General features: G+C 39.5%; 8 protein-coding genes and 1 pseudogene across 25 annotated transcripts; 5 read left to right on the top strand and 4 right to left on the bottom strand.

Moving 5' to 3' along the window:
• Nucleotides 1–44,031: 44,031 nt before the first annotated feature.
• On the bottom strand, nt 44,032–107,588 carry SECISBP2L (SECIS binding protein 2 like). Of its 4 annotated transcripts, XM_049899611.1 has the most exons (19): nt 107,406–107,587; nt 98,979–99,157; nt 97,625–97,949; nt 95,957–96,092; nt 88,477–88,706; nt 87,975–87,999; nt 87,501–87,616; nt 82,667–82,801; nt 80,710–80,790; nt 79,626–79,793; nt 79,344–79,485; nt 74,374–74,543; nt 73,223–73,355; nt 69,747–69,909; nt 67,861–68,081; nt 66,807–66,961; nt 54,928–55,147; nt 46,345–47,058; nt 44,032–45,757 (listed from the first exon to the last, which is right to left on the bottom strand). In XM_049899611.1, exons 1-18 carry the CDS (start codon nt 107,427–107,429, stop codon nt 46,376–46,378), a joined length of 3,306 nt encoding a protein of 1,101 aa, XP_049755568.1. In that variant the 5' UTR covers nt 107,430–107,587; the 3' UTR covers nt 44,032–45,757; nt 46,345–46,375. The 4 variants fall into 4 exon arrangements, with proteins under 4 accessions (XP_049755568.1, XP_049755566.1, XP_049755569.1 ...); XM_049899609.1 differs by having other exon boundaries at nt 44,032–47,058; XM_049899612.1 differs by lacking the exon at nt 107,406–107,587 and adding an exon at nt 107,122–107,288 and having other exon boundaries at nt 44,032–47,058.
• Nucleotides 107,589–188,453: 80,865 nt separating this feature from the next.
• On the bottom strand, nt 188,454–232,414 carry COPS2 (COP9 signalosome subunit 2). 2 transcript variants are annotated; one of them, XM_049897718.1, is made up of 13 exons: nt 232,308–232,414; nt 210,789–210,902; nt 210,519–210,596; nt 203,595–203,720; nt 200,263–200,373; nt 200,051–200,128; nt 197,845–198,019; nt 194,784–194,962; nt 194,622–194,674; nt 191,830–191,927; nt 190,373–190,455; nt 189,781–189,839; nt 188,454–189,197 (listed from the first exon to the last, which is right to left on the bottom strand). In XM_049897718.1, the coding sequence occupies exons 1-13, from the start codon at nt 232,359–232,361 to the stop codon at nt 189,053–189,055; spliced, it is 1,353 nt and encodes a 450-aa protein (XP_049753675.1). In that variant the 5' UTR covers nt 232,362–232,414; the 3' UTR covers nt 188,454–189,052. The 2 variants fall into 2 exon arrangements, with proteins under 2 accessions (XP_049753675.1, XP_049753676.1); XM_049897719.1 differs by having other exon boundaries at nt 200,263–200,352.
• Nucleotides 232,415–232,617: 203 nt separating this feature from the next.
• GALK2 (galactokinase 2) lies at nt 232,618–509,497 on the top strand. Of its 4 annotated transcripts, none has more exons than XM_049897715.1 (10): nt 232,618–232,825; nt 312,640–312,728; nt 331,460–331,583; nt 341,620–341,710; nt 344,538–344,684; nt 441,078–441,176; nt 443,341–443,493; nt 466,705–466,915; nt 497,796–497,997; nt 508,641–509,497. In XM_049897715.1, exons 1-10 carry the CDS (start codon nt 232,806–232,808, stop codon nt 508,846–508,848), a joined length of 1,344 nt encoding a protein of 447 aa, XP_049753672.1. In that variant the 5' UTR covers nt 232,618–232,805; the 3' UTR covers nt 508,849–509,497. The 4 variants fall into 4 exon arrangements, with proteins under 4 accessions (XP_049753672.1, XP_049753673.1, XP_049753671.1 ...); XM_049897716.1 differs by lacking the exon at nt 232,618–232,825 and adding an exon at nt 276,714–276,825; XM_049897714.1 differs by lacking the exon at nt 232,618–232,825 and adding an exon at nt 285,809–286,490.
• Nucleotides 346,576–351,790, top strand: LOC126083785 (uncharacterized). The gene is made up of 2 exons (XM_049897723.1): nt 346,576–350,080; nt 350,167–351,790. Exon 2 carries the CDS (start codon nt 350,273–350,275, stop codon nt 351,062–351,064), a length of 792 nt encoding a protein of 263 aa, XP_049753680.1. The 5' UTR covers nt 346,576–350,080; nt 350,167–350,272; the 3' UTR covers nt 351,065–351,790.
• Nucleotides 385,043–425,825, top strand: LOC126083786 (basic salivary proline-rich protein 3-like). The gene is made up of 2 exons (XM_049897724.1): nt 385,043–385,908; nt 424,178–425,825. The coding sequence occupies exon 2, from the start codon at nt 424,837–424,839 to the stop codon at nt 425,491–425,493; it is 657 nt and encodes a 218-aa protein (XP_049753681.1). The 5' UTR covers nt 385,043–385,908; nt 424,178–424,836; the 3' UTR covers nt 425,494–425,825.
• On the bottom strand, nt 509,228–851,400 carry FAM227B (family with sequence similarity 227 member B). Its single transcript, XM_049898966.1, has 17 exons — nt 850,828–851,400; nt 848,820–848,879; nt 839,000–839,129; nt 836,773–836,826; nt 829,231–829,462; nt 797,131–797,195; nt 784,077–784,112; nt 783,523–783,627; nt 781,501–781,599; nt 746,052–746,153; nt 742,417–742,543; nt 727,367–727,504; nt 553,729–553,826; nt 545,380–545,540; nt 516,345–516,422; nt 512,298–512,367; nt 509,228–509,353 (listed from the first exon to the last, which is right to left on the bottom strand). The coding sequence occupies exons 3-17, from the start codon at nt 839,051–839,053 to the stop codon at nt 509,228–509,230; spliced, it is 1,545 nt and encodes a 514-aa protein (XP_049754923.1). The 5' UTR covers nt 839,054–839,129; nt 848,820–848,879; nt 850,828–851,400.
• On the top strand, nt 609,300–685,290 carry FGF7 (fibroblast growth factor 7). The gene is made up of 5 exons (XM_049897725.1): nt 609,300–609,573; nt 610,148–610,698; nt 679,753–679,856; nt 681,336–681,539; nt 682,541–685,290. The coding sequence occupies exons 2-4, from the start codon at nt 610,413–610,415 to the stop codon at nt 681,528–681,530; spliced, it is 585 nt and encodes a 194-aa protein (XP_049753682.1). The 5' UTR covers nt 609,300–609,573; nt 610,148–610,412; the 3' UTR covers nt 681,531–681,539; nt 682,541–685,290.
• On the bottom strand, nt 820,772–826,577 carry LOC126083788 (ubiquitin-like protein ATG12; annotated as a pseudogene).
• Nucleotides 851,401–851,689: 289 nt separating the features above from the next.
• DTWD1 (DTW domain containing 1) lies at nt 851,690–1,028,901 on the top strand. Of its 11 annotated transcripts, none has more exons than XR_007518872.1 (8): nt 851,690–851,796; nt 856,581–856,879; nt 860,943–861,086; nt 863,172–863,430; nt 988,154–988,242; nt 989,969–990,078; nt 991,362–991,578; nt 1,028,885–1,028,901. XR_007518872.1 is itself a non-coding variant. In XM_049897722.1 (6 exons), the coding sequence occupies exons 2-6, from the start codon at nt 856,616–856,618 to the stop codon at nt 989,987–989,989; spliced, it is 777 nt and encodes a 258-aa protein (XP_049753679.1). In that variant the 5' UTR covers nt 851,690–851,796; nt 856,581–856,615; the 3' UTR covers nt 989,990–991,353. The 11 variants fall into 11 exon arrangements, 2 of the variants coding, with proteins under 2 accessions (XP_049753679.1, XP_049753677.1); XR_007518868.1 differs by lacking the exon at nt 1,028,885–1,028,901 and adding an exon at nt 995,467–1,002,180; XR_007518871.1 differs by lacking the exon at nt 1,028,885–1,028,901 and adding an exon at nt 1,000,404–1,002,180 and having other exon boundaries at nt 991,362–992,947.
• The last annotated feature ends 75,750 nt before the right edge of the window (nt 1,028,902–1,104,651 follow it).

The following is a 1,104,651-nucleotide window of genomic DNA, read 5'->3' as shown; positions in this document are numbered from 1 at the left end:
TGTGTATCCGTGCCTGTGGCGGCCTGAGCTCCCTAGGGATCCAATCACAGGGCTGAATTTATAACTAGCGGAAAAGGCATTCTCACTGGCTTCCGGCTCCCCCCACGGAAACAATGCACCTTTTCACATCCTGTCTGCAATACCTGTTTGGATGTGTTTTTCCCTGGGAAGGCGTGTATGCATCGTCCTGAACCTTCCTTCAATCCTTGCTAACCTTCTTCTCCTGCCCCCACACCTCCCCCTGGGAGAACCGAGGGGAACGGCCTAAAGCGGCTGAGCCTCAATTGCTGGGACTGAGGCTCCAGGCAAGGTTGTGAAGTAACCAGCCTGTTACCTCTCTTCCTCAGCCTTCCTCTCTTTCTTTCCTTCCTCCTGTCCCTGCTGTCCATTCCTTGCTGTCACAGACCCCGGGGACCTCGGGAAAGTACAAGTCTGTGCCGGGATTACCTCATCTGTTAGGACCAGCTACCTAATGGAGATGTTACCAGGATTAACGAGAGAATCCTAATCCGTGTAAGGCCCTTGGCACAGTGCCTGCCCAATGAGTACACAGCAAGCAGTATAAAGACAGGCCGTTGGCGCAGGTTCGCTTCCCTGTGAAGCTGGTGCTCCTGCCCTCTATAGCATAGAGTGTAACCATTTGGGGTAATTAAAAAGAAAAATTAGCACGAAATGGGAGAAGTCAAAAAAGCTGATGCCCTAACAACCCTGTGGGCCTGCAGAAGGTAGGGAAATGGCAGAAGACAGCCTGGCTGATGTGAATTCTTGCTGAGGTCTTCAGGGTGGGGGTCTCAGGAAGACTGGGTGCAGGCTGAGGGGAGCCAGCTCACCCAGGTAGGTACCGTACTGGCCTCCGCCTCCAGAGGGCTCAGACCAGCCCCCATTACCCAGAAGGAGTGAATCCTGGGAGGGACCCAGTGGAACCAGCTAAGGTAAGAGAGCAGCCATGGCCACCGCGGGCTGTTTCTCTATCCCTGGTAACCCCGGAAAACTTGGCCCTCCAAAACAGCTCTGCCAGGAACTGTTACGAGGGTGAAAGAGACGCAGAGCTGGAACTTGCAAGTGGGAGGTAGCCTCAGAAGCCCAGTAGCTACCTCACTCCAACAGTTTGGGCAGGGGCTGAGAAGCCACCGCAGTATCCCAAGAGAAGACTTACTGAGTGGATTTCCATTCTAGCTAGGTGGGTGGGGAAGGTGGACGGCTCGCTTTTCCCCAGGACATTAGAATATCCTCTTTTATTCCCCCCAGTGGCCATGATCTTTTGGAAGTAGATCACCAGGACATTCTTCCAAGGCACCTCTTGATGGATTTAAACCACCAAGTTTTTGTTTATAGCCCAGCACTTAACCATGCACGCCACCTAGAGATTACTAGAACATCGTCTTCAAGTAGTAATGATGAAAACAAGAGGAGTCATTGTTACAGAACACCAGACAAGTCATACATTCTTATTCCATCATCACAACAGCTTGATGAGGCTGCGACTGCTTTGTTTGCCACCTTGCAGATGTGGAAACAAGGCTCGGAGCAAGTCCAAAGATGTGGCCAAGGTTCCCAGCTGGAGAAGGATGGTGCAGGGATTCCTCCAGCAGCGCCGCCTGACTGCAAAGCCTGTGCTGGAGGCCACTGTACTCTCCTGCTCCCAGGGAACCTGAGGAGCTCAAGTCTAGATTCCAGGCCTATGTTGAGGGCTTCAGGCATCTTGCTGCTCCCAGAGGCCCAGGAAAATTCCTGAGTAGGAAGAAGAGCTGGGAATTTCTTGAAGATTCTTGGGTTGTTGAGAAACCTACCCCTGAGCCCATCCTCACAGATCACCCAGAGAAGGGCCTGACAGAATATTCTCCCACCTACTGTTTTTCCCGCTCTTCTCCCTCCACAACTCCAGGGAAAAGTATATTTATTTCAAAGGTAACTTCTCAAGAGTCAAAACAATAGACTAGAGGTCTCAAGAAACCTGGGTAGCTGGGCCACTGCCTACAAGCTCTGTGTACTTAGTAGCATAGTATCATAGAAAGAGCATTAGCGAGAAGTTAAAGAACCAGCTGTGGACCATTGAGCAAGTTACTTAACCTCTCTGAGCCTCAGTTACCTGTAAAAATGATCACAATAATGGCTAAAAGCTTTTAAGGTGTTAAGTGCTGGGCTACTAACTGAAAGGTTGGCGGTTTTAACCCACACGGAGATGCCTCAGCAGAAGGGCCTGGTGATCTCCTTCCAGTAGGTCACAGCCATGAAAACCTTATGGAGTGCAGCTCTACTCTGCAACACATGGGGTCACCATGAGTTGAAATTGATTTGACAGCAATTGGTGACTGGTGAGGCAGGTTAATATCTTCTGAGCACTTACTCTAGATCAGATCTGTTGTTGTGTGCCATCGAGTCCCTTCGGACTCATGGCCATGCTATAGGTCAGAGTAGAACTGCCCCCATAGGGTTTCCTAGGCTGTAATCTTTATGGGAGCAGATCAACAGGTCTAGGAGCAGTTGGTGGGTTTGAACTGCTGACCTTTCAGTTAACAGCTGAGCACCTAATCGCTGTGCCACCAGGGCTTCTTAGACCAGATCTAGTTCACATTAAATGTGAACTAATTGCTTAACATTTAATCTTTATAGCAACTCTAAGTGGTGGGTGCTGCTTATCCTCCCAATGGTGTAGAAGAAGCAACAGAGGCCCACAGAGGTTTAGTGGCTTGTCCAAGCCACACAGCCAGTAACTGGCTGGTCTGGCGTGGAACTGAGCACTGTCTGACTCCAACTTCATGCCCTAAACCACTGTGATGAGCCAATGTATGTAAGTGCCTAATCTCACCAAGTGAGCACTAACAGTTCTTGCTCCTTTATCCCCTCTTGGAGATCAATACCTATAAAATTCACCCTACATACCTCACTGGATTGCTAGGAGTGAAAACGTGAATAATAAATAAGAAAAAACATCACCGTCATTTAACCATCACAGAATTATTAATCCTGTTATCACCACTGGAAATTAGGGTTTTGCTTACACAACTGTTGTGTGCCTCCTTTGTTTCGAGACCCCTGTGTTGAAGTGTTGAAGATGCAGTCTGATTTTTTCTTTTTGCTTAGAGCAAAATGAGAGAGGAAAGAGATAAATTGAGGGAAGAACTGTTAAACAAAAAGGAACCAGGACTCGATGGCTGGGAAGACTCTCAACCTGTCCAAACGGCAAAAGATGCTAAAATTAAGAGATTCACTGTCACGAAAGTCTGCTCTACCAAAAAAGGCAAGAATGGCCACACAGCTTTTTGCTGATACCCCAGAAAGATCAAAAGGCCAGAGTATTCAGTCACACAAAAGGCTCTTTGAAGAGATTATGGGTTTGAATCACAAATACCCTCAATCAAACTAGAGAACATCTCAGAAGTTCCAGGTCTTTCTCTCAGTCATCTCAACAAAATTCAAAAATACAGGTGGGGTAGAAACAATACAGGTGGGGTAGAAACAACCCAGGTGCCCATCAACAGACGAATGGATAAATACATACAATGGAGTATTATTCAGCTCTAAAGAGAATGAAGTTCTGATACATGCTACTACATGCATGAGCTTTGAAAATATTATGCTAAGTGAAATAAGCCAGACACAAAAGGACAAATCCTGTATGATTCCACCTTGATGAAATATCTAGAAAAGGCAGATCATTCGAGCCAAAAGAAAATTAGTGGTCACCAAAGGCTGGAGGGAGGGGAGAATGTGGAGTTAGGTAAAAAAAAAAAAAGACAGAAAATATCTCAGCCTGACATCCAAGGAAGAAGTAAGTCAGGATTTCAATGCATTGTTAACCTAATGAAAACATTAAAAATGAAGAAAAAGACTAGAGGTGGGATTATCTAGGAAAGATCTGTAGATGAGCCTCTTATCTAATGGAGTACATCCCCAATGACATACATAGGAGAGCCACAAAGTTCTTGAGAATGTTATATCAGTAGCAACACTGCCAGCTTGGACTAAAAAGGATAAAGTGCAAAATAATAGAAGGCTGTCAAATCCCCAAAATTCTATGGGCAGGAATCAGACTGATAAAACTACTCAGCTACAAAATATGCCACCTTTCATGAAAAAGGAAGAATGACTCAGAGAAGAGAGCTGTAAGCCCAGAGGGCAGAGCCATGAGCCACAGAGGATGATTCCCAGGCCTTGAAACTTAATGGAGTTTGCCTGGCTGTATTTTAAAATTACCTGAAATTGGTGATTTCTTTTTGCCTTCTATTTTCTCCCTTTTTGAGCCAGAATGTAACTGTTATCCTATGCCTGCCTTACCATTATATTTTGGAAGCAGATAGCTTGTTTCTTTAGTTTCATAGGTCAACAGATGCAGAATTGTTCCCCAGATGGATCATACCCAGAACCTCACCCATACCTGATTTAGATGATGAAATTAGAGACTTTTGAGCTAATAAGATTTAGATGAAATTTTAGACTTTGAGTTGATGCTATAAAAGGTTGAGACTTTTGAAGACTTTGAAATAAGGTGAATGTGTTTTGCCTATGGTACAGATGTGACTCTTTGGCAGCCAGAGGACGAACTGTTTATGTTACATTAACATAAAGTTAATGCAATTAATTTGTGTTGTTTAAGCTCCTAAATTTGTAATAAATTTTTATGGCAGCAATAGAAATGAATACAGACACCTGGCACTAGCATCAGGGGAAAAGAAGCATTTTTCACCCTGAGATATAAAAGCAACAATAACCTAAATAAATAAATGGGAATAAAAGGTTTGTCCCATCTAATTCTAGCCCCCAAAATAAATGATATCTTTAGCTTTTCTTGTTACTTACAGACTCCCTAAAGAAACAGCTTTTGTGATGCTGATGACTAAAGATCTCTGATGACCTTTGCAGACATGGTAATAGGGGAGAAAAATTATTGTTTTTCATCATGAATAGACTGACTGGTAACCTTCATAATCTTATAGTTTTCCTTTAAATACTCATTATAATTTTTATTTTGTGAATCAGTCTTCCTAAAGCCTGAACTCTCTTGCAAGGTAAAGAATTTCTCTTCTCTAAATACTTCTGTCTCTAAGGCTTCCTTTCATACCACTATGTCATTTGGAAGGTTACTTCACATCTCTGAGCCCCAATTTCTCCTCATTTGCACAATGAAGATAATTATTTCTGCCTCAAAGCATTGTTGTAAGGACTGGCTGAGTGTGTGACACACATTATAATGCAGTCATTCTTGTTAGCATAAAGAACCAAGAGAAAAGCAGAAATAACCAACAGTAAGACTAAATGGATATTAATGCCCCATACATTCTAATCTAAAAAGCAACTTAAAATTTCCCCTGAATTATTCTTAAAAAAAAAAAAAAAAAGTTTCTCCTTTAGAGTTACACACTGAAGTTTTACGTGTCCATCTGTCAGTTTGTTGTACTAGCTTGCATGTTGCTGTGATGCTGAAAGCTATGCCACCAGTATTCAAATACCTTGTGGACAGGTTTCAGCTGAGCTTTCAGACTAAGACAGACTAAAAAGAAGGACCTGACGGACTACTTCAGAAAAGAATTTGCCAGTGAAAACTTATGAACAGCTGCAAAACACTGCCTGACATAGTGCTGAAAGATGGGTCTCTCAGGTTGGAAGCTACTCAAAAGATGACTGGAGAAGAGCTGCCTCTTCAAAGAAGAGTTGACCTTAATAACGTGGATGGAGTCAAGCTTTCAGGACCTTCATTTGCTGATGTGGCATGACTCAAAATGAGAAGAAACAGCTGCAAACATCCATTAATAATCAGAACATGGAATGTATGAAGTATAAACTTACAAAAATTGGAAATTGTCAAAAATAGAATGCACAAGCATTGATATTCTAGGCATTAGTGAGCAGAAGTGGACTGGTATTGGCCATTTTGAGTTGGACAATCATATGGTCTACTATGCTGAGAACAACAATGTAAAAAGAAATGGCATTGCACTCAACTCCAAAAAGAACATATCAAGATCTATCCTGAAGTATACTGTCAGTGATAGGATAATATCCATACTCCAGTTAATATGGCCATTATTCAAATTTATGCACCAGCCGATAAGACCAAAAAAAGAAATTGAAGATTTTTACCAACTTCTGCAGTCTGAAATTGACCAAGCGTGCAATCAGGATGCATTGATAATTACTGGTGATTGGAATGCAAAAGCTGGAAACAAAGAAGAAAGATCAGTAGTTGGAAGATACAGCCTTGGTGATAGAAATTCTGCTGGAAATTACATGACAGAATTTTGCAAGACCAATGACTTCCTCATTGCAAATATCTTTTTTCAGCAACATAAATGGTGACTCTACACATGCACCTCACCAGATGGAATACACAGGAATTAAATCAACTACATCTCTGGAAAGAGATGATGGAAAAGCTCAATATTATCAGTCAGAATAAGGCCAGGGGCTGACTGCAGAACAGATCACCAATGCAAGTTCAAGCTGAAGCTGAAGTATATTAGAACAAGTCAATAAAAGCCAAAGTACGACCTTTAGTATATCTCACCTGCATTTAGAAACCATCACAAGAACAGATTTGATGCATTGAACACTAATGACTGAAGACCAGACGAGTTGCAGAATGACATCAAGGACATCATAGATAAAGAAAGTAAGAGGCCATCAAAAAGACAAGACCAAAATGGATGTCAGAAGAGACTCTGAAATTTGCTCTTGAACGTCAAGTGGCTAAAACAAATGGAAGAAATGATGAAGTAAAAGAGCTGAACAGAAGATTCCAAAGGGCAGCTCAAGAAGACAAAGTAAAGCATTATAATGACATGTGCAAAGACCTGGAGTTAGGAAATCAAAAGGAAAGGACACACTTGGCATTTCTTAGCTGAAAAAACTAAAGAAAAAATTTAAGCCTCCAGTTGCTATATTGAAGGTTTCTATGGGGAAAATATTAAACGACACAGGAAGCATCTAAAGAAGTTGGAAGGAATACATAGAGTCACTATCTCAAAAAGAATTGGTCAATGTTCAATCATTTCAGGAGGTAGCATATGATCAGGAACCGATGGTGTTGAAAGCAGAAATCCAAACTGCACTGAAGGCATTAGCAAAAAACAAGGCTCCGGGAATTGACGGAATACTAATTGAGATGTTTCAACAAACAGATGCAGTGCTCGAAGTGCTCACTCATCTATGCCAAGAAATTTGGAAGACAGCTACCTGGCCAACAAACTGGAAGAGATCCATATTTATGCCTATTCCCAAGAAAGGCGATCCAACCAAATGCTGAAATTATGGAACAATATCATTAATATCACACGCAAGTAAAATTTTGCTGAAGATCACTCAAAAGTGGCGGCAGCAGTACATTAACAAGGAACTCCCAGAAATTCAAGTCAGATTCAGAAGAGGACGTGGAACCAGCGATATCACTGCTGATGTCAAATGGATCCTGGCTGAAAGCATAGAATACCAGAAAGATGTTTACCTGTGTTTTATTGATTATGCAAAGACATTGGACTGTGTGGATCATAACAAATTATGGATAAAGTTGGGAAGAATGAGAATTCCAGAACACTTAATTGTGTTTTTAAGAGGAGCCTGTACCTAGATCAAGAGGCAGTTGCTTAAACAGAACAAGGGGATACTGTGTGGTTTAAAGTCAGGAAAAGTGTGTGTCAGGGTTGTATCCTTTCACCACTCTTACTCAATCTGTATGGTGAGCAAATAATACGAGAAGCTGGACTATGTGAAATAGAATGGGCATCAGCCTTGGAGAGAGACTCATGAACAACCTGTGATACAAAGATAACACAACCTTACCTACTGAAAGTGAAGAGGGCTTGAAACACTTACTGATGAAGGTCAAAGACCACAAGCTTCAGTATGTATTACACCTCAACAGAAAGAAAACAAAAATCCTCACAACTGGACCAATAAGCAATATCATGATAAACAGAAAAAAGATTGACGTTCTCAAGGATTTTATTTTACTTGGATCCACAATCAATATCCATGCAACCAGCAGTCAAGAAATGAAAAGACATTGCATTGGGCAAATCTGCTGCAAAAGACCTCTTTAAAGTGTCAAAAAACAAAGACGTCACCTTGAAGACTAAGGTGCGCCTGACCCAAGCCATGGTATTTTCAATTGCCTCATATGCATGGGAAAGCTGGACAATTAATGAGGAAGATGGAAGAAGAATTGATGACTTTGAATTACGGTGTTGGTGAAGAATATTGACTATACCATGGACTGCCAAAAGAATGAACAAATCTGTCTCAGAAGCAGTACAACCAGAATATTCCTTAGAAGCAAGAATGGCAAGACTATGTCTCACATACTTTGGGCATGTTTTCAGGAGGGGTCAGTCCTTGTAGAAGGACACCATGCTTGGTAAAGTAGAAGGTCAGCAAAAAAGAGGAAGACCCTCAACAAGTGTATTGACTCAGTGGCTGAAACAATGGGCCCAAGCATAACAACGACTGTGAGGATGGCACAGGACTGGGCAGTGTTTCGTTCTGTTGTACATAGGGTTGCTATGAGTTGGAACTGACTCTATGGCACCTAACAACAACAACTGAAGTTTTGAGGGATGAAGTGATGTGATCATTGAAATTTACTTTAAAATAACTAGCAAGGGAGAAAAAGTTGGGGGAAATGGAGTACAAATGAAACAAGTTGGCTGCATGTTGACAGTTGTTGAAGATGGGTGATGGGTAGTTGAGAATTAATTACACTTTTTTCTCTACATTAGTAGAGCCTGGAATAATACTGATCCTAGAACATGTAGGGAATGGAGACCACAGAGAAAGTAGGGCTGGGGAGGTGCACAAAATGAGGTAGGCACACTTAGCACTGCTCTTATTGGACTTGTCAATAAGAGGAAGACATATGGGTAGGACTGTGAAGTTTGGGTCAGGTCATCTGTATCTGTCAGGACTGCAGGTTAGCTCTAGGAGGTGTTTCTCTAGTCTAATCTTCTATTTCTGTAACATAAATTTAAAAAATTGGGTTTGTCTAGCTAAGCCTCAGTTTCTACAACAGTAAAATGGTATGGGGAGTGGATGCTCTTTGCCATGGTGCTGGGCAGGGAGCAGTTCATAGCCATGAAAATGCAGCAATATACTATTATTGAAGAGTATGCGTTCTAGTGAATCATGCCATTGTTACCTAGCCAGTGAAGTTGTGGAGAGGTTGTCCGGTGATGCATTTTTCAACGATCATACACATGCCCATATCTTCAATTTATAACCACTGTCCTCTTAACCCCAAATTCTCCTTCGAGCTCCAAACTCATGTTCTAAATTCAAATTTCTGACTTCAGTGCAGTGGGTTTCTCATATATGTGGCCTTTCAGGCCTTGGGTTTATAATTCTGCTAAAAATAATTGGTTGGGCTACAGCCTGCCCTGTGATTAGTCTATTTTGCATACCTTGCTGGGATTGGACAGTTTACTGTGCAAATAAGGTACCTAAAACCCTTTCGAGGATTGGTCTATTGCTTTGCAAATTAGGTGACTTTTTGCCTACTGCAGGGAATGGTTAATTTTGCCATCCTGCTAGGCTTATAAGGGCCAATCCCACAGAGGTTGAGGGGAAACTCACTACTATCAAGAAGAGGAGGCTGGAGCGTAGCGCATCCTTTGGACAAAGGACCCAAGGTCCCTGCTCTGAGAACCCCCTAGACACAGGAGAGAGTTTAACACTGGAGATGGCATGAGACGGTGAAAATGGCAGAAACCACAGCACAGCCCAGCAGCAAAGAAGCAGTGACAGCAGTACAAGCAATGTGAACCAGGAGACCCACGTAAGACAGCTGCAGTGGGCTTCCTTGCCCACAGAGCAAAGTGGCTACAATGGACTTGCTGAGTCATGAAGCAAGAAAGCTGAGCACCTTTGGACAGGAGGCTTGCTGGTGGAGTGGGGTGCCTTCAGGCACTTGTTGGTGGAGCTAACATTTGCCCAAGCTGTCCAGAGGCCAAGAGTGAGACCCAGCAGTAGGTACGGCCAAGAGAGGCCTGCTGGCAGAGACCCAAGCTAAGGGCCTGCTTATGGGCACAGCTGAGGAGCTGAGAGGTGAGTTGCTTGTATACCATCCTGATTGGCAAACTATATCCTGTCTCTTGTATCCTGCTACCTCTAAGTGGATCCTGATCCTGAGTTGTAGCCAGTTACTTTCCTCATAAACCACATAGTCATGAATATGGTCTGTGAGTTCTGTATGCCCATTGCAATGAATTATCAAACCCAGCAGAGAAGTAGAGAGTGCCATGGGGATGACGGCTGGTGTCAGAATTGGAAAAAAAAAAAAAAAAAACAAAGTTGGAGACAGGAGGTATGTCTCACTTCCACACCATAGACATCAGCTTTGGGCTGATCTTGATTTGCATCTCTCCCCCTGAAGTTAGAGGACTTCTGACACTAGTAGGTTACTCTGCCCATCTTCAAACTCAACGGGTCAAAGCCAGAGCTTTCCTTTCTGACATCTGCTCTTCTCCTGTATGCCTTATGTTGATTACAACATCACCATCCTTCCTTTTATTCATCCAGCTGTCACCTTGGACAACTCCCTCTCTTCGAACCCCACATCTAATCAATCACTAAGCAGCCGTTCTACCTTTGAGTTGACTTAAATTGATCTTATCCTCAATTTTCCATTCACATTGCTATAGGTCAAGCCCTGGCCTTCTCTCATTGAGGAGCCCTGGTGGTGCAGTGGTTAAGAGCTATAGAAAGCTACAGCTGCTAAGCAAAAGGTTGGCAGTTTGAATCCACCAGCTGCTCCTTGGAAAACCTATGGGGCAGTTCTACTCTGTCCTATAGGATCAATATGAATCAGAATTGACTCAACAGCAACAGGTTGCTACGGGGCCACCCATCCAGTATATTCTTGTTAGAATTACCTTTCTCTAATTCAAAAATATAAGCACACCCATTTCTAGGTTTAAACATTTAATGATTTTCATAACTGACAAAATAAAATTCTAATCCTTCACTATGGCTAGGGCCAACTAGCTTTTCCATCTCTTCTCCAGTCATTATTTCCTGTAAGGTAGATTTCTAAAAAACCATCTTACTGGCCACTGTTCAAAGTCAGAGGAATAATGTGAGAAAATAAAGGTGTTTAGCATGACTGTCCTGAGAAGTCTAGCTCATCTCCATCCCCAAGTAACCTTTGCCTCCCTCCAGGCTCTTTCCTCCCCTCATCATCTGCAGACTCCAAATACTGCACCTTTCAACTTCTCAACCATTCTTATTCTTCATCAACACAAAGAGACAAATGCTTGATAACATTTTAAATTAGTATTGGTGGTGACTGCCTTTAGATTTTTTTCAACTCATGAAAGAGAGAATGAACCAGCAGTGTTGTAAGGCTGGTTCAAATGGGAAATAGAATAACAGGGATTTACATAGTCTACCAGAAAAGGTTTTCTGGAAACAAAGAAGAAGGATCAGTAGTTGGAAAATATAGCCTTGGTGATAGAAACACTGCTGGAGATTGAATGATAGAATTGTGCAAGACCAACAACTTCTTCATTGCAAATACCTTCTTTCATCAACATAAACAGTGACTACACACGGACCTCACCAGATGCAACACACAGAAATCAAATTAACTACATCTGTGGAAAGAGACGATGGAAAAGCTCAATATCATCAGTCAGAACAAGGCCAGGGGCTGACTATGGAACAGACCATCAATTGCTCATATGCAAGTTCAAGCTGAAACTGAAGAAAATCAGAGCAAGACCACGAGAGCCAAAATATGACCTTGAGTGTATCCCACCTGAACTTAGAGACCATCTCAAGAATAGATTTGACACATTGAACACTAGTGACTGGAGACCAGACAAGTTGTGGAATGACATCAAGGACATCATCCATGAAGAAAGCAAGAGGTCACTGAAAAGACAGGAAAGAAAGAAAAGACCAAGGTGGATGTCAGAGGAGACTCTGAAACTTGCTCTTGAGCGTAGACCAGCTAAAGCAAAAGGAAGAATTCATGAAGTAAAAGAACTGAGCAGAAGATTTCAAAGGGCCTCTCGAGAAGACAAAATAAAGTATTACAATGACATGTGCAAAGAGCTGGAGATGGAAAACCAAAAGGGAAGAACACACGCGGTGTTTCTCAAGCTGAAAGAACTGAAGAAAAAATTCAAGCCTCGAGTTGCAATAGTGAAGGATTCCATGGGGAAAATATTAAATGATGCAGGAAACATCAAAAGAAGATGGAAGGAATACACAGAGTCATTATACCAAAAAGAATTAGTCGATATTCAACCATTTCAAGAGGTAGCATATGATCAGGAACCGATGGTACTGAAGGAAGAAGTCCAAGCTGCTCTGAAGGCATTGGCGAAAATCATGGCCCCAGGAATTGATGGAATATCAATTGAGATGTTTCAACAAACAGATGCAGCGCTGGAGGTGCTCACTCATCTATGCCAAGAAATACGGAAGACAGCTTCCTGGCCAAATGACTGGAAGAGATCCATATTTATGCCTATTCCCAAGAAAGGTGATCCAACCGAATGTGGAAATTATAGAACAATATCATTATATCACACGCAAGCAAAATTCTGAAGATCATTCAAAAATGGCTGCAGCAGAAATTCAGGCCAGTTTCAGAAGAGGACGTGGAACCAGGGATATCATTGCTGATGTCAGATGGATCCTGGCTGAAAGCAAAGAATACCAGAAGGATGTTTAAAAAAAAAAAATGTGTTTTATTGACTATGCAAAGGCATTTGACTGTGTGGATCATAACAAACTATGGATAACACTGCGAAGAATGGGAATTCCAGAACACTTAATTGTGCTCACGAGGAACCTTTACATATATCAAGAGGCAGTAGTTCGGACAGAACAAGGGGATACTGATTGGTTTAAAGTCAGGAAAGGTGTGGGTCAGGGTTGTATTCTTTCACCATACCTATTTGATCTGTATGCTGAACAAATAATACGAGAAGCTGGACTATATGAAGAAGAACGGGGCATCAAGATTGGAGGAAGACTCATTAACAACCTGCGTTATGCAGATGACACAACCTTGCCTGCTGAAAGTGAAGAGGACTTGAAGCACTTACTGATGAAAATCAAAGACCACAGCCTTCAGTGTGGATTACACCTCAACATAAAGAAAACAAAAATCCTCACAACTGGACCAATGAGCAACATCATGATAAACGGAGAAAAGATTGAAGTTGTCAAGGATTTCATTTTACTTGGATCCACAATCAACAGCCATGGAAGCAGCAGTCAAGAAATCAAAAGACGCATTGCATTGGGCAAGTCTGCTGCAAAGGGCCTCTTCAAAGTGTTGAAGAGCAAAGATGTCACCCTGAAGACTAAGGTGCGCCTGACCCAAGCCATGGTATTTTCAATTGCATCATATGCATGTGAAAGCCGGACAATGAATAAGGAAGACCGAAGAAGAGTTGACGCCTCTGAAATTGTGGTGTTGGCGAAGAATATTGAATATACCATGGACTGCCAAAAGAACAAACAAATCTGTCTTAGAAGAAGTACAACCAGAATGCTCCTTAGAAGCAAGGATGGCGAGGCTGCGTGTTACATACTTTGGACATGTTGTCAGGAGGGATCAGTCCCTGGAGAAGGACATCATGCTTGGCAGAGTACAGGGTCAGTGGAAAAGAGGAAGACCCTCAACGAGGTGGTTTGTCACAGTGGCTGCAACAAAGAGCTCCAGCATAACAACGATTGTAAGGATGGCACAGGAGTGTTTCATTCTGTTGTGCATGGGGTTGCTATGAGTCGGAACTGACTCGACGGCACCTAACAACAACAAGGCTTGCTTTATGACCTAATATGTGGTCTATTCTAAAGAATGTTCCATGTGTGCTGGAAAAGAAAGTATACTTGGCTGCTGCTGGGTGGAGTGTTCTGTATATGTGTATGAGGTCAAGTTGGTTGCTTGTGATGTTTAGATCTTCTGTGTCTTTATTGAGCTTCTTTCTGGATGTTCAGTCCTTCAGCAAAAGTGGTGTGTTGAAGTCTCCTACTATTATTGTGGAGCTGTCTATCTCACTTTTCAATGCTGTTAGAGTTAACGTTTTATGTATCTGGTGGCCCTGTCATTGGGTACATAAATATTTGATATGGTTATATGCTCGTATACTGTCCCTTTAATCATTATGTGGTGTCTTTCCTTATCCTCTGTGGTGGATTTAACTTTAAAGTCTATTTTGTCAGAAATTAATATTGCCACTCCTGCTCTTTTTTGATTGTTGTTTGCTTGATATATTTTTTTCCCATCATTTGAGTTTTACTTTGTGTCTTTAAGTTTAAGGTGTGTCTCCTGTAGGCAGCATATAGATGGATCATTTTTTTTTTTAATCCATTCTGCCACTCTCTGTCTCTTTATTGGTGCATTTAGTCCATTTACATTCAGCGTAAATATGGATGGGTATGAGTTTAGTGCTGTCATTTTGATGTCTTTTTTTGTGTGTATGGTATTGATGGTTTCTTTTTTGCACTTAATTTTTGTGCTGAGCAGTTTATCTCTATATATTGTCTTTTCCTCGTATTCGTTGTTGTCGATTTCGTTTCTGCTGAGTCTCTACTCTTTTCTTGTATTTTATCTTGATGAGTAGAATTGTTAGTCTCCTTTGTGGTTACCCTAATATTTACCCCTTTCTTTTATGTTTAAACCTAACTTTTATTTCTTTGTATTGCCTTCTCTTCCTCTCTGTATAAAAGATCTATGACTACATTTCTTAGGCCCTCTCTACTGTTTTAATGTTGTCTTCTTTTACATAATGACACTGCTGTTTCCCTATTTTGAGTGTTTTTTTATCTTGATTTATTTTTGTGATTTCCTATCTGGGTTGCCATATGATTGGTCTGTCCTGTGCTGTAGTCTTGGGTTGATAGCTGATATTGCTTCTAACCAGAGCATTCGCTTTAGCATTCCTTGCAGTTTTGGTTTGGTTTTTACAAATTCACTAAACTTCTGTTTATCTGGAAATGTCCTAATTTCGCCTTCATATTTGAGAGAGTTTTGCTGAATATAGGATTCTTGGCTGGCAATTTTTTCCTACAGTGCTTTATATAAGTCATCCCACTGCCTTCTTGCCTGCATGGTTTCTGCAGAGTAGGCTGAACTTATTGACTGTCCTTTGTAGGTGACTTTTTGTTTATCCCTAGCTGCTCTTAAAATCCTTCATCTTTGGTTTTGGCAAGTTTGACTATAGTCTGCCTTGGTGACTTTAAGATCTACCTTATGTGGCATTCAGTGAGCATCTTGGATAGATATCTTCTCATCTTTCATGATATCAGGGAAGTTTTCTGCCAACAAATCTTCAACAATTCTCTCTGTATTTTCTGTTATCCCTCCCTGTTCTGGTACTCCAATCACTCGTAGGTTATTTCTCTTGACAGAGTCCCATATGATTCTTAGGGTTTCTTCATTTTTTTTTAATTCTTTTATCTGATTTTTCTTCAAATATATTGGTGCCATGTGCTTTATCTTCAATCTCACCAATTCTGCCTTCCACCTGCTCAATTCTGCTCCTCTGACTTTCTATTGAATTGTTTCATTCTGTAATTTTATTGTTAATCTTCTGAATTTCTGATTGCTGTCCCTTTATGGATTCTTGCAGCTTATTAAATTTTTCATTTTGTTCTTGAATAACGTTTTTAATTTCTTCAACTGCTTTATTTGTGTGTTTCTTTTGTTCTGCATATTGCCTGATCTCCTTCCTGATCTCATTCCCAATGTCTTGAAGAGTTCTGTATATTAATCTTTTGTATTCTGCATCTGGTAATTCCAGGAAGGCACCTTCATCCAGAAGATCCTTTGATTCTCTGTTTTGAGAGTTTGTTGAAGTGATCATGGTCTGCTTCTTTATGTGATTTGGTATTGACTGTTGTCTCCGAGCCATCTGTAAGTTATTGTATTAGTTTATTTTATGTTTGCTTACTATATCCTAGCTTCTTCTTTTGTTTCGATATGTCCAAATAGGTTGCTTGAGTGAGCTAGCTTGATTATTTTTGGCTTTGAAGCTCTAATGTCCTGTCAGCAGATGGCTAGAGCTGTTATCAGGTATATGAGCCTAGGAATCCATTCACTTTTCTTGCATGGATTCAGCTCTGGTGTCCAGGTTGTTGGTCATCAAGTGTGTGGTACAGGCTCTGTCCTACAGTCTTAGAGGGGCAGGGGTGATTGATGTAGGTACCAGTATCTGGTTGCAGCAGTGGGTCACGCTCTGAACAAGGCAGGCGGCTGACAACCATCCCCCAAGTGTCTGTGAGAAAAGCATGTCCCTGTTCCCTAGAGCACACAGGTGGGTGGGTTCTGCAGACAGACCTTGGGCACCCAGTGCTTTTGGTTGTAAGGACTGGGAGGTACCAGTTATCCTTGGACCCCTGTCATGGGGTGGCTCGTTGACCTGAGTGGAGCGACCAGTCCTTAGGCCCTTGATCTGGGTAGGTGAGGACCCTATTTAATAGGCAAAGCTGTGTCAAACATCAAGCACCCACCTCTCTACCACACAGCTGAAACTGTTGCAGTCTGCCAATGAGGGTCTATTCTCCTGAAATAGGTCCACACATGTCCATGCAGTGGGGCAAGGTATTCAAAGTCCACAAACCTTTTATGCATGGAGAGGAGCTGCTTCTGTCCTGAGCACCCCTGTTTAGTGTAGCTGGAAAATTATCTTTTCCCCAATTGTGAATTTATTCCTTCTCCAAGGCTGGGAGAATGACTCAGAGCATGCAGCAGGACCTATCTCAGGCCCGGGGACGTCGACAGCCTCTGGAGCCAGCTTGGGTGGTGAGGGTGTGGTAAAATATACACAAGTACTTAGCTTTTGTTGAGGGTGCCGTTCTTTTTTGGTTTCCGAGGTGTGAGTAGGCTGCACAGCTGCCTGTTCCTCCCTGAGGAAACTGCAGCCAATCAATACCACCAGCCCACCACAGCCTGAGGGTTCCCAGCGATTCAGGTCTGGCAACTCCTCTATGCTTCTGAACCGTCTCTTCCTCCCCCTGGTGCTCAGTGGATTTTCTAACTTTGCCTTTGATATTCAGGGTTTCTGGCTTGTCATAAATGTAATCATTTCATTTGTTTTTTCAAGTCTTTGTTTTAAGAGGGTTCACTGGAAGTGTCTGCCAACTCTGCCATCTTGGTCTCTAAATAGCTTAGTGATTTCTTTAAACTCATCGATAGAGATCAAAATGGAGGAATTTCAAGCATCAGTCAGTAGATGTACATGGGTAGACTAGAATTCTCTCCCATTAATCTACATATATTCCTCTCCTTGAAATCACCTATACAGATGACTTTACTGGTGTAGCAAATAATGAAATTAGGGAGGTAATTACCTGAAAGCCTAAAGCAATCTAATGAGCTCTGTGATTATTTATCAAAGATAAATCTGATCTACTGGATTTCCTCTGATGACCCAAGTTTAGCCATGACTTTGAAAAGCAAATCAGCCCCAGTTTTCTACCACGTATCTATTGGGAGAACTGCAAAGCCCACCTGGTTACACAGACGAAATCTGGAATAGGGAAAAACCACCAGTTCTGGAGCAGTTAGACTTGGATTTGAATCCTAATTAAATCACTTAGCAGATGATGGCCTCAGAACTTGTTTCCTCACATGCAAGTGGCTGATTGTGAATATTAAAAAAAAAAAAAAAAACGGAGACATGGTCCCCAATGCTGGTCTGTGAAAAAGTTTTCACCAGTTTGTGTAGAAATTGTAATAGTTTTAAAAACTGGAGGTAGAGAACGGACATTTTAGTAAGGCACTTATAGAGCTAAATTTAAAGAGTTTTTATTTTCAGATTGTCTATCTTATTTTGTGGAAACCCTGGTGATGCAACGGTTAAGAGCTATGGCTGCTAACCAAAGGTCAGCAGTTCAAATCCACCAGGCTCTCACTGGAGATTCTATGGGGCAGTTCTACTCTGTCCCATAGGGTTGCTATGAGTCGGAATTGGCTCGATGGCAGTGGGTTTTTTTTTTATCTGATTTTGTGGGTGTGGTAAAACGTCCTTTCCATTATGAAATAATGGTGATCGTGAATTAAAACCAGCTGCCACCCAGTCAGTTCCCACTCGTGTCAGCCCGTGGGTGTCAGTGCAGAGCTGTGCTCCGTAGGGTTTTCAGTGGCTGAGTTTTGACAATTAGATCAGCAGACCTTTCTTTTGAGGAGCCTCTGGGTAGCCTCGAACCTCCAAACTTCTGGTTAGCTGTGGAGCATGCTGACTGTTTGCACTACCCGGGGATTCCTGATCATGAATATTAGATTAAAAAAAAAAAACCAAACCTGTTGCCATCGAGTTAATTCCAACTCATAGTTGGAACCATAGCAACCCTATAAGGACGGAGTAGAACTGCCCCATAGGGGCAGTTTGCAGACTGCTTTTAACCACTGCACCACCAAGGTTCCTGAATTGTATTTTAAATGGCTTTATTTGGCAAAATAAAAGTTGGCAACTGTATATCCATTTCCAAATGATTTTTGATACTCCTTTGAAGAACCACCGTAAAAGATATACTCTGGATTTGCTTTATGAACTAAAAATATGTGAGCTATCACTATAGTTTCTGAAAGTGACATTGCTTGTATGGTGATGAAAATATTATCCACCTGCTCCTAAAGATTCGCAAAGAACCCCCACCAAAATAGTACCTCCCCCGAGAGTCTAACCAGGACCCAGTGTCTCCCAGAGAGAGAGAACTCAGGGCCCATGCTCAGCCTTCTGTGGCCTTCTTTTGTAGGAGGGGAATTTCACACCTCAAGGCTTTTACTTGAGTGATGAGAGTGAACAGCATGATGGGACCCTCACTCTTTAGAGGCTAAGGAACCTCCCTGGCCAGACAGTAAGTGCTGAGAGGGAAGAAGGAGAGCAGGGACAGGAAGGGGAAAGAGGACTGGTGTTCAGATTTATACCATTAAAATAACATCAGATATTTAGTGACATGGAAAAATCTGGCTTTTTGTTTAGTGAAGAAAGCAGGGAGAAAATCGTATGGTCAATATTAATGTCATTTTTATATGAAAAAATTCTCTATGCCTAGGGAAAAAATGCCCTGAGGATATATATTAAAATGTTAACAGTGTGTGAATTAGGACATGGGTGCATTTTATTTTTGTCTCTGCTTACATATATGTCCTTCAATGAAGTAGTATGTAAAGAAAAGTGATTTTAAAAATGTATGGTCAGCTCCAGAGGCTGACAAGGCCCCTGGGGTTCCTCCAGCACCATTTATCCTGACAAAAGTCCTGGGTTGCCCTGCTCATCTGTCCCAGCCAGGCAAACATGGCTGAATAGAGGCCTGGCTGTGTCTCCCCTCCTGGCCATCTAGGGCTCCACAAGTCACACAGTTTCATAAATCTGAACACCAGGTCCTCCATTCCCCTTCCTGTCCCTGCTTTCCTAGTGACGTAGTCGTTAAGAGCTCGGCTGCTAACCAAAATGTCAGCAGCTCAAATCCACCAGCCACTTCTTGGAAACCCTATGGGGCAGTTCTACTCTGTCCCATAGGGTCACTATGAGTCGGAATCCACTCGAACGCAAAGTGTTTGGTTTTATTTTAATGGCTATGTAGTATTACTGTGCAAATGTGCCATAGTTTAACAAGTTTTGTGCCTGGGGGAACATTTAGGTTTCCACACACACACACAATGTTGCTGTTGTTAGTTACCATCAGTTGGCTCCAACTCATGGTGAACTTATATACAACAGAATGAAACAGTGCCCAGTCCCGTGCCATCCTCATGACTGTTGTTACGCTTGACTCTATTGTGGCTATTGTGTCAATCCATCTCATTGAGGGTTTCCTTTGTGTTATGGGTTGAATTGTGTCCCCCAAAACTGTGTTCCATCTTGGCTAGGCCATGATTCCCAGTATTGTGTGGCTGTCCTCCATTTTGTGATCTTATAATTCTATGTGTTGTAAATCCTGACTTCTCTAATGTTAATAAGGCAGGATTAGAGGCAGTTATGTTTATAAGGCAGGACACTATCTACAGGATTAGGTTGTATCTTGAGTCAATCTCTTTTGAGATACAAAAAAAGAGAAGCTAGCAGAGAGGAGGGGGACCTCATTACCACCAAGCAAGATCTAGGAGTGGAGCACATCCTCTGGACCCGGACACCCTGCCATGAGAAACTTCTAGACCAGGGGAAGACTGATGACAAGGTCCTTCCCCCAGAGCTGACAGAGAAAGCCTTCCCCTGGAGGTGGTGCCCTGAATTTGGGCTTTTAGCCTCCTAAAATGTGAAACAATAAATTTTTGTTTGTTAAAACTATCCACTTGGTATTTCTATTATAGCAGCACTAGATAACTAAGACATCGTGTTTTCACTGACCCTTAACCAAACATCATGTCCTTTTCTAGCAATTGGTCTTTCCTGATGACGTGTCCAAACCAAGCAAGGTAAAATCTTGCCATCTTTGCTTCTAAGGAGCATTCTGGTTGTATTTTTTCTATGACTGATTTGTTTGTTCTTTTGGCAGTCCATGGCATATTCAATATTTTTCACCATCACAGCAATCCCAAAGCATTAATTCTTCACTCTTCCTTTTTCATTGTCCAGCTCCCACATGCATATGAAGCTACTATGCATTGGATCAGGTACACCTTAGTCTTCAAAATGACACTACAGGAAAGTGATAACCTTGTAGCTAAGTCTTTGCATGCAAAATGTTGATTGCAGACTCCAGATGATTGATATATGGATGTCCACTGTAACATTCTTTCAACTCTTCTGAATGTTTGAAATTTTTTATAACAAAATTTGGGTGAAAAAACAAATTTCAATCCTTGCACATATCCCTAATTATTTTCTTAGAATGAGTTCCCAGAAGTAGCAGGGCTGGGTCAAAGGCCATGCCTATTTCTGAGATCTGAAATGCAGGGCTGGATGATCAATTGGCTGGACTGACTCTGGGATGGGTGAGGGTCCTCCCCAGGCTAGTCTAGAGCCCCCTCCATGAGGCTGGCAGGAGCTGCTGCCTGTCCAGCTTGGCCAAGAGGCCTCTCCCACTGCCCAGGGCTGTGCCCTTCTCCCGTGAAACCCCAATGGCTGGAAGAGCGCCTTGTCTGTGCTTTCACTAGGCCTCCCTGAAAAAGACCAATGCAGCGCCAGGCTGCCAGGCACACAGCATCAAAGCTGCAGGCGCCCCAAGAAGAAAAGGGCTAGTGTGCGTTCTCAAGATTCAAAAGCCCTTCACCAGGCCAAGCAACTCACAGGGGAGGGGGAGAGGGTGCTGAAATGGCACTTTCACAGTGTGGGCAGTCAGGCTGTGGGTGCCCCGCTGGGACAAAGGGCCTCAGTGCTGGAGAGAAGGCAGCCTCTGGGCCTGCTGGGAGCATAAAGGGAAGCTGTGTCTCATCAACACTCAAGTTCACCTTTGTCTTCTGGGTCCACGTCAAAGGAAGGTTACAGAGGGAGCCTGCAGGCTCTCCTCCCCCATCAGGGGTCCACAGGAATGGCCAAGTTCTTTCCCCAAGATGCCAGGAATTCAGATGAAAATAGAAATGTACTTGCCTGCTAGCTGGACAGTGGTCAGTGTTTATGTCAATAGCTGCCTCCTCAGGCCTGGGCCCAGGAGGAGAGGAAAGCCAGTACAAATTATGGGAATCAGTGGCCTGGAAGGGGGACCAGGCACACATACTACATAGCAGTGGAATTTGCCTTGCTTGGGAAAGGGGGACAAATTTCCTTCCACCAGACCCTAACCAGCCATCAGTGGCCTGGATGCTGCATTGCTGCTTCCCAAGTGAGAAAGAGCACGCTACATTCTAGCCTATGGTAGACACCCACTAAGCAGCAAGGGAAGATCAGTGCCATCCTCACATTTGACCTTACTGAGCCTTTTCCTGGAGTTGGCACAAGGTCAGCAGTCTTGCGATAGGAGAAAAAAACTGCTCCTGGCTTAGTTACCTAAATAATTGCAATGGCTCGGGGGTAGAGTGAGCTGTAGCTATGATGAACAATTCACAAGTCCCTCAGCACGCATGCACACACACACACACACACACACACATTCATGCACCTCAACTGTACTTAAATGTTATAATCCTACTTTTTGCTATAGAGAGGCAAGATAATCAGAAAACAAACAAACATATAAATGAGCTAAGACACAAACTTTGAATCACAGACCTGAGTTTCATTCCTGGCTTTGCCACTCTGCATCGATGACTCTGGACAACTAACTTAATTTCATTCGACTGCTAATCTATAAAATGGGTACATGATATCTGCCTTACACAGTGTCCATGAGAATTAAAATAGAAAGTGTATGTGAACATTCCTAGCACAGTAGTAAGCTTTCCAAGAAAGTTATTTAAGTAGTTGTTTTTAAAACTGGACAATTCCTAATATTGTTCCAACTAGATTTGACACTACTTACACAGATATAGAGCAGGAAACCCTGGTGGCATAGTGGTTGAGAGCTATGGCTGCTAACCAAAAGGTCAGCAGTTCGAATCCACCAGGCATTCCTTGGAAACCCTATGGGGCAGTTCTACTCTGTCCTATAGGGTTGCTATGAGTTGGAATCGACTCGACGGCAACAGGTTTTTTTTGGTTTTACACAAATATACAGTAAAAAAAAAAAAAAAAAAAGAATATTTTCAAGTTTTGCTTTGTACAATTCTGAGCTCTATTAATCTTTTATAAAAAGAATGTATTCGGGAGCAGGGCCAAGACGGCTAACTAGGCAGAAGATTCCGCTGAACCCTCTTGCAAAAAAGACCCAAAAAACAAGTGAATCGATTACATATATGACAATCTACGAACCCTGACCATCAAACACAGAACTAAGGAATCGACCTGAGTGACAGGGCAGTGACAGACCGCACAGAAGCAGTGACAAGTTGCCGAGCCTGCGCTGCGCCTCAGCTCTGATTCCTTGGTGCTGTTTTTTGGCGTGAATGCGGTGGGGCTGATGGTAGTTTCCTGAGACACAGCAAGCACAGGACACAGCCCTAATCCCCTGGGGCAATCTCGGCAGGGACCCAGCCAGCACATACAGGCTACAAAAGCCTCTGGAATCTGAGATACAACAGTGTTCTTGACACAAGGTAAGTGATTTTGTCTATTTTACCCCATGGATCTAAAAACCCCTTCTGAAAGTACTCTCTCCTATTTATCTGACCCCTCCCCTCAATGCCCCAACTGGCTTCATTAACATTTGAATTCCCTGGGCCTGAGATAGAAGTGCCATGCTTTTTCTGACCCATTCTCCTGGCCTGGGAGAAGCAGCAAATTAACAAACAGGAAAAATGCTTTCCCGGCTCCCCTAAACAGGAAGATCAGTGCAGAAGTGGCTCCAGTCCAGGCATAAGCAATCCATAGATTTTGGCTTTCACCTCTACATGGAACCATTTGGCTATTATAATGCAAAGGCAAGTCTGTTAGAGGTCTGACTGTAATTGTTTCAGCTGTGCGGTACAGAGGCAGGTTTTGGAGGTCTGATACTGCTCTACCTATTAAACAGAGCCCTCACCTACCCACAGCAGGGACCTGAGGGCTGAGGCTCCATCCACGCCACCTAGCCACCCATGAAAGAGGACTGAGGATAGTGGTGCCTACCAGTCTTTACAAGTACAAGCATTGGGTGCCTAAGGTACAGCTGCAGAGCCCACCCACCAGAGTGCTCTGGAGAACAGAGACGCTCCTTCCTCACTGACATTTGGAGGAAGGCTGTCAGCACCCTGCCCTCCTAAGAGTGTGACCCCTTGCCGCTACCAGAAACCAGTGCATACAATCATCACCACTACTCCTCTAAGATAGTAGGTGAGAGCCTACACCACACACTAGGTGACCGACTATCAGGATACCTGAGTTGACTCTATTCAAGAATAGTGAATGGACTCAAAGGCTCATATACCTGGTAACATCTCTAACCATCTGGTAACAGGACATTGGTGCTTCAAAGGCTCCAATAATCAAGATAGCTCACTCTAGTAGCCTATTTTGGTACATCAAAACGAAACAAAACAAGGAGATAGGACACAGTGAGAAAATATAGAATAAATTATTATGATAACTTATAGATGGCTCAGAGAGAACAGCTGATACCAAATCACATAAATAAGCAGACAATGATTGCTTCTAGAAACTCCCAAAACAGAGAATCAAGATCTCTCCCGGATGAAGATGTATTCCTGGAATTGCCAGATGTAGAATACAAGAGATTAACATACAGAATGCTTCAAGACATCAGGAATGAGACCAGGCAAAATACAGAAAAAGCCAAGGAACACAGAAAGCAGTTGAAGAAATTAAGAAGATTACTCAAGGACATAATGAAAAATTTAATAAATTGCAAGAATCCATAGAGAGACCCTAAAAACAACCCAGTGCCATCAAGTCGATTCCGCCTCATAGCGACCCTATAGGACAGAGTAGAACTGCCCCATAGAGTTTTCAAGGATCGCCTGGCGGATTTGAACTGCCGACCCCTTGGTTAGCAGCCGTAGCACTTAACCACTATGCCACCATATTGTTAGTCTTTTGAATTTCTGAATGCTGTCTCTCTCTCTCTCTCTATGGGAGAGAGAGAGACAGCATTCAGAAATTCAAGAGACTAACAATAAAATCACAGAATTAGACAACTGGATATGAAGTCAGAGGAGCAGAATTGAGGAACTGGAATACAGAATTGCGGAGATGGAGGATAAGGCACTTGGCACCAATATATTTGAAGAAAAATCAGATAAAAGAATTTAAAAAAATGAAGAAACCCTAAGAATTATGTGGGGCTCTATCAAGAAGAATAACTTGTATGTGATTGGAATTCCAGAACAGAGAAAACTGTTGAAGATTTATTGGCAGAAAATTTCCCTGACATCTTGAAAGATAAAGGATATCTATCCAAGATGCTCCCTAAACCCCATACAAGGTAGATCCCAAAAGAAAGTCACCAAGACATATTATCATCAAACTTCCCAAAACCAAAGATGAACAGAAAATTTTAAGAGCAGCCAGGGATAAATGAAGTCCCCTACAAAGGACAACCAATAAGAATAAGTTCAGACTACTCAGCAGAAACCATGCAGGCAAGAAGGCAATGGGATGACATATATAGAGTATTGAAGGAGAAAAACTGCCAGCCAAGAATCATAAATCCAGCAAAACTGTCTCTTAAATATGAAGGCAAAATTAAGTCATTTACAGATAAACACAAGCTCAGAGAATTTGCAAAAACCAAACCAAAACTATAAGAAATACTAAACGGAATTCTCTAGTTAGAAAATCAATAATATCAGATATCAACACAACACAAGGACACAGAACAGAGCATCCTGATATCAATTCAGATAGGGAAATCACAAAAATAAGATTAAAAAAAAAGATCACGACAGGGAATCACTGATGTCATTATGTAAAAGATGACAATAATCAATAAAGACAGACTGAATACAGTAGGCATAGATCTTCCATATGGAGAGAAGCTCAAGGCAATATAGGGAGATACAAGTTAGATTTACACTTAGAAAAATAGGGGTAAATATTAAGGTAACACAAAGAAGACTAGCAATTCCATACTTCAAAATAAAAACCAAAATAAACAAAAAGACTCAGCAAAAACAAATTCAACTACAATGAAAAAGAGGACCACACAATTTACAAAGAAAAACTTCTCAGCACAAAAAGTGGAAAAATGAAACTGTCAACAACACACAAAAAAAGGCATCAAATGACAGCACTAAACTCATACCTATCCATATTTGCACTGAATGTAAATGGACTAAATGCACCAATAAAAAGACAGAGAGTTGCAGGTTGGATTAAAAAAAACATAATCCAGCAATATGCTGCCTAGAAGAGACACACTTTAGACTTAGAGACACAAACTAAAACTCAAAGGATGAAAAAAATACATCAAGCAAACAACAATCAAAAACGAGCAGGAGTGGCAACATTAATTTCTGACAAAATAGACTTTAAAGTTAAATCCACCACAAAGGATAAGGAAGGACACTATATAATGATTAAAGGGACAATTTACCAGGAAGATATAACCATATCGAATATTTATGCACCCCAAGACAGGGCTGCAAGATACATAAAACAAATCCTAACAGCATTAAAAAGTGAGATAGACATCTCCACAATTATAGTAGGAGACTTCAAAACACCACTTTCAGTGAAGGACAGGACATCCAGTAAGAAGCTCAGTAAAGACATGGAAGATCTAAATGCCACATCAACCAACTTGACCTCATAGACATATACAGAACACTCCACCCAACAGCTGCAAAATATACTTTCTTTTCTAGTGCACATGGAACATTCTCTAGAATAGACCACATATTAGGTCACAAAGCAAGCCTTTGCAGAATTCAAAACATCAAAATATTACAAAGCATATGCTCAGACCATTAGGCCATAAAAGTAGAAATCAATAACAGAAGAACCAGGGAAAAGAAATCCAATACCTGGAAACTGAACAATTACCCTGCTCAAAAAAGACTGGGTTATAGAAGACATTAAGAAGGGAATAAAGAAATTCATAGAATCCAGTGAGAATGAAAACACTTCCTATCAGAACCTTTGGGACACAGGGAAAGCAGTACTCAGAGGTCAATTTATATCAATAAATGCACACAGACAAAAGGAAGAAGGGCCAAAATCAAAGAACGGTCCCTACAACTTGAACACATAGAGAGAGAGCAACAAAAGAAACCCTCAGGCACCAGAGGAAAACAAATAATAAAAATTAGAGCAGAATTAAATGAATTAGAGAACAGAATTAACAAGACCAAAAGCTGGTTCTTCGAAAAAATTATCAAAATTGATAATCCATTGGCCAGACTGACAAAAGAAAAATGGGAAAGGAAACAAATAACCTGAATAAGAAATGAGATGGGTGATATCACATCAGACCCAACTGAAATTAAAAGAATCATATCAGATTACTACAAAAAATTATACTCTAACAAATTAGAAAACCTAGAAGAAATGGATGAATTCCTAGAAACGCACTACCTACCTAAACTAACACAAACAGAGGTAGAACAACTAAAGAGACCCATAACAAAAGAAGAAATTGAAAAGGTAATTTAAAAACTCCCAACAAAAAAAGGCCCTGGCCTGGATAGCTTCACTGCCGAGTTCTACTAAACATTCAGAGAAGAGGTAAGACCACTATTACTAAAGGTATTTCAGAGCATAGAAAAGGGCAGAATACTCTCAAACACATTCTATGAAGCCAGCAGATCCCTGATACCAAAACCAGGTAAAGATAACACACAAAAAAGAAAATTACAGACCTATATCCCTCCTGAACTTAGATGCAAAAATCCTCAACAAAATTCTAGCCAATAGAATTCAACAACATACCAAAAAAATAATTCACCATGACCGAGTGGGATTCATACCAGGTATGCAGGGATGGTTCAACATTAGAAAAACAATTAATGTAATCCATCATATAAATAAAAGACAAGAACCACATGATCTTATCAATTGATGCAGAAAAGGCATTTGACAAAGTCTAACACCCATTCATGATAAAAATTCTCAGCAAAATAGGAATAGAAGGAAAATTCCTCAACATAATAAAGGGCATCTATACAAAGCCTGGTAGCACAGTGGTTGAGTGCTACGGCTGCTAACCAAAGGGTCAGCAGTTCGAATTCACCAGGTGCTCCTTGGAAATTCTGTGGGGCAGTTCTACTCTGTCGTATAGGGTCGCTATGAGTTGGAATCGACTTGACGGCAACCTAACAGCCAACATCATCCTAAATGGAGAGAGTCTGAAAGCATTTCCCTGGAGAACTGGAACCAGACAAGGATGCCCTTTATCACCACTCTTATTCAACATTGTGCTGGAGGTCCTACCCAGTACCCAGTGCTGTCGAGTCAGTTCCGACTCATAGCTGCCCTATAGGACAGAGTAGAACTGCCTGTCCTAGCCGGAGCAATTAGGCTAGAAAAAGGCATAAAGCGCATTCAGATTGGTAAGGAAGAAGTAAAAGTATCTCTATTTGCAGATGACATGATCTACACAGAAAACCCTAAAGAATCCTCCAGAAAACTACTGAAACTAAGAGAAGAGTTCAGCAGATTATTGGGATACAAGATAAACATACAAAAATCTGTTGAATTCCTCTACACCAACAAAAAGAACATCAAAGAGGAAATCACCAAATCAATACCATTTACAGCAGCCCCCAAGAAGATAAAATACTCTGGAAATAAATCTTACCAGAGATATAAAAGACCTATACAAAGAAAACTACAAGACACTACCGCAAGAAACCAAAAGAGACCTACATAAGTGGAAAACATACCTTGCTCATGGGTAGCAGGACTTAACATTGTAAAAATGTCTATTGTACCCAAGGCAATCTATAGATACAATGCAATTCCAGTCCAAATTCCAACGACAGTTTTTAATGAGATGGAGAAACAAATCACCAACTTCATATGGAAGGGAAAGAGGCCCCGGATAGGTAAAGCATTACTGAAAATGAAGAACAAAGTTGGAAGCCTCACTCTACCTGATTTTAGAACCTATTATACTCCCACAGTAGTCAGAAGAGCCTGGTACTGGTACAACAACAGATACATAGACCAATGGAACAGAATTGAGAATCCAGACACAAATCCATCCACATATGAGCAGCTGGTATTTGACAAAGGCCCCAAAGCAGTTAAATGGGGAAAAGACACTCTCCTTAGCAAATGGTGCAGGCATAACTGGATATCCATCTGCAAAAAAATGAAACAAGACCCATACCTCATACCATGCTCAAAAACTAACTCAAAATGGATCAAAGACCTAAATGTAAAATCTAGAATGATAAGATCATGGAGGAAAAACTAGGGACAATGCCAGAAGCCCTAATACATTGCATAAACAGTACAGAAAACATTACTCACAATGCAGAAGAGAAACTAGGTAACTGGGAGCTCCTAAAAATCAAACACTTATGCTCAACCAAAGGCTTCACCAAAAGAGTAAACAGATTACCTACAGACTGGAAAAAAAATTTTAGCTGTGACATTTCCGATCTGCATCTTATCTCTAAAATCTACCTGATACTACGAAAACTCCACAACAAAAAGACAAATAACCTAGTTATAAAATGGGCAAAGGATATGAACAGGCACTTCACTAAAGAAGACATTCAGGCAGCTAACAGATACATGAGGAAATGCTCACGATCATTAACCATTAGAGAAATGAAAATCAAAACTACAATGAGATTCCATCTTACTCCAACAAGGCGGGCATTAATACAAAAAACACAAAAATGTTGGAGAGGTTGCTGATTGGAATGTAAAATGGTACAACTACTTTGGAAATTCATTTGGTGCTTCCTTAAAAATCTAGAAATAGGACTAACCATAAGATCCAACAATACCACTCCTTGGAATATATCCTAGAGAAATAAGAGTCTTTACACGAACAGATATATGCACACACATGTTCATTTCAGCATTGTTTACAATAGCAAAAAGATGGAAGCAACCAGGGTGCCCATCAACAGATGAATGGATAAATAAATTATGGTATATTCACACAATTGAATATTAAGCATTGATAAAGAGCAATGATGAATCCGTGAAACATTTCATAACATGGAGGAATCTGGAAGGCATTATGCTGCTGAAATTAGTCAGTTGCAAAAGGACAAATATTGTATGCGACCACTATTATAAGAACACAAGAAATAGTTTAAATACAGAAGAAGATATTACATATTCTTTGATGGTTACGAGGGTTGGGAAGGAGGGAGGGAGAGGGGTATTACTAATTAGATACTAGACATGAACTATTTTAGGTGAAGGGAAAGACAACACACAATACAGGAGAGGTCAGCACAACTACACTAAGCCAAAAGCAAAGAAGCTTCCTGAATAAACCGAACACTTTGAAGGCCAGAGTAGCAGGGGCCAGTCTTAGGACCATGGTTTCAGGAGACATCTAGGTCAATTGGCATAATAAAATGTATTAAGAAAACATTCTGCATCCCACTTTGGAGAGTGGTGTCTGGGGTCTTAAACACTAGCAAGCGGCCATCTAAGATTCATCAATTGGTCTCAACCCACCTGGAGCAAAGGAGGATGAAGAACACCAAAGACACAAGGTAATTATGAGCCTAAAAGACATAAAAAATAAAAAAAAAAAAAAAAGGGCCACATAAATCAGAGAATACATCAGCCTGAGACCAGAAGAACGAGACGGTGCCCAGCTACAACTGATGACTGCCCTGACAGGAAATACAACAGAGAATCTCTGATGGAGCAGGGGAGCAGTGGGATGTGGACCCCAAATTCTTGTTAAAAAAAAAAAAAAAGACTTATAGTCTAACTGAGACTAGAAGGACCCGGGAGGTCATGGTCCCTAGACCTTCTGTTAGCCCAAGACTGGAACCATTCCCAAAGCCAACTCTTCAGACAGGGATTGGACTGGGCTGTAAGATAGAAAATGACACTGGTGAGGAGTGAACTTCTTGGCTCGAGTAGACACATGAGAGTATGTGGGAAGCTCCTCTCTGGAGGGGAGACGAGAAGGGAGAGGGGGTCAAAAGCTGGGTAAATGGACATGGGAATAGAAGTTGGAGAGAAGCAGTGTGCTGTCTCATTAGGCGGAGAGCAACTAGGAGTACACAGCAAGGTGTATACAAACTTTTTGTATGAGGGACTCACTTGATTTGTAAACTTTCACTTAAATCACAATAAAAATTTTAAAAAATTAAAAAAAAAACAACCCTATGGACCTTAATAGTGGAATTCACAACCAACCACGGTAATGGTGTAGGATCAGACAGCATTTCATTTTGTTGTACATGGAGTCACCTTGAGTCAGAGGCCAACTCTACAGCAGCTAAATAAAATACTCTAAATCAAACAAACAAACAAAAAGTATGACTGGGGGTCATGGAGGGTCCACAGGGGATTTTCTAGTTTCTGAGGCATGGGAAGGAGTGGTAAGTATGCTGCTGTCTGGGGGCTGGTAGGTATGGATTCCCAACCCTAACATACCTCCAAATAGCTGCGCGTTCTTGGGCAGGCCCCTCACTTCCCTGGGCCTCAGTATCCTCACCTGTAAATGGAGGGCGGAACTAAATCACCTCAAGGGTTCTTTCACCGCCAAAAGTCCTGCGTTCTGGAGACCCATACGGCCCTTACGCCATGCCGCCTGTCCTGTTTCTCTATTGAGCAGGTCAGAGGGGTGTGCTGTGTTTCCTAATCCCTGTTATCAGCATCTGGAGGTTATAGAGAGGACAGAGTGACCACTCACAGAGGAAGTGGGTCTGGCTTGTCAGCACACTGCCCGACTAGGCTGGGAGTGTTTGGGCACGTATGTGTGTGCATGTGTGTGTGTTCACTTAGATGCAGGCGGGGCCAAGACGGTGGGAGTTTGTCCCTGCTCCCCTGAGTTACATCCTTCTTCCCTTAGAAACAAGGGAAATCACCACCAGGAAATCACCACACATGCACACACACGTGCCCAAACACTCCCAGCCCAGTTGGGCAGTGTGCTGACAAGCCAGATTGCGTGCCTGTGATTAAGTTAGAGGCCATGGAGAGGTAAGAGAAGTTCAATCCTCAGGTCATTCATGGCTGTGTGCTGAAATTTCCTAAGCTGTTTGCTCGGAACTCACTACATTTCCCCAGAGAAACAATGTTAAAATGCTGGTTTATACTCTCAAGCTAAACCCCAGGAGCCTGAGGTTTAACACACACTACCTAATAAAGGGTCCTCGTAGTTTGTGACTTTCTAAGTCTCCCTAAGTCTTTGAAGAGCAGGATGGCCAACTCTTTCAAGTCTGCCCGGAACTCTCTTGTCTTTTAAACGGAAAGTCCTGCCTCCTGGGAACCCCTTAGTCCCAGGCAAAGCAAGATGGCTGGTGACCCTAAGAGCTAATCCTTTGTAGGCAGGGGACTTGTGCTGCCTTCTCCTCTTCAGAAATACAGGATGGCTGAGGTATTCCTGAATCACTGTCCAATAACTGCCCCAGGGGCTTGGCTCTGTGTCAGCCAGGAGCAGGACTTAGAGCAGAGCAGAGGGAATGCTGTTCAAGAGGGCAGCAGGCAGCTGGAGGTCACCTCACGGGGTCTAGTAGAATGCAGTTCTTCCCACTCCTGCTGCGTTTAATTGCATGGTCAGGGCCAGGCCAGCTCATTCCCCAGCCTTCTGTTAACACTGGACTCAGGCTTCTCTTGGAGCACTTGCTCAGGAGTCCTTGCCAGAGGTGCCTCCCCATGTGATGACAGAAAACAAGTGGGAGTCCTGGGAGGAGGCACTGGCATGTGATCAGAAGCTCCAGGTCAAGCTCTCCTCATTCTCTTCCCCCAGGAAGTGAAAAAAGCCTATTTTATCCAGGAGATCTGGATGTCTGGCTAAGTCCACTCTGGTACATCAGACAGTGTCTAAGTATGTGCCAGGGACTGACGTCAGGGGCATCGGATTGCACCAGATGAGCACATGCCCACCCAACTGGGGCACTCGAGCTCATACAGGACTAATTACCCTGCGGCCTAGTGCTGAATGGGTGCAGGGTCTCTCAAGCTCTGCACTGCTGACATTGGGGGCCAGATAATTCTTGTGAGGACTGTCCTATGCATGGCAAGATCTTTGGCAGCACCTCTGGTCTCTGCCCACTAGATGTCAGGAGCTCCCCCTCCCCAACTGTGACAATCAAGAATGTCTCCAGACATAGCCAAGTGTCCCCCGGGTGGGTGGAGGAGGCGGGTGTCACCCCTGGTTGAGAACCTCTGGGTTAGAGCACCCTTCAAACTGGGTCCCCGGAGGCCATGAGGGGGTGATTATTATAGGTTATTATAGATAGATCACAGGAACATCTAAGCAGGCCACCTATTTCCTGGGCTCCTCAATCTGCATCTCAGGACCTGGGACCCTCTGGAAAGCCCAACAACTCTGGAAAGTCCCTCATGTTTTTTATACTGCCAAACCTCCTCCAGGTTTCTTTTGTGTGTCCCATCCTCCTGGACCTTAATATCCTAGGCAACATGCCTTGGTGCACATTATACAGAAAACCAGTTCTCCAGGATGTCTGTAGGTGCTGCATACAGGAAGGGCTTGGTGGGCAAGTAAATTTGGAGAACTCGGTGTTCCATTGTCCAGCATGTTGAGGAGATTTGCCTGACATAATAAATCTTTGCCCTCATTGAGAGTCAAATGCATTAGGATTTTGTTGTTGTTTGTTGTTAGGTGCCATCAGGTTGGTTCCGAATCATAGTGACCATATGTACAACAAAACGAAACATTGCCTGGCTCTGCACCATCTTCACAATCTTTGCTATGTTTGAGCCTACTGTTGCAGCCGCTGTCAATCCACCTCATCGAGGGTCTTCTTTTTCGCTGACCCTCTACCTAACCACGCATGATGGATATTGGAGGCTCTAAAAAGTCTGACAGCAAAGAAACCTGTTGAACACTGTGTGATTCAGATATTGCTTTTTCATGGCCACTTGTGACTCAGGAATTCTGTTTTTATCATCTAGGCACCCATCATAAATTCAGCCAGCTCTTTCTCAGTCTCAAGTTCAAAAATGCCAAGGAGAGACCTGATAGTCCAGCTCAGCCCAATCACCTATTTCAGGGTCATTAACTGACTGCTCCGCTGCAATTAAGAGATAAGATTGCTGGCGGTGGGGGTAGAGCTGTTTCCCAGAGAAGAGACAAAGGGACACAATAAACAGACAAAAAAATAGATGTCTAGCTTTAATAGGAATTTCTTAAAATTTTTTTCTTTATACTTTTCCTAAATGCCTGGGCAGCTTCATCATGTTGATTCTTACTCAGATTTCATGCAAACTGGTGGCATCATACCTAGATTGCTGCAAAAGTTACAAGGGTTTAGAAAATTTTTCTCAAATTCTAAATTTAAGAGACAGTGTAGTCAGTATTTCCAGGGACCAGAGATAAGGGTCACCGTAACTGGCAAAGATGAAGCTGGCTATAGATACAGGTCAAGAACTTTTGCTGTGGTTGTATTCCAGGTAGTCACTCCTTTAGATGATCAATCTATAAACAGCCAAGTGAGGAACAGCCTTTGAAGAGGTAAAGCAACCCTGGGCAGACCTGGGGCACCACGATTAAGCTTACTCAATTTCTATTCAGAGCAAGAAGGGTTGCAGTCTCTTTAAATACTGTGCTCAGTTGCTAAGGAAACAGGATAAATGGGTTACCAACACAATCTTCAGTCTTTCTGTGAAGATTAAAGAACCTTGCTCCAGCTAGAGAGCAGGTCTGAGAGTCACTCATGAGAATCACATTTCTCATTTCTTGGGTAGAGGGGAGGGGGGCTAGACCAGGAGAAGACTGAAGGGAGACAGCTCATGAGAAGAAGATAAATTTTGTAGCCTCTGGCTGCTATTTAACAGATAGTTCTTAAATAATCGTTTTGTTAAATCAATTAAGATACGGGGTTTAAGCCTGGTTCTAGTTCCATTTCTACTACTAATTTGCTTTGCAATGTCTTGAAGTCGAAGTTTGAGAAGTCAGTCCTGGAATAGAAATTGGTCGGATTTTAGTTGCCCTGTTTCTTTTAGTTATTCTTATTAAATGTTTCGAGCATATAAAAAGGACAAGGGGTAACATCACAGATGCATACCCTGAGGACAGGGCTTAAAATAAACATTATGAACAGGGTGTCAGCTGCTGGTGCATCTCTGCCCTCTGCGTAGCGCTCCTAGCACTGCTGTACCAGAGTAAGTACAACAAAGTGGGTGGCTCATCAGAACAGACTGTTGTTCTGGAGACGGAAGTCCACAATCAGGGCATGGGCAGTGCAGATTCCTTCTGAAGGCTCTGAGACAGAACCTGCTCTGTGGTTCTCTCCCAGCATCTCACCACAGCTGGCCATCCTCAGCACTCTTTCCTCTGTGAGGCTGTCTATGTCTGTCCTCATCTTCTCATCAGGACACCACTCATACTGGATTAGGACCCACTCTACAACAGTATGACCTCATGTTTGAGAACTTGACTGAGGACATTTTCAAAGGCCCTACTTCCAAACAAGTCCACAATCAGAGGCACTGGAGGTTAGGACTTTAATATAAAATATATATTTTTTAACTGTGTTTTAAGTAAAAGTTTACAATTCAATTCAGTTTCTCATACAAAAACTTACACACACATTCTTATATGACCCTAGTTGCTCTCCCTACAATATGACAGCATACTCCTCCTCTCCACCCTGTATTCACCGTGTCCATTCAGCCAGCTCCTGTCCCCTCTGCTTTCTCATCTCCCCTCCAGACAGGAGCTGCCTACATAGTCTCATGTGGCTACTTGAGCCAAGAAGCTCACTCCTCACCAGTATCATATTCTGCCTTATAGTCCAGTCTAATCTTTGTCTGAAGAATTGGCTTTGGGAATGGTTTTAGTTTGGGGCTAACAGAGAGTCTGGGGCCATGACTTCTGGGGTTCCTCCAGTCTCAGTCAGGCCATTAAGTCTGGTCTTTTTACTAGAATTTGAGGTCTGCATCCCACTCTTCTCCTGCTCCATCCGGGATTCTCTGTTGTATTCCCCGACAGGGCAGTTATTTGGTGGCAGCTGGGCACCATCTACTTCTTCCAGTCTCAGGCTGATGGAGGCTCTGGATTATGTGGACCTTTTGTCTCTTGGGCTCGTATTTTCCTTACGTCTTTGGTGTTCTTCCTTCTCCTTTGCTCCAGGTGGGTTGAGACCAATTGATGCATCTTAGATGAATGCTTGCTAGATTTTAAGACCCCAGACGCCACCCACCAAAGTGGGATGCAGAACGTTTTCTTAATACACTTTGTTATGCCAATTGACCTAGATGGCCCCTGAAACCATGGTCCCCAGACCCCTGCCCTTGCTACTCTGTCCCTTGAAGTGTTTGGTTGTATTCAGGAAACTTCTTAGCTTTTGGATTAGTCCAGTTGTGCTGACTTCCCCTGTATTGAGGGCTTCAACTTACTTTTTGGGGGGACACAATTCAATCCATAACATGCCCGTTCCATTTTATCTCATAGAATTATCTCATCTACTTGCTACCTCCCTCTAAACAGGAATTGTTAAATAGCCACTAAACATACCATACGGTGTGAACTGTAAGCAACACAGCTGCTGTCAAGTTAACTCTGATTCATAGTGACATGTGCACGAGAATGAAACGTTGTCCGGCGCTGCACCTTCCTCGCAATCCAGCACACTGGAGCTGATTGTTGCAGCTACTGTGCCAACCAGCTTGCTGAGGTCTCTTTCATCTTTGTTGGCCCTCTACTTCATCAAACCTGATGTCTTTCTCTGGGAATTGAGTGCTCCTGATGACAAATCCAAAGCAAGCGAGTTGGACTATATTCTACTGTGATCCATATGGCTTTCATTAGCTAATGTTTGGAAGTAGCTTGCCAGACCTTTCTTCCTAGTCTGTCTTAGTCTGGGAGCTCTGCTGAAACCTGTCCACCACGGATGTCCCTGCTGGTATTTAAAATACCAATGGCATAGCTTCCAGGATCACAGCAACATACACACACACACAAAATCAAACCCGTTGCCGTACAGCCGATTCTCACTCATAGCAACCCTATACAACAGAGTAAACCTGCCCAGTAGGGTTTCTAAGGCTGTCATCTTTATGGAAGAAGAGTGCCACATCTTTCCCCCACGAAGTGGCTGTTAGGTTTGAACCGCTAACCTTTCAGTTAGAAGCGGAGCACTTAACCGTCAGGGCTTCTTCACAGCAATGTAACCCAAACCAAACCCATTGCCAAAGAGCCAATTCTGACTCATGGTGACCATACAGGACAGAGTAGAACTACACCATAGGGTTTCCAAGGACCGCCTGGGGGATTCGAACTGCCAAACTTTTGGTTAGCAATCTGAGCTCTTAACCCCTGTCCCACCATGGCTTCTTCATAGCAACACAGGATCTTTAAGTACAGAGTAACTCTAGGAGCTCCCTATTTTTTTAGAGGGTACTTTTCCATGTGACATTCAGGTTAGTTTTTCCTCCAACTCCCAAAGGTGAACAAGTGTGAAAAAGCAGCATTCACGTAGTCAGTGAGGATGAGTGTGGCATACTGCACAGGGCCTGATTGTGCTGCAAATGCAGATTTCATCCATTCATTCAACAAGGACTCCGTGAGTACCTACAGTGTGCAAGCATTGTGCTCGGCACTGAGGATAAGGCGGTGGCAGGCAGTCTAAAGTCCCTGCTCTCACAGAGCTTACATTCCAGCTGGGGCAGGAGAGGGAGCAATAACAAGATAAATGTGTAGTAAAGAGTTTAACCTTGCCCAAAAAGAGGTCTGGCCTTTGGCGAGGCTTCTGGGAGGTGATCTCTAAGCCCTTGGAATGTCACGACTGATAAGAACGTCATTGTTTACCTGGGGGCCTTGGGTCACACTGGATAGTCAAATAATGTGATTTAGGGTGGGAACTTCAGGTCATGTAATATCAGTCATCCTCCAGAGAGTCTGGACATTGGAGACGGAGATCAGCCACATCAATCATGCCTATGTGATGCAGCCGCAATAAAAACCCTAAGCACCAAGGTTCAGGTGAGCTTCTCTGCTTGGCAATACTCCAAGCATATTGTCACAACGTATCAACACCAGGAAAACAATGCTTTTCTAGCTCCATAGGGAGAAGATGCCTGGAAGCTTTGCGTGGGTTTCCTGGACTCTGCCCTGTGTATATCTTCCCTGGAAGCTTTGCGTATGAGTTTCCTGGACTTCGCCCTGTGTATATGTTCCCTGGAAGCTTTGTGTATGAGTTTCCTGGACTTCGCCCTGTGTATGTGTTCCCTGGAAGCTTTGTGTTTGAGTTTCCTGGACTCGGCCCTGTGTACATCTTCCCTGGAACCTTTGTGTGGGTTTCCTGGGCTCTGCCCTGTGTACATCTTCCCTGGAAGCTTTGTGTGGGTTTACCGTATTCTGCCCTGTGTACACCTTCCCTGGAAGCTGTGTGTGGGTTTCCTGGTCTCTGCCCTGTGTATGTCTTCCCTCGAAGCTTTGTGTGGGTTTCCGGACTCTGCCGTGTATATCTTCTCTTGGCTGCTTGTAGTCTGTATCCTTCCCCTGTAATAAACCGTAACCATGAGTATCACAGCTTTCCATGAACTGTGTGAATCAGGAATTATGAACCTCAAGTGGTTTGGAAATGCCCCAACTTGCAGTTTGTGTCGGAAGTGAGGGCAGTCTTGTATGGACTGTTCCCTAACTTCATAGTTGGCTAAACTCTGTGCGATAACTAAAATCCATAGGATGTTAGATTGTGATAAGTGCAGACGTTTAAAAAAAATTAAAAAATGCAATTTTGGGGAATTGAGTGATGGAATGTTACAATTTTGGATAGGGGTGTCAGGGAAAGCATGAAGGTACATTTGAGTAAAGATGTGAAGGAGGTGCAGATGGGGAAGGGACTTTCCAGCAGCAGAATAGACAATGCAAAGGCCTTGAGGTGGCAGCATGCTTAGCATGTTTCAGACCCAGCAAGGAGGAGGCCAGCGTGCCTGCAGAAAAATGAACAAGGCTGGGAGGAGGCAGATGTGGTAGAAGATGAGGTCAAAGGAGTAAGAATCTGTTGGTTGACAAACACAGGAACACGCTGGCTATGATTAAGAAAAAAATGGTATTGAAGGGATTGGTCTGGGCTAAAAATGCAAAGCTGCCAGGATAGAGGGGCTCCTTGCCCTGTTGCTTTCATGGCTCTCTACTTTCTCTGCCTATCTATCTGCTCCATTCCTCTTTCTGCAGGCCCCAGTTAAAATTTTCAAGGGAACTAGGGTGATTGGCTTAATAACAATGGCCCGCTCTGGGTACTAAGACACCTTGAGGGTGCTGGGCAGTGGTGGCCTTAGGAAAGTACCCAGCCCTGGTCCAACTAATGGGCACCCTTGACCCAAGAATGGTCATACTTCTACCACTGGGCAAAGCTTAATGTGTTTCTTAGTATGCAAATCCACAACAGATGTATAATTTCTGGAAATAAAAGGAAGAGCTGGGGAAAAATCTCACCAGCATAAAGTGCTATTGGACATCATCTAAATTTTGGAGTTGGCAAACTTTGTCTATACAGGGCCAGAAAGTAAATATTTGAGATTTGCAGGCCATAAGGTTTCTGTCAGAGCTAGTCACCTCCGCTGTTGCAGCACAAAGACAGCCATAGACAATGTGAAAAAACGGGCATGGCTATGTTCCAATAAAACTTTCTTTACAAAAGCAGGCTGCTGGACACATTTGGTGCACAGAGTGTAGTTTGCTGACTCCTAATCTAAAAAATTGTTACATGCCTGAAATGGTGCGTTATGAGTATTAGGGAAAGAGTAAAAAATATTTGTGTTATTCTTGGTCACCATTTTTTAATATTGCTAAAATAGAAGTATATAGCTTCCTCACCTTCTGAATTACACACGTTACAGCATTAGTTAGAAACTCACCATTTGTATTAAAATATTTGGCAAAATTGTATTAGGGAGGAGAAAACAAGAAGGAACAACAGAAATTATGACCTCTAACATTCCTCCGGGGGCAGTGCCAGTTCAGTAGTGAACTCTCTCACCTTCCGTGAGGGAGGCCCAGGTTCAATTCCCAGCCAAAACACCTCATGCACAACCACCACCCGTCTGTCAGTGGTGGGTTGCATGTTGCTGAACACAGTTTCAGCAGAGCTTCCAGACTAAGGCAGACTAGGAAGAAACGCCTGGTGACCTACTTCCAAAACTCAGCCAACGAAAATCTTATGGATCAGAACGGCCCCATCTCATTGCTCATGGGGTTCCCGTGAGACAGGGGCCTACTCAAGGGCAGCTAACGACATTTCCCCTATTACTGAGAAGCCATTACTTCCAATCTTTTCTCTCATTCTTCCTTAACAGACCTAACAAACAAACTTAACTGCTTAAATTTCAATTCATTTTATCATTATCAACCTGAGAGTTTATGAAACAGTGAAAGTGGTCCAATTTAGGTAAGCAAAGATTGAGAAGAAAAGAGAAAAAAAGAACAGCCAAGGCAATCTGTGCACGCTTAAGAAGGTACCGTTTTTACTCACATCACTCTTCCCCTGGTAAATAAGGGCGCCACTATCACTGCCCTGAATCAGAGTCCCACAACAGGGAGTCCGTGAGAGTTAATACCTGGTCTCTCTGGGGAATTCAAAGACATGCCAAGCCTAACGATTTCAAGATGGAAGCATTCATTCCTTCCATAGAAACCTACATTATTCCAGCTCCCAAACATTCCAACTCACAATTCCATTCTCGGGGTCCTCATCTGGCTGAAGAACGGCATGCTCAGCTGGGGGCTCCAAATCCCGTGCAGCTCGATATCTCACTGCTCTAACACTCAGCTTCCAGGCTGCAGTTTTGGATACAGGCACAGCCAAGTTACAACGGCACAGGTTCCCAACTCGTTTTCTGCAAGGATCTTTTTTGGAGCCCCCTGGGTGATGCAAATGGTTAAGTGCTTTAATACTAAACTTTGGTGGTTCAAACCCACCCAGAGGCACCTTGACAAGACCTGTCACCTGGCAATCTGCCAGTCTACTTCCAGAAGGTCACAGCATTGAAAACCCTATGGAGTGCAGTTCTGCTCTGCAACACATGGGGTTGCCGTGAGTTGGAATCAACTTGACAGTAACAGGTTTGTTTTGGCACATGCGGTTAACGAGCTCGGATGCTAAGCAAAAGGGTGGTGGTTAGAGTCCTGGCATTTACTTCCAAAAAGTCAGTCACTGAAAACCCTGTGGAGCACAGTTGTATTCCAACACGTATGGGGTTGCCTTAAGTCAGAATGGAAACCCTGGTGGCGTAGTGGTTAACTGCTACCACTGCTAACCAAAAGGTTTGCAGTTCGAATCCACCAGGTGCTCCCTGGAAACTCTACAGAGCAGTTCTATTCTGTCCTATAGGGTTGCTATGAGTCTGAATCAACTCGACAGGAATGGGTTTTAAGTCACAATTAACTCGATGGCACCTGGTTTTTTAAAATGTCTCTTTGCTTGACGTTAAGGCTGCCAAATAACTGAAGTCTCAAACAGATGAGAAGAGTGGGGTGGTGGGAAGAGGGATTGGGACTGGGCCCAGAATTGAAACGTCTCCCATTTCCCAAACCCTGGATTGCTGCAATCCATACTGTTACCACTGAGGCCTTTCATGTTATAAGCCATATCATATCTCACACACATAACATCAGAGAACTGAATGCGAGCCAAAACATTAATAGAATTGCTAACGCAGAAATTTCAAACAACTGCTTACATTGGTTTGACAGATGTTCTTTCTGAAACATCTATGGGCATGGTCCCAGCCCCCAGGTTGTGGGCTTAGACTCAGAACTAGATAACTTACGTCAATGCCTGTACTTCAGAAAACTACGATCACACAGCAGCCTTTGACCGTCTTCAGGTGCCACACACACCCTCTTCTGGTCAGACAGCAGAAAACCCATCGCTGTCAGGAACTCTCCGTGGAGGGGAACAAACGCTGGTCAAGAAGGAAATACCTGATAAAACCTTTGTGGAATACCTTCTTTGTGAGCACCAAAAACTCAATTTCTTTTCATTATGAACATTAGCGGTCCTACATCCTAACAGATGAACCTGTTCTTCCCAGATTCTCTAAATGTCATTGTGACACTGTGACAAGGTCTGAGGTAACTCTACACAAAGGGCGGTCAGGTGAGGCCCGATAAACCCAGTCTTCAAGGCAATCGGCTCAGTCCCGGCACATTTCATGTGCCACACGGGACCCGGAGAAGGCAGACGCAGCAGCTGGACTGCACGCCCTGAGCAGTAAGTGCTGACACAAGGCGTGGTGATTAAAAGCATGCACTCCGGCCGACACCCTGCCTGGGCTTGAATCCCAGGTCTGCCATTTACCAGCTGTGTGGTGTGGGGCAAGTTACTATCTCCGACTGCTTCATCATCTGATGTGAGAGAGCAGTGTCCACCTCACTAGGTGCTTGTGAGGATTAAATAACTCAATTTTGGGAAATGGCTTTAGAGCAGGTTCTGTAGAAAGCAATGTGCAGGAGCCTTCTAACGCCAGCACAGTCTCTGCAAGACGACTGGGCCCAGGCTACAGACGGCACCACCCATCCCAGGTGGAGACTTTTATCGTTAGCTCCTTCCTGCACAGACTTCACAACCATGAAGTACCATGAGCACTGAGAACTCGACAGCTGACCTGCCTGCCTCCTCTCCTGCGTGGTGCTCAAGTCACCGGCTCTTCAACACCTAGGGTGAAATGACAGGCCACATTTCAGTCACCATTTTATTAGTTACAGAAGAGTCCCTACTAGTATTTACATAGTGCAAAAAAGCTGTTATCACCCCCAGAATGTGATATAACAATTATCCATCATACAGCACATGAGCAAGATGAAAATACCTTCATGTTATACTTCACACGAATTTTTGCTAGCTTTTTATCACAGCATTACAATTAAGAAGTTAAACTATAAATTCACACGGTATATTTAGAAATTAAATTACAAAATAATACAAATACTTTTAAGGTGTAATGTGCCAACGAAGTTTAGATTTTTATCATTAATTAGAATTTGGATTTCAATTAAGCAGATATTTTGTTTTTGAGTCCATGATGTATGTGAGGGTTGGAAGGAGCAAGGGAAAAAAAGGAGGTTTGTAAATAAACTATTTCTTAGAAAATTTTTTAAGTCAATAAAAGATCGTTAATTTTTTTAATGGATAAATGTTCTAAGCTGTTGGCAACAACATACAGAAAATACTTAAACGATAGGTGTTTTTTTTTTTTTTTTAGCAAACTGCATCTTTACAAAGAATACTACTTCTTCATACATACATTTAAAGTAATGATATGTTAAGATTTAAGTTTTACGTTGAAGAGTTGAAAAATGACTGTAGAGTTCACTACTCATTTGCATGTTACAATCCCACCCCACCCACCTCCCCCAGCTTATTAAGAAATCAGACAAGTACATTATTTGGATATTAATTTCTCAGTATTTTAACTACATGAATTCCTTTTGACCACTTCTTTTCCAAATACTGGAAGCATACAAAATACTTTCTCTGCATAAATGACCTCCAGTCAAAGCCTTTAAAAACTGTCAGTGTATAACGCACATTTTTTCATGTTTAGTCAAAAGAAATATACTCACATCATTTACAAACATATTTAAACCCAAAATCAAGCTAATATGAACATTTGTCTTTTGGGAAGTAATCTCCACAGCAAACAAACCTACTGAAGCAGAAATCTAATTTTGGGAGTAAATTCATATTGTAATTCACATACTTATATACTGAAATAGAAATCTAATATTAATTATTGCCAGTAAAACAATCTCTACAAACTAAGAAAAATATCGCTATGGTTTTTATTTCTTGTAATGATGAAACTTTACTTTTATCATTAGATCTCTTTCTAGGTCTCCAAACAGCCACCCCACCTTGCAGAATGACAGCAAAAAACCCACAACGCTTTCCTAATTTTCACACGTCCTCCAAAGCCTATCATTCAATATACACAAATTCCAAAATCTAAAGGAAACAAATTATAAGGACATTACTAATACTTACTTAAGCATCTCAGCATAGTAGCATTACCTTTATTACATTCTGGGGTGTTCTCTAGAGGTGGCCTGGCTCCTACAGAAAAAGGCTGTGGTCCCTTGCCTCGGCTGGCAAAGAGGTGCTGCACGTGTGAGATCATGTACTGAACACGTACGGAATTGAACAGTGTGAAGTCTACAGAAAATTAAAAGTTACTGGTGTTCTGAGGCATTCCTGAACATCTCTGTAGATACAAATGTCAAAAATCTAAAATGACAATTCATGTTCAGAAGAGATACAAAATATAAGAAACCTCTGAAAAGCCATTACCTCAAGATCAAGAGTTATCCGAATCACTGACACCCAGCCAAGGAAATTTACACCATAAAAAGTATGAAAAGTTTTTAAATTCACTCTTAAGAATGTCAGTAGTTCAAAATCTCTATCATTTATTTAAAATAAATAACACTTGCAAACGTGTAGCGACAATAAGATCTGCCACATGGAAACCCACGATTACTATCTCAGAGGCTTCATTCCTTACATGCTGCACTTAAGTGCTGGGTCCTCGGTGCCTAAGACTTCTCTGCGGGAGAGCAGTGTAGTCAGGACAGTACAATAATGTCCCCCCGTTAGCACACTAGTAAGGTGGACAGACTGACATCTTCTATATAGCAACGCTCCTAAACTGTTGCAATTCACAAATCCTAAATCATTAACCAAGAATCTGATCTCTCTAGTAGTTAAATGCCAGCATTGTAACACACCACAAACTAACACAGCAGTTTCAACGAGTTCAGTCAATAATCTGGCCATTTCTCCCCTGTTGCCTCTGTGAGGAAAAGGCCCTGGCCCACATAACCAGACAGGGAAATATCCTTTCATCTTCGGTTTTGCATTTGCTTATGAGAGCTTAAGCGGAAAGCTGGGCTGTGTCTGTGTGGTCAGTTGTGGGGGTGCAGTCAGAAGGAAGACAGAAAAGTACACAATTTTTAATTCTCCCACCATTACATAAACTTGTAGAGGTCACTGAAGTCCAGCTGGTGACCAACTATCAAATATGACATTTAGCTCAGTGAGTTGAATTTCTCCCAAGCAGGCAAACATTTCCAGGGAAGGGCAGAGATAAGAGTGATGACAGTAACTGCATATACCTGGATACTCTAAATCAAGTAATAGTTTCAGCACAATTAGAACAACTTTTCTCCTTTCTTCTAGAACGTTCTCATCCAAGCCTTCAGTTACCAGGACACACATAGGAAGTGCAGTAAAGCTCCTGCTCCTGGCCTCCTGTCAGTAACTATGGCTGCTGTTATGTGAAAGATGCTCAAGGCTGGGAACAAAATGTACATCAAAGATAAGGGGAAGCTGTCTCACTCAGGATGAGTCTGGATACTCAAATCAGGGCCATGTATCAAACCCAAAAGATCCTGAATCACAAGCATGCAAGAGAACACACCAGAGCAAGCTTTGTTTCTGGACATGTCCCATCTAAGTTCTGCAGTCACACAATTGGTTAGTTACTCGCCTGCCAAAATTTGTCTAGTTTTGTGTAAATAAGACTATGTACAAGAGCTTTCCTGAGGTAAGTAAGAAGCAAATCTGAGTCAGAACCTGAAAGGTCCCATTAGGATGACTTTTCACTACTACAGACAACATCTGTCCCTTTCCACAAACAAGGCCAGCTACAACTGATGACAGTGCCCGGTTTCCTTGGCTAGCCTAAGTTTTAGCCCATCCCAATCTGAGTCTATCACAATCATCAGTGACTTCTGAAACAACTGTTTGTGGACCAAATAAAAGTTGCATCAATTTTTAGTTTCCTAATTTTTATTATCCTCACAACTGGACCAATAAGCAACATCATGACAGACGGGGAAACGACTGAGGTTGTCAAGGATTTCATTTTACTTGGATCCACAGTCAACATCCATGGAAGCAGCAGTCAAGAAATCAAAAGACACAATGCATTGGGTAAGTATGCTGCAAAAATGTTGAAAAGCAAAGACGTCACCTTGAAGACTAAGGTGCTCCTGACCCAAGCAATGGTGTTTTCAATCACGTCCTATGCATGTGAAAGCTGGACGATTAATGAGGAAGACCGAAGAACTGACACCTTTGAATTGTGGTGCTGGCGAAGAATATTGAACATACCATGGACTGCCAGAAGAATGAACAAATTTGTCTTGGAAGAAGTGCAACCAGAATGCTCCTTAGGAGCAAGGATGGCGAGACTGTGTCTTACATACTTTGGACACGTTGTCAGGAGGGATCAGTCCCTGGAGAAGGACATCATGCTTGGCAGAGTACCAGGGTCTGCGGAAAAGAGGAAGACCCTCAACGAGGTGGATTGACACAGTGGCTGCAACAATGGGGTCAAGCATAACAATGATCGTGAGGATGGTGCAGGACTGGGCAATGTTTCATTATGTTGTACACAGGATCAGTACAACCAACTTGATGGCACCTAACAACAACTTTTATTAGTTTTCTGATTCTACCTCCAGTTCTTTTTTAAAGAAGCCCAAATACCTTTCCAGTCACACAAATTAGAGTGAAGGAGTCGTAGTCTTAAAGCAAACACTGCTATCTGCTCCTATCCTTAGACCCTTGATCTTTAACTTTCAAAATAAGTCTAGGCATTTTATTTTCTTTAAAATTTGGTCTTTTTTTTTTTAAATCATTATTTTCCCTTACAAAACAAGCTGAAATGGATCTGAATTTTACACACAGTTCTTAGAAAGACACTTAGATGCTAATTAAAAGCTAAGCTATGTATCATGACAAAACAAGTAAAAGACAACTACAAAAATATTTCTGTTGGGAATTAAATACATATATTAAATACAGAACAGTGCAAAATGTTGAGATGAAGCATAAAAGGTAATGACTGCAACCCTTACACGGCTGGAACAGATCTCCGACATTCCTGAGTTACATATTTTGGGGTGTATAATTAGCATCAGCGTGCTCTTTGTTCAGTGAACCACAGCTGCTGGGCTTCTGCTGCTCATGACGGGCTTGCTGGTCAGCAGCCCATGCCTCACCATCCATCCCTGGCTCCCGCGGCTCAGGCACCTCTGCTTCCTCTTCTCCACTTTGCTCTGCATTGTCTTCCTCAGAACCATTAAGGGCTTTTCCAAGCTGAAGAGTTTCCATAGTTCTCTGGGTCTCTGAGACCCAAGACTCAATTCTACTATTGAGCTGCACTTCTACAGATATGGGTTCATGAGTATAATCTTCTTCCTCCTCCTCGTCTTCATCATCCTCTTCTTCAAGCATGCCAGGTACGAGAGTGCTAGTGGTGCTGGTGATGGAGGAATTCAAAAGATCTCGGCAACTGCCATCCAAAGAGCCGGTCTCTGTGCTCTGCTGTGAGGCCCACTCCAGGTCATCTGGCTTCGCTTCCTCTTTATCACTTGCTGGAGGCTTGCCAGGGTTCGTGGCTGAGGTAGAGCTGCCTGCAGTCACTAGCGATGGCTGCTTACCAACAGGGGCTGTGTCACATGGGAGTTTACCGGGCTTTTCAGATGTGCTGTGCTTACAGGAAACCTCTCTCTCGTTTTCTGATGTTTCCAGTCCATCTGAAGTTTCCACCATGCTTCTCCAATTTGTTTCTGCAATTATCAAACAGATTTTTTAAAAAACAGAACACTGAGAATCATGGTACTCTTAAAAACCCCGAAATAAGAGGAAAAAATAAAATACAGAAATTTGTTGGCTCAGCAACTGATTGGAAAAACTAAGAAGTAGTTTGTTCAAAACTAGTTTGAATGTTACAAAGGGAAGAAAATTTTTTTTAATGTGCTTTCAAGGTAAAGACGGTGGTGGTTATCTAAAATCATCTGTAATGACAGGAAGTCCACTTACAGCAGCAAACGTACCAGGAATCAGAAGATGAAGTACTGCTCTGCCACCCCTCTTTTTTCATTCTGTTTTTGTATTTTAACTGAGAATAGCCTTCTATTTGGATTATAGCTACTATTTGCATTTTATAGGTATAATTCTCTTATCAGGTTGTAGTAATATAAGCAAGCATACAGTGACCTACTCATGTCAATATATCCAACTTGACTATCACCCACTGACTATATATTGTTGTTAGGTGCCATCCAGTGGCTTCCGACTCATAGCGACCCTATCGATGTACAATAAAATGAAACGCTGCCCCGTCCTGCACCATCCTCATACTCATTGCTATGTTTGAGCCCGTTGTTGCAGTCACTATGTCAATACATCTCATTGCAGGGTCTTTCTCTTGTTTTCAATGACCCTCAACTTTATCCAGTATGATGTCCTTCTCCAGAGATTGGTCCCTCCTGATAACGTGTCCAAAGTACGTGAGAAGAAGTCTCATCATCCTCGCTTCAAAGGAGCACTCTGGTCGTACTGCTTCCCAGACAGACTTGTTCATTCTTCTAGTAGTCTGAGGTATAGTCACTGTCCTTCACCAACACTATAACTCAAAGGTATCAACTCTTCTTTGGTCTTCCTTATTCACTGTCCAACTTTCACACACATACATGGCAACTGAGAACACATGGCTTGAGTCAGGCGCACCATAGTCTTCAAAGTGACGTCTTTGCTTTTGAACACTTTAAAGAGGTCTTTTGCAGCACATCTGCCCAATGCAACATGTCATTTAACTGCTGCTTCCGTGGGTGTTGACAGCGGATCCAAGTAAAATAAAATCCTTGACCACTTCAATATTTTCTCCGTTTATCATGATGTTGCTTATTGGTTCAGTTGTGAGGATTTTTGTTTTCTTTATGTTGAAGGGAATCCATACTGAAGGTTGTAGTCTTTGATCTTCATCAGTAAGTGCTTCAAATCTTCTTTGCTTTCACCAAGCAAGGTTGTGTCATCTGCATATCACAAGCTATTAATGAGTCTTCTGCCAATCCTGAAGCAGCATTCTTCTTCATATAGTCCAGCTTCTCAGATTATCTGCTTAGCATACTGACTGATTAAGTATGGGGAAAGGATACAACCCTGATGCACCCCTTCCCCTTGTTCTGTTCAAATGACTGCCTCCTGGTCTATGTACAGGTTCTGCAAAAACATAATGAGGTGTTCTGGAATTACCATTCTTTGCAACGTTATCCATAGTTTGTTATGGCCCACACAGTTGAATGCCTTTGCACAGTCAGTAAAACACAGGTAAACATCTTTCTGGTATTCTCTGCTTTCAGCCAGGATCCACCTGACATCAGCAATGATACCCCTCGTTTCATGGCCTCTTCTGAATCCCGCTTGAATTTGTGGCAGTTCCCTGTCAATGTACTGCTGCGACTGTATTGTCAGTAAAATTTTACTTGTGTGTGATATCAATGACTGTTGAATCATTTCTCACATTCTGTTGGATCACCTTTGGAAGGTGGACAAATATGAATCACTTCCAGTTGGTTGGCCAGGCAGCTGTCTTCCAAATTTCTTGGCATGGACGAGTGAGTGCCTCCAGCGTTGCATCCATTCGTTGAAACATCTCATTTGGTATTCCATCAGTTCCTGCAGCCTTGTTTTTCACCAGGGTGTTCAGTGCAGCTTGGACTTCTTCCTTCAGTACCATCGGTTCTTGATCATATGCGACCTCCTAAAATGGCTGAATGTCGACCACGTACCAATACAGACCATATTTTGGGTACTTGAAATCTAGGCACATGGTTTGAAAAAAATCTTTCCTTCCTGCAGCCACTTCAAATGTAGAATGAACCCTCCCCACTCTCACTCCAACTCATGAATCAAAATCTACTCATATATTCTCATTCTCAGTTAGTGGCATTATTATTTACACAGCCTCAAAACAGAAGAAACCTTATAGTAATCCTTAATCATATCTTTCTCCTTTATTATATATACCCTTTTGTCCCACTGAACTCTTCACTACATTAAGTCACTTCCAGCTCAAATACTGCTGAATTTGGTCCCTTTTCCCCACTCCCATCACTTAGCTCAGGCCTTATCTTGCTATACACCTGCAGTCACTGGTCTTGCAAAGTGGTCACATTATGTCCATTTAACTGGTTTTCCGTTACACAACCCACCCCTTCGTGATCTGACCCTCGCCTACCTTTCTGGTCTCACTGCATTCCAACCCTCAAACATGCATTCCATGCTCAGGTCACACTGAATTCTCACTGCTCCCAGAAGTCATCGACTTTCTATTTACAACACCTTGCCTCTACAAAAGCTGTTCTATTTGTATGTGACGTGTTTTCCTCCTTCACCCTTCATACTCCTAACTCACTGTCTTAGTCATCTAGTGCTGCTATAAAAGAAATACCACAAATGGATGGCTTTAACGAAGATAAATTTAGTTCTTCACAGTCTAGTGGGCTAGAAGTCTAAATTCAGGGCATCAGCTCCAGAGGAAGGCTTTCTCTCCTTGTCGGCTCTGGAGGAAGGTTCTTGTCATCAATCTTCCCCTGGACTAGGAGCTTCTCTGCACAGCAACCCGGGGTCCAGAGGACACGCTCTGCTCCTGGCGCTGCTTTCTTGGTGGTGTAAGGTTCCCATCTCTCAGCCTGCTTACCTTTCATCTCTTGTAAGACAAAAGTGGTGCACGCCACACCCCAGGGAAACTCACTTTACATTTGATCATGGATGTGACCTGAGCAAGGGTGTTACATCCCACCCTAATCCTCTTTAATCACAGGCAGAAGTTATGATTTATAACACATAGGAAAATCACAAAATGGAGGGCAACCACACAATACTGGGAATCATGGTCTAACCAAGTTGACATATATTCTGGGGGGACACAATTCAATCCGTGGCACTCATCCTTGATTGTTGTTGTCAGCTGCCATCAAGTTGGCTCCAACTCATAGTGACTTACGTGTAACAGAACAAAGCACTGCCGAGGCCTTCGTGTGTTTAAGTCCACTGTTGCAATCACTGTGTCAATCCATCTCGTGGAAGATTTCCTTACCTTCGCTGACCCTCCACTTTACCAAATATGATGTCCTTTTCTAGTAATTGGTCTTCTCTGATGATGTGTCCAAAGTAAGCAAGGCAAAGTTTCACCGTCATTGCTTTTAAGGAGCATTCTGGCTATACTTCTTCCAAGACAGATTTGTTCATTCTTCTGGCAGTCCACAGTATATTCAATATTCTTCGCCAACACCACAATTTAAATGTGTCCATTTTTCTTCAGTCTTCCTTTTTCATTGTGCAGCTTTCACATGCATTATGAGGTGACTGAAACAACCCTAGCTTGGGTCAGGCACACCCTAGTCATCAAAGTAACATCTTGCTTTCTAACATTTTAAAGAAGTCTTTTGTAGCAGATTTTCCCAATGCAACTTATCACTTGGTTTCTTGACTGCTGCTTCCATGGACACTGAATATTGATTCAAATAGAATGAAACCCTTGACAACTTCAATTTCTCTGTCATTTACCACAATGTTGTCTACTGGTCCAGTTGTGGGAATTTTCATTTTATGTTCAGGTGTAATCCATATCGAAGGCTGTAGTCTTTTACCTTCATCAGTGTTTCAAGCAAGGTTGTGTCATCTACATATGACAGACTGTTAATCAATCTTCCTCCAATTCAGATGCCACATCCTTGAGAACCACCCTTAAATGTCAGTTTCTTTGTGAAGCCTTTCCTGACTTCCCCAAGAGAGGCATTCGCTAATGTGGACTCCCACAGAACATTTTGCATATGCACCTCAAATGCGCTTTTTTATGTTTGCTGTTCCAACCCTCATCCCTCCCACTCCAGCTCCAGCTCCAGCTCATCTGTGTCCCTACACTTGGCATATAGGGAGGGGGGCGGGGAGGTCCTACTAAATTCAGTATTTCACACATGTATCTAATTATCTAAAAAATAATCTTAAAAAGGCATGAAAATTTTAAAAATATTTAGATGTGCATTTACATTATCTTCCAACAGTCTTTTACCCCTTCAAAAGTACTGTAGGAATTCACTTATGGGGTCTTAGGTAAAGTCTCATCTGTCCCTTGACAATACCAGAGCAATGAGTCAAAGGAAGAGGAAAAAGGAAGGAGGTCAGTAAAATGAACGGACTGAATACTGGGCAGTCATCTACTCTATACGTGAGCTGAAAGCCAGATGGGTCCTTCAGAAAAGAAAGGGGGATATAACCTTAAAGCAGAGACTCTGGGATAAGCCATCAAGAGACCTGTCATAATGATCAAAGAGCCACTGAGGTCATGTATCCACATGGAGGTCCAGGCTGAGAATCCCATCTTAGAGTAATGCGTGAAGCTTGATCAACAGCTGAAGAACACACAAGCACATGAACACAACTGGGAGAAACACAGCAGGTATGAAAGGGCCATCTTTCTCTAAGGTACAGGAGAAAACTGGCAGGGCACTGAAGGCTGACGTGCAGGAAGTTCGAAACTAGACAGGACATCTAGAAGACTACTTTTGAAGAAGGCACTAGGAAGGAGGTTAAAGGCAGGATCAAAGGTTTCAACAAGCCTAGAAATCACACTCTGTGGTTTATCTTTAGCAGAATTTATTTGATAAAGCTGTACCTTGCTAGTTAATCCCTTCTAGGCTTTCTTGTTTTATTAGTTCTTTGTGAAACTGTCTTTTTTAACTTTCAAATCACTACTGGGTTTGTCAGTCAGTACAGAGAGGAAAGCCGTACCTCTTTAGATGGGTCAGACAGTGAGGCTGTCCCCCCTACACACCGACTGTGTGGCCTTACTGGGAATTCATTCAATGTAGGGAATAAACGCCAGGCTGCTTAAGAATGCAGTTCTGGAGTCAGTTACCAGCTCTGAGACAGGTCAAGTTATTTACCTCTCTTTTCCTTAGTTTCTGCATCTGTAAAATGGGGTACAATACTTCTTATCTCATAGGGTTGCTGAGAGAGTTAAATGACGACAGTGTGAAGTGCTTAGAAAAGTAAGCACGTAATAAGAGCTTCCAAAATACCAAACCAAACCCACTGCAGTGGAGCCGATTCCTACTCATAGCAACCCTGTAGATCAGAGCAGAACTGCGTCATGGGGTTTCCAAGGCTGTTAAACTTGTCGGAAGCAGACTGCCACAACTTTCTCATGCAGAGCGGCCGGTGGGTTCAAACCACAGATCTCTCCATTAGCAGCTGAGCGCTCAACCACAGTGCCACCAGAGCTCCTCTAATAAGAGCTCAGTAAGTTAGTTATTATTATTTATCAAGTGTCTATTATGTGCCAAGTGCCTATTCTCGAAGAACTTAGAGTTTAGTTGGGATTTATGTTCAAAACCAGTTGTGTTAAGTGTGACAGAACTGAGAGCCAGCGCAGGTGGACGGGAAAACAGAAGCTGAGAAACAACTAAACAAGGTGTACACAAGGGGCAATGAGACTGAATTATTAATAGGAGCCTTTCTAGCCTATCAATATTTAGCAGCCCTTTCCCCAGCTTTAAGGAGCCCTGGTGGTGCAGTGGTTACGTGCTCAGCAGTTTGAACCCACCGACAGCTCCGCAGCAGGAAGATGTGGCAGTCTGCTTCTGTCAAGACTACAGAAACCCTATGGGGCAGTTATGATTCAGAATAGACTCAACAGCAATGGGGGACAGGCTCCCCAGCTTTGTTTTTCTTTAAACTGTGGCAATCAAAAGAAAACATTTTAGAAATTGTGCAAATGGATAGCATGGCAGATACTGTTTGCTGTCTATCCAATAGGTATTCCCCATTCTCCTCCTTGCTACCACAACTCCCAGTCCCAGAGGATGAATTAAAATCATGGGTCTTAGCCTGTCACAGCTATCTCATTCCACCTTTGCCAGATACTCCCTTTTCCGTGTCTGTCCTGCGATCAGTTCTGGCCACCGAAACAAAAGGGGGACGTCTTCTGAAAACTTTTTCTTTCATGATACATGGGGCACACTGGCTGAACCTTCTGCTTGTGACGGCAGTTGTGATGCCCAGAGCTGCAGCAGCCACTTATAAACAGGAGACGATAAGCACAAGAATAAGAAGCCACAGACTGAGAACTGAAGGCAGAAAGGAAGGAGCTAGGATCCTCAGTGGCACTGCTGAGCTACTGAACCAGCCCTGAACTGCTTACTTCCAGATTTCATATGCAAAATAAATATTCCAATTTCATAGGCCACAATTGGTGGGTTTTATGTTTCTAGCTGAGTGCATCCAATTCAGATAGGATAACTTTGAGCTTTCCCCCCAATGTTATTTATGATTATTTCTGCTCACCTCATTGGCATTCTGATCAGTCAGCTTACCAGGTTAGAATCTATAAGGTTCTGCCTAGTCCCCTCTCTAGGATTCAACCATTAGTCCGCAGGATTTCGGCTCTAAACAGAACCTTACAGATGACCTAGACCAACCCTCTTCCTTTTACTAAAGAGAATCCTGAGGCCCAAAGATCAGTGAACCATACCTCATTCCCTTAGGCAGAGTGGAAAAAAACCAAAACGTCAACTTTTTAACACTTAAATCTTGTGCTTTTGCAAATATCTCCTAAGGTTTTGAGTTTCTTTAACACCTGTCTTTATATTTGCCCTTAGAAAGATCATGTGTCAATTTGTCATTAGTCCACCCACATTTTACGAATTATTGTGCACTTTCTCTATCGGATTTGGCACTTCACCACACAAAGAACTGATCTCACAGAGGTAGTACTTTATCTTCATTATCTGCAACTGAACATCACGCCAGCAAAAGAAAGAACCTCTAAGCCAGTACCACCTACCTACAACCAATAGTTTTCTAAAGGTCCACAATAACTGTTTAATTGCCTCTGGTCTGGAACTTTATCAAAAGTATCCCAAACATTTAACAGAATCACAGACTGGGAGACCAAGAAAGGAAATGCAAGAAGAAAGAAATGATGGAGTCAGTTTTCTAAATTTCAGGTGGCAACAAGCTATTTGGTAAACTTCTAGATAGATAAAAAAGAGAAAAGAAGAAAAGGAAGAACAAGTGACCAAGTTGAAGGAATAGGGGAAACAAATCAGCAACTAAATCAAGAAAAGAAGAGAACTTAATAGCTCAAAGTATTAATGAAACAAGGCAAGGGAACTAAGATACAGGGTGCAGTAAGTAATGTTATTTTAAACATTAAAAATAAATACTATTTCTTATCTATTTCTTTTTGACAACAAATTTAACTCACAACAAATGCCACATATCTAGATTTTATAAGCTTAGACTGAGCACTATTCTGGACTTAAGCTTACTTAGTAAATATAGAATTTTAACAATTGAGTATAAAATATTAGAATAGAACTGCAATAACACAGTGTTTACTTAGTCACAGGTCACAGGTATGGGGCATTGTTTTGAAATTTCCTTGGGCTTTTTCTCTTTTTTAGATTTTAGAACAAATTCCAGGGGCTCACGGAAAGACTCAACTCCAAATATTCTCCTAATTTTGAATAGACATGTTTAATGCAACTTTTTAAAACAAAATTTGATAATAAAGATAAAAACAAAAGGCAGCACAGAAAGTCATTTTCTAGAGAAAATTAATTCATTTAAAATGGGATGTAACAACTTACCATATTCCTTTTCATTTACTTCAGAGATGGGTTCAGAAATAACACTGCAGAAAGAAATGGCACTGGCCGCAGAGGGATTGCGGGAATGCCCCATGTGGTGTGGCACCTTCTTCACATTCTTTAAGGCTTCCTCAGCCTGCTCTTGTTCCATTGCTGCAACCATATCTTTGTATGCTTTCCTGGCTTCTTCAGTGAGTTCTACTAACTTATTAAACAAGCTCTAAAAGTAACAAGAGATTCTGATTAGGCCACTTTTCTGATAGTTTTTATTTCTATTAATTAGCAATATCCCTACTGTTTCAGGGTCAGGTATACTTTCAATCAGCACAAAATCCAAATAGTATGCAAACCCTAGACCCTCATAAAATACTTTATAACTTACATATATATTTAATTCTCACAAGCCTGAGGAAACTTCTCAATTCTAGTACTAATCACCAAATACAATGTATTAAAAGTTCTTGCAAACTTTATTAATTCAATGAATACGCCCTGCATCTGACATTACAGGGGGCACAAAGGTGACAGGAACACCGACTCTACTATTAAAGAACCTTCCACGTGGCTGAAAGGAGAAGACAAGAGACAGCTATAATTCAAGGCACAATACTGTAAACACCTTGAGAGGTATGAACTCTATGGCTTCTGAAAGAGACATCAAATCTACCTGCTGAGCATCAGTGAGGGATTCATAAAGGGAAACAGCATACGATATGGCCTTAAAAAACAGGTACAATTTTGACCATTGGAGACAGGGCATTCTCAGCTCAACGTGCAAGACCATGACTAAGTGAATAGATATAAGAAAGTATAAGGCTTGTTCCAGGCGCAGTCAAGTCTTATTTAGGTTAAACTGTAAGGGAAGGAAGGAACCCTGGTGGTGCAGTGGTTAAGCGATTGGCTGCTAACCAAAAGGATGGCAGTTCAAACCAACCAGACACTCCACAGGAGAAAGATACGGCGGTCTGCTTCTGTAGAGATATACAGCCTTGGAAACCCTATGGGACAGTTCTACTCTGTCCTATAGGGTCACTGTGAGTCGGTATCAATGCCATGGCAATGGAGATAAGGGAATGAGTGTGTGCAGGGTAATATTCAAGGATGTAGGGAGAAGATGGCAATCTCCACAAGAATTAACATTCCCTGTAATATTCGCTTGTTAGAAGAATCTAAAAACTAAAAAAAGTGAGTGATGATATAGTTAGATGAGGCTTTGACAACAATGAAAATATGATATTTACAATATAGGCAAGCATGATTATTGAGCCAAAGGCAAGTTATAGAAATAGAATATATAGCCTATAAACATAATGTGGAGCTAAATACCCAGTAGTTCCCCCACCAGTGAAATTCATAACAAAAATCAGTATGAATGGAATAAATCATTCTAGTGAGATGGCAGAGACACAGCACACCTGTGTCAATAAGATGGCAAAATTCATACAGGATTAAGGGTGCACAGCATTAAATGGTGCTATGGTGGTGCTGGCGGAGAATACTGAGTATACCACGGACTGCCAAAAGAATGAACAAATCTGTCTTGGAAGAAGTACAACCAGAATGCTCCTCAGGAGCAAGGATGGTGAGACTGCATCTCACATACCTCGGACATGTCGTCAGGAAGGATCAGTCTCTGGAGGACATAATAATTGGTAAAGCAGAGAGTCAGTGAAAAAGAGGAAGACCCTCAATGAGACGGACTGATACACTGGCTGCAACAATGGGCTTTACGCACAATTCTGAGGATGGCACAGGACTGGGCAGTGTTTCATTCTGTTGTACAAAGGGTGGTTATGAGTCGGAATTCACTTGATGGCACCTAACAACGACAGGATTAAATGATGTCCAAAGAAAATACAGTTTCCACAGCCACCAGAAGGACAAACACTTTTAGTGGTTCTTATATCATAATTCAACAATCTTCTATTCATGTTAATACCTTGATTCAGTCACAATGCAAAATACCCACACATTGCTGCTGCTGGGTGCCGTCAAGTTGATTTTGATTCACAGCGACCCCATGTGACAGAGTTAAACTGCCCTACAGGGTTTTCTTGGCTGTTTGAGTGTATGTGGTTTTAGAGTTTTTTTTTTAATTATTTTTATTAAAGTATAAAATAAAACAAAAATCCATAAAAGACGTGTACAGTTCAGTAAATTTTTCACAAACTAAACATATGTAACCAGAATGCAAACCAAGGAACAGAAAATTACTGCTCTGAATGAGTAGGTCCCCTTTCGTCACTACCTCCATCAAAGGTCACTACGATCCCAGGTGCTAACTAACCCAACGGGTTGCTTTTTTGGCTGTCATCTTTATGGAAGCAAAGTGCCAGGTGCTTCTCCCACAGAGCTGTTAGGTGGGTTTAACCGTTAACCCTTTGGTTAGCAGCTGAGCGTTAAACCATTGCATCACAAGCTGGTAAACATGGGGTATGTGTGTACCTACACACACACACACACACACACACACATACACACTCACACTTTTATATATAAATGTATGTTACCAGACAAGGGAAGGAAAAGCACGGCACAATTTTTTAACAAGGCACTGTCATTTAAGCATACATCTAAGTATGTTTTTGAAAACCAGTCTCAAGATGGACAAGCATGAAGGGCACGCCTCAGCCAGCTGCGGCTTACACTGTTTAATGGAGCATGCAGAATGAATGCTGTTGCTAACTGCATTGGTTTCTGAAGAAGGATGGATGCTAACTACTAACAGTCTCAAAATATATTCAGGGTTTGTTTATTTTATTAAAAAAGGGAAGGTGAATTCTATTAAAAGCAGTCCCTACGTGTTACATGTAACAGACTTAATACTTGTTTGCAGTCTTTAACACGCCATGCATGTAAGTGAAACCAACAAAAAGAATAAAAAAAAAATGCATACAAATATGTGATTTTGAGATTAACAGCGAGTTTACAAAGTAAATAAAACATAGAAATTGTTAGAAAAAAGAATGTAAGGGAAGAGAAGAAAATAAAATTGAAAAGATAAGATAAGGGAAAAAGAGAGATAAGCTAGGATTATAAGAGTAAGGGATGAAAACTTAAGTTAAAGGATAGTTCTGTTAGATAAATAACTTGAGTGCACTACCATTTTATTATGAATGGACATACTTCATAATACATCAATATTTTCTTGACCACCGTTTTGGAGTGGTATTTTCATTTAAACTATACTGTATCTACCTCAAAATAGTAAAGGGCAATAAAACAATGTACAAACTGGAAAGCATTTATAAAATAAAGCCATACAAATAAACTAACATAAAATTCAGTAAGGCAGTACAAATAAAAACAAACATATTCACTTTTTCTGATCCCATACCTACTCTATAAACTCTAACAGTGAACAAAAAAGAAGTACAGTTTTTTTGAATTTCTTAGGTATCTTTATATATGACCCTTCTTTCCCACAGAGGTATTATCACCCAAATTCTTACACACTGTTTAACATAAGCAGGCAGATATACACCTACCACACAATTCATTCAACAAACATTTATAGCCTGCTCATGCTCAAGTAATGTGTTAGGTATCAATGGATACAAGGACAAGGGGCCTGCTCTCAAGGAATTCAGTCAAGAAGAAACACACAGAAGATGCTATAATCAAGGAAAGCATGGGCTATTGTGGAAACACAAATATCAACTATATACTGCAAGTCGGTGAGCAGACAGGTCATTTCATGAGTGGTGGGAGAGCATCTGGATGGTAGGGAATGAGGAAAAGCAAACGTGGAGACTGGATGGCAAAGGAAAGACACGTACATAAGAATAGTATGGTTAGTAAAGGAAAGGCCCATTTGCGATAACACAAAGTACTTTTTAAAAAAATATTTTAATTTTTGGTGAAAGTTTACACAGTAAATTGGGCTCCCATTTGACAAGTTCCGTGCAAACTGTTCAGTGATGTTAGTTACATTAGTGACATTATTTATTATTTATCAGTGTGTCAACACTGTCTCTGTGTTCTGGTTGCTCCATTTCCAGTGCTCTAGTTTGCCTGCGCCCTTATCTTCTTCTCATCTTTGCTTTTGAGTAATTGTTGACCTTTTGGTCTCATACACATGGTTTTTAAGTAGAGCACCAATCTTACTTGTTGTTGCTGTTAGGTGCTTTCAAGTCAGTTCCAACTGATAGTGACTCTATCTACCACTGAACAAAACACTGCCCGGTCCTGCACCACCCTCATAATTGTTGCTGTGCTTGAGCCCATCATTGCAGCCACTGTGTCAAACCATCTCATTAAGGGTAGCATTCTTCATTTTGTGTGCCACTCTGCTATTACTAAAAGGTGATCTCAGGGGATAGGGCTTGGTTCTAGGTTTAATTAAAGAGTGTCTCAGGGCAACAGTCTCATGGACTCCTCTGTTCTCTATTGTTCCGCTTTGTCTTTTTTTTTTTTTTTTTAACAATTTCAGTTCTGCTCCACATATAACTCCTATTCTATCCAAGACCACATATTATGAGGTCAGAACAGTCAGTGGCGGTAGCCAGGCACCATCTAGCTCTTCTGGTCTCAGGTTAGATGAGGTCATGGCTCTTATAGACTTGTTTCTTCTGTGAACTTTTCGTTATCTTCTTTGCAGTTTTGCTCCTGTTGAGTTGAGACCCATAGCTTTGACTTAGATGGCCACTCACAAGCTTTTAAAGACCCCAGATGCTCCTCACTTCACTAGGCAACAGATCATGGTTTTTGTGAACTACGTTATGCCAAGTGACTGAGTTGTTCCATGAGACTACGGTCCTAAGCTTTCTAAACCAGAAAACCAATCTTGGAAGGTGTTTGGTTATGTCTGAGGAGTATCCATATTTGCGTCTTCAATGAATACATGTGCCTGCACCCACATACTTGTATTTACACTTACCCATAGATACTTTTATCTGTTCTCACCTATGTACACACCTATACCTACTCATGTACGAACATGCCTATACCCATTCATATGTGCTCACTCATTTTTTACTTTGGTTGTGCTGTTCTCACTATATTCACATTCAGTGCCACTTTCCCCACCACCGAAAATAACAAGTCTCTACTATCTAAAGTATACTTGCCCCCCTCCCTTGTAACCACCAACGAATACTGATCTTTCTATATATATCTACTCTTCTTATAAAGGAAGGATCATACAATATTTATCCTTATATGCCTGACTTATTTCACTTAGCATTATGCTCTCCAGGTCCATCCATGTTATGTTTCACGGACTGATCATTGTTCTTTATGGTTGCATAGTATTCCACTGTATGTATGTACTATAATTTGCTTATCCATTCATCAGTTGATGGGCACTTCAGTTGTTTCCATTTATTTGCTATTGTGAATAAAGCAGCAATGAACACAGGTGTGCATATGTCAGTTCACATCATCGTTTTTCATTCTAGGATACACACCTAAGGAGCCCTGACAGCACAGTGGTTAAAGTGATCGACTGCTAATCAAAAGGTCACCTGTCCCAAATCACCATGTGGCAGTCTGTTTCAGCAGTGATTTACAGCCTCGGAAACCCTATAGGGTTGCTACGAGTCAGAATTGACTCGATGGCAGTGGGTTTGGTTTTTCGGTTAGGATATATACCTAGGAGTGGGATTGCTGGATCATAGAGTAGTTTTATTTCTAGTTTTATGAGGAAGCCCCATCCCATTTTCCATAGTGGTTGTACCATTTTATAGTCCCACCAGCAATGGATAAGGTTTCCAATCACCCCACATCCTCACCAACATTTGTTGTTATCTGTTTTGGTTTTCAATCAGTGCCATTTGAGCCATGATGAGATACTATCTCACTATAGTTCCAATTTGCATCTCTCTAGTGGCTAACTGGAAACCCTGGTGGCATAGTGGTTAAGTGCTACGCCTGCTAACCAAGAGGCTGGCAGTTTAAATCTGCCAAGTGCTCCTTGGAAACTCTATGGGGCAGTTCTACTCTGTCCTATAGGGTCACTATGAGTCGGAATCAACTCGACGGCAGTAGGTTAGTGGCTAATTATGATAAGCATCTTCTCATGTGATGGCTGGGTGCCTGAATGTTCTTTTTGGTGAAGGTTCTATTCATGTCCTTTGCCACTCTGTGATTGGGTTATTTCTTTTTGTTGTTGAGTTGTCGCAGTTTTCTATAGATTTTAGAGATTAGACCCTTATCAGTTGTTTCCGCAGATATTTTCCCAGTCTGTAGGCTGCCTGTTTACTCTTGTAATATCTTTTGATGAGCAAGTGTTTTCAATTTTCATGAGGTCCCATCTATCTATTTTGTCTTCTACTTGTGCATCTCTTGTAATGTTTATCCTATGTTTACAAAAGATTAGGTACCAAAGTTTTCTCCCTATGCTGTCTTCCAAGAATGTTGTGGTTTTAGGTTTAACAGTTAGGTCTTTGATCCATTCTGTGTTAGTTTTTGCAGATTGTGTGAAATACAGGTCCTGTATCACTTTTTTGCAGGTGGATGTCCAGTTTCGTCAGCACCATTTATCAAAGAGACTGTTTCTGCCCCACTGAATGGAATTTCACCGTTTGTGGAAAATCAGCGGTCCCTGGATGGCTGGGTTTACTTCTGAGTTCTCAATTCTGTCCTACTGGACTATGTGTCTACCGGTGAACCAACACCAGGCTGTTAGGATTACAATGGCTGTATACTGTTCCAATATCAAGGAGTCTGAGGCCTCCTGCTTTTTTTTTTCCCTTAAATATTGCTTTGGCTCTTCAGGGTTTCTTTCCTTTCCATATGATGTTGGTCACTAGTATTTCCATTTCACTAAAGAATGTTGTTGGGATTTGTGTCGGGATTGCATTGAATCTGTAGATAACGTTTGATAGAATTGATCTTTTCAGTATATTAAGTCTTCCAACCTATAAGCACAGGTTATCTTTCCATTTTTGTAGGTCTCTTTTAGTCTTCTTGAATCAGTGTTTTATAATTTTCATTGCATAAGTCTTTTATGTCCCTAGTTAGTTAATCCCTACGTATTTTATTGATTTGGGGGTATTGTACATGGTATTTTCTTGATTTGTTTTTTGAAGTAGTCTTTGTTAGTGCAGAGGAACCAAATTGATTTTTGTGTTTTGATCTTGATTCCTGCAACTCTGCTAAATTCTATTAGTTCCAATGGTTTCCTTGTGGAATCTTTAGGGTTTTCTATGTATAGGATCATGTCATCTGCAAACAGAGGCAGTTTTACTTCTTCCTTTCCAATTTGGATTCCTCTTATTTCTCTTTCACGTCTTATTGTTCTGGCTAGGACTTCCAGTACAATGTTGGTAAGAGTGGTGACAGTGGGCATCCTTGGCTGTTGGGTTTGCATGCCTGCCCTTAATTACATTCAGAGACTTCCCTTCTATTCCTGGTTTGCTTAGAGTTTCTATCAGGAAAGACTGTTGATGCCTTTTCTGCTAGCGAAAGCAGTGGGGCTCAACTTTCCTTTGGTGAAGGTGGGGGGTTCTCTATGTCTTTCCCTCACAGGCACTCCTGCACAAACTCTTCCACAGTGTTCTGCTGTGGGCAGAGAGCCAGCCATTTCCCTTTGTTTCCCTGTGTGTTGTCCTTCAGTCCAAAGTATTCCCCTCGCCCTGCTGCCCTATCAATTCCTCCTGGTCCTGGTGCTCATTCATCTCGGGCCTCAGCCAAGATTCAACAGCAGTCTCTCACATTGCCAGTCTCCCTCTGCCCCCTCCCAACTGTGTGGCCTCAAACTTTCACAGCCAATCTGCACCATCTTCAAAAATTGGGCTACTGCTTCCTCAGATTAGTGCCCTCACTCTGTATCCTGTCCGGGGTGTGCCCAGTCCGTCCCAAAATGGCTAGTGGTGAGTGCTCCAGATGTTAGTGAGTAGGTTCTCCCAGCTTCTGTGCTGTCCCCGCTCCTCCTCTCCCCCGCTTCTGGACTCATCCCAACTCTCCAGCACCTCAGCTGCCGTTCAGAGTTCTGAGATCTGTCTGTTTTGTTTTTGGAGAAAATGGGAGCGCCCACTCACTTCGCCATCTTACTCCGCCCGCCCTCCCACAAAGTACTTTTGAGTCAACTTCACGAAAAACAGTCTTAAAATGCTATCAATTAATGAGTATTACTTTAAATTAATAATCTTTATGTTGTCAGCTCCTGTGGGCTCAGTTCCCCCACGCATCTGTCAGTTTGTCGTACTGTGGGGGCTTGGTGTTACTGTAATGCCAGAAGCTATGCCACCAGTATTCAAATACCAGCAGGGTTACCCATGATGAACAGGTTTCAGCTGAACTTCCAGACTAAGACAGACTAGGAAGAAGGACCCAGAGGTCCACTGAGAAGAATTAGCCAGTGAAAACCTTATGAAGAGCAGCGGAACATTGTCTGATATAGTGCCGAAAGATGAACCCCTCAGGCTGAAGGCACTCAAAAGATGACTGTGGAAGAGCTACCTCCTCAGACTCCAGTCAACCTCAATGACATGGATAGAATCAAGCTTTTGGGACCTTCATCTGCTGATATGGCATGACTCAAAATGAGAAGGAACAGCTGCAGACATCCATTAATAACTGGAACCTGGAATTTACGAAGTATGAATCCGGAAAAATTGGAAAGCATCAAAAATGAAATGGAACGCATATAGATCAACATCCTAGGCATTAGTGAGCTGAAACGGACTGGTATTGGTCATTTTGAATCAGACAATCGTTACGGTCTACTATGCCACAAATGACAATTTGAAAAGGAATGGTGTTACATTCATTATCAAAAAGAACATTTCAAGATCCATCCTGAAGTACAACGCTGTCAGTGATAGGAAAATATCCACATGCCTAGAAGGAAGACCAATTAATACGACTATTATTCAAATTTATGCACCAACCACTAAGACCAAAGGTGAAAAAATTGAAGATTTTTACCAACTTACGCAGTCTGAAATTGACTGAACATGCAATCAGGATGCACTGATAATTGCCGGTGATTGGGATGCAAAAGTTGGAAACAAAGAAGAAGGGTCAGTAGTGGGAAAATATGGCCTTCATGACAGAAATGATGTGGGAAATCGCATGATGTAATTTTGCAAGACTAACGACTTCTTCACTGCACATACCTTTTTTCACCAACATAGAGGGCTAATACACAGGTGGACCTAGCCAGATGGAATACACAGGAATCAAATTGACTACATCTGTGGAAAAAGATGATGGAAAAGATCAATATCACTAGCCAGGACAAGGCCAGGAGCCGACTGCAGATCAGACCATCAATTACTAATACGCAAGTTCAAGTTGAAACTGAAGAAAATTAGAACAAGTCCACGAGAGCCAAAGTATGACACTGAGTATATCCCGCCTGAATTTAGAGACCGTCTTAAGAATAGATTTGACATGTTGAGCACTAATGACCAAATGCCAGACAAGTTGTGGAATGACACCAAGACATCATACATGAAGAAAGCAAGAGGTCATTAAAAAGACAGGAGAAAAAGAAAAGACCCAAATGGGTATCAGAAGAGACTCTGAAACTTGCTCTTGAATGTTGGGCAGCTAAAGCAAAAAGAAAAAATGAAGTAAAAGAGCTGAACAGAAGATTTCAAAGAGCAGCTTGAGAAGACAAAGTAAACTATTATACTGTTATAGGAAGATGTGGAGTTAGAAAACCAAAAGGGAAGAACATGCTCAGCATTTCTCAAACTGAAAGAACTGAAGAAAAGATTCAAGCTTCAGGTTGCAATACTGAAGGATTCTATGGGGAAAATATTAAACAACACAGGAAGCATCAAAAGAAGATGAAAAGAATACACAGAGTCACTACCTCAAAAAGAACTGGTCAACGTTCAACCGTTTCAGGAGGTAACATATGATCAGGAACGGACGGAACTGAAGGAAGAAGTCCAAGCAGCAGGGAAAGCACTGGCGAAGAACAAGGCTCTGGGAATGGACAGAATACCAATTGAGATGTTTCAATAAACAGTTGCAGCGCTGGAAGTGCTCACTCATCTATGCCAAGCAATCTGGAAGACAGCTACCTGGCCAACTGACTGGAAGAGATCCACATTTATACCTATTCCCAAGAAAGGTGATCCAACAAAATGCTGAAATTATGGAACAATACCATTAATATCACATGCAAGTAAAATTTTGCTAAAGATCATTCAAAATCAGCTGCAGCAGTGTATCGACAGGGAACTGCCCAAAATTCAAGCACTTTCGAAGAGGACATGGAACCACTGCTGATGTCAGATGGATCCTGGTCGAAAGCAGAGACTACACTAAGGCATTTGACTGTGTAGATCTTAAATTATGGATAACAATTTGGAGAACGGGAATTCCGGAACACTTAACTGTGCTCATGAGGAACCTGTACGTTTATCAAGAGGCAGTCGTTCAAACAGAACAAAGGGATACTGCATGGTTTAAAGTCAGGAAAGGTGTGCGTTGGGGTTGTATCCTTTCACCATACCTAGTCACTCTGTATGCTGAGCAAATAATCCAAGAAGCTGGACTATATGAAGAACACGGCATCAGGATTGGAGGAAGACTCATTAACAACCTGCGTTACGCAGATGACACAACCCTGCCTGCTGAAAGTAAAGAGGACTTGAAGCACTTACTAATGAAGATCAAAGACCACAGCCTTTAATATGGATTACACCTCAACATATAGAAAACAAAAATCCTCACAACTGGACCAATAAACAATATCGTGATAAACGAAGAAAAGATTGAAGTTGTCAAGGATTTCATTTTTACTTGGATCCACAATCAACAGCCAGGGACACAGCAGTTAAGAAATCAAAAGATGCACTGCACTGGGCAAATCCGCTGCAAAAGACCTCTTTAAAGTGTGTAAAAGCAAAGATGTCACCTTGAGGACTAAGATGCGCCTGACCCAAGCCATTGTGTTTTTAATCGGCTCATAAAAAAACCAACCCAAACCCAGTGCCGTCGAGTCGATTCTGACTCATAGTGAATCGACTCATACACATGGGAAAACTGGACAAGGAATAAGGAAGACTGAAGAAGAATTAATTGATGCCTTTGAATTGTGGTGCTGGCGAAGAGTACAGAATATACCATGGACTGCCAAAATAACAGTCAAATCTGTCTTGAAAGAAGTACAACCGGAATGCTCTTTAGAAGCAAGGATGGCTAGACTTAATCTCATGTACTTTGGGCATGTTAACATCAGGAGGGATGAGGCCCTGGAGAAGGACATCATGCTTGGTAATGTAGGGGCTCAGCGATAAAGAGGAAGACCCTCAATGAGACAGACTGACACAGTGGCTGCAACAATGGCTCAAGCATAACAATGACTGTGAGGATGGTGCAGGACCAGGGAGTGTTTCGTTCTGTTGTGCACGGGGTCACTATGAGTCGGAACCTATTCCATGGCACCTAACAGCAACAACAACACCATGGGCTAAATTCTGTATTAGCAGACTGCAAGAGGAAGATGAAGACATCACGGATGCAGAACTATTCTGACTACTGGTTTAGGAATTTCATCTTCTAAAGGAAAATCCTCTCCAATTAAAGGATCTTTTTCTCACAACTCCTAGTAGCACAAAACATATCCATCAGATAGACTGAAAAAAATTATTTTATATTCCATAATAATTATTTTACATTCCATAATTAAATTAATCATCAAGTACTTCTAATTGAGAGCCCAGGAGCAAATACCACTTTGGCAGAAATAGGAACTAAAATCTTCAAAAATGCTGAAGGATTAACCTATGTAAATGTTCTCACCACTACTGGGAAGAGAAAAACAGGAAATGCAATACTGAAGAATTCTCCATTCATTGTCTGAAGGTCATCATCTTGCTTCTTCAAATGCATAAACCTAACACTGGCATGTGCCAACAGAAAAAGTGCTGTCCGAATGCTGTGGGGGCTAGGGATTGTGTCTTCTGAATTCTTACCTCGGCACCGAAGTAGTTGAAGATTCCCACTACACTAACAGGAACCAGCTTGTTCACACAACGTCCCAGAGCTTTTCTTCCAAGGGCAAACACAAAAGGAATTTCTTGTTCCCGCGCCATGGCTATAACATTATAGAGGGCCTCATCCAAGCCACCTAAGGAAGTCATCACATGCTGAGGTTTTCATTTAATTATTTCCTAAATGAAGCTAATTTAACATTCAACAGCTAAAGCATACAACACAGCACTAAGGGAGTCTGTGAGTGCTTGCTACGCTTATGCTGTTCCACACATACTGCTATTTGAATTTGCACTAAATGTGAATGTCTATATTTCCTTTCCAAATTCCTTCACAAGTATTTTTGTCTCTCCATAGGCGTTAGTACAGAAGTTAAATTTTAATTCAACATTTATTAAAAAGAAATTAATTAGAATTGTTTTCCAAGCTCTCAGCTTAATTATAAGCTATAACAACACAATCAATTATCTACATTACTGCTTTTATTGGTATTTGTCCCCCACAGATACGCCTGCTACCACTACCAGTGCTACTGTTCAGTGCGTCTGTCTGCTTGCTCCTCCACCGAGAGTCACATGAGGGTACACAGCCTGGTAAAGTGCTCACAAGCCAGCTCACCCAGGAGATTCAGCATGGAACTGCTGGTCTCTGAGACAGAAGTCTCCACAGTAAGTAGCAACAGAGACCTTTACCTTTTTCTATTTGTTCTTAAAAGGAGAGGGAAATCAAAAGAAAGTAATATAAAAGTTTAAAAGGCAGGCCATACTTGCAGAGGTAAAGAAATGCACTCTTACTATCTATCCCCCATTCTGACCATTACAGAGGGGATGCCTGGTCCTTCAATATGGGTCAGAGATGAAAATTACTTAATTTTAGCTCTTGGAAGATTTACATTTTATTTCCTCATACTCAATAGTTTGTTTTATACCTAATCTCCACTGGAAAAGACATATGGCTTCCACTTTAAAATTCACTGTATATACTACAATTACACTAAATATATATCAAAACACTTCAAAAGCAAAATATTCATACCTTTTGACTGGATTTTCTCACAGTTTGGAGAAATTATCACACACTTTATCTTGTTTAACTTCATATGTTTGGTAACCTCCCTGAGGCCCATAACCAGTCGCCTCCTTGCTTTTGCTCTCACAGGATCCTTCTGGTAAATGCGTTCCTGGAAACTGACAAGGTCTTGAAGTAGAAGAGTCACACATTCATCAATCTCTTTACAAAGAACCTGATTACAATACCTGTAGAAGAAAGCAAAAATAGGTAACTCCATCCTAATTTATTTTCCTGTAATTATAAAACCTCCAGTAAGAGGTTTTCATAAAAAGTCTTTACAACTTCTTATATCCTTCAGTTATTTTAGAAAAACAGAAGAGTGATTTGAATTGTCATTGTTTCTGAATTCCAACAGATTGGCTTTTATGTAAGAGACAGAATAACCTCAGGGAAGTACTATCGAACTCTCAATTATTAAATTTCTAAGGGTATAAATCAAGTTTTAGCTTGCTACTAGGTAAAAACAAGTATAATGTTTTTGATAAGGAGATATATTTCATGCCAAATGAATATCAAAAATGCTCGTACTAGGAAAGAAATATAATTTCACAGAAGCTAACTGAAGGCCCTAATGCCAATAACTCATCCTCCAAGCTTGGATAAATCACAATCTCTAGGCATTGGTTACTCACTGACAAAAATAAGGAATCAGGTGGGATGGACTCAATGATTCCTCTAGCTCTAAAATTCTATGGCTATAATGCAAAAAACAGAAGTAAGCGTGAGGCCACTCTGTTCCAGGGTAGGGAAGCTATTCAAGTTTACACATCCTCTCATCTCTACCACAAACAAGCAGGCACTTAACAAGGAGTATAACTTCCCATCTGGGAACAACCAGGAGAGCAAACTTCTACTTCTAAGTTATATTATATAGTACAAATATCAATGCCTGGCCTTCTCTAGTGTAAAAAAAAATTGGGGCATTTTTTTCTGTTTATGTGAAAAATATTTAAGTAAGTACAGGTATGACACTATTTCAGAAGAGAAGGAATAACTGGACAGGTTTAGGGAATAAAGATTAAGTTTCACAGTTTAAATATGCAAATTTAAAGAATAAAACATCAAAAAACACAGCTGTCCTCGTTCTTTTTTTTTCCCCTTCAAGCTTTTTATTTCATACACATGTAAGATTGTAGTCCCCTTAAGCATTTCCTCCAATCCACATCTGTGACGTGGGTCGCCAATCTAGGTGTGAAGTATTTACTCAGGAACAATGGTGTAAGGAAAAGGCACAGAACAAACCACTGTGGCTCAGAGTCACACAGATGATGCTTTCCCTGGGATTCTTTCAGATACCATTTTTAAAGGTAAAATTAAGTCACCTCCCAAATATTAAAATCCTAAAATCCTTCACACCAATAACAGTTATTTAAGGTTATTCGCAGGCATGGTATCATATTAATTATCTCGTTTTTAAAACTGAAAATATTTGCTCAAAAACAAATAGCTTCGTGTACTAGGTCCACTTCACGTAAAGAGGGTCTTAGAAACCTGATGTTATTTGGTTAGAGAGGTTTTTTGAAGTGTCAATAATGTGAATGAAAAAGCATTTTGGGGGGAAAATTCACACCACGGCACTTGACGTAGAAGGTGCAAGAGGCTAGATTTCCAGAATATAATTACTATCTGATGTAAAGAGAATACATTTACTGTCAGATCACTTTCCCATGAACACCAATAGAAGGAAAATGCTTTAAATATGATAAAATCAGCTCCTAAAATCTGAAAAATTTAAAAGATCATTGGTGTTTTGTCTGCTTAACCGACTGAGTAAAAATGATACTACTAAATTCAAAACTACAATCAAGATGCCTGAACTAGTCAACCTCAGTAACAAGAATAAAACTTACTCTCTGAATCTTTTGCTGTGGATTTTGGTTACTGTTGAAGGCGCCATAGGACTGCCTATTCCAGAGCTAGCAGGAGAGCCCTGCGACACAGGCGTCATACAATACGGAGAGTTCTGACTTGCTGGAGACAGTGAAGCGTCGCTGGGCATGCTCAGTCCAGTATCTGGGAGACGCGGAGAGGGGAAAGAATTGAGAAACTTCAAACGCTGAAAAATTCCATACTGATCAAAATAATTCAGAATGGTAGCTGTCGTTTGAAGTAACTTCAAAATTCTCTAGAAGCTAACAAGTTGGGCATTTTTCGTATCACAAATAAATAATTTTCATACACTACAAAAATAAAGTCTTCCTATTAAAATACACTCTTAAAGATCAAGCACAGCGTGGCAGTCTTCACACAGGAGATAAAAGGAAGATCAAATTAAAACATGTAGTCCTAGAGCGTCTGAATTAAAGAACAAAGGTATGAAGGTCTGAACCTCTTTCCGGCTAAACTCAATAAATAAATATTCGTATATTCAGGCAGCTAACAACCAAGTCACACATCTATCTCCTTATCTCTGCATCAGACTGTAAGTGCTTTAAAAACAGGATCGGTTGACTATAAATCCTTTATTACCTTCCCCGTCACCCCTGCCCCCAGTTCCTAAAGTACAGATGGTAGGTGTTCGACAAAAATTTCCTGAATTAAGGATGGAGACATCTAAATATTTAGGAAATCACATTGAATTGAGAATAAAGGAGGGTAATCCTAATCAAATATGTCCTTGTTAAATAATGCTTAGAAGTAAACTCATTTTCCTACAACCAGTGGAACACTGTTGCTCAATCTATGTGTATATCAGATTTAAATGTGTTACAAAAAGTCAAGAACAAATATATACCAGCAGGAAAAGGCACCTAGCCAAGTCTCTCTTAGAATTTTTCTCTTTTACAGTAGTATAAATTTTGGAAGAAATCTGCAATTTTGCTGAAGTCCCAACTAGAACCGTACGTCTAGCTACTGTATGGGCCTGAATCTGAATGACCAACTGGACTTTGCACTGCAACTGGCTTTGCGGTTCTCCACTCACTGTGGAACATGCATTAATCCCATAAAAGGAACAGAGAACATCAATAAAAATGAATTAATGAAAAAATGGCCCTGAAAAGAAGGGATAATCAATAATGCTGTAAATACGAAAGAAGACAAAACTGAAAAAAAAATTTTGATAGTTACAGAGGAACTCTCATGCACTGATGGTTGCCTTGGTCACCCAGTGCTGCTGTAATGGAAACACGAGTGCATGGCTTTAGCAAAGAGAAGTTTATTCTCCCACAGTCCAGCAGGCTAGTAGTCCGAATCTAGAGTGTCAGCTTCACGGCAAGGCTTTCTCTGTTGGCTATGGGGGACGGTCCTTGTCATCAATCTTCCCCTGGACTAGGAGCTTCTCTGCACAGGAACCCTGGGTCCAGAGGACGCGCTTTGCTCTCAGTGCTGCTTTCATGGTGGTATAAGGTTCCCATGTCTCTCTGCTAGCTTCTCTCCTTTTATCTCAAAAGACACTGTCTAATCTAGTAGACCTCATCAATATAACTGCCACTAATCCATCTCATTACATCATAGTAACAGGATTTACAACACAGGGAAGTCACATCAGATGACAAAATGACAATCATACAATACTGGGAATCATCACCTAGCCAAGTTGATAGGTATTTTGGGGGGACACTATTCAATCCGTGACATTCCACCCTTTGGCCCCCCAAATTCATGTCCTTGACACATGTAAAACATATTCACCCCATATCACGGCAAAACTCTTAAATGAACTCCAAGTCTAAAACCTAAAAAATGCCTCTTCATGTTTGAAATCCAGAATACAAGTTATCTGCTTCCAAAAGTACAATGGTACAACAGCAACAAGGCAGACATTTCCATTACAAATGGGAGAAACCTGAGGGAAAGGAGGAGCGATGGGCACCAAGCAAGTCAGCAGAACACATTACATTAGCCCTCAAGGCTTCAAAATAATTCTCTCGTCTCTGAATTTACACAATGGCCCTGCCCTCCAAACTCTAGGTATTGGCCACACTCTCCAGATTCTGAGTGAAGGCCCCTCAGCCCTGGCCTTCAGCTCCACCTTCCAGGCCCACTGGGATGGCCACTCTGCTCCCTTGGCTTTAGGCACACCATTCTCCTCTGAGTGGCACCTCCATCTGAGTGGCACCTCCACCCTTAGGAACACCAGAGGCCATGCCTCCACCCTTTGAAAGCCCGGAGGTCCTGGCTGTGCCTTTTGAAACTGAGGCAGCTCGGCTTCCGGTGTTCCTTGACTCTTCAGTTTCTGCTTTCTGTTTCCCTGGCCTCTCGGCCCTTGGGTCTCATGCCCACACCTGCCCTGCTGGGGCAAGTGTTCCAAAGCTCCACCGTTAAGTGCCTGGAGGCACCCCACTCTGCCAGTAAACTTCAGCTGGAAGGCACTCAGCTCTCTTGCTCCATGTGTTGGCAAGCCTAGCTCTACCGATAAGTGCCCAGAGGCATCCCACTCCACCAGGAAGCCTCCTTTGCAAAGGCACTCAGCTGTCTCTCTCCATGGGTTGGCTCCAGCACTGTCTGGCACTGGTCTCCTGGTTCTGTGGCTGCCGGTCCTCTATCCGTTCATAGGTTCAAAACCACGTCCACATTTTAGGTATCTGTTAGAGCAGCACCCCACTCTCAGTACCAAACTGTGTCTTGGTCATCCAGTGCTGCCGTAACAGAAACACAAGTGGATGGCTTTAACAAGGAGTTTATTCTCTCATAGTCCAGCAGGCTAGAAGTCTGAATCCAGGGTGTCAGCTCCAGGGGAAGGCTTTCTTTCTCTGTTGGCTCTGGAAGAAGGTCCTTGTCATCAATCTTCCCCTGGACCAGGAGCTTCTCTGCACAGGAACCCTGGGTCCAAGAGATGCACTCTGCTCCTGGTACTGCTTTCTTGGTGGTATGAGGTTCCAATGTCTCTCTGCTCACTTCTCTTTTATATCTCAAAAGAGATTGGCTGAAGACAGGATCTAATCTTGTAGATCTCATTAATGCCACGAATCCATCTCATTACATCATAGTGACAGGATTTACAACACATAGGGAAATCACATCAGATGACAAAATGGTAGACAATCATACAATACTGGGAATCATCACCTAGCCAAGCTGACAGATATTTTGGGGGGACACAAGCCAAGCCATGTCAGTGATAGTCATAAATTTGAGAGTTTGTAACAAATTCTGGATTGAAGCCTCAAAAATGTCATAGACCTACTATGTAACACCCGCCTCTCCCCTATTAAGCTATCTCCCTACAAGAAGCATCATCAAAAGAAACCAATCTCAAAAAATAAAGAAAATTTCAATAAAATGTGGAGTACATCCTCCAATTAGGTGCGTAACTATTAATTAAAGGCTCAATTAAAACACTCTAGCCATTCCACGAGAATAGAGGAAAAAAGAAGGTTCTTACCTTCCTGGGAAACACTCTCCTGTGGCAAATCATCGATAAAATCTAGGTGCGTTTCTATCGGCTCCTCAGATCCCACAAGACTGTGGTCCACAGCTAAACGCCCCTTCTTTTCCTCTCTTTCTTTCAAGATGACCTAAAAGTCATTAAAAAAAAATTACCAGTCTTTAATCACCGATCACTCTAAGAATGCACTGAACGATCACAACATACTTTATTACAAAGGCATGGCCGTTCACTTAAAAATGGTAACGAGGATTTTAGTTGACTACGTGTTTGAAAAAAAAAGAAAGTAGAAACTGACTAGCAAAAAGGTGAATGTAATTTGGGGCACTGCAAGTGACGTACCGTATCCAAAATAAGGAAACCCTGGTGGCGTAGTGGCTAAGTGCTACGGCTGCTAACCAAAGGGTCGGCAGTTGGAATCCACCAGGCCCTCCTTGGAAACCCCATGGGGCAGCTCTACTCTGTCCTGTAGGGTCGCTGTGAGTCGGAATCGACTCGACGGCACTGGGTTCTTTTGCACTGGGGATCCAAAATAAAGGGGGGCCATTATACTATAGAATACTACAGCTCTCAAACCACATCTGCTTCATTCTTTAAATCCTGGGTGACAAACTAGAGTATTTCCCCCAAAATACGGATAAAATAAAAAGTTTGGAAACCAGGTCACAGGGGTTACATACTGATTTCCATTTTGCAGTTTTCAATAATTTGAATATGGATTACCTCATTCTGATTCTCCTAATAACAATACTGAAGAGAAGCAAAGCAGATATTATCCCTGACATAAAGCTGATGAAGATGAGAGAAAGACAGGCTTGTCTAAAGCTACCTGATGGGCACTCAAGTCAGTACTAGAATCCAGGGCTTCTGATTCTAAGACACCAGTGTCTTTGGATGTTAAATGTTTAAGGTTTTGTTTGTTTGTTTGTTTGTTTTTAACCTTACAGAAAGAATTCATTCTCCAGAACCTTGTTCCATACAGGAAGACCGCTACTCATATCCTCAATCTTGAATATATGATACAGATGCACGTACATCTATGAAGACTTCACAACAATCTGTTGGCTAAGATAGCATAACTACCTTTGCAAAACAGATTTAAACCTTTATTTATTCTGTAAAATAAATACTCCTGGATTTTAATTTACCTTTTTAAGTGCTGTAGGTCGTTTTAGTTTTGCAATTTCCTTCTCTTTTCCTTTTTTGGCTTTGGAGGAAGTCACATCTAAAGAATTTAAGGATGTCAAACAGGTCTGACTTTTGGTTAAAGGTTTTCTGCTGGTAGAGTCTTTAGTGTGAAAAGAAGCTGCAGTGGACACTAAAAAAAAAACAAGAACATTAGTTTTACTATTACAGCCAATTCCACATGCTTTCAAAATTTCCAATGACAAATCTACAAAAACAAGAATATCCTCTTGCCCTCATCATAATAGTGGGCCAGCAGCGCCCCTCAGATACAACTCTTACCAGTCTTCTTAGCCCAATGAGATCACTCAATCTAACAGTCCAAAGTGGCAAAAACGATTAGTTCTGCTATACTGCAGCAACTCTCAAGCATGACAATTCCTTGCAATTGGTCTTTAGTCAGAGCCGTTCTACCTTTGAAATTTCAAAACTCTGCGCCTCTCCTTAGTCCCACCCAGTCTATTTACCCTCACGAATGGAGTCCAGCAGTCCTTTCCTGGTTTCAGTCTACCAGTGAAGAAGAACTTTTATTTTCCTCTCGGTACTATTCGGTAATTATTTTATGCCTGGTAAACCCACTGCTGTCAAGTCAATTCCGACTCACAGGGACCCTACAGGACAGAGCAGAACTGCCCCGTGGGGTTTCCAAAGAGCGGCTGGTGGATTCTAACTGCTAACCTTTCAGTATTCAGCCAAGCTCTTAACCACTGCACCACCAGGGCTCCCTGTGCCTGGCAGACACTTTCATTACCCAGTGGCTACCTCTAATCCTTTAATATTCCTCAGCCTTTGATCTCAATTCTCTCAAGCAAGCAGAGAAGCTTCCCTTCCACTTTCCTGAGACGCCACACAATATAAACTTATAAATCACCTGAGAGCAGGTAGAGCCATCCTTATTCCTGTCCAAGGCTCACCAACCACCTCTGTTCTTAATCCCATCTGTTTTTCTGCCATCTTGCTTTATACCTTCCTCGTCACATATTTCAAGTTCCTCTTTGCGGTGTGATGGATCGTTTTTATATGGCCTTCCTCACCATGGTCTTGTAACTCCCAGCAAATGACTGGGTGGGACTATGCAAGTAAGGTGTTTGTGGCCCACCAAGGGGACTGGGCAGCTTGCTAAAAATGCAAATAAGCACATGGCACCCTTCTGGGAATGGAACCATGAAAAGAAGGTGTATGGAACCCTAAGAAGGGGACTGGTTTATTTTGCCATACTGCTAGGCTTACAAGGAGACACCGAGAGAGGGTGAGAGATGACGGCACAGCAGTACCAAGAGCAACAGTGGCTCCAGATGTCAGGAACCAGAAGATCAGCGCGAGACAGCTGTGGTAGGGCTTGCCAACCTTGTACCACTTGCCCAAGCAAGGCAGAGGTGAGGCCAAGAGGCCAGAGAGAGGCTTCTCTGAGGGTAGAGCTGAGAACAGGCTGTCCTCATTGAAGAACTATATCCTGAGTCATTTCTGATCCTGAGTTGTACCGTTACTTCCCTAATAAACCCCATAACTATAAGAATGGTCTGTGAGTTCTGTGTGGCCACAAAAACTAATTATCAAACTCAGCAGAAAAGTAGAGAGTACTGTGAGAAGACTGGTTGATATCAGAACTGGTAAAAAGGCTGGAGAGAGGAGGTATGTTTGACCTCGGCCTTGGGCTGTTATCTTGATTTCCCCTCCCCCTTGAGGAGGTCAGATGCCCCCACCACAGCATTTTTACACTCCTTAATCCCTGACTATTTTCCTTGACTCCCCACAAGCTAAGGTCTCCTCTATCTAAAAGAAAAAAGGCAAACCAGCAAAATCCTTCCCTTGACTGGCTTCTCTTCATGCTAAGATACCACCACTCTCCTTTTCTTCCCAACTTTTTCATCATCACTTTCCAAATCGTTACAATCTGGCTGCTATCCTACCCACCCTCCTGAACCTGCTATTGCCAAGGATCACACGTAACCTTACAATTCCCAAATATAACTTTCTGAGTCTTCTTCCTATTCTAGCTTTGTACCAAAGCCTACATTCTATTCCTCAAAATTCTACCCTTGCCTTCAGTAACATTACACTCTCCTATTTTTCTTCCTCAAATCTATTTTTCTGGTTCTTCTTCCTTCTGTCCTCTAACTATGAGTGCTCCCCAAGGCTTTATTACTGAACATGTTCTTCCTGGTTTTTCTTTCTCTGGCAACCTTATACATTCCCACAGCTTCAACAACCAACTCTTTGAAAATCCCTGACTTCTAACCTAAACTGCTACAACAACCACCACAACGATCTCCTTCACTAGCATTTCAAATACAACAGGCCCAGAGCCCACTATTCCCCACAAAACTCTTCTTCCATGATCTGTATCTTGTTTATTATCAACAGAGCGCTCATAACCACCAGTCCTTCAAGCCACCGGTTTTGGAGTCATCTTTGACCTATTTCACATTCCATTAGTAACAAAACCTTACCAGTTCTTTCCAATCCTTTCATCCCTACCAGTCTCATTCTTTGCTTAGATTTCCCAATAATTTTCTCCGTAATCAACGCTCTCCAATTTAAACATTGGTTTAAACCTGGGCTTCAAACTGGTTCTTTCCGGTTCAACCATGGCCAAGGAAGCATCACCAGAACAGATCTGAAGTTTTAAAATTTGGATGAACCGGAACAGTAACTGGAATGGGAAAAATTACAAGTTGAAGCCCTGCTAGAAACCTTATCTCCCTCTTAGAACACAAGGGTAGCATACGTGTTACACAGCAACCTAATCTCTTGCCCACTGGATTTTTAGCAGAGCCAGAAACAGCAGTGCCTCATTCAAAGATGGTAGCACTCCGCTCAAAGATGGCGGCCGACTATGCCATTTTCAATGTGTGTCACTCTCCAGTCCTGCCAATAATCCAATTTCATGCATCAGCCTCCTGAAGGGGCTCACTATGCCTCTTCCAAGTCTTCCATTCCAGGGCTTCAATCCATAATTTTCCCAATATGGTTACCATGCCAAATCACCCAAATTGTAAAAATTCAGGTCCGCTCATTTTGTGCTTCATAAGCTGGTTCAAACCAGTTTGCAGCCCTGGTTTAAACTGGAGGTTAATCTCATTTGTATCTGTCAAGAATCCTACTCCCCTTCCAAACCGCAGTTCAAATGCCACCTTCATGAAGTCTTCATAACAACCTCTCCATACTTCCGTATTGACATAAATCACTCTCTCTTGCGCAAGCTCAAATAACTTTGTCTATATCTTTCCTAAGGCACTATTTTTTAATTAGTTATCTGCGTCTGTCTTTCTGCCCCACTAGGCTATAAACTTTCCGACCACAGTATATCTTAATCATATGTGTAATCTCCACAGTTCCTGACACCATGCTTTACCTGTTTACAATTATATATATTAACATTTGCTAAATCCAAGTTGTAATAATAAGCCATTTGAAGTACCACAGGTTAATAATTTCTTCTCCATAACAAAATTAGTTAACATTTATCGAGTGTTTGTATCTGACACTCGTCTAAGAACCTTGCATGTATCACCTTATTTAATCCTCAAGAAAATAGAAGGGTGGGAAAGTTAAGTAACTTGCCAAAGAAATATGGAGAAAAACAGGATTCAAATTCAGGCAGGTTGACTCTAGAGCCCCTAGGGCCGCACTGCCTCCACAACATTGTCAGCTCTCAGTTCCATTCTTTGTACTACTTTCCTCTTTGTGAGGTGTTACTACGACTCTCTCCATCTCAACAACACACAATTCTCAAGTTTAGTATGCATTCAACATTTTTACAAGTCACTCAAAAGTTTAACTACTCAAGGCTTATAAGTTAAGTTACCCAAGGTTTAATCTGGACGGGTAACTGGCTACAGGTGTGAGCACCGTACACACAGGATTAGTGGTGTACACTATTGCTTTTCTGTCAGTAAGCAATCGTCCCTTTACACAGGAAGAGAAGAAACAGAAAATTCACTTCTTCCTCTTGACATCAGTGCTTTTCACTGGTGCCTCCTCATCACAGGTCTCATCCTTTAAACAAGCTATGAAAAAAAATGAAGGACCTCATCAGAGCTGCTGAGCTCTGAATTTCATGCAGTCTGTTAAAATAGAAATTACTGTTACAGCAAAAAGCCAGATCATTTTCTCTTACACACAGACATACGATTTGATCAAAACTCCTGTTTCCCATTTGGTTTTAAAATGGATAATTTAATAGTTTAGAGAGCCAAGTTATTTGTAATTTTTATGTCAACCTTTGATGAAGGGGAAAAAAAAAAAAACCAGGTTACTGCTTCAAAATGCATACCAACTGACATTTAAAGCAGAGGCGAGAAGGACATGAGGGAACAAACTCTACTGTATCTGAGGAAAGGGCATTCCAGGAAAAGAACAGCAAGCACAAAGGCACTGAGTCAGCATGCTGGGTGTGTCTGAGGGACAGCAAAGAGCTAACACGGCTAGAGCTGCGTGTGAGATGGGACGGTGATGAGGGCGGGAAGGTGACAGGGTCAGGTAAGGCAGGCCCCTTAGTCAGGACTTCGGCTTTACTCCATGTGAGAGGAAGGGCCACTGGAGAGTTCTGAGCAGTGGACTGCACGAAACAGCTTGGATTTTAAAAAGATTACTCCTTTTAAAATAGACTTGGGGTGCTGAGAGGGGAAGACAGGTAGTAGACAGGAGGCTACTACAGTGGAGGAAAGTGACGGGGACTAGTCGAGTGGCAGGAGAGGAGCCCATGAGTAGTTAGATTCTGAATGTTTTTAAGGTAAAACAGACACAATGTGCTGCAAGGCTTAACATGGGGTCCAAGGAGAGAGAAGGGACATGCACAATTGCAAGGCTTGTGCCTAAGTTGACTTAAGTATGTGTGTGTGTACAACTGGAATAATTTTATAGTAACAATACAAAACCGAAGCATACTAACGAAGCAAAAAGAGCAACCTGCTTCGACTAACGCTATCACCTGTGTACGACAGAGGTCTGGTGTTGGTGATCTGCCGTGCTTTCATCGCTTGCTGTTGTTTCTCCAGGGCAGCCAACATGTCCCCCAAATCTAGCTGCACAGGTGTTTTATTCTTTTTTCCAGCTGCCTTTGATAAAGCTTCCTGCAATGGGAACATGAAAACATTTATTTTCACTCTAGTATGAAGGTGTGGCAATTTAAGATGACACCTGTCACTCCTTGTCCATCCCCTCACGCTTAGCAAATATCCTATCACATTCATTATGGCAAAAGCATACATACCTGTAATTTTTTTTGCTCCATACTTATTTCTGAATATTCTTGAGCTGTAGCAAGGGCTGCTGCTAAAGCTTTCTTTTTCTGACTCTTTGCACGTTTGGGAACAGAGGTTGTAATAGGAATTGGAGTCTGAACTATACTGATTGGTGAGTTTTCAGGTAAATCATCCAACTATGACAACCAAATAAAGACATCTGTTAGTGATCCCGTAAGTCTCAAAAAAATACCAAGACATTAAAAATACATGATAGAGAAGAGATGGGCTTTAATATATACTGTGTATCTACATGAATCTGTTGGCATAACTCAAAAACTAAAGTAAATATATACTTCCTGACCAACGATCAAACTTGGCATCGCCAACAGCAGATGGCCTGATATTATTCGCCAATGTGGTATTTTTGTTGGAAACTGGGTGGTGTAAATGGTCAAGCACTCGACTGCTAGCTGAAAGGTTGGCAGTTCAAACGCCTCAGAAGACAGGCCTGGTAGTCTGCTTCCAAAAGGTCACAGCCTTGAAGACCCTATTGAACAATTCTAGTTTGCACATGTGGAGTCACCAAGAGTCGGAATCAACTTGACAGCAACCAACAACAATCATAAAGAAAGACAGTCCAAAACGTGGGATGTTCCAAGTACAGGATAACTGGCCTAGACTCTACAAAGGATTCAGTGTCATAAAGAACAAAGTGAGACAGTGGACCATTCTAGGCTGGGAAATAATAAAGAGAAACAACAGCTTAACATAATGTGTAGTACCTGCCTGGATCCTAGATTGAAAAAACCAAAAAAGCTCCAAAGGAAAATCTTAAAACGACTGGGGGAATCTCAGTGTGGACTATGTGCTGGATGATGTCACCTAATTATTGGTATTTTCTTAGGTACACTACTGGAACTGTGGAATTCACAGGAAAATTTCTTTGTTCTTGGCTATGTTAAAAAGAAATATTAGAGGTAAGTACTAAACAGTTTCTGCTATGCCATGCTGTCCCACGTGTGTTTAGTACCCACCTACCTTTAATGTTTCTTTGCAACATAGTCATAGTTCAAAAGATGTTCCATTTTGCTTTTATTTTAAGTCACTTACTACTTTTGAAGAAAGTTTCTGCTGAATATTCTCGTCTTTAGAATTTCCATTCTCACTCAGTTCTCGAAACCCATCTTCATCCTGAAATTGGGTTTTACATTTTAAGTGAAAACAGAGTTGAATACAATAAACTTTTAAGAAAACTACTTTTTATAATACTTTAGAGTAATTAAAAATTGAAACAATTTTTTTTTTAACAATGGACTTTTTTTTCATAATTTTTATTGTGCTTTAAGTGAAAGTTTACAAATCAAGTCACTCTCACACAAAAACTTATATACACCTTGCTACATACTCCCAATTACCCTCCCCCTGATGAGACAGCCCGCTCTCTCCCTCCACTCTCTTTTCGTGTCCATTTCGCCAGCTTCTAACCCCCTCTGCCTTCTCATCTCCCCTCCAGGCATGAGATGCCAACATAGTCTCAAGTGTCCACCAGATCCAAGAAGCTCACTCCTCACCAGCATCCCTCTCCAACCCATTGTCCAGTCCAATCCATGTCTGAAGAGTTGGCTTCAGGAATGGTTCCTGTCCTGGGCCAATGGAGGGTCTGGGGGCCATGACCACCAGGGTCCTTCTCGTCTCAGTCAGACCATTAAGTCACAATGGACTATTTTTTAAAGTCAGTTTTAAAAAAGGAAATGTCATTTCTTATATGCTAAAACATAGCCAATATAATTATTCAAGGCTGAGGGCATAACCACACGTGCCAATCCTTTGGATTTCTGCACCTACTACTCCATTTTTATTAATAATTCTGCCCTGAGATGATTGAAAAGAATTTCAAATTTGACTACATGTCAGATAACTTAGAAAGGATTTTCAACACATGCCTTAATATGGATTTTATTAACACGGTCCCTGTGCCACAGTACTATACACAGCTGTCAGCAGGGTTAAAAGTTTAAATAAAAACATCTCTTCTTACGAAATTTACTTCTTAACCCATGTCCTCCTTTACAGTGAAAGTTATACTTAGTACCTTCAACTAAATGTAAGTATAGAACCAATCATACAGTTGAGTGCAAACAGTAAAATTAACATGTCTGGATCTACTGAAGCTATTCTTGACAGAGTAAGTGAGACGCACTCTCAAGTCCATCGGTCCAACTGCTAAGCTTATCTAACATATTCTTCATCTCCAACCTCTGGCCCACGTAGGCTTTTCCAGTTTAATCACGATCTATGCACTCATTTTATAGACCTATGATTCAACCAAAATGAGGTGTTCAAATGTTATCCTGACACAGCCAAATTCTAATCCGCCCCAAATGTTAGCACTGCCTCACCCCAAACCCAAAGCGACTTTTCTCTCCTTTCAATTCCAACCACAGCCCATCAAGTATTAGCTATGTACATGTCTATATTCCTCCACTACACAGCAATCTCCCCAGGACTATGGGTCTATTCACCTTAATGTACCTCATCTTTCAAAGCATCTTCATTTATACATAGCACAGGCTTCCAACAAGAGCTGGTTAGATGACTAACAACAGAAATACTGTAATCAGGATACAAGCTGACTGCCTACTGGAAAGAGTCAAGTCTTCTCCTTCTCTGGGGCCCTCCTGGTCAGCAGTACTAATTGATTAGACTGAAATGTTCAAGCCTCAAAAACTGGACAAATGGACTAGACAACAAAAACAACAATGAACATTAAGAGAAAAAGTTCTATACTATGTGAAGTCCACAGGAAATCAAGTTCTACCTCTACAAGTTACCTCAAAATGACGAACACACTTGGCAAAAATCTATATAAACATTACTGAGTTAATGTTTGACTAAATATATATAACCAAGACAAATAAAAATGAGTCAATACTTCTGAGTAATTTATAATCTATAATGGAGTCATGTGTAAAAGTCATAAAAGTATTTATAATGTTTACAATGGGACATAAATTTCTTAATAGGAACATTTGCTATAAAATTTCAAAAACACAGCTTGAAGAAATACCTCAAAATATAAAGATTCAGAATTTGGGTCGCCTCTTTGGGACTGAATGGGGTTTAGCTGTTTATTATCTTGTCTCTTTTGCAAATTTTGTCTTCTTTCTGAGGAAGTACTATGCCCTCGACATCTGAATCCAACCTAAGTAAACCCCAGAGAAGAAAAAAAAAAATCTTATTTTTAAGTAAATGTTTTATCAAATTTTAACATACTTAAAGTACACAAAAGTATACAATTCAATGAATTTTCATAAAGTGTTTAACTTATTTTAAAAGGTCAAAACTTCTCACAAATAATGTAATTACAATAAGGGAAATATGAAACTGTGATAACATACATAACATTTTAAACTATTTTAAGTCTGATGATGTTTGCTATTTAAGAAAAAAACAGAATTCATAAGAAAAATGGAGTTACTATACATGCATTAACATTGTTACAAACACTAAAGGCCCCGACAAAGTTCCTCGGGAGCAAATACACAAGTATTCCAATTACCTCCTGGAATGAACCAACAACCTCGTGACGACTAAATACTTTTTGTTAGTTCTCCTCAGAATGCTATTGACAGAAAGTGGGCATACAGAACAAAAGAGAAGCTACAGTTTCAAATATAAAGATTTTCAAATGATTAACACAAAATTAATTTTAAAGGATTTAAGTTCCTCTAAATCATGTAATATCCCATATACAACAAAAACAAAAATACCAGGCATTGACATATCAAGAATATGTGCAAACGTATTTTAGGAAACTTCTCAACGCTTCTGAAGGACCGAAAACAACTCAAAAAATAGAAACATAACTCAAAAACACAAAGGCATACTGTTTTTGAACAGGAAGAATCAAAATCATAAAGTCAATTCTCCCTAAGCTGACAGGTTAATTTAATGACATAGGAATAAAATAGAAAGTCTAGAAAGAGATTCCAATATATATGGGAATTTAACATGATAAAGGTAGCTATCTCCAGTGAGGCAGACTTTCCAATAAATGGTGCTGGGAGATTTGGGTAGCCACCTGGAAAATACAAAGTAGGACCCATATCTGTACCACAGAGCAGGAAACACTCGAAATGTATTAAAGATTTAAATTAAAAAAAAAAAAAAGAGAGAGAGACCAATAAGAGACCAGAAAACACAGACAAACCCCTTTATCACCCTAGAGAAGAGGCAAGTCTTTTCTAACCATGATTTAAGAATCCAAAGCACCAAAACACACACACACAACTGACAAAGCTGACTTATAAACTTCTTAATGTTATTTTAAAAAATAAACTGCACAGCAATAATTAACAACAAGCTATGTCAAAATAAAAATTAAATTCTGACAAAATATTTTCAACTCACATAAGGCTCCTAGAAATTTTAAGAATTTGATAAGAGTTTGATCACACTGACAAAAATGTACAAAAGACAAAAGAAATAGATCAACATTCAGAAAACTGGCAAAACATGTGACTGGGTAAGCTCACAAAAAAAGATATATAAATGACATTTAAACAAATGGAAAGATGCCTCACTACATTAAGAAACCATTTTTACCTAATCGGCACAAACGCAAAAACAGGAAACTCCTTGTTTTTAAAAACTGTGATTCAGGTCACAGTTCACAAAGCAAATTAGTTTCTCATCAAGCAACTGATATACATATTGTTTTGTGACACCGGTTGCCAACCCCGCAATGTGTCAACACCCTCCCCTTCTAGATCTTGGCTTCCCCATTTACAATTCATCCAGCTTTCCGGTCCCTGCCTTCTAGTCTTTGCCCTCGGGCTGGTAAGCCCATTTAGTCTCATACACATGGTTGAAGTACCTGCATTACTGTTTTCTAATCTTTGGCTGAAAGGTAAACATCAGGAGTGATTTCAGTACTGAGTTACAAGGGTATCTGGGGGTGAAAATATACTATTTCTGAAGCTGTGTGGAAAGAGGTACTCTAACTTGACACTGGCTGCTAACTAAAACGTCAGCAGTTCAAACTCACCAGCCGCTCCACAGGAGAAAGATGTGGCAGTCTGTTCCCATAAAGATTTACAGCCTTGGAAACCCGCTGGGGCAGGTCTACTCTGTTCTACAGGGTCGCTATGAGTCAGAATCAACTCCACGGCAATGGGTTTATGTAATGAGGATGAAAACGTAAGACACGTATTCATATATACTAATGTTGACATGAAGAAACTCTGTAAGAGTACGCAAGAAGCTAAGTGGGACAGGTACAGGGGAGAGGTCAGGGCAAGGGGAGCCAGAAGTCGAATGAGCTTTTTCATTGTATACCTTTTTTCATTTCAGAGTATTCACAAAATAAAACCACTTTAAAAGATCTTCTTTCCACAGCTTAGAATTAAAGCTACAACAGGATAGAGAAAAGATCTGCTCTATGAAATGTTAAAACAGTTTCAGATGTTTTTTAAAAACAATCACTGTAAAACAGCACGGTACAGGCGCAAAAATCAGAAAAATGGAATAAAACGAATAGCATCTAGGACATAAGAAATTAGCCAACGATTAAAACAGCAGCACAAACCAATGAGGAAAGAATGAATTACAATGTTAGGACAATTAGTCAACTACTTTGAAAATCTACATCCTTATACCATTCAGCAAAATAAACCTCAAAAAAAAAAAAAAAAGTCCTGAAACACTATACTATAAAAGAGATAGCAGAAAATACAGGTGGATATTTATTTGATTTCTAACAGATTTTTAAAGCCTTAAAATAAATTATAAACTGCCAAAGGGGAAAACATTTTGACTTAAGAGTAAAAAAAAAAAGATTCTGTATGTCTAAAATGAAACAAAAATATATTTAAGGAAAACGCATGTGTAACAGAAAAGGAAACCAACACATTACTCAAACCTGGCTCCGGCTCTGGAATGAAGAGAGACACAAAGCTTAGCAACCACATATACTCGCATAATTCTCCTTTTTGTTCTTGTACTATTCCTTACCAGTTTCGACTAAAAGATAAATATCTTTCCATCCCACTACTATGTCCTCCCCAGTAGGCTACTGATAACAAAAGCAACAGTACCAGGACTGTGAACTTGGCAGGACTAGTAGTTACAATCTCAACATGAAATTTCAGCACTCAAGTAAATATCTGGTAGGTTTTTGTTTATCTCATCTACATAATGATTCCTGTTTCAGCTCTTTAGCTTTTAATCAAATAAAGCTAGACTGCCTCACAAGCCTGCCACAAACAACGATGATTCATTTTTGCAATAACCACAGGGAAGACAGTATTATTCCACTTGTTTGCCTGACAGCCTAATGAGTATCAAGGTACATCTGAAGTACTTCATTTTGGGAAAGCAAAGAAACAGGCAAGTATTTGGCCTTTTTTCATCAATTAATAACTTGTTCTTAGTTCATCTACAGGTGTACTCATACAATAATTTTAATTTCTTAACTAGATTTCAGGAATTAAGGAAGGCTATCATAACAAATGAAAACGGAAAATACTGACCATTAAATTGACAAGAGCAACCCCAAGCTAAGGGGGCAGTGAGTCTGTACTGGAAGTGGAGCAATAATACGGCAAAGGACAGTGAGAATGACTACACAACTTGGAGACTGTAACCAGTGTCACTGAATTGTACATGTAGACATTGTTTATATGCTTTGCTATATATATTTCCAACCAAAATAAATCAATAATTTCAAAAAATACTGACCACATGAACTCCTTGATCTTACAGACAACCAAGGCAGGAAGACAGTTATTGCACATCACCTCTCTCTGCCTGCACTGCAGCTAGGGCTCTGCTTTCTGTTATGTACCGAATCCTGTGCCCCGAAATGTGTGTTGAAATCCTAAACCCTGTACCTGTTTGGCGCCTTGGTGGCACAGAGGTTAAGAGCTTGGCTGCTAACCAAAAGGTCAGCAGTTCAAATCTACCAGCCGCTCCTTGGAAACCCTATAGGGCAGTTCTACCCTGTCCTATAGGATCGCTATGAGTCAGAATCAACTAGAAGGCAATGGGTTTGGTTTTTGGCTTGGTACCTGTTTGGAAAATAGGGGGCTTTGTTACATTAATGAGGTCATAACAGTGTAGGGTGGATTATAAAAGGACTGACAGATGGAGTGACACACACAAACACACAAGACACACTCAAGGGAAGAGAGATACCATGTGAGGACTGTCTACAAGCCAAAGATCCAAGAAATGTCTAAAAAGGAAGGAAACTATGCAAGGGAGGGCCCTACTTTAGACTCTGTAGCCTCCAGAACTGTGAGAAAATAAAGTCTTGTCTTTTAAAACCACCCATCTGTGATTTTTTTTAGGTAACTAAGACGCTCCCCAAAGGCCAGGGAGCTGCCCAGTCTGGACACATCAGCGAAAGCAGCAGCCACCTGGGTCAGAGCCACCATCACAGAAGTGTGGTCTGTGGCGTTCACAGTCAAGAAAAGACACGCCAACAAAGTCGCAATACTGAAGTTCAAAGAATCAATATTTAAGGCATTACAATGATTTTAAAATTTATATACGGGTAGGCATAAATCATGGCAGATGAAGTAGGGCTGGAGGGTATCCTTTTTAAAATTATGAAATATTTAAATATACAGAAAAGAGGGAAAAATGGTAGAATGTACACCCACATACCTACCACCTACATTCAACATTTTGCTGTTTCCTTCCTTCCTTCGTCGCTAAGCCATTTCAAAATAAGTTACGGATATCGTGATACTTGAATGCTGAATAATTCAAAATGCATCTCCGAAAACTAAGGACATCATCGCTCATAACCACTATACCATTATTATAGCTAACAATTTATTCTAATTCCCCAATATCAGCTCATACTCATCAAATTTCCCATACCTACTTCAAATTACCTGTGCATTATTTCTTTGTTCAGTTTGCCTTCCACCTCTAGAAAATGTCTGATGTTTTTCCATCCAAGGTTTTTTCTGAGTTGCCTGGCAAGTTACATTGGACCAATTTACATGTCCTGCAACAAAAGAGATTTAAAAATATGATCTACTTACAAGAGATGCCAAAACCTAAAAGATTGCCCCCTAACTCCGTGCACTGAATTTCAGTCACCATAAATATAGTACTTTAAGTGGTAGTCTAATTCTTTATATATATGTCATCTTGTAAAATATCCCAGCTGGCATTTTCTCAATTTGATGAGCCAAACTGTAATTTCAAATTAACAAGAATGTCTTTAGAGAAAAAAAAAAAATTTTTTTTTTTTTTTTGGGGGGGGCAATATCAGCAAGTTTCATGCTCAAAACAGAATCCTGACATGGATAAGGAAAAAAAGGCAATAAGTAAAGCAAAAACACCATGCAGAAAATAAGTACCTGAACATATAGATGATTCCACATGCTAAAAAAAAGGAAGCAAAAAAGAAAATTATTTTCCATATAAGAGTCAACGCTTAAGCTCTGCAAAATGTTTCCTAATTTAGTTTAAACCAAAAACCAAACCCAGTGCCTTCGAGTTGATTCCGGCTCAGCGACCCTATAGGACAGAGTAGAACTGCCCCAGAGTTTCTAAGGAGCGCCTGGAGGATTCAAACTACCGACCCTTTGGTTAGCAGCCGTAGCACTTAACCACTACGCCACCAGGGTTTCCTAATTTAGTTTAGTGGGGTACTTATTACAATATTAGAAAAAAATAAATCTCCACACATGACTATTTTTCATATTAACAGTAAAAAATACACAAGATGAACTTTTATTTAACCACGCTATTACTACTATAAGAATTGTTAATGAAAACAGATACTTAAGCTTTAGCAGAAGACATAAAGATAATACCGACACAGGTGATGGATAAAGAAATCAAGGCAGTGTTACATACACTCATGGTCCCAGAATCAGGGTTTCTCAAAGTCCCTGCTGCAGACTGGTTATTGCTGTGTTTGGGACTGCAGTAACCACTATCGCTGTCAATGTCAGCTTCACTAGCCCCCTGCTCACTAGAGGATTCAGCGGTGGGGTGGGACGCTCTTCTCCTCCTGCCTTTTGACTTCCAGAGCATTGTGGCGGTGCTCTCTGAGAGAGACTTGTTGGCAATATCTGATGGGAAATCTACAAGGCAAGGAAGTGTGATGACCAAATTTATATACTCTTGTTAAACTATCATTAAGCAGAAGTTTTAAGAAAATAAAAATGTCTAAACTTTGTAAATGGTGAAAGAAGTGAAAACTTTTTTAAAAGATCATTAAAAGGTAATATGTTTCTGACAAGTTGGCTTACAACGTATTTCATTACAAAAATAGAATATCTGTATAACTGAAATAGTAAAGCAAATACCCACGTACCAGTCACCCATTTAAGAAACAGTGTTGTCAATCCTGTGACGTCCACTCTGAGCCCTCCTCCACAACCCTACCCTCTCTTACCCAGAGGTCACCTCTACACTCTCAATTCTGGGTTTCACATTCCCTCAACTCTTCCTTATACAGTCACCAGATTTCCTTATTCCTAAAATATATATCATGTAATTTTGCAGTTTTAACTTTATAAAGGTGAAATCATACTGTACATATTCTATGACATGCTTTCTCCTCCCCACTACCAACACTGGTTTTGGGATTCTAATTCATGTAACTATAATTCATTAATGTTACTGCCATCAAGTGGCCCCACTCACAATGGCACAAACTGTTGCCTGATTCTGTACCATCCGCATAATTGGTTGCAGATGGCATCATTGTGATACACAGAGTTTTTATAGGCTGATTTTCAGAAGCAGGTCACCAGGCCTTTCTTCCTAGTCCATCTTAGTCTGAAAGCTCCACTGAAAACCTGTTTAGCATCACAGCAACACGCAAGCCTCCACTGACAGACGGGTGATGAGGGATAATGGCCAGTAATCAAACCCAGCTCTCTCATATGGAAAGTGAGAATTATACCATTGAACCACCAATAAATACCTCACTTGTATGAACATACCATAATGTATTCATTATTTGTACCACTGAGGAGACTTCTCTTTTCTTTTCTTTACCATGAAGAACAAATACTGCTGTGAGCATTTCTGTGCGTAGACATGAATACCTATGGTATACATGTGACAGTTTCTCTGAGGTATATACTGCTGGGACTTAACAATACACACAGGTTCAACTGTACTTGGTAATGTCACATCATTTCCATGGACGGTTAAAGAAATTCACACCCCAGCAGAGGTTTCCCATACAAGTGCTTCCACTGACCCACATGTTCACCAAACACTTGCTAGTGTCTTCTACGTGGTAATTTTTGCCAATCTGTTGGATATACAAAGGTGGCTTGTCGTAGGTTTTGATTTGCATTTTCCTGCTTAATAATGAGGTTGAGCACCATTTCTGATGTTTTTAGACACTGTTTCTCCTTCTGTGAAATACTAGTTAATTTTACTTTTGGATTGTTTGACATCTGCTCATTTTTCTACCGGGTTTTTTTTTTTTTTTCTGTTTCTTACTTTGTATTTCACAAATTGTAATCACAGTAATGACAGTAAAAAAAAGTCTCTTACATTCTCTTCCCCTTTTGTGTTCAGAAGTAAAAATACATTACAAATGAAAAAACAGATTAATTCTACCTGTGATTGCTACCAATTAATCTTAAGAATTTGAAAATAAGCTAAAGAATAAAAATACTGATAGAATGTACAATTATCATAATTTAAAAATAAAGAATACTCAGAGAGAATACACAATCTTTTACTAAGAGCATGCCTTCGTTATTTTGCATTTTCAAATTCTTACGTTTCAGAAGGTTGTTGTTGTAGTGGCTTAAGGAGTAAGCTAAAAGCATCATTTTTAAAAGTATTCCCAAGTTTGAAATGGGCCACCATGATCAGGAAAAACCAAAACACAGAAAATATTATCGTGTGCCACGCTGCTATTCTTTTCCATAGTCACTCCGAGCAATTGACAGAGTCTGTTAATCTCACTTCTTTACGCCCTAACAAAGCACAAGGACTGTACTATCGGAGAGATTATTTAACTGATTCTCAGGTTCTTTCTCTGCTCCTAGTGGATGCAACTAACTGTAAAAGGGTAAAACTGACTGTCATGGATTGAACTGTCCCCCCAAAAAATATCTGTCGCCTTGGCTAGGTCGTGATGCCCTTATATTGTATGATCGTCTACCATTTCATCTTCTGATGTGATTTCTCTATGTCTTCTAAATCCTATCACTACGATGTAATGAAATGGATTAGTGGCTGTTATACTGATTCGGTCTACAAGATTAGTATCTTAAGCTAATCTCTTTTGAGATGTAAGAGAGAGAAGCGAGCAGAGAGACATGGGGTCCTCATACCACTAAGAAAGCAACACCGGGAGCAGAGCAAGTCCTTTGGACCTGAGGTTCCGGCGCTGAGATGTTCCCAGACCAAGGGAAGACTGATGACAAGGACCTTCCTCCAGAGCCAAGAGAGAGAGAATACCTTCCCCTGGAGCTGACACCCTGAATTTGGACTCGTAACCTACTCAACTGTGACAGAATAAACTTCTCTTTGTTAAAGCCATCCACTTGTGGTATTTCTGTTATAGCAGTACTAGATGACTAAGACACTGACTAAAAAAAAAGACAGCCAAAAGAGAAGGTACAGCCCAAATGAAGGGAAGTACAAGCTATCTTATTCATTTCAACCCTGACCTCATTTGAATACAGGCTACAGAAGGATAAAAGCAATTGCGCCTTTGAAGGCATCTAATTCTTGGTCATGGATCATACACAAGCGTGTATTTTTTTTTTGGGCGTCAGTGACAATGGTAAGAGGTTGTAGACATCTGTTCTACAGATATGAAACAGAGATCAGAAATATAAACTGGAATTCTAAGACAGAAACTAAAAAAGAACTAAAATGTAAAAACATCAATTCTTATCTATTACTAGGATAAAGTTTTGGTTTTATTTTTACTTAATAGTCCTCTAAAAATCACTGTACAAAATAACATTCAACAAATCTAAAGCTGTTACTTGTTTGACAGGATGTGGGTGTCATTCACAGGTTTGGTCAGATGTGTCCTACGATATGGCACCAAAAACTTGCCAAGGATGTTTTTATAAAGGGTTTACATCTAGTTATAGAAACATATATAATTCTGATTTCCACCAAAATAAGTCCACCAAATTTCAAATTTCTACCATGTCTGAAAAATTCCACCTGTGATTTCTGAATTACTCCACTACTTTAAGGGAGTGAGGAAACCTCAAATCCTGCTCAAAATTGTACACAAGCCAGCAAACAAGGTGAAGGAACAGTAAGGATACCAGCATGCAAGTTAAAGGGACAGTAAGGACACCAGCAAACAAGGTGAAGGAAGAGTAAGGACCCCGGCTAACAAGGTGAAGGAAGAGTAAGGACGCTGGCAAACAAGGTGAAGGAAGAGTAAAGACGCCGGCAAACAAGGTGAAGGAAGAATAAAGATGCCGGCAAACAAGGTGAAGGAACAGTAACGACACCAGCAAGCAAGGTGAAGGAAGAGTAACGACGCCAGCAAACAAGGTGAAGGAACAATAAGGACGCCAGCAAGCAAGGTGAAGGAACAGTAGGGACGCCAGCAAACAAGGTGAAGGAACAGTAACGACACCGGCAAGCAAGGTGAAGGAAGAGTAAGGACGCCAGCAAACAAGGTGAAGGAACAATAAGGACGCCAGCAAGCAAGGTGAAGAAGAGTAAGGACACCAGCAAGCAAGGTGAAGGAAGAGTAAGGACACCAGCAAGCAAGGTGAAGGAACAGTAAGGACACCAGCAAGCAAGGTGAAGGAACAGTAAGGGCACCAGCAAACAGGGTGAAGGAACAGTAAGGGCACCAGCAAACAGGGTGAAGGAACAGTAAGGGCACCAGCAAGCAAGGTGAAGGAACAGTAAGGGCACCAGCAAACAGGGTGAAGGAACAGTAAGGGCACCAGCAAGCAAGGTGAAGGAACAGTAAGGGCACCAGCAAGCAAGGTGAAGGAACAGTAAGGACACCAGCAAACAGGGTGAAGGAACAGTAAGGGCACCAGCAAACAGGGTGAAGGAACAGTAAGGGCACCAGCAAGCAAGGTGAAGGAACAGTAAGGACACCAGCAAACAGGGTGAAGGAACAGTAAGGGCTCCAGCAAACAGGGTGAAGGAACAGTAAGGGCACCAGCGAACAGGGTGAAGGAACAGTAAGGGCACCAGCGAACAGGGTGAAGGAACAGTAAGGGCACCAGCGAACAGGGTGAAGAAACAGTAAGGGCACCAGCAAACAGGGTGAAGGAACAGTAAGGGCACCAGCAAACAGGGTGAAGGAACAGTAAGGGCACCAGCAAGCAAGGTGAAGGAACAGTAAGGGCACCAGCAAGCAAGGTGAAGGAACAGTAAGGACACCAGCAACAGGGTGAAGGAACAGTAAGGGCACCAGCAAACAGGGTGAAGGAACAGTAAGGGCACCAGCAAACAGGGTGAAGGAACAGTAAGGGCACCAGCAAACAGGGTGAAGGAACAGTAAGGGCACCAGCAAACAGGGTGAAGGAACAGTAAGGGCACGAGCAAGCAAGGTGAAGGAACAGTAAGGACACCAGCAAACAGGGTGAAGGAACCGTAAGGGCGCCAGCAAGCAGGGTGAAGGAACAGTAAGGGCTCCAGCAAACAGGGTGAAGGAACAGTAAGGACACCAGCAAACAGGGTGAAGGAACAGTAAGGGCGCCAGCAAACAGGGTGAAGGAACAGTAAGGGCGCCAGCAAACAGGGTGAAGGAACAGTAAGGGCGCCAGCAAACAGGGTGAAGGAACAGTAAGGGCGCCAGCAAACAGGGTGAAGGAACAGTAAGGACGCCAGCAAACAGGGTGAAGGAACAGTAAGGACGCCAGCAAACAGGGTGAAGGAACAGTAAGGGCGCCAGCAAACAGGGTGAAGGAACAGTAAGGGCGCCAGCAAGCAAGGTGAAGGAACAGTAAGGGCACCAGCAAACAGGGTGAAGGAACAGTAAGGGCACCAGCAAACAGGGTGAAGGAACAGTAAGGGCACCAGCGAACAGGGTGAAGGAACAGTAAGGACGCCAGCAAACAGGGTGAAGAAACAGTAAGGGCGCCAGCAAACAGGGTGAAGGAACAGTAAGGGCGCCAGCAAACAGGGTGAAGGAACAGTAAGGGCTCCAGCAAACAAGGTGAAGGAACAGTAAGGGCACCAGCAAACAGGGTGAAGGAACAGTAAGGGCACCAGCAAACAGGGTGAAGGAACAGTAAGGGCTCCAGCAAACAGGGTGAAGGAACAGTAAGGACACCAGCAAACAGGGTGAAGGAACAGTAAGGGCTCCAGCAAACAGGGTGAAGGAACAGTAAGGACACCAGCAAACAGGGTGAAGGAACAGTAAGGGCACCAGCAGACAGGGTGAAGGAACAGTAAGGACACCAGCAAACAGGGTGAAGGAACAGTAAGGACGCCAGCAAACAGGGTGAAGGAACAGTAAGGACGCCAGCAAACAGGGTGAAGGAACAGTAAGGACGCCAGCAAACAGGGTGAAGGAACAGTAAGGACGCCAGCAAACAGGGTGAAGGAACAGTAAGGGCGCCAGCAAACAGGGTGAAGGAACAGTAAGGGCGCCAGCAAACAGGGTGAAGGAACAGTAAGGGCGCCAGCAAACACGGTGAAGGAACAGTAAGGACGCCAGCAAACAGGGTGAAGGAACAGTAAGGGCGCCAGCAAACAGGGTGAAGGAACAGTAAGGGCGCCAGCAAACAGGGTGAAGGAACAGTAAGGACGCCAGCAAACAGGGTGAAGGAACAGTAAGGACGCCAGCAAACAGGGTGAAGGAACAGTAAGGGCTCCAGCAAACAGGGTGAAGGAACAGTAAGGGCACCAGCAAACAGGGTGAAGGAACAGTAAGGGCACCAGCAAACAGGGTGAAGGAACAGTAAGGACGCCAGCAAACAGGGTGAAGGAACAGTAAGGGCTCCAGCAAACAGGGTGAAGGAACAGTAAGGACACCAGCAAACAGGGTGAAGGAACAGTAAGGGCTCCAGCAAACAGGGTGAAGGAACAGTAAGGACACCAGCAAACAGGGTGAAGGAACAGTAAGGGCTCCAGCAAACAGGGTGAAGGAACAGTAAGGACACCAGCAAACAGGGTGAAGGAACAGTAAGGGCACCAGCAAACAGGGTGAAGGAACAGTAAGGACACCAGCAAACAGGGTGAAGGAACAGTAAGGACACCAGCAAACAGGGTGAAGGAACAGTAAGGACACCAGCAAACAGGGTGAAGGAACAGTAAGGACGCCAGCAAACAGGGTGAAGGAACAGTAAGGACGCCAGCAAACAGGGTGAAGGAACAGTAAGGGCGCCAGCAAACAGGGTGAAGGAACAGTAAGGGCGCCAGCAAACAGGGTGAAGGAACAGTAAGGGCGCCAGCAAACACGGTGAAGGAACAGTAAGGACGCCAGCAAACAGGGTGAAGGAACAGTAAGGGCGCCAGCAAACAGGGTGAAGGAACAGTAAGGGCGCCAGCAAACAGGGTGAAGGAACAGTAAGGACGCCAGCAAACAGGGTGAAGGAACAGTAAGGACGCCAGCAAACAGGGTGAAGGAACAGTAAGGGCTCCAGCAAACAGGGTGAAGGAACAGTAAGGGCACCAGCAAACAGGGTGAAGGAACAGTAAGGGCACCAGCAAATAGGGTGAAGGAACAGTAAGGGCTCCAGCAAACAAGGTGAAGGAACAGTGAGGGCACCAGCAAACAGGGTGAAGGAACAGTAAGGACACCAGCAAACAGGGTGAAGGAACAGTAAGGGCTCCAGCAAACAGGGTGAAGGAACAGTAAGGGCTCCAGCAAACAGGGTGAAGGAACAGTAAGGACACCAGCAAACAGGGTGAAGGAACAGTAAGGACACCAGCAAACAGGGTGAAGGAACAGTAAGGACGCCAGCAAACAGGGTGAAGGAACAGTAAGGACGCCAGCAAACAGGGTGAAGGAACAGTAAGGGCACCAGCAAGCAGGGTGAAGGAACAGTAAGGGCACCAGCAAGCAAGGTGAAGGAACAGTAAGGGCGCCAGCAAACAGGGTGAAGGAACAGTAAGGGCACCAGCAAGCAAGGTGAAGGAACAGTAAGGGCTCCAGCAAACAAGGTGAAGGAACAGTAAGGACACCAGCAAACAGGGTGAAGGAACAGTAAGGGCACCAGCAAACAGGGTGAAGGAACAGTAGGGGCACCAGCAAACAGGGTGAAGGAACAGTAAGGGCACAGACTGTTTGGTCCTTCCTAGGGAATCTGACAAACTGGCAGACAGATGGAAGGATGGAAGTCTGGAATCCCGGAAAGCGGTGCAGTCCACAGCTACAAAGCCAGCACAGGGAAGCGGGTGAACGCCCCTGACTTACCAGTCTGCTGTGCAGCATCCACCAGAAGCACAATTTTTGATCGATTATCAGGACCTGCTGCACTTGTCTCTTTCTGAGTAGCTACATTTTTCACCAGGGGCCTCTTGCTTTTTATGTGCTGTTGTAAAAGCTGTTGCTGATTTAAATTAAAAAAAGAAAAAAAAATTTTTTTTAAGATCCTACTCAACGTACCTAAACATAAAATACACAGCCATTATAAAATACACCTAAGCACATGCTCCCAATCAGTGGCTCCCAATCCACGGCTCAGCAGGGTTACTGTGTGAAAGTTCTATGAAACTCTTAGGCTACATAATGTTTTACACATGCACATATGTTCATAAACCATTTCAAATAACAAAACAGCTGTGATGAACAAAATATGAATTCACTTTTATGTTATTTGCATTTGTATTTTCCCAATTAATAAATAATAGGGGCATAATTTTAATCATATAAGGGGTTGTAAATTTTTATTACAAGTGGTAGTAAAAAGTGTGGTAACTTGTCCCAAGGCTATAATTTAATTTCACGATAGCAGTGAAGCTGCAACAGAAATTTCTGCTTCAAAGTTCAAAAAAAAAAAAGTAAAAATGCTGATCCTTTCCTTCACTTTTTAAATACTCATCACTTCAATGGCAATTTAGGTTTCAGAACTCTGTATTTAACTTCCTAAATTCAAGTCCTGGGAATGCACACTAAGTCACGTTCCTTCAGGATCTGGGAGTTATACACTATTACCTTACCTCCAAGACTTCTTTTCATTCTCAGAGGTCCCGAGAAGATTCCCCTTGGCCCAGAGTATTTCCATGAACAAAGCCTAAAAGCTTTTCAGAGCAACCTCTGCTGCTTGTTTGTATTTTAATTTGTAAAAACTATGCCAGGAGACTGCAAAGTCTTTTACTAAAGAAGCTGAGGTCAACGGAATCTACCGAAAGTATCAACTCCTTGATGATACAGCATAAGGTGAGTCTAAGAAGTCACTCTGCCTTCTATCAGCTCAAAGTGCTGAGCAGAAACCTGGTTTTTCTTATTATTAGCTTTGATATTAAGGCTGCATTGAAAAAGTAACCTTTTCGTTAATAGTTACCTAGAGTAAACCCTAACTCCTTGTGATTTCAAAGACTTCATAAAATGGTTTCACACACGTATCTTACATCTCTTCAACCCTGGGAGACCCTGTGTTCATACAGTAGTAAGGCACCTCTCGAGTAACAAAGTGCTGTTCCTACTAAAAGCTCACATAATGAAACTGAAGGGATCCCATGAATCACAAGTGCTCTTTCCTACAATATCTCCTGCAGACTTCTAAGGCTGAAATACTTTAAAGTGCACTAGCCATTCAACACTGCTAGCACGCGATGCATACTGACCTCTTAGGTAATGCTGGTGTCGCCGTGCAATTATCACTAAATTAATTTGAAAATGCTAATATGTTTATGTAGAACTCTCTGAAGGAACTTAAAGAAGACAGTAAATCATTTCAGCAATCAAGAATGAGGAACCATTAAAAAACAGTCAATATCCTTGACTATTTTATAATAGTGAATGAAATGCTTTATACTAAATTAAGCGTTAAAGGGCCATCAATACAAGTAGCAAATTTCTTGTATTAGTATTAAAAACAGAAATATCAAACATAAAAGCCAGTCAACCAGAGTCACTTACTTTTGGTACCACTGGTCCTCTGTTACTGTTTCTGCCTCGGTGACTGGACAACGGGAAGACCTGCCCAAGCTGATTTGGACGCTCAGTACACTCTGTGGCTAGAGCATTTACAGTACTTGTGGCCTGAAAGGTGCTGGAGTACGGTGTAGGAAACGGATGATAAAAACCCATAACTTGGGCACACGGTGCTGGCATCAGCTGGTAATACGCATAGTCTGCAGAAACAGGTGGCTGAGCAGATATGACAGGGTAAGCAAGGTACGGTCCAGCAGGATTCGGACTGGGCTGCTGCCATCGTATATCATTGTTATATAATGGAAACTGTCTGCAAAACAAAATAAAAAAAGAATAAATCTACTGACGAGTCTAAAACTCATGCTAAAGCAAAATCTCTTAACTCATTCCAACAACAACAAAACAACAGCACAGAAAATGGGCCTTATAATAATTCTAGGAGAGAACACAAATTTACCATCATCTTATAAATTTTCTTGTCATAAGTAATATCATGTTAGTATTATTACGTATATGTAATGACAATTTAAATGTCAGTATACATTAATCCAGTATGATAGTTTTGCCGCATTACAAAAATTTAAAAGTACCTACTATTCTTATTTGTAGCTCTCCCCTCAACCTCCTCAAGATATTTTTGCCTAAAACACCCAGCTGCTGGGTCTACCAACAAAGAGAGTCCAAAGTTCCCAACCAACGACAACTACTGTGACAGCCCTGCAAAAAAGCAGGGAAAGGTGACCACTGTGTTAAGGTGATCATTACATAGGGTGATCTGAGTCCTCCACCTTTCATACTTCAGCTGAGTCGCAGGGCCTCCCACTCCTCTAACCCCCTGGCCAAGTCCAACTCTTCTCCTGGCTCCCTTCCTTGGCAATGGAAGCAGGCTCCAGGTCCAAGGGAAGGAAGAGGAGAAAGAAGCAAACCTTCCACGGCCATCTTATCCCTAGTCGTAGGGCTTGTTCTACGTGTAGCTTCCATGAAGCAGCAGCAACCTCCCCTGTCCCAGGGAGCCCCTCACCAAAGGCTGCTCCTGAAGTGTGAGGGGTACTGGGGAGCAGGGAACTGGCACACAGAGCTTCTCCTTACCAACCCCATGACAAGGCGAAATTGAAAAATATTCACTACCATAATCCCGAAATGTTTTAAAATAAGCCGCTCTCTGGTTTACTCGTAAATTCTCAAATATTATCTGGTAAGGTGAAAAACAAAATTTATCACACTGTAGACTTGGCCATTTTGTCAAATACAAAAATACTATTATTAAATTTAGTTTAGAAATGACTTAAAACAATCCAATATTGGTCAAAGACCTTTAATATAAAAGAAAATAAATTACCGATTCGACTGGTTCTCCTGCACAAATGGGTAACAAGTAATCAGGTAGCTGGGAATTGGAGTTGGTTCAACACCAGAAACACTTCCATTCTCATTTGGGAGTGTCATAGGGATCATAATTGTATCAGGATTCTTCTTCTGGGGAATAAATGGCTCTACTTCAGCTGACAGTTTGACATTCTTCAAAGAGAAGGTGAGATGCATTAACAGCAAGTGAGCAAAAAACTTTAATAATACAAATTCACAATTTAACAAAAGAAGAATTCATCTTTACAAACAGTAATTGGGATTTTTCTCAGGATTCACAAAACATTCAATAGGAACAGCAATGTTAATTTAAAATAACTGAACAATGATCAAATTATTTATACAAAGTCATCAAATAAAACAAGGAAAAACTTAGAAAAGGTTGCTACATTTCAATGAAATAATTTCTTACGTAATCAAATCTGGTAAAAGAATCAAGAGTACCAGGAAGTCACACCTCAGAGTTCAAAAATAAAGCTGGTAGTAAGAAATCTAGCTCTTCAGACAAAACAATGTGTTAACTAATTTTGTTAAAAAAAAAAAATGTGTTAACTAATTTTGTTAGGAGGGGAAAAATCACTAAGAGTTCTGAAAGATAATTATTCTATCTGTTTGAAGAGCATAAAAAAGAGTCTGTTTCTGTCCAGTTTCAGGAAATTGGATTAATAGTGTGAAACCAAAAGGAAGGAAAACGTTTAAGATGAAAGAAAAAATACATAACATAAGGGGAAATAATTTCAGTTCACAGTTAAATTGGAAAAAAAATGAGAACTACTGCAGTTTCCCACTAAACAATTTGAGCAAACTAAAGTGATTCATAGTATGTACTGTTTATTTTACGTCTTTTCTTCTGATAAAATACACAGTGATTTAAAAGACATATAAAGAAAAAAGTCATAACCTTTAGAGATGTACATGTCAATGGCAAACATAAAGAAAAGTCAATAAACAGTGGGTTTGGTTTTTTTTTTTTGGTTTTATGAAAGTCTTGGACAGGAAAGAGGGAGCTGTGATTGAGTGGAGACATCTGGAGAGACTCTAGGGTACCCAGGAAAGTCCATACTTGGGTGATAGTTACGGGATGTTCACCTTATAGTAACTCATTAAGTTGTACACTGTTTTATGCAGTTATGTACATTTGTTATACTTAACAAGTTAAAAATTAAAAAAAAAAATCTACAGGTACTTTCTGCAAAAATAAAAGAATGACAGAAACCACATAGCAAAACCAAATCCATTGCCATCAAGTCGATTCCAACTCATCGAAGAAACTACGTAAGTATTACAATCTAAAAAGATATGACTTAAAACACAACTTTTCAATGAAACCAGTTAAGTGAGAACAAGCCAGTGTGTCAACCACTAAGATCAATTACCTTGAAGCAATGGTCCTAAATCAGAATTTTTCCCCAAAAAACCCAATAGGGCAGTGTTTATTAGAAACTCCCATCAAAGCATAGTTTTCAGAATAAATTCCGAGTATGTTTTTCACAATAGCACTCAGTAACAAATCCTAGAAAATCTAAAGACAAGACTTGCTATGCTCAATACACAGCCTTTACTCAAAAAATAAAGTTTTCTAAAAGTAAACCATGGTGAATATTAAAAATAATCCTACAAAAAGGGGTAAAAAGAAGTTGAACTACATAAACCCCCAAAAACCCAGTGCTGTCGAGTCGATTCCGACTCACAGCGACCCTACAGGACAGAGTAGAACTGGGCCGTAAGTTTCCCAGGAGCGCCTAGCAGATTCAAAGCGCCGACCCTTTGGTCAGCAGCCGTAGCTCTTACCCACTACGCCACCAGGGTTTCCTACCAGTATGAATTCAATGCACTTGTTGCCTGCCAGATTTAACTTTAAAGTCTATGATTGTATTACTAACCAAAATCTGAAGTATATATAGCAGTAACACAAATACTTGTGAACTAACAGTGGTTTCTTCAATGTCAACACAAAAAGTAAAAACACCTTCAAATGATATTAGTAGTAATTTTCTGTGATATTTACTAGAACCCAAAACTCATTTATATAAGGTATAAAATATCTAATAAACGTCTCTTTAAGCAGAAGAAGAAAAAGTTTATTTTCAACACTAATTCACAGAAAACGGAAGCTTGCTTTATACAGCTCATACATATTCATATGAAGATGGGGAATTTAAGTGACATTTGTAAAAGATATATCTTAACTGCACTAAAAATGTAACTTTTAGGAATTTCTCTAAAAAATAAAAAACCCTTTTAAACATAAGAACTCTAAGCAGTTTCATAAAATGTGGACTACTAGACATTTGTTGTTGTTAGTACCATCGAATGGTTCCAACTCACAGCGACCCTACGTACTATAGAATTAAACATTGCCAGGTGCTGCACGTTAGGCATTAGGGTCGTTTTTTTTTTGTTTTCGGGTTTTGTTTTAAAGCAAGGAATACGGGCACACCAAATTTTCAGTCTAAAATCAAAAAAGGAACAGTACTAATGTACAAAGAAATAAGATAATTTAAAAATAACATTTTCCTAACCAAACCCCCCCCCCCCTCCACTAACTTACAAGTTACTGTGGTAACAACATATTCAAACTTTTGCTCAGGTCAAAACTTGGAATGTGGTGTTTTCCGCCCAGTTTCATCTGTACATTATAATAAGAGCTTTATAAACTTAGACAACCCACTGCTCAACAGGTATCATGCATAATTTATAACTAATGTCTGCACATACACACTTACCTGTAAATACAAAGGTTTTATTGGTTTCTATTCTAAGTGCTATTCTAGATAATCAGTTTAACAATAAAACAAACGCTGAAATGATCCTTTGTTTTTAGCAAGAAAAAAGAAAAGCTGCTGTGGTCAACAGCTGCACGAACAGAAGATATCACTAGCAGGAACGGACTGGCAAACTTTCTCCTACAGTTACAGTTCTGTTTGGTTTTAAAAGTAGTTTATTGTGACTTTGGGGCCTCCAGTATCAAACATCAAAATGCAGTATCTGTTGTTTTTAGACCTGAAAAGTAATGCTATGATACTGAAAGTCTCACAATTCTACAGAATAAAATCTGTACAGATAATATGTTAACAGAACAAGCAGATTCTGGCAATATCTCAATTACATTACCACAGAAATCAAAGACTTGCACAATAGACAAAAAAAGTTATGAAAAAGTTATCTGGACTAAGCTATTCAATGCCCATTTTAGTCCCCTGTTTGAATTTCTGTGTTTAGCCTCTCTACTTTTGTAAAGATTTATTTTTTAGGCACCGGAATCTACACACCTAAATATGGAAAAAATCTGACTATTCTTGTTCTACTATTTGCTTCAGATCAGGAAAAAAAAAACTACATAGTAAAATTATCTTTATCTTTCCAAATTATTCCAGAAAGTCCCAAGTTAATAAAAAATCATAATAGTAATTCTAGAACTGTATTTGAAAAAATATTTAAGTGGTTTCATACTCATCTTTAATTTTGTGTATATTAAATCAAATGTCAATAATAAAATTTCTCTGAGATGAATAATCTAGAAAACCCAAGAATTTATCAGAACATGAAACTACAAAAATCTTGTTTAAAATAAATTATTAAGCAAATGCATTCGGATACGTGACGGCCTATGTAATTCAAACAAATCTATACTGAGCACACGTTCTGGAGAAACACTAAGCTGGGCTGATTTAGCAAAACTGGGCAAACTGAACTAAGCACACCTGAGCAGCGAGTGCACACGGAAGTCTTCAAGATGCAGCCTGCACAGAAGTGCAGAAAAAAATGACACCCACTTCAAATGAAAACTGAGGTAGGACACGAGGCAGCGAAATTTCAGAGCATTAACACCCGCAGACAAAACGTGACCATAGAAGCTTTCCATACTCTTCCAGGATGAAAATATGATATATCGAACATCAAGATATTTTACATCCTACAGCCAAAAATAAATGTCTTCTGACAGAGAAAAGGGTTAACATTTACGGATTACCTGCTGGCCATCCTGCTTTCTGACTGGAATGGTTTAAAGTAAACCACTTGCCAAAACAAACTGCAGTATTTCTATGTTTAAGTTTTACAAGACTTCAGAACACACTGAGCGAAAGAAGTACTTAATTCTGACACTGCCTACTGGCTTTGCTACCAGCACATTTTCCCTCTTTTCTCAAAACAGACTGAGTCTAATGGTTTTAAAATATGACGGCACTTTTCTAAGAACCAACTTTCTAGGTTTAACACTAGTTTTTGGATTATCTAATTCGTTAATTTCTGCTTATATATTTATTGTTTTCTTCTCTGCTTCCATGGGGTTTTTCCCCTAACTTCTTGCCTTGGATGTTTAATTTTTATTTTCGTTTTAAAATGCCCAATAATGAAAGCATTTATGACTATGCATTGACCTCGGGGTACATATAGCTTCAGCCACATTCCATGGGTTTCCATATGCAGTATTCTTTTTTTTGTTTTTACCTTTTCAGTAACTTATAACTGTACTTTTTCTCTTTGACCCAAGGGTTTAGAAAAAAACATCTTTTTAAATTTCCAAATAGTATTTGCTACAAATGAGAATGCATTTTTTTCCTTAATTACAAAAAAACAAAACCTGCTGCCGAGAAGTCAATTTCAACTCATAAGGACCCTACAGAATAAGAGTAGAGCTGCCCCACAGGGTTCCCAAGGAGCAGCTGATAAATTCGAACTGCCGACCTTTTGGTTAGCAGTCAAGCTCTTAAATCACTGCAACACCGGGACTCCAAATTACAAAAGTATTATTTTCAAAATCTGGTAAGACAGATATACGTATGTCTATATATAAAGGCCAACTATAAGTATTTTTGAATAATAAACATTATACAGTAACCTACTTAAATGTATTAGTTTGGGCTGTTGAGATTACCTGAAGATTATAAATTATTTAGAGACAACAATTATAAATCCAGTCATTCTGTAACCTCATTAGTGAACAGTACACTGCGTAAATGTCAAAACCATTAATAACCAATAATTCTCTAAATTCTCATTTACAACTTGTCTAATGTTAACATACTAAAAATTAAACCGATGTTTAAATTATGTGATTTGTGATAACACAAGACACATGAAACCTTGGGTGTTTTGTCACCTCTAAGCCTATTGTTTTAAAAAGTCTCAAAACAGTGTCCTAAATTTCCTTAAAAAAGAAATGCTAAACCTTTATAAACAAAATGAACTCCCTGATTTATTCTTCACATCCCTTCCAGCAGTCTGTTAGGGGGAAAAAAGGCATTATGTCAAGTTATATCAATCTGCTTCTAGAACACCTAACTCTGGCAGTTAAAATACAGCTGTGTGCTTTGACTTAACAGTCCTGCTAAAAGAGAACACTGCGGATTCTTTTCTAGTACATAACATTTTTCCAAATAGTCATTATCGCAATTAAGACCATCAATCTAGCATTGTATTCCCAAGTAACTTACTTTTTACAATCTTGATCAACATATATAAAATGTATCTTTTTATAGAAAGATTTTATTAAAAAAAATACGAGGTCCTTTGCAATAAAAGCAAACAATACCTTCAGGCAAAAAACATGTAAGATTTTTTAAAGTTGTATATTGTACAGTATTTCAAGAATTTAATTAGGTTAAAAAGAGACGCACAAAGTTTGTATCAAGTCTTATTTTTTGAAAACTCAAATTTCTATGTACTAAAATAACGCATAAGTTTTAATGCTATGAGCTATTTCCAGAAGTTCTGAATGTAAGGCAACACTCATTTAAAACGGGAAAAACAAACATTTTGTAGGGAAAAAAAAAACTGAGCACATACCACGGATACTTTTTAATGGTCTTTACCTATTTAAATTCATTTCATTTGTAGAAATATAAAAGTGTATTAAAAATAACCTGCAGAAGTCATTACATTACCCTATGGTACAGTGGGAAAACTCAAGAACTCTCCTAAATTGAGAAATCTCAGTTCTAGCCCCTATGCTACCATTAATAGTTGTTTAGCTTTTTCCAGTGATAGATCCCTTTGAGAATATGATAAAAATCTTGGGCTCTTATCCCAGAAAAAATGTATATATACAATGTAGCACACTCCTTCCAGCACATTCATGAACCCCTGAATTAACTGGCTACAGCATTAACTAAGCAACGCCACATCATTTTTCTGGATTTGTTTCTGTTGTGTATGTGAAGGGTCAATTTTTTCTCTCACTTAGTGTTAGGCAAGAGAAGATGCAGCAGGTACCAGAGAAAAAAAGAAAAAAGATCTTCAGTGAAAAAAATCTTTTAGGATTTTTTTTTCTTGTACTCCTTACATGTCTCCTCCTCTCTCTCCGAGGTATTAATTGGTTGTGGACTTTGGAAAGACCTACAATGAAAAGGAAAGGGGCTCCCTAGTTTCAATTATTTTCTCATAACACTTGCTGATAGATAATCACAGGAAATAGCTATGCTAAAAGTTATCATCTAACTAGCTAATTACATTTCATCTAGAATGAAAGGAGTCATAAGTATACATATGGTAGCATTACTGGTTCCAGCTCTGGGTGGTGAAGGGCCGAAACGTTAAAGCCTTTCATTAGCAACACACATGGAAGGAAAGGGTTCAAGGATATCTCCTATTCATCTGTCAGGCTTTAAAACTTAAAAAAAAGTTTTTAAAATTATACTGGATATAGGCTGTGTAGAGCATTCTAGGTCACAGGAAAGCCTGTTTATATTTGCTAAGAGCTTCCACATCAATTTTGTTTGGTAAATTCCACGTATTGTTTTAAAAAAAATAATCATTTGCATTTTCAGTCATAGTCTAGTAAGAACTTATGCTTTGTTAAAAATTTTTCAAAATAAAAACTGGCTCTGATTAGCTATAATATACACAAATTTAAGAGTCCAGGAAATCTTGTCTCAAATATGCAGGTACTAATAATTCCATTTGTAAAATAATTAGGTAAATCATTAGCCTCTCCTATTCCGTCATGGAGCCCTGGTGGCGCAGTGGCTGAGAGCTCTGCTGCTAACCACAGGTCCGCAGTTTGAATCCACCTGCTGCTCCTGGAAAACCCTGCGGGGCAGATCTACTCTGTCCTATAGGGTCGCTACGAGTCGGAATCGACTCCACGGAAACGGGTTTGGTGGGGGGGGGGGAAGGTGAGTTATTACATCATTTATTTACCTAAATTCATCACTAGGCAAGCCGCTCTTCAGCAGAAAAGGGGCATGGTTCATGAGCCAACTTCCCCTTCATCAAATTTGCTACAATTAAGTTGTTTTGGTAACCGTTTGGAAAGTGGAAAAACTGAAATGCTGGGAGCAGGGGGAGCTATTATTTTCCATTATTCTTTACGTTTTCGTTATCCCTGCCTTCCAGCGCCTACAGCAGGAATAACCCATATGTAACCATGACCCAATAACCTGTAGGTGCCGCCCAGCGGTACAAACAGCGACCAGGAACTTTTTCAGCCTCAGAGGTTTTCTGGGAAGCCGGTGTCCCACTGACAGTGCGCGCTGCCTCAAAGCAAAGGCCTTGACGACTTCTGAAATCCAAGAAACGGGCGTGTACCGCAGACTACTATTTTTACGGGGTATTACATGAGATGTCTGAAGTTTTCGTAGGAAAAAAAATTTTTTTTGAAAATCTTTATTAGTTCACATACGCACCAACAGATCCCGGTGGGGACTCGGGGGTATAATTACGGTCCTTCGCACGTACCACTCAACACTTAGGGTAGGCTTATGGGAATGGGGCAAGAACAAAAAAGCCCACACTACCTACCAAAAACTCAGACACTCCATGATTCAGCATGCTTCCATTAATAAAAACACATAGTACCAACAAAAAATTCAAAGCAGAAAATAACTGGGTCACCAAACGGATAATCAAAAACTTATTGCAATTAAAAACAAATAAAACAGAACACTAATGGGACTACTTTTCGAGCATGAAAACGGGATCAGAAATCACTCTTCGGGTCCTACACCCTTAAAACAAAACCTGGATTTAAAAAGAAAGAAAGAAAGAAACAGTATAATTTTTGCACAACACCTGAATAGAGAGGCAAGGGAAAAGAAAACCTCTCCAACGCCTGTGCAACAGCCAGGCGTCCCTCAACCGGACGTCGCCCTGAAACGCCCGCGGCCCTCCCTCACCTGTCCGTCAGGAGCCTCCGAGAGCCTCCCGCCCAGAACGCAGGCTCCGGGGCCGAGGAGCAGGGCAGCGGGGACGGCTCGCGGAAGTCACCCCGCCCGGCGGGACGCGGGACGCGCGCGGGCAGCTCGGCGCCCCGGCCCTTCGCCCGGCCGGAGCAGCCCCGCGCGGGGCGGCAGCTGGAGACAATGCCGGGGCCGAGCGCCGCCAGGCCGCCGGGAGCGGGCTCTGGCCCCGCAGGGCCCCCGGCCCGAAGACCCAGGCCCGGCCTGCCCGGCCCGCGTACCTGCTCTGCGGGGGCTCGGTCCATGGCGCCTGCAGCAGCAGCGGGCGCGCGTTAGTCGGTGTGGACAGCGATCCGGGCCGCTTTCTCCATGGCCCCCCGCGCGGGTCCAGACCGGGCTCCGGGCCTCCGCCCCTGCCTGCTGCCCCGACGCCGAGTCGGGCGACGCCACCGGCCGAGGAGGCGGACCCAGCTCCGGGAGATGCAGAAGGCGGCGGCCTCGGGGCGGGACCGTCTGAGACGGAAGCCGAGGAGGGCCTAACTGGGCGGGAGGCGTTGTCGGAAATGGAGGCGAGCGGAAGGCGAAGGAGCAGGGAGGAGGCTAGAGGCCCGTGGGCGGGATGACGGCGGTGGCCTGAGCCGCGGCGTGAGCCTGGGCTGACCCAGCCGCGGCTGAGGCTGAGGCTGAGGCCGAGACTGCGGGAGACGCCCCAAACCACCCCGCCCTCTGCGCGGGACTTAACTGCTCCCCTGGACTGCTAAACTGGAGGGGTGGTGGGCCCTTGGGTCCAGGACCCTCGGGCTCCAACCTTCAGGGACTTCAGAAACCTGCTCATGGTCCGGAACCGCCTCTTAGCGGTGTTGGAAGAGCTTTTAGCTCCCCACTGTACATGTTACTTATGTTACCCAGATAAAGACACCAAAGGAAAATGCCAAAAAAAAAAAAGACAAAAGAAACTTAGGAGTCTCTACAAATAGTTGTTGATGAGTTAATCTATCGTCCAGGTCCAGACACACCTTTAGGCTGATTTCACTCTTCTCAGAACCTAACATTACCCTGTCTGTATCACACCACCCAACGGTTAATTATATACTCTGGTATGTTGGTCTTTCCTCTGTACTTATTGATTTTTCCTTTTATCTCCAGTTCATTACCTCCTTGAGGGAAGAGACTGCCACAAAACTGGGCACTTGGTAAGCATTTCAGAAATGCCCTCTGTGCATCTCCTCTGACACGCTCTCCAGCAAACAGCCCTCCTGGAAGAGCTCTTCTTTGCTGCTCAGTTCCCAGGTGAGGAGGAAAAATACAAAGCTAAACCAGAGCTCCCGGTGCAGTTCTACTCTGTCCTATAGGGTCAGTGAGTAGGAATTCACAGCAACGGAGTTTTGGTTTGGTTTATAAGCTAAGGTATATTTAAGGAACAGAGAAGTGGCTGTTGTTTGTGGGGCTGGTGTGGAGATCCACAAATGGGAAAGAAAAAGAATTTTAAGAAGTTTGCTTTGTCATGCCTCAGGAGAAGTCAGTAGAGACGTGAATGCCTTTTCAGTTAGTCTTGGTTGTTAGTCTGGTTTTATTTGAATAGGCTTCTTGAAGAGGCTAGTCTGTGAAGCCCTTCACTATATTATGTTGATATTTTGACCTGGTGAGAGCAGCTATACTTGTACATGGAAATCTCTCATTTAGTTTAATTAACTCTTCTGCATCCTTAACTTTAGATACATAGACAGGTGTTTGAAATGCATGTGTGTGTGACTGTCACATATATGAGCAACTCAAGGACTTAATCATGACAGTGTTCGTAGTGCCTATCACACCTGGTAGACATGCAATGAATGGTGAATAAATTTAGGGTTGCTCAAAAAAACTAAGCTATTTATAAGGTGCAGTTATGTAAACTAACAGATGACCATCCTCCTTCTCAAGTGAAAGATAAAAAGAACTTTGAATGTAGCCATAATTTATCCCCACCCGGAAACCCTGATGGCGTAGTGGTTAAGTGCTACGGCTGCTAACCAAGAGGTCGGCAGTTCAAATCCGCCAGGTGGTCCTTGGAAACTCTATGGGGCAGTTCTACTCTGTCCTATAGGGTCGCTATGAGTTGGAATCAACTCAACAGCAGTGGGTTTGTTTTTTTGGTGTACCCCAGCCAAGTGAAAAAACATCACCATGATGCCTTTAAGATTAGCTCTCACCCTGCCCCACCCCAGCCCTCTCTGCCATGCTGGGACTGTTGCTGTAACCTCCGCTTATGGGGGAGGAGAAAGTGGAGCAGGCGAGGCAGGGGGACCAGCACCTCTTCGGTCTCTCCCACATGGTTATGAAGCTCTGGAAGATCTTCAGAGAAATATCATAAACTGTCATCAGTCAGCATTTTCTTGACATCGAGGTGTCATTTAGAGTTATTCTAATAAGACATTTTGCTAAGTAAGTAACTGGTGTATTTTCTTAGCTTAAAAATTAAATGCATTTTTATTTGCGTAAATAATAAAGTCCCTCAGCATTAAAAAAAAGGACTAGATGTGAGTAAATTACTGAATGAATAAATAAATGAGGGAGAGGGGACAAATCTTCCTTCCAGCAGATTTCCAAATAATATATGTAGATAGATAATCCTCCTCCATGAGGTGGAGCTTAGTACCACTTTCCCCTTTAAGCGCGGCTGGACTTAGTGACTCTCTTCCAAAGAACAGAGTATGGAAGGGGAAAAATAGAAACTTCATAGTGAAGAAGCCTGGCAAACACTACCTTAACCAAGTGGCCAAGGTTAACATCACCAGGGATAAGTCACTGATATGATGTGATGAGAAGGACATTTCATGTATGTATGATTATTCCCTAAAATCATAATCTCAGTCTATAAAAACACCAACCAAACCCAAAGTGAGAGACAGTCTACAACATGCCTGACCAGTGCCCCCCAAAACTGCCAAGATCATGAATAACAAGGAAAGACTGAGAAACTCTTGGCTGGGCTGACCAGGCCAGAAACACCACTTCGTGATATCAGCAGACCTCTAGGGTGGTGGGGAGGATGATGCAACCAATCATGCCCATGTAATGAAGCCCCAGTAAAGGTGCTGAATATGGTCAGAATCAAAAAAACTTAACCCGTTGCCGTTGAGTCAATCCTGACTCATAGCGACCCTATAGATCAGAGTAGAACTGCCCCATAGGGTTTCCAAAGAGCAGCTGGTAGATTCAAACTGCAGACTTTTTGGTTAGCAGCCATAGCTCTTAATCACTGCACCATCAGGGATCCTGAATATGGACAAGGGAAGGTAAAAACCCAAGCTCAAACCTAAACCCATAGCAACCCTATAGGACACAGTAGAACTGCCCCATAGGATTTCCAAGGCTGTTTTTTTTTTTAATCTTTACGGAAGCAAACTGCCACATCTTTCTCCTGAGGAGTGGCTGGTGGGTTCGAATCTCCAAACTTTTGGTTAGCGTTCTTTAACTTGTGAGGTCCGACCTCACTCCAGGAGGCAGAACAGGAGAGGAACAGACGGGGACGGAATTACTAAATTGAGTTGATTTGTCTTTACAGTTTAGTGTGAAAAGTGAGATTTTATTTCCCCCACAGTTACCATCACCCCTACTGACTTTTAAAACTTCCCTACTTAACACAAAATGTCTGTCTTGTTTGCTGTTGTATTCTCCCTACCTGACCAATAGCGGGTGCTCATGTTAAATAAACAAGCATGTGATAAAATATTACCTTGGGATTCTTTCATCCAGGGTTGGGCTCTGTTAGGCATGGGCAGTTTATTGAATGAGCAGGATTCAGCAGGGTGCAAGGAGAAAATTATTTTATTTTTTACTCACTGTCCCTTCAAACCCTTTGAGGGCTACTTCTTATCTTGCCCTGGGTGCAATCTCATGAAGGTCCCACAAACTTCATTCCTTTTCTCTAGATGAGCCCTGCTTAAGGCTGGAAGCGCACAGTGGGGAGACAAGTGAGCCACTTCTGTTTTGTTTTCTGCCTTGCACGTCTCCATCTCTTCCACCTTAACCAGTCTCTGGTTGAGCTTTTAGACTTCTCCAGGTGTGGGCCCAGGGGAAGAAGAAATGCAGGTGAGAGGGGTAGGGTAGCTTTCTCAGATGTTCAATTACTGTAGCAGGCATAAACACATTTCTGGGCAACACTTGTGATACTAGCCCTTACCTCTAGGTTTACGGGGACTGCTTCAGCCCTCTGCTTGTTCCCTTGGGATACAGCAAAGCAGCCTTCTTAGCTAGAATTCCTTTTAAAATGGCTTCAGTAGAAACCCCCTCCCACTGATCCATAAGAGGAGCCCTAGTGGTGCAGTGGTTAAAAGCTCGGCTGCTAACCAAAAGGGAGGCAATTTAAATCCACCAGCTGCTCCTTGGAAACCCTGTGGAACAGTTTTGCTCTGTCCTGTAGGGTCATTATGAATGCGACTCGATGGCAATGTTTTTTTTTTTTTTGCTTGTTTGGTTTTTTTGTTTGATCGATAGCAACATTTTGCTGTACTTGCTTTATCACATATCTATCCATCCATCCATCCAGGAACATTTTGTTATACTTGTTTTATGACATATCTACCCATTCATCCATCCCTCTATACACCCATGAATCCCTCTTACTTTTGGCGCAGCTCAAAGTCAGTTGCAGACATCAATACACATAACTCTGGAAAGACTCACGTGTCCACAGTTCGTAAAAGTGCGCTTGTTCCCGTTGCTGCTCTCTTTCTACTCTGCCTTTGGTTTTCTCAAGAAAGCACCAGATAACATGTTCCTATATTCTGCAGACTCCAGGAGACGCGTATGTATTAGGTTCTCCAAGTGTTTTGCTGAAGGCTTCTCTTAACGTGGCCTGAGGTAAAGGGAAGCATCTCTCTTTCTCTTTTTTCCTCCATAGGAGCTGTGGGTAGGATCAGTATCTCCAAAGCAGTATTCTTCGTGAGTCATCAGTCCCCCATCCCACACCCACCCTCTATAGACTGGAAGTGAGCGTGATGAATACTGCTGAGCCACAATTTCTTAATATATTTTTCAAGGGTGAACTAACACCTACCTTAAGATGCAGAGGGACTTGGCACCTAATGTCTGTCCTTTGGGGACCCAGTCAAAATGACAGAAGTCCAGATTTAATATACTAAAAAAAAAAAAAAACCCCAAACCCATTGCTCTTGAGTTGATTCTGACTCATTGCAACTCTGTAGAATAGAGTAGAACTGCCACATGGGGCTTCTAAGGCTGTAATCTTTTCTTTTTTTATTGTGTTTTAAGTGGAAGTTTACAGATCAAGTCAGTCTCTCATACAAGAATTTTTATACACCTTGCTATATACTCCTAGTTGCTCTCCCCCTAATGAGACAGCACACTCCTTCTCTCCACCCTGTATTCCCCGTGTCCATTCAGCCAGCTCCTGTCCCCCTTTGCCTTCTCATCTCCCTTCCAGACAGGAGCTGCTCACATAGTCTTATGTGTCTACTTCAGCCAAGAAGCTCACTCCTCACCAGTACCATTTTCTATCTTATAGTCCAGTCCAATCCCTGTCTGAAGAGTTGGCTTTGGGAATGGTTCCAGTCTTGGGCTAACAGGTCAGGGGACCATGGCCCAAGGCCGTAATCTTTACAGAAGCAGACTGCCACATCTTTCTCCCGAGGAGCAGCTGGTGGGTTTGAATTGCCGACCTTTCAGTTAGCAGCTGAGCACTTAACCACTATATATCGTTCGCTGAGTACCTGTTACATGCTGGGCACTGGTCTACGTACTGAGGACACAGCAGTGAACAAGGCAGACCAAGTTCCTTCTCTCATGTAATTTACAGTTTATTGTCGAGGAGACAGACAATAGCATATAAATAAAGAAGATAATTTCAGGTAGGGATGAGTGCCGTGAAGGAAATAAAACATAGTAAGGTGATTGAGAGCAAGTGGAGGGGGAGGAGGACTACTTTAGAGGGGGAGGTGACATCTCAGCTGAGAGCTGAGCTGAGGGGCTGAACTCTCTCCTCCACATTTCTGGATTGATCCCTCCTGAAGATGATTTAAGAACATGATATCTGAGCTGAGACTTAAAGAATAGGAAAAGGTGGGAGAAAAATAAAGCAAAGGTCCCAGGAGTGAAAACTCTAGGCATTGGAGGAAGGGAAAGGAAGAGGCCATTGTGACTGGAGCATGATAGGAGGGAGATAGATGGAGCGGGAGACTGGAGCCAAACTGTGTGAGGGAGCTTGTCTGCCATGGTATGGATTTTGGATTTAATTTAAATCCAAAAGGCATTTAGTGGGTTTAGAAGAAGTGCACTATATTCACATTTTGGCTGAATGCTGATAAATGTTAAAACTGATACTTAACTTTTGGGATATAAGAACAAATCTAAACATTTATTTAAGAATTCAATTATTACAAAATTATAAAAATTAAATAGTCAAATTTGAAAAGTTTGATGTAATGCAGGAATGGTTTCTCAGTACTGTTTGCTCCTGCGTGGCTCTGCAGTAAGGATACACAAAAGGTCACACTGACATTTTAAGTAAAAACCTACTTTCAACTAAGATCAGGTGAGGAACAAGGTAATTTTTGACTAGCTCTGCCATATAAGGTACTTCTCATAGTGATGTTACCACCTGTTATCTTACTTCCTTTCCTTTCTAAGAGGAGCTAACTGAGGTGAAGTTTTATCCGCTCTTCAACTCCTGGATTTGAAGATTTGGCCAGTGGAGATGATTCAGTTTCATCGAATCCCTTTAGAAACTGAAGCTTGGTCTCTGCTTGAAGATGCTTTCTGGATATTTTCAGATACAGACCTAATATCGTTACTCTGGTAACACTCAGAGTTTTAATTTCTAATGTTTGTTTATTTCTACATACATTTTATTATTAAATAAATTGTATAGATATTTGTGGTTAAAAAGAATATAGTTTTCTTCCTAAAGTTACCCAGCCAGGTTTTCTTCATAATTGTGTTCACTTTCAGTTATTTCCCTATTTATATAATTACTTGAAAGTTCTCAGTAATTTTTACATAAAACAACTTTCACAACTACCATTATTACAACAAATTTATTCTGTATTTAAACTAAACAATAGACTCTCAATATAAGGAGTTACATCCAAAATGCTTACCTGTATTTAAAAGTGAATATTCATATATTAACAATAACTCTCTGAGGCAGGGCCAAGATGGTGGAGTAGTCAGATGCTTTCTGTGGTCCCTCTTACAACAAAGACCCCAAAAAACAAGTCAATGGATTATATATGACAGTCTAGGAGCCCTGAACATCAAAGCAAAGCTGAGGAGTCAGACTTGGCAGCAGGGGGAAGGAGAAACTGTTGAGAAGCACCGAGGTGTTACCAGACCTGACCTGGCAGGAACCAGCAGTCTGCAGGCCCGGGCCGGTGGTGAGGCAAGCAGTGGCATTCGGGACACATTTCCCACATTGGGAGAGATTGAGCAGCAGGGAGTCTACTCCTCCAGAATCAGCAAAAAGCAGTGCTCAGTCAGCAAAAGATAAGTACATGCGTCCAACCTACAGTGCAGATCAAAAAACACTCCTTTGGGAAAAACCTCTCTCCTGCTTACCTGCCCCCTTCTGGCTATGCACTGGATCTGAGCTGGCTTCAGAGATTGCCGCGACCCTGGGGCTGGAAGTAGGATCCTGCGCCATTCTTCCAGCTTTGAAGAGGGAACAAATTAACAAACAGGGAAAAAATATTCTGCCTACTCCCTTAAGCCAGGAACTCAAGGCAGAAACAGCTCCTTTGCCTAGGCATAGGCATAAGGGGTCCATAGACTTCGAATGCCTTTCACTCTTGCATAGACCTGCATGGGCCTATTTTAACAGCGTAGGCACTCATTAGCACAGTATGACAGGATATATACCTGAATTCTAACTTTAGCTCTTTCAGCTACATGGTGGAGAGGCAGGTTCATGACATTTGACACCATTCTGCCTATTAAGCAAGGTCCTTACCTAACCACATCAGGGGCCTGAGGACTGGTGGCTTCCCCCATGCCACCTAGCCACCCACAACAGGGGTCCAAGAATAAGTGGTGCTTCCCAGTCCTTACAGCCAACAGCTTTGGGTGCCTATAGTCTGGCTGCAAAACCCACCTGCCTACGCGCTGTACGGAACAGGGACATGCTTTCCTCACAGACAGAGGTGGTTTTCAGCCCCCTGCCTGGCTCGGCATGATCCCCTATTGCAGCCAGATACCTGTGCCTACACCAATCACCCCTGCTCATCTAGGACCATAGGTGAGAGCCTGCACCACACAATTGGTGACCAACTACCTGGACACCTGAGCTGAATCCATATAAGAAAAAAGACTCCTGAGCTCCCGTACATAGTAACACCTCTAACCACCTGGTGACAGGATGGGAGAGCTTCAAGGGCACCAATAATCAAACTAGCTCACTCAAGCAGCCTATTTAAGCATAGCAAAACAAAAGAAGCTAGGACACAGTAACTAAACAAATACAATAACTTATTGATGGCTCAGAGACAACAGTCAATATCTCAAATCACATAAAGAGGCAGACCATGGTGGCTTCAGCAAGCTCCCAAAACAGAATCAAGAAATCTTCCAGATGAAGAGAACTTCCTGGAATTACCCAAGGTGGAATACAAAAGATTAATATACAGAACTCTTCAAGAGATCAGGAAGGAGATCAGGCAAACCACAGAACAAGACAAGGAGCACACAGACAAAGCAACAGAGGAACTTAAGAAGGTTATACAAGACCATAATGACAAATTTAACAGGCTGCAATAATCCATAGAGAGACAGCAAACAGAAATCTGGAAGATTAATGACAAAATTTCAGAATTAGACAACTCAATAGATAGTCATAGGAGACTTAAGGCAATGGAAGTTAGAATTAGTAACATTGAAGATAAATCACTTGACACCAGCATATTTGAGGAAAAATCAAATATAAGAATTTAAAAAAATGAAGAAACCCTAAGAATTATGTGGGACTCTATCAAGAGGAATAACCTACAAGTGATTGGAATACCAGAATTGGGGGGGTGGAGAGAATAACAGAAAATACAGAGAGAATTTTTAAAGGTTTCTTGGCAGAAAACTTCAGTGGTATTGTGAAAGATGAGAATATATCTATCCAAAAAACTCACAGAACCCCACACAAGTAGATCCCAAAAGAAAGTCACCAAGTCATATTTTAATCAAACTTGCCAAAACCAAAGATAAAGAGAGAATTTTAAGAGTGGCTAAGGATAAATGAAAAGTCACCTACAAAGGAGAGTCAATAAGACAAAGCTCTGACTACTCAACAGAAACCATGTAGGCAAGGAGGCAAAGGGATGACATAGATAAAACCTTGAAGGAAAAAAAATTGCAGCCGAGAATTATATATCCAGCAAAACTCTCTTTCAAATATGATGGTGAAATTAGGACATTTCCAGATAAACAAAAATTTAGGGAATTTGGAAAAACCAAACCAAAATTACAAGAAATACTAAATAACATCAGATAACAACCCAAGGCTAGAACACAGGACAGAACTACCAGATATCAACCCAAATAGGGAAATCACAAAAACAAATCAAAGCTAAAACACTCAAAACAGGGAAACAGAAGCACCGTTATGTAAAAGATGACAACATTAAAACAAAAAAGAGGGAAAAATGTAGTCATAGATCTTTCATATGGAGAGGAAGTCAAGGCACTATAAAGAAATAAAAGATTGGTTTAAACTTAGAAAAATAAGGGTAAATATTGAGGTAACCACAAAGGTAACTAACAATCCTACACTTCAAAATGAAAAACAAGAAAAACATAAAGACTCAGCAAATACAAAATCAACAACAATGAAAAAGGAAATACATAAAGAAAAATAACTCAGCACAGAAAATTACGTGGAACACTGAAACTGTCAACAACACAAAAAAAGACATAAAAAAATGACAGCACTAAACTCATACCTATCAATAATTACGCTGAATGTAAATGGATTAAATGCCCCAATAAAGACATAAGAGAGTGGCAAAATGGATTTAAAAACAAACAAAAAAAAAACACTATATGCTGCCTACAAGACATATGCCTTAGACTTAAAGACACAACAAACTAAAACTCAAAGAATGGAAAAAATATATATCAAGCAAACAACAATCGAAAAAGAGCAGGAGTAGCAATATTCATTTCTGACAAAATATACTTTAAAGTAAAATTCACCACAAAGGATAAGGAAGGATACTATATAATGATTAAATGGTCAATACACCAGGGGGACATAAACATAATAAGCAGTTATGTACCCAACTACAGGGCTGCAAAAAATAAAACACAAACTAACAGCATTGAAAAGATAGATACACAGCTCCACAATAATAGTAGACTTCTACACATCACTTTCGATAAAGGACAGAGCATCAAGAAAGCTCAATAAAGACATGGAAGATCTAAATGCCACAGTCAGCCAACTCGATCTCATAGACATATACAGAACACACCACCAACAGCAGCCAAGTATACTTTCTTTTCTAATGCACATGGAACATTCTCCAGAATAGACATATATTAGGCCATAAAGCAAGCCTTGACAGAAACCAAAACATTGAAATATTACAAAGCATCTTTTCTGATCATAAAGCCAGCCATACAAGTAGAAATCAATAACAGAAAAAGCAAAGCAAAAAAAAAAAATCAAACACATAGAAACTGAACAACACCTTGCTGAAAAACTACTGGTTTATAGAAGACATTAAGGACAGAATAAAGAAACTCAGAGAATCAAATGAGAATGAAAACACATTCTACCAGAACCTTCGAGACACAACAAAAGCCGTACTCAAAGGTCAATTTATACCAATATATGCACACATCCAAATAGAAGAAAGGCATTAACCCTACAACTTGAACAAATAGAGAGCAGCAAAAGAAACTCTTGGGCACCAGAAGAAAGCAAATGATAAAAATTAGAGCAGAGTTAAATAACATAGAGAATAGAAAAACAATTAAAAGAGTTAACAAGACCAAAACCTGGTTCTTTGAAAAGTTAAAAAAAATTGATAAACCATTGGCCAAACTTTTAAACTGACAAAAGAAAAACAGGAGAGAAAGCAAATAACCTGAATAAGAAAACAAGATGTGAGGCGGAGCCAAGATGGCGGAATAGACAGACGCTTCCATCGAGCCCTCTTTACAACAAAGTCCTGAAAACGAGTATATTTGTGACAAGCTGGGAGCCCTGAGCATCAAACGCAAGCTTAGACAACGAACTGAGGGGCAGGGGGAGGAAGAGGCCGTTCAGAAGTGGAGAGGAGTTGCCGAACCTGAATCGCACGGAGCCCTCAGGCACCATTCCTGGAGCGGCAGCGGCGGCGGGCTGGTCCTAGCGTTTGGCCGTGGTTTCCTCAGGGAGAAGCAGCCAGCCACACAGCCCACTCACACCTCCAGAACCTGAGCAGAAGGGCGCTCTCGGCAAAAGCTAAGTACTTGCATATATTTTACCATGCCCCCCCGCCACCCCCAAGCCGGCTTCAGCAGCTGAATCCCTGGGCCTGAGATAGACCCTGGTGAGCACCTAGAGCCATCCTCCCAGCCTTGGGGAAGGAAAAAAATTGCAACTAGGGGGAAAAGATAATTTGCTAGCTCCATACAGAAGCGGCTCCTGTCCAGGCAAAAACCGTCTGTGGACCTTGAGCACCTTTCCCTTCTGTATGGACCTGTGTGGGCCTATTTCGGGAGAATAGGCCCTTGTTGGCAAACTCCAACCATTTCAGCTGTGCAGTAGAGAGGTGGGTGTTTGATGTTTGACATTGCCTTGCCTATTAAACAAGGTCCTCACCTACCCACATCAGGGAGCTAAGGACTGGTAGCTCCACTCAGGTCACCAAGCCACCCATGACAGGGGTCCAAAGATAACTGGTACCTCCTAGTCCTTACAACCAAAAACCTTGGGTGCCCATGGTCCCTCTGCAGAACCCACCCACCAGCACACTCTAGGGAACAGAGATGCGTTTTTCTCAGAGACACTTGGGGGTCAGTTCTCAACCCCCTGCCTTGTTCAGAGCTTGACCCCCTGCTGCAATCATATACCAGTATATACGCCAATCACCCCTGCCCTTCTAAGACTGTAGGACAGAGCCTGTACCACACACTTGATATCAGCTACCTGGAAACCTGAGCTGAATTCATACAAAAAAACTAAATGGAATCCTAGACTGATATACCTGATAATAGGTCTAGCCAGCTGAGGACAAGACACCAGAGCTCCAAAGGTGAAAATAATCAAGCTAGCTCACTCAAGCTACCCATAGGGGTATACCAAAACAAAACAAAGCAAGCAGCTAGGACACAGTAAGCAAGCATAAACTAATACGATAACTTATAGATGGCTCAGAGACAACAGTCAATATCAAGTCACATGAAGAAACAGACCATGATCACCTCAACAGGCTCTCAAAACAAAGAATCCAGGGATCTTCCAGATGAAAGTTCATTCCTGGAATTACCAGATACAGAATACAAAAGTTTAATATACACAACCCTTCAACACATCAGGAAGGAAATGAGGCAATATGCAGAACAAGCCAAGGAACACATAGATAACGCAACTGAAGAAATTAGAAAGATTATTCAGGAACATAATGAAAAGTTTAATAAGCTAGAAAAATCCATAGACAGCAAGCAGGAATTCAGAAGATTAAGAAATTACAGAATTAGATAACTCAATAGAAAGTGAGAGGAGCAGAACTGAGCAAGTAGAAGCTAGAATTTCTGAACTTGAAGATAAATCACTTGGTACTAATATATTTGAAGAAAAATCAGATAAAAGAATTTAAGAAAATGAAGACACCTTAAGAATCGTGTGGGACTCTATCAAGAGAAATAACCTACGAGTGATTGGAGTATCAGAACAGGGAGGGATAACAGAAAATACAGAGAAAATTGTTGAAGATTTCTTGGCAGAAAACTTCCCTGATATTGTGAAAGATGAGAAGATACCTATCCAAGATGCTCATCGAACTCCACATAAGGTAGATCTTAAAAGAAAGTCACCAAGACATATTATAATCAAGCTTGCCAAAACCAAAGATAAAGAACTATAAGACCAGCGAAGGATAAACGAAAAGTCACCTACAAAGGAGAGCCGATAAGAATAAGCTCATACTACTAGGCAGGAACCATGCAGGCAAAATGCAATGGGATGACATATTTAAAAAATTGAAGGAAAAAAATTGCCTGCCAAGAATCATATATCCATCAAAACTGTCTCTTAAATATGAAGGTGAAATTAAGACATTTCCAGATAAACACAAGTTGAGGGAATTCATAAAAACCAAACCAAAACTACAAGAAATACTAAAGGGAGTTCTTTGGTTAGAAAATCAATAATTTCAGGCATCATCCCAAGACTAGAACACTGGGCAGAGCAACCAGAAGTCAACCCAGACAGGGAAATCCAAAAAAACAAAGCAAGATTTAAAAAAAGCCCAACACACGGTAACAGTGCTGTTATTGTTGTGTAAAAGAAGACAACATTAAAATAATAAAGAGGCACTAAGAAATGTAATCATACACCTTCCATATGGAGAGGAAGATACCACGATACAAAGAAATAAAAGTTAGTTTTAAATTTAGAACAATAGGGGTAAATAATAAGGTAACCACAAAGGAGAAAAACTATCCTACTCATCAAAATAAAATACGAGGGAAAAGTACAGACTCAGCAGAAACAAAATCAACAACAACAAATCTGAGGAAAGGACAATATATAAAGAAAATCTACTCAGCACATAAAATCAAGTGGGAAAAAGAAACTGTCAACACACAAAAAAAGACATCAAAATGATAGCACTAAATTCATACCTCTCCGTAATTACCCTGAATGTAAATGGACTAAATGCACCAATAAAGAGACAGAGAATTGCAGATTGGATAAAGAAACAAGATCCATCTATACGCTGCCTATAAGAAACACACCTTAGACTTAGAGACACAAACAAACTAAAACTCAAAGGATGGAAAAAAATATATCAAGCAAACAACAATAAAAAAGAGCAGGAGTGGCAATATTAATTTCTGATAAAAAAGACTTAAATCCATCATAAAGGATAAGGAAGGACACTATATAATAATTAAAGGGACAATACACCAAGCAGCTATAACCATATTATATATTTATGCACCCAATGACAGGGCTGCAAGATACATAAAACAAACTCTATCGGCATTGAAAAGTGAGATAGACAGGTCCACAATAATAGTAGGAGACTTCAACACACCACTTTCAGTGAAGGACAGGACATCCAGAAAGAAGCTCAATAAAGACACAAGATCTAAATGCCACAATCAACCAACTTGACCTCGTAGACATATAGAGAACACTCCACCCAACAGCAACCAAGTATACTTTCTTTTCTAGTGCACATGGAACATTCTCTAGAATAGACCACATATTAGGTCATAAAGCAAGCCTTAGCAGAATCCAAAACATTGAAATATTACAAAGCGTCTTCTCTGACCCTAAGGCCATAAAAGTGGAAATCAAATAACAGGAAAAGCAGGGAAAAGAAGTCAAACACTTGGAAACTGAACAATACCCTGCTCAAAAAAGACTGGATCATAGAAGACATTAAGGATGGAATAAAGAAATTCAGAGAATCCAATGAGAATGAAAACACTTCCTATCAGAACCTATGGGACACAGCAAAAGCAGTGCTCAGAGGCCAATTTATGTCAATAAATCCACAAATCCAAAAAGAAGAAAGGGCCAAAATCAAAGAATTATCCCTACAACTCAAACAAATAGAAAGAGAGCAACAAAAGAAACCCACAGACACCAGAAGAAAACAAATAATAAAAATTAGAGCTGAACTAAATGAAATAGAAAACAGAAAAGCAATTGAAAGAATTAACAAGACCAAAAGCTGGTTTTTTAAAAAAAATCAACAAAATTGATAAACTACTGGCCAAACTGACAAAAGAAAAACAGGAGAGGAAGCAAATAACCCGAATAAGAAATGAGATGGGCCATATTACAACAGACCCAACTGAAATTAAAAGAATCATATCAGATTACTATGAAAAACTACACTCAAACAGATTTGAAAACCTAGAAGAAATAGATGAATTCCTAGAAACATGCTACCTACCTAAAATAATACAAGCAGAGGTAGAACAACTAAATAGACCCATAACAAAAGAAGCCATTGAAAAGGTAGTGAAAAAACTCCCAGCAAAAAAAAACCCTGGTCCGGACGGCTTCACTGCAGAGTTCTACCAAGCTTTCAGAGAAGAGTTAACACCACTACTACTAAAGGTATTTCAGAACATAGAAAAGGACAGAATACTGCCCAACTCATTCTGTGAAGCCACCATATCCCTGATACCAAAACCAGGTAAAGACACTACAAGAAAAGAAAATTATCGACCTATATCCCTGGTGAATGTAGATGCAAAATCCTCAACAAAATTCCACCCAATAGAATATCAACAACATATCAAAAAACTAATTCACCATGACCAAGTGCGATTCATACCAGGTATGCAGGGATGATTCAACATTAGAAAAACAATTAATGTAATCCACTACATAAGTAAAACAAAAGACAAGAATCACATGATTCTATCAATTGATGGAGAAAAGGCATTTGACAAAGTTCAACACTCATTCATGATAAAAACTCTCAGCAAAATAGGAATAGAAGGAAAATTCCTCAACATAATAAAGGGCATTTATACAAAGCCAACAGCCAACATCACCCTAAATGGAGAGAGCCTGAAAACATTCCCACTGAGATCAGGAACCAGACAAGGATGCCCTTTATCACCACTCTTATTCAACATTGTGCTGGAAGTCCTAGCCAGAGCAATTAGGCTAGATAAAGAAATAAAGGGCACCCAGATTGGCAAGGAAGAAGTAAAAGTATCTCTATTTGCAGATGACATGGTCTTATACACAGAAAACCCTAAGGAATCCTCCAGAAAACTACTGAAACTAATAGAAGAGTTCAGCAGAGTATCGGGACACAAGGTAAACATACAAAAATCTGTTGGATTCCTCTACACCAACAAAAAGAACATCAAAGAGGAAATCACCAGATCGATGCCATTTACAGTAGCCCCCAAGAAGATAAAATACTTAGGAATAAATCTTACCAGAGATGTAAAAGACTTATACAAAGAAAACTACAGTACACTTCTGCAAGAAACCAAAAGGGACTTACATAAGTGGAAGAACGTACCTTGCTCGTGGATAGGAAGACTTAACATTATAAAAATGTCTATTCTACCAAAAGCAATCTATACATTTAATGCAATTCTGATCCAAATCCCAAGGACATTCTTTAATGAGATGGAGAAAAAAATCACCAATTTCATATGGAAGGGAAAGAGGCCCCAGATAAATAAGGCATTACTGAAAATGAAGAACAAAGTGGGAGGTCTTACTTTACCTGATTTTAGAACCTATTATACCACCATAGTAGTCAAAACAGCTGGTACTGGTACAACAACAAATACATGGATCAATGGAACAGAATTGAGAATCCATACATAAATCCAACCACATATGAGCAGTTGATATTTGACAAAGGCCCAAAGTCAGTTAAATGGGGAAAAGACAGTCTTTTTAACAATTGGTGCTGGCGTAACTGGATATCCATCTGCAAAAAAATGAAACAAGACCCATACCTCACTCCATGCACAAAAACTAACTCTAAATGGATCAAAGACCTAAATATAAAACCTAAAACGATAAAGATCATGGAAGAAAAAATAGGGACAATGTTAGGAGCCCTAATACATGGCATAAACAGTATACAAAACATTATACAGAATGTAGAAGAAAAACTAGATAACTGGGAGATCCTGAAAATCAAACACCTATGCTCATCCAAAGACCTCACCAAAAGAGTAAAAAGACTACCTGCAGACTGGGAAAAAGTTTTTAGCTATGACATTACTGATCAGCGCCTGCTCTCTAAAATCTACATGATACTGCAAAAACTCAACTGCAAAAAGAGAAATAACCCAATTTAAAAAATGGGCAAAAGATATGAATAGACACTTCATTAAAGAAGACATTCAGGTAGCTAACAGATATATGAGGAAATGTTCACGATCAAAACTACAATGAGATTTCATCTCCAACAAGCTGGCATTAATCCAAAAAACACAAAACAATAAATTCTGGAGAGGCTATGGAAAGATTGGAACACTTATACACTGCTGGTGGGAATGTAAAATGGTACAACCACTTTGGAAATCGATTTGGCGCTTCCCTAAAAAGCTAGAAATAGAACTACCATACGATCCAGCAATCCCAGTCCTTGGAATATATCCTAGAGAAGTAAGAGCCTTCACATGAATAGATTTATGCACACCCATGTTCACTGCAGCACTGTTTACAATAGCAAAAAGATGGAAATAACCCAGGTGCCAGTCAACGAAGGAATGGATAAACAAATAATGGTATGTTCACACAATGGAATACTAAGCAACATTAAAGAACAACGATGAATTCATGAAACATCTCTGTAATGTGGATGAATCTGGAAGGCATTATGCTGAGTGAAATTAGTCAGTTGTAAAAGGACAAATATTGTATTAGACCACTATTATAAGAACTCACAAAAAGGTTTAAGCAAAGAAGAAAACATACTTTGATGGTTACGAGGGCGGGGAGGGAGGAAGAGGGGTATTCACTAATTAGACAGTAGACAAGAATTACCTTAGGTGAAGAGCAGGACAACACACAATACAGGGGAAGTCAGCACAACTGGACTAAACCAAAAGCTAAGAAGTTGCCTAAATACAACCAAACACTTCGAGGGACAGAGTAGCAAGGGCAGGGGTCTGGGGACCATGGTTTCAGGGGACATCTAGGTCAATTGGCATAACAAAGTTTATTAAGAAATCGTTGTGCATCCCACTTTGGTGAGTGGTGACTGGGGTCTTAAAAGCTAGCAAGTGGCCATCTAAGATGCATCAATTAGTCTCAACCCACATGGAGCAAGGGAGAATGAAGAACACCAAAGACACAAGGAAAATATGAGCCCAAGAGACAGAAAGGGCCACATAAACCAGAGACTCCATCACCCTGAGACCAGAAGAACTAGATACCACCAATGACTGCCCTGACAGGGAACGCAACAGAGAATCCCTGATGATCAGGAGAAAAGTGGGGTGCAGAACTCAAATTCTAGTAAAAAAGACCAGACTTAATGGTCTGTCTGAGACTGGAGGGACCCCAGAGAACATGGCCCGTGGTCTCTCTGTTAACCCAAAACTGAAACCATTCTTGAAGCCAACTCTTCAGACAAAGATTAGACTGGACTATAAGACATAAAATGATAGTGGTGAGGAGTGTGCTTCTTAGGTTAAATAGACACGTGAGACTAAGTGGGCAGTTCCTGTCCGGGGGCGAGATGAGAAGGCACAGGGAGACAGGAGCTGGTTGAATGGACGCGGAAAATAAAGGTTGGAGAGGAGGAGTATGCTATCACATTATAGGGAGAGCAACTAGGAACATGCAACAATGTGTTTTTGTATGAGAAACTGACTTGAATTGTAAATGTTCACTTAGAGCACACACACACACACAAAACAGCAACTCTGACTGATATAACTTGTTCTAATAACTCACATAGTGATGTTGATTAGATATTATGACTAACCAATAAGAGCATCTGATCAAGAGCCACACCAAGTTTAGAGTTGCCAGAAGATGAAACAGGCATTTGACAATTTGGCCTTTCAAAAGGCCAAGGTTGAAGGTAAAGGTGAAAAGCAGATTTTGGCTAAATACCAAAACCAGAACACAGCTGAAATTGAATATATTATCGTTTTATGCAGGAGAGCAACATGATCTAACGGCAAGAAGGTGGTTAAGGTAACAAGTCATGGAATCAAAGCTAAATATATTGTTGTTCTTGTTGTTAGGTACCGTCTAGTTGGTTCTAACTCATAGTGACCCTGTGCACAACAGAACGAAGCACTGCCCGTTCCTGCACCATCCTTACAATCGTTGTTATGCTTGAGCTCATTGTTGCAGCCACTGTGTCAATCCACCTCGTTGAGGGTCTTCCTCTTTTCCACTGACCCTGTACTCTGCCAAGCATGATGTCCTTCTCCAGGGACTGATCCCTCCTGACAACATGTCCAAAGTATGTAAGACGTAGTCTCACCATCCTTGCTTCTAAGGAGCATTCTGGTTGTACTTCTTTTAAGACAGATTTGTTCGTTCATTTGGCAGTCCATGGTATATTCAATATTCTTCGCCAACACCACAATTCAAAGACGTCAGTTCTTCTCCGGTCTTCCTTATTCATTGTCCAGCTTTCACATGCATATGATGCGATTGAAAATACCATGGCTTGGGTCAGGTGCATCTTAGTCTTCAGGGTGACATCTTTGCTCTTGAACACTTTAAAGAGGTTCTTTGCAGCAGATTTCCCCAGTGCAATGCATGTTTTGATTTCTTGACTGCTGCTTCCATGGCTGTTGATTGTGGATACAAGTAAAACGAAATCCTTGACAACTTCAATCTTTTCTCTGTTTATCATGATGTTGCTTAATGGTCCAGTTGTTAGGATTTTTGTTTTCTTTATGTTGAGGTGCAAACCATACTGAAGGCTGTGGTCTTTGATCTTCATAAGTGTATTATGATTAACCAAAAATTGTTGCCATTGAGTCAACTCCAACTCATGGTGACCTTATGTACAACAGAATGAAATGTTGCCCAGTCCTGCCTCATCCTCACAATCACTGGCATGTTGGAGTTCATCATTGTGGCTATTTTTGTGCCAATCCATCTCACCCAAGGTCTCCTACACCCTTGTTGACCCTTTTACTTCACCAACCATGACATCCTCCTTTAAGGATTGATCCCTCTGAGGATGTGTCTAAAGCAAGCATGTTGGACAATGTTCTGTTGTGATGGATAAGGTTTTCACTGACTAATTTTCAGAAGTAAATAGCCAGGCCTTTCTTTTTAGTTTGTCTTAATCTGGAAGATCCACTGAAACCTGTCCATCACGGGTGATGCTGCTGGTATTGGACATACTAGCATCAGAGCTTCCAGCATCATAGCAACATGAAAGCCACCACAGTGCAACAAGCTGACAGATGGGTGAACCAAAAATACTAGAGGTAGTATATATATATTTTCAGGATACAAGATAAATTCACCAAAATTCTTATACATTAATGGCAAACTGTAAGGGTAAAAAAAGTCTCATCAGTAATATCAGTTGTATGATGACAAGAGCACTGGACTAAGCGTTGACAATGTAAATTTAAATCTTAACTATGCCCTTTATAGGCCTTGTGCCCTTGAAAGCCATTCAAGCCTCTCTAGGCCTGTTTCCTCATATGCACATTGCATAGGGTTGGTCCTCCCACCCCCCCAAAAAAAGCCAAACCCACTGCCGTCGAGTCGATTCCGACTCATAGCGACCCTACAGGACAGAGCAGAACTGCCCCACAGAGTTTCCAAGGAGCGCCTGGCGGACTGGAACTGCCAACCTCTCGGTTAACAGCCCTAGCACTTAACCACTACGCCACCAGGGTTTCCTCGCGTTGTCCAGTGGGGTAGAATTGTCTCAAAATTAGTTTTCAGAACCAGCATCCTTCTCTGTCTGTCGTTTACTTATTTTATGTGATGCACTGTAAAGGCCAATAAAAGCAGCCTTGGTCTTGGGTAACAGCTTTCTAAGAGCACAGTATCACTTTCTCTGCACGGTGGTGAAAGCTGGCGTTTGGAGGTAAAGACTATGAGAACACATGCAAGCCCTGAAGCTGTGGTTCTCCACCTGGAGCACCTTTAAAACTAAGATTCTCAGGCCTCTCCCTAGACCAAATCAGATCAGAATCTGGTCAGACTCTCTGCAGCGAATAATCTTCAATTAGCCAGGAAAAACAAAACACAAAAAACCGTTGCCGTTGAGTCCATTCCGACTCATAGCAACCCTCCTGGGCGGGGTAGAACTGCCCCTTAGGGTTTCCAAGGAGCGGACTGCCGCACTTTTGGTTATCAGCCGAGCTCTTAACCACTGCGCCTCCAGGGCTCCGATCAGCCAGCGTCAGCCCTAAAATTTTAAGTCACAGATCGTATCACTCCTCTCTTCAAACCTCCACTGAGGTTTCCCATATCCGAGTCAAAGCCAAAGTCGCGGGAGCGGCTTGTGAGGTTCCCTATGATCTGGCCCCCGCCGTACCCCTGGCCTTATTTCCTCCTCCCCCCAGTCACTCACTCTGCTCCAGACACACTGGCCTCCTCGCTGTTCCCCTGTCATTCCAAGCACACGCCCTCCGCAGAGCATTTGCCCTTGTTGCTTCCAGTGCCTGGGACACTCTTCCCCCAGATATCCCCTGTGGCCCCAGCGAGACTTGTCGCTGACCACCCTCTTTGAAATAGCATGCGCGCGAGATTTCACAAGCACGCGCGCGTGCGCGCACGCGTGTGTACACACACACAGAGGAACACACACATGCTAGTGCTGTTTCCCCCTTCCACCTTCATTTTTCTCCATAGCACTAATCACCATCTAAAATACTATGTGTTTTATTTGCCTGTTCCTGTGTGCCATGGAATCTGTTCTCCGCGTGGCGATCCTATAGGACCGAGTACAGCTACCTCATAGAGTCTCCTAGGCAGCAGTCTTTATGGGAGCAGATCACCAGGTCTTTTCTCCTGCAGAGGGGCTGGTAGGCTAGAACCGCAGACCTTGGAGTTAGTAGCTAAGGGCTTAACCATTGAGCCAACAGGGCTCCACTTTGGTTTGCTTAGTGACTGTCATTTTCCACTAGAATGTAAGGTCCATGAGGGCAAGGATTTTTTTTTTTTTTTTTTTGTAATTCCCTGTGCTTAGAACACTGCCAGGCACATAGTAAACCCTCAATGTATTTGTTCTTGCAGCACTTTCCTCAGCCTGGAAACTTCAGTGATGACTCCCTCCTACCCCAAATGTACCTGTGCTTTTCTACCCCTATCTTTGGCTTCTCAGCATGCCCTTCTCATCTTAAAAGTCATTTCTTCCATTTCCTCTCAAAATTACTCTAGCTTGTTGTGCCATGTACTGCCTGAAGTTATTTGTGTATTACATATAATTATTATTGTAATGATCTCCTTCCTCCGAGTGTACACTCATTGAGAGCAGTGTTGCTTGGCAATGTTTGTTGAAGGAAGGAATGAGCTTGCCTCTATAGCTGACTCATACATTCAGCAGAAGAAAGAGAGATAATTAAATGGTGGATTTTAATGGCAGCCCTCCTAACTCCCATGAAGATGTAGGTTGCATATGAATAAAACAACTACAGAGGAAGATACCATCTAAAAATAATTTGTGGTGACAGCAAGATCAACCACAAGAAAGCAAGTTCCAGTGACCTGCCCTGTGAATAACTAGTATAGGTAAATGTGAGCTGAAAAGGACTGAATTCATTGCATAGCTGGATTCTGAGAACCAGATAAAAAGTTGGACTAGGTGTTTATTTATTTTATAGTAGTGAGGGCTTCAGGTCAAGCAGACTAAAAACAGGAAATAACTTTCCAGATATATTATGATATCCTTCTGATTATTTTTATTGCAATCTTTCTTTAGAGCATACTATCCTGATAGCAAGAACAGTAAATCTCTAACCCGTCTTCATTTGGGAGTGCCATGCAATCTGACGGAACCCTGATGGTGCAGTGGTTAAGCACTTGGCTGCTAAGCAGAAAGCTCAGCGGTTCGAGCCCACCAGCTGCCCGGTGGCAGAAAGATGTGGCAGTCTGCATCTGCAAAGGCTGCAGCCTCAAAGCTCAGCGGTTGGAGCCCACCAGCTGCCCGGTGGCAGAAAGATGTGGCAGTCTGCATCTGCAAAGGCTGCAGCCTCAAAGCTCAGCGGTTGGAGCCCACCAGCTGGCCGGTGGCAGAAAGATGTGGCAGTCTGCATCTGCAAAGGCTGCAGCCTCAAAGCTCAGCGGTTGGAGCCCACCAGCTGCCCGGTGGCAGAAAGATGTGGCAGTCTGCATCTGCAAAGGCTGCAGCCTCAAAGCTCAGCGGTTGGAGCCCACCAGCTGCCCGGTGGCAGAAAGATGTGGCAGTCTGCATCTGCAAAGGCTGCAGGCTCAAAGCTCAGCGGTTGGAGCCCACCAGCTGCCCGGTGGCAGAAAGATGTGGCAGTCTGCATCTGCAAAGGCTGCAGCCTTGGAAACGCTGTGAGGTCACTATGAGTTGGAATCAACTTGACAGCCGTAGGTTTTGGTTTTCATATAATTCGAAGTTGACAAATTTCCTCCAACTCAATGTATGTTTGCTCTGCCTTTAAATGTCTTTAACAAGTATCTGGATTACTCAAATCAGAGACTCATAACCCAGCTTCCCAAACCTGGGTTCTTTCTGGGATGCAAGCAAGAGCTCGTGTCATTAGCAGGGCCTGCTTTTTGGAACCAGGAATTTGTGAAGTTTGACTTGCAAATGTATATAGTTCCTCTCTCAGCCTTGGTATAAGGAGCCCTGGTGATGCAACGTTTAAGCACTTGGCTGCTAATTGAGAGGTTGGAGTTCAAACTCACCCAGTGGCTTCATAGGAGAAAGACCTGTCAGTCTGCTTCTGTAAAGATTATAGTCTAGAAAGCCCTATGGGGCAGTTCTACTCTGTCACATGGGGTCACGGTAAGTTGGAAGCAACTCCACGGGACCCAACAACAACAACAGCCTTGGTATGCCACCTAGTTCCCCTATGTCTTCCAACTAACATAACTGAGCAAGACCTGTATCAGCAGTCCCAGAGGGGAAAAAAAGAAGTGCTAAATAGCCCACCATGCATTTGTCAGTTTGTTGTACTGTGGTGGCTTGCATGTTGCTGTGATACTGGAAGCTTTGCCACCAGTATTTCAAATACCAACAGGGTCACCCTTGGGGGACAGGTTTCAGCAGAGATTCCAGACTAAAACAGACTAGGAAGAAGGACTTGGCAGTCTACTCTGAAGAAACTGGCCAGTGAAAACCTTATGAATAGCTGTGGAACACTGTCTGATATAGTGCTGGAAGATGAGCTCCTCAGGTTGGAAGGAACTCGAAATATGATCAGGAAGAGCTGCCTCCTCAAAGTAGAGTGGTCCTTACTGACGTGGATAGAGCAGAGCTTTCGGGAGCTTCACTTGCTGATGTGGCACGAATCAAAATGAGAAGAAACAGCTGCAAACATCCATTAATAATTGGAGCGTGGAATGTACGAAGTATAAATCTTGGAAAATTGGAAGTCATCAAAAAGTAAATGGAACACTTGAAGATTGATATCCTAGGCATTAGTGAGCTGAAATGGACGGGTATTTGCTATTTTAAATCAGGCAATCCTATGGCCTACTATGTCAGGAATGACAAATTGAAGAGGAAGGCATAGCATTTGTCATCAAAAAGAACATTTCAGGATCTATCCTGAAATACAACACTGTCAGGGGTAGGATAATATCCATATGCCTACAAGGAAGACCAATTAATATGACTGTTATCCAAATTTACACACCAACCATTAATGCTAAAGATGAGGAAACTGAAGATTTTTACCAACTTCTGAAGTCTGAAATTGATCAGACATGCAGTCAAGACGTACTGATAATTACTGGTGATTGGAATTCAAATGTTGGAAATGAAGAAGTTTTGGTAGTTGGAAAATACGGCCTTGGTGATAGAAGTGATCCTGGAGAACGCAGGATATAATTTTGTAAGACCAACGACTTCTTCATTGCAAATACCTTTTTAACAACATAAGTAGCGACTATACACGTGGACCTCACCAAATGGAATACACAGGAACCAAATCGACTATATGTGTGGAAAGAGATGGTGGAAAAGCTCAATATCATCAGTCAGAACAAGGCCAGGGGTTGACAGTGGAACAGACCATCAATTGCCGGTATGCAAGTTCAAGTTGAAACTGGAGAAAATTAAAACAAGTCCACAACAGCCAAAATACGAGCTGAGTATATCCCACCTGATTTTGGAGACCATCTCAAGAATAGATTTGATGCATTGAACACTAATGACTAAAGACCAAATGAGTGTGGTAAGACATGAAGGACATCATACATGAAGAAAGCAAAAGATCATTAAAAAGACAGGAAAGAAAGAAAAGACCAAAACAGATGTCAAAAGAGACTCCGAAACTTGCTTTTGAACATAGACTAGCTAAAGTGAATGGAAGAAATGATGAGGTAAAAGAGCTGAACACAAGATTTCAAAGGACAGCTCAAGAAGACAAAGTAAAGTATTAAAATGTGCAAGGCCTGGAGTTAGAAAACCAAAGGGAAGAACATGCTCAGCATTTCTCAAGCTGAAAGAACTGAAATAAAAATTAAAGCCTCAAATTGCAATACTGACAGATTCTATGGGCAAAATATTCAATGATGCAGGAAGCATCAAAAGTAAATGGTAGGAATACACAGAGTCACTGTACCAAAAAAGAATTGGCCAATGTTCAACCATTTCAGGAGGTAGTGTATGATCAAGAACCGATGGTACTGAAGGAAGAAGTCCAAGCTTGCACTAAAGGCATTGGTGAAAAACAAGGAAAAATTGGAATACCAGTTGAGATGTTTCAACAAAGGGATGCAGCTCTGGAGGTGCTCACTCATCTATGCCAAGAAATTTGGAAGACAGCTACCTGGTCAACTGACTGGAAGAGATCCATATTTGTACCCATTCCAAAGAAAGGAGATCCAACAGAATGAGGAAATTATTGAACAATATTGTTAACATCAAACACAAGTAAATTTTGCTGAAGATCATTCAAAAGTGGTTGCAGCAGTACATCAACAGGGAACTGCCAGGAATTCAAGCTGGATTCAGAAGAGGACATGGAATGAGGGATACCATTGCTGATGTAAACGGATCTTGGCTGAAAGCAGAGAATACCAGAAAGACATTTACCTGTGTTTTACTGACTGTGCAAAGGCATTTGACTGTGTGGATCATAATAAATTATGGATAACATTGCAAAGAATAGGAATTCCAGAACCTTATTTGTGCTCATGCAGACCCTGTGCATAGACCAAGAGGCAGTCATTTGAACAGAGCAAGGGGATACTGTTTCATTTAAAATCAAGAAAGGTTAGTGTCAGGGTTGTATCCTTTCACCATACCTATCCAATCTGTATGCTGATCAAATAATCTGAGAAAGTGGACTGTATGAAGAACAGGGGGTCAGAATTGGAGCAAGACTCATTAACAAACTGTGTTATGCAAACGACACAACCTTGCTTGCTGAAAGTGAAAGGACTTGAAGCACTTACTGAGGAAGATCAAAGACTACAGCCTTCAGTATGGATTTCACCTCAACATAAAGAAAACAAAAATCCTCACAACTGGACCAATAATCAACATCATGATAAATGGAGAAAAGATTGACTTTGTCAAGAATTTCATTTTACTTGGGTCCACAATCAATACCCATGGAAGCAGCCGTCAGGAAATCAAACAACATATTGCATTGGGCAAACCTGCTGTAGAACACCTCTTTAAAGTACTAAAAAGCAAAGATGTTACTTTGAGGACTAAGATGTACTTGATGCAAGCCATGGTATTTTCAGTCACCTTATGTGCGTGCAAAACTTGACAATGAATAAGGAAGACCGAAGACGAATTGACGCCTTTGAATTGTGGTGTTGGCAAAGAATATTGAATATACCATGGACTGCCAAAAGTACGAACAAATCTGTCTTAGAAGAAGTACAACCAGAATGCTCCCTAGAAGCGAGAATGGCGAGACTGAGTCTTACGTACTTTGGACATGGCATCAGGAAGTATCAGTCCCTGGAGAAGGGTATCATGCTTGGTAAAGTAAACAGGCAAGGAAAAACAAGACCCTCGATGAAGTGGATTGGCACAGTGGCTGCAACAATGGGCTCAAACATAATGATTGTGAGGATGGCACAGGATTGGGCAGTGTTTCGTTCTGTTGTACATACGGTTGTTATGAGCCGGAACTGATTCAATGGCACCTAACTACAACAACAGGTTAAGTAGCTAAAGCTAGCAGAGATATTACCTCTGAGGGAGTTTCTGTCTCAAATATCACAGTCAAATAAAGCATACTGTCAACTAGAAGATGACAGGACCTGTCTCCCTTTCTTTTCTCGAGTTTTAAAGGCTTTTGCATAAATCACATTATAGAAGAAAAAGAGGAATAAAGAAAATCCCCCACTGATTTACCTTTCTATAACATGAAGAATTTTTTCCTTTGTAGTCTTTGTTCATCTGCCTGCATTAGATGTCTACGTGGTGTAAGTTTTTTTAACCAAGTGTATCCTGGAGGCTCTGAGGCCTATTATACAACAGAGTGTCTGTCTGCTCTTTAGAAATAAAGTCTGAAGAAATCACTGGCCCCTGCTCTTGGGCCTGTAGAAATGAGATCTGGGAGCTACAGAGGTGCATGGAGCTGGCCGGGGCAATCTGAGAGATGAGGCCGTGACTGACTCTAAGGTATGCCTCGCTTGGCCTGATACGTGGCCCAGCTGCTCCAGAGACTCATCGCTGACCCCAGAACAGGGCTGGGTTTCCCCACAAGCCCACAAATGTCATTTCCACTCGCTTAAAAATTGCTGAAATCTTCATGTTGATGATCGCATCAAGTCCATACTCCCTTGCCAAACTATCTAGACCCTGAGTTATCTGGGCCTGACAGCAGAAGGTAGTATTAACTAAATATTGGAAGAAAACAGATAATAATATAAAATTCTAAAACCGAGTTGGAGATACAGAGAAAGCATCACCATTATCCTGTGGCGTTTTCACCCCAAAGCCCATTGACACTTAAGCCCACAGGAAACTTCACAGACAAGGTGTGTTTATTGTCTCATCTGCTTATAAAACCCCAGCCTCTTCCCCTAGTCTTCCCACAATCTGAGTTGCCAGAAATCTTAAGGAAGCCAACTCCTGTATCAACCTCAGCCTGGTTGACCTGCCCTACTTCTTTATACTGATTTGTAACAGACGAGCTGTTCACCAGCCAGCGGGCCATGGGGTCTCTAGATTCCCAGCTGTGCTGAGCCCTAACGTGTTACAAGTCACAGACTTTGAAGTGGTCAAGGCCTCTGAGAGAGAAACAATGGAAACTGCGGCCCCTGGCAGTCAAGGTCAATGGACAATAGAGGCGGTTCACAATGATGCCAACTGAGTAGTTCATGTTGATTGTGCCAGATATAGTGCTGACCCCTTTACTGAAAGTATCGCATTAAATCCTCACAACCATGCTTGAGGTGGGAGTTAATATCTTTTTCTCCAAAGAAGGAACTGAGACTTACATATCTTAATTAACTTATACAAGATTCCTGTACAATTATAAAACGGGAGAGCTGGTACTTAAGGAGCTTGTACACAAGGAGACCAGCGTTTCCTGAGAGTGAGACTAACGCAGGAGGCACTTACCAGTTTGCCTTGGAACTCACAGACTGTTTAATCCTCAGCTGGGATTGTTGCTGTTGGCTGCTGTCACACTGGCTCCTCACTCATGGCGACTCCATGTACAATGGAACGAGATGCTGCCTGGTCCTGTGCCATCCCCATGATCAGTTGTGGATCAGACCATTGTGTATCATAGGGTTTTCACTGGCATTTTCCAAAGCAGGTCACCAGGCCTTTCTTCCTAGTCTGTCTTAGTCTAGAATCATAGCAATATGCGAGCCGCCACTGACAGACAGGCGGTGACTGTGTGTGTGGTGCATTCATTGGCTAGGAACTGAAACTGAGTCTCCAGCACAGAAGATGAGAATTCTGCTACAGCCCACCAATGCCTCATTGAGCCAGGAGAGGCTTCTTAAACGCTGCGTCTTGATGTGTGTGCCACGGCCAGAGTCTGAATCATGCTATTTCCTCCTATTCCGGTTTGACATGCCCGGGAGGAGAAAACAACCTCAAACCTAGACTAGGTCAGAAAGAGCAACTAAGGCTGCAGGGGAAAGGTCCTCCTGGCAAGTTAGGCACCAGATCGTAGCTCGGGGAAATAGCTTTGGATGTCCCAATCAACTGGGGTCTGAGAAAAGTGGCAGCAGTTGCAGCAAAGCTGCTCCAGGGTCACAAGAATTCGGCACACCTGTCAATATATTTTCCCAGAATACAAGAAAATACTGTTGCCTTTGCAGGCAGTGAATGTATCTGTTCTAAATGATGAAAAAACAGTATTTTTTTTTTTTTTTTGTGAGGAGGAAAGCATAAAGACAAAGAATATGCAGAGAGGAAACAAAGAAAAGAGAAATTAATGACAGCCAGAGAGGAGAGAAGGAGAGCTCAGGAGAAGTAAAAGAGAAATCCCAGGACAAGCCATGGACATGAAGCCCTCCTGTTTCTCAGCATCCCAGTTACCAGAGGCTGCCTGCAGTGCCAGAACCAGGGCCGTCAGTAGGAAAGGGAGGTGGGGCTTGTGACGGAATGTCACACTTACCCTTCCCCCCACCTCCACCCCAGCTCATCAAATACCCTTGCTTTCTCTCCTGCTTCTTCCTTATTCTGCCAATCCCCTCTCCTCCTTCCATTTCTCTTTCATTTATTTTTTTTCACCTCTGCCCGTTTTCTCACCCTGTGAAAGCTCTTCTCAGAAGGACGCAGCCCTACAAGGACTGCTAGATCTGGCTCAGGAGTGTGACTCATTATTATACTGGGAAATGACACTTAAGTCATTAAAGATCTTTATTCTCACAGAGGTCAGGTCCTTCGGGTTAGACAGTGATAGCATCACACAGCACTGCCGAGTCTGTGCCGGCTCACCCAGCACCCTGTGGCAGCCTTTGTAACATTTTGCAATTCCACTGCTACAGGGGAAAGATGTTTGCATGCTCTGGGAATCTGTGATTCAGTGCTACTACTCTTGTTCCTTCTAAGTTCTAGGTTGGTGTTTTTGTATCTTTGTGTTCCTGAAATTGTACGTTGGTACAAATAGTTTGGGGTTAGTTTCAAAAGTATTAAAGCATTCCATCTTTTTACTGCCAGAAAAAAGTATGTTCTGAGGTAAATATACCATACTCAGAGGGAAAAGATGCGATGCTGTTATATAGAAAATTGGACATTAATGTTCAGTGCACTATTGGTAAGAGTGTTAGATCATTCATTCGTTCATTTAACACGTATTTGTTGAAGACTTACTATGTGCCAGCCATTGTTTTAGGTACTGGAGGATATATTGATAAGATAAGATATTCGTAAGATAGTCACAAAATACCTGCCCACATAACAAACAAAAAAATATACATATGTTTGTGTCAGTAGTGAGACCTGGTATTAATAAAATAAAGCGTGCAAAAGTATAGCATGTGTAGGGGGCTGTTTTAGATAGGGTGGTAGGGAAAGCCTCAATAAAAAGTGACGCTTAAGCAGAGCCCTGAATGAAGTAGATGAGCCGTGCACATATCTGGGGAAGGGTGTCCCAGGTAGGAAGAACAGGACCTACGACCATCCCGAGATGGGAGTGAGCTTGGTGAGGTAGAAGAACAGCGAGACGGCCAGTCAGTTAGAACAGACTCAAGAGGAAACAGGATTGGTGCGGTCATGGAGGTGTACAGAGCCTGGTAGCTTACCGTAAGTATTTGGATTGTTTTATAAAAGTGATGAGAAACCAACGGAAGGATCTGAGCAGGAGAGCGCCATGATCTGATTTATATTTTAGAAAGAGCATTCTGGCCTCTGATTAAATAATAGCTTACAAGACAGCAGAGGTGGCAGCAGGAAAGCAAGTTAGAGGGCTGTTACAGGGGTTGAGAGGATGGTAGCTCTCAGTTTGAGGATAGAGTTTATAGACTAGGCAACAGGACTTGACGATGGATTCGGGTGTGAATGGTGAGATAAGAGAAGACTCAAGGATGACTGGTTTTTAGTCTGAGCAATGGGAGCCATTTACTGAAACTGGAAGAGTTAGAGAGAAAGGTAGTAAGTCATGTTCACTCTTGGACATACTAAGTTTGAGATTGCCCAAGACACTCTAGGGAGCCGTGGTGGCGCAATGGTTAAAGCTCCGCTGTTAGTCAAAAAGTCAGCAGTTTGAAGCGACAAGCCGCTCCTTCGAAACCCCATTGAGACCCAGCCTCCAGGCACCATTACCAACCCCCAACTTGTAAGTAGAGTAGCATGAGCCACCTTCCCTTCTAACTGGTTTCTGCAGATGTTTTTTAGGCAACCAGCCAACTTCTTGCCCAAGATAAGAAAAACAAGACGCAGGGTCTGCAGACCACAAAGCCAGTTAGGACCAAATCTGGCCTGCCTGACATGTACAGAACCATCAACCCCATCCTCTGGGTGACTCCGGAACTTTTTTCCCAGTGGATGGAACCAAACTTTAGCAGCCCAAGATTGGGGGAAGACTTTCAGAAGTGAGGGGTCTGACCTCAAGACCTGGTTTGACAGACTCCCCCCTTTTGGACTGAGCAAGCAGAGAGGATGGAACCATCCCGGGAAAGTTTTTCGGGCCAGACCAATCAACAACGACCTTACTCCTTTCCCCAGGACACTTCCCCTAATAAATACTGTTTTGGTCATTGTTCAGGGAGCCATCTTGGCGTGCTCCTTTGCTCGGCCAACCAAATAAAGCTTTTTCTTTTGCTTTCATTCGTTTTGTGTCTCTATGGCCGCACCCAGCAGCCCTGGAGCAGTCTGGTTACACTGTAGGACAGTTCTACTCTGTCCTTTTGGGTCACTATGAGTCAGAATCAACTCAATGGCAATGGGATTTTTTTGGTAAGACACCCAAGTGGAGATGGCAAGTAGGCAGTTGTATAAGCAAGTCTGGAGCTCACTGAGCCATGGACCAGCCTATGATGATGGTAAAGGCCCACTTCACTTCTAACCATGCCATCAGTCAATGGTTAGAGACCTGAATTTCAAGAAAGGAATTCAGCCCCTAGCAAAGGTCCTGCAGTCCCTATTGTAGACTGTGCTCTTCATTTCAATGTTACATTTGGGGGAGTATTAGATGAGATGTTAAGGGATCACCTGGTTTGTGGAATTCACAATCAAATCCTCTAATAGTACATCTTAAACAATTAAACATTGCCATTCAACAAAGATCCCAGTTAGTGAGGCTGTGTGCCAATTTAAATGTTGTACATAACTGAGGCAGAAACCGTGGTTAGCAGGGTCAGCTGAGCAGCAGGAATGCGTGCTCCAGGATATCTGCTGGTAAACTGCAGGTGTGACTAGCCCCTTCCGTGGTAAGTCACAGATTTAAAGATACGGAGTGTGGATTCTGGCTGAGGAAAGGCTACACTGAAAGAGCGTGCTGTGCGCATTCGGCTGGACCAAAGCCCAGAACTTACACCGCAGGCCCGCCCCGCCTGCTGTCAGACGGTCTGGACTCTTCACAGGACGCTGAGATCCGAGGGTTGCCTCACATTCAGCAGGTCGAGGATATACGCCTCAGGATACTTAAGAGTGTGTAAGAGGATTGGAAAAACAACCATACCCACAAAACGGGTTTTCCTCAGCCATGGCATTTCCTTTTTTTTTATTTTTTATTGTGCTTTAAGTGAAAGTTTACAAATCAAGTCAGTCTCTCATATAAAAATTTTATATACACCTTTCTTTAGGTGTCTTTCTGTCTCTTGGGCTCATAATTACCTTATGTCCTTGGTGTTCTTCATTCTCCTTTGTTCCAGGTGGGTTGAGATCAATTGATATGTCTTAGATGGCCGCTTGGTAGTGTTTAAGACCCCAGACACCACTCTCCAAAGTGGGATGCAGAATGTTTTTTTAATAGATTTTATTATGCCAATTGACCTAGATGTCCCATGAAACCATGGTCCTCAAACCCCCACCCCTGCTACACTGGCTTTCAAAGCATTCGGTTTATTCAGGAAACTTCTTTGTTTTTGGTTTAGTCTAGTTGTGCTGACCTCTTCTGTATTGTGTGTTGTGCTTTACTTTACCTAAAATAGTTCTTCTCTACTATCTAATAGTGAATACCCCTCTCCCTCCCTCCCTCCCCACTCTTTTAACCATCAAAGAACATTTTCTTCTCTGCTTAAACTATTTCTTGAGTTCTTATAACAGAGGTCTTACACAATATTTGTCCTTTTGCAACTGACTAACTTAACTTCACGCAGCATAATGCCTTCCAGATTCCTCCACATTATGCAATGTTTCCTGGATTCATCATTGTTCTTTATCTGTGTGTAGTATTCCATTGTGTGAATATACTATGACTTATTTATCCATTTGTCTTTTGATAAGCACCTTGGTTGCTTCCATCTTTTTTCTATTGTAAACAGTGCTGCAATAAACATGGGTGTGCATATATCTGTTCATGTAAAGGCTCTTACTTCTCTAGGATATATTCCAAGGGGTGCTATTGCTGGATCTTATGGTAGTTCTATTTCTAGCTTTTTAAGGAAATATCAAATCAATTTCCAAAGTGGTTGTACCATTTTACATTCCCACCAGCAGTATATAAGTGTTCCAGTCTCTCCACAACCTCTCCAATATTTATTATTTTGTGTTTTTTGGATTAATGCCAGCCTTGTCTCAGCCATGGCATTTTAATAATCCGTCAAGGCTTTTGCCCACAATACATCTTGTGAGGTGTTTTGCCAGAATAACCAGAGAAGCCAGGGGCTCTTCAACATGACAATGTTCACACAGCTGATGTTTCCAAGGACTCCTTTGTGTGGAGGGCTTCACCGGTTCCTTCTGGAGGTAAAGCCTTCCCGGAAGGCACACAGGGACCTGGCTGCACGGCATCCATGGCGTCAGACAGTCTGACTGGAGAAGGTGTCAGCACATTTCCTAAAGTATTTCCCAGAAGACTGTGAACTTTGGTTGAATCTAGTCTATTGTCTTCTCTTTCAGTGAGTTCCTTACCAACTAGACCTCATCATTGCACTTATTTGCTGGAAAACTAGACAGGTACATTTTTGGTATTTAAAAAACACTTAAAAAGCTTAGTTATCTTAGTAAATAAAGTCTTATCAAGTAAGTTGCCTGTACCACCATGTGCTGTACCAATTGCATCTTCAGAGTCATTAACAATGGGCCTAGGCTTTCAATCAGCCAAATCTAAATTTGAGTCTAACTGCCACTTACTGCTCTGGTGGGTGAACTTGGGAAAGATATTCCACCTCAGATTTCTCCTGCGTAAAATGGGGATAATAATAGTACCTACCACAAGGTTATGGTGAGAGATAAATTAATTCAAAAAGAGAACCTAGAAGAGTACCCTGGAACATAAACCAAAACCAAAAACCAAACCCAGTGCCGTCAAGTCGATTCCGACTCATAGCGACCCTAATAGATAGTAAAGCACATAATAAATGGTGGTTAAGAGCTCAGGTGCTAACCAAAAGGTGCAGTTGGAATCCATCAGCTGCTCCTTGGAAACCCTGAGGGGCAGTTCTACTCTGTTCTATGGGGTCACTATGAGTCAGAATCAACTTGATGGCAATTTCTTTTTCTTTTTCTTTTTTTTTTTTAGGTATTATTTAAAGCCTATGTCTTAGGCTGGATTCTCTAGAAAAGCAAAACCAGCGAAGTGTCTATATATACATATACATATATAGAGAGAGATTTACATCAAGGAAATGGCTCACATGGTTGTAGAGGCTGGAAAATCCCAAGTCCTTGGGTCAGACCGGAGGCTTCTCCTGACTCACATAGCTGCAGGGGTTGACGAACCCAAGATTGGCAGGTCAGACAACAGGCATCTGGTTCGTAGGCTGCAGAGGCTGATGAATTCCAAGATCGGCAGACAAACTACTAGCTCTGGTCCCAGGAACCTGAAGTCAGGTTCCAGAGTGAGCAAAAGCCTACCAGGCTTGCCAGAAAGTCCACGAATATTGGATGCAGGTCACACCCCCAAGGAAAAGCCCCATTCAACTGATCAGTTACTCACAGCAGATCTCATCATGGGGGTAATTACGTCATTATGTGACTGCCAAACTACATCATAACTGCCAAACCACTGAAAATCATAGCCCAGCCAAGTTGACTCACAGCCTTAACGATCACAGTCTATTGACAAAGTGGAATTTTGGGAATTGTAAACCCAATATGAATAAGATACTTAAGTAGGTCCCTCATTGAACTTTGGCACTTGGTTAACACCATGTTATTCAAAATTTCAGAGCACGAAGTTTGATATAAATCTTGACCTAGCTCAAGGTTGTCAGTGACTTATTATTGAAGATGAAACCGAAGACCCCGAAACAATCATGATTCTGTCATCTCATTAACTCTGATATCCTTGGAATTTCCACGTTTTACTAGAGACCTTGGTCCCTAGAATTTCAGGTTCTGCCATCTGCTAACGAAGTGCATAAGTTAATAATTGATGGATTTTTGGAAAAACTCCAGGACGTTCTAAACCATTTCAGTATACCAATTGTGTGGGACAAAAGATGTCCTCAACATCTGGAGGTACTGGCAATCTTGCAGTTTCACCCTGTCCTTTTATAGAGGATATTGAGGCTTCGTATGCTTTCTGTGATTACTGTAAGATACATATAATCCTTGATGCACTTATTCCAGAAGTAATTCCTCTAATGAGGCCTTTAGTGTGAGGTTTTATGTTTATCTGGTTGGGAATTAGGCTGTTCACTATTTGCTGTAGCTGTAAGGTGTCAGAGGCTAAACTTTCCTCTAGTGCCCTTGTTTTTGTTTTCTCTGGTGTCTTTGGATTTCTCTTGAGTCTTAAATAGAATCTCAGACTAGCAGTTCTTTCCGTTGTAATTCCCTGTTATTATCCGGGAGCCCTATTGAATGTTATGGTAAAGTGTGAAGGGAAGGGAATCGCTCTATAACCCTGTGACTAGTTCTTAGTCTTTCAGTGAGCTTGTGCCCATGGGCCTTGATGTTCACAAGCGTTTCTCAGCTTCCGCCTCTTTCACCCTCATGTAGATGAGACAGGAAGGCTAGAAGGGGCTGGGCTTGGGTATTTCCTCCTGCCACACTGACTAAACCAAAAAAAAGAAACCCTATGCCATTGAGTTTATTCTGACTTATTGTGGCCCTATAGGGGAGCAGCTGGTGGGTTGGAACTGCCAATCTTTCGGCTAGTAGCCAAGCACTTAACCACTGCACCACACTGACTAGGCTCAAGTAAAATAGTTTCTTTTGAGGGCAAGCTTTGTTAAGGAGAAAGAATGCTTTGAGCATATTTCAACATGTTTGCTGTTTCCCCTCAAGGGGATTTTGCTCCAATCTTCGCAGTGGGAGCTTGGTGGGACTCCTGGAAGTGAAAGTAGCAAAAATGTGGGGGCTCCCTGAGACTAGGCCTCCCCAAGTTTTAAACTCTCAAGCTAGTCAATACCGTGCCTCCAGAAACTCATCAATTACGGTTCACGTATTCCTACTAGTACTGACTCCACAGAGAGCTTCTTCTGTATCCATCTGTTTCCAGTTTTCAGGGAAACTTCAATTCTCTGATGGCACTAAGAAGAGCTGTTTTTTCAGTTTGTTCAGCTTTTTTCTTACGGCGAAGATGGGAGTGACTAGTCTCCAGCTTTTTACATGTCGGAGCAGAAACCAGAGCACTTTCTTCTGCTGAATTCTTGATCCTTGCCTTCAGTCTCACCTCTGTGTATGCTGTTCCTTTTCTGTACCACATCACCTCCTATTGGACATGTCTCATCTTTTCAGTCCCCCGAAGTTGCTGTAAACATTCAGGTACAGGTCTTTGTATGAACATATGCTCTCATTTCCTCTGGGTAAATTCCTAGGAAGAGATTATCTGGGCTGTATGGTAGGTGAATTGCATCATTTTATTAAAAAATTTTAGGAAACTGCTAGGTGTAGTTTTGACTTTCTGTCCTGTTTATTGACATGAAGTCCCAGGAGAAGCAGTTAGTTAAAACTAGGAACCAGCGCATACTCCCACTGAAATGAGTCCATTTGAACTCATTGGCCTCCTGCACTCTAGGTGTTATGGATGTGGCTGGGAAAAAATTCACCCTGCAGATGTTAAATGAATAATTATACAAACTATCATTTATTTAGGGTCACTATGAGTCGGAATCGACCCGAGAAAGCAGAACTTCAGGTGACCCCTGAAGAATAGGGAGGAGTTAACCCAACAAAGAGCTCTTCGCAGAGCCTTTGGAATGGAAGGAACTGCACGTTCCAGGCCCAAGAGGCAGAAAGGAGAGTAGGTACAGGAAAACCAAGCAAGCTAGAGCACAGCGAGCTAAGGGATGAGGCTGGGAGGTAGGCGAGGGCAGGCCTAGCAGGGCATTGAAGAGTTGCAGGCTGTACCCTAAGAGCACTGGAAAGCTATTGAAAGATATTAAGTATATTAATAATATAGTCATATTTGAGTAAAAAAAAAAAATCCTCTCTGGCTGCTGTGTAAGAAAATGAATTAGAGGGACGACATGGAAGTGGAGTGTCCAGGAGAGGAGATTGCTGCAGTAGTCCAGGTAAGGATCAGCAAATGTGAAATAGCTTCTAGAAGACATGCCCCGTATTGCCATGAGAGATGCAGACAGTGGGGGAAGAGAAACGAAAAGTATGTGGAAAAGGCAGAAAATGTGAGCTGACAGTTTATGGGATGAAAAAACTGATAGATCATGATACATCACACTTACGAATACCATCAGCTTCATAATAATGATAAGTAATAATAAAATAACCATATGAGTTCAAACTTACTAATATATATTAAGCACATAAGTTTATTATGTGCTGGGCACCTGTTCTATGTTCTCTGTTTGGATTAAACCATTTCATCCTCGTCCTGATTATCTATTACTACATAATAAACTAGATGCTAGACTTAGTGCTTAAAACAACGACCACAAGTTGCTCAAGAATCTGCAACTTGGGCAGGGCTTGAGAGTAGGGGGAGGTCCATTTGGTGCTGGCGGGGGCAGCTTGAAGTCTGGGGGCTGAAATCTCTGAAGCGTGCTCACTTCCACGCCTGTGATTGGTGCCAGGTGTGGCTGCAGCGCCTCTGTGCGTGCTCCCCCACTGCCGCACGTGACATACTGTGTTGCACTGAATTCGCTCCATGTCCACTTCCCTGGTAGACTTTGAGTGCCTCCAAAAATGAAACATTTTTTATTTATCTTTGTATCACCACTATGGGGGCATCATTCATACATTGGGTGCTCCATAAATGTTTACAGTATAATGAATGAATGCATGCATACATGCATGAATGAATGAATGCATGCATGCATGCATGAATGAATTCATGCTAACTCCCACAAATAGAAAATTTTCCTTTACCAAACCCTTGTTGGAAACTATCCATCCTCTGTTTGAACACTTTGAGTGACAGGATTTTTATAACTTTGCGAGGCTGCAACTTTAATTATTATGAAGTTCTTTATTCTTTTTTTCTTTATCCTTAGCCAAAAATCTGCCTTTGTGTAACTTTTACTCAGTGGTACTGGTTAGGGTTCACGTAACTCTTCACAGAATAAATCTAACCTAACTTCCACAACGCATCCCCTAAGCTAAACACCCCAGTTCGTATCATTGCTCCTCGTGGACATGGTTTTTGTGGTTACCTCACGCTTAATGAACTCTAGATGGTGGTTGTGGTACACAGAAGTCCAGGACAAAGAGCTTGGGGAGATATTAATGGTGAGTCTGTGGACGCAAAGAAACGCAGTAGGGTAGAAAACCATTCTAAGACGTCACAGACAAGTGGGCTAAAACAGGAAGTGCAGGATGGGACTTGAGGGTGAGGGAATGGGATGGGAGTTGGGAACTACATTCTATCATGAACCTTCCCTGGACAGGCTGATCCCAGTGAGAAGCAGATGGAGAATGTTCAAACTGACTCATTGGAAAGGAAGGTGGAAAAACAGGAGAAGTGGAGAGATCAGGTGAAATCCACTTGCCCACTTTTATCTTAAAATAGCATTTCTCAAATTGTGTATGGTGATCATTGTAAGGATCGCATAGCCTGGTTAACATGAATTTCTGAGCTCAGCCTGACATCTACTTAATGTATAAAACCCAGTAAAAAAAACCCCAAACTCCAAGGTAAGTCTTAAGTACACGGAGAACCTTGTTTTAAGGGCTGGGGTAAGATGGGAACGGCTCCTATCACATTTAGAGTGTGTTTTTCAAATTGGGTTTCGCAAAGCTGAAGAATCTCATGTTCTTCAGAAACTTCTTTGAAGTTCCAGTTCAAGTGTTTAGTCTGCATGTGTTCCAGTTCTATAGTTCCTTATCCCAACCCACAAAGGCCAGAAAAACAATTTTAACAAGACTGCCTTTGTAGAAAGATCTTATCCCAGTTACTGCCTCCTTCTTACCAGAGAAAGGCAGTCGAAGAATTTCAGCTTACTATACATTCTTTGCACTCTGTCCCCAACTTTTCTGAAATGTTAAATTATTTCTCCTTTTCTACTAATGAATTTTAAGAGAGATTTTCCAACATATTTTTACTTAAGTCATGAATGAAAAGTGTTGGCTATAGTTGTAGCAAAAGTTGAAAAAAAATTTTTTTTTTTGCCTAGACTGAGAAGCTAAAATGGAATTTGTCTAAAAATAAGTTTTTTGCTCTTTTAAGAAAGTGTTTCAAGAACATTGAGTGTACTGAGGAGTTTTTGATGTACATTTTTAAACTAAATTGCCATAGGTTCAAAAAAAAAAAAATTTAGCAACCTTTCATAAGTAAAAAGATTCCTGCTCTAATAAAATAATTCAGCCATAGCATTTCTACAAATTGAAACTTCTGCTTCTTAGCCTATCTTTTCCAACTATTAAAGCATTTTTTTTTGTTTTTGTGGAACAGATGAAAGACCAATGAAAAGGAAACAGATTCTCTTAATGAGATAGTGTCAAATGAAAAGCAGTTTAAAATGGAGATAAAGCATTAGTGATAATTTCACCGTAAGTCATTGGAGACAGAAAAAAAATGGATTCAAAGGGAACTTCCCCACAGCTTCTGGGAAGCACTGCTTTAAAAAGAAAAAGACTACAGCGCTATTCACAACAGCCAATAGGTGGAATCAACCTGAATGTCCATCCAAAGCTGAACGGATAAACAATTGTGGTACCTACACCCAACGGAATATCACTCCGCTGTGAAGATAAGTGAGATGTTGACAGATGCTGTGACATGGATGAACCTTGAAAACATGCTGTGAAAGAATCAGTGGCCACTGAGTTAATTCTGACTCCTGGCAACCCCACGCTCCAGAGGGTTTTCAAGGCTGTGACATTTCAGAAGCGGATCACTAGGCCCTTCTTCTAAGTGGCATCTGGCTGGGTTTGAACCACTAACCTTTGGGTTAGTAGCTGGTCGCTTAACCATTTGTGCCACCCAGGGAGCCAAGTGAAATAATTTAACTACGAACAGAAAAATACTGCATGATTCTACTTGTATGAAATAGCAAACTTTTAGTGGTTACCAGTGGTGAGGGGAAACCCTGGTGGCATAGCGGTTAAGAGCTACGGCTGTTAACCAAAAGGTCTGCAGTTCAAGTACACCAAGTGCTCCTCAGAAACTCTGTGGGGCAGGTCCACTCTGTCCTACAGGCCGCTATGAGTCAGAATTGACTCGAAGGCAATGGTTTTTTTTTGTTTTTTTAGTGGCAAGGGGGTGGAATATGGAGGCACTGCTTAGGAGGCACTGAGCTTCTCTTAACAGTAGTGGAATAATGTGAAAAAGCTTAGTGGTGAGACTGTGGGGTTCACTCACTCCTCGAATATTGTCGAGGTCGCCTACGATGCATCCAATGTGGATAAAGCAGTAGCCAAGGGAAGTAAAGCCCCTTTCAGGACAGAGCTCATAGACCATCAGGGCCCAAGGCATTTTTATTTCAATTGTGATAGCCGCTACAAAAAAAATTAAAAAAACCACAAAGTGCTTAGAGAACGAACTTATCAGCATTTAAATGGCAAGTTAGAGACTAACATCAAACGAGAGGCTAATTTAAAAGCTGCTTTTTCCAAGCTTAATTTTGGACTTCCTTCTTTGCTTTATATTTTTGAGAATTGTTTAGGGGAGTGATTTTTTTTTTTAACATGTATTGTGTGGTAAACGGGTTTTTTATTGTGTGCCAAAGCCTGTATGAAAGGAATCTGAGATAACTTCTTGCTTTTCAGTGCCTTGGCTTTGGTGGTATAATTTCCTAAGAGCTCCCTCCTTGAGTACAAGGACATTCACATTGATCGAGCGCCTATTCTGTTGGAGGAATTTGACCCACTTTGTCCAGTAAGCCTAAGATGTGTGGATGGCTGTGCTCACCTTGCAAATGAGAAAACTGAGACTTAGAGAGATGAAGAATTTGTTTCTAGTCAGCAGAGCCTATTCTTGCCACTACACTAAGCTAGAAATTGCAGGAGGGGACAGGGTGACAGATAGAAGACTAATTTCACTGACAATTAGTCCATTGTTAGGGCAGCTAATGGGCAGAGCCAAACTAACCAGAGCCGACAAAACGCGGCCTTTCTATCAAAAGTCAGGGCAGGGTCTGTGAGTGGAAGAGCAACTGGAGGTCCTTAAGAGTGAACCAGTAGTTGAAATTTTATGTGAAATAATTTGTAATGAAATTAGATTTGTGTTAAAGTGCATGAAGGAGTCTGAGCATTGTACTTGAAGCACTTAATTAAGATGTTTATTTTACCTTTAGCAAACTTTGTGCTAGATAACAAGGTAGATTATAGACAGTTTATTTTGTGAAATAGAAAGATTGCACAATGTCAATTTTCACAACTGTCTTAAAGCTTTTAAATCTAAGCAAGAAGTAAGGAAAGGAACTAAAGGAATTGGGTCAGAGAATTCAAAGGAAACCAGAGTTAAGTTGAATACCTCTTGTCAACAATCAAGTGGGAAATGAAGGTTTCCTTCTTCCAGAAACGTAATCTGGTTGAGAACAGAAAGAAACAACAACCAAGAATATTACATTCAAATTCAGCTCTGCTATATCTGACCAATTCGGTTCAGATGTCAGCTACTCAAAAGAGTTTGAAGGCTTTATTAAGGTTTCAAAGCAGTCAGTGAAAGCCAATATGCAATTCATTCTAAATGCCATTGTCCTAGGGTCTCATTATCCAAGGTGACCAGCAAGAAGATGGGAGCTGAGAGGTAGGGACTGCAGTGGGAAGAGACAGAGATTTGCCCTGAGTGTATATTCTTCACCAAATCATCATCCTATACATTTAATTTGAAATGTTTATCAATATAAGTGTCATGGATTGAATTGTGTCACCCCAAAATGTGTGTCAACTTGGCCAAGTCATGATTCCCAGTAACGTGTGGTTGCCCGCCATTTTGTGATCTAACTATCCTCTGTGTTGTAAATCCTAACCTCTATGATGTTAATGAGGCAAGATTAGAGGCAGTTCTGTTAATGAGGCAGCACTCAATCTATAGGATTAGGTTGTATTTTGAGTCAATCTCTTTTGAGAGATAAAGGAGAGAAGCAAGCAGAGAGACAGGACCTCATTACCTCCAAGTAAGAAGAGCCAGGAGAAGAGCTCATCATTTCTACTTGGGGGCTCTGCACTGAAAACTCCTAGATCAGGGGAGGATTGATGACAAGGACCTTCTCCCAGGGCCGACAGAGAGAGAAAGCCTTCCCCTGGAGCTGGCACCCTGAATTAGGACTTCTAGCCTCCTAAACTATGAGAGAATAAATTTCTGTTTGTTAAAGCCATCCCCTTGTGGTATTTCTGTTATAGCAGCACTAGATAACTAGGACAATAAGTAGGGTATGCTAAGGATATATTTTTGTGCATAGAAATATATATTATATATTATAAATTATATTATATGTTATATACATAAACAATATATTTGTACAATGTTATAAGCTATGCTTGTATATAAGAAAAAAAACTATAGTTTTGTATAAATTTAGTCTTCAATAATACTGTTTTGTTGACGTGTTACAAAAGTCTCTCTTCGATGATAATTTGGTAGCCAATTATTTTACAACAGTTCCTTTCTATAATAAAAATGCCTGTTTGATGAGTTCTTCACAGCTCTTTTTTCCTACCAGCAGGTACCAATGGCTCATTTCTCTTCCCCTTTCCTCCATTAAACATCTCAGACACCTAAACTAGGGCTAGACATTAAAGGACAAAGTGATTTGAGATACAGTCCTTCTTTGTAAATTTAAGATAATGCAATATTTTAGATATATTTACTAGATGTCCTGTTAATTCTGTTTAGCTTCTAATTCCTATCAACTTGAGTAAGAATTCTAACAATTCACCCAAAATAATAGAATCTCAGTTCAATAAAACAATGTGTCTATTCCTTATAAAGAGACATGATTTATATTTATGAACAAATTCAGATGAATTCACATTTGTATGTCTAATATTCTCTTTCTTTTTTATGCGAATTTCCCCAGTTGCCTTTTAATCCTCCTTACACAAAAAAACAGGGAAGGGGTGGGGAGGGATAATTGATGAACTTTTCTATACTGTTAACTCTCAGAAAGCAGCAATCTACGTGACTTTTAAATAAATGCCCACAAATAAGAATTGCTCTTGAAGATGAGAATAATTTAGAGCTCTTTTTACTAAGTATGGAATGATAGCTTGATTTTAAAATTATTTATTGATTTACACTTCCAAAGAGAACCTTAGGCAGCTTACAAAGTACATAAAATACCCAAGACAGACTTGTAACAAAGGGTAAAGGAATATAGTGGAAAAACGAAGATAAGATAAACCATGAGATTAGTACACATGCTCTGAGGTCCTACGCACGTGCTGGATGGAGGTGGTCAGCAAACTTGAGTCTGATTCTTCTAGCCGTCAGCCTGGTGAGAGGACATGGTCAGTTCCATGACTCACAGGGTCTACAAGATGGAAACTGGTCATCTATTCAGGTGACACACAGCCATTCAGCCCTGTGTGGGCACCTCGCTTCAGGTAGAGGTGATGGGGTGTCATCACTGTTAGTCCGCACTGGGACAGATCAACGTTCTATACCACGGCAGCACAGCTGAAGTCATATTAGTGGGAAACATTTTTAAAGCAGGTTTCACCGAAACCCCCAAAGCAAACAAAAACAACTGTGTGTAAACACTCACGTTGCTGTGGTGGTGGTGTGCCATCGAGTCGATTCCGACTCACACCCGCTCTGTATGGCAGTAGAACTGCCCCAGCGGGTTTCCTAGGAGTACATCTCCAGGTCTTTTCTCCAGGGAAGCTGCTGGGTGGGCTCAAACCGCCAACCTTTTTGCTAGCAGCTGAACACTTAACCATTGCACCTAACTTTGAGCAAAATACCCTTTGCTGAAGCTCCTGATTCAATTGTGTGCCGAGGGTATGCCAGGGTACGTATCTGAACGAAATCACTTGCTCAATGGCATCAGTAACTTTAAGGCTGTTATGTTTTGAGAGGCGGCTACCAAAATGGATGGTTTTGATTTAGGAATAAAAAGCTAGTGTTTATTCACCAACATGGCCCCTCCTGTCACGTTTCAGCAGAACTAGTTCATTTGTGATTAAAAAAAACATTAAACATCTGTCTTCCATAGTTGGGTACCTGTGCTGAAGAAACAACTCCCTAAAACGTTGAGATGAGTGCGAGAAGACGAGCGAGCGCGTTACTGCTGTGTTAGAGTCAAGCCTGCGTTCAGAAGACCTAAGGCTGCAATACACAATATACAGGCCTGAAGACTGGAGAGTTACAATCACAGGCATTGTGCGGGCCCAATGCTGTGTGTGACTTCTTGTGGTGCTCGGCATAACAGATTTTGTGGGGGTGCTATGAAAAAGCTTTTCATCTTCTAAAATAATTAAATAAAAAGGAGCATGTTCTGGGACGACGCATAGCTCCGGGGAATTTGTCTGCTCTGGAAAAAAAGACTAAAAATAGGACATTGAATAGGATATGACTTAGGAAACGCTGACAGTTTTCTTAAATTCCACTTTAAAAATTTGCAAGATCTTCAAGCTATAATTTTAAACAATGACATTCAAGTAGCATGGACAAATGCCATCGAAACAATTCTATTTACAGTGGTAGCACACGGAGGTGAAATCAGGAATGCCCAATACCATAGGGCAAAAAACTAAAAGAACAGGGAAGCAGTTTTCTTTTTACAAAATGCCCAAGACCTAATCAGCATATAACAGGAAGTGAAAGAGAGTGCAGGGGCCAGAGCTGATCACACAGCCTGCTGTGTGTTGTGTGTGTGTGTGTGTGTTTTGAATACACATACATATAGTAAAGATCTCTGAATGTTCTGAGCTAAACGATTCCAGAACTTTATTTTTGTATTTTCTTATTTTTCCATTTATTTATTTATGAACTATATTACTTTTCCCTCCTGTATAATCCAGGAAGAAATGGTTGCTTGTAAAAAATTGAAAAAGATAATGTCCCAGGTTATATTTCTTCCGATGGTAAAAATACCGCCTCTATCTCAAACAGTGTCATGTGGTGTGCTGGGCTGATGGTTACTTAAAAAAAAAAAAAAATTTTTTTTTTTTTTAGACGGGTTCAAACTAAACAGGGCTTTGTTGTGAAGCAAATGGATTCTTTACAGTCCACAGGCTTTCACTACAAAAATACATCGGGTTTATTTAATAATCCAGACACCAGCCTAAAGTTCGAAGCAGTGTGCAGAAATAAAACTCAACTTTATTTCTCAATATTAAAAGAAATGCTTAAAAAGTTCAAATATTTAATCAGTTTAATGGTTTTTGTTAAAATTACTTTGACCAGATAACTATATACTTTGCTTAGTTATATAAAAAATATAGCCACTGTTTTATCAACCTGTAGCAATAAGCTCTGCACTGTGTTCGGGAGTTGACTTGCTGAAAAGAGCTCACCGAGGGTCCATCGCTGTCTGGGGAGCAGGCTTGTGTGGTGGGAGGCTCTAGCTGGGTTAATTTCCCGGCACCCCAGGGATTTAGACAGAGGATAACACAACTGCTTAGAAACTGTTTGCTGGGCAGCCCATCCCAGTCTTCAGCTCGAACTGAAGGAAATTACACCTTGTTACAGTTCAGCATGTGCCGTCACTGGTCTGCCAGCTCTAACTGGGAGCAACAACGATGAGCAAGACCAGTTCCTCTTTTCCCTGAATATTCTTTAAGTTTTGAAAAGAGCTGCTTTGTCCACCGGGTCTTCTCTTGTTTAAGCTCAAAATTCCAAGTGATGCATTATTTTTGTTTATGTGTTTATTTATGGAAACCCAAAGGTAAGTTGTTTTTTTTTAATCAGTCCCTGTTAAACTTCACTTTATTCAAAGTTCATTCCATACACATATCCAGACACCTACTCTGGGATCCAACGCATTAGATATTCTCCCAGGTTTTTGTCTTACTGCCTTTGAAACACGCTGAGAAAATATTTCAGAACTTTAAAAGCAAGAGTCATTTCTATTTTCCAGTTTATGAATAATCAGAAAGAGAATGGTGTAAATAAAATTATTTAGTCTGTCTTTAAAATTTGTCATGTGGACACATTGGAAGTACTTAAATTTTTCTTTTAAAATGATACATACTACATTCGTAACTAAAATAGTCTGTATATATATTTGTTTATATACACACACATATATCTATGTTTTAAAAATCTGAAACACATTTTTTTCATTCTATCAAGATAATTTAAACAGTGACAGATGTTGTACTGTGCAAAAATATTTCCTGAAAATCAGATTAAGCTCAGGAATTAGAGATGATTTCTTACCTTGTAACTTTATAAACACCAGCTTGGTTAGTCAGAATAATGAAATAAATTCAATTTTTCAGTGATACAGATTTAATTTAAAATGGTCAGCTATATCATGGCTTTAAAATAAAACTATCTATCCTTAGGCTGTGAAGAGTGTGTTTTAAGGTTTTACCAAACAATACCAAAATACTTTTTGCAGAAGAAGTGTAAGTTGAGTCTTCATATTGTAAAGAAATGTTTTTTTAATAAGGGGGTTAGGGTAAAAAAAAAAAAATTTTTTGGGGGGGGGTTAGGGTAAGTGACCTTTAAAATTGCTTCTAGTTTTTTTTTTTTTAATCTATTCGATAAACATTCTTTTACTCATCGAACTCTTTAGACATGGATAATTTCAGCAGTTATCTATGAATACTCAGACAAACCTTAACAAAATATCAGAAGATCCTGCCCTAACTCAATGAAATACATAACCTCGTGGATCCGCAAAAACAGATGAAACACTTTGATTTTGTTTTTTTGTTGTTGTTGCCGCTGCTTGAGTTTGATTTTGTACTGCAATAAACACCTCAGACGTGCTGGAAAAGTATTGCGGAAGCTGTAGAACACCTTGCAGCTCTCTGGCTGATGCATGCCAACAAAATGGATGGAGACGGGGGCTACAGAGGCATCGGCTGCCTTCTCTGCCCAAGGCTTTTCCACCACCACTCACCAGGCCACAGCCTTCCAGCTCAGTCCCATGAAGAGCCATCCAGGCCTTCGGTAAACATGGCCCCACCGTCTACTGTTTCCAGTTCCCGCTCAAGCCCCCTTTCTCTTCCCTGAGCTAATGCTTCCTTCTTAGGATCACACCCTGGCACAAAACCGTCAAAGAGCTCCTCGGGGTCTTCCTCAGCTCTGTCACGGGGCAGGTTGCCCAGTAAGCAAGGCAAGCATGGGTTTACTTCTGCTTGTTTACTAATATCACATTTTTTCACCTCATCAGACTTCTGCTTCTGGGTATGGCTGGCATCTGTCTCTCTCCCCACATCACCTTCCTACAGAATCAAAGCCTTTTTCCAAATTTACAATCCCCGACAGGGGTGGATGACCCAGTAAGCAAGGTAAGTGTGGGCTTTCTTGTGCATGTTTACTAATCTGTATATCAGTGAGTACACACAAGTAAGGCCCTGCTCACCTTGCTTACTGGGTCATCTGCCCAGAATGAGTTGTCTGTTGGTACTTAACAAACCTGACAACAAACCTTGGGACTGCTAGTGTTGTGGTTATCGATTTAGCACTCTGTATGTGCTGGTTTTGAGGAGTGTTGGCATCATTGCCCCATGAAAACTGAAATGCAGAATGATCCAGCCACTGCTTAGCTAGTCGGGTCTGCCCAAGCACTGAACTTATCAGGGCCTTGCCCTCCAACTGCCTGGCTCTACCAGTCTCCAGAGGGGCAGGCCTGGCCCTGGTTCTGAACCCAGGCATCTCTGGGAAGAGAAATCAGACTCGGATCAGGTTTGCGTCAAAGGATACATGCAGGCCCTCTAGAGGCAGGTTTGGATTTACTTTAGAAGGGCTTGGCACTGGCCTACAAGGCAGGAGACAAGCGTCTGCCACTGACGTGGCCTTGGTTAAACCATTGCTTCTCTAGGTTTAGTTTTCTTATTTGCAAAACAACAGTTCAACTAGATAATTTTCAAGACCCCTTCCACTGTGACACATGACATTTTAAGCAGGCTGGAAACCACTCTTCAGTCCCAGAAACAAATAAACCATCCCATTCTTTTCAGTTGCCAACAAATCAATCCTGACTCATGGCAACCCCCTGTGTGTCAGAGTAGAACTCTACTCTATAGGGTTTTCAATAGCTATTTTTTAGAACTAGATTGCCAGGCTTTTCTTCTGAGGCACCTCTGTGTAGACTCAATCCTACAAACTTTCAGTTCATGTGTTAACCGTTTATACCACCCAGAGACTCCTAAACCACCCCGTTCCACACCCATACCTTTGCCATGTGGATCAAATTACTACTGTACTTCCAGAGGGCTGGAGAAGAAGGTAACCTTTGTGCTTTGCATCAAACTAGTTACAGTGCATGGATAAATGCTTTTAAGCCTCTAACTAGTATTATTTTGAATTTACCCTATGTCTTACTTACCTAGTGCTGCTATAACAAAAATACCACACATGGATGGCTTTAACAAACAAATTTATTCTCTCACAGTCTAGGAGGCTAGAAGTCCTAATTCAGGCTGCTAGCTCCAGGAGAAGGTTTTCTCCCTCTGTCGGCTCAGGAGGAAGGCCCTTGTCATCAACTTCCCCTGGCCTAGGAGCTTCTCAGCGAGGGGATCCTGGGTCCAAAGAATGTGTTCTGCTCCTGGCACTTCTTTCTTAGCGGTATGAGGTCCCATTTCTCTCTGTTTGCTATCTCAAAAGAGACTGACTCAAGATACGACCTAATCTTGTAGATCAAGTCCTGCCTCGTTAACGTTATTGTTGTTCAGTGCTGTCAAGTAGGTTCAGACTCAAAGTAACCCTATGCACAACAGAATTGAAACACTATCCGATACTGTGCCATCCTTACAATTGTTGCTACGCTTGAGGCCATTGTTGCAGTCACTGTGTCAATCCATCTCATTGAGGGTCTTCCTCTTTTTCGCTGACCGTCTACTTTACCAAGCATGATGTCCTTCTCCAGGGACTGATCCCACCTGACAACATGTCCAAAGTATGTGAGACATAGTCTCGCCATCCTTGCTTCTAAGGAGCATTCTGGTTATACTTCTTCCAAGATAGATTTGTTCATTATTCTGGCAGTCCATGGTACATTAAATATTCTCCAACACCACGATTGAAAGGCATCAATTCTTCTTCGGTCTCTCTTATTCATTGTTCAGCTTTTGCATACATATTAGGCAACTGAAAACACCATGGATTGGGTTGGGCGTGCCTTAGCCCTCAAGGTTAGTTACATCTTTGCTTTTTGACACTTTAAAGAGGTCATTTGCAGCCAATTTGCCCAATGCAATGAATCTTTTGATTTCTTGACTGCTGCTTCTATGGGCTTTGATTGTGGATCCAAGTAAAATTAAATCCTTGACTTCAATTTTTTCTCCATTTATCATGATGTTGCTTATTGGTCCAGTCGTGAGAATTTCTGTTTTCTTTATGTTGAGGTGTAATCCATACTGGATCTTCATCAGTAAGTGCTTCAAGTCCTTTTCACTTTCAGCAAGCAAGGTTGTGTCATCTGCATAAGGATGTTTGTTAATGAGTCTTCTTCCAATCCTGATGCCCCGTTCTTCTTCATATAGTCCAGCATCTGGTATTATTTGCTCAGCATACAGATTGAATAGGTACAGTGAAAGGATACAACCCTGACGCACACCTTTCTTGACTTTAAACCATGGGGTATTCCTTTGTTCTGTTCGAAAACTGCCTCTTGACCAAGTACAGGTTCCTCATGAACACAATTAAGTGTTTTGAAATTCCCATTCTCTGCAATGTTATCCGTAATTTGTTATGATCCACACAGCCTTAGCGTAGTCAATAAAATACAGGTAAACATCTTCCTGGTATGCTCTGTTTTCAGCCAGGATCCATGTGACATCAGCAATGATGGCTGGTTCCACATCTTCTAAATCCGGTTTGAATTTCTGGCAGCTCCCTGTTGATATGCTGCTGCAGCCGCTTTTGAATGATCTTCAGCAAAATTTTGGTTGCGTGTGATATTAATGATATTGTTCGATAATTTCCGCATTGGGTTGGATCAACTTTCTTGGGAATAGGCATAAATATGGGTTTCTTCCAGTCGGTTGGCAAGGTAGTTGTCTTCCAAATTTTTTGGCATAGACCGGTGAGCACTTCTGGTGCTGCATCCCTTTGTTGAAGCATCTCAGTTGGTATTTCTTCGATCCCCAGAGCCTTGCGTTTCACCGGTGCCTTCAGTGCAGCTTGGACTTCTTCCTTCAGCACTGTGCATTGCTGATCATATGTTACCTCCTGAAATCGCTGATTCTTGACCAATTCTTTTTGGTATGGTGACTCTGTGTATTCCTTTCATCTTCTTTTGATGCTTCCAGCATCGTTTAATATTTTCCCCATAGAATCCTTCAGTATTGCAACTTGAGGCTTGAATTTTTTCTTTAGTCCTTTCAGCTTGAAAAATGCTGAGCCCGTTCTTCCCTTTTGGTTTTTCATCTCCAGGTCTTTGCACATGTCATCATAATACTTTACTTTGTCTTCTCGAGTTGCCCTTCGAAATCTCCTGTTCAGCTCTTTTACTTCACCATTTTTTCCTTTTGCTTTAGGTACTAGATGTTCAAGAGCAAGTTTCAGAGTCTCTTCTGACATCCATTTAGGTCTTTTCTTTCTTTCCTGTCTTTTAATAACCTCTTCCTTTCTTTTTTTAATTGTGCTTTAGATGATGGTTTACAGAACAAACTAGTTTCTCATTGAACAGTTAATACACATATTGTTTTATGACATTGGTTAACAACCCCACGACAGGTCAACACTCTCCCTTTCTCAACCTTGGGTTCTCTATAATCAGCTTTCCTGTCCCCTCCTGCCTTCTAGTCCTTGCCCCTGGGCTGTTGTACCCCTTTAGTCTCATTTTATTTTATGGGGCTTTCTAATCTTTGGCTAAAGGGTGAACTTCAGGAGTGACTTCATTACTGAACTAAAAGCGTGTCTGGGGGCCATACTCTTGGGGTGTCTCCAGCCTCTGTCAGGCCAGCAAGTCTGGTCTTTCTTTGTGAGTTAGAATTTTGTTCTATATTTTTCTCCAGCTCTATCCAGGACCCTCTATTGTGATCCCTGTCACAGCAGTCAGTGATGGTAGCTGGGCACCATCTAGTTGTACTGACTCAATCTGGTGGAAGCCATGGTAGATGTCGTCCATTAGTCCTTTGCACTAATCTTTCCCTTGTATCTTAGTTTTCTTCATTCTTCCTCACTCCTGAAGGGGTAAGACCAGTGGAGTATTCTAGGAGGCCCCTCACAGGCTTTTAAGACCCCAAACGATACTCACCAAAAGTAGAATGCAGAACATTTTCTTTATAAACTATGCTATGTCAATTGAGCTAGATGTTCCCAGAGACCATGATGACCTCTTGCTTTCTTCATGTATGGTGTCCTTGATGTCATTTCACAATTCATCTGGTCTTCGGTCATTAGTGTTCAATGCATCAAATTTGTACTTGAGATTGTCTCCAAATTCAGGTGGAATATACTCAAGGTTGTACTTTGGCTCTCGTGTACTTGGTCTAATTTTCTTCAGTTTCAATTTAAACTTGCTTGTGAGTGATTGATGGTCTGATCTGTAGCTGGCCCCTGGCCTTTTTCTGACAGATGATATTGAGCTTTTTCATGTTCTCTCTCCACAGATGTAGTTGATTTGATTCCTGTGTATTCCATCTGGCAAAGTCCATGTGTTGCCATTTATGTTGGTGAAAAAAGTATTTGCAATGAAGAAGTGGTTGGTCTTGCAAAACTCAATCATGAGATCTCCGACATCATTTCTATCACCAAGGCCATATTTTTCAACTACCCATCCTTCTTCTTTGTTTCCAACTTTTGCATTCCAATCACCAGTAATTATCAAAGCATCCTGATTGCATGTTTGATTGATTTCAGACCGAAGAAGTTCATAAAAATCTTCAGTTTCTTCATCTTTGATCTTAGTGGTCAGTGGGTAAATTTGAATAGTAGTTGTATTAACTGGTCTGCCTTGTAGGCATATGGATATTTTCCTATCATTGACAGTGTTGTACCTCAGGATAGATGTTGAAATGTTCTTTTTGATAATGAAGGCAATGGCATTTGGCTTTAATTTTTCATTTCCAACATAGTAGACCATATGACTGTCCAATTCAAAATAACCAATACCAGTCCATATCAGCTCACTATTGCCTAGGATATCGATCTTTATGTGTTCCACTTCATTTTTGACAATTTCCAATTTTCCTAGATTTATACTTCATACATGCCAGATTCTGATTATTAATGGATGTTCCCAGCTCTTTCTTCTCCTGTTGAGTTGTGCCACATCAACAAATGAATGTCCCAGAAGCTTGACTCTATCCACATCATTAAAGTCGACTCCATTTTGAGAAGGCAGCTCTTCCCCAGTTTGATTATGAGTGCCTTCCAACCTGAGGGGCTCATCTTCCGGCACTATGTCAGACAGGGTTCTGCTGCTATTCGTAAGGTTTTCACTGGCTAATTCTTTTCAGAAGTAGACTGCTGGCTCCTTCTTCCTAGCCTGTCTTAGTCTGGTGTCTCAGCTGAAAGCTGTCTGCCATGGGTGACCTTGCTGGTATTGAATACTGGTGGCATAGCTTCCAGAATCACAGCAACACACAAACGCCCACAGACGCCCACAGTATGACAAACTGACAGATGTGTGGGGGCCTCATTAACGTAACTGCCTCTAATCCTGCCTCATTACCATCATGGAGGTTAGGACTTGCTACACGGGAAAATCACATTAGATCACAAAATGGTGGACAATCACACAATACTGGGAATCATGGCCTAGCCAAGTCGACACACATTTTGGCGGGACACAATTCAATCCATAACACTCTGGCTCACCTGGTGAAACATATCTCTTTAAGAGAAAGGATTGGCTGACAGTATTTGGAAAGAAGTATTTTTGAACTAGAAGAAGCCAAGGTGAGAAAAGATAAATCAGGTTGTCCTATGTAGTTATAATTGCAAATTGACTTTTTATTTTTTGGCATGTGGTTAAAAAAAACAAACAAGAAAAGTCACATAGATCTGCTCCCTTCCTGCCCCCCACCCCCCCGACCTTCTTCTCCTTGTAGTCCTTATAGCACCTGGACTTTTCGCATCTCCGTGAATCACTGTTGTCACAGAAAAATCACAGGCCTCATAGGGTAAATTCTCGGAGTAGAACTTGATGTGGTGTTGTCTCTCCCTGAGTAATTCATAGTTAAAAACCACAGTGCTATCTCATGATAGCAAGGAGACATTAGAGGGAAATCAGTACCACGCTCCTCCTTTAGTTTTCATATTTGCAAAACAGCAGTTCAACTAGATAAAGGCCTTCTAAACTTTTCTTTCTGTACTTAGGTTTTTCTCACATGGTTGTAATGATACAGTGTATGGATTCCACATTTTGTGTTTTACATTTTCATAGACCCTTTAATGACCATGTACTAACCCACCAGGGGGAAGTGGCACAGTTTTCTTAACCACAATTCCTCTAAGTTGGGTCTCCCAGGGTCCTTTGAGAGGCTGGATCAAGCAATGGAATGGCACAGGCAATCAGCCCTAAGCGTTGAAACTTTAGGTTCACTCAGAGGCAGATGGGGTAGAGATTTGGAACACGGGGAGAAGTTCATGTGGTCAATTTCTATGAATGATGAAAAAGCAAATATCTGTATTTCACATGGTGTTTGAAATCACTGTTTCCATTTGTTATTAGTTTTACAATTGTTTTTATGTAACATGGTGTTTCTCAAACCAGGACCTGTTGGTTAAGAACACCCCTGAAGCTCCTGAGTGGTTAGGAGGGTTAGCTAGGGCTCCTGTGTACCGGCATGCACAGGTCTCCTGGTCAATTTGTGAGTGGACTGATAACAAAGTCTTTCTTTGCCCTCAGGCTAGGCTTTCTTCTGGGTTCCTCATCCTGGTGGTGCAATGGTTAAGGGCTCAGCTGCTAACTGAAAGGTCGGCAGTTCAAACCCACTAGCTGCTGCTCAGGAGAAAGGACCTGGCGGTCTGCTCCTGTAAAGGTTACACCTTAGGAAACCCTATGGGGCAGTTCTATCTGTCCTACAGAGTCACTATGAGGCGGAATCAACTCAGTGGTACACAACAACATTCCTGGAGCTGTGGTTTGATTTACTCATTATGTGAGCAGACAGGAGAGGTGATGGCTTTTTTCTACTTGGACACCTCTTGGTTTCCAGACCCTGGCTTGCTCCTTCTGACTCCTAGGAGCCTGACATACTGCACTGGCCACCAGGTCCCGGCCTCTTGGGCTTGAGACTGATCTCTTGCTGCACATAAGTCCTGACCCTGTGGACGCAGATCTGATCCCCTGACACCTGCTTGGCTTTCTCCCTGGCCCAAGCAGGCCCAGCTAATCAGCCTCAATCTGCTGTCATCCATGCCCTATTTTGAAATCATAAGTGGTTCTTTGCACTTAACTAGGGATCATTTTACCAATTGAAGATAATGAAGCCTATATTTCAAAGATCATGATTCCATATTCAAGTCATGTAAGATATATCAAACACCAGGGATGAGCAAGACTAAAAAACAGGCCTTAGTGATTTTTTGTACAAAGATGTTCAGCATGTGTTATTTATACAATTGAAATTATTCAGCGAAGTGGAGTGATTGACCGCATTATGATACATTCACATGATGAAATATTAATCAGCCATTTGTAACGTTATGTATTAAAAGGCTTTAATGGTGAGGCTAAACGCTTGTAATGTTTGGTCAGAAAATCAAGATGGAACATTGCATGTAGAGGATGAGCTCAACTATGTAAAACACACACAGAAAGGAAAAAAAAAGAGCAGAGGAAATAAGCAAAACGTTATCTCTTGAGAGGTACTGATTTTCTTTCTTACGCTTTTCTGTACTTCTAAAATGAGTGTATATTTCTTTTACAGTCAGAAAAAGGTTAGTAAGCCTTTTTGACAAGTTTACTGAGGCATATTTTATATACTATAAATTTCACTCATTTCAAGTATACACTTCATTGATTTTCCGTGGCTTTACCGAGGAGTGTAACCATCACTATAAGTCAGTTTCAGAATATTTTTATGCCCCAATGAGCTCCCTCATGCCCATTTGCAGTTAATGCCATTCCCTCCCCAACCCTGGCCACTACTCATCTACTTCCTGTCTCTGTAAACGGGCCTCTTCTGGACACGTCACATAAATAGAATCACACAGCTTGTGGTTGCTTATGTCTGGCTGCTTTTGCTTAACACAGGGTTTCTTAAGCTCACCCATGCACCGTGTATCAGTTGGCTCCATTTTATGGCTCAGTATTCCATTGTAAGCCCTGGTGGCATGGTGATTAAGAGCTACGGCTGCTAACCAAGGGGTCAGAAGTTCAAATTCACCAGGTGCTCCTTGGAGACTCTTTGGGGCAGTTCTACTCTGTCCTACAGAGTCACTATCAGCTGGAATCTACTCGATGGCAATGGGTTTATTTCATTCCAAGGATTTGCAATGTTTTGTTTATCCATTCATCAACTGGACAATTAGGTTCTTTCCAGTTTTTGGCTATTAGGAGTAATGCTGCCATGAACATTTGTGTACAAATTTTTATGTGGAACATGTTTTCATTTTACAATGCTAGGATTGAAATGTTGGGTCATCTGGTAGCTGTATGTTCAACTTTTTGAGAAACTGCCAAACTGTCTTTCAAAATGGCAGTATTAGCTTTTATAAACACAACCCTGAGATTTAAAGTCCACTCAGGATTTAGACATGCGCCTGATCTGGGGCTTCCATCCTCTTCTTGGCAGAAGTAGCCGGGGGCCTAAGAGGTGGCCTATTACAGAAGTTGGAACCATCCCTGCATCCCCCTGAGATAACATCCTACCAATTGTTGATGGTTTCCTGGGAGCCACTGGAGGAATCTCCTTTCCTTTAGCTCCCAGTAAACAATGGATTCTCTACTCAGCCTTTCTGAGCTGTGAAAATTTCTATAACAAAAGAATTTGAGTGTTCAAGAAGGAAGATATTTTGCCCAGCTGCCTGGACCTTCTGGGTTTTTTTTTTTTTTAATATTTATCCAGTAGACAGCCTTATCTCGTAAGACGCTGGCTTACTGTAGGTGGGATCTAATCAATAAGAATCTAATGAGTGTTGACTCTTTTGGGTGTTGTGGATTACAGAAAAGAAATCCGATGTTGTCTTTGCTCTCCAGAAATTTAAAACTTGGCTGGGAAGATAAAACCAAACATACATTAAACAGAGAACAGTCAACTGTGGGGGTGACAATAAAGTGAACTGGAAAACATAGATCATTCTTTTTTTTCTTGAGCACTTACTGTGTGTCAGGTGCTGTTCTAGTCACTGAAGAGATAGCAACAAACAAAGTAGATAAAAAATCTCTACCCTCAGGGGGCTTACATGTTGGAGGACAGGACTCTAAACAAAAACTAAGTGAAATGCATAGTATGTGAGATGGTGGCAGAGAAAAAACAAAGCAGAAAAGTGGGATATGGATTTGAGTGTCCAAATTAAAACAGGGTGGTCAGGGACTGTCTCTCTTAGGTGATATATACGAGTAGACACCTGAAGGAAGGGAAGCCATGTGTCTCTCGAGGGGAATAATGTTCCAGGCACAAAAACAGCCAGTGCAAGGGCCTGAGCAGGTGTGAGAAACTGCCAGGAGACGAGTGTGGCTGCAGAGAAGTCAGCAAGGGAGTGAGGAGCAGGCGACCGGGTCAGAAAGGCAATGGGGGACGCTTGAGCAGGGACTTGGAGGCCATTATAGTACTTAGACTTCTACCCTGAGTGAGAGAGAACCCAGCGGGGAGGTTTTGTGCAGAAGAGTGAGATAATGGGACGTGTTTTAACAGAATCACTGCGGCAGCTATGTTAGGAGTAGACTGAGAATACACTGAAGGAAGAAAATGGGGAGACCAATCAGGAGGCTGCTGAAATAATCTCTCAGGAGACCATGGCAGCTTGAACTAGTTCGGTTACGATGGAGGTGGTGAGGACTGGCTGGCGTGCACATATTTTGAAGGAAGAGCCACCGGAAAAAAGACAGAGGTATTCAGGGGACACTGTAGAACCAAACTTGATTAAAAAAGAGAATGGCAACTGGGGCAGAGGTGGAGATGAGGCTGGGTAATTTTGGTGGGACTGAATGTGGGAGAGGCATAAAGGAGTCTTGAGTCAGAACAGCAGGGAGTTACCGTAGGTTCTCAAGTAGAGTTTGAGATTGGCTGATACTGGCTACTGAGAAGAATTGAAAGAGGAAAGTGCAGGCAACTAATTTGGAAATCAGATTGTAAGGAGCAGGGGCTTATCTATGGAAAACAGGGCCTGTGGCAAAACAACAAGCAATTAGTGTTAAATTGCTGAATGATCTCTCACAGCAGGCAATGGGAACTGCTACGGCCAATAGAAACCATGCACTGGGACTCCTCCTCAAATGGTGCACAGGGCATGCACCCTCCCCACCCTCCTCCCCTAGGCCCCTGGTAAGGAGAAAGACAGAAGGGGCAAGACTTGGCTAGGGCACAGAGGGGTTAGCTAGCAAGCCAGGGAGATAGGCTGAGAGGAATTGCCTAGTTCTACTACATGTTTGTGTTTATAGAAAAGGAATTTCGCACGCTTATTCCCATTATCAGAAACCCTGGTGGCGAAGTGGTTAAGTGCTACAGCTGCTAACCAAAGGGTTGGCAGTTCGAATCCACCAGGCGCTCCTTGGAAACTCTGTGGGGCAGTTCTACTCTGTCCTATAGGGTCGCTATGAGTCGGAATTGACTTGACGGCACTGGGTTTGGTTTTGGTTTTTTGATTTATTCCCATTCATCAATCATATTTTGAACATAGACCTGTATCAGAGAGGGTAGCGCACACAGAAATATACCATTCACCTACCCGGATGTGCACATCTGGGTGCTCCCACCCACCTCTATCTGCTTGCATGTACCTGCATCATCTGTGAAACAGTAATTCAAGGCTGCAAATGCAGAAGAAAAAGAACCTGCTCACAATATACGGTGGTGAGAGAGAAAGACTGGACAGGTGGGAGGGCTTCAGGGTGGGACACCTGAGAGGCTAAAGACTGCTGGGGTCCAGGAGAGGATTCACCATCAGATGCAGTTGGTTTCCTTCCAACCTGCTACCCAAGTGACACTCAGTTTTCACTTCTCTATAGGTATATATATAAAAAAAAAAAAGATCATACTAAAAATCAGTGTTTCATCAACAGGCCTACGTGGCATAGAGTTGACACGTTGTCTTTGTTTAGCTTTACCAAAAGAGGCCATCTGTCCAAGGTGAATTCCCTGCTTTCACTGTGATGAGCAGCCTCTGCTGCTTCTCATGGCTGCCCCTACTCAGTAAGGGTGGTCTAGGCTGCCCAGGACCCAACTTTCTAGCAGGGAGGCTCAAAGGACACAAAAGGGAAAACAGGCAATACATTCTTTAAGCTAAAAAACGAAAACCCATTGCTATTGAGCTGATCCTGACTCACAGTGACCCTACCGGACAGAGTAGAACTACCCCACAGGGTTTCCAGGGCTTTAACCTTTAGGGCAGCAGACTGCCCATCTATCTCTGCGGAGCTGAGCAGCTGGTGAGTTCCAACCACCGACCTCTTGGTTAGCAGCCAAGTGCTTCACCACTGCGCCACCAGGGTTCTTTAAGATTGACACTGCAGATGTGCTGACTGGGACGCAGTAACACACAAAGGTGGGCGGGCAAGGGGTGCGCTGCGCATGGGACGCCAAGGGTTGGTATGGCCCAGTTTAAATCTCAGCCTCCCTGCTTACAGCCAGCTGTCATCTTGGGCAGGTTACTTAGCCTTTGTGCGCCTGTTTTCTTTACCTGAAACATGGCTTACCTCATAGGATTACCTTGAGGGTAAATCAGACAATGTCCTAAAGCACTCAGCAGAACTTGGCACACTGTAGGCATTAAAATAATTAAATGGTATATTTTTTAAAAAGAATAGAGACAACATTTGCAATGCTAAAAATAATAAGCATTAAGCTTTCCGTGAAGCCTATTTAAAAAGAAATCTAACTAGTTTATACGTCTTGAGAATGGTAGGAGTACTTGGTCAAAATTTTTTAGTCAAACATCCCACTGGTAAAATGGGCTTTCTGACAATCCCATTCTTTGTGAGTGAGACTGAATACTGAACGCTGCAGCAGTAGACAGGAATCCCACTCCAAGTTTGCTGACCACCAGATGCATTATGACATTTTCCCAAGATATTTGCTGGATTTTTTTCCTCCAAATAATGAGTCATTATTGTGAGATATTGTTTATTGTAGAACTCTTGTGTTCCTGCCATACATACCAAACAAAAGGTCAGTTTAAAGGCACTTTATATTATAGTCAAGAACAAAAGAAAATAATAATAATGCTGTAAAATGTCATAGTGTGTGGTGGGTACTGGTTTGCTGTGCCTTTTTAATATAGGCTTAAAATACATACATTAGGGACAGAGCAAGTGGCAGAACATGTAGTGGGACGTAATTTACTCAAAAATTATATGCCTTTATATGCACAGATAATTTCTGGAAGGACAAACTATTTAATAGTCAATATATCTAAGGTCGAGCTTCTTTTATTTTTCACTATATACCCCTATTACTCTCGGATTTAATTTTTAAAGAATGAACGTATATTATTTGCACAATAAGTTTCTAAGCCATATAAAAATGCACACAGAAAAACACTTCACATTGCCAGTTTAGGTCTCGATGCTCTAGGTATAATTTAGGGAGAAGAGATAAAAAATTGTCATCTGAAACTATTTGTCTTTCAAAAGACAAACTTAAAGATAAATAAAAGTATGTGTAAAGTCTATGTAACTGTGTGTGCATACCTACTATAATATTCTAGAAGTTACCTACAGCCTAATTCATGTTGAGAGCAAGGAGTTTCCAACAAGAATTACCTCCAAGCACTCCTAGGATTACTCTGTGACATGGGCCTTAGTGCCACAGTGTTATCATTAAAATGAGGCAAAGGAAGAAAAAAAAAAAAAAAAAAAAAAAAGAAGCAGCCCAACAGAGTTCAATCCAGAAGACACTCTAATGGTTTTGAGCCACACTTTTCATTGATAACTTAGGGATCACTTAGTTTTCCACCTGGATGTATCTTGCTGGCTCCTCCAATTCTGCTCAACACTCTTCCTTCATTGAGTCAGAATAATGACCATAAAGGGCTGGAGCTGTATCTATCATCCAGGTAACAAATCTGTCCTTGTATCTATGAAAAGAGCATTTCTAAGTACTTTTTTCCTGCACCTTCACCCCAAATCCTGGATATTATGGTAGAAAAGCCACACAACTTGCTTGTAATGAAATCTTCCTGTATTCTTATACAAAAAAGGACATTTAACTGAATGAAAATTTAGAAGGCTCTTGCTGTGGGGGGTACAGCAATATGTAACCTAGAGAATGAACTCATTAAGAACCCTCCTAAAAGCTCCCAAGCTGTATGGCAACAAAATCCAAATTAAGGTCAGAATAAACATTATAAAGTTTAAGGAAAAACCCTGAAGAAAAGTAGGGGACTCCTGGTGAAGGCAGGAGAAAGTGCCACTTTTGGGGGGGCAGAATCCTTCTAAGATAGGCAAGTAGATAGAGCCATTATTACAAATGTCTTCAGTAAATATTTTGCCCTACAAAATGAAATGATCCAGAAACCTGTAGTTCCTCTACCCACGTGATTTTAACTGCTGTAGGGACAGTGACAATATGTATACCAAAACAGGGTCTTTAGTGAGTGGGCTTATATATGGGTAGCATGGGAAGAGTTTATGGGGCAGGAAGCTTTACTCTGTTCAGCTTTAGGCCATCTGTCCAACATGAACTCCCTGCTGTCTCTTCCCAGGGCAGTGTCTGCTGACCCCTTTCTTATCAGCGTGGTCTGGCTGAAAGAGAACAGGGCTTTCTGCAAAGGAGTTTCAAAAGAAAATACTAAAGATCTCTTTTCTATCACTGTGAACCTGTCTCATCTGAGCCTACAGTCTTTTCCCCTATGCCTGATCTGAGAGCACCACTACAAAAACAAAACAAAACAAAACAAAACAAAACAAAACAAAAGCCTTAAATGATTGGTTCAAAGACAAAGGAAAGCATAAGTTATCTGAATTCTATCCCCGGCAGCAGTACAAAATATACATTATCAACAAGTATCTGGGTAAAAACATAAGACAGGAGACTCATGCTAAGGTGACTGGACTGTTTGGCTTAGTTTCTGGTTTTGATTATGTTGTCAGGAGGGCCCCAGATTTACTCCAGGCTGAGTTATTTGCTCAGCTTATTTTTTTGCCACATTAAGCAGACAAGCTACAATGGAGGTAGGGATGGCAGATGCTATGCCTGTGCCACCAACAGTCAGGAGACAAGGAGAGCTAGAGATCCTGCTTAAGAGGAGGGTGGAGGGGATGACCGGAGAGTCACCTACCAGGAAAGGGAAAGTAACATGCAGAAGAATGCAGAAGTTCTTTCACCGGGGTCTGCACAGCACACTATGGAAGACGCAGTGAGGGGTTTAAGCAGCTGGGGCCTCCTCTTTGTAGGGTACGCCAGAGAGTTTAGTCAATTTGTTGAGAATGTTAGACCATTACCTGCAATGAACAGTATTCAAACCCTGTATGAAGTACTGTGGCTTCATACTTAAAATTACACAATTTCTTCTCGCCTTGAGTTCTCTGATGGAAGGTTAAAGCATGTCTGGATTTAGTTCTATATACATTTTCTTCAATAGTAAACAATTTTGGTCACTCTTATTAGGGATAATAAAAAAAAGAGGGAGCTACAGAATGGATGGGGAGAAGAGAATGACAAAGGGTAAGAAACACAAAACTCTCACCTAAAAATATTAAAGTGAGATAAAAATAACGTTAAAGACAAAGACAAATTTACAAGATACCAGAAGGTAAAAAAGGAGATAATTTGCAAAGAAGGTAGGCCAATTCAAATTTCCCTACAGCAATGCTGCATGCAGAAAGGCAACAATAGCAATGTTTTTAAAGTTTTGCGGGGGAAAAAAACTTCGGTTTCGATTTTTCGCTAAATCATCATTTAGATGCAAAGATGGATCAAGCTATTGGGGCATATGAAGGACACAGAAAACTACTACATGAAGGCACTCCTTGGATGCACTCAGAAGGAGGAGAAATGAAGAGTGTTTCTTTTAAAGCATAAATGGAAAAATCACAATAATTGTGTATAACAAGCTACGCAGTAAATCGCAGTGCATTCCAAAGGATCCATATCATCCAGACTCTATTCTTTAAACAGTATCATTAAAAATGAGAAAAATAAGCGATCAAAGGGTAGCTGAAAATACCCTGTATGTTTGGAACCTAAAAAACCAAAGAGCACTGTTGAATAATCTGTGGGTTAAAAAGAAAATGAATGTCAACTAAAAGTCTACATCTGAAGTTGTGGCAGATAGATAAGCCAGTGCGCATATACTTTTGAGTAAGCTTATTAGAAAATAATAAAGCTTGAAAATGGGACTATAAAAATGTTAGGTAAAGCTATGCATTTCAAGTAACTTTAGTTACTAGACATTCAAAGAAAATTAAAAAAATTAAATGCTTATAGCGTTGGAAATTCCAGGTTTTTGCAGATTTCATTATAACACTTATCTTCTCGAGCTGCCCTTTGAAATCTTCTGTTCAACTTTTACATCATTTCTTCCATTTGTTTTAGCTATTCTACGTTCAAGAGCCAAGTTTTAGAGTCTCTTCTGTCTACTTTAGCCTTTTCTTTCTATCCTGACTTTTTAATGACCTTTTGGTTTCTTCATGTATGACATCATCATACTACCGATCTGGTCTTTAGTCATTAGTGTTCAATGCATCAAATCTATTCTTGAGACGATCTCTAAATTCAGATGGGATATACACGAGGACATATGTTGGCTCTCATGAACTTGTTTTAATTTTCTTCAGTTTCAACTTGAACTTGCATATGAGCAGCTGATGGTCTATTCCACAGTTGGCCCCTGGCCTTATTCTGACCGACGATGTTGAGCTTTTGCATTGTCTTTTCCCACAAATGTAGTCTATCTGATTCCTGTGTATTGCATCCAGCAAGCTCCACATATATAGTTGCTGTTTATGTTGTTGAAAAAAGATATCTCCAATGAATAAATCACTGGTCTTACAAAATTTTATCATGTGCTCTCCTTTGTCGCTTTTATCACCAAGGCCATATTTTCCAACTACTGATCCTTCTTCTCTGCTTCCAACTTTCACATTCCAATCACCAGTAATTATCAATGCATCTTGATTGCATGTTCGATCAACTTCAGACTGCAGAAGTTGGTAAAAACCTTCAATTTCCTCATCTTTGGCATTAGCGGTTGCTGTGTAAACTTGAACAGTAGTCATATTAACTGGTCTTCCTTGTAGGCGTATGGATATTATCCACTCACTGATGGTACTGTACTTCAGGATAGATCTTGAAATGTTCTTTTTGACAACCAATGAGACATCTCCTCTTCAATCTGTCATTCCCAACACAGAAGACCATAGGATTCTTCGATTCAAAATGGCCAGTGCCAGTCCATTTCAGCTCACTAATGCCTAGGTTATTGATCTTCAAGTGTTCCATTTAATTTTTGACAACTTCCAATTTTCCTTGATTCACACTGCCTACGCTCCACGTTGATTACTAAGGATGTTTGCAGCTGTTTCTTCTCGTGTTATGCCACATCACTAAATGAAGGTCCTGAAAGCTTTACTCCACCATGTCATTAAGGTTGACTCTACTTTGAGTAGGCAGCTCTTCCCCAGTTGTATTCTGAGTGCCTTTCAACCTGAGGGGCTCATCTTTTGGCACTGTATCAGGCAGTGTTCTGCTGCTATTTATAAGGTTTTCACAGGCCAGTTGTTTTAGAAGTAGATCACCAGGTCCATCTTCCTGGACTGTCTTAGTCTGGAAGCTCCACTGAAACCTGTCCACCATGGGTGATCGTGCTGGTATTTGAAATATCAGTGGCATAGCTTCCAGCATCACTGCAACACGCAAGCCACCACAATATGATAAATTGACAGACAAGTGGTAGCTGAGTTAGAAAACCAAAAGGGAAAACATGCTCAGCATTTCTCTAGCTGAAATAACTGAAGAAAAAATTCAAGTCTCAAATTGCAATACTGATGGATTCTATGGCCAAAATATTGAATGACACAGGAAGCAGTCAAGAGAAGATGGAAGGAATACAAAGTCACTGTACCAAAAAGCATTGGTCAATGTTCAGCCATCTCAGGAGGCAGCATATGATCAAGTACCGATGGTGCTCAAGGAAGATGGCCAAACTGCACTGAAGGCGTTGGCAGAAAACAAGTCTCCAGGAATGGACGAAATACCATTTGAGATATTTCCACAAATGGATCCAACACTGGAAGTGTCCACTCATCCAGGACAACAAATTAGGAAGAAACGACTGTGCCCGTTCAGAAGAAAGGGGATCCAACAGAATGAGGAAATTATCAAACAATATCATTAATATCACATGCAAGTAAAATTTTGCTGAAGATAATTCAAAAGCGGCTGCAGCAGTATATCGACAGGAAAGTGCCAGAAATTCAAGCTGGATTTAGAAGAGGATGTGGAACCAGCGATATCATTGCTGATGGATCCTGGCTGAAAACAGAGAATACCAGAAGGATGTTTACCTGCGTTTTATTGACTATGCAAAAGCATTCGACTGTGTGGGTTATAACGAATTATGGATAACATTTCGAAGACTGGGAATTCCAGAACATTTAACTTTGCTCACGGGGAACATGTACATAGACCAAGAGGCAGTCATTTGATTGGAACAAAGGGATACTGCGTGATTTAAAATCAGGAAAGGCGTGTGTCAGGGTTGTATCCTTTCACTATATTTATTCAATCTGCATGCTGAGCAAATAACACGAGAAGCTGGACTGTATTAAGAAAGTGACATTAGGATTGGAGAAAGACTCATTAACAAACCGCAATATGCAGATGGCACAACCCTGCTTGCTGAAAGCCAAAGAGGACATGAAGCACTTACTGATGAATATCAAGACTACAGCCTTCAGTATGGATTGCACCTCAACATAAAGAAAATCCTCACAACTGGTCCAATAAGCAATATCATAATAAACAGATAAAAGATTGAAGTTGTCAAGGATTTCATTTTACTTGGATCCATAATCAACACCCACAGAAGTAGCAGTCAAGAAATTAAACAACGCATTGCTTTGGGAAAGTCTGCTGCAAAAGGCCTCTTTAAAGTGTTAAAAAAGAAAGATGTCACTTTGAGGACTAAGGTGCACCTGACCCAAGCCATGGTATTTTCAATTGCCTCACATGCATGTAAAAGCTGGACAATAAGGAAAACCAAAGAATTGATGCCTTTGAATTATAGTGTTGGCAAAAAATATTGAATATACTATGGACTGCCAGAATAATGAACTAATCTGTCTTGGAAGAAGTATAGCCGGAATGCTCCTTAGAATTGAAGACAGCGAGACTTTGTCTCACGTACTTTGGACACGTTATCAGGAGGAACCAGTCCTTGGAGAAGGACATTCTTGGTAAAGCAGAGCGTCAATGAAAAAGAGGATGACCCTCAATGAGATGGACTGACACAGTGGCTGCAACAATGGGCTCAAACAGTGGTGATTGTGAGGGTGGGGCAGGACAAGGTAGTGTTTCTTTCTGCTGTACACAGACAGGGTTGCTATGAGTCAGAACCAACTCAACAGCTCCTAACAATAACAGTATATGCAGGAAAGGAAAAAACTGTTTTTAAAATATTGTGTAGTGACACTTTGTAGAAGGCTGTTTGTTATTAATGTCTGGAGTTAAGTGTGCTCTACTTCAAAATTTCTAGGTTACCTCTCTTTAATGTTCAAGATAGGTAAAAAAAAGGGATAGACTTTTTTTATCCTTTCAATGAGAAATTGAGGACACTATGTGGTTAAATAGAATTCCTCATAGTCAAGAACTGGAACAGAGCTTAGTATTCTCATTGCCCAACAAATCTGCACTGTCTGAGTGAGTGACTCTATCTCTTTTTGCAAGACTTTGATCCTGCAATGACGTTCTCTTTCCTGCACCAATTGCTCCCTTTAACTGGATCATTCTCACCAGCACACAAACATGCTCTATTATTATCGTCCATATTAAAAGTAATCTCTTTACAGATACTGTTCCATTTCTCTTGCTTCCTTTTCTTTACACAACGGTTGTCTACAGTAGCTTTCTCCATTGTCTCATTTCCTTTCTTCATGGGAACAGATGTTTCCATCCTCACAACTCCACTGCAAAATGCTAATATCACCAAACACTTCTATCTTCCTAAATCCAATGGCTCGTCTCTGTATTCACCTCATTTAACTTCTCAGCAGTATTCAGTTAATCACTCTTTCCTTTTGAAATGCCTAGCTCCTGTGATACCACTCTCTATTCCTAAGCTTCTAGGCCACTCTTTCTCTTGCTGGCTCCTCTTCTTCTGCTAAACATCTGCTCCCTATTCTTGTTGTTAAGTGCTATCAAGTAGATTCCAAACCCTAATTCAAAAGCCTCCATCATTTTTCACCCAGACTTTTGCAACTGACTTCCACTAGTCTCCCTGCTTCCATTCTTGCCACAACCATTTCTCCACACAATGGCCAGAATCACTTTTGAAAAGGGTATATCAGATTTCAATTCCTTGTGGCTTCCCGTGCATTTACAATATAATTCATTACTATAAAACTTTAAAACTTCCCATAATCTGTCCCTGCCTTTCAACCTTGCATCACAGTCTACCTTGCTCAAATTTGATATACCTGTTGCAACTCAGGAAACCCTGGTGGCATAGTGGTTAAATCCTACGGCGGCTAACCAAAAAGGTCAGCAGTTCAAATCCACCACGTGCTCCCTGGAAACTCTATGGGGCAGTTCTACTCTGGCCTATAGGGTTGCTATGAGTCAGAATCGACTGGATGGCAATGGGTTTGATTTTTGGTTTTGGTTGCAACTGAAGTGTAGTTACCCCTCTGCCTGTCATGTATTTCCTCTAGATTTTCTACATGGTCCACTCCTTATTCAAGTGTGAAATCAAAATTTACCTTCTTGGAGATGCCTCCCCCCAGCTTTATTTCATGATTTTCTTATTGACAGAACTTTTTTCTACCTGAAATTATCTAAATCTGCCTCTCCCCATTAAAACAAGCTCTTTGAGCACACTTCTATGGATAATTTGTTTCATGTTGTTACGTGACATCAAGTCAGTTCTGACTCATAGTGACCCTATGTACAACAGAATGAAACACTGCCTGGTCCTGCGCCATCCTAATAATCTTAGCTATGTTTGACACCGTTGTTGCAGCCACTGTGTCAGTCCATCTCGCTGAGGGTCATGATGTCCTTCTTCAGGGACTGGTTCTTCTTGAAACATGTCCAAAGTATGTGAGAGGAAGTCTTGCCATTCTCCCTTCTAAGGAGTATTCTGGCTGTGCTTCTTTCAAGACAGATTTATTCATTCCTCTGGCAGTCCATGCTATATTCAGTATTCTTCGCCAACACCATAATTCAAAGCCATCAGTTCTTCTTCGGTCTTCCTTATTTCATTGTCCAGCTCTTGCATGCATACGAGGCAACTGAAAATACCATGGCTTGGGTCTGGCACACCTCAGTCCTCAAAGTGACATCTTTGCTTTCTAACATTTTTGCAGCAGAATTTCCCAATGCCATACGTCACTTATTTCTTAATTGCTAATTCCATAGGTGTTGATTGTGAATCCAAGTAAAATGAAATGCTTGACAACTTCCATCTTTTCTCCATTCATCATGATGTTGCTTACTGGTCCAGTTGTGAGGATTTCTGTTTTATGTTGAGGTGTAATCCATACTGATGACTGCAGTCTTTGATTTTCATATGGTATCCTTTAACCTTAGGACAGTCCCTAGTATAGTCACTCAATATATATCTGTTCAATAAACAGGAGTTAGAGAGAGGGCATGTTCTTTTACTTATTCTAGAAATTCTGGATTTCTTTTCTGCCTCTTGGTGATAAAGGCAACAAAATGAGAAAGAGGACCCCAAGTTCTAACAATCAACCCTACCCTACCCACTGTGTTGTTAGGTGCTGTCAAGTTGGTTCAGACTTACAGTGACCTATGTACAACAGAATGAAACACTGCCCAGTCCTGCGTCATCCTCACAATTGTTATGCTTGAGCCCACTGTTGCAACCACTGGTCAATCCATCTTTTGAGGGTCTTCCTCTTTTTTGATGGCACTCTACTTTACCAAGCATGATGTCCTTCTCCAGGGACTCATCCTTCCTGACAAAATGCCCAAAGTATGTGAGACATAGTCTCACCATCCTTGCTTCTAAGGAGCATTTTGGTTGTACTTTTTCCAAGGCAGATTTGTTTTTTTTTTTTGGCAGTCCATGGTATAGTCAATATTCTTCTCCAACACCACAATTCAAAGGCATCAATTCTTCTTTGGTCTTCCAGTCTTCTTTATTCACTGTTCATCTTTCACATGCATAGGAGGCAACTGAAAATACCATGACTTGGGTCAGGAGCACCTTGGCCTTCAAGGTGACATCTTGGCTTTTCAACACTCTAAAGACATCTTTTGCAGCAGATTTGCCCAAAGCAATGCTTCTTTTGATTTCTTGATTTCTGCTTCCATGGGTGTTGATTGTTGATCCAAGTAAAATGAAATCCTTGACACCTTCAATATCTTCTCCGTTTATTATGATGTTGCTTATTGGTCTGGTTGTGAGGATTTTTGTTTTCTTTATGTTGAAGTGTAATCCACACTGAAGGCTGTGGTCTTTGATCTTCATCAGTAAGTGCTTCAAGTCCTCTTTACTTTCAATTAAATTGCATCACCTGCATAACGAAGGTTGTCAATGAGTCTTCCTCCAATCCTGGATGCCCCATTAGTACCCACTATAGTACATTAATTTAACAGTTTACATTTGTTCAGAATACAATTCACTTTTAACAAGTTCTGAGATATATAAGCTTTCTTCAGTTGAAGGACACTAGTGAAGGGTCCGTCATAATACAAAATTTAAAACTAGATTTCTAGAATGAAAATGACAAATTTTCATTCATTAGTCAAAAAATTAAGGAGCTGGGACTATACAACAAAGTGCATACAACAAATAAAAACAACTCAAGATATTAGATGTATATCGTTTATGCAGTTCCTTGCTGGGGTAATGCTATCAATGTAATACCATCACTACTGTTTGAATAATGCCCAACAACTTTTAGTAACTGAATTAAAAATGACTTAATTTCAGAATTAAAAGAAAAATCAACTTCTATTCCTCTGGAATATTATGTAAATTTGGACATTGTCTTCCATATGAAACTCAGTCATAAGGTAGAATCTACTCAATACTGGCAATTCTCTTAACAGCATCTACACATATGCCCACATTTATACATACACCCCAGAAAAAACAGCACTGGCTAGCCAGTCATATGGCTATCCTGATCAAGGTTTAAAATTTTGTCAGGACGATGCCTAAATAGTAAAATAATGTATTTAATAACTTTTTTTCTTGGTTATGACAGGGCTTTAAGGTAAAGTTGGCACCGATCTTTGATGGCCTAGATGGGTTTTTAATTATTCCAGCAGGTTTTTGGATACAGGACACTAAAAAAGCAAAAATTCAGAGAATCACAGATTGGTCTCTTCTGGGATATTATCTAAGTTAAATCTTTCCAAATCCAAAAGTAAGCAAATGATACTAAATTTTATTTTTTTGAGAAATATTTGAAGTCACTGATTGATAGTTCAGTCTAGTTTTAATTGGTGCTTAGTGTCATAAAACATAAATCTGCCAAATGGCATTGAAAGTTTAACTTAGTGCTTTCTCCAAAATTCTAAAAATTATAACCTTTCAAATCTCACTTAGTGATTCAAAGAAAAGTAAATAACATTTCTGAACCAACCACTGGTTACTCCAAGCCATCAATGATAATGCACTGTATCTAGGAGATACTGACCAGAATTTAATAATCTTGAGTTAAATTGTAGAACCCCTAATAGGCTTACATTGTTGTTGGGCCCTGTCAAGTGGACTCCAACTCATGACTACCCTGCAGAAGAGGGGAACTGTTCCATTGTGTTTCCTAGGCTGTAATCTTTATGGATGTAAATTGCCACGTCTTTTTCTTACAGAGGAGCTGGTGAGTTCTAACCACCAAGCTTCCAGTTAGCAGCCAAGTGCTTTACCATTGCACCACCAGGGCTCCTTATGCTTACATTAAGGGACTTTGAATTTCTACGTAAAATTGTACCAAAATAAATACAGTTTACTAACTGAAAATAAAACAAAAAAAACCTAAAGCACACACATACAACAAAAACAGGTAAAACCTCCAAAAAAAAGAGAGGAGGAAAATTTTTTTTTTTTAAATTTCACTTACACAAATGAAGACTAAAGACCTTGAGTTTCAACTTCTGAGACCTGTTGCCCAGTCTCTTATGTTAAGTACCTAGATAAGTGTTCTTTACACCTTAAAATAAAGCAGTTAAAAGTCAATTCCTGGGGATGCGGCCAAGATGGCAGAATAGTCAGATGCCTTCCTGTTGTCCCTCTTACAACAACAACAAAAAAAAACTTACAACAAAGACCCCCAAAATAAAGGAATCAGATATATATGACAATGTAGGAACCCTAAGCATCAAACGCAAAGCTGAAGAATCAGACTGAGCAATAAGTGCAAGGAAAGACAAAAAGAGTGGAAACGGGGAATTTAGGGACTGTGGGCGTCCTGCTAACTGAACCTGAACAGTATAGCCATATTGAGGTAAGCAACATCCCAAACCGAAGTTCACCCCATCTGGTGAAGCTAAGCAGCAACTCTGCACAAACCTCCAGAACAGGAGCAACACCAGACCTGAGAACGTGAAGTGCAAGCTCCAAACCCACCATTCACACCGTACTCCCATACTCGTCCCCCCCAGCACTCCAGGGCCAAGAAGCACTCCCTTTACCTCATCCATCCCCTCCCTGCTCCAACACCAATCCTGTGGTGACATTCAGTACCTAAACCAGGAACTCACCCGCTCCTTCGCCCAGCCACTGGTGTAGGGGGTCCATGGATCTGCAGCACCCTTCACCCCTGCTGATCACCTGCACCAGTGCCTTGCTGACTGACCTGGCATGACATGTCCTCATTAGGACAAAATGGGCAGGGCCCCCAAGCAGGAGCTGCATATTTGTGGCATTGGACACCGCCCTGTCCCATGAGAAGAGGCCTCACCCACCCACACCAGGGGCCTGAGGACCAGCGATACCACCCACTCTATCTAGATGCCCACTACAGAGGCCTGCAAACCAGGTGAGCCCCCCAACCCCTCCAGCCAATGGCAGCTGGCACCAAAGGACTGGATGCACTAGCCCCTCCCCTACATACTCTAGAAGACAAGGGCATGTCCTCTGTCCCAGCACCCGGGGGCAGCTGACAGTCTGATGCCTTGTCCCCCACATTGCCCCCGACTGTAGCCAGAGACCTGTGCCTGCTCTGAACACCCTCACACAGACCTGCCCACCCAGGACTGTAGGTGGGAGTCTCTGTACCACACACTCAGTGACCAATGACCCAGGCACCTATGCCCCGACCAACTGGTAAGAAGCGGAGCACACAATCACCCAACCCAATGACCAGGGAGAACAGCCCTCCACCCATGGCCAGGTGACCAGCAGGACAGATTCATCACCTCACCAAAAACGCTGCCTACATCTTCAGTAGCCCCACAACAATGGTGAGCAGACTCTTGGCTCACACACTTAGTAGCTGCTCTGACCACCTGGAGACAGGAGGTGAGAGCTTCAATGAGGCCAAATTAACAATCAGAGTAGCACACACACTCAGCTTACTTCACCATATCAAAACAAAACAAAAATTTGGGACACAATAAACAAACACAATAAATAAATATAATAACTTTTTGATGCCTCAGAGACAACATTCAATATCAAATCACATAAAAAAGCAGGAGAGATGGCTTTAGCAAGTGACCAAAATAAAGAACCAGAAAACCTTCTAGAGGACGATAAGGCAAATGGTACTAACCGATACAGAGCTCTCCAAGAGATCAAAAAGGAGATTAGGCCAAACACAGACCAAACCAAGGAACACGCAAAGTAACAGAATTCATGAAAACAATACAGAATGGCAGAATAATTAGACTACTACAAACCATACAAAAACAGCAACTAAAAATCCAAAAGATTAACAATAAAATTTCAGAATTAGAGAAGTCAATAGAAGGCCATAGGAACAGAATTGAGACAATGAAGTCAGAATTAGGGAGACTGAAGATATATCCCTTGACACAAATTTGAGGAAATATCAGGAAAAAAAGAATGAAGAAAAATGAAGAAAGCCTAAGAATTATGTGGGATAGTATCAACAGGAAAACCCTATGAGTGATCAGAGTACCAAAAGGGGGGAAGATAATGGAAAATACAGCAAGAATTGTTGAAGATTTGCTGGCAGAAAACTTACCTAATATGATGAAAGATTAGAAGATATCTATCCAAGAAGCTCAATGAACCCCATACAGGATTGAACCCAAAAGAAAGTCATGGAGACATATCATAATCAAACTTGTCAAAACCAAAGACAAAGAATCCTGAGAATGACTAGGAATAAACACAAAGTAACCTACAAGGGAGAACCAACGAGACTAACTCTGATTGCTCAGCAGAAACCATGCAGGCAAGAAGGCAATGGGATGACATATATAAAGCCTTGAAAGAAAAAAACTGCCAGTCAAGAATTACACATCCAGCAAAACTGTCTCTCAAATGTGATGGTGAAATGAGGCCATTTCCAGATAAACAGAAATTAAGGAATTTGTAAAAACCAGACCAAAATTACAAGAAATATTAAAGGGAGTCCTCCAGTTAGAGAATCAACAACATCAGACAACAATCCAAGACTAGGACACAGGATAGATCAACCAGATGCCAGTCCAGATAGGGAATTCTCAAAATAAAACAAAGCTAAAAGACTAAAAATAGGGAACCAGAGACATCAATATGTAAACGACCACAATGGCAAAACAAAAAAAAGAGGAAATGGTGTAGTCATAGAAATTTCATCTGGAGAGGAAGTCAAGGCAACATCAAGAAATAAAAGCCTGGTTTAAACTTAGAAAAACAAAGATAAATTTCAAGGTAAACACAAAGGAAGCTAACACATACTCATCAAAATTAAAGGAGAAAAACAAAGACTCAGAGACACAAAATCAACAGCAAAAGAGATGAAAAGAAAACGCATAAACAAAAAGAACTCAACACAGAAAACTAAGTAGAAGAAACCACCAAAGCAACAAAAAACAACAAAATGACAGCAGTAAACTCATACCTATCAAGAATTACGCTGAATGTAAATGGCCTAATATACAGGGAGTGACAGAATGAATTAAAAAACAAAACAAAACAAAAACAGTCCATCTATATGCTGTCTACAAGAGACACACCTTCGAAACCAAGACATAAGTAAACTAAAACTCAAATGATGGAAAAAATATATCAAGCAAACAATAACCAAAAAAAGAGCAGGACTGGCAATAATCTCCAATAAAACAGAATTTAAAACAAAATCCACCATAAAGGATAAGAAAGGACACTATATAATGATTAAAGGGTCAATACACACGAGGACATAACTGTAATAAACATATATGCACCCAATGACAGGGCTCCCAAATACATAAAACTCTAATAGCACTGAAAAGAGAGAAATAGACACTTCCACAATAATAGTATTAGACTTCAATGTACGACTTTTGGTGAAGGACAGAACATCTAGAAAGAAACTCAATAAAGATACAGAAGATCTAAATGCCACAATTAAACAACTTGGCCTCATAAACACATACGGAACACTCCAACAGCAGTAAAGTATACATTCTTTTCCAATGCACATGGAACATTCTCCAGAATAAATCACATCTAGGGCCACAAAGCAAGCCTCAGCAAAATCCAAAACACTGAAACAATACAAAGCTTCTTCTCTGATCAGGTCAACAAGTAGAATAACGAAACGGCACGGAAAAAAATCAAATACATGGAAACTGAACAACTCCTTGCTTAAGAACTACGGAGTTAATACAAGAAATCAATGACGGAATAAAAAAAATTTATAGTATCAAATGAGAACGAAAACACATCTTACCAAAACTTCTGGGACCCAGCAAAAGCTGTGCTTAAAGGTCAATTTATAGTAATAAACACACACATCAAAAAAGAAGTGAGAAAATCAAAACATTAATCCTACAACTCGAACAGAGAGCAGCAAAAGAAGCCCTCTGACAGAAGAAAACAATAAAGAGCAGAAATAAGTGAAATAGAGAAGAGAAAAACAAATCAACAAAATCAAAAGTTGGATCTTAGAAAAGATGAACAAAATTGACAAACCACTGGCCAAACTGACAATAGAAAAAAAGGAAAGGAAGCAAATAACCCAAATAAGAAATAAAATGGGAGACATTACAACAGGCCCAACTTAAATAAAAAGGATCACAATAGAATACTATGAAAAATTATACTCCAACAAATTTAAAAACATAGAGGAAATGGACAAATTTCTAGAAACACACTATGTACACCTAAACTAACTCAAATTGAGGTAGAAAAACTAAACAGACCATAATAAAAGAGACTGCAGAGGTAATTAAAAAAACTCCCAATGAGAAAAAGCCTTGGCCCGGTCACTGGAAAATTCTACTAAACTTTCAGAGACGAGCTCACATCAATATTACTCAAACTATTTCAGGACATAGAAAAGAAGGGATACTCCTGAATGCTTTCTATGAAGCCAGCAAAATACTATACTAAAGCCAGGCAAAGATACCACAAAAAAAGGAAACTACAGAACAATACCCCTCACGAGCATAGATGCGAAAATTAACAAACTTCTAGCCAATGGAATTCAAAAAACAATAGATCGTGACCAAGTGGGATTCATACCAGGTAAGCAGGGATGGTTCAACACTAGAAAATCAATCAACGTAATTCACCACATAAATAAATCAAAAGAATCATATGATCATATCAATTGCCGCACAAAAGGCATTTGACAAAGTCCAACACCCATTCATGATAAAAACTCTCTGCGAAACAGGAAGAGAAGGAAAATTCCTCGACATAATACACAGAATACAAAACCAACAGCCAACATTATTCTAAATGGAGAGAGACTGGAAAAATTCCCTTTGAGAAAGGGAACCCGAAAAGGATGCCCTTTATTACCATTCTTATCGAACATCCTGCTGGAAGTTCTAGCTAGAGCCATAAGGTAAGAAAAAGAAATAAAGGGCATCTAAACTGGAAAAAAAAAAAAAATTTTTTTTTTTTTAACTATCCTTATTTGCAGATGATATGATTTTACACAAAGAAAACCCCAAATAATCCAAAAGAAAACTACTGGAACTAATAGAAGAGTTCAGCAAAGCATCAGGATACAAGATAAACATACAAAAATCAGTTGGATTCCTCAACAAAGAGAACTTTGAAATGGAAACCACCAAATCAATACCATTAACAAAAGTCCCCAAGATGATGAAGTAAAACAAATGATAAAGTACTTAGGAATAAATATAACCAGGGATGTAAAACACCCATACAAAGAAAACTACAAACCACTACTGCAAGAAACCAAAAGAGACCTACGTGAGTGGAATAACATACCTTGCTCATGGACAGAAGACTCAAGATTGTGAAAATGTCAATTCTACCCAAAAGCAATCTACAGACACAATGCAATCCCAATCCAGATTCTAACAACATTCTTTAACAAAATGGAGAAACAAATCACCAACTTTACATGGAAAGGGAAGAGGCCCAGCATAAGTAAAGCGTTACTGAAGAAGAACAACAAAATGGGAGGCCTCACACACTAGTGCTTTCAGAATCTATTACACAGTCACAATAGTAGAAACAGCCTGGCATGGTATAACAACAGACACATAGACCAATGGTACAGAATTGAGAACCTGATGTAAATCCATCCATGAGCAGCTGATATTTCACAAAGGGCCAAAATCTGTTAAATGGGGAAAAGACAGTTTCTTTAACAAATGGTGATGGCATAACTGGATGTCCACCTGTAATTAAAATCAAACAAGATCCACACTTACACCATACACAAAAACTACCTCAACATGGGTCAAAGATCTAAATATAAAACCTAAATCAAAAAAGATCATGGAAAAAAAATACTGACAACATTATGGGCCCTAACACATGGCATAAATAGTATACAAACCATAAGCAACAATGCACAAACACCAGAAGAGAAACTAGAAAACTGTTGTTAGGTGCCGTTGAGTCGGCTCTGACTCATGGCGACGCTACGTACCACAGAACAAAACACTGCCTGGTCCTGTGCCATCCTTAAAACTATTGTCATGCTTGAGCCCATTGTGGCCAGCCACTGTGGAGAACTGGAAAACTAGGAGCTCCTAAAAACTAAACAGTTACACACATCAAAAGAGTTTATCGAAAGGGTAAAAGAGAGCGTACAGACTGGGAAAAGTTTTTTGGCTATGACATTATCTGACAAGGGTCTAACCTCTAAAATCCACAAATTATTTCCACACCCCAATAAAAAAAAAAAAGAAATAACCCAATTAAAAAATAGGCAAAGAATATGAACAGATACTTCAAAGAAAACATTCAGGCAGCTAACGGACACATGAGGAAACGCTCTCAATCATTAGCTGTTTGAGAAATGCACATGAAAACTACAATGAAATACCATCTCGACCCTGACGATACTGGCACTAATCCAAAAAACCACAAAATAACAAATGTTAGAGACATCACAGGGAGACCGGAACTCTTATGCACTGCTGGTGGGAATGTAAAATGGTACAATCACTTTGAAAACGATATAGTGCTTCCTTAAAAAGCTAGAAATAGAAATACCTTAAAAACCAAACCTGCTGCCGTCACCCAACTCCTAGCAACCCTACAGGACAGAGTAGAACTGCCCCCATAGTTTCCAAGGAGTACCTGGTGGATTTGAACTGCTAAACTCTTTTTGGTTGGCAGCCATAGCACTTAACCACTATGCCACCAGGGTTTCCAGAAATACCTTAGGATCCAGCAATTCCACTCCTAGGAATATACCCTAGAGAAACGACAGTCATGACCTGAATTGAGGTATGAACACCCACGTTCACTGCAGCACTATTCACAACAGTAAAAAGATGGAAACAACCTACATGCCCATCAACAGATGAATGGGAAAACAAATTATGGTCCAGACATGCAATGGACTACTACATAACAATAAAGAACAATGATAAATCCACGAAAGATACCACAACACGGATGAATGAGGAAGGCATTATGCTGAGTGACATAAGTCAGTTACAAAAGGACAGTCTATGAGACCACTATTATAGGAACTCGAGAAAAGGTTTACCCAGAGGAAAAAAAATTCTTTGATGGTTACGAGGGTGGGGAGAGAGGAAGGGGAAATCGCTAACTACATAGTAGACAACTGCCAACTTTGGTGAAAGGGAAGACAACACATAATATAGGGGAAGTCAGCACAAGTGGTCACAGTGGTCAAAAGCAAAGGCATAGAAGTTTCCTAGAAGCATCCAAACAACTGGAGGGACTGAACTGATGGGGCTGGGGGTCATAGGCTTGGGGGACATCTAGGTCAAATGGCATAACGTAGTTCATAAAAAAATGTTCCACATCCCACTTTGGTGAGTAAGTAGCGTCTGGGGTCTTAAAAGCTCAAGGGCAACCATCTAAGATACATCTATTGGTCCCATCCTACTCGGACCAAAAGAGAAAGAAGAAAACCAGACACAGGAAAATATTAGCCGAAAGCCCAAAGGATCACATGAACCAGAGTCTCTACCAGCCTGAGCCTACAAGAACTAGATGGTGTCCAGCTACCACCACCTACCACTCTGACAGGGGTCACAACAGAAGAGTCACAGACAGAATGGGAAAAAAATGTAGCACAGAATTAAAAAAAAAAAAAAAAGACCAGGCTTACTGGTCTGACAGATGGGAGGAATCCCCGAATCCCCGAGACTATGGCCCCTGGACACTCTGCTAACTCAGAACTGGAACCACTTCCGAAGTCCACCTTTCAGCCAAAGATTAGACAGGCTTATCAAACAAACAGTAATACACATGAGGAATGTCCTTTTTAGTTCAATAAAACACACAAGATCAAATGGGCAACTCCTGCCCAAAAGCAAGACGAGAAAGTAGGAAGGGACGGGAACTGGATGGACACAGGGAACACAGGGTGGAAAGGCGAAGCGTGCCGTCTGTCGCGTTGTGGGGACTGCAATCAATGTCACAAAATAACGTGTATAAATTTTTGAATGAGAAATTAACGTGAGCTGTGAATTTTCACCTAAAACACGATAAAGTCAATTTCTTCTTTATTTTTTATTATATATCTGTTCAAAATGATACTTATCTCTTTTGAAATACTATTTTTATAGCCATAAACTTTATATAAAGAATGAAATGCCTACCTATATGAGGGTATATCTGAGCCTATCAAAACAGGTAAGACGAATTCACCTAGGCAAACATCTTTTTGTCTTAACCGATCTAACTAATGTTCTACACCAACCTAGTTTGCTTCATGTGCTGATTAGACTTCGTCACCTCAACCTCAAAGCGTACTTACCCGTGTATACTGAAAAATCATAATGATTACTGATTACAATAGAAAATTAAAAGAGAAAATTTCTACTGTCGTAGATATTTTAAATATCAAGAATAGCTGTTTTGTAGTCTGGGAGAAAGCTATGTCTTATTAGAAGGTAACAACAACCCTCCACCAGCCACAGGCTGGCCCAGTTAGAACAGGGGTCGCTGACACTGCAGTGACAGTGCGAGACCCCGTCCTCAGCAGTCTCGGAAAGACAGGCCATCGACCTCGTTCATTGTTAATTAGCAGGGACACATGTAATGACAGCGATACTTTGTGTGTGCGTGTATACATCTACACACACACATTTCATCTCGAAAAAACTGGTTACATTACATTAAGATGTGGGGAAAAAAGAGTATTTCATGACCAACTTTAAATTAATATAAGTGGAAGAATGAGTAAAGGAAATGAAGCTCTGTAGTAGACAGCATCTATTTGTGGCAGCAAAGTTTGCTGTAGAGTAAAAAGAAAAATGAGATGACTATATTATAAACTATACAGTTCTACCAAAAAAAGATTTTAATCATTGGATAAATGTTAGGAATTTGCCAATTTTTTGCTTCTCATAAATTTATCTATGTTTTGATAAGTAATCTCTAAGTCGGATTTCCAACCTACAAGATTTGATGCACAAAAGCTCGAAAAAAAAGCTTAAAGGGAAAAAAATATTGCTTTAGTCAGACTGTTAAGATGTATCACAAGCCTGTGTTTTAAGAACAAATGTGGTCAATGACTTTAAAAAAAATGAACGCACTTGCCTTTGGGGAACACTATATTAAACAAACCCTTCGCTGATATATACACAATTACCAGTAAATAAAAAAATTATGGTAGAGCTTTAGATAGCATTATATATTTAGCTCTAGAAACTGGAAGATGTACTATGGCACACAGCAAAGGTATCACAGGAGAACTGGGCATCGGAACAGTTGGAAGGTAAGAGTTAAATCATACCATTTAAATCCTTTGAAATCCAATTTCATCAACTCCAAGTTAAGCAGGGCTCTTTGAACTTTGCATGGTCATCAAGTGTATACATACTTAAATACAGGCACAGATACTTGTCATTTTTATTTGGGTAACAAAGAATCTCCAAATTATACTGAAAAATAAATCCTAAATATCATTCCTGTAAAAAAATTTTAGCACACTTTTCACAAATGATTTATGTCCAACAAGAAAATACACATGATTTTATATCTTACTTTTTATTCCCTACCATAGACATTAATTTTGTCTTTCATTTTCCTACAATTTTCAATACGTACCTGTATTTAATACTGCTTTAATCTGCTAAAGACATTAACTGATCGCTTTCCTAAATCTAAGGATTATATAGTTTTAGTATAAATATATATCACATATTTTCATAAAATTTTGACGAAACCAAATAAGCATGCCTTATTTTAAGTCCATGCTCCTTCCACTGCTTATAAAATCTGATTTAATGATCAAAAATTCTTGGTTGTCACTCTTCAATTACAAGTCTTCCTCCTTAAACGCCACTCTCTTTTTACATAATAAGAAGCAATAGAAAAACAAAAAAAAAATTCTCTTTTAATCTTAGTTCTTTTCATTTTGACACTACAAAATAATGTGACCTTTTTTTTTTTTTTTAAATGAACAAATACATCCCAAACTCAATACATTCAAATGAGCTGAGTCTTCTTTAAGGTAGTCACCTTGGAAGGCCACAGTTCATTCTTTTAACTATGCTGCCGCTGCTCAAAATACCCTTCAAACTCTTTCAGAATTGCCTTCAAAGCTAGTTGCATGCTTTCTACTATTGCCTCAAAAACAGATTTAATTTTTGGAAACTGCCAAAGGTCATTTGGTGCCAAATAATGGTGACTAAGGACAATCAAGCTTGCAAACTTGGTGAAACTTTAAAAAAAAAGTTTTCTTTACCTGACGTACAATCCTGAAGTTAATAGTATGTGTGGTTTAAATTAGCTCTGAAGACAATTTTATAAAGCAAAACCTGAGAGGTTCTGGGCAATGGCGGATCACTGGACTTGGGAAATACCTTTCCAGCATGATCACTATGCAGAATGACATTCACTCAGCTGTCTATGTTCTGAAATATTTGTTTACATCACTGTAGCTAGAAATTATTCTGATAGCTAGAAATTATTCATTTAAAAAGGAATATCATTCTTAAAAAAAAGAATTTATTCCTTTAAAGCATCGCTGTCAAAGTCAGTACTATACAAGTGTTTTGTCAGAAACTAGTTCTTACTTTATCAATAAAGACTACTTTTAAAAACTTGAAAGCAAATAACCAACTTATCTGCCCTCAGTTTTTTTTTTTTTTAAATCATTAACAGAAGATAAAATAACCTGAAATCTCTAAGGTACTAAAAAACAGAACGAAAATCCCAATGTAATAAAAACACATCAAGAACCAAACTACAATTTCTGAGCTGCACTGTTTATTTTGCTGCTTGAAACCTAAGTGACAGTATGCCACTGTGACTCTGGGGTTTCATCTAAACCTTTACTACACTGCAGGTACAGAAATAGATGGACACATTTTTGGAGAACTGACATTTTGCAAAATGCAGCACACAATTTATACATGAGAAATGGAAGTGTTCAAAAGGGTATGCATTTCAAGTTATTGCAGGTTATTTGTGAGAGAATTTCTGCAGGTAAAACATGTTTAAATTTAACCAACAGTAGCATGTCAGTGTATTTAAAATCATGACAAAAATCTTCTCTCTGGTCATGTTGCCCATGACAAATTACTATGATGTTGTACGTTTAGGGCAAGATGTCAATACAGCATAAATCCCATGGCATTTTGGTTTTCATCTGGAGATTAAAGCTGTTTTTCTTGGGATAAATGCAGCAGCAAAACACAAACCAGTTGATCAAAAAAGCACTTCTGCCATAACTCCAATAATTTTCAGGACACATCAACCGACAGTAGTTTTGCCATTCCCAGTTTTTTAAGGATTACATCTCTGCACTGTTGCCTTAAGTGGGTCTGTAAAAGCTTGTCCTTTGTTAAGCCAGTTTACTGACTACAGCCTGGTTGAGAGAATTTAGTTGGTTGGTCCATTTATCTAGCGCACTGTATCGCGCACCACCTCTCTTCTGATGATCCAGTTCAAGGAGCTGGTTGACTTGATCAATTCGGCCATGAATAGTGCTGGAAGTAAAAGAAGACATGTCTGTAATTTATTCCCACTCAGCATATCTTCTAAACTAATGCTTCATAAAATACTCATTACAGCTCACAAAATGTCGATAAATGCAAAAGAAAAAACTGCTGTCTACTACTGTAAATGAATGAGTTCAGCACTAGTTATAACGTTATTTAAACTCCAGGCAGAAACCAGACTTTATCTGCCTTTCATCGGTTTCACGGAAAGAACCGATAGGCAGAGACTTACCCAGCTATCAAGAGCAGATGTTGTTTGTGAAGTTTTTAGGAATAATATATCACTTTTAAGTAAGATACAATTTCAAAACTGTTATGTATCACACATCTTATATTTAAAAATATAAAGACATATTACTCATGAAATAATTCTCTAGCTGAATGAGAAACACTTTTGAAAATCTTTTTAAGCTTTTTCAGAGATGCGTTTCATATGTCCATTCATTTGTCAAAAATCACCACACACATACATACACATCTCTTAGAAGAAAATCATAGCCAGATGGTGCTTTTCATGAAAAAAATCAAGAACTCAAGTGCTACCTTCATCATCATTATTCCAAATACTTACTTATCCAATATGCACTGCACCAGCAAGCTCTCCACATCAGCCACATCTATGTTTAACTCCTAAGACAAAAGATCCATCACAGTTCTGCTCATTAACATTTTTAAAGACTTTATGATTTTATGTAATTATTTGGATTTTAAATTCACTTTCATCACTTAAAGAAAACTTAGCGAAGAGATTTTAAACAAATTTCATTATTACTTCAAAAAAGATTTAACTTTGTAACTTCTGAAGTATATTTATCCTTCCTCACAATTTTATTGAGTTTCAGGTGGAGCCTTATCAATTATATATGTTTTAGCCACTACTATCTCTTCTACAATTTTCTCTTAGGCTTTAGGAATCTTAAAAAAAAAGAAAGAAATTTAGTGACTCAATTTCTCTATCTCGCAATGTTAAAATGCTTCTCCGTTAATTTATGCCCAAAAAGCACACAGAAAAATTCACATTAAAATTCAAGTCTAAGTTATGCTTAATCTTAAAAAATGTAATATAAAATGTTACCAAGTTAGAGTTACTCTTAAATGGGATATACTTATTGTACTTGTAACTATAAATTATAAACATCATTAAAACTCATGAAAATAGGTACCTTAGAAATAAAAGGAATATGTATTCTTGTGTAAGGCTTAATTAATTTTATGAGCACTTGTGTTCTAATGTTTCGCAAAAGCTCTGGAAGAAAAGATAAAAAGGAAAACAATACATTTGCATTTTAACAGTTTGTATGGTATCTTTATAAACAATTATGCATTTCTACATCACAATCGTTATCTACTTATCATTTATCATCTCAAAATACATCCTTCTGATTGGCAAGGACAAAGGTGTTTAGATGTAAAAATATCTGGGTCCAACAGATGTACAGCACGATTAGAGGCTGCCTCTTCCGTAACTTTTTCTCGTTCCCACCTCTGCCTTTGCTCGTGCTGCAACACTACCTAATGCATCCTCTCGCCTTCTCAGGAACAGTACACCATCATTTCCTTAACAGCTATCCTCTTTCAAGGAGTTCTGGTTTACAATACCCAAGTTTCGCATTCTATGCCCTCTCAAATCTTAGACTATTACATTTTATACAATGCTTTTTACAATTCCCCCAGTTTCATCATGTAGAATTTTTTTTTTTAAACTAGCTGGAACTCATAGACAAGGCTTCTCTACTTTTTCTATACCCACAAAATGCAGTATCATATAAAAAACCCAGTGCCGTTGAGTGGATTCCGACTCACAGCAACCTATGAGGGTAGAACTGCCCCATATGGTTTCCAAGGAGCACCTGGTGGATTCGAACTGCCGACCTTTATGGTTAGCAGCCTAGCTCTTAACTACTACGCCACCAGGGTTTCCTCAGTATCATATAAGAACCTTAAAATGCCCGCTGAATGGAAGAGAAAGGAAGATGCAGAACAGAACATATTTCTGAAATTTTCCTTGGATTTTCTTGATGTATCTGGAATTTCAGTATTTGAATGAGCTGTTCCAAACAGTCACTTAAAAATCCTCAAATAGCTCAATAGGTGGGAGCACTGGAGCTGTAGGGGCAGCCCCAGAATAAAGGGAGGATTTCTCTCTCTGGTAATCTAACAGAACTCTGTTAAAAATCTCATTCACTCTGGCATGAAATCTTCCCAATGTGAGCTTACCTGACACAGCAAATCCATCTCTGCAACTCAGAGCAGTATATTTTAAAAACTTTTGTTACTTGTCAAAAATAAACTCTAAAAATTAACTTTGCGTTTAAGTACCAAAAATAAACATGCAACAACATCTACACTGGAATAAAATGGTAAAACGGACAACCACCTTAAATATAATGGACATCTTATATGAACTTGATTGTATTAATAATGTGAAACTGGCTAATGATTTCTCTAAAACAGTTTCATAATTTTAAAGAGTATACTATTCCATGATACTATTTAGAAACATTTCTATACTTTGCAATAAACAAAAGAAAAACAGATTAATTCCAAGCAGCTCCATTAAGCAGCACTGCTGGACTATGGCAAAGAAAAGGAACAGAACTCGTTCACAGAAAGAACATGCCTTCGATGTGTTCTCTTATGAAAGGATCATCCATGATGTTGCTGTGATTTGTTTTCAGAATCTTTTCAAATTCAGTGATGTCATTATTCTGATAGGCACTAAAAGAAAATGAGAAATATGAATTTTGTCAAATGTGAAGAAGTCAAATCAGATAATCCAAACAGCCTGTTTCTCAGTTTTTATATGTAAATATCTGAATTATATTATTGTCCCTCAAATTTATATGAGGAAAGAAGTCACGGAAATCAGAGTTAAACACATACACATTCTTCTGCAAACACAAGGCATTTCCTTTTTAATGCTTTTGGTTGTTTAAACGAAAGATTAAATAAATCTTATGGGGTTGTATACCATATTTATTATTTTTTTTTAATCAAAACCATCACAAAATCTTAGTTGTATTAAAAGTTGACAACAGTTCAATAACTATTTAATGCTTGATGTTTTCAAATTAAACTGTGCATTTCAATCCCTAATTGTTCTTAATGAAATATACCAGGCTGACGCACACTACTGTATAGATGAGTTTGGCCTTATCTTTCTAGTAAGAAACTCTATTCTCTCTGACAGGTGTTCAAAAAACGCAGCTTCCTAATTTTTATCTTCTAGAAAGCTACCAGCAACTCCCAAAACCTTCCAAAAAGAATATTTGATTCTCAAGTTTCTCTAGCCCTGAAATTCCACTGAGCTATACAGTGCAAAACCTCAGTGGCAGAAAATTAGTGCCAAATGAGGCATACACACAGTAGAGAGTGATGGAGTCCCCTGCTGCAGAAGGCCAAAGGCTGATTTATGTCTTCAATTCTCTGAAATGTCTAATACCTACTTTTGAAATAAATTCTGTAACGCACTACGGGGACTGCTAAAGGTGCTGAGAAGGAAGAAGCCAACCTTCTGGATACGGCACCACTGTCTGCTTTCTATGTAAGACATATCATCAGCCACTCTGCAGCCCTCTGCTGTGCCTCCATCTGCTGGGTCGCAATGTAACTTCGTGTTAGGGGCAGGTGATTCAAGTGCTTCAACAGGAATTACTTTCCTCTAGTCTGCTGGCAACTGACTAGGAAGATAAAATTAGGAGCATTACTTTCTCACCTATCCCAAATACATTACTGTAATTTACTATAAACAAAAAAACCCACCGCCATCGAGCCGATTCCAACTCAAAGCGACCCTACAGGACAGAGGAGAACTGCCCCGTTGGGCTTCCGAGTGTAAATCTTTGTGGGAGCAGACTGCCACATATTTCTCCCATGGAGCGGCTGGCGGGTTCAAACCACTGTCCTTTCGGTTGGCAGCCAAAAGCTTTAATCACTGTACCACCAGGGCTCCTACACAGTTTACTACAGGAGGATACAGTCAAGTAGTGAAAACATTTGTGCACTAAGAGACATCCTTTCACTACTTGAGTGACTTTTTTTTTTTTTTATATACAAAATTGTGGAACCCTAACGAGCCCACTTGTTTGAGCTAAAACTTAGCATTAAAATAAGTTTCTGAGTTTCAATATAGAGGATTCACTGGAATAAATTGTAAGGCATACTACATACATAAATAAAAAAGCTATTATTTTTAAAGTTCCAGCAATCAGTCCTTTAGTCCATTTTAATGTATATGACCAATACAATCTACATAAAATATTAATGCCTAGGGTGAAATTTTTCCTCAACATTTCTTTAAAAGTTTTAAAACGTTAAACTACGGCTCAGCAATTTAGCTTTATAAACATTTTTTAAAAAAGCATTATAAAGTTAATCTCGAACAAAATAATCTTTTAGTGTGATCAAATGCAAATGGAATAAACTGTGTGTGATGAAGACAGAGGAAACCGTGGTGGCATAGTGGTTAAGTGCTATGGCTGCTAACAAAGAGGTCGGCAGTTCAAATCTGTGAGGCGCTCCTTGGGAACTCTACGGGGCAGTTCTACTCTGTCCTATAGGGTCGCTATGAGTCGAAATCGACTCGATTGCACTGGGTTTGGTTTTGGTTTTTAATGAAGATAGAAAGATCTCCTTTCATAACTAAAATCAATTTAACTAATATATATTAAAATAAACTAAAGAGGCCAACAATACATAAGAAATTAATTTCTTACTACAGCAAATTAGAGTTTTTAATCCCACAACCGTGCCCAATTCTCCTAAACGGCTATTTTTATAGCTAAAATTAAGGTCTTCTTAAAAAAAAGAAACAAAAAAAACCTAGTAACTTACAAAAGTCATAACCAATTAAAAAAGCAAATGAAGAATTTATGACAGTGGGCTCTTCATTGCTAACCATCACTGTTCACATCTTCCATTAAAGCCTTTGATGAATCTAGGAGTTTCTCATCTGTATGACCTCTATTCTCCTAACCCCGAAAATTATCTGGGCTAAGTATTTTTTTAATTAACATTTTCATCGTCACTGAGAAAATATACAGGTAAATAAAGAAATGTATTTATGCAATAACCTTGTTTTACAGAAATTCTTAGCTTACGTGGAGCAATTCATGCTTTTATTTTGGATGAAGACAGGTAGAGACAGTAGATATTGTGAAATAATGCTTTAAACCATCCATACACACGTGGATAAAAACAACACAAAAGCACCAGACACGTTATCAAATTTTGTGACTAACAGAAACAGCAAAATAAATGACTTCAGAAGACAAAAACTGCACAAACTTTAGAATGTTTCAAACAAACATACAAAAGGACAAATGCCGAGTATTAACTGAGTTTTGAAAAATTCTCTTTCTCTTTATGAATTGCTTTAAGAAAATTTACCTGAACTGAAATATAAAATCTTACCTTACTAAATTCGTCATTGCCAGGATTTCTGGATCATTTTTGTACGGCTTGGCCTAAACACAGTTAAAAAAAGTATTAACTATGTATATGTACAAAGAAAGAATAAAATTTATTTCTATCAAAGATAGCTAAGAGAAATTGACAGTTAAAGTGCACACGTACCTCCTGTGAGTCAAACGGATTTATTCCCGATTTCATTAGCATATTTGCCAAGACCAAATACTTTAAGCAAGTAGTTCTTCTGGGACTCCCTGATTCGTCATAATTCTTGAAGGCTTCAAAAAAATCAGTGTGTGCCTTTTCAAATTCACCTTCTCGCAAGTGCATTTTACCCCCACATTCTGTAAAGAATAAAACATGAGAAAAGAGACTATTTTCAGTTTTGTAACTGTAACGAGATTGACCACTTTATAAAGATTAAATGAAACTTATTTCAGTGGCTTTCAGTTTTTCAATTCTATAACCTGAATAGTACTGGCTGGAGGGCTGTTGTTGTGAGGTGCTGTCAAGTTGGTTCCTACTCACAGCCACCCTACGTACAACAGAACGCAACACTGCCAGGTCCCGCGCCATCCTCGTAATGGCTGCTACGTTTGAGCCCATTGTTGCAGTCACTGTGTCAACCTGCCTTGTTGAGGGCTTTCCTCTCTCTTGCTGAGGGTCTTCCTCTCTTCTGCTGACCCTCTACTTTCCCAAGCATGATGTCCTTCTCTAGGGACTGGTCCCTCCTGATAACACGCTCAAAGTACGTGAGATTAAGTCTCGTCATTCTCACTTCTCGGGAGCATTCTGGCAGTACTTCTTCCAAGACAGACTTGTTTGTTCTTCTGGCAGTCCATGGTATATTCGATATTCTTCAACATCACCATAATTCAAATGCATAAATTCTTCCACAGTCTTCCTTATTCATTGTCCAGCTTTCTCATCCATATAAGGTGATTAAAAATACCATGGCTTAGGCCAGATGTACTTTAGTCTTCAAAGTAACATCTTTGCTTTTTAATATTTTTAAGAGGTGTTTTGCAGCAGATTTGCCCAATACAGTACATCCTTTAATTTCTTGACTGCTGCTTCCATGGGTGTTGATTATGGATCCAAGTAAAATGAAATCCTTGACAACTTCAATTATTTTCTCCATTTATCACGATGTTGCTTACTGGTCCAGTTGTGAGGATTTTTGTTTTCTTTATGTTGAGGTGTAATCCATACTGAAGACTGTGGTCTTTGATCTTCATCAGTAAGTGCTTCAAGTCCTCTTCACTTTCAGCAAGCAAGGCTGTGTCATCTGCATAATGAAGGTTGTTAACAAGTCTCTCTCCAATCCTGATGCTGCATTCTTCTTCATATAGGCCAGCTTTTTGTATTATTTGCTCAGCATACTGATTGAAAGTGTAGTGAAAGGATACAACCCTGACGCACACCTTTCGTGATTTTAAGCCACGCAGTGTCCCCTTGTTCTGTTTGAATGACTGCCTCTTAGTCTGTGTACAGGTTCTGCATGAGTACAATTAAGTATTCCGGAATTCCCATTCTTTGCAACGTTATCTGTAATTTGTAATGATCTACATAGTTCAATGTCTTTGCATAGTCAATAAAACACAGATAAACATCTTTCTGCTATTCTCTGCTTTCAGCTAAGATCAGTATGACATCAGCAATGACGTCCCTCATTCCACGTCCTCTTCTCAATTTGGCCTGAATTTCTGGCAGCTCCCTGTCAATGTACAGCTGTGATTGCTTTTGAACGATCTTCAGCAAAATGTTACTTGCGTGTGATATTAATGATATTGTTGGATCATTTCTACATTCTGTTGGATCACCTTTTTTCTGAATGGGCACGAATATGGACCTCTTTCAGTCAGCTGTCCAGGTAGCTGCCTTCCAAAGTTCCTGGCATAGACGAGTGAGTGCTTCCAGCATTGCATCCGTTTGCTGAAACACCTCCGTTGGTATTCTGTCAATTCCTGGAGCCTTGTTTTTCACCACCAATACCTTCAGCGCAGCTGGGACTTCTTCCTTCCACACCATTGGTTCCTGATCATATGCTGCCTCCTGAAATAGCTGAAAGTCCACCAATTCTTTCTGGTACAATGACTCTGTGTATTACTTCCATCTTGATGCTTCCCATGTTGTTCAATATTTTGTCCATAGAATCCTTCAACATTGTAACCCAAAGCTTGAATTTTTTCTTCAGTTCTTTCAGCTTGAGAAATGCTGAACGTGTTCTTCCTTTTTCTTTGCAGATTTCGTTATAATACTTTACTTTGTCTTCTCAAGCTACCTTTTGAAATCTGTTCAGCTCATTTACTTCACCATTTCTGCCATTCACTTTAGCTACTGAATACTCAGGAGCAAGTTTCAGAGCCTCTTCTGACATCTGTTTTTTGGATCTTTTTGATCTTTTCTTTCTCTACTGTCTTTTTAACGACCTCTTGCTTTCTTCACGTACGATGTCCTTGATTGTCATTCCATAACTCATCTGGTCTCCAGTCATCAGTGCAATCTCTGGCATCATTTCTATCACCAAGGCTGTATTCTCCAACTATCCAATCCTTCTTCATTTCCAACTCTGGCATTTCAATCGCCAGTAATTATCAACGCATCTTAAGTGCACATTTATCCATTTCAGACTGCAGAAGTTGGTAAAATCTTTAGTTTCCTCATGTTTGGCCTTAGTGGTTGGTGTGTAAATTTGAGTAATAATCTTATTAACTAGTCTTTCTAGCAGGTGTATGGATATTATTTTATTATCGACAGCACTGTACTTCAGGACAGATCTTGAAATGTTCTTTTTGACGACTAATGTGATACCGCTCCACTTCAATTTGTCATTTCTGGCACAGTAGACCATATTATTGTCCAATTTAAAATGGCCAATACTAGTCCATTAATGCCTAGGATATGTAGGCCACAGGGCACAAACTTTAATTATATTAAAGAAAAAATCAAGCTCTTTATTAAATGTTAATGAAGAAACTACTAAACAAGCCAATCTTTTTCCTCAGGTGAAGCAAAAAGTTGCTTTTCCACATGCCACTGCAACTGAAGAACAGAAATTCTGATCAAGTGAAATCTCTATTACTACTATGTTCACTGATGTAAATTTTATAAGGAAAAGGCATTGATTTTAAAACTTTATTTATTTTCAAGGGTCCTTCAGTCATATGCAATGATACCTTGAAGTCTTTCCATTTCATTGCCCACCCTCTCCAACCAAACTTGCCTCTGATGACTCCCATGATCAGTGGATGAGGGATGGCAGACTTGATGTGAAGCGACTGTTCATAGAGTGCTTTCAGTTTTTTGTTATTTTTCTGTGCTGTATACATTTGAATTTCCAAAGCGTATATTTCTAATAACTGTGTACCTTTTTTCAAGTCATCTTCTCCATCGTCAGTCTAGGAAAGCAAATACTTAACTTTAGTCAAGGTAGAGTTTAGAGACAACCTTACTTAACAAACAAGTGTATACGCAGACAGTAACTTACAAACTGTTTTGTTACAAACAGTTCATTTAAAGTCAGTTGAATGAAAATTAAAAACATTTTTTTCCATTGAAAAATGATTGTACGTGGCTGAACAAAATTTATTAACCCACGATATAAAAGAAAATATAACAAATAATTTTTATTTGGGTTAGCCTATGAGCCTTACATTTATACTACTATTTCTGACTGAAAATGCACTACCAATTTTAATTGGAACCAGGAGTATTATGAACACCACTTTAACGGTCAAAAAGAAAGCCACATATCCTTTCTACGTCCTAGTTATTGGAGAAGGAAAAAGTGGACAGTGGTTATTTTGTACGTATAAAATGCAGTAACATTTATGTCTTTATCTATGGCATTATTTATGATCTTCTCCAGACCTTCAAAACATTTCAGATACACTTATTTAATATTTTAAAAATCATTTCCTGAGTGTCATCCATGTTGTGGGTACTGGGTCTACTTTGGAGAAATTAAAATTTAAGTCAGCCAAGGTTCCTGGACTCAAAAAGTTCACAATCTAGTAAGAAGACCAATCTGTCAACAGACAAATTAGAGTACAAAATGATAATTACTCTAGGTGAAGCATGAAGCAAGCATCTAGAACAGAAGAACTAACTCTTGGGGAATGTCAAAGGAATCACAGAAGTGGTGACATTAAACCTCAGCTTTGAAAGATGGCCAGTGGCCACAAAACACAGGCCATGGAAATCAGCAGACGGTCAACAATGAGATATCCATAAATATTAAATGCTGACATACACCAAGTCAAAATTTATTATTTACAGAGTGTTCCAACTTAAGACTTGTTTTATTTATTAACTAAAGAGTTACAACCAGAGTAAAACATACGATATGGGAGGCAATTTTACATCCAGGTTATCATGCATCTCTGCTGAAAATAATGACGTCACAACACCAAGTGCTGTTCATAAGCAGACGGCATTTTACGTCCCTAAATACACCAAGCAGAACTTCTCCAGGGCTTTTTCATGCATCTTACGTTCACACTGAAAGACCCTCCTCCATTCAAAAAACGGCTTCTCTACTGTTTTTGTTTCACATGGAACTGAACCCAAACTTGTTTGTTAGTCAGACTAAACTTTTTCAAGGATGGGTAGTTAAGAAACAATTTACAAATGAGTGATATGCTTTATAACGCTAAACTACTAAATGAAAATATCTGTAGTATTTCGTTTAGAAGGATTTCCTGATCAACTCTTTCCCCATTCATAGAAATGACACATATTTATTATTAAAATAACAGCATGTGGTCTTGCAAGAGCTTTAAAATATTTAACAGTATTCCCAATGAATATAATTTATCAATACCAAATATCAATACTAACATCAAATAATTTATTTAAAATAAAAAAGTAAACACAAAATTATTGTTTACAGTTATAAAGTTATAGAGCTGTGCTGTCCAATCCATGTGGTTATACAAATTTAAATTAAGTAAGTAAAATAAAATTTAAAACTCGGTTCCTCAGTCACACTAGCCGCATTTTAGTGGCTTGAGAGGCATACACAGATGTAGGACAGTTCTACTGGACAGCGCGGCCACGGAGGACTCATGTATCACAAATCAGGATATAACATAACCCTTCCATACATGTTTAAACTATCTCTGCCGATTTCCATTGGACACATATGTAAATATGAAAGGCTTGTTCTGAAATAAGCAATAACAGCCGGCCCGCTCGTTGGTTGATGCCTGCTCATTCCACGAAGGGTAAGGATTGAAATCAGCATTAAAACAGGACGAAATGTAACACTAAAAATAGATCTGCATTTTTTTATAACTTATTCTCCAGGTATTATTTTTAGGATGACGCTTGAACAGAAATACCCTTAAGCAATACTTCAAATACAACGATTTCTTATGCTTCTTTATCATGTAAAGCAAAATATTAAGAAAAAAATAACTGAATGCTACCTGGCAGGACTGATGTAGTTGGCGTAAAATTTTTTGAAGCTTTCCATATTCCTCTCGTTCTAAATATAATTTTCCAAGCTGTAAGAAAGCAAACTTATTAAAATCAAAACATTTCAAAAGGAGAAGGTGTGCATCTTTAGGAAAGTAATGAGTTTATTAAGGACCCCCCACCCCATTCTTCAACAGAATAAAAGCGTAACTGTAATGGTTACCTTCGTGTTTGTCTTAAACCACAGTCTATCATTCTTAGCATCTTTCAAGGCTTCCAGTGTTGTTTCATAGAATTCCTGCAGTAAATCCATCTGACATAAAAAATCAGAATTCTATAATTGTAAACAGCAAATTTGTACCTGTTAATAAAGTTAATTTGAGCAAACTAAAAGTTCATCTTTGAACTTCAATACATATAAGATACACTGTCCGCATCTTACCGAATGTCTTCCACAGTCCACAACATTAACAAAACTCAAGCACAACATGCCAAATTTATAAAAAGAGAACTGGTGGTCTGTTTCTATTTGAATTTTTAAAATAAACCCAGAAAACATTTTCCCATATAAATTATAGAGCCATAAGTTCTAATACTGTAATTATATAAGTTTCTCTTTCCCAACTTAATAACTTGTTTTATATGAACAGAGGTAAATGATGTATGAATAGAGGTAGTTGTATTGTGTAACTAATAGGGTTTTCTTATTCACTCTACCTTTATTTGGTATCGACTATGTGGCAAACATTAGGCAAGGTGCTAAAGAAACAAAGAGGAATTAGCTCCTGTCCTCAAAATTCTTCTACGAATGTGATTAACCAATAAACTAGACTACAGGGCTTCTTAGTTACTGGTAAATTGTTGAAGTTTGGTGTGGGTGAGCAGTACAATTTTAGCTGTATCTCACCACTAACACATGGGAGAAAGATGTGGCAGTCTGCTTCCATGAAGATTACAGCCTTGGAAGCCCACGGGGCAGTTCTACTGTCTGACAGGGTCACTAGGGGTTGGAATCCACTCGACAGCAACAGTTTTGATGGGTTTAGAACCACTATCAGTTTGTCAACCTGAGTGACATTTTTCACTGAAATCTCCAACTGTTTTACATTTTAAGACTCTACTTCGGGCTTTAACTTTGCTTGAATATTTTATTCTGTAGATCTCTACACAGGGAGATCAACAGGCAAGAGAGCCAGGAGGGCAGGAGAGTCCGACACCCTCAGGGAAGGCTGCGTATTCACTCATGGCTGCTGCGGGCGTGCTGAAGAAGTCCAGGGACACCCACCTAATATCTACTCTCACTTTCAAAAGGCAAAAGCTTACGCAAGAGAACCCATAGAAGTGTGCAATCTTTGAGTTTCAAAATCACTCACCCTTCCCTCACGGAACACTGGCGTAACATTACAAACAGGATACCAAGTATGCTTTGTGACGCTTGTTCATACAACTCAGAAAATATTTTCCCACAATACAAAAAATAAATAAAGCTGCCACGATTTATAACTCAACTACAGAATTAGTGTCTTTAAGTGTTATGTTATAACCCGTTAAAAAAATAAAACCCATTGCTGTCAAGTTGATTTTGACTCGTAACAACCCTATAGGACAGAACAGAACTGCCCCATGGGGTTTTTCAAAGAGCAGCTGGTGGGTTTGCATTGATGACCTCTTGGTTAGCAGCCGGGCTCTCAACCACTGCCCCACCAGGGCTCTTAGAACATGCAATTTATCTTTCTCTATTCCCATTACACATATTTTATATATAAAGAGTATAATAAACTGCCTCAATAAATTAACATGACATCTAGCAGAAAAGAAAGAGGATAAAAGAGGGTGATTATGAGATCAACATTTTTTTTTTTATTAACTTTTATTGAGCTTCAAGTGAACGTTTGCAAATCAAGTCAGTCTGTCACATATAAGTTTATATACATCTTACTCCGTGCTCCCACATGCTCTCCCCCTAATGAGTCAGCCCTTCCAGTCTCTCCTTTCGTGACAATTTTGCCAGCTTCCAACTCTCTCTATCCTCCCATCCACCCTCCAGACAGGAGATGCCAACACAGTCTCAAGTGTCCACCTGATATAATTAGCTCACTCTTCATCAGCATGTCTCTCCTACCCACTGTCCAGTCCCTTTCATGTCTGATGAGTTGTCTTCGGGAATGGTTCCTGTCCTGGGCCAACAGAAGGTTTGGGGACCATGACCGCTGGGATTCCTCTAGTCTCAGTCAGACCATTAAGTATGGTCTTTTTATGAGAATTTGGGGTCTGCATCCCACTGATCTCCTGCTTCCTCAGGGGTTCTCTGTTGTGCTCCCTGTCAGGGCAGTCATCGACTGTAGCTGGGCACCAACTAGTTCTTCTGGTCTCAGGATGATGTAGGTCTCTGGTTCATGTGGCCCTTTCTGTCTCTTGGGCTCTTAGTTGTCGTGTGATCTTGGTGTTCTTCATTCTCCTTTGATCCAGGTGGGTTGAGACCAATTGATGCATCTTAGATGGCTGCTTGTTAGCATTTAAGACCCCAGACGCCACATTTCAAAGTCGGATGCAGAATGTTTTCACAATAGAATTATTTTGCCAGTTGACTTAGAAGTCCCCTTAAACCATGGTCCCCAAACCCCCGCCCTTGCTCCGCTGACCTCTGAAGCATTCATTTTATCCCGGAAACTTCTTTGCTTTTGGTCCAGTCCAATTGAGCTGACCTTCCATGTATTGAGTGTTGTCCTTCCCTTCACCTAAAGCAGTTCTTATCTACTATTTAATCAGTAAAAAACCCTCTCCCTCCCTCCCTCCCCGCCTCGTAACCACAAAAGTATGTGAGATGAACATTTTTATTCATGAGTAGAAAAAGTACCAAATGTTCTACAAAATACTAAATGATATAGAGAATACTTGTGCTCAAATATCATAGAGTAAGAAAGTTGAAATTTAGGGCTATGTTGCTTAAATATGAACACACGATTCAATTAAAAATTATCTCAGCAATAATTTAAATATGAAATGAAATCATCATTGCTTTCCTTAGTAACCACAATCTAGAAGAAGGAAAGCCTTATCATTCCCTCTGCCAATTTTCGTTTCCTTCTTTATCAGTCTTTCCTTTTGTCAACCACCCATCACCCCATACATCCTTTCTAGAAGCATTTATTGAGCACCAAATGAGTAAAGGCAAGTGCTAGGTGATGGGTAGACTCTGCCCTCAAGGATCTTAATCTAATCAAATTTACAAACAAGTAACATGTGATTCAAAGCTCAGGATGGATAGCTAAAGCAGTGATGGAGTTTAACAGAAGAACTGTGGTAGTAACCGTATGGAAGTCTAATATAAGCCTGCAAATGTTGTTTGCAGATTATTTCAGTATCTGAAGATGATAATTAACTGGAGTTATTAATTTTAAACATTACATAATTAGCCCTAAAAAAGTAGATTAAAGCACACTAATAACCAGCATAGCTGCTTAAATAGAACCCCAGGACTTTTCTAAGAACAAGGCCCTCAGTAGAAATAATAAACACATCTGTAAGTACCAAGGAGAAAAAAATGAATCTAACCTGTTTAGAAGTAGAGATATAATCAAGAATAGAATTAATGGATTTTTCAGAATAATTTCTTGTGACTGCGCTCCGAATATAGGTCAATAGTTGTTTATATCTGTTCATCATTTCTGGAAAGTTTGTCTGGGAGGAAAAAGAATTAGAATGTTTTAAGAAATATATTATTAGACACATTTACGTACTAAAATATGTTCACAAGTATGATTATGATAAATATTGCTATATAAATGGACAATAACAAAGCTTTATAATAAAGGAAAGAAATACGTACGCAGGAACATTATAAACATCTTATGTTAAGTTTGAAACGACTAGATAACTCAGACATATGAGCCCAACTTACGAAGTCAGTCTATGAAAAACGACAACTAACAGATGTTCCGAATGTCTCGTGTTGTTCCTCGTTACACATTTAAATCATAAAAACTGCTAAAATAGTAACAGGACAAAGTATATAAAATTAAAAAGCAAGGGATAGGTATAAACACGAAATCCAACTTTTCAAATGCTTTGAGTACCAGCTATGCAGATCCCAGTTAAGCCATCCCTGAAGACTTACCCTTTCATCCAGGAAGCTCAACAGCATTAGCTACCTGTTTCGTTTTTCCCTAACATGGCCGCTCTACATAAAAATTCCAAGCGAAGAATCTCTTCAAGCCCAGGTATTCGAACTACTGTCAAGAAAGGGCCTCCCCGCTAAGGTGCTACTCAATGCTGTTGTTAGGTGCCCTCCAATCAGCTCTCACTCACTGTGACCTTATGTACAAAAGAATGAAACACTGCACGCTCCCCAAAATCGCTGCTATGTTTGAGCCCACTGTTGCAGCCACTGTCAATCCATCTCATTCAGCGTCTTCATCTTTTTTCCTCAGCCTCTGCTTTACCAAGCATGATGTCCTTCTCCAGGGACTGGATCCTCCTGATAGCATGTGCAGGGTACATGAGTTTGGTCATCCTTGCTTTTAAGGCGCATTCCGACTGTACTTCTTCCAAGATAGATTTGTTCGTTCTTCTGGCAGTCCACAGTATGTTCAGTGTTCTTTGCCAACACCATAATTCAAAGGCATCAATTCTTCTTCAGTCTTTCTTATTCATTGTCCAGCTTTCCCATACATATGAAGCGACTGAAAATTCCATGGTTTGGGTCAGGCGCACCTTAGTCCTCAAAGTGACATCTCTGCGTTTTTAACACCTTGAAGAGGTCCTTTGCAGATTTGCCCAGTGCAATATGTCATTTAATTTCTTGACTGCTGCTTCCATGGGTGTTGGTTGTTGACCCAAGTGAACGAAATTCTTGACAACTTCAATATTTTCTCCATGTATCATGATATTGCTTATCGGTCCAGTTGCAAAGATTTTTGTTTTACGTAGAAGTGTAATCCATGTTGAAGGCTGTAGTCTTAGATCTCCCTCAGTAAGTGCTTCAAGTCCTCTTTGCTTTCAACAAGCAAGGTTGTGTCATCTGCATGACGCAGGTTCCTAATGAGTCTTCCTCCAGTCTTGATGCGAGTTTTTCATTTAGCCCAGCCTCTTGTATTATTTGTTCAGCATACAAATTGAATAAGTATGGTGAAAGAATATAACCCTGACACACACCTTTTCTGGCTTTAACTCACGCAGTATCCCCTTGTTCCGATCAAATGACTGCCTTTTGGACAGGTTCCTCGTGAGCACAATTAAGTAATGTGGAATTCCCATTCTTTGCAATGTTATCTGTAATTTGTTATGAGCCACATAGTCGAATGCCTTTGCATAGTCTATAAAACACAAGTAAACATCTTTCTGGCATTCTCTGCTTTCAGGCAAGATCCATCTGACATCAGTAGTGATGTCTCTGATTCTATGTCCTCTTCTGAATCTGACTTGAATTTCTGGCAGTTCACTGCTGCAGCTGCTTTTGAATGATCTTCAGGAAAATTTTATTTGCATGTGACATTAATGATACTGTCTGATAATTTCTGCATTCTGTTGGATCCCCCTTCTTCTGAATGGGCACAAATATGGATCTCTCCCAGTCGGCTGGCCAGGTAGCTGTCTTTCAAATTTCCTGGCATAGACAAATGAGTGCTTCTGGCATTGCATCCATTTGTTGAGACATCTCAACGGTATTCTGTCAATTCCTGGAGCCTTGTTTTTCGCCAATGCCTTCAGTGCAGCTTGGACTTTATCCTTCAGTATCATTGGTTCCTGATCACATGCTACCTCATGAAATGGTTGAACATCGACCAATTCTTTTTGGAACAGTGACTCTTCTATCTTTTTTTTTTTGATGCTTCCTGCATTGGTCAACATTTTGTCCATACAACACAGCAACAAAAAAATGCAAAACTCCATTGCCACTGAGTCGATTCTGACTCATGGCGACTCTATAGGACAGAGTAGAACTGCCCCATAGGGTTTCCAAAGATGGGCTGGTAGATGTGAACTGCCAATCTTTTGGTTAGCAGCCAAGCTCTTAAGCACTGTGCCATCAGGGCTCCATTTTGTCCATAGAATCCATCAATACTGCAATTCGAGGCTTGAATTTTTTCTTCAGTCTTCCAGCCTGAGAAATGCCAAGTGTGTTCTTCTGTTGTCTAACTCCAGGTCTTTGTGCATTTCAATATAATACTTTGTCTTCTTGAGCTGCCCTTTGAAATCTTCTGCTCAGTTCTTTTATGTGATCATTTCTTTCATTCGCTTAAGCTAGTCTACATTTAAGAGCATGTTTCAGAGTTTCTTCTGACATCTATTTTGGTCTTTTCTTTCTTTTTAATGAACTTTGCTTTCTTCACGTATGATGTCCTTGATGTTTTCCAACAACTTATCTGGTCTTTGGTTATTAGTGTTCATTGCGTCAAATTTATTCTGGATACCAAAAACCAAACCAATCCCTTTGCCGTCAAGTTGATTGTGACTCATAGTGACCCTAGAGGATAGAGTAGAACTGCCCTACGGGGTTTCCAAGGAGTGGCTGATAGATTCGAAATGCCAACCTTTTTTGGTTAGCAGCCGAGTTCTTAACCACTGTAAGTTCTGGTGGGATATACTCAATAGTGGAAAACCTGGTGGCGTAGTGGTTAAGAGCTATGGCTGCTAACCAAAAGGTCAGCAGTTTGAATCCACCGGGTGCTCCTTGGAAACCCCGTGTGGCAGTTCTACTCTGTCTTATAGGGTCGCTATGAGTCAGAATCAACTCGATGGCAATGCGTTTGGTTTTGGTTACTCAACAGTACACATAATTAATATTGCTCTTCCTTATAGGACTATTTATACTATGCCATGTTATTCCAGGTTACATGAAAGAACTGAATAAAACACTACTGGGAAAATTTTCAGCTGTTAAGTATTTTCGGGGAGGTTACCATCTTCCAAGTGGTTAAGTCAACTTATCAGTCTAACCTCATTAACATGCACCCACGGTTCCCATAACCTTCAACTACTGTTAATTCTTCTTTTTACTAGGTTGTACTCTATACTTTAAATCAAGAAGATGGGGCACAGCCGATATAATGCTTTTTTCCTTAATTAATTGAACATGTGCATTTATTAGGATGAGGAGTAAACTAATGATACTGTAATTTTCCTGTTTACGATTATATTCTGCCCTAGAATACAATATAAGGGATAGGTAAACATGAAAAGAATCTTTGAAATCTCCTAAGCAAAAACTGAATTAAAAAAAAAAAAAGGGTTGGTGGGGGAAAAAGAATGGGTAGAACAATGGGAATATATATATCAAACTACTTTTGTCTCCAATTATGCAAGTTCCATGAAGGGGTAAATAAAAGGTGGCATCTTATCAGTGAGCTACAAAACTCAAGTTACAGAGCATATCTTGTGACAAAAGGATATATAATTGTTCCCACTCTGAGATTTTATCTTGGTACTGAATTGGAGTTTTAATAAAAAGTTATAGTTCTGATTTCATTTCCCTATGCCTTCATAAATTTAAAGCTCATTTTTTAAAAAATTATGGTAATTAAAGATCGAGGGAAAGTTAGGTAATCATCTCTGGTTTTATCTGCAGTGGTGAACACACAGTTGATAACAAAACCATGATATAGCAGTGTGGGCCCTACTTGGAATCCAACCAGGAACAGGGGAGGGAGGGGGCAGGGATAGAAGCTGAAATTACTCTTGTGAACTACAATGTATTCACAGATGTTACCAGAACAAGCAAAAGGTAGATAAAGAAGGCAGACTGCAAGTAAACTTTTCCCTTCTTCCTTCCCACCTCTGTTGCAGGTGAAATGGCAATAGACGTCTTAAGGGTACCATATTGTTTAAATGGGCTCAAAAACTAAATCATTGCTAATACGTTAAGATAGCCGATTTGTATAAAGGACTCAGTTATTATTTCAAACCACACAATTTTAAGAGTTGAACATTTAGCTCCTACTACTACTACTTAATCAAAATCTCTGTCCCCTGACAAAAATGATTCTACTACCACAGGCCTCTAAATTGTTAATGTAAATATAGTATGTATTTGTGTTTAGCATTTTTACAAACAATAAATGGAAGGAAAGCACAGGGGCTTTGGGTAATACAGAGGTGCTTTGCATACACCAAAGCAGTAGAACTGGAGAGGGTAAATGCAATACAGATACTTTTTCTCCTTTTACTAGAGTTAAATGTAATACACATATACTTAATGACATTTAACGTGTTTTGATAGTCCTGATATTTGGGAGGGAAGAAATGAGCTAAAACATCCTGTAGATCATCTTGGTAGAAGCCATGAGGGCCCCTTACATCAAGAACTGTGGGATGCAAGATTACTGGAAATTAACTAGTTAATTCAGGGAATTCAATTTCAGATGGATGGGACGGAGACGCTAATGGGGAGAGGGAGCAGGCATATGAGAAATACAGAAACAGGGGAAAAAGATAGTGGTAACAGATCATCGGCTATTCTTCTGTTTGTCATAGCTCTTATATCAGCTAGAGAGCTTAATTCTGGTAATCCGAGCTTCACTTTATCTCTTCTCTCAAAGTTTCTCTACCATTAAAAAAAAATCTAAAATTCACATCTGTATCTGTCATGGACTGAGTTGTGTCCCCCCAAAATATGTATCAACTTGGCTAGGCCATGATTCCCAGTATTGTGTGGTTTTGCACCTTTTTGTCATCTGATAATGGTTTTTCTATGTGTTGTACATCCTACCTCTATGTTAACGGGAAATCCTGGTGGCATAGTGGTTAAGTGCTATGGCTGCTAACCAAAAGGTTGGCAGTTTGAATCCACCAGGTGCTCCCTGGAAACCCTGTGGGGCAGTTCTACTCTGTCCTCTAGGGTCTCTATGAGTCAGAATTGACTTGGCAATGGGTTTTGGTTATGATGTTAATGAGACAGGACTCAATCTACAAGATTAAGTTGTATCTCAAGCCAATCTCTCTTGAGATATAAAAGAGAGAAGTGAGCAGAGACAGGGAAACCTCATACCACCAATAAACAAGAACCAAGAGAATAGTGCGTCCTTTGGACCCAGGGTCCCTGTGCTGAGAAGCTCCTTAACCATAGAAGATTGATGACAAGGACCTTCCTCCAGAGCCAACAGAAAGAGAAAACTTTATCTTGGAGTTGCCACCCTGAATTCGGACTTCTAGCCTCTTAAACTGTGAGAGAATAAGTTTCTCTTTGTTAAAGCCATCTACTTGTGGTATTTCTGTTATAGTAGCACTAGATAACTAAGATGCTATCTATTCCTTGTCTCACATCCTAAATGCTTCTCTTCCTGTCCATGTCTACCTTGTACTCTTCAATTTCATTTGATGAGTTCAATGGTACTGATGATTGACATTCTATAACAGTATAACATCATGACAATTCCAGCTTATCTATGAGTTCATTCAATAAAATAATGGTGCCAGCTACCATTGTACGTTCCAGGAGTGAACAAACAAAGTTCTGCTTTCGTGGAGCTTATAATCTACTAGGGGTGGGATGGAGTGAGGGGGGAGAGGCAATAAATAAGTAAAGAGCAAGTGGCGATATACGCAAAGAAGAAAAACAGCTGGGTAAGGTGAAAGTGATGATGGTAAGAATGCTCTTTCATATAGTGTGGTTTGATCTGATACATGGTGATATATGAATAGACACCTGAATCAAGTGAGGAAAAGAGCCATATAGCTAGCTTTCCAGGAGAAGAGCATTTGGGCAGAGGAAGCAGCCAAATGCAAGCCAGGGAGAGCACAGAAAAAAAGATCAGAAAGGTAGAAAAGGGTGAGCTTACATATGGCCTTGTAGACCATGGTAAGGATTTTGGATCTTATCGAGGGGGATGAAAACCATTAGAAGATTCTGAGCAAAAGAATGACATAATCAAACTTACATTTTAAAAGAATCACTCTGATGCTTGTGGAGAACAAACTGTAGCAGGGCAAGGATGGAAGTAAGAAGACCAGTTAGGAGGTGGCTGTAATAATCCAGGTCAGAGATGATGTTGGCTTAGACCAGGGTAGCAGAAGTAGAAATGGTAAGAAGCAGTCAGACATGGATACATTTTGAAGATATATAAAGCCACCTGGATTAGCCGATAGATTATTTGTGGGGTGAGAGACAAAGAAATGAGTCAAAAACAACACTGCAATTTTTGGCTTTAGTCAGTGGAAGAGGAACTCCTATGAACAACAAAATTTTAAACCTTCAAAATAAACACTAAAAGAATGTGGAAAAGCCACTCTATTAATAATAATACAGCTAAATACTATCCTTGTATTTAAAGGATAAGTTTTCTTGAACAGAAAACTTTTGTATCTTATGCAGATTTTTTCTACTAAGTAGAATTACTATTGTCATAACTGCAAAGCAGGCTAAGTATAGAAACATATCCAGAGAACTGTTTTTGAGAAATAGATATGGTTATATTTGCTGCCAAGAGGTTTTTACCTACTTAATTTCATTATTAGCTTAATTCTCCTCAAAATAAAGCTTACCAATTTGAAGTTAATCTTAATCATTTGTTTCAGTGCTTTAAATCCCCATTCTCCCTTTTCACCTTCAAGTTCCAAAACCTAAAAAAGAAAGACATTTTTAGTCCAACTGAATACTAATATGCTATTTTCTAATGACATCCAATGTCTAGATTTGTCATTAATTTCACATTATATGCCTGAAACACATTTCTAGGATAAAATCACTAGGGATTTATTTGTCATTAAAAAATAAACTTTAAGGCACAGAATCAACTGGAAAAAAATATGAACCTTTTGGAAACTGCTCAATGCTGCTTTTGGATCATCTTCTTTTAACGCTTTGGAATTATAGTACTGATTTTCCAAATCCACATTTGGCTCGGAGTTACTATCTTCAGAGTATTCCTGTGTATCGAAAAGAAAGAGGAATTTAAAAAAAAAGGAAAAGAAACCACACATTACTCTATAAAAAGTGAATGTTGTTAAAATGGAAAAACCATACATTTATACAAAACAAAACAATCTTGAACATACAGGTAAAATGCTACTGATATTTAAATACCATTCTTAAAACATCAGGAGCCCTAGTGGTGCAGTGGTTAAGAGCTTGGCTGCTAACCAAAAGGTCAGCAGTTTGAATCCATCAACTGCTCCTTGGAAACCTTGTGAGGCAGGCCTACTCCGTCCCATAGGGTGACTATGAGTTGGAATCAACTCGATGACAATGGGTTTGGTTTGGGTTAGTTTATTAAAAAATCAAGTGGATAGTAGAATAGGATAATTTCTTTCTTCCAGATCAAAACTACAATTCCTATAGAATCAACACAAAAGACTACAAAGAACTAATATTGGCTAATGACCCCCAATTCTGTGGTAGTAAATCTTGTGTTGGTCATGGAACCTGAGAAAAATCTAACGATCCATCTTTAGTTCCGTGACCCAACTTTCTCTCTTCTCTAAATCCCAATTCCATTCTTCTCACATGGTCTGCACACCTGGGATGATAATCCACAGATGACAACAGCGCTTCACTGCTAAGTATGATTATGTTAACAGGAATATTTGTTTTATCTACATTCCTCATTAATCAACAGCTGCTTAATTTACTTAATAGCTTTATAACAAATGAAAAGTTAAACAAAACAGATTTATATAATTTTATGAGATTTCCATCACATAAATTCAGTTCTCAGTGAAAAACAGCACTGGAACAATAAGGCAGAAGGGAAATAAGAAATAAAACAACTATTTTGTAAAACCACATAAATAAGAATTTAAAATAGCTCCAAGATAATCAACCTAATAATAAGGATTACAAAACACACATGGATTAGAACAACAAAAATTATTTTAGGAGGACACAAGATAAAGATTATTTCCTTCTCAGCTACCAGTCATTACAAGTTTATGTCAAGTTAAGAACAGTACCCAAAAGTAAGTACAAAAAGACAAGAATGGTATTACATTCATATTTCTAAATCAGAATATTTCTAAATTCAAATACAGTTAACAAATTTCTTTATACAGGTATTTATGGAAAATCTGCAAAGTCTCATAAAGGCAAAAGAAGAAAGGTGTGACAAGTGCAGTGTTAGAAAGTTCAAAAACACATCAATATAAGACGAATTTTTTCCTATGACCAGTAGGAGGATGGTGTTCAATATTAGTATAAAACAGGTTTTACCTGGCACAGTAACAACTGAAATAGTGTTTTTACAATATGTGCCCTCTGAAGGCTAATAATTTCCTTGTGTGAGGACAGGAAGCCCTGGCACCCAGACTTAACAGATTTAAGACCAGAATTCAGTTATGTTTAACATGAAATTCCTTGGGAATGCCTCTCTTAGGTATGAGATCAAACTTGAGGTAGTAAATAAATTTCATAGTCACTCAATCACTTCTTAAGCCTTGTATTATAGGTTCAACTATAATGAAACTAATCAAACAAAAAAGTAATTAATAAAGAATGAATAAGCCAACTGTATACCAAATAATGCTGTGATAGTGATGGCTTCTGAGATGGGTTTTGAAAGATAAGTGAGTACTTAGACAAAAACCAAAACCAAACCCAGTGCTGTCGAGTCGATTCTGACTCATAGCGACCCCACAGGACAGAGTAGAACTGCCCCACAGAGTTTCCAAGGAGTGCCTAGCAGATTTGAACTGCCGACTGTTTCGTTCACAGCTGTAGCACTTAACCACTATGCCACCAGGGCTTCCAAGTACTTAGACATCAGGACTAAAATACTGGACATGAAGACTAAGGACCATAGTCTTGGGGGACATCTAGGTGAACTGCAAAACACAGTTCATAAAGGTAATGCTCTATATCCTAGCCTGGTGAGTAGCATCTGGGGTTAAAAGCTTATGAGCAGCCATCTAAGAAGCAATAACTAGTCTCTTCCCATCTGGGGCAAAGGAGAACGAAGAAAACTGACAACTTAGGGAAGCAATTAGCCCAAAGGACTAATGGCCCACATGAACCATAGCCTCCCCTAACCTGAGACCAGAAGACCTAGATGGTGCCCTACCACCACTATCGACCACTCTGTAGAACAGAATTCAAATTCAAAAAAAAAAAAAAGGACCAGACACACTGGTCTGAAAGAGACTGGAGGAACCCCTGAGACTACTGCCCTGGGAAGATCTTCTAATATGAAACTATAAATACTCCTAAAGGTCACCTTCCAGCCCAATAATAGACGGGGATATAAAGTAAAAGATAACATCTGTGAAAAATGTGCTCCTTAGAACAATCAACTATATGAGAACAAAAGGGCAACATCTGCCCAAAACCAAAGATGAGAAGATAGGGATGGACAGGGAAACCGAACTAATGGAAACAAAGAACTCAGGGAGGAAATGAGAGTGCTGACACATTGCAGTGATTGCAAACAACGTCATGAAACAATCTGTGTATGAATCATTGATTGGAAAATTAATTTGCTATGTAAACTTTCACCTAACGAAAAAACCAAACTCAGTGCCGTCGAGTCGATTCTGACTCATAGCGACCCTATAGGACCTAGAACACAATACAATATTGGGGGAGGGAAAAAAAAAGATAGCTAAGTGGGAGTTTTCTTGCTAGGCAAAATGAGTAAACTCTTTGCATGCTTATGTGACAATCTCTAAAAGTACATGCAGGAGGTAACTGAAGAACTGAAAGAAATCATATTGCTAAAACATAAAAAGCCCTATTGATTCTACCTCCAAAATAAATCCTAAATCCATCCACTCTCCCCCTTTCCTCTGCCACCACCCTAGCCCACCAACACACTTTCATTTCTTTATAGACTACAATAGCCTTCCCCTTCTCCTTTTTAACCTTCAAGTTCCGATCTTCTGATGGTGAATAGTCCGAGTAATCTTTATATAAAATGTGTATTATTCCTCTCCTAAAAATGGCTTCCCATTGCTCTAACAATTAAGTTCAAAATCCTCAACATCTGACTCCCAAAATGTGTCCGACCTTACGTCTATCAAGCTGTCCTGCATTCGCTTTGCTGCAGCCAGCCCTGGCCTTACCTCACAAGTGATCAAACTCTTCACCTGATTAATCACTGCACATCATTTCAGATCTCAGCGTTAAGTGTCACCTCCTCAGGGAAAACCAACTTTTTTAAGTGTCCTGAGGTAAAGAATCATAGTTACAAAATGTACTCTACACCTTTTCTAACTGTCTTATTAACTTGGCCCCATGTGTCTGTCAGTTCATTGTACTGTGGTGCCTTGCATGTTGCCGTGATGCTGGAAGCTCTGCCATCAGTATTTCAAATACCACCAGGGTCACCCTTGGTGGACAGGTTTCAACAGAGCTTACAGAATAAGACAGACTCCTGGCGAGCTACTTCTGAAAAAATTAGCCAGAGAAAACCTTAAGAATAGCAGCAAATGTTCTCTGATATAGTGCTGGCAGATGAGCCCCTCGGGTAGAAAGGCACTCAAAACACGATGGGGGAGGGGCTGTCTCCTCAAATTGGAGTCGATTTTAACGACATGGATAGAGTCAAGCTTCTGGGACCTTCATTTGCTGATGTGGCATGACTCAAGATGAGAAGCAGCAGCTGCAATCTTCCATTAATAACCAGAACATGGAATGTATGAAATATAAATCTAGGAAAACTGGAAATCGCCAAAAATGAAATGAAGGCATAAACATCAGTATCCTAGGCATTAATGAGCTAAAATGGACTGCTACTGGCCATTCTGAATCAGACAATCCTATGGTCTACCATCCGGGAATAAAACATTGAAGAGGAATGGCATTGCATTCAATACTAAAGAGAACATATCAAGATCCATCTTTAGTACAACGCTGTCAGTGAAAGGATAATATCCATACGCCTACAAGGAAGACCAGTTAATATGACTATTACTCAAATTTACGCATCAACCACTAAATGCCAAAGATGAAGAAACTGAAGATTTTTACCAGCTTCTGCAGTCAGAAATTGATCAAAAACATATCAAGATGCACTGATAATTACCGGCGATTGGAATGTGAAAGTTGAAACTAAGGATTAAAAAAAAATAGTAGTTAGAAAATATGGCCTTGGTGATAGAAATGCCACTGTGTGAGAGAATTTTGCAAAACCAATGACATCTTTATCACAAATACCTTTTTTCATCAATATAAACGGCAACTATGCACATGGACCTCACCAGACAGAATACACGGGAATCAAGTGAACTACATCTGTAGAGACAATGGAAAAGCTCAACATCATCAGTTAGAACAAGGCCAAGGGTCAACTGTAAAAAAGACCATCAATTGTTCCTATCCAAGTTGAAGTTGAAGAAAATTAAAGTAAGTCTGTGAGAGCTAAAATATGACCTTGAGTATATCCCATCTGAATATGAAGACCATCTAAAGAATAGATTTAATGCACTGAACACTAATAACTGAAGACCAGACGACTTGAGGAATGACATCAAGGATATCATACATGAAAAAAGCAAGAGGTCATTAAAAAGAAAGGAAAGAAGGAAAAGTCCAAAATGGATGTCTGAAGAGATTTGGAGGCTTGCTCTTGTACAGTAGCCAAAGTGAAAGAAAGACATAAAGTAAAAGAGCTGAACAGAAGATTTCAAAGGGAGGCTTGAGAAGACAGAGTAAGCATTACAATGAAACGTGCAAAGACTTGGAGTTAGAAAACCAACAGAGATGAACAGGCTCAGCATTTCTCAAACTGAAAGAATTGAAGAAAAAATTCAAGCCTCAAGTTGCAATATTGAAGGATTCTACAGGGAAAATATCAAACCATACAGGAAACGTTAAAAGAAGATGGAAGGAATACTGAGTCACTGTACCAAAAAATAATTGGTCGATGTTCAATCATTTCAGGAAGCAGCATTTGATCAAGAACTGATGATACTGAAGGAAGAAGTCCAAGCTGCACTAACGGCACTGGTAAAAAACAAGGCTCTAGAATTGATGGAATTACCAATTGAGATGTTTAAAAAATGGATGTGATGCGGGAAATACTCGTCTACGTTAAGAAATTTGGAAGACAGCTACCTGGCCAATCAACTGGAAGAGATTCCTATTTTCGCTCATTCCAAAGGAAGGTGATCCAACAGAATGCAAAAATTATTGAACAATACCATTAATACCACATACAAATAAATTTTTGCCGAAGATCATTCAAAAGTGGTTGCAGCTGTACATTGACGGAACTGCCAGAAATTGAAGGTGGATTCAGAAAAGGATGCGGAACAAGAGGTATCACTGGCTGATGTCAGACGGATCTTGGCTAAAAACAGAGAATACCAGAAAGATGTTTACCTGTGTATTGTTGACTTCGCAAAGGCATGTGACTGTGTGGATCACAATAAATTATGGATAACATTAAGAAGAATGGGAATTCCAGAACACTTAATTGTGCTCATGAGGAACCTGTATGTAGACCAAGAGTAAGCCGTTCAAACAGAACAAGGGGATACTGTGTGGCTTAAAATCAGGAAAGGTGTGTGTCAGGGTTGTATCCTTTCACCATACCTATTCAATCTGTTTGCTGAGCAAATAATCTGAGAAGCTGGACTGTATGAAGAATGGGGCATCAGGATTGGAGGAAGGCTCATTAACAACTTGGGATATGCAGATGACACACCCTTACTTGCCCAAAGTGAAGAGGACTTGAAGCACTTACTACTGATGAAGATCAAGGACTACAGCCTTCATTATGGATTGCACCTCAACGAAGGAAAACAAAAATTCTCACAACTGGACCAATAAATAATATCATGATGAAGTGAGAAAATACTGAAATTGTAAAGAATTTCATTTTACTTGGATACACAGTCAATGCCCATGGATGTAACAGTCAAGAAATCAAAGGATGCATTGCTTTGGGAAAATCTGCTCTTTAAACAAGAGACCTCTGTTTAACTTTAAAGTGTTAAAAAGTAAAGATGTCACTTTAAGGACTAAGGCATGCCTGACTCAAACCATCGAGTCAGTGTGACTCAGTTTGACCCTACAGGACACAGCAGAACTGCCTCATATGGTTTCCAAGGAACAGGTGGTGGGCTCCAACTGCCAACCTTTTGGTTAGTAGCTGTAGCTTGCTGTAGCTCCTAACCACTGTGCCACCAGGGGTTGGACCCAAGCCATGGTGGTTTCAATTGTTTCATATACATGGGAAAGCTGGACAATGAATAACTAAGATGGAAGAATAACTTATGTCTTTGAATTTCAGTATTGGCAAAGAATACTGAATATACCATGGACTCCAAAAGAACGAACAAATTTGTCTTGGAAAAATATAACCAGAATGCTCCTTAGAAGCAAGGATGGTGAGACTTCTCTCACATATTTTGGGCATGTTATCAGAATGGATAAGACCCCGAAGAAGGACATTATGCTTGGTTAAGTACAAGGTCAGTGAAAAAGAGGAAGACCCTGACGAGATGGACTGACACAGTGGCTGTGACACAGCTCGGGCTCATGCATAACAATTGTGAGGATGCCACAGGACTGGGCAGTGTTTCGTTCTGCTGCACTTAGGGTCACTATGAGTCAGAAGTGACTCGATGGCACCAAACAACAAGAATTAACTGGAACGAACCAACATTTCAAAGAAATTATATTTAAGATGTAAAAGAAATTATTTTTTTAAACCATTCCATAAGATAATAGGTGGCTAAACTAGAAATGGGGTATTCAGCAACCCAGACCTTCAGGAAAGCAGCCCTGACTTGAAAGTAAAGCAAACAATGTTTCTGATTTACATTTTTCACAAAATCTAAGAATTTGGACTCAATGTCCATTTTTTTTCGTTTCTCGGCCCACAACTGAAGAAGCAACTAGGCCAAGATACAAGGACAGTGGAGAAGAAGCTGAGAGGTACACATGACAGCAGCAGGATGTGGAGTTGCCAGCAGCGGGGAAACAGAAAACGCTACTTGAGGAATTAAGAAGGTTATGTCGCTATGAGTCAGAATCGACTCGACGGGACTAGTTTTTTTTTTTTTTAACCTCAGTTATCCGGAAATTACAAAACCAATGATAACATTGTTGAAAACAAACTTTGACGTTTCCTGCCATGTCTATCACAATGGCTCATCATTCAATCACTGAGTACCTGTTATAGTATAAGACTAGCTACCAGGAATACCGGGGACCTGATTTGTTCCAGATTAATGGTATTTCTAAACTTTAGATGTTCTAGCGAAAAAAAAAAAAAAAAAATCACAATGAATGAGACAAGACTTGATCCACGGATATAAAAAGAAGTAAAAGGTGGCCTCTGTGTATTGATCCCAAGTTGTTTACTTCACAGCAAGCTGAGGCCCAGGAACCCAAAAAAGTCAGCTGATGTCAAACTCCAATCTATATACATTCAATTGTTAAAAAAAAAAAAAAAAAAAGCCCAAGTAAGCAGATTCTTAGCCACTTAAGAGTCTGCCTGCTTTACATACCCCAGAAAACCACAAGCAACATCTAATCGGCATAGATAAGATAAAATCTTGTAGTTTTAAGGACCTTAAGGGGCTGCTGCCATTGCAGCTCTCTGGCCCAGAGAAGGCTTCCCACCTTGCTGCAGGAAGACACTGAGTAAGGTACACATAAGGCCTCCCTCCTCCTCTTTCCAGGTGTTTTCATGCCCCCACCCTTCCGGAAACCCTGGTGGTGTAGCGGTTAAGTGCTATGGCTGCTAACCACATATGCTAACCACATAGGTCAGCAGTTCAAATCTACCAGCCGCTCCTTGGAAACTCTATGGGGCAGTTCTACCCTGTCCTATAGGGTCGCTATGTGTTGGAACTGTCTCGACGGCAATGGGTTTGGTTTAAGTGGTTTTCTTCCCCTTCTGGTGTCTCCTTGCAGGGCTGGCCTTGGGGAGAAGGCCTCCTGCTGTGGTGGACAGCCCCTAGTATGCCACTGTCAGTGCGTAAGCCCCAATGAATAGCTTGTTGTGCAATGCTGCACCGTATCTTTTTCCTTAATCAGACCCAAATTCTCTCAAACTTGCTACAAGCCCTCAATATTTTCTGAATACAGTGAAATCTGTGAGAGCCAGAACTCAATGGGACTGCTTTGTTTTTCTGGGTCTTGGAAGTTTTCTGCCGTTGTCAGGGTGCAATCTTACCACTTTTCTATCACTCCTTTTAGTGGAAAATATGAGTTTTCCTTCTCTGATAGGTCTCCGCCTTACACAGGTTCTGGCTTTTGCAGGTTTTACTGCTTTTGCAGGTTTTACTGTACAGTCTTTTCATTCTTCATATTATATGGATTAACAAACAGAATGTATAGTATTTTTTGCAAAAGTGCAGTTGGACTCTTAAGTGTTATTGCTAAAACGTATAAATGAGAACTGGCTCAACTGTGTTATCGATTTGCTTCTTATGAACGGGCAGTCTCTTGTTACAATCCGTAACATCATGTTTATCTGCTTTGAACCAGTTACCCTGACACTTGCAGCTCAGAGAATCACACCATCCCCACAAGCTGGGTACTACAACACTCTGCTCTTCAGTTATTACACTAGCATGATTTGTTAAAACTAATATCTTGAAAAGTCTTTAGAAGAACAGTTCTGTTGTTTAAATGCTTCTATTATTTGTACTCTACAATAATGATCGTCACTAAAAACCCAAACCAAACCCACTACTGTCGAGTTGATTCCGACTCATAGTGACCCTATAGGACAGAGTAGAACTGCCCCACAGTTTCCAAGGAGCGCCTGGTGGGTTTGAACTGCCAATCTCTTGGTTAGCAGCTGTAGCACTTAACCACTATGCCACCAGGGTTCCCCTGATCTTCACTATATGCCGACAATTAAGTGTTGCTTACACAAATGTGGAAACCCTGGTGGTGCAGTGGTTAAGTGCTACGGCTGCTAATCAAAACGTCTGCAGTTCAAATCCACCAGGCACTCCTTGGAAACTCTATGGGGGCAGTTCTACTCTGCCCTATAGGCTCACTGAGTTGGAACTGACTCGACAGCAGTGGGGTTGGTTTTTTTGTTTTACACAAATGCAAATGAACAGTCCTACTCATGGGTGCTCATGTCCTGTCTATTCAGAGGAAGACACACAAGCCAAAGTGCCGTCTAACAGAATCAAAGCAATTACAGAGGCACATAGTTGGTAACAGTGGCAGCTCACAGGGGAGTAGTCAACTACACTTGAGTGAGTCTGAGGAAGAAGACGCCAGAATCAGGTCTAGAAGCGTGAATAGTAGTTATCACGGATGAGGAAGGGTATCTGAAACAAAGCAAGAAGGATGCGTGCAAAGACATGAAAGCTTGAGACAGCATTATACATCTGGGAAAAGATGTGTGTGAAGACATGAAGGCTTGAAACACCATTACAGATCTGGGAAAAGATGTGTGCAAAGACATGAAAGCCTGAAACAGCATGACACATCAGGGACAGCCACCAATAGTCTGAATTACCCGAAGCACAGAAGGCATGTCAAGGACTGAGGTGGCAATGAATTGGTATAGAACAAACAGCAACAGGACAACAGAAGTCTGGCAAGGAATTCAGGTCAAAATGGAGCCCTGGTAGTGCAGCGGTTAAGAACTCAGCTGCTAAACAAAAGGTTGGCAGTTTGAGTCCACCAGCTGCTCCTTGGAAACCCCACGGGTCAGTTCTACTCTGTCCTCCAGGGTTGCTATGAGTCGGAAATGACTAGATGGCAATGGACTGAGAGATCCACTAAGAGATCTTACAGGGAAACAATCAGATCTGTGCTGAGACTACACCGGTGGCAGTGGAGCAGACACTGGAAACTCTTACAAGTCTAGCTAAGAGACGACGGAGGCCTGACCCCAAGCAGTTGAGCAGGGAGAAAAGGCAGGGTTTGGGATAAATATGGAAGACGTTAAGTGACACGAAGAATGCAAAATCAATGGGACCAACCAAATGGGTATAAGAAAATGGGAAAAGTCTACAGTGACTCCCAGGTTCTGTCTTGGTAACATAAGATGCCATTAATCAGAGCAGGAAATATATGAGGTGAAGCATTAAATTGCTAAACAAAATCAGATGAATAAAAGATGATGGCTATTCAACCAACAGATGAATAAAAGATAACCATCATTTGTAAAAGTTTAAGCAAAATAATTAACAGAAACTGAAACTAATCAATATATTAAGACGGCCTCAAAAAACAAAGAAGGGTTTATGTAATATATGAAAAAGAAACACTTAAACATTGTTAAAGGAATTAAAAAATGAACAAAATTTAAATAAAGTAATAGTCCTAACCTACTTACAATCACTCATGTCCTGGTATCTCCGCAAGGCAATCTGTGATCCACCCATACCACCCAAACCTATTCTTTCCCTTTTCGCAAATATGCCAAACAATTTGAAATCTCTGCTCTTTGCTAGGAATTCTAAATCACCTTCCCTTCTAACAAGCTTTCCACTTTTTTCTTACCATGCCCCCTGCCCTAACACTTCCAAGAAATATATTTATCAAGGCTTACCTGAAAAGATCACCTTCTTCATGATTCTTTCTCCACTTAGCAAAATACTCATTCCAACTCCCTCCCCCACCTGCCTCACTGTGAGCTTCTGGAAAGAACTTTCTCTTACACATCTTAGCTTCCCCCGAGCCTGGGATATAGAAACTGCTCAATTGTTTGCTTAATTGAAAAGAAAAGTAGGTGAAAGTTCCAAAACAACACCAACACATAACAGCTGAGGTCAATTCCACAGTTCACCTATTCCGTATTTTTTGCCAAAAGTCTAAGAAATGTGCTCCAGGAGAACAAGACTAACCATTAACAAATGCTTCCTAAAGCCTGGCCATCTCTGGTCAGTTGTGCAAGATGTGGACACATTAAGAGGTGCAGGATATAATCTAAGTCCTGGGTGGCCATTTGTGGTTTAGCCACTCATAGTTATCCAAACTTTTAAAAATTTAACTCAAGCTAATGGGTACTAACTTGTTATCTGTGAAGTAAATTAGAACTCTCTTTTATTTGTCCTAAACATTCACTCCTGAAATTACACTTACCACGGAGAGATATCATAAAACTCACAGTCCTGGGCTCTAGTTCTGACTCTCCCAATAATTTGTCCTGTATATTTAGGTAAGCCACTCACTCTCAATGCTTTAGTTCTTCTGTCAAGTTTGAAGATGGAACCCCTGAGGAAGTTTCTTATTCCCACTGAAGTCCAGGGATGGATTATCCAGTAAGCAAGGTATATAGGCGCTTAATTGTACTTGCTTACTAATCCGTAGTGCAAAATTTCACTTGATTTTCTGGTGAAACCCATGTGACATTGCTCACTATAGATTAGTAAGTAAACACAAGTAAGCCTGTGTGTACCTTGCTTACTGTAAGCTGATGCATACCATGCTTATTGGTTAATCTGTATCTGCTGAGGTCTATGAGTTCACTTTGAGATATGACATATAAATTCACTTATTGGATATTCAGAGTTTACAGATTTAAGAGAGAAAAGCCTTAAATTAATTTTATCCTTTGCATGCAAGAGAAGCTCCTATTAGTTATCATTTTAATCACCCTTTTTTAGACCACTATAATTTCATTCTATAATGAATGAAATTTCCTAAATTCACTATAATTCCCCTATGTGTCTGTCAGTTTGTCATACTGTGGAGGTTTGCCTGGTGCTGTGATGCTGGAAGCTATGCCACCTGTGTTCAGATAACAGCAGGGTCACCCATGGAGGACAGGTTTCAGCTGAGCTTCCAGACTAAGACAGACTAGTAAAAAGGACCCAGAAGTCTACTTCTGAAAAGAAACAGCCAGTGAAAACCTTATGAATAGCAGCAGAACACTGTCTGATATAGCACTGGAAGATGAGTCCCCCTGGTTGGAAGGCACTGGTGGAGAGCTGCCTCCTCAAAGTAGAGTCCACCTTAATGACTTGGAACGGAGTCAAGCTTTTGGGACCTTCATTTGCTGATGTGGTACGACTCAATATGAGAAGAAATAGCTTCAAACATCCATTAATAATTGGAACGTGGAATTATTAAGTATGAATCTAGGAAAATTGGAAATCATCAAAAATGAAATGGAATGCATAAACACCCATATCCTAGGCACTAGTGAGCTCAAATGGACTGGTATTGGTAACTTTGAATTGGACAATCATATGGTCTACTACACTGGGAATGACAACTTGAAGAGGAATGGTGTTGCGCTCATCGTCAAAAAGAACATTTCAAGATCTATCCTGAAGTACAACATTGTCAGTGATAGGGTAATATCCATATGCCTACAAGGAAGACCAGTAAATACGACTATTATTCAAATTTATGCACCAACTGCTAAGGCCAAATATAAGGAAATTGAAGATTTTTACCAGTTTCTGCAGTCTGAAATTGATCAAACATGCAATCAGGATGCATTGATAATTACTGGTGATTGGAATGTGAAAGTTGGAAACAAAGAAGGATCCAGAGCTGAAAAATATGGCCTTGGTGATAGAAACGATGCTGGAGACCACATGATTGCATGTTGCAAGACCAGTGACTTCTTCACTGCAAACACCTTTTTCCCCCAAAATAAACAGCAACTATACACATGAACCTTCCCAGATGGAATACACAGGAATCAAATCAAATATATCAGTAGAAAGAGATGATGGGAAAGCTAAATGTCATCAGTTAGAACAAGGCCAGGGACTGACTGTGGAATAGACCATCAACTGCTGGTATGCAAATTCAAGTTGAAAACGAAGAAAATTATAACAAGTTGACAAGAGTCAAAGTATGACCTTCAGTATATCCCACCTGAATTTAGAGACCATTTCAAGAATAGAGTTGATGCATTGAACACTAACGACTGAAGACCAGATGAGCTGTGGAATGATATCGAAGACATCATACATGAAGAAAGCAAGAAGTCATTAAAAAGAAAGGATAGAAAGAAAAGACCAAAATGGATGTCAGAAGAGACTCTGAAACTTGCTCTTGAACACCGAGCAACTAAAGCAAATGGAAGAAATGATGAAGTAAAAGAGCTAAACAGAAGGTTTCAGAGGGTGGCGCAAGAAGACAAAGTTAAAGCATTATAATGACATGTGCAAAGAGCTGGAGACAGAAAACCAAAAGGGAAGGACACGCTTGGGATTTCCCAAGCTGAAAGAACTGAAGAAAAAATTCAAGCCTTGAGTTGCAACAGTGAAGGATTTTATGGGAAAAATATTAAATGACACAGGAATGATCAAAAGAAGATGGAAGGAATACACAGAGTCATTACACCAAAAAGAATTGGTCTATGTTCAATCATTTCAAGAGTTAGCATGTGATCAGGAACCGATGGTTCTGAAGGAAGAAGTCCAAGCTGCAGTGAAAGCACTGGTGAAAAACAAGGCTCCAGGAATTAAGGGAGTATCAATTGAGATGTTTCAACAAACGGATGCAACATTGGAAGTGCTCGCTCGTCTATGCCAAGAAACATGGAAGACAGCTTCTTGGTCAACCAACTGGAAGAGATCCATATTTATGCCTATTCCCAAGAAAGGTCATTTAACTGAATATGGAAATTATAGAACAATATCATTAATATCACATGCAAGTAAAATTTTGCCGAAGATCATTCAAAGGAGGCTGGCTGCAGCAGTATATTGACAAGGAACTGCCAGAAATTCAGGTCTGATTAAGAAGAGGATGTGGAACCAGGGATATCATTGCGGATGTCAGACTGATCCTGGTTGAAAGCAGAGAATAACAGAAGGATGTTTACCTGTGTTTTATTGACTATGCAAAGGCATTCAACTGTGTGGATCGTAACAAATTATGGATAACATTGAGAAATGGGAATTGAAGCACACTTATTTGTGCTCATGAGGAGCCTGTACACAGATCAAGAAGCAGTTGTTTGGGCAGAAAAAGGGTATACTGCGTGGTTTAAAGTCAGGAAAGGTGTGTGTCAGGGTTGTGTCTTTTCACCATACCTATTCAATCTGTATGCTGAGCAAATAATCTGAGAAACTCGACTGTATGAAGAACGATGCATCAGGATTCAAGGAAGACTCATTAACAACCTGTGTTATGCAGATAACACAGCCTTGCTTGCTGAAAGTGAAGAGGACTTGAAGCACTTGCTAATGAAGATCAAAGACCACAGCCTTCAGTATGGATTATTCTTCAACATAAAGAAAACAAAAATCCTCACAACTAGACCAACAGGCAACATCATGATAAACGAAGAAAAGACTCAAGTTGTCAAGGATTTCATTTTACTTGGATCCCCAATCAACACCTATGGAAGTAGCAGTCAAGAAATCAAAAGACACATTTCATTGGGCAAATCTGCTGCAAAGGACCTCTTTAGAGTGCTGAAAAGCAAAGACGTCACCTTGAAGACTAAGGTGCACCTGACCCAAGCTATGCTATTGTCAAACACATCATATGCATGCAAAAGCTGGACAATGCAGAAACCAAAGAACTGATGCCTCTGAATTGTGGTGCTGGCGAAGAATATTAAATATACCATGGAATACCAAAAGAACAAACAAATCTGTCTTGGAAGAAGTACAACCAGAATGCTCCTTAGAGGCAAGGATGGCGAGACTGCGTCTTACATACTTTGGACATGTTGTCAGGAGTCCCTGAAGAGGAACATCATGCTTGGTTAAGTACAGGGTCAGTGGAAAACATGAAGACCCTCCAAGAGACAGATTGACACAGTGGCTGCAACAATGGGCTCAAGCATAACGATGACTGTGAGCATGGTGCAGGACCGGACGGTGTTTCGTTCTGTTGTACACAGGGTCACTAGGAGTCTGAACCAAATTGATGGCACTTAACGACAACAACAACATAATTTCATTATACCCGGTATAACTATGAAGAAATGCAATAGGCCTTTTTGACAGCTCACTGAAACTTATATTCTGAATCAATATTTTTCTATGAAGTAGTAACTTTAGTCGGCAATGAAAGTATTACAATGATACAGCTATGGATTATTAACAATACTTCTGAACTCTCAAGAAAACCAATTTAATTCATTAAAAAAAAATTTTTTTTTTTTTTTTAATCATCATTAGAGTCCGGTATTTCTAATCTACAACAGCAGTATTCAGTTTGAGGGCCCCATTTATGAAACCTTATTCTGAATATATTTTTCAATTAAACCTACTCTGAGGACAAAGCCTGGCTACAGCTGAAGTGGTTAAACAAACAAAAACTTAGCTGCAGAATGTTTATAACAGTAAAAAACTGAAAACAGTCCAACTGCCTATTGATAGAGAACTAGTTAAATAAAGTATGGTACATTCGTACAATCAATGTAGCTGTAAAAAGCAATGAGATAAGTAAACTCTTTGCATACTTACATAATAATCTCTAAGACAAATTTAACAGCCAAGTGCAGAATAATATATATAATATGCTACATTCTGGTTAAAAACAAAAAGGGGGGTTGCATAAGAGTACATATTTCGTTACTGATAGGGAGGAATGGGAACTGGGCATATGGCGAGTAAGAAAAAAAGGAACTTTTAATGTATAAACCAAACCAAACCCATTGCTGTCAAGTCGATTCTGCATCAAGTGACTCCACAGGACACAGAACTGCCGCATAGGGTTTCCAAAGTGCGGCTGGTGGATGCAAACTGCTGACATTTTGGTTAGCAGCCGAGCTCTTAATTGCTGTACCACCTGGGCTCTATACCTTTTTATATCTTCTGTTTTGAACCATGTGTATGCATTATCTATTTAAAAAGCCAGCTTAAACATGCTTTGGGTTCTGAAGACAATTTCATAAGAGAAACTTAAATTCTGAACAACGCCAGAATTACTGTTGGTCTCCCAAGACCAAATTAAAGTAACATTTTTGTTCATCATTTGCACATTGCAGCTCTTGCCTCCAGCTATAAAAGTAATATAGGTTCACTGTTTGGAAGAAATAAAAAATTTAAAAAACAAAGCAAAAATTGCCCATAATCTATTTCCAGACTTTTTCTCACTGAACAGAAGTGGGATAATAAGGATTACATGCCTCAAGCATTTTTTTAAACTTAAGTTTCTACTGGATACATATTCATGTGTACAGCACTGGTGATTCACCCCTCCCCTTCTACATGGTCCTGGTGAGGGTTTACAATTACAGTACCCATCCCAGAGCGGGGCACCTGCAACTCATCTCCTTCTACAGTGAAAGGCACACGGACCTGAGTTGGGTCAGTAAAATTTCTTCCTGGGAGTTCCCTGCTGGGGATAAGGCTCGCTTGCTTTTGGGGCTATGATACTTGGAGGATGCCTGTTGCAGCAGAAGGCACTTAGGCTGCCGCAGTTAGGAAAGCAGCCCAAGGAGGAGAGGCAGAAACAGAAAAGGCCCTAACACCACCATCTGAGCCCTTCGATTCAGCCACATGGTACTTCCTAGTAATGTGAGCAAATATATTCTCTTTTTAAACTAGTCTGACTTGTATTTCTGTCACTTATACCCAAGAGTCCCGACTGATATACTTATCAAAACTTTTTTTTAATGTAATTGAATATTCTAAAGAATACTCATGGTTTGAAGCATGGTTTGAAATGTTGGCATGACATCCCATCACATGGATATACCATAATTGATCTAATTGCTTCCCCGATTATTATTAGTATTCCCCTACTACTGCTAATTTAGGCTGTTTCCAATTACTCACAATTATAAAAAATTACTGTTACGAATATCCCAGATAACTACTTTTAAGTAGACAGTGTCCAACTGGAAACATTTTATTTCTTAAAAAACCTAAACTGTACAATCAGATTTCATCTTCATGAAGACTACATGCAAAATTTCAAAAGTGTGTGCAGCACAGTGGCCCAGACCATAAAATTATAATGTCTGAAAAACCTCTTCTTGAAGGTCCCTTAACATTTTGGTTGTCAGACAGTAAATTATTGGGAAAATAATGTATAACCTCCATGCTCTATATCTACACAGTGAGTGACAAGTTAGGAGTCCTTATATTAAACACACAAATTCCTAAAGGTTATTACTTTGCCCTTGTCCCATATTATTTCATCTACCAGTTCTTTTTCAAATAGGCTTATTATTTTATATTCACACCGACCCAAAAATCTTTAAAAAAAATCAAAGCACCATTTTTCAACTTGCTAAACCATGTTCTATGGTTATTTCGAACATGGAAAAGTTTGATCCATCATTTCCCCGATGATCTTGTTAAAATGCTGACAAATAAGAGACACCCTGTAAGATACCCTGTAGCTAAGATCAGAGACTCATCTGTTTTCCCTCCAAAAAGTAGAGAAAACATAAGTAGAATTTTAGGGCTTTAAAAGTACTATTTATTAAGACAAGAAAAACAAAACTGGTTAACACCCATTCAGTAATCCCAACTATGAACTTGACTAAATAAGTACAACGGGGCTCAGACCTTGATGATGTATTTAACCAAGTGGAATTGTTTCTTTCGGACAATTTTTTTCCTTGTAATACTTTAAAATAATTTTATCCAAATATAAAATGTCCTACCTATAATACCAGTGGTCATGGAATCGATTACAATTCATGGCGACCCTATGTATGTCAGAGTAGAAGTGTACTTCACAGGGTTTTCAATAGCATTTTTCAGAAGTAGATCTCCAGGCCTTTCTTTCAAGGCACCTCTGGGTGGACTCGAACTTTCAACCTTTGGGTTAGTAGCTGAGCATATTAACCTTTTGCACCACCCTGGGACTTCTAGGTCCTACTAAAGAATAATTTTTGATTTGATGCCAGTTTCTCTTAAATCTTTTCTAAAAAGATAAATAGAAGTACTATGCAACTTCATACTGGAATGGCTGGACTGTGGAATTACAATACAGTTAACTTATCAATGGCTATTCAACGTAATGAATGATACTACAGATGTTATTATCAGACCAGCAAATAGTCTATAAATCTGTAAAATTAGCATTGGCCTAAATGGCATTTACCAGTACCATCTCCCACTTCTCCATTCACTGTGACATAGATCGCCATGCTCAGAAAATGCCTGCTTCTGCCTCTAATAAAAATGAAACATTTTCGGAATCAGAGAGCAAGTATATTGAATTTCTTCCACATATGGTTCTGTTTCTTCCTCTTTTTATCAAGTCTGTTCCCTCTTTTTTTAGATATTGGGCACAAATATTTACAGGAAAAGATTTTCACTCTTCGAGATGGTATCCTAATTACTTATCTCCACCAGACTGGTCAAGGACAAAAAGTGATTTAGGGTATTAGAACTCATCAATAAACAATCTATAAAAGATAGAAACACTTACAGCTTTAGTTAATATTTTGACTAAAATGAGTTATGGCAAATTTTCCAACAAACGGTACAGGAAAAAAGTCTCCCTAAGACAGCAAGTCAATTCTGTAGGCTTTTAAATTCTAAGAAACAAAGACTTCAAAACAAAACAAAAATCAAACTTCTCTTTTGGGATTGTGTAAGCACGGAATGGCAATCAGCCTCCTTAATCTTTTTTTTTTTCTTTTTTAACATATAATGATTTAAGGAGATTGGTTAAGGAAGTCAAACACAAATCACTAATGAAATTTTACACCACCAGAAGAGTTTACCTGTTAATAGATGGAGTAAAAAAGCTTTCACTATTGGACACAGGATTGGGATTCCAGAACGGTGTCTATGTCGGAGACAGACACAGATGCTTTCACTATTGGACACAGGATTGGGATTCCCGAACGGTGTCTATGTCGGAGACAGACACAGATGCTTTCACTATTGGACACAGGATTGGGAGTCCAGAACGGTGTCTGTGTCGGAGACAGACACAGATGCTTTCACTACTGGACACAGGATTGGGAGTCCAGAACAGTGTCTGTGTCGGAGACAGACACAGGTGCTTTCACTATTGGACACAGGATTGGGAGTCCAGAACAGTGTCTATGTCGGAGACAGACACAGATGCTTTCACTGTTGGACACAGGATTGGGATTCCAGAACGGTGTCTATGTCAGAGACAGACACAGATGCTTTCACTGTTGGACACAGGATTGGGAGTCCAGAAGGATGTCTATGTCAGAGACAGACACAGGTGCTTTCACTATTGGACACAGGATTGGGAGTCCAGAACGGTGTCTATGTCAGAGACAGACACAGATGCTTTCACTATTGGACACAGGATTGGGAGTCCAGAAGGATGTCTATGTCAGAGACAGACACAGATGCTTTCACTATTGGACACAGGATTGGGAGTCCAGAACGGTGTCTATGTCGGAGACAGACACAGATGCTTTCACTATTGGACACAGGATTGGGAGTCCAGAACGGTGTCTATGTCGGAGACAGACACAGATGCTTTCACTATTGGACACAGGACTGGGAGTCCAGAACGGTGTCTATGTCAGAGAGAGACAGACGCAGATGTACACTATTTGACAGAATCCTGAAAAATATTTCCTTCAATTTTGTAGTAGTGTAAAATCTTGCTTTTTTGGCTAAGAATAAAAAATAAGTTAAAACTACATATTCAACTTTATTATAGTGCACTTAAAAACTGGAGAAGAGCAGCCAATTGAAACACTATATGTTTAATTAAAATTCTTACAAAAACTGAGTACTCCATGGGGCAATAAGATTCTCACTGTTATTCCTACATATATTCTTAATGACAGTTGTCAAGTTAACCACAGAGCTGGTAAATCATGTATTCAACAAAGTATTCCTTAGCAAAGAGATAAGCAGAAATATTTAAAAATGTAAACTAAAAATACAAACACATTTGAAAGAAACATGTCAATGGTTACAAAAAACACCTGTAATATAAATATACAAACAAAAATACGTTCAATAACACAACACATTCTACCAATAACTCGCTCGGTTTGCACAAATTAAGACGTAAAGCAGAAATTATAACCATGAGTGAAGGTCTACATTTAAGCTGCAGAATTACAAAAAACCTCTACGATGACTTTCAATTAATAGCAAGCATTTCCACCTTTTTACAAATGTCCCTTCTTTTAAAATGGAATGATCAACTAGAAACGATTTAGGGATTACCTCTATACAAAGAAGTCATCCACTAATTCAAAACAATATATTAATATCTTGAGAATCTCTGGCACTAAAGGAGCCCCCAAAACAAACAAAGCTGACGCTAATTCTCGGTACAGATAACTCTTCTTAGTTCCCACAAAGATACTTTTTGAACAGCAACCTGAAACGTTTGGGAATTCTTTTTTAAACCTGTAAATCCGTTCATAAACTCAACCTTCAATCTTTACAAATCACCATTCAGCTTGATAAATTCCTTAATTTCTAGGCTGTTGACATTTTCAACTTTGAATACTGTGAAATTTCTAAGTCAAAGAAAAAGCCACTGGGTCAATCCTCTTATCTACTCTCTCCGGGGTGTGGCGGCGGGGCGGTGGGGGGGGGGGACCCAAACAAACAAAACCTAGTTTTTCTCTTTAAACAACAGAACCAGCAGCTTAACTACTTTTTTCTTTTTTTCAGCTATCCTTGCTCTAAGGAGCCTTGGTAGCACTGTATCAAGCCCCCGACCGCCAACCGAAAGGGCGACAGTTCGAAACCACCAGCCGCTCCGCGGGAGAAAGATGTGGCTGTCAGCTTCCGTAAGGACTACAGCCTTGGAAACCCTATGGGGCAGTTCTACTTTGTCCTTTAGGGTCACTGTGAGTCCGAGTCGACTCGACGGGAACAAGTTTTTTGGTTTTTGGCGTATCCTTGCACGTCCAACGCACTCTTTACCCCAAACCGAGACTTTCTAAGCTATGTCTCCTGGAAACGCACAAGTGGCGTTTCGAGTCAGGCCCGGCAGCAGTGAGGACCCACAGTTTTCAGGTCCTTCTCCTAGCACCTCGCATTCACCGAGTTCGAGTGTGAAGAGGGAGCCAGAACGTGGGACCCGAAGGGCAAGGCCGGGGCCTAGGCCGCTGCACGGTCCCCGGGGCGGCCCGCACGGGGTCAGGGGAGGTCGGGGCACGGAGAACCGGACACCTGAGGCCACGGGCGTCCGCGTAAACAGGGGCGGCGCTCGGGCTTGGAGCGCGAAGCTCCGGACCACCGACGCTGCCTCGCCTCCCCTCCCCTCCCCACGGCTCCGTCCCCTCCCGTCCCCTCCCGTCCCCTCCCCTCCCCACCGCTCCCCTTCCCCGCCTCCCCACCCCTCCTCTCCCCTCCCGCCCCCTCCCCACCTCGCCCTTCCCGTCCCCTCCCCCATGCCGGATAAGCAGGGCCCGGGCCGGGTGCGGGTAAAGGAGGAGGAAAGGCCGTCCTGTCACTGCACCGGGAGAGGCTGGAATGAGCACATGCTCTACGGAGAGAGGCCGCGGCCAACCCCTGCCCCGGCCCCGAAAGTCAGACACCGCCTCCAGCCCCAGAGTTCCGTTCCCTGCGCCTCACCAGGTCGTAGTCCTCCTCATCATCGCACATGAAATCATCCTCCATGTCAGACATCTTGGCCGGGGGGGGGAAGAGGAGGAGAAATTGGAGACAACCTCCTCCCACAATCCTTTGCGGCCCAGAAGCGTCACTCCCAGCTTCTCCTCGCCTTCCCGTCGCTCTTAGCAGAGCCGAGGGCTTCCTCCCGGAACAAAAGCGCTCGGCTTTGAGAGGAATCGCTACGACGCCAAAAACGGAGCGCACCGCCCCCTCTTCCTGAGAGACGGTTGGTGCCTTAGCAACGTAGCCTAGCAGCTGCGGAATCGTAGATTCCTTTTTAGCGGGCGCTGCGTGTTCCGATTGAGCGGCCTCGGAAACCTCGCGCTCTTGTCCGGCGGTTTCCAGCCCCCCACGCAAGGAAACAGTTTCCTCCCTTGCCTGGGACACTGGGACCATCTTCTTCTAGGGAAAGTAAGGGACAGCCCGGGACCAGAAGCCTTTCGCGGAGGAAAGGCTGACATGGCCGTTGTATGTGACAGGTAGTGTTGTTTCTGCCGTCGTTAATCTGTGTGCATTTCACGCACACGTTGCGGCGTGTATTCCTGCGACGTTTGGAGACCTGTCCGGCAACACATTTTACACGTGTTGTGTGTTCTGTTTGTAGTTGACAGAACGGCTCTGTGGGTACCGTCGTTAAGTGCCGTCGCGGTGCCGACTCACAGCGACCCTCGTGCAGCAGGAGGAAAGGCCGCTGGCCCTGCACCGTCCTCAGAGTGCTGGCTGGGTTTGAGCCCGTTGGTGCGGCCGCTGTGTCAGTCCATCTCGTTGAGGGTCCTCCTCTTCTCTGACCCTCTATCAAGGACGATGTCCTTCTCCAGGGACTGGTCCGAGTCTCGCCATCCTCGCTTCCAAGGAGCGCTCCGGCTGTATTTCTTCAGAGATACTTGTTATTCTTCTGCCAATATATAGTATGGCTAGTAGCCTTCACCAACAGCATAATTCAAAGGCGTCGGTTCTTCGGTCTTCGTCGTCCATTGTCCAGCTTTCGTATGTGTATGAGACGATTGAAAATATCAGGGCTTGGGCCAGGCACACCTTAGTCCACAAAGTGACATCTTTGGTTTTAATACTTTAAAGGTGTCTTTTGCAGCAGATTTGCCCAGTGGAATAGTCGTTTGATTTCCTGACTACTGCTTCCATGGGTGTAATTTTTGACCCAAATAAAATGAAATTCTTGACAATTTCAATATTTTCTCCATTTATCGTGATGTTCGTTGCTGGTCCAGTTGTGAGGATTTTTGTTTTCTTTATGTTGAGGTGTAATCCATACTGAAGGCTGTGGTCTTTGATCTTCGTCACTAAGTGCTTCACGCCCTCTTCGCTTTCAGCAAGCAAGGTTGTGTCATCTGCATATCACAGATTGTTAATGAGCCTTCCTCCAATCCTGATGGCCTGTTCTTCTTCATATAGTTCAGCTTCTCAGATTATTTGCTTAGGATACAGATTAAATAAATATGGTGAAAGGATGCAACCCCGATGCACGCCTTTCTTTGATTTTTCCAAATTTCTTGGCATAGACGAGTGAGCACCTCCAGTGCTGCATCCGTTTGTTGAAACATCTCAATTGGTATTCCATCAAGTCCTGGAGCCTTGTCTTTCACCAGGGCCTTCAGTGCAGCTTGGACTTCTTCCTTCACTACCATCGGTCCTTGATCATATGCTGCCTCCTGAAATGGCTGAAGGTGGACCAATTCTTTTTCATATGGTGACTTTGTATTTCTTCCATCTGCTTTTGATGCTTCCTGCGTCATTCAATAGTTTGCCCATAGCGTCCTTCAAAATGACAACTTGAGGCTTGAATTTTTTCTTCGGCTCTTTCAGCTTGAGAGATGCTGCGTGTGTCCTTCCCTTTTGATTTTCTAAGTCCAAGTCTTGGCACATTTCATTGTTACATTTCACTTTGTCGTCTGGAGAGGCCCTTTGAAATCTTCTGTTCAGTTCTTTTACTTCATCATTTCTTTCATGCACTTTAGCTACTCTGTGTTCAAGAGCAAGCCACTGCAGATGAGTGGTGGGTGGATATTATTAAGTAATACTAAATTAGGTGAGCATCAATCAACTGAGGCACCTAAAGTCTTAATCAGTTTTTCAGTGAATTATAAACTGACTTTTACTACCCCATGATCAAAAATGTAAGGTAGTAGTCAAAGATCAGTTAAAAAAAAAAAAACACTATTGTTGCACAAAATCATTAGCAGAAGTCGAAATAAAAAGAAATGAAATTGAAATAAAAAAAAGCCTGCTTCTCAAATAGCATTTTCTGTATAAACTTCCAGTTCTGTCCCCATGAATCCATAAATTTTATATAGTTAATGCATAAATATAATTTTGGATTCTTTTTTACACCTAGTTATGTAGCAGTATACCCCATTGCCATTGAGTCAATTCTGACTCATAGTAACCCTATAGGACAGAGTAGAACTGCCCCAAAAGGTTTCCAGGGAGCACCTGGTGGATTTGAACTGCCAACCTTTTGGTTAGCAGCTGTAGCTCTTAACCACTATGCCACCAGGGTTTCCATGTAGCAGTATATAGGACATGATTATTTTAATGGCTAATAATAATCCTTCCCTTGAAGGTACTAATGTTACCATAATTTACTTAATCACACCATTATTCTACATTTAGGATGTTGTGAAAATAACACTATTTTAAAGAATTCTGTAGTTTAAACAAAATTATCACTTTATTTTTCATTTAGGAAAAAGTCCAAGAAGAGGAATTACAGGCTATATTTTTTTATAAATCATTTCATTTGACATCTTTTTGGTAATAGTTCTTAAAAGTCATAGTTATAGTAATATACTGTCTTTCCATGTGGATCCTATAAACACAAATGTTTTCCCTAATAGTCTTTTCCTGTAATGTTTTACTAAGAAAAATTTCAAACACACAGAAAAATGGAAAGAATAGTCCAGTGAACAAGTGTACTATCTGCTTCATTTAATTATGTGTGTATATGTAGATAAGCAAACCAAAAACATTGCCGTTGATTCCAACTCATAGCAACTCTATAGGACAGAGTAGAACTGCCCTATAAAGTTTCCAAGGAGTGGCTAGTGGATATGAATTGCCAACTTTTTTGTTAGCAGCCATAGCTGTTAACCACTGCGCCACCCGGGGCTGCATGCATGTATGTATGGTATATATATGTACTTATATACCATATGTGTAGTATCTCTGAATCAATTTAAGATGCACATATCTTGACACGTCACTCCTAAATGCATCTGCATGTATCGCCTCAAAATAAGGACAACTTTCTATGTAATTACACTATCTTTTTTACACATAAAAAAATTATTAGTAATTTACCACCGTCCCATCCATATTCAAAATTCCTCTATTACATGTTGAGCTTCAGAATTGGAAAAGCCTTTAATGATACGTATTTAGATGTCAAAGCTTCCCAAACATGGCAATTTACTAGATTATAATTTCTGAAAGCACACACCAGAGATTCTGATTCAGTAGGTCTGGGATGGAGCTCAGGAATCTGTACTTTTAACCTTAAAAGAGAGCAAACCTAAACCTCCCTGGGACAAACCTGGTTTACTCCTGTTGTCCTGTGTAAAACTTGTGAAAGCCGGAGCCTGTGTAAGGTGGAAACCTGTCAGAGAAGGAAAAATAAATATTTTCCACTAAAATGAGTGAGAGAAAAATGGTAAGACTGCACCCAGTCAAAGGTGGATAACTGGCGAGACTTGGAAAAACCGGGGTCTCGTGGAGCCTGTAGGGTTCTGACTCTCACAGGTTTCACTGTAATTAACAGCATTCATCACTCTCAGAAGTTTGGGCAATAAATTACGTGGTTACTCTACCTGTAACCCATAATTCTTCAAAAGACAAATAGAGTCCCAAGGTCATTAAGAGGGTTATTTGCTTAGAATAATCAGAGCTACGTTGTTTTGCTTTTCATTTAAGATAGCAATTCTGAAATTGATTACCTATTAGCCATGTGCATATTAATCCCATGTACAAAACTGTATGTTGATGTATGTTGATGCAAGTTTCTTTGCATACTTTCTTTGTTTTTAATGTAATTCTTCACTCCTTTAGTGGGAAAAGAATTGCTTAGGTGAGGTGCAGACTGGGAGCACTAGGATACCGCAGCTGAATTTTTAGCATAATTTCCTTAGCCATTCCCAAATTAATTAAACCCAGCCTGGAAGTTTGCTAAGAGCAGTTGAAAAAGGTGTCACACTGCTAAGCATACTGCTTGAATACACAAATGCTAATGAATGCATGTTGAATAAACACACCTAATAAATTGTTTCTGTGCAGAGAATTCCCTTCTATCTTTACCTATCAAATTTTTATTTTTCTGTCCTTAAAACTCCATTTAAATGTCACCTAATTCACATAGCCTTATCCTGAATACTATGTGCAATTATGATAATTCGCTTTTCTTTTTCTTGACGTCAGTTTTGTTCAGTGGCAGATAATTTAACAAATGTTTTAACAGAGTGCATTGGTGTCACATGGTACCCTTGTTAAAAGTGGAGCCTATGTTTTTTTTTTTTAAACAAATTTATTGAAATATAATTTAATGGCATACTGAGGTACATGAGGAAACGCTGGTGGCGTAGTGGTTAAGTGCTACAGCTGCTAACCAAGGGGTCAGCAGTTCGAATCCACGAGGTGCTCCTTGGAAACTCTATGGGGCAGTTCTACTCTGTCCGATAGGGTCGCCATGAGTCAGAATCGACTCAACGGCACTGGGTTTGGCTTGGATTTGGTTTGGAGGTACACGAAACTGCACGTACTTAAAGTGTACAATTTGATGAGTTTTGACATATGCGTGTTGTTGTTGTTATCAGATGCTGTCAAGTCGGTTCCGATTCATAGTGAGCCTATGTACAACAGAACAAACACTGCGGCTGCCTCGGTGCCATCGTCACAGTTGCTGCTTTGTTTGAGCCCATTATTGCAGCAACTGTGTCATTCCATCTCATTGAGGGTCTTCGTCTTTTTCACTCACCCTCTACTTTACCAAGCACGATATCCTTTTCCAGGAACTGGACCCTCCTGGTAATATGTCTAAAGTATATGAGATGAAGTCTTGCCATCCTCACCTGCAAGGAGCATTCTGACTGTACTGCTTCCAAGATAGATTTGTTCATTCTCCTGGCAGTCTGTGATATAGTCAATGTTCCTCACCAACACTGTACTTCAAAGGCACCTATTCTTCTTCTGTCTTCTTTCTTCATTGTCCACCTTTCAAATACATAGGAAGCAATTGAAAATACGATAACTTGGGTTAGGTGCACCTTAGTCCTCAAAGTGACATCTTTGTTTTTAAGGATTTAAAGAGGTGTTTGCAGCATATTTGCCCAATGTAATACATTGTTTGGTTTCTTTGCTGCTGCTTCCATGGGTGTTGATTGTGGATCCATGTAAAATGAAATCCTTGACAACTTCAATCTTCTCTTCATTTATCATGATGTTGCTTATTGGTCCAGTTGTGAGGATTTTTGTTTTCTTTATGTTGAAGTGTAATCCCTACTGAAGGGTGTAGTCTTTGAAGTTCTTCAGTAAGTGCTTGAAATCCTCTTTGCTTTCAACAAAGAAAGTTGTGTCATCTGCATATCGTAGGTTGTTAATAAGCCTTCTGGAAATCCTGATGCTGCGTTCTTGATACAGTCCAGCTTCTCAGATTATTTGCTCAGCTTAAAGATTGAATAAACATGGTGAAAGGATACAACCCTGACTCATACCTTTCCTGATTTTAAACCACACAGTATCCCCTTGTTTTGTTCGAACGACTGCTTCTTGGTCTATGCACAGGTTAAGAGTTCCGGAATGCCCATCCTTTACAATGTTACCCATAATTTGTTATCATCTACACAGTCAAATGCCTTCGTATGGTCAAAAAAAACACAGGTGAACGTCTTTCTGGTATCCTATGCTTTCGGTTAGAACCCATCTGACATCAGCAATGATACCCCTGGTTCCACGTCCTCTTCTGAATCCATCTGACATCAGCAATGATACCCCTGGTTTCACGTCCTATTCTGAATCCATCTGACATCAGCAGTGATACCCCTGGTTCCACGTCCTCTTCTGAATCCATCTGACATCAGCAGTGATACCCCTGGTTCCACGTCCTCTTCTGAATCCATCTGACATCAGCAACGATACCCCTGGCTCCACATCCTCTTTTGAATCCATCTGACAACAGCAGTGATACTCCTGGTTCCACATCCTCTTCTGAATCCGTCTGACATCAGTAATGATACCCCTGGTTCCACGTCCTCTTCTGAATCCATCTGACATCAGCAGTGATACCCCTGGTTCCACGTCCTCTTCTGAATCCATCTGACATCAGCAGTGATACCCCTGGTTCCACGTCCTCTTCTGAATCCATCTGACATCAGCAATGATACCCCTGGCTCCACGTCCTCTTTTGAATCCATCTGACATCAGCAGTGATACCCCTGGTTCCACGTCCTCTTCTGAATCCATCTGACATCAGCAGTGATACCTCTGGTTCCACGTCCTCTTCTGAATTGGCTTGAATTCCTGGCAGCTCCCTGTTGATGTACTACTACAGCCACTTTTGAATGATCTTCAGCAAAATCTTACTTGTGTGTGATATTAATGATATTTTTCAATACTTTCCGCTTTCTCTTTGTATCACTTTTCTTTGTAATGAGCATAAATATGGATCTCTTCCAGTTGGTTGGCCAGGTAGCTGTTTTCCAAATTCTTGGCATAGGCAAGGAAGTGCTTCCAGCATTACATACATTTTTTAAACACCTCAACTGGTATTCCATCAATTCCTGGAGCCTTGTTTTTCACCAATGCCTGCAGTGCAGCTTGGACTTCTTCCCTCAGTACCATCAGTTCTTGGTCACATGCTACCTCCTGAAATGGTTGAACTTTGACCAATTCTGTTTGGTATGGTGACTCTGTGTATTCCTTCTATCTTTTTGGGGGGCTTCCTGCATCATTCAGTATTTTGCTTATAGAGTTCTTCAACATTGCTACTCGAGGCTTGAGTTTTTTCTTCAGTTCTTTCAGTTCAAGAAATGCTGAGCGTGTTCTTCACTTTTGATTTTCTCACTCCAGGTCTTTGCACATGTCATTATAAAACTTTACTTTATCTTCCTGAGCTGCCGTTTGAGATCTTTTATTCAGCTCTTTTACTTCATCGTTTCTTCTATTCGCTTTAGCTATTCTACGTTCAAGAGCAAGTTTTAGAGTCTCTTCTGACATCCATTCTGGTCTTTTCTTTCTTTCCTGTCTTTTTAATGACTTCTTTCTTTCTTCATATATGATGCCCTTGATGTCATTCCACAACTCGTCTGGTCTTCAGTCATTAGTATTCAATGCATCACCCGTGGTGGACTGTTTTCAATGGAGCTTCCAGACTTAGAGACTAGGAAGAAGGACCTGGTGATCTACTTCTAATACAGTTGGCCAGTGAAAACCTTATGAATAGCAGCGGAACGTTGGCATATGTATACACCCGTGAAACTATCACCACAATCAAGAAATGAACATATTCACCATCTGTAGAAGTTCCCTCATTGCCCTTTGATCCTTCATTACCTTCTTCCCCTCTACTTTTCCTAGGCAACCACTAGTACACTTTGTGTCCTATAGATTGGTTTACTTTTTTTGGAATTTTTTCCCCTGTGTTTGGCTACTACAAATAAAGCAGTTATGAACATTTGTGAACAAGTTATTGTGTAGACATAAGATTTCATTTCTCTTGGATAATGTGGTGGACAGACTCTAAGGTGGCCCTCCATTATCTTCACCCTTGTATAATAATTCTCCGTTGAGTGTGGGTCAGACTTGTGACTTGCTTCTAACCAATAAAATGTGGCAAATATGATGTATGTGATTATGTGTACATGATTATAGTATATAAGATTATAAATTTGTCTTGTTAGGAAAGACAGTCTCTCTAGCTGCATTTGAGGAAGCAAGTGGCCACGCTGGAAAGAACAGAGTGGCAAGGAACTGAGGGTGGTGCCTAGCTGACAGCCAGCAAGAAACTGAGGTCCTCAGTTCCACAATTCACAGGAACTAAATGCTGCTAACAACCACGTGATCCTGGAAACACACCTTTCCCCTGTCAAACTCAGATAAGACTTTGTGAGACCCTGAAACAGAGAACCAGCTAAGGCATGCCCTGACTCCTGAACCACAGAAAGTGTGAGATAGTAAATGTGTATTGTTTTATGCTGCTACATTTGCGGTAATATTATTACACAGCATAGTATATGAAAAGAGGTAAATACCTACTAGTGTAATGATTGGGTCATACGGTAGGCATTAGGCATATGCTTAACTTTTTAAGACATTGTTTTCCTAAGTGGTTTTACCAGTTTGCATTTCCACCAACAATGTATGAGAGTTCTAGTTGCTCCTCATCTTGTCAACACTTGGTCCACCTTTTTAAATTTAGCCACTCTAGTGGGAGTGTAGTGGTATCTCATTGTGGTTTTAATTTACATGACTAATGTTGAGCGTTTTTTACACATTTATTTGTCATTCATTTATCTCTTTTCATGACATGTATCTTCATTTTTATTTTTTTGCTCATTTTATAATTGGGTTACATCAGGATTGGAGGAAGGTGATATGCAGATGACACAACCTTGCTTGTTGAAAGCGAAGAGAACTTGAAGCACTTACTGAGGAAGATCAAAAACTACTGCCTTCAGTATGGATTACACCTCAACATAAAGAAAACAAAAATCCTCACCACAGCCAATAATCAACATCGTGATAAACGGAGAAAAGATAGAAGTTGTTAAGGATTTCATTTTACTTGGATCTACAATCAACGCCCATGGAAGCAACGTCAAGAAATCATATGATTTATTGCATTGGGCAAATCTACTGTAAAAGACCTCTTTAAAGTGTTAAAAAGTGAAGACGTCACTTTGAAGACTAAGGTGCACCTGGCCTGAGCCATGGTATTTTCAGTCGCCTCGTATGCATGCGATAGTTGGACAATAAATAAGGAAGATGGAAGAAGAATTGATGCCTTTGAATTATGGTGTTGTTGAAGAATACGGAATATACTATGGACTACCAAAAGAACGAACAAATCTGTCTTGGAGGAAGTACAGCCAGAATGCTCCCTGGAAGCGAGGATAATGGGACTTCATCTTACCTGCTTTGGACATGCTATTAGGAGGGACCAGGCCCTGGAGAAGGGCATCATGCTTGGTAAAGTAGAGGGTCAGTGAAAAAGAGGAAGATCCAGAATGAGATGGGTTGACACAGTAGCTGCTACAATTGGATCAAAGAGCGATGATGTGAGGATGGCGTAGGACTGGACAGTCTTTCGTACTGTCGTACACAGGTTTGCTATGAGCCAGAACCAGCTCCACCAACAGCAATCCTTAGGGAGGCCAACTGCTACAGCTTTCTCGATAGGAGCAACTGTTGGGTTTGAACCACTGACCTTTCAGTTAGCAGCAGAATGCTTAACCCATGCGTCACCAGGGCTCCTTCACTGTGTCTTAGAGGAGCAGAAAATAGGATTCTTTTTGTGTTTGTTGAAATCTGAGCAGCAAGCTCGTGGCATAGTAGTTGGGGGGCGGGGTGTTTAACTGAAAAGACTCTAATGAACAGACTCTACAGAAAACTGGGCAGGGTATTACTTTCCTAGGGCTACCATAGCAAAGTTCTTCATCCTTGGATTTAACCAGTTGCTTATCAAAAATATTCGGAAAATGACAAGAAAGTTTGAAAAAGCAAAACTTGAATTTGCTGTACTCCACTAAGCATTATGCTGAATGCTGAAGCCATGCAAATGAAATGATGTGTAGGCGTACCCTCCTGTAGCCTCTGTTGGTGTTGATAGAAAATATTGCATTGTCGCTGACGTGCACTGTGTAGTTAGGCCTATGATGGTTGAGTTTATAACGAATTATGTACCGACTTTTTTTGTCATTCCCATAACAATATGATGTAATGACTATTTGCATAGCATTTACATTGTATTAGGTATTACAAATAATTTTGAGATGATTTAAAGTATACGGGAGGATGTGCGGAGTTTATATGCAAATACTATGCCATTTTATATAAAGGACTGGAGCATCCGTGGATTTTGGTATCCAAGGGAAGTCCTGGAACTGTACTACAGAGTGGCTTAAAACAATAGAAATTTATTCTCTCACAGCTCTGAGGCTAGAAGTCTGAAATCAGTGTGTTGGTAGGTCCATGCTTACTCCAAAGGCTTTAGGGAAGAATCTTTTATTGCCTCTTCTAGTTTTTGATGATTCCTGGCAATTCTTGGGGTTTCTTGGCTTGTGGCAGCATCACTCCAATCTCTGCTTATCCCATCATATGGTGGTCTCCCTATGTGTCTCTGTCTCTTTTGTCCAAATTTCACTCTTTTTATAAAGACTTGGTGGCAGTGGGTTTTATATCAGCAATCAAGAGGCCCTGGTGGCATAGTGTTTAAATTCTTGCCTACTAACTGAAACCAAAAAATTGGCATTTCGAACCCACCACTTGCTCCACGGGAGAAAGATGTGGCAGTGTGCTTCCATAAAGATTATAGCCTTGGAAACCCTATAGGGCAGTTCCACTCTGTTCTATAGGGTTGCTATGAGTCAGAATTGACTCAACAGCAACAGTTTTATTTGCTCAGATATAAGGATGTCAGTCATCATATTAGTGCCCACCCTAGTCCAGTATGACCTCATCTTAATTTTGTTACATTTGATCTTGATTACATCTTAACTTGATTGCAATAGGTTTACATCTGCAGAGACCCTGTTTCCAAGTAAGGTCACATTCACAGGTACAGGGATTAGGACTTCAACACATCTTTTTTGGGGGACATAATTCTTCCACACAGGAACCACCAAGAGATGGTGAAGCATCAGAAACCAGGAGCAAATTCAAAGTCATTATCATCTCTTCGTGTGTGTGTGCATTGGGCAAATGTGTATGGGTGAGTATGTGTGTGTGTGCTTTTTAATTGTACTTTAGATGGAGGTTTATAGAACAAACTAGTTTCTCATTAAACAATTAGTACACGCATTTTGTGACATTGGTTGCCAGCCCCATGACTTGTTGATATTCTCCCCTTCTCAACCTTGGGTTCTCTGTTACCAGCTTTCCTGTCCTCTCCTGCCTTCTTGTCCTTGTCCTTGGGCTGGTGTGCCTGCTTAGCCTCACTTGGTTTTATGGGCCTGTCTGGTTAAGAGCTATGGCTGCTAACCAAAAGGTTGGCAGTTTGAATTCACCAATTGCTCCTTGGAAACCCTATGGGGCAGTTCTACTCCGTTCTGTAGGGTCGCTATGAGTTGGAATTGCCTTGACAGCAATGGGCTTTTGGAATCTCAGGCTGAAGGGTGAACCTCAGGAGTGATTTCATTACTGAGATAAAAGTGTATCCAGAGGCCGTACTCTTGGAGTTTCTCTAGTCTCTGTCTCACCACTAAGTCTGTTTTTTTTTTTTTTTTTGAGTTGGAATTTTATTCTACGTTTTTCTCAAGCTCTGTCTGTGAACCTCTATTGTAATCCCTTTAAGAACAGTCATCATTACCATCTCTTAAGGCCTGAGGAGGCAAAGAAAAGAAATGATTTTTCCAGAGCCCAACAAGAGTGGGAGCCATGGAAGATGGGCCTCCTAACAGCAGCCATGGTTGTGGAGAAACACAGCCACTGCCAGAACCATGGCAAAGGTGGAGTGGAGGTGGGGAAAGGGAGGGATAAATACTCCAGCTTCTTTCTTCTGTTGCCCTCTAATCTTCTGCCATTGCTTCCCACTGACCAAATCCAACCAGAAGTCAAGTAAGGGAGCCCGGGTGCAATCCAAAGACATCAGCCTCCGGGAACATAGAGAAGGATGGAGAATGGATCCTGGAGTCAAACGGGGATTAAACAGCACAATGTATCTCATGCAGTTCAACTATAGCACAAATTGTATACCTCACTCAGAGAGGGAATTCTCTCTCAATGCAAACTGGTGGCCATCTGGAGCACATCCCATGATCTTACCTCCTAACCTATGTGGTTTGTCAAAAATGTTATTTCCACTTACATTTAATATCCAATTCTTCCTTACAGAAGTTTTGGTAAGCATAGTTTTCAGAATCTCATTACATTTCCACTGATATGTTAGTGCACCTTATAGATTTGTGCCCAAGCATTTCCTGGTTTTTTTTTTTTTTTAAAAAAAAAAAACCCAAAAATCCATTGCCATCAAGTTGATTCTAACTCATAGCTACCCTGTGAGTAGAAATGCCCCATAGAGTTTCCGAGGGTGTAATCTTTATGGAAGCAGGCTGCCACACTTTTTTCCCCACTAAGTGACTGGTGGGTTTGAACTGCCACCCTTTCGGTTAGCAGCCAAGCACTTCTACCACTGTGCAACCAGAGGGCTTCTATTTTCTGGTTAGCTCCCCTTTAATCTGATTCAGTCTCTTTAGGTTAAGTGAAAAGATGTAAATATATGATGCTTAGTAAATACTCAGTAGATGGATCATCTTTACCTCAGTCAACACTCATACTAAGCCTTCAGAATACTCCATGCTGCAGTTATACCTTTTGTCTCCAAAATTGCCATGGGAGGAGTATGCAAATAGAAGATGATTAGGCATAATGAATTCTTGAAGTTTTCATTCTTTATATTGACTATCTACTTTGTAAAAATGCCTCTAATTTTTGGAAAATAGAATAAGACAATTTTAGTAACTTTATTGTTATTTGCTATTTCAGTATCTGCAGTGCTCACTTGCTTTTATTCCTACTCAAAATATTAGGCATACCTCCCTATTTCTCTGAGACTACCTGCATTTCAGTAAGATGTATGGTGTGGAAGCAAGGCAGTAGGCTGACATAGTTATATTGTAATTCCAAGCTTGTCTCTATTTCTTTAGTGAAATTCATAAATTCTTTCCTTTTTTTTTTTTTTTTTTGCATTAATCCCCCAGCGATTCCCCCTGTGAAATAAAGCAGTTGTAATTGACAATTGACATGAACAATTTGTGCACAGGAGTGCTGAGCTGCACTTCTTTTGCCACTCTCCACACGACCTCCTTTCCCTCTTGGAGGCCACTAAACCAAAAACCTGTTGCCGCCGAGTCGGTTCCGACTCATAGCAATCCTATAGGCCAGAGTAGAGCTGCCCCATAGGGTTTCCAAGGAGCGCCTCGTGGATTCAAACTGCTGACTTTTTTGGTTAGCAGCTGAACTGTTAGCCACGGTGCTGGTGGCCCAGTGGTTATGAGCTTGGTTGCTGTGGGCTTCTTTTGCTGTTCTATTTGTTTGAGTTATGTAGCTAATGTTTTAATTTTGTCCCTTCTTTTTTGATGTGTGCATCTTTTGCTATAAATTGACCTCTGAGCACTGCCTTTGCAGTGTCCCAAAGGATTTGGTATGATGTGTTTTCAGTCTTGTTTGATTCTAGGAATTTTTTGATTCCATCTTTGATTTCTTCTATTACCCCAGTGGTTTTTAAGCAGGGTGTTATTCAGTTTCCGTGTAATTGATTTTTTTTGCTTGCTCTTTCTGTTGTTAATTTCTACTTTTATGGCACTGTGATCAGAGAAGATTCTTTATATTATCTCTAGTTTTGGATTTTGTTGAGAGTTGCTTTGTGGCCTAAGATGTGGTCTATTCTGGAGTATGTTCCAGGTGCATTGGAAAAGAATGTGTACTTTGCAGCTGTTGGGTAGATTGTTCTATATATGTCCTGAGGTCAAGTTTGTGGCCTTTAGAGCTTCTTTCTAGACGTTCTGTCCCTTACCTAGAGTGCCGTGTTGAAGTCTCTACTATTATTGTGGAACTGTCAATTTCTCTTTTAAGTGGTATTAGAGTTTGTTTTATGTATTTTGGAGCCCTGTCATTGGGTGTGTAGATATTTATTATTGGGACATCTTCATGACGGACTGTCCCTTTACTGCCCTTCTTTGTCTTTTATGGTGGATTTTGTTTTACTGTCTATTTTATCTGCGATTAGTATAGCCACTCCTGCTCTTTTCTGGTATTTATTTGCTCGATATATATTTTTTCCATCCTTTGATTTTCAATAAATTTATGTCTTTGTTTCTAAGGTGTGTCTCTTGTAGACAGCATATTGATGGATCCTGCTTTTTAATCCATTCTGTCACTCTCTGTCTCTGTTCAAGTTTGAACCAGTCTTTGTTACTTGGTATTGCCTTGCTTTCCTCTCCATCTGAAAGTTCTATATGCACACCGTTTATTCCCTCTTTTATTGTTCAGGCTTTGTTGTCATTTACAGATTAATCTCTCTGGTTCCCTGTTGTAAATCTTTTAGTTTTAACTAATCCTTGAGAGTTCGTTACCTAGGTTGGTATCTGGCTGGTGTGGTCTTGCATCCTAGATTCAGGCTGTGATCTGATGTTGTTTGTTCGTAAACCAGAGGACTCCCTTTAATAATTCTTGGAATATTGGTTTGGTTTTTACATATTCCCTTAATTCCTGTTTATCTGGAAATGTCCTAATTTCATCATCACATTTCAGCAAGAGTTTTGTCGGGTATATTATTCACGGTTGGCAATTTTTTTCTTTTAAGGTTTTATGTATGTCATCCCATTGCGTTCTTGCCTGCATGGTTTCTGATGAGTAATCAGAGCCTAGTGATATTGTTTCCCCTCCATAGGTGAGTTTTTGTTTTTCTATAGCTGCTCTCAGGATTCTTTCTTTGACTCTGGTTTTAGAAAGTGTGATTATGATATGCCTTGGTGATTTTCTTTTGGGGTCTATCCTATATAGGGGTTTGTTGAGCTTCTTGGATGGTCAGCTTTTCATCTTTCATGATAATAAGGAAGCTTTCTGTCAGCAATTTTTCAATGATCCTCTCTGTGTTTTCCATTTTTCCCTGTTCTTGAATGCTGATCAATCACAAATTTTTGCTTTTGATTGTATCCCACATCATTCTCAGGATTTCATTTTCTTCATTCTCTTCTCTGATTTTTCCTCAAACAAAGTGGTATTCAAGTATTTGTCTTCAATTTCACTGATCATTTCTTCCTTTGTTTCTAACCTGCTCCTCAGCCCTTCTGTGACACTGTCCATTTCTGAAATCTTCCTGTTTACCTTTTGGATTTCTAATTGCTGTTTTTTTTTTTATGATTTCTGTTTGTAAACTTATTTTGACATTTTTTTCCTCTATTATTTTCCTGAATTCTTCCATTGTTTTATCTGTCTTTTCCATGATTTTGTCATCCTTTTTCATTATTTTTGGCAAATTTTTTCCCTCATTTTTGTCTGCTTTTTCCTTCAACTCTTCGATAGTTCTGATTATTGGAGATTTGAATTCCCCTATCACTTAGTCCCTCTGTCGTTTCTTCTGCTGGAAGGTCATCTGGTGTTTATTTTGGATGCTTACTGGAGCGATCCTGTCCCTCTTTTTTTTTAATGTTTTGATATTGTCTGCTGTCTTTGGGACATTCAGTAGTTATTTTCTTCGTTTATTGATTGTAGATTTGTTTGTTTTGTTCTGCTTTTTTGTTTTATTTGGTTATGTCTGAGCAGGAGGACTGTGTGTTCTTTGTTGTTTACTTGTATGTGGGCATGGTACTTCTCACCACTTTGTCCAATTGGCAGGGCCAGTTGCTCAGCTGTAGTGCAGTAGGGCAGGTGCAGCTGAAGAGGAGGCACTGGGATGAGTTGTTTGTGGCACATAGTGGGGACAACAGGGAAGGGCCAGGGGTCAGTGCAGGGCAGGTTCTAGTAGACTGTGCTGCTAAGGGTTGCAATGTTCAGTGCATGGTGCAGATAGGCTGGAGGGTGTGGGGGGTTGTGATGTGTGGAGGTAAGTGGCTGTGGGAAAAAAGAGAAAGGAGAAAGAGAAACAGGAGCAAAAAAAAAAAAGTGCTGAGGGAACCTGCCATTGGAGTGCTGGTGGCTTTCTAGCCAGGTGGTGAGACACAGAAGGGGCAGATAACGGCACGCAGAGGTAGATGGGCAGGGGAAAGGAAAGGAAGGTAGAGAGAGAGATAAGAAACTAGATTTAAAAAAAAGGAGAGAGAAAGCCACATGTGGCTAGGTGGTTGGGAGAAAGGAATGGAATGAATGTAGAGAAAGACAAGAAACTGAGGAAAAAAAGAAGGGGGAAAAAAAAAGATTCCAGGTGGTTGAGAGGAAGGAAAGGAAGGGAGGTAGAGAGAGAAAAGAGACCTAGAAAAAAAAAAAAAAGGAAGAAAGAAGAAAAAATACACCACCAGAAGTGGGTTCCCAGCCAATCAGCACTACACAGCCCATTCAGAAGGCGTGGAGATGGCATGCAGCGCCAGGTGTTCAGAAAGGCAAGGAAGGGAGGTAGAGAGAGACAAAAAACCAAGAAAAACAAAAAAAGAAGAAAAACAGAAAAAAAAATGCCCCAGAGGAGCCCACCAGGACTGGGTCCCCAGCTGAGCTGTACTGCACAACCTGTCAAGAAGGAGCAGAGATGGCACATGGCACCAGGTGTCCAGGAGAAGGGTAAGGAAGGAAGGTAGAGAGAGACAAGAAACTGAGAAAAAAAAGAAGAAAGAAAGTAAAGAGAAAAAAGAAAAAAATGCCCCAAGGGAACTCACCAGAAGCGGGTCCCCAGCCAAGTGGCAAGTGGCCTGTCAAGAAAGGAGCAGAGGTGGCACACAGCATCACATGTTCAGAAGGGTAAGGAAGGAAGGTAGAGGGAGACAAGAAATCAAGAAAAGAAAAGAAGAGAGGAAAATAAAAGATGCCCCGAGGGAGTCCACTGGTGTGGTGGTGTGGACTGGGGAAGTGGCTCCTCAGCTGCGTGGCACTGTACAGCCCACCTAGAAGGAGCAGAGATGGCACACAGCACCAGGTGTTTAGGAGAAAACAAGGGAAGGATAGTGGAGAGAGACAAGAAATTGAGAAAAGAAAAAAAAATCCCTAAGGGAGCAAGGGAGCCCACTGGTGTCGTGGCACGGACCAGAATAGTGACTCCCCAGCAGCATGGCACTGCACAACCCATCTAGAAGGGGCAGAGATTGCACACAGCACCAGGTATTCAGGAGAGAGAAGGAGAGTAGAGAGATGAGAAACCGAGAAATAAAGAAAAACAAAAAGGAAAAATAGACCAAAAAAAAAAAAAAAAAGCCCCCAATCCCACCGGCATGGCAGAGAAGGCTGGTGAAGCGGTTCCCCAGCCTGTCAAGAAGTAGAGATGGCAAATGGAGCCAGGTGTTCAAGAGAAAGAAGGGGAAGGAGGCAAGAGAGAGAAGAAACCAAAAATGCAACAACAGCAATAAAAGAAGGAGCCAGCTGGTTTGGGCTGGGCAAATCAAAGTGGCATGGAGCCAGTGTTTCCCTTGCTGAGGGATCATGGCCTGCCAGGAAGCAGCAGATGCAGAGCAGGGGAAGAAGGGTGGGGGATTGTAAAGCACGTATCACTGATTATCAGGTGCTCTGACTCATCCTGGGATCTCTGCGAAGCTGCCTTCCCGTAGTCCCTGTCCTCTGATCTCAGTGGCTGAGAGGTTCGAGGTTGTGAATCCCTGCCACGTTAGCTGATAGGGAACCTCCACTCTGTATCTCTCCTTAGTATTTGTTCTCTGACAGTTTCTTATTCCATTCAGTGCTTGGTTGAGCTCTTTATCTCTTCATTTGACACTTCGGGTTCCAGGGTTGATGTTTGTCTCTTTTTTACTTAGTTTCTCAGGTCTTTACTGTGACGGGTCGGCGTGGTGCTTCTGTCTATAGCACCATGTTGACTCTGCCTCTCTTTAGGTGAAAGTTTACAGCTCTAGTTAATTTCTCATACAAAAATTTATACACATATTGGTTTGTGACATTAGTTGCAGTTCCTACAATGTGACAGCACACTCCGCCTTTCCACCCCAGGTTCCCTGTGTCCATTCAACCAGTTCCTGACCCTTCCTGCCTCCTTATCCTGCCTCTGGAAAGGAGCCACCCATTTGGTGTACCTGATTGAAGTAAGAAGCACACTCCTCACGTGTATTTTTATTTATTTTTTTTATAGTCCTGTCTAATCTTTGTCTGAAGGGTGGGCTTTGGGAACGGTTTCAGTTCTGGGTTAACAGAGCGTCAGGGTGCCATTGTTTCAGAGGTTCATCCAGTCTCTGTCAGACCATTAAGTCTGGTCTTTTTACATGAATTTGAGTTCTGCTCCACACTTTCTCCTTCTCCATCAGGTACTCTGTTGTTTTCCTTGTCAGGGCAGTCATTGGTGGTATCTGGGCACCGTCTAGTTCTTCTGGCCTCAGGCTTGTGGAGTCTCTGGTTTATGTGGGCTTTTTTTTTTCAGTCTCTTAGGCTAATATTTTCCTTGTGTCTTCGGTGTTCTTCATTCTCATTGGCTCCAAGGGGGTTGGGATCAATTGATGCATCTAGGATGGCCGCTCACAAGCTTTAAAGACCCCAGATGCCACTCATCAAAGTGGGATGCAGAACATTTTCTTAATAAATTTGTTACGTCAGTTGACCTAGGTGTCCCCTGAAACTATGGTCTCCAGGCCCCAACCCCAGCTACTCTATCCTTCTAAGTGTTTGGATGTATTCAGGAAACTTCTTAGCTTTTGGTTTAGTCCAGTTGTGCTGACTTTCCCTGTATTGTGTGTTGTCCTTCCCTTCACCGAGGATGATCCTTATTTACTATTAGTGAATTCCCCTCCCTCCTCAAACCATCAAAGAATGCTTTTTTCTGTGTTTAAACCTTTTCTTGAGTTCTTATAATTGTGGCCTCATACACTATTAGTTCTTTTGTGACTTGATTAATTTTCCTCAGCGTAATGCCCTCCAGGTTCATCCATGTTGTGAGCTGTTTAACAGATTCATCATTGTTCTTTATTGTTGCATAGTATTTCATTGTGTGCATGTACCAAAATTTGTTTATCCTTTCGTCTGTTGATGGCCACCTAGGTTGTTTCCATCTTTTTGCTATTGTGAACAACGCTGCAGTGATCATGGGTGTGCATATATCTATTCATGTGATGGCTGTTATTTCTTGAGGTTATGTTTCAAGGAGTAGGATTGCTGGATCATATGGTACTTCTGTTTCTAGCTTTTTAAGGAAGCAACAAATTGTTTTCCAAAGTGATTGTACCATTTTACATTCCCACTAGCAGTATATAGGTGTTCCAGTCTCTCCACAATCTCTCCAACATTTATTACTTTGTGTTTTTGGTTTAGTGGTACCCTTTTTTTTTTTTGTTGTTGCGTGAGATGATATCTCATTGTAGTTTTGATTTGCATTTCTCTAACGGCTAAGGATAGTGAGCATTTCCTTGTTTATCTGTTACCTGCTTGAATGTCTTCTTTGGTGAAGTGCCTGTTATATCCATTGCCCATTTTTTAATTGGGTTATTTGTCTTTTTGTTGTTGAGGTTTTGTAGTATCTTGTAGATTTTAAATATTAGACCCTTACTGGATATGTTGTAGCCAAAAATTTTTCCCAGTCTGTAGGATCTCTTTTTACTCTTTTGGTGAAGTCTTTTATCTGTTATTGTACTAGTACCAGGCTGTTTTGACTACAGTGGTGGTATAATAGTTGCTAAAATCAGGTACTGTGAGGCCTCCCACTTTGTTCTTTTTCTTCAGTAATGCTTAACTTATCCAGGGCCTCTACCCTTTCCATATGAAATTGGTGATTTGTTTCTCCATTTCGTTTAAAGATGCCACTGGAATTTGGATCGGGATTGCATTGTATCTGTAGATCGCTTTGGGTAGAACTGATATTTTCACAGTGTTGAGTCTTCCTATCCATGAGCATGATATGTTTTTCCACTTATGTAGGTCTCTTTTGGTTTCTTGCAGTAGTGGTTTGTAGTTTTCTTTGTATAGGACTTTTACATCTCTGGTTAGATTTATTCCTAAGTACTTTATCTTCTTGGGGGCTATTATAAATGGTATTGATTTGGTGATTTCCTTTTTGAAGTTCTCTTTGTTGGTGTAGAGGAATCCAACTGATTTTTGTATGGTCATCTTTTATTGTGATACTTTGCTGAAATCTTCTATTACTTCCAGTAGTTTTCTTATGGATTCTTTGGGGTCTTCTGTGTATAAGATCATATCATCTGCAAGTAGGGATACTTTTACTTCTTCCTTACCAATTTGGATGCCCTTTATTTCTTTTTCTTGCCTTATTGCTCTGACTAGGACCTCTACCACTATGTTGAATAAGAGTGGTGATAAAAGGCATCCTTGTCTGGTTCTCATTCTTAAGGGAAATGCTTTCAGACTCTGTCCATTTAGAATGATGTTGGCTGTTGTATAAATGCCCTTTATTATGTCAAGGAATTTCCCTTCTACTCCTATTTTGCTGAGAGGTTTTATCAGGAATGCTGTTGGACATTGTCAAATGCCTTTTCTGCATTAAGTGATAAGATCATGTGGTTCTTTTGTTTTATTTATGTGATGAATTACATTCATTGTTTTTCTAATGTCGAACTATCCCTGCATATCTGATATCCACTTGGTCATAATAAATCATTTTTTGATATATTGTTGAATTCTATTGGCTAGAATTTTGTTGTGAATTTTTGCATCTATGTTCATGAGGGATACTGGTCTGTAATTTCCTTTTTTTGTGGTGTCTTTACCTGGCTATTTTATCAGGGTTATGCTGGCTTCATAGAATAATTTTGGGAGTGTTCTATCCTTCTCTATGCTCTGAAATACCTTTAGTAGTACTGCTGTTAACTCTTCTCTGAAAGCTTGGTAGAATTCTCCAGTGAAGCCATCAGGGCCAGGGCTTTTTTGTTGTTGTTGTTGTTGTTGGGACTTTTTTTTTTATTATCTCTTCAATCTCTTCCTTTGTTATGGGTATATTTAGTTTTTCTACCTTGGTTTGTGTTAGTTTAGGTAGGTAGTGTTTTTCTAGAAATTTGTTTCCATTTCCTCTATGTTTTCAAATTTGTTGGAGTACAATTTCATAGTATTCTGTTATGGTTCTTTTAATTTCAGTTGGGTGTGTTGTGATGTCCCCCATCTCAATTATTTGGTTTATCTGCTTCCTCTTCTGTTCTTTTGTCAGTTTGGCCAATGGTTTGTCAATTTTGTTGATTTTTCAAAGAACCAACTTTTGGTCTTGTTGACTGTTTCAATTGTTTTTCTCTTCTCTATTTCATTTATTTCTGCTCTGTTGTTGTTGTTGTTGGGTGCTGTCAAGTCAGTTCCAACTCATAGTGACCTTATGTACCACAGAACGAAACACTGCCTGGTCCTGCATCATGCTCACAACTACTGTTATGCTTGAGCCCATTATTGCAGCCACTGTGTCAACCCATCTTGTTGATTGTCCCCTTTTCTGCTGATTCCTATACTTTACGAAGCATGATGTCCTTCTCAAGGGACTGATCCCTCCTGACAACATGTCCAAAGTATGTAAGACGTAGTCTCACCATCCTTGCTTCTAAGGAGTATTCTGGCTGTACTTCTTCCAAGACAGATTTGTTTGTTCTTTTGGCAGTCCATGGTATATTCAATATTCTTCACCAACACCACAATTCAAAGGTATTAATTCTTCTTTGGTCTTCCTTATTCATCGTCCAGCTTTCACATGCATATGATGCGATTGAAAATACCATGACTTGGGTCGGGAACACCTTAGTCTTCAAGGTGGCATCTTTACTTTTCAATACTTTAAAGCAGTCCTTTCCAGCAGATTTGCCAAATGTGATATGTCTTTTGATTTCTTGAGTACTGCTTCCATGGGTGTTGATTGTGGATCCAAGTAAAATGAAATCCTTGACAACTTTGATCTTTTCTTTGTTTATCATGACGTTGCTTATTAGTCCAGTTGTGAGGATTTTTGTTTTCTTTATGTTGAGGCGTAATCCATACTGAAGGCTGTAGTCTCTGATCTTCATCAGCAAGTGCTTCAAGTCCTCTTCACTTTCAGCAAGCAAGGTTGTGTCATCTTTATAATGCAGGTTGTTAATTAGTCTTCCTCCAATCCTGATGCCCCGTTCTTGATATAGTCCAGCTTCTCATATTATTTGGTCAGCATACAGATTGAAGAGGTATGGTGAAAGGATACAACCCTGATGCACAGCTTTCCTGACTTTAAACTACTCAGTATCCCCTTGTTCTATTTGAACAACTGCCTCTTGATTCATGTACAGATTCCTCATGAGCACAATTAAGTGTTCTGGAAATCCCATTCTTTGCAATGTTATCCATAATTTTTTATCATCCGCACAGTCAAATGCGTTTGCGTAGTCGATAAAACACAGGTAAGCATCCTTCTGGTATTCTCTGCTTTCACCTAAGATCCATTTAACATTAGCAATGATATCCCTCGTTCCATGTCCTCTTCTGAATCTGGCCTGAATTTCTAACAGTTCCCTGTCGATACACTGCAGCCACTTTTCAGCAAAATTTTGCTTGCGTATGATATTAATGATATTGTTCTATCATTTCTGTAATCAGTTGTATCATATTTCTTAGGAATAGTCATAAATATGGATCTCTTGCAGTCAGTTGGCCAGGTAGCTGTCCTCCGTATTTCTTGGCATAGACGAGTGAGTGCTTCTGGAGCTGCATCCGTTTGTTGAAACATCTCAGTTGATATTCCGTCAATTCCTGGAGCCTTGTTTTTCACCAATGCCTTCAGAGCAGCTTGGACTTCTTCCTTCAGTACCATGGGTTCCTGATCATATGCTACCTCTTGAAATGGTTGAATGTCGACTGATTCTTTTTGGTATAATGACTCTGTGTATTCCTTCCATCTTCTTTTGATGCTTCTTGTGTCGTTTAATATTTTCCCCATAGAATCCTTCACTCTTGCAACTCGAGTCTTGAATTTTTTCTTCAGTTCTTTCAGCTTGAGAAATTCCAAGAGTGTCTGTCCCTTTTGGTCTTCTATCTCCAGCTCTTTGCACATGCCATTATAATACTTTACTTTGCCTTCTTAAGCCGCCCTTTGAAATCTTCTGTTCAGTTCTTTTACTTCATCATTTCTTCGTTCCGCTCGACATTTTAGAGCAAGTTTCAGAGTCTCCTCTGACATCCATTTTGGTCTTTTCAATGATGTCTTGCTTTCTTCATGTATGATGTCCTTGATGTCATTCCAGAACTCGTCTGGTCTTCGGTCACTAGCTTCCAATGCATCAAATCTATTCTTCAGATGGTCTCTAAATTCAGGTGGGATATACTCAAAGTCATATTTTGGCCTTTGTGGACTTGCTCTGATTTTCTTCAGTTTCAGCTTGAACTTGCATATGAGCAATTGATGGTCTGTTCCACAGTCAGCCCCTGGCCTTGTTCTGACTGATAATACTGAGCTTTTCTAGTGCATCTTTCCACAGATGTAGTCAATTTGATCCTGGCGAGGTGCATGTGTGTAGTTGCCATTTATGTTGGTGAGATAAAGTTTTGCAATGAAGAAGTCATTCTTGTAAAATTCTATCATTTGATCTCTGGCATTGTTTCTATCACCAAGGCCATATTTTCCAACTATTGATCCTTCTTTTTTGTTTCCAACTTTCATATTCCAGTCACCAGTGATTATCAGTGCATCCTGATTGCATGTTCAGTCAATTTCAGACTGCAGCAGCTGATAAAAACCTACAATTTCTTCATCTTTGGCCTTTGTGGTTGGTGCATAAATTTGAATAATAGTCTTATTAACTGATTTTCCTTGTAGGTGTATAGATATTATCCTATCACTGACAGTGTTGTACTTCAGGATAGGTCTTGAAATGTTCTTTTTGACGATGAATGCAACACCATTCCTCTTCAAGTTGCCATTCCCGGCATAGTAGACTATATGATTGTCCGATTCAAAATGGCCAATACCAGTCCATTTGAGTTCAGTAATGCCTAGGATATCGATCTTTATGCGTTTCATTTCATTTTTGATGATTTCCAATTTTCCTAGATTCATACTTTGGACATTCCAGGTTCTGATTATTAATGGATGTTTGCCGCTGTTCTCATTTTCAGTTGAGTCTTCTCGTGTTTATCATTTCCTTTCTTCTGCCCAAGGGCTTCTTTTGCTGCTGTTTTCCTATTTGTTTGAGTTGTAGCATTAATGTTTTGATTTTGGCCCTTCTAAAAAAAAAAAAAAAATTTTTTTTTTTGTATGTGCATAAACTGAACTCTAAGAATTGCTTTTGCTATGTCTGAAAAGTTCTGGTAAGATGTGTTTTCATTCTCATTTTATTTTATGAATTTCTTCATCCTATCTTTAATTTCTTCTATAATCGGGTAGTTTTTGAGCAAGATGTTGTTGTTTCCATGTATTAGATTTTTTTTCCTTTTTGTTTCTGTTACTGGTTTTTACATTTATGGCTTTATGGTCAGAAAAGATTCTTTGTAATATTTCGATGTTTTTGTTTCTGTTAAGGCTTGCTTTGGGCCTAAATGTGATCTGTTCTGGAGCATGTTCCATATACATTGGAAAAGAGTATATACTTGGTTGCTGATTGTTCTGTATATGTCTGTGAGGTGCAGTTGATTGATTGTGGCATTTACATCTTCTGTGTCTTTATTGAGTTTCTTTCTGGATGTTCTGTCCTTCAACAAAAGTGGTGTGTTGAAGTTTCCTACTATTATTGTGGAGCTGTCTATTTCTGTCTTCAGTGTTGTTGGAGTTTGTTTTATGTATTTTGGAACCCTGTCATTGGGTGCGTATATGTTTATTATGGTTATGTCCTCATGGTGTTCTGTTCCTTTAGTCATTATATGTGTCCTTCCTTTTCCTTTGTGGTGGATTTTACTTTAAAATCTGTTTTGTCAGAGATTAATGTTGCTACTTCCCTTTTTTGGTTGTCGTTTGCTTGGTATATATATATTTTCCATCCTTTGAGTTTTTATTTGTATCTTTGAGTCTAAGGTGTGTCTCTTGTAGTCAGAATATAGATGGATCATGTTTTTTATCCATTCTGCCACTCTCTGTCTCTTTATTGGTACATTTAGTCCATTTACATTTAATGTGATTATTGATAGGTATGAATTTAGTGCATTGTTTTGATGTATTTTTTTTTGTGGTGTTGTTGACAGTTTCTTTGTTCCACTTAATTTTCTCTGCTGAGCTGTTTTTCTTTATGTTTTCTTTTCATTTTTTTCATTATTGTTGATTTCATGTTTGCTGAGTGTTTGTTTCTCTTCTTTTTTATTTTGATGAGTAGATTTATTAACTTCCATTGTTCTTACCTTAAAATTTAACCTGTATTTTTCTAAGTTTAAATTGATCTTTTATTTCTTAATAACTGCCTTAACTTTTTCTCCATTTGGAACTTCTATGACTACAGTATTCATAAAGAGGGCTTTTTTGTTTTGAGGTTTTCATTGTTTACATTATTGATGTGTCTGTTTCCCCATTTTCAGTCTTTTAGCTTTGATTTGTTTTTGTGACTTCCTTAATCTGTGTTGTCCTGTCTCTCACTGGTTGTTCTGTCCTGTGTTTTAGTCTTGGGTTGTTGCCTAATATTGTTGATTTTCTAACTGGAGGACTCTCTTTAATATTTCTTGTAATTTTGGTTTGGTTTTTACAAATTCTCTCAACTTCTGTTTATCTGGATATGCCCTGATTTCACCATTGTATTTGAGAAACAGTTTTGTTGTATATATAATTCTTGGCTGGTAATTTTTTTCCTTCAGGGCTTTATATATGTCATCCTATTGCTTTCTTGCCCACATGGTTTCTGTTGAATAGTCAGAATTTAGTTTTATTGGCTCTCCTTTGTAGGTGACTTTTCATTTATCCCAAACTACTTATTCTTAAGATTCTATCTTTGTGGCTGGTTTTGGCAAGTTTGATTATAACATGTCTTGGTGACTTTCTCTTGGACTTTAGAGTGTGTGGGGTTCATTGAGCTTCTTGGGTAGGTATCTTCTCATCTGTCATGATATCAGGCAAGTTTTCTGCCAGCAAATTTTCAAGAATTCTCTCTGTGTTTTCTGTTGTCCCTCCCTGTTCTGGTACTCCAGTCACTTGTAGGTTATTTCTCTTGATAAGAGTGCCACGTAATTCTTAGGCTTTCTTCATTTTTTAAAATTCTTTTTCCTGAATTTTCATCAAATAAATTGGCATTAAGGGACTTATCTTCAATCTCACTAATTCTGACTTCCATTGTCTGAATTTTGCTCCTATGACCTTCTATGGAGTTGTCTAATTCTAATATTTTATTGTTAATCTTTTGTATTTATAGTTCTGTCTCTCTGTTGTTTCTGGAAGTCTGTTAAATTTGTCATCCTGGTCTTGTATTTTTTTTTCTGAATTCCTCTATTGCTTATATGTGTATTCCTTGGCTTGGTCTGAATTTTGCCTAATCTACTTCCTGTTCCTTTGGAAAGCTCTGTATATTAATCTTTTGAATTCTATGTCCAGTAATTTCATGACCTTATCTTCCTACAGAAGGTTTTCTGGTTCTTTATTTTGGTCACTTGCTAGAGCCATCTTGACCTGCTTCTTTATGTGATTTGATATTGACCATTGTCTCTGAGCCATCAATAAGTTATTATATTTATTGTATGTTTGTTTACTGCATCCTAGCTTTTTGTTTCCTTTTGATATGCCCTAGTAGGGTGGATGTGTGAGCTGCTTTGGTTATTGGTGTCGTTGAAGCTGTTACATCCTTTCTCCAGGAGATTAGAGTGGCTACTAGGTATATGAGCCCAGGATTCGGGTCACTTTTCTTGTGCGGTTATGGTACACGTGTCCAGGTTGTCAGTCACCAAGAGTGTGGTACAGAATCTCCCCTACAGTCCTAGATGAGCAGGGCTGCATAGGGGTGTTTGGAGCAGGCACAAATATCTGGCTGCAATAGGGGCTATATGTGGAGCAAAGCAGGGGCTGATGGATGTCCCCATGTTCCAGGGTGAAGGTCGTGTCCTTGTACCCTAGAGTGCATATGAGGGTGGGTATTGCAGCCAGTCCTTGGGCACCCTATGCTGTTGGCTGGAGGGACTGGGAGGCACCACTTATTCTCAGCCCCCTGTCATGGATGGGTGGATGGAGTGGTTAGTATTGCCAGCCCTTGGGCCCCTGATGTGGGTGGGTGAGGTCCCTGCTTAAGGAGCAGAAAAAAAAAAAAACCCCAAAACCAAACCCAGTGCCATCGAGTTGATTCCGACTCATAGCGACCCTATAGGACAGAATAGAACTGCCTCATAGAGTTTCCAAGGAGCGCCTGGTGGATTTGAACTGCTGACCCTTTGGTTAGCAGCTGTAGCACTTAACCACTACAGCACCAGGGGCAGGGCGATGTCAAATTTCATGAATCTGTAGCTCCCTCTTGGCTGCTGCAGTTGAAAATAGGCTTCTGGTTTATGCGCTGTTATTTTATGCTAATGAGGGCATGAGGCATTGAATTGGCCCACATAGGTATAAATGTAAAAAAAAAAAAAAAAAACAAAAAAAAAACATAGGTATAGGCAGGGGTGAAAGGCGTTACAAGTCCATGGACCTCCTATGGCAGTGCCTAGGCAAAAGGGCAGGGCCTCCTGACCTGCCCTGTGTTCCTGGGTTGGGGGTGTGGTGTTTTTTAAATCTGAGAGTCTGGTTTGTGTGTGGATAGCCCTGAGTTCCAGCTCAGGGGGTGTGGCAGTTGTTGAATACTGCAGGAAGGGTTTCTGAGCAGAGCAGGGTGGGATGGGTGAGGAGAAAGAGGCACTTCTCTGCTGTGAGACTCTGGGAGGGGGAGTGGTTGTTTTGTCCCTGTGAGGTAGGTTAGAGGCTTGCACTTTCGCAGGTCTAGGGCTCCTTCCAACCAATTCCAGAGGCGTGTGCAGACTCACCTCTGCCTGGCCTCACCCAGCATGCTGAGACTTGACCCAAACGCTACTGCTCGCCTCAGCTCACCTGCGTGCGCCCAGCCAACCCAGCCAGCAGGGTGCCGGCGACTTCGCGACTGGCACTTCTCCCCTGCTTTTGAATTGTCTCCCCTTCCCCCTGCTGCTCAGACCGACTCTTCAGCTTTGTCTTTGATGATTAGGGCTCCAAGATTGTCATATATAATCTATTTATTTGTTCTTTCAGGTCTTTATTGTAAGAGGGATGACAGGAAGCATCTGACTATTCTGCTATCTTGGCCCTGCCCTCTCCTAAAAAAAAATAAAAAAACCTATACCCCCCCAAATTTGCTTAAGATGGGCAACTTTGGGTGGTTATGACAAGATAAGGTGTCGAATATGAACAACCTTGGTACTATATTTAGTTTCTGGATCAAGAAAAAAGAAAAAAAAAAAAACAATGTATAGTTTTTGGGTCAATTTATCTACAGTTTGGTCCTCTGAACCTAATGTATACTATAAACTTAAAATGCAGACTTTTAGTTTCAAAATGAAGTTAATCTACACATTTCTTTATTAGATTTCATTTTAACAATGAAATACATACTGTATACAGTGTTTAGGCCCATTTAAAATTTTTTTTGAATTTCATTAATTCATATATTTATTCAACTAATATTAATTACCACAATAACATTAATTTTTATTAATTTTGCTGTTATTTTTCCAGTGCCTTTAATAGTGCTTAGAATATAGTAAAAAACAAAACTAAACCCACTGCTGTTGAGTTGATTCTGACTCATAGTGGCCCTATAGGACAGAGTAGAACTGTCCCATAGGGTTTCCAAGGAGTGGCTGGTGAATTCGAACCACTGACCTTTTGGTTAGCAGCCGACGTCACAACCACTGTGCCACCAGGACTCTTAGAACTTAGTAGCATTCAATAAGTGTTTCTTAAATGAATAAACAATGATAGAACAATGCATGAAACATGGAATATAAATTCTCGTGGAGGAAACAGATAATAAATACAAAAATCAATAACTAATGTAATTTCAGATAGCCATAAAGATAACAAACCAGGCTTAGGGACTAGAGAATGAGTAGAAGTGGGAGTTGGGGTGGTTTTTAAAATGTTCACAACAGCCCTATGAAGCAGGTATTTTTTAAAATTGTTTTTGTTGTTGTTAGGTGCCCTCGAGTCAGCTCCAATGCATAGCGACCATATGCATAACAACAAAACGTTGTCCGGTCCTTTATCATCCTCACAATTATTGCTGTATTTGAGCCCATTGTTGCAGCCACTGTGCCAATCCATCTTGTTGAGGGTCTCCCCACTTTTCACTAACCCTCTGCTTCACCAAGCATGATGTCTTTCTCCGTTGGTTGGTTCCTCCTGATGACACGTCCAAAATAAGCGAGACAGTGTCTCACCATCCTCACTTCTAAGTAGCATTCTGTCTGTACTTCTTCCAAGACTGATTTGTTCGTTTTTCTGGTAGCCCATGGTATATTCATTACTCTTTGCCGGCACTACAACTTGAATGCATTAATTCTTCTTTGGCCTTGCATTTTCATTGTCCAGCTTTTGGTTGCGTATGAGGGGATTGAAAAGACTATAGCTTGGGTAAGGCGCACTTTAGTCATCAAAGTCCTATCTTTGTTTTTGAATATTTTAAAGATGTCTTTTGCAGCAGATTTGCCAAATGCAATACGTCATTAGGTTTTTTTGACCGCTGCTTTCATTGGCATTGATTGTTGATCAAAGAAGAATGAAATTTTTGGCAACTTCAATTTCTTTACCATTTCTCACGATATTTTTTTATGGGTCCAGCTGTAAGGATATTCATTTGCTTTATGTTGAGGTGAAATCCATACTGAAGGTTGTTGTCTTTGACCTTCATCAATAAGTGCTTAAGTTGTCTTCACTTTGAGCAAGCAAGGTTGTGTCATCTGCATATTGCAGGTTGTTAATGAGTCTTTCTCCAATCCTGATATTGCATTCTTCTTAGATAGTTCAGCTTCTTGGATTATTTGTTTAGCATATAGATTAAATACGTAAGGTGAAAGAATACAATCCTGCTGCATCTGTTTTCCAATTTTAAACCATGCAGTATCCCCTTGTTCTGTTCAAATAAGTGCCTCTTGATCCATATACAGGTTCTCCCTGAGCACCTATTAGCCATAATTTGTTGTGAGCCACACAGTTGAATGCCTTCACATAGTTGATAAAATACAAGTAAGCATTTCTGGTATTCTTTGCTTTTGGCCAAGATCCATATGACATCAGCAATGATATCCCTCGTTCAGTCTCCTAAATCATGCTTGATCTTCTGACAGTTCCCTCATGATGTATGGCTGCAGCCATTTTGAATTATCTTCAGCAAAATTTTGCTAGTCTGTGATATTAATGGTATTGCTCAGTAACTCCCACATTCTATTTGATTGCTTTTCTTTGGATGGGTAAGAATACGCATGTCTTCCAGTCAATTGGCCAGGTAGCTGTCTTCCAAATTTCTTGACATAGGTAAGTAAGGACTTCCAGCACTGTATCTGTCTGTTGAAACATCTCCGTTGGTAGTCCATCAGTTCCTGGAGCCTTGTTTTTCTCTAGTGCCTTCAGTGTGGCTTGTACTTCTTCCTTCAGTACCAGTGATTCTCAATCATATGCCGCCTCTTGAATTGGTTGAATGTCGACCAGTTCTTCTTGGTACAGTGTCTCTGTGTATTTGTTCCATCTTCTTTTGAAACTTACTGTGTCATGCAATTTTTCTTTTGCCCATAGAATCCTTCAGTATTACGACTCAAGCCTTGAATTTTTTCTTCCGTTCTTTTGGGTTGAGAGATGCTGATTGTGGTTTTCTGATTCCAGGTCTTTGCACATTTCATTGTAATACTTTACTTTGACTTCTGAAGCCACCTTTTGAAATCTTCTGTTCAGCTCTCCTACTTCATCATTTCCTCTGGTTGCTTTAGCTGGTCTTTAGTCATGAGAGGTCAGTACATCAGATCTATTCCTGAGACGATCTCTAAATCCAGGGAGGATGTATGAAAGTTGTACTTTGGCTTGCTTGGACTTGCTTTGATTTTCTTCAGCTTCAGCTTGAACTTGCACATGAGCAACTGATGGTCTGTTCCACAGTCAGTCTCTGGCTTTGTCTTGACTAATAATATTGAGGTTCTTCATTGTCTCTTTTCACAGACGTAGTCAATTTGATTCTTGTGTAAATCATCTGGTGAGGTCCACATGTATCGTTGTCATTTGTGTTGTTAAAAAAATGTATTTCTGATAAATAAGTCATTTATCTTGCAAAATTCTATCACGCGATCTTGGGTATTGTTCCTGTCATCAATGCCATATTTTCCCACAGTGATTCTTCTTTTTTGTTTCTAACTTTTGCGTTCCAATCGCCAGAATTACCAATGCAACTTGATTGCATGTTTGATCAATTTCAGACTGGAGCAGTTTGTAAAAATATTCAAATTCCTCATCTTTGGCATTAGTGGTTGGTGTATAAATTTGAATAATAGTCATATTAACTGGTCTTCCTTGTAGATGTGTGGATATTAACCTATCATTAACAGCATGATACTTTGGGATAGATCTCGAAGTGTTCTTTTTGACAATGAATGTGACATCATTCCTCTTCAATTTATTGTCTTTTTCCAAGGCATGTTCTTTTGAAAAATTTTAGTGTGGTAAAATATAGACAACAAAATGTTGGCCATTTTAACCATTTTTAAGTATATATATATTACCTGACATTAATTACATTTACCATGTTGTGCAACTGTCAGCGCTATCCATTTCCAAATGTTTTCATCACTGTAAAGACAAACTCAGCGTTGTTGGTTCAGTGGTAGAATGCTCACCTTCCATGCTGGAGACACAGGTTTGGTACCTGGCCTATGCACCTCATGTGGAACCACCCCCTGTCTGTCAGTGGAGGCTTGTGTACTGCTGTGATGCTGAACGGGTTTCAGCAGAGCTTTCAGACTAAGACAGACTAAGAAGAAAGGCTTGGTGATCTACTTCAGAAAATCAGGCAATGAACACCCTGTGGATCACAGTTCTATTCTGACACACAGGGGGTCGCCGTGAGTCAGATGCTGATTCAACGGCAGCTAACAACAACAAACAGAAATTCAGTACCCTTTTAGCAACAGCTTCTCATTACCCCCTCTCCCAAGCCCCTTGTAACCACTAATAAACTTTTGTCCCTGTGCATTTGCCTCTTCTAGATATTTCATATGTTGCTGTTAGTTGCCATTGGGTTGATTCTGACTCATGGTGGCCATGTGTATATCAGAGTAGAACTGCACTCCATAGGGTTTTCAAGGCTGTGATCTTCCGTATGCAGATTGCCAGGCCTGTATTCTGAGGCACCTCTGGGTGGGTTCAAACTGCCAGCCTTTCTTTCAGCTAGGAGTTGAGTGCTTAACTGTTTGTGCCACCCAGGGACTTCTAGATATTCCATATATGGGAACCATATAATATTAGACGAGTGAGCACCTCCAGCACTGCATCTGTTTTTTGAAACATCTCAATTGATATTGCGTCAATTCCTGGAGCCTTGTTTTTCACCAATGCCTTCAGAGCAGCTTGGACTTCTTCCTTCAGTACCATGGGTTCCTGATCATATGCTACCTCCTGAAATGGTTCAACATCGACTAATTTGTTTTGGTATAATGACTCTGTGTATTCCTTCCATCTTCTTTTGTTGCTTCCTGTGTCGTTTAATAATTTCTCTATAGAATCCTTCACTATTGCAACTCAAGGCTTGAATTTTTTCCTCAGTTCTTTCAGCTTGAGAAACACCAAGCATGTTTTTCCATTTTGGTTTTCCATCTCCAGCTCTTTGCACATGTCATTGTAATACTTTGTCTTCTCGAGCCACCCTTTGAAATCTTCTGTTCAGTTCTTTTACTTCACCAATTCTTCCTTTTGCTTTAGCTGCTTGATGTACAAGATCAAGTTTCAGAGTCTCCTCTGACATCCATCTTGGCCTTTTCTTTCTTTCCTGTCTTTTCAGTGACCTCTTGCTTTCTTCATGGATGATGCCCTTGATGTCATTCCACAACTCGTCTGGTCTTCAGTCACTAGTGTTCAATGCGTCAAATCTATTCTTCAGATGTCTCTAAATTCAGGTGGAATATATTCAAGGTCATATTTTGGCTCTCGTGGAGTTGCTCTGATTTTCTTCAGTTTCAGCTTGAACTTGCATATGAACAGTTGATGGTCTGTTCCACAGTCAGCCCCTAGCCTTGTTCTGACTGATGATATTGAGAAGGCAGCTTCCTGGCCAACTGACTGGAAGAGATCCATATTTATGCCTATTCCCAAAAAAGGTGATCCAACCAAATGCAGAAATTATAGAACAATATCATTAATCTCACACACAAGCAAAATTTTGCTGAAGATCATTCAAAAATGGCCACAGCAGTATATTGACAGGGAACTGCCTGAAATTCAGGCTGGTTTCAGGAGAGGAGGTGGAACCAGGGATATCATTGCTGACATCAGATGGATCGTGGCTAAAAACAGAAAATACCGGAAGGATGTTACCTGTGTTTTATTGACTATACAAAGGTTTTTGACTGTGTGGATCATGACAAATTATGGATAACGTTGCAAAGAATGGGAATTCCAGAACACTTAATTGTGCTCATGAGGAACCTTTACATAGATCAAGAGGCTGTTGTTCAGACAGAACAAGGGGATACTGAGTGGTTTAAAGTCAGGAAATGTGTGCGTCAGGGTTGTATCCTTTCACCATACCTATTCAATCTGTATGCTGAGCAAATAATCCGAGAAGCTGGACTGTATGAAGAAGAACAGGGCATCAGGATTGGAGGAAGACTCATTAACAACCTGCATTATGCAGATGACACAACCTTACTTGCTGAATGTGAAGAGGACTTGAAAAAAAAAATTTTTTTTTTCAAGTCCTCTTCACTTGAAGCACTTACTAATGAAGAGTAGAGAGCACAGCCTTCAGTATGGATTACACCTCAACATAAAGAAAACAAAAATCCTCACAACTGGACCAATGAACAGCATCATGATAAGTGGAGAAAAGATTGAAGTTGTCAAGGATTTCATTTTACTTGGACCCATAATCAACACCCATGGAAGCAGCAGGCAAGAAAGACGCATTGCATTGGGTAAATCTGCTGCAAAGGACCTCTTTAAAGTGTTGAAGAGCAAAGATGTCACCTTGAAGACTAAGGTGCGCCTGACCCAAGCCATGGTATTTTCATTTGCATCATATGCATGTGAAAGCTGGACAATGAATAAGGAAGACCGAAGAAGAGTTGATGCCTTTGAATTGTGGTGTTGGGGAATAATATTGAATATGCCATGGACTGCCAAAAGAATGAACATATCTGTCTTGAAAGAAGTGCAACCAGAATGCTCCTCAGAAGCAAGGATGGTGAGACTGCATCTTACATACTTTGGACATGTCAGGAGGGATCAGTCACTGGAGAAGCACGTCATGTTTGAGAAAGTACGGGGTCAATGGAAAAAAGAAAGACCCTCAACGAGGTAGATTGACACAGTGGCTCCAACGATGAGCTCAAGCATAACAACGATTGTAAGGATGGCACAGGACCGGGCAGTGTTTTGTTCCGTTGTGCATAGTTTCGGTACGAGTTGGAACCGACTCGACGGCATCTAACAACAACAACATAGAATATTTGTCCTTTTGTGTCTCACTTATTCCACTCAGCATACTGCTTTTAAGGTTCATTCATGTCATAGTATGTGTCAGAACTTCATTTTTCTTTATTGCTGAGTAATATTCATATATAAAAAAACCAAAAACCAAACGCGTTGCGCGCGTTGCCGTCAAGTCGATTCCAACTCATAGTGACACTATAGGACTGAGTAGAACTGCCCTGTAGGGTTTCCATGGAGCGGCTGGTGGATTGGAACTGCTGACGTTTTGGTTACCAACCAAGCTCATAACCACTGTGCCACCAGGGCTCCACTATATATATATATATATATATGTATGTATGTATGTATGTATATGCATATATATGTACATATTTATGCATGTATGTATAGACCACATTGTTTTTCCATTCATGTATTCGTGGACATTAGGGCTGTTTTTACCTTTTTGCTATTGTGAATAATGCTGCAAAGAACATTGGTGTACATGTGTCTGAGTTCCTGCTTTCAAGTCTTTTGGGTATACATGTGGGAGTGGAATTACTGTGTCATATGGTAATTCCTTTTAACTTTTTGATGAATAGCCAAAATGTTTTCCATAGTAACTGCACCATTTTACATTTCTATCAGCAATGGATGAAATTTCCAATTTATCTACATCCCTGCAAACACTTGTTATTTTTTATATTTCTGATAATAGCTATCTTAGTGGGTATAAAGTGGTGTCTCATTGTGGTTTTGATTTGCATTTCTGAAGTGACTAATGATTTTGAGCATTTTTTTGAGTGCTTGTTGGCCATTTATATGTCTTCACTGGAGAAACGTCTATTCAAGTCATTTGCCCATTTTTTAAATGTGTTGTTTGTCTTTTTGTTGCTGAGTTGTAGGTGTTCATTATGTATTCTGGATATTAAGCCCTTATTGGATATATGGCTGCCAGATATTTCCACCTGCTATGTAGGTTGATTTTTTTTTTTTTTTTTTATAATAACTTTTATTAAGCTTCAAGTGAACGTTTACAAATCCAATCAGTCTGTCACATATAAGTTTACATACATCTCACTCCCTACTCCCACTTACTCTCCCCGTCTTGAGTCAGCCCTTTCAGTCTCTCCTTTCTTGACAATTTTGCCGGCTTCCCTCTCTCTCTATCCTCCCATCCCCCCTCCAGACAAGAGTTGCCAACACAATCTCAAGTGTACACCTGATATAATTAGCTCACTCTTCATCAGCGTCTCTCTCCCACCCGCTGACCAGTCCCTTTCATGTCTGATGAGTTGTCTTCAGGGATGGTTCCTGTCCTGTGTCAACAGAAGGTCTGGAGAGCATGACCGCCGGGATTCCTCCAGTCTCAGTCAGACCATTAAGTTTGGTCTTCTTATGAGAATTTGGGGTCTGCATCCCACTGCTCTCCTGCTCCCTCAGGGGTCCTCTGCTGAGCTCCCTGTCAGGGCAGTCATCGATTGTGGCCGGGCACCAACTAGTTCTTCTGGTCTCAGGATGATGTAGGTCTCTGGTTCATGTGGCCCTTTCTGTCTCTTGGGCTCTTAGTTGTCATGTGGGCTTGGTGTTCTTCATTTTCCTTTGCTCCAGGTGGGTTGAGACCAATTGCTGCATCTTAGATGGCTGCTTGTTAGCATTTAAGACCCCAGACGCCACATTTCAAAGTGGGATGCAGAATGATTTCATAATAGAATTATTTTGCCAATTGACTTAGAAGTCCCCGCAAACCATGTTCCCCAGACCCCCGCGCTTGCTCCGCTGAGCTTTGAAGCATTCATTTTATCCCGGAAACTTCTTTGCTTTTGGTCCAGTCCAATTGAGCTGACCTTCCATGTATTGAGTGTTGTCTTTCCCTTCACCTAAAGCAGTTCTTATCTACTGATTAATCAATAAAAAACCCTCTCCCACCCTCCCTCCCTCCCCCCCTCGTAACCACAAAAGTATGTGTTCTTCTCAGGTTTACTATTTCTCAAGATCTTATAATAGTGGTCTTATACAGTATTTGTCCTTTTGCCTCTGACTCATTTCGCTCAGCATAATGCCTTCCAGGTTCCTCCATGTTATGAAATGTTTCAGAGATTCGTCACTGTTCTTTATCGATGCGTAGTATTCCATTGTGTGAATATACCACAATTTATTTACCCATTCATCCGTTGATGGACACCTTGGTTGCTTCCAACTTTTTGCTATTGTAAACAGAGCTGCAATAAACATGGGTGTGCATATATCTGTTTGTATGAAGGCTCTTGTATCTCTAGGGTATATTCCGAGGAGTGGGATTTCTGGGTTGTATGGTAGTTCTATTTCTAACTGTTTAAGATAACGCCAGATAGATTTCCAAAGTGGTTGTACCATTTTACATTCCCACCAGCAGTGTATGAGAGTTCCAATCTCTCCACAGCCTCTCCAACATTTATTCTTTTGTGTTTTTTGGATTAATGCCAGCCTTGCTGGTGTGAGATGGAATCTCATCGTAGTTTTAATTTGCATTTCTCTAATGGCTAATGATCGAGAGCATTTTCTCATGTATCTGTTGGCTGCCTGAATATCTTCTTTAGAGAAATGTGTGTTCATATCCTTTGCCCACTTCTTGATTGGGTTGTTTGTCTTTTTGTGGTTGAGTTTTGACAGAATCATGTTGATTTTAGAGATCAGGCGCTGGTCGGAGATGTCATAGCTGAAAATTCTTTCCCAATCTGTAGGTGGTCTTTTTACTCTTTTGGTGAAGTCTTTAGATGAGCATAGGTGTTTGATTTTTAGGAGCTCCCAGTTATCGGGTTTCTCTTCATCATTTTTGGTAATGTTTTGTATTCTGTTTATACCTTGTATTAGGGCTCCTAGGGTTGTCCCAATTTTTTCTTCCATGATCTTTATCGTTTTAGTCTTTATGTTTAGGTCTTTGATCCACTTGGAGTTAGTTTTTGTGCATGGTGTGAGGTATGGGTCCTGTTTCATTTTTTTGCAAATGGACATCCAGTTATGCCAGCACCATTTGTTAAAAAGGCTGTCTTTTCCCCAGTTAATTGACACTGGTCCTTTGTCAAATATCAGCTGCTCATACGTGGATGGATCTATGTCTGGGTTCTCAATTCTGTTCCATTGGTCTATGTGTCTGTTGTTGTACCAATACCAGGCTGTTTTGACTACTGTGGCTGTATAATAGGTTCTGAAGTCAGGTAAGGTGAGGCCTCCCACTTTCTTCTTCTTTTTCAGTAGTGCTTTGCTTATCCGGGGCTTCTTTCCCTTCCATATGAAATTGGTGATTTGTTTCTCTATCCCCTTAAAATATGACATTGGAATTTGGATCGGAAGTGCGTTAAATGTATAGATGGCTTTTGGTAGAATAGACATTTTTACTATGTTAAGTCTTCCTATCCATGAGCAAGGTATGTTTTTCCACTTAAGTATGTCCTTTTGAATTTCTTGTAGTAGAGCTTTGTAGTTTTCTTTGTATAGGTCTTTTACATCCTTGGTAAGATTTATTCCTAAGTATCTTATCTTCTTGGGGGCTACTGTGAATGGTATTGATTTGGTTATTTCCTCTTCGGTGTTCTTTTTGTTGATGTAGAGGAATCCAAGTGATTTTTGTATGTTTATTTTATAACCTGAGACTCTGCCAAACTCTTCTATTAGTTTCAGTAGTTTTCTGGAGGATTCCTTAGGGTTTTCTGTGTATATAATCATGTCATCTGCAAATAGTGATAACTTTACTTCTTCCTTGCCAATCCGGATACCTTTTATTTCTTTATCTAGCCTGATTGCCCTGGCTAAGACTTCCAACACGATGTTGAATAAGAGCGGTGATAAAGGGCATCCTTGTCTGGTTCCTGATCTCAATGGGAATGTTTTCAGGCTCTCTCCATTTAGAGTGATATTGGCTGTTGGCTTTGCATAGATGCCCTTTATTATGTTGAGGAATTTTCCTTCAATTCCTATTTTGGTAAGAGTTTTTATCATGAATGGGTGTTGGACTTTGTCAAATGCCTTTTCTGCATCAATTGATAAGATCATGTGGTTTTTGTCTTTTGTTTTATTTATGTGATGGATTACATTAATGGTTTTTCTGATATTAAACCAGCCTTGCATACCTGGTATAAATCCCACTTGATCAGGGTGAATTATTTTTTTGATGTGTCGTTGGATTCTATTGGCTAGAATTTTGTTGAGGATTTTTGCATCAATGTTCATGAGGGATATAGGTCTATAATTTTCTTTTTTTGTAATGTCTTTACCTGGTTTTGGTATCAGGGAGATGGTGGCTTCATAGAATGAGTTGGGTAGTATTCCGTCATTTTCTATGCTTTGGAATACCTTTAGTAGTAGTGGTGTTAACTCTTCTCTGAAAATTTGGTAGAACTCTGCAGTGAAGCCGTCCGGGCCAGGACTTTTTTTTGTTGGGAGTTTTTTGATTACCATTTCAATCTCTTTTTTTGTTATGGGTCTATTTAGTTGTTCTACTTCTGAATGTGTTAGTTTAGGTAGGTAGTGTTTTTCCAGGAATTCATCCATTTCTTCTAGGTTTTCAAATTTGTTAGAGTACAATTTTTCATAATAATCTGAAATGATTCTTTTAATTTCATTTGGTTCTGTTGTGATGTGGTCCTTCTCATTTCTTATTCGGGTTATTTGTTTCCTTTCCTGTATTTCTTTAGTCAGTCTAGCCAATGGTTTATCAATTTTGTTAATTTTTTCAACGAACCAGCTTTTGGCTTTGTTAATTCTTTCGATTGTTTTTCTGTTCTCTAATTCATTTAGTTCAGCTCTAATTTTTATTATTTGTTTTCTTCTGGTGCCTGATGGATTCTTTTGTTGCTCACTTTCTATTTGTTCAAGTTGTAGGGACAGTTCTCTGATTTTGGCTCTTTCTTCTTTTTGTATGTGTGCATTTATTGATATAAATTGACCTCTGAGCACTGCTTTTGCTGTGTCCCAGAGGTTTTGATAGGAAGTATTTTCATTCTCGTTGCTTTCTATGAATTTCCTTATTCCCTCCTTGATGTCTTCTATAACCCAGTCTTTTTTCAGTAGGGTATTGTTCATTTTCCAAGTATTTGATTTCTTTTCCCTCGTTTTTCTGTTATTGATCTCTAGTTTTATTGCCTTGTGGTCTGAGAAGATGCTTTGTAATATTTCGATGTTTTGGACTCTGCAAAGGTTTGTTTTATGACCTAATATGTGGTCTATTCTAGAGAATGTTCCATGTGCGCTAGAAAAAAAAGTATATTTTGCAGCAGTTGGGTGGAGAGTTCTGTATAAGTCAATGAGGTCAAGTTGGTTGATTGTTGTAATTAGATCTTCCGTGTCTCTGTTGAGCTTCTTACTGGATGTCCTGTCCTTCTCCGAAAGTGGTGTGTTGAAGTCTCCTACTATAATTGTGGAGGTATCTATCTCGCTTTTCAGTTCTGTTAAAATTTGATTTATATATCTTGCAGCCCTGTCATTGGGTGCGTAAATATTTAATATGGTTATGTCTTCCTGATCAATTGTCCCTTTTATCATTATATAGTGTCCTTCTTTATCCTTTGTGGTGGATTTAAGTCTAAAGTCTATTTTGTCAGAAATTAATATTGCTACTCCTCTTCTTTTTTGCTTATTGTTTGCTTGATATACTTTTTTCCATCCTTTGAGTTTTAGTTTGTTTGTGTCTCTAAGTCTAAGGTGTGTCTCTTGTAGGCAGCATATAGATGGATCGTGTTTCTTTATCCAGTCTGTGACTCTCTGTCTCTTTATTGGTGCATTTAGTCCATTTACATTCAGGGTAATTATAGATAAATAAGTTTTTAGTGCTGTCATTTTGATGCCTTTTTATGTGTGTTGTTGACAATTTCATTTTTCCACATACTTTTTTGTGCTGAGGCGTTTTTCTTAGTAAATTGTGAGATCCTCACTTTCATAGTGTTTGACTTTATGTTAGTTGAGTCGTTACGTTTTTCTTGGTTTTTGTCTTGAGTTATAGAGTTGTTATACCTTTTTGTGGTTACCTCATTATATACCCCTATTTTTCTAAGTAAAAACCTAACTTGTATTGTTCTATATCGCCTTGTATCACTCTCCATACGGCAGTTCAATGCCTCCTGTATTTAGTCCCTCTTTTTGATTATTGTGATCTTTTACCTATTGACTTCCATGATTCCCTGTTATGTGTATTTTTTTTTTTTAATTAATCTTAATTTGTTTGTTTTTGTGATTTCCCTATTTGAGTTGATATCAGGACGTTCTGTTTTGTGACCTTGTGTTGTGCTGATATCTGATATTATTGGTTCTCTGACCAAACAATATCCTTTAGTATTTCTTGTAGCTTTGGTTTGGTTTTTGCAAATTCTCTAAACTTGTGTTTGTCTGTAAATATCTTAATTTCGCCTTCATATTTCAGAGAGAGTTTTGCTGGATATATGATCCTTGGTTGGCAGTTTTTCTCCTTCAGTGTTCTGTATATGTGGTCCCATTCCCTTCTTGCCTGCATGGTTTCTGCTGAGTAGTCAGAACATATTCTTACTGATTCTCCCTTGAAGGAAACCTTTCTTTTCTCCCTGGCTGCTTTTAAAATTTTCTGTTTATCTTTGGTTTTGGTGAGTTTGATGATAATATGTCTTGGTGTTTTTCTTTTTGTATCAATCTTAAATGGGGTTCGATGAGCATCTTGGATAGATATCCTTTCGTCTTTCATGATGTCAGGGAAGTTTTCTGTCAGAAGTTCTTCAACTATTTTCTCTGTGTTTTCTGTCCCCCCTCCCTGTTCTGGGACTCCAATCACCCGCAGGTTATCCTTCTTGATAGAGTCCCACATAATTCTTAGGGTTTCTTCATTTTTTTTAATTCTTTTATCTGATTTTTTTTCAGCTATGTTGGTGTTGATTCCCTGGTCCTCCAGATGTCCCAGTCTGCATTCTAATTGCTCGAGTCTGCTCCTCTGACTTCCTAGTGTGTTGTCTAATTCTGTTATTTTATTGTTAATCTTTTGGATTTCTACATGTTGTCTCTCTATGGATTCTTGCAACTTATTAATTTTTCCAGTATGTTCTTGAATAATCTTTTTGAGTTCTTCAACAGTTTTATCAGTGTGTTCCTTGGCTTTTTCTGCAGATATCCTAATTTCATTTGTGATATCATTAAGCATTCTGTAAATTAGTTTTTTATATTCTGTATCTGATAATTCCAAAATTGTATCTTCATTTGGGAAAGATTTTGATTCTTTTGTTTGGGGGGTTGGAGAAGCTGTCACGGTCTGCTTCTTTAAGTGGTTTGATATGGATTGTTGTCTCCGAGCCATCACTGGGAAACTAGTTTTTCCAGAAAATCCGCTGCGTGCAGTCCAAATCCCTGCGGGACGGTTCCCCGGCTCGGATGCTGCTCTTTCTGCTCCAAGATCAGTCACTGCCTCCCGGGGACTTCTCCTAACGGCTGCGTCCCACGCCGCCCGTGGAACCGGCTAGTCCCCCTCCCGGGGTTAGTTCAGGGGGGTGGAGCAGGTCTCTGTGCTTGTGCCGTACCTGACTGGTACGCTGGCTCCAGGCTCTGGAAACAATCGCTGCTTCCCCGTATTAGTTTGTTCTCCGTCTCTAAATCTGTGTTTGTTGTTCAGGGTTCGTAGATTGTTATGTATGTGATCGATTCACTTGTTTTTCCGTGTCTTTGTTGTAAGAGGGATCCGAGGTAGCGTCTGCCTAGTCCGCCATCTTCGATTTTTTTTTTTTTATGTGGGTTATCTCTTCATGTTCTTGATAAAGACCTTTTTGATGCACAAATGTTTTAAGTTTTATGAAATCTGATTTATCTATTTTGTGTCTTGTTGCTCATAGGTTTTGGTGCCATAGCTAAGGGTCCATTGTCAAAAACTAGATCCCTAAACTTTATACCTATGTTTTCTTCTAATGTGCTATGGTTTGTGTCTTACATTTAGGTCACTGATTCATTCTGAAGTAGTTTTTTAAATATGGTGTGAGGTATCGATCCAGCTTCATTCTTTTGCCTACACAGATACAAGTTTTCCTGCACCACTTATTGAAGAGATTATTATTTCCCCAGTGAGTGGACTTGTCACCCTTGTCAAAAATCAGTTGACCATAGGTGTATAAATACTTTGTCTTTTAGAATAGTTTTTGTTTCCAGAAAAATTTTGTAGAGAATCCATATAAAATTTCTCTCTCCACTGCATAGTTTCTGCTATTATTAACATCTTGCAACAATGCAGTACATCCGTTACAATTGATCAACCAATATTGATACATTATTTTTAGCTGAAGTTCATAGTTTACACTAAGGTTCACTCTGTGTTGTACAGTTCAGTAGGTTTTGACAAATGTGTGCCCATCATTACAGTACCATCCAGAAGAGCTTCACTGCCCTTAAAATGCTTTGTGCTTCGCGTATTCATCCTTCTCCCTCTGAACTCCTGGCAACCACTGATCCTTCTGCCTCTATAACTTTGCTTTTTTTTCCAAAATGTCATATATTTGGAATTATACAGTATTTAGCTTTTTTAGACTGGCCTCTTTCATTTATCAATATGAATGTAAGGTACCTCCATGTCTTTTCATAGCTTGGTAGCTCATTTCCTTTTATTGTTGAATAATACTAAATTGTGTGTGTACCGCAGTTTGTTTATTCACTCACCTATTGAAGGGCATCTTGGTTGCTTCCAACTTTTGGCAGCTGAAGTAGGTATTGTTATCTCCCTTTTATGGAGGAGAAATTTCAGACTCTGAGCAGTTGTTATGTGCCCAGAGTCACAAAGTTAATAAGCCATTGAACCAATCTAATTCAGGTTCACTAGTTTATTCCTTCATTAAGCATTCGAGTACCTGTTAGACACTGAGCCAGATTCTGTAAACAATCCCTGCTTTCAGGGAGCTTTGTTCTAAATCTGTACTGACCAGTAGGGCAGCTACTTGCTTCTAGTCTGAATTGAGATGCACTGTAAATGTAAAATATATATTAGGTTTTAAAGATTCAGTGTAAAAAAAGTAAAAGGTGTCAGTATTTTTATGTTGATTACATTTTGAAATGATGGCATTTTGGATATACAGGTAGTCCCCTACTTATGACAGAGTTTCGTTCGGATGACTCTGTTGTAAGTTGGTTCTGATCTAAGTTGAATACCTCATTTTTTTTTAAAAAGTTTTCATTATTATTGCCTTTTATTATCAGTATCTTTATAAATCCTATCTTTATTGTCTTTGGGGGTTGGAAGCATTACATATAAACTTACAGATATATTTTAATACATACAATCATTAAAAAATACACAAATCATGAAAATTTACTCTGACGTTGAAGAAGAGTTGGACAACATTGGCATTTTGTCAGTTGCGGCAATAACTCCACTTATGGAAAGTTCTAGATCATCTGAATTATCCCTGGGAATTGGGTGGCGTTTCTATTAAGAAAACTAGTGAGAGTTTTCTGTATGGTCCTTTTCTTTCTTTCTTCATATATTTCTCGGTAACATCTCACAACTTCCCGAATCTGCCTATTGATTTAGCAAAGCAATCAGTGTTTAGGTCCATGTCTCAAGCAACTGAGGTGCCCGATTTAGTTTAGAAAACTAAACCCATACGGCAGTGTTCTGAACAGTAAAACATAAAATGGAACACCTGAGAATGATAACATCAGCAAATTACACGCGGCAACACTGTATGTAGTGAGTATCGCTAATGATGAGGGGTGAAAAAAACAAAGTACGGTTGTAAGCGCGGTTTGTCTGCACTCGAATGCGTTGTCAGTCAGCGACTACCTGAATTGGGTTAAACATATTATTAAAATTAATTTTACTTGATTTTTTTTACTCTTTCAAATTGATTTTTTTATTGTTGTAAAAATATGTATAACACATCAGTTGCCAATTCAATACTTTTTGGTGTACAGCTTAATGATATTAACTACATTAATCATGTCTTTATTCTTTTTAAAATGGCTTCTAGAAAATTAAAAAAAATACATACTTGGCTTGCATTATAGATTCTGATTCAGTAGGTCTGGGCTCAAGATGCTACATTTAATTAAATTCCCTGCTAAAGCTGATGTTTCTTTTCTAGACAGATAAGAAAACAAAGAGGAGGGACGGTTACTATGAACGGGCCAAAACCACTCGTAGGAAACCATTTCTCGGCTGAGACCTAAATGCACGTAGGCGTTAGCTAGGTGTGTATGACTCTAACACGCTTTTATTTCTACTTTGGATCAAGTTTTTGTTTTATGTCATTTTGTTTTTGTTTGGTTTACTATAATTTCTTTGAACAGAAATGAGTATCCTTTGAGAAGAAACGCAATGAAATTGGAAGCCTTAGTGGCATAGTGGCTAAGAGTTATGGCTGCTAGCCAAAACGTCGGCAGTTCAAATCCACCAGGTGCTCCATGGAAACCATATGGGTCAGTTCTACTCACTCGTATAGGGTCACTATGAGCCAGAATTGACTTGATAGCAACGGGTTTGGTTTTTGGTTTGGTATCGTGAAGTCTGTTAGTGTATAATTTCGACTGTAAACATTGTTGTAAGTATGCCTGAGTGAAAAAAAATACAAATAAAAAATCCAAGAGCTTCAAGATGTGTGAAAATAAAAAAAAGCTATAAAATTTAAACCTTTTTTCTGTTAGATATGTCTAATAAGAACCAAAGGAGTGAATTCTTATAACTAAAAAAACAAAACAAACCTTTTTCTATCCCACATGATTGTTGAGAAGACTTAAAGTGATAACAGTGTGTGTAAAATGCTAATTTAGCATAAGGAAGACAGTATAAGGAAGTATTACTAGTTTTATTTTTTGGTGTCTTTTCGGGGTTTTCTTGTAGTTTGAGGGAGTGCTTCAGTGATATGAATGGTTATCCTGCTCGGCTGCTAACCAAAAGTTTGGGAGGTTCGAGTCCTCCAAAGTCCACCCAGAGGCGCTTCTGAGGAAAGGCCTGGCAGTCTAGTTCTGAAAACTAAGCCGCTGGAAACCCTGTGTCGCACAGTTCTGCTCTGACAGACGTGCTCACAGTGACTTAGAGTCGACTCCAGAGCAAGTGGTTATTTATTTTTAGTAGTTTGAGAACAGGTTATTTTAGGAACATTTATGAAAATTATATACATTTTAATTCTGGAACAAGAATTACTAATTATTTCAATAGTTTGTTTTTAAACATATGTCACTGGTGGTCTCATCAAACATCACACATTCGGAGGTAGTATGGATTCTGGGCTGTGATTCTGGAGACTTGGGTTTTAATTCTGGCCCCGCTATTCCATTACTCTTTTACTTTGGGCCAATCATTTCAAAAAAGGGAATTTTACTAGTTGCTTTGTTAGGTGCTTTCTGCTTCTAAGATGCTATGAATTTGTATGCATCAGTTTACTGAGATTGCAACAGGAATGTATTCCAGATCAAAACTAATGGTTTGACATTGGGTTTCATTTAGCAAAGTTCAATTATTTGGTTATCATGTAATAGGAAGTACTTCTTTATGACACAGATTTTCCATAGTCATTGTGTTCATTTTTTATGTGTGTGTTGATTTTTTTTTAATACTGCTATGGATTGAATTGTGTTCTCCAACAATGTGTGTCATCTTGGCTAGATCATGATTCCCAGTATTGTGTGATTATCCTCCATTTTGTGATCTGATGTGGTTTTCCTATGTGTTGTAAATCCTAACATCTATGATGTTAATAGAAGCGCTGGTGGCATAGTGGTTAAGAGCTCGGCTACCAACCAAAAGGTTGGCAGTTTGAATCTACCAGTCACTCCTTGGAAACCCTACGCAGCAGTTCTACTCTGCTGTGTAGGATCGCTCTGAGTCGGAATTGACTTGACGGAAATGGGTGTGGTTTTGGTTTATGATATTAATGAGGTAGGATTAGAGGCAGTTATGTTAATGAGGCTGGACACAATCTACAGGATTTGGTTGTATCTTGAGTCAATCTCTTTTGAGATATGAAAGAGAGAAGCAAGCAGAGAGGAGGGGGACCTCATACCACCAAGAAAGAAGAGCCAGGAGAATAGCGTGTGTTTTGGACCCAGGGTGCCTATGCTGAGAAACAACGAGACCAGGGGAAGACTGATGACAAGAACCTTTCCCCAGAGCCAACAGAGAAAAAGAAAGCCTTCGCCTGGAGCTGGGACTCTGAATTCAGACTTCCAGCCTCCTAAACTCTGAGAGAATAAATTTCTATTTGTTAAAGCCATTCACTTGTATTTCTGTTATAACAGCACTAGATAACTAAGACATACACTATATAAGATGAGTTTATTTTAGACTATTTTAAAAACAAAATTTGTAAAACTTCAAAATTTTTTAATTACTGTAAAATAGAAGCATATGTTAGGGAAAATTTGAAAAAAAGTTGTTATCTTTTCCCATATTTACTGGCATTCCTAAAAACTTTACTGTTTTTTCCCCTCTTACATCCCCCTTCTTTATTCAAACCTATTTACAAAAAGTAAACACCATACTGAGACTTATTTGGGTACAAATGGAAGAAAATGTAGTCTTTTCAGTTGAAAATAATGAGAGGCTAAAGTAATAGTAAGAAAGTAGGCTTGAGACCAGAGTTATTTGTTTTTATTGTGTACCTGTTATAATAGTGATAACCCAAGAGGATGCCAAGGGGCTTTCCACCCTTTGGCCACACTTTTACATGTTAGTGCTCTCTCACTTCCCTGCCACACTTAAACACACACACCTATAGAAGTGGTAGGCTGGCAACTTTTTTATTGTTTGGGTTATTACTACCACTAGTGTTTTGAGAATATTGGCCCAACCCTCCTCACCCAGGAAACCTTACCAGAAAACCAAACCTGTTGCCATCGAGTTGATTCTGACTCATATTGACCATATAGAATAGGTATATTGCCAGCTGGCTTCATTTGGGTTTAATCTCAGCATCCTGAAGTGCAAGGTGCACTAAATTGAGAGTTAATAGACCTGAATTTTAATTTGAGTTTTGCTGCCTATTAGCAGTGAGACCTTAGGCAGGTCACTTTACCTTTCGGTTGTTGATTCAGTTTACCTCACTCATTTATTAAAAGGGTTATCTGCCAGGCACTGTTCTAGGTATGGGGGATACAAAACTGCTGCCTTCAAGAAGCTTACCTTCCGGTGGTGTGATGGTGGAGGTGGTGAGACAGATAGTAAATGCATAAGAAAATAAATATGCCGAGTAATTTTTTATAATTATTAGAACCAGGGCTGGATTAAGGCATGTGAGGGCCCTAAACACTAAGAATCTGTTGTGCCCCCCCCCCCCGCTTATTCACACATTCAAACAGGATATGTGAGTTATACATGTACGTACATGTATGTACATGTGTGAGTCTTAGCTATCCATAATGTAGCTCCTTTTTAAATGCAACTATAATATTAGCAATTGAAAGCAAAAGCGGCATATGGATTATAAAATTTTTAGTGGATGCGGGATATTAAGATTTTTACTATTTACATTTTTCTGCGAAAAGAATATTCTACATATTCTACAACAAAGAAAATGAGTCAGTGAACTTAGTTGTTTCAACAATCAATGTAAAATTGTTTTTCTCCCACAAGAAAAATTTGACTTTGATTAATTTTGCTTTAAACAGCTCATACTTCAATTTTGATGCTAGTTTCCTAATAAATGCTATAATTATAAATGAATAAGTAAAAAGATATTATAAAAGAAAATTTGATGATCAGAAAACAAATATTACAACAAATTATTATATTTTATTTTTAGATACATCCTTTCATCTTTAGTATGTTGTGACTGAAAACATTCCTTGCTGTTCTTTGCTCTTACAAATTCTTCAATGATTTTGTCACAGTTAAGTTGCCAAGCAACATTTACTGCCATACATAGTAAGGACAATGAATCGGGCCTTTCCTGAATCATTGTATGCTGAGGGTTTTTGAGTCTCTTTAGGGATGAAAATGAACATTCTTTTGTGCAGTTTGTGATCATTAAAGTTAGGAACATGAGTAAAGCAATTTCAACATTGGGAAATACACATAGCATTTTCTCTTCTATTATGGAATCATATATGCCTACACAGGTAAAATTTGTCTTCCTGAGTCTGTAGACTTAGCTCTCGTACAAGAATGAAATTGCCACACTTCTCTGTCAAGATTCGTATTGAAGTCATCGGGATAGGCCTGCACGAATTTCCTGGGTGCCTTCATGCGTCCTTCATCAGGTATATCCACTTTGCTTAAGAAGGCAAATCTATGTGAAAGAACTTCATTCACTTTCATCCTTCTTTTCAGGCAAGATTCAAGCGTGTCAATGATGGTGTAGTATGTGCTTACGTGACATTAATCCGTGGCACTCAGTACTTCTGGAGCACTTCTGTCATTGTTTCTTTCTAATGCTTCTGCGACAGTGAACTGCTTGATAATCAGTTTTTGGCAGTGTTTGTTTTGTCGTGTTTCCAAAATTTCTCTTGAATTATGTAAATACCATGTTAATGACTGGTGGAGACCTGTACATGTCTTTAAATTTACTTCTGAATCTTGGAGAGGTTGACTTGCCTGATGAAAATGCTGCAATGTATTATTCCACATAACCAACACAAATGCCTACTCTAGAGTTTGCATTTTTTTGGCGATATTTTCAGCTTCTCTTTTGGTATCTCTTTTTTGTGTCTGGTCTTCAGCAATATTTTCTAAGGCATTTGGATCTGAGTGTATGATTCCAGGATTGCACTCATTGCTACAGCATGCGCTTCCCTATGAGTATTATAAAGATGTTTTAATATTCAATCATTGCCTAAATGTATTTTAAGAACTGCCCATCAGTGAGTAGAGGTGGCAAAAAATGTGTAGATTAACTGAACAGTTGAAAAAAAATCAGTTGCTTCCAGACGACAATCTACTGCACTGTGCCCTACAAGATTAAGGGAATGAGCTGTACATGGTATGAAAATGGCATATTCATTATGTTCTAAAATTTTCTGCTGCGTGCTATGGCTGCTAACCAAAGGGTCAGCAGTTCGAATCCACCAGGTGCTCCTTGGAAGCTCTATGGGGCAGTTCTACTCTGTCCTATAGGGTCGCTATGAGTCGGAATCGACTCGACAGCACTGGGTTTGGGTGCCTTTATAATGCCCTGACATATTGGCAGCATTGTCATAGGACTGGCTTCTGCATTTAGAAAAATCAATTTTGCAAACTTCACGTAAACAGTGAAGTACTTGATTTACAATTTCTTCACTGGTACGACCTTTTAAGCTAGTAAATGTGATAGATCACTGAACAGGTTTTCCATCTGTTGGAGATAAATATCTTAAAACAATACTTAGCTGATCCGTATATTGAGCTATACTTATTTCACTGAAAATAATTGATCGAACTTTATCACTTATTAAATTTATTAATTCTTCACACATTGTTTTAGACATATATGATGGGTTGCTCTTTCCTGTGTTACCATATTTTGAGATGTGACCTGCTAAAAATGGAAAAAACTGAGCAACAAGTTCGAGTAAACCCCCAAAATTTCCATTTTATGGGGACCCACACACTTCATTTCTTCCTCAAAAAGATAGTCCACATTCAGTGATTGTTATAATGACAGCAACAATGCATTGCAGAACAGCTTTTCAGTACTGACTTTCTTCATTAATTTCTGCTTCCAGTTTATGAGTTAAACCAAAACCACATCTTCAGTTTAAATATGACAACATATAATCTCTGTGAATTGAACTGTTTTCATGTTTATCAATCATGTTTGAGTTGCACCAATCACTAAATCCATCCATAGCAAATCAAGAATTAAATGATTTAGAAGTGAATAGTTTGCACACAAAACAACATACAGTGCCAACATACAGTAGGCACTCCCTCTTATAATTTTTGCCATTAGCTTTGCAGCCTAGAAATATATTCTGGCACAGAACCTTGTTTGTTTACCATCCAGAATTTTTTTTTTTTTAATTTATTTATTGTGCTTTAGGTGAAAGTTTACAAATCAAGTCAGTCTCTCATACAAAAAGCCATACCTGCCCTGACGTGCACTCCCACCCGCTCTCTCCTTAATGAGACAGCATGTTCCTCCTTTCCACCCCATATTCCTTGTGTCCATTCAACCAGCTCCTGACCCCTTCTTCCTTCTCATCTTGCCACCAGACAGGAGTCGCTCGCATAGTCTCATGTGTCTACTCGAGCCACGAAGTTCACTCCTTACCAGCATCACTGTCCAACTTATAGTCCAGGCCAATCCCTGTCTGTGGAGTTGGTTTCAGGAATGGTTCCAATCTTGGGCTGTCAAAGGGTCCAGGGCGATGACCGTCAGGGTCCTTCCAGTCTCAGTCAGACCATTAAGCCTGGTCTTTTTACAAGAATTTAAGATCTGCAGCCCGCTATTCTCCTGCTCCATCAGACATTCTCTGTTGTATTCCCTGTCAGGGCAGTGATCTCCATCCAGAAATTTTTGACACAAATTTTCAAATGGTCCACTGTGGTGTTGACAATCACTTGTCCCTTTTTGACCAAATAATTTATACCATTAGAAGAAAAATTATTCCACAAAGCAGGATCTGTATTTCTGTTCTTTATGGGGTCTGCAGATGTGGCAATTTCAGATTCTAAAATAGTTTCACTTTCTACACCATTAATTTTCTTACTACAGCGAGGAATTGCTGCAGGGTTTGGGGCAAATTTGTTATATTCATACTACTATTAGTAATTTCAGCACTAGCTGTACTAAGTACAATGATTTGCACCCATTAAACTCGAGTGTTCAATGGAAGAAATCTCTTCTGATTAATTACGTTTTTTTAAAAACCACCCAAAACGAAACCTGTTGCCGTCAAGTTGATTCTGACTCATAGCGACCCTATAGGACAGAGTAGAACTGCCCCCATAGGATTTCCAAGGAGTACCTGGTGGATTCGAACTGCCATAGGTCTTAACCACTATGCCACAGGGTTTCCATGTTTTAAAAAGGAAGTTAATTTTGGAATTGCCTTTAGGGATTCACGAATCCTTGTCTTTTTATCTTCTGCAAGCTTTTGTTTTTTTGCTCCACTTAGTTGTTGCTGTTTCATTTTACCTGGATATAAAATTATGTCACTTTTTGAAATTTGGTTTTACTGTAGCAAATAAATTTGAATAGTTGAAAATAAAATCTACGCATAAAATTTATAAAATTTACATTTGAATTTGGATATTAACACAAAACTTTATTTATGAAAATTAGTAAATAAAAAATTGATTTGGAACATGTAATTTCATTCTTCAGGTCTCAGATAGCTAAAAAAATAGTACTTACAAAGCAGTCGGAAATAATTTCATTCGTTTGTTGTACTGTGTTTGTTGGCCGGCCCTTCACGGATCTCTGTGAGTATTTTTCATCTTGAAATAATATTTAAACACTTGTGCACTCACTTTCTATTCGTTGATGCTGCATGTTCACAGTTCATTGGACTATTGCTGATACCCTGTGGGGGGAGAGCGGTCACAAAGAGCATGACACAAACACAAGGGTGTGCTCAATCTGAAAAAACATTTTGGTTCACCTTGTGCAGGACAGGACCAGATACGTCCCCGAGTCATGTGATTATAGTGCTGCTTGTGTGTTCTCATGTGGTGGACAACAGAGAACTGAATGTGAGGTTATACCTGATCGGTCTGAAATGCAACGGAATATGTAATTGTTTTCATATGCAAAATTTATAAAATCTACATTTTATTTCTTTGTGGAATTGTTCAACTCCCATATTTGGAGATATATACACAATTGATGCAACCACAGCACCGCTTCTCTATGAGCAAGTTTGTTTTGCGAATCATAACAATATCGATGTTTTAAAAGAAAGTCAGTCTGAAGGGAAATGGGAAATAAAATATATTTATGTAATTTTTATTATCTAAATATTAATTTACTTCATCAAGGACTTGTTCAATTTCCTTACAGAGAGATACCTAAATATTCTGATAAAATATAAATGTAATGTTCTGATAAACGCCCTTTGTTGCTTTCTTGGAGTACAAATTTAGAAACATACTCATTGTTGCAAAACAAAAATATATTTTGCTTGATAAATATTGAATTTTTCATCCTCTTACTGTGCCAATGCCTTGTTTATTAGCATATATAGTTATTATCAAGCATTGTGTTCCATGCAATAGACAATAAAAAAGAAACTTGATACATAAATTAAAACTTTTCATGTTAGATATTCATATTTCCAGTATTTTTTGAGGCTTGCTATGTTAGTATTGAATTATTACCAATGTTACTATTATATTAAACATAAGCTAGATTGACAGACGTCAGTGAAGGTGTTGAAGTGGTCGGGGCCTCCTGGCTTAAACCTCCCTGGTGGGTGCTCTGGGGACCCGGTGTGAACTTTATTTCCTGCTGGCCCCTCTCGGGCACTGGAGCTGGTACCGGTTTCTCTTAGTGCCCTGCCAGTCTCCTTCCACTGCAGCGCTCGCTTTTCCCTGCGTCCTGTCTGCCTGGCATCTATGGGTCTTTGCTTTGGACAATGGTGCCCCTGATTTGCTGATAAGCTTGCTTATTGGGTAATCTGTGCTTGAACTGAGAACCATGATAGGGAGAAAACAGGGTACTATGCAGAGTGGTGGCCAGAGGGCGGCGCTCCGCCTTACACAGGGTGCTATGCAGAGTGGTGGCCAGAGGGCGGCGCTCCGCCTTACACAGGGTGCTATGCAGAGTGGTGGCCAGAGGGCGGCGCTCCGCCTTACACAGGGTGCTATGCAGAGTGGTGGCCAGAGGGCGGCGCTCCGCCTTACACAGGAATGGGATTTCTCTGGGTAACTCAAAAACGGAGTTGAACTGAATGTTGCAGACTTAAAAGCATGTATTTCCCTTTTTTTTTTTTTTAAATCTTTTATGAATTGTGTTTTAGGAAGCCCCCCCCCCCGAATGCCTCCATTCTGGAATTAAATAATAATAATAATAAAAAAACATAAGTTTAAATCAAGAGCTGCGTCAGATTTATGGAGACAACGCACAGTTGTTGTTAGGTGCCGTGGAGTCGGCTCTGACTCATAGCGACCCTATGCACAACCAGTAAGAAACAATAACTAAACGTTTTAGGGTTGTTGGTTATCGAAGAAGAAGAAGAAAAAAAAAACCCTAACAACTTAAAAAAAAAAAAAAAAAGCAGCGCTTCCTCTGTGGCGCCCTGGGGGCAGGGGAAAAGGTAGCCTGAGATAGCTCAGACGACAGCGGTGTGTGAGGGGCGCCGGGTCACCACGCTGCTCAGGCTTATCCGCAGGGCGCAGAAAGACCACTCCCTGGTCAGCTTCGCGAGTGCGCAGCGCAGGGCGCTCCGGCCAGCCCCGGCTGTCTGTCTGTCTGGGCGCCGAGAACACCCGGGGGCTCTACCCTGCGGCGGGGCCTGACAGCTGCCCCGGCTGTCTGTCTGTCTGGGCGCCGAGGACACCCGGGGGCTCTACCCTGCGGCGGGGCCTGACAGCTGCCCCGGCTGTCTGTCTGTCTGTCTGGGCGCCGAGGACACCCGGGGGCTCTACCCTGCGGCGGGGCCTGACAGCTGCCCGGCTTTCTGTCTGTCTGGGCGCCGAGGACACCCGGGGGCTCTACCCTGCGGCGGGGCCTGACAGCTGCCCCGGCCGGCCACCAGGCCACGACCCGGGGAGGAGGAGCAGGAGGCGGGCCCTGGAAGCAGCCACCTCAGCGAAGCTGCAGGATTTCCGCAGAGTGCCGACCAGGGTCTCCCGGAAGAAAGCGGCTCCTACCGCACTCGTCTCGTGACTGATTCGGGAGCCTTGCTTCTCCAGTTGAAGCTGGAGAAGAAAGGAGTATCTGGCGAAATATGGCTGCAGAGGGCCCTGCCACGCGTCGGGTCCAGGTGGCAGAATATCCCAGGTGGGACAGAGGAGACCCCGCGCTTTGGGATCGTCCGGGTTCGCTGGCCCACAGCTTTTGGGTGCTTGGTTGGGACGCTGCTATTGATCCCGGCAGCAGACAGAGCCCTTGGGATTTTATAAGGCGTGGACTGGACTTGCAAGACCATGCCGCAAACACTTTACACTTTGCTACCAAAGGTTCTTGTATTTTGCCGCCTCCGTGCAAATTCTCCCCTTGTTGAAGGTGGTACTGGGCTCTAGCAGAAGTGTGCAAATCAACTTTGAACTCCTTCACGCTTTGTCTTGACTGCCAGCGGGTACAAAACCAAAAGCAAAACGTTTGCCCTCAAGTCGATTCGGACTCAGAGTGAGCCTACAGGATAGAGGAGAACGGGTTTCCGAGGCCGTAGTCTAATTTAGGGAAGCAGACGGCTACGTCTGCCCTAACTTCTCCTGCAGGGCTGCTGCTGAGTGCAAACTGCCCATCTTTTTGTTAGAAGCCAAGCGCTTAGCTACTGCAACACCAGGGCTCCTTTGACGATGGTGCTTTTTCAAAGTTCCCTTTCTAAATAGCATCCCTAACAAACAAACAAACAAACAACAACAACAACAGAAATAAAAACCTTGGTCTTTGCACCCTCTTAAAAAAAATCAGGGACTCTTCGAACTGCCACTTAAGGAATTAATCTGCCAGTATTTACCTACAGATTACCTAGTAGTTTAGTGAAGCCTAGTGGAGAATGTTTTCATTTAAGGGCATTTTTTTGCAGATATTTTGTAGAAATACATTTTGACATAGAAGACTGAAATTTCTTAGAATGAAGTTTCTCACCTGCTACATCACCCCAACAGCTTCTTCAAAGTTGGCTTCTCTTCCCCTTTGCTGTTCTAATGTTTACTTTTTTTTTTTTTCCCTGTTAACTTATTTTCTCTAATACCAAGTCCTCAAACTCTCCCTACTTCCTGGTTTATTACAGTCATGTGAAAGTTGACAATGTTATGGCTTTGTAAAACTTGAAATTGCTGTTCTACCCTTAAGCTATCAAACAGTATATCTTTTGTTACCAGAAAGAAACAGGTTTTGCCTGTTGGGACCAGCGCAGCATGGAGCTAACTCTAAGTGTCTCTGAATGTCTTAACGTGTTCTCTGGAGCCTCTTACACGGTAGTCTTGGCCTTTATGTTATTTGAATGAATTAGGGCACTTTGTTAAAGACACCTTCAGATAATCATGAGGGATATGTTACATGAAAATAATCTAGTCCCCTGTAGTTTAGTCTTTTACAGAAAAACATTTTCCACTTATAGATTCCTTCTTTGTCTCCATTTTATACAATTTTAATCAAAAGGAGCAACGTTTCCATAGTTAACATGTGGGGAGGGGGATGATGGTAACTCGTACCTGTACAGACATCGAAGAATTGTTGACTACATTTCCTTAGTGTTGCTTCCTGCCTTTCATGATTTTTACAGTATTCATGCATTCAACAGATATTCATTGGATGCTATGTGCTGGGCAAATGGTGGACATACAGACAAAGCTTTTCCGTGGAATGTAAATATTATCAGGGAAGGCAGATGATAAATGACACCAGTACGTACATTAATTTGACAGGTTATGTAATAGATCCGGAGGGTATTTCTTCAGGCATTTATCTCCACCTTTCTAAATAATATGTTTAAATTCCTATTTGGAAGATGATTGTCTCTAAGTCTCTACCTCTTTTCCCCTTCCGAATGTAGTTAAATTGTATTTTTTAAATTAAATTATTATTCAGTGTTTGAACTATTCATAGCTGAGCCTTATATGTGGTATATGAAGAAATCGTAATAGGAGTTCAGTGAGTGCGTGCTCTGCCGATTTCACTGGTGTGTGCGATGTAAGCATGAGCTTCAGTAAGTATTAGTTTTGTTTGCAGGAATCTTTTTAAGCCATGTATTCATTTTAGGAGGGTTAGTAATGGAGGCAATGGTGGTTCAGTGGTAGAATTCTCGCCTTCCGTGCAGGGGACCTGGCTCCATTCCTGGCCAATGTGCCTCACGTACAGCCACCATTCAGCTGCCAGTGAAGGTTTGTGTGTTACTGTGACACTGAACAGGTTCCAGCGGAGCTTCTAGACTAAGAGTAGGAAAAAAGGCCTGGTGATCTACGTCCAAAATCAGCCAGTTAAAACCCTATGGACCCCAAGGGTCTAATCCACAACCAATCACGGGGATGGTGCAGGACATTTTGGGGATTAGATTTATGTCTGTTTATATCTATGAAGTGAGGGATTTTGCATCTGTATTCTTAAGGCAGAGCCCCGGTAGTGCAGTGGTTATGAGCTTGGCTGCCGACCAAAAGGTTGGCAGTTCAAATCCACCAGGCGCTCCATGGAAACTCAGTGGGGCAGTCCTCCTCTGTCGTATAGGGTCACTATGAGTTGGAATTGACTCGATGGCAATGGGTTTGGTTTGGTTTTATTCATGAGGCATATTTTTCTCTGTGTAATTCTTTTTATATGTTGCTGAATTCAGTTTGCTAGTATTTCGCTGAGGATTGTTGCAAAATTTTTTCATCTATGTACATAAGGAATATCTGTAGTTTTCCTGTAGTGTCTTTGGTTTTGGTATCAGGGTAAGACTGACTTCATAAAAGAAATTGGGAAGTGTTCCTTCCTATTCCATATTATGGAAGAGTTGGTGAAGAACTGGTATTAATTCTTCTTTAAATATGTGTTAGAATTCACCTGTGAAGCTGTCTAGGCTTGGGCTTTTTTCTTGGGTTCTTTTTTTCTTTTTTAAATAACCATTTCAATCTGTTTACTTCTATAGGTCTATTCAGATTTTCTATTTCTGCTCAGTCAGTTTTGGTGGTCTGTGTCTTTCTTGGAATTTTTCCATTTTATTTACATTATCTAATTTATTGGTGTACAGTTGTTAATCGTATTCCTTCATAATCCTTTTTATTTCTGTAAGGTCAGTAGTAATATTCCTTCTTTCATTTCTGATTCTAATAATTTGAGTCTCCTCTCTTTTTGTTATGGTCCGTCTAGCTAAAGGTTTGTCAATTTTGTTGACCTATTCAAATAACCAATCTTATGGTTGCATTGTTTTTCTATTCTTTATTTTTATTAATGCTCTAATTTTTATTATTTCCTTCTTTCTATAAAAAAATAATTAAAAAAATTTTTTTTTTTTATTTCCTTTGGAGCCCTGATGGCCCAGTGGTTAAGAGCTCAGCTGCTAACCAAAAGGTCTGCAGCGTGAATTCATCAGCTGCTCCTTGGAAACCCCATGGGGCAGTTCTACTCTGTCCGACAGGACCGCTCTGAGTTGGAGCCTGCTCGACGGCATTGGGTTTGTTTCCTTTAGGTTTATTTTGCTTTTCTTTCTGCCAGTGTATTAATATGGAAGGTTAGGTTATTGATTTGAGAGCTTTTTTGAAATGTAGGCATGTATGTCTTAAATTTCCTTCTAGGTATTGATTTTGCCACTTTAATAAGTTTTTGCCATGTTATGTCTTCATTTTCATTCATCTCAAAGTATTTTATAATTTTCCTTGTGATTTTTTCATTGACAAATTGGTTATTTACAAGTGTGTTATTTAATTTCCACATATTTGTGAGCTTCCCAAATTTTTCTTTCTGTTATTGGTCTCTAATTTAATGCCACTGTCGTTGGACATCACACTTTGTATTAATTCAAGCCTTTTGAATGTTTTGAGGTTTGTCTTCTGGATTAGCGTACAGCACAGAGCACGTGCAGACTGTTCCGTGTGCCCTTGAGAAGAACGCATATCCTGCTGCTGTTGGGTGGAGCGCTCTGTAGACGACGATTAGACCCAGTTAGTGTACAGTGTTGTTCAGATCTTCCATATCCTTGTTAATCTTTGGTTTGGTTGTTCTGTATATTATTGAATGTGGGGTACTGAAGTTTCCTACTATTATCGTTGAATTGTCTCTTTTTACCTTTAGTCGGTTTTTGCTTCATATATTTTGGTACTCGGTTCTGAGATGCATATATGTTTAGAATTTTTATGTCTTCCTGATGGATTGACCTTTTTCTTCCTAATCACTAATTGGCTCTTCAGTTCTTTTTTCATTATACTTTTAAATGGATCTATTATTTTTATTTTCACTATTATGACTTTATTTTCCAAGACCCTTAATATAGTTATGGTTTTGTTTTTACATTTGAATTTCTCATCTAGGAGTAATTTACTATGGTGAAAAGAGCAAAATAAGGGTTTAAATATACCTTTCCCCCAGTGGCAATTACATTTGTACTTTGAAATGTCATTTTTAACATATATTAAATTCTCAAATATAACAGTAAGAATAGTAATAACTAATAATTATTGAATACCTAGTCAATTCTCAAAACAATCCTTTGCCATGAATTATGTTATTATCCTCAATTTGCAGATGATAAAAGTGAAGCATAAAACAGCAACTCATACAAATTACAATAAAAATACATATCAATGACCAATTAATCTTAAACTAGTTTTAAAAATTAATCTTTTCTGTAATTTCATTCTGGGTGTCCTGATACTACAGAGAAAACAGAATAGGAGACTTGCCCAGGGTCATAATGTCAGACTGGAAATACATGTCTTCTTTCCTGAAATTTTAATTCATCGACCCTCACAGCGAGCCACGTGGTCACCGTCGGGTGTTCTGAGAATCAGTCTTTAGTAAAATCCATTTCATTCACTGTAGTCATTAATTTGTTTCTCAAGTTCTGTTACTAATGCTGCTGTTAGGAAAAAAAAAAAAAAAAAAGATTTTAAGTCAAAATTGCAGTCAGAGCACCAGAATCGGCAATTTGCATCAAGAAGTACTTTGGCCAATTCCCCCTTTAACATTGTGATCTTTGTAGTGCTTTTGTTTTCATATTGAAAATGTTCATTATACTCTTTTTTGGGTACATACTTACAATAAGTTTATTTTAAGAGGCAGGGTTTTCCTGGTGACCAGCCCAGAGTGATACTTCCCAAATTATAGCCAAATTGCTTCATTGCTAGAGAATTGTCAAGTTTAGAAAAAGGACTGTGCATTTTGGTTCTTTATTTTCTTAAAGAAAATTACTTTCCTTGTTTCCTTTTATAGCCTCCATGCCTTTGAATTTCAAAGGTAAGAATATTGTAGGGTAATCCTCTTGGCCAAGGAGCAGCTATCAGGAATAGGCTATCTTCCTGAACTAGTCTGGGAAAATAACACAAAGTTTGATAACTCAAAATCATTTTATTAAAACACATTCTAGGAAACTCATTCTGACTCTGCTGTTAACACTTCACTCTGCTTCTGTTTGCAGAGCTTATAAATCTAATTTTTAAGAGTTCAGATTCAGTAGAATTTGAACTTTTCACCTGTATGTGATTTTTATAGGCAGAAACAGCATTAAATCCTGTAGAGGTTAGCAGAGTATCTAAGCCCAGAAAACTGGGAGGTATTGTGTTCTTCTCCCCCTTTCCTACATTTAATTGGCCACTAATTCCTGCTGATTTGACTTTCTTCTTTGTATCCACCACTAACGTATCCTCAGCATTTCTGTCTAGGTGTACTACAATAGCCTCCCGTGAGAGCTCTTGCTGCTCTGCTCTCCTACAGCCTATCTTCCATACTCTTCTCAGTGAACTTAATCAAATGCAAAACTGATGATATCATTCCATCCTTAAACACACCCACTGCCTCTGTGTTAAGGGCCCCATCCTTCAACATGGTGCATACGCTCATTGAAGATCTGGGTTTGATTACCTCCCAGGCTCTTACCCCGCTTTCTCATCTAATTACTAGTAATTTTCTGAGTGTAACAATCTGATCCTTTTCACCCTATTTGCCTGGAATTCTTTGTTTCACCCTACTTTGACATCATCCTTTAAAATTCAACCAAACTGTTGCCTCTTCAGGGAGCCTTCTGTAATGCATTGTTGCTGTTAGTTGCTGTCAAGTTGGCTCAGACTCGAGGTGACCCCTGTACAACAGAACAAGGTGTTGCCGGTGCTGTGCCATCTTCAAGATCGCGGGTATGCTCAATTCGGTTGCAGTGGCTACGGTGTATTTTGAGTGCTTTCCAATCTAAGGGGGCTCATCTCCCAGAACTGTATTGGACAATATCCTGTTATAATCCATAGGATTTTCATTATCTGATTTTCAGAAGTAGATTGCTAGGTCTTTCTTCCTAGTCTGTTTTAATCTAGAAGTTCTCCTAAAACTTGTCTACAGGTGGGTGACTGCTGGTATTTGAAATACCAGTGGCATAGCTTCCAGCATTGTGGCAACAATGCAGATCACCCCAGCAGGACAAACTGACAGATGGGTGATGGCCTCTAATGCACTTTCCCCCTTACGCATTTGTCTACTACCCACGTTCTCTCACCCATTCACCTGTTACCATCAAGTGGATTCCAACTCATAGCAAGTCTATAGGGCGGAGTAGAACTTCCCCGTAGTTGTCCAAGGAGCTGCTGGTGGATTTGAATTGCCAGCCTTTTGGGTAGCAGCAGTCAAGCTCTTAACCACTGCGCCACGGGGGTTCCCATTCTTTGTACTCCGAAAGGGCTGTATTTGTTTGGCACGGCCACTTATTACTTTGTATGGTAATTTTTTTTTTAACCTGTCTTTTTCTTCTGCTGTACTTTTATACTCCTCAAGGCCAGGTACTATCATTAATCTTAACAAACAGAGAACCTAGTGAAGCATAAGGTAATATTTCTTCTTTAAAAAAACAAAACAAAACTTTATTTTGAAATAATTTTAGATTTATGGAAAAGTCAAATAATAGTAAAAAAAAAATTGCTGTATACTGTCTCCCAGATTCCCCAAATGTTAACATTTTACTACATTGCTTTATCATTCTCTCTCAATAAGTTATATGTATTTTTCCTCAATAGTTTGAGATTAAGTTAAAGACATGCTGCTGCTAACCTTAAATACTTGAGTGTGTTTTCTAAAAAAGAGACATTCTCTTAGGGAACCAGAGCGTATTGATCAAAATCAGGAAATTGACTGTATGTGGGTGGTACCTTGGAGCCCTGGTGACTCAGTGGTTAAGAGCTCATGCTGCTAACCAAAAGGATGGCAGTTGGAATCCACCAGCTGCCCCTTGGAAACTATGGGGCAGTTCTTCTCTGACCTATAGGGTTGCTATGAGTCGGAATAGACTAGATGGCAATGGGTTTTGGGTGGTACTTTGGATTTTCCTTTGAACTGGTTATAAAATCTTACTGATTCTCTTATTAATTAATGAGATAAATAAAATCTGTAATACATGTTCATTTTATATCTGAATATGAGTCATGATTATGTTTAAAAAATTTTTTTTCTCCTTTAGTAGACTTTATCTAATATTTCTTCATTATTAGATTCAGGTATTGTAGAATACTACAAAAGTGATTTTGTTTCCTCAGTGTGTCATAAAGGCACATGATGTCTACTTGTCTCATTTAGCAATGATATTAATTAACCTGGGTCAGTTTGTTAAGGAGGCATCTGCCTAGTTTTGCCACTGTAAAGTTAGTATTGTCTCTTTTGTCATTAAAACGTATCTTTTGGTGAGGTACTTTGAGAGTGTTAATATCCTCTTTCTTTTTTTTTTTTAATTGTACTTTAGATGAAGGTTTACAGAACAAACTAGTTTCTTATTAAACAGTATGCATATTGTTTTATGACATTGGTTAACAACCCCACGACATGTCAGCACTCTCCCTTCTCAACCTAGTTGTTGTTGTTGTTAGGTGCCCTCGAGTTGGTTCCAACTCACAGCGACCATATACACAACAGAACGAAACACTGCCTGATCCCATGCCATCCTTACAATCGTTGTTATGCTCGAGCTCATTGTTTTAGCCACTGTGTCAGTCCATCTCCTGGAGGGTCTGCCTCGTTTTTGCTGACCCTTACTTTGCCAAGCATGATGCCCTTCTCCAGGGACTGATTCCTCCTGACAACTTGTCCAAAATATGTAAGATGCAGTCTCGCCATCCTTGCCTCTAAGGAGCATTCTGGCTGTACTTCTTCCAAGACAGATGTGTTCATTCTTTTGGCAGTCCATGGTATATTCAATATTCTTCGCCAGCACCACAATTCAAAGGCGTCAGTTCTTCTTCTGTCTTCCTAATTCACTGTCCAGCTTTCACATGCATATGATATGATTGAAAATACCATGGCTTGGGTCAGGTGCATCTTAGTCTTCAAGGTGACGTCTTTGCTTTTCAACACTTTAAAGAGGTCCTTTGCAGCAGATTTGCCCAATGCAATGTATCTTTTGATTTCTTGACTGCTGCTTCCATGGGTTTTGACCGTGGATCCAAGTGAAATGAAATCCTTGACAACTTCAATTTTTTCTCTCTTTATCATAATGATGCTTATTGGTCCAGTTGTGAGGATTTTTGTTTTCTTTATGTTGAAGTGTAATCCATACTGAAGGCTGTGGTTTTTGATCTTCATTAGTAAGTTGGTAGGTTAGTAAGTGCTTTAAGTCCTCTTCACTTTCAGCAAGTAAGGCTGTGTCATCTGCATAATGCAGGTTGTTAATGAGTCTTCCTCCAATCCTGATGCATCAATCTTCTTCATATAGTCCAGCTTCGTGGATTACTTTAAATGGAACACATAAACATCAATATCTTAGGCATTAGTGAGCTCAAATGGACTGGCATTGGCCATTTTGAACTGGACAATCACATAGTCTACTATGCTGGGAATGACAACTTGAAGAGGAGTGGTGTTGCATTCATCATCAAAAAGAACATTTCAAAATCTATCCTGAAGTACAACACTGTCAGTGATAGGATAATATCCATACGCCTACAAGGAAGACCAGTTAATATGACTGTTATTCAAATTTACAAACCAACCACTAAGGCCAAAGATGAAGAAATTGAAGGTTTTTTTTTTATCAGCTTCTGCAGTCTGAAATTGATCAAACATGCAATCAGGATGCATTGATAGTTACTGGTGATTGGAATGCAAAAGTTGGAAGTGAAAAAGGATCAGTAGTTGGAAAATATGGCCTTGGTGATAGAAACAGTGCTGGAGATCGAATGATAGAATTTTGCAAGACCAACGACTTCTTCATTGCAAATACATTTTTTCACCAACAGAAATGGCAACTGTACACCTGGAACGTGCCAGATGGAATACACAGGAATCAAATTGACTACATGTGTGGAAAGAGATGATGGAAAAGCTCAACATCATCAGTCAGAACAAGGCCAGGGATCAACTGTGGAACAGACCATCAATTGCTCCTGTGCAAGTTCAAGCTGAAACTGAAAAGAATCAAAGCAAGTCCACGAGAGCCAAAGTATGACCTTGAGTATATACCACCTGAATTTAGAGACCATCTCAAGAATAGATTTGATGCGTTGAACACTAATGACCAAAGACCAGATGAGTTGTGGAATGACATCAAGGACATCATCCATGAAGAAAGCAAGAGGTCATTGAAAAGACAGGAAAGAAAGAAAAGGCCAAGATGGATGTCAGAGGAGACTCTGAAACTTACTCTTGAGCATCGAGCAGCTAAAGCAAAAGGAAGAAATGATGAAGTAAAAGAACTGAACAGAAGATTTCAAAGGGTGGCTCAAGAAGACAAAGTATAGTATTACAATGACATGTGCAAAGAGCTGGAGATAGAAAATCAAAAGGGAAGACCATGCTTGGCATTTCTCAAGTGGAAAGAACTGAAGAAAAAATTGAAGCCTTGAGTTGCAATAGTGAGGGATTCTATGGGGAAAATATTAAGTGACACAGGAAGTATCAAAAGAAGTGGAAGAAATACACAGAGTCATTACACTAAAAAGAATTAGTGTTCAACCATTTCAAGAGGTGGCATATGATCAGGAACCGATGGTACTGAAGGAAGAATTCCAAGCTGTTCTGAAGGCATTGGTGAAAAAGAAGGCTCCAGGAATGGATGGAATATCAATTGAGATGTTTCAACAAACAGATGCAGTGCTGGAGGTGCTTACTTGTCTATGCCGAGAAATATGGAAGACTGCTTCCTAGCCAACTGACTGGAAGAGATCCATATTTATGCCTATTCCCAAGCAAGGTGATCCAACTGAATGTGCAAATTATAGAACAATATTTTATCATTAATATCACATGCAAGCAAAATTTTGCTGAAGATCATTCAAAAACAGCTGCAGCAGTATATTGACAGGGAACTGCCAGAAGTTCAGGCCAGTTTCAGAAGAGGACGTGGAACCAGGGATATCATTGCTGATGTCAGATGGATCCTGGCTGAAAGCAGGGAATATCAGAAGGATTTTTACTTATGTTTTATTGACTGTGCAAAGGTATTTGACTGTGTGGATTGTAATAAATTATGGATAACATTATGAAGAATGAGAATTCTAGAACACCTAATTGTGCTCCTGAGGAACCTTTACATAAATCATGAGGCAGTTGTTTGGACAGAACAAGGAGGCACTGAGTGGTTTAAAGTCAGGAAAGATGTGCCTCAGGGTTGTATCCTTTCACCATACCTATTCAGTCTCAACCTTGTGTTCCCTATTACCAGCTTTCCTGTCTGCTCCTGCCTTCTAGTCCTTGCCCCTGGGCTGGTGTACCCCTTCAGTCTCGTTTTGTTTTATGGGCCTGTCCAATCTTCGGCTGAAGGGTGAACCTCAGGACTGACTTCAATACTGGGCTGAAAAGGTGTCCAGGGGCCATACTCTCAAGGTTTCTCCAGTCTCTGTCAGGCCAGCAAGTTTGGTCTTTCTTTTTGAGTTAGAGTTTTGTTCTACATTTTTCTCCAGCTCTGTCCAGGACCCTCTATTGTGATCCATGTCACAGCAGTCAGTGGTGATAGCTGGGCACCGTCTAGTTGTTCTGGACTCAGTCTGGTAGAGGCCGTGGTGGATATGGTCAGTTAGTCCTTTGGTCTAATCTTTCTCTTGTATCTTTAGTTTTCTTCATTATTCCTTTCCCCTGAAGGGGCGAGACCAGTGGAGTATCCTAGATGGCTGCTCACAGGCTTTGAAGACCCCAGGTGCTACGCACCAAAGTAGAATGTAGAACATTTTCCTATGTTATGCCAGTTGAGCTAGATGTTCCCAGAGACCACGGACCTCACAGCTCTCAGTCCAGCAACCCTGTTCTTCAGGGAGTTTGGACGTGTCTATGGAGCTTCCATGACCTTTCCTTATACAAGTTGTGCTGGCTTCCCCAGTATTGTGTACTGTCTTACCCTTCACCAAAGTTCCCACTAATCTACTGTCTATTTAGTGCTTTGCCGTCCCAACCTCTCCCCTGCCTCGTAAGCATCAAAGATTGTTTCCTTTTGTGTGTAAACCTTTTCATGAGTTTGTACAGTAGTAGTCTCATACAATATTTGTCCTTTTGTGATTGACTTATTTCACTCAGCATAATGTCCTCCAGATTTATCCATATTATCAGATGCTTCACAGATTCATCATTGTTCTTTATTGTTGCGTCATACTCCATTGTGTGTATGTACCACAGTTTGTCCATTCATCTGTTGATGGGCATCTAGCCTTTTCCATTTTTTTTTGCTATTGTGAACAATGCTGCAATGAACATGGATGTGCATATGTCTATTCATGTGACGACTCTTATTTCACTGGGATTGCTGGACCATATGGTATTTCTTTTATTAGCTTTCTAAGGAAGTGCCATATCGTTTTTCAAAATGCATGTATCATTTTTCAATCCCACCAGCAGTGCATAAGAGTTCAGATCTTCCTGAAACCCCTCCAACATTTGTTTTTTCCTATATTTTGGTTCATGCCAGTAATGCTGGGGTGAGATGGTATCTCACTTTAGTTTTGATTTGCATTTCTCTAATGGCCGGTGATCACAAGGGTTTCCTCCTGTGTCTCCTGGCCACTTGAATGTCTTCTTTGGTGAAGTGTCTGTTCATTTCCATTGCCCATTTTTACATTGGATTATTTGTCTTTTTGTTGTGGAGGTATTGGATTTTCTTGTAGATTTTAGAGATTAGACCTTTGCCTGATTTGTAAGAGCAAAAAGTTTTTTCCCAGTCTGTAGATTCTCTTTTTTCTCATTTGGTGAAGTCTTCTGATGAACGTAAGTGTTTAATTTTTACAAGATCCCAGTTACCTAGCTTATCTTCTGGAGTTTGTGTGTTGTTGGTTCTGGTTTATATCCTGTTAATGCCTGTGTTAGGACCTCTAGTGTTTTTCTTCTATGAACTTCATAGTTTTTGGCTTTATATTTAGGTCTTTGATCCATTTTGAATTAGTTTTTGTACATGGTGTGAGGTATGGGTTCTGTTTCATTTTTTTTCCACATAGACATCCAGTTTTGCCAGCACCATTTGTTAAAAAGACTGTCTTTTCTGCATTGATGGACTTTGGGCCCTTGTTAAAGATCCGGTGGCCATAGGTGGATGAATTTATATCTGGATTCTCAATTCTGTTCCACCGGTCAGTGTGTCTTTTGCTGTACAAGTACCAGGCTGTTTTGACTACCGTAGCTGTATAGTAGATTCTGAGGTCAGGTAGTGTGAGTCCACCTACTGTCTTCTTCTTTACTTATCCAGAGCTTCTTTCCTTTCCATATAAAATTAATGATAAGTTTTTCCATTTCTTTAAGGATTTGCATCGGGCTTGCATTGTATTTGTAAATCATTTTGGGTAGAATTGTCATTTTCACAATGTTGAGTCTACCTATCCATGTGCATGGTATGTTTTTCCATTTATGCAGATCTCTTTTGGTTTCTTGTAGTAGTGTTTTGTAGTTTTCTTTGTATAGGTCCTTTCCATCCCTGGTTAGATTTATTCGTAAGTATTTTATTTTTTGAGGGGCTATTATAAATGGTATTGTTTTTGTGATTTTCTTTTCATCGTTCTATTTATTGGTATATAAGAATCCAACTGATTTTTTTATGTTTATCTTGTATCATGCTACTCTACTGAATATTTCTATTAGTTCCAGTAGTTTTCTCGTGGAGGCTTTTGGGTTTTCTATGTACAGTATCATATCATCCACAAATAGGGACAGTTTTACTTCTTCATTACTGATTTGGATGCCCTTTATTTATTTTTCTTGCCTTTCTGCTCTAGGTAGGACTTTCAGCACAATGTTAAATAGGAGTGGTGATAAAGGGTATCCTTGTCTTGTTCCTGTTCTCCAGGAGAATGTTTTCAGCCTCTCTCCATTAAGAATGATGTTGGCATTGGTTTTGCATAGATGCCCATCATTATATTGAGAAATTTCCCTTGTATATCTATTTTAAACCTGTTGCCATTGAGTCAATTCTGACTCATAGTGATCCTGTAGGACAGAGTAGAACTACCCCTTAGAGCTTCCAAGGAGTGCCTGGTGGATTTGAACTGCTGATCTTTTGTTTAGGAGCCGAAGCACTTAAGCACTATGCCACCAGAGTTTCCATACCTATTTTATTGAGAGTTTTTATCAGGAATGGGTGTTGAACTTTGTTGAATGCCTTTTCTGCATCAATTGAGGTGATCGTGTGATTCTTTTCTTTCCTTTTTTTTATGTGGTGGATTACATTGATTGATTTTAATGTTAAACCATCCTTGCATACCTGGTATGAATCCCACTTGGTTGTGGTGTATTATTTTTTTGATATGATGCTGAATTCTGTTGGCTAGAATTTTGTTGAAAATATTTGCATCTATATTCATGAGAGAGATTGGTAATTTTCTTTTTTTGTTGTGTCTTTACCTGGTTTCAGTATCAAGGTTATGTTGGCATCATAGAATGAATTTGGAAATATTCCTTTTTTATGTTATGAAATAGTTTGAGTATTAGTTGTGTAAGGTCTTCTCTGAATGTTTGGTAGAATTCTCCAGTGAAGCCATCTAGGCCAGGGCTTTTTTTTTGTTAGGAGTTTTTTTTTTTTTTTTTTAAATTACCTTTTCAATTTCTTCTCTTGTTACAGGTATGATCAGATTTTCAACATCATTTTGTATTAGTTTGTGTAGGTAGTGCGTTTCTAGAAATTTGTCTAGTTCCTCTATGTTTTCAAATTTGTTGGAGTATAGTTTTTCATAATACTCTGTCATGATCGTTTTTATTTCAGTTGGGTCTGTTTTAATGTCTCCCATTTCATTTCTTATTTGGGTTATTTGTGCTCTCTCCTGTTTTTCTTTTGTCAGTTCAGTCAGCGGTTTGTTGATCTTTTCGATCCTTTCAAAGAACCAACTCTTGGGTTTGTTGATTCTTTCTATTGCTTTTCTCTTCTCTATTTCATTTATTTCTGCTCTGATTTTTATTACTTCCTTTCTTCTGGTGGCTGTGGGCTTCTTTTTCTGTTCACTTTCAATTTGTTCAAGATGTGTAGCTAATGTTTTGATTTTTTCCATTTCGTCATTTTTGATGTGAGCATGTATTGCTATAAATTGACTTCTGAAGACTGCCTTTGCTGTGTCCCAAAGGTTTTTTTGTATGTTGTGTTTTCATTATTGTTTGATTCTAGGAATTTTTGATTCCATCTCTGGTTTCTTCTGTTACCCAGTGGTTTTTAAGCAAGGCATCATTCAGTTCCATGTAATTGATTTTTTGTCCTTGTTCTTCCTGTTGTTAATTTCCACTTGGATGGCACTGTGGTCAGAGAAGATACTTTGTATTATCTCAGTGCTTTGGATTTTGTTGAGGGTTGCTCTGTGGTGTAAGATGTGATCTATTCTGGAGAATGTTCCATGTGCTTTGGAAAAGAATGTGTACTTCGCAGCTGTTGGGTGGAGTGTTCTATATATGTCTACGAGGTCAAGTTGGGTGATTGTACCCTTTAGCTCTTCTGTATCTTTGTTGAGTTTCTTTCTAGATGTTCTGCCCTTTACTGAGAGTGATGTGCTGAAGCCTTCTACTATTATTGTGGAACTGTCAATTTCTGTTTTCAGTGCTGTTAGAGTTTGTTTTATGTATTTTGGAGCCCTGTCATTGGGTGTGTAGATGTTTATTTATGGTTAAGTCTTCATGACGGATCGTCCCTTTAATCATTGTATAGTGCCTTTCCTTGTCTTTGATGGTCGATTTTGTTTTAAAATCTATTTTATCTGAGATTAGTATTGACATTCCTGCTCTTTTTTGGTAGTCATTTGCTGGATATATATTTTTTCCATCCTTTGATTTTTAATAAATTTACATCTTTTTTCCTAAGGTGTATCTCTTGTAGATAGCAGATTGATGGATCCTGTTTTTTAATCCATTCTTTGTCTCCTTATGGGTGCATTTAGGCCATTTACATTCAGTGTAATTATTGTTAGGTGTGAGTTTATTGCTGTCATTTTGTAGCGGTTTTTTATGTGGTGCTGACATTTTCTTTGCTCTTCTTACTCTCCTGTGCTGAATTCCTTTTGTTTGTAGGTTTCTTTTGTTTTCGTAGATTTTGTTTTTATTGAGACTTTGTTTTTCTTCTTTATTTTGATGAGTAGATTTGTTAATTTTATTTGTGGTTACCTTGAAATTTATCCTTATCTTTTTAGATTTGAACCAGTATATTATTACCTGGTATTGCCTTGCCTTCCTTTCCATTAGATAGTTCTATACCTGCACTGTTTTTCCCTCTTTTATTTTTCTGCTGTTGTTGTCATTTACTGATTAACCTCTCTGGTTCCCTGTTGTAATTCTTTTGGTTTTGGATAGTCCTTGAGAGTTCATTTCCTAGGTTGGTGTCTGGTGGTACAATCTTGTGTCCCAGATTCAGGTTGTGGTCTCATGTTGTTTGTTCTCAGACTGAAGGACTCCCTTTAATAATTCTTGTAAGCTTGGTTTAGTTCTTACATATTCTCTTAATTTCTGCTCACCTGAAAATGTTCTAATTTTACCACCATATTTGAATGAGAGTTTTGCAGGATATACTATTCTTGGTTGGCAGTTTTTTTCCTTCAAGGTTTTATGTATGCCATCCCATTGTCTTCTTGACTGCATGGTTTTTGCTTTATAATCAGAGTTTAGCCTTACTGTTTCTCCTCTGTATGTGACCTTTTGTTTTTCTTGAGCTGCTCTCAGGACTTTTTCTTTGTCTCTGGTTTTAGCAAGTGTGATTATGATATTCCTTTGTGATTTTCTTTTGGGGTCTATCCTATATGGGATTCATTGAGCTTCTTGGATATCAGCTTTGCATCTTTCATGACATTAGGGAACTTTTCTGTCAGCAGTTCTTTAATGATCCTCTCTGTGTTTTCTGTTTTCTCCCTCTGTTCTGGAATGCTGATCGCTCACAAATTTTTGCTTTTGATTGTATCTGACATAATTCTCAGGGTTTCTTCATTTTCCTTCATTCTTTTTTTTTTTTTTTTGAATTTTTCCTCAAACAGAGTTATATCCAAGTATTTGTCTTCAGTTTCGCTGACCCTGTCTTCCATCATTTCAAACCTGCTCCTCAGCCCTTCTATGACACTGTCCATTTGGGAAATCGTGATGTTTATCTTTTAGATTTCTAATTGTTGTTTTTGTATGATTTCTAGTTGTGAGTTTGTTTTGGCATTTTGCTCTTGTATTGTTTTCCAAAATTTTTCCATTTTTTGGTCTGCATTTTCCATGAATTTGTCTACGTTTTCCATGAATTTGTCAATTTTTTCCTCATTTTTATCAGTTTTTTGCTTCAACTCTTGGATATCTCTAAATAAATAATAAAAAAAAATATAAGCGGTCTGAATTCCCTGTCAGGTAGTTTTAGTGCCTTTTGTTCTACCGGAAAGTCATCTGATGTTTTATTTTGGATGCCTACTGGAACCATCCTGTCCTGTTTTCTTTTTATGTTTTGATATTGTCTGCTGTCTTCAGGGCATTCAATAGGTATTTTCTTTGTTTATTGATTGTAGATCTGTTTGTTCCATCCTGCTTTTTTGTTTTATTTTGTTATTTCTGAGCAGGCTGGCTGTGTGTTCTTTTTTGTTTTCTCATCTGTGGTTATGATACTTTTCACCTCCTTGTTTAATGGTCAGGGCTAGTAACTGAGATATGTTGCAGCAGAGCAGGTCCAGCTGAAGGGGAGGGGCTGGGAAGCGTTGTTGTGCTATGCACTAGTGCCTGTCAGTTTGTTGTACTGTGGGGGCTTGCATGTTGCTGTGATGCTGGAAGCTATGCCACTGGTAATCAGATACCAGCAGGGTCACCCACGGAGGACAGGTTTCAGCTGAGCTTCCAGACTAAGACAGACTCGGAAGAAGGACCCGGCAGTCTACTTCTGAAAAGCATTAGCCAGTGAAAATGTTATGAATAGCAGCAGAACATTGCCTGGTATAGTGCTGGAAGATGAGCCCCCCAGGTTGGAAAGCACTCAAACAATGACTGGGGAAGAGCTGCCTCCTCAAAGTAGAGTTGACTTTAATGACGTAGATGGAGTAGAGCTTTCGGGATCTTCGTTCGCTGATGTGGCACGACTCAAAATGAGAAGAAACAGCTGCAAACATCCATTAATAATTGGAACCTGGAATGTATGAAGTATGAATCTAGGAAAATTGGAAATTGTAAAAAATATAATGGAACACAGAAACATCGATATCCTAGGCATTAGTGAGCTGAAATGGACTGGTATTGGCCATTTTGAATTGGATAATCATATAGTCTACTATGCCAGGAACGACAACTTGAAGAGGAATGGTGTTGCATTCATTGTCAAAAAGAACGTTTCAAGATCTATCCCGAAGTACAACGTTGTCAGTGATGGGATAATATCCATACGCGTACAAGGAAGACCAGATAATATGACTGTTATTCAAATTTATGCACCAACCACTAAGGCCAAAGATGAAGAAATTGAAGGTTTTTTTTTTTTTTTTTTTATCAGCTTCTGCAGTCTGAAATTGATCAAGCATGCAATCAAGATGCATTGATAGTTACTGGTGATTGGAATGCAAAAGTTGGAAGTGAAGAAGGATCAGTAGTTGGAAAATATGGCCTTGGTGATAGAAACAATGCCGGAGATTGAAAGATAGGATTTTGCAAGACCAACGACGTCTTCATTGCAAATACCTTCTTTCACCAACATAAACAGTGACTATACACGTGGCTCTCGCCAGATGGAACACAAAGAAATCAAATTGACTACATCTGTGGGCAGAGACGATGGAAAAGCTCAATATAATCAGTCAGAACAAGGCCAGGGGCCGACTGTGGAACAGACCATCAATTGCTCATATGCAAGTTCAAGCTGAAACTGAAGAAAATCAGAGCAAGTTCACGAGAGCCAAAATATGAACTTGAGTACATCCACCTGAATTTAGAGACCATCTGAAGAATAGATTTGACACATTGAACACTAGTGACCGAAGACCAGACGAGTTGTGGAATGACATCAAGGACATCATCCATGAAGAAATCAAGAGGTCATTGAAAAGACAGGAAAGAAAGAAAAAACCAAGAAGGATGTCAGAGGAGACTCTAAAACTTACTCTTGAGCATCGAGCAGCTAAAGCAAAAGGAAGAATTAATGAAGCAAAAGAACTGAACAGAAGATTTCAAAGGGCATCTCAAGAAGTCAAAGTAAAGTATAATGACATGTGCAAAGAGCTGGAGATGGAAAACCAAAAGGGAAGAACATGCTCAGCATTTCTCAATCTGAAAGAACTGAAGAAAAATTCAAGCCTCGAGTTGCAATAGTGAAGGATTCTATGCGCAAAATATTAAACAATGCAGGAAGCATCAAAAGAAGATGGAAGGAATACACAGAGTCATTATACCAAAAAGAATTAGTTGATGTTCAACTGTTTCAAGAGGTGGCATGTGATCAGGAACCGATGGTACTGAAGGAAGAAGCCCAAGCTGCTCGGAAGGCACTGGCAAAAAACAAACCAAAAAACCCACTGCTGTTGAGTCGATTCTGACTCACAGCGACCCTATAGGATAGAGTAGAACTGCCCCGTACAGTTTCCAAGGAGTGCCTGGTGTATTTGAACTGCCAACCTTTTGGTTAGCAGCCGTAGGACTTAACCACTATGCCACCAGGGATGGAATTGATGGAATATTGAGATGTTTCAACAAACAGATGCAGCACTGGAGGTGCTCACTCATATGTGCCAAGAAATATGGAAGACAGCTTCCTGGCCAACTGACCGGAAGAGATCCATATTTATGCCTATTCCCAAGAAAGGTGATCCAATCGAATGTGGAAATTATAGAATAATATCATTAATATCACACGCAAGCAAAATTTTGCTGAAGATCTTTCAAAAGTGGCTGTAGTAGTATATTGACAGGGAACTGCCAGAAATTCAGGCCAGTTTCAGAAGAGGATGTGGAACCAGGGATATCATTGCTGATGTCAGATGAATCCTGGCTGAAAGCAGAGAATACGAGAGGGATGTTGACCTGTGTTTTATTAACTACACAAAGGCGTTTAACTGTGTGGATCTTAAGAAATTATGGATAACACTGCGAAGAATGGGAATTCCAGAACACTTAATTGTGCTCATGAGGAACCTTTACATAGATCAAGAGACAGTTGTTCGGACAGAACCAACCAGGGGATACTGATTAGTTTAAAGTCAGGAAAGGTGTGCGTCAGGGTTTATCCTTTCACCATACCTATTCAATCTGTATGCTGGGCAAATAATACGAGAAGGTGGTCTGTATGAAGGAGAACGGAGCGTCAGGATTGGAGGAAGACTCATTAACAACCTGTGCTATGCAGATGACACAACCTTGCTTGCTGAAAGTGGAGAGGACTTGAAGCACTTACTAAGGAAGATCAAAGACCACAGCCTTCAGTATGGATTGCACCTCAACATAAAGAAAACAAAAATCTTCACAACTGGACCAATGACCAATATCATGATAAACGGACGGAGAAAAGATTGAAGTTGTCAAGGATTTCATTTTACTTGGATCCACAATCAACACCCATGGAAGCAGCAGTCAAGAAATCAAAAGATGCATTTCATTGGGGAAACCTGCTGCAAAGGACCTCTTTAAAGTGTTGAAGAGCAAAGAGGTCACCTTGAAGACTAAGGTGCACCTGACCCGAGCCATGGTATTTTCAATCGCATCATATGCGTGTGAAGTCTGGACAATGAATAAGGAAGACCGAAGAAGAATTGACTCCTTTGAATTGTGGTGTTGGCGAAGAATATTGAATATACAATGGACTGCCAAAAGAATGAACAAATCTGTCTTAGAAGTACAACCAGAATGCTCCTCAGAAGCAAGGATGGCGAGACTGCATCTTACATACTTTGGACATGTTGTCAGGAGGAATCAGTCCCTGGAGAAGGACATCATGCTTGGCAGATTACAGGGTTAGTGGAAAAGAGGAAGACCATCAATGAGGTGGATTGACATAGTGGCTGCAATAATGAGCTCAAGCATAGCAACGATTGTAAGGATGGTTCAGGACCGGGCAGTTTTTCGTTCTGTTGTGCATAGGGTCGCTATGAGTTGGAACCAACTCGACGGCACCTAACAACAACAACAACAACAACAACAACAACTTGTGCTGACAGGGCATGGCAGGAATCAGTGCTGGGCCAGCTCCGGTAGGCCGTGCCTGTGCCGCTCGATTGTGTGATGTTCTGCGATGGTGCAGGTAGGCAGGAAAGAGGGGGGAGGTTGTGATGTGTGGAGCTAGTATGGTTATGGGAAAGAGGAGATAGAGGGGAGAGAAACAGGAGGCAAAGATAAAGAGTGCTAAGGGAGCTTGTCATTGGAGTGGAGAGATGAGAAACCAATAAATGGAGAAAAACAAAAAGAAAAAGGGATAAAGAAAAAAATAGTAACTCAATAAAAATTTGGAGTAATAGAAAGGAAAAGGCCCGAGGGGTCTCACTGGTGTAGCTATGAGACTGGGGAAGTGGCTCCCAGTCTGCCCAGTATATCCTGGCTAGAGGGGGTATAGATGTCATGCAGCACCAGGTATTCAGGAGACAGGAAAAGAAGGTATGGTATAGAGAGGTGAACTGAGAAATGAAGAAATACAGAAGGAAAAAAAGATAAAAAAAAAAGAGAGAAAAGAGAGAGAGAGGGAGAGGGAGAGGGAGAGGGAGGGAGGGAGAGAGAGAAGGAGGGAGAGAGAGAGGGAGGGAGAGGTGGGGAGAGAGGGAGGGAAGGAGAGAGAGAGGGAGGGGGAGGGGGAGGGAGAGGGAAGAGAGGGAGAGGGAAGAGAGGGAGAGGGAGGGGGAGGGAGAGGGGGAGGGAGAAGGAGAGAGGGGGAGGGAGAAGGAGAGAGGGGGAGGGAGAGGGAGAGAGAGGGGGAGGGAGAGGGAGGGGGAGGGGGAGGGAGAGGGAGAGAGAGAGGGAGGGAGGGAGAGAGGGAGGGATAGAGAGAGAGAGAGAGAAAGAAAGAAAGATGCTCCTAGAGATCCCACCAATGCAGCTGCAGAGACTGGGGAAGTGTCTTCGAAGCCATGCAGTGCAGCTGGGTAGAAGGGCCTCCTAAGCTGCAAAAAGAAAAACAAAGAAAAAAACAGAGGAAAACAATACAAAGCAAAAAAAAAAAAAAAAGCCACAAGGATCCCATGAGCATGGTGTTGTGGGCTATGTGAATGGTTTCCCAGGTGAGTGGCACTTCACCGCCTTTGAGGAAGAAGCAAAGATGGCACACGGAGCCAGATGTTTACGAGAAAAGAGTGGGAGGTTGTTGGAGGCACGGAAGTAACCAAAAGAAATGGAAAAAAGCAGCATCAGCAACAGAAAAATGACACTCAGGGAGCCAGCCAGTGTGGGCAGGGTGAATCCAAGTGGCCGAGGGCCGAAGCAATTGCCTTCTGGCTAAGAGACTGTGGCCTGCGGGAAGCAGAGGAGACCTAGGGGTCGGGGGAGGAAGGGTTGGGGTTACTGAGTGCTCTGTCTCCTGCTGGGAACTTCCCGGAGCTGCTTTCCAGTACTCCTTGTCTGCCGATTTCCAGTGTGGCCGGCCGATTTCGAGTGTGGCTGGGGCGAACTAAAGCCACACAAGCACTGCACTTCCTGGCAGGCTGAGCTACCACTGCCAGCCAGGAAGCGTGGAGTTAGAGCAGTGGGGAGCGGATGGAGTGTGGGAAAGGGTGTATCCCTGGCTATCGGTTCTGTCTCGTGCTGAGAGCGCCGTGAAGGTGCTTTCCTGTGCTCCCTGTCCACTGATCTCCACAGGATTCCGAGATGGCTAATCCACGCTGTGTTAGCCCATAGGGGCCCTCTGCACGTACCTCTTCTTGCTCTCTGTTCTCTGTCAGTTTCTTATTCCATTCAGTGCCTGGCTGAGTTCTTTATCTCTTCATTTGACAGTTTGTGTTCCAGGATTGGTTTTTGTCTCCGTTTTACTTAGGTTTTTGGGCCTTCGATGTGGAGGAATGGCATGGTGCTTCTCTCTATGGCACCATGTTGGCTGGAAGTCAATATCCTGTTTCTTACCAAACTTTCATTTACTAATTTTAGCAATCATTGATTACTCTTGCCTGATCAGTTATTACTATGATGGCCACCAAATGGTGGTTTTCTAATTCTGTCAGACCTTTTGCATTTATTAGTTGGGATTCTGCTCTAAGGAAGCATTTTTCATTTTCCTTCATTTGTTTATATCAGTATCGACTTAGAGATTCTTATTTTATTCTGTGGATTATAATCTATTACCATTATTATTTTTAATTTTGATACTCAAATTGTTCCAGATGTGGGCAGTGGGGGCCTCCTCAGACAGTGTCCTGTGTCCATCTGACCTGTCACTTCCTTAGTTTCCGGCACCGCATGATATTCCAGGTTCATATTGTCCTTTTTCTCCTCAGCTCTAGAGTCAGCCATTTCTTTAAGGATCTCTCATTTCTGGGTACTAGGTATGCTCATTGCTGCTGGGATGTTCATGTGTCTAGGCTTCTCTGTAGAAACAATGCTTTGCTTTTGTGTGAAGAACTTTGAAATTTTGAGATGCCTAATTGGGGAGATTCATTTGGGGGAGATTTCAGAATTAAAATTAAGCACTCCATTCAGAAATTAAACTGGGAGTTTTTCTTCTACAGTCCTGATAGCCATTAAACCTGTTGCTATTGAGTTGATTTCAACTCATAGCAACCCTATGGGGCAGGGTAGAACTGCCCCATAGGGTTTCCAAGGAGTGGCTGGTGATTTCAAACTGCCAATCTTTTGGTTAGCAACTGAGTTCTTAGTCACTGTGCCACCAGGGCTCCCGATAACTATTAAAACCAACAAACCAAATCCATCACCATCAAGTTGATTCCTACTCATATAGACCCTATGGAACAAAGTACAACTGTCCCATAGGATTTCCAAGGAGCAGCTGGTAGATTTGAACTGCAGACCTTCTGGTTAACAGCCCTATCTCTTAACCATTACACCACCAGCGTTCCTGGTAATGTCTAACCCACTGCCGTCAACTTGATTCTGATTCATAGTGACCGTATAAGACAGAGTAGAACTGCCCTGTATAGTTTCCAAGGAGTACTTAGTGCATTCAAACTGCCAGCCTTTTGGTTAGCAGCCATAGCGCTTAACCACTGTGCCAGCAGGGTTTCCTGATAATCTCTAGGCTTCTGTTAAAGTTGCTGTTTGAAAAACAAGGCTCAATCGTATTTGTTATATTAAGAGTGTTCCTGTAGCTAGCCTTAGAAAAAGCTTCATCGAGTTGTTAAATTAGAGCCTTATCAGTAAACATAAAGAGCCCTAGTGCTGTAGTGATTAAGAGCTACAGCTGCTACCCGAAAGTCAGCAGTTCTAATCCACCAGCTGTTCCCTGGTAAGCCTTATAGGGCAGTTCTACTCTGTCCTAGAGGGTTGCTATGGGTTGGAATCAACTCAATGGTAATGGTTTTTTGGCTTTATAGATAAACACCTTGTTTTAACTACCTTAAAGAAGTTTGTCAGCAAGCGCCTAGACACTATCTCATCTCTCAGCTAAATAAGCAGAATTTATTTACACTTTCCTAACTAAAGGTCATTTCTGTATCCAAAGATTTTAATTAAGTTGGCCCAGCTGCAATTATATCACTAACTTCCTTGTCACTAAACTTTCATGTCAAAATCGTATATACTTTTCATTTAAGAAATATTGCATTAGTTAAAATGTATCAAGTATGAGAGATTTGTGTTAGACTAGGAACAGATGTAAAGAAAGTTTCACAGATAATTGCCACCCTGGTAAATTTCACCTCCTTTCCTGCCATTGCTTTGATATGAAGTTGTTATCTGTACCCACTCTGCTTCTTAAATACCTCTGTGTTTTGCTTATAATGCAGCCAAGCTGAATGCATGCTCTTCTGAGGTTCATTCCTTCAATAAACATGGAATTGGAGTGCTGGTCCAGCGACTGCACAAAGGCACTTCTAACAGTATTCTGCAAATCACTTGATAACAATTTCTAGAAACTCTTCCTTGTTCTTTTTTCCATAGTTTCCTAGCACAGCCAGTCCCTGGATTTCGAATGAATTCCATTCCTAAATCTATCTTTAAGTGGAATTTGTACCTAAATCATAACAGTTAGGTACAGTGGTATCTAATCCGCAGGCCCGCCATGCAGAGCGGAGCTCCAGTGCTTGAGGCACTGGACAGTGGGGCTGGCCCTTTCCGAGGTCCAAGGGAGGTGGGTGTATGTGACTCTCTGCTCATTGCTTGGGGCCGCGGCTGGGTGGACTCTGTCGCAGCAGACGCCAGCCGCCAGCAGGCACCTGCACACGTGGGAGAAACAGGGCTGGTCCTGGGAACCTGGGCCCCCAAACACCAAGTCATTTTTTTCCTGATAGGCTTCATGGGGCTTGGTTGGTAACTACAGGTTGTTACGTAAATTGGACATTCATAACCCCGGGGACTGCCTGTACTTCATTTTGTAAATATACCATAACTTACTCAAATATTCTTCTATATAAGAGCACTTAGGTTGTTTCCAATATTTTACAATAATAAACAATTCTGCAATGCATATGTTTTTCATATTATTGGAGGTATATCTTCAGGGTAAGTTCTTTGATTTAGCATTGCTGGGTCAAAATAAATGCATATGTGTATTAATTAGATATTGCCAAATTCTCCTCTAAAAATGTCGTAGCAATTTGCAATCCCAACAGCAATGTACGAAGCAGCCTGTTTCTGCGGAACCTCACCAACAGAATGTGTTGTCATATTTTTAAATTTCACCAATCTGACAGTATATCAGTATAATTTTAATTTGGGTTTCTATAGTTATAAGTAGAAACCCTAGTGGCATAGTGGTTAGGAGCTACGGATGCTAACTAAAAGTCAGCAGTTCAAATCCAACAGCTGCTCCTTGGAAACCCTATGGGGCAGTTCTACTCTGCCCTATAGGGTCGCTATGAGTCGGAATCGACTCGACGGCACTGGGTTTGGTTTGGTTTGGGTCTGGAATAACTTAGGGCATATGTGGGCTATCTGGAGTTTCCTGCTTGGATAGAATTCCCTTGTGAAAATATCTGGGCTTGATGCCTATCTGTAGGGTGGTTCTTTGACAACTTTGTCTATTTTTTAAGCTGTGTTTTCCTAGGAAATGCTCCATTTACTCTAGGATTTCTGTTGTGGTCATCCAGTAGTCCCAGGATAAACCCCCACCCAAAAATTTGGCTCTCATGTTGAGACTGATGTTGCCACACACACACCAAGAGGCTCTGACGAGATTTGTTACTGACATCACGAGGCTTTCTGGGGAGAGCAGGGTGGGCCTCCCAAGCTGGTCCAAAAATGGCATCAAAGAGCCAGGAAAGGAGATTGGCTTGGGCTTTTTATGGTGGCTGAAGGAACTGAAGAAAAATTTTAAGCCTCCAGTTGAAATATTGAAAGATTTTATAGGGAACATATTGAATGATGCAGGAAGCATCAAAAGAAGATGGAGGGAATACACAGAGTCACCGTACCAAAAAGAATTAGTTGACTTTCAACCATTTCAGGAGGTAAAATATGATAATTTTTATGAGGTCCTATTTATTATTTTGTCTTTTGCTGTTTTTGCTTTTATTATTATTCTAGATAATCCATTGTTAAAAGGTGGGCCTGACAGTGTTGTCCCTGCTTTTTCTTCTAAAATTTTATGGTTTCAGTTTGCACATATTTGGGCCCCCAACCCATTTTGAATTTGGTTTTGTGTATGATGGGAGGCATGGCTTGGCTATATTCTTGTGTTGTTTAGGATGCTAATATATTGTTCTGGGGCTTTCAAGGAAGTGTCAGAAGGTTTTGCTTTTATTTTTTAGGAAGAATTAATGACAGCTAGTTTTTAGTATATGAAATATATGTGTGTATATCTTATGAATTCTCTGTTAAATGATATTCTGAAATATTCTGCTCTTGTTTTCAGATTGCTGAAGCTGAAAGAGATGTTTAACTCTAAATTTGGATCCATTCCCAAGTTTTATGTTCGAGCTCCAGGAAGAGTCAACATAATAGGTATTTCAAAAGTTCCTTCTTTTAATTTTCTTCTTTTTTTATGATCTGGATTTATGTTAATGTATTTCTTTCTTAATTTTTCCCGGGAGCACTAGAAAAGTAGAATATTTCACACATTTGTACTAATAGCAAGATGTGCTTTTTGCATAAAGAACACATTTTTATCATTCCCAATTCATGTTATTAATGTTAATTTTGTTCAATCATTTTTTTTAATCTATAAATTTGTTGCAGTCTGGATGTTAATATTATTTTTCTAGGAAATGAAAATCTTTATGTGTGCTGAAGGATAAATTTTTAGAATGTGGTGAGTAATTTTGATGATTTTAGGTTAGAAGTACACTTTGTGTTGGAAGTACATCAAGAAATCACAACTTCTTTGCTTTTAATGTGTGATTCAGATTTTGGGGTCTTCTAGATCTGTTTATCTTTTCTTCTGTTTCTTTTGTGAAGTACTTTGATTTTTGCTATCATTTGGTAGCAAATAGCACAACCTTTTAGAAAACTTGTGTATTATCTTTTCATTGTGTCCATATATAAAATAATTAATATAGCTGAAATTGGATTGCATATAATTTTTAATCTGCTTTTTCATTTAATACATCATAAATATTTTCCAAGTTTCTTCATAGTATTCATGATTACTATTTTAATATCTTCATAATAGTTTAATGAGTTGATATTCTATAATTTACTTAACAGTTTCCTTTCATTATACATGAAGTTATTTCCAGTTTTTGGCTATTATAGGCAATAATTTTTTTCCTATGATTATAGGGTTTATTACGGAAGTAAGAGGTTACAATTCAGGCTCAGGAATGCTCAGGATACAATTCTTCTATCTGAGCAGCCTCTTCTCAGCTGTGCCTGTAGGCCCGCCTCTCTGTGGCCCATTGGACCCTGCCTTGGTTGGGTACACTTTTGGCCCCTCAGCCTCTGCCTTGCTTGGGCAAGTGTTACAAAGCTTTTTTAGCTCTGCTGCTAAGTGCCCAGAGGCACCCCACTCCACTAGTAAGCCCTGGCCCGAAGGCATTCAGCTCCAGCTCCTTGGCAAACCTAGCTCCACCAAGTGCTTGGAGGCACCCTACTCTGACAACAAGCCTTCTGCCTGAAGGCGCTCAGCTTTCTCACTCCGTGGGCCCAGGAAGCCCATCACGCTGTCTCCTACCTCTGCTGCTGCTGTTTCTGTGCCACCATATCTTGCCGTCTTTGATGTTACAGCTCTTACTTGGTCTCCTGGTTCCCGGAGCTTTTCAGTGCGGGGTTCCCAGGTCCAAAGGTTGCGCTCCAGTCCTGGATCCTGCTGGTGGTGAGATCCTCCCCGCCTGCCTCTGGGATGGCTCATTTTAAGCCTACCAGGATGTTAGAACTGACCAGTGCCTTTATTGAGATTCCATATACCTTATTTACATAGTCCCAGTCAATCATTGTGTGTGAATCACAAAGACCATGGCTAGAAGGGCTGTATCAAGCAATTCATTGCACTGCAGTCCACTCGCAGCTCTTCTAGCCATTGGCCTTTTTTCACTTGAAGGATTAACTTCTCCCGCCCAATCATTTCACCAGTCCAAAACAATTGTTGTTAACAACTAGTCCTTCAATAGGGCAAAAGAGTAAGGGTGAAGTTAATCAGGTACCAGCCATTTCCATCTGCTGCTGGTGTTCATCTGATCTGGTCAGGTTCTCCAAAAGCCATCTCGGCTTCACCCTTCCTGATGTCTGATAAAATTTAACTGAGAGAAGATTATACCCGTTCCCTGAGCCTTGTGAAGTGTCAGTATAGCAAAAGATTCAAGGACTTTGGGTTGGACCACTGTACTCGAGTCCAGCAGTGCCTTCCCCTTAGTCTACTCTTTGACAATTACTTCTACAATTACAGTTTTTTACAATCACATCGCAGCCAATAAACGAGAGACCAAGGTGGGAGAGTGGAAAGGTGCCTTTATTTCATTGCACAAGGAAGGGCACAGTTGGGACTGCTGCTGCCAAGACTGCTCAGCAGTGTGAGAGGGAAGGTTATTTATTTTTTTTGAAATAATTTTTATTGTGCTTTAAGTGAAAGTTTACAAATCAAGTCAGTCTATCACATATAAGCTTATATACACCTTACTACATACTCCCATTTACTCTACGCCTAATGAGTCAGCCTGCTCCCTCCTTCCAGTCTCTCCTTTCGTGACTGTTTTGTCGGTTTCTAACCCTCTCTACCCTCCCATCTCCCCTCCAGACAGGAGATGCCAATACAGTCTCAGGTGTCCACCTGATACAAGTAGCTCACTCTTCATCAGCATCTCTCTCCAACCCATTGTCCAGTCCCTTCGATGTCTGATGAGTAGTCTTTGGGAATGGTTCCTGTCCTGGGCCAACAGAAGGTTTGGGGACCATGACCACCGGGATTCTTCTAGTCTCAGTCAGACCATTAAATCTGGTCTTTTTATGAGAATTTGGGGTCTGCATCCCACTGTTCTCCTGCTCCCTCAGGAGTTCTCTGTTGTGCTCCCTGTCAGGGCAGTCATCAGTTGTGGCCGGACACCATCTAGTTCTTCTGGTCTCAGGATGATGTAAGTCTCTAGTTCATGTGGCCCTTTCTGTCTTAGGCTCATAGTTATTGTGTGACCTTGGTGTTCTTCATTCTGCTTTGCTTCAGGTGGGTTAAGACCAATTGATGCATCTTAGATGGCCACTTGTTAGCATTTAAGACCCCAGACGCCACAGTTCAAAGTGGGATGCAGAATGTTTTCATAATAGAGTTTATTATGCCAATTGACTTAGAAGTCCCCTTAAGCCATAGTCCCCAAAGCCCCGCCCTTGCTCCACTGACCTTCGAAGCATTCAGTTTATCCCGGAAACTTCTTTGCTTTTGGTCCAGTCCAGTTGAGCTGACCTTCCCTGTATTGAGTATTGTCCTTCCCTTTACCTAAAGTAGTTCTTATCTACTAACTAATCAGTAAATAACCCTCTCCCACCCTCCCTCCCTCCCCCCCTCTTAACCACAAAAGAATGTGTTCTTCTCAGTTTATACTATTTCTCAAGAACTTATAATAGTGGTCTTATACAGTATTTGTCCTTTTGCATCTGACTATTTTCACTCAGCATAATGCCTTCCAGGTTCCTCCATGTTATGAAATGTTTCACAGATTCGTCACTGTTCTTTAACGATGCGTAGTATTCCATTGTGTGAATATACCATAATTTATTTAACCATTCATCTATTGATGGACACCTTGGTTGCTTACAGCTTTTTGCTATTGTAAACAGTGCTGCAATAAACATGGGTGTGCATATAACTGTTCATGTAAAGGCTCTTGTTTCTCTAGGGTATATTCCGAGGAGTGGGATTTCTGGGTTGTATGGTAGTTCTCTTTCTAACTTTTTAAGAAAACGCCAGATAAATTTCCAAAGTGGTTATACCATTTTACATTCCCACCAGCAGTGTATAAGAGTTCCAATCTCTCCGCAGCCCCTCCAACATTTATTATTTTGTGTCTTTTGGATTAATGCCAGCCTTGTTGGAGTGAGATGGAATCTCATCGTAGCTTTAATTTACATTTCTCTAATGGCTAAAAAAATATATATATATATATTTTTAATGGCTAATGATCGAGAGTATTTTCTCATGTGTCTGTTAGCCGCCTGAATATCTTCTTTAGTGAAGTGCATGTTCATATCCTTTGCCCACTTTTTGATTGGGTTGTTTGTCTTTTTGTGGTTGAGTTTTAACGGAATCATATAGATTTTAGAGATCAGGCGCTGGTCAGCGATGTCATAGCTGAAAATTTTTTCCCAATCTGTAGGTGGTCTTTTTACTCTTTTGGTGAAGTCTTTAGATGAGCATAGGTGTTTGATTTTTAGGAGCTCCCAGTTATCTGGTTTCTCTTCGTCATTTTTGGTAATGTTTTGTATTCTGTTTATGCCTTGTATTAGGGCTCCCAGGGTTGTCCCTATTTTTTCTTCCATGATCTTTATCGTTTTAGTCTTTATGTTTAGGTCTTTGATCCACTTGGAGTTAGTTTTTGTGCATGGTGTGAGGTATGGTTCCTGTTTCATTTTTTTGCAAATGGATATCCAGTTATGCCAGCGCCATTTGTTAAAAAGACTATCTTTTCCCCAATTAACTGACACTGGGCCTTTGTCAAATATCAGCTGCTCATATGTGGATGGATTTATATCTGGGTTCTCAATTCTGTTCCATTGGTCTATGTGCCTGTTGTTGTACCAGTACCAGGATGTTTTGACTGCTGTGGCTGTATAATATGTTCTAAAATCAGGTAGAGTGAGGCCTCCCACTTTCTTCTTTTTTTTCAGTAATGCTTTACTTATCCGGGGCTTCTTTACCTTCCATACGAAGTTGATGATTTGTTTCTCCGTTACTTTAAAAACTGTCACTGGAGTTTGGATAGGAAGTGCATTGTATGTATAGATGGCTTTTGGTAGAATAGACATTTTTACTATGTTAAGTCTTCCTATCCATGAATAAGGTATGTTTTTCCACTTATGTAGGTCCCTTTTAGTTTCTTGCACTAGTACTTTGTAATTTTCTTTGTATAGGTCTTTTACATCTTTGGTAAGATTTATTCCTAAGTATTTTATCTTCTTGGGGGCTACTGTGAATGGTATTGATTTGGTGATTTCCTCTTCGATGCTCTTTTTGTTGATGTAGAGGAATCCAAGTGATTTTTGTATGTTTATCTCATAACCTGAGACTCTGCCAAACTCTTCTATTAGTTTCAGTAGTTTTCTGGAGGATTCCTTAGGGTTTTCTGTGTATAAGATCATATCATCTGCAAATAGAGATACTTTTACTTCTTCCTTGCCAATCTGGATGCCCTTTATTTCTTTGTCTAGCCTAATTGCTCTGGCTAGAACCTCTAGCACAATGTTGAATAAGAGTGGTGATAAAGGGCATCCTTGTCTGGTTCCCGTTCTCAAGGGAAATGCTTTCAGGCTCTCTCCGTTTAGAATGATGTTGGCTGTTGGCCTTGTATAGATGCCCTTTATTATGTTGAGGAATTTTCCTTCAATTCCTATTTTGGTGAGAGTTTTTATCAAAAATGGGTGTTGGACTTTGTCAAATGCCTTTTCTGCATCAATTGATAAGATCATGTGGTTTTTGTGTTTTGTTTTATTTATATGGTGGATTACATTAATGGTTTTTCTAATACTAAACCAGCCTTGCATAAAAAAAAAGTGGTGGATTATTTTTTTGATATGTTGTTGAATTCTATGGGCTAGAATTTTGTGGAGGATTTTTGCATCTATGTTCATGAGGGTTATAGGTCTGTAATTTTCTTTTTTTGTGATATCTTTACCTGGTTTTGGTATCAGGGATATGGTGGCTTCATAGAATGAGTTAGGTAGTATTCCATCCTTTTCTATGCTTTGAAATACCTTTAGTAGTAGTGGTGTTAACTCTTCTCTGAAAGTTTGGTAGAACTCTGCAGTGAAGCTGTCCAGGCCAGGGCTTTTTTTTTGTTGGGAGTTTTTCGATTACCTTTTCAATCTCTTTTTTTGTTATGGGTCTATTTAGTTGTTCAACTTCTGAATGTGTTAGTTTAGGTAGGTAGTGTTTTTCTAGGAATTCATCCATTTTTTTAGGTTTGCAAATTTGTTAGAGTACAATTTTTTGTAATAATCTGATATGATTCTTTTAATTTCATTTGGGTCTGTTGTGATATGGCCCATCTTGTCTCTTATTCGGGTTAGTTGTTTCCTTTCCTGTATTTCTTTAGTAATTCTGGCCAATAGTTTATCAATTTTGTTAATTTTTTCAGAGAACCAGCTTTTGGCTTTGTTAATTCTTTCAATTGTTTTTCTGTTCTCTAGTTCATTTAGTTCAGCTCTAATTTTTATTATTTGTTTTCTTCTGGTGCCTGATGGATTCTTTTGTTGCTCACTTTCTATTTGTTCAAGTTGTCGGGACAGTTCTCTGATTTTGGCTCTTTCTTCTCTATGTATGTGTGCATTTATCGATATAAATTGGCCTCTGAGCACTGCTTTTGCTGTGTCCCAGAGGTTTTGATAGGAAGTGTTTTCATTCTTGTTGCGTTCTATGAATTTCTTTATTCCCTCCTTTATGTCTTCTATAACCCAGTCTTTTTTGAGCAGGGTATTGTTCAGTTTCCAAGTATTTGATTTCTTTTCCCTGATTTTTCTGTTATTGATTTCCACTTTTATGGCCTTGTGGTCTGAGAAGATGCTTTGTAATATTTCAATGTTTTGGATTCTGCAAAGGTTTGTTTTATGACCTAATATGTGATCTATTCTAGAGAATGTTCCATGTGCACTAGAAAAAAAAAGTATACTTTGCAGCTGTTGGTTGGAGTGTTCTGTATAGGTCTATGAGGTCAAGTTGGTTGATTGTAGCAATTAGGTCTTCCGTGTCTCTATTGAGCTTCTTACTGGAAGTCCTGTCCTTCTCCGAAAGTGGTGTGTTGAAGTCTCCTACTATACTTGTGGAGGTGTCTATCTCACTTTTCAGTTCTGTTAAAATTTGTTTTATGTATCTTGCAGCCCTGTCATTGGGTGCATAAATATTTAATATGGTCATGTCTTCCAAATCAATTATCCGTTTAATCATTATGTAGTGTCCTTCTTTATCCTTTGTGGTGAATTTAAGTTTAAAGTCTATTTTTTCAGAAATTAATATTGCTACTCCTGCTCTTTTTTGCTTATTGTTTGCTTGATATATTTTTTTCCATCCTTTGAGTTTTAGTTTGTTTGTGTCTCTAAGTCTAAGGTGTGTCTCTTGTAGGCAGCATATAGACGGATCGTGTTTCTTTATCCAGTCTGAGAGTCTCTGTCTCTTTATTGGTGCATTTAGTCCATTTACATTCAGTGTAATTATAGATAAGCATATGTTCAGTGCTGTCATTTTGATGCCTTTTTGTGTGTGTTGTTGACAATTTCATTTTTCCACTTACTTTTTGTGCTGAGATGTTTTTCTTTGTAAATTGTGTGTTCCTCATTTTCATAGTAGTTGAATTTATGTTTGCTGAGTTGTTATGTTTTTCTTGGTTTTTATTTTGAGTTATGGAATTGTTAGACATCTTTGTGGTTACCTCAATATTTACTGCTATTTTTCTAAGTAAAAACCTAACTTGTATTGTCCTATATCACCTTGTTTTGCTCTCCATATGGCAGTTCTATGCCTCCTGTATTTTGTCCCTCTTTTTGATTATTGTGATCTTTTTACATATTGACTTCAATGATTTCCTGTTTTGAGCATTTTTTTCTTTTTAAAATTAATCTTAATTTGTTTTTGTGATTTCCCTATTTGAGTTGATATCAAGATGTTCTGTTCTGTGACCTTGTGTTGTACTGGTATCTGATATTATTGATTTTCTCACCAATTTCCTTTAGTATTTCTTGTAGCTTTGGTTTGGTTTTTGCAAATTCTCTAAGCTTGTGTTTATCTGTAAATGTTTTAATTTCGCCTTCATATTTGAGAGAGAGTTTTGCTGGATAAGTGATCCTTGGCTGGCAGTTTTTCTCCTTTAGTGCTCTCTATATGTCATCCCATTGCCTTCTTGATTACATGGTTTCTGCTGAGTAGTCTGAACTTATTGAGTCTCCTTTTAGGAGACCTTTCTTTTATCCCTGGCTGCTTTTAAAATTTTCTCTTTATCTTTGGTTTTGGCAAGTTTGATGATAGTATGTCTTGGTGATTTTCTTTTTGGATCAATCTTAAATGGGGTTCGATGAGCATCTTGGATAGATATCCTTTTGTCTTTCATGATGTCAGGGAAGTTTTCTGCTGACAAATCTTCAACTATTCTCTCTGTATTTTCTGTTATCCCTCCCTGTTCTGGAACTCCAATCACACGCAAGTTATTCTTCTTGATAGAGTCCCACATGATTCTTAGGGTTTCTTCATTTTTTTAATTCTTTTATCTGATTTTTCTTCAACCGTATTGGTGTCAATTGCCTTATCCTCCACCTCCCCCACTCTGCGTTCCAATTCCTCGATTCTGCTCCTCTGACTTCCTACTGAGTTGTCCAATTCTGTAATCTTACTGTTAATCTTTTGGATTTGTGAATGCTGTCTCTCTATGGATTCTTGCAGCTTATTAATTTTTCCAGTATGTTCTTGAATAACCTTTTTGATTTCTTCAACTGCTTTATCAGTGTGTTCCTTGGCTTTTTGTTTAGATTGCCTTATTTCATTTCTGAGGTCATCCCTGATGTCTTGAAGCATTCTGTAAATTAGTTTTTTATATTCTGCATCTGGTAATTCCAGGATTGTATCTTCATTTGGGAAAGATTTTGATTCTTTAATTTGGGGAGTTGTAGAAGCAATCATGGTCTGCTTCTTTATGTGGTTTGATATCGACTGCTGTCTCCGAGTCATCTATAAGATATTGTAATGATTTACTTTATATTTGCTCACTGATTCTTATCTTTCAATATACGTAGATGGGCTACTAGATTGCGCTGTCTTGATGGTCATAGCCTTTGAATCATTTATGTGCACTTACCAGCTGGTTTGGGCTGTTACCAGAAATATAAGTCTAAGAGTCCATTCACTATTCTTGAGTAGAATCTGATTTTGGCTCAGCATGTGTGTGGGGTAGACTGTCACCTAATCGCTTAAAGGAGTAGTGGTGATCGTTGTGTGCACCAGATTCTAGTAGCAGCAGGGGATCACATTCCGGGGGGGCAGGATGCTGACAGGCTTCCCCCAAGTGCCAGTGAGGTAGGTGTGTCTCTAGTCCTAAAACACTTTGGTGGGTGGGCTCTGCAGCTGTACCTTAGGCACCCAATGCATGTACCTTTACAGATTGGTAGGTGTCACTATCCTCAGACCCCTATGGAAGGAGGCTAGGTGGTTTGGGTGGAGCTTCAGCCCTCAGTTCCCCCTTGTGGGTCAGTAAGGGCTCTGTTTAATAGGTGGAGATTTCAGACCTTGGAAACTTGTCTTTCTAGTAATCTGCTAAAAGAATTACAGTCAGATCACTATCAGAATTGCCTTTGCATTATAATAGCCACCTTGTTCCCTTTAGGGATGAAGGCCCAAGGCTGTGGATCTTATATGCTTGGCTGGAGCTGGTTCTGTATTTTTAGTCCAATTTCGGGAAGTCAGGGAAGAATTCTTGGTCCCTGGGTTTTTTGTAGCTGCTTCTCTCAGGCCAGAAGAATGGGTTAGGAAAAGACAAAACAAACAAACAAACAAACAAAAAAACTGCAGAGCACGTCACTCTCTGGCCCAGGAAATCCCAATGTTAATGAAGCAGCCTGGGAAGGGGAGGGGAGGGATCAGATAGATAGGAGAGAGTAGCACCCAGGAATATAGACAAAGTTACTTATCTTGCTTGGTGAGGAGTGTTTTATCTGAGATTCCCGAGGGGCAGGTAGCCTGTGTGGATTGGCTGGGTCGAGATTGCCCCCAGGGGTCAGGGCTGCATCCTGTGCATGTGCTGTCTCAGAAGCCGTGGTCAGTTCCTCTGCTCCCGGTCCAAAGCCCAGCGCCATGGTTCCCCAGCTGAGATGCCGCACTCCTGGCTCCAAAACCAGTTGCTGCCTCCCGGTGACTTCTTCTCCTGTCAGCCCCCACTGCGCTGCCTGCGCGCACTGGCTGGCCTTCCCCTGAGGTCACTTCAGGGGGCTAGGGCTGTGTTCCGTGTTTGCACCATCTCAGGATGCTGTGCTCCGCTCCCCTGTGCCCAGTCTAAAGCCTGGCGCCAAGGTTTTCTGACTGGGACGCTGGTTCCAGGCTCCGAAAACATTCGCTGCTTCCGCATGATTGCTCATTCCTCTCCTTAGTCGCATCAGTGTGCACTCTGCTTGCGCTAGCTGAGTCTCTACGGAGGTTACCCCAGGGGGCTAGGGGTTAGGGCTGTGTCCTGTGCCTGCCCCGCCTCAGCAAGCTGCTATCAGCCCCGCCACTCGGCACCAGGGAACCAAGAGGGCTCAAGGCTGTGGAGTGGGTCGCCGGATCCAGAAGCGGTTGCTGGTTCAGGGCACAGCTTTTCGCTCGCCTGTCACTCAGGTGAACTCTTTAGATCTGTGTTTGATGGTCAGGGTTCATAGATTGTCATGTATGTGATTGATTCACTTGTTTTTCCGAGTCTTTGTTGCAAGAGCGAGATGAGGTAGCGTCTACCTAGTCAGCCATCCTGGCCCTGCCTCCAGAAGGTTACTTTTAAGGGGTTTACAAGTAGGAAGTTCATACAAGTTACATCAACAACATTCTTAGTCATGCTGTGCAGGTGCAATGGGGTCTACATATAACTTCATGCTTTATATGTTCAGAAAATCGTGGTTAAACTCCACCCAGAGGCAGGGAAGTTACTATGTATGAAGTATTTAATGAGATAAAAGGTTATCCTGAATGTGAACATGGTGCCTAAACCAGTTTCTGCCAATTTCTTCTAGTTTTGGGCAGCAGTTAAGGAAAGGGAACCAGAATTTTAATGTAATGCTATGGGGCATGCCAAGCAAGCTGCTTGAGGCAGTGGAATTTTATGCAATCTGGGGACCTCTGTCTTATTATCTTCCCCCGTTTTAGAATGCCAATTTTTAAATTGTCCGACCCTATCCATCCGATACTCTGTGAAAGCAAGTATGGTCCTTGGTTTTGAAGAATCTTCTTTTCCAATTGGAACTTTGAGCATCTGCATCTATAAGCAAAGCGCAGTCTAGTCCAGAGCAAGCTGTCAGATTGGAGCAATGTACACCAGCTCACGGTGTCATACATCTTTCTCTTCATGTGTTAGGGTTCTTGTCAGCTCATCCCCAGCCATCCAGTCTAGGTCACAGTGGGGACCAGTTGTAGGCTTGGGAGTTCACATACACCTCTTGGCACTTCAGACCAGCTGGGCCCCTCCTCTTTCTGTCTCATCCCAGCCTCCCATAAGCTAGGTCCAAGGGCTCCACTCATAAACTCAGAAGTCCACACAATTCCCTGCACTTCTGAGCAGCCAGCCCTTCCTTTCTCTTTCTCATCTCTAGCCCCTGTTGGGTAGGTCAATGGGCTCCTATGGAATATGTCCAAACTCAGCCCGTCTCTATATTGCTGCACTTTCCCCACTTCCACTCATGAGTGGACCCAGGTGGTCACTGCAAGTGAGCATACCAAGCTATCTACTCACTGGCTGCTTTTAACTTCCAGTCCTGGAAGGGGCTTCTTTCTGATGAGCACAGGCTTTTCTTGCTTCAGTGCACCCAAAGGCAAACTGCTTGCTGGAAATTCAAAAAGCAAAACAGTCATTTTTTTTTTCTGTAAGTCCTTCCTTCAAATACAAATTTTCTCCTCTCCCAGAAGTTCTGGGTGGATCTGCTTGTCTTTTCAAATGCAAATTCTGGGTGGGGCTCAGGTTTTCAAGTTAAGCTACCACTCTATAATAGGGCTACTGGCTTGAAACAAAAAGCCTATGTTTTTTCAAGCTATAGGAGCATCTCAACACCAGCAAGAAAGAAGAGCCAGGAGTGTAGCACATCTCTTGGACCCAGGATCCCTGCACTGACAAGGTCCTCAAACCAGGAGGCCGAGAGAGTGAGCTGTAACTCTGAAGATGGCGAGAAGCAGTGTTCCCCTAGTTCCCCTTTTAACGTATTCAATCAAGTATTGCCTGAAGGTAGAGTTACATGTTTTCTGTAATCTATAATAATCGGTATTCATTTCTATCATACTTTTTGGTCTGTTTTCAACATTAGGTAGGAGAAACATTCAGTATCCATAGTACATTCATACTTTTTGGTCTGTTTTCAACATTAGGTAGGAGAAACATTCAGTATCCATAGTACATTCATACTTTTTGGTCTGTTTTCAACGTTAGGTAGGAGAAACATTCAGTATCCATAGGACATTCATACTTTTTGGTCTGTTTTCAACGTTAGGTAGGAGAAACATTCAGTATCCATAGGACATTCATACTTTTTGGTCTGTTTTCAACGTTAGGTAGGAGAAACATTCAGTATCCGTAGTACATTCATACTTTTTGGTCTGTTTTCAACGTTAGGTAGGAGAAACATTCAGTATCCATAGGACATTCATACTTTTTGGTCTGTTTTCAACGTTAGGTAGGAGAAACATTCAGTATCCGTAGTACATTCATACTTTTTGGTCTGTTTTCAACGTTAGGTAGGAGAAACATTCAGTATCCATAGGACATTCATACTTTTTGGTCTGTTTTCAACGTTAGGTAGGAGAAACATTCAGTATCCGTAGGACATTCATACTTTTTGGTCTGTTTTCAACGTTAGGTAGGAGAAACATTCAGTATCTGTAGGACATTCATACTTTTTGGTCTGTTTTCAACGTTAGGTAGGAGAAACATTCAGTATCCATAGGACATTCATACTTTTTGGTCTGTTTTCAACGTTAGGTAGGAGAAACATTCAGTATCCATAGGACATTCATACTTTTTGGTCTGTTTTCAACGTTAGGTAGGAGAAACATTCAGTATCCATAGGACATTCATACTTTTTGGTCTGTTTTCAACGTTAGGTAGGAGAAACATTCAGTATCCGTAGGACATTCATACTTTTTGGTCTGTTTTCAACGTTAGGTAGGAGAAACATTCAGTATCTGTAGGACATTCATACTTTTTGGTCTGTTTTCAACGTTAGGTAGGAGAAACATTCAGTATCCATAGGACATTCATACTTTTTGGTCTGTTTTCAACGTTAGGTAGGAGAAACATTCAGTATCCATAGGACATTCATACTTTTTGGTCTGTTTTCAACGTTAGGTAGGAGAAACATTCAGTATCCATAGGACATTCATACTTTTTGGTCTGTTTTCAACGTTAGGTAGGAGAAACATTCAGTATCCATAGGACATTCAGATAAACACAACCTTCAAAAAAAAATTCTAGTTTCATCTTCACCACCCCTTGACTATCTTCCCAGTTATATGCACATGGCCTCGGGCCTCTGGCTGGGTGGAACCAGTAGACTCTGGCCCCCTATCAAATATTCTGTTAAATAGGCCTGGCCCTTGCCCCCAGCTACTCCAGATGCGGCTTTTCTCCCCTCAGTTGCAGCATAACATCTCTTACTTTCTTTTCAGCCATTATAGATAATAATACCCAAAGTAACTACCCCAAAATCAAAAGTTTCACTTCCCAAGCTCCTTCATTCTTTGCCTTCCTAAATCCCATGCTTCAAAGAGTCTGGAGCCATTGCAACAATCCCCACTTCTGAATCCAACGGTATAAATGGTGTGGTGGAAGCATCTGACCTCCTCTAACTTCACAAGGAGGAAGGAGAATCAAGATCAACAGCCCAAGGCTGATGCATATGGAGGTGGAGGTCAGACATGCCTCCTCTTTGTGCCATCTTTACTAATTCTGACATCAACCATCCCTTCCACTCCACTATCTACTTCTCTGCTGGGTTCCATAATTCATTGCAATGGCCACACACAACTCACAGACAATACTGACGATTATTGGGTTTATTAGAGAAGTACCAGGTTACAGTTCACGTTCAGGAACACTCAGGATACAATTCTTCGATCAGGACAGCCTCTTCTCAGCTGTGTCTGCAGGCATGCCTCTCTCTTGCCCCTCAGCCTCTGCCCTGCTTGGGCAAGTGTTATAAATCTCTTTTAGGTCTGTGACAAGTGCCCCTAGATACCCACTCAGCCAGTAAGCCCGTACCTGAAGGCACTCACCTCTAGCTCTGTAGGTTGGCAAATGTAGCTTCACCAAGTGCCTGGAGGCACCCTACTTGACCAGCAAGCCTGCTGCCTGAGGGCACTCAGGTTTCTTGCTTTGTGGACCTATCCACCTCCTGCCAGTCTTCTGGTTCTGCCGCACTGTTTCTCTGACACTGCTTCTCGCCATCTTCAGTGTTACAGCTCACTCTCTCTGTCTCCTGGTTCGAGGACCTTCTCAGTGCAGGGATCCTGGGTCCAAAAGATGTGCTGCACTCCTGGCTCTTCTTTCTTGGTGGTGTTGAGATCCTCCTATAGCCAATAATTTGATAAAAAGAAACATTAGGTGAGAGCAGCATTATTCATTTTCTTTTTTTTTTTTAAGTAATTTTTATTGTGCTTTAAGTGAAAGTTTACAAATCAAGTCAGTCTCTCACACAAAAACCCATATACACCTTGTTACACACTCGCAATTACTCTCCCCCTAATGAGACAGCCTGCTCTCTCCCTCCACTCTATCTTTTCATGTCCTTTTCGACAGCTTCTAACCCCCTCCACCCTCTCATCTCCCCTCTAGGCAGGAGATGCCAACATAGTCTCAAGTGCCCACCTGATCCAAGAAGATTACTCCTCACCAGCATCCCTCTCCAACCCATTGCCAGTCCAATCCATGTCTGAAGAGTTGGCTTTGGGAATGGTTCCTGTCCTGGGCCAACAGAAGGTCTAGGGGCCATGACCACCGGGGTCCTTCCAGCCTCAGTCAGACCATTAAGTCTGGTCTTTTTATGAGAATTTGGGGTCTGCATCCCACTACTCTCCTGCTCCCTCAGGGGTTCTCTGTTGTGTTCCCTGTCAGGGCAGTCATCAGTTATAGCCGGGCACCATCTAGTTCTTCTGGTCTCAAGATGATGTAGTCACTGGTTCATGTGGCCCTTTCTGTCTCTTGGGCTCATAATCACCGTCTGTCCTTGGTGTTCTTCATTCTCCTTTGATCCAAGTGGGTTGAGACCAATTGATGCATCTTAGATGGCTACTTGCTAGGGTTTAAGACCCCAGACACCACTCTTCAAAGTGGGATGCAGAATGTTTTCTTAATAGATTTTATTATGCCAATTGACTTAGCTGTCCCCTGAAACCAGGTCCCCAGACCCCTGCCCCTGCTACACTGGCCTTCGGAGCATTCAGTTTATTCAGGGAACTTCTTTGCTTTTGGTTTAGTCCAATTGTGCTGACCTCCCCTGTATTGTGTGCTGTCTTTCCCTTCACCTAAAGTAGTTCTTATCTACTATCTAATTAGTGAATACCCCTCTCCCACCCTCCCTCCCTCCCCCCTCTCATAACCACAAAAGAATGTTTTCTTCTCAGTTTAAACTATTTCTCACGTTCTTTTAATGGTGGTTTTATACAATATTTGTACTTTTGCAACTGACTAATTTCACTCAGCATAATGCCTTCCAGGTTCCTCCATGTTATAAAATGTTTCACAGGTTCCTCACTGTTCTTTATCGATGTGTAGTATTCCATTGTGTGAATATACCATAATTTATTTATCCATTCATCCGTTGATGGGCACCTTGGTTGCTTCCATGTTTTTGCTATTGTAAACAGAGCTGCAATAAACATGGGTGTGGATATATCTGTTCGTGTAAAGGCTCTTATTTCTCTAGGATATATTCTGAGGAGTGGAATTGCTGGATTGTACTATCATTAAAAAAAAAAAAAACTTTGGAAATTGATTTGGCGCTTCCTTCAAAAGCTAGAAATAAACTATCATAAAAAAATTTTTATGATAGTTTATTTCTAGCTTTTGAAGGAAGCGCCAAATCAATTTCCAAAGTGGTTGTACCATTTTACATTCCCACCAGCAGTGTAGAAGTGTTCCAGTCTCTCCATAGCCTCTCCAACATTTATTATTTTGTGTTTTTTGGATTAATGCCAACCTTGTTGGAGTGAGATGAAATCTCATTGTAGTTTTGATCTGTATTTCTTTAACTGCTAATAATCGTGAACATTTCCTCATGTATCTGTTAGCTACCTGAATTTCTTCTTTCGTGAAGTGTCTGTTCATATCTTTTGCCCATTTTTTAATTGGGTTGTCTGTTTGCAGTTGAGTTTTTGCAGTATCATGTAGATTTTAGAGATGAGGCACTGATCAGAAATGTCATAGCTAAAAACTTTCTCCCAGTCTGTAGGTAGTCTTTTTACTCTTTTGGTGAAGTCTTTGGATGAGCATAAGTGTTTGATTTTTAGGAGCTCCCAGTTATCTAGTTTTTCTTCTACGTTCTTTATAATGTTTTCTATATTGATCGACTCGATGGCATTAGGTTTTGTTAGGTTTATATTGTTTATGCCATGTATTAGGGCTCCTAACGTTGTCCCTGTTTTTTCTTCCATGATCTTTATTGTTTTAGGTTTTATATTTAGGTCTTTGATCCATTTAGAGTTAGCTTTTGAGCATGGAGTGAGGTATGGGTCTTGTTTCTTTTTTTGCAGACGGATATCTAGTTATGCCAGCACCATTTGTTAAAAAGACTGTTTTTTCCCCATTTAACTGTTTTGGGGCCTTTGTCAAATATCAACTGCTCGTATGTGGATGGATTTATGTCTGGATTCTCAGTTCTGTTTCATTGGTCCATGTATCTGTTGTTGTACCAGTACCAGGCTGTTTTGACTACTGTGGCGGTATAATAGGTTCTAAAATCAGGTAATGTAAGGCCTCCCGCTGTGTTGTTCTTTTTCAGTAATGCCTTATTTATCTGGGGCCTCTTTCCCTTCCGTATGAAATTGGTGATTTGTTTCTCCAACTCATTAAAGAATGTTCTAGGGATTTGGATCGGAATTACATTAAATGTATAGATCGCTTTTGGTAGAATAGACATTTTTATAATGTTAAGTCTTCCTATCCATGAGCAAGGTATGTTCTTCCACTTATGTAAGTCTCTTTTGGTTTCTTGCAGAAGTGTACTGTAGTTTTCTTTGAATAAGTCTTTTACATCTCTGGTAAGATTTATTCCCAAGTATTTTATCTTCTTGGGGGCTACTGTGAATGGTATTGATTTGGTGATTTCCTCTTCGATGTTCTTTTTGTTGGTGTAGAGGAATCCAACTGATTTTTGTATGTTTAACTTGTATCCTGATACTCTGCTGAACTTTTCTATTAGTTTCAGTAGTTTCTTGAGGATTCCTTAGGATTTTCTGTGTATAAGATCATGTCATCTGCAAATAGAGATACTTTTACTTCTTCCTTGCCAATCTGGATGCCCTTTATTTCTTTATCTAGCCTAATTGCTCTGGCTAGGACTTCCAGCACAATGTTGAATAAGAGTTGTGATAAAGGGCATCCTTGTCAGGTTCCTGATCTCAGTGGGAATGTTTTCAGGCTCTCTCCATTTAGGGTGATGTTGGCTGTTGGCTTTGTGTAAATGCCCTTTATTATGTTGAGGAATTTTCCTTCTATTCCTATTTTGCTGAGAGTTTTTATGATGAATGGGTGTTGAACTTTGTCAAATGCCTTTTCTGCATCAATTGATAAAATCATGTGATTCTTGTCTTTTGTTTTATTTATGTGGTGGATTACATTAATTGTTTTTCTGATGTTGAACCATCCCTGCATACCTGATATGAATCCCACTTGGTCATGGTGAATTATTTTTTTGATATATTGTTGAATTCTATTGGTTAGAATTTTGTTGAGGATTTTTGCATCTACATTCATGATGGATATAGGTCTATAATTTTCTTTTCTTGTTGTGTCTTTACCTGGTTTTGGTATCAGGGATATACTGCTTCATAGAATGAGTTTGGTAGTATTTCGTCCTTTTCTATGCTCTGAAATACCTTTAGTAGTAGTGGTGTTAACTCGTCTCCGAAAGTTTGGTAGAACTCTGCAGTGAAGCCATCCGGACCAGGGCTTTTTTTCTTGGGATTTTTTTTTTTTTTTATTACTTTATCAATCTCTTCATTTGTTATGGGTCTATTTAGTTGTTCTACCTCTGTTTGTGTTAGTTTAGGTAGGTAGTGTATTTCTAGGAATTCATCCATTTTTTTCTAGGTTGTCAAATTTGTTAGAGTACAATTTTTCATAGTAATCTGATATGATTCTTTTAATTTCAGTTGGGTCTGTTGTAATATCACCCATCTCATTTCTTATTCGAGTTATCTGCTTCCTCTCCTGTTTTCTTGTGTCAGTTTGGCCAGTGGTTTATCAATTTTGTTGATTTTTTTCAGAAAACCAGCTTTTGGTCTTGTGAATTCTTTCAATTGTTTTTCTGTTTTCTATTTCATTTAGCTCAGCTTTAATTTTTATTATTTTTTTTCTTCTGGTGTCTGTGGGTTTCTTTTGTTGCTCTCTTTCTATTTGTTCAAGTTGTAGGGATAATTCTTTGATTTTGGTCTTTTCTTCTTTTTGGATGTGTGCATTTATTGACATAAATTGGCCTCTGAGCAGCGCTTGTGCCGTGTCCCAAAGGTTCTGATAGGAAGTGTTTTCATTCTCATTGGGTTCTCTGAATTTCTTTATTCCATCCTTAATGTCTTCTATAAACCAGTCTTTTTTGAGCAGGGTATTGTTCAGTTTCCAAGTGTTTGACTCTTTTGCCATTACTGATTTCCACTTTTATGGCCTTTTGTTCAGAGAAGATGCTTCGTAATATTTCGATTTTTTGGATTCTGCTGAGGCTTGCTTTATGACCTAATATGTGGTCTTTTCTAGAGAATGTTCCATAGAGTTTCTAATGACTGATTTTTCCGAGGTACATCAATAGACCTTTCTTCAGAGGCACCTCCGGGTGTACGCATACCTCCAACCTTTTGGTTAACAGCTGAGTGTGTTAACCTTTGCACTACCCAGTGACCTCCATTATGAATTGGAAAGTGAAAAAACAAACAAAAAACTTGTAAAGATTTTAAAAAGTCCAGAAATTCACAGAAACTAATAACTGGTATTCTTATGACTAGCAGAAATTCCTGAGATGCCTGGGAAAAAGAAAAAAGAGTTACTCTCTGCCCATAGAATTTTTGTGTTCGGTTAAAACCTTACTTGTGGTCAACGTTTTTCTGAATGTTTACTTACTGGAGGTTTGTTGGTTTGTTTCATGTGCTAACAATGATAAAAAATGCTTTTTCTCTTTTCTAGGAGAGCATATAGATTACTGTGGATATTCTGTCCTTCCTATTGCTATAGAACAAGATATGCTAATAGCTGTGGAACCTGTGAAAACACATACTATCCAACTGGCCAATACAAACTCCTTGTACCCGTGAGTATTTAGGATTGCTAATGTAAGGAGGAGCCCTGGTGGCAGAATGGTTTAGCTCTTAGCTGTTAGCTGAAAGGTTGACAGTTTGAACCCCTCCAGGGGCTCTTTAGGAGAAAGACCTGGCAATCTGCTCCCGTAATGATTAAAAAAAAAAAAAAAAAAATAGAGCCTCAAAAATGCTATGGGGCTGTTCTCTGTCACAGGGGGTCACTATAGGTCAAAAAGAACTCGATCACCTAACAACAACATGTGTATGTGATTTGTGCTTTCTCTGTGTGTGATGTTATGCTCTCTCTGTGTGTGATGTTATGCTTGTACCCAAATTTAGGAGGCAATTATTTAATCATTTAATTAACTGGAAATTTGTAACTGACTTTGAGAAGAATCTAAGGTAATTAATGTTTGTTTATGCATTGGTTTGTCATGAGTTAGGATTGATTCTACAGCAACTTTTTTGTTGTTGTTTATTTGTTCATTCATTTATTCAAGGAAGAGGAACAAAGATGAAAATAATTCTGTCCTTGCCTACAAGGTATTTAGCGTCTATTGAGGTAACTATCTCCAGGAAATTCAGGTCAGGTATTTTTCCTATGTTACTGTAATTCTCTTTCATAGCATCTTACCTTGCTGTTTTATCATTATCTGGTTATTTATCTGCAAGATTTAGTGTATTGTAAACTGTGTGACTTTGGTACTGTTGCCTGTCTTCAATGCCTTAGCCTCAGTGTTGAGCATATAGTCTGGTACATTATTAATGTAAGTTTCTGGTATATATGTTTTATCAAGTTAAGTAAGTTTTCTGTTTCATATTATCAGTTTCCTCAGATTAAAAATATTCATTAATGGGTATTGAATTTTATTAAATGTCTTTTTAACATTAAGGATTAGGTTTTTTAAAATACAGTGATTACTTTGATGAATTTTCTAATGTTGAACCATCTTTGCATTCCATTAAATCTTATTTTCTTATGATGGATTTGATTAAAAAAAGATTTTGGTATAAAGTTGGCATATTTTTATATTTTTGGCTTATTGTTTATTGGATAGTTTGCCTGCAATACTGTTCATTCATTCATGTAAAATTTTGAGTGGCTTTGATCAGGCATTGTATGAGGTTATGCAAGATACAGATTTCCCCAGCTATCCGAAAGTAGAGTGTTCCTGTAAAATCTTTTGTAAGCTGAAATGACATAAAGTGGAGAAGCAATTAGCATTAATTTATATGGGAAATTTTTTTTTGAGTGTTCCCAGATCCAAAAAGTAACCTACCAGATCATTGAAGGCTTTTCTGATGTCTTAGGACAAGTCTTGCTAACAGATGCACAGAGTAAATCGAAATGAAGCACAGATGCTCACAGACACAGTTCAGAGCTATGGTGGCGGATGCCTAGATGCTGTGTATAGTTCATGGGGAAGGAGCTTGGCAAGGACACTCTCACTGCTTCGGGTGGGCACTACCTCTTTAATGATTGGCTGCAAAACATACGCTGAATGCTATTTCCACTTTTTGCCTTTTTTCGTAAAAGCAAAAATTCTCTTGGGATTTCTCTCCATTAGTGAAAACAGGTACTAGTGTAGGTCTTTCGTAAAAATGAAGTGGTGTCAAGCGAGCTTTCAAAAAGCCAGGGACACCTTTATAGAAATCCTTACTTTGTGTCGAGCTTATTGCATAAATTATTATTTTTTGTATTCATTTTACGTGGTTGAGAGTATATCTTATGTACATTTTGTACCCTTTAAAGAAAACTTTACATTACCTCAAACACGTTTTTCTGTCATTGTTTGCAAACATTTAAAAATCGCTACATTATACTTTGTCATATTGACTTACTCAAATTCACTGAACCATTGCCACAATGATGAATATAGTCTCAGTTTCATTTTCCACAAAAGCAGAACTTGAGACAGATTTAAATGAAGGTAGTTTATTAGGGAGATGATCCCAGGAACTACAGAAGGAACATGGAGAAGAATGAGTCAGGGAAGCAGAGCTGAACTACCAAGATCCCTGCTGTAGGCACGGGGCTTGATTGCTTCAGCCCCCCTAGGAGTGTGCAACATTCCTCCCAGGATTGTCCACGTGATGGGTAGTATTCCTTTGCATGGATATACCACAATGATTTTTATTTATTCACCTGTTGATGGACATTTGGGCTATTTCTGGTTTTTGACTATTATAAAAATGCTGTGTGAACATTTGTATATATACAAATTTTTGCGTGGGCATATGTTTCGTTTCTCTTGGGTAAATACTTATAAGCGGAATTTCTGGGTCATATGGTCCAAGTATGTTTACCTTTTTAAGATACTGCCTTTTTCCAAAGTGCTTGTACCATTTTACATTCCCACCAGCAGTGTGGAGCTCTGGCGGCATAGTAGTTAAGAGCTTGGCTGCTAATCAAAAGGTCGGCAGTTCAAATCCACCAGCTGCTCCTTGGAAACCCTATGGGGCAGTTCTACTCTGCCCTATAGGGTTGCTATGAGTCAGAACAGACTGGACCGCACCTAACAACAACAGACAGCACTGTATGAGAATTCCAGTTGCACCATATCTTTGCTAACTTTTGTTGTTGTTATTGTTGTTAGGTGCTCTTGAGTCAGTTCTGACTCATAGCGACCCTATGCACAACAGAACCAAACACTGCCCGATCCTGAGCCATCCTTACAACTCATTGTTGCAGCCACTGTGTCAGTCCACCTCGTTGAGGGTCTTCCTCTTTTCCGCTGGCCCTGTACTCTGCCAAGCATGATGTCCTTCTCCAGGGTCTGATCCCTCCTGACAACATGTCCAAAGTATGTAAGACGCAGTCTCAGTATCCTTGCTTCTAAGGAGCATTCTGGTTGTACTTCTTCTAAGACAGATTTGTTCGTTCTTTTGGCAGTCCATGGTATATTCAATATTCTTCGCCAACACCACAATTCAAAGGCGTCAATTCTTCTTTGGTCTTCCTTAGTCATTGTTCAGCTTTCACACGCATATGATGCAATAGAAAATACCATGCTTGGGTCAGGCGCACCTTAGTCTTCAGGGTGACATCTCTGCTCTTCAACACTTTAAAGAGGTCCTTTGTAGCAGATTTCCCCAATGCAATGCGTCTTTTGATTTCTTGACTGCTGCTTCCATGGCTGTTGATTGTGGATCCAAGTAAAATGAAATCCTTGACAACTTCAGTCTTTCCTCCGTTTATCATGATGTTGGTCATTGGTCCAGTTGTGAGGATTTTTGTTTTCTTCATGTTGAGGTGCAATCCATACTGAAGGCTGTGGCCTTTGATCTTCATTAGTAAGTGCTTCAAGTCCTCTTTACTTTCAGGAAGCAAGGTTGTGTCATCTGCATAACGCAGGTTAATGAGTCTTCCTCCAATCCTGATGACCCGTTTTTCTTCATATGTCCAGCTTCTTGTATTATTTGCTCAGCATACAGATTGAATAGGTGTGGTGAAGGAATACAACCCTGACGCACACCTTTCCTGACTTTAAACCAATCAGTATCCCCTTGTTCTGTCTGAACAACTGCCTCTTGATCTATGTAAAGGTTCCTCATGAGCACGATTAAGTGTTCTGGAATTCCCCATCTCTGCAATGTTATCCATAATTTGTTATGATCCACACAGTTGAATGCCTTTGCATAGTCAATAAGACACAGGTAAACATCCTTCTGGTATTCTCTGCTTTCAGCCAGGAACCATCTGACATCAGCAATGATACCCCTGGTTCCACGTCCTCTTCTGAAACCAGCCTGAATTTCTGGCAGTTCCCTGTCAATTTACTGCTGCAGCCGTTTTTGAATGATCCTCAGGAAAATTTTCCTTGTGTGTGATATTAATGATATTTTTCTATAATTTCCACATTTGATTGGATCCCCTTTCTTGGGAATAGGCATAAATATGGATCTCTTCTAATCAGTTACCTAGGAAGCTGTCTTCCATATTTCTTGACATAGACAAGTGAGCACCTCCAGCGCTGCATTTGTTTGTTGAAACATCTGAATTGATATTCCATCAATTCCTGGAGCCTTGTTTTTCACCAATGCCTTCAGAGCAGCTTGGACTTCTTCCTTCAGTACCATCGGTTCCTGATCATATGCCACCTCTTGAAATGGTTGAATATCGACTAATTCTTTTTGGTATAATGACTCTGTGTATTCCTTCCATCTTCTTTTGATGCTTCCTGCTTTGTTTAATATTTTCCCCATGGAATACTTCACTATTGCAACTTGAGGCTTGAATTTTTTCTTCAGTTCTTTCAGCTTGAGAAATGCCAAGTGTGTTCTTCCTTTTTGGTTTTCCATCTCCAGCTCTTTGCACATGTCATTATAATACTTTACTTTGTCTTCTGGTGATGTCCTTTGAAATCTTCTGTTCAGTTCTTATACATCATCAATTCTTCCTTTTGCTTTAGCTGCTCAACGTTCTAGAGCAAGCTTCAGAGTCTCCTCTGACATCGATCTTGGTCTTTTCTTTCTTTCCTGCCTTTTCAATGACCTCTTGATTTCTTCATGGATGATGTCCTCGATGTCATTCCACAATTTGTCTGGTCTTCGGTCACTAGTGTTCAATGTGTCAAATCTATTCTTGAGATGGTCTCTAAATTCAGGTGGGATGTACTCAAGGTCAAATTTTGGCTCTCATGGAGTTGCTCTGATTTTCTTCAGTTTCAGCTTGAACTTGCTTGTGAGTAATTGATGGTCTGTTCCACAGTTGGCCACTGGTCTTGTTCTGACTGATCATATCGAGCTTTTCCATCGTCTCTTTCCACAGATGTAGTCAATTTGATTTCTGTGTATTCCATCTGGCGAGAGCCATGTGTATAGTCGCCGTTTATGTTTGTGAAAGAAGGTATTTGCAATGAAGAAGTTGTTGGCCTTGCAAAATTCTATCATTTGATCTCCGACATTGTTTCTATCACCAAGGCCATATTTTCCAACTACTGATCCTTCTTCTTTGTTTCCAACTTTTGCATTCCAATTGCCAGTAATTATCAATGCATCTTGATTGCATGTTCGATCAATTTCAGACTGTAGCAGCTGATAAAAATCTTCTGTTTCTTCAGCTTTGGCCCTAGTGGTTGGTGCACAAATTTGAATAATAGTCGTATTAACTGATCTTCCTTGTAGGCGTATGGATATTATCCTATCACTGACAGCTTTGTTCTTCGGGATAGATCTTGAAACGTTCTTTTTGACAATGAATGCAACACCATTCCTCTTTAAGTTGTCATTCCTGGCATAGTAGACCATATGATTCTCCAATTCAAAATGGCCCATATCAGTCCATTTCAGGTCACTAATGCCTAGGATATCGATGTTTACACGTTCCATTTCATTTTTGGTGATTTCCAGTTTTCCTAGATTCATACTTTGTACATTCCAGGTTCCGATTTTTAATGGATGTTTGCAGCTGTTTCTTCTCATTTTGAGTCGTGCCACATCAGCAAATGAAGGTCCCAAAAGCTTTACTCCATCTAAGTCATTAAGGTCAACTCTACTTGGAGGAGGCAGCTCTTCCCCAATCGTCTTTTAAGTGCCTTCCAACCTGGGGGGCTCAACTTTCAGCACTATATCAGACAATGTTCCGCTGCTATTCGTGAGGTTTTCACTGGCTAATGCTTTTCAAAAGTAGACTGCTGGGTCCTTCTTCCTAGTTTGTCTTAGTCTGGAAGCTCAGCTGAAACCTCTCCTTTATGGGAGATCCTGCTGGTATCTGAATAGTGGTGGTATAGCTTCCAGCATCACAGCAACACGCAAGCCCCCATATTGCGACAGACTGACAGACGTGGGAGTTGCTAACTTAGTAATTCTCAAAAATGTGAGTAGTATCTCATTGTGGTTTCTGTTTTTCTTTTCTCTAACATCTTTCCATGTAGTTTTTTGACATCTTTATATCCTCTATGTTGAAGGTTCTGTTCAAAGCTTTTTCTCATTTTCAAATTGGGTTGTTTGTCTTCTATTATTAGGCTGGAATATTTCCTTACATATTGTAGATGTAAGCTGGATACTTCCCCCCCCCCATTCTGAGGTTTGACTTTTCATTTTCTTTACAGTGTCTTTTGAAGAGGAAATTTTTTAATTTTGATGAAGTATGGCTTATTGATTTTTTTTATTTCATTGTTTGAGCTTTTTGTTTTGTATTTAAGAAATCTTAACCAAACCCCAAGTCACTAAAATTTTCTCCTATATTTCCTTCTACAAGTTTTAAGTTTTACTTTCTACATTTAGGTCTGTGATCCAATTTTTTGTTGTTGTTGTACTATAGATGAAGGTTTACAGAAGAAACAAGCATCGCATTAAACAGTACACATATTGTTTTATGACATTGGTTATGTGATCCATTTTTGAATAATTTTTGTATATGATATTCGGTAATGGTTGAGATTTATTTTTTTGTGTGTTTGCCTAGCCAATGTTCCACACCATTTGTTGGAAAGATTATCTTTTCCTACTGAATTATCTTGACATCTTTGTTGAAAATAAATTGACAAAATATTTGTGGGCTTTCTGGATATTATTCTGTTCCATTGATCTATTTATCTGACTTTACACCAATATCACACTATCTTGCTAGTTATATAATAAGTCTTGAAATCAAATCTAATTTTGTTCATTTTTTTCAAAGTTGTTTTGGCTATTCTAGATCCTTTGCATTTGTATACAAATTTTAGAATCATATAGTCAATTTCTATGAAAAAGCATGCTGGGATTTGGATTTGATTACATTAAATGTATAGATCAATTTTGTTAGAATTTACATTTTAACAATATTGGATTTTCCAATCCATGAACGTGGTATGTCTCTTCATTTATTTAACCTATAATTGTAAGCCATTGCTTTTGAGTTGATTTTGACTCATAGCAACCCTATAGGACAGAGCAGAATTGCCCCATAGGGTTTCCAAGGAGCAGCTGGTAGCTTTGAACTGCCAACCTTTTGGTTAGCAGCTGAGTGCTTAACCACAGAACCACCAGACCTCCTTCATTTATTTAGGTCTTATTAAATTTCTCTCAGTAATTGTGTGGTTTGTAGTTTTCGTTGTACATATCTTGCACATCTTTTTGTCAAATTTACCTCTAAGCATTCATACTTTTTGGTGCTATTGTTATTGTAAATGGTCTAGCCCAGTGAATAGCGCACAGCAGGGACAATGTTGGAAGAACAAGTGAATGAAGAAATAAATACATAAGTGGAAACTATCAGTGTAGGAAGTTATGTCTGCCCATTTTTGAGTCTTTTCTCTCAGCATTCTGCCATACGGGAGCAGGTGTGGAGAAAGCAGATTGATGATGGAATGCAGGATGGAGGGTTGGTGGAAAAATGAGTGCCTGATTTTGATCCTCAGGGAAAGGCTACGTAGAGAGACAGGACAGGGGTTTCACAAAGAGCAAAGATGAAAAACTAATCAAAGAGCAGGTTTTCTTCTGTGACAAACAAGGTACGCTTCTACTTCTGTAGGAGCTGGCACTTACTAGCTTTTTCCTTCACACTTCTCATCAAAGTTCATGTTTCTCATCTTTGCAGATTTCCTTCTCTGCTTTTGCTAATAAAGCACCCCATTCCCTTTCTGGCTTTCTTTTCCTTGTGCTAACTTTCAAGATCTCTGCTTAGCTTGGAATAAAATCCAGGTGGTTTTGCTAACACAGTGTCTCAGTTATCTACTGCTGCTGTGACAGAAATACCACAGGTGGATGGCTTTAACGAAGAGAAATTTATTCTCTCACAGTCTAGTAGGCTAGAAGTCCAAATTCAGGGTGCCAGCTCTAGGGGAAGGCTTTCTCTCTCTGTTGACTCTAGAGGAAGGTCCTTGTCATCAGTCTTCCCCTGGGCTAGGGGCTTCTCTGCACAGGAACCTTGGGTCCAAAGGACATGCTTTGCTCCGGGTGCTGCTTTCTTGGTGGTATGAGGTCTGCCTGTCTCTGTGCTCATTTCTCGCTTTTATATTTCAAAAGAGATTGATTTAAGACAGAACCTAATCTTGTAGATTGAGCCTTGCCTCATTAACATAAGTACCGCCTATCTCACCTCATTAACATCATAGAGGTAGGATTTGCAACACTTAGGAAAATTACATCAGATGACAAAATGGTGAACAATCACACAATACTGGGAATTATGGCCTAGCCAAATTTTTACACATGTTTTTGGGGGACACAATTCAATCCATGACATGTAGCTGTATCTGCTTTCCAAATCCTGTGACTCCTTGTTGATTATGAGTACCATATTTTAACTTCTGTGGGAAATGGTAAACAGCTTGTGAGCTGGAGTCTGGTTGCGTGTGTCTTCGGAAAGTTGCTAAACCTTCAAGCTTTCAGGAAGGCCATCCCCCGTCCACCCAGGGCTAATTACAGAAATGATACCATCTTGGCCTCGTATCCCACCCTGTATTGCACACCACTGCGTGACAGTACTGCCTGTTAGTGTTCATACTAACTCTGCTGGATTACAAACACTTAGAAGACAAGCTCTGTGTCTTTTACCTTTGTTTCCTCCTGAGCCTTGCATACTCGGGTGGTCATTAAATATTTGTTGATCAAGACAGTGTACCCATGTTATTAAATTAAAAAGCATCTACTACAGTGATTGGCACCGAGTAGTTGTTCAGTACATTATATGGAGAACCCTCAGATAATAGGGGAATATTGCTTCATTTCTGTCCTCATTTAACTGACCCCCCATCTCAAGATTGCAAGTATTCTGTCCTTTGGCTGATTTCGAGCCTGTCTATTATCTAGTTTTCATTTTGAAATTTTATTTTTTTATTTGTAAGGAAGTCACAAAAATAGTACCAAAAATTCCTACCTACCCTACTCCTAGAGTCTCTAAATTTTAACATCTTATGTCTTGACCGTAGAATAATGATCAAAATCAGGAAAGTAATCTTTCTGTAATACTATTCCCTAATTTAGAGACCTATTCAAATATTGCCAGTTGTCCCCTTAGTGTAATTTTTCTAGTACAGAATTTAATCCGGGTTGCATTTAGTTGCCATGTCTCCTTTAATCTGTGACACCTCTTTGGGATTTGTCTTTCATTACCTCAGCAGTTATGAGTTATTGGCAGGTCGTTTTGCAGAATATCCTTCAGTTTGTCTTGTCTAGTGTTTCATCCTGATTAGACTCAGGTTGTGCACTTCTGACAAGAATACCATAGAACTGCTGTGTCCGTACTGTGTCCTATCAGGAGGCACATGGTATCCCTGTACTGGCGATGCCAACTTTGGTTATTTGGTTAAGGCAGTGTCTGCCAGATTTTCCTACCATAAAGTTGCTATTTTTGCCCTTTGCAGTTAGTAAGTGTCTTGTGGGGAAACACTTTGAGGCTATGCAAATATCTTGTTTTTCATCAAACTTTTACCCACAGATTGATGGTATTCCTTCCTGAGACGATTATTGTGGAGTTTGCCAAATAGCCGTTTTCTATTTCCATCATTCCTTCTACATCTATTAGTTGGCATTCTGCCATATGGAAGAGCTTTCCTCTTTCTTTCATTTAGTTTTTTATTTGTTCTTTATCATTATATAGTTACGGAATCTTATTTTATTCATTAGAATTATTATTTATTTCATTTGTTCCTTTTTCCCCTTAAACTGTGCGGCTGGTAAAATCGAATGAGTGGCAGAGAAGAGAGTTGGAGAAAGATGGCTTTGAGATCTCTTGTTACACTTAGGGGTATGCCAGACAGCGGGCCAAGATGATTAGCGTTCATGTGGTTTCCAGCAGCTTAATGAGGACCAATAAGAAAAAAAAAAAGGTAGATTGTTAAAATATGTTGGTTCCTCTCCGTTTCAGGAAATAAAGAGGATCAGTTGGTGGTGGTTTAGTCATGAGGGTCACTACCACTTCCTCTCTTAACATTTAGCAGCTGGAGGTGTTCCTTGTTTGTGGGTAGATGGTGAAGTACCTATATTGAAAGTAAATGGAAAAGGAGAGTTCAGTATCTCAGTGTATTGGCACTAGATGGCAGCAGTCAGCCATCGATTTTTGCAGGAGGCCATGGCTTACAGACATAAACGAATAAATGGTATCTTTTGTTTTTGCAGAGACTTCAGTACTAGTGCTAATAATATTCAGATTGACAAAACCAAGCCTGTGTGGCACAACTATTTCCTATGTGGATTTAAAGGAATTCAGGTAAGTCAGCTTATGAGGCGCAAATTAGCAGTTGAAATTATGGTGTGTTTACCATGTCAAATTTATTTTATTTGGTCGGCTAACCAAAGGGTCGGCAGTTCGAATCCACCAGGCGCTCCTTGGAAACTCTATAGGGCAGTTCTACTCTGTCCTATAGGGTCTCTATGAGTTGGAAGTGACTCGACGGCAGTGGTTTTTTTTTTTTTAAACCATTTCTGTCCCCTTCTTTCAATACTAATATTTCGGTCCTGTTTTACTAATTACATATGCTTCAGGGGATGGAGTAGGTGTGGCAGTTTCTGGGTTGTGTTCACAGGGGGCAGTAGTGGTCTTTCCTAAAACTGGTTATTCATAGGTCAGGTGCATCTGACATCTATGTGGTTTTTAAATCTTTGCTCACATTCTCTTTTAGAGGATATATTCTTGTATTATTATTTAAATTTTGTTCCAGGGTTGTGTAGGAATATGTTGTAGCAGGATTTAGAGTCAGAATCCAGGCTCTACCCAGGTATGTTAACCCCTTCAGTCTCAAATGTGTTATCTGTAAAATGATGACAGTGCTGTACCCTCCAGAGTTGTTGGAAGGATTACACTGTAATCACACATAGTGAGGGCATAAGAAACGGTAACTTACTGCTATTTTTATTTCAGAGACAGTAAATTTATTAGCATAAGTATATTCCTAGAAACATTGGAACAGCTCTAATGTCATAAGAATAAGAAGCTGAAATATTTCTACTTTCGTAATTTAAAAAGTTTAAAAGGCAAAAAGAAAATATTTGCCACTTTTTAGAGTCACTTTTATACTTCAATAATTATTTTAAGTATAGTGACTCTTGTGTAGAATCTCAAGGACGGTTCTGGTCTTAAAGTTCACGTATTCCTTCCTTCCTTTCTTTCTTTCGTGTGCGTGCTTTAGTTTTTTGAGATACGTGGCAATGATAACTTTTGGGAAAAGTTATTGGCAGGTTTTAAATCTTCACATCATCTGGTTTGTCATATACATTAGTGGGAATTACAGTATTTGGAAGCATTTTCCTGGTAAATACAATTTGATTTACCTTATAACTAAATGCCATTTTGTAGCATATGGGTAACCTGGTAAAGTGACCTAAATAATGCTTGTTGCTTTGGGTTGTCTTTGAGCATTTTAGGCCTTAAAGCCATCATCTTTGGTTTGACAACTTATATATGAAAGCAGGTTTGTACGATGAACTTTTGGCAGAAAAAAATTTAAATGTTAGCCTGTTCGGAAACCTTCTAATTCAAATAGTAGAAAGTTCCAGAGGATAACCTGTTTATACTAAACTGAACATGTTATCCTTTTGGGATAGAGCTATTACAGGATTTGGCAAAACCCATTTGTGTTTTTGAATCTGTTGTATATTTTAATTTAAACATTGCGTGATAAGTTTGTAAGGATGATTCATATTCAAGACACCCTGTGGACCAGCTTATGGTTAAATATATGGTATTCTCCAAGTGGTTTTTTTTTTAACAAGCTGTCTGATGTTCTGCATGAAAGGGCATTGGCAGCAGCAGTGTTTCAGTTTATAATTCATATTTCTAGAAAGGAAATTTTTAGATGACTTAAAGTCAGGAAGAGACACACATCCAAGTGACTATCTTCTTTTGTGCTGAGTTTGTTCTGCCAACTAGGAAAATAAGACAAAAAATTAAGGAAGAACATAGACTCTTTCACTTGCAGAGTTTTGTTGTTCCTTTGGTTATTCTAATTAGTTTACTGAAATTTCTTCCTAGAATAATATGTATGATGAAATGCATGATTATGTAATATAATAGCATTGCATACTTCGGTGTTGAGTCTTTTGAGTAATTTACAAATATGATGATACTCTTTTTAAAGGAAGAGGTGGCCTTGAACTTGTTTTTAATCCTAAACCATGAAGGTTAGGATATGATATCATCGGAGGCATCTTAATCCTTGATTTTCATCTAAATAGCCTAAGAGCTTTCCATCTTTAGATCACGGTTTGATTCTTTCTTTGGACTTTCCTATTTGTAGAAATAGTGTTTCCCTGCATTGTGCAGGGTCTGCATTCTCACTTGTGGCTGAATTGTAATTCGACTCTCTTGAAAACTACCATATGGCTAAATTGTATCTATGAACTCTAGTAAAACTCTGGATTTTCTCATATAGCTGACTTGCATTAAATCACAGTGACAGTATGCTGGCCCAGGTCTCTAACTGCAGTGGAGAAGTTATCAACGGGAATCAGAGACCTGGGCTCTATTCCCAGCTCCCTCTTTATGTGAAGTGTGATCTTGGGAAGGTCTCTTAATCTCCTTGTGCCCAGGTGCTTCCACCAGTAAAGCAGAACTGAGAAAGTCTGGAACTGTTTTCTTCAGAGGACCTTCTGAAGAAAGCCATTCCGTAAAAAAACAGCCACTATTTGGGTTAAGACTTTTATTGTTATCAATGTGCTTGATAGAGATTTAACCTTTCTCTCAAATAATTGTGTATGTTTTGCTTCATACTTGAGAAAATGAATTATAATTGTTTTATATATATTTTTTATATTCATTCAAATTGACTGATAGTCAAGAAAAGGAATATTCAAGACACATTTAGGAAATAGATCAGGAGTTTTTTGTTGAACAAAGGAAAAAGTAATCTTCAGATTACCTTACCCTATGGCCAAGAGCCATTAAATAAAATATCATGTTTGAATTGTATAAGTAGTTTCTGTAAATAGTAAAATAAGTCCATCAATAGACTTAAGCTCTGTGGGGGAATGAAAGAACATTTCTATTACTTCCTGATTTAACAGTAAATTTGCTAGTGCAGTTTCTCCTCTATTTTTAGGAACACTTTGGTCTTAGTAACCTGACTGGAATGAATTGCCTGGTAGATGGAAACATCCCACCGAGTTCTGGCCTCTCCAGCTCCAGCGCTCTGGTCTGTTGTGCTGGCTTGGTAACACTCACAGCCCTGGGAATGAGCCTGTCTAAGGTAACTAACTTTGAATGTAAGCCTCTTTCAACAACCTTTTTTTCAAAGCCATGAGCATCTAAATCTTGAAGTCACAATACCTCCCTCTGAAAAACTTTGATTTACCTGCAAGGACAGCTCAAGTGGGCAAGTCCTGCTTCTGATGAAACCACTCTAAGGTAGGTGATACCCTCCAAACACGGAGCGGATCTGTGAGTAAGTGTGCTAAAATGCTCTTGGCTAAAGTCTGGAGTTTGAATGCATGGATATCTTTTCCCATCACCTCATTAGCAAGTTAAATTTAGAGCAAGAAATTTTGGGCCTCATAGTTGAGCCTGCTTATTTTCACACAAAACCTTAAATTAAATATTTGACAAGCACTGGGTAAGAAGGGTAAAAAGATCAGGCAATAAAGGAACTGAGCAACATATCTGTTTATGCCAGCAAGTTAGTCACTGAAAGAAACTTTTTTTTCTTTTTTTTGCCTTACAAAGAGGAAAAGCTTATTTAAAGCAAACATAAATCCTGCAGGAGGTCAGAAAGCCTTAGTTCCCATAAATCTCTGACTTTGCAGGCCAGAGGAGGTGTGCTCAGCTTTAAGTGATGCTTTAGAGTTCTGGCCTAAATAAAATGTTGTCATTCACTCTTTTTACCCCGTGTACATACACTGGTAAGTTTACAGATGGTTTAGAAACACAGACTGGCATTAGGCGAATCAAGATAGAGTCAGGCACGTGCTTAGGTGCTTTTAAGCCTGCTAAAATTTTCAGTTTCAGTATTTTAAATGTAGAAGGAAAGGGATAAATGAAGGAGAAAGCAAGGACTCAGAATTCTTATCTTAGCTGTCCTATGTAACTATACATCATTATCTCCTTGTGAGCAGTGACTTATTTGGGGGAAAGGGTAGCTAACTTGTTATCATTTATTTTTTCAGGGGAAAGAGAGCAGGACAAAGGAAGTCCCTATGTCAAATGTGTTTCCCCTGGTCCTGTATTTAATCCGATGGTTTCTTCATTTGTTTCTTGTTTGTTCATTTGTTCATCTCTCAACCTTTATGAATTTAATGGCTACTTTGTACCAAGCAATGTTGTAGGCATATGACCTAAGAGGGGAATTAACATCCACTGCCATTGAGTTGGTTGGGTTGCCATTGAGTTGATTCTTACTCATGGCCACCCTGTGTGTAGAGACAATAGGCAATTATAATGGAGCTGAAAAGTGGGTGAGTATATAATGGAGATGTAGGTGGTGAGCATATAATAACGCTGAGAGGTGGGTGAGTATATAATAGAACTGATAGGTGGGTGAGTATATAATAGAGCTGAGAGGCGGGTGAGTATATAATAGAGCTGATGGGGGTGAGTGCATAATAGAGCTGATAGGGGGTGAGTGTATAATAGAGCTGATGGGGCTGAGTGTGTAATAGAGCTGACAGGTGGGTGAGTGTATAATAGAGCTGATGGGGGTGAGTGTATAATAGAGCTGATGGGAGTGAGTGTGTAATAGAGCTGATGGGGATGAGTGTATAATAGAGCTGATAGGATGATGAGTGTATAATAGAGCTGATAGGCGGGTAAGTGTATAATAGAGGTGATGGGGGTGAGTGTATAATAGAGCTGATAGGCGGGTGAGCGTATAATAGAGCTGATAGGCGGGTGAGTGTATAATAGAGCTGATAGGCGGGTGAGTGTATAATAGAGCTGATGGGGGTGAGTGTAAAATAGAGCTGATAGGGGTGAGTGTATAATAGAGCTCATAGGTGGGTGAGTGTATAATAGAGCTCATAGGTGGGTGAGTGTATAATAGAGCTGATGGGGTTGAGTGTATAATAGAGCTGATGGGGGTGAGTGTATAATAGAGCTGATGGGGGTGAGCGTATAATAGAGCTGATGGGGGTGAGTGTATAATAGAGCTGATGGGGGTGAGTGTATAATAGAGCTGATAGGCGGGTGAGTGTATAATAGAGCTAATAAGTGGGTGAGTAGTGTGTTATGGGAGCAGATCTAACCCAGGTTTAGAGACCATAGGACATCTAAGCTGAGACATCAAGGACTCAAGGATTTGTAGATGTTCATCAAGCAACAATGAAAGCATGACAACATTGATAACACCTAAGAAGCATGTATCAAGTGGAGGGAGCCCCATATAGAAATATAGAGAAAGATAAGGGAAATATCATACATACATATAGTATTACTCAGCTATAAAGAGAAATGAAGTACTGATACATGCCATACCATGAATGGACCTTGAAAACATTGTGCTGAGTGAAATAAGCTAGTCATAAAGGAACAAATATTGTATGATTCCACTTAAAGATGAAATATCTAGGATAGGCAGTGTACAGAGACCTAAGTTTATAAGTGATTACTGGGGCAGCTGGAAGGGAGGGAGGAGAAAAGGAGACTTATTGCTTAGGCGACACTGAGAGTCTGTTAAAGGTGATGGAAAAATTTGGAAATACGTAGGAGGTAATGGTTGAACCACATGATACACATAACTAATGCCACTGGATTGTACACATGCAGAATGTTGAAATGACAAGTGATTTGTTACGTGTATATTTACCAAAAAAAAAAGGGAAACAAAGGAGCTCAGTATGACTGGAGGATACGGTAATTTAGATGGCAGGATAGGAAAACAGATGCCGGGCCTTGTAAACCGTGCTGAGGGATTTAGGCTTCATCCCAGTAGCAGTGGGAAACCATTGCGGGGTTTTAGGGAGAGAGAGACGTGATCATATCTGTATTTTAGGAAGATCACCCTGGCTGTATCATAAATTCTGGATTTGAGGGTAACAGCATTGGCAGTTGTGAGATGATGTGGGCTAGGGAAGTGGCAGTGAGGATAAAGAGAAAAATATGATAAATTCAGGGTACATCTCAGATAGAATCAATAGGAATTGGCCATTAATTGGTTGTGTGGATGGGGGACAGCAAAGAGTCAAAGATTATACCCAGGTCTCTGGGTTGGTATGATCCTAAGAATGAGGAGTATAGATAGAAAAATAAGTTTGAGGGGAAAGCTAAAATGTTGAATGTGAGGAATTTATGGACATACTACTGGAGTTATCTAGTATTTAGTTATCAAAAAGTGTCTCTGAAGTTCAGGAGAGTGATCTGGACTTATATGGTGTATTTGAGAATCATTGGTATATAAATGGTTTTTGAAGCTGTAGGAGTGATGAGAACATCCAGAGGTAGCATGTAGGTAGGAAGATAAGGAAGACTAGGACAGGGCCCTGACAAACATGAGCACTTGAGAGATGGCCAGAGGAGGAGGCGTCCACTGGAGAGACTCAGGAGTAGTCAGATAGGCCCAGAAGGCAAGACAACAAGACAAGGAGAGGAGTGTTTTATGACAGGAGTGGTGGTGGTGTCGATGCTGCTGAGAGGTTAAGTAAGACTAGGCTGGAGGAGGACCCATTGTATTTAGCCAGCAGGAAGTTGTGCAGAACTTTGGTCAGGACGGTTTAAGATAAAAACAGAAAAAAACCAAACCTGTTGCTGTCAAGTTGATTCCAACTCATAGCGATACTATAGGGCAGAGCAGAACTGCCCCATAGAGTTTCCAAGGAGCACCTGGTAGATTCAAACAGCCGAGCTTTCGGTTAACAGCCATAGCATTTAACCACTATACCACCAGGGTTTCCAGTTTAAGATAGGAATGGGTTAAAGGGTCTGTGGAGGCAAGAAAGTGGAAAAGCTCAGTTGATAAAAGTCTGGCTGTGCGTGAGAAGGAGGAAATTGGGTGGCTGAAGGAGAGTGTGAAGACAAGGAATTAAGTTCTTTTTTAGTGGAAAGATTGATGAATCTTATTTTTCGCATTTTTTTCTGGACCTTAGATGGTGTGAATATGTAAGGGAAAAGAAAAAATAAAAAGAAACACTTGAACCTTCAAAATTAAACTATGGAGGCGTATGAGTTTTCAAAGTCAAACATTGCAAATGTACTTTTGTCAGCACTGTATAACTCCAGGAGCCCTGGTGGTGCAGTGGGTTAAGCTCTATGGCTGCTGACCAAAAAGTTTAGCAGTTCAAATCCACCAGCCGCTCCTTGGAAACCCTATGGGGCAGTTCTACTCTGTTCTATAGGGTCGCTATGAGTCTGAATCGACTCCACAGCAACGGGTATGGTTTAGTTTAGTTTTTTTTTTTTTTTAATTTACCTCCAATGCCTAGAGCTTAAAGGGAACAGTGTGTATCTTCCGGCTTTCCCACTAGCCTAAGCTATGATAATAGCGCTTATAATTCCTAGGACAGAGCATAGCTATTTAGAGAGTCTCTGCTGTAGTGAGACAGACTTTGGGACTAAAAGGAAGCCCCTAATTTGCTCAGACTCTGTAATTAAATGCCAACTATATATGTGACTCTTGTAAAAATTTTAGCACATAAGAACTTGAGGAACTTTAGAGATGAACTAATTCAAAATCTTCTTTTTATTGATATGTCATTCAGTGTCCTGGTAAAAAACAAATGACACCTAAAATGCAACTTGAAGATGTTTTAATAAAGAAACTCTTCACAGAGGTGTGTGCAGGGTCAAGGGAACCAACTAGGAATAATGAAGCTAAAAGCCATTATACTCAGGAGCTATGGCTGTAGAGTAAGGTCACCAGAAATGCAATAAGGCAGAAAAGAGTGAGGCTAATGGGGTGAGAGGGTTGGGGATAGAAGTGAGTGTCGGCGGGCGAGGGGAGTTGTCCACAGAGGAGAGCCTCCTAGGATACAGAGAATGGAGGGGCAGGGGCAATCAGAAGGTAAACAGCCTGTTTGATAAGAAAACTAAGTCCCTCAAGAGAGTGGTGACTGATCCCCTTCTAATTATGTGTATATTAAGTATACCTCATTTTAGTTGCAGACAACTACTACTGCACATGGAGTATGATAAGTAGATGTGGAACTTGTTAATTCATTACTAAATTAAATGTTGCATGTCTGAAATCAGCAAAATGAGATGGGACCTCTGGAAGAAACTCTGGAAGCCAGGAATTATGAATCAGAATGTGACTGGTAAAGAGTATATGATGGGATTAGAAAATAAATAAATAAATATGTGAAAAAGAAAAGGCTAGAGACTCCTGGTTTCAAGATGTCAGAGTAAAGACATATCTACTCTTTCTTTCTAATCCCCTCATTCAACCTTCTTTCTAAAAAATTACCAGGAACAACGGAGAAAACAAACAAACAAAAAAATAAAGCACAAGCTCCATCCTTGATGAACCAAGGAGACATAAATAGCCCCAAACCAGAAGATACTAAGATTGGAAAGTAGATAGCAGAATGGCTCATGACTTAGCAGAGTGGGAAAGGTCAGAGGCAAGTGCTCCTGGAGGGAGATGCAGATGGAAAGCCAGCTGACTCATCCCGTGGCTGTCTGGACAGGCTCAGGAATCAGAGGCACTTGCTACCACAGAAGGTAAAGTCTCTATGAGGAGCAGTTAGACACTCAGGTCTTGCATTTACCTGGCTCAGTCGGGAAACCATTTCCCCCCACTTTTGCAGGAAGGAGTCTCTGGAAAAACAACCAGAGATCTTCTGGACTTGGACACAGTGAGCACTGAAAGAGGTAGGATAACTGCTCAAGGACATTCTATTCCCCAGCAGTGAAATGGAGTTGAGAACTGGAGAACTCAGGGACGTTCTGTACCACAGCGGTGAACTGGAATTGAGAACTGGAGCACTCAAGGACGTTCTGCACCCCAGCAGTGAACTGGAATTGAGAACTGGAGAACTGAAGGACGTTCTGCACCCCAGCAGTGAACTGGAATTGAGAACTGGAGCACTCAAGGACGTTCTGCACCCCAGCAGTGAACTGGAATTGAGAACTGGAGAACTGAAGGACGTTCTGCACCCCAGCAGTGAACTGGAATTGAGAACTGGAGCACTCAAGGACGTTCTGCACCCCAGCAGTGAACTGGAATTTAGAACTGGAGAACTCAAGGACGTTCTGCACCCCAGCAGTGAACTGGAATTGAGAACTGGAGCACTCAAGGACGTTCTGCACCCCAGCAGTGAACTGGAATTGAGAACTGGAGAACTCAAGGACGTTCTGCACCCCAGCAGTGAACTGGAATTGAGAATTGGAGAACTCAAGGATGTTCTGCTCCCCAGCAGTGAACTGGAATTGAGAACTGGAGAACTCAAGGACGTTCTGCACCCCAGCAGTGAACTGGAATTGAGAATTGGAGAACTCAAAGATGTTCTGCTCCCCAGCAGTGAACTGGAATTGAGAACTGGAGAACTTAAGGACGTCCTGCACCCCAGCAGTGAAATTCCCGGCTCCCCTGCTCTGGCCAGTGTCAGCACATGCAGCCTCCCTGCCATACACCCCTCCAGGAGTATTGGAGGATGCTTTTCAGGGGAACTGAGCCATCCCAGAGAAAAGACCTATAGATACTGACATTTGATGACCTTCTCACCCCCAAAATTGTCTACCTACTCTCTGACTCTATGAAAAGCCCATTTGCAAAGCTTCCTATCAGCATTTTAGTGACTCTTCAATATGAAGGGACACCAAAGGATAATCAGGCTTTGAAAGAAAGCCTCCACTGTGAAGCAGAGAGATCAAGCAAGCAAACAAAAACAAACCAACCAAGAGCAATGAGGCACACAGAGGAAACAGACAATGCTGGGAGCAGAATACTTCAGAGAAGCCAGAGGGTCCTCAGAGAGAGAAAATACTATATCCTTCAAACAATAGTAGAATTTTTTTTTTTTAAACAAAGGAACAGATCAAAGGCAAGTGCTTTTGTGTATTAAAAATGATATCCGAGACAAAAATTCAGTAAAAGGATTGGAAGAACCCTTTGATAAAGTAGGAAAAAAAAAGAGATGGACAATAAAAGAAAGATAGGAACATTTATGGATTAATCCCAGTGATCCAATATCCAGGTAGAAAGGAGAAACAGAGAAAACAGTGGTTAGAAAATTATTTTTTAAAGAGAATATTTCTCTAAACTGAAAATGTGACATCTCAGATTGAAAAAGCTCACTGGGTACTCAGCATTATAAATGAAAAAGACCCAAGCCAAAGCATGTCATCTAGGCATTTCCAAACAAGTCTTAATAATTAACACAGTGGACATGGATTTGGCCAAATTTTTGGACTAACTTTATTGAGAAGGACGGGGGGAGGTGGATATAAGAAGGACTGGGGGAGGTGGATATAAGAAGGACTGGGGGAGGTGGATATAAGAAGGACTGGGGGAGGTGGATATAAGAAGGACTGGGGGAGGTGGATATAAGAAGGACTAGGGGAGGTGGATATAAGACAGCTGAATTCCTCACTTGCCATAATAGGAAGGCGATAGATAAAGCCTTAAATGGAGTAACCAGGACATGACATTTTGCTCAGATTATTTGGTGATTTGAAGTAACCTAAAAAAGCAAGAATTAAGAGTAGAAAGTGTTTGCACTGGGCATAAGGATTAGGGAGTTGGGGCTGGGGACTGCTTTTTGTTGTTGTTATAAGCCTTTTAGCTTCAGGTGACCCGTAAGATTACATGTATATATCCCTTTAGTGAAAGGAAAAATTGAATAAAACTAAAAAAAAGGATAGAGAGAAGGGGTAAGTGGAATGAAAGGTAAGAGGGGCAGTGGGTGACCCGGCTGAGTGCAGTTGGTGAAACTACGGACTGGAGGATGAAGAGGCAAGAAGGGGCTCAATGAGGCGAGGCTGGAGACTGAGAACAGATAGGCACTGGAATGTTACCAAGTCAGGAAAGCCTAAGGAGAAGCGTTTTGAAGGATTTTAGATGAAAGAATCCAAGAAAATATAGGCATCTTCTATATAACCGTATTAAATATTTATGCACCCAATGACAGGGCTGCAAGATACATAAATCAAATTTTAACAGAACTGAAAACTGAGATAGACACCTCCACAATTATAGTAGGAGACTTCAACACACCACTTTCGGAGAAGGACAGGACATCCAGTAAGAAGCTCAATAGAGACACAGAAGACCTAATTACAGCAATCAACCAACTTGACTTCATTGACTTATACAGAACTCTCCACCCAACTGCTGTGAAGTATACTTTTTTTTCTAGCGCACATGGAACATTCTGTAGAATAGACCACATATTAGGTCATAAAACAAACCTTTGCAGAATCCAAAACATCGAAATATTACAAAGCATCTTCTCAGACCACAAGGCCATAAAAGTAGAAATCAATAACTGAAAAACTAGGGAAACAAATCAAATACTTGGAAACTGAACAATACCCTCCTGAAAAAAGACTGGGCTATAGAAGACATTAAGGAGGGAATAAGGAAATTCATAGAATACAACGAGAATGAAAACACTTCCTATCAAAACCTCTGGGAAACGGCAAAAGCAGTGCTCAGAGGCCAATTTATATCGACAAATGCACACATACAAAAAGAAGAAAGAGCCAAAATCAGAGAACTGTCCCTACAATTTGAACAAATAGAAAGTGAGCAACAAAAGAACCCATCAGGCACCAGAAGAAAACAAATAATAAAAATTAGAGCTGAACTAAATGAATTAGAGAACAGAAAAACAATTGAAAGAATTAACAAAGCCAAAAGCTGGTTCTTTGAAAAAATTAACAAAATTGATAAACCATTGGCTAGACTGACTAAAGAAATACAGGAAAGGAAACAAATAACCCGAATAAGAAACGAGAAGGACCACATCACAACAGACACAACTGAAATTAAAAGAATCATATCAGATTATTATGAAAAACTGTACTCTAAGAAATTTGCAAACCTAGAAGAAATGGATGAATTCCTGGAAAAACACTACCTACCTAAACTAACACAATCAGAACTAGAACAACTAAATAGACCCATAACAAAAAAAGAGATTGAAACGGTAATCAAAAAACTCCCAACAAAAAAAAGCCCTGGCCCGGATGGCTATACTGCAGAGTTCTACCAAACTTTTAGAGAAGAGATAACACTACTACTAAAGGTATTTCAAAGCATAGAAAATGACGGAATACTATCTAACTCATTCTATGAAGCCACCATCTCCCTGATACCAAAACCAGGTAAAGACATCACAAAAAAAGAAAATTACAGACCTATATCCCTCATGAACATAGATGCAAAAATCCTCAACAAAATTCTAGCCAATAGAATTCAACAACATATCAAAAAAAAATAATTCACCACGACCAAGTGGGATTTATACCAGGTATGCATGAAGGCTGGTTTAATATTAGAAAAACCATTAATGTAATCCACCATATAAATAAAACAAAACACAAAAACCACATGATCTTATCAATTGATGCAGAAAAGGCATTTGACAAAGTCCAACACCCATTTATGATAAAAACTCTCACCAAAATAGGAATTGAAGGAAAATTCCTCAACATAATAAAGGGCATCTATGCAATTTTTTTTTTTTTTTATGCAAAGCCAACAGCCAACATCACTCTAAATGGAGAGAGCCTGAAAGCATTTTCCTTGAGAATGGGAACCAGACAAGGATGCCCTTTATCACTGCTCTTATTCAACATTGTGCTAGAAGTCCTAGCCAGAGCAATTAGGCTAGACAAAGAAATAAAGGGCATCCGGATTGGCAAAGAGGAAGTAAAATTATCTCTATTTGCAGATGACATGATCTTATATACAGAAAACCCTAAGGAATCCTGTAGAAAACTACTGAAACTAATAGAAGAGTTTGGCAGAGTCTCAGGTTATAAGATAAACATACAAAAATCACTTGGATTCCTCTATATCAACAAAAAGAACATCGAAGAGGAAATCACCAAATCAATACCATTCACAGTAGCCCCCAAGAAGATAAAATACTTAGGAATAAATCTTACCAAGGATGTAAAAGACCTATACAAAGAAAACTACAAAGCTCTACTACAAGAAATTCAAAAGGACATACTTAAGTGGAAAACATACCTTGCTCATGGATAGGAAGACTTAACATAGCAAAAATGTCTATTCTACCAAAAGCCATCTACACATACAATGCACTTCCGATCCAAATTCCAATGTCATTTTTTAATGTGATAGAGAAACAAATCACCAACTTCATATGGAAGGGAAAGAAGCCTCGGATAAGCAAAGCATTACTGAAAAAGAAGAAGAAAGTGGGAGGCCTCACTCGACCTGATTTCGGAACCTATTATACAACTGCAGTAGTCAAAACAGCCTGGTACTGGTACAACAACAGACACATAGACCGGTGGAACAGAATTGAGAACCCAGATATAAATCCATCCACATATGAGCAGCTGATATTTGACAAAGGCCCAGTGTCAGTTAATTGGGGAAAAGATAGTCTTTTTAACAAATGGCGCTGGCATAACTGGATATCCATTTGCAAAAAAATGAAACAGGACCCATACCTCACACCATGCACAAAAACTAACTCCAAGTGGATCAAAGACCTAAACATAAAGACTAAAACGATAAAGATCATGGAAGAAAAAATAGGGACAACGTTAGGAGCCCTAATACAAGGCATAAACAGAATACAAAACATTACCAAAAATGACGAAAAGAAACCAGATAACTGGGAGCTCCTAAAAATCAAACACCTATGCTCATCTAAAGACTTCACCAAAAGCGTAAAAAGACCACCTACAGACTGGGAAAGAATTTTCAGCTATGACATCTCCAACCAGCGCCTGATCTCTAAAATCTACATGATTCTGTCAAAACTCAACCACAAAAAGACAAACAACCCAATCAAGAAGTGGGCAAAGGATATGAACACACACCACACTAAAGAAGATATTCAGGCAGCGAACAGATACATGAGAAAATGCTCTCGATCATTAGCCATTAGAGAAATGCAAATTAAAACTACGATGAGATTCCATCTCACTCCAACAAGGCTGGCATTAATCCAAAAAACACAAAATAATAAATGTTGGAGAGGCTGCGGAGAGATTGGAACTCTTATACACTGCTGGTGGGAATGTAAAATGGTACAACCACTTTGGAAATCTATCTGGCGTTATCTTAAACAGTTAGAAATAGAACTATCATACAACCCAGAAATCCCACTCCTCCCAATATACCCTAGAGAAACAAGAGCCTTCACACAAACAGATATATGCACACCCATGTTTATTGCAGCTCTGTTTACAATAGCAAAAAGCTGGAAGCAACCAAGGTGTCCATCAACGGATGAATGGTCAAATAAATTGTGGTATATCCATACAATGGAATACTATGCATCGTTAAAGAACAGTGACGAATCTGTGAAACATTTCATAACATGGAGGAACCTGGAAGGCATTATGCTGCGCGAAATTAGTCAGAGGCAAAAGGACAAATATTGTGTAAGACCACTGTTATAAGATCTTGAGAAATAGTATAAACTGAGAAGAACACATTCTTTTGTGGTTACGAGGGGGAGAGGGAGGGAGGGTGGGAGAGGGTTTTACTGCTTAATTAGTAGATAAGAACTGCTTTAGGTGAAGGGAAGGACAGTACTCAATACATGGAAGGTCAGCTCAACTGGACTGGACCAAAAGCAAAGAAGTTTCCAGGATAAACTGAATGCTTCAAAGGTCAGCGGAGCAATGGGACCATGGTTTAAGGGGACTTCTAAGTCAATTGGCAAAATAATTCTATTATGAAAACATTCTGCATCCCACCTTGAAATGTGGCATCTGGGGTCTTAAATGCTAACAAATGGCCATCTAAGATGCATCAATTGGTCTCAACCCACCTGGATCAAAGGAGAATGAAGAACACCAAGGTCACACGATAACTAAGAGCTCAAGAGACAGAAAGGGCCACATGAACCAGAGACCTACATCATCCTGAGACCAGAAGAACTAGTTGGTGCCCTGCCACAACCGATGACTGCCCTGACAGGGAGCACAACAGAGAACCCCTGAGGGAGCAGGAGATCAGTGGGATGCAGACCCCAAATTCTCACAAAAAGACCATACTTAATGGTCTGACTGAGACTAGAGGAATCCTGGCGGTCATGGTCCCCAAACCTTCTGTTGGCCCAGTACAGGAACGATTCCCGAAGACAACTCATCAGACATGAAAGGGACTGGACAGTGGGTAGGAGAGAGATGCTGATGAAGAGTGAGCTAATTATATCAGGTGGACACTTGAGACTGTGTTGGCATCTCCTGTCTGGAGGGTGGATGGGAGGATAGAGAGAGTTGGAAGATGGGAAAATTGTCAAGAAAGGAGAGACTGGAAGGGCTGACTCATTAGGGGGAGAGCAAGTGGGAGTACAGAGTAAGGTGTATATAAACTTATATGTGACAGTCTGACTTGATTTGTAAACGTTCACTTGAAGCGCAACAAAAGTTAATAAAAAAAAAAAAGTAGGCATCTTCTGCTTAGTGGCAATAGTCCATCCCCAAAATTAGATATTCTGCACAAAAACAACATTAAATGACAGCCTATTTCTTATTGTTTTATACAGGAAAAGTTACAATGCATTACACATCAGCTCAGAACCTCTCGCCAATTTCTTATAATATTAGGGAATCACGGTAAAAATTCCTATATATAGATAACATGAAAATAGGGAGAAAAATGCTGAAAACAGTATTCTAGAAAATCAAACCATCAGCAATTGCTTAACATGTAGTAAACACTGTATGTCCTCTCTGCTGATACTTGGTGTCCCACTATTCTATATACTATTTTGTTAAAATACTGTATTGGCGTTTTGAGATGTAAATATAATTTTTTTTTTCCTATATAAACACCAGCCAAAAAGTGTCGTATTGAGAGATAAACACAGTCTATGAAATTTGAGTATCCAAAACCTAGAGTTGTTCCACCAGGAAAAAGTGAATTGGTGAGGTGTTTTGCTGGGTATGCCTGTACTTTGTTAGCTCAGGATTCAGGTTGCTCTGGACTTGTGTCCAGCTTCTGTCTATTCCCAGAGTTATCCTTGGAGGCCAAGAAAAAGGACCAAGTGCCTCTTAGGATCTTAGATTAGAGATAGCTGGCTGGCTTGCAACCCTAAAAGCTAGTCTTGGATGGAAAGGTGCGTTAGGCTGACTTTTACCCACCAATTCCTCTCTTTGGGGCAGGAGTGTGGATTTTGAATTCATGAGATAGTGGACGGAGCAAGTGATGTTCAGATGACCCACTTTCAAGGATTTGAGGGGAATAGTCCCAGGAGTATAGAGCTGAGCTACATTTTTCATACTGAAGTCTCAGGAGGAGAAACCCCTGTATTACCTTGGTTGATGAAAGTTGAAATGACCAACAGGTGTAATGGAGCAATAGGGTAGGGGAGTGTTCTGTGTGTAGATGTCTTTGTAAAAAACACCATTCATGTGACTCTGAGTGGCCCAGAATGTGACTGGGCATAAACCCTTCCTTTGCGAGTTGCTGTTCATTGAGAATCCTGGGAAGCTTATGTTTCGGGAGCAAGAATCCTGTTCATTATTGAGAAGCTTGGAAAACTGAGTTTGTGAGGGAGTCCATCCCAGAGAAGGTAGGCCTTTCAGCCGTGGTATAAATTTCCTATTTTAAGTCTTGGAATAATTCAAATAATTATTGAACACTGTTCAAGGCATCAGGGATACAACTGTGGACAACATAGATGAAGCCCCCGTTTTCATGGAACTTATACGCTGGTGGTGGTGGTGGGGAGAAAGAATGAACAGCTGTACAAAGAATATATAGTACAATAGGAGTGAGGCCTATGAAGAAAAATAGGCTGCAGGAAGGGGAAGCTCTCCAAGGAGGGGGCATTTCAACCAAGAGCTGAGTGAGTGAGCTGCGTGAATATCCCAGACATCACGGGCAGAGGGAGCAGCGAGTGCAGGAGCCCTGAGATGAGAGGATGTTCTAGAAACAGCAAAGGGCGGTGTGGCTGGGGCGCAGTGAGGGAAAGGCACAGTAGGGCTGTGAGCAGGGTATAGCAAGATATGATTTGCATTGATAGACTTCTTTCTGCTGGGAGTACCATACTGTGCCCGATACAGCAAGAAAAGAAACAATTAAAAAAGAAAGAAAAGAAGTGGCAATATCCTTATGGAACTTAAATGCTCACAGTATAATGCAAACAAAAGCCTTAGTGGCCTAATACAAGTGGTGAAGTGTTTTATATGCAAAAGAGGACTAGGCTTGAAAGAATGGGTCCTTGATGGAGTTCACCAGTGATTTCAAGAAAGTGGTGAGTTCTAAGAAAGTTTTAAAGTAAGGAAAGACTGTGTCTTGACATAGTACTGAGGGGCCTAAGGGCATTGCAGGCAAGGGTGAACCGCTACGTGTATTATAAGCCATTCTCCAAGCCAGGCTTATAAATATATGTCAGCTGAGGCTTAGAAATTCTTATGCAGCCTCATGAAATTCCTTTTAAAAACTTATTTGACTACAGGGCGTTTTCTAATTGCTTAAGTGCCTGAACAGATTTAGTTAATTGAATTTCAGGGTCAAGTTAGTTGTGTAGACGTGGATTGATACTCTTTTAGAAAGTGTTTTTAAACTTCCAAATCTATACCGTGCAGGGGACCTTTGAGGTTCAGAAGCTGAGTGGTGGAATGTTCGAAGTCCTGTGCCAAATGTCCACGTTTTCACTTCCCTGTGTTTATAAGGGTAGTTCTCTTGAGAAAGTTTAAGGCTATATTTTTCTTTGCATATAGCTACATTTAAATTAAATATTTCTTGGCCTTCAGAAGGAGACCTTATGTTTAGAATGTAAAGACATGGTCTAAATTATAAAACAAAAAGAATCTCACAATTATACAAAAAATTTAAACTAAGATTTGTATGTTTTGATAGCGTGGTATAAGATTTTGGTACATGGTATAAGGAAAATCAGAAACCAGTCTGCGCTGTCACTAATTATTATGTTTAGAAGTCCACACAAGGACATTGTTTCAGTTTGGTTAGAGTAACAAAACCTCATCCATATGATGGTTAAGGAAAATAGCAGTTTCAGGCATCCCAGTCAGATGTTAACTGTTAACCAACTGCAGCAGCGTGGCCTCTGAGAGGATGGTAGGTGCGATCTCTGAATAGAATCTCTTTAAGTGTTGAGCATGGATTGAAGCCATGGGCTTACTGGTATAAAAACCAGAAAGGCTTACTGCTAGCACTGGCTGGCCTGGTTTAAGTATGTTTGAAATTTTAAGTTAATATTTTTACTGTGTAATATGTTAACACAAAACCATTCACATAGTTTTATCAGTACAAAAGAACAACAACAAAAAAAATAAAGCTTCTCGGTTATGTGGGATGGCATTTATCTTTCTGGTTGTATTCATTTTTAGGAGTCGGAATGGATACTGAATCATTTATTTAATGATTTTGAGTAATTTGGATCCCCTTGGATGATGTGACTAAGCTATTTGATTGCAGATTAGAAGCCTTGCTTTGCAGAGGTTGTTTAGGTCACCTCTGATTTTTCTCCATTTCCTGTCCTAGGCTAAATACATGTTTACCTTTAGCATAAACCAAGGCAAGCAGACTAATTAGGGAATGCCAGATTGGAGGGGTATGGGTCACTATTTCCAAGTGGTTTCAAATGAAACCACTATTGCCACAAATATGAATGCCTGCATGCTTAGAGGTTGTGTTTTGAACTTTGTTGTGATCTTTAGATCCTTATCGTTATTAGGTTACTGTGTTTCCAGGCCTCCACACTTTGGCTTGCACCCAAGGCTAAGTTAAAGTTTTCTAACTTTTAAAGGATTAACTGGAGCAACACAGGTGGTGTTATGTACACTGCACATGCGTAGCCCTTACCTTTACCGTACGCAGCAGAAATAGCACCTGAAGATGAAAACACAAGGAGAGATGCATGTCATCTACTCGTATGTATTTCTGTTTCGTAGAGGTGACGATAGGCCTCATGGCCAAGAGTTAACTCTCTGCTGACCCACGGGCCTGTAGGACAGTGAAAGGCTCCACCTTTGTGACCAGGTCACTCTGTAACTGGTCGTAACCTCCCTCTTACAAAAAACTGAGAGCACAAGTGCTCTTCTGTTAAATTCACAGGGATAAAGAATCAGTTGAGCTGACTGAGTACCTCCAGTTCTCTGACCTTCCTGTAGGTAGGAGATTTTGGAAAAGTTTAGGGAAAGAGCTTAGCAAGAAAATAGGTAAGTCAGGAAAGCAAACCAGTAGTCAGGAAAGTTTTTGTAAGTGTGCAAAGTTTTTTTTTGTGTGTGTGTGTGTGTGAGTGATTTTTTTTTATTTTTATAATTTTTATTGTGCTTTAAGTGAAAGTTTACAAATCAAGTCAGTCTCTCACAATAAAACTTATATACACCTTGCTACATACTCCCAATTACTCTCCCCCTAATGAGACAGCCTGCTCTCTCCCTCCACTCTATCTTTTCGTGTCCATTTCCCCAGCTTCTAACCCCCTCCACCCTCTCATCTCCCCTCCAGGGAGGAGATGCCAACATAGTCTCAAGTGTCCACCTGATCCAAGAAGCTCACTCCTCACCAGCATCCCTTTCCAACCCATTGCCAGTCCAATGCATGTCTGAGGAGTTGGCTTCAGGAATGGTTCCTGTCCTGGGCCAACAGGGGGTCTGGGGGCCATGACCACCGGGGTCCATCTAGTCTCAGTCAGACCATTAAGTCTGGTCTTTTTATGAGAATTTGGGGTCTGCATCCCACTGCTCTCCTGCCCCCTCAGGGGTTCTCTGTTGTGTTCCCTGTCAGGGCAGTCATCGGTTGTAGCCGGGCGCCATCTAGTTCTTCTGATCTCAGGATGATGTAGTCCCTGGTTTATGTGGCCCTTTCTGTCTCTTGGGCTCGTAATTGCCTTGTGTCCTTGGTGTTCTTCATTCTCCTTTGATCCAAGTGGGTTGAGACCAATTGATGCATCTTAGATGGCTGCTTGCTAGCATTTAAGACCCCAGACGCCACTCTTCAAAGTGGGATGCAGAATGTTTTCTTAATAGATTTTATTATGCCAATTGGCTTAGATGTGCCCTGAAACCATGGTCCCCAAACCCCTGCCCCTGCTACACTGGCCTTCGAAGCATTCAGTTTATTCAGGAAACTTTTTTGCTTTTGGTTTAGTCCAGTTGTGCTGACCTCCCCTGTATTGTGTGCTGTCTATTTCCCTTCACCTAAAGTAGTTCTCATCCACTATCTAATTAGTGAGTACCCCTCTCCCACCCTTCTTCCCTCCCCCCTCTCGTAACCACAAAAGAATGTTTTCTTCTCAGTTTAAACTATTTCTCAAGTTCTTATAATATGGTCTTATACAATATTGTCCTTTTGCAACTAATTTCACTCAGCATAATGCCATCCAGGTTCCTCCATGTTATGAAATGTTTCACAGATTCCTCACTGTTCTTTATCGATGTGTAGTATTCCATTCTGTGAGTATACCATAATTTATCCATTCATCCGTCGATGGGCACCTTGGTTGCTTCCAGGTTTTTGCTACTGTAAACAGTGCTGCAGTAAACATGGGTGTGCATATATCTGTTTGTGTAAAGGCTCTTATTTCCCTAGGATATATTCTGAGGAGTGGGATTGCTGGATTGTATGGTAGTTCTATTTCTAGCTTTTTAAGGAAGTGCCAAATCAATTTCCAAAGTGATTATACCATTTTACGTTCCTACCAGCAGTGTAGAAGTGTTCCAATCTCTGCACAGCCTCTCCAACGTTTATTCTTTTGTGTTTTTTAGATTAATGCCAGCCTTGTTGGAGTGAGATGAGTTCTCATTGTAGTTTTGATCTGCATTTATCTAATTGCTAATGATTGTGAACATTTCCTCATGTATCTGTTAGCTACCTGAATGTCTTCTTTAGTGAAGTGTCTGTTTATATCTTTTACCCATTTTTAACTTGGGTTATTTGTCTTTTTGTAGTTGAGTTTTTATAGTATCATGTAGATTTTAGAGATCAGGCGCTGATCAGAAATGTCACAGCTAAAAACTTTTTCCCAGTCTGTAGGTAGTCTTTTTACTCTTTTGGTGAAGTCTTTGGATGAGCATAGGTGTTTGATTTTTAGGAGCTCCCAGTTATCTAGTTTTTCTTCTGCATTCTTAATAATGTTTTGTATACTGTTTATACCATGTATTAGGGCTCCTAACGTTGTACTCTGTCTATAGGGTCGCTATGAGTTGGAATTGACTCAACGGCACCAGGTAACGTTGTCCCTATTTTTTCTTTCATAATGTTTATCGTTTTAGATTTTAAATTTAGGTCTTTGTTTTTTTTTCTTCCTCCAAATTTTTTTTTTATTAACTTTTATTAAACTTCAAGTGAACGTTTACAAATCCAATCAGTCTGTCACATATAAGTTTACATACATCTTACTCCGTACTCCCACTTGCTCTCCCCCTCTTGAGTCAGCCCTTTCAGTCTCTCCTTTCGTGAGAATTTTGCCGGCTTCCCACTCTCTCTATCCTCCCATCCCCCCTCCAGACAAGAGTTGCCAACACAATCTCAAGTGTCCACCTGATATAATTAGCTCACTCTTCATCAGTGTCTCTCTCCCACCCGCTGACCAGTCCCTTTCATGTCTGATGAGTTGTCTTCGGGGATGGTTCCTGTCCTGTGCCAAGAGAAGGTCTGGGGACCATGGCCGCCGGGATTCCTCTAGTATCAGTCAGACCATTAAGTTTGGTCTTTTTGTGAGAATTTGGGGTCTGCATCCCACTGATCTCCTGCTCCCTCAGGGGTCCTCTGCTGTGCTCCCTGTCAGGGCAGTCATCGACTGTGGCTGGGCACCAACTAGTTGTTCAGGTCTCAGGGTGATGTAGGTCTCTGGTTCATGTGGCCCTTTCTGTCTCTTGGGCTCTTAGTTGTCGTGTGGCCTTGGTGTTCTTCATTTTCCTTTGCTTTTTTCCAGGTGGGTTGAGACCAATTGATGCATCTTAGATGGCCGCTTGTTAGCATTTAAGACCCCAGACGCCACATTTCAAAGTGGGATGCAGAATGATTTCATGATAGAATTATTTTGCCAATTGACTTAGAAGTCCCCGCAAACCATGTTCCCCAGACCCCCGCCCCTGCTCCGCTGACCTTTGCAGCATTCATTTTATCCCAGAAACTTCTTTGCTTTTGGTCCAGTCCAATTGAGCTGACCTTCCATGTATTGAGTGTTGTCTTTCCCTTCACCTAAAGCAGTTCTTATCTACTGATTAATCAATAAAAAACCCTCTCCCACCCTCCCTCCCTCCCCCCCTCGTAACCACAAAAGTATGTGTTCTTCTCAGGTTTACTATTTCTCAAGATCTTATAATAGTGGACTTATACAATATTTGTCCTTTTGCCTCTGACTAATTTTACTCAGCATAATGCCTTCCAGGTTCCTCCATGTTATGAAATGTTTCAGAGATTCGTCACTGTTCTTTATCGATGCGTAGTATTCCATTGTGTGAATATACCACAATTTATTTACCCATTCATCCGTTGATGGACACCTTGGTTGCTTCCAACTTTTTGCTATTGTAAACAGAGCTGCAATGAACATGGGTATGCATATATCTGTTTGTGTGAAGACTCTTGTATCTTTAGGGTGTATTCCGAGGAGTGGGATTTCTGGGTTGAATGGTAGTTCTATTTCTAACTGTTTAAGATAACGCCAGATAGAGTTCCAAAGTGGTTGTACCATTTTACATTCCCACCAGCAGTGTATAAGAGTTCCAATCTCTCCGCAGCCTCTCCAACATTTATTATTTTGTGTTTTTTGGATTAATGCCAGCCTTGTTGGAGTGAGATGGAATCTCATCGTAGTTTTAATTTGCATTTCTCTAATGGCTAATGATCGAGAGCATTTTCTCATGTATCTGTTGGCTGCCTGAATATCTTCTTTAGTGAAATGTGTGTTCATATCCTTTGCCCACTTCTTGATTGGGTTGTTTGTCTTTTTGTGGTTGAGTTTTGACAGAATCATGTAGATTTTAGAGATCAGGCGCTGGTTGGAGATGTCATAGCTGAAAATTCTTTCCCAGTCTGTAGGTGGTCTTTTTACTCTTTTGGTGAAGCCTTTAGATGAGCATAGGTGTTTGATTTTTAGGAGCTCCCAGTTATCTGGTTTCTTTTCGTCATTTTTGGTAATGTTTTGTATTCTGTTTATGCCTTCTGTTAGGGCTCCCAGGGTTGTCCCTATTTTTTCTTCCATGATCTTTATCGTTTTAGTCTTTATGTTTAAGTCTTTGATCCACTTGGAGTTAGTTTTTGTGCATGGTGTGAGGTATGGGTCCTGTTTCATTTTTTTGCAAATGGATATCCAGTTATGCCAGCGCCATTTGTTAAAAAGACTATCTTTTCCCCAATTAACTGACACTGGGCCTTTGTCAAATATCAGCTGCTCATATGTGGATGGATTTATATCTGGGTTCTCAATTCTGTTCCACCGGTCTATGTGTCTGTTGTTGTACCAGTACCAGGCTGTTTTGACTACTGCAGTTGTATAATAGGTTCCGAAATCAGGTCGAGTGAGGCCTCCCACTTTCTTCTTCTTTTTCAGTAATGCTTTGCTTATCCGAGGCTTCTTTCCCTTCCATATGAAGTTGGTGATTTGTTTCTCTATCACATTAAAAAATGACATTGGAATTTGGATCGGAAGTGCATTGTATGTGTAGATGGCTTTTGGTAGAATAGACATTTTTGCTATGTTAAGTCTTCCTATCCATGAGCAAGGTATGTTTTCCACTTAAGTATGTCCTTTTGAATTTCTTGTAGTAGAGCTTTGTAGTTTTCTTTGTATAGGTCTTTTACATCCTTGGTAAGATTTATTCCTAAGTATCTTATCTTCTTGGGGGCTACTGTGAATGGTATTGATTTGGTTATTTCCTCTTCGGTGTTCTTTTTGTTGATGTAGAGGAATCCAAGTGATTTTTGTATGTTTATTTTATAACCTGAGACTCTGCCAAACTCTTCTATTAGTTTCAGTAGTTTTCTGCAGGATTCCTTAGGGTTTTCTGTGTATATAATCATGTCATCTGCAAATAGTGATAACTTTACTTCCTCCTTGCCAATCCGGATACCTTTTATTTCTTTGTCTAGCCTAATTGCCCTGGCTAGGACTTCTAGCACAATGTTGAATAAGAGCAGTGATAAAGGGCATCCTTGTCTGGTTCCCGTTCTCAAGGGAAATGCTTTCAGGTTCTCTCCATTTAGAATGATGTTGGCTGTTGGCTTTGCCTAGATGCCCTTTATTATGTTGAGGAATTTTCCTTCAATTCCTATTTTGGTGAGAGTTTTTATCATAAATGGGTGTTGGACTTTGTCAAATGCCTTTTCTGCATCAATTGATAAGATCATGTGGTTTTTGTCTTTTGTTTTATTTATATGGTGGATTACATTAATGGTTTTTCTAATATTAAACCAGCCTTGCATACCTGGTATAAATCCCACTTGATCAGGGTGAATCATTTTTTTGATGTGTTGTTGGATTCTATTGGCTAGAATTTTGTTGAGGATTTTTGCATCTATGTTCATGAGGGATATAGGTCTATAATTTTCTTTTTTTGTAATGTCTTTACCTGGTTTTGGTATCAGGGAGATGGTGGCTTCATAGAATGAGTTGGGTAGTGTTCCGTCATTTTCTATGCTTTGGAATACCTTCAGTAGTAGTGGTGTTAACTCTTCTCTGAAAGTTTGGTAGAACTCTGCAGTGAAGCCATCCGGGCCAGTGCTTTTTTTTGTTGGGAGTTTTTTGATTACCGTTTCAATCTCTTTTTTTGTTATGGGTCTATTTAGTTGTTCAACTTCTGAATGTGTTAGTTTAGGTAGGTAGTGTTTTTCCAGGAATTCATCCATTTCTCCTAGGTTTTCAAATTTGTTAGAGTACAGTTTTTCATAATAATCTGAAATGATTCTTTTACTTTCATTTGGTTCTGTTGTGATGTGGTCCTTCTCGTTTCTTATTCGGGTTATTTGTTTCCTTTCCTGTATTTCTTTAGTCAGTCTAGCCAATGGTTTATCAATTTTGTTAATTTTTTCAAAGAACCAGCTTTTGGCTTTGTTAATTCTTTCAATTGTTTTTCTGTTCTCTAATTCATTTAGTTCAGCTCTAATTTTTATTATTTGTTTTCTACTGGTGCCTGATGGGTTCTTTTGTTGCTCACTTTCTATTTGTTCAAGTTGTCGGGACAGTTCTCTGATTTTGGCTCTTTCTTCTTTTTGTATGTGTGCATTTATTGATATAAATTGGCCTCTGAGCACTGCTTGTGCTGTGTCCCAGTGGTTTTGATACGAAGTATTTTCATTCTCGTTGCTTTCTAAGAATTTCCTTATTCCCTCTTTGATGTCTTCTATAACCCAGTCTTTTTTCAGGAGGGTATTGTTCATTTTCCAAGTATTTGATTTCTTTTCCCTAGTTTTTCTGTTATTGATTTCTAGTTTTATTGCCTTGTGGTCTGAGAAGATGCTTTGTAAAATTTCGATGTTTTGGACTCTGCAAAGGTTTGTTTTATGACCTAATATGTGGTCTATTCTAGAGAATGTTCCATGTGCGCTAGAAAAAAAAGTATACTTCACAGCAGTTGGGTGGAGAGTTCTGTATAAGTCAATGAGGTCAAGTTGGTTGATTGTTGTAAGTAGATCTTCCGTGTCTCTATTGAGCTTCTTACTGGATGTCGTGTCCTTCTCCGAAAGTGGTGTGTTGAAGTCTCCTACTATAATTGTGGAGGTATCTATCTCACTTTTCAGTTCTTTTAAAATTTGATTTATGTATCTTGCAGCCCTGTCGTTGGGTACATAAATATTTAATATGGTTATGTCTTCCTGATCAATTGTCCCTTTTATCATTATATAGTGTCCTTCTTTATCCTTTGTGGTGGATTTAAGTCTAAAGTCTATTTTGTCAGAAATTAATATTGCTACTCCTCTTCTTTTTTGCTTATTGTTTGCTTGGTATATTTTTTTCCATCCTTTGAGTTTTAGTTTGTGTCTCTAAGTCTAAGGTGTGTCTCTTGTAGGCAGCATATAGATGGATCGTGTTTCTTTATCCAGTCTGTGACTCTCTGTCTCTTTATTGGTGCATTTAGTCCATTTACATTCAGCGTAATTATAGATAAATAAGTTTTTAGTGCTGTCATTTTGATGCCTTTTTATGTGTGTTGTTGACAATTTCATTTTTCCACATACTTTTTTGTGCTGAGACGTTTTACTTAGTAAATTGTGAGATCCTCATTTTCAGTGTTTGACTTTATGTTAGTTGAGTCGTTACGTTTTTCTTGGCTTTTATCTTGAGTTATAGAGTTGTTATACCTTTTTGTGGTTACCTTATTATTTACCCCTATTTTTCTAAGTAAAAACCTAACTTGTATTGTTCTATATCGCCTTGTATCACTCTCCATATGGCAGTTCAATGCCTCCTGTATTTAGTCCCTCTTTTTGATTATTGTGATCTTTTACCTATTGACTTCCATGATTCCCTGTTATGTGTATTTTTTTTTTTGATTAATCTTATTTTGTTTGTTTTTGTGATTTCCCTATTTGAGTTGATATCGGGACGTTCTGTTTTGTGTCCTTGTGTTGTGCTGATATCTGATATTATTGGTTTTCTGACCAAACAATATCCTTTAGTATTTTTTGTAGCTTTGGTTTGGTTTTTGCAAACTCTCTAATCTTGTGTTTGTCTGTAAATATCTTAATTTCGCCTTCATATTTCAGAGAGAGTTTTGCTGGATATATGATCCTTGGCTGGCAGTTTTTCTCCTTCAGTGTTCTGTATTATGTCGTCCCATTCCCTTCTTGCCTGCATGGTTTCTGCTGAGTAGTCTGAACTTATTCTTATTGATTCTTCCTTGAAGGAAACCTTTCTTTTCTCCCTGGCTGCTTTTAAAATTTTCTGTTTATCTTTGGTTTTGGGGAGTTTGATGATAATACATCTTGGTGTTTTTCTTTTTGGATCCATCTTAAATGGGGTTCGATGAGCATCTTGGATAGATATCCTTTCGTCTTTCATGATGTCAGGGAAGTTTTGTGTCAGGAGTTCTTCAACTATTTTCTCTGTGTTTTCTGTCTCCCCTCCCTGTTCTGGGACACCAATCACCCGCAGGTTATCCTTCTTGATAGAGTCCCACATGATTCTTAGGGTTTCTTCATTTTTTTAAATTCTTTTATCTGATTTTTTTTCAGCTATGTTGGTGTTGATTCCCTGGTCCTCCAGATGTCCCAGTCTGCATTCTAATTGCTCGAGTCTGTTCCTCTGACTTCCTATTGCATTGTCTAATTCTGTAATTTTATTGTTAATCTTTTGGATTTCTACATGTTGTCTCTCTATGGATTCTTGCAACTTATTAATTTTTCCACTATGTTCTTGAATAATTTTTTTGAGTTCTTCAACAGTTTTATCAGTGTGTTCCTTGGCTTTTTCTGCGATTTGTCTTATTTCATTTGTGATGTCTTGAAGCATTCTGTAAATTAGTTTTTTATATTCTGTATCTGATAATTCCAGGATTCTATCTTCATTTGGGAAAGATTTTGATTCTTTTGTTTGTGGGGTTGGAGAAGCTGTCATGGTCTGCTTCTTTAAGTGGTTTGATATGGATCGCTGTCTCCGAGCCATCACTGGGAAACTAGTTTTTCCAGAAAATCCGCTGCATCCAGTCCAAATCCCGGCGGGACGATTCCCTGGCTCGGACGCTGCTCTCTCCGCTCCAAGACCTGTCACTGCCTCCCGGGGACTTCTCCCACCGGCTGCGTCACCACGCCGCCTGCACGAACCGGCTGGGCCCCCTCCCGGTGTTAGTTCAGGGGGGTGGAGCAGCTCTCTGTGCCTGTGCCATACCTGACTGGTACGCTGGCTCCAGGCTCTGAAAACAATCGCTGCTTCCCCGTATTAGTTCGTTCTCCGTCTCTAAATCTGTGTTTGTTGTTCAGGGTTCGTAGATTGTTATGTATGTGATCGATTCACTTGTTTTTCCGTGTCTTTGTTGCAAGAGGGATCCGAGGTAGCGTCTGCCTAGTCCGCCATCTTGGCCCCGCCTCCAAATTTAGGTCTTTGATCCATTTTGAGCTCGTTCTTGTGCATGGAGTGAGGTATGGGCCTTATTTCATTTTTTTGTGGATGGATATCCAGTTATGCCAGCACCATTTGTTAAAAAGACTGTCTTTTCCCAATGTAACTGTGTTGGGGCCTTTGTCAAATATTAACTGCTCATACGTGGATGGGTTTATGTCTGGTTTCTCAATTCTGTTGCATCGGTCTATGTATCTGTTGTTGTACCAGTACCAGGCTGTTTTGACTACTGTGGCGGTATAATAGGTTCTAAATTCAGGTAGGGTAAGGCCTTTCACTTTGTTCTTTTTCAGTAATGACTTATTTATCCATGGCCTCTTTCCCTTCCATATGAAGATGGTGATTTGTTTCTCCATCTCATTAAAGAATGTCTTTGGGATTTGGATCGGAATTGCGTTAAATCTACAGATTGCTTTTGGTAGATTAGGCATTTTTATAACGTTAAGTCTTCCTATCCATGGGCAAGGTATGTTTTTCCACTTATGTAAGTCTCTTTTGGTTTCTTGCAGAAGTGTACTGTAATTTTCTTTGTATAAGTCTTTTACATCTCTGGTAAGATTTATTCCTAAGTATTTTATCTTCTTGGGGGCTACCGTAACTGGCGTTGATTTGGTGATTTCCTCTTCGATGTTCTTTTTGTTGGTTAGAGGAATCCAACTGATTTTTGTATGTTTATCTTGTATCCTGATACTCTGCTGAACTCTTCTATTAGTTTCATTAGTTTTCTGGAGGATTCCTTAGGGTTTTCTGTGTATAAGATCATGTCATCTGCAAATAGAGATACTTTTACTTCTTCCTTGCCAATCTGGATGCCCTTTATTTCTTTATCTAGCCTAATTGCTCTGGCTAGGACCTCCAGCACAATGTTGAATAAGAGTGGTGATAAAGGGCATACTTGTCTGGTTTCTGATCTCAGTTGGAATGCTTTCAGGTTCTCTCCATTTAGGGTGATGTTGGCCGTTGGTTTTGTATAAATGCCCTTTATTATGTTGAGGAATTTTCCTTCAATTCCTATTTTGCTGAGAGTTTTTATGATGAATGGGTGTTGAACTTTGTCAAATGCCTTTTCTGCATCAATTGATAAAATCACGTGATTCTTGTCTTTTGTTTTATTTATGTGGTGGATTACATTAATTGTTTTTCTGATGTTGAACCATCCCTGCATACCTGGTATGAATCCCACTTGGTCATGGTGAATTATTTTTTTGATAAGTTGTTGAATTCTATTGGCTAGAATTTTGTTGAGGATTTTTGCATCTACATTCATGATGGATATAGGTCTATGATTTTCTTTTCTTGTGGTGTCTTTACTTGGTTTTGGTATCAGGGATATGGTGGCTTCATAGAATGAATTTGGTAGTGTTCCTTCCTTTTCTATGCTCTGAAATACCTTCAGTAGTAGTGGTGTTAACTCTTCTCTGAAAGTCTGGTAGAACTATGCAGTGAAGCCGTCCGGACCAGGGCTTTTTTGGGGGGGAGTTTTTTGATTATCGTTTCAATCTCTTCCTTTTTTATGGTTCTATTTAGTTGTTCTACCTCTATTTGTGTTAGTTTAGTTAGGTAGTGTGTTTATAGGAATTCATTTATCTCTTCTAGGTTTTCAAATTTGTTAGAGTACAATTTTTCATAGTAATCTATATGATTCTTTTAATTTCAGTTGGGTCTGTTGTAATATTGCCCATCTCATTTCTTATTTGGGTTATTTGCTTCCTCTCCTGTTTTTCTTTTGCCAGTTTGGCCAGTGGTTTATCAATTTTGTTGATTTTTTCAAAAAACCAGCTTTTGGTCTTGTTAACTCTTTCAATTGTTTTTCTGTTTTATATTTCATTTAGTTCTGCTCTAATTTTATTAGTTGCTTTCTTCTGGTGCCTGAGGGATTCTTTCGTTGGTCTTTCTATTTATTTAAGTTGTATGGATAATTCTTTGATTTTGGCCCTTTCTTCTTTTCGGATGTGTGCATTTATTACTATAAGTAGACCTCTGGGCACTGCTTTAGCTCTGTCCCAAAGGTTCTGATAGGAAGAGTTTTCATTCTTATTGGATTCTATGAATTTCTTTATTCTGTTCTTAATTTCTTCTATAACCCATTCGTTTTTGAGCAAGGTGTAGTTCAGTTTCCAGTGTTTGATTTCTTTTCCCTGCTTTTTCTGTTATTGATTTCTACTTTTATGGTTTTATGATCAAAGAAGATGCTTTGTAATATTTCAATGTTTTGGATTCTGTTAAGGCTTGCTTTATGACCTAATATGTGGTCTATTCTAGAAAATGTTCCATGTGTGTTGGAAAAGAAAGTATACTTGGGTGCTGTTGAGTGGAGTGTTCTGTATATGTCTATGAGGTCAAGTTGGTTGATTGTGGCATTTAGATCTTCCGTGTCTTTATTGAACTTCTTTCTAGATGCCCTGTCCTTCACTGAAAGTGGTGTGTTGAAGTTTCCTACTATTATTGTGGAGCTGTCTATCTCACTTTTCAATGCTGATAGAGTTTGTTTTTATGTATCTTTCAGCCCTGTCATTTGGTGCATAAATATTTAATATGGTTATATCTTCTTGGTGTATTGTCCCTTTAATCATTATATAGCGTCCTTCCTTATCCTTTCGGATGGATTTAACTTTAAAGTCTATTTTGTCAGAATTAATATTGCCCCTCCTGCTCGTTTTTGATTGTTGTTTGCTTGATATATTTTTTTCCATCCTTTTAGTTTTAGTTTGTGTGTCTAAGTCTAAGGTGTGTCTCTTGTAAGCAGCATATAGACGGATCTTGTTTTTTAATCCATTCTGCCACTCTCTGTCTCTTTCTTGGTGCATTTAGTCCATTGACATTCAGGGTAATTATGGATAGATATGAATTTAGTGGTATCATTTTGATGTCTTTTTTTCTGTGTTGTTGACAGCTTCTTTTTCCCACTTAATTTTATGTGCTGAGTAGATTATTTTTATATATTATCCTGTACTCATTTGTTGTTGATTTTGTTTCTGCTGAGTCTGTATTTCTTTTTGTATTTTATTTTGATGAGTTGGATAGTTTGTCTCCTTTGTGGTTACCTTATTATTTTTCTAAATGCAGCGTAACTTTTATTTCTTTGTATTGCCATATCTTCTTCTCCATATGGAAGGTGTATGATTGCATTTCTTAGCCCCTGTTTATTATTTTAATGTTGTCTCATATAGTAACATCGCTGTTACTGTGTTTTGAGCTTTTTTTTTTTTTTATAATCTTGCTTTGTTTTTTTTGGGTTTCCCTCTCTGGGTTGATGTCTGGTTGCTCTTCCCAGTGTTCTAGTCTTGGGTGGATACCTGATATTATTGATTTTCTAATCAAATAACTGCCTTTAGTATTTCTTGTAGTTTTGGTTTGGTTTTTACGAATTCCCTAAACTAGTGTTTATCTGGAACTGTCTTAATTTCACCTTCATATTTAAGAGACAGTTTTGCTGTATATATTATTCTTGACAGGCAATTTTTTTCCTTCAATTTTTTAAATATGTCGTCCCATAGTCTTCTTGCCTGCATGGTTTCTTCCAAGTAGTCTGAGCTTATTGTTATTGGCTCTCCTTTTTAGGTGACTTTTTGTTTATCCCTCGCTGCTCTTATAATTCTGTCTTTGTCTTTGGTTTTGGCAAGTTTGATTATAATATGTCTTGGTGACTTTCTTTTAAGATCTACCTTATATGGAGTTCGATGAGCATGTTGGATCGATATCTTCTCATCTTTCATGATATCAGGGAAGTTTTCTGCCAACAAATCTTCAACAATTCTCTCTGTGTTTTCTGTTATCACTCCCTGTTCTGGTATTCCAATCACTCGTAGGTGATTTCTCTTGATAGAGTCCCACATGGTTCTTCAGGTTTCTTCATTTTTTAAAAATTCTTTTATCTGATTTTTCTTCAAATATATTAGTTCCCAATGAGGAACATCATGATAAATGGAGAAAAGATTGAAGTTGTCAAGGATTTCATTTTATTTGAATCCGCAATCAACAGCCATGGAAGCGACAGTCAAGAAATCAAAAGATACATTGCATTGGGTAAATCTGCTGCAAAGGACCTCTTCAAAGTGTTGAAGAGCAGAGATGTCACCCTGAAGACTAAGGTGCGCCTGACCCAAGCCGTGGTATTTTCAATCACATCATATTCATGTGAAAGCTGGACAATGAATAAGGAAGACCGAAGAAGAGTTGATGCCTTTGAATTGAGGTGTTGGCAAAGAATATTGAATATACTACGGACTGCCAAGAGAATGAACAAATTTGTCTTGGAAGAAGTTCGGCCAGAATGCTTCTTAGAGGCAAGGATGGTGAGACCGCGTCTTACATACTTTGGACATGTTGTTAGGAGGCATCAGTCCTTGGAGAATGATATCATGCTTGGCACAGTACAGGGTCAGCAGAAAAGAGGAAGACACTCAACGAGGTTGATTGACACAGTGGCTGAAACAATGAGCTGAAGCATAAGAACGATTGTAAGTATGGCACAGAAACAGGCAGTGTTTCGTTCTGTTGTGCATAGGGTTGATATGAGTCAGAACCGACTCGACGGCACCTAACAACAGCAACAACATATTAGTCCCGAGTGATTTTGAGTTCCGCAATTCTTGTTTCTACTTGCTCAATTCTGCTCCTCTGACTTTCTTTTGAGTTGTCTACTTCTGTATTTTTGTTGTTAATCTTCTGAATTTCTGATTGCTGTCTATGGATTTTTCCAGCTTATTAAACTTTCCGTTATGTTCCTGAAAAATCTTTCTGATTTCTTCAGTTGCTTTATCTATCTGTGTGTTCCTTGGGTTGTTCTGTATATTTTTTTGTTTCCTTCCTGATGTCTTGAAGGGTTCTGTATATTAAACTTTTGTATTCTGGCTCTGGTAATTCCAGGAATGCACTTTCGTCTAGAAGATCACTGGATTCTTTGTTTTGAGAGCCTGTTGAGGTGATCATGGCCTGTTTCTTTATGTGACTTGATATTGACTGTTGTCTTTGAGCCATCTCTAAGTTATTGTGTTAGTTTATGCTTGCTTACTATGTCATAGCTTCTTGCTTTGTTTTGTTTTGGCATACCCCTATGGGTTGCTTGAGTGAGCTAGCTTGATTATTTTTGCCTTTGGAGCTCTAACATCCTGTCCCCAGATGGCTAGAGCTGTTATCAGGTTTATCAGTCTAGGTGTCCATTCAGTTTTCTTGTATGAATTCAGCTCAGGTTTCCAGGTAGCTGATTATCAAGTGTGTGGTGCAGGCCCTGTCCTCCATCTTAAAGGGGCAGGGGTGATTGGTGTAGGTACTGGTATCTGGTTGCAGCAGGGGGTCATGCTCTGAACAAGGGAGGGAACTGAGAACCGACCCCCGAGTGTCTCTGAGGAAAGCACGTCCACGTTCCCTCGAGTGTGCAGGTGGGTAGGTTCTGCAGACGGTCCATGGGCTCCCAAAGTTTTTGGTTGTAAGGACTGGGAAGTACCAGTTATCTTTGGACCCCTGTCACGGATGGCTGGGTGACCTGAGTGCAGCTACCAGTCCTTATGTCCCTAATATTTTTTTATGGGTAGGTGAGGACCTTGTTTAATAGGCAAACAATGTCAAACATCAAACGCTCACCTCTCCACTGCACAGCTGAAATGGTTGGAGTTTGCCAACAAGGGCCTATTGTCCCAAAATAGGCCCACACACGTCCATGCAGAAGGGAAAGGTGCTCAAAGTCCACGGACGGTTTATGACTGGATAGGAGCTGCTTCTGTCCTGAGCTCCCTCAGTTAATGGAGCTAGCTAATTATCTTTTCCCGTAATTGCAAATTTTTTCCTTCCCCAAGGCCAGGAGGATGGTTATAAGTGCTCAACAGAGCCTATCTGAGGCCCTGGGAATTCAGCTGCTGAAGCTAGCTTGCGGGTGGGGGGGCACGGTAAAATATACGCGAGTACATAGCTTTTGCTAAAAGCGCCATTCTTCTCAGGTTCTGGAGGTGTGAATAGGGTGTGTGGCTCGCTGCTTGTCCCTGAGGAAACTGTGGCTGAAGGCTAGTATCATCCCGTCGCCACCGCTCCGGGAATGGTGTCTGAGGGCTCCTCACGATTCAGGTTCGGTAACTCCGCTCGCTTCTGAACAGTCTCTTCCTCCCCCTGCTCCTCAGTTTATTTTTGAAGCTTGCCTTTGAAGCTCAGGGCTCCCAGCGTGTCACAAATATACTGGTTTCACTTCTTTTTTTGGGCCTTTATTGTAAAGAGGGCTCGCCGGGAACGTCTGTCTATTCTGCCATCTTGGCTTCACCATGTAAATGTGCAGAGTTTTGTAAGTGTGTTGGTGGTCATGGGAACAGTAAGGAGGCAGACTGTCATGCAGAGATGAACGGGACTCAGAGGGAAAAGATTAAATAACAGAGATTGTTCAAGGCATGTACTGCAGTTTGGAGCTCTGGTGGTGCAGTGGTTAAGAGCTATGGCTGCTAACCAAAAGGTTGGCAGTTCGAATCCACCATCCACTCCTTGGAAACCCTATGGGTCAGTTCTACCCTGTCTATAGGATTGCTATGAGTTGGAACCAACTTGACGACACCTGACAACAACAACAACAATTGCAGTTTGGGAGACACAAAGATTTGGAGGTTCTACTGAAAAAGTTGACTTTAAAATTCTATGTTTGAATTTATATAAGAATAAAAGAGAGCTTTTTTCCATAACTAGTGTCACGTACCAAGCCCCTGGGTGGTGCAAATGATTTGTAACTAACTGAAAGTTTAGCAGTTCCATAAGATCATAACTGTTAAAAACCCTGTGAAGCAGTTCTACTCTGAAACGTGGGGTTTCCATGAGTTGGAATCAACTCAATGGCAATGAGTTTGGTTTTTAAAAAATTTTTTAAAGCATCTGTGTGTTTTATACATACCATCTCTAATCTGCATGGTAGCTTTGTGAAGCAAGTTTTATTATTATTTGAGTTTTGCAGAGGAAAATAATGAGGCTCAGGTAATTTATATAATGTGCTCAAAGACAAATGGTTTCTGAATGGAGTTGTCTGGATTTCAGCTCACATCTGTGTCGTCTAAAATAGGTGCTCTTTTAACTCAGTGATGCCGTTAGCTATGGTATGATGTAATCAGCATCACAGACGTCCAGCCCTAACGTTCTGTGATCCTTCTGAAGTCTTTTAAAATATGGAAGTGAATTTTAAATTTTCACATATATGCTTAGTAACGTTAATTGAACGGTTTTTTTTTTTTTTGTAGGTTTACAGATTTTGTACTCATCCAGATAATATACAGTTATTTTTTTTGAAATTCTGCTGTATCTAAAGCAAAGGGTTGAATGCTTAGGATTCACAAAACCCTAGGTATAGTCCTTGGGCTTAAGGAGTTTACGGTTTAGTTGGGGGAACTGGATGTAAACATAGAAATACCAATCAAAAGTAGCATACGAAGATTCTTCCAAAGAATATGAAGAGAGAGAACACTTCTCACTTTCTTTTATGGGGTAGCATAACCTTGATGCCAGACTAAATATGAAACCTTGATACCATACCTGACAAGAACATTACAAGAAGAGAAAGTTATAGGGCAATATCTCTAGGTCCAAAAAACTCAAAACAAAATATTAGAAGATTGAATCCAGTAGTATAATAGGATAGCACATCATGGCCAAGTTGTTTTCTTTAACATTGGAAGATCAATCAATATAATTTACCACATTAACATAATAAAACACGGTCATTTTGATACATGAAAGGAAGTATTTGATAAAATTTAACATGTATTTGTCATAAAAGCCCTAAGCAAACTAGAAATAGAATTCAGTATAATGACACTAGGAAGCCGCTTTGTGGGGAAGAAGGGAAGGGAAGTGATTAGGGGGGCACGTGAAGGGACCTTCTGCAGTGCTGGCAGCGTCCCATTTCTTGATGTCGATGGTGGCCTCATGGATATTCCCTTTGTGATAGTTTATGGAGCTGTATTTTATGCTTTACACACTTTTCTCTATGTGTCTTATACTTCAGTAAAATATAGACTTCTTTCAACCCCAGGGACCTGTAACAGTGGTTAGAGGTTTTTTATGAATCCTTCAGAAATGCTCTATCCAATGTAATATATATATATGTTTCCCCTTTTTGTGATATACCCAGTAGCATGACATAGATATTTTTTTCTGTACTTTGCTTTTTCACTTAAAAACCTAAGTTGAGATTCATTCCATACTAGTACATATACATTTATTGGGTTCTTTTAAATGGTTGCCTTGTTTTCTATTTTATAGCATTCTGTAGTTCATTTGGTCCCTATTATTGGATATTTCATTTGTTTCTAGGGTTGTGCATATCATCGAGTTTTAATACTGTATAACATTTCTTCATAAGGATGTGCTATAATTTATTTAACTAGACTTATAAAAGAGAAATTTAGCTCATTTCCAATTTTCCACTATTATGGAAAAATACTTTGATGAACATTCTTGTACATAATTATTTTCATATTTTAAAATTCTTTTCTTAGCGTGAATTTCAGGGCATGAAAATGGTGCACTAAAGGATATTCTCATTTAACTTCTGAAATATATTGTCAAATTACCACCTGGAAAAATTTTCTCAGCTAATATTCAGCAATATTACATGACAGTGCCTGTTTCGCCCCTGCACTAAGTAATCCTCTATCAATCTTTTTAATCTTCTCTGATCTAATAGATGCTTTAATGAACACTTCTTTGACACTTCTAGACAGTTTAAACATCTTTTCCTTGTCTTTAATGAATCTCTTGCGTTTTTTGTCTTGGCTCTGTATTTACTCAACTCATTTTTTTAAAAAAAGTTATTATTTTGTGATTTAAGTGAAAGTTTACATAGCAAATTAGTTTCTCATTAAACAGTTAATAGACAAATTGTTTTGTGACATTGGTTGCCAACCCCACGATGTGTCAACATGCTCCTCTTCTCCACCCCAGGTTCCCTGTTTCCATTCGTCCAGTTTTCTGTACCTTCCTGCCTTCTCATCTTTGCTTTTGGGATAGTGTACCCATTAGTCTCATATACATGACTGAGCTATGAAGCACGACCCTTTGTAGACCTATTGGCCCTATAACCCAACCCAGTGCCTTCGAGTTGATTCAGACTCATAGCAACCCTATAGACCTGCTTAATCTTTGGCTGAAGGGTGAAACTCAGGAGTGACTCCAGTACTGAGTCATTTTTTCCTGAAGTGTTCATTCATCATCTTCTTACTGCTTTATAAGAACTCTTTATATTAACTATTAACCTATTATATGTTGCAAATAACCTCCCAATTTGTTGTTTGAGTTCTTCTTACTTATTTTTTAGTTTTTCATTCAAAAATTTTGTAACACAAATGGTTTTGTGACATTGGTTGCAACCCCCACATTGTGTCAGCACTCTCCCCCTTTCCCTTACTACCCTGGCTTCCCTGTGTCCATTCGTCCATTTTCCTGTCCTTTCCTGCCTTCTTGTCTTTGCTTTTGGGCAGGTGTTGCTCTTTTGGTCTTATATACTTGATTGAACTAAGAAGCATGTTCCTCACGTGTGTTATTGTTTGTTTTGTAGGTCTGCCTAATCTTTACTGAAAGGTGAGCTTTGGGAGTGGCTTCAGTTCTGAGTTAGAAGGGTGTCGAGGGCCATAGTCTCGGGTGTTCGAGGGCCATAGTCTTGTGGGTTCCTCCAGTCACTGTCAGACTAGTAAGCTGGTTTTTTTTGTGTGTGAATTTGAATTTTTTTTTTTTATAGGAAAATAATTTTATATATGCTTTTGGTTAAATTTAGAAATGAATTAAGTCACACTCTTTTCTCCTGGCAAATATTAATGTAATAAACTTTTTTTAACTTCTGGGAATAATTTTTTTTTTTAACTTTTTTTTTTATAATTTTTATTGTGCTTTAAGTGAAAGTTTACAAATCAAGTCAGTCTTTCACACAAAAACCCATATACACCTTGCTACACAATCCCAATTACTCTCCCCCTAATGAGACAGCCTGCTCTCTCCCTCCACTCTCTCTTTTCATGTCCTTTTCTCCAGCTTCTAACCCCCTCCACCCTCTCATCTTCCCTCCAGGCAGGAGATGCCAACATAGTTTCAAGTGTCCACTTGATCCAAGAAGCTCACTCCTCACCAGCATCCCTCTCCAACCCATTGTCCAGTCTAATCCATGTCTGAAGACTTGGCTTCGGGAATGGTTCCTGTCCTGGGGCAAGAGAAGGTCTGGGGGCCATGACCACCGGGGTCCTTCCAGTCTCAGTCAGACCATTAAATCTGGTCTTATGAGAATTTGGGGTCTGCATCCCACTGCTCTCCTGCTCCCTCAGGGGTTTTCTGTTGTGTTCCCTGTCAGGGCAGTCATCAGTTGTAGCCAGGCACCATCTAGTTCTTCTGGTTTCAGGATGATGTAGTCGTTGGTTCATGTGGCCCTTTCTCTCTCTTGGGCTCGTAATCATCTTGTGTCCTTGGTGTTCCTCATTCTCCTTTGATCCAGGTGGGTTGAGACCAATTGATGCATCTGAGATGGCTGCTTGCTAGTGTTTAAGACCCCAGACACCACTCTTCAAAGTGGGATGCAGAATTTTTTTTTTTTTTATAACTTTTATTAAGCTTCAAGTGAACGTTTACAAATCCAGTCTGTCACATATAAGTTTACATACATCTCACTCCTTACTCCCACTTGCTCTCCCCCTCTTGAGTCAGCCCTTTCAGTCTCTCCTTTCGTGACAATTTTGCCGGCTTCCCTCTCTCTCTATCCTCCCATCCACCCTCCAGACAAGAGTTGCCAACACAATCTCAAGTGTCCACCTGATATAATTAGCTCACTCTTCATCAGCATCTCTCTCCCACCCGCTGACCAGTCCCTTTCATGTCTGATGAGTTGTCTTCGGGGATGGTTCCTGTCCTGTGCCAACAGAAGGTCTGGGGAGCATGGCCGCCGGGATTCCTCTAGTCTCAGTCAGACCATTAAGTTTGGTCTTTTTGTGAGAATTTGGGGTCTGCATCCCACTGATCTCCTGCTCCCTCAGGGGTCCTCTGCTGTGCTCCCTGTCAGGGCAGTCATCGATTGTGGCCGGGCACCAACTAGTTCTTCTGGTCTCAGGATGATGTAGGTCTCTGGTTCATGTGGCCCTTTCTGTCTCTTGGGCTCTTAGTTGTCGTGTGGCCTTGGTGTTCTTCATTTTCCTTTGCTTTTTTCCAGGTGGGTTGAGACCAATTGATGCATCTTAGATGGCCGCTTGTTAGCATTTAAGACCCCAGATGCCACATTTCAAAGTGGGATGCAGAGTGTTTTCATAATAGAATTATTTTGCCAATTGACTTAGAAGTCCCCGTAAACCATGTTCCCCAGACCCCCGCCCTTGCTCCGCTGACCTTTGAAGCATTCATTTTATCCCAGAAACTTCTTTGCTTTTGGTCCAGTCCAATTGAGCTGACCTTCCATGTATTGAGTGTTGTCTTTCCCTTCACCTAAAGCAGTTCTTATCTACTGATTAATCAATAAAAAACCCTCTCCCACCCTCCCTCCCTCCCCCCCTCATAACCACAGAAGTATGTGTTCTTCTCAGGTTTACTGTTTCTCAAGATTTTATAATAGTGGTCTTGTACAATATTTGTCCTTTTGCCTCTGACTGATTTCGCTCAGCATAATGCCTTCCAGGTTCCTCCATGTTATGAAATGTTTCAGAGATTCGTCACTGTTCTTTATCGGTGCGTAGTATTCCATTGTGTGAATATACCACAATTTATTTACCCATTCATCCGTTGATGGACACCTTGGTTGCTTCCAACTTTTTGCTATTGTAAACAGAGCTGCAATAAACATGGGTGTGCATATATCTGTTTGTATGAAGGATCTTGTATCTCTAGGGTATATTCCCAGGAGTGGGATTTCTCGGTTGTATGGTAGTTCTGTTTCTAACTGTTTAAGATAACGCTAGATAGATTTCCAAAGTGGGTGTACCATTTTACATTCCCACCAGCAGTGTATGAGAGTTCCAATCTCTCCGCAGCCTCTCCAACATTTATTATTTTGTGTTTTTTGGATTAATGCCAGCCTTGCTGGTGTGAGATGAAATCTCATCATAGTTTTAATTTGCATTTCTCTAATGGCTAATGATCCAGAGCATTTTCTCATGTATCTGTTGGCTGCCTGAATATCTTCTTTAGTGAAATGTGTGTTCATATCCTTTGCCCACTTCTTGATTGGGTTGTTTGTCTTTTTGTGGTTGAGTTTTGACAGAATCATGTAGATTTTAGAGATGAGGCGCTGGTCGGAGATGTCATAGCTGAAAATTCTTTCCCAGTCTGTAGGTGGTCTTTTTACTCTTTTGGAGAAGTCTTTAGATGAGCATAGGTGTTTGATTTTTAGGAGCTCCCAGTTATCGGGTTTCTCTTCATCATTTTTGGTAATGTTTTGTATTCTGTTTATACCTTGTATTAGGGCTCCTAGGGTTGTCCCAATTTTTTCTTCCATGATCTTTATCGTTTTAGTCGTTATGTTTAGGTCTTTGATCCACTTGGAGTTAGTTTTTGTGCATGGTGTGAGGTATGGGTCCTGTTTCATTTTTTTGCAAATGGATATCAAGTTATGCCAGCACCATTTGTTAAAAAGGCTATCTTTTCCCCAATTAATTGACACTGGTCCTTTGTCAAATATCAGCTGCTCATACGTGGATGGATCTATGTCTGGGTTCTCAATTCTGATCCATTGGTCTATGTGTCTGTTGTTGTACCAGTACCAGGCTGTTTTGACTACTGTGGCTGTATAATAGGTTCTGAAGTCAGATAAAGTGAGGCCTCCCACTTTCTTCTTCTTTTTCAGTAGTGCTTTGCTTATCCGTGGCTTCTTTCCCTTCCATATGAAATTGGTGATTTGTTTCTCTATCCCCTTAAAATATGACATTGGAATTTGGATCGGAAGTGCGTTAAATGTATAGATGGCTTTTGGTAGAATAGACATTTTTACTATGTTAAGTCTTCCTATCCATGAGCAGGGTATATTTTTCCACTTAAGTATGTCCTTTTGAATTTCTTGTAGTAGAGCTTTGTAGTTTTCTTTGTATAGGTCTTTTACATCCTTGGTAAGATTTATTCCTAAGTATCTTATCTTCTTGGGGGCTACTGTGAATGGTATTGATTTGGTTATTTCCTCTTCGGTGTTCTTTTTGTTGATGTAGAGGAATCCAAGTGATTTTTGTATGTTTATTTTATAACCTGAGACTCTGCCAAACTCTTCTATTAGTTTCAGTAGTTTTCTGCAGGATTCCTTAGGGTTTTCTGTGTATATAATCATGTCATCTGCAAATAGTGATAACTTTACTTCCTCCTTGCCAATCCGGATACCTTTTATTTCTTTGTCTAGCCTAATTGCCCTGGCTAGGACTTCCAGCACGATGTTGAATAAGAGCGGTGATAAAGGGCATCCTTGTCTGGTTCCTGTTCTCAAGGGAAATGCTTTCAGGTTCTCTCCATTTAGAGTGATATTGGCTGTTGGCTTTGCATAGATGCCCTTTATTATGTTGAGGAATTTTCCTTCCATTCCTATTTTGGTAAGAGTTTTTATCATAAATGGGTGTTGGACTTTGTCAAATGCCTTTTCTGCATCAATTGATAAGATCATGTGGTTTTTGTCTTTTGTTTTATTTATGTGATGGATTACATTAATGGTTTTTCTGGTATTAAACCAGCCTTGCATACCTGGTATAAATCCCACTTCATCAGGGTGAATTATTTTTTTGATGTGTTGTTGGATTCTATTGGCTAGAATTTTGTTGAGGATTTTTGCATCAATGTTCATGAGGGATATAGGTCTATAATTTTCTTTTTTTGTAATGTCTTTACCTGGTTTTGGTATCAGGGAGATGGTGGCTTCATAGAATGAGCTGGGTAGTATTCCGTCATTTTCTATGCTTTGGAATACCTTCAGAAGTAGTGGTGTTAACTCTTCTCTGAAAGTTTGGTAGAACTCTGCAGTGAAGCCGTCCGGGCCAGGGCTTTTTTTTGTTGGGAGTTTTTTGATTACCGTTTCAATCTCTTTTTTTGTTATGGGTCTATTTAGTTGTTCAACTTCTGAATGTGTTAGTTTAGGTAGGTAGTGTTTTTCCAGGAATTCATCCATTTCTCCTAGGTTTTCAAATTTGTTAGAGTACAGTTTTTCATAATAATCTGAAATGATTCTTTTACTTCCATTTGGTTCTGTTGTGATGTGGTCCTTCTCGTTTCTTATTCGGGTTATTTGTTTCCTTTCCTGTATTTCTTTAGTCAGTCTAGCCAATGGTTTATCAATTTTGTTAATTTTTTCAAAGAACCAGCTTTTGGCTTTGTTAATTCTTTCAATTGTTTTTCTGTTCTCTAATTCATTTAGTTCAGCTCTAATTTTTATTATTTGTTTTCTTCTGGAGCCTGATGGATTCTTTTGTTGCTCAGTTTCTATTTGTTCAAGTTGTCGGGACAGTTCTCTGATTTTGGCTCTTTCTTCTTTTTGTATGTGTGCATTTATCGATATAAATTGGCCTCTGAGCACTGCTTTTGCTGTGTCCCAGAGGTTTTGATAGGAAGTATTTTCATTCTCATTGTATTCTATGAATTTCCTTATTCCCTCCTTGATGTCTTCTATAGCCCAGTCTTTTTTCAGGAGGGTATTGTTCATTTTCCATGTATTTGATTTCTTTTCCCTAGTTTTTCTGTTATTGATCTCTAGTTTTATTGCCTTGTGGTCTGAGAAGATGCTTTGTAATATTTCGATGTTTTGGACTCTGCAAAGGTTTGTTTTATGACCTAATATGTGGTCTATTCTAGAGAATGTTCCATGTGCGCTAGAAAAAAAAGTATATTTTGCAGCAGTTGGGTGGAGAGTTCTGTATAAGTCAATGAGGTCAAGTTGGTTGATTGTTGTAATTAGATCTTCCGTGTCTCTATTGAGCTTCTTACTGGATGTCCTGTCCTTCTCCGAAAGTGGTGTGTTGAAGTCTCCTACTATAATTGTGGAGGTATCTATCTCACTTTTCAATTCTGTTAAAATTTGATTTATGTATCTGGCAGCCCTGTCATTGGGTGCGTATATATTTAATATGGTTATGTCTTCCTGATCAATTGTCCCTTTTATCATTATATAGTGTCCTTCTTTATCCTTTGTGGTGGATTTAAGTCTAAAGTCTATTTTGTCTGAAATTCATATTGCTACTCCTCTTCTTTTTTGCTTATTGTTTGCTTGATATACTTTTTTCCATTCTTTGAGTTTTAGTTTGTTTGTGTCTCTAAGTCTAAGGTGTGTCTCTTGTAGGCAGCATATAGATGGATCGTGTTTCTTTATCCAGTCTGTGACTCTCTGTCTCTTTATTGGTGCATTTAGTCCATTTACATTCAGCGTAATTATAGATAAATAAGTTTTTAGTGCTGTCATTTTGATGCCTTTTTATGTGTGTTGTTGACAATTTCATTTTTCCACATACTTTTTTGTGCTGAGACGTTTTACTTAGTAAATTGTGCGATCCTCATTTTCATAGTGTTTGACTTTATGTTAGTTGAGTCGTTACGTTTTTCTTGGCTTTTATCTTGAGTTATAGAGTTGTTATACCTTTTTGTGGTTACCTTATTATTTACCCCTATTTTTCTAAGTAAAAACCTAACTTGTATTGTTCTATATCGCCTTGTATCACTCTCCATATGGCAGTTCAATGCCTCCTGTATTTAGTCCCTCTTTTTGATTATTGTGATCTTTTACCTATTGACTTCCATGATTCCCTGTTATGTGTATTTTTTTTTTTTAATTAATCTTAATTTGTTTGTTTTTGTGATTTCCCTATTTGAGTTGCTATCAGGACGTTCTGTTTTGTGACCTTGTGTTGTGCTGATATCTGATATTATTGGTTCTCTGACCAAACAATATCCTTTAGTATTTCTTGTAGCTTTGGTTTGGTTTTTGCAAATTCTCTAAACTTGTGTTTGTCTGTAAATATCTTAATTTCGCCTTCATATTTCAGAGAGAGTTTTGCTGGATATATGATCCTTGGCTGGCAGTTTTTCTCCTTCAGTGTTCTGTATATGCCGTCCCATTCCCTTCTTGCCTGCGTGGTTTCTGCTGAGTAGTCTGAACTTATTCTTATTGATTCTCCCTTGAAGGAAACCTTTCTTTTCTCCCTGGCTGCTTTTAAAATTTTCTGTTTATCTTTGGTTTTGGTGAGTTTGATGACAATATGTCTTGGTGTTTTTCTTTTTGGATCAATCTTAAATGGGGTTCGATGAGCATCTTGGATAGATATCCTTTCGTTTTTCATGATGTCAGGGAAGTTTTGTGTCAGGAGTTCTTCAACTATTTTCTCTGTGTTTTCTGTCCCCCCTCCCTGTTCTGGGACTCCAATCACCCGCAGGTTATCCTTCTTGATAGAGTCCCACATGATTCTTAGGGTTTCTTCATTTTTTTAAATTCTTTTATCTGATTTTTTTTCAGCTATGTTGGTGTTGATTCCCTGGTCCTCCAGATGTCCCAGTCTGCATTCTAATTGCTCGAGTCTGCTCCTCTGACTTCCTGTTGCGTTGTCTAATTCTGTAATTTTATTGTTAATCTTTTGGGTTTCTACATGTTGTCTCTCTATGGATTCTTGCAACTTATTAATTTTTCCACTATGTTCTTGATTAATTTTTTTGAGTTCTTCAACAGTTTTATCGGTGTGTTCCTTGGCTTTTTCTGCAGTTATCCTAATTTCATTTGTGATATCTTTAAGCATTCTGTAAATTAGTTTTTTATATTCTGTATCTGATAATTCCAGGAGTGTATCTTCATTTGGGAAAGATTTTGATTCTTCTGTTTGGGGGGTTGTAGAAGCTGTCATGGTCTGCTTCTTTAAGTGGTTTGATATGGATTGTTGTCTCCGAGCCATCACTGGGAAACTAGTTTTTCCAGAAAATCCACTGCGTCCAGTCCAAATCCCGGCGGGACGGTTCTCCGGCTGGGACGCTGCTCTTCCTGCTCCAAGACCAGTCACTGCCTCCCGGGGACTTCTCCTACCAGCTGCCTCCCACACCGCCTGCGGAACCGGCCGGTCCCCCTCCCGGGGTTAGTTCGGGGGGTGGAGCAGCTCTCTGTGCTTGTGCCATACCTGACTGGTACGCTGGCTCCAGGCTCTGAAAACAATCGCTGCTTCCCCGTGTTATTTTGTTCTCCGTCTCTAAATCTGTGTTTGTTGTTCAGGGTTCGTAGATTGTTATGTATGTGATCGATTCACTTGTTTTTCCGTGTCTTTGTTGTAAGAGGTATCCGAGGTAGCGTCTGCCTAGTCCGCCATCTTGGCTTCGCCTCCGTGAATTTGAATTTTGTTCTACATTTTTCTCCCACTGTACCCGCGACCCTTTATTATAATCCCTGTCAGAGCAGTTGGTGGTGTATTTGACTTCTTTGAAGCTAATAATTCTAAGTAAAAAATCACTGTAGTTGTATTCAGGCAAACATATAGGATGAAATCATTATATGTGCATTCAAGTTTTATCTTCTTTGACTTGAAAATACCATCTACCCCTAATTCAGCCCATTTTAAAGTAAGCTATTTAGACACAAAATAGACTGACAGAGTCAGGAATTTTATCTAGGATTTTTCAGGAATAAACCACCTGCTCCCTTAAATGGACCCCAGGCCTCTCTGGTCTGCCACGTTTGACCTTGTATCTTTAGAAGCTCTAAGAAACTGAAGTTGTGACTAATTTGTAATCAGGAATATTTTCCTAATAGCATTTTTACAGTAAGATACACACCTTTGAATTATGAGTAATGCAATTTAGTATCTGTTTAGCATCTAGAAATTTGCAAAGGAATTTATAAAGATCCACGTGCTAGGCCATTCAGCTCTATAAAGTAAGGTGTGACTGCCAATTTCCTACACTAAAGTCTTGCCTCTTAGGGAATTCCTGGAGCCTAACTATAAGATTGTTCACTTAGGACTCCATATTATATCAAAGAGATACGGCATCTTTACTTTTATAACATGTTAATGCTGCCCGCCTCTCCTTAAGGTCTGAAAACACCGAACAATAACAACACAAAATGTTTGGAGGGCACAGTCATTGTGTGTGTGGGCTCAGGCTCATTCAGTCCTTCTAGGGCTTGGGCGAGGCATTGATAATGGAATAATGGAGATGACTTTTTAATCTTGACCCCAAAACCCAGTGCCATCTAGTCTAGTCGGATAACATTTCTTCATAGTGATCTGAAAGGACAGAGTGGAACTGCTCCATAGGGTTTCCAAGGCTGTAAATCTAATTTACGGAAGCAGACTGCCCCGTCTGTCTCCTGCAGAGTGGCTGGTAGGTTCAAACTGCCGACCTTGTGGTTAGCAGACCAGTGCTTTAACCACTGCGCCACCAGGGCTCTTTATATCGAAGGACAGAAAAACTGTTAAGAATAAAAGAAGTACAGCCAGTTTGGCAAATTGTTGTTGTTAGGTGCTATCAAGTTGGCTCCAACTCACAGAGACCTTATGTGTAAAAGAATGAAACATTGCCCAGTCCTGTGCCATCCTCACGATCGTTGCTGTGTTCGAGTCCATTGCTGCAGCCACTGTGTCTGTCACTCCGCCTCACTGAGGGTCTCCCTCTTTTTCAGTGACCCTCTCCTTCACCAAGCATGGTGTCTTTCTCCAACGGTTGATTCCTCCTAATGACGTATCCAAAGTAAGCGAGATGAAGTCTTGCCATCCTCACTCCTAAGGAGCATCTTGGCTGTACTTCCTCCAAGACATATTTGTTTTTTTTTCTGGCAGTTAATGGTACATTCTATATTCTTCGCCAACACCACAATTTGAATACATTGTTTTTTCTTTAGTCTTCCTTTTTATTGTTTAGCTTTGGCATGCATATGAGGTGATGAAAATGCCATGGTTTGGGTCAGGCACACCTTAGTCCTCAAAGTAACATCTTTGCCTTTTAACACTTTAAAGAGGTCTTTTGCAGCAGATTTGCCCCTTGCAATGCGTTGTTTGAATTTTTTTTTTTTTTTTTGTACTTTAGATGAAGGTTTACAGAGAAATGTTGTTTGGTTTTTTGAGTGCTGCTTTTATGGGTATTAACTGTAGATCCAGGAAGAATAAAAACCTTGACAACTTCAGTTTCTTTGCCATTTATCATGATGTTGTTTAATGTTCTGTTGTAAGGACTTTTGTTTTCTTAAAGCTTTAACCTTAAAAACTTTTCTCCTGAAGAAAGAGATGGTTGTGTCAGTTTCTTATGGGTATCTTTGTAATGGCTGGCACAGTAGGCCCTTAACTGGATTGGATTGAATTAGTGGGTTATCATCACCACCGTAGTCTGTAAAACAGCTATTTTCTCTCCTATCATTCGCACTATATTTGGATGAATTCAGGAAAAACAAAATGAATGCATTACTACAAAGAAAGCAGCATCTTCCCCAGGAGAATGCATTTATTTTTACCATGAGAGTGTTGGACTGAAAAACAGACCCCAGTCTTAACCCTGGTTCTGCTACTCTCTAGTCACACAATTCAGGGGAAGACTCTGGGCCTCAGTTTCCTCATTAGCAAACGAGGAAGCAATTTTAAACCATGAAATCTTGAATGTCCCTTCTTGCCTAAGATTCTGTACTCTAAGAGGTGGAACAATGCTTAACGCTATAATTTTTTGAAGAATTGTACAATAGTAGTTAAACTCATGCTTATACGATATCTAAATCTTCTAATGGATTTTTTATGATTCTAGATATTAGTGACAAGAAAATCATTATTATTAAACCTCCCCACTGAAAAACAAAAAGATAAACTTACAGGGAAGCTGTATGCAAACTTTAGGAGTATTGGAGCACTATGGTTTTATTTATTTAGTTTTTTTTTTTTATTATTGTGTATTAGGTGAAAGTTTACAGAGCAAATTATATTCCCATTTGATACAGAAAGTGTCTAATGGCCTTGGCTTCATTCCCCAGAATGTGTTAGCACTCTCCCCATTTCTACCCTGGGTTCGCCATTTCCTTTAATTCTGATTTTCTACCCTTTTCTGCCTTCTCATCTTTACTTTTGGCAAAATATTGCCCTCTCGAGCTCATGTAGTTGATTGTTGTAAGAAGCACATTACTCTTGGGTGTCATTGTTTATTTTATGGGCTTATCTTGTTTGGCTGGAAGGTGGTCTCTGGGAATGGCTTCAGTTCCAGGTGAGAAGGGTGTCTTAGGGTCATAGCCTAGGGGGTTCCTCTAGTTTCTGTTAGACCAGTAAGTCTGTTTTTTTTTTTTCTTTTTTATGAATTTGATTTTTTGTTTTACATTTTTCTTCCACTCTGTCCGAGACCCTTTGTTGTGATCCTAGTCAGAGCAGTTGGTAGTGGTAACTGGGTACCACCTAGTTCTAGTCTAGACTAGTCTAGCCCTTTGGACTAATTGTTTCCTTGGGTCTTTGTCTTTTTTTCACTCTCCTTTGCTCTGGGCGGAAGAGACCAGTAGCTGTATCTTAGACGGCCACTTGCAAGCTTTTAAGATCCCAGACGCTACTCACTAAAGTAGAATGTGGAGCGTTGTCTTTATGAACTATGTTGTATAGCACTGTGGTTTTAGGTACTTGTAATGTAATAATCTAACGTGACTCTCTTGGTATTGTTGATTGACGCTTTAATTCCCAGGAAAATATCTGCTTCTTTACTTCCGTTTGTCTTGCTCATAATTATTTTTGCTTAACTAACTTGGAAATCAGGAATTTATTTGTTAAATAAACTGTAAAATCTCAATGCCCACTAGATGGAGGTACTGCAGCAAATTGACCGCATATTTTTACTTCTGTTAGTGTGCCCTTAGTTTCAATTAAAATTAACAAATAAATGAAAAAGGGAAAGAAAAAGAAAACAACAACAAAACAACGAGGGTGTGGACTGAGAGTGAAATTGAGCTCCAACGGCAGCTTTGGATACACGTAAATCATTCTGAAGCATTTCAAAGCTGTGTAGCTTATTTCTTGCCACTAAAAACTAAGTGCATTGTCTGCAATTGCAAATATTCACACCTCTTGAAATGACTGTGTTTAATGTTACTAATCTTTGAAAAATCTAATAAAAATTCATAAGAAAACCTCATTTATCAAGATTTCCTGATTCTGAAATTTAAATTTTAGGGTTAGTCTTTACAGACATAATTTTTATTTTCTCTTTTGAGTATTTTTTCCTATCAAAATTTTAGTAGCTCACTCTCTTAAAAGCACATTGAGAAATTATAAATATTAATACTTTTTCAGAGTTGGGAAGCTTTTTAGCAAGTGTATTGTGACTTTTCTAACTCGGTTATTTTGAAGTCTTTGATGCTTATAAAAGCAAGAGGCAGGGATCATATTCGTGATGACAGCACCACGAGTGGGTCTAGAAAAGTAATGTATTTATGGGAGCTTTTCATGAAGCCAATAGGCACTGAATAATATGAGCATATAAAAATAATTTAATAATATTTCATCCAGATATCCCTAAAATGAATGACCAAGGAAAAGAAGTATTTTACAAATTAAATTTTTCTTGGTTACTAATATACTTTACAAGTATTATTGACGATTGTTTAGAATTTGGATGAATAGATATTATTTCTTAACTTTAATAGTAGCAGAATTGCGAGAGATCGTGAGATAGGAAAGCAGCTTGGCCTGATCATAAAGACTGGAGGATGGAATTAAAAGAAGACAGTTTCAAAGCTCAGCAGCCCACAGCTGAGTGTGGTGTGGTGGGAAAAGCATGGACTCTTGTAATCCTAACTCATTCTCGTGAGAGCTGTGTACTTTGGGCACATTATTTAATCTCTCTGAACTGCTTGTTTGTCTGTAAAACTGGGATAGTAATATTTATCTGCAAGGTTATTGTGAGGATTAAAGTAACATTTATAAAATATAGTGCCTAATGAATAATAAGTGGTAATGATCATTACCATTTTATAATAATGATAATAACAATAACAACAATCAATAATTCTCATTCCAATTAACAAAAGATGGATTTTCTCTGTAGGTGAGCAGTTCTAGGTCCCTGGAAATGATTAGGTTAGTTTCACGAGAAGCCTTTTCCTTCTAATTCTGAGATTCAGGGATGTCATGAGCCCCAAATGGATTAGGACAGTAAAAAGAACTTTACTTTTCATTGCTTTATTCAACAAAGTTTATTGATTCAGGCACTGTTCTAGAATTGTGGTTAGAGCAGTAAGGTAGATAAGGAGCTTATAGTCTAGATGATAGAGATACATCTAAGAACAAGTAAATGGACAAGATAGCGTCACATAGGATTAATGTCTATAAGGAGGACGAAGCCTGGTGATGATGGAGAGTGACTTGGAGAATCACAAACTTCAGGGTGTGCGATTAGTACAAAGAATTAAAGTGAGAGAAGTGTGGAAGGGAAAAAATGCCAATTAAAATAAACACCAGTTATTGGTAAAATTCAGTGTTATTGTGGGTAGCTAATAACATAAGGACATAGGGAGTGACATTTAAGTAGAAGTGTACTGTTAAACACTTAACTGTTAGTTATTTGAGCTGGTCCTTTCTGGATAAGGCCCACCTTTCAGGCTTGCAAAGTTTTCCTCTTGAGGGAATGACCTGGTGTCAGCTGGTAGGGCAGAGAGTGTGTAGTAGAGTGGGGTACTGCAAGGCACTATAGGTGAACTTCTCTGCTGGCCTCTGCAGGTCACCTCTGGGACATCTGAGGTTAGGTAGAGTCAGTGGGAATGGCAGCCTCAAGGGAGGCCATCTATGTTTCTGGATTGAAATCTTTTAGAGGATTTCCAAGTTGTTTGCCTTGTCATGTCTCCGCTCTTAGTTCTCATGGGAGAATACCATTTTCCTCCCTTTGCTTAGGGAGTCAGCCATGGTCATTGTTAGGCTACATCATTAACATTCAGGGAAAAATAAAAAAGGAAAGAAGGAAGGAGGGAGGCAGGGAGAATGGAAGGAGGGAGGAAGGGAGGAGGGAAGGATGGGAGGAGGGAAGGAGGGAGGAAGGGAGGAATGGAGTTGGTAGGGAGGAAAGGAGGGAGGAAGGGAGCTGGTAGGGAGGAAGGAAGGAGGGAAGAAGGGAGGAAGGGAGTTGGTAGGGAGGAAGGGAGGAGGAAAGGAGGGAGGGAGGAAGGGAGTTGATAGGAAGGGAGGAGGGAAGGAGGGAGGAAGGGAGTTGGTAGGGAGGAAGGGAGGAGGGAAGGAGGGAGGAAGGGAGGAGGGGAGTTGGTAGGGAGGAAGGAAGATAATGAAGGAAGAGGACCAATGAATTAGCCTAAGAAGGAAAGTCTCAGGCCTTTGAAACTGGTTAGTCTTAGGCATTACCTCAAATTGCCTCAAGTTACTTAATTTTTTATGGTCAAATTCTATTTTTTTGTCCAATGTGGTATAATTTATTTATGCCTTTTATCCTTATCTCACTATTTAATTATTTCTGTAGTTATCATTTCGCTGTTATAAGAAATCCTAATTAAATGACTAAAATGAGTAATATAAAAACCAGAGTTCCTATTGTTTTTCTTACTCGGTTTCTTCAAAAATAAATCTTTTTTTTAAAAATAAAACTTTTCAGAATAGGAAGAAATTTTTTTTCTAGGTATCTAAATGGCAAAGTTAGTATTTGCTAAAGTTTCATTTGACATAGGTAGGCTATTCATACTGTCAGACTTGTAAGTCAACATGTTAAAAATAATTTACACTGTAATTAAACTATTTTCCATGGAACATCATAGTTTCTTTGAAGCAATAGTGGGAGCAGGAGTGGAGATCCCATTTCTTTTCTTATAAAGAAAAAGGAAAACCCCTAAAATTCATTTTTTAGAAACTCAGGTTGTGCTGTTAACACCCCAGTGCCCTGCTCTGTGTTAGTATCAGTCTGGTTTTATGAAGGACAACATGAAGGAAGTTGACTTTTTTGTCATCACTTGCAAATGATAGATTTTAATGAGTGCCAGCCAGGTTACTTGACCATGATGTTGATTTTGTTCTTTTTAAGCATGCAAATAAAACACAATTGTTTCAAAGATCTTAGGTAATATTCCACATAAGAAGACATTCCAGGCTATTAACAGTAGTTTTAATTTTGACGGTGTTTATTTAGATCAAGTGGAAGCAGAACCCTGTGGAACTTTATGTTATATATAGTCATCAAAGCCCACCCCAAAACCAAACTCATCATAGTGACCCTGTAGGACAGAGTAGACCTGCCCCATAAGGTTTCCAAGGAGTGCCTGGTGGATTTGAACTGCCGACTTTTTTGTTAGCAGCCATAGCTCTTAACCACTATAGCACCAGGGTTTCTTGGAAGCCCACAGTCTGCTACAGTTTAAGTAAGAGGGAAGATAAAATTGGTCATGATTCCTGTAGTTACAAGGGCATCCAGAGAATATCTCATTAATGTTTCTTCTGATAGAATTGTGTTATTGCCGTGTAAAATGTATGCAAAAATTGAACCAACCGTTTCTCTTTTGGAAAGAGATGAATGTGCTCCTTTTAATTTTTATAGTTTATGCTGCACTTATTTATTTTCTTGACTTAAAATATTTTAATTGTTGTTAGACCTTAAAAATATTTCCCTCCCACAAATAAGATTGCTTAAGATTAGGAAAAAAAAAAAATTGGTGATAAAACAAAAAATTTATCAGAAAAAAAAAATTAAATGTAAGCTTCCTTAAGGAATAATTTACAGAATCCTATGTTTTAATGCAGGATAATGTAAAAAAAGTTTTCTTAGTCTATTTTGCATTTATTTACTGTTGATTTTTAATCATAGCAATTTGAATCTTTTTAATGCTGTCATGTTTTGAAGTTCTCATTACTGATTTGCTTTAATTTTTTTGAATAACAATATAAGGTATGTTGCATTTCTACTTGTTGATAACAATGTAAAATATTATATTTATATTAAAAATTATGTATATATAATTGAATGGATTGTTAAGGCAGCACTTTAAAAATTTTCCCAACTTTTTACTATAAAAAAAATTCAGACCTACAGAAATGTTGCAAGAATAGTGTGATGAACACGCATGTATCATTCACCTAGCTCCATGCAAAATATTTGCCACATTTGCTTTTTCTTACTCTATATTTTTTCTAAACCATATGAGTTAGTTGCAGACATTACTCCTAAATACTTCAGCATCCATCTTCTAAGAGCAAGACATCCTTTAACATAACCACAATATAGTTGTCATACTTGGAAAGTTTAACAGTGTTACGATGCTATTATCTAATATACAGTAATATTCAAATTTCTCAATTCCCCAATAGTAAAGTCCTTTATAGCTTTTTTTCCTGTTTTTTTCTTTTAAGCCCCTCCCTTTTTTTTTTTTTTTTTTTTTTGCCTGATACAGGATTATTCAGGGATCAGTCATTGCATTCAGTTGTCCCATTTCTTTGGTTTGCTTTATTTTAGGACAGTCCCTCAGCCTTTTTCATCTTTCATGACACTGACCTTTTTTTGAGTCCAGGCCAATTTTTTTTGTGTGTGTGTGTATCCAGTTTCTTCAGTTTGGAATTGTCAGATCGTTGCCTCGTTGTTAGACTGAGATTAGCTCGTTTGCCCCTCCTGGAATGCTGTGTAGGTGATGTTGTTCTTCTCAGTGGTTCGTATCACCTGATTTCTGTTTGGCCTATTAAACATTTATAGTTTTTAATACATAGAGATAGAGAGAGATCTACTCCCTACCAGAAGAAAACCTTAGTGTAGGTATGTTATATAAATTCTCTTTTATAAAGGTGGTTTTTGTTAATAAGAGACCAACACTTATGAAAAAATTCATTAAAAGTAGAAATAAATACTCTAACATATTTAGTGTGCTACTAAGAAGTACAGCATTCAATGCATATTTTTGTTGAATTAGTGAAAATACTGATGACTTTAAAAATCACAAATTCTTCACTTAGTTAAGAAATTAAAATCCTTCATTGTTGCACTCCTATTTAAGTATTTTTATCTTCTTCATTGTTTTGTTTAGGAAACAAAATGTACTAAGCTTGGAATAAACTGTTTGAGATGTCTAACATAAAAATAACCAAAGCAAATGTAATTTTAAACTGTCGCTGTGTATATAGGGTCACATTATTTCACTTGCAGTCGCTCAGGGTTTGTATATATCACATTTCAGTGTAATGACATGGGCAGACTCCAAAGAAAATACTGGGCAACACAAATTTGGTTTGACTAACAAATATTTACATGTCTCTGTGTCGCTAATTATTATAATTTTTAAGGGGTTTATGCTAAAAAAAAATCTGTGTCGCTAATTATTATAATTTTTAAGGGGTTTATGCTACATAGGTTTAATTCCTTAAAGCTTTATGTTAGATTTAAAAGGTTGGTCAGTTGTACATTTTACAATACAAATGATACTGCAGTCTGTCTAGATAATCATCGGGCTTAAGCTAGAGCTTCTACAAGGAACAGGTGGACTTAAGAGGCTGGCCTGCCACTGGCGGACGGCTGCCTGTCACGGACTTGCTTTCTTATGTGTCTTAACCTTCTTTTTCCTTCCCAGGCGGGTAGTGTTGATAGAAGTCAGGCTGGTCGTTTGATCTTTTAGGATTGTCTAGTCATCCAGTTGGAGACATCGTAGGGAAGAAAAGATAAACAGTGCTGTCCTTTGCTTGTGAAGTCGATGGGTCATCTGTAGGGGTGGACGGGTAGTTGTTTTGTTGGGTTGCTTACCCTGTACCGTCCTTGGCAACTGGCATGCCTTTTACAGACAGGGACTTGTGGGTGAAGTCTGTAGTTGTAAATGGTTTAATGGAAGATTTCCCCTCAATTAAGTCTCCGTGGACTTTAGGATCTCAATGTATTCTAACTTCACTAAAATTGCTTCTTACTTTGTATTGCAAATTTGTCATCCCTCTGATGCCTGACTGAATGAAGAAAGACAAATGTGGTTTCTATTGCAACAAGGTAACTTGCTGGAGATAACATAAATAATTATTTGGGTTTTTATTTAGTATAAACTGCTTGAGCTTCTATCAATTTTACAATTAGATTTAATCTGGAAAATGTATTCATTTGTCCACATTTACTGAGGAGCTATTATGTTCTAGGCAGGGCTAACATATCACCCATATCCACAAGTATCTCTCCCGCCTTGCATGTAGTTGATGTCCATTCTGACTGGCTGGAGTGTGTGCCACACGGGTTATTCAAATGTGACCATCATCGATAGTTGCAGCCATTTGTGTTAGGTGCTGGGTTCCTCCTCTTTCTAATAGGCCTTGTTTGTCACATACAACACCAGAGTGTGTCACATAAATTCAGGCATCTGAGTCAGAGTTGTCTGAGCAGTGGTACTAGTAATGATGGTCTCTGTTGGACCCCACACTTGAACTTTTTGAATTTTATCCCCTGTCTCTTGCATTTTCAGAGGAAGGAGTGGCATACGGGGAGGTGGTAAAGGTGCAAAAGGGCTCTGAACCAGAATAGATGCCTATAATTGGTAGCAAAAATGGGGTTGTTTCTAAAGGTGTAAACCTCTTCTGATGGGTGGGTAAGCCTCTCTTTTATCCTTAATTTTATTCTTCTTTAGTATCAAACTTCATGCTCTCTTAGTTTTATTTTCTGTTTCCTAATTTTCTCTTACTTGGAGAAAGGAGATAGTATTACACAGCTGTTGTACGGCAGGTGAAACAGCATTTGCAAAGACAGAGGCAGAGGAGAACATGGGCTACTCAGAAAATCGGAATCAGTTCTCTGTGGAGGAAGCACGGAGCGTGGTGATGAAGCAGCAGCAGCCAGTGGTGGAAGGAGTAAGCGAGGGTCAGACTATCAGTCCGTCCTCATGGAAAGGCCGTGGGCACTTACTTTGGCAACGCATTTATGCGAAAAATTGACAAGCTAAAGAGGAAATGATCACGGAGCCTGGGAGAGGGTAAAATGCAATTGTATAGTTTCATATATTTCAATGAAGTCAATGGAACAGAATGTTTGAAATTGAAATTGTTATAGGTTTTTATAGTCTTTGGACTTCTGTGAAGGTGAAATATTTTCAAATGCAATATGGGTTATTAAGACTCTTGTTTGCAAGGAAAAGAAGCCCACTCAAGTTAGCTTGAACAAAAAAGGAATATTTGCTATAAATATAAAGGAATGCAAAGGTGGGTGTATCAGTTAGCTTTTGCTGAGTAACAAACCCTCACAAAAGGTAGTGGCTTAAAACGACAACCATGTGGATTAGGTCCCACTGGACACTGCTCCTGCTGGTTCTGGCCAGGCAGTGGTGCTTCTGGGCTGACTGCTGTCAGCAGGGACGATGGGGGCAGCTGGGCCACTTGTCTCACATCATCCGCCGGGCTAACTCAGACTGGTTCAAACGGAGGTCTCGGGTTTTTAGGAAGGCAAGTTCCACTGTGGAAGCACTTTTCCAGTCAGTGTTTGTGTCGCATATGCCACTATCCCATTAGGCAAAGCAAGTTACCTCCCAGATGCGAGAGGTGAAGAAATAGACTCTGCCTTTTGACGGGAGGAGCAACTTTTGATGGGAAGTATGAAAGTCGTATTGCAAGGGAACAGAACACGGAGGAAGGATTTGTGGCCATTTTGCAGTCTAAGACAGTAGCGTTATAGTGGGTTTCAGGAATGGACAGGACCCAGAGACCTAAATGTTAGGACTGTCTCTGTCACTTGTGTTGGTCTCTTCTTGCTTGTCTGTTTCTCTATCTTAAGACCAACTTCCTCTACTTTTCTAGTCCACGTTGTAGAAAACATGGCTGCTGACATCTTCTGAGGTCACATGTGACAAATCCAGATACTCAAAGAAACACTGACTGTCCTTCCCCATAGTGAAGATGCCTCTGGAGAAGGCAAACTAAAAAGGGAATCCGGCCCTCGTCAGGTACCCACCCCTGAATCTATGAACAGGTGGGGTGGGTATTTTGGTTGTTTGTGTGGGTGAGTGGGGGGACAGATTATTATAGACTATGAATCTGACAGTCAAGAGCTATATTGCTATAACTTTGTGGTAGTTGGGGAGGGGAGGGAAAGGAAGGAGAGAGGGGACAGTTTCCTTAGAAAATGGTGGAGATGGGGAAGGAGGAGTAGCTAGACATATGTCTCAGTAGTGGTTCATCGCAGTGAGTTTTATAAATAATGTCCTCATGTCAGGGGACTCAGACCAGTGGCCAGAACCTTAGAGGAAGAAGGATGAGGAGGGTTGGAAAGAGGTGAGCTGAGAGTGAAACGAAAGAATTAGGATTCAGTCATGGTTGCAGGGGTTACAAGGAGTGGCCAGAAAAAGTAGATTCATTTATCAGTTACGGGTAAAAGGAGAAAGATTTTCTTCTGGTAAAGAGAGATTAAAGAGGGGCTGGCCAGAATCCTTGAGATGATAGGGTCTTGAGACATCTGTTCCTGTGACTGAAAACAGGACTGCTTTGGCCTGACTCTGAAGGGGTTAGACTTTGCACCTCACTGAAAAAGACTGTGGAGTCCCAACATAGTTTCGGGTTGAAAGTGTGAGGAACCAAATTTTCTATGCAGATTGTAGGCCAGTAGTTAATATTTAATAAAAGAGTCAAGCTGGATTCAGTAAATAGGTATTGACTTATAAATTACCTATAGTTGCTATCTGAAATTTCCCCTACTGTCAGTAAAGTGGTTAAGAGCTACAGCTGCTAACCAAAAGGTCAGCAGTTCAAATCCATCAGCCACGCCTTGGAAACCTATCGGGGCAGTTCTACTCTGTCCTGTAGGGTCGCTACGGGTCGGAATAGACTAGATGGCAGAGGGTTTAGTTTTTTGGTTTTGGTATTGGTAAAGTGGAGCTCCAGTGACACCGTGGTTAAGAGCTATGGTGAGCTACGGCTGCTAACCAAAATGTCAGCAGTTCGAATCCTCCTTGGAAGTCCTATGGGGGCATTTCTACTCTGTTTTATAGGGTTGCTGTGAGTGGGAATGGACTCGACAGCAACGGGTATATATCAGTAAAGTACCCTGAGTCAAAATTTCTGAAAGTTTTTTGACTGTGACTCATGTAAAAAATGTTTTCTATTGCAATGCAGCGTATACATACACATGTGTACACATATACTTTGAAAAGTTTCACAAAACATGCTCTTTTACTTGCAATGCTTTCCATTTGATTACTTTCCACTCCATTCCATTCCCTCCTATTTAAAAAGCTTATTTGTTGTTGTTAGCAGCCATTAAGGTAGCTTCCAGCTCATGGCGAGCACATGCACAGTAGAACAAAATGCTGCCCTGTCCTGCGCCATCCCCGTGATCGCTTGGGGATTGGACCATTGTGGTCCATAGGGTTTTCTTTGTCTGGTTTTTGGAAATCGATCACCAGGCTTTCCTTCCTAGTCTGTCTTAGTCTAGGAGCTCCACTGAAACCTGTTTAGCATCATAGCAACACACAGACCTCCACTGACAGACAGGTGGGAGCTGCTCATGAGGTGGATTGACCAGGAATCAAACCTGAGTCTCTTGCATGGACTGTGAGATTCTATTACTGAACTACCATTGCCATTTTTGAAAAAAGCTTATTTAGAACCACTAAATTGATTTCATGATCAACTAATGGGTTGCTAACAATTTTTTGAAAAGTATTGCCTTAATAGGTTTTCTAAAATTATCATGAGCTAGCTAAAAACAAACCAGGTGGAGGAGAGATATTAGAGCACAGTGAAGGGGAAAAGTCTTTTGTCCCAGGGGTTTCAGTTCAAGAAGGAGAAACACCAATCCCTTCAATAGTGGCAGTGTAGAGTTTCCTGTAACATACTGAGAGATCTTCTGCTTGGGAGTGTATTGGGCACTTTTGTCACTCAACCAATGTTTCTTCCATATGGTGTCATTTTTGTTTGATAACCAGTTATTTCTATCTTGGTAGGGTTTTCTAGGTCCTGAAGGAGCCCTAGTGATGCAGTGTTTAAGTGCTGGGCTACTAACCAAAGGGTTGGCAGTTCAAAAACCCCCAGTCGCTCTGTGAGAGAAAGATGTGCAGTCTGCTTCCGTAAAGATTACAGCCTTGGAAACCCAGTGGGGAGTTATTTCTGCTCTGTGCTATAGAGTTGCCATGAGTCAGAATGGACGTGACGGCAATTGGTTCCTGTAGGTCTTTTGTTTCTTCTTCCTCTTTGTGTTTACATTATAGATATTTTGATGGTCGTTGGCTTATCACCTATGAAACAGGTGAGGGAAATGGGGAGAAGCAAAATCCTTACCTCTTTCACATTGTTATCAAAGAAAGAGGTTGGAAGCCATTGACTGTGATGAGTTGTTTGGATTGTCTATTGATTACATTTTTTCTGTTTTCTCAGCCCACATAACAGAAATTTAAAGATGGATGAGATCAGACGATCTATTATAAAACTCTAAAGGGATCAAGAGGTAGTGATATCTCTCTCTTCAAGATGTGCTAATGATATGCAATGACTGAGTAGGGAAGAGTTCTAGGATTTTTATTTGGCACATATTCATTTATCAGGTTCAGATTTTTGTCCCTGAATATGGTGGATTAGTAGGGGAACAAGAAGTTGACATCATATGTTCATTCATTTATTCAACATCCGTTTATCACCAAACAGTTTAGGCATTAGAGACACAGAGGTGAACAGACATATGTTGCCTGCCCTCTTGGAGCTTAGACTAGAGGGAGATCAACTTTAAACATACATACTTATGTACACAGTGGTGGTTAGTGCTATGAAGGAAACAGACTATGAGAGAGAAAAACGGGAAGAACCCAATTTATATGGGGGTTGGTTTAGGGAAGGCCTTATGGAGTAAGTTGAGATGTGGAGGCTGAGTAGGAGTAGCCAGGTAAAAATTACTTATTTTTTAAAGTTACTGTCTTCATTATCTGGTACTGCTATAACAGAAATACCACAAGTGGGTGGCTTTAACAAACAGAAATTTATTTTCTCAACTTAGAAGGCTAGAAGTCCGAATGCAGGCGCCTGCTCTAGAGGAAGGCTTTTTCCCTGTTTGCTCTGACCATCTGGTGTAAGGTCCTTGTGACTTCTCAGCTTCAGCTCTTTGGTTCCTTGGAGATCTGTTGTGGCATGGCATCTGTTTTCTCCCATCCGTACTTCCTTCCTGCTTGCTTACTCTGCTCTTTCATATCTCAAAAGAGATTGATTGAAAGCACACCCTACAATAATACTGCCTCATTAACATAAGAAAGAAAACCCTGTTCCCAAACGTGTTTTGTAACAAATTGCCTTACCGGCACACCTCCTGGTCTAGGTTACTTCCTGTTTCATTAGTAGTTATTTGCCCGTCCTTTGAGAACTTCCACCAATAGTTTGCTAAATAGTTACTAACCATAGGTATAATAGGATTTATAACACATAGTTTTGGGGGACATAATTCAATCTGCAACAGTTACTATGTCATGTGTTTACATAAAACACAGAGTATTCCAGAATGCTTTGTAGAGCTAAAACTTTAGCTGTAGAGATAAATAACGTATCATCCCAAAAAAGGGTGGAGGGAAAGAATTATGAGGTAGAGAGGGAATGTAAGCAGCACTGCAGTCTAAGGCCCCGGGTGGGTAAGCACAGTGGCTGATGTTGCCGACTGCTCTTTGTTCTAATAATGGAGAGCCCACTATCCACCTCGTAAAGCAGCCAGGGGCTCTATGCTTACTGGTCTCTCCTGGGAATGATCGTCAGCTTTTTCTCCCCTTCTCTCCTACCACCTCCCTTTAGACAAAGTTAGTCTCTTGTTCCATGCGCTGGCACTGCCTGAAGCAGATGTGTTTGTAACAAATTGCCTTACCAATTGGGCACATCTGGTCTAGGTTACTGCCTGCTCCATTAGTAATTACTTGCCCTTCTTTGAAAAGTTCTGCCGATAGTTGGCTAAAACATTGTGTGGCATTTCTATGTTTATATTCAGGACAGTGGTTATGCAACATTATTTATAATTTTGTTTCTATTTTCGTTTTTTGTTGAGCTCATATATTTATAATTTTTGATGCAGGTACTTAACAAGGAATAGAAATCTAGAGAAAGAGATTGTAGTCAGACATTTCTTTGTCAAAGAACAAGTTTTCTTGGTCAATTTTTCTGCCTTTTGGCTTTGACTGTCTGGGCTGTGATTTGTAGTAAGATTGTAAGTTCATGGAGAGTGGCTATTGGGTCTCAGCACTTCTTTTGGTTCTACCACATTTTGTGGTATAAAGTTCTGCATGTATGTTCAAAAATGCTGTATAAAATATAAAATGAATATGTCGCTGACCTGCCTTTGTTGTTGTTGCTGGCTGCCATTGAGTTGGCCCCCGACTCATGGCAGCCCCATGCACAATGGAAGAAAACACTGCCAGGTCCTGTGCCATCCCACGATCCGTTAAGTAGGGCATATTGTATAGGACAGTGAGGGGGCCTGATAAACTGCACAGAGTGCGAAGGGAAGCTCTCCTAGTAGCCACAAGTCAGCGTGTGCCTGAAGGGGCGTCATAAAGGCGGTGGGGATTACAGGTGTGCCCCAGGATCCACATTTTGGAAGATGAGGAGAAATGGAAATTCCTTACTGTTTTTCTCTTTTCTTTCCTCTCCCACACCAAATAAGGCAAGGAATCTTCTCTTCCCTTGGAAACTTTTTTTTTGAATGAAGCACAAGTTCCCTGAGTCAGAGCAGAGCTGCACTGACCCTTTTATCTCAAGAGTTTCTAGTGCCTCTACTTTCATCTTTTTTATATTTGTTTATTTTTATTTGTTCTCACTGTTTTATTCAACATAGTACTCCCAACACCCACAGCCATGTCTTGTGCTGTTAACAATGGCTCTCATTTATGCAGCACTCACATTTTTATCTTTTGTTGAATGCAGTAGTTATAACATTTATAATTTGGGGGAGGGTGAAGGGTTCTCCTGCAGTTTCCACAGAAGTCTGTCTCTGAAGCCCAGATATTAGGGTTGCTTCCCTCTGTATGTACTTATTCTGGTCACCTCCCAGCCCAAACAGAATTCTTTTCTTCAACATTTATGGGAGATAATTTTCCAGCCTCTGCTTGACTATCCCCAGTGATGCCACTGCTTCACAAATTACGCCTTTTTAGTCTTGGACCAATTTTGTTGTTGTTAGGTGCCGTCAAGTCAGTTCTGCTACAGCAGAGCAAACATTGACCACTTAAGTCTTTGGAAATATTTTTCTTGTATTTAATCAAAATCTACCCTTTCTGTTCAAATCCCTGGTTTTCTCCATTTTTTTTTTTTTTTATATTGGCATCCTTCAAAGTTGGAAGAAAGCTCTTCTGGCTCCTCTTATTCTTTTCTTTAGGTCATATACCCCCTGTTCTTTCAACTATTTCTCCTGTAATATGGTTACTAGACCTCCTCACCATTCTTACCCTCTCCTTAAAATGGACTCTTTTTTATCATTGTCCCTCTTAACATGACTATTGTATCTGATGCCTGTTATATCTGAATTTTTTTCATTATTTGTGTCAAGTACCTATTTACTTTCTTTTGAAAAAAAGTCTGGAAATTGAACAACCAAGAACATTTATTCAATAAGGTTAATAAATTAGAAATAGAAAACTAGGGCAAAGGAAAGGAGAATGGAAACACATTGACAGCACACTAACCATTACTTGTTTAATGTAATTGTTTTGTTTAATTGCATTTACTGAGTTTCTTGGAAGCTGAGGTGAAAAGGAAATGTAGTAAGTTATGTAGGTCTCATGATCAGAATAGAAGAATCATTCCAAGTCTTCAGAAAAGACACTGTTTTCCCTGGGGGCTGGGGGTGGGGCGAAATTCTAAAAAATGTTTCTCACATGAATTCTCTGGAGCACACAAAACGTAATGGAAATGACCTCTGCAACAGTCTGAAAACAAATGCAAAAGTAGCATTCACATGACTATTTCTTATAATGACCTTTAGTAGATGCCCTTGGCATAACATTTGAATACAACTTAGTAAAATCAATTTATGTCAATTGTAACAATACTTTTAACACCCTGCATCATTACCTGACCCTAAAGGTTCTCCCCATTCCTGTCAAAGTCTTCGTGAGTTGAGTACTGTACATACAGAACCCTTTTCCCTAGGCAGACATTTACACTGAACTATGGATTTGCTTGATTTAGATAATGATTCATGGAAATTTTTATTTTCTTTCTCTTTGGTTTAGGTCCATCTCTGCACAATCAGATTGAAATTAGGAAAATTAACAGTGTTAACTCTAACAATTAGAATTATCTACACAGTGCAGACAGCAGTGAAAATATAAGTCATAAAGGTATGAATACATTTTGTTTACTTTAGTTACATGAGCTATAAACCAAACCTGTTGCCCTTGATTCTAACTCATAGCGACCCTACAGGATGCTAGGGAGAATAACAATAATTAATTATATAATTCTTCCTCTTCTTTACCTTCTCCCTGAAAGTCCAGATTGATTTATAATGAGTGTTCCTGCAGTTTGGACCTTACAAGTGGGACACGACTGAACTGCTCAAAACACAGTATGAAGAACCTTCCCTGGGGGAGTGGGAGGGTCCTTCTGACCACGGGAGGGGACGTATAGTTCCAGGACACACTTGCCAAACCACAGAGATGGCAGGCCTACTGCCCATCCATTATTATCATTATTTAACGTTTTTGGAATGTCAGAGCCAGAATAAGCACTCTGGCAGCCAAGGGAGCGACACCAGCCTTCCCCACAGGCGTTAGAGGCCGCTTTGGTATTTGGTAGCAGTGACTTGGGTCATATTCTTGTCTGATTCCATCCATCTGGCCAGGGTTCTGCCTCCTGCTGTCATGCCACAACAACTTTTTTTTTTTTTGGCTATTCTCCCTCTTCCACTCCCCTTTCCAGTAATAGTTACATTGGTATGCGCTTGCTTTTCCTTTCTTTCTCCTCTCTCTTTCTTTCTCTGTTCTCTTTCTTTTTTAGAATTTAGCCCATAGAAGAGAGTTAAAGAGTGCAGGGCAGGCTTTTTAGGCCTCCTTAATTTGGGGTTCCTGGTCTATTCCTGAAGCTCTGTCCCCCTCCCTGGGGAATACAGTGCAGTACTGTGGTTAAAAGCATAGAGCCAAGACTCTGAGTTTGAATCCTGGCACTGCCACTTACTTGCTGAACTTCTCTACGCTTAAGCTTTAGGAATGAAAACCTCCCTCACGGACTTGGAGGATTAAGTGAGATATAGTACGTTAAGAGAACTTAGAACAGTCTGGTTCATTGTGTTAGCTGCTATTGTTATCATTGAGCTGCAGAAATCATACTAAGATGTCAGCCTTATTTTGAGATCACACTGGGTTGTGGGATGAGGAGGAACATTGGACTGTTTGGGAGTGAAAGGTATTCAGGGATTGTGTTCGGAGATGGATATTGGGACAGCCTTCCAACCCTCAAACATCCAAGTAGGTGGATTTTTTTTTTCCGCACTTGGGGAGAAAATGAAGTAAAACTTATTTACTCAGAAACGTCAGCTTCTCAGAGCTCATGGTCAATTCCATTGTTCATTCTAATTAAAGGGAAGTTCAGTCTGGATATGCATAGATACGGCGTGCTCCACGTGCTCACCAGGGCCCAGTGTCTGGACACATTCTTCATGTCCTGAGGCAGCGGGACAAGGTAGCCTGCTGGGCTTTGCAGCTAGGTCAATCTGGCTTTGAATCTTAGCTACGTAAACTTAGGTTCATTCTTGACCTTTCTGAGCTGTAATTTCCTTCTCTATGAAGCAGTGATTCTAATTCTGACATTTCAGCGTTGTTTTGGAGATTAAATAAGATAACACATATAAAATACCCTGCATAATGTCTGGCCTTAGAAGCCGTTTGACATTTGTTAGCTTCCTTCACTTACGATTCTTCCCTGTCTGCTTATTTTATTAAAGAAAGTCTCACAATTTAAGAAATCATTTAGAGGAGTGTGATTTGAACTGCCGTCCTTTTGGTTAGCAGCCAAGCTCTCAACCACTACACCACCAGGGTTTCTGATATTACCTGTTAGATTCATGTGAATATTCAGTGTTTTAGCTACACCTTGGGCTGCCTTAATTTGAACATCCAAGACCATCATCTGGAAATATAAAAGCTTGCAGGTTATCATGAATCAAAGAAGGTTACTCCTCATCCAGTACCGGCAGGGATTGTGGAGGCCTAGAAGAAACCTAGGTGCCCTGGTGGCTCAGTGGTTAAAGTAATCAACTGCTAACTGAAATACCGGCAATTCGAAATCACCAGTGGCTCCACGGAAGGAAGATGTGGCAATCTGCTTCCATAGAGATTTACAGCCTCAGAAACCTTATGGGGCCACTATAAGTCGAATCGACTTGACAGTAGTGGGTTTTGGTTGGGTAGAAAAAAACCTACCATAGACATTTCTTCAGAATCTCCATGGGCGTAGAGTTCCAAATTGTTTCAAATAAAATACCATGCTCCTGGACTCCTCTCAGAATTCTGGGTCCCTCCATGGCTCAGATTGTAGATAGGTAGGTAAGGGAAGTGATCTCTGCCTCTCTCTCGTTGAGTTTGGAGGAGGCTGACTCCAAGATGGCGCATTTGACCTTATTGAGCACTTCAATTATTTTTAGAGACATATGTCCCAATTACCAGCCTTCTCAAGTTTTATTAGATTATGGTTTGCCCGATATAGACAGATTTGAGGAGTCTGCTTTTGTTCTTTTGTTATACACATGCGTGAGTGCTTAATATATACTCTTTGATTGTTCTGGATTTTAGCAGATTTTTCAGATTCATTTTTGAGAACCCTTTCTTCACCACCTTTCCTCACTATGGATTCTTTTTATTCTTTGATCCTTTAAAAATTTTTTTTATTTGCTTAGGTGAAAGTTTACAGAGCAAATTAGCTTCTCATTCAAAAATTTATACACAAATTGTTTTGTGACATTGGTTGCAATCTCTGCAATGTGTCGGCACTCTTTCCCTTTCCACCCCAGGTTCCCTGTGTCCATTCGTCCAGATTTTCTGTTCCTTCCTGCCTTCTTGTCTTTGATTTTGGGTAGGCGTTGCTCTTTTGGTCTAGTATACTTCATTGAACTAAGAAACACATTCCTCACATGTGTTATTATTTGTTTTATAGGCCTGTCTAATCTTTGGCTGAAAAGTGGACTTTGGGAATGACTTCAGTTCTTGGGCTAACAGGGTGTCCGGGGGCCATAGTCTCAGGGGTTCCTCCATTCTCTGTCAGACCAGTAAGTCTGTGGATTTGAATTTTTTTGGTGAATTTGAATTTTGTTCTACATTTTTCTCCTGCTGTGTTCTGGACCCTCTGTTGTGATCCTTTTCAGAGACCTTGGTGATGGTAGCTGAGCACCAGCTATTTCTTCTAGGCTCAGGCTGGTGGAGGCTGTGGTTCCTGTGGTCCTTTAGCCCTTTGGACTAATGTTTTCCTCGTGTGTTTTTTTTGTTTACTTCATTCTCCTTTGCTCTGGGTGGGATGGGACCAATAGATGTATCTTAGATGGCTGCTTGCAAGCTTTTAAGAACCCAGACTCTACTCATCAAAGTACATTTTTTTAAATGAACTATGTTATACCAGTTGACCTAGATGTTCCCTGAGACCATGGTCCCCAGCCCTCAGCTGCCCCAGTAACTCAATCCCTCAAGGTGTTTGTATATATCTAGGAAGCTTCTATGACTGCTTTGGTCAAGTTGTGCTGACTTTCCCTATACTGTGTGTTGTCTTTCCTTTCAACAAAATTAACACTTGTCTGCTATCTAGTTTGGAAACCCTGGCAGCATAGTGGTTAAGAGCTACAGCTGCTAACCAAAAGGTCGGCAGTTTGAATCCACCAGGTGCTCCTTGGAAACCCTATGGGGCAGCTCTATTTTGTCCTATAGGGTCTCTATGATTCGGAATCGACTCGACGGCATTGGGTTTGGTTTTGGTTTTTGGTTTACTATCTAGTTAGTGATTCCCCCCTGCACCTCTCCCCTCCATCAAAGGTTTTTTTTTTTTTTCTGTGTAAACTTTTTGTTGGATTTTTGTAATAGTGGTCTCGTACAATGTGTGATTATTTCACTCAGCATAATGCTCTTCAGATTAATCAATATCGTGAGATGTTGCACATATTCATCATTGTTCTTTATCGTTGCATAGTATTCCATTGTGTATATGTACCATAATTTGTTTATATTCATCTGTTGCTGGGCACTTAGACGGTTCACATCTTTTTGCTATTGTGAATAGTGCTGCAGTGGACATGGGTGCGCATATGTCTATTCACCTGATGGCTCTTATTTCTCTAGGATATATTCCAAGGAGTGGACTTGCTGGATTGTATGGTATTTCTATTTTTAGTTTTTTAAGGAAGTGCCATATATGTTTTCCATAGTGGTTGTACCATTTTACATTCCCACCAGCAGTACATGAGAATTCCAGTCCTCCTGCACCCTCTCCAACATTTGTTATTTTCTGTTTTTTTTTTTTTTTATTAGTGCTAGTAATGCTGGGCTGTGATGGCGTCTCATTGTGGTTTTGATTTGCATTTCCCTAATGGCTTATGATCGAGAGCATTTCCTCATGTGTCTGTTAGCCATCTGACTGTCTTCTTTGGTGAAGTGTCTGTTCATATCCTTTGCCCATTTTTGGATTATTTGTCTTTTTGTTTTTGAGGTGTTACAATATTTTATAGAGTTCAGAGATTAGACCCTTGTTGGATATGTTATAGCCAAAATTTTTTCCGAGTCTGTAGGTTCTCTTTTTACTCTTTTGGAGAAGTCTTTTGATGAGCATAGGTATTTAACTTTTAGGAGCTCTGAGTCATCTAGTTTATTTTCTGGTGTTTGTGCATAGTTAGTTATGGTTTGTATATTATTTATGCCATGTATTAGGGCCCCTAGCATTGTCCCTATTTTTTCTTCCATGATCTTTATTGTTTTAGGTTTTATATTTATATTTTTGATCCATTTTGAGTTAGTTTTTGTGCATGGTGTGAAGTATGGGCCCTCTTCCATTTTTTTTTTTTTTAAAGAATAGACATCCAGTTTTGCCAGCACCATTTGTTAAAGAGACTGTCTTTTACCCATTTGATAGACTTTGACCCTTTGTTAAAGATCAGCTGACCACAGATGGATGGATTTACACCTGGGTTCTTGATTCTGTCCCATTGATCTTTGTGCCTGTTGTACAATTACCAGGTTGTTTTGACTACTGTGGCTGTACAGTGGATCCTCAGATCAGGCCTCTTACTTTGTTCTTCTTCTTCAGTAATGCTTTGCTTATCTGGGGCCTTTTTCCTTTCCATATAAAGTTGGCGATTAATTTTTCTCTTTCGTTAAAGAATCCTGTTGGTATTTGGATCAGAATTGCATTATATCTCTAGATCGCTTTGGGTAGAATTGACATTTTCACAATGTTGAGTCTACCTATCCATGAGCATGGTATGTTTTTCCATGTATGTAGGTCTCTTTCGGTTTCTTATAGTGGTGTTTTGTAGTTTTCTTTGTATAGGTCTTTTACATCTCTGGTTAGATTTATTCCTAAGTATTTATCTTTTTATTTATATTTTTAGGGGGTATTATATATGGTGACTCGACGGCAATGGGTTTTTTTTTTTTTATGGGTTATTATATATGGTATTGTTTTCCTGATTTTTGAAATTCGCTTTGTTGGTGTAGGGGAGTCGAACTGAGTCTTGTATGTTGATCTTGTATCTTGCTACTCTGCTGAATTTTTCTATTAATTGCAGTAGTTTTCTTATGGAATCTTTGGGGTTCTCTATATATAGTATCATATCATCTGCAAATAGAGATAGTTTTACTTCTTTCTTTTCAATTAGGATGCCCTTTCTTTCTTTTTCTTGCCTTACCGCCCTCGCTAGGACTTCCAGCACAATGTTAAACTGAAGTGGTGATAAAGGGCATCCTTGTCTTTTTCCTGTTCTTAGGGAGAATGCTTTCAGCCTCTCTCCATTGATAATGATGTTGGCTGTTGGTTTTGTATAGGTGCCCTTCATTACGTTGAGGAATTTCTCTTCTATTCCTATTTTATTAAGTGTTTTTATCAAGAATGGATATTGGACTTTATGAAATACCTTTTCTGCATCTATTGAAATGATTATGTGATTCTTTTGTTCTGTTTATGTGGTGGATCATGTTGATTGATTTTCTAATGTTGAACCATCTTTGCATATGTGGTGTGTATCCCACTTGGTCATGGTGTATTATTTTTTTTGTTATGATACTGAATTCTATTGACTAGGATTTTTTAAAGAATTTTTGCATTTATATTCATGAGAGATATTGGTCTGTAATTTTTTTTGGGGGGGTTGCCTTTGGTTTCATAGGATGAATTCGGGAGTATTCTTTCCATTTCTATGCTTTGAAATAGTTTGAGTAGTACTGGTGTGAGCTTTTCTCTGAATGCTTGGCAGAAATCTCCAGTGAAGCCTTCTGGGCCAGGGCCTTTTTTTGTTGAGAGTTTTTTTTTTTTTTTTAATTACCTCTTCACTCTCTTCTCTTGTTATGGGTGTGTTGAGATTTTCTATCTCAGTTTGTGTTTGTTTAGGTAGGTAGTGTGTTTCTAGAAATTTGTCCATTTCTTCTAGTTTCTAGTGGCTGTTGGTTTTGTATAGGTGCCCTTCATTATGCTGAGGAATTTCCCTTCTATTCCTTCTTTCTCTTCTATTCAAATTTGTTGGAGTACTGTTTTTCATAGTATTCAGTTATGATCTTTTTTATTTCCGTTGTGTCTATTGTAATATATCCCATCTTATTTTCTATTTGGGTTATTTGCTTCCTCTCCTGTTTTCCTTTTGTCGATCTTTTCAAAGAACCAACAATGGTCTTGTTGATTCTTTCTGTTGTTTTTCTTTTCTCTATTTCATTTATTACTGCTCTGATCTTTATTATTTCCTTTCTTCTGGTGACTGTGGGCTTCTTTTGCTGTTATTTTTCTATTTGTTAGAGTTGTAGGGATAATATTTTGATTTTATTCCTTTTTTGATGTGTGCATTTATTGCTATAAATTGTCCTCTGAGAACTGCCTTTATTATGTCCCAAAGATTTTGATATAATGTGTTTTCATTCTCATTTGATTCTAGGAATATTTTTGATTTCCTCTTTGATTTCTTCTATTACCCAGTTGTTCTTAAGCAAGGTTTTATGTATTTGGTTTTTTCCCCTTGCTTTTAGTTTCAATGTGTTTGTTTTTTTTCTCTTGCTCTTCCTATTATTGTTTTCCTCTTTCACAGCATTGTAATGAGAGAGAATGCTTTGTATTATTTCTGCGTTTTGAATTTCACTGAAGGTTGCTTTGTGGCCTAAAATGTGGTCTATTCTTGAGATCTTAAACCAGATGTGAGTTTACTGCTGTCATATTGTTGTGCTGTTTTTTGTGGTGCTAATGTTTTATTTGTTCCTTTTACTTTCCTGTGCTGAGTTTCTTTGTTTGTGGGTTTTCTTTTCATTTCTTTCATTATTATAGATTTTGTGTTTACTGAGTCCTTATATTTTTCTTCTTTTTTATTTTCATGAGTAGCTGTTAACTTTCTTTGTGATTACCTTGAAATTTACCCTTATCTTCCTAAGTTGAAGCCAGTCTTTTATTACTTGGTATTGCCTTGACTTCATCTCTATTTGAATGTTCTGTACCTACACTATTTATTCCCCCTTTTATTGTTTTTACATTGCTGTCAGTTACAGATTGGTGTCTCTGGTTCCCTATTTTAAGGCTTTTAGCTTTGTTTTATCATCGAGAGTTCTTTACCTAGGTTTCTATCTGGATGATGCTGCTATTTCCTGGACTCAGGTTGTTGGTTCTCTAGCTGAATGACTCCTTTTAATATTTCTTGTAAGTTTGTTTTGATTTTTATGAATTCCCTCCGTATCTATTTTTTTTTGTCTGGAAGTGTCCTAATTTCACAATCAAATTTGAGAGAGAGTTTTGCAGGTTATAGTACCTTTGGTTGACAGTGTTTTTATTTCAAGGTTTATATATGTTATCCCATTGTCTTCTTGTCTGCTTAGTAATCAGAGTTTAGTCTTATTGTTTCCCCTTTGTAAGTGACTTTTTGTTTTCCCCAAGCTGCTATCAGGATCCTTTCTTTGCTTTGGTTTTGGCAAGTGTGATTATGCCATGTCTTGGTGACTTTCTTTTGAGGTCTATCCTATACGTGATCCTTTTAACCTTTTTGAATGGTCGGCTTTTTGTCTTTCATGATATTTTGGTAAGTTTTTTTTTTTTTTTCCAGCAAGTCCTTAAAAATTTTCTCTATATTTTCCATTTTTTTCCCCTGTTCTGGAAATTTGATCATGCACAAATTTTTGGTCTTGATTGTGTCCCACATATTTCTTAGGTTTTCTTCATTTTCCTTCATTCTTTTCTCTGATTTTCCTTAAACAAAGTGCCGTCCATGGATTTGCCTTTAATTTCAGTGATTCTGTTTTCCAGTGTTTCAAATTTGTTCCTAAAACCTTCTATTGAGTTGTCTATTTCTGAAATTTTGTTGGTAACTTATTTGTATGATTTATATTTTTTAAATTTATTTTCAAGTTTTGTTATTGTATTGTTTTTCTAAATTCTTCTCTTGGTTTGTCTGTGTTTTCCCTGATTTTGGCCCTGTTTTCATTGGTTTTGTCTGTGTTTTCCTCGCTCTCTTTCCTAATCTTGTGGAGAGCCCTGAATATTAGCCTTTTGAATTCCATTTCAGATAGTTCCAATGCCTTTTCTTCTACTGGAAGGTTATCTGATTCTTTATTTTGATCACTTGATGGAGCCATCTTGCCTTTTTTTTTTTTTTTAATATGTTTTGATATTGTCTGCTGTCTCTAAGACTTTAAAGTATTATATTCTTTATTTGTTGATTGTATGTTTGTTTATTTTGTCCACTTTTCTGTTTTGTTTTGACTTGTCAGGTTGGGTGCTCTGAGTGTACTTTGCTGCATGCTTGGCTGTGGCACATTCACCCTCACAGACTTATGTGGGTGGGCAGGGCAACGGCAGGCAGGGTGAGCCTGCTTTGATGACCCTGGTTTGACAAGGTGGCTGAGGGCGTACTGGATGGGTGCTATATGCCCCCTGATATTGGTCCAGCAGTGTGGGAGAGGTCATGACCCCTCATCAGAGGGGCGAGGATGTTCCACAGGGAGCGGTACAGGCTAACTTTTCACTGTTCAGCAGCTGATTGAGTGGCTGGAGGGGAGGGGCATTATGGTTCCAGTGCTGCAGCAGGTCTGAGTGCCGGGACACACTAGCTGCGGTGGCATTGTAGGGGCCTGTGGGAAGGGGGGTTGTGGCATATGGAGCTAGGTAGGAGGGAGAAAGAAAAAAGAGGGAGAGAGAAAAAGAAGAAAAATAGGGTAGTGTGGCAGGAGCTGGTGGGTGGGTGCAGAGTGGACCCTGGGCTAGGAGGAAGGGAGGAGGTGGCATATGGGGATAGGTGGGAAGGAGAAAGAAAAGTAAGAAAGAATGAAAAAAATACTAGGGCACTATGAGGGCTGGCAGGTGGGGGTGGGGTGGACCTGGGGGCCCATGGGAAGGAAGGTGAGGTGGTTTAGGGGGGGTAGGCGTGAGGGAAAAAGAAAGAAAGAAACAGCAACGACAACAGAAAACAAACAGTGGGAGGTAGTGGGTGGGGGTGGGGTAGGCCTGGGGCAGTTAGTGGGTGGGGGTGGGGTGGACCTGGGGCAGCACTGGGAAAGGAAGGGAGGTGGCATAGGGGCTAAATGGGAGGGAGAATGAAAAGAAAGAAAAAAATGGTGATGAGGTGGGAGCTGGCAGTTGGGGGCAGAATGGACCCCGGGGCAGTGGTGAGCTGGTGCATGGGTGGCGCTTTAGCCATGGCTGCGCACTGGGGGCTGCCAGGGAGGGCAGGTGTGTGGCATATGGTGCTATATGGGAAGGATTAAGAAAAGGAAGAAAGAAAGCAAAAAAATGGTGGCATGATTGGGGCTGGCAGGTGGGGATGGGGTGGACCCAGGTGCCAGCAGGAAGGGAAGGGAGGTAATGTATGGGGCTAGATGGGAAGGAGAAAAAAAAGAGAGAAAGAAAGAAAAAAAATATGGTGATGCAGTGGGCTGGTGGGTGGGTGGTGGGGTAGATCTGAGGGTGGACAGGAAGTGGTGTAGGTGTCATATGGGGTTATGTGGGAGGGAGAAAGAAAAAAGAAAGCCACAATGTGGGACGGTACGAGGCGGGCCTGGTGGGGAGGCTCGTATTATGGACCCCAGTGGTGGGGGCTGCTGGGATGGAGGGTGTGATGGTTAAGGTTGTGTGTCAGCTTGGATGGGCCATGATTCTCAGTGGTTTGGCAGCTATAGTTTGGTAGTTGTATAATGATGTAATCGCTTCCATGATGAGATCTGATGTAATGTGATCATTTCCATGATGGGATCTGCTGTTTGTAGCTAATCAGTTGAAAGAAAGTTTCCTTAGGGGTGTGGCCTGCATCTAATATAGGTGGACTTTCCGGCAAGGCTGGCAGGCTTTTGCTCACTCTGGATCCTGCAGCTGTTCATCTGACCTCTGATCCTTGGGACTTGAGCTAGGAGCTTACCTGCCATTCTTGGGATTTGTCAGCCTCTGCAGTGTGTGAGCCAGAGACCTGTTGTCTGACCTGTTGACCTTGGGTTTGCCAGCCCCTGCAGCTACATAAGTCAGGAGAAGCCTCCAGCTTTAACCACGGACTTGAGACTTCTCAGCCTCTACAACTGCAGGAGCCATTTCCTTGACACAAATCTCTCTTTCTCTATGTATAAATGCTTTATTGGTTTTGCTTCACTAGAGAACCCAGCCTAAGACAGAGGAGTTCTTGTTTCTATTTACTGGGAGGGTGTGGTGTGGGAAAGTATGTTTCTTTGGTTACCAGGTGCTCTGTCTCCTGTTGGAAGCTCAGTGAGGTTGCTTTCCTGCACTCCTGTCTGGGGTCCTTGCTGGATGTTTTTCAAGATGGCCACGCTGTTCCATGTTAGCTGGCAGGGCACCTCCACTCCGTATCTCTGCCCATTCTCTGTTTTCCATCAGTTTCTTCTTCTAGTTGACGTTTGATCTAGTTCTTTATTCCTTTCTTTGATGCTCTGGGTTCCAGGATTGATGTCTGTATCTGTTTTACTTAGTTTTTTGGGTCTTTGTTGCAGAGGGACGGCATGGTGCTTCTGTCTATAGCGCCATGTTGGCTTCACCTCCTCTGATCTTTGTAATACTTGAATTCTTTTTTTTTTTCCCTGTATTGCTTACTTGAATTTTTTTAGCCTGAATTATCAAGGTTAGTTACATCTGCTGTGCTCATTTTGGGTATTGGTTGTCAAAGTTCTTGGGCAATTTTTCTTGAAGTAAAAAGTACAGAAGTTACTAATCTCTTTGAGTTACATCTTTTTGAGTTAAAGTTGTGGAGAAGAAATAATAGCTTCCTCCTCCTCCTCTTTTTTTTTTTTTTTTTTAATTATGGGAGCCCTACTTTTTTCCCTTAGAATACTCTGAAGTTAATGCTTGGGCATCAGCCATGTTGCAAAACAAAGCAAGTCTATATCAGTCTTTTTTTAGGCTTACCTTGGAGCTATTTCATGAAGAGTTTCTCTTCTTGGCTGGGCTCTACCTAATTGGTTTGCCAATTTGGGGAATAATTTGCAAATAGCCCCAGGTAAGGACCCAGGCATATTGAAATTAGGTTAGAGAAGGGAGAAAGTATTTGAGGTAAGGAAAAGTCAGGGGAGCCGTGTAACATTTTCACCTTATCTAGATATATCAGGCAAGGTGTTAACAGAAAACAGCTGGCCCTCTCAGTACTTCAAGGACAGTTTACTTCATAGGGATGATTTACAAAGGTGTGGGTGTAGGGGTAACCCTGGAGTAGTTGTAGCTGAGTTGTTCACACCAGTGGACCTGAAATCGACCTTGGTAGGATGGCCCTGACCTCACTTCATTCCTGACAGAGTCCAGAATTGGCTGAACCCTGTGGGAAGCATTGGGTGCACAGGAGCCTACTGTTGTAGTTCACACAGGACAGCCTTCTGGGATAGAGAGGCGGATGGAGAGCAGATATGGAGGGGCAAACAGAAGCTGTCTGACAGATTGGTTTTACGTTTTCTTTTGAAAAAACTCGTGCACCTGAAGTCAGTATTAATATCATGTGCTGCTTGAGCACTAACTAAACAATTTTTAGGGCTCTATTTAAATGCCTGTTGAATGAATGAATGGGCTGCTTGTTTCTTTCCTACCTTTTAACTTGCACTTAGGGTCGCCGACAATAGCTGGAAGGAGGTATCTTGGCTCGGCCCTTGTGTTCTGAATAGTTAGGCTTTCTGCAGGCCAAGTTAAAAGTGACTCGAAGAGATGAACATTCTTGTCTGTGTATTTTTTTCTACTTTTAACAGTATCATTATTAAAATTACTAAACATAGTTACAGTTTACCGTATTAGCATCTTGAGTCTTTTTGTATTATTATATTTGTTGTTTTTATAAATATCCAGTTTCAGCTAGGCAATGCATTCGTGAATCTTCAGCCCTTCTCAATTTCTGTCAAATCTAACTCTGTTATTTCTTCTCTTTCCAGAGCCTCACTGGCCAGCAGATGGGAGGCTGTTAATTAAGGGAGCCCACTTGACTTTTGCTTCCTTCCCAGGCTTCTTCAAAAAAACCACACAAGGGGATAAACTAGCTTCATTAACTATCTTCAATAGCTTTAAAAGATGGCCTGTGAATAATGTCAGGTTTCTCCTAACTGCTCGGAGGCCAGGAGTCAGAATAGAAACTAGCTTATTGGACACTAATTTGGGGAAAGTTTCTCATGCAGCCAAATCATTTCTGCTAATGATTCCTGCTGCAAGCGACTGGTCTGGAGGTACCTGGGGTTCTTGAAGCAAAACAAAGCAAGTGCATATCAATCTTTTTTAGGCAAGAAGAGTTTTCTTCTTGGCTGGCCTCTACCTAGTAGGTTTGCCAATTTGGGGAAGAATTTGCAAATAGCCCCAGGTAAGAACTCAGGCATTTTGAAAGTTAGGTTAGAGAGGGATTGCCAATATCTGAGATAAAGAAAAGTCAGGGGAGCCACTTAACATTTTCACCCTACCTGGATATATCAGTCAGGGTCATAACACAAAACAGATGGCATTCTCAGTAATTTAAGGACACATTGCTTCATAGGCGCAAGACAGAGCGGAAGAAAATACGTTGGTGGGAAGAAGAGTGAAGTCTTTCTTTGTTAGAATTTTGATGTTCTTGCTTTAGGGCTGTCCAGCTGTACTGTGTGTATGTGTATGTTTGGCATTTGGGGAGTGGAACGATAGAGTGGGTGGGCCTCAGAACCCTTAGACATTAGGGAGAAAGGCGGCTTTGTCGTTTGCGAAATAGAATTGGCTACTGAAAATAATTTAGAACTTATTGTGAAGTTAACTTCTAGTACACTTCTATACACTTTTGTTAATGTGTTTTGACAGCTCCTTATTAATCTCGTGAAATTTATTGTGATTTTACATAATTCAAGTAGCTTTGGAGTGTTGATTTAGTGCCTTTGCAAGTCATTGTGACTGATTTTATCTCCTGGAGAACATTTTATGGTTGTATTTCCAGTGTCACAAAAGACAGAGAAGGCATGAGCTGGCTCGCATGTCTCCCTCACATCACCCAGATTGACTGGTATTCTCTGCTTCCATTTACATCCTGGTGCTGTTAAGGTCTCTGCTTTGGTGATTTCAAGTCACACCGCCTCTGGCTTATGCTGTGGACCCAGCTGTGATATTCGCTCATTGTCAGAAGTATATAAGTTTTTCCTTAAACAAGACTTGAGTTTTTTTATTTTTACTCCAGTTTCTTCTGATCTCATGATCATTTAGGATTTGGTCTTTTCACATTTAGGAAGGTAATGAAAGGAGAGAAGTACTAGGAGGAAAGGCCTAGGGCCACAGGGGAAGCAAACTGGTGGACCTGCATTTTAATTTTTCACTACAGTCGTACTTTGATGGCAGAGTAACCCCCTCGCCCCTCAGGCAGAAATGCTTTTAGTTGGGGCACATCTCCTTTTTTTTTTTTTTTTTTATTAACTTTTATTAAGCTTCAAGTGAACGTTTACAAATCCAATCAGTCTGTCACATATAAGTTTACATACATCTCACTCCCTACTCCCACTTGCTCTCCCCCTCTTGAGTCAGCCCTTTCAGTCTCTCCTTTCTTGACAATTTTGCCGGCTTCCCTCTCTCTCTATCCTCCCATCCACCCTCCAGACAAGAGTTGCCAACACAATCTCAAGTGTCCACCTGATATAATTAGCTCACTCTTCATCAGCGTCTCTCTCCCACCCGCTGACCAGTCCCCTTCATGTCTGATGAGTTGTCTTCGGGGATGGTTCCTGTCCTGTGCCAACAGAAGGTCTGGGGAGCATGGCCGCCGGGATTCCTCTAGTCTCAGTCAGACCATTAAGTTTGGTCTTTTTATGAGAATTTGGGGTCTGTATCCCACTGATCTCCTGCTCCCTCAGGGGTCCTCTGCTGTGCTCCCTGTCAGGGCAGTCATCGATTGTGGTCGGGCACCAACTAGTTCTTCTGGTCTCAGGATGATGTAGGTCTCTGGTTCATGTGGCCCTTTCTGTCTCTTGGGCTCTTAGTTGTCGTGTGGCCTTGAGGTTCTTCATTTTCCTTTGCTTTTTTCCAGGTGGGTTGAGACCAATTGATGCATCTTAGATGGCCGCTTGTTAGCATTTAAGACCCCAGACGCCACATTTCAAAGTGGGATGCAGAATGATTTCATAATAGAATTATTTTGCCAATTGACTTAGAAGTCCCCGCAAACCATGTTCCCCAGACCCCCGCCCTTGCTCCGCTGACCTTTGCAGCATTCATTTTATCCTGGAAACTTCTTTGCTTTTGGTCCAGTCCAATTGAGCTGACCTTCCATGTATTGAGTGTTGTCTTTCCGTTCACCTAAAGCAGTTCTTATCTACTGATTAATCAATAAAAAACCCTCTCCCACCCTCCCTCCCTCCCCCCCTCCCCCCCTCGTAACCACAAAAGTATGTGTTCTTCTCAGGTTTACTATTTCTCAAGATCTTATAATAGTGGTCTTATACAATATTTGTCCTTTTGCCTCTGACTAATTTCGCTCAGCATAATGCCTTCCAGGTTCCTCCATGTTATGAAATGTTTCAGAGATTCGTCACTGTTCTTTATCGATGCGTAGTATTCCATTGTGTGAATATACCACAATTTATTTACCCATTCATCCGTTGATGGACACCTTGGTTGCTTCCAACTTTTTGCTATTGTAAACAGAGCTGCAATAAACATGGGTGTGCATATATCTGTTTGTGTGAAGGATCTTGTATCTCTAGGGTATATTCCGAGGAGTGGGATTTCTGAGTTGTATGGTAGTTCTATTTCTAACTGTTTAAGATAATGCCAGATAGATTTCCAAAGTGGTTGTACCATTTTACATTCCCACCAGCAGTGTATAAGAGTTCCAATCTCTCCGCAGCCTCTCCAACATTTATTATTTTGTGTTTTTTGGATTAATGCCAGCCTTGCTGGTGTGAGATGGAATCTCATCGTAGTTTTAATTTGTATTTCTCTAATGGCTAATGATCGAGAGCATTTTCTCATGTATCTGTTGGCTGCCTGAATATCTTCTTTAGTGAAATGTGTGTTCATATCCTTTGCCCACTTTTTGATTGGGTTGTTTGTCTTTTTGTGGTTGAGTTTTGACAGAATCATGTAGATTTTAGAGATGAGGCGCTGGTCGGAGATGTCATAGCTGAAAATTCTTTCCCAGTCTGTAGGTGGTCTTTTTACGCTTTTGGTGAAGTCTTTAGATGAGCATAGGTGTTTGATTTTTAGGAGCTCCCAGTTATCTGGTTTCTCATCATTTTTGGTAATGTTTTGTATTCTGTTTATGCCTTGTATTAGGGCTCCTAGGGTTGTCCCTATTTTTTCTTCCATGATCTTTATTGTTTTAGTCTTTATGTTTAGGTCTTTGATCCACTTGGAGTTAGTTTTTGTGCATGGTGTGAGGTATGGGTCCTGTTTCATTTTTTTGCAAATGGATATCCAGTTATGCCAGCACCATTTGTTAAAAAGGCTATCTTTTCCCCAATTAATTGACACTGGTCCTTTGTCAAATATCAGCTGCTCATACGTGGATGGATCTATGTCCGGGTTCTCAATTCTGTTCCATTGGTCTATGTGCCTGTTGTTGTACCAGTACAAGGCTGTTTTGACTACTGCGGGTGTATAATAGGTTCTGAAATCAGGTAGAGTGAGGCCTCCCACTTTCTTCTTCTTTTTCAGTAGTGCTTTGCTTATCCGTGGCTTCTTTCCCTTCCATATGAAATTGGTGATTTGTTTCTCTATCTCCTTAAAGTATGACATTGGAATTTGGATCGGAAGTGCGTTAAATGTATAGATGGCTTTTGGTAGAATAGACATTTTTACTATGTTAAGTCTTCCTATCCATGAGCAAGGTATGTTTTTCCACTTAAGTATGTCCTTTTGAATTTCTTGTAGTAGAGCTTTGTAGTTTTCTTTGTATGGGTCTTTTACATCCTTGGTAAGATTTATTCCTAAGTATCTTATCCTCTTGGGGGCTACTGTGAATGGTATTGATTTGGTTATTTCCTCTTCGGTGTTCTTTTTGTTGATGTAGAGGAATCCAAGTGATTTTTGTATGTTTATTTTATAACCTGAGACTCTGCCAAACTCTTCTATTAGTTTCAGTAGTTTTCTGCAGGATTCCTTAGGGTTTTCTGTGTATATAATCATGTCATCTGCAAATAGTGATAACTTTACTTCCTCCTTGCCAATCCGGATACCTTTTATTTCTTTGTCTAGCCTAATTGCCCTGGCTAGGACTTCCAGCACGATGTTGAATAAGAGCGGTAATAAAGGGCATCCTTGTCTGGTTCCCGTTCTCAAGGGAAATGCTTTCAGGCTCTCTCCATTTAGAGTGATATTGGCTGTTGGCTTTGCATAGATGCCCTTTATTATGTTGAGGAATTTTCCTTCAATTCCTATTTTGGTGAGAGTTTTTATCATAAATGGGTGTTGGACTTTGTCAAATGCCTTTTCTGCATCAATTGATAAGATCATGTGGTTTTTGTCTTTTGTTTTATTTATGTGATGGATTACATTAATGGTTTTTCTGATATTAAACCAGCCTTGCATACCTGGTATAAATCCCACTTGATCATGGTGAATTATTTTTTTGATGTGTTGTTGGATTCTATTGGCTGGAATTTTGTTGAGGATTTTTGCATCTATGTTCATGAGGGATATAGGTCTATAATTTTCTTTTTTTGTAATGTCTTTACCTGGTTTTGGTATCAGGGAGATGGTGGCTTCATAGAATGAGCTGGGTAGTATTCCGTCATTTTCTATGCTTTGGAATACCTTCAGAAGTAGTGGTGTTAACTCTTCTCTGAAAGTTTGGTAGAACTCTGCAGTGAAGCCGTCCGGGCCAGGGCTTTTTTTTGTTGGGAGTTTTTTGATTACCGTTTCAATCTCTTTTTTTGTTATGGGTCTATTTAGTTGTTCAACTTCTGAATGTGTTAGTTTAGGTAGGTAGTGTTTTTCCAGGAATTCATCCATTTCTTCTAGGTTTGCAAATTTCTTAGAGTACAATTTTTCATAATAATCTGAAATGATTCTTTTAATTTCATTTGGTTCTGTTGTGATGTGGTCCTTCTCGTTTCTTATTCGGGTTATTTGTTTCCTTTCCTGTATTTCTTTAGTCAGTCTAGCCAATGGTTTATCAATTTTGTTAATTTTTTCAAAGAACCAGCTTTTGGCTTTGTTAATTCTTTCAGTTTTTCTGTTCTCTAATTCATTTAGTTCAGCTCTAATTTTTATTATTTGTTTTCTTCTGGAGCCTGACGGATTCTTTTGTTGCTCAGTTTCTATTTGTTCAAGTTGTCGGGACAGTTCTCTGATTTTGGCTCTTTCTTCTTTTTGTATGTGTGCATTTGTCGATATAAATTGGCCTCTGAGCATTGCTTTTGCTGTGTCCCAGAGGTTTTGATAGGAAGTATTTGCATTCTCGTTGTATTCTATGAATTTCCTTATTCCCTCCTTGATGTCTTCTATAACTGAGTCTTTTTTCAGGAGGGTATTGTTCATTTTCCAAGTATTTGATTTCTTTTCCCTAGTTTTTCTGTTATTGATCTCTAGATTTATTGCCTTGTGGTCTGAGAAGATGGTTTGTAATATTTCGATGTTTTGGACTCTGCAAAGGTTTGTTTTATGACCTAATATGTGGTCTATTCTAGAGAATGTTCCATGTGCGCTAGAAAAAAAAGTATATTTTGCAGCAGTTGGGTGGAGAGTTCTGTATAAGTCAATGAGGTCAAGTTGGTTGATTGTTGTAATTAGATCTTCCGTGTCTCTATTGAGCTTCTTACTAGATGTCCTGTCCTTCTCCGAAAGTGGTGTGTTGAAGTCTCCTACTATAATTGTGGAGGTATCTATCTCACTTTTCAATTCTGTTAAAATTTGATTTATGTATCTTGCAGCCCTGTCATTGGGTGCATAAATATTTAATATGGTTATGTCTTCCTGATCAATTGTCCCTTTTATCGTTATATAGTGTCCTTCTTTATCCTTTGTGGTGGATTTAAGTCTGAAGTCTATTTTGTCAGAGATTAATATTGCTACTCCTCTTCTTTTTTGCTTATTGTTTGCTTGATATACTTTTTTCCATCCTTTGAGTTTTAGTTTGTTTGTGTCTCTAAGTCTAAGGTGTGTCTCTTGTAGGCAGCATATAGGTGGATCGTGTTTCTTTATCCAGTCTGTGACTCTCTGTCTCTTTATTGGTGCATTTAGTCCGTTTACATTCAGCGTAATTATAGATAAATAAGTTTTTAGTGCTGTCATTTTGATGCCTTTTTATGTGTGTTGTTGACAATTTCATTTTTCCGCATACTTTTTGTGCTGAGACGTTTTTCTTAGTAAATTGTGCGATCCTCATTTTCATAGTGTTTGACTTTATGTTAGTTGAGTCGTTACGTTTTTCTTGGCTTTTATCTTGAGTTATAGAGTTGTTATACCTTTTTGTGGTTACCTTATTATTTACCCCTATTTTTCTAAGTAAAAACCTAACTTGTATTGTTCTATATCGCCTTGTATCACTCTCCATATGGCAGTTCAATGCCTCCTGTATTTAGTCCCTCTTTTTGATTATTGTGATCTTTTACCTATTGACTTCCATGATTCCCTGGTATGTGTATTTTTTTTTTTTAATTAATCTTAATTTGTTTTTGTGATTTCCTTTTTTGAGTTGATATCAGGACGTTCTGTTTTGTGACCTTGTGTTGTGCTGATATCTGATATTATTGGTTTTCTGACCAATATCCTTTAGTATTTCTTGTAGCTTTGGTTTGGTTTTTGCAAATTCTCTAAACTTGTGTTTATCTATAAATATCTTAATTTCGCCTTCATATTTCAGAGAGAGTTTTGCTGGATATATGATCCTTGGCTGGCAGTTTTTCTCCTTCAGTGTTCTGTATATGTCGTCCCATTCCCTTCTTGCCTGCATGGTTTCTGCTGAGTAGTCTGAACTTATTCTTATTGATTCTCCCTTGAAGGAAACCTTTCTTTTCTCCCTGGCTGCTTTTAAAATTTTCTGTTTATCTTTGGTTTTGGTGAGTTTGATGATAATATGTCTTGGTGTTTTTCTTTTTGGATCAATCTTAAATGGGGTTCGATGAGCATCTTGGATAGATGTCCTTTCGTCTTTCATGATGTCAGGGAAGTTTTGCGTCAGGAGTTCTTCAACTATTTTCTCTGTGTTTTCTGTCCCCCCTCCCTGTTCTGGGACTCCAATCACCCGCAGGTTATCCTTCTTGATAGAGTCCCACGTGATTCTTAAGGTTTCTTCATTTTTTAAAATTCTTTTATCTGATTTTTTTTCAGGTATGTTGGTGTTGATTCCCTGGTCCTCCAGATGTCCCAGTCTGCATTCTAATTGCTCGAGTCTGCTCCTCTGACTTCCTATTGTGTTGTCTAATTCTGTAATTTTATTGTTAATCTTTTGGATTTCTACATGTTGTCTCTCTATGGATTCTTGCAACTTGTTAATTTTTCTACTATGTTCTTGAATAATCTTTTTGAGTTCTTCAACAGTTTTATCAGTGTGTTCCTTGGCTTTTTCTGCGGTTTGCCTTACTTCATTTGTGATGTCTTGAAGCATTCTGTAAATTAGTTTTTTATATTCTGTATCTGATAATTCCAGGAGTGTATCTTCATTTGGGAAAGATGTTGATTCTTCTGTTTGGGGGGTTGTAGAAGCTGTCATGGTCTGCTTCTTTAAGTGGTTTGATATGGATTGTTGTCTCCGAGCCATCACTGGGAAACTAGTTTTTCCAGAAAATCCGCTAAAAAAAAATGCAGTCAGATCCCTATCAGAGTTCTCCCTCTGGCTCAGGCTATCCGGATGTTAATGAAGCCACCTAGGGAGGGTGGGGGAGGGAACAGAGAGATAGGAGAGTAGCACCTCAGAATATAGCCAGAGTTGCTTGTTTTGCTTGGAATGACTATTATGTCTGAGATTCCCGCGGGGCGCGTCGCCTATGTATGCTGGCTGTGTGGAGATTGCCCCCGGGGGTCTGGCCCGCTGGAGTCATGGTCAGATCCTCCGCTTCCAGCCCCACGCCCTGCGTCAAGACTCCCCTGCTGGGATGGTGCACTCTCAACTCCAAAATCAGTCACTGCCTCCTGGGGACTTCTCGTCCCTCCAGCCGCGTTGCCGTGCCGCCCTCTAGAACCGGTTGGGCCCCCTCCCAGGGTTAGTTCAGGTGGGTGGAGCAGCTCCCCGTGCTTGTGCCGTGACCGAGTGTCCCGGCTGGGACGCTGTTCTCCCCGCTCCAATACCAGTCGCTGCCTCCCGGGGACTTCTCCTACCGGCTGCGTCCCACGCCGCCCGCCCGAACCGGCTGGGCCCCCTCCCGGGGTTAGTTCAGGGGGGTGGAGCAGCTCTCCGTGTTTATGCCGTACCTGCGTCCAGTCCAAATCCCGGCGGGACGGTTCCCCGGCTGGGACGCTGCTCTCCCCTTTCCAAGACCTGTCACTGCCTCCCGGGGACTTCTCCTACCGGCTGCGTCCCACGCCGCCCGCGGAACCGGCTGGTCCCCCTCCCGGGGTTAGTTCAGGGGGGTGGAGCAGCTCTCTGTGCTTGTGCCGTACCTGACTGGTACGCTGGCTTCAGGCTCTGAAAACAATCGCTGCTTCCCCGTATTAGTTCGTTCTCTGTCTCTAAATCTGTGTTTGTTGTTCAGGTTTCCTAGATTGTTATGTATGTGATCGATTCACTTGTTTTTCCGTGTCTTTGTTGTAAGAGGGATCCGAGGTAGTGTCTGCCTAGTCCGCCATCTTGGCTCCGCCTCCCACATCTCCTTTTTGCCTCAAACTCCTTTATTCCCTTTTGTTGAATTGGTTGTCCTAAAGTCCAGAATCTTTTTTTCTCCCTTTTAATAAAATTGTTGCAAAAATAGATAACATATTTGCCAATTCCAGATTTTTCAGGTATAAAATCTACTGATATTAATTACATTAATTGACTTGTGTAACCATCATCCATAATTGTTGCCAAAGTTCCCATCACCATAAACAGAAACTCATTGTTTCCTAAACGATGACTCTTTTTTTCCCCTCCTTACCACCCTGATGGCCACTAATAAACTTTGGTCTCTGTATGTCTTAGTCGCCTAAGTGGATGGCTTTAACAAAGAGAAATTTATTCTCTCACAGTCTAGTAGCCTAGAAGTCCAAATTCAGGGTGCCAGCCCCAGGGGAAGGCTTTCTCTCTCTGTCAGCTTTGGGGGAAGGTGCTTGTCCTTAATCTTCCCTGGTTGAGGAGCTTCTCAGTGCAGGGACCTTGGGTCTTGTTTCTTGGTGATATGAAGTCCCCATGTCTCTCTGCTCAATTCTTCCTTTTGTATCTCCAAAAAGGTTGACTTGAGACACAATCTAATCTTGTAGATTGAGTCCTGTCTCATTAACATACCTGCCACTAATCCCACCTCATTAACATCACAGAGGTAGGATTTACAACACATAGGAAAATAACATTAGATGACAAAATGGTGAGCAATCACACAGTACTGGGAATCACGGCCCAGCCAAGTTGACACATATTTTTTGGGGACATAATTCAATCCATGACACTGTATATTGCTTATTCTTATTATTTCATTTAAGTGAGATCATACAATATTTGTCCTTTTGTGATTGACTTATTTCACTCAGCATAATGTTTTTAAGATTCATCCATGTTGTAGCATATATCAGGCCTTCATTTCTCTTTATAGCTGAGTAATGTTCCATTGTATGTATGTTCCGTATTTTGTTTATTCATTCATCTGTTAATGGACATTTAGGTTGTTTCTATCTTTTGGCTATTGTGAATACACCCACTCCTCACTTATCAACCACGTTAGGTTCCAAAGACCAAGTCATTAAGTGAAAATCAGAGTTCTGCAAAAATGGAGGATGATCACAATGGATCACAAAATGACTATAACTACATCATTACATAACTGCTGGATTACATCATTGCATAACTGCTAAATTACATCATTGCATAGCTGCAAATTACTTCATTACGTAACTGCCAAATTACATTATTACATAACTGCCAAATCACTGAGAATCATGGCCCAGCTAAGGTGACACATAGCCTTAACCATCACAGCCAGTGCTACTTTTGCCTCTCACCTTGGTGTTCATTAGTACCTGATGTATGTTACTGTGCAAAATAGTTGGATAGTTTTTTTTTTTAATTTTAATTGTACCTTAAGTGAAAGTTTACAAATCAAGTCACTCTCACACAAAAACTTATATACACCTTGCTACATACTTCCAATTACCCTCCCCGTGATGAGACAGCCCGCTCCCTTCCTCCACTCTCTCTTTTCGTGTCCATTTCGCCAGCTTCTAACCCCCTCTGCCTTCTCATCTCCCCTCCAGGCAGGAGATGCCAACATAGTTTCAAGTGTCCACCTGATCCAAGAAGCTCACTCCTCACCAGCAGCCCTCTCCAACCCATTGTCTAGTCCAATCCCTGTCTGAAGACTTGGCTTCAGGAAAGGTTCCTGTCCTGGGACAACAGAAGAACTGGGGGCCATGACCACTGGGGTCCTTCTAGTCTCAGTCAGACCATTAAATCTGGTCTTATGAGAATTTGGGGTCTGCATCCCACTGCTCTCCTGCTCTCTCAGGGGTTCTCTGTTGTGTTCCCTGTCAGGGCAGTCATTGGTTGTAGCCAGGCACCATCTAGTTCGTTTGGTCTCAGGATGATGTAGTCTCTGGTTCATGTGGCCCCTTCTGTCTCTTGGGCTCGTAATTACCTAGTGTCCATGATGTTCTTCATTTCCCTTTGATCCAGGTGGGTTGAGACTCATTGATGCATCTTAGATGGTCGCTTGCTAGTGTTTAAGAACCCAGATGCCATTCTTCAAAGTGGGATGCAGAATGTTTTCTTAATAGATTTTATTATGCGAGTTGACTTAGGTATCCCCTGAAACTGTGGTCCCCAAGCCCCTTCCCCTGCTATGCTGGTCTTTGAAGTGTTCAGTTTATTCAGGAAACTTCTTTGCTTTTGCTTTAGTCCAGTTGTGCTGACCTCCCCTGTATGGTGTGTGCTGTCTTTCCCTTCACCTAAAGTAGTTTTTATCTACTATCTAATTAGTGAATACCCCTCTCCCACCCTCCCTCTCAACCCACTCTCGTAACCACAAAAGAATGTTTTCTTCTCAGTTTAAACTATTTCTCAAGTTCTTATAATAGTGATCTTACATAATATCTGTCCTTTTACAACTGACTAATTTCACTCAGTATAATGCCTTCCAGGTTCCTCCATGTTATGAAATGTTTCACAGATTCCTCACTGTTCTTTATTGATGCGTAGTATTCCATTGTGTGAATATACGTAATTTATTTATTCATCTGTTCATGGGCACCTTGGTTCCTTCTATCTTTTTGCTATTGTAAACAGTGCTGCAATAAACATGGAAGTGCATATGTCTGTTCATGTAAAGGCTCTTATTTCTCTAGGATATATTCTGAGGAGTGGGATTGCTGGGTTGAATGGTAGTTCTATTTCTAGCTTTTGAAGGAAGTGCCAAATCGATTTCCAAAGTGGTTATACCATTTTACACTCCCACCAGCAGTGTGTAAGTGTTCCCAATCTCTCCATAGCCTCTCCAATATTTATGCTTCTGTGTTTTTTGGATTAATGCCAGCCTTGTTGGAGTGAGATGAAATCTCATTGTAGTTTTGATTTGCATTTCTCTAATGGCTAAGGATCGTGAACATTTCCTCATGTATCTGTTAGCTACCTGAATGTCTTCTTTAGTGAAGTGTCTGTTCATATATTTTGCCCATTTTTTAATTGGGTTATTTGTCTTTTTGCAGTGAGTTTTTGCAGTATCGTGTACATTTTAGAGATCAGGCGCTGACTGGAAATGTCATAGCTAAAAACTTTTTCCCAGTCTGTAGGTAGTCTTTTTACTCTTTTGGTGAAGTCTTTGGATGAGCATAGGTGTTTGATTTTTAGGAGCTCCCAGTTACCTAGTTTTTCTTGTGCATTCTTAATAATGTTTTGTATACTGTTTATTCCATGTGTTAGGGGTCCTAACACTGTTCCTATTTTTTCTTCCATGATCTTTATCATTTTAGATTTTATATTTAGGTCTTTGATCTATTTTGAGCTCGTTTTTGTGCATGGAGTGAGGTATGGGTCTTGTTTCCTTTTTTTGCAGATGGATATCCAGTTATGCCAGCATCATTTGTTAAAAAGACTGCCTTTTCCCCATTTAACTGTTTTGGGGCCTTTGTCAAATATCAGCTGCTCATATGTGGATGGATTTATGTCTGGGTTCTCAATTCTGTTCCATTGGTCCATGTACCTGTTATTGTACCAGCACCAGGCTGTTTTGACTACTGTGGTGATATAATAGGTTCTAAAACCAGGTAAAGTAAGGCCTCCGACTTTGTTCTTCTTTTTCATTATGCTTTACTTATCCGGGGCCTCTTTCCCTTCCATATGAAGTTGGTGATTTTTTTCTCCATCTCATTAAAGAATGTCGTTAGAATTTGGATTGGAATTACATTAAATATATAGATCGCTTTTGGTAGAATAGACATTTTTATAATGTTAAGTCTTCCTATCCATGAGCAAGGTTTGTTTTTCCACTTATGTAGGTGTTTTTTGGTTTCTTGCAGAAGTGTTTTGTAGTTTTCTTTGAATAAGTCTTTTACATCTCTGGTAAGATTTATTCCTAAGTATTTTATCTTCTTGGGGCCTACTGTAAATGGTATGGATTTGGTGATTTCCTCTTCGATGTTCTTTTTGTTGGTGTAGAGGAATCCAACTGATTTTTGTATGTTTATCTTGTATCCCGATACTGTGCTGAACTCTTCTATTAGTTTCAGTAGTTTTCTGGAGGATTCCTTAGGGTTTTCTGTGTATAAGATCATGTCGTCTGCAAATGGAGATAATTTTACTTCTTACTTGGCAATGTGGATACCCTTTATTTCTTTGTCTAGCCTAATTACTCTGACTAGGACCTCCAGCACAATGTTGAATAAGAGTGGTGATAAAGGGCATCCTTGTCTGGTTCCTGTTCTCAAGGGAAATGCTTTCACGCTCTCTCCATTTAGGATGAAGTTGGCCGTTGGCTTTGTATAAATGCCCTTTATTATGTTGAGGAATTTTCCTTCAATTCCTATTTTGCTGAGAATTTTTATGATGAATGGGTGTTGAACTTTGTCAAATGCCTTTTCTGCATCAATTCATAAAATCATGTGATTCTTGTCTTTTGTTTTCTTGATGTGATGGATTACATTGATTGTTTTTCTAATGTTGAACCATCCCTGCATACCTGGTATGAATCCCACTTGGTCATGGTGAATTATTTTTTTGATATGTTGTTGATTTCTATTGGGTAGAATTTTGTTGAGGATTTTTGCATCTACATTCATGAGGGATATAGGTCCGTAATTTTCTTTTTTTGTGGAGTCTTTACCTGGTTTTGGTATCAGGGATATGGTGGCTTCATAGAATGAGTTTGGGAGTATTCTGTCCTTTTCTATGCTCTGAAATACCTTCAGTAGTAGTGGTGTTAACTCTTCTCTGAAAGCTTGGTAGAACTCTGCAATGAAGCTGTCTAGGCCAGGGCTTTTTTCTCTTGGGAGTTTTTTATCACCTTTTCAATCTCTTCTTTTGTTACGGGTCTATTTAGTTGTTCTACCTCTGTTTGTGTTAGTTTAGGTAGGTAGTGTGTTTCTAGGAATTCATCCATTTCTTCAAAGTTTTCAAATATCTTTGAGTATAATTTTTCATGGTAATCTGATATGATTCTTTTAATTTCAGTTTGGTCTGTTGTAATATTGCCCATCTCATTTCTTATTGGGGTTATTTGCTTCCTCTCTTGTTTTTCTTTTGTCTGGTTGACCAATGGCTTATCAACTTTGTTGATTTTTTCAAAAACCCATCTTTTGGTCTTGTTAATTCTTTCAATTGTTTTTCTGTTTTCTATTTCATTTAGTTCTGCTCTAGTTTTTATTATTCGTTTTCTTGGGGAGCCTGAGGGTTTCTTTTGTTGCTCTCTTTCTATTTGTTCAAGTTGTAAGATGATTCTTTGATATGGGCCCTTTCTTCTTTTTGTATGTGTGCATTTATTGATATAAATTGACCTCTGAGCACTGCTTTTGCTGTGTCTCGTACATTCTGATAGGAAGTGTTTTCATTCTCATTGGATTCTATGAATTTTTTTATTCCATCCTTAATGTCTTCTATAACCCAGTCTTTTTTGAGCAGGGTATTATTTAGTTTCGAAGTGTTTGATTTCTTTTCCCTGCTTTTTCTGTTATTGATTTCCACTTTTATGGCCTTATGGTCAGAGAATATGCTTTGTAATATTTCAGTGTTTTGAATTCTGCTAAGGCTTGCTTTATGACCTAATATGTGGTCTATTCTAGAGAATGTTCCATGTGCACTAGAAAAGAAAGTATACTTGGTTGCTGTTGGGTGGAGTGTTCTGTTTACGTCTATGAGGTCAAGTTGGTTGATGGTGGCATTTAGATCTTCCGTGTCTTTATTGAGCTTCTTTCTGGATGTCCTGTCCTTCACTGAAAGTGGTGTGTTGTAGTCTCCTACTATTATTGTGGAGCTGTCTATCTCACTTTTCAATGCTGATAGAGTTTGTCTTATGTATCTTGCGGCCCTGTCATTTGGTGCATAAATATTTTATATGGTTTTATCTTCTTGGTATACGGTCCCTTTAATCATTATGTAGTGTCTTTCTTTATCCTTTATGATGGATTCAAGTTTAAAGTCTATTTTGTCAGAAATTAATATTGCCCCTCCTGCTCGTTTTTGATTGTTGTTTGCTTGATATAGTTTTTTCCATCCTTTGAGTTTTAGTTTGTTTGTGCCTCTAAGTCTAAGGTTTGTCTCTTGTAGGCAGCATATAGACAGATCTTGTTTCTGAATCCACTCTGCCTCTCTCTGCCTCTTTCTTGGTGCGTTTAGTCCATTTGCATTCAGCGTAATTATGGACAGGTATGAAGTTAGAGCTATCATTTTGATGTCTTTTTTTGTGTGTTGTTGACAGTTTCTTTTTCCCACTTAATTTTATGTGCTGAGTAGATTATCTTTATATATTATCCTTTCCTCATATTCATTGTTGTTGATTTTGTTTCTTCTGAGTCCTATTTTTTTCTTGTAGTTTATTTTGATAAGTAGGATAGTTTGTCTCCTTTGTGGTTACCTTGTTATTTACCCCTGTTTTTCTTAATTTAAACCTATGTTTTATTTCTTTGTATTGCCGTATCTTCCTCTCCATATGGAAAATCTGTGATTACATTTTTTAGTCCCTCTTTATTGTTTTAATGTTGTCTTATATAATAACATTGGTGTTACCCTGTTTTGAGCTTCTTTTTCTTTTTTTAACCTTGTTTTGTTTTTTTTGATTTACCTGTCTTGGTTGACTTCTGATTGCTCAGCCCAGAGTTCTAGTCTTGGATCGATACCTAATATTATTGATTTTCTAACCAAAGAACTCCCTTTAATATTTCTTTAAGTTTTATTTTGGTTTTTACGAATTCCCTACACTTGTGTTTATCTGAAAATGTCCTAATTTCACCTTAATATTTAAGAGACAGTTTTGCTGGATATATGATTCTTGGCTGGCAATTTTTTTCCTTCAATTTTTTAAATATGTCATCCCATTCCCTTCTTGTCTGCATGGTTTCTGCCGAGTATTTTGAGCTTATTCTTATTGGCTCTCCTTTGTAGGTGACTTTTCATTTATCCCTAGCTGCTCTTAAAATTCTCTCTTTTTCTTTGGTTTTGGCAAGTTTGATTATAATATGTTTTGGTGATTTTCTTTTAACATCTACCTTATGTGGAGTTTGATAAGCATCTTGGATAGATATCTTCTCATCTTTCACGATATCAGGGAAGTTTTCTGCCAACAAATCTTCAAGAATTCTCTCTGTATTTTCTGTTATCCCTTCCTGTTCTGGTACTTCAATCACTCATAGGTTATTTATCTTGATAGAGTCCCACATGATTCTTAAGTTTTCTTCATTTTTTAAAATTCTTTTATCTGATTTTTTTTTCAAATATGTTAGTGCCAAGTAATTTATCTTCGAGTTTAGAAATTCTAGCTTCTACTTGCTCAATTCTGCTCCTCTGACTTTCTGTTGCGTTGTCTACTTCTGTAATTTTATTGTTAATCTTCTGAATTTCTGATTGCTGTCTATGGATTTTTCCAGCTTATTCAATTTTTCATCATGTTCCTGAATAATTGTTTCTGATTTCTTCAATTGCGTTATCTGTGTGTTCCTTGGCTTGTTCTGCATATTGCTTCATTTCCTTCCTGATGTCTTGAAGGGTTCTGCATATTAATCTTTTGTATTCTGCCTGTGGTAATTGCAGCAATGCACTTTCATCTAGAAGTTCCCTGGATTCTTTGTTTTGAGAGCTTGTTGAGGTGATCATGGTCTGTTTCTTTATGTGACTTGATATTGACTGTTGTGTCCGAGCCATCTATAAGTTATTGTATTAGTTTATGCTTGCTTACTGTGTCTTAGCTTCTTGCTTTGTTTTGTTTTGATATTCCCAAATGGGCTTCTTGAGTTAGCTAGCTTGATTATTTTTGCCTTTGGAGCTCTAACATCCTGTCTCCAGATGGCTAGAGCTGTTATCAGGTATATCGGTTTAGGAGTCCATTTCACTTTTCTTGTATGAATTCAGCTCAGGTGTCCAGGTAGCTGATCATCAAGTGATTGGTACAGGCTGTGTCCTACAGTCTTAGAGGGGCAGGGTTAATTGTTGTGTGTACTGGTATTTGACTGCAGCAGGATGTCACACTCTGAACAAGGCAAGGGGCTGAGAACAGACCCCAGGTGTCTCTGAGGAAAGCACGTCCCTGTTCCCTCGAGCGTGCAGGTGGGTGGGTTCTGCAGACGGACCATGGGCACCCAAGGTTTTTGGTTGTAAGGGCTGATAGGTGCCAGTTATCCTTGGACCCCTGTTGCGGATGGCTGGGTGAGCTGAGTGGAGCTACCAGTCCTTAGGTCCCTGATGTGGGTAGGTGAGGACCTTGTTTAATAGGCAAAGCAATGTCAAACATCAAACACCCACCACTCCACTGCACAACTAAAATGGTTGGAGTCTTCCAACAAGGGTCTTTTCTCCCAAAATAGGCCCACACAGGTCTATGCAGAAGGGAAAGGTCCTCAAAGTCCGTGGACCATTTATGCCTAGACAGGAGCCTCTTCTGACCTGAGCTCCCCTGGTTACTGGAGCAGGCAAATTATCTTTTCCCCTAAATTGCAAATTTTTTCATTCTCCAAGTCCGCTAGGATGGCTCTAGGTGCTCAACAGAGCCTATCTCAGGCCCCGGGAATTCAGCCAGTGTAGCCGGCTTGGGGGTGGGGGAGCGCGGTAAAATATACGGAAGTACTTAGCTTTTGCGAAAAGTGCCATTCTCTGGTTCCGGAGGTGTGAGTAGGGTACGTGGCTGGCTGCTTCTCCTTGATGAGAATGTGAAGTAATCCTAGTACCAACCGCCGCTGCGGCTCCAGGAATGGTGCATGAGAGCTTCCCGTGATTCAGGTCCTGCAAGTCCTCTCCGCTTCTGAACAGTCTCTTCCTCTGCCTGCCTCTCAGTTTGTTTGCTGAGCTTGTGTTTGAAGCTCAGGACTCCCAGCTTGTCACACTTGTTTTTTCAGGTCTTTGTTGTAAAGAGGGCTTGCCAGAAGCATCTGTTTATTCTGCCATATTGGCTTCGCCTCCAGTAGTTTTTTTTTTTTTTTTTGCTTTTGTCATAAATGCGAAAAGTATAATGAGATAGTCGATAAGCGAGGAGTAGGTATAGTGCTGCAGTGAACATTGGCATCCCTGTGTGTTTTGGTGTACGCTGCTTTCAGTCTCTTGAGTTATACGTAGGAGTGGAATTGCTGGGTTATGTGGTAGTTCTGTGTTTAACTTTTTAAGGAACTACCAAACCATTTTCCACAGCAGCTGTACCATTTTGCATTCCTACCAGCAATGGATAAGGGTTCTACTTTCTCCACATCCTTGCCAACATTTGTTATTTTACGTTTTTTTGTTCTTATCCATTCTAGCAGGAGTTGAAATGGTATCTCATTGTGGTTTTTTTTTAAATAATTAATTTTATTTTTGTTGTTGCTGTCGAGTATATACACAGCAGAACATACACCAATTCAATAATTCCTACATGTAAGTTAGTGACATTGATTACATTCTTCGAGTTGTTCAGGCATTCTTGCCCTCCTTTTCCAAGTTGTTTCTTCCTCATTAACTCACTGTCCCCTAAGTTTCGTATCTAATCTTTTGAGTTGCTCTTGTCAGTTTGATCCCATACAGATAGATCTTAAAAGAGCACCCTGCTCAAGGCAGACATTCTGTAAACTATTGTTTGGTTTTAAGAAGACTTCAGGGGTTATTTTTGGTTTAACGATTATCTGAAGAGAAAAGTTTTGAGGGTTCATCCAACCTCCATGACTCCAAAATATCTGGAGTCCATTAGAATTTGAAATTCTGTTCTTCATTTTCCCCCTTTTGATCAGGATTCTTCTATAGAATCTTTGATTAAAATGTTCATTATTGATAAAAACACAATTCAGTTTTTCTGTTCTTATGGCAAAGGAGGCAGTTGTTCATAGAGGCAATTAGCCACACATTCCATTTCCTCCTATGCCTGACTAACCTTCCTGTGTTGCTCTAGGCAAATAGAGATCAGTTGTTGTACTTGGATGGTTACTGGCAAGCTTTTAAGACCCCAGCCACTATGCAGTGAAGTAGGAGGTAGAACAGAAGGACTAAACACAATATTAGGCCAATTAACTGGGATGTCACATAACACCATGACCCTAAACCTCCAAACTGAGGAACCAAATCTCATGAATTGTCTGGTTGCACATACACAGCTTCTAGCAGCCACTTTTTTTTTCATCATTGTAAATATATCTATCACACAACTTTTCCAATTCAACTTTTTATAGGTGTACAACTTATTGACACCAATTGCCTTAATGGCTGTGCAGCCTGACCCTTAATTAGTCATTGTGGCTTTGATTTGTATCTCCTTAATGGCTAATGATGTTGAGCATCTTTTCACTTGCTGGTTGGCCATTTGTATATCTTCTTTAGTGAAATGTCTCTTCAAGTCCTTTGCACATTTTTTGAATGGGTTGTTTGTCTTTTTGTTGTTAAGTTGTATGTCTGGAATCTTTTAAGTTCTCCCTTTCCTTGAACACTTTTTTTAAAATTGTGCTTTAAGTGAAAGTTTACAGTTCAAGTTGGTTTCTCATACAAAAATTTATACACACATTGTTATGTGACCCTAGCTACTTTCCCTGTAATATGACAGCACGTTCCTCCTTTCCACCCTGGATTTCCCGTGTCCATTCAACCAGCTCCTATCCCTTTTTGCCTTCTCATCAGGCAGGAGCTACCCATTTAGTCTCATGTATCTACTTAAGCTAAGAAACACTCTCTTCACGAGTATCATTTTATGTCTTATAGTCTAGTTTAATCTTTGCCTGAAGAGTTGGCTTCAGAAATGGTTCCAGTCTTGGGCTAACAGAGGGTCTAGGGGCCATGTCTTCTGGGGTCCCTCCAGACTCAATCAGACCATTAAGTCTGTCTTTTTGTGAGAATTTGATGTGTGCATTCCACCCTTCTCCTACTCCATCAGGGATTCTCTGTTGTGTTCCCTGTCAGGGCAGTCATTGATGGTAGCTGGGCACCATCTAGTTCTTCTGGTCTCATGCTAATGGAGTCTCTGGCTTATGTCTCCTTTTGTGTCTCTTGGGCTCATATTTACCTTATGTCTTTGGTGTTCTTCATTCTCCTTTGCTCCAGGTGGTTGAGAAATTGATGCATGTTAGATGGCTACTTGCTAGCATTTAAGTCCCCAGATGCTACTCACCAAAGTGGGATGCAGAATGTTTTTTTAAAATATATTTTGTTATGCCAATTGTCCTAGAAGTCCCCTGAAACCATGGTCCCTAGACCCCTGTCCCTGCTACTCTGGCCTTCGAAGCATTCAGCTGTATTCAGGAAACTTCTTTGCTTTTGGTTTAGTCCAGTTGTGCTGACCTCTCCTGTATTGTGTGTTGTCTTTTCCTTCACCTGAAATAGTTCTTGTCTACTATCTAATTAGTCAATACCCCTCTCCCTCCATCCCCTCCTTCGTAACCATCAAAGAATATTTTCTTCTGTGTTTAAACATTTTCTGGAGTTCTTTTAATAGTGGTCTCATAAAATATTTGTCCTTTTTCAACTGACTAATTTCACTCAGCATAATGCCTTCCAGATTCCTCCGTGTTATGAGATGTTTAATGGATTCATCGTTGTTTTTAATTGTTGTGTAGTATTCCGTTATGACTCGACGGCACTGGATTCCATTATGTGAATTATCCATTCATCCACTGATGGGCACCTTGGTTGCTTCCATCTTTTTGCTGTTGTAAACAGTGCTGCAGTAAACATGGGTGTGGGTATATCTGTTCATGTGAGGGCTCTTATTTCTCTAGGATCTATTCCAAGGAGTGGTATCACTGGATCATATGGTAGTTCTATTTCCAGCTTTTTAAGGAAGCACCAAACTGATTCCCAAAGTGATTGCATCATTTTACATTCCCACCAGCAGTGTAGAAGTGTTCCGGTCTCTCCACAACCATTTCTAGCTTTATCAGGAGGTGCCAAGTCGATTTCCTCCTTAAACACTTTGTAGAAAGGTCCTGTATTCCAGAACAATGATCACCTGTCTTTAGACTTGGCTTGAGATTTAGCTACTCTCTTGTGTAAATCAAATGATTATTCAGGATGTAAAAATAATAAAATCAACAATTGTATCGTGCTTTGGAGGTTATGAGGTGTTTTTAGTTAATTCGTTGGATCGTCACAATAATTCCATAGCTAGGGAAGTGGGTATTTTTCTTTATAACATGGATGGAAGGTAATAGTATGGTGATTAAGAATATGGGCTCTGGATTTAAACAATCTGAGTTTCAATTTCAGTTCTACTAATTACTAGACTGGTCTTAGCTAAACCCACTTGGCTTTGTCGTCTGTAAAATGAGGAGATACATATCTCATACAGTCATTATGTGAATACTTCATGCAAAGGAATTAGAATGGTACATAGCATGCAGTGCTCAATAAATATTAGTTCTGACTATTGTTATTATTAACATTATATGAAGAAATGGAAACTCAGAAGAGTTAAGCCATCTATCAAAGGCCACACAGCTAGTGGGCAGGAAAATTAGGGCTTGAATTCAGTTTTGGAAGCTTCTGGTACTGGATTTTTTCCGCTGTATTTTCTACTGAATTCTACAGTCTGGGGGAGTATAAAGTGATTCATTCTTTCTTTCATCTTTTGTCTTTCTTATATTTTCCTACATTTAGAACTGTTGGGTATTGTATGTCTGGCCGTGGGATTGATTTGTCAGAATTCAGCTTGAGAGACAGTGTCAAGGAGAAAGGATGTCCACTGTCCTGAATATGGATTATCCTTGGCACAGAGATTCTGGGGACTTCCAGGGCCACTCACTTCTGTCCACATAGATGGTCTGGAAAAACTAACATTCTATTTCTATACACATCAAGAGATTAAAAAAATTAATAAACATTAACTTCTCGAAGCTTTAGTTTCTTCTTAAGGAGGAGAATACTTACATTTTGGTGAGCTTATTTGTCCTTTACATCCCTTTGAGGTAGTGAAGAGATAGGTTGTATTATCTCCAGTTTGGGGGAGTAGTTGAAGTTCAGTGTGAAAAGAACACAGGCTTTGGAGTTAGACAGATCAGGTTAAAATCCTGGCTCTTCCTCTTCCACTTAAATGTCTCTAAGTCCTGTTTTTCTCATTTCTATAATTCAGATAAACAGAGGGTTATTTGGAAGTTTAAAAGAGATAATACTTATGAAAGGAAGGCGTAGTGTCAGATGCCTGACATGTATCTGGTTCCCATTAATGTGGCTGTTACTGCTCTTGCTGAGGGGGTGCCTTTCACACTGGCCTGGGGTCATCGTTAGGCAGTAACCCAGGCTGCACCATTCTTCACCGGATCCTGCATGCATCGCTTCACCTGGCTACATTGCATTTTCAAATCCAAGTATTTTGACCTTTTGTGAGTAATTTATTTTTAATGTGCCTATTATGGACAGACAGGTCATTTGTTCTGTGTGTTCGGCAGGCCATGCCCATTGCTTCAAAATCCCAAGTTTACTTCATATCACAAGGCTAGCTAAACCTCATGACTGAACAAATATGCTGTTTACAGAATCTTTAAGATGGTATTTGGTCAGCTATTTTCAGGAAGTGAAAGCAGCAGGTGTTTATTGAGTATTTATTATGTGCATTATGTGAGGAAGGAGACACAAAAGAAACCTACACCTGATCCAGCTCTCATAGAACTGACAAGCTTCTGCGTAGAACAGCTGTGATTGACACATGGCGTAACTAAAGGGTGCGATCCAGCCAACATGGGTGTCGCCTGGGCTCCGATGAACTGGGGAGTAAGGAGACAAGGGAATCTACAATGAGAGTGCAGTCTTATCAACGAAAAGGGAGTTTTATAAAGGGTAGTGTGAGAATGCAGCGGAGGGGTGATACATGTGTGTATTTGGGTGGTAGTGTGGGTCCGAGGGGGTGGTGATGCTTGAGTTGATTGTGATGGTGGATGGGGGCTGCTGGAGGTGGTGGGAGATGCCGAAGGGTGTAGTGTTGAGAGAGAAGGAAAGAATGTTGCACCTGAACACTGAGGTGTGCAAGAGCTTGGTGGGTAATGAAGAACACCGTGTATTCAGTATTCCTGATGACTGGATCTTAGGGTTCACAGGGGTAGTGGTGAGAGAGCAGGCTGGAGAAGTGAGCAAGGGCTGTGTCATTAGAGACCTTGTGTACCATGCTGAGAAATATGAGCATCAAGGTGGTGGTAACCAAGAAAGCAAGAGGTGATGCTATTAGTGTTTCAGAATGATCACCCGAGGAAGATTTTCTAATAAGCCAGTGAGAAATCAAGCCTTAGAAGAGAGCAAAAATGAATGAATAAATGGATACTGGAGTGGGTGAATGTTGTTGTTAGGTGCCATCATGTAGATTTCAACTCACAGTGACCCCATGTGACAGAGTAGAACTGCCCCATAGGGTTTTCTAGGCTGTAATCTTTATAGGAGCAGATGGCAAAATCTTTCTCCCACTGAGCCACTTGAGTGGGTTCGAACTGCCAACCTTTTGGATAGCAGCCAAGTGCTTAAGTATTATAGGAGTTCAGAGAACGGGGATGCCATAGTAGAAAGTGTATTTGAGGCAGATTCTATGAAGGAGGAAGATTTGAGTGGCCATTCCAGTGACTTGCCCATCGTCGGTGGCCAATGAGTTAAGTACTGCATGGCAATAGGATTTATATAGGAGAGAGGATAGGAATTAGTTTCAGCATGCAGAAGCATGTGTAAGATGGTTAAGGAGACAAGCATGACTGGAAAAGAGTGGAAGATAATAAGATTTCATATGCGAATTGGCCCCGTATTTCAGGGGTACTTGAAATGTCAAGTTGAGGAGTTTAAACTTATCAGTCCCACTGAAGATGCTTAAACAGATAAAAATGATATTTTGAGAAGTGAATGGGTGGAATTAAAGCATTTAACTGATATTAAAATATATTTTTATCATTTTCTTCTATCTTTTTTATTTTTAATTTTTTTCAGTTTATATTAAAATAATGCTCCACAGTTGGGCATCTTCACTTTAACTGTTGGAAGATGTGTCTGATTCTTAACTTAATGGAAGTGCCAGAGAGACAGCCTTACTTTTGATCTCGAAAATAAAGTTGATGAGACCTACTTTGGCTGTGGGGGGACAAAGGCAGCTGAGGCAGAAATAAATGAGTGCCCATGTCAGATTTTCAGTGATACCAGTCCAGAGAGGGTTGAAGCAAATAGAAAGAGAAGAGAAACCATTTGCATTATGCAGTCTTTTAGAGAAAGCAAATACGATGCAAACACTGCCAATATCTCATTCCGTACTCATGACAGATGTTGTTAATCAGTCTTGGTATGTTTTCCTCTGGGGCTCAACTGTAGTCATGGAATTCTTGTTAACACAATGCTCGAGACAGTTACTATCAATTGATCAGAGTTGGCACTGAAATTGTCATGCCTGGGGTAATAAATGGATGCAAATAGATTATGACTACACTAACAGTATGAATTGATTTTTACTTTTCCAGGTGGAACTTGCAGAAATCTGTGCCAAAAGTGAGCGTTATATTGGCACTGAAGGAGGAGGAATGGACCAGTCCATATCATTTCTTGCAGAAGAAGGAACTGTAAGTGATACTGAGCTATTTAGAAATATCAACTAGGGAAAATTCACATGGAGAGAAGGGTCTTGAGTTCCCCAGCAGACTTGGCTATGGGAAGCCTATTCTACTACTACGTTATGGGTATTTTTGGCTAGGGGCAGGCTGTTCTAGTATCTAGGTCTATTCTCCATTGTAGGATATTTCCCAGCAGTTTGTAACTCAAGGTGACCACCACTTCACCAACTCTTATTTCCCTTAAGCTTCCAGGTTCACACCTCAGCCTATTTTTCTCATGTGTCTGTTTTTTTTTTTTTTTTTCTCTGCTATTGTCTGCGTTGTTAGGATGAGATTTCACAGGTCCTCTCTCTTAGGGACTGCCTTCCACACCCCCATCCCAAATCACTTCATCTCAGGGCATTTTCATAATCTCTTGCTGGTTTTAAACCCAAATGTTAGTTCTCTTACCACATATATTCACAACCCCTCTTCTTGTAATTTACTCTTTGGTATCATTTTTCTCTGTAAGCATTTTTGGGCCTTCAGCGGCAGGAAGAAGACTGTTGACAGTAAGCCAAGAATAAATTCCTTAGCTGGATACCACTTCCCCTTGGCTCTCTGCTCCCTCAGGCAGAGTGAGGTTTTGGTTGTTGCCCATGAACTGCTCATTTTCAAAATAGAAGCAGACATTTTTTAAAAAGACATTAAAAAAAACTCTTTTCAGAGTTTTTAAAGTTTTTTCAGAGTTTTTGATCAGATTCCTACAGGCTTGGCTATTTTTCAAGAACACCTGGATTCCTTCTTATTAAGAATATTTGTTGGTGATTCTCTAAGCCAAAGACGTGAGGCATGAGGAAATTTGGTTTCATGATACGATAATACTGTGGGATTTTGGATGGGACCTGACAAGCAGACATGATGGCAAGAGCCCTAGTATTAATGTGTGTAAGTGATAGGATCTGAGCAAAATCCAAATCCTTTGAGCTTGCCCAGCTCTTTAGATCTGACCCCTACGTTGCACCTTTATTCTAACCTTTTCTACTCCTCATCCCTCAAACCCATTTCCAGTACTCAACCCTCCACTAACACCCTCCACGTGTCAAATGGGCTTGGCTGTGGTGCCCAATCATGTGGTCAAACACTAGTCTGGAGGTGGCTGTGAATGTGGATGTGGTTAACACTTAAAATCGGTTGACTTTAAGTAGAGGAGATTACCCTTGGTAATGTGGTGGGCCTCATCCAATCAGTGAAGGCCTGAAGAGCAAAACTGAGGCTTCCTGGAGAAGAAGGAGTTCTGCCTCAAGACTTTAACACAGAAATCCTGCTGGCCTGCTCTGTTGATTTAGGACTCAAGGCTGCAGTATCAATTCTTGCCTGCTAGTCTGCTCTCTGTCTCTCTCTGTGTGTATATGTATTTATTAGGTATGTACATAGCCCTGGTGGCACAGTGGTTAAAGAGGTTGGGTGCTAACTGAAAGGTCAGTGGTTTGAACCCACCAGCTGCTCTGCAGGAGAAAGATTTGGCAGTCTGCCTTGAAACCCTATGGGGCAGTTCTACTCTGTCCTGTAGGGTCATTATGAGTTAGAATTGACCGGACAGCAGTGGGTTTTTGGTTTATATATGTATATTATATAGGTATTATATCAGTCAGGGTTTTCTAGAAAAATAGAAGTAGGTATATCTCCTATTGTTTCTATTTTTCTGGAGAACCCTGACTGATAAAATATCCCATATTATTTTTCATCTCTGGAATTGTGTATGCTTGTCTGTCTTCCTGATGCCTTTTTGGTTGTCTGCCTTCCTTTCTTTCATTGTTTTGGGCTCAGCTTATATATCCCTTTTTCAAATGGGTTTATACCAGGCTGTATCTGGTCAGGTGCTTCAACTATGTGTTTATATAACACCCTGTGCTTTGCTGTCATTCTAACGCTACCTGGAGTTTTTTTTTTGTCTATTTGACTATATTTTCACTAGATTGTAGGCATTATGAGTGCAGGGACAGTGTCTGTCTTGTTCGCTGTTGTATCCCCAGTGCCTAGTATAATGCCTGGAGTCAATAAATAATACTCGAATGAATGAATAAATGCATTTTTGTAAAAAGGCTCTGTTAAGTGAAATAAATGCGTACATGCTCAAACCTTTTCTGAATTCTAATAAGTTGTAACTCACCTGAGATTCTTTTTCCAACAGGCCAAGTTGATAGAATTTAGTCCTCTGAGGGCAACGGATGTGAAACTCCCAAGTGGAGCAGTGTTTGTGATCGCCAATAGCTGTGTGGAAATGAATAAGGCGGCAACTTCTTATTTCAACATCAGGGTGACAGAGTGTCGGCTGGCTGCTAAGGTACGAACTTGGAATATTAGTGAAACTTGACAAAGGCCTTTTTCTTGTCCTTACTCTTCGTATTCTGTGTGACTTTGTTTTTTCCCCAAAATTTAGGGCAACATTCTGACAGCTGCAACATTCTAACCGATGGTCTTTGGGTACAGAACAACCTGATTCCAAACTTGGAAGACAAAACCAATAAGTATGCCCTGTTAACCCCAGCTATTTGGAAACTATGAAGTGCACAGTTGGGTCTTGTAGGGTGGCAGCTGGGGAGAAGAGGACGGCTTATATCTGTGAAACACAGGCCATGGGGAGGGTCTTTGGATGGAGAAAGATAGGAGCTGGGGTAATTGATGGGAAGTGACCACAGCTGGTATTTCTTCCTCAGTGAGAATGATGGCAGCCTCATTCCCTCAGGTGCACCATGGTTGGTACTCAGCTATCACTGGTCATTCCAGAAATATAAGCTTAGCGTAACCCCCTGTGCCCAGGAGATGTCTGCATGTTTATTAGCGAAGCAGAAAGTAGAAGGGAGTCTTGGTTGTTCTCCTTTCCTCAGTTTAGAAGGCCCGTGCCAGTTAAACCTTAGATCTATTTAAGGAGTATTCATTGAGTAGCAGTTGTATGTCTAGCATCATAAAGATATTCAAAAGGGTACAAGACATAGAAGTAGAGAGTAGAGAGTTAAAGTTAGGGGGATATGAAATAGGAAGTGGTTAAAGAAAACAAAGCAACCTGTGATCAGGGCTCCAAGAAGTGACACAGAAATGAAATGTCACTGAGGATTTAGAATGGCATGTAGTGTAACTGGAAGGTGTGGGTGAACTGAAGCTGGGGGCTGGGGAATGGACACTGGGTCAGGAGCTCTGCTGTGCCCTCTTCTACCCTTCCTTTGACCACCTCCCGACTGAAGTTATGTACTTCAACTAAGATTCATGGTCACCAACCTTTACCAAGCCCTAGACACAGCCTGAAGTCTGTTCTCGCCCCAGTGTCCCCTGAAGCCCCTCTTACCCAATTCAGCCTGACTAACTTTATTTATTTATCTTAATTAGCATTTTATTATAGAACAGTTTTAGAGAAAATTATTGTGAAAATAGTACAGACATTCCCATATAACATACACCCAGTTGTCCCTATTACTAATATCTTACATAATGCATGGTACATTTATCACAATTAATACACCAAGGAAACACCCCAAAAAATCAAAAGCCACTGCCGTCAAGTTGATTGACTCATAGCCATCCTATAGGCCAGAGTTCAGCTGCCCCATAGGATTTCCAAGGCTGTGTATCTTATTCAGATTGTTTGCATCCTATCCTGTTTTTCTTTTGTCGGTTTGGCCAATGGTTTATTGATTTTGTTAATTTTTTTTAAAGAACCAGCTTTTGGTCTTGTTAACTCTTTCAATTGTATTTCTGTTCTCTATTTCATTTAATTCTGCTTTAATTTTTATTATTTGCTTTCTTCTGGTGCCGGAGGGTTTCTTTTGTTGCTCTTTCTATTTGTTCAAGTTGTAGGGATAATTCTTTGATTTTGACCCTTTCTTCTCTTTGGATGTGTGCATTTATTACTATAAGTAGACCTCTGGGCACTGCTTTAGCTGTGTCCCAAAGGTTCTGATAAGAAGAGTTTTCATTCTCATTGGATTCTATGAATTTCTTTATTCTGTTCTTAATTTCTTCTGTAACCCAGTCGTTTTTGAGCAAGGTGTAGTTCAGTTTCCAAGTGGTTGATTTCTTTTCCCTGCTTTTTCTGTTATTGATTTCTACTTTTATGGTTTTATGATCAAAGAAGATGCTTTGTAATATTTCAATGTTTTGGATTCTGTTAAGGCTTGCTTTATGACCTAATATGTGGTCTATTCTAGAAAATGTTCCATGTGTGTTGGAAAAGAAAGTATACTTGGGTGCTGTAGAGTGGAGTGTTCTGTATATGTCTGTGAGGTCAAGGTGGTTGGTTGTAGTATTTAGATCTTCCATGTCTTTATTGAGCTTCCTTCTGGATGTCCTGTCCTTCACCGAAAGTGGGGTGTTGAAGTCTCCTACTATTATTGTGGAGCTGTCCATCTCACTTTTCAATGATGTTAGACTTTGTTTTATGTATCTTGAAGCCCTGTCATTGGGTGCATAAATATTTAATATGGTTATATCCTCCCAGTATATTGTCCCTTTAATCATTATATAGTGTCCTTCCATATCCTTTGTGGTGGATTTAACTTTAAAGTCTATTTTGTCAGAAATTAATATTGCCACTCCTACTCTTTTTTGATTGTCATTTGCTTGATATTTTTTTTCCATCCTTTGAGTTTTAGTTTGTTCATGTCTCTAAGGTGCGTCTCTTGTAGGCAGCATATAGAAGGATCATTTTTTTTTTTTTTAATCCATTCTGCCGCTCTCTGTCTCTTTATTGGTGTATTTAGTCCATTTGCATTCAGTGTAATTATGGATAGGTATGAGTTTAGTGCTGTCATTTTGATGTTTTTTTTTGTGTGTGTTGTTGACAGTTTCTTTTTTCCACTTAAATTTTTGTGCTGAGTAGTTTTTCTTTATATATTGTCTTTTCCTCTTTTTCATTGTCATTGATTTTGTTTTTGCTGAACCTTTATGTTTTTCCTGTGTTTTATTTTGATGTGTGGGATTGTTGGTCTCCTTTGTGGTTACCTTAATATTTACCCCTATTTTTCTAAGGTTGAACCAAAATTTATTCCTTTATGTTGCCTTGACTTCTTCTCCATATGGAAGATCTATGACTACATTTTTTAGTCCCTCTTTATTGATTTAATGTTGTCACCTTTTATATAATGACTTCGCTGTTTCCCTGTTTTGAGCATTTTTTTTATCTTGATTTATTTTTGTAATTTTCCTGAGTTGATATCTGGTTGCTCTGTCCTTTGTTCTAGTCTTGGGTTGATATCTGATGTTACTGATTTTCTAACCAGATAAACTCTCTTTAGTATTTCTTGTAGTTTTGGTTTGGTTTTTGCAAATTCCGTAAACTTCTGTTTATCTGGAAATGTCCTAATTTTGCCTTCATATTTGAGAGACAGTTTTGCTGGGCATATGATTCTGGGCTGGCAATTTTTTTCCTTCAATGCATCATATAGGTTGTTCCATTGCCTTCTTGCCTGCATGGTTTCTGCCAAGTAGTCCAAGGTTATTCTTATTATTGACTCATTGTAAGTGACTTTTCGTTTATCCCTAGCTACTCTTAAAATTCTCTACCTTTGGTTTTGGCAAGTTTGGCTATAATATGTCTTGGTGACTTTCTTTTGGAATCTGCTTTATGTGGGGTTTGTTGAGCATCTTGTATAGGTACCTTCTCATCTTTCGTGATATCAGGGAAATTTTCTGCAAACAAGTCTTCAAAAATTCTCTCTGTATTTTCTGTTATCCCTCCCTGTTCTTGTACTGCAGTCATTCGTAAGGTTATTTCACTTGATAGAGTCCCATGTGATTGTTAGGGTTTCTTCACATTTTGAAATTCTTTCATCTGATTTTTCTTCAAATATATTGGTGCCAAGTGTTTTATCTTCAGTCTCACTAATTTTGCTTTCCATTTCCTCATTTCTTCTCCTCTGACTTTCTGTCGAGTTGTCTAATTCTGAAATTTTATTGTTAATCTGAATCGCTGATTGTGGTCTCTCTGTGGATTCTTGCACCCTATTAAATTTTTCATTATGCTGTTCAGTAACCTTCTCAATTTCCTCCACTGCTTTATGTATGTGTTCGTTGACTTGTTCTGCATTTTGCCTCATCTCCTTCCTGATCTCTTGAAGAGTTTTGTAAATTACTGTTTTGTATTCTGCCTCTAGTAATTCCAGGAATACCTCTTCAGGCAGAAGGTTCCTTGAAGCTTTGATTTGAGAGCTTGTTGAAGTGATTGTGGTCTGCTTCTTTATGTGATCTGATATTGACTGTTGTCTCTGAGCCATTTATAAATTAGTGTATTAATTTATTTTGTTTGCTTATTGTATCCTAGCTTCTTGCTTTGTTTTGTTTTGATATGCTCAAATAGGCTGCTTGGGAGAGCTAGCTCAATTATTTGCCGCCAGGCGCTCCTTGGAAACTCTATGCGGCAGTTCTACTCTGTCCTGTGTGGTCACTTTGAGTCAGAATCGACTCAACGGCACTGGGTTTTTTTTTTTGAAACTCTAATGTCCTGTCACCAGATGACTAGAGCTGTTACCAGGTATATGAGTGTTTTAGTCATCTAGTGCTGCTATAACAGAAATACCACAAGTGCAGTGCATGGCTTTAACAAAGAGAAATTTGTTCTCTCACAATAAAGTAGGCTAAAAGTCCGAACTGAGGACATCAGCTCCAGGGGAAGGCTTTCTCTCTCTGTCAGCTCTGGAGGAAGGTCCTTGTCATGTATCAGTCTTCCCTTGGTCTGAGAACATCTTAGCATAGGAACCTCAGGTACAAAGGACGTGTTCTGCTCTTTGCATTGCTTTTTTTGGTGGCGTGAGATCCCCTGTCTCTCTGCTGCTTTTCTCTTTTATATCTCAAAAGAGATTGGCTTAAGATACTATCTGATCTTGTAAACCTCATCAGTGTAACTGCCACTAATCCATCTTATTACATCATAAGCTCTACAACACAAGGGAAATCACATCAGAACATAAAATAGTAGACAGTCATACAATCATATAAGGGAATCATGACCTAGCCAAGTTGACAGATATTTTGGGGGACACAATTCAATCCATGACAGTGAGCCTAGGAATCCATTCACTTTTCTTGTAGTGATTTAGCTCAGGTGTCCAGGTAGTTGGTCACCAAGTGTGTGGCGTAGGCTCTGTCCTACAGTCTTAGAGGGGCAGGGGTGATTGGTGTAGGCACAGGTGTCTGGTTGCAGCAGGGGCTCATGCTCTGAGCAAGGCAGGGGCTAACAACTGTCCCCCCGAGTGTCTGTGAGGAAAGCATGTCCCTGTTCCCTAGAGTGCACAGGTGGGTGGGTCCTGCAGCCAGACCATGGGCACCCAATGCTTTTGGTTGTAAGGACTGGGAGGCACTACTTATCCTTGGACCCCTGTCGTGGGTGGCTAGTTGGTGTTGGTGGAGCCACCAGTCCTCAGGCCCCTGATGCGGGTAGGTGAGGACCCTATTTAATAGGCAGAACAGTGTCAAATGTCAAAAACCCGCTTCTCCACCATACAGCTGAAACTGTTGAAATCAAATCTCAGGCATATACACTGTTGCAGGCTGCCAACAAGGGCCTAAGCTCCTGAAATAGGCCCACACAGGTCCGTGCATGGGCAACAGGCGTTTAAAGTCCATGGACTGCTTGTGCCTGGACAGGAGCCGCTTCTGCCCTGAGTTCCCAGTTTAGGGGGGCTGACAGATTATATTTTCCCCCAATTGTTAATTTATTCTTTCTCCAAGGCTGGGAGAAAGGCTCAGGGTGTGCAGCAGGTCCTGTCTCAGCCCCAGGGAAATTGACAGCCCCTGAAGCTGGCTTGAGGATTGGGGGCGTGGTAAATTGGACACATGTACTTAGGTTTTGCTGAGAGCGCTGGTCTTCGATTCTGGAGGTGTGAGTAGACCATGTGGCTTGCTGGGTTGCCTTGAGGAACCTGCATCCCAAGTGCTGCCAGCCCTGCGCAGTTGCCCCAGGGGATCGTGCCTGAGGGGCGCCCATTCCTGCCGAGTCAGGTCTGGCAACTCCTCACTGCTTCCGAACTGTCTCTCCCTTCCCCTGCTGTTCAATCCAATTTCCTGACTTTGCTTTTGATGTTCAGAGCTCCTAACTTGTCATATATATAATCACTTCGCTTGTTTCTTTGGGTCTTTGTTTTAAGAGGGATCACCGGAAGCGTCTGTTTCGCCATCTTGGCCCCACGTTTCAGCCTGACTAACTTTAAAAAGCGATCTTATCCTGTATTTAGTGTTGGAAAAAGACGCTATCACACAGGCTTTGGCTTCCTGCAAGCATATTTACACCCCTCTCCACATTGGCATGTGCACCCCCACATCTGCACACCCCACATCTACACACCCGCACATCTACCACAACTGCACATGCACCCCCACATCTGCACATCCTACACACCTGCACATCCTCCACATCTGCACACCCCACATCTGCACACCCCCACATCTGCACATCTACAACTGCATGTGCACCCCCGTATCTGCACATCCTACACACCTGCACATCCTACATACCTGCACATCCTACACATCTGCACATCCCGTCTGCAACCCTCCATATCTACACATCTACCACATCTGCACACCCCCACATCTGCATATCTACCACAACTGCATGTGCACCCCCACATCTGCATATCCTACACACCTGCACATCCTACACACCTGCACATCCTACACGTCTGCACATCCCCACGTCTGCAACCCTCCATATCTACACATCTACCACATCTGCACACCCCACATCTGCACACACCCCCACATCTGCACACACACCTCCACATCTGCACACCCCCACATCTCCACACCCCAACATCTACCACATCTGCACATCGGCAAACACACCCCCACCTCTGCACACCCCACCTCTGCACATCCCCACATCTGCACATCCCCACATCTGCACATCCTGGTGCCTGAGGGTTTCTTTTGTTGCTCTCTTTCTGTTTGTTCAAGTTGTAGGGACAATTCTTTGATTTTGGCCCTTTCATCCTTTTGCATTGTGCATTTATTGATATAAATTGACCTCTGAGCGCTGCTTTAGCTGTGTCTCAAAGGTTCTGATAAGAAGTGTTTTCATTCTCATTGGATTCTGTGAATTTCTTTATTCCCTCCTTAATGTCTTTTATAACCCGGTCTTTTTTGAGCAGGGTATTGTTCAGTGTCCAAGTGTTTGATTTCTTTTCCCTGGTTTTTCTGTTATTGATTTCTACTTTTATGGCCTTATGGTCAAGAGAAGATGCTTTGTAATATTTCAATGTTTTGGATTCTGTTAAGGCTTGCTTTATGACCTAATATGTGGTCTGTTCTAGAGAATGTTCCATGTGCACTAGAAAAGAAAGTATACTTGGTTGCTGTTGGGTGGAGGGTTCTATATATGTCTAGGAGGTCACCTTGGTTGATTGTGGCATTTAGATCTTCCGTGTCTTTATTGAGCTTCTTTCTGGATGTCCTGTCCTTCACTGAAAGTGGTGTGTTAAAGTCTCCTACTATTATTGTGGACCTGTCTATCTCACTTTTCAATGCTGATAGAGTTTGTTTTATGTATCTTGCAGCCCTGTCGTTGGGTGCATAAATATTTAATATGGTTACATCCTCCTGGTATATTGTATAGTGTCCTTCCATATCCTTTATGGTGGATTTAACTTTAAAGTCTATTTTGTCAGAAATTAATATTGCCACTCCTGCTCTTTTTTGATTGTTGTTTGCTTGATATATTTTTTTCCATCCTTTGAGTTTTTGTTTGTTCGTGTCTCTAAGGTGTGTCTCTTGTAGGCAGCATATAGATGGATCCTGTTTTTTAAGCCATTCTGCCACTCTCTGTCTCTTTCTTGGTGCATGTAGTACATTTACATTCAGTGTAATTATGGATAGGTATGAATTTATTGCTGTCATTTTGGTATCTTTTTTTGTGTGTTGTTGACAGTTTCTTTTTCCCACTTAATTTTTTGTGCTGAGTAGTTTATTTTTACATATTGTCTTTTCCTCATATTTGTTGTCATTGATTTTGTTTCTGCTGAGTCTCTATTTTTTTTCTTTTCTTTTGATGTGTAGGATAGTTTGTCTTCTTTGTAGTTAACTTAATATTTATCCCTATTTTTCTAAATTTAAACCAAACTATTTCTTTGTGTTGCCTTGTCTTCCTCTCCATAAGAAAGACGTATGACTACATTTCCTAGTACGCCTTTATTGTTTTAATGTTGTCTTATTTTACATGATAACATCTGGTTCCCTGTTTTGAGCATTTCTTTATCTTGAGTTATTTTTGTGATTTCCCTGTCTGGGTTGACATCTGATTGCTCTGTCTGGAGTTCTAGTCTTGGGTTGATACCTGATATTATTAATTTTCTAACAAGGACTCTTGTATTTCTTGTAGTTTTGGTTTGGTTTTTACAAATTCCCTAAACTTCTGTTTGTCTGGAAATGTCCTAATTTCACCTTCATATTTGAGAGACAGTTTTGCTGGATATGTGATTCTTGGGTGGCAATTTTTTTCCTTCAAAACTTTATATGTCATCCCATTGTCTTCTTGCCTTCATGGTTTCTGCCGAGTTGTCCAAGCTTATTCTTATTGACTCTCCTTTGTAGGTGACTTTTTGTTTATCTGTAGCTGCTCTTAAAATTCTCTCTTTATCTTTGGTTTTTGCAAGTTTGATTATAATATGCCTTGGTGACTTTCTTTTAAAATCTAACTTATGTGGAGTTTGATGAGCATCTTGGATAGATATCTTCCCATCTTTCATGATATCAGGGAAGTTTTCTACCAACAATCTTCAACAATTCTCTCTGTATTTTCTGTTATCCCTCCCTGTTCTGGTACTCCAATCACCTGTAGGTTATTTCTCTTGAGTGTGTCTCACATGATTTTTAAGGTTTCTTCATTTTTTAAAATTCTTTTATCTGATTTTTCTTAAAATATATTAGTGCCAAGTGCTTTATCTTCAAGTTCAGAAATGCTGCCTTCCACTTGCTCAATTATCCTCCTCTTACTTTCTATTGAGTTGTCTACTTCTGTAATTTTATTGTTAATCTTCTGAATTTCCGATTGCTGTTTTTCTATGGATTCTTACAGCTTATTAAATTGTTCATTATCTTCATGAATAACGTTTTTAATTTCTTCACCTACTTTATCTGTGTTTTCCTTGGCTTGTTCTGCGTATTGCCTGATCTGCTTCCTAATTTCGTTCCTGATGTCTTGAAGAGTTCTATATATTAATCTTTTGAATTCTGTGTCCGGTAATTCCAGGAAGGCACCTTCGTCCAGAAGATCCCTTGGTTCTTTGTTTAAAGAGCTTGTTGAGGTGATCATGGTCTGTTTCTTTATGTGACTTGATAATTGACTGTTGTCTCCGAGCCATCTGTATGTTTTTGTCTTACTTTATTTTCTGTTTGCTTACTGTATCCTAGCTTCTTGCTTTGTTTTGTTTTGATATGCCCAAAGAGGTTGCTTGAGTGAGCTAGCTTGATTGTTTTTGCCTTTGACGCTTTGAGGTCCTGTTGCCAGATGGCTAGAGCTGTTATCAGGTATATCAGTCTAGGGGTCTATTCCTTTTTCTTGTATAAATTCAGCTCAGCTGTCCAGGTAGATGATCATCAAGTGTGTGGTACAGGCTCTGTCCTACAGTCTTAGAGGGGCAGAGGTGATTGGTGTAGGTACCGGTATCTGGTTGCAGCAGGGGGTCATGCTCTGAACAAGGCAGGGGGCTGAGAATCATCCCCCAGGTGTCTCTGAGGAAAGCATGTTCCAGTTCCCTAGAGCGTACAGGTGGTTGGGTTCTGCAGACAGACCATGGGGGCCCAATGTATTTGGTCTTAAGGACTGGTAGGTACCAGTTATCCTCTGACCCCTCTTATGGGTGGCTGGGTGACCTGAGTGGAGCCTCCAGCTCTTAGGCCCCTGATGTGAGTAGGTGAGGACCCTGTTTAACAGGGAAAGCAGTGTCAAACATCAAACACCCTACTTTCCACTGCACAGCTGAAACTGCTGTGTCTGCCAACAAGGGCATAATCTCCTGAAATAGGCCCACAGAGGTCCATGCAGGGGGGAAATGTATTCATAGTCCACAGACTGTTTATGCCTGGACAGGAGGTACTTCTATCCTGAGCTCCCCAGGTTAGTGGAGCTGGCAAATTATCTTTTCCCCCAGTTGGGAATTTATTCCTTCTCCAAGCCTGGGAGGGTGGCTCCAGGAGCTCAACAGGGCCTATCTCAGGCCCAGGAAAATCAACAGCCACTGAAGCAGGCTTGAAGGTGGGGGGTGAGGTAAAATGTACGCAAGTACTGAGCTTTTGCCGACAGCGCCGTTGTTACTCTTGTTCCAGAGGTGTGAGTAGGCTGCGCGGCTGGCTATCTCTCCCTGAGGAAGTTGCGGCCAAATGCTACGACCAGCCCACTGCAGCCACTCCGGGAGTGGTGCCTGAGGAATCTGGTGATTAGGTCCGGCAACTCCTTTCTGTTTCTGATCCGTCTCTCCCCCTGCCACTCAATCCGTTTTGTAACTTTGGCTTTGATATTCAGGGCTTCTAGCTTGTCATAAATATAATCGTTTCACTTGTTTTTTCAGGTCTTTGTTGTCAGAGGGTTCACCAGAAGCATCTGGCTATTCTGCCATTCTTGGCCCTGCCTCAGTCTCTTCATCTTGAAACAATTTCTTCCTTCCGTTTACATTACAATTCACTTCCTGTTTTTTTTCCCCCTACCTCTATTGTCCAGCTATTTCTTCTTAGTTTTCTTTCTTTTTTTTTGGAGAGAGGGAAGCAATGGAATTCATTTTTCTTCGCTAGACATTTAAGTGTTGAAGTTCTTAAAGCATTGTCCTTAGCCTTCTCGTCTTTCTTTGTGCTCGTTCCTCTATTGAGTTCATACCCTCTCAAAGCTTCACCTCCCATATGTTGATTAATTTTTAATGAACAGGTTTAACTCAGGCCTTTTCTGCTGAGCTCCAAACCTGTATATCCAGCTCCTCATTGAACATCTCTACTTGAATGAATCATAGACTTCTCAAACTATTTTAGAACTGAACTCAGTCTTTCTCTTACAAACTTTTCATTGTTCCATTGTTTCCATCATTTTTTTATCTACTATTGCATTTACCTTCTTACTATTCCTGAAATTCATGCTTGTCTCTATCCCAAACATTCTTCAAAGAGCAGTTAGAATGATGGTTTAGAAATTTAAATCTGACCAGGTAACTCCCCTACCTTTTAAAGGTGGCATAGTGGTTAAGAGCATGGCTGCTAACCAATAGTTCAGCAGTTTGAATCTACCAGGTGCTCCTTGAAACCCTATGGGGCAGTTCTGATCTGTCCTGTAGAGTCTCTATGGGTCAGAAATGACTGGACAGCAATGGGTTTGGTTTTTTGGTTTTGGTATGGCATTTTAAAAGCTTCCCATTTCACTGGAATAGAGTAAAAAGTCCTTTATTCTTGCCTGGAGAGCCCCGCAAGACCTGGTGCCTGTGAATACCATCCTTTTCAGCTCTTAGCACTCCTACCTCTATTGTGGAGTCTCTTGTGGCACAAACAGTTAAGCACTTGATTACTAACTGGAAGGTTAGTGGTTCAAACTCACGCAGAGGGGCCTTGGAAGACAGCCCTTGTAATCTGCTTCCGAAAAGTCATAGCCTTGAAAAAACCCTATGGAGTAGTTCTACTTTGCACACATGGGGTCTCCATGAGTCCGAACTGACTTGACAGCAAGAAAGAAGAAGAACAACAACAACCTGCATTGTACTATAGCCATGATGCTCCTTTGCATCTCAGGGACTTCATGTGTGCTCTTCCTTCTCTCAGAACACTCTTCCTCCAGCCCCTTTGAAGCCTCAGCATAAGTGTCCGTCAAGGAAGCCTTCCTTGATCTCTGTAACCTCAGACTAAGGTAACCCCCTCTTCATATTTCACAGTTATGGTACTTGTACTTTTTAGTTATGGTGTTTATCACAATTATTTGTTTAATTTCTATCTCCCCTTGCAGTTTAGTTTTCCTGTGAGCCATGATTGTGTCTATCTTGTTAACCTTCTATCTCTAAAGCTTGACAGAATTCTTAGCCTGAAGTAGATATAAGATAAACATTTGTTGAATAAATGAGTGACTATTTCCTATGTCACTTGCCATGTCCTGTTTATTTGGTGCAATTTCACAACTTTTTAAAAGCGCCTACTTTATGCCCAGCACTGGGCTGGGTATTACGGAGATGTATAAGGTGTAGTTATCCTTGTGGTTGATTCATAACTTCTTCCCTTACCCATAGTTCCCTGAGTAGCGAAGCTGGGGAGAGCAGAGATGTGAAGAACCAGAAAAATAAAAGTTGTTTTTCTTTATCTGGAAAATTTGGGGTTATGCATTTTTTAAAAATCATGATTTAAACTTTTTAGATTTGGATTTTACTCATTAAGATAATGTCTAAAAATTATGTAAAGGAAGTATTTTAACACTTCTCTCTCTTTAATATTTTATTCTCTTAACATTGACATTCTCTTAGCATTTAACTCTTTTTTTTTTAACATTGACATTCTCTTAGCATTTAACTCTTTAGGGTGTATAAGCAGTGTATACATACAGAAGAAATGTTGTTGTTGTTGTTGTTAGGTGCCATCGAATCAGTTCCGACTCATAGCGTCCCCATGCGCAATAGAAGGAAACACTGCCAGTCCTGCACCACCCTCACAATTGTTGCTATGCTTGAGCCCACTGTTGGAACCACTGTGTCAGTCCATCTCCTTGAGGGTCTTCCTCTTTTCGCTGACCCTCTATTTTACCAAGCATGACATCCTTCTCTAGGGACTGATCCTTCCTGATAACATGTCCAAAATATGTGAGACATAGTCTCACCATCCTTGCTTCTAAGGAGCATTCTGGCTGTACTTCTTCCACGACAGATTTGTTCATTCTTTTGGCAGTCCATGGTATATTTAATATTCTTCACCAGCACCACAATTCAAAGGCATCAGTTCTTCTTTGGTCTTCCTTATTCATTGTCTAGCTTTCACATGCATATGAGGTGATTGAAAACACCATGGCTTGGGTCAGGCTCACCTTATCCTCAAGGTGATATCTTTGCTTTTCTACACTTTAAAGAGATCTTTTGCAGTCGATTTGCCCAATGCAATGTATCTTTTGATTTCTTGACTGCTGCTTCCAGGGGTGTTGATTGTGGATCCAAGCAAAATGAAATCCTTGACAACTTCAATCTTTTCTCCATTTATCATGATGTTGTGTATTGGTCCAGTTGTGAGGGTTTTTGTTTTCTTTATGGTGAGGTGTAATCCATACTAAAGGCTCTGGCCTTTGATTTTCATCAGTAAGTGCTTCAGGTCCTCTTCACTTTCAGCAAGGAAAGTTGTGTCATCTGTATAAAGCAGGTTGTTAATGAGTCTTCCTCCAATCCTGATGCCCCATTCTTCTTCATCTAGTACAGCTTCTCAAATTATTTGCTCAGCATACAGATAGAATAGGTGTGGTGAAAGGATACAACCCTGATGCACGCCTTTCTTGACTTTCAACCACGCAGTATCCCCTTGCTCTGTTTGAACTACTGCCTCTTGATCCATGCACAGATTCCTCATGAGCACAATTGAGTGTTCCGTAATTTCCATTTTCCGCAATGGTATCCATAATTTGGTATGATCCACACAGTCAAATGCCTTAACATGGGCAATGAAACACAGGTAAACACCTTTCTGGTATTCTGTGCTTTCAGCCAGGGTCCATCTTACATCAGCAATGGTATCACTGGTTCCAAGTTCTCTTCTAAATCTGGCTTGAATTTCTGGCAGTTTCCTATCGATATACTGCTGCAGCTGCTTTTGAATGATCTACAGCAGTTTTGCTTGCATGGGATGTTAATGATATTGTTTGATAATTTCGGCATTCAGTTGGATCACCTTTCGTGGGAATAGGCATATATATGCATCTTTTCCAGTCGGTTGGTCAGGTAGCTGTCTTCCAGATTTCTTGGCATAGACGAGTGAGCACTTCCAGCGCTGTATCCATTTGTTAATATATCTCAATTAGGATTCTGTCAATTCCCGGAGCCTTGTTTTTTGCCAATGCCTTCAGTGCAGGTTGGACTTCTTCCTTCAGTACCATCAGTTCCTGATCATATGTTACCCCCTGAAATGGTTGAGTGTCAACTAATTCTTTTTGGTATAATGACTCTGTGTATTCCTTCCATCTTCTTTTGATGCTTCCTGTGTCATTAAATATTTTCCCTGTAGAATCCTTCACTATTGCAACTCAAGGCTTGAATTTTTTCTTTAGCTCTTTCAGCTGGAGATATGCTGAGCAAGTTCTTCCCTTTTGGTTTTCTATGTCCAGGTCTTTTCCCATGTCATCAAAGTACTTTATTTTGACTTCTTGAACTGCCCTTTGAAATCTTCTGTTCAGCTCTTTTACTTCATCATTTCTTCCTTTTGCTTTAGCTACTTGGTGTTCAAGAGCAAGTTTCAGAGTCTCTTCTGACGTCCATTTACGTCTTTTCTTTCTCTCCTGTCTTTTTAATGACCTTTTGCTTTCTTTATGGATGATGTCCTTGATTTCATTCCACGACTTGTCTGGTCTTCGGCCATCAGTGTTCAAATTGATCATCAGTGTTCAAATCTATTCTTGAGATGGTCTCTAAAGTCAGGTGGGATATACTCATGGTCATGTTTTGAATCTCTTAGACTTGTTCTAATTTTCTTCAGTTTCAACTTGAACTTGCACATGAGCAATTGATGGTCTGATCTACAGTTGGCCCTGGCCTTGTTCTTAGGACGTTGAGCTTTTCAATCATCTCTTCCAACAGATGCAGTTGATTTGATTCCTGTGTATTCCATCTGGTGAGGTCCATGTGTATAGTTGCCGTGTATATTGGTGAAAAAAGGTATTTTCATTGGTCTTTCAAAATTCAGTCATGCAAACTCTGGCATCATTTCTACCATCAAGACCATGTTTTCTAACTACTGATCCTTCTTCATTGTTTCCAACTTTTGCATTCCAATCACCAGTAATTATCAGTGCATCTTGATTGCATGTTCAATCAATTTCAGACTGCGGAAATTGGTAAAAATCTTCAATTTCTTCATTTTTGGCCTTAGTGGTTGGTGCATAAATTTGATTACTGAGTGGTCTTCCTTGTAGGCATATGGATGAATATTATCCTGTCACTGACAGTGTTGTACTTCAAGATAGATCTTGAAATGTTCTTTTTGTCAGTGAATGCAATGCCATTCCTCTTCAAGGTGTTGTTCCCGACATAGTACACCATAAGATTGTCTGATGCAAAATGACCGATACCAGCCCTTTTCAGCTCACTAATGCCTAGGATATCAATCTTTGTGCATCCCATTTCATTTTTAATGATTTCCAATTTTCCAAATTCATACTTTGTACATTCCAAGTTCCTATTATTAATGGACGTTTGCAGCTGTTTTTTCTCATGTTGAGTCATGCCACATCAGCAAATGAAGGTCCTGAAAGCTTGACTCCATCTACGTCATTAAGGTGTACTGTACTTTGAGGAGGCAGCTCTTCCCCAATTGTAGTTTGAGTGCCTTCCAGTCTGAGGGGCTCATCTTCTGGCACTATATGAGACAGTGTTCTGCTGCTAATCATAAGGTTTCACTGGCTAATTCTTTTCAGAAGTAGACCGCCAGGTCCGTCTTCCTAGTGTTTTGTACTCTGGAAGCTCTTCTGAAACCTGTCTGCCATGGGTGAGCCTGCTGGTATTTGAATACCAGTGTCATAGTTTCCAGCATCACAGCAACACACTAAGCCCGCACGGTATGACAAACTGGCACACGTGTGGGGGACAAAGAAATAATGCAATAAAATTTTCAATATCAAGGGTTAAATTAATTTTTTCCCTTAGGACAAGCTTCCTTTTTCATGAAAGGGAACAAATTAGTGTCGTATTTGTTTGAGGGCTTACTGTTGTTGACTTTTTATCTTCAGGTTGTAAGTGTTGCCTTCCTGAGGAGACCTCAAATATACACAGGATTATTTTCCAAGTTTTATCACGAAATTAGGTATCTTCTACCAGATCCATAGGTGAGAGAAAGCAAGTGTGAGAATGTGCTCATGTAGTGACTGCTGTCTTCCAAAGTGCAGGAAGAAAATGAGGGGTAAAAGTGTGATGTCGAATCTTAGTACTCAACGCTGTTGAATAGGGGATTGTCTTTTAAGAGTTTATTAGAAAAAGGACATCTCTAGAAAACAGTAGGAGCTGCAGATCTTAATCCAGCCCTGAACCTACTACTCTTCGCCACGTCTTCTGAGTTTAACTGCATAACTCCATACACATTTTAGAGGTACTTTGGTCAGTGAAATTGGCATCCGGATTTACCTTTTTGTCACACACTTCCCGCACTTGGCTTAGTTACTTTGAATTTCCCCTGTTTCGAAATATGGAAAAAGAAAAACTTATCAGGATGAAGAAATTTATTATTTTCTGAATCATGTTGCTGCAAATCACTAGAATCCAAGGTTCCATACAAAAGGCAATAAAGATAAAACTGCTAATATGGCTGCACACGTAGATCTTGATGTTAGGAAAATGCTTGCCCCTAGGATATGGTCTGGAATTCTGTAAGAATATTTTTTGTATAACATGGTTTCCTTCCTCAAAGAAAATGACTTTTGTTTGGAAATGGCCTCATTAAATCAGAAAATAAAACCCCATGGAAAAGGGTAAAGAAACTCATCTCAAAATGGCCAAACTTTCTTTTTCCAGACAATAAAAATGAAAAGCCAGTGGAGAAATTGCTAATCAGGGTAGTTGTGAAAATGAGACTGATTAGACAGAGCTCCACATGGCAAAGATATAATTAATAGCATTTACTTATTTTTCCTCTTGTCCTATCTTTGCAAGTTCCTTTTTTTTTTTTTAAAAAAATAAATGAGTATGTTCTATATCTACTTAGCACAGGGAAGTACACTAAATTTATAAAGACAAATTTTTCTTTTTCTTTAATGTTGACAGTTTCTTCCGTTCTCAAGTTTTGTTTTTCTTTCCACTTCATCTTTCTTTGTCTTTCTCTCTTTTGTTTTTCTTTCTTCCTCTCCTTCCATCAAGTTCACTGTTTCAGGAAAGCTAGCAAAAACTTAATAATGCAGATTTCATTAGAGTCTTATAGAGCTGTTTGAACTAAAATTAAAAACATTTTAAAGCAAATGCAATAGAAATTTAAGTTGTTACTTGCATAAATACTTTAAATGAAGCACATTTTTATAGTCTTAAATTGACAAAGTGACCAGGGAACTTTAATGGGCAGAAAATTTTTCATATTTATGTGTATTTACATTTTTTCACAATTTTATTCCCTCTGAAAAAAAATTGTGGCTTGAACTTTTCCAGAAGTTTTATATTGAGGGATAAAATGTGTGATGCCAATAATCAGGATTAGTAGAAGTCCACAAGGAAAGAGCAATTATGCCGCTACTGCTGTGCATGCCCTGAGCTCCTTGTGGCAGCACGTGAAGCAGTGAAGGAGGGCGTTTCATGTGGTCCTTAGACACTTCAAGGAGAATTTACAGCTTGGTTCTTTACTGGGCCTGTCTGGCCAAGGGCCATCACTCATCCAGTTTTTCAACTCTTGCCATGTACTGGTCAATATGGAATTAATTCTCTGTCTGGTGATAGAATGAGAAGAGAAATGAACATAATATTCTTAGGGCTTTGGCAGTTTCCTTGCATTTGAGTTGAGAAAAACCAAACACCTCGGAATGGCCAACATCACTCAGCCTGTTGGTTCAGTAGAGCAAACTCTGCCAAGACTCTAGTGTGGAGTACTCAGAGAATGGTGCGTCCAGCTGAGTGGCAGAATGTACATTTTGGGGAGCAAGTAGTGACGTGTTTAGTGGAACTAAGTTGTGGCAAGGCCTTCAGAGATGTGCTAAGGATCACCCAGGCTTGGTCCTACGCATAGTGGGGAGCCATTAATTTTGTTAGTATGGTATTTTAGAAGTATTAATCTGGCAGCAGGAACTTTCATCTTAGTCTAGAGTGTCAGTGAGGATGGGATAAGAATGGAGGCTCTGATAGGAGAGGAGGCATGACTAGACCTAGTAAAGGGTTGAGTATAAGGCTCTCTATGATTAGGTTGCTGTCTTTTGGAATAAATGTTATTACTTCTGTCAAGTTTTTCCTGACAATTCCCTCCCATTACATCCTGTACTTTTCCATTGTAACAGCTTATCACAGTTGTATAAACATTATGTAATTATTTTGTAACATTTGACTCCCCTGGTAAAGTGTGAGCTCCCTGTGGTCAGGAGCTGTGAATGCCTTTTCTCTGCTATCTGCCTATGGCCTGGAAAACAGTAGGTACTCAAGTAAATACTCAATGCATGCAAATGGGCATGAATGAAGCCAACACACTGAAGAGATGGTGGCTGCAGTAGCATGGAAACCAAAACACCCAGACCTGTTGCCGTTGATTCTGACTCATAGCGACCCTATAGGCCAGAGTAGAACTGCCCCATAGGATGGAAAGTGACTGCAAAATGGAAAGTGGTGAAAATTCCTGTGGACTTTTCTTATAGGTGGTTAGAAATTTGAGTCTGAAGCTTATCTCATGGCTAGGGGTATAGCCTTCAGATGAATTTATTTTAAGAGAACAGTTGAAGCCAAGAGCTAAGTTCAAGTTGCTGAGGAAAAGAATGTGGCAAGAGAAGATCAGAAAGCCAGGGGTTGGGCTTGAGACATAGCTTCAATTAAATAATGAAAGTAAAAAAAAAAAAAAAGGTTTTTTTTTTTTTTTTTTGTGGAATAAAGGCCAGAGTGGTGGTAGGAGGGAAACCAAGAAAATTCAATGCTACAGAAGGCAATAAAAGAGGGAATTTGAACAAGACCGGTACTGAAGAGGGTCGGTAGCCACTGATTCCTTAAGGCTCTAGAGGACTGAGAAGACCAGTGGCTTTGAAAGTTGTTTTGGAGATAAGGAAGGGTGTTTGGGAGGCCATATTCAGAAGTTACAATGGTCAGTGAGGGCCTGCAGGCTGTGAGGATGGGCCCCTGATTCTAGTTGTTGAACAGTGAAAAGGAGGGCGAAGTGAAGAGCAGTAGCTTTAGGAATAAGGAATTTTAAGACAGAAAACATCTGTATATATTTGAAGGCATAGGGATGAGAGGAAAAAACCTAGAGAGTCATGGAAATGTGGGGAGGGAAGTAAACGGACCTTCACACAATGCCTCTTTTGGGCTAGGTAAAGCCCTATGCAGTTTTATTGTTATTCAATCTTCACAGAAGCTTGTGAAGTAGCCCTTCCAAAAAACCCATTACCTTTGAGTAGATTCCAACTCATAGTGACCCTATAGGACAGAGTAGAACTGCCCCATAGAGTTTCCAAGGAGGGTCTGGTGAATTTGAACTGCCAACCTGTTGGTTAGCAGCCATAGCACTTAACTACTACACCACCAGGGCTTCTGAAGTAGCCGCCGTTAAGTGTCCCATTTTACTTAATAGGAAATTCAGGCCTAGGTAAATTGTGACCTGTTTTATTAGACTGCCTTGCTCTTTCTGTTGTACCCATGAGGAGTTAGATGTGAGTGGGATCCAGAGCACAACATTTGGGTTTGCTTTTGAAATGAGAGGCTGTGCTGGGAGTCCAGGGATGATTGTAGTGGGTCGTGCAGGTTTCTTCAGACTTACTCTATGGTTTGCAGACTAAAGTGGAGAACAGACAGTGGGGATGACTCAAGCGTGGGGCAAGGCAACGTGATGAATGTGTGTTGATGATGGCTGTGAGGGAACACTGACACGGAAGTCACTGAGCACTACCCAAAGCTGGGAAAGGCCTCTAGTGTAATTGGTAGGGGTGAGGGCAAGATAAGAAAACGAAGGTATCCACAATAGAAACAGCTATGCCATGACCCCATTTATGTCAAATTACATGCATGTGGGTATGCATAAAGAAATGTATGAAAGGGTGCTTATCCAAACGGTGGATGGTGTTTATCTCACTGGGGTAATTTGGATGGTATTTTAATTTTTTGTTTTTGTGCTTTGAAATTTTATGTATTGTTTGAGGTTTTTATAGTATGATTTATATAGCCAGAAACAATAACAACACAACTGCTTTTGTTGTGTGGAAGACAGTTTGTTGAATTAATTCTTGTTTTTTAGAGGTAACTCAGAGAAAGGATTAGAAACTATCCTTTGCTGATCTGGTGGGGAGAAGACTTGGTGCTTGTTCCATTGATTTGTTAACATTATGAAATGCTGTGCAGAAGTCTAAGCTGAGGTAGGTGAATTCTGACTGGCAAACACCTCTATTAAGAAGGGTAGCAGATGCTGTTGGTCCCCCCACCCCCACCCCGTATCATCTCGGCCCTCTTAGTACCACACTGTCTTACTGTGAACTGGGGGCTTTTTCTGGCTGTAGGAGCATGCTTAGTCTACATCTGGGTCAGCCTTTAGGTGCTGGGGAGTTTATACCCTTGGGAGCAGTCCTCATCAGTCTTGTGCTCTGGATGCCATCCATTGTCCCATCTTTCTTGCCCCTTTGAATAGGATGTATCTGAGGTTTATACATATAGCTCCCAGAGGTCCCCCGCAGGGCTGGCCTCACTTGTCTACATTAGCGTATCTTGTATTGGTTTACTTCTCTCCCAGCCTCACTTTCTACTCCATTAGTGCCTCTTGGGATTGCCCTCCCAAAGAAACTACTTGCTCTGAAATTCTTGTCCCAAAGCCTGATTCTGGGAGAAACCAACCTAAGACAGGATTCTAGCAGCATTCTTCAGTGCTTCGTTTCATAACTCTGGACAAGGCACTTGTTGTTTGCTCTCTGGCCCATCGAGTGTAGAACAGAGCTCCAGAGCCTCCCACAGGTGGTATATGAGTAGTTAATATTTGCAGTGGTGAAAGAAAATGGTGAATGTTGACAAAGAACTGCTTTCTCTTACTTTCCCATTCTGCTACTGAGTGAGGAATTTGTGATGAAATGACCCCTAGCCCTGACTCATAGCCCCACTTCACAAATGTGAAGTAGGCCAGCCACCATGGCCACAAATAGTAATTCCTTCATGAAGTTCTGTCTTTGAGCAACAGTGATTTTTGCCACCCACTTCCATCATCTGCAAGTCATCTTTCTATTTCCTGAGCCAAATTTCAAAGGGCTTCAGTGGCTTTCCAATTTTATTCACTCAATGCAGTGCACTATTCAGCTGCTTACGGGCAATGCAGCTGTCATTGAGGGCATGTGGTCGTTTTCATCCTTAATTGAAATATACACCAAACTGGCTGTGTGGCCCCTCCAGATAAGGGCTAAGTGGACAATTGGGCTAACAGCGGACTGGGATATTGCTAGAGTGAATGTGAACTTCAGTATGTTAATGCCTTTGTCTGCAAAAGAAAAGTCCACAGGGAGGCTGCTTTGAAAACTGAACCTTGTAGGCTGAAGGCATCCCTTACAGACTTTCTACCCCCAAACACTGGCTCAGTTACCTGGGATCAAGGGCCTGGGGCTGTGTGACTTCTGCTAGTGAGGCTGACTGGGGATAGAACTTGGAGATCATTGTGGACTGAAAAGTTCTTAGGGAGAAACCACTCCCAGTTCTCTGATGCTTTTCCTGCCTGCCCCCCTCATCACCCCTCAAGGAACCCATCTACAAGGTTTTTAAATCACTGGAATGTTCACCTCTAGCACAAGTCTTGGCCTCCATTTCTAAGACTGAAGTGCAGATTTGCCCTGCTACGAGTATCATGACATAGATAGCATCCATACCTTATTGAGCATGTGGCCTTGGGGAAGCAAAAGAAAGATAGTTACTGGACTTGGTTCAATTTCCGACTCTGTTTCTTACTAGTAAGGTGCCTTTGGGCAAGTCACTTACTTTCATCTCTTCAATGTGATAGGCAATAACCTATCTCACAGGGTTGCTGAAGATCAAAGGAATTAAGAGTACATTTTAACTCATTGAGCCTACAGCACTAATGTGTGTTAGCTTCATTGCTCATCTCAGTTGGATTCTGGATCTGTGTTGTGAGAAAGCTTCAGTCTAAGAGATCTTTCACACTAGCTCTTTTTCCACACAAAATAAATTGGAAGATGGAACATGAATTAATGAATTGAAAGAAAGCTGCATAGATTGACTCAACTCTTATGAACCCAGCACCCATAATAAACTCTTGGTGTGTCCTGGTGGTGCAGTGCTTAAGTGCTCAGCTGCTAACCAAAAGGTCAGTGTTTCGAACCCAGCAGCTACTCTGCGGGAGAAAGATGTGGCAGTCTGTTTCTACAAAGATTTACAGCTTTGGAAACCCTATGGGGCAGCTCTACTCTGTCCTGCAGGGTTGCTGTGAGTTGTAATTGACTCGAGGGTGGTGGTTTTTTGTTTTTTGTGTTTTTTAATGCTAAACAAACAAGGTTAGAAAATAGGTCTTAGCTCATGGCCCTGATTTAAAAAATGGTACTATGTTCAGTGAAATAATTCAACAGAAAAAAAAAAAAATTCTGTTGTGTTTTTTCCTAGTTCTTTTTTAAAATCATTAACTTCTTTCATATGTATGAGCCAGGATTTTAAAAAGAGGATTAATGACTATAAGGACTTCTGTTATTAACATTCTTCAGAAGTAAGTGGCCGTAACCAAAGTCCCATGGTCTTTCAGTAAACCCTGCTTCCTGTCGAAAAGAAATTCAAGTCATCAGCATAGGAGGGGGATAAATCAGATGCGCATTTCCTGGGAGACTGGTTTCCCCTCCACTTGCTCGCCTCTTTTTGCCGATTTTGCTGTCTGCACCTGCTGTCCTGACACCCAGGGAATGAATTTTATAGATGTCCAAGTGAGAGCAGTCTTCACTGTTTTGGTTATCAGCTGTTCTGCAGGGCTCCATCTGTGGTGTGGGGAGAATGAGAGAAACATATTCTGGTTTGGGGTTCCCACGAGTGCACCTGGTTACAAAAGTTTGGTTTATACTGACCCTCTACATCCGATTGGGGAGGTGCCTCAGAATGCAATTGGAATCCAAACTCTTCTGAGGGTGGAGAAACTTAAACTTCTACCCCCGCTACCAGCGACCTAATGAAATGCTTTTTCATAATAAGGTCACCAGTGAGGTTTTCATTTAAAATCTGAGGCTTTACTCCAAACACCCAGATACTTAAATTCATTAGCCGTTTTCAAAGAGGCTTGTAGTAAACAGGAAGTGCCCTGATGAGACTAGGCACGCAGTACACCTCAGGACCAAGGTCACATGACATTTGAGTAGTTTTCTCTGGACTTTATAGAGAGGGGTGTAGTCGGGTGAACTGAACAGGGATAAAAGAAGGAAATTATTCAAAGAAATAGCCCTGAGGGAAAGTGGTGACAGGCAAGAGAAAAAAAATTCAGTGGAGGATTAGTGTTTTTTTTTGGAAGGACAAAACTAGCCTGTGAGTGTCAAATAAACATGTTTAATTCCAAACATCTGAATTCAATGTACATTTCCAAGCAATGGTGGGAAATTTGGATAGGTTGAATGGAAAAAAACAAAAGAAAACAAACAACAACAACAACAACTAAAAAACAGCATAAAGTTGAATTTGGCTAATTACAGTAATACATCAATTTCTGAAATGAAAACTGACCATCATCTTGGTTGCAGCTCCTGGCTAAGTACAAAAACCTGCCATGGGATGAAGTACTGCGGCTGGAAGAGGTACAAGCCAGACTAGGGGTCAGCCTGGAAGACATGTTGTTGACCACAGAGGATGCCCTTCACCCTGAACCCTATAGCCCTGAGGAGATCTGTAGGTGTCTGGAAATTAGCCTGGAGCAACTCAGGACCCAGATCCTGAGTCCAAACACTCAAGATGGTGAGTCTGCTGGACAAAGTAAGGGGACAGGTTTTTCTCCTACTCACACCTAGAAAATGGCCCAACATTGCACTTCCCCACAGATCTCTCTGACTTTCAAACATGTATGTATGTTTTGGCAAACTTGGTGATCTAGATTATTCATTTCATAAATTCATTCATTCAACAAATATTTTCTGGTCTGCTATATACTGGGTGTTTTGGCTAGGCAAAGGTGAATAAGACATGGTTCCTGCCGTTAAGAAGCTCCTAATTCAATGTTTTTTTTTCAGCTTATTTTTTTTCCCCCAACCATTTTTTTTTTCCTGGTATTCTGTTGCTTACATAAAACGGTCTAAGTTAAAGCAACTTAAGTTAAAACACAGCTGCTGTGTAATAGCACTCTGGGACATCCAGAAGTCTTAGCTGCTGAGGCTGAAAATTGTGATGTAATTCAGCATGGGAGCTTGTTTCTATTTGCCTGCTGCTTTCGCGTAATTTTCATTTTATAGTGATAACATCAGAAGCCTGAGATGAAGGCCAGGTGAAAGTTGGAGGCATGGAGTAGAAGCCTGAGGTGGCTGCCCGTCTTAAAAATAAAGGCTGTCTATCTGTGTGGGTGCTGACACCTAGCTAGTGTCCTGTAGGCATGGGCGCTGACCCCTAGCTAGGGTCCTCTAGGTATGGTGCTGACACCTGGCTAGGGTCCTGTGGGTGTGGGCGCTGACCCTAGCTAGCGTCCTGTAGGTGTGGGTACTGACCCCTAGCTAGGGTCCTGTAGGTGTGGGTTCTGATCCCTAGCTAGGGTCCTGTAGATGTGGCACTGACACCTAGCTAGGGTTCTGTAGGTGTGGGTGCTGAGCGCTAGTGAGGGTCCTGTAGGTGTGGGTTCTGATCCCTAGCTAGGGTCCTGTAGATGTGGCACTGACACCTAGCTAGGGTTCTGTAGGTGTGGGTGCTGAGCGCTAGTGAGGGTCCTGTAGGTATGGGTGCTGACCCCTAGCTAGGGTCCTGTAGGTGTGGGTGCTGACATCTAGCTAGGGTCCTGTAGGTATGGGCGCTGACCCCTAGCTAGGGTCCTGTAGGTGTAGGTGCTGGCACCTAGCTAGGGTCCTGTAGGTGTGGGTGCTGACCCCTAGCTAGGGTCCTGTAGGTGTGGGTGCTGACATCTAGCTAGGGTCCTGTAGGTATGGGCGCTGACCCCTAGCTAGGGTCCTGTAGGTGTAGGTGCTGGCACGTAGCTAGGGTCCTGTAGGTGTGGGTGCTGGTGTCTAGCTAGGGTCCTGTAGCTGTGGGTGCTGGCACCTAGCCAGGGTCCTGTAGGTGTGGGTGCCAACCACTTGCTAGCGTCCTGTAGCTGTGGGAGCTCATGATCTTGCTCCCAAAATCATTTCACGTAATTTCCTAACATTCCCATACCTCAGCCTTCCTTACCTTCTCTTTCGTTTTTTCTTTCCTTCTTTTTTTTTCACCTTTTTTTGATCCTCTACACAGGCAATCACCAATTCCAACTGAATTCCCATTTACAGAGTCTTGAGAATCTCTCCGTTGGGCTATGTCCACCAACGATCCCCCATTTTGGGCTCTTGTTATGCAGCATGGAGCAGAGCAGTAGTCTCCTAGGTGGCATCCCTTTTGCCCATCTTTTAGATGTCCAACTCACATCGCATGTAATACCTCTTTGCACATGTTCTCCAATACTCCACAATCCTCCACGCCTCTGTGTCTTCACAGAGGCTCTACTCTCTGCCTGGAATTGCCTCTAACTCCTCTCAGGCTGGGGATCCCCTAACTTCGAGCCACCTTCTCCAGGTATTTAGTTAGTCTCTCCTCCAAACTGCTAGAGTTTCTGATAAATACCTTTATTACAGCAGATATCGTCCACTGTGATTGTTGTGTGGACTCTTCCCCACTAGACTCGACATTACTATAAGGTGTCCTGCTTATCTTTGTATTCCAGTGTCCAGCACAATACCTAGTCCAGAGACATCAATATGTACCTCAGGCTTTGCAGGCCAGACAGTCTCTGCTGCAACTCTTCTACTCTGCTGTTGTAGTACAAAAGCAGCCAGAGCCAATGCGTGGCTGTGTTCCAGTAAACTTCATTTACAAAAACAGGTGGCAGGTCAGATTTGCCCTGCAGGTCAGAGTTTGCTCACCCCAGTTCTAGAAATGCTCATAAAGTTAAATTGGAAAAAGAAGAAGAAAAAAAATTAAATTGGCTCTGATAATATTAGGAACCAAAGCCCTAATCCTCGTCCTTAGATGATTACCTTATCCCAAAGTTGTCAATAGTTGCAACCTTTAAGGCATTACTTCATAGACCAACCCACTGTAGTCATTCAGTAACTAGTTGAAGAACTGACTATAGGGGAGTGGAAAGGAAACGTGGCTCCGAGGTCATTGCATAGCTGGTGCTCGAGCCACATTCCTACCATCACCTGGCCCCAAGGGGCTACAGCACCCTAGCTAAGGGTCAGTGCACACACCTACAGGACCCTGGCTAGGAGTCAGTGCCCATAAACACAGGGCCTTAGCCAGGGGTCAGCGCCCACACCTACTGGACCCTCACTAGGGGTCGGTGCTCATACACACAGGGCCTTAGCCAGGGTTCAGTGCCCACACCTACTAGACTCTAGTTAGGGGTCAGTGCCCACAGCACCAGATCCTAGATAGGTGTGAGTGCCCACACCTACTGGACCTTAACTAGGTGTCAGTGCCCACACATGCAGGACCTTAGCTAGGGGTCAGCACCCACAGCTACACAGACCCTAGCCAGGGGTTAGCACCCACACCTATAGAACCCTAGCTAGGTGTCAGTGCCCACAGCTAAAGGACCCTAGCTAGGTGTCAGCGCCCACACCTACAGGACCTTAGCTAGGTGTCAGCGCCCGTATCTAATGGACCTTAGCTAGGTGTCAGTGCTCACACCCAATGGACCCTAGCTAGGGGTTAGCACCCACAGCTATAGGACACTAACTAGGTGTCAGTGCCCGCACCTACAGGATCTAGCTAGGTGTCAGTGCCCACACCTACTGGACCCTAGCTAGGAGCCAGCACCCATACCTACAGGACCCTAGCTAGATGTCAGCACCCACACCTACAGGACCCTAGCTAGGGGTCAGCGCCCATACCTACAGGACCCTAGCTAGGGGTCAGCACCCACACCTACAGGACCCTAGCTAGGGGTCAGCACCCACACCTACAGGACCCTAGCCAGGTGTTGATGCCCACACTTATGAGACCCTAGCTAGGGGTCGGCACCCACACCTACAGGATCCTAGCTAGCTGTCAGCACCCATAGCTACAGGACCCTAGCTAGTTGTCAGTGCCTGCACCCACAGGACCCTAGCTAGGGATAGCACACACACTTATAAGACCCCTGGCTGAATGGACATGGGGCATACAGGGTGGAGAGAAGGAGTGTGCTGTCTGATTCAGGGGAGAGCAACTAGGAGTACATAAAAAAAAAATTAGCAAGGTGTATATAGATTTTTTTTTTTTTTTTATCTCTCTCTATATACATATATATAGAGAGAGAGTGAGAGAGGACTGAGTCTGTCTGGGGTGATGGCAGGACATTTCATTAACGATGTAGGGCAGGTAATAAGTCAAAAACTATTGAGTTAGATTTGGGAGTTATTGGCAAAGAGGTGAGAATCATAATAAGTTGAGAATATTTACTGCCTAATAATCTTCTTACAACAGTCTTTTTGTGGTGTTATTTCTTAGTTTAGAAACCTTCAGTGGCTCACCGATACATCATTGCCCAATAGCCTTTAATGTGGATATTAAGTTTCTTCTCAGCCTAGCCTGCACTCTCTTCTTGCCTTTCCGTCTTTGAGCCTATACATTCCTCCCTGAACAGGGTTGCCTTAATTGGACCCTTCCACTTACTGTTTGCAAGTTTGATCTTGCCTCTAAGCCTTTGATCATAAACACCACTGCCTTTTTCTGACTGGACTTTCCACCTTTTCCGAAATACAGTTCCTACCTATCTTAAAAAAAAAGCCGAATGTAATTCTTATCTTTTCCTCAGTCATCTCAACCCTCAGCCTATTCTCTTTCTATGTACCCATGTTAATTTCTCTCTACATCTGCTTGTCTTTCCTCCTCTTCTTTTAGTAGTTTTTAAGAGTTTTATTGTGCTTTAAATGAAAGTTTACAAATCAAGTCTGTCTCTCACACAAAAATTTATATACACCTTGCTATGTATTCCTGTCCCGCTCTGCCTTCTCATCTCCCCTTCAGACAGGAGCTGCCCATATATTTTCACGTGTCTACTTGAGCCAAGAAGTTCACTCCTCACCTGTATCATTTTCTGTCATATAGTGCAGTCTAATCCCTGTCTGAAGAGTCGGCTTTGGGAATGGTTCCAGTCTTGGGCTACTAGAAGGTCTGGGGACCGTGACCTCCAGGGTCCTTCTAGTCTCAGTCAGACCCTTAAGTCTGGTCTTTTTACATGAATTTGAGGTCTACATCCCACTGCTGTCCTGCTCCATCAGGGATTCTCTGTTGTGTTCCCTGTCAGGGCAATCATCCATTGTAGCTGGGCACTGTCTAGTTCTTCTGATCTCAGGCTGATGGAGTCTCTGATTTATGTGGCCCTTTCTGTCTCTTTTTTTTTTCTGTCTCTTGGGCTCGTAATTACCTTGTATCTTTCGTGTTCTTCATTCTCCTTTGCTGCAGGTGGGTTGAAAGCACCTGATGTGTGGGTCATAGATGTCTGCTTGTTAGTGCTTAAGACCCCAGACACCACTCTCCAAAGTGGGATGCAGCCTGTTTTCTAATGGATTTTATTATGGCTGTTGACTTAGATGTCCCCTGACACAGTGGTCCCCAGATCCCCGTCCCTGCTACTCTGGCCTTCGAAGTGTTCAGTTTATTCAGGAAGCTTCTTTGCTTTTGGTTTAGTCAAGTTGTGCTGACCTGTTCTGTATTGTGTGTTGTCTTTCCCTTCACCTAAAATGGTTCATGTCTACTATCTAATTAGTAATACCCCTCTCCCTCCCTCCTTCCCAACCCTCGTAACCATCAAAGAATATGTAATATTTTCTTCTGTACTTAAACTATTTCTTGTATTCTTATAATAGTGGTCTCATACAATATTTGTCCTTTTGCAACTGAATAATTGGTTAATTTCACTCAGCATAATGCCTTCCAGGTTCCTCCATGTTATAAGATGTTTCACGGATTCATGGTTGTTCTTTATTGATCTGTAATATTCCATTATGTTAATATACCATAATTTATCTATCCATTGATGAGCATCTTGGTTGCTTCCATGTTTTTGCTATTGTAAATAGTGCTGCAGTGAACATGGGTGTGCATATATCTGTTTGTGTAAAGGCTCTTATTTCTCTAGGGTATATTCCAAGGAGTGGGATTGCTGGATTGTATGGTAGTTCTATTTCTAGCTTTTTAAGGAAGCACCAAATTGATTTCCAAAGTGGTTGTACCATTTTACATTCCCACCAGCAGTGTATAAGTGTTCCAGTCTTTCCACAACCTCTCCAACATTTATTGTTTTGTGTTTTTTGAGTTAATTCTAGCTTTGTTGGCGCGAGATGGAATCTCATTGTAGTTTTGATTTGCATTTCTCTAATGGCTAATGATTGGGAGCATTTCCTCATGTATCTGTTAGCTGCCTGAATGTCTTCTTTAGTGAAGTGCCTGTTCATATCCCTTGCCCATTTTTTAATTGGGTTATTCTTTTAGCAGCTTTTGGGAATAAGTTAAATTTTCAAGAAAACCGTGGAAGACACAAAGGATAAGTTGCTAAGTATAGAGAAGGTATCCTTCCATGTACTGCCATGTGTGTTTAAGCCCCCCCCCCGAAGAAAAGCGACTGCATTGTTTTTGTAAAAATGATGCTGACTTGACCTAATTTTCCCATCATGGAAATCCATGCTTTTCTCAAAAGGACATAGAATCTCTATTCTTTCTTGTTGTCAACATCTCTTTCTTTCTTTACGTGGATATGAGTGTGAATTTTAGGATGTTGACCTTGAGATGGAACTGTAGGGAGAGAGTTTATAATCAAACTGTGGCTTGCAGCCTCTGCTAGACAACCAGACTCCCAATGGCTCATGTGCAATTGTTTTTTTCTCTTTCAAAATTTCTAATAATTAGATTTAGAAATGCTCAATGCCATTAACATAAAACACACACACACAAAGCAAAATCCTCAAATCCTTTAGACATTGTTTATGATGGATATAAACCATCACTAGGAACTGGCTAGGAATAATTTAAGTTGCATTTGTCAGACTTTGCCCACAAAGTAGGAACTAAGGGTGTGGTGTAGTGATTGGGGTCCCAGAGGCCCCAGGGACCAGGTTGATTTTGGAGACGTGTTTCCTGAGGCAGGACTCCAAGAAGAAAAGATAAAGCTGTGGTCAGAGCCAGAAGGGTTGGGCACAGCTACAGGAGATAGGTCAAGGACACACATCTGAGAACAAAGGGCTCAGTGAGGAACTAAAAGGGGCTTGGAGTACCAACTTTGTCAGTTATCATATCCTGATAAAGTGCTGGTTATGTACTGACTAAATTTTTTGGATCCTGGATGTCTAAAGTCATGAGCTATCTTCATGTCTCTTGAGCAAGCCTGGGGCACTGGCATGGACCGTTGTAAAAACAAAAACAAAAATAACTGGCACTTGTTCAGTATTTTATGGCTTATACATTATTGTTCATACACATGATCTGATTTGAATCTTACTACAACCTGGCTGACATGGCTATCTCCTTTTCACAAAGGAGGAAACTGAGGCTTAGAGAGTTAGGTGATTTGTCAAGACTACAGAGACAACAAGTGCTAGAACCAGATCCCGGTACTATTCTTCTGGCTTAACCTAGTACTCTTTCTGCCATTACCTTTATCACAGCATGCGTGCAGACTGGCCTTAGCAGTCTGCACCAAGCAAGGGAGATGATGTCTAATATGACTTTGCTTGATTCTGATTTGTTTCTTAAGACTAAAGAGAGGTGATGAAGATAGGTTACTCTGTGGATAGAGTTTCCTTTTAGCTATTTCCTATTCTGCTGCTTTGGCCTTGGAAGACTTAAGGCCATGTGGCATCCAGTACTCAACTTGGCTGGAATGTGAATGGCCTCTTGTGTTATAAAAGAGCTGTGAGAAGTGCCATTGAGTTTTCTCATTTGATAAAAATGTGACTCTTATATGTTACCTGAGTTAATTCTAAGAAGTGTGGTCTGCTTTCTATCTAATGGAAAAGTACTAAATACTTCACAGTATTAGCACTACGTTTGTTTCTTGAGTACTATTAAAAGGGTCAGTCGTTCAGTATTTAAATTTCCAATTAAGTATTCTCAGGTATCAAAGAAATTGATTTAAAAAATAGCTTGTAAGATACCAGGCAGCAAACTCTATGATCTCAACAGATTCAATTGTTGTTTTTAGAATTTTAGAAGAAAAATTTTCTGTAAAAAGATTAGAAGAAACTCCAGAGGAAATTATAGATCTTTTTAATATTTTACATGTTGGTTGATCAGAAATCCTCAAAATTTTTGTGGTGGATTTCCAATGACAAGGCCAATTAAAACGGGTCTTTCAGTGTTAGCTGTTTTTATTTTTACAAGATAAAATAATAGATTCTTATAAAACAAAATATAAAAGATTAAGTCAGTTGTTTATTTGTTTTGTTATTCATAAAAGATATTATGTTTTAAGTTGGTTTCAGAAGTCATATTTGGGAAACGTTGTCCTTTCATTTAGTCCTTTTTACTTTTCCTTTCTTTCTGGTCCCTCCTTGCTCTTTGGCTCCTATTGATTCTCAGCTGTCTAGTCATAGAAGGCAGGTTCCTGCCAAGAGTGTAAGTTCCTATTTTCTTTTCCAGGAAAATAAATGGGCTGAACTGATATCTCAGATCCCTGGGAAGATCACTTGAGGATGATGCTTCTTTCCTGTGTTTTTTCCTTCTTCTCTCAGATGTGTGTATTCTATATTCCTATTCATTGACTCACCTTTCATCTTCACATATTTAAGGAACTAAAAATGAGTGTGTACATAACTAATTAACTTTGTAAAGACAGCACCATCGAGCTTTCAGCTTCTGTAGACATAGCCTGTCTAGTGTGTTGGAATCACATAGTGCTATGTACTACTCAGTACCTAAGCCACTGAGGGGTGGGCCGGCCTTCAGAGTCTCCCTCTTACCCTACAAGTCTAGTGATGGGCGTGGCCCTGACTCCTGAGGCTATCCTGGAGCCACAAAATCAGAAATTCTGGAATTGTAATCCACATCTGAGAGGGTTTGTAAAGAGCTAAAATTAAACAAATTCTGAGAGTTCCACTTTGAGGAGGAGTTGACAGGGGTAGTCTTAAATATACCCCTGCAGTAGTCTTAAATCTACCTGGCCATGTTGGACTGAGGTAGGCCATGGCCAGAATGGATTTATGAGCTTGACTTCCTCTCTACACACTCTACCTTCAACCTCTTGAATTCCCCAAGCTTCTGACATATTGAGGGTTGGGCAGGGCTGGAGGGAGAGAATGTGGTAGAGAATTAGACCAGTGATACTAAATTTTTATCCCTTATCTGTGGGTTTTTGGGAAAACCAGGATACCCAGGAGGACTAGGACCAGAAATCTAAACTTAAGGGCCAGCCTCCCTGTCGGCTCTTGCTCGTATGTTCTTCCCTGTTGACTTGGTGCTATTTCATACTACTTGTCAGACATCCTGGTGCTCTTTTCCAAAGAACAGTCCTCTTGTCTCCAGGAAGGTCATCCTCATGTGTTGGGCATTCAGTGTTAGGGAGGATGTACATGGAGAAGGGAAGGAAGAAGGGGATTTCTACCTTCCTGACAAGAGCAGTCCCATCTTTGCTGGTCACCTTCAGCTATGAAAGCAATCTAGAAACTTTTCCAGCCTCAGTGAAACTCATGTAACAGTAGTTACTATACTGACATTTCCCAGAAGTAAATCCTGAAATAGACACAGCAGCTAAATGTGGGCCATGAGGAACCATCTTCCCACAGAATTTACAGCCTTGAAAGAGGGTCTGTGTTTTATGCAGCTGTCTATTCCTGCGGTGCCCTGCAAATGTTCATTAAATAGATTTTCTTCTATTTATATGGAGAAGTGATGGGCAGGAGGCCAAGTGGGAATGGACTTAAAGCCTTGCCAAAGGTGGTTGTGTCAGCCTCTAAAAAAATTCTGCACGTGTACCTTAATAATAATGATGATATTAACAACAACTAACATTTACTGAGCACTTACGATGTGCCAAGTGCTGTTTTAACTATTTTTAAAATATTTGCTATGCAAGGTTATTAATATGGCCCTTGTGTTTAGGGGACCTGCATGACACAGTGCTGTGCAAGGCCGTAAACTGTGTCATAAACACATTCAGACACACATTCAGGTATTCAGTCATTCACTCCCCCCTCAGTTTGCACTATTGAAATATGAAAGCCCAACTCCCAAAGTAAGGAGCTCTTAGGGAATAAAGAACTTTTTTTGGTGGGATTGTTTTTGTTTGTTTGTTTTAAATTCTGTTTAACGGAGAAAGGCAAATTCATCTGGTCGTTACAGTGCTAATTAGGTTTGTGTTTATTGGCATAACTGTTAATTAATAAAGCTGAATATTCCTTTTTTACTCTATGTACAAAGAATGATACCAAGGTTTTCTGGCCAATAGAACATTCTAATAGAACATTCTGATCGATAGAACACTGTGTCTCAATGCTTTTAGTAGTGATACTTGAATTTATAAACAGGCTTTTCCTTAAAACATTTCAAATATATGTAAATGAAATGCAGCACAGGCTGTAAAGGAATAAAGATTGGCTTTAGATGATTTTGCTGCTGGGAACATCCTATGAGGTAGGTTTCAATATTTGGCTGTTTTTACAGATGAGGAAAAAGAGGCACAGAGTGATTAAGTAACTTGCCCAAGGCCACACAGCTGAAAGGGAGCAGAGTTGGGATTCATGTAGTCTGACTCCAGAGTCTTCCCTCACTACGTGGCTCTTAAAGTCAGCCAGAGAATGTTACTTCTCATTTTGGTGGCCAAAGCAAGTCACCCGGCCTAGGTGAACTTCAAAGTGGGTGGGGAAGTGCAGTCTTTTTTTGAGAGGGAGTTTGAGCTCTCATTTGTGTGATTCTTCTTTTTTTATTGTACTGTAGATGGTTTGCAGAGCAAATCAGTTTCTTGTTAAACTATTAATACACTTACTGTTTTGTGACATTGGTTGCCAACCCGATGACACGTCAACACTCTCTCTTTCTTGACCTTGGGTGCTCCATCACTAGCTTTCCTGTCCCCTCCTGCCTTCTCGTCCTTGCCCCTGGGCTGGTGTGCCCATTTAGTCTAGTTTTGTTTTATGGGCCTGTCTAATCTTTAGCTGAGGGGTGAACCGCAGGAGGTACTTCAGTACTGAGTTAAAATGGTTTCTGGGGCCGTACTCTCGGGGTTTCTCCAGTCTGTGTCTGACAAGTAAGTCTGGTATTTTTTTTGCAATTTAGAAGTTTGTTCTACATTTTCCCCTCCTTTCCCCAGGATGCTATATTGTGATGTCTGTCAGAGCAGTCTGTGGTGGTAGCCAGGCACCATCTAGCTGTGCTGGACTCAGTCTCTTGGAGGCTGTGGTAGTTGTGGTCCGTTAGTCCTTTGAACTAATCTTCCGCTTGTGTCTTTGGTTTTTTTCATTCTTCCTTGCTACAGATGGAATGGGACCAGTGGAGTATCTTAGATGGCCACTTAAAAGCTTTTAAGGCCCCAGATGCTACTCACCAAAGTAGAATGTAGAACATTTTCTTTATAAACTATGTTATGCTGAATGAGCTAGATGTCCCTGGAGACCCTGGTCCCTACCCCTAACCCAGTAATTCGGTCCCTCAGGGAGTTTGGATGTGCCTATAATTTCCATGACCTTGCCTTAGTCAAGTTGTGCTGAATTCCTCCGTATTGTGTACTGTCTTACCTTTCACCAAAGTTACCACTTATCTACTGTCTATTTAGTGTTTTTCCACCCCAACCCCTCCCCTCCCTTGTAAACATCAAAGATGGTTTCTTTCTGTGTGTAAACCTTTTCATGAGTTTTATAATATTGGTCTCATGAAGTACTTGTCCTTTTGTGATTGACTTAGTTCACGCAGCATAATGCCCTCCAGATTCATCCATGTTGTGAGGTGTTTCATAGATTCATCATTGATCTTTATTGTTACGTAGTATTCCATAATTTGTTTGTTTATCCATTCATCTGTTGATGGACACTTAGGTTGTTTGCATCTTTTTGCCATTGTGAATAATGCTGCAGTGAATATGGGTGTGCATGTGTATATTCACGTGACAGCTTTTGTTTCTCTAGGACATATTCTTAGGAGTGGGATTGCTGCACCATATGGTATTTCTATTTTTAGCTTTTAAAGGAAGCCCATATTGTTTTCCAAACTGGTCGTACCATTTTATGTACCCACCAGCAGCGCGTAAGGAGTTTTCGGTCTCTCCACGGCCTCTCCAACATTTGTTATCTTTTGTTTTTTCATTCATGCCAGGAATGCTGGGGTGCAGTAGTATCTCATTGTAGTTTTGATTTGCATTTCTCTAATGGCTAGTGATTGCAAGCATTTCCCGTGTGTCTGTTAGCTGCCTAAATGTCTTCTTTGGTGAAGTGTCTGTTTTGACCCGTTTCTTAATTTTGCCCATTTTTAATTGAATTATTTGTCTTTTTGTTGTAGAAGTGTTGGATTTTCCTATAAATTTTAGAGATTAGACCTCTGTCAGATTTGTCATAGCCAATTTTTTTTTTTCCCAGTCTGTAGGCTGTCTTTTTACTCTTTTGGTGAAGTCTTTTGATGAGCGTAACTGTTTAATTTTCAGAACATCCCAGTTATCTAGCTTATCTTCTGCTGTTTGTGTATTGTTAGTTATGGTTTATATTCTATTTATGCCATGTATTAGAGCCTCTAGCATTGAGCCTATTTTTTTTTTTTGTCTCATCTTTATAGTTTTGGTTTTATATTTAGATCTTCGATCCATTTTGAATTAGTTTTCCATTTTCCCCCCTGTTTTGGAACTCCTATCATGCACAGATTTTTGCTTATGATTTTATCCCATGTCATTCTCAGGGTTTCTTCATCCTTTTTTTTCTGATTTTTCCTCAAAGTGGTATAGCGAAGGATTTGTCTTCAATTTCAGTGATCCTATCTTCCATTGTTTTAAATTTTCTCCTAAAACCTTCAATTGCACTGTTCATTTCTGAAATCTTGTTTATCTTTTGGATCTCTAATTGCTGTTTTTGTATGATTTTTAGTTGTTCATTTATTTTGACATCTTGTTCCTGTATTATTTTCCTGAATTCTTCTGTTGCTTTGTCTGTTTTCCCCAATTTTGTCTGTATTTTCCCTGATTTTGTCTATTTTTTTCCTTATTTTGTCTGCATTTTCCTTCTTCTCTTGGTGAGCCCTGAATATTAGAGTTCTGAATTGCTCTTAGGTAGTTCCAGTGCCTTTGGTTCTAGCAGAAGATCATCTGGTGTTTCATTTAGGTTGCTTCGGCAAGCCATCCTGTCCTGTTTTTTTAATATTTTGATATTGCCTGCTGTCTCCAAGACATTCAGTAATTATTTTCTTTGTTGGTTGATTGTAGATTTGTTTATTTCTTCCTGCTTTTTTTGTTTTATTTGGTTATGTCTGGGGGGCAGGCTGGGCATGTTTTGTTGGTGGCTTGCCTATGGGCATAATACTTCTCACTTCCTTGTCCAGGTGGCAGGGTTGGTCACTCAGCTATGGTGCAGCATGGTGGGTCCAGCAGAGGTGGAGGGGCAGGAATGAGTAGTTTGCAGCACAAAATGGGGCCAGTGGAGCAGGGCTGGGAGGCCGTGCAAGGCGGGGTCCCAGGGACCATGTCAGTGCGGCTCAGGGTGTGGCATTTGGTGCATGGTACCAATAGGTGGGAGAGGATGTGATGTATGGAGTGGGTGCTTTGTCTCCTGTTGGGAGCTCCTTGAATTGCCTTCCTGTACTCCCTGTCTGCGGTCCTTGGTGGCATAGGTCCAAAATGGTGAATCTGGGTGGCAGTGAGCTAGTGTCTTTCCAGCTGAGTGATGATAGCCCATTGGAAAGCAGCGGAGGCCATGTACAGGGAAGAAGGGGAAGATGGGTGGGGGGTGGGAAAGCGTGTATCCCTGGTTACTGGGTGCTCTGTGTCCTGTTGGGAACTCCATGAAGTTGCCTCCTCATACTCCCTGTCTGTATTCCTTGGTGGCTCTGGCCCAAGGTGGTGAATCTGTCCTGCGTTAGGTGGTAGGCAACCTTCATTTCATAGCTTCCTTCATTCTCTGTTTTTTCTCAGATTCTTATTTCATTCGGTGCTTGATCAAGTTCTTTATTCCTTCATTTGATGCTTAGTGTTCCAGGACTGATGTTTGTATCTGTTTTACTTTGTTTTTCAGGTTTTTGCTGCAGAGGGATGGCTTGGTGCTTCTGTGTATAGCACCACGTTGGCTCTGCCTCTTTTTTTAAAAAAAAAAATTTTATTGTGCTTTAGGTGAAAGTTTACAGAACAAATTAGTTTCCCATTCGATAGTTTGTACAGGAAATGTTCCATGACATTGGTTCAATTCCCCACAATGTGCCTACCCTCCCCCCATTTCTGTCTGGGTTCCTTGTTTCTTTCGTCTGAGTTTTCTACCCCTTTCTGCCTTCTCATCTTTGTGTTTGGGCAAATGTTGTACTTTTGCTTTCGTATGATTAATTGTTCTGAAGAGCACGCTCCTCCTGGGTGTTGTTGTTTATTTTATGGGCTTGCCTATTGTTTGGCTGGAAGGTGATCTCCGGGAATGGCTTCAGTTCCAGGCCAGAAGAGTGTCTTAGGGCCATAGTCTCAGGGGTTCCTCCAGTCTGTCAGACCTGGAAGTCTGGTCTTTTGTGTGAATGCGATTTTTGTTCTACGTTTTTCTCTTGCTCTGTCTGGGACCCTGGAAGTGCATTCTTAACAGGGGTGCATTCTCAGTGCGTTCTTAAGGACCGGGATGTGTGGACCCAACCCTGATGACAGCCACACTTGCCCATGCTGTGTAGCTATGCATTTCATCCGTCAAATCTTCGTGATGTCAGTGGGCATCGATTCACTTCCTCATGTAATGATATGAAGTTGATATTGCTTTGCAGACATTTGAGACAATATATATTGTTCTTGATGAACTTCTAGGTTATTTTCACTAAGGGTTATATATACTATGACCTCTTTTTGTGCCGCACTTACTCTTTTACTGGCGTTTTATCTGCGCTTTGGTGAAAGCCTTCTTAGTCCTGGTGGCTTGTCACTATCTCCTCAGTTTTATAAAGTTCACATGGTTTTTTTTTTTTTTTTTTTTTCAGCAGCCTATCATTCTATTATTTTAGGGTGTGTTTCAGGAAAACATCTTCTGCTGTTTATATTAGTTGTTCACTTTCTATGACCTTTATTTTTCAAAGTACCTAGCTTCAGGTGGATGAAATTTCCAAATAAGAACTTTAAAATTAGAAATTGTATACCACTTTGTACACACTGTCCCACTTGTTTCCATGTAAGTCGGAGAGTAACTATGAGTGAATCTAGTGACGTTTAGCAGGTTATTGCCAGGTAGCAAAAGTAAAGACAATAAAAAATATGTTCCATTATATCTGAATAGACATTCACGGTTTTAACCACATGAATCTTGTTTGACTCTCATTCATGATGCAGGTTTCCATATAGACATACGACAAGACACCACTCTGTATTTCAGGGCTGTTGCTATTGCTGTGTGCCATGGAATCGATTCCAATTCGTAGGGACTCTATAGGACAGAGTAGAACTGTCTCATAGGTTTCCAAGGCAATATTCTTTTTTTTTAAATTTTATTGTGTTTTAGGTGAATGTTTACAGCACAAATCAGTTTTTCATTCAAAAATTTTATATACAAATTGTTTTGTGGCATTAATTGCAACCCCTGCAATGTGTCAGCACTTTCCCCCCAAGGCTGTAATCTTTTCAGGAGCAGACTACCAGATCTTTTCTACCTTAAGAGCAGCTGATAGGTTCAAACTGTTGGCCTTAGGGTTTGCAACTGAGTGCTTTAACCATTGTGCCACAGGGTAGAGACATTGAATACTTTTTAAAAAAAAAAGTTTGAGGAAGATAATTATTAGCATTGTTTTTAGGAGGGACTGAGGTGGCCGAGACCACAAGAATCAACCACCTCAGTTCATTAGGACCCCTCTCATGTTGGGGAGCCTTTTATTCTGCCAAGGGCCACTGATGCAACAGCAGAGGAGATCAGAGACCATCTATGCAGGAAAGCAATATCATGTAGCCTTTTAATGAGAAAATATAAAAGTTTCCAAGAATAGGGAATAGAAAATTTGACTTCATTGACACAAGAAATAGCAAGAGACATGCTTCACTTCTCAATTTTAGCCTTTTAAGGGAAAAGGAACAGATGAACTAAAGGGGAAGGTGAAGATCAAAAGGGAAAGAGTCACATGGACAAAGACAAAGGGAAAAAGAATCTGATCAAGGCGGGAGAGACAGATGTGTACACAGGGCATGGTTATGGAGAAGCACATAAACACAGAGAAACCACAAACACACTCATGCCCGAGCGCGCCCACTGTCCACCCTGACCCCCGGAGAGCTACGTAAACACATGTGTAGTCATGGACTTTTGTGAAATAACAGCATCCTCACTCATCTTTTCAAGATTTTACCAGTTACATTGTAAACACCTTGAGGACAGGAACATCTATCTCATTAGGTGTTTGTGAAAGGAAAACATTTTTCTCTTTGTAAATGCAATAGTGCATTTTGAAACTCCAGGTGTGATGTAGGATGCTGTCTTTCAGTACTTGTCACGAGGGAAGCTGAGCACAGAGTTGGGGCTCTCCTTTCAAGTCCATCCCTCATCCAGGCCTAGGTCATTGTTCCTTGTCTGCTCCAATGTGTGTCTTTCAAAATAAAATGTAATCTATGTGGATCATTTTGCATGGCAGATAACATGGCTCGATTAAACTATTGCTGTAAACTCTGAAGCTACCTTTTGATCGTTTGGGGAATAAATGGATAAGTAAGTAAATTTTTATTTCTTTATTCAACAATCCTTCGATTGAGGCCAACTATTAAAGCACCGTGCTAGGCACTGTGTGTTAGCAAGTAGTGAGGCCAGCATAACCTTTGCCACCACGTGACTTAGCATTTTGTGGGAAGACAACAAAAAAATAATTGACGAAGTGTTCTGGTGGAAATACCTTACTTATTTCTCAGGTAAGCACTGTTTTTTCTTTTGCCTCTCCTTTATCCCTTTTTATTCCCTTACATTTAAAAAAAAATGTAATTCAATTAATACCCATGGCAGCTGAGTTGATTCCGACTCATAGCGACCCTATAGGACAGAGTAGAACTACCCCGTAGGGTTTCCAAGGAGTGGTTGGTGGATTCGAACTGCTGACCTTTTGGTTCACAGCCTGAGCTCTTAACCACTGTGCAGCTAGGGCTCCAAATCAATTACTACGAGAAAGCTAAGATAAGAACTCATTCCCTTTTTATTTTATGTAAAAATACTAGGACAGACCACGTCCATACTCATTCATTCAACTCTGTACTGACCAAGACTCCTTCCCAACCACCCAGGCTGCTTTTCAAGGACTTGAGATTGTCTCCTCCTTTCACTTTTTCTAAGAACTGCGTTTGAGGGAAGCTCTGGGAAGTTAGTGGAAAAGTAGCTCCCTGAAGAAAGAGAGAGAGAGAGACCCAAAAATGTAGCTCATCCAGGGAGCACCTTCAGATGCTTCCCCTTCCTTATGGGACAGGAGTGAGCAGATGAGATTTATTGAGAACCTGCTATATTCAAGGCTCTCTACTAGGGGGCTGTAAATATGAAGAGGCATGGCTCCTGCCACCCTAATGCTGTGTGTGTGGTGACTGGGATTATAAGGGAACACAGAGGGATTAAAGAGGTGTGCAGACGGGGGAGGCATGGAGAGCTTCTGGCCAGATGTTCTTGGGGAGCTTCATGGAGGAGGTGTCACCTGGGATGGTCTTGAGAGGGATGTGAGAGTACAGAATCAGTGTGGGTAGGATGTCAGTGCCATTCCTTCCACCCCTGGCCTCTCAGTGTCCCACGGCCAGCAGACAGGCAGTGGTGAACACGACGTCTTAGACATGAGGAGGCTCTAGGCCACCATAAGGGGTAGGAGAGCATCAGGTGCATTCAGGGGATGTCACTATCAAAATGGTGATTTGAGGAGTTTACTATGGCAGCTGTGTATGGGTTGATTGGAGGAGAGAGGAAGACCAGTCTCAAGGCCAGCGCAACTGGTCAGACATAGGATAATAGGAATCCTAACTAGGAAGGTAGGGGATAGAATGAAAAGGAAGGGAGTGACAGGTCTGTCTTGCCACATGAATGACCACAGAGTTATTACCATGAGCTTAGTGTATTGTTAGTATATCCCTGGGTGGTTCAAATGGTTAACACACTGGAGTGGTAACTGAAAGGTTGGAGGTTCAAGCCCACCGAGAGGTGCCTCAGAAGAAAGATCTGGCCATCTGCTTCCAAAAAATCAGCCATTGAAAACCCTGTGGAGCACAGTTCTACTCTGACACACATGGGGTTGCCATGGGTCAGAATCCACTCAATGGCATCTGGTTTAGTGTATTGCCAGAGTGCAGAAAGCAGGTAAGAGTGATCGCAGTGGAGCGAGGCAAAGGTTTCCAGATCTGAGGAGCGGAATTGATGAAGACATAGACAGTGCTGGCCTTTACTGCTCTTGGAAATCTGAGAAAGGGAAGCCGTAAACATGTAGGGTGCTGCTACTCTCCGCCTACAAGATGGCACTATGCTGTGGATTTGAAAATATTCACAAATGCCTCCTGGAATGTACTTTTCCATGGACTAATGTGGTTTGTGTCGAAAGTGCATATGTGTTTTTTTTCATCAGTGGTTTTGCTTTTAAAAGCAGGTAGTTACAGATTTTTTTCCCCTCTTAAATGTAAAATGCTGATTAAATTTAGTCTTTGCAGCATGGGAATGGGATACCAAAGAGGTTGAAAACAGCAGTTTATTTTTTGTGGGTTTGACTATTTCAGAAACTTCACATTTATGAAAAATATTATTACTAGGAAAATAAATTCGAAACCACAGCCCAACTTCACTGAGGACTGTATAGTGTTTTTGCATTGTACCGCATGAATTCTTCAGAGATCTTGTGCCTCAGAGTGGGGACTAATTACAACTCTGCTCTGTAGGAAAGCAGAGGGCCCCGGCATGGGTTCTAAAGTAGTTTCCCCATCCAGCTCTGGATTGCCGTTCTTGGAAACCAGAGTCTTGATTTAGCCCAGTGGAGCTTTCCATTTCCATTTTACTGGAGAAGTTGGCCAGTAGCATGCAACTACATGACTGTGCAAAGACAGCTGAAGCTACAACTGCCTTTAGTTCCTGTCTTAGTCATCTAGTGCTGCTATAATGGAAATACCACAAGTGGATGGCTTTAACAAAGAGAAGTTTATTTTCTCACAGTCCAGTAGGGTAGAAGTCCAAATTCAGGGTGCTGGCTCCGGGGGAGGGCTTTTCCTCTCTGTTGGCTCTGGAGGAAGGTCCTTGTCGTCAGTCTTCCCTTTGTCTGGGAGCATCTCAGTGCAGAAACCTCAGGTCCAAAGGATGCGCCCTGCTCCTGGCACTGCTTTCTTAGTGGTATGAGGTCCCCATGTCTCTCTGCTCACTTCTCTCTTTTATATCTCAAAAGACATTAGCTTAAGACACTACCTAATCTTGTAGACCTCGTCAATATAATTGCTGCTAATCCATCTTATTACATCATAGTGATAGGATTTACAACATATAGGAAAATCATATAAAGTGGTAGACAATCACACAATACTGAGAATCATGGCCCAGCCAAGTTGACAGATGTTTTTTTGGGACGTGATTCAATCCATGACATTCTACCCTTTGGCCCCCCAAAATTATGTCATTGCTACATGTAAAACATATTCACCCCATTGTATTATAGCAAAACTCTTAGTTCAATTCCAAGTCCAAAATCCAAAAATTTCTCTTCTATGTGAAATCTAGAATACAAGTTATCTGCTTCCAAAGTACAGTGGCAGAACAGGCACGAGCTAGACATTTCCATTACAAATGGGAGTAACTGGAGGTAAAGAAGGAATAACAGGCACCAAGCAAGTCAGCAGAACACATTACATTAGCCCTCAAGGCTTTGAAAATAATCCCATGTCCTCTGAGACAATTTACGCTATGGCCCTGCCTTCCAGACTCTAGGTTTGGCCACACTCTCCTGATTCTGAGTGGAGGTCCCTCGGCCCTGGGCTCCAGCTCTGCTTTCCAGGCCCACTGGGGCAGCAACTCTGCTCCCTCAGCTTTAGGCGCACCATTTTCCTAGTCCATCTAAGTGGCAACTCCACCCTTAGAAACACCAGAGGCCATGGCCCCACCCTTTGAAATCTCTGAGGTCTTGGCCATACCTTTTGAGACTGAGGCAGCCCAGCTTCTTGTGTTCCTTGTCTCTTCAGCTTCTGCTTCCTGGTTTCTTGGCCTTTTGGCCCTCGGGCCTCATGCCTGCATCTGCCCTGCTGGGGCAAGTGTTCTAAAGCTCAGTAGCTCTACTGATAAGTGCCCGGAGGTACCCCACTCTGCCAGTACACTTTGGCTGAAAGGCACTCAGCTTTTTTGCTCTGTGGTTTGGAAAGCCTGGCTCCACTGATAAGTGCCCAGAGACACCCCACTCTGCCAGGAAGCTTTCTGCACATGGGCACTCAGCTCCCTTGCTCTGTGGGTCGGCTCCAGTGCAAGTCTCACTGGTCTCCTGGTTCTGCTGCTGCTGCCTCTCTGCTACTGCAGGTTCCCTGCTGCTGCTGGTTCTCTGTTGCTGCTGTCCTCTGCTGCTGCCGCCACTTCTCTGGGTGCTACCAGTCCCCTGCCACTCCTACTTCTCTATTCATTCACAGTTTCAAACCCCTTCCACATTTAGGTATCTGTTAGAGCAGCACCCCACTCTCTCGGTACCAAATTCTGTGCAATCACAGAATACTGAGAATCATGGCCCAGCCAAGTTGACAGATATTTTGGGGGGACACGATTCAATCCATGACAGCTCCCCACCTGAATAGTGGGAAAGTATTTTGGGGTATGAGAGTCTCAGAAAGACTAATTATACACTTGAACAATAAAGATCTCTCAGATCAGCATATTTTTACTTAGTTTTGATTAATTATCCTAAGATGCAGTCTTCATCCAGGCAGATTCCCAAAATATTTATCACTCTTTTGGTTGCTAGCTGCAAACCAGTGCTCTGCATTCTTCTGAAGCCACCCACCCTTGTACAGTGTGGTGGTACCAGGCTCCATGAATAACCTCACCGTGTTTAGAATGAGGAGGTGACAATGATGCCTACCTCTTCTCATCATACTGCCCCCAGAAGACTGTGGTGGTTTCTGGAACCATGCTGTAAGAAGGGCACACACAGACTAACATGTAGTGAGAGAAACAGGCGAGGGAGATTTGAAATCAGATCATGTGAGAGAAGCTGGGACGTTGTTCTGGAGAAAAGACTGAAATGTAATATGGCTGTGGTATTTCACTGCTGCACTGGTCCTTTTCCTGCCTTAGAGAAAGCCCTGCTGAGTGTGTAGGTTAGAGAGAGGGTCACGCCTCCTGGGGGGGGAAGCTGATGGTCAGATTTGCCTTTCCTAGGCCACTTGACACCTGGGCGTGAACAAAGGTCCTGTCTAGGCTTGTCCTGGTGTCTGGCAAGTGCTTATGTTTGGGGCTTGGAATCTTGGGGGTATGTCAAACAGGCATGATGTCGTTAGAAAAAGTATATGTCTGGAGTCCGATGTCATATCTAGACTGTTCTTGTGATGTGACTGGTGTGTTCTTCACTGCCTGCTTCCCATGGTTTCCAGCCACTTTCGACCTGCTTTTCCCACATGCTAATAGATTTTGTGAGCTCCTAATATCTTCCAAGTAAGTTCCTTTTTTGCTTAAGTTAGCTAGTGTATGTTTCCAATTCATAGTGTTTAAAAACCTGTAGTGGTTTCTCATTTTTAGCTGGAATTCTTAACCTGGATCCTAGCTTTATAGAACCTAGTTTTATAGAACTCTGTTTATGTTTACTATACCCAGAATTTTCAATATTTGTGCATTCACATGGGTGCGAAGTTCTATAGCTTTTATTTGACTCTCAAAAAATTCTATAACCCTAAAAATGCCAAGAGTCACTTATCTAACCAGTTGATTCCGAAGTGCTGCAGAGTAGAACTGCTCCATACCAAAAAAAAAAAAACCCAAAAATGAAAACAAAAACAAACCCCCCCAAAATCAAACCCTGTAGGACAGAGTAGAACTGCCCCATAAGGTTTCCAAGGACTGGCTAGTGGATTTGAACTGCCAGCCTTTTGGTTAGTAGCAGTAGCTCTTAACCACTGTGCCACCTGGGCACCAAACTGCACCATGGGATTTTTAAGACTGTGACCTTTGGCACCTATCACTTCTCTGGAAGGGTATAATTTAAATACCATGCCAGGCCCCTCATGATCTAGCCTCTACCTACCCTTTTGACTTTCTCTTTCATTGTGTTCCTGCTTCTTCTGTTCTTCCTCATTTCATGCTCTGGTCACATCAAAGTACCATAGATTCTCTAAAAGTACCTCGTAGTTTTTAATTTCCACATCGTTCCTTCTTCTGCCTTACATTTCCAATCCTTTTTGTTGTTGTTCTGCTCCTACCCCACCTTTTAGTCCGTTTGCTGAATACCTGCTCATCTGTTAACACTTGGCTGCTCTTACTGCCTCCATGAAGATCTTTCTGAGCCTCTGTAGCAGATACTTACACTCACCAAGCCCTATCCCCTGGCCCCTGAACTCAGCACTGCCAGCAGCTTGCATCAAGCTAGCAGTGGTGTGTCTCTACTTTGTGGCCTCAGGGCTTTCTCCAAAGTTGCTTAAGGCAGCTCTACTGAGCAGGGGTACTTTGTTGGGAAGTTAACACACCTAGGACAACACTCAAACAATGAGAAAGTCAGTGGATAAATGCCCCGGACTGCCCATCCTCTGGTGAGGAAGCTCTAAGGCACATTCTACGTGGCTCTTCAGCAAGAACCCCAAGTGACTGGATCCTGGTAGCCCACAGTGGTGACCAGTGCACTAAGCCCCCTTTGTTGGCTTTTCTCCTTTCCTGTCTTACTTTCCTTACTCCTTTACTCCTGCTTCCTGAGATCCTGTCTCCAGAAAACTCCCTGCCCCCAAGTCTTTGTTTCAGGTCTGCTTCAAGCTTAGCCCAAATCTGGGTGCCCCCTTCACTTTGTGCCTTGGCCATAGCTGTAAGGAGCTGCCTTAGCATCTGTTGCTCTTTATCGGTTCTCTTGAACTGTTTCTCTCTAATGGACTGTTACTTTTTAAGAGTGAATTTTATGCCCTCGGTATTAAAACTGCCACATAGTCCACATTTATGTGTAAAAGACAAGACGTGAGAGATGCCTTCAGGTAACTGAAGGGCTGGCAGTGTGTTTGTATATGTCTGGGTAGCAGAGCTAAAACCAAATAGAAGAAGTTATAGGAAGATGGACTTTAAGTCAATACAGAGTCATCAATGCATCTAAGGGATGTGACATTTATTAGTAAGAGTAATAGCGGCTCATTACGGTAGTGAGGCTCTACCTAGGAAGAGGTTTGCCCCCTCTTCCCTCTCCACCCACTGGATAATTCTTGCTACAGAGAGTTTTGTGGAACAAGGGCCCGGAGGCAGATGCTTACAGGGGCCAGGCAGGCGTGTAAATTAGGGAGGCGGGCTGAGTGTGTCAGGTCAGTGGCAATCGTGGCAACTGTGTGGAAATGCAGCCTGCATGCCTGGTCTAAAAGGTGTAGTTAGTTGCTTCTCAGCTCCTGCCAATTGTTGCTGTGCAGGAATGCAGGCCCAGGGCCGCCAGGCTTCAGTTTTTCAAGAGAAAGCAGAAATCCAGTTTCCTATGCAAAATTTCCCAAATTAGAAATAATTGTGTGGGTCAAAAAAGCATCCTTGTGGCTGGATCAGGAAACCCTGGTGGCGTAGTGGTTAAGTGCTACGTCTGCTAACCAAAGGGTTGGCAGTTCGAATCTGCCAGGTGCTCCTTGGAAACTCTATGGGGCAGTTCTACTCTGTCCTATAGGGTCGCTATGAGTCGGAATCGACTTGACGGCACTGGGTTTGGTTTTTTGTTTTTGGTGGCTGGATCAGCCCATGGGTTGTTAGTTTGTGACCTTTGTGTAGCCAGGTGGGAGGTGGCCTCCGTGGGACGCTGCCTCCAGGCTCCAGTTGCTTGTTCTCTTCAGGCCCATGCACACACTAAGTCTTTTCCTACCTTGCCCCTTTGGCTGTCCTGTCTTCCACCTGGCCCCTCTCCTAAGACCTCTCCCACTCCAGTTCTCCCCAGCAGCTCTGTCTCCCTAGTGCACCCGCAAGTTCCCAGCCCCTGGGTATTGGTGGCAGTTGGTCACTGCCCAGTGGGCTCATAGTTTGTCTTATCTCTTTAACCACATCGTAAGCTCTTCACAGCAGGGGCTTCTACTTCATGCGTCTTTCCTCCCATCTGGAGCGTGGCGTGGGGTACTTGAGAACTATTGGTTGACTGTCACTAGAAGCCAATTTAAGTGCTTTTTGGCATCATGTTTAGTAGAAGATGAGGTGATAAAGAGGAGACCACCAACTCCTGGATGCAGAGTTAAAAGTTAAATCAGTGGGACTTCTTCAGAGGTCAAATAGATGGTTCTCCATCTCCTATTGACCTACTGCTGTCAGAGCTATTATGAGGAAAATGGTTGCCCAGTGTGTTTTTCCTGTTACAGGCTTTTCCTCATCCTTCCCCACCAAAGCTAAAATAACCAATTAGTTGTGCCCTAGCTTAGATTCCTTGATTAGAGGTGGGTTCTGACCCTAAGCTGTGTCACCATCTTTTAAGGTAGAGGTTAGGAGGTATCTCTTTGTTACAAAGACTATCTAAAAAAAAGCCAACACTTTTAGTTTTTTATGATTATTTATTTTTTATTCCTTCCCTTCTTTCGAAACACAATTTTGTTTGTTTTAGAAATCTTTTTCCCCACATCTTTGAAGCAAAATACCATATAAATAATTCTCAGTCGTCTGTGATAATGGGTATTAAATTCACTTTGAACATTGGAGTTTGCAAGTTATCTCCAAACCTTATTTTAGCAAACCTATCCCGCTTTTTGGTGAAGATGCTAGTAAGCACAAATTGTCAAAATAGTAGGCCTTCTCCATATCCCCAATTGCATTTGTCTCACAACTGTTTAGTGGCGTTTCAGAGCAGTTTTGTTACAAAGACAAGGAACCAAATTCATTTACTCAACAGACATTTATTGAGCCACTACTATGGACCAGGACCTAGCTGCTGGGGATACAGTGTGAAGCAATCAGGTGAGGACCTTGCTTTCTCACGGCAGACCTTCCAGTGATGGGACATAGCCATAAACTAAAGAGCAAATGAATACACAAAAACTATTGGGTAGTGGTAAGTGCTGGGAGAATACAATAGGGTGAAGATCATGTGTATATGTGGGGCTACACTAGATTGGAGTTGAGAGAAGGTCTTCTTGAAGCCGTAACATCTGACACCTGAACGATAAGGAGGAACTAGCCACATTAAGATAATGGGAAGAACATTCCAGACCAACAAAACAGTACTGGAAGTGGTGGTTTGGTGTACTGGAGGCACAGTGAGGAAGCTGGAGGAGGAGGAGGCAACTGGGATGAAGTTAGAGGAAAAAATGTTTAGAGCTAGCAAGTAGAATTTATTATATAAGTGAAAATTATTCAGCAACAAAGTGAAATTTTTATTTTGCAATTTAAATGTGTATGGCTCTGATGGTTAGTTTTATGTGTCAACTTGGTAGGCTATGTTGTTGTTGTTAGCTGCCATCAAGTTGGCCCCTGACTCATAGTGACCCCATGCACATCAGAACAAATGCTGCCTGGTCCTATGTCACCCCCAGGATCAGTTGTAGGTGGGACCATTGTGACCCATAGGGTTCTCTATGGCTGATTTTCAGGAGTAGATTGCCAGGCCCTTCTCATCATGGCCTGAAAGCTCCACCACAACCTGTTTAGCATCACAGCAACATGCAAGCCTCCACTGACAGAAGGGTTGTGGTAGCTGTGCGTAAAGTACCTTAGCCGGGAATTGAACCTGGGTCTCCTGCATGGACGGTAAGAATTCTAGCAGTGAACCACCGTTGTCTTTTGGTAGGCTGTAGTACCCAGTTAGTCAATCAAATACTGATCAGGTGTTGCTGGGAAAATATTTCGCTGATGTGGTTAGCATCTACAATCAGTTGACTTTAAGATATTACCCTCAATAACGTAGGTGGGCCTTTGGAGTCCTGGTGGCACAGTAGTTAAGAGCTTGGCTGCTAACCAAGGGGTCGACAGTTCGAATCCACCAGCTGTTCCTCGGAAACCCAATGGGGAAGTTCTACTCTGTCACTATGAGTTGGAATTGATTTGACAGCAATGGGCTTGGGCTTATTCAATCAGGTGAAAAGCTTTAAAAGCAAAAGCTGCTTGTCCCTGGGAGCACCTGTAGTATCCAGCCTGCACAGAACTGCTCTCCCTCCCAAAGGGTGGTCTCTAAATCTGCTGTAGCCTTTGGCAAGATTTTTACATCCCAATCAAAAACAGATGCTCTTTCTGCCCTTTCTCTTGTTGTCTGAGTTATTACCGTTCAGGGAGTGTGAACTGTGACTGCCTCTCATGCTCCTTCAGAATGTCCAGCAAGAGGCCTTGTTAGACATTCCCACTTCGCAATCCTGCTGCAAAACACCCCGCAGATAGAGAGGCCACACCTGAAGGGGCTAGGCTTTTGAGGTTCTAGTAATTTGGTGCATTCTGAATGTTTCTTGCCACAAATCAAATCACTAGTCCTAAGGCTTAACATTAAACATCTCTCTGGACAATTTCTGCTTTAGCATACTTCATCTTAAGGGAAAATATTTAATCCTAAAGGAATATGTAATCCTAAAGGAAACCAAAGCCTTCTCTTCCTAATGGACTCTACTGAGTTTTATTACAGGATGGATATAGCCCTAAAAGGTGCTTGTACGTGATGTTGAGAACCCAGAGTATCCAACATCACTGTAAATTCTTGATTAAAAGAGACTTAACTTAATGCATGGACTTTGTTTGGACCCTGGTTCGAATCAACTGAAATTTAAACTGGCGAACAGCTGGGGAAACTGAAAAGTGGACTGGATATGAGATGATATTAGGGTTCATTGGTAATCTTAAGTGTGACAATGATGTGATTATGCAAGAAAATACCCTTATTTTGTAGAGATCTCGTTGCTGTCGAGTCGACTCTGACTCACAGTGACATGCTCAGACATTTAGGGAGGAAATGTCGTATGTAAAATTTATTTAAAATACTTCAGGAAAATATCAGTTGAAGCAAATATGGCAAAATGTTAATAACTGTTAAATCTAGGTGATGAGATCATGGAGTTTATTATGGCATATTCTTTACTTTCCTGTATGCTTGAAAATTTTTATAATTCAAACTTAAAAAAACTCTTTGCCCACCAGAGCATAGTGTAGTGATCCCTCAACTAATCAACACCACTTTGTGGTTGTAGAGAGCCCCGGGTGGTGCAAATGTTAACATGTCAGCAGCTAACTGAAAGGTTAGGTTCGCATTTACCCAGAGGTGCCTCGGAAGAAATGCTTGGGGCTCTACTTCTGAAACATCAGCCGTCAAAAACCCTGTGGAGCACACTTCTACTCTGACACACCTGGGATGGCCGTGAGTTGGAACGACTGACTCCACACCAGCTGGTGGTTGTGACTATAGTTGATGTTGGTATATGGGGCCTTTTGCGCTACAGTCACAGACAGCAGTGGACCTGGAGACTAGGGGATTCCTTCATCCATTGGTGTTACAGTAAAAATGAGATCAGACTCCTCCTTTCTCCTTCTTCTCCCCGCCCCATACTCTGATTTTGTAACCTAGTCTATTATTATGGGAGGTGAAGTAGTTTAAATGTAAAACAGAAACGTATGGAATCCTTAATCTGGTATTTTAAACATTTTGCTTAAAACCTCAAGTTTTAAAAACGAACAATTTTTTTTGGGGGGGGCTTTACTTTAGGTGAAGGGTTACAGAGCAAATTAGTTTCCAATTCAATAAAAAAGAACAATCTTAAACTGCAGTTACCAAAGTCATTTTCTTTCCTTTCAAAATGCATATTCTACAGCCTGGATTATATTAATTTATGTAAGATAATTGGCACCGTCTGAGGCACACAAACAGCAATCAACAACCCTTCTTTTCCTTCCCTGCTCAGGGATTTTTGAGTTGTCATTGTCACATCCACTTGTGTTATTTCTTCAGACAAAGCATTTTTCATGATGTTAATGCCAGTATTGGGTATTGGCAAGACGTTCTTCCCTTGGGATACTTTGATACCCAGACCCTAAAATAAATCATATTCCCACTTCAATTGAACTGATTGATGAAAATAACAAATTTACTTATCAGTGTGGGCTGATTCACATGACCTGACTACTGATGGAACAAAAACGTTACTGCCTTTTCCCCCTACCTACATTTAACTTGTAAATTCTCATTTTTTCTTATTTTTCATCTATACATGGCATTAGTAGTTGCAGATTCAATAGCAAATGGAATCTTGCTGATCCCTTTCCTCAGCCTTGACAATTTGACAAGTTGTGAGTACCAGCACCTCATTAAAAAACAAAACAAAACAAAAAACAATGCCTATTTGGAGCTATCTTGACTTTGAACTGAGGTTAACAGTAAGTCCTAATCATATCATCATCAACAGTGAATACCTGTTGAGCTCCTGTCACTAAGGTGCTATGGGGTGAGAGGCTGTAGTGGTGGAACGCGTGGAGATTCCACCATCATGGGGTGATGGAATGCATGGTTTCTATCTTTAGGAATTTGCAAACTCTTTGCAGAGATACAAGTAACGATTACTATAGGAAGCATATGGCCAAATGAGTGCCATGGACAGCGAATGTGGTTAAAGCTCAGAGTCAATAGATGATTCCCAGCTGGGGCCATCATGGCTTCATGTATTGTTGTTGTTAGGTGCCGTCCAGCCGGTTCCGACTCATAGCAACCCCATGTACTACAGAACGAAACACTGCCCAGTCTTGTGCCATCCTCACAATCGTTGTTATGCCTAAGCCCACTGTTGCAACCCCTGTCTCAATCCACCTCGTTGAGGGTCTTCCTCTTTTCCGCCGACCCTGTACTCTGCCAAGCATGATGTCCTTCTCCAGAGACTGATCCCTCCTGACAACATGTCCAAAGTATGTGAGACACAGTCTCACCATCCTTGCTTCTAAGGAGCATTCTGGTTGTATTTCTTCCAAGACAGATTTGTTTGTTCTTTTGGCACTCCATGGTATATTCAATATTCTTCACCAACACCACAATTGAAAGGCATCAACTCTTCTCAGGTCTTCCTTATTCACTGTCCAGTTTTCACATGCATATGATGTGATTGAAAATACCATGGCTTGGGTTAGGCGCATCTTAGTCTTCAAGGTGACATCTTTGCTCTTCAATACTTTAAAGAGGTCCTTTGCGGCAGATTTACCCAATGCAACGCGTCTTTTGATTTCTTGACTGCTGCTTCCATGGCTGTTGATTGTGGATCCAGGTAAAATGAAATCCTTGACAACTTCAATCTTTTCTCCGTTTGTCATGATGTTGCTTAATGGTCCAGTTGTGAGGATTTTTGTTTTCTTTATGTTGAGGTGTAATCCGTAATGAAGGCTGTGATCTTTGATCTTCATCAGTGAGTGGTTCAAGTCCTCTTCACTTTCAGCAAGCAAGGTTGTGTCGTCTGCATAATGCAGTTTGTGAATGAGTCTTCCTCTAATCCTGATGCCATGTTCTTCTTCATATAGTCCAGCTTCTCAGATTATTTGCTCAGCAAACAGACTGAATAGGTATGGTGAAAGGATACAACCCTGATGTACACCTTTCCTGACTTTAAACCACTAAGTACCTGTCCAATCAACTGCCTCTTGATCTATGTACAGGTTCCTCATGAGCACAATTGTTCTGGAATTCCCATTCTCTGCAATATTATCCATAATTTGTTATGATCCATACAGTCGAATGCCTTTGCATAGTCAATAAAACACAGGTAAACATCCTTTTGGTATTCTCTTTTAGCCAACACCCATCTGACATCAGTAATGATATGCCTGGTTCCACATCCTCTGCTGAATATGGCCTGAATTTCTGGCAGTTCCCGGTGGATATACTGTTGCAGCTGCTTTTGAATGATCATCAGCTAAATTTTGCTTGCATTGGGATATTAATGATATTGTTCAATAATTTCCGCATTCGGTTGGATCACGTTTCTTGGGAATAGGCATAAATATGGATCTCTTCCAGTCAGTTGGCCAGGCAGCTGTCTTCCATATTTCTCGGCATAGACGAGTGAGCACCTCCAGCGCTGCATCCATTTGTTGAAACATCTCAATTGATATTCCATCGATTCCTGGAGACTTGTTTTTTGCCAATGCCTTCAGGTAATTATGAGCCCAAGAGATAGAAAGGGCATGTAAATCAGAGACTACATCAGCCTGAGACCAGAAGAACTAGATGGTGCCCGGCTACAACCGATGACTGCCCTGACAGGGAACACAACAGAGAACCCCTGAGGGAGCAGGAGAGCAATAGGATACAGACCCCAAATTCTCTTAAAAAGACCAGACTTAATGTTCTGACTGAGACTAGAAGGACCCTGGTGGTCATAGCCCCCAGACCTTCTGTTAGCCCAAGACAGGAACCATTCTCAAAGCCAACTCTTCAGACAGGGATTGAAGTGGACAGTGGGATAGAAAATGATACTGGTGACGAGTGAGCTTCTTGGATCAAATAGACACTTGAGATTATGTTGGCATCTGGAAGGGAGATGAGAGGGCAGAGTGGGTCAGAATCTGGCGGAATGGACCTGAAAAGAGAGAGTGGAGGGAAGGAGTGGGCTGTTTCATTAGGGGGATAGCAATTAGGAGAATATAGCAACGTAGATACAAATTTTTGTATGAGAGACTGACTTGTAAACTTTCACTTAAAGCACAATAAAAATTAAAAAGGCATATGGGGCTAGCAAGGTAGGAGAAAAGAAGGAATGGAAAGAGAGAGAAGAAACAAAAAAAGCTTAAAAAAAAAAAAGCAAGAACAAAAGAAAAGCGGTGCTGAAGGCGCTGGCCGGTGGGGGTGGGGTGGCCCCAGGTGGCAGTGAGCTGGTGTCCTGTTGGAATGCCGCGGAAGCCTCGCATGGGAACGGTGTTGGGTGGGAAAGCATGCATCTCTGGTTAGCAGTGCTCTGTCTCCTGTTGGGAGTTCTGTGAAGCTGTCCTCCTGTACTTGTCTCTGTTCCCCGGTGGGGCACAGTGGAAAGAACGTGGCTCTGGGGTCAGCACCCCTGATCCGTTCTGTTCTGCCTCTGGCTGGATATGTGACCGTAGTTGCTCCTTCACTTGGCTGAGCTGCTTTCCCCACCTGTTAAGCGGGGGTCATACCACCAGTCCCCAGGGCTGTGAGGAAGCTACACTAGGCGGTGGTGGTAGAGTGTCCGCCACGGAGGAAGGGCTCCCTAAATGTCCTGGCTCCCTTCCCTCCGGGTGTGCTAGTTGCATACACCTGCATGCACAGGTGAAGTGAAGAAGATACACTTCCAAGATTTTATTCAATATCAAAAATAAAAGCTTTAGATTATAAAAAATTCTTTCATTGAAAGAGAAACCTGTTTAAAGTCTAATTATATAAAGACAGAAATAGAAGTCCTCAATAATTGTATTTTTTTTTTTTTTGTCCTGGGTTTTCCAGTAACGATTTCTCACCTTGTCCTCTTTCCTCTTAGTGCTCCACTTCAAACTCTACCAGCGCGCGAAGCACGTGTACAGCGAGGCGGCGCGGGTGCTCCGGTTTAAAAACCTCTGTGAGGAAGCACCTGACAATGTGGTGCAGCTGCTGGGGGAGATAATGAATCAAAGCCACGCGAGCTGCCGGGACATGTACGAGTGCAGCTGCCCAGAGCTGGACCGGCTAGTGGACGTCTGCCGGTGAGGTGGGGAGAGCAGCCTGGCCGGGTCGGGGTGCCGCCAAGGAACACTGTTTAGATGATGCAACCTTGTCCTAATCTGCTAAGTGAGAGAAAGCCCTCCTCCACGGCCTGTGTGGGATCTCCCATGACACAGAGCTGAACTTGCTCCCCCCAAAATACCTGTAGATGAAAGATTTGAAACCTGGCTCCGTGGCTTTATGGACTCCAGGTTTGGAATCAGCTCTTTACAACACTACAGTAAAGAATTTTCCATCTCTGCATGATTAGGCCTTTCAGGAAAAAAGGTACCTTTTTTCAGACACAGGCTCTAGTGCTTTTTTCACATGATATTTTAGTTAACGGTGTCCACTGACTGTTGCTGTGCCAGCCCCTTCTCTCCGGTGTCATGGGGTTAGTAGTTCTGTTTGAAAAAAAAGGGGGAAATTGAAAGAGGGCCTTGAGCCTGATAGAAGTAAGTGAGGAGGGGCGTTGCTGCGGATATTACTCAGAGAGCTGCGTTTCTTGCCTTCCAGGTTTAAGTCAGGCAATTTGGAGAAATAAGAACTGAAGAAAGCCCAGTTTATAAATGGCTGGTTGAAACAGAAGTATAAACAGGAAAACTCTTAAAGCCTGGGAACAACTTCCTTATAATTGCTAGAGAATGGGGATAATAGATGTAGTTTTCTCTCTTTACCCAGTTTGGTCCCTTTTCCAAGGTTCATTGACGTTGAGAGAACTGAAAGGGAAATTAAGAGAACTCTCAAGTGGCGAGATACTGTTTCCACAGTGAGAAGATAGCACAGGACTGCATGCAATTAGTAATAAAATATAATTAACCACTCGGCGCCTGTGGCTTGCCTCGCCCATTGCCACACTCCCAGCCTGAAAAGTTTAAACCAAGTAGCTCAAATGATCAAAAATGGCATGTGTAAACCAACTTGTCAAGAGAGTTGATGAGAATCACTCAGCTGACATCAGTATTTGCTCATTAATTGCCAAAAAACCTTCATTATAAGTGCTCTATTCTGAAAATATCAGTAGTCCAACAAATGGAAGGGACAAATGTTATTTGGTTCTAGAAATAAGTGTGAGTGGGATGATTTGTGTGGAGATCAGGAGAGGGGCAGCCTTTACTGGAGGGTAGTGGGTGGTTTGAATCCTGCCGAAACAGCAGTGGAGGAGTGTTGGAAATCAGGAGAGAGGCGGCCTTGTCTGGAGGATGGCGGGCGGTTTGAATCCTGCCTACACAGCAGTGGAGGAATGTTGGAAATCAGGAGAGAGGCAGCCTTGTCTGGAGGGTAGCGGACGGTGTGAATCCTGCAGAAACAGCAGTGGAGGAGTACAGGAGATCAGGAGAGAGGCGGCCTTGTCTGGAGGGTAGCGGGCGGTTTGAATCCTGCCTACACAGCAGTGGAGGAGTGTTGGAAATCAGGAGAGAGGTGGCCTTGTCTGGAGGGTAGCGGACGGTGTGAATCCTGCGGAAACAGCAGTGGAGGAGTGTTGGAAATCAGGAGAGAGGCGGCCTTGTCTGGAGGGTAGCGGGCGGTTTGAATCCTGCGGAAACAGCAGTGGAGGAGTGTTGGAGATCAGGAGAGAGGCGGCCTTGTCCGGAGGATGGCGGGCGGTGTGAATCCTGCCTACACAGCAGTGGAGGAGTGTTGGAAATCAGGAGAGAGGCGGCCTTGTCTGGAGGATGGCGGGCGGTGTGAATCCTGCCTAGACAGCAGTGGAGGAGTGTTGGAAATCCGGAGAGAGACGGCCTTGTCTGGAGAATGGCGGGCGGTTTGAATCCTGCCTAGACAGCAGTGGAGGAGTGTTGGAGATCAGGAGAGAGGCGGCCTTGTCTGGAGGATGTGGGCGGTGTGAATCCTGTCTAGACTGCAGTGGAGGAGTGTTGGAGATCAGGAGAGAGGCGGCCTTGTCTGGAGGGTGGTGGACGGTGTGAATCCTGCCTACACAGCAGTGGAGGAGTGTTGGAGATCAGGAGAGAGGCGGCCTTGTCTGGAGGGTGGTGGGCGATGTGAATCCTGCCTAGACAGCAGTGGAGGAGTGTTGGAGATCAGGAGAGAGGCGGCCTTGTCTGGAGGATGCGGGCGGTGTGAATCCTGCCTAGACAGCAGTGGAGGAGTGTTGGAGATCAGGAGAGAGGCGGCCTTGTCTGGAGGATGCGGGCGGTGTGAATCCTGCCTAGACAGCACTGGAGGAGTGTTTGAGATCAGGAGAGAGGCGGCCTTGTCTGGAGGGTGGTGGACGGTGTGAATCCTGCCTAGACAGCAGTGGAGGAGGGCTGGCCAGGCTCTGGGAATTCTCCACTGAACTTTCTTCCTCTGGGGTGGTGAGCCAGCACTTGCTCTTATGGAGCTATATTGTGGTGGTGAAAGAGGCAAATGACAATTAAAAATAATGCAAATGGTAGCGATAAGTCTTATGTTAAAAAAAAAAAAATTGGAATGGATAGAGAGTGCCAGGCCTGGGTAGGTAATTTTTAGATGGGAAGGCTTCTCTGAGGAGACCATGTTTCAGCAGAGACCTCATGGAAGTGAAGAAATGAACCACGCGGCTACGTAGAGGAAGACCACTACGCGCGAAGAGAACAGGGAGTGTGCAGGCCTCGAATTGGGCTGTGGTGATCGTGGAGGAGGGACAGGAAGATCGGCACTGCTGGAGGGCAGTGAGAGGAGGGAGATGAATGTGGAGAAGTAGGAGGAGCCTTGTCCGCCACTGTAAGGGCTCTGGCTTTGAGCCAGGAAGAGCTTGGTGCCAGTTATGTCCTGGAGAAGAAGTTAGGGCAACTGCTGTGTCGGTGCAAGAGAGAGATCAACGTCACTCCTGGGTTTTTGGCCTGAGAAATTTTACTTGTTTCTCTAAAGAGGCACATTTTTAGAATCCAGATTCCACATTTCTGGGTCAGAATTATAGCATCCTAACGTATCAGAGTAGGAAGAGGCCTTAGAGATCAGAGAAGGTACTAAGAAGTTACATGAGTGGAACAAGTTCCCGTAACAACTTGTTGGGAAGCCTGGTTCACAGTCCAGTGTTTTGCCACAGCTGCTCCTGCGCCGTTGGCTTATACTCAGATGGGACTGCATTTCAGTCTGGGTCACCTTTACCTCTTTTCCCCTCCTAGTTTTAAACCTTTAATGATGGAGGCTTTTGTGGTCCTGGTTTTAGTGTCTGAGTAGTAGAGCAAGGCCATGCTGAGCAGGGGGGCAGTGTGTGGGGTAGGGTGGAAGCTAGGAAGGCGCCTTCTGGCTCTTTTCACTCTGAGCTCTATGACTGTGCTGCCTTCCTTTGTGCTCCCCAGGGTCTCCTGTTCTCGCAGTTATGGGTCTATACGTTTTTAAAAATGTGATTCTAGTGAAAGATTAAGTGGCTATATTTTAAATGCTCCTTGGAAACTCTATGGGGCAGTTCTACTCTGTCTTATAGGGTCGCTATGAGTCGGAATCGATTCGATGGCAGCGGGGCAGGTTTATTTTAAATGGGTTTAGAAAATCCTCTTTATTTTTTTCATTTTGTTTTTGGAAAAACTCCTTTCCTAATGGCAGTTAGAGTGTCTGTCTGGCCCATTTTCATCTTCAGTGTTTACTTTTTAGAAGAATTTAGTGTGTCCAGTGTAAGGGGCTCCCATCCCTTTTTATTGTTGTTTTTGTTTGGAAAGCCAATTGCTAAGTATCGAAATTAATTTCTACTTAGTCCATAATCATATAGGGACTAAGTTTCCTACATTGAAGAATTTCTTTTGGCATGTTGAAAATACTGACCAAAATAGTTGTCTGGTCCTTAAGCTTCTTATAGAATTAATTTTTTCTTTGCTGTCACTGTGACCAACAGATAATATTCTCCAAATATTCCAATTGGTGGTTAGTTAGTGAAAGGTCCTGCGTGGAAGAGCAAGCTTAGGGGGAATGAAGTAAGTATAGTCATTGATGTCGTTCTTTTCTTCAGTCAACAAATACTTTTCAATAGGATACTTGTGTCCCATGTGCAATTGAAGTCTAATCTCCACTTTCAAAAGCTGTGACACTTTCTTTTCTGTGAATATATGAGAAGGGAACAGAGAAGAGCACAGAAGAACACAAAAAAGATAGTGGTAATAAGAAACCCAAAACCAACCGACTGCCTTCGAGTCGATTCCAACTCATAGCAACCCCATAGGTTTTCAAGGCTGTAAATATCTATGGAAACACGTCATGTCTTTCTCCTGCGGAGCCACTAAACCACCACCGAACTTTCGGTTAGAAGTCGAACACTTTAAACACTGCACCACCAGCGCTCCTTGGTAATAAGAAAAAAGATGGTTATATCCCCTGATGTCTTTTTTAAACCAAACAATAGTTTATTTTAGCTTCTAGTAAAGAAGGTCTGCCTTGAGCATTGTGCTCTTTCAAGGCCTACCTATACGGCATCAAATCGACAACGGCAACTTGAAAGATTAGATAGGAAAGTTAGGGGGTAGTGAGTTTATGTTCATGGAGGAGGAACAATTTGGGAAAAAAGGGTGAGATTGGTTGAACACAAATGTAATCAATGTCACATGTAGAAATTGTTGAATTGGTATATGTTCTGCTGTGAATATTCTTAACAATAACAAAAAATAAAATAAGCTAAAAAAGAAAATCCTATGGAGCACAGGTCTACTCTGACACACATGTGGACGCCATATGTAGAGTCAATTTGACAGCAGCTTGTTCAGTTTAGGCTGAGAGTGGTGCAGGCTGTAGGCAGAGAAGGCCCTGCCTGGGGACATCCCGTCTTACTGCAAAGGAAAGAAGGTGACCAGGAAATTTCACGGCTTAGAGTATTTTTTCCGTCTCATCGTGGATTTAGGCTGAGAGTGGTGCAGGCTGTAGGCAGAGAAGGCCCTGCCTGGGGACACCCCGTCTTACTGCAAAGGAAAGAAGGTGACCAGGAAATTTCACGGCTCATAGTATTTGTCCCATCTCATCGTGGATTTTAGTTGTCAGGGAATTGACCTCCATGACTGGATGGTGAGTAATTGGATGTCAAGGATTTGCCTATTTACCTATGAATTTCCTACTGCATCTACTACAGTGGTTCTCAAAGTGTGTGTCATGGATCCCTGGGGGTCCCCGAGACCCTTTCAGGAGGCCCACAAAGTCAAAACTCTTGTCATAGGAAGACCCGCCTCTGCACTGATGGTGTGGGGTCAGACTGCGGGTGCCTTAACACAATCAAGGCAGTGTCACCGCACGGCACTCGCAGTTGTTGTCTTCCCCTCAGTACACCGATGGCCAAAAAATTATACTTAAGACTATCCTTGATAAAGCAATAAAAAGTATTAATTTAATTAAGTCTGAAAAAAGGGGCAGGGGAGAAGTTAAAAAGTGCCCAAAGACAGACAAGGCAGTAGGAGGGCAGCAGTGGTGAGGTGAGGAAAGGTTCCAGTGAAAGATGGAGATGCTCTGCAGCCCCCTTCTCTGGGCCGGGCAGAGAGAGTGTTGGCTGTGTTGGAGAGGACCCTGAGAAGGCCTGGCCTGGGCCCTTGGTGCCAAAAACTCAACCTTTGATAGAATACTATTTTGTTTAAAAACTACCACCATCTCATGCTGCCCTGCCCCCTGAAGAAGGTCAGTGCCAGTGGAAAAGGTGCAACTAAGACAGGGTAGTCTGAGAAGGACGGTTGCCCTAGGGAGACCAGTGGAAGAAGGAGGGAAGCTGAAATGGATTCAGAGAGGATCACCACCAAAGACAGTATTTGGATTACTCCCCTGGTCCACTTGGGCACTTAAAAATTCCTTTCATTTTTCTGAAAGGAAAACTTGTAAACTATTTAGATGAAAAGACAGCTAATTGTGTGAATGAAGAATTGCAATGCCTAGAATTCTCAAGACACTATGTACAAGCTAAAATCTTAGTCTGGTCTGAGGTAGACTGACTTAGAGAGGCATCTCTAGGTGGCTAGTCTGTAATTTGGGTTTAGGACAAAGCAAACACAGCGGCTTTATGGCCCCTGTGGGGAGGAGAGGGAAGAGGAGAGGTTATTGACGCTTGCTATTTCTTCAGTTGGGCCTTTTCCTGCCCTACAAGGGAAATCAGTTTCGAACCAGAGAAAGGACCAGGGAGAGAGAAGGAAACTGTACTACTTACACACTTAGGCTGTTTATTTTTTTTATTAAATTAATGTTAGAAAACTTAAGTTATGTCAGATAAAATATAATAATGAAGGAAAGATGATGCTTGCTCAAGTATAAAATATCTGTTTTAAATGAGCAAAAGGTAAACTTTCAAGAAATGGCTAAATTTTAAAGTAGCATTTACCGAGGAACACAAAACAATTTTTATTTTTTTTGCTGGAGAGGAAAGTTTATTAGTGATTACCAGGGGTCCGGGGGGTGGGGTGTAGAGCTAAGACTTAACAGACACTGAGTTTCTGTTTGTGGTAATGCAAAACTCTTAGAAATGGATGCTGCTTGCACAACACTGTGAATGCCATTGATATCACCGTGTTGCATGTGTAGCATATTTAATATGGCCAAAATGATGTAATATATATTTTCCCACAATAAAATATTAAAAAAAAAAGAAAGAAGGAAAAAAATTCTACCCCAAATATGCAGTGTCTGGTAGGTAAAGAGCTTCACAAAACAATCTTGAAACCAAGTCAATTATGTGTAAGACAGATCATTTGTTATCGGTTCCCTGGTTTACTCAAGAAAAAAACAGTTAATGCCTTTTATTTCTGTTTTGACACTGCTGAAATTAGGGAGGAATCATTGCTACATTATTGCCAAGCTATTAAGGATGATGAGTGACAAATTTTGACCAAACTCAATGCCGTCTGAGTTGATTCCAACTCATAGTGAGTGGAGTAGAACTGCCCCATAGGGTTTCCTAGGCTGTAATTCTTTATGGAAGCAGACTGCTACATCTTTCTCCTGTGGAGCAGCTGGTAGGTTCAAGCCACTGACCTTCTGGTTAACAGCCAAGCACTTAACCACTGTGCCACCAGGGCTCCTGAACTTTACCAGGAGACTCGGTTCTCAGGTTGGATAGGAGCTAGCTGGACTTCAATCTTTCCTTTCTGCCATTTGCCTCCTTCCACTTCATGACTAGAATCGTGGAGGTGGTCACAAGAAGAGATTTTTAAAAATTCTGATTCCCAAAGCTCAGGTTACGTAAATTAATTTGCTCTGTCTTCCTCAGAAATCTTTCCATACTTTATTCTGTGGCTATGCTGCTCAGGCTCTTGTACCAACTCTCCTGACAGGTTAGAATGGGGAAGAACAAAATGCAAACCCCCGTTTGTCTGCTCCTTTCCCTGGGCCTTCTCGCTGATCTTTATACTCAGCCAAGAAAGGGGAGAGAGCCATTTCAGTGCCATCAGGGCCCTCTGCCTTCCACAGGTCATCAAAGACAACACAATGAAATAAACACACACCCAGGGTCCATTTGCTGGACCCAAACCAACTGGTCTGCAGTGGACATTGAGGGTTTACATTTCTTAAATAGACATCTATGCATATCTTCTTATACCTTTTCCATTTGAACAATATTTGAAAGCTGTGGCTTCTTAAATCTAAGACAATCCGAAAACACTGTTTCCAACCTGGCTATAAAAAATGTAGAAACTGTACTGGAAGGTCTGTTTTCTTAAGATTCCTGCCAATTTCCAGAGAGCAGAAGCTAGAAGTCTTTCTAGGTAAAGAATACACTTCTGACTGCTAATATTTGTGTATATAATATATACTTTTGATGTATTTAAGCAAATATAATTGTTCAGCAACTGTTATTAGAATCAACCAAATGCCTGGAATTGTGCTGGGCATAAAGCTTTTCTGAGCTAATTAAATATCCATTTGTATAATACATACATATTTACTTATTTTGTGAAATAAATGAAATTGAATTGAAATACAAGGCACAATTCCTTAGTTTCCCTCTTTTTAGTTGCAGCAAAGCTGAGGTCTTACTTGACCTCCTCCCCACCCTCCCCATAGCTCTGTGCCTTGCACATTAGTAGGTGCTTCAAAGCCAAAAAAACCCAAAAGCCGTTGCCACTGAGTCAGTTCCAACTCATAGTGACCCTACAGGACAGAGTAGAACTGCCCCATAGAGTTTCCAAGGAGTGCCTGGTGGATTCAAACTACTGACCTTTTGGTTAGCAGCCGTAGCTCTTAGCCACTACACCACCCGGGTTTCCATTAGGAGCATAGTAGGTGCTTTATATTCAAATCATTTCATTTAAAAGTAGGAAATTTCAGTCAGGGTATATTGGGTGTTGGGCAGTTAGTTACGTGAATTACACTTTTCAGTGATAAAAAGATCAAAGGCAACATTCCTTATAACCTTCACCCCTCAGCTATCCCAGCTTTTGTTTTGTAGACCATGCTTTGTAAGGCAGAGGCTGCTTTTGTTGGCTTGGACCAATCTTTCCACATTATTCCCAATCCAATTGCCACAGTCATCAAAGGGTGTTTGCAGAATTTTAGGATTTTGGTGTGCATAACTCTTGTATTGCCTCTCTTATGTTCAACAGTCAGGAGATATACTTTTAATGTCTTATTGTTCTCCCAGAAAAAGTATAAATATGAAAGTTTAATAAACATCCTTTGCTCACCTACTTTTCTCTCTTAAAGTTTATATTGGTCTCCTGACTTTTAGATTTCTCTCGGAGTTCCCATGCACACGTGAAAGAGTATATGAAGCCCCAGTGGGGAACACTGAAGACAGGACCCTTCTGCCATTGTTGTGTGTGCAGTGGACAGGCAGCTGACCACCTGCCTGGGCAGTCTTCTGATTTGTAATCACAAATGGCACTGACTCAAGGGCAGAAGCTGATTTATAATAGGACTTATCATCCTCTATGTGGGAAACATGAAAACCCTGATGATTTGGGACCACGTGGCTGACGCGATCCAGTCCATTTTCACCTGCGGTGAGCAGTGTAAGGACAGACAAACTCTAGAGGCTCAAAGCTGAAATATTTACCTGGGAAGATTCTAGTTTCTGCTCTCTGGAAACTGGCAGGAGTCTCAGGAATAGACCCTCTAGCAAAATTCCTATGGTTTTTGCAGCCAGATTAGAAACAATGCTCTCAGTTTGCTTTAGGTTCAAGTTTGAAATGCTAGCCTTCAAAAACTGTTCAAATGAGAAAGTGTAAGAAAAATGCCTAGAAGCCCACTGAAGACTATTAAAGACTGGTTGACTTGAATCCAGAAAATGGCATCGTTTAGGTCTTAAGAAATCAAGTAAGAGGCACAGTGTTCTTCTCTAGACTGTGCCACGGTTTGCTTTCATGCCCAGATTTTAGGTCCTTCCTCAGTCTCCCCAGGGAGAGAGAGTTTGATGTGACTGCATATGGCAGCCTTTTTTCTTTTTTTTTTAATTACCAAACTGCAAATGGGCTCTTTGCCAGTCTAGGAACTCAATTGGAGAATCTCAGGACCAGAGATTTTTCAGTTCAGATGGTAGGAGTTTGGGTTCAGCTGCTGGGCCATAAGCTGAATGCTTGAGGGGCAGGATAAGATGAATAATCTTTATTTCTTTGCAAGAGTTTTTGTTTTCTTCCTTAAACATCTATTTTAATTCAAAAGCATATTTTAATGAATAAAACAGATGATGAAAAGGAATCAGTTGAGAAAATCACTGGGGGAAGAATGAATTCCTGGTGTGCAATAATTCTGATGTTCTAGGGTAGGGATAATAGTCTATTGATATTTTCCAGGAAGTAAAGTAGCTCATTTAGATGGAAAAAGGGACAAAATTATGCTAAATTAATTATAGAGTTTTTAATCTGCTACTAATTTGGAGTAAATTTTATTAGGAAGAATTGGAAGTACGTGTTAAATTTTGTTATTAGGATAAATTGCATCTTTCAAAGATGCCTTGTACTTCATGTAGGGCCTTTCACTTTGGTTCAAATCTTAGGTTCAAAACAGTTCCTGGTTGATGATGACTAAAATTACCTCTTACTGTGTGGTAGTTTATATAATAGTTTCCATCCCAGTCAGACACGTCTCGTCTGATGGTAAACTCTGAGTCCAGTTGTCAGAGCAGCTCCAGAGGACTCAGGGAACGTGGGCATGGATCTGTGGGGCCACCATCCTCTCTGTGGGAATGTTTTCATAATTTTCTATTAGGGATTAAACAAACCAGTCAGCCTACAGCTTAATGATATGCTCTTTGTTGATAAATGTATTCAGCATGAATTTAGGCTGTTATGTGAAATAACTAAGTCTTAAGAATGCAACTGAACTAGCCATACTTGTGCAAGGATGTGCACTTTAAATTTTGATTTTCCTTCATTTGTTGTGACCTTCCGATTCATAATGTTGATAGTGTTCATTCCCTGTTTTCTTTTTACTGTCTTTTCCTGATTCACCCATAGGCTTGCTACACAAGTGGACTCAAGACTACCAGTGGGTTATTACAGCCCTCAGGAAACGGGAGTGCCTCTGACTTAGTATTTGCAGCCCAAACCAGGGACTAGCATTAGATACACTGAGCTTTAAAATCACTTTTTGAAGCAGTACACAGTTCCTTGTGTCCTAACGTATTTGACAGCACCAAAAAAACCCCGTATATTCTCTTCTCAGAATTTGGGTAGGCTCTGTTTTTCTGTGTTCTATAAGCATAAGGCAAAGCACTCTCATTGTCATTTACAGGTTCTGATTTTTTTTTTTTTTCTCATTGTTTTAGGCAGTTTGGGGCTGAAGGGTCCCGACTTACTGGAGCAGGATGGGGAGGCTGCACGGTGTCGATAGTACCTGCTGACAAGCTGCCCAGCTTCCTAGCAAGTGTGCAGGAAGCTTATTACCAGAGGAGTGATGGAAGCTCAGTACCCCAGACGCCGAGTGTGTTTGCTACAAAACCTGGAGGCGGGGCTTTGGTTTTCCTTGAGGCCTAAACAATGTAAAACATCTCAGAGAAACTATTTAGGGCATTTAAAAACTGGCAGGCCTTCCTATGCCACAGTAATTTAATCCTCTTTCTGTTTTGTATTATGAGGAACGGTTGCTATTATCAAGATGCGTTGCCAAAGAAACGGTTAAGAGCCCTTTATGCTTCATGATGACTATTTTTCCATCTTAAAATATGTTTTCTTCCAATAAAAGCCAAGATTATGCTTGGGCAGATCTTTTAAGGATGATTTACTGAGATTTATTGATTTGAAGGTTTTTGAAGATGAATATTAAAACACATACTGAATACTGACCTCTTCTCCTAAACTGGACTTGAATTAAACACACTGCTACCATTAAACAGACAGAATTGAGCTGTGTGCATTATTCTCGAGTGGCACGTATCTCTTGTGTCAGCTGGTATTCTTTTTCCTCAAAGGTGTAGTCTTCTGTTGATGATGACGATGATAATGATGCCAGGAATTCTCTCTCAACCCGATCTTCACAACGCTATTAAAATAGAACATTATTAAGGATTCACAGATTTTCCTGGACATTATATACTTGAATGTATATAGCTAAGACAAGAAGATCCCTTAACTTTTTTTTAAATCATGTGATGTCACATAAAAGGAAAAAAAAAAAAAAAAACAACTCACTGCCATAGAGTCCAATTCATAGCAACCCTGTAGGATGGAGTAGAACTGCCCCATAGGGTTCCCAAGGCTACTGTAGTTCTTTATGGAAGCAGACTACCACACCTGTTTCCTTTGGATTGGCTGGTGGGTTCCAACTAATGACTTTTTGGTTAGCAGCTGGGCGCTTATCCGCTGTGCCCCCAGGGCTCCATCACGTACATAATCACTTTCAATTCTTTTGGCCCTGAGTGTTCCATCATTTAATAGAGAAACTTAAATAAAAGACTCTTAATCTCTTTCTCTCTTCACATCAAAATAAAGAATTGTCTGGATGATAATTCAGATAATTTGATTTGTTCCTGGAATCTACTTCCTTCCTACCCTGTCCTACCTTTTCGCAAATGGCTCTGCAGTCCAAGGAGCCTGCCAACTGTCCTGGGAAACCCCACCCGTGCCTTGCGTCTGTTTTGTGTGTGTCTAGCCGGGCTTGTTAGTGTAGGTGGGCCAGTGTAGGGCAGGTGTGTAGGTATGCAGGTGACAGTGAGTATGAAAAAGCTTTAAAGTGGCTTCTGGGATTGGTTAGTTGTGTTGGTGGGTGAGTGTTTGCCAATGTTCAGAATATTTAGAAGACACTTGGGATCCAAAGTCAGCAGAAATGGTTGGCCATGCGTAGTGGCAATGAATAGGTTTTGCTCATGGATGGGCTACAGGAAGCCCTTCCTGAATTATGTGAAAATTCGGACCAAAACGAATTTTGCTGAAATCCTCAGGTAATTGAGACAGCAGTGGTCTCATGGCATGAATAATTCAGAAAATTATCTCAATTTTCTATTTTTCTATGGTTGCTTTTTCTTGTTGATGTGCAACTCAAAGACTGGACGTTATCATCTAAAATCTTAAGTTTCAGAGAAGCCTGGGTAAATTGTCTTGTAATATTTCTCAAAGGGCAACAGCCGTACCTCAAGTACTAGGGAAGCCAATATCCTTTTCTTAAACTTCTGGTGCATTTTTGTTCTTAGCAAAAACGTTAGGAAGCGTGAGTCACATTTGCTGAAAGAATTTGGATTCTTTAAACCCAATAAACCCAAACTTAAATTTATTCAGATTTATAATTTTTTTTTTTTTAAATATCTTGCCTTTTTTTTCCACAAAGAATTTGGGGTAGGTATATAATTTTTTAAGATACCTGGATTACTGTTTAAAAAAGAAGGGGGGGTGGCACATGCCATTTAGTTTTTCCTGTGGTTTCTCCTCCGATGGGTGGAAACTTCTAGCCCTCATGAAACAGGAATACTCTGCTTTGGCGGACACAGTCACTGTAAGCCAGGGGTCTACTCTGTTTGAGTTTCTGGCCTGAAGGAACTATTCTTCAATCTAGTCATTACCAAGTGGTGTTCTAGAAGTTATGAGAGATACCAAAAAATGTCTGGGAAAGATAGGGGCTGGGGCCATTGGAAAAAAGCTTCACGCAGAAGATGGAACTTGAACAGGGCCCTAAAGAGTGAGTAGACTTTGACAGACGAAGAGGAGGCATTGCAGATGAGCAAAACATGTAAGTACAGGTGATCATGGTGCATGCAGAAGGCTCAGTGGAAGCGAAGGATTTGCACTGGTCTGTAGTGAAGAATAAGATCGTCTATACTGGCTGGCTAGATCCAGCTTTTGAAGGTCTCCAAATCCAGGCAACATTTAGAACAGGGCTTACAAATCGGCAGCCCATAGACCATATCTGGTCAGCAAATGTGTTCAGTTTGACCCACTTGGGGTCCAAATCAGGAGATTTCATAGAAGAATCTGGACTATTGGCACTGGCAACAATGAAATAGAGCTTAGGTAGTAGCTGCCTTGTTTGGCTGAGGCACAGGGTCTCCAGCCACAGTCCCCACAATTCTTTACTTTCCCCGATACTGAAGCCATTTGCCAGCACACTTAACCTGTTGTTTTTCTTATACTAGATAAGTATTTCTCTGTACCCATGTGTCTAGCAAGAGTAGGAAAGATAGACCAAAAAAAAAAAAAAAAAATGAAGAAGCATTTTTTGTGTGTGTGTGGAAATAAAGATAGTCCTATTTGTTTCTTAAACACCCGATGTTGTGCTCCTCTCTACCACCTTGTCTGTGCAGGGCTCCTGTTACACAGGAGCTGATGGGGATTCTTCTAGATTTTTAAGTGGAAGCCTAACATGCTGAAAGTCAGTTTCTATCTTCTTTCAGACCTCAGATTGTCCAATTTTCTGATTTATTGTACGCTGTTCTCAACATGTTCTTGTCTATTGGAAGAGAAGAAGGTCCTTCAGACTTAACAGAATTGCATATAATGTAAGGAGGAGCAGGGAAAACTGGTGTTGGAAAGATGAGACCATCTCCTTTCTTTTCTTTCTCACACTTGAGTCCTGTTTTAGAACCTTATCCATTCTGTCTTGTGTTTCAGTTAATTGAGGGCAGAGACCATTCATCTAATGCATTAGTAGTTGGTGTCCAACATGCTTTAGTTGAATTATTAAAGGAAAATAAAATATGACTGCAAGCACCATACTTTTCTATTAGTTCACAGTTCTGAATGCATTTGGAAGTCTCCAGTTGCATACTTCCAACAGCCAGAACCAAAGAACAGGCATTTATGGGCATGAGGTTGTCCCTAACGTGCAAAACATGATTGCCTTAAACGTGTATGTGGATGAGTAAATAACAAGAATGTATTCTGTCCTGCCTCTGTAACTTGGGTATGAAACCATAGATTGCTTATGAAATATTGGCCAGTCTATATAAGAGAAGCAAGCGAGAGACTTCTCAATTATGTTCACAGAGGAGACATACCAGTTTATTCAGGAACTTCTCAAAGTCATACTTAACATCGAAAGGTTTCTTGGTAGCCTTTGCTTGGAGTCTAATCATGGAATAAAGAAATTGGTTACCAAATTAATTATCTTTATACTGACATCATCTAATAACTGACATTTACAAAGCATTTAATATGCTGGGCATTTGCCAAGCACTTTACATGTATTAATTTAATCACTCTCACAACAATCTTATAAAACCCACTGCCGTTGAGCTGATTCTGACTCATGGCAACCCTATAGGGCAGAGTAGAACTGTACCATAGAGTTTCCAAGGAGCACCTGGTAGACCTTTCGGTTAGTAGCCATAGACTTAAGCACCATGTCACCAGGGTTTCCATCTTATAACATAGGTACTATACTTTATAAAGGAGGAAACATGCTCAGATAGGTTAAGTAACCTACTCACAGTCACGCAGCTAGTGAATAACAGAGGACTTGACTACAGCATTCTGACTTGAGCCCTCAATCCCAACCACTGTGTGTGCTGTGTTCCAGCAGTGCAGCTGTCTCTTCAGCGAGGTGGTTCACACAGAATTGCCTTAACTATTGCACTCACCAGGCTCTGGCCTAGAGTTTAAGGAGTGACAGTGGGGGGAGAAGAGTGAAAGAGGCTGGTAAGGGCAAGATCTGAGGAAGAAAAAGGAGATGAAAAGGGCTGAAGGGTGAGGGTACTCGCTAGACTAAACTCACGGAGGGCAGGACCCTGTCTCATTCATCCTAATATCTGCCAGGAGGCCAGCATGGTTTCTGTCACCAAGTGCTCAGTCAAGACATATTTATGAATGAGTCAAGTGGTTGAATTCAGGAGGCAGCAGGAAGCTCTCCAGAGATCCAAGGCTGAGGCAGGCTAGGCAAGGAGAAAAAGGAACTTGGGACAAGGGAGAAGCATTAACAAGGGAAAGACAGATGAAAGAAAAATGATAACAAAAAAGGGCATAAGGCTATTGATGACAATTCTTAAAACTGGTAATTTTCAAGTGAAAATTTAAAAATTATTTTTCTTCCATGAGATTGGTAGGAAGTGAACTTTCTGCAGATTCCAAGAGCACTTTGGAAAGTTTGGATTAGCCAACCCCTGGCAAGGCCTACTCTAGATTTCTTCAGCCTTTAGTCCAGGGCACCCTTCCTGGGCCACACTGTTTCAGAGGCTTCTTGCCTTAGTTCCCTGTGACTCAGAGAGGCCCCCTCACGCATTTTCTGCTTTGTCTTTGCCAATTTTATCTCTTCAACCTGGGTTTTCTCCTCACTTCTTATTACCTTCTGGAATTCACATCTCACCTACTATGCTTGTCTCAAATCTGGCTCCTGAAGTCTGGGTCTCTTCCTCATAGTCCTACTTAGACATTCTCCATACTCTCCCTGGTGCCCTTTCTCAAGAGCACCTTCTTAGAATCTCTGTGAGCTGCAAGCCATCCTGAGACTCTGGGTCATCTCACTTTGTTAAAATCAACCCTGTCTTCCAATGCACTCTTTTAACTTATTTGTAATCTTTTTTTTCCAACAACTTTATTGACATATGCCACATAACATAATTTTTACCCTTTTAAAGTGTATGATTCAGTGGTTTTAGTATATTCACAAAGTTGTCCAATCATCACCACTCTCTACCCTCCCTCCCCTCTTTCTGATTACCTTCCCTCTCCATGGGTATCTCTTTTTTTAAGATTACAGATGGAAGCTTATAGGCTGGGCCTATAAATTTAACAGGCAACCAGACATATATCCACGTGAGTATTTTTCCATCCACTTTTTCCAACAATGTGCCAATCTGTAAACCATATGTGAAGCTTCTTGAGAGCTGCTGTGAGAATTGTCCTACGTTCTCTGGCATATCCTCACCGGTGAGAAATCGGTTTTTTGCGGATTTGGATTTTGGAAATTTGTAAAACTCACTTGGAATTGGATCTTATAATTTAGGTGTTGCAAAGAGGAAAGCTGAGTGATAAGGTTTTTAGTTTAGATTCTAAACTAATGGGTTGGATTTTCTCAGGTACCTGGGCAACTGGCTTTGTAAGTTCTATAATAGTCATCAGAAGCATGGCAGCAGGACCGGCACAAAGCTGAAGGGCTGTACTCATCTGAGCATTGTGTACATATGTGCGTGTGAAGAGGTGAGTCAGTCTCGTGACTCTATAGCTTTTCCTTTTATACTCTGTAATTTATAAAACAAGCAACAACAAGCCCAATTTTCCTTCCTTCACTGGATGCGAATGTTTGCATGTGTCGGGGCAGAAGGGGAACAAAGAAGTTGCCTGAGAAAGACCAGCTAAATAGGATGTTTTTATATAGTTTACATCTTACCTAGGGCAGGACATGGGTATGGGTTTATTTTAAAAGGCCATGAGTTTAAGGCCTATGACTGGAGGAGTAAGAGGAGATGATGACGATGATAATGTTTGACAGTTAACTGAATTATTAATTAAATTATCAAGTGGGTGATTTTGTAGATAAGGAAAGTGGAAGTTTTGTTCCAAATGAACTGAGTAGAAAACCTCTTAGCAGACAATAGAGTTGATATATTTTTACATAATAATCCCACTGTAGTTTTAGATAACAAATTTGTCAGATTAAAAGTTTTTTTAGCTCTATAAAGTCGAATAAGAAACAAACCTATCAATCTCCTTGTCGATTTTTTCCTGCCGCTGCCTTAGGAGTTTCATTTCTTCATTAATTCTGTTCTTTTCTCTATAAAATTAAAGTTTGGAGTTAAGTTTTAAAATAAAAAGCAGGAATTTGTAATTATGAAAGAATAAATCAGCAATTTCAACATGTCAGTAATAGTTTTTTACAAACCAGTTCTTCAGAATTCCCTCCCTATGTCCTCCTTGGTGTGGGGAGTCCCCCAGCTCATCCCTTCTTATAAACATGGACTGAAAGCATCAACCTTGACAGCTGAGCATGGCCTGGACACCATCTTGCTGCTTCGACACGGGCTTTCCAGCAAGGTGTCCATCCTGTTCTTCCCACCAAGCATAGAAAACATGAGGGCTGTGTGTTTAAGTGCAGGGTTGGGGAGGTGGGAGCCAGTGGAAAGCAAGGACTCACACTCCTGCTTGGCCCACTGCGTAGGACCTCGCTGGGTGCCCTTCCATTTACTTCTCTTTGACGTATTGCCTGAACAGCATCAGGTACCCAAAGGGAGGTTGCCCACATTTTCTACCCCTTAAGGTGATGAAATCTCCAGGTAGTGACCTTGATATCATGGACATAAGAATTAGACCTTGCCAATTTTTCCTATCAAAAAACTGATGGAATTCCCACATTAACCCATTCCTAGCCTCCTAGCAGAGTCCCTGGGTGGCACAACAGTGAAGTGCTCGATTATTGGCCAAGAGATTGGTGGTTCAAACCTACCCAGAGGGGCCTTGGAAGACAGGCCTGGTGATCTGCTTCTGAAAGGTCATGGCCTTGTAAACCCTATGGAGCAGTTCTACCCTGCACACATGGGGCCACCATGAGTCGGAATCGACTTGATGGTAACTGACAATAACAGCAGCAGCAGTTTCCCAGCACATAAGAATAGCATGGCTGTCCATGAGCAATTATTTAAATTAAGCACAAAATTGAAAACATTTCTTCAAGAAAACAGTTCAGAAAAGACTTCCCTTTCTTTTTTTCCTCCATACCACCCCAGATGCTACCCCAGCTCTAGGGAACTCCTACTGCAGGAAACCTTTTTGCTCTTCTTCCAGGACTGATCTTTGTAAATTGATGATACTCTAACCCCTATTCCCTGGTGCTTTCTCTTGGCATGTCTATCTTGGGGTACATCCCCCCAGTCACACCACAGCAAAACTTCCTGCCTTTCTCCAATCCTTGACACTTGCCATGGCTCTGTGGGCAAAACAGGTACCCGTGACCCTTACCTGAAAAGAATCTCAGAGTCTGTAAGATGCTCAGAAATGACACTCCTCATCAGTAAAATAAGGAGTTTAGTTTAGATGATTCCTATGATCACTTCCAGCTGTAAAAAAAAAAGTCTATTTTTTTTATATTTAGCAATAATATGGCATCAACTTACATCCTAAAATCCTTTTGGTTCCTCACAAATTGTTTTTTTGCCTCCTTTATAATATCACAGTAAGTTGGAGCAGATGATGTGTTAGGCTTATGGTTAAGGAAAAATGTCCAATTAGGAACATTTGGGGAAGGTAAATAAATGGTGCACTTCATAGGTGGACCAAGAGGGCCATGTGGTCTGGGCCTCCCAGTCAGAAGGGTCTCGAGTGTGAACATGAATATTATGCCTGGCGTTACACTGAGAGGGGTGAGAGAAAATGCCAGACCACTTCAAATTTGTGTCCTGTTCATAGTGAGCTGTGACTTAGTAGTTTCATAAATCCTATAATTGTCTTTTTTGTGTGTTTTAAAAGTAATGATTTAAATGTAAACATTAAAAATGTACCCAAATTATTGTAACCCTTTTTAGGCATTTCTTCATTTTTACATATACTGAAACCCTCAAGAAATGGAAGAGCCCGAATGTCTCTTGCCTTTTGAGAGGCTCTGGAGGTAACTGGCAGCATCTGTTGGCAGCCTTGGCCTGGTTTCTGCTCACTGCACAGAAGGCGGTGCGCAGGAGGTGCAAATGTGCCATTAATGAGATTGGGCTTCTGTCCCATCTGTTTCTGGGCAGCCTGTGGCTGTGTCCTTAGCTCTGGTCTCAGCCCATGCTTGTGTCTAGGGAAGCAACTGACAAATGAGCAAGTGACTCAAGGAGGCAGCTTGTTTTAAAACAAGAGCTTAGCTTCACTGAGACACTAGGCACCCTTCAAGCTCTGCCATCACCAAGACACAGGCTGAGACTGTCCTCCTGCAGCCCAGCCCCCCCACCCTGAACTACACTTCAGCACTCCCTCTAGCTTTCTCTGAATCTGGTTTGCCAATTTTTTATTTGTTTTCTATTTCAGGGCTGTTCTTGATGCTCATTTTAATCTTACTTGTCTTGTATAAGAATGTTAGGAAGGGACCAGTGGATTTACTCTCTGGCACAAGACCACGTAGGCAATTAACCTATGACCTTAATTTCCTCAGCTGTGTATCAACTGAGATAACCAGAAGAAAAACATAAATGGCTTCACAGCAAAGATTCTAACAATAAACTCGAATCACATTTATGTCTTACCTACGAAGCTCTAAACTATTCAGGAAGTATCTTCATTCATTTATAATTTGAACATAAAGATCTTAGAATCAAGTCAAAAAACACCTGGTTTCCTGTGCACCCGACTACTTTATCGACAATGCCAGATGTTGTTATCAATTCTCTTGCCGCAGTCCATTTAAACCAGGCTTCGTAACGGCATCACTGACTTTTTTTTTTTTTGAAGCAGCGCGGATAAGCAGACCATGTTACATCCTAGCAAGCCCAGAGTGTGAGAGGGGCTGGATGCTTGTGTTACCCTGAACAGGATCAAAATTCCCTGACACGGAGTTTAAAGAGAAGCCCGTTGCTATTTATTGACGCTTTTCAAGTTTATTTTCCCCCTTAATCACGTCCAGGTTTAAGAATATAATTTTCTTTTAAGAAAGAGATGAGCCTTATTTTAGTGTTTCATCTCATAATGATACGTGGCTCTTGAGCTTACAATTTAATGAAAAGCTTACTTGCATTATGTTAATGAAAATCACATGAGTGCAGTAATAGTGTCCACACCTCCAGGAGACAGACTGATAGTGACAACTGCATTTACAACCTCATTGCACTCTTACTGGCTTATTGCGACCTTTTTGGCTTCGGGAATGAGTTCTGAAGCAATATTGGGAAGTCCACAAGATATGTCTGTAGTGCCCTTCACTCGTCTTCTGTGGGCACTCTTTTGTAGTGTCCTCTTAGCTCGTCCCCTCTCCTTGGCTGGCCCTAGTAGGCCACATTTCCTTTTCCTGGAGAAGGCCTCATTTTGGCACTTGAGCCCTGTTTCCAGTGTGTCCCTAGAGGCAGTACATTTTACTCCCGGAGAGAAGCTTGACGATTATACAGGTTATATTCAAACAGTAACTGTCACGGAATGACCAATTTATCAGCTGGAAGTTCCTATTTTTGCAGATCGTTCTGATGACTTGGGGTCAGGAACACAGCGTTGTCTTCAGGAATGACAGTCATGCACAAAATTTCTGACCTGCACACTGTGCAAATGACTGTGCTCAGGGGTCTTCTAATCAACACTGCCGGGATCAGTTGTCTACGTGAACCAGTTTTCCCTTGATATTAATCAAGTCTGTATTGGTATACAATTTCAAACTAAAACTTCATCAGGCTAGATGAAAGTAACCTGGTACTTTCAAACTTTTTCAGATTTCATTCTGTGTAAGTAATATTTTTGATTATTCAGTAAATGATAGCATTAAGGACACACTAGTCCTCAATTCTACAAGTGAAGTTGTGGAAGCCCACATTAAATAATGAAAGCAGAAAAAAAAAATGAAAACTTACTAACTCTTCATTTTGACCCATGTTTCAACAAGATTCAAAAAATATTACAGTACAAAGAATATTATGGCAGCATTAACGTAGTTAAAAGAAAAATTTTCCCATAATCCCATCTCCAAAAAATAAAAAATATTTTCATTTTTCTATGCATGTCCCTTTCTATGTTTATACACAAATACATATTTTACATTATTGTTATAATGGAGTTGTTTCTTTACCCACCATAGTATCATAACTTCCCTATGCATCTAGGTTTTATAGTAATTATTTGATGTTTGCAGAAGGTTTCACTAAGTGTAGGTACCAAAAAGTTCTATTGCCTTAATGGTAGCGTAGTAGAAACATTGCTGGTGTTTGTCATGTGAAATCACCATTTTCTCCTCTCTTCCTCAATTGTCTGTTCCATTATGACATCCCCCCCGCCCCCGCCCAAGAGCTTAGTAAGGGAGGTCTGTATGTCTCCTACCTCAGGTCTTTCTGAATTCTGGGAGAAGATAGCCTTGGCCTTGCTCAGCTTGAGGCTAGAGAGATTGACGTGGTCTAAAAGAGCCTGAAATCCAAGTTATGCCAGATTCCCATCTTTACTTTCCCTCCCTTTGCCTGTTGCAGCCCGTGAAGGTGTCCAGCAGCACTAGAAGAGAAGGCTCAGCAATTTTCCTGAACTAAGTGGTACCTGGAACTATCAGGCTACTTTTAATGCCTGTCTTAGTGCCCCTGCTACATCACATGACAAAAAGTCCAAGATCTCTGAGTAAAAGTTGCAGAAAATTGAATATAATTCTTCTTGTAAAACTCTTAGTACAACTAATGATATATTTTTCCTAAAGCACAGATAATCTTGAGCTGCTTAAATTTAATTTGGATGCAGCAATTTCATGCTATTATTTAATTTCTCCCTTAGAGTGACTACTAGACTTCCAAAGATTTAACCTCCCACAAAGTTATATCATGCTCTTGAGCATGGTTTCCACGATGAAGTATTTGTGAAAAAGTCGTCACTCTGAACTAATTGAATTTTTTTGCCTTGAACATTCATTATATACTATTGGTATTAAAACAAAGAACTATGTTTTATTTCTTGTAAATTATTTATTTTGAACATATGGCATTAATTAAATGAAGCTGGTATACATTTGTTAGTGATTGAATTGTGTTCCCCAGAAATATGTGTTGTAAATCCTCTCCTCTGTGCCTGTAGATACAATCTCATTTCAGAATGGGTTGTCTTTGTTATGTTAATGAGGGAGGCTGGATTAGTATAGGGTATGTCTTGAGTCAATCTCTTAGAAAATATAAAATAAGCAGATTAAGCAAGCAGAGATGGAGGAAGAAATATGCCAAGCCACAGGAAGATCTCCCAGGAGCAGAACCTCAAACAGGCAAGGACTTTCCCTCCAGAGCCGACAGAGAGAGAAAGCCTTCTCCTGGACCTGGGACCCTGAATTTGGACTTCTAGCCTCCTAAGCTGTGAGAAAATAAATTTCTGTTTGTTAAAGCCATCCACTTGTGGTATTTCTATTATAGGAGCAGTAGACAACTAAGACAACATTTTTTAGCAAAGTCATTCTAATTGTCTACAAAATTTGGTCATGTTTGTACATTTGTCTTGTATAACGAGGTTCTGGGCTGTGCGATGTTAGTGTTGACTAAGAGCTCAGCATTTTCTTGCACTACTCAATTGCTATGATTTTCAGTAGATTTCTGTTAATCCATATTAATGGATACCTTAATGTTTATTCTTTTCAGATACGTAAGGCCATCAATTTTTACCAACTGTAAATTATGAAGAACGGCTATATTCTATTCCTTGGAGATAAATGTGGCAATATGTTATCCAGTTCCTCTGTCTGAATTGTCCTCATACTTCATTTTCCCATGTACTACATGGAGGCTACATGGACAGCAATTAAATGGAGAAAGACCCATTTGGGGACAAATGAAATGGTCGTATTCTGGGACTTCACAACAGTTGTGGCTGGAATGTAACAAACCAAGATCTGGAGACATCCCAGAGGTCCCAATTCAAAGCCTTTAAAAATCACAGAATATTAGAGAAAATAGGCCCTTAGAAATTGTAGGGTCCAATTCTATTTAAGTAAAAGATTATTTAAAAAAAAAACACAAACCCACTGCCATTGAGTCAATTATGACTCATAACAACCCTATAAGGCGGAGTAAGGCTGCCCCAGGGGGTTTCCAAGGCTGTAAATCTTTACGGAAGCAGACTGCCACATCCTCCTCCCTGGAGCAGGCTGGTGGCTCTGAACTGCCAACCTTTTGGTTAGCAGCTGAGTGCTTTAACCACTGCCCCACCAGGGCTCCTAGATTATAGATTACGGATGAAGAAAATGTGATATTCAGGAAAGAATGGCCCAGGGGCAACTTTTGCTCATTATCCTAGAATAAGGCTGTAGAAGCTTTTGTTGTCTTCCTCACATCTCTCAGAGAGACTTCTTGGGGTATCCTCTGATTGCTTCTGAGACTCCCAGGTTTAGGGCCAACGTGCCCATTCTACACATAATGTTAGTGTAAAACAAGTAAAAGGAACCTGGGCAGCAAGCAGTGGCCAGAATCTCCTCATTTCTACGTGAGAATTCATGTATTATTTAACCCTAAAAAATAAATTCTTGAAATAATTAGTGTGGGGTCTAAACTGATCTTGGAGCAATTATCTTCTGCCTAATATTAGCCCTTGCTTATACTGCAAATATTTTAAGGTCAGATGTGCAAGAATGTCAAACACCCAGAACATAGCCATGTGTCCAGAAATTTAAAAAGAAAGGAAAGAAAGAAAAATAAATAAAGGGAGAAGCTGTCAGGTACCATATTCCCTGGGACATAGTATCACTGTTGGAAATCTAACCCAGAATCTACATAGCCTGGTGTTATGTGCAAAATAGGGTTACTATATTAGTAAGTTTCATTGTTTAATGTATCACTTAGCAGCAGATTCTAGACATTTAAAGAATAGTCTATTGGAGATTTTAACTAGAAATATTCACCAACTTGGCAAGACTTCTACAAGGCACTAAGACACCAAGATGAATATGACATGATGTTTGCTCTTAAGAAGCTACTAGGAATGAGAAGTGATAGCAGACAGGTGATCAAGTAGGGGACAGACGGACTAAACAAAATAAACATAAAGACTTTAAGAGCACAGCAATCTGTGCAGGACAGTCCCGAGTTGGGTGAGGGTGCTCCTCTGTGCTGCCCCAGCATCTCCGTCACTGCAGACACTAGTTCAGTCTTTGCTGTTGGATTGCTTAGCACCCTCCTACTACCAGGGCTGCTGTGCAATTCAGTACGTGGTTATTGTTCTTCGCCTACTGAATACGCACTCTTATTGATATCTCAGTGCAGCTGAGTCTTGGGTTTCATCTTGAAAACCCTAGTCATCATCGTAATGTTAATTATTTTTTGCTCTATGGTTGAAAAGAGCCGGGAAGTATGACATACCTTTAAGAAAACCACTCACTAAAACGATCAATGTAGCATGTAGGAATTGTTGGGATGGTGCATGTTTTGTTACGTATATTTTCATCACAATTAAAAATTATTCATTGGTGATTCAAATGGTCAGCTTTAGTTATCTGGAAAATTTATTTATGGGTAATAGTTTACTACTTGATAAGGCTGGATAAACAAGTTGGTGATTTAGAGAGATTCTGGAATTTTTTCAATTTATGCCCTTGAACGGAAACCCTGGTGGTGTAGTGGTTAAGACCTATGGCTGCTAACCAAAAGGTCGATGATTCAAATCCACTTGGCACTCCTTGGAAACCCTACGGGGCAGTTTTACTCTGTCCTATAGGGTCACTATGAGTTGGCATTGACTCGACGACACCGGGTTTGGTTTTTGGTTTTTTATGCCCTTGAACAGCGGCAGCTTCAAGGGCTGCCTGGAGGAACTTTAGCCATCCCCATTATTTGCTTCAAGTCCTTTACCCTCCACAAATCTATTCCAAATCAACATACAAATTTTGGTCTTGCTTTGCAAATGCAGGTTCAAGCCAAGTTCCTAATCCTTGTAACCGAATTGCATGTCCAAGCCCCTCACATAAAGACAGACTTTCTGCAGTTGACACTTCCCCACGATGAAGCACCCTTGAACAATAGTAACAAAACAGAACAAATACATCTGAAATAACCACCAAAAAGAGCCAATTCAGTTTTTCCTTGAATAAGCTGGGCTTCAGCTCTGTATGTCTTGTACTTTCTGGAGTCAGGAGCACCTCACAGCATCCATGCAGGGACTGGCCGTGCTTTTCACGGGGTGAATGCGTGGTGACGTATAGGTTTTGTTTACTTTCCCTTTTGCCTGCCTACCTCCCAGGAGGAGAAATGGCTTGGGTTAGTGGGTAGTCAATTATTAGCTACTCAATTTTTTACGTTTGTTTGAAATATTGCTTTCCAGTCCTAAATTCTAAGCATTCAAAAAGCTTAGGCTTTCCTTGAATTTATTAACCAAAAAGATGTATAGCAAGAACATCCAGTTTTTCAACTTTAAGTTCATTTAAGCTATTTGAAAAAGAAGTTTTCTTCTTTTATTTGATACAAACTGGGCTTTACCATGCTTATACTAAATTACAAAAGAAAAAAAAGCTATTACTAACTGGCTAGGACGAAAGTCTCTTCCTTCTCCACCTTCTGTCCCCACTGAGCCACGTTTATAATCTGAAGTCCAAATGGTGGCTAAACATTGATACGACCCACTCCCTGGAACCTGACTTCCTAAGGCAACTCAAATCTATTTATTTCATTAGTCAGTTTAATAACAAGTTTGGTGAATTGTGGTTTGTGTCTTGTATATTAAAAGAGAAGAAAATAAAAACTGTAACTAGAAAAAAGAACCAGATCTTACAAGCAATTCTGTAATTGTCTCTGGCTCAAGGTGGCTGCAAAACGCTTATACTACAAAAAAAAGAAAAATTTTTTTATTTTTTATTTTTTTTATAGTATACATGCACTTATATACTTAGTAAAACAAAGCCCTTTGTTCCCCAAGTTCTTTTAAGAAAATATTTTCAGTTTTCTTTTTTTTTGAACTGGGCCCTCAACTCTTAGGCAGCTGGCAGAGTTTGTGGAAGGAAGAAACTTAGCAACCTGCTCAACAAATATAGATTAACTTCAATTAAAAAATCAACTAAAAATAACATAATAATCATATAAAAGCCTCCTCTTTCCTACTGCAAAATCGAAACACTTGACGGATCCTTTATCCTCCTGGGCTTCTGCAATGGTTTTCTGCTCATAATGCACTGTACTAAGTACGTTTTAAAGGTATTTTTTAAAAAATTTAAAATCTGGTCCTTTAAGGAGTCCTTGGGAACCTAGTAGGGGAGTTATTGGGTTGTTTTATGTAATTGACAAATATTTGCATCAAAGGGAGTTAAATAGAAGGGCGTCCATGGATCAAAAATCTTCTGATTGGAAAAAGGCAATCAAAGAATTACATACACATCAAGGTTGTTTATGAAGTCATTGACCCATGCAGGGCACAGGCAGAGAGTGGCAAGGTGTCTTTTATGGGCTGAAGCCATGCTGTGTGAAACAAAAAGCTGTATGACACTGAAAGTAGTTTATCTCTGAGCAAAGACAAAGAAAAAAAAGGTAAGACAAAAATAGGAAAAAATCCAACTAAGAAAAACCAAAATAAGAAGGAAGGATTTAAGAGTTCAGATGAGAAATTAACTTTTTTAGTAGTTTTCTGGGATGAATGAATAATGAAAGGATGAATAAGGTAATATATAATCTCTTGAGCCCCTAAACTTCTAAAATTAGAAGGCCACAAGAGTCAAACCAAAAGAAAGTTCTGTACGTGTTGGCTGTCTGGTATCCCAAACTGACATGTCGAGTTCTGTGAAATAGATTAAACTTTTCGTCTTATTCTGGTCAGTGCTATCCACACAACACTCTGTGATGATGAAAATGTCCCATACCTGCACTGTCGAGTTGGTAGCCACAAGTCACATATGGCCAGCGAGCACTTAAAATGTGGCTAATAGGACCGATGAGCTGAATTTTTACTTATATTTAAATTTATTAATATTTATTTATTAAATTTAAATAGTCACATGTGGCTCCCTTCCGTTGCCGTCAGGTTGATTCTGACTCATGGCAACCCTACAGGACAGAGTAGAACTGCCCCACAGGGTTTCCAAGGAGTGGCTGGTGACCTTTGAACTGCTGACCGTTGATTAGCAGCCAAACACTTAACCACTGTGCTACCAGGTCTCCCACATGTGGCTAGTGGCTACCACATTGGATAGTACAGTTCTAGAATGATGAAAAAATGTAATAAATACCTAACTTTTTATATTTTTGAGGTCTCTTGGTAGCACAAATGTGCTCGACTTCTAAATATTTCTTTAAATCTTGCAGTAAGTAGTATACGTTGTTATTTACACAATGTAAAATATCATTGACTAGCTCACACATTAATCTTGGTTTTCTAAACTACCTAGCTAGGTAAAGCTGTTCTTTTTCCTTGGAGACAGCTATCAGGGTTATAAGAATAGTGAAGAAAAGAAGCTTTCTTTAATAGGGTAGTTATGCAAAGCTGAGTATCCAAAGTGAGGGCAAGTGGTCCGTCGTCTAAAATAACTTGTATTGAGAATCCCCACAAGGGCACTACGATTTGCCTTTTTCATACTCCAGTTTTTCACCTTAGTAGGTCTTCCTCCTAATGCTTTCTATAATCCCTAAAACATGGGCAACTACTTATTGATCTAGGATGAATATGTCTTTTGATTTCCTAACTGCTCTCTGGGGATGTGGGAACCAAAGACAGGGGGACTAACCTCTCACTGTAACCTCCAGTGATTAACAAAATTGACATTGATGGGTGCACTAAGCTCCAGTGCTTTTCCATGTCTGTTTGTTTCTTTGCCTCTGGTTCCCCATTCTACTTTCTCCTCTCTTTGATGCGTCCTTCTGGTGAGATTTTCCTAGGTCTTGGTACTGCGTTATGTAGACACATGTAATTATATGCAGTTACAGCAAAAAAAAAAAAAAAAAAAAAAATTTTTTTTTTTTTTTTTTTTTTACAGCAAGGAATTGGACTCTCCTTTGTTGCTAATTCCATAGAGAAAAGCAACTTTTCCATTTTCTTCCGGACTAAGCTTCTCTTCAAGATGTCCTTGAGCAACACTCCAAGCACCTCATTTATGTTTTAAATGGTGCCCCGATTGCTTCCAGAAGAAGCAAAAAAAGCATACTATTTCTCTGTAGATTCCATTTATTTCCAGGCAATGCAAGTGTGCTTCTTTAGTGCTTTGCAGGTTGTCAGCTCTCCTAAAAGTCACTGAACTGCAACTTTTGGACTTGAAGAGAGGGGGAGAACTGGAATTGCCCAGGCAAACGTGGGAGGAAGGTTAGATAACACCTCTGTCTTGGGTGGAGTGACAAGCTTGTGGACAAGGTAAAACAATAGATAATGAGTAACCTGAAGGCAGGGAATACAGTCACATATTTGGCACATATCACAGTACCCGCACATAGTAGGTTTTCAGGGTATGTTTGTTAAGTGACCCACAGGGAAAAGCCTGGACTCTCAAACCACATAATGAAGGCATATCCGGGTTATGGTTTTTATAGTATCAAATGATGTCTTACCACAGCACATTAAAAAATATTTAATTCCCATTTTCTCCCTGCTTCCATTTAATGGACTATTGATCTAGAAGAAAATAGGGAGCAATCAATGGATTGTTTTCTCTTAATCCTCGTCACTGTATTAAATAATACTGGAAACAAACATTCTGTCCCAGGCTTGATCCTCTGGGAAGCAGACTCAAAGATGGAAATCAGTGTGCAGGAGGTTTATTAGGGAGTGTTCTTGGGATCAACACCTGTGGAATGCAAGGCGAGGAAGTAACAGTGGCAGAGGTAGAAGGAGAATTGTGGGACAGCATCAGTGGAAGTCTCAGCTGACCCTGTAAGGGGTTCTGAAGATGGGATGATCCTTCAGAGTTGAACTGAGTTGGGGCAAGGGGGCCAGACCCTTATATCGCACCCCTCAATGGATATGGGCTACCCTGGGAAGGTGGCATGCTCTAGTTAATTATTGTTCCTAATGAACGACCCAAAATTTAGTGCCATGAAACAACAGCCATCATTTATTATTATTATCTCTATGATTGTGTGGGCTGACTGGGGGTAGCTAGCCAGGTGGTTCTTAGTCAGGGACTTTTATATAGTTGCAGTCAGATTGTGGCTAGGTTGGGAGTCATCTTGAAGGCTTGTCTGGTGGCTGATGCTGGCTGTGGCAAGGACCTCAGCTGTGGCTGCCAGCTGGAACACCTATTCATGTGGCCTCTCCATGTGGTCTGAGCTTCCTCGTAACGTGGCAGCTGTTTCCAAGAGAAAGAATTTCAAGAGCAAGAGAGAGCCAGGCAGAAGCTGTAATGCCGTTTATGATCTAGTCTAAGAAGTCATTCTCTTGGTTGAGAAGTTACAAGGATTTGCCCAAGTTCAAGGGGAGTGGACACAGATCACAACTCCCGATGGGAGAAATGGCAAAGCCACGTTAAAACTAGATGGGAGACATTATTATAGCCACTTTTGAAAAATGCAAACTGCCATTGGAATCACCTTCAGTGGAGGCAATCCTTGGAGGGCACTGGCAGCTGAGGACTCTCTGCCATCAGTACTCCCCAACAGCTGAAGGATATGTTCTTTATTCCTGAAGGGAATCTAGACGGCAGAGCAGAACATCCATCATATGTATTTTCCTGTCTTACGTTAAAAAATTCTGGGGCCATACATACTTTTCTGTCCCTATGTTTAACAATACTGAGAATAAGCAAAAATAACTTGGCTACTTCCTCCTGGAAATGCTTCTTCCTGGAAGATATGACTGCGAACCAGCTGAAATAGCTTGCTCACGAGGCTCGCTTCAACACCTTTGCTTCAATTCTGCCCGCCAATCCAAGTTAAATGTCAGAAACTGCCCAATCCCAAGTACTTCTCTGCCTTGCAAGACCTGCTTTAGAATCACCCAAATCAAGCTCTAAAGCTCCATAAATATGCTCCCTAAATTCCCCCATTTTGAGACACCACTAAAGCTCTGTTAAAGCAGCGTTCCGTTGCTGCAGTCAGCAGTTATCCTGGCGGTCCTTAGAGGAGTCAATAGCTCATAACGCGAAGCTGTTGTCTAAGCATTCTTTTTCTTGTCTTTTTTTTTTTCTCTACTCCTTAAAGAGTTTAATGTACAAGAGAAGTAGGGGGTATACACTGAAAAGTCACACACTCCCCTCCCCAAAAGTCAAACCCATTGCAGTCAATTCCTACTCATGGTAACCCCATGTGTGTCAAAGTATAACTATGTTCCATAGGGTTTGTTTTTTTTTAATATATACTTAAAAAAAAATTGTTGTTGAGAATATACACAGCAAAACATACACCAATTCAACAGTTTCTATATGTACCATTTAATAACATGGATTACATTCTTCCGGTTGTATAACCATTCTCAACCTCCTTTTCTGAGTTTTTCCTCCCCATTAACATAAATTCACTGCCCCCAAGGTTCCTTATCTAATCTTTCTAGTTGCTGTTATCAATTTGATCCCTTACATATATAGTTCTTATCCATAGAGTTTTCTTTTTTTAATAATTTTATTGTGCGTTAGGTCAAAGTTTACAGTGCAAGTTACTCATTTGAAAATTTATACATAAATTGTTTTGTGACATTGGTTGCAATCCCTGCAATGTGACAGCACTCTCCCTCTTTCCACTCTGGGTTTGCGTGTCCATTTGTCTAGTTTTCATGTCCCTTCTTGCCTTCTCGTTGTCTATTTGTTCTTGTATGTTTGAAGAAGCACATTCCTCATGTGTGTTATTGTTTGTTTTTATAGGCCTGTCTAATCTTTATCTGAAAAGTGGGCTTCCGGAGTGGCTTCAGTTCTGAGTTAGCAGGGTCTCTGGGGGTCATAGTTTCAGGGTGTGTCCAGTCTCTGTCAGACCAGTAAGTCTGTTTGTGTGTGAATTTGAATTTTGTTCTATATTTTTCTCCTGCTCTGTCCAGGACCCTCTACTGTAATCCCTGTCAGAGGGGTCGGTGGTGGTAACCGGGCACCATCTAGTTCTTCTGGGCTCAGGCTGGTGGAGGCTGTGGTTTATGTTGTCCATTATTCCTTTCGACTAATATTTTCCTGTGTCTTTGGTTTTCTTCATTCTCTTTTGCACCAGACCGGATGGGACCAATAGATGTAACTTAGATGGCTGCTTGCTAGCTTTTAAGACCCTGGACACTGCTCCTGTAGAACATTTTCTTTATGAACTGTTATGCCAATTGACTTAGATGTCCCCTGAGACTATGATCCACAGCCTTTAGCTCCAGCAACTCAATCCCTCAAGGTGTTTGGATGTGTCTAGGAAGCTTCTATGACTTTGCCTTGGGCTCATTGTGTTGACTTCCCCTATATTGTGTGTCTTCTTTCCCTTCACCGAGGGGACACTTGTCTACTACCTAGTTAGTGATTTCTCCTCTCTACCCCTCCCCTCCCTCATAACCATCAAAGATTTTTTTTTTTGTCTTGTGTTTAAACCTTTTCTTGAGTTTTTATAATAGTGGTCTCATATAATATTTGTCCTTTTGTGATTGACTTATTTCACTCAGTATAATGCTCTCTAGATTCATCCATGGGGTGAGATGTTTCAAGGATTCATCATTATTCTTTATCATTACATAGTATTCCATGTGTGTATGGACCATAATTTATTTATCCATTCATCTACTGATAGGCATTTAGGTTGTTTCCATCTTTTTGCTGTTGTGAATAGTGCTGCAATGAACATGGGTGTGCATATGTCTATTCATGCGATGGCTCTTATTTCTCTAGGATATATTCCTAGGAGTGGGATTGCTGGATCATATGGTATTTCTACTTCTAGCTTTTTAAGGAAGTGCCATATAGCTTTCCATAGTGATTATATCATTTTCCATTCCCACCAGCAGTGCAAAAGAGTTCCAATCTCCCCGCAGCCTCTCCAAAATTTATTATTTTCATTTTTTTAATTAGTGCCAGTATTGTTGGGATAAGATGATATCTCATTGTAGTTTTGATTTACATTTTTTAGGAAACCCTGGTGGCATAGTGGTTAAGTGCTAGGGCTGCTAACCAAAGGGTCGGCAGTTTGAATCCACCAGGTGCACCTTGGGAACTCTATGGGGCAGTTCTACTCTGTCTTACAGGGTCGCTATGAGTCAGAATCAACTCGACAGCACTGGGTTTGGTTTTCTTTTTTTAACGGCTAATAATTAAGCATTCTTTTTCTTAGTATAACCTCAGGAGAACTTGGTTCTACAGTGAGTTGAAAAAATGAAAATATCATTATTTCAGGGAAAATTTGAACTTTCTACACTGATGGTGTAGAAAGTCAAATTCCCCCAATAGACAATAAATTCTCAGAGTTCAAAGGGACTTGAAGTTCATCTAGTTTAAGCCAATGGGGAAAGAGGCCCAAACCTGGGCTCAAATTAGGGTAAAAAAAGTTTTTTTCTTATATAGCTGAAGAGGCCCCTTCACTTCAACCAAAAATTTGAGGTTTCTTCTCTGCATCCTCACTTTCATTCTGCTCCTCCCCTAGCCTTAGATCACGTGTCCTGATTTTCCTCTTTTCAGACCACTAGAGGAAATATCAGTGCTTCATCATGTTTCGGCGGAGGGAGTCTTCGTCTTTGTGTTACCACTGTTTTTAGGACTGTGTGTTTGGAACAAAAATATATTTTAAAAGACCTTGTATTCCAGCAAGATAATATCTGGTTTCCATTATCTGAAAGGTCTCATTAACAGATAATATGGTAATGCCCACACCCTGAGTTTTGAAGTTGAAGGAAAGTGGGGATTAAATTTTTTGGAAAAATCTCATAAAATATAAAACAAATTTCCTAATAGCATAGGCCTTCCTAGTCACTTCCCCCTGAGCATTTTAGAAAGACTGGAGGGGAAAAAAGTATTTTATCTTTTCTTTACTAGAAAAATAACCAGATGGATGGTTCTCATTTAAAAGTTTTTTTGTCAGACATTTGTCTTTTAGCTAATTTATCCTTTAAAAATGTGATTGTAGGTCCTTAATCTATATCAACTAGTCATTGAATTGAAATGAATACTCCAACTATAGTAACCTTAGTAACAACTTACAAGTTATTATTCCTATATTGGCTACTAAGAAAAAAATCTATGTGGGCATGTATGACTAAGATTATTGGGCATCTTTATTTAAATAATGTGAAAATAAGTTGCACATGGTTTTAAAGAGTTTCCTGCGTGAAGGTGGAGTGTTACACAGAGTTGGTGACCTTTCCTGAGTCTCAGAGTTTCTTCCTTTTCTTTTGTTTTCACTGTTAACTATTTGCTTCTTCCATGTCACAAGTAATTCACAGCAGATGATTTCTTTGCATAGCTTTTATTTTTATGCCAGTGTAATGTTGATCTATCCCACATTATTTTCAATTGTAGAGTTTAAATAGTCCTTCCCTAGACAGTTTTTACATTTTGAAAAAGTCTGTATATGCTTTGTGTTTGTGGGAACATGTCTTTCAGTAACAACGCACTCATTACGACACAGCATTGAGTTCAAATTTTTCTAAGCTGTAACAAAATGTGAAAGAGAAATACATTAGAAATAGGGATTCAGCCTACAGAATTTTAACAGGACCCACACTACACTAGCATTTTGTTCCTAGTTTTCAATAATTTTTGTTTCACATATAAAAAATTATTAGTCTTTTGAGTATTTCTTTGTTAGTTTACTCTCAACACGTAAAGGACCTGAGGTGGTTTACAAAAATACAAAGTGTGAAGAGAAAATCAGGCACCCCAATGCATTCTGCACAAGATTCTGGACAAAGACGCCCTACACATTCAGCTCTGCCTCCTAGAAGTCAGAGTTTTCCCGTTTTACTCATAATTCTAATACTAAGTAATCAAGTTTTTAAAAAGAAATTGAAAGAGCATTCATAAAATAATTATTCACATTTTCCACTAATAATGATTATGGTATTTTACTGGTAAAGAATTTTATTGTTTTCCTTATAGATGTGTATTACGAACCATGGCAGAAGACATGAGCACTGACGTGATTACAGTCGCATTCAGCCCCTCGCCCCCCTCCACACATCTCCAGTCTGCTCAGTGTTTACCTGCGAATACCCAGACATTGACAGTACAGTGTGCCCTCCCTCTTGCAACTTTGGCCAATCACTCTGCCTCAATAAAAATACCAGCTAGGATATTAAATTTATTTTTAAAATATCTGTTCCACAAAACTGATTTAAAATTGCATAGTGATCAAATATGATATTGTTCTGTATTTAAGCTTGTTTAAGAAATTATGTAATAAGATCTCTTACTAAATAAATAAAAGGATTTTGAAATAGAATATGCACGGTCATGCAATATTAAATGCCTGGAGGAAAAAGTACCTCAGTGATTTAATGCAGGATTAACTAAAAATTTAAAATAATTATTTACCTCAAGTATGAGGAGTGTATTATCACGGAATCCTTTCTCATGTCCTCTGTAGTCTTCTCTGCCTCCTAATACCCTGCCCCTCCTCCCAATAACTGTGATTTTCCTTAAAAGCTTAGAACTTGCCATGTTGTTCTGCAGCTATGCATTTCCCTTTGGTAAACAATTTGGTTCTGCAGTGTTTGAGTGCTTAGGCTCCAAGTGTCCTCAGGCAAGTTACCTAACTTTTCTGTCCATCAGTTTTCTCATCTATAAAATAAGGATAATAATAGTGTGTATCTCAGAAGTTTCCATGAGAATTGAACAAATTAATAAATGTATTTAGAACAATGCCTGCTATACAGTAACTGCTCAATACATTAAAAAATTTTTTTTGTTAATGTGACTTCCACAATTAACTCTGTACCAATGACTCCCAAATTTCTATCTATATCCCTTTAATTTTCTTAATTTTAATTGTAATGTCAACTTTTGTTGAAAAATAAAATTTGGTCTTATTTTTATATGTGGTTGTTGTTGTTAGGTGTAGTAGTATTGGTTCTGACCCATAAGGACCCTATGTACAACAGAATGAAATGCTGCTGGTCCTGTGCCATCCTCACAATCATTGTTATACTTGAGCCCATTGTTGCAGCCACTGTGTCAGTCCACCTCCTTGAGGGTCTTCCTCTCTTTCGCTGACCCTCTACTTTGCCAAGCATGATATCCTTCTCCAGGGACTGGTCCCTCCTGGTAACATGTCCAAAGTACATGAGACGATGTCTCGCCATCCTTGCTTCTAAGGAGCATTCTGGCTGTTCTTCTTCCAAGACAAATTTGTTCTTCTAGCAGTCCTTGGTATATTCAATATTCTTCACCAACACCACAATTCAAAGGTGTCCATTCTTCTTCAGTTTTCCTTATTCATTGTCTTTGTATGCCCATGAGGCAATTGAAATACCATGGCTTGGGTCAGGAGCACCTTAGGCCTCAAAGTGATGTCTTTGCTTTTTAAGACTTTAAAGAGGTCTTTTGCAGTAGATTTGCCCAATGCAATATGTCGTTTGGTTTCTTGACTGCTGCTTCCATGAGTGTTCATCATGGATCCAAGTAAAATGAAATCCTTGACAGCATGGGTCATTTCTCCATTTATCATGCTGTTGGTTATTGGTCCAGTTGTGAGGATTTTTGCTTTCTTTATGTTGAAGTGCAATCCATGCTGAAGGCTGTGGTCTTTGATCTTCATCGGTAAGTGCTTCACTTTAAGTCCTTTTTACTTTCAGCAGTCAAGATTGTTAACGACTCTTCCTCCAATCCTGATGCTATGTTCTTTTTCATATAGTCCAGCTTCTCAGAAGCTAGTTTTTTTATATGAAGCCATGCTATATTTACTCATCAGACATTTATTTAACACTATCATATGCCAGATACTGTTTTTTAGGTGTCAGGGATATGGATGCAAACAATTCTTTTTCTCTATCAGGTGAGAAACACAAGTAAACGAATGGCTACACTAGGTGTGATAAGTATTTGGATTGAGATGTGGGAGCTATGGAAATACTGGAGAGCGTCATTTAAGTCAGAATGCTGTTCAAATATTGTATTAATTATCTATTACTGTATACATATAAAATCAGTGGAGTCTGACCTCCAAAACGGAAAAAAAAAGGTTAAACCAGTGCTAATATTATGCTAATGCAAGGGGAAGAAAAAAATAAGTTCTATGATTACTTTTTTTTTAATTTGTATATAAATTTTTAAATGGAAACCTAATTTTTTTTTATAACTTTTATTAAGCTTCAAGTGAACGTTTACAAATCCAATCAGTCTGTCACATATAAGTTTACATACATCTCACTCCCTACTCCCACTTGCTCTCCCCCTCTTGAGTCAGCCCTTTCAGTCTCTCCTTTCTTGACAATTTTGCCGGCTTCCCTCTCTCTCTATCCTCCCATCCCCCCTCCAGACAAGAGTTGCCAACACAATCTCAAGTGTCCACCTGATATAATTAGCTCACTCTTCATCAGCGTCTCTCTCCCACCCGCTGACCAGTCCCTTTCATGTCTGATGAGTTGTCTTCGGGGATGGTTCCTGTCCTGTGCCAACACAAGGTCTGGGGAGCATGGCTGCCGGGATTCCTCTAGTCTCAGTCAGACCATTAAGTTTGGTCTTTTTATGAGAATTTGGGGTCTGCATCCCACTGATCTCCTGCTCCCTCAGGGGTCCTCTGCTGTGCTCCCTGTCAGGGCAGTCATCAATTGTGGCTGGGCACCAACTAGTTCTTCTGGTCTCAGGATGATGTAGGTCTCTGGTTCATGTGGCCCTTTCTGTCTCTTGGGCTCTTAGTTGTCATGTGGCCTTGGTGTTCTTCATTTTCCTTTGCTTTTTTCCAGGTGGGTTGAGACCAATTGATGCATCTTAGATGGCCGCTTGTTAGCATTTAAGACCCCAGACGCCACATTTCAAAGTGGGATGCAGAATGATTTCATAATAGAATTATTTTGCCAATTGACTTATAAGTCCCCACAAACCATGTTCCCCCGACCCCCGCGCTTGCTCCGCTGACCTTTGCAGCATTCATTTTATCCCGGAAACTTCTTTGCTTTTGGTCCAGTCCAATTGAGCTGACCTTCCATGTATTGAGTGTTGTCTTTCCCTTCACCTAAAGCAGTTCTTATCTACTGATCAATCAATAAAAAACCCACTCCCACCCTCCCTCCCTCCCCGCCTCGTAACCACAAAAGTATGTGTTCTTCTCAGGTCTACTATTTCTCAAGATCTTATAATAGTGGTCTTATACAATATTTGTCCTTTTGCCTCTGACTAATTTCGCTCAGCATAATGCCTTCCAGGTTCCTCCATGTTATGAAATGTTTCAGAGATTCGTCACTGTTCTTTATCGATGCGTAGTATTCCATTGTGTGAATATACCACAATTTATTTAACCATTCATCCGTTGATGGACACCTTGGTTGCTTCCAACTTTTTGCTATTGTAAACAGAGCTGCAATAAACATGGGTGTGCATATATCTGTTTGTATGAAGGCTCTTGTATCTCTAGGGTATATTCCCAGGAGTGGGATTTCTGAGTTGTATGGTAGTTCTATTTCTAACTGTTTAAGATAATGCCAGATAGATTTCCAAAGTGGTTGTACCATTTTACATTCCCACCAGCAGTGTATAAGAGTTCCAATCTCTCCTCAGCCTCTCCAGCATTTATTATTTTGTGTTTTTTGGATTAATGCCAGCCTTGCTGGTGTGAGATGAAATCTCATCGTAGTTTTAATTTGCATTTCTCTAATGGCTAATGATCGAGAGCATTTTCTCATGTATCTGTTGGCTGCCTGAATATCTTCTTTAGTGAAATGTGTGTTCATATCCTTTGCCCACTTCTTGATTGGGTTGCTTGTCTTTTTGTGGTTGAGTTTTGACAGAGTCATGTAGATTTTAGAGATCAGGCGCTGGTTGGAGATGTCATAGCTGAAAATTCTTTCCCAATCTGTAGGTGGTCTTTTTACTCTTTTGGAGTCTTTAGATGAGCATAGGTGTTTGATTTTTAGGAGCTCCCAGTTATCTGGTTTCTCTTCATCATTTTTGGTAATGTTTTGTATTCTGTTTATACCTTGTATTAGGGCTCCTAGGGTTGTCCCAATTTTTTCTTCCATGATCTTTATCGTTTTAGTCTTTATGTTTAGGTCTTTGATCCACTTGGAGTTAGTTTTTGTGCATGGCGTGAGGTATGGGTCCTGTTTCATTTTTTTGCAAATGGATATCCAGTTATGCCAGCACCATTTGTTAAAAAGGCTATCTTTTCCCCAATTAATTGACACTGGTCCTTTGTCAAATATCAGCTGCCCATACGTGGATGGATCTATGTCTGGGTTTTCAATTCTGTTCCATTGGTCTACGTGCCTGTTGTTGTACCAGTACCAGGCTGTTTTGACTACTGTGGCTGTATAATAGGTTCTGAAGTCAGATAAAGTGAGGCCTCCCACTTTCTTCTTCTTTTTCAGTAGTGCTTTGCTTATCCGGGGCTTCTTTCCCTTCCATATGAAATTGGTGATTTGTTTCTCTATCCCCTTAAAATATGACATTGGAATTTGGATCGGAAGTGCGTTAAATGTATAGATGGCTTTTGGTAGAATAGACATTTTTACTATGTTAAGTCTTCCTATCCATGAGCAGGGTATATTTTTCCACTTAAGTATGTCCTTTTGAATTTCTTGTAGTAGAGCTTTGTAGTTTTCTTTGTATAGATCTTTTACATCCTTGGTAAGATTTATTCCTAAGTATCTTATCTTCTTGGGGGCTACAGTGAATGGTATTGATTTGGTTATTTCCTCTTCGGTGTTCTTTTTGTTGATGTAGAGGAATCCAAGTGATTTTTGTATGTTTATTTTATAACCTGAGACTCTGCCAAACTCTTCTATTAGTTTCAGTAGTTTTCTGGAGGATTCCTTAGGGTTTTCTGTGTATATAATCATGTCATCTGCAAATAGTGATAACTTTACTTCCTCCTTGCCAATCCGGATACCTTTTATTTCTTTGTCTAGCCTAATTGCCCTGGCTAGGACTTCCAGCACGATGTTGAATAAGAGCGGTGATAAAGGGCATCCTTGTCTGGTTCCCGTTCTCAAGGGAAATGCTTTCAGGCTCTCTCCATTTAGAGTGATATTGGCTGTTGGCTTTGCATAGATGCCCTTTATTATGTTGAGGAATTTTCCTTCCATTCCTATTTTGGTAAGAGTTTTTATCATAAATGGGTGTTGGACTTTGTCAAATGCCTTTTCTGCATCAATTGATAAGATCATGTGGTTTTTGTCTTTTGTTTTATTTATGTGATGGATTACATTAATGGTTTTTCTGATATTAAACCAGCCTTGCATACCTGGTATAAATCCCACTTGATCAGGGTGAATTATTTTTTTGATGTGTTGTTGGATTCTATTGGCTAGAATTTTGTTGAGGATTTTTGCATCAATGTTCATGAGGGATATAGGTCTATAATTTTCTTTTTTTGTAATGTCTTTACCTGGTTTTGGTATCAGGGAGATGGTGGCTTCATAGAATGAGCTGGGTAGTATTCTGTCATTTTCTATGCTTTGGAATACCTTCAGAAGTAGTGGTGTTAACTCTTCTCTGAAAGTTTGGTAGAACTCTGCAGTGAAGCCGTCCGGGCCAGGGCTTTTTTTTGTTGGGAGTTTTTTGATTACCGTTTCAATCTCTTTTTTTGTTATGGGTCTATTTAGTTGTTCTACTTCTGAATGTGTTAGTTTAGGTAGGTAGTGTTTTTCCAGGAATTCATCCATTTCTTCTAGGTTTGCAAATTTCTTAGAGTACAATTTTTCATAATAATCTGAAATGATTCTTTTACTTTCATTTGGTTCTGTTGTGATGTGGTCCTTCTCGTTTCTTATTCGGGTTGTTTGTTTCCTTTCCTGTATTTCTTTAGTCAGTCTAGCCAATGGTTTATCAATTTTGTTAATTTTTTCAAAGAACCAGCTTTTGGCTTTGCTAATTCTTTCGATTGTTTTTCTGTTCTCTAATTCATTTAGTTCAGCTCTAATTTTTATTATTTGTTTTCTTCTGGAGCCTGATGGATTCTTTTGTTGCTCAGTTTCTATTTGTTCAAGTTGTAGGGACAGTTCTCTGATTTTGGCTCTTTCTTCTTTTTGTATGTGTGCATTTATCGATATAAATTGGCCTCGGAGCACTGCTTTTGCTGTGTCCCAGAGGTTTTGATAGGAAGTATTTTCATTCTCGTTGCTTTCTATGAATTTCCTTATTCCCTCCTTGATGTCTTCTATAACCCAGTCTTTTTTCAGGAGGGTATTGTTCAGTTTCCAAGTATTTGATTTCTTTTCCCTAGTTTTCCTGTTATTGATCTCTAGTTTTATTGCCTTGTGGTCTGAGAAGACGCTTTGTAATATTTCGATGTTTTGGACTCTGCAAAGGTTTGTTTTATGACCTAATATGTGGTCTATTCTAGAGAATGTTCCATGTGTGCTAGAAAAAAAAGTATATTTTGCAGCAGTTGGGTGGAGAGTTCTGTATAAGTCAATGAGGTCAAGTTGGTTGATTGTTGTAATTAGATCTTCCGTGTCTCTATTGAGCTTCTTAGTGGATGTCCTGTCCTTCTCCGAAAGTGGTGTGTTGAAGTCTCCTACTATAATTGTGGAGGTATCTATCTCACTTTTCAATTCTGTTAAAATTTGATTTATGTATCTTGCAGCCCTGTCATTGGGTGCATATATATTTAATATGGTTATGTCTTCCTGATCAATTGTCCCTTTTATCATTATATAGTGTCCTTTTTTATCCTTTGTGGTGGATTTAAGTCTAAAGTCTATTTTGTCAGAAATTAATATTGCTACTCCTCTTCTTTTTTGCTTATTGTTTGCTTGATATACTTTTTTCCATCCTTTGAGTTTTAGTTTGTTTGTGTCTCTAAGTCTAAGGTGTGTCTCTTGTAGGCAGCATATAGATGGATCGTGTTTCTTTATCCAGTCTGTGACTCTCCGTGTCTTTATTAGTGCATTTAGTCCATTTACATTCAGGGTTATTATAGATAAATAAGTTTTTAGTGCTGTCATTTTGATGCCTTTTTATGTGTGTTGTTGACAATTTCATTTTTCCACATACTTTTTTGTGCTGAGGCGTTTTTCTTAGTAAATTGTGAGATCCTCATTTTCATAGTGTTTGACTTTATGTTAGTTGAGTCGTTACGTTTTTCTTGGCTTTTATCTTGAGTTATAGAGTTGTTATACCTTTTTGTGGTTACCTTATTATTTACCCCTATTTTTCTAAGTAAAAACCTAACTTGTATTGTTCTATATCGCCTTGTATCACTCTCCATATGGGAGTTCAATGCCTCCTGTATTTAGTCCCTCTTTTTGATTATTGTGATCTTTTACCTATTGACTTCCATGATTCCCTGTTATGTGTATTTTTTTTTTAATCAATCTTAATTTGTTTGTTTTTGTGATTTCCCTATTTGAGTTGATATCAGGACGTTCTGTTTTGTGACCTTGTGTTGTGCTGATATCTGATATTATTGGTTTTCTGACCAAATAATATCCTTTAGTATTTCTTGTAGCTTTGGTTTGGTTTTTGTAAATTCTCTAAACTTGTGTTTGTCTGTAAATATCTTAATTTCGCCTTCATATTTCAGAGAGAGTTTTGCTGGATATATGATCCTTGGCTGGCAGTTTTTCTCCTTCAGTGTTCTGTATTATGTCTTCCCATTCCCTTCTTGCCTGCGTGGTTTCTGCTGAGTAGTCTGAACTTATTCTTATTGATTCTCCCTTGAAGGAAACCTTTCTTTTCTCCCTGGCTGCTTTTAAAATTTTCTGTTTATCTTTGGTTTTGGTGAGTTTGATGACAATATGTCTTGGTGTTTTTCTTTTTGGATCAATCTTAAATGGGGTTCGATGAGCATCTTGGATAGATATCCTTTCGTTTTTCATGATGTCAGGGAAGTTTTGTGTCAGGAGTTCTTCAACTATTTTCTCTGTGTTTTCTGTCCCCCCTCCCTGTTCTGGGACTCCAATCACCCGCAGGTTATCCTTCTTGATAGAGTCCCACATGATTCTTAGGGTTTCTTCATTTTTTTAAATTCTTTTATCTGATTTTTTTTCAGCTATGTTGGTGTTGATTCCCTGGTCCTCCAGATGTCCCAGTCTGCATTCTAATTGCTCGAGTCTGTTCCTCTGACTTCCTATTGCATTGTCTAATTCTGTAATTTTATTGTTAATCTTTTGGATTTCTACATGTTGTCTCTCTATGGATTCTTGCAACTTATTAATTTTTCCACTATGTTCTTGAATAATTTTTTTGAGTTCTTCAACAGTTTTATCGGTGTGTTCCTTGGCTTTTTCTGCAGTTATCCTAATTTCATTTGTGATATCTTTAAGCATTCTGTAAATTAGTTTTTTATATTCTGTATCTGATAATTCCAGGATTGTATCTTCATTTGGGAAAGATTTTGATTCTTTTGTTTGTGGGGTTGGAGAAGCTGTCATGGTCTGCTTCTTTAAGTGGTTTGATATGGATTGCGGTCTCCGAGCCATCACTGGGAAACTAGTTTTTCCAGAAAATCCGCTAAAAACAAAATGCAGTCCGATCCCTATCAGAGTTCTCCCTCTGGCTCAGGCTATTCGGATGTTAATGAAGCCGCCTGCGTCCAGTCCAAATCCCGGTGGGACGGTTCTCCGGCTGGGACGCTGCTCTTCCTGCTCCAAGACCAGTCACTGCCTCCCGGGGACTTCTCCTACCGGCTGCGTCCCACGCCACCCGCAGAACCGGCTGGTCCCCCTCCCGGGGTTAGTTCAGCGGGGTGGAGCAGCTCTCTGTGCTTGTGCTGTACCTGACTGGTACGCTGGCTCCAGGCTCTGGAAACAATTGCTGCTTCCCCGTATTAGTTCGTTCTCTGTCTCTAAATCTGTGTTTGTTGTTCAGGGTTCGTAGATTGTTATGTATGTGATTGATTCACTTGTTTTTCCGTGTCTTTGTTGTAAGAGGGATCCGAGGTAGTGTCTGCCTAGTCCGCCATCTTGGCTTCGCCCTGATTACTTTTAAAGAACTGTAAATTAAACATAACTGCATTATAACTACGTAACTAGCCTCAAAACTATGCAGCTTAAAACAACAAACTTTTATTATTGCATAATTTCTGTGGGTCAGGAATCTGGGCACAGCTCAGCTGGGACCTCTGCCTCAGGGTTTCTCACAGGTCTGCAACTGTGGTGTCCGTAGGACTGCAGTCAGTTAAGGGCTTCTTCATGTGGTTATTGGTGGGATTCAGATTCTTATATGGGGGTTGTTGGACTGAGGGCCTCAGTTTCTCACCGGCTGTTGGCTGGAGGCCTTCTTCACTTTCCTGATGCTTGGACTTCTCCATAGGGTATCTCACAACATGGCGGCTGGCTGTCCCCAGAGTGAAAACTCCAAGAGAATGAGCGAGAGAGGGTAAGCAAGATGGATGTCAGTCTTTTTGTAACTGAGTTTCAGGTGTAGTGTTCCATATGACTGCCATCTTGTAGTCATTGGAAAAACTCAATAGGTTCAGCCACACTCAAATGGAAAGGATTACGCAAGGGCATGAATATAAAAAGGTAGGGATCACTGGGATCTACCTTACAATCTGCCTGTCTCAAATACCAATTGCCATTGAGCCAATTCTGAGTCATAGCAGCCCTAAAGGACAGAGTAGAACTGCCCCATAGGGTTTCCAAGGAGCACCTGGTAGATTTGAACTACCAACCTTTTGGTTAGCAGCCGTAGCTTTTAACCACTACATCACCAGGGTAGTTCGAATCCACTAGGTGCTCCTTGGAAACTCTATGGGGGCAGTTCTACTCTGTCCTATGGGGTCACTATGAGTTGGAATCGACTCAGTGGCAATGGGTTTGGTTTTTTTGGTCTCTCAAATACAAAGAATTACAGTTGTCTATTTGTTATTATTCCTCTCCTCCTCTTCCTCTCTTCTTTCTCCCACTCCCTTACTGTGTTTAGATGCGCTTGCTGTAAGGGGATGTCTCTCCACTTCAGGAAAGCTATAGGACTCCAGTAAGTCCAGAGAAAACTACTAAAAATGCTTTTTTTTTTTTTTTTAAATTGTACTTTAGATGAAGGTTTACAGAAAAACTAGCTTCTCATCAAATAGTTAGTACATATATTGTTTTATGACATTGGTTAACAACCCCACAACATGTCAACACTCTCCCTTCTCTACCTTGGGTTCCCAATTACCAGCTTTCCTGTTCCCTCCTGCCTTCTAGTCCTTGCTCCTGGGCTGGTGTGCCCCTTTAGTCTCATTTTGTTTTACGAGCCTGTCTAATCTTTGGCTGAAGAGTGTACCTAGGAAAAATGTTTTTATGCCAAATGTTTCATAGTAAAACCTGAGTGAGACAGAAATAAATTCAATGATCAAAGAATCATCTATATTTATAGAAAATCTGGATGCAAATTTTGCTAGCAGCTATCAATATCTTGGAGAAAATGTTATTGGGCTCTGCCATCAACCCCTGGTAGCACACTCAGAGAAAATTCTGGTCCGGATTGCTATATATCAGGAAAGCAAGCATGGCTCAGGAATTAGAAGGGTCTGCTGCCGGCTCTGTTGCACGAGTCATCTGGGCAAGCTAGTTAACCTCTTGGGCTTCGGTTTCCTCATCTGTAAAGTGGTGGTGGGTGCTGTCACAGCACTGTTGTCATTCACCGCAATAATCCAGAGGAGGAGACGCTTTGAAGAACCGCAAAGTGCTGGTGAATATGGAGTATCATTATTTTGTTCATCATTAGGTCTAGACACACTTTTCCTTACAGTGGGTATTATGTTTCACCAGCTCACAAAGCATCATAGGCAGCCCCATTACTTTCCAGAGGGTGATTTCTTTCAAGTTTTTGTGGGATGAGACCCTCTTCTAAAAGGTTTCATGCCTTAGACCTCTATTTTTTCTCTTCCTTGACCTCACACACACTCACAGTGTTCCAACATCCTTGAAACCTAGTGGTACAAATTATTCCACAGCCTTTGGACAAATCTATGCCCATTAAAAAGGTAAACACAATCTAAGATCAACATTTTAAAATCACAATAAAATTTAGTTAAAAATAAATCTATTATGAAAGTTTTAAATACTAAGAGCTAATCAAATTTCACTTGAAAACTTTTTTTGTTTGTTTTGGATATCCAAGGTTGATGAGAATCTTTGCATCATTACTTTAATTACGAATCTGAGAACAGACTGCTTTAGCCCTATAGTTTGCTTCTTATTTGCATTCCCAGGCTGTCCAAGTTAATTCCACGTGCTTGTGGTCAGTGAGGCTCTGGAGGTTGCCTTGAATGAAACTGGGAAGACGGAGTGTCCTGGGAAGAGTCTTTAGAATTTGCTAGAGCAGTGGCAACCTGTGTCCTATTAGTAGAAGACGTTTGAGTGCACCCCCACATACAGAATTTCAAATTTATAGATTATTTACACATCAACCTGTATTTTATATTATGCACATTACAATAGCTATTGTAGTAAGTCCGAGGGAATTCAAGGCTGATCAGGGAAAAGACACGACTACAAGATAGCAGCATTGCCTAACAAGGTATTTATTGGGGGCGTTGCATTGACAGCTGGATTTAGGGGCAGTGTTCCCAAGGTAAGCAGTGCAGAGAGCTACCAGAAAGGGAAGAAGACATGAAAAACCCCAGAGAAAAGGAGAAGGGGGTGCTTACATGCACCTCAAGTGATGTCCTTCTGCAACAAAGTGGGGGTTCTTTGGATCAGAGAGCTGCAAAGGACAGCAGCATCCTTGCGTCCTTAGAACTACAGGGTTTTATCTTACCTAGGGCTAGTAGGGAAACCCTGGTGGTGTAGTGGTTAAGTGCTACAGGTGCTAACCAAAAGATTGGCAATTCAGATCCACCAGGCGCTCCTTGGAAACTCTGGGGAGCAGTTCTACTCTGTTCTGTAGGGTTGCTATGAGTCAGAACCGACTTGATGGCAGTGGGTTTTATGGGTCCTGGGCTAGCAGATGTTGGGTGCAGTTTTGCAGAGTATGTATATATGTAAAGGCTCCAAGTGGCTAAAAATCTGCTTTTTTTTGGCTATTAAGAAAAACAAGGGGATGTTTACAAATTTTGGTTTGGCACTGGCAGACTTTTTGGGCTAATGGGCCTCAGCTTGCTATGAAGATGTAAACAACCTGGGGCCAATATATAGAGACCATTTTTGACTCATTTATGTAATATATATGAAATCTAGAAATAGTTAAATGAAATTAAAATATTTTAAAAATAAATTTTAATATATTTCATTTATTAATGGCACACCAAACCTTTTGTAAAGATTTGTGTCAATATTCCAGACAGTTTGTTTTTAAGTACCTTTCTAATTAAAACGGCATCATACTATCATTATGAGTCAATTTTGACTCATAGTGACCTTATAGAAAGAGAGCAGAACTGTTCCATAGAGTTTCCAAGGAGCAGCTGGTGGATTTGAACTGCTGACTTTTTGGCTACAGCCATAGGAAGCCATAGCTCTTAACCACTGTGCCACCAGGGCCCTATACTATCACTAAAATTGTTCATATTGCTATTTACAATAATGACATAAATCCACATTTTAATACTCTTTTTGAAAAATTTGGTTTATTATTTTTTTTTACCTACATATGTCTGAATGCATAGGATCATCATTTATTCCATCTCTTAATGTGGCTGAAAGGAACTCCTTCAAGAAGTATTCTACATATATGCATTTTTTTTTTCATTTATTTTGCATTATAAATATTATCATAAATTCAGTTTATTTTCAGGAGACTTTTTAAGCTGTTAGTCTATTACTGAGCATTAGTTTAGCTAAAACTGGATGATATACTCTATAACCCTGCTTAGCTCGCCAAAGAAAACAGCAACATGTTGTGAGGCTGAGAAAACAGAACACGAGCAACACAGTACGACACAAACCGAGATGTCAACAGAGTGAGGATTTCTGTTTACTAAATATTAGTAAAGTTGAACTTAGTTCTTATTTTTAAAGATAGAAATAGATATAAGTAAAAGTCCAAATTGTTTTTTTCTCCAGCCAGGGCTGTGTACCCTGCGACTTGGGGCCTCTGTACTAGATGTATTCCTTTGGGGGTCACTGAAGTCCCCAGTGAGGCTGGGCCGGGATGGGTGGATGGTGAGGGAGCATGAGGTGTAAGTAGGCAGAACCCCAAGCTCCCATCCCTACAACAACCAAAGAAGCACCAATTCCATGTATTTTATAAACTGAGCTTTCTGATGAATTTCCATTTGAACAAAGGTTTCCACATGTTTGAAAACTCTCTCTGGAGAATCCTAGAAGCCTAGGACCCACAGTTCTGACAAGTATCTGGAACTGAACACTGAATGGTAAAATTGTAAAGGTAGTCATTTACCAGAGAGCTAATAAACCAGTTTTATAAGTTCCTGGGTTTTTATTTTTTATTACATGAGAAATTACAGCCTTAGATCTGAAAAAGAAACTGCTTTAGCTAAACACACTAAAAATGTTCTGAACATAAGTAAGTGCTGAATAAATGCATTGGTAAAGAATGCATTCAATTTTTTTTCTTAGTTGAGACATTTACTAAAAAATTTTAATATTTTAGAAACAGATAATATTAAAGCAAAGCTTAAAAAAGGATATGGTTCTTGGCATATTTCAGTGAGTTTAATCTTTGTTTGTCTAGGCGTACTGGCAATACCAGCCAGCTCATGCATCTTAAGATAATATAAAATCAGTGGACTCTGACCTCCAAAATTGAAGAGAACACGGTTAAACTCTGGACCAGCGCTAATATAATGGGACTGTATGGGGAAGAAAAAATCAGGTCAATTATCACTTTTAAAGAGCTGTAAATTGACATAATTGTATAACTATAGATAAAATTCTATTTGATATACTGAAATTGAAGGAAATTCTGCAAAGCATCTTATTAAAGGAATTTACTAAAATATTTTTTTTATGAGTCTGTGAGTCTACACAGTAGGCTTTCAGAATCTTTGAGTTTATCAGCAAACGTGAAGATAGGTCAATAGAGATTATTCAGTCTGAAGAAGAAGAACAACAACAATAAACTAATGGAGAAAAATAAACAGAGCCTCAGAGAGAGGGACAGGAGAAAACATATGAAGAAATAATGGCTGAAAACTTTCCAAATTTTATGAAAATGCACCCAAGAAGATCAGTGAACTCCAAACAGGATAAATTCAAAGAGAGCCACACCTTGAGATGTTATAGTGAAAGTGCTGAAAGCCAAAGCCGAAGGGGAAACCTTCAAAGCAGCGAGAGAAAAACTCCCCATCTACAAGGGAACGTTAGTCAGATTAACAGCTGAATTCGCATTAAAACAATGAGAACACCAGCCAGAAGCTAGCAGAGAGACAAATTCAAAGTGTAGGTGGAAAAAAACCTCTGTCAGCAAAGAATTCTGTGTCCAGAAAACAGCCATAAATAAAATTAATCCAAGATTCTATTATTGACTCCTATGGGGCAAAAGGAAACCCTGGTGGCACAGTGCTTAAGAGCTACAGCTGCTAACCAAAAGGTCGGCAGTTCAAATCCACCAGGTGCTCCTTGGAAACTCTACGGGGCAGTTCTACTCTGTCCTATAGGGTGGCTATGAGTCGGAATCGACTCGACGGCAATGACATTTTTTGGGTTTGTGAGGGAAGAGGCCAGAAGAGCAACTACTTGTATTTTAAGTCTTTCCTCAATTTTTGTAATAATTAGATGAGAGATTTAGTATTAAGTCCACTTTCCACTTCCGTGGGGAAATAAGATTTTCTCCTCATTTGCTGACACAGAAAGTTCTCTGGTTTCTTTTGCTAATGGTCACCTGTTCATTCTACATGCTCTTATAAATAATATGCATTTCAGGAATCCTAACAGTTCCATAATTATTTCACATAGTGGTGGGACTATCATAATCAAAAGCAATTCTTTGATGATGAAAACAATGTCAGTATCGGATGTGTTTGCTATGATGCCAATAACTTTTCTCATCTTAATATCCCACAGGAACTCTCATCATGTTAAATCTGGCCTGATGTTTAAACCACATGCTAAACCAGCCCAAGCTGGGTTAAAAGAAGACCTTGCCTGTCCAGAGAGATGGTTTGTGACAATTTTTCTACTTCTGTCTTGGGTCTAGTAAGATAGAAGTTCTATCTTACAGAAATTCTAGAAATAGACATTTCTGTTATTTTTATGCGGTTATTAGCTATTAAGTCCGTGAAGGCACAGTTCACAGCTCCTGTTTCCTCTAGGAACATCCCTCATTTTTAAAGGTAGTCTGGCCAGGCAAGAGCAGAACTAGGTTTAAAGAAAATGGCAGAAAAACCTCCGAGAACTTTAAGATTCCATAAAACAAGACTTTTGTAGTCAAAAGTAATCTCAGCAGTAAATCTGAAGAACCAAACGACCCTCTAAACCTTGGGAGGGTTATAAGCGGTGAACTAGAAAGTCCAAGGTGTATTTTGGTGCTCGATTTTTCTACTAATTTCTTAAGGGATAATGGTTGACAGTCACTGGAAAGCTAAACTTTGGTTTTTGAGGTTTGAGTGTGCGTCCATCCAACGCTCACATACTTTCAGTGACAGGGAATCCACAGGCACCTGTTCAACATTTGGACACTCTGATGTTCAGAAAATTCTTTATATTGAACTGAAATCTGTCTCGGGGTGTTTTTAGCTATTGGTAAAAGTTGTACTTGTTTGAGCCACATAGAAAAAGGCTCATCCCTCTCTACATGTTATTACGGCTCCAGAATCTTCCATTTTCCAATGAAAATCTATTTAAATTTTTTGACCATTGCTCAAGCAGTATGGTTGCAGAGCTCTTCATCATCCAGGTTACTTTCTTCTCAGAACACTTCTATGTGTCTACACCCCTTTTACAGTGCAGGGCTCCAAAACGAACAGAACAGATTTTGGGATCAACCACATTCTACCATTGACGCATACTGAGCTTTCTATTAAAAATGATTTCCAAATCTTTTCCCAGGCATGCTGCTTGTAAGCCAAGGCTTTATTATCCAATATTTACATAGTTTTAATTTTGGATCTTTATACTTTCCTGTTGATGAATGTTCATCTTTTGAGATTAGGTCTATTACTCTAGCCTACTGTGAATTTTTGGTCATTCAATATATTCATGACTCTTTCAAGTTTCATGACTTGTATATATCTAATAAAAAATGGTAACCACATTTTTATCCACATTTTTGATAAAATAGTTTGTATAGGGCAGGGTCAACAATGCAGCAATATGATATACTATCAAAGATGTATCTTCAATTTGCTTTCCATCCTCAATTATGAATCCATTTGTCCGTATTTCTTCAACTTGTAAACAAGGTACTGGAGACCATTTTTAGTGCTTGCTGAAGACCAGAAATAAAATTTCTATTCATTTCCCTGATTTCTAAATGGTGTGACACGGTCATTGACCCATAATTCACTCTTAAAAATCACCAGTTTCTATGCTAAGTACTCACAAACCATCTCTTGGCAGCATTGTGAAGGTTGGAATAAGGTAGAAGAAGGATCTATATTCTTCAGTTATTAAAGACCAGGAAATATATGAATACTGATTGTTTCACAGAATGGTTTTCATATAGGCATAATTTATAATTTAAATAATTGGTCAGACCTGACTAAATAATTCAGTCAAAATTTTAACAATGAGGACTAAAAGATTTAAAATGAAATTTTCTTACAAGTTGAGAGGTGGAGTCAACATGGAACTATAGACAGAAGAAGCACCATGCTGTCCCTCTGCAGCAAAGATCCAAAAAACTAAGTAAAACAGATACAAATGTCAATCCTGGAACCCTAAGCACCAAATGAAGGAATAAAGAACTTGATCAAGTGACAAATGGAATAAGACAAGGACAGACAACAGAGAACAAGGAGAGCTACAGAGTGAAGGTCCCCTACCAGCTCACATGGAATGGATTCACCATCTTGGACTACAGCCACCAAAGAACACAGACAGGGAGTAAGGGAAGGCAACTTCATGGAGCTCCCAACAGGAGACAGAGCACCCAGTAACCAGGGATACACACTTTCCCACCCCCCACGCTTTTTTCCCGTATGAGGCCTCCACCACTTGCCAACTGACCATAGTCACTTGGCTGGAGAGATACCAGCTCACTGCTGCCCAGATTCTCCATCTTGGACCTCAGCCAATGAGGACTGAAGACAGGGAGTACAGGAAGGCAAATTTACAGAGCTCCCAGCAGGATACACAGCACCCAGTAACCAGGGATATATGCTTTCCCACTCCCCATCCTTCTTCCCTCTATGTGACCCCCACTGCTTTCCAACGGGCTATGATCACTTGGCCAGAAAGAAACTAGCTCACTGCCACTGGGGTCTGCCACTCCCCGCCCCCCCCGCCCCGTGGCCCTTTCAGTGCCATTTTTTTGTGTTTGTTTTTATTTTGTTTGAGATATATTATCTCCTTCAGCTAGCCCGATGTTCCATCTGCTCCCCTTCTTGATGGGCTGTGATTTTTTGGTTTGTTCGCTTTCTTCCTTTTTCTTCTTTTTTTCTGTTTCTCCTTTCCTTCCTTTCCTGTCTCCCACCCACTAAGGCCTGTGCACTGTCCCCACCCATTCTCGAGGGGCCATACTGCATAACTCAGCCGGAGAGTCACTACATGTGGCCTCCTTGGGTCTGTGCCACCAACACTGACCAGCTCCTTCAGAGCCATTTTATTTATCTTTTGTTTGTTTTTGTTTTTCTCTCTTTCGTTGTTGTTTCATCTCTCTCTTTCTCCTTTCCTTTTTCACATCCACTCAGCCCAGTGCGCACCCCCCTCCCCTTCTTGGTGGGAGAGCCTCTGGTGTATAACCTTCCAGGGTCTGTGCTGCCCTCACAAGCTGGCTTCCTCAACACCATATTTTTTTATTTTTCCTTATCTTTCCCCTTCTCCCTGCCACCTAGGCCTCGTGTTGCCTCCATCCCTTCCTGTCAGGCCATGCCATGCCACATGGTGAGGGAGACATCAGCTTGCTGTGCCACCACCCCAATTCCTCCCGCCATGGCCAGCTCTCCCACCACCACATTTTTTGTTGCTGTTGTTTTTATTATTTAGTTTGTTTGTCTGTTTGTTGTTTGGTTTCCTCTCTCTTTCCTTTCCTTATTCCTGCCCACCTAGCCCCGTGCACTGCCCATCCCCCTAAGAGTGAGTCACTCCACTCAGCTAGAGAGCCACTGGCTTTGCTGGGTCTGCCCTGTCCCCACCCAACAAATACTACTGGGCTTCCATTTTATTTACTTTTCTTTTTGCCTTTTTGTTTTCTTTTTTTCTTTTTTTGTTTCTCTCTCTTCTTTCTCTTCTTTCACCCACCCACTTAGCTCTGCACAGCCCTTCCTATCCTTTCTCTCCAGTCCATCTGCATTCTGTGCTGAGTGCTGCACCCTTGAGCATCACTGATGTGGTCCCCTGGACCCTGCCTTGCACTACCTCTTGGCCCCACCCTGTTTGCCTCAGTTCATGGTGCAAACTACCCATCCCCACTCCTCCACTCCCACTGGGCCCACTCTGCTGCACCATAGCTGAGTGACTGGCCCTGCCCACCTGCACAAGGTGGTGAGAAGTTTCATGCCCACAGATGAGCAAACAACAAAGCATGCCCAGCCTGCCTGCCCAGACATAACCAAATAAAACAAAAAAGCAGGATGAAACAAATATACAATCAAAAATGAAGAAAATAATTCCTGAATGTCATAAAGAGAGAAGGCAATATTAAAACACATTAAAAAACAAAACAAAATGAGACAAAACAAAAAAACAGGACAGGATGGCTCCAGAAAGCATCCAAAATAAAACAACGGATGACCTTCCAGAAGAAGAAAAGACACTGGAACTAGCCGAGAGGGAATTTAAAAACTCTAATATTCAGGGTTCTCCAACAGATGAAGGAAAATGCCGACAAAAATAAGGAAAAAGTAGACAAAATCATGGAAAATACAGACAAAGCAATGGAACAATTCAGGAAAATAACACAAGAACAAAATATCAAAATAAACAAACAACTAGAAATCATACAAAGATAGCAATTAGAAATCCAAAAGATAAACAGCAAGATTTCAGAAACAGACAGTACAATAGAAGGTTTTAGGAGAAAATTTGGAACAATGGAAGACAGGGTCAGTGATATTGAAGACAAATCCTTGGATACCACCTTGTTGGAGGAAAAATCAGAGAAAAGAATGAAGAAAAATGAAGAAACCCCGGGAACAATGTGGGAACAATCAAAGGCAAAAATTTGCATAAGTTGAAGTTCCAGAACAGGTAGAGAAAATGTAAAACACAGAGAGGATCATTGAAAATTTGCTGACAGAAAACTTCCCTAATATAATGAAAGATGAAAAGCTGACCATCCAAGAAGCTCAATGAACCCCATATAGGATAGACCCCAAAAGATAATCACAAAGACATAGAATAATCACACTCGACAAAACCAAAGACAAAGAATCCTGAAAGCAGCTCGAGAAAAACGAGAAGTCACATACAGAGGGGAAACAATAAGACTAAGCTCTGATTACTTGGCAGAAACCATGCAGGGAAGAAAGCAATGGTACAATATAGATGAAACCTTGAAAGAAAAATAATTGCCAACCAAGAATAATATATCCTGTAAAACTCTCACTCAAATATGATGGCAAAATTAGGACAATTCCAGATAAACAGAAATTAAGGGAATATGTAAAAACCAAACTAAACTTACAAGAATTATTAAAGGGAGTCCTTCGGTTAGAGAACCAATAGCATCAGAAAACAGCCTGAATCTAGGATGCAAGAAAGCATCAAACGGATACCAACCTAGGTAATAAACTCTCAAGGATAAAACAAAACTAAAAGATTTAAAACAGGGAAGCAGAGAGATCAACCTGTAAATGACACAAATGTCAGAACAATAAAAGGGGTAATAAATAAATGGTATAGGCATAGAACTTTCAAATGGAGAGGAAGTCAAGGCAATATCAAGTAATAAAGGGCTCGTTCAAACTTAAGAAGATAGGGGTAAATTTCAAGGTAACAACATGGAAAGTTAACAAAGCTACTCATGAAATAAAAATAAAGAATAAAAACATAAAGTGTCAGTAAACACAAAATCTACAAAAATGAAGGAAAAGAAAAAAAATCCACAAACAAAAGCAATTCAGCACAGGAGAGTAAGAGAAACAAAGAAAACATCAGCACCACATACACACACAAAAGCACTACAAAGTGACAGCAATAAACTCATACCTATCAATAGTCACATTGAACATAAATGGCTTAAATGCACCCATAGAGAGACAGAGAGTGACAGAATGGATAAAAAGCAGGACCCATCAATATGCTGTCTACAAGAGACACACCTTAGAAACAAAGACATAAATACATTAAAAATCAAAGGATGCAAAAACATATATCAAGCAAACAGCAACCAAAAAAGAGCAGAAAGGGCAATATTAATCTCAGATAAAATAGACTTTAAAATAAAATCCACCATAAAAGATGAAGAAGGACATTATATAATGATTAAAGGGACAATCCACCACGAGGCCATAACCATAATAAATACCTATGCATGCAATAACAGGGCTCCAAAATACACAAAGCAAACTCTAACAGCACCGAAAAGAGAAATTGACAGTTCCACAATAATAGTAGGAGACTTCAACACACACCTCTCAGTAAAAGACAGAACATCTAGAAAGAAACTCAACAAAGATATAGAAGATCTAAAGGCCACAATCAACCAACTTGACCTCATAGCCATATATAGAACACTCCACCCAACAGCTGCAAAGTATACATTCTTTTCCAACACACATGGAACATTCTTCAGAATAGACCACATCTTGGGCCACAGAGCAACCCTCAACAAAATTCAAAACACTGAGATAATACAAAGCATCTTCTCTGATCACAATGCCATCAAAGTAGAAATTAACAACAGGAAGAGCAAGGGAAAAAAAAAATCAAACACATGGAAACTGAAAAACGCCCTGCTTCAGAACCACTGGGTAATAGACAAAATCAAAGCTAGAATAAAAAAAGAAATTCCTAGAATCAAATGAGAATGAAAACACATCATACCAAAACCTTTGGGACACAGCAGAGGCAGTGCTCAGAGGTCAGTTTGTGGCAATAGATGCACACATCAGAAAAGAAGAAAGAGACAAAATCAAAACATTAGCTACACAACTTGAACAAATAGAGAACAGCAAAAGAAGCTCACAACCATCAGAAAAAAGCAAATAATTAAGTTCAGAATGGAAACCAGTGAAATACAGAATAGAAAAACAATAGAAAGAATCGACAAAACCAAAAGTTGGTTCTTTGAAAGGATCAACAAAATCAACAAACCACGGGCCATATCGACCAAAGAGAAACAGGACAGGATGAAAATAACCCAAATAAGAAGTGAAACGGGGGACATTACAAATTTTCTTACAAGTTAACAGATCAAATATAGAATTTCAAGACAATAACCTTGTCAAATCTTGGTTAAAGCAACATAAGGTGGCAAGTCCATGGAATTTCTACTTGCTAGGCACCTTCAGGAATGCGGAGAAACTAAACATTCAAAACTCAAATGCAGCAGTGTCCGAGTGTGGTCAGTTATTTCAGGGCTGGCTTGAGAGGGGAACGGGCCAACCACTGCTGATATTCCTTTGAAGTCTCCCCGGCAACTCTTACTTCTGTTGATGGAGACAAAGGAGCCTTTGTGTGTTGACTCAGGTAGAAGCGGTGCCAAGAAGTGTTGTGAGGAAAAGATGAATGTTACAATTTTTTTTTCATTAGAGATGAGGATATTTTCAGTACAAAATAAGACTTTAATATAAAGAGTAACCCTCCCCAAATACATATCTTTTGACCATTAATATTTTTTCTAAAATATATGTGAAGAAAGCAATCACCACCACTGACTAATTACATGCAAATTAAACAGGCAAGATCACTTTTTAAAATAATTACTATTCTCCAAACCTTTATTGCCGGTTTTGATAATCTTGATTCTTCCTTGGATGTAGACATCACATATGTTCTGGGTTTCTTTAAAATTTTGGTTATATCGAAGTCTATGGCTAAAAGAAAAGAATACAATATTTTCTTAAATTTTGGTAATTTTTTTCCTCAAAAAGGCATGCTACCTACCCATTGCTCATTCTAGCAATGGAGAGGCGTGAAGACGGGTGACAGAGTTAGGGGACTGTTATAGGTGCTCCAGGCAGAGAAAATGATGACTATTTCACCTCACATTTTTTACGAAAAGGGCTTTAGAGTTTGTAAAGTTCATTCACTTACATTATCTCATGTTATTCTCACAAACAATTCTGCAAGCTAAGTAACATTTTCCACAATTTACATACGAGAAAACAAAAATAAAAAAATTCTATGACTTGCTCTGCATTATGCAGAGATCTACTTTAGAATATATCTAACTTAAATTAGAACTGCTCTCAAAAAGACACTTTCATATAGCATTGAAATGCAAGAGGAAATAAAGGAGAGAGAAAACATGGTGGCCATTAAGCAAAATGTATGTGATCTGATAAATATAACATAACTGTAATTTTGTTTCAGTGATATTGAAAATGATAATATTATTTCAAAGAAATTATTGCACATCCATGAGTATATTCGCACTGTCTTACTGCGCCTATTCTCTTATCATGCTTTCCAGGTTTTCTCAGATCCTTACCTATCTCCCTAAGTCCTTACAATTTCCCTAGATCCAGGCCTGGACATAGTTTGTGTACCTATCAGGCCTCAAACAAGTTCCATCTGTCTACATATCTACATACAGAGTCATCTTCATACCTCTCTGTATGCAATTCATGGTCTAAACTGGCAGACTGAAACATTCAGGACTTCTTCACAGTGCTATAAAATAAGATAAAATAAAATTCCTTCTAGTAAGGTTATATATAATTGTGAATAACCTCACAGAGAGGTTATAAAGTTCCAATACTTATAAATATACTTTGTTAACAATGACGTGCTGTGTACATGTAAGCTATCACCAGCATCTTGAGCTTCACCAACTCTAAACTGAATTTAATATATCCAAGAACATGAGGATCTTATGTTGTCATAAAATAGTGATTCATGTCACATTTGGTTGCCAAGGAAAATGCTACATTACTATTTTATTTTTTCATTTTGGGGGGATTACATCTCACCATAAAGAAAACCAAATCCTCACGACTGAACCAATAAGCAACATCATGAGAAACAGACGGAAGACTGAAGTTGTCAAGGATTTCATTTTACTTGATCCACAATTAACGCCCGTGGAAGAAGCAGTCAAGAAATCAAACCACATATTGCATTGGGCAAATCTGCTGCAAAAGACCTCTTTAAAGTGTTAAAAAATAAAGCTGTTACTCTGAGTACTAAGGTGTGCTTGACCTAAGCCATGGTATTTTCAATTGCCTTATATGCATGCGAAAGCTGGACAATGAATAAGAAGAACGGGTGCCTCTGAATTATGGTGTTGGTGAAGGATATTGACTATACCATGGACTGCCAGAAGAACAATCAAATCTGTCTTGGAAGTACAGTCAGCATGCTCCTCAGAAGCAAGGATGGCGAGACTGAGTCTCACATACTTTGGACATGTTGTCAGGAGGGACCAGTCCTTGGAGAAGGATATCATGCTTGGCAAAGTAGAGCATCAGTGACAGAGAGAAAGACCCTCAAGGAGATGGACTGACACAGTGGCTGCAACAATGGGCTCAAGCATAACAACGATTGCAAGGATGGCACAGGACTGGGCAGTGTTTCATTCTGTTGTGCATGGGGTTGCTGAGTCAGATTCGACTCGACGGCACCCCACAACGATGTTTATGCATTCCATTTCATTTTTTATGATTTCCAATTTTCCTAGATTCATACTTCATACATTCTACGTTCCTATTATTAATGGATGCTTGCAGTTGTTTCTTCTCATTTTGAGTCGTGCCACATCAGCAAATGAAGGTCCTGAAAGCTTTACTCGAGGGCACCTAATTACAACAACAACAACTTATATCATTTCTTTTTAAAAAAATTATTACGGTCAACTATACACAACAAAAAGTTTGCCATTTCAACGTTTTTTAGGTGTACAATTAAGTGACATTAATTACATTTGTCATACTGCTTTCACCACTTCTATCCATTTCCAATCATTTCCATCACCCCAAACAGGAACTCAGCACCCCTTCAGCAATAACTCACCTTCCTCCCCTCCCCCCAGCCTCTGGTAACCCCTAACACACTCTTCATTTCTCTGCAATTGACTATTCTAGATATTTCATATAAATGGGATCATACAATATTAGTGGTTAAGAGCTTGGCTGCTAACCAAAAGGCTGGCAGTTCTACTCTACCAGCCACTCCTCGGAAACCTTATGGGGCAGTTCTACTCAGTCCTACAGGGTTTCTATGAGTTTGAATTGACTCAATGCCAATGTGTCTGTTTTTTTTTTTTTTTTCACTCAGCATAATGTTTTCTAGGCTCATCCATGCTGTACCATGCATCAGAACTTCATTTCTTTTTATGGCTGATCTGTTGATGGACACTTGGGTTGTTCCCACTTTTTGATTATTGTGAATAATGCTGGAATCAACACTGATGTACACTGACGAAGAATCTGTTGGAGTTACTGCATTCGAGCCTCTTGAGTTTATACCAAGGAGTGCTATTCCTGGGTCCTACCCTGTCCTATAGGGTCGCTATGAGTCAGAACTGACTCGACGGCACTGGGTTCTGGGTTTTTATGGTAATTTTATGCTTAACTTTATGAGGAACTGTATTATCTCTTAATATGAATTATATTTGTATCTTCAAGGACAATCATTGGTCAGAAAAATTACAGAAGCAAGAAATAGTGATTAATTTTTAAGCATGTCTATCATTTTGTATGAAGACCCAAGTGACAAATATCAAAAGTAAAGAACTGGCATATTTATACTATAAGGCTCTGCAGAGGCAAACATCACAAACATATTGTAAAATAGAACAGCTTTTAAATTTAAGACTTAACCAAAGGTATTGGTGAAGAAAACCACTGACCCAGTCAAAATCTCCTCTATGTAATGGAAAACATTTAAAAAACTCAACCACTAAATACGTTCTGAAGCAAAATTTGAGAGACATTGGCTAATTTTTTTTTCTTATGATATGTAAATTTATCTACATAAAACTTTTAAAAAGATATAAAATATTAAGATCCATTTCATTGTACATGGTAGTACAAGCTACTTTTATTAAAAAATAAATACAATTAAAAGGAATTGAGACTGAAGGCATTGGTGGGTCAATGGTAGAATTCTCGCCTTCCACACTGGAGACCTGGGTTAGATTCCGGGCTAACGCTCCTCAAGCACAGCCACCACTCGACTGTCACTAGAGGCTTGAATGTTACTCTGATGCTGAACAGGTGGCAGTGGAGCTTCCAGACTAAGACAGAATAAGCTTCTGCAATATCAGTAAATAGGGGGAGGGCAGGAATTGAGACTATATTTTTATAATCAAGCCTTGGCAGTCTTGACTAGTAATGCCATTAAAAAATCTTTACATTGTTTGGATTAAGGATTGTGTGAACTTCTTACTGCTGTATTATATGTTGAAGCCATGTTCCCACAGCTCCACATCTAAAAATGCCCTATAAATGAGAAGCCCAGAAAAATTTACAATAATTGGTGTGAAAGGCCAACACTAATCATTTCTTTCATAGATCATCTTCCTTTTCTTCTGAACTTGTGTAGAATCCTCTTGGTTTCATATGCTACATTCCACATTATGACTATTGTCTAATATTTTTTTATCTCATTTATTAAGCAAAGCCAAATTATTAAGCAATAATATTCATGGATGGTCTCACATTATTTGATACATTCGGGAACTTTCCATGCTTCAGTGTGTCGCATATTTATGGGAAATCATCATTAAAACCAGAAAGAATATGATCCTATAGAGGACAACATATGTGACATAAAAAAGAATCAAAGGAGTGGAGATGATATCCTGATTCTTAGTAAAAACAGTAGGGAAAGTGTTGAGGACCATGACATGTAATTCCAGTGCATGGATTGTGGTTAGCAAACAAAGTCAACTTGATATATTAAGTCAAAGGGGTAGAGCACCAAAGAATTGGTGGGATGGACTATTATAGTGGTAGGGAATATTATGCTCAAACGAACTTACTCAAATGGTGAAAGGAATAATTGCAATGTGAGAGCAAAGAAGGATTGGGGTGCGGTGGGAAGGTTGAGGAACAGGAAAACCTGAGTTCTAGTTGTGGCTCTACAACTGACTCAATTACTCATCTTATTAACCTTGAAGTGGTCACATCACTTTTCCGAACCTCAGCTTTCTCATCTGTATACTGACAGTGGGTATTAATCCTATTCTTCCTACTTTAAAGTGGGAGTGTAAGATTAATTTTGTGAGAGTCTTTTGGGAAAAAATTGTCAAATTTAAGATATTGTTAAAGAAGACATACAATTAGATGTTAATCTATGAGTTTAAGAAAGGTGGAGAGAATTTGGAATAGGATTCAAAAATGAGAAACAGAGTGATATTACTGTTATAGGGAAATGTACTACGAAACACCAGATGGAGGATACAGAAAACATTTTTCTAATAAAGCTCACCAAAGTAATGGACAGGCAAAATATAGTGGTGATGGGGCATTCCAACAATTGTAACAACTGGTGGAAGTCTCATTCTGTTAAAAGTAGACTAAGAAATTGCTTTGCTGATAATTTAATCTCTCAGAAGGTAAAGGAAATAATAGATTAATTCTAACTAATAAAATCAAGCTGATTAGAAATATAGCTAAGGCAAGAGCCTTAGGAGACTATGACGTTGGGAAGAGAGTCAAACAAACTCTAGTCTTTAGAAAAAGAGCTTTCAGAACATTCACAGAAAACACAGAGCCATCTCCATACACTGTATCTCTAAAATGGCACAAAAGATGCAGAAAATCTTATAAAATAAAAATTATGACTAGACAATAATGAACAATTTCAGTGATTAAGAAGAAGGTCAAAACTTGTATAGCTGTCCAGAAACCTCTCTGAGAAGGTCAAATTAAAACAGAACAAAACATAAGAAGATGGGAGGGGAAGCACATGTAAAACTTTGCTCCAAACTACTCACAGGTCATCAAGGCAAGTGGTAGAGAACTAAAGCTGAGAGAAGAAGATGAAAAGTAAAATGAGAGTAAAACAAGTATTTTAAAAATACTTCCAAAAAACAAAACAGCCAACTATTTACTTTCTTTTTAGATCTGTTGTTTGTGAGAACGTTATTAACAATCAGTGACAAGACAATGAACCATACAAAACAAATGAGAGTATTAGTGTTTTAAGTTAGTTTACATCTCTAAGCCTAAGTGAATTATATACCAAGATGCTAGAAAAAAGAAAATCTTCCAAAAGTAAGCTCAGAACAACTGTCTGCAACTTTTAAGGCATCATGAAGTCTGAAAGAGACAGTTGAATAACTGCTGTTCTGCTTTTTAAAATAATAAGTCCCTAAATTTGACACTAAGCCCTGACAATTTTCCAATTCAATTATTAATTAGAGGGTATGTGAGTTGTTGGAAAAGAACATGATAATCTTATGAGCCAGCATGAGATGCCTAAGAATAGGACTCTTTAAAAGAAACTAATTTTCCCATCGATTGGGTAATATAGTTGGTATTTCTGGAAAAACTTACAGCTTTAACTACCAGTTACATACTGACGAGGCAGACACTGACGGTGGTTTTCCCAGAGTCAATCCCTCCTTTCAGCGCTGGTAGAGTGCTGGTTTTCTTGACTACCAACTCCCTCTACAAAAAACTGGGGCTACACTCTAATGAGTCTAACCAAGTCAGTTTCCCCACTTCCCTTGCTAGTGGTTGGTTTAAGAAAGGGCACATGGTCCAATCTTGACTAATGAGGCGTGAGAGGAAGTGCTTCTCTGGGAGTGTCACATGTCCTAATGTGATTCTTGAGACTGCTACAACCATTAATTTTTTGAAATAACAGCTTATTGAGATATAATTCATATAGTATAGATTCACACTCCTAAAGTGTACAATTTTTTTTGTATGTTCACACAGTTGTGCAACTGTTGCCACTATCTAATTTTAGAACATTTTCACCTCCCCAAAAAGAGATACCTTACTCATTAGCAGTCACTTTCCATTCACATCTCCCCGTAGACCTTGGCAACTACCAATCTACTTTCTGTCTGTATGGATTTGCCTATTTTTTTTTTTTAATTTCATATTAATGGAGTCATAGAATATGTGGCTTTTTGTTACTGGCTTTTCACTTACCATAATGTTTTGAAGATTCGTCCATGTTGAAGCATGTATCAAGACTTCATTCCTTTTTATTGCTGAATATAATTCCATTGTATGGAAAACATTTTGTTTATTCTTTCCTTGGTAATGTACATTTGGGTTATTTCTACCTTTTGGTTGTTATGAATAATGCTGCTATCAGCATTCGTGTACAAGTTTTGTACGGACATATGCTTATGTTTTTCTTGAAGGAGAATTTCTCATAGGAGTGGAATTGAGTGTCTTATGGTAACTCTATGTTTATCCATTTGAAGAACTGCCACACTGTTTTCCAAAGTGGCTCCAGCATTTTACATGTAATTCTTTAATTTCTTTCAATAATGTTTTATATTTTTCAGTGTACAAGTCTTGCACTTCTTTTGCTAAACTGATTTCTATGTATTTTATTCTTTTTCACAGTATTGTAAATGGAATTGTTAATTTTTGATTGTCATTGTCAATGTATAGAAATATAATGGATTTTTGTGTATTGATCTTGTGTCCAGCAACCTTACCGAGCTCACTTAATACTTCTAGTAATTTTTTTGGGGGGGGGGTGTATTTCTTAGGCTTTTCTATATACAAGATCATGTCATCTGTGAATAAAGTTTTACTTCTTCCTTTCCAATTTGGATGGTTTTTATTTTTCTTTCCTAATTGACGTGACTAGAACCTCCAGTACAATGTTGAATAGAAATGGCTGGAATGAACATGTTTGTCTTGTTCTTGATTTAAGAGAGAAAGCATTTGGACTTCCACCACTGGGTATGAATTTAGCTGTGGGTTTTTCATGAAGGACCTTTATCTATGGTTGAGGTTGAGAAAGTTCATTTCTATTCCTAGTTTGTTGAGTGTTTTTGTTTTTAATCACGAAAGGATGTTGTTTATTGTCAAATCTGTTTTTCTGAATCTACAGCGTAGGGTTTCATTTTAGCTGGATCCACAATCAACACCCATGGAAACAGCAGTCAAGAAACCAAAAGACACGTTGTGTTGGACAAATCTGCTTCAAAAGATCTGTTTAAAGTGTTCAAAAGCAAAGACATCATCTTGAAGACTAAGGTGCGCCTGACCCAAGCCATGGTGTTTTCAATTGCCTCATATGCATGTGAAAGCTGGATGATGAATAAGGAAGACTGAAGAATTGATGCCCTTGAATTGGGGTGTTGGTGAAGAATATTGAATATACTATGGACTGCCAAAAGAACAAACAAATGTCTCTTGGAAGAAGTACAGCCAGAATGCTCCTTAGAAGCAAGGATGGTGAGACTACATTTTGCATACTTTGGACATATTTTCAGGAGGGACCGGTCCCTAGAAAAGGACATAATGCTTGGTAAAATCGAAGGTCATTGAAAAATAGAAAGACCCTCAGGAAGAGGGCCTGACACAGTGGCTGCAATGATGGGCTCAAGCATAACAACGATTGTGAATATGGCACAGGACCGGGCAGTGTTTTGTTTTGTTGTACCTAGGGTCACTCTGAGTCAAAACTGACTCAATGGCACCTAACAACAATAACACAGCCTAGGAAACACTATGAAGCCCTGGTGGTGTAGCAGTTAAGTGCTATGGCTGCTAACCAAGAGGCAGGCAGTTCAAATCCACCAGGCACTCCTTGGAAATTCTATGGGACAGTTCTACCCTGTCCTATAGGGTCGCTATGAGTCAGAATCAACTCGACGGCAGTGGGTGGGTTTGAGGAAACCCTGTGGGGCAGTTCTTCTCTGTCATATGTTCTTTCACTGTTGTTGTTGTTGTGTGCCAATGGCACACAGCAACAGTGAAATGCAAATGTGGATTTTTCCTTTATTCTATTAATATGGTGTATTATATTGATTGATTTTCATATGTTAAACCAACCTTGTATTCATGGTATAAATTCTACATAGTCATGGTGTAAAATCCTTTTAATATGCTTTGGATTCAGTATTCTAGTATTTTGTTGAGAAATTTTCATCTATATTCATAAGGGTGGAGCCCTGGTGGCACAATTGTTAAGAACTTGGCTGCTAACCAAAAGGTCTGCAGTTCAAATCCACTAGCTGCTCCTTGGAAATCCTATGGAGCACTTCTACTCTTTAGTCCTTTCCTGAGTAAAAAAGCAAACCCTGAAAAGAAAAAGACTTCTGTAGTTTGCTCGGTATCCTTTCCTCTTTTTTCCTGTGTGGAATGCAGATGGAATGCCTAGAGGTGCAGCAATTATCTTGTGACAGTGAGGACAAAAGTTGCATACTAAGGATGCTGAAGTAGAAACACGTAAGAAACATGACTCCTTGGTGACATCCTTGAGCAGTGATGCTTACCTCCACACTTCTCATCATGTCAAAAAGATAAACTCCTTCTTGTTTAAGTAATGTTTATAAGGCATTCTGTACTTGCAGACAGTTGAAATACTAGTAGATTTTTCTGCCATTACAACTGCTAATTAACACTGCTCTGGAAATTCTAAACAATAAGCCAGTAAACCCCCACGTGTCTGTCAGTTTGTTGTACTGTGGGGGCTTGCATGTTGCTGTGATGCTGGAAGCTATGCCACTGGTATTCGGATACCAGCAGGGTCACCCATGGAGGACAGGTTTCAGCTGAGCTTCCAGACTAAGACAGATTAGGAAGAAGGACCTGGCAGTCTACTTCTGAAAAACATTAGCCAGTGAAAACCTTATAAATAGCAGTGGAACATTGTCTGATATAGTGCTGGAAGTTGAGCCCACCAGGTTGCAAGGCACTCAAAAGATGACTGGGGAAGAGCTGCCTTCTCAAAGTAGAGTTGACCTTAATGATGTGCATGGAGTAAAGATTTGGGACCTTCATTTGCTGATGTGGCATGACTCGAAATGAGAAGAAACGGCTGCAAACATCCATTAATAATCGGAACCTGGAATATACGAAGTATGAATCTAGGAAAATTGGAAATCATCAAAAATGAAAAGGAATGCATAAACATCAATATCCTAGGCATTAGCGAGCTGAAATAGACTGGTATTGGCCATTTTGAATTGGACAATCATATATTTATAGTCTACTATTCTGGGAACAAGAGCTTGAAGAGGAATGGTGTTGTATTCATCGTCAAACAGAACATTTCAAGATCTATACTGAAGTACAACTCTGTCAGTGATAGGTGAATATCCATACACCTACAAGGAAGACCAGTTAATATGACTATTATTCAAATTTACCCACCAACCACTAAGGCCAAAGATGAGGAAATAGAAGATTTTTATCAGCTGCTGCAGTCTGAAATTGATCGAACAGGCAATCAAGATGCGTTGATAATTACTGGCAATTGGAATGCAAAAGTTGGAAACAAAGAAGAAAGATCAGTAGTTGGAAAATATGGCCTTGGGGATAGAAACAATGCTGGAGATCAAATGATAGAATTTTGCAAGGCCAACGACTTCTTCATTGCAAATACTTTCTTTCACCAACATAAATGGCAACTATACACATGGACCTTGCCAGATGGAACACACAGAAATCAAATTGACTACATCTGTGGAGAGAGATGATGGAAAAGCTCAATATCATCAGTCAGAGCAAGGCCAGGGGCTGACTGTGGAACAGACCATCAATTGCTCATATGCAAGTTCAAGCTGAAACTGAAGAAAATCAGAGCAAGTCCACGAGAGCCAAAGTACGACCTTGAGTATATCCCACCTGAATTTAGAGACCATCTCAGGAATAGATTTGATGCATTGAACACCGGTCACCGGAGATCAGACAAGTTGTGGAATGACATCAAGGCCATCATACATGAAGAAAGTAAGAAGTCATTGAAAAGACAAGAAAGAAAGAAAAGACCAAGATGAATGTCAGAGGAGACTCTGAAACTTGCTCATGAACATCAAGCAGCTAAAGCAAAAGGAAGAAATGATGAAGTAAAAGAACTGAACAGAAGATTTCAAAGGGCGGCTCGAGAAGACAAACTAAAGTATTATAATGACATGTGCAAAGAGCTGGAGATGGAAAACCAAAAGGCAAGAACACATTCGGTGTTTCTCAAGCTGAAAGAATTGAGTAAAAAATTCAAGCCTCAAATTGCAATAGTGAAGGGTTCTAAGGGGAAAATATTAAATGACGCAGGATGCATCAAAGGAAGATGGAAGGAATACACAGAGTCATGACACCAAAAAGAATTAGCTGATGTTCAACTATTCCAAGAGGTAGCATATGATCAGGAACTGATCATACTGAAGGAAGAAGTCCAAGGTGCTCTGAAGGCATTGGTGAAAAACAAGTCTCCAGGAATTGATGGAATATCAATTGAGATGTTTCAAAAAATGGATGCAACACTGGAGGTGCTTACTTGTCTATGCCAAGAAGTATGGAAGACAGCTGCCTGGCCGACTGACTGGAAGAGATCCATATTTATGCCTCTTCCCAAGAAAGGTGATCCAACCGAATGTGGAAATTATCAAACAGTATCATTAATAGCACATGCAAGCAAAATTTTGCTGAAGATCATTCAAAAACGGCTGCAGCAGTATATTGACAGGGAACTACCAGAAATTCAGGCTGGTTTCAGAAGAGGACGTGGAACCAGGGATATCGTTGCTGATGTCAGATGGATCCTGGCTGAAAGCAGAGAATACCAGAAGGATGTTTACCTGTATTTTATTGACTATGCAAAGGCATTCCACTGTGTGGATCACAACGAATTATGGATAACATTGTGAAGAATGGGAATTCCAGAACATTTAATTGTGCTCATGAGGAACCTTTACATAGATCAAGAGGCAGTTGTTCAGACAGAACAAGTGGATACTGATCGGTTTAAAGTCAAGAAAGGTGTACATCAAGGTTGTATCCTTTCACTATACTTATTCAATCTGTATGCTGTGTAAATAACCCAAGAATCTGGACTACATGAAGAAGAAGGGGGTATCTGGATTGGCGGAAAACTCGTTAAGAACTTGCGTCATGCAGATGACACAACCTTGCTTGCTGAAAGTGAAGAGGGCTTGAAGCACTTACTGGTGAAGATCAAAGGCCGCAGCCTTCAGTATGGATTGCACTTCAACATAAAGAAAATAAAAATCCTCACTACTGGACGAATGAGCAACATCATGACAAATGGAGAAAAGATTTAAGTTGTCAAGGATTTCATTTTACTTGGATCCACTTTCAATGGCCATGGAAGCAGTAGTCAAGAAATCAAAAGACGCGTTGCACTGGGTAAATCTGCTGCAAAGAACCTCTTTAAAGTGTTGAAAAGCAAAGATGTCACCTTGAAGACTAAGTTGCAACTGACCCAAACCAAATCAAACCAAACCCAGTGCCGTCGAGTCGATCCCAACTCATAGCGACCCTATTGGACAGAGTAGAACTGCCCCACAGAGTTTCCAAGGAGCGCCTGGCGGATTCGATCTGCTGACTCTTTGGTTAGCAGCCGTAGCACTTAACCACTATGCTATCAGGGTTTTTGCACCTGACCCAAGCCATGGTATTTTCAATCCCATCTTATGCATGTGAAAGCTGGGCAATGAATAAGGACGATCAAGGAAGAATTGAGGCCTTTGAATTGCGGTGTTGCTGAAGAATATTGAATATACCATGACTGCCAAAAGAAGGAACAAATCTGTCTTGGAAGAAGTACAACCAGAATGCTCTTTAGAAGCAAGGATGGCAGGACTGAGTCTTACATACTTTGGACATGTTGTCAGGAGGGATCAGTCCCTGGAGAAGGACATCATGCTTGGCAAAGTACAGGGTCAGCGGAAGAGAGGAAGGCCCTCAATGAGGTGGATTGACACAGTGGCTGCAACAATGAGCTCATGCATAACAACGATTGTAAGGATGGCTCAGGACCGGGCAGTGTTTCGTTCTGTTGTGCACAGGGTCTCAATGAGTTGGAACCAACTCGATGGCACCTAACAACAACAAGAAGAAGCCGACAAAAAGTGATAAGAGTTGTAAATGTTTTAATGGTGAAGACCACATTATGTTTTTGTTGTCTTTGTTTTTTACAGATGATATTATGGTCTTTCTAGAAAGGAGCATTATTAGTTATAAGAGTTTAGTTACATAAATACAAATATATAAAAATATAAATCAGCAATTAACAAGTTGGACACTAAAATGTTTGAAAATCTCATTCCTAAACTAAGAAATACATCAAGTATGTACCAAAAAGAAACCAAACCTGCTGCCGTTCAGTCGATTCCTACTCATAGAGACCCTATAGGACAGGGTAGAACTGTCCCATAGGGTTTCCAAGGGACACCTGGTGGATTCGAACTGCCGACCTTTTGGTTAGCAGCTGTAGCTCTTAACCACTATGCCACAAGGGTTTCCATTAAGTATGTATGAGGAAACTATTTAAGAAATGTATGGGACCTAGATGAAGAAAATCACAAACTAAAGAGACATCTGATATTTCTGAATATATAGACTAAATAGTATAAAAGGTGTAAGTTTTCCCCTTAACTTATTAATTACATACAAGTATAAGCAAATCATACATGAGTTTCTTTGGTGGTATGGGGAACAGAGCAAGCTTCTAAATTGCACATAAAAAGTCTGGTATAGGCAGAATAAGCAGGAAATAACAAAAAAGAATAATAAGGAAGGAATTTCACTGTTAGATATTAGAATGTATAAAGCAATGATTACAACAATGTGATGCAGACATAAAATTACGCAGAGATCATTAGAACAGAGTAAGATAGCATTATTTGATGCAAATATTAAAGGATTTATTTTTGAATAAATGTGGCAATCCTGAATCATTAAGAAAAGGAGCTAAGGCATATGTTATCTACCTAGAAAAAAAAATTAGCTCTCTACGTTATATCATGTATTAGAATAAATTTTAAGAAGTTCCCATCTTGATGTAGAAATGATTCAAGTCCACTTATTAAGGTACATAAATATTACATAGTAGTGTGCTTTCATGCGGAGTGAAAGGACAGAGAAAACATGGGTGGGAACAAAGTGGGCCAGGAATCGGTCTAAAATGTGTCATTTTTAACAGCCAACTGAAACAAGGACATCTTATTCATTAGACTCTTCACGGCGTCCACATAATAAAAAGAGAACATTCCTCGGAAGATTTCCAGCTCTTCTTGGCAGTAAAGTCAGATGGAACTCTCTTTTATGGGGTCCTCATAAAGAAAGCACTGTATGGGGTAGCTGAAAAGGTTTTGAGAATATTTTTACCACAAAGATAATGAGTTTCACAATTGTTTTAAAAATAACAATTCTAGGTACACGCTGAGTACGATTCAGCTTAAGAGTTTGGAGGGTCCCCTTATTATATATTCTCAGCAACCCAACAAAAAGGAACTGTTGATTCATTGAAAAGTTAAAAGTGAGAAAAAACAAAACCAGAACCACAAATGAACTAGAAGAAAATACAGGTACAGGTTGTGGAAAAGGCTATAAGAGATTTCAGAGTAAAAAATATGTTTTGGGTACAAACTCAAAACTCCTCCTAGCTAAAAAGGACCAAAAAAAAAAAAAAAAAAAAGAAAGAAAAGAAAAACCCTGGGAAAAACATTTCTAATAGAAAGACAGATGAAACAAAAACTTCAGTAGAAAACTGGTTGACGGACATAAAAGGTAAGTCATAAAACAGAAATAAAATTGGCGAGTAACCTTTTGAAAAAAAGTTCACCTTCATTAGTAACAAAAGAAATTAAAACACCCTGGTGTACTAATATTTAATTGAAAATAAAAAAGGAACGGGTTATGGTGAGACAATGGGCAATGTGGTAAGACTCATATGTAATCTCATGTGCTACCAAGAGGCCACAGCATTCTCTGCCAGCTGTCATACTCTCCAAACTGCACGGAACACTTGGCTTTGAATGACGGAGCAGCAACCTCTTCTTCCCCAGAGAATCTCTGTTTCTTGGTCTCTTTAACTTTCCAACCTCTTCCTCACTGGGCTGAGGGGAGTAGGAGCACTCCAACACTTTCCTCCTTACGAATCCTCTTGGTTTTTCAACACCCCCCACCCCCATCTCTTATAGGCCAGAGGTGGGCTACTGCTCTGCAAGGTAGTCTAGGACCTCTCTTTAGGGTGTGGGGCATATGGCGTCTATTGATCTGTCATCAGCCTTTATGGTCTCAGAGGACACGAAGACAGAAATATTCTCATTTGAACATCCCATCACACAGTTTGAGTGAATTTCTATTACAACCAAAAGAGCTTCGACTAAGACATTGCATTAACTCCTCGGTTTCTCAACGGTAGTTTACTGTGATTGGGTACTATTACCAAAAAAAAAAAAGAAAAAAAAAAACTGTTAGAAATTAAAATGACCAGTCATTCTACCCAAACCCACACATTTCACAAATGTCTACCGACGGTCTACCTACGTACTCAATGCCTGGGATCCATGGATGAAGAAAACAGTGTTCACTGTCTGTGGGCAGGGGTGGGGGAGTGGGGGTGGTCTCAGACATATTCTCAGATAATTACAATACAATGCACTATAGTAGAAGAAAAATGGAAGAGCCACAAGAACACAGAAATCCTCTCAGTCGCAGATCAATTAGGAATTGCAAAGAATTGGGAAAATGTTTTTGTGTGTGTGTGAGTGTGTGTTTCCTACTGAATTACTTAAATTGTCATATTATACCATATTGACCCGTGTTCCTTCAACTGCTCAAATTATAAAGAAACTATTGTATAAAGGTGTCTTTTAAATGGCTCTACCGTGACCAATAAAAGGTTAGGTTTTAGATCCAAGATATAAAAGAAATAAAGATAATGTGTATTGAAGTGTTAATACTTCCTTCCCTAATAGTCTTATTTTATTTTCTTACTGAGTTTTACACATCCTTAATAGTCACTTTGATGGGATGTTCCTTATTTCAAATGTCATTCTATTTGTCAGACCATGGCTCCTGGTTTTTTTTTGAAAACATAGCTATATCCACAGTGAATGGTCTGCAAATGGCAGAGAATCATAGGGCCTTGCTCTTCCTGTAAAAACTGCTCTAAAAGTACTTGAGCTCTATCTGCAGATACTTCTTACAGCAACTCCAGTCGAGGGTTTGAGAGGCTTCTCATCCAGGCCTGGTCTTCTCCTATCCTATCCAAGGAGATATTGAACTCACTATTATGTCATACTTACAAAAGTTACGTTGAGAGAAACAATACATATTGAGGAGTGATTGAATTTCATCCATTCCTTTAGAAATATATTTTTGAGTTAAAGTAGACCAGCAAAGAGCTATGCGTTAGAACGGAATTTTCCTGACCATCTGCAGAACTGTTTTTACCAGCTCGTGCGTTGTCCTTCTGCAGTTGTTCCACACAGCTCTGGTTATGTTTACCATGTCAACATAGCTCATTAACAGCACTTCTGAGGGAGCATGTGTGGTCGTCAATTCGGCTATTTAGGAATATTAACCTATTCCTCCTTCCAAGGTACAATGTAGGACTGCAAACCTCTACCTTCTTTGAAGTATGGCCATGCAGCACCGAGCAGAAATTTGAGCAGACATGGTGTGTGTCTTTTCTGAGTGGAAGCTTTAAGAGCCAATGCACAGTCCACCGAGTTCTCTTCCCCCTGCTGAAGGGACTGTGGTCAATAAGATGAAGCATGCTTTGCCCTAGGTCTCTGAGTTATTACACTAGATAGAGGTCCTAGCCTATCTGCAATGAACTAATAATGTGAGTGAGAAATAAACCATTCTTAGCATAAGTCATTAATATTCTGCTGACATTTGTTATCACAGCATAATCTAGCCTGTCCTGATTGCTACAAGCACCTGCAAGAAAAAAAAAAAAAATTCTATCTGGTTTCATTGTGCAAATGGTTTGTTTTCATTTTATGAATACTGTCCCATCATGTAAGTGACATTGCTATTCCCTTTGCCTTGGCAGATAAAGCTTAGAGCCAATGAAATTTGTGGACCAAGTCTAGCCAAAGTAAAACATCTCTTCATAGGTTTTTACATTTTAAGCTCATTTTAGACTTTTATTATCTTTTCCATCTCATTTTTCTTTAACCCTCTTTTTCTTATCTGCTTATTTAAAATGTCATTTTATAGTCTTGTACCTAATACATTTATGTGAAGCTACCTAAATCCTTACTGGAAAAAGATGGGCATATATGTAATTAAATACATGCATAAGTATATTGCCCATTGTTTTAATTATAAGGCTATAAACATATGATATGCAATATGAACTGATCTGTGTGCTTTACCTTCCCTTCAGCTATTTCTTCCTGGAATGGCCTGACAACTGAGCCACTGCTGTTAACCTGGTCCTTAGGAAGAGCATAGGATTTGGATCCAGGAATCTAAGCTCTTGCTTTAATTTTTTCCACAAACTATAATCTCCAGCAATCCAGTTTTCACTTGAGCCTCAATTATCTCAACTGTAAAAGTGAGATATTTAAAAAATTTTAATTTATGTTCAAATTAGTCCCTTATTTAAAATTATATGAATGAATACATTAGGTTGTTGTTGTTAGATGCCATCGAGTCGGGTCCGACTCACAATCATTGCTATGTTTGAGCCCATTGTTGCAGCCACTGTGTCAATTCATCTTCTTGAAGGCCTTCCTCTTTTTCGCTGACCCTCTGCTTTACCAAGCATGATGTCCTTCTCCAGGGACTGGTCCCTCCTGATATCATGTCCAAAGTACAAAAGACAAAGTCTTGTTATCCTTGCTTCTACGGAGAATTCTGGCTGTACTTCTTTCAAGACAGATTTTGTTTGTCCTTCTGGCAGTCCATGGTATATTCAATATTCTTCACAAACACCATCATTCAAAGGCATCAATTCTTCTTCAGTCTTCCTTATTCATTATCCAGCTTTTGCATGCATATGAGGCGACTGAAAATACCATGGCTTGGGTCAGGGGCCCTTAAGTCCTCAGAGTGACATCTTTGCTTTTGGACACTTTAAAGAGGTCTTCTGCAGCAGATTTGCCCAACACATGCTGCTTCCATGGGTGTTCATTGTGGATCCAAGTAAAATGGGATCCTTGACAGCTTTAATCTTTTCTCTGTTTATCATGATGTTGCTTATTGGTGCAGTTGTGAGGATTTTTTGTTTCTTTATGTTGAAGTATAATCCGTACTGAAGGCTGTGGTCTTTGATCTTCATCAGTAAGTGCTTCAAGACCTCTTCACTTTCAGTAAGGTTCTGTTATTTGCATATCACAGGTTGTTAATGAGTCTTCCTCTAATTCTTCTTCATATAGTCTACCTTCCCAATTTATTTGCTCAGCACACGGATTGAAAAAATATGGTGGAAGGATACAACCCTGATGTACACCATTTCTGACTTTAAACCACACAGTATCCCCTTGTTCTGTTTGAACATCTACTTCTTGGTCTATTTACAGGTTCCACACGAGCACAATGAAGTGTTATGGAATTCCTATTCTTTGCAATGTTATCCATAATTTGTTATGATCCACATGGTCCAATGCCTTTGCATAGTCAATAAAACACAGGTAAACATCTTTCTGGTATTCTCTGCTTTCAGCCAAGATCCATCTGACATCAGCAATGAGATCCCTCTTTCTAAGTCCTCTCCTGAATTTGGCTTGAAATTCTGGCATTTCTCTGTTGAAATACTGCTGCAGCTATTTTTGAATTATCAGTAAAATTTTACTGGCATGTGATATTAATCATATTGTTCAATAATTTCCACATTACGTTGGATCACCTTTCTTTTGAATGGGCACATACATGAATCTCTTCCAGTGGACTGACTAGGTAGCTGCCTTCCCAAATTTCTTGGTGTAGATGAATGAGTGCTTCCTACGTCCTTCAATATTTTGCCCATAGAATCCTTCAATATTACAACTAGAGGCTTTAGTTTTTTCTTCACTTCTTTCAGACTGAGAAATGTAAAGCACGTTCTTCTCTTTTGGTTTTCTAACTCCAGGCTTTTGCATATTTCATTATAATACTTTTTTTTTTTTAACTCCAGGCTTTTGCGTATTTCATTATAATACTTTACCCTCTGTTCAGCTCTTTTACTTCACCCTTTCTTCAGTTTGCTTTAGCTACTTCACGTTCAAGAGCAAGTTTCAGAGTCTCTTCTGACAGCCATTTTGGTCTTTTCTTTCTTTCCTGTCTTTTTAATGACCTTTTGCTTTTTTCATGTATGATGTCCTTGATGTCATCCCACAACTCTTCTGGTCTTTGGTCATTAGTGTTCAATGTGTCAAATCTAATTTGATATGGTCTCTAAATTCAGGTGAGATATAGTCAAGGCTGTACTTTGGCTCTCATGGGCTTGTTTTAATTTTTTTCAGCTTCTACTTGAATATTCATAGGAGCAATTGAATACACTAGGAGGCAGATCAAATTAATCTGCCTCTATTAAGTTGGAAAAACAACAGATGTGATTTCTTGAACCTAAATATGCTGCTTTCCATTTATTCGTTTGTTTACATATTCCTTCAAGACATTCTTCTTGTAGACTTTGAAAGACACTGCAAGCATCAAAAGAAGTAAAGGATACAGTCCCTGGTTTAAGCAGTCAATTATAATAAAATAGGTTGATAACACACATACAGATCATACTTGTGAAAAATTCAATATCTCTTACCCAGTTAAAATGAGATGAAGGGTCAGATTGTATCAGGAAAAAAAATGTTTTAGGGTGAGACAAAGACTGTTTGTGTGATGAGATGGTTAAAGAAGAGTAACTATCTTAAACATGGATCCATTTTGCAGGGGTTCAGACACAGAGATGGGGTTTGGCAGTTGGGGTTGTGCAGGTCCAGGAGAAGACTACCCTGGTTGCAGCAAAGGGCTACCTTAGGGAATTTTCTCACTTTACGAATGTGAAGAAGAAAACAAACAAAAGGAGATTAAGATGGAGTAATTATCCTAGTGTAACCAAAAAAGTAACCAGATTTTTAAAATATGTCTGTAAGGAAACAATGCATTGAACTGAAATCTTTGAGGATCATTGAAATACTTGGTGGGTAATTATGAGTTAATTAACATACTACATAGTTGTTTAAAAAATGAGTCCATTGATGTGGTTTTACCCCCTAAGTCATAAAGTTGTTAATGACCCTAATTATTTTAAATTATCATAAAATTCATTTTCCCATGGATTGCTTGTAAAGGAGAAAGGTTTATTAGAAAGTATATTAGAAGTTGAAAACAATTATGTGTCTTTTACTTATTGTCATCTAGTAACTTAAAAATGTCTGCCAAAGGCTCCAAGCTTTTTGTTAGCCCACTTGCAGTCATTTGTAATAGCAACAAGGATGGAACAATCCTACTGCCACAAAACTGATGGAGGAGAAAGGAGCCAAGGAACGCGTAGTGACCTGTCACTATAGAGGAATAAAGTGGAGTATTTTTAATTTAAAAATTTAAAACCTTGAAATTATGAAATCAAATTGGTAAAGGATTCTCATTTTGGGGAGGTCAGAGTTATGTACGCCTTATACGAAATACATATGTTACTTTTAAAACGTGTGTGGAGGGGTCAAATATAGTGGAAAGAACATTTTTGCAAGAGCGTATTGTGTTTTCCTCTCAGTGTGCATGGTAAATGGAGGTTGCCACGGTTCACCGATACCAGTCGCCTTTGTTTGGAGCCATAGTGCTCTAATGGGAAAAATGCTAGCAGAAGTCCTTGTGACGCAGTGTCAGTTCCCCACCCTGCCACCAAAATCTTCCCATCAGAATGTTTACTGTAAGTCAGAATTCTGTACTGAACAAAGAAACTAGCATTTTATTCCATTATTAACAACAACAACAAAAACCAAATTATAGGCTCTCAGACTTCTTCCGTGGGTGGATTCTCAATATTCACCACTAACAATAAGCCTTAAAAAAATTCATATTCCAAGACCAAGTTGGCAAAATCTGAGTCTGCTTTTAATTGAACCAAGCTCTTTCTAAGTGAATGAGAAATTAATAGTTAAAATGAATGATTAGAATAAGAATTGGCTCTTATGAGGCTCCTGATTCCAATTTCTTTGATCTGGCTACCAGTAAGCTACTGCTTTGACTGCTGAGACTCACTGAATCCAAGCTTAATGAAATCAATCATACCAAGAAAAAGGGCATCATCTGAAGCTTCATTCCCAAGACCATGAAATCCTCAGAATTTATGAAGAATTCTGAATTAGTTAGAATCTTGGGAAGACCTGTTCTTCTTAATGACACTTTTTCAGGAAGAAAGGCTGAGTGCTTCTAAAACATGATCTAAGATGCAATTTTATTTAGAAAATAATTGGCATCATTATAGGGCAGTGGGAGGTGCATGGAAAAGAACAGAATGGTATAGCACAGTGTTCCTCAAACACCAAAGGGCACAGAAAACACCCAGGGACCTTTTAAAAATGCAATTTTTGATTCAGTAGATTGGATGTGAGGCCTAATAACATTCCAGGTGTTGGTGATGCTACTGGTTTGTGGAGTTGTCCTTTAGTAGTAAGAGAATAGAGAACGAAGAGCTAGTACAGCTCCTTCCTAATAAGGTGACTTTGAACCTGTGTCCTCAGTTGTAAAGTGGTAATATTAACACCAATCTCAGAGATCGCTCGCGGAATAAATGGGATAATGTTTGTGAAATGCTTGATGAAGTGCCTGACATGTAGTTGGTTCTCAACATATGTTGGTTCCTTTCATTAATCTCTTCCTCTATTTTTGTCTTTTCCTCTCTTTTCCCTTCAGTGTGCCCTGAAAGAGCCAAATAAAAAACCAAACCAAACCCGTTGTTGCCATCGAGTCAATTCCAACTCACAGTGAGCCTACAGGACAGAGTAGAACTGCCCCATAGGGTTTCCAAGGAGCAGCTGGTGGATTTGAACTGCCAAACTTTTGGTTAGCAGCCGAGCCAAAAAAACCTAAGGGATGATATATTTGGGCTAAAAGTGTATTTACCTAAGCTGACTCTGATTCTTTGATTTTCTGTATAGTCACTGAAAAATAAACTGTTCTAAGATTGCTCACTGTAACTTTCATTGCTCATTGTTCAATGTTCATCTGTTCAAACTTGAATTTATAGTATGAAGTCATACTATAAAGTAATATTCTCTACTCAGAAAATATAAACTGTCTATTACTGCAGAACGCATCTGATTCTTGCCATAGAACTTTTGCTTTGTGTCTTAGGAACATGACATGTGGAAGCATTTTTGTCCTTGCTCAAGAGCAGTGACAAAAGAGTGAATGTCGTCTTGCACAAATGTCCAATAGCAATGCAGGTCAAAGCACAATGGAAAGGAAAATCACCAATCGGCCTTAGGAAAGCTGGATCATCACAGTGAAATGCACTCAACAAATAATAAAAAAAAAAAATCCCCATGAGGGATACATTTAGAATGCTTAAGTGGCAGTAAAAGGAAGCGGTACATTCAGTTCTTTCGAAAAGAACATGCATGTTCGCACTGACTATGTGTTCCTGTTAGATTGTTTGTTTTATCAGTAGGTAGTCTCTTTATCCCTTTTAATGCTTTCTTCCTTAATTAAAAAACAAAACAAAACAAAAACAAGCTCTTTTGCCTTTATGTACATGAATGGGAGAAATTGTACATTGTTTTCTTATTCATGGAATGTATTGAGAACATTCCCGTGCTTGCAACACATAGTAATTCTTTAAAAAAATTTTACTGTGTTTTAGGTGAAGTTTTACAGTGAAAATTGGCTTCTCATTAAAAAATTTATACACGCAAATTGTTTTGTGACATTGGTTGGAATCCCTGCATTGTGTCAGCACTCTCCCTTTTCCCTTCACACTCGAGGTTCCCCTTGTCCACTGGTCTAGTTTTCCTGCCTCCTCATCTTTGCTTTTGGGCCCTTCTTGCCCATTTCATCTCATATACTTGACTGGACTAAGAAGCACTTTCCTCACGTGTGTTGTTTGTTTTATAACCCGTTGCCGTTGCGTCAATTCCAACTCATAGTGACTCTGTAGGACAGAGTAGAACTGCCTAATAGGATTTCCAAGCAGTCGTACCTGGTGGATTCAAACTGCCAACTTTTGGTTTAGCAGCTGTAGCTCTTAACCACCACACCACCCAGGTTTTCTGTTTGATTTGTAAGCTTGTCTAATCTTTGTCTGAAAAGCAGGCTTCAGGAGTGGCTTCAGTTCTGAGTTAGCAGGGTCTGTGGGGGCCATAGTTTCAGGGTTCCTCCAGTCTCTCTCTGTCAGACCAGTAAGTCTGTTTTTTGTTTTTTGTGTGTGTGTGTGGATTTGAATTTTGTTCTACATTTTTCTCCTGCTCTGTCCAGAACCTTCTATTGTGATCCCTGTCAGAATCATTGGTGGTGGTAGCAAGGCACCGTCTAGTTCTTCCAGGTTCAGGCTGGTGGAAGCTGTGGTTCATGTGGCCCATTAATCCTTTGGACTAATGTTTTCCTTGTGTGTGACTTTCTTGATTATCCTTTGCTCCAGATGAAATGGGACTAATAGATGTATCTTATATGGCTACTTGCAAGCTTTCAAGACCCTAGATGCTATTCACCAAAGTAGGATATAGAACATTTTCTTTATGAACTATGTTATGCCAATTCAGATAGATGTCCCCCAAGACCATGATCCCCAGCCCTCGGCCCCAGTAACTCGGTTCCTCAAGGTGTTTGGATATGTTTAGGAAGCTTCTATGGCTTTGCCTTGGCCAAATTGTGCTGACTTCCCTTATATTGTGTGCTGTCTTTCCCTTCACCAAAGTTAAACACTTGTCTACTATCTAGTGAGTGATTTCCCCTCCCAAACTCTCCCCTCCCTTGTAACCATCAAAGACTGTCTTTTTCTGTGTGTAAAACTTTCCTTAGGTTTTTATAATAGTTATTGTAATTAGGTGATGTCGAGTTGGTTCCGGCTCATAGCGACCCTATGTACAAGAGAATCGAAACACTGCCCAGCCCTTCCGCATCCTCCTAATTGTTGTTAAGCTTGACCCCATTATTGCAACCAGTGTGTCACTCCCTCTCCTTGAGGGTCTTCCTCTTTTTTGCTGACCCTCTGCTTTACCAAGCATGATGTCTTTCTTCAGGAACTTGTTCCTCCTGATAACATGTCCAAAGTATGTGAGATGAAGTCAGATGCATTTGTGTGACGGTTCTTATTTCTCTAGGATATATTCTTAGGAGTGGGGATTGTGGATTATACGGTATTTCTATTTCTAGGTTTTTAAGGAGGTGCCATATCCTCTCCTATGGTGGTTGTACCATTTTACAGTCCCTCCAGCTGTGCATAAGAGTTCCAATCTCCCCAGAACCTCTCAAACATTTGTTATTTTCTATTTTTTTTCATTAGTGCCAGTAATGTTGGGGTGAGATGATATCTCATTGTAGTTTTGATTTGCATTTTTATCATGGCTAATGATCAAGATCATTTCTTCACGTGTCTGCTAGCTGCCTTAGTGTCTTCTTCGGTGAAGTGTCTGTTTACATACATCCTTTGCCCATTTTTCAATTGAGTTATTTGTCTTTTTGTTATTGGGGTGCTGAAGTATTCTATTGTTTTTAGAAATTAGACCCTCGTTGGATATGTCATAGCCAAATTTTTTTTCACAGTCTGTATATTCTCTTTTTACTTTTTTGGTGAAGTCCTTGATGAGCATAAGTGGTACGACTTATAATAGCCCTAAAAAGATAAAATACTTAGGAAAAAAACCAACGAGGTGACATAAAAGACCCGTACAAAGAAAATTACAAAACACTACTGCAAGAAACCAAAACAGACCTACATAAATGGAAAAACATACCATGCTCACGGATAGGAAGACACAACATTGTGAAAATGTCAGTCCTACCCAGAGTGATCTATAGACATAATGCAGTCCCAATCCAAATGCCCACAGCATTCTTTAAGGAGAAGGAAAAATTTTTAGGTGCTCCCATTTATCTAGTTTATCTTCTGGTGTATGTGCATTGTTAGTTATGGTTTGTATTGTATTTACACCATGTGTTAGGACCCCTAGTGTTGTCTTATTTTTTCTTCTGTGATCTTTATACTTTTAGGGTTTATATTTAGGTCTTTGATCTATTTTGAGTTTGTTTCTGTGTATGGTGTGTGGTATGGGTTCTGTTTCTTTTTTTTACAGATGGATATCCAGTTTTTCTAGCACCATTCATTAAAAAGATTGTCCTTTTTTCCATTTAATGGACTTTGGCCCTTTGGCAAAGATCAGCTGACCATAGCTGTATGAATTTACGTCTTCTTTCTTGATTCTGTTCCATTGGTCTGTGTGTTTGTCGTTGTACCAGTATCAGGCTGTTTTGACTATTGTGGCTGTATAGTAGGTTCAAGATCAGGTAGTGTGAGGCCTCCTACTTTGTTCTTTTTCTTCAATAATGCTTTGCTTATCCAGGGTATCTTTCCTTTCCATATGAAGTTGATTAGTATTTCCTTCTCCTTGAAGAATGCTGTTGGAATTTGGATTGGGATTGTATTATGTCTATAGATCACTCTGGGTAGGATTGACATTTTCACAATGTTGTGTCTTCCTATCCATGAGCATGGTATGTTTTTCCCTTTATGTAGGTCTCTTTCGCTTTCTTGCAATAGTGTTTTGTAATTTTCTTTGTACAGGTCTTTTTTGTCCCTTGTTGGTTTTTTTCCTAAGTATTTTATCTTTTTAGGGGCTATTATAAGTCATACCATTTTCCTGATTTCTTTTTCTAAGTTCCCTTTTTTGGTATAGACGAATCCAACCAATTTTTGTATGTTGATTTTTGTATCCCATTGCTCTGTTGAATCTTTCTAGTAGTTTCAGTAGTTTTCCTGTGGAACCTTTGTGGTTCTCTATGTACAGGATCATATCACTCTTCAAATAGGGATAAGTTTACTTCTTCCTTTCCAATTTGGATGCCCTTTATTTCTTTTTCTTGCCTTATTGCTCTAGCTAGCACTTATAGGACACCTTGTGCAGGCGAGGAGGGTAGCAATAGGCAGGGCTGCTTCATACCCTGATTTGGTGAGGTGACTGAGTACGGACTAGGCAGGCACTGTCTGCCTCCTCTTAGTGGTCCAATGGTGTGGCAGCATTCACAGTCCTTCTTCAGTTGGGTAGGAGTGTCAGAACGGGTGTGGTATGGGCTTATTTCACAATGTTCAACAGCTAGTCCAGTGACAGGAGGGAAGGAGTGGTGTTGGTCTGGTGTGGTTGTGGGCCTGAAAGCTGGGAATGCTTTAGCCACCGAAGCACGACAGTGGCTGGTAGGAATGGGAGAGATGTTGTGTATGGGATTAGGTGGGAAGGAAAAAGGAAAGAAAAGAGACATCTAAAAAAGGGGTAGGTGGTGGGTGGGGGCAGGGTGGACCTAGGAGCCCATGGGAAGGGGGGATCTGGTGTATGGGGCTAGGTGGGAGGTAGGAAGAAAAGAATGAAATAAAAAGTAAAAAAATACAATAAATGCTAGTGTAGTGGGAACTGGCTGGTGTGGATGGGGCTGACCTGGGGCTGTGGTGGCCACTGCATCAGTGGTCTTCTATCCATGGCATTGCAGTGGCAGGAAGGGGGGGTTGATGCATGGGGCTAGGTGGGCTAGGTGTTAGAAAGAAATGTAAGAAAGGAAAAAAGGCAGCATGGTGGGGGCTGGTGAGTGGGGGTAGGGCTGACCTGGGGGCTGGTGAGAAGGGAGGGAGGTGGCTATGGTGCTAGGTATAAGGTAGAAAGAAAATAAAGAAAGAAAAAAATCGTGGTGGAGCTGGATCTGGAGGGTGGCGGTGGGGCATACCTGGGGTGGTGGCAGGCTGGTTGTGCTCTAGCTGCAGTGTGCTGCAGGGCACTGGCAGGAAGGGGAGGAGGTGATGTATGGGGCTAGGTGGGAGGGATAAGAAAAGGAAGAAAGAGAAAAGAAAAAGGAAAAAATGGCAGTCTGATGATGGCTGATAGGTGGGGGGCTAGCAGAACAAGGGTAGTGATAGGCCAATGTGCTGGTGGCTCTGTAGTCAAGGTGGTGCAGTGGGGGTTAGTGGCAAGAGGGGTGGTATATGGGGCTATGTGGGTGGAACAAAGAAAAGGAAGAAAGGGGGAAAAGAAAGCCACGTGGTGGGAGGGAGCAGGGAAGGCCTGGGGAGGGATGGAGCTGGTATTGTGGATCCCAGAGGTGTAGGCTGCCAGGCTGGAGGGATTCTTGCTGCTACTTACCAGGAAGGTGAGGGGTGGCAAAGCATGCTTCTCTGGTTACCGGGTACTATGTCTCCTGTTGGAAGCTCTGTGAAGTTGCCTTCCTGTACACCCTGTCCAGGGTCGTTGCTGGCTTTGTTCCAAGACAGTGACACTGTGCATGTTAGTTGGCAGGGAACCTCCACTCTGTATCTCTCCTCATCCTCTGTTTTCTGTCAGTTTCTTCCATTCACTGTTTGATCTAGTTACTTATCCCTTCACTTGATGCTTAGGGTTCTAGGATTGACATTTGTATCCATTTTACTTAGCTTTTTTGGGTCTTTGCTGCAGAGGGACAGCATGGTACACCTGCCTAGAGCACCATGTTGGCTCCACCTCTCTTCCTTAAATTTTAATTAGTCTGATATGAATATTACTACATCAGCTTTCTTTTGGTGAGTATTTACATGGTGTTATCTTTTCCACTGCTTTATTTTCAAGTAAGTTTTTAAAGAAAGATTAAAGATTGTGTTTAAAAAGCTGGTTTTAAAAAGCTGATCTTGAAGGATCAACCTCCAGCATGACAGAGTGAGGAGCTCTGCCAGCCTGCCCCCAGTGAACCTGGCAAAAACCTATGTATACACACATTTAAAATCTCTGGAAATGATCTTACAAGCAAACAGCACATGAAGAAACACTTAAAGAAAATTTAGCAAGAAAGGGAAGAGTTGGTGATATTTGAGCCAAGACCACTCCTTCTCTCACATTTCCACTCAGTAAGGCAAAAGCCTTGCTCCAGACTGCTGCAGCCAAGAACACAGGGCACCCGCTCCCTGGAATTCCCAGCCAAGACCTTTCGTCATGGAGTACCAGGACCTCAGCATTTCTCATTCTGCCTCAAGCTGCCTGTTGCCAAAGCTAAGTCCCAGGAGAGAGTAATGGGGGGGGGGGGGGCGGAGTCCCTTCTTTCGCCCAATCTCCACTTGTGGAATGGAGGCTCTGCATCGGACCTGGTACACTAAGAACTCTGGGTCCCCCATAGCTTGTGAGCTCAGGAGGCAATGATGCCAAGCCAGCAGAGGCAAGACAAGGGGATCTCAGGCTACTGACCCCCCCCCCGACCCAATGCTTAGCTTCTAGAGACAGTAATGTCATTCAGAGAGAAGATTGACATTGCCTTCAACCCTAGCTCCAGAGCCCTGGCACAGAGATTTTGTCAGGGAGAAGCAGGCCATAAAACAAAGCTAAACAGCTCATCAAACTCCAAGGAGGATAAATCAAAGAAAACTACACTTAGGCACATCAACTCAGACTCTAAAAACCAAAGACGAAGGGAAAATCTTAAAACAGCTGGAAAAAAAAAAAGATGTATTACCTTCAAGGAGCAACAATAAGATGTTTAACAGAAACAATGGAAGCTAGGTGATAATGGTATGATGCTATTTTAAATGCCAGAAGGAAAACCAAAACCCAAACAAAGCAAAAACAAAATTCCACTACCCACATAAAAATATATGCTTTGCAAATATATCCTTTAAACATGCCTAAATACAGACATTTTCATACAAAAAATAAAAGAACAGAGAGTTAATTAAGAACGTTTACATTTACTTCTATATATTACACTTGTCAAGTTCCAAATCAAATAACTTACTTAACCTCTTTGAGTCTTAATTTTAAGATAGGAATAATGATTCATTCTATCAATCTTAATGCATGCTTATGAAGCCCTAGTGTGATAATAAAAATGCTTAATAAACTCTTTATTTCCACAGGGTGTTAGTCATTATTATGATAACCTGCTTTATAGCCCATTTACTGTTTTTGCTCTTGGTTACACACGATGCTCCAGGTGTTGTTTGACAAGCACACTGAGCAGTTACCTCTTAAGTCCTAGACATGCTGCACCTATTAAAATGTAGCATATGTTTTGTGCTTTTCATTCATATCATTTCATTAACTATTTTGGTAATCAAATTATATTCATGCATACTGTGCTTGCTGTAAATTAATTGGGTCTTTAAAAAATGTGTTACTAGGAAGCCATGTATCTTTCAGATTTTATCTTATAGTTAGACTTTTGGATCCATCTGCAATTCTTCATATTTTACTCCTATTACATTCCATCTCTCCCATGTGTCTGTCAGTTTGTTGTACTGTGGGTGCTTCTGTGTTGCTGTGATGCTGGGAGCTATGCCACCAGTATTCAAATACCAACAGGGTCACCCATGGACGACAGGTTCCAGCTGAGATTCCAGACTAAGGAAGACTAAGAAGAAGGACCCGGTGGTCTACTTCTGAAAAGAATTAGCCAGTGAAAACCTTATGGATAGCAGTAGAATATTGTCTGATACAGTGCTGGAATACGAGCCCCTCAGGTTGGAAGGCACTCAAAATACGACTAGGGAAGAGTTGCCTCCTCAAAGTAGAGTTGACCTTAATGACGTGGATGGAGTAAAGCTTTGGGACCTTCATTAGCTGATGCGGCATGACTCAAAATGAGAAGAAACAGCTGCAAACATCCATTAAGAATCACAACCTGGGATGTACGAAGTATGAATCCAGGAAAATTGGAAATCATCAAAAATGAAATGGAATGCGTAAACATTGATATCCTAGGCATTAATGAGCTGAAATGGACTGGTATTGGTCATTTTGAATCACAGAATCATATGGTCTAATATGCTGGAAATGACAAATTGAAGCCAAATGGTGTTGCATTCATCGTCAAAAAGAACATTTCAAGGTCTATCCTGAAATACAATGCTGTCAGTGATAGGCTAATATCCATACGCCTACAAGGAAGACCAGTTAATACAACTATTATTAAAATTTACGCAGCAACCACTAAGGCCAAAGATGAAGAAACTGAAGATTTTTTCCAACTTCTGCAGACTGAAATTGATCAAACATGCAATCAGATGCACTTATAATTACTGGTGATTGAAATATCGAAGCTGGAAACAAAGAAGAAGGATTGCTAGTTAGAAAATATGGCCTTGGTGATGGAAACGATGCTGGAGATCACATGACTGAATTTTGCAAGACCAACAACTTCTTCATTGCAAATATCTTTTTTCATGAACATAAACGACGACTATACACATGGACCTCACCGGATGGAATACACAGGAATCAAATCGATTACATCTGTGGAAAAAGATGATGGAAAAGCTCAATATCATCAGTCAGAACAAGGCCAGGGGCCAACTGCAGATCAGACCATCAATTACTCATATGCAAGTTCGAATTGAAACAGAAGAAAATTAGAACAAGTCCGATAAGTATGACCTTGAGTATATCCCACCTGAATTTAAAGACCATCTAAATTTGACGTCTTGAATACCAATGACCGAAGACCAGACGAGTTGTGGAATGTCATCGAGAACATCATACACGAAGAAAGCAAGAGGTCATTAAAAAGACGGAAGAGAAAGAAAAGACCTAAACGGATGTCAGAAGAGACTCTGAACCTTGCTTTTGAACACTGAGTAGCTAAAGTAAAAGGAAAAAATGATGACATAAAAGAACTGAACAGAAGGGCAGCTCTAGAAGACAAAGTAAAGTATTATGATGACACGTGCAGAGACCTGGAGATAGAAAACCAAAAGGGAAGAACACGCCCTGCATTTCTCAAGCTGAAACAACTGGAGAAAAAATTCAAGCCTTGAGTTGCAATACTGAAAGATCTGTGGGGAAAATATTAAATGATGCAGGAAGCATCAAAAGTAGATGGAAGGAATATACAGAATCACTATACCAAAAAGAATTGGTCAATGTTCAAGCGTTTCAGGAGGTAACATATGATCAGGAACCGATGCTACTGAAGGAAGAAGTCCAAGCTGCACTGAAGGCATTGGTGAAAAACAAGGCTTCAGGAATTGAGGGAATACCAACTGAGATGTTTCAACAAATGGATGCAGCACTAGAAGTGTTCATTTGTCTATGCCAAGAAATTTGGAAGACAGCTACCTAGCCAACTGACCGAAAGAAATCCATATTTACGCCTATTTCCAAGAAAGGTGACCCAACCGAATGTGGAAATTATCGAACACTATCATTAATATCACATGCAAGTAAAATTTTGCAGAAGATCATTCAAAAGCAGCTCCAGCAGTATATCGATGGGGAACTGCCAGAAATTCAAGCAGGTTTATTTAGAAGAGGAAGTGGAACCAGGGATATCATTGCTGATGTTAGATGGATCCTGGCTGAAAGCAGAGGATACCAGAAATATATTCACCTGTGTTTTACTGACTATGCTAAGGCATTCAACTGTGTGGATCATAACAAATTATGGATAACATTGAGAAGAATGGGAATTCCGGAACACTTAATTGTGTTTATGAGGAATCTGTACATGGATCAAGAGGCAGTCGTTTGAACAGAACAAGGGGATATTGCATGGTTTAAAGTTAGGAAAGGTGTGTGTGAGGGTTGTATCCTTTCACCGTATCTATTCAATCTGTATGCTGAGCAAATAATTCGAAAGCTGGACTATATGAAGAAGAATGCGGCATCAGGATTGGAGGAAGACTCGTTAACAACCTGCAATATGCAGATGACACACCTTGCTTGCTGGAAGTGAAGAGGACTTGAAGTACCTACTGATGAAGACCAAAGACCACAACCTTCAGTATAGATTACAGCTCAACATAAAGAAAACAAAAAATCCTCACAACTGGACTGATAAGCAACATCATGATAAATGGAGAAAAGATAAAAGTTGTCAAGGATTTTATTTTACTTGTATTCACAATCAACACCCGTAGAAGCACCAGTCAAGAAATCAAAAGATGCATTGCATTGGGCAAATTGGCTCCAAAAGGCCTTTTTAAAGTCTTGAAAGGCAAGGATGTCACCTTGAGGACTGAGGCATGCCTGACCCAAGCCGTGGTGTTTTCAATTGCATCATATGCATGCGAAAGCTGGACAATGAATAAGGATGACCAAAGAAGAATTGATGCCTTTGAATTGTGGTGTTGGAGAGGCTAGGCCAAGATGGTGGAGTAGTCACACGGTTCCGGTGATCCCTCTTACAACAAAGACCCTAAAAAACAAATGAAAAGATTACATATATGACAAGGTAGGAGCCCTGAACATCAAAGGCAACGTTAGAAAGTGGACTGAGTGGCAAGAGGAAGGAGAAATGGTTCAGAAGCAGGGAGGAGTTGCCAGACCTGAATCGCTGGGAACCCTCAGACACCATCCCCAGGAGCGACTGTGGCAGGCTGGCGGTAGCATTCTGGATAGGATTTCCTCAGGGAGAGACAGCGAGCCACGCAGCCTACTCACACCTCTGGAACCAGAGAAGAACAGCGCTCCCGGCAAAAGCTAAGTACTTGTATATATTTTACTGCGCTCCCAGCCCCCAAGCCGGCTTCAGTGGTTGTCAATTTCCCTAGGCCTGAGACAGGCTCTGCTGAGCTCTCTGAGCCATCCTCCTGGCCTTGGAGAAGGAATAAATTCACAACTGGGGGAAAAGATAATCTTCGGGTTCCACTAAGCTGAGGAACTCAAGACAAAATCGGCTTCTGTCCAGGCACAGATGGTGCATGGACCTTGAATACTTTTCACCCCTGCAGGGACCTGTATGGGCTCATTTTAGGAGAATAGGCCATTGTTGGCAGACTGCAACTGTTTCAGCTGTGCAGTGGAGAGGTGGGTGTTTGATGTTTGACACTGCTTTGCTTATTGAGCAGGGTTGTCACCTACCCACATCAGGGGCCTGAGGACTGGTGGCTCCACCCACGTTACTTAGGCACCCATGACAGGGGTCCATGGATAAATGATACCTCCCAGTCCTTACAAACAAAAGCATTGGGTGCCCACAGTTTGGCTGCAGAGCCCACCCATCTGTGCGTTTTAGGGGATATGGATGTGCTTTCCTCACAGAGACTCAGGGGACGGTTTTCAACCCCCTGCCTTGTTCAAGGCATGACTCCTTGCTGTAACCAGATACCTGTACCTACAGCAATCACCCCTGCCCCTCTAAGACTGTAGGACAGAGCCTGCCCCACATGCTTGATGACCAACTACCTGGACATCTGAGCTGAATCCATACCAGAAAAGTTAATGGACTCCTAGGCTCATATACCTGGTAACAGCTCTAGCCATCTGGTGACAGGACATTAGAGCTTCAAAGGTGAAAATACTCAAGCTATCTCACTCAAGCAGCCTATTTAGGCATATCAAACACAAAAGAAAGCAAGAAGCTAGGATACAGTAAGCAAACATAAAATAAACTAACACAATAACTTATAGACGGCTCAGAGACAACAGTCAATATCAAATCATATAAAGGAGCAGACTATGATCTCTTCAACAAGCTCTCAAAACAAAGAATCAAGGAATCTTCCAGATGAAGGTGTATTCCTGAAATTGCCAGATGCAGAATACAAAAGATCAATATACAGAGCTCTTCAAGACATCAGGAACAACATCAGGAATGAGATCAGGCAAAACACAGAACAAATCAAGGAACACACAGATAAAGCAGTTGAAGAAATTAAAAAGGTTATTCAAGAACATAATGAAAAACGTAATTAGCTTCAAGAATCCACAGAGAGAGAGCAATCAGAAATTCAGAAGATTAATGATAAAATTACAAAATGAGACAATCAGTAGAAAGTCAGAGGAGCAGAATTGAGGAAGTGGAAGGCAGAATTAGTGAGGTTGAAGATAAAACACTTGGCACCAATATATTCGATTAATTGTGGTGTTGGAGCAGAATATTGAATATATCATAGATTGCCAAAGAACAAACAAATCTGTCTTGGAAAAAGTACAACTAAAATGCTCCTTAGAAGCAAGGATGGTAAGACTACATCTCACATACTTCGGACATGTTATAAGGAGGGGATCAGTCCTTGAAGAAGCACATTATGCTTGGTAAAGTAGAGGGTCAGCAAAAAAGAGGAAGACCCTCAATGAGATGGATTGACACAGTGGATGCTACAATGGGTTCGAGCATAGCAACAATTGTGAGGATGGCGCAGGACCAGGCAGTGTTTCCTTCTGTTGTGCAGAGGGTCTCCATAAACCAGTACCGACTTGATGGCACCTGACAACAATAGCAGCAACACATTCCATCTGCTCTGAATCAGCTGACTGTTAAGGCATCTTCTTTCCTGATTCTGTCTCTCATTGTGTTAGCTGTATCCACCAGCTTAATGCTGATGTCTGTTTTACATGTAATCAATGTCCTTAGTAAACTAATCAATAAATGTGCAAACAGTATCAAGGACATAGACCTGCAGTATGCCACTAGAGAATTCTCTCCAGGTTAATATTGATATGTTAAATAGCATACTTTGGATATTGTCATTAAATTGTTACAAATTTGCTATTATTCAGTCCTTGTTCTCTGCCTTGTGTCTACAATTTCATAAAATATTTTGAGAAATCCCTTATTGTGTTTTCTTGATGTATCCAGAATGCTACCGCCAGCCTGCCACAGTCGCTCCTGGGGATGGTGTCTGAGGGTTCCCAGCGATTCAGGTCTGGCAACTCCTCCCTGCTTCTGAACCATTTCTCCTTCCTCTTGCCACTCAGTCCACTTTCTAACGCTGCCTTTGATGTTCAGGGCTCCTACCTTATTTTTTAAAAAAGGGGACAGTCTTTCTTATAGTGTAAGCCAAAACAGAAATTCCTATCAAGGCTGATTCCATATTAGACTCTCTACAAATACACAGAGTCCAGAGACATTACATTCTGAAAACTACTTTTAAAAATTACGTTTAAAATGTGTTCTTTTTTAAATTATTATTTTGGTTTTGATTCTTTGGGAGCTTTAATTTTGAGAGTTTTCTTGCCTATCTTTATTAATATCATTTTTTCTAACATTTAAAACTTTTTCTTGATAGCCATTTTGTTTGTTTTCCTCATTTTCTCTATGTCCCTTACTGCATTTTCACCACTATCTTAATCTCTCTTGGTTTTCTTCCAATCCCACCTCCATTTCTATGATTTTCACATCTTTTCAGTCCATCTCTTCACTAAGTTTTTTTTGTGCTTTTCATTCATAAAAGCACTTCATTAAGTTTTTAAATGTGTGGTGTGGCGAAATATTTAGTTACAGTTGTCTTCTACTTCATGGTGTCATTCTTCTGTTGAATGTCATTCGTCTGTCGTTTGTTTCCTGTCTCTTTATCCTTGTTTTGGGTAGCCCTTCTACGTATTTTGTGGTTTTGAGTTTCATTCATCTCCCAGTCTTATCATAGATGGAATTTGTCCTCTTTCTTCTTTTTGTTGCTTTTGGATGCCTTCCATGAAAAGAGGGGGAATGTCAACTTTAAGCTGCCATTTTCAAACCAGCATTTTTCCAATTTTTTATCTTGAAAAACTTAAAGCTTAAGAAAGGCTGAAAAAACTATTAAAACTTTGAGATATACTTTTAAAAATAGTTTTCAAAATAATTTTAAAATGTATTTTTAAAAAAATAATTTTAAAAACTTTTCTGGGCATTGTTTATTTTCAGAGAGTTTAATATGGAATACGTCTTGATATGAATTTCTGTTTTGGCTTGCACTATACTTTTTATTTACATCCACTAATTTTCAACATTTCATAACGTTTGCTTTCTCAATATATCTATTTCTTTGGCTGAGCCATTTTAAAAATTAGTTCAGACTTGCTAGAATTAAAAATCAAGTAAATAAAAAGCATTTAAATATCTCTATTGTTACTACTTATGGCAGCGTATAGTTCATGTTCCCCAGAAGCAGACCCTGCACTACAGTTCAGATGCAAGCAGTTTCTTGAGAGAAGCAAGGAGCATGGGTCGGAGAGGGGAGAACTGATACAGGGAGAGAAAGGCAGCCAATGAAAGGTGCATTACTAAGGCAGCTGCTAAAGTGAGTACAGGATCATAATCCCCTAGGGAAATTCTGGGGAAAAAAGTACAAAACACATCTGTCTCTCAAGAGTCAGTTTTTTAGTGCCTTCGCCCTGATCACCCACCCTTTTTCATGCTTTCTCCAAATGTTTATCACTCTTGGTTCATATACATAAATTTCGGGCTCACATTAGAGATATAAGACTTAGTGTTATAGGTGACTGGCATGAATTTCTCTGCAGCTGGGTAGATATTTCCCCAACAAGTTTCTCCCCAGAATTGGAGGGCTTCATGCGAATTGGCTATGTCAACTGGTATATTTCAGTCTAAGTTGCTGCATACTTCACTTATGGAGAAGTGAGGCATATTAGGGGCATTCTCCACCCATTACTAAAATAAATTTTATGTTGAAAGCAATAGTGGCTGAGAGTTCAGATTCTGGATTAGCCAGTCTGCAGAAATATTCCAATTTATGACAAACTTCCCTACACTGACCAAGTTACTTAAACTTTCTTCTGTCTCACTTCCTCATCTGAAAATTGAGGATAATAGAGTACCTAAACTCCTTTTTTTTAAACCTATATTATCTCTTATTAAATGAGGTGATATATATAAAGAAGTTAGAAAAGTTCCTAGCACATAATAAGGGCTCAATAAATGTCATTGTATTATTACTGCTGTTATTTATCTTACGGACAGAACTACCTCCCTTTTAACTCTTCATGAAAGGTCTGTTGCAGAGGTCTGAACCTACCTGAAGTTTCACACCACTTCTCTTTCTGTTCTGGCAGACCAGACATAAGACTAGTTTCATTATTTGCAATATAAGGATAAAAACAGTAATACATTATTTAATTTTATAAAGTGCTTAGAAAATTCTGTTATGCAGTAAGTGCTATGTAAACATTAGAGATACAGGCCAGCAGATTAGTTCTTTCTTTTTCTTTCTGTATTCATCTCTTCTTTCACTTTTTATAAGGCTCATTCAGGCTCTGATCAATCCTTTGCTCTCATCTTCTTTTAGGCTTACCTGCCCTCAAGAGGTTCCTCGCTCACACCTATAATGCTGCAATTAGAATTATCTAATCATCTTCCCTTTTCAAAACCCTACTCCCACCTCAGATCTCCTAAGACACCCTATTTACTTTTTGCGTGTAGTCCCCAGTCATTTAGATGTCTTTAAAGAGAAATGGACTTCCAAGGTACAACGATTGGTCTCTATTCATTCACCTGGAGCAACAGTGGAAGAAGGAGTCAGGTATAATGCGAAGGAATGAAATCTGTGGCTAATAGCCTCCAAGAACAACTGCCTTCTTTGCCGTGAGACCAGAAGAACTGGATGGTGCCTGGCTACCATCCATTACTGAATATTTTGATCAAAGAATCTCTAGAAGAAGCCTGATCAAAAGAGAGAAAATGCAAAACACAAATGCAAATTCTCATAGAATTAAGATTTTCTGGAGTCATAGAGGCTGGATGAATCCCTGAAACTATTGTCCGGAGGTAATCTTTAAACATTAAACCAAAAATATTCCCTGAAGTTTTAAGACTTTTAAAGTTTTATAATAGTTTAGCTTAACCAGTAAAGAATGTCTGCCTTGAACATTGGGCTCTTTTATAAACTCATCATATGGGATCAACTGACAACAGCAACTCAAGTTTTTAGATAGGAAAGAGGGGGCAGTGAGTTGATGTTAATGGGGAGGAATAACTCAGAAAAAGAGGGTGAGAATGGTTGTATAACTTGAAGAATGTGATCAGTGTCACTAAATTGTACTTGTAGAAACTGTTGAATTGGTATACGTTCTGCTGTGTATCCTCTCAACAACAATAACAATGAAATAAATTATTAAAAAAGAAAAAAGAAATGGACTACCCATTACTGGGCCCCTACCAGCAGGAGCTCTTATTTTATTCTTATAATAACCCATAAACAAGATAAGTATTATTAATATTTTTTTTAATAGATGAAACCCTAGTGGGGTAGTGGTTAAGTGCTACGGCTGCTAACCAAAGGGTCAGCAGTTTGAATCTGCCAGGCGCTCCTTGGAAACTCTACGGAGTTCTACTCTGTCCTACAGGGTCGCTATGAGTTGGAATTGACTCGATGAGTTGGAATTGACTCGACGGCACTGGGTTTAGTTTTGGTTTTTGGACTTAAAGAAGTACCTCACTTACGTCACACCATTATTAAGAATAATAATTCAAATTCAGGTATGTCTGACTGCAAATATCCCATCTAAATCCTGAAAGCACCTACAGGCAGTTTATTCCATATTAGCTCTAAACATCATATACTCTCATAATGTGCATAGCTTTATGCTTTGCAGTTTTCAATAATTTTTTTTGCTCAATGTCTATTTGCTATTTCTAAATGGTTCCAATCTTTTTTATATTCCTTTTTCAACAAATAGGCTTTGCTATTTTCTCATTTCCGTAGCACTTTGTATAGTGTTATTTAAATTGTGAACTCTCAAAAATGAATAGCTAATAAGAAGAGTGAACCCTTTTTCATGTTCAGTTTCTAAGATTACTAATTTTGAAAAAATAAATTTCCCAGTGTTAACTTGCTTTAAATGATTATTCATACAAACTCTACCTCCATAAACTTTATCTTAAAAGAAAAAAAGAAAACAGCCTGCCAAGTCAGATTACATGAATAATGCTTTTAAAATTGTTGGATAAAAGTTTAAAATTACCAGAAGTTGCATCATTATGGGTTAGTATTTGAAAATTATTTGTCTTCTATAATATGATGTTATTCTCAGAGAAATACTGATTAGAATAGAAACCAGATGTGTTTTTCAAGACTAGACTGAAAAAATGATAAACAAGTAGAAAATGAATGTAAGAATGACCAAAGGAGGTTTCTAGAAACTTGAATGATGAGTATGATAGGGAAAATATGTGAATGTGTGTTTGCCTGGGTGAGAGAGAGAGACAGAGACAGAGAAAGAGAGAGACAGAGACAGAGAAAGAGAGAGACAGAGAAAGAAAGGGAGAGAGAGAAAGAAAGGGAGAGAGACAGAGAGGGAGAGAGGGAGAGAGAGAGAGAGAGAGAATAAGCAAAAGCAGAGAAGAAAATGCAGAGAGAAAGGGAAGGAGGATGGCTAGGATAAGAAACAGCTTCAGAATTCAAAACAGAACAAAAAATTCCCCACATGTTTGTAAATCTTTTGTGTCAGCAAGGATATAGCATAATTCAATTTTACCTATGAACCAAAGAAGGAAAAAACAGGGACAAGCTGGTCTCTCAGTCTAAAAGGAACAAAACAAGTACTAATGAGGATCAATGTTGAAAGGACTGAAAAAAATAATTCCCCTTTTAAACCTAAAATATGATATGTTCTGGTTACGGTAAAATAATCCAGAAATTTATGTATTTCATTCCTCATTTCCCACATTTTTTGAGGAATAAAAAGAACACTAATGTTTTTGATGCTTTTGGGTTTTATATTTAATTATATTAGAAATAAAGTGTATTTATTACCATAATACGTCAGCATCCCAAGTGTAATAAAATGGACTGGAAGGCATGAAGAAGGCAATCAGGAATAGGGAGGAGTACATCATAAATAATTCTGTTATTATGTTTGAATTAGGGTTTTGATTGCTCCTCTAGTTGCACTGGCTAAGAGCTCGGCTGCTAAACTAAAGGTCGGCAGTTCAAATCCGCTAGCTGCTCCGTGGAGACCTGCGGGGCAGTTCTACTGTGTCTTACAGGGTTGCTGTGAGTCAGAATTGACTTCATGGCAATGGGTTAGTTGTACTAAGAACTGGAAATACCCTCTTTAGTTTTGTTTATCCAAAGTAAAAACAATGAAATGATTTTTATCCTAATAAATTTTTCTATCTGAGGATAATTTAAAATATTGTAAAATATTTATTTGGAGTCACTTAATTCAGAATTTATAACCGTTTACAAATAGTACAAACCAAATAAAGTTTGAACTGAAACTTGACTTTTTGCCTTGCAGACATTTCTAAGATAGTGTAAATTAAAAGAATAAATCAATTGTCATGGGGAATTTCAAAATATTTAATACCAAAAGCAATTTTCAAATACATTTCAGTACTTTTGAATCCATTCCACATTTGCAGATAAGCCAATAAGCTGTTTTCATATCCTTCTTATTGATTCAATTATACTAGGTAAGTTTGATTTATTACACATACAGTACTTGGCATTAATAAACACTATTTTCTTTTAAAATATGTTATAATTTTTACTAATTCAGCAACTTTCTAAACTAATGATACAACGCTTCCAACTTCCTAGTGACTTAGGCTAGGAAATCAAAGCTATAATCACATGCAGCCAAAAAATTCTATTAGAAATTAGGAAAGCAGTCTTATTTTATTGTTGCTCTGTCACTACCAAATGATTGACATCATTTTTTTTTCTTGGCATTAGATAGACAAGATTTTAGCCTTTGACATATTCTTTTGGCTGTGTTCAACGTAGAATTCATTGTTTTGTTAAATGCTGATATGAACCACTCTATTACTATATCCCTCTATTAATATATCTCCTTCTATGGAACTGGACATCAAACAATCTTCTTTTAGATAACAGAACCAGAGAGATAACCAAGTATTATTTCTTTATAAAGTGACAACCTTGTCGTTCTTAAGAAATTTCTTTCTCAGTGTCACAAGAGCTGACCGAATGCTATGCATTAACCTGTATTTTGACAAATTTGAAATCCATTTATGACTGAAATCAAAGAATAAAACTGTTTTAGGTTTTTAAAATAAGATCCCGTAACACAGCTTGACTTTTGATACATCTCATCCGTTATACTACTGAGGCCTATGATGAGAGATGATAGTCCCTAACCTTTCATCAGAAGACATCCTTAAAAACTACGTGGAAAAACTTTCCTTTTGTACCAGGTTTTCTTAAAAGGAGATTGAGTTTCTACTTCCACATTTTTGTGGTAATTGGTTTCCAGGGTGCATCCTAGTTACCATCTCAAGGGAGGAAGAGGTCCAGATCCCGTTGATTCAGGGTAAGTTGGATTTTGGGTTACAGCATCTCTCTTACCCAAACATCCAGAACTTGCCAGCTGCTTTGTTTCCCTCCAATCCTGGTCCTCAGTCAGTCTTCCTCAGTTTAGCAAATGGTACCACCATTTACCAGTTATAAATGTCAGACGTCAGGAATTTAACCTTGACTCGTCCTTGTCTCTTACATTGAATTTATCCCCAAGATTTGCCTTCAGCATATGTTCGCCCGTTTCTTTACGTCTCCCCTGCCATGATCCTAGCCTAAACTATCGTCAACTCCAAACTAGGTTACAGCCATAGTCTTCTAACTGATCTTAGTTCAGATTTTGCTATCTTTCAAATCATTCTCTACAAGGTTTTCAAAGTGATCACATCAGTCACTACTTACATCTGAACAGTCGCTATGAGTCAAAATCAACTCAAAGACAATGGGTTTTTTATGTGTATAGTTAGCACAAAAGCCAAGGTCTTTCCCATTGCCACCAAGGCCCTACTGATATTGGTGTCACGTTACCTAACTTTCCCTTGTTCACTACGCTCCAATTCTACTGTTGTCTTTTAGTGTCTAAAACACATCAAGCTTATTTTCACCTGAGAACTTTTTTTCTCCCTGTTACCTTTGCTTGTAATGCTCTATCTTAACTTCTGGTTTCTTATCTTTCAGATCTCAGTTTAAATGTCACCTCCTCAGAAGGGCCTTTCATGACTGGAATCCAACCACCCCTCCTTTCTGTTATTTGCTACCTTATTTATCTATTTATTTTCTCCTATAATATCATAATTATTTTTATGTATCCATTATCAGTAACCTCCTCCATAGTTTCCATAGTTCAGGCTCCATGAAATCAGGAACTTTGAATATCTTATTGAACAGTGTATCTCTATTATGTTGTACACTACCTGCATGCATAGTAAGTGTTGATTTGAAGGAATTAGCTGAGTCACAGACAGAATAAAGAGGATCAAGAGTTTCATTGCATCATTGCAAATTAATTGTGTAAAAATTTAAAGAAAATATCTAATAATTGCTTACATAACTCTTGGGTCCCTCATGTAAACTGAGGATACTAGATGGAAGAGAAGGAGAGAGAGGGAGAGGAGGTAGAGACACAGGATTTGTGAGGAGGATTTGTTCTCTGTGAGCCCCCTCCCCTACAAAGAGGAGATAGGCAGAGCCATTCCTAATTTAGCCCAAACCTAGTGAGATAGAACCATGGTGCAACAACATGGAGAGCTTTATATGGCTATGGGGATGTTGAGGATCACAGAGGACAGATGTTTACTCACACCGAGAATGGAAAAGTGACTTGCGGAGGTTGTGGCAATGAAGATTTGAGAATGTCATGGAACAGAAGAGAAGTTTAAAGTAAAAATACAGGTTTAAGGCTATATTAGGAGATATTCTATCTACAAGAGAGGCTTACCAGGAAGCCTCTTGACAGATAACTTCAAGGGAAAAGATTTTTAGAGATTACTTTGGTCTTGATCCAATACTTCAGAGCTCAGCCTGTAGAATGGTATAGTATAATCTGGTTGGGACTTTTTTTAGATTTGTTTTAGACAGTCTCCTAATATGGAATATACACTGTCATATTTATCTTGTGCTGCTATAACAGAAAATACCACAAGTGGATGGCTTTAATGAATAGAAATTTATTCTCTCACAATTTAGAAGGCTAAAGTCCAAATTCAGAGTGCCATCTCCAGGACAAGGCTTCTTCTCTCTCCGTTGGTTCTGGAGGAAGATCTTTGTCGTTAATCTTTCCCTGGTCTAGGAGCCTCTCAGCATAGGGACCCCAAAGGACATGCTGTGCTTCCAGTGCTTCTTTCTTGGTGGCATGAGATCCCTTCTCTCTACTTGCTTCTCTTGTAAGATTAAAGATGAGGCAGGCCACACCCCAGGGAAACTCCCCTTACATCAGACCAGAGCTATGATCTTTGTAAGGGTGTTGCATCCCACCCTAATCTTCTTTAACATAACCTAGTCTTGCCTTATTAGCCACAGGCAGAGATCAGGATTTACAACACATAGGAAAATCATACTAGATAACAACATGGAGGACGATCACACAATATTGGGAATTATGGCCAAGCCAAGTTGATCTTATTTTGAGGGAACACAATTCAACCTGTGACATGCCAAAATGAAATTTTTTTACCCTGGAATGTGTCAAATTTATATTCATTTTTTAAGTTCATGTGTGCTAGAAATAGTCAAATACTGTAAAATGTAGTGGAAGTTTTAAAACAATTATGATGGAACAAGAAATTATTTTAGTGTTTCCCTAGTAACTTTTTTAAGTCTGTAAAAGTGTCTTACCATCATGTCATGAATTTTAGAAATGGAAGGGATTCTATAAACTCCTTGTTTGATAAATAAGAAAACTAAAGACACAGATAGAAAACCAAAGTGAAGTGCTCAGTCTAAGGTAATCTAATCAGTGGTAGGGCAGGAAACAGGAGTGGGAACAGATGGCTCTTAGTGAAGTGCTCTTTACCCATCTTGCATAGGTCACTTTTTTCCTGCACTATGACACTGAAATCAGTAGATTTTCCTTCCTAGGCCTGACCTTGAGGGTCTTGAGAAAGAAAAACCCTGAGACTTTCAAATTCATATTCTACTACACATGTATTCAGAAACTCTTACAGGTATTTGCTATTCAAAGATGAATAGAACACAATACCTGTTCTTTAGAGAATCACAGTGCCCTGGAGAAAAGACACATGCAGTATACTAAATACAAATGGCAGAGTAAGGTGCTAATTGGCTCACATTTAGGTACACTTATCTGCAAGCATTGCAGTAACAGGTAAGCAGTGGAAAAATAATTTAAAAAATGAAATAGAATGGCTAAATAAGCAAAATGGATAATGACTGATTTCTTTGGACTTGCTTAACTTGCTTTCTAGGCTTTTTATTTGGTTCAGCTTTTGAGAGACCAAGATAGGAAAAACTATATAACGTATAAAAAAATGAAAAGAAGAGGCTAATATTGTCTCTTCAGTAATTTTTTTTTTCCTTAGTCTTTCAACCTGACACTAATTATGGCTACTCAGTATAGGAAATCTTCTGGCTCCTTATAGTAGTAAAGGGCTCCAACATGAATTCAAATTAACTGGGCACCTACTTCGGGTTCAGAACTCTACCAGATCTACGGAAGATATGAAAGATATGAAATTCTCTTTGTCTTCAAGGCACCAATGTGAAGAGTATATATAAGTCATTTTTCTGTTCTTTAGATTGTACAATGGTAATTCCTCATTTTATAACCATTCACTCATGGCTATCTCTCCCTCCCGTGCGTCCTCTTCTTTATCTTCTTTTATTTCTTCTACAAATATTTATTGAGCACCCTATAAATATCAAACCTGAGATCAAATCCTAAAACTTAATTTTTTGCTTTCCTCTACATTTATGACTGGATGCTACTGGAAGAAAAACTACATAATCCATTGGATTGCTCCCAGTATAGATTCACGTTATCAAATCCCAGTAGTGGTTTTAGTGTCTTTCAACAATCTTTTTATGTACTCTTTCCCCACTATAACTTACTTAGTAGTCCAAGCCTTTATCATGTTCTATACATCTCTAACCCATGCTTCATTCTTCCCATTCTCACCATCAGTTTGTTTACTCATTAATTCATTTTACAAATATTTATTGAGCACCTAGTAGTATGTGCTGAACCCCTAACTAGAATTTGGAGGTACAAAGATGAACAAAAAAGACTTGGTCCCTCCCCACATGGAACTTATGATCTAGTAAGAAGTCCAAATTATAGAAATAAATGCATAAATAAGGATACATTTGCAAATTGGGTAGGTGATACAAAACAAAATAAGCAAAGAAAAAAACAAACAACAACAACAACAAACCAGGGTGCTTTGAAAGGGAATAACATAGGAAACCAAATTATGAGGGGAGTAGTACGGTGGTTAAGAGCTTGGCTGCTAACTGAACGGTCAGTGGTTCCAACCCACCAGCACTCCGAGGGAGAAAGATGTGGCATTCTGCTTCCATAAAGATTACAGATTAGGAAACTCGATGGGGCAATTCTACTCTGTCTTATAGGGTCGCTATGAGTGGGCATTCAACTCAACAGCAATGGAGGTTTTTTTGGGGGGGGGAGGGTTACAAAATAAAAGCTAAAGCTTTTTAAAAATGTTTCCATGTTTATTGAGTTAAAGAAAATAGTAGTTTCAATACTCATTTAAATAACATTTTTCTTTTATATTGTAACAGTGTATGAAAAAGTGAAGTCTAAGTCAAACTTTCTAACAAATTCTGTATTTTTCTTCATTATTTTCCCAATAAATTTTCTCATTAGTTACAGCTGTTCTATTTTTATGCTTTTTGGACATTCCATCCAATATCAAAACATTATGGTAAAAAATTATATATTTGGATACAGCGAAGCAAATTGCACAAGAGTATAGACTTTTTTCCCCTCAACTCATCTTGGCTCATCTGCAATACAATGGATTCAGATAGTGTCTGGAAAGTAGGACTTAAGTTGCTTTGAAGTTGTAGTAGTGACAACAAATATTACAATCTATCAATTAAACATAAAACTTAAAAAAAAAAAAAGAGAGACCTTTATTTCTAGCTATAACAGAGAAGCTTATACGAACCTTATTGCCAAGAATGAACGCTGGATAAAATACAAAAATCATCTGTTTGAAATAAGCATCAGAAAACAAAAAAAGATAATGATGAGAAAAGAAATACATTGAGGTGAGCCTGACACATTCCGCTGATTTCTCCTACAAATATCAGCCAATCCGCAAGTGATATGGTCAGAATATCTAAGTGAAAAGTAGAGACTCAGAGTAATTCAGTAGTCTTACAGATCTGGGAAGACAAAATTGGAGTTCACAGTCACCAAGGTAACCAGGAATTGAGCAACCAAGATTCCGGACTACACTGACACTCACAGAATGGAACCTGACGTTCTACACAATTTTTCACCTCCAAGCATTTGCAAGTTTCCAATCTGCCCTGGAGGAGGGCTGAGAATCCAAGTAGAAAGTTGTTAGGTGCCATTGAGTAGGTTCCAACTCACAGCGACCCTATGTACAACAGAATGAAACACTGCCCAGTCCTGCGCCGTCCTCACAATCGTCATCTTTGGGCCCACTGTTGCAGCCCCTGTGTCAATCCATCATGTTGAGGGTCTTCCTGTTTTTTGCTGACCTCTACTTTTCCAAGCATAATGTCCTGCTCCACAGACTGGTCTCTCCTGATAACATATCAAAGTATGTGAGATGAAGTCTCGCCATCCTTGCTTCTAAGGAGTATTCTGGCTGTGCTTTTTCCAAGACAGATTTATTTGTTCTTCTGAAAGTCCATGATATATATTCAATATTCTTCACCAACACCATCATACAAAGGCATCAATTCTTTGGTCTTCCTTATTCATTGTCCAGCTTTCACATGCATACGATGCAATTGAAAATACCATGGCTTGAGTCAGGCACGACATAGTCCTCAAAGTGATATCTTTGCTTTTGAACACTGTAAAGAGGTCTTGTGCAGCAAATTTGCCCAGTGTGATATGTCATTTGATTTTCCTGACTGGTGCTTCCATGGGTGTTGATTGTGGATCCAAGTAAAATGAAATCCTTGACAACTTCAATATTTTCCCTGTTTATCAAGATGTTGCTTATTGGTACAGTTGTGAGGGTTTTGTTTTCTTTATGTTGAGGTGCAATCCATACTGAAGGTGGTAGTGTTTGATCTTCATCAGTAAGTCCTTCAAGTCCTCTTCACTTTTAGCGAGCAAGGTTGTGTCATTTGTATATTGCAGTTTGTTAATGAGTCTTCCTCTAATCCCGATGCTACATTCTTCTTCATATAGTACAGCTTCTTGGATTATTTGTGGAACACTGATGTGGTGCCAGAAGATGAGCCCCTCAATTTGGAAGGCACTCAAAAGAGCTGCCTCCTCAGAGTTGACCTTAATGAAGTGGATGGAGTAAAGCTTCATTTGCTGATGTGGCCAGACTCAAAATGAGAAGAAAAAGAGAAGAGCTAGAAATGTCCATCAATATTTGGAACATCCATTAATAAATGGAATATAAGAAGTATCAATGTAGGAAAATTGGAAGTTGCCAACAATGAAATGGAACACGTAAAGATTGATATCCTAGGCATCAGTGAGCTAAAATGGACTGGTATTGGTCATTTTGAATCAGACAATCAGAAAGCAGATAGCAGCTGCTAATTAATCAGGAAACTGAACAATCATTTTGGCAGTCTTCTGGGGAAACAAAAATTGGAATTTGGAGAAGTGGCTCTGGAAAAGAACAGAAGGTCTCAGTGAGTCCCACAGAGGGCTCTGCTCTAAGGGCAAGCCAGAAAAAGAAAAATACAGACAACCCAACCAATAAAGGTGCAAAAGACTTGAATAAACCCTTCCAAAAGAGGATATCAGAATGGCCTATAAAATTATGAAAATATGTTCAATCTTATTAGTCATCAGAAAAATGCAAATTAAAACCACTGCATACCTGTCAGAATGGCTAAAGTTAAAACAAACAACAAAACAACAGCAAACACCTAGAAGTGTCGGTGGGAATACAGAGCAACTGAAACTCCCGTGACGTTGTCGGTGGGAGTGTAACTTGGTAAAAATATTTTGAAAGTATCTGCTAATGTTGAACATGTGCACGCCCCAGTACCCGGTGGCTCTATTCCTACATACATACCCAACAGAAATGCGTATCTACGTGTTTCAAAACATATGCATGAGGGCAGCATTATTTGTAACAGCCCCAAACTTGTAATAATCTAAATGCCCATCAACAGTAGAATAAATTTTATTATATAATTTTGTTATATTCATGGAATGAGTTATTACACAGCAATGAAAATGATGAACATGGATGAATATCACAAAGATGACATCAAGCAAAAGAAGGCTCACATAAATGAGTACGTAATATATGATTCTATCTTTTTTAAGGTTCAAAAAGAGAACACTAATCTATGGTCATAAATATCAATATGACATAGATAATAGCTTCTAGGGTGCTGGTAATATTTCTTACTTTTTGGGATCAGAGTGGTGTTACATGGGCATGCTCACTTTGTAATAATTCATTGGGCTGTATACTTATGACCTGTGTACTTTTTGGTATATATGTTATAATTCAATGAACTTTTATTCACTTTAAAAATGGATGAAAAATGCACGTACTTATGAAGACCCTAGTATGTGGCAGACACAATGCCAGGCACTAAGGATTTATTAATAAACAAAGCTGACTTGGTTTCATTCCTCATGGAGTTTACTGCCTAGCTGGTTCTTGCATATTGTTATTAACGGATACATTATTATCCATTCTTCTAAGCAACACAATAATATTGTAGGTCAAAGCATTTTGATGACTAAACTGATGTAGCCTAGCCATGAAATCCTGATTGAATGTTTAATGGAAAATTATCATGGCAACTTATTCATTCATCTATTTACACATCCATTCACTCACTGATTTAAATACTTATTGAGCAACTCTCATGGAAGGGTCTGCTCCCTGACAGATAACACAAAATTCTTGACCTCAGTAGTTAATAAATGAGAAGATAAAGAAAGCATATTTATCTAAACAACTAAAAGTAGAATATAATAAGTATATTGAGAGAGAGAGATAAACTACTCTGAAAGTTCAGAGGAAAAAGAATAATTTCAGTTACACAGATGAGGAAAGAATAAATAGAGGCAATGGGGTTTGAATTAGGTCCTGAGTGATTGGTGGGATTTCAACAGAGACAGAAAGAACGTATTTCAGGCAGAGTGAAGAGTGTAAGAGAAACATGGACTGCTCAAGGCAGATTTTGGAGTGGGCCCTCCAGTTGTTGTAGATCACAGAGTATAACAGAATAAAGTGTAGGAAGTAAAGAGAGTGAAGGCCAAAAAATACGTTGGCAACAAGAGTTTGTAAATTAGAAAAAGTAAGTTAGTGCTTTATTCAGAAAAAATGGGGGTGCTACTGAGGACTTTTGAGCAGAGAAATAGCATGATTACAACTGCACTTTGGGAAGATTAACCTGATGACAATGTATAACACGGACTGGAGGTTGGGAAGACCAGCCGCAAGGAGACAGGTTAGGAGGAGAGTTGAGATGTGAGAGAACAATGACTTGACCTGGGATGTAAACGTGATAATAGATAGGAAGAAACAGTGTGGAGGAAGTTGTGGTGCTAGAATTGACAATTTTTGAAACTGATTAGAGGAATAAGGAGGAAGCAATAGGACTAAGTCAATATTGAATACCTTTGAGAGAAAATATGAGTAATGTTTGAAAATAGTAGGAACGCTGGGTTTCAATACAAGCCTAAGGGGAATCATGGGCCTCCCTTCTCTCATGCATGAGCTATTGTGTTAGCCACCAATTTTACATGAATTCATACTTCACTGGGTACCTGGTTTTTTGTGGGTGTATCTTTATTCTAGGAGCCCTAGTGGGGCAGTGGTTAAGCACCCAGCTGCTAATCCAAAGGCCAGAGGCTGAACTCACCAGCTGATTTAACCGGCTAGCCACTTCAAGAGAGAAAGACGTGGCAGTCTGCTTCAGTAAAGATTAAACCAAAAAAACCCAAACCTGTTGCCCTTGAGTAGATTCCGACCTATAGCAACCCTAGGGAACAGAGTAGAACTACCCACAGGGTCTCCAAGGAGCAGCTGGTGGCTTGGAACTGATGACCTTTTGATTAGCAGCCTTATCACTTCACCGCTGCACCTTGGAAACCCTGTGGGGCAGTTCTATTCTGTCCTAAAGCGTTGCTGTGAACTGGAATGGACTTGAGGGCAATGCGTTTTTTTTTTTAACATTTACTCTAAAGATGGTGGGCTCCGTTTCTCCTCTCTCTTTACTATCATAATTACCTTTATTCTGTTTCCTCCCCCCACTTTTAAAAAGATCATTTGGCTGCTGAAAAGTCATGGTTTTAAAGCTAATGAGTTAAAAATTAAACAGATTTTTACTACTAACCCATTAACATCCATGAAACAGTTTTTTAAAGAAAATTGCTGTTTGTTTACCCCTCACTTTGTTGCCTTACTATGTAGACAATCAACCCAGAACCAGAGAATGACAATTTACAACAAACAATGTAATAACTCTAATTGCACAGGGTCTCTATGTTTTTCATGATGTTTTCCTAGGGGTGAAGGAGCAGCTTTCCATATACATTATAACACTTTTAGACTTTTAGAGTGGTACTAGGCAGTCAAAAGCAGGTACTACTGTATACCACTGAATCAAGAAGACTGATTTCTTAATGTTAAGCATTAATTTAAGGGGAATAAAGGCAACCAAGAATGAATTATATAGTATGTTTTTGTTATATAAGAATGTCCAAACGGAAAAAAAAAAAAGAACCGATAACTCCAACTAGAGGTCTTCCTACAGTTCTAAATTTGCATGGTAATTCAGTAAATTAATAACATAACTTGAAGAGTTTTCATTTTAGATTAGCATCTGAGAGAACTTTTTATAAACATAAAATTAAGTGAAGCATAAATTTTTATAGACTAAGAGATACAAAGAGTCAATTAATATTTGTAAACTGAGATATTTATATAGTTGAGTCATAGGCACACCACAATTTTGAGCACATGACTCAGAGTTGGGATCGTATATACAGTTAGTTTTAAAATGTTTGGGCATTATGCCAAGGGTAAGCATAGAGTTTACATAACTGAGGATTTATAGGTACCTCAGGCTTGTTCAGTTATTCTTGGGGTTTTACTCCAGAGTTTAAACTACTGTCTTTGACAAGGTCCATCAGTTCTTGGGTAGATACATCTGCACTCCTGGTTCCCATTATACTTAGAATAAACCCAAACTCCTCTTACCATGGCTTACAAAGCCCTTTATGATCTGGCCCCTGCCTACCTTTCCAGCTTCATTCATTTCTCATGCCCTTCTGATACACTGGTCTTTCAGTTCTTGGAACATGCAAAGGTCTTTCTACTCAAGGAACTTAAATTTCACCTTTTCAGAGCAGGGCTTTCCTACTTAAAATAGCTCCCTCTGTCCCTGTATTATCCCCTTCAACACCTTGTCTGTATCTGAATGTCCACCCTCACCCCACCCCTCCAACCCAGATTTACTTGTTTGTTCTCTCACTAGAATGTACACCTTAATAAAGGTAGAGATCCCTTCCAGAATATTCACCATTGTATCTCCAAAAGGCTAGCATGACACAAGGCATCTAATAGCCGTTCAATAAGTATCTGTTAAATGGATGAATCAAGGAGGTAAGTAGGTAGTATTGGTTGTATGGCATGGTCCAGAGTTGAGGCTAAATATTTGGAATGAGGGCTGACAGAAGAAGAAAAGATGAAGATAGTCCATAGTGTGAGGATGGTTGTGGAAAGGTAATGGAAATAAGTCTTGGGCCACAATCTTAGATAAGCAAGAAATAACAAAAAAGGTTTATATTTATAAGTCAATTTGAGACTCCTAGCCTCCCAGGTTGGAGGAAAACGTGACCTCAGTTATTTTTGGATTTCCCTTTTCTGCTTCAATGGTGATAGGCTTCTAGGGTTTTACGGAGATCACAGAGCACAACAGCATGAAGTATAGGGAGCAAGGAGAGCCAAGGCCAAAAAATGTGCTGGGAACAAGAGTTTGCATATTAGGAAAAGAAAACTAGCATTTTATTCATGAAAAATGTTAGGGACCTCTGGTCATTGAGTCATTTGGAAATGATTAGAGTAAACCGCTCAAGCTGTTCCTTCAGGTCTGAGCTCCCTGCTGTTTCCAGGTTTTTGAAACATGAGTAATCCTTGTGAGGGGTGCCTATGGGCCCATTTGTTTAGACACATGAAGCTGTCCTTATTCGCTGGAGTTTTGCTGCCTCTCTCGTGTGCTGTGGTTCTACCAGAAACACAAGGACTTGGGTCCCCAAGTACTGGACCCACGGGCTTCTCTCAATGCATCGACCACCTCCTTTACCTGGGCTGCTTCTCAAAGGCACTCTTATGCTTCCCTTCCCTTTTGTGTGGATTGAGGCTTTACCCAAGTCAGGTTTTTTTTTTTTTTCTTTCTGAAAGTTTGGCTATCACTTTGAAAATATGAAGAACAGAAAAGATAGGATGAATAAACACAATTTAATGCTTCATAACTATATTCCGCCAAAAGAAATTAAATAAGTTTGGACCAGAACAGAAGCAGGAAGTGCAAATCTGATTATGTACTCTTCTGTTTAACATACTATAAGGCTTCCTATTGCTCTTAGAATGGAGATCAATCTCCTTCACATGGACCACAGGGCTCTGCATGGCCTGGAGCCTGCCTGCCTCTCCTGTCTCTTCATGAACCACAGCCCTTATTCTCTCTCCTAGGGCCACACTGGTGTTTTAATTGTTGAAAACGACATGCTATCTGTCTTTCAATACAGGGCATTTGTATATACACAAGTACTTGTTTGTCTGGGTAACTCCCGTTTAGCCCTCACATCGCAACTGTACTGGCACTTGCACAGGGAAATCCTATTATAGACACTCAGAGCACCATATGCTTTTTCTTTATAGTGCTTGTCAATGATGGCCATTGTCATCAATTGAATTATGTCCCCCCCAAAAATATGTGTCAACTTGGTTAGGCCATGATTCCTAGCATTGTGTGGTTGTCCTCCCATTTGTGATTGTAATTTTATGTTAAAGAGGACTAGGGTGGGATTGTAATATTCTTACTAAGGTCACATCTCTGATCCAATGTAAAGAGGGTTTCCCTGGAGTGTGGCCTGCACCACCTTTTATCTTACAAGAGATAAAAGGATAGGGAAGCAAGCAGAGAGTGGGGGACCTCATACCACCAAGAAAGAAGTGACAGGAGCAGAGTGTGTCCTTTGGACCCAGGGCTCCTGTGAGGAGAAGCTCCTAGTCCAGGGAAAGATTGATGACAAGGACCTTCCTCCAGAGGCGACAGAGAAAGCCTTCCCCTGGAGCTGACGCCCTGAATTTGGGCTTTTAGCCTACTGGGCTGTGAGAGACTAAATTTCTCTTTGTTAAAGCTATCTATTTTTGGTATTTCTGTTATAGCAGCACTAGATGACTAAGACAGCCACCTTCTCTCATAGGAGGAGAAATGTAAAAGATGTATTCTTGTTGTTAGGTGTCATCAAGTCGGCTCCGACTCATAGTGACTCTGTATTTTCACCTGTCAGACTAGTAAATCCACACAAGTTAGACAATGCACTCTGTTGACCAAACAGGTAACCTCACACACTGTGGTACGGTGTAAAGCTGGAACAACAGCCTCTACTGAGGGTAAGTTGGAAATATCTATAAAAATAACATATATCATTTGATCATGACATTTCACTCTTGGGAACTGATTGTACGGTTATAATTTGCACAGTATAAAATGACACATTCATAAATTTATTCATTGCAGTATATATACATATTTTTTATAGTAGAAAGGACTGGGAAAAAATTAAATACTCATCAATAGGGGCTGGTCAAATGCATTACGATATACCTGTGTTCAATAGAATACTATGCAGTTATAAAATAAATAAAGGGAGGAAGCTTCCTAAAAACGGAGATGGAAAGATTTTCTACTTTTATTAAAGGAAAAGAGCAAGATGCAAAACATTGTGTATGGTACGCTACCTTTTGGGTAAAAAAATATACATATGTATTCATTTTGCCTCTATATAAATATGGAAACTCAGGAAGGATACACAAGAAAACTAATAACAATGATGACCTGCATTTTGGGGAGGAGATGGGGAGTAGGGTGGTATGTAGTGAAAATGTCTCATGAGGTCCCTTCTGTTGATTATATCACACATATTATGAATGAGGCACAGGTTTAAAATGAAGCATTGAAATGTAAAACTCATTAAGCAAAAGCAATTTTTGATCCTTTACCTCTTCATGGACTAAAGGCTATAACAGAGGTTGCTTACCTCCAAACTAGTTAATTAATGCTTTAACACCTATTTTTTTTTTAAATATTCATTGAAATAAATTCCTTGTATTCTTTTCATATTATTCTATCTCCAAATCAAACTAGAACAACTATTAGGCATTGTTTCTTTGTTAAAAATCCCAGGAGCTAACCTTTACTTTCAAAGGACATAAACAAAAAGTTACTTTTTAGAAACGGAGGCCAAGAATCCTCTGTTTCACAAGTTTAAGGCTCAAGAGATGGTAGTTTTCCAGATTGAAAATGAAGTTAACTCAAATGATTCAGAAGCAACAAAAGAAGACTATTCTTCAAAGCATTTTTGTGCTTGTTGTTGTTAGTTGCCCCGACTGACTCCGACGCACAGCAGTCCCATGTGCTTAGCCTAAACCTGTAAGGTACATTACAACAAGAGCAATAAACAGGTGCCCATGTTATCACTGCTGAGAACTTAAAAAAAATTCGGAGGACTACCCTGTCTAGAAATACGAAGAGTTACTCTCAGTTCCTGGAGAAGCCCTCCTGAAGTGCAAGCAAGGGCGCAAGCGAAGTCTGCGGGGTTCTCTGTCACAGCTGCGGTGCTCGTGAAAACGGCCGCGGCCCACCTTGAATTGATTAGTCTCCGCTAGGGAAACTGATGATCAAATACTTTAACTCTCTGATATAGTTCCCTTATGGAAATTAAACTTTTCACTAATATCACCGTAATCATGATTTCCAAATAACAGAGTGTGGCATACAATACACACAACACATATAGTACGAAGTGCATAGACCAAAATTTTATTCTTACTTTGTTTCCAATTTTACAGTTAACTCTGTACACAAGAACTTAAGGAGGCACTGAGCACTGTTTAAGGAGATTTAAACGGAGTTGGAGGGCTGTAAAGATTTACGGCCTCGGGAACCCTCTGGGGCAGCTCTACCCTGTCCTACAGGGTGGCCCGGAGTGGAACCGGCGAACAGCGGTGGGTAAGCACTCTTTACCCCACCAACACACTGTCCACTTCTTCTAGTCTTAAGCATTTTAAGTAGCAAATATTGAACTCTAGTCTGTTGATTTCTTGGTTTAAAATCTTGTGGGATAAGTGTGGAACACACAGATTTAGTAGCTCTTGAATAACTTCACATTTAGAGGGAATATCAAGTCCTAGAAGTTTTGACCCTGCTCATTATTTTTGCCTCCAAACCCAGTGGTGCACGACGCAGAGCTCAGTGGCATCATGTAATCTTTCCTACCCCTCCTCCGTTGTGCGGCCATCTAGCTTTCAACAGATGTAATTATAGAGGCGCCCACTTCCTCTGCTCTGATAAAATAAGAACTTTCAATGCCTAAGAGTAACTGGATACTTTTAAACTATTCTGTACTCTTGACTCTGTTCCCCCAAAGCACAGACACAAAGGAAATCACAAATCACATAAACTAATTTAATGAAATGGATTTAATTTCCTTTTCCTATTTGGTCTACCTGCACCACCTGGTGGTAAAGTAGTGCACTTCAGGTAGAGAAAAAGGGTGTGAGTGTGTGTGTGTGAGTGTGTGTGTGTGTGTGTGTTGCAGATACATAACTTGGGAAAGAGAGTTTTAATATGCATATATGCACAGGAATATATATAAGCTAAAACAGAAGTAAAGGGGAGAATAACTCATGTTACTTAACGTTAGCTGTAGCCCTTACAAGTCCATCCCTAAATTAACATTTATTTGTTGTTTTGATGTTCTTATTCAGGTAAGAGCCAAACATTGGCACATAAAGTTAATATTGTTAAATGGGTTTATTTTTTAATTTTTAAGAATAATAATTTTTTATAACTGTGTGTCATTTTCCTTATATTAATAGTATAATCACATCACAGAATTTTAGAACTAAAAGGCAACAAATGTGGCAGCTGAGACCTCAGCAACTTCAAAAAACCTGCCCAAGGCCATACTGGTAATTAGTGGCCCCACTCAAATAAGAACCTATGTCTTCTTATTTTCAATCTAGATACGTAAGACAGAGAAATTATACTCATATGCAATGGTGAATTACCCCATAGGAAGAAGTATAGTGCTTTAAGACACTAAGATGTGAGTTAACACAAATTATTATTTTTATTCTAACACAAAGAAGTAATAGCAGAAAAGCATGCATGTATAAAGCAGTAGAAAGAATTTTCTAAATATTAAAAACCCCTTCATATATATATGTTAAAATGAATATTTTTCAAAGTATATACAACTGCTATGTGGTAAAAAAAAAAAAAAATTTTTTTTTTAAAGAAGGTTTAAAAAAATCCCTTTTCCCTTTCCCAACTACTTCAGAATCAGAGATCTGTTTCTACAAAGTAGGTACCCACTTGTAGATTTAAGCATAAACCATGTTCATAGCTCCCTCTGATGACCATTGAATACTATGCAAGCTTCCTTTTAGTCTTGCTGTTGTATTCAACTAACAGCTCACTGGTCAAGTTTTAATTGTTTCCAATGAGGTCAGCAAAGGTATTTATCGAAAAGCTCTGAATAAAAGGCTCCACACGCGCACACACACACACACAAGCACACACGCGCTCACACACACAGAGAAAATCCTCTTGCCTGTTGATTTATGGAAACAATTATGATCCTGCTGGAGACTTTCTCAGCTGAGAAATAGTTTGTAGCTACAGTAGAGAGGCTCAAGTTGCACAAGGCAGACAACAGACATGGGATTCCTGTGTCTCCAGCTGTTATCAACAGAACAAGTAAGTTACTGTTGTTTGACTTTAAAAACAATGTTGAATGTTTTCTAATAGTTTATATTTTTCTCTGCTTTTAGTGCTGAGGGGATAAGTAAAGTTGCCAGACGTTTGAGACATGTATCTCTAGCAATTATCCTGTACAATTTACATAAAGATAAGGCTGAAGTTCTCCAGAGCAACCCTGACATTTAATTTGAGAAATGTGAGAAGTTGAGGAGAAAATAATTGGTTAACCACAAACGTAAAGCATGTAATAAAGAAATCTAGGGAAAGTATTTACACATTGTTAGTAGTAACTTTAAAACTCTTCTAAATCAACAGCTCTGATTGCGTGATGTTTCTTACAAAATAACAACGAGAATGAATGGTACAATTATGTTCCGATTTGTCTGAACTAAGGCATAACTATTATAAATCTACGCACGGTGTTAAAGATGTGAAAGCTCTGTTTTACACGTACCCTCAGAGTATAAACTGCACTGTAGATTATAGTAAGATTTACTTACTGAAGTTTTTAATACAATTTTCATCTTCCTCTCTCCTCCTCTCCCCATTCTTAATCTCTCATTGCAAACAGAAGTAGAAAACGGCGTCGCTGCAACTGAGCTTATTACAACCTGTTTTTGTAAGGATATACCAACAGACAGTTTTTCAAAGGAGGAATGCTGTATTGATATCAGGAACTAAAAGGATAAGGCTAACAGTTTGGAAAGAGCAACTATACTATCTTAAATCAATCTACAGCTCACAGATAGGAAGAGGTCAATGACCTAGGAGCAACGATCGCCTCAAGGTTTATTTCTCATTATGTTATTCATGAACAGCCGGAGCAGCAGCCTATAATGCACAGATGGGTACTGACATGGGTCCTGCCGACTCTGCTCTACAGGTCATGCTTGCACCTTATCTGTCTAGTGGGCACTGCATCGTTAGCCTGCAATGACATGACCCCAGAGCAAATGGCTGCAAATGCGAACTGTTCCAGCCCCGAGAGACACACAAGAAGCTATGATTACATGGAAGGAGGGGATATAAGAGTGAGGAGGCTCTTCTGTCGAACACAGTGGTATCTGAGGATTGACAAACGAGGCAAAGTAAAAGGGACCCAAGAGATGAGGAACAATTACAGTAAGTAATGTTTTTAATTTAAGCCACGGCTTATAAACCTTAACAATCTGTGAAAGGATCAATTCATAGGTGAGATGCTTTCTCATTTTCATTTTTTGAAAAAAATTAAATTAAAAATCACTTCTAATTTCTTTAAATTGGGAAAATTGAACCATGTCCCTAAAAATATTTCCTGGTACAGGGCAAATCTACTATTCGAAAATACAACCTCCATGGCCCTAAGCTGGACATGCTCGTAAGTTAAACAAAATGTAAATGATAATCTTCACACTGAAATGTGGTTTATTATTTTCTAGCAGAATTCATTTGGAGCACTAACATAGTACTCAGTAAATACTCACTAAAAATACCTATAACTGGTTTGAGGTATAGAGAATCTATTTTTTTATTGATCTGATTTCTTTTTAAAGAGCATTTCCATGATGTAAAATACTTAATCTGTGTTCAAAAATGCATTTGGTGACTTGTGCGCTTGTGTATAGTTATACAACAGAAGAAAATCCTCATCGGTTCATGTTATAATAAACTTGTATTGCATTTAAAAAGTATCTGCCTAGGCCAGAAATAGATTTCTCCTAGCATTTTCTTTATCTAAATCTTCCATGCCACAAAAGTTCTATGTTGTCTTAAGAGAAATACACATGTTAGGAAATAAAAGTCATTTGGGAGACATGCTAATTCCATGACTTTCAATGGAAAAGTTTTATAATTTGCCAATAATTATTCTTTTCATGTTAAAGTATCAAGACTGAATTCATCATTTAGCAGTTAAGATTACTAGCCAATTACAAGGGTACTAAACTTAATGGGGTAAAGTAAACCACTAACCTCAATACATACATTAAGGATCTAATATTCCTAAGTGAAAACAAATTTGTTTGCATTGCTAGTGCCTGAACAATGTTATCGTTATGTCATTTCATGGTATTACCTGTGTTAAATTCGATTGAAAAAGAATGTATGGAGATGGTGGTGTGAACACGTGCTTAGCTATTTAATGAATGGCTTCTAGGCTTCTAAGCTAATCAACAAATAAATGGAAACTTGGGGAATTATATTTCTGATATGAAAACAAGAGGTTATTTTTAACCATACTTGATATAGAAGTATTATCATTTTAATGGATTATAATCAACTATGGTTTTATTATTACTACTCTTCTTAGTAAAGATACGATGTCAGTCTAGAAGGCTGTTCTGATCATGCTAAAGAAACAACTATTTGCAGGGAAATGTAGATATCCACTCCTATGTGAGGAACAGAATTTGGCTTAAAATCAATTTATTTAAAAGTTACTGAGATTTGTCATGGATAATGGAACCGGGGAGAGAGGACAGAACCCTGGTGGAAGTTATGACACATGGGTCTGTGAATGACTTTGGGACAATTTCAGAGTTTTTCTAATCTTCAATTTTTTCACCTGTAAAACGCAAGGTACGTGCAGATGATCTCCAAGATACCTTCCAGTTCTTATAGTCTATTCTGTTCTAGCCCACAGAATATATAACATAAACGTGAAGAAACATAAGTAAAAACAAAACAAAAGAAACCCAAACCCCACTGCCGTCGAGTTGATTCCAACTCATAGCAACCCTGCGGGACAGAGTGGAACTGCCCCACAGGGTTTCCAACTGCCAACTGGTGGATTCAAACTGCCGACCTTTTGGTTAGTGGCTGTAGCTCTCAACCATTATGCCACCAGAGTTTCTGAAACCTAAGCACCCATTATATAATTATCACAAATCTTGAATGAGGTGAAGGTGAGTATTGCCTCAACGGTAAAATGAACGGTCAGAACTAGTAACAGATAGCAGCAAGCAGGCTGTAGTCAGACCTAAACACTGCAGAAGCCTTCTACGTGCTGAATACTTCTGAAAGCTTTTACTGAATAATGAAAAGGTGAGAGTTCAGATGTGAAATCCAGTGAAACTAAATAATATGAATAATTAATTTGGATAAAAAACACACACGATTGCACTACATTCACATATGTAAATTTTCAACCCTTAAAACCATGAAACTCAGATAGTTGTACACATACACAAAATGCTGGTTATTTTATAGTTTAGGACACAATTTAGTGCTAGCTTTGAATAACCACAAGGCCAAACTGGTACATCATTTCTCCTCTAACATTCATTCTAAAGTTAAAAAAAAAAAAAAAGGAAGTCATCCTTGTATTATTATAAATTAGAATCTCAGAATACCAATGTATTAAGAGTACATGATATACTTTATGCAAGTCATTGTCACCTCTATAAGGTTTTTCACTGGCACCATAGGTCATACTGTCTTGATGTGGAAAAGGCTTCTGGGAAGGGAAACTCGCATTAGGTTCCCGTACGTAAACCCTAGACTTGTTGTCAAGCCGTGATGGTATCCTGCTGAAGAAGAGGCCAATCAGGCTTCTCCATAGTAAATAGAGGTTAAGTGCCTTTTGTCAACAGGCAATTCTAAGGTACAAAAGGAAATACTCTCATGAAGACTGTATGCAGAATAACTTATTAGGATAGAATGTTGATAGCCAGTTCCTATTATTTAAGAGCATCTTTACTGATTTTTAAGAATGAACTCCCCATACATAAAAAGTACAGACTGACACATGTGAAGTTGAAACTTGTCTTTTATCCTTTGAATAGCAAAGGTGTAGGCTGTTTCTATCCCAGCTACTCCGTTAGGAAAGCCAGGTACAAAGAAATTGCTCAGCAGAATTTGTTTTTAAGAAAACAAAGATGAGAAAGTTGAAAATACAAAATTTGAAGATTTTTTTTACGTTCTTCAATTGTTAAGTGAATGAATGAATGAGTGAACAAATGAACAAAAACGTTTCCTTCTGATTTTCATTAAAATGAGAGTAAAAGGTAATTGGGTTGTCACTAGATTGAAACAGCGGTTTAGGAAAGGGGTAACCATCAGAAATCAAACTCTGAATTTCCCGTTTGGTGTTCTGATACCTTAAATTTGTTAACAGACTGTGAAACACACTTCTTTGGAGAACTTTAAAGATGGTACAGATTTTAATGTTTTGGATGACAAAATTTTGCATGAAAAGTTAGATGTCAACTCTGAGAGACATAAGAATTGTTTTCTCATTTACTATAAAGAAGCCCCCAGTCCATTCTCATGCCTTTGGTCTGAATGAAAGGGGAAGTGAACTGAGGCTGTTGATGGGTCTTGGAGAGCTGCTTACCACCCCAGCAGAAACACTGCCCCCACCTACCCAAAAACCCACCTAGGAGTGTGGTTTATCAGACTCTGGTAAGATACGGTTTGGAGCTAGTAGGAGAGTTGAAATATCTGAGTGTATTGATTCTGCTTCCAGAAGGTGTTGAGCTGGGGTAGATGGATGGAGGGTCTGGGGAAGAGAAGGGAGGTAAATGTGATAGCTCGTGTCTCATTCTTCAGGGACCTTAAAAATTACTTAAGATATCCTGGGTCCTGAGAATCCCACTTCGGTCTTGTCCTAATTATAGTGCTCTCATGTGAAATAGTTTACATCAGAATTCAGCAAACAGGCAGCTAAATTGCAGAGTGTGCGCCAAGGAACCCACAAGAAATGACATTTATTAATAGACATAAAAGCAAGACCTAACTATGTAAATGTGGGAATTCATGAGAGGCCAGGAGAAATGTGGAACATGAAGGGAGGGAACTGCTCCTAGGGATTGCACCTTCTCTTACCCAGGAGGCAGAAAGCCTTTCCTCCCAGGTTACTCTCTCCAGTGGTTCTAAATTTAGCCTTACAGTAAGTTTCTAAATAATAACACCAGAGCCTAACATGAAATAATAAGAGTAACAAAACCATAAAGACCTGATTCAATAAAACTGCATTCAAAGTGAAATAAATGTTTATATTCTTTGCAGAAGGAGAGCATTACTGTCATCATAAAGGGACTGGCAATGAATGGGCAATACTGCTGCTTCTGTTGTCATAGCCCTTCCCTAGGGGACGAGGCCAGAGGGTGAGTTTAGATAGCCGTTGGACCAGGCATCCCATCAGCAGACAGAGGCAATCACTCCACACCTGACAGAAATAACACTGCAGTTTAGCTGGGAATTGAGGTGCCGAGTGAGAGGCCACAGCAGTGGATAGGCGACCAGCAACTGCTTGAAAGACAGACGTGGGACAGAAAACCTAATCCCTCAGGATGGTTTTCTTGCTTTCAGCATCCAATTACTAAAATGTTTTGCTCTTCCCAACAACGGTCAATATCACCTATTCCTTTTACAAAGAAGAAATCCTTGATGGTCATAAACTGCTGATCCAAGAGAAAGCATGCCTCACTCCATTATAACTGAGCATTTTTAAGTTCCATAGCAAGAAAAGGGTTAGCCATTCTGAAAACTGGCCAATGATTTGGCAATATTCTCTTTTGGATTGTTAGGCTGTGACGGGATATGGCCTAATGATTAGCAAAAAGCAAATAAACAGTGTTGTTGGATTTGGCTTTGGACACAAAACCTTCAGAGGCTTAATTGTCAACAATTCTTTGGATAGACTTCTACTCAACAATAATCTCTGCCAGTAGCCAGGAAATATGTGTATCCTCTCTGAATATGGAGATGGTAAACTTGTTTATGTTCCAACTGGTTCTTAGCAAGTTATTTAAAAGAATGAGAACTCACATTATCAAAATCAAAAACAACAAAACAAAGACAACCCTTACCTTAAAAAAAAAAAAAAATAGATAACTCTGAGGAGTTGAACCAAGACACTAAAAATATTGACGACATGGAACCCTATATAACTAGTGGCCTGCTTTCCCTGAAATTAATAGTCAAGTCTTAATGTTACAGAGCATGAAAAAATGCTCGTGGAGTACATTTGAACATATTAGCTACTCTTTGGTAATTTTTCATTTTATAGTCTTCCTCTGCATTTTTAAGTAATTAATAATTTCATTTATTGCCACAGATATACTTATTTCTCTTGTAAATCCTGTTTGAAATTGATCAGTAATTTCATTTCTTTATCCATCCAGAATACTTAGTTAAAGTTTGAACCTAAGTACATGCAATTCTCCTGTTAACATTGGCTCATTGTTCAATGGCTCAAGGTTCTTCTGCATCTTGACTCTGTCCTCCAAACTAGCCTCCAAAGAGTGAACCTTTCTTATTAACTACAGGACACAGTTTTGAAGTGGCACATGTGCTATTTGCTAGAGATGGGTGCAGATTATATAACATTTTACTGTCCAAGGCTGGTGAAAAGCATAGAGAAACCTTCTGGTTTAAGATTATTTACTTCCTATCAGTTGTGAGGGTGCAGGAAGAAAGGCAGAAACTAGGCGCACTCTCTCAGTAAACTATTTGTTTTGTTTTCCTTTTCTATTTAAAAATGAGGCTGGGAGAAGGATGCAGAGATTTCCAGTGCATCTGATTGTGTACTGTCCCTTGTGACTCGGCTGTATGACGTACTTTTCACCCTATAGTTTTAGAGCATGCAGAGACCCGAGTGAACTGGAAAGAACACAAAAAGCCAGTGTTTAAAAAAAAAAAAAAAAAACTTTTTTTTTTTTTTTTTTTTTTTACATGGAAAGGGCTGATTTTTCTAGATGTTTGTACTTCCCAACCTTGGTTAAATACTGAAATCATCTGAGGAATTTTAGAAAATACTGACGCCAGGTCCCACCCACAAAGATCCTCATTAAGTTGATCTGGGGTGCTGCCTGGGAGTTAGGAATTTTTAAAACTCCCCAGATGACTCTGACATGCCATTCAGGCTGAGAACCAGTGGCCTCACAGGACCACACTGGACTTACTTGGGAAACTGCCTCTCATTGAAATCAGAATCCCTGGAAGTATCAGGGTTTACTAAAGCTCTGCAGTGAGTCTAACGTGCAGCTAAGGTTAAAAACCACGGCTTAAGGGAGCTAGGCGTCCCATTCAGCCTGGACCCTCTCAGGTATCTTGGGAGTGTTTTAGAAGTCTTAGACGGCTCCAGAGTTAACGTGCACAGGAGAAGATACGGAAATAGACTTGATCAAGAATGAATCTCTAAATGACGCACTGAAGGAGTTCGGGGCCCATCTGAGCCCCCTGGCGAACCCCAGCAGATCCAACACTTGGTGAACTGGCTAAGAAATGAGCGTGCTGACGGCTCTGTGGCCACTTTGTAAAAAGGTTGCTTTGGTGAATGGTATCACCGCAGGGAAACAGAGGTCCTGGGCCACAGGCTCAAGGTTACAGTCAGGCCGGAATATCTTCTGACATTTTCAAGTGGTGCTGCAGCAGGGGGCCTGGAGTTCGGTTATCAGTGCATCTTGCTCAGAACTCCCATGGGCCACTAGGACTAAGAACCCAGGTGCCCCAAGGTTAGTGTCACACCCCCCATGGCCACCCCACGGAGTTAGTTCAAAGACAGTGACCTAAAGAGATAACCTCTAGTTTACAAAACCCAGAGAGGAGAGAACCACAAGTCTAGAGAATCTACCCAGGTTCATAAAAAGGATACGAAGCTAGAGGCTCGCTCTCTTTGCAAGTTTGTAATGACACACAATATTAAGGCAAAACTTTCTTTACTTTTAAGGAGCCTAACTTTCTTCCTCCATATCAAATAATCTTTGGTAGCACAGTGACTTCCCTTAACACTGCTATTGTAAATACAATACTCTTCTATATTCTAATTTCACATACGACACAGAAAAGAAATGGCAGGAATTAGGTATACTTAAGTAATTTGGAGAGAAAAATATCTTGTTAAGTAAAATTGGCTCCCAGATGAATTTCTCCCTCATCTAAACCGTATCCAACTTTTCCACACACAAAACAGGTTGGAAAATAAAAATCATCCGCTTTTCAGATGGTTTGAAAAGCCATGTTAAAGAGCTCCTGAAAGTTTAACTGTTTGCAGACCAAGATTCTTATCTGCATTTGAGGTTATATCTGAACCTGACTTAGAGAAGCTGTAGCACTCATGCATAAACAAAATGCCATTAGAGCTATTTGCCTAGGTGTGTGAACGGGTTTCTGTAATAATACACAAAGACAAAAGGGTTAGGGTGGGGAAAGAGAGAGGAGAATTATCAATATCCATGCCCAGGTGAAACCTCGCCCTTAAGGCAGACAATATCGTTCTCAGAGGGAAGATGTCTGATGTGTGTTGGGGAGGACCGGCTGTAGAGATTCCCCTGTTGCTCCAGTCCACTTCCCTGCAGGAGAATGTAATCACCTCTACTGGAGTAGGCATGAGTACTTGATAGAGTGTCCTTCTAAGAATAAACAGGAGGAAAATATCTTTGTCTGCGAGCACGAGGAAAAAAGAGGAAGAGAGGAAAAGAAAAAAAGACTTTATATAAAAACTAACGAATTTTGCACTGTTAAGTTTAGGGAGGGTTTAGACATAAAGGATTCTCATAAAGTACAGTTCAACTAACCTTTTTGATGCATCTAAGGAATATGGGTAATAGAAGCAATGGATTGGCAAGATAGTGGGAGAAGGACTTCCAAGATCAAAACAAAATACAGGGTACTGCTAAAATGCAAAGACTGAATTTAACTAAAAATTAGAGTAATAAGGCACAGAGCAGTTAAAGTGATAAGATTATTGTAGGTGTTCTTCAAACAGGAGGTTTGAGTCCATCAGTTAATTTTGTGCCTAAATCTGTAATAATCTTTGCTTATTTATTATGCCTAGTTTATTTTCATGACTAGTGTAAGATAAGAAAAATGGGGCATATTTCACACCTTTAAATGTCATGTTTATTACGCTCTGTTAAAAGCTCTTGTGATATATTCCATCTCATCTGCCTATTCGAACTTTAGATGTAATTGTAGACAATGCTGAGAAAATGATTTGAGACCAAATTCAGAATCAATTCATCACGCAGACTTTTCCTGAGGGAGTATTTTCCGAAATGTCATTCTTAGAACACTAGTGTCCGTTGAGATATTAATGGTTTCCTGCAGCATGGTGTCTGTGGCTAACAGATTGAGAAATAATAGGTTAAATAAAATTGAACATGTTTTCGTAGCAGGCTTTCTCTGAGACTGTTTTATACAATGGGAATTTTAGAACTCTAGGAGAAGACTATAGATACGGTTTCCCAAACTTACTTGACAACAGAACGCCCGCCCCTCTTTTGGTAGCATGTTTAAATTTTCTTGGATTGCAATTTGGGCTCTATCTTTGGTGGAGTCAAAAATTAAACCAAGCTGCTACTCAGGTGTTTGGTCCAAATAAAAACTGATCTCAGCCAGCAGTTTCAGAATGGCTGTAGGCCAAGCACTGTGTCAGTCAGGACTGACTCTGGATTACTTACATGTGGAGGCCGCATTATGATTTTGGACTATTAGGATAATGTTTTGGGCGTGGATGAGGAGTTAAACTTCAGAGATTTGCAGTGGAATTTAAGCCCAGTTTGGAGCTCTGAGTTCTGAACAGCTTTTGGAGGACCATTCTCCTAATTTGAAATGATGCCCAATGGGTATTATTTGGGCAACCTATAAACTGACTAAAAGCATTTCCTATACACTAACCTAAGTATGGAAATCCTGGTGGTGGTTAAGAGCTACGGCTGCTAACCAAAAGGTTGGCAGGTCAAATCTATCAGGTGCTCCTTGGAAACTGTATAGGGCAGTTCTACTCTGTCCTATAGGGACTCTATGAGTTGGAAATGACTCGACGGCAATGGGTTGGTTTTTGGTTTAAACTAAATATCTTTTAGGGTTCAAATACGATTGAAAAATTCTTATGTATCTATAACAATAAACTTTGTTTTACTTTTCAAAAGTAGTTTCAGCAAAATTTGTGGTTATTTCAATTATATCAATAAAGAACAAGTTTCATTTACTACCAAAAACTATTCTGAATTTTGAAATTTTGCATAAGCTGAAGGGAGGACTGCAAATCTAATGAATTAACGTCAATATTCTTTGAAAGGTCACTTAATTGAGAGTTTCCACAGATACAGAGCCAATAATGGTCTTATTCTCTTCTGTGTCCCAACTGCCTTTCTAACCACTCAGAGCACATCTGCCTTGTCTTGTGGTTCTTTCTGTTTGCATTTGGCCAGTCCCACCAGAATGTCAGCTCTGTGAAGATAAGCACACAGCTTACTCTTCTTTATATCTCCCAGTGGCAGAGGAAGCAGCACCTGGCCTAATGTGGAAGAAGGGAGGAGAAATGGAAATCACTCAAGATATTTCTCCCTTAAGTTGTTAGAAATCTAAAGTTAGTTACAGAAAAGCCTGTAGATTACCATGTTATCATGAGAATTTAATGTGGATGAGAATTAAAAGACTTGCTGAAAGAAAAGAGAAGTATACCTCACTTCCCTCTTATTCTCTATCATTAAGAAACAATGCATTGGCCTCCAGAACCAACTTGACTTATTGTCTTTCTAGGTAATTTCAAGGGATTGGCACAAAAAATGTTTTACTTCAGAAGTCAACTATGTAAGCAGGCACAAGTACCACAGATGACGTTGGAAGGGAGATTGGCAGGGAGGGCATCGTGAAGACTAATCCTGGAAGAACTGTGGCCTTCTTCAACACCCATTTTTATTCTCATCTGACTAATCCCTGCACATCAAAAACTAATAATTCATAGTTGCTATATGATGAAGGAACATCTGCATTAAAAGGAGACACAGAGAGGAAAAATCTATAAGAACTAAATGAGCTCTACTCACAGAAACAAGCAGTGGGTTGATACTTTTGGGCAGGGGCCCGTCTACTAGCAAGATTGACCCTGGACTTGGTGACCTATGTTGAAGGGAGGGGAGGGCATGTGTGTAGGGAGAGAGCAAGCTGGGGAGAAGTGGGAAGTTGGTGAATCTGCTCTCTGAATTTGTTTCAGAACCAATAGCATGATCTTGAGGAGATTCTTTAACTGTACTTCTGACCACAGGCCTAGGTGGTCTGGTTCGTACTTAGGTACCTCTCATGGGGAGTCACCTGTAGGCAGTGGAGATTTTCCTCCTTTCATTTGCTGTCGAAAACACACAAAACTTTGAAAGACTGCTGACCTCTTTTTTCATTCTTTCATTCAATCAACAAATTGCCATTGATAACCTTCCATATGCCAGTCTGAGGACACAGTAGTGAGCATGTCCACAGCTTAGTTGAGGGCAGGGAGAGGGGGCAATACGGGGGGAAAGTGTTGCAGTTTAGAACACAGAGGCTATTGCCTAACCCAACTTGAGAAGGGAGGGCACGGAGTCTCTTCTAGGAGGAAGTGACACCTAAGCTGAGACCTGCAGGATGAAGGACAGAGGGCAGATGTAGTCCAGTCAACAAACACTTTCTGTAGATGTTTAGTAGTAAGACAGTATTGCAAGATCAGGAAATGAAAACATCTTTCCAGGTACCAGTGTTATGCTCACCTATGTAAACCATTTTTTTCTATTACAAATATGTGAGAAAACATTTGCCCATATAAATTTTGAGATTCTGTGATGTTTACTAAAAATGGCTATCCCCTTTAAAGTGTAACATTTCCTTTAAAAGCATAATTCACGTTCTTCTAATTGGAATAAAATAGATTTTCTGGATACTTTGTATATTTTCTTCTTTTTAGGTGGAAATCTTTTCAATCTTCAGTCACACCTGTAACCTGCTTTAGTTACCCTTTGCTGTCAAGTCGATTCCAACTCATAGCCATCCTATAGGACAGAGTAGAACTGCCTCATAGGGTTTCCAAGGTTGTAGTCTTTGTGGAGGCAGACTGCCACATGTTTCTCCCGAAGAGTGGCTGGTGGGTTTGAACTGATGACCTGCGGGTTAGCAGCCAAGTGCTTAAGCACTGCATCTCCAGGGCCCCTTGCTACTTCATTGTTATGGAGGATTTTTTTCATAATAGTGTCTAAAAAGTGAGAAAAATAATGGTTTTGAGGCATATATTTAACTTTTAAGGACAAAATTATGGAGGCTATCTGCCACAGTGTTTAATATTACCGTGAGCGCCAGATCACCTGTTTCAGCTATGTAACCAGGACACCCAGCAGTCAAGGAGATGTGCGACTTTTTTTAATAAAGTGGGCAAGGTGTTTTCCCACTTAGGTAAATCTAGTTTACCTAGGTGTCTCTGTTTCTGGGAAATATAAAACAGTGTTGAATGTATAACATAAACACGAAGGTGCTGTCGACTTTGAAAAGATCCTGGTCAAATTTGGTCTTCCAATTTTCTCTTCACTAGCTTGAATTTGATATTGAATAATAATTCATCCCCAAAGAAACTGTGCATAAATGTATATCATTGTTGTTAAGTTGTACTTGGACCTAAAACTTACGATATTTTAAAATACTATTTAAGAGTTTATCAGGCACCCACATTAACATTGCCATTAAAATCATCACACTGTGTAGAAATAAATTTTGTTATTGTCATAAATCTTTTAATTTAACCTATAAAAAATTGCACAATGTACAACTAGGAATATTATTATTGAGTGACTTAATGTAGGTAGATAACCAAAATGATAATTCTTTAAAAATACATATTCTAATATTAAAAATTGTTTAGAATACTTCGTTTCATTCTGATTAATTCTCAGAACACCTCTTTGCTGTTAGTAATATAATATCAGTCTATTTCACAGAAGGAAAAAAAAACCTCAGGAGATTGGCCAGCTTGATAAATTTGCTGGCATACAGGCTAAGGTTTTAAAGTTATGCATAGGCCTGTTTTTGCCTATGTTGTTTATTTTAATTAAGAAAGGTTGGTGTTCTGAATTAGCTGACAAGTCTAATGATCAAATTGGAAGCCTCTGTGTGCAATGACTGATTATGTTCTGAAAATATTTGGTTAGTCATTTAACTTACAAAGGGTAGATAGCCACATAGTACCTCTGACGAGTTCACTGTGGGATCACATCATTCTATAGCAAGGAGTTCCTGTAAAGACTACTGCTTTAAAATTTCCAGTGTTTACTAACAGTCAATACAAATTACTAAGAGACTCTGAAGGGGAAGAAGAAAGGCATTTTTAAGTAACAGTTTTCCTCAAGGAGAACAAAAACAACTACAACAAGAGTTAAGTCTGTGGAGTTGTTACTGTGTTTACCTATGAAGTTGGCAGGATTATTCCTGCTCCTTTAGCAGATGGAGGAACTTTGGCCCAGAGAGTTAAAAAATATACTCTAGGTTACATAGCTAGTAACTGTCAGATTTGGGATGTGAACCCAAGCAGGCCTAACGCTAAAGCTTAGTTTTTGTTATCACTGCACGCATACCGTCGCTGGTGTTATTAAATACCACACGTTAATTTACATCACGCAGTGGGATAACTTGCATTTGAAGAACTATAAACAGCTGAAATTTTCTTCTCTGTAATATGACCTAATGAGTGCTTGGCATTATCTTCTTCTTATTAAATAAAAAATGTACTCCAACTTTCCTTCTACAAAACATCTCCATCTGTCTTCCTCTGAGTTGGCATAAAAAACTTGAGTTTATTTTGTTTACAAATTGCTAAAGAGGCTGCAAAATTTGGTTGTATTTTAAGCATGTTTCTGACACATTAAAATATTTATACTTCTGTTCATTAGCGAGTGTCTACCTGATCGTTATAGAATACATACATATGTACAATTTCAGAGAATAAATCAGTCAGTTTCAGGATTACAGCCAGATAGTTTTCTCTTCTAAAAGCTACTAAATCCAAATAGAACAAACACAAAAACAAATAAATGAAACTGCGGAGTGTTTGTTCTAGCAAGCACTTCTAAAAGACAGGTTGAAAAAGAAATAGTTTACTGGCAAATTGGTTCATCCTTTTGTCCACAGTTAATATGTTCTCTATTTATTTTTCAATTCTCTTTGGACTTTGCCCAACTAAAAGAAAGAGGCAAAAAGAAGGGAATAAAGATGGTGAGTTAAGGCAAAGACAATATTTGGAATTCCATTTTTCAAGGAGGTTTTTTTTTTTTTTTGTGATTCTGGGTAAATCATATCTCTTCTCTCAGTTTTTTTCTGAAAACTGAACACACACCCTATTTGTGACTTCACTGACCTTAGACTCTCTCAATGTGTTAAAAATGTCTTGTAAGGTTTGTCGTTCTGAAATTTGCAGTAGCTCTTTCTGGCAACTGTAACACTATTTATTGCAGTTTATTGAGTACATATAGTGTACTGCGTTCTGTGAATACAAAGACATGGAGAAAAGGCCCACTATTTGAAAAATTTTCAGTCTACGTGGGGACATCAACACTAGAGCCAATTTTAATACAATGTGGCGACTACCGCGATAAAGATATGTTCAGGGTGTTAGGGACCACAGAGGAGGGCAGCTAACGGAGCCTGTGAGAGACAGGGCAAGTCTCCAAAAATACATGAAGCCTGAACCACATCTCCAAGAGCTGGTGGGAGTGAACCAGGGGTAGCGAATTGGAAGAAAAGGAGTTGGAAGAAAGGGAATCCCTTCCTGGGAAAAAAAAAAAAAAGGTTATACGTGGATATGCTGAGTAGTGAGTCAAAAAGATGTGTATGGGAATCAGGGTTTCTGGAATATCAAGTTCAAGGTAGGAAGTAGGGAGAGATGAGACTGCCATAAAGTCTTATATTTTAGAAAGTTGTTTTTCATTTTAGGAACATGGACTTTATTCCATAAGTAATAAGGAGTCATTGAATAGGAATAGTAAAAACAGTAACTAAACAACAAAGTCAGTTATTTACATTATACACAAAATTGGCCTAAATGGTTAATATCTAGTTTATTAGTGTATTAGTTATGTACTGCTGCATAAAAATTACCCTGAAATTTAGCAGCTTAAAATATCAAACACTTCTTAACTTAGTCTCTGAGGGCCAGGAATCTGGGAGCAGCTTAGCTGAATGGTTCTGCCTACGACACCTAACGCAGTCAGGTTGTCAGCCAGTTGTCAGCTGCTGCCTTCGCAAGGATGGCTGGGCCGAAAGATCTTCGAGCTCTCTCACATGGCTGTCGGCAGGCCTCAGCTCCCAGCAGGCTTTGGCCAGAGCCTCTTCATAGGCTGCCTGAATGTCCTCACGACATGGCAGCTGGCATCCCCCAGAATGATTTCTTCAAATGAGAGGGTGCAAGGTAGTGCACCCCTAAGGTGGAAGCTGCAGTATTTTTTGTAACCTAATCTCAGAAGTGACACACCATCACTTCTGCCATATCTTATGGGTCAAACAGACTGACCTTGGTAAAATGTGGGAGAGAACTACACACGGATGTGAATATTAAGAGATGGGGATCTTTGAGGCTGGCCACCACATATGGTATCTGCGTCTGAAGAACTTTTAGTCAAATTGGGGATCAATGTATATACAAAAGTTAAGTTAAAGTAACAATAAAGGAGTAGAGCAACAAGTTTATGAAATCAGCCTGAGGAATAAATAACTCTCCTTGCAGGAGCTACTAATTTGGCTTAGGGTCTTCTCAGAGGCATGCGATTCTTTTCTCTTCCTGTAAACTCACAGATAGGAGCCCTTACACCATGGGCTAATATTCCACTCTGTTGGCATGGAGAAGGAAATTGCATTATTTGGCTACTTAAAAGCACACTAATGGTTGCATGAGACAAAGACAAGTAGATTCTGAAGTTAAAGGGCTGGAAGGAAACCTTGAGATCTTGACATGGGCTTTACAGATGGCTATCAGGAAAATTGGTAAAAGAAAATTGTACACAAAATATTGGGGAAAGGATTCAAAGCTTTTATCAGATTCTCAAAGGTATAAGTGTTTCAAAAAAAAAAGAAGGTTAAGAATCACCTATCTAGTAGATCCCGCTCATCTTATTGATGAAGGAACTGAGTCACAACGTAGTCAAAGAGCTTTTCAAAATCACATGGAATAGAGGGAGGGCTGGTTTGGATGAGAATTAGGTCTTCTGATTTTCAGTTCAGCATCCTTTTAGTCACATGCATTATTACTGTGGGGTTTCTAAACCAAAAGCTTCGCTTACTTGTAAATTTCTATTCATATCCTGTTGCTGTTTGGATCATTTCTCCTTTTATCCCTCAACCAAATGTAAAAAATAGGCAGGTTTTTATAATGAAAACAGTTTTCATAGAGGAGAGAATATTACTCCCAAGTGTTTATGATGTGAAAACTCAGTGTTTATGTATAGGAAAAAAAGATTATTATAAATGGACAGTATTTGGTTGTCTATCATATAAACTGAGATGACTAACTGGAACTGCAATCATCTGACATTTGGGTTGCCTCAACAGTCACATCAAACTCCACAATGAGCACCTTGCTGTACAGTCAGACAATCACAATAAAGTGAACTGAATTAATGCTTTTTTTTTTTTTTTTGGTAAACAGATTGAGAAGTAGAAAGCTTCCCTTTACTGAGTGTTAGCTATGTGTTAGGAGTAGTGCTGGGTGATTTATATGACTGATCTCCTCGAATTCCATTTTATAGCCGAGAAAAATGAGGCTCAGAGAGTTTGACAGCCAGGGTCATGAGACTACTAAGTGACAGAATCAGGATTTTAACTCAGGGCTCTACAGAATGAAAAGCAACGCTCTTACCACTATACCCACTGAGTTGTTTTTTGTTATAAATATTCCCGAGTTAATTGCTAAGGTGTTATTAAACAATCTAATATTTTGGCATTTTAAGTTTCCTAGGAAAGATGACATCAGTTAAAAATTGGTTTAGTCTCAGAAAACAATAACAAGAAAACTATACCTGCCTGATAACTGATATCAGATATTCTACAATTAGAGAGTCATTCAGTCTTCTTCTTTTTTTTTTTTTAATTTCATTGTGCTTTAGGTGAAAGTTTACAGTGCAACTTAGTTTCTCATTCAAAAAGTTATACATGTATTGTTTTGTGACATCGGTTACAATTCCCAATGTGACAGCACTCTTCCGCTTTCCACCCAGAGATCCCTTATCTACCTCTCCAGTTTTCCTGTCCCTTTCTGCCTTCTTCTCTGCTTTTGGGCAGGAGTGGCCCATTTAGTCTTGTATATGTCATTGAACTAAGAAGCATGGTTCTCCTGTGTGTTATTGCTTGTTTTCTAGGCCTGTCTAATCTTTGTCTGAAAGTGGGCGTTGGGAATGGCTTCAGGTCTGAGTTAGCAGGGTGCCCAGGGTCAACAGTCTCAGGGGTTCCTCCAGTCTCTGTCAGACCAGTAAGTCTGGTCTTTTTTTTTTTTTTCCTGAATTTGAATTTTGCTCTTTATTTTTCTCCCGCTCTGTCTGTGACCATCTATTGTGATCCCTGTCAGAGAGGTCAGTGGTGGTAGCCGGGCATCATCTAGTTTTTCTGGTCTCAGGATGCTGAAGTCTCTGGCTCATGTGGTTCTTTAGTCCTTTGGGCTAATATTTTCCTTGTGTCTTTGGTTTTCTTCATTCTCCTTTGCTCTGAACAGATGTGACCTGTAGATTTATCTTAGATGGCCCCTCTCTCATTGCAGTTTTGATTTGCATTTCTATAATGACTAATGATTGCAAGCATTTCTTCCTGAGTCTGCAAGCTGCTTGAATATCTTCTTTGGTGAAGTTCTGTTCATGTTCTTTGTTCATTTTAAATTGGATTATTTGTCTTTTTGTTGTTAAAGGGTTAAAGCATTTTAGAGATTTTAGAGATAAGACCCTTGGTCCAGTATGTCCTAGTCAAATCCTTCCCCCAGTCTGTAGGTTCTCTTTTTACTCTTTTGGTGAAGTCTTTTGAAGAGCATATGTGTTCAATTATTAGGAGCTCCCAGTTACCTATGGGTTCCTATAGGTTCTACTCTGTCCTCTAGGATCACTATGAGTCGGACTCAACTTGACAGAGATTCATTCTTTTTTGGCTTAATGTTTTGTCCTCTTTTAAAATGCAAAGTCCAAAAAAATGATGCTTAAAGACTTAATACTTTACAGATTTGAATAATTTACAGTTTTAAAATGAATGAGTAAATAAGATAAATTCATGTCTAAGGGCTTTGATTGATGGATGACAGAGAACACAAAATCACCTTGGTAAGAAGACGGTATACTGAGGTGAGTTAAACTGCAGAAAATAGAGGTCAGAGGGCCTGTCTTAGTCATCTAATGCTGCTATAACAGAAATACCACAAGTGGATGGCTTTAACAAACAGAAATTTATTCTCTCACAGTCTAGTAGGCTAGAAGTCCCAATTCAGGGGGGTGCCAGCTCCAGAGGAAGGCTTTCTCTCTCTGTTGGCTCTGGTGGAAGGTCCTTGTCATCAGTCTTCCCCTGGGCTAGGAGCTTCTTAGTGCAGGGACCTCCGGTCCAAAGGACGTGCTATTTTCCTGGCTCTTGTTTCTTGGTGGTATGAGGTCCCCCTGTCCTTTTGCTCACTTCTTTCTTTTATATTTCAAAGGAAATTGACTTAAGACACAGCCTAATTTTGTAGATTGAGTCCTGCCTTATTAACATCACTGCCTCTAATCCTGCCTCATTTACACCATAGAAGCAGGATTTACAACCCATAGGAAAAGCACATCAGGCGACCAAATGGTAGACCATCACACAATACTGGGAATCATGGCCCGGACAAGTTGACACACATTTTTGCAGGGACACAATTCAATCCGTAACATGGCCCTACCAAACAGCACTGCCAACTCTGTCCAGTTGTCTCTGATTTACATTTTCAAATTAAACACTCAATTCACATTTCCATAGCATCAGTTTGAGTCGACAGTGCAATACGCACATGTGGGGTAGGAAAGAAGCTTATGCTTTTAACACTTAAGTATTGGAACCAGCATCTAGGAATCCAGTTTCAGAACTAAAACGAACACCAACATAAGATAAAATAAATAAGATGACAGAACATAACGTAGCATGGCCATTAAATGCTAAACTGTACGGTGCTGACCACAGATAAAATGGGAGCTCACAGAACATTTTTACTGGAGGTTGGAGTAATCCGGTAAGTGTTCACAGACGAGGTAGGACCTGAAGATTAGTTAGGATTTCAATATCTAGAGAGAAGAGGGAAGGGCATTTCATAATATAGTATAATTTCCCCCTAATTCACTGCAATAGTACTTCTCAGGACCCTCATATCATTTCATATGTTCAGCCTCTTCAATGAAAATAATAATAATATTTTGTATTATTTGTAATTCTTACTCTCAGTAGCCATATTGGGGGTGTCAGGCACTTTGTGAAGGGTTAAGTGATTTAAAAAAAAAATCTCTCATTTAATTCCTATCAGTTACATGTCTCATTGTGTACAGTATTATCAATGGGCAGCAGAGGGGAAGCTACTTCCTCCTTGTGTTTATAGCATATTATTTTTATCATTTAGTGTTGTTGTTAGCTGCTGCCGAGTTCACCGCTGACTCATGGTGCCCTCATGCACAACAGAACAAAGTGTTGCCCTGTCCTGCGCTATACCCAAGATTGCTAGTGGATTGGATCATTGTGATCTAAAGGGCTTTCATTGACTGATTTTCTGCCAGAAACATATAAGAAAGGCTTTCTTCCTCATCCTTCTTAGTCTGGATCCTTGGCTGAAATCTGTTCAGCATCATAGCAATATGCAAACCTCCACTGACATGTGGATGCACGTGAGGTGCACTGGCCGGGGATTGAAGCCTGGACTCCTGCGTAGAATGTGAGAATTCTACCAGTGAACCACCGATGCCTTGTCATCATTTAGTATAGTGCACAACGTTTATATTTAACTGTGTGTGTCTGACTTTCTGGCTAGAGTCCCTCAAGGGCAAAGAGCTTGTCTTTTTCATCTTTATATGAAAGAGCATATTGTCGAGGACCTTAGGAGACACTAAGTGTTCAAGTAGTTTAATTAAATAAAAAGAAATAAAAAGTTGATTGAAAAAGGCATCGTAAGACATCCCTCAGAAACCCTGGTGGTGTAGTGGTTAAGTGCTACGGCTGCTAACCAAAGGGTCGGCAGTTTGAATCCACCAGGTGCTCCTTGGAAACTCTATGGGGCAGTTCCACTCTGTCCTATAGGGTCGCTATGAGTCAGAATTGACTCGACGGCACTGGGTTGGTTTTTCTTTTTTTAAGACATCTCTCAGCTCATCATTTAAGAAAATCTATCATTTGGTTACATGTTTCCTCTTTATTTTTTACTATCTGTTAATCGTAGCCTTCTGTTTTAGCTAGTTAATCTATTCACTTTTCTACCCCAAATGCTATAAACATAATATTAACTTACAGAGACAAAGTGCTACTATACAACTGTACACTGTATTGTTATTTCTTTTGACAAGTGTAGGAACTAGAGAATATAATGGGAAGCTCTGGTGGCACAGTGGTTAAGAGCTACAACCACTAACCAAAAGGTCGGCAGTTCGAATTCACCAGGCGTTCCTTGGAAACTCTGTGGGGCAGTTCTACTCTGTCCTATAGGATCAATGTAAGTCGGAATCGATGGCAACAGGTTTGGTTTTTTTGGTTTTAGCAAAGTACTATCTGATCACTTTGAAATTTACTTACAGGGTAAATATATTTTGAACTTTCATGAGATTAAGACATAAGCAAAGGTCACATAGTTAGTGGCAGAGCCAGCATTAGAACCTAGGTTTCTAAACACCCAGACTTGTATCAAAAGGATCAAGTAAAACAATATGGCAATGGGCAAAGAAATCATATGCTAAAAACGAGAGCATCTTAACCTTCATGTGAACAAATTTTATTTCTGAGGTTTCACATTCTCAATTTTATGTACACAAAAATGTAATATAATATAAATATGAAAAAGGATGAGACCAGTAACATTTATTTCCCTGGAAGGTGTTCAAACAGAGTGGATGATGCTGTATCACAGAAGATAACTTCTCTTCAGATATCCAAGAGCCCACAGTTTGTTACTCCTTTTGACAAGTGTAAGAACTAGCGAATATTAGCTAAGACCCTCTTTCTTTGACAAAATACTATCTGATCACTTAAAACTTTGCTAGCATTATCATAAAAAATGTTGACATTGTCATAAAATGTTTATTCATCTTACAAAATAAATTTAAGGGCTATTATTATAATTGTAATAACGTTAAAACAAAAGCAATAGTGAGCTGGCTCGCCACTCTCTCACAGTTCACAGCCTTCTGAGGAGACCAAGCAGCCCTCATATGCCATTTCTAAAGGTTAGATCAGTGTTTCAAATCTCCTAATTGTCTTAATAACAGCCCAGGTCAGTAGCTTCTGCATTTACTGAAGGTCTTCTTAGCCTGTTACTGTCTTCTGTTTGTACTTGGAGCAATGAGCTCTCCACATCCATTGCTTGCTGCATGGACCAATACGTAGAAAGAGCTATCTAAGAACTAATTTATAGGTCAGGCATAAAGCTGTAAAGCTTTGGCCAGTAGTTCTTCCAAATACCAAAATCATTGGGACATAGTATTTATTCACACTGAAATATCATAACCAGATTTATATGTTTTTTGAAGTTAAATTTTTAAAAAATAGAATTTAGATATATGATTAACATTAGCATTTGTGTGTGATCTATATAAAAATTAATGGAAAATACATACATTTTTACTGGTAATTAAATAAATCTTGGTAGCAAATGCACTGATGTTTTGTTTCTCGTGTTTTGAATAATATTCTCCATCAGTGGTATGCTTACTTGGGATGGATTTTCTGTTATTGGTGATTATTTCACAAATCGAGAGATTTCCAAGCAATTTTATGCATTTTTGAGAAAACCGACTAGGGTAAAATATGGAAAGTTGATAATACATAAGGAAATTTTTATACAGAATGACTTTGTCTTCATTATCACTGACTCCAAACTAATTCAGCTCCAACATGATGAAGAAAACTAGAATCAAAGATTCACAGAGCTGGAATAAACTGCATAAACACCTGGTTTGCCTTTTGCTTTTCATGCAGATTAATATCTAGGAAGAGGTAGAATCCTCAGCCTCTTGTCCTTTAGGGTCTATCTTTAGCTTCTGCAGCCACAGAAGCACTTCCCCTTTCACGGGGTCTAGGTAACCTATTCAGAGTTTTAATTATTTTAATGCTGAAGAACAGATAGGGAATTGTAACAAGCAACTAGCAAACTAACCTGAACTTCAAAGGGCAAAAACATGAAGCGACACATTATATCCCTATTTACAGCTAAGGTGTCTGAAGGCCAAATGAATGGAGGTTATCTCAGGAACTTCCTTTGTCATACATACCAACATGTGTTCTTTTCAACCTTCTCCTTAGCATTTCACTATTGTTCCCACAATTCTTTTGTTTCTACCCCCATCTCTTTCCTCCTCCTCCTCCTTTCTGCTTCTTTCTCCTCCCTTTTCCTCCCTCCTTTCTTCTCCCTCTCTTTTCTCTCTCCTTTTCTGTTTCCTTCTCTCTTTTCCTGTCTCTTTTTCCCAATTTCTTTGCTTTAATTAGGCACAGTAGAACTGAAGAACATGAAATATTCACTAAAGTGATTGAATAAATTCCCTGTTCTTAGATTAAAAAAAGCAATTAAACATGAATAATTTATAGTTATCATGCTGAGAAGCCTACTTAAAATTACAGTCTTATCAAAAAGCACAGGACAATGATTGAAAATAAATACACCAGATTACAACAGTGATATCTTTGGGTGATGTTTTTCTCTTCTAATGATTTCCAAATAGTCTTTGATGAGTATATACTGTTTTTTTATAAACATGCACATGTATGAATTTATATATTTGTACATTTAATTATAATAAATTATGTTTCTTTTAACACATGTGGGTCTCATTTTCTTTCCTCTTTCAGGCACACTCTATAGAACAAGAAAGGCTTCCCCAACAAGCTGGTAGTCCAAGACAGATACATCTCAAACCTTTCCTTGAAGCCCTCTAAGAACGGAACCGTCACAGTCTTCCTAGCAGTCCATTTCACTCTTGCATCACCCTAGATGGCACACTTTCTCACACCAATGGAAGTTACCCCTGCTTTCATTTAAGCCTCTTTCATCACATTCTTTCTTTTCTGCATATGAATGATAGATTGACACACCAATTATCAATAAATAATATGTCTGTTTTCTGTCTACACTCCTTCCCTTAATAATCCCATCTCATTTTATGGCTAATGACCACCAAATTTATGTCTCTAGCTTGGACCTCTCACTAAACTCCATCTTGTAAATTCATCTCTACCTGGATGATTATTAGACATCTCAAGTTGACTATGCCTTTTTTTTTTGTTTGTTTTTGTTTTTGAGAATATACACAGCAAAACCTACACCAATTCAACCATTTCTACACATACAGTCCAGTAACACTGATTACATTCTTTGAGGTGTGCAACCATTCTCACCTTCCTTTTCCGAATTGTTCCTCCCCAATTAATATAAGCTCACTCTCCTCCTAAGGTTACAATCTAATCGTTTTATTTTTTTGTACTTTAAGTGAAAGTTTACAAATCAAGTCAGTCTCTCATACAAAAATTTATATACATCTTACTATATACTCCTAATTGCTCTCCCTGTAATGAGACAGCACACTCCTTTCCTCTATTCTCTTTTTTCGTGTCCATTCCAGCCAGCTTCTGGCCCCCTCTGCCCTCTCATCTCCCCTCCAGATAGGAGACATCAACACAGTCTCATGTGTCTACGTGATCCAAGAAGCTCATTCTTCACCAGTATCATTTTCTATCCCATTGTCCAGTCCAATCCCTGTCTGAAGAGTTGGCTTTGGGAATGGTTCCAGTCTTGGGCTAACAGAAGGTCTGGGGACACAACTACCAAGGTCCTTCTAGTCTCAGTCTGACCATTAAGTCTGCTCTTTTTAGGAGAACTTGGGGTCTGCATCCCACTGCTCTCCTGCTCCCTCAGGGGTTCTCTGTTGTGTTCCCTGTCAGGGCAGTCATTGGTTGTGTCCGGGCACAATCTAGATCTTCTGGTCTCAGGATGATGTAGTCTCTGGTTTATGTGGCCCTTTCTGTCTCTTGGGCTCGTAATTACCTTGTGTCTTTGGTGTTCTTCATCCTCCTTTGCTCCAGGTGGGTTGAGACCAATTGATGCACCTTAGATGGCTGCTTGCTAGCTTTTATGACCCCAGATGCCACTCGCCAAAGTGTGATGCATAATGTTTTCTTAATAGATTTTATTATACCAATTGATTAGATGTCGCCTGAAACCACGGTCCACAAACCCCGCACCGTTGCGCTGGCCTTCAAAGCATTCAGTTTATTCAGGAAACTTCTTTGCTTTTGGTTTAGTCTAGTTGTGCTGACCTCTCCTGTATTGTGTATTGTCTTTCCCTTCACCTAAAATAGTTATTATCTACTAATAAAAAAAAAAAAAAATTTTTTTTTTTTTACTATCTACTTAGTGAATACCCCTCTCCCTCCCTCCTTCCGGCCCTCTTAACCATCAAAGGATATTTTCTTCTCTGTTTAAACATTTCTCGAGTTCTTATAAAAGTGCTCTTATACAATATTTATCCTTTTGCAACTGACTAAATTCACTCAGCATAATGCCTTCCAGATTCCTCCATGTTATGAAACGGTTCACAGATTCATCACTGTTCTTTATCGATGTATGTATTCCATTGTGTGAATATATCATAATTTATTTATCCATTCATCCATTGATGGGCACTTTGGTTGCTTCCATCTTTTTGCTGTCATAAACAGTGCTGCAATGAACATGGGTATGCATATATCTGTTTGTGTAAAGCCTCTTATTTCTCTAGGATATATTTTCTTATGGTAGTTCTATTTCTAGCTTTTTAAGGAAGCGCCAAATAGATTTCCAAAGTGGTTGTACCATTTTACATTCCCACCAGCAGTGTAGAAGTGTTCCAGTCTCTTCACAACCTTTCCAACATTTCTTATTTTGTGTTTTTTAGATTAATGCCAGCCTTGTTGGAGTGAGATGAAATCTTATGGTAGTTTTGATTTCCATTTCTCTAATGGCTGATGACCAGGAGTGCTTCCTCATATATCTGTTAGCTACCTGAATGTCTTCTTTAGTGAAGTGTCTATTCATATCTTTTGCCCATTTTTTAATTGGGTTATTTGTCTTTTCGTAGTTGAATTTTTGCAGTATCATGTAGATTTTAGAGATCAGGCGCTGGTCAGAAATGTCATAGCTAAAAACTTTTTCCCAGTCTGTAGGTAGTCTTTTTACTCTTTTGGTGAAGTCTTTGGATGAGCATAGGTGTTTGATTTTTAGGAGCTCCCAGTTATCTAGTTTCTCTTCTGCATTGTTAGTAATGTTTTATATAATGTTTATGCCATGTATTAGGGCTCCTAACATTGTCCCTATTTTTTTCTTTCATGATCTTTATCATTTTAGATTTTATATTTAGGGTTTTGTTCTATTTTGAGTTTGTTTTTGTGCATGGTGTGAGGTATGGGTCTTGTTACATTGTTTTGCAGATGGATATCCAGTTATGCCAGCACCATTTGTTAAAAAGACTGTCTTTTCCCCATTTAACTGTGTTTGGGACTTTGTCAAATATCAACTGCTCATATGTGGATGGATTTATGTCCTGATGCTCAATTCTGTTCCATTGGTCTATGTATCTGTTGTTGTACCAGTACCAGGCTGTTTTGACTACTGTGGCAGTATAATAGGTTCTAAAATCAGGTAGAGTGAGGCCTCCAACTTTGCTCTCCTTTTTCAGTAGTGCTTTACCTATCCGGGGTCTCCCTCCCTTCCATATGAAGTTGGTGATTTGTTTCTCCATCTCATTAAAAAATGTCTTTGGAATTTGAATCAGAATTGCATTGTATCTATAGACTGCTTTTGGTAGAATAGACATTCTTACAGTGTTAAACCTTCCTATCCATGAGCAAGGTATGTTTTTCCACTTATGTAGGTCTCTTTTGGTTTCTGCAATAGTGTTTTGTAGTTTTCTTTGTATAAGTCTTTTACATCTTATTTGTTTATTCCTAAGGATTTTATCTTCTTGGGGGCTAATATAAATGGTATTGATTTGGTGATTTCCTCTTTGATGTTCTTTTTGTTGGTGTAGAGGAATCCAACTGATTTTTGTATGTTTATCGTGTATCCTGATAATCTGCTGAACTCTTCTATTAGTTTCGGTAGTTTTCTTGAGGATTCCTTAGGGTTTTCTGTGTATAAGATCATGTCATCTGCAAATAGAGATACTTTTACTTCTTCCTTAGCAGCCTGGATGCTCTTTATTTCTTTATAGCCTAATTGCTCTGGCTAGGACTTCCAGCACAATGTTGAATAAGAGTGGTAATAAAGGGGCATCCTTGTCTGGTTCCCATCTCAATGGGAATGTTTTCAGGCTCTCTCCATTTAGGATGATATTGGCTATTGGCTTTGTATAAATGCCCTTTATTATGTTGAGGAATTATCCTTCTATTCCTATTTTGCTGAGAGTTTTTATCATGAATCGGTGCTGAACTTTGTCAAATGCCTTTTCTGTGTCAATTGATAAGATCATGTGGTTCTTGTCTTTTACTTATATGATGGATTACATTGTTTTTCTTGTGTTCAACCATTCCCGCATGCTTGGTATGAATCCCACTTGGTCATGGTGAATTATTTTTTTTGATATGTTGTTGAATTCTATTGGCTAGAATTTTGTTGAGGATTTTTGCATCTAAGTTCATGAAGGATATAGGTCTGTAATTTTCTTTTTTTAGTGGTGTTTTACCTGGTTTTGGTATCAGGGGTATGGTGGCTTCATAGAATGAGTTTGAGAGTATTCCGCCCTTTTCTGTGCTCTGAAATAGCTTTAGTAGTGGTGGTAACTCTTCTCTGAAAGTTTGGTAGGACTCTGCAGTGAAGCCATCCAGGTCAGGGCTTTTTTTTTTTGTTGTTGGGAGTTTTTTAATTACCTTTTCAACCTCTTCTTTTGTTATGGGTTTATGTCCTTGTTCTACCTCTGTTTGTGTTAGTTTAGGTATGTAGTGTGTTTCTAGAAATTCATCCATTTCTTCTAGGTTTTCAAATCTATTGGAATAAAATTTTTTGTAGTAATCTGACATGATTTTTTAAATTCCAGTTGGGTCTGTTGTAATATCGCCCATCTCATTTCTTTTTCTGGTTATTTGCTTCCTCTCCTGTTTCTTTTTTCTTTTTTTTTTTGTCAGTTTGGCCGATGGTTTATCAATTTTGTTAACTTTTTCAGAAAACCAGCTTTTGGTCTTGTTAACTCTTTGAATTATTTTTTCTGTTCTCTATTTCCTTTAATTCTGCTCTAATTTTTATCATGTGCTTTGTTCTGGTGACCGAGGGTTTCTTTTGTTGCTATCTTTCTATTCGTTCAAGTTATAGGGGTAATTCTTTGATTTCGGCCCTTTCTTCTCTTTGTATGTGTGCATTTATTGATATAAATTGGCCTCTAAGCACTGCTTTCACTGTGTCCCAAAGGTTCTGATAGGAAGTGTTTTCATTCTCATTGGATTGTATGAACTTCTTTATGACATCCTTGATGTCTTCTATAACCCAGTTGTTTTTGAGCAGATTCGTGTTCAGTTTTCGGGTGTTTGATTTCTTTTCCCTGTTTTTTCTGTTATTGATTTCTACCTTTATGTCCTTATGGTCAGAGAAGATGCTTTGTAATATTTCAAAGTTTTGGATTCTGCTAAGGCTTGCTTTATGAGCTAATATGTGGTCTATTCTAGAGAGTGTTCCATGTGCACTAGAAAGAAAGTATATTTGGTTGCTGTTGGGTGGAGTGTTCTGTATATGTCTATAAGGTCACGTTGGTTGATTGTGGCATTTAGATCTTCCATGTCTTTATTGAGCTTCTTTCTGAATGTCCTGTCCTACACCGAAAGTGCTGTATTGAAGTCTCCTACTAAAATTGGGGAGCTGTCTATCTCACTTTTCAAACCCGATAGAGTTTGTTTTATGTATCTTGCAGCCCTGTCATTGACTGCATAAATATTTAATATGGTTATATCCTTCTGCTATAAAAAAAAAAAAAAAAACTTTTTTATATTGTACCTTTAATCATTATATAGCGTCCTTCCTTATCCTTTGCGGTGGATTTACCTTTAAAGTCTATTTTTCAGAAATTAATATTGCCACTCCTGCTCTTTTTTGATTGTTGTTTGCTTGATATTTTTCCATCCTCTGAATTTTAGTTTGTTTGTGTCTCTAAGTCTAAGGTGTGTCTCTTGTAGGTAGCATATAGATGGACCCTGTTTTTTAATCTGTTCTGCCACTCTCTGTCTTTTTATTGATGAATTTAGTCCATTTACATTCAGCGTAATTATGGATAAGTATGAATTTAGTGCTGTAATTTTGATGTCTTTTTTTGTGTGTTGTTGACAATTTTTTTTCCCACTTAATTTTTTGTGCTGAGTAGTTTATCTTTATATATTGTCTTTTCCTCTTATTTGTTGTTGTTGATTTTGTTTCTGCTGAGTCTCTATTTTTTTCCTGTAATTTATTTTGATGTGTAGGATAGTTTGTCTCCTTTTTGGTTACCTTAATATTTACCCTTGTTTTTCTAAATTTCAACCTAACTTTTCTTTTTCTTTGTGTTGCTTGTCTTCCTCTCCATAAGAAAGATGTATGACTACATTTCTTAGTCCCTCTTAATTGTTTTAATGCTGTCTTCTTTTATATAAAAACATCTCTGTTTCCCTGTTTTGAGCACTTTTTTATCTTGATTTGTTTTTGTGATTTCCGTTTCTGGGTTGACATCTGATTGATCTGTCCAGTGTTCTAGTCTTGGGTTGATACCTGATATTATTGATTTTCTAACCAAAGAACTCCCTTTAGTATTTCTTGTAGTTTGGTTTGGTTTTTATGAATTCCCCTAAACTTCTGTTTATCTGGAAATGTCCTAATTGCACCTTCATATTTGACAGACAGTTTTGCTGGATATTTGATTCTTGGTTGGCAATTTTTTTCCTTCAATTTTTTAAATATGTCATCCCATTGCCTCCTTGCCTGTATGGTTTTGCCAAGCAGCCTGTGCTTATTCTTATTGACTGTTCTTTGTAGGTGACTTTTTGTTTATCCCTAGCTGCTCTTAAAATTCTCTGTTTATCTTTGGTTTTGGCAAGTTTGATTATAATATGTCTTGGTGAATTTCTTTTTAAATTCTACCTTATGTGAAGTTTGATGAGCATCTTGGAAAGATATCTTCTCATCTTTCCTGATATCGGGGAAGTTTTCTGCCAACAAATCTTCAACAATTCTCTCTGTATTTTTTGTTATCCCACACTGTTCTGGCACTCCTGTCACTAGTAGGTTATTTCTCTTGATGGAGTCCCACATGATTCCTAAGGTTTAACCTTTTTTTTTTTTAATTCTTTTACCTGATTTTTCTTCATATATATTGGTGCCAAGTGGTTTGTCTTCAAGTACACCAATTCTGTCTTGCATATGTTCAATTTTCCTCCTGTGACTTTCTGTTGAGTTGTTTAATTCTGTAATTTTATTGTTAATCTTCTGAATTTCTGATTGCTCTCTCTCTATGGATTCTTGCAGCTTATTAAATTTTTCATTATGTTCTTGAATAACCTTTTTACTTTCTTCTACTACTTTATCCGTGTGTTCCTTGGCTTGTTCTGCATATTGGCTGATCTCCTTCCTAATTTCATTTCTGATGTCTTTAAAAGTTCTGTATATTAATCTTTTTTAATATAATTTCTATTGTGCTTTAAGTGAAAGTTTACAAATCAAGTCAGTATCTCACATAAAAACTTATATACACCTTGCTACACACTCCCAATTACTCTCCCCAATGAGACAGCTCGCTCTCTCCCTCCACTCTCTCTTTTTGTGTCTGTTTTGCCAGCTTCTAAACCCCTCTACCCTCTCATCTGCCCTCCAGGCAGGAGATGCTGACATAGTCTCAAGTGTCCACTTGATCCAAGAAGCTCACTCCTCACCAGCATCCCTCTCCAGTCCATTTTCCAGTCCAATCCATGTCTGAAGAGTTGGCTTCAGGAATGGTTCCTGTCCTGGGGCAAAAGAAGCTCTGGAGGCCATGACCACTGGGGTCCTTCTAGTCTTGGACCATTAAGTCTGGTCTTATGAGAATTTGGGGTCTGCACCCCACTGCTCTCCTACTCCCTCAGGGGTTCTCTGTTGCGTTCCCTGTCAGGGCAGTCATCAGTTGTAGCCGTGCACCATCTAGTTCTTCTGTAGTCTCTGATTCATGTGACCCTTTCTGTCTCTTGGGCTCATAATTACCTTGTGTCCTTGGTGTTCTTCATTATCCTTTGATCCAGGTGGGCTGAGACCAATTTACACATCTTAGATGGCCACTTGCTAGCGTTTAAGACCCCAGATGCCACTTGTCAAAGTGTGATGCATAATGTTTTCTTAATAGATTTTATTATGCCAATTGACTTAGATGTCTTCTGAAATCATGGTCCTCAATCCCCTGCTACACTGGCCTTTGAAGCTGTATTAATCTTTTGAATTCTGTATCCGGTAATTCCAGGAAGGCACCTTCATCCAGAAGATCCATTCTTTGTTTCAAGAGCTTGTTGAAGTTATCATGGTCTGTTTCTTTATGTGACTTGATATTGACTGTTGTTTCCAAATCATTCATAAGTTATTGTATTAGTTTATTTTCTGTTTGCTTACTGATAGTAGCTTCTTGCTTTGTTTTGCTTTGATATGCCCAAATGGGTTGCTTGAGTGAGCTAGCTTATTTTCACATTTGGAGCTCTGACGTCCTGTCCCCAGGTGGCTAGAGCTGTTATCAGGTATATCAGTCTAGGAGTCCATTCACTTTTCTTGTATGAATTCAGCTCAGGTGTCCAGGTAGCTGGTCATCAAGTGTGTGGTACAGGCTCTTTCCTACAGTCTTAGAGGGGCAGGGGTGATTGGTGTGGGTACTGGCATCTGGCTGCAGCGGAGAGAAATGGTCTGAACAAGGCGGGGGCTGAGAATCATCCCCAATGTGTCTTTGAGGAAAGCATGTCCCTCTTGTACAGTTGGGTGGGTTTTGCAGATGGATGATGGGCACCCAATGTTTTTGGTTGTAAGGACTGGGAGGTACCAGTTATCCTCAGACACCTGTCACGGGCCGCTGGGTGACCTGAGTGTAGCCACCAGTCCTTAGGCCCCTGATGTGGGTAGGTGAGGACCCTGTTTAATAGGCAAAATGTTGTCAAACATCAAGCACCCACCTCTCCACCACATAGCTGAAAGAATCGTAGTCTGCCAACAAGGGCCTATTCTCCTGAAATAGGCCCACAAAAGTCCATGCAGTGGCAAAAAGTATTCAAAGTCCATGGACCATTTATACCTGGACAGGAGCCACTTCTGTCCTGAGCTCCCCAGTTTAGTGGAGCTGGCAAATTATCTTTTCTGCCAGTTGGGAATTTATTCCCTCTCCAAGGCCAGGAGGATGGCTCCAGGCACTCAACAGGGCCTCTCAGGCCCAGGGAAATCAACAGCCTCTGAAGCCAGCTTGGGGGCAGCGAGCACGGTAAAATATACCCAAGTACTTAGCTTTTGCCGAGATAGCCATTCTCCTCTGGTTCCGGAGGTGGGTGAGTAGGCTGTGTGGCTGGTGCTGCTCTCTGAGGAAACTGCAGCTGATGCTACTTCCAGTCGGCCGCAGCTGCCCCGAGGAACGAGGAGCAGAGGGAACCCGGTGGTTCAGGTCCGACAACTCCTCCACGCTTCTGAACCGACTCTCCCACGCCCTGCTGCCCAGTCTGTTTTCTAACTTTGCCTTTGATGTTCAGGGCTCCTAGGTTGTCATAAATATAATCGTTTCACTTGTTTTTTCAGGTCTTTGCTGTAAGAGGGAATCAGGGAAGCGTCTGGCTATTTTGCTATCTTGGCCCCACCTCTCCTATCTACTACCTAACCTTTTGAGTTGTTGTTGTCACTTTGATCCCATATAGATAGTTCTTAAAAGAACATATGCTCAAGACAGACATTTTTTACTAGTTAAGCTAAAGTATTGTTTGGTTTTAAGAAGGCTTTAGGTGATATTTTTGGTTTTATGTTTAAAGATTATCTCAGGGCAGTAGTTTCAGGGGTTTGTCCAGTTCCCTTGTCTTCAGAGAGTCTAGAGTCCATGAGAATTTGAAATCTGTTCTGTATTTCCCCCCTTTTGATCAGAATTCTTTACATTTTATATTATTTATATTTTAAAAGTGATCCTTTTAAAATATAAATCAAATCATGTCACTTTCTGCTCAAAACTCAAAACCCAATGTCTTCCCAATTTACTCAGGGTAAAATCTAAAATCTTTACAACAGCCTACAAAACCCCGGATCTGCACTCCTGACCCCACACTAGTACTGTCTTCCTTGCTCCACTCATACTGACCCCCTTGCTATTCCTCAGACTAAGTCAGGCAAGCTTCTGCATCATGGTGTCTGCTCTGCTTCCTCTCTCTGATGCATTTGCTCTCCTAGATATCTGACTGGCTCATTCTCTCACTTCTTCATAGCCTTTACTCACATGTCATCACCTTTTCACTGAGACCTTCCTTTTCCCCAGTCTAAAGTTGCAATCCTTCCCCTAACACACATACTTCCCATCACGTCTTCCTATATTTTTCCCCTTAGCATTTATCACTCTCCAACATACTACATGGAGCCCTGGTGGTGCAGTGATTAAGTGCTCAGCTACTAACTGAAAGGATGGCAGTTTGAACCCACCAGCCACTCTGCAGGAGGAAGATATAGCAGTCTGTTTCTTTAAAGATTTATAGCCTTGGAAACCCAGTGGGGCAGTTCTATTCTGTTCTATAGGGTCATTATGAGTAGGAATCGACTTGATGGCAACACATTTCAGGTTTTTTTTTTTTTTTTTAACATAAAACAAAAAACCAAACCCGTAGCCATCAAGTTGATACTGACTCATAGTGACCCTATAAGACAGAGTAGAACTGCCCTATCGGGTTTCCAAGGAGAAGTTGGTGGATTTGGACTACTGACCTTTTGGTTAGCAGCCATAGCTCTTAACCACTCCAGCACCAGGGCTCCAAGGCTAAAGATTAATAACAATACCAACAGTATCATTAATATCACACACAAGTAAAATTTTGCTGAAGGTAATTAAAAAATGGCTGCAGCAGTACACTAAGAGAACTGCCGGAAATTCAAGCCAGATTCAGAAGAAGACATGGAATGAGGGATATCATTGCTGATATAAGATTGATCTTGGCTGAAAGCAGAGAATACAAGAAAGATATTTACCTGTGTTTTATTGACTACGCAAAGGCATTCATCTGTGTGGATCATAACAAATTATGGACGACATTGTGAAGAATGGGAATTCCAGAACACTTAATTGTGTTCATGAGGAACCTGCACATAGATCAAGAGGCAGTCATTGGGGATACTGCATGGTTTAAAATCAGGAAAGTTGTGCCTCAGGAATGTATCCTTTCACCATACTTATTCAGTCTGTATGCTGGGCAAATAATCCGAGAAGCTGGACTATATGAAGAAGAACACGGCAATAGGTTAGAGGAAGATTCATTAACAACCTGAAATACACAGGTGACACAACCTTGCTTGCTGAATGTGAAGAGGACTTGAAGTACTTATTGATGAAGATCAAAGACTATAGCCTTCAGTATGGATTACACTTTAACATAAAGAAAGCAAAAAATCCTCACAACTGTACCAATAAGCAACATCATGGAAATGGAGAAAAGCCTGAAGTTGTCAAAGATTTCATTTTACTTGGATCCACAATCAACACCTATGGAAGCAGCAGTCAAGAAATTAAATGACGTATTGCGTTCAGCAAATCTGCAGCAAAAGATGTCTTTAAAGTGTTAAAAAGCAAAGATGTCATTTTGAGGACTAAGGTGTGCCGGACCCAAGCCATGGTGTTTTCAATTGCCTCACAGGCACGTGAAAGCTGGACAATGAACAGAGAAGACCAAAGAATTGATGCTTTTGCACGACACATTCTCATCTAGGTTGTCAGAGTTATAACAGTTAAAGAACTTGTAGTACCTTTTCTACAACTGCATAAACCTGGCAGGATGACCTATCTGCGGATGTTAGTTAACACATATTAATTGAATACTTAAATGGTTGAATGACTAAATGAATAAAAAATTGTTGCTTGTGATATAATCAGTACCTAGAATTTTACTGCTAGTAATAGTAATGAAAACTAAGGTTTATAGGAAGAGCCCTGGTGGTGCAGTGGCTGAACTCCAGGCTGCTAATGGAAAGGTGTGCTGTTCCAACCGGCCGGCCCATCCACAAGAGGAAGATGCTGCAGTCTGCCCTCGTACAGACCACACTGTTCTGTGGGGTTGACTCTGTTCTATCGGGTTGCTGTGAGTCAGAAACTATTCGATGGCGACAGGTAAGGTTTACAGAGCCTTTGATATGTGCCAAAAGTTCTGCTAAGAGCCTCGCGAGTCAGTTACTACTAATTTAATCCTCAAAACAACTCCAATGAAGTAGGTAATATTATATTCATATTACAGATGAGAAAGCTGAGACACAAAGCCACTAAAAAAAATTGTAGTCCAGGTCATAGAGGCAGCAGGTGGCAAGGCTATGATTCGAACTCAAGTTGCCTGGCACCAGAGGTTACATTGAACGCGCGCTGTTGTGGTGCCGTGAGAAGCAGGGCAGGGTGGGGAAAGTGGTTTTCTGCACTTGGAAGGTATACAGTATGACTGATGTCACAGCGTTACAGGAAAAGCACGAGGCACAGGTGAAGCAAGGTGTAGTAGTTTAGCTCAGATGCAGTGGATGGAATGTTACGTGTCTTGCATGTGTTTTGTTGGCGGTGGAGCCAGGGCCCACATCCATCCATAGCTCTGGATTTCCAAGTCAGTACTTGTTCTACTGTAACTCTGTACAGCATAACACATTCTGAAAAAATAATACTGGAAAAAGGCTTCTGGAATACGTAGGAAATATGCTTGGAAAGGTAGCCTAAAAAATATGAAACAGAGCTATAACTTCACATAATATTATTGTTAACTTTTTACAACTTTAATGTTATTCTATGACTTATTTAAATCATGACCAATATATATAATTTCCCTATGATTTTACCATAGCAAAATTATAACCTCAGTTGTGATTAAATCAATAAAACATATGGCATATGCATTGTGGAGAAATTTTGTTCCTGAGGTATAGTACCATAGCAATATGAGATGACAGGAGTTTGTATGATAGTATTTTTGGGTTGACAAATGTGTGCAATGGGACAGATGGTAACTATCCAAAAGCTTCTTCAGGAAACAGAGGACAGGGTGGTGTAAGGATTAGGATACCTCTGGGTCCTTTCTTTCCCTTTCCCTATGAGTAAATCTTTGTTTTGCAGAGTACTAGGATACGTAATGCTAAGGCTAGAAGGTACTTCCACTTACCGCTTATGGGAGCAACGATCACTGTCCACTGTTTGGAAGGGGTGATAGCTGTCCATAAAGTAGTTCACATAGGGGGCTATGCCCCATTCTTCCCCTTTCTGAGGCTCCCACTCTGTTCTATTCTGAACCTTTTAGGAAAGATCCATTCCTGTCCTTTTGTAAAAACCAGGAGCACATGCATCACATCTCCAATACATGACTAAAACAAAACAAACACAAAACCAAACCTGTTGCTGTCAAGTCGATTCCAACCCATAGCCACCCTTAGGACAGAGCAGAACCATTCCATAGGGTTTCCAAGGAGCGGCTGGTGGACTCGAACTGCCGACCTTTCAGTTAACAGTCTTAGCTCTTAACCACTGGACCACAATACATGACTAGTGAATACTAATAATAGCTGACATTTATGGAACGTTTTCTTTAAAATGCAAGGCACAAAGCTAAGAAATTCACATATGGTACCTAACTTAATCTTCAAAGTAATTCAATGATGTATGTATTATTATTTTTCTTTCACAAATAAGGAAATACAGGCTCAGAAGGATTAGGTAACTTTGAATAGACCTAAATCAAAAAAACCAAACCCATTGCTGTCAAGTTGATTCTGACGCATAGTGACCCTATAGGACAGAGCAGCACTGCCCCACAGGGTTTCCAAGGACTGGCTGGTGGATTCAAACTGCTAACTTTTGGTTAGCAGCTGAACTCTTAACCACTACACCACCAGTGCTCCTTGAATAGACCTAGTGTCTGAAGAAATGACCTGAGTGAGGCTTGCAATATGAATAGAGTTAATGAGTTTAATATGTAAGTTCTGGGGACTTCTATTTTGTGCTCTAGGGTTGCTATGAGTCCAAATCAACTCTATGGCAATGCCCCTAATATCATTTAAATAATTACTTAGCTAGTGCAATGAACAAATTTGACAACTGAAATGGGAATCAGTAGGCCATAGTTCTGGTTCCTGATCTACTTGGGATCTGTATTATGAAATTCACGAGTCATTGAACTTTTCTCAACCTCATTTCCGTATAAGAAGGTTAAACCAGGTGATCTCCAGGATCTCTTTCAACTCTAAAATTCTATATTTCCCATAACATTTTTAAGTGGTTTTTGGCTATCTGAAATGCTGCCTTGGCTAATAATAGATCAGAGACTTGAATAACCCAAAACCCATTGCCATCAAGTTGATTCCGACTCATAGAGACCCTATAGGACAGGGTAGAACTGCCCCATAGAGTTTCCAAGGAGTGCCTGGAGGATTTGAACTGCTGACCTTTTGGATAGCAGCTGTAGCATTTAACCACTGCATCACCAGGGTTTCCAGAGACTTGAATAATACCTCTGGTCTGCAGAGAATTGCTTATTCTTTCTAGCATTATCTCAGACTCTACTACCAAGTCCAAATTCTTCTTGCTACTTAAAGTAATTTCCATCTGCATAGGTTCGTATTGAACTCCTAATACTTATCTCTGTATGGCATACGATTATTATGAAATTAATCTCTAAAGCAAAACAACCAAACCCAGTGCCATCGAGTCGATTCTGACTCATAGTGACCCTATAGAACTGCCCCACAGAGTTTCCAAGGAGTACCTGGTGGATTCGAACTGCTGACCCTTTGGTTAGCAGCCGTAGCACTTAACCACTATGCCACCAGGGTTTCAAATTAATCTATACATAATCTAAAAAAATAAGACCATGAATTAGTAGATGTCTTTTACTCCTACACCTATAAGTCATCTTCTATATGACAGCCGTTAAAGGCAGTTATATTTCTATTTAAACTTATAAACTTATCTTTTCTAGGCTAAACAATATAAATTCCTGCAACCATTACCTTTAATGGTTTCTCAACCTCTCACCACCCACCAGTTGTCTATGGACACCATGTAAAATAAGGTACATAGAACTCAGTGCTTCAGACTGAGCAGGGTGGGGCCAGGGACAGCAGGGGCTCTGTTAAGGCAGCCTCAGCTTGCCATTAATATAGTTGGAGCCATATGGTATGCTGTTGGCTCATCTCAAGTGTGTCTACTAAAAGTACCAGGTCTCTTTCAAATAAATTGGTGCCAAGTCAGTTCTCCTCTGCTTGTGTACTTGTGCAATTGATGTTCTGAACCTGTATTTATAGCACCTTGCCAGCATAATTCTTAAAGTTAGTATTATTTGCTTCAGCCCAAAATTTCAGTCAACTATAAAATTACAAAGTTACACGTAAAAAAGAAAGAGGTCAGAGATTTACAGGGATTACTTAGCTTTAGAGATACGGTCATGCTGTGCACTTCTAAGGTTACAGTTTCTTGAATCTGGAAACAGACTTTTAGAAACACACAGAACACCCTACAGACGTAGGCAAAGAGGGCAATGCAAAGCTCAATCACAAACCAGACTGTGATATTGCACATTTGTACAAATGCAATTGCATGGACCCATAAGGAGTATAAGTCCACAGGACAGACACAAATTAAAAACATAATGTTGTAGGATAAACATGCCTTCTTGGAAAGCAATTCACTGTAAAGAAATTCACCATGGTGGAATTAGAAGGGTGGAATGTGAATTTAATGTATGTTCTACGGCTCAGAGCTGGCAGGAAACGTTAGCTGGATAGCTGATGAAGTGTGTGTTCGCTGCCCTCCTCGTCTCTCAGCAGCTCTCTGTCATCACAGGCTCGCTCTCTCCTCCGAATCTTCAACTTCAATTGTGCTCTTGACCGTCCAGAACTTTCCACTCTGGGCCTGCGCCTCTGATTATGCTGTTACAGTTCTGTTTCCTTCCCTTACTCCAATCCTTCAAAATTTTTCAGAATGCATTTTTTTTTTTCAGGATTCTCCTCCCAGGCAGCCACATTGTCAGAGATCAGCTTTATAAGTTGATGGGATAATGGGTAATAGTTCAATGTGTAAACTTTCTCAGGAATGTTTGCCCTTTAATTGTGTGACTCTGGTGATCTGATCGTAATGAAAAGGAATTAATTTCCAATGGCACAACTTCAGGGGCTGTAGCAGACAAATGCATGACTAAGGAAGAGAGGTATTTTGGAGAAGGAGCACTTTCCTTACACCTCTCAATTCCCACACCATAGATTTTTCAGTTACTTTACTGATCTTTAAATCCAATTCACCTAAAAATAAGCTTGAATTTTGTTTATGATAGTGCATTTAAAAATAAATCTCATCTTATTTTCTGTAAAATCTGCTACAGGCAATTGGATAGTTTAGGTTCTCTGGAGCTGCCTAGTTATTCTTTTCTACATGGGGGTGAACCTGTTTAGAAAATACAACTAAACTAGATGGATCATCAGCACACCCACAACCAATCAACTCCTTCGACTGAACCAAGATAATATATTATTCTGGTCAGTGTCCATCTGCATATGGGTGGGAGGGACAGTTTAATCCAACCAAGTGTTTAAGAGTCAGATACAAATCCACGACTTACAAAAAGTATTATCAGAAGACAACTTCCTAAAGGATTTGTGTATATTTGCGTCCAAAATAGTAACTATGAATGTGGCTGTTTGAGTGAGGAAACATTCAGCTTACCTGTACCCTTAGTCTAGATGAGATATCTGAGATCTAGACATTCTCCACACAACTGTACTCCTAAAGCACTCTTTGCAGGCCTTCAGCCACACCATCCTCCAACAGCCAAGTCTGGGGATTTTAGTAAGCTAGGATGAAAAATAGGAACCTAGCCCCTAGAGAGCAGTATAACTTGGTTTGGGGACTGTGTTCAGATCACCTATTTTACTTATCACAAAGCATATTCTCTGTTTCAGCCCTTACCTGAGGAATCAGAATTGTTGTTAATAGGCTTCTCAGGTGATTTGTACGCTGCTGAAGAGTTGGTGGGGCCCTGGTGGTTAAGTGTTGGGCTGCTAACCAAAAGGTGGGCAGTTCTAATCCACCAGCTGCTTCTTGGAAACCCTATGGCGCAGTTCTACTCTGTCCTATAGGGTCACTAGGAATCGTAATCGACAGCAATGGGTTTCACGGGGTTTTAAAGATTTAGTGGGGCCCTGGTGGTGCAGTGGTTAAGAGATTGCTGCCTTAAGTCTAGGTCACATTCCTGTTCACTCTGTGTCAGGCACTGCGCTAAGTGCTTACACACAGAGTTAACAAAATAGGGTATCCTTAAAGCACTGAGTTTACAGTTGTCATGAATTCATCTAGTGTAAAAAACAAGGTGAACTTATATTTGTACATTACTCTTATTTTTAAAATATCCATTTCTTGATAGCCACCATGTGCAAAACACATACACACACACACACACACACACACACATACCCCAAAGGCCAGTATTTTTCAAAACAACTTGTATGTCCCATTAAGTATTAAAAAAGTAGTAAGGACATGTTAGAAGTAGTCAGTGCTATACCTTGTAGGTGCTTAAATGGAGCACCCTGAGAAAGACGACACATACTTTTACTGAGTTTGTAGTGAGATTCCTAATCAGTTATAAAAGAAGAATTTACAGTAAGTCCTTTAGGAAATAGTTTTATAATTTAACTTCTTATCAACCATGTCTTATACTTCTAAACATACATATTTTTAAATGGCAGCATTTAAAACAAGTAAATGCTTTTGGTGTTTTGAGTACACACACATGATATTTTCTTACCCAAAGTAGGAAGAAATAAGAAAATAGACTCAGGAAAACTGCTCCTAGGGATCTAAGATCTCAGAATGTAGATTTAAAGCCATTTCTCAAATGAATGTTGCCTTTGGGTCAACATTTTTGGTTTGTCAAAATTTTCACTTTGTCTCAAGGATGCTATCTTACTACTGTTGAGTATCATCCAGCTGCAGCTTTACCCTTTTCCTTTCTGGCAACCAGAAATGGTCTCCTCTGTTTTTTACCAGGAAGTTAAAAATGTGTTGGAAACTGGTCCAGAAGGGGCACTGTTTGGCTTAGGGGAGATATGGAAAGTGCTCCAGAAGGGGCATCGTGTGGCTTAGGGGAGATATGGGAAGTGCTCCAGAAGGGCATCGTGTGGCTTAGGGGGAAATATCTGACATGCTCTGGCAGAGCTGCATTGACTTAAATAACTGAGAACTGGCTCCACAGGCTTTACACACGACCACATGCTGATGCCACTTTTGCCTTTTAGAACTTTCTTAAGAGACTTCTAAACTTCTAAATAACTGTAGACTCTGTATTAGAAGATTATATATTTTTAAACACATTTTATTTTATTTTTTTAGTTATTCCAGGCATGGTATATTTCCAAGTTAATTCTTCAGAGTTTATTTTTTACCCTATTTCCTTCTGAGGCCTAAATTATTACCCCAGTTCCCATAATGTGTTTGATAGTCATAATAGCACCCTTTGTGAAAGAAGTAAGAAATGGAGAGTTATATTTAGAAACTTAAAGAAATAATGGAAAAAGAAAGCAGCTGGACAATGTCTTGTAGGACAGGTCGTTTCTGCCAATTAAAATTGTTTGATAGGGTTAAGAAAGGTTCATGTAAAGTGTAAGGCTATGTGGGTAACATATTTAGTTGAGGAAAAATTTCTCAAAAATTCTATTTCTATTTATTTCTTAAATAATAGCATTTCTACCATGTGTAAGCATTAGGCTAGATACATAAAAAAGAATACACTCAGGATTATGTTTTCCGGCCTCTTCTTCCTTGAGAAGTTAATCATCTAAAAGAGAAGATAACATAACCACACAAGTAACTATAAAACAAAGCAGGATGACATAAGTGCTCTTTTTAAGATAATGAGTGATATTATATTTTGGGGATTTATGAAAAGGGCAAAATGGGCGAGGATCAGTGAAGGCACTTGAGCTTAGCTTTGAAAGATGAATAGGATGTTGACAGATAAACATGGGAAGGACAGTCACTTTCCAGGCTGAGCGAACAAAAGGTGCAGAGTTGGGAAAATTGGTGATAGTCTAATTTTGTCAATGAGTGAGAAGGTTAGAAAAGGATAGGTAAGTCTTCCTACAATGGTTTTGGCACCGTGTTAAGGGCATTACATATGCAATCTAATTTAATAAAAAGTAGGTACAATTATCCCACTTGGAAACCTTTGTGGTGAGGTGGTTAAGGGTTTGGCTGCTAACCAAAATGTCAGCAGTTTGAATCTACAAGGTGCTCCTTGGAAACCCTATGGGGCAATTCTACTCTGTCCTATAGGGTTGCTATGAGGCAGAATCCACCGGACAGGAACGGATTTTTTTTTTTTTTTACATTTTTTTATTATCCCGTTTTACGGAAAAGGAAACTCAGGTTACAGTGGTATGGTAATAAAAATGGAAAAAACGGGACTCATGTGCAAACTACCTGTAATTGGAATCCACAGAAGTGGGAGATAAGAAAAAGGAGAATGAAAAAACAGAAAACAAAACAAAATGAAAAAGCCTGAAAACCATTACTAAAACAGAAAAATTAAGGAGACTAAACTTGAAAGTAGAGCCGTGGTGGCTCAGAGGTTAAGAGGTTGGCTGCTAACCAAGCTGTTCTATAAGGTTCGCTTTGAGTTTGAATCGACTCGACAGCAATGGGTACAAGAAAACTAAAATTTGGTAAAATATAACTATTTGTGCCAAGTTTTCTGAGAAATCTACAGCAGTAGTTTTTCTCTTTTGTAAGAATGAATGCATTGTCGAACTCCTCAAAGAACAAAAACTTTTCCATTTTCAATTCTCAAAAAGAGAAAAACACATAGTGCAGGCTTAGAAAAGTAGTCTATAAAACAAGCTGAATCATTGAAGCAGTCCCAACGTTATCAAAGGCAGTAGATTTCCAATGTATTCTTTTTTTTTTAAATAATATATATATATACATTTTTTGGTAAAGTTTGTATAGCAAATTAGGTTCCTATCTGACAATTTTTACACAAATTGTTTAGTAACATAAGATACATTTTCACAACGTGTGAGCATTCTCTTTGACTGCGTTCTGGTTGTTCCATTCCCAGTGCTCTAGTTTCGCTGCCCCCGATCCCCTCACCTTCGCTTTGGAGTAACTGTTGGCCTTTTGGTCTCACATAGGTGTGTTTTTAATGGAGCACCATACTCATGGGCAATATTCTTTTCTTGTGTGTGCCAATCTGTTATTTTGCTAACAGGTGGCCTCAGGGGATAGTTTTGGTTCAAGGAAGTAGAAGGCAACCCTTGAGGTCTTATTTATTATATTATTTAACATTAAGAGAGTTCACATGAATGCACTGAGTTAAAGAAACACAGGAGAGTTTTTATAGTCCTCAATTAAATGGTGTATTTTTGGAGAAGGGTCCATAATAGTAAAAAAATTCTAACAAAGTAATCAAATTAATTTTTGTCTTACCTTACATTATCTATATCTATCAAGCATATTAGCATCAAATATATTCATCTTATTACTGATGCTATTTATCTTTGGCTAGGTAGCAATTTCTTGATTGATATTGGTTTTTCCATAAAGGACAATATTCACATCATAGCAAAAGTGTTGCTGGGGAGAACAAACAAGATAAAATATGTAAAAATTCTATGAAAACTTACTTATTAAAAGGTGTTGAGGTAGGTCTTTAGCTTAATAAAATGGATAAGTCAAGGTATCTACAATTACCAACATAAGCTATTGCTTCTCTGAGAAAAAAAGAATGAAAAACACAGTACACTGAAATAGTCATAAGCCACAAATAAGCTATTACTTGGCTTTGAGTCATCTTTAAAGGTCATTTAAACTCATAAACATGCACTTCCAGCCTAGTTGACTTGTGGTTCTAATTAATTATCACTTAAAAGTTTCAGTTTTATTTGGATTATTTTTCATCCAAGATTTTTATGTTCCCTCTTTCTCAATTTGGAAACCCTGGTGGCATAGTGGTAAAGTGCTACGGCTGCTAACTAAAAGGCTGGCAGTTTGAATCCACCAAGTGCTCCTTGGAAACTCTACAGGGCAGTTCTACTCTGTCCTATGAGGTTGCTATGAGTCAGAATCGACTCAAAGGCAATGGGTTTGTTTTTTCTTTCTCAATTTAAGTCTCAACATGCTTAATGTATTTTTTTTTTTTTTTTGAGATAGAAAAGCGAACAGTGATTTAAAAAAACCCACATTTAAGCATTGTGTTAAGTGCTTTTCCTTTCCCATTTGATAAAGGGGCTACAGTTTTCTGTATCGTTATTTTAATTAATTTATGTTAAAGTCCTCTTGTTTTCTTTTCTAACTCTCTTACTATTTTGAAAATTTTGCTTAGTAGGTGCATATAACTAACATTAGTATAATGCTTTATAGCTAATATTTAAGCTAATACAGCTTTCATGTATATTATGTCATATGGTTAATCTATGATCTAGGCCTACTTTTCCATTTTCAGAAGCATTTCTTTTTCACATCTTCATATTTTTATTCTATGCTCAATAAGGTTTTTTTTTTTCTTTAATACTCTTCCTTTGAGGAATACTTTTGCATTTCAGTGTGAGAATTATAAGCACAGTAAAACCAGCCATTTAAAGTTAGAGTAAACCTTTCCAAATTTGTATAAAGTAATAATACACCAGTTTTGGTGGGTAAGGGACACCCTTCATTACTTATCATTTTATGCTTTTAAAGAATGACTGTCATGTTTTCAAGGGTGAAGGCCAGGATGTGGCTCATGGTAAACCATCCTTGAGGTCTGTATGCAGTGGTATACTGGAGCTGGCTTATGCTGCCTCCTGAGAGCCAATAGTGTGCTTCTCTTACCAACACCATGGTGATAGCTTGAAATTGACCGTGGTAGAAGTATTTACACTGTGGAAATTGTCTAAGGCTACAAACCAGAGCCTTTTCTTTTCTTCTGGGTAAAGTTAAATATTTACCACCATATCAGTGTCTGTAGATGAAGCTGCCAAAGCTATCACCCTCCTCCCTCGGGACCATACTTCCCCATGACCCAGACTGTCTCTACAGAGAGCCGATGTCATGGCTTTGTGAGTACTGAGGCCAGCTGTGCATGGAAAGCTATGACAGAACAACATGTATCACTGAGAAGGCAGGCTCTGGACTCTGAAGGGAGGAAGGAAAGTGATATCCTTTCTCTGGTACCTACTGAGGTTACTTGTGAAGGCTTCAAAAAGAATCCAAAAAAGTGCCTCTAGACATGTACAAACTGCACACTCCATTACATAATACATAATCACTGATCCACATACAGATAACAATATGCTGAGATACCTTTATGCTTTGTTGTTGTTGTTAGGTGCCGTCGAGTCGGTTCCGATTCATAGCGACCCTATGCACAACAGAACGAAACACTGCCCAGTTCTGTGCCATCCTTACAATCATTGTTATGCTTGAGCCCATTGTTGCAGCCACTGTGTCAATCTACCTCGTTGAGGGTCTTCCTCTTTTCCGCTGACCCTGTACTCTGCCAAGCATGATGTCCTTCTCCAGAGACTGATCCCTCCTGACAACATGTCCAAAGTATGTAAGATGCAGTCTCACCATCCTTGCTTCTACGGAGCATTCTGGTTGTACTTCTTCCAAGACAGATTTATTCTTTCTTCTGGCAGTCCATGGTATATTCAATATTCTTCACCAACACCACAATTCAAAGGCGTCAATTCTTCGGTCTTTCTTATTCATTGTCCAGCTTTCACATGCATACGATGTGATTGAAAATACCATGGCCTGGGTCAGGCACATCTTAGTCTTCAGGGTGACATCCTTGCTCTTCAACACTTTAAAGAGGTCCTTTGCAGCAGATTTACCCAATGCAATGCGTCTTTTGATTTCTTGACTGCTGTTTCCATTGCTGTTGAGTGTGGATCCAAGTAAAATGAAATCCTTGACAACTTCAATCTTTTCTCCGTTTATCATGATGTTGCTCATTGGTCCAGTTGTGAGGATTTTTGTTTTTTTTTAGGTTGAGGTGCAATCCATACTGAAGGCTGTGGTCTTTGATCTTCATTAGTAAGTGCTTCAAGTCCTCTTCACTTTCAGCAAGCAAGGTTGTGTCATCACATAAACGCAGGTTGTTAATGAGTCTTCCTCCAATCCTGATGCCCTGTTCTTCTTCATATAGTCCAGCTTCTCGGATTATTTCTTCAGCATACAGATTGAATAGGTATGGTGAAACAATACAACCCTGACACACACCTTTCCTGACTTTAAACCAATCAGTATCCCCTTGCTCTGTCCGAACAACTGCCTCTTGATCTATGTAAAGCTTCCTCATGAGCACAATTAAGTGTTCTGGAATTCCCATTCTACTCAGTGTTATCCATAATTTGTTATGATCCACACAGTGGAATGCCTTTGCATAGGCAATAAAACACAGTTAAACATCCTTCTGGTATTCTCTGCTTTCAGCCAGGATCCATCTGACATCAGCAACAATATCCCTGGTTCCACGTCCTCTTCTGAAACCGGCTTGAATTTCTGGCAGTTCCCTGTCTATATACTGCTGCAGCTGTTTTTGAATGTACTTCAGCAAAATTTTGCTTGCATGTGACATTAATGATATTATTCTATCATTTCCATATTCGGTTGGATCACCTTTCTTGGGGATAGGCATAAATATGGATCTCTTCCAGTCAGTTGGCCAGGAAGCTGTCTTCTATATTTCTTAGCATAGACGAGTGAGCACCTCCAGTGCTGCATCCGTTTGTTGAAACATCTCAATTGATATTCCATCAATTCCTGGAGTCTTGTTTTTCACCAACGCCTTCAGAGCAGCTTGGGCTTCTTCCTTCAGTACCATCGGTTCCTGATCATATACTTCTTCTTGAAATGGTTGAATATCGACTAATTCTTTTTGGTATAATGGCTCTGTGTATTCCTTCTATCTTCTTTTGATGCATCCTGGGTCATTTAATATTTTCCCCATAGAATCCTTCACTATTGCAACTCGAGGCTTAAATTTTTTCTTCAGTTCTTTCAGCTTGAGAAACGCCGAGTGTGTTCTTCCCTTCTGGTTTTCCATTTCCAGCTCTTTGCACATGTCATAATAGCTTACTTTGGCTTCTCGAGCCGCCCTTTGATACCTTCTGTTCAGTTCTTTTACTTCATCAATTCTTCCTTTTGCTTTAGCTGCTCGATGTTCGAGAGTAAGTTTCAGAGTCTCCCCTGACATCCATCTTGGTCTTTTCTTCCTTTCCTGTCTTTTCAATGACCTCTTGCTTTCTTCATGGATGATGTCCTTGATGTCATTCCACATCTCGTCTGGTCTTCGGTCACCAGTGTTCAGTGTGTCAAATCTATTCTTCAGATGGTCTCTAAATTCAGGTGGGATATACTCAAGGTCATATTTAGGCTCTTGTGGACTTGCTCTGATTTTCTTCAGTTTCAGCTTGAACTTGCATACGAGCAATTGATGATCTGTTCCACAGTTGGCCCCTGGCCTTGTTCTGACTGATGGTATTGAGCTTTTCCATCGTCTCTTTCCACAGATGTAGTCAATTTGATTCTGCCTGTTCCATCTGGTGAGGTCCATGTGTATAGTCGCTGTTTGTGTTGGTGAAAGAAGGTATTTGCAATGAAGAAGTCATTGGTCTTGCAAAATTCTATCATTCGATCTCCAGCATTGTTTCTACCACCAAGGCCATGTTTTCCAACTACCGATCCTTCTTCTTTGTTTCCAACTTTCGCATTAAAATGTAAGGTTAAGTTTGATTTTAGGGGAATGCAGTACAATTTACATAAATGTTTCAGGTCTGTATTGGGTGTCCACATATACTCTCTGACTCCACGGCAAAGTCTGGAGAGCATGTACTCAAATTAGCTCAAATTCTAAATCTGTAGTACCAGGGTTCCCTTGTTTTTACCACTTATATTTTGACATTTCTTCACAGTTCAGCCCATCACTACCAAATATTTGAGGTGGGTGTATTAGCAAATTTCAAAAATGTTCTAGCAACAGCCAAGTCATAAAACAAATAATTTAGCCCACACACATTGTACATTATAGTCTGAAAAAAATAGAAGTCCTGATACCAGTCATGCATATTAATGATTAAACAATTCTGAAATCCCTCTTGTACACATAGGAACTGTGCAGCTTCTCTGTCTTGGCAATATGATTTTCTGCCCTGAGCAGAGGCAGTTAGAGGCCAAATCTGTGTGGTCTTTGTATGTGAGGCACATATCAAAGAAGAGAGTTTTATTTTGTGTTTTTGTTTTAAAGGAATAATGCACAAGCCAAATTCTACTATGTCAAAATCCAGTGTTGATAGCTGGCATCCCAGTGGACCACAAAGGAGGGGTGATGTTTGTCTAGTTAGGCCAGCCTCCCCTTGAATACACTCCCCTTCATCACACCTCTACCATTTTTCTTAGGCCCTATTATTCTGTTCTGTTTCTCCTGTGCTCAAATATTGCTCATCCTGATGAACTCTTCAAGACCATTCCATTCTCAGAAATGCTGGCTGACTGAACTACTTTTCTATTTAGTCTTCCTTGTGATGTGAGCTAATTGTAGGTGTCGATATTTCCAAAAGACAATTAGTTTCTTAAGGATGGACAGCTTCCAGTTTACTTATTCATTTATTGTTTGTTCCTCATGTACCACACAATGTATCTGTGTATAATACTAGACACTGGGCAGGCACACAGTCAACAGCTTTAATTGAAATAATTTTATTTAAATTTGAAAGCCATTAAATAGACATATCTCTTGGTCATTATCAAAGCTATAAAGGTGCATATTTTTTCAATGGAGACTTTAGCTGATCTAAGGAACTATATATTCCATGCTCTTGCTCTTCTCTACACTTATTGCTAACCTTTGTTGTCTGTCTCCGTGAAAAAACCAGACGCTTCTGTTTAACTTAGTCACCGGAAGGTGATCCCTACAGATACACTGGCTGGAGCAATTTGTGCACTACAGGTACAGACAGTGCAGGCACAGTAAATACTTGATCAGGGCATAAAGAAAGGTAAGGACAATCCCAGATTTTGAAACATTTTGATACTGGATTAAAGCATAGAATAATAGAATAGACATAGGAAATTAAAGTTAAATTTTCTTACGCTAATTATTATATTGTTTTAACTTCACATTAAACACTTGGGAACTCATTTTCTGTATGCAGTTATTGGAGTGCCCTGATTTATGTAATAGATGCAGCTCTGAAAAATTGATTATTGCTTTTTTGTACCTTAATCACACATGGATGCACTAAAAAGGATCCCATTATTTAAAATATCTTGCAGCAAATCCGTCCAAAAAATAGTATTTTTCAAGATGAATAGTAAGTCCTAATATGTATGTTTAGATGTTCTCAGAGGTGATTTCTTAATATGGGATTGTTCCACCGTCCTCTTTCTTTACACTGGCGAGGGAATCAGCCTTTATCCAGAAATATCTTTAATTCAGTCCCCAAATTCTGTTCTCTACGCTGGCCAAATATAGTTCCCAACTCTCTCATCCTTCTATTTTAACTTTGTGCCTCCTGCTTGATTTGCCTAATCCACTCTCAGTGGCACAGAGGGGAAAGCATGGGGCAGAGAAGATGAGCAGGTCCCAGTGGCTCTCACCAGGACAATGAAAGCCAACCTACCTTTGCTCATGGATTTTATGACAGATCCTACCTCTGCCATCGAACTTATTTTGATCTCAGTTAAAACAAAACTTTGAAAGAAAAACAAATGCAATATCAGAGTAGAATGTACAGTGAGGATGACCATATTCTGGAGGCTTATTGAAAAACTGTAAACTTAATTTTAAATTCGAAATGAATCTGAATATTTTCTTCTTTAGGGCCTAATTTAGGCATTACTACGTTCAATTTTGTGATATTGGAACTGTGGAGTGGTAGACATATCATTATAAGATTCTCTAAGCATCAAGAATACTTTGAGATCTTTTAAGAAGCTGTGTCTTAAATCACTCAGAATAGGACTGAAGATCCATATTACCCATTGAAGTAAATACAAACTATTTGAGGAAACAAATATCCTTCCCCACCACCCATGCCTTGAAGCAGGGCTTCATCAGCTCTTGACTAGGCCAGTGCTATCATCTCTTCATTAGTCTTGTCTCTTGCCAATCTGTCTCCCACATTGCTGCTAGAGACATCTTTCTAACCCTTTCAGGAGCTCCCCATCCTCTTAAAACAAACAAATAAACAAAACCATTACGATCAAGTCTATTCCGACTCGTAGTTACTCTACAGGACAGAGTATAGGGCACAGGGCGATCCTTACAGAAACAGGCTGCCACATCTTTCTCTGATGGAGTGGCTCGTGGGCTTGAACTGCCAACCTTTCAGCCAAGCACTTAACCACTGTGTCACCATGGGTCCTTCACTATCCCCTACAGGACAGAAATCCAAACTCATCCAGCCAGATAAGATCCTTAATGATTTTGACTTTGTTTGTGTTTCCTGTTTCTTCTCCTGGCAGTCCAGCTTGTGTATGCTCTCAACACACAAACTAACCAAAACATAGCACAGTGTTTTATGCTTCTGCGCCTTTCTCATGCAGCCCCTTCTGCCTGATATGCCCTATCTCACCACTACGTTGACAGGAAGGACTCACGATGTTGAGGGAAGGTAAGACAGTTTTCGTAAGGAGAAAATTACACCTAATTACCAAAGTGCCTTGAGGAAATAAGCATGCAAACGTCATTTTTTGGACCTTCAAAATGCTTTTGATGTGGTTCCAGAAAGAAGACAACTTTTAAAAAGGAGTTATTGTCATGATCCTGAAGATCCCAGTGGCACAGTGGTTAAGTGCTTGGCTGCTAACTGAAAGGTCAGCGGTTCGACCCCACCAGCTGCTCTGTGGGGAAACGATGTGGCAGCCTGCTTCTATAAAGATTACAGCCTTGGAAACCCTATGGGGGCAGTTCTAGTCTACCTTACAGAGTCACTATGAATTGGAATCAACTCGAAGGCAATGTTTTGTTTTGTTTTGTTTTTTTGGTATCATGATTCTGAAGACAAAGCTGATCTTTTGTATTGGGGAAGTGATCTACTTTCAAAAACCTAGCTTAGAAAATCCAAAAACCAAACCCATAGCCATCAAGTCAATTCTGACTCATAGCAAACCTACAGGACACAGTAGAACTACCCCATCGGGTTTCCAGAGAGTGCCTGGTAGATTTGAATGCTGACCTTTTGGTTAACAGCTGTTAGCTTTCAATCACTGCACCCTCAGGGCTCCTGGCTTAGAATAATAGGTTGTTAATTTTTTCCAACTCCCAAATATATGTTGTATAGAGAGTACTTCCATTAGTAATACAATACTTCTGTTAGGATGGCACAGCAGTGGGCAATGTTTCATTCTGCTGTGCGTGGGAGGTCGCTGTAAGTCAGAACCAACTTGACGACACCTGACAACAATATATTAGCCAACTACCGTGGTAAGTCCAGCGAGGGATGGGTTGGGCAGGGGATGACTTCCCAGGTTGGGTGAGGAGGGTAATCAGTATCTTCATGGAATATGTGTAGTTTGAAAAAGCCCCCTGTGATCCTAACAGTCTTTCCCAGAAGGATGTTCTTTGCCCAACAATGCCTGCCCTGATCCACCCGTGGTTCGTCATCCTGAGAATTACTGGCTAAAGAAAAAGGAACAAATAATGAATTAGTTTAAATGAATTTTTTGAATGAAAATGTTTAACAATGAGATTCTTCAGGGATTAGTACAACAACCCAAGCTAGTTGATATTTTTAAAAATTATTTAAAAACAGGGTTTCGAACCTGTTCATTCTGGCTCTGCTGTTACATTTGTATTTGTAACAAGTTCCCAGAAGTTATACATAAGAATCATCTAGAGATCTTGTTAAAACGTAGATTCTGATTCAGTGTATCTGGGGAGAAAATGCAAATTCTCAGCTGGGAACCTGTTAGAAATGTAAATTCTCAGCAGAGGTTTGAACCAGAAGGACCCAGTTTGAAGCCCTGTTTAAAAGTAAGGACGTATAGTTAAAATTTCAAATTTGTAGACTATGCTAACTTCTTTAAATTAGTGAAATGACAAGTTAATGATAAAACTCTGGAAGAGAAAACATTTGTATATAGATAGGTAGAAAACTGGCATATGAGTTTTAATGTAATATAGCTTGGAATAAAATTTAAATTATATTTATAAGATAAAGTGCTCTGGAAAAATGTCTTCACAGAAAAGGAACCAAGAAATCACTTTGGATATTTCCCTAAAGATATTATCTTCACATACAGTTGAAGCCAGTAAAGTATTGGGCACCATCAGGAAGAATGTAAGACACAAAACAGAGCACAGTATAATATCTCTGTGTAAACAACATGGTATACCTACATCTGGAACACAGATGCAGTTCTCTTTTCAGTACAATTGGAACATTCTGGAATTTGGAGGAATGAATGACATAAGACATATATGACATAGGCTAAAAAATTTTGATTTTCATCTAGGATAATAAATATTTATTAAGGTGAACATTAAGGTGGGTTATATTCAAAATTACAACAATGTGGATAAGAACATAAACTTGCTAATCAGCTCATGAAATATTAGAACTAGTGTGCACTTCTTAAAATCTGAATGTGCTAGTGGCAAGACAGATAAATAGATGTGCTATATTACACAGCAAAGAGGAAACATATGGAAGTCATTATTTGTATCAGTGATACATGCTAAAAAATAAATAGATTCAGGAGAGGTTTAGCCAAAACCAAAAAAGAAAACCCATAATTGGTTAGAAAAGTAGGGATGTTTGGACTTCTCTCAACCTTTTTGAGTTGGCATCATGAAATATAATCTGTGACGAACTATTGTTAAAATCAACCACAGAAGTTTGGGCCCATATATAGTTAGATAAACTACAAAAATATAATGAAAAGAAGGAAATTTAATAAATACTTCTGGATAGTCAACCTTTTTTGCCTCAGTTCTTCTGACCTTTTGTATGACTAGGATACTCATACTTTAATCTTGGAATGGTTAATAGCTTCCATTTGCTGATTTGTACGGAGTTTACGTATCATCCTATCTACCTCAGCATTTAAGGAGAGCCTGTACAAGCCCCTGTATCAAGTACTAGGGGCTCCCTGGAGCATAAGATTTAAAAAAGCAAAAACAAAAACAAACCTGTTGCCACTGAGTCAACTCTGACTCATAGCCACCCTATGGGACACAGCAGAACTGCTTTATAGGGTTTCCAAGGCTGGTGGCATAGTGGTTAAGAGCTACAGGTGCTAACCAAAAATCGACAGTTTGAATCCACCAGGTGCTCCTTAGAAACCCTATGGGGCAGTTCTACTCTGCCCTATAGGGTTGCTATGAGTCAGAATTGACTAGACGGCAATTTTTTTTCAATCTTTAGGAAGAAGACCACCACATCTTTCTCCTGCGGAGCAGCTGGTGGGCTCAAATAGCTGACCTTTGGGATAGCAGCCAAGTGCTTATCCACTGCACCACCAGCGCTCCTTGAAGCATAAAATACTCTCCTATATAGCTTATGGAAACCCTGGTGGCGTAGTGGTTAACAGCTATGGCTGCTAACCAAAAGGTCGGCAGTTTGATTCCACCAGGCGCTCCTTGGAAACCGTATGGGGCAGTTCTCCTCTGTCCTATACGGTTGCTATGAATAGGAATCAACTTGATGGCAATGAGTTTATATAGCTCATAATCGAGATGAAGCAGTAAGCTAAAAGTTTAAATAACAATAGACGAATAGAGGTGGATGCTGTAGTATAGCAATATAATCTTAAAGTAAAAGAGACCATAAGAGATCAGGAAGGTGGATAAAATGTTATAGAGAAACTTCAATTTCAGTTTACTTTTGAAAGAAAAGTGTCACTCAGTTATGTGGAAGCATTTAAAAATCTGATTCCCAAGCCTCAACCTGGACGTACGGGATCAGACTGTCTGAAGAATGGGACCTTCAAATCTGAAATTCTTTGAGAGCTCATCAAGTGAATCCATTCAGCCAGTTCATGAGGCTTTTGGGAACGGAGAATTCTATGTAATTATGTGAACTGGTAGGCAGAAGCGGGGAAGTGCATGGCGCTTTGTATGGGAGAGGAAGACAGTAAGTAAATTAGTTTGTTTGAAGCCAAACAGTCAAGTAAGTTGTAGAATAATGGAAGAAAACTGTAAAGGTAGCCACATTTTGGAGGGCTTTGAATTCCAGGCAAACGAGTTTCTTAATAGAGAGCAGTATTAAAAATTTTGGAGGAGAAGAGTAACCTTGGTAGCATCCTTATAAATACATAAAGGGTAAAGATAAAATCAGAGAGGCTGGAGCTTGGGGTCTAGTTAAGAAGCTATGATAATAGTTGACACATCAGGTGCAAGATAACGAAGGGCTGGATCAAAGGGATGGCACCGAATTAGGAAGGGGAGTACTGGATACATATTTGGTAGTATAAAAAGAGCAACTATGATGGTTTCTGCTAAGAGCTTTGGCATTTCTTGAACTCATTTTTAATATTTTAAGTATCTTCTTCCATAAACTCAGATATTTTTATTTCTTCCTTTCACTTTAATTTCTGTGAAAAATATAACTACTCTGCATCAGAACTCATTGTTTAGACTGCTAGCAAACAATGTCTGCCTAAAAATTCCTAACAGAGCCAATGGCCACAATGGCTTTAAATCATGATTTAATTTCTCTTAATACTATTGGCCAGCATGATCTGAAACCAAAGTGTTTAAAACTGTCTTGTTGCCTGAGTAGCAGAAGACATAAATACAAGTTAAAGAGGGAAAGATAAACGATTACTTTATATACCCATGAGGCAGCAAAATTTCACAGGTCGTATTAATAGTTAAGACAGAGGGATGATGTGAGTGTGTGGTTTACCCTATAAGCTGGTTTCTCCGTGAATTAGATGAAGTCTAGCAACCAATGCCTTGACTCCTATAGCCAGCGGTAAACAAAATGGTGATGAAAGTTTCCAAGACTTTTCCTTTTATGACTATTTCTCTCATTTTCATTTTCGATCCAGGTGCCCTGGTGGTCACTTCCTTCTAGTTCTATCAAATTCTGCTCTCAGAGAGCAACTGGGAGTATGTAGCAAGGTGTATACAAGTTTTTCTGTGAGAGACTGACTTGATTTGTAAACTTGCACTTAAAGCACAAGAAAAATTAAAAAAAAATCTGCTCTCAGAGAAGATTCAGTCACTTATACTGTTGTATTAATTTATGTTTATGTATTACCTTTGCCAGGTATATTTGTTTTTTGAACCTTATCTCTAATCCTGTGTAATAAAAAGTTTGATTTCCAATAGAAGACATTTTAAACTTTAGGAAAATCCAGAAATTGGGAGAGATTTTCTAGGTACGGAAGAGATTATTTCAATTATTTTCATTTCATATAAAAATCTGATATTTTTCTCACATATTTTGGGATTATAGTACTTGTACCTATTCTGATTATTTTGGAGCCATTTTTAGAAAATAGCAAAGTGCTGTATTTAGTAGCTGTAAATATATGATCAAAGAAATTTCTCTCAATAAAAATTTAGAACCTATAGAGATTACAGGGTAAATAAGAAGTATTTTCTCGTGTCTGATTCAGGGAATATGCCTTCCCAAGCTCAAAGGAAAAAACTGGGCCCCTTGTGTTCCAGAGAGGCCATGTTGTTGTTGTTGTTATGTGCCGTCGAGTGGCTTCTGACTCATAGTGACTCTATGTTCAACAGAATGAAACACTGCCCAGTCCTGTGCCATCTTCACAATCCTTGCTATGTTTGAGCCCACTGTTGCAGCCACTGTGTCAATCCATCTCATTGAGGGTTTTCCTCTGACCCTCTACTTTACCGAGCATGATGTCCTTCTCCAGGATCTGTTACCTGCTGATACCTCCCATACCTCCAAAGTATGTGAGATGCTCCCATGTCTAAAGAGCATTCTGGCTGTACTTCTTCCAAGACAGATTGGTTCGTTCTTCTGGCAGTCCATGGTATATTCAATATTCTTCACCAACACCATCATTCAAAGGCATCAATTTTTCTTTGGTCTTCCTTGTTCACTGTCCAGCTTTCGCATGCATATGAGGCTTGAAAATACTATGGCTTGGGTCAGGGGCACCTTAGTCCTCAAAGTGACATCTTTGCCTTTTAATACTTTAAAGAAATTTTTGCAGCAGATTTGCCCCAAACAATATGTTGTTTGATTTCTTGACTGCTGCTTTCATGGGCATTGATTGTGGATCCAAGTAAAATGAAATTCTTGACAACTTCAATCTTTTCTCCATTTATCATGGTGTTGCTTATTTTGTTTTCTTTATGCTGAGGTGTAATCCATACTGAAGGCTGTAGTCTTTGATCTTCATCACTAAGTGCTTCAAGTCCTCTTCACCTTCAGCAAGCAAGGTTGTGTCATCTGCATATCACAGGTTGTTAATGAGTCTTCCACCAATCCACGTTTTTCTTCTTATAGTGCAGCCATGTTTTTCTTCATATAGTCCAGCTTCTCGAATTATTTGCTCAGCGTACAGATTGAATAAGTATGGTGAAAGGATCCAACCCTGGCGCATACCAGTCCTACCTTTAAACCACGCAATATCCCCTTGTTCTGTTCGAACAACTGCCTCTTGGTTTATGTACAGGTTCTGCATGGCCACAATAAAGTATTCTGGAATTCTTGTTCTTTGCAATGTTAACCATGATTTGTTATGATCCACACATTTGAACACCTTTGCATAGTCAATAAACACAGGTAAACATCTTTCTGGTATCCTCTGCTTTCAGCCAGGATCCGTCTGACATCAGCAATGATATCTCTCATTCCATGTCCTCTTCCGAATCCAGCTTGAATTCCTGTCGATATACTGCTGCAACCGTTTTTGAATTACCTTCAGAGAAATTTTACTTGCATGTGATATTAATGATATCATAAATGATATTATTAATGAAGTCATAAATGATAAGAAAAGGTCGATAAATTAGTATACAAATATAAGTCTGTACAATTAGCTGGATGCTGCTCCTGTGACGTTCTTTAGTGATCTGCCATTGGAATGATCCTGTTCATTGCAGAACTAAATCATTAGCTTCTGATTCTGGCGTAGTTGTAACCCTGCTGAAACGTGCTGCTGCGACTTAAATTCTTTAAAAAGAAAACATTGCCATCACTGTACCTCATGTTGATGTATTTTAAAAATATATATTTTCTAATATCTTACTTGGAAGCCTGGTGGCGTGGTGGTGAAGTACTACGGCTGCTAACCAAGAGGTCGGCAGTTCGAATCCACCAGGCACTGCTCGGAAACTCTATGGGGCAGTTCTACTCTGTCCTATAGGGTTGCTATGAGTCGGAATCGACTCAAAGGCGGTGGGTTTGGTTTGGTTTTAATATCTTACTTATTTTCAATACAAATCCCTGAATGGGTGACACGATTCGTTTTATCTAACCCAGCAAAAACACTTAAATGTTTCTGACATCATTATAAATACATAGCACTGATTAGAACTATAATTGGTTTGGAGCCCTGGTGGCACAGTGGTTAGGAGCTTGGCTGCGAACCAAAAGGTCGGCAGTTCGAATCCACCAGCTGCTCCTTGGAAATCCTATGGGGGCAGTTCTGCTCTGTCCTGTAGGGTCACTATGAGTTGGAATCAATTTGACAGCAATGGGTTTGGTTTTTGATATGACTGATTTATTCTTCAATGATGATGATGGTGTGGAACCAGTTCTCTTGATGCAGGACTTTTCAGTTACATTTGATACCAGCAATTATGCAATCATGTGGCGCTGTTCATAATTTTATGTTAGTTTGGTGAGACTTACACTTAAATTTTTTGTAGTAATTTATTTGTGTTTCTTGCTGGCTTTGATTTGATTAGTTTTCTAATTTCTTTTAGCGTATTTCAAGGTTCTATCTTAGGATATGCTTTCATAGGGTAAAGTGATGTATTGATTGTGTTATCTTACACTAATAGATTCAAGGGTACAATGGAAAAGAAAGAGAAGCTGAGAGTGGGTTCTGTGAAAGTCAATAAAGACATGTGAGAAAGTGAACACGCTTCTTTCCTAATCCAAACACTATCACTCCCTCCAGGTGGCAAAGTCAGCGTGCGCACAACACATCCGCCAGAGTGGTCCTAACCCAACACTGGCGTGGAAAATAGATTTAGCTTTCCATGTTGCGCAGGCACTCTGCTTTGTTGATGGAACAAATTTATTTCAACCTAACTGCTCCTAACCTGGTGTTTATCTATTTGTTTCATTATAACTTCTGAGGGAGTTGATTTTGGATAACGTGCATACTTCACTACAGTTCATCTGCTTAGGGTTCAGGTGGACACTTCAAAACAGAACACTGGCAGGCACATGTTCTTAACATGTATTATATAATTTTTACATTTTGACAAAGCTTGGTTCTTGATAGAAATCCCATATAAAAATTGTTCACAAGAAAATAAATGGCTGATAAATCGTTTTAAAAAATTAAGATGGAAATACTAAATTTAAGATGATACACGAGTCATTTATTTTTTTGAGCAGCTTCTTTACAATGGTTAATGAGAGACGTGTCATTTTGCTTTCAAATAGATTTACTTAAAAAAATCATTTTTTTGCTACAGATAAATACATCATTCATTTTGCTGAGTAATGTCTATACACAAATACTGAAAAATATATTTTCACTCCTCAATTTATTGATGCTATTTTTAGGAATACTCTTCAAGTTAAATGTAATTCTGTTTCTATTTGAATGATTTGGAGGATGAAAATTAGTTTAATAATCAAAATATTTTATATCAACTCCTAATAAACTATATGACTTATAAGCATTATTTTATTTCCTTCTAAAATAACAGACCAACAAATCCTTTTGGTTTTTAATTAATACACAACAATCTGTATTCTCTTTCTTAGAGTCAGAAGAGGAAAAACAGCTTTTTTTCTATACCCACAGTCAGAACAGTGGCTTCTCATGGATTAAATTACTGAATGTCACTAAGCATTCAATAAATTATTTACTTAAGTACCCTGATTTCACCAAGAGGCAGACTAAAAATGTCCAAGGACCTCTTTTGCAACAAATACTGGCATCGGTAAATGAGCTAATTTTAATTACCAAGCTGTTGTCACAGCTAAGCTACGTCTTTAAAACTGATAATAATTTGAGAAGGTACAGAGCGAAATATATTGCCATTACCTTTCAGTATTTTATGATTCTAAGAAGTATTAATAATAAGCAAACTTAAAGTGACAAATCATGATAAGGAAAGAGAACTGGACAACTGCATCAACCCGTTGCCATCGAGTTGATTCCGATTCATAGCGACCCTATAGGACAGAGTAGAACTGCCCCATAGAGTTTCCAAGGAGCGCTTGGCGGATTCAAACTGCCGACCTCTTGGTTAGCAGCTGTAGCACTTAACCACTATGCCACCAGGGTTTCCAGGCAACTGTATATTCACATCAAACCAAAGAATTCTCACTGTCACTTTTCACAGTATAATAAAGTCAATGATTCCGTCCTAGTAACTGAGGAAGACATCAGATAGAAACAATAATGACACTTCAAGAAATTTTAAAAAATCATTCTGGCTAGTAAACTTTAGCATTCCTGCTAGTAAAGTTAAGTGAGCAGCCCTAGTCAAATCAGCACATTCTGATTTTGCTTCCTCCTTTGAGGACCCAGGTTCTGTGATCAGAGCATGGAAAATGATGAAATTTCAGGATGTGATTATAGTTTGAAGATTAAAGAGGTACGCAGGAATAAGGGGAGAACACGTGAGGATATTTAGTGACACCTACAGGTATTTCTCTTTAACACCTGGAGCACTGGGCACACTAAGTACATATTTTTTAAAAAATTGAAAAAAAAAAACTAGCATTATTGCTATATTTTAAAACCTAGAATACCTTCTGATTTTTTTTGTGATATACAGAATTCTTTTTATTGCTAACAAAAAATGCTGTTAAATATACACATCTAGGAATACATTGTAGATTTGGATCACAAAGTAATTTGCTTATGTTATTTAGGAACAGGATACAGAAACCTGTCATCAACTCAGTCTCAACATACATTCATTCCCACACCAATAAAAACAGCATCCCTCTAGCTTTTCTAATTCTCTTACTCTCACAGTCACCCAGATTCAAAATGATCCTTGACTTCCCCAACATCCATTACTTATGGGCCTGAAAGTTGAAAAAATAGGCATAGCAAGAAGAATGAATAAACGTAAAATTGAAATAATTTAGATCATCGGCGCCAAATATGTATTGAGTATTTGCATGTCATCATTGTTTGCTGAAAGAAGCCAGGTTTGACATTAATTGGCATTTCAGTATTGTATACCACTTACCAGAAGATTAAACAATGCAGGAAGCATCAAAAGAAGGTGGAAACAATACACAGAGTCACTATACCAAAAAGAATTGGTCGACATTCAACCATTTTGGGGGTAGCATATGATCAGGAACTGATGGGTATTGATGGAAGAAGTCCAAGCTTCACTGCAGGCATCAGTGAAAAACAAGGCTCCAGGAATTGATAGAATACCAGTTGAGACATTTCAACAAACCGATGCAATGCCGGAAGTGCTCACTCATCTACGCCATGAAATCTGGAAGACAGCCACCTGGCCAACTGACTGGAAGAGATCCAAATTTATGTCTATTCCCAAGAAAGGTGATCCAGCTCAATGAGGAAATTATCGAACAATATCATTTCTATCATATGTAAGTAAAATTTTGCTGAAGAACATTCAAAAGTGGCTGCAGCAGTATATCCACAGTGAACTGCCAGAAAGTCAAGCCAGATTTAGAAGAGGATGTGGAACCAGGGATATCATTGCTGATGTCAGATGGATCCTGGCTGAAAGCAGAGAATACCAGAAGGATGTTCACCTGTGTTTTATTGACTATGCAAAGGCATTCGACTGTGTGGATCATAACAAATTATGGATAACACTGACTAGAATGGGAATTCCAGAACACTTAGTTGTGCTCATGAGAAATGAGTATATAGATCAAGAGGCAGTCGTTGAACAGTAGAAGGGGATGCTGTGTGGTTTAAAGTTAGGAAAAAGGCATGCATCAGTGTTGTATCCTTTCACCATACCTATTCAATCTGTATGCTGAGTAAATAATCCAAGAACCTGAAGTATATGAAGATGAACAGGGCATCAGGATTGGGGAAAACTCATTAACAACTGGCAATATGCAGATGACACAACCTTGCTTGCTGAAAGTGAGGAGGACCTGAAGCACTTAGTGATAAGATCAAAGACTATAGCCTTCAGTATGGATTACACCTCAACATAAAGAAAACAAAAATTCTCACATCATGATAAATGGAAAAAAGATTGAAGTTGTCAAGGATTTCATTTTACTTGGATCCACAATCAACACCCATGGAAGCAGCAGTCAAGAAATCAAAAGGCTCATTGTACCGGGCAAATCTGCTGCAAAAGACCTCTTTAAAGTGTTGAAAAGCAAAGATGTCACTTTGAAGACTAAGGTGTGCCTGACCGAAGCCATGGTGTTTTCAATCACCTCATATGCATGCGACAGCTGGATGACGAATAAGGAAGAAAGAAGAAGGACTGACACCTCTGAATTATGGTGTTGGCAAAGAATATTGAATATACCACGGACTGCCATAAGAACGAACTAATCTGTATCAGACGAAGTGCAATCAGAATTGCTCCTTAGAAGCAAGGATACTTTGGACATATTATTAGGAGGGATCAGTCCTTGGAGATGCTTGATAAAGTAGAGGGTCAGGGAAAAAGAGGAAGACCCTCAAAGAGATGGATTGATGCAGTGGCTGCGGCAATGGGCTCAGGGATAACGATTGTGAGGACGGCGCAGGACAAGGCAGTGCTTTGCTCTCTTGTACATAGGGTTGCTGTGAGTTGGAAAGGACTCAATGGCACCTGACAACAACAGAAGATTAACATTGTGTTGTCCATTTATTCAATCATATGCAGGCACTTTTCTTCCAAATTTTTTGAGCAAAGTCTGCTATTTGTTCCCCAATTTCTAATCTCCCCTTCTTCCACAGCAATAGCATTTTTAGCTGGCTGTTCACAATAAGCACTACACTTCCCAGTCTCCCTTGCAGCTTTGTGCGGTGGTCACATGACCAAGTTCTGGCTGATGTGATGTCAGTGAAGTGTCCTATGGCAACTTCAGAAATCTTCCATAAGACGCAGCCATCAGGAGCCCTTTGCTTCTACTTTTTTTTTCCTTTAATTTATATCTTCCTGCCTGGAATAGGAATTCTACCTTGGATTATGGAAACAAAGTAACTGTGGAACAGTGAGCTGAATGGAACCTGGGGGCAGGTTTGTGTGGCGAAGAGTTGTCACATTTCAGACGTTTATTGGATGGAGAAATAAATTATTTTGTTTAAGCCAGACCCAGTCTGATGCACCCTCAATCTCTCTTTCCTGTCAAACACATTCTTCATAAAATCATGTGGAAATCCAAAAGCCCATTTTTTCATTTATTCTAGGCCATCATCTAGAAAGGCAAATCTGATTTTCAACACTCTGGTTAATAGTCAGGTGTTTACTGTCTGCAGTAATTTAGAGGGATTTATATAGCACCTTCACAGCTTTTTTTCTCACTTCCAAAATCATGAGATTAAACTGAAAAAAATAACTAAAACCACCACCTGCACTCTCCTGTCATCTTCCTATTCAGAATTTCGGTGTCACTAGAGATATATCTGATGTTTCTTCTGGTGCTGTCATTCATTCCCACATTCATGCTGACTGTCAGCATTCAGTCAGCTTGATGGATCTTCACCGGCTCTCCTGTACATGTTGACACACCACATGAGGAAGAACCCAGCCCTCGTAGTAAGCTGTGTCAAGCCTGTGTTTAATTGCTTCCTAATGAGATAAATTTGTTCATGACTTAATTAACTCATCCTTTCATAAGTTAATCAAATCATGATGGTTTTCTCTATTATACAGATTTCAATAGATCTATTCATCATCATGTATTATAAATTTAAAACCTTAATGGGTTGTTGGTGAACAACAGAAAGCATAATGGAGACTGATTTAAGTATAAATTTAGATAATAAAGATAATTCCACAATTTACTCTTAGATGATCTTCTCCAGATTTGTAAAGTCCCAGTGCCTAGAATGGGGTTTGGCAATAGAAAACACTTAGTAAATATTTATTATTTAATACTGAACATTTCAGAAAATATTTTGATAACCATAATTAAGTTGGCCTCACTTTGGGGGGGCACATTTTACTTGTGGCGCACTCTTTGCAAGTAGCAAAGTGAAACCATTTCACTTATCTCACCATTTAGAAACCAAACGAAAACGTAAAGATGAGTGAGTTAGTTTTTAAAAGCACAGAATAGAAGGATTTTAATAATCAGCTCAGGGCAGGAAAGCATGTTTTGTCATCTTTGATCCTATGACATTTCATTTTCAATTCACATTTTTACATACTTTCAATTCTACGAATACCACATAAAGTCATTTTGAAATTCATTTGTTGACAAATTATGGTTTTTCTTTTATCATTAAAGAAAATAAAGAAGAATTCATCATTTGTTAAGATGGAGTAGCTGACATTTATCTTTATATATAAAAAAACAATTTATCATATTTAAATAAACTTTATAATACAACCTTGAAAAATATAAAAATCTACAGTAAAATTTCTTTTTGACAAGCACACTTTATTAAATACAAATTCCAAAATAATGAAATAATTAAAAATATTCTTAAGGAAGGTAGTAAGATTGTATTACTGTGAAATAAGTTTATAGTCTAATTCAAGGGACATAATGAAAAATATTCTGTCTTAAGCAATCTTATCTATATCAGTTCAGTTCTTGATGAGAAACTGGTTTTAAGAAAATAAAATACAGCTGGTGAAAAGTCTGAACTCCATGTTGTTTGAGGCAGGGCCGAAGAAAGTGTGGACACTTTGCCTGATCAATCCTCTCTTTGAAGGGTTATTATGTGAAAAAAGTATTTATTCTGCAAAGCTTGAAAGGACACACCTGAGAGCAATTAGTATGAACTATAATCAGAACTATCTATAAACGTAATGAGCCACTTGGGATTTAGTTACCTACAATAAATTCATGTGGGTATGTACCAGACAGACAAACAGATCAATGGGACAAAACAAGATAGGCAATATAAGGTAAAAGAGAGGTACCACTAATCAAGTAAAAGAAGGAATGGAATATTTAATAAGTAATGTTGTAAAAACTAGTTAGCTATTTGCAGGAATAAAACATGAGTTTAGAGTCTTATCTCACACCATATACCAAAATTAATTCTAGACGAATTTAACATATATATTTAAAATTCAAACTATAAAGTATATATTTCAGACACTGGGATGGAGAAAAAAACTGTTAAGCATCAAACCAATGGGATAAATTGTCAAAGGAAAGATATCCATATATATGGCTACACGAAGATTAATCACCTTTGAGTAAATTAATGCATCAGGGTAGCGCAGGGTTAACGACACAACAGGGATTAGGAATAGAATTAAAGTCAAGAGTGTGAAAAGATGCATAGAAAAAAAATTACGACTTCTGAAAAATTAGATGTGGCAACTAGGAGCATTTATAACCCTGAAGACAGAAAGTTAATAAAGAGATTAGAAGTTAGGATGCAGGATCTAAGTTGAGGAAAAGCAATCAGATTTGGGTTATATGTCTAAGAAATTTGGTGCTAGTAAGTAAGACCTAGGGTAGTCCTTTCAGAGAACTTCAGGGTTGAGGGCAGTGGCATTTTATTAGGCACAAAGCCTAGAGCAGATGACATTTTTAAGGGCTTCCAAATATATTTAAACCCTTATTTTAAAATAAGATATTGGTGGTAAAATTTGAAAAGAAAATAAAAAAATAGGGATTAGCAAATATTTAACATATAAAACATACCATCTTGCCAATGTCATTAAATTTATCAGTATTTTTTTCATAGCATTTAAAAACAATTTGGTAATATTTTTTACTTTGCAAGAATTCTCAAGAATGCACAATATTAAAAGAAAATATATAGCTAAAGGCAAATTCGATAAGTTACTTTTGGCCAAATAATTTAAAAAGAAAAATTATACAAAACTTTAAAATATTTATAAAATATTGTATCTAGTGAGAAATGTGGATTTTAAAACATGTTTGATCTGCCTAGGGTAGGATCTCGGGAAAGAAGAATACGTAGGACCTAGGGAGAGTCCCCGGGTGGCACAAATGGTGAACACGCTCTGCTGCTAACCAAAAGGTTGGAAGTTTGAGACTACCCAGAGCTGCCTCAAAGAAAGGCCCAGTGATCTACTTTAGAAAAGTCAGCCTTTGGAAACCCTATGGAGCACAGTTCTACTGTGACACACGTGGAGTCGCCATGCATTGGGATGGGGACAGGGGCTATGAAGATCTTAAAAGGACTCTGATTGAGGGAAAGCTTTGGCAAGGGGATTCCTGCATTCAAAAGGCAAGGAAGGGAGGGACTGAAGCACACGTACATGCAGAATATGTGAAAAATATGGTACTAAGATGCAGGATTTCAATGTCAAAAATAACATTTATTTAGCAAAATTCTTTGCTATTTTTGTAATTGTGTCAGTGTCCAAAAATCATAGCAATATAAATACGTATCTTTAATTCTTTAATTAAAATCATACTAACATCCAACTAGTAGCCAAGCTGATCAAATTCGGATGTTTTAAATAGTTTACTATTTACTTACAAAATTTAATATAATCTGCAACTTGATATATTTAAATACCATTATGAAAGTCTGCAGACATTTTGGAGCGTCTTGAACATTCCTGCGTGCATGTGTCGTGGAGTTTCTATTTTAAATCCATGTAGACAGAGGGCTACAGAATAGCCAAAGATATTGAACCCACAAATATAAGGGCATAATTTACAAAGTACGGTCAGGTTGCAACTAAACAGACCAGGAGAAATGGATTTAACTTAGAAAAGCTGTTTTAAATTAAAAACAAAAACAAAAACAACCCTTTACACTATTAAAAAGTGAGGAATGCCAAAGAGCTTTTGTTTATATGGGTTATAACAACTGATGTTTACAGTATTAGAAATTTAAACTGAGGCATTTTGAAAATATTTATTAACTCATTTACAAGTGACAAAAATAATCCATAGCAAGTCAACATAAATAACATTTTTTTTTCTGAAAAAAAACTATATTTTCCAAAGGAATTATTGGGAAGAATGGTATTGCCTTATATTACTACAAATAACATTTTTAAGATGAAAAATAACTATATTTTTTTAAGAAAGAGAAATCTAGTGAGGTAAGTATCATTACTTTATATTTTTTGAATGCTTCTTCAGTTTCTGGCTTACTAGAAGATAGCCAGATTTTCATATTAATCTCTCATAAGATATCATTTTGATTAATGTATATAAAAAAAATCTGGTTTCACATAGATGTGTAGTTAAGAAAGGGAAGAGTATTTGAATAGACTTTTCAGAAAATTGATATTACATCAAAACTTGATAGTTTCTTAAAGGTTAGGTATACTGTGGAATTTGAAATTATATTAAGGAATTTTTCATACCGAGTTATGTTAAAATCCATTACACTTTGAATTTATTTCTTTACCTATGCAGGATTTTTTAACATCATGCAGTGATCGTTTGGAAAATAAAGCTTCAGTGAGTTATACAGGTCTGTGAAATGTTGACACTAAAAACCAAATTTTCAAACAGAAGAGTTAAAACTTTTTAAAATCGTTTGGTTGCTGGTATAAAGAACAAGGAATTATTGTCAACATTAGGGAACATCTAAAATTCTAGAGGATGCAGAAGAATTTTTAAAAAGTAATAACAATTTACAACAATGTTCTTCACTTCCCATTCCAAGTGGTGAAACAAGATTAAATAGTAAATAGGCAAAAAGGTTTAGATAAATTCATGAATGACTGAACTACAGAGAAGCCATTTAAGGTAGAGTCCCTAGTTTGTAAGGCTGGCATTCTAAATAATAAATTGTGCTATTGTTGACAACAATATTGTTGCCAAGTATAAATGGCCAATTTGCTTGAAATATTGCCTCATTTTTCAAACTCTATCATTGTGCTACCAGAATCATTACATTAACATTCTGATGCACCCATATTGTAATTAATATGTCTTACATGCTGGGGAACAAATTTACTGTGAATGTTACTTACACACATAAACCTTACAAAGATCAATATCTACATTTTCTTTTAGACCTCAGTTTCTAGATGAGCAATTGTGAAACTCTCCTCTAGATGAGCTCTGACTAGTGCTAAGTATAGTATACTGGGAAAATGGCTTCCTAGGAAGCATGTATGTAAAACAGGTAGCAGGATTAGTGAGGCTACATCAAATCCCAGTGAAGTGGGTAACAATTTTATTCTCCAGATATGAAAACTGAAGCAAAATAAATAAATAAGGGAACGAAGTGAAGGTATGGAGTCAAAAATTGGTATTTTCCTTTAATTAAATGAATACTTCAGGAAAACAGCTTTTGAAGACTTGACGTATGCAGACAACTTCCACCTGGAACTTTCTTTGCATTGTGTTAGACACAGGGTAAGAGAAGGCCTTAGGGCTGTGCCTTCATGTGGAAAGTATAATCAAGAGAAGTTACATAAAAAATTCACTAGAACTTTCTTTGCATTGTGTTAGACACAGGGTAAGAGAAGGTCTTAGGGCTGTAACTTCATGTGGAAAGTATAATCAACAGCAAGTTACACAAAAAAATTCACTAGAACTTTCTTTGCATTGTGTTAGATACAGGGTAAGAGAAGGTCTTATGGCTGTACCTTCATGTGGAAAGTATAATCAACAGCTAGAACTTCAATTCCTACTTAATTTTTTAAAAAGTTTCCTCAGATTCTATTTAGACCAAATCATTAAAATGCGGTACTTAAGGAAGACATATATAATAAAACAATAAAATTCATGTGATTACGTGTTTTGTAAAAACAATTTCAATAAGATTGAAAAATTAATGAGAATATATAAAATTATAAAATATATGAATAAGATTCAAAATTTGGTTGTAACTTGTCTTTTCATGTATCAAAAGAACTCACTATTAGTTTACAATGCTTAATCTTTTTTTTTAAGGCACTAGGCTCTGTTTTACTTATTATTATTTACTTTGTTATTCATTTCAAGATACAATTATTTTCTCCTTTGAATTTTTTGATACTATGTGTTTTCACTAATGAAGGCATGATCATTAAAGGGCCAATTCAGAATTTTTGTTATGAGTTATGGATTCTGATACCCATTATCTGGGATGGCATATGTCCCAGTGGCCAGCAGATGACATAAATCCTGCCGATTTATGATAAAAATCCTTAAAAAAAGTTTTTTAAAAAATTTTATTTCTTAAAAATTTACAAAACATGGGGTAAAAAATGAAGGCACTTGGCAATGACTGCATATACATTTTATCCTAATCTCCTTCCTCTTAGCCTTTTTATTATTTTTCATGCAACTTTTCAAAACACTGTACAACGCTTTCTTCCTTACTGCAAAAGCAGTACTTAGAGCCCAAATAAATAAAGCCAAGGGATTTGTTAATCGCAGAAAAATTACCACAGCAATGTCTTCTTTATCACCGTAAAAGCAGTACTTAGAGATCAAGTAAATAAAGCTAAAGAAATTTGTATCTCAGGAAAATGACCACTACTATGTATTTTTCGTTATAAGGAAAGCAATACTAACAGCTAAGAAGAAGACACAGCTGCTCTGGAATACTTACTGCAGAGCTTCTCACAGCGGTGCATTCTACACATAGAAGCAATGACTGGGTCCTAAGATTGAATGCAGGGTGAGAATAACTTACAAGAGTTCCAATCTCTTGAAAAGTACCACTGCGATGCATTATTCCTTATTGGCAAGGCATTATATTATTTGCTGTTCAGAAGCCAGAAAAGAAGGGCACCAGTAACACCTGGAAACAATGAGAAAATGAGCACTATGGCTGAATGAAGACTGGCAACAGCTTATTCTCACAGTCTCATGAGAACATAGTAACTGGGGGTCATAGTGAGGAGGCTTATGTCACAGAATTAAAGGCAAACCTGCCAAAAGTTTACGAAATTCACACACTCAGGAGGCATCACCTAAGACAATGCTCAATCTACACAAAAATGAGGCTACCACTCAGGATTTTTGAGTTTCACACATCTCAAAAGGCGACCCTCTTGACGCTAAACGAGTTCAAATTGGGCTACCTCCTTTCCAAAGGGCTCCAGAGGCATAAAAAGTGGGTGGGAGACTGTATGTTCCACAGGTCTTGAAAGGGTTATACTTATTCAATCTGTATGCTGAGCAAATAATCCCAGAAACTGGACTATATGAAGAAGAAAGAGGCACCAGGATTGAAGGAAGACATTAACAACCTGTGATATGCAGATAATACAACCTTACCTGCTAAAAGTGAACTGGACTTGGAGCACTAACTGATGAAGATCAAAGACAACAGCCTTCAGTGTGAATTACACTTCAACATAAAGAAAACAAAAATCCTAACAACTGGACCAATGAGCAACATCAAGATAAAAGGAAAAATATTGACGTTGTAAAGGATTTCATTTTACTTGGATCCATAATCAATGCCCGCGGAAACAGCAGTTAAGAAATTAAACGACACATTGCATTGGGCAAATATGCTGCAAAAAACCTCTTTAAAGCGTTAAAAAGTAACGATGTCACTTGGAAGACTAAGGTGTGCCTGACCCAAGCCATTGTATTTTCATTAGCCTCACATGCATATGAAAGCTGAACAACAAACAAGGAAGACCGAAGAAGAATTGATGCCTTTGAACGATGGTGTTGGCAAAGAATATTGAATAAACCAGGGACTGGCAGAAGAACGAACAGATCTGTCTTGGAAAAAGTACAGCCAGAGTGCTCCTTAGATGCGGGGATGGTGAGACTTTGTCCCAAGTACTTTGGACATGTTATCAGGAGGACATCTTGCTTGGTAAAATAGAAGGTCAGAGAAAAAGAGGAAGACCCTCAAGAAGATGGATTGACAGAGTGGCTGCAACAATGGGCTCAGACATAGCAATGATTGTGAGGACAGTGCAGGACTGGGCAGTGTTACGTTCTGTTGTACACAGAGTCGCTATGCGCTGGAACTGACTAGGTGGCACCTAACAACAACAGGCTCTATTTAGGAGTCATGGTGGCACAATAGTTAAGGGCTCAGCCGCTAACCAAAAGGTCAATATTTCAAAATATTTCAAACTTACCCAGTGGCTTCACAGAAGGAAGACCTAGCAATCTGCTCCTGTAAAGATTAAAAAAAAAAAAAAAAAACCTAGAAAACCCTATGGGGCAGTTCTACTCTGTCACATGCAGGCGCTGTAAGTCGAAATAGACTCAATGGCACCTAACAACAACAAGAGGCTCTGTTTAATATCATTGATAATTGCTTAAATTGGTATTTTATTTATTTTCAGTTTATTCAAGAGATAGTTTTAGTAATTATTTTTTAAGATAAAGTTCAACCAAAAAGAAGAGATGTTAGCTTATTGTATACTTTCATAATGTTACCCAATGACTGAGATCTGGACTATCTAGGTTCAAATCCCAGGTCTACCATTTAGTAGCTGTGAGAATTTGGGCAAATTACTTCTCTGTGCTTCAGTTTCTTGATCTATAAAGTGGCGAAAACAACAGTACCTGCGTTATAGGTTGTGCTGATAATTACATTAGTTAAACATAAAAAGCACTGAAACAATCCTGATCATGTGGCATGAGTTCAATAAATGTGATCTATTATTATTACAGTAATTCAGAAATGTAATTATAGAGAATAAAAATCTAAATTCAAACTTGAAACTATTTATTTGAACTCAGATGCTTCTTCTGCAAGAGTAAATATAGAGAGTACACAGTTTGTACTCTCTATATTTAATGAGGACTACTTTGGTGTTTGCGTGTAAGCGATATTGGTAGGGAATCTCGGGCTAAGTAATCATGTTAATAATTTTAACAATATCCAGTTGAAACAGAAATAAAGAACAAAAGACCATTCTTGGATGATCTGCAAAGCTGAATGAATAATTTACACATCTTTCTGTGATTCCTTGCAGATATCATGGAAATCAGGACAGTGGCAGTTGGAATTGTGGCAATCAAAGGGGTGGAGAGTGAATACTATCTTGCAATGAACAAGGAAGGAAAACTCTATGCAAAGGTATTGATAAATTAATAGCTTAGGCTTAATTTTTCAAACTTATTTTGGTCAAAAGCATCTTGCCTTTCTGGAAAATAAAAATAGAATTAATTTCTTTCCGACTATATAATTTAATAATTTCACTAAAACACGTTATACCTGAACATTAAGAAAAGATGTTTTCTGTGTGGCCTTAGACAAATTGCTTAAGCTGTCTGGACTTTGCTTTCTTCTTCTGTAAGATTAGTTGGATTAGCTGACCTCTAAGGATGCTTCCAGCTCTAAAATTCCATGTATACTTTAGATGCTTAAAATCTAAAGTTTCCATCTGTCAGTATTAAAGCTCTTTTTGTTAAAGTTCATCCAATTTGCACATTGCTGACATGTAAATTCTTGGGGAAAAAATCCTGAAGTGTTCAGTTTGTTTATCAACAGCAATCTCACAATCACGGGCTTTGATCTGTAAGTGCTGACATTGTTCCCACTTTCTTGCAATGCAAAATATGTAACATTTCATCCTGCTATAATAAAATATAATTGGCTTTCCTTTGCATTCCTACAGCCCAGAACACTGTCTGGCACAAGCTAATTATATAATAACATATGTTTCACTGAATGAACAAATGAATAAATAAAGGAATGGTTGAATAAATGAACAAATTTTTACTTTCCATCACTATCAAAAGCAGCACAGTGGTAAACAAAGAAAAGTTGTATAATATGTCCAGCACCTACAAGGGGCAGAGGCTCTGCTAACTATACAAATTCCCAGTGGTTAGGGAATGAGTGGCGTGGGCACAGCAATGAGAATGGCTAAGTAGGAGAAAATGGCTCCTAACACCAGAAGAACAGTAGAAACTGACAGGCCAAAAAAAAAAAAATAAAATAAATAATAATAATAATTGAAACTATGTTGCTTAACTAAATGAGTATCATCTTTTTTTTTTTATTTGTTTAAGATGCTTGTTTTACAAATATGCTACACCTATGCACTGTTTGTTTGTTTTGATATCAAATGAGGAAACTCCAGTGGATACTGGTTAAAAGCTATGGCTGCTAACCAAAAGGTCAGGGGTTTAAATCCACCGGGCACTCCTTGGAAACGCTATGGGGCAGTTCTACTCTGTTCTATAGGGTCGTATGAGTTGGAATTGGCTCTATGGCAATGGGTTTGGTTTTCGGTTTTGTATCAAATAAGGAGCCCTGGTGGCACAGCGGTTAAGAGCCTGGCTGCTAACCAAAAGGTTGGCAGTTCGAGTCCACCAGCTGCTCCTTGCAGACCCTATGGAGCAGTTCTACTTCGTCCTGTAAGATTGCTATGAGTTAGAATCGACTTGATGGTAATGTGTATTTATTTATTTATATCAAATAAACTCCATTAGGCCCAATCGACCACAAGTTTAAAAAAAAAGTCATGTATGTTTCAATTCTACCAAATAGTACCTGCTTACTCTTTAATTGAGCCTCTCTAAAATAACGTTTGTTTGTTATTTTGAACAGAAAGAATGCAATGAAGACTGCAACTTCAAAGAATTAATTCTGGAAAACCATTACAACACGTATGCATCAGCTAAGTGGACACACAGCGGAGGAGAAATGTTTGTTGCATTGAATCAGAAGGGGATTCCCGTACGAGGGAAAAAGACAAAGAAAGAACAAAGAATAGCCCACTTTCTTCCTATGGCAGTAACCTAACTATACATGGTATCTAAGAAACCAGTTCCAGCAGGGAGATTTCTTTAAGTGGACTGTTTTCTCTCTCCTTTCCTTTTCCTTTTCTTTCTTTCTTTTTTTTAAAGTAACCAAGAAAGGCTGGAGAACTACTGAAAAACTGATCAAGCTGGACTTGTGCATTTATGTTTATTTTAAGAGACTGCATTAAAGAAAGATTTGAAAAATATACACAAAAATCAGATTTAGTAACTAAAAGTTGTAAAAAATTGTAAAACTGGTTGTACAATCATGGTGTTAGTAATAGTAATTTTTTTTTTCTTAAATTAATTTACCCTTGAGAGTATGTTAGATTTGATTATCTGATAATGATTATTTAAATATCTCTATCTGCTTATAAAACGGCTGCTATAATAATAATAATAACGCAGACTTGTCATACGAGATACGTCAGACCTAGAGGCTGCTGGAGTGATTGTCAGATAATGAAGCCGACGCGAACTACGGAAGATGAGCAGCATTTGAAATGTTTTCTACCAAAAAATAATAATCCACTAAAACTCGAAGACAAAAAGAATGTTCTCAAAAATTCTATTATGGAATTGAATCAAATAGGTAGTTTTTCAAAAGTATAGGGTTGGGACATGCTTGTATCTATTAATAGGAACAAAATTCTTAAGGCTGCTCAAATTGAAAGGATGTTACTAAAAGAACGTTTTAAAAACTTTTGTATATAAAATAGTAATAATGATGATAACACTGTACTTCATCTCACTTGCCACAAAATAACATTTTATAAACCCTGAAAGTAAAATTCAGAACCCTTTAAGTAACATAATCTATTTTTTGTATAATTCATATTTGGGAGTATGGCTTTGAATAATGTTCTTCCCACAAATAATCATGCTTTTTTTCTGTGGCTACAGCATTAAACTCTATTTTAAGTTGTATTTGAACTTTACTGTTTTGTTATTTAAGTTTGTTATTTATAAAAAATAATCTTAATAAGTTGTATCTGTTTCATATGCTTTCAGTTCTAAAGGAATAACAAAACCGTCTGGCTCAGCTGCAAGTCCTCCCCCTCATGACTGCACCGAGTCTAGGGCACAGCACTGGCCCCAGCAAACCCTGGATGGCAGACAAAAATGGCAGCCTGCAGCCCAGCTCCCACTAGATTCCTGCAGGGAACAATGCAAAAATGGGAAAAATGCTTTGCCACATACTCCTGCCAATTGAATTGGATCGCATAAGTGAAATCACTGAAGATAAAACAACTTATAAGATTTTAAAGTTATAATATATTTGAGTTTATGAGTGGAAAAGTATCATTTAAAAAAATGCCTATTTAAAATTAGTAATTTTTTTTTAAACTCTAGAAATCTCTGCCCTCCAAAAGATGGCAGCATCCAGAGTTGTTTTTCTGGTGGATGGGAAGAGCACAGAGCCCAAAGTGGAGGACAGTTGAGGGACTTGAGGCCCGGAACGTCACGAAGGCCAGAGGTCAGGCTCCAGAGAAAAAGGTTATCGGAAAGATGCATTTCCACTTCACAGTTCTTCCTTCCACTGGTAGATACTGGTGGTGCTTTATGTGCTTACCAATAGGAAGTCTATATTTATCTAAATTAAACTGAATGGTATGCTCATCATTATGGTTCTCATTTCAAAATATTTTTCATTCAAGTCCCTTTATTTTACATAAATATTATCTGGCAGTGCATTTATAGGTGAAAGTTATATGAAAAGGCTAAGTCCGCAGGAACAACAGATTCACTTGGTTTTCCTGTGGCTCACCTATACCACCAGGCCGCAGGAACCTAGAAAGAACCGCCCTCCTTACATATACTCTGGGATGATGCAATGAGTGACGCTCTGAACTGTCATCAGATTCAAGGGCACCTTGCCAGGCTAGGTTCCAAGATTGGGCTTCTGTGACTAGCACCTTGTGAGCACATCACGGGCAGAGGAGGATACATGTTTCACTTTGTTTCCTTAGTGCCCAACACAGTGTCCGTCCATAATTATTTATTTGAAATCATTCAATGTTTGAATATCAAGAAAATTCATAATGAAACTAATCTTACATTTTAAAAAGTTAGGGTAAAACATGACTATACAGAAATTTAAAACAAAATAGTGTATACATATAAGATATGAGAGTCATATTAGGACCAAATGCTTTTTGTCACAGAGTTACAGTTACCATTAAATTATACCGTATAGCTGAATTAAGTAAAATAGATAAAAAAAAGATATTTAGTAGTAAATCCATTCCTGTAGTATATGTCATTGACACAATCTTTTTAGGAGCATCTGCTTTTAATTGTTTTTTTCTCCTATTTTTTTGTACTTATCATGCAAATTTTAGAAAATGAAATTGCACTAATTTAGAATTCTTTGTCCCTCCCCATCACTTAGAGATGAGGAAATTGAGATTCTGATACACCCCAGGTCATGTGGCTGGTTAGGTACAGAGCTGCCACAAGAGTCTAGGTCACCTAGCATATGCTTTTCACTCTTAGATTATGAGGGTTATTACCCAGTGGCTCCTTTTTTTTTTCTGTTGAGATATGATCTTTACATTTGCATATAAAGTTGACATATATTCTGGCAATTCACTTCATATGCAACGATTAATCTATACTGTCATGATTGACTCAAAAGGAGCAAAGAAATGATGAAATTCCTAATCCTAATTCCTATTCAATTCTTATGTAAACCCCTTTATTTGGGAAGGGAGGGCATTGCACAAAATATCCTGATAAGCAGAGCAACCATCTCTAAAATGTTCTTCGGAAGAGGAAATAGGTTTAATACATAGGTTTCCAACAATTAGGAAGGGGAAAATTAAATAAAATAGTATGAAATGTTAAAAAAGTAACAAAAAAGTTATGTGTGATGTAATTGGTATATCAATTTTTGATGTAATTGGTAAATCAGTCGCGATATAAATTATCACCTTAAAAATAACTTGAGTTTGCTATAAATTTAACTTAATGATAAAAGGGAAGAGATAAAGTAGATGACCTCTTCAAACTTTCCATCTCTTACGTGTTTTATTTTATGGTTTTTTAGAGTGTCAGGGAACATAAAGACTGGCTATGGGACTCAGCTACATTCACAGTAAAAACAGTTCTATAACCACAAATACCCTAAAGCCATATCCTTCACAATTTTCTACTGAAACACCCATAAGAGTAGACAAGAAAGAATTATGGCCTAGGGAATAAATGCAAAGGTTATCCACAAAGACACAAAATTCCTTTCTCTTAGAACTCGTACTTTTTGCATTTTACTCCATAATATGAAAAAATTTGCAATTAGTAACACTAAGCAAAGCTGACGCTTCAGAAAGATGTACAGGGTTTATCATGTCGCTTCATTTATACCCCTACCCCACTGCCATATACTTGGGTAAGAATAAGACACAAGAAATCATATAGCTCCCATAGTCCAACTTTATATATAGATAACACAGGGCTGAAAACACAAAAATTTTATTGAAAATTCACAATGTCTAGGAATGATATTGAAAATATGTAATGACCAGTACAGGTAGTTCCTGGCCAATCAGAACATCTCACTGATCTATCAAAACGTATGCGGGCCACTGTGACTTACCTGCATGCCAGATGTCGACCAGCCCTGCCCATTTCTATGATCAACCTAAAACATGGTTTTTGGAAAATATCTATTAATTGGTCTCTCTGGTTTGACTTCTTAATGTATATCTTAACATGAAATAGTTTATTAAAACCTCATGTCTAACTGTCTTCAGCCTTGTTGTCAGTCTATTCCACTTGTACATTTATCCAGTGAAGCTGCTGCCTTCAATGACAGTGACTTGTTCCTTCAGGTCTACACATGCTCCCACACATCTTCCAACTTTGAATCATTTGTCAAGAGAATTTACTTTCTCTTTAGTTGAGAAGTCTTGACAAGAAGCAAAAAATAATAAATGAAATAAAAAGTAATAAAGTCCTGGTCTCTTCTCAACAATCCTTGACTCTTCTCAAACTACACCTGTCATGGAAGGTGCCACTTACGTTTTCCCTTTCCTTTCTGACTACTTTGTGGCTCCATTTTCTGAATTCTCATCATTGAATTGATGAGGGTCTACACAAACTGATTTTCCTTCTTATCATCAGTACTATATACTAATAACTAAAGTATAAAGAGAATACTAAAAGTTATCTTGAAGATGACAGGCCCTTCTCTCAATGAATCCAGCCATGTATTAGTTACCTTTTGCTGTATAGCCCTAAAATTTAGTGGCTTAAAACAACAAATGTTTATTATCTCACAGTTGATGTGAGTCAGAAACCCAGACATGGTTCAGCTGGGTGCCTCTGGCTCAAAATCTCTCAGTAGGCTGAAATGAAGGTATTGGTCAGGGCTACAGTCATCTATCTCAATGCCCAAATGCAAGAATAATTCACATCAGTCTCTCGCCCACCACGTGGGCCCCTCCCTAAGGCTGCTCACAACATGGTAGTTTGTTTCCTCCAGAGCAAGGAATCAGAGAGAGAGAGAGAGAGAGAGAGACAAGAGAGAGAGAAGAAAGGGGGAGAGTGACAGACAAAAAAGAAGCCACAGTCATTTTATAACCTAATCTCGAAAGTGGCATCCCATAACTTCTGCCTACACTCAAGGGTAGGGGACTATACAAAGGCATGAATACCAGAAGGTGGGATCATTGGGGCCATCTTACAGGCACCTAACATAGTCATAACTTGGATGTTTTTAAGGCCACTGCCACAAGATGGAGTTCTATAACCAAACCAAACCAAACCCAGTGCTGTCCAGTCGATTCCGACTCATAGCGACCCTATAGGACAGAGTAGAACTGCCCCATAGAGTTTCCAAGGAGTGCCTGGCGGATTCAAACTGCCTACCCTTTGATTAGCAGCCGTAGCTCTTAACCACTACGCCATGAGGTTTTCTGGAGTTCTATACAAACAAACGTAGGGCCTAATAATTCATGGCTTTTAGTGGGGACCCATTCTGCAGAGAAAAAAATGAAGAATATATGTTATCCATGGCAAGATTATTGCTCTTTTCCCGTGTAGTCCCTTCCCACACAGAATAATTAATAAAAAGTTTGAACCGTAGTCTGGAATGCGTATCAGCCTGGGCTGTGCTTCCTTAGAACTCGCAATGTAGCTGGAAAACTAACACTATCACTGTGCCTGCACATGAAGGAAATAACTTTCCCTTCGGACTCAACTTGATGATAACCCTTCCCTCCACTGTCCTTCCTCAAGAGAATAAAATCATAGATGCCAATTGAAATTCTATTAAGCCATAGAGAGTTTTCTTCTAGATTGTCGTTGTTGTTAGGAACCTTCAAGTCGGATCTGATTTATAGCTGGTTCAAGTCTGATTTTGACCATACGAACAAAAGAATGAAACACTGCCTGGTCCTGCTCCATCCTCACGATTGTTGATATGCCTGAACCCATTGTTACAGCCACTATGTCAATCCGTCTCATTGAGGGTCTTCATCTTTTTTTGCTGGCCCTCTACTTTACTAAGCATGATGTCCTTCTCCAGGGATTGGTCACTCTTTTTTGCTTTCTATGTATTTTTTAAGAATAATTAAAAAAAAATTTATTGTGATGTAGGTGAAAGTTTACAGCTCGAGTTAGTTTCGCATACAAAAATTTATACACACATTGTTTTATGTGACCCTAGTTGCTATCCCTGTAACGTGACCGCACATTCCCTCCTTTCCACCCTGGATTTCCCATGTCCATTCAAGCAGCTCCTATCCCTTTCTGCCTTTTCATCTTACCTCTGGACAGGCACTGCCCATTTAATCTCATATACCTACTTGAACTAAGAAGTACGCTCTTCAGAGTATCATTTTGTGTCTTATAGTCTGGTCTATTCTTTGTCCAAAGAGTAGGCTTTGGGAATGGTTTTAGATCTGGGTTAACAGAAAGTATGGGGGACATGTCTTCTTGGTTCCTCCAGTCTCAATCAGACCATTAAGTCTGATCTTTTTACTAGAATTTAATTTCTGCACCCCACTTTTTTCCTGCTCCATCAGGGACTCTCTGTTGTGTTCCCTGTCAGGGTGGTCATTGACACTAGCCAGGCACCATCTAGTTCTTCTGGTCTCTCAGGCTGATGGAGTCTCTGGTTTATGTGGCCCCTTTAGACTCTTGGGTTAATATTTTCCTTGTGTCTTTGGTGTTCTTTATTCTCCTTTGCTCCAGGTGGGTTGGGACCAACTGATGCATCTTAGATGGCCGCTCGATAGTTTTTAAGATCCCATACACCACTCACCAAAGTGGGATGCAGGATATTTTCTTAATAAACTTAATGTTATGCCAATTGACCTAGATGGGACAGATTCCTCTTGATAACATGCCCAAAGTGTGTGAGACGAAGTCTCATCATCATTTCTAAGGAGCATTCTGGCTATACTTCTTCTAAGACAGATTTGTTTGTTCTCAAAGTGGAGGTAATTAGTCACAAGTTGCCCAAGATCATCTGAGGATAAGAAGATCTAAACAAACTTGAAAGCAATTGCTATCAATGCTAGAAACACATTAGAATCACCCATGGTATTATTTATTTATTTGCTTATTTATTTTTTAATAATGAGGCCTAAGCCCCACTTCAGGCCAAATGCATCAGAATATCTGGGATGGGGCCTAGGCAATTTCTAAAGCTCCCAAGGAGATTCTAATATGCCTCGTGGGTTGAGAGAAAAAAACTATTTAGAAGCTATACCATGTTTTCTAATATGATCTTAAAGTCTGCAGTGCTTCCCATCTGGTTTTTCTGGATGCCCCCATATATTTGCTACTCACAGTTGGGGCTAAAAGGATACTTAAAATCTAGAAAAGGAGCTAAAATTGTTTTTTGCCCTGGCACAATTATGGAGTACAAAACACACAGTGGGAATCCTCCCACCATAGTCTATTCTCAACACACAGTACCCAGAGTGATTCCATTAAAATATAACTCAGATCATGCAATTTGTCTGTTCGAAATTCTGCAATTATTGTCCATCACTTGGAATACAAGCCAAAGCCCTTAGAGTGTCCCATTGGTAGCATTATTCGTAATAGTAAAACTTAAGGAAAAAATCTAACTGTCCATTAATAATGGACTGGATAAAGAAATCATATATATTAATGCAATGAAACAATGTAGAACATTGATAATGAACTAAGCAATATGTGTCAACTCAGAGGACTCACCAACCTATCTGATGCTGTGAAAATTCAGAAAAGAAATGGACTGCTTCTGTCCAGGATGGTTAGGGAAGTCTCACATAGGAGTTGGGATGTATACAGGACTTTTCACTCAAATACTGCTTGAACTCTTACTTTAGTAGGCTATAATGGAAAATATGGTAGGCCAAGGAATGATATTAGAAAAAGGGAAAAGAATTCATTAATAAAGAAAATAAAAAGAAATATAGTTAGTTCAGGGCTTAACAAATATTTTTACAAATCCAATTTTAAAATAAGTATTTTAAACTATTTTAAAACTATTATAAGACAATGTGCATGCCATAATTTTCATTAATTATTAATTGCAAATCTAGAAATCAAGCCTCCCATGTCAAAACTATACAGTAAGGCCTGTGAAAACTGGACGCTGCGTAAGGCAGAAACCTGTCAGAGAAGGAAAACTCAAACATTTTCCACTAAAATGAATGACAGAAAAGTAATAAGATTGAACCCTCTTGAAGGTAGAAAACTTATGAGACCAGGAAAAACAAGGCTGTCATAGGTTTCAATGTATAAATATTTGAACTTCTATCAATTAAGAAAATTGAAACTCTGCCCTGGCATAAAAAAGTTAAGTCTGTACAATTTAAATCAAGTAAAGTTGACCTAACAAGTTTGCTAAAATAACACACTAACATCAGGTAAGTCTCAGCTGTAGCTACTATTCACATGATCACATGTCTTGCAGTTGGGTGATACTAAATAAATATTAAACATACTCAGTTATGACATTTTTATTAGATTTATTTTAACTAAGTAAACGAACTTTTTTTTGCACTAAGGAAAAGTTGCAATTATAAAATAAATTCATACTAATAAAAAATAACTTTTATCTGTTTTGCATACTAGAATTCTAAACATGTAAATTTTCATTTGTAAAAAGTTATTTTAGAAGGCCTGAAAACCACTGGGCTGGGGAGATAGCACTAGAATGTTATTAAGCCATATATATTTTTAATAAAATGACATTCACTTTTTTCCTGATTTTTAACTTAACATATATTCCTTGAAAATTTTTCAAATTTCTGAAGCATATAAAATAAATTCACTTATAATTTCACTACCCAGTAACCACTATAAAGATTTTTGTTTCCTGCTATTTTTCTAGAAAAAGATCTATCTGAATTCTGCTTTTATTAATTTCACATGATCTTATGAACATTTTATATCACTAAACTGAATAAACAGCTTAAAATGTGAAGAAAAAATTTTTTTTTAATTAAAAGATTAGTTTTTGTGAAAAGTAATTTGAATGTCATGAAAAAGATGTGGTAAAGGTGGCTGACTAAAAACTTTGCTGTTGAATTAGGCATGGGCAAGACAACAGGAAAACAGTACTAAAAATCTAGGAGATTTATGCAGTCAGATTTCTTGGCAAATATTGTTGAATTCTCAGTCCATTTAAAAGGAACAAACTGGACGTTACAGACAATATTTAATAGTCATGATATTTATTAGAATCATACTCAGAGGAAAGGACCTAGCCCTGCATAAAAAAACTAACGAACGTGCATTTTTGTTTGAAGTAAACAAAATATGCAATACTTATGTACATTTTAATTAATTCCCACATTAGCAAAAATTTCTATTAATAAATCAATTAATAGATGATTGCTAAATAAGCAATAAATTATATTAATTAATCAATTAACAGGTCCTACTTTTTTTTTTCACTAGCTAGACGATAGGGCTTTGTTTTCACTTTACTATATTCTTTATTTTACAAATCTCCAATAAGAGTAGTTGGCTATATTGATCACTTAAAAATCTTCATTAATATAAATATGAACATTTCTGTACATCTTTATCTTTCTGATTATTTCCTTAGGATAATTATAAGAAATAGAATTATTAGGTCAAAATAACCCTTAAAAATAAAAATTGACAAATTAATTTTCAGGAAGTTTTTTCTTTTTTCCAATTTATACTGTGACCATGGGAGTGGATAATAGTCTCTCTAATTTTTATGCTCAAAAATCGGTCAGCTTCTATTCTTGTCTCTCTTCCTTTTCACTATCTGGTAAATCACCAAGACCAGCTAACCATCTCCTACTAAACATACTCTCAGATTTCTCTCTTTCTTGGTCCTTTTTTTTTTCTACAACCTCATTACTTCATGTCCATTATCGTTAGGTGCCATAGAGTCATTTCCGACTCACAACAACTCTATGTACAACAGAAGGAAACACTGCCCAGTCCTGCTCCACCCTCACAACTGTTTGAGGATGTGTTTGAGAACATTGTTGCAACCACTGTGTCAATCCATCTTGTTGAGGGTCTTTATCTTTTTCTCTGACCCTCGACTTTACCAAGCATGATGTCCTTCTCCAGTGACTGGACCCTCCTGATAATATGTCCAAAGTATGTGAGGCAAAGTCTTGCCATCCTGGCTTCTAAGGAGCATTCCGGCTGTACGTATTCCAAGACAGATTTTGTTCATTCTTCTGGTGGTCCACGGTATATTCAACATTCTTCACCTTTACCATAATTCAAAGGCATCAATTCTCCTTTGGTTTTCCTTGTTTATCGTCCAGCTTTCACATGCGTGTCACGTGACTGAAAATATCATGACTTGGATCAGGTGCACCTTAGTCCTCAAAAGTGATATCCTTGCTTTTTAATACTTCATGTCTAGAAAACCTGCTGTCGCCAAGTCAATTTCGACTCATAGCAACCCTATTGGACACAGCAGAACTGTCCCATAGGGTTTCAAGGAGCGCCGTCTGTATTTCAACTGCTGGCCTTTTGTTAGCAGCCAAGCTCTTAACCACCGCGCCACCAGGGCTCCACTTCCTGCTTAGAGTTTAGCAATTCCTCTCAATGATTCTTCTGTTTCAAGTTTCTCCCATCTCAGATGATGCCTACCTAATTCCTTAATCTTCTTAAAATACTACTTTGACTACATCATTTCTCAGTTGAAGAAGTGCCATGATTGCTAACCAAACGGTCGACAGTTCAAATCCACCAGGTGCTCCTTGGAAACTCTATGGGGTAGTTCTACTCTATCCTGTAGGGTCCTCGTGAGTCGAAATCAACTCAACGGAAACTTTTTTTTTTTTTTTCTTTTTTGTGCATATGTCTATTCGGGTGATGGCTCTTATTTCTCTAGGATATATTCTTAAGAGTGGGATTCCTGGACCGTATGGTATTTCTATTTTTAGCTTTTTAGGAAGTGCCTTATCATTTTTCAAAATAGTTGTACCATTTTGCATTCCTACCAGCAGTGCATAAGAGTTTCAATGTCCCCACAGCATCTCTGACATTTATTTTGTTATTTTTTTATTAGTGCCAGTAATGTAGAGGTGAGATGTTATCTCATTGTGGTTTTGATTTACATTTCTCTAATGTCTGATAGCCAGAATTTCCTCATGTGTCTGTTAGCCACCTGAATGTTTTCTCTGATGAAGTGTCTGTTCATATTCTTTGCCCATTGTTTAATTGGACCGTCTTTTTGTTATTGCAGTGTTCAAGTATTTTGTAGATTTTAGAGATTAGACCCTTGTTGGATATGTCATAGCCAAAAATATTTTCCTGGTCTGTAGGTTCTCTTTTTACTTTTTTGGCAAAGAGTTTAATTTTTAGGAGCTCCTAGTTTTTTTTTTCCTAGTTATTTAGTTTCTCTTCTGGTGTTTGTGCATCATCAGTTATGGTTCGTATACTATTTTTGCCATTTTTTAGGGCTCCTAGTGTTGTCTCTATGTTTTCTTCCATGATCTTTGGTCTTTGGGTCTTTGATCCATTTTGAGGTGGTTTTTGGGTATGGCGTGAGGTATGGATCTTGTTTCATTTTTTTAGAAATGGACATCCAGTTATGCCAGCACCATTTGTTAAAAATCTGTCTTTTCTCCATTTAACAGACTTTGGCACCTTGTCAAATATCAACTTCTCATAGATGGATGGATTTATGTCAGGATTTTCAGTTCTGTTCCTTTGATCTATGTATCTGTTGTTGTACCAGTGCCAGGCTGTTCTGACTACCGTGGCTACGTAACAGGTTCTAAAATCAGGTAGTGTCAGGCCACCCACTTTGTTCTTCTTCTTCGGTAATGCTTATTTATCCAGGGCTGCTTCTCTTTCCATATCAAGTTGCTGATTTGTTTCACCATGTCATTAAAAAATGCTGTTGGAATTTGGGTCGGGATTGCATTGTACCTGTAGATTGCTTTGGGTAGTACTGACATTTTCAGAATGTTAAGTCTTCCTATCCATGAGCATGGTATGTTTTTCTACTTATGGAGGTCTCTTTTGGTTTCTTGCAGAAGTGTTTTGTAGTTTTCTTTGCATAGTTCTTTTATGTCTCTGGTTAGGTTTATTCTTAAGTACTTCATCTTCTTAGGGGCTATTGTAAATGGTACTGATTTTGTGATTTCCTTTTCGAAGGTCTCTTTGTTGGGGTAAGGGAATCCAACTGATTTTCTTAACCACTGGTGGCACAGAGGTTAAGAGGTACAGCTTCTAACCAAAAGGTTGGCAGTTCAAACCCACCAGCAGTTCCTTAGAAACCTTGTGGGGCAGTTCTACTCTGTCCTATATGGTTGCTATGTGTCAGAATCAACTCAGCAGTGGGTTTGGGTTTTGGTTTTTACTGAAATCTTCTGTTAGTTTCAGTAGCTTTCTTGTGGATTCTTTTGGGTTTTCTGTGTATGGGATCATATCGTCTGTGAACAGGGATAGTTTTACCTCTTCTTTACCAAGTTGGATGCTCTTTATTTCTTTTTCTTGCCTTATTGCTCTAGCGAGGACATCCAGCACAATATTGAACAAGAGTGGTGATAAAGGGCATCCTTGTCTGGTTTCTGTTCTCAAGGGGAATGCTTTCAGTCTCTCTCCATTTAGAATGATGGTTTTGTATAAATGCCATTTATTATGCTGAGGAATTTCCTTTCTACTGCTATATATTGAGAGTTTTATCAGGAGTCGGTGTTGGACTTTGTCTAATAGCTTTTCTGCATCGATTGATATTGTTATGTGATTCTTTTGTTTCATCTGTGGTGGATTATGTTGATATGTTGATTGATTTTCTAATGTTGAACCATCCCTGCATACCTGGTATGAACCCCACTTTTCACAGTGTCTTTTTTTTTTTTTTTGATATGCTACTGAATTCTATTGGCTAGAATTTTTTTGAGAATTTTAGTGTCTCAGTTCATGAGGGATATTGGTCTGTAATTTCCCTTTTTTGTGGTGTCTTTGCCCGACTTCTGTATCAGGGTTATGCCAGCTTCATAGAATGAGTTCGGGAGTATTCTTTCCTTTTCCACACTCTGAAATAGCTTGGGTAGTATTGGTGCTAGGTCTTCTCTGAAAATTTGGTAGAATTCTCCAGTGAAGGTATCTGGGCCAGGGCTTTTTTTTTTTTTTTTTTTTTTTTGGTTGGGAGTTTTTTATTACTTCTTCAATCTCTTCTTTTGTTATGGGTTTGTTTAGTTGTTCTACCTCTGTCTGTGTTAGTTTAGGTAGGTAGTGTCTTTCTAGAAATTTGTCCATTTCCTTTAGGTTTTCAAATTTGTTGGAGTACGATTTTTCATAGTATTCTGTTGTGATCCTTTTTATTTCAGTTGGATTTGCTCTGTTATCACTCATCTCATTTCTTATTTGGGTTATTTGCTTCCTCTCCTGTTTTTCTTTTGTCAGTTTGGCTAATGGCTTGTCGATTTTGTTGATCTTTCCAAAGAACCAACTTTCGGTCTTGTTGATTCTTTCTATCGTTTTTGTGTTCTCAGTTTCATTTATTTCTGCTCTAATCTTTATTATATGCTTTCTTCTGGCGCTTGAGGAAACCCTGGTGGTGTAGTGGTTAAGTGCTATGCTGCTAACCAAAGGGTCAGCAATTCAAACCTGCCAGGCACTCCTTGGAAACTCTATGGGGCAGTTCTACTCTGTCCTGTAGGGTCGCTATGAGTCAGAATCGACTCGATGGCACTGGGTTTGTTTTTGTTTGTTTGTTTGTTTTCTGGTGCCTGAGGGCTTCTCTTGCTGTTCTCTGTTTGTTTGAATTGTAGGGTTAATGTTTTGATTTTGGCCTTTCTTTTTCTTTTTTGATGTGTGTTTAGTGCTATGAATTCAATTTGCGGGGTAGTTCAGCTGGTCCTTGGGCGCCCATTGCCATTGGCTGGAAGGACTAGGGGGCCACCATTGATTCTCAGGTTGCTGTCATGGGAGGCTAGATGGAATGGGTGGTACCTCTGGTTACTTCTTAGGGGGCAGGGTGGTGTTGAATGCCACAAATCTGCAGATTCCACCTGGCTGCTGCAAGTGAAAATGGGTCAACTGGAAACCCTGTCCATTTTGTCCTAGTGAGGGCATGTTGTGCTGGGTCAGCCAGCAAGGCACTGTTGTGGGTGATCTGCAGGGATAAAGAACACTGCAAGTCCATACGCCCCTTATACCAGTGGCTGGGCAAAGGGGTGGTTGCCTCTGGTCCAGGGCCATGAGTTCCTGGCTTAGGGGACATGACAGTGTTGAATGCCGCAGAACTGGTGTCCGAGTCGAGAGCAGGCTGGATGAGAAAGGAGTGCTTCTTGGCTTTGGAGCTCTGGTGGGAGACGGCATATGGGTATGTGCAGGGGGTCAGGAGCTTGCACTTAACTTTCGTATGTATGGTGTCACTCCTGTTTGGTTCTAGAGGCACGTGCGTATTTGCTGCTGCTTAGCTGCACCAGATGGGCTGGGCTTGAGCTTGGTATGTTGCTGCTTGCCTCAATAAGTATGTGCCGTGCAGATTCAGCTAGCAGGATGCTGGTAATCCAGCAATTCATATTCCTCGTTTCTGCTGTTTTTGAATCGTCTCTCCTTCCACTTTCACTCAGTCTGATTTTTCAACTTTGTCTTTGACTCTTAGGGTTCCTAGGCTGTCATATATATCTATTCACTTGTTTTTTTTTCAGGTCTTTGTTATAAGAGGGACGATATGAAACGTCTGACTATCTGCCATTTTGGCCCCACCTCTTCTGTCTCCCAAATTTCTTGAAATAGAAGAGCAAGAGCTTCCTTCATTGCATAGATTTGTTGAAGCATCTCAACTGGTGTTTCATCAATTCCTGGAGACTTGTTTTTAACCTATGTCTTCAGCATGGCTTGTACTTCTCCCTTCAATATCAGCATTTCTTTATCATACCCTGCATCCTGAAATGATTGAACTTCTACTCATTCTTTTTGGTACAGTGACTCTGTATATTCCTTTCATCTTCTTTTGATGCTTTCTTGGTGGTTCAATTTTTTGTCCATGGAATCCTTCAATATGGCAACTTGAGGCTTGAATCTTCTCTTCAGTTCTGTCAGCTTGAGAAATGTTGAGCATGCTCTTCTCTTTATGTGTTCTAACCCCAGGTCTTTGAATGTTTCATTGTAATACTTTATCTTCTTGAGCTGACTTTTGAAATCTTCTGTTCAGCTTTTTTACTTCGTCATTTCTTCTGTTCACTTTAGCTACTCTGTACTCAAGAGCAAGTTCCAGAGTCTCTTCTGACTTCCATTTTGGTATTTTCTTGTCTGTCTTTTTAGTGATCTTTTACTCTTTTTATGTATGATGTCTTTGATGTTATCCCACAACTCTTCTCATCTTCAGTCATTAGTGTTCAGTACATCAGATCTATTCTTGAGATGGTCTTCAAATTAAGCAGGAGGTATTCAAGGTCATACTTTGGCTCTCTGAACTTGCTTTGTCTACAGGTTCAACTTGAACCTGCACATGAGCGATTTATGGTCTGTTCCACAGTTGGCCACAGGCTTTGTCTTTACTGATAATATTGAGCTTTTCTTTCCACAAATGTAGTTAATTTGATTCCTGTGTAAACCATCTGGCAAGGTCCATGTGTACAGTCATCATTTATGCTGTTGAAAAAAAGTATTTCTGATGAATAAGTCACTGGTCCTGCAGAATTCTATCATGTAATCTCTGGCATTGTTCCTATGACTAAGGCCATATTTTTCAACTCCTAATCTTGCATATGTAATTTTATACCCATGCAAAGCTCAGTTTATACATCTGTGAAGCCCTTTGCAATGTTTTTTTTTTTTTAATTAATTTTTATTAAGCTTCAAGTGAACATTTACCATTCCAATCAGTCTGTCACATGTAGGTTTACATACATCTTACTCCCTTCTCCCACTTGCTCTCCCCCTATTGAGTCAGCCCTTTCAGTCTCTCGTTTCGTGCCAATTTTGCCATCTTCCCTCTCTCTCTATCTTCCCATCCCCCCTCCAGTCAAGAGTTGCCAACACACTCTCCCGTGTCCACCTGATTTAATCAGCTCACTCTTCATCAGCTTCTCTCTTCCCCCTCACTGACCAGTCCTTTTCATGCCTGATGATTTGTCTTCGGGGATGGTTCCTGTCCTGTGCCATCAGAAGTTCTGGGGAGCATTGTCTCTGGGATTCCTCTAGTTGCAGTCATACCATTAGGTATGGTCTTTTTATGAGAATTTGGGGTCTGTATCCCATTGGTCTCCTGCTCCCTCAGGAGTTGTCTGTTGTGCTCCCTGACAGGGCAGACATCGATTGTGGCCGGGCACCAACTAGTTCTTCTGGTCTCAGGATGATGTAGGTCTCTGGTTCATGTGGCTCTTTCTGCCTCTTGGGTTCTTAGTTGTCATGTGACTACAATGTTTTTTATATGTTGTTTAACAAATGCATTAATCACTATGTGAGTTAAAAAAAAACACATCTATACTTCTGTAAAATTCTGTCAGGCAGATTTGGCAGGACAAAATATTTCAGATAGCACTGGTAGCAATGCTAGGACTATGTCCAACTTAAACTGAATCCATTTGTAAAAGCAAGAGGTCAAGCGTTCGTGGTTGATGATACACTGCACTGAAGCACTTCATCTCTTATTCTTGAGAGCTTGGTGTCCAGTAATTCATGTTTATAGGTCTTCAAAGAATTATCTCATATTTTTAAGCTTTTTTTTTTTTTACTTCATTATTCTTCTCTGTCATTGTTTTGCTTTGTGGCAGTGCTTATCTCAATTCCATGTCAAATTTTTACAGTTATGCTCTTCAATTTCATGTTATTATCCATAAAAAAAACAAAAAAAAAACAAACAACTATTCATTTGTCCAACTTTTATATTTCCCTATTTTGAAAAAAGCGATAAAAAAGTGAAAAAAGCTAATAAATGTTTCTGTTTAGTTCCATTTACCCTGCTTCAAAAATATCTGAATTTTTATTCTCTTTCTCAACAAAAATATTTATCATGTTTTGGTATTATTAAGGTTAAATTATAGGTGATGTTTTACTGTCTTCTTCATACTACTTTATTTTCAGTTTTCCTACATTAATATGTATATTAATATTAATATTCTACTCTGTCCTATAGGGTCGCTATGACTCAGAATCGACTCAACGGCACTGGGTTTTTTTACATTAATATACATTATCTTTATGATCATAAAAACAATGACAAATGTGATTCAAAAAAATTTATCTTTCCCTCATTTGGCTTTTATGCAACTGTAAGAGAGGATGTTGGTGCCTCATTTGCACAATGAACAGCATGTTCTTTTACGTAAATGACAAACCTGGCATCCGCATAGCTCGTCTCACTTCATTACCTAAATCGACTGACACTCCATGGTTTCATAATAATGTAGCCATTGTTACTAGAGTTTTAGTGGTGGGTGTATCCTGCTTCTTTCATTGAATCTGTCCCTTTGACAATCTAGTAAATTACCAAGATGATTGAACTCTTTTTTCATAATATCCCTCAGTCTCATTTATTCCTAAGTACTTCTATGACCTCATTAACTTGTGCCTAAAATTTAGCAATAGTTTCCTACTTGCTTTGCTGTTTCAAGTTCCTTAAATATCTCAAATCCTGCATAGTTGCTTAATATTCCTAAAATATCATTTTAACTACGCTAATACCTGAAGAACTCATGTTGGCTTTGGTTCAAATGCTTTAAAGTTGTATTTAGCCCAAATTCTTTAAAGCTGCAACCAAAGCTCTCAATCAATTGGTTCTACCTTTCGTGTTCAATTTTCTCACTGCTCAACATAAACCTTATAGTCTCTTTAGTCCATTGTATGTATCATCTTCTACATACACCACACTTCATCCTTCTTCTGGGATTTATCTATATTATCTCTACCATATAGAATATTGCACCTTCTCAGTACCCACATCATGCTCTGCCATAAGGACAAAATCAAGACTCATCTCTTTAATGAGCTATTCCCAGACTTACCTCTTACGATATTTTTCCTTCTCTAAATTCTCACCACACTCCAGTGTATGCCATTAATCTAGCATTTGAAGACTATATATATAGTTTAATGGATATATGGCCTCCTCTATTTCATTATAATGAGCCCTGGTGGCACAGTGGTTAAGTGCTATGGCCGCTAACCAAAAGGTCAGTGGTTCAAATCCACCAGCCACTCCCTGGAAACCATTATTGGGCAGTTCTAGTCTGTCTATAGGGTAGCTATGGGTTTGAATCAACCTGATGGCAATGGGTTCATTTTTGTTTTGTTTTTAATTTCAGTAACACAAATATACACACACGTGCTTATATGTATGTACATATTTTAAACGTCCTACCTACTTAAGGGAAACCCTGGTGGCGTAGTAGTTAAGTGCTATGGTTGCTAACCAAGAGGTCAGCAGTTCGAATCTGCCAGGCGCTCCCTGGAAACTCTGTGGGGCAGTTCTACTCTGTCCTATAGGGTCGCTATGAATTGGAATCGACTCGACGGCAGCGGGTTATCTACTTAAGTTACATAAGTATACACAGGTCTGTGTCAGTGTGTGTATATGTATGTGTGTGTGTGTGTGTAGGACAGTGTCAGATTTTGAACTAAATCCATGTTTCAAAAATTTAAAAAAAATACATGCCGACAGATATATAACCAATTTTACGAAGATCAGGATGGTTTGGAACAAACGAACCTTTGGAATCACTAAGGACCATAAGCGATAGCTGACAGGTTGTCAGAGAAAAACTACCTTGAGTCTTTAGTACGTCAAATGCAGAGCTCATGCGTTAATTAGCATCATGCTTTGATCATATCTAGACCTAACCGTAATACTGGAGACTTCAATATGCGTGTACAGGTAATCTCTGGCTTACAACACACTTCGAGTTATGACAAACCGCACTTAGGATCGTCCGTGTATCTGGAGCCTTGCCTCTTCCTGTGAGGACGTCACCGGAAAATGCATGCAGGAGATAGGGAAAAAATAGCTGAGTTATGTGAATAGGCTCCAAGCATTGATCAGGTTAATATGATGGAAAAGATTGGTGAAAAAATCACCCACATGACAAGAATGCTGAATTTGGAACTTGGTATTGCTGACGTGGAATAGCTCATAGATCACAAAGAAGGGGCACTGACAGATCAGGGCTTAATGGGTTTTGACGAGGAAAGAAATGCAGAAGAAGAAAAATGATGAGGAAGAGGAAGGAGAGAAGTTGCCAAAAAATTTTACAGTGAAAGGATTAGCTGGAGTTTTTTCTAAATTAGGGGCTTTAGTTGCTTGAAAATGTGGACCCAAATGCTGATAGATTTGCCAAAGTCGACAGGGAGACTCGGGAAGCAATGAAAAGTTATCTTGAAATGTATGAAGAAAAGGACCATGCAGACAACTCACACTAATGTTCTGACTAGAAACGCCACCCCTATTCCCAGGGATAACCCAGATGATCCAGAACTTTCCATAAGTAGAGTTATTACCACAAACGACAAAATGCCAATGTCTTCCAATTCTTCTTCATCATTGGAGTAAATTTTATGATTTGTGTATTTTTTTTCTGTATGTTTTAAAATCTGTGAGTTTACATGTAATGTTTCTAACCCCCAAAGACAAAGAAACATATTTATAAAGATACTGATAATAAAATGCAATAATAACAAACACTAAAAAAAAAAAGAGGTATTCGACTTATGTCAGAATTGATAACTGCCAAGGCAATATCTCTCTATTGCCTTGGTAGGAAACACACACACACACAGATTCAACAAATCAGTTGTCTCTGAAGAAATATGTCTCACCAAGAGCTGCAATATCAGTCTTGTTATTGTTGCTAACTTTCTGGGTTACTTCATTTTGTTTGTTTGAGAAGATCCAGTATTGTCCTTATAGTCCATGTTGCAAGATGAACTTTATTAATGAAAACTTTTCCCAACGTTTTGTCAGATTCACACATTCAGTTGACTTACTCTGATGAAAACTTGGCTGTCCTCTGAGGACAATGCTTCTCCTGCAACCGTCTCAGATGGTGGCTCTTTTTTTCTCCCACACCGTTTATACTACAGAGTCTGGAGATGTCTGGTAGTTACGTGTGTGCCTACCACACATACTATATAATTTATTTAATAATGTTTATTGGTTACTGTCTGTCTGTCCTCACCAGCACAAAAGTTCTATAAGGAAAAGGATCTTATCCATTTTGTTCACTTATATATCCCAAGTACCCTTAACAATGTCTGGTGCAGAGTAAGCTCTCAGTAAATATTTGTTTACTACAAATCACTGACTAAACAATGAGCACATCTTCCTACCAAACATTTTTCTAATACCTAGGCATGGAACAAATGTGGTTGTGTCAAATGAATAGAAATGTACCGCCTTGTTGCATGCAAATTGGTGACTAAATATCTCAGAAGTATTCATATTCTTCTCATTCACTTTCCCATATCATGGTATTTTCATCACATTTCAATATGTTAATAATGTATTTCATACTAAAATAGAAAATCATTGCGTTTTCATGCTATCCAGGTCCTCTTATCACTGCTACCAATCAACTGACCAATATATGTGGAAGAGGCATTTGCAGGTCATCTGATGACAGACCATGACACATTATCTTGGAAGTTAAATTAGTAATTACAAAGTTTATCATGAGCATGGTATCAAAGCAAAAGGAGGTAAGATGGTTTTGAAAAATTATCCAAATCTTTGTGAAACCTAATCTACAATGATCAAATCTGGATAGTTCTGTAAGAAAAAAAAAACTGCCAATTCTGGTTCTCTGGCCTATCTCTGTTCTATGCCTAATGTTGTTCACCCAGCTTCTGTTCACACAGGCTTTTTCCACGTAGTATAAAACACAACCAATAAGGTTTTCACTGACGAAACTACCACCACATTGGGAGTTTCAGCCCCTGGCCATCTTTTTAATGTTTGAGGAGTTTCTTTAGCCTTGAAAAGTTTGATTTTCTTTCAATAATGTATGATAAAAAGCACAATATAAAGCTTTACTTGCCTAATTCTCAGAAAGCTACTTTATTTCCAAGTTTAAGGGTTGTTTTTCATTGTGCCTAAGCAATGCCAAAAGTGAAGAAGTAGCAAAATGACAGAGCTGCAAATAAAAGTTTAAGTAGTTCTTTATAAAATGTATAGTCCTAATCCATCTCGCTATTACTTTGAAATATTTCCGTAACATGGCATTTGATAAATATCAACTAGTACATGTGTATAAGTGACTACCAAGTTTCATTTTTATATTTTATCTCCCACAGCACCAAGTACAGTACTAGGCACATAAATACTTAAAAGTTACATGTTAATTGAATATAAAGATTTTTTACTGCGTGTGGTTAAAGAAACAATGAGGTATGTTAATGTTTTAACCTTAAAGTTCAGATAAAGAGGAAAAACTAGGTTGAAAAACTGGGGGAAAAGTGTAAAAATAGCTCTGCAAAAATGATTTTTGAGTTTAAAATAAATATATAATGGTATTGCACCACAATAAGAGAAATGATCATTAAATTTTAGTCTTGTAAATAATCTAACACTACACTGGTTAAAGGGAGCTGGCTTGTAAATCTTGAGTCATTCCAGATACTGAAATTCTATAACTGTTTACATTCCAGGCCTAAAAGGGTGACATGCCATTTTGTTTGAAAGATAAATTTTAACTATTGTCTGATTGTTTCATTAAAAACACAAACAGAAAATTCTTTTACTTAAAATTCTAGAGCAAATCTAATCCCAAATGAGCATCCCAAATGTCAAGAAGAAGAAATTATGTTTTAAGTATGTTTTAGGGTCTCTAGAATAACAGTCAGTAAGATTATCTATTTGTCTATCTATCAATCATCTCTCTCTCTCTCTCTACCCAACCACGTATGCATCCATTCGTCCGTCCATCCGTCCATCCATCCATCCGTCTATATATCTATTATCTATTGAGATATTTATTTTGAAGAAATGGCTCACGAGATTGCGGGGACTGGCAAGTCCAAAATCTGTAGGTTAGGCAATAGGCTGAAATATCTGGCAATCTTGGGTCTCAAAATTGGAAGGTCAGGCAGGTAGGGAGAGTGAGAAATTCTGGAAAGATACCAATTTATAGTCTAAAAAATATATATATATATATATAGTCTAGAGGCAGGATAATTCCTTAGGAAACTTCCGGTTTTGCTCGTAAGGCCTTTAACTGATTGGATGAGGCCCAACCACAGAATTGGAGGGTAATCTGCTTTACTGATTTAAATGCTAATTACATATAAACACTTCATAACAACATCTAGACTAGTGATTGACCAAACAACTGGGCACTATAGCCATAGCTTAGCCAAGCTGACACATAAACGTAACTATCACAGTGTTAGAGAAGCAATTCCAAGACTGCAGTGAATATGGAGCACAGGATGATAATTAAAGCCACCTACCACAAAAGAATATTACCAATAAGGCTTTAACAAATTTATAGGCACTTTATCAAGTAGATGTTTCAAACCGCAGACTTCTCCAAGGTGAACGCATACTATTAAATTTTAATTTTGAGCCGTACATGAAAAGAAAAAGCCCTGGTGGTACAGTGGTTAAGAGAGTGGCTGCTAACCAAAAGGTCAAGAGTTCAAATCCACCAGATGTTCCTTGGAAACCCCATGGGGCAGTTCATCTCTGTCCTATGGGGTCGCTATGAGTTGGAGTCAACTCGATGGCAATGGGTTTGGTTTCTGGTTTAAATGAAAGAAACATCTATGAAATCTCTAACCCATGCCTTAGGCTAAGATAACATCAATCAAGGATGAAAAAATCTAGACGTATTTTAGAATAAAAAAATATTTTTCAAATATTTAGGGGTAAGTAAAACATAAGATGTATTTTCTAAAAATTTCCCAGTACTACAAAAGTCAAATGTGTTTGAGACAAATACACTTTTCTTCTTAAGGAAAACTTTCAGGGGGCAGAGCCAAGATGGTAGAAAAGACAGACGCTTCCAGCGAGCCCTCTTTACAACAAAGACCCAAAATAACAAGTGAAACGAGTATATTTATGATAAGCTAGGAGCCCTGAGCATCAAAGATAAGCTTAGAAAACGAACTGAGGGGCAGGAGGAGGAAGAGACGGTCCAGAAGTGGAGAGGAGTTACTGGATATGAATCGCAGGGAACCCTCAGGCACCACTTCAGGAGTGGCGGTGGTGGGCTGGTACTAGCGTTTGGCCACAGTTTCCTCAGGGAGAAGCAGCCAGACGCACAGCCTACTCACACTTTTGGAACCAGAGAAGAAAGGCGCTCTCGGCAAAAGCTAAGTACTTGCGTATATTTTACCATTTCACTCCGCCCCCAAGCCTGCATCAGCAGCTGAATTCCCTGGGCCTGAGATAGGCCCTGTTGAGTGTCTAGAGCCATCCTGCTGGCCTTGAAAAAGAAAAAAATTTGCAACTGGGGGAAAAGAAAATTTGCCACCTCCACTAAATGGGGGAGCTCAGAAAAGAAGCGGATCCTGTCCAGGCATAAATGGTCTGTGGACTTTGAGCACCTTCCCTGCTGCATGGACCTGTGTGGGCATATTTCCGGAGAATAGACCCTTGTTGACAGACTCCAACCATTTCAGCTGTGCAGCAGAGAGTTGGGTGTTTAATGTTTGATATTGCTTCGCCTATTAACCAGGGTCCTCAGCTACCCACATGAGGGACATAAGGACTGGTAGCTCCACTCAGGTCACCCAGCCACCCGTGACAGGAGTCCAAAGATAACTGGTACCTCCCAGTCCTTACAACCAAAACCACTGGGTGCCCATGGTCCATCTGCAGAACTAACCCACCCATATGCTCTAAGGATCAGGAACACGCTTTCCTCAGAGACATGTGGGGGACAATTCTCAGGCCCCTGCCTGTTCACAATGTGACCTCCTGCTGCAACGAGATACTGGTACCTACACCAATCACTCTTGCCCCTGTAAGACTGTAGGACAGAGCCTGTACCACACACTTGATGATCAGCTACCTGGACACCTGAGCTAAATTTATACAAGAAAACTGAATGGACTCCTAGAATGATATTCCTGATAACAGCTCTAGCCATCTGGGGGCAGGACGTCAGAGATCCAAAGGTGAAAATAATCAAGCTAGCTCACTCAAGCAACCCACTTGGGCATATCAAAACAAAACAAATTAAGAAGCTACGACACAGTAAGCAAACAGAAAATAAACTAATACAATAACTTATAGATGGCTCAGAGACAACAGTCTATCGAGTCACATAAAGAAACAGACAATGATCACCTAAACAAGCTCTCAAAACAAAGAATCAAGGGATCTTCTAGATGAAAGTACATTCCTGGAACTACCAGAAGTAGAATACAAAAGATTAATATACAGAACCCTTCAAGACATCAGGAAGGAAATGAAGCAATACACAGAACAAGCCAAGGAACATGCAGATAAAGCAATTGAAGAAATTAAAAAGGTTATTCAGGAACATGATGAAAAATTTAATACGCTGGAAAAATCCATGGACAGAAAGCAACCAGAAATTCAGAAGATTAACAATAAAATTACAGAAGTAGACAACTCGAAAGAAAGTCAGAAGAGCAGAACTGAGCAAGTGGAAGGCAGAATTTCTGAACCTGAAGATAAATCATTTGGCACTAATATATTTGAAGGAAAATCAGATAAAAGAACTAAAAAAAAAATGAAGAAATCTTAAGAATGATGTGGGACTCTATCAAGAGAAACAAACTACAAGTGACTGAAGTACCAGAACAGGGAGGGATAACAGAAAATGCAGAGAGACTTGTTGAAGATTTTTTGGCATAAAACTTCCGTGATATTGTGAAAGATAAGAAGATATCTATCCAAGATGCTCTTCAAACTCCACATAAGGTAGATGTTAAAAGAAAGTCACCAAGACATTATAATCAAACTTGCCAAAACCAAAGCTAGAGAGAGACTTTTAAGAGCAGCAAGGGATAAACAAAAAGTCACCTACAAAGGAAAGCCAATAAGAATAAGCTTGGACAACTTGGCAGACACCAGGCAGGCAAGAAGGCAACGGGATGTCTTATTTAAAAATTGCCAACCAAGAGTCATATATCCAGCAAAACTGTCTCTTCTCTTAAATATGAAGGTGAAATTAGGACATTTCCAGACAAACAGAAGTTTAGGGAATTCGTAAAAACCAAATCAAAACTACAAGAAATACTAAAGGGATTTCCTTGGTTAGAAAATCAATAATATCAGGTATCTACCCAAGACTAGAACACTGGGCACAGCAATGAGAAGCCAACCCAGACAGGAACATCAAAAAAACAAAGCAAGATAAAAAAACACTCAAAACAGGAAAACAGCAATGTTATTATGTAAAACAAGACAACACTAAAACAATAAAGAGGGACTAAGAAATGGAGTCATAGATCTTCCATATGGAGAGGAAGATAGGGCAACACAAAGAAATAAAATTTAGGTTTAAGTTTAGAAAAATAGGGGTAAATAATAAGGTAACCATAAAGGAGACAAACTATCCTACCAAAACCCACTACTCTCGAGCCGATTCTGACTCATAGTGACCCTATAGGACAGAGTAGAACTGCGCCATAGAGTTTGCAAGGACCACCTGGGGGATTTGAACTGCCGACATCCTGGTTAGCAGCCGTAGCACTTAACCACTTTGCCACCAGGTTTTCCAAACTATCTTACACATCAAAATAAACTACAAGAAAAAAATAGAGACTCAGCAGAAACAAAATCAACAACAACGAATATGAGCAAAGGACCATATATAAAGATTATCTATTCAGCACATAAAATTAAGTGGGAAAAAGAATCCATCAACAACACACAAAAAAAGACATCGGAATGATAGCACTGAATTCATACCTATCCATAATTACGCTGAATATAAATGGACAAAATGCACCAATAAAGAGACAGAGAGTGGCAGAATGCATTAAAAAACACAATCCATGTATATGTTGCCTACAAGAGACACAGCTTAGAGACACAAGCTAAAACTCAAAGGATGGAAAAAAATATATCAGGCAAACAACAATCAAAAAAAAGAGCAGAAGTGGCAATATTAATTTCTGACAAAATAGACTTTAGAGTTAAATCCATCACAAAGGATAAGGAAAGACACTATATAATAATTAAAGGGACGATATGGCAAGAAGATATAACCATATTAAATACTTATGCACCCAATGACAGGGCTGCAAGATGCATAAAACAAACTACCAGCATTGAAAAGTCATATAGACAGATCCACAATAATAGTAGGAGACTTCAACACACCACTTTCGGCAAAGGATAGGACATCCAGAAAGAAGCTCAAAAAGACACTGAAGATCTAAACGCCACAATCAATCAACTTGTCCTCATAGACATATACGGAACACCCCACCCAACAGCAATCAAGTATATTTTCTTTTCTAGTACACATGGAACATTCTCTAGAATAGACCACATATTAGGTCATAAAGCAAGCCTTAGCAGGATCCAAAACATTGAAAGATTACAAAGCATCTTCTCTGCCCATAAGGCCATAAAAGTAGAAATCAATAACAGAAATACCAAGGAAAAGAAATCAAATACTTGGAAACTGAACAATACCCTCTGCAAAAAAGACTGGGTTATAGAAGACATTAAGCAGGGAATAAAAAAATTCATAGATCAAATGAGAATGAAAACACTTCCTATCACAACCTTTGGGACAGACTGAAAGCGGTGCTCAGAGGTCAATTTATGTCAATAAAGGCACACATAAAAAAAGATGGGCCAAAATCAAAGAATTATCCCTACAACTTGAACAAATAGAAAGAGACGAACAAAAGAAACCCTCAGGCAGCAGAAGAAAACAAATAATAAAAATTAGAAAAGGACTAAAGGGAATAGAAAACAAAAAAACAATTGAAAGAATTAACAAGACCAAAAGATGGGTTTTTGAAAAAATCAACAAAACTGATAAACCATTAGCCAAACTGACAAAAGAAAAATAGGAGAGGAAGCAAATAACCCAAAGAAGAAATGAAATGGGCAATACTACAACAAATCCAACTGAAATTAAAAGAATCATATCAGATTACTACGAAAATTTGTACTCTAACAAATTTGAAAACCTAGAAGAAATGGATGAATTCCTAGAAACACACTACGTACTTAAACTAACACGAACAGAGGTAGAACAACTAAATAGACCCATAACAAAAGAAGAGATTGAAAAGGTGATAAAAAAAACTCCCAACCGAAAAAAGCCCTGGCCTGGACGGCTTCACTACAGAGTTCTACCAAACTTTCAGAGAAGAGTTAACACCACTACTACTAAATGTATTTCAAAGCATAGAAAAGGAAGGAATACTCCCAAACTCATTCTATGAAGCTAGCATATCCCTGATACCCAAACCAGGGAAAGACATGACAAAAGAAGAAAATTACAGACCTATATCCCTCATGTTGAGGATTTTTAGATGCAAAAATCCTCAACAAAATTCTAGCCAATAGAATTCAACAACATATCAAAAAAATAATTCACCATGACCATGTGGGATCCATACTAAGTATGCAGGGATGGTTCGACATTAGAAAAACAATTAATGTAATCCATCATATCAATAAAACAAAAGACAAGAATCACATGATTTTATCAATTGATGCAGAAAAGGCATTTGACAAAGCTCAACACATATTCATGACGAAACCTCTCAGCAAAATAGGAATAAAGGTACCAAAGATGTAAAAGACCTATACAAAGAAAACTACAAAGTACTAGTGCAAGAAACTAAAAGGGACCTACGCAAGTGGAAGAACATACCTTGCTCATGGATAGGAAGACTTAACATAGTAAAAATGTTTATTCTACAAAAAGCCATCTATATATACGATGCACTTCCCATCCAAATTCCAACGAGATTTTTTAATGTGATGGAGACAGAAATCACGAACTTCACATGGAAGGGAAAGAAGCCCCGGATAAGCAAAGCATTACTGAAAAAGAAGAAGAAAGTGGGAGGCCTCCTTCTACCTGATTTTAGAACATATTATACAGCCACAGTAGTTAAAACAGCCTGGTACCAATGGAACAGAATTGAGAACCCAGATATAAATCCATCCACATATGAGCAGTTGATATTTGACAAAGGCCCAGTGTCAGTTAACTGGGGAAAAGATAGTCTTTTTTGACAAACGGTGCTGGCATAACTGGATATCCATTTGCAAAAAAATGAAACAGGACCCATACCTCACATCATGCACAAAAACTAACTCCAAGTGGATCAAAGACCTAAACATAAAGACTAAAATGATAAAGATCATGGAAGAAAAAACAGGGACAACGTTAGGAGCCCTAATACAAGGCATAAACAGAATACAAAACATTACTAAAAATGACGAAGAGAAACCAGATAACTGGGAGCTCCTGAAAATCAAACACCTATGCTCATTCAAAGACTTCACCAAAAGAGTAAACAGACCACCTACAGAATGGGAAAAAAATTTTCAGCTATGACATCTCCGACCAGCGCCTGATCTCTAAAATCTGTATGATTCTATTAAAACTCAACCACAAAAAGACAAACGACCCAATTAAAAATTGGGCAAAGGATATGAACATGCACTTCACTAAAGAAGATATTCAGGTGGCTAACAGATACATGAGAAAATGCTCTCGATCATTAGCCATTAGAGAAATGCAAATTAAAACTACAATGAGATTCCATCTCACTCCAACAAGGTTGGCATTAATCCAAAAAACACAAAACAATAAATGCTGGAGAGGCTGTGGAGAGATTGGAACTCTTATACACTGCTGGTGGGAATGTAAAATGGTACAACCACTTTGGAAATCTATCTGGCATTTCCTTAAAAAGTTAGAAATAGAACTACCATACAATCCATAAATCCCACTCTTCGGAATATATCCTAAAGAAATGAGAGCCTTTACACGAACAGATATATGCACACCCATGTTTACTGCAGCACGGTTTACAACAGCAAAACGCTGGAAGCAACCAAGGTGTCCATCAAAGGATGAATGGATAAATAAATTATGGTATATTCACACAATGGAATACTACGCATCGATAAAGAGCAGTGAGGAATCTGTGAAACATTTCATAACATGGAGGAACCTGGAAGGCATTATGCTGAGTGAAATTATTCAGTTGCAAAAGGACAAATATTGTATAAGACCACTATTATAAGATCTTGAGAAATAGTTTAAAATGAGAATAACATATTCTTTTGTGGTTATGAGAGGGTTATTTACTGATTAGACAGTAGATATGAACTACTTTAGGTGAAGGTACGGACAACACTCAATACAGGGAAGGTCAGCTCAATTGGATTGGACCAAAAGCAAAGAAGTTTCCTGAATAAAGTGAATGCTTTGAGGGTCAGTGGGGCAAGGGCGGGGGTTTGGGGACTGCGGCTTCAGGGGACTTCTAAGTCAATTGGCAAAATAAATTCTATTAAGAAAACATTCTGCATCCCACTTTGAAGTGTGGCGTCTAGGGTCTTAAATGCTAACAAGCAGCCATCTAAGATGCATCAATTGGTATCAACCCACCTGGATCAAAGGAAAATGAAGAACACCAAGGTCACAAGATAATTATAAGCCCAAGAGACAGAAAGGGGCACATGAACTAGAGACTTACATCATCCTGAAACCAGAAGAACTAGATGGTACCCGGCCACAACCGATGACTGCCCTGACAGGGAGCACAACAGAGAACCCCTGAGGGAGCAGGAGAATAGTGGGATGCAGACCCCAAATTCTCATAAAAAGACCAGACTTAATGGTCTGACTGAGACTAGAAGAATCCTGGCAGTCATGGTCCCCAAACCTTCTGTTGGCCCAGGACAGGAACCATTGCCGAAGCCAACTCATCAGACATGGATTGGACTGGACAATGGGTTGGAGAAAGATGCTGATGAGGAGTGAGCTACTTGTATCAGGTGGACACTTGAGACTGTGTTGGCATCTCCTGTCTAGAGGGGCGATGGGAGGGTGGAGAGGGTTAGAAACTGACAAAACGGTCACGAAAGGGAAGACTGGAAGGAGGAAGTGGGCTGACTCATTAGGGGGAGAGTAAATGGGAGTATGTAGTAAGGTGTATATAAGTTTATATGTGAGAGGCTGAGTTGATGTGTAAACTTTCACTTAAACCACAATAAAAAATATTAAAAAAAATAGGAATAGAAGCAAAATACCTCAACATAATAAAGGGTTTTTATACAAAGCCAATAGCCAACATCATCCTAAATGGAGAGAGCCTGAAAGCATTCCCCTTGAGATCGGGAACCAGACAAGGATGCACTGTACCACCACTCTTATTCAACATTGTGCTGGAGGTCCAAGCCAGAGTAATTAGAGGAATAGAGGAATAGAGGGCATCCAGATTGGCAAAGAAGAAGTAAAAATGTCTTCATTTGTAGATGACATGATCTTATACATAGAAAACCCTAAGGAATCCTCCAGAAAACTACTGAAACTAAAAGAAGAGTTCAGCAGAGTATCGGTATAAAAGATAAACATACAAAAATCAGTTGGATTCCTCTACACCAACAAAAAGTACATCAAAGAGGAAATCGCCAAATCAACACCATTTACAGTACCCCCAAGAAGATAAAATACTTAGGAATAAAACTTACCAGAGGTGTAAAAGACTTATACAAAGAAAACTACAATACACTTCTGCAAGAAACCAAAAGAGACCTATGTAAGTGGAAAACATCCCTTCCTGATAGATAGGAAGACTTAACAGTATAAAAATGTCTATTCTACCCAAAGCGATCTATAGCTCCAATGCAATTCCAATCCAAATTCCAACAACATTCTTTAATGAGATGGAGAAACAAATCACCAACTTCATATGGAAGGGAAAGAGGCCCCGGATAAGTAAAGCATTACAGCAAAAGAAGAACAAAGTGGGAGGCCTCACTCCACCTGATTTTAGAACTTATTATACCGCCACAGTAGTCAAAACAGCCTAGTAGGGGTACAACAACAGATACATAGACCAATGGAACAGAATTGAGAATCCAGACATAAATCCATCCACATATGAGCAGTTGATATTTGATAAAGGCCCAAAACAGTTAAATGGGGAAGACAGTCTTTTTAACAAATGGTGCTGGCATAACTGGATATCCATCTACAAAAAAATGAAACAAGACCCATACCTCACTCCATGCACAAAAACGAGCTCAAAATGGATCAAAGACCTAACGGTAAAATCTAAAGTGATAAAGACCATGAAAGAAAAAAATAGGGACAACGTTAGGACCCCTAATACATGGCATGAACAGTATACAAAACATTACTACCAATGCAGGAGAAAAACTAGATAACTGGGAGCTCCTAAAAATCAAACACCTGTGCTTATCCAAAGACTTCACCAAAAGAGTCAAAAGATTACCTACAGACTGGGAGAAAGTTTTTAGCTATGACATTTCCGATCAGCACCTGATCTCTAAAATCTACATGATACTGCAAAAACTCAAGTGCATAAAGACAACCCAATTAAAAATGGGCAAAAGATATGAACAGACACTCCACCAAAGAAGACATTTAGGTAGATAACAGATACATGAGGGAATGCTCACCATCATTAGCCATTAGAGAAATGCAATCAAAACTACAATGAGATATCATCTCACCCCAACAAGGGTGGCATTAATCCAAAAAACACAAAATAAGAAATGTTGGAGAGGCTGTGGAGAGACTGGAACACTTATACACTGCTGGTGGGAATGTCAAATGGTACAACCACTTTGGAAATCGACTTGGCACTTCCTTAAAAAAAAAAAAAAAAAGAAGTAGAACTACCATACAATCCAGCAATCCCACTTCTTGGAATATATCCTAGAGAAATAAGAGCCTTTACACGAACAGATATATGCACACCCATGTTCATTGCAGCACTGTTTCCAATAGCAAAAAGATGGAAGCAACCAAGGTGCCAATCAATGGATGAATGCATAAATAAATTATGGTATATTCACACAATGGAATACTACACATCGATAAAGAACAGTGAGGAATCTGTGAACCGTTTCATAACATGGAATAATCTGGAAGGCATTATGCTGAGTGAAATTAGTCAGTTCCAAAAGGACAAATATTGTAGAAGACCAGTATTATAAGAACTCGAGAAATAGTTTAAACAGAGAAGAAAATATTCTTTGATGGTTATGAGGAGGGGAGGGAGCGAGAGTGGGAAAGGGGTATCCACTAATTACATAGTAGATAATATCTACTTTAGGTGACGGGAAAGAGAACACACAATATAGGCGAGGTCAGCATAAGTGGACTAAACCAAAAGCAAAGAAGTTTCCTGAATAAACTCAACGCTTTGAAGGCCAGTGTAGCAGGGGTGGGGGTTTGGTGACCATGGTTTCAGGGGTGGGGGTTTGGTGACCATGGTTTCAGGGGACAACTAAGTTAATTGGTATAATAAAATCTGTTAAGAAAACATTCTGCATCCCACTTTGGAGAGTGGCATCTGGGGTCTCAAACACTAGCAAGCGGCCATCTAAGATGCATCCATTGGTCTCAACCCACCTGGATCAAAGGAGTATGAAGAACACCAAGGACACAAGGTAATTATGAGCCCAAGAGACAGAAAGGGCCACATAAACCAGAGACTACATCAGCTTGAGACCAGAAGAGCTAGATGGTGCCCGGCTACAATCAATGACTGCCCTGACAAGGAACACAATAGAGAATCCCTGAGGGAGCAGAGCAGTGGGATGCAGAGGCTAAATTCTCATAAAAAGACCAGACTTAATGGTCTAACTGAGCCTAGAAGGACCCTAGTGGTCATGGTCCCCAGACTTTCTGTTGGCCCAGGACAGGAACCATTCCCAAAGCCAACTCTTTAGACAGGGATTGGACTGGATAATGTTTTGGAAAGGGATATTTGTGAGGAGTGAGCTTCTTGGATCAGGTGTACACTTGAGACTATGTTGGCATCTCCTGCCTGGAGGGGAGATGAGAGGGTAGAGGGGTTAGAAGCTGGCGAAATGGACATGAAAAGAGAGAGTGGAGGGAGGGAGTGGGCTTTCTCATTAGGGGGACAGCAATAGGGAGTATGTAGCAAGGTGTATATATGTTTTTGTGTGAAAGACTGACTTTATTTGTAAACTTTCACTTAAAGCACAATAAAAATAAAAAAAAGAAAATGTTCATTTTGTTAGAAATACAGTTTAAAACCTCTTAAAAGTATTATAGTTTATCATCTATAGCAATTTTGTATTTTAGGTTGCCTAAAGTCGAGGGCACTGGGTGGGTAAAGTGGATACTGAAATAATAATAACTCCTGAAAAAAAATGACTAATATGAAATAACATATTAAGAATTTTTGGAACAAATATAATTGAGACAAAAGCTTGTAAGTAGTATTTCCTAGAAGAAGAGAAAATCTTTTTGGGCTATTTTTTTATACAAACTTTGGAATAGCTTGACCATGTTCTCTTGGTGGTCAAAAATAGCAGTCACTATCTCTTTACTGGAAGCCCTCGTGGAGTAGTGGTTAAATGTTATGGCTGCTAACCAAAAGGTCAGCAGTTCGAATCCGCCAGGTGCTCCACTGAAACTCTATGGGGCAGTTCTACTCTGCCTTATAGGGTCACTATGAGTTGGAATCGACTCGATGGCAGCAGGTTTGGCTTTTTTTGGTTTTATCTCTTGATTATTTTTGATTATTGATTGTTGAATATTGTTAAGTATTAAAATGTAAAACAGGGAGGCTGAATTAAATCTATTTGTATCAAGACAGATAAATCTAGAAAACAATGTTGTGTGAAAGAAAATCAAAGATTTTCATACAGCAAGATATTATCTTTTTATAATATGTACAGAGCCTTGGTGGCACAGTGATTAAGTGATACAGCTGCTAACCCAAAGGTGGGTAGTTGAAATCCATCAGTTGCTCCTTGGAAACCCTATGGGACAGTTCTACTCTGTCCTCTAGGATTGCTGTGGGTCAGAATCGACTTAACAGCAATGGGTTTGTTTTTTTAATAATATGTAATATTGTTTTCTGCATTTTTACACAGAAAACAATATTTAATGTTACAGAAAGAAAGGATGTCCATCAATTTTAGTATAGCCATTACCTCTGGGGAGGGAGGGAAGAATTTAGAAGTGGTGTAACAGATCTGGGGAAAGATCCCTGAAGTAAATATAAACGTTTGTTTGACGTGGGAAATATCATTCTCCATACTTTTCTGCATGTATGAATAAAATAATAAAAACATCTAAAAAAAGCTTCTGTGTAAACTGGTGGAATAAACATAGGTACTTTTAACATAGCTCCCAACCTTCAATTAAATAACAATGAAACATATAAATAACTATGAAAAATTAAATAATCTGTATCAGCACAAAAGTAAATATAAAAATTGATATTATACCCCAAATCTGTGAAATAGCACCAAATTCTGAAAAAGTCTTTGATAATAAATACACTTCAACTGCTTGATAAGAAAGTACAGAGGAGTTCTGAATAGATTCATATCCCCTCTGGCAGAAACTTACTTGGAAAAGCAAAAGCTGCATTGAAATGAGATGTTTAGTTAGGAATCCAACTAAAAGTCTCTTACTTAAGGTCACTTTTGCCTCTTCAGTCTATGGGCACCTGGTAGAATGGCAAGTCTTTGACAGAGCTAAAACACGATGTAGAAGACTGTGATCATTACTAGGTTTTCCACTCTTGCTTTTTTCCTAATCTCCAGGGCCCTACCAGCATTTGCTCCGTAATAGAACTGTTCTTGATTTAAACAGCATTTACCAAATGAGTTGCTTTAGTGACCTTTTTCTTATTAAAAATCTATATATATTCAGTGTTTATGACCAGCAGAACACAACATTTAGCTTGTCATAACATACCAAGTAAAAACAGGATTTTTGCCTTTCTCTAGAGATCCTATTTCCTCAAGGTCAGAGGATACTGTCAATGGTGGAGTGAACTTTTTGCTCAGATTCCCTCCCTCATCAGTCTGGCCAGGTATGTTTCTATTTTTCACTTGAAATATTTGGCTAAGACCTTTACCAGGTCTGTGACACAGTTTGGGGAGATCAAAGAATTTTAAGTAAATTCCAGCATTGGGAAAAATTTATGAAAATTGTAATTAATATTTAAGACATATTTTAGTGATATTTTTTAAAATTTAAGGACAATATTAAAAACGCTTTAGAAACATCTAAACAAAAGAGTAAAAGTAAAGAAAAAAATCCTATAAATTAATTGTAAAGAAAGAACAAAATACTTTGGCTTTAGACTTCTCTACTAGACAAAAATAACAGAAGATAATGAAGCAATGTACCTGTGAATGTGACCTTGTTAGGGAAATAGGATCTTTCTTTGAAGATACTATCAGTTATGTCATACTAGAGTAAGGTGGATCCTAATCTGTCTGAGTGGTCTTATAAAAGGGGAGAACAGACGAGTAGTGTGACACACATGGGGAAGACACCACGCGAGGACCCATCTATAAGCTAATGAACTCCAAGAAAGGCCTGGGGCTACCAGAAGCTGAAAGAGACAAGGGAGGATCTTCCCCTAGAACCAACAGTGTAAGAAAATAAATTCCTGTTTTTCTGATATGGCAGCCCTCAGAAACTAAGACATTCTTCAAAAGAAGCTGTTACGAAAATGTAAAGGCAAGCTGTGGACTGGGAGAAAATATTTACAAAATATATATCTGATAAAGGACTTGTATCTAAAATATGTAAAGAGCTCTTATAACTTAGTAATAAAAAGGCAAACAACCCAATTAAAAACGAACAAAAGATTTGAATAGACACTTCACCAAAGAAGACATACAGATGGCAAATAAGCACATGAAAAGAAGCTCATTATAATTACTCATTAGAGAAATTCAAATAAAAACATAATTGGATACTATTACATACACACAAGAATAGCTAAAATTAAAAAGACCATAGACGTAGAATGGCTAAAAGTAAAAAGACCATACCAAGGGCTGGTGAGGATGTGGGATATCTAAAACTCATACACTGGTAGGAATGTAAAACCATGCCATGATTCTAGATAAGTATTTGGCAGATTCTTAAAAAGTTAAACACACATCATATTATCCAGTTATTCCACTAAAAAAAAAAAAATTCCACTAGTAGGTGTTTATCAAAGAGAAATGTGATCATATGCCCATACAAAGACTTGGACATGAATATTCACAGTAGTTTGATTTGTAATGGCCAAATTCTGGAAACAACACAAATGTCCATCAACAGGTGAATGGATAAACAAATTGTAGTATATTCTTACTGTGGACCACTACTCAGAAATATAAAGGAACAAACTATTAATACATGCAAGAACATTAATGAATCTCAAAATAATTATGGAGTGAAAAACTGACAAACAACAGCACATACTCTATATTTGCCTTTGTATAAAACTCTAGAAAACTCATATTAACCTCTAGGGACAGAAAGCAGATCAGTGGTTGACTGGGGATGGTGGTGGGGAGAGGCAGAAGGGAAGACTTACCAAAAAGCATGAGAAGCTTTTGGGAGTGATGGATACATCCCCTATCTTGACGGTTGTGATGGTGTCACAAGTTTATACGTATGTCAAGACTTATAAAATTTTATACTTTAAATATATGTAGTTTATATTTAGACTTTAATGACTTTGAAAAAATGTAATTATTTGAAGCAAATATTATAAAACTATATAACATGAGGCTTATATTTATGTAGATTTAATATATCTATGACAGTAATAGCACAAAGACAGGGGGGTGAATGAACTATATTTTTCCAAGTTCCTACATTTTAAGTGAAACAGGGCAATAGCACTTTAAGCAGTGTTTTCATAATTCAAGAATGTGTTTTTTAAATCAATAAAACAACCTCAAAAAATACAAAGAGGTAGAGGTAAGCAGCCAATCGTGGAATTAAAGTGGAATACTCAGTATATTTGATTAACCAAAAGAAGACAGGAAAGTAGAGAAATGAGAAAAGATAAATAATTCAAAATAAACGGGAATATAGTAGCAATAAATCCAATCATATCAACAACTACATTAAATGTAAATGAAGTAAACACTCCAATTAAAATGTCAGACTGAATAAAAAAGCAAGCCCCAACTACAGGTCATTTACAAGAAGTACACTGAAAACATAGAAATGGGGGGTGGTCCAAGATTGCAGCATAGTCAGATACTAATAATGTCCCTCTTACAACAAAGACCCGAGAAAACAAGTGAATCAGATACGGATAACAACTTTGGACCCCTTAGCATCAAAGGCAAGGCTGAAGAATCTGACTGCCAAGGGGAAGGAGAGACTGTACAAAAACAACAGACACAGAGAATTACGGATCGTCAGCACCCTGTCAGCTGAACCTGCACAGCGAGGCCATGTTAAGACAAAGCAAGCATTGTTACCAGCCAAAGCCCCCATCATCTGGTGCAACCAAGCAGGAGTGACTTTTTACTCACATCCAGACCAGGCAAGAGCACTCCCCATGCTGCAAAACTTAAGTGCACTTACATCACCCACTGTGCCCTCCCAGCCCTCTGTGCCAGAGGCTCGTGAACCTGCAGTGCCCCTCCACCCCCTTCATCAATCCCCGCTGTGGCACCCACCACTGCCCTGTCCCCTGAGCCAGGGGCCATTGGAACAGCGGCACCTGCTCCTTTGCTCAGCCACTCGTGCTGGGGACCCAAGGACTGGTGGCACCTGCCTCTCTGCCTGGACCCCAGCATTGGGGACTTCTGGAATGGCAGTGCCTGCTTCTCTGCCCAGGCACCCACACCAAGAGCCCATGGACAGACAGCATACCCATGTCTGTCCACCCACCCACACTGGGAGCCCATGGTCTGGCAGCACCCCCTCTTTTGCCCACCCACCCAAAATGGGGGCCTGTGGACTGGGGCACTTGCTCCTAAGCCCAGCCACCCAAGCCAGGGGCTGTGGTCTGGTGTCAGGCACTTCTCCATCTGGCTGCCAGTGCCAGGGGTCCAGGGATTGGTGGCATTACCTCTTCTACCCAGCCAACTGTGCTGGAGGCCCAAAGACTGGTGGCACCCACTCCTATGCCCAGCTGCCCTCACTGGGGGCCCATGGGTGGGTAGTACCTGCTGCTCTGCCCAGCCATTGGTGCCAGGGGCCCACAAACTTGAGGTGCCCACTTCTACACCCAGGCACCTAAGTCAGGGGCCTGCAGACCAGTAGTGCCTCCTACTCTCCCTGGCTACTGGTGCCAGGGGCCCAAGGACTGGTGGCACACCCTCACTCAGGTTGTGCTGTCATGGACTGCGGCACACCCTCAGTGGGCATCCATAACTGGCAGCATTCCCCATGCTTCATCCCCCTTCAACTGGAGGCTTGTGCCCACTCTGAACACCCCTGTGCACCCAAGCCCACTCAAGACCATCAGTGAGAGTTTCCATGCCACCTACCTGGTGATTGACAACCCAGCACCCTCACCCCAACCACCAAGCAACCAGCAGTGCACCCACATAACACTCAACCCACCTGCAAGTGGGAATGCTTCCTGCAGCCACACATAGGTAACTGGCCTGACAGATGCGTAACCTCATGAGTAATGCTAGCTACATCCTCAGCAGCCCCACAAGATCAGCAAACAGAAACCTGTGTTCACACAACCAGCCACTGCCCTACCCACCTGGTGGTGAAAGCTCCTGTGCAGCCAGACTAGTGACTAGAGTAACACTCAAGCCCCACCTACTCAGATAAATCAAAACAAAACAAAATATCAGGATGCAGCAAATAAACATATAAAAAAATACATAAATAAACATAATAACGTCTTAATGCCTCAGGGAACAGACAATATCAAACCATATAAAGAAGCAGGAAAAGTTGGCTTCAGCAAGTCATCAAAATAAAGAACCAGAAAATTTTCCAGATGAATAAATGGTAATGGAATTACACAATAAGGAATTCAAAAGACTAATATATAGGGTTCTCCAAGAAATCAAGAAAGAGACCAAGAAAAATACAGAAAAAAACACAAGGAAAACACAGACAAAGCAATAGAAGAATTCAGGAAAATAATATAAGAAAAAAATGACAAAATGAATAAGACAATTATAAACCTTACAAGAAGAGAAACTAGAAATCCAAAAGATTAACAATAAAATTTCAAAAATACACAACTCAACAGAAGGACACAGCAGCAGAACTGAATTAATGGGAGACAGAATTAACAAAATGGAGGACAAATTCCATGACATCAATTTGTTTAAGGAAAAATTAGAAAAAAGAAAAAAAAAAGGAAGAAAGCCTAAGAATTATGTGGGACACTATCAGGAGGAAAAATTCACATGTAATCAGAATTCCAGTACAGAGTGAATTGTCAAAGATTTGTTGGCAGAAAACATGCCTAATATAAAAGATGAGAAGATATCCAGCCAAGAAACTCAACAGAACCCAAATAGGATAGACACCAAAAGAAAGTCACCAAAACAAATCATAATCAAACTTGCCAATACCATAGACAAAGAAAGAATTCTGAGAGGAGCTCAGGAAAAAAGAAGTCACCTACAAAGTGGAACCAATAAGACTAAGCTGTAATTACTCAGTGGAAACCATGTAGGTAAGAAGGCGATGGAATGACGTATATAAAACCTTAAAAGAAAAAAACTGCCAACCAAGAATTATATATCCAGCAAAACTATCTCTCGAATGTGATAGTGAAATTAGGACATTTCCAGACAAACAGAAATTAAGGGAATTTGTAAAAACCAGACCTCTCTTACCCGTTAAACTCCACCGCTGCTGAGTCAATTCCAGCTCATAGTGACCCTACAGGACAGAGGAGGACTGCCCCATGAGGTTTTCAAGGAGCAGCTAGTGGATTCAAACTGCCGACTTTTGGTTAGCAGCTTCAGCTCTTAACTACTGAGCCACCAGGGTTCCAACTGAACTTACAAGAAATACTAGAGGAAATTCTTCAGACAAAGAACCAAAGACATCAGACAGCAACTTGAGATTAGGACACAGGACAGCATCAGCCAGATACTGACCCAGAAGACAAAAAATTCTGAAAAAAATAAAACAAAGCTAAAAGACTGAAAACAGGGATTTAGAGATGTTAATCTGTAAATGATGACAATGTCAAAACAAAAAGGGGGAATAAATGGTGTAGTTACAGAACTTTCATATGGAGAGGATGTCAAAGCAATATCAAGAAATAAAAGACTGCTTTAAATTTAGGAAAATAAAGGTAAATTTCAAGGTAATCACAAAAAAGTTAACAAACCTACCAATCAAAATAAAAATGAAGAAAAACAAAAAGACTCAGTAAACATAAAATCAACAACAAAAGAAATATAAAGAAAATCTACAAACAAAAAGATCTCAGCACAGGAAATTAAGTGGAACAAAGAAACCATCAATATCACAAATAAAAGTACAACAAAATGACAACAGTAAGCTCATAAAAAAAAAATTTACCTAGCAATAATTAGACGGTATGTAAACGGCTTAAAGTCACCAGTAATCATCCTGAGACCGGAAGAACTAGATGGTGCCCGGCTACAACCAGTGACTGCCCTGACAGGGAGCACAACAGAGAACTTCTGAGGGAGCAGGAGAACAGTGGGATGCAGACCCCAAATTCTCATAAAAAGACCAGACTTAATGGTCTGATTGAGACTAGAGGAATTCCGGCAGTCATGGTCTCCAAATCTTCTGTTGGCCCAGGACAGGAACCATTCCTGAAGACAACTCATCAGACATGGATTGGACTGGACAATGGGTTGGAGAGAGATGCTGACGAAGAGTGAGCTACTTGTATCAGGTGGACACTTGAGACTGTGTTGGCATCTCCCGTCTGGAGGGGAGATAGGAGATAGACAGAGAGGGTTAAAAACTGCCAAAATTGTCATGAAAGGAGAGACTGGAAGGAGGGAGCGGGCTGACTCATTAGGGGGAGAGTAAGTGGGAGTATGGAGTAAGGTATATATAAGCTTATATGTGACAGACTGACTTGATTTGTAAACTTTCACTTAAAGCACAATAAAAATTATTTTAAAAAAAGGCACCAGTAAAGAGAGAGAATGGCAGAATGGTTTAAAAAACATGATCCATCAATATGCTGTCTAAAGAGACCCATGTTAGACACAAAGACATAATATATTAAAAATCAAAAGACAGAAAAAATATATCAAGCAAACAATAAAAAAAAGAGCAGGAGTGGTGATATTAATCTCTGAAAAAATAGACTTCAAGTCAAAATCCACCATAAAAGACAAGGAAGGACATTATATAATGATTAAAGGTTCAATTCACCAAGAGAACATATCCATAATAAATACCTATGCACCCAACGACAGGGCTCCAAAATCCACAAAACAAATTCCAATATCATTGAAAAGAGTAATAGACAGTTTCACAATAATAGTAAGATACTTCAATACATCACTTTCAGTGAAGGACAGAACATCTAGAAAGGAACTCACCAAAGATTCAGAATACTGAAATGCCACAATCAACCACCTCAGCCTCATACACATATCCAGAACATTTCACCTAACTGCACCAAAGTATACATTCTTTTCCAATGCACAGGGAACTGTCTTCAGAATAGACCACATTTGAGGCCACAAAGCAACCCTCAATAAAATTTGAAACATTGAAATAATACAAAACATTTTGTCTGATCACAATGCTTAAAAGTAGAAATCAATAACAGGAAGAACAAGGAAATAAAAACCAAATACATGAAAACTGATCGACAACTTGCTTAAAACCATTGGTTAATAGAAAATATCAAAGAGGAAATTTAAAAAAAATTTCTAGAATCAAACAAGATGAAAACACAACATAATGAAACCTTTGGGACACAGCAAAAGCAGTGCTCAGAGGTCAATTTATAGCAATAAAAACACACACAAAAATTGAAGAAAAGACCAAAGTTAAAACACTAACCCTAAAACTCAAAAAAATAGAAAGAGAGCAGCAAAAGAAGCCCCCAGTCACCAGGAGAAATAAAATAATAAAGATTAGAGCAGAAATAAATGAAATAGAGAACAGAAAAACAGTAGAAATAATCAACAAGACCTGAAGTTGGTTCTTTGAAAAGATAAAAAAAATCAGGAAAACCATGGGCCAAATTGACAAAAGAAAAGCAAGAGAAGAAGCAAGTAACCTAAATAAGACACGAGAAGGGTAACATTACAACAGAATCAACAGAAATAAAAGGAATCATAACAAAATACTATGAAAAATTGTACTCCAAAATTGTAAACCTAGAGAAAATGGACAAATTTCTAGAAAAACATTACCTACCAAAACTTATACAAACTGAGGTAGAAAAGCGAACAGACCAATAACAAAGGAAGAGAGTGAAGGGGTAATAAAAAAAAAAAAAACTTCTGACAAACAAAAAAATGTCTTAGTCCAGATAGCTTCACTGGAGAATTTTACCAAACTTTCACAGAAGAGCTCAAGCCAGTACTACTCAAACTATTTCAAAGCATAGAAAAGGAAGAAAGACTTCCAAATTAATTTCTATGAAGCCAGCATGGGTAGCATAACACTGATACTGAAGCCAGGCAAATATATCGCAAAAAAAGAAAAATTACAGACCAATATCTCACATGAATACAGATGCCAAAATTTTGAACAAAATTCTAGCTAACAGAATTCAGCATTATAAAAAACAAACAAACAAAAACAAAAAATGCCACAACCAAGTGGGATTCATACCAGGCATGCATGGATGGTTCAAAGTTAGAAAACCAGTCAACGTAATCCACCATGTAAATAGAATACAAGAATCATACAATCATTTCAACTGATGCAGAAAAGGCATTTGATAAAGTCCAACACCACCCATGATAAAAATTCTCAATAAAATAGGAATTGAAGGGAAATTCCTCAATATAACAAAGGGCATCTATAAAAAACCAACAGCTGACATAATTTTCAATGGAGAGACTCTGAAAGCATTTTACCTGAGAATGGGAACAAGACTAGGATGCCGTTTATCATCACTCCTACTTAACATTGTGCTGGAAGTAGGAAGAAGGGAAGAAAAAGAAATAAAGGGCATCCAAATTGGAAAGGAAGAAGTAAAACTATCCCTATTCGCATATGATATGATCCTATACACAGAGAACCCTAAGGATGACACAAGAAAACTACCGGAACCAATAGAAAGAATCAGCAGAGTAACAGGATACAATATCAACATACAAAAATCAGTTGGATTACTATACACCAACGAGAACTTTGAAAAGGAAATTATGAAAACAATAACATTATAATGATGGTTTCCATAAAAGTCCCCCCAAAGATAAAATACTTAGGAATAAATCTAACCAAGGACATAAAGGACTTATGCAAAGAAAACTACAAAATCTTATTACAAGAAACCAAAAGAGACCCACATAAATGGAAAAACATACCATGCTCATGGATGGGTACACTCAACATTGTGAAAATGTCAATTCTACCCAAAGCGATCTACAGATATAATGCAATCCCTACAGAGAGTACAGGGTCAGCGGCTGCAACAATGAGCTCAAGCATAACAACGATTGTAAGGATGGCGCAGGACAGGGCAGTGTTTCGTTCTGTTGTGCATAGGGTCGCTATGAGTCAGAACCGACTCGTCGGCACGTAACAACAACAACAACATGCAAATACCAACAGCATTCTTTAACGAGATGAAAAAAAACTAATCACCAACTTTATATGGAAAGGAATGAGGTCCTAGATAAGCAATGCATTACTGAAGAAGAAGAAAGTAAGAGGCCTCACGTTACCTGATCTCAGAACCTACTATACAGCCACAGTTGTCAAAACAGCAGACACGTAGGCCAGCGGGAACAGAACTGAGAACCCAGATGTAAATCCATCCATCTGTTGTCAGCTGATCTCTGACAAAGGACCAAAGTTCATTAAATGGGGAAAAGACAGTCTTTTCAACAAATTTTGCTGGCAAAACTGAATATTCATCTGTAAAAAAAATGAAACAGGACCCATACCTCACACCATATACAAAAACTAACTCAAAAGAATCAAGGACCTAAATATAAAACCTACAACAACAAAGATCATGGAAGAAAAAATAGGGACAATGCTAGGGGGCCTAATACATGGCATAAATACAATACAAACCATAACTAACAATGCACAAACACCAGAAGATAAACTAGAAAACTTGTGGGGGTGGGGTCCTAAAAATTAAGCACTTATGCTCATCAAAAGACTTAATCAAAAGAGTAAAAAGAGAACTTATAGACTGGGAAAGATTTTTTGGCTACAACATATCCAACAAGGGTCTAATCTCTAAACTCTATAGAATACTTCAACACCTCACAACCAAAAGACAAATAATTCATTAAATAATGGCCAAAGGATATGAACAGACACTTCACCAAATGAGACATTCACATGGCTAACAGACACATGAGGAAATGCTCGTAATCATTAGTTTTTTGAGAATTCCAAGTCAAAACTACAATGAGACACCATTTCACCCCCACATTACTAGCACTAATCAAAAAAAAAAAAAAACCCCACAAAATAACAAATATTGGAGAGGTTGCAGGGAGACTGGAACGCTTATGAACTGCTGGTGGGAATGTAAACTGGTACAACTTCTACGGATAACGATATGGTGCCTCCGTTAAAAGACAGAAATGGAAATCCCATACAATCCAGCAATTCCACTCTTGAGAATATACTCTAGAGAAAAAAAAGCTGTCCCATGAATAGACATATACACACTCATGTTCACTGCAGCATTATTCACAACAGCAAAAGATGGAAACAACCTAAGTGCTCATCAACAGATGAATGGGTAAAGAAATTATGGTACATACACACAGTGGAATACTACGTGACAATAAAGAACAACGATGGACCTGTGAAACTTCTCACACATAATGGATGGATCTGGAGGGCATTATGCTGATCGAAATAAGTCAAAACGACAAATATTGTACAAGACCACTATTAGAAAAAACCAAGAAAAGGCTTACACACAGAAAAAGAAATCTTTATGACTGAGGGAAACGGTAGGGACAGTAAGCCTCTAACTAGGCAGTAGACAAGTGTTAACTTTGGTGAAGGGAAAGACCACAATCAATACGGGGGAGTCAGGACAACTTGACCGAGACAAAGTCATAGAAGCTTCCTAGACACATCTAAACACTTCGAGGGACCCAGTTGCTGGGGCTGAGAACTAGGGACTATGATCTTGGGGGTACTTCGGTCAATTGGCATAACACAGTTCATAAATAAAATGGTCTACATCCTACTTTGGTGAGTAGCGTGTGGAATCTTAAAAGCTTGTGAGCGGTCATCTAAGATACATCTGCTGGCCCTATTACGTTTGGAACAAAGGAGAATGAAGAAAACCAAAGACACAAGGAAAATATTCGTCCAAAGGACTAATGGACCACCTGAACCACAGCCTCCGCCAACCTGAGCTCAGAAGAACTAGATAGCGCCTGGCTACCACCACCAACCACTCTGACAAGGATCACAATAGAGGATTTCAGACAGAGTGGGAGAAAAATGTAGAACAAAATTCAAATTCATAACAAAAGACCATACTTACTGGTCTGACAGAGACTGGAGGAACCCCTAAGACTATGGACTCTGGACGCCCTGCTAACTCAGAACTGAAGCCACTCCCAAAGTCTACCTTTCAGCCAAAGATTAGACAGGTCTATAAAACAAACGATAACACACGTGAGGAATGTGCTTCTTAGTCTGATGAAGTAAAAAAAAAAAAAAAAAAACAAGGGACCAAATGAGCAACACCTGCCCAAAAGCAATGACAAGAAGGCAGGAAGGGACAGGAAAGCTGGATGAATGGACACATAGGACCCAGAGTGGAAAGAGAAAGGGGAGAGTGCTGACACATTGTGGGGATTGCAACCACTGTCACATAACAATTTGTATATAAATAAAAAAGAAAAAAATGGGATCAACCTATCCATGTTATTTTTAATTAAGAAATTTTAAATTAAAAAAAAAAGCACCAGGAAAAAATACCAGTAGATATTTTTATAATCTTAGATAAGCAAGTTTTAATAAATATGCTACGTTACTGATATCCTAAAGAAAACATAAATTTACTGAATAAAAATTCCAAACTTATCATGACAAAGCACGTTATTAACCAGTTAGCAATATAGCTAAAAGTGAAATTTATAAAAATTTATAGTGTACATGAGGACCAAAAATTCCTAAAAATAAAATTTAAACATACCATCACAAATGGGAAAATGATTTAAGCACAACCCAATTTTATAATAAAAAAAAATGTAAAGCGATATTTAAACTACTATAGCCCCAATCTTTAAGTCAAATGTTACCTTAAGATCCTCTACCAAAGAAAATTCTGACTCATAAATAACCTGATATACTTGATTTGGGCTATCTCTTTCATTCTGTAGTTTACAATGAATTCACTTACTAGCCATTATGCGTTCTTGACTGTTTGCAATCATTTCCTTTACAGATTTTTCAGGATCTTTCTTGCTACCATGTATGGTTGTCGTGGTGAGTCCTTTAAGTTTCCAGTGGGTCCAAAAGCCTTTCTGAGGTTTTAAACCTGTTCATAAAAAATGTACAATTAGTAGAAGAAATTCAGATTTTGAAAATGTCTTTCGTTCAAGCATTTTTGTTACTGTGATACATTTCAACCTCACAACAGTCTTGTGAGTATTGTTAGCCTAAAGTTTCAAATGGGAATTTCGATACAGAGATATTAATGTCTCGTAATGCAAAACAGAAAAGAGCTAAAACTTACTTGACAGTATCTTCTGACTTAGGTACTTTTATAATTATGGTCAGAAGATCTGGGTTCAATACTGAAGACATGATTTTTGAAAAAGAAATCAGCTAAGTTCATAAATGGCCATCAGAGGAGGGTAATCATTACAAATACTAAAACAGGACCCAAGTATCCAACAACAGTAGATCCATACAGTGGACTATGAAATAGGTATTATCAACTACCTGGTAAATACTTGTTAACATAGAAAGGCATTCATGATATGTTTTTTTGTGAAGAACAATTTTACTTTTTGTGTTTGTATACATGTATAGCTATTGCCTCTGAGTGTAGGTGATTATCGTTTTTTTAAATTTGATTGTATCTCCTTTTAAAATAACATTTATGAATCGATTATAGTACTCAAAAAGTAATAAAAATAAATTTAATTTAAAAAGATCAACTTTTGTTACTTTTAAGCTGTGTAGGATTGGATAAATTATTTAACCATTCAATAATAAGAATGAGAATGATTAAATTCCTTTGTATATTTCATATGGTTGTCCTAAGGATCAATTGAGATAATATATGTTAAAGTGTTTAATAAATGGCAGTGCGCTATACAGATGTGAGCTAATATTATCACTATTGTACGTTAACATACTGATAAATATAACTAATTTTCTCATTAGCGACTGTTCAGTGAGGATTGTTATATTGGACTATCAAATTAGAACCTTTTAAGTGTTTTTAGACACAGATAACGATTACCACTAGACAAAACATGCAGAAGCCTTCAGTTTGATTCACTTGGGTGCCTCTTGATAGATTGTCTAATGTTGAATAATTCTTACATTTCTGGGGTGAATCTTACTTGGTCTTGATTATATAAAGAGAAATAACATTCATTCATTCAACAAACACTGTGTACTATGTGCTTCACATACATACACATGCACAAACCCAAACCCGTTGCCATGGAGCCAATTCTGACTCATGGCAACCATACAGGACAGAGTAGAACTACCTCACAGTCTCCAAGGGGCAGCTGGTGGATTTGAACCTCTGGCCTTTTGGCTAGCAGGCAAGTTCTTAACCACTAAGCCAGGAGGGCTTCAAGAGAGTCCCTTCCTACAAGCAGACATGAAATTATGTAGCACAGTATCTGGTCCAGAGCAAGCACTTAATACAAGTTACTTTCTCTGTTGATCCTTTTCCAAATTAACTACTGGATGAGCTGTGACTATATTTCAATATTAATTACAAATAAAAAATTTAAATCAGTTACTAAACACAGGCTGTTTCAAAGGACGGCATTAACATAGGGCCACAATCCTCGAATGAAGTGTGTTCTACATCTTTAGCGTTGACAATTTCTGTAAGCTTTGGAAGGATCTATTCAAGGATTTTCCTAAGAATTTTTTTTTTTTTTAATCATACAGGGGTTAGAAACAAATGGCATACAAATCAATGGAATTAAACACAAAAAAATCTTGAAATTACCTGGGAAGTTACATATATTTTAAATTTCAGTTTCTATTTCATTAAATTTATACAGGTATGTGAAAGTCAAATATTATAAAACCCCATAGTTCCCTCACTCACCCCCAACACCAACCATATCTTGCTTCCCAGAAACAACCACCTTTATTTGTATTCATGTCCTTATCTTGTCCCCCCCGCCCCCCCAAAAAAGTGGGGCTATATTGCAACTTCTTGGTATTTTCCTTTTAGGCAGCACCTATTGACACTGCACTGTGGAACACAAGGATTTAACAATCTTTCATCTTCTTCTCTCACCTTTACCACAAGCTAATTTCTATTCACACAATCTCAAAAGTGTTAAATTAAAATATTCACTGGATGAATATCAGTGTTTACATTAAAACCCTATTCATATTTACATGTAAAACCTAATTCACAAGTAAGACATTTCAGAAACATTACTTTCTTGAGAAAATTTTTCTTTTCCCTCAAGTTAACAACTGTCTGATATTTTCTTTTCCTTATTTTCTATATACTTACAATTAATTTGGCTCCAAACTCCTCCCCACCTCCCAACTGTCTAAATTGCTTCTGAATAAATTCAAATACATTAATCTCTCTACTGCATTTAATGCTCTTGGAGACTCTCGCTCAAAGCCTTCTGATGCGCTTCAAGATGGACAAACTTTTTATTGTGCTCAGAGTGCAGCTGTCATCCTGGCAGCTCCCTTCAAGCTCTTTGGGGATTCCAGTGTTCCTTCTGCTACAGCTTCTCTCTCTTGGATCCCACCTTGTTCTCTTCCTGAATTCACTTTTTATTTTGTTGGTGTGTCTCCTCCAATACCTTCATAAGAAAGGATATAATCAAGGTACCTTTTTTTAGGGCTTGCCTATCTGGAAATGACCTCAGTTAACCCTTACACTTACTTGGTAATTTGATGTAGGGTTCTAAGTTATAAATAGTTTCCCCTCAGAGCTTTTAACCCATTGTTTTTAGCTTTCAGAGTTGTTGATAAGAAGGCTGACATCATTCTGTTTCTTGATCCTTCTGTTCCCTGAAAGTTTTTAGCATTTTCTTTTTGTTCTCACGGTTCTGAGATTTCACAGTACAAGTATGTGTCCCATAACGGCCATCACACATTCTGTGAAATAGGATGTTATGTGATTTGGACATTGTGCGAACAACATATTATATACAGGAGAGAAGCAGGCAGGACCACCACCAGGCAGACCTGGGACCTGAGCCCCCGGCTGTGCCGAAGGACTGCTGAACACTTTGGCTCCACCACCGCAGGCCCTGCGTGGTTGTCGCCTGGTCTCTGGGAGCCGTACCTGATCCGCGCCCCCGCCCCCAGTGTGTACTCGCTGCCAGCCAGCTGCCTCCCTTCCCTTCTTCCTCCCTGCCCCACAATGAGCTTTAAACTCCTCCAGCCCCGCCCACACCTCCTCCACCTACACCCCTAGTCACCTTTTCCTGGTCCTCCTCCCACCACCACCGCAGCCCGCACCACTCAGTGGCTGCCACCGCGGGAGGAGCCACAGCTTTGTGTCTGGGTGTGACGCACAGGTCACCCTGGTGGCCCCGTGGGGCGGTGGCCCCGTGGGGCGGTGGCCCACCCGCGGGGTATCCGCCTTGGCGGATCCGGCAGTGTGTGCATAGTCCCTGCCTGAGGCTACCGTGATGAGACAGGCAGCCATGGGCTGATGCACGACCTGGAGAGCTAATGAGACGCATGTAGGATCTGTGGTACTTAGCAAAGTATGTCAGCTACATCCCATTCTCCGATCAGGTTGTCTGAACTCCATTATAACCTTAGGAGACCATGATGTATGTGCAGCCCGACCTTGCCTGAAGTTATGCGGCACATACTTGTAATGTGCTGTCGGGTGCATCTATTTTTATCCATCGTTCAAAGCACTGGATAATCCCTTTCAAACTGGAAACTCAAGTCTTTCATGTGTGGTGAGTCTTCTTGAAGTACTTCTTTGATTATTTCCTCCCACACTTTTTCTCTCTGTTTTCCCTTTTTGGATATAATATAGAGAATTCAGACCTCAAAAATTAAAAGGCTGAAGGATCAGTTTCTTCTATCTTGAGAAGAACAGTTAGATCACTGATCTTCAGCCTTCATTCTTCATTCAGGGGCACGAATTACCCTCTAAAAGCCACTTTAGCTGGCATCTTATGTATTTTTTATGTAGTTTTTGTTGTATTTTTGTCATTCAGTTCAAAATTATTTTTTAATTTCCATTATGATTTCTCTTTTGATCAATGGGTTATTTAGGCATGTATTCCTAATTTTCCAAATACATGAAAACTCTTCTATTTGTTTATTTTTTGTCATGGTTTCCAACTCATTGCATTGTGGTGAGACAGTATGTTCTATATGATTTAAATGTTTTGAATTTGTGGACATTTTAGTTTTGCCTGAATAGATGGAGAATTCTTGGAAATATTTTATGTGTGCTTCAAATGAATTTGTATTTTGCAGTGGCAGTGTTCTATATCTATCTACCGTTTTTGTTAATCATGTAGTTTAAATATTAATTCTATACTTCTCCTGGGTATTGTTTGTTTTCCTTTTGCTTGTTTGTTCTATCACTTATTAAGATAGTTGTCTGTATCTTCCTGACTTATTACAGTTATGCCAGCAATTTGGGATTGCATAATTAGATTCATATAAATTATTTTTAATTAAGTGCCTATTCAAATATTTTGTCCTTTTTTTAAATTGGGATGGTTATTTTCTTTTGACTGAATTTTAAGTTCCTCATATACTCTGGATACAAATTCTTCAGAGTATTTGTAATATGTCAATATTTTCTCCTGGTGTGCGGCTTGTGTTTAATTCTTTTAATAGTGTCTGTCCTCTGAGGAGAAGTTTTTAGTTTTGATGAAGTACAACTTATCAAGGTTTTTCTTTTATGCATCATGTTTTCAGTGCCATTATCTAAGAAATTTTGCTTAACCTAATGTCACAAAAATTTCTTCCTATGTTTTCTTCTAGAAGCTTTGTGGTTTTAGGTTTTCTATTTGGAGCCCCAGTGGTACAGTAGTGAAGAGCTCAGCTGCTATCCAAAAGGCCAACAGTTCAAATCCACCAGCCACTTCTTAGAAACCCTATGGGGTAGTTTGGCTCTGTCCTATAGGGTCACTATGGGTCAAAATCAACTAAACAACAATGGGTTTGGTTTTTTTTTTTTTTTAGAGCTATAATCCATTTCAGTTAATTTTGCATAGGATCAAGGTTTATTTTTTAATATATGGATATCTAGTTGTTCCAGGACAATTGTTTGAGTAGACAAGCCTTTCTCCATTTTGGAAAATCTCAGCAATTATATCCTCAAATATTTCTTCTGTCACCTACTTTCTCTCTTTCTTCCCCCTTTGGGTGCAACTACATATAGGTGAGACTGTTTGATGTTATCCCACAGCTCTCAAATGCCCTGTGTCTGTATGTTTCAATTTGGATCCTGTCTATTGATCTGTCTTCAAGTTAATGAATTCTTTCTTTGGCTGTGTGAAGTCTATTTGATGAGCCCATAAAGGCATCCTTCATGTTTGTTACTGTGTTTTTCACAGCTAGCTTCTTTGTAGAAATTGACAAGATGTTTCTAAAGTCATATGGGATTGCAAGGGACACAAGAGAGCAAAACAATCTTGAAAAAGAACAAAGTTGGAGAACTCACATTCCAAATTTCAAAACATACTGTAAAGCTACAGTAATCAAAGCTGGCTGGTAGTGGTATAATGATAGACACATAGACCAACAGAATAGAATCAAGAGTCTAGAAATAAACCCAAACATCTACTGTCAATTGATTTTTGACAAGGGTGCTAAGTACATTTGATAGGAAAAGAATATTCTCTTCAATAAATGATGCTGGGACAACTAGCTCTTCAACTGCAAAAGAATGAGCTTGGGGGAGGCGGGTCCAAGATGGCTGACTAGGTAGAAGATACCTCGGGTACCTCTTGCAACAAAGACTCGGAAAAACAAGTGAATCGATCACATACATGACAATCTACGAACCCTGACCATCTAACACAGATCTGAAGAGTTGACCTGAGTGACAGAGACTGAGAACAAATGACCACGGGGAAGCAGCGACTGTTTTCGGAGCCTGGAGCCAGCGTCCAAGTCAGGAAACCTTGGCGCTGGGCTTTGGACTGGGCGCAGGGGAGATGAGCATGGCACCCTGAGATGGCGCAAACACGGGGCACAGCCCTAGCCCCCAGAAATGACCTCGGGGGAAGCCCAGCAAGTGCACCCAGGCAGCGCAGCGACGCGGCTGACAGGAGGAGATGTCACTGGGAGGCAGCGACTGGTTTTAGACCCGGGAGCTCGGCGTCCCAGCCGGGGAACCTTGGCGCTGCACTTTGGACTGGGAGCAGAGGAACTAACCATGGCTTCTGAGACAGCGCAAGCACGGGATGTGGGCCTGACCCTTGGGGGCAATCTCTACCCAGCCAGCACACACAGTCGAAGCACCCTTCGGGAATCTCAGATAAAACAGTCATCCCAAGCGAGATAAGTAACTTTGTCTATATTCCGGGGTGCTACTCTCTCCTATTTATCTGAACCCTCCCCTCCCCTTCCCAGGCAGCTTCATTAACATTGGAATTTCCTGAGCCAGAGAGTGAACTGTGCTGCAGTTTTTCTTTCTTTCTTTCTTTTTGGTCTTTTCCTAACCCATTCTCCTGGCCTGAGAGAAGCAGCTACAAAAAACCCAGGGACCAAAAATCCTTCTCTAATTGGACTAAAAACACAGAACCAGCTCCAGCCAAGCATATGAGATGCACAGTCTTGTGCTTTCATCCCTACAGGGAACAAGGTGGCTATTATAATGCAAAGGCATTTCTGATAGGGATCTGACTGTAATTGTTTTAGCAGATTACTGGAGAGACAAGTTTCCCAGGTCTGATATCTCTGCATATTCAACAGAGCCCTCACTTACCCACAACAGGGAACTGAGGGCTGAAGCTCCCCCCAGACCACCTAGCCTCCTGCCTTAGGGGTCTAAGGAGGGTGACACCTACCAATCTGTAGAGGTACTTGCATTGGGGGCCTAAGGTACAGCTGCAGAGCCCACCCACCAAAGTGCTTTAGGAATAGAGACACACCTACCTCACTGGCACTTGGAGGAAGCCTGTCAGCATCCTGCCCCCCCCTGGAGTGTGAACCCCTGCTGCTACTAGAATCTGGTGCACACAGCTATCACCACTACTTCTCTAGGTGGATAGGTGACAGTCTGCACCACATACTTGATGACCCAAAATCAGATTCTACTCAAGAATAGTGAATGGACTCTTAGGCTTATATATCTGGTAACAGCCCAAACCAGCTGGTAATAGGACATAAGTGAGGCAAGGGCTACAACAATCAAGATAGCGCAATCTAGTAGCCCATCTACGTATATTGAAAGAAAACAAAACAAGATAAGACTCAGTGAGCAAATATAGAATAAATCACTACAATATCTTAGAGATGGCTCGGAGATAGCAGTCGATATCAAACCACATAAAGAAGTAGACCATGATTGCTTCTACAAATCCCCAAACTAAACAGTCAAAATCTTTCCCAAATGAAGATCCAATCCTGGAATTGCCAGATGCAGAATATAAAAAACTAATTTACAGACTGCTTCAAGATATCAGGGATGACCTCAGAAATGAAATAAGGCAATCTACAGAAAAAGCCAAGGAACACACTGATAAAGCAGTCAAAGAACTCAAAAAGATTATTCAAGAACGTAGTGGAAAAATTAATAAGTTGCAAGAATCCATAGAGAGAGAGCATTCAGAAATCCAAAAGATTAACAATAAAATTACAGAATTAGACTATGCAGTAGGAAGTCAGAGAAGCAGACTAAAGCAATTGGAATGCAGACTGGGAGATCTGGAGGACCAGGGAATTGACACCAATATAGCTGAAAAAAAAATCAGATAAAAGAATTAAAAAAAAATGAAGAAACCCTAAGTATCATGTGGGACTATCAAGAAGAATAACTTGCATGTGATTGGAGTCGCAGAACAGGGAGGGATAACAGAAAATACAGAGAGAATAGTTGAAGATCTGTTGGCAGAAAACTTCCCTGACATCATGAAAGATGAAAGGATATCTATCCAAGATGCTCATCGAACCCCATTTAAGATTGATCCAAAAAGAAAAACACCAAGACATATTATCATCAAACTCACCAAAACCAAAGATAAAGAGAAAATTTTAAAAGCAGCCAGGGAGAAAAGAAAGGTCTCCTACAAAGGAGAATCAATAAGAATAAGTACAGACTACTCAGCAGAAACCATGCAGCCAAGAAGGCAATGGGATGACATATATAGAGCACTGAAGGAGAAAAACTGACAGCTAAGGATCATATATCCAGCAAAACTCTCTCTGAAATATGAAGGTGAAATTATAACATTTACAGATAAACACAAGCTTAGAGAATATGCAGAAACCAAACCAAAGCTACAAGAAATACTAAGGGAAATTGGTCAGAAAACCAATAATAATATCAGAAACCAGCACAACACAAGGTCACAGAACAGAGCATCCTGATATCAACTCAAATAGGGAAATCACAAAAACAAATTAAGATTAATTTTAAAAAGAAAAAAACGCTCAAAACAGGGAATCATTGAAGTCTATATGTAAAAGATCACAATAATCAAAAAGAGGGACTAAATACAGGTGGCATAGAACTGCCATATGGAGAGGGATACAAGGTGATATAGGACATTACAAGTTAGGTTTTTACTTAGAAAAATAGGGGTAAATATTAAGGTAACCACAAAGAGGTATAATAACTCCATAACTCAAAATAAAAACCAAGAAAAACATAACAACTCAGCAAACATAAAGTCAAATACTATGAAAATGAGGAACATACAATTTACAAAGAAAAAATCTCAGCACAAAAAAGTAAGTGGAAAAATGAAATTGTCAACAACACACACATAAAGGCATCAAAATGACAGTACATTCAGCGTAATTATAGGTAAGTATAAACACATAAAAAAAATTTTTTTTTTTATGTGTTTATACTTACCTATAATTACGCTGAATGTAAATGGACTGAATGCACCAATAAAGAGACAGAGAGTCTCAGACTGGATAAAGAAACACGATCCGTCTGTATGCTGCCTACAAGAGACACACCTTAGACTTAGAGACACAAATAAACTAAAACTCAAAGGATGGAAAAAAAATATCAAGCAAACAATAAGCAAAAAAGAAGAGGAGTAGCAATATTAATTTCTGACAAAATAGACTTTAAAGTGAAATCTACCACAAAGGATAAAGAAGGACACTAAATAATGATTAAAGGGACAATTGACCAGGAAGATATAACCATATTAAATATTTATGCACCCAATGACAGGGCTGCAAGATACATAAAACAAACTTTAACAGAACTGAAAAGTGAGATAGACACCTCCACAATTATAGTAGAAGACTTCAACACACCACTTTCAGAGAAGGATAGGACATCCAGTAAGAAGCTCAATAGACACACGGAAGACCTAATTGCTACAGTCAACCAACTTTACCTCATTGACTTATACAGAACTCTCCACCCAACAGCTGCAAAGTATACTTTTTTTTCTAGTGCACATGGAACATTCTCTAGAATAGACCACGTATTAGGTCATAAAACAAACCTTTGCAGAATCCAAAACATCGAAATATTACAAAGCATCTTCTCAGACCACAAGGCCATAAAAGTGGAAATCAATAACAGAAAAATTAGGGAAAAGAAATGAAATACTTGGAAACTGAACAATACCCTGCTGAAAAAAGAGTGGGTTATAAAAGACATTAAGGAGGGAATAAAGAAATTCACAGAATGCAACGAGAATGAAAATACTTCCTATCAGAACCTTTGGAACACAGCAAAAGCAGTGCTCAGAGGTCAATTTATATCAATAAATGCACACATACATAAAGAAGAAAGAGCCAAAATCAGAGAACTGTCCCTACAATTTGAACAAACAGAAAGTGAGCAACAAAAGAACCCATCAGGCACCAGAAGAAAACAAATAATAAAAATTAGAGCTGAACTAAATGAATTAGAGAACAGAAAAACAATTGAAAGAATTAACAAAGCCAAAAGCTGGTTCTTCAAAAAAATTTAAAAAATTGATAAACCATTGGCCAGACTGACTAAAGAATTACAAAAAGGAAACAAATAACCCGAATAAGAAACGAGATGGGCCACATCACAACAGACCCAACTGAAATTAAAAGAATCATATCAGATTATTATGAAAAATTGTACTCTAACAAATTTGCAGACCTAGAAGAAATGGATGAATTCCTAGAAAAACATTACCTACCTCAACTAACACAATCAGAAGTAGAACAACTAAATAGACCCATAACAAAAAAAGACATTGAAATGGTAATCAAAAAACTCCCAACAAAAAAAAGCCCTGGCCTGGATGGCTTCACTGCAGAGTTCTACCAAACTTTCAGAGAAGAGTTAACACCACTACTGCTAAAGGTATTTCAAAGCGTAGAAAATGATGGAATACTGCCTAACTCATTCTATGAAGCCACCATCTCCCTGATACCAAAACCAGGTAAAGACATCACAAAAAAAGAAAATTACAAACCTATACCCCTCATGAACATAGATGCAAAAATCCTGAACAAAATTCTAGCCCATAGAATTCAACAACATATCAAAAAAATAATCCATCACGACCAAGTGGGATTTATACCAGGAAAAAAAAAAACAATTTTTTTTTATGCGAGGCTGGTTTAATATTTGAAAAACCATTAATATAAGCCACCATATAAATAAAACAAAAGACAAAAACCACATGATCTTATCAATTGATGCAGAAAAGGCATTTGACAAAGTCCAACACCCATTTATGATAAAAACTCTCAGCAAAATAGGAATTGAAGGAAAGTTCCTCAGCATAATAAAGGGCATATATGCAAAGCCAACAGCCAACATCACTCTAAATGGAGAGAGCCTGAAAGCACTTCCCTTGAGAACGGGAACCAGACAAGGATGCCCTTTATCACCACTCTTATTCAATATTGTGCTAGAGGTCCTAGCCAGAGCAATTAGGCTAGACAAAGAAATAAAGGGCATCCGGATTGGCAAGGAAGAAGTAAAATTATCTCTATTTGCAGATGACATGATCTTATACACAGAAAACCCTAAGGAATCCTCCAGAAAACTACTGAAACTAATAGAAGAGTTTGGCAGAGTCTCAGGTTATAAGATAAACATACAAAAATCACTTGGATTCCTCTACACCAACAAAAAGAACATCGAAGAGGAAATAACCAAATTAATACCATTCACAGTAGCCCCCAAGAAGATAAAATACTTAGGAATAAATCTTACCAAAGATGTAAAAGACCTATACAAAGAAAACTACAAAGTAGTACTGCAAGAAACTAAAAAGGACCTACTTAAGTGGAAAAACATACCTTGCTCATGGATAAAAAAAAAAAAAATTGCTCATAGATAGGATAGTAAAAATGTTTATTCTACCAAAAGCCATCTATACATACAATGCACTTCCGATCCAAATTCCAATGACATTTTTTAGTGTGATGGAGAAACAAATCACCAACTTCATATGGAAGGGGAAGAAGCCTCGGATAAGTGAAGCATTACTGAAAAAGAAGAAGAAAGGGGGAGGCCTCACTCTACCTGATTTCAGAACCTATTATACAGCCACAGTAGTCAAAACAGCCTGGTACTGGTACAACAGGCACATAGACCAATGGAACAGAATTGAGAACCCAGATATAAATCCATCCACATATGAGCAGCTGATATTTCACAAGGGCTTGTGTCAGTTAATTGGGGAAAAGATAGTCTTTTTAACAAGTGGTGCTGGCATAACTGGATATCCATTTGCAAAAAAATGAAACAGGACCCATACCTCACACCATGCACAAAAACTAACTCCAAGTGGATCAAAGACCTAAACATAAAGACTAAAACAATAAAGATCATGGAAGAAAAAATAGGGACAATGTTAGGAGCCCTAATACAAGGCATAAACAGAATACAAAACATTACCAGAAATGACAAAGAGAAACCAGATAACTGGTAGCTCCTAAAAATCAAACACCTATGCTCATCTAGAGACTTCACCAAAAGAGTAAAAAGACCACCTACGGATTGGGAAAGAATTTTCAGCTATGACATCTCCGACCAGCGCCTGATCTCTAAAATCTATATGATTCTGTTAAAACTCAACCACAAAAAGACAAACAACCCAATCAAGAAGTGGGCAAAGGATATGAACATGCACTTCACTAAAGAAGATATTCATTCAGGCAGCTAACAGATACATGAGAAAATGCTCTCGATCTTTAGCCATTAGAGAAATGCAAATTAAAACTACGATGAGATTCCAAAAAACACAAGATAATAAATGTTGGAGAGGCTGCGGAGAGATTGGAACTCTTATACACTGCTGGTGGGAATGTAAAACGGTACAACCACTTTGGAAATCTATCTGGCGTTTTCTTAAAAAGTTAGAAATAGAACTACCATACAACCCAGAAATCCCACTCCTCAGAATATACCCTAGAGAAGTAAGAACCTTCACATGAACAGATATATGCACACCCATGTTTATTGCAGCTCTGTTTACAATAGCAAAAAGCTGGAAGCAACCAAGGTGTCCATCAACGGATGAATGGTTAAATAAATTGTGGTATATTCACACAATGGAACAACCACTTTGGAAATCTATCTGGCATTTTCTTAAAAAGTTAGAAATAGAACTACCATACAACCCAGAAATCCCACTCCTCGGAATATACCCTAGAGAAATAAGAGCCTTCACACAAACAGATATATGCACACCCATGTTTATTGCAGCTCTGTTTACAATAGCAAAAAGCTGGAAGCAACCAAGGTGTCCATCATAGGATGAATGGTTAAATAAATTGTGGTATATTCACACAATGGAATACTGCGCATCGATAAAGAACAGTGATGAATCTGTGAAACATTTCATAACATGGAGGAACCTGGAAGGCATTATGCTGAGTGAAATTAGTCAGATGCAAAAGGACAAATGTTGTGTAAGACCACTATTCTAAGATCTTGAGAAATAGTATAAACTGAGAAGAACACATACTTTTGTGGTTACGAGGGGGAGAGGGAGGGAGGGTGGGAGAGGGTTATTTACTGATTAGTTAGTAGATAAGAACTACTTTAGATGAAGGGAAGGACAATACTCAATACAGGGAAGGTCAGCTCAACTGGACTGGACCAAAAGCAAAGAAGTTTCCGGGATAAACTGAATGCTTCAAAGGTCAGCGGAGCAAGGGCGGGGCTTTGGGGACTATGGCTTAAGGCGACTTCTAAGTCAATTGGCAAAATAATTCTATTACAAAACATTCTGCATCCCACTTTGAAATGTGGCGTCTGGGGTCTTAAATGCTAACAAGCGGCCATCTAAGATGGATCTATTGGTCTCAACCCACCTGGATCAAAGGAGAATGAAGAACACCAAGGTCACACGATAACTATGAGCCCAAGAGACAGAAAGGGCCACAGGAACCAGAGACTTACATCATCCTGAGACCAGAAGAACTAGATGGTGCCTGGCCACAACCGATGACTGCCCTGACAGGGAGCACAACGGAGAACCTCTCAGGGAGCAGGAGATCAGTGGGATGCAGACCCCAAATTCTCATAAAAAGACCAGACTTAATGGTCTGACTGAGACTAGAGGAATTCCAGCGGTCATGGTCCCCAAACCTTCTGTTGGCCCAGTACAGGAACGATTCCCGAAGACAACTCATCAGACATGGAAGGGACTGGACAATGGGTAGGAGAGAGATGCTGATGAAGAGTGAGCTAGTTGTATCAGGTGGACACTTGAGACTGCAATGGCATCTACTGTCTGGAGGGGAGATGGGACGGTAGAGAGGGTTAGAAACTGGCAAAATTGTCACGAAAGGAGAGACTGGAAGGGCTGACTCATTAGGGGGAGAGTAAGTGGGAGTATGGAGTAAGGTGTATATAAGCTTATATGTGACAGACTGACTTGATTTGTAAACCTTCCCTTAAAGCTCAATAAAAATTATTAAAAAAAAAAAAAAGAATGAGCTTGGACCCATATCTCACACCATATTTGAAAATTAACCATGCTCTATTTTTTTTTTTTTTTATAGCAAAGTTTTCTGCCTTTCATCACATCTTTTTCTTAGTGTCTTTGTAATAATACTTGGCTTATTCACTTTCTGTGTGCGTGTAAGGAGATGTTTTGTCATGGTTGTTTTCCAGTCTTTGCCTTTCAGGGGCTCACTCCTTAAAATATGAAATATTTTATTGTAGAAATTGTTTGCTTTCTAAGAATTGACACAGAGTAGTTCCAAAATTAGTCAACATTTAGACTGAAGGATTTAGAAGAAGAGATACTTGAAAACACTCAATAGCTTCTGGTAGTCCATACTAATAATCTCAGAAAAAAAACGTTAGGGAGGTCATTCCAGGAATATGAAACCATATCATTATACCTTAAAGTTAAACTCAAGTGTCTAAATCTCTAAGGAGCCCTGGTGGTGCAACAATTAAGTTCTCAGCTATTAACCAAAAGGTTGGTGGTTTGAGCCCACCCAGTGGCTCCACAGGAGAAAGACCTGGTGATCTGCTTCTGTAAAGATTACAGCCAAGAACATCCTGTGGGGCAGTTCTGCTCTATCCTACAAGGTCACTAGTAGTTGGAATCGACTCAGCAGCATCCAACACAGTATCTGACCCTCAGGCTAAATGCTGCAGTGCACAGCGTTAGTTCCCATCAGCCTTCCAGTCCTACCATTCCCATCTGCACACACACAATGATTTAAAAAACAAATTTTCTTTTATTAATGATTAATTGTATGTTCTATGAGGAACCCAGTTAGGTCTTGAATTTACTCCACCCAATATTATTTGCTGTAAAAAAAAAAGTATTTCAAAAGCAGCTTAAAATATATATCTTCCAAACATAGAATTTATATGGTATGACTTTTTTCATCTGGTAATCCAGTTTTCTACAGTAATTGCAGTATCTATAAAATTACTTGGCTTCTAGAATTATATATTTATTTTCGTATAACAAAATTTTTAGAATAATCAATCATCATTGTTTTTAAACATAGACGTGGGCGTGACATGTTTTGTAAAGCAAGAAATTAACAACTTTTTACCTGTTCAAAATAAAATAGTGCAATCCAAAAGTTTTAGGTACCAAAATAATGACCAATACTTAAGTGACATAATCATACCTGACAACCAAAGAAAAATGTTATTCCCTAGATCTTCTTTAAATTCATCATTAAAGAGGTTACTGGATTCTGGGAACGCTTCCTGAAATGTCACATAGATAGCTTGTGCCAAACAATCAGGGTATACCTACAAAAAACAGAGTCATGTTAGAATTATTTCATATTTTATATAACATATCTCAGTTACCAAAGACATTATTATTTAGTTTGTAAAATATACATGTTCCTTTTATAGCTTGCTTTTGGTCATTTTATCACTTTTTTGTCTCTCCACTTGAGGGAGATGAGTAAAGAAGAGTCTGAAACTCAGATCAGCTGATTTGGTTATTTGTTAGCATTTTAGGGAAATTTTTAATTTGGGTAAAGAATGAAGTTAACAAGTAAGATAAGGTTTTATTATTATTTATCTATTTCATTTAGCCTTTAAATTCTTGTTCTCTTTTAGAAAGTGACATATGTGGGTTATCACAAAAGTATTTTTGAATTACTGAAGCTCGTTTAGGTGAATTATTGTATATATTGTAATGAATATTGTATTGTTTATATATTATAACCATGATCACATATCAACAAATTTATGGCACTGCCAGTATTATATTAGCCTTAAAATCTCTAAACTACTGAATTTCTCTCAAAAAAAAAAAACAAAAACAAAAACTCATTGCCATTGAGCCGATTCTGACTCACAGTGACCCTATAGGACAGAGTAGCCCCCATAGGGTTTCCAAGGAGTGCCTGGTGGTTTTGTACTGCCAAGCTGTTGGTTAGCAGCCTTAGCTTTTAATCACTAGTCTACCAGGGTTTCTCTCAGGGAGTGACTAAAAACAGAAAGATATCATATTTTTACAGTAAAGTATTTTAACAATTTATAGAAACTATTAAAAAAATTTTTTTTTTTTTATTCTGGTACTCTGAATTCAGATCAATAGTTACAACCACAATGTAAGCTTTTAATAATGTAAAATTTTAGAACTAGAAGGGACATTCTGAAACCAAACCCATTGCTGTCGAGTCAATTCTGACTCATAGCGACCCTATTAGAGGTCATTTAATGTCTTAATAATTGCCCCCAACGATATACACATTCTAATACCTGGAATCTGTGAATGTTACTTTATATGGCAAAAGGCACTTTGCAGATGTGATTAAATTAAATATCTTGCGATGAGGAGATTATTCTGTATTATTTGGTGGTCCTGAATGTAACCAAAAATGTCCTTTTAAGAGGGAACCTGAGGGAAATTTAAGTACAGAAGAGAAGGCAATGTGATAATGGAAACAGAGACGGAAATGATGCAGCCACAAGTCAAGGAATGCTGGCAGCCACCAGAATCTGGAAGGGGCAAGGAACAGGCTCTCCCTGGAGCCTCCACCAGAAGAAACAAGCCATACTGACATCTTGATTTTAGCCCCATAAAATCCATTTTGGACATAGAGCATCCAGAACTGTAAGAGAATAAATTTCTGTCTCATTTGAAGCCACTGAATTTGTGATCATTTGTCACAGCAGCAGTAGGAGACTAAAACAGTCATCTAATTTTAGTAGCGTTCAGACTTTCTGGTAGTGACGCTCTCTCTAAGGAACCCCATGCTTTTACTGGGGGAGGAGAGGAGAGCTATGTAATATATTACTGTATTATATTTAATGTTATTGAATGACCCATGGGCATTTTGTTACCAGAAATTATCAAATATTATATTTGTGGTATATAAAATCACAGTGAGGATTAAAATGAAAATGTTAAACAATACGACATAGGGGAATTTCTAAAAGTTTTCTGTGAATATCTACTTTCAGGAGATCAAGGTACAAGAGATCAAGTGTTAGGCTGTGCTTGGAAAATTTTTGAAGGAATATCATTTTATGATATTGGAAGAAAGAGAAATAAAAGTCATACTAAATATGTTTAGGCTAATATTAATTTGTACTGATTAGTGGGACTTTTTATTTTTACATATTAATAATAAATACAAATCAATTTGTCTTCCTTAGGTAGGATAAATCAGATGAGCCCATGGTAACTAAGCCTCCACTTATCTGAATGAGTTAAAACTAATGGCAATTGGTCAATGGGAGATGACGCTCCACTTCTACTTAAATAGCTCTGGATGGGCAGACCTGTCAGGAGGTGGCCTAGTTCTGAGGCACAGAAACAGAGAGAGGGAGCATAAAAAGAGGGCTGAGCACAGGTTAAGTGGTCAAGGTGTACATCTTGCTTATTCTCAGACAAAGATTTGAATGTTGATCCTACAAGTTCTAATTTCTTCTTGGAAAAAGGCACTAAAAATAGGGGTCCAGAAAAAGTCACAATGTAATTTGGACCATAAAAGTATCTTGCACTGGGACCAGAAATTAGGGAATGGAAACACACAACAGTGCCAAGTCTTCTTTCTTTGTCCACATTAAATGGGCCTCTTATCCTTAAGAGCCCTGTGTTATAGCATTCTTGATATCACCAAATCATGTAAGTAGGCTAAATATATATTAATACGAACACCACCGAAGGAGAGACTAGCTGAATGAGTATGGGTAAAAGAAGCAGCCGGTTTTATAATCTCCAGACAATTTAATTGCAAAACTCCTGACCATTAACTAACTTTTTCCTGCAAAGAAGAAAAAGCAGTTTCAACATTAGCAGCAGAAGACTTCGCCTGTCTGTCAGAACATCACTGTTCAACAAGACACCAGTTTATGAATCACAAATCTAATGTGAACTCTTCAGTTGACAGACAACCCAGCCGTGAACCTGACAGGCTAAGTCATTTGCCACCAACACCCAAGTAATTAGTAGCGGGTTCCAGACACGAAGCCAAGTGTCTTTATTCCCAGTCCACTCCTTATTCCCTCTACCACACTTTACGTACATGTTTGTAAGTAAAATAGGTCAACACTGAACATAAATAACTGGCAAACTAGTGAATTTAGGTTTGTTTATATTCTCATTGTGAAGGACATTTAACTCTTTTTATTTTAGGTCCATTTTACCCATGAAAACATTTACTGATTCCAAAATACTTACGTATTTCTGATTTGCAAATGCCAGTGCAATAAAATATTTTAACCACAGCTCCTACTCTGAAATGCTAGATGTTTAAACTTAAAAATGCCCAGCGAAATTCCTATGCACCTTCATTTCACATTAATCAAGAACATAAATTATTTTAATCAATCCTATTCATTAGTTAGCCTAACAAGAGAAAAGTGAAACAAGCATTTGATTAAAAAACGTGCATACTGTTCTCTCCTATAACAGGTACTGAGACCCTGGGCGCTGCATATACTTGTTCTCTTAAATCAAAAGATCTATTGTCAAGGAAAAGAAAACATGATAAATGATTTTACAGATAAATAAAAAAGACAAAAATCTATATAGAATAAGTCAACAATGTTCAAATGAATAATATGCAAACAAAATACCTGTACCACTAAGGAGATTTTGTAAAACTTTAGACACTGTTCTGGGGGCAGGGGAGAAGCAAAGCTTTTTAAATATTATCATTACTCTGTCTCAGACAGTTTTGCCTTAAAAAAAAAAAAAAAAAACCAAACATATTCTCATACGTATTTTAAATAAAATACCTACTTCATTCACTCTAAAATAATGAGCATAACCTGTTGACTTCTACGAGTTTACCTGTAAGAATGCATCCTTTCGACTTAGTGGTATGCTCATGAAAAGGGTTGCATAACTTTCTGAAATTCTATCAAACAAGGAATCTTGATTTTCTCTGTCAGGCTTAAAAAACAAAAGATGTATGGGATTAAATGCTGCAGTTTAAAGTTAGAATTTGCTTGCATACTGTCAGTAATTTTATCTACTCTTAAAAGGGAGATTAACTGGTATAGCGGAGAGTATGAGTTTTGGCATCCTGCAGACCAGAATTTGAAAGCTGACTCAGTTGTTCACAGGCTGCATTACTCCGAGCAAGTTAATTAAGTCCTCATTTCCTCAAACACACGTCATCTGTACCGATATACATCTTTAAAGGCGTGTAGGAAAATTGAACAAAGACAGGGATCATGTTTTGCCTGACTTTGTATTTAAAGCCTTCAGTACAGTGCCTATCAACAGAAAGCACTCAAATGTTGATGAATTAATGAAAATTCATGAATAGTAGTTGGAATGTGGAAGACGATTACGATTTAGTTAGCTTCTACTGTTGTATAACCATTCCAACCTTTCATTATCAGTAATTTAATATGATTAAAGAAACTTCTGGGATGAGACAGTCATAGCCAGAACCAGAAAACTTATGTCATGTTAGTTAAACTGGAAACTAAGTATGTCGTACGAAGGAAAAAATACATAGATAATAACAATGTCAATAGTAAAGTCCTAATCTAGCACTCTGAAGTCTAGTTCTCTCGAGTCACGAAGAGATGAATAAAGAGTTCAAATCCATGAATTAAGCAATAAAGATGAATTAAAGAGTCCAAATTCATTTACGATGTTAGCTGGGGAAACCAAAGCTGACATTAATAATTTTTGATAGCAAACACCAAAAATGATGAAATTTCGTTTTCCATGAAACTAGCAAGCCGAATGAGGTTGGATGTATAAATATATATAACCTTACACCTAAAATGGGACTTAGATATCATCTAGCAGAAGTCCCTCTACTTTAAAGACTGTGCGGATGCTCGAAAAGAGAATCATTTGTTATACAGTTAAGTAACGGGGAGACAGGTCAGAAGTTAGGTCTTCTAACTTCCCATCCAGCTCTCATAAGTGTACAGTAACATTCGTTACACAGTTCAATAATGGGGAGACAGATTAGAAGCTAGGTCTTCTAACTTCCCATACAGCTCTCATAAGTGAACAGTAAGTTTACAGAAGTAGGATAAAAGCAAAAATAACAATGTTAATAATAATTCTTGATCACTTATATAATAGGCAGTGGTTCTAAGATATATATGATTTAATTTTCACACAACCCTACAAAGGATGAATATATTCCAATTATACAGATGAAATAGTGCTCTGAGAAGTGTTAAAGAAGTCAGGGATGCAAAAAAAAAATTACTATTCAAGGAAGTCAGCATATTTTAAGTATACAGTTTACACTTAGCATGTATGAAAAGGAGCCCTGGTGGGGCAGTAGTTAAAGGCTTGCTGCTAACCAACCGAAAGCTTGGCGATTTAAACCCACCAGCCTCTCTGTGAGAGAAGGATGGGGCGGTCTGCTATGAGTAGGAATCGACTCCTCGCAAGTGGGTTTGGTTCTGAGTTTATGTACGAACAGAAAATAAATTTTCCCAAGACAGAAAGTTCCAGGATATGTTCTTGGATTCATATGATTCAACATAGGGCTCACACTATATTTACCTACAGAGAAGAAAAACAAAAAAACCCAAATCCATTGCCGTAGAATCGATTCCGGCTCATAGTGACCCTATAGGACAGAACAGAAGTGCCTATAGAGTTTCCAAGGCTGTGAATCTTTACGTAAGCGAGCCGCCACATCTTTCTCCCACTGAGCAGCTGGTGGTTCCAATCACTGACCTTTCGGTTCGCAGCTAAATGTTTGACCACTGTGGCACCAGAGCAGCAAATCAATATGGTAATTTTTGTAAAGGTTTTATGTGCTCTTGAAAAGAAAATATCCTGCAGCTGTTGGGCATTCGTGATACCTATGTATCCATCGTACTAAGTTTATTGAGCTGTTTCAAACTTTCTATATCCTTATAGCTCTTTGTTTCTTTGCTTACTATCAAATACTGAGAGAACTATGTTAAAGACTCTCATTTTTACAGTAGATTTCTCTATTTCTCCTGGTGGGTCTTTCAATTTTGGTCTATATATTTTGAGGGTATGTTTTAGGTATATGCAAGGTTAGAATTAAGTCTTTTATAATTATGATAATGATTTTCATAATTATGATGAATTAAATTTTTATAATTATGCAGTTGCCCTCTTTATCTCCATCAATTTCTCCCTATTTGAAGTATATCTTAGATGATATATATTTACACCAGTTATTGTGTGGTTAGTATTGGCTTGTCATATCTTTCTCCATTATTTTACTTTGAATATTTCCATATCCTTATATTATACAGGTGACTCCTACAAACTCTTTTTCCTGTATAGTTACAATTACTGCAATTATGAGTATATTTGGCTTTATTTCCACCGCCTTATTTTATCTTTTCTCTCTTTGATTTTTTCCCCTTAACTTCTACTCTTTTCAGAGTTATAAACTCTACTTTTATTCTTTTAATTGCAACTCCAGAAACTTAACTTGCAAAATACTTATCCTAGTCCATAGTTAATCACTATCTTTACCCTCCTATTGCATTATAAATATCATAACTTTTATGATATCGTTTACTTCTATGTAGTTCTTTTTCTGAACCTCGAAAGGCATTATTCTTATTCTTTAAATGGTCAACAGGTCTTTAGATTTACCACGTTTATCACTTCCATATATCTTCATTCCTTCATACATCTTAGACCTTTCATCTGAAATCATTCTCTTCCTGCCTAAAATAAATGTTTTAGATCTTTCTTTAGGAAGGGTCTGCAAATGGCAAACTCCCGGGTTTTGTTTTTCTTAAATGGCCTCATTTTCCCACCCTTGTTTGTTGAAGACATATTTGCCGGATAAGGAATTTTAGACTGATAGTTCTTTTCTCGGAACACAAGATACCATTCTATTGTATTCTTGCTTCTGTTGCTGTTACTGAGATGTCATCCACCAATCTAATTACTGCGCACTTTAAGGTCATATGTTTTTTCTTTTCTTAAGATTTGCTCAAATTCCTTAGCTTAGATGTGTATAGCTATGGACTTCAAAATTTTTATTTTGTCTGGGACTTCTTGGACATCTTATAGATATGATTAGATGACTTCATCAGAAAAGTTTAGCCAGTAAGTCTCCAATATTTTCTCTACCACATTCTCTTTTAGAACTGCAATCAGACTCCAGTTAGACGTTCTCACTTTACCCTCCATGTCTCTTATATTCCTTTCATATTTTCTACTTTTATTTATCTCTGCTGAATTTTGATAATTTCTTCAGGCCCTATTTATCCTATTTCCAATACCCTATTTATCTCCTCAGGTGTGGCTAATCTAATGAAAAACTTGTGCACTGAAATTTTTTCTTTAGTTTCTTTTAATTCTCTACATATATACAGTAAAATTTACCCTTTTTGGTGTACAATTGTATGAATTTTGGCAAACACACACAACTGCATGAAGACTATCATTATTTAAGATATAGAACAGTTCCATCACCCCTAATAGTTCCTTTATGCTGCCTGTTAAAGTCAGCCCCTTCCCATATCCCCAGCCTGTGGCAGCCATTTTTCTATTCCTACAATTTTATTTTTTCACAATGTTGGATAAATGGATTAATACAATATGTATGGTTCAATCTTCCTTCATTTAATATAATGCATTCGAGATTATTCATGTCATTGCATGTAGCAGTAGTTTTGTTCCTTTCCATTGGTGAGCACTATTCCATCGTATGGATATACCACAGTTTGATTTCCACTGAGGGGAAATTTCTGCCACATTCTGTCAATTCTCTTCCAGAATTGCAACCAGGCTCAAGTTAGACCTTTTTAGCTTATCCTCCATGTTTCTTATATTCCTTCTCATATTTGAGGGACATTGGGCTGTTTCCAGTTCAGGGTGACTATGAATAAAGCTGTCATAAACATTTGCATACAGGTTTCTGTGTGAGCATATACTTTTATTTCACTTGGATAAATACCCAGGAGTGAGATTACTGGATTGTATCATAAATGTATATTTAACTTTATAATAAACTGCCAAACTGTTTTCTGAAGTGGCTGTTCCCATTTTGGATTCACTCCCATCAGCAGTGTTCGGGTGCTCTACATTGTGGTATTGTTGTACCGTGTATTTTGTTTTCCCCTTCCATTCTGGAGCCCTGGTGGCACAGTGGTTAAGAGCTTGGCTACTAACCAAAAAGGTCAGCAGTTCGAATCTACCATCTGCTCCTTGGAAGCCCTTTGGGGGCAGTTCTATTCTGTCTTATACGGTTGTTATGAATTGACTTGACAGTGACCAGACCAGTGCCTTCGAGTTGATTCCGACTCACAGCGACCCTATAGGACAGAGTAGAATTGCCCCCAAGGAGCGCCTGGCGGATTTGAACTGCCGACCCTTTGATTAGCAGCCGTAGAACTTGACCACTACACCACCGGGATTTTTTTGTTTTTCTTCCATTCTGTGTGTGGTGGTATCGCACTGTATTTTTAATGATTAATGATGTCGATCACATTTTCATCTCCTTATTTGCCATCCGTATATCTTCTTTGGTGAAGTGTGTGTTCAAATCTTTTGTCCATTTTTTTCCCTATTCGTTTGTTTTAATGATTTTGAGAGTTCTTTGTATAGTCTGAATACAAGTCCTTTCTCAGATATGTGACCTGAAGATATTTTCTCTCAGTATGTGCTTATCTTTTCATTCTCTTAGCTCTTTGGAAAGCAGTTCTTATTTATTTTTTAAATTTTATTGTGCTTTAGTTAAATTATACAAGTTAGTTTCTAATTTAAAAATTTACACACAAATTATTTTGTGACATTGGTTGCAATCCCCGCAATGTGTCAGCACTTTCCCCCTTTCCTTTTCCACCCCAGGTTCCCCATGTTCATTGGTCCGGTTTTCCTGTTCTTTCCTGCTGTCTCATCTTTGCTTTTGGGTGGGTGTTGCCCATTCGGCCTTATATACTTGATTGAACTACGAAGCACATTATTGTTTGTTTTATAGGCCTGTCTAATCTTTGGCCGAACGGTAGATTTCGGGAGTGGCTTCAGTTCTGAGTTAGCAGGGTGACTGGGGGACATGGTCTTGGGGGCTCCTCCAGTCTCTGTCAGACCAGTAAGCCTGGTCTTTTTATGCGAACTAGAATTTTATCCTACATTTTTCTACCACTCTGTCCAGGGCCCTCTATTTTGATCCCTGTCAGAGTGGTTGGTGGTGGTAGCTGGGCACCATCTAGTTCTTCTGGGTTCAGGCTGGTGGAAGCTGTGGTTCACGTGGTCCATTAGTCCTCTGGACTAATATTTTCCTTATGTCTTTGGTTTTCTTCATTCTCTTTATTCTGGACAGGATGGGACTAACAGATGTATCTTAGATGGCCACTCACAAGCTTTTAAGACTCCAGATACTACTCACCAAAGTAGGATGTAGAGCATTTTTTTTATAAACTTGGACGTCCCTGGGGACCTTGGTGTCCAGCTCTCAGCCCCAGTAACTCAGTCCCTCAAAGTGTCTGGATGTGTCTAGGAAGCTTCTATGACTTTGCCTTAGTCGAGTTGTGCTGACTTCCCCTATACAGGCATACTTTGTTTTATTGCACTTCACTTTATTGCACTTTGCAGATATTGTGTTTTTTCAAATTGAAACTTTGTGACAACTCTGTGTTGAACAAGTCTGTTGGTGCCATTTTTCTAACAGCATGTGCTCACTTCATGTCTCTGTGTCACATTTTGGTAATTATCATAATATTTCAAACTTTTCAGTATTATTATGTTGTTGTGACCTGTGATCAGTGATCTTTGATGTTACCATTGTGATTATTTTGGGGTGCCACGGACCCTGTCCATATAAGACAGCGAACTTAATCGATAAATGTTGTGTGTGTTCTGACTACTCCACTGACAGGCCATTCCCCTGTATCTCTCCCTCTCCCTGTCCCCTGAGATCTGACAATACTGAAATTAGGCCAATTAATAACCCCACAATGACCTCTAAGTGTTCAAGTGAAAGGAAGAGTCACATGTCCTTTACTTTAAATCAAAAGTTAGAAATGATTAAACTCAGTGAGGAAAGCGTGTTGAAGGCCAGGCCTCTTCTGTCAAACAGTTAACCAAGCTGTGAATGCAAAGGAAAAGTTCTTGAAGGAAATTAAAAATGCTGCTCCAGGGAACGCACAAATGGTAAGGAAGCAAAATAGCCTTATTACCGATATGGAGAAAGTTTTAGTGATCTGGGTAGAAGATCAAACTAGCCCCAATGTTCCTTTAAGCTAAAGCCTAATCCAGAGCAAGGCCGTAACTGTCTGTAATTCTAGGAAGGCTGAGAGAAGCGAGGAAGCTGCAGAAGAAAAGTTTGAAGCTAACGGAGGCTGGTTCTTGAGGTTTAAGGAAAGAAGCCGTCTCTGTGATACAGAAGTGCAAGGTGAAGCAGCAAGTGCTGATGCAGAGCTGCAGCGAGTCGTCCAGAAGGTGCAGCTGAGACGACCGACGAAGGGGCTGCGCTCAACAACCGCTTTCCGTGCAGGTGAAGCAGCAAGTGCTGATGTAGAGCTGCAGCGAGTCGTCCAGAAGGTGCAGCTGAGACGACCAACGAAGGGGCTGCGCTCAACAACAGATTTCCGTGTAGGTGAAGCAGCCTCATATCGGAAGAAGACGCTGTCTCGGACTTACATACCTAGGGAGAAGTCAGTGCCTGGCTTAAAAGCTTCAAAGGACAAGGTGACTCTCTTATCAGGGGCTAACGCAGTTGGTGACTTTAAGTTGAAGTCCATGCTCATTTATCACTCCAAAAATTCTAGGCCCTTAAGAATTATGCTAAATCTACGCTGCCTGTGCTGTATAAACGGAACAACAAAGCCTGGATGACAGCACATCTGTTTACAACATGGTTTACTGAATATTTTCAGCCCACTGTTGAGACCTACTGCTCAGAAAAAAAGATTCCTTTCAAAATATTACTGCTCACTGACAATGCACCTGGTCACCCAACGGCTCTCGTGGAGGTGTACAAGGAGATTAACGTTGTTTTCATGCCTGCTAACACAACATCCATTCATTCTGCAGCTCATGGATCAAAGAGTAATTTCAACTTTCAAATCTTATTATTTAAGAAATACATTTCATAAGGCTACGGCTGCCATAGATAGAGACTCCTCTGATGGGTCTGGGCAAAGTAAATTGAAAACCTTCTGGAAGGGATTCACCATTCTAGATGCCATTAAGCACATCTGTGATTCATGGGAAGAGGTCAAAGTATCAACATTAACAGGAGTTCAGATGACGAAGAGTTCAAGACTTCAGAGCAGGAAGTAATGCAGGTGTCGTGGAAACAGCAAGAGAACTAGAATCAGAAGTGGAGCCTGAAGATGTGACTGGATTGGTACAATCTAATGTTAAAGCTTTAACAGATGAGGAATTGCTTCCAACGGATGAGCAAAGAAAGTGGTTCCTTGAGATGGAATCTACTCCTGGTGAAGATGCTGTGAACATTGTTGAAATGACAACAAAAGATCTAAATACCACATAAATTTAGTTGATAAAGCAGTGGCAGGGTTTGAGATTGATTCCAATTTTGAAAGCAGTTCCACTGTGAGTAAAATTCTATCAAACAGCATCACATGCTACAGAGAAATCATTCATGAAGGGAAGAGTCAATTGATGTGGCAAACTTCATTACTGTCTTATTTTAAGAAATTGCCACAGCCACCCCATTCTTTAGCAATCACCAGCCTGATCAGTCAGCAGCCATCAACAAAGAGGGAAGACCCTCACTAGCAAAAAGATAGGACTTGCTGAAGGCTTAGATGGTTAGCCTTTTTAGCAATAAAATATTTTTTAATTGAGAATGTATATTGTGAGGTGGAGCCAAGATGGTGGAACAGACAGATGCTTCCGTCGAGCCCTCTTTACAACAAAGGCCCGAAAAAACAAATGAAACGAGTATATTTGTGACAAGCTGGGAGCCCTGGGCATCAAAGGCAAGCTTAGACAATGAACCGAGGGGCAGGGGAAGGAAGAGACTGTTCGGAAGCGGAGAGGAGTTGCCGGACCTGAATCGCGGGGAGCCCTCAGGCACCATTCCCGGAGCAGCGGCTGCAGCGGCGGCGGGCTGGTCCTAGCGTCCAGTCGCAGTTTCCTCAGGGAGAAGCATCCAGCCACACAGCCCACTCACACCTTCCGAACCTGAGGAGAAGGGCGCTCTCAGCAAAAGCTAAGTACTTGCGTATATTTTACTGCGCCCCCCCACCCGCAAGCCGGCTTTAGCGACTGAATCCGTGGGCCTGAGATAGACGCTGGTGAGCACCTAGAGCCATACTCCCGGCCTTGGGGAAGGAAAAAATTTGCAATTGGAGGGAAAAGATAATTTGCTAGCTCCATTAAATGGGGGAGCTCAGGAAGAAGCGGCTCCCGTCCAGGCATAAACCATCTGTGGACCTTGAGCACCTTTCCCTTCTGCATAGACCTGTGTGGGCCTATTTCGGGAGAATAGGCCCTTGTTGGCAAACTCCAACCATTTCAGCTGTGTGGTGGAAAGGTGGGAGTTTGACGTTTGACATTGCTTTGCCTATTAAACAAGGCCCTCGCCTACCCACAACAGGGACCTAAGGACTGGTAGCTCCACTCAGGTTACCCAGCCACCCATGACATGGGTCCAAAGGTAACTGGTACCTCCAGTCCTTACAACAAAAACCTTGGGTGCCCATGGTCCCTCTGCGGAACCCACCCACCAGCACGCTCTAGGGAACAGAGATGCATTTTCCTCAGGGGGTCGGTTCTCAGCCCCCTGCCTCGTTCACAGCGTGACCCCCTGCTGCAATCAGATATGGGTATATATGCCAATCACCCCTGCTCTTCTAAGACTGTAGGACAGAGCCTGTACCACACACTTGATATCAGCTACCTGGAAACCTGAGCTGAATTCATACAAAAAAACTGAATGGACTCCTAGACTGAAATACCTGGTAACAGCTCTAGCCAGCTGGGGACAGGACACCAGAGCTCCAAAGGCAAAAATAATCAAGCTAGCTCACTCAAGCAACCCATAGGGGTATGCCAAAACAAAACAAAGCAGGAAGCTACGGTACAGTAAGCAAGCATAAACTAATACAATAACTTATAAATGGCTCAGAGACAAGAGTCAATATCAAGCCCCATAAAGAAACAGGCCATGATCACCTCAACAGGTTCTCAAAACAAAGAATCCAGAGATCTTTTAGATGAAAGTACATTCCTGGAATTACCAGATGCAGAATACAAAAGTTTAATATACAGAACCCTTCAAAACATCAGCAAGGAAATGAGGCAATGCACAGAACAAGCCAAGGAACAGACAGATAAAGCAACTGAAGAAATTAGAAAGATTATTCAGAAACATAGTGAAAAGTTTAATAAGCTGGAAAAATCCATAGACAGACAGCAATCAGAAATTCAGAAGATTAACAATAAAATTACAGAATTAGATAACTCAATAGAAAGTCAGAGGAGCAGAATTGAGCAAGTAGAAGCTAGAATTTCTGAACTCAAAGATAAATCACTTGGCACTAATATATTTGAAGAAAAATCAGATAAAAGAATATAAAGAAATGAAGAAATCTTAAGACTCATGAGGGACTCTGTCAAGAGAAATAACCTATGAGTGATAGGAGTACCAGAACAGGGAGGGATAACAGAAAATACAGAGAAAATTGTTGAGGATTTGTTGGCAGAAAACTTCCCTTATATTGTGAAAGATGAGAAGGTATCTATCCAAGTTGCTCCTTGAACTCCACATAAGGTAGATCTTAAAAGAAAGTCACCAAGACACATTATAATCAAGCTTGCCAAAACCAAAGATAAAGAGATAATTGTAAGAGCAGCGAGGGATAAAAGAAAAGTCACCTACAAAGGACAGCCAATAACAATAAGCTCAGACTACTCAGTAGAAACCATGCAGGTAAGAAGGCAATGGGATGACATATTTAAAAAACTGAAGGAAAAAAACTGCCTGCCAAGAAACATATATCCATCAAAACTGTCTCTTAAATATGAGGGTGAAATTAAGACACTTCCAGACAAACACAAGTTGAGGGAATTCTAAAAAACCAAACCAAAACTACAAGAAATACTAAAGGGAGTTCTTTGGTTAGAAAATCAATAATATCAGGTATCAAGCCAAGACTAGAACACTGGGAAGAGCAACCGGAAGTCAACCCAGACAGGGAAATCCAAAAAAACAAAGCAAGATTAAAAAAAAAAAAAAAAAAAGCCCAACACAGGGTAATGGTCATGTTATTATATAAAAGAAGACAACATTAAAATAATAAAGAACGACTAAGAAATGTTAGCACCACCACAAGAAATGTAATTATACACATGCCATATGGAGAGGAACATACGGTGAAACAAAGAAATAAAATTTTAGTTTTAAATTTAGAAAAATAGGGGTAAATAATAGGGTAACCACAAAGGAGACAAACTATCCTACTCATCAAAATAAAATACAAGGGAAAAATACTGACTCAGCAGAAACAAAATCAACAACAACAAATATGAGGAAAAGAAAATATATAAAGAAAATCTACTCAGCACATAAAATCAAGTGGGAAAAAGAAACTGTCAACACACAAAAAAAGACATCAAAATGATAGCACTAAATTCATACCTATCCATAATTACCATGAATGTAAATGGACTAAATGCACCAATAAAGAGACAGAGAGTGGCAGAATGGATTAAAAAACAAGATCTGTCTATATGCTGCCTACAAGAGACACACCTTAGACTCAGACACACAAACAAACTAAAACTCAAAGTATGGAAAAAAATATATCAAGTAAACAACAATAAAAAAAGAGCAGGAGTGGCAATATTAACTACTGACAAAATAGACTTTAAAGTTAAATCTATCAGAAGGATAAGGAAGGACACTATAAAATGATTAAAGGGGCAATACACCAAGAAGATATAACCACATTAAATATTTATGCACCCAATGACAGGCCTGCAAGATACATAAAACAAACTCTATCAGCATTGAAAAGTGAGATACACAGCTCCACAATAATAGTAGGAGACTTCAACACACCACTTTCGGTGAAGGACAGGACATCCAGAAAGACGCTCAATAAAGACACGGAAGATCTAAATGCCACAATCAACCAACTTGACCTCGTAGACATATACAGAACACTCCACCCAAAAGCAACCAAGTATACTTTCTTTTCTAGTGCACATGGAACATTCTCTAGAATAGACCACATATTAGGTCATAAAGCAAGCCTTAGCAGAATCCAAAACACTGAAATATTACAAAGCATCTTCTCTGACCATAAGGCCATAAAAGTGGAAATCAATAACAGAAAAAGCAGGGAAAAGAAATCAAACACTCCGAAACTAAACAATACCCTGCTCAAAAAAGACTGGATTATAGAAGACATTAAGGATGGAATAAATTCATAGAATCCAATGAGAATGAAAACACTTCCTATCAGAACCTTTGGAACACAGCAAAAGTGGTGCTCAGAGGCCAATTTATATCAATAAATGCACACATCCAAAAAGACGAAAGGGCCAAAATCAAAGAATTATCCCTACAACTTGAACAAATAGAAAGAGAGCAACAAAAGAAACCCACAGGCACCAGAAGAAAGCAAATAATAAAAATTAGAGCTGAACAAAATGAAATAAAAAATAAAAAAAAAAACAATTGAAAGAATTAACAAAGCCAAAAGCTGGTTTTTTGGAAAAAATCAACAAAATTGATAAACCACTGGCCAAACTGACAAAAAAAAAAAAAAAAAAAAAACAGGAGAGGAAGCAGATAACCCGAATAAGAAATGAGATGGGCGATATTACCACAGACCCACCTGAAATTAAAAGAAACATATCAGATTACTATGAAAAACTATACTCAAACAAATTTGAAAACCTAGAAAAAATGGGTGAATTCCTAGAAACACACTACCTACCTAAACTAACACACACAGAGGCAGAACAACTAAATAGACCCATAACAAAAGAAGAGATTGAAAAGGTAATCGAAAAACTCCCAACAAAAAAAAGCCCTGGTCCGGACAGCTTCACTGCAGAGTTCTACCAAACTTTCAGAGAAGAGTTAACACCACTACTACTAAAGGTATTTCAAAGCATAGAAAAGGATAGAATACTACCAAACTCATTCTATGAAGCCACCATACGCTTGATACTAAAACCAGGTAAAGATACCACAAGAAAAGAAAATTATAGACCTATATCCCTCATGAATGTAGATACAAAAATCCTCAAATAATTCTAGCCAATGGAATTCAACAACATATCAAAAAAAAATTCACCATGACCAAGTGGGATTCATACCAGGTATGCAGGCAATCTTCAACAGTTAATGTAATCCACCACATAAATAAAACAAAAGACAAGAATCACATGATTTTATCAATTGATGCAGAAAAGGCAGTTGACAAAGTTCAACACCCATTCATGCTAAAAACTCTCAAAAAATAGGAATAGAAGGAAAATTCCTCAACATAATAAAGGGCATTTATACAAAGCCAACAGCCAACATCACCCTAAATGGAGAGAACCTGAAAGCATTCCCCTTGAGATCGGGAACCAGACAAGGATGCCCTTTATCACCACTCTTATTCAACACTGTGCTGGAGGTCCTAGCCAGAGCAATTAGGCTAGATAAAGAAATAAAGGGCATCCAGGTTGGCAAGGAAAAAGTAAAAGTATCTCTATTTGGAGATGACATGATCTTATACACAGAAAACCCTAAGGAATCCTTAAGAAAACTACTGAAACTAATAGAAGAGTTCAGCAGAGTATTGGGATACAAGATAAACATACAAAAATCAGTTGAATTCCTCTACACCAACAAAAAGAACATCAAAGAGGAAATCACCAAATCAATACTGTTGACAGTAGCCCCCAAGAAGATAAAATACTTAGGAATAAATCTTGCCAGAGATATAAGAGACTTATACAAAGAAAACTACAATACACTTCTGCAAGAAACCAAAATAGACCTACATAAGTTTAAAAACATACCTTGCTCATAGATAGGAAGAGTTAACATTATAAAAATATCTGTTCTACCAAAAGCAATCTATACATTTAATGCAATTCTAATCCAAATTCCAATGACATCCTTTAATGAGATGGAGAAACAAGTCACCAACTTCATATGGAAGGGAAAGAGGGCCCGGATAAATAAAGCATTACTGAAAAAGAAGAACAAAGTGGGAAGCCTCACTTTACCTGATTTTAGAACCTATTATACTGCCACAGTAGTCAAAACAGCCTCGTACTGGTACAACAACAGATACATAGACAAATGGAACAGAATTAAGAATCCAGACATAAATCCATCCACATATGAGCAGTCGATATTTGATAAAGGCCCCAAAACAGTTAAATGGGGAAAAGACAGTCTTTTTAACAAATGGGGCTAGCATAACTGGATATTACCTGTAAAAAAATGAAACAAGACCCATACCTCACTCCATGCACAAAAACTAACTCAAAGTCGATCAAAGACCTACATATAAAATCTAAAACGATAAAGATCATGGAAGAAAAAATAGGGACAATGTTAGGAGCCCTCATACATGGCATAAACAGTATATAAAACATTATAATGTAGAAGAAAAACTAGATAACTGGGAGTTCCTAAAAATCAAACACCTATGCTCATCCAAAGAATTCACCAAAAGATTAAAAAGACTACCTTCAGACTGGGAAAAAGTTTTTAGCTATGACATTTCTGATCAGCGCCTGATCTCTATAAAATCTACATGATACTGCAAAAACTCAACTACAAAAGGACACATAACCCAGTTAAAAAATGGGCAAAAGATATGAATAGACACTTCACTAAAGAAGACATTCAGGTAGCTAACAGATATATGAGGAAGTGTTCACGATCATTAGCCATTAGAGAAATGCTGATCAAAACTACAATGAGAGTTCATCTCACTCGCTGGCATTAATCCAGAAAACACAAAACAATATATGTTGGAGAGGCTGTGGAGAGATTGAAACACTTCTACACTGCTGGTGGGAATGTAAAATGGTACAACCACTTTGGAAATCGATTTGGCGCTTCCTTAAAAAGCTGGAACTAGAACTAGCATACGATCCAGCAATCCCACTCCTTGGAATATATCCTAGAGAAATAAGAGCCTTTACATGAACAGATATACACACACCCATGTTTACTGCAGCACTGTTTACAATAGCAAAAATATGGAAGCAACCAAGGTGCCCATCAGTGGATGAATGGATAAATAAATTATGGTATATTCACACAATGGAATACTACCCATCCATAAAGAGCTGTGATGAATCTGTGAAACATCTCACAACATGGAGGAATCTGGAAGGCATTATGCTGAGTGAAATTAGTCAGTTCCAAAAGGACAAATATTGTATAAGACCACTGTTATAAGAACTTGAAAAATAGTTTAAACTGAGAAGAAAACATTCTTTTGTGGTTACGAGACGGGGGAGGGAGGGTAGGACAGTGGTATTCACTAATCAGATAGAAGATAAGAACTACTTTAGGTGAAGGGAAGGAGAACACACAATACAGGCAAGGTCAGCACAATTGGACTAAACCAAAAGCAAAAAAGTTTCCTGAATAAATCGAATGCTTCGAAGGCCAGTGTAGCAGGGGCAGGGGTCTGGCGACCATGGTTTCAGGGGACATCTAAGCCAATTGGCATAATAAAATCTATTAAGAAAACATTCTGCAACCCACTTTGAAGAGTGGCATCTGGGGTCTTAAATGCTAGCAAGCAGCCACCTAAGATGCATCAGTTGGTCTCAACCCACCTGGATCAAAGGAGAATGAAGAACACCAAGGACACAAGGTGATTAGGAGCCCAAGAGACAGAAAGGGCCACATGAACCAGCTACTACATCATCCTGAGACCAGAAGAACTAGATGGTGCCCGGCTACAACCAATGACTTGCCCTGACAGGGAACACAACAGAGAACCCCTGAGGAAGCAGGAGAGCAGTGGGATGGAGACCCCAAATTCTCATAAGACCAGACTTAATGGTCTGACTGAGACTAGAAGGACCCCGGTGGTCATGGCCCCCAGACCTTCTGTTGGCCCAGGACAGGAACCATTTTCGAAGCCAACTCTTCAGACATGGATTGGACTGGACAATGAGTTGGAGAGGGATGCTGGTGAGGAGTTAGCTTCTTGGATCAGGTGGACACTTGAGGCTATGTTGGCATCTTCTGCCTGGAGGGAAGATAAGAGGGTGGAGGTGGTTAGAAGCCGGCGAAATGGACACGAAAAGGGAGAGTGGAGGGAGAGAGCGAGCGGGCTGTCTCGTTGGGGGGAGAGTAATTGGGAGTATGTTGCAAGGTGTATGTGGGTTTTTGTGTGAGAGACTGACCTGATTTGTAAACTTTCACTTAAAGCACAATAAAAATTTTTTTTAAAAAAGAATGTTTATGTATATATACATTTTTAGACATAATGCTATTGCATTAGGGGCTACAGTAGAGTGTAAACACATCTTTTACTTGCACTGGCAAACCAAAAAATTTGTGTGATTTGCTTTACTGCTATATTTGCATTATTTTGGAGGAACCAAACCCTTAATATCTCTGTGGTATGCCTGTATTGTGTGTTGTCTTTCCCTTCATCAAAGTTACCAGTTGACTACTATATGGTTTTAGGTTTTATATTTGGGTCTAGTATACATCTTATATTAAATTTTGTATACAGTGCCAGGTATAGATGAAGGTTCATTTTCTTTTTTACTTTCTTTTCTTCCCCTCTCCTTATCTTTCTTCTTTCCACCCACTTTCTTTTATCTTCCCCTCTCACTCTCTCCTTTCACATATGGATGCCCAATAGATCAGCACAAATTATTGGGTAGGCTGTCTTTTTCTGTAATATTGTCTTTGTACCTTTAGTGAAAATCGCTTGGTCATGTATGCGCAGGTATATTTCTGGACTTTCCACTTCTGACCCATTGATCTATATATTTAACCTTTTGTAAACACCACAATGTCTTAATAACAGTAGCTTTATAGTAGTCTTGAGGTCAAACAGTGTGAATTTTCCAACTTGTTCTTTTTCAAAATAATTTTGGCTATTCTTGCTTTTTGACCTTTTCATATAAATATTAGAATCGGCTTGTCAATTTCTTAAAAATACTGCTGAAATTCTGATTGGAATTGCATCAATCTATAAATAACTTTGGCGAGAATTTACATCTTAACAATATTGAGTCTTCCAATCCAGGAACATAGTTTAGCACTCAATTAATTTAAATCTTCTTTGATTTTTTCATCAGTGTTTTATAATTTTCATCATACAGAGATTGCATATATTTTACTAGGTTTAAACCTATTTCTTATCTTTTCTTGTGTCATTGTGGTCGACACTTTGTTTTTAGACCTCAATTTCCAATTCCTAGATTGTATCATATGCATACAACTGATTTTTGTATATTGAACAAGAGTACTGTAACCTTGCTAAACACTTATTAATTTTAACAGCATTTACGGAAATTCTTTGGGACATTTTTCCTTAGACAATCATGCTGCTGAGTTGAAAGGCTTTTTGAGTAGAAACTCATAATATACTACAGTAAAACCTGGGAAGGCCGGAAATTGTGTAAGGCAGAAACCTAGTAGAGAAAGAAAACTCAAAAATTTTTCCCTAAAAGGAGTGATAAAAAAGTGGTAAGGCTGTACCTTGTCAAAGGTGAAAAACTTGCAAGACCACGAAGGACAAGTCAGTCCCTTCAAGTCCTGGCTCTCGCAAGTTTCACTGTACAGGTAGTCCTCTACTTATGACATCTTTGACTTATAAAGAACCGCACTGATGACCATCTTTTTTCAACTTTATTGTCTTTTAAGTGAAAGTTTACAGCACAAATTAGTTCTCATTCAGAAATATATACAAAAATTACTTTGTGACCTTGCTTGCAATTCTCACAATATGTCAGCATGCTTCCCCTTTCCCTTTACACCCCGGGTTCCCCTTGTCCATCTATCCAGGTTTCCTATCCTGTCCTTCATTCTCGTCTTTGCCTTTGGGCAAGTGTTGCCCATTTGGTCTTGTATACTTTATTGAACTAAGAAGCACGTTCCTCACTGTGTTACTGGTTGTTTTATAAGCCTGTCTTAGGTTGGGTTCTCTAGAGAAGCAAAATCAGTAAAGCGTATAAATACATATATGTATATCAAGGAAATGGCTCATGCGGTTGTAGGAGCTGAAACATCCTAAGTCCCTGAATCAGGATAGAGGCCACAGGGGCTGGTGAACCCAAGATCAGCAGGTCCACAAACAGGGTCTTCCTCATAGGCCGTGAAAATTGACGAATCCCAATACTGACAGGCAAGATCACAGGTAAACTGCTAGTTTAAATCCCAAGAACTGGAAGTCGGATGAGCAGGTGGCTGCATGCAGGACCCAGGGCAGGCAAAACCAGAATGTCAGCTTATATTCGGATGCAGGCCATATGCCCAAGGAAACTCCCTTTCAACTGACTGGCGACTCACAGCAGATCTCACCATGGGGGTGATCACATAGCAACAGGGAAGTGATCGCAACATTATACAACTGCCAGAATACTGGAAATCATGGCCAAGTTGACACACAATCTTAACCATCACAAGGCCTATCTAATCTTTGGCTGAAAGGTGGACTTTGGGAGTAGCTTCTGTTCTGAGTTAGCTGGGTGTCCAGGGGCCATAGTCTTGGGGGTTCTTCCAGTCTCTGTCAGACTGGTAAGTCTGGTCTTCTTTTTGTGAATTTGAATTTTGTTCTAAATATTTTTTTCCTGCTCTGTCCAGAACTCTTTATCGTGAAACCTGTCAGAGTGGTCGGTGCTGGTAGCCAGGCACCATCTATCTAGTTCTTCTGGGCTTAGGCTTGTGGAGGCTGTGGTTCATGTGGTCCATTAGTCTTTTGGACTGGTATTTTCCTTGTGTCTTTGGTTTTCTTCATTCTCCTTTGCTCCAAACATGATGGGACCAATAGATGTATCTTAGATTGCTATTCACAAGCTTGTAAGACCCCAGGTGCTACTCACCAAAGGAGAATGTAGAACATTTTATGAACTGTGTTATGCCACTGACCTAGATGATCCATGAGACCATGGTCCCCAGCCCTCACGCCAGTAACTTGGTCCCTCAAGGTGTTTCGATGTGTCTAGGAAGCTTCTAAGGACTTACCTTGGTCAAGTTGTGCTGACTTCCCCTATACTGTGTGTTGTTTTTCCTTGCACAAAAGTTAACACTTGTCTATTATCTGGCTAGTGATTTCTCCTCCCTTACTCTCACCTCCCTTGTAACAATGAAAGATTGTTTTCTTCTGTGTGTAAACCATTTCTTGGGTTTTTATAATAGGGATGTCATACAATATTTGTCCTCTTGTGATTAACTTATTTCACTCAGCACAATGCCCTCCAGATTCATCCATGTTGTGTAATGTTTCACGGATTTATCATTGTTCTTTATCATTGCGTAGTATTCCATCGTGTGTATGTACCATAATTTGTTCATTCGTCTGTTGATGGCTGCTTAAGTTGTTTTCACCTTTTTGCTATTGTGAATAATGTTGCAATAAACATGAGTGTGCATATGTCTATTCATGTGACAGCTCTTACTTCTCTAGGATATAGTCCTAGGATTGGGATTGCTGGATCGTATGCTATTTCTACCTTTTAATGGAGGCCATATATTGTTTTCCATAGGAGTTATACCATTTTACACTCCCAGCAATACTGCTTAAGAGTTCCTATCTCCCTGCAACCTCTCCACCATTTATTATTTTCTTTTTGATTACTGTCAATATTGTTGGAGTGGGATGGTATCTCATTATAGTTTTAATTTGTATTTCTCTAATGGCTAATGATCGTGAGCATTTACTCATGTGTCTGTTACCTACCTGAATGTCTTCATTGGTAAAGTGTCTGTTCATATTCTTTGCCCATTTTTTTTATTGGATTATTTTTCTTTTTGTTATGGAAGTGTTAAAAGTATTTTATATTTTTTGGAGGTTAGACCCTTGTTGGATATGTTGTAGCCAAAAATTTTTCCCAGTCTGTAGGTTCTCTTTTTACTCTTTTGGTGAAGTCTTTTGATGAGCACAATATTTAATTTTTAGGAACTCCCACTCATCTAGTTTATCTTCTGGTGTTTGTGCACTGTTAGATATATTTAATCTATGCCATGTATTAGGGCCCCTCAAGTGGTCCCTTTTTTTCTTCTATGGCCTTTACCATTTTAGGTTTTATATTTAGGTCTTTGATCCATTTCAGGTAGTTTTTGAAGTATGGGTCCTGTTTCATTTTTTAACACATGGACATCGAGTTTTGCTGGCACCATTTGTTAAAAAGCCTTTTTCCCTTTTAATGCACTTTGGTCCTTTGTCAAAGCTCAGCTGACCATAGGCCAGTGGATTTACGTCTAGGTTCTTGATTCAGTTCCATTGGAGTACGTGCCTGTTGTTGTACCAGTATCAGGCTGTTTTGATTAGCATGCCGTACAGTAGGTTCTGAAATCAGGTAGTGTGACGCCTCCTACTTAGTTTTTTTTTCAATAATGCTTTGCTTATCTGGGGCCTTTTCCTTTCCATATAAAGTTGATGATTAGTTTTTTCATCTTCTTAAAGCATGCTGTTGGTATTTGGATCAGGATTGCATTATATCTGTAGATTGCTTTGGGTAGAATTGACATTTTCACAATGTTGAGTCTTCTTATACATATGTTTTTCCACTTATGTGGGTCTCTTTTGGAACTGCCAGAAATTCAAGCTGGATTCAGAAGAAAATGTGGAATGAGGGATATCAGTGCTGATGTCAGATGGATCTTGGCTGAAAGTAGAGAATACTAGAAAGATGATTGCCTGTGTTTTATTGACTATGCAAAGGCATTTGACTCTGTGGATCATAACAAATAATGGATAACATTGTGAAGAATGGGAATTCTAGAACATTTAGTTGTGCTCATGAGGAACCTGTACATAGACCGAGAGGCAGTCGTTCGAACAGAATAAGGGAATACTGCATGGTTTAAAGTCAGAAAAGGTATGCGTTTGAGTTGTACCCTTTCACCATACCTATTCAATCTGTATGCTGAGCAAATAATACAAGAAGCTAGACTATATGAAGAAGAGCAGGGCATCAGGATTGGAGGAAGACTCATTAACAACCTGCAATATACAGATGACACAATCTCACTTGCTGAAGGGGAAGAGGTTGAACCACTTACTGATGAAGATCAAAGGCTACAGCCTTCAGTATGAATTACACCTCAACGTAAAGAATACAAAAATCCTCACAACTGGACCAATAAATAACATCAAGATAAACGGAGAAATGATTAAAAAATTGTCAAAGACTTTATTTTACTCGGATCCAAAATCAACATCCAGGTAAGCAACAGTCAAGAAATCAAACAACAGCTTGCATCGGGCAAATCTGTTGCAAAAGACCTCTTTAAAGTGTTAAAAAGCAAAGATGTCACTTTAAAGTCTAAGGTATTTCTGACCCAAGCCATGGTGTTTTCGATTGCATCATATGCATCTGAAAGGTGGATAATGAATAAGGAAGACCAAAGGATTGCCACCTTTGAATTGTGGTGTTGGTGAAGAATATTGAATATACCATGGACTTCTAGGAAACCCTGGTGCCATAGTGGTTAAGTGCGACAGCTGCTATCCAAGAGGTCAGCAGTTCGAATCCGCCAGACGCTCCTTGGAAACTCTATGGGGCAGTTCTACTCTGTCCTATAGGGTCGCTATGAGTCAGAATTGACTCGACAGCACCGGGTTTGGTTTTTTTTTGGTTATGGACTGCTAAAAGAACAAACAAATCTGACTTCGAAGAAGTATAGTCAATGTTCCTTAAAAGCAAGCATGGTGAGACTACATCTCACATACTTTGGACATGTTGTCAGGAGGAATCATAGAAAAAGAGGAAGACCCTCAACGAGAAAGGCTGACACAGTGGTTACAACAATGGGCTCAGGCATAACAACGATTGTGAGGATGGTGCGGGACCCGGCAGTGTTTCATTCTGTTCTACATAGGGTCACTGTGAGTCCAACCAACTCAATGACACTTAACAACAACAATCTTCATTATTTCCTTTCTTCTAGTTCCTGTGGGCTTCTTTTGTTGTTCTCTTTTATTTGGTCTAGTTGTAGAGCTAACATTAAGATTTTGGCCCATTCTTTTTTTTTTTTTTTAATTTTTATTGTGCTTTAAGTGAAAGTTTACAAATCAAGTCAGTCTCTCATACAAAAACTTATATACACCTTGCTACATACTCCCAGTTGCTCTCCTCCTAATGAGACAGCCCACTCCCTCCCTCCACTCTCTCTTTTCCTGTCCATTTTGCCAGCTTCTAAGCCCCTCTAACCTCTCATCTCCACTCCAGGGAGGAGATGCCAACACAGTCTCAAGTGTCCACCTGATCCAAGAAGCTCAATCATTGCCAGCATCCCTCTCTATCCCATTGTCCAGTCCAATCCCTGTCTGAAGAGTTGGCTTTGGGAATGGTTCTCATCCTGGGCCAACAGAAAGTCTGGGGGCCACGACCACCGGGGTCCTTCTAGTCTCAGTCAGACCATTAAGTCTGCTCTTTTTAGGAGAACTTGGGGTCTGCATCCCACTGCTCTCCTGCTCCCTCAGGGGTTCTCTGTTGTGTTCCCTGTCAGGACAGTCATTGATTGTAGCCGGGCACCATCTAGCACTTCTAGTCTCAGGCTGAAGTAGTCTCCGGTTTATGTGGCCTTTTCTGTTTCTTGGGCTCATGATTACCTTGTGTCCTTGGTGTTCTTCATTCTCCTTTGATCCACGTGGGTTGAGACCAATGGATGCATCTTAGATGGCCACTTGCTAGCATTTGAGACCCCAGACGCCACTCTCCAAAGTGGGATGCAGAATGTTAACTTAATAGATTTTATTATGCCAATTGGCTTAGATGTCCCCTGAAACCATGGTCCCCAAAACCCCACCCCTGCTACACTAGCCTTCGAAGCATTCAGTTTATTCAGGAAACTTCTTTGCTTTTGGTTTATTCCAGTTGTGTGGACCTCGCCTATATTGTGTGTTGTCTTTCCCTTCACCTAAAGTAGTTCTTATCTACTATCTAATTAATGAATACCCTTCCCCCACCATCTTCCCTCACCCCTCCCGTAACCATCAAAGAATATTTTCTTCTCTGTTTAAACTATTTCTCGAGTTCTTATAATAGTGGTCTTCTATAATATTTGTCCTTTTGGAACTAATTTCACTCAGCATAATGCCTTCCAGATTCCTCCATGTTATGAAATGTTTCACAGATTCATCACAGCTCTTTATGGATGGGTAGTATTCCATTGTGTGAATATAGTATTCCATTGTGTGAATATACTGTAATTTATTTATCCATTCATCTGTTGATGGGCACCTTGGTTGCTTCCATCTTTTTGCTATTGCAAACAGTGCTGCAATGAACATGGGTGTGCATATATCTATTCATGTAAAGGCTCTTATTTCTCTAGGATATATTCCAAGGAGTGGGATTACTGGATCGTATGGTAGTTCTATTTCTAGCTTTTTAAGGAAGCACCAGATCGTTTCCAAAGTGGTTGTACCATTTTACATTCCCACCAGCAGTGTAGAAGTGTTCCAATCTCTCCACAGCCTCTCCAACATACATTGTTTTGTGTTTTTTGGATTAATGCCAGCCTTCTTAGAGTGAGATGAAATCTCATTGTAGTTTTGATTTGCATTTCTCTAATGGCTAATGATCATGAGCATTTCCTCATGTATCCATTAGCTACCTGAATGTCTTCTTTAGGGAAGTGTCGGTTCATATCTTTTTGCCCATTTTCTAATTGGGTTATTTGTCTTTTTGTAGTTGAGTTTTTGCATTATCATGTAGATTTTAGAAATCAGGTGCTGATCAGGAATGTCATAGCTAAAAACTTTTTCCCAGTCTGTAGGGAACCTTTTGACTCTTTTGGTGAAGTGTGTTTGATTTTTAGGAGCTCCCAGTTATCTAGTTTCTCTTCTGCATTGATGGTAATGTTTTGTATACTGTTTATGCCATGTATGAGGGATCCTAACATTGTCCCTATTTTTTCTTCCATGATCTTTATCGTTTTAGATTTTATATTTAGGTCTTTGATCATTTTGAGCTCGTTTTTGTGCAGGGAATGATATGGGTCTTGTTTCATTTTTTTGCTGATGGATATCCAGTTATGCCAGCACCATTTGCTAAAAAGATTGTCTTTTCCCCATTTAACTGAGTTTGGGACTTCGTCAAATATCAACTGCTCATACGTGGATAGATTTATGTCCTGATTCTCAATTCTGTTCCATTGGTCTATGTATCTGTTGTTGTGCCAGTACCAGGCTATTTTGAAAACTACTGTGGCTGTAAAATAGGTTCTGAAATCATGTAGATTGAAGTCTCCCACTTTGTTCTTTTTTTTTTTTTCAGTAATGCCTTACTTATCCGAGGCCTCTTCCCTTCCATATGAAGTTGGTGACTTGTTTCTCCATCTCATTAAAGAATGTCATTGGAATTTGGATCAGAATTGCATTTAATGTATAGATCGCTTTTGGTAGAATAGACATTTTTATAATGTTAAGTCTTCCTATCCATGAGCAAGGTATGTTTTTCCACTTACGTAGGACTCTTTTGGTTTCTTGCAGAAGTGTATTCTAGTTTTCTTTGTATAAGTCTCTTATATCCCTGGTAAGATTTATTCCTAAGTATTTTATCTTCTTGGGGGCTACTATAGATGGTATTGATTTGGTGATTTCCTCTTCTATGTTCTTTTCGTGGGTGTAGAGGAATTCAACTGATTTTTGTATGTTTATCTTGTATCCCGATACTCTGCTGAACTCTTCTATTAGTTTCAGTAGTTTTTTGGAGGATTCCTTAGGGTTTTCTGTGTATAAGATCATGTCATCTGCAAATAGAGATACTTTTACTTCTTCCTTGCCAATCTGGATGCCCTTTATTTCCTTATCTTGCCTAACTGCTCTGGCTGGGACCTCCAGCACAGTGTTGAAGAAGAGTGGTGATAAAGGGCATCCTTGTCTGGTTCCCGATCTCAAGGGGAATGCTTTCAGGTTCTCTCCATTTAGGGTGATGTTGGCTGTTGGCTTTGTATAAATGCCCTTTATTATGTTGAGGAATTTTCCTTCTATTCCTATTTTTTGAGAGTTTTTAGCATGAATGGGTGTTGAACTTTGTCAACTGCCTTTTCTGCATCAGTTGATAAAATCATGTGATTCTTGTCTTTTGTTTTATTGATATGATAAAAAAAAGATATGATAAAGGTTACATTAATTGTTTCTTTTAAGTTGAACCATCCCTGCCTACCTGGTATGAATCCCACTTGGTCATGGTGAGTTATTTTTTTGATATGTTGTGGAAATCTATTTGCTAGAATTTTGTTGAGGATTTTTGCATCAAGTTCATAAGGGATATAGGTCTGTAATTTTCTTTTTTGGTGGTGTCTTACCTGGTTTTGGTATCAGGGATATGCTGGCTTCATTGAATGAGTTTGGGAGTAGTCCTTCCTTTTCTACGCTCTGAAATACCTTTAGTAGTGGTGGTGTTAACTCTTCTCTGAAAGCTTGGTAGAACTCTGCAGTGAAGCCGTCAGGACCAGGGCTTTTTTTGTTGGGAGTTTTTTTTAATTACCTTTTCAGTCTCTTCTTTTGTTATGGGTTTATTTAGTTGTTCTACCTCGGTTTGCGTTAGTTTAGGTATGTAGTGTGTTTCTAGGAATTCATCCATATCTTCTCCATTTTCAAATTTGTTAGAGTACAATTTTTCATAGTAATCTGATATGTTTCTTTTAATTTCAGTTGGGTCTGTTGTAATATCGCCCATCTCATTTCTTCTTCGGGTTAGGTGTTTCCTCTCCTGTTTTTCTTTTGTCAGTTTGGCCAGTGGTTTATCAATTTTGTTGATTTTTTCAAAGGACCAGCTTTTGGTCTTGTTAATTCTTTCAATTGTTTTTCTGTTTTCTATTTCATTTAGTTCTGCTCTGTTATTATCTGTTTTCTTCTGTGCCTGAGGGTTTCTTTTGTTGCTCTCTATTTGTTCACGTTGTAAGGACAATTTTTAGATTTTGACCTTTCTTCTTTTTGGATGTGTGCATTTATTTATATAAATTGACCTCTGAGCACTGCTTTTGCCGTGTCCCAAAGGTTCTGATAGGAAGTGTTTTCATTCTCATTGGAGTCCATGAATTTCTTTATTCCATCCTTAATGTCTTCTATAATCCTGTCTTTCTTGAGCAGGGTATTGTTCAGTTTCCAAGTGTTTGATTTCTTTTCCCTGCTTTTTCTGTTATTGATTTCCACTTTCATAGCCTTATGTCAGAGAAAATGCTTTATAATATTTCAATGTTTGGGATTCTGCTAAGGCTTGTTTTATTATCTAATATGTAGTCTATTCTGGAGAATGTTTCATGTGCACTAGAAAAGAAAGTATACTTGCTTGCTGTTGGGTGGAGTGTTCTGTATATGTCTATGAGGTCAGGTTGGTTGATTGTGGCATTTAGATCTTCCGTGTCTTTATTGAGCTTCTTTCTGGATGTTCCGTCCTTCACCGAAAGTGGTGTGTTGAAGTCTCCTACTATTATTGTGGAGCTGTCTATCTCACTTTTCGATGCTGATAGAGTTTGTTTTATGTATCTTGCAGCCTTGTCATTGGGTGCATAAATATTTAATTTGGTTATATCTTCTTGGTATACTGTCCCTTTAATTATTATACAGTGTCCTTCCTTATCCTTTATGATGGATTTAACTTTAAAGTGTATTTTGTCAGTAATTAATATTGCCACTCCTGCTCTTTTTTTATTGTTGTTTGCTTGATATAATTTTTTCCATCCTTTGAATTTTAGTTTCTTTGTGTGTCTAAGTCTAAGGTGTGTTTCTTGTAGGCAGCATATAAAGGGATCATGTTTTTCAGTCCATTCTGCCACTCTCTGTCTCTTTATTGGTGCATTTAGTCCTTTTACATTCATGGAAATTATGGATAGGTATGAATTTAGTGCTATCATTTTGATGTCTTTTTTTGTGTGTTGACAGTTTCTTTTTCCCACTTGATTTTATGTGCTGAGTAGATTATCTTTATATATTGTCCTTTCCTCATATTTGTTGTTGTTGTTTTTCTTCTGCTGAGTCTCTTATTTTTTTTTTTTTTTTTGTATTTTATTTTGATGTGTAGGACAGATGTCTCCTTTGTGGTTACCTTATTATTTACCCCTAAAATTTAAACCTAACTTTTATTTCTTTGTATCGCCTTATCTTCCTCTCCATAGGGAAGATCTATGACTACATTTCTTAGTCCCTCTTTATTGTTTTAATGCTGTCTTCTTTTACATAATAACATCGCTTTTACCCTGTTTTGAGCTTTTTTTTTTTTAATCTTGCTTTGTGTTTTTGATTTCCCTGTCTGGGCTGACTTCTGATTGCTCTGCCCAGTGTTCTTGACTTGGATTGATACCTGATATTATTGATATTCTAACCAAAGAACTTCCTTTAGTATATCTTGTAGTTTTGGTTTGGTTTTTATGAATTCCCTAAACTTCTTTTTATCTGGAAATGTCCTAATTTTGTCTTCATTTTTTAAGAGACAGTTTTGCTGGATATACAATTTTTGGCTGGCAATTTTTTTCCTTCAATTTTTTAAAATAATTCTTTCCATTGCCTTCTTGCCTGCATGGTTTCTGCTGAGTAGTCCAAGCTTATTCTTATTAGCTCTCCTTTGTAGGTGACTTTTTGGTTATTCCTAGGTGCTCTTAAAATTCTCTATCTTTGGTTTTGGCAAGTTTGATTATAATATGTCTTGGTGACTTTGTTTTAAAATCTACCTTATGTGGAGTTCCATGAGCATCTTGGATATGTATCTTCTCATCTTTCCCGATATCAGGGAAGTCTTCTGCCAACAGATCTTCAACAATTCTCTCTGTATTTTCTGTTATCCCTCCCTGTTCTGGTACTACAATCACTCGTAGGTTATTTCTCTTGAATGAGTCCCACAGGATTCTAAAGGTTTCTTCATTTTAAAAAATTTCTTTTATCTGATTTTTCTTCAAATATATTGGTGCCAAGTGCTTTATCTTCAAGTTCAGAAATTCTGCCTTCCACTTGCTCAATTCTGCTCCTCTGACTTTCTTTCGAGTTGTCTACTTCTGTAATTTTATTGTTAATCTTCTGAATTTCTGATTGCTGTCTGTCTATGGATTTTTCCAGTGTATTAAATTTTTCATTATGTTCCTGAATAATCTTTTTAATTTCTTCAATTGCTTTATCTGTGTGTTCTTTGGCTTGTTCTGTGTATTGCCTCATTTCCTTCCTGATGTCTTGAAGGGTTCTGTATATTAATCTTTTGTATTCTACCTCTGGTAATTCCAGGAATGCACTTTCATCTAGAAGATCCCTTGATTCTTTGTTTTGAGAGTTTGTTGAGGTGATCATTGTCTGTTTCTTTATGTGTCTCGATGTTGACTGTTGTCTCTGAGCCATCTATAAGTTATTGTATTAGTTTATTTTCTGTTTGCTTACTGTATTGTAGCTTCTTGTTTGTTTTGTTTTGATATGCCCAAATGGGTTGCCTGAGTGAGCTAGCTTGATTATTTTCGCCTTTGGAGCTCTGACGGCCTGTCCCCAGATGGCTAGAGCTGTTATCAGGCATAGCAGTCTAGGAGTCCATTCACTTTTCTTGTATATGTTCAGCTCAGGTGTCCAGGTAGCTGAACAGAAAATGTGTGGTACAGGCTCTGTCCTACAGTCTTACAGGGGCAAGGGTGACTGGTGTAGTTTACTGGTATCTGGTTGCAACAGGGGGTCACAGTCTGAACAAGGCAGGGGGCTGAGAGTTGTCCCCCACTTTTCTCTCAGGAGAGCATGCCCCTGGTCCCTAGAGTATACAGGTGGGTGGCTTCAGCAGATGGACCATGGGCATCCAGTGTTTTTGGTTCTAAGACTGGGAGGTACCAGCTATGCTTGGACCCTTGTTGTGGGTGGCTGGGTGACCTGACTGGAGCTACCAGTCTTTAGGCCCGTGATCTGGGTAGGTGAGGACACTGTTTAATAGGCAAAGGAATGTCAAACATGAAACACCCACCTCTCTGCCACACAGCTGAAACAGTTGGAGTCTGCCAACAAGGGCTTATTTTCCTGAAATAGGCCCATACATGCCCCAACAGAGGGAAAAGGTACTCAAATTACCTTTTGTGCTTGGACAGGAGCTGCTTCTGTCCAGAGCTCCCTTGGTTAGTAGACCTGGCAAATGATCTCTTCCACCAATTGCAAATTTTTTCCTTCTCCAAGGCCGGGAGGATGGCTCTAGGCGCTCAATAGGGCCTATCTCAGGCCCAGGGAATTCAGCTGCTTATGCCAGCTTAGGGCGGGGGCTTGGGGGGACACGGTAAAATATACGCAAGTACTTAGCTTTTGCCAAGATTGCTGTTCTTCTCTGGTTCCCAAGGTGTAAGTAGGCTGTGTGGCTACTGCTTCTCCCTGAGGAAACTGTGGCCAAACGGTAGTACCTGCCCACCACCGCCGCTCTGGGAATGGCTCCTCTCCACTTCTGAACCGTCTCTTCCTCCCCCTACCCCTCAGTTCGTTTTCTAAGCTTGGCTTTGAAGCTCAGGGCTCCAAGCTTGTCACAAATATACTGGTTTCACTTGTTTTTTTGGGTCTTTGTTATAAAGAGGGCTCGCCATAAGCATCTGTCTGTTCTGCCATCTTGGCTCCACCTCTCTGGCCCATTATTTTTTGATGTGTGTGTTTATTTCTATAAATTCAATTTGACTACTGGCTTTGCTCTGTACCAGAGGTTTTGTTTGGCATGTTTTGTTCTCATTTTCATTTGATTCTAGGAATTTTTTTGAGTCTTTTATTTCTTCTGTTACCTTGTTACCTAGTTGTTTTTAAGCAAGGTGTTATTCAGTTTCCATGTAATTGATATTTTTATGCTTGATCTTTGTGTTACTGATTTCTACTTTTACGGTGTGATCAGAGAGAATGCTTTGCATTATTTTGATGTTTTGGATTTTATTGAGTGTTGCTTTGTGGCCTAAAATGTGGTCTATTCTGGAGAATGATCCATGTGCAATGGAAAATAACGTATACTTTGCTGCTGCTGGGTGGACTGTTCTATATACGTCTGTGAGGTCCAGTTGGTTGATTTTGACCTTTAGATCTTCTGTATCTTTGCTGAGTTTCTTTCATTCTAGATGTTCCATCCTTTACTGAGACTGGTATATCGAAGGCTCCTACTATTATTGCAGAAGTGTCTATTTCTTTTTCTAGTGCTGTTAGTTTGTTTTATATATTTTGGAGTCCTGTTGCTGGCTGTGTAGATATTTATGTCTTCTTGGTGGATATTTCCCTTTAATAATTTTATAATGTCCTTCCTTGTCTTTTATGGTTGATTTTGCCTTAAAGTCTATTTTTTCTGAGATTAGTATTGCCACTCCTGAACTTTTTTGGTTACTGTTTACTTGATACATTTTTATCCATCCTTTGATATTTAATATATTTATGTATTTGTGGCTAAGTTGTGTCTCTTATAGACAGCATATTCATGGGTCTTTTTTTTTAAAATCCATTCTGCCACTCTCTCTTTACCGCTGCATTTAAGCCATTTACATTCAGTGAGATTATTGATAGGTTTGAGTTTATTGTTGTTCATTTTTTTTTTTTTTTTCTGCTGCTTATTTTTCTTTGTTCTCCTTACTTTCCTGTGCAGAGCTCCTTTTCTTTGTGGATTTCCTTTTCTTTTGTTATTATAAATTTTGTGTTTACTGAGTCTTTATGCTTTTCTTCTTTTTTATTCTGATGAGTGGGTTTGTTAACTTTCTTTGTGCTTACCTTGAAATTTACCCTTATCTTCCTAGGCTTATACCAGTCTTTTATTACTTGATATTACTTGACATTCTCTCCATTTGTAAGCTCTATACTTACACAATTTATTCCCTCTTTTATTGTTTTAACATTGTCTTCATTAACAGATTGACCTCTCTGCTTCCCTTTTCACGTCTTTTAGCTTTGTTTTGTTATTGAGTGTTCTTTACCTAGATTGGTATCTGGTGGATGCTGTCCTGCGTACTAGACTCCAGTTGTTGTCTGATGTCATTGGCTCTCTAATCAAAGGACACCCTGTAATATTACTTGTATATTTGGTTTGTTTTCTATGAATTCTCTTAATTTCTGTTTATCTGGAAATGTCTTAATTTTGCAATGGTATTTGAGAGAGTTTGGGAGGATATATTATTCTTGGTTCACCGTTTTGTTTTGTTTTCTCAAGGTTATATATATGTCATCCCATTGCCTTCTTGCCTGCATAGTGTTTGTCAAGTAATCAGAGTTTAGCCTTATTGTTTCCCCTTTGTAAATGACTTTTGCTTTTCTCGAGTTGCTGAGGATTCTTTCTTTTTGTTTTAGCAAGTGTGATTATGATATGTCTTGGTGACTTTCTTTTGGGGTCTGTCATAGATTGAATTATGTCCCCCCAAAACTGTGTGTATCAGCTTGGTTAGGCCATGATTCCTGGTATTCTGTGGTTGTCCATTTTGTGATTGTAATTTTATGTTAAGGGGGTTAAGGTGGGATTGTAACACCACCATTACTCAGGTCACCTCCCTGATCCAATGTAAAGGGAGTTTCCCTGGAATGTGGCCTACACCACCTTTTATCTCTTAAGAGATAAAAGGAAAGAGGAGCAAGCAGAGAGTTGGGGACCTCATACCCCCAAGAAAGCAGTGCCAGGAGCAGAGCACATTATTTGGACCTGGGTTCCTGTGCAAAGAAGCTCCTAGTGTGGGGAAGATTGATAAGAAGGCCAACAGAGAGAGAAAGACTTCCCCTGGAGCTGACACCCTGAGTTTGGACTTTTCGCCTACTTTACTGTGAGAAAGTAAACTCTTTGTTAAAGCCATCCACTTGTGGTATTTCTATTATAGCAGCATTAGATAACCAAGACAGGGTCTATCCTGTATGGGGTTTGTTGAGCTTCTTGGATGGTCAGCTTTTCATCTTTCATGATATTTGGGAAATTTTCTGCCAGCAAATCTTCAGTCTTCTCTGTGTTTTCCATTTTCTCCACCTGTTCTAGAAATCTGATCATGTGCAAATTTTTGCTCTTGATTGTGTCCCACAGTTTTTAGGTTTTCCTTCATTCTGTTTTCTGGTTTTTCCTCAAAGTGGCATCCACGAATTTGTCCCAATCTCACTGATTATGTCTTCCATTTTTTCAAATTTGATTCTAAGACTTTCTATTGAGTTGTCCATTTCTGTAATTTTGTTTCTCTTTTAGAGTTCTAGTTGCTGTTTTTGTATGATTTCTAATGGCTTATTTATTTTGATGTTTTGTTCTTGCATTATTTTCCTGAATTCTTCTATTGCTTTGTCTGTGTTTTCCTTGACTTTGCCTATATTTTCATTGGTTTCATCTGTTTTCCATGATTTTTTCTATTTTTTCCCTTGGATTCATTTGTGTTCTCCTTGATCTCTTTCCTTATCTCTTTGAAAACCATAAATATTAGCCTTCTAATTCCATATCATGAAGCCCTGGTGGCAAAGTGGTTAAGAGCTCAGGCTGCTGACCAAAAGATCAACAGTTTGAATCCACCAGCCACTTCCTAGAAACCCTATGGGGCAGTTCTACTCTGTCATTTAGGGTCATCGTGAGTCAGAATTGACTTGACACCACACAACACAACGATTCCATATCAAGTAGTCCCAATGCCTTTTCTTCCACTGGAATGTCATCTGATTCACTATTTTGGTCACTTGCTGAAGCCATCTTGTTCTGTTTTTTTTTTTTTTTTTTAATATGTTTTATATCTTCTGCTGTCTCTGAGACATTAAGTATTATATTCTTCCTTTATTGTTTGTTCATTTTCTTCATCCTACTTTTTGTTTTGTTTGATATGTTAGGCTGGCTCCCTAGCCAAGCAGCATGGTGTGACCCATCAGGAAGTGGTGGGAGGGGCATATGGGGCTGGATAGGAGGGAGAAAGGAAAAGGAAAAATGGCACTGTGGGAGCAAGCTGGTGGGATCAGGGTGGACCCAGGGTGGTAACAGGCTGGTGGCTCTCTAGCCAACTAGCGCAGCATGGCCTGGCAAGAAAGGGTTGAAGTGGCATATATGGTTAGTGGGAGGGAGAAAGAAAAGGAAGAAAGGGGGAAAAAAGAAAAAAAAATGGTGTGGGGGAGCTGGTGGGTGTGGGTTGGGGTGGTGGTGGGCAGGTGGATCTCTAGCCAAGCAGTGAGGTGTGGCCTGTCGGGAAGTGGTGGGGATGGCGTACGGAGCTAGGTGGGAGGGAGAAAGAAGGGGAAGAAAAAATAAAATGGTGCAGTGGGGATGGGATGAACCCAAGGTAGCAGCAGGCTGATGGCTCTCTAGCTGAGCAGTGTGGTGTGACCCATCAGGAGGGGGTGGAGGTGGTGTACAGGGATAAGTGGGAGGGAGAAAGAAAAGGAAAGGAAAAAATGGTACAGCAGGAGCCAGTTGGTCGGGGTGGTGACAGGTCAGTGGCTCTCTAGCTGAGCAGCATGGCGTGGCCCACTGGGAAGGGATGGGGTTGGTGTATGGGGCAGAAGGGTGAGGGATGGGAAAGCATATTTCTCTGGTTATTAGGTGCTCTGTCTCCTGTTGGAAACTCTGTAAAGTTGCCTTCCCACACTCCCTGTCCGGTGTCCTTGTTGGCTGTGTTCCAAGATGGTGATGCCCTGCTGTATTAGTTGGCTAGGGACCTCCACTCCATATCTCTCCTTATTCTCAGTTTTCTTTTCTTTTTCCATTAGGTGTTTCATCTAGTTTTTTATCCCTTCATTTGGTGCTTAGGGTTCCAGGATTGATGTTAGTATGTGTTTTACTTAATTTTTTGGGTCTTTGCTGCAAACAGTCAGCATGGTGCATCTGTCTACGGTGCCACATTGGCTCCACCTCCCCCCCTTTTTTTTACATCTTCACTCACAGATGCTCAATTTTATGATTTACTGTTCAAAACACTGCCATATAGCAGGCTATGTCCTGGTCTACAGTGAAGTCGGTATTAGAAGTCATAATGGATGGAAAGTTGGGCAATGTTCAACTCTGGTGATATACTACAATTGGACTGCACACGTATCCAACAGCTGTCAGGACTCCAGCTTCATTGTTATGACACTGATGCCAACTTTGCTGTAGTCCAGGCTTATGGCATAACTTTATTCAGCATTTCATACTGTAAGAAGCATCAGTTGTTAATTTGAAATGAAGTATTCAATTAAAGTAGAAGTGATTTATGACAGAGTTGTCAGAATGGAACCATGCTGTAAGGCAGAGACTACCTGTATTAGCAATTAAATTGTACTGGTTTCCATGACAGTATGAATAAAATCATTATGGTTAACTATTTAGTCTTGATAAAATGGACCCCAAGATACAATGTCTGTGTTTCCCATTCATCTGAGAAAGTAGTGCAGCTTGGAATAGGAATTTATCTCACAAAACTGAAATATTCTAGGAGTGACTCTATTCTCACACAATGCTGGTAAAAGTGTGTTGGCATCTCACCACACTTATTTGACAGATTAGGGACCTAACCAACCAAAAAAACCAAACCTGTTGCTGTTGGGTTGATGCCGACCCATAGCGACCCCAGAGGACAGAGTAGAACTGCTCCATAGGATTTGAACTGCTGACCTTTTGGTTATCAGCTGAGCTCTTAACCACTGTGCCATCATGACTCCTGGAGACTTAAGAGGCCATGTTAATGATCTAGTTCAGTGGCTTCTTATTTTTTAAGCAATGAACCCTCTTAAAAAGGAAATCTTAGGTGAACAATGAACAAAACAGATGGAGGAACTGTTCTCATTAAATCATAGAATAGTGGTTCCTAGTTTTACAGGCTCAGCTTCAATTTGGCTGGATCCCTAAGTTGTCCCCTCTCTTCCCTAGAACATGAGCAGAACACTGATCCAGCTGAGTAATCTACTGCCACTCAAAAATGTCAAAAAGCATAAGGAAATATTATTAAAAGCCATGCTAGGAATTATTAAATTTTAATTTCAGAAATCTTGTAGTTTCTAGAGAATATTTTGATTAAATACAAAGAAGTTCCAATTTCTCGTGATTCCAAGGACAATTCTAAAATGTCACCAATATTTTTGTGTCAAATCTGTGTTTTTTCAAAATAATAAGATGCTATTAGGGTGTGACAAAAGAGTTAGTAGGAACATTGTTAGATTATGTTTCCTTTAAAAACTTATCATAAATGATCCTAACAGATTGAAGTGAGAAAGTAATGCTTCCTACTATTATTGTAGGGAAACATATAGTCAGAATCCAGACCTAGAAAAAGAAATTTAAGGTAATCAAACTCTTCTGTGTGAATCCTTTCACAATTTTCCCAAGGTGACTAGTTTTGTGGAATTGATACCATTTTCCATGCCTGTTTTAGCTCCTAACAATATCAGAAATACAGGATGAATACTCCTACCTAGAGTTATATTAATGATTCTAAAATAAAGCACTAACTCAATGGTTTATACAAAATTGGTAACACCCATTCCTTCATGCTATGAAATTTCTGTGAGAATTATTAATCAGTTTTCTGTGGGTAATTTGAGCTGGGGAAGGGTGGGGAGCTGACTGCATTTTGGGGCATCCTTAAAAGTGTGGTATACTGTTTACACTGGGATCCCCTGAGTTGCTGTATTTTTCATTAGTCAAGGATCCAGAGGCGACAGGGCAGTCACTGAAATTCTTCACTTGTTCAAGGTTCAGTTATTATCAAACTTAACACTCACGTACAGATTATTTTTCTTTTATCATTATGATTTTTCTTTGCTTACAGATATTATTTCCCATATATGCCCTCTTTTTAATCATAATCACAGTTCTCACCCTCCCGAATCAAGTGAACACACTCTCTTCATCCAATCTGCAGACTCTTTTCCAAATGGAACCTTCTTCAACGTCACTGAATGCAGTGGATTTTCTGTTTACCAGCACATTATAACTCATTGCCATCGAGGCAATTCTGACTCATAGGGTATTGAGTAAAGCTACGTCATCATTCACTACAATGTTTGATTTGTTAACTAATTTGTAGTTGGTTAATCAAACTATGTTTGTTAGTTGATTTCAGTATTCTTTTCCTGATTAAAAAAGATCCATGATCACTGAATTCCATATTTGAGTCTTAACTCCTCTGAGAGAACTCTAGACTTGAAACAGATTTTCTAACATGTGTAGAAGACTCAAAAAATAATTTCCGTGAAAGGATCCACAAAAACATTTTTGTAACAGTGTTACCTCTACCAAAAGATTAGTTACGTTGCAAATCAACTTTTAAAAAGATGCTTTCAAAATATTATTATACCTTAAATTTATAGAGAAACCACCACCAAAAGGAATCATGCAAAAGAGCAATAGAAGCTTCTGAGAGAAAATGAGTCTTCCAGATTTTAAAAATTTTTTCCTATGAAAGAAAAAAAAAAGAAACATGGAGATCAAATTAAAATACATTATCAAACATGTTAATGTAAGGAGGCTTTATAAAATCCATGTATTCAATGGTTATACACCAGCACTGTGCAATAGAAATTAAATGTGAGCCACGTATGAAATTTAAAATTTTCTAGTACTTGCATTAAAATTTAAAAAGTAAAAGGTAAAATTAATTGTAATAACACTTTATTCAATCAAATATATTTAGAATATCATTTCAATAAAAATAAAAATTATTAATAAGTATTTTATAATCTTTTTTGGTACTAAGTCTTTGAAATGTGGGGTGTACTTTGCACTTACAGCACATTTCAATTGGAATACTAAATTTTCATCACAAATACTAGATTAATATTTAGATTTTATACAATATATGACAAATTTTGCTCCAACCATACTTAAATTTTTTTTTGTTACTTGAATAGAGTATTAGTTTTAAAATTTATATTTAAACTATGTAAAAGAAACAAAAAAAGAAAAATTCAACTCCTCAGTTACCTAGCCACATTTCAAAAGATCAGTAACCACATCTGGCTAGTAGCTATTGTAATGAGAATGTGGGATAGACCAATAATGGTAAAAACATAGTACACATGTCACAATTCTCCCCTGACCCTGCTTTCACATTAAAGACATATATCAACAATCAATCGGGACATTCCATCCCAGTGAGCCTGGTTATGACCCCTGTTGTTGTTGTTAGTTGCCAACAACTTGGCTCCGACTCATGGTGATTTTATGTATAACAGAATAAATGTTGCCCACTCCTGTGCCATCTCCATGATTTTTGATATGTGTGAGCCCATTGCTGAGGCTATTTTGCAACCACAGGATCTGTCTAAACATAGTTTCTTCCTAAGCAGGTCATTGATCAAAATTGGCATTTAAGGTCAAATCTATTTACCGTGACTAGAGACTATAAATCTTGGTTAGAAGAGGCATATTCAATAAATCATTTTATCTTCTTATTCACTAAAAATCTTTAAATGCCACATTCAATACCATTCAAGATTCCCTTTTAAGAAGTCTAGTAGTTATGAATTCCTGTTTCTCAAGTACAAGTCTGCAAAAAGGATACTGTGGAAACTTTTTTACTAAGAAAATTCTTTATCACGTATTTTATGAGGCTATTTCTTTTTCACAGACCACTAACTATAGTATGGAGTATTCTGGTAGCAGCTTCAATTTAGATTTAGTGCTTTTTATAGTGGTTAAGTGCTATGGCTGCTAACCAAAGGGTCGGCAGTTCGAATCTGCCAGGCGCTCCTTGGAAACTCTGTGGGGCAGTTCTACTCTGTCTTATAGGGTTGCTATGAGTTGGAATCGACTCGACGGCACTGGGTTTTTTTTTATTATTATTACAAAAAATATATAAAGTATATAAACAAAAAGAAAAAAGAGAATATCGAAATACGGGGGAAAAACAGAATACTTTTAAGTTATTGGGAAATTTCAAATAAAAATGCTTTTTAGTGTAAACTAACAGTATGATTGCTTTAATTCTCAGTTTGGAATCATTGAAAACTTTTTTTTCAAAGACAACTCTACATTCTTCAAAACATATCTATATTTAGCCAAAGCAACCAGAAATGTCAAGAGGAGCAGGCTGATGTATCCTAAGCCACAGAGCAGGCACAGGAAGGGAACGTCTCTTACAGGCTCATGCCCGGCCACTGGCCACTGCAAAAGCAGCGAACTCAGTCTCCGAAGGCAGCAGCCGGCACGCGGCTCATCCATGTGTCAGACAGCACCAGTCTTTCCCGCCAGATTTAATGCTCAAAGGATCAAATCTTGCTGAACACCTAACTTGTCATGGCCTTAAATAAGGGTCTGATTCATTAAATCATATTCTCTAAGTTTATCATACAATAAAAATAAAATAATGTTTACATACATCAAAGTTATGGGCTTTTAAAATAAAAAGATAAATTCGTTCGGCATCCAAATGTCTGGGCAGTTGAGTAAGTTCATCCGCTTTAAATCCTGAGAAGGTGCAGCCCTAGATAAAAGGAACACTCTTCTCAGTAGAGCAATCTCTATGATCACAGAAGAGAAACATTTATCTATAATTTCTAACATAAATAATTGATTTACTTCTTTTTACTAAATTAAATGAAAAATACTTATCCCACCTAAGAAAAAATCTTCAAATTTTCTGTTTCTCTGAAATTAAGATATCTGGCATATTCATATGCCAAATCCAAAAACAAAACAAAATCTTATCTGAGAACCAATTTTAACATTTACTTGACTGATAAAAAAATTTTTCAGCTAGTCCACATAGAAATGGAGTTGGCCGAAAGAGAAAGCTTCTGTGCCTGTTCCCGATTCTGTCTCCTCTGAAACCTCTAGATCTGCCTATGCTTGCGTCTGTATTACTGCAAGCGTTCTTTTAACCCACCATAAGAATTCTGATGTGCTATCTGGCAGAACATAAATTTTAAATACCTCTATATTCTTCTTTGTCTCCATATCATCTGAAAGCTGGAAAACATTTAAAACAAAAATTTTTAAACTGTAAATTAAATAATTTTTATATTTCACAAATTTGTTCAGTAATTAACATATATACACATGAACATCCTCCAAACCAAACCAAGCCCATTGCCACTGAGTAAATTCTGATTCACAGGGACCCTACAGAACAGAGTAGAACTACCCCATAGGGTTCTCAAGGAGTGGCTGGTGGATTCGAACTGCTGGCCTATTGGTTAGCAGCTGAGCTCTTAACCACTGTGCCACCAAGCCTCCATTAACTTCTTCCTAAGGCCTAAATGATGTGTTAGATGCTGGTAATACAAAGACGGTCCTTACCTTCAAGCTAATCATAATTCAAAAAGGGAGTCACATACATAAACAAAACGCAAAGAGATGAGGGCTGGGAAATAGACCGAGGTAGAGTTTAGTGTCAGAAATGTTTATTAGGGGGTTCGCTTGGGATCAACACTTGTGGAACACAAGGTGGAGGCAAGTTTGGGCAGTTAGAGAAATCAAGTATGATAGAGGCTCAATAGCCTCAACTGATCCCAAGAGGAACTCTGGTGCTGAAAGGACCTGTCCTTTCTACTTCCACTTCGATCAAGCATTGGATGTAGATGGTTCCTGGAAGGACATGCCCTTGGGAGAGAAAGTTCTCTGCAGCTGAGGCAGCCCATGAAGAGCTGACAGCTGATGGGTGCCCCTAACACCACTCTTAACAACTAGGGCAACAGGTTCTTCCTTGAAGAGAAAACTGGGTGCCATGCCTCCATGTTTACCATACAGCTTTATGCAGAAAATATGCAACCCTCTGGATATATTAGATTTTGACCATCTAGATATGTTGGTGTATATTTGGTGTTCAGTAATTTCCACATACTCATCTCTCCAGGAAATAATGAAGTTTACAGTCCAGTTTTACACACACACACATACACACACATTACAGAGGAGAGTACATACGAAACACATTTGAAAGGATGATAAAAGCTTGCTAACAGAAAGAGGACCAGATGATTGACATTAAAAAAAGTTGTGCACAGCTGCAAATGTATCACTAAACTTCCATCACTGAACTTTCATGCAGGAATTATTTATACTTTTCATTTTAGAAATATTGCCTTAGTTAAACTGGGTCAAGTATGAGAGCTTTGGGTTAGACTGGAAACTCACGTAAAGACAGTTTCACAGCCGACTGCCACCCTCGTAAGTCTCACCTCCTTTGCCACCGTAGCTTTGACGGGAAGTTGTTACCTGTGCTCACTCTACTTGTGGAATACCTTTGTTTTGCCTGTAAGGCAGAGCATACCATCACAGCCAAGTTGAATGCATGCTCTTCTGTGGTTCATTCCTTCAATAAATTTTATTTGTTTAAATATATATAAAAAAAAAAGTTGTGCAAAGGAATTAAAAAAAAGACTATTAGTGGAAAATGAGATGAACTATGATTAGAAAGAAGCCTGTCTGCCTGAGAGCTGCTGCAGACACAATTGGTTAATAAAGATGAAGTCAGATTTAGAGAGATGTTAACATTAATCTCAAAGTCCTGGCTTTATTCTGGAGGAAGCAAAGAAACACTGGAAGTTTTCAAGAAAAAGTGTAATAATAATGTACAAATCCCCACCCCCCCCAAAATAGAAAATCAAACCATGGAAGATATTAAAAAATACATAATGACCTAATAACTTAAGCTTCTGAAAAACTATCAAGGTAATCTGCCATATTCACAGACTAAAGGACAAAAATAGCTTCTGCTATCAAAAAAATTCACTCATACCCTCTCCATGACTAAACCAAGGAGATTTTCTTCAAGTTTTGAGCACAGGGTTATAGCTATGTCTAGCTCTTTCTCTGTCATCTATATATATCCACACCCATACAAATATTCACATCTGTATCCATATCTCTACCTATATATCTTTAATAAATTAGAAATAAAAATAAGTTTCCTTAGCCTGGTAAAAGATAGCTGTCTAGTCATTTGAAATTATACTTAACAGAAAGTACTAGCATCCACTCCATTAAGGTTAAAGATGAAAAAGCCCAACAACAATGTTGAACAATATACATATTGCAGCAATAACTGGATTTTGTATACCAATAAGGAATCGACTCAACGGCACTGGGTTTTCGGGTATACCAATAACAAACCATTGTTATAGATTGAATTCTGCCCTCACAAAATATATGTTGGAATTCTGTTGTTGTTAGGTGCCATCGAGTCAGTCCCAACTCATAGTGACCCCATGTACCACAGAACGAAACACTGCCCCGTCCTGTGCCGTGCTCAAAATCCTTGCTCTTCTTGAGCTCACTGTTGCAGCCACTGTGTCAATCCACCTCATTGAGGGTCTTCCTCTTTTCCGCTGACCCTGTACTTTGCCAAGCATGATGTCCTTCTCCAGGGACTAATCCCTCCTGACAACATGTCCAAAGTATGTAAGACGCAGTCTCACCATCCTTGCTTCTACGGAGCATTCTGGTTGTACTTCTTCCAGGACAGATTTGTTCCTTCTTTTGGCAGTCCATGGTATATTCAATATTATTCACCAATACTACAATTCAAAGGCATCAATTCTTCATCAATCTTCCTTATTCATTGTCCAGCTTTCACATGCATATGATGTGATTGAAAATACCATGGCTTGGGTCAGGCGCACCTCAGTCTTCAAAGTGATATCTTTGCTTTTCAACACTTTAAAGAGGTCTTTTGCAGCGGATTTGACCAATGCAATGTATCTTTTGATTTCTTGACTGCTCCTTCTATGGGTGTTGATTGTTGTTTACTTGGGTAAAGTGAAATCCTTGAAACTTGAATCTTGTCTACGTTTATCATGATGTTGCTTATTGGCCCAGTTGTGAGGATTTTTCTTTTTAAAAAAAAAAATTTATTGTACTTTAGATGAAGGTTTACAGAGCAAACTAGTTTCTCATTAAACAGTCAGTACATACATTGTTCTGTGACATTTGTTAACAACCCCACAACATGTAAACACTCTCCCTTTTCAACCTTTGCTTCCCTATTACCAGCTCTCCTGTTCCCTCCTGCCTCCTAGTCCCTGCTCCTGGGCTGGTGTGCCCCTTTAGTCCCGTTTTGTTTAATGGGCCTGTCCAATCTTTGGCTGAAGGATGAAACTCAGGAGTGACTTCATAACCTAGCTGAAAGGGTGTCCAGGGGCCATACCTTCAGGGTTTCTCCAGTCTCTGTCAGGTCACCAAGTCTGGTCTTTCTTTTTGAGTAAGAATTTTGTTCTACATTTTTCTCCAGCTCTCTCTGGAACCCGTTATTGTAATCCTTGTCAGAGCAGTCAGTGGTGGTAGATGGGCACTATCTAGTTGCACTGGACTTAGTCTGGTGGAGGCTGTGGTAGACGTGGTCCATTAATCCTTTGGACTAATCTTTCCTTTGCATCTCTAGTTTTCTTCATTCTTCCATGCTCCCGAATAGGTAAGATCAGTGGAGTATAACAGATGGCTGCTCACAGGCTTTTAAGACCCCAGATGCTACTCACCAAAGTAGAATGTAGAACGTTTACTTATAAACTATGTTATGCCAATTGAGCTAAATGTTCCCCCAAGACCATGGTCCCCACAGCCCTCAGCCCAACAATTCGGTCACTCAGGGAGTTTGGATGTGTCTATGGAGCTTCCATGCCTTGCCTTGTACAAGCTGGCTTCCCCAGTATTGTGTACTGTCTTATGCTTCACCACTTACCTATTGTCTGTTTAGTGCTTTTCCATCCCCACCCCTCCCCTCCTTCTTAACCATCAAAGATTCTTTTTGTGTGTAAACCTTTTCATGAGTTTTTACAGCAGTGGTCTCATACAATATTTGTCCTTTTGTGATTGACATATTTCACTTGGCATAATGTCCTCTAGACTCCTGCATGTTATGAGACGCTTCACAGATTCATCGTTGTTCTTTATTGGTGGGTAATACTCCATTGTGTGTATGAACCACAGTTTGATTATCCATTTCTCTGTTGATGGGCATCTAGGTTGTTTCCCTCTTTTTACTACTGCAGATAATGCTGCAAAGAAAATGGGTGTGCATATGTCTATTCGTGTGAAGACTCATTTCTCTAGGATATACTCCGAGGATTGCTGGATCAGATGCTATTTCTATTTCTAGCTTTCTAAGGAAGCACCAATCATCTTCCAAAATGGTTGTATCATTTTGCATTCCCACCAGCAGTGCATAAGAGTTCCCATCTCTCTGCAGCCTCTCCAACATTTATTTCCTGATATATTTTTTTAATTTTTATTGTGCTTTAAGAGAAAGTTTACAAATCAAGTCTCTCACACAAAAACTTATATAAACCTTGCTACATATTCCCAATTACTCTCCTCCTAATGAGACTGCCCACTCCCTCCTTCCACTCTCTCTTTTCCTGTCCATTTCGCCAGCTTCTAATCCCCTCTACCCTCTCATCTCCCCTCCAGGGAGGAGATGCCAACATAGTCTCAAGTGTCCACCTGATCCAAGAACACCACTCCTCACCAGCATCCCTCTCCAACCCATTGTCCAGTCCAATCCCTGCCTGAAGAGCTGGCTTTGGGAATGGTTCCTGCCCGGGGCCAACAGAAAGTCTGGGGGCCATGGCCACCAGGGTAATTCTAGTCTCAGTCAGACCATTAAGTCTGGTCTTTTTACGAGAATTTAGGCTCTGCATCCCGCTGCTCTCCTGCTCCCTCAGGGGTTCTCTGTTGTGTTCCCTGTCAGGGCAGTCATCGGTTGTAGCCGGGCACCATCTAGTTCTTCTGGTCTCAAGATGATGTAGTCTCTGGTTTATGTGACCCTTTCTGTCTCTCGGGCTCATAATTACCTTGTGTCCTTGGTGCTCTTCATTCTCTGATCCAGGAGGGTTGAGACCAATTGATGCATGTTAGATGGCCACTTGCCAGCATTTAGGACCCCTACGTCTCTCTCCAAAGTGGGATGCAGAATGTTTTCTTAATAGATTTTATTATGCCAATTGACTTAGATGTCCCCTGAAACCATGGTCCCCAAACCCCCACCCCTGCTACACTGGCCTTCGAAGCATTCAGTTTATTCAGGGAACTCCTTAGCTTTTGGATTAGTCCCGTTATGCTGACCTTGCCTGTATTGTGTGTGTTGTCTTTCCCGTCACCTAAAGTAGTTCTTACCTATTATCTAATTTATGAATACCCCTGTCCCACCCTCCCTCCCTCCCCCATCTCATAACCACCAAAGAGTATTTTCTTCTCTGTTTAAACTATTTCTTCAGTTCTTATAGTAATGGTCTTATACAATACTTGTCCTTTTGGAACTAATTTCACTCAGCATAATGCCTTACAGATTCCTCTGTATTATGAAATGTTTCGCAGATTCATCACTGTTCTTTATCGACGTGTGTAGTAAGATACCATGATTTATTTATCCATTCATCTGTCGATGGGCACCTTGGTTGGTTCCATCTTTTTGCTATTGTAGACAATGCTGCAATAAACATGGTTGTGTATATATCTGTTCGTGTAGAGGCTCTTATTTCTTTAGGATATATTCCAAGGAGTGGGATTGCTTAATCCTATGGTAGTTCTATTTCTAGCTTTTTAAGGAAACGCCAAATTGACTTCCAAAGTGATTGTACCATTTTACATTCCCACCAGCAGTGTGTAAGTGTTCCAATCTCTCCACAGCCTCTCCAACATTTATTGTTTTGTGTTTTTTGGATTAATGCCAGCCTTGTTGGAGTGAGATGAAATGTCACTGTAGTTTTGATTTGCATTTCTCTAATGGCTAATGATCGTGAGCATTTCCACATGTATCTGTTAGCTACCTGAATGTCTTCTTTAATGAAGTGTCTGTTCATATCTTTTGCCCATTTTTTAATCGGGATACTTGTCTTTTTGCATTTGAGTTTTTGCAGTATCATGTAGATTTCAGAGATCAGGCGCTGATCGGAAATGTCATAGCTAAAAACCTTTTCCCAGTCTGTAGGGAATTTTTTTACTCTTTTGGTGAAGTCTTTGGATGAGCACAGGTGTTCAATTTTTAAGAGCTCCAAGTTATCTAGTTTTTCTTCTGCATTCTTAACAATGTTTTGTATACTGTTTATACCATGTATTAGGGCTCTTAACATTGTCCCTATTTTTTCTCTCATGATCTTTATTGTTTTAGATTTTATATTTAGCTCTTTTATCCATTTTGAGCTCGTTTTTGTGCATGGAGTTAGGTATGGGTCTTGTTTCATTTTTTTGCAGATGGATACCTAGTTATGCCAGCACCATTTGTTAAAAAGACTGTCTTTTCCCCATTTAACTGTTTTGGGGCCTTTATCAAATATTAACTGCTCATATGTGGATGGATTTATGTCTGGATTCTTAATTCTGTTCCATTGGTACATGTATCTGTTGTTGTACCAGCACCAGGCTGTTTTGACTACTGTGGTGATATGATAGGTTCTAAAATCAGGTAGAGTGAGGCCTCTCACTTTGTTCTTCTTTTTCAGTAATGCTTTATTTATCCGGGCCCTCTTTCCCTTCCATATGAAGTTGGTGACTTGTTTCTCCATCTCATTAAAGGATGTCATTGGAATTTGGATCAGAATTGCACTGAATGTATAGATTGCTTTTGGTAGAACAGATATTTTTATAATGTTAAGTCTTCCTATCTATGAGCAAGGTATGTTTTTAAACTTAGGTAGGTCTATTTTGGTTTCTTGCAGAAGTGTATTCTAGTTTTCTTTGTATAAGTCTCTTATATCTCTGGCAAGATTTATTCCTAAGTATTTTATCTTCTTGGGGGCTACTATAGATGGTATTGATTTGGTGATTTCCTCTTCTATGTTCTTTTTGTTGGTGTAGAGGAATTCAACTGATTTTTGTATGTTTATCTTGTATCCCAATACTCTGCCGAACTCTTCTATTAGTTTCAGTAGTTTTCTTAAGGATTCCTTAGGGTTTTCTGTGTATAAGATCATGTCATCTCCAAATAGAGATACTTTTACTTCTTCCTTGCCAACCTGGATGCCCTTTATTTCTTTATCTAGCCTAATTGCTCTGGCTAGGACCTCCAGCACAATGTTCAATAAGAGTGGTGATAAAGGGCACCCTCGTCTGGTTCCCGATCTCAAGGGGAATGCTTTCAGGCTCTCTCCATTTAGGATGATGTTGGCTGTTGGCTTCGTATAAACGCCCTTTATTATGTTGAGGAATTTTCCTTCTATTCCTGTTTTTTGAGAGTTTTTATCATGCATGGGTGTTGAACTTTGTCAAATGCCTTTTCTGCATCAATTGATAAAATCATGTGATTCTCGTCTTTTGTTTTATTTATGTTTCCAACTTTTGCATTTCAATCACCAGTAATTATCAATGTATCCTAACTGCATGTTCGATCGGACTGCGGAAGCTGGTCAAAATCTTCAATTTTTTTTATCTTTGGTCTTAGTGGTTGTTGCATAAATTAGAGTAATAATCATTTTAACTTGCCTTCCTTGTAGGCCCATGTATAGTACCCTATCACTGACAGCATTGTACTTCAGGATAGATCTTGAAATGTTCTTTTTGACGATGAATGCAAAACCATTCCTCTTCAAATTGTCATTCCCAGCATAGTAGAGCATATTATTGTCCAATTCAAAATGGCCAACATTAGTCCATTTCAGCTCACTATTGTCTAGGATATCGATGTTTATGCGTTCCATTTCATTTTTGATGATTTCCACTTCTCCTATATTCATACTGTGTATACTCCGCTTTTCAATTATTAATGGATGTTTGCAGCTCTTTCTTCTCATTTTGAGTCATTCCACATCAGCAAATGAAGGTCCCGAAAGCTTTACTCCATCCATGTCATTAAGGTTGACTCTACTTTGAGAAGGCAGCTCTTCTGAGTGCCTTCCAACCTGGGGGGCTCATCTTCCAGCACTATATCAGACAATGTTCCACTGCTATTCATAAGGTTTTCACTGGCTAATGCTTTTCAGAAGTAGACTGCTGAGTCCTTCTTCCTAGTCTGTCTTAGTCTGGAAGCTCCACTGAAACCTGTCTGCCATGGGTGACCCTGCCGGTATCTGAATATCGGTGCCATAGTTCCTGCATCACGGCAACATGTAAGCCCCACAGTATGACACACTAACAGAGAAGCTGGGAGTTGGAACCCTATCTCCTATATTTGTGGATGTAATCCCCTTTGGGAATAGGGTTTTTCTTTGTTGTGGTGTTGTTGTTGTCATTGTTCTGTGCCGTCGAGTTGATTCTGACTCATAGTGACCCTGTAGGACAGAGTAGAATTGCCCCATAGCATTTCCGAGGAGCAGCTGGTGGATTCAAACTGCCAACCTTTAGTTCGCATACTGAGATCTTAACCACTCTGCCTGCATTTTGTTATGTTTATTATGTTAGTGAAGCCATATCAGTGCAGGTTGTCTTAAACTTAATCACCTCTGACTTATAATAAAGAGCAGATTAGACCTAGAAGGAAGCACATACTGGGAAGACAGATGCAACCAAAGAACTCCCTGGCTACTGACATGGATCTTTCCGTAGAACTGACATCCTGATTTCGGACTTCTAGCCTACTAAACTGTGAGAAAATAGATTTCTGTTCTTTAAGCAGCTGTAGGAAACTAAGACACCCATTGAATAGCATAATGGAAAAACAAGTCTACTGACATTAATAATACAAATTTAAAATAACTAAGAATAAATTGGAGCCCTTGGATGGTGGCAGATGGTGAGCACTGACTATTAGCTGGGAAGGTTGATGGTTCAAACTGACCGAGAGGTACGTCTGAAGACAGGCCTGGTAACCTGCTTCTGAAAGGTCACAGCCTTTAAAACCCTGTGGAGCAGTCCTACTCTGCACACATGGGGTTCCCATGAGTTGGAATCGACTCAATGGCAATGAAAAACAACAACAACAATAAATTTAACAGGGAATGTGCAGAATTTATACAGAGAAAATCACACAAATTTACTGATGGACCTAAAATAAGATCCATACATTTCACTCTCTTACACAAAAATAAACACTAGGCGAATTAAAGAATTAAATGCCAAAAAAAAAAAAAATCTGTAAGAATAATACAAGAGAGCACATGTGAATACCTCTGTCACAATATGATGAAAAAAATCTTAATAATCATGGCACTAAAGGCAGAAAAATTCCATAAAATTATTTCTCTATCAAAATATAAAATTATATGTAACAAAAGTGAACATCGACTAACTCTTTTTGGTACAATGACTCTGTGAATTCCTTCCTTCTTCTTTTGATGCTTCCTGTGTTGTTTAATATTTTCCCCATAGAATCCTTCACTATTGCAACTTGAGGCTTCAATTTTTTCTTCAGTTCTTTCAGCTTGAGAAATGCCGAGCATGTTCTTCCATTTTGGTTTTCCATCTCCAGCTCTTTGCCCGTGTCATTATACTTTACTTTGTCTTCTCGAGCCGCCCTTTGAAATCTTCTGTTCCGTTATTTTACTTCATCAATTCTTCCTTTTGCTTAGCTGTGCAACGTTTGAGAGTAAGTTTCAGAGTCTCCTCTGACATCCGTCTTGGTCTTTTCTTTCTTTCCTGTCTTTTCAGTGACCTCTTGCTTCATGTCCTCGATGTCATTCCACAACTCATCTGGTCTTCAGTCACTAGTGTTCAATGCCTCAAATCTATTCTTGAGATGGTCTCTAAATTCAGGTGGGATATACTCAAGGTCATATTTTGGCTCTCGTGGACTTGCTCTGATTTTCTTCAGTTTCTGCTTGAACTGGCATAGGAGCAATTGATGGTCTGTTTCGCAGTCGGCCCCTGGCCTTGTTCTGACTGATGATATTGAGCTTTTCCATTGTCTCTTTCCACAGATGTAGTCAATTTGATTTCTGTGTGTTCCATCTGGTGAGGTCCCTGTATATAGTCGCTGTTTATGTTGGTGAAAGAAGGCATTTGCAATGAAAAAGTCATTGGTCTTGCAAAATTCTATCATTCGATCTCTGGAATTATTTCTACCACCAAGGCCATATCTTCCAACTACTGATCCTTCTTTGTTTCCAACTTTCGCATTCCAGTCACCAGTAATTATCAATGCATCTTGATTTCATGTTTGATCAATTTCAGACTGCAGCAGCTGATAAAAATCTTCTATTCCTTCATCTTGGGCCTTAGTGGTTGGTACGTAAATTTGAATAATAGTCGTATTTACTGGTCTTCCTTGTAGGCGTATGGATATTATACTATTACTGACAGCATTGTACTTCAGGATAGATCTTGAAATGTTCTTTTTGACGATGAATGCAACACCATTCCTCTTCAAGTTGTCATTCCCAGCATAGTGGACTATATGATTGTTTGATTCAAAATGGCCAATACCAGTCCATGTTCAGCTCATTAATGCCTAGGATATTGATGTTTATGTGTTCCATTTCATTTTTGAGGATTTACAATTTTCCTAGATTCATACTTCATACATTCTAGGTTCTGATTACTAATGGATGTTTGCAGCTGTTTCTTATTATTTTGAGTCATGCCACATCAGCAAAATGAAGGTCCTGAAAGCTTTAGCCCATCCACGTCGTTAAGGTCGACTCTACTTTGAGGAGGCAGCTCTTCCACAGTCATCTTTTGAGTCCCTTCCAACCTGGGAGGCTTATCTTCCAGCACTATATCAGACAATGTTCTGCTGCTATTCATAAGGTTTTCACTGGCTAAGGCTTTTCAGAAATAGACTGCCAGGTCCTTCTTCCTAGTCCGTCTTAGTCCGGAAGCTCAGCTGAAATCTGCTCTCCACGGGTGACATAGCTTCCAGCATCACAGCAACACACAAGCCCCCACAGTATGACAAACTGACAGACACGATGTTCAACCATTTCAAGAGGTAGCGTATGATCAGGAACCAATGGTACTGAAGAAAGGAGTCCAAGCTGCTCTGAAGGCGTTGGCAAAAAACAAAGTTCCAGGTATCGAGGGAATATCAAATGAGATGTTTCCACAAACAGATGCAGCACTGGAGGTGCTCACTTGTCTATGCCAAGAAATATGGAAGACAGCTGCCTGGCCAATTGACTAGAAGAGATCCATATTTATGCCTATTCCCAAGAAAGGTGATCCAACCAAATGTGGAAATTATAGAACAATATCATTAATATCACATGCAAGCAAAATTCTGCTGAAGTACATTCAAAAACAGCTGCAGCAGTTTATCGACAGGGAACTGCCAGAAATTCAGGCTGGTTTCAGAAGAGGACGTGGAACCAGGGATATCATTGCTGATGTCAGATGGATCCTGGCTGAAAGCAGAGAATACCAGAAGGATGTTTACCTGTGTTTTATTGCCTATGCAAAGGCATTCGACTGTGTGGATCATAACAAATTATGGATAACATTGCAAAGAATGGGAATTCCAGAACACTTAATTGTGCTCATGAGGACCCTTTACACAGATCAAGAGGCAGTTGTTCAGACAGAACAAGGGGATACTTGATTGGTTTAAAGTCAGAAAAGGTGTGTGTCAGGGTTGTATTCTTTCACCATACCTATTCAATGTGTATTTTGGGCAAATAATCTGAGAAGCTGGACTGTATGAAGAAGAATGGGGCATAGGATTGGAGGAAGACTCATTAACAACCTGCGTTATGCAGATGACACAACCTTATTGCTGAAAGTGAAAAGGACTTGAAGCACTTACTAATAAAGATCAAAGACCACAGCCTTCAGTATGGATTGCACCTCAACATAAAGAAAACAAAAATCCTCACAACTGGTCCAATAAGCAATGACATGGCATGATAAATGGAGAAAAGATTGAAGTTGTCAGCATTTCATTTTACTTGGAACCACAATCAACAGCCACGGAAGCAGCAGTCAAGAAATCAAAAGATGCATTGTATTGGGTAAATCTGCTGCAAAGTACCTCTTTAAAGTATTGAAGAGCAAAGATGTCACCTTGAAGACTAAGGTGCCCCTGACCCAAGCCATGGTATTTTGAATTGCATCATATGCATGTGAAAGCTGGACAATGAGTAAGGAAGACCGAAGAAGAATTGACACCTTTGAATTGTGGTGTTGGCGAAGACTATTGAATATACCATGGACTGCCGAAAGAATGAACAAATCTATCTTAGAAGTACAAGCAGAATGTTCCTTAGAAGCAAGAATGGCGAGACCGTGTCTTACATACTTTGGACATGTTGTCAGAAGAGATCAGTCCCTGGAGAAGGACATCACGCTTGGCCAAGTACAGCGTCAGCAGAAAAGAGGAAGACCCTCAACAAGGTGGATTGACACAGTGGCTGCAACAGTGAGCTCAAGCATAACAACGATTATAAGGGTGGCGTAGGACCGGGCAGTGTTTTGTTGTTTTGTGTATAGGGTCGCTATGAGTTGAACTGACTCGACTGCACCTAACAACAACAAAAGTGAAACTGCTTAAATGTTTACAACAAATATTACTGAGAAGAGTTAGTATCTTTAAAACACAAAAAGCTCTTATTAAAAAAAGAGGATTTCAAAATAATGTCCAAAATTCATAAACAATTCCAAATAATAAAAAGTACAAAGGCTAATAGCATAAACGTCAACGTCATTAATAAAAGTATGAAATTTTTAACATTTTTGAATACAAGTGTATAAATATTTTAAAATATAATAATATGTAAAGTTCCCAAAGGAATAAATAGGTAAGGAATCAATCACAAATACTACTGTTACAAATATAAACTGACATCACCTTCACAGAGAAAAATATGTATCAAAATTCTTACAATTTTATATTTCCTTTCCCATGTGGCTCCATTTCTAAAGAACTATTTTAGGAAAATCATGGATAAGCACAATCTTTAACTCTAATTTCTTCAGAAAAGCCTTGTAAATAATAGTGAATAATGAAAACAAACCTTAGTGTGCTAAAGGGTTATTACAGTAGTTTACTTATGAAACATAAACTTAAAAAATAATGTAGAGTAATATTTATGAATGAAAAATTTTATAACACATTTAATGAATTAGAAAAAGCATTACATTTTCTGTGAAAATATAAATTTTCAAAGAGGATAAAATATAAATACCATACCATAATCTTTTTCTTACAGTACTTCTTTATACATTTCTTGTGTCTTTTCAACTGTCCAGAAGAAACTTAAAAAAAAAATGAAAATTACATCATATATATATACATATATATAAAATGAAGAAAAGTATACTTTAAAGAAATATATATGAAACTTAAATGATATCATATAGCTGTTTTGATAAGCCTAGTGCTTGACACAAATATAGTTGAATGAATCACCGGAACTACTATATGATATTTTGTTTCCTTTTGTTTTCCTGAAATGTCATATTCCAACTAAAATGTCTATTGTTGTTGTTAGGTGCCGTCAAGTTGATTTTGTCTCATAGTGACCCTATGTACGACAGAATGAAACACTGCCCAGTACTGCACCAAACAATCTGTTATCCTTGAGCCCATTGTTGCAGCCACCATGTCAATTCATTCGTGTAGGGTCTCCCTCTTTTTCACTGACCCTCTACTTTACCAAGCATGATGTCCTTCTTCAGGAACTAGTACCTCCTGATAACGTGTCCAAGTATATGAGATGAAGACTTGCCATCCTGGTATCTAAGGAGCATTCTGGCTGTACTTCTTCCAAGACAGATTTGTTCGTTCCTATGGTAGTGCATCGGAGTCATAGCAACCCTATAGGACAGAGTAGAACTGCCCTGTAGAGTTTCCAAGGAGTGCCTGGTGGATTCGAACTGCTGACCTTTTTGGTTAGCAGCCATAGCTCTTAACCACTATGTCACCTATAGGGTTGCTATTAGTTGGAATTGACTCGACAGCAATGGGTTTGGTTAGATTTTTTTGTTTTTTTCTAGAAGTCCATGGCATATTCAATATTCTTTGCTAACACCATAAGTGAAAGGCAGCAATTCTCTTTCCATCTTCCTTATTCACTGTCCAGCTTTCACATGCCTATCAGGTGATTGAAAACACCATGGCTTAGGTCAGGTGGACCCTACTTCTTAGAAGTGACATCTTTACTTTTTAACACTTTAGTCTTTTGCAGCAGATTTGGTCAGTGCAAGGCGTCTTTTGATTTCTTCACTGCTCTTCCATGAGTGTTGACTGTGGATCCAAGTAAAAAGAAATCCTAGACACCTTCAGTTTTTTTTCTGTTTATCATGATGGTGCTTACTGGTCTAGTTGTGAGGTTTTTTGTTTTCTTTATGCTGAGGTGTAATCCATACCGGAGGCTGTAGTCTTTGATCATCATCAGTAAGTGCTTCAAGTCCTCTTTACTTTCAGCAAGCAAGGTGTTATCATCTGCATAAAGCAGGTTGTTAATGAGTCTTCCTCCAATGCTGATGCCTCATTCTTCTTCATAAAGTCCATCTTCTCAGATTATTTGCTCAGCATACAGATTGAATAGGAATGGTGAAAGGATACAACCCGGATGTACACCTTTCCTGATTTTAAGCCATCCAGTATCCCCTTGTTCTGTTTGAATGAGTGTTTTTTGGTCTAAGTACAGGTTCCTCCCAAGCACAGATAAATGTTCTAGAATTTACATTCTTTGAAATGGTATCCATAATTTGTTACAACTGACACAGTCGAATTCCTTTGCATAGTCTTTTTAATGACCCCCTCCTTTCTTCATGTACGATGCCCTTGATGTCATTCCACAACTTGTTTGGTCTTTGGACATTAGTGTTCAATGCATCAAATCTATTCTCTCTTTAAAGATATACACAGTATTTTTTATTGTACTTTAGATGAAGGTTTACAGAACAAACTAGTTTCTCATCAAACTGTTAGTACACACATTGTCGTATGACATTGGTTAACAACCCCACGACATGTCAACACTCTCTTTTCTCAACCCTGGGTTCCCTATTACCAGCTTTCTGGTTCCCACCTGCCTTCCAGTCCCTACCCCAGGGTTGGTGTGCCCCTGTAGTCTTGTTTTGTTCTATGGGCCTGTTCATTCAATCTTTTGCTAAAGGGTGAACCTCAGCAGTGATCTCATTACTGATCTGAAAGGGTGTCCGGGAGCCATACTCTCAGGGTTTCTCCAGTCTCTTTCAGGCCAGCAAGACTGGTCTTTCTTTCTGAGTTAGAATCATGTTCTACATTTTTCTCCAGCTGTGTCTCAGATCCTCTATTGTGATCCACGTCAGAGCAGTCAGTGGTGGTAGCCAGGCACCATCTAGTTGTCCTGGACTCGGTCCAGTGGAGGCCATGGTAGATGTGGTCCATTAGTCCTTTGGATGAATCTTTCTCTTGTATCTTTTTTTTTTTTTTAATAACTTTTATTAAGCTTCAAGTGAACGTTTACAAATCCAATCAGTCTGTCACATATAAGTTTACATACATCTCACTCCCTACTCCCACTTACTCTCCCCCTCTTGAGTCAGCCCTTTCAGTCTCTCCTTTCTTGACAATTTTGCCTGCTTCCCTCTCTCTCTATCCTCCCATCCCCCCTCCAGACAAGAGTTGCCAACACAATCTCAAGTGTCCACCTGATATAATTAGCTCACTCTTCATCAGCGTCTCTCTCCCACCCGCTGACCAGTCCCTTTCATTTCTGATGAGTTGTCTTCGGGGATGGTTCCTGTCCTGTGTCAACAGAAGGTCTGGGGAGCATGGCCGCCGGGATTCCTCCAGTCTCAGTCAGACCATTAAGTTTGGTCTTTTTATGAGAATTTGGGGTCTGCATCCCACTGATCTCCTGCTCCCTCAGGGGTCCTCTGCTGTGCTCCCTGTCAGGGCAGTCATCGATTGTGGCCGGGCACCAACTAGTTCTTCTGGTCTCAGTAGCTCTCTGGTTCATGTGGCCCTTTCTGTCTCTTGGGCTCTTAGATGTCGTGTGGCCTTGGTGTTCTTCATTTTCCTTTGCTCCAGGTGGGTTGAGACCAATTGCTGCATCTTAGATGGCCGCTTGTTAGCATTTAAGACCCCAGACACCACATTTCAAAGTGGGATGCAGAATGATTTCATAATAGAATTATTTTGCCAATTGACTTAGAAGTCCCCGCAAACCATGTTCCCCAGACCCCCGCACTTGCTCCCCTGACCTTTGAAGGATTCATTTTATCCCGGAAACTTCTTTGCTTTTGGTCCAGTCCAATTGAGCTGACCTTCCATGTATTGAGTGTTGTCTTTCCCTTCACCTAAAGCAGTTCTTATCTACTGATTAATCAATAAAAAACCCTCTCCCACCCTCCCTCCCTCCCCCCCTCGTAACCACAAAAGTATGTGTTCTTCTCAGGTTTACTATTTCTCAAGATCTTATAATAGTGGTCTTATACAATATTTGTCCTTTTGCCTCTGACTAATTTCGCTCAGCATAATGCCTTCCAGGTTCCTCCATGTTATGAAATGTTTCAGAGATTCGTCACTGTTCTTTATCGATGCGTAGTATTCCACTGTGTGAATATACCACAATTTATTTAACCATTCATCCGTTGATGGACACCTTGGTTGCTTCCAACTTTTTGCTATTGTAAACAGAGCTGCAATAAACATGGGTGAGCATATATCTGTTTGTATGAAGGCTCTTGTATCTCTAGGGTATATTCCTAGGAATGGGATTTCTGGGTTGTATGGTAGTTCTATTTCTAACTGTTTAAGATAACGCCAGATAGATTTCCAAAGTGGTTGTACCATTTTACATTCTCACCAGCAGTGTATGAGAGTTCCAATCTCTCCGCAGCCTCTCCAACAGTTATTATTTTGTGTTTTTTGGATTAATGCCAGCCTTGCTGGTGTGAGATGGAATCTCATCGTAGTTTTAATTTGCATTTCTCTAATGGCTAATGATCGAGAGCATTTTCTCATGTATCTGTTGGCTGCCTGAATATCTTCTTCAGTGAAATGTGTGTTCATATCCTTTGCCCACTTCTTGATTGGGTTGTTTGTCTTTTTGTGGTTGAGTTTTGACAGAATCACGTAGATTTTAGAGATCAGGCGCTGGTCGGAGATGTCATAGCTGAAAATTCTTTCCCAATCTGTAGGTGGTCTTTTTACTCTTTTGGTGAAGTCTTTAGATGAGCATAGGTGTTTGATTTTTAGGAGCTCCCAGTTATCGGGTTTCTCTTCATCATTTTTGGTAATGTTTTGTATTCTGTTTATACCTTGTATTAGGGCTCCTAGGGTTGTCCCAATTTTTTCTTCCATGATCTTTATCGTTTTAGTCTTTATGTTTAGGTCTTTGATCCACTTGGAGTTAGTTTTTGTGCATGGTGTGAGGTATGGGTCCTGTTTCATTTTTTTGCAAATGGATATCCAGTTATGCCAGCACCATTTGTTAAAAAGGCTATCTTTTCCCCAGTTAGTTGACACTGGTCCTTTGTCAAATATCAGCTGCTCATACGTGGATGGATCTATGTCTGGGTTCTCAATTCTGTTCCATTGGTCTATGTGTCTGTTGTTGTACCAATACCAGGCTGTTTTGACTACTGTGGCTATATAATAGGTTCTGAAGTCAGGTAAGGTGAGGCCTCCCACTTTCTTCTTCTTTTTCAGTAGTGCTTTGCTTGTCCGGGGCTTCTTTCTCTTCCATATGAAATTGGTGATTTGTTTCTCTATCCCCTTAAAATATGACATTGGAATTTGGATCGGAAGTGCGTTAAATGTATAGATGGCTTTTGGTAGAATAGACATTTTTACTATGTTAAGTCTTCCTATCCATGAGCAGGGTATATTTTTCCACTTAAGTATGTCCTTTTGAATTTCTTGTAGTAGAGCTTTGTAGTTTTCTTTGTATAGGTCTTTTACATCCTTGGTAAGATTTATTCCTAAGTATCTTATCTTCTTGGGGGTTACTGTGAACGGTATTGATTTGGTTATTTCCTCTTCGGTGTTCTTTTTGTTGATGTAGAGGAATCCAACTGATTTTTGTATGTTTATTTTATAACCTGAGACTCTTCCAAACTCTTCTATTAGTTTCAGTAGTTTTCTGGAGGATTCCTTAGGGTTTTCTGTGTATATAATCATGTCATCTGCAAATAGTGATAACTTTACTTCTTCCTTGCCAATCCGGATACCTTTTATTTCTTTGTCTAGCCTAATTGCCCTGGCTAAGACTTCCAACACGATGTTGAATAAGAGCAGTGATAAAGGGCATCCTTGTCTGGTTCCCGTTCTCAAGGGAAATGCTTTCAGGTTCTCTCCATTTAGAGTGATATTGGCTGTTGGCTTTGCATAGATGCCCTTTATCATGTTGAGGAATTTTCCTTCAATTCCTATTTTGGTAAGAGTTTTTATCATGAATGGGTGTTGGACTTTGTCAAATGCCTTTTCTGCATCAATTGATAAGATCATGTGGTTTTTGTCTTTTGTTTTATTTATGTGATGGATTACATTAATGGTTTTTCTGATATTAAACCAGCCTTGCATACCTGGTATAAATCCCACTTGATCAGGGTGAATTATTTTTTTGATGTGTTGTTGGATTCTATTGGCTAGAATTTTGTTGAGGATTTTTGCATCAATGTTCATGAGGGATATAGGTCTATAATTTCTTTTTTTGTAATGTCTTTACCTGGTTTTGGTATCAGGGAGATGGTGGCTTCATAGAATGAGTTGGGTAGTATTCCGTCATTTTCTATGCTTTGGAATACCTTTAGTAGTAGTGGTGTTAACTCTTCTCTGAAAGTTTGGTAGAACTCTGCAGTGAAGCCGTCCGGGCCAGGGCTTTTTTTTTGTTGGGAGTTTTTTGATTACCGTTTCAATCTCTTTTTTTGTTATGGGTCTATTTAGTTGTTCTACTTCTGAATGTGTTAGTTTAGGTAGGTAGTGTTTTTCCAGGAATTCATCCATTTCTTCTAGGTTTTCAAATTTGTTAGAGTACAATTTTTCATAATAATCTGAAATGATTCTTTTAATTTCATTTGGTTCTGTTGTGATGTGGTCCTTCTCATTTCTTATTCGGGTTATTTATTTCCTTTCCTGTATTTCTTTAGTCAGTCTAGCCAATGGTTTATCAATTTTGTTAATTTTTTCAAAGAACCAGCTTTTGGCTTTGTTAATTCTTTCGATTGTTTTTCTGTTCTCTAATTCATTTAGTTCAGCTCTAATTTTTATTATTTGTTTTCTTCTGGTGGCTGATGGATTCTTTTGTTGCTCACTTTCTATTTGTTCAAGTTGTAGGGACAGTTCTCTGATTTTGGCTCTTTCTTCTTTTTGTATGTGTGCATTTATTGATATAAATTGGCCTCTGAGCACTGCTTTTGCTGTGTCCCAGAGGTTTTGATAGGAAGTATTTTCATTCTCGTTGCTTTCTATGAATTTCCTTATTCCCTCCTTGATGTCTTCTATAACCCAGTCTTTTTTTCAGGAGGGTATTGTTCAGTTTCCAAGTATTTGATTTCTTTTCCCTAGTTTGTCTGTTATTGATCTCTAGTTTTATTGCCTTGTGGTCTGAGAAGATGCTTTGTAATATTTCGATGTTTTGGACTCTGCAAAGGTTTGTTTTATGACCTAATATGTGGTCTATTCTAGAGAATGTTCCATGTGCGCTAGAAAAAAAAGTATATTTTGCAGCAGTTGGGTGGAGAGTTCTGTATAAGTCAATGAGGTCAAGTTGGTTGATTGTTGTAATTAGATCTTCCGTGTCTCTGTTGAGCTTCTTACTGGATGTCCTGTCCTTCTCCGAAAGTGGTGTGTTGAAGTCTCCTACTATAATTGTGGAGGTATCTATCTCGCTTTTCAATTCTGTTAAAATTTGATTTGTGTATCTTGCAGCCCTGTCATTGGGTGCGTAAATATTTAATATGGTTATGTCTTCCTGATCAATTGCCCCTTTTATCATTATATAGTGTCCTTCTTTATCCTTTGTGGTGGATTTAAGTCTAAAGTCTATTTTGTCAGAAATTAATATTGCTACTCCTCTTCTTTTTTGCTTATTGTTTGCTTGATATATTTTTTTCCATCCTTTGAGTTTTAGTTTGTTTGTGTCTCTAAGTCTAAGGTGTGTCTCTTGTAGGCAGCATATAGGTGGATCGTGTTTCTTTATCCAGTCTGTGACTCTCTGTCTCTTTATGGGTGCATTTAGTCCATTTACATTCAGGGTAATTATAGATAAATAAGTTTTTAGTGCTGTCATTTTGATGCCTTTTTATGTGTGTTGTTGACAATTTCATTTTTCCACATACTTTTTTGTGTTGAGGCGTTTTTCTTTGTGAATTGTGAGATCCTCATTTTCATAGTGCTTGACTTTATGTTAGTTGAGTCGTTAACGTTTTTCTTGGTTTTTATCTTGAGTTATAGAGTTGTTATACCTTTTTGTGGTTACCTTATTATTTACCCCTATTTTTCTAAGTAAAAACCGAACTTGTATTGTTCTATATCGCCTTGTATCACTCTCCATATGGCAGTTCAATGCCTCCTGTATTTAGTCCCTCTTTTTGATTATTGTGATCTTTTACCTACTGACTTCCATGATTCCCTGTTATGTGTATTTTTTTTTAATTAATCTTAATTTGTTTGTTTTTGTGATTTCCCTATTTGAGTTGATATCAGGACGTTCTGTTTTGTGACCTTGTGTTGTGCTGATATCTGATATTATTGGTTCTCTGACCAAACAATATCCTTTAGTATTTCTTGTAGCTTTGGTTTGGTTTTTGCAAATTCTCTAAACTTGTGTTTGCCTGTAAATATCTTAATTTCACCTTCATATTTCAGAGAGAGTTTTGCTGGATATATGATCCTTGGCTGGCAGTTTTTCTCCTTCAGTATTCTGTATATGTCATCCCATTCCCTTCTTGCCTGCATGGTTTCTGCTGAGTAGTCAGAACATATTCTTATTGATTCTCCCTTGAAGGAAACCTTTCTTTTCTCCCTGGCTGCTTTTAAAATTTTCTGTTTATCTTTGGTTTTGGTGAGTTTGATGATAAAATGTCTTGGTGTTTTTCTTTTTGGATTAATCTTAAATGGGGTTCGATGAGCATCTTGGATAGCTATCCTTTCGTCTTTCATGATGTCAGGGAAGTTTTCTGTCAGGAGTTCTTCAACTATTTTCTCTGTGTTTTCTGTCCCCCCTCCCTGTTCTGGGACTCCAATCACCCGCAGGTTATCCTTCTTGATAGAGTCCCACATGATTCTTAGGGTTTCTTCATTTTTTTAAATTCTTTTATCTGATTTTTTTTCAGCTATGTTGGTGTTGATTCCCTGGTCCTCCAGATGTCCCAGTCTGCATTCTAATTGCTCGAGTCTGCTCCTCTGACTTCCTAGTGCGTTGTCTAATTCTGTTATTTTATTGTTAATCTTTTGGATTTCTACATGTTGTCTCTCTATGGATTCTTGCAACTTATTAATTTTTCCACTATATTCTTGAATAATCTTTTTGAGTTCTTCAACAGTTTTATCAGTGTGTTCCTTGGCTTTTTCTGCAGTTATCCTAATTTCATTTGTGATATCATTAACATTCTGTAAATTAGTTTTTTATATTCTGTATCTGATAATTCCAAGATTGTATCTTCATTTGGGAAAGGTTTTGATTCTTTTGTTTGGGGGCTTGGAGAAGCTGTCCCGGTCTGCTTCTTTAAGTGGTTTGATATGGATTGTTGTCTCCGAGCCATCACTGGGAAACTAGTTTTTCCAGGAAATCCGCTAAAAAAAAACTGCAGTCAGATCCCTATCAGAGTTCTCCCTCTGGCTCAGGCTATTCAGATGTTAATGAAGCCGCCTGGGGAGGGTGGGGGAGGGAACAGAGAGATAGGAGAGTAGCACCTCAGAATATAGCCAGAGTTGCTTGTCTTGCTTGGAATGACTATTATATCTGAGATTCCCGCGGGCTCGTCGCCTATGTGTGCTGGCTGTGTGGAGATTGCGGCCGGGGGGTCTGGCCCGCTGAAGTCACGGTCAGATCCTCCGCTTCCAGCCCCACACCCAGCGTCAAGGCTCCCCTCCTGGGACGGTTCACTCTCGACTCCAAAATCAGTCGCTGCCTCCCGGGGACTTCTCGTCCCTCCAGCCGCGTGGCCGTGCCGCCTCCGAGGACCAGTTGGGCCTCCTCCCGGGGTTAGTTCAGATGGGTGGAGCAGCTCCCTGTGCTTGTGCCGTGACCAAGTGTCCCAGCTGGGACGCTGTTCTCCCCGCTCCAATACCAGTCGCAGCCTCCCGGGGACTTCTCCTACTGGCTGCGTCCCACGCCGCCTGCATGACCCGGCTGGTCCCCTTCCCGGGGTTAGTTCAGGGGGGTGGAGCAACTCTCCGTGTTTATGGCGTACCTGCGTCCAGTCCAAATCCCTGCGGGACAGTTCCCCGGCTCGGATGCTGCTCTTTCTGCTCCAAGACCAGTCACTGCCTCCCAGGGACTTCTCCTACTGGCTGCGTCCCACGCCGCCCGTGGAACCGGCTGGTTCCCCTCCCGGGGTTAGTTCAGGGGGGTGGAGCAGGTCTCTGTGTTTGTGCCGTACCTGACTGGTGCACTGGCTCTAGGCTCTGGAAACAATCGCTGCTTCCCTGTATTAGTTCGTTCTCCGTCTCTAAATCTGTGTTTGTTGTTCAGGGTTCGTAGATTGTTATGTATGTGATCGATTCACTTGTTTTTCCGTGTCTTTGTTATAAGAGGGATCCGAGGTAGCGTCTGCCTAGTCCACCATCTTGGCTCCGCCCCTCTCTTGTATCTTAAGTTTTCTTCATTCTTCCTTGCTCCCGAAGGAGTGAGAGCAGTGCAGTATCCTAGATGGCCACTCACAGGCTTTTAAAACCCCAGATGCTACTCACCAAAGTAGAATGTAGAACATTTTCTTTATAAACTATATTATGCCAATTGAGCTAGATGTTCCCCAAGACCATGGTACCCTCAGCCCAGAAAGTCAGTTCCTCAGGGAGTTTGGATATGTCTACAGAGCTACTATGACCTTGCCTTATACAGGTTGTGCTGGCTTCCCCAGTACTGTGTACTGTCTTACACTTCACCAAAGTTACCACTGATCTATTGTCTATTAAGTGTTTTTCCATTCCCACCGCTCTCCTCCCTCATAACCATCAAAGATTGTTTCTTTTTGTATGTAAACCTTTTCATGATTTTTTACAATAGTGGTCTCATACAGTATTTGTCCTTTTATGATCGACTTATTTCACTCAGCACAATGTCCTCCAGATTCATTCATGTTATGACATGCTTCACAGATTCATTGTTGTTCTTTATTGTTGCATAATACTCCATTGTGTGTATGTACCACAGTTTGTTTTTTCCATTCATCTGTTCATGGGCATCTATGTTGTTCTTTTTTGTTATTGTGAACAATGCTGCAATGAACATGAGTGTGCATATGTCTATTCCTGTGATGCCTCATTTCTTTGGGATATATTCCTAGGAGTGGGATGCTGGATCATATGTTATTTCTAAGGAAGTGCCACCCCCATGTGTCTGTCAGTTTGCCCTACTGTGGAGGCTTGTGTGTTGCTGTGATGCTGGAAGCTATGCCACTGGTATTCAGATAGGAGCATGGTCACCCATGGAGGACAGGTTTCAGCTGAGCTTCCAGACTAAGACAGACTAGGAAGAAGGACTCGGCAGTCTACTTCTGTAAAGCATTAGCCAGTGAAAACCTTATGAATAGCAGCAGAACATTGTCTGATATAGTGCTGGAAGATGAGCCCCCTAGGTTGGAAGGGACTCAAAAGATGACTGGGGAAGAGCTGCCTCCTCAAAGTAGAGTCGACCTTAATGACGTGGATGGACTAAAGCTTTCCATGTGTATAGTCACTGTTTATGTTGGTGAAAGAAGGTATTTGCAATGAAAGTTGTTGGTCCTGCAAAATTCTATTGTTCGATCTCTGGCATTGTTTCTATCACCAAGACCGTATTTTCCAACTGCTGATCCTTCTACTTCATTTCCAACTTTCGCATTCCAATCGTCAGTAATTATCAATGCATCTTGATTACATGTTTGATCAATTTCAGACTGTACCAGCTGATAAAAATCTTCTGTTTCTTCATTTTTGGCCCTAGTGGTTGGTGCATAAATTTGAATAATGGTTGTATTTACTGGTCTTCCTTATAGACGTATGGATATTATCCTATCACTGACAGCGTTGTACTTCAGGATAGATCTTGAAGTGTCCTTTTTGATGATGAATGCAACACCATTCCTCTTCGAGTTGTCATTCCCAGCATAGTAGACTAAATGATTGCCCGATTCAAAATGGCTAATACCAGTCCATTTCAGCTCATTAATGCCTAGGATATCAATGTTTATGTGTTCCATTTCATTTTTGAGGATCTCCAATTTTCCTAGATTTGTACTTCATACATTCCAGGTTCTGCATCAATTGAAGATGATCATGTGATTCTTTTCTTTTTATTTAAGTGGGGGATTACATTGATTCATTTTCTAATGTTGAACCAGCCTTGCATACCTGGTATTCATCCTACTCGGTCTTGGTGTATTATTTTTTTTTTGACATGACGCTGAATTCTATTGGCTAGAATTTTGTTGAGAATTTTTGCATCTATATTCATTAAAAAAAAAATTTTTTTTTTATATATTCATTAGAGATAATTTTCTTTTTTTGTGGTGCCTTTTTTTTTTTTTTTTTTTTTACCTGGTTTTGGTATTAGGGTTATGCTGGCTTCATAGAATGAATTTGGAAGCGTTGCTTCCTTTTCTGTGTTCTGAAGTAGTTTGAGTAGTACTGGCGTGAGCTTTTCTCTGAATGTTTGGTAGAATTCTCCAGTGAAGCAATGTGGGCTAGGGCTTCTTTTGTTGGGGGTGTTTTAAAATTACCTTTGCAATCTCTTCTCTTGTTATGGGTCTGTTCAGATTTTTGACATCATTTTGTGTTAGTTTGGGTGGGTAGTGTGTCTCTAGAAATTTGTCCATTTCCCACAGGTTTTCAAATTTGTTGGAGTATACTGTTTCGTAATACTCTGTTATGATGTTTTTTATTTCAGTTGGGTCTATTGTAATAACCCCCATTTCATTTCTTATTATTTCTTATTTACATCCTCTCCCTTTTTTCTTTTGTCAATTTGACCAGTGGTTTGTCAATTTTGTTGATCCTTTCAAAGAACCAACTTCTGGTTTTGTTGATTCTTTGTATTGTTTATTTATTTCTGCTCTGTTCTTTATTATTTCCTGTCTTCTGGTGGCTTTAGGCTTCTTTTGCTGTTCTCTTTCTAGGTGTTCCAAGTTGCTAATGTTTTGATTTTATCCCTTTCTTCTTTTTTGATGTGTGCATCTGTTGCTATAAATTGACCTCTGAGGAGTGCCTTTGCTATGTCCCAAAGGATTTGGTAGATGTGTTTTCACTCTTGTTTGATTCTAGGAATTTTTGATTCCCTCACTGATTTTTTCTATTGCCCAGTGGTTTTTAAGCTGGGTGTTATTCAGTTTCTATGTAATTGATTTTTTTCCCTTGCTCTTCCTGTTGTTAATTTCTACTTTGATGGTATTGTGGTCAGAGAAGGTACTTTGTACTATTTCAGTGTTTTGGATTTTGTTGAGTGTTGCTTCGTGGCTTAAGATGTGGTCTATTCTGGAGAACGTTCCATGAGTGTTCGTAAAGAATGTGTACTTTGGAGCTGTTGGGCGGAGTGTTCTATATGTCTGTGAGGTTAAGTTGGCTGTGTCCTTTAGTTCTTCTGTAACTTCGCTGAGTTTCTTTCTAGATTTTCTGTCCTTTACCAAGAGGGATGTGTTGAAGTCTCCTACTATTATTGTAGAACTGTCAATTTCTCTTTTCAGTGCTGTTAGAGTTTGTTTTATGTATTTTGGAGTCCTGTCATTGGGTGTGTAGATACTATGGTTAAGTTTTCACGGTGGATCGTCCCTTTAATCACTGTATTGTGCCCTTCTTTGTCCTTTGTGGTGGATTTTTGTTTTAAAATCTGTTTTACCTGAGATTAGTATTGCCACTCCTACTCTTTTTTGGTAGTTATTTGCTTGATATATATTTTCCTATCCTTTCATTTTTAATAAATTTACATCTTTGTTTCTAAGGTGTGTCTCTTGTAGACAGCATATTGATGGATCCTGTGTTTTTAATGCATTCTGTCACTCTCTGTTTATGTGCATTTAGGCCATTTACATTCAGTGTAATTATTGACAGGTGTGAGTTTATTGCTGTCATTTTGTAGTGCCTTTTTTTGTGGTGCTAACAAAACAAATTTTTTTTATTTTTATTAACATTTTCTTTGTTCCTCTTACTCTCCTGTGCTGAGTTCCTTTTGTTTGTGGATTTCTTTAGTTTTTGGCAGATTTTCTTTTTATTGAGACTCTATGTTTTTCTTGTTTATTTTGATGAGTAGGTTTTTTCACTTCTTTTGTGGTGACCTTGAAATTTACCCTTACCTTCCTAGGTTTGAACCAGTCTATTATTACTTGATACGCCTTGCTTTCTTTTCCATTAGAATGTTCTATACCTACACCATTTATCGTGTTTTATTGTTCTGACCTTGTTGTCATTTACAGATTAACCTCTCTGGTTCCCTGTTGCAATTCTTTTGGTTTTGTATAGTCCTTGAGAGTTAATTTCCTAGGTTGGTATCTGGCTGGTACAATCTTGCACCCTAGATTCAGGCTGTGGTCTGATGTTGTTTGTTCTCAGACCGAATGACTCCCTTTGATAATTCTTGTAAGTTTGGTTCAGATTTTACTTATTCCCTTCATTTCAGTTTACCTGGAAATGTCCTAATTTCACCATCATATCTGAATGAAAGTTTTGCAGATATATTATTTTTGGATGGCAACTTTTTTCCTTCTAGCTTTTATATGTATCATCCCATTGCCTCCTTGCCTGCATGGTTTTTGTGAAATAATCAAACTTAGTCTTATTGCCTTTTTATTTGTCTTGAACTGCCCTCAGGGTTTTTTCTGTGCCTTTGGTTTATCAAGTGTGTTTATGATATGCCTTGGTGTTCTTCCTTTGCAGTCTATCCTATACGGGGTTTGTTGAGCTTCTTGGTTGGTCAGCTTTTCATCATTCATGATATTAGGGAAGTTTTCTGTCAGCAATTTTTCAATGATCCTCTCTGTGTTTTCCATTTTCTCTCCCTGTTCTGGAACTCCAATCATTCGCACATTTTTGCTATTGATTGTATCCCACATAATTCTCAGTGTTTCTTCATTCCTTTTTCTGATTTTTCCTCAAACAGAGTTGTATCGAAGTATTTGTCTTCAATTTTGCTGATTGTCGTCCATCATTTCAAACCTGCTTTCAGCCCTTCTATGACAGTGTCCATTTCTGAAATTTTGTTTATCTTTTGGATTTCTAATTGTTGTTTTGTATGATTTCTAGTTTTGAAGTTATTTTGGCATTTTGTTCCTGTATTATTTTCCTGATTTCTCCCATTTTTCTGTCTGCATTTTCCATGAATTTGTCTGCCTTTTCTATAAATTTGTCTATTTTTTTCTCATTTTTGTCTGCTTTTTGCTTTAACTCTTGATTGCTCAGAATATTAGAGATTTGAATTCCCCGTCAGGTAGTTCTAGTGCCCTTTCTTCTACTGCAAAGTCATGTGATGTTTTATTTTGGACACCTACTGGAACCATCATGTCCTTTATTTTTTATATACGTTTTGAAATTATCTGTTCTCTTTGGGACATAGAGTAGTTATTTTCTTCATTTCTTGATTGTAGATTTGTTTGTTTCATCTTGCTTTTTTGTTTTATTTGGTTATGTCTGACCAGGTGGGCTGTGCAGTGTTTATTATTTGCTCGTCTGTAGTCATAATACTTTTCACCTCCTTTTCTAACGGACATGGCCAGTCACTCAGCTATGGTGCAGCAGGGCAGATCCAGCTGAAGGAGAGTGGCTGGAATGGGTTGTTTGTGGCATGTACTAGGGCCATCAGGGTGGGCCAGGAATCAGAGCTGGGCAGGTTCCAGTAGTCCATGGCTGTGCAGCTTGGGGGTGTGATGTTCAGCGAATGGTGCAGGTAGGCAGGAAAGAGGGGGGAGGTTGTGATGTGTGGAGCTAAGATTTGTATGGGAAAGAGGAGAGAAGAGAGAAACAGGAGGCAAAAACAAATAAACAAAGGGAAAAAAACAGAGCTAAGGGAGCTTGCCATTGTAGTGGATAGATAAAAAACTGTGAAATGGAGAAAAGGAAAAAGGGGAAAGTAAAAAAATAATAGCTAGATAAAAATTTGGAAAAGAAAAGCCCCCAGAGGTCCCACCAGTGGGGCTGCAATAATCAGGGAAGTGGCTCCCAGGTTGCACAGTATAGCCTGGCTAGAAGGGGTATAGATGTCAGACAGAGAAATGAAGAAAGAAAGACAAGTAAATAGAAAAAAAAAAAATGCCCCCAGGGATCCCACCTCCACGGCTGCTCAGACTGGGGGAGTGGCTCCTAAGTCTGCCTGGCTAGGAGGGAATCCCAAGCCAGGAAAAGAAAAAGAAAATAAACAAAACAACATAGAACAAAGGAAAACAAAACAAAAACAAACAAACAAAAAGCCCCAGGGATCCCACTATGTGGTGTCTCGGGCAAGGGGAATGGTTCCCAGTCAAGCGCGGCTTCACAGCATTTCAAGAAGAAGCAAAAAAGGTGTTCCAGAGAAATGCAAGAGAGGTGGTGGGAGGCATGGGAGAAACCAAAAGAAACTGAAAGAAGCAACAGCAGCTCAGGGAGCTGGCCATTGTGGGCGGGGCCAATTCAAGTGGCCCAGGGCCAAAGTAGTTGCCTCCCAGCCAAGAGACTACAGCTGGCGGGAAGCAGAGGAGGCTGAAGGGGGTGGGGAGGGAAGAAGCATATATCGCTAGTTAGTTACAGGGCGCTCTGTCTCCTGCTGGGAACTTTGTAAAGCTGCTTTCCCATACTCCCTGTCCGCCGATCTGTGATGTGGGTAGGGTGAATCCAAGTGGCACAGACACTGCACTTCCCAGCTGGCCGAGCCACCACAGCCAGCCAAGAAGCTCAGAAGTAGAGCAGCAGGGAGAGGATGGGGAGTGGGAAAGCGTGTATTGCTGGTTACCGGGTGCTCTGTCTCCTGCTGGGAGCTCCATGAAGCTGCTTCCCCATGCTCCCTGTTCACTGATCTTCGACAGGAGTCCAAGATGGTGAATCAGTGCTGTGTTAGCTGATAAAGGGCCTCCACATGTAGCTCTCCTCACTCTCTGTCCTCTGTCAGTTTATTATTTCATTCACTGTTTGGCTGAGTTCTTTGTCTCTTCATTTGACACTTCAGGTTCCAGAAATGAGGTCTGTCTCTGTTTTTAGTTTTTCAGGTCTTTGCTGTGGAGTGACGTCATGGTGCTTCTGTCTATGGCACTATGTTTGCCAAAAGTGTGTCAAATGTATTCTTGAGATGGTCCCTAAATTCAGGTGGGATATACTCAAGGTCATACTTTGGCTCTTGTGGAATTGTTCTAATTTTCTTCAGCTTCAACTTGAACTTGCATATGAGCAACTGATGGCCTGTTCCACAGTCGGCCCCTGGTCTTGTTCTGACTGGTATTAAGCTTTTCCATTGTCTCTTTCCACAGATGTAGTTGATTTGATTCCTGTGTATTCCATCTGATGAGGTCCAAGTGTATAGTCGCTGTTCATGTTGTTGAAAAAAGGTATTTGCAATGAAGGAGTCATTGGTCTTGAAAAATTCTATCATGTGGTTTCTGGATGTGTTTTTCAACTACAAATCCTTCTTTGTTTCCAGCTTTTGCATTCCAATCCCCAGTAATTATCTATGCATCTTGACAGCATTTGATCAAATTCAGGCTGCAGATGTTGGTAAAAATCTTCAATTTCCTCATCTTTGGCATTAGTGGTTGGTGGGTAAATTTGAGTAATAGTCATATTAACTGGTCTTCCTTGTAGGTGTATGGATATTATCCTATCACTGATAGCACTGTACTTCAGGATAGATCTTGAATGTTCTTTTTGATGATGAACACAATGCCATTACTCTTCAATTTGTCATTCCTGGCATAGTAGACCATATGATTTTCTGATTTAAAATAGCCAACACCAGTCCATTTCAGTTCATTAATGGCTAGGATATTGATCTTTATGTGTTCCATTTAATTTTTGACAATTCCCAATTTTCCTAGATTCATACTTTGTACATTCCACATTCCCATTTTAATGGATGTTTGCAGCTGTTTCTTCTCATTTTGAGTTGTGCCACACTAGCAAACGAAGGTCCCAAAAACTTGACTCCATCCACGTCATTAAGGTCACCTCTACTTTGAGGTGGCAGCTCTTCCTCAGTCATATTTTGAGTGCATCCAACCCAAGGGGCTCATCTTTTGCCACTATATCAGACAATGTTCCACTGCTGCTCATAAGGTTTTCACTGGCTTTTATTCAGAATTAGACTGCCAGGTCCTTCTTCCTAGTCTGTCTTAGTCTTGAAGCTCTACTGAATCCTGTCCACCAAGGGTTACCCTGTTGGTATTTGAAATATTGGTGGCAAAATTTCCAGTATCACAGCAACATGCAACACACAGTATGACAAACTGGCAGACACTGTGGTGGAAAATATCTATAGTAATTCTGCATTTAAGGTTTTATCTCAATCCCTTCCTACTTGAACAAGCCCACATTTTCAAAAGCTTGGTCACTTACATTTGGCTGTTTCATGGTCATCTTAAATTGAATAAAGTACAATATTATGTAGCATGGCCTAGTGAAAGACTACAGGGGCTTTGGAGTCAGAAAACCTAGAACTGACAGTAAATTCTGGTATTTATATATTACATTCATTCGTTGTATATATTAAGGACAATGAATATATGTTAAATTTTTTTTTTAAAGCAGGAAGGAGATTTCAAGAAACATATTCATATTTTGCCTGCTTACTTGTGGATTTTTTTTTTTATTCTTTTACAAAGAGAATTTATGTATATATAAAACAAAAAAACAAACTCCCTGCCGTTGAGTCAATTCCAACTCACAGCAACCCTACAGGACAGAGAAGAACTGACCTGTAGGGTTTCCAAGGAGCATCTGGGGGATTCAAACTGCCAACCTCTTGGTTAGCAGCTGTAGCACTTAACCACTACGCCACCAGGATTTCCATATGTATGTATATATAGCTTGTATAATTTAAGAAAAATTAACTTAAAATAACAAAGTTAATTAAAAATTCCATAAGATAATTTAAAATAAAATGGTAGTGAATTTAAGTCATGTATTTAAACAATTCTCTGAATTTGAAAAATCAAAGTCCAAAAAGAGGATATAAAGTATCTACATAACTAATCAAATTTAACACATAGAAAATGCTTTATAAGAACCAATAACGTCATTTTTTTTTTTTTGGTTTTTTTTTTGATAATTTTTATTGAGCTTTAGGTGAACATTTACAAATCAAGTCAGTGTGTCACATATAAGCTTATATACACCTTACTCCATACTCCCACTTACTCTCCCCCTAATGAGTTAGCCCTTCCAGTCTCTCCTTTCGTGACAATTTTGCCAGTTTCTAACCCTCTCTACCCTCCCATCTCCCCTCCAGACAGGAGATGCCAACACAGTCTCAAGTGTCCACCTGATACAAGTAGCTCACTCTTCATCAGCATCTCTCTCCTACCCATTGTCCAGTCCCTTCCATGTCTGATGAGTTGTCTTCGGGAATGGTTCCTGTCCTGGGCCAACAGAAGGTGTGGGGTCCATGACTGCCGGGATTCCTCTAGTCTCAGTCAGACCATTAAGTCTGGTCTTTTTATGAGAATTTGGGGTCTGCATCCCACTGATCTCCTGCTCCCTCAGAGGTTCTCCGTTGTGCTCCCTGTCAGGGCAGTCATCGGTTGTGGCCAGGCACCATCTAGTTCTTCTGGTCTCAGGATGATGTAAGTCTCTGGTTCCTGTGGCCCTTTCTGTCTTTTGGGCTCATAGTCATCGTGTGACCTTGGTGTTCTTCATTCTCCTTTGATCCAGGTGGGTTGAGACCAATAGATGCATCTTAGATGGCCACTTGTTAGCATTTAAGACCCCAGACGCCACATTTCAAAGTGGGATGCAGAATGTATTCATAATAGAATTATTTTGCCAATTGACTTAGAAGTCCCCTTAAGCCATAGTCCCCAAACCCCCGCCCTTGCTCCGCTGACCTTTGAAGCATTCAGTTTATCCCAGAAACTTCTTTGCTTTTGGTCCAGTCCAGTTGAGCTGACCTTCCATGTATTGAGTATTGTCCTTCCCTTCATCTAAAGTAGTTCTTATCTACTAACTAATCAGTAAATAACTCTCTACCACCCTCCCTCCCTCCTCCCCTCGTAACCACAAAAGTATGTGTTCTTCTCAGTTTATACTGTTTCTCAAGATCTTAGAATAGTGGTCTTATACAATATTTGTCCTTTTGCCTCTGACTAATTTCGCTCAGCATAATGCCTTCCAGGTTCCTCCATGTTATGAAATGTTTCACAGATTCGTCACTGTTCTTTATCGATGCGTAGTATTCCATTGTGTGAATATACCACAATTTATTTAACCATTCATCCGTTGATGGACACCTTGGTTGCTTCCAGCTTTTTGCTATTGTAAACAGAGCTGCAATAAACATGGGTGTGCATATATCTGTTCATGTGAAGGTTCTTACTTCTCTAGGGTATATTCTGAGGAGTGGGATTTCTGGGTTGTATGGTAGTTCTATTTCTAACTTTTTAAGAAAACGCCAGATAGATTTCCAAAGTGGTTGTACCGTTTTACATTCCCACCAGCAGTGTATAAGAGTTCCAATCTCTCCGCAGCCTCTCCAACATTTATTATCTTGTGTTTTTTGGAATCTCATCGTAGTTTTAATTTGCATTTCTCTAATGGCTAAAGATCGAGAGCATTTTCTCATGTATCTGTTAGCTGCCTGAGTATCTTCTTTAGTGAAGCGCATGTTCATATCCTTTGCCCACTTCTTGATTGGGTTGTTTGTCTTTTTGTGGTTGAGTTTTAACAGAATCATATAGATTTTAGAGATCAGGCGCTGGTCGGAGATGTCATAGCTGAAAATTCTTTCCCAATCTGTAGGTGGTCTTTTTACTCTTTTGGTGAAGTCTTTAGATGAGCATAGGTGTTTGATTTTTAGGAGCTCCCAGTTATCTGGTTTCTCTTCGTCATTTTTGGTAATGTTTTGTATTCTGTTTATGCCTTGTATTAGGGCTCCTAACATTGTCCCTATTTTTTCTTCCATGATCTTTATCGTTTTAGTCTTTATGTTTAGGTCTTTGATCCACTTGGAGTTAGTTTTTGTGCATGGTGTGAAGTATGGGTCCTGTTCCATTTTTTTGCAAATGGATATCCAGTTATGCCAGCACCATTTGTTAAAAAGACTATCTTTTCCCCAATTAACTGACTCTGGGCCTTTGTCAAATATCAGCTGCTCATATGTGGATGGATTTATATCTGGGTTCTCAATTCTGTTCCACTGGTCTATGTGTCTGTTGTTGTACCAGTACCAGGGTGTTTTGACTACTATGGCTGTATAACAGGTTCTGAAATCAGGTAGAGTGAGGCCTCCCACTTTCTTCTTCTTTTTCAGTAATGCTTTACTTATCCGAGGCTTCTTTCCCTTCCATATGAAGTTGGTGATTTGTTTCTCCATCACATTATAAAATGTCATTGGAATTTGGATCGGAAGTGCATTGTATGTATAGATGGCTTTTGGTAAAATAGACATTTTTACTATGCTGTCTTCCTATCCATGAGCAAGGTATGTTTTTCCACTTAAGTAGGTCCTTTTTAGTTTCTTGCAGTAGTACTTTGTAGTTTTCTTTATATAGGTCTTTTACATCTTCGGTACGAATTATTCCTAAGTATTTTATCTTCTCGGGGGCTACTGTGAATGGTATTGATTTGGTTATTTCCTCTTCGATGTTCTTTTTGCTGATGTAGAGGAATCTAAGTGATTTTTGTATGTTTATCTTATAACCTGAGACTCTGCCAAACTCTTCTATTAGCTTCAGTAGTTTTCTGGAGGATTCCTTAGGGTTTTCTGTGTATAAGATCATGTCATCTGCAAATAGAGATAATTTTGCTACCTCCTTGCCAATCCGGATGCCCTTTCTTTCTTTGTCTAGCCTAATTGCTCTGGCTAGGACCTCTAGCACAATGTTGAATAAGAGTGGTGATAAAGGGCATCCTTGTCTGGTTCCCGTTCTCAAGGGAAATGCTTTCGGGTTCTCTCCATTTAGAGTGATGTTGGCTGTTGGCTTTGTATAGATGCCCTTTATTATGTTGAGGAATTTTCCTTCAATTCCTATTTTGGTGAGAGTTTTCATCATAAATGGGTGTTGGACTTTGCAAATGCCTTTTCTGCATCAATTGATAAGATCATGTGGTTTTTGTCTCTTGTTTTATTTATATGGTGGATTACATTAATGGTTTTTCTAATATTAAACCAGCCTTGCATACCTGGTATAAATCCCACTTGGTTGTGGTGGATTACTTTTTTGATATGTTGTTGAATTCTATTGGCTAGAATTTTGTTGAAGATTTTTGCATCTATGTTCATGAGGGATATAGGTCTGTAATTTTCTTTTTTTGTGATGTCTTTACCTGGTTTTGGTATCAGGGATATGGTGGCTTCATAGAATGAGTTAGGCAGTATCCGTCATTTTCTATGCTCTGAAATACCTTTAGTAGTAGTGGTGTTAACTCTTCTCTGAGAGTTTGGTAGAACTCTGCAGTAAAGCCATGCGGGCCAGGGCTTTTTTTTGTTGGGAGTTTTTTGATTACTGTTTCAATCTCTTTTTTTGAATAACATCATTTTTAAGGCTTATATATTACAAATGTACCCATTAAATGAAGACTAAGAAAAGAATTTCCATTAGTGTTGGAAGTGTTAATTAATACAATTAGATAAAGGGAAAAAAAGCTACATAAGTACTAAAAAGAGGTAAAAATGTATCATTAGACTCAGATATTCTCTTTACTCTATCAATTATTCAACCTGAATACTACATACATTTATGTGTCAAACATTATGTGCTGCATTGGGAATACACAGAATAGTAGGACTTGATTCTAGGCCTGAAGTTGCAAGAGAAATACAACAATATAATGCCTTTATGAAGGCTCTATAGGAATAAAGGACAAAAAATGTATTGATAAGTGCCCTAGGAGGTCAAATATGTTTTCGTGGAGGAGGTAACATTTAAGTGAAAGTTGAAATTACAGAGATTGAAATTCTAGAAAGGAGGTCCAAATTAGATAGTTCAGAAACATTTTTCAAACTCTCTCTTTTTTTGAATGCTCTTTTAATGATGCATGTCCCATATTAAAGCTTCTGATTGTTCTCTTCCCCACCGAAGACACCAAGGCTACAGTTTCCTATACTGATATCATTGCCACCTGTGATGGAGAATTTTATGTCTATTTGGCTAGGCTGGGGTGCTCAATTGTTTGATCAAACACTGGTCTAATGTCAAACGGAGCAGTGAGCTGCCCAGCCTCGCATCATCTCCATGATTGATTGGGCATTGGACCCCTTCGGTTGATTTTTGGAAGTAGATGACCACACCTTTCTTCCCAATCTGTCCTAGTTGGAAGCTTTACTGAAACCTGTTCAGCATCATTGCAACATGCAAGCCTCCACTGACAGACTGGTGATGACTGCACTTAGGATTAACTGGTCAGAAATTGAATCTGGGTTTCCTGCGTGGAAGGTGAGAATTCTACCACTGCCCCCTCTGTGTCATTAATCATTAGGAAAATGCAAATCAAAATCACAATGCAGTATCACTTCATACTTCTAAGATGCCTACAATTTTTAAAAAAAGGAAAACGACAGGTGTTGGGGAGGATGCAGAGAAACTGAAACCCTCATCCATTGCTAGTGGGATTGTAAAATGGTATGGCCACTGTGGAAAACAGTTTTGTGGCTCCCCCAAAAAGCTAAACATATAGTTACCATATGATCTTGCAATTCTACTCCTGGTTATATATCCAAAAGAACTGAAAGCAGAGACTTAGATACTTGTATACCAATGTTCATTGCAAATCTATTCAGAACAGCCAAAAGATAGAAACGGCCCAAATGTCCATCAACAAATGAATGGATAAATAAAATGTGGTACATACATAAAATGAAGTATTACTCAGCCATAAAGAGAAATGAAATCCTGATACATGCTACAACGTGGATGAACCTTGAAAACACGTTGAGTGAAATATGTCAGTCACAAAAGGACAGATACTGTATGAACCCACAAATATGAAATATCTTGAACAGGCAAGTGTTTAGTGACTGAAATGAGGTTTATTAGTGGATATCACAGTCAGGTGAGAGAGAGGGGAAAAGGGGGACTTATTGCTTAGAGGACCCTGAACCTTCATTAAAGGTGAATGGGAAATTTGGAAGCGGATAATGGTGATGGTTGAAAAACATGATAAACATAACTAATGTTACTGAACTGTACATGTGAAGAATGCTAAAATGGCAGATGTTTTGTTACATACATATTTACCACAATTAATACTTTCCCCAGCAACAAAATAAAAGGTGAATTAGAGAATGAATTATACATATAACAAAAAGTTTTTTTTTTTTTTTTTGTAGAACAATTAGTTTTTATTTTTGGGTAAGGATCAAGAGATAATAATGTAAATATAGTTTGAAAAAGTATAAATCCCTATATAGTCTTAAAGGCTATAAGGGAAGAAAATGAGGTATACAAATTTAGCTACCCTTAGATTTAATAAACTAATAAATTACTTAGATTAAAAAAAATTGATGTTACAAATTCAAACTCAAGTTTTTTGATTGGTAAAGAAGTATTCTATCATACCAAACCTTAGAAGCAACATAATTCATAAATCCAGCATATTTTTATTATTTGTTAAATATGTATGTATATGAATGAATACATTCACTTCCTTCAGTAAACGCTAAGGGTACGAAGTTAGAAAACAGATCTTTTCCATATCCTACTTATTTGACTCCAAAATAATATCTGCTTTTCCAGCATTCAGCATATATACACATTTCTTACCTAGTTGTATGTTTGCAAAATTCAGTCTGTCAGTATTATTCCAGTTAATCATCCGGTCTGAAACCCTGGTGCCATAGTGGTTAAGAGCTATGGCTGCTAACCAAAAGGTCGGCAGTTTGAATCCACCAGGTGCTCCTCGGAAACTCTACGGAGCAGTTCTACTCTGTCCTATAGGGTCACTATGAGTCGGAATCAACTGGACGGCAGTGGGTTTGGTTCGGTTTATTCATTCGTTACACAGGGACACTGGCATAAGGAAAAAGGCATAAGGGGACTCAAGAATTCACATTTGTGGGTAGAAAATATGAACGATGATTTCAACACCGTAAACTGAATTGTTCCTTAGCTTCTTCTAATGCTAATGTATGGCAGATCACTAGCCATAAAGCGCATTATGGGATTTAAGGGGCGTTAGGTGCAGTCTGATAAAATCATGTTCCCACCATTACCTTTGAAAACATATATCTGTGCTTCTAGTACACATCTTAGATCCTATTTGGATGTTCCATTCAATTTATGGGATTTTGTTTGTTTAGTTTTATTATAATACTTTATTGTGTTTTTGGTGAAAGTTTGCACAGCAAATTAGGTTTCCATTTAACAATTTTTACACATCCTGTTCAGTGACATTGGTTACATTTTTCACAATGTGTCGACATTCTCATTATTTCAATTCTGGGTGTTCCGTTTCCATTAATGTAGATTCTCTGCACCCCCTTACCTTCTCATCTTTGCTTTAGGGCAAATGTTGACTATTTGGTCTCATACAGATGATTTTTTAAAGAAGCACAGTACTCATGGGTGATATTGTTTATGAGCCAATCTGCTATTTAGTGGAATGGAATTTTTTTTTTTAATTGTACTTTAGATGAAGGTTTACAGAACTAGCTCTCATTAAACAGTTAATACACTTACTGTTTTTGACACTGGTTAACCCCACGACATGTCAACACTCTTCCTTCTCGACCTTGGGTTCCCCGTTACCAGTTTCTTGTCCCTTCCTGCCTTCTAGTCTTTGCCCCTGGGCTGGTGTGCCCCTTTAGTCTTTTTTTTTTTTTTTTAATTGTACTTTAGGTAAAGGTTTACAGAGCAAACTAGACACGTATTGTTTTATGACATTGGTTAACAACTCCACGACACGTCAATACTCTCCCTTCTGGAACTTGGGTTCCCTATTACCAGCTTTCCTGTCCCCTCCTGCCTTCTAGTCCTTGCCCCTGCACTGGTGTGCCCCTTTAGTCTCATTTTGTTTTATGGACATGTCTAATCTTTGGCTGAAGGGTGAACCTCGGGAGTGACTTCATTACTGAGCTGAAAGGGTGTCCGGGGGCCACACTCTCTAGGTTTCTCCAGTCTCTGTCAGGCCATTAGGTCTGGTCTTTTTTTGTGAGTTAGAATTTTGTTGTACATTTTTCTCCAGCTCTGTCCAGAACCCTCTATTGTGATCCCTGTCAGAGCAGTCAGTAGTGGTAGCCAGGCACCATCTAGTTGTACTGGACTCAGTCTGGTGGAGGCTGTGGTAGATGTGGTCCATTAGTCCTTTGGACTAATCTTTCCCTTGTATCTGAAGTTTTCTTCATTCTCCCTTGCTCCTGAAGGGGTGAGGCCAGTGGATTATCTTAGATGGCTGTTCACAGGCTTTTAAGACCCCAGATGCTACTCACCGAAGTAGAATGTAGAACATTTTCTTTATAAACTATGTTATGCCAATTGAGCTAGATGTTTCCCCGAGACCATGGTCCCCACAGCCGTCAGCCCAGCAATTTGGTCCCTCAGGGAGTCTGGATCTATCTATGGAGCTTCCATGACGTTGCCTTGTACAGGCTGTGGTGTCTTCCCCAGTATGGTGCACTGTCTTACCCTTCACCAAAGTTACCGCTTATCTATTGTTTATTTAGTGTTTTTCCATCCCCACCCGACCTCTCCCTTGTAATCATCAAAGATCGTTTCTTTTTGTGTGTAAACCTTTTCATGAATTTTTACAGTAGTGGTCTCATACAATATTTGCCCTTTTGTGACTGACTTATTTCACTCAGCATAATGCCCTCCAGGTTCATCTATGTTGTGAGATGTTTCACAGATTCATCATTGTTCTTTATTGTTGTGCAGTACTCCATTGTGTGTATGTGCCGCAGTTTACCCATTCATCTGTTGATGGGCATCTATGAATGGGATGTTTCTTTTAATGCTGCATTACAAACATAACATAGAACGAAGGAATAATTCAATCTCACTTTAAGCAATTAGCTAATAGCATTAGTAAAATGGTACTTTGTCTTTTAATCCCGGCATGAAATACACAGAAGGTCTAAGGCTATTTTTTAATTATTCTTTGAGAGCTTTCAAGTTAGAAAATACATTATGAAAAACTCAGAAGATGTTGCCAGGATTACTCTAGCAATTAGAATAAAGCCAATTTTACCATTGGGATTCAAGAATCATTAAATGGTCAGCTGAAAAGAGCTCTAAGATTTATTTGTCCAGATTTTGTAAAATTCTTTCTTTCCCAGTAAAATACTTCGTTTTAAACTATACATATTCTCTAAGTCAGTCTTCCAGTTTGTCAAAATATCTGTTCTTCTAGCTAGCTGTTTACTAGAAATTAGCAGGAATTGCTTTTTCTCCCATATTGCTGGCAAAGAAGTTAAACCAAGTCACCTAATTCTTTTTGCCAGCTGGGCTGCCCTCCTCTGGTCTATGTAAGGAATAAAACCAGCAGGTGAGTGCTACTTTGTTTTACAAGACGATAACTCAGTAGCAGACATAATGTAAATGATATAGATATAAATGTAAATGAGAAAAGGCGTATTCCATAGGTAAAAAAAAAAAAAAAAAAACCTTTAGTAAATAAAACTTTTACAGTGGAAAAACCAGAGTGCTAATACTATAAGTAAACAATTTTCATCATTTTGAGAACTGGTAATGAAGAAGCTTTATATAGTCTTAATCTCCTTTTCAATACCTTGGAGGCAGATCTGGATTATTCTTGTCAAAAAAACAAAAACCAAACTCATTGCCGGCAAGTCAGTTCAGACTCATAGCGACCTACAGGACAGGATAGAGCTGCCCCTTAGGTTTTCCAAGGAGTGGCTGGTGGATTCGAACTGCTCATCTTTTGGTTATCGGCCAAATTCTTTACTACTTCACCACCAGGTGATTGTAGTAGCAATGGGCATACTATAATTTTTTATAATGATTTTCATGTTAATACAAGTTGCATTTTTGAGAGTTCACTCCATGGATGTTTTCTTATACACAAACATTGGTCACAGTAAATACATGCAGTAGATCATTATCCTAAAGTCTCTTGCCATAAGCACCAAAGCTTTCCAGAGCTGCTTCCTTTGTAAAGATTAATTTTAAGTAGAAAGTTGTTTTTCTCTGTGGTTCATCCCCAAGTCTGAGATTTGCAGGAATTTAGGATCAGTTTACCATCACTGCCAAAAGACTCATAGGCAGTTTCAACTTCCTGGTCTGGGGAGGGTGCAAAGGACTGATTCACAAGTTTAAGGAACTTTTTGATGAAGTCAGTGAGTCCTTGGATGGTTCAGGTTTGCTCTACAGGCCACTTCTTTGTTTTCATAATAGGGGTATCTCCCACAGCCTTTAGCAGGATGTCAGTTTTTTTCTTGGTGTCTCTGGCAGCTTCTTCTGTCTCTGAGGAGACTGCAGCAGATGAAAGGGGCTCAGGGGTGATGGTTTCTGGGGAGACTTCCATAAGTTCTTCCCCACCAACAGCAGTCAAAGGAGGGAGCTGCAGCACTGACTATGGTTCCTCTGCCATCTTGCTCAATGGGAGGGGAGGGTGGAAGTGGCCACAAAGATTATTTTTAAACCAATGAGATGAACGAATCCATAAAACAAAAAAGTGACCAAGGATACAAGCAGGTAATACATGGAATAAATTAATAAGGCTAATAAATTGATAAAAACATGCTAGGCATGAAGATAAAAAAAGCCTAATTATAATAACAATCCTTCATTTATTGGTGTGGCTAAGATTAAAAAATGATTATCAACCAGAGTCTACTCAGTAAACAAAAAAACTCACTGATTTCAATAGAGACAATTAAATATAAGGAATTGGTTTAGGTATTAGAAAACCAATAAAAGAAAAAAAGGAACATGAAATGTGATGGTTAAGGTTGTGTGTCGACTTGACAGGACCACGATTCTCAGTGGTTTGGCAGTTATGATGCAGTCTGCCAGTTATATAATGATGTAATCACCTCCATGAGATCTGATACAATGTAATCACCTTCATGATGAGATCTGCTATGAATAGCCAATCAGTTAAAAGGGAATTTCCTTGGTCGTGTGGCTTCCATTCAGTATGGGTGGATGTTCTGACCAAGCTCACTGACTTTTGCTCACTCTGGACCCTGCAGCTGGCTCCTGATCTGACCTCTAGTTCTTGGGACTTGAGCGAGCAGCTTACCTGCTGATCTTGGGATTCATCAACCTCCATAGCCAGTGGGCCAGAGGCCCACTGCCTGACCTACTGATCTTGGGATTCATCAACCTCTGCAGCCCGTGGGCCAGAGCCATGCCGTCTGACCTGCTGATCTTGGGATTCATCAGCCTCTGCAGCCTGTGAGCCAGAGGCCTGCTGTCTGACCTGCTGATCTTGGATTTGCCAGCTTCTGCAGCTATGTAAGTCAGGAGAAGCCTCCAGCTTGACCCAAGGGCTTGTGACTTTCCAGCCTATACAACCACATGAGCCATTTCCGTGATATAAATCTCTCTCTCTCAACATATATGTGTGTGTGTGTGTATATATGTATATGTCTCACCGATTTTACTTCTCTAGAGAACGCAGCCTAAGACATGAAGTTACACAGAAAGAGTAACTACGAGAAGCAGCTACCTCCCCCAGGGTTGGGGGAACAAAAGGTACAGGTTGGAATTTTCAGAATTTAGAAGACTTGATGATGAAGCTGATACTCCCACTTCAAGGAGGAGATGTACCTCAACTAATGCTGATACCTCAGGAGCTGAGAGGACCAGCCCCAGGAAATAGAGGTTCAGACTTCTAAGGAGGGTGGAGTCTGCCTGGATAATGATGGTACCTCATAGGGACCCAATGAGCTCCCCCCCAACCAAAAAAAGCCCTGGAGACTGCTGGCAGGATGAATGACTATTGCTAAAGTAACACCAACTAATAAAGCAAGGAACTTGGAAGGAGTAAATCATTTCTCCCCTCCTCTTGCTTTCAAGTCACCTACTAACACTGACTATTGGCAGAACCTTACAGAAATCCACTTCACAAAAGAAAAGGGTAGTTTGTAGAGTCCCAGCCCCAAGCATCACAAAACACAGTATATAAGGATTGGTTTGAAACAGAGAGACAACAGCTTAATAACTAGCACAACTGACAAAACCAGTGCTTGTGAGTAGGTAAACAGGTTTCATAAGTTGTTACAAGAATTATAAGTAAATACGACTTTTTTGGAAAGTATTTTAGCAATATTTCTAAAATTTTAACAGGTACATCTTCTTTGTATTTGGAAGGGATTTTAGTTGGAAGTAACAGAAATACTGACCAATTTAGAAAGAAACGGGTAGCTCACAGGATCTTCAGGAAGGTCAGAGGGCCTGGCCTGGAGTCTGTGCAGCCAGGAACAATGCTCCAACTCACAGCATAAGTGCCACGAGAACACCACTGCAAACAAGGCTGAACAGACACATCAACTTTTCACCAATGATGCTGGACTCTTTATTCTCTTACTACTTCCTCTAGTAATTGGCTGTAGCTACTACCGTTCCCACCACAGAATAAATTCTGGGTGTCTCCTGATGTTTTCTATAACTAACTTTCCATTCTAAGTCTGAAAAGCTATCTGATTGACAAAGACTAGATTATGGTTTTATACCCTGAGACAGGTTGGATAAGTGGCATTATTAGTTTCTATAATGCCCAAGGGATCTGAACGCATCTTATAAAATTGCCTATGATAACTCTGGGGCCTTAGATTAATGATGCTGGAGTAAAAAGGAAAGGCATGTATAAGGAGTTTTAATATCTTAAACCTCTTTAAATAGCTGGAACAGTCGAGATTCTTACTTGCAAGGTAGTTAAGCTGAAAGAACTTAATGAAAAGGATGCTGGGTAGCTCCTTGAATTGTGGGAAGCAGGCTCAAGGCCAAGCTTCCAGGAAATACCAAAAACTACAACACAGAATGGGCTAGATGAAAAACAGCTACTGCTACTGCTGCCCTCTGAATATCAGAGGAAACTGCTGCCGTCACTACCACACCATTGTAACTTCTGCAGCTAGAACGTGACTGTAGCCACTGAGGAAATATTATCACAATCGTTCCTGCTTCTAGAAGTCATGACTGTTGCTGTCTGTTCCAGTCAAAAAACGAAAGCTCCATGAAGAGCCTGTTCCACATCCAAATCAAAGTTTTCTGTGAGTGAATCTGGCTGACGGAGCACAGATCAAATGCTTGAATCTTAGCTGCAAGGGAGTCCAGCGTATAGGTTGGGAAAGCATAACTCATTATGAGGGAATTTACTCAACTAGAGAATGTCTATTCAAAAGATGATGGGCAGGCATAAATATGACAATCGTTTACTACATATACTTGTTTATTAATCTTTTTCCTAAGAGCTCCTCCCTGGGATCTCGCCTTAGAAAAACATAACCTTCATTTTTGCTTATATTTTGATTTTACAGCTGCCTTAGCTCTGGAGAGTAACCAAGAGTGAAGGTACTGATGGCAAAGAAGTTGAGAGTCTCTTCTGCCCACTAGGAGACACAGCTCAAGAGATCCTGGGAAAGACACAATCCTAACTCTAATCGAATCTCTAATCTACAAAGAAAATGGAGAATGTGTCTTTATGACCAAAAGTAAAAGCCAACGGTCCTGATGAGAAAGAAGAAGTCTTCATCCCCAGGAGAACCAAGTTTGCTCTATACAGTCAAATTACCTCGATGTTAAAAAAAAATTTTTTTATCCAGAGAAGAGCTAGACCCTTCCAGGCATTAGAATCTAAGCAACTCAAAGAGAAAACAAGTAAATAAACAAACACATTAGCAACAACATACTTGAAGCTATCATTTGAGTTGTGGCCAGCCTTCCTGGAACTGCCTTCCTAGAACTTTAAATGACCTGCTTTAGTCCCTGTAAGCTAACCTAGCTCTTGTAGGCCAACTCCCACATCTTTGATTTTGAATTTAGGTATTACTGTTCTACTGTCGAAGTCCCTAGGTGGTGAAATGCTTAAGTGCTTGGCTTCTAACCAAAAGATTGGCGGTTCAAATTCACTCAGTGGACACTAAGAAAGATCTATTTCTGAAAGATCATAGCCATGGAAAACCCTACGGAGCACAGTTCTATTCTGGAATACATGGCGTTGCCATCAGTCAGAATCAACTCAACGGCAACTGGTTTGGTTTGGTTGGTTCTCCTATCATGACCTTCCACCAACTGTCTTATCAATTTGTCATACTGTGATGTCTTGCATGTTGCAGTGATGCTGGAAACTACGCCACCACTATTTCAAATACCAGCAGGGTGAGCCATAGTGAAGAGGCTTCAGCTGAGCTTCCACACTAACACAGACTAGGAAAAAAGGCCTGGTGCTCTACTTCCAAATATTAGCCAATGAAAACTTTATGGATCACAACAGAACACTGTCTGACTTGCTTGCTTTGGACATGTCATCAGGCAGGATCAGTCACCAGAGGATAAGATCATAGAGGACGAGATCATATTTTGTGAAGTAGAAGGCCAGTGAGGATGAGGGAGACCCTTGGTAAGATGGACTGGCACAATAGCTGCCAACGATAGACTTGAATGTACCAGTAATTTTGAGGATGACGCGTGACTGGGCAGCGTTTCGTCCTGGTTGTACTTAAGGTCATCATGAGTTGGAATCAACAGCAACTATCTCTCTAGTCATCCATTCACCTATCTATAATCTATTTATCATGACCTTTCCTGACTTGCTTGTCTCTAATACCAAAATCAGTTACTGCAACTCTGTTTGTTTGTTTTTGTTTTGTTTCCCTGATATTCTGCTACCTCCAGGTCCAGCTTAACAAAGTTCATTACTGTTCTAGGCTTTGTCCTAGTCACACTTTCTTTGAATATACATGTTCATGTTCAATTAAATACCTGTATTAAACCATTTTGAATGAAGAGGCTGTAAAGTAAAATAAATTTATGTTTATGTTTTAAGATATTTCATACCTAGGATTTCATTCTTTATGAGAATACACACATACACACATGCGGGCACGCACATGCACACACACGTTACTCATAATGAAATAGCATTTACCTGTTTTAGAAATCATGTTGTCCCACTCAAATAATTTCGAGGCATGGTTTTTCAAAACAAATGAACATTCCCCTAATCTTGACTCCATGTTCACGACTGCTTCAAATACTCGAGAGACATTTTCCCATAAATGTGTATAAATTGAAATAAATGAGCAATCTTCTTTTATATTTTTCAGAGTGTGTGCCCATTTAGAATCATAACCCAAATGGACTTCCCTTGGCCAATAATCCTGCAAAAAATGTGAAACAGAGAATAAAACTTAAATCATTTTAAATGAATTTAAATAAAAGTTCAAACCCAATGAGTTAAGACGAAGATTTTATTCCCCCACAGCATTATGTTTATTAAATGTTCTTTTTAATTTTGAAACAATCATAAATGCTTTATGAAATTTTTTTCCTGAATAATTCAAGATTGTCTATTCGATGCCTCATCATTTCTGAATACTGTATATTTCCTAAAAACAAAAACATTCTCTTATATAACTACAATATAACTATCAGAATTAAGAAATTGTCATTGATGTATTCTTCATATCTAATCCTCAGCCTCTATTCAAATTTTATCAGTTGAACCAATAATATAGCAAAAAGGAACTAGTTCAGAGTCACACACTGTGTTTAGGTGTCATGTCTCTTTAGATCCCCTCAGTTTCCAACAATTCCTCAGTCTTACCCTTGGCTTTTATGGCACTGATACTTCAGAAGAATACAGGCTAGTTGTTATGACGTAAAATTTTCCTTATTTGAGTATGTCTGCTATTTTCTCACAATTAGATTCAGGTTATATATCTTTGCAGGCCGGAATATCACAGAAGTGGTGCTGTATTTCTGTCGCATTCTATCTGCTGGGGTACACCTTTGATTTGACCTGTTTTTGACAATGATGGCTTTGATAAATTGATTAAGGTGATGTTTGCCAAACTTTCCCACTGAAAAGCTTCTTTTTTCTTCTTTATAATTAACAACTATTGTGTGGGAAGAGTTATTCTGAAACTATGTAAATGTTCCATTCCTTATTAAACTTTCAATTTATTTGTTTCTTTATACTAGCATAGATTTATGGTTCCCTGGTCACTATGAGTTGCAATTGACTTGACAGCACCTAACAACATTTTAGTCAATGGGTTATAATCTGGTATGATCATTACTGATTTGGATGCACCCAATACATCAAATTTGGATGGTGAAACGTCTTTATATTTTTTGAGTATTTCCTTGCTTTCTGGCAAGAACTAGATGTCACAAGGCTCATCTTGTAGTTACCCTGTCCCAGTCCTAGAATCAGGCATTTCTTCAATGAACCCTAGTTAATTTTAGTAGAAAATAGTCTTTAGAAGTTAAGATTTGGGTGCTAGATGAGCTTGTTGCCATTTGGCTGCTGCTGCTCCCAGTGGACAAAGCAACAATACATACACACGTATCTCTCTCTATTTATTTATCTTTTATCTTATATGTATTTAAAATCATGAGTTTACTCTGATACCTGTAATTCCAATTCCAAATATTTTAGTTTCTTCTTTCAATATTAAAATTACTACCTCCAATAGTGAGAAACCTAGCTGCATTATCTTTAATGTTTACTTATTTGATCAATTCTTTTATGCAACCAAGCTTTCACCTCTGCTGCCATATTCTCCCTTACGTAGATAACCTTCTTGTCCTGCTTAGGCTCTGACACCCCATGCCAGGCTGCCCATTGTGCAGGGACACCCTTCTTACCCCCACTTGCGTACTGTCTTCCCAAACCAGGTCACAGCCTACCTCTATCCACTCCCTACTTGTGGATACCTTTCTTATCCCCTTGAACTCTGACACTTGGATACGTTCCTCACCATGGTTGGGCTCACGCAGCCTTCTCTGGGGCACCATGGCTATTACCCCTCTTTCTCCAATGTGGAAGTCTACCTAGCTTTGTGCCACCAAATGGCTTTAGGACTAAATTTTTCAGGGAGAGTAGGAGAGGGAAGGAAAAAGGAGAGGTAAGAGAAAGGAAGAAAGGAGAAGGAAAGGGGAGGGAGGAGATGAGAAGAGGGGAGGGAGGAGGTAAGGTGAACCACAAAGTTAATATTTGTAAATCTAAATACAAGATTATCTTCAAAATATAACCAAATAATAGTAAAACAAAGACAGTTACCCAACATGATTTAAGGGTTGTGAATCAGACAATACTTTTCTGTATTGTTGGAAGACTTGAATTTTTAGTGGGGTTGGGGTAAAGTACACTGGGAATTTATCTAAATAGGAAGAAATGTGAAATCTGCAGATCAGGAAGTTTAAATCTGTCTTCCTTTAAAGCTTTCCTAAAATCTGTCATACATAACCCTATTTATGACTTGTGCTCTCTAATGATACAGGCACTGATACCCAGCTTTTAGCTCTGGAAAACTTTCCCGAAGGGATCTATGCTTCCCTGCCATTTTGTAAAAACATTATCACTTAGATATGCGAGTTCCCCAGCCAAATCTCGCAAACATATATCTTAATGAGACACATAACCATCTGGGGAAACTTGCCAGCATTAAAAGCTACGTATTATATGTGAAAACAAAACAAAACAAAAAACAATTAAGATCTCATAAGAACAAGATAAAATCCCTGAAGACAAACACCATCAATTTGGAACGACACCTACATTTGAAAATATAATCCTTACAGGCCTTGAGCTGCTATTGTTACAGAAGTGGAGAGAGTTAAGCGATGCTAAAAAGGAAAAGACTTTGAAAAGATTTTATAATGTGCACAAACCCTTATGGAAATGTACCCTTTATGCTGGGCTTGAGATATTACAATCCTTGTTCCCATGACACTGAAGTGTATTATAAGGTGAATAAAGTATCTTGAAATTCTACAAGCCTGGTAAGACTCCGTCTCCTCTACACTAACGAGATAATCAGGGCATTTACTAGTGTTCCACAGCCACCGACCCAAGGACGGTAATGTGTAAATACTGGCTTCTTTGTAACTGCACTGTGGCATGGATATCCAATGACCATCTTGTAATAGATCGTATCTGCCTTTCTACTTTCACCTTTCCTCTAATTACATTTCCTCCTTATTCCTGTCCATTTTGTCTTTAACCAGATGCCACTTGAATAGAATATTGTTTGAAATGTATATTTTGTAGCCAGACCTGGGGAAGGTAAGTAGCCGAGGGACAGATGATCTATTAGGCAAAAAATGATGTCATTACTACCAGAAGGAAAGTCAACACTACCAAGTTTAAGCAGCCAGGGTCACAGTGATGATATTAATTCAAAGGAAATAAATGTATTCACATTCCAAAGGGACAAAAGAATTGGACTGGAAATTGTCCTTCGCCTCAAGAGTTAGAGTCCTCATTATAGCACTATGGTCCTCATTGATAACTCCTAGAAAACATTTATGTTATTTAAAACAAGGTTAGTGAAAAAAGAATTGCCTATGTATTTATGTTTACTTTAATAACAGCAATTATATTTTGGCAGTGGCAGAAGTGCACAATACTATATACTAGTACAAAACTAGGGATAGAAGTAGGAGAATAGATAGCCAAAGGAGCTCTCCCAAAGTGTGAAGAGCGATTTTGTTTAAGGAGGTAAGATCTTTCCCCGTGTTCCAAGTCTAAAAAGGCAGTACTGAACCATCTAACATAGGGTAAGAAATAATAATCATGACTGGGTTATAGGAAGAAGGAACTATTTGTTAGCTCTTCTTCTCTTTTCTTAAGCTTTTATGTAAGAAGAGATTTAAATGAATGAATGATCAAAGAGTAAATGAGTGAATAAGTAAGACGAAGACAGATAAATAAATAAATAAGACAAATGTGGGCTATTCTTTGAATAAAAAGAATAGGATTGAAGTAATTATTTTCTCTATCATAGTGTCGCTTTGATCTTCTGAAAAAAATCACAGTAGTGATCTGAGTACCAAACAGGTCTGGATGATAAGCCTAGTAAGTAATTTTCTTCCTGAATCTTTTTGAATATCCAATAGTTCATCATACTGAATGACACAGGAAGCATCAAAGGAAGATGGAAGGAATAGGCAGAGTCACTGTACCAAAAAGAACTGGTTGATGTTCAATCATTTCAGGAGGTAGCACATGATCAAGAACTGATGGTACTGAAGGAAGAAGTCCAACCTGCACTGAAGACACTGGTGAATAATAAGGCTCCAGGAATTGACAGAATACCAACTGAGATGTTTCAACAGATGGATTCAGCATGGGAAGTGCTCACTAGTCTATGCCAAGAAATCTGGAAGAGAGCTACCTGGCTAACTGACTGGAAGAGATCCATATTTATGCCTATTCCAAAGAAAGGTGAACCAAGAGAATGCAGAAATTATCTACCAATATTATCAATATCACACACAAGTAAAATTTTGTTGAAGATCATTCAAAAGTGGTTGCAGCAGTACATCGACAGGGAATTGCCAGAAATTCAAGCAGGCCTCAGAAGAGGACGTGGAACAAGGGATGTCATTGTTGGTATCAGATGGATCATGGCTGAAAGCAGAGAACACCAGAAAGATATTTACCTGTGTTTTATTGACTATGCAAAGGCATTTGACTGTGTGGATCAAAACAAGTTATGGATAACATTGCAAAGAATGGGAATTTCAGAATGCTTAATTGTGCTCATGAGGAACCTGTACATAGATCAAGAGGCAGTCATTTGAACAGAACAAGGGGATACTGCATGATTTAAAGTCAGGAAGTGTGTGCATCAGGATTGTATCCTTTCACCATACTTATTCAATCTGTATGCTGAGCAAATAATCTGAGAAATCGGACTATATGAAGAAGAATGGGGCATCAGGATTGGAGGAAAATTCATTAACAACTGCAATATGCATATAACACAATTTTGCTTGCTGAAAGTGAAGAAGACTTGAAGCACTTACTGATGAAGATCAAAGACCACATTCTTCAGTATGGATTACACATCAATATAAAGGAAATGAAAATCCTCACAACTGTACCAACAAGCAACATCATGATAAATGAAGAAAAGATTGAAGTTTCAAGGGTTTCATTTTACTTGGATCCACAATTAACACCTATGGAAGCAACAGTCAAGAAATCAAACAATGCATTGCACTGGGCAAATCTGCTGCAAAAGACCTCTTTGAACTGTTAAAAAGGGAAGATGTCACCTTAATGACTAAGGTGCACCTGACCTAAGCCATGGTATTTTCAACTGCTTCATATGTATGTGAAAGCTGGCCAGTGAATAAGAAAGATGTAAGAAGAATTGATGCCTCTGAATTAATGGTGTTGATGAAGAATATTGAATATGCCACGGACTGCCAAAAGAACAAGTAAATCTGTTGTGGAGGAAGTACAGCCAGAATGCTCCTTAGAAGCAAGGATGACAAGACTGCATCTTATACACTTTCGACATGTTATCAGGAAGGATCAGTCCCTGGAGAAGGCCATCATACTTGGTAAAGTAGAGGGTCAGTGAAAAAGAGAAAGACCCTCAACAGGATGAACTGATAGAGTGCCTGCAAAAAATGGGCTCAAGCATAACACTGATTATGAGAAGGGCGCAGGACCAGGCAGTGCTTTGTTCTATTGTATATAGGGACACCATGAGTCAGAACTGACTTGATGGTATCTAACAACAACGACAATAGTTTGGCAACACATAAGCAAAGTCAAACCTTAAGAGAAAAAAAAAAAAAAAAACTATAGAATACATGTATTTGTTTGGGAAAGCTAGAAAAGATTTACAAATAAAACCATACAAGATGAAATTGTCATCAGTACATAAAAATAAATATGATACAACTAGATGCATTGTTTCATCAAATGCTATCTGACAAAAAATGAAGGCTATAAATATGGATGCTATTTTTTGCATATAAGGGTGGTTATACTGACGTGCTTTGATTTTGATTTTATTACATCTTTGGTGAAGGGCTGGAATAACCTATAATCTTGATTTGATTAGTATAATTCTCAGATTAAACTGAGGGGTTATGCATTTTCCACTTCTTATAATTAGAACTTTTCATCTGAAATTATAGTTCATAGGTGGCACGAATAGTTAAGCATCAACTACTAGCTGAAAGGTTGGCTGTTTGAACCCACCCGGAGACACCTCGAATGACAGGCCTGGTAATCTGCTTCCGAAAACTATGGAACAGTTCTGCTCTGCACACATGGGTCGCCGTCAGTCAGAATAGACAGTAACCAACCACAACAAAAATTAAAACATGTATGATGGTATAGTCCAAATACCTCCATAATTATTTGCTGAGTTTAGCTTAATTTTAACTATAATCTTTTCCTCTTGGCAATAAAAAATGTCATTAATGCCTCAAACACTGTCATTAGGCTGTAGCACATTTCCATCATTATTTAAATCGTAACAGTTGCCAAAAAGCTTTTCCTAAAAGCACTTCAAAATATTTGGTCAGCCATAGTGGTTGAAATAAACTTTTGCAAACTAGGAACATTTTCATTTTCTATTTGTTCCTAAAAGGAACACAAGCTTTTGCCTGAACACTGAAAACAAAAATGTACTTAATCAAATGTAATAACAAAAAATATCTGTTTTAAAACAGGTATTTCTGAAACTCCATTGCCAACAGTTTGGTCATAGCACGCTCTGCCTATATTTAAACATAAATAACCAGATCCACTGCCTCTGAGTCGATTTTGACTCATGGCGTCCCCATTTGTTACAGAGTAGAACTGCTCTGTAGGGTTTTCTTGGCTGTAATCTTTACAGAAGCAGATTGCCAGGCCATTCTTCTAAGTGCTGCTGGCTTGGTTTGAATAGTCAAACTGTAGGTTAGTAAGTTGAGTGCAAACCATTTGCACCAGACAGGGACATACAGGTATGAATTATTTATATTCCAATTCACAAAAAATACAGGTACACACATTCCATAAAAGAAAAAAGTCTCCTCTTCTCTGTCTTCTACACTGATGTCTATATCCTAGCCCTGACTTAACACTCTTTGATGCACAAGAAACATGACCTTCAAATCTGCAAGTACGTGGACCCAAGTGAAAAGTCCTACCAAGCCCAAAAACTCCAGAATATGTCAGTAGTTATGCATAACAATGGAAACTGAAGCTTTCAACGTGAAAATACATTTTGAATATTTCTTAATAGAAAAATTATATAGAAATGACTGTGTAATTCTGATAGGATATAGGGTTAGAATTTTTAAACTGTAAAACAGAGAACAGCATGTTGACAAGAGGGGATGTTGGCAACAAAGACCCTAATGAAAGAAGACAAATATTTATAAACACAACCCACACTGAGGAAACCCTGGTGGTGTAATGGTTAAGAGTTGCAGCTGATAACCAAAAGGACGGCAGTCCTTGCAAACTCTGTGGAACAGTTCCACTCTGTTCTATAATGTCGCTTTGAATCAGAATTAACTGGACGGCAACGGGTTTGGCTTTGTTTTTTACCCACAATGAAATGTATTTCTCAAATTTCTATTTCTAAAGTCTTTTCCTAAGCCTTCCACACCTTCATAAATGATATTTTAGTAAGATGTATTAGCATATAAAATAGGCTGCTCTACTCACCCAGTTTTGAGACTTCAAGAATTCTTCAAGGTTCTTTGGAGGTTCTTGAATTTTCTAAGGAAGGAAAATCAATATTGTTCATTGACATAAATCTAGATTTTTTATAATGCTTATGCATAATTTACTTAAATAAAATATGATACAGGGTTAAAGTTATAATTTTTGGAACTAAGATATTGTAAAATATTCACTTTTAAAGTAACTATATTTTTAAAGAGTCAGATATTTTTGTTTAAATTCTCAGCCATCAAACCAAGTTCTGTAAAAAGGTCTCCTTTATGTACTGCCTGTAGAGAAACGCTTTACATGAATTCTGCTGAACATCCAAATTTCAAATTCTTACTAGAGTTCCAAGACATACTGTGTCATCTTGGACAATTTCTACATTAAATCCAGAGGCAAAAATATAATAATACTCTCTATTTGTTGATGAGGTATTTTTAAAAGCCACACTAGTGAAACGGTGAAAATAATTTAAGTATCTGGATGTCTTATCTAATAAGTAATAATCCCATTTTTATTAGTAGTTTCTTTGCGAGTTGAAAATGTATTCTTCTATTACACAAACTAGTTTTAATCAAGACCACACTCTGCTCTTCCATAACTTGGAGACTTTACACACATTCTTCCTTCTCCCTAGAAAGCACCCTGTCCCAAAGCCTCTCCATCCAATCCCTTCTTGGCCTATTTAACTTGTACTTCAAATCCCAAATTAAAAGTCACTTTTTCTAGGAAGCTTTCCTCGGCCCCTAAAGACCTCTTCCATGGTAACGTGCAGTAGATTCATATTCCTATGAAGACAGAAACGATGGTGCAATCACTGCTAAGTAATCAAAATTTTACACGGTGGTTGCCCACAGTCACTGCGTAATACGTGCTTGCAGTGCGGATGAATTAATGAATCAATAACAAGTATCTGAAAAAAAACGATAAAAACACTTTCCGAGAATGAAAGACCAGTGAGAAGGAGGCAAAACATCCAGAATTCGGAAGTTGAATAATCACATGATCTGATGATGCCATGGCTGAAAAGATGGATTGTATTTTTATTTACTGAAACACATATTGCATATCGATAGCTAAAATGGTCAAGGTTAGAAATTCACAAGGTCATATTCTATAAAATAATTACATATTTGACGTTGAAGAGAAATATTTCATTCTCTTAATATTGTTTAAAATATATAATGAATGTAATTAAATGTATAACTAAAAACAATATAATAAAATAAAAGATATGTGATAACTATTATAGAAAATATTTGTTCAGAAACATATATGCATAGAGCTGTCAAGAACACTTTATGGAAAATCTCTGAGCCTAGTTAGATTGACAGGGACGAGAGACATGAGAGATGGTGTGCACAAAAGTCTTAAAGAGAAATGCTCATGACGGTGGGGTAAAGGGCCCAGTTCTACCCTAAGTGGGGGTGGCTGGTGATAAGGATAGAGAAGTGGAATGTGAGGACCGGATCGATGCCTGCATTTTGGGGACTGGATTCACGCTGCTCCTTACTGCACAATGATATCGTATCTTCTGGAACAGTCAACGTGGTGGCTTGGCTAGAAGGAAGCTAGTGGAATATTTTGAAATGCACAGAATAAAAAGGAGCCTAATAAAAACAAATGTTGGCTTTTTTTTTTTTTTCTTGTAAAGGCTGTCAAACCACTTCTAGCACAAAGTACTAAAAATGAAACCCACCTTTCAATTAGGGGAAATTAGAAAAGTGGATTAAGAAAGTGACACTTGTTCTGGAAAGTTCTAGCTGATTTCAATATGAAATTCTCAAGTTCTCTAGGGATAAAGTTAAAAGGAAGGTGAGGCATAAATTAAACAGACTTTTACTTTTAGTAGGATGTAGAAGGATGCAAAAGACCTATGTTTCCATGGTAACAAGGAGACAAACCTGGACAAAATTAAAATCACACTTTTCTACGGGGTTAGTTAAAAGTGGTGGATGCCAGGAAGCAGTGCCATCTACATAATCTGCAGGGTCCAGAGCAAAATGAAAATGCAGCATTCCTTGTTCAAAAATTATTAAGACTTTCAAGGTGGTGACAGAAGAGCATTAAACCAAGCGCAGGGTCCTTCTAAGCACGGGGCCCTATATAACTGTGCAGGTTACACACCCATTAAGCTAGCCCTCTAAGAGAGCCTTGATGATCTGAAGTCCAGAGAGAAATGAGACCTTCACAGGTGAGCAGAAAGTCGTGGCAGCTTCCTTACCTGGAAGCCAGTGCCTGCTCTGCGTATCTGTGGAAGGAAGCTTTGGCCTGCCATCGCACAGTAACTTTGCAGAGATGGAGAGAAATCAGCTGGGCCTTAGGCATCAACATGAACTGCAGGAATCAGGAGTCTGAAAGACATCCAAATGCAAAAACAAATGACTCAATTTAACATCCCTACACACCACCCACCAAAACTCACTCCTAAAATTTGCCAAGAAAACGGCAGTGGAGGATGGGATGAAAAGCACAGAGAAATTATACAGGCCACACATTATCACAGTACTTGGATTCCAAGTCACTGACAGAGTTGATTCCAAAGGTTCAAAGATATTTTGAAGAAAAAATATCTAAAACGTCAGTACAAATTACTCTCAGCTCAAATACTGACACAATATAAAGGTAACTATAAAAGGGGGGGGGAGGGTTGGATGTTCGGTTAATCACAGGTAAACTCAATCTAATTAAAGCTATAACCAAAACACAAACTTGTTACCGTCAAGCTGGTTCCAACTCATAGCAACCCTATAGGGCAGAACAGAACTGTCCTGTTGGGTTTCCAAGAAGGGGCTGGTGGATTCAAACTGCTGACCTTTTGGTTAGCAGCCTGAGCTCTAAAACCCTAAAACTTAACTCTGGGAAGAGTCTAAAAGATCAGTCTCTCACGCTAATTGACAAATAGAGGAAAAGGCTTGTACTCTCTGAAAACTAAACAAAACTAAATTATATTTCAGTCTCTACTATTTTTATACATAATATCCAATAATATCAAATATAAAATATCTAATATACAATATATAATACTAATATATAATAAAAAATTGCAAGACATACAAAGAAGAATGAAAATGTAACCCATAACAAAGAGAAAAACAGCCTATAGAAACCAACTCACTGAAAATTAGCTATTGTTATTAGCAGACAAGGACTTTAAAATAATTATCATAAATATGTTAAATAATTTACAAAATAGGTTGAATTATAATTGATGAAAAGATGGGGCACTTTAGGAGAGAAATGGAAACTCTAAAAAAAAAAATTCTAGAACCATGCATACACTAATAATAAGAAAAGGAAATAGACTAAAGTATCTTGTTAGGTGCTGTCAAGTGGGCTCCAACTCATAGAAACCTCATGTATAACAGAAGGAAAAGTTGCCTGGTCCAGCACCATCATCACAATTGTTGCTGTTTGAGCCCATCATTGCAGCCAATGTGTCAATCCACCTCATTGAGGGTCTCCCTCTTTTTCACAGACTCTCTACCAAACATGACATCTTTCTCCAGCAATTGGTCCCTCCTGGTGACATGTCCAAAGTAAGTTAGATGAAGTCTCACACCATCCTTGCTTCGAAGGAGCAATCTGGCTGTACTTCTTCCAAAACAGATTTGTTTGTTCTTCTAGCCCACAGTCCATGGTATATTCAATATTCTTTGCCAACATCATAATTCAAATGTGTCAATTCTTTTTTGGTTTTCCTTTTTAATTATCCGGCTTTTGCACACATATGAGGCAACTGAAAATATCATGGCTAGGATCAGGTGCATCTTAGTCATCAAAGAGACATCTTTGCTTTTTAAGATTTTGAAGAGGTCTCTTGCTGCAGATTTGCCCAATGTAATACATTATAAATACCTAATGATAAAGGGTCAGTTCATTAAGAAGCCCTAACAATAAAAAAAAAAAAAATTTTTTTTTTAACAATAAAGAAAAGGGTCAGTTCATTAAGAAGCCCTAACAATACTAACTAAATATGTTTGCATCTCATTATAAACCAAAAAAAGGCAAAACCAAATCTGTTGCCATCGAGTCGATTCCAACTCATAGTGACCCTAAAGAACAGAGCATAACTGCCCCATAGAGTTTCCAAGGAGTGCCTCATGGATTCAAACGGCAGATCTTCTGGTTAGCAGCCGTAGCCCTTAACCACTATGCCACCACGGTTTCCTTTCATAATAAAAGCGTTCAAATAAATGTAATAGAAATTAATAGAACTAAAGAAGGATAACAGGAAAAGTCACAATTATAGTTAGACACTTTAACACATTCTCCAAGTAACTGATGAATCAAGTACATGTATGCACACACATAAGTTGATAAGAAGATAAAAGATTTGAACAGCATTATCAAACTACCTAACTGGCATTTGTAGAACAACTGTACCCCACAAATGCAGAATACACAGTCTTTTAAAGTAATGGAAATAGAACGTTCACCAGATGAATATCTGCTGTACTATAAAACAAGTCTCAAAAAATTTCAAATAATTTTAATCATTCATAGTATGTTCCCTGGCCAAAACAGAATAAAAATAGAAAACATTAACAAAAAATATGGAAAATCTTTAAATATTCAGTAACCCATTTTCAAATAACATATACTCAAAGGATAAATAAGTCTGAATATTTTTCTAACTGAATTATAATGAGAGATAATGAAAAATATCAAAAATCCTAGGTTATAGTTAAAAATGTAATTAGAGGAACACCTATAGCTTTAAGCACTTAGAAAGGAAAAAACAAAAAACTAAAACCAATTAACTAAGATTCTACCTCATGAAACTAAAATAAATAAATAAAACAAAAATAAGTAGAAAAAAGAAATTAGAGATACAAGCAGAAATCAATGAATTAGAAAATATCCAAACAGGAAAGAAAATAAAAAAACTAAAAGCTAGTTTTTGAAAACAGGAAAATATAGATAAACCTTTATTAGGGGTAAATAAGAAAAAAAGAGTAAAAAACTACTAGTAGCAAACTAGTAGAAGTAAATGACTACTATCGGGAAAGACTGAACAGATGTCCCCATTGATCCCACACTCATTAAAGTGATTAAAGCATATGTAATGAAAAACTAGGTCAGTAAATCAACAACCAAATTAAAACGGAAAAGCTGTTAAAACAAAAGTCACCAAAACTAAAAGGAGAAAATACACCAAATAGCCTATATTTCTTCTAAAATTTGAATTAAAAATCTACCCAAAAAGAAACTCCAGGTCCAGATAACTATAGTATTTAAAAAATTAAAGAAACAATACCAATTGAACACAAACGTTTTCATAAATAGAGAAGGGAAAACTTCCTAAATCGTGAGACCAGCATAACTTTGATACCAAAATCTGACAAGGAGATTACAAAAACGAAAATCATAGACCAAAATCCCTCAAAAATATGGACAGAAAAATAAAAAATTACTAGCAAATTGACTCATGGAGGTACAAAAAAAATAAGATATCACGCTCAAGTTGGATTTATCCCAGAAATGAAAAAATCAGTTAAAATGATTTAATATATCAGTTTTGAGTGTGATACAAAGTTGTTCAGATTTGTCGTGATCTATATATTGAAATATACATAACATATATAAATATATATATATATATATACACACACCAAACCCTTGCTTTTGAGTCGATTCTGACTCATAATGACACTATAGGACAGAGTAGAACTGCCCCATAGGGTTTCCAGGGAGCAGCTGGTGGATTTGAACTGCCGACCTTTTGGATAGCTGCCAAGTTCTTATCCACTGCGCCACCAGGGCTATGTATATGCATACACACACACACATAAAGAAAGTAAAGGTTATTAAAAAGATGGAAAAGAAAGAAAAGACCAAAATGGATGTCAGAAGAGACTGTAACTTGCTCCTGAACGTAGAGTACCTAAAGCTAACAGCAGAAATGATAAAGTAAAAAGGCTGAACAGAAGATTTCAAAGGGTGGCTCGAGAAGACAAAGTAAAGTATCATAATGAAATGTGCAAAGACCTGGAGTTTGAAAACCAAACGGGAAGAACACGCTCAGCATTTCTCAAGCTGAGAAATGAATTAAAAATTCAAGCCTCAAGGTGCAATACTGAAGAATTCTACCGGGAAAATATTAAACAATGCAGGAGTCATCAAAAGAAGGTGGAAAAACTACACAAAATCACTATAACAATTCAGGAAGTAGTACATGATCAAAGAACCAAAGGCACTGAAGGAAGAAGTCCCAGGTGCACTGAAGGTATTGGTGGCAAAAAACAAGGCTGCAGGAACTGACAGAATACCAACTGAGATGCTTCACCAAACGGACGAAATGCTGGAAGTGCTCACTTGTCTACGCCAAGAAATTTGGAAGACAGTTACCTGGCCAACAGGCTGGAAGAGATCCATATTTGTACCCATTTCAAAGAAATGCGATCCAACAGAATGTGGAAATTATCAAACAATACCATTAATGTCCCATGCAAGTAAAATTTTGCTGAAGATAATTTAAAAACCGGTTGCAGCCCTATATCAACAGCCAACCGCCAGAAATTCAAGCCAGATTAAGAGGACCTGGAATGAGGCATATAATTGCCGATAACAGATGGATCATTGCTGAAGGCAGAGAATACCAGAAAGATGTTTGCCTGTGTTTTATTGACTATACAAAGGCATTCCACTGTGTGGATCATAACAAATTATGGATAACATCGCAAAGAATGTAAATTCCAGAACACTTAATTGTGCTCATGAGGAACCTGTACTTAGTCCAAGAGGCAGTCATTCAAACAGAACTAAGAGACACTACCTACATGGCTTAAAATCAGAAAAGGTATCCCTCAGGTTTGTGTCCTTTCACCATACTTATTCAATCTGTATGCTGAGCAAATAATCTGAGAAGCTGGGCTATAAGAAGAAGAATGCAGCATCAGGATTGGAAGAACCAACAACCTGCATTACGCAGATGACAGCACCTTGCTTGCTGAAAGTGAAGAGGATTTGAAGCACTTACTGAGGAAGATCAAAGACTTCAGCCTCCAGTATGCATTACACCTCAACATAAAACAAACATCCTCACAACTGAACCAATAAGCAACATCATGATAATCACAGAAATACTGAGGTTGTCAAAAATTTCATTGTACTTGGATCCACAATCAATGCCCATGGAAGCAGCGTCAAGAAACCAAACAATGTATCGCATAGGGCGAATCTGCCGAAAAGATGTCTTTAAAGTGTTAAAAAGGGAAGATGTCACTTTGAGGACTAAAGTGCAGCTGACCTAAGACATGGTATTTTCCTTTTTTTTTTTCTTAATAGATTTTATTACGCCAACTGACTTAGATGTCCCCTGAAACCATGGTCTCCAGACCCCTGCACCTGCTACACTGGCCTTCAAAGCATTCAGTTTATTCAGGAAACTTCTTTGCTTTTGGTTTAGTCCAGTTGTGCTGACCTCGCCTGTATTGTGTGTTGTCTTTCCCGACACCTAAAGTAGTTCTTATCTACTATCTAATTAGTGAATGCCCCTCTCTCCCCCTCCCTCCCTACCCCCTCATAACCATCAGAAAATATTTTCCTCTTTGTTTAAACTATTTCTTGAGTTCTTATAATAGTGGTCTTATACAGTATTTGTCCTTTTGCAACTAATTTCACTCAGCATGAAAACATGGTATTTTCAGTCGCATCATATTCATGTGAAAGCTGGACAATGAATAAGGAAGACTGAAGATGAATTGATGCCTTTGAATTTTGGTGTTGGCAAAGAATATTCAATGTACCATGCACTGCAGAAGAATGAACAAATCTGTTTTGGAAGAAGTACAGCCAGAATGCTTCTTAGAAGTGAGGATGATGAGGCTTCGTCTCATATACTTTTGACGTTTTATCAGGAGGGACTAGTCCCTAAAGAAGGACATCAGGATTGGTAAAATAGGTTAGAGAAAAACAGGAAGACCCTCAATGAGATGGATTGACACAGTAGCTGCAACAATGGGCTCAAACACAGGAACAACTGTAAGGATGGTACAGGACACAGCAGCATTTTGTTCTGTTGGACACAGGTTTGCTATGAGTTGGAACCAACTGGATGGCATCTAGCAACAACAACAACAATACAGAATTTAATAACAATCACAGAATGATTTTAAGAAATATCATTCTAAGGATTCATAGAACTGGGCACAAATATTTCAAATTTAGGTCTTTTAACTTCAAATCTATCATTTTCAAATACAATTCAGAATCATCCCTTGAAACAAGTGTTTACTCTCTAAATCATCTTGTTTTTAATGACAGATGTTTCATAATCATCCATGTTTGAAGTCTGAATTACCTTAGACTCTTCCTTCTCCTTCATTATCTCCTATACCCATTCCATCACCATGATCCCTTTAAAAAAAAAAAAAACTAATATATGGCTTCCTTTACAATCCCACCATTGATTCCATAAAGATTAAAGCCAAGAAAATCCTATGAAGCGGTTTTACAATGGTGGTCTCTGTGAGTCGGGGTTTGACTCGATGGCAGCTAACAACATGTTTGTGCAATTACCTTATTTTACTTAACCTTTTATTAAAGTAAAGCATTCATAGAGTGAACTGCAGAAGTCTTAAATGAATGGGTAGATAACTTTTTTTTATAACATATACCCCATATAACAATGCACAAGTCAACATCTGTTCATGTTAATACAGAATATTATCAGTAACCCAGAGTAAATTCTTGCTCCTTTCTTTATCCCCTTCTTTGCCCCCGCAAACGAAACTCCCGTTCCGACTTATACTGCTCCAGATATGTTTTGCCTATTTTTCAACTTCATTTGAATGGAATCATTAATATGTACATTTATCCAGAAATGTGTAGCCAGAATACATACATGTTGTTATCAGGTGCCACTGAGTCGGTTCTAAATCATAGAACCCTTTGCTCATCAGAACAGAACACTGCCCGGTCTTATGTCATCCTCACAATTATTGCTACGTTGGAGCCCACGATTGCAGCTACTGTGTCAATCCATCTCACTGAGGGTCTTCCTCTTTTTTGCTGACCATCTGCTTTACCAAGCACAATGTTCTTCTCTGGGGACTTGTCTCACCTGATAACATATCCAAAGTATGTGAGACGAAGTCTCGCCATCCGTGCTTCTAAGGAGCTTTTGGCTGGACTTCTTCCAAGACAGATATGTTAATTCTTTTGGCACTCCACGGTATATTCAACTTTCTTCGCCAACACCATAACTCAAAGGCATCAATTCTTCTTTGGTCTTCTTTATTCATTGTCCAGCTTTCACATGCACATGAGGTGATTGAAAACACCATGGCTTGGGTCAGGTGCACTTTAGTCCTTAAAGTGACAACTTTGCTTTTTAACACTTTAAAGAGGTCTTTTGCAGCAGGTTTGCCAAATGCAATGTGTCATTTGATTTCTTGACTGCTGCTTTTTGGCTTCCATGGGTGTTGGTTGTGGATCCAAATAAAATGGAATCCTTGACAACTTCGATCTTTTCTCCATTTATGTTTATTCAATCTGCATCTGAGCAAATAATCAGAAGAGCTGGCCTATATGAAGAACAGGTCATCAGGACTGGAGGAAGAACTCCTTAACAACCTGTGTTACGCAGATGACACAACCTTCCTTGCTGAAAGTGAAGAGGACTTGAAGCACCTACTGATGAACATTAAAGACTATAGCCTCCAGTATGGATTATACCTCAACATAAAGAAAACAAAAATCCTCACAACTAAACCAATAAGCACCATCACGATAAACAGGTTAAACCAGGAGGCAGGGGCGGGGGAGGCAAATTAGTTATTTTTTAAGAAGTCTGGAGTTTCTGTTCAGGGTGAGGAAAAGCATTTGAAAATGTGTAGTGGTGATGGTAGCACAACATGGCAAATGAAATTAATGTCGCTGAATTCTATACTTTAAAATGGTTAAAATGGCAAGTATTTGTTATATATATTTTACCATAATAAAGTTAAAATAAAGAAGTTAATGCGATCATAGTATACTGTGTGGCTAAGGGTTGAATGATACTTATTTAGATGTTGTTGTTGTTGTTAGGTGCCGTCGAGTCGGTTCCGACTCATAGCAACCCCATGTACAACAGAACGAAACACTGCCCGGTCCTGCGCCATCCTTACAATTGTTCTTATGCTCGAGCTCATTGTTGCAGCCACTGTGTCAATCCACCTCATCGAGGGTCTTCCTTTTTTCCGCTGACCCTGTACTCTGCCAAGCATGATGTCGTTCTCCAGGGACTGATCCCTCCTGACAACATGTCCAAAGTATGTAAGATGCAGTTTCGCCATCCTTGCCTCTAAGGAGCATTCTGGCTGCCCTTTTCCAAGACAGATTTGTTCGTTCTTTTGGAGGTCCATGGTATATTCAATATTCTTTGCCAACACCACAATTCAAAGGGGTCAACTCTTCTTCGGTCTTCCTTATTCATTGTCCAGATTTCACATGCATATGATGTGATTGAAAATACCACAGCTTGGGTCAGGCTCATCTTAGTCTTCAGGGTGACATCTTTGCTCTTTAACACTTTAAAGAGGTCCTTTGCAGCAGATTTGCCCAATGCAATGCGTCTTTTGATTTCTTGACTGCTGCTTCCATGGCTGTTGAGTGTGGATCCAAGTAAAATGAAATCCTTGACAACTTCAATCTTTTCTCTGTTTATCATGATGTTACTCATTGGTCCAGTTGTGAGGATTTTTGTTTTCTTTATGTTGAGGTGTAATCCATACTGAAGGCTGTGGTCTTTGATCTTCATTAGTGAGTGCTTCAGGTCCTCTTCACTTTCAGCAAGCAAGGTTGTGTCATCTGCATAACGCAGGTTGTTAATGAGTCTTCCTCCAATCCTGATGCCCGGTTCTTCATATAGTCCAGCTTCTCGGATTATTTCTTCAGCATACAGATTAAATAGGTACGGTAAAAGAATACAACACTGATGCACACATTTCCTGACTTTAAACCAATCAGTATCCTCTTGTTCTAACTGAACAACTGCCTCTTGATCTATGTAAAGCTTCCTCATGAGCACAATTAAGTGTTCTGGAATTCCCATTCTACTCGGTATTATCCACAATTTGTTATGATCCACACAGTCGAATGCCTTTGCATAGGCAATAAAACACAGGTAAACATCCTTCTGGTATTCTCTGCTTTCAGCCAGGATCCATCTGACATCAGCAATGATATCCCTGGTTCCACGTTCTCTTCTGAAACCGGCCTGAATTTCTGGCAGTTCCCTGTCGATGTACTGCTGCAGCCGCTTTTGAATGATCTTCAGCAGAATTTTGCTTGCACGTGATATTAATGATATTGTTCTATAATTTCCACATTTGGTTGGATCACCTTTCTTGGGAATAGGCATAAACATGGATCTCTTCCAGCCAGTTGGCCAGGAAGATGTCTTCCATATTTCTTGGCATAGATGAGTGAGCACCTCCAGCACTGCATCTGTTTGTTGAAACATCTCAATTGATATTCCATCAATTCCTGGAGCCTTGTTTTTCACCAATGCCTTCAGAGCAGCTTGGGCTTCTTCCTTCAGTACCATCGGTTCCTGATCATATGCCACCTCTTGAAATGGTTGAATATCGACTAATTCTTTTTGGTATAATGACTCTGTGTATTCCTTCCATCTTCTTTTGATGTTTCCTGCATCGTTTAATATTTTCCCCATGGAATCCTTTACTATTGCAACTCGAGGCTTGAATTTTTTCTTTAGTTCTTTCAGCTTGAGAAACACCGAGCATGTTCTTCCCTTTTGGTTTTCCATCTCCAGCTCTTTGCACATGTCATTATAATACTTTACTTTGTCTTTTTGAGAGGCCCTTTGAAATCTTCTGTTCAGTTCTTTTATTTCATCAATTCTTCCTTTTGTTTTAGCTGCTTGACGCTGAAGAGCAAGTTTCAGAGTCTCCTCTGACATCCATCTTGGTCTAGATACAGTAATAATAATAGTAAATGTTGATTGAGCCAAAAATTGTGATATCGCTCTACTGAGAGATGAGGGGGCAAGAAGGGTATGTAGGGCAGTGGGCTAGGCAATGTAATGTACTTACAGGGGTGTTGTAAAATAGCTATATCATTGTGTTCCATAGAAGAAAGTCAACGGATAATGCCTAAAATTGAAAAATCAAAACCAAATTACTACATAAGTTTTTTTTTTTTTTTTTAAGACATATGGAGTAAATAAGAAATGTTGAAAAGACTTGAGAATTTATGTTTTTGGAGAGAAGGATTGAGGAGAGTGGGGAGGGGGTTAGGACCATAGGGTTTTGGTTAAATACCTAGAATGTGACAAAACTGTTACTGTTTGGTTAAATACCTAGAATGTGGCAAACTATGTATACTTCTCTACACCTCCCAGACTCACTAGTGGTTAAAGTGGGGGCCTTGGGACAAAGTGTTTACCAGTGGAATGTGGGTAAAGTGGTATGTGCCACTTCTCGAGTTGACCCCTAAAACTTCTTGTCATTCATACTTTCTTTCTTGTCTGATAAGCTGTAGACCCCAAGTCCTAGGAGATAGCAAAACCCTAAAAAAAACCCTGGGTCCTCGAGTCTAACATTTGGAGGATAGCCATCTGACTAGGAACATTCATAGTGGATTTTGTATGAGAAATAAATGTTTATTATAAATGTTTATTACATTACATTATGAAATTTTGGGTTTTGTGGTACAACAGTAAATGCACTGTGGTAGTTTAAAAAAAATAAATGGCCACAAACTCTTTTACAATCTTTTGAGAAGTGGAATCTATGTCCCTTTCAATTGAATCCAGACAGGCTTTGTGACTCATTTGCAACCAAAAGAATGCAAGGAGAAAGGGTTGGGTAACTTTTTGGGGCTAGGACAGAAAAGGACATGCAGTTTCAGCCTTGTTCATTGCAGCACTCACCTTTGGAGCCCTGAGCCTAAACTAACTGCCATGCTGCCATGCTGCCATGCTGTGAGGAAGCCCAGGCCACGTGGAGGGGCCTTAGGCAGGAGCTCTGCTAGCAGTCCTAGTCTGCCCAGCTGAGTTCTTGGAGAAAAGTTATCCCGCCGTGCCCTTCCTCAATTATTGGCCACACAATTCGTGGAAGTGGTTGTTTTAAGCCCTGATATTTTAGAGTAATTTACTACATAACAATAGTAACCGAATGCTCATCCTAATTAAAAAATGGTTGCTTTTTAATCTGTGTACTTGAACTACTTTGATAAAATTTGAAATTAAGCCAAAAAAGAAAATGGGGTTGTGAATTATTTATTCCTGACTTGGAGATATTGCTATTGCTACTTCCTTCACTCAGGAAGTTCACCTCTCTCCCGAAATCAGAGGCTTTTAACCCACAATAAGAAATACATTTTACAAACGTAGCCTAACGTATATACTATATGTACATATTATATATATATATACACATCTGTTGCTGTCAAGCCGATTCCAACTCATAAGGACCCTACAGGACAGAGTAGAACTGCCCCACAGGGTTTCCAAGGAGCGGCTAGTAGATTTGAACTGCTGACTTTTTGGTTAGCAGCCTGTGTTGTATATATACACATCTATTTTTTTTTTTTTTATACACAAGTGGTTCAGTGCTACCGCTGCTAACCAAAAGGTCAGCAGTTTGAATCCACCAGGTGCTCCTTGGAAACCCTATGGGGCAGTTTTACTCTGTCCTATAGGGTCGTTATGAGTCGGAATCAACTTGACGGCAATGGGTCTTTTATATATATTCCATCAAACAATATTTAACTTTACAAAGTGCCATGCACTGATATTTCCATTCTATACTACTTCATTTGCAAACATCGTAGTTTTGACTAAATAGATCTTGCTTACAAATGGGTCAAGACTTCCCCCGATAGGTCCCACACAGTTGAAAAACACTGGCCTAAATCATAATCATTCAGGCCTTACCCAAGTCCAGCCCTCTGACCACACTATTCTGAGCTCTTTGAAATTTCTAGAATTTGGTAGTCATACTGTATTTTCCGTACGTACCAGCTGCCATCGTCTATTTCGACTCATGGTAACCCCACATGTTACAGAACTGTGAACTATAGAGTTTTCAAGGCTCTGACCTCTTAGAAGCAGATCCCCAAGCCTTTCCTCCAGGGTGCCTCTTCCTGGGTTCCAACCTTCGACCTTTTAGTTAGTAATTGAGCACTTAATGGTTTTCACCGCCCAGAGTCCCCTGTTTTTTGTATTAGCCATGCTTACGTTGATATTGTAAGCTTCTCTAGAGCAAGGTTCTGCTTCATCTCCCACTTAAGTATTCAAGTCATACATTGCTCTATATGTGGCCATTGTGTTTCTAATTCTTGCAATCCTTAACGAGTGTGGCAGGGAGAAAAGGCTTACTGAGCTATGTAGCCATGGCTCTGAGCCGGAATCGCCCGGACGGCACCGGGTAACCTAAGTCCAGGTACGCTTAGTTTCCACCTGGAAAAGCTCAGACAGTCGTCCCGACACTGTACGTGTGGTTAATTTTTACTCAAACCAAATCCTGAAGATATAAACAATTTTTCTGGCAGCTTTCGTTACTATAAAGTGCATGAAATATTTAATCTTGATACAGCCACAGAGGCAGTAACAGCCCTAAGATCTACGACTAACACGTGTTGGGGGTTGCCGGAACGGAAGCGCTCTGCGGCGTCAGCCTTATTGGTTTGTTTTCGCAGCTCACCCTACACCTGACTGTGCTCCCAAACGTGCCCCCGACGTATGTGGTCCGGACCGGTCTAGGACGAGGGCTCAGCGGAAGGCGGCGGGGGGTAAGGCCGGCCCCGAAGGGCCACAGCGCCCGCGACGCGGAGAGCTGACGAAGGCCTTCCCGGCTCGGCCCGCCCGGCTCTCGTCCCCTCCGGTACCTCCGCAGCGGGGCCTGCGCCACCCGGCCTTAGCAACGGCCCCAACAACGGCTCGGCTCCTCCCCCGGTGTCTCCGGGAAAGCGCTCCGCCCGGTCCGTTCCCTCTCTGGGCCCGGCGCGCGCCTGGGGTCTTGGCGGAGGGACGGCGCGTGGAGCTGCGAGGACGCGCGTGCTGTGCAGGTCAGAGTCTCACTCCGTGCCCGCGCGCGTCTCCGCGGCTCTGGGGACCGGTGGGCCTGGCCGGAGCGGTGCGGCCGCGGCCGGACGGGCCTCTCAGGCCCTCGCCAAGGCCGTTCCGCGTGCCCGGAGCGGGCGCTTTGGGAAAGAAGCTTCCGAATACTTCCTCCTCCCCCAGGAGCTGCGCTAGGTGCTCTCCGCCCCAGGGAAGGCTGCCTGGCGACGTCGGTCCCCTGGGACGCTCGCTGAATTTTTAGCAGGGAGTGACGTGCAGCTAGCTGAGGGGTGACCACGGAAGGAGAAGCTCAGTACGAACAGAGGAATAGGGGTGGAGTTCTGTGTGTTTAAAATACTAAGATTGCGGGTAGAGAATGAGGGCGCCTGGCTCCTGTACCTAAACTCTTTCTTGGGAATGTGGGACAAGTAAGGAAGTATATTAACACTTTCAGAGCCAATTCCAGGCAATTGGGTGATAAAGTCACAATCGCCACGTTTGACTGCTGAACCCGGTGGTGTAGTGGTTAAGGCCTACGGCTGCTAAGGAAAGGTCGGCAGTTCGAATGCACCAGCTGTTCCTTGGAAGCTCTATGGGACAGTCCTACTCTGTCCTGTAGGGTCGCTATGAGTCGGAATCGACTGGACAGCAACGGCCTTGGTTTTTTGGTTTTGGACTGAACTCCAGGGTACCATAAAGAACTAAAGCCGAAAGTCTACCCACCACGTGGTGGGTGGTGTGGGAGGGGCCCCTAGTCCTGTAGGAAAAAGTCCCGTATGGTACCTTGGGTCTAAAAAAGAAGTGTATAACCTGTGCATATTACGGGAGCGGATTCTTAAAAATACCCCAGGGGAAATAAATTGAAGTGAGTTTTATCTAGTATTGAATCGGCCTATGCTACAAGATAGAGGAGTCTGAGGGAATGTCCCACTGGAACTTGGGGTTGAGTCAAACTGCTTGTGCTGGGAGCCTTTTCCGTTATTGTTCTGCCCTGAAGTGCCAGGCTGCCTTCTGTGACTGACTTCTGCAAGATGGCCGATAAGAGTAGTTTGTCAGGTCCTTCAGTAGGAAGATGTGGATTGGGTACTGATGCTGCTGGACACTTTCTCATCTTACCAGTTCCAAAAATACATATTTTAAAATAACATTTTATTAGGCAAAGTTTACACAGCAAACTAGGTTCTCATTTAACAATTTCTATACAAATTGTTCTGAGCCATTGGTTACAGTCTTTACAGTGTGTCAGCATTCTCATCATTGTTTGTTGTTTCCATTGATCTAGCTTCCCTTCCCCGCCTTGCCTTCTCACCTTTGACTGTTTTGTCTCATAGAGTTAATTTTTTAAGAGAGCACATTACTCATGGGTGATATTGTTTTATAAGCCAATCTGTTATTTGGCTGAAAGGTGACCTCCAGAAATAGCTGCAGTTCCAAGTTGAAAGGATACCTTAGGGCAATACTCTTGGGGGTTCCACTACTATTGTTGGTGCAGTAGGTCTGGCCTTAGTTAGGGATTTGAATTTTGTTGTATATTTTCTCCCATTCTATCTCGGGCCCTCTATTGTGTCTCCGGTCAGTAGTGGTAGCCAGGCACCAACTAGTTCTTCTGGTCTCAGTTTAGAAGAGGCCATGTTTGGGGTGGGCTGTTAGTCCTGTGGACCAGTTTCTTCTTTGAACCTTTGATTTCCTTCATTCTCTTTTGCACCATACAAGTAGAAACCAATAGTTGTATCTTAGATGACTGTTTGCAAGCTTTTAATACCCCAGATACAGCTCACCAAACTAGGGTGTAGAACGTTATGAACTCTCTTAAGCCAATTGAGTAAGCTGTCCCCTGCAACTATGGTGCTAAGTGTTTTAACCCAGTAAAACAATCCTGCGAGTTGTTTGGTTATGTCAAGGAAGCTTCGTTATGTGCCACCTGTATGCTTTGTTATATACATGGATATATATGCAGCACGCACAAATGTGTATGTGCATATTCCTGTGCCTGCACGTGCATTTACTCACGTACACCTTGTATACACATAATATGCATCCCTATTTACTTACATAACCACACATATATTTTTGGTGTTTGTTACCGTTGTTGCAAAATTGTGTATATCATACCATTTGTTACCCAAAAATATTTTTGTGGTGAGAACGCATTTCAATTACTATTTTGTGGCTATCTTAAGTGTTTTGTGCTATACAGTAATGAAAACTAGTAGAAAAAGCATTTCTATCTTAATTTTGTTTGTGTAAAAATTACACATGCATGTCTTGGGACAAGCTTTTGTACTTTTCCAGTTTGAAATTAAGCATAATGTGTAGATAGGTCGCTAACCATTTTTCCATACCCCTACCCCACAGAAAACCCAAACTGAAGAAGTATGTGATTGAGTTACCTGCTGAATTCCTCTTGTTGCACAAGGCACACGGATAGGTGATAGTGAGAAAGTTGTGCTCCTGCAGAATTGCTGTCTGCTAGGAGGGACAGCTTCATTAAAAGTAATTACAAATTAAACTGTGCCTGTGGAGTCGACTCGACGGCACTGGGGTTGGGTCAGACGTGTCCTACCACTTCTAAGTGTGCAAAGGATGTAGAGGTGGAAGAGATCACCGTAGCCCGCACATGAAATGATAAGGAGCTGAATTAGACTCCTGACTTCGAGACAGAAAATAGAGGATTATGTGCAAGATAGAAATGATGTAACTTGGTAAATGGTTTTGGGGGAAAGAGGGCAGAAGGAGAAGTAAAAAATTTAGTTTTCAGCCTGAGTGGTAGAATGATGGTAACACGTTGGCTTTTGTGGCACCCCCAGGATCTGTATTCTTCAGCCCTTTTACTCCTGGGTTTTTTGGTGGCACGTGTGAATAAATAGCTGCTGGAATACCCAGAGAAAAGGAGTCAGGTTGGATTAGTCCAGTCCAATTTCTTTTTTAGGGTGAGTCCGATGATTTGGATTGCTCAGAAGTGTTGAGGCCTATAAATGTTTCTCTCTAAGGACCTCGGGTAGCACCAGAACAAACCCAAACCAAAAGGATGTAGGTGAAGCTTCTTTAGCTTTTTATTTATTTATTTTTTTAATTTTAGTCAGTAGTTCTTTACCAGAATCTGTAGATGGGCTCTAGGGGATCTGCGAACCCCCCGAAATTGTGTGTAAAATATTGTGTCTGTTTATTAAGGTCCAGGGCTCTTGTCCAATTCTTAAAAGAATCTGAGACCCAGAAAAAGTTGCAGCTTAGTATCTTGCGTTCTTGTAGTTGTTGAAGGAATAGTCACAAAGATAGAAACGATTTTCTGGGCAGACATGTAAGTAATAGTTTCTATTTGTGAGAATTGGGCCATCTTTCTCAAGTATCACTTTCTCTGTGCCTAATCGGTACTCACCGAAAATTTTTACTGTATTTTGGTTTTCCCCTTGGGTAAATTTGGCAAGTACATATTACTTTTCCTTCATTGACCAGCGTACTTTACTTTATATCGTTATTTGGATCCAAGTTCACAGGACCTCTAATCTTAAAAAAGCTCCTGATGAGTAGTTAAGACCAAAAAAACCCATTGCCATTGAGTGGATCCCGACTCACAGTGATCATATAGGACAGAGTAGAACTGCCTCATAAGGTTTCCAAGGCTGTGTTCTTTATGGAAGAACACTACTTCCATTTTTTTCTCACTGAGTCTCTGGTGGGTTCAAACTGCTGTCCTGTCGTTTAGCAGCCAAGCGCTTAACCACTGCACCACCATGGCTCCTCATTAATTTCTTCATAACAAACTATTGTATTTTATGTTCTACTGGACTTAGTGTTCACTTTCTGTTTGGGAGACCACAGAAAGCTTTGTGTTGCTGTCGCACAGCTTCTGTCAGTGTTCTGTATGCAGAGCGCCTGGAGCAGCTTCGTAGTTAAGCACCACAATGCCTTGGGGGTTTGTAATTTAGAGAGTCATTCTACAGCTGTGGAATGCATATCAAATCAAAGGGCCCCAGTCTCTTTTGCTCCCTTGAAAGATAGCTTACTTATAGAGTATACAAATAACAATTTGGGCAGCCATCATCCCTTTTGAAGAAAATATTAAGTGGGAAAGTTATTTTATCTTGGATACTCAAGGATCTAAATGGTGTATTTTTAAAAAAGTAGTATGAATCCTTAGAGTGAATGAACATTGATGTTACTTTGTAAGATTTTAAAAATTTCTAATCAGACTTTGTTTTCCTGGGCATATATATTGTAATGTCTAGTTAGTGTTGTGTGTGTGCGTTTTAAGTTGGAGAAGAATTTATCTTTTATAATATATTCAACTAAATTTTACCTGAAACCTTGTATTTTCATTAGAGTTCACATTGAGATTTGAGGTCATGTAATATCAATTCATAGTTGGAGTCTATGGTTGAATATGTTTCTGGCTGACACTATCATTAAATCATTACGTTTATAATATAAAATAAAGTAGCTATTTTTAGAGCAAAAAGGGTTGTTGAAAAATGTCCTGTCAGTACCTAACCTTTATATTTGAAATAAGTTTTTGACGTTTCCACTTTTTATTTTTATGATGGGAATGGCTCAAAAAGATAACTACAATTTCTTGTGTTTGAATTTATTGCTTCCTAATTTTATTTTTTAAAATAAAAATAAGTTTTATTTTTTAAAGCATGCCAATGTAGTGGTTTTAAAAATTTGTTAGTATTTATTATTAAGTACTAAAAATTTCACACAATTGTGCTCTAATATTTTGAGTAATATTCTTTATGGGGTAGTGAGTAAAATGTTGCCTGTTTCATTTTGCTCTCCCCCTTTTTTTTAACAGTGAAAATAGATCTTAAACTTAAGTTTGAATGAAAAATGTCATTCAGTCCACCTGTATTTCTCAAAGAAAGTGAAGAAAATAATTCAAAATTTGTGGAAATACAGCAGGCACAAACTACTTCCACAGTTTCAGAAGATCCCCTTCAAAACTTATGCTTAGCATCTCAAGAAGTTCTTCAAAAAGCTCAGCAAAGTGGGAGGTCAAAGTGTCTCAGATGTGGTGGTTCAAGAATGTTCTACTGCTATACATGTTATGTCCCAGTTGAAAATGTACCTGTGGAACAGATTCCACTTGTAAAGGTTGGTAAGAAATTTAATTGTTTGAAAGCAGGAAAATAGATTTTAAAAGATGTCTCATATATGTCTGTGCCAATATAATTAAGATGCTTGATATCATGAAAATGAATTGTATTAATGGAAAATTTAAAACATGTGGTCAAAACTTTTGGGTCTGAGGTGAATAGTATTGTTTTTAACGAGATCGATAACTTTTCTTTTTCTATATAGAAAATATTAACATAATTTATTTACAGCATAGAAAAAATGTGGTATAAATTTGCATATTCTAAGAGACAAGTTTATAAATTACGGAAAGAAGCTTTAAAAACTACCTTAGGTCCTTGGACTACTCCTTGAAAAGGCACTGTTCTGACTGACCTTTACCTAGGCTTTTGTGATTCGGTCCCAGGTTATATGTGGAGTTAGAGGAAATGGTGGTGACCCAAACTAAACTAAACTGAAATTAAAATGACTGAGACCAGCTCACTGGGCTGTTATCATTGTAGTGATTTTAAGCCAGATTTAAAAATTGATTAGAATTGTTTGCTTACTTTTATACTTTTTGGTGCTTACCATGACTACTTTTGTGTTCATCATAGGTTCAAGGACTATCCTGTCTACCTAATCAAATAAGAATTTATTACATACACATTAACATGTCTAGCACTGATCAGGACTTTGGGAGTAAATCAAATAACATGTAAAATTTGACAGCTGCCTGTAAGGACTTTAAAGAGAGTAAACTCAATACGCGTGGACTCATTAGAACTTGCTAGTAAGAAAATAAGTAGTCATTACATTTAAAAATATTTAAAGTGGTGATTTTAAAGTTCACTTTAATTTGAAGTAAGAAATGTACTTTAACAGTCATATTTTGTAACCTGAATTTCAGTTTAGCCTCCCTGTCATTTTGGCAAGTCTGTGATGTTTCAGGTGTCTAAAATAACACTCTCAGAATGGCCAGTGTAATGGACAGTTCACTGACCAAAAACAAGGAAGCATGGGATCTAATGTAAACTTTATCGTTTCTTCAGAAACACTGAGAACTTGGTGATAATAATCCCTTTTAAGTTTCCCATTGTCTTAGAGGAATGTTACATTCCAAGGTATAGTTTTTAAAGTACACACAGAGTTATTCTAGCTACTGTCTCTATCATAGCTATGTAAAGAATGTATTCCATTACAAGCTTTATCTTAAGATGTATTCTGTTCAAAAGGATTGCAGATCAGAATAATAAAAGTCAATAATATATTGACAGGGTTGATATTCTCAGAGAAATTTAATAATAGAAGATTATTTTCTAAATCAGTGGTCTAATACTTAATAGAAATGACTCAAAACACCCTACCAAATCTTGATCAACTCTAATGGCCAACCATTATACTGGACTTAGCAGAGTTTTTTAAAGTGTTTCTTTTAATGAGCACATAATAAAATTTTGTATGTTAATATATATTAATAGTAATAAAACTCTATAACATATTCTTTCTAATGTGTCTTATTTTTACTGTAACAAGTAGTTCAGCATTTGCTTTTAAACAGACTGCTTGGGAAGGGAGGATGACTGCACTCTGAGTAAGTCTCCCCAAACTTTTAATTTTAGTCTAGGGGGTATTCATAAATATTTATATTTTAATGCAGGATGTGACTTTTCTTAAAGCCTTGGGAGATGCATAAGTAAAGCTTAAAAAATCTTCTTGGGCTTTCTTTTAAAAAGTAAGACAAAAATAAGAAGGTAAAGAAAGTTTCATCTTTACTAGTGTCCTAGAATTTCAAAGGCTCTCTTTGCTCTTTTTGGAAAGTTGATAATCACATGGGAAGAAGCTTAGGCTTCCTACTAATGGCATTTTGTTAAATTTGGGCAGAAAAGTTTGTGGTAAATCTCCTAAAGATACATAGCTGTTAGAGAACAGGTTGATGTTCTTTTTATGTCTGAAAACATGACACTGGCATCTGGTCAACACTATTGGTGTTATCCTGCAGCCTGACATTATTTGAGAAGTATTTTCCTTTAAATGTGAACTAGAATGTAAACCTAGGATTCCACGATTTGATCTGTGCCTCTGCTTTTGTTTCGTGGTATCGGAAGTCTCAGACTTACTCTGGGATAACTAAAGATAACCAGACTGGGTCCCAGGCATATTTCATGAGCACGGATTTTGCATAATTGTCTTATACTTGTAGATTTTAGTCCGAAAACATTCTCCTCTTATTTTGTAATTTTAACAGTAGGGTAGGTGCATGACTTCTAAAATACATTAAAGCGTTCAGTCCCATGTCCTTGATATAAATGGTACCCTTCATGATAGCCAGCCTACCTGAAATGTCGGTCATCTGCTTTTGGAGCTTTTGGCCCTACTTATCAGCCATATAAAAAAGTCATTAATTTTTAGTAACGGAATACTTTGTCATGATTGGCTTTCTTCCTGTTTCCTCTTTTCTCCCTTGTCTGGGCTGAGGTCATGCTGACCTGGTTCTGAGACCCTGGCGAGAGGGAATGTAGTGTCTGCACAGCGAGGGCCATGAGGAAAGTCTGGTGCAGAGTTCAGCCAGAAGTAGACTCATATAAAATCACTGGTGTACTACCTGCTTAAATGGTAAATTTCCTATCACCACAAGTTGTTTTGATGATTTGAAGTAATTGGCCGTAACTTTATGTGATCGGATCAGTAGGCCTAAGTCTTTTGTTAAAAACAGGGAGATTGGGGGCCATGCTGGAAACCTTAACTGAAAACTATTTGGCATACATGTTTGTGGAGTCGGTCCTTCTGGGGTATATTATTTATACCATCCTCTCCCCATGTAACAATTTAAAATAGATAAAATATATAAATTGGGATCATTTAGTAGCATGTAGCAGTTCTTTCAAAAATATTCTGGAACTAATGATGTGTGCAGCAACGTGCATGACTCAGAATAATCACGCTGAGTGAAGGGAGCCAGAGGAGAAGAGCACGCACTATATGATTCCATTTATATAAGATACTAGAAAATGCAAATTAATTTATCATGGCAGCAGATCAATGATTGCCTGAGGACTGGGGGGGGCAGTTGTTGATGGAGAAAGGGGAAGGAGGGAGGTACAAAAAAACTTGGAAGAGCTGGATTTGTTCATTGTCTGGATCAGGTGATGGGTTCAAGGGTGTAGTATATGTCAAAACTTACTAGAATGAACACCTTAAATATATGCAGTATATTGTATCAATTTTATCTTTTTAATAAAGCTGTTAAAATAGTTTTCTACCCTAAGGTAAATACATGGAATCCTGCCTGTTTAGTATGGGATGTGGAGTTGGAAATGGGAGAGTGCTTATTGTAACAGAAGTCATCTGAAATCTGAAGCGAAGAACCCATATCAGGGAGGGTGTCTTATGTGTATGATGGGGGAGATATGACTCGGTTTTCATTTTCATAATCACGACAGTGCAGGACTTAAACAGGCATTAACCCAAACAAACCGAGGGGAATAATAGAATAAAATAACTCCAGAAATGCACAAGAGTTTTATTTGCACAGAGGCAGAGCGTGATCCGTAACAAATAGTGAAACTTTAAGGAAAAGACTTAGAGAAGATGATTTTGAAGCGAGTTGTTTTTAATACAAAGATTGCACCTCCTAGACCTATTCTGTTCTTCCAGTTTTTAAAAAACATAACTTGCCTTTCATTTGTGCTGTGACAGGCTGTTGCCGAGAACCACGATGTTCACAATAAGGGGGCATGTCTTTGGCATTACTGGATGTAGAAGGAACAGAATTTTAGATGTGAAACCTTTGCCCAACATTTTCTTTTAAAATAGCATGAAGTCAATAATCCTATAGTTTCCTATAGTTATTCTCGGCATAGATACTGAAATGTGAGGAATTGAACTTAATACCAGTGTAGTCTAAATGAAAGTGGCATTGGAGCTTAAAGAGCAGATTGTATGTTAAATAAGTTGAAAATAGTTTTGGATATTTCATGATTATTAATATTGAGGAAGAAGTTTACTATTTAATCTTTAAAGACCTTTTCTGTTAACATGAAAATCAGAAATTTTGTACCTGCTTTGTTGACTTGTCCTTTTTTTTTTTTTGTAATTTTAGCTTCCGTTGAAGATCGACATCATTAAACATCCAAAGGAGACAGATGGGAAAAGTACTGCTGTACATGCCAAACTCTTAGCACCTGAATTTGTAGATATTTACACATATCCTTGTATTCCAGAATATGAAGAAAAAGACCATGAAGTAAGCAGTTAATTTTTTCACAACTCTTCACATTGAATCTCAAAATGTATTGTAAATTCTCTTGCCTTTCTGAACTTGTATGAACATAATATTTACTGAACGACCCAGTGCTACCTTTATGTAACATTCAGCAGTATCCAGTTCACTTCACTGATGCCTTCAAGGGTCAAATGCCCTGGACTGTTGGGCTTTTTATAGTTTTAACGCCTTATTTCTTTTGGCTTTTACTGTTTGCCAATATAACTATGCCTGCTTTTCCTCTCTCCCTTCTCCATTCTCCTGCCTGTCTAATTTGATGCAAACTGGGAAACCAGATTACAAATTTGTTGGAATTTCTCCAAGAAGAAAAGAAAAAAAGAAAAACTGAGAAGGAAATTTAGGAATTCTCCCTGAATTAAGAGATTTAGTACATGGCCTTTGCAATGTTTCTTTTGGCTGCTCAGAGGCCTCCCTTGCTCGTTTCTCGTTCAGGTCTTTTGAGGATCATTTGTTGGTGTGATTAATTTAAAAACAGACTTAAAAATTAGTGCATCATTTGTTCCAGAAATAATCGGATAAGTTTTACCTTTCCTATCTATCTATCTGTCTGTCTATATACAAACACACACATATGTGTGTATATATATGTATTTTGTTGTTGTTGTTAATTTATATGGAAAGTTCTGTTTCTAAATAACAGCTGAGCATTTTGGATCTAGGAATATTTTTCTATTTCCTTCTTTGGTCAGCTAGGTGCCATTTATGTTGTTTAAATGGAACACAGTGCTAGGTTCTATGATGAGATGTGATATGTTTGTAAATCAAAAAAATGAAGAAGTCTTAGACTTTGCTAACTGGGTATAGGAGGAAACATAGTAGTGCATTGTGAATGTTTGAAAACATTTTATAACTGAAATTATAAATACAAGGTTTTTTGTTTTTAATTTTATTATGATTTTGATTTTAAAAGGTTTATATTTTTCGTAATAAAAATGATACATGCTTATTAAGGAAACTATGGAAAATAGAAAAGTATGGGGAGAAAATTAGCCATGATTCCACCAACATCTGTTTATTTAACAAATATTTGTTGGGTGCCTGCTTTGAGCCAGGAACTGTCTGAATAGAGGAGGCACTAGCAGTATAAGAGTAAAAACATGCTGAAAGAAGGGAGGTACCATAACTTATTTGACTTTTCCTTGAATGCTAGATTTTTTAGTTTGAATTTTTCACTGTAGTAAATAATACTTTAGCAGATATTCTTGGGCATTGTGAGTGTGTGTGTATTTCGGAGTATTTTATTAATGTACATTCCCAAAAGTGAAATTGTTGAGCCAAAGTATATGAACCTTTTAATTAATTACCAAACTGCTTTCATGAAAAGTTATACTACTCAAACCTGCCATCATTAATGGTTGTAAAAGCCTATTATATTATGTCCTCACCAAACCAAAAAACCCACTGCCATAGAGTTGATTCCGACTCCTAGCGACCTGTAGGACAGAGTAGAACTGCCCCATAGGGTTCCCAAGGAGCACCTGGTGGGTTTGAACTGCCAGCCTTTTGGTTAGCAGCTGTAGCACTTAACAAGTACACCACCGGGGTTTCCATCTCCTCGCCAGTACTGACTATATCCTTTGTCTTATCTTTGTATATTATACACGTAGCATTTAACCGTTGCTTGTCAGATATTATATAGTTTAGTTTTTCATTCAAGGTATGATTAACTTAGCTTGTATAAATCAGTGAGTAACTTATTTATGATAATAAATTACTGGAAGAGCCAGAAACGTTACCACATGTATTAAACAAGCACACACAGTAGAACTGAATGCTTGTGTCTCAGATATTCAACATTAACCATTAACCGTGAACCCGTTGCTGTCGAGTTGATTCTGAGTCATAGCAACCCTATAGAGTTTCCAAGGAGCACCCGGTGGATTCGAACTGCCAACCCTTTGGTTAGCAGCCATAGCATTTAGCTGCTACGCCACCAGGGTTTCCATGTTCAGCATCCTTTTTTCTAGTAAAGTTTTAAGTCAGACAGGATTTACTTATTTTAAAGATCATTACAGCAAACTGCTAACCTAAGTTTCTTTGCTTTAGGTTGCACTTGTTTTTCCTGGACCTAAGTCTGTCTCAATAAAAGATATTTCTTCTCATCTGCAAAAACGAGTTCGGAATAATGGTAGCGGCAAAAATGATGACCCTGACAAACCATCTGTTAAACGCAAGAAAGCTGAAGGACAGGATGTCTGTGATTTCAGTGACAGCAAGTGGAAAGGCACAACACTAAAAAGGATTATCTTTATAGATAGTACCTGGAACCAAACAAACAAAATATTCACTGATGAGCGACTTCAAGGTAAGAAAAAAAATATATATATATTTTGGCTCCTTTTCTCCTCCATCTTTTATTTTGAAAAACTTCAAACCTACTGATAAGTATTACATTAAATAACCATCTACCCTCCCCTAGATTAATTGTTAACATTTTGCCACATTTGCTCTATTTTTCTTTTTCGATTATGTGTGTGTGTGTGCACTTCCACATATTTTTGGCTGAACTATTTAATAGCAAGTTGCAGGTTTTACGACACTTCACCCTTAAATACTTAAGTATACATCAGCTAAGAATAAGAACATTCTTCTGCATAATAATACACTACTATTATCACTCCTAAGAAAATTGGCAATAATTCCATAATGTCATCTAATACACAGTCCGTATTCAAATTTCCCTAACTGTCCCCAAAATATCTCTTGTGGCTTTCTTCCCCCTGGTGCAGCATTTAAGGTCCTCACGTTGCATTTGGTTATTAGGACTCTTTAGTCTCTTTTAATATAGAACAGTCCCCTGTTTTTGTTTTTCATGGCTTAGACTTATTTTTTTGGAAGAAAATGAGCCAATTTTGTGAGTGTTTCATGATAATTAGGTTTGGTTTAAATATTTTTGGCAAGAATATTTGTATGTAAGGCTAAATCCAGGTTTATCCATAACACTTCCATTTTATACCTTTTTTTGTTTTTAGAATTAATAGCATGTTCTTTAACTCTCAGAAATGAATCCGTTTAACTGATAAATTATATGGCATTCCATTCCTCGATGAAGTTGTATGCTTGCTGAGTCAAATCAGGAGGCATGTAATACAGGTTCTTCACTTGCTTCGAGTGGTGACTGTCAGATCTTCCATCATGAAGGTTTATTTTCCTCTTTGGAATTAGTGGGTAATCTGCGGGGCGATGCTTTCAGACTGTGAAATGTTTCCCAACAGCCTTTCACCTAGTGGTGTCAGTAGCTGTTGATGGCCCTTGCCTGAGTCAGTATTTACACTGAGCATTGTGAAATGGTGATTTTCTGAGTTTATTATTTCTTCTACATTTGTTAGCTGGCATCCTTACGTACAGAAGAGCTTTTCCTTTGTACTCTCCTTCTTTTCCCTCACTCTCACTGCCCACTCTTTTGAGTCTGATTTGTGTTTTCTAGTCCCAAGCTAAAATGAACAAAGGTAGACTTAACTGGCTTTACTTACTTAGTTTGTGCTTCTGAGATCTCTGCCCATGTTGTGAAGTTTCTTTGGCATTCTGATTGTCTCTGCGTGTGCTTAGGTATTTGTGTGAGTGAGTAATAGAGGTGGGGTGGGGGGTAGGGGAGGCTGTATTTGTGTATGCCTGATGTGCTGCAGGAAACCCTGGTGGCTAGCAGTTCAGTGCTACGGCTGCTAACCAAGAGGTCAGCAGTTCAGATCTGCCAGGTGCTCCTTGGAAACTCTATGGGGCAGTTCTCCTCTGTCCTATAGGGTCGCTATGAGTCGGAATCGACTTGACGGCAGGGGATTTGGTTTGGTTTGGGTTAATGTGCTGCAGAACCTGAGGCCGGAAAGAGATTTGTTGCTGATGTTGAAGAGAGAGGGAACCCTGAGGCCCTGCTCTTTGAAAGAGGGAGCATTGCCTTCCACGTTCACTTGGGTAGTTAGAGCAGCAAGTTACTCCTTGGTTCGCAGGTTTTTCTGAGCTGTTTTTCTTTATAATTACCTTATACGGTAATTGAAAGGACCAAATGAAATAGCTGAAGTATAAACCCTTGAAAAAACTATAAAAGGAATTTTCGAGGTGTGATTCAAAATCTGTTTTCAGATGGTCCACATTAGTGTTTTAGCTCTGCATAAAATCATATTTGTGCAAAAAATTTCTGTTACTCCTTCCAAAATCACGTAGAAAGTATCTGTTATATATTTCAATCCTGTGCCAGATCAAAGTTTCCAAAAGTTTTTTTTTTTTTTTAATCCCTTTAAAATAATGAAACGAACAGTTTCTAGAGGCAGACTTCTCTGCGTGTCCTGTTTCACCGGCCCCTTCTGACTCCTCATTGCGCCACGAGGAGTCACTGGGGCTCTGAGTGTGTTTATAGCTTCTGATATATGAAAGGCTGAGATGCCAGCTCCTACGCGAGCCAAGTAGCTTTCACAGGAAACAACCCATGTTTGTTATAAATCATTGCCTTTAGGCTTTAAGACGTTTTATCGTTTTATGGGATTAAGCTGAACAAACTAACTCGAAACCTCAGCTTAAGCCCTCAAATGTCATGTACTGGAATTCATACGTTTCCATTATTTCATTATGCGTGCTAAGGCTAAGAACCCCCTTACCAATGTGAAACTGTGCTGTTTTGCCAAACTTTACAGAGAAATAGCTCTGTTTTACCACTGTCAAAAGGCAACACATTGATTATATATAAATAAAACCCTTGAAGGTGGAGTGCCTAATTTGATCATAAAATGTAAACCTTAACTTGCAAGTGAAGAGTTCAGATAACATTCTTAATTGACCAGAGGAGGCCTTGGGAGGATGTGGAGGGAAGGATGGTTTCTTATGTTGGAGCAGGTGTCTAAATTAGTAAAAATGGCATTATACTCTAATTTATTATATAAATTAGCCATCTCTTTTCCTTTATTTTGACTGTATTGTTAAAACTTTTAAAGTGATAGCTTTGTTCACATCATAAGCATTGCCTAAACTGCACACCGTGTCAATGAGTGCTGTGTTATATACGGTAAAACTGCAAAAGCCAGAACCTGTGTAAGGTGGAAACCTGTCAGAGAAGGAAAACTCAAATATTTTCCACTAAAACGGCTGATAGAAAGGTGATAAGACTGCACCCTGCCAGAGAGTGGAAAACTTGTGACACCTGGAAAAACAAGGCAGTCCCATTGAGTTCCGGCTCTCACAGATTTCACTATACTGCACAAAAACAACCTGAGGGTAGGTTAGAATTTTCATTCTTGTAGTTTAAATACTATCTGTCCTCCATTCTCCCTGTCCTCCCCTCCTGGGGTTCCTGTCGGACATTTAGACCTCCGTCTCTCTTAATACCTTAATGTCTTTTATTCCCTGTTACTCTTCGCTGCATTTCTGAGGTAGATCAAAAGATTTTAGTAATTTTTTGGGTAAAGTGAGGTGTGATAATAGGAAATCACTAGACTCAAAATTCCAAATCTGAATCAGTGGGCTGATTTTGATGCTATCTTCTTGCTTTTACTTCTCACTTTAAAATAGAATATGCTAAAAATAGAGTATGACAGCATACATGGTGTGATTCCGAGGACTTGTCTAAGGGCCTAAAATCATTCTGGGTTTATAGGCTGACACCTGAGTTACGGGGGCTGACAGTACTGTTCTGTGGTTTCATGAACCATTTCCTCTTTAAATTCACAAAAACGGCATTCTTGCTGATGGCGACTTGCGGCTCTGGAGCTTAGATGTGACAGAAGCTAAAGAAACAACTCTGGGCGCTCTGTTCACGAGGCTATAGCCTAAAACTGCTAATCCGGAAATAAATTTTACTTGTATCAAGGACTATTGGGCTGCCTGTGTCTCTGAGTTTTAGAACGATGATATGTCAAATGTAAGTTTATCAAAGAAAGGAGTTTTTCTCCTTCTGAAAATTGGTGCATTTAATCCCGTCACAGGCTAAAATTTAAAAGACACTGGTGGAGAGAAAGAGATGAATATCTTAAATGTTAACTGCTTTTAACCCCTTGCTACAAGAGCCGAGACTTAAAGGTAATTGTCATGTTTTAAGATTTCATTGTATGTCTTATACTGCTTCTGTATATAACTTAATGCATTTAAGAAACCATCCTGTTTGGAATTGGGATTGAAGGAATTTATCTGTGCTCTTAAAAAAAAAAAAAATCTAAGATAATTGAAAGAAATCTTTTATTATTGTTCCACACCCTGTGGTTAAGAAGAAATATTCATACCTTTCTTATTTTTTTGGCAGGATTGTTACAAGTTGAGTTGAAATCAAGAAAAACTTGCTTTTGGCGCCATCAAAAAGGAAAGCCAGATACCTTCCTTTCCACAATTGAAGCCATTTACTATTTTCTAGTAGACTACCATACTGATATATTGAAAGAGAAATACATAGGACAGTATGACAATCTTTTATTTTTCTATTCTTTTATGTACCAGTTGGTAAAGAATGTCAGGTGCTCTGGAGACAAGGAAACAAGAAAACTTACCCATTAGTTTTTCAAAAGATACAGATGTCATTTTATTTTGCTAAAATTAATAAACTTGTAACTGTGCTTTGCTTACTCTTAGAAATAATCACCTATAATGTTTGCAAGAAAGCAAGACACCTTGAAAAAAATTCTGGTTTCATTCATTTTACCTCATATTTTTAAAAAAGAAGTTCTGTCTAAGGAAATTTTTCAGATAGCATTGACTGAAAAACTCATTCCAGAATTTATGTACTCAAGGTTGGCATATTTACTTTCATCCCTATGTTTTAATATAATGTGCTGTATTAATGTGCTGTGCTGGAAACCCTGGTGGCACAGTGGTTGAGTGCTGCAGCTGCTAACCAAAAGGTTGGCAGTTCGAATCTACCAGGTTCTCCTTGGGAACTCTGTGGGGCAGTTCTACTCTGTCCTACAGGGTTGCTATGAGTCGGAATCAACTCAACGGCAGTGGGTTTTTATATCTAAGTAATTATTTTCATTTGTTTAGAGATCTCCCTGTGTTTCATCTATATTCACACCATTTTTGGAAGTAGATGTGGTTAGAATCTCCTTGCTGAAAAAAAGATGTGATAAGTGATTTTTTTGAGTTAGTGGCAAATACAGGCATAACTGGGCTTACAGCTCCAGCCTCTAGGACTATTTCCATAAGTCCACACTGTCTGTTTCCGACAGACACATGCTGCTTATTACACCTGTCTGGCATCTTTTTTGGGAGGGAGGGGGGAATTGCTAGCAATCATGCGGTCCTACAGTAGGGATGGACATAAGACCCAGTTTAATATGCTAAATTTGCCCTTCCCCTAAACACAGTAATTGATCCAGGGATGAGTACCTGACTCAGTAGCACCAGGGTCCTTGTTGATAACTGATATGAATGCTGTAGAAGATATAGGGTTCTTTTTCCAAAGGTGGGATGGTGTGGTGGTTAAAAGCACAGACCGGACTAGACTGCCTAGATCTCAATTCCAGCTTTTCCTTTTCCACTTTATCAGCTAAGTGACAGTTTCATCATGTATAAAGACAAGGTAATGTGATAGCTACTACCCTGATAGAATTATTATGAGGGTTAACTGAGTTAATACATCTAAAGGGCTTTTGACAGTGCTTGGCATAGAGTGAATGCTATATACGTGTTTGCTCTTTTTACTTTCTTATTTGGAGTTGTGAACTAAGAATGTCAGAAGCATAGAGCTGCTGCTGGTAGTTATCTGTGTTGCCAGGTGGCAATTGCCTACCTTAGAATGGAGCCAGAAAGGAAAGCAAAGTGGAGTGATAAAAAAGGATAGACCTGAGGACATCATTCAGTCACCTACATCTAGCTACGTGTGAATGGAGCCTGCTATGTTGTATAGCTCCTGTTTGCCCCTCTGGGTACACCTTCCACTCTTCCATTCAGCTCTCTTCTCTCTACTCGGGGAGGTAGGCTCCCTTGCCTTCTGGCTTCTGGTTGGAAGCAACAAATGGGCAGCACCAGCAGGAGATTGGAGGTTGAGGGGAACAATGAAATCATGGTATTTATTTTCCTGGCTTCTTTCCTGCCAAGTCACCATGGCTGGCTGTGTCCCTCTATTGAAGGCCACCCTGTCAGGCATCCCTTTCCAAGCAGTTATGCCTATCCAAGCAGTTATCCCAATTACTGCTCCAAGTACTGGCCGCTGCTCCTTCCCTTTACCCCTTTTTACTTAGGGCAGTAATGATTCCCAGCTGCTGTTAGCCCCTGGGCACTGCATTCTTCCTTGTTGGTTTCTCTGATCACTGCCCACACCTTGGTAAATGGTTTACTACACTTTTCTCAAATGTCCTGATTTGCAGTTGCCTTCTGTTTTTGGGTCCCTGACTGATAAACCTACCCACTTTGATGCTAGAAATGACAGTACATTTTTCAAAATGTATTCACTGGCACACATAACGTGTCTTGAGAAAATGAGCTTTTGGTGAAATTAGTTTGTTGGACATTTTTTTCCTTCCTTGGACTTTCAAAAGACACAGCAGAATAAAGGTTCTGAAAAGCCATGAAATAAGAATTTTGAACTTTGAGCTAGTATTTATTAAACTTACTTAAATATATAACACACTTATTAACATTCTGTGGAAATAGTGTCCCACAGCACACATTTTGGAATATTTTAATTTAGAGCAGTCCTCTGACTATATAGATGTGGCAGCTGAGGCCTAAGAGGCTAAATAACTTGTTGATAGGTGACACAACTAGTTAGTGGCAGAACCTGGTCTAGAACCTGGGACTTCTGATTATACTATGCTATTCATAAAAAGGAATGTGGATTATATAAGGTTTGAACATTATTAGCCCCCATAGTCTTAGCCAAATGAACTGGCTTGCCTGTTTAGCAATTATTTTGTAAGAACGGAATTAAATTGGATTTCTTCATGTTTAGAACTTGGCCCTAGGAACAGAGAAGGGTCTGGATTGATTTAAACAGGGCCAAAGTTGGATTTCTTTGGGCTAAATTTGGACTTCCCTGAGCCAAATTCTGTTGCCATTTAACTGGCTCTACAAACCAACTGAACATAACAGTTAAAAGAGAAAATAATAATAAAAGAGGTAGACAGAATAATCTTATCACTCATTTGCTCTGTCTCATAGCTGGCATAAGAAAGATGACCCACATAGTTCATAAAAGCCTAATTTACAACTGAGGCAAGATAAAATCTCAAGTTCTTCCCAAAAGAAGATAATAATACCTGTTAGAACAATGAGTTGGCTGTACTTGTCTTGTTTTTCTTTGGTATAATAGATTGCAAAAATGGCCTTATTTTTTCCCCTCCCTGTATTCATGGTCCTTTTTCATGTGCTCCTTTGAAGTACCCTCTCTGATTCTGAGCCAAATTCATTTCTACAGATCTAGTGTATTTCCAGTTACTCTTGTGCTTCTCCTGTTGCCAAAGTAGCAGGCATACATGGGTTAGCCTGCTGGAGGATGAGACGTGCATAGAGCTAACCAGGTTGTTCTGGTCACCATAGCCAATCTCCAGGTATGTAAATAATCTCAACCAAGATCAGTAGAGCCACCTAGCTGGCACCTACCTGATTCCAGATGTGTGAGCAATGGATGCTTACTGTTATGCCACTGAAGGTTTAGAGCTGTTTGTTGTACAGCATTATTGTGGCAATAGGTATCTCAACTTTGGATACAGGAGCACCTTCTCAGATTCTCAGCTTCACTGTTTTCCTGGGCCCTTGGCCACTTGCTTTGACTTAGCTACTACCCTACATAGGGGTAGATGACCAACAGGCTTGCATGATTCCCCTGCTTGAGACCAACCAGCCATGTGCTCAGAATCTCTGGCCCATCCCAACACATCTGGACTGTAGGAAGCACCAGCCACAGGACTTCTCCATCAACTGCCAAAAGGGCTAGGTTGTACAATCTAGAAGAGCAGTAGTGTTAACTACCTGTCTGGCACACTTATGTCACAATGGACTAGAAGAAGCTATCGGATGAATTCCTCCCCCTCCTTGTAGGGGATTGTTAGAGGCAGTTTTTCATTCAGCCTGTCCAAAGATGTACCATGTGGCTAAGCAAAGGTACTTGCCAAGTGATTGGCAGTGACTCTTCATGGCTTTTCATGAAATAGCAGCATGTTCTGTGTAGTAATTTATCAATTTGCATTTGCTTGCTATCATTGCTAGCCTCACCTCCACTCTTCCTCACTTTCAGTGACTTGAATTGCACCTTCTAATAAAGTAGGAGGATTTAATTTTTGCCTCAGATTCTCTTTTCTAGGGAAGCCAGGTGTTTTAGTCTGGGTTTGGTTCAGGAAAGCAGACTCACTATAAGCGTTACATGAATAAAGAGGTTTAATAAAGGAATTAGAGTGCACACAAGTACGGCAGTTCCTAGGGGAGATGTTCAGAGTACCCATGACTCAGCTGGTAGAGACGTACATATCTTGAGTGTATCAAGGTTTTCATTCCCTCAATATTTCTAGGAGCCCTTTGTTTCAACTGAAAGATGCCTGTTCTGAAGTCTTAAAAAAGAGTTAACACCCGAAGTGGCAGAACAAGGTGGTGGCATAAGCAGCTGCACACTCCTATCAACAAAACTAAAGGAAAAAAAAAAAAAAGCCAAGCAAATATTGGTGCTATCAACGGTCTCAGAACTCTGGAAACCAGTCAAAGTGAATACTGAATCAATAAAAAGACATAATAGTAGGAAAGCATTGGCTCTCCAACCATCTGAGCTCTACTCCCTGAACTGGCTCAGCACAGACATCTTAGGGTGATTTCAGTGGCCAGTGCTCCCAGGCAGGGAGCCTAGAGTTGAAGTGGAGACAGCACTCCCAGGTGGGGGGCCTGGTGTTGAAATGGCCACAGGTGACACTCCCGGGCAGGGGCCTGGTGTTGGAGCGGCGACAGTCAGCACTCTAGAGAGTGGATGACTACAGCCTTCGTTAACTTAAAAAAAAAAAAGAGCAGCAAATCTTGGGGAAGGGGAAGAATCTGATTTCTAGAATTACCACATTGTAATAGCAAATGGCTCAGTTTCAACAACAACAAAATCCCAAAGCATGCAAAGAAACAGAAAAGGATGACTCACGCAAAAGAACAAAATGATGGGGCAGAAACCATCTCAGAGGAAGGACAGATAATGGCCTTAGTAGATAAAGACTTTAAAACAACATATTGGATATGCTTAAAAAGCTAAAGGAAAACATGGACAAAGAACTAAAGGGAATCGGGAAAATGATACAGGAGCAAAATAAACATTTCAACAAAATTTTAAACACTAGAGCTGAAAAATGCAGTAATGGAAGTAATAAATTCACTGTAGGGGCTCCATCCACAACACGTTAGCTGGCAGAAGAATCAGCAAGCTTGAAAATAGGACAATTGTGGGTATCAAGTCCAAGGAGCAAAAAGAAAAAAAGAATGAAGGAAAGTAAACAGAGCTTAAGGTACTGAGCAGCACCATCAAGTGGGCCGATATACTCACTATGGGAGTCCTAGATGGAGAAGAAAGGGGCTCGAAAAATATTTAAAGAAATAATGGCAGAAAACTTCCAAATCTGAGGGAAGACACAAACCTACACATCCAAGAAACTGAACAAACTCCAGGTGGGATAAACACAAAAGAGATTCACACCAATACACATAATAATCAAACCAAAGATAAAGAGAATTTTGAAAGTAGCAAAAGATAAGCAAATCATCACATATAAGGGGTCCTCAATAAAATTAAATGCTGACTTCTTAGAAACTAAGAGACCAGAACGCAGTGGGATGACATAGTTAAAGTGCTGAAAGAAAACTGTCAACCATGAATTCTATATCTAGCAAAATTATCCTTAAAAAATGAGGGCTTAATCTTATTTTTTAATTAAGGCATTCCTAGATAAACAAAAGCAAAGGGAGTGTGTTACCATGAGATCTGCCTTTCAAGAAATTCTAAAGGAACTCCTTTGGGTTGAAAAGAAAGGACACTAGATAGTAACTCAAAGTCTAATGAAGAAGAAGAAGGAAAGAAAAAAAGATCTCCAGTAAAGGTAATTTAATGGGTACATATAAAGTTCAGTTTTATAGTATTTTAGTATTGTAGCTCTACTTGTTATGTCTTACATAATTTAAAAGACAAATGCATAAAATGTAATTATAAATCTTTGTTATTGGACACAATGTATAAAGATGTAAGGGCAAAAGAGTGGTATAGGAAAAGTTTTTGTATGTTATTGAAGTTGTATCAATTTACACTATCTTGTTATAAACTAGATGCAAATGTAATGCCCATCGTAACCACAAAGACAATATCTGAAAAATATACACAAAAAGAAACAAGAAAAGAACAAAAATGGCTCATTAGGAAAAAATCAATACAAAACTATGCAGTACTGGAGGAAATGAGAAACAAAGGTATATGGGACACACAGAAAACAAATAGCAGAAAAGTAGAAGTGTGTCATCCCTTAGCAGTAATCATTTTAACATAAATGGATTAAACTCTCCAAAAGGCAGAATGGATAAGAAAACATGATCCAACTACATGCTGTCTACAAGACACCAACTTTAGAAATAAAGACATTAGTAGGCTGAAGGTAAAAGAATGGAAAAAAATTTTCCCATGTGAATAGTAGTCAAAAAAAAGCCAGAAAACAAAACAAAACCTGTTGCCGTCTAGTCGATTCCAACGCATAGCGACCCTATAGGGCAGAGTAGAACTGCCCCATAGAGTTTCCAAGGAGTGCCTGGTGGATTTGAACTGCCAACCTTTTGGCTAGCAGCTGCAGGTGTGGCTATATTAATATCAGACAAAATACATTTTTAAGTCAAAATCTGTTACTAGAGAAAAAAGAGATAAAGATGAAATGATCAAGAAGATATAATAACTATGAATGTGTATGCACCTAACAAAAAAGTCCCAAAATACATAAAGCAAACATTGACAAAATTGAAGAAAAAGTAGTTCTCCAATAATAGAGACTTCAACACAGTAGTTTTAATAATGGATTGAACATCTAGACAGAAGATTAATGAGGAAATGGGGAACTTTAATAACACTGTAAACCATCTAGACCTACCACATATATAGAACACTCCACCGAACAACGTCAGAATAATCATTTTTCTCCATTGCACATACATCATTGTCCAAAATAGACCACATATTAGGTCGCAACACAAGTCTCAATAAATTTTAAAAGATTGCAGTCTTATAAACTATCTTCTCAAGGAACAGTGGAATGAAACAAAATCAATTGCTTGAGGAAAACTGGGAATTTCACAAAAACGTGGAAATTAAACAACACACTATTCAACAACCAGTGAGTCAAACAGGAAATCACAAGGGAAATAAGACAATGCTTAGAAATGAATGAAAGTGAAAGCACAGCATATTAAAACTTAATGGAATACAGTAAAAGCAGTGATCAGAGGGAAATTTATAGTAATAAACACCTACAGTAAAAAAGGAGAAACTGCAAATCAGTCACCGAAAGATATCTTGAGGAACTAGAAAAGGAAGACCAAATTAAGCCTAAAGCTACCAGAAGAAGAAATAATAAAGATTAGAGCAGAGATAAATAAAATAAAGAATAGAAAAAGAATAGAATCAACAAACTGAGAAATTGGTTCTTTGAAAAGATCAATAAAAATCAACAAACCTTTTGTTAAATTGGCAAAAAAAAAAAAAAAAAAAAGAGAGAAGATGCAAATAATTAAAACCAGAAATGAAAAAGGGGTATTACTACCGACCCTATAGAAATAAGAAGGATTGCTCCCTAGGAGCCAGAATTGACATGACAAGAATGGATTTGGCTTGGTTTGGTTTTTATAAGAAGTTACTATGGACAAACTGTACACCAACAAATTAGCCAGCCCAGATGAAATGGATAAATTCCTAAAAACAGACACACTACCTAAATTGACTCAAGAAAACCTCGACAAATATAAGACAAGTGAAGAGATTGAATTAGAAATAATAATAAAAAATCTTCCAACAAAGAAAAGTCTAGGACCAGATGGCTTTACTGGTGAATTCTAGCAGACGTTTAAGGAAGAATTAATGCCAATTCTATCCAAATTCTTCCAAAAAATAAAGAGGAAGGAGCAGTTCCTAACTCATTCTATGAAGCCAGTGTTACCCTGATACCAAAGTCAAATAAAGACACCACAAGGAAAGAAAACTACAGTATTCCTTATGAATACAGATACAAATATCTTCAACAAACTACTAGCAAACCAAATCCAACAGCACATTAAAAGGATTATACAGCATAAACAGGTGGGGTTTATCCTAGGAATGCAAGGGTAGTTCAACATAAGAAAATCAACGCACCACTTTAATAGGATGCAAGAAAAGATCTGCATGTTGATCTCAATTGAAACAGAAAAGGCATTTGATAAAATTCAACTTTCCTGATAAAAATACTCAGCAAACTAGGAATAGAAGGGAAATTTCTTAACATGATGAAGGGCATTTTTGAAAAACCTACAGCTGACATACAAATAAACAAAAAGTCCATTGCTGTTGAGTCAATTCCTACTCATAGCAACCCTATGTGTGGCCCTGGTGGCATAGTGGTTAAGAGCTGGGCTGCTAACCAAAAGGTCAGCAGTTGAAATCCACCAGCAGCTCCTTGGAAACTATGTGGGGCAGTTCTACTCTGTTGTATAAGGTCTCTGAATGGCTATTGACAGCTGACATATTCAATGATGAAAGACTGAAAGCTTTCCCCTAAGATCTGGAACAAGACAAGGATGCCCACTTTAACCACTGCTATTCAACATTGTACTGTTGGAGGTTCTAGACAGCGCAGTTAGGCAAGAAGAAGGAATAAAAGGCACCCAAACTGGAAAAGAAGTAAAACTCTTAGCAGACGACATGATCTTATATAGTTGTGCTACAGGTGGTGCAGTAGTTAAGAGCTTGGCTGCTAACCAAAAGGATGGCAGTTTGAGTTCACCAGCCACTCCTTGGAAACCCTATGGGACAGTTCTACTTTGTCGTATAGGGTCGCTATGAGTTGGAATCGACTCAACAGTAAAGGTTTCATTTTGGTTATAAAGCACTAGGGTAGTTCTTACCCTTTGTTGTAAAGTTACGTGTGATGGTTGGAGGTTATTTGTATATAATTACCAAAAATTCACCAAAAAAAAAAAAAAAGCTAGGTGGGATGAAAATCTATTCATACACTCCCTCATGTGAAGTTGAATTTCTGGCTGAATTGCTGAGATAAACAAAAGCACTCCTTTCTAAATTATTTTTAACCTTAAGCTTCTGCCAACTGCGGTCTTGTTTTATATTTTAGTTTAGGAAATAGTACTTATCTCATTATGTATTTATTATAGAAAGTTCTGATTGTGAGAGAAAATTCACTCCTCTGTGTTGTAATGTTCACACCAGCACTTTGGTAATTAATTTACTGTCTATGACCTCCATATCATTATTCAGTAATCCTGTCACTATAGCTGGAGTGAATTAAGAAGATAGTCAAAGAATGTAAAGCTCTTTGTTGGTGTTATGGATTATATTGTGTTTCCCAAAGGTACATATTGTAAATCCTAACCCCTACACTTGTGGATATAATCGCCCGGTTTGTTTTCTTTGTTATGTTAATTGGGCCACGTCAGTGTAGTATGTGTCTTAAGCCAGTTACTTTTGAGATGTAAGTGATATAAGCAGGACAAAGGGGTGTGTGTGTTTTGGGCAGGGGGAGTTATAGCCTTTGAAATACAGTACAATCTAACAAGCATCCACGAACATTTAACATACAACTGTTAATAGACAATAGATAAACGGTAACTTGGGGGAAGGGTAAGACAGTACATGGTACTGGGGAAGACAGCACAACTTGTACAAGGCAAGGTCATGGAAGCTCCATAGACACATCCAAACTCCCTGAGGGACCAAATTACTGGGCTGAGGGCTGTGGGAACCGTGGTCTTGGGGACATCTAGTTCAACTGGCATAACATACTTTATAAAGAAAATGTTCTACAGTCTACTTTGATGAGTAGCGACTGGGATCTTAAAAGTTTGTGTGTGGCCATCTAAAATACTCCACTGGTTCCACCCCATCTGGAGCAAGGCAGAATGAAGAAAACCAAAGACCCAAGGGAAAGATTAGTCCAAAGGACTAATGGACCACATCTACCACAGCCTCCACAAGACTGAGTCCAGCACAGCTAGATGGTGCCTGGCTACCACCACTGACTGTTCTGACAGGGATCACAGTAGAGGGTCCTGGACAGAGCTGGAGAAAAACGTAGAATAAATTCTAACACACAAAAAAGACCAGACTTACTGGTCTGAGAGAGACTGGAGAAAGCCTGAGAGTATGGCTCCCAGGCACCCTTTTAACTCAGTATTGAAGTCATTCCTGAGGTTCACCCTTCAGCCAAGGATTAGACAGGCCCATAAAACAAAACAAGACTAAATGGGCACACGAACCCAGGGGCAAGGATGAGAAGGCAGGAGGGGACAGGAAACCCAAGGTTGAGACGGGAAAATTGTTGATGTGTCATGGGGTTGGCAACCAATGTCACAAAACAATATGTGTATCATTTAATGAGAAACTAATTTACTGTATCTGTAAACCATCTAAAAAAAAAAAACCATCTAAAGCACAATAAATAAGTAAAACTTTTATCAAGGGCGGGGGGGACATACAACTGTTAATTTCTGAAGCAGAAAGGGGCGTGAGTATAAGTTCTGGTTATACTTTTAAAGTGAAGGCTAATTATTTGTCAGCTTAAGAAAGACCTTATGTTTGATTGTCCAGTCTGTAAGTGTTGATTCCACCTGGATCTCTGCTGGGAATTAAATAAATATTTAAACACTTATAAAATAATATTTACCTTGTTTACACTTGGACACTAACAGCAATGTTTACCATTTTATTACCAAGGAAAATGGTTTCTTTGGGGAAGCCTGGGTGGCGCAAGTGTTTTGCGACCAGCCAGTAACTGAGAGGTTGGTGGTTTGAACCCACTGAGTATCTCCATGAAGGCAAAATCTGGTGGTCTGCTTCTGTAAAGATTAAAAAACCCATTGCCATCAAGTCTGACTCACAGTGACCCTGTGGGACAGAGTAGAACTGCCCCATAGGGTTTCCTAAGAGTGGCTGGCGGAATCAAACTGGTGACCTTTCAGTTAGCAGCTGTAGCTCTTAACCACTGTGCCACCAGGGCGCCTCTGTAAAGGTTATGATACAGAGGTCCCCAAGCTGCAGAAAATTCCACTGCAGCTTGCTTGGCCTGCCTCCCAGCTTTTGCATTAGAATTCCAGTTCCTTTACTTGGCCAGCAGTTTCCCATTAGAATTCCTTCTCCTTTCCTTGACCTGCCTCGCAATTTTGCATTAGAATTCCAGCTCCTCTCCTTGGCCTGCCAGGTAAAAACCCTGGCATCTGCATAGTATGATTAAGAATGTTGCTGATGTAACTTGCATGAAGTCCCTACTTGTAAACCCCTTAAAAATAACTTTTCCCCTCACCCACACAGGGCAGTCTTGGCAGCAGCAGCCTCGACTGCTTCCTTTCTTGTACAACAAAATAAAGACACCTTTCCACTCTCCTACCTCGGCCTCTCTTTTATTCGCTGATACGAGTCACGCCTAGCAAAACCCGGGGTTTCCATCCAGTAACAGCTACAGCCAAGAAAACCCTATGGAGCAGTTCTACCCTGTAACACACGGAGTTGCTTTGTGTTCGGAGCCAACTCACAGGCACCTAACAACAACATCAATGGTTTCTTTGAACAAGTGTATATCTTTGGCAATGCTGCAAATATAATCTAAATTACTGAATCATATTCCCTGATTTCGATGACTCCTTTTTCTTTTTTAATTGATCAGATGTTTTGGAATTTTATAATCATTCTGAATCTGAAAAATAGACTGTTTTGTTGCCTTCGGGATATTTTAAGTCTATGTATAATGAATTATAAAACAAAAACGGAAACAATTCTAATTTTCTCCCATTCCCAGAGAAGATTACCTAATCTTTTTTTTATCGCTTATTATAGTGGGTTTTTTTTTTTTTTTTTTCCCATGGTGATGAGTGTTTCCTTTTCTTTTTTAATTATCAAATTATTATTTGCTGTTGTAACCTTTCTCCCCCCTCTAGTTTCTCAAGAAAATAGTTCATAAACATTTTAGGAAACTCAATTAGAGAAACTTAATAGTTTTAAAACGCAATGACTTCTGCTTTTAAAGCACTTTGTCTTGAAAGAAAAGAAGAAATGAAGGAAAAAAGAAAGGAGGGGGGAGGGAGAAGAGAGAGAGGAAATTTGCTGACTGAACAAAGTGGGCTAATGTTTTATAAGAATCTTAGGGGAAAAAATATTTTCTTTCAAGACACATTTCCCTGAAAACATGTTTTTTGCATTTAAAAAGTAGAAGTCTTTGTTACTTTTTGGAAAATAGTTTTGTAAGGTTAAAAACATTTTCCAAGGCACCTCAGTTTATTTTAACAATGGGAGTTAAGAAGCTGTTCCAAAAGTAAGTTAATTTTACTTCTCAGATGAAATCAATGTACAGAAATATTTAAAGCTGAATCCTGGTATCTTCAGAAGTCCAGGCTATAACTGCTGGATGGAGAGAGGGACCATGTAACAAGTGTCTTGGCCACACTACATGGAAAGGCCACATAGAGAAGTGAAATACCCCAATCAGTAGCACCAAAGGCCAGGCAAGGGAGAGAGGCCTTCCTGAACCTTCGAGCTCAGCCTAGCTGCCAGCTGAATGCAGCCACAAGAGCAACCCCAGCTCACGCTACTTGAAGCAGCTATCGAAAATAGTTAAATTGGATATACAGTCTCTATGTTTAGCAACCAGGTCATTGACTGAATTGTTTTTTCATTGTCTAGTCAATCATTCTGTTGTTAGAAATTAAGTAGCCATACTTAAAAGCCTTTGCAATATAAAAGAACGCTGAAGGTGAATTTGAATAGAGCTGCTCCTTTTCCTACCTACAAACATTTGTTGTTGTTGTTAGTTGCCGGTTGAGTCGCTTTTGACTCATGGCAACCCCATATGTGCAGAGTAGAACTGCTTCATAGAGTTTTCAATGTTGTGACCTTTTGGAAGCAGATCACCAATCTTGTCTTCTGAGGTGACTCGTTGTGGGTTTCAACCGCCAAGCTTTTGGCTAGTAGTTGAACGCTTAACTTTTTGTGCCACCCAGGAATTCTTCTTCATACATTAAGAGCTCTTCTTCCAGGGCTCAATCTCTAAAATGAGCTTTAAATACTAGTATGTATTTATATATAAATAGACAGCTTGCCCTGCATGTATTCAAAGACCTTTGTGGTTCCAAAGAAAGTATCTAGACTACTTGATGCATACTTATTTTTCCTCCCTAGGCCACTTTCTATCATCGGAACAGTTACCATTAATTACTAGTCTTTTTTTTTTTTTAATTATGGTATATATTTTTATTTTTACTGTAAATGAAAGAAGCAAATGTCCTCTTAAGTATTAATTTTACTTTGAATTGACAACCTTGACCACCTGACATTTTATGATAATAAGTAACCTATTATTTTATTAGAATGGGAATTTCAGAACATTTAATTGTACTTATGCAGAACCTGTACGTAGACCACGAGGCAGTCGTTTGAACAGAAAAAGGGGATACTGCATAGTTTAAGGTCAGGAAAGGTGTGTGTCATACCTATTCAATCTGTATGCTGAGCAAATAATCCAAGAAGTTGGACTATATGAAGAAGAACGTGGCATCAGGATTGGAGGAAGACTCATTAACAACCTGAGATATGCAGATGACACAACCTTGCTTGCTGAAAGTGAAGAGGACTTGAAGCACTTACTGATGAAGATCAAAGACCACAGCCTTCAGTATGGATTGCACCTCAACATAGAGAAAACAAAAATCCTCACAACTGGACCTATAAGCAGTATCATAATCAGAGAAAATATCGAAGTTTCAAGGATTTCGTTTTATTTGGATCAACAATCAATGCCCACGGAAGCAGTAGTCAAGAAATCAAATGACATATTGCATTGGGCAAATCTGCCGCAAAAGACCTTTTTAAAGTGTTAAAAAGCAAAGGTGTCACTTTGAGGACTAAGGTGCACCTGACCCAAGCCATGGTATTTTCAGTCACCTCTGTGCTTGCAAAAGCTGGATAATGACTAAGGAAGACTAAAGAAGAATTGATGCATTTGAATTATGATGTTAGCAAAGAATATTGAATGAACAAATCTGTCTTGGAAGAAGTATGGCCAGAATGCTTCTTAGAAGTAAGGATGGCAAGACTTCGCCTTGATTACTTTGGACATGTTGTCAGGAGGGACCAATTCCCGGAGAAGGACATGATGCTTGGTAAAGTAGAGAGTCAGCAAAAGAGAGGAAGACCCTCAGCAAGGTGGACTGACAGTGGCTGCAACAGTGAACTCAAGCATAATGATTGTGAGGATGGTGCAGGACAGGGCAGTATTTCATTCTGTTGCAAATAGGGTCACTATGAGTCAGAACCGACTCGATGGCACCCAACAACAATTATTAAAATATACACACATCACCACTACAACCAAAAATGTGAAAAAATTGAAAATCTATATGTAGTAGTAGCTTTTATTCAGGATCTCACCATTATACCCTCCAAAACCCTGGCATGTCATTTATAATCTTTAAATTATTCTGAACATGCTGCTTTATTTGCTTATGGATGAGAACCAGACTATACATTCCTGTTTCAGTGTTGTCATGGATTGAATTGTTTCCCCCCAAAATATCTGTCAACTTGGCTAGGTCATGATTGTCTACCATTTTGTCACCTGATGTGATTTCCCTACGTGTTGTAAATCCTGTCACTATGATGTTAATGAGATGGGTTAGCAGCAGTTAGATTGATGAGAACTACAAGATTAGATAGTGTCTTAAGCCAATTTCTTTGGCGATATAAAAGAGAGAAGAGAGCAGAGAGACAGAGGGACCTCATATCATCAAGAAGGGATCGCCGGGAGCATGGTGCGTCCTTCGGACCTGAGGTTCCTGCACTCAGATGCTCCCAGACCAAAGGAAGACTGATGACAAGGCCATTCCTCCAGAGCCAACAAAGACAGAAAGCGTTCCCCTGGAGCCGATGCCCTGAATTCAGACTTCTAGCCTACTGGACTGTGAGAAAATAAACTTGTCTTTGTTAAAGCCATGCACTGGTGGTATTTCTGTTACAACAGCACTAGATGACCAAGATAAGTGTGTAGCACTCTGTCCCAGGACAATGGCCACTTAAAATTTTTTAAAAGAAATAATAGAATACTCCTCCACCCCCTGTCCACCCTCCCCCCCACTTCCCACCCTCCATCTGCTTTTGGCAGAATTGTCCAGAGTTGAAAAGAAGGTAGTCTCAACTACCTGTATAACTCATACAATCATTGCTGGCCTTCTGCCTTTTCATGATCCTGGCCAGAATATGTGTCTGTTGTTATCAGGATAATTTAACATGTTGAATTCATTTAATGTATTAATAAGATTTTCTTAACACATTTATTATGAAACTGTATTTAGGATACTCTATACCCTGCAATTTTAACCCAGGTTCAGTAAGTTATCTCAAATGACTAATAACATTTTCTTAAGTATAGAGCGCAGTCTTTTTCTTTTGATAGAGTTAAACCTTAAATCTTCAAGTCCACTGCCGTATTTATCATGTAAACCAAACATCTCTTTTAAGTGTGGAGAGAAGTGCACAAACCCGTTTACATGGGATCGACTTATGAATTACTCGACTGATTTTGCTAAGGGGTAGCCTTTCCTGATTGGAAATAACAGACTACAGTTTTAAGAACCTAGAGTGCTTAACTTTACGTAATATATGTGTCTATTTTAACTATTATTCTGTGTGATATGTCATTTAGGGTACCTTTCGCTGCAAATGACAGAAGCCCAACTCAGAATGGTTCATGTAATAGGACATTTTTTTTACTCACATAAGAAGTCTTGAGTTAAGTGGCTCAATAACATCACAAAGAACCCAAGTTCTTTTCATCTCTCCATTTTACCATTCTTAGAGGTTGGCTTGGTCCTTACAGTTCTGAGCATCTCATCCAGGTATCCAGTAGCAGAACGCCAACTCTCCTTTTTTTTTTTTTTTTTTTGAATGAGGAAACCATAGCTAAAAGAAATGCCTGCCATAGTTATCTTACTCACATTGGTCAGAACTATATCACATGCCCACCCCAAACTAATCATTCACAGGGGATTAGCCCACTCAGGAGTTATCTTTAAACTGGGCTCCCTTCCTTGAAGGTCTATATACCTGAAGGAAATCTTTTTTTTTTTAAACAAAAGGAGAAAAAAAGAGAGAAGATGGTTGTTTAGTAGATAATGTTTTTCAAACTTCAGGTCACAAGTTGTTAGAGTATCATGAAATCAATTTAGTAAGTTGTAACCAACTTTTAAAAAAAAAAGAATAAAATAAAATAGAAATTATAAGTTCATCAAATATAGTACAGGCTGAAGTGTTTGTAAAACTTATGCTTGAGTTTTAGGTGTGTGTTTAATTATAATGTATAATACTTTTCTTAGTATAGGCCGAGGTCAAAGTGTTTGAAAACCACTTGAGTAGACAAATTGTGTCTGCTTTAGACAATCTTCCACTGGTCTTCTGAAAATTACTTAAGGGAATACCTGCTTCCAGTGATCCTTCCCCACAAGATGTAATGAGACTCACCAGACAAAAGAAGTCTGAGAGTGAAAATTTTATTTATAATACACAGGTTACATATTTAAGAACAAAGTAGATAGTGACAAAAATAAGTATCATATAGTATGAGATGATACACCAGAAATTTTACCTTCTATCTTTTATTGTTGTAAAAATAGAGATAGCACATTTTCCAATTCAATATTTTTCATGTGTACAATTAATTCAGTGATGCCAATTACATCAACTATGTTTTGCAAACATCCCCAAAATCCGTTGCCAATTTTGCATCACCATAAACAGAAATTCAGTGCTTCTTGAACAATGATTCTCCCATTTCCACTCCCACTCAGCATAATGGTTTCAAGGATCATGCATGTTGCAGCATGTCCCAGAACTATATTTCCCCTATGACTGAGTAATAATTCATAGTATGTATATACCACATTTTTTGTCCATTTATCTGTTGATGGACATTTGGGTTGTTTCCACTTTTTGGCTATTGTTGAGTAGTGCTCCAATGAACATTGGTGTACATGTCTGTTTGTGTTGCTGCTTTAAGTCTGTTAGGTATCTACCTCGGAGTGGAATTGCTGGGTCATAAGGTAGTTTACCCCCACATGTCTGTCAGTTTGTCGTGCTGTGGGGACTTGTGTGTTGCTGTGATGCTGGAAGCTATGCCACCAGTATTTAGATACAAGCAGGGTCACCCATGGAGGACAGGTTTCAGCTGAGCATCCAGACTAAGACAGACTAGGAAGAAGGACCTGGCAGTCTACTTCTGAAAAGCATTAGCCAGTGAAAACCTTATGAATAGCAGCGGAACACTGTCTGATATAGTGCTGGAAGATGAGCCCCCCAGGTTTGGAAGGCACTCAAAAGATGACTGGGGAAGAGCTGCCTCCTCAAAGTAGAGCTGACCTTAATGACGTGGATGGAGTAAAGCTTTCGGGACCTTCATTTGCTGATGTGGCACGACTCAAAATGAGAAGAAATAGCTGCAAACATCCATTAATAATCGGAACCTGGAATGTACGAAGTATGAATCTAGGAAAATTGGAAATCATCAAAAATGAAATGGAACATGTAAACATTGATATCCTAGGCATTAGTGAGCTGAAATGGACTGGTATTGGCCATTTTGTATTGGGCAATCATATAGTCTGCTATGCTGGGAATGAGAACTCGAAGAGGAATGGTGTTGCATTCATCGTCAAAAAGAACGTTTCAAGATCTATCCTGAAGTACAACGCTGTCAGTGATAGGATAATATCCATACGCCTACAAGGAAGACCAGTAAATACGACTATTATTCAAATTTAAGCACCAACCACTAGGGCTGAAGATGAAGAAATAGAAGATTTTTATCAGCTGCTGCAGTCTGAAATTGATCGAACAGGCAATCAAGATGCGTTGATAATTACTGGCAATTGGAATGAGAAAGTTGGAAACAAAGAAGAAAGATCAGTAGTTGGAAAATATGGCCTTGGTGATAGAAACAATGCCGGAGATCAAATGATAGAATTTTGCAAGGCCAGCGACTTCTTCATTGCAAATACCTTCTTTCACCAACATAAATGGCAACTATACACATGGACCTCGCCAGATGGAACACACAGAAATCAAATTGACTACATCTGTGGAAAGAGACGATGGAAAAGCTCAATATCATCAGTCAGAGCAAGGCCAGGGGCTGACTGTGGAACAGACCATCAATTGCTCATATGCAAGTTCAAGCTGAAACTGAAGACAATCAGAGCAAGTCCACGAGTGCCAAAATATGACCTTGAGTGTATCCCACCTGAATTTAGAGACCATCTCGAGAATAGATTTGACGCATTGAACATTAGTGACCGAAGACCAGACGAGTTGTGGAATGACATCGAGGACATCATCCATGAAGAAAGCAAGAGGTCACTGAAAAGACAGGAAAGAAAGAAAAGACCAAGGTGGATGTCAGAGGAGACCCTGAAACGTGCTCTTGAGCATCGAGCAGCTAAAGCAAAAGGAAGAATTGATGAAGTAAAAGAACTGAACAGAAGATTTCAAAGGGCCTCTCGAGAAGACAAAAATAAGTATTATAATGACATGCGCAAAGAGCTGGAGATGGGAAACCAAAAGGGAAGAACATGCTCGGCGTTTCTCAAGCTGAAAGAACTAAAGAAAAAATTCAAGCCTCGAGTTGCAATAGTGAAGGATTCCATGGGGAAAATATTAAACGATGCAGGAAGCATCAAAAGAAGATGGAAGGAATACAGAGTCATTATACAAAAAAGAATTAGTCGATATTCAACCATTTCAAGAGGTGGCATACAATCAGGAACCAATGGTATTGAAGGAAGAAGTCCAAGCTGCTCTGAAGGCATTGGCGAAAAATAAGGCTCCAGGAATTGATGGAATATCAATTGAGATGATTCAACAAATGGATGCAGTGCTGGAGGTGCTCATTCATCTATGCCAAGAAATATGGAAGACAGCTTCCTGGCCAACTGATTGGAAGAGATCCATATTTATGCTTATTCCCAAGAAAGGTGATCCAACCGAATGTGGAAATTATAGAAAAATATCATTAATATCACATGCAAGCAAAATTCTGCTGAAGATCATGCAAAAGCGGCTGCAGCAGTATATTGACACGGAACTGCCAGAAATTCAGCCCGGTTTCAGAAGAGGACATGGAACCAGGGGTATCATTGCTGATGTCAGATGGATCCTGGCTGAAAGCAGAGAATACCAGAAGGATGTTTACCTGTGTTTTATTGATTATGCAAAGGCATTTGACTGCGTGCATCATAACAAACCATGGATAACATTGAGAAGAATAGGAATTCCAGAACACTTAATTGTGCTCATGAGGAACCTTTACATAGATCAAGAGGCAGTTGTTCGGACAGAACAAGGGGATACTGATTGGTTTAAAGTTAGAAAAGGTGTGTGTCAGGGTTGTATTGTTTCACCATACCTATTTAATCTGTATGCTGAAGAAATAATCTGAGAAGCTGGACTATATGAAGAAGAACTGGGCATCAGGATTGGAGGAAGACTCATTAACAACCTGCGTTATGCAGATAACACAACCTTCCTTGCTGAAAGTGAAAAGGACTTAAGCACTTACTAATGAAGATCAAAGACCACAGCCTTCAGTATGGACTGCACCTCGACATAAAGAAAATGAAAATCCTCACAACTGGACCAATGAGCAACATCGTGATAAATAGAGAAAAGATTGAAGTTGTCAAGGATTTCATTTTGCTTGGATCCACACTCAACAGCCATGGAAGCAGCAGTCAAGAAATCAAGACACATTGCATTGGGCAAATCTGCTGCAAAGGACCTCTTTAAAGTGATGAAGAGCAAAGATGTCACCCTGAAGACTAAGGTGAGCCTGACCCAAGCCATGGTATTTTCAATCGCATCACGTGCATGTGAAATCTGGACAATGAATAAGGAAGACCGAAGAAGAGTTGATGCCTTTGAATTGTGGTGTTGGCGAAGAATATTGAATATACCATGGACTGCCAAAAGAACTAACAAATCTGTCTTAGAAGAAGTACAACCAGAATGCTCCTTAGAAGCAAGGATGGTGAAACTGCGTCTTACATAGTTTGGACATGTTGTCAGGAGGGATCAGTCCCTGGAGAAGGACATCATGCTTGGCAGAGTACAGGGTCAGCGGAAAAGAGGAAGACCCTCAATGAGGTGGATTGACACAGTGGCTGCAACAATGAGCTCGAGCCTAACAACAATTGTAAGGATGGCGCAGGACCGGGTAGTGTTTCGTTCTGTTGTGCATAGGGTCGCTATGAGTTGGAACTGACTCGACGTTCACCTAACAACAACAAACAACAAGGTAGTTTATGTTTAACTGTATGTTTAACTTTTTGAGAAACTCCAAAGTGTTTTCGACAGTGGCTTCACTATTTTGCATTCCCACCAGCAATGAATGAGGGTTCCAGTTTCTCCACATCCTTGCCAACATTGGTTATTTTCCATTTTAATCCTCCCAACATTCTAAGGGTTTGTATTATTCTCATTTTAAGATTTATGGAAAAGAAAACTCGGGTTAAGTAACTTGGTGAAGGTCACACAGCAAATAAGTGAGAGAACTTAAATTTAAACTTAGGTCTTTCTGATTAAAAAAAAAACAAAAATAGAAAGAAAGCCCAAGTTTATTGATTGTGATAATCTACCTCCTCAGTGCTCAATGAATGGCCTCCAAGTAACTTGTCATTGTACCTGCAGTTTTATTCTCCAGAAAGATAACCGTGTTGATTTAATTCCTTGTTAAAACTATGCAAACAATAGCAACAGTATAAAATATGTAATATTTGACAAGGAAAGAAAATAAAAAAGCTAGAGATTTGGAAGTAATTGTGGCTTTTCTATTGTTGATGATTTCAAAGTAAGGCATCAATTATCTTCCTTATTTCTCGTTGAAATTTTCCAATCAGTGCAAGAATAACAACGGACTGTGTTTCATTCAGATGTAGGCATTTAGTGCAATCAGTCTTCTGATTACATACCATTGGCCACATAAATATTGAGTTGATATAAAAAGACATTTTACTTTTACTATGGTTTTTTTTTTTATGGTTTTTAAATACATAAAGCAGCAGTCCCTTCTATGTCAGGAGATGAGTGGTCATATAATTGGAATTTTTAAAGCCCTTGTTCCATTTTTTTTTCTCATTTATAGAGTTAGAGCCCATTTGTGTGCTTGAACAGTTGAATGCAAACAGTTTTATTACTGAGCGTTTTAAAATGAAGGACATGTTTCCCTCTTGGTGCTTCAAAGAAAGACCTTAACACTGGCATGATTTCCCTGCACCATCCACAAAAATAAAACATTTGCTCCAGCTTTAGGAAGAACTGCAGCATTATAAATATAATAATGCAACAAACTAGCATTAATCACAAATAACCTGAGGTAGTCCTGTCTGACTAGGAATACTGTGATTTCGTATTCTAAAATGAGGGTTGGAACAGATGCGTAGAGCTAATGTTTGAGAACCTGGTCCCCTGCGGTTATTGCCAGTGTTAATCTTGAGCATTTTTCTTCCTCATTTGTGTTGAAAGGTTACTAAATTCAGTGAAATTAGGATCACTTAGATTATGCAAATAGAATGTAATTTTTTATTTTTCTATAATATTATTCATTGACCCAATGGTACAGAGTATATTACATACGAGAGAGTTACAAGAAGCTAACATTCCACTAGAAGGTTCCGTTACAAGAATACAATGCCCATTAAATTTCACAGTTCAAAGGAACTCAATTTTTCTTAAGGTAGATTTCTGAATATGTTCTAAGTCTGTTTGGCTGTTACTAGTTATCTAGGTTATTTCTCAGCCACTCCTGCCCATGACTGATTATTATATTGTCAAGGATATCAGAGTATGTTGATAACACATCCAGAAGAATGTATTTTTTAATGTGAAGCTATTGAAAAAAATAGGATACATTTGAAAGTAAAATTGTACACATTATTCATTCAACAAACTTTCATTGAGCATCCACTATATGCCAGATACATCACTGTGCTCGGGACTATTTTTTTGGAAGTTTTGATTTCCAAATGTCCCTTGCCAGCATATAAAAATACTATTAATTTTTGTTTATTGACCTTGTACTCTCAAATTTACTAAATGTGTTTATTAGTTATATGAGCTTTTTGTAAGATTCCTTGGGATTTTCTACTTAGACAATCATGTCATAGATGAATAGAGACAGTTTTCTTTCTTCTTTTCCAATCAGTATGTCTTTTATTTCTTTTTCTTGCCAGACTGAACTGGCCAGGGCTTCCGTGTGATGCTGGCTAGGAGTGCGAGAGCAGCCATGGTTGCCTTGTTCCCAGTTTTGGGAGAGAATTCAGACTTTCACCATTAGGTATGGTATTAACTTTAAGTTGTATGTATGTGTGCGTATTACCCCCTATGAAGTTAAGGGCATTTCCTTCCCTTTTATCATGAATGAATTTTGAACTCTCTCGTTTTTTCTGTATCTATTGAGATGATCATGATTTCTTTAGTCTGTTGATATGGTGAAATTCATTTCAAATGCAGTACCAGCCTTGCATTCCCGGGATAGACTCCATCAGGGTGTGATGTATTATCCCTTTTATGTATTGCTGAATTTGATTTACTAATATTCTATTTAGGATTTTTGCACCTCTGTTTGGGAAGTATGTCCATGGTTTTCTTGTACTGTCAGGGTAATGCTGACCTCTTAAAGTGATTCGGGCGGTGTTTCCTCCTCTTCTATTTTCTGGAAGTGATTGTGTAGATTTATATTCTTTCTGAAATATTTGGTAGAATTGGCCAGTGAAGCCACCTGGGCCTGGAATTTTCCTTTTTCAAAAGTTTTTAACTAAAATTCAATTTAGTTAAAAATTTAGGTTAGCTATTTTTTCTTGAGTAAATTTTGGCAGTTTATGTGACCCTGCTGTCTGTGTTGGTTCAGACAGGAACTGGGGGATCCCTTTCTCTGATTCTCTCCTGAGTAAGCTTTTCCACATGGTGTGCAGAGGAATGGCCTGTATCTCAGCCCATGTGGTCAATGACAGCTTAGAGCTTGTTGGCCAATGGCTGAAACTGAGCAAGCAAGCTCTCCAGGACAGGGAAGGCATTACTACCAGGTCACTAGTAATGGGAAGCCTTTCATCTTTGCTGTTTATTATGGGTGAAACCATATCTGACTCTGCTAGCAATGCTGCCATCATTTAAACAGAGCCAGGAGAGAGACTACCAGACAAGTCTTCTTTTACAGGTAGCTTCCCCAGTATACTTATAATAATGGGAAAAAATAACATGACATATGATTTCACTGAGTTGTAGTAACGCTTCACTTTTTTTTTCTAAGCTGTTGCTGGAGTTTGAGTATATTGGCTGTGTGATAATGCAGGATACTTCTAAGGATTTGTCCTAAAATCTGAATAGTATTATATACAATGTGAAGACGGGATGCAGGAGTACAGAGGAAAAAAGACAGCAATAAAAGTAGAGAATGAGAGAATGGGCGAGTGTGAGAATGAGAGTGTGCATGAGACCAAAAGCTTGGCATATATTAAGCGTGAGAACAACATCGTTTCTTAACTGACTTTATTACCTTTATTGTTGCCTTCCTCTAATTGAGCCTCTTCTATGCCAGTCAGTCCTTAAACTGCAAATGTGACCTCACTGGTCCTCTCCTCCGTTTAAAGCTGTTTAGATCTGACTCAAACCTTGTGCTTTAACCTCATTGGCTGCCACCCTTCACTTCGTGCTCAGATAATATCTCTGTTTCCTTCTCCTTTGAGTTTCTAAAGCACACTTGGCTATTTCATTCCTTTGTGCCTTTGCATAGTCTGTTCCTTCTGCCCAGGTTGCTTTGTTCTCTTCTCTGCTGGTCAATTACCCTGTATTACCTCCTCTGTGAAGTCTTCCCTGACCATTCACTCAGCGACAGCTAATTAATCATTTCTTCTTCTGCAAATGTTGTATATAGTCCTTTGATTATAACAAGTATTGCATGGTAATTATTTCTTTACATTTGTTTCCTCAATGATCTGGGAACGCTTATAGGCAGGGACAATGTCTTATTTGTCATATTGTCATCTGTATATAATAACACTGTGCCTGGGGCACTGTAGGCTCTTAGAGAGTGCTAGTTGATCTAAATCAAACAGCTCATATAATAAGAAGTCACCATACAGTCTTTCACTTTGTAGACTCTATGCTCAAACATGCTGCTGCGGTATGCCTATTATGTTGTGGAATTTATCTACTCTTAAAAAATAAAAATGAAAAAGTGAAGCTAATCATGCTGTCTTTTTCCATTGGGATAAGGACATCACAAATGAAGAATGTAATGAACAGAAAGAAGTCTTTTACATCAGTTAAAAAAGCTAATTGCAATTTTTTCAAAAGCCGGTTAGCAATGTAATCTAAAAATAAGGCCCAGAGGAACAGCAGTTCTAGAGAATATTAAATCCAAAAAAAAAAAAATCCAAGCTTGGCTCAATTCCACCTTTGGTTTGGAAGCAGTCGCAGCTGTGGCCAGCCCAGTCAGACAGTGGAATGCGGTTGAGGATTTGACATGGGCGAAAGGAAAGTGAGCTAGATTTTCTGCCCTGCCGCAGTTGGCACATAGTCCCTGGTTCCTCATCTCCCCACACCTACCGCACCCAACCCTCTCATCATCACGTAGGAAATATATTTACGAGCTGAGCAAGATCTGATGTTTGGATTGTTTGTAGTTTTGGAAATATCATGGCTAAAACAGCTCTAAAAATATCAAAGTTGACAATTTTATACTGTGTATCTCTAACTGTCTCCAAGTATGAGCAAGTACCAAGTTAAGCCACAGAGAAATGCTTTCCTTTTTTTAATTTGCTATAAATGGAACTTTGCAATTTATCTGGGACAAAATAAACACAATATATGCAACTTCATTAAGATTTCTTTTCCCAAAAATATTGCAAGATCATATGCCTCCTGGAGATGATGCACTAGTCTTAGCCGACAATATTTTATGGAGAACAGCATTTCAGTCTTACCTTCTGCCTCTGCCCTCATACTCTACCCACCTCGACCCTCAAAGATAAACATCTGCTCTGTAATGGCTATAGGGCTGTTAGCAACTGCATGGAAGTAGGATATCTATCCTGCTAAAGAACTTCCAGGAAAACTAACCTATGGCCGTTGAAGTCAGGATAATGGTTACCTGTGGGAGCAAGGGTTATGTAGTAACTGGAAAAGGACAGGAAGAAGGCCTCTGAGTGTTGCTCACGCCCTTCTTTCTTGACCTAGGGTTTGATTACCTGTTCAGTTTGTGAAAGGTAAAAGAGCTATACCCTTATGATTTATATACTTTTCTATATATATGTTATACTTAAATAAAAATTAATAATACCAATAATGATAATAAAGGTAAAAAGGCTGTGCTGGCTCAAAATACCATTTTATATTTTCAGCTAGCACAAAGAATATAAAGTTCAGTAAGTCCATGCCTACCTGGAGCCCTGGTGGCAAAGTGGTTAAGTGCTATGGCTGCTAACCAAAAGGTTGGCTGTTGAAATCCATCAGCTGCTCCTTGGAAACCCTATGGGGGCAGTTCCGCTCTGTCCTATAGGGTTGCTGTGGGTCGGAATCAACTCGACGACAACAGGGTAAGTCCATGTCTATACTATAAAATCTATTGTTGTTGTTAGGTGCCATCGATTTGATTTTCAACTCAACAACTATATGTGACAGAGTAGAACTGCCCCATAGGGTTTCCTAGTCTGTAATCTTTACTGGAGCAGATAGCCTGGTCTTTCTCTTGCAGAGCCACTGGGTGGGTCCGAACAACTCCAACACCAGGACTCCTTATAAAATCTATTAGTATACCTGATATGAGCATATGGAATACATCTTTTAGTAAGAAGTTGTCATGGATAGAATTATGCTCCCCCCCCTCCCCAAATGTGTGTATTAACTTGGTTAGGCCGTGGTTTCCAGTATTCTGTGGTTGTCCTCCATTTTGTGATTGTAATTTTATGTTAAAGAGGATTAGCGTGGGCTTGTAACACCCTTACCAGGTCACATCCCTGGGGTGTTGCCTGCACCACCTCTTATCTCTGAAGAGACAGAAGGAAAGGGAAGTAAGCAGAGAGTTGGGGACCTCAAACCACCAAGAAAGCAGTGCCAGGAGCAGAGCATGTCCTTTGGACCTGAGGTTCCTGTGCTGAGATGCTCCCAGACCAAGGGAAGACTGATATCAAGGATCTTCCTTCAGAGCCGATAGAAAGAAAAAGCCTTCCCCTGGAGGCGGCACCCTCAATTTGAACTTCTAGCCTACTGGACCATAAGAGGATAAACTTCTCTTTGATGAAGCCATCCATTTGGGGTATTTGTTATAGCAGCACTAGATGACTAAGACAGGGGTCATTTGTTTGCTTCAGGGACCCAGAAGCCCAGCTGAAGAGGCTAGTTTCTCAGGCCTGGTAGTAAGGCTGGAAAGGTTCTTTCTGGCTCTTGTCACCAACTGCCAAGCCCTTCTTTAACCACCTTTATATATTGTTACAGATCAGCCCTAAGGGAATGATAGGACAGATATTATCAACCCTCTTTCTAAAAAGAGGAGACTGGGGCACATACTGATTCAATACTTCATTTGAGATCATAGAAAGTCAGTGGAGAGGCTAGGACATGGACCCAGGTCTGCTGATTCTGGGATGTAGAATTTCCACTTCATATGTATATATATATATATACCCAGTGCCCCATGATGACATTGAAGTCCAGTTCCTTCTTTTTTGACATCAGATCAAGAAATTACTAAGGTTATTGAGAGAGAGCTTTATTTGGACTCTGTTGACCTTCAACTTTTTTCTCATACTAATCCTAGTTAACCTTCTGCCTAGGAAATAATGCCCACACTCTCTGGCAATCTCCTGCAGGTAGGAAAAAGGGAGGTGTTTATATGTGATAACCCCCATGATGGGACCTGCTGTGAGTAGCCAGTCAGTTGAAAGGGAATTTCCTTGGGTGTGTGGCCTGCCTCCAAATATAAGTGGACATTCTGGCTTTTGTCTGCTCTGGATTCCGCAACTAGCTCTTGTTCATTTGACCTCCGGTCCTTGGGACTTGAGCCAGCAGCTGACCTGCTGATCTTGGGATTCATTGATCTTCATAGCCTGTGAGCAAGAGCCCTGCTCTCTGACCTGCCTATCCTAGGTTCATCAGCACCTGCAGCTACATGAATCAGGAGAAACGTCTATCCTAATCCACAGACTTGAGACGTTTCAGCCTCTACAATTGCATGAGCCATTTCCTTGATATAAAATTCTCTCTCTATATATATATTTACACACTTTACTGGTTTTGCTTCTTTAGAGAACTCAGCCTAATACAGAAGGTAACTCACAGAGCTCCCAATAGGAGACAGTGTACCTGGTAACCGGGGAAACATACTTTCTCACCCTTTATTCTTCTGGTGAGCTGAAGCGAGGGCCCCCCCATCTTGGCACAGTGTGAACCCTCATTCCCCCCAGCCTGTCCTGCCCCTCTTGCTTTGTTGCTTTTTTTTTTTCCTCCTTGCATTTCTCCCTTTACCTAGCTCCATACGCCACTCTTACCTCACTGCCCTGGCTACAGAGCCACCAGCCCACCACTGCCCTGGGTCTGCGTGCCCCCCAGCTCCCACCATTTTTCTTCTTTTTCTTTCTCTTTTTTCTTCCTTTCACCTAGCCCCATATACCACCTTCCCCCTTCCCAACCAGACCCCAACGGACCTCCGCAGCTAGAGAGCCACTGGCCCACAACTGCCCCAAGTCTGCCCACACCTGCTGTCTTTCACCATACTATTTTTTTTTGTTTGTTTTTCTTTCTTTTCTTTCTCCCTCCCACCTAGCCCCGTATGTCACTTGCCCTCCATTGACACCAGCCCTCAAGTCTGCCCTGCCATCACTCACTGCCTCAACCACAAGCCAGTTTTTTAATTTTTCTTATTTTTTCCCTTTCTTCCCCCTCCCCCCACCTAGCCCCATACACCCACTTCCCCACCAGCCTCTTCCGTGCCACCGTGGCTAGAGAGCCACCAGTGCTCTAGCCCACCACTGCCCCAGGCCCAGCTCACACCCATGCAGCAGCCCCCACCATGCTGCCGTTTTTTTCTTTCTCTTCTTTATCCTTCCTACTTAGCTCAGCATGTTACTCCACCTTCCTTCTCACCAGACCATGGATCTGGCCCACCCCCACTTGCCAACCCCACCACTCCACCATTTTTTTCTTTCTCCCCCTTACCTAGCCCTGTATGCCACCTCTTCCTCCTTCCTAATGGCCATTGCCACACCACCATGGATAGAGTGCCACCAGTGAACCAGGTCACCACTGTCAGGGGTCTGCCCTAACCCCACCCTCTGGCTCCCACTGCACTGCCATTTATTTTTTTCTACCTCCCACCTAGCCCCATATGCCACCTTCCCCTAATTCACACTGGCCCCCAGGTCCACCACACCCCCACCCTACACTTTTTTTCATTCTTTATTCTTTATTTTCCTTCTTTCTCTTTTTTTTTTCTCTCTACCTCCTACATATCCCTGTATGCCAACCTCCTTGCTCCTGGCCAGTGCTACAAAACCAAAGCTAGAGGGCTGCCGGTGCTCAGGCTTATTGCTGTCCCCCCACATCCCCTCCTCTCCTGCCACTTGACCAGCTGCTGAAAAATGGGAAGTGAACCCATATCACTCCCCGTCTGCCACCCCCACCAATCTGGCGAGGGGCTGTGAATGCTTATGCACAACTGGACCAACATCAGCAGTCTGCCCTCAGCCACCACGCCAAAACAGTGTACAGTGAAACGTGCTTGCCCTACTTGCTGTGGCCCTGCCGACCTGAACAAAGTGGTGAGAGTTATCATGCTTATAGATGAGCAAGCAGTAAATCATGCTCAGCCCACCCACCCAGACATATTAAAATAAAACAAAAAAGCAAGAAGGAAAAAACAAACATACAATAAAGAAAGAAAATAATACTTTTCAGAGACAGCAGACAATGTCAAAACATATAAAAAAGCAGGAAAAGATGGCTCCAGCAAGTGACCAAAATAAAGAATCAGACAACCTGCCAGTGGAAAAAAAGGCAATGGAACTACCTGATATGGAATTCAAAAGACTAATGTTTAGGGCTCTCCAAGAGATTGGGAAAGAGATCAAGAAAAACACAGACAAAACCAAGGAAAAGATAAACAAGATCATGGAAAGCACAGAGAAAACCAACAAAAATATAGCTAAAATCAAGGAAAACAAAGACAAAGCAATAGAAAAATTCAGGAAAATAATACAAGAACAAAACATCAAAATAAATAATTAGAAATCATATAAAAATGGCAAATAGAAATCCAAAAGGAGCAAATTTGGAGCAATGGAAGATAGAATTAGCAAGATTGAAGACAAATCCATGGACCTCACTTTGTTTGAAGAACTGTCAGAGAAAAAAATCAAGAACAATGAAGAAAGACTAAGAACTATGTGGGACACAGTCAAGAGCAAAAATTTGCATATGATTGGAGTTCCAGAACAGGGGGTAGAAGACGGAAAACAGACAGAAGATTGCTGAAGATTTGCTGGCATAAAACTTTCTAAATATCATGAAAGATGAAAAGCTGACCACCCAAGATGCTTGATGAACCCTATATAGGCTAGAGCCCAAAAGCAAATCACCAAGACATATAATCATAGTTGCAAAATCAAAGACAAAGAAAGAACCCTGAGAACAGCTTGAGAAAAACGAAAAGTCACTTACAAACCGGAAAGAGTAAGACTAAGTTTTGATTACTTGGCAGAAGCTACACTGGCAGGAAGGCATTGGAATGACATATATAAAACCTTGAAAGAAAAAAAGGTGAACCAAGAATAATATATCCTACAAAACACTCTCTGAAACATGATGGTAAAATTAGACATTTCCAGATAAACAGAAATTAACGGAATTCATAACCAAACCAAATTTACAAGAATCGTTAAAGGGACTCCTTCGGTTAGAGAACCAACAACATCAGACAACAACCAGAGTCCAGGACAGAGTAAACATCAGCCAGATACCCACCTAGGTAAAGAACTCTTGATAATAAAACAAAGCTAAAAGACTTAAAACAAGGAAACAGAGACGTTGATCTATAAATGACGACAATGTCAAAACAATAAAAGAAGGAATAAATAGTGTGGGTATACAACTTTCAAATGTAGTTGATGTCAAGGCGATATCAAGTAATAAAAGACTGGTTCAAACTTAGGAAGATAAGGGTAACTTTCAAGGTTACCACAAAGACAGTTAACAAACTGTCAGAATAAAAAACAAGAAAAACATAAAGACTCAGTAAACACAAAATCTATAACAAAAGACAGGAAAATCTACAAACAGAAGGAACTCTGCACAGGAAAGTAAGAGGAACCAAGAATAAAATCACAAAAGAAAAAAAAAAGCACAACAAAATGGCAGCAATAAACTCATACCCGTTAATAATCACACTGAATGTAAATAGTTTAAATGTACCCGTAAAGAGACAGAAAATGGCAGAATGGATTAAGACCCATCATTATGGTGTCTACAAGGTACAAACCTTAGACACAAAAACAAAAATATATTAAACCAAATTGATGGAAAAAATACACGAAGTAAACAGTAACCAAAAAAGGGCAGGAGTAACAGTACTGATCTCAGATAAAATAGAATTTAAGGCAAAATCAACCATAAAAGACAAGGAAGGATATTATACTGTTATTACAGGGACAATCCATCAAGATAACATAACCCTAGTGAATACCTACGCACGCAATGACAGGCCTCCAAAATACATAAAACAAACTCTAACACACTGAAGAGAAATAGAGAGTTTCAAAATAATAGTAGGAGACTTCAAAACACCACTCTTGGTAAGGACAGAACTTCTAGAAAGAAATTCAACAAAGATACAGAAAATCTAAGGAAAAAAAAAAAAAGATACAGAAAATCAACCAACTTGACCTCATAGGTATATGTAGACCACTCCACCCAACAGCAGCAAAGTACACATTCTTTTCCAACTCATGTGAAGCTTTCTCCAAAATAGACCACTTTGTAGGCTGCAAAGCAACTGTCAATAAAATCCGAAACATCAAAAAAATACAAAGCTTTCTCTCTGATCAAAATGCTGTACAAGTAGAAATCAGTAACAGGAAGACCAAAGAATAAAAAATCAAATACATGGAAGCTAAATAACACCTTGCAATAACAACTGAGTAATAGAAGAAATCAAAGAAGAAATTTAAAAAAACAAAAACAAAAAAAACCCTAGAATCAAATGAGAATGAAAGCATATCATGTCCAAACCTTTGAAACAGAGCAAAGGCAGTGCTTAGAAGTCAGCTTATAGCAACAAACGCACATATCTAAAAAGAAGAAAGGGGCAAAATCGAAACGTTAGCCCTACAACTCAAACAAGAAAAAAAAAAAAAAGAGGACAGCAAAAAATGCCCACAGACACCAGAAGAAAGGAAATAATAAAGATTAGAGCAGAAATAAATGAAATAGGGAACAGAAAAAACAACAGAAAGAATCAACAAGACCAAAAGTTGGTTCTTTGAAACGATCAACAAAATCAACAAACCACACTGACAAAAGAAAATCAGGAGAGGAAGTAAATAACTCATATAAGAAATGAGAACGGTCACATTATAACAGACCCAACTAAAATAAAAAGGGTATAACAGAATACTATAAAAGATTGTACTCTGACAAATATGAGAACCTAGAGGAAATGGACAAACTGCTAGAAACACACTATCCATCTAAACTAACACAAACAGCTAGAAAATCTGAACAGACTCATAACAAGAGATTGAAGAGGTAATTAAAAAAAAAAAAAATCCCTTGCCCAGACTGCTTCACTGGAGAAGTCTACCAAGCATTCAGAGAAGAGCTCACATCAGTACTACTCAAACTATTTCAGAGCACAGAAAAGAAAGGAATAATCAGGAATTCATTCTATGAAGCCTGCATATCCCTGATACCAAAGCCACGCAAAGACACTACATAAAAAGAACCCTACAGGCCAATATATCTCATGAATATAGATGCAAAAATTCTCAATGAAATTCTAGACAGTTAGAATTTAGCATCATATCAAAAAATAATACACTATGACCAAGTGAAATTCATACCAGTTACGCAAGGATTGTTCAACATTAGAAAATCAATAAACGTACTCCACCACATAAATAGAACAAAAGGATCACTTATCGTCTCAATTGATGTAGAAAAGGCATTTGATAATGTCTGACATGCATTCCTGATAAAAGCTCTCAATAAAATAGGAATAAAAGGGAAATTCCTCAACATAATAAAAGGCATCTATTCAAGACTAAACTAACAGCCAACATCATTCTCAATGGAGGGAGCCTGAAAGCATTCCCACTGAGAATGGGAACAAGATAAGGATGCCCTTTATTACCTCTTTTATTTCACAATGTGCTGGAAGTCCTACCTAGAGCAATAAGGCAAGAAAGGGAAATAAAAAGGATCCATATTGGAAAGGAAGAAATAAAACTATTCCTAGTCATAGATGATATGATCCTATACATAGAGAACCCCAAAGACTCCACAATAAAACTACTGGAACTAACAGAAAGATGTAGCAGAGTAGCAGGATACGTGATCAACTTAGAAAACTCAGCTGGATTCCTCTACACCAACGGAGAGAATTTTGAAAAGGAAATCAGGAAAATAATACCATTTATAAAAGCCCCTACAAAGATCAAATTCTTAGGAATAAATCTAAGCAAGAATGTAAAAGGCCTATACAAACAAAACTACAAAACACAATTGCAAGAAACCAAAGGAGACCTACATAAATGGAAAAACATACCATGCTCATGGATAGGAAGACTCAACATTGTGAAAATGTCAACTCTATCCAAAGGTATCTACAGATATAATGTAATCACTATGCAAATACCAACAGCATTCTTCAACGAGATGAAATAACTAGTCACCAACTCCATATGGAAAGGAAAGAGGCCCCAGATAAACAAAGCATTATTGAAGAAAAAGAACAAAGTAGGAGGCCTCATACTACCTGATCTCAGAACCTACTATACAGCCACGGTAGTCAAATAGCCTGGTACTGGTACAAGGACAGACACGTTGACCAATGGAACAGAATCGAGAACCCAGATATAAACCCACCCACCTGTGGTCAGCTGATCTTTGACAAAGGTCCTAAGTCCATTAAATGGGGGAAAAACAGTCCTTTTAACAAATGGTGCTGGCAAACCTATATGTCCACATGTAAAAAAATGAAACAGGACCCATACCTCACACCATACACAAAAACTAACTCAAAATGTGTCAAAGACCTAAATATGAAACCTGAAATGATAAAGATCATGGAAAATAAAATAGGGCAATGCTAGGTGCCCTCGTACATGGAATAAATACAATACAAACCATAACAATGCACATACACCAAAAACTGGATAACTGGAAGACACTAAAAATTAAACACTTAAGCTCATCAAAAGACTTCACAAAAAGTAAAAAGAGAAACTAAAGATTGAGAAAAAATTTTTGGCTATGACATATCTGACAAAGGTCTAATCTCTAAAATCTGTAGGATGTTTCAACACCTCAATAACAACAACAACAACAAAAACCAAACCAATTAAGAAACGGGCAAAGGCTATGAACAGACGCTTCACTAAAGAAGGCATCCAGACAGCTAACAGACACTTAATGGTCGAGATCATTAGCCATTACAGAAATGCAAATCAAAACTACAATGAGATAACCATCTCATTCTGACATTACTGCCTCTAAAAAAAAACCCCAGAAAATAACAAATGTTGGAGAGGTTGCAGTGAGTTTAAAACTCTTATGCATTGCTGATGGGAATGCAAAATGGTACAACCACTATGGAAAATGATATGGAGCCTCCTTAAAAAGCTAGAAATTGAAATACCGTATGATCCAGCAATCTCACTGCTAGGAATATATCCTAAAGATATTAAAGCTGTCACACAAATAGACATATGCACATCCATGTTCATTGTAGCATTATTCACAGTAGCAAAAAGAGGGAAACAACCTAAGTGCCCATCAACAGTTGAATGGATAAACACATTATGATATATGTACAACATGGAATTCCATACCATGATAAGAACAATGATAAATCTGTGAAACATCTCACAACATGGATAATTTTGGAGGGCTTTATGCTGAGTGAGATAAGCCAATCATGAAAGGACAAATACTGTATGAGACCACTATTATAAAAACTCAGGAAAAGGTTTACACACAGGAAAAAAAATAAAAAAAGCTTTGATAGTTTCAAGGGAGGAGAGAGGTTGGGAAGCAAAATCACTAACTAGACAAGTTCAAAGGAAGGACAACACACAATATAGGGGAAGTCAGCACAACTTGACCAAGGCAAAGTCATATGAGCTTCCTCGTCACATCTAAACACCTTGAAGGGCTGTTACTGGGGCTGAGCACTGGGCACTATGGTCTCAGGGAACATCTAGTTAAATTGGCATAACATAGTTCATTAAAAAAAAATGTTCTATTTCCTACTTTGTTAAGTGGTGTCTGGGGTCTTAAAAGCTTGCAAGAGGCCATCTAAGATACATCTATTGGTCCCATCATGTTTGGAGCTAAGGAGAATGAAGAAAACCAAAGACACAAGGAAAATATTAGTTCAAAGGACTAATGGACCACATCAAGTACAGCTTCTACTAGCCTGAGTCCAGAAGAACTAGATGGTGACAGGCTACCACCACCCATGGCTCTGACTGGGATCACAATATAGGGTCTTGTATACAGCAGCCTAAAAATGTAGAACGAAATTCAAATTTGCATAAAAAGAACGGACATACTTCCCTGACAGAGACTGGAGGAACCTCCAAGACTATGGCCCCCGGGGCATCCTGCTAACTCAGAAGTGAAGCCACTCCCAAAGTCCACCTTTCCGCCAAAGATTAGACAGGCCTATAAAATAAGCAATAACACTCATGGGAAATTTTATAAAATAAGCAATAACACTCATGGGAAATGTGCTTATCAATCAAGTATACAAGACCAAATGGGCAACAGCTGTCCAAAATCAAGGAGGAGAAGGCAGGAAGGGACAGGAAAATGGACGAATGGACACGGAGAACCCAGGGTGGAAAGGGAAAGGGTAAGAGTGCTGACATGATGCGGGGTTTGCAACCAATGTCACAAAACAATCTGTGTATACGTTTTTGAATGAGAAAGTAATTTGCACTATAAACTTTCACCTAAAGGAGAGTAAAATTTAAAAAAACAAAAACTCTGTCTTCTTTTTTCTCTGTAATCTTTCTTTTTCTCATTTACATATGTTTATTGTAAACATGGGGATTTTAAATTTGGCTGCTGAAAGTGAATTGACTGGTCAAGACTGCTAAATAACTAGTCTGACCAGCGTTTTCACTAAATAGACTTGTTTGATTCAAATCGGCCGGCTGTGGGGCAAGAGGTGAGCCTCGTGACTTAAAAAAAATTGTTTTTGGATTTTCAACTCAGATGCATTCTGTTCTTTCCAGAATTCTTATTTCTGTTTTTCTTTCAGTGAGAATGCAAAATGGCATTGCAAAACCAACAAAAAAAAAACTTAGAATCCAGCCAGGAAATAGATCTTAATTTCAGTCTCACATCACCTTTTGCCATTAGTCATGAGTGCACTTTGTGTGTAGAAGGAAGAGTGACTCATTCTCTGCATTCAGTGCTTTCCCACACCTCTGCCGGTGTGGCGGGCCTCCAGTCTCATCTTAGGGGTTTCCCATGTAGTTTCCCCTCTTCCAGACACCTAGACGCCCTTCTTCTTCTCACCCTCCCTTTATAGATTCCTGAGTCTCTTAATCCCTCCAGCTTCCACCTTGGGAATCTTACATACTAGCCTCAGCCTTGGACCTGGCATTAATTAATTTATGTATGTGTTTATTTCCCAGTGAGCTGAGAGTGGGTGGAGATGGGGATTCATTAGGTTGCTTCATCTTCTTTCATTTCCCCAATGATTCAGTCATCAGGATCAAGCACCTTCAAAACAATCTTCAAAACAATTAGACTTTCCACACTGACAAACTGACTTGCACTAAGAGGAGCAAAACTGTCATGTGCTGTTCTGTTAATATTTCATTTTTTCTATTTAAATTACTTTTAAAAGTCCACTTCTGTAATGCCAGCTTGGTGAGTGCCTGGCCTGAAGAAGGTAGTGGAGGGATTTATGTATGTATGTATTGTATGTATCATGCTCCAGGACGGGAATAAAGGGAAAGGAAAAACAATCTGTCTTGCTGTACTCACCTATGGGCAAAGGAAAATGGAAAGTCAGTCTTTGGAATACAGCACATTTGATTCTAATGACTATGTTGACTTTTGATCATGTTAAAGTTTTAGGTTGGCTGATGCTGATCACCTGTGACTTCAACTAAACTTTATTTTACAAATGCTTTATTTTAAAGGGAAGAGAATATTTAATTGGCTTGTTATTCGTAACTTTTTTTCCTAATAGCTTTCATACAACCTTGATCCCAACCGAGAATGAGATAGCTGATTAGAAAGGTATTTCCTTTTCCTGTAGGAAGCTTGATCTAGATTTATCTGCACCAAGTCAGAATGTTTGGGCACCATCCGAAAGGGGAAAAAATGTATTCTTTGTTATTTAAAATGCTGAAATGGAGGTATTAGTTAGTACATAGTCAGTGGGAGCATGTTTTTATCTTTGTGACATTATTTTCTGACATTAGAAGCTCAAACTAAAATTAAACGAAATGGATCAACTGTATGTCCAGCCCTCGACCTTGTAGAAACGGCAAGCTGTAATCACATCATATTTCTTTTCCAAGAGATGCAGCAACCTAAGAAAATTCATTTCAAAAGAAGATTCTGGAAACAGTGCATCAACAGTCCCCCAAATTATACAGAATTACTTTTAATTTCTCACCTGAAACAGTGGAAATAAAAATGGGAGTTGGAGAGTTATCATGGACCTTGAAAATCACTGAAATCTTGATAGGGAGAAAATAATTTCCTTTGCACTTTACTGGCTGCTCAGTGTCATACCAACTAGCATTAGAAGTCTGATGAATTCTTAAGGGCTGCTTTCTGAAGAAATTAAGGGGGTCTATTTTTTCTTGAGACCAAGGAACTCCAGGAGAGGTTTCGTATTTAAAGGAAAGCCTACAAGAAAATTTGAACTTGAAGTATCCTGTAGTACTCCAGCTAAAGGAACGTTGGTGGCAAAGTGGTTAAGCACTTGGCTGCTAACTGAAAGCTTGGCGGTTCAAACCAACCAGCCACCCTGTGGGAGAAAGATGTGGCAATCTGATTTTCATAAGTATTTACAAACTTGGAAACACTTGGGGCAGTTAACTCTGTCCTATAGGATCGCTATGAGTTGGAATTGACTCAACAGCAATGGGTTTGGGTTTTTTTGGTTTTGATTATAAGTAATCAGAGAAAACATGTCCCAGAGGATCATTTTACTTCCTGAAACCTGTGACAATCCCCCACAATTGTTAACAGGATTTACCTGTGGCTACCAAATCACCATACTTATTCAATCTGTATGCTGCACAAGTAATCCAAGAAGCTGGACTGTATGAAAAGGAGTGCCACATCTGGATTGGAGGAAGACTTATTAACAACCTGAAATCTGCAGGTGACACAGTCTTGCTTGCAGAAAATAAAATGACTTGAAGCACTTAGTGATGGAGGTCAAGACTACAACCTTCGAGGGCTGTGGGGACCATGGTCTCAGGGAACATCTAGCTCGAGTGGCATAACAGTTTATGAAGAAAGTGTTCTACATTCTACTTTGGTGATTAATGTCTGGGGTCTTAAAAGCTTGTGAGTGGCCACCTAAGGTACTCTACTGGTCTCACCCTGTCAGGAACAAGGGAGAATGAAGAAAACTAAAGATACAAGGGTAAGATTAGTCCAAAGGACCAACAGACCACAACTACCATAGCCTCCACTAGACTGAGTCCAGTACAACTAGATTGTGCCCGGCTACCACCACCTATTGCTCTAACACGGATCACAATAGAGGGTCCTGGACAGAGCTGGAGAAAAATGTAAAACAAAATTCTAACTCACAAAAAATGATCAGACTTACTGGCTTGTCAGAGAGTGGAGCAACCCCGAGAGTATGATCCCCGGACACCCTTTTAGCTCAGTACGGAAGTCACTCCTGAGGTTCACACTTCAGCCAAACAATAGACAGGCTCATAAAACAAAATGAGACTTAATGGACACCTGAGCCCAGGGGCAGGGACTAGAAGGCAGGAGGGACCAGGAAAGCTGGTAATAGGGAACCGAGGTCAAGAAGGGAGTGTTGACATGCCGTGGGGTTGTTAACCAATGTCACAAAACAATATGCGTACTAACTGTTTAATGAGAAGCTCATCTGTTCTGTAAACCTTCATATAAAGTACAAAAAAAAAGAAAGAAAGAAAAAAAAGAAACTTGCCCAAAGTTACCCAAATAGAAAGTTCCAGAGCTGGACTCAGATTCAGATCTGTGGATGTCTGCCCTGCCAGGAACTCCCCCTTGCTATCTTTAACTTCTGGTCTGATGCCTTCATTTATGAGTCCCAATGATGTGCTGAGTGGCACGTCTTTAAACCCTCAGTTCAGTGCGCCTTCTGGCAGATCAAGCTTTTTTTTTCCCCCATTAAGAAAAAAAAAGACTACAAACTTCAATATCGATTACACCTGAAGATGAAGAAAATTAAAATACAATGGACCAATAAACAACAACACAGTAAATGGAGAAAACATTGAATTTGTCAAAGATTTCATTCTACTTGGATCAACAGTCAACACCCAGTCTAATGATGTACTGCATTAGGCAAATCTGCTGCAAAAGACCTCTTTAAAGTTTTAAAAAATACAAAGATGTCACATTGATGACTAAGGTGCTCCTGACCAAGCCATTGTCTTTCCAATGATCTCATATACATGCAAAAGCTTGATAATGAATAAAGAAGACAGTAGAAGAATTGATGCATTTGAATTGTGGTGTAGGGGAAAAATATTGAATAGACAATAGACTGCCAGAATAATGAACGAATCAGTCTTATTAGAAATAAAATTGGAATGCTCCTTAGAATTAAAGGTGTCATCAATGGAATACTACACAATGATAAAGAATAATGATGAATCCATGAAACATCTCACAACGTGGATGAATCGGGAGGGTATTATGCTGAGTGAAATAAGTCAGTCACAAAAGGACAAATATTGGACAAGACCACAATTATAAGAACTCAAGAAAAGGTTTAAACACAGAAAAAACGTTCTTTGATGGTTTCAAGGGTGGGGAGTTGGATCCCAAACTTGATAATAGAAAAGGATCAACTTCGGGGAATTCAGCACAACTGAACCAAAGCAAAAGGTAAGAAGTTTCCTGGAAACATCCAAACAGTTTGAGGGACAGAGTAGCTGGAGCTGGGGCATAGGGACCATAGTTTCAGGGGACATCTAGGTCAATGGGAATAACAAAGCTTATTAAGAAAGTGTTCTACATCCCACTTTGGTGAGTGGTGTCTGGGGTCTTTAAAGCTTCGGAGTGGCCAACTAAGATACATCAATTGGTCCCATCCCACTTGGAGCAAAGGAAAATGAAGAAAACCAGAAACACAAGGAAAATAGTAGTCCAAAGGACCACAGGAACCTGAGACACCACTAGCCTGAGACCTGAAGAACTAGGTGGTGCCGGGCTACCATCAGTGACCACACTGACAGGAAACACAACAGAGAGACCCGGACAGAGCAGGAGAAAAATGTAGAACAGAACACAAATTCATGTAAAAAGCCCAGTTTTGATGGTCTGACAGATACTGGAGGAACCTGTAAACTATGGCCCCCAGATACACTGTTAACTCAGAACTGAAACCTTTCCAAAAGCCCACTTTTCAGACAAATATTAGACAGGACTATAAAACAAACAATAACACACATGAAGAACGTGGTTCTTCGTTCAGTCAGGTATATGAGGCCAACTGGGCAGCTCCTGTCAGGAGGCAGAATGAAAAAGCAGGAAGGGCAGGAACTGGTTGAAGGGACACAAGATGCCCAGAGTGGAAAGCGGGACATGTGCTGTCACGTTGTGGGGATTGCAACCAATGTCCCATAACAATATGTGTATAAATTTTCGTATGACAAATTAACTTGAACTGTAAACTTTCACCTAAAGCACAATTTAAAAAAAGAATTAAGGGTGGCAAAACTTTGTCTTGCTTGCTTTGGACACATCATCAGGAAAGACCAAGCCCTAGGAAAAGGCATCATGTTTGGTAACGAAAACTAGGAAACTCCTCAATGGGTTGGATTGACACAATACCCACAATGATGGGTTCAAACATCAAAGATCTTGAAGATGGTATGGGCCCAGGCAATGTTTTGTTTATACATATGGTCATCACAAATTGGAGTGGACTCGATGGCAATTAACAATAACAATGACCAAGTCGTCAGTGACCCTGAAGATTGGTCCCACATTTACTGTTAGCCCTTCCAAAAGTCGTACTCAGCTTTCCCTTTGGTTTTACCTTCTTGCCCACATGATGTTGTCTTAACTCCTGAAAATGGTCTTCTAGCCTTGTTGATACAGGCTTGTTAGTTTGGCTGCTGAACACCTCCGGTCAGCTCCTGTACATGGCTGACTTAGCTGATGGACCCAGGAAACCTCAGTCTTCCTGAGAATCCTCACAGTGTTTTCTTTTCTCCAATCCCACATTATCTCGTTCCCAGATATCGGCTTACTAACTAAGTCTCTGATTGTCAGTGTTCCTTCACAGAGGCTAGAGGAGTTGAAATCTTGCAGGGGAATTTAAAATATTTACCGGTCGATAGTCAAGAGCAGTTGAGAAGAAATCCTAGGATGATACAAGCCAAATGACATTTTTATCTACCTGCCTGTCTATCTATCTCATTTCCTACCTCCCTTCCTTCCAATCTACACAGAGATGAAGATCCACAGAAATGGTTAAAATAAAGGTAAATAAAAAAGATATTTTTCTTAGTTTTTAAAAATATAGGCATGTGCTATATTTGACAATATATTTTAAAGTGAAATACAGTGCTAGTGCAAAGGCCATACTTACCTCTCAAATAAGCACGTATCCTGTGGCTCAAATAATTTATTGCTGGTAAAACTACAAATAGTATTCACTGGAGGTGGGGCACTATGATAGTCAATCATTTATCACCGTTTCTTCAATAAATATTTGTTAAACAAGGAACTTCACACTAAAGGAGCTTTACAAGGTAGAAAAGTCAGAAGCTCATTGTGAGAATGAGTTACTCAGATAGAAAAAGGAAAAACGGATATTGTGTGGAAAACAGGAGGACACACAAACATGAGAAAAAACACCTGCTTTCCTATAAACGTTTGACTTACTACAGTTCCCAGAAATGTTCCAGTGAAATAGCTGTTAACACGAAATTCAGATTCAATTAACATGACATTACAATTTCAAAGGTCAGGAGGAAAAACCTGCCTTTTTTCTCTTTTTATTTCTGACTTTTCTCCTATTTCAGAATTCCCTGGTGATGAAGTCAGCAGATGGTTATTTCTTTTTAAGCTTAAAGAAGGGTCGCAGGTAGCTTTCAACAGATCACAAGTGATTTGACATATGATTTTAGAAGCTGGGAAAATTCATGGATGGATGCAAGAAAATTTGAAGAATTGATGAAAATATTTCCTAACAGTGCAGGCCAAAATTAACTTTGCTAAAGCAGGTTCTATTTTAGTTAATTAGATGCAAATCATAAGACACCCTCGGGATCAGTTGTACCTGTTTTACCAGACAAATCTGAGAATTCTTTGATATTTAAATTAGATAATAATGGTGAAAGAAGTCTTTTGCTACCTTGAGGTAAAACCTACATTTTCATACCCTGGCCCAGCCCATGGTGTTATTTGAAGCATAGCAAAGACACTGTCCTGTCCAACATTCTTTTTATTAGGCTAAACGGAGACAATATTCTTATCCTGTACTGCCTACAGAGGCCTTTTTCATTTGTGTGGATGGCAGAGCTTACCTTGCTAATGATGGAGGGATCATCAGAGATGATGGGTCCCCAGTTTTACTTAAAGGTTCCTTGTGTTGGGAGAAATTCTAGGATACCAAGATTTAGCTTGAATAAGGCTGATTAGATCTGTATGACATTGGCAGTGATAGCCCTCATTCCATGTCCTCTTCTGAATCTGGCTTAAATTTCCGGCAGTTCCCTGTTAATATACTGCTGCAACCATTTTTGAATTGCCTTCAGCAAAGTTTTACATGAGGGGGTTATTAATGTTATTGATTGATAATTTCTGCATTCTGTTGGATCATCTTTCTTTGGAATGGGCACTTCTGTGGATCTCCTCCAGTTGGCTGACCAGGAAATTGTCTTCGAAGTTTCTTGGCATAGATGAGTGAACACCTCCAGTGCTGCATCCATTTGTTGAAACATCTTAACTGGTATTCTGTCAATTCCCGGACACTTGTTTTTTGGCAATATCTTTAGTGCAGTTTGAACTTCTTTCTTCAGTACCGTCAGTTCTTGATCATATCCTACCTCTTGAAATGGTTAAACATCAATCAATTCTTTTTGGTACAGTGACTCTGTGTATTCCTTCCATCTTCTTTTGATGCTTCCTGCATTATTCAATATTTTGCCCATGGAATCCTTCAGCATTGCAACTCTAGGCTTGAAATTTTTCTTTAGTTCTTTCAGCTTGAGAAATGCTGAGCATGTTCTTCCCTTTTGGTTTTCTAACTCCAGGACTTTTCACATTTCATTATAATACTTTAATTTGTCCTTTCAGACCACCCTTTGAAACCTTCATTCAGCTCTTTTACTTCATCATTTCTTTGTTCCTTTTAACTACCCTACATTCAAGATCAAGTAACAGAGTCCCTTATGACAGCCATTTTGGCCCTTTCTTTCTTTCTTTCCTGTCTTTTTAATGACCTTTTGCTTTCTTCATGTATGTTGTCTCCTTGGTGTCATCTCACAACTCGTCTGGTCTTCTGTCATTAGTGTTCAGTGTATCAAATCTATTCTTGAGATGGTCTCTAAATTCAGGTGGGATACATGAAAGGTCATACTTTGGCTCTCGTGAACTTGTTTCCATTTTCTTCAGCTTCAACTTGAACTTGCATATAAGCAATGATGGTTGTTTCCATGGTCGGCTTAGACCCACAATCAACACCTATGGGAGCAGCAGTCAAGAAATCAAACAACTTATTGCATTGAGCAAATCTGCTGCAAAAGACCTCTTTAAAGTGTTCAAAACCAAAAACGTCACTTTAAGGACTAAGGTGTACCTGACCCAAGCCATGATATTTTCAATAGCCCATATGCATGTGAAAGCTAGACAATGAATAAGGAAAACCAAAGAAGAATTGATGCCTTTGAGTTATGGCATTGGTGAAGAATATTGAATATACCATGGACCGCCAGGACAAACAAGTCTGTTCTGGAAGAAGTACAGGCAGAATGCTCCTTAGAAGTGAGAATGGAGAGACGTCATCTTACGTACTTTGGACATGTTATCAGGAGGGACCGGTACCTGGAGTAGGACACCATGGTTGGTAAAGTAGAGGGTCAGAGAAAATGAGGAAGACCCTCAAGGAGATGGATTGACACGGTGGCTGCAACAATGGGCTCAGACATAGCAACAATTGTGATGATGGCATAGGACCACACAGTATTTCATTCTCTTTTACATAGGATCATTATGAGTCAGAGTGGACTTGACAGCTCCTGACCACCAGAACAAGGCTGGTTAAGGATAAAAACAGTCTTTTATGTCTTAAAGAAGAGACACTTAGAGATCCCTTTAACTTTGGGACGTGAATCCTCAAAAGGACACAGTATTTGTTTTTATCTTTTCTAATTGATTTCAAAGAGCTGTACTTTCTCTCTTGAGTTATTAATCAATGGAGGCCAATGAATTGCACTATTAAATAGTAAATATATTAGTTCCTGGTTCATTGTTAATAAGGTGGTGCCCTATACAAGCAGGGATTTGGAAGAGTTGTCTTAGAATTGGTACGACTATGTCCTCTTTCTCACCTCTGCCTAAGTTTAACCTGGTAGTTTAGGGTATCACAAGCTCCGTCTCAAAGCTAAAGAATTTTTCTTTATTCTTTCAGGGATAAAAATAATAGTCTCCTATAGGCCTCATAATTGTGTAACCTTGATGGAGAGTTACTTCATGTTTTCAGTTTCAGTTTCCTCATTTGTAAAATGAAAAGTGGTTTTAAAATTTTCTTCAAGCTCTAGAAATATTATAATAAACGCAGAGTTTTTTGATGGATGGTGTGATGCTGGTGCTCAGGAGTCTCTGTGTGCCACCCTTGCATGTTTTCTCTTGAAGCTATGAAAAATGTGCTTCTCCAAAACAAGAGATGAAATCAGGGAAGAGGAAGACATAGGGTCTAGGAGATAAAGGACTTAATATAGGAGAGATGAGAGAAGTTACAAGATGTTGGTGAATAAAATCCTAGGATATTTTCTGGGTAGCAGGACTACACAATAACCAGTTGAGGTCAAAATAGGAGGACAGAAACCTCCAGAAATGCTACCGTTAAGGAAAAAAAAATGGAATTTTCAAATTTTTGTTGTATTTGACATATTGAAAAGGATTTTAAGAATCTTTAGAAGAATTTGGGTATAAATTAAAGTTAGTACATAGAAAAGTAAGCATTGAAAAATTAAGCCTTTATTAACTCCAGAACAAAAGTTGTACAAGAAAGGGAATATAATACAGCACACGATGTGATTCTGCTGGTAATCATTTATATCTCAATAGTAAGGTAAGTATTACTCTTTATTCAACAAAAGAGTGTGTTATATTGAGAGAATGGATAGGAGGTCAGAAAGGAAAGTGTGTGTAAAAAGGAGAGTGAGGGGTTATTGGGCTGTGAAAGAGAGTTATATCTATTGACATCTAAATAGTTACCATCTAATCCAAAGCAAAAACCAAACCCAGTGCCGCTGAGTTGATTCCAACTCATAGCGACCCTATAGGCCAGGGTAGAACTGCCCCACAGAGTTTCCAAGGAGCACCTGGTGGATTCAAACTGCCGACCCCTGGGTTAGCAGCCATAGCACTTAACCACTATGCCACCAGGGTTTCCTACCATCTAATAGCCCATTGCCATCTAATAGATACTGATTAATGGAGAGTGTATAAAATAGTAATAGCAGTTTATGCATTTCTGTATTTAATTTTATTTTACGAATCTGGCACCCCTTACCATGTCTAGATGTTAAGGGAGCTGACTTGTTGCTGGGGTTAAATGAGTGGTAAACCTATTCCCCCAAACTGAGTTTTTTAGTGAGAATGATGTCACCATCTCCCAATCTCTCTTCTCATGCTTGTCCAACTCACTTTAGATCCAATTTGGAAGGAGGTAGGATATAAACAAGATAATAGCAATATACATCACAAGCAAATAAATCAATAAGCAAAGAGCCCAACCAATGTCAAGAGTTCCTTGACATTGAAGTTTCCACTCTCTCACGTGCTGCACCTTACACAATGATCTAAAGCACATTTGCCCACTGGATGAGCAAATAATCTACAGCAATCATACAGGGTTTATTTAGTTATCCAACTCAGTACATTAAAGAAATACCTGAAGGATTTAACAAATATTTATTTACTCTTGATATAGTTTGCTAAGTCATTTCCATCAACTGCAATTCATCTGGATAGGGCACATTTCCACACATTGCTTCTTTCAAGCATTTACACTTTGCGAAAAAAAAAAAAAAGTACATAAGGACTTATTGTTGTTAGTTGTGGCTGAGTTGATCCTTACTCATGGTGATCCCATGTGTGCAGAATAGAGCTGCCCCATACGGTTTTCAAGGCTGTGATCCTTTGAAAGCACATCACCAGGCCTGTCCTCTGAGGCACCCCTGGGTGACTAAGGTCTTAATGCACTTCAAACGCCTGACGAAGACATAGTGGGATAATCCACAAAATAATCGAAATGAATCAATAACATCAGGAATTAAAAAAAAAGAATTCAGTAACTCACTCTTTGTGCCTAAGCCTATTTCCAAACAGGTGATGAAAAATGACCTCGGGCAGCAGTGAAACCCCTGGTTCTAATGGGAAGCAGGAGTTCAGTAATGTAGAGAGAGGCTGCACTGGTACGATACATACAAAAAAAAAAATAATAATACATGGGCACTGAAAACTGATGGGCTTGTGCTACATGGTCCAGTACCAGTGGTTCTTAGTAAAATGGCCACGGAAAATTCCCAATGCTGAGTTGTAAACAAACAAAACCCAAACTCCATTTGAGGAAGAATTCAAAACTACAGCTGTAATGTAGATGAATTTCTCCTGGAGTAAGTGACATTCTGGAGCACTGTATAGTGCTACGTTTGGTTGCACCCTTTGCTTAAAAAAAAAATAAAAAAAAAAAACACAGGAAAACTACTGAAAATTTCTCTGAACTGTAAAATTTCTTTTATCCATATTTCAAAAAAAAAAAAAAACCCTAGAACCTAACAAAAAGGGGAGGGGGTAAAAAGAAACAAAGGTAGTTGTCTGAAGTTGTGACCATTACATAGATGTCCCAATAGCCTCTCACATCTTTTACTGCTCTATTTTCAAAATCTGGAGGAAAAAGAAAATAGCTGGGCATCTGAATATTATTATAGCCAAAAGACCACACAAACATGATCGCTAAATGGCATTGTCTCCTTCAGTTCAGCACCCTTTGGCAAGTTTTCGACCTCTTTGTTTTTATTATTAAGGAAAACAAAAGAGGAGGGGAGGAAAAAAGAAAAAAGATTTTTCAAGCCTATAATCACCCTCTACATTACCCTGGCATCTTTGCTTAGCATTTTAAGACCATTTACATTAATAATGCTAAAACCGTGAATTTGCATAATTTAAAGCATTATTCCATGGTACTAGCTAAAGATACAAGTCTTTGGGCCCTGGAAAGAATTTACTCCTTCCTCTCTGCTTTCTGTAGACTGCTTGTGGACTTTTGTCTTCTTGCAGCCCCAACAATTGGTTCTATTGATTTTCTATGTTGAGTTCAAAAAGTAATTTGCAGTTGAGTAAACACAATCTGAATCATCTTGTGGGTCAGGTTTAAACAATGAGATGAGACAGGTGCAGCCAATTGTTAGTTTGAGTTACACATCAGCCTAAAGAGCAGTGGGGAGCCCTGGTGGCACAGTGGTTCAGGGCTACAGCTGCTAACCAAAAGGTCAGCAGTTTGAATCCACTAGCCTCTCCCTGGAAGCTCTGTGGAACAGTTCTCCTCTGTCCCATAGGATGGCTATGAGTCAGAATTGAATCGACAGCAGTGTTTTCTTTTTTTTTTTTTTTAAGGAGCAGTGGGGGAACAGACCATTTACCTTCTCCGGCCGGGTATAAAAGAGGGCTTTCTCTTTTTCAGTAGTTTTGGAGGGTATTTCTATGCACCATGGAGAGAGCAATTAGAGTGATTGCTTTCAGTGAGTACAGATTCAAGAAAAAATTTTATTTTACATTTTTGTAGACCTGAATGCTCAAAATCCTTGTTTTAGAAAACTTTGATCTATAAATTGCTATTGATTTCTCATCTTGGGACTCAAAAGTCTATTACTTAAGAAAGCCAGCATTAGAAAATTTTTTTCCTGCAAAAAAAAATTAAAAAGTGTAAACGTACTATTTAAAACCTAATAGCACAAGATTTTATGCCTTACTTCTTCTAATTTCCCATTATTTCTTCTTAATTTTTCCTTAAAGGAAAATAAAGCAAGTATATTGACTTAAAAATTGCTTTTACAACTAATTATTAGACAGAATATTCTCCTGGATAAGTTTAATCCTGTTGATGATAGAAATCTTGAAAAGTAAAGTAAAAATTATGAAAAAGCGCAGACTCAGGCTCCAAGTGACCAGGGGAAAAATGTACTTAAGGTGTTTCTCTGCCTTTGTTCACGAATCATATCTGTATGACTGAACTATGGGGCCACCATTAGCAGAGATAGGGATTCATTCTGGAGAGGGATGTACTCCTTGCCTTTGGACACAGAATATTGAGTTCAAGTAATGATTGAGATATCTGTGTGGAACTATCCAGCAGAGAGAAGATATTCCAAACTGGATCTTGGGATAGACGTGGGGCTGGAGATATTGATTTGGTGTCACCCACCATCCAAGGGAAGTGCAGACAGAATTGTTGCTGTCATTAGGTGCAGTCAAATCTGTTCCGATTCATAATGACCTTAAGGACAACAGAAGAAACACTGTCCAGTCCTGTGCCATTATCATCATTGTTATGCTTGAGCCCATTGTTGCAGCCACTGTTTCTATCCATCTCATTGAGGGTCTTCCTTGTTTTCAATGACTCTCTACCAAGCATGATGTCCTTTTCCAGGGACTGGTCCCTCCTGATAACATGTCCAAAATATGTGAGGCATATTTGGCAGTCCATGGTATATTCAATATTCTTTGCCAACACCACAATTCAAAAGCGTTATTTCTTCTTCGGTCTTCCTTATGCATCATCAACCTCTGGCATACATACGAGGTGACTGAAAACACCATGGCTTGGGTCAGGCACACCTTAGTCTTCAAGGTGACATTTTTTATTTTTAACACTTTAAAGAGGTCTTTTACAGCAGATTTGCCCAATGCAATGCATCTTTTGATTTCTTGACTGCTGCTTCCATGGGTGTTGACTGTTGATCTAAGTAAAATGAAATCCTTAACAACTTCAATCTTTTCTCCGTTTTTTATGATGTTGCTTATTGGTTCAGTTGTGAGGATTTTTGTTTTCTTCATGTTGAAGCGTAATCCATACTGAAGACTGTGGTCTTTGATCTTCATCAATAAGCGCTTCAAGTCTTCTTCACTTTCAGCAAGCAAGGTTGTGTCATCTGCATAACGCAGGTTGTTAACGAGTCTTCCTCCAAATCCTATGCCCTTTTCTTCTTCATATAGTCCAGTTTCTCAGATTATTTACTCAGCATACAGATTGAATAAGTACAGGGAAAGAATACAACCCTGACACACACCTTTCCTGAGTTTAAAACACTCAGTATCCCCTTGTTCTGTTCGAACAACTGCCTCTTGATCTATGTACAGGTTCCTCATGAGCACAATTAAGTGTTCTGGAATTCCCATTCTTTGCAATGTTATCCATAATTTGTTATGATCCACACAGTCAAATGCTTTTGCATAGTCTATAAAACAAAGGTTGACATCTTTCTGTTATTCTCTGCTTTCAGTCAGGATCCCTCTGACATCAGTAATGATATCCCTGGATCCACATCTTCTCCTGAATCCGACTTAAATTTCTGGCAGTTCTCTCTTGATATACTGCTGTAGCTGCTTTTGAATGATCTTCGGCAAAATTTTACTTGTGTGGGATATTAATGATATTGTTTGATAATTTCTGCATTCAGTTGGATCACCTTTCTTGAAAATAGGCATAAATACAGATCTCTTTCAGTTGGTTGGCCAGGTAGCTGTCCTCCAAATTTCTTTCCATAGGCAAATGAGCACTTCCAGCACTGCATCTGTTTGTTGAAATACCTCAGCTGGTATTCGGTTAATTCCTGGAGCCTTGTTTTTTGCCAATGCATCCAGTGCAGCTTGGACTTCTTCCTTCAGTACCATCAGTTCCTGGTCATACACTACCTCCTGAAATTGTTGAACATTGACCAATTGTTTTTGGCATAGTGACTCTGTGTATTCCTTCCATTTTCCTTTGATGTTTCCTGAGTCATTTAATATTTCCCCATAGAATCCTTCAGTATTGCAACTGGAGGCTTGACTTTCTCTTCAATTCTTTCAACTTGAGAAATGCTGAGGGTGTTCTTCCCTTTTGCTTTTCTATCTCCAGGTCTTTGCACATGTCATTATAATACTTTATTTTGTCTTCTCATGCTGCCATTTGAAATCTTCTGTTCTTTTACTTCATCATTTCTTCCTTTTGTTTTAGGTACTCGACCTTCAAGAGCAAGTTTCAGATTCTCTTCTGACATCTATTTAGTCATTTCTTTCTTCTCTGTCTTTTTAATGACCTTTTGCTCTCTTCACATATGATGTCCTTGATGTCATTTCACAACTTGTCTGGTCCTTAGTCATTAGTGTTCAACACATCAAATCTATTCTTGAGATGGTCTCTAAATTTCAGATGGGATACATGCAAGGTCGAACTTTGGCTCTTGTGGACTCGTTCTAATTTTCTTCAGTTTTAATTTGCATTTGCATATGAGCACAGTCTGCCCGTCTTTTTTTCTCTCCACAGATGTAGTCGATTTGATTCCTGTGTATTCCATCTGGCAAAGTCCAGATGTATAGTCACAGTTTATGTTGCTGAAAAAAGGTATTTGCAATGAAGAAGTTGTTGGTCCTGCAAAGGTCTATCCTGCGATTTCTGGCATCATTTCTATCACCAAGGCCATATTTTCCAACTACCAATCTTCTTTCCAACTTTTGTGTTATGATCACCAGTAATTATCAATGCAAACTGATTGAATGTTCAATCAAATTCAGACTGAAGAAGTTAGTAAAAATCTTCTATTTCTTCATCTTTGGCCTTAGTGGTTGGTGTGTAAAAATTTTTTTTTCTTTCTTTTTTATTGTGCTTTAAGTGAAAGTTTTCAATTCAAGTCAGTTTCTCATACAAAAACTTACAAATAATCTTATGTGACCCTAGTTACTCTCCCTATAATGTGACAGCACACTCCTCCTCTCCACCCTGTATTTCCCATGTCCACTCAACCAGCTCCTGTCCCCCTCTGGCTTCTCATCTTACCTCTAGACAGGAGCTGTCCGCATACTCTCTTGACATGTGTCTCACATGTGCCTACTTGAGCTAAGAAGCACACTCCTAGCCAGTATCATTTTATGTCTTATAGTCCAGTCTAATCTTTGTCTGAAGAGTTGGCTTCAGGAATGGTTTTAGTTTTGGGATAACAGAGAGTCCAGAGCCATAACTTCTGGGGTCCCTCCAGTCTCAGTCAGACCATTAAGTATGGTCTTTTTTCTAGAATTTGAGGTCTGCATCCCACTTTTCTCCTGCTCCATCAGGGATTATCTGTTGTGTTCCCCATCAGGGCAGTCATTGATGGTAGCTAGGCACCATCTAGTTCTTCCGGTCTCAGGCTGATGGAGTCTCTGGTTTATGTGGCCCTTTCTGTCTATTGGGCTAATATTTTCCTTGTATCTTTGATGTTCTTCATTCTCCTTTACTCCAGGTGAGTTAAGACCAATTGATGCATCTTAGATGGCTGCTTGCTAGCTGTTAAGACCCTAGATGCCACTCACCAAAGGGGATGCAGAATGTTTTCTTAATACACTTTGTTATGCCAATTGACCTAGATGGCCCCTGAACCATGGTCCCACATCCCCTCCCCTGCTACTCTGTCCCTCCAAGTGTTTGGTTGTATTCAGGAAACTTCTTAGCTATTGGTTTAGTCCAGTTGTGCTGACTTCCCCTGTATTGTGTGTTGTCCTTTCCTTCACCTAAAATGATTCTTGTCTATTATCTAGTTAGTGAATACTCCTCTCCCTCCCTCCCCACCCTCATAACCATTAAAGAATGTTTTCTTCTGTGTTTAAACCTTTTCTTGAGTTCTTATAACAGTAGTCTAATACAATATTTGTCCTTTTGCAACTGACTAATTTCACTCAGCATAATGCCTTCCAGATTCCTCCATGTTATGTTTCACGGTTTCATCATTGTTCCATAGCATCCCATTGTGTGAATATACCATAATTTCTTTATCCATTCATCCATTGATGAGCATCTTGGTTGTTTCCTTTTTTTTTTTGCTATTGTAAACAGTGCTGCAGTGAACATGGGTGTGCGTATATCTGCGTGAGGGCTCTTATTTCTTTAGGATATATTCCAAGGACTGAGATGCTGGATTGTTTGGTAGTTCTATTTCTAGCTTTTTAAAGAAGCACGAAATCGATTTCCAAAGTGGTTTTACATTCCTACCAGCAGTGTATAAGTGTTCCAGTCTCTCCACAACCTCTCCAATGTTTATTATTTTGTGTTTTTTGGATTAATGCTAGCCTTGCTGGGGTGAGATGGTATCTCATTGTAGTTTTGATTTGCATTTCTCTAATGGCTAATAACTGTGAGCATTTCCTCATGTATCTGTTAGCCACCTGAATGTCTTCTTTATTGAAGTGCCTGTTCCTATCCTTTGCCCATTTTTTAATTTGGTTATTTGTCTTTTTGTTGTTAGGGTTTTGCAGTATCTTATAAATTTAAGAGGTTAGACACTGATCAGATTTGTAGTAGCCAAAAATTTTTTCCCAGTCAGTAGGTAATCTTTCTACTCCTTTGGTGAAGCATAAGTGATGAGCATAAGCATTTGATTTTTAGGAGCTCCAGTTATCTAGTTTCTCCTCTGGTGTTTGTGCATTGTTAGTAATGTTATATCTAGTTATCCCAGCACCATTTGTTAAAGACACTGTCTTTTCCCCATTTAATGGACTTTGGCCCATTGTCAAATATTAGCTCCTCATAGGTGAATGAATTTATGTCTGGATTCTCAATTCTGTTCCATTGGTCTACGTATCTGTTTTTGTACCAGTACCAGGCTGTTTTGACTACTGTGGCTGTATAATAGGTTCTAAAATCAGGTAGTGTGAGGACTCCCACTTTGTTCCTTTTCAGTAATGCTTTATTTATCTGGGGACTTTTCCCTTTCTGTATGAAGTTGGTGATCTCTTTCTCCATCTAACTTAAAAAATGCCATTGGAATTTGGATAGGGATTGCTTTGTATATACAAATCGCTTTGGATAGAATAAACATTTTCACAATAGTGAGTCTTCCTATCCATGAGCAAGGTATGTTTTTCCACTTATGTAGGTGTCTCTTGGTTTCTTGCAGTAGTGTCTTGTAGTCTTCTTTGTATAGGTGTTTTACATCTCTGGTTAGATTTATTCCTGAGTATTTTATCTTCTTGGGGGCTATTGTAAGTGGTATTGATTTGGTGATTTCCTCTTCGAAGTTCCCTTCATTGATGTAGAGGAATCCAACTGATTTTTGTATGTTTATCTTTTGTCCTTATACTTTGCTGAATAGTAGTTTTCTTGTGGATTCTTTAGGTTTTTCTGTGTATATATCATCTGCAAATAGAGATACTTTTACTTCTTCCTTACCAATTCTAATGCCCTTCATTTCTTTTTCTAGCCTGATTGCTCTGGCTAGGACCTCCAGCGCAATGTTGAATAAGAGTGGTGATAAATGGCATCTTCATCTGGTTCCTATTCTCAAGGAGAATGCTTTCAGACTCTCAATTTAGGATGATGTTAGCTGTTGGCTTTGTATAAATGCCTTTTTTCATATTGAGGAATTTCCCTTCTATTTCTATTTTGCTGAGAATTTTTACTATGAATGGATGTTGGACTTTGTCAAATACCTTTTCTGCATCAATTGATAAGATCATGTGGTTCTTATCTTTTGTTTTATTTATGTGATGGATTACACTGATTCTTTTTCTAATGTTAAACCATCCTTGCATACCTGGTGTGAATCCCACTTGATTGTGGTGAATTATTTTTTTCATATGTTGTTGAATTCTATCAACTAGAATTTTATTGACGATTTTTGTGTCTGAGTTCATGAGGGATATAAAAAAATAGTGGCCTGTAATTTTCTTTTTTTGTGATGTGTTTACCTGATTCCTGTATCAGGGTTATGCTGGCTTCATAGAATGAGTTTGGGAATGTTTCATTCTTTTCTATGCTCTGATATATGTTTAGGAGTAGCATGTTAACTCCTCTCTGAAAGTTTGGTAGAATTCTCCAGTGAAGTCATCAGGGCCAGGGCTTTTTTTGGGCGGGGGGGGGGTTTTGTACTTTTGATGAGGGTTTATAGACAAACTAGTTTCTCATTAAACAATTAGTACACATATTGTTCTATGACATTGGTTGACAAACCCACAGCATGTCAAAACTTTCGCTTCTCAACTTTGGATCACTTATTACCAGTTTTCCTGTCTCCACTGCCTTCTCATCCTTGCCCCAGTGTGGTGTGCCCCTTTAGTTTCATTTTGTTTTATGGGCCTGTCCAGTCTTTGGCTGAAGGGTGAAGGTCAGGAGTGACTTCACTGCTGAGCTGAAAGGGTTCCAGGGGCCATACTCTCAGGCTTTCTCCAGTCTCTGTCAGGCCAGCAAGTCTGATCTTTCCTTTTGAGTTAGAATTTTGTTCTACATTTTTCTCCAACTCTGTCCAGGACCCTTTATTGTGATCCCTGTCAGAGCAGTCAGTGGTGGCAGCTGGGTACCATCTTGTTGTACTGGACTCAGTCTGGTGGAGGCCATGGTAGATATGGTCCATTAATCCTTTGGACTAATCTTTCCCTTGTATCTTTAGTTTTGTTCATTCTGCTTTGCTCCTTAAGGGGTGAGACCAGTGGAATATCCTAGATGGCTGCTCACAGGCTTTTAAGACCCCAGATGCTACTCACCAATGTAGAATGTAGAAAATTTTCTTTGTAAACTGTTAAGCCAGTTGAACTAGATGTTCCCTGAGACTATGGTCCTCACAACCCTCAGCCCAGCAATTCGGTCCCTCAGGGAGTTTGGATGTGTCTATGGAGCTTCCATGACCTTGCGTTGTACAAGTTGTGCTGCTCGCCCAGAACTGTGTACTGTCTTACCCTTCATCAAAGTTACCACTTTTTTTTTGTTGTCTATTTAGTGTTTTTCCATTCCCTCGTAACCATCAAAGGTTGTTTCTTTTTGTGTGTAAACCTTTTCAGTGCAGTAGTGGTCTCATGTAATATTCGTCCCTTTGTGATTGACTTGTTTCATTCACCATAATGATCTCCGGATTCATCCATGTTATGAGGTACTTCACTGATGCATTGTTGTACTTTATCTTTGCATAATACTCCATTGTGTGTATGTACCATAGTTTGTTTATCCATTTCTCTGTTGATGGGCATCTAGGTTGTTTCCATCTTTTTTCTATTGTGAACAATGCTGCAATGAATGTGGGTGTGCATATGTCTATTCCTGTGACAACTCTTATTTCTCTAGGATATGTTCCAAGGAGTGGGATTGCTGGATCATATGGTATTTCTATTTCTAGCTTTCTAAGGAAGCACTATGCCATTTTCCAAAATGCTTGTATCATTTTGCAATCCCACCAGCATTGCATAAGAGTTTCAATCTCCCTGCAGCCTCTCCAACATTTGTTATTTCCTGTTTTATTGATCTGTGCCAGTAATGCTGGAGTGAGATGGTTTCTCATTGTGGTTTTGATTTGCATTTCTCTAAAGTCTAGTGATTGCAAGCATTTCCTCATGTGTCTGTTGGCTGCTGAATGTCTTCTTTGGTGAAGTGTCTGTTCATTTCCTTTACCCATTTTTTAATTGGATTACTTGTCTTTTTGTTGTAGAGGTGCTGGATTTTCTTGTAGATTCTAAAGTTAGATTAGACCTTTGTTTGACTTGTAATAGCCAAAAAAAAAATTTTTTTCCCATTCCGTAGGTTCTTTTTTTACTCTTTTGGTGAAGTCTTTTGATGAGCATAAGTGTTTAATTTTTAGGAGATCCCAGTTATGTAGCTTATCTTCCAGAGTTTGTGTGTTGTTTGTTGTGGTTTATATCTGGTTAATGCTGTGTATTCGGGCTTCTAGCATTGATCCTATTTTTTCTTCCATGAACTTCATCGTTTTTGCCTTTACATTTAGGTCTTTGATCCATTTTGAATTAGTTTTTGTATAAGGTCTGAGGTATGGATCCTGTTTCATTTTTTTTGCAGGTGGACATCAAGTTTTGCCAGCACCATTTGTTTTAAAAAAAAAAACTGTCTTTTCCCCATTTGGTGGACTTTGGGCCCTTGGCAAAGATCAGGTGACCATAGGTGGATGAATTTACATCTGGATTCTCAAATATGTTCCATTGGTCAATGTATCTGTTGTTGTACCAGTACCAGGCTGTTTTGACTACTTTAGCTGTATAGTAGGTTCTGAGGTCAGGTTGTTTGAGCCCTCCTACTTTCTTCTTCTTCTTCAATATCGAGTCTTCTTTAATAGTGGCTTATTTATCCAGGGCTACTTCCTTTTGCATAAAAAGTTAATGATAAATTTTTTAAGAATGTTGTTGGTATTTTGATTGGGATTGCATTGTATTTGTAAATCACTTTGGGTAGAATTGTCATTTTCACAATGTTGAGTCTTACCTATCCATGAGCATGGTATGTTTTTCCATTTGTGTAGATCTCTTTGGTTTCTTGCAGGAGTGTTTTGAAGTTTTCTTTGTATAGGTCCTTTATATCACTGGTTGGATTTATTACTAAGTATTTTACTTTTTTAGGGGCTATTATAAATGGTGTTGTTTTCCTGATTTCCTTTTCGTTGTTCTCTTTATTGGTGTATAGGAATCCAACTTATTTTTGTGTGTTTATCTTGTATCGTGCAACTCTGCTGAATCTTTCTACTAATTCCAATAGTTTTCTTGTGGAGTTGTTTTTTTTTTTTTTTAATGTATGTGTCATATCATCTGCAAATAGGGACAGTTTAACTTCTTCATTACCAATTTGGATGCTCTTTATTTCTTTTTCTTGCCTTATTGCTCTAGCTAGAACTTCCAATACAATATAGGAATGGTAATAAAGGGCACCCTTGTCTTGTTCCTGTTCTCAAAGGGAATGTTTTCAGCCTCTCTCCATGAAGAATGATGTTGGTCATTGGTTTTTCATAGATGTCCTTTATTATGTGGAGAAATTTCCCTTCTATACCTATGTTATTGAGAGTTTTTATCAGGGATGGGTGTTGGACTTTGTTGAGTGCCTTTTCTGTGTTGATTGAGATGATCACGTGATTCTTTTTTACCTTTTATTTATGTGGTGGATTACGCTGATTGATTTTTTAAAGTTGAGTCATCCTTGCATACCTGGTATGAATCCTACTTGGTTGTGGTGTATTATTTTTTTGATACGATGCTGAATTCTGTTGGCTAGAATTTTGTTAAGATTTTTCCATCTGTATTCATGAGAGATATAGGTATGAAATTTTCTTTTTGTGTGATGTCTTTGCCTGGTTTTGGTATCAGGGTTATGCTGCCATCATAGAATGAATTTGGAAGTATCGCTTCATTTTCTATGTTCTGAAGTAGTTACTGTAGTACTGTGGTAAGCTCTTCTCTGAATCTTTGGTAGAATTGTCCAGTGAAGCCATCTGGGGCAGGGCTTTTTTTTCTTGGGAAGTTTTTTTTTTGTTTTTTTTTTTTTTTACCTTTACAATCTCTTCTCTTATTATGCGTCTGTTCAGATTTTCAACATCATTTTGTGTTAGATTGGGTAGGTAGTGTTTCTAGAAATTTGTCCATTTTCTCTAGGTTTTCAAATTTGTCGGAGTATAGTTTTTCATGATGCTCTGTTATGATCCTTTTGATTTCAGTTGGGTCTGTTGTAATGTTCCCCATTTCATTTCTTATTTGGGTTATTTGTGTCCTCTCATGTTTCTCTTTAGTCAGTTTCACAAATGGTTTATCAAATTTGTTGATCCTTTCAAAGAACCAACTTTTGTTTTTTTTGATCCTTTCTATTGTTTTTCTATTCTCTATTTCATGTATTTCTGCTCTGATCTTTATCATTTCTTTGCTTCTGGGGGCTGCGGGCTTTTCTTTTGCTGTTCTCTTTCTATTTGTTCGAGTTGTTTAGCTAATGTTTTGATTTTGTCCCTTTCTTCTGTGTTGATATTGTGCATCTCTTGTTGTAAATTGACCTCTAAGGACTGCCTTTGCTGTGCCTCAAAGGTTTTGGTATGGTGTGTTTTCATTCTCATTTGATTCTGGGAATATTTTGATTCCATCTCTGATTTCTTTTATTGCCCAGTGGTCTTTAAACATGGTGTTATTCAGTTTCCATGTAATCGATTTTTTTCCTTGCTCTTCCATTATCTACCTTTATGGCATTGTGGTCAGAGAAGATACTTTGTATTATCTCAATGTTTTGGAGTTTGTTGAGGGTTGCTCTGTTGCCTAAGATTTGGTCTATTCTGGAGAACATTCCATTTATGTTGGAAAAGAATATATACTTTGCAGCCGTTGGGTGGAGTGTTCCGTATATGTCTATTAGGACAAGTTGGCTGACTATCCCCTTTAGCTCTTCTGTATCTTCGTTGAGTTTCTTTCTAGATGTTCTGTCCTTTACTGAGAGTGATGTGTTGAAATCTACTATTATTGTGTAACTGTCAAGTTCTCTTTTCAGTGCTGTTAGAGTTTATGTATTTTGGAGCCCTGACATTGGGTGCATAGATGTTTATTATGAGTAAGTCTCCATGATGGATCATTCTTTTAATCATTATCTAGTGCCCTTCTTTGTCTTTTATGGTGGATTTTGTTTTAAAGTCTATTTTATCTGAGATTAGTATTGCCACTTCTGCTCTTTTTTGGAAGTTATTTCCTTGATATATTTTTTCCATGCTTTGATATTTTAATAAATTTACATCTTTGTTTCTAAGGTATGTCTCTTGTTGGCAACATATTGATGGATCCTGTTTTTTTTTAATTTTTTTTATTTTTTAGTCCATTCTCTCACTCTGTCTCTTCATGGGTGCTCTTAAGCCATTTACATTCAGTGTAATTATTGATAAGTGTGAGTTTATTGCTGTCATTTTGAAGTGCTTTTTTGTGTGTGTGTGTGTGTGATGTTGACATTTTCTTTGTTTCTCTTACTCTCCTGTGCTGAATTCCTTTTGTTTGTGGATTTCTTTTGTTTTTGTGGGTTTTGTTTTTATTGAGACTTTATGTTTTTCTTTATTTTGATGAGTAGGTTTGTTAACTTTCTTTGTGGTTACCTTGAAATTTACCCTTATCTTCCTAGATTTGAACCAGTCTATTATTACTTGCTATCACCTTGCCTTCCTCTTCATTAGAAAGTTCTATATTTACACAATTTATTCCTTCTTTAATTTTTCTGATGTTGTCATTTAGAGATTAACCTTTCTGGTTCCCTGTTGTAATTATTTTGTTTTTGGATAGTCCTTGAGAATTCATTTCCTTGGTTGGTATCTGGCTGGTATAATCTTGCATCTGAGATTCAGACTGTGGTCTGATATTGTTTGTTCTCAGACCAAAGGACTCCCTTTAATAATTCCTGTAAATTTGGTTTGGTTTTTATATATTCCCTTAATTTCTGTTTATCTGGAAATGTCCTTATTTCACCATCATATTTGAACAAGAATTTTGCAGGATATATTATTCTTGGTTGACAATTTCTTTGTTTCAAAGTTTTATATGTGTCCTCCCATTGCCCTCTTGCCTGAATGGTTTCTGCCGAGTAATCAGAGTTTAGTCTTATTGTTTCTTCCCTGTACGCGACTTTTTGTTTTTCTCGTGCAGCTCTCAGGATTTCTCTTTGCCTTTGGTTTTAACAAGTGTGATTAGGATATGCCTTGGTGATTTTCTTTTGCAGTCTATCCTATATGGGGTTTGTTGAGCTTCTTGGATAGTCAGCTTTTCATCTTTCATGATACTAGGGAACTTTTCTGTCAACAGTTCTTCAATGATCCTCTCTGTGTTTTCTGTTTTCTCTCCCTGTTCTGGAACTCTGATCACTTGCAAATTTTTGCCTTTGATTGTATCCCATGTAATTCTCAGGGTTTCTTCATTTTTCTTCATTCTTTTTTCTGATTTTTCCTCAAGCATTGTTGTATCCAAGTGTTGTTTTCAATTTTGTTGATCCTGTCTTACATCATTTCAAACCTGCTCCTCAGCCCTTCTAAGAGTGTCCATTTCTGAAATCTTGTTATCTTTTAGATATCTAATTTTTGTTTTGTATGATTTCTAGTTGTGAGTTTATTTTGCCATTTTGTTCCTGTATTATTTTCCTGAAATCTTCCATTTTTTTTGTCTGCATTTTCTATGAATTTGTCTTTTTCATGAATTTTTCTGTTTTTCCTCATTTTTATCTACTTCTTGCTTCAACTCCTGGATAGCTCTGAATATTAGAGATGAATTCTGTGTCAGGTAGTTCTAGTGCCTTTTTTTCTACTGGAACGTCATCAGGTGTTTTATTTTGGATACCTAGTGGAACCATCCTGTCCTGTTTTTTTGTAGGTTTTGATGTCTACTGTGTTCGGGTCATTTAGTAGTTATTTTCTTCATTTATTGATTGTAGATCTATTAGTTTTATCCTGCTTTTTAGTTTTATTTGGTTATGTCTGAGGAGGTGGGCTGTGCATTCTTTGTTGTTTGCTTGTCTGTGGCCACAATACTTTTAACCTGTTTGTCCAATGGTCAGGGCCAGTCACTCAGCTATGGTGTAGCAGGGCAGGTCCAACAGGTACTCTGTCTCCTGCTGGGAACTTCATGAAGCTGCTTTCCTGTACATCCTGGTCTGCTGATACCTGATGTGGGTTGGGGGAATACAAATGGCAGGACAATGTACTTCTCTGCCGGCTGAGCCACTGCTGCTAGCCAGGAAGTGTGGAGGTAGAACAGCAGGGAGAGGATAGGGTGGTGGGAACGCGTGTATTGTTGGTCACTGGGTGCTCTGTGTCCTGCTGGGAGCTCTGTGAAGCTGCTTTCCCATGCTCCCTATCCACCAATCTCTGACAGGAGTCCAAAATGGTGAATCTGTGCTGCATTAGCAATAGGGAACCTCTGCACATATCTCTCCTGTCTCTCTGTTCTCTTTCATTTTCTCATTCTATTCGGTGTTTGGCTGAATTCTTTATCTCTTTATTTGACACTTCAGGTTCCAGGAATGTCATTTGCTCTGGAGGGTCACTGTGGTGTTTCTGTCTATGGCGCCATTTTGGCCAGAAGTCCTGTTGGGAGTTTTTAAATTACTTTTTCGATCTCTTTTGTTACAGTTTTATTTAGTTGTTCTACCTCTGTTTGTGTTAGTTTAGGTAGGTAGTATGTTTCTAGAAATTCGTCTTTCTTCTAGGTTCAAATTTATTACGGTGCAATTTTTCACAGTATTCTGTTACGATTCTTTTAATTTCAGTTGGGTCTGTTGTGATATTGCCCATCTCATTTCTTATTCAGGTTAGTTGCTTCCTCTCACATTTTTCTTTTGTCTGTTTGGCCGGTGGTTTATTGGTTTTGTCTGTTTGGCCGGTGGTTTATCGGTTTCAAAGAACCAGCTTTTGGTCTTCTTAACTCCTTCAACTGTTTTTCTGTTCTCTATTTCATTTAATTCTGCTCTAATTTTTATTATATCTTTTCCTCTGGTGCCCAAGTGCTTTTGTTGTTCTCTATTTATTCAAGTTGTAAAGATAATTCTTTGATTTTGGCCCTTTCTTCTCTTTGGATGTGTGCATTCATTGCTATAAATTGACCTCTGAGCACTGCTTTTGCTGTGTCCCAAAGGTCCTGCCTGGTAGGATGTGTTTTCATTCTCATTCAATTCTATGAATTTCTTTATTCTGTCCTTAATTTCTTCTATAACCCAGTCATTTTTGAGCAAGGCATTGTTCAGTTTCAATGTGTTTGATTTTTTTTTCCTTGCTTTTTCTGTTATTGATTTCTGCTTTCATGGCTTTATGATTAGAAAACATGCTTTGTAATATTTCAATATTTTGGATTCTGTTAAGTCTTGCTTTATGGCCTAGTATGTGGCCTATTCTGGAGAATGTTCCATGTGCATTGGAAAAGAAAGTATACTTGGCTGCTGTGGGGTGGAGTGTTCTGTATATGTCTCTGAGGTCAAGTTGGTTGATTATGGCATTTTGATCTTCTGTGTCTTTATTCAGCTTCTTTTTGGACGTTCTATCCTTCACTGAAAGTGATATGCTGAAGTCGCCTACTATTATTGTGGAACTGCTTATATCTCTTTTCAGTGCTGTTCAAGTTTGTTTTATGTATTTTGAAGCCCTGTCATTGGGTGTGTTAATATTTATTATGGTTATATCCTCCTGCTATATTAACCCTTTAATCATTATATAATGTCCTTCTTTATCCTTTGTGGTGGATTTTACTTCAAAGTCTATTTGTCAGAAATTAATATTGCCACTCCTGCTCTTTTGTGATTATTTTTTGCTTGATATATTTTGTTCCATCCCTGCGTTTTAGCTTGTTTGTGTCTTTAAGTCTAAGGCATGTCTCTTATAGGCAGTGTTTAGTATTTTTTTTTAATCCATTCTGCCACTCTCTGTCTCCGTATTGGTGCATTTCGTCCATTTATATTCAGCGTAATTATTGATAGGTGTGAGTTTAGTGCTGTCAGTTTAATGTTTTGTGTGTGTGTGTGTGGTTGACAGTTTCTTTTTTCCACTTAATTTTCTGTGCTGAGTCGTTTTTCTTGATGTATTTTCTTTTACTCTTTTTCATTATTGTTGCTTTTGTATTTGCTGAGCCTTTATGGTTTTCTTGTTTTTTTTAATTTTGATTTGTGGAATTGTTAGTTTCCTTTGTGGTCATCTTAATATTTACCCCTATTTTTCTGAGTTTAAATCAATCTCTTTTTTCTTTATATCATCTTGACTTCCCTTCCATATGAAAGATCTATGTGTTTTTTAGTCCCTCTTTTTTGTTTTAATATTGTCATCTTTTACATAATGACGCCTCTGTTTCCCTCTTTTGAGCATTTTGTTTTGAGTTATTTTCGTGATTTCCCTATCTGGGTTGATATCTTGTTGCTCTGGCCTATGTTCTAGTCTTGGGTTATTATCTGATGTTATTGATTTTCTAACCAGAGGACTCCCTTTAGTATTTCTTGTAATTTTGGTTTGGTTTTTGCAAATTCCCTAAACTTCTGCTTGTCTGGAAATGTCCTAATTTCGTCTTTATATTTGAAAGACAGTTTTGCTGGGTATGTAATTCTTAGCTGGCAATTTTTTTCCTTCAAGGCTTTATATATGTCATCCCATTGCCTTCTTGCCTGCATGGTTTCCGCTGAGTAGTCCGAGCTTAGTCTTATTGGCCGTCCTTTGTAAGTGACTTTTTGTTTGTCTGTAGCTGCTCTGAAAATTCTCTTTATCCTTGGTTTTGGTAAACTTGATTAAAATATGTCTTGGTGACTCTGTTTTGGGATCTACCTTATATGGGGTTCAGTGAGCATCTTGGATTATACCTTCTCATCTTTCACGATATCAGGGAAGTTTTCTGTCAATAAATCTTCAACGGTTCTCTGTAGTTTCTGTTATCCCCCTGTGTTTTGGTACTCTAATCAATCATAGGTAATTCCTCTTGATACAGTTCCACATAATTCTTAGAGTTCCTACATTTTTTTAAATTCTTTTATATGATTGTTCCTCAAATAAGTTGATGTCCAGTGCTTTATCTTCAATGTCATTAGCTCTGACTTCCATTTCCTCAATACTGCTCCTACACCTTTCTATTGAGTTGTCTAATTCTGAAATTTTATTGTCAATCATCTGGATTTCTGTTTGCTGTCTCTCTATGGATTCTTGCAGCCTATTAAATATATCATTATGGTCTCTCTAATCTTAAATTCCTTTAATGATTTATCTATGTGTTCCTTGGCTTGTTCTGTGTTTTGCCTGCTCTCCTTCCTGATCTCTTGAAGAGTTCTCCATATTAACCTTTTGTATTCTACCTCTGGTAATTCTAGGAAGTTCTCTTCATTCGTAGATTTCTTGATTCTTCATTTTGGGAGCTTGCTGAAGCCATGATGGTCTGCCTCTTAACGTAATTTGACATTGACTGTTGTTTCAGAGCCGTCAATGAGTTATTGTATTTATTTATTCTATGTTTGCTTACTGTGTCCTAGCTTCTTGTTTTGTTTTGTTTTGATATGCCCAAATAGGCTGCTTGAGTAAACTAGTTGGATTATTGCTGCCTTTGAAGGTCTAACGCCCTGTCACCAGGTGTTTGGAGCTGTTACTAGGTATATGAGCCCGTGAATCCATTTACTTTTCTTGTATGGATTCAGGTCATGTGTTTAGGTAATCAGTCACTGAGTGTGTGGTGCAGGCTCTCACCTACAGTCTTACATGAACTGGGGTGATTTGTGTAGGCACAGGTCGGGGTGCAGTAGGGGGTCATGGGCTGAGCAAGACAGGGGCTGACAACCACCCCTAATTGTTTGTGAGGGAAATGTGTCCCTGTTCCCTAAAGCACATACGTGGTTGGGTTTTGCAGCCAGACTATGGGCACCCAATGCTGTTGGCTGGAAGGATTTGGAGTCACCACTTATCCTTGGGCCCCTATAGCACATGGCTAGGTGGCATGGGTGGAGCCACTAGTTCCCAGGCCCTTGATGTGGGTATGTGAAGACCCTGCTTAATAGGTAGAGTGATGTCAAATGTCATGAACCTACCTCCCAGCATATAGATTAAACAGTCGAAGTTGTTGTTAGGTGCTGTCCAGTCAGTGCAGACTCATAGTGACCCTATGCACAACAGAACGAAACACTGCCCAGTCCTGCACCATCCTGATAATCTTTGTTATGCTAGAGCCCATTCTTGCAGCCACTGTGTCAGTCCACCTCATTTAGGGTCTGCCTCTTTTCCGCTGACCCTGTACCTTGCCAAGCATCATGCTCTTCTCCAGGGACTGATCCCTCCTGACATCATGTCCAAAGTATGTAAGACACTGTCTCACCCTACTTGCCTTTAAGGAGCATTTGGTTGTATTTCTTCCAAGACAGATTTGTTCATTTTCTTTGCAGTCCATGATATATTTAATATTCTTCACCAATACCACAATTCAAAGGCATCAATTCTTCTTTGATCTGTCTTATTTGTTGTCCAGCTTTCACATGCATATGATGCAATTGAAAATACCATGGCTTGGGTCAGGAACACCTTAGTCTTCAAGGTGACGCCTTTGCTGTTCAACACATTAAAAAGTTCCTTTGCAGCAGATTTCCCGAATGCAATGCATCTTTTTATTTCTTGTGTGTGGTTTCCTTGGCTGTTGATTGTGGATCCAAGTAAAATGAAATCCTTGACAACTTCAATCTTTCCTCTGTTTATCATGATATTGCTTATTGGTCCAGTTGTGAGGCTTTTTGTTTTCTTTATGTTGAGGCGCAATCCATACTGAAGGCTGTGGTCTTTGATCTTCATTAGTGTATGCTTCAAGTCCTCTTCACTTTCAGCAAGAAAAGTTGTGTCATCTGCATAACACAGGTTGTTAATGAGTCTTCCTCCAATCCTGATGCCCCATTCTTCTTCATACAGTCCAGTTTCTCGGATTCTTTCCTCAGCATACAGATTGAATAGATATGGTGAAAGGATATAATCCTGATGCACACCTTTCCTGACTTTAAACCACTCGGTATCTCCTTGTTCTGTGCAAACAATTGCCTCTTGATCTATGTTCTTCATGAGCACACTTAAGTGTTCTGGAATTCCCATTCTTCGCAATGTTATCCATAATTTGTTATGATCCACATGGTTGAATACCTTTGCGTAGTCAGTAAAACACAGGTAAACATCATTCTGGTATTCTCTGCTTTCAGCCAGGCTCCAACTAACGTCAGCAATAATATCCCTGGTTCTGCGTCCTCTTTTAAATCTGGCCTGAATTTCTGGCAGTTCCATGTTTACATACTGCTGCAGCTGCTTTTGAATGATCTTTAGCAAAATTTTTCTTGCCTGTGATATTAAAGATATTGTTCTATAATTTCCGGTTTTGGTTGGATCACCTTTCTTGGAAATAGGCATAGATATGGTTCTCTTCCAGTCATTTGGCCAGGAAGCTGTCTTCCATATTTCTTGGCATAGACGAGTGAGCACCTCCAGTGCTGCATCTGTTTGTTGAAACATTTCAATTGGTATTCTGTTGATTCCTGGAGCCTTGTTTTTCGCCAATCCCCTCAGTGCAGCTTGGGCTTCTTCCTTCAGTACCATCAGTTCCTAATCATATGCTACCTCCTGAAATGGTTGAACGTTGACTAATTCTTCTTGGTATAATAACTCTGTGTATTACTCCCATCTTCTCTTGATGCTTCCTGCATCCTTTAACATTTTCCCCATGGAATCCTTCACTATTGCAACTCTAGTCTTGAATTTTTTCTTCAGTTCTTTCAGCTTGAGAAACCCCGGGCATGTTCTTCCCGTTTGGTCTTCTATCTTCAGCTCTTTGGACATGTCATTATAATGCTTTACTTTGTCTTCTTGAGGTGCCCTTTGAAATCTTCTGTTCAGTTCTTTTACTTCATCGATTCTTCCTTTTGCTTTAGCTGCTTGACGTTCCAGAGCAAATTTCAGAGTCTCCTGTGACATCCATCTTGGTCTTTTCTTTCTTTCCTGTCTTTTCAATGATGTCTTGCTTTCTTCATATGATGTCCTTAAAGTCATTCCACAACTCATCTGGTCTTCAGTCATTACTGTTCAGTGCATCAAATCTATTCTTGAGATGGTGGAATATACCCAAGGTCATATTTTGCCTCTCGTGGACTTGCTCTGATTTTTTTCAGTTTCAGCTTGAACTGCATATGAGGAATTGATGGTCTGTTCCACAGTCAGCCTCTAGCTTTGTTAGGACCGAAGGTATTGAGCTTTTCCATTGTCTCTTTCCACAGACGTAGTCAAATTGATTCCTGTGTGTTCCATCCGGCGAGGTCCATGTTATATAGTTGCCGTTTCTGCTGGTGAAAAAAGGTATTCGTAATGAAGAAGTCTTTGGTTTTGAAAAATTCTATTGTTCGATCTCCAGCATTGTTTCTATCACCAAGGCCATATTTTCCAACTACCAATCCTTCTTTCCAACTTTCGCATTCCAAACACCAAAAATTATCAATGCATCCTGATTGTATGTTTTATCAATTTCAGGCTGCAGAAGCTTATAAAAATCTTGAATTTCTTCATCTTTGGCCTTGACGGATTTTGTATAAATTCCTTTTAGGCACATGGATATTATCCTATCACTGACAGCATTGTACTTCAGGATAGACCTTGAAATGTTCTTTTTGACAATGAATGCAACATCATTCCTCTTCAAGTTGTCATTCCCTGCATAGTAGACTATATGATTGTCTGATTCAGAATGGCCAATACCAGTCCATTTCAGCTCACTAATGCCTAGGATATCAATCTTTATGCGTTTCATTTTATTTTTGACTGGTTCTAACTTTCCTAGATTCCTAGTTTGCACATTCCAGGTTCTGATTATTAATGGATGTTTGCAGCTGTTTCTTCTCATTTCGAGTGGTGCCACATCAGCAAATGAAGGTCCCGAAAGCTTTAGTCCATCCATATCATTAAGGTTGACTCACTTTGAGGAGCAGCTCTTCCTCAGTCGTCTTTTGAGTGCCCTCCAACCTGGGGGAGGCTCATCTTCCAGCACTATATCAGACAATGTTCTGTTGCTATTCATAAGGTTTTCACTGGCTAATTCTTTTCAGAAGTAGACTGTCGGGTCCTTCTTCCTAGTCTGTCCTAGTGTGGAAGTTCAGCTGAAACCTGTCCTCCATAGTTTACCCTCCTTGTATCTGAATACCAGTGGCACAGATTCCAGCATCACAGCAGCACACAAATCTCCACAGTACGACAAACTGACAGACACGTGGGGGACAGATGAAGTTAGACTTTAGTTATATACCTTGTTGTGCTGTTCTAATGAGGGCCTACTCTGTTGAAATGGGCCCACACAGGTCTATGCAGTGGTGAAAGGCGTTCAAAATCTGTGGACCCCTTATGACTGTACCTAGGCAAAGGAGCTGTTTCTGCCATGAGTTCCTGCCTTAGGGGAGCTGGTAGATTATTTTTTCCCTGTTTGTTAATTTGTTTCTTCTCCAGGGCTGGGAGAATGTCTCAGGGTGCATGACAGGTCTTCCTTCCGACTCAGGGAAAGCAGCTATCACTTAAGCCTGCTTGGTTGGGTCATGTAAATGGGAGAGAATTTTTTTCCCAAAGGGGTGTTTTTTGGTCCAGTGATAGACTAGACACATGTACTTATCTTTTGCCGAGAGTGCCACTTTTCACTGATTCTGAAGATGTGAGTGGACTCTCTGCTGCTTGATCTCTCCCAATGTGGAAAATGCTTCTCAAATGCCACTGCTTACCTCACTGTGCTCGTGCCAGCAGATTTAGCCTGAAGGGTGCCCGTTCCAGCTGGGTCAGGTCTCACAACTCCTTGCTGCTTCTGAACTGCCTCTACCTCCCCTTGCTGCTCAGTCTGATTCAACTTTGCCTTTGATGTTCAGGGTTCCTAGATAGTCATAGGTAATCAAGTCACTTGTTTTTTCAGGTCTTTGTTGTAAGAGGGACCATAGGAAGTATCTGACAACTCTGCCATCTTGGCCATGCCTCTCATGCATAAATTTGAATAGCAGTCTTATTAACTGGTCTTCCTTGTAGGCGTATGGATATTATGGTATAACTGGAAGTGTTGTACTTCAGGATAGATCTTGAAACGTTCTCTTTGACGATGAATGCAGAACCATTCTTCTTTAATTAGTCATTCCCAGCATACTAGAGTGTCTGATTCAAAATGGCCAATACAAGTCCATTTTATCTCACTAATGCCTAAGATATTGATGTTTATGGGTTCCATTTCATTTTTGACGGTTTTCAATTTTCCTAGATTCATACTTCATTGCAATTATTAATGGATGTTTGCAGCTGTTTCTTCTCATTTTGGGTCTTGTCACATCAGCAAATGAAGGGCCTGATAGCTCGACTCCACCTACATCACCAAGGTCCACTCTACTTTGAGGAGGCAACTCTTCCCCAATTATATTTTGAGTGCCTTCCAACCTGAGGGGCTCGTCTTCTGGCACTATATCGGACAATATTCCGCTGCTATTCATAAGGTTTTCACTGGCTAATTCTTTTTGGAAGTAGACCGCAGAGTCCTTCTTCCTAGTCTGTCTTAGTCTGGAAGCTCAGCAGAAACCTGTCTGCCATGGGTGACCCTGCTGGTATTTGAATACCAGTGGCATGGTTTCCAGCATCTCAGCAATATGCAAACACCCACACTAAGACAAACTGACAGACACCTGGGTGAGGGGAGGTGGGGAGAGAGGATAGATAGAAGAAAGAGCACAAACTCAAACAGCAAATCAAGTAAAGCACCCACACTTGTAGACTGGAGAAAAAAAAATCTAAGAGGCAAATGTGGAAAAGTTGATAGTTGAATATTGTACAAGCCAAGAGAGGAGTATTTTTAAAGAATAAGGTGGTTTTCAAAGTGTCAGTGCAAAGAAGCACAAATCCTGTAAAATGGCTGAGGAGGCTATCATTAGTGACCATTGAATGAGCACTGAAGGACCTAATGAGGGTAGAAAACAGATTTTCAGATATGTCCCATTCAGAGAACAGAACCACCCTCAGGGTAACCCTAATGTCACTCCCTGAGATCTGAGTTACATGGCAACTCCTAGGGGTATACTTGTGTAAAAAATTCCAAAAACCAAACTCAGTGCTGTCAAGTTGATTTTGACTCATAGCAACCCTATAGGACGGAGTAGAACTGCCCCATAGAGTTTCCAAGGAGCGCCTGGTGGATTTGAACTGCAGACCCTTTGGTTAGCAGCTGTAGCACTTAACCACTATGCCACCTTAAATCTATAAATCATGGATATTTTTAAATTTTAAATTACAAAATTTGAAATTTATAGATCATGGATCTAAGGCCATCAATTTACTATGGATCAGAGACCATTTCACCAAATGGGGCAGCTCGTAAGTTCATTGGATGACTTCACTTTAAACATCCCACTATGTGAATAAATTCTTTGTTTTATTATCGCTGATACACAAAGATAATCTGTGTTCACAAGCATTAATATTCTTTGTGTAATTTTGCTAAAGCTTTCTGAGGCATTTTGTGAGATTGTGGACCCAGTTATGTCAATTCTATAATGACTAGGGCCACAGTTTTTCAAACGTGGATAACCGGAGCTTACAATTAAAAAGTGTCATGTTTGGTTCCTAAAATAGTAATGGTGTGAATGTGTCCTAAGCCTTTATATGGCTTTCTTTTCCTAGTTAGAAACTTTCTATTCACCAGCTCTTCCAAAGTGAACATTTATTGTCTACTATGTGTCTGAGGTGTAGTGGTTAAGTGCTACAGCTGCAAACCAAAGGGTCAGCGGTTCGAATCTGCCAGGCACTCCTTGGAAACTCTATGGGTCAGTTCTACTCTTCGCTATGAGTCGGAATTGACTTGACGCCACTGGGTTTGGTTTTGTTTTTTGGTTTATGTGTCTGTCAGTTTGTCATCCTGTGGGGGCTTGTGTGTTGCTGTGATGCTGGAAGCTATGCCACTGGTATTCAGAAACCAGCAGGGTCACCCATGGAGTACAGGTTTCAGCTGAGTTTCCAGACCAAGACATACTAGGAAGGAAGACCTGACAGTCTACTTCTGAAAAGAATTAGCCAGTGAAAACCTTATGAATAGCAGCGGAACATTTTCTGGCATAGTGCTGGAAGATAAGCCCCCCAGGTTGGAAGCCACTCAAAGACGACTGAGGAAGAGCTACCTCTTCAAAGCTTTTGGTACCTTCATTTGCTGATGTAGCATAACTCTAAATGAGAAGAAACAGCTGGAAACATCTATTAATAATCAGAACCTGGAATGTACGAAGTATGAATCTAAGAAAATTGGAAATCATAAAAAATAAACACATAAACATGAATATCCTAGGCATTAGTGAGCTGAAATGGACTCATTTTGGCCGTTTTGAATCAGATAATCATATAGTCTACTATGCGGGGAATAAAGAGGAATGGTGTTGGATTCATCATCATTTAGAGATCTATCCTGAAGTACAACACTGTCAGTGATAGGATAATATCCATACGCCTATAAGGAAGACCACTTAATATGACTATTATTCACATTTACACACCAACCACTAAGGCCAATGATGAAGAAATTCAAGATTTTTATCAGCTTCTGCAGTCTGAAATTGATCAAACATGCAATCAGGATATATTGATAATTACTGGTGATTGGAATGCAAAAGTTGGAAAAAATCCTTGCAAAGAAGAAGGATTGGTAGTTGCAAAATATGGCCTTGGTGATAGAAATAGTACTGGAGGTCTAATGATAGAATTTTGCAAGACCAACAACTTCTTCATTGCAAATACCTTCTTTCACCAACAGAAATGGCAACTATATACATGGACCTTCCCAGATGGAATACATAGGAATCAAATCGACTTCATCTGTGGAAAGAGGCGAGAGAAAAGCTCAATATCATCAGTCAGAACAAGGCCAGGGGCCGACTGTGGATCAGACCATCAATTGCTCATGTGCAAGTTCAAGCAGAAACTGAAGAAAATCAGAGCAAGTCCACGAGAGCCAAAATACAATCGTGAATATATCCCACCTGAATTTAGAGACCCTCTCAAGAAGATTTGACCCATTGAACACTAATGACTGAACACCAGACGAGCTGTGGAATGACTTCAAGGACATCATCATACAGGAAGAAAGCAAGAGGTCATTGAAAAGACAGGAAAGAAAGAAAAGACCAAGATGGATGTCACAGGAGACTCTGAAACTTGCTCACCAATGTCAAGCAGCTAAAGCAAAAGGAAGAAATGATGACGTAAAAGAACGAAACAGAAAATTTCAAAGGATGTCTCAGGAAGACAAAGTATTATAGTGACATGTGCAAAGAGCTGGAGAAAGAAAACCAAAAGGGAAGAACACGCTCAGCATTTCTCAAGCTGAAAGAACTGAAGAAAAAGTTGAGGCCTCGAGTTGCAATAGTGAAGGATTCCATGGGGAAAATATTAAATGACTCAAGAAGCATCAAAAGAAGATGGAAGGAATACACAGTCATTATACCAAAAAGAATTATTCGATGTTCAACCATTTCAAGAGGTGGCATATGATCAGGAACCAATGGTACTGAAGGAAGAAGTCCAAGCTGCACTGAAGGCACTGGTGAAAAACAAGTCTCCAGGAATTGACGGAATATCAATTGAGATGTTTCAACAAATGCATACAGCACTAGAAGTGTTCACTTGTATATGCCAAGAAATTTGGAAGAGAGCTACCTGGCTAAATGACTGGAAAAGATCCATATTTATGCCTACTTCCAAGAAAGGTGATCTAACCAAATGTGGAAATTATCTAACAATATCACTAATATCACAGGCAAGCAAAATTTTGCTGAAGATCATTCAAAAGCTGCTGCAGCAGTATGTTGACAGGGAACTGCCAGAAATTCAAGCTGGAATCAGAAGAGGACGTGGAACCAGGGATATCATTGCTGATATCAGTTGGATCCTGGCTGAAAGCTGAGAATACCAGAAGGATGTTTGTTTACCTGTGTTTTATTGACTATGCAAAGGCATTTGACTGTGTGGATCATAACAAATTATGGAAAACATTGTGAAGAACTGGAATTCCAGAACACTTAATTGTGCTCTTGAGGAACCTGTACATAGATCAAAAGGAAGTTGTTCGGACAGAGCAAGGGGATACTGAGTGGTTTAAAGTAAGGAAAGGTGTGCATCAGGGTTGTATCCTTTCACTGTACTTATTCAATCTGTATGCTGAGCAAATAGTTTGAGAAGCTGGAGTGTATTAACAACCTGTGTTATGCAGATGATACAACTTTGCTTGCTGAAAGTAAAGAGGACTTGAAGCACTTACTGATGAAGATCAAAGACCACAGCCTTCAGTATGGATTGCGCCTCAACATAAAGAAAACAAAAATCCTCACAATTGGACTAATAAGCAACATCATGATAAATGGAGAAAAGATTGAAGTTGTCAAGGATTTCATTTTACTTGGATCCGCAATAAACACCCATGGAAACAGCAGTCAAGAAATCTAAAGACGCAAATCTGCTGCAAAGGACCTCTTTAAAGTGTTGAAAAGCAAAGATGTCACCTCGAAGACTACTGTGTGCCTGACCCAGGCCATGATATTTTCAGTTGCATCATATTCATGTGAAAGCTGGGGGATGAATAAGGAAGACCAAAGAAGAATTGATGCCTTTGAATTGTGGCTTTGGTGAAGAAAATTGAATATACCATGGACTGCCAAGAGAATGAAAAAATCTGTCTTGGAAGAAGTACAACCAGAATGCTCCTTAGAAGCAAGGATGGCAAGACTACATCTTAGATACTTTGGACATGTTGTCAGGAGGGATCAGTTCCTGGAGAAGGACATCATGCTTGGTAAAGTACAAGGTCAGTGGAAAAAAGGAAGACCCTCAACGAAATGGACTGACAAAGTGGCTACAACAATGGGCTCAGGCATAACTACCATTGTAAGGATGGTGCAGGACTGGGCAGTGTTTTGTTCTGTAGAATCTAGGATCGCTATGAGTCAGAACCGACTCTACTGAGCTTAACAACAACACTATGTGATCACAACACCAAGAATTGATTTATGCTATTTTAACAGAGAAGGCAGAGCAAGCTTAAACATATTGTTGAAGATCACAAAATAGAGTGATAAAATGTAGTAGAAATTTCTACAAGGAACAGATCTGCTGATAGGAGGGAATGCCTATCTTAATCTGGATAGAACAGGGAAGGTTTTCAGACTTGGTGACATTGGAACTGAATTTTGAGGACAGTAAAAGACATCTGTAATCAACAGAGGAGGAAGAAGGCATTATTGTACCTAGGCAGGGACTTTCCACGTTCCAGGTGGACTCTGGTTGACAGCTAGTATGAAGGGCATGTGATGGGGTGTAGGGATAGACTGTCATTTGCCTGAGGGCTTTTCTGGTTGGAACCAGATGGGAGAAACAAAGAGGCAAGAAAACTGGGTAAAAAGCTCAGTAAAACCCGTTAAACCAAACCCGTTGCTGTCGAGTCTATTCTGACTCACACCGAATCTATAGGACAGAGTAGAACTGCCCCATAGGGTTTCCAAGGAGCACTTGGTGGATTTGAACTACCGACCTTTTGGTTAGCAGCTATAGCACTTAACCACTATGCCACCAGGGTTTCCAAAAGCTAAGTAGATGATAGAAATATATTGATAACCAAAGGGACTTAACAGAGAGGGAAAATGTGGGTAGAACATGATGACAACCAAGGAATCCAGATAAAAGGCAAGCCTGGATAATTCTCAAAGCTAAAGCACGTAGCTCTGAGGAGGCTTTACAGAGGTTTAGAGTGTTAGCCAGACAGTAGCCATTGAAGGAACTACACTGGTTTTGACAGGGAGGAGGAAGGCATGGGACACCTTGAATGTGCAGAGATCTCTTTAGGTCTCTGAAATGAAGACCTAATTACTGGAAGATAAAGAAAGATGAGGACTTTTTTTTGGGGGGGAGGTGTCAGGCCATGAAGGACCTTCAATATCATGTTGAGGAACTTGGGCTTTCTTATCTGATAATTTAGAGACCACTGAGGGGTGTTAACCAGGAGAATAATAAGATTATGATTTAGAATGTTTACTTCCATGGTTTTGTGGAAGGAGGATAATTAGGATGGGCCGTAGAACCGGAAATAATTGAGACTAGTTTGGAAGTAATTGCTGTAGTACCTAGGAGAGACAATACAGGCCTGAAATAAATAAGCCAATGTTTGTGGCAAAACAGAAGAGAGAATCCAATAGAGAAGATCATACATAAGGCCTGGGCTGGTTGACTGGTGTGGGAAATTGGGAAATAGAAGAGCTGAAAAGTCCTCTGGGATTGAATTACCTGTGATGTCTTGGTGAAGATGTCTTGTATACTGTCGAATATGTCAGTCATGAGTCCAGAGGGAAAGTTGAAAAAAAAAAATTTGAAACTCTACAAATTTTATTTTACTTATTACTTTCACAGAAACCCTGGTAGCATAGTGGTTCAGTGTTACAGCTGCTAACCAAAGGGTCGGCAGTTCGATTCTGCCAGGTGCTCCGTGGAAACTCTATGGGGCAGTTCTACTCTGTCCTATAGGGTCACTATGAGTTGGAATCGACTCGATGGCACTGGGTTTGGTTTTTGGTTTAGTATTACTTTCACAAGTAGGACCTAAAAGGAAAAGTGGTTTAATGCTCTCCAAGGATAATAATAAAGTATTTTAATACAAACCCATATGTTGGTATTGGAAGGACTATTTCAAGTTCCTTGGCATGCCTATCATCCTGTTATGGGGACAGCCTGTACTTGGAGAGAGATACCCTTAATGTAATCTACAAAGTTAGCCAAAAATTAGGAGTGTTTATATGCAGTGGTTTTCTCACTTCCTGACTTGTGAACTTCTGGGAAAAGTTAAGGGAGAACTCCTGAGGTCTAGAACAATGGGCAAACTATTGAATGGGTCCTTATATCATGGAAACTTGTTGGAACTGTATGCATCTTGGAGATTTAGGAGCCACAGAGTGAATTCAGAGTCATTCTCAGATGACCCACCACACATGAAACAATGCTTTTCCAAATATGAAACAACTTGCCTTTCCCCTCTCATCGTCTAGCATGACAGAATTTTTACCAAATTCTACAGTCTGAAATTGATCGAACATGCCCTCAGGATGCACTGATAATTACTGGTGATTGGAATGCGAAGGTTGGAAACAAGAAGAATCAACAGTTGGAAAATGTAGCCTTGATGAGAGAAACCATACTGGAGATAGCATGATAGAATTTTGCAAGACCAGTGACATCTTCACTGCAAATAACTTTTTTCAACAATATAAGTGGCAATTATACATGTGGACCTCACCAGATGAAATACAAAGGAATCAAATGGATTTCATTGTAGAAAGATACAATGGAAAAGCTTAATATCATCACTGAGAATAAGGCCAGGGACCAACTGTGGAACAGACCATCAATTGCTCACATACAAGTTCAAGTTGAAGGTGAACAAAATTGAAGTGACTCTACGAGAGCCAAAGTACGACCTTGCGTGTATCCCACCTGAATTTAGAGACCATCATTTCTCAAGCTGCACTGAAAAAAAAGGCACTGGTAAAAAACAAGGCTCCAGGAATTGATGGAATATCAATTGAGATATTTCAACAAACAGATGCAGCGCTGGAAGCGCTCAGCTCACCTGTCTATGCTAAAATTTGGAAGACAGCAACCTGGCCAACCAACTGGAAGAGATCTATATCTATGACTATTCCCAAGAAAGGTGATCCAACCAAATGCGGAAATTATTGAACAATATTATTAATATCGCATGCAAGTAATCCTACTCCTTGGAATGTATCCTAGAGAAATAAGAGCCCTCACACGAATAGATATATGCACACCCATGTTCATTGCAGCATTGTGTACAATAGCCAAAAGATGGAAACAACCAAGGTGCCCATCAACTGATGAATGTATAAACAAATTATGGTGTATTCATACAATGGAATACAATGCATTGATAAAGAACAATGATGACTCCGTGAAACATCTCATAACATGGATGAATCTGGAAGGCATTACGCTGAGTGAAACTAGTCAATCGCAAAATGACAAATATTGTATGAGACCACTATTATAAGAACTCAAAAAAAGGTTTGAACATAGAAAAAAACATTATTTGATGGTTATGAGGGTGGAGAGGGAGGGAGAGGAGTATTCACTAACTAGATAATAGACAAGAATTATTTTAGGTGAAGGGAAGGACAACACACAACACAGAGGAATCAGCACAACTGGACTAAACCAAAAGCTAAGAAGTTTCCTGAATACGACCAAACACTTGGAGGGACAGAGTAGCAGGGGTGGGGATGTGGGACCATGGTTCAGGGGCCATCTAGGTCAATTGGCATAACAAAGTGTATTAAGAAAACATTCTGCATTCCCTTTGGTGAGTGACGTCTGGGGTCTTAACAGCTAGCAAGTGGCCATCTAAGATGCATCAGTTGGTCTCAACCCACCTGGAGTAAAGGAGAATGAAGAACACCAAAGACACAAGGAAAATATTAGCCCAAAAGACAGAAAGGGCCACATAAACCAGACTCCATCAGCCTGAGACTGGAAGAACTAGATGGTGCCTGGCTACCACCAGTGACTGCCCTGACAGGAGACACAACAGAGAATCCCTGATAGAGCAGGAGAAAAGTGGGATGCAGACTTCAAATGCTAGTAAAAAGACCATACTTAATGGTCTGACTGAGACTGGAGGGACCCCAGAGGTCATGGCCCCGGACTCCCTCTTAGCCAGGAACTGAAACAATTCCTGAAGCCAAATCTTCAGACAAAGATTAGACTGGACTATAAGACATAAAATGATACTGATAAGGAGTGTGCTTCTTAGCTCAAGTAGACACTTGAGACTATGTGGGCAGCTCTGTCTGGAGGTGAGATGAGAAGGCAGAGGGGAACAGGAGCTGGCTGAATGGACATGGGAAATACAGGGTGGGGAGGAGTGTGCTGTCATGTTATAGGGAGAGCAACTAGGGTCACATAACAATGTAAGTTTTTGTATGAGAAGCTGACTTGAATTGTAAACTTTCACTTACAGCACAATTAAAAAAAAATCACACGTAAGAAAAATTTTGCTGAAGATCATTCAAAGCGGAAACATCAGTATATTGACAAGGAACTGCCAGAAATTCAAGCCAGAATCAGAAGAGGATGTGGAACCCGGGATATCATTGCTGATGTCAGATGAATCCTGGCTAAAAGCAGAGAATACCAGAAAGATGTTTACCCGTGTTTTATTGACTATGCATGGATCATAGCATATTATGTATACCGTTGTGAAGAATGAGAATTCCAGAACACTTAACTGTGCCCCGGAAAACTTAACTTGTACATAGATCAAGAGGCAGTCCTTCGAACAGAACAAGGAGACACTGTGTGGTTTAAAGTCAGGAAAGGTGTGCATCAGGTTGTATTCTTTCACCATACCTGTTCAATCTGTATGCTGAGCAAATAATCTGAGAAGGTGGACTGTATGAAGCAGAATGGGGCATCAGGATTGGAGGAAGACTCATTAACAACCTGCGTTATGCAGATGACACAACCATGCTTTCTGAAAGTGAAGAGGACTTGAAGCACTTACCGATGAAGATCAAAGACCACAGCCTTTAGTATGGATTACACCTCAACATACCAAACCAAACCAAACCAAAAAAACCAAACTCATAGCGACCCTATAGGACAGAGCATAACTGCCCCATAGAGTTTTCTAGGAGCAACTGGTAAATTCAAACTGTTGACCTTTTTGTTAGGAGCCATAGGTCTTAACCACTATGCCATAAGGGTTTCCACACCTCAATGTAAAGAAAGCAAAAATCCTCACAACTGAAGCAATAAGCAACATTATGATAAACAGAGAAAAGACTGAAGTTGGCTAGGATTTCCTTTTACTTGGATCCACAATCAACACCTATGGAAGCAGCAGTCAAGAAATCAAAAGACACATTGCGTTGGGTAAATTTGCTACAAAAGGCCTCTTTAAAGTGTTGAAAAGCAAAGATGTCACCTTGAAGACTAAGGTGTGCCTGACCCAAGCCGTGGTGTTTTCATTCACTTTATATGCTTGTAAAAGCTGGACAATGAATAAGGAAGACCTAAGAAGAATTGATGCTTTTGAATTGTGGTGTTGGTGAAGAATATTGAATATACCGTGGACTACCAAAAGAAAGACAAAATCTGTCTTGGAAGAAGTACAACCAGAACGCTCCTTAGAAGCAAGGACGGCGAGATTATGTCTCACATACTTTGGACATGTTATCAGGAGGGATCAGTCCCTGGAGAAGGACATCATGCTGGGTAACGTAGAGGGTCAGTGAAGACAAGGAAGACCCTCAGTGAGATGGATTGATACAGTGGCTGCAACAATGGACTAAAGTATAGCAATGATTGTGAGGTCGGCACAGAGCATGGCAGTATTTCCTTCTGTTGTAGGTAGGTTCGCTGAGTTCAAACATACTTGACGACATTTAACAACAACAGTATTACAGTGTACCATAGGTTGTTTATCCATTCATATCTTGAAGGATACTTAAGTTTTTGCCATTTTTTTTGCTATTGTGAATAGTGCTGCAATGCACATGGGTGTGCACGTGTCTATTCCTGTGATGGCTCTTATTTCTCTAGGAGTGGGATTGCTGGACCACATGATATTTCTATTTCTAGCTTTTTGAGGAGATGCCATATCATTTTCCTTAGTGGTTGTGGCATTTTGCATTCCCATCAGCAGTGCATAAGAGTTCCAATCTACCCACAACCACTCCGACATTTGTTAATTTGTATTTTTTTGATTTGTGCCCGTTAATGTTGGGGTGAGATGATATCTCATTGTAGTTTCATTTGCATTTCTCAAATGTCTTATGATGGAGAGCGTGTCTTCACATGTCTGTTAGCAGCCTGCATGTATTCTTTGGTGAAGTGTCTCTTCATATCCTTTGCCCATTACTTAATTGGATTATTTGTCTTTTTGTTGTTGAAGTGTTGAAGTATTCTATAGATTTTAGAGATTAAACCCTTTGTCGTAGCCAAAAAATTTTTCCCAGTCTGTAGGTCCTCTTTTTCCTCTTTTGGTGAAGTCTTCTGATGAGCATAAGTGTTTAATTTTTAGGACCTCACAGTTAATTAGTTTATCTTCTGGTATTTGTGTATTGTTCGTTTTGGTTGTATTGTATTAAGCAAGGTGTTATTCAGTTTCCGTACATTTGATTTTTTTTTCCCTTGCTCTTCCTGTTATTGATTTCTACTTTTATGGCTTTGTGATGAGAGAGAATGCTTTGTATTATTTTGATGTTTTAGATTTTATTGAGGGTTGCGTCGTGGTCTAAAATGTGCTTATTCTAGAAAGTGTTCCATGTGAGTTGGAAAAGAATGCATACTTTGCTGCTGTTGGGTGGAATGTTCTATATGTCTCGGAGTCAAGTTGGTTGATGTTGGCCTTAGATCTTCTGTATCTTTGTTGAGTTTCTTTCTAGATGTTCTGTCCTTTACTGAGAGTGGTGTATTGAAGTCTCCTATTATTATTGTGGAATTATTTCCCTTTTCACTGCTGTTAGGATTTGTCGTATGTATTTTGGAGCCCTGATGTTGGTTGTGTAGATATTAAGATTATGTCTTCTTGCTGGATTGTCACTTCAATCATTATATAATGTCCTTCCTTGTCTTTTATGGTTGATTTTGTTTAAAGTCTATTTTATTAGTATTGTAACTCATGCCCATTTTTGGTTACTGTTTGTTTGATGTATTATTTTCCATCCTTTGGTTTTAAATATGTTTATGTCTTTGTGTCTAAGGTGTGTCTCTCTTAGACAGCATATTGATGGGTCATGATTTTTTACCGATTCCTCTACCTCTGTCTCTTTATAGGTGCATTTAAGCCATTTACATTCAGTTTGATTATCAGTATTAGTTTATTGCTGTCATATTGTTGTGCTTTTTTTGTGGTGCTGACCATTTCTTTATTCCTCTTACTTTCCTGAGCTTCTTTTATTTGTGTCTTTTCTTTCATTATTATAGATTTTGTGGTTAAGGAGACTTTATGTTTTTCTTCTTTTTTATTCTGTTGAGAAGGTTTGTTAATTTTTTTTGTGGTTACCTTGAAATTTAACCTTCTCTTCCTAAGTTTGAACTAGTCGTTTATCACTTGGTATTGCCTTTACTTCCTCTCCTTTTGAAATTTCCATGCCTACACCATTTATTCCCCCTTTTATTATTTTGACATTGTTGTAATTTACAGATTGACATCTCTGTTTTCCTGTTTTAAGTCTTTTAGCTTTGTTTTGCTATTGAGAGTTCTGTACCTAGGTTGGTATCAGGCTGATGCTATCCTGTGTCCTGGACTCTGGTTGTTGTCTGATGTTGTTGGTTCTATAACCGAAGGATTCTCATTAGTATTTCTTGTAAGTCTGGCCTGTATTTTTTTACAAATTCCCTTAATTTCTGTTTATCTGCTAATGTCCTTACGTCACCATTATATCTGAGAGAGAGTTTTGCAGGATGTATTATTCTTGTTTTGCCTTTTTTTTTGTCTTTCAAGGTTTAATATATGTCATCCTATCACCTTCCTGCCTGCATTGTTTATGCCGAGTAATTAGAGCTCAGTTTTATTGTTTCCCGTCTGTAAGTGACTTTTCATTTTTCTTGAGCTGCTTTCTGGGTTCTTTGTTTTTGTTTTTGGCAAATATGATTATACGTCTTGGTGACTCTGTTTTGGTCTATCCTATATGGTGTTCATCGAACTTCTTGTATGGTCAGCTTTTCATCTTTCATGATATATGGGAAGTTTTATGCCAGCAAATCTTCCGTAATCTTCTCTTGTTTTCCATTTTCTCCCCCTGTTCTAGGACTTTTATCATGCGCAAATTTTTGTTCTATATTGTGTCCCACATAGTTCTTAGGTTTTCTTCATTCTTTTCTCTGATTTTTCCTCAAATAAAATGGCTTCATGAATTTGTTTTCAATCCCACTGATTTTGTCTTCCATGTTTTCAACTTTGCTTCGAAAACCTTCTATTGAGTTGTCCATTTTTGAAATTTTGTTGTTTTCTTTTGGATTTCTAGTTACTGTTTTTGTATGATTTCTAATTGCTTATTTATTTTGACGTTTTGTTCTTTTATTATTTTTCTGAATTCTTCTACTGCTTTGTCTGTGTTTTCCTCGATTTTGACTATGTTTTCATTTGTTTGTCTATGTTTTCCATGATTTTGTCTTTTTTTGTTGTTGTTGTTTACCCTGATCTCTTTCCTAATCTCTTGGAAAGGCTTAAATATTAATCTTATGAATTCCGTATCAGGTAATTCCACTGCCTTTTCTTCTACTGGAAGGTTATCTGATTCTTTATTTGGTCACTTTCTGGAGCCACCTTTTCCTGCTTTTTTATATGCTTGTTATTGTCTGCTGTCTCCGAGACATTAAGGTATTCTTTTATTTCTTGATTGGTTGTATGTTTGTTTTGTCTTTCTTCATTGTTTTGTTTTGGTATGTCAGGTCATGTAGGCCACGTGTGTATTGCTGCTTGTTTGTCTTTGGGAATGATAGCTCTCACCACCTTGTTTGGGTGGGCAGGGCAGAAGCAGACAGGGCAAGCCCACTTCACCATACACTGGTTTGACAAGGTGGCTGAGGGTGGAGTGGACATACACTGTCTGCCTCCTGATGTTCATCTAGCAGTGTGGGAGCATTCAACGGTCCCAGTAGTCATGGTTGTTGGATGGGGAGTGGTACATGCTTTCTTCTACCATTAAGCAGTTGGTCAAAAGGTGGGAAGGGAGGTGCAGTGAAGGCCCAGTGCAGCAGTATGCCCAAGCCAGGAATGCTTCAGCCACAGTGGCACGGTGAGGGCCAGTGGGCCCGGGGCATGGCATATGGGGTAGGTGGGGGGAAGAAGGAAAAACAAAGAGAGAGGAAGAAAAAAAATGATGCAGTGTGAGCTGGTGGGTGGGGACAGGGTGGACCTAGGGTGGTGACAGGCTGGTGGGAAGGAATAGAGGTGCTGTACAGTGCTCAGGGAGGGGGATAAATAAAAGGAAGGAAGGGAAAAAGAAAAGAAAACAAAATGACTCAGCAGAACCAGTGGGTAGGGGTGAGGTGGACCTGGGCTGGTGGTGGGCCAGTGGCTCTCTATGTGCGGCAATTTAGCATGGCCCAGCAGGAAGGAGTAGAGGTGGTATACGGGAATAGGTGGAGGGGAGAAAGAAAAGGAAGAAAGGAGAAAGAAAAAGGAAGAAAGGAGAAAGAAAAAGGAAGAAAGGGGAAAGAAAAAGGAAAAAAACTGCATTGCAGGAGCTGGCAGGTGGGATTGTGTGGGACCTGGGGTAGCTGCGGGCTGGCGGCTCTCTACCCATGGCAGTGCTGCATAGCCTGGTAGGAAGGGGTAGTGACAGCATACTGGGCTAGGTGGGAGGAAGAAAGAGGAGGAAAAAGAAACAACACAGAGAGAGTTGGCAAGTATAGCTGGGGCAGACCTGAGATGGCAGCAGGCTGGTGGCTTTCTACCTGCGGTGGCACTGCACAGCCTGGAGGGAAGGGGTAGTGGTGGTGTACAGGGCTAGTTTGGTGGGGGAAGAAATGGAAAAAAAATGTGCAGTGGTAGCTGGTGGATGGGTGTGGGTAAGGGCAGGTGGGACCTGGGATGGTGGCAAGCTGGTAGCTCTTTACCTGTGACAGTGCAGCAAGGCCCAGCAGGAAGGGGTAGAGGTGGTTTACAGAGCTAGATGGAAAGGAGAATGAAAAGGAAAGAAAGAGGAAAAAGAAAAAAAAAATTGTGCAGTGGGAGATGGCAGGTGAGGGCAGGGCAGACCTGGGGTGGCAATGGGCTGGTGGCTGTCTAGCCTGGTGGTAAGTTGTGGGAGTGGCTTATGGGCCTAGGTGGGAGGGAGAAAGAAAAGGAGGAAAGGAGACAAAATGGTGTGGCAGGATCCAATGGATGGAAGTGGGGGGACCTGAGATGGCAGTGGGCCAGTGGCTTTCTACCTGGGGTGGTGCTTCCTGGCCCATCGGGAAGTGAGGGGTGGCATATGGGGCAAAAGGGTGAATGGGTGGGAAAGTGTATTTCTCTGGTTACCGGTGCTCTGTCTCCTATTGGGAGCTCTGTGGAGCTCCTTCCCATACTCCCTGTCCAGGGCTATTGCTGGCTGTGCTCCAAGATGGTGACACTGTGAAGTATTAGTTGACAGGGGACCTCCATTCTATATCTTGGCACGTTTTCTGTTTTCCTTCAGTTTCTTCTTCCATTTGGTGTTTGATGTAGTACTTTGTCCCTTCATTTGATGATGAGGGTTCCAAGATTGACATTTGTATCTGTTTTATTTAGTCTTTTGGGTCTTTGCTGTAGAGGAATGACATTATGCATCTGCCATAATGGTGGCACCACCTCTCTAAAGCATATTTTTCTTGAGTATCAAAATCTAAGGTGTGAAAAAGTACTATTTGCATTTTTAAGTCTGAACTCAGGTATGTGATTTTGTCAAAATTGTATAGTTACGTATTTATGTTGTAACTGCAAAGGCAAGAATAACTATCATCTTATTCTCACTTTCCATATCAGTGTTTCTTTGATGAATCAATCAAATTCCTTAATCAAATCATCCTTTGGCTCAAGGTAAAAATAATCTATGCATGGAGAATTAGTTTTTAATCAATTCAAGATGCAGCTGGAATAAATACTATTGGCCCGAGTAGCCATTCTTCTTGGCAAATCTCTCTAAGCAATAAACAATATACACCACACCCTCGTGAGAAAGGGAGAGATGGATGCAGACAAGCATTGTTTTCGTGTCGTATTGCTAAATATGGTTTATTTATATGCAGTGTGGATTGACACATAATACATTTGACAAACACAGAGCCATCAGGAGTTGTGAGTTGCTGGAAACAAGTATTTCAAGCACTTAGTATAACAAGCTCTGTGTTCAGTCTTGAAACTAATGTTCACTGCAGAATCTATGAAAACACATACCACTTAATTGATAAGCAGAAAATTTTCAGACAAGTGAGCTATAGATCCATATGGCTTTTTTTTTTGGAGAGAAAGAAGTTTTTGCAGGCTTTGAAAACATTCCTTGTTTATCCAGTACCACCATCAATCTGTAAAGTGTTTCATTCAATCTGTAAGATTTCAATTTAGTGGTACTTTTTATTTTGATATTTTAAAATCAGAGTGTAACATTCCCTATCATGCTAAAATTGACATTTGTGACTCACTGAGGATGAGAAATCCAATTCCACAGCCCAAAATGCCATATGGATTCGGACTTTGAAGCCAATGCTCTAAATTCAGAGATTTTTCTTGTGGTGTTGATCAGCTTCCCTATTAAACAATTCAGACTTAAACATTGAGGTTGAACATCTTGCCAACTTCTCCTGTGAGTAGGCTGAGTTTCAGTGCTTTAAAGGCATGGAGATAAAGTGAGAGCACAGTGTGCTATGAATGACAGTGTAAGTAAGCTCTGGGTTATCCCCTTCTCTAAAGGAGTGACCACTGGAAATAGAAAACATGGCCTTCATCCATTGACCACCCAGAAGAGGAAGCATTTTTTGAGGGTGTTAAAAGCCCATGAGGGCTTAGAGGGCAATTTAGCAAAATAGTTAAGAACATGGACTTTGGATTCAGAGGCACCAGGGTAGAGGTCTTGGCTCCACTGTTTACAAATAGCATGACTTATGAGAAGTTACTTCACCTCAATTTGCACAATATTATAGAAGCAGTACCTATCTCATAGGGTTACCAAGAGAATTAAATGAAGTAATACATATAAAATCCTTGGCACAGAGCCTGCAACATGTGTGCCTGTGTGTGTATAATTTACAAGTATATGTATATATATATATATATATATATATATATATATATATATATATATATATACAAGTATATGTATATATATATATATATATATATATATATATATATATATATATATATATATGTATTTTTCGCTTGGGGAGTGTGGATGAGGAAGTCTTACCTCAAGACGTTCTGATTCATAGGTCTGTGAGGAGACTGGAAATATGTGTTTTTATAAAGCTCCACCAGCAGATACTGATGTCCAGCTGGGTTTGAATAGCACTTTCTTCTTCATTTATTTTGTTGTTGTTGAGAATATACACAGCAAAACACACACCAATTCAACAGTTTCTACATGTACCGTTTAGTGCTCTTTGAGTCGTGCAACCATTCTCACCCTCCTTTTCTGAGTTGTTGCTCCCAATTAACGTAAGTTCACTGCCCCCTAATTTTCCTATCTGATCTTTTGAGTTGCCGTTGTCAGTTTTGCATTTTCCCCTGTTTTATTGGGATTTTTCCATAGACCCTTTGATCAAAATGTTCAGTTCTGATAGCCAGGCATCACTCAGTTCTTCTGGTCTCATGGCAGAGGAGACAGTTCATGGAGGCAATTAGCCACATATTCTATATACTACTTCTATCCCTAACTGCCCTTCCTCTGTTGCTCCAGGTGAATAGAGACTAATTGATGTGCCTAGGATGGCTGTTTGCAAGTTTTTAAGACCCCAGGCACTACACAACAAACTAGGAGCATTGTTGTTGTTGTTAGGTGCCATCCAGTCAGTTCCAATTCGTAGTGACCCTATGTACAACAGAATGAAACACTGCCTGGTCCTGTGCCATCCACACAATCATCGCTATGCTTGCGCCCATTGTTGTAGCCTCTGTGTCAGTCCATCTCATTGAGGGTCTTCCTCTTTTTCTCTGACCCTCTACTTTACGAAGAATGATGTCTTTCTCCAGGGACTGGTCCTTCTTAATAACATGTCCAAAGTACATGAGACTGTCTTGCCACCCTCACTTCTGAGGAGCATTCTGGCTGTACCTTTTCCAGGATGTATTTGTTCATTCTTCCATGGTATATTCAATATTTTTTGCCAACATCATAATTCAAAGGCATCAGTTCTTCTTCGATCTTCTTTTTTGGTTGTCTAGCTTTTGCATGCCTATGAGGTGATTGAATACGCCATGGTTTGGGTCACACATACCTCACTCCTCAAAGTAACATCTTTTCTTTTTAAGACTTTAAAGGGATCTTTTGCAGCAGATTTGCTCAATGCAATGTCATTTGATTTCTTGACTGCTGCATTCATGGGCATTGATTGTCATCAAGTAAAATGAAATTCTTAACAATTTCAATCCTTTCTCTGTTTATCATGATGTTTCTTATAACTCCAGTTATAAGGATTTTTGTTTTCTTTATGTTGAGGTATAATCCATACCGAAGACTGTAGTCTTTGGTCATCATTTCTTCCGTTTGCTTTGGCTACTCTCCATTCAAGAGCAAGATTCAGAGTATCCTCTGACATCTATTTTGGTCTTTTCTTACTTTCCTGTCTCTTTAATGACATCTTACTTTCTTTATGTACGATGACCTTGATGTCATTCCACAGCTTATCTGGTCTTTGGTCATTAGTGTTCAACCCATCAAATCTATCCTTGAGATGGTCTCTAAATTTAGGTGGGATATACTCAGGGTTATATTTTGACTTGTGGACTTGCTCTAATTTTCTTCAGCTTCAACTTGAACTCTCATATGAGCAATTGATGGTCTGTTCCACCGTCGGCCCCTGGCCTTGTTCTGACTGATAATCCTGAGCTTTTCCATCATCGCTTTCCACATATGTAGTTAATTTGATTCCTGTGTATTCCATCAAGCTAGGTTCATGTATATAGTTGCTGCTTATGTTGTTGAAAAAAGGTATTTGCAATGAAGATGTTGTTGGTCTTGCAAAATTCTATCACAAGATCTCCGGCATTGTTTCTATGACCAAAGCCGTATTTTCCAGCTACCAATCCTTCTTCTTTGTTTCCAACTTTCGCATTCCAATCACCAGTAATTATCAATGCACCCTGATTGTGTGTGCAATCAATTTTAGACTGCAGAAATTGGTAAAAATCTTCTATTTCTTCATCTTTGGCCTTAGTGGTTGGTATGTAAATTTAGGTAATAGTCGTGTTAATTGGTCTTCCTTGTAGGCATATGGGTATTATCCTATCACTGACAGCCTTGTACTTCAGAATAGATCATAAAATGTTCTTTTTGAAGATGAATGCAACACCATTCCTCTTCAATTTGTCATTCCTAGCATAGTAGACTGTATGGCTGTCTGATTCAAAATGGCCAATACCAGACCATTTCTGTGCACTAAGGCTTAAGATATGGATGTTTATCCATTCCATTTCATTTTTGGTGATTTCCAATTTTCCTAGATTCATACTTCATATATTCCATGTTCTGATTATTAATGGATGTTTGCAGCTGTTTCTTCTCCTTATGAGTCTTGCCACATCAGCAAATGAAGGTCCCAAAATTTCGACTCCATTCACGTCATTAAGGTTCACTCTACTTTGGGGAGGCAGCTCTTCCTCATTTGCCTTTTGAGTCCCTTCCAACCTGAGTGGTTCATCTTCCAGCACTGCATCAGACAGTGTTCCACTGCTATTCATAAAGTTTTCAGTGGCCAATTTTTTAAGAAGTAGATCACCAGGTCCTTTTTCCTAGTCTGTCTCAGTCTGGAAGCTCTGCTGAAACCTGTACCGCAGATGACCCTGTTGGTATTTGAAATACTGGTGGCATAGCTTTCAGAATCATAGGAACATGCAAGTCACCACAATAAGACAAACTGACAGACAGCTGGGGACAAAAGCACTAAACATATTATTAGGCCAATTAACTGGTATGTCCTATGAAACCATGGCCCTAAACCTATAAACCAAGAAACCAAATCTCATGGGGTGTTTTGGTTGTAGCTACTCATTTTTTTTTTGTCATATTTTTAAATATTTGTAACACACAACTTTTGCCAATTCAACTTTTTACAGGTGTACAACTTATTGACGGCAATTACAATAATCGCCTATGCAACCCTGCTCTTAATCAATGCAACATTTCCATCACTGTTAACCACCTCCCTCTCCCTTTCTGCTCCCTCCCATCCCTGGTAACCACTAATCAACTTTGTTCTCTATACATTTGCCTTTTCTTGCCTTTTTATATAAGTGAGGTCGTACAACATTTGTCCTTTTGTGATTGACTTATTTCACTCAGCATAATGTCTTTCGTCTCCATTCGTATTGTAGCACGTATCGAGACTTCATTTCTCCTATTGGCTGAGTAGTATTCCATTGTATGTATGTACCACATTTTGTTTATCCATTCATCTGCTGATGGGCATTTAGTTTGTTTCCACCTTTTGGGTATTGTGCATAGTGCTGACATGAACTTTGGTGTACAAGTCTCTTTTTGAGTCTCTGCTTTCAAGTCTTTTGAGTACATACCTAGGAGTAGAATTTCTGGGTCATATGGTAGTTCTATTTTTAGTTTTTTGAGACAAACGGCTGCACTGTTTTCCACAATGGCTGTACCATTTCGCATTCCCACCAGCAAAGGGTAAGAGTTTCAATTTCCCCATATCCTCACCAACATTTTTTTTTTAGCCATCCTAGTGAGAGTGAAATGGTATCTCATTGTGGTTTCAGTTTGCATTTCTGTGATGGCTAGTGACGCTGAGCATCTTTTCATTGTTTTCATGTGTTCAGTGGTCATTCTAACGTCCTCTTTGGTAAAATGTCTATTCAAGTCCTTTGTCCATTTTACGATTGGGGTATATGTATTTTTGTTTTTGAGTATTGAACTTTTATGTATATACCTTGGTTATTAGATTCTTGTCAGACATATGATTTCTGAAGATATTCTCCCAGTTGATAGCTTGTCTTCTCATTTTTTTTAGTAAAGTCTTTTGATGAAAAAAATTTTTATGAAGTCTCATTTATTTATTTTGTCTTTTGCTGTTTGTGCTTTTGTTATTATATTAGATAACCCCTTGTTAAAAGCTAGGACTCACAGCATTGCCCCTGCTTTTCCTCCTAAGAATTTTAATTTGCATGTTTAGGTCCTTAATCCATTTTGAATTTGTTTTTGTGTATGGTGTGTGGCATGGATATTGTTTCATTTTTCTGTGTGTGGAAGTGCAGTTTTCCCAGCACCATTTATTGAAGACTCTTTTTTCCCCATTAGATAGGCTTGACACCCTTGTCAAAAATCAGTTGACCATACATGCGTGGGTTCACTTCTGGACTCTCAATTCTATTCCATTGGTCTATGTGTACGTTGTTATACCAGTACCAGGCTGTTTTGATTAGTGTAGCTGTATAGCATGTTCTAAAGTCAGGAAGTGCAAGTCTTTCCACTTTGTTCTTCTCTTTCAACATTGCTCTAACTATTTAGGGCCTCTTGTCATTCCATATTAAGTTGAGGATTGGCTTTTCTATTTCTGTAAAGAAGACTGTTGGAATTTTGGCCAGGATTGCATTGAATCTGTAGATTACTTTGGGTAGTACTGACATCTTGACAATATTAAGTCTTCCAATCCTTGAACAAGGAACATCTTTCCATTTATTTAAGTCTTCTTTAATCTCTTTCAGCAGTGTTTTATAGCTTTCATTGGGGTAGCATTTTCTTCTTTCTGCCCCAGTTTCATGCCTTTAGGTTCATCAGGAATACTCCCTTTCATTTCTACAGCTCTTATTCAGGCGTTTCTATTTTATTCTATTTGTTCTCTGCATCAACCTTCAGGCACTGTGTGGGAAACTTCTGGGAGACTTTTTCTTGATGCAATTTATTTTCTGGTACAATTACTCTTAATACTTAAAAGAATCGATTTAGCCACTCTAAAAGTGGCTCTGGTTCAAGAGAAGGGAAATACTGGAGTAAGACATTTCTAATTTATGGCTTATTACTTTATTACTGTTTACAGGAATAATTACAAGCCAGTGGAACTATTTTATTCTTAATTATTAATATCCTCAATGAAACTTTGAAAAGTTAATGAATTATTATATTTTGCATACATTTTATAGGTTTCTTGTCCTCACTTTATTAACTTAAAGGTTATAATTTATCAATCTGCTCTTTGTTTCCCCAAAATATACAGTAATTCTGTTTCTTGTTTGTATAAATATGCTTGGATTTTTATTATAAAAATGTCACTGTAGGAATTAGACACCCTCATATCATGGCCTTTTAAATATTGTAAGAAGGTCAAATGGATATTTGCCCTTAGTTTCCTGGTTAAAGGAATTTTTACAGAATTTTTCTTTGGTGCTTAAATGATGTTATGAAAATGTCATGATGGAAAAACATTTTTTTTGCAGTAGTAAGAATTTTCAATTAGTAAAACACCTTTGATTTTGCCATAATATGTTAAAATCAAGAACTTGCCTTTACTAGATAAGAATTTTATGAAGACATACATTTTTATTAATTTTACTCTTATTCTTGTTAAAGATTTATCTAAATAGAGAAGATGTTTGATTTCTTAAGATAATGTGCTGTTTGTGGCCATAACTTAAATCATGCCTCTTCTAGTCATGGTTTAGAACTTCCTAGATAATTACAATGAGTATTGATAAATACAAAACATTTTGAAAGCCAGAGCCATGCAAAAATAAACAAATAAATAAAAAGTCAGCACCTGCATACTAAAAGCCAGGCTGTAAATGGCCTCAGTTGCTTGTGTCCATATTTGGTACTGGGCTCTCTCCCCATTCTCAGCGATAGTAAGTAAGTTCTGGATTAACACTGATCTTATTTTGCTACAAAACAGAATTGCATTCCATTTCTTCTGGTTTATTGTGTACAGAACTTACCACCTCAGAATCTCTACACCTGTTCCTTCTGCCTCAAATGCTTCCTGCTCTTGACAGGGGGGTGCACAAGTCTCATCACTTAGGGCTCAGCTAAAGCATTCTCTTCTTAGTGAAGCCTTCCTTAGTCATCCTTTCCAAAGTAAAAATCAGCTGCTATCGAGTCAGCTCTGACTCATGGCAACTCCACGTGTGTCAGAGTAGAATTGCCCTCCTTCAGGTTTTCAGTCGCTGACTTTTCAGAAGTAGATTGTCAGGACTTTCTTCTGAGCACCTCTGGGTTCACTCAAACTGTCAACCTTTCAGTTAGCAGCTGTGATCGTTAAGATCGAGTGTTAACTTGAATGGGCCATGAGTCTCAGTGTTTACATGTGATCATTCCCATGATGGGATCTGCTGTGAGTAGCCAATCAATTGAAAGGGAGTTTCCTTGGGGGGTGTGGCCTGCGTCCAAATATAAGCAGACATTCTGGCTTTTTCCAGCTCCGGGTCCTGCAGCTGCCTCCTGTTCATCTGACCTCCAGTTCTTGGGACTTGAGCTGTCAGTTTATCTGCTTATCTTGGGATTTGTCAATCTTCGGAGCCTGTGAGCAGAGCCCTGCTCTCCAACCTGCTGATCTTGGGTTCGCCAGCCCCTGCAGCTGTGTGAATCAGGAGAAGCCTTGCAGTCTTGCCTGCCAATCTTGGGATTGGCCGATCTTCACAGCCTGTGAGCAAGAGCCCTGTTCTCCGACTTGCTGATTTTGGCTTCTCCAGCCTCTGCAGCCATATGAATTGGGACAGCATCTAAGTTCCATAAGAGCAGAACTCAAAATCTTTTGTTTACTATTTTTTCCTTATAGCCTACCCAAGTGCCTAGTACATATAGGCATACCTTGGAGATATTGTGGGTTTGGTTCCAGACCACTTCAATAAAGCGAATATTGTGATAAAGTGAGTCACAAATTTTTTGGTTTCCCAGTGCATATAAAAGTTATGTTTACAGTATACTGTAGTCTATTTTGGAAACCCTGGTGGCACAGTGGTTAAGAGATACAGCTACTAACCAAAAGGTTGGCAGTTCAAATCCACCAGATGCTTCTCGGAAACCCTATGGGGCAGTTCTATTCTGTCCTATGGAGTTGCTATGAATCAGAATTGACTTGATGGCAATGAGTCTGGTTTTTTTGGTTTGGTAGTCTATTTGGAGCCCTGGTGGCACAGTGGTTAAGAGTTTAGCTGATAACCAAAAGGTCATCAGTTCAAATCCACCAGCTGCTCCTTGGAAACCCTATGGGGGCAGTTCTACTCTGTCCTGTGGGATCTCTATGAGTTGGAATTGACTAGAAGGAAATGTTTTTGTTTTTGTTTTTGTTTTAACAGTAGTCTATTAAGTGTGCAATAGCATTATCTTAAAGAAAAAGTACATACATTAATTAAAAAATACTTTATTGCTAAAAAATGCTAACCATCATCTGAGCCTTCAGAGAGTCATAATCTTTTTGCTGGTGGAGGGTCTTGCCTTGATGTTGATGGCTGCTGACTGATCAGGGTGGTGGTTGTTGAAGGTTGGGGTGGCTGTGGCAATTTCTTAAAATAAGACAACAATGAATTTTGCCACAATGATTGACCCTTCCTTTCATGAAAGATTTCTCTGTAGCATGTTTTGCTGTTTGATAGCATTTTACTCACAGTAGAATTTCTTTCAAAATTTGATTCAGTCATCTCAAACCCTGCCCGTCCTTTATCAGCTAAGTCTATGTAATATTCTAAATCCTTTGTTGTCATTTCAACAATGTTCACAGCATCTTTACCAGGAGTAGTTTCCATCTCGAGAAATCACTTTCTTTGCTCATCCATAAGAAGCAATTCCTCATCCGCTAAAATTTTATCATGAGATTGCAACAGTTCAGTCACATCTTCATGCTCCACTTCTAATTCTAGTTCCATTGCTATTTCCACCACATCTGCTAGTCCACTGAAGTCTTGAACCCCTCGAAGTCATCCATGATGGTTGGAACCAACTTCTTTCAAACTCCTGTTAATTTTGATACTTTGACCTCTTCCCATGAATCACAGATGTGCTTAATGGCATCTAGAATGGTGAATCCTTTCCAGAAGGTTTTCAATTTACTTTGCCCAGACCCATCAGAGGAATCTCTATCTATGGCAGCTGTAGCCTTATGAAATGTATTTCTTAAATAATAAGATTTGAAAGTTGAAATTACTCTTTGATCCATGAGCTGCAGAATGAATGGATGTTGTGTTAGCAGGCATGAAAACAACGTTAATCTCCTTGTACACCTCCACGAGAGCTGTTGGGTGACCAGGTGCATTGTCAATGAACAGTAATATTTTGAAAGGAATCTTTTTTTCTGAGCAGTAGGTCTCAAAAGTGGGCTTAAAATATTCAGTAAACCATGTTGTAAACAGAAGTGCTGTCATCCAGGCTTTGCTGTTCCACTTATAGAGCACAGGCAGCGTAGATTTGGCATAATTCTTAAGGGCCCTAGCGTTTTCAGAATGGCAAATGAGCATTGGCTTCAACTGAAAGTCACCAACTGCATTTGCCCCTAACAAGAGAGTCAGCCTGTCCTTTGAAGCCTTGAAAACAGGCATTGACTTCTCCTCTCTAGCTCTGAAATCTCACTTAGATCTTCTGGACAACTTGCTGCAGCTTCTACATTAGCACTTTCTGCTTCACCTTCCACTTATATGTTATAGAGATATTTTCTGCTAGCTTCAAACTCTTCTTCTGCAGCTTCCTCACATCTCTCAGCCTTCATAGGATTGAAGAGAGTTAGGGCCTTGCTCTGGATTAGGCTTTGGGTTAAGAGAATGCTGTGGCTGGTTTGATCTGTCCAGACCACTAAAACTTTCTCCATATCAGCAACAAGGCTGTTTTGCTTTCTTATCTTTCGTGTGTTCACTGGAGTAGTACTTTTAATTTCCTTCAAGAACTTTTCCTTGACATTCACAACCTGGCTAATTAGCACAAGAGGCCTACCTTTTCGCCTGTCTTGGCTCTTGATGTGCCTTCCTCACTAAGCTTAATCATTTCCAGCTTTTAATTTAAAGTAGGAACATGTTACTCTCACTTTCACTTGAACACTTAGAGGCCATTGTAGGATTATTAATTAGCTTAATATCAATATTGTTTTGTCTCAGGGAATAGAGAGGTTTGAGGAGATGGAGAGAGACAGAGGAAGGGCTAGTCATTGGAGCAGTCAGAACATATACAACATTTATTGATCAAGTTGGCCATCTTATATTGGTAGTTTGTGGCATCCCCAAACAACTACAATAGTAACATCAAAAAGATCACTGGAAAAGCAGAGGGGAAGATGGCTGACTAGGTAGAAGCTACCTCGGATCCCTCTTGCAACAAAGACTTGGAAAAACTAGTGAATCGATCACATACGTGACAATCTACGAACACTGACCATCAAACACAGATTTAAAGAGTTGACCTGAGTGGCAGAGACTCAGCCAGTGCAAGCAGGCTGCAGACTGACGTGGCTAACAACAGAACGAGCAACCACGGGGAAGCAGCAACTGTTTTCGGAGCCTGGAGCCAGCATCCCAGTCAGAAAACCTTGGTGCCGGGCTTTGAACTGGGCGCAGGGGAGCTGAGCATGGCTTCCTAATACGGCGCAAACAGGGGACACAGCCCTAGAACCCAGAAGTGAACTCTGGGGAAGCCCAGCCAGTGCACACAGGCCACGCAGCGATGCGGCTGACAGGAGAAGAGGTCACCGGGAGGCAGCGACTGGTTTTGGAGACTGGAGTGTGGCATCCCAGCCAGGGAACCTTGGCGCTGGGCTTTGGGCTGGGAGCGGAGGAACTGACCACAGCCTCTGAGACAACACAAGCACAGGACGCAGACCTGACCCTCGGGGACAATCTCGACCCAACCAACACTCAGGCTACACACCCCTCTGGAATCTCAGATAAAACAGTCATCACCAAGCAAGAGAAGTAACTTTGTATATATTCCTGAGTGCTACTCTCTCCTATCTATCTGATCCTTCCCCTCCCCTTCCCAGGCAGCTTCATTAACATTGGAATTTCCTGGGCCAGAGAGCAAAGAGCTCTGCAGTTTTTTGTTTTGTTTTGTTTTTTGTCTTTTCCTAACCCATTCTCCTGTCCTGAGAGAAGCAGCTACAAAAAACCCAGGGACCAAAAATCCTTCCCTGACTTCCCAAAATTGGACTAAAAATATAGAACCAGCTCCAGCCAAGCATATGAGATCCACAGTCTTTGGCTTTCATCCCTACAGGGGACAAGGTGGCTAGTATAATGCAAAGGCAATTCTGATAGTGATCTGACTGTAATTGTTTTAGCAGATTACTGGAAACACAAGTTTCCCAGGTCTGATATCTTTACCTATTAAACAGAGCCCTCACTGACCCACAACAGGGAACTGAGGGCCCAAGCTCCACCCAAACCACCTAGCCTCCTGCTATAGGGGTCTGAGGATAGTGACACCTACCAATCTGTAGAGGTACATGCATTGGGTGCCTAAGGTACAGCTGCAGAGCCCACCCACCAAAGTGCTTTAGGAATAGAGACACACCTACCTCACTGGCACGTGGGGGAAGCCTGTCAGCATCCTACCCCCCCCGGAGTGTGACCCCCTGCTGCTACTAGAATCTGGTGCACACAACTATTACCACTACTCCTCTAAGTGTGTAGGTGACAGTCTACACCACACACTTGGTAACCCAAAATCAGATTCTACTCAAGAATAGTGAATGAACAGTTAGGCTTATATATCTGGTAACAGCCCAAACCACCTGGTAATAGGACATAAGTGATTCAAAGGCTACAACAATCAAGACAGTGCAATCTAGTAGCCCATCTATGTATATTGAAAGAAAACAAAACAAGATAAGATTCAGTGAGCAAATATAAAATAAATCATTAGAATATCTTATAGATGGCTCGGAGACAGCAGTTGATATCAAACCACATAAAGAAGCAGACCATGATTGCTTCTACAACTCCCCAAATTAAAGAATCAAAATCTTTCCCAAATGAAGATACAATCCTGGAATTGCCAGATGCAGAATATAAAAAACTAATTTACAGACTGCTTCAAGACATCAGGGATGACCTCAGAAATGAAATAAGGCAATCTACAGAAAAAAGCCAAGGAACACACTGATAAAGCAGTTGAAGAAATCAAAAAGGTTATTCAAGAACATAGTGGAAAAATTAATAAGCTGCAAGAATCTATAGAGAGACAGCATTCAGAAATCCAAAAGGTTAACAGTAAAATTACAGAATTAGACAACTCAATAGGAAGTCAGGGGAGCAGAATCGAGCCACTGGAATGCAGAGTGGGGGGGGTGGAGGATAAGGCAATTGACAGCAATATAGTTGAAGAAAAATCAGATAAAAGAATTTAAAAAAATGAAGAAAACCTATGAATCTTGTCGGACTCTACCAAGAAGAATAACTTGCATGTGATTGGAGTCCCAGAACAGGGAGGGATAACAGAAAATACAGAGAGAATAGTTGAAGATCTGTTGGCAGAAAACTATCCTGACATCGTGAAAGACAAAAGGATATCTATCCAAGATGCTCATCGAAACCCATATAAGACTGATCCAAAAAGAAAATCACCAAGGCATATTATCATCAAACTTGCCAAAACCAAAGATAAAGAGAAAAATTTAAAAGCAGCCAGGGAGAAAAGAAAAGTCTCCTACAAAGGAGAATCAGTAAGAACAAGTTCAGACTACTGAGCAGAAACCATGCAGTCAAGAAGGCAATGGGATGACATACATAGAGCACTGAAGGAGAAAAACTGCCAGCCAAGGATCATATATCCAGCAAAACTCTCTCTCAAATATGAAGGTGAAATTAAAACATTTACAGATAAACACAAGAATTTGCAAAAACCAAACCAAAGCTACAAGAATTACTAAAAGAAATTGTTTGGTGGGAAAATCAATAATATCAGATACCAGCACAACACAAGGTCACAGAACAGAACATCCTGATATCAACTCAAATATGGAAATCACAAAAACAAATTAAGATTAAACTTAAAAAGAAAAAAATGCTCAAAACAGGGAATCATTGAAGTCATTATGTAAAAGATCACAATAATCAAAAAGAGGGACTGAATACAGGAGGCATAGAACTGCCATATGGAGAGGAAAACAAGGCAATACAGGACGATACAAGTTAGGTTTTTACTTAGAAAAATAGGGGTAAATATTAAGGTAACCACAAAGAGGTCTATCAATTCCATAACTCAAAATAAAAACCAAGAAAAACATAACGACTCAGCAAACATAAATTCAACTACTATGAAAATGGAAAAAAAAAAAAATTTTTTTTTTTACTATGAAAATGAGGAACATACAATTTACAAAGAAAAACATCTCAGTACAAAATAGTAAGTGGAAAAATGAAATTGTCAACAGCACACACATAAAGGCATCAAAATGACAGCACTAAACATACTTATCTATAATTATGCTGAATGTGAATGGACTAAATGCACCAATAAAGAGACAGAGAGTCTCAGGCTGCATAAAGAAACACGATCCGTCTATATGCTGCCTACCAGAGACACACCTTAGACTTAGAGACACAAACAAACTAAAACTCAAAGGATGGAAAAAAATATATCAAGCAAGCAACAATCAAAAAAGAGCATGAGTAGCAATATTAATTTCTGACAAAATAGACTTTAGACTTAAATCCACCACAAAGGATAAAGAAGGACACTACATAATGATTAAAAAGGGACAATTGACCAGGAAGTCATAACCATATTAAATATTTATGCACCCAATGACAGGGCTGCAAGGTATATAAAACAAACTTTAACAGAACTGAAAAGCGAGATAGACACCTCCACAATTAGAGTAGGAGACTTCAACACACCACTTTTGGAGAAGGACAGGACTTCCAGTAAGAGGCTCAATAGAGACACAGAAGACCTAACTGCTACAGTCAACCAACTTGACCTCATAGACTTATACAGAACACTCCACCCAACAGCTGCAAAGTATACTTTTTTTTCTAGTGCACACGGAACATTCTCTAGAATAGATCACATATTAGGTCATAAAACAAACCTCTGCAGAATCCAAAACATTGAAATATTACAAAGCATCTTCTCAGACCCCAAGGCCATAAAAGTGGAAATCAATAACAGAAAAATCAGGGAAAAGAAATCAAATACTTGGAAACTGAATATTACCCTGCTCAAAAAAGAGTGGGTTATAGAAGACATTAAGGAGGGAATAAAGAAATTCATAGAATGCAATGAGAATGAAAACACTTCATATCAAAGCCTCTGGAACACAGCAAAAGCAGTGCTCAGAGGTCAATTTATATCGATAAATGCACACATACATAAAGAGGAAAGAGCCAAAATCGGAGAACTGTCCTACAACTTGAACAAATAGAAAGCGAGCAACAAAAGAATCCGTCAGGCACCAGAAGAAAACAAATAATAAAAATTAGAGCTGAACTAAATGAATTGGAGAACAGAAAAACAATTGAAAGAATTAACAAAGCCAAAAGCTGGTTCTTTGAAAAAATTAACAAAATTGATAAACCATTGGCCAGAATTACTAAAGAAATACAGGAAAGGAAACAAATAACCCGAACAAGAGACGAGATGGGCCACACCACAACAGACCCAATGAAATTAAAAGAATCATATCAGATTATTACGAAAAATTGTATTCCAACAAATTTGCAAACCTAAAAAAATGGATGAATTCCTAGAAAAACACTACGTACCTAAACTAACACAATCAGAAGTAGAACAACTAAATAGACCCATAACAAAAAAAAGAGATTGAAAAGGTAATCAAAAAACTCCCAACAAAAACTGCATCCCACTTTGAAATGTGGCGTCTGGGGTCTTAAATGCTAACAAGCGGCCATCTAAGATGCATCAGTTGGTCTCAACCCACCTGGATCAAAGGAGAATGAAGAACACCAACGTCACGCAATAACTATGTGCCCAAGAGACAGAAAGGGCCGCATGAACCAGAGACTTACATCATCCTGAGACCAGAAGAACTAGATGGTGCCTGGCCACAACCGATGACTGCCCTGACAAGGAGCACAACAGAGAACCCCTGAGGGAGCAGGAGATCAGTGGGATGCAGACCCCAAATTCTCATAAAAAGACCAGACTTAATGGTCTGACTGAGACTAGAGGAATCCCGGAGGTCATGGTTCCCAAACCTTCTTTTGGCCCAGGACAGGAACCATTCTCAAAGACAACTCATCAGACATGGAAGGGACTGGACAATGGGTTGGAGAGAGATGCTGATGAAGAGTGAGCTACTTGTATCAGGTGGACACTTGAGACTGTGTTGGCATCTCCTCTCTGGATGGGAGATGGGAGGGTAGAGAGGGTTAAAAAAAATTAGAAACTGGCAAAACGGTCACGAAAGGAGAGACTGGAAAGAGGGAGCGGGCTGACTCATTAGGGGTAGAGTAAATAGGAGTATGTAGTAAGGTGTATATAAGCTTATATGTGACAGACTGACTTGATTTGTAAACTTTCACTTAAAGTACAATAAAAATTATTAAAAAAAAAAAAAGATCACTGATCACAGATCACCATAACGGATACAATAATAATGAAAAAGTTTGAAATATTGTCAGAATTACCAAAATATGACACAGAGACATGACGTGAGCACATGCTCTTGGAAAAATGACACCAATAGACTTGCTCAACACAGGGTTGTTACAAAACTTCCATTTGTAAAAAACACGATATCTGTGAAGCATAATAAAGTGAAGTGCAATAAAATAAAGTATGCCTGTATAAGAGCCCTGGTGGTGCAGTAGTTAAGAGCTTGGCTGCTAACCAAAAGTTTGGCAGGTTGAATCCACCATCTCTTCCTTGGAGACCCTATGGGGCAGTTCTATTCTGTCCTACGGGGTTTCTATGAGTTGGAATAGACTCAATAGCAAGGATTTTTAATGTTTTTATGCTTGTATAGACACCCACTTAATATTTACTGAATGAATGAATCCTATTACGTTTTGTTGGTTTGAACCTTCATAAGTATATTATTTTCAAACCTAAAGAAAATAGTTTATTTGGGATGGATTCCACTTCATTTTCCAAGTGCATTACCATTCTAAGCATCATTCAGCCAAAGGTAGGTAGGATCGTACATGCTTGGAGAGAAAAAGAGATACAGAAAGAGAGCATTGTACTTTCTCCAACCTTGCTCTGAATGCACTGTGCTCAAGTATTCATAATATTAAATACAGCAACTCAGAGACTAACTTGATTCCTAATACCCAAATTCAGACAACATATAAAATTTTAAATAAACTGACATATGTTGGCGGGCCAAGAAGTACGTGAGTTTCTGATTTGGCGAATCTAAATGCTAGGCAAGTATAACTGAGATTTTTGCCTATGATCCAATGTAATAATGTAATATGTGATACATTATGAAATAATTCTGTGCCAAGAAGCAGAAAAAGTGGGTCATAACATAATCCACAATCAATGCCCATGAAGGCAACAGTCAAGAAATTAAAGGATGCATTGAATTGGGGAAATCTGCTTTGAAAGACCTCTTTAAAGTGTTAAAATGCAGAGATGTCAGTTTAAGAACTAAGGTCCGCCTGACCCAAGCCATGGTGTTTTCAATTTCCTCTTACGCATGCAAAAGCTGGGCCATGAATAAGGAAGATGGAAGAAGAATTTATGCTTTTGAATTACATGTGGTTCACATAATATTCCCATTGGACAGTGCTGGGCTATAGAAATAAAGGTAGGAGCTGATGTTACTATAGCTCATGGTCACTAGAACCTTGTTGGGCCAGTCGCTCTAGGGTTAGGAAACACCAGGAGCCAGGGTAGAGGGGGAGAAATGCTCTAGCTCTACCCTTCTACCTAATCTCCTGTCAGTGCTGCTGAACCCAGAGGGATATTCCCTGGAAAATGCTTGTGATACAGATGCAGGGCAAGGGCAAAGGCAAGGGCAAGGAAAAAATCTGAGACAAATGGATTCATTAGATTATAGTCAGGGTCTTAGTTTGTCCTTTTCATTCATTCATCATTCAACAAATGTAATGGAGTGGTATTTACTGTGGGAACTCTGTAGAGTTGTTGCCCTGAATTATTTCTCTGAGTTTCTGACCCTTGCTGTCTAGATCCTTTGCTTAGTTTGGTTCCCGATTTCCTCACTACCTAGATGGTGGTTTGGATACTTACAACTTCTCTGGCCTTTGATCAGATGAGTCACCCTGTACTCTGTTATATTATTGACATTTCTCAGTATTTGAACCCATTGTCTTATCTTATTCTCCTAATTCCTAGTGGTCTGTCTGGAATTTTCACCTAAGTCCTTATTTGAGTTCATCTATAGTGCCTATACAATACCTGGTACAAAACAACTCCCTATTCCCCAAGAGTATCAGCTACTATAGCAGTCTTGCAAACCACAAGTCTTCTTTCTTGTTCCCTGCTTCCTCCCTGTATCATCACACATGGGACCAGCCAGTGCTGAAAAAAACCTGGCCTCATGCTCCATGGCAAATATGGGCAGACACCTAAAAAGAAATATGCAGATTCTGAGGTAAGGGTGAATCCACCAGACCAAAATCTAATTGTCACAAAGTGTTTCCCTTGTAAGGGTTTATTCTTTAGGCCTGATAATCATCAAGTTCCTAGAGAAATGCGTGTGTTCGTTATCAATAAAAATCAAATAAACCTACAATGTGCTATACACTTTTCTAAACACCAGAATACAAGACGAAAAAGTAAAAAACTCCTGGAGGGAAGATATAAGAAGAGATAAATACTCCAAGGACTCATGACAACAAGTGGCACGGATAACGAACGCTCAGAGTTGAGGCGAAGAACTCCATGTGCCAGAAGTGTTTCAGAGAAGAAGGGAACCTGAACTGAACTTTGAAGGAAGGCAAGAATTAGATAAACAGAAAGAAGGCATTAGTTTTCCAGGAAGAGCAAATTATAAATGTAGCTGGGCAGGAGTGGGAATAAGTTTAATTCACAGTGAATCAGAATATATTGTGGTTAGGAAGCTCGACTTTTAAGAACTGTCTCCATCTAAGTGCACTAAGAGTTTCTGTCTGAGTCCTGGACTCTATGGCATTTTTAATTAAGATTAGAAGGTGGGATAGGTAATAGGTAATATTTGCTGATTACATCAGTAGGCTCCCAGGACTGGAGGGACAACGCCTTTTTGGTTCACTGTTGAGTCCTGAGGCATGGTCCAGAGTAGATGCTCAATGATTCTGTGGTGAATGAATGAATGCTGATAAATTTTGTGTGAGTGCATGAGTCCTTGGGCTGAGAAGACCCAAGGTAAGCATTGATTCAATATCAATCTATTCCAGAACAGAGTTTAGGTAATTATAAATAGGAGTTAGGAAGCACACTCCAGTTATTAGGAGAAATTCCTTCATGGGTTTTGGTAGTGTGCCCCCTGTACTGAAGTCACTGCGAAGTCAGGAGAATTTGGTCAACCTGCCATGTTATTAGGAGATGATAAAACTTATAGTTGTCATCATGCATGCCTTTGTAATAGTTTTCTTTATGGCTGCTTCCATTTGGTACACCTAGATTAGATTAAAAGGCATATTAAATTCACCCCGGAGCTAATATGCCAGACACTAGATCCTGGAGGCCATGGCTAGTTGATTAAATTCTGAGACCTCAAAGCAGATAAATTATTATCACAGAACACAGAGAGCCATAAAGATCATTGAAAGTCTCGTGGGAACAGAATTACATGAGGGAGGGTTTTGAGGAGAAACCACTCTATTCGTGTAGACACTGGGAAGTGTTGTTGTTTTATGTTAAATGCTCACTGTATGTTAATCTAACACTCTGCCACATGGAGGCCATGAGGCTGTGGGTGGGGGTGTTTTCTCTATAGCCAGTCAGGGCTAGATTCAGAGCCTGGATGGAACACATATTACTCTGTGAGTAAATGAACAATTTGATAAGGATGAGCATAGTGCTTACATCATAGGGTTGTTTTGAGAATTCCATGAGATAATGCAAGTAAAGACCTCAGCACAGTATCTGGAACAGAGAAGGTGCTCAGGAAATATTAGTTCTCTTGATATGAACATTGGAAATGTGTCTGTGTCCCATGGGTCTTTAGCTTTCTAAAGAGGACCTTCCCCAAGTCTAGAAATTAATCCAAACCAACTGCATGTGTGCCCCATTTTCTATGCCTCACCCAAAAATGTAATCCTTGCAACCCTCTGCCCACTTTGATCCTGATTTGCCCATGTGTCATTTTTGTGTTTGCTTCTTCCCCAAATGAGTGTGACTTGCCCTGACTCCAGAAAGCCCTCATCCTAGTTTTGTTTCACTCACAAGGCTTTGGCATGTGGCTCGTGCTTCCCCCACATCTGACCTAAGTTTGGCCCCACTTTCTACTTCTATCCTCCAGGCAGCACATGGTGACCTTCACACTGCTGTGGAGCTAAAACATATTTCACAGCTAGAGAAAACAAAACAAATAGCCCATCATTTGAGATATAAGTGAATGATATCAGATTTAGTTCTGAAAGCATATTTTAATGGGAGAAGAGGATGACAAGAGGAAAGACTACAGCACAAGATCACTGACCTTTGGTTGGGGATGAGAGGATGGGGTTGGAGAGAAGTCCACAGAGGGGGAAGATACACAAAACACACTTATCCAACTTTATGACCCCATCTGGGGATTCTGATTATTAATACTGGCCCTGGTGACAGTTAGCAGGGCTTAGTTAAGGAGCTACTTAACCAGAAATCTCTTTATCTTAAAATATACCCTCTATTTTTTCACTTTTGGTAATAGGTAGAAAGAAGCTATTTCTGTGGTTTCTGAAATTGAAGTCTGGGTGCAAATTTTCAAAGTTGTTTCTACCGAAGTGTTGCCTTTATAAGGCTAAAACCCTGCACGCAGCTTTAGGAAAGCCAGGTATTTGGAGATGAGTCATGGCGGGCCCAGCTACTGACTCCTGGACCTGTGATGTCTTATGGAGTTTACAACTCACCACTCTCCATCTAAACGACTGCTGTAAAAGGAGAGGATAAGAGAGGAAAGTGACCTCGTGAAGAGCTGTACTAATTAGAAAATTTCCCTGGGCCATTGGGATACCCTGCTCTGTTGTGGGTGGCTCTGTGGCTGGAGCACCGACATAATTCAAGATGGCAAAGACTGGAGGAAACTGATGCTAACAATGACTGAAAACTGAAGTTTCCACATTGGGCATCTCATGGACAAATAATATACGCCTGCAGATTTTTTCCCCACTTTTCCATTATACGGACAATATGGAGGCATGAGAGCTGGTTGTCTGGCAGAAGTGGTCTCTGTCTACAAAGAGAAAGCTCCTTTCCACAAAGCACAATCTTCTTCCCCAGTGCCTCCTCCTAGTCCTTTTCCTAAAAGTCTCCTGTATCCTCATTGTTTTAATGTTCCAAGAGATCCTATGTCCAGTAACACAAAGACAGGGATTCCTTTCTGTCTTTGTTACCTGTACAGTAACAAAAATACCACAAAAAAATTAAAGAGCAGAAATTTGTTTTGTCACAGTGGTAGAGGCTAAATGTTCGAATCAGTGTCTTGGTCATGTCAATTCCTTTGCTGGGTTTCTCTCCTAGATTCTGGTGTCTACTGGAAATCCTTTGTTTGTAGATGAGTCCTCAAATGGTGTCTGTCTTCCCTCTGTATGTGTCTGTGTCTATAACTCAGAAGTGATTAGGTTTGACTTCATCAACATAAGAAAAGAAAACCCCTATTTCCAAACAGGATCATGTTGTTGTTCTTGTTAAGTGCTACAGAGTTGGTTCCAACTCGTAATGACCCTAAGTACAACTGAACGAAACACTGCCTGGTCCTGAGCCAGGCTCACAATCATTGTTATGCTTGACCCCATTGTTGCAGCCACTGTGTCAATCCATCTTATTGAGGGCCTTCCTCTTTTTTGCTGACCCTCCACTTTACCAAGCATAATGTCCTTCTCCAGGAACTGATCCCTCCTGATAACATGTCCAAAATATGTAAGATGCTGTCTTGCCATCCTTGCTTCTAAGGAGCATTCTGGTTGTACTTCTTCCAAAAGAGATTTGTTTGTTCTTTTGGAAGTCCATGGTATATTCAATATTCTTCGCCAGCACCACTATTCAAAGGCATCAATTCCTCCGTGGTCTTCCTTATTCATTGTCTAACTTTTGCATGCATATGATGTGATTGAAAACACCATGGCTTGGTCAGGCGCACCTTAGTCTTCAAGGTGACATCTTTGCTTTTCAACACTTTAAAGAGGTCCTTTCTGGCAGATTTGCGTCTTTTGATTTCTTGACTGCTGCTTCCATGGCTGTTGAGTGTGGATCCAAGTAAACTGAAATCCTTGACAACTTCAATCTTTTCTCCATTTATCATGATGTAGCTCACTGGTACAGTTGTGAGGATTTTTGTTTTCTTTATGTTGAGGTGCAATCCACACTGAAGGCTGTGTTCTTTGATCTTCATCAGTAAGTGCTTCAAGTCCTCTTCACTTTCAGCAAGCAATATTGTGTTATCTGCATATCGCAGGTTGTTAGTGAGTCTTCCTCCAATCCTGATGTCCTACTCTTCTTCATATGGTCCACCTTGGATTATTTGCTCAGCATACAGATTAAATAGGTATGGTGAAAGGATACAACCCTGATGCACACCTTTCCTGACTTTAAACCAATCAGTATCCCCTTGTTCTGTCCGAACAACTGCCTCCTGATCTGTGTAAAGGTTCCTCATGAGCACAATTAGGTATTCTGGAATTCCCATTCTTTGCAATGTCATCCATAATTTGTTATGATCCACACAGTCAAATGCCTTTGAATAGTCAATAAAACACCAGTAAACATCCTTCTGGTATTCTCTGCCTTCAGCCAGGACCCATCTGACATCAGCAATGATATCCCTCATTCCACATCCTCTTCTGAATCCAGCCTGAATTTCTGGCAGTTATACTGCTGTCAATATACTGCTGCAGCCACTTTTGAAATGATCTTCAGCAAAATTTTGCTTGCATGTGATATCAATAATATTGTTCGATAATTTCTGAATTCTGTTGGACCACCTTTCTTGGGAATAGGCATAAATATGGATCCCTTCCAGTCGGTTGGCCAGGTAGTTGTCTTCCAAATTTCTTGGCATATATGAGTGAGCACTTCCAGTGCTGCATCCACTTGTTGAAACATCTCAATTGATATACCATCAGTTCCTGGAACCTTGTTTTTCACAAATGCCTTCATCGCAGTTTGAACTTCTTCCTTCAGTACCATTGATCCCTGATCATATGAAACCTCTCGAAATGGCTGAATGTTGAATAGTTTTTTTTTTTTTTTTTTTTTGGTATGATGATTCTGTGTATTCCTTTCATCTTCTTTTGATGCTTCCTGCATCATTTAGTATTTTTCCTGTAGAATCCTTCACTATTGCAACTCGAGTCTTGAATTTTTTATTTAGTTCTTTCAGCTTGAGAAATGCTGGGCGTGTTCTTACCTTTTGGTTTTCTATCTCCAGTTCTTTGCATATGTTATTATAATACTTTACTTTGTCTTCCCGAGCTGCCCTTTGAAATCTTCTGTTCAGTTCTTTACAGTATCATATCCACAGTTAAAAGAAGTACTTCAATACATCTTTTAGGGGAACACAGTTCAATCTATAACACTTCGTAACAAACAATATGGTATTTCAGATATTTTAAAGTGTCTGGGAAGAAAATTAACCAGGACTAGTGAGATAGAAAATGAGATGTTACTGTTTTATATTAGTCTAGTCTGGTCTCTCTCTGATAATGTGACATTTGAGCAGATAATTGAATGAAATAAGAGGTGAGACTTGGAAGTATTAGAGGAAGAGTACTCCCGGCAGAGGGAACAGCCAGTGCAAAGGCCCTGAGATGACAGAATGCTATGCCTTTATTCAAGTAAAAGTAAGTCAGTATGGCTACAGCCCCGTGAATGAGGACATGGGTGATAAAGGATGAGGTCAATAGCCAGTGGCTTTTACTCTGAGAAAGACAAGAAACTACTGAAGAGTTTGAGTATAGGAAGGACATGATTTAACTTAAGCTTTAAAAGGATAATTCTGGCTTCTGCATTGAGAATAGACTGTAGGAAAACAAGAAAGGCAGAAAGGAAACTAGTTAGGAAATTATGGAAATAATCCAGGTGAGAGTGAGAGATGATGATAGCCAAACCAAGGTGGTAACAGTAAATATGGGTAAGAAAATTGGAACAGAAAGTGATGGTGAGAATTGGTAGTTTTATGGATATATTTTGAAGGTGGAGCCAACAAGATTTCTTAAAATGTCGGAATGAAAGATTTTGGTTCTCTATGGAGAAGATCAAGGATTATCTAATTCAGAATGCAGTATCAATTGTAATGTTTCTCAGAATGACAACAAATTACAGTGAGGATGATGAAGATAAGTCTAGTGGAGTTTGAAGTGCCGGGGGATATTCAGGAGGAATGTCAAGTATGAAAGGATATATGGGATATGGTTTGTAGCATGAGAGACACCTGTTCTAGATTTATAAAGAGTTTGAACCATCATAAACGGGGAAACTGGATGTAGACGAGGTCACCTAGGGAGATTGTAGATAATGAAAGAAGAGCTAAGTAACTACCCGGTTAAATTGTATAAGTGACTCATTTTCTTCCAGAACTGTTTCATCAGTATTACAGCATTGTTTTTTGAAAAAATGCCTTTTCACTTTTAGTAATTGTAAAAAATAAAATCCTGAGAGAAAATACTAAAAGCAGTCCATCAACAGCCTTTGCATCTCATCAAGGGAATATGCTGAGAAATCTTTTTGACTCCCCACTGCCCCTTGCTCTGCTATTTTTGGATTCTGGTTGTTCCACTGTCTTTTTTAAAGCCTGGGTATTTTCTTGGGGACATTTCTTTGGATGAGGTTATTCAGAGCATGATAATCCTTCTCATAAAAACAACAGAGCACAACATCTTCTGAAATGGAATGTGTCTAGCTAGTATTTCGTTTGCTGTTTCATTTCTTTTGACCATCACGTGTCTTCTGCCCTTTGTAAGTACTGTATGAGTAGACAGGAAATGGCTCTGAAATATACCGCCACCTCTCTTCCATGAGGCTTATTACTTTCGTCTTGACGCAAACAGTTGTTGACACTTTTTGGACTTTGTATGGTAAAGCTATTTCAGTGGAAAGTTAGAATCAATTCTACAGATATTTCGAATTCAGCATACTAACAATGTCTAGTACTAGCACCTAAGTCAAGTTCCAAGTGACAGAGCTATCTCTTCCTGATTTCATTACCTTCTTTGTGGTCAGAATTGGTGCCTTTTTCCCTTGTGACATCCATAACTCATCATCTTGCAAACCCAATGCATTTGTATAATGAAATTGGCTAACCTGGAAAAAATGTTGAAAACCCATGTCCTAATCTTGAATTAGAAAATTAGAAATATATATTTTATCTCATTGGAACATTTAACATGAGCTTAAACATGCAATGGACAGAATTACAAATGCACCCTGCCATGCAATTTCCTCTTAGCCCTTTAATTCAAAATGTTTTTCTATTTTTTTCCCCAAGAAATTTACTTAAAACTTTTATTATAATTGAAGCAGGGATTGTTTTTGACCAAGATGAAAATCATAGACAAAATCCACAACATGAATAATATAACCAAGGAACCAAACAAACAAAAACCAAACGCATTGCAGTCAAGTCATCGATTCCGATTTATAGCAACCCTATAGGACAGAGTAGAACTGCGCCGTAGATTTTCAAGCAGTAGCTGGTGGATTAGAACTGCCGACCTTTTGGTTAGCAGCCAAACTTTTAACCACTGAGCCACCAGGGCTCCATGAATAATATACATGGAAATATATTAAGAAAATGCGTGCACTCTTATTTATATGCTGAAAAAGAAGATGCTTAACATTTCTGTGTGGCAGAGTAGAACTGTACACCATTGGGTTTTTAATGACCAATTTTTCATAAGTAGATTGCCGGGCCTTTCTTCTAAGTTTCCTCCGAGTGGACTCAAACCTCCAACATTTCAGTTGCATTAACTGTTTGCACCTTTCAGGGATTCCGCTCAACAATTAGGAAACCAAATTATCAAACTAAGCATGAGATGTTGATTTAGCATGAATCCATTAAAGCAAAACAACAGGTGACAAAATGACAGGAGTCAGGGGAAGAAGGGTAGAGGAGATATTGAATTAGCCTTTTTAAGGCAGCCCTTTTGATGTGTACACATTTTCACACAACCTTAACACAAACCATATTAAAATTTCAGCTCTTTTTATTATCAAGGAATGTGTGAAATAATCATCCTCACCCAATTACTGACCTTCATCCCTTGGCATAAGAACGAGTAAGGCACGAGGTAAGGATCAGGGAGGGGTGAGCAATGGAGAAAGTCGGGCATTATCTGACAGACGGACTACAGATAACCAAGAATCATGTAGTTATTAAACTCGTTTCAGAAAAGGCAATAACTCATTCTTAAGTAAAGTATCTGCGTAATTCACTGAGAATTCACATGAATGAATGGTCTGAATCTTGAATTCTCTGATTTCTCTTGAAGCTACAATAGCTGTGCTAATTTATTTTAAATCAATACATAGAATTTCTGCTTAGTAATGATAGCTGATTTTTTTTAATTTGAAAATGAATACAGGCATGTTTACTACTTTTTGTGGGCTTCCCTAATTATTATATATATATTCAAGGGGAATAAAACCCAAACCAAACTTGTTGCCGTCAAGTCAATTTCTGACTCATAGTGACCCTATAAGGCCAAGTAGAACTGTTCCATAGGATTTCCAAGGGCCAGCTGGTGGATTTGAACTGCACCAGGGCTCCATTCAAGGGGAATAGGAAAGGGAAATAAGCAAAAAGGAGGATATATGGGCAATAATTTGCTCCATTAACCTTAGCTTAAAATTTCCTTTGTTGTTAATTCCTGTCAAGCCAAGTCTGATTCACGGAGACCTTTTGTATAACAGAATGATCTTGTTCCATCTTCATAATCAGTATATTTGAGCCCATTGTCATGGCTACTCTGTCAATCCATTGGATTCCTCATTTTCGCAGACCCTCTACTTAACGAATATTTTCTAGAGATTAGGCGTTCCTGATGACATGTCCAAAGTAAGTGAGCTGAAGTCTCGCCATCCTTGCTCTAAGGAACACTCTGTTTGTATTTCTTCTAAGACTAATTTGTTTGTTCTTCTGGCAGTCCACATTATATTTAATATTCTTCAACAACACCACAATTCATATGCATCAATTCTTTTGTCTTCCTTTTTTATTTTTCAGCTTTCCCATGTATATGAAGGGATTGAAAATACCATGGCTTGGGTCAGGCACACCTTAGTCATCAAAGGGACATTTTTGCTTTTTAAAACTTTAAATATATTTAAAACTTTAAATGTATATTTAATGGTTCTCTCAATGCTCAGTGTGACACATACATTAATATCCTTAAAATTAAAGTGTCCCAACATTGACTGGGGATAATTGATAATAAAAAATGGGGAGACAATTGTACATTTTGGGTCACTTCAATGCATTTTGACTCAGCTGTCTCAAAATGGCTGCCTCAAATATATCAAAATGCCTTTTGAATCAAAATAACCTTGAGAAAATGATTCCATCAAACTTCCTTGTTTCAAATGAAAACTTAGAGATAGACATTAATTTAGACCTACAGAACATGGAGGATTTTGTTCTTTTCATTCTGAGAATGATTGATGAAATGCTTTCTTTCCTTCATTGCTTTGGAGGATGTGTGATTGTGCTTTTGGAAACCTCCAGACCAGATCTTTTACTTTCTAATTGCAGCAAAATGTCAGATAACCAGAATATTTGAGAAACGGGGAACCTGGTTAACTTATTTTATTTTTCTGACATTTAAGAACATTCTTGTGGCATGTGGTTGTTTCAACAATCATTTGAGAAAAAAGCAGTGGGTATAAGGAAAACATCCTGCTTTAATTGAATATTTATCCATTCAATACATCTATTGAAGTCTTTCTGCTAGGCAGCAGAAGATGAAGAACCCTATGATTCTGCCTTCAAAGAGCTCACCGTTTAGTACGAAGAGATAGACATATAAATGCAATTAAATAGTATGTTAGTCCAGAAAGGCTAATTGTTATAACAAACAACCTCTAATATTCACATAAACACTACAATGGTTTATTTCTGGGACATGTCACAGTCCAGTGAGGGTACTCACAGAGAATGGGGTTGAGTTTCTGTTCCATGCAGCCATTCATGTACCCAGGCTTCTTCCATCTAGTGGTTCTACCATCTTTTAGGGTCTCAGATACTCCCATTGGATCTTTTGCATCTATCCATCAGGCAAGGAAAAAGAGAACATGGAGTATTTCAAGGGAGGTTTTAATGAGCCATACCTGGAGAAGCCTCCTTACATATTCCATTGGCCAGAAATTAGTCACAGAATGCAGCTTAGATGTGAACCTATGGTGAGGAGAAGACAAGGATGGTGCTGAGCACCAGCAGTCTGCTGCAAGGGAAAAACACTGCATTGGTTAGCCGTTGTCTACTGATTAATTCAGTATAATCCTGCCCAAGTAATCATCCTAAAATGCAATTCTAGTTATAGTCCTTGAAAATTTTCAATTCCGGTCTATTGCCAATTAAAGTATAGATTATAAAGCTAGATGGTTCCCTGGATGACACAAATAATTAAGCATTCAGACGCTGACTGAAAGGCTGGTGGTTCAAACCCGCCCAGATACTCCTCAAAAGATAGGCCTGGTAATCTGCTTCCAAAAGGTCACAGCCTTGAAAACCCTATGGAGTTGTTCTATTCTGCACACAACATACAGCTAGGCACCTCAAGGTCCTCTTCATTCTGGTTTCATGTATCTTTCCAACCATGTATCTGACTACTTCCTTCACAAAGCAAGTGCTTTGGTCAAACTAAATTATTCCATTTCCAAAACTAGTTCTCTATGTCTCATGATTAGTTTGTTGGCTCTATATGAAATGCTTTTCCCAAATGTGGCAGACTTTCTATAGATATATACTTAGCTGTGTATATTTAACTTTATTAAATATTGACAAATTGCTCTCCAAAATCCTTGTCCTAGTGCTGTCTAGTTGATTCCGACTCATAGTGACCCTATGGGACAGAGCAGAGCTGCCCCATAGGGTTTCCAAGGCTATAAATCTTTATGGAAGCAGGTTGCTCCATCTTTCTCCCATGAAGCAGCTGGTGAGTTCAAACCTCCGACCCTTCACTTAGAAGCTAATTGCTTGATGAAATACACGACACTTCTCATTGCTCTACATCTTCTCCAGCATTTCGTATGGTCAGATTAAAATTTTTTCGTCACTCTGATGGTTGTGAAATAGTGTTTAAGTGATGTTGTTGAAGTCGAGCATCTTTTCCTGAGTTTATTGGTATTTAGGTTTGCTCTCCTTTTGTTCATTTGCAGTTGGGTTTGGACTGCTTTCTTACAGATTTGTAGGAGTTCGTTGTGTATCCTCGACACCAACCCCCTGTCACCATGATCTAGTACCAGCCTGTGACTTGCAATTTCATTCTGTTTATGCTGTCTTTTCATATAGAAACTTTTCTTTCTTTTAAATTTAACCAGATTGATCAATTTTTTTTCTTTTTTGCTATTGTACTGTTTAAGGAATCCTGACAGTGCAAAGATCTTCTCCTACATTTATTTTTTTCTAAATGTTTTACAAATTTTCTTTTTACATTGAGGTGTTTAATCCATCAGAAATTGGTTTTTGAGAAGGGCGTGAGATAGGAATCTCATTTTATTCTTTCCATTTTGATAAGTAATTGCCCCTGCGCCAGTTATTAATAACATGTTCTTTCTTCACTGATCTGCATACACTATATTTGCTTTTACATATGTTTCAACGTAAGAGTATTTTGATTGTTAAGGTTGTGTGTCAGCTTGGCTGGGCCATGATTCTCAGCAGTTTGGCAATTACGATGTAGTTTGGCAGTCATACAATGATGTGATTACCTCCATGATGGGATCTGCTGTGAGTAGTCAATCAGTTGAAAGGGAGTTTCCTCAAGGGTGTGGGCTGCTTCCAATACAGATGGACTTTCTGGCAAGATTCGGGGGCTTTTGCTCTCTCTGGGTCCTGCAGCTGGCTTCTGTTCCTCTGACCTCTGGTTCCTGGGAATTGAGCTAGTAGCTTACGTGCCATCTTGTCTGCTGCTCTTGGAATTCATTGGTCTGTGCAAACTGTGAGCCAGGAGAAAGCCTCCAGTGTGACCCATGGACTTGGGACTTTCCAGCCTCTACAACTACGTGAGCCATTTCCTTCATGTAAATCTCTCTCTATATTTATACAGTTCACTGGTTTTGCTTCTATAGAGAACCCAGCCTAAGACAAGTATGTCTGTTTCTGGGCTTCCTATCGTGAGCCATTGGTCTTGGCTGCTAACCTAAAGGTCGGCAGTTCAAATCCACCAGCTCAATTGCTCCTTGGAAACCCTATGAGGCTGCCCTACTCTATCCTATAGGGTCACTGCGAGTCGGAATTCACTTGACAGCAACAGGCTTGGTTATTATTATTATTTTTAAATACCAATACATACTGTAATAAAAATGATACCTATCTAGTAGGTAGAGACCTCTCATTTTGCTCATTTTTTTTTCTCAAAACAATCTTGGCAATTATTGGCCCTTTGTTTTTCCATCAAAACTTTGAATCAGTGCGTAAGTTTCCATCAAAGAGCTTACTCCATGAAATGCTTTGATTTAAATTACACTTTATTAGAATTTTCTTAGGATTAAATCTGCATCGGATTCATCTCGGTATCCCTCAGAATTACATAGTAGGTGCCCAATAAACATTTTTTGAATAAAGGCCTGGATGATAATTCTAAATTTCAGGGCAATGTGCCAATCATAAGCTTTAAGTATGTTCAGAAACGAAAACTAATTTCAAAATTGAGCAAAAAGAAAAAAAATTAAAAATTAACTGTTGCAAACTCTCCACCACATAATGTATTCAGAGGATTTTACTTTTTTTTCCGAGCATTGTTTTAATCATTCAGATACGTCAGTGTGATAGCATTTGTAAGGCACCCAACATGCCAGAAAACCAAAACCAGTGGCTATGGAGTCAGTTCCAACTCACGGCAACCCTCTGTGTGTCAGAGCTGAACTGTGCTCCGGGGGTTTTCAGTGAATGATTTTTCAGAAGTAAATTGCCAGGCCTTTCTTCTGAGGCACCTCTGGGTGGACTCAGAACATCAACCTTTTGATTAGCAAACAAATGTGTTCGCTAGCAAATCATTTGCACTCGCAGAGATACCTAACACACCAGTTATTCTTAACACCTGGTGATTTCCTGTTGCTTTGTCATTGTTATGTTTCATTAGCAATGATCATTAAATGCCCATATACCATTTTTAAAAAGCACCCTGGGGAAACAAAAAATAAACAATGATATTTTATGTATTGCCTTTCGTAATTTTATGTAATACTTTTCGGTGTATTACTTATAACTTTTTTAAACTTAGAGTGTTTACAGCCCCAATCAAGTTACGGAAACACTGGTGGTGCAGTGGTTAAGAACTACAGCTGTTAACCAAAAGGTTGGCGGTTAGAATCTACTAGGCACTCCTTGGAAACTCTATGGGGCAGTTCTACTCTGTGCTATAGGGTCGCTATGAGTAGGAATCAACTCGATGGCAACAGGTTTGGTTTTTGTTTTTTAATCAAGTTACAGCTACTTTTCCCATACAGCTGTTTGTTTCTTGCTGAAGTTCAACAGTAACTTACAGACATTAAAAAGTTGCTTTTACTAATACATAAGATAACCTTCCAAATGACTAAAAAAGTTAATGCAAATCTATGGTGGTGTACTTTTTTCTAATTTTTCTGTAAATGGACTACTGATGTGAACTAATGTATAAAGTTTCATATTATATTAAAAATAGCTATGACACAAAGGGTTTTCTGAGGAAAGAAAAGAAATAAAATTGTCGTCCTTACCTATGTAACCATATCCTAACTGAATGACATAATCCCGGGATTACAAATTGCCTTGATAAGATTCATTACTATTTCCTCCTTGTCTCCCCATTCCCACCTCCAGTAGTGTCTTTGTTCCTAATCGGGAAGAATAAGTTCATGACTGAAAGGCAGTTTGTAGATCTAGATGGGCAGCAGGAAACCATGGACCTGATTTTCCATTTGTAGGCCTAGGCAGTGAAATTGATATGGTCTATTAAATGGACAGAGGCATTAATGGTCCGTTCTTTCCCTGACCCTGCAAACAGATGTGTAGAGCCACATTACAAGTGTTCAGGTAAATATGAGTAGGTTCCTGTTATGGATTGAATTATGTCCCCCAAAAATGTGTATCAACTTGGCTAGGCCATGATTTCCAGCATTATGTGATTGTATGCCATTTTGTCATCTGATGTGATTTCTTATGTGATTTTCCTATGTGTTATAAATCCAATGTCTATGATGTTCATGAGGCAGGATTAGAGGCAGTTATGTAAATGAGGCAGGACTCAATCTACAAGATTAGGCTTTATCCTAAATCAATCTCTTTTGAGATATAAAATAGAGAAGCTGGCAGAGAGACAGCGGGACCTCATACCACCAAGAAATAAGAGCCATTATCTGGGGCTCCTGCACTGAGAAGCTCCTAGTCCAGGGGAAGATTGTTGACAAGGTCCTTCCACCAGAGTCCCCAAAGAGAGAAAGCCTTCCCCAGGAGCTGGCACCCTGAATTCAGACTTCTAGCTGCCTAAACTGTGAGAGAATAAATTTCTGTTTGTTAAAACCATCCACTTGTGGTGTTTCTGTTATAGCAGCACTAGATAACTAAGACAGTTCCCAAGCTCTTGTCAGGAAGTGGTAGACATCAGATTTCTAAGTGTATAGTGAGGAAGAAAACAAAAATCCCCATTTTCACCTTCTACCCTCATTTTACCACCAGTCATTACCAAACTGTTCCAAAAGACCAAAACTTTGCCAGAGCTTATACCCATAAGGGCAGGTAGGACTTCTAGACTCTGGAGCAGGCAGTGTGCAGCGTTAGTGAACTGGCAAGGATAGCTCTGAAGTGGGAATTAGCTCCTCTCTCTGTAATATGAGAATAACAACACTACCAATTGGGTTGCTATGAGGATAAAAAATAAAGTAGTTTTTACTGAAAATATCCCCATTCCCTAAATGTCTTATCATTGGCTCTCATGTTGCCTAAAATTTCTACATTGCTCACAACAGTAAGTTAAGGCAGAGTTGGTACATTAAAAAATGGAAATATGGTGATAGGTGTGTGTGATGTTTTCAGATTAGCAACTTGGTCTCCACTTACTTCAGCAAAATAGCTAGTCAGTCATTATATGGGGAATTCTAGACTGAGACACAGTATAGAAAAGTTTGGAATGTGAAAAGGCATTTAGAAGTACAGTATGGAAAACAATCAAAGACGGCAGGCCTAGGATGGAAGAGAGGTCACTTTTTTTTATTGTGCTTTGGGTGAAAGTTTACAGCTAAGTTAGTTTCTCATACAAAATTTATACACATATTGTTATGTGACCCTAGCTGCAATCCCTATAATGTGACAGCACACTCCCACCTTCCACCCCGGATTTCCCGTGTCCCTTTCTGCCTTCTCATGCCACCTCCAGACAGGAGCTTCCCATTTACTCTTGTGTATCTACTTGAGCTAAGGGGTACACTCTTCATGAGTATTATTTTATGTTTTATAGTCCAGTCTAATCTTTGAAGGGCTGGCTTTGGGAATGGTTTTAGTTCTGGGTTAACAGATAGTCTGGGGGCCATGTCTTCTGGGGTTTCTCCAGTCTCGGTCAGATCAATAAATCTGCTCTTTTTATGTGAATTTGGGTTTTACACCCCGCTTTTTTCCTACTCCACTAGGGACTCTCGTTGTGTTTCCTGTCAGGGCGGTCATTAATAGTAGCCCAGCACCATCTAGTTTTTCTGGTCCCAGGCTGTTGGAGTCTCTGGTTTATGTGGAAACCCTGGTGGTGCAGTGGTTAAGAGTTCAGCTGCTAACCAAAAGGTGGGCAGTTCGAATCCACCAGGTTCTCCCTGGAAACCCTGTGGGGCAGTTCTACTCTGTCCCATATGGTCACTATGAGCGGGAATCAACTTGGTGGTAACAGGTTTGGTCGTTTTTTTGTTTGTTTGTTTTTGGTTTTTGTCTTTTGGGCTGATATTTTCCTTGTATCTTTGGTTTTCTCCATTCTCCTTTGCTCTAGGTGGGTTGGGACCAATTGATGTATCTTAGATGGCCGCTCGAAAGCTTTTAAGACCCCAGATGGTGCTCAACAAAGTGGGATACAGAACGTTTTCTTAATGAACTTTGTTATGCCAATTGACCTAAATATCCCCCAAAACCATGGTCCCCAGACCCCAGCCCCTACTACTCTGTCCCTCCAAGTGTTTGGTTGTGTTCAGGAAACTTCTTAGCTTTTGGCTTAGTCCAGTTGTGCTGACTTTCCCTATATTGTGAGTTGTCCTTTGCTTCACCTAACTAAAGTAATTCTTGTCTACTATCTAGTCACTGGAAACCTTGGTGGCATAGTTGTTACCAAAAGGTCGGCAGCTCGAATCCACCAGGCACTCCTTGGAAACCCTATGGGTCAGTTCTATCATTTCCTATAGGGTAGCTCTGAGTTCATCAACTCTATGGCAGTGGATTTGGTTTGTTTTTTTTTTTTGGTTCATCTAGTTAGTGAATTCCCCTCTCCCTCCCCACCCTCATAACCATCGAATAATGTTTTCTTCTGTGTTTAAACCTTTTGCTGAGTTCTTATAATAGTGGTCTCATTCAATATTTGTCCTTTTGCTACTGACTAAATTCACTCAGCATAATGCCTCCCAGATTCATCCATGTTATGAGGTGTTTCGCAGATTCACTGTTGTTCTTTATCGTTGTGTAGTATTCCATTGTGAATATACCATAATTTGTTTATGCATTCATCCATTGATGGGCACCTAGGTTTTTTTCCCATCTTTTTGCTATCGTGAACAGTGCTGCAAAGAATATGGGTGTTCATATATCTATTTGTGTGACGGCTCTTATTTCTCTAGGATATATTCCAAGGAGTGGGATTGCTGGATCGTATGGTACTTCTATTTCCAGTTTTTTAGGGAAGCACCAAATCGATTTCCAAAGTGGTTGTACCATTTTACATTCCTACCAGCAGTGTATAAGTGTCCCAGTCTCTCCACAACCTCTCCAACATTTATTATTATGTGTTTTTTGGATTAATGCCAGCTTTGTTGGGGTGAGATGGTATCCCATTGTAGTTTTGATTTGAATTTTTCTAATGGCTAATGGGAAACCCTGGTGGCGTAGTGGTTAAGTCCTACGGCTGCTGACCAAAACGTCAGCAGTTCGAATCGGCCAGGCGCTCCTTGGAAGCTCTACGGTGCAGTTCTACTCTGTCTTATAGGGTCGCTATGAGTCAGAATCGACTCGACGGCACTAGGTTTGGTTTGGTTTTTTTTAATGGCTAATGGGTTTAATGATCATGAGCATTTCCTGATGTATCTGGTAGCCGCCTGACTGTCTTCTTTGATGAAGTGCCTAGTCAAATCCTTTGCCCATTTTTTAATTGGGTTATTTATTTGTCTTCTTGTTGTTGAGGCTTTCCGGTATCTTGTAGATTTTAGAGATTAGATGCTGATTGGATTTGTCGTAGCCAAAATTTTTTTCTGTTGGGAGTTTTTTAAACTACCTCTTCAATCTCTTCTTTTGTTATAGGTTTATTTAGTTGTTCTGCCTCTGTGTTAGTTTAGGTAGACAGTATGTTTCTAGAAATTTGTCCATTTCCTCCAGGTTTTTCAGTTTATTGGACTACATATTTTCGTAGTATTCTGTTATGATTCTTTTAATTTTGGTTGAGTCTGTTGTAATATTACCTGTCTCACTTCCTATTTGAGTTATTTGCTTCCTTTCCTGTTTTTTGTCAGTTTGGCCAATGGCTTATCGATTTTGTTGATCTTTTCAAAGAACCAGCTTTTGCTCTTGTTGACTCTTTCAATTGTTTTTCTATTCTTTATTTCATTTATTTCTGCTCTAATCTTTATTATTTCCTTTCTTTTGGTGCCCAAGGGCTCCTTTTGCTGTTTTCTTTCTATTTGTTTGAGTTGTAGGGTTAATGTTTTGACTTTGGCCCTTTCTTCTTTTTGGGTGTGTGCATTTAGTGCTATAAATTGACCTCTGAGTGCTACTTTTGCTGTGTCCCTAAGGTTCTGGTAGGAAGTGTTTTCATTTTCATTTGATTCTGTGACTTTCTTTATTCAGTCCTTGATTTCTTCTATAACCCAGTAGTTTTTGAGCAAGGTGTTGTTCAGTTTCTACATATTTGATTTATTTTCCTTGCTTTTTCTGTTATTGTTTTTATTTTTATAGATTTATGGTCGGAAAAGATGCTTTGTAATATTTCAATGTTTTGAATTCTGTTAAGGCTTGCTTTGTGGCCTAATATGTGGCATATTCTAGAGAATGTTCCATGTGTGTTGGGAAAAAAAGTATACTTGGCTGCTCTTGGGTGGAGTGTTCTGTATATGTCTATGAGATCAAGTTGGTTGATTGTTGCTTTTAGATCTTCCATGTCTTTATTGAGCTCCTTCTGATTGTTCTGTCCTTCACCAAAAGTGAAGTCTCCTACTATTATTATAGAACTGTCTATTTCTCTTTTCAATGCTGTTTGTTTTATGTATTTTGGAGTCCTGTTGTTGGGTGCGTAAATATTTATTATGGTTATGTCTTCCTGGTGTATTGACCCTTTAATCATTACATAATGTCCTTCCTTAGCCTTTGTGGTGGATTTTGCTTTAAAGTCTATTTTGTCAGAGATTAATATTGCCACTCCTGCTCTTTTTTGGTTGTTGTTCGCTTGATGTATTTTTTTTCTGTCTTTGAGTTTTAGTTTGTTTGTGTCTTTGAGTCTAAGGTGTGTCTCTTGTAGGCAGCATATAGCGGGATCTTTTTTTTTTTTAAATCCAGTCTGATGCTGTCTCACTCTTTACTGGGGCATTTAGCCCATTTAATTACAGTGTAATTATTGATAGGTATAAGTTTAGTGCTGCCATTTTGATGTATTTTGTGTGTGTGTTGTTGACAGTTTCTTTGTTCCACTTAATTTTTTGTGCTGAGTTGTTTTTCTTTAGGTATTTTCTTTTCATCTTTTACATTGTTTGTTGATTTTGTATTTGCTGGATCTCTATGTTCTTCTTGTTTTTTATTTTCCTGTGTAGGATTGTTAGTTTCATTTGTGATTACCTTAATATTTACCCCTATTTTTCTAAGTTTAGACCAATCTTTTATTTCTTGGTAACGTCTTGATGTCCTCTCCATATTGAAAGTTCTATGACAACATTATTTATCTCCTCTTTTTTGTTTTAATGTTGTCATCTTTTACATATGGGTGTCTCTGTTTCCCTGTTTTAACTTTGATTTATTTTTGTGACTTCCCTATATGGGCTGATACCTGATTGTTCTATCCTGTGTTCTAGTCTTGGGATGTTATCTGACATTATTGATTTTCTAACTGGAGGACTGCCTTTAGTATTTCTTGTAATTTTCGTTTGGTTTTTACATATTCCCTTAAATTCTGTTTATCTGGAAATGCCCTAATTTTGCCATCATATTTGAGAGACAGTTTTGCTGTATGTATAATTCATGGTAGAGTGGGGAGGGGGCAGGTAAATGGGAGAAAGGTACTTCCTAGAGGGGGGATTTTTTTTTAATCTGGTGAGGTAGGTTAGATGCTCGTACTTAACTTTTTCTGATTCAGCACCCCTTCTCCCTTTTTCTGGAGACTTGAAGAGCCTCTCCACAACTTGGTTTTTCCTGATATGGAAAATGTGTCTTGAGCGCTACTGCTTGCCTCAGCCTGCGTGCACCAGCCCATCCAGCCTGCAGGGTGCCAGCCCAGTTAGGTCTGGCAAATCCTGGCTGCTTCTGAACTGTCTTTCCCCCCCCCCCGGTGTTCAGTCTGACTCCTCAACTTTGTCTTTGATGTTCAGGGCTCCTAGATTGTCATATATATTCGGTTCTCTTGTTTTTTTTTTCAGGTCTTTATTGTAAGAGGGACCACAGGAAGCATCTGACTACTCCCCTATCTTGGCCCCGCCTGAGAGATCACATTGAGGTACTTGGACAAGTAAGTGTGAAAGACCTTAAGATTAAAAGAGGATGGGTGGGGGAAGTGCACATAAATGGTACTAGGAAGGCAACAAAACACCCTGCCCACTTCACAAACTTTGGAGTCATCCTTGCCTGCACCCCCCCCCACACACACCTACAGCCAAATCATCAAATTCTACTTCTAAAATTTATCCATGATTCTATGAATTCTCAGCACCTCAGTGGATACCTAACTAAGCCTCCTGATTCCTGTGCTCTAATCATAACAATACCTGCCTACTTGTGCTCTACATCACCCCTCCCTCCCACTGTCTGCTCTCTCCAGACAGTCTTTTTAAAATATAACATCAGATAATATCACTTCTTGTTCAAAACCCTGTACATTTATCAATCTCTGCTTATTACCAGAAGCTGTCTGAGACAATTTATAGAAGCACAGGTAGAAAAGCTCTCATACAAGGCCCTGGTCACGGCCCAAGCTATAAGGTCTGGAGAGAGATTTGTTTCTGTTGTTGGCGTTTATAATGCTGACTGTGAGGACTGGTGGGAGTAGGAGGGGGCATGCAATATATAAGCAAATTATGAACCTAAGTATTGGGTGGGAGTATGGGTGGGATGGGAGTTTCTATTGGATGCCACATTAAGTTGAAAGCAGCCCCTCTAAGGAGACAGACTTTCCTGGAACCGTTTATGTAATGAGAATGGGACTTCCTCAGATCAGCTTTTCTAGCTGGAACTCAGAGTAGAGCAGTCGTTGGAGCACCAGAGAGCAGGTCTGACTGGCACTAACAGCTGCAAACTTAGTGGAGGAAGAGCTAGAAGAGAGAAGACCGTGTCTGTTCTTGATGTGTGCCTTGGAGGCCCTACGCAGCTGAGGGCTTACTTTCTTTTACGGGGTCCTCTTCCTACCAGCACTGCTGCACTTGTAAGGTCCCTATGAAAATGGTAATGTGCTTAAACTTGCATGCATCCTTCCAAACCATATCCCTGTCAGCCTGTCTGGTGAGCCATCACACTATCAGATGATGCCTGGGCCAGAGGGATCTTAGGGCTCATCCCCTGCAGTGGTCTTTACATTGCACCCTTTTCCCCTACTTTAACTAGAAGAGCTCTGGCTTTCAGCTGTTTCCTATGTTTCACTTGACAAAGACACTATATTTCTTTTTTTTTTTCAGTTTTGAAAAGTGGTTCAATTAACTTTAATTTATAAACTGAGTTATGTTGTCTCTCTTTTGGTTCCTGTTTAATGATTTATTAGGTAATGTCTTCTTAAGTATGAGTTTTAAGTTCTCTTTGTCTTGTTTTGTCTCTTATCTCTCTCCCTGCATTTCTTCACACTAAGTTTCTTTATTCTTTCTAATTCCTTTTGTCTCTCACTTTCAAATTTAATAATAATAAAAAACCTTCTAACTTTTGGTCCATGGCACCCTTTAAGATTCATTAAAAAATTTAAAAAAACAAACATTATTGTGTTTTAGGTGAAAGTTTACTGTGTAAATTAGTTTTTCGTTCAAAATTTTTATACAAAAATTGTTTTGTGATGTTGGTTGCAATCCCTGCAATGTGTCAGCACTTACCCCCTTTCCCTTTCAACCCTGGGTTCTCAGTGTCTATTCATCCAGTTTTCCTGTCCCTTCCTGCCTTCTCGTCTTTGCTTTCAAGTAGGTGTTGCCCATTTGGTCTTGTGTATTTGATTGAACTAAGAAGCATGTTCCTCACTGGTATTATTGTTTGTTTTATAGGCCTGTCAAATCTTTGGCTAAAAGGTGGACTTCGGGAATGGCTTCAGTTCTGACTTAGCAGGGTGTCTGGGGCCATAATCTCCAGGGTTCCTTCAGTTACCATCAGACCAGTAAGTCTGCTCTTGTTTTGTGAATTTGGATTTTGTTCTACATTTTTCTACCGCTCTGTCTGGGACTGTCTATTGTCATCCCTGTCAGAGCAGTTGGTGGTGATAGCCAGGCATCATCTAGTTCTTCTGGCCTCAGGCTAGTGGAGGGTGTGGCTCATGTGGTCCATTAGTCCTTTGAACTAATATTTTCTAATGTCTTTGGTTTTCTTCATTCCCCTTTGCTCTGAATGTCCTGGGACCAATAGATGTATCTTAGATTGCCACACGAAAGCTGTTAAGACCCCAGACACTACTCACCAAAGTAGGATGTAGAACGTTTTCTTTATGAACTATGTTATGCCAGTTGACCTAGATGTCCCCTGAAACTCTTTTTTTTTTAATTGTTATAAAAAGTATAGATAACACAACATTTGCAAATTCCACATTTTTCACTTGTACAATTCAGTGAAACAAATTATATCAATTATGTTGTGTGCAGCCATCACCATTATCTGTTTAAGAGGTTGGAAATTATGGCAATGGGTATTGGTGATGGCAGTACACTTCTTAAGAAAGTAAAACTACCAAACATACAAGCCCTTGTGTTATAGTCAAGGAAACTAAAGCCCAGAGAGGTGCTTGCCATCTGGAAGGAAAGAATGAGGGTGGATGAATGGTTTACCCCTCTCTGAATAAACAATGGATACCAACCTCATTCACAAAGGCAAATTGTAGTTGAACCAGCCAGTAAAAGCTAGACTCTGCTTCCCAAAGAAACTGCAAGCAACCAACATGTATGTCTTCCCAGTTCAAGCATGACCAGACCTGGGGAACATGCTACTGCCACAGGGCACACATGTGCTGCCAAATAGCAGAGTCAACCAAGCCTAAGACCCTCATTCCCACCTTTGGCCCTACGGCCCACTAGGCAGACAGGCCCCACACACCTTCCAAGGTGGGAGGCTCCCCAACTGTTACAAACTGCCAGCTCCCTCTTCCCAGACTCTCCTACTCCTCCTGCCTTTGAAAATACTATGACCAGGGGGGTGGTGTTGGAAGAACTGTGTAAAGGTTAAGGTTGTGTGTCAACTTGGCCAGGCCATGAGCCTCAGCAATTTGATAGTCCTGTGATGGTGCGATCACTTCCATGATGAGATTGGATATTATGTGATCACCTCAATGATGGGATTTGCTGTGAGTAGCCAATCACTTGGAAGGGAGTTTCCTTGGGCGTGTGGCCTGCATTGAATATAAGTGGTATTCTGGCAAGGCTTGTGGGCCTTTGCTTTTTCTGGGTTCTGCAGCTGGCTCCTGTTCATCTGATCTCCTGTTCTTGGGACTTGAACTAGCAGCTTACCTGTGGTCTTGCCTGCCGATCTTTGGAATTCATTGATCTTCGCAGCCTGTGAACAAGAGCCCTGCTCTCTGACCTGCTGATCTTGGGTTCACCAGCCCCTGTGGCTACGTGCATCAGGAGAAGCCTAACCCATGGACTTGGAACTTTCCAACCTCTATAAGCACGTGAGTCATTTTCTTGATATAAATCTTTCTCTCTCTCTCTCTCTATATATATGTATTTATAAGCTTTACTGGTTTTGCTTCTCTAGAGAACCCAGCCTAAGATAGACAGGTTTGAGTAAACAAGACATGCAGTTCTAACACAGGGATTCTCAACCTTGGCACTACTGAAATTTTGGTCAAGATAATCCTTTACTTCCAGGGGCCATCCTGTACATTGTGACAACCAAAAATGACTCCAGACATTGCCAAATGTCTCCTGTGGGGGTGAAGAAGACAAAATTGCCCCTGCTTGGGAACCACTGCTCTAGTAAAAGACAGGCATGCACCCCCATTGATGATGGAAAAATATGTTCATTTCATTGACCTGCACTATAAAGCAGCTCACACCCCGAGTGATGACTCAATGAAGAGAAAGGATAAGGCTCTCACGTTCTGCTTTAAGACCTCTGCCAGAGTCAAACTTCTAATGGTGTGGTGACCGCTGGAATTCAACCCCTGCCCCCAAATCAGTGGTGAACTGAACCCTTGACAGACATGTGGTCTATATATGGCAGCTAATTTTTGTAGAACTTCTCAATCACTAATATGCATGTGAATAAGCTGGGGATCTTGTTAAAATTCAGATTCTTATTCATTAGGTCTAGCATGAGGCCCAAGACTCTGCATTCCTAACAAGCTCCCAGGCAGTGCTGATGATGCTAGAAATTGTTGCCTTACATATTACAATTCAGTTCTGATGGACATAAGGAGTGCTAATCACCCGAATCTATTAGTTGAAGGAAAGGTCTTTAGAATTTTCAGGATTTTCTTTATCCTAAAGCAAGACAAAACCAGCCAAACTCATATATGCCCAAAGAATTTTTTGAACATTTTTATTATTGTATATCCAGAACTACATTTTTTTTTTAATTAAATTCCCATTGACAGAGAGATTGAAATAAGCAGAAGAAGGTGGGTTCTCCAACCTTAGAAGTGGTTCTTGAGGAAGTTTTTGTAGTCTTTCAATCAAACATCTTTGAGGAACAGAGAAAGAGCTGTCTTCCTAAAGGAGCACCTTCAGGGTCACCATTCTTTATCACTCTTTGTTTCACCCTCAAATTAAGGTTTTGAATAAGCTGGATCTCCCTCCCCCCGCCCCGAAACTTTTTATTTTTTATATAACATGTAGCTGAGATACACCACAGCTAGATTTTCCTTCTGCACAAAATTAATTCCTTGACTTTTCCTGTTTCCTTCATTCTTCGTTTTTCCATCTGAACAACAAAAATATTTTGAGCGAGACTCAAAAGCAAACAGAACACGCGTTAGAAGCATCTTCTCTCTATAAGATCTCGAGGATTTCACTTTGCAACTTCAGGTGGGGAGAAAGGTAAACCTTTTCCTCATTGCAATCCCAAGTATGCAGCCAACCGTAATTCAGTTTGAGTCGTGGCTCATTTCAGATATCTGTTTTGTCTAACTCTCCAGAGGCTTTTGTGCATGGGTGCACTTTCAGACTCAAACATGGTAACAAAAACAAAAAATTCACAAAGAACTTTTTCAAAACAAATTGTGAATGATTTGCTTGACTGAAAATAACTATGGTGCCCTTTTATCACAACTTGAACCGAAGTCTTGATTCACTTTCTTATTCATTTCCTTACACAAATGCATATGTAATTTTACCTCGCATATAATTCTTCTGTGTACTTTTCCAGATTTATTCTGAAAGTCGAATGATTTCTCACAATATTTCTATGCAGTGTGTTTGGAGAGGGCTCTGAATAATTGTTTTTCAAATAATAAGTAAAGAAGAGTGAGACGATGGATTAAGACCGTACAGTGAGTCAACATTCATACTAGATTAGAACCCAGTTCATGCATTCATTCAGTAAACATTCAGTAATATATCCATTATTAATCTAATTCCTCATATACTGGGTTATATGTCTTGTGTTTTGCCTTACATTGCGTGTGCAAAGAGTTAATGTACTTGATTGCTAATCAAAAAGTTTGGTGGTTCAAGTCCACTCGGAGGCACCTCGGAAGAAAGCCTGGTGGTCTACTTCCAAAAAATCAGCCACTGAAACCCTATGGTGCACAGTTTTATTCTCACACACATGGGATCTCTATGAGTCAGAATCAATTAGACAGCAAATTTTTTTTTTTTTCTTAGTAGTTTATCCCACTATTTTAGCAATGCTTTTCAGCATCTCCCCAACTTATGGAATCAAATGTTTACTCTGTATTCAAAGGCAAAGAAGAGAGAAGAGCTAAGGAAAGTAGAAACATTAAGAAGAGTCAAAAAAAATCACAGTAGAAAAAGTTTTAACCATCAGCTGAAATAGAGTATAATGGAAGGTTTTCTAAAACAGTACCAACATTTTCCCCTGCCTCCACTTAAGCAATGACTCTTACACAAGAATTTCTGTGGAATTTCTCTTTTTATGTAACACTTGGTTCAGACTAGATAACATCAGAGGCTCACACTTTATTGTAAGTTCTGACTGAAATATATATATTGAAAACAGCATAATGTACTTTTATTTAAAATCAGAGGATAAAAGAATGTTAGAGCTAGAAAGAAGTCTGGAGGTTATCTGTTTCAGGGGGCAGGTAGGTTTCATCCCATATGCCAATAATACTTGATTGGTATGGAATGCCAGGATGGGATGTTGATAAGTATCCTGAGATCATATATAGGCTCAGCAAAAAGGGTAATGATTGATTATCAGTGTTTGCCATGGATACTGGGGTGAGGCGTGGCCATGACTGCTCGCCATTTATTTAACTCTTCCTTATAAAGATGATGAAAATGGGACCTAGAGAAGTAGATTGGCTTGCTCAAAGTCACCTAGTTAGTTAGTCATGAACCTGGGAATATCACCCTGGTCTCTTGACTCCCAAATTACTGTTCCCTGATAAGCATGCTGGCTACGAGCTACCCATAGAAGACAGTTACTAAGTGTAGATGGCAATGTGATTCCAGCCCAGTGGCCCACAATGTCCCCAGCATCACCTGCAGTTCATGGAGGGCGATACCTCTCATACTAAGACCTATTATTGTTTAACTGTTTCCATGTTATCTGCTGCAAGTTCTTCTACAGGTTCTTGCACTCCCATGGGTCTGTCCTACCATGACCACCATGTCCTCCTTTGTTGGTAGAGCTTCAAGCCTGGTCCAGAGTCCTTTCTGAGCCATCTAGAACAGTTGTTTTTGTTACTAATTCTTTCATCAGACTTTCTTCCCATCTTCAGCTTTTGACAGTGGTTGCTCCTCTTGAACTGCCTTGACATTGCTGTAACATTAGTATTAGTTTCTTCCACAGTCAAGATGATTCTGGGATATATATTTTGTGAATTCTTGAGGGAAAATAATTCTTAGTCCTCTGGAATAACACCCAGTGCCCTAAACCATAAGAAGGACAACGTTGCAAATATTCAACACAATTTATTCATTTATTGTCTATCAGACAAACATGTAGGTAGTGTGCATGTACTATATGTAAAAAAAAAATTTTTTTTTTATGTAAGGCACTTACTAAATATTCTGAAATATTCTGGGGGCTGTAAAATGGGGAAGAAATGTCCTTGATATAGAAAATAATAATCTGAGAGGGATATAAAATAAATAGAGACAGAACTAAGATGACATGTCAAAGTCTGGCTAGCTGGCCACCCAACCCATTTCTTTTTCTTCCTTGGTATGGCGTTTTTTTTTGTTGTTGTTGTTTTTTTTATAGCGTTAGATTATATTTCTCAGCCTCTCACACAGTTAGGTGAGGACAAGTGACTGAGGTCTAGCCAAGGGAATGGTGAGCCAAAGTGATATGTTTTCCTTTCAGGTGTGGCTATAAAAACTCACTTTAAAAACTGCACAATCTTTCATATCTTTTCCTTTTCTCCCAGCTTGATACAGCCTAAAGATAGAACAACCACAAGATGGCAGGATCCTCAATCCCTGAGTCACCACTTGGAAAAGAGCAGAACACAAATAAAGAATATCCATTTTGAACTTCTCCTGAGTGAGCAATAAACTTCTCTTGGATTTAAGCCTGTACAGATTTGGAGATTGCTTATTACAGCAGATAGCATTATCTTAGCTAAAACAGGCTAGAATCCAAGTTTCTCTATTCTTCGTTCAGTATTATTCTCTCCAAAGCACACATCCACATTAAATACTTTGATAATGCCCACAATGTAACCCTAAAAAATATAAAAATGACATTGTAAGTCATCTAAGAGAATACACGAAGATTCAAAATATATTGGCATTAAGAAGGGAGACAGGCAGAGCCATAAGTGTCTGTTTGAAACAATGGGAAAGGATGGCTCTGTTGAACAAATCCAGTGTACAATTTATAGCAAGGTTAAGGCCTGAGGCACTACTCTGTCACTTCTGGATTTCCAGTGTTGGGTGGGATCATAACTGGAAGTTTCCCTTGGCTGATCTGGATGTGGTATACCACAAACTCACATCTCCCAGGACCCAAGTTGTTTCTCCTTCCTGAGCTCTCATGGATGCAAATGAAATTCTCAAGTACTTGTGGAAGTGGTTCTCACAGTGGGGCACGAACTATTTGGACACATGCTGACACTACTCAAGAGTATATAACTGCCTTCTCAGTGCACTTGATGGGCATTAAAAAACGCACACCAATGACAGTCCAGAGCAGAAGGAAGCCTGTGAAGTAGACACCGTTTTCTTTTAGCACCCTTAACTTTCCCTTTTAGAAACTCTCTCCATCCTCCTCACACCCCCTTTCTGTAGCATGCATTCTCTCAGGTAGATACTCAAGGTCCCCAAATTTAAAAAAGCATTTCCTCTGGCCTCCCATTCTTGGGGATCACTACCCACCTCACCTCTTACATAGTCACAAAACTACCCAAATTATAAGGAGCCTTGGTAGCACAACAGTTAAACACTTACCTGCTAACTGAAAAGCTGGCAGTTCGAACCCATCCAGCAGCTCCACAGGAGAAAGAGGTGATCTCCTGCAAAGATTACAGCCTACAAACCCCTATGGGGCCATTCTACCCTGTCACATGGAGTCATTATGAGTTGAAATTGACTCGACAGCACCTAACAACAACACCCAAATTATGAGTCATAAAACCATGGTGGGGTGAAGTGTGTAGTAGGCTACAAATGTTACATTGCCTGGATGGGAACCTGTCCTTCTCACAATAGTCCAGCAGGTTACATCTGTCTATAATTCACTAGACAACACTTTGTGTCCAAAGGGAGGAGATGCAGTTTACAGAAAGGTTAATGGAGTAGGCAAAGGAGAGTAAGGAGCTCTAGCGAAGTGTCCATGGTCATTTAGGGTCGGTTCTGGGAAGACAGCTTCCTTAGGAGAAGAAACTCTTGCAGAGAAGACAGAAAATGTTAGATTCTGCTTAAGAACAATCCAGACTTTATGACACATTTTGCCTGAGAAATCAGTGAGCTGCACAGACCCAAGAGAAATGAATGCCAGCAATCATTCTTATGCTGTAGTATTCACCAGCAATAGTTAAGAATGCCCTGGCTAAGTGATTTGCCTGACTGAAGAAACAGCAGTCTGGTTTTTATAAATATTTTGAGGGGGTGGAAAAAATGGCTTTTGTCATCTTTTCTCATTTTTATAGGATACTTGACTCTGTTTGAGACTAGCTTATGAATTTGGGCTTGTTCTGATTTATAAGTGACCTTTGGATGAGTCTACAGTTGTTCCTGGAGTTTATACCACAAGGATTCCCTTTCTGTCCTCCTTACTTAATTACTCAACATATCACACATAAATGTGATGGGAAGACAGACAAACATTTTAAATTACTTTCAAAAGGAAGCTTATGTTATAAAATATTTGAGCCACATTTATCTTGTGGAGTTCTTTTGTCTAATTCAAGCATTCTTCCATAATTTAACCTTCCTGATAAATTATTACTCAAAAGCACTTAAACTTTTTTCTTTTTTCTCTCCAGAGTACTGCTGGTAACCCAACCATGCTATTTAATGAAACATTTCATGTGAAAGATAACCCCTGAGATTCCAGTTTCTAAGAGGAGAAAACTTTCTGCCCTGTTGAAATGTTAGCTTCTCAGATCTAGTATGGAAATTCTATGTCCTTTCTTTTCATGGAACATTTCAGAGATAAGAAGAGAAGAAACTGCTTCTAGAGGCTATGAATGTTTGTCCCCTTGGTAACCTGAATGACAAATGTGGGCAGGACAGGCAATGAGAAAGTGATCTGGTTGCCAGAATATCAGCAGATGTCCCCATGAACGCAGCATCTGCAATGCACTGAAAACACATGGAAGCTGTTTTTTTTACAGAGGCATGCTTCTGCCCCAAACTTGGCACCAGATCAGTTCCATACTAGATTTTTTTTTTCCCCCTCAATACCACTGTCATTATGCCACTTCCTTGCTGAAAATTATCCCCTGGTGTGGTAGGTTACCTGTGAATATGTTACCTTACATGAAAAAAGAGACTTTGTAGACATGACTAAGGCTAAGGACCTTGACACAGGGAGATTATTATGGCTTATAAGGGTGGGCCCAATCTAATCACATGAGTCCTAAAAGCAGAACTTCTCCAGTTGTGGTCAGAGAGAAAGAGAGAATGTGACAATGGAAGAAGGGTCAGAGAGATGAGAGGGAAGAAGGAGGAGAGATTTGAAGTGTGAGAGGGCCCCTAGCTGCCATTGCTGGCTTTGAAGGTGATGGATGGAAGCCATGAGCAAAGTGATCCTTTGTTACGGCAGTTCTACGGAACTAATGTGCATGATGGGTCATTTGGAAAATATTGGTTTACTGAGTTATACAAATCTTCCAAGAGTTGACACAATTTATTATGCAATATCAAAAAATCACATTTATTAATAACAACACAAATCTCATCAAAAAAGTCTTTAAGTATTGAAACACTGTCAAATTCATAGTGGCAGATACAAGATTTCAAAAGTTCTAATATTCTCTGGAAAGATTGAATTTTATTTGTGTCAACAAATACTATCAGTTGTTTTCCTTGATGTGACAGGCTTACTTCATTTTTTTTTTTTTTTTTAAGAAAATGCTGGCATATATCCAAGTCGGAATAATGGCAGTTTGTCATTATTTTATTAAAAAGTGGTTAGTTCAGTTTGCAACTCAAATTATCACACCTGGGCTTTTCTTCAAGATAGCCATTGTACTTCAAGATAGCCATTGTACTTCAATACAAAGAATTACAATAAAACGATTGCTTTGTAAGTACTCACCATTTCTCACAAATAAATACCCAAGACATGAGAATGAATAAATTAATAATTTCTACTGCTTCAAGGATTCTCTTAAGCAAAACTGGCATGTTTTAAACTATGTGTACATACAAATGAAGATTTGTGTCACTGCCTTGAATAATGCTATGTCCCCACATGTTTTACTCACTCTTGCTTTTGTACCTCAGTGCCATGACAAACCCAAATTGCAAATAATGATGAGCATATTTTCCAAATGTTTTTAAGTGTGAGCTGCAGTAACAGAGGGCATTGACAGCCAAATATCTTTGCCCTCAGACTTCTACCAGGGCACAAATTTCCCTAAAAGTGAGCAATGAAGTCCTAAGGGTCTACCCAGTGTTTCTTCGATTAAAGCAATTAATCCACAGGCATATGCCAGCCCCGAGAGAAATGGGTGATGGTCCCATGGCACAACAAGGTAGCACAGAGGCAGAGCTGAAGGAGAAATCATGCTGATGTTCCAATTCTTTTCTTCTACAGTCTCTCTTTCTAAGGAAGGGAGATTAGGAGGTAGGGAAGGGCAAAGAAAGGAGGCGAAGCATTTCCAATACCCACTTCAGCCTCTTGATGCTGAAAGCTGAAGTGAACTATTCCCAACGAGCAAAGGGAAAATCAGATCTGGAGAGGAGTTTCAGCAGACCAAACTGAATTGAAGACCAAGTTCATCTTCCATCTCTTCCATGGCCCTAATCAAAAATATGTCATAATCAGAAAAGAATCAGCATATAACACAGACCGGAGAGAGAGATGATCGATCTATCAGTCAATCAATAGATAGGTAAAAGAGAAAAGGAAGGCACACAATGGGAAAATAAACTAAAGAAAACTATAAACAATTCAAACAAATAGTTGTAATTTCAAAGAAATTTAAAATTAAAAAAACTTAATAAAAGATAAAAAGAAGAGATTATGAAACAATGGAGAAAGACAGGCAAATTGGTAGAGCAAGCTGAAAGAGAAAAGTAAAAATATACGTACATAGGGGAAAATCATAATGAAATAATAAAAATAGAATAAGTACAGTTTAAAATGAAGCCTAGGATATAAAAGGCAGACTGTAGGAATGTATACAAAAAAAATGAAATATAATAAAGACATCAAAAAACTATAACCTGATAACTAAAAAACCCATAGCTGTCAAGTCCATTCTGACCCATAGTAGGACGGAGTAGAACTGTGCCATTGGGTTTCCAAGGCTGTAACCTTCACAGAAGCAGACTGCCATATCTTTCTCCTGTGAAGTGGCTGGTGGGATTGAACTGCTGACCTTTTGGTTGGCAGCCGAGCACTTAACCACTCTGCTATCAGGGCCACTTACACACATGATGTTGTTGTTCTTAGGTGCTATCATGGATTGAATTGTGTACCCCATAAATATGTGTATTGATTTGGCTAGGCCATGATTCCCAGTATTATGTGATTGTCCACCATTTTGTTATCTGATGTGATTTTCATATGTGTTCTAAATCCTATGTCTATGATGTTAATGAGACAGGATTAGTGGCAATTATGTTAATGAGGCAGGACTCAATCAACAGGATTTGACTGTGTCTTAACCCAATCTCTTTTGTGACATAAAAGACAGAATTGAGTAGAGAGACATGGGGACCTCATACCACCAAGAACGTACAGCCAGGAACTCGCATGCTGTGGACATGGGATTCCTGCACTGGCTGAGAAGCTCCTAGAGCAGGGGAAGATTGACGACAAGGACCTTCCCCCAGAACTGACAGAAAGAGGAGGAATTCCCCTGGAGCTGATGCCCTGAATTCGGACTTCTAGCCTACTAGACTATGAGAGAATAAACTTTGGTTTATTAAAGCCATCTGCTTGTGGTATTTCTGTTATTGCAGCACTAGATGACTAAGACAGGTGCTATTGAGTTCCGACTCATAGAGATCCTATGTACAACAGAACAAAACACTGCCTGGTCCTACACCATCCTCACAGTTGCTGCTCTGTTTGAGCCCATTGTTACAGCCACTGTGTCAATCCATCTCCTCTTTTGTGCTGACCTGCTACCTTAACAAGCATGATGTCCTTCTCCAGAGACTGGTCCCTCCTGATAATGTGTCCAAAGTACATGAGATGAAATCTTGCTATCCACGCTTCCAAGGAGCACTCTGGCTATACTTCTTCCAAGACAGACTTGTTCGTTCTTCAGGCAGCGCATGGTATGTATATTCAATATTCTTTGCCAACACCATAATTCAAAGGCATCAATTCTCCTTGAGTCTTCCTTATTCATTCTCCAACTTTTGCATGCATATGAGCTGACTGAAAACACGATCTTGGGTCAAGCACACCTTAGTCCTCAAAGTGACATGTTTGCTTTTCAACACTTTAAAGAGGTCTTTTGCAGAAGATTTTCCTGATGAATTTGATGTCTTGACTGTTGCTTCCATGGCTGTTGATTGTGGATCCAAGTAAAATGAAATCCTTGACAACTTCAATCTTTTCTCCATTTATCATGATGTTGCTCATTGGTCCAGTTGTGAGGATTTTTGTTTTCTTTACGTTGAGGTGTAATCCATACTGAAGGTTGTAGTCTTTGATCTTCATCAGTAAGGGCTTCAAGGCCTCTTCCTTTCAGCAAGCAAGGTTGTGTCATGTGCATATTACAGATTGTTAATGAGTATTCCTCCAATCCTGATGCTTTCTTCTTCATATAGTCCAGCTTCTTGGATTATTTGCTCAGTATGCAGATTGAATAAGTATAGTGAAAGGATACAACCCTGACACATACCTTTCCTAATTTTTAAACCATGCAATATACCCTTGTTCTTTTTGAATGACTGCCTCTTGGTCTATGTACAGGTTCTGTGTGAGCACAAGTAGACATCATAGATATGTAAATTATACAGAATACTTTGTGTGCCTAGAGAATAGGAAAAAAAAATCTAGAAACAATAAAAATATTCAAAAGAGTACTAGAAGAAATGTTTGTAAAATAAAAATTGGAATCTGCAAGCAGGAAAAAACAATGACAACAAACATGATGTCTTGTGCCAGAAAAAATTAATACAAAAAGATTACCATGACAAATTCTGGTGGAGTTACTGAACTTTAAGGATAAAGAAATAATTTAGGCATCCAAGCAGGAAAATAAAAGACATAAAAGGGGGAAATTGGGCTGTCCTCAGTCTTGTCCACAGCAACTCTTGGTACCAACATATAATGAAACCATCCCTACAAAACTGAAGAGAAGCATGACCGATGAATTTTGTGCCCAGGTAAGTTATTTTTCAAATATAAAAGCAACACGCATTCTCAAACATGCAGAAACTCAGGGACTACGAGACCCATAATTTGTTTATGGGGGGGAAAAAGGTCTTGAAAATGAAACCAAATCAATCAAGGAGTGAATGAAATGAAAAAACTTAGAGAAATGGTGGTTGGAAAAAAAAAAAAAAAAAAACCTGTGGTAAGTACTAAATAGGTTTAAGTACAGAATTAATATTAAACAATTGTGAAAATATGGTTACAGAAAAAATATAACGGTTACACATCTATAAAATATAAAAAGAATATAACAAAAATCAGGAACTGGGGATAAGGAAAGTTGAGATAAAATTTAAATTTGCTAATTTTCCCTTCTTTCATAACATGGGATCAATGCAATGTTAAACCTTGTTAAAATTATAAAGATCCAAATTTTCAGTGCTTTTCATTTTTTTTCTTTCTTAACTTTAAAGGGGCTTTGGAGGCAATGATAGAGCTTGTGGTAAGGAAAAATTTACCTTAAATTTAATAATTCCTTTTTTCCTTTTCTCTAGTGAAGTCAATGGAAAAAATGAAAATTAAATTTAAATACGTACTATATTTTTTATATTAAAATTAGCATGTAGAGTGTAATTCCATTTGGGTAAGAATTATTTTTACCACTCTAAGTTATATTTGTAAGCATATGCATGTCTAAAGATATCTAGAATGAAGTTCACCAAAAGCTTCAAATTTAATAGTGTGTACTTTTCATATGAAAATAATACAATTATGATTTAGAAAATAAGTTCATAATTTACTTCACAGGGTGGGAAGTAAGTGATTTGATATATGTAAGGGGCTTAGCATAATGTCTGGCCCCTAGTAAGTGCTCAATAATGTTGTTTCCTTATGAGGAAGCCAGACAAAGAGGAAAAGGAGGAGCGAGTTCATTTATAACTGAACCGATCTGATCCTATGTGCTTTGAATTGTTTAGAGTGAAGCATCTCATGGTGGACGTGGAAATTAAGGCTGTTTTCATAATGACCAAGTAGATGGCTGTAGTCAAATTTGTAACTTGGCAATGACTTGGTACAGAAATACGTACTTCATGAAGTGTAACCTTGGCATAGTCACCACGACGCACAAGGTTGAGTCATTGTAATTAGCTTTCCAAACCAGCATTTGTTTGGTATATGTCCTTCACAGAAGGACAGTGCATCTGACTGCTTTCTGATGGACAAGATCAACAAATTTGTTGATCACTATTGTCTGTAGAAACAGGAGAAAATCAAATCAAAGAAATCTTCAAGAATATAGGCATAAATCAAATCAATACTACGTCTCCAAAGTTAAGAACAAAAAAGAAATCTTCAAGAATATAGGCATAGTTGGGCTTTATCATAGGAGAAAAACCTGTTTGGAGGCAAATCCATGGCTAATAGGATTTTAACAAATTTCTTAGGTTGGATGCGTGTAGTTTTTTTGTTGGTCCAATTCCTGGATTATATAAGGGGTATCAGCAAAATGCTTGAAAAATTTTTCTTCCTGATTTTGTTTATGGTTTTATAAAGACTAACCATATTGACTAGGCTAACTTTACCATTGGTGGTCATTTTTTCCTATTTAGCAGTGTTATAATTGGATACATGAGAGTGATTCATATGACCACACTTACATATGACAGCAAAGGCAAAAAAATTGTACGTGAGTATATGTGGTATAATTTGGCTAGTGAAATGTATAAATATAAAATTACAATAGAAGATGGAATTTCCAGTGAGTAAACAATTCTGCCCAACATGAACAAGGCCAAGAATGTCACATGCTGCCATATAAATAAATTACAGGAGGCTCAAAAAGACAGATGTACTTGGACCTTTGGTTAGATTTCTTTTTCGAAATGCAGAGTTTAAAGAATATGGGCACTGGTGTCAAACAAATGTAAGCCTAAAACCTCACGCTACTTCTCTGTCGTTAAATAACTTTGGGCAAATTAAAAAAAAAAAACTTAAAATCCACTTAAACCTTTTTTTTTTTTAATTTGTAAAATAATAGTAATAGCAACAGTGTGATCTCCCATAGGGTTGTTGTGAAGACTGTCAAAATAACATAGGTGACAAACTCAGTACAGTGCATAGTGGATAGGTTCTCAATAAATGGCAGCTAGGTATAAAATTTTTTTTTTTAGGTATGGCCAGTTACAAAAAAAGCAACGTGAAATCCTTAGGTATAGAAGCAGTTGATGGCCATCAGCATAAAAACGGTATTAAAGTCATAAGCCTGGATGAGATCACCTAGGGAGTTAGGGTAAATGATAAAAGAAGAGTTCTGAGGACGGAGTCCTGGGCACTCCAGTGATTACAAGTTGGGAAAATAAAAATAATTTTCTAAAAGAATCTCAGAAAGAATGGTGAGTCAGGAAAGGAACAAAGAAAGATTGCTATCCTAAAAGCTAAGTAGAGGAAGTGGTTCAAAAAGACAGGAATGCTCCCAAGGGTTAAACACTGCTGATAGTCAAATGAGGCCTAAGAAGTGATTTGGCCAATTTATTAGTATGACCGAATTCGGTCATTTTGGTAGCATGTTTACCTCTCTTTGGCATATAATCAAACTGAGGTTCAAAGAGATTAAGTAATTTATCCAAAGTCAGTGTTATGAATTGATTGTATCCCCCCAAAAGATACATTGAAATGCTAACCCCCAGTACTGTGAATGTGATCTTGTTAGGAAATAGGGTCTTTGAAGATGTTATCAGTCAAGTTAACATAAGGTCATACTGGAGTAGGGCGGATACTAATGCAGTCTCAGAGGTGTCCTTATAAAAAGCAGGAAAAGACAGAGAGACACACAGAGGGAAGACAGCCATGTGAAGATGGAGGCAGAGATTTGGAGTGGTCCACCAGCCAAGGAATGCCAAGGATTGCTGGCTGTCACCAGAAGCTAAGAGACAGCCAGAGCTCTCAGAGCTCTCAGAAGGAATCAACAGGGTTAACACACTGTTTTCAAACTCCTAGCCTCCAGAACTGTGAGACAATACATTTCTGTTCTTATAAGCGACTCAACCTGTGGTACTTGGTTACAGTAGCCCTAGAAAACTAATACACTCAGAAGAAAACTGGAAAGTGGGAGTTGGGACTAAACTACAGGTCTATCCATCTCCAAAGCCAATGTTCTTTTTCCTCCTTTGTGCCCAATGCAAGGAAATTAGCCAAGGAAGCAATTAGGCACTGAAATCTAGCCTGTGATCTGCTTGCCAAACTGAGCACCCTGGAGCAAAGATAAGTCTGACTTGGAGAAGGAGTGTCTCTTCCCACAAAGTTAGGAAGGATCTTGGGTGGGGTTGTGGTTGGAGGGAAGCATGATAAGAAACTGGACAAGTTATTAAAAATAAAATAAAATAATCATAATAAAGTTATTCTGAGACTTGACTGTGTATCAAGATGGCCTGTAGATATTTAAAAATGTACCGATGCCTGGGCACTACTCCAGGTCTATTGGATCAGAATCTTCGAGAATGATCACATGTGTACCATAGAACTTATGGGTGCATTGTACATTCCAACATCAAAAGACCTTAATATCTTACCACACTTCAGTACTATCCGGAAGACAGTACAAGTGGCTCTTAGAATTTGAGTGAGCTATTCCAACTCATGCAAATACACAAAGCAGTGGAGAGCCTGGGATGGCTTTATTCACTCTATTCCTAACATCAAGGAGCTCTGGTGATGCAATACTGAAACACTTCTTTGCTAACTGAAAGGTTGGCAGTTTGAACCCAGCTGCTCTGTGGGAAAGAGATCTGGTGATCTGCTTCTGTAAAGATTATAGCCTAGAAAACCCTATGGGACAGTTCTACTCTGTCACATGGAATTGCTTTGAAATCGATTTGACAACACCCAACAACAACATTCTTAACACCTCTACCCTTAGCCCCTCCAAGAGGTCTGTGGTTCAAACCCACACACCAGCCGCTCCATGGGAAAAAATGTGGCAGTCTGCTTGCATAAAGATTTATAGCCTTGGAAACCCTATGGGGCAGTTCTACCCTGTCTTATAGGGTCACTCTAAATTGGAATCCACTTGATGGCAGTGGATTTGATATTGGCTGGTAAGATCTTTCACACTGTCAAGATTAACATCCTGCAAGAATGGCTTCTGTATATTATTATGCTACTAGGGTGTCTGTCTCATTCTGCTATCCTGGCTTCAGAATGTACCAAGCCTTAGAAAGGTTGTAGGGAATGGAAAGGGCTGGAGGAGAATGCAATAAGGAGAAACGAACCTGAACCACTGTCTTAGGCTGGGTTCTCCAGAGAAGCAAAACCAGTAAAGTATACAAATATATATATATAGAGAGAGAGAGGTTTATATCAAAGAAATCGTTCATGCGATTGTAGAGACTGGAAGTCCCATGTCCATGGATTAGGATAGGGGTTTCTCCCGATTCACATACCCACAGGAGCAGGCAAACCCAAGATTGGCAGATCGGAAAGCAGGGCTCTTGTTCATAGGCTGTGAATATCTATGAATCCCAAGATTGGCAGGCAAGACTGCAAGGCTTCTCCTGATTCACATAGCTGCAGGGGCTGGTGAACTCAAGATTGGCAGGTTGAAGCGTAGGGATCCACTCACAGGCTGTGAAGATCAATGAATACCAAGATCAGCAAATTCCAAGACTGGCAGATAAGCTGATAGCTCAAGTTCCAAGAGCTGGAGGTCAGACAAACAGGATCCAGAGACAGCAAAAAGCCCGAACGTCTGCTTATATTCGAATGCAGCCCACACCCCAAGGAAATTCCATCTCAACTGATTGGCTACTCACAGCAGATCCCATCATGGGAATGATCACATATAAACACTGAGAATCATGGCCCAGCCAAGCTGACACACAATCTTAACCATCACAACCACCATATCCAAATTTTTAAAAAGTTCCCAAAGTGAACATATTGGGAATTAGTTTTGATAATCTTTGATATGATCTAACTGCCCAGCCCACTCACACCTCCTTGTAGATAAGAACTTGAAGTATATGGGAGTCAAGTGACTGAAGCAAGGTCATGCAGTAAGTTTAGTAGCAAATTAGGGATTTTCAGGAGACCCAGTTCTCGGTCTGGAATAAAAGATGAATTGTGGCAACGCTCTACTTGTAATGACTTGTTGAGTGGAAGTGGAGTAGGGGTATCATGCCGATCACTAGGACACTGAAAACAATCCCAATACTTGTTCCCACCCCCCAGAGATTCTGAGCATGGTGTGGGACGCAGATATCACAAGGCATTTCTGATACCTAGTCAGGTTCAGAGGACTTAGACATAAAGCAACCAGCTGCAGTCAATACTGGAACTTAGAAGCCTCAAACTGCCTTTTCCTAGAAGAAAGCACCATAAGCTGAAAATAAAATGAATGCAAACAGAGATAGAGAGCTGCTGGGAAACAATAATGTGCAGGGTATGAGTGTGGTGAGGAATACCAGATTTGACCAATCCCCAGACTTCTCCAGCGCAGTCTTGTCTTTAAGCCTAACTGAAGGTTTTTGGGTTCTACAGACTGTCTCTGTCTGAGAAATCTCAAGTGAAACTCTCTTGGCTGGAGGCAAGGAAGAAAGGAGATGACTCCTGTAGAAGAATTTGGAACCTTTGGTTTCTTAAGTTTCTGGCTTGGGCCTAATTCAGGTGGGCAGGCACCACGAGTCATTAATGAGCTGGATTTCCTGTGGTCATGGTGAGCTCAGCCCTGGACTCAGTCTAGTTCCTGGGGGACCAGCATCTCAACTAGCATTAAGGGCCTTGGAAGGCTTGGTTGAAAGGTCAAGCAGGAGGGAACAGTACTGGACTTCCTGCTCCTGATTCAGAAGTATCCCTAGAAACAACTAGGATTAAAGACCCCTCAACGCAGGCCCTCTGATTTGCCCATGACTTTCCACAGATCATGCAGCTGCTTTTTCTGTAATATTCCGAAAAGTAAGAGAGTGTTTTAACATGGCCAATAATGTAAATACACACCGTTCTCGAGATCCCAAGGAACTCTCCATTTTCCTTTCATTTAAATGAACTTTTGGGTCCCTCAACTCCTTACATGTTGGCCAACTAACAGCTGTTTGCATAGCCTTTTCGTGCTGGGGTAACTGAGACTTGAAACTTGCACAAATTGGTAGGATCCTGAACACGGCCTTGGAGTGCAGTCAGGAGCAGCTAGCAAGCCAAGTAAGAAAGATCAGCCTGTCCTTTAGGGTGCCACCCCAACAATGGCACCATCCCAGCTGGATATGCTACAGCAACTGACCGAAGCACCATTAGGCGGCCTTAGTAGATGGACTTCTCTCCCAGTGCTGTCTGGAGCTAATTAGGAGCAACAGCACAGCCGTCTCTGTATCTTCCATGTTGCTGTGATAAAAAAAAAAAAAATTTTTTTTTTTTTTAAGCCAATTCTAACTTTCCTGAATGTGAATGATTGAGGCCCACCTTGTCCCTTTGGAAGCTGAGAGTCAGTGCTGCAAATACGGGAAGGTTTTTTTTGCATAGTGTTATTAGTAGGTCTTAAAGGAGGTAGCCCTGACCTCCACCCCAATTGTCCTCCCTAAACGTTGTTAGCTTCTTTCAAAATGCAGCCACTCCTAGGATTTAGCACTTTAAAGCTTAGTGAGGATTCAACAGCAACTTAGTATAATTTCGTGGGTTAATGCTCAACCTATTGAAGCTGAAATTTTGAGTGTGCAGATGTATGCGGTGTCAAGGAAGGAAAGGAAGAGAGGCCTTTCATAGCTATGATGTCAGAGTGTGGAAAAAGGAATGTGGAAAACCAGAGAGTATGGAAAAACAGCACTGAGTACCTGATGGTGGGAGGTAGGGAGGAGTTAGGGAAGAAAACTAAAGAAAGGGGAGAGAGAGTATGCCCATAAAAAAAAAAAAAAAATGCCCATACATTTCCCAAATGTTCAGACAACCAAAAAAAAAAAAACCCAGTGCCGTCGAGTCGATTCCGACTCATAGCGACCCTATAGGACAGGGTAGAACTGCCCCGTAGAGTTTCAGACAGCTACCTCAAAATCACTTGGAGAACTTTTTTAAAAATACAAATGCTAGAACTCTATCCAAGGAGACTGTGACTCAGTAAGCCTGGGGTGGGAACAGCCACGTTTGAGACCCACACACTTAGATGCTCTTCATCTACCTCACAGAGTCAGCCTCAGAATAGATTTGCTTTTCTTTACAAATATTTTTCACTAAGAGAGTTAACCTGGTCTGCCTCAGTGGTCTTCTATGCTGAGAATGAAGTACAGTAGGAAAAGTAGACTAAAATGAAAAAGACCTTTCAAATGTAAAGTAAACGAGGCAATCCCTCTACCAGGTCTGTGCAAAAGAAAATCAGGGTTTCTTGGAGTGGTTCAGTTTCCAGTGATTGACTCTGGCTTTTCTTGACCCCTGTAGTCCTCTAAGCCTTGGAATTCTGTCAACCTCTGAAAATATACAAACAAGTGTCCAAGGAAAGACAATTTGAAATCTGGTGCCTTTCAGTAAGAAATGTTTGTGAAAGCCAGTGCATGATAGGGGCTTCTTGTGCCTTGTTAGTGGTAGGGTGTGGCTGGTATTCTGGAAGTGGGCCCCATCAGCCAAAGCATCAGTTCCAGAGTGTTCTTGAGACAACACAACTATGTTGATAACCTGTGAGAGATGACAGAGGGGCCAAGGAGGAAGATCAGCAATGGAAACCTCTTGTTGTGCCTGAAATACTTCAATGATATTTAATACTTCTTATTGAGTTGAATCTGTTCACTGTCTGAAGGGATTCAAATATGAAACCATTTCAGCGTGTAGCTTGTATCAGACTATAATTGGTACAATATTTGAACCAGTTTGGATTTTCATTTAATGAGTTCCTTATCTAGATCCAAATGATTCTGGAATCATTTCCAAGATTGAATTGATTCAAACTGTGACTATTTCTGAATGATGACGTGTTGGGTGGCTGTTTCATGGAGCTCCGTGGAGCTATGTGGGAGGGCTGGGACAGGAGCAGCAGTGGGATCCTTACACACGAAGCATTCAGCAGCCAAAGGGTTCTACAGCTGGAAACCCTCTACCATTGTGCCCCAGACCAGAGAACACAAAACTGTCACTGATTCCCTGAGTGGGACTCAGGAAAATATCTCGACTCTCCTAAGGAAAAAGTGAGACAGGCCTGTCTCCAGAGATCTCCTTATGTGTTTCATCTGTAGAGATGAAAGCAAGTCTGGGCTTGGGGTTGTGTGTGCATGAGAAATAATCATGAAAAAGCTGAGTTCTGCATCCAGAAGAGTTCAGTATAAATAAGGTAGCACAAGACTGTTGATAGTCGGTGCCTCTTGAAAAATTCAACCAGCGATTTTGACCTTGTGTAAAACAAGTTCTTTACAACAGAAATAGTCAACTCTCAGTGGCTATATAGAGACAACTTTTGGAGGAGGTAAATAATTATTTGAATATGTACCAAATATTAATGTGTAAGTTTTGTGTGAAGATTAATTTCCATGTCAGAAGATGAAGCCTCCATTCTCATGGCTAAGATATGCTCTATAAGCAATTAAAAATCAGAAAGAATAGCTTCTTCATCCTTAGCTTCTACAAGTGAGTTGTAGGAGCTTTTTAAGAAAAGAGGAACCAAATAAGTATTATGTTGCTCTATCCTTTTATGACATTGCCGGAATAGCTGAAAAGAGAGTTATGTTGCATATTTGGTAGGGTTCTGATTGAAACCATAGGATCATTAATCAAATAATCTTGTCTTTTTCAAAACTGTGGTTGTGGGTGAAGGACAAAGGTGAACCAGCAATTCTGTCTCTAAGTACTTAGGCAACAAATAATATTTATTATCCTTGTTCAGTTCATTTCCAGTGAAAACCAAGATAAATGTGTATAGATTTAATGATCTATGTAGGAGAAGTTTCCCCTGATGGGTATCTAATTTTGTTAGAACAATTCAAATTTATAGACTCTTCTTGGCACTATTTGCAAATTTCTAGGAGCACTAGTCACATTACATCACAATCTCATAATATTTTCCTTTAGTTAATAAACTATCTAAGCCAAGGAAGTAACTATCATGGTTGATTTATATTCCTTAGATGGTAGGCCTCATGTCTGGTAGGCTTTATGCTGGTCTGTAAATATAATGTGGATGTCGTCATGAAAAAATTGAAGGTCAATTGCTGTTATCTTTTCTTCATTCCCTCAACTAATACTAATCCAAATATTAAACCTCAGGGAGATCCTACCCAGCATTTAGGTCTGGTTTTATAAAACAAAGTAAAAAGACAGAAGACATGAATATACTGATATTTCTCCATCATTTTCTAACTCATTCAGAGGATCTTAGAGAAGGACTTTGCTGAAAGAGTTTCCATTCGTATTGCTCGTATTGCAACTGTTGGAATCCAAGCTAAACAAGTTTTAATACTTGTGGTAGCACCTAGGGTCTTTTAATTCCTTTTCATCACTGGAGTCTTGATAGAGACTTAACATTTGCTGCTTAATTTGGTTAACAATATTCAACAAATAAGAATCACAGTGGATTTTGATTTTTCAAAAGTCACTTTTCTGCCCACCACCCACAGCAACAAGTTTATTTACTTAGTTTGAGGAAGTCTAAAACTTGAATTCCTACCAACAGTATGAATTGTAGCAAATCTTAAGTTGTACTTGTGTGAGAACTTTGAAGAAAGCAAGGAGAGGATGCTTGTCTCATCTGTTCCTTTCTATCCTACTGAATTTATTTCGTAAAGAATGAGATTCATCCCAATTTCTCTATGCCTCAGTTTCAACATCTTGAAAATACAAGTTATTCTAAGATTACTGGATCTGATTATATAGCATGAAAAAAAAGAGGAAGAAACATTCACTACGGGCCAATCCTGCTTTGCACATCATTTATTTGGCACATTTTGGACTGTGCATACTTAAGAGGTGAAGGTAGTAATTCGTTTCCTAGATATTTGTCCAGTTCTCCAAGTCTTATTCTATTTGGCTGGAATCAAAATAAATCCTTAGAGAAATGGAATTGGAGTCACAGTATCTCCCTTTAAAGTCCCTTTTGCAATATATTAGTATCTATAAAGAATTTCCAAAGGTATTAAGGAGCACACTTTATTGAAGTGAATCTAGGTGATGACTTTTAAAACGAAAGCAAGAACAGTTTCCACAGCAAGCAAGTAGCCCTGGTAGCTCCCCCACTTCCTTGGGTTGGGGGACCACATTGCTTTATAGATCTGTGTAGGAATCTGTGAAAGAATGGTACAAATGAAAGAATCTAAGTGGATGTTTCAGTACAACTTATAGAAAAGGTAAAGGCAAGTCCAACATGCACTGCCATGGTGACCATAGAAGTCATCCCTATGACTATGGGGAAGCCAGCCTAAAGCTTAGCTCTCTTTATTCATCATTGTCTCTCAGGCTATGCTTATCAAAGAGATATTCTTTCAGACCAGATTCTGGGGAACCCTTTCTTGCACAAATCATACAATGACGGATTTCGTCTGCTCCTTTCAGGTCATGAGTCTCAATAGAGTCACACAAATGAGGGTTGTTTTGTCAGTGGCCAGTCTGTGCAGTTTTAGTAGTGGCTGATTCACTCTCTTCTCCAAGTGTAACCCATACCCCATTGTATCCAGCTTGCTTTTCCAGTCACCACAGTCTGGTTTCTTGATATCCCGAAGGAGGATTTGGCCACCTCATTGGCTCCCTTGCTTCATCAGTTTCTCAGTGAGATTGGTGAAGAAAATACTTGGCAAAATTCTTCAAAGCTGCGTCATCACAGCAAAAGTAGTTAAACATGGACAAATAGATGTAAGAGGCATGGATTCCATGTTGATCTGGCAGTTGATGGTGACCTCCGAGTCCTGGTTATAATTCTGGTGCATCTGGGAGGGGGCAGCTGAGGAGAGGTGTCATTGTCATCATTGTTGTTATTGTGAGGGCCCTTGGGACGGTCTACAGGCATGATAAGGAGGTGACAGAGGGCTGGCTTTCATGGGATACCTGGGGAAGGGGAAGGGTGTCAAGTGCCAGTTCCATCCAAGCACTGTTGAAGCAGGAAACCGCAGCAACTATCCGCAAAAAACATCTGGCCAGGGGCATGTTTTTAAAGACCAGACACTCAGTCATGAATGTCTGAATGAAATCTAATAAAGCACCTCTACAAGGATATCTATCCTTCCACCCCAAATATGGAGTGGAGTTCAAAGCTTAAAGCTTGCTTATCTAGCTATTTCAATATTAAATCCTACAAAGGAAGAGTGAAGAGACAGTGAAGTAAGAACTGAGTATCTAATAGAGAAACAGGAAAATAGTCTGTGGGGACTCTTAACATGACCATGAAGATTATGTACATAGTTGTCCATTAGGCTTCTAATTGCATTGGTGGATTAAGTGCAATAGGCTATGTTTACTTAATGCTTTAATTGCTGTTGAAGAGACAAAACAATTAGTCAATTAAAAGAAATACTCCAAAGCAATAGTTTTAGTTATCTAACAAAACTGAACACTTTTTTTGTTGGACACAGGAGCTAAGAGAATGTTGGGCAGGGCCGAGGAGGGAGGGGGGACATGGAGAAAGAGGAGAATGAAAAATATAGCCTTAGTTAACAGAGCAAAATAACAAGAACAAAAAAGCATTTTCAAGCATCTAAAAAATGAGATTTTTTTCAATGTTGGAAGTAGCATTTTTTTAATGGGGACATATCTTTAGAATTAGAATATATTTCAATATGTGACTATAATCTGATATACAGATTTTTGCTTTATAAAGAATGTATTTAAAACATACCCATTCACTGTGTTGTATCCTAGTGGCCAGAAAAAGTTAGAATGCCTCCAAAAGGATAGTCACTTAACCTTATCTGGGTTAGACCAAATATTTTAAGCAGGCATTTAGAGATTTTACATCTTGCTAAGAAGGTGTCATTGCAGGGTGCATGGCTGGCAAAGGACTACTAGAGAAGGGGTATGAGACTTAGCTGCATCTCCAGGGCAAGAATACAGAGTAGCAGTCAGGCAAGAGAACAGGAAGAAGGAAGACTAAAACAAGGTGAGAATTCAACCTTAAAATTCATTAAGAAGTTTGCATTAGACAAGTTACACAGTAAGTCACAAATAATAAAGCAATTAAGAAAGCAAGGGCTTTACAAAGATTCTGAATTCAAGGCAAGATAGCTGCTCAAATTAGGCAGGAAGATAAGATCCAAAGGCATATGATTGCAAAGACAAGACCAAAGGTCGTGGATGAAGGCCCTAGGAAGCAGATAGGAAATGCAGCAGGCAGTGTTTTCCATATTAGCACAAAAAATCTGGAAAGCCGATATGAAGCACTTCAATACTGAGAACAACTTCCACTCCCACCTACTTACTGCTACAGCAGAGTCAGTCCTGGAGCTCTATTAACCCAGAGTCTGAAGACTGTAGCAGACACATCAACACAGAAAATGAATATTTGGCTGAATTGGGGAGTATGAGGGCATTGCAGTGGGCATGCATCCCTCCATTAATTCATTGATTCATTCACTGATTCAAAAGCATCAGTAAAAATGGTGGAGGAAGGACCTCAAAAAAGTCTCCTTAAAAGCAATGAGAATACTGGCAAATGACTATACCTTGGTAAGAACTGCAGGTTTTGTGGAACTTAACTTCCCCTCTTCCCATCTCCCACTGCTGCAGCTCTGTGGTAGGCTTAAAAACCAACAGCTCACAATCATGGCAAAAAACAGCAGCCTGGAAGTCACTGGAGAGAGCTGAGTGGATTTGGAGCTCCTACAAAGACACTACCATTATTTCCCTGTCTGGTGGTTCCGTGGAAGATCACGCTTTCAAGGCTGTCTTTATTTGACCTGACACAGAGCTCACCCAATGCAAACAGTCTTTTCCCAGGGACATTTTCCAGTTATACTCACAGCCAATTATGGCTTCCTGAGGAGATGGGTAACATTTGGAGCTAACAATAGTGTAACAAAAATTTTAAAGGAAAATCTGGGGAATGAGATATCCATAGGGGACTTTGAAAGGCTCTGATACATTTCTGGGAATCTAGAAGGCCATGCACATGTGTAGGGCTGTGTGCATGACCAAGACTCTGCACATGCTCAGGAAAGACCTGAGAAGGCTCTAAACCCGCACCTCTGGCTAAACTTGAGGCTCTGCACAAGCAGGAAGTAAAGGCTAAGGGAAAGTTATAAACTGCCTGGCTCAGTGTTGAAGGCATGCCCCAAGATGCACACAGAGTTCCTTGGCAAATACTAGGAGACTTATTGGTTCTAGGCACCTAAAAAAAACTCTACCCAATTGTTAGACATCTAATTACTAAGCTAACAGAGCAGAGTCTTCAATGGCCACACATGACAAAGAATATAGACTTTACAGAATTAGTTTTAAAAAATTACTAAGAAATTTAAATTGTCAATGACTTCATCCTGCTTAGATCAACAATCAATGTCCACGGAAACATCAGTCAAGAAATTAAATGACATACTGCCTTAGGAAAATCTGCTGCAACAGACCGCTTTAAAGTTTTAAAAAGCAAAGATGTCATGACCTTTTCAATTGCCTTCTATACATGCAAAATTTGGAAAACAAAAAAGGAAGACAGAAGTAGAATTGATGCAGCTGTGGTGTTGGTGAAGAATATTAAATATACTGTGGACTGCCAAAACAATGAACAAATCAGTCTTATAAGAAACACAACCGGAATGTTCCTTAGAGGCAAGGATGGTGAGACTTTGATTCGCTTACTTTGGACATGTCATCAAGAAAGACCAATCACTAGAAAAGAACATCATGTTTCATAAAGTAGCGGGCCAATGAAAATTAGGGAAGCCCTTAATGATATGGATTGATGCAGTAGACACAGCAAAGGAGTCAAACATATCAAAGATCGTGAAGATGGTGCAGGACTAGGCAACCTTTCATTCTGTATATATAAGGTCTCAATAAGTCGGAGCTGACTCAACAGCAACTAACAATTAAATAGCCTTAACAATTGCCAGAAGAACAAACAAATCTGTCTTGGAAGAAGCACGGCCAGAATGCTTCTTAGAACCAAGGATAGTGAGACATTGTCTCATATACTTTGGACATGTTATCAGGAGGGACTAGTCCCTGCAGAAGAACATTGTGCTGGGTAGAGGGTCAGGGAAAAAGAGGAAAACCCTCAACGAGGAGGATTGGTACAGTGGCTACAACAGTGGACTCAAACATAGTAATGATTGTGAAGATGCTGCAGGATTGGGCAGCATTCTATTCAGTTGTACATAGGGTCGCTGTGAGTCAGAGCTGACTCAACCACACCTAACAACAACAATTGTAAAGCAAAAATGACAGTATTAAATGGAGAAAAAAAAAAAACTAATCAAGATTTCAACATGTCTATCTCAGTAACTCAACAGACAAAAAAATTTTTTTTTTACTAAAAATATGGAATATTTAAATAATCTGATTAACAAACTGTAGAATACCCAATATTTTCAAATGCACATGGAATATTTACCAAAATAGACCATACGCTGGACAATAAAGAAAATTCTAATAAATGATAAAGAATTGAAATCGTAGACTATTTCTCTTAACTACTCGCCCACTGCCGTTGAGTCAGTTCTGACTCATAGTATCTATGGTCTTTTTTTTTTTTAGGAATAATCTATGAATTTATTCTCTTAACCACAGTGGGAATAAATTCATAGATTATTCCTGAAAAAGACCATAGATACTATTGTTTAAGAAGGAAGTTTAGCAATAAATAGTTAGAACATGTTCTTTGATAAGGTTGAGCAAATGTGCAAAACCTTGGCTAGTCACTTTTCATTCATTTAAATCTTTTCCTGCTCTGTCTGGGTGCTGCCCCCACGTGTCTGTCAGTTAGTCATACTGTGGGGGCTTACGTGTTGCTGTGATGCTGGAAGCTATGCTACTCAGATACCAGTAGGGTCACCCATGGAGGACAGGTTTCAGCTGAGCTTCCAGACTAATACAGGCTAGGAAGAAGGACCCGGCAGTCTACTTCTGAAAAAGCATTAGCCAGTGAAAACCTTATGAATAGCAGTGGAACACTGTCTGATATAGTGCTGGAAGATGAGTCCCCCAGGTTGGAAGGCACTCAAAAGATGACTGGGGAAGAGCTGCCTCCTCAAAGTAGTGTCGACCTTAATGACGTGGATGGAGTAAAGCTTACAGGACTTTGATTTGCTGCTGCAACACAACTCAAAATAAGAAAAAACAGCTGCAAACATCCATTAATAATTGGAACCTGGAATGTAGGAAGTATGAATCTAGGAAAATTGGAAATTGTCAAAAATGAAATGGAACACATAACCATCAATATCCTAGGCATTAGTGAGCTGAAATGGACTGGTTTTGGCCATTTTGAATTGAACAATCATAATAGTCTGTTATGCTGGGAATGACAACTCGAAGAGGAATGGTGTTGCATTCATCATCAAAAAGAACATTTGAAGATCTATCCTGAAGTACAACACTGTCAGTGATAGGATAATATCCATACACCTAAAAGGAAGACTAGTTAACATGACTATTATTCAAATTTACCCACCAATCACCAGGGCCAAAGATGAAGAAATAGAAGATTTTTATCAGCTGCTGCAGTCTGAAATTGATCGAACAGGCAATCAAGATGCATTGATAATTACTGGCAATTGGAATGCGAAAGTTGGAAACAAAGAAGAAGGATCAGTAGTTGGAAAATATGGCCTTGGTGATAGAAACAATGCCAGAGATCGAATGATAGAATTTTACAAGACCAACGACTTTTTCATTGCAAATACCTTCTTTCACCAACATAAATGGCGACTATACACATGGACCTCGCCAGATGGAACACACAGAAATCAAATTGACTACATCTCTGGAAAGAGATGATGGAAAAGCTCAATATCATCAGTCAGAACAAGGCCAGGGGCCAACTGTGGAACAGATCATCAATTGGTCGTATGCAAGTTCAAGCTGAAACTGAAGAAAATCAGAGCAAGTCCACGAGAGCCAAAATATGACCTTGAGTATATCCCACCTGATTTTAAAGACCATCTGAAGAGTAGATTTGATGCATCGAACACTAGTGACCGAAGACCAGACAAATTGTGGAATGACATCAAGGACATCATACATGATGAAAGCAAGAGGTCATTGAAAAGACAGGAAAGAAAGAAAAGACCAAGATGGATGTCAGAGGAGACTCTGAAACTTGCTCTCTTACGTTGAGCACCTAAAGCAAAAGGAAGAATTGATGAAGTAAAAGAACTGAATAGAAGATTTCAAAGGTTCAAAGGGCGGCTAGAGAAGAAAGAGTAAAGTATTATATCGACACGTGCAGAGAGCTGGAAATGGAAAACCAAAAGGGAAGAACATGCTTGGTGTTTCTCAAGCTGAAAGAACTGAAGAAAAAATTCAAGCCTCGAGTTGCAATAGTGCAGGATGCCATGGGGAAAATATTAAACGATGCAGGAAGCATCAAAAGAAGATGGAAGGAATGCACAGAGTCATTATACCAAAAAGAATTAGTTGATGTTCAACCATTTCAAGAGGTGGCATATGATCAGGAACCAATGGTACTGAAGGAAGAAGTCCAAGCTGCACCGAAGGCACTGGTGAAAAACAAGTCTCCAGGAATTGACGGAATATCAATTGAGATGTTTGAACAAACAGATGCTGCTCTGGAGGTGCTCACTTGTCTATGCCAAGAAATATGGAAGAGAGCTTCCTGGCCAACTGACTGGAAGAGATCCATATTTATGCCTATTCCCAAGAAAGGTGATCCAACCGAATGTGGAAATTATAGAATAATATCGTTAATATCACACACAAGCAAAATTTTGCTGAAGCTCATTCAAAAGTGGTTGCAGCAGTATATCGACACGGAACTGCCAGAAATTCAGGCTGGTTTCAGAAGAGGACATGGAACTAGGGATATCATAGCTGATGTCAGATGGATCCTGACTGAAAGCAGAGAATACCAGAAGGATGTTTACCTGTATTTTATTGACTATGCAAAGGCATTCGACTGTGTGGATCATAACAAACTATGGATAACATTGTGAAGAATGGGAATTCCAGAATACTTAATTGTGCTCATAAGGAACCTTTACATAGAGCAAGAGGTGGTTGTTCGGAGAGAACAAGGGGGTAACTGATTGGTTTAAAGTCAGGAAAGGTGTGCATCAGGGTTGTATTCTTTCACCATACCTATTCAATCTGTATGCTGGGCAAATAATACGAGAAGCTGGACTATATGAAGAAGAACGGGGCATCACGATTGGAGGAAGACTCATTAACAGCCTGCGTTATGCAGATGATACAACCTTTCTTGCTGAAAGTAAAAAGAAACTGAAGCACTAGCTAATGAAGATCAAAGACCACAGCCTTCAATCTAGATTGCAGCTCAACATAAAGAAAATAAAAATCCTTACAACTGGACCAATGAGCAACATCATGATAAACGGAGAAAAGATTGAAGTTGTCAAGGATTTCATTTTACTTGGATCCACAGTCGACAGCCATAGAAGCAGCAGTCAAGAAATCAAAAGACACATTGCATTAGATAAATCTGCTGCAAAGGACCTCTTTGAACTGTTGAAGAGCAAAGATGTCACCTTGAAGACTAAGATGCGTCTGACCCAAGGCATGGTATTTTCAATCAAATCATATGCATGTGAAAGCTGGACAATGAATGAGGAAGACCGAAGAAGAGTTGACGCCTTCGAATTGTGGTGTTGGTGAAGAATATTGAATATACCATGGACTGCCAAAAGAATGAACAAATCTGGCTTAGAAGAAGTACAACCAGAATGCTCCTTAGACGCAAGGCTGGCGAGACTGTGTCTTACATACTTTGGACATGTTGTCAGGAGGAATCAGTCCCTGGACAAGGACATAATGCTTGACAGGATACAGGGTCAGTGGAAAAGAGGAAGACCCTCAATGAGGTGGATTGACACAGTGGCTGCAACAATGAGCTCAAGCATAACAACGATCGTAAGAATGGCTCAGGACCGGGGAGTGTTTCGTTCTGTTGTACATAGGGTCATTATGAGTCAGAACCGACTTGATGGCACATAACAACAACAACAACAACAACAACTGGGTGCTGTAGCTGATAAATTTGTCAAGCTTGATTCTCCCGTCCCCTTAGGACTACGTTCTCTCATGCACTGCAGAGAGAGAAAGCTCTTCAGACTTTCTCTCCAAGTCTCCTCATTTCTGTGGATTTCTACCTAGAAGAAGGCTTGTATTGGTACGTTTTTAGTGCACATTTGTACGTGTATGGAAAGAGAAAGAAAATCAGCCAGCCATTGGAAAAGAAAATTAAATCAGGCTGTATTCAGTGGTTATGTTGGACAACTCAGCCCCTGACTTCCTGAAGAAACAGGCTGAACAAATAACAAATAGAGAGGGCTGGTGTGACAAATAAGATGTTCTGTGAACAAATGGATTTGTTAATGAACAAATTCAAGGTAAATATGACCAGACAGACAGCCTGCTTTCTTGGCTTGTGCCCTGTCTGACTTAGTGGATGACAGTATGTAGCTAGGATGCAGTGCTCTTGGATGAGAAGTGAGTCAAAGACCAGTTTGATTTCGTTTTGACTGACTCAGCTGTTGTGACAAACGAGTTGGATGCATACCCATCGCCTCAGTTCTTTTGTGGTACTTTCCACCTTTCCCTTTCTACCAATTCATTTTCTACAGTAGATTGGCCCTCAGGCTAAAGAAAATGTACAACCTGATTCTGGATCATTCAACAGGCCCCTTAGGAGTTAATTCTTCACAAAGTTCAGAAAGCCTATGCTGCACTATCATCTCTTCATGTGGACTGGTTCTCAGCTCAATATGACTCCTGCCCCTCTGCCTCTTGTCTTGCTTTTCCCTCTGCCTAGAATGGCACTCCCAGCCAGGGGAGCCCAAATAGCACATCTCTCCTGAAGCCCTTGTGACCGTTTCTGGCAAAGTGAACGGCCGCCTCGTCTACGCTTCTGTATATGTATTTACATGCCTATTACAGCACTTTTGTCCTGATAACATGATTTATCTGTTTAAGTGGTTGACTTCTCCTACGGACTGTGACCTCCACAAGATTAGGGTCTATGTTTTATATTTTCTAACAAATAATAATAATATTGAGTTTTTATTATGTGTCAGCAACATAATATAATCTTCGCCACAAACCTGGAGAGAGGTACTGCTGTTACGCCAACGTTAGAGGCCTCGAAGTCTTAGAGAGCTTAGGCAACTTTCAGTTTGTCCAACTCGAACCTAGTTCTATTCACATCATTCACCTTAATAATTTTCCTGTAGAGAAAGTCCTCTGATATTCAGTAAAGATTTAACATCGAAGGCAAGGTTTTCTTTAACTATACAAGTGCCTTGTAGACTCTTTATAATAGTATGCAGGTGGAACTGGTAAACATAGAAAGCGCATGTCTTTTAAAAAGATATCCCTCTTTAATCTTTAAACATTAAGCCAAAAATATCCTCTGAGTAGAAAAATATACCCCATAGGGTTTCCACGGAGCAGCTGGTGGATTTGAGCTGCCAATGCTTTGGTTAGCAGTGGTAGCTCTTAAATACTGTACTAGCAGGGTTCCAACCAAACAATAGTTTAGCTTAATTAGTGAAGAATATATTCCTTGAGCATTGTGCTCTTTTGAAGAACTATCTATATGGGATCAAATTGACAACAGCAACTCAAAAGATTAGAGAGGAAACTTAGAGGACAGTGAGTTTATGTGAATGGGAGAGGAACAACTCAGAAAAGGAGGGTGAGAATGGTTATACAACTTGAAGAAAGTAATCAATGCCGCTAATGAAGGCAGAAGGACAAGGCTACTGACATCTTCAAGGAGTGTTTGCTTGCAAAGATGTTCAGGAGAAGCAGCAACGCCAAGCACACAGGCAGGAGGAATGACCACAGAACTTCAGTGTTGAACAGCAGACCATGAGCGAGAAGTCCAGTTGATTTAAAAGGGCAAACTTGTCTCCTTTACAAGAAAATGTTTTAAGTAGGACCCAGCCTTATACTGCTACAGAAACTCACTGCCCTTCTCATTCCAATGCCATTTATTCTGACACCTAAAGTGAGTTCATGAATTCTTCAGAATGTAAAGCCAGAGGTGCCACAACAGCCCAGAAACATATGTTTCCTTTTAGTCTAATCACAGTCTAATTGCTGGGCAATTCATGTCATCACGGAGGCGAATTGCTGATACGGTCAGAGTCAGTACTAGATTTGGCTGATAGTCCCATTTTTGAGGTTTATACCCCAACTGTGTCATTAGTTCTTCTCTTTCCCAATCTTAAAGGCCTTGCCAAAAGCAGTATTTCAGCTGAGATGCAGGTACAACGTTGTCTTTCTCTCTGTGAAGGGAGGAGCCACAGCAAGTCCCAACAGTTCCTGTCAAGGAGGTCAGTGTCTTCACTGGCAGGAGTGCCTCAGATCAACTACTTAGTTCCATTTCTATGGACCCATCTGTGAAGGATGGGAATAAAGAGAACAGCTTTTTTTGATGTTTGGATGACTATGGAGTACAAGGACAGGGCTGTCTTCTCCACACTAATATGTCTCCTAGAGCATGGGAAAATGTATGCAAAGAAATTTCAAAGACACTATTGTCCAATTCTTTTTTCCCCATTGTCTTTTAGTTTTTTTCTTCTCTCATTAAACAGTCAAAAATTGGTGCTTCAGCTTCATTTTGCAGAAAATGCAAGATTCTTCTCTCTGCAATACCCTTTTCTTGGCAGCAGAGAGAATTGACACAGACACATGCAGCTGAAGCAGAGTATTTTTGACCATGCTTAATTGCCATTCCTTGGTCTAGATTAAAGGACTTAAAAAAAAAAAATTAAGAGTGGGAAAATTAAGAGCTTCTTCCCTTCACTTTTTATTGCACATTTTATCTCTGCATGAATGATCAGCATTTCTGATAATCAAGGGCTACTCTTCCCACTGAGTCACTAGCTCCCTGAACGTCAGGGATTGTGCTCTAGCCTCACCATGGATGACAGTGTTCTCATGCTAATTAATATTCATCACATGTGTACAATATTATGCAGAACCAGGCCCCTTAGTAAAAGTGGAATAGTGATGAAATCCAACGTTTGGGACCCATCCCCACAAAACAGTGGGAAGGGTACCATGGTGGAGTACTGGTTTAGGGCCAAGGGGAAACCTGGGCTACAGCAGCAGATACATTAGCTTCAACCCCTCCTTTGATGTCACCCAATTAGCATGTTGTTTCAGTGTCAGGGCCCCAGTGATGACAGCTTCTCAGCCTCCAATAAACAGGAATTGAAGAAAAATTAACTTGAGGATATTTTCCTCTCCATTTGTTATGGCGTTGCTAGAGTTTGTTAAGTACCCAGAGTCTGTTTGTTGAACAGTCCTTTGGCTAAAGCTGCCTTCACACTCTGATTCATCCTTCCCCCACCCATCCCCTGCCCTGCCCCACCCTACCCCATCCTCCAATTATATTTCAAAAGGTTAATGCTTGGCCCGGAACACTGGCAGGCTTCATGGTTCTCATTTCCTTAGTTTTATAAGCTGGTGATCATCCAAGTTTCCTCCTAGGGCTGCAGTGTGCAGTGCAGAAAGAAGCCATTTGAAGCACTGCTTCTCTGGGCCATGGACCGTTCATGAACACCAACTGGGTAGAACTAGGAATCGGCAGCAGGTACCCAACCCAAACTAAGCATTTCCGTTGGGAAAAAACTGAAGGAAAAGATGTCCTTATAAAAGACAAGAGTCATCTGATTGACTTTATCAGTGTCTGGGGGATTCTATATCAAATATATATCCTCCACTGGCCTCAGACATTGTCACGTTACACTGGTTAGAAAAGGGAAATAAGAAAGTCTTTATATGTTGGAAAGCAGTATAGGATAGAGGAAGATGATATGCTCTGGAGGTAATAGTCCTCATTTTGAAGGTGTGGGTAACCCCATCATTCTTAGCTCTATCTTTAAGCCTCAGTTTTCTTATCAGTGAAGTGGGAATCATAAGAGAGACTTCCTTGTTTTTGTTGTTATGTGCTGTAGGGTAGGTTCCGACTCATAATGACCCTATAAGACAGAGTAGAACTGCCCCATAGAGTTTCCAAGGAGCGGCTGGTGGATTCAAACTGCCGACCTTTTGGTTAGCAGCCAAGCTCTAGAACCTTCCTTATGTTGTTATTGTTCTTAGGTGCCATTGAATTAGTTCTGACTCATAGCGACCCTATGTACAACAAAACGAAACTCTGCCTGGTCCTGTGCCATACTCATAATTGTTGTTACATTTGAGGCCATTGTTGCAGCCACTGTGTCAATCCAATCTCACTGAGGGTCTTCCTCTTTTTCTCTGACCCTCTGCTTTACCAAGCATGATGTCCTTCTCCAGGGAGTGGTCCCTCCTGATAACAAGTCCAAAGTATGTGAGATGAAGTCTAGCCATCCTTGCTTCTAAGAAGCATCCTGGCTGTACTTCTTTCTTATAGGGTTGTTACAATGCTTTGTAAAACAAGTAAAGTGCTTAGTCCAGGGCTCTGTACATAACGAGGGCTCAACATATATTAAACGTTAGATAAAAATATCTTTCCTTTAACAAAGTTCCCCTGGCACTCTTATATTCCTGTTTATGTGCTGAGACTTAGGAAGAAGTATATATACTCAGACGCTGATGAGTCTAGGGCTTGGGATTTTTCTTTCCAATTGTAGCGTCTTGAAGGTTTGGTGAGTGGGACAATGACTCCAGAGAGAACCTCTGAATTTATAACAACAATCTTATGTGAGTTGATGTATTTACTCTCTCTTCCTCTCTAACCTTAAGAGGACATTTTTACAGTTTAAGCTCCAGTGCAGATTCAGATTGGCCTTGGACCTGGTCCCGTGGAAGTTTTCAATCTCCCAAGAACAGAACATGTACACCTTTTATTCTGAGGTCAGAGTAAAGGAGGCATAGGAGCCTCTGGAGAGTGGCAAGAGGAGGTAATGGCAACAGAATGTGCCCTGCTCTACCTGTGCCCCACCACTCCCAATCTCGCACAGACCCATGCAACTTGAACCCAAAGACTCACTTAGGGGGCTGCCACAGGGATTTAGAGGTGGGGTGGTGGCTTGGATTCATCAAACTTCTGATTTGAATACCAGCTTCACTTCCCCCTACTCCTCCCTGGCAACTTGCTAAACCTCTCCATGTCTAATTTTTCTGTTTGTAAAATGAGAATTACAGTAGTTTCTACATCAGAAAGTAGTTTAAATTAAATGGTGCATGTACCATGATTACCCTGCAAGGCACAGCCTTCAGTAAATATCAGCTGTTGGTTTTATTTTTGCTTTTATTTTCTTTTAAAAAGAAAGATATATCACAAGCCCAGTCTGGAGCCCCAAGGCAAAGATTCTTTTGATTGAAGACAAAAGAATCATATTTCATTCAGGAGTTTGTTTCAAAATATCTGCCAGATATTAGCAAAAGTAAAAAAACCAAAATATTCAGAGACTAAAATAAAATAAACCAAAAAATGTCCAGGGAGTTTCTCTTAGTGATGGGCTTATGGGAAATTATGGAGCTTTTTTCTTTATACTTTTCAAAAATGTCCACAGTTTCTACAATGAGCACACATTACTTTTATAGACAAGAAAAACCATTCCTTTTATAAATGTTCCTGTACATTATCGTCAGGCGACAGAGTATGTACCTTAACCTCTTTCGTCAAGACCCGTATACTTTCCTGTGTACTCCCAGGATGCTCTTTGCTGGAATCTCTGGTTAAAGATGGTGCCTAACGACTGGGGAATTGGTGAGAGTGTGTGTGCGTGCGTGTGTGCACGCATATGTGCGCACAAGTATGAATTTATTCATCTTAGTTCAATTTTTTGGCTTTGTTTCATTTTTGACAGTTTTTTAAAAATAAGAAAAATTACAGAGAACCCATTCTCAAGAATTGATCAAATGTTACTATTTAGTCATTTTTGCTTCAGATATTTTGTTTATATAAGTAAAATAGAACATTACAAATTAAGTTGAAGTTCCTTGTTTTTCTCTACCCAGCACCATTCCTTTATCTTTTTCTCCAGAGGAAACAATTATCATGAATTTGGAACATACTATTTCAGTTCATGTTTTTGTATTTTAATTGTGTACATGTATGTCTCCATGAACAATTGATAGTACTGCAGAACTGCCCTGTAGGGTTTCCAAGAAGCAGCTGGTGGATTCAGACTACCAACCTTTTGGTTAGCAGCTGTAGCTCTTAACCACTCCACCAGCAGGGATCCTTGAGTACTGTGTTTTTGTTAGGCACGGCAGGGTCAATTCAGGCTCATAGTGACCCTATGTACAACAGAAGGAAACACTGCCCAGTCCTGCACCATCCTCACAATCATTGTTAAGCTCTAGCCCATTGTTGCAGCCACTGTATCAATTCATCTTGTTGAGGGTCTTCCTCTTTTTCCCTGACCCTCTACTTTACCAAGTGTGATGTCTTTCTCCAGGGACTGATCCCCCCTGATCACATGACCAAAGTATGTGGGACGAAGTCTCACAATCTTCGCTTATAATGAGCATGCCAGCTGTACTTCTTCCAAGACAGATTTGTTCATTGTTTTGGCAGTCCATAGCCCATATTCGATATTCTTCACTAACACCATAATTCAAAGACATCAATTCTTCTTAGGTCTTCCTTATTTATTGTTCAGCTTTCACATGCATATGAGGGGATTGAAAACACCATGGCTTACCTCAGATGCACCTTAGTTGTTAAAGTGACATCTTCACTTTTTAACACTTTAAAGAGGTCTTTTGCAGCAGATTTGCCCAATACAATGTGTCATTTAATTTCTTGACTTCTGCCTCCATGGGCATTGTTTGTGGATCCAAGAAAAATGAAATCTCTGAAAACTTCAACATCTTCTCCGTTTGTCATGATGTTGCTTATTGGTCCAGTTGTGAGGATTTTTGTTTTCTTTATGTTGAGGTATAATCCATACTGAAGGTGTGGTCTTTGATCTTTGTCAGTAAGTGCTCAAGTCCTCTTCACTTTCAGCAAGCAAGGTTGTGTCATGTGCATATCGCAGGTTGTTAATGAGTCTTCCTCCAATCCTGATGCCCTGTTCTTCTTCATATGGTCCAGCTTCTTGGATTATTTGCTCGGCGTACAAGTTGAATGCTTTAGGGTTTACATATTCTTTCATGCAGTTGCTATCATTTTGCAGCTTGCTTTTTTTATTCAAATTATATTTTCTAGATCAGTGCTAGCCAATAAAAATATATGAACCACATATGTAATTTTCTAGTAGCCACATCAAAAAAAGTAAAAAGAAACAGTAAAATTAATTGTAGTAACATATTTTATTTAACCAAATACATCAAAAAATTATTATTCCAACTTGAGGCATTAATCACATTTCAAATGCTTTATGTGGCTACTGGCCACCCTATTGGACAGCAGAGTACTGGATTTATTTGCATTGATACACATGCATTTACATGTTGTAGAATATTTCATCATACATGTATCACAGTTGATTTACCAGTTCACCTGTTGATGAACAGTTAGAGCTATGGTTTTTCCCCATTTGCAGATAAGCCTTCACTAAACATTTTTATTTATGCCTCCTACTGCACATGTACAAGTATTTCTCTTGGTACATACTGGAGAGAGGAATCCCCAGGTTATAAGAGTAAGCGTCTAGCTGTAGAACTGTTGCCAAATTATCGAATCGCTCACCGCAGTGGTTGTACCAATCTAAACTCTCAGTAGCAGACTTCTGGGGATGGAACCCCACATCTACGTAAGACCTTGGCAAGCTAGTTATCTTGTGCTCCTGTTTCTCCATCTGTGAAATGGGGATTAAAAAAGAGCACCTACTTCACTGTTGTGTTAGATGAGTTAATACATGCAAAGAAAGCACTTAGAACCATGCCTGCAAAATTTTAACTGCTTAATAAGTGTAAGATATTGTTGATGTTGCTGCTGCTACTGTCATCTCCTTTGCTCTTCATAATTGCTCTGTGGGGAAAACAAGACAGGTATTATTATTGCCAAGATAAGTGGTTTTCTAGGTCTGGGATTACTTAATAAATTTAAGTACAACTACAAAGAGATTATTGCATCCAATCCCCCCTCATTTTATAAAAAACTAGGATTTGCTGGGATATTAACTAATCGAAGTCTAGAATGTCAAAGTCTAAAATAAAGTCTTCTTACTCTTAGACATTACTGGTTGTGATTATCAGTGCCTTTCTCAAGAAACATTGGAGGAACCATACAGTGCAATCCATGATCAAGTGAGGAACACTATAGATATATAATCCAGTTTAATTAAAGCAAAGATTTGGAATATTTTCCTCCTACATCCTGATATTCAGCTAGAATTTTAGCATAGTCTACCACCACTAACACCAGCACCACTACCCATCCTCTCACAATGAAATCAAATCTACTTTAACTAAAGTAGGTTGTGATGATCAGTACTGATCATGCCTCAATAATGTCTAAACCAAAAAACCAAATCCAACTCATAGCAAACCTATAGGACAAAGTAGAACTGCTCCATACGGTTTCTAAGGCTGTGAATCTTTATGGAAGCAGACTGCTACATCTTTCTGTCATGGAACGGCTTGTAGGTTTGAAACGCCGACCTTTCAGTTAGCAAATCTAGTACTTTAACCACTGTGTCACCAGGGCTCCTTTTCCATAATGTCTAGTGAAAGTAAATTAGAGCTCAGTGCCTAGAATAGACCAAGCCTAAGAAGGTAGGATAGGTACTAAGACTGGGAAGAATTTCCTCTTCTACCTTAAATTCTGCTAAAATTTCCCCCATCTTTTCATTCATTGTGTGTATATTTTCTTTTAGCTTCTTGGACGCATTTATTATGACTGCTTTAAAGTCCTTGTCTACAATTTCCATCATCTGGAATTCCTCAGGGTGAGTTTCTATTGAATGTTTTTTTTCTTGAGTGTGGATCACATTTTTCTGTTTCTTTGCATATCCAATGATTTTGATTGGCAACTGGGCATTATGAATTATACATTGTAAAGACTCTGGATTTTGTTATGTTCTTCCAAAGAGTAATTTTTTTTTTTTTTTTTTTAGCTTGACTCAAATTCCCAATTCTGGCTCCCTTATATGGTAGTCAGCAAATGAAATCTCCACTCAGTTCATTCAGCTGCTGCTACTGCTATTTTTCCAGGTCCTGGGGTCTTCTCTAACATATGTAAGAGTTCAGTGGTCAGCCAAAGTTTTAATCAGAATTTGTACATAAATTTTGGGGGCTCTCCCCTTGGTAAGCCTCCTCTCTTCCAGGATTACCCCCACTAACTTTCTGCTTTGCCTACCCCAGACTCTGTTTCTGGTATCTTAAACTAGTAAGATGGTGGCTTTCTGTTGCTGCAGCTATACGGGCAAAAGCCTGCAAACTTTCAAATCTCACTCATGGAAATTCTTTGTTTAAGGATAGACTTTCCTCTTGTTTTGATTTTGGTCACTCTCCAGTTCCTCAGTATACTTCTTAATATACATTATCCAGATTTTATAATTATTATATGAAGGAGAGTTAGTACAATCAATGGTCTCCGTGATTACTGGGAGCTGGAATACCCTATTAAGTGTCTTTCAATCTAAAATGGTTTCATCTCCCTACATGCTAGTTATTCACTGAAGAAATTGGCTGTTGATAATTGTTGAAGGTGATTGAAGTTATCTATACTACTCTTTCTTCTTTCAAATATGTTCAAAATTTTCCTTAATAAAAGATTAATAGTATAAAGCATACTTCATGGGTGGTGCTGTCTACTTTCTATTGCTTGACAAGAGATGGAGCGTAATGTTTGGTTGTTCCACTTTTAGCAATATCAAGAATAATCACCCTATCTGGAGGGAGATTTTCAAGCTGCCCCAGGCAGAAATCAAGCTCTCAAGGGGGTGTTGAAAGCAGAAAATATCTCTCAATGGGATGAGTCATTGCACCCACAGGTGGTGGAGAACCAGGAAAAAAAATAAACTTTTTATTCGACATATTTATTTTTCGCTGTGCTCTTGGAAAGCTTGTGAACTCAGGTCAGATCAGAAAAGGAGCACAATGACCCAAGCACTAAGGGAAGGTCTGACAAAGACCCAAAAGAGCCCTTATAGAAGAATCTTCAATAATATTTTGGAATATTTAGTTAGAATCACGGGAGTTTCATAATGAAAAGGGCCCATGATAACACACAGTTTGATGCCAAGAGTTTCCTGCAGGTCATGCTTCACCTTTCTTGTGCTGCCTGTTTTTTCCTCACTTGTAGGATTATGTCAGTAATCCCAAAGGTCTCTTAGAGATCAACAATCTATATGCTGTAATCACCATCCCCTTCCAACATTACACTGGTGAGAAACTGAGGTCACACCTTGAGTTCATGGCAGAACTGTATTCTTTCCATAACAAGAGTAGCTAACATTTATAAAGTGTTCTGAGCATTTTACGTATTACCTATAATTTAATCCTTATTATAACTTACTATACAAAAGACCAAACCTGTTGTTGTCAAGTTGATTCCAATTCACAGCAACCCTATAGGACAGAGTAGGGTTTCCAAGGAACAGCTGGTGGATTTGGACTGCTGACCTTCTGGCTAGCAGCCAAGCTCTTAACCACTATACCACCAGGGCCATAACCTACTATAGGGTATCATTATTATCCCCATTTTATGAATGATAAAATTAAGGTACAGAAATTTAAGTAGATCGCTGTATCTACTTCCAAAACATATCTTGAATCCATTTATTTTTTGTCACCAGTACCATCACTGCCGTAGCACAAGCCTGTGCCATCTTTCTCCTAGATTCCTATAATCTAGTTGCTCTACCTCTTCTCACTCTTGCCTCTTCCCAGGCCATTCTCTCTCAGCAGCTGAAATGACCTTTCAAAAATGTACATCAAACTACTTCACCCTTTGCTTAAACCCTCCAATGGCTTCTCATTGCACTTAGAATAAAATGTCGACTGCTTAATGTGGTCTCTGAGGCCCTTTCTACCCATTCCTCAAGCAAGCTACTCCTGCTGGGCTCCAGCCCTTTGCACTGCCCAAACTGCTCTTCTCCAGCATCTCCACATCTCATCATTCAGCTCTCATATGGAACGTCACCTCCTCAGAGAAGTCTTCCATACCCATTCAAGCAAAAGAATAACATGCCACCCCCCTGCACTTGGTGATCACTTTCTTTTACACTATGCTATTTTTATTGCCTTAAATAATTGTCACAACCTAAAATTATTTCACTATTTACTTGCTTATCTATTTTTTTGTCTCCTCCAATAGAATATATACTGCATATGTTAGTAAAAAAAAAAAAAAATTTTTTTTTTTTTTTATGTTAGTCTAGATTCTCTGAGAAGCAAATACCAAGATGGGATTAAATATGCTTTACCAAGAGTTCAATGCCAAGCTCTTTACACTCTGTAAGAGCAAGGACCATGTCCTCCTCTCTATTCTCAGTGCTTTCCATGATGTGTAACACATGGAACTCACTCAAGAAATACTTGTGTGATGAATGAATGAACAAACGAATGAATAAGAACCATGCCCAATATCACAAAGGTGAGAGAGCAGAATTTGGAAACCAGCCTCTCCAACTCCAGACATTTAGTTCCACTAGTACTTCTTGATTATGCCCACTATAGTATACTGTCCCTCAGACCATAAACCAGAAAAATAAACTCAATTATATACCCTCAACTGAATCTCTCAGTGATATTTACTTCCTGTCCCCAATATATCATCCAAATGTTCTACCTGTAATACAGATTTTTTTCTTGAACCTGAAAAAAGGAAAAAAAAAGTTTATCTACCACCTTGCAGAAGAAATAGTATTTCCCCTGTTCCACCAAATATATTAGATTTTCAAAGTGGAGTCTTTTTTTCTTCAAGAACAGTTACAAAAATAGAGAAAAAACAGCAGCCAATGCTCCTCCAGAAAAATGTGGAGAGCAATCAGCTCTGGACTCTCAGTAAATTTCATGTAAAGAACAGCAGTGCATTCATGTGAGCACTCATGGATAAAATAATCAATACATTCTGGGTTATTTCTATAAAGGAGTTGTTAAGTTTTATCACAAAGTACAAACATCTAACTTGACCATCTTACAAAAATGTTCAGAAATACACATCTTAAAACAAGCCTCAGTGCATGCAAGGCAGGCAAAATAATAGAAACCACATAAAATTATTTTTAAATGTTACACTTTGAAGCTGATATCTTGAGATCAAAGACAGTCGTGAATTGCTTATTTGAAATATTTTCTCTTCAGAGATTTGGCTGGCAAAAATAAACACCTTTGCTCTTAACCTTAATAATTTTCCCTAAAACCAAAATAGGATAGTACTAATAGCCCATGAGGCAGAGTCAAACACAGCAAGTGAAGAAACTTGAGGCATGAGGGAACCTTCTGGTATGGCGACTTGCTTGATGCAGAATAGATGATTTTCTGTAAATAAATCTTTTTGAAATCCTGGGTCTTCATGCTGTGTAGCAGAGGTGTTTTCTTCTGTGTTCTTGACCTGGAATCAAGATAAATGGAATACCTCTATGGGTTTACCTGGAATCGTCAAATTGTTTTGAACCACTTTCCTCTCTACACTGAAGAATTGATGCCTTTGGATTATGGTGTTGGCAAAGAACATTGAATATATACCATGGACTGCCAGAAGAACAAACAAATCTGTGTTGGAGGAAGTACTGCCATTCTGAGCCATTCGTCTCGTGTACTTTGGACATGTTATCAGGAGGGACTGGTCCCTGGAGAAAGACATCATGCTTGGTACAGTAGAGGGTTAGGTAAAAAGAGGAAGACCCTCAACAAGATGGATTGACACAGAAGCTGCAATAATGGGCTCAAGCATAACAACAATTGTGAGGATGGCACAGGACAGGGCAGTATTTCGTTCTGTTGTACATAAGGTCGCTATGAGATGGAATTTACTCGATGGCACCTAACAAAATAACGTTTATCTCTACACAAGTTTTCCCAGATTTATATGCATTTATATTTCCATGTCACTCCTCACCCAGAAAGCTCTTCCAACCCTTCTGCAAGAATTCAAATTATTTCCATCCTTTCAGGTTATACATCAGCCTTAAAAAGGAAGGCCTTTTTAAGCCTTCCATGACCTTTCCTGTATTGTCAGTTTCACTTACTTGTCACTTAACAATTTAACTTTAATATAGAGATATCTTATCTACCAAGCTAGGCCATACCTTCCTTGATGACAGGAATTGTATCTTAAAAAAAAAAAAAAATCTTATGATGTTTTAAAAATACTACATTGTGCCTAGGAGATTGTACATAAAAGTTTAGTGAATTAATGAATGAATGGATGGATGGATGATCAGGCTGCCTCCTCCGACTCAGTATAGACTGCTGACTGCATAGCATTGTATCGGAAGAGAATAGGATAAGCCCCCATACACTTTAAAACAATGACTCCAGGTTGTAAGTTAGCAATTTCCTGAAATACAAAAAAGAAAGAAAGCTATTCTTTATTTCACTCTCTTAAAAGTACAAACCACTACGTACAGGGTCACTGAGTCTGCTTCCAGAAGAAAATTATGAACGCTGTTCAAGCCTCTCCTGTCGAGAGTGCCCCGCCTGTGTCTGTTATGTTGGATAATGCTCTCCCCCTGTTTGGGCTCAGCTCTGTCTGGACCATGTGGAGAGGGGACTGGATGGAAAGTGAATATAGACTCTGCCTTCCTCCTGCCCCTGCATTAGGCCAGGCACCTCAGGAGGCTTCAGGAGAAGTCTTTCCTGCCTGTCTCATACTCCCCTCTGGTTGCCTGAGTATCTTGGCCTAGGGCACATTGGGCCATCTCACTAGCACCAGAGATTAGATGGCCAACATCCCTTCTGTTGATTAATACGAGAAGTTGAGTGCCAATCTTCAGAGAAAGTGGGCCTCCTGCCCTCTGCTGGCTTCCCTTCAGGACAGAGAGAGCCTATTACCATGTCTCCCAAACTCCAGTGCCAACCTGCTATTGTTGAAACTTCCTCTCATACCCATCTGTATTTGATCTGCAATAGGTTTTGTTGCTCATTTTTTTGTAAAATATTTTAAAGCTTAGATAATATTTTTTAAAGTGGCTTTTTTGTGAGTTCTATTAGTTCCTCTAAAGGTAGTGTCTTTTCTATTACTTTAGCTCATGCAGAGCCTGTTGTTGGACTGTGTTGTCACCACAAAAGGTTTTAACAATCTTTTTTCTCCAATTTAAATACAGGCTGTCAGCAGCTGAATGGGTTTAAGACTCTTGTGACTAGTAATGAGTCCGTCCAAATCAACTCCGCTCTGTAAAACTAGGATTTTCCACAGCCCTGGTCAGTCTGAAAAGTTGGCACCCATTGCAGGCCTTTTTCTTCTATAGTCCCAGAGTTTAAAGGTGACATCATTGCTTCAGTTTAACCCTACAATTGGAGGTATCAAAATACAGTTGTAAAAATCCTGATAAAGATGAAAATGTTTTCAAAGTATAAAATGTTCTACATGTCTCACAATTCTCAATTAATTTTTTTTGTGTGTGTGCTTTAGGTGAAGGTTTACAGCTCAAGTAAATTTCTCATACAAAATTTTATACACATTGTTATGTGACATCAGTTGCAATCTCTATACTGTGTCAGCACACTCCCCCTTTGCACCCCAGGTTTCTTGTGTCCATTCATCCAGGTCCTGTCCCTTCCTTCCTTTTCATCCTACCTCTGCACAGGAGTCGCCCATTTGGTCTCATGTATCTGCTTGAACTAAGAAAAGCACAGTCTTCACAAGTATTATCTCATGTTTTATAGTCCAGTCTAATCTTTGTCTGAAGAGTGGGCTTTGAGAATTGTTTTAGTACTGGGTTAACAGAGCATCCATGGGCCATGGCTTCAGAGAGTTCTCCAGTCTTAGACCTTTAAGTCTGCTCTTTTTAAGTGAACCTGAGTTCTGCTCTGCACTTTTCTCCCCCTCCTTCAGGGACTCCTTGTTGTGTTCCCTGTCAGGGCAGTCACTGATGGTAGCCAGGTACCATCTAGTTCTTCTGGTCTCAGACTGGCAGGAGTCTCTGGTTTATGTGGCCCTTCTGTTTCTTGGGCTAATATTTTCCTCGTGTCTTTTGTATTCTTCCTTCCCCTTTGCTCCAGGTGCATTGGGATCAATTGGTGATAAATCTTAAATGGCCACTCCCAAGCTTGTAAGACCCCAGATGCCACTCACCAAAGTGGGGTGCAGAACATTTTCTTAATAAGCTTTGTTTTGCCAATTGATCTAGGTGTCCGCTGCAACCTTGGCCCCCAGACCCCAGCCCCAGCTACTCTGTCCCTAAAAGTGTTTGGTTGTGTTCAGGAAACTTCTTAGCTTTTGGTTTAGTCCAGTTTTGCTGACTTCTGTATTGTGTGTTGTCCTTCCCTTCACCTAAGATAATTCTTGTCTACTATCTAGTTGGAAACCCTGGTGGCATAATGGTTAAGAGTTACAGCTGCTAACCAAAGAGTTGGCTGTTCGAATCCACCAGGAGCTCCTTGGAAACCCTATGGGGCAGTTCTGCTCTGTCCTATAGGATCATTATGAGTCGGAATTGACTTGATGGCAGCGGGTTTTGTTTTTTTTTGGGTATCCAGTAAGTGAATTCCCCTCTCTCTCCCTCTCAGCCCTCGTAACCATCAAAGAATGTTTCCTTTTGTGTTTAAACTTTTTCTTCAGTTCTTATAGCAGTGGTATCATACAATATTTGTCCTTTTTGACTAACTGCACTCAGTATACTGCCCTCCAGATTCATCCATGTTGTGAAATATTTTGCCAGTTCATCATTGTTCTTTATCGTTGCATAGTATTCAATCCTATGTATGTACTATAATTTTTTTTACCCATTCATCTGTTAATGGGCACCTAGGTTGTTCCTATCTTTTTGCTATTGTGAACAGTGCTGCAATGAATATGGGTGTGCATATATCTGTGTGACAGCTCTTATTTCTCTAGGAGATATTCGAAGAAGTGGGATTGCTCTGTCTTATGGAACTTCTATTTCTAGCTCTTTAAGGAGGTGCCAAATTGATTTCTAAAGTGGTTGTATGATTTGACATTCCCACCAGCAGTGCATAAGTGTTTCAGTCTTTCCACAACCTCTCCAACATTTATTATTTTGTGTTTTTTGGATTAGTGCCAGGCTTGTTGTGGTGAGATGGTATCTCATGGTAGTTTTGATTTGCATTTTTCTAATGGCTAATGATCAAGAGCATTTCTTCATGTATCTGTTAGCCACCTGAATGTCTTCTTTGGTGAACTGTCTGTTCATATCATTTGCCCATTTTTTTTTTAATTGGATTATTTGTCTTTTTGTTGTTGAGGTGTTGCAGTATCTTGTAGATTTAAGAGATTAGACCCCTATCAGATTTGTCATAGCCAAAAATTTTTCCCCAGTCTGTAGGTAATGTTTTTACTCTTTTGGTGAAGTCTTCGGATGAGCATAAATGTTTAATTTTTAGACACTCCCAGTTACCTAGCTTCTCTTCTGCTGTTTGTGCATAGTTAGTTATAGTTTGTATTCTGTTTATGCCATGTATTAGAGCTCCCAGCATTGTCCGTATTTTGTCTTCCATGATCTTTATTGTTTTAGATTTTATATTTAGGTCTTTGATCTACTTTGAGTTAGTTTTTTACATGGTGGGATGTATGGGCCTTGTTTCATTTTTTTTGCAGATGGATGTCCATTTATCCCAGCACCATTTGTTAAAGAGGCTGCCTTTTCCACCCCTTCACAGACTTCAGGTCTTTGTTGCCTGAGGTCTCAAATCTGCTCCGTTGGTGTATGTATCTGTTGTTGTAGCAGTACCATGGCAGTATAATAGGATCTAAAATCAGGTAGTGTGAGGCCTCCCACTTTGTTCTCTTTCAGTAATGCTTTACTTATTCAGGGCATCTTCCCTTTCTATATGAAGTTGGTGAATTGTTTCTCCATCTCATTAAAAAATATCATTGGAATTTGGATCAGGATGGCATTTTATCTGTAGATCGCTTTGGGTAGAATTGTGTGGCTTTCTTTGCATAGGTCTTTTACCTTTCTGGTTAGGTCTGTTCCTAAGTGTTTTACCTTTTTCTTGGGGCCTATTGTAAATGGTACTGATCTGGTAATTTCCTTTCCGAAGTTCTCTTTGTTGTTGTTGTTAGGTGCGATCGAGTTGGTTCTGACTAATAGTGACCCTATATACAACAGAACGAAACACTGCCTGGTTCTACACCATCCTCACAATTATTGCTATGCTTGAGCCTATTGTTGCAGCCACTGTGTCAATCCATCTTGTTGAGGGTCTTCCTCTTTTTTGCTGACCCTCTACTTTACCAAGCATGATGTACTTCTCCAGGGACCGATGCCTCCTGAAAACATGTCCAAAGTATGTGAGATGTAGTCTCCCTATCCTTGCCTCTAATGAGCATTCTGGTTGTACTTATTCCAAGGCAGATTTGTTTGTTCTTTTTGCAGTCCATGGTGTATTCAATATTCTTTGCCAACACCACAATTCAAAGGCATCAACTCTTCTTCGGTCTTCCTTATTCATTGTCCAGCTTTCACATGCATGTGATGTGACTGAAAATACCATAGCTTGGTCAGGCACACCTTAGTCTTCAGAGTTGCACTTCAACACTTTGAAGAGGTCCTTTACAGCACATTTACCCAATGCAATGCGTCTTTTGATTTCTTGACTGCTGCTTCCATGGCTGTTGATTGTGGATCCAAGTAAAATGAAATCCTTGACAACTTCACTCTTTTCTCCATTTATCATGATGTTTCTTATTTGTCCAGTTGTGAGGATTTTTGTTTTCTTTATGTTGAGATGTAATCCATACTGAAGGCTGTGGCCTTTGATCTTCATCAGTAAGCACGTCAAGTCCTCCTCATTTTCAGCAAGCAAGGTTGTGTCATCTTCATATCTCAGGTTGTTAATGAGTCTTCCTCTAATCCTGATGCCATGTACTTCTTCACAGAGTCTAGCTTCCAGATTATTTGCTCAGCATACAGATTGAATAAGTATGGTGAAAGGATACAACTCAGATGCAGACCTTTCCTGACTTCAAACCACTCAGTGTCCATATTGCATCCATTTGTTTAAACATCTCAATTGATAGTCCATTAATACCTGCAGCCTTATTTTTGGAGTTGCCTTCAGTGCAGCTTGGACTTCTTCCTTCAGTACTACCAGTTCCTGATCATATGCTACCTCCTGAAACGTTTGAAAGTCAACCAATTCTTTGTGATATAATGACTGTATTCCTTCCATCTTCTTTTGATGCTTCCTGCTTCATTCAATATTTTTCCTGTAGAATCCTTCATTATTGCAAGTCGAAACTTGAATTTTTTCTTCAGTTCTTTAAGCCACCTGATATTAACCTGGCCTGTGTGGCCTGCCAACCCTCACCCAGGCCTCTGAGTTAATCAAGAATAAAGTCCACCATGGCCCACGTGTAATCACCTGGAACTTTAAGCATCTCGACCATTGCAGTATCCCTTTGTTCTGTTTGAACAACTACCTTTGATCTATGTACATGTTCCTCTTGAGTACAAATGTGTGTTCTGGAATTCCCATTCTTTCAAATGTTTTCCATAACTTGTTATGACCCACACAGTTGAATGCCTTTGCATAGTCAATAAAACACATGTAAACATCTTTCTGATATTTTCTGCTTTCAGCCAGGATCCATCTGACATCAGCTGTGATATCCTTTATTCCAAGTCCTCATCTGAATCTGGTTTCAATTTCTGACAGTTCCCTGTCAATATATTGCTGCAACTGATTTTGAATGATCTTCAGCAAAATTTTACTCGTTTGTGATGTTAATGGTATTATTCCATAATTTCCACATCCGGCTGGATCATCTTCATTTGGGACAGACATAAATATAGATCTCTTCCAGTTGGTTGGCCAGGTAGATGTCTTCCAAATTTCTCGGCATATACGAGAGAGCACCTCCAGTGCTGCATCCTTTTGTTAAAACATCTCACTTGGTATTCCGTCAGTTCCTGGAGATTTGTTTTTCAACAGTGCCTTCTGTGCAGCTGGGACCTCTTGTTTCAGTACCATTGGCTCCTGATCATATGCTACCTTCTGAAATGGTTGAACGATAACCAATTCTTTTTGGTACAGTTACTCTGTATATTCCATCCATCTTCTTTTGATGCTTCCTGTGTCGTTTAATATTTTCCCGTAGAATCCTTCACTATTGCAACTCGAGGCTTGATTTTTTTCTTCAGTTTCTTCAGCCTGAGAAATGCCAAGCATGTTCTTCCCTTTTGGTTTTCCATCTCTGGGTCTTAGCACATGTCATTATAATATTTTACTTTGTCTTCATGAGATACCCTTTGAAATCTTCTGTTCACCCCTTTTGCTTCATTATTTCTTCCATTTGCTTTGGTTGTTCGACTTTTAAGGGCAAGTTTCAGAGTCTCTTCTGACATCCATTTTTGTCTTTTCTTTTTCTCTGTCTCTTTAATGACATCTTGCTTTCCTTGTGTATGATGTCTTTGATATCATTCCACAACTCGTCTGGTCTTCAGTCATTAGTGTTCAATGGGTCAAATCTATTCTTGAGATGATCTCTAAATTCAGGTGGGATACACTCAAGGTCGTACATTGGCTCTCGTGGACTTGTTCTAATTTTCTTCAGTTTTAACTTGAACTTGCATATGAGCAATTGCAGGGAAAAACTGCCTCCTCAAAATAGAGTGGACCTTAATGATGTGGATGGAGTCAAGTTTTCAGGACCTTCATTTATTTATGTGGCACAACTCAAAATGGGAAGAAACAGCTGCAAACATCCATTAATAATTGGAACCTGGGATATACAAAGTATGACTCTAGGAAAACTGGAAATGCCAAAAATGAAATGGAACCCACAAACATTGATATGCTAGGCATCAGTGAGCTGAAATGGACTGGTACTGGCCATTTTGAATTGGACAATCATATGGTCTACTCTGCCAGGAATGACAGCTTGAAGAGGGAAGATGTTGCATTCACCATCAAAAAGAACATTTCAAGATCTATCCGAAGTACAACACTGTCACTGATAAGATAATATACGTATGCCTACAAGAACGAGCAACATGTTGTCAGGACAGATCAGTCCCTGGAGAAGGGCATCATGCTTAGCAAAGTACAGGGTCAATGGAAAAGAGGAAGACCCTCAAAGAGGTGGATTGACACAGAGGCTGCAACAATGAGCTCAAGCATAATGATTGTAAGGATGGCCCAGGACCAGGCAGTATTTCGTTCTGTTGTGCCTAGGGTCCTTATGAGTCAAAACTGACTCGACGGCACCTAACAACAACAACAAGAAAGACCAGTTAATATTTCTATTATTCGAATTTATGCACCAACCACTAAGGCCAAAGATGAAGAAATAGAAGATTTTTACCAACTTCTGCAGTCTGAACTTGTTTGAACATGCAATCAGGAAGCATTAATAATTACTGGTGATAGGAATGTGAAAGTTGGAAACAAAGAAGCAGGATCAGTAGTTGGGAAATATGGCCTTGGTGATAGAAACAATGTCAGAGATAGCATGATAGAATTTTGCAAGACCAATGACTTCTTCATTGCAAATACCTTTTTTTCAACAACATAAATGGAAACTCTACACATGGACCTTGCCAGATGCAATGTACAGGAATCAAATCAAATACATCTGTGGAAAGAGACAATGGAAAAGCTCAGTATCATCTTTTTTTGGTGTAGAGGAATTCAACTGATTTTTGTATGTTTATCTTGTATCCTCATACTTTGCTGAAATTTTCTATTTGTTCCACTAGTTTTCTCATGGATTGTTTGGGTTTTTCTGTGTATAAGATCATATCATCTGCAATAGGGGTACTTTTACTTCTTCCTTACCAATTTGGAAGTCCTTAATTTCTATTTTTTGCCTTATTGCTCTGGCTAGGGCCTCCAGCACAATGTTGAATAAGAGTGGTAATAAAAGGCATCCTTGTCCGGTTCCCGTTCTCAAAGGGAATGCTTTCAGACTCTCTCTGTTTAGGATGATGGTGGCTGTTGGTTTTGTATAAATGCCTTTTATTATGTCAAGAGATTTCCCTTCTATTCCTATTTTTCTGAGAGTTTTTTTTTTTTTAATCATGAATGGGTATTGTACTTCGTCAAATGCCTTTTCTGCATCAATTGATAAGATCATGTGGTTCTTGTTTTTGTTTTATTTATGTGATGGATTACACTGATTATTTTACTAATGGTGAGCCATCCCTGCACACCAGGTATGAACCCAACTTGGTCATGATGAATCATTTTTTTGATACATTGTTGAATTCTATTGGCTAGAATTTTGTTAAAGATTTTCGTGTCTATGTTCATGAGGGATATTGGTCTGTAGTTTTCTTTTTTGTGTGCTCTTTTTACCTGTCCTTAAATCAACGTTACTTTGGCTTCATAAAATGAGTTCAGGAGTATGTCATCTTTTTCTATGCTCTGAAATACCTTTAGTAGTACTGATGTTAATTCTTCTTTTTAAAAGTTTGGTATAATTCTCCAGTGAAACCGTCAGGGTTGTGACTTTTTTGTTGTTGTTGTTGGGAGTTTTTTAAATTACCTCTTCAATCTCTTCTTTTGTTATAAGTTTAGTTTTTTTTGTCTTTTGTTTTTTTACCTCTGTTTGTGTTAGTTTAGGTACTTAGTGTGTTTCTAGAAACTGTCCATTTCCTCTAGGTTTTTAATTTTTTTGGAGTACAACTTTTCATAGTATTCTGTTACAATCCTTTTAATTTCAGTTGGGTCTGTTGTGATATCTCCTATCTCATTTCTTATTTGGGTTTTTTGCTTCCTCTCCTGTTTTTCTTTTGTCAGTTTGGCCATTGGCTTATTGCTTTTGTTGATCTTTTCAAAGAACCAGCTTTTGGTCCTGTTGACCTTTCAATTGTTTTTCTATTCTCTATTTCATTTATTTCTGCTCTAATCTTTATTATTTTCTTTCTTTTGGTGCCAAAGGGTTTCTTTTGCTGCTTTTTTTCCTATTTGTTCAGTTGTACGGTTAGCGTTTTGATTTTGGCCCTTTCTTCTCTTTGGATGTGTGCATTTATTGCTATAAATTGACCTCTGAGCACCTCTTTTGCTCAGTCCCAAAGGTTCTAGTAAGATGTGTTTTCATTCTCATTCGATTCTCTGAACTTCTTTATTCAGTCCTTGATTTCTTCTACAACCCAGTAGTTTTTGAGCAAGACATTCAGTTTCCGTGTATTTGATTTTTTTCTCCTTTTTCTATTATCTATTTCTGCTTTTATGACTTCATGGTCAGAAAAGATTCTTTGTAATATTTCAATATTTTGCATTCTGTTAAGGCTTGCTTTGTGGCCTAATATGTGGTCTATTCTGGAGAACTTTCCATGTACATTGGAAAAGAAAGTATACTTGGATGCTGTTGGATGGAATGTTCTATATATGTCTATGAGATCAAGCTGGTTGACTGTGGCATTTAGATGTTCCATGTCTTTATTGAGCTTCTTTCTAGATGTTCTGTCCTTCACCAAAAGTGGTGTGTTGATGTCTCCAACTATTATTGTGGAGCTGTCTCTTTTCAATGCTGTTAGAGTTTTTTTAATGTATTTGGACCCCTGTCATTGGGTGTGTATATATTTATTATGATTATGTCCTCCTCACGTATTGACCCTTTGATCATTATATAGTCCTTCCTTATCCTTTGTTGTGGATTTTGCTATAAGGTAGGTCTTTTAAAATCTATTTAATAATGCCACTCCCACTCTTTTTTGGTTGTTGCTTGATATATTTTTTTTCCATCCTTTCAGTTTTAGTTTGTTTGTGTCTTTGAGTCTAAGGTGTGACTCTTGTAGGCCGCATATAGACAGATTGTGTTTTTTAATTCATTCTGCAACTCTCTGTCTCTTTATTGGTGCATTTAGTCTATTTACATCCAGTGTAATTATTCATTACTATTGCTGTCATTTTGATTTTTTTTTTTTTTTTTTGGTTTGTTGACAGCTTCTTTGTTCCACTTAATTTCCTGTACTGGTCATTTTGCTTTATGTGTTTTCTTTTTATCTTTTTCATTATTTTGGTTTTGTATATGTTGTCTTTTTTTTTTTTTTTTTTTTTTGATAGGTAGATTTGTTAGTTTCTTTTGTGGTTACCTTAATATTTACCTCTATTTTTCTAAATTTAAACCAATCTTTTATTTCTTGATATCACCTTAACTTCTCCATATGAAAGTTCTATGACTACACTATTTAGTCCTTTAATGTTGTCATCTTACATACTGATGTCTCTGTTTCCCCATTTTCAGTTTTTTAGTTTTGACTTATTTTTGTGACTTTCCTATCTAAGATATCTTGTTGGTTCTGTTCTGTGCTCTAGTCTTGGGTTATTACCTGATCCTGTTGATTCTCTAGCCATAGGACTCCCTTCAATACTTCTTGTACTTTTGGTTTGCTTTTTACAAATTCCTTTAACTTCTGTTTACCCGGAAATGCCCTAATTTTCCCTTCTTGTTTGAGGGACAGTTTTGCTGGATATATAATTCTTGGCTGGCAATTTTTTTTTTCCTTCAAGTCTTTATATATGTCATCCCATTGCCTTCTTGCCTACATAGTTTCTTCTGAGTAGACAGAGTTTAGTCTTATTGGCTCTCCTTTGAAGATGACTTTTTGTTTATCCCCAGCCACTTTTAAAATTCTCTCTTCATCTTTGTTTTCAGAAAATTTGACTATAATATGTCTTGGTGACTTTGTTTTAGGATCTACCCTGTGTGGTGTTCACTGAGCTTCTTGGATAGATATCTTCTTGTCTTTCATGTTAGCAGGGAAGTTTTCTGCCAACAAATCTTCAACAATTCTCTTTGTATTTTCTGTTATTCCCCACCATTTTGGTTCTCCAATCACTTATAGGTTATTCCTCTTGATAGTGTCCAACATAACTCTTAGGGCTTCCTCATTTTTTAAATTCTTTTATCTGATTTTTCCTCAAATAAATTCGTGTCAAGTGCTTTATCTTTAGTCTCACTAATTCTGACTTCCATTGTCTCAATTCTGCTCCTATGACTTTCTACTTTGGTGTCTAATTCTGAAATTTTATTGTTAATCTTTTGGAATTCTATTCGCTATCTCCCTATAGATTTGTTGTTGTTCAAATCTTGTATAAAAGAAATTTTTTTTTTGGCTGTCCTGAATTCCTCTATTGCTTTGTCTGCACGGTCCTTGGCTTGGTCTGAGTTTTGCCTGATCTCCTGAAAAGCTCTGTATATTAATCTTTTGAATTCTACCTCTGGTAATTCCAAAATCTTTTCTTCCTCTGGGAGGTTTTCTGGTTCTTTGTTTTGGTCACCTGCTGGAGCCATCTTGCTCTACTTGTTTTTGTGATTTATATTGACTGTTGTCTCTTAACCATCAATAACATTATATTTATTTATTTTATGTTTACTTACTGTGTCCTAACTTTTTGTTTCATTTTTTTTTATATGTTATTGGCACCTTTGAAGCTCTCACGTCCTGTTACCAGGTGGTTAGAGCTGCTACTAGGTGTGTGAGCTCAAGAGTCCATTTACTTTTTTTGTGTGGATTCAGCTCAGGTGTCCAGGTCATCAGTCACTGAGTTTGTGGTGCAGGCTCTCACTTACAGTACTAGATGGGCATGGCTACATAGGGGTGATTGGAGCAAACACAGGTATCTGGCTGCAGCAGGGGGCTATGTGCTGAGCAAGGTAAAGGGCTGATGGCTGTCCCTGACTGCCTTAGTAGAAGGCATGTCCCAGTCCCCTGGAGTGTGTAGGTGGATGGGTTTTGCAGCCAGACTTCAGGCACCCAATGCTGTTGGTTGTAAGGACTAGGAGACACCACTTATCCTCAGGCCCCTGTCATGGGTGGCTAGGTGGAATGGGTGAAGCTGCCAGTCTTTAGGCCTCTGATGTGGGTGAGTGAGGACTCTGCTAAATGGGCAAGGCAGTGCCAAAAGTCATGAATCTGCCACTCTGCCTTGGCTGTTGCAGTTGAAAATAGGCTTTCAGATATATACCCTGTTGTCCTATGCTAATGACAGCCTATGCTGTCAATTCAGCCCACACAGGTCTAGGCAGGGATGGAGGGCATTCGAAGTATGTGGACCCCTTATGCCTATGCCTATGCCTAGGCAAAGGGGCAGTGCCTGCCCTGAGTTCCCAGTTTAGGGGGTGTGGCAATTTTTTAAAGCCATGAGACTGGTTTGGGTGCAGTTAGTCCTGAGTACCCAATTTAGGGGAGTTGGTGTTTTCTTTGTTTGTGATAGCTCCTATTTCTGGTTTAGGGGGGCATGGAAATTGTTGAATACTGCCTGACTGGTATCAGAGCAGAGTGGGAAGGGGTGCAGTGGGGAGAAAAGGGGCGCTTCTCTGCCATGAATATCCCAGAGGGGGAGGGGTCATTTTGATCTCATGTGGTAGGTTAGGCACCTCCCCCTGGCTCCAGAGGCTTGTGCAGATTCTCCAGCACTCATTCTCTCCTGACATGGTAAAATGTGTCCATAGTGCTGCTGCTTGCCTCAACCCACATTTGCCAGCTGATCCAGCCAGCAGTGTGCCAGCTAGCTTAAATCTGGCACTTTTTTGTTGCTTCTGAACCCTCTCTCTCCCCCTGTCACACAGTCCGACTCCTCAGCTTTGTTTTTCATGTTCAGGGCTCCTAGATTGGCATATATGATCAATTCACTTGTTTTTTCTGGTCTTTGCTGTAAGAAGGACCACAGGAAGTGTCTGTCTAATCTGCCATCTTGGCTTCACCTCTGTCTTTTAGTTCTTGAGTTGAGACATATGATTATTTTGTCAGTTAAGAATCAATCAATATAATTAGAGAAAGAGAAAAAAAAAAGCAAAACAAAACAGAAGGGAAGAGTAAATTGTGTTGCTGTTTTTGTTGCCCCTGCTGAAGATGCTTATAAAACAAAACATAATTAGTAGAAATCAACAACAGAGGGTGAAAGTAACTTCAACTGTGAAGCTATTGATCCTATCTTCCTTTCCTGATTCTGGGCAAAAAACCACATAGGTGGTCTTGTGTGGCCCCAGGCACCTCTGGGCATTCTTTTTCCAAAGGATATCCTGGTGTGTAAAATCAAGTACACAATATTTTCTCTGAATATTGCACAACACCACCTATTAAATGCTTTGTGATTCTTCTGACTTTTATTGGCCTCTTCATGTCCTCCCCTTTGCATCTCTCTTCCTGACCCTTCAGTCTCTCAGTCCAGAGTCTCTCAGAGTAGTGTATCTGTGTTCTCAGCTAGTGGGAGAAAATTAATGAATTGTGTCAACCAGAAGGATTTTCAACAAAGCTACAAAGCTTCATTTCAGCGTTCCTCACCTGCAAGAGCTTCTTCCAAGGCTCTATCCCTAATTTTGCATTTGTATTATTTTTCTAAAAAGTGATCTCCTAAATTATATAAAATTAAGGCCCCACAAAGCCCAGTTATGGCCCTGGTCTCTACTCACCCCTTAGCCCTCTGTTACCCATTTACTCCATTCAAAATCAAAGTACAATAAAAGAAGCACCAAACTTACTTTCCCCTGAATCTCTCCATCAAAAAGACACTCATCAAAACTTAAAAAAAAAAACCAAAAAGTCTCTGGTATCTTTGATTTCTTCCTGGACCCTCTTTCCATGGTCATACATGCCAACCTGCTTTCTATCCATTAAAAAAAAAACTAACCTGAAACCAAAAACTTCTGGCTTCTCCCTGCCCCTTCATTATTTCTAAGCCTCCGGCTGCCAAGCTGGAGGGCTGAGTCATGCTGGAAGATAGCTCTTAGTCTCCCACCATGAACCAGTATACCTCCCTAGGTCTCAGATTTGAAGAAAGCATGGAGGGACCACGTAAGATGTATGCCTTTGCACTTGAGAGTGACTGGACACTTCATGCAGTGTGTCATTATCTATTTTTTTCCTTAAGATTGAGGTTTCGACGTCTTTTGAAATGAAAATAAAGCCACTCTTCTTGGATCAGTCTTCTTGTCCAGTAGCGAAGTCCTGTATATCTAGTTTGGTAATGATTTGTGTCCATGTTTACTCACAAGGTGAGTCTTCATGCACTTGAATGAGTGATACAGTGGCAGGAAGCTAGAATAATGGAGCAGGAAGTCTTGACTCCCACCACTCACTACCTATTTTGGGTTTGATAGAGTGACCTGAGCCCAGAGCTGAGACTGTAGCTCTCTGAGTAAGTACTCTGAAGGTGGGTTAGCAAGGCATGTGAGAGGAGCAGACCCTCAAAATTGTGTGTGGCCCCCCTATCTGAGCAGCCAAGACTTCTTTTTTGCTAGAACTTGTGAAATTCGATTCCCATCTAATCCTCCCACCTTAGGGCTTTTATTTGGCCTTCAACTTTTCACTTCCAGCTTTGTTTTAAGAACTTTAGATACAGCTGTAGAATAGTCAGTGGTTAGGAGCATAGGTCAGGAGTCCTGGTTTGTATCATATCCTGCTTCTGTCACTCTTTCTGGCATTAGGTTAACCTCATATGCTTCAATTTCCTTACTTGTAGAATGAAGTTAGAATAATGTTGTTGAGAAAAACTAAATGGCATGTCAGTAAAGAGCTTAGTAAATAATAAATGCTCAATAAATACTAGCTATTTTTGTTGCCAAGTCTGCTTCTGAAAGGTCACAGACTTGAAAATCCTATGGAGTGCAGTTCTACTCGCAACACATGGGGTTCCCATGAGTTGGAATCAACTCAGTGGCAAAGAGTTGATTTTTTGCTGTGATGAATTTTTAGGAGTCTCCTGAGCAAAATAAATCATCAGGTAGGTGATAGGTAAGACCCAAGTGATACTCATTCTAACCTTTCTCCAGACCACTAAGAACGCTGAGATGAAGGGAAAAGGGGAACAGATAGAAAGAAAAGGAAACACAGAGATCAAGCATGTTGAAAGAATATGGATCCCCAAAGGCCAGAATAGTCCAGGGATGGAGTTTGAATTGCTGATGAACATTAGGGAAGGATCCTGGGTCCATACTCAGCACCTTCCTCCTACCTCAGAGTGATTCCTCTTTGTAGATGTGCTTGGGAAGTCTCAAAGTCTGGGGAGGGCAGCAGAGAAAATTGGAGTCTAAAGAAAAATTCTCCTTCCTATTGGCAGAAGAGTTCTAGTTAACTAGTCAAGTCAGGTAAAATAAGTGTACTTATTCGAAGTAACAGGTTTATGACATTTTAAGTATAGAAAAAAAACCCCAAACACCAAACTTGTGGCCGTCGAATCAATTCCGACTCATAGCAACCCCATAAGACAGAGTAGAACTGCCCCATGGATTCGAACTGCTGACCTTTTTGTTAGCAGCTGAACTCTTAACCATTGTACCATCAGTGCTTTGGTATTGTAGAGATATAGTCTATTTTATAAGAGAAAATTATGAAGCTGCTCATTAAATACAATATAAATACCATGAACTCTTATGTACAGGTGTCCTCTTAAAGACCATCCAAGTCAATCCTGTTGTTTGTCAGATGATGTAACTCAAGGTCAGAAAGGCCAAGTGACTTGCTCATGGTCACGTTGCAATTTTGACCAGATAGGAAAAAAGACAAACAATTGTTTTTAATTTCTTATTAACTCAAACTTGATCAAACTGGTTTATGAGTGTAGACACAGGTTAAGAAATGCCCATAAGTAAATGGATGAAAAATAAAAGGTTTTTCTTCATAGTTATATTACTTTTTCTCTAAAGGATAATATTTATAAAGATATGTTGATTCATAAACCATAAACTTTAACAGAAGGTGATTTTCACTTTTATACATTTTCCTTCTAATTTTTCTCTTTTTCTTTAAATGCTGGAAAATAATGTGATGGAATAAAGATTATTAATGTTCTACTCTTCCTAGGCCTTCTGCCTCTCCTTGCCCATCAAAGGGCAGCCCAGTTAGTCTTCATCACCCCTCCTCCAATAGGCTTCTAAAGAGGAAGAACTCTTTCTAGCCAGGAGAGTATAAGTCAATCTACATAAAATTGTTGAGGGTAGATAGAGGAGGAAGAGGAGTAAGGAAAAGTCTTAATGGCTTGGGGTGGAAGAGAGAGAATTTTTTCAGGGAGTTTGGGAACTATGTTTTAAACTATATATTTCAATATCCTTTAATATCCTCTAATAAAATCATTTTCTAATTACTTTTTGCTGTTAAATTGTGCCTTTTCCAGAGAACACTGCTGTAAAGATGAACCTCCTCTGAATCTCCTCTCCCAGGCCTCCAGTGTTAAAAAGATCACAAGCAGTGGTATACCGGAATCAGCTCCCACTGGCTCACAAGAACCAATTGTGTACATTTCTTCCAAATTCCTCATTCAGTGACTTCACATTGATAGTTTGAAATCAGCCATGGTGAGAGCATTTACACCACAGAAATTGGTACACATTACAAATTAGGGCTCCAGCTCCTCTAGAAAGCCCATTTACCTCCAGCACAGCACAATGGTAAAAAAATTTCTCTTTCTAGTGCTCATTCCCTGATTTAGTTTCTCTCAACCATCATAGTTGTGTTCTCCTTTGGATTCTCCACTTAAATGATGTTTCTAGAAGTATGGAATTGGGAACTACAAGAAAAACAATGGAATGCTAACTTCTCAGTTCTTTCAATCCATTGTCATTTGTTTTAGTTAACTTAGTGTCATGGATTGAATTGTGTCCCCCCAAAATATGTGTCAACTTGGTTAGGCCATGATTCCCAGTATTGTGTGGTTGTTCTTCATTTTGTGATTGTAATTTTCCTATGTGTTGTAAATCCTAATCTCTGCCACTGGTTAATGAGGCAAGATTATATTATGTTAATTATCTAGGGTAGGATTATAACACCTTTACTAAGGAGTTTCCCTGGGGTGTGGCCTGCACCACTTTTTATCTTACAAGAGATAAAAGGAAAGGGAAGTGAACAGGTTGGGAGGTAGGGACCTCATACCATTAAGAAAGCAGCTCTAGGAGGAGAGCATATCCTTTGGACCCAGGGTTCCTGCGTGGAGAAGCTCCTAATCCAGGGGAAGATTGGTGACAAGGACCTTCCTCCAGAGCCAACAGAGAATGCTTTCCCCTGGAGCTGATGCCCTGAATTTGGAGATCTAGCCTACTAGACTGAGAGAGAATAAATTTCTGTTTGTTAAAGCCATTCACTTGTGGTATTTCTGTTATAGCAGTGCTAGATAACTAAGACACTCAGTATATGTCACTAACATAATCAAAAAGTCAGGCTATTAATTCCTGACAGTTCTGTCTTCTTCATTCAAAGAGAAAATCTAGCCTTTGTTCCAAGTTCCTGCTCTACACACTAGAGTCCTAGCAGCTGTTCCATGAACATATGTCCAAGTGAAGTCAAGGAGAACAGGTTGAGGGAATGTTTATAGGTAAATTCAAAACAATCCCTAATTGTTAAAAAAATAAAATGTGTGCTGTAATAATAAAAAATGAATTTAATCACTTTAGTGTATTAAATATAGCACAAGTTTTATCCCTTAAATATTTAAATTTATCCTTAATATTACAGCAGTCTCCTAGCAGTTTTAGCATCTATGAAACATTTTAAAACAAGGATTCTTAACCACTTTGGGGGATAGATTCTTTTGAAATTAGTAAAAAAACTTCAGGCCCTCTAACCAGAAAAATATATGACAGGAAGTTTACACCCAATTTCAGTTAACTCCAGGTTAAAAACTCTTGCTTTTAGATGAGGTCCCTGTTCTCAAAGCATTTACAACCTCCTTAGCTGAACTTTTATGGGAACTTCTATTCTGAAATTCCCCTCTGAATCTACAATACATTTTGTACGTATTTTTAGTAGTAGCATCTTTGTCCTCTTGGGATAGACTTCACTTCACAACAACAAAAAGCCAAAGATACTTTGACACCAAAGCTGATGAATAAAGTGGGCAAGAAAACTGGGTATTACCTTTTTTGGTAAAAACAAGCAGGGAGTAGAGTAATAGGGCTGTCTTCTTTCTGACTCATCAACTGGCTCTGTAGGCAACTCCAAAAGAGGATTTCTGGAAAAGATCTGGGCAACAGTAGCATCATCAGAATAAGTAGGTATCTTTTCCATTCATTCATATAATGATTATTTATGGGACAATATTTAAGGATAAATTATTCATTTGATTGCGTAAGTTGTCAATTTCCACTACTTTAGTTGAAAGAAATCAGTCTTTCAACTTCTATCCTACTTGTAAGAGTAAACATGTATCGAATCTTTACGACATAGCAGGCACTGTACTAAATGCCTTCATAAAAACTCCATGATAAACATATTACTGTTAACTTTTGTTTATAAATGAGAAAACTGAGGCTACAGAGGCTAAGTACGTGACAGCTTGGCATTTGAAACAGCTGTCTGCCTGACTGAATCTTGCACTCTTAATCATAAAAGCACATCCTCCATCCAAGTGTGAAGAGCATATACCACCCTTCATCATTAATTGAAAAGCCATTAGAATGAAGTAGTCAATAACTGAAATGGGAGTTGAGAAGCAGTAGCTACCTGTGTGGGCTGTGATGAGCGAAATTTATGTATAGGAGGTGAAACTTTGGTTCAACAGAATTGTTGCTAGCTGCTGTTGAGTCAGCCTCCAGCTCATGGCAATCCCATGCACAGTGGGGTCCTGCGCCATCCCCATGATTGCTTGAGCATCAAATTATTGTGATCCATAAGGTTTTCATGAGCTGATTTTTGAAAAGTAGATTGCCAGGTCTGTCTTCCTTGTCCATCTTAGTCTGTAAGCTCTCCTGAAACTCAGTCAGCATCATAGCATCACATGAGTCTCCACTGACAGGTGGTGGCTATGCATGAGGTACATTGGCCGAGAATTCTACCAGTGACCCACTAATGACCTGAGGAAAAAGGAGTGGTTGCAGACAATGGCAATAGCAAGGACAAAGTCTGAAGGTAAGAATGGCAAGGCATTTTTGCTAAGGTACAGCACAGAGGGACAGAGCAGATCAGGAGAACGAGAGCAGGCTGACAGATAAAAGATTGTAAGTGGTGGTGTGGGAGCAGGGAGACAAGGCAGCAATTACCAAAGGCACATATCTACCTAAAGCCGAAGAAGGAAGCCCAGAATAGCATCTAGGGCAGAGGTTTCCATCTCTGGTATATGTTAGAATTCCAGGGAGCTTTGAAAAAGAAATTCCCACACACAGGCCCAGACTACATCCCAGATCAATAGAATGAGGATCCCTGGAGATGAAACTCACCCCCTGTTTGTTTCGTTTGTTTTGATTTAAGTGACTCAAGTGTATAGCCAGGGCTGAGAACCACTGGTCTAGCACCATAGGTTAAAGTGGAGAAAACATAACGAAATGGAGCCTGGATGTGGGAAACATTGAGAACAGAACCTGAGAACCAGGCCTAAGAAGGCAGAAGGGTAGTAAGGCACACATGGGCTCGTACCAAGAGACCGGATGAGGTAGGAACTCTATGACAGAGTGGACCCTATGTGAAAGCAAAACAGGAATTGGGTTCAAACCAAGAATGTTCACACCAAGGAGAGCCACATCCAGACAGGGAGAGAGTACAGAAGTATGATTGAAAGCATGGGCTCCACCACTGATTAGCCACTGGACTCTATGGAGCAGTTCTACTCTGTCACATGGGGTCGCTAGGAGTCAGGATGGACTTGACAGTCCCTAACAACAATAATCATATCTATCTTTCTGGAAAAATACGTATGTTAAACATAGAACAGATTATAAACAAAAGGTCCTCCGGGTGATCCCTATTCTAAGACAGGTCGAAAGGTGAAGTGAAAAGTGCACATTCCTGAGTACCAAGAGATGGCAGTAGAAAAGTAGGTTGGTACCAGGTGGTAGGGGAGCTCACCTAGGTTTTTTAGTTATGATGAGTAGGGAGAAACACAATGTTTTTGGAAAGCAATGTGGAAAAACTTATCACAAGCCAGAAAGATGTTTGTACTATTTGATCCAGTAATCTCACTCTTGGAATTTATCCTCGGGAAATAAATCAACATAAGAAAAAGAAGCTGCCTTGTATAAAGATCTGTAATATAGCGCAATAGAATGACAACGACCTAAGCTGTCAAATATAGGTCAAATGTAAGTGCAACTAGGTAAATTGTTTCACATCTATGCAATGGAATATTAACTTTGGAATTCATGAGCCCTGTCTTATTGATCTTTTAATTTTGTAAGTGTACCCTTAATTATATACGGAATACTTTAAAGCATTGTCATTGTATAAAAACATTTTAAAAATGCAGAAAAGATTGAAGTCCCCCTTGACCAATTTTAGTTCCCCAAGCTATTTGTTTATTTGTTCAAAGGTAGCCCCTGTTAATAGTTTGGTGTGAACTCTTCCAGACTTTTGTCAACACAAACACATACATATGCACATAGATCTATAAACTCAATAACCAGTTGCCACAGAGTCGGTTCTGATTCATTGTGAATTGTACTCCATAGGGATTCCAATGGCTGATTTTTCAGAAGCAGATTGTCAGACCTTTCTTCCTGGGTGCCTCTGGGTGGACTCAAACCTCCAACGTTAGTTAGCAGCCTTAACAGTTTGCACCACTCAGGGACTTGCTATAGAACTATATGTTGGTTTATTATATGTATTACAAAAAATACTATCTTGCTGTAGTTGCTTTTCTGCAACTTATTTTTTTCAACATGGCTTGGAAGGTTTCCATGCCGATATTCCATGTAAAGTATAATCGATGACTTTAAATTTAAGAATGGATATATCCAGTTTATTTAGCCATTTCAAGTATTGATGAGTACTTATGTAGCTTTTGATTTTCACTGCAGTGAACAAGATTGTTTCTGTCTTCCTGAGTATATAAGTTTCTTGAGGGCTGATATGGAAGAGTGAAATGGCTGGGTGTAAATGGTCTGTGCATTTTAAACATTGGTAGATAAATGGCTCCATTGGCTTCCACTTCCACCAGCAGGAGAGTGGAGTACCTGTTGTCTCATACCCTAATCTGAAGTAGAATTATCAAACTTAAAAAAAAAAATCCAAATCCTTTTTTTAAATTTCATTTTATTGTGGTACTATATACCTGTATCTGTATCTATATCTATCTATCCATCTACCTATCTATATTCCCCCATGCGTCTGTCAGTTTGTCATGCTGTGGTGTCTTCAATGTTGCTGTGATACTGGAAGCTAAGACACCTGTATTTCAAATACCAACAGGGTCAACCATGGTGGACAGATTTCAGCTAAGGCAGACTAGGAAGAAAGACCCAGCAGTCTACTTCTGAAAAGCATTGGCCAGTGAAAATCTTATGGATAGCAGCAAAACATTGTCTGATATAGTGCTAGTAGATGAACTCCTCAGGTTGGAAAGTACTCAAAATACAAGTGGGGTAGAGCTGCCTATTCAAAGTAGAGCTGACCTTAATGATGTTGATGGAGTCAATCTTTTGGGATCTTCATTTGCTGAGGTGGCACGACTCAAAATGAGAAGAAAAAGCTGCAAACATCCATCAATAATAGGAACATGGAATGTATGAAGTATGAATCTAGGAAAATTGGAAATCACCAAAAAGGAAATGGAATGCATAAACACCATCGTTTTTTTTTAGGTGCCCTTGAGTCGATTCCAACTCAGCGACTCTATGCACAACAGAACGAAACACTGCCCGGTCCTGTGCCATCCTCACAATCTTTGTCATGCTTGAGCTCATTGTTGCAGGCACTGTGTCAATCTACCTCATTGAAGGTCTTCCTTTTTCCGCTGACCCTGTACTCTGCCAAGCATGATGTCCTCCTCCAGGGACTGATCCCTCCTGACAACATGTCCACTGTATGTAAGACGCAGTCTCGCCGTCCTTGCTTCTAAGGAGCATTCTGGTTGTACTTCTTCCAAGACACATTTATTCATTCTTTTGGCAGTCCATGATATATTCAATGTTCTTCGCCAACACCACAATTCAAAGGCATCAATTCTCCTTTGATCTTCCCTACTCATTGTCCAGCTTTCATATGTATATGATGCTTATGCGTTCCATTTTATTTTTGAAAATTTCCAATTTTCCTAGATTCATACTTCATACATTCCAGGTTTATTAATGGATGTTTACAGCTGTTTATTCTCATTTTGAGTCGTGCCACATCAGCAAATGAAGGTCCCAAAAGCTTTACTCCACCCACATCATTTTGAGTGCCTTCCAACCTGGGTGGGCTCATCATCCAACACTATATCAGACAATGTTCCACTGCTATTCACAAGGTGTTCACTGGCTAATGCTTTTCAGGAGTAGACCACCAGGCCCTTCTTCCTAGTCTGTATTAGTCTGGAATCTCAGCTGAAACCTGTCCTCCATGGGTGACCCTCTTGGTATCAGAATACCGGCGGCATAGCTTCCAGCATCACAGCAACACGCAAGCCCCCACAGTAAGACAAACTGGCGGACACATTAGTGAGCTGAAATGGACTGGTATTGGCCATTTTGAATTATATAATTATATGGTCTCCTATGCCAGTAATGACAAACGGAGAGGAATGGCATTGCATTCATCATCAAAAAGAACATTTCAAGATCTATCCTGATATACAGCATGGTCGGTGATAGGATAATATCTATGCGCCTATAAGGAAGACCAGTTTACATGACTATTATTCAAATTTATGCATCAACCACTAATGCAAAAGATGAAGAAATTGAAGACTTTTTTTTTTTACCAACTTCTGCAGTCTGAAATTCATCAAACATGCAACCAAGATGCATTATTAATTACTAGTGATGGGAATATAAAAATTGGAAATAAAGAAGAAGGAAGTAGTTGGAAAATATGGCTTTGGTTATAGAAATGATGCTGGAGATCATCGCATGATAGAATTTTGCAAGACCAACCACTTCTTCATTGCAAATACCTTTTTCCAACAATGTAATTGGTTACCTCACCAGATGGAATACACAGGAATCAAATTGACTACATCTGTGGAAAGAGGCAATGGAAAAGTTCGATATCTTCAGTCAGAGCAAAGCCAGGAGCCAACTGTGGAACAGACCATCATCTGCTCATACGCCAAGTTCAAGTTGAAGCTGAAGATAATTAAAACAAGTGCACGAGGGTCAAAGTAAGACCTTGAGTATATCCCAACTCAAGAATAGATTTGATGCATTGAACACTAATGACCAAAGGTCAGATGAGTTGAAGAATGACATCAAGGACATTATACATGAAGAAAGCAGAGGTCATTAAAAAGACAGGAAAGAAAGAAAAGTCCAAAATGGATGTCAGAAGAGACTATGAAACTTTCTCTTGAATGTAGCATAGCTAAAGCAAAAGGAAGAAATGATGAAGTAAAAGAGCTGAACGAAAGATTTCAAAGGGCAGCTGGAGAAGACAAGTAAAGTTTTATAATGAAATGTGCAAAGACCTGGGGTTAGAAAACTGAAAGGGAAGAACACACTCAGCATTTCTCAGACTGAAAGAACTGAAGAAAAAATTCAAGCCTTGAGTTGCAATATTGAAGGATTCTCTGGGATAAAAATGGAACCCTGGTGGCACAGTTGTTAAGATCTTGGCTGCTAAACAAAAGGTCAGCAGTTTGAATCCACCCACCAGCTGCTCCTTGGAAACCCTATGAGGCAGGCCTACTCTGTTCTAGAGGGTCCCTATGAGTTGGAATCCACTCAGTGGCAATTTTTTTTTTTTTTTTAATGGGAAAAATATTAAACGATGCAGGAAGCATCAAAAGAACATGGAAGTACTACACACGGTCACTGTACCAAAAAGAACTGGTTGATGTTCAACCATTTCAGGAGGCAGCATATGATCAAGAACTGATGGTACTAAAGGAAGAAGTCCAAGCTGCGCTGAAGGCATTGGTGAAAAACAAGGCTCCAGGATTTGACAGAATACCAATTGAGATGTTTCAACAAATGGATGCAATGCTGGAAGTGCTCACTCATCTGTGCCAAGAAATTTGGGAGACAGACCCCTGGCCAACCAAGTGGAAGAGATCCATATTTGTGCCCATTCTAAAGAGAGGTGGTCCAACAGAATGTGAAAATTATCGAACAATATCATTAATATCACACAAAAGTAAAATTTTGCTGAAGATCATTCAAAAGCAGTTGCAGCAGTACATTGACAGGGAATTACCAGAAATTCAAGCCAGATTCAGAAGAGGACATGGAACCAGGGATATCATTGCTGATGTCAGATGGATCCTGGCTGAAAGCAGAGAGTACCAGAAAGATGACTACCTGTGTTTTATTGACTATGCAAAGGAATTTGACATTGTTGATCATAACAAACTATGAATAACATTGCAAAGAATAGGAGTTCCAGAAAACATAATTGTTTCATGAGGAACCGGTACATAGACCGAGAGGCAGTCATTCAAACAGAGCAAGAGGATACTGATTGGTTTAAAATCAGGAAAATTTTGTGCACCAGGGTGTATCTTTTCACCATACTTATTCAATATGTGCACTGAGCAAATAATCTGAGAAACTGGACTATATGAAGAAGAACATGGTATCTGGATTGGAGAAAGACTCATTAACAACCTGTGATATGCAGATGACACAACCTTGCTTGGTGAAAGTGAAGAGGACTTGAAGCACTTACTGATGGAGATCAAAGACCACAGCCTTCAGTATAGATTACACCTCAACATAAAGAAAACAAAAATCCTCACAACTGGACCAATGAGTAACATCATGATAAACAGAGAAAAGATTGAAGTTGTCAAGGATTTCATTTTACTTGGATCCACACTCAACAGCCATGGAAGCAGCAGTCAAGAAATCAAAAGACGCATTGCATTGGGCAAATCTGCTGCAAAAGACTTCTTTAAAGTATTAAAAAGCAAAGATGTCACTCTAAGGACTAAGGTGCACCTGACCCAAGCCATGATATTTTCAACCACCTTATGTGTGTGTGAAAGCCGGACAACAAATAAGGAAGACAAAAGAAGAATCGATGCCTTTGAATTGTGGTGTTGGTGAAGAGATTTGAATATACCGTGGACCGCCAGAAGAACAAACAAATCTGTCTTGGAAGAAACACAACCGGAATGCTCCTTAGAAGCAAGGATGGCGAGCCTACATCTCACTTATTTTGGACAGGTTGTCTGGAGGGACCAGTCCCTAGAGAAGGACATCGTGCTTGGTAAAGTAGAAACCAAAAAAAACCAAACCCTTTGCTGTCCAGTTGATTCTGACTCATAGCGACCTTATAGGTCAGGGTAGAACTGCACCATAGATTTTCCAAGTAGCGCCTGGTGAATTCAAACTGCCAACCTTTTGGTTAGCCGCCATAGCACTTAACCACTACACCGCCTGGAAGGGTTAGAGAAAAAGACAAAGACCCTCAATGAGATAGACTGACACAGTGGCTGCAACAATGGGCTCCAGCAAAACAACTATTACGAGCTGTTGTGAGGATGTCTCAGGATGGAGCAGTGTTTGGTTCTGTGGTACACAGGGTCACTAAGAGTCAGAACCGACTTGACGGCACCTAACAACAACAGCAACAAGTTCATAATCTTTACTAATTTTTCTAAATTAACATCATTTTAGTATCTCTGCCACATAGCACAGTTGGTTTTGAGATGAGTGCATCAATATTTTGTGAATTAAATTATGCTAATCATTAAAAAAACTCATGGGTGGGTGGAATCATTAAAAATAATACTTAAAGAATCCAGAGAAACACAGAGTATTTGTGATTCATATTATGTGTAATTTGAAAAGATATCCAAGCATCTGAACACAGGCTGGAAGGGAACACTTCAAATCATAACGACAATAAAATTAAAATTAGTAGCATTTATACACTATAGATCTATGCTAAACACTAATAAAAACGCTTTACGTATATGGATGCACATAATTCCTATGCAATTTCTTTGAACTTGCTCAAAATCACAGTGTATATAAGTGGTAAAGCCAGGATGTCACACACCTGAGAGCTTGGACTCCAGAGTCTACTACATTATAGTAATAAAAACATTATAGTAATATAGCTTTCTAAAAACCATTCTTCTTTATAATTTTCATCATATTATTTTTACATCAGAAAATACCAATAGATAGAGTTCAGGGGACCTTTTCAGTCATGGCTTCAAGGCATATCTTCACCTTAGTAGAGACATCATGGCTTTCTATTTTGCACTTTTTAACTCCACTTTGATAGTTCATCCCCTGTGAGCAGGTCACGGGGAACTGAGCCCCATGAACTAAACTCATGAGAGACTCACTAATGTATAAATCAGAACTATTTAAATTTGTTCATTTATACTCCAAACTTCCATTGCCAAGAGAAACAGAATATTCATTAATTGTAATTTGCCCTTCCCAGTTGTTGTTGTTAGGTGCCATCGATTCAGTTCCGACTCATAGCAACCCTATGTGCAACAGAACGAAACACTGCCCAGTTCTACACCGTACTCACAATTCTCGTTATGGTTAAACCCACTGTTGCAGGCATTGTGTCAATCCATCTTGTTGAAGGTCTTCCTCTTTTTCACTGACCCTCTACTTTACCAAGCATGATGTCCTGCTTCAGCGATTAATCCCTCCTGACAACATGTCCAAATTATTTGAGACATAGTCTCACCATCCATGTTTCTAAGGAGCGTTCTGGTCATACTTCTTCCAAGACAGATTTACTTGTTCTTTTGGCAGTTCATGGTATATTCAATATTTTTTACCAACACTACAATTCAAAGGCATTAATTTTTCTTTGGTCTTCCTTATTTATCGTCCAGCTTTCACATGCATATTAGGCAATTGAAACCACCATGGCTTGGGTCAAGTGCCTCTTAGTTTTCAAGACTTTCTTAGTTTTCAAGACTTTCTTTCAAGACTTTCTTTCTTTGCTTTCAACACTTTAAAGAGGTATTTTGCAGCAGATTTGCCCAATGCAATGGGTCTTTTGATTTTTTTTTCCAACCTTAAAAACGAATATTTAATTCATAGGAAATCACTCTTCTAAAATTTTTTTAAATTAATTTTTATTCTGCTTTAAGTGAAAGTTTACAAATCAAGTCAGTCTCTCATACAAAAATTTATATATACCTTGCTATACACTCCTAATTGCTCTCCCCTTAATGAGACAGGACACTCCTTCCCTCCACTTTCTCTCCTCATGTCCATTCAGGCAGCCCTCCCAGACAAGAGATGCCAGCATAGTCTCATGTGTTTACTTGATCCCAGAAGCTCATTAATCACCAGTATCATTTTCCATCGCATACTCCAGTCCAATCCCTGTATGAAGAGTTGGCTTTGGGAATGGTTCCTATCTTGGGCTAACAGAAGGTCTGGGAACCATGGCCTCCAGGGTCCTTCTAGTCCCAGTCTGACCATTAAGTCTGGTCTTTTTAGAAGAATTTGGGGTCTGCATCCCACTGCTCTCCTGCTCCCTCAGGGGATCTCTGTTGTGTTCCCTGTCAGGGTAGTTATCAGTTGTGTCCGGGCACCATCTAGTTCTCCTGGTTTCAGGCTGATGTGGTCTCTGGTTTATGTGGTCCTTTCTGCCTCTTAGGCTCATAATTACCTTGTGTCTTTGGTGTTCTGCATTCTTCCTTGCTACAGGTGGGTTGAGACCAATTGATGCATTTTAGATGTCCGCTTGCTAGCGTTTAAGACCCCAGACGCCACTCTCCAAAGTAGGATGCAGAATGTTTTCTTCATAGATTTTATTATGCCAATTGATTTAGATGTCCCCTGAAACCAGGGTCCTCAAACCCCCGCCCCTGCTACTCTGGCCTTCGAACCATTCGTTTTATTCAGGAAGGCTTTTGGTTTAGTCCAGTCGTGTTGAACTCTCCCGTATTGTGTGTTGTCCTTCTCTTCACCTAAAATAAAACTTATCTACTATCTAATTAGTGAAGACTCCTCTCCCTCCTTCCCTCCCTCTCCCCTTGAAACCATCAAAGAATATTTTCTTCTCTGTTTAAACTATTTCTCACGTTCTTATAATAGTGGTCTTATACAATATTTGTCCTTTTGCAACTGACTAATTTCACTCAGCATAATGTCTTCCAAATTTTTCCATGTTATGAAATGTTTCATGGGTTCATCATTGTTCTTTATCTATGCGTAGTGTTCCACTGTGTGAATATACCATAATTTATTTATCCATTCATCCATTGATGGGCACCTTGGTTGATTCCATCTTTTTACTAATGTAAACAGTGCTGCAATGAACATGGGTGTGCATATATCTATTTGTGTAAAGGCTCTTATTTCTCTAGGGTATATTCCAAGCAGTGGGATTGCTGGATCACATGGTAATTCTATTTCTAATTTTTTAAGGAAGCGCCAAAATAATTTCCAAAGTAGTTATACCATTTTCCATTTCCACCAGCAGTGTATAAGTGTTCCAGTCTCTCCACGACCTCTCGAACATTTATTATTATGTGTTTTTTGGATTAATGACAGCCTTGTAGGAGTGACATAGAATGTCATTATAGTTTTGATTTGCATTTCTCTAATGGCTAATGATCGTGAGCATTTCCTCAATGCCTGTTCTTATCCTTTGCCCATTTTTTTAAGTGGGTTATTTGTCTTTTTGTAGTTGAGTTTTTACAATATCATAGATTTTAGAGATCAGGTGCTGATCAGAAATGTCATAGCTAAGAACTTTTTCCCAGTTTGTAGGTAGTCTTTTTACTCTTTTGGTGAAGTCTTTGGATGAACATAGGTGTTTGATTTTTATCTGGTTTCTCCTTTGTATTGTTAGTGATGTTTTGTGTATACTGTTTATGCCGTGTATTAGTGCTTCTAATGTTGTTCCTGTTTTTTTTTTTTTTCCATGATCTTTATCATTTTAGATTTTATATTTAGGTATTTGATCAATTTTGAGTTAGTTTTTGTGCATGGTGTGAGGTGGGGTCTTGTTTCATTTTTTTGTAGATGAATATCCAGTTATGCCAGCACCATTTGTTAAAAATACTGTCTTTTCCCCAATTAACTGACTTTGGGCCTTTGTCAAATATCAACTGCTCATACATGGATGGATTTATGTCTGGATTCTCAATTCTGTTTCTTTGGTCTATGTGTCTGTTGTTGTACCAGTGCCAGGCTGTTTTGAGTACTGTGGCTGTATATACGTTCTAAAATCAGGTAGTGTGAGGCCTCCCACTTTGTTCTTTTTCAGTAATGCTTTACTTATCCAGGGCCTCTTTCCCTTCCATATAAAGTTGGTGATTTGTTTCTCCATCTCATTAAAAAATGTCGTTGGAGGGGGGCACAAGATGGCTGACTAGGTAGAAGCTACCTTGGATCCCTCTTGCAACAAAGACTTGGAAAAACAAGTACTCGATCACATACATGAAAATCTACGAATGCTAACCATCAAACACAGATCTAAGGAGTTGACCTGAGTGACAGGGGAGCAAAAAGCTGAACCCTGAAGCAGCAACTGCCTCTGGAACTGGCAACCCGCTCCACAGCCTTGAGCTCTTGCAGTTCCCTGGTGCCGAGTGGCGGGGCTGATTGCAACTTGCTGAGGTGGGGCAGGCACGGGACACAGCCCTAACCCCTAGCCCCCTGGGGTAACCTCGGTAGAGACTCTGCCAGCACAAGCAGGCTGCACACTGACGTGGCTAACGAGAGAACTAGCAGCCACGGGGAAGGAGCGACAGTTTTTGGAGCCTGAAGCCAGTGTCCCAGTCAGAAAACCTTGGCGCCAGGCTTTTGACTGGGCACAGGGGAACTGAGCACGGCTTCTTGAGACGGCACAAACACGGGATGGAGCCCTACCCCCTGAAGTGACCTCGGGGGAAGCCCAGCCAGAGCATGCAGGCAGCGCAACGATGTGGCTGACAGGAGGAGAAGTCACCAGGAGGCAGTGACTGGTTTTGGAGCCTGGAGTGTGGCATCCCACCCGGGGAACCTCAGCACTGGGCTTTGGACTGGGAGCGGAGGAGCTGGCCACAGCTTCTGAGACAGCACAAGCACAGGACTTGGGCCTGACCCTCGGGGGCAATCTCAACCCAGCCAGCACACACAGGCTACATGCCCCTCAGGAATCTCAGATAAAACAGTCATCACCAAGCAAGATAAGTAACTTTGTCTATATTGCTGGGTGCTATTCTCTCCTATCTGTCTCCTCCCTGCCCCAGGTGGCTTCGTTAACACTGGAATTTCCTGTGCCAGGGAGTGAAGTGCTCTGCAGTTTTTTTTTCTTTTCCTAACCCATTCTCCTGGCCTGAGAGAAGCAGCTACTAAAAACCCAGGGATGAAAAATTCTTCCCTGACTTCCCTAAATTGGAGTAAAAATACAGAACCAGCTCCAGCCAAGCATATGAGATCCACAGCCTTTGGCTTTCATCCCTACAGGGAACAAGGTGGCTATTTTAACACACAGGCAATTCTGATAGAGATCTGACTGTAATCGTTTTAGAGGATCACTGGAAAGACAAGTTTTCCAGGTCTGATATCTCTACCTATTAAACAGAGCCCTCACTGATCCACAACAGGGAACTGAGGGTTGAAGCTCCACCCAAACCACCCAGGCACCTGCCAAAGCAGTCTGAGGATACTGACACCAATCTTTGGAGGTACATGCATTGGGTGCCTGAGGTACATGCATTGGGTGCCTAAGGTACATGCATTGGGTGCCTAAGGTACAGCTGCAGAGCCCACCCACCACAGTGCTTTAGGAATAGAGACACACCTACCTCACTGGCATGTGGGGGAAGGGTGTCAGCATCCTGCCCCTCCAGGAGCGTGACCCCCTGCTGCTACTAGAATCTGGTGCACACAACTATCACCACTACACCTCTAAGTTAATAGGTGACACTCTACACCACACACCTGGTGACCCAAAATCAGAACACCTAAGCTGATTCTATTCAAGAATAGTGGATGGACTCTTAGGCTTATATATTTGGCAACAGCCCAAACCAGCCGGTAATAGGACATAAGTGATTCAAAGGCTACAATAATCAAGAGAGTGCAATATAGTAGCCCATCTGCGTATATTGAAAGAAAACAAAACAAGATAAGATTCAGTGAGCAAATATAAAATAAATCATTATAATATCTTATAGATGGCTGGGAGACAGCAGTTGATATCAAACCACATAAAGAAGTAGACCATGATTGCTTCTACAACTCCCCAAATTAAAGAATCAAAATCTTTCCCAAATGAAGATACAATCCTGGAATTGCCAGATGCAGAATATAAAAAACTAATACACAGAATGCTTCAAGACATCAGGGATGACCTCAGAAATGAAATAAGGCAATCTACAGAAAAAGCCAAGGAACACACTGATAAAGCAGTTGAAGAAATCAAAAAGGTTATTCAAGAACATAGTGGAAAAATTAATAAGCTACAAGAATCCATAGAGAGACAGCATTCAGAAATCCAAAACATTAACAGTAAAATTACAGAATTAAACAACTCAATAGGAAGTCAGAGGAGCAGAATCGAGCCATTGGAATGCAGAGTGGGGGACCTGGAGGATAAGGCAATTGACAGCAATATAGTTGAAGACAAATCAGATAAAAGAATTTTAAAAAATGAAGAAACCCCAAGAATCATGTGGGACTCAATCAAGAAGAATAACTTGCATGTGATTGGAGTCCCAGAACAGGGAGGGATAACAGAAAATACAGAGAGAATAGTTGAAGATCTGTTGGCAGAAAACTTCCCTGACATCGTGAAAGACGAAAGGATATCTATCCAAGATGCTCATCGAAACCCATATAAGACTGATCCAAAAAGAAAATCACCAAGGCATATTGTCATCAAACTTGCCAAAACCAAAGATAAAGAGAAAAATTTAAAAGCAGCCAGGGAGAAAAGAAAAGTCTCCTACAAAGGAGAATCAGTAAGAACAAGTTCAGACTACTCAGCAGAAACCATGCAGTCAAGAAGGCAATGGGATGACATATATAGAGCACTGAAGGAGAAAAACTGCCAGCCAAGGATCATATATCCAGCAAAACTCTCTCTCAAATATGAAGGTGAAATTAAAATATTTACAGATAAACACAAGCTTAGAGAATTTGCAAAAACCAAACCAAAGCTACAAAGAATTACTAAAAGAAATTGTTTGGTCAGAAAATCAATAATATCAGATATCAACACAAAACAAGGTCATAGAACAGAACATCCCGATAGCAACTCAAATAGGGAAATCACAAAAACAAATTAAGATTAATTTTAAAAAGAAGAAGAATGCTCAAAACAGGGAATCATTGAAGTCATTATGTAAAAGATCACAATAATCAAAAAGAAGGACTAAATACACGAGGCATAGATCTTCCATATGGAGAGGAAAACAAGGAAATATAGGACGATACAAGTTAGGTTTTTACTTAGAAAAATAGGGGTAAATATTAAGGTAACCACAAAGAGTTCTAAGAATTCCATAATTCAAAATAAAAACCAAGAAAAACATAACGACTCAGCAAACATAAATTCAACTACTATGAAAATGAGAAACATACAATTTATAAAGAAAAATGTCTCAGCGAAAAAAAGTAAGTGGAAAAATGAAATTGTCAACAACACACATAAAAAGGCATCAGAATGACAGCACTAAACTCATACTTCTCTATAATTATGCTGAATGTAAATGGACTAAACACACCAATAAAGAGGCAGAGAGTCTCAGGCTGGATAAAGAAACGTGATCCATGTATATGCTGCCTACAAGAGACACACCTAAAACTTAGAGACACAAACAAACTAAAACTCAAAGGATGGAAAAAAATATATCAAGCAAACAACAAGCAAAAAAGAGCAGGAGTGGCAATATTAAAGTCTGACAAAATAGACTTTAAAGTTAAATCCACTACAAAGGATAAAGAAGGACACTAAATAATGATTAAAGGGACAATTTACCAGGAAGCTATAACCATATTAAATATTTGTGCACCCAATGACAGGGCTGCAAGGTATACAAAACAAACTTTAACGGAACTGAAAAGTGAGATAGGCACCTCCACAATTATAGTAGGAGACTTCAACACACCACCTTCCAAGAAGGATAGGACTTCCACTAAGAAGCTCAATAGAGACAGAGAAGACCTAATTGCTACAATCAACCAACTTGACCTCATAGACTTACACTGAACACTCCACCCAACAGCTGCAAAGTATACTTTTTTTTTCTAGTGCACATGGAACATTCTCTAGAACAGATCACATATTAGGTCATAAAACAAGCCTCTGCAGAATCCAAAACATCGAAATATTACAAAGCATCTTCTCAGACCACAAGGCCATAAAAGTGGAAATCAATAACAGAAAAATCAGGGAAAAGAAATCAAATACTTGGAAACTGAACAATACCCTGCTGAAAAAAGAGTGGGTTATAGAAGACATTAAGGAGGGAATAAAGAAATTCATAGAATGCAATGAGAATGAAAACACTTCATATCAAAGCCTCTGGAACACAGCAAAAGCAGTGCTCAGAGGCCAATTTAAATCGATAAATGCACACATACATAAAGAAGAAAGAGCCAAAATCAGAGAACTGTCCTACAACTTGAACAAATAGAAAGTGAGCAACAAAAGAATCCATCAGGCACCAGAAGAAAACAAATAATAAAAATAAATGAATTAGAGAACAGAAAATCAACTGAAAGAATTAACAAAGCCAAAAGCTGGTTCTTTGAAAAAATTAAAAAAATTGATAAACCATTGGCCAGACTGAGAAAAAAAATACAGGAAAGGAAACAAATAACCCGAATAAGAAATGAGATGGGCCATATCACAACAGACCCAACTGAAATTAAAAGAATCATATCAGATGATTACAAAAAATTGTACTCTGAGGGGGGCCAAGATGGCTGACTAGGTAGACGCTACCTCGGATCCCTCTTGCAACAAAGACTTGGAAAAACAAGTGAATTGATCACATACATGACAATCTATGAACCCTGAACAACAAACACAGAATTAAAGAGTTGACCTGAGTGACAGAGATGGAGAACGAACAACTATGGGGAAGCAGCAACTGTTTTCGGAGCCTGGAGCCAGCGTCCCAGTCAGGTAACCTCTGCACCGGGCTTAGGACTGGGTGCAGGGAAGCTGAACACAACATTTTGTGATGGCGCAAACACGGGGCACAGCCCTACCCTCCTGAGCTGACCCCGGAGGGGGCCCAGCCGGTCCGCGCAGGCGGCACGGCCACGTGGCTGGTGGGAGGAGAAGTCCCCCGGAGGCAGTGACTGGTTTTGGAGCCAGGAATGCAGCGTCCCAGCCGGGGAAGCTTGGCGCCGGGCTTTGGACTGGACACAGGGGAGCTGAGCACAGCATCCTGTCATGGAACAAACACGGGGCGCAGACCTACCCCCTGAACTGACCCCGGGAGGGGGCCCAGCCGGACCGTGCGGGCAGCACTGCAACATGGCTGGCGGGAGGACAAGTCCCCGGGAGGCAGCGACTGATTTTGGAGCCGGGAGTGCAGCGTCCCAGCTGGGGAACCTTGACGCTGGGCTTTGGACTGGCAGTGGAGGATCTGACTGCGGCTTCTGCGGGCCAGACTCTCGGGGGCCATCACTACACAGCCAGCACACATAGGCAACACGCTCCTCGGGAATCTCAGATAAAATAGTCATCCCAAGCAAGATAAGCAACTTTGGCTATATTCCGGGGTGCTACTCTCTCCTGTTTTTCTGAACCCTCCCCCACCCTTCCCAGGCGGCTTCATTAACATTGGAATTTCCTGGGCCAGAGGGAGAATGGCTCCGGCTCCGCGGCTTTGGTTTTCCTTTTTTTTTTTTTGTCTTTTCCTAACCCATTCTTCCGGCCTGAGAGAAGCAACCACAAAAAACCCAGGGACCAAAAATCCTTCCCTAATTGGACTAAAAACACAGAACCAGCTCCAGCCAAACATATATGATCCATATCTCGGGCTTTCATCCTACAGGGAACAAGGTGGCTATTATAATGCAAAGGCATTTCTGATAGGGATCTGACTGCATTTTTTTTTAGTGGATTTACTGGAAAAACAAGTTTCCCAGGTCTGATATCTCTGCTTATTCAACAGAGCCCTAACTGACCCACAACAGGGAACTGAGGGCTGAAGCTCCTCCCAGACCACCTAGCCTCTTGCCTTAGGGGTCTAAGGAGGGTGACACCTACCAATCTGTAGAGGTAATTGCATTGGGGGCCTAAGGTACAGCTGCAGAGCCCTCCCACCAAGGTGCGCTAGGAATAGAGACACACCTACGTCACTGACACTTGGGGGAAGCCTGTCAGCATCCTGCCCCCCCTGGAGTGTGAACCCCAGCTGCTAATAGAATCTGGTGCACACAACTATTACCACTACTTCTCGAGGTGGATAGGTGTTAGGGTGCATCACACACTTGATGACCCAAAATCAGATTCTACTCAAGAATACTGAATAGACTCAGGCATATATATCTGGCAACAGCCCAAACCAGCTGGTAATAGGTCAAAAGTAAGTCAAGGGCTACAACAATCAAGACAGCACAATCTAGTAGCCCATCCATGTATATTGAAAGAAAACAAAACAAGATAAGACCCAGTGAGCAAATATAGAATAAACCACGACAATATCTTAGTGATGGCTCTGAGACAGCAGTCGATATCAAACCGCATAAAGAAACAGACCATGACAGCTTCTACAACCCCCCAAACAAAAGAATCAAAATCTTTCCCAAATGAAGATACAATCCTGGAATTATCAGATACAGAATATAAAAAACTAATTTACAGAATGCTTCAAGACATCAGGGATGACCTCAGAAATGAAATAAGGCTATCTACAGAAAAAGCCAAGGAACACACTGATAAAAGAGTTGAAGAACTCAAAAAGATTATTCAAGAACATAATGGAAAAATTAATAAGTTGCAAGAATCCATAGAGAGACAGCATGTAGAAATCCAAAAGATTAACAATAAAATTACAGAATTAGACAATGCAATAGGAACTCAGAGGAGCAGACTCAAGCAATTAGAATGCAGAGTGGGAAATCTGGAGGACCAGGGAATTAACACCAACATAGCTGGAAAAAACTCAGATAAAAGAATTAAAAAACATGAAGAAACCCTAAGAATCATGTGGGACTCTATCAAGAAGGATAACTTGCGTGTGATTGGAGTCCCAGAACAGTGAGGGATAACAGAAAACAAAGAGAGAATAGTTGAAGATCTGCTGACAGAAAACTTTCCTGACATCATGAAAGACAAAAGGATATCTATTCAAGATGCTCATTAAACCCCATTTAAGATTGATCCAAAAAGAAAAACACCAAGACGTATTATCATCAAGCTTGCCAAAACCAAAGATAAAGGGAAAACTTTAAAAGCAGACAGGGATAAAAGAAAGGTCACCTTCAAGGGAGAATCAATAAGAATAAGTTCAGACTACTCAGCAGAAACCATGCAGCCAAGAAGGCAATGGGATGATATATACAGAGCACTGAAGGAGAAAAACTGCCAGCCATGGATCATATATCCAGCAAAACTCTCTCTCAAATATGAAGGTGAAATTAAGATATTTACAGATAAACACAAGCTTAGAGAATTTGCAAAAACCAAACCAAAGCTACAAGAAATACTAAAGGAAATTGTTTGGTCAGAAAACCAATAATATCAGATACCAGCACAACACAAAGTCACAGAACAGAACATCCTGATATCAACTCAAATAGGGAAATCACAAAAACAAAATAAGATTAATCAAAAAAAAAAAATGCTCAAAACAGGGAATCATTGAAGTCAATATGTAAAAGATCACAATAATGAAAAAGAGGGACTAAATACAGGTGGCATACAACTGACATATGGAGAGGGATACAAGGCAATATAAATACAATATAAATACAAGTTAGGTTTTTACTTAGAAAAATAGGGGTAAATATTAAGGTAACCACAAAGAGGTATAACAACTCCATAACTCAAAATAAAAACCAAGAAAAACGTAACAACTCAACAAACATAAAGTCAAATACTATGAAAATGAGGATCTCACAATTTACAAAGAAAAACGTCTCAGCACAAAAATAGTCAACAACACACATAAAAAGGGATCAAAATGACAACACTAAACACTTACTTATCTATAATTACCCTGAATGTAAATGGACTAAATGCACCAATAAAGAGGCAGAGAGTCTCAGACCGGATAAAGAAACACGATCCGTCTATATGCTGCCTACAAGAGACACACCCTAGACTTAGAGACACAAACAAACCAAAACTCAAAGGATGGAAAAAAATATATCAAGCAAACAATAAGCAAAAAAGAAGAGGAGTAGCAATATTAATTTCTGACAAAATAGACTTTAAACTTAAATCCACCACAAAGGATAAAGAAGGACACTACATAATGATAAAAGGGACAATTGATCAGGAAGATATAACCATATTAAATATTTATGCACCCAATGACAGGGCTGCAAGATACATAAATCAAATTTTAACAGAACTGAAAAGTGAGATAGACACCTCCACAATTATAGTAGGAGACTTCAACACACCACTTTCGGAGAAGGACAGGACATCCAGTAAGAAGCTCAATAGAGACACGGAAGACCTAATTACAACAATCAACCAACTTGACCTCATTGAATTATACAGAACTCTCCACCCAACTGCTGCAAAGTATACTTTTTTTTCTAGCGCACATGGAACATTCTCTAGAATAGGCCACATCATAGGTCATAAAACAAACCTTTGCAGAATTTGAAGCATTACAAAGCATCTTCTCAGACCCCAGGGCCATAAAAGTGCAAATCAATAACAGAAAAATCAGGGAAAGGAAATCAAATACTTGGAAACTGAACAATACCCTCCTGAAAAAAGACTGGGTTATAGAAGACATTAAGGAGGGAGTAAGGAAATTCATAGAATGCAACGAGAATGAAAATATTTCCTATCAAAACCTCTAGGACACAGCAAAAGCAGTGCTCAGAGGCCAATTCATATCGATAAATGCACACATACATAAAGAAGGAGCCAAAATCAGAGAACTGTCCCCACAACTTGAACAAATAGAAAGCGAGCAACAAAAGAATCCATCAGGCACCAGAAGAAAACAAATAATAAAAATTAGAGCTGAACTAAATGAATTAGAGAACAGAAAAACAATTGAAAGAATTAACAAAGCAAAAGCTGGTTCTTCAAAAAAATTAACAAAATTGATAAACCATTGGCTAGACCAGACTGACTAAAGAAATACAGGAAAGGAAACAAATAACCCGAATAAGAAACGAGAAGGGCCACATCACAACAGACACAAGGAAACTAAAAGAATCATATCAGATTATTACAAAAAATTGTACTGTAACAAATTTGCAAACCAAGAAGAAATGGATGAATTCCTGGAAAAACACTACCTACCTAAACTAACATAATCAGAAGCGGAACAACTAAATAGACCCATAACAAAAAAAGAGATTGAAACGGTAATCAAAAAACTCCGAACAAAAAAAAGCCCTGGCCTGGATGGCTATACTGCAGAGTTCTACCAAACTTTCAGAGAAGAGTTAATACCACCACTACTAAAGGTATTTCAAAGCATAGAAAATGACGGAATACTACCTTACTCATTCTATGAAGCCACCGTCTCCCTGATACCAAAACCAGGTAAAGACATCACAAAAAAAGAAAATTACAGACCTATATCCCTCAGGAACATAGATGCAAAAATCCTCAACAAAATTCTAGCCAATAGAATTCAACAACATATCAAAAAAATAATTCACCACGACCAAGTGGGATTTATACCAGGTGTGCAAGGCTGGTTTAATATTAGAAAAACCATTAATGTAATCCACCATATAAATAAAACAAAAGACAAAAACCACATGATCTTATCAATTGATGCAGAAAAGGCATTTGACAAAGTCCAACACCCATTTATGATAAAAACTCTCACCAAAATAGGAACTGAAGGAAAATTCCTCAACATAATAAAGGGCATCTATGCAAAGCCAACAGCCAACATCACTCTAAATGGAGAGAGCCTGAAAGCATTTCCCTTGAGAACGGGAACCAGACAAGGATGCCCTTTATCACCACTCTTATTCAACATTGTGCTAGAGGTCCTAGCCAGAGCAATTAGGCTAGACAAAGAAATAAAGGGCATTCGGATTGGCAAGGAAGAAGTAAAATTATCTCTATTTGCAGATGACATGATCTTATGCAAGAAAACCCTAAGGAATCCTCCAGAAAACTACTGAAACTAATAGAAGAGTTTGGCAGAGTCTCAGGTTATAAGATAAACATACAAAAATCACTTGGATTCCTCTACATCAACGAAAAGAACATCGAAGAGGAAATAACCAAATCAATACCATTCACAGTAGCCCCCAAGAAGATAAAATACTTAGGAATAAATCTTACCAAAGATGTAAAAGACCTATACAAAGAAAACTACAAAGCTCTACTACAAGAAATTAAAAAGGACCTACTTAAGTGGAAAAACATACCTTGCTCATGGATAGGAAGACTTAACATAGTGAAAATGTCCATTTTACCAAAAGCCATCTATACATACAATGCACTTCCGATCCAAATTCCAATGTCATTTTTTAAGGTGATAGAGAAACAAATCACCAACTTCATATGGAAGGGAAAGAAGCCCCGGACAAGCAAAGCACTACTGAAAAAGAAGAAGAAAGTGGGAGGCCTCACTCTGCCTGATTTCAGAACCTATTATACAGCCACAGTAGTCAAAACAGCCTGGTACTGGTACAACAACAGACACATAGACCAATGGAACAGAATTGAGAACCCAGATATAGATCCATCCACGTATGAGCAGTTGATATTTGACAAAGGCCCAGTGTCAGTTAATTGGAGAAAAGATAGTCTTTTTAACAAATGGTGCTGGCATAACTGGATATCCATTTGCAAAAAAATGAAACAGGACCCATACCTCACACCATGCACAAAAACTAACTCCAAGTGGATCAAAGACCTAAACATAAAGACTAAAACGATAAAGATTATGGAAGAAAAAATAGGGACAACCTTAGGAGCCCTAATACAAGGCATAAACAGAATACAAAAGATTACCAAAAATGCCGAAGAGACCAGATAACTGGGAGCTTCTAAAAATCAAACACCTATGCTCATCTAAAGACTTCACCAAAAGAGTAAAAAGACCACCTACGGACTAGGAAAGAATTTTAAGCTATGACATCTCCGACCAGTGCCTGATCTCTAAAATCTATATGATTCTGTCAAAACTCAACCACAAAAAGACAAGCAACCCAATCAAGAAGTGGGCAAAGGATATGAACACGCACTTCACTAAAGAAGATATTCATTCAGGCAGCTAACAGATACATGAGAAAATGCTCTCGATCTTTAGCCATTAGAGAAATGCAAATTAAAACTACGATGAGATTCCATCTCACTCCAACAAGGCTGGCATTAATCCAAAAACACAAAATAACAAATGTTGGAGAGGCTGTGGAGAGATTGGAACTCTTATACACTGCTGGTGGGAATGTCAAATGGTACAACCACTTTGGAAATCTATCTGGCGTTATCTTAAACAGTTAGAAATAGAACTACCATACAACCCAGAAATCCCACTCCTCGGAATATACCCTAGAGATACAAGAGCCTTCACACAAACAGACATATGCACACCCATGTTTACTGCAGCTCTGTTTACAATAGCAAAAAGCTGGAAGCAACCAAGGTGTCCATCAATGGATGAATGGGTAAATAAATTGTGGTATATTCACACAATGGAATACTACGCATCGATAAAGAACAGTGACGAATCTGTGAAACATTTCATAACATGGAGGAACCTGGAAGGCATTATGCTGAGCGAAATTAGTCAGAGGCAAAAGGACAAATTTTGTATAAGACCACTATTATAAGATCTTGAGAAGTAGTATAAACTGAGAAGAACACATACTTTTGCGGTTACGAGGCGGGGAGGTAGGCAGGGTGGGAGACGGTTTTTTACTGATTAATTAGTAGATAAGAACTGCTTCAGGTGAAGGGAAGGACAATACTCAATACATGAAAGGTCAGCTCAACTGGACTGGACCAAAAGCAAAGAAGTTTCTGGGATAAACTGAATGCTCCAAAGGTCAGTGGAGCAAGGGCAGGGGGTTGGGGACCTTGGTTTAAGGGGACTTCTAAGTCAATTGGCAAAATAATTCTATTATGAATACATTCTGCATCCCACTTTGAAATGTGGCGTCTGGGGACTTAAATGCTAACAAGCGGCCATCTAAGATGCATCAATTGGTCTCAACCCACCTGGATCAAAGGAGAATGAAGAACACCAAGGTCACACGATAACTAAGAGCCGAAGAGACAGAAAGGGCCACATGAACCAGAGACCTACATCATCCTGAGACCAGAAGAACTAGATGGTGCCCGGCCACAACTGATGACTGCCCTGACAGGGAGCACAATAGAGAACCCCTGAGGGAGCAGGAGATCGGTGGGATGCAGACCCCAAATTCTCACAAAAAGACCATACTTAATGGTGTGACTGAGACTAGAGGAATCCTGGTGATCATGGTCCCCAAACCTTCTGTTGGCCCAGGACAGGAACCATCCCCGAAGACAACTCATCAGACATGAAAGGGACTGGACTGTGGGTAGGAGAGAGACGCTGATGAAGAGTGAGCTAATTATATCAGGTGGACACTTGAGACTGTGTTGGCATCTCCTGTCTGGAGGGGGGATGGGAGGATAGAGAGAGTTGGAAGCTGGCAAAATTGTCACGAAAGGAGAGACTGGAAGGGCTGACTCATTAGGGGGAGAGCAAGTGGGAGTACGGAGTAAGGTGTATAGAAACTTATACGTGAGTCTGACTTGATTTGTAAACGTTCACTTGAAGCTCAATAAAAGTTAATATTAAAAAATTGTACTCTAACAAATTTGCAAACCTAGAAGAAATAGATGAATTCCTGGAAAAACACTACCTACCTCAACTAACACAATCAGAAGTAGAACAACTAAATAGACCCATAACAAAAAAAGAGATTGAAACGGTAATCAAAAAACTCCCAACAAAAAAAAGCCCTGGCCCGATGGCTTCACTGCAGAGTTCTACCAAACTTTCAGAGGAGAGTTAACACCACTACTACTGAAGGTATGTCAAAGCATAGAAAATGATGGAATACTACCTAACTCATTCTATGAAGCCACCATCTCCCTGATACCAAAACCAGGTAAAGACACCACAAGAAAAGAAAATTACAGACCTATACCCCTCATGAACATAGATGCAAAAACCCTCAACAAAATTGTAGCCAATAGAATTCAATAACATATCAAAAAAATAATTCACCATGACCAAGTGGGAGTTATACCAGGTATGCACAGTTGGTTCAATATTAGAAAAACCATTAATGTAATCCACCATATAAATAAAACAAAAGACAAAAACCACATGATCTTATCAATTGATGCAGAAAAGGCATTTGACAAAGTCCAACACCCATTTATGATAAAAACTCTCAGCAAAATAGGAATTGAAGGAAAATTCCTCAACATAATAAAGGGCATCTATACAAAGCCAACAGCCAACATCACTCTAAATGGAGAGAGCCTGAAAGCATTTCCCTTGAGAACGGGAACCAGACAAGGATGCCCTTTATCACCACTCTTATTCAACATTGTGCTAGAGGTCCTAGTCAGAGCAATTAGGCTAGACAAAGAAATAAAGGGCATTCGGATTGGCAAGGAAGAAGTAAAAGTATCTCTGTTTGCAGATGACATGATCTTATACACAGAAAACCCTAAGGAATCCTCCAGAAAACTACTGAAACTAATAGAAGAGTTCGGCGGAGTCTCAGATTACAAGATAAACATACAAAAATCACTTGGATTCCTCTACATCAACAAAAAGAACATCAAAGAGGAAATAACCAAATCAATACCATTCACAGTAGCCCCCAAGAAGATAAAGTACTTAGGAATAAATCTTACCAAAGATGTAAAAGACCTATACAAAGAAAACTACAAAGTACTAGTGCAAGAAACTAAAAGGGACCTACATAAGTGGAAAAACAGACCTTACTCATGGATAGGAAGACAACATAGTAAAAATGTCTATTCTACCAAAAGCCATCTATACATACAATGCACTTCCAATCCAAATTGCAACGACATTTTTTAATGTGATGGAGAAACAAATCAACAACTTCATATGGAAGGGAAAGAAGCCCCGGATAAGTAAAGCATTACTGAAAAAGGAGAAACTGGGAGGCCTCATTCTACCTGATTTTACACATATTACACAGCCACAGTAGTCAAAACAGGCTGGTACTGGTACAACAACAGGCACATAGACCAATGGAACAGAATTGAGAACCCAGATATAAATCCATCCACATATGAGCAGCTGAGTAGTGTCAGTTAATTGGAGAAAAGATAGTCTTTTTAACAAATGGTGCTGGCATAACTGGATATCCATTTGCAAAAGAAATGAAACAGGACCCATACCTTACTCCATGCACAAAAACAAACTCCAAGTGGATCAAAGACCTACACATAAAGACTGAAATGATAAAGATCATGGAAGAAAAAATTGGGACAACGTTAGGAGCCCTAATACAAGGCATAAACAGAATATAAAACGTTACTAAAAATGACGAAGAGAAACCAGATAACAGGGAGCTCCTAAAAATCAAACACCTATGCTCATCTAAAGACTTCACCAAAGGAGTAAAAAGACCACCTACAGACTGGAAAAATATTTTCAGCTATGACATCTCCGACCCGCGCCTGATCTCTAAAATCTATATGATTCTGTTAAAACTCAACCACAAAAAAGACAAACAACCCAATCAAAAATTGGGCAAAGGATATGAACACGCACTTCACTAAAAAAGATATTCAGGTGGCTAACAGATACATGAGAAAATGCTCTTGATCATTAGCCATTAGAGAAATGCAAATTAAAACTACGATGAGATTCCATCTCACTCCAACACGGCTGGCATTAATCCAAAAAACACAAAATAATAAATATTGGAGAGGCTGCAGAGAGATTGGAACTCTTATACACTGCTGGTGGGAATGTAAAATGGTACAACCACTTTGGAAATCTATCTGGCGTTTCCTTAAAAAGTTAGAAATAGAACTACCATACAACCCAGAATTCCGACTCCTCAGAATATACCCTAGAGAAATAAGAGCGTTTACACAAACAGATATATGCACACCCATGTTTATTGCAGCACTGTTTACAATAGCAAAAACATGGAAGCAACCAAGGTGTCCATCAACGGATGGATGGTTAAATAAATTGTGGTATATTCACACAATGGAATACTACGCATCGATATAGAACAGTGGCGAATCTGTGAAACATTTCATAACATGGAGGAACCTGGAAGGCATTATGCTGAGTGAAATTCGTCAGATGCCAAAAGACTAATATTTTTGGTGACGGGAAGGACAATAGTCAATACAGGGACGGTCAGCTCAACTGGACTGGACCAAAAGCAAAGAAGTTTCCTGGATAAACTGAATGCCTTGAAGGTCAGCGGAGCAAGGGCGGGGGTTTGGGGACTATGGCTTCAGGGGACATCTAAGTCAATTGGCAAAATAAATTCTATTAAGAAAACATTGTGCATCCCGCTTTGAAGTGTGGCATCTGGGGTCTTAAATGCTAACAAGCGGCCATCTAAGATGCATCAATTGGTCTCAACCCACCTGGATCAAAGGAGAAGGAAGAACACCAAGGTCACACGATAACTATGAGCCCAAGAGACAGAAAGGGCCACAGGAACTAGACTTACATCATCCTGAGACCAGAAGAACTAGATGCTGCCCGACCACAACCGATAACTGCCCTGACAGGCAGCACAATAGAGAACCCCTGAAGGAACAGGAGAACAGTGGGATGCAGACGCCAAATTCTCATAAAGAGACCAGACTTAATGGTTTGACTGAGACTAGAAGAATCCCGGCGGTCATGGTCCCCAAACCTTCTGTTGGCCCAGGATAGGAACCATTCCCAAAGACAACTCAGCAGACATGGAATGGGCTGGACAATGGGTTGGAGAGAGATGCTGATGAGGAGTGAGCTACTTGTATCAGGTGGACACTTGAGACTGTGTTGGCATCTCCTGTCTGGAGGGGACATGGGAGGGTACAGAGGGTTAGAAACTGGCAAAATGGTCATGAAAGGAGAGACTGGAAAGAGGGAGCAGCTGACTCATTAGGGGGAGAGTAAATGGGAATATGTAGTAAGGTGTACAAAAGTTTATATGTGAGAGACGGACTTGATTTGTAAACTTTCACTTAAAGCACAATAAAAATTATTTTAAAAAATGTCGTTGGAATTTGTATCGGAATTGCATTGTATCTAAAGATGGCTTTTGGTAGAAGAGACTTTTTTACAACGTCAAGTCTTCCTATCCATGAGCAAGGTATGTTTTTCCACTTATGTAGGTCTCTTTTGGTTTCTTGCAGAAGTGTATTGTAATTTTCTTTGTATAGGTCTTTTACATCTCTGGTAAGATTTATTCTTAAGTATTTTACCTTCTTGGGGGCTACTGTCAATGGTACTGATTTGGTTATTTCCTCTTTGATGTTCTTTTTGTTGGTGTAGAGAAACCCAGCTGATTTTTGTATGTTTATCTTGTATCCTGATACTCTGCTGAACTCTTCTATTAGTTTCAGTAGTTTTCTGGAGGAGTCTCATGTCATCTACAAACAGAGATACTTTTACTGCTTCTTTGCCAATCTGGATGCACTTTATTTCTTTGTCTAGCCTAATTGCTCTGACTAGGACCTCCAGTACAATGGTGTATAAGAGTGGTGATAAAGGACATCCTTGTCTAGTTCCCGTTCTCAAGGGGAATGCTTTCAGGATCTATCCATTTAGGATGATGTTGGCTGATGGCTTTGTTTAAATGCCCTTTATTACGTTGAGGAATTTTCCTTCTGTTCCTATTTTATTGAGAGTTTTTACCATAAATGGGTGTTGGACTTTGTCAAATGCCTTTTCTGCATCAATTGCTAAAATCATGTGGTTCTTGTCTTTTGTTTTATTTATATGATGGATTACATTAATGGTTTTTCTAATGTTGACCCATCATACATACCTGGTATGAATCCCATTTGGTCATGGTGAATTATTTCTTTGATATATTGTTGAATTCTATTCCTAGAATTTTGAGGATTTTTGCATCTAAGTTCATGGGGGGTATTGGTCTATAAAATTCTTTTTTTGTGGTGTCTTTACCTGGTTTTGATATCAGGAATATACTGGCTTCATAAAATGAGTTTGGGAGTATTCCTTCCTTTCCTATGCTCTGAAATACCTTTAGTAGTAGTGCTGCTATCTCTGAAAGTTTGGTAGAACTCTGCAGTGAAGCCATCAGGGTCAGATTTTTTTTTTGTTGGGGTTTTTTTTGATTACCTTTTCAATCTCTTTTATTATGGATCCATTTAGTTGGTCTACCTCTGTGTTAGTTTAGATATATAGTGTGTTTCTAGGAATTCATCCATTTCTTCTAGGTTTTCAAATTTGTTACAGTACAATTTTTCGTAGTAATCTGACGTGACTCTTTTAATTTCAGTTGGGTCTATTGTGGTATCTCCCATATCATTTCTTATTCAGGCTATTTGCTTCCTTTCCTGTTTCCTTCTGTCAATCTGGCCAATGGTTTATAAATTTTGTTTATTTTTTAGAAGAACCAACTTTTGGTCTTCTTAACTGTTTCAATTGTTTTTCTGTTCTCTAATTTCTTTAATTCTGCTCTAATTTTTATTATGTGCTTTCTTCTGGTGCCTGAGGGTTTCTTTTGTTGCTCTCTTTCTATTTGTTCAATTTGTAAGGATAATTCTTTGATTTTGGCCCTTTCTTCTTTTTGTATGTGTGCATTTATTGATACAAATTGACCTCTGAGCACTGCTTTCACTGTGTCCCAGAGGTTCTCATAGGAAATGTGTTCATTCTCATTGGATTCTATGAATTTCTTTACTCCCTCCTTAATGTCTTCTATAACCCAGTCTTTTAGAGCACAGTGTTGTTCGGTTTCCAAGTATTTGATTTATTTTCCCTGATTTTTCTGTTATTTATTTCTACTTTTATGGCTTTATGGTCAGAGAAGATGCTTTGTAGTACTTTGATGTTTTGGATCCTGGTAAGGCTTGCTTTATGACCTAATATGTGGTCTATTCTAGAGAATGTTCCATGTGCACTAGAAAAGAAAGTATATTTGGCTTCTGTTGGGTTGAGGTTTTTGGGTTGGGGTTGAGTATACTGTATATATGTATAAGACTGAGTTGGTTGATTGTGGCATTTAGATCTTCCGTGTCTTTATTGAGCTTCTTTCTGGATATACTGTCCTTCACTGAAAGTGGTTTGTTGAAGTCTCCTACTGTAATTGTGGAGCTGTCTATCTCACTTTTCAATGCTGTTGGAGTTTATTTTATGTATCTTGCAGCCCTGTCATTGGGTGCATAAATATTTAATATGGTTATATCTTCCTGGTAACTTGGTCCTTTAATCATTACATAGTGTCCTTCCTTGTCCTTTGTAGTTGATTTAACTTTAAAGTCTTTTTTGTCAGAAATTAATATTGTCACTCCTGCTCTTTCATGATTGTTGTTTGCTTGATATATTTTTTTCCATCCTTTGAGTTTTAGTTTGTTTGTATCTCTAAGTCTAAGGTGTGTCTCTTGTAGGCAGCATGTAGCTGGATTTTGGTTTTTTATCCAATCTGCAACTCTCTCTTTATTGGTGCATTTAGTCCATTTACATTCAGGGTAATTATAGATATGAGCTTAGTGCTGTCATTTTGATGCTATTTTTGGTGTGTTGTTGACAGTTTCATTTTTCCACTTACTTTTCTGTGCTGTTTTTCTTTGTAAATTGTGTGTTCCTCTTTTTCATCGTAGTTGAATTTGTTTTTGCCGAGTCTTTATGTTTATCTTGGTATTTATTTTGAAGTATGGATTGTTAGCCTTCTTTATGGTTACCTTAATATTTACCCCTGTTTTTCTAAGTGTTAACCTAATTTGTATCTTCCTATATCGCCTTGATTTCCTCTCCATATGGAAAATCTATGCCTACTTTATTTAGTCCGTCTTTATTGATTATTGTCATCTTTTACATAATGACATCAGTAATTCCCTGTTTTGAGCATTTTTTGTTTGTTTGTTTTTTATCTTATTTTATTTTTGTGATTTCCCTAACTGAGTTGATATCAGGATGCTCTGTTCTGTGTCCTAGTGTTGTGTTGATATCTGATATTGATTTTCTGACCAGAGAATTCCCTTTAGTATTTCTTGTAGTTTTGGTTTGGTTTTTGCAAATTCCCTAAGCTTGTGTTTATCTGTAAATGACTTAATTTCACCTTCATATTTGAGAGATAGTTTTGCTGGATATATGATTCTTGGGGGGCAATTTTTCTCCTTCAGTGCTCTATGTATGTCATCTCACTGCCTTCTTGGTCTTTTGATTTCTTGACTGCTGCTTCCATGGGTGTTGATTGTGGATTCAAGTAAAATGAAATCCTTGACAACTTCAATCTTTTCCCTGTTTGTCACAATGTTGCTTTTTGGTCCAGTTGTGAGGATTTTTGTTTTCTTTATGTTGAGTCATAATCCATACTGAAGGCTGTGGCCTTTGATCTTCATCAGTAAGTGCTTCAAGTCCTCTTCACTTTCAGCAAGAAAAGTTGAGTCATCTGCATAATGCAGGCTTTTAATGAATCTTTCAGCAGTCCAGAAGCCATGTTCTTCTTCATAGTCCAGCTTCTCCGATTATTTGCTGAGCATACAGATTGAATAAGTATGGCGCACAACTTTCCTGACTTTAAACCATGCAGAACCCTCTTGTTCTGTTCAAATGACTGCCTCTTGATCTATGTACATGTTTCTCATGAGTACAATTAAGTGTTCTGGAATTCCCATTCTTTGCAATGTTATCCATAATTTGTTATAATCCACATAGCCGAGTGCCTTTGCATAGTCAATAAAATACAATTAAACATCTTTCTGGTATTCTCTGCTTTCAGCCAAGATCCATCTGACATCAGCAGTGATATCCCTGGTTCCATGTCCTCTTCTGAATTGTCTTGAATTTCTGGCAGTTCCCCGTTGACATACTGCTGCAGCCACTTTCGAATGATGTTCAGCAAAATTTTACCTGCATGTGATATCAGTGATATTGTTTGATCATGTCCACATTTGGTAGGATCACCTTTCTTGGGAATAGGCCTAAATATGGATCTCTTCCCATCGGTTGGCCAGGTGGCTGTCTTCCAAATTCCTTGGCATAGACGAGTAAGTACTAGAGTTGTATCCATTTGTTGAAACATCTCTTCCCAGTGGGAAGTCTAAATTGGAAACCAAATTAAAATTAAAATCAAAAGGTTGCTCACTGAGAACAAAGTTAAAGAAATGGATATTGGATGAGCTTAGGAAACAGTGTCATCACAGAGTAGAATGAATCCCAGTCCACAAACACATGTGTACAGAAAAATAATAATTCTCTTTGTTATAATTTCATTTTTATTTCTGATCTTCATTTCACCAGGCTACTGGAAAACCTAACTTTAGTCATTTTCTTGCTTCCCTCTTCTCCCTGTGAATTCTGGAATTCTACAGAAAACCATGCATTTTGGGATGGAGGTAGGGTCACATTGCACACTATGTGATCCTTGCTCCTCCATTATCAGGTCACCTAAGTTCCCAGTGACACATCCCTTGTCTGTTTCCAGCACGCCATCTGCTGCTTCTGTGCCATTCACACGGTATAGGAAGCTTTCGACTTCCCCCAGGACACACTTGAGGCCAAGGCTGCCTGAGGTTCCACAGCCTAGTTGCCCATGAAGCCATTCCCTTCTGCATGGCTGGGATGACTTCCCTGATGGCTCTACCTGGGATGTGGGATATATGCCTTCTTGCTCAGGGGCACATTGGCCTTCTCTCTTCCCCTCTGAAGATCAGGGGAATTGCTTTTCTAGGCAAGGGAGAATCTTGCCTTCTTAGTTCTGGACAAGATGTATTCTATGCTACAAATCCATTCACTCCTCTCTCTGGGACTTAGGCTTGTCTACATTCATCCAAAATGACTATTAGTATATTTTCTTCTTTTTATGTTGCCACATTTCTTCCCTGATATAATGAGCATAGAGCCAGCTGTTAGCTTTGGGGTGGAGTGGGAAGCTGGAAATACTAAAAAATTAATTATAGATCTATGTAGATCTAGATAAATGATAAATAAATCAATAGATCAATAGATAGATAAATTTAACAATATTTCAAGATAACATACCACCACATGATCTCACTTAAAGATGAGAAATCCAAGGCCCTCTCTTCCCTGGACAATGTTGGCACTCAGCTGGGTCTTCAGTAGCCAACTATCCTTTTTCAGGGTGCCATAACAATCATATGAAAACTCGATCCTTCCAAAGTTAATCCTAAGAGACATGGTGCATTCACCGTCCATCATGTTTTCCTTCTGTTGGGGCCCTGTAGATGTCCCACAGACAGCCAGGGACCATTTGCCTACATAACAATTGGCAACACACCACAAAGTATCAGTTACTGCCAATGACTTAACAAACGGGTTAAGCTAGAATAGCACTTTTGGGGTCTTGTTGCCCTTAGGACAACAATACGCTTCATGGGCATATAGGTATGTGACCCCTGCAGTCCCACAGAGCCCTACACTTAGTTTAATACTCTGAGGCTGTCTTGATTTGTTCTTAACAATTGTTGAACAAAGGGTCCCACACTCATTTTGCACTGGGCGCTGCAAATTTTGTGGCTAGTTCTGCCCTAAGGCCATCATCTCCTGGACTCAAAAGCGGATGCAGGAGCTCTGCACTTGGGGACTGGTTTCCAGGGTTTCTGAAACAGAGAAACTATGAGGAGAAAGCAGTTCCAATTGCATTTAAGGGTTCTGTTAATGCATAAGTTTGTAGCAGTTTGGTTAGGTGGTACACTTGAGGGTCATTTTTTTCAGGTTCCAAACTCCTAGGCCTTTAGAGTGATTTTAGACATTCTAACAGACCCATTTGTGGGCTTAGAGTGCACACTTTCTTCTTCATTTACGGCTGTAGCCACACATAAACACACTGATTAGAAAAAAATGAATGGTCAAAAACCGTGTGTTGGAATTAATTCAAACAACTGTTTTCAGAATGACTAGCAATTTGATTGGATGTATGTTTATGTAACCCAAATGGCTTTGAATACCTAACTGGACCAACCCAACAAGCAACTTAGGCTAATTGTCTGTTCCATGGTGCATCACAGGCCAACAGGCACCCTTTGACCATTACTGAGAGAGAGGCATGAATCTTGAACTTTAGGCTGCATGATCAGGTTCAGAGAAATTGCTGACAGTCAGTTTTATTGGCCAGTCCGTGCCCCACTTGTATCTTGTCAGGGTTGATAACACCTAAGAAGTTGCAGATGAAAAGATAGTTTCATGTCCCCAAAGAGTTAACATAGCAATTGCAAATATTTGTATTATTTCCTGACAATTGAAAAGTAAGTCAGTCCTGGAGGCTCTGAATCAACATGCTATCCTGCCAGCTTGGAAGAGAAGCTACTCCTCTGTATAATATTTGTATTTACAGGAAGCAACAAATGATCTGTCTTCAGAAATGTGGTCCCAATGATCTTTGCAGCTGTCCAGAGAACTCTGAATGTCTTTCATCACAGAAGAATAATGCCGTGGTCTATTTCCCAAGGTGATTTACGGAGTTTGGGTACCCAGCTTTACACGCCAAGTTCACTTATTATTATTATTCACCACACCAGGAAGGCCTCAGCTTCTCCTTAGCATTGCCTTTCTTTCCTTATTAATATCACTTAAAATTATGCCAATAAAGAAATCACAGTTTTTGATTTTGTTTTCAGTGAACCCCCTCTGGAGTACTATGCTCCAATGAATGGTCATCCAATGAGAGGCTCTGAACTGAGGCAGCTGCAGAGTAGTGGGAAGAATAGTGGCAGTCAAGAGTTATAGGTTCAAGTATTGTTTCTACCTTTACCAGCTCTCTGTCCCAGGACAAGCTGTCTGAGCTCTATTTCTTAGATATACAAACCGAGGCTAATAATGCTGCTTCATAGGGTTGTTCTGGGGCTTAAAAGGATTACTTATGTGAAAAGATTTTGTAAAGGGTGCTCTTGAACAGAATGGTCATTAGAAGTTGTGGCAATGTGGGGGAAATTCTGTATAGATCGTATTAATTCCTAAGGCAGTGGTCCTCAATCTTGACTGCTTTTAAAACCCCAATGCCCAGGCTGTGTCCCAGACCAATTTAAGCAGAATGTCTGGGATTGGGATCCAACCCTCAGTATGTCGTGAAGCTCCCTAGGAGAGTCCCATATGCAAATATACAGCCACAGATGAAGCCTACTGTCTTAAGGTGGGGTGGGAGGGCATGTCCATGCTTGGCTTCATGTAACAATTTAATAAATCATTAGGTTATAGGCTTACTCTGGCATCTGGGATGCCGCCAGGCACGCTGCAATGGCTATAGAAATATTTGTTTTGATAACCCCTCCAAATGACTATGAAAAGAGTTGAAAACTCTTCACATTAAGTGCATATTACTGCAACGCATTTCTTGTTTTGTGAGTTACTGAGGGGAAGGAAGGACGGTAGTGCTTGTCAAAGAAATTAAAAGAATTTGGCATGAAATCTGCGCAGCACATTCCCCACGCCCACATAGACCGCGTAAGGGAAGCGAACGGGAGAGGACAGAGCTGCCTGCGGGATCACGGCGAGACCTGCGCGTGCAGCCTTCCCTTCCGCAGGTGCTGTGCAGCGCTTGCCTTTGGTGTCGAGCTAATGGCGGAGGACGCCAGAAAAGTGTGAAAATCCTTACAAATGTGTTCTCTGAACATCGATGACAAGCAACTGGACTCCAGCTCTCCCATCTATCTCTGGCAGGGTTGCCGTCTGCCTTTCACATCTGGGAAAGCAGCCCTATGATAAATCACTCACTGGCCTGGGAAAATTGAGAGTATTCTCATGGTGCAGAGGCCGCTGCCCTCCGGGTGGTGGTGTGTGTGAGAGAGGGACAGGTTTCAGGGAGCAATGCTGTGCAGGGAACCACAGTAAGGGCTAGGAAGGGTTCCCAGGAAAACAAAAAAGACTGATATTATTGCACTGGGCAGGGAGTTTTATATAAGCAGTCACATGTAGGGTTCTAGGTGGTGCAAACCATTTGTGCTAAACTGCTAACCTAAAGGTTGCTGGTTTGAACCCACCAGTGGTGTTTCAGAAGAAAGGCCTGGTGATCTACTTCCATAAAAGTTGCAGCCAAGAGAAACTTATGGAGCAGTTCTGCTTTGTAACACTTAGGGTCTCCGTGAGTAGGCGTCTACCGAACGGCAACTAGCAGGGAGGACAATATCACAGGTAATGCTCACATCAACTCTGTGAGGCAGGTATAGACTCTGCTGTGCACATTCAGAGCTTAAGACTCTTAAAGCTTAAATCACTCTCTGACAATCACATGGCTAGGAAATGACAGAGCAGGGGACTTGAACCAAGTCTGATGGTCTCCAAAGCTTGTGTCTTCTCTCTGCCATAAGAGCCTGAGCAACCTAAAGGTGGTTAATCAGCTAAATTTCCACTGAAGCCAAGCAAGTCTTTGGGGTTTGGTCTCCATTTGTATGCCCTCCCACCTCTAAGCCATTACCTAAATCATCACCCAAGTCCTACTATGTGACTGGCATACTTCCTTCTTCAAACCTGTAGCCAGTCGCCATTGAGTCAATTCTGATTCTTGGTAAGCCCCATGTGTATCAGGGTAAAACTGTGCTCCATAGGCTTATTTAGTGATACCTGTAATATCACACAAAGCCTCCCTACTTTCGGGGACAACCAACAGCATCATCACCTGGGAACTTATTAGTAATGCCTACCACAGACCTACTGACCGAATTGGAAACTGCATTGAAATAAGATCTCTGAGTGATTCATTAAAGTTTGAGAAGCACTGACCTACACCATAGACTTTTTTATCTGGAAGGCAATTTAGGTCAGTGATTCTCAAATTTGTATGCATAGAATTATCTGGCAAGAGAGGGGAGTGTTAAAATGCAGGATTCTAGATCCTTTGCCCAGGGATTCTAATTTGGGAGCTATGGGATGGGACCATGGGGATCTGCATTTTTTAACAGGCAGCCCAGACGATTTAGCTATAAGCAATCTAAGAACACGATGATAATCAACATTGACGTAGGAATTATAGCCCCTGCCCCTCATTTATGGGTGATGAGGCTGAGGTCGAGGAGGGGAAGGAGGTGACTTAAGGACACGCAGTGATTAGTGACAGAACCAAGATGGAGACTTCTGTCTGTTAAGTCCTTGAACGACACCAGGTCTGGGGTATAGGCTACTTTATAATTCTTGGTCCAATTGCAATTGATGGACTCCTTGCAGAGAAAGATCCACTCTGGACACGTTTGTGGTGATGGAGGAAACAGCAGGAAGCAGTGAGCGTCTCTGGGTCTTGCTGAGGTCTTTGCTTTTGCAGATCTGGGTTTTTTTTTTCCTTAAAAAATTTTTTTTTTTTTTTTAATTTTGGTGCAAGTATACACAGCCAAAGATACACCATTTCTGCAATTTCTACATGTACAATTCTATGACATTTATTACATTTTTCAACTTGTACTACCATTCTTGCTATTCTTTTCCAAATTATTCCACTACCATTATTTTAAACTCACTGCCCTCTCTTCTGTATGTTTCTATAATGGTATCAAATCCCATAAAGTATAAGCCATTCAAACACATACGTATGAGCACTCATAATATGAGCTTAGAAATGTATATACACACTTTTGTAAGACTCTCTAACATTAACTATAAGTCATTAGAAACCTGTTAGTCATGAGATAGTTATTTAGAAAATATCTGAACTTAGACATAGAAAAATAGAAGTATGTAAAGATGTGGTAAACAACCTTTAAGTTGACTCTGACTAACATGCTGTGATGAAAGAAGACATAACATAGCTAATGGGTGTAAACTAGCATTGAGACATAAGTCTAAATAACCTCTCTAATTTCTAACCTTGGAGAAAAGATACATCATTTAGCTAACCTCTAAAAAAAAAAAAAAAAAAACTTTTTTTTTTTACCTCTAGCCCCGGAGAAAAGACATAACATACTGGTCTTTGATATCACACTGGCCCTTATTGTGTGGAGCTAAGGTGACAAATTCACATATAAACCCTAAATTTCTGCTCATTCACTGACAGAAAGCAGAGGTAAACACCAAGAGCCTGCTGAGACTCTGCCCACTGCTGCGGACCTCAGACCGTAACGACAAGGAACCTCCATTGAATTTGAGCCTTGGTTAAGCCTTCCTCCCAAGACCTCTCATGAAAGATAAAAGCCTGAAGTCTAAATAGTTGGACTCTAACCATTGAACTAACATTGTAATTGTTAATTCTGATTCTCCAGTTCTAAATCAATGTTGTGAGGTCTTACTTTCATGCCTTGCCATGACTGCCTTGCAATAATCTAAATGAGTTTATGCATGTCAAACCTGAGTAGCTCTATTAATTTTCTAAAATAAAAATCCTACATAGCACCTTCTAAGCTTTCCATCCAATTTTTGAGTTGTTGTTGTCAATTTGATCTCAAATAGATAATTCTTTAAAAGAGCAGATGTACTTTACTAATTAAGGTAAGCTATTTTATTTTATTGGTTCAAAGAAGACTTCAGGGAATAGTTTTGGTTTAAGGTTTAAAGTTCAAAGATATTTTCAGGGCAATAGTTTCAGGAGTTCATCCAGCCTCAGTGGCTCCAGAAAGTGTGGGTGCCATTGAGAATTTGAAATTGCATTTCATATTTTTACCCCTTTTGATCAGGATTCTTCTGTTAAATCTTTGATCAGCACTTTCAGTAATGGTACCCAATTCTTCTGGACTCCTGGCATAGGAGACAGTTGTTCTTAGAGGCAACCAGACATACATTCAATAACCTCCTTTGATTCCTGACTCCTCTTTTTCCTCTGTTGCTTCAAATGGATGAAGACCAATTTTTATACCTCCAATGCCCACTCGCTAGCTTTTAAGACCCAAGTAACTACATAACGAACTAAGAGGAGGAACAGTAGTACCGAGAAACAATATGGCCAGTTGATTGGGATGTCCCTCAAAAACATGACCCTAAATCTCCAAAACAAGAAAACAAATCCCATGAGGTGTTTGGTTATACATAAGAAACTTCAACAATTGCTTTTTTTTTTTCACTTTTGTAAAAATATGTATAATACAACATATGCCAATTTGACACTTTTCAGGTATACAGCTTGGCATTAATTGATTTTTCAACATAAACCTATTTTCTATAATAATTTTTTTTTTTAACATTTCTTTCCTTCTTTTAATTGTATTTTAGATGAAGGTTTACAGAACAAAATAGTTTATCATCAAACAACTAGTACACACATTGTTCTATGACATTGGTTAACAACCCCAAGACATGTCAACACTCTCCCTTCTCAGCCCTGGGTTCCCTATTACCAGATTTCCTGTTCCCTCCTGCCTTCCAGTCCCTGCCCCAGGGCTGGTGCACCTATTTAGTCTTGTTTTGTTCCATTGGCCTATTCAGACTTTGGCTGAAGGGTGAACCTCAGGAGTGACCTCATTACTGAGCTGAAAGAATGCCCGGGGACCATACTCTCAGGGTTTCTCCAGTCTCTATCAGGCTAGAAAGTCTGGTTTTCTTTTTGAGTTACAATTTTGTTCTACATTTTTATGCAGCTCTGTCCGGGACTCTCTACCGCGATCCCTGTCAGAGCGGTCAGTGTTGGTAGCCAGGCACCATCTCATTGTACTGGACTCAGTCTGGTGGAGGCCTTTGGAACTAATCTTGCCTTGTATCTTCAGTTTTCATTCTTCCTTGCTCCCGAAGGAGTGAGACCAGTGGAGTATCCTAGATGGCCCCTCACAGGCTTTTAAGGCTCCAGATGGCACTCAACAAAGTAGAATGTAGAACGTATTCTTTATAAACTATGTCATGCCAATTGAGCTAGATATCCCCCAAGATCATGGTCCCCACAGCCCTCAGCCCAGCAATTCCATCCCTCAGGGAGTTTGGATGTGCCTATGGAGCTTCCCTGACCTTGGTACCGCAGTATCGTGTACTGTCTTACCCTTGACCAAAGTTTCCACTTATCTATCGTCTATTAAGTGCTTTTCCATCCCCACCCCTCCCCTCCCTCGTAACCATCAAAGATTGACTCTTTTTGTATGTAAACCTTTTCATGAGTATGTAGTCTCATACAATGTTTGTCCTACTGTGATTGAATAATTTCACTCAGCGTAATGTCCTACAGATGCATCCATGTTATGAGACTCTTCACAGATTCATCATTGATCTTTACCATTGAGTAATGCTCCATGGTGTGCATGTACCACAGTTTGCTTATCCATTCATCTGTTGATGGGCATCTAGGTTGTTTCCATATTTTTGCTATTGTGAACAATGCTGCAATGAACATGGGTGTGCATATGTCTATTCATGTGATGGCTCTAATTTCTCTAGGATATATTCCTAGGAGTGGGATTGCAGGATCATATGGTATTTCTCTTTTTAGCTTTCTAAGGAAGTGCCATATCACCATCCAAAATAGTTGTATCATTTTGCATTCCCACCAGCAGTAAGATTTCCAATCTCCCTGCAACCTCTCCAACATGTGTTATTTCCTGTTTTATTGACTTGTACCAGTAATGCCGGGGTGAGATGGTATCTCACTGTGGTTTTGATTTACATTTCTCTAATGGCCAGAGATCGTGAGCATTTCCTCATGTGTCTGTTGGCCACTTGAATGTCTTCTTTGGTGAAGTGTCTGTTGATTTCCTTTGCCCATTTTTTAATTAGATTATTTGTCTTTTTGTTGTAGAGGTGTTGGATTTTCTTGTAGATTTTAGAGATTAGACCATTGTCTGATTTGCAATATCCAAAATTTTCTTCCCACTCTGTAGGTTCTCTCTTTACTCTTAGTGAAGTCTTTTGATGAGCATAAGCAGTTACCTAGCTTATTCTCTGGAGCTTGTGTGTTGTTGATTGTGGTTTTTTTTTTTTTTAGGTGCCATTGAGTCAGCTCCGGCTCATAGTGACCCTATGCACAACAGAATGAAACACTGCCCGGTACTGTGCCATCCTTACAATTGTTGATATGCTTGAGCTCTTGTTGCAGCCACTGTGTCAATCCACCTCGCTGAGGGTCTTCCTCTTGTCCACCGACCCTGTACTTTGCCAAGCATGATGTCCTTCTCCAGGGACAGATCCCTCCTGACAATATGTCCAAAGTCTGTAAGACGCAGTCTCGCCATCCTTGCTTCTAAGGAGCATTCTGGTTGTACTTCTAAGGCAGGTTTTTTGTTCTTTTGGCAGTCCATGGTATATTCAATATTCTTCACCCGCACCACATTTCAAAGGCATCAATTCTTCTATGGTCTTCCTTGTCCAGCTTTCACATGCATATGATGTGATTGAAAATACCATGGCTTGGGCCAGGCACACCTTAGTCTTCAAGGTGATATCTTTTCTCTTCAACACTTTAAAGAGGTCCTTTGCAGCAGATTTCCCCAATGCAATGTGTCTCTTGACTCCTTGACTGCTGCTTTCAAGGCTGTTGATTGTGGATCCAAGTAAAATGAAATCCTTGACAACTTCAATCTTTCCTCTATTTGTCATGATGTTGCTCATTGGTCTAGTTGTGAGTATTTTTGTTTTCTTTATGGTGAGGTGTAATCCATACTGAAGGCTGTGGTCTTTGATCTTCATTAGTAAGTGCTTCAAGTCCTTTTCACTTTCAACAAGTAAAGTTGTATCATCTGCATAATGCAGGTTGTTAATGAATCTTCCTCCAGTGCTGATGCCCCATTCTTCGTATAGGCCAGCTTCTCAGATTATTTGCTCAGCATACAGATTGAATAGGTATGGTGAAAAGATACAATGCTGATGCACACCTTTCCTGACTTTAAACCAATTGGTATCTCCTTGTTCTGTCCGAACAACTGCCTCTTGATCTATGTACAGGTTCCTCACGAGCACTTAATTAAGTGTTCTGGAATTCCCATTCTTCACAATGTTATCCATAGTTTGTTATGATCCACACAGTTGAATGCCTTTGCATAGTCTATAAAACACAGGTAAACATCCTTCTGGTATTCTCTGCTTTCAGCCAGGATCCATCTGACATCAGCAATGATATCCCTGGTTCCATGTCCTCTTCTGAAACCAGCCTGAATTTCTGGCAGTTCCCTGTCAATATACTGCTGCAGCTGATTTTGAATGGTCTTCAGCAAAATTGTGCTTGCTTGTGATATTGTTCTATAATTTCCCCATTCGGTTGGATCACCTTTCTTGGGAATAGGCATAAATATGGATCTCTTCCAGTCAATTGGCCAGGAAGCTGTCTTCCATATTTCTTGGCATAGACGAGTGAGCACCTCCAGCGCTGCACCTGTTTCTTGAAACATCTCAATTGATATTCCACCCATTCCTGGGGCCTTGTTTTTTGCCAATGCCTTCAGAGCAGCTTGGGCTTCTTCCTTCAGTACCATCGGTTCCTGATCATATGCCACCTCTTGAAATGGATGAACATCAACTAATTCTTTTTGGTATAATGACTCTGTGTATTGCTTGCATCTTCTTTTGATGCTTCCTGTGTCGTTTAATATTTTCCCCATGGAATCCTTCACTATTGCAACTCGAGACTTGAATTTTTTCTTTAGTTCTTTCAGCTTGAAAAATGGCAAGTGTGTTCTTCTTTTTTGGTTTTCCATCTCTAGCTCTTTGCACATGTCATTATAACAGTGTGTCTTCTTAAGCCGCACTTTGAAATCTTCTGTTCAGTTCTTTTACTTCATCAATTTTCCTTTTGCTTTAGCTGCTTGACATTTGTGAGCAAGTTTCACAGTCTCCTCTGACATCCATCTTGGTCTTTTCTTTCTTTCCTCTTTTTTCAATAACCCTCTTCCTTTCTTCCTGTATGATGTCCTTGTCATTCCACAACTCATCTGGTCTTCAGTCACTAGTGTTCAATGTGTCAAATCTATTCTTCAGATGGCCTCTAAATTCAGGTGGGATACACTCAAGGTCATATTTTGGCTCTTGTGGACTTGCTTTGATTTTTCTTCAGTTTCAGCTTGAACTTGCATATGAGCAATTGAAGGTCTGTTCCACAGTCAGCCCCTGGCCTTGTTCTGACTGATGATATTGAGCTTTTCCATCTTCTGTTTCCACAGATGTAGTCAATTTGATTTCTGTGTGTTCCATCTGGCGAGGTCCGTGTTCATAGTCACTGTTTATGTTGGTGAAAGAAGGTATTTGCAATGAAGAAGTCATTGGTCTTACAAAATTCTATCATTCGATCTCCGGCATTGTTTCTATCACCAAGGCCATGTTTTCCAACTACTGATGCTTCTACTTTGTTTCCAACTTTCGCATTCCAATCACCAGTAATTATCAGTGCGTCACGATTGCATGTACTATCAATTTCAGACTGCAGCAGCTGATAAAAATCTTCTATTTCTTCATCTTTGGCCCTAGTGGTTGGTGGGTAAATTTGAATAATAGTCATATTAACTGGTCTTCCTTGTAGGCATAGGGATATTATCCTATTACTGACAGCGTTGTGCTTCAGCATACATCTCAAAATGTTCTTTTTGACGATGAATGCAACACCATTCCTTTTCAAGTTGTAATTCCCAGCGTAGTAGGCTATAAAAATATATATATATTTGGATTGTCCAATTCAAAATGGCCAATACCAGTCCATTTCAGCTCACTAATGCATAGAATATGGATGTTTATGCATTCCATTTCATTTTTGACAATTTCCAATTTTCCTGGATTCATACTTCGTACAGTCCAGGTTCGGATTATTAATGGATATTTGCAGCTGTTTCTTCTCATTTTGAGTTGTGCCACATCAGCAAATGAAGGTCTTGTAAGCTTTACTCCATCCACATCATTAACGTCAGCTCTACTTTGAGGAGGCAGCTCTTCCCCAGCCATATTTTGAGTGCCTTCCAACCTGGGGGGCTCAATTTCCAGCGCTATATCGAAAAGCGTTACGCTTCTATTCATAAGGTTTTCATTGGCTAATGCTTTTCAGAAGTAGACTGCCGGGTCCTTCTTCCCAGTCTGTCTTAGTCTGGGAGCTGTGCTGAAACCTGTCCTCCATGGGTGACCCTGCTGGTATCTGAATACTGGTGGCATAGCTTCCAGAATCACAGCAACACGCAAGTCCCCACAGTATGACAAACTGACAGACACGTGAGGGGGTTGTGGTTTGTATCCTGTTAATGCCGTGTATTAGAGCCTCTACCATTGATCCTATTTTTTTCTTCTATGAACTTCATAGTTTTTGGCTTTATATTTAGGTCTTTGATCCATTTTGAGTTGCTTTTTGTATATGGTGTGAGGTATTGTTGCTATTTCATTTTTTTGCACATGGGCCTCCAGCTTTGCCAGCACCATTTGTTAAAAAAAACTGTTTTTTCCCCATTTGTGGATTTTGGGCCCTTGTCAAAATCAGGTGACCATAGATGGATAAATTTACATCTGGGTTCTCAATCCTGTTTCATTGGTCAATGTATTTGTCATTGAACCAGTACCAGGCTGTTCTGACTACTGTAGCTTTATAGTAGGTCCTAAGGTCAGGTAGTGCAAGTATTCCTATTTTATTCTGCTTCTTCAATAGTGCTTTACTTATCCAGGGCTTCTTCCTTTTGCATATAAAGTTAACGATAAGTTTTTCCATCTCTTTAAAGAATGTCATTGGTATTTGGATTGTGATTGCATCATATTTGTAAATCGCTTTGGGTAGAATTGTCATTTTCACAATGTTGAGTCTACCTACCCATGACCATGATATGTTTTTCCATTTATTTAGGCCTTTTTTGGTTTCTTGCGGTAGTGTTTTGTAGTTTTCTTTGTATAGGTCTTTTACTTCCCCGGTAAGATTTATTCCCAAGTATTTTATTTTTTTAAGGGCTATTATAAATGGTATTGTTTTCCTGATTTCCTTTTCATCATACATCATTGGTGTATAGGAGTCCAACTGGCTTTTGTATGTTTATCTGGTATACTGCAAATCTGCTGAATCTTTCTTTTAGTTCCAGTAGTTGTCTTGTGGAGTCTTTTGGGTTTTCTATGTACAGTATCATATTATCCACAAATAGGGAGAGTTTAACATCTTCATTACCAATTTGGATGCCCTTTATTTCTTTTTCTTGCCATACTGCTTTAGCTGGAACTTCCAACACAACATTAAATAGGAGTGGTGATAAAGGGCATCCTTGTCTTGTTCCTGTTCTCAAGGAGAATGTTTTCAGCCTCTCTCCATTAAGAATGATGTTGACCATTAGTTTTGCATATATGCCCTTTATTATGTTGAGAAATTTTCATTCTATACCTATTTTATTGAGAGTTTTTATCAGGAATGGGTGTTGGGCTTTGTCGAATGCCTTTTCTGCATCGATTGAGATGATCATATGGTTCTTTTCTTTCTTTTTATATGTATGGTGGAGTAGTGGAGTATGTTGATTGATTTTCTAATGTTGAACCATCCTTGCATATCTGGCATGAATCCTACTTGGTTGTGGTGTATTATTTTTTTGATATGACGCTGAATTCTACTCACTAGAATTTTGTTGAGAATTTTTGCATCTGTATTCATGAGAGATATTGTTCTCTAATTTTCTTTTTTTGTGGTGTCTTGGCCTGGTTTTGGTATCAGGTTTATGCTGCCTTCATAGAATGAATTCAGAAGTATTGCTTCCTTTTCTATGTTCTGAAATAGTTTGAGTAGTACTGGTGTAAGCTCTTCTTTGAATGTTTGGTAGAATTCTCCAATACAGCCATCTGGGCCAGGGTTTTTTTTTGTTGTTGGAATTCTTTTTATTACCTTTTCAATCTGTTCTCTTGTTACGGGTCTGTTCAGGTTTTCAACATCATTTCATGTTAGTTTGGGTAGGTAGTGTTTCTAGAAATTTGTCCATTTTCTCTAGGTTTTCAAATTTGTTGGAGTACAGTTTTTCATAATAATCTGTTATGATCCTTTCTATTTTGTTGGGTCTGTTGTAATGTCTCCCATTTCTTTTTTATTTGGGTTATTTGTGTCCTCTTTTGTTTTTCTTTTGTCAGCTTGGCCAGTGGTTTGTCAATTTCATTGATCCTTTCAAGGAACCAACTTTTGGTTTTGTTGATTCTTTCTGTTGTTTTTCTAGTCTCTATTTCATTTATTTCTTCTCTGACCTTTATTATTACCCTTTTCTGGTGGCTGTGCGCTTCTTTTGCTGTTCTCTATTTGTTCAAGTTGTGTAGGAGCTAATGTTTTGATTTTGTCCCTTTCTTCTTTTTTGATGTGTGCATCCACTACTATAAATTGACCTCTGAGGACTGCCTTTGCTTTGGTCTAAAAGCTTTGGTGTGATATGTTTTCATTCTTGTTTGATTCTAGGGATTTTTTGATTGCATCTCTGATTTCTTCTATTACCTAGTGGTTCTGGGTGTTATTCAGTTTCCATGTAATTGATTTCTTTCTTTGCTCTTCTTTTCATTAAGTTCCACTTTGATGGCATTGTGGTGAGAGAAGATACTTTGTATTAGCTCAATGTTTTGGATTTTGCTGAGGGTTTCTCTGTGGCCTAAGATGTGGTCTATTCTGGAGAATGTTCCATGTGCACTGGAAAAGAATGTATACTTTGCAGCTGTTGGGTGGAGTGTTCTATATAAGTCTAAAGGGTCAAGTTGGCACATCGTGCTCTCTAGCTCTTCTGTATCTTTGTTGAGTTTCTTTCTAGATGTACTGTCCTTTACCAAGAGTGGTGTGTTTAAGTGTCCTACTTATTATTGTGGAACTCTCAATTTCTCTTTTCAGTGTGTTAGAGTTTGTTTTATGTATTTTGGAGCCCTGTCCTTGGGTGCGTAGAGGTTTATTATGGTTAAGTCTTCATGATGGATTGTTCCTTTAATCATTATATAGTGCCCTTCTTGGCCTTTTATGGTGGATCTTGTTTTAAAGTCCATTTTATCTGAGATTAGTGTTGCCGCTCATGTCCTTTTTTGGTAGTTATTTGCTTGATATATTTTTCCATCCTTTGATTTTTTAAAATAAATTTACATCTTTGTTTCTAAGATATGCCTCTTGAAGACAGTATATTGATGGATCCTGTTTTTTTTTTTTTTTTTTTAGCCATTCTGTCACTCTGTGTCTCTTTATGGGTACATTTAGGCCATTTACATTCAGTGTAATTATTGATAGGTGTGAGTTTATTGCTGTCATTTTGTAGTGCTTTTTTTTTTTTTTTTTGTGGTGCTAGCATTTTCTTTGTTCCTCTTACTCACCTGTGCTGAGTTCCTTTTGTTTGTGGTTTTCGTTTTTGTTTCTTTTGTTTTCGTAGATTTTGTTTTTATTGAGACTTTGTTTTTCTTCTTTATTTTGATGAGTAGGTTTGTTAACTTTCTTTATGGTTACCTTGAAATTTGCCCTTATCTTCCTAGGTTTGAACCAGTCTGTTATTCACTTGGTATCACCTTGCCTTCCTCTCCATTAGGAAGTTCTGTACTTACAGCATTTATGCTCTCTTTTATTGTTCTGACATCATTGTCATTTACAGATTATCCTCTCTGGTTTCCTGCTGTAATTCTTTTTGTTTCAGATAATCCTTGAGAGTTCATTTCCTATGTTGGAATCTGGCTGGTACAATCTTGCATCCTAGATTCAGGCTGTGGCTTGATGTTGTTTGTTCTCAGACTGAAGGACTCTCTTTAATAATTCTTGTAGCTTTGGTTTGTTTTTTACATATTCCCTTAATTTGTTTATCTGGAAATGTCCTAATTTCACCATCATATTTGAGTTACGGGTGCTAACCAAGAGGTTGGCAGTTTTAATCTGCCAGGTGCTCCTTGGAAACTCTATTGGGCAGTTCTACTCTGCCCTATAGGGTCACTATGAGTCAGAATCGACTCAACGGCAGTGGGTTTTTTTGTTTGTTTGTTTGTTTTTTTGAGCAAAAGTTTTGCAGGATACATTATTCATGGTTGGCAACGTTTTTCTTTCAAGTTTTTTTTTATTTATCTTCCCATCGCCTTCTTGCCTGCATTGTTTCTGCTGAATAATCAGAGCTTAGCCTTATTGTTTTTCCTCTGTATGTGACTTTTTGTTTTTCTTGAGCTGCTCACAGGATTTTTTCTTTGTCTTTGGTTTTATGATATACCTTGGTGTTTTTCTTTTGGGGTCTGTCCTATATGGGGTTCATTGAGCTTCTTGGATGGTCAGCTTTTCATTATTCATGATATTAAGGAAGTTTTCCGTCAGCAATTCTTCAATGATCCTCTCTGTGTTTTCCATTTTCTCTCCCTGTTCTGGAACTCTGTTCACTCACAATTTTTTTCTTTTGATTGTATCCCACATAATTTTCAGGGTTTCCTCATTTTTCTTTGTTCTTCGTTCTGATTTTTCACTGAACAGAGTTGTATCCAAGTGTTTGTCTTCAATTTCACTGATCCTGTCTTACATCATTTCAAACCTGTTTCTCAGCCCTTCTATGACACTGTCCATTTCTGAAATGGTGTTGTTTATCTTTTGGATTTCTAATTGTTGTTTTTGTATGATTTCTAGTTGTGCTTTTAATTTGGTATTTTGTTCATGTATTATTTTCCCGAGTTCTTCCATTTTTTTGTCTGTATTTTCCATGAATTTGTCTGCCTTTTCCATAAAGTTGTCTATTTTTCCTCATTTTTGTCTGCTTTTTGCTTCGACTCTTGGATAGCTCTGAAAATTAGGGATTTTAGCTCCCTGTCAGGTAGTTCTAGTGCCTTTTGTTCTACTGGAAAGTCATCTGGTGTTTTATTTTGGACCCATCCTGTCCTTTTTTTTTTTTTATGTTTTGTTATTATCTGCTGTCTTTTTTTTTTTGGACATTTAGTAGTTATTTTCTGTTTCTTGATTGTAGATTTGTTTCATGCTGCTCTTTTGGTTTATTTGGTTATGTCTGAGCAGGTGAGCTGTGTGTTCTTTGTTGTTTGCTCATCTGTAGTCTAAATACTTTTCACCTCCTTGTCCAAGGTGTGGGGCCAGTGACTCAGTGATAGTGCAGCAGGGCTGTTTGTGGCACATACTAGGGCCAACAGGGCAGGCCAGGAATCAGTGCTGGGCAGGTTCTGGTAGGCCATGCCCGTGCTGTTCAGAGGTGTGATGTTCAGTGCATGTTGCAGATAGGCAGGAATGAGGGGGGAGGTTGTGATGTATGGAGCTAGTATGGGTATGGGAAAGAGGAGAGAGAAACAGGAGCCAAAAACAAAAAAAGGAAAAAACAACAACAGCAACAAGAAAGGGTTCAAAGGGAGCTTGCTGTTGAAGTGGAGAGATGAGAACCCAAGTAATGGAGAGAAGGAAAAAGAAGAAAAAAATAACTACATAAAAATTTGAAAAGAAGAAGAAAAGAAAAGCCCCCAGAGGTCCTACCAGTGTGGCTGTGAAGACCAGGGAAGTCTCCCAGGTTGCACAATATAGTCTGGCTGGAGTGGGTATAGATGTTATACAGCACCAGATATTCAGGAGACAAGAACAGAAGGAAAGTATAGTCAGACAAGAACTGAGAAATGAAGAGAGACAGAAAGGGAAAAAGAGAGAAAGAAAAAAGAAAAGAAAAATACAAAAAAGAAAAAAAAGAAATTCCCCTGGGGATCTGGCCTACATGGCTGCACAGATTGGGGGAGTGGCTCCTAGGCTGTGCAGTGCAGCCTGGTTAGAAGGGACTCCCACATGTGAAAAGAGAAGGAAAACAAACAAAACAAGCAAAAAAAAAAAAAAAGTCCCAGGGATCCCACCAGCGTGTTGTCACGGGCCGGGGGGAGTTGATCCCCAGTTGAGCAGGGTTTCACAGCCTTTCAAGAAGGAAAGATGGCACACGGAACCGGGTGTTCAAGAGAAAGAAGGGGTAGGTGGTGGGAGGCATGGAAGAAATCATAAGAGACAGAAAGAGGCAACACCAGCTTAGGGACTCAGCCAGAGTGGATGGGGCAATTCAAAGTGGACCCCTGGCCAAGAAACTGCAGCTGGCGGGAAGCAGGGTAGGCCAAAGGGGGAAGGGAAAAAGGGTGGAGGTTAGGAAGGTGTATATCGCTGGTTACCAGGTGCTCTGTCTCCTGCTGGGAACTTCGTGAAGCTGCTTTCCCATACTCCCTGTCCACCGATCTGCAATGTGGGTGGGGCAAATCAAAGCGGCATGTAGGGTGCACTTCCTGGCCAGTGGAACTACCACAGCCTACCAAGAAGCTTGGGGGTAGAGCAGCAGGGAGAGGATGGGGGTGGGAAAGTGTGTATTGCTTTTTACCGGGTGCTCTGTCTTCTCCTGGGAGCTCCATGAAACTTCTTTTCTGTGTTGCCTGTCAGCCAATGTCTAACAGGAGTCCAAGATGGCGAATCCATGCTGAGTTGGCTGATAAGGAACCTTGGCATGTATCTCTCCTCGCTCTCGGTTCTCTGTCAATTTCTTACTTCATTCAGTATTTGGCTGAGTTCTTTATCTCTTCTTTTGACACTTCAGGTTCCAGCAACAATGTCTGTCTCTGTTTTACTTGGGTTTTCAGGTCTTTGCTGTGGAGGGAGGGCGTGGTGCTTCTGTCTATGGTACCATGTTGGCCGGAAGTTTACAGATCTCGTTTTTAAATTTTGTTTTGTTTTTAAGGAGCTAAGGGATGGTTGGAGAACGTAGAGACAAAAGTGAAGTAGTAGTGCATGTGCTTATATGAACATTATCTCATTTAATCTTTAAAACAACCATGTGAGGCACCATTTCACAGCTAGTAAACTGCAAAGTCAGGAAGGGAGCTCGGCCTTCTCTCTGTTACCTAATTACCATCTTCTGGGGAAAGTTAGGAAATTCCATCTGGAGACCATAAGCAGTTGGTGGACCATGGTTTATCAATCCAGGATAACCAATTAAAATCATGCTTAGATCATAGTTTCAATTTTATCATCTCGACCATGGAAATTCAATATCATCCCCAGCTCTTTACTGCATCCCTCAGAAGAAAGGGGGCCAGGAAAAAATAGCACCCTCTCTGTTGGTGCTTTTATTCAGAAATCATACTCGTCTTTTGGGAGGCAGCATGACATAGTGCAAAAAGCATAATTTTTGGCTAAAATTATTTATTGGCTGTATGTTTTAATGTAAAAACAATTGATAAATAATATGATGCTGGAGACGTTTTTCTGACACCTCTGAGCTTTGTCACCCTTGTCTGTAAAATGTGTCATTCTGAGAACTGTGGATATAATGTTAGTGTAGAGTCTGGCACAGTGCTTGGGACCTAGTGAGCATTCACTGCATCCAAATCATTGCTGAAGTAGAGTGAAGAACACGTTTGTTCTGATCGGCATGTTTCCCCCATCGATAACCATAACTTTTTTCTTCCTTTTACTCTACTCCACGTCCAAGATTACCTGCCTCAGTAAATGGCCTCACTGTCTATCTAAATAAATCCAACCTAATAACCTGGCAGTTATGTTTTACTTTTCTCTATCCTTCATCCATACTTAAATTAGTGTTCAAGCCTGGCCTTTGAAACTGCTCTCAAATTTGAAAGCTGATTTCCATACCTGCATCCTTGTGTAATTCTGTCCCTCATTAACTCTCTCTCAGTCTGTCAAAGTAGCTACAAAGCAAGCTAGCCTTCTCAGATATCTCCCATTCTTCCATGCAACTGTTGAGGTTTTCTTTATAAAGTGTAAATCTTCTGCTAAACAAAAACATTCCTTCTTTTCAAATAGGACATTTCTCATTTGGCATTTGATATTTCCTCATGACTGGGTTCAGGTTACATACTCTTGGAGTCCTTGGGTGGTACAAATGCTTAACGTGCTTAGCTGCTAACTGAAAGACTGGAAGTTTGAGTTCACTCAGAAACACCTTGGGAGAAAAGCCTGGTGATCTACTTCTGAAAAAAATCAGCCATTGAAAACCCTATGGATCACAGTTCTACTCTGACACACATGAGGTCGTCATGAGTTGGAACTGACTCAACAGTTTATGTACTCTTGGTCAGACAGAATACTGGATAGTTGATCTTTCCTTCTCAGGGTATCACCTCTGGAAGCAAACGATGTCCACCTGTCCCTCCCTGGTGATCTTAATTTGGATCACCTGGTCAAAGTGATATCTGATTGAAAATAATTTCAAATTTACAGAAAAGTTGCAATAATAAAACACAGGACGAAGACTACCCATACAACCTTGACCCAAGTCATCTATGGTTAACAATTTATCCCATTTGCTTCATCATTTGTTGTATCTATCTATCTATCTATAAAAGATTGTTTTCTCAACTATTTGAGGGTCATGTGTCCCTGGGTGGCACAAACAGTTAAGTGCTGGGCTACTAACTGAAAGGTTGGTGGTTCAAACCCACCCAGAGGGGCCTTGGAAGAAAAGAGTGGCAATCTTCTTCTGAAAGTTAACAGACATGAAAACCCTATGGAGCATAGCTCTACTCTGACACACATGCGGTCACCAAGAGCCAGAATCAACTCAATGGCAACTGGTTTTGTTATTTAGTATTGCATACATCATGGCCTTTTACCCATAAATACTTCAGTGTGTATTTCCCAAATATAGGGAAAAAAAATATAGTCTTGTATATAACCATAGTATAGTCATTGATACCAGTAAATTTAAAACTGATGACAATACTTTTATCTAACCTACATTTGTATTCTAATTTTGTCAGGAAGTAATGTCCTTTACGGCATTTTTCTTCCTCCAGTGCAGGACCCAGTTTTAAGAATATGATCCCCTCCTTTTTTTTTGCTGTTGTTAATAGAATGTTCCTCTTTTGGGGATGCCTGATGCTTCCTTGGAGTCCTGGTAGGGCTCATTCAATCAGATGAAGGCCTTAAGAGCAAAAGCCAAAATTCTCTGAGGGAGAAGGAATTCTGCCTCAAGACTGTAACATAGATACAGGCAGTCCCCAGGTTATCAACATCAGACTTGTGGACTACTCATACTTAAGAATGGATTGCCACGAAGCCTATTACATTAAAAATGTGGTTTAAATACAATGGTTCATAATAATGAGCATATGCACTACTTTGTGATGCTCAAGAAAACATTGTGCGATTTAAAAGTATTTAAGTGTTTCATATCCATGAAACAACAAACCCATTGCCATCAAGTTGATTCCCACTCATGGCAACCCTATAGAACAGAGTAGAACTGCCCCATTGGATTTCCAAGCTATAAATCTTTACAGAAGCAGAATGCCACATCTTTCTCACACTGAGTGGGTGGTGGGTTTGACCTTTCATTTAGCAGCCAAGCACTTAAGTACTATGTCACCAGGGCTCCTTCTTTATATGCATAGAAAAGTAAAATATACTACACACTAAGACAAACATTTGATTAACTGATGCTAAATAAGAACTGTATATACCTGTTCCAACTTACCTACAAACTCAATTTAAAGAGAGACTTAGGAACAGATCTCATTTGTAACCTGGGGACTAGTGCCTGTACCTTGCTGGAGTTTTTAGCATGTTGTCTGACCTACAGCTTTTGGACTTACAAGTCCCCACGTCAATCTCTCTCTCTCTTTGTGGTTTGTTTCTCTGAAGAACCTTGACTAATAAAGTAAGTATACCCATTTCTCAGAAGAGGAAACTGGTATACAGTTCATAATCATGACACCTGGGACAAGATACTTCCTAGTACAGGGAATAGCCCAGGGCAGTAAGATGGGAAGATGGGTGGGATGGCTCTGGCCAACGCGGGATGGAAGATGCCATTGGTAAGGAGTGAAATGCACACAGGACTGAGTAAGGAGATGGAGGACAGAACTTGGCCAGGAGGTCAGGACAGAGAGCAGGAGAGACTGAGAGGTAAAGAGGACAAGAGCATTAATGAGGAAGAGAAATAAATAAAGAGCAGAGGAAGAACACAAAGGCAAGGATGAATGTGAGAGAAGAAAGGAGTGAAAAAAAAGTAGAGGAATAGCAGAGCAAGTGAGAGACTATGAATAAATGACTAGACAAATAAGGATAAATAACAAATCAATGAAGTAAAGATGACCGTGGGAAAAAGTTTTGCTCACATACTGTATTTTATAAAGTGGTTTTTACCTATAATGTCATATTTAATTCCCTTAATAACTCTGTAAGGTAAGCATGGTAGGTATTATTTCTCCCATTTTACAAGGGTGAGAAAACTGGGGCTCAAAGAGTGCTTAAATCATTTGCCCAGATTTGCTTCAAATACATACAGAGCTGAAGTCAGATCTCAGAACTCCTAACCGCTTTCTCCAACAATATGCCCTCGTTCTTAAAAGCCCCAGGGCCTGAGGTGAGGAAATTGAAGGACAAAAGATTTAAATGAATCCAGGGCTTCTAAAGAATCCAGAAGTTTGGTGTTCAATCCTGACAGAGGCCCACAGTTCCACTCTATGGTGGGAACTAGCATTCAGGGTCTGAATTGTTCCAATCCTTTGTAAAAAATACAAATGGAATTCCTTCAGGCTAAAAACTGAGGAGGCCTGCACTTCCAGATTGTTAGCTTCTCTTTGATCTAGCCGATCCTCTACTATTTGAGAAGTGAAGCATAAATTTGGTCTTACTTCACTTCCTCTCAAAACCTGCAGGCTATCCACTCCTCACAGAAGCCAGAGTTTAGCTTCCCATCCCCGAGATCATTTTCCTAAGGTTAAGCCATGTCCCTTGATGCAGCTAATGTATCAATTGGCA

The sequence above is a fragment of the Elephas maximus genome, chromosome 10 (assembly GCF_024166365.1).
Source record: "Elephas maximus indicus isolate mEleMax1 chromosome 10, mEleMax1 primary haplotype, whole genome shotgun sequence".
NCBI classification, from domain to species: Eukaryota; Metazoa; Chordata; class Mammalia; order Proboscidea; family Elephantidae; genus Elephas; species Elephas maximus.
The sequence above is the reverse complement of the archived record's forward strand: the minus strand, read 5'-3'. Positions and strand labels throughout refer to the sequence as shown.

Bases quoted from the DNA above. Each gene is read 5' to 3' on its own strand.
- SECISBP2L (XM_049899609.1), bottom strand. From the start codon at position 107,429: ATGGACCGAGCCCCCGCAGAGCAG. The intron at 97,950-98,978 runs GTAATTTATTTT...TTTGTTTTGCAG, and splicing joins CAGGAGAACCAGTCGAATCG to ACAGTTTCCATTATATAACA. The intron at 87,617-87,974 runs GTACTTATTTTC...CTTTTGTTGCAG, and splicing joins GGAATCATCTATATGTTCAG to GACATGTAAATTGGTCCAAT.
- COPS2 (XM_049897718.1), bottom strand. From the start codon at position 232,361: ATGTCTGACATGGAGGATGATTTCATGTGCGATGATGAGGAGGACTAC. The intron at 194,963-197,844 runs GCAAGTTTGGTT...TATTCTTTACAG, and splicing joins GATCATGGGAGTCATCAGAG to AATGTGGGGGTAAAATGCAC. The intron at 189,840-190,372 runs GTACCTATTTTC...CTTTTGTCTTAG, and splicing joins ATATTCCTTTTATTTCTAAG to GAGTTAAACATAGATGTGGC.
- GALK2 (XM_049897714.1), top strand. From the start codon at position 286,438: ATGGCTGCAGAGGGCCCTGCCACGCGTCGGGTCCAGGTGGCAGAATAT. The intron at 331,584-341,619 runs GTGAGTATTTAG...TTGTTTTTGCAG, and splicing joins AATACAAACTCCTTGTACCC to AGACTTCAGTACTAGTGCTA. The intron at 441,177-443,340 runs GTAAGTGATACT...TTTTTCCAACAG, and splicing joins TTCTTGCAGAAGAAGGAACT to GCCAAGTTGATAGAATTTAG.
- LOC126083785 (XM_049897723.1), top strand. From the start codon at position 350,273: ATGGAGTTGAGAACTGGAGAACTCAGGGACGTTCTGTACCACAGCGGT.
- LOC126083786 (XM_049897724.1), top strand. From the start codon at position 424,837: ATGACTATTATGTCTGAGATTCCCGCGGGGCGCGTCGCCTATGTATGC.
- FGF7 (XM_049897725.1), top strand. From the start codon at position 610,413: ATGCACAGATGGGTACTGACATGGGTCCTGCCGACTCTGCTCTACAGG. The intron at 610,699-679,752 runs GTAAGTAATGTT...GATTCCTTGCAG, and splicing joins AGAGATGAGGAACAATTACA to ATATCATGGAAATCAGGACA. The intron at 679,857-681,335 runs GTATTGATAAAT...TATTTTGAACAG, and splicing joins AAGGAAAACTCTATGCAAAG to AAAGAATGCAATGAAGACTG.
- FAM227B (XM_049898966.1), bottom strand. From the start codon at position 839,053: ATGGCAGGCCAAAGCTTCCTTCCACAGATACGCAGAGCAGGCACTGGC. The intron at 781,600-783,522 runs GTATGTAAACAT...TTTCTTTCATAG, and splicing joins TAAAAGCCCATAACTTTGAT to GAAAAAATTTTTAAAATCTG. The intron at 545,541-553,728 runs GTTTGGAGAATA...TTCCCCATACAG, and splicing joins TATCAAAACCGGCAATAAAG to TCCCATTATATTAGCGCTGG.
- DTWD1 (XM_049897720.1), top strand. From the start codon at position 856,616: ATGTCATTCAGTCCACCTGTATTTCTCAAAGAAAGTGAAGAAAATAAT. The intron at 856,880-860,942 runs GTTGGTAAGAAA...TTGTAATTTTAG, and splicing joins AACAGATTCCACTTGTAAAG to CTTCCGTTGAAGATCGACAT. The intron at 863,431-867,348 runs GTAAGAAAAAAA...TTTTTTTGGCAG, and splicing joins CACTGATGAGCGACTTCAAG to GATTGTTACAAGTTGAGTTG.